General features: G+C 46.8%; 3 protein-coding genes across 44 annotated transcripts; all 3 read right to left on the bottom strand.

Moving 5' to 3' along the window:
• Positions 1-8746: 8746 nt before the first annotated feature.
• On the bottom strand, positions 8747-376539 carry ST3GAL3 (ST3 beta-galactoside alpha-2,3-sialyltransferase 3). Of its 13 annotated transcripts, none has more exons than XM_065555304.1 (13): positions 360672-376539; positions 323002-323146; positions 254280-254327; positions 240143-240185; positions 206275-206367; positions 150886-150950; positions 143230-143274; positions 130637-130700; positions 117525-117620; positions 114845-115031; positions 71774-71920; positions 44400-44546; positions 8747-19190 (listed from the first exon to the last, which is right to left on the bottom strand). In XM_065555304.1, the coding sequence occupies exons 2-13, from the start codon at positions 323120-323122 to the stop codon at positions 19101-19103; spliced, it is 1146 nt and encodes a 381-aa protein (XP_065411376.1). In that variant the 5' UTR covers positions 323123-323146; positions 360672-376539; the 3' UTR covers positions 8747-19100. The 13 variants fall into 13 exon arrangements, with proteins under 13 accessions (XP_065411376.1, XP_065411379.1, XP_065411381.1 ...); XM_065555307.1 differs by lacking the exon at positions 360672-376539 and adding an exon at positions 354614-359278; XM_065555309.1 differs by lacking the exon at positions 360672-376539 and adding an exon at positions 332724-334056.
• A 153-nt stretch (positions 376540-376692) lies between these two features.
• KDM4A (lysine demethylase 4A) lies at positions 376693-416611 on the bottom strand. 10 transcript variants are annotated; one of them, XM_042851457.2, is made up of 22 exons: positions 416492-416611; positions 415922-416088; positions 413967-414142; positions 409995-410109; positions 407710-407903; positions 404970-405019; positions 403941-404044; positions 403199-403336; positions 401647-401897; positions 400742-400932; positions 399581-399951; positions 395074-395194; positions 393396-393574; positions 389682-389886; positions 389310-389386; positions 388148-388203; positions 386852-386960; positions 384893-385081; positions 383944-384114; positions 382848-382967; positions 381478-381570; positions 376693-380603 (listed from the first exon to the last, which is right to left on the bottom strand). In XM_042851457.2, exons 2-22 carry the CDS (start codon positions 416057-416059, stop codon positions 380463-380465), a joined length of 3189 nt encoding a protein of 1062 aa, XP_042707391.1. In that variant the 5' UTR covers positions 416060-416088; positions 416492-416611; the 3' UTR covers positions 376693-380462. The 10 variants fall into 10 exon arrangements, 6 of the variants coding, with proteins under 6 accessions (XP_042707391.1, XP_005307181.1, XP_005307182.1 ...); XM_005307124.5 differs by having other exon boundaries at positions 416390-416555; XM_005307125.4 differs by lacking the exon at positions 416492-416611 and adding an exon at positions 416305-416441.
• Positions 416612-424861: 8250 nt separating this feature from the next.
• On the bottom strand, positions 424862-985206 carry PTPRF (protein tyrosine phosphatase receptor type F). Of its 21 annotated transcripts, none has more exons than XM_065555286.1 (37): positions 984221-984382; positions 833710-833790; positions 825596-825700; positions 770383-770542; positions 698367-698512; positions 696347-696488; positions 563821-564009; positions 555245-555262; positions 541671-541781; positions 517854-518123; positions 515477-516058; positions 514499-514632; positions 513122-513266; positions 508119-508424; positions 504827-505020; positions 493672-493698; positions 490779-490896; positions 487949-488527; positions 487329-487426; positions 479873-480126; positions 479046-479136; positions 476237-476449; positions 472851-472999; positions 468869-468984; positions 466001-466033; positions 462699-462796; positions 452022-452145; positions 448632-448807; positions 442678-442797; positions 441581-441735; positions 439925-440210; positions 435283-435461; positions 432236-432362; positions 430881-431006; positions 429990-430144; positions 427668-427803; positions 424862-426438 (listed from the first exon to the last, which is right to left on the bottom strand). In XM_065555286.1, exons 4-37 carry the CDS (start codon positions 770462-770464, stop codon positions 426370-426372), a joined length of 5748 nt encoding a protein of 1915 aa, XP_065411358.1. In that variant the 5' UTR covers positions 770465-770542; positions 825596-825700; positions 833710-833790; positions 984221-984382; the 3' UTR covers positions 424862-426369. The 21 variants fall into 21 exon arrangements, with proteins under 21 accessions (XP_065411358.1, XP_065411362.1, XP_065411359.1 ...); XM_065555290.1 differs by lacking the exon at positions 984221-984382 and adding an exon at positions 833994-834193; XM_065555287.1 differs by lacking the exons at positions 825596-825700; positions 984221-984382 and adding an exon at positions 985141-985206.
• Positions 985207-1017432: the final 32226 nt, after the last annotated feature.

Raw genomic sequence — 1017432 nt, 5'->3', positions numbered from 1 at the left:
TCTCTGGGGCTTGGCCTGAGGGCCAGGTCACAGTGTTTTCCTTCTGCACAACTGTCCTAGGCAGCCTTCTGCTCCACTGCCTGGTCTGCCACTTCCCCAGTGGCTGCTCGGGAACGTGGGCCCACCCATTGCTCTAGGGTCCAGCCCACAGCCCCCACAACCAGCAGCCAAGGTCTGCACAGTCCCAAACCTTGCTACAGTTTCCCTGAGCTGCTCCTGCTTTACCTCCGTCAGGCTCTTTCTCCACCTCCTCTGGACTTGCCCTTCCCTCAGGGCCAGGCCCCGACGCTGCTCCTCTCCCCCCGCTTTCCTCCTTCCCTCTCGAAGGCTGAGTGACCACAGGCGTCCACACTGCAGCCCCTTTCTGCTGCCAGCTTCCTGGCTCCAGCCCAGCCCCGCCTGTATCTTCTCAGCTGGGCTCCAGCATCATTCCAGGATTACTTAGGCCACCTAATTCCTCTCAGCTGTGGCCTATCCAGCTAATTGGCCCCTTCCCAGACTCATTAACCCCTTCTAGGCTGGGGTGGGGTGAAGATCACACCACAAGTAGCATAACCTTTTACATGTTTCTCTGGCCCCCCCGGCGATGGTGGACAGCTGTTCTCCTGGGACGTGGGACATGTTTGGCATTAGACCAGCTCTCACTTTTCTTTCCAAAGGAGCAAGAATTAAGCCACAAGAGAGCCCGCCCTCACTCTCCAAACCCGAAGCAGACACTGCATCACGAAGGCAGCAGGAGTCACCCCAGAGTGACCAGAGCAATTTGCTGTTCACTTAAGGGAGGGCGAAAGATGGACGTGTCAGCAGGTCAGGCACTAGACGAAGACTTGGGAGACCTTGCTCTGCCACAGACTCCGTGTGACCTTGGGCAAGTCCCTTAGCTTCTCTGGGCTTCAATGGAGACTACAGCTGGCCCTGCCTGGCAGTAAAGGTTGGGAGGTGCTCAGAGGGGCCCGCTAAGTGCCTTAGATCCATATAATTGTTGCAGTCACACCTGATTTCTCACAATTACCACTTCGGGAAACTGAGTCTTGATTAAAAGCGCTGATATTACTTTTAGAGCAAACAGTTAAAACCCAGTTTTTAAATGTAGCCTCACATGCTCTGTGAGGCCGACAAATGAGGGGCCGTGCTGCAGGGCCATAAAACAGACTGGGAGCTCTTTACCCTCTAGCGTAATGCACAATCCAAGGGACAGCCCATGACATAGAGAGGGAGCAAACTGAGACCTCTTAAAGGGGCACACACTAGTTTTCCACATAATGCACAATGAACTTGTGCAACTCACTGCCACAAGCTCCCAAGGAGCCCAAGAGCTCAGCGGCGTTGGCCATTTGCATGGCTAATGAGAACGGCAGAAGTGCATTAGCGTGGTTTTAAAGTACAGAAAGCTTGGACGTGATAGATCCTGTCGTCTTGGCTGGGCCACAAGCCGAGGGCTGTCTGAGGGGGGTGACGAGGGGCTCCCCAGGCACCAGATTCCAGAATGGCCCATTACAGGTTTCCTGCCCCTCCTTCTGCAGCAGGCGAGGCTGGGCGGGTCAGAGACAGGTCGGGCTGGAGCAGCTGCTCCCCACATTTCTGACACAGCCTCCCTGCCTCGGCAGAGGTGGAGGGGGCAGCAGGGCCAGGGAGACAGCAGGAGGGAGCAGAAGCACCCAGAGAATTGCTCCCTGGCCTGGCCCAACCAGAGACTGCAGCTGTTGGGCTGCTTGGGCAGCGTCCCGACTGCAGCCCCTCACACTCACCTTCCCCTGGCTGCCAGGCAGGGCCAGGTCCCCAGCCGGTCTGGTCAGGTTCGCAGCTGCTCTCCCTCACTGCTGGAGCTCCTCAGTCGTCAGGCGGGGCTCCCACAACCACAAAGGGGAGCCGGGCCTGTCTGAGCTGGGCAGTCCGTCACCCCGGGGCTCCAGCTGGGACACATGAAGGGCTCCCCTTGCGCTTGGGGAGCCAGGGCTGTCCCCACCCCGTCACAGAACCGTGGAAATGTGGGGCTAGCCCAGCCCCCTGCTGAAGCAGGACCAAGTACCCCTAGACCATCCGTGACGGGGGTTTGCCCAGCTGGTCGGTAACAGGGCCGGCTCTACACCAGCGTCCCAAGCATGTGCTCGGGGCGGCAAAAAACCTGGAGTCGGTAAAACCGCCAATTAATTGTGCGTTTTCTGGGATAAATAATCCCTCGTGGCTGGTGACCTCACAGGCATGGCTGCCCGAGGCTGTCTTCCTCGGGCCGAGGAGGGAGCTCGGGGGACGTGCGTGAGCAGGACTCCCAGGCTCGCTGCTAGGGGTGTGTGACCTGGGGACCTGGGGCTGCTGGTGATGTGCCCCTCCGCTAACCTCGTCACCTCAATTCCCTGCCGCTTGCCGGGCGGGATGAGCACTTGAGCAACCTTAGGTAAAAGTTCATGAAGGTCTGTGAGCCGGGGCTGGCTCTGGGGGCGGTTTAGTCACAGGTGGTTTCCATCAGTAGAAACATGGAGAAGCAAGAAAAGAGGAGCCAAAAGGCTGCGTAGGTTGAAGTCTGTGCCCTGGCTTAGACCAAGATTTACCTATATGCAAAGTGTCATGGAAACCAGACACCCAGTCAGAAGTGAGCACAGAGGGAGTCCAGAAAAACGGAGTCTGACACACACAGCAGGTCCTCTCAGCCTGGCCACAGCTAAGGAAGCAGAACCAGACCGGTCAGTCACTGACGGGGGAAGACGTCGCCAGCGACACTGACGAGCCACCACTCGAGACAGCGTCTGTAACAAAGGACAACAGCCCCGTGGCCTGAAGCTCGTGACGCAAGGCACCTCCGTCATCTCGCCAGACTTACCCCCCGCCAGGCCTGGGGTAAACAGCCCCACTCCAGGCAGGGTTTTGCCTTGTGCGCTCCCCTTGGTCGTATTTTCAGGGCAGGCCTCAGGGGTGATCCACCACCAAACAAACAAAAAAAAAGTCTCAAACAAAACCCCGGGACGGAGGGTACTTTTCACTGCCTGCTCGCTGGGGCAGAGTGTCGTCCTGTTGGTTCCCGGGTGTCAGTCCTAGCCCGGCCGGCACTCAGGTTTGCGTTTCCCCTACGGGAAGGAGCACGGCCTCTCGCCCCGGAGCAGCTCATTCCCCTAGCGTGGAGCAGCTGGTCTCTCTCCTCCCCCCTTCTGTGCCCAGAGGAGGGTTTTTAAAGGCCCCGGGCAGCCCGTACTTGGAATCGGGTGCCCCTGACTGACCTGAGGTAACCCCTTCTCAGCTTGGAGGAAAAAGGGCCTTTAACATTGTAGGGCTCACACCTCAGCCTCCCAAGACCCTCCTGCAGCCGCCCGGCCTGACTTCGTCACACGTTACTGAACTTCCGTGTGTTGCAATAACCAATTCCTACTGCCGAGCAGAACTTGCTGAGCCAATTGGAACGACCCAAACAGAACTCGTTATCCTACGGCTCAGGTCGGCCTCCAAAGAAGGGGGGGGGGGGGGGAGCCTGTGGGCCTTCTAACTCCGAGAAAGGAAATTTTCAGTAAGTCAAATAAAATTGTCCCATTTTCTTGTGTCTACAAGGTCCACAGACCTGCTGCCCAACGGGGTTTTATAGTGGCGAGCCCTCAAGGAGGCATCACAAGGAAGTATATACAAGGTTTTCAGTCCCTCCTCTGCTACTGGGAGCCCACAGTGCAGAGCATTCGCCTACTGAAGGCAGCATCCGGGGATGCCTGAGTTGTCCAGCTTGTGAAATCTGGAGGAGGTCTGAATGGATGACTGTGGGCAGGTAGGAGCTTGAAGTGCGTGTGTGCTGTGAATAGGTCTCAGTGGGACCCCGAATTTCCTCACTGGGAACTGAAACATTTCTGGTTTAAGACTCCACTCTGCCTTCGGCCACAGTGTTTTTCTGTCCTTGAACACGTAGCGCTCACAGAGCCTGGAGGGCTTGTTCTGCCCAGGACATCAGCCAACGGGCTTCCCTCTGCAGGGATGAGGACCTCACCCCACCTTGTTTGTCGGCACTGGCCATTGTCTGTCATGATCCGGACCAGGGAGCTGTTCACCCATGCGTAGTCTCTAGGGAATTGCCCAGAGCTCTACCCAGTTTATACTGCATTTGCATTCCGCGCATTGTCCAAACTGCCTGTGTTGACTTCACCATCTGCAGGTGAGCTTCCGATCCCTCACGGCTGGCATCAGCGCAAGCACAGGTCTGTCCAGCTCGGCTACAGGTGAGTTCTGCATTACGGGGCTCTGGGAAGTTGGACTCTCCTGGAGGGAGGAGACAGGAACTGCAGAAAGAAGTGGAGCGGTTTCATGTGTTCTCGAGCCCACTGCACCGTCCATGTGAGACAAACATCCCAGCAGGGACATCGGGCTGGTCTGAAGTGTCCTGGAGGCTGCTGACTGTCCTGTACAAAAGTTAATTTGTTCTGTCTCTTGAGAGGTAACCCCCCCGTGAGGCTGTGTGGATTTCCCCCGTAGGTCTTGCTGGAGCCCTGGGCACAACTAAGCGTATGGACCAAAGCAGATCTTGGCAGGATAGTAATACACCAGGTCAGCCCAGTCCTGAGTGGAGAGGTTGGTACATGAACCCACAGGGCTCTCAAGTAAGTACGTACGCACATTCCTACGAGGTGGCACAGGGACACAGCCGCTCGTATGACCAGGCGGGACTGACAGGGTGACAGATGAGGACACGTTGTTTGAATGAGCAGGTAGAGGAGTGGTAGCGAAAAGCAGCTTGAGTGTAACGCGTAACTTGGTTGCATTAGTGCACAAAAGAAGAGTGGAAGCAGGGGCATCTTTGTACTGGCCTAGGGGACAGGCCGCTGAGGGGATCTTGCTGTGTGGTGGGTGGCGCTTTTCCTAGTTCAGGGAAACAAAAACCTGGGGCGCTTGAGGATCCAGGTTGTCCTTTTGTGCCACTTTGCCTCTGGCTGGTGCTCTTAGCAACAGGTTGTCAAGGAATGGCTAGAGCTGACCCCTTCCTTCCTGCCTGCCGCTACCAAGACCAGGAACACATCTGCAGTTACCCTGTGGTCCGTGGCCAGGCCAGAGAGTGACGACCTGTACTGGACGTGCTGGGATCCAGAGGGGGAAATGGAGAGCACTCGGTGAGACTTATGGATGGAGATGGACGAATGGGCTGCCAGTTGACAACAGACCATCTCCTTTGTTGATAGCTGCCAGGGGGGGCTTTAATGTTTCTGTCTTGAACCTCAGCATCCTCGGGATCTCATTAAGCAGAGACATCCGGGAGGAGAACTGAGGAGATCCCGGGCACATTCTCTCTGGACAATCTCCAGAACCCACTTGTTGTAGGGGGTTTGAGGCCAACACTCTGCAAGCTGGAGGAGACTCTGGGTGTCAGGGAGGACCAGACAGTCAAGTGGATGTGTTACCCCCTGAAGCGGCCACCTCTGGTTCTAGACCACCTTCACCTGGAGGAGCTGGAATCGTTTCGTCTGCTAAACTGCTGGTTTGGAAGCTTAACAAGACTGCTTGGGTTTGGAACAGGAACTTTTATTCCCCACTGTGGGGCTGGGCAGGACCCAGAGTCATTTTTTCTTTATCTAAGGAGTCAGACACCACCTCATCCATCGATTCCCCATCTAATTTCCCTCCTGAATGCTAACCGATGCCAAAGTCACTTAGTCTGGACATCTGCCTTACATATGAGGCAGTTACATACGCCAATAGGTAGCAGCACTGAAGCCCATCACTATTGCTGAGTGCCTGAGGACGTCCAAAGAAGAGTCCGAACTGAAGGCAGCCCCGGACCCAGGCGTTTTCTGCCTCCGAGGGGGACAGAGTCGGACAGACCATCCATCCAGGCCCATTCTGCTGACTGAGCGTGTGGATTCAGTGGACGGTCTCGGAGACATGCAGGCGTCTCAAAGTGTGTCCCGAGTGGGATGTCCATGCTCAGGTCTGTGGGATTCCCAGGACTTGAGTCTCCCTCTGTAGGCATTGGCATGTCCTTAGCTAGAGATGTCAGTGCAGCACTGACATTAGGAAGGAAAACAAAATCTGATTTAGACTGGATTAATTATAAGGTTTCTTAGTCACCTTGTTCCGTCTCTTAGGTTTTCGTGAGAACTCCCCTTCCTGCTTGGAGAAAGTAAATAAGGAAGTATTATTTACCTCTTCACATAAACACAAGCCCCAGGGGTCACCCAATTAAATTAATAGGCATCAGGTTTAAAACAAATATAAGGAAGTACTTCTTCAAATAACGTACAGTCAATCTGTGGCACTCGTTGCCAGGGGATGTTGTGGAGGCCAAAAGAATAACGGGGTTAAAAAAAGAACTAGATAAGTTCATGGAGGATGGGTCCATCAGTGGCTATTAGCCAAGAAGGTCTGGGATGCAAAACCATGACCCGGGTGTCCCTAAACCTCTGACTGCCAGAAGCAGGGAGTGGATGATGGGATGGATCACTTGATGATCGTCTGTTCTGTTCATTCCCTCTGGGGCACCTGGCATTGGCCCCTGTTGGCAGACAGGAGACTGGGCTAGATGGACCATTGGTCTGACCCAGTCTGGCCGTTCCGATATCTAACAAGGCAGCATTGAGAGGAATGTAAGGTTCTGTGTGGGGCTGGTGAGGGGGATTTCTACTCTGATTCCCCCTCTTTGCCTTTCTTAGGGGTTGCATTAGGCGGTTGATCTAAACTGGACACTGCCCTCGTAAGCATGTATTCAAAGGATCTGAACTGGTTCTTTTTTTGCTTTTCCTCCCCCCGTGGGTCCTGTTCTCAATCGGAGAGTTATCCCTCCTGCCAGAAGGATGCTGATTGGCTCCCGTGCTTGCAAAATCTGTATCTGTGCTTCCTCCTCCCAGTGCTCCCCGGAGAACCAGCATCCGCAGACTCTGCAAGGTGGTAAGGAGAGACTCCTGTGCCTGCCCCTGGGTTTGCCTTTCCAGGGGGCTAAAGCCTTTTTAGGGGCATTTTGCTATTTGGGCTAAGACTTTGGGAAGAGAAAACCCAATGACCTTGGGGACTGGTCCCTGCACCCCCTTCCCATTGTCTCTCTCTCTCGTGTGCCCCATGGATGCTCACCATCAGGGAGCTCTGCTGAAGGGCGTTAACTCACCTCCTCCTGTTTCTCCAGCCATACGCTCCTGACATGGGCATGTGGGCTAAGCAGGTCCTGCGTCACTGCTGGATTTGCCCTGTGTGTTTTCCTTTTCATCACAGACACGAGACTACAAATCTTCCGGCCTTCCCCTGGCTCCCCCAACGCAGGCGACGTTGTCAATGTGGCAATAGCATGACAAAAAGGAAGAGACACCCATAGCATGTTCGTGTCAGACAAACGCCTGATTCCTAGAGAGAGACAGGGACGGCACAGCTCTTCCTACCGTCCAGGTTTCTATTAAGCTAGGCCGCCGGCTCTTCCACCATAGAAAGGAACCGAGGCGGAGGTGCTTTGGGTTTCACAGTGCCCATCGGCAGGCAGCCATAAACACACTCTTAGCAGCAGCCTCATGCTGCGGGTTAGCATTTCAAAGTGCTGGCCAAATGTTAATTAATCCTAATTAGCCGTGTGTTCCTTTGGGCTAATTGGCTCCTGACCCAGCCATTGCTACGGTGTGTGTGGTTACAGGCGAGCCAGCCTCTCGCCAGTCAAGAACACAAAGTCACCACCTCCACCAGGGCTGGCGGGGGGGCTGTCTGCGTTAGACCATCGCTGGAAAGCTTTGGTTGGGTTATATCCCACCAAGCTGCTAGGTGGGCACTGGGGCAGCTCTCAGAAGCGGGAGGAAGGACAGGCCCCTCAGCCGTGCTCCCAGGAACAGTGATGCTGGTACGGAGCCTGCAGAGGAGGTAGAAGATTGGATCCAGGAGCAGCCGTTGGTGGCTGGCGGTGAGGTGAACGTTTCCCAGCGTAAGGGCCTGGACAAACGCTCAGGCATGGCCACCGTCGGGCCCCGCTCCCCAGTAACAGTTGTGAAGAAGCTCAGTGCTGTGCAATACCTCGTGGGGCGCCGAAGCCTACGTGGGCCGTTTACCCCAAACCCGCCCACCCACGCCCGATAGACACTAGCAGGAGTCAGACCTGGCACCAGGTGTCAAAGCATTTCAACAGCGTCTGGAAGTGCATCCTGGGTTACCAGCGGAATTGGAGAACCAGGCGTCAGAGCCACCATGTGAGCTGGAGGCCCAGCCCCGTGCTCACGCACCTCCCAGGAAGCCCAGACCGGCAGGCCGTGTGTGTAACGTGCCCTGCCTGCAGCAGCACGTCCGGCTGTACAGACCTCACCCATCTCATTCTCCTGCAGCCTAGTACCGTGGCAAGGACGCCCCTAAACCAAGCCCAGCTTCTGCACGGCTACCAACCGCTGCTGAGGATGATTAGAAATGTTCTTCCCGGGACGGCTCTCCTGCTGGCTCCTCCAACCCTAGGTGAAACCCTTGCTGCTGGCTGCAATTAAAATCCTGCCCATCTTCCCCACGCAGCACCAGGGAGCAGGAGAGTTTGTATTTCCTTCCTGTTCCAAGTGTGCTGGTGCTGCAGGGGAACGCCCATGGTCCCTCCATGCAATGCCAGTGACAGGCAGGGACTGAATGGGGGATAGCAGGTGCGGGAGTGAGCTGCACTCTTGTAGCAGGTGTCCTATAGTTACCTTTTCATGCAGGACTTTACGGGTTAATGAACATGCAGGGGCAACACCTATGGAGAGATACAGGCAAACTGCAGGCAAGTCCTCCTCCCAACACTTCCTCGAGGAGAGGGCGGGAGGGAGACCAAGGAGCAGAATAAAGAGACCAACCGAGGCTAGTTTGATAGTTTTATTGCTTCTGGGATATGACTGAATTGATGTGACACAAGCCATGGAGAAGCCCACAAAAGATCTGCCCTCCCTGCAAGGCCTCTGTGCCTACAGGGGAAATTCAAAAAATAGAAACTAAAACTATTTTAAAAACTCCACAAGCTCGAATACTTCACCTGGGTAAAATACGAAGAGCCACCAAGCCTTTGGCGTGAGCAACCGCAGCGTGGGACAATCGAAGGGTCAGGGTAAGGGCCTGCTGCTCATTCATACCAAAAGAAGTGTCTCTGTAGTGCTTTGATTGTACCGCTGGCTTTCATGCAGACTGTGCATAGTGAATACTGGGTTCTGGCTGGTTCTGCTCTTGTTCACAGGCCTTGTGAAGCATTCATAGAATCATAGAATCTCAGGGGTGGAAGGGACCTCAGGAGGTCATCTAGTCCCACCCCCTGCTCAAAGCAGGACCAATCCCCAACTAAATCATTCATTGGCCTGATCCCTTTCTCGGTGGCTTCCCTGAGCACCTGGCCAGCATGTCAGTTAAGAAGAGCTCCCATCACAGTTGGGTAAATGCCAATTAACAGACCGTTACCCAACCCCCTTTGGTGCCATGTCCCGTCTCTGCACTTCCCTTCCCCTCCCAGCACCTGCATTGAGGTGGGAAGGTCACAACAGTGTGTGTGGGGGGGTCCCTGACAGGAGATGGGAGTCTCAAGGAGACATAGAGGAAGAGCAGCAAAGAGAAGGGAAATGCAGAGATAGGACAGGGCAAACTGTGCCTCCCGCCCATCACATCTACTCTGGGCACAGATGAGAGCTCAGCAAATCCATGAAGGTTACTTGTCTGTACCTGGAGGCCCCTCTCTGTATTCCACGCCTGGGATATGCATGCACACCACGCGCCTGACCCTGGAATTTCTTGCAAGCAGTGTCCGTTGCCCGGCACATGTGTTGTAGCTCTGCTCTGCTCTCAACCAAGGGTATAAAGGGCATGTAGGCTGGCACCTCCAGTTTCCCATTCTCGCTGCAGTGTCATGACTACGCAGCAGAGGGGACGAAGGGCAGGGGGTGGAATACAGACAGGGACCACACGTCTTGAAGAACCTCCAGTTGCAGGTAAGTAACCTCCTCTTCTTTGAGCGATGCTCCCTATCGTATTCCACGCGTAGAAGATTAACAAGCAGAAGTCAAACAGATGGTGGGTGCAAGGATGCAGAAGTGATAGCCGACTGCACAGTTCCCCACAGCTGTATCCATAGCTGATGAGGGTTCCAAGGTGTAATGTCTCATGAAGGCAGGCAAAGAGCTCCAAGTCACTGCCCTACATAGCTCTAATATGAGTATGTCTCTCAGGGCGAAGCTGAAATAGCTTGCCCTTTTATCCCTTCCGGGGGGATGCCAGCTAATAGATAACAAAAGGCAATATAACCCAAGATCCAATATAACCCAAGATCCAATATAACCCAAGATCCATGTCAGATGTCTCTGCACTGATATAGGTTGACCTCTTGATCACTTTGCTATGGAAACAAATAGTTTAGGTGCCTTTCTAACAACCTTTGTTCTTCGCAGATAAAAAGCCAAGCCCTCTGGAAGTCCAGAGGCTGCAGAGATCGCTCCTATTCCAAGGCATGTAGTTTAGGAAAAAGTATGATGACCTGGCTCTCATGAAACTACCCTGGATATGAATCTGGGGTGGGGGTGTAGCAAGACCTTTTCTTTATAGAAGGGAGTAGGTGGTGGACCCGCTGTAAGTGCTCCCAGGTCACTGACGCTATAGCTATCAGAAAGCCCACCTTGGCAGACAGAGAGCACAGAGCACATGGCCAGCAGCTCAGAGGGAGTCTTCGAGAGAGACGATAGAACAAAACTGAGGTTCCACTGAGGTGCAAACTTCACCACTAGTGGAAAGGATTTGAGAATCTCCTTCAAAAACCTAGTTGTGAAAGGTGAGTGAAGATCACATGGTTATCCACTGCAGGATGGAGATTGCTGCTAAATGCACCTGCAGGGAACTGAATGCAAGACCAAAGAGTTAAGGGTAAGCACATGCTTTAAGATGTTGGAGATTCCAGCAGAGTTTGAAGACAAATTGCGTTGATAAGCCCAAGTGGAGAAACGCTTCCGTTAGCTCAGTAACAGCTTCCCTTAAAATCTTTTCTACTTTGGTTCAGGGTGGATCGCACTCTCTTGGAACATGAATGTCTGATGCCCATCCAAATACCAGGCTCTGAGCTGCAGTGGCCGTGAGCTGGAGTGTGTGACCTTGCTCCTGTGTTGCATTAGAAGGTCTGGCAATGTGGGGATGTTCATGGACGGCTGTACTGAGAGCTTCAACAAATCCCTGAACCAGAACTGGCTGTCTCGGTCAGTTGGGTGCGATGAGGATGACTAGAGCTCTGTCTTCTTTGCTCTTCTGTAAAACCTGTGGTATCAAAGGAAGTGGAGGGAAAGCATACCCCGGGTGACCCTTCCACGACATCAAGAGGACATCTCCCAAAGAGTCTTTGCCCAGGGCTGCTGTGGAGAAGTATTGAGGACTTCTTGTTCACCTGTGAGGTAGAAAGATCCCAGGCCGGCATTCTCCATTGAGTGAAGACATCATTGAGAACTGAATCATGAATTTCTCATCTGTGATTCACAGAAAAGTGTCTGCTCAGGCAGTCTGCTAGGGAATTTTGCACCCCCAATAACTATGCTGCTGGTAGGGTTATGTGATGTTTGATGCACCAATTCCAGAAGGTGACTGCCTCTATGCTCAAAGAGAGAGGTTGTGTTCCCCCTTGCTTTATATAAAATAATGTCGGACAACATGACAACAGTATCTGAACATGTTTGGATTGGATGAGTGGGAGGAAAGCATTGCAGGCCCAATGGACAGCCATGAATTCTAGTAAGTTGACGTGCATTCTGGACTCTCAGGAGGTCCAGATACCCTGTCCCATATGATTGCCCGTGTGCACACCCCAACCCAAGAGGAAGGTGTCAGCTGAGATGGTTGCCTGAGGTGTTGGTTTGAGGAAAGGGATCCCTACTTGAACCTTCTCCAGTTTTGTCCACCAGACAAGAGAGCCTAATACCTTGGGCGGAATCGTCACCTTGTTGTTTATGGTGATCTTTTTGGTGAGTACACGGAGAGAAGCCAGGCTTGTAGGCATCCTAGATGTAGCCTGTAGAACAGTGTCGTGTGTATGCAGGAAGCCATGTGGCCAAGGAGGGAAAGGCAAGTTCTGACTGATGTCCTGGGTCTGAGAGTGACCTGGTGTATGACGGTGCTCGTGGCCTGAAACCTTTCGAGAGGTAGATATGCTCCTGCTGTAGTCAAGTCGAACGTCACCCCTACAAAGTCTATGCACCTCATGGGTGTCAACATGGATTTGTCGTGACTGACGCAGATACCTAGGGTAGGTAAAAGGCTGAGCAGAACACAGACTGACCCATGGACCTCCTTGTAGGAGCTACCTGTGAGAAGTCAGTCACTGAGGTATGGGAAGTCTGTAAATCCTTCTCGTCTCATCTAAGCAGCCACCACCTTCCTCGTACTCTAAGACAGTCGGAAACATACATTTCCTCAGAAGAAATCTTTGCTCTCCCCTGTACACATTCACTACTCCTGTCTGGCCCATCTATATCCCAGGACATTGTTAACCGGGGGAGGAGTATATCACGAGGAGACAGTCATTCCCCCACGCACCAGCCCTGAAGCACAGCCATCGGTACTGTCAGTCCCACCGGTGATCAGGGATCTGGCCTTCTCTTGCAATGGTTCAGAGGCTCCCGAGTTGTCTCTGAGGCACCAAGACAAGGCGACCCTGGACAGATTCCGACCTCCAACCAAACAGGACTGCCCAAAGGACAGGTAGAAGCCCTATGCCATGGGGTCCCCCTCCACTGGTGGATCCACCTTATTGGCAATACTGAGGATCATGGGAGCCCTTTTGTCTGTCAGAGGGAGGGAGCCTTGTGCCTGCTCCAAACCGCTGGGAGCACCCCGCACAGGGAGCCGAATGCCAGCAGGAGGAGCTGTTCTGGACAGCCCAGGCAGAGCGTGCTCCTGGCCATAGAATCCAGCTCTCACCTCTTTCCCCTCCTACAAAACCACTTCTCAGGCACCTCTGCCGTTGATGGGCTCCCACCTCCTCCATTCCTGCCACATGCAGCCTCTGGTTTGAGGGTATTCTCACCCTGCCCCTGTGCCGCACCCAGCCGGTCAGTGGCAAACGCCCGACAAGCCATTACAGAGATGCTCTAGTCTGACAGTCTGTGGTGCTGTTTGTGGGGGATGGCTGTACCGCAAGCTACTGTCCAAGTCTGCTCCTAGGGACCGGGTGGGGGAAGTGTCCCTCGCGTCTCCTCACGTCATAGCTCCCAGACACTCCAGCTCCGTCAGCCAGCACAGCATGGCCTGCAGGAGTCTCAGCGCCGCTAGAGAAATTCCTTGCCATCAGATTGGCTCTGTGATATCGACTCCTGTCAGAGACCTCAGGCCTCCCAGTTCCATATTTAGGCGGTCGAGAACTCCCCGGGATTCTCTCTTCTCCAATGGAAAAGCGAGACCCACCTTTGCCCTATGGGCCCTGCGGTGACCCCCAGGCTCAGCGACTCCAGCCCCGCCAGCTCCAATGTGCCAGGCACTGTGCAACGGTTGCGGATGTGGGTGGAAAAAGGGCCAGGCCAGCCAGGCTTATGCTTCATGAACCAAACCAAACAGCAGGCTACGCCTCGGGGGTGAGAACGAACTCCAGCAGCCTCTGGGGGGTGTGCTGGCTAGACCCACTCCATTCACCAGCCAGGCACTGCCTTCTGGTTAGCACAGAGATCCTGGGGCCTCCTGCCCGACAGCCCTCTGGGGCTACCACATGCGGGAGATGGTGACGGGGACAGGAACCGCCCATCCCCACCCCACCCCGGGCTGAGCTGCTCTCTCCCTTTCAGTCCATTGCACGTGTGCTACAGATGTTTCCTCTGACCTAGTGTAACGCCCACGGACCCCGGTCGTTGGCGGGCGGGATCGAACCTGGGACCTTGGGAGCTTAGTGCATGAGCCTCGACTGCATGAGCTCAAAGCCACCTGGCTGTTAGCTAAGGCTGTAGAGCAGACGCATTAATCTCTCTCTAAGTGGTCTCGGTGCCACTGACGGGACAGAACACCACACCCAGGCGGTGTGTGGGTTACACCAGCACTGCAGCCTACCAAAGTCACCCCGGCACCGGGATCTCTAGCTCCTCAGCCAATGGGGCTCCTGCCAGAGGCCCTACAGAGAGCTGCAGTGTGGCAGACGGAGAGGGCGCGGAGTCAGTAGCTGTGGTTCCTTAGGTCCCGGGAGAGGAGCGAGCTCACGGTCAGGGACTGCCCCATGTCCCTGCGGGGACGAGACGCTCCTGTGAAGCCAAAGGAGGGAGTTTGCTCTGTCTGCTGATTCAGAGGGATAAAAGCTCCGGTGAGGCTTTGTAATGCCACCTAAAAATGACAAAACCCGAACAAGTTCCATTTCCAAAGCCCCTACAGCTAGTCCTGGGTGAGCTGGGCCAGGAGGGGGTCGCCCGGCCATAGGTGATCACAGAGCCAATCTAACCCGAAATGCTTCATGTAGCACCCAGCTCCATGCCGCTGGCCCTCCCGGCATCGCACTGCACCGGTACCGCGTACAGCCAGCTCCATGCCGCTGGCCCTCCCGAGCATCGCACTGCACCGGTACCACGTACAGCCAGCTCCATGCCGCTGGCCCTCCCGAGCATGGCACTGCACCGGTACCGCGTACAGCCAGCTCCATGCCGCTGGCCCTCCCGAGCATCGCACTGCACCGGTACCGCGTACAGCCAGCTCCATGCCGCTGGCCCTCCCGAGCATCGCACTGCACCGGTACCGCGTACAGCCAGCTCCATGCCGCTGGCCCTCCCGAGCATCGCACGGCACCGGTACCACGTTCAGCCAGCTCCATGCCGCTGGCCCTCCCGAGCATCGCACTGCACCGGTACCACCTACAGCCAGCTCCATGCCGCTGGCCCTCCCGAGCATCGCACGGCACCGGTACCACGTTCAGCCAGCTCCATGCCGCTGGCCCTCCCGAGCATCGCACCGCACCGGTACCACCTACAGCCAGCTCCATGCCGCTGGCCCTCCCGAGCATGGCACCGCACCGGTACCGCGTACAGCCAGCTCCATGCCGCTGGCCCTCCCGAGCATCGCACCGCACCGGTACCACCTACAGCCAGCTCCATGCCGCTGGCCCTCCCGAGCATCGCACGGCACCGGTACCACGTACAGCCAGCTCCATGCCTCTGGCCCTCCTGAGCATCGCACGGCACCGGTACCACGTTCAGCCAGCTCCATGCCTCTGGCCCTCCCGAGCATCGCACGGCACCGGTACCGCGTACAGCCAGCTCCATGCCGCTGGCCCTCCCGAGCATCGCACCGCACCGGTACCGCGTACAGCCAGCTCCATGCCGCTGGCCCTCCCGAGCATCGCACCGCACCGGTACCGCGTGCAGCCAGCTCCATGCCGCTGGCCCTCCCGGCATCGCACCGCACCGGTACCGCGTGCAGCCAGCTCCATGCCGCTGGCCCTCCCGAGCATGGCACCGCACCGGTACCGCGTACAGCCAGCTCCAGGCCATGGTGAGACCTTGGACTCAGACACATGGGAACCAGCAAGCTGGCAGCATAGCAGCGGGTAGAGGAAAGGAGAAGAAACCCCTTAGTCCTGACTGCCGGAGGGGCAGCGGGCACAGGCCTGTATGGTGATAGCCCTGGCATGACACTCACTCCTGTGGCGAAAAGCATGGGCAAAGTCCCCCTTAAAACTCTCCTTTGCCGTGACGTCTACCAGCAACTTGTCAATGGCCATGGGGAGGCTGCTGGTGTGCTGAGCCCAAGGCCGCTCATGCGGACCCATGTCCCCCGTTTCCTCGTGCTCCCTCGTCTGTCCGTATGCAGCTGTTGTCTCTTGGCTTACGCTGAGATCGGGGCAGGGATTGTCCGGCTATTCCAGCACCTACCATACCAGAGCCTGGGTCGTGATCAGCAGCCCCTGGGCGGGAGCAGGGCTACAGGCTGCCAGTCTCTGCACCTGTCAAGGATCAAGGGCTCCGGAGGTGGCAGGAAGGGCGTGCACGATCATCGCTCACAAAACCCACCTAGAACCTCGCTGAGGGGCAACTGCCCCCGGGGTCCCTTCCTCACACACACACGGGGCTGCGGCTGGTTTGCTCTGCCACTGGAAGGATCAGGGGGCAGCGTATTTACGCTCCGTCCAGGGCAGGAGAGGCCTCGGGGGACTGATCACCACTCTAAGCAGCACCAAGAGCAGGGCGCTAGGCAGGAGACCCAGCTGAAGAACAGGGTGAGCCGAAGGAAGTCACTTCCCTTCCTGACATCCCTGGCCTGGCAACTTGCACATCTAGAGGGGAAGTTTTGCTACGAGCTGCCCTGGTTGCAGCAGGAATTGGTCTGGGGATGTGCTATACAGGAAGTCAGACAATCGCAGGGGGAGGGAAGGGCCAGCACGCATGCCTGTTGTGTAATACTGATGTGATCGGATAGGCAGGGCCAGCAGCCCCTCTCCTTGGATCCATCGCCACCCTGCCTGGCACAGGTGTGAGGAAAGCATCTCCTGCGGCTGGCTGGGCTACAGTGCCCGCTGCAGGCCCTGAGCCAGCTCTCTGCACCTGCACTCCCCGGCTGGTTGGGTCCTGCCCTACCGCAAAGGTAACAACAACATCAAAACCGCGGCGCTGACACGACAAGAGGGAGGGAAGTGAGTACGGTCCGGCCTGGAGAGCACGTGGACAAAGCTCCCAAGCTCTCAGGGCGAGCGCTTCCCACTGTGCTGTAGCGCATGCAGGAGGGAGGATGCACGTGGAGGTGCCCGGAGCCCCTCGGAGCAGGGCAGGCTGAGGGAGCAGGAGGGCTGGGCTGGGGACTCTGCCCCCATGTACCAGGGTTGCTTTGGAAGGTTGGGAAATGTAGTGTGAGCGTCTGCGTGTGGCATTTACTGAAACACAATCTCTGGGCTGAATGGAACAGGAAAAACAACTCGGGAGAATATTCCAACGAGTTCCCACCACAGCACAAGCTCAGTGTCCTGCAAACTCCTCCGAGCAGCACGGGGAGGGATGGACAGAGAGCCAGAGGCAAAAGAGAAAGCAAGGAGGCTCAGACAGACCCCACCCTCCAGAGAGGAGCAGGAAAGGGCCCCCAGCTGCCTTGTCTCCGAGGGACTGGAACAGGGCCAGGCCTCTGCAAGTTGTTCAGAGAAGACACGCTGGGAGCAGCCCTGGACACAAAGCCGAGGTGCTGTCCAAGACTGGGAGCTGCAGGGAGACAGCTCATTCTCCCTGCAGTGATCTGAGCAGGCAGCTCACGCTCAGAGCACAGAAGCGCAGCGCTGCCGAGGGCAGCCCATGCCAGCACCCAAAGCCATGTCTCACCAGGCCTGTGCCTCTACCCCCTGCAGGCGACAGCACCTACCGCACCAGCCCACTCTCACAGCTCAACTCGCCCAGTTCTGGTTCTTTCTTCTGACCCAGGCAGTGTGTCTTGCGTTGGTAAACCTCTTTGCCACGTGTGGAAGCAGAGTTTTTCTCCGACACACGTTTATGAGCCCTGCCCCAGGGAAGGCTGGAGGAGCCGGAGACGAGCTGTAGGCTTTGGTCTGCTCCAAGTGTCCCTTGTCCTGGGGTTAATTACACTTCCTGGAACCAAGTTCTCGCTCTGCAATCCAGAGCAAGACCCTGAGCCCTCTGGAAACGAATTACAGGGACCCCCAAGGCAAAGTGCAGTGACCCATCCACCTTCTCTGCCTCGGGTTCGTGACCTCTGCATGGCCTCCTCCCCAGCACCCAAATCAACCAGCACAAGAAGTGTAGCTGGCAGGAGGAGAAGAGTGGGGCCAGGTTATCCCGGAGCAGTAGCCAGTCCATTTCTGCCCTGGGGCTCAGATCCAGAGCACACGCTGCCGCACAGCCCAGCCTGATGTATTCACATTACAGTACAGGAGGGAAAGGTTAGTTACATCCCCTCCCAAGTGCCCCCCTCTTCTGCACAGACACAGAATAACTGAGGCCAGCTCTCTCCCCACCCAGCCTGGTTGCTTTGCTCAGTCTATTGCCAACTTCTCCGCAGAAGGTACAGAACCCAAATGTGCAAATACTGCATGGCAAAGTAACGGACACGCTCGTACCCGCTGACAACAGCAATGGAGCAGCAGCGGCCCAGCCGCGTGGGAGCAGCCAGGAAATGAAGAAAGCGAAATGCCCGGGAAGGGGACGAGAAGTGAAGGTTTCCAGTCAGGTCACTCCCCTGCCCCTCGCCGGGGGGTCCATCGTCAAGGAGTCATTAGCAGGGAACAAGACCAGGTGGGGAACATAAAATGAACACGGCTGTAGCTGTCTGCTGCTGAACACTGTGAAGCTTGGATTGCAACATGACCTCTGACCTCACTCAGAAAATAAATTATCCCTCTCCCCACATACAAATAAAGTCTGATGCTGTTGAGAAACCCTGGTACCGCTGAACAGAGATCCGCCTGCCCACGGCGCGGGGCCCGGCCGGCTCAGACCGAGGGCCGAACGCCCCTCAGCGCCAGGGGCCTGTCTGCCACTCCTCCAGGACACAAGCTGGCTCCTGGCTCCAGCTCAGGGTCAAGGCAGAGCCCGGGTGGAGCAAACAGCGGTGGAAAATGCAGCTGGATAAATGGCAGCTGCAGCGTCTATGCAGGGAGGTGCAGAGAAACACCACCATGCTCAGCTCCCACCAGCAGCCCTGTGTGGAGACCAGCGGAAGGCCATTGTCCTTTTACATTCCAGCAGCACCAACAGGAGTAAAGTCACGGACGGAGCTGTTTTCCCAGGGCAAGGACTAAGGCCAGGAGCTGCCGACCGCGTGTGGGGAGGCCAGGCTTCTGCTGGAGGTGGGCACAAGCCAGTCTTCGCTTTGTACTGCGATATTATTAGCATGATTCAACAAAGTTTCTTTTAAAAAATACTACTTGGTACATTCAGGCGGTGCTGCCCCGGCCAGCACCACTCCTGTTTGGCACTCTCTGCTTTGGGTCACTGACCTGTCTTCCTGTCTCTCCTCAGGCTTTCCCACTAATTCTAGACACAAAAGTTCTATCTGCAGAGCTGAGGTCAATAACCGCCCTCAGCCCCACTCCCAGCTCTCCCCTGCCAGCCCCATGAGGGATGCAGCAGGTGCAGCACTGGTGCAGACTGGAGATCCGGGAAGGCTCTCCCAGAGCACCTGTGCATTTCTTGTGTTTCCTTTGAGTTGGGATTCCTGTGTGGCTCTCCCACTGCCTGCTCCCTTAGCTGTAACGTGCGTCTCTCGCCTCCCTCCGACGCGGGGTCTGGGACAACTCAGATTCCACTGGTGAGGTCGGTGATGACTCGGGCTTTCACCAGCTTCCGCAGGAACTCCTTCTCTCGCTGGATGTTGTGCGTCCAGGACTGAAAGGAAGAGACAAGAAGCGAGTCACTCTCCTGCCCAGTGTGCACGTGTGCGCCCCACGTTCACCTCCCGCCAGCAGCCGCCCTGAGCTCTGCTGCCACAATCGTTTCACGACAGCACCTTCCAATACCAGCGAACACGGCCTTCCTCGCCGACACACGTCCTGCCTTGGGCAGCAGCAAGGCAGACACCGCGCCGCGCCACGAACGCGGTCCGGATAGCCAGCCTGGGAATGAGCCCGATTCCCTATGCAGCCGCCTCCACCACCGCCACGCAGCTGGAGGAGCTCCGTCCCCAGGGACAGGCCCCGGTGTTTAACGCCTGGTGTGCCTCTTCTCGGGGCATTTCCCCGCCATAGACAGAGTGTGTCTCTCTGACAGCAAGGCCCAGGCGTGAGGATCCTGAGAGCCCATCCCAGGGACAGAACAATGAGTACAGCCGAACCAGCCCGAGAGCCGGGGGCAGGGTGCTGCATGCTGGCTGGCTGGAGTTGGAGGACAGGGGGCTCTGGCAGAAGGGAGGTCCCTCAGAACACAGACACCTACCAGGAGCAGGGTCCAGGGAAGGCCTTGCAGACAGCCAAGTCCCCCTCTCTGACAAGAGCTTTGCAAAGCAACCTGCTAATTTAAAGCTAATCCTTCACTTTACAGCTGCCAGGGCAGAGTGGATGAACCCTGATCCAGGCTTCCTCAAACAGCGGCTCTGCTGCAAAGGCAGGCCCGGGCTCCGGCCCCGTCAGGGGCTGTGCAGATGTCCCGTGGCCACGGGGAAAGGGACAATGCCTGCAGAGAAAAGCTGTTTCTGGCCTGAGTCCAACGCATGCAGCTCTCAGGGACAGGGTGAGCCTGGAACAACATCAGGATTCCCAGCCACGTCCCCTGCTTCCACACTTGGCCCTTGGCCAGAACAGCCTGCTCCGTACACACGTGGGCAGGTCGGAAGGGTCAGCCAGGCATCCCGCTGGGGCTAGCAGGGTGCACAGGACAAGAGCTGTGCCTCGTCTCCCTCTGGTGTAGGAAGGATCCGGCCCAGAGGCCAGCTGAGGGGCCCTTCCGGAAGGGGTTTGGGGCTCTAGCTAGCAATTGACAGACAGGAGGGCAGGTGATCTCACACACGCAGAGGAAGGATGCGTGGAGACCTAGCCTCAGGGCCGTGGTGGCTGCTGCCCCGGGGAGAGCCCAGGGCCGCTGGGCGGACCTCAGGGGAAAGCAGCACCTCTCAGCCCATGCTCCAAGCCCTCTCTGCTTCGGACAGAGGCTGTGTCGGGCGGCGGCTCTCACCAGCGCTGAGCTCATACAGGGTGGCCTGGCTTGGGGTTCACTGCTCTGGGGTGGGGTGTGTGCTCCAGGTCTGAGGGCCGCTTTGGCTCATGGGGGTTAGCAGTGAGGAATGGCCCAGAATGCCTCCAGGACAGTCACGGACCCAATGAACAATACATTCTAAGGAACGTGCCTTGTAAACTGAAACGGCTTCTCTGAGAACGGAGACCGCCAGCTCGGAGACCATCGTGGGGTTGTTCGTTCCCCCAGAAAGCTCAAGGTGTTGGAACCGCTTGTAGCCTGTCTCCTGGGTCTCCCTCCAGAGAGGATCTGGCTGAGCAAGCAAGTGCATGGAGACTCCCCTGGAGTTAACAGCACCACACAGAAGTTAGGGGAACAGGCTATGCTCCACCCACGCTCTCCTGCCCCCCCATCCGTCTGCAAACAACAGCTCCTTCTGCTCCTGCAAACCCTGCCCAGCACTCCAGGAGCGGCCAGACCGGGGCAAAGCCGGGACCCACACGGTGCACAGAGCTTCACAGTGGACAATTGCAGAGTGACCTGCCCACTGCTCTGCAGCCCAGAGCTTCCCTCCCGCCCTATCCCTGCAGTTTCACTGTCGGCCTCTGCACCCCAAGCCATGCAGACAAGTCAGGTGGGGTGGGGGGGAACGACAGGTCTCCTGACTCCCAGTCCAGTGCTCCAGCTACGGTTACCCTTCCCCCCCACACCCAGCGTTCACGTCCCCGACTGCATCCTAGGTACAGTCCTTCCTGCTCTCTGGGCCTCCTGAGCCCCGGGCCCGCGTCCTGTCAGCTTTTCTTGTACCCGGGAAGATGAAGTGGAGTCGTGCCCCAGAACTCAGCCGGTGAATCACGCTGAGCACTTCTGACGTGGTTATTATTGGCCACTCACTGCTCCTTCCCTGAGCCACAACTGGCGGGAGGATGAGGAACAGGAGCAGGGCCCAGGGCCACCCCCCTGCCCCCGTCTCCCTTCCTGGCTCCTGGGGGCTTGGGGAACCAAACTCCTTCCAGGGCACAGTCTGAACACTCCCTAGGGCAGGGGGGGCCAACCTGAGCCTGAGAAGGAGCCAGAATTTACCAATGTACATTGCCAAAGAGACACAGTAACATGTCAGCCGCCCCCCCTCAGCTCCCGTCCCGTCCACTGCTCCCAGGCTGATCGGGCCTCCCTCTCCCTCCCCGCACCTCCCGATCAGCTGTTCCGTGGTGTGCAGGAGGCTTTGGGGGGGGTGGAGCGAGGGCACGGCAGGCTCAGGGGAGGGGGCGGGAAGGGATGGAGTGGGGCAGGGCCTGTGGCAGAGCAGTGAGCACCTCCCGGCACATTGGACAGTTGGTGCCTGTAGCTCCAGCCCCGGAGTCGGTGCCTAGACAAGGAGCCGCATATTAACTTCTGAAGAGCTGCATGTGGCTCCGGAGTCGCAGGTTGGCCACTAGAGGACTAGAGCCTGGCCAGGAGCAGAGCCTCCCCGCCCCGACTCACTCCCACACCCTAGGCACGGGCAGGGTTTTCTGACCCCAAAGGTTGTGTGATCAGAGCAGCTGTGCAGACAAGGGACCGGCGCCTCTCACTGGCTCTCAACCTGGCTCCTTTCGCCACGCCAGTCACACCGCTATGGACCAGCGTCTTGCGGCAAGGCACTCCTGGGGCCTGCTGTGGCCTAGGCTCCAACAGGCACCAAGCCCTGCGCCCCCCGCACAGCGCTCTGCCCATCACTGCAGTTCTCTCCCCGCCGCACAGCGCTCTGCCCATCATTGCATAGCTCTCTGTGCCCCACTGCAGTTCTCTCCCCCCCCGGCACAGCGCTCTGCCCGTCACTGCACAGCTGTGCCCCACTGCAGTTCTCTCCCCCCCGGCACAGCGTTCTGCCCGTCACTGCACAGCTCTCTGCGCCCCACTGCAGTTCTCTCCCCCCCCGGCACAGCGCTCTGCCCGTCACTGCACAGCTCTCTGCCCCACACTGCAGTTCTCTTCCCCCCGCACAGCGCTCTGCCCATCATTGCATAGCTCTCTGTGCCCCACTGCAGTTCTCTCCCCCCCCCCCGGACACAGCGCTCTGCCCATCACTGCACAGCTCTCTGTGCCCCACTGCAGTCCTCTGCGCCCCCCCCCCCGCACAGCGCTCTGCCCACGCCGGCCTGCTCCTGAGGCACGTGTGTGTATTTTTGCACTAGGCAGCTGCAGCTCTTGTGCCACCTGTGTACCACGCCCCGCAGTTCAGTTCCACCCGCCCAGCTCGGGAGTGATACGTCCTTTAGTCCCTTTCCCAAAGCCACGGTCACAACCGCCACCGACTGACCCTTGGGGGCGGGCTCCGCAGCGGGGTCCAGGCCTGACTAGCGCCAATGCAAAGGGACCGGCGGGCAGCAGGCGACATTACCGCCACTGGCAGGGGCGACTGTAACGTCTCGGGGGCAGGGAATCCCGAGCTGTGACTGCCGGGGCCAGCATGTGCTCACAGCAAGCCCTTTACCACACGTCTGCCATCGTGTGCAGCCACGGGGGCTCCTTGCTAGTCCTCACTGGGCAGGATGCGCAGCCCATTGGGGTGCAGCTGTTACGATGCACCCCCGTTCCCCTCTGATGGGGAGCTTCTGCTGAGTGTCCTGACTCTGTGCAATTATCCTCGCAAAATACACCCCCACAGCCCACTGCCTGGCACCAGGCACAGACACCCCCGCGCCCCGCTCCTCCCCAGAGGCAGACACCCACTGCCCAGCACCAGGCACAGACACCCCCCCGCCCCGCTCCTCCCCAGAGGCAGACACCCACTGCCCAGCACCAGGCACAGACACCCCCCCGCCCCGCTCCTCCCCAGAGGCAGACACCCACTGCCCTGCCCCGCTCCTCCCCAGAGGCAGACACCCACTGCCAGCACCAGGCACAGACACCCCCCCCACCCCCCGCTCCTCCCCAGAGGCAGACACCCCCAGCCCACTGCCCGGCACCAGTGTATGTATCAATTACAAAAGTGTTTGCTCCTGGGGAGTGCCCTCTAGACAGAATGCAATCAGTCTGGATGGGCCATTAGGGAGAACAATAGGCCTTTGAAGATGCTAATCTCCCACCTTCCCGAGACGCTTCCTGGGATGCTAAGCCTTTGACCCATGCCTGCTTTGACACTGCAAGGTCATGTGATCATGTCACCTGGTACTGGACTCTCAAACCGAAGTGCTTCTCCCAGGGGAGTGGGCTCTCCTCCAGTCCAATTCCATCCCTACTGTTCACCTCCATTCTGACCTCCCAGTGCCTCCAATGTCTACAGCCTTGGGGTTATCCTTGACCCTGGACTTTCCTTTTCCTCCTACATCTCTACGGCTGCCTGCCAACACCTCTGCGGCATTGCTAGGTTCACATCGGACTCTGCTCCATATCTGCTGAATGCTTTGTCCTGCCTAAATCACCTCCCCCCTATTTGCCAGCATGGTATTTTAGCTGGAGGTACTGAAACAGGGGAGGAAGCAGGATCTGAGCTCTGGTCTGTTGGGAAGAGATGGAATTTTCCCTCACAAATCATTTTCCTATCACAGAAACTACTAATGACTTCAACATCTTTAACAGTTTGGAGGCACAATTACTGTCTTGTAGAGAATAATGGTCAATTAATGTGACTGGAGACAGGAGATCTGGTTGTTTGTATTATACGTATTTTACTAGCCCCGCTCCTCGCACCAGCCCTAAGTCTCTCTCCCTCTCTCTCTCTCCTAACTGGGTCCCCAGTTACATATGTGCTATCTTTACACTAGTGAGTAATCCTATTGAGTTCAATGGGGCTACTCGAGGCCTAGAGCCAAACTCTGTGTGTTTGCAGGATGAGGGTTAAAGATGACCAGCAAAGGGGGTTTAAATCATTCGGTTTTGTGCCCTTTTTTGCTTCTCACGGTTTGTATAAAAAGGTTTCTTTTAAAAACCTTAAAAACTAAAAAGATTGTTTTTTATATGATGCTTTGCACATTCTAAATAGGAACTGCTAACTCCTGCTCTCGCCCGGCTCTGCTGGAGTTGTGTATTGGCAGCACTCACTGGCGGTGGGGAGAAGGTACGAAATCCACAACACAGCTGTCCATTCTCCCTTGTTCATCAGGCAGTGACGTGAAAGAGTTTAAAACTCTGTTTTTAAAAGGGTTTGTTTTTAAATGGCCCCTTCCCCTCTAGGACCTGCAGCTTCTGGTCTCTTGTGACATCCTAATTACTCTAGGTCTCCAGTTGCCATAACGTCTTCTAGGCAATGCAAGACCTTAGGTTGAAAAACAAGCAGAATAAAATCGCCCCAGAAATCATTTTGGGCCACCTTTACCCGGCCTAGAGCAGCAAAAGGAGGGAACTCGCCCCTTTCGCCCCCTTTTCAGGTTACCATTCATCTGTTTCCACTTCACATTTCCAGCAGCCTCAAGGCCAGTGTGCCCATGGAGTTAGATCCTCTTGTTCTTTGCCGTCTCCTTGAGATTGGGAGTTCTAGGAACAGGACTCAACCCTTCGCTCCAAGCACTGGGAAAGGTTTAATCCTGAGGTGCCCATGGGACTGCAGCAGGGGCAGTGGGGCATAGCAGCTGCCCATCACAGTCTTTGAGATAGATGAGTTCTGATCACTCCCTCCCTACCTGGCAGTCTCCCCTCTGGGCTACCAGACAGCACATTTTACTCGTGCCATTTCCATCAACGACGTTACCTTGGACTTGCTGCATCTCAAAACGTAGTTAAAGCTGTAGGCCAGGAGGGTAGAAGGACAGGGCAGATTACAATGTGAAACAGCTAGTGGCAGACTCTGAGCTGCAATGGGCGGGGGAGGGGAGGGTTCTCTTCAATAACTAACTAAATGCTAACAGCATCTAGATCTTACATAGCACTTCTCACCTATTGCTACAAAGGAGGTCAGTAGCATCATCCCCATTTCACAGATGGGAAACTCTGGCACAGGGAGGTGAAATGCCGACCCCAAGATCACGCAACAGGTCAGTGTCAGAGAAAGGAAGAGACCCCAGTCCAATACTCTATCCAGTAGGCAACACTGCCTCTTGAGTACTGCACTAATGTGCGGGCAAACCAGGTGTGACATTCTGTATCTGGCGGGAGTGCCCTGGAACCCCCATATTCCTCGTTTTTATATAATCGTGATCTTACATATAAAGCATATGGGTATCAGTAATGCATATGAAGTTATGAGAATTGTGTTGTATGGTTGTCACTAAAACATGCTGTAAGTTGGGGAATCGGCCAGATTCAGCTCCCCAGAGACAACAGCAAGGAAAGTAACCAACGCCCGGGCGGGTGTCAAACAACCCAACAGCAGTGATTGTCCAGCAAGGGAACTACAATGCGATGACTCACCTGCATGAGGCCCCACCAGGGGAATTGCTCAGTCTTGCCTGGGGACTTAGCAATAACCATCAGACAGGCCAGGACTTGTGCTCCCCAAGCACATGGACTGAGGGTATAAAACTGAACACAGGGGCCCCATGTCTGGCCTTTCTCCTGCCCCCATCTATGCTGCAAACAACAAGGACACTGAAGACTTGAGACTCCAACAGATACTGCCCAGTCTAACAGGGTTGAGAGTTTAGACTGAGTGCTTAGATTTTATTTTATTTTGGTAACTAACTGACTTTTTGCCTATCACTTATAATCACTTAGAATCTATCTTTTGTGGTCAATAAATTTGTTTAACTGTTTATCTTTACCAGCGAGTTTGCCTGAAGTGTGGGGCAAATCTGCTCAGGTTTGCGAAGGTTGGTCTATGTCCACGTTCCATTGATGAAGTGGTGAACCAATTCATAAAGTTATATTTATTCCTGAGGTATATTCCTGAGGTGCAAGGCTGGGAGTTGGGGGGATTTGGCAAGTGCCTTTCTCTGGGTGATTTGTGAGTGGCTCTGGGAGCATTCAAGCAAGCTAGCTGGCTGGGGGCTCCACATGCAGTTGGGCTTAGTGATGATAGCACCTGGAGGGGTTTGCTGCTGGTCACTAGCAAGGCATTGTGAGAGACAGCCCAGGCAGGCGAGAATTAAGGGGGTACAGCAGTCCCACGGTCCCCAGGCTGCACCCCAGGGATCCTGTCACACCAGGAAACTGGACTGGTCTGGCAAAGCCAGGCTTTGTCCAAGTGCCACATCCCATCTGTCTCTGAAGCAATGCCCTCTGCTTCTCACCCTGCCCTAGGCTGCCCTGCGGAAGCTGTCTCCTGAGCGACAAGCTATTGCAAGCGAGACAGATCTGGAATCTCCTCACTGCTGCCAGGCTGGGGTTGATGGGTTAAGCAGATCTGATGCCTTGTGGAGCCCTGGTGCCTTCCCCCCTCTGCTGTATTTTACATAAAGCAGCATCCACTGGGCACGTCAAAAACACAGCAACCGGCACCAGCAAAAGAGCCCAGACTCTGCCAGGGCCGGTGCAAGGAAGTTTCGTGCCCTAGGCGAAACTTCCACTTTGCGCCCCCCCCAGCCCTGCGGCAGCTCCCCGCCCCCCCCCCGCCGCAGCTCCCCCTCCTCTGCCCAGAGGCACGCCCCCCCTGCGGCAGCTCCCCACCCCAGCTCACCTTTGTTCTGCCTCCTCCCCGAGCACGTCGGCCCCGCTCTAATTCTCCTCCCAGGCTTGCGGCGCCAAACAGCTGATTGGCGCTGCAAGCCTGCGAGGCGGGAGAAGTGGAGCGGTGACCACGCGCTCGGGGAGTAACGCTGTAAAAAAAAAAAAAAATTGGGGGCACCGCTTTTTGGTGCCCCCAAAGCTTGGCGCCCTAGGCAACTGCCTAGTTCACCTTAATGGTAGCACCGGCCCTAGACCCTGCCAGCTACTGACCTCAGACAGCATGTGCCAGCTTGGACGCTCCCCTCTCTTGGTGCTACAGGGCACCCTAGAGCTGTGGGGCAATTACACGGGACATCACCAGTCATGCCAGGGATTCTTAGTTCCCACCCAGTCGCCCAGGACAGAAGACGTTTGGCCACAGTCACTCAGGGATTGCTCACTGTCATTTCTTCACAGGCGTCAGTCCAGGGAGGGGAGGAGGGACTGCAGCAGCATGGTGAACACAAGGGCAGAGAGATGCCAGGACAGGCAGAAAGGCAGAGACCCCCCAGCTCACAGATCCCTGAACAATTCCTGAGCTTTCACTGTGGGCACAGCAGCCGTTCAATGTCCCTGATAAGGAAAGTGGTAGAAATTAGGCATGGACAAGATCTATGAGATCCATCCATCTCCTGGTGGGTCTGTGCCTCTCACTCACCCCGGCATTGGTCAGTCTAACGTTAAATGCCTTGAGAGATTTTCTCTCTGCTCAGCTGTATCCCATATTCCCTCATTAGAGCCCCTGGTACCATCTGGGTATCTCTGTCCAGTCTGATGGCAGCACGGGGGCTGGGCTGGGGGGGGGGGGGGGCATGGATCAGTACAGGTTTGGTTCACCCTTCCTCCTAAGTAGCAGCTGGGTAAGATAAAATGGATCCGGGATTCCACACCCCAAGACATCTCTTCCGCCAGGGAGAAGATCTCCCAGTAAAAGCTGGCTCATTCGAAGGACTCCCATTACTGTCTTGTTTGCAGTTGTGTTGCCAGCAGCTTTCATTTCTCTTACCCCAAAGTATATAACCCCGCAGTTCCCACTGTGCCCACGCGATTCACTCCTGTGCTAGGTAGCTAATGTTCACTCCCTGGGTCTCTCTGCTGGTATATTTCTGTCCTACGCATAGAAACAGAGCCTGAGGCCTCCGTCTAATCGAGAGGACGGTAGAGTCAAACAGGTGGCTTTAAACAATCGTTAAAATTGTACCACCTCATCAGTCATCACAGCACAAAATAGACCGTCCTTTTGGAGATCCCCCGGCCCAAACCCTACGCCCCCCTCTGACACTGACCACCATTTCTTGCACGCCAGTGATAATCCATCAGCCAGGCTCGAATGGCTCTGTTCTCTGTCCATAAATCACCAGGCTAGACATCTACGCTGTATTCAAAGGAGTTTGTTCTTGCCTGCTGTTGAACCCTTCGGCTGGCCAGATGCCTGGGGCAGCCCCATCCCCACCCGCCCGCGTTTGCTGATTTAAAACGCAGCGGACGGTTGCAGAGTTCAGATGGAAACACAGCGCTATTGTTTGCCCCTTTAAAGACAAAGGCAATGTTACGTTATGGATTCATTGGAGAGGTAGCTACCGCCTGCATGAGACAAAGCCAAAGCTGAGTGTCATCCGCACACGGACAGCTCTGCACCCAGGGCTAACAAGAAAGCGCCTTGCGGCATCTCACACTGGGAGCTCAGAGGCAAGCAGAGCCCTTGCCCGCTTAGCTTGGCCAGAGGCGAACGAGGCCAGGGAAGAGCAGCGCCCTCTACACCCACCCAGGTCTGGATGGGAGTAAGTCAACAACATCCCCTGTCCAGCTGCATCAAAGGCATCGGCTAGCTGGAATGATGTCAGCATGGGCACTTGCTCTACCGCAGAGCTAGGAGATCAGCACCACCAGTGCAGGCTTCAGGACAAAACCAGATGGGACCAGATGGACGGGGGTGACCACGTACCACCCATTTTTACCAATTTTAGTAGAATGAAGTTTCTTCTTTTTACCAACTACTGTAGAGCCCTGGTGGGCCCTTCTGCTGAGCAGGCCTAACTCCTCCCCCTTGACACCCTGTTTGGCGGGTCTTTACTTAAATGCATCTCCTGCAGGAAAAGATCAGTATTTTTTATATCCTAAGGGGGGAAGTCACCCCTGTGCAGAGGGGCCAAGAGACAGTCTCTGTACCACTACCTCAGAGGCTGGGCCCTGGCCTGCTCTTGTGCACAGGGCTGAATTTCACCTGCTATTCCCCCATTGGTTTACTCACACCTCATGTTCCATAGACTCATAGACTTTAAGGTCAGAAGGGACCATTATGATCATCTGGTCTGACCCCCTGCATGCTGCAGGCCACATAACCCTTCCCTGGACTCTGCCGTTGAAGTCCCCAATCCTGTGTTTTAGTGACTTCAATCGGCAGAGACCCTCCTGCTAGTGATCCCTGCCCCATGCTGCGGAGGAAGGCGAAAAACCTCCAGAGGCTGAGCCAATTTACCCTGGAGGAAAATTCCTTCCCGACCCCAAATATGGCGATCAGTAAGACCCCGAGCATGTAGGCAAGAGTCGCTAGCCTGACCCGTGTTAGCCATTATACTATTTACCTACCATTGCTTGGTTTTCCTTGGCTACTATGTTTTACCATTAAACCATTCCCTCCATAAACTTATCTAACTTAATCTTAAAACCAGACAGGTCCCTCGCCCCCACCGTTTCCCTCGGAAGGCCGTTCCAATATTTCACCCCTCTGACGGTCAGAAACCTTCGTCTAATTTCAAGCCTGAACTTCCCCACGGCCAGTTTATATCCATTCGTTCTTGTGTCCACATTAGTACTAAGCTGGAATAGTTCCTCTCCCTCCCTTGTATTTATCCCTCTGATATATTTAAAGATAGCAATCATATCCCCCCTCAGCCTTCGCTTTGTCAGACTAAACAACCCAAGCTCCTCTAGTCTCCTTTCATACGACAGGTTTTCCATTCCTCTGATCATCCTAGTCGCCCTTCTCTGCACCCGTTCCAGTTTGAGTTCATCTTTTTTAAACATGGGAGACCAGAACTGCACACAGTACTCCAAATGAGGTCTCACCAGCGCCTTATACAACGGAAGCAGGACCTCCTTATCCCTACTAGAAATCCCTCGCCTAATGCATCCATGAACACATTCGTATTGTTTCAGTGGCTGTCACTGTCCACCCTGAATTCATTTCTCCATGAAGCAGAGGATTCTTTTGGTAACAGGATAGCAACGAAATCCTTGATTAGAATTCTTACTATTGTGTTCTTGGTTTGAATGGCCAGTTTTACTCTTTTACAATTATTTCCCTCTTCCTCCCCTCCAGCCTCATTCTTCCCCATCTGTATATTTCCTGGGGATGTTGTCTCCCCTGCCCTTTATTAGTAAAAGTGGTTTGTGAGATTAAATATACATTCATGGGGCATTTTGGGAGCAATGGCGGGAACCCTGAATAGGCCTGAAAAGAAGGTAAAAATATGAGCTACTGCAAACTGTACTAATATCCAGTGCCAATGAGCTGATCACAAGGAAGGCAGAACAAGAACCAACCCCCCCCCCCCCCCTCAGCAAGGGGCCACTGATTGCTTCTCCGTTCTGCACAGCACTCACAGAGGCACCGGAGGCTCAAAAGTTGCTAGAAAGTTATTGGGAAAAAAAATTGTTCACTAAGAGATGAGCTGCTCAGGGCTTCTGTGTTTTGTAAGAATTAATAGAAGGAGATAGAACACAAATATCAGAACCTGAGATATCATGTCAGTAAGATTTGCAGGTCAATGCATGCTCTGCTGGGAACAAGCTCCGCGGGTACCAATAGGTGTGAGGGTGAGAGGTATGTAAATCCAAAATTATCCAACAGATACACTTATAGGCCACAGCTCCCAAGGGTGTAATCCACTGTCCAGAATGTATCCATCCCTTCCCCCTTCTTCCACCAGGGTGCACGATTTGGCTCCTCCCCCTAAAAACCCTTGGAAGTAGCAGCAGGTCCAGCTCCTCAGCTCTGCTGATGATACCCATCCAGAGGTTCTGTGCCTCCCTCCTCCAGCTCCCACCAAGTGATGGTACAAGCAAATCCCGTATAGGGAACTGCTGCAGGATATCCCACATGTAGAGGGGCTCCCCCCGCAGGGCTCTCCCTCACAACTTGCATCTCCCTGCATCCTCCACAGGTCTGGAGACGGCATGCTGGAGGGGACTTCTGAGTGGGCAGGGGAGATGGGTACACAGGATCTCCTACACACACAGACCCCCAGGGCACCCCCCACCTCAGAGTACAATTCAGACCAGTGAGTTCCTGTTTGACCAGCTTAGAACAGAAGCCCCAGGGGCCCAGACTGGGTCTCTCTCTACGTCTGCACAGTGACCTTCCAGCAATAACAGCGGCTCAGCAGTGTCCATGTCTTGCCATAGCTGCCATTAACAGAGATTGTATTACCAGAATGGGACCAGCCGGTCTGTTGTGCAGTTTGTTGGAAAAGAAGAGTCAAAAATACCTCGAGAACTGCTAAGCCCCGTTGTAGCTGAGCTGCTGTTTATGTTGTGTGGCTTTGCTAGTCCTTGGGGGCTGAAGAAGTCCTTTAAGCAATTATGGCTGAGACAGGGTTGGGAACTGACATTTGCTTAACTGAGACAGCGTATTGTTCTAAATCAAGCTGTGAGAATCAGGGGGCATTTTCCAGTCCCCCAGACAGTAGAAGTCTCTCAATAAACGGTAACTGGAGCAAGTGCATCTTTAGAGACATGTATTAGTTGTCTGGGACAGTCTAGTTTCTCCTACTTTCAGGGCTGTAAGATGATTGTTTGCTAAGGCTAAGCTGGATCACCGCCAAGACGAGTTTATTAGTTACATTTTTTTAATCTTTTAAAAATATTTGTATATGAAATGAAATCAAAATAACCCAGCTGTTTTATAATGGGATGAAAATGCTTCAGATTACCCCCTGGGCTGAGTCGAGGGAGAGAACATCCCCAAGCTGTGAAGATATTGGACGAGGTGGAGAGTGGAACCAGCGGGGTTCTCCAGGAGGAAATGCATGGGGATTGAGGGAGGGAATCCTGGCTTTTAAGGTGATGTTAATAGGGTAAGGCCAGGTCCTTCAGCATTGGGCAGGTCTCCAAAACCTTCTATATGACACCTTGCTGACTCCCCCCCAACAGGGTTTCTTCTTATTCAAAAATGCATCGTCTGGTCTCATGCAGAAAGCCGAGATGCACGACACTGTTACTGGTGCCATCCTGTTGCTTACCGCAGTAGCAGTGTGGGATGAGAAAGTGGCAGAGGAAAAAAAGTCTAGAATGAGCCAACCCTGTCAAGAGCTCGGGAGCGCTGCAAACCAGGTTTGCTGAAAGCCTGCAAGCCGTGCCAAACAACATGGACCCAAAGTCCTAGCCAGAGCTGTTAGCAAAATAAATCATGATTGAAACATGAGCCCCCTGCATGGTACTGCAGGTAAAGCTCTCACAGATCAGACACACCCTCCACGTCAGCCCTAGGAGGAGACAATGCCAAGCAGCACCAAAATTCGGAGAAGGCCGGGGCTGCAAGGGACACCTTCGAACGGGGCACACTCTGTCCCCCCGCAGCAGTTTAAATGGACAGCTGAGCAGCAGCAAGCGTTCACACTGAAGTTTCTCACACCTGATCACATTTCCTTGTGAACCGAAGTGAATTCCACAGTCAGCCTCTCTTGCCTGCTGGAGAACTGCACGGCCCCAGGAAGTCATTAGCCAGAAGGCCTGTGCTCTGCTAGAGTTACCAGCAGCACCGGTGCTACACAAGAGGCAACCACAAAGCTCATCGTCAGAAATATTCAAGATCACCAGAACCCATTGTGGAGATGGCTGGCCCTGGCTTCACCGTCCTACTAACACAAAAGGGATGAGGAAAAACAGCCCTTTCTTAGCAGATCCTCCGCTGGGCTAACCTGCCTTAGCTCCATGAAAGTCAATCTGCCCCCCGTGTGGAGAGAAGCAAGCTCACCTACGAGGAAACTCTCTGATGGACTTTAACTCCCAGGCCTTCAGGAGTTCTCACGAGCTGCCCCCCCGTGTTCTGCTGCTCTGGGCAGCTAAACTGTCCTAAGGGGCACACAAGGAGTGAGTTCAGTGGTTCCAAACCCAGACTTCTGCCCGCAGGGAACATACACAGGACTCTTGGATGGCCAAGAAACCACAGCATTCAGGTGTCCTCAGCCGCTCCTCCTGGCGGCAGGGCAATGTTCATACAGCCATACAGGACACGGGAGGACACGATGCCAGGAGAAGCCGTCTGAGCACAGATAATGGTGCCTCCCTGGACATCGAGGGACCACGACACATTGTCCCATGAGGAAAGCAGAGACCAAGCAAGTGTACACACTTGTTCAGACTGTGCTTCACCTCTTCTGCACAGCTCCACGCCACTCAGCATTTCTAGAGTGAAAAATTATCCCCCACCCCCAGCAGTGAGCCGACGAGTGTCTTTCACTGGCCTTTTTGTGTAATCAGAACCAATTCCTTCGACATGAGTCACTGGGCTTTCAGGGGTGTCCAGGGAGATGTCAAGTAGGCATCTCATGTAAATCAGTGACACACCTTGTGGTTGGGAAACACACACTGTAGCCCGCAGGCCTGTTCCCTTCCAGACACAGCACAATGAACAGTTGGTTTGATGGACATTCCCAAAGAGATTTTCTCTCTCGCTCACACGCAGGCGGGAGAAAGTTTGTGTTTACGTTCTCTGTAAGAATAACAGTGGTTTGGGGAGGAACTCTAGCACCTTTCTGCAGCTGCTAACTGGCGCTTACACACTGTAAAGGTTTCACAGTCTTTTATGCTGGAAGAGACCTCCAGTGGGGGCTGTCCCAGGCCAGCCCCCCGCACCAGGGCCAAGCCCATCGTAGGGGATCCAGGCCATCCTCTGATATCCCCCACAGCTTTGACTCAGCCTCAGATATGACCAGCACATTGTTCACTGCACCCTCCGAGTTGTTACGAACTATCTGGAATAGCACTAGGCCCAAACCAGAACCTGGCAGGAACTCTGGAACGGGGCTGCCACCCACTCACAGCACGCCTCCTTGTGTCTGGAAATGTCGCCGTCCCTGCATTGGGTTCTCCCTTCCTGCTCGCTCTGCAATAGCCTCTGTTCTGGTAACTTGGCCCTCTGACTCCCCATAGAGTCCACCCCTTCTGGGGTTACAATGTGCCCCAGGGAACCGTCCAAATGCTGTTTCCAGGGGGTGTTCAGCCCCTCCTTGGGCTCTGTGCCACTCTACCAGAGGCTGGTGGGGGAACCAGCTCACCTGCTACACCAGGTTCCAGCCCAGGGACCTAGAACCAGCAATCTAGGTCTGCTCAGTCCGTTTCCCTGGGCTCCTTCCTACCAAGCCTCTCTATCTTCTCTCGCCTTGTTCTGGGTTTAGCACAGGCGCCGACTCTACTCCCTGTGGTGCTTCAGCCCCTTCTAGTTCCTTGCCAGATTCCTTTCTCCAGGATAGCTCTGAGGGCTCACTCTCCCCCGGACTTACTCCTTGTCCCCGATGACCTCCCTCATCCCAGGGACTGACTGCAGACTCCTTCCCCGGCTGCCCCTCTCTGCTCCCAGCTCCCTGGCTTTATATGGTGCCCCAGCTGAGCTTCCTTTTCAGGCCTCCATTAACCCCGGGATGGCCGGTGCGGGGTGGATACCCCATCACAACCCCACCTCCAATATCTCCCCACAACTCGTTATTACACCAAAGAGGCCTTGTCGAGCCACATGCAGTCTCAGTTGGTATTGGTATTTAGCCCTCCCTTAGTGCTTTTCATTCTCAGATCTTAAAGCTCTTTGAAAGAGAGGGACACTGAGGTGCAGCGAATTGCCCCAGGTTGTATGGCAAGTTTGTGGCAGAGAAATGGCCGACTGGAAGAGAAAGGAGGGACAGGAAATTGTCTGTGGACTCATTTAATCCTGGGCTTTATGGCTCTGCCTTATGCACAACTCAGAGGAATTCAAGTTTCACTGGTACACTCCACTCACCCAGCACGACTACTTCAGGGGGTCAGCTCCTGGCTCTCCGGAGAGCCCGTTTTAGAGACACACTCTGCCCAAGTCAGTCCAGAACAAACTAGGGAGGCTTTTCTCTGTGACATGCTGATAGTCCAGTAGAACGGACCTGACACTCGCTCCAGTGTTAACACATTGCTACCCTCAGCTGTGTTCTACGAGCGACACACAAAGTCCCTCCCCCGCTCCCTACGCTAGATTCCCTCCCATTTCTGCAGCTCTCTGTCAAACTAAAAACAGTTAGTATACAACTGGCTTCAATACAGCAACCTGCATGAACTGCTCCTCCAGGTGCGTGACGGGCTGGGACACAGGGGCAGTATGGGAAGGGCTAGGCCACAGAGGCCCACAGGCAGAGCCGAAATAAGTGCACTTGATGCTCTAGGTCTGTGGGATGAAGCCTCCGTGGGGACACAGTAATGACTGGCAGAGACAAGTCTCACTTGGACCTCAGCTTAGGCTGTTAGTGCTAAGAACAGCATTTTGCACAGGCTACCAACATGGCAGGTTGGGGAAGCCTTCTTGTTGTGAACAACATATTGGTATCTTCTCCGAATGCTGTCTTCACCCAACATCTACTATTCAGGTTTGGTCAACCCCAGCCTGCGAGTTCTTTGAGAGACGCTGCATCACGCACAATCCAGGCAACTGTCCCCTTCAGCGTCCAACTTTCTCCCCAGGTGACTAACAGGCACCAGCTACCATGACTATTAACGTGAGAGGAAGAAATGCAATCCACCTGCCTCTCTTCAGATTCCACAATATCACAAACCATTTGTCATGGGGGCAGGCAAGGAGGCTCGTGGGGCATCAATTATTGATAGTTGGGAGCAGATGGCTTTTCTTGTAGCAAGGAACTGAAACGTAAGAAGAACCTGGGTGTGAGGTGAGGATTAGACTGGCAGCCACATATCGAATAACAGAACAGGACCCTATCTACAAAGATCAAATGTGAGCAGCTCATGGTCCTTCAGGGCTCTCACCAACAGCCCCAGCTTTGGAAACAAATCAAAATAAAAAGGGGATTCATGATGCTTTGATTAGTGATGAAATTACTAAGCAGCAGGTTTCAAACAAACAAAACAAAGTAGGGCTGTCAAGCGATAAAAAAAATTAATTGCTATTAATCGCACTGTTAAACAATAATAGAATACCATTGATTTAAATATTTTTGGAAGTTTTCTACATTTTCAAATATATTGATTTCAATTACAACACAGAATACAAAGTGTACAATAAAAAGCAACTGTAAAAAAGGTTTTTGGTATAAGGTGGCGTTAATGTGACCATCACTTATTTGTACTGTGGTGTCTAGGAAGTGGACCTCCCGTGTAGATTAGTCCAGGTTGAGGTTGATGGTGGGGTGGAAGCTGTTGAAATCATGGTGGAATTCTTCCAGAGTCTCCTTCCCATGGGTCCAGATGATGAAGATGTCATCAATGTAGCGTACGTAGAGAAAGGGCGTGAGTGGACAAGAGCTGAGGAAGCGTTGTTCCAGGTCAGCCATAAAAATGTTGGCATATTGTGGGGCCACGCAGGTGCCCATAGCGGTGTCACTGGTCTGGAGGTATATATTGTCACCAAATTTGAAATAATTGTGCGTGAGGATAAAGTCACAGAGCTCAGCAACCCGTTGTGCTGTGGCATTAAATATAAAGTGTACAGTGCTCACTTTATATTTATTTTTGATTACAAGTATTTGCACTGTAAAAAACAACAGAAATAAAATAAAATAAAATAAAAATAAAAATAAAAAATAATAATAATAAAATAAAATAAAAAACAGAATTTTTAAATTCACCAAATACAAGTACTGTAGTGCAATCTCTTTATCATTAAAGTTGAACTTACAAATGTAGAATTGTGTACAAAAAAAACTGCATTAAAAATAAAACAATGTAAAATTTTAGAGCCTGCAAGTCCACTCAGTCCTACTACTTGTTAAGCCAATTGCTAAGACAAACAAGTTTGTTTACATTTGCAGGAAATAATACTGCCCTGTTCTTGTTTACAATGTCACCTGAAAGTGAGAACAGGCGTTCGCATGGCACTGTTGTAGCCAGAATTGCAAGATATTTACGTGCCAGATGCACTAAAGATTCATATGTCCCTCCATGCTTCAACCAGGGCCGGCTCCAGGGTTTTGGCCACCCCAAGCAGCTAAACAACAAAACAAAACAAAAAAGCCGTGATCGCGATCTGCGGCAGCAATTAGGTGGGAGGTCCTTTGCTCCGAGCAGGAGTGAGGGACCATCCGCCGAATTGCCGCCGAACAGCTGGACGTGCCGCCCCTCTCCGAAGTGGCCGCCCCAAGCACCTGCTTGGTAAGCTGGTGCCTGGAGCCGGCCCTAGCTTCAACCACCATTTCAGAGGACATGCGTCCATGCTGATGACAGGTTCTGCTCGATGAGAATCAAAAGCAGAGTGGACCAACACATGTTCATTTTCATTATCTGAGTCAGATGCCACCAGCACAAGGATGATTTTCTTTTTGGTCGTTCGGGTTCTATAGTTTCCGCATTGGAGTGTTGCTCTTTTAAGACTTCTGAAAGCTTGCCCCACACCTCATCCCTCTCAGATTTTGGAAGGCACTTCAGATTCTTAAACCTTGGATCAAGTGCTGTATCTATCCTTAGAAATCTCACATTAGTACCTTATTTGATTTTGTCAAATCTGCAGTGAAAGTGTTCTTAAAAAGTGAACAACATGTCCTGGGTCATCATCCGAGACTGCTATAACATGAAATATATGGCAGAATGCCAGTAAAACAGAGCAGGGGACATACAATTCTCCCCCAAGGAGTTCAGTCACAAATTTAATTAACACATTATTTTTTTAATGAGCATCATCAGCATGGAAGCATATCCTCTGGAATGGTGGCTGAAGCATGAAGGAGCATATGAATGTTTAGCATATCTGGCATGTAAATACCTTGCAATGCCATCTACAAAAGTGCCATGCAAACGCCTGTTCTCACTTTCAGGTGACATTGTAAATAAGAAGCAGGCAGCATTATCTCCCATAAATGTAAACAAACTTGTTTGTCTTAGCGATTGGCTGAACAAGAAGTAGGACTGAGTGGACTTGTTTTACATTGTTTTGTTTTTGAGTGCAGTTATGTAACAAAACAAAATGTACATTTATAAATTGCACTTTCAGAGCAAAGAGACTGTACTACAGTACTTGTATGAGGTGAATTGAAAAATACAATTTATTTTGTTTATAATTTTTACAGTGCAAATATTTGTAATCAAAAATAACATACACTTTGATTTCAGTTACAACACAGAATACAATATATATGAAAATGTAGAAAAACATCCAAAATATTTAATAAATTTCAATTGGTATGCTATTGTTTAACAGTGCAATTAAAACTGCGATTTAATTTTTTTGATCACGATTAATTTTTTTGAGTTAATCGCATTAGTTAACTGCGATTAATTGACAGCCCTAAAACAAAGTACTTCTTCACACAACGCATAGCCAACCTGTGGAACTCTTTGACAGGGGATGCTTTGAAGGCCAAAACTATAACTGGATTCAACAGAGAATTAGATAAGGTCCATCAATAGCTATTAGCCAAGACGTTCAGAGATGCAACTCCATGCTCAGGGTGTCCTTAAGCCTCTGACTGCCAGAGGATGGATCATTTGATGATTGCTCTGTTCTGTTAATTCCATTTGAAGCATCTGGCATTGGCCACTGTCAGAAGACAGGATACTGGGATAGAGGGACCACTGGTCTGACCTGGTGTGGCCATTCTTATGTCAGGAGTTTCCAACTCTCCCTCACCTTTGTACAGAGCACCCTGGACAAAGTGATAGATAGCTTCTCAGTGAGCAGAGGAGTGTAAATCTGAGGTACCGTACTCCCAATCAAAGACTGAACCATCAGGCCAGTTATGGAAAGAAGGTGGGTTTGAACTGAAATACACCATATAACAAATTAAGTAAGGGGAAGTTAATAGCAATGAATATACTTCAGAAGCTAGAACTGTAGACAATTGATAAGGGAAGCAAAGGAAAACAAGGAGAAATCTATGGACAGCAGCATTAAGGACAATAAGAAGGAGTTTTAAAAATATATTAGGAACAAAAAGAATCCTAACAATGGTATTGGTCCATAATAGATGGAAATGATATAATCATCATTAATGCGGAAGTGGCAGAAGTGTTCAATACATTCCTCTGTTCTGTGTTTGGGAAAAGAACAAACGATGTAGTCATGTAGTATGATGATAAGAACACTCTTTCAATTCCACTAGTATTTCAGGAGTATGTTAAATAGAAGCTAGTAAAGTTAGACATTTTAACATGAGCACGTGTGGATAACTTGCATCCAAGAGTTTTAAAAGAGCTGGCAGAGGAGCTCGCTGGACTGCTAATGCTAATTTTCAAAAAAATCTTGGGACATCAGGGAAGTTCCAGAAAACTGGAAGAAAGCTAACTTTGTGCTGATATTTAAAAATGGGATGACCTGGGTAATTATAGGCCTGTCAGTCTGACACTGATCCTGGGCAAGAGAATGGAGCAGTTAATACAGGACTCTGCTAGTAAAGAATTAAAGGAGAGTGTGATGAGGTGTACAAAACCCACACTGGGCCTGAAGGTTTAGCTGTCTTTTCTTTTGTTACCTTGTATTGGACTTGGAGCTGGGGGGAGGGGTAGGTGGTAGGAAGTGACCCAGGAAGGGTAACTCTGAGGGCACTCCAGGGAGCTGGAACGGAACCTGGTGCAGTGGAGGGGCCCCGGCTCCCCTTCCAACTGCCCCCGTTGCAGGAGGGGCACAAGCCACCTTCCAGTCTCACTCACCTCTGATAAGAAGAGGGCAAGGACACTGCAAACCCAAGGTGAAGCTAACCCCGTCCTTGGGTGATGAACTGAACTGAAAGGCCCTCTCTCTGAGACACAGTACTGGGTGCGCTACCCAATAGGCCATCTATTAGAGAGGGTACTATAATTAATGCCAAACACATGGGTTAATGGAAAACAGATTCTGTCAAACCAACTTGATATGTTTTTTATGAGATTACGAGTTTGGTTGATAAAGGTAAGAGTGTTGATATTACAGACTTCTGCAAGGAGCTTGACTTAGCACTGCACGACATCTTGATTAAAAACCTAGAAGGATATAAAATTACCATGGCACACATGAAATGGATTAAAAGCTGGCTGACTGATAGGTCTCCATGTAATCCTCCCTTGGTTCTTGGCCCTTTGCTATTTAATATTTTTATCAATGACCTGGAAGAAAACATAAAATCATCCCTGATAAAGTTTGCAGATGACACAGAAATTGAGTATCAGAGGGGTAGCCGTGTGCCAGCAATGCCCCTCTGCTATGTACATCGGCCAAACTGGACAGTCACTACGTAAAAGGATAAATGGACACAAGTCAGATATCAGGAATGGCAATATACAAAAACCTGTAGGAGAAAACTTCAACCTCCCTTGCCACACAATAGCAGACGTAAAGGTAGCCATCTTACAGCAAAAAACCTTCAGAACCAGACTCCAAAGAGAAACAGCTGAGCTTCAGTTCATTTGCAAATTTGACACCATCAGCTCAGGATTAAACAAGGACTGTGAATGGCTGGCCAACTACAGAAGCAGTTTCTCCTCCCTTGGTGCTCACACTTCAACTGCTAGAAGAAGGCCTCACCCTCCCTGATTGAACTAACCTTGTTATCTCCAGACTGATTCTTGCCTGCATATTTATACCTGCCTCTGGAAATTTCCATTACATGCGTCTGACGAAGTGGGTATTCACCCACGAAAGCTCATGCTCCAATACGTCTGTTAGTCTATAAGGTGCCACAGGACTCCTTGTCGCTTTTTACAGAAATTGAGGGAGTGGGAAATAACGAAGAGGACAAGTCACTGAAACAGCGCGATCTGGATCGTTTGGTAAGCTGGTCACAAGGGAACTATGCATTTTAATATGCTTTATATATAAGTGTACACATCTAGGAACAGAGAATGTCGGCCATACTTACAGGATGAGGGACTCCATCCTGGGAAGCAGGGACTCTGAAAAATATTTGGGGGTTGTGGTGGATAATCAGCTGAACCTGAGATCCCAGTGCGATGCTTGGCCAAAAGAGCTAATGTGATCCTGGGATCCATAAATAGGGGAATGTCAAATAGGAGACAAGCCTATATTTTACCTCTGTGTTTGGCACTGGTGCGACTGCTGCTGGAATCCTGTGCCCACAATTCAGGGAGGATGTTGGTAAATTGGAGAGGATTCAGAGAAGAGCCATGAGAACGATTAAAGGATTAGAAAACCTGCCTTACAATGACAGACTCAAGGAGCTCAGTCTATTTAGCTAAACTAAGAGAAGGTTAAGGGGTAACTTGATTACAGTCTTTAATTACCTGCATGGGGAACAAATATTTTGACAATGGGCTCTCCAGTCTAGCAGAGGATGGTAAAACACAACCCAAGGGCTGGAAGTTAAAGCTACATGAATTCAGACTGGAAATAAGGTGTACATTTTTAACAGGGAGGGAAATTAACCACTAGAACAATGTACCAAGGTCATGGTGGCTCGCTGGCAATTTTTAACTCAAGACTGCATGTTTTTCTAAAGCTCTGCCCTAGGAATGGTTGTGGGGCAGGTCTCTGGCCTGTGCTGCACAGGAGGTCAGACTAGATGATCAGCATGCTTCCTTCTGGCCTTGGAAGCTGTGCACCTCTTTCCCAGGCTGCCAGAATCAAACTCAGAGAGAGGAGGTGGGCGAGGGCGAGGTCTAGGGACGTTTATTGGGCTAGCTTCTGTTGGTGAGAGATTAACTATCCCAGTGCAGGGCCTGGGGCAGGGCATGCTCTCCAGGGAGCTCTCCCCATGCCCAGGGCAGGACCCAGCAAGAGAGTGAGGTCATTAAATGGGAGACAGGAAGGGCAACTGAACAAAACAGCTAACCAGATTCTGCACAAAGCGCTGTCAAATGCACAAAGACAAAACTTTCCTTGCTAGCAGTTGTTACAAACATGTCCCTACAGCAGAAGACGATGTTTTCATGACGGGTGCTGGAGATGACTCTCCACATTAGTGCAGTTGCATCACAGACTATGCTAATGGTGACACAGCAAGGCCCTGGGCTCATTCCGTTCTACAGAGTGCAACTTCCTGCCACCTCCCTGGAGAGAGAGCTCCGCTTTACCCACACGTTCTGTGACTCACCAGGACTTCGCCAGTGGGAGTCCCCTACACACCTGAATTAAATCCCTGTGACATGTAACAGCAGCGATGGAGAACATGCAAGAGCAGAGAGGTGAGCATCTCTCCCCGGCCTTTTTGTACCAGAGCAATGGTCACTTTGTATGGAGGCAGCTTGCTGAGGTCTGGCATGCAGCATCCCCGTTCTCCAGCGCAGCTGCCCTGTGTGAATGCAGATGTGCGCGCGCTCACCTGACAGAGGCAGATCTCAGCAATGATTCTGCTGCAGGTGCACTGAGGTGAGCTAACCGGCCGTGGCCAGGAAACAACTCTTGTCTGTGAGGAACAGCTGAGGACCCCGGTGGCTCCGCAGCAGCTGCACAGCGCTGTGGGCTGTGACATTAGATCGTAGTTGGATGTAGGATCAGAGCTATGCTGGACACTTTACAGCTCAAGTAAGAACACGGGTCCTGCCCTGAAGAGTTTCTTCTGTGAAGTGATCGTGGCAAGGCACTGTGGGGAGATAAAAGCACGGGGCTCGGCACGAGGCAGGAACGTACAGAGCAGAGTTCTGGGGCTGCCTGGGTGGGACAGTCCCAACGTGCCCATTCCCAGGCAGCTCTTCGTGTATGTGATCATGTAGGGGAATCAGCGGGACGGTGGAGAGTCTGACAGAGGAGAGGGGGGCTGTATGGCATGCAGCGTCAGGGAGGACTCCCGGGCAGCATGGACAGGGCAGGAGGTTGTTCTGGGGGAAGCAAACAGAATTACAGAACCGGAAGAGGAGCGTGGCTGGCAGGGAGGAGCCCTGGAAGTGAGGACCAGGAGTTTGGAATGGACGTAGAGAGGATGGGGAGCCCGTGGCGTGGGGCGAGGAGCTCAGAACGGTGGGAGCTCTGGTTTAGCTATGATGGCTGGACAACCTGGAAGAGCATCAAGGGGAACACTGCACATGGCCACAGGTGTGGGATAGATCTGAGGGTCATTTCCACATGTGGCAACAGAAGCCTTGCCAGGGATGGGCTCAGAGGTTGAACAAGAAGGAGAGTTGCCACAGCCCACTATTTACCTGTCGCAGGTTACCTAGCTGGTCTCCCATCACCAGAGTATCTTGGACCCCAAGATATTTCTCTTCACAATGCCCCTGTCAGGAAAGGAAGCTCCCTTCTTCAGTGGCTACATAGGGAAACTGAGGCACAGAGGGACTGAGTGACTTATCCAAGGTGTCTTCATACATGAACATCTGTATCAGGAGGTAGGAACTGAACCCAGCTCTCCCAAATCCCAGCTTAGCACCCCTAAGCACTGAGTCATCCTTCCTTTGCCAGGCCCCTGTCCCCTCACGATGCCCCTGAGAGCTGGCAAACCACAGGAGGCACCTTTTAAAAGACTGAGGCCAGGTCTACACTAGAAAAGTTTAGCTAGATCAGCAAACCCTTCCTGTGCAGACTCAGCTCAAACTGCAAAAAGGCGCTTTCACCAGTGTAACTCACACCAGTTCCCCGACTGAAATAAGCTATACCAGCAACACCATTTTTATGCCAGTATAACTGTGTCTACACCAGGGATTTTATCAGTATAGAAATGTTGCAAAAGTCACACCCCTGCCCAAGATTCCTGTTCCAGTAAAAGTTTCTAGTGTAGATCTGGCCTCGTCAAATGCTTCTGTAGAGGTGGAAGGACGTGTGTATACATTAGTTTGTGGCTTCACAGCCAGCGGGAAGACAACATGCATCGGCAAAGTCCTCTCCTCCACATTTCTCAGCAGGAGCAGAGAGGAGCGGATCGTATGACAAAAAAGGATATTGGTCAGAGTAATAAAATAGATGGAAAAACCCGACTCCCCAGCACCAGTGCAGGATTTAGCCCATTCTAGTTTACATTTCTCTGTAACTTTTCCATCCTTTACTTTGGCCTCTGGCGCTAGCTCTGAGAAGGGGAAGGGATCACACACACGTGTATGCAGAGGACTTTCCCACGCAGATGGTAACCGGTTGTAACATACATTCTGCTTGAGCGTGTCCCTGGAAGCGCTAAGTGTAAACATTCTGGCAGTCGTGTGCTGGGCCGTGGCTTGGAGCCCAGACACCCTTGGCTCAGGCTCCTCCACAGTAAAAGCCATACCCATTATCACCAATTTCACAGGCCTGGACTCAGCTAGCCCCCGGGCCCTTACCTCCTTTATGGCAGACATCTTGATGCTCTCGTAGTAATGGAGTGGTGCATTTGGTGAATTCATGTCATAGCCAAATCCAGCTACTGCTACCTCATCACAGTTGTGCAGCGCCATGGTGATTGCGACACTTCCCAAGGTGGGGATGTTCTGAGGGGGGAAAAGAAGGAATATACATTGTTAGTTGTCATCCTTAGAACGAACCCTGATTTCCAGCGAATGGCTCTGGGACAGAGATTGCCTCTGCAGGGCTGTTCAGGGGTAGGGCATTCAGCCACCTCCACGCCTCAGCTGCCGAGTCAACAGCCTCTGGATCTGTAGAGAAAACGTAGGTCTCCGAGGCACTACAGCAATACGAACAACAAGAATACATCCGGCTTGCCAGGTAGCTGCTTCCTGCCCCTCTAGCCAGCGCCATCTGAAACCCCCAGCCCACAAGCAGAGACTCCTGTTCAAGGGACCATGCTCGGCCTTTCCTGCAGGAATATAGCAAGGCAGAGCGATTCACGCACGAGGTTAAACCTCCCCTTCTCCAGCCGTTGGACCTTGGGGCTAGGACAGTGAGCACTGCTGGGAGAGGAAGCACGAAATAGGTCAATTCTTTGCTGGAAGTGGGTAAATTTGTTTTCAGAGATTAAAATAGCCATGGCACGGAGCTGCTGTTCTAATCCAGGAGCGGTTCTCAGTTAGTACTGACGCTGAACGGGGAACGTAACGCATGGGATTCTGTGGAGTCGCAACTGCAGCAGCTCTCAAAGCAGTTTAAGCAGGTACCGCTGCCCTGGGGGGAGGGGCCAGCCAGGAGTACCCCTTCCTCCCCAGCCCCCCTGCACAGTTCTGGGTTGGGGGAAACCCCCATTAGGGGGCACTAGGACCCAGGCAGCGCTCCCCAGCCATGTGGCCTTAGAGAAAGAAACTGCAGGGAGGAGCCAGCCAGAGACTGAAGCCAGCAGAGCAGCCGCAGAACAGTCCAAGCAGGGAACGAGAACACAGAGGGTGTCGGAGGGTTTGCTGCATTTTCACTCCGAACAGTCTCCCCCCGTGGGCTGATCAGTTTGCCCCAAAACCCTCTTCTCATTACCCCCCTGTCTTTCCATTTCGCTCCTAAATGCACCCACCCAAAGACTGAGACCACAAGAAAGGGGCAGGGGAATACGCTGTACGCCCCCATAGGATGGCCAGGTCGAAAAGGGGACCTGACAGCGTCCGGTCACTCCCGAGGTCCTCTTACTGCAGGTGGGGGAGGTGCTGGGTCATCACCTGCACCAGCCCCTACTCAGCCTGGGCCGTCTCCTACCTGCGTCGGGTGGCTGCAGCTCCCTGCCCTGGCTCCACAGGCGAGGCCCTCCTGACCTGCGCGGGGTGGTAGGAAAGAGGGGAAGAGCAGATGGGGGAAAGAGGGAAGAAGAATGAGCAGGGGGCATGGCCTCAGACAAGGCGGGGTAGGGGCAGGGCCTCAGACAAGGCGGGGTAGGGGCAGGGCCTCAGACAAGGCGGGGTAGGGGTAGGGCCTCAGACAAGGCGGGGTAGGGGCATGGCCTCAGACAAGGCGGGGTAGGGGCATGGCCTCAGACAAGGCGGGGTAGGGGTAGGGCCTCAGACAAGGCGGGGTAGGAGTAGGGCCTCAGACAAGGCGGGGTAGGGGTAGGGCCTCAGACAAGGCGGGGTAGGGATAGGGCCTCAGACAAGGCGGGGTAGGGGCAGGGCCTCAGACAAGGTGGGGTAGGGGTAGGGCCTCAGACAAGGCGGGGTAGGGGCAGGGCCTCAGACAAGGTGGGGTAGGGGTAGGGCCTCAGACAAGGCGGGGTAGGGGTAGGGCCTCAGGGGGAAGAAGCGGGGCAGGGGAGATTCCCACACTCCTGCTGGAGTGTCTGGTTTTTAAATATTGCAAAGTTGGCAACCTGATGTCCCCAGTGTGTCGTATTGCTTTAACTACTCCAGTTTAGTTAAAACAGCGCAACTGCCGTGTTTAGACAGGCTTGAGTGATGTCCTCATGCCAGGTGAGTAAAGTCACTGCTTGACAGAGCTCCCGAACTTCTCAGCAAGCGGGTGAACCCAAGCAGCACTGCCTATCACTCTGGATCCCAGCTCTTCCGAGCTCAAGAGACAGTGAGAGATTGATTTATTCGGTCCTCTCTTTGGCATCTCTAGAGCCCCCACCACTGTCCTGGCAAAGAACTATTCAATGTGACCAGCACTTGCCACACAAAGACCTCCACCCGACCTGCTCCTGAGGGAGCAGCAGCTTCGAGCACAGCTCCTTGGCTCGAGCAGATGGAGCGCCCAGCAGTTTATGGGGTGTTGTAGTGTATTGGAGGTACCCGTGAAAGGGCAAAAACTACAGATGACTAAAATAATGACATTTATTAAACTCAAACTTGCATAATGCAATTAGAAGGGTGTCCACTTGAAACAAAAAGGGAACCTGGACGTATTTTTTCCAAGCTCCCCAGCAAAGCATCCAGACACGAGAGGTAACTGTCCCGCTCTACTCGGCATTGGTGAGACCTCGGCTGGAGCACGGAGCACCATGCTTTAGGAAAGATGTGGACAAACTGGAGAGAGTCCAGAGCAGAGCAACAAAGAGGGCAAAAGGTTTAGAAATCCTGACCTATGGAGAAAGGTTAAAAACCTGGGCCTGGTTAGTCGTGGGAAAAGAAGCCTGAGGGGGACCTAATGGTAATCTTCAAATAGGTTCAGGGTTGTTATAAAGAGGATAGTGACCAATTGTTCTCCACTCCCACTGAAGGTAGGACAAGTAGTCATCAGCTTCATCTGCAGCAAGGGGGATTCAGGTTAGGATTAGGAAAATCTTTCTCGCTCTCAGGGTAACTAAGCTCTGGGACAGGCTTCCAAGGGACGTTGTGCAATCCTCATGATTGGAGGGTTCTAAGAACAGGTTGGACAAACGCCTGTCAGGGATGGTCTAGGGTCCTGCCTCAGCCCAGGGGACTGGACTTGATGAGTTCTCGAGGTCCCTTCCAGCCCTACAGTTCTATGTACTTCCCACAAAGCCCTGTCCATTAGCGACACTGTAGTTCCGTTCATTGCAGTGTCACACACACACGTTGTGTTGCAGCAGCATGCAAACCGTTGTGTTCATGAGAACACAAAGCTGCTGAAGAGTCTGATGGCCTGACTCTGCCCCCACTTACCGGGGCCCCACTCTGATGGGGGAGCTGCTGGGAGAACTGGGGCCTTTGCCTGCAGCGATTTTTACTGGCCAACTAAACACATAAGAGCAAACGTTCTACTATGAGAATTGATCGTCACACCCAATCTTCACTGGGAATTCCCAAACGGTCACAATTTGACGTTTTTTAAACACAATCCTGATTCTGTTTGCATACAGCTTGTTAATACACAGATTCTAGTAATAAAAGGTGAATTTTCTCCGGGTCACAGAAATTTGAGCAAAGTACCTATTTGGGTGTAACTTGTACAATTCCTGTCTTGTCCCTATCATGAGGATTTCTGAGCACGTCTTTGGCTGCTCCTCTTTAAACCCCAACAAACAACCCCCAAAGATTTCCTGATTTCTAACATTACACCAGCAACAGCTGTCTAGTCCCATTACACTAAGAACTGACCCACGGCCCTTAGCAAACTAACTGCGTATGCCCCTAAACTTACAGACAATTAGAAGACTTGACTCTTGGCAGCAGCTTTTACATTAACTAAGCAGCAATGCCTATAGAGTTCCCTTGCAACGTCATAGTTAAACTGAGTAACGACTAAATCCATGTTCTCAGCCCCCCACGCCTGTGGCTCTCCGCTAGCCAAGAGAAATATGCAGCCATTGTGTGTTTACCCCACTGCTGCTGAGCTACAACAACACAATCTCAAAGCGGGAACCCCACCGCCTACAGGAGAGCCACCCGGAGACTCACTGAACTCCTCTGTCCGCCCCCGACAATCCCTGGGTCTCTGATTTGCTTCCCTCCATTAAACAATGAAGTGAGCTCTCAGCTCCACAGTGAAGGCCCCAGGATCCCCGGCCCAAAGGACAGAAGAGCCAATATAGCAGCATGTCCCTGCCCCCCACTCCCAAGATCGATGACCCAGTGGAAGCACCTCGCAGCTCTGGTCAGGGGAGGCTCTGCAGTTCTGGGGGTTCACTGGGACCAGGGAAGCATGTCCTTAGAAGATGCCTGTTCCTTCCACACTGTCCTACACTACAGGAAGAGGAGAACAGGGTGTTCCTCGAAGGGACTGGAGTTTCCATCCCCTGTGAACCCTGCTGTCTGTGGGGTTTAGAGGCTGTGCTCCTGTCCCTTGCCCCCTAAGAGAGAACTCCACCCTGTACACTGCCCAGTTCCCTTCACTCTCCAGCCCCAGCCTGCAAGTTTAAATGGGGAGGTACCATAGGCCCCACCAGCCTGGGGCCACAGGGCCTGTGTTGTTTAAAAGCAACAGAACCCAAGTGAAACTTTCACTGAACTTTAACTGCTGCACGTGAAAGCTCTTGCTGCTTGTAATGCCTTACCGGGGTCATTCCCGTGTCACTGCCTTTTGGGCTGGAAGGAAATGACTGCTGTAAATCTGTTTTTCGAAATATTTGACACTCTTCTTACGTTAAATGAGTTCCAGTCATTTATGGGGTTTTACCTAGTTCAGTTAAAAAAATACTAAATTTTCCAAATATTTCCATTCTCTTTGTCTTTAAATAAAAGGACAAGTGTGGTTAAAATACATTTCTGAAAAGCAGCAAAACTACAACGGAATATTAACATTAACTGTATCAACTGATACAGTAACTTAATGTCGCCTTATTTCTTTGGGAAAAAGGAGAGGTTACTCTGAGGTGTGTCCCCCCCTCTGCCCCCAGTGGGGGCTCCACGCGAGTTCTCTGAGGGGTGGGTCCCTCCACCTCCACTTTAGGTGCACATGTGCCCCAGTGCCTTTGGTCGAAGAGTTCCGGTAGCAGTACCTGTTTGGCCCATGCATGCACCCTACACATCCTTGGGCCCTGTACTGCGGCTATCTAGGGCTGTGTGGGCAAACCACCCGCAGTTCCTTCTCTACAGCAAAGCCCACAGAGGCAGCTCCGAAGCAGAAGGGCAAGTGGAGCACCCACAGAGGGATGCAGTTACTGCAGAAGGTGCGTAATCTCTCCTTCTTCTCTGAGCAGCACCCCTGTAAGGTGCTCCCCTTTAGGTGATTCCCTAGCAGTAACCCTTTAAGGAGGTGGGAGTTTCAGAGTAGAGTCCGTCACCGAAGAAACAACTGTGTTGCTCACTGCCACATCTGATCCTGCAGCATGAACTGGGCACAGAGGTTGGAAAATGTGCGCACTGAGGACCACGCTGCAGATTTCAGCAACTGGAACGTCTTTGAGTAGAGCTACAGATGTAGGGTGTGATCTAGAAGAGTGCAGGCTCTCTTAGGGGAGGTGTAACCTCAGCGAAACCATAACAAGCAATAACACATCCAGAGACTCACTCAGAAAAAACCTCTGCGTGGAGACAGGTGCTCCCTTAGACCTGTCTGCAATAGAAACAAAGGGTCAAGGGGGTCTTCTTGAGTGGCCTAGTCCTGTCCAAATAAAAGGTTAATGCCCTCTTAACATCTAGCATATGAAAGGCAGACTCCTGTATGGACTGATGCTGCTTAGGAAAACCCCCAGAAGGTGAATAGTTTGGTTGATGTGAAATTCAGGGGACACGTTAGATAAAAACTTTGGATGGGGTTGTCAAGATATCCTCTCGTTGAAGAACAAAGTAAAAGGACAGTCTGCCATTAGAGCCCCTGTCTCCACAAACCTTCAAGCAGAAGTGATAGCCACCACAAACACCATCTTCATAGACAGATGTAGCAGTGAGCACCTAGCTAGTGGCTCAAAGGGCTGTTTCATAAGGCAGTTAAGAACAAGGCTGAGATCCCAAAGTGGTGTAGGGGCTCTAATGTATGGAAAAAGCTTGATAAGTCCTTTTAGGAATCTCGCTGTGCTTGGACAAGTGAATACTGAGAAACCTTCTACTGGCTGTTATTGCAGCTAAATGAACCTTCATGGAACTCATAGGAAGGCCTGCATTTTTGGATTCCAACAGGTAATCCAAGATTGAGGAAAGGGATGAGTGGACAGGAGAAAGATGGCACCCATTACACCAAAGTTATCTTCTCCATTTCTGATGGTACGTATGCCTGGTAGTTTCCTTTCTGCTATTTAAAAATACATTTTGTACTTCCAATGAACGGGCAATCTCTAGTCCCAAGAACCACTGAGGAGCCAGGCTGGCAGTTACAGAATGTCCAGAACGGGGTGAAGCATCTGACCCACACCGAGATACTAGCCGACGTATGCTCAGGAGCCGCTATGGAGGGCGAGAGGTGAGTTTGATGAGTTAAGGAAACCAAACTTGCCTTGGCCAAGTTGGTGCAATCAAAATGACTTTGGCATGGTCCTGTTTGATCTTTAAAAGCAATGGAGTTGGAGGAGATGCATAAAAAAGATCTTTTGGTCATGTAATGAGAAAAGCATCTCCTAGAGATTGGGGATTTTGTCGCCTTCTGGAACAGAATTTCCTGCACTTTGTGTTGGCTGCTGTGGCAAAGAGGTTGATGTCTGGAAATTCCAGGCTAGGAATATTTTGTTGAGAACTGAAGAATCCAACTTCCACTTGTAATTTAGGGAGAAATGTTGGCTGAGGTCATCCACCACAGTGTTTTGTGTAGCTGGGAGGTCAGAAGCCGAGATAATTAGCTATGCACCAATGCCAAAGCTTTGTCGGTTGGTGCAGCGTGAAGGGGACTGCACCCTGCCTGACAATTGATATAATACACGCATGCTGTTTGTTTGTCATGATCTTGATGGGCTTGTTTTTGAGTAGGGGAAGAAAGTGCAGGCGAGCATTTCTGTTTGCTCTTAATTCCAACAGATTGATGTGCAAGCGCTGTTCCTGTTGTGACCATTTGCCTTGGTCAGGGCCGGCTCTGGCTTTTTTGCCGCCCTAGGCAAAAAAGCCACCTGCCGCCCCCCCACCCCAAGCACGGCAGGGGAGGGCGCCGAGCCCGGCCGCGGGCCCACAATCCCCGACTGGCCGGAGCAGGGTGGAGAGCCCGGTCGGGGCTCTCCGCTCTCCCCGGTGGCCAGAGTACCGGGAGCAGGGCGGAGAGCCCGCCGCGGCTCTCCGCTCTCCCCGACCAGCCGGAGCGCTGGGGGGAGGGCGGCGAGCCCGGCTGGGGCCCTGCTCTCCCCAACCGGCCAGAGCGCCGGGGGGAGGGTGGCAAGCCCAGTCGCGGCCCCGCTCTTGGGCTGGAGCACCCCGCCGCGCGGCCCCCCTCCAGGCACCGCCCCAAGCACATGCTTGGTGGGCTGGTGCTGGCCCTGGCCTTGGTCTGTGTGAGGACCCAAGTGTGCTTCCCATCCCCAGGGGGAAGTGTCCGATGTTAACATGACCGTAGGGGGATTCTGGTTGAACAGGAAACCTTAGAAGGATTCATCCACCAGGTGAGTGACTGTGGGACCTGGCTGGGTACTGATACCTGCTTGTTCAGACTGTTTGCTGGGTACAAAAACTGTCCTAAACCACCTCTGGAGACATTGAAGAAACAACCTGGCGTTATGCGTCACAAAAACACAAGTTGCCATGTGCCCCAGCAGTTGCAGACATGCCCTTGTTGAAACGTGAAGGCTGAGCTGCACTCTCCTTTAGCGTAAGGAACCTGTCGAGAGAGGGATAAGCTCTGGCCATGATCAAATCCAAAGATGCCCCATAAAGAGAATTTGTTGTATAGGGATCAAGATCGATTTCTCGAGATTTATCTGCAGGCCTAGACTTTGGAATAATTAAGTTGTTGTTTGAACTACCGACCATCCCTCCGGACATGACCGATCCTGGAGGAGCCAGTTGTCAAGGTAGGGAAAGACTGCCATGATTTTGGAGAACACCCTTGGGGAGGATGACAGGCAGAAGGCTGAATCTGGCACTGGTAATGATTGTGATTGAACGTGAAACAAAGAGATCTTTACTGAGAAGGATGAATTGCTACGTGGAAGCATGCATCTTTGAGGTCAAGGGTCGCAAACCAGCCCCTAGTTCCAGGGAGGGAATTATGGCTGCTAGGGACACCAGCCTGAATTTCAGATGTCGGACATGCTTGTTCAATTGTCTGAGATCTAATATCAGCCTCCAACTCCTGTTTTTCTTGGGTATCAGAAAATATCTTGAATAGGACCCTTTCCCCGTGTTGAAGTGGGACTGGGTCTATGGCTCCTAGACTAAGGAGCCATGAGATTTCCTGTGTCCGCAATTGATCAGGAGACAGGTCCCTGAAGAGGTTGGACGGGTGGGATGGAGGTAAATGGATGGAATGAACAGAAGTGATGGCCTCCAACACCTGTCTGTCTGATGTTCTAGTCCGGAGAATGTTGATGGCTGGGCTGAAGCAGTCGAGGTAGCTGCAAGGCTTTTTTTGAAACCTTGACCTCTTAAGCCAGTGGTTCTGGTGGCCCACGGAAGGCAGAAAATTGAGCAGGGCAGGATCTTTGTGCCAACTGAGACCTGCTAAACTTTCTTTTATTTGCAGATGTGTATATCCCTAAAGACCCAAGTGTCACTCTAGAGTCCTTTAAGGTATGAAGTGAGTTGTCCGTGGAATCTGGAAAAAGCTTCTGGCCATCGAAAAGTAAATCTTCCACCATTGATTGTGGCTCTCGCAGAAACCCAGACACCTGACCCCAGGAAGCTCATCGCTACTGCAGTGGAAACGGACCTGGATGCAGTGTCTGCCACATCAAGTGAAGACTGCTGTGAAACATTTGCCAAGAGCCGACCCTCCTTTATTACGGCGCTGAGCTGTTTTAGATGTTCCCGTGGTAAATGGTCACTACAAGAATTAAACGTCCCGTAGTTCAGGTGGTCAGACGGTGCCTGGTGGTCAGCTCTCCTGAACTGAAGTGTTGCTGACGAGTAGCTCTTATGACACAAAAGGTCCAGAATTTGAAAACGCACCATTTTAAATAGAAAGTTAGTCACTTATTAAGTACCGAGAAAGTGCTCAGCATCCGACAGAACACACAGACAGACGTGGTCCCTGCCGGAGGAGCGCAAAATCCAAGGCTGAAGCTGACTCCATGCGGACAGAACCTGAATCAGAGACAACCAAAAGTGCCTCTTTGCTTTCCCTGCCCCAGTCCCTGCCCCAGCCTCCCATCTCATCTCTTTCTGTAAATGGGGGATTCTCCTGAACCTGTCAGCGATTTGATGGTGGAGAGAAGGGACAAGGTAGTGACTGGCCAACAGAGGAAATGTGATGCCCCAGTAGATTTTAGTGTTGCTATTTAATGGAAGATGGAGAGCCCCTCACTCTCTTTCCTGAATGATTTGTGCTTCAATCTCAGGACTCTGACCACTGTTGAGCTGGCGTGTAATGAGCTCTCCCAACTAGAGCTGCCAACTTTGTAATCTTTAAAAACTGGACACTCAAGCAGGAGTGCCAGAACCCCTCCACCCCACCCTGTCTCTTCCCTACGAGGGCCTGCCTCTGCCCCGCCTCTTCTCCCAAGGTCCTGCCTTTTCCACCCAAAGCCCCGCCCCTTCCCAAGCCCTCGCCCCCGTTCGCTTCTCTTTCCCCCACCCCCGTCCCCAGCTGCTTTTCCCCTCTCCCCGGGTCGGGAGGAACTCACCTGCAGAGCTGGGTTGGGAGCTGCAGCTGCCCGACGCAGGTAGGAGGCGGCGCTGGCTGAGTAGGGGCTGGCACGGGTAATGACCTGGTGCCTCCATGCCCACAGTAACTGGACTTTGGGTGTCCGGTCAGTAGATCTGACTGGACATTGTCAGTTCCCATTTCAACTGGACTTTTGGTTGAAAACTGGGCACCTTGCCACCCTACTCCCAACTCTGTTGTCTAGCAGGGTTCCTGGGCAGGTGATTGGCACTGCAGAGGGCAGCATGGGGATCTCTTTTGACACTCAGTAGCTTGCCTGGCAGTGCTGATGGATTTAAGTCCAGCAGAGACTGCAGAGAAGTACATTCACTCTCTTGCAGACTCAAAGCTTGTGTTTAACTCGAACCATTGCTGTAACTAACTGGAAATGCAGCTGAGTGGCCCCTTTCCCTGGTTCTCGATCTGCCTCCTAGGCTGGCATACGGTGCAGGAAAAGGAAGCAGAGCTGAGACTGGAATAATGGGGATGGCAGACCCATCAGCTCCCTCCATTCCTTACACTGCTTCTGCACCCCCCCACACACACACAGTGGCAGGAACCCAAGGATTGCAATACACAGCCTTCATGCAGTGACGAGGCCACAGCTCCTGCCAAGAAAATAGAGCTTAATGATGGTGTGATGGGACCCTTGTCCTGCAAGGGTCACGACTCAGATGACTGGTGCCCTGAGGGGCTGCTTGCCCTCCCCCCCACCCAAGGTTACCATAGGCACCTCAGGGGCACTGCTTCCCCATCTACTCACCAAGCAGGGGGTTTACCACCGGCACCCAGGGACGGGTCGCCTGCCCGTCATGGACACGGCTTCATCCCAGCAAAGAGGAGCTTTGGGAAATGAAGCACTAACTTTGCAGCGCCAAAGGTTAATCCCGTAAGTGCAGCAGGGCTGTCAGCACTCTGCCGAGGCGGTGATCCATGGCTGGGTGCCTGACACATGCTGATAACATTCCTGCTCACAGCTCCTCCTGACCAAGCCAGGCCTGGCCAGTGTGTGATGCCTTGGGAGACATTTTTATCTCCCTAACAAAGGTTCTGAAAATCTCAGGTGTTTCCATAACAGGACAAAACAAAGGATTAGAAGGAAACTCTGGGCTGCAGAGTCCCATTTTCACAGCTCATTGTGCCACAGACAATCTGTACCAGCACGGAGAGAAACAAATGCCACACGGCAGCATGAGCACTTCTGGCCCTGTTCATTTACAAGTGTGACATTTGAAATGCCCTTCTGGGCACCACACGCCGTGATCCCGGATTCCAATCAGTCAGTGCAGCCAACAGGGACACCAATTAAATTGCTCTGGATCCATCTTGATGGACAAAGTGTCCTGGGCACTGACATGGCCCCCCTTTCCGCATAGCGCACACATGGTACCCCGGCAACAGCCATTGGGGGCCTCGTGCGATCGCTGCATCAGTGATGGCTAGCTCTCCCCAGGGAGCACTGGGATGCTCACACGCCATCCCAAGAGCAAATCGCCTTATTCGCCAGGTTTCTGGCCCGATAGGGACGCTGCTACGCCTGCTTCCATGGCGTCAGCAGCCTGGCTCCCAATGGCATGTCCTCCAAGAAAGCAGAATATTCTTGCGTGGGTACATGACACCATTCAAAAAACACCTAATCCTTCTAGGGCAGAACTCTTCTGCCCCCATCTGCCCTTGGGCCACACAACCTCCCCCTGGGCAGTTGAGATGATGGGTGAAACCTGCAGGAGTTAATGCTGCCAGGGTCAATTTTCCTTCCCCTGGATGTTTTCCTACAGGTGCTTGGGGGATGAAGCTCCATAAAGTGCCTGTCCTCCTCCTCCTCCCGGCCAGCCATGCCTTGCTGAAGTCTGCAGAACCTGGGCTGCATGGAGCTCACAGGGGGCTTCTGGGGCCTGAGAAGGCTGGTCAAAGACTCCCGTCTCTCCCCCCACAGCCCAAGTGTTCACTGTACATTTTAGCATTCTGCCTAGTCTAGTTGTATGTGTCCCAAGTGAGGCAGCTCCCATCCCTTCCCTATCAGTAGCCTAATACATAATGACACATCCTCAACTCTGACCAATTTGGGATTTTTCAACTCCCAGTGCCACCTGGCAGGGTGAAAGAGATGGCCTGGCCTGGCCCTCAACTGACACGCTACATACAGGAGAAGCAGGTCAGCAAGCGTACAAGCCTGCTGGGGCCCCAGAGCCAGCCCCTGCCCCTCTGTGTGCCCAGCGCTGGGAGAGAGGCAGTTTCCCCTGGACATCACTGGGATTCCAACCAACCTTGCCTCCAACTTGTCCCACAAAGCAGAGACAACATAGCACCGGAAATGGTTTGCTCATTTCTTAGGAGTCTGGACTAACCGTGCTCCCCATCCCTGCCACAAATGGACTGTCACAGCCTCAGGAACGTCTGCTCACTCCCAAAGAGGAGCCGTTGTTCACGGTTGGTCCAGCCTTGGACTTGCCCTCCCAGTGAGCTTGCGTCCCAGTCTAACCCCATGCTGCTTTAAAGGAACCTTCTGACAGCCGTGCTGCACATGCAACCCGAACACGCCTCTTCCTTGGACCTGCTGCCATCCTCCGGGCCCATCTGGCCCCAATTACATTAGCAAAGCAGAGGAAGTCCCTGAATTCACCCTTTATTAAATCCTGGAAAAAACGCTTTGAGATCAGCCTTGAACCATTTACTTACCCTCCTCAACCTCACTGCGAAAGCCCGAACGGTAATTGGCAGCATATTGTTACCATATGTGGTGTGCTAGGAGCCTGGACGTTGATTTAAGCATTGCAAACAAAGAGGAGTGGAATATTACTGCTCTGGATGCAGATTTCATGTCGGCCTTGGTTATTGAGGAGTCTCTGAGCCCTGATCCTCCTGACCGAGGCCTGCCTGACACGCATGAGCAGTGCAGGGCGCCAATCCGCCCCCCAACAGACTCCCCAGTGGAAAGTCTGACCCTGCAGTGTGACACAGCTTTATTATAGCTCCTCAGGACTTTCCTTTGCCCTCCCCCGCGTCCCCTCCTGACAACACAGAGCCCTCGCACGCTCACCGCAGTTCCAGGGGCAGGTGTTTTAGAGCACAGCTCTGGACGGAACAGGCTGCAGTAATTCAGCTGTAGGGTTTTCTTTCCCCACAGCCTCATTGGTGAAACTATCTGGATTATGCTCATTGATATCCTTGCATTATAGGGGCCAAATTCCCTCCAGGAACACTCCCGGTCTGGGAGAATGAGTCACAATACCTAGACCCGCAGGGTCCCATTTCAACGCTCCAGTGACATGGTCTATATTAAACCTGTAGCTACAGGGTCCTACTCTCCCTCCCCTCTGTAACTGCTCAGCTTCCGGGCTGCTGCAAAAGTCAGCCATGTTCCTTTGGAGTGCAGGCAGACTGGGCACCAGAGACAGCCCTGGAAGCTCACTGATGGAAGAGTTTGCATTACGTTAAACATCATATTTGCACCTACAGGACCTTCCTCCCTTCCCTTCCGGCAAGCTCTGATGGAATCACTGCATCATGCTATTCCCGCTCCTACCTGCCCCTGGCTCCCCTGCCCCTGGAGCGAACTATCGGCTACACAATCCGACAGAGGTCACCCACAAAGCCTGCTTCTCAGAAAGCCTCATAAACTAGTTTTCTTCTAAATACCCAATGAAGTGAAACATCAGGTTCTAATTAAGCCCTCTTGGTTTCCCAATCTGATGTGTGTTATACAACCTATCAAAACCTCATAAACTTCAGTTCACAGCATTCTCATTTCCGGATACTCACTGTTCCTCTCAGAGCAAATGAAATATCTCGTGTATTAAGACACAATGCTTAAAAATAAAACCAAGTCCAGAGAAAATAAAGGTCTGGTGGTTTCTGTCCCTCCTCAGGGCCTGGCAGACACCTTCCCCCCAGGGTAGCCACTACAGCAAACACCAAGAGTCAGCTAAGTGGATTCCTACCTGGACGGAATGGCTGGAGTAGGGAACTCTACTTGCCAGGGCAGAAATTCGGTACATCCAGAACTGCATGACAGCACGTGTGTGCGTGTGCTGCAGAACGCCACCCGAGCGTACGAACCACCGCATATGAACAGTCCTCCTAGTCTGTCTGCAGCTCTTTAATGGGGCACGTTGGCTGCGTCCGAAGTGTTTCCTATCTCCAGGCATCCACCTATCAGCACTTGGACAAAAATCAAGCACCGAACTCCCAATGGTTCCAAACAGTTCACTCTTCATTCACAGCACGACAACCAATGCGTTTAATCCGTCAGAACAAATGCACTAACACGCTCTGGGCTGGCTCAGTTAAGAGCAAGCAGTCAGTGGCACTAACTCTCTGAACAGAGCTCCCTAGCTCACCAAGTGCCAGGTGCAGGACTCAGCGTCGTAAGACGAACCCAGAGACAGGGCCTTTGTGAGAGGCCAGGGAGAGTCAGTTCAGAAGCTGTCTGAGGCATGCCATTCCAAGGCAAGTCTGAGATTTTTAACTGGTTTTATTATTCTCTCTCTCTCTCTCCGACCGTTCTTCATTAATAACTAACTGCGAAGTGTGCCAGCACAGGGAGAGGAAATATAAAACGTTCACCAGAAAGCACAGAGCTAGGGAATCCAGCGTGCCTGCTGTGATCTCCCTCCCAATGGATTTGTGAGCACTGGACTGCTCTACCGCTCACTACAAAGCAGCAAGCCTGAGGAGATGGCCTGTTACAGACACGATGTTCCACCGCACAGCGAGCTCTGGTGGGCAGAGTGCATGGTGGGGAATGATGTTCCCAATCTGTAGGCAGCATCGTCCTTACTTCTCATACCGCACATACGTGCAGCTCTGCGGAAGACTCTGCCTTAGAGCCCTCGCTTGGAATACGGTGTTCGCTCCTGGTCTCCCCAGCTCGGAAAGGCCACAGCAGCAATAGGGGAGATTCAGAGAACCAGAAGGAGAGGGATCAGGAGCATACAGGGAGATTGGCACTCGTTTTCTTAGAGAGGAGACACAGAAGAGGGGACATGATAAAGCTAAAGTAGATAAACAACTTGTTGTTGAAATGAAGTAGATCAGGAGCTTCTAGTCACCTTCTCTCATAACACAAGCACCAGGAAGCATTCCATGAAACCGAAAGGTAGCAAGTTCAAAGTGGATAAAAGGACCTCCCCAGCCTTTTTTAAATGGAGAGTTAAAGCACAGCACGTCAGCACACTAGCTTGCAGTGCACGATCTCCCCATGTGGACCTGGCTACAGTGCACTAGAAGTTCCTTAGCGCACTTCGGTGGCGGTACATCAAAGTGCACCACTGAACTTTTAGCTCACTGGAGCAGGGTCCACGCGTTGAGTTAGAGCAGGGTAAGCTAGTGTGCTGTCAGTTTACACTCTGGCTTACCGTGCACTAACTCTCTGTGTAGACAAGCCCCACGTAATGCACATTTGGCTTGTGGAACTCATTGCCACTGGATATCATTAGAGACCAGCTCAGCAGGATAAAAATAAAGATTAGATATTTACATGGGTAACAAGAATAGACAGAGAGATAATAGTAAACATTACAATAATCAGAGTTTTGGAAGGGATTTGAACCATTCGTCAGGGCTTAAGGCACCGTCTATAGGGCTTAGGGGGGAAGTCTCCCGGGGGCAGGTTATCCTGTAACAGTCTATGGAAGGCTTCTATAAATAGGGCTGGGAGCACTGCCCATTATTAAGGCTGCCCAACACTTGCCATTATAAGACCCTGTTTTCAGTTGCTTATAATTTTGCCAAGTTTTAACAATCTGGACTGACATTTTCCATGCTGGGTGACTGCCTCGGGCTGACTTTGGGGTGTGTGTGTGTGGGGTGTGTGTGTGTGGGGGGGGTTGACGACTTTGGCCAAAACGGTTCAGTGGTTTCTGAGAATGAGGCTAAGGGGAAATATGTTGTTTCCCCACATGAAAAAATTCGGATGCCGTTTTCTTTGAAAAATCTCGAGTCCTGCCAAGCGTTGAAGAAGGAACTTGACCAGTGATGGGCAACCTGCGGCCCGTCAGGGTAATTTGCTGGCGGGCCATGAGACAGTTTGTTAACATTGGCCGTCCGCAGCTCCCAGTGGCCGCGGTTCGCTGTTCCCAGCCACTGGGAGCTGCGGGCGGCCGTGCCTGCGGACAGTCAATGTAAACACTGTCTCGCTGCCCGCCAGCGGATTACCCTGACGGGCCGCAGGTTGCCCACCTCTGAACCTGACCTTTGGGATGGGGTGACGTTTTGCCAACTCTGTGACAATCTGGCCAAATTCGGGCGAGGTATAAACCTTTGAAACATTGCTCAAGAGAGGCTCAGATTTTAGCAGCTAAATTCCCTGAAGAGCCTGTCCACAGCACGCTCCAGTCCGGAGCTGAGAGGTCTCCCTGCAATTGCAGGTCTGTGCTGCTAAGGACTAGGCCAGGGCCAGTTTCAGGCACCTGACTGAAAGCAGGGAGTCAGTCTCTCCTGCGCTCTCAGTGCCTCTCTCGTTGGACCCAGGCAGTATGGGGCAGGAAGCTGCCTGATTTGAATGCCGGGGCCAGACTGGGTGTGGGGGAGATGGAACAAGGAGCTGGGGGAGAGAGACTGGGACCGGGTGTCCCAGAACACTGGGATTAGGAGCCATGGAGGGAAATGGGGCAGAAAGAAAACTGGGAGCCAGTAGGTGAGACTGGAAAGCATTGCGGGGGAGGGGGAGGCGGCAAAGGGGGAGAGAAGACGGATCTCATGAGAAGCCAGGATACAGGGGAAGAACTGGGACAGGCTGCGCAAAGACACTGAGCCTGGATGAGGAGCCGGGGGAGGGAAGCTGAGACCAGCAGCCAGTGGGAACTGGGAACATGGGCAGTGTTGGGGGTGGGGACTGGAGGCCAGGCTGGATGAGGAACTGGAAATCCAGAGGGACAGGGGGAACTGGGATTGGCTAGACAAGGAGACTGGGACGGAACTTAGCTGTGTGTAGGGGGAACTGGGTGGCTGGCCAAGGAGACTGGGACGGAACTTAGCTGTGTGTAGGGGGAACTGGGGTGGCTGGCCAAGGAGACTGGGACTCCAGAGGTGGGAGACTAGGACCTGCTGGGCAAGGAGACAAACTGCCTAAGTGCGGAGAATGGGACTGGAATGAGGAGCCAGAGGTGGGGAAGAGACAGGACTGGGATAGGAACATGGGGAAGAAAGGGTCAAGCTTGGGGGGGATGGGAAAAGTCTGTGCCCACTGGAACCCACACCTCTGCGGAGCATGGAATGGAACCCAAGATTCATGAGTCTCACCATTCCTCTGCCCTCTGCAAATATCTGTGCAACACACTGGCAAAACCACCTCTAGTGCTGGTCCACATAGATGATAACCTACTACTGCTATCAGTTACTCTGTTAGCTGAAGTGGCAGATGTCTGTGCGGTAGATTTAAAGGTCCCAGCCCCACTGAAGACCCACGTGGGTGTCAACATGATGCCACATGACGGAATTTGGTTTTTCAGTCTGCCTTTTTACAAATCCTGGGAAATTACTCTCAAAAATAAGTTGCAAAGTCAAGCACTCAGAATTTAGGAAATGACTCCTCAGTCAGTGCACAGGCTGGCCCTGCCCTGGGGCCGAATCAGGGCTGTGCAGTGAAGGAGGCTGTTGTCTGTAGGATCCGGCCTCGTTTGTTGGCGGAAGAGAAAGGATGGTCTCATGGTTAAAGGAGCTGAATGCTGCCCTGGGGAACCAGATTCTATCCCTGCCCCGACACAGAGTTCCTGTGTGATGTCAGGCAAGTCACTTAACCCAAACTTTTCACAGGGGTCCCTAGCTGTGAGTTCCTCATTTCTGGGTGCCTGACTTAAGCTGCGGAGGTCTGATCAGCAGAAGCACTGAGCACCCACAGCTGCAGCTGAGGGCAGTGGGAGCTGTGCTTTGCGGAGCAATCTATACACTTACTGTAAGTACTCTGAAAATTCAGGTCTGTGGGTGTCTCAAATTGGACACCCAAAATTAGTGGTTATTTTTACACTTGCTGTCTCTGTCGTGGCTCCCCACTTGTAAACGAAGGGGACTTACCTGTAACCCAGGTGCTTTGAGATGGACTCTGCCTATTCCCACTCAGGGGATGCTCTGCCCGGTGCAGCCTGAATGGCAAAGTTCCAGCTAGCAGAAGCAGTTGGAGCGCTCACACCCCTCCCTCGTCCCTCCCTCCAGGAACGCCTCATCTTCCAGGGCAACGGTATAAACGGGACGTGGTGCCCCAGCCACCTCTGTTCCTCCCCCCGTGACCTAAGCCCTTTGGTCAGTAGGACTCCGAAGCAGTAGGGAAAGGAGGGCGGAGAGGTCAATGTGCAGCATCCATCTCAAAGCACCTCGGTTACAAGTAAGTCACCTTCACTTCTTTGAATGTCTTCTGCACATTCCCACCCATGGGACAGATGAATAAGCAGTTCTCTGACCCAGGCCAGTGGGACCATGGAGTCTTCACTGGAGGAGGACAGCAGGACGTCTGTGGCAAATCTCACATCAGCTCTAGATTCTTCACCTAAGGAACAGTGTTTAGGAAAGGTGTGGAACTCCACCTTGCCGCTCTGCACAGCTCTGACAGAGGAATATGCCCAGAAACAGCCACAGAGGCTGACTTAGATCTAGTGGAATGTGTTCTAATTCGCTGAGGAAGGGACAACCTCATTCATTTATAAGCTTCATTAATACATAATCTAACCCACCCTGAGAGTGTTTGCACAGCAATAGCTTTTCCCTTTTTCTTTCTTTCATAGGAAATAAACAATTTTGGCAACTGTGTAAATTGTTTAGTTCTGTCTACATAAAAAGCTAAAGCCTTTCTAACATCCAGAGTATGCAATTTAGCCTCTCCAGCATGAGAGTGGGGTTTGGGAAAGAAAACCAGGAAAATTAGTGACTGGTTTATATGAAAATGGGGATCGCTTTTGGTAAAATCTTGTGTGTATGAAGAACTCCCTTATCTTTATGAAACCAGTGAATGGCGGCTGAGTCACTAATGCACGTGCTTCACTTACCCGCCTTACAGAGGTGTTCGCTATCAAAAACACTGTCTTAATAGGCAAATGAAATAAATTACAGCTTCCCAAAGGCTCAAAGGGAGGTCTCATGAATTGGAAAGCACTATGTGTAAATCCAAAAATGGCACAGGGTGGCTTATTGGAGGATCTAAATTATTTAGGCCCTTTAGGAGCCTTTTAACTACATCATTTATAAACATTGATTGGTATGCGGATATGGCTGAGAGATGAACCTTTACTGAAAGAGAGTGAAAGATCTGCTTATTTTGAGGTACAATAAATATTGCAAAATATAAGTAATTGGTGCTGTATACGGATAAATATACATCGAAATCCACAACAACAATCTTTGCCATTTATGACTATAACGTCTTTGTGTGGACTCTTCCCTGGAACGCGATATACATTTTGTACTTCTAATGAGCAACTCCTCTCTAACAACCCCAGAGTCCTATTCCCTAGGCTGTTAGATGAAGAGACGGAAGATCTGGGTGATAAACAATCCCGTGTTGTTGTGGCAGAGGTTTTATTTATCCTCTTGACAAGTGAAGTAAGTCTGGGTACCACTGTTGTCTGGCCCATGCAGCACTAATAAAATTATCCTGGCTTTGTCTGTTCTTACCTTATCACTCTCTGAATGAGGGGAAATGGGGGAAATGCATACATTAAGCCCTGAGCCCAGAGTACTAGAAAGACATCTGATATCGAGTCCCTGTCTCTGCTGGATCTCGAACAGAATTTCGGACACTTCCTGTTGCTGCTGGATACAAAAAGCTCTATTATTAGATTCCCCCAGAACCTGGAGAGGTGTGCTATATTTTGTCCATCAGAGGCCACTCGTGCCTCTGACATGTGGACCTGCTCAGATGTTCTGCAAGCGTATTTTGCTCCCCCAATACATGGATTGCTATTGGGTTAACATCGTGTTCTATACACGTGTTCCAAAGACTGTCTCCAGGTGTAACTATGGAGAATGAGGCCCCCACACTTGTTCAGATAATATAATGCTGTCATATCTTCTGTTATCACCTGAAGTACCGTGGGTTTGCCTGAGGCAGAAATGACTATAGAGCCGGTCTGATTGTTCTCAGCTCTAATACATGATTCGTAGCTCTTTTTCTTTTGATGGCCATTGAGCTCCAATTAACAGCGCCTATCCCAGTGGTGAAGTAGTACTGATGGCGGAGGGGGATCGGAAAGCGTACTCTTCATCACATTCTCAGCATTTGTTCACACCTGTGGTGGAATTACTAATTTGTGATGCCTGCTATGTAAGCCTGGATTGTCAGTACTGGTAACCAGTGCTGAAGATCTCTCAGCTGAAGACAAGCATATGGTGTCACTGTCATGGTTGATGCCAGTAAACCCAGAAACTCGAGAAAAAGGAGACTCTGTTGGGGTAGATATTGGAGACGGAGCTAGAGAGATTTTTATTTGTACATCTCCCCTCTGGGAGAAAGGCTCTTGCCACAGTATGGTCACTATATGGCCCCTATAAAGAGGATTCTCTGAGCTGAGTTTAAGAATGACTTTCCCCAATTATCTGTAATCCCAGAATGGCAAACGGACAATATTTGCTTTACATGTAATATGATGGTGGTGGTCATGATGGGGGACTTCAACTATCCAGATAGCTCTTGGGAAAATAATACAGCAAGGCACAGATTACCCAACACATTTCTGGACTGCGTCATTGACAACCTTTTATTGCAGAAGGTGAAGAAAGCAACTAGGGGAGAGGCTGTTCTACATCTGATTCTGACAAACAGGGAGGAACTGGTCAAGAATGTGAAGGTAGAAGGCTTAAGTGATGATGAAATGATAGAGTTAATGATTCTAAGGGATGGTAGGAGGGAAAACAGTGAATAAAGACAATAGACTTCAAGAAGGGAGACTTTAGCAAGCTCAAAGAATTGGTATGCAAGATCCTGTGGGAAGCAAGTCTACGGGGAAAAAAAGAGTTCAGGAAAGTTCACAGCTTTTTAAAGAGATATTATTAAAGGACAAGAGCAAACTATCCCAATGTGTAGGAAGGAAGGAAGTGTGGTAAGACACCACTCTGGCTTAACCAGATCTTCAACAAACCGAAACTCAAAAAAGAGTCATATAAAAAGTGACAACTAGTTGAAATGACAAAGGATGACTATTAAAAAAAACAACATAAGCATGTAGGGACAAAATTAGAAAGGCCAAGGTACAAAACAAGATTAAACCAGCCGGGGTAACAAGAAAGCATTTTACAAGTACATAAGAAGCAAGAAGATGACCAAGGACAGGATAGGTCTGTTACTCACGAGGCGGGAAAAACAGCAACAAAACCCAAAGCAATGGCCAAAGTGTTAACTGCCTTGTTTGTTTCAGGTTTCACCACACAGGTTAGCAGTGATCAGATGACTAACCTAGTGACTATCTGTGTAAATGAGCTACGATCTCAGGTAAAATAGGGAAAGAACAAGTTAAGAATTAATTAGACAAGTTAGATGTCTTCAGGTCAGCAGGGTCTGACGAAAACATCACAGAATACTTAAGGAACTGGCTGAAGAAATCTCTGAGTCATTAGTAGGGCCCATCCAAATTCATGGTCCATTTTGGTCAATTTCACGGTCATAGTATTTATGATTTCAGATATTTAAATCTAAAATTTCACAGTGTTGTCACTGTAGGGGTCTTAACCCAATTCTGAAGGCAGCAGCACAGAAGGGTGGCAAGGTATGGCATTGCCATCCTTACTTCTGTGCTGCTGGCAGGGCGCTGCCTTCAGAGCTGGGTGTCAGGCCAGCAGCCGCCTCTCTCCGGCCTCCCAGCTCTGAGGGCAGCACAGAAATAAGGGTGGCAATACCGTGACCCCACTACAAGAACCTTGTGACACCCTCACTCAACCCTCTTTTGGATCAGGACCCCCAATTTGAGAAGCACTGGTCTCCCCCGTGAAATCTGTATAGTATAGGATACAAGTACACAAAAGACCAGATTTCACGATCCGTGACACGTTTTTCACTGCTGTGAATCTGGTAGAGCCCTAGCCATTAGTGATCATCTTTGAGAACTCATGGAGGATGGGAAGGATCCCAGAGGACTGGAAAAGGGCAAATATAGTACTGTGGAAGGAGTGAGAACTCTGTTTTTCTCCGACAGTACCTATCTTTAAAAAGGGGAATAAGGACAGCCCAGAGAATTGCAGACCCGTCTGCTTTACTTCATACCCTGAAAGATAATGGAGCAAATAAACAATCAATTTATAAGCACCTAGAAGATAATAAGATGATAAGTAACAGTCCACATGGATTTGTCAAGATTATATCATCCTTCTCTGGCAGGAAAACAAGCCTTGTAGATAGGGGGGAAGCAAGATATGTGTTATATCATGACTTTCGTAAGGCATTTGATACGGTCTCACATGACCTTCTCATAAACAAGCTAGGGAAATATAGCCTAGACAAACCTACTATAAGGTTAGTGCCAGGAAAACCATACTCAGAGAGTAGTTATCAATGTTTCAGTCAAGCTGGAAGGGCATAACGAGTGGGGTCCCATAGAGATCTGGCCTGGGTCTGGTTCTATTCAATATCTTCATAAAAGGTTTGGACAGTGAGATAGAGAGTTCAGTTATACACTTGGAGGACAATACCAAGTGCTAAGGGGTTGCAGGCATTTTGGAGGACAGGATTAGCATTCAAAATGATCTTGACAACCTGGAGAAATGGTCTGAAATAAATAGGATGAAATTCAATAAGAACAAATGCAAAGTACTATGCTTCGGAAGGAACAATCAATGGCACTAATACAAAATGGGAAATGACGGCCTAGGAAGGAGTATTGCGGAAAGGGATCTGGGGGTTACACTGGATCACAAACTAAGTGAGAGTCAACAGTGTGATACTTTTGCAAAAAAGTAAACATTATGGGGTATTGGGAGTGTTGTAAGCAAGACACGAGAAGTAATTCTTCCACTCTATTCGGCACTGATAAGGCCTCAACTGGAGTATTGTGTGCAATTCTGGGCACAACACTTTGGGAAAGATGTGGACAAACTGGAGAAAGTCCACAGAAGAGCAACAAAAAAAATGATTAAAGGTCTAGAAATCATGACCTATGAGGGAAGATTGAATAAACTGGGTTTGTTTAGTCTGGAGAAGAGAAGACTGAGAAGGGACAGGATAACAGTTTTCAAGTACGTAAAAGTTTGTTACAAGGAGGAGCAATAAAAATTGTTCTTAACCTCTGAGGATAGGACAAGAAGCAATGGGCTTAAATTGCAGCAAGGGAGGTTTAGATTAGACATTTGGAAAAACTAGCTAACTGTCAGGGTGGTTAAGCAAACTACCTCAGGAGGTTGTTGTCAGGGACCAGGGGTCTCGAACGCTGGCCCACGGGGCTCTCCAGACTAAGGCAGTCCCAACCTGCCACCCAGTGACCTGCTGCAGAGGTCTTCAGTCATGGGATCTGATCGGCCACCAGCCTCTATTTAACCCATGCACAGGCACAGAAAGTTATCCATGCAGCTGGGCTCTTTCTGATATACTTGCTCCTACTGCCTGCTGCTCATCTCCTGATACCTGACTCTCAGTTTGCCCTCCGGCCTGTCTTGGACTCTGACATCCTGGTATTGGACCTGGCCTAACTCCTGCTCTGACCTCTTCATCAGACCGCCCATGTCACAGTTGCGACCGCTGTAGAATCTCCGTCATTGGAGGTTTTTATGAACAGGTTAAACATATCCCTGTCAGGGATGGTCTAGATAATACTTAGTCCTGCTTCAGCGCAGGGGACTGGACTAGAGACCTAGCGAGGTCCCTTCCAGTCCTATATTTCTATGATGTTTTCCTTGGATTACACTTATATTAACAAGTTGTCCACATATGGATACACAAACATCCCCTGCCTTCTTAGGTATGCCGCTACTACAGATAGGCATTTTGTAAATACCTTGGACACTGTAGACAACCCAAAGCGGAGGACCTTGCACCGAAAACAGTCCTTTCCTACCATAAAGCACAGGTATTTCCGTTGACAAGGTCTGATTGAAATATGAAAATATGCGTCTTTTAAATCCAGAGCTGCAAACCAATCCAGAAGGGATTATAGAAGTTAGAGAAGCTTGTGGAAATGAAACTTTTTTATATGTGTTTAATTTCCTTAAATCCAAACTGGGATGAAGGCCCCCCCACTTTTTTGAAATTAGAAAATAACACAAGTAAACAGTGTTAAAGGTAACACTTGTTCTAAGGTCCAGAAGGAGGTGGGAGGCAGACCCGTTGTGAGACGAGATTCTTTAATACATAAGGAGCAAGAGAAAGATGAAGTGGGAAAGGAAAGCTCATAACTGATGACATCAAGAAAGCCGAGGTGTTTAATGCCTGTTTTGCCTGAGTCTCCACTAAACAGGGTAATGGTGACCAGATACTCAACACAAGTAATACTGACAACCAGGGGGAAGGAACACAAGTCAAAACAGAGAAAAAACAGTTTAAAGAATATTTATGTAAGTTAGATGTATTCAAGTCAGCAGAGCCTGAAGAAAGACTGTAGGCACAGAGTAGTTATCAATGGCTCGCTGTCAAATGGAGAGGGCATATCTAGTGAGAACCTAAGAACATAAAAATGGCCGTACTGGGTCAGACCAAAGGTCCATCCAGCCCAGTATCCTGTCTGCCCACAGTGGCCAATAGGGGTCAGTCCTGGATCCAGTACTAGTCAATATATTTTCATTAATGACTTGGATAGTGGAGTGGAGAGTATGTTTATAAAATTTACAGATGACACCAAGCTGGGAGAGATTGCAAGAACTTTGGAGAACCAGATTAGAATTCAAAACAACCTTGACAAAATGGAGAACTGGTCTGAATTCAAGAAGATGAAATTCAATGAAGACAAGTTCATCGTACTTCACTTAGAAAGGAAAGTTCAAGTGCCCAACTATGAAATGGAGAATCGCTGGCTAGGTGGTCGTCCTGCTGAAAAGGATCTGGGCGTGTGATGGGGTTTACAAGCCCCATACTGAGCATAGGCAAAAGGGAGAGGACAGTCTTCCCTGCTTACAGCAATCAGGCTGATAACACCCATGCACTGTTGCCAGAAAAGCCAATCATGGAGACATGAAACCACAGCTGTGACCAGTAAAAGAAACAGGCCCAACTATTAAGTGGCATTTTCCAGTCAGGCAGAAAACCATATTTGGCTCTGGTTGTATATATCTTTGTCTGCAATCCATAATCTGGGTCTGCAATCAATATTCTTACTCCTCTCTGTGGTCATTCTCGGTTCAGAAAGAACTGGAGACAGCAATACCCTTGGCTGGACAAGGAAACGTGAGAAAAATTATTCTCTGGGAAAACAGAGGGTGTTTTAGGTGGTGAAACTAGAGGAGAAATTCTAAATTCTTCTACACATCCTCTCCTTTCTGGAGAAACACACATCTGAGGCTGTTGCATACATCTTCTGCCTGTTCGCTTACGATACCTGATTCAATCTCTGGCTGAACCAGGGATGGATCTGATCTACGAACCTCGACTACGACCTGCTCTGGTGCCGCAGCATCCCCTCATCTCACCAGTTACTTAAGCCTGACCTTCAGAACTGGCTCATCCGGATCCAAGAATATCCGACCTGAGGAAGAATCTTTCCTCACCTTCCCATGAGGATATATATCGTGCACTGGCTCCTTAAATATGTCTTGTTCAGAAAAGTCTCTCTCCCATGGATTGGCTCTTTTCAAAGAGGCTGACACTGCTGAGAGCTGTCTTTCCAGTCAAAACTTTATCCAAAAGCTTGTCTGTAAACAAGAGGCCCACACCTCAGTGGATTTCCTTTTCTGATCCTTGTCACTGGACTTTTTTTAGCAGTAGATGTTGAGGAGGAAGATTTCTCTTTCTCTCTAGTAGACATGTCTGCCGCCAGGGAGGGCCAGCCTGTGGGCTTTCCTGGAATCTTGTTCTTTCCAAGTTCCGGAGGATTTTGCCAACTGTACTTCTTGTAAGAGAATTGCTTGAAGCCTCTTTTGTCTTTCCTTCTTTGACCTCATTGTGAACACTGAGCAAACTGAACACATGGAGGGTGAGTGTCCTTCACTTAAACATGGGAGGCATTAGCATGTGTCTCTGATGCCAGGAACACTACCGGACAAAATACACATCTTCTGAAACCAGGCGTGTTCTTCAGTTCCATACCAAGTAATTAACTTACTGTAACTATATTATTACCTAACTGACAACAATTTAACTACTTCAAAACTAAGATTTAAACCAGCTAACTAATCTCAGACCCAAGGGGACTTTGGCGCCTCACAGAAAACCATTCTGCTGCTCGTGGTTAGAAGGAACTGAGGCTGTGGGAGCGTCCGTCCCGTTTGTACCCTCACCTTGGGATTTCCCATGTTCATGGAGGAGAGGGGTGAGGGAGGCATGTGAGTGCTGCTAGCTAGAGTTCCACCCCTCAGGCTGTGTCAGAGCATCCCATGAGTAGGAATAGGCAGAGCACTCGAAGGAGACAATGGGGATAAAACCCAGTCATCTCACTGAAGTGTTGTGAAAATAAATACATTAATCTATGTGAAGCATTCAGGTACTACAGTGGTGAGCCCCAGAGACAAGCCAGTGGGGAAATCTGTAGTTCTATCTTCTGAGCAAGGTTTGAAGTGTGCAGTAAACAAGGAACAGGGCCACACATTGAACAATACGGAGAAAACAAACCATTGAACAGCTGTTCATTCTGTGAGCACCGTCCATCCTGTGCACTGAATGAGGCAGGATTTGTGTGGAAATGACAGTATGTGATTGGATAAGTAATGATTGTCCTATGTAGATGCACAAAGGGGCTGAAATAAGATCACACAGGCAGCCTTAATTCTGGCATTTCCTCAGTTTTGAGAGCTTGACCCTGCAACCTTACTCATGTTATCTGAATGTAGATTTTGTGTGTGTGATATGTATGTTTTGCACCTTCCTCCAGAACAGCTCACATTGACCACTATGGAGACAGGATATCGGGCTAGGGGGCCTCTTGCTCTGATCTGGCCTGGCAACTGCTATATTCCTGAAGGAAAGGTCAGGTTATAGGAGCTGATGAAAAGGGTCCTGGATAGATTCACACTTGCTCTTGTTAATGAGGACATAAGCCAACGCACATTAACCTCTCACATCTCAACACTGAAGATTGGGACCCAATTTGGGATGCAGTTTGGGGCTGTATGCAAAGCCATCACACCACACAGCATGGAGTCAACAGTCTATCTCAATATGACTCTGGGTTAACTACACCTAAAACACTGCATTCAAATTCTGCCCTTCTCATTGCCAGAAAGATACTGACCCACTGAAGGGAGTCAGAAGAAGAGGAATAACTGATCACAGGGATGGAGGAATTAATCTAGGAGGAAAAATTAATGGAACATTAAGATCGCATGGTAAAACACACACAAGTCGGCAATGCCAAACAGCCCCCTTGTGTACATGCAGCATTACGATACAGTCTGATTAAATGATCACAGATTGTCTCCCAAATTATACAATACAATAGACATGTTTCTTTAAGTCCTTACACACGTGTTTTCACTCTGCTAGTTTAAACTATGTGCCCTGTTCGAATGCGCCAATCAATCTCTACTGACACACTTAATAGGATACGTTCTGCTGTCAGCACCCTCATACTTCACATTTCCTTTTCAACCAGCAGCAGATGTGTAAACAGACTAAGTTCTGGTGTCATCTTCTTCCATCCCCTCTGATTTCTTTCCCCCACCTTGCACCTACCCCTCTGCCCATCAGGCCGTTGTTGAAAGGCAGGCCAATGAAGCTGAAAGCTGCCTCCTGGATGAAGTACGGATTCAGGATGCGGATCTCATGAGGTTCTCTTGGGACACGGGTAGCCACTGACTTCCAAAATCCATCAGATGCACTCTAGGGAATGGAGACAGCAAAACAAGCACAGGTGGTTAGATAACACAGATGCCATGCCCCTGTCATCCTCAGAAAATCCACCAGGGACAGCTGTTCTCATTCTCCCCTTGGACACAGCATTAGTACTGGTCACAGCTGATCAAAAATCATTAGCCAAACATCCAAGAATATCTCTAACTGATGCCATATGCCGCATACTCCCCCTGTGCGTGAATCATATTTTCCCATGTCCCACTTCTACCCTAGAGTTACTGTCATCCCTTGCTGGGTCATACTTGAATTAGGCTGTAAGCTTAGAAGGGACTATCTTGCTCTGTAAACTGCCATGCACACGCATGGTGCAGAATAAAAACAAACAAACCATAAATAAACAGGGTAATTGTGTCTTCCCCATTAATTGGTCTTCCTAGAGTGTTTACTCAGCAAACTTGAGAGACCAGTGGGATGGACACAGCCACTTGGCTTTGGAAGCTGCCCTTATGATCACGTCTCATTCCGTGCCAAACTGGCCTTTTCAGAGCTACCCGGGAGCCACTAGCCTCCAGAAACATCCCACAGCTGCAGAAAGTGGAAAACATAAAAAAGGAGGGAGGAGCCTAGGACATTGGGATGGGGCCAATTATGAGAGAACTGTTCTACTCCTTTTCCAGTGTTCTCCCACTGGGAAACGACTGGAATTAACATTCAGGAGAAGAAAACAGACAGAGAGAACATTCATGATCATAACAAGAACAGGGAGAAGGTGACTGACAAAATGACTGATAATGACTGTGGATAGTTTCTCTCCATTTGAATCACGTTCTCTAGCCAACCCTTTTTGCATTCACCAAATCTCACACCTGTGAAAGGCCGATTCTCCTAGCTCTTGGCAGACACAGCTCTACAATGCTCAGGTTGCCTCATCCTCAGCTTCTCTGACAGATTGTTTACCTTGAGGAATACACACCCAGCTAGAACATTGTAGGTGTAAAATAAAATGGCTAAAGAAATAACCATGTCTGGAGGATCTAGGCCATGATTACCTGGTAGTATTCCGGATCTTTACATCAGAGGAAAGCCGAATTTAAACATGGGAAGAACTAGAGGGCTTTTAACCCATTAGCAGCCACAATGCAGTAACAAGACTTGCTGGATGAGGTTGCCTGTTTGTCCCAGTGGCCCAGGAACCTCTTAATCCCGAACGGCAAGGGGACACAGAGGGTTACAGGCCTCTCGTGGGTCACAGTTTCTAGATTCATAGATTCCAAGGCCAGAAGGGACCATTGCGATCATCTAGTCTGACCTCCTCATAGCACAGGCCAGAGACCTGCCCCACAATAACTCCTAGAACACGTCTTCTAGATAAACATCCCATCTCGATTTAAAAACCCAGTGATGAAGAATCCTCCAAGACCCTTGGCAAATTGTTCCAGTGGTTAATTATTCTCACTGTTAAAAACTGACACCTTACTTCCAGTCTGAATTAGTCTAGCTTCAACTTCTAGCCATTGGATCACGTTAGACCTTTCTCTGCTAGACTGGAGAGCCCCTTATTAAATATTTGTTCCCCAGTTAAATATAGACTGTGATCAAATTACCCCTTAACCATCTCTTTGTTAAACTGAACAAAGTCTATTTCTAGACTCCTTTAATCATTCTCATGGCTCTTCTTGGAACCTTCTCCAATTTATCAACATCGTTCTTGAACTGTGGGCACCAGAACTGGACACAGGATTCCAGCAGCGGTCGCACCAGTGTCAAATCCAAAGGTAAAATAACCTCTCTGCTCCTACTCCAGATTCCTGTTTTTGCAGCCCAGGATTATACTAGTTCTTTGTTCCTAGAGGTATATATTTGCATTTAGCCAGATCAAAACACATACTGTTTACTTGTGGCCAGTTTGCCAAACAATCTAGATTACTCTGAATCAGTGACCTGTCCTCTTCATTATTAACCACTCCCCCAAGTATTGTGTTATCTGCAAACTTTATCAGTGATGATTTTATGTTTTCTTCCAGGCCATTGATAAAGATGCTAAACAGCATAAGGCCAAAACCTGATCCCTGTGGGACCCCACGGGAATCAGACCCATTCAATGATGATTCCCCAGGTCTGGGGTGTCCATTCTAGTTTACCAAAGGGTGTCAGGTGAGGTCTTGAATAACCTGTGCCACTCCGGTCATCAAAATCATTGCGACATGTATGTACACAAACTATACAAGGAGAAATAAGAAGAACAGGAGTACTTGTGGCACCTTAGAGACTAACAAATTTATTAGAGCATAAGCTTTCGTGGACTACAGCCCACTTCTTCGGATGCATATATTGCGGATACAGACTAACACGGCTGTTACTCTGAAACAAGGAGAAATGTATATATACGGAAGTTATGTTCCTGAAGTCGGTAGGTACTGGTCACCAGCGAAGGTGAAAAACAGGTTTTCTGCCAGACAAGAATGTTTATTCAGCGACCTGTTAATATGTAAATTGAGTGTGAGGACTTGATAGGCAGGAACTAAGGACTGGTCTACAGTGAAAAGTTCCATCGTCATAGTGAAAAATCCACACCTTGCAGGGACGCAGTTAAGCCAACCTAACCTCCAGTATAGACAGTGCTGGGTCAATGGAAGAATTCTTTCCTCAGCCCAGCTACCACCTCATGGGGAGGTGAATTCACTATGCAGACAGGAGAGTCCCCTTGGCGCAGGAACTCTCCACACTGAAGTGCTGCAGCTCTGCTGCCAGACAAGCCCGAAGTGTCAACACGGTCAAAGAGAGAAACAGTGGGGGAGGAAGAACCGTAACTGGAGATGCACTTTAAAGGTTTGCCTGACTGTATGCAGGGAGCAGGGAAGACACCCAGGCACCCTTCACCAAGGAAGAAAGAAAAACAAGTGGTTTTGCTTTCTGGAAAAGGGATCTCAACCAGACTTGGATGAAAATGCTGAAGAGAATTTTGGGTGAGACAAAGCTTCAGGAGGTGAACGTGCTAGTTCGGTTTATTCTCTAGAAAGTATTGTGATTTTGTTTTATATTTAACCACTTGTTTCCTACATTCTTACTCACTATTACTTGAATCTTTGATGATAAACTTATTCTTGTTTTCACTATAAATGTATCGAAGTGCTGTGGTTAAGCAAGGTGGTGGTCCTGAGCTAACCCAGACAAGCTGGTGTGTTCTCTCCTTTGGGAACAGCAGGGCTGGTAATTCTGTCAGTGCTCAGTGGAGAAGGGGCTGGACACTGCAGGGAACGCTCTGCGAACTCGGGGGCTGGGGTGTGCCTATTGTTACCTGTACAGAGAGCGCGAGGCCTGCAGAGGCCTGGCAGGCAGAGCTTGTGCTGCAAGAGGCTGGTGGTTTGGGGGAGCTGACCCACAGCAGACCCAGACAAAGCTGCCTCACACTAAGGGCAGGTAGTGGTGAGGTGCCTCACAACCCTGGATACCCCTAGGGAGCATCAGTCACACTCCTCATAGGTTCGAGCCACAGAAACATGGCACAGAAACATGGACCTTCCAATACATATATGCAGCATGTGTCCAGTAAGTACACAACTCCTCCTCCAATGCCGGAGGGCAGGACCAGGTGCATCTAGAACCATTTCAAGTACATGGAACATTTGCTCTGGACCCTGGCTACTCCCTCCACAATTCCACTACTTTTATCACTGTGAACTCTTGTTATTCCCCCCAAACCACCAAGCTGAATCTAAGCCCAAGATACAGTGAACTGAAGAACAGTGAAATTCGGCCTGCCTATCCCTCAAACTGACCTCTGCAGTCAGTTACACGTTTCCCTCACTCTGGCAGCAAAAAGTACAGACTGCCCGAGTCTTTCATACCCTAGCAGTGGGAAAGAGTAATTGACTGCGGAGTGGAACACTTCCTAAATCCAGTGACAGCTGTACCCTGACAGATAAGGAAGCGGGGCCTTTGACTCATGTATAAAATGGATTAACATCTTTATTTACTGCTTTCTTCAAGTGTGGTGTCTACTTCTTAACAGACCATTGGGAAAACAGACGGTATGAGAAGGCATCCACATTTGGGTGAAGAATAACACACATAGAACAGCTCCAACAAATACAGGCCCCTGATTATAAATGGGGCCCTACCAATGTCACAGTCCATTTTGGTCAATTTCATGGTCATAAGATTTTAAAAATCATAAATTTCTATTTGACTCTGAAATGTCACGGTGTTGTAGTTGTAGGTGACCTGACCCAAAAAGGAGTTGTGGGGGAGGGCTGCACGATTATTGGGGGGGGGGAGTATGTGGCACTGCCACCCTTATTTCTACACTGCTGCTGGCAGGGCACTGGGCAGCTCTGAAGGCATTGCAGAAGTAAAGGTGGGTGGCCATACCACGAGCCCCTAAAATAACTTTGTAACCTCCCCCCCCCCCCGCAACTCCCTTTTGGGTCAGGACCTCCAATTTGAGAAACACTGGTCTCCCCTGTGAAATCTGTATAGTAGAGAGGAAAAGCACACACAACACCAGATTTCACAGTCCGTGACCTGTTTTTCATGGCCATTAAAGATATTAAACAAAGACTCTCAAACCCATTCTCAGCTATTTAGACCAATCCATCATAAACAGTCGCTGCTCCTACTGGCAGGAGGTAATGGTAAAGAATGGCACAGGGACAGTGCCTGTGGGGAAGCTCATTTTCTGCAGGCTCAGTCTTCCGGAGAAGACGATGCTGCAGGGAACATGACAGGAGCACTGTGACGAGCTCACAACTACTCCACTGCCTACCTCGCCCAGCATTAAGTACAGTATGGACAGCTTTAGAAATACCTGGAAGGAGCTTCTACTTTCTGCAGTACCAGCCCCACCCAGCAAGAGGTGATGTAGGGCATGAGGTGTATTACCAAGTCCCATCATTCCTTCAGCTCCCCCGGTGTTCCTTGTGCTCCCCAATGTCTTTAATCAGCATTTTGTGCTATTGTCTTTGACCAAGGCACCACAGCTCAGGTGCCTTGGTCCCACCATTTCCACCTCACACCACAGGTCAAACATTTTGTTTGCCTTGTCTCTGAGGATTATCCCCAACACACCTGAATTCCAAGGTAATTTACATAAAAAAGGAAATTTATTAGAACAATTGGGAGAAGCCCTAAACTCAGACAAGTACAAACATTGCTATGTAAAAGGTCCTGCATCAAATTCCCCTTTGCAAATACACACAAACTTTGGGGAAGTTCAGATCTGGAAAAAAAACTGCCCCTAGCTTTATAATAATAATTATATAGCAATAAGCAACATTACACAGCTGGTTGGGACAGGAATGAGGATGCAGACTGTTATCCAAATGAAACAGTGTAAAATGCCCAGATGCCGTGACAACCATGTTATGGACCAATGTTCCACCTCAAAGGGGGCTGCACTTCAAAGGCAGATGAAGCTGTTTGTGTACTGTACACATTCTATGTCCACATGATAGGAGTGTTCTAAGCTTTAATTCAGATTGTGGCCTTGGTAAAAGTGAACTGAGAGCTTTGGATGGAAGAGCCTACAGAACTGCAAAGTTCTCCTTGCAGCGCAGGTGGGGATTTGGCCCATTGCTTCTTTTCATCCGGCCCGCGGCAAGTCTCCGTGCCACAGGCCAGATGCCCCAAGCCTTGGCTCCCCACCGTGGGGCTGGGGCTGTGACCACCAGCTCACCGGCATGTCCCTGCGGCCCCTAGCCGGAGGAGCGACCAGAGAAGCTCTGCGTGCTGCCACCGTCCCCAGTGCCGGCTCCGCAGCTCCCATTGATCATGTGAAACAGTATCAAAACCCTTGCTAATGTCAAGATATACCACATCTACTATTTCCCCCCATCCACAAGGGTTGTTACCCTGTCAAAGAAAGCTATCAGGTTGGTTTGATGTGATTTATTCTTGACAAATCCATGCTGACTGTTATCTATCACCTTATTATCTTCTAGATGTTTGCAAAATGATTGCTTAATCATTTGTTCCATTATCTTTCCGGGTACAGAAGTTAAGCTGACTGGCCTGTAATTCCCTGGGTTGTCCTTATTTCCCTTTTTATAGATTGACACTAGATTTGCCCTTTTCCAGACCTCTGGAATGTCTCCTGTCTTCCGTGACTTTTCAAAGTCAATTGCTAATGGCTCAGATATCTCCTCAGTCAGCTCCTCGGAAACATCATTCTGGGATTTGTTAGCATAAGCGTTAACACATATTTCAAGAGACCATTCAAGGTGAAGGGGCCTGTTAACACCCCTCCTATCATAGAGGGGAAAGAAAGGGAGGGGTTAAGTGAATGACAGATTGTTGTAATCGGCCATAAACCCAGTGTCGCTGTTCAGTCCATGATTTTTGGTATCTAGCAGAGTTATTGCAATGAGCTTGGGGTTCATTAAACAAAACGCCAGGGAATAAGAAAGGAACCTTTTAAAAACCAACTAGAGAACGTCTGTGGTGAACTGCTGTGCACAGCTACATTGTGTTCTCACCCCTTGCTTCCAGGGCATGGCTCAAAATTCCTGGTGTTCATGATACTCTCCCTTATGAGGGAGTCTCTCTAAATTATATTCTTGTACAAACATCTCTCCACATCTTCCCTCCTAAAAAATCCAATTAGCTCTTATATACATATACAGAAACAGCTAACAACTATCTGATAACACATACGTTACCTTCTCAACTCTAGTACATTTCCATAAACCCAGCATGTCAGCTACCGAGAGAGGAGAGGTTACAAGCACGCTTACTTACTGCTAGTACCGTGCGGTGTGCACATTTCTGGATACAGAAAACAATAATCTGTGACTATTAAATAATCCTTTGACTGCCAGATAAGAAAATCAGCGCCCACCTTCTCATAAGGCTTTGGGGACTGGGCGAGGTCTCAGCAGCTCTGCCTGTTGGAATGGCTTGTATTTCAAGCACGAAAGCAGTTTCCAATCACAGAGTTTGACCCATGGGCAGTACACCACTGTGAGTCTGTCCCCCTATGTTCACCCTGTTTACAAAACTATAATGGCTCATTTGAAAACTCATAATTTGCCAATTATTGTCCTAGTTTTAAAATATGTGTGGCAACATTGTATGTAAAGTTATAAGAGTGTGCTATATAACATTACCGAGACATGTCCCAAGTTTAAAAAAGCAGGCGCAAACCAGTTCCTTGAAGACAAAAAGCAAACAGACACCTCAGCCAGGTGTCAACAAAATCAAATGGACCATCACTTGGTTAAGCAGCTACTCTTTGGCAGAAAAAGGGCGTGAGCGAGAAATCTACATTTTGGCAAAGAAACAGTTAGAGTTTCCTTCCTCAAAGACCTGCTGTCTTCTGAAACCCAGCTGGAGATGATTTTCAAAGAAAAAGAGAGCTGTAAGAAAGGAGAACAGACGCTCCAAAATTCTCTTCCCTTTCTCTCCGCTCATGCCATCAACAACACTGGAAGGACAAGGAAATTAACACTGAATTGGGGGAGTGTCCTGGAAGAAAGGATTCCAGCCAGTAAGACTGCTAGACCATGTGCTGACAGAAACCTTTGCTTTGAATTCATTTAGCTTATTAAGTTAGATATTAATTGCCTTTTTTTATTTTCTTGTAGCCAATTCTGACTTTTATGCCTCATGACTTGTAATCACTTGAAATCCATCTTTCTGTTGTTAATAAACTTGTTTTATTGCTTTATCTAAACCAGTGTTTGTTTGGATTGAAGTGTTTGGGAAACTCCATTTGGGATAACAAGATTTGTGCATATCATTTGCTGTTAATGAAATGACAGACTTTATGTGAGTTTGGTTTGTGCAGGAGGGAGCTGGGCAGCAAAAGACGCACATTTCTGGGGGAAATCTGGGACTGGGAGTTTGCTGGTGTTGCTCTGCAGTGCAATTCAAGGTGGCTGGCTATAGCACTCAGACATTATAGCTGGGAGAGAATGCTGGAGGCTGTGAGTAAGAGCAGGCCATGAGCCAGGGCCGTCCTTAGGCATACGCAGCATACGCGGCTGTGTAGGGCACCCAGAAATTTGGGGCCCCAGCCTGTTCCACTTGTGCTGTGCTCTGACTCCGCTGTCCCTACCCGTTCGGAGGCTGGCCGGGGTTGTGTGCCGTTTGCACCCGGCGTCTTCCTTGTTGCACATGTGCAGAGTGAATCAGGACAACCAATCAGCAGTGCGGGTGGGAAATTTAAAAAAAAAAGGGGGGGGGGAAGTGGAAGAAGTCCCCGGGCTCCTCCCCCTCGCCCACTGCTCACCCCCTTCAGCCTGCCCGCTGGCCGGAGGGCTTCTCTCCGCCCCCTGGAAGATCAAGAAGGTAGGAGCTGGAGTGGGGATGTGGGTGCCGGGAGGGAGCCATGCGCGCTGGAGAGCAGAATCTCCTCTCAAAGCTGGGGGGGACGGGGACGCGGAAGGCCCTGGCAAGAGCTTCCATCACCTCCCCATGCAGATTAACACACAGGCCAACAAGGCATGTGCCCAGAGCCCCCCCCCCGGCCAATATGGGATCCCCAGAAAAATGGGCACCCACGCAGACAGCCCAAGCCGCAGGGTGGAAGAAGCCCCGAGCTCGCCTGGGAGCCCTGGCAGAAACCACGCCGGGCGAGCAGCGGAGGGAAGGGCAGGTCTGGGCAGGGGTCCATGGTCAGCGGCGCTGGCTGGGGACCGCCTTCAGTGGAGCCCCCACCTTCCCCTCCCCCGTCCCTCAATATCCCCCTCAGGTAACTTGCGCCTGGCCCCATAAATTCTAAGGACGGCCCTGCCAGGAGCGGTTGCGCTCACAGCAAAGCCGGTGTAAAAGGCACCCAGGTTGAAGAATTGAGGGGACACAGCTGTTCATCCGTCCAGATTGTACCCCGGGAAAGTCACAATCACCTCTCCTGCTCGTTCGCACTTCTCAGTTCCGAAATGACCCTCATGGGTCTTCTGTAGCATTTCTTTCTGGAGGCTCATTGGCATTACAACCTTGCTGCCCTTGAAAATCACCCGTCTATCAGAGTAAGTTCATGTCTGTAGTTCCACTAGTCTCTTATACTTGCCCAGAAACTGCTTATTTCTTCAGGCCACCCTTCAATTGTCACTTCTTTAAGGGTCCCCCGTGCTTCAACTTCCTCTGTTTCCCGTCTTACTTGGTACAGTTTCTTGTTAGCGATGGGAATTGACTTTACAATCAAATCTACATAAGCTTGCATCTCTGTCTCTAAGGTCTTTTCTGGGTTCACAGTGGGAGTCACCTCTCTGGAAAGTGCATCCACAGTAAACATGAATTTACTGGGCATGTAGGTCACAACCAAATCATACTTTTGCAGCTTTATCATCATTCTTTGAATCCTTAAGGTGAAGTCATTTAGCGGTTTGCTAAATAATGCTATTGGTGCTTGTGGTCCATTTCAACACCCACTGTCTGGCCATAAATATACTGATTGACTCTCTCACAGGCAAACAATATTCCCAAAAGCTTGTTCTCAATTGGGGCATATCTGGTTTCTGCCTCAGTCAGTGATTTTGTGGCTTATGCGATTGGTTGCCAACAATCACTGTGTTTCTGTAAAATCACTGCACCTAACCCAGACAGTGAAGCATCTGCTGAAATTTTAATAGGCTCGCCTGGCGCATAGAACTTCAACACTGGCCCTTGCAACAGTTGTTTCAACCCTTCCCATGATCCCTCCTGTTCTGCAGCCCAGTATGTTCTAGCAGTCTCCTCAAAGCCACCGCTATTGTAGATGGACTTGGTACGAATTTTCCAAGATAATTAGCCATTCCCAGGAACTGCTGGAATCTTTCTTTGACTGGGGACATGGTATCATTTCAATGGCTGAAACCTTCATTTTACTAGGTTTTACACCTTGGTTGGAAATAAAATCTCCAACAAAAGTCAGTTCTGTAGCCCCCTAGGATACATTTCTCTCTATTTAGTTTCAAGTTTGCAACTCTACTTGCATCCAAGACTTCCTGAAGTCTACAATCATGCTCCTCTTTAGTTGAGCCCCGGATGACGTCGTCCTCCATTGAGGTGTTGGCACCATTAATATATCCATAGATCGTATGTATGGTTTTGTGGTATAACTCCAGTGAAGCTATGCCGAAGGGTAGGCGTATGAATCTGTATCTTCCAAACGGGGGATAAAATGTGCACAGTTTTGAGCTTTCTTTGGTTAATTTTAGCTGCCAAAATCCTGAGGATGCAACCAATTTACGGAAATACTGAGCATTTGCAAATTGAGCCATCATTTCTCCTCTGGCTGGCAGTTCGAAATGTTCTCTTTTCACAGCCTTGTTGCGGTATCTCGGATCTAAGCATATGCAACAGTTGGCTGTTATTTTTCTCCATTCCATTGGCTTCTCAATTTCTTGCATTACTTGGGGTGCGTCTATCCTTGCCAGCTCAACCTTGAGTTTATCACAAAGTGAAAATGACGCCTTTCTCCATGGATGGATGACTGCATGGAGATGCCTGGTTATCTGGATTGTACGTTCACCCTGCAAGCAACCCAAACTATGAAAAGGATCATTATATTCCCGAATGAGCGTCTCATAGCCAGGTTCAGTATGATCTTGTAGTGAGAGCTTTTTCGCAGGTGACCAGGCCTAAAATTGGTGTCCGCTCCTTTGGCACTACAATGAACAGGCATCTGTACATGATGTTTTTATAGTTGATGCTAGCAATGCACCTCCCTTTCACTGGTATATTTGTTCCAGAATAACCAGTTACTTTATTTTTGTTGGTCTCAGTTTTGGTCTTATTTTCAGTTTTTCATAATCTTTCCAGACAGAATATTAACTTGAGCTCCTGTGTGCAGTTTGAGTGGAATAATTGTTTCATTCACTTTTACAGGCAGAATCCAGTCTCTCTCATCAGGTTTGCTTGATCTCAGCATGTCTATGTAAAACTACTCATTGAGGTTGTCTTCAACTGAATGCACTTAAACTTTTCTGCAATTGAGATCTGCAGCATTTTGCAAAATGATTATTTCTCCCATATTTATGACAGTTTCCCCAAGGAAAAACACTGGTTTGGGCCATGCTGTGATAAGAACATAAGACCGGACATACTGGGTCAGACCATAGGTCCACCTAGCCCAGTATCCTGTCTTCTGACAGTGGCCAATGCCAGGTGCCCCAGAGGGAATGAACAGAGCAGGTAGGTAATCATTGAGTGATCCATCCAGTCACCCATTCCCAGCTTCTTGCAAACAGAGGCTAGGGACACCATCCCTGCCCATCCTGGCTAATAGCCATTGAGGGACCTATCCTCCATGAACTTATCTAGTCCTTTTTTGAACCCTGTTATAGTGTTGGCCTTCACAACACCCTCTGGCAAGAATTCCACAGGTTGACTGTAGGTTCTGTGAAGAAATACTTCCTTTTGTTTGTTTAAACATGCGGCCTATTAATTTCATTTGGTGACCCCTAGTTCATGTGTTATGAGAAGGAGTAAATAATACTTCCTTATTTACTTTCTCCACACCAGTAATGATTGCATAGACCTCGATCATATCGCCCCTTAGTCGTCTCTTTTCCAAACTGAAAAGTCCCAATCTTATTAATCTCTCCTCATACGGAAGCTGTTCCATACCCCTAATCGTTTTTGTTGCTCTTTTCTGAACCTTTTCCAAGTACAATATATCTTTTTTGAGATGGGGCGACCACATCTGCATGCAGTATTCAAGATGTGGGCGTACCATGGATTTATATAGAGGAAATATGATATTTTCTGTCTCTTATCTATCCCTTTCTTAATGATTCCCAACATTCTGTTCGCTTTTTTGACTGCCGCTGCATATTGAGTGGATGTTTTCAGAGAACAATCCACAATGACTCCAAGATCTCTTTCTTGAGTGGTAACAGCTAATTTAGACCCCATCATTTTATATGTATAGTTGGGATTATGTTTTCCAATGTGCATTACTTTGCATTTATAAACATTAAATTTCATCTGCCATTTTGTTGCCCAGTCACCCAGTTTTGTGAGATCCCTTTGTAGCTTTTCACAGTCTGCTTTGGACTTAACTCTTTTGAGTAGTTTTGTATCATCTGCAAATTTTGCCACCTCTCTGTTTACCCCCTTTTCAAGATCATTTATGAATATGTTGAATAGGACTGGGCCCAGTACAGACCCCTGGGGGACACCACTATTTACCTCTCTCCATTCTGAAAACTGACAATTTATTCCTACTCTTTGGTTAAAAGATAGGAAACAGTTACCGATCCATGAGAGCACCTTCCCGCTTATCCCATGACAGCTTACTTTGCTTAAGCGCCTTTGGTGAGGGACCTTGTCAAAGGCTTTCTGAATATCTAAGTACACTATATCCACTGGCTCCCCCTTGTCCACATGTTTGTTGACCCCTGTAGTGAGTCGGTGTGGCGTCACTCTGTCCCGCATAGGGCCGAACTTCCCCTAAACCCAATGTGGGCGGAGGCACTGGGTCCGGCGCCCGCCCCTCCGAGGTCACGGCCCCGACCCGGAAGTATAAAAGCCCGCCTGCAGAGCTCAGTGGAGCCCAGGCCGGCAGAGAGAGCAGACGTCCCGGGCCAAGCTCCCGCTTGGGAGACAGCCGCAGGCCGCAAGCCGCCTGCTACCCCACCGCGCCAGTCGAGCCTACCTCTCGGCAGGTACCCCGAGGAGGACTGGCCAAGCCTGCCCCGGGCCAGGCACCCCGAGGAGGACTGGCCAAGCCTGCCCCGGGCCAGGTACCCCGAGGAGGACTGGCCAAGCCTGCCCCGGGCCAGCTACCCTGGTGGAGAGCTGCCAGACCTGCCCCCAAGCCCCGCACCCGAGGAACCGATGCTGCTGGACTGGCCCGAACCCAGCATCACCAATGAGGTAGGCCCCGAGGGGGAACACAGAAGTAGCCCGGGGGTAGCCGACCCCGGTCAGGTTGCAAAGATATGTGAGCCGATGTCAGTGTGTTTCGGTCAGGACACCCCACTGACCAGCAGCGGCAGTAACCACTGCTAGGGCCCCGGGCTGGGAAGCAATCCCACCCTGCCACCCCAGCTCACGCGTGGCAGGCTTCCCCCTCACCCAACGCTCAGGTAGGAACCTGGGCCTCCCCCAAGTGCATTGTTGCTCAGCCCCTGCACCAGAGGGCCTGAGCCCCGTAACTGACTGTCGCTCAGCCCCTGCACCAAGCGGCCTGAGCTGTGACTGTTTGTGCCCCGCCCTGATCCAGGGCCTGGGCCCACTTTAAACTGTTGATTATTGCTCAGCCCCTGCACCAAAGGGCCTGAGCTAGCTGAGTGTTTGCTCAGCCCTGCCTGAGGGCCTGAGCTCCCTGAACTGGTGGTCGCTCAGCCCCTGCGTAAAGGGGCCTGAGCTTTGACTGTCTGTGCTGTAGTGAGTCGGTGTGGCGCCCCTCCGTCCCAGAGGGTAGAGCCCCGGTGTGAACCTACTACAACCCCCCTCAAAGAATTCTAGTAGATTGGTGAGGCATGATTTCTCTTTACAAAAACCATGTTGACTCTTCTCCAATAAATTATGTTCATCTATGTGTTTGACAATTCTGTTCTTTACTATAGTTTCAGCCAATTTGCCCGGTACTGAAGTCAGGCTTATGGGCCTGTAATTGCCGAGATCACCTCTGGAGCCCTTTTTAAAATTTGGCATCACATTAGCTATCCTCCAGTCACTTAGTACAGAAGTTGATTTAAATGATATGTTACAAACCATAGTTAGCTCTGCAATTTCACATTTGAGTTCCTTCAGAACTCTTGGGTGATACCATCTGGTCCTGGTGACTTATTACTGTTTAATTTATCAATTTGTTCCAAAACCTCCTCTAATGACACCTTAATCTGGGACAGTTCCTCAGATTTGTTACTTAAAAAGAATGGCTCAGGTTTGGGAATCTCCCTCACATCCTTAGCCATGAAGACCGATGCAAAGAATTCATTTTGTTTCTCTGCAATGGCCTTATCGTCCTTAAGTGCTGCTGTAGCATCTCGATCGTCCAGTGGCCCCATTGGTTGTTTAGCAGGCTTCCTGCTTCTGATGTACTTAAAAAGTAAAGTAAAAAAAAAATTTAAGTCTTTGGCGAGGTGTTCTTCAAATTCTTTTTTGGCCTTCCTAATTATGCATGTGGATCCACATCTTCCACATACCTGTCTGTACCCAGTCTCCCCCAGTAGTGGTTTTCAAAGCCTGTGGTTCCATTTTTTGACCTTTTCTGGCTATATCCTTTTGTACTTAGTACACGTATAACCTCTTCTGGTGGGTTCAGCTCTTTGGCTTGTGCTTTCACAGTTCAGGAGAGCGTTTTCTAAAGTTAAGATTCCTTCACGGAGCTCTCTCTCTTTTAACACATTGTCTTTAATGCCACCAATGATTCTCTCTCTGGTGAGTTGACAGAGTCTGTGGTCAAAGTTACGGGTTTTACTTAGTGTCCTTAATTCTGCGATATATTGCTTTATGTTGTCATCAGTTCTTTGCATGCACATAAAAAATCTGTCTCTCTCAAAGGTCTTGTTTCTTTTTGGCAAGCAATGTTCCTCAAATTTAGTCAGCATTTTACTTAACTCATGCTTTCACTTTCTTCAAACAAAGTTGTTATAAATATCCAATGCTTCCTCCCCAACAACATGCAAAAAGATTATCACGTTATCATTTTTCTCCTCTGCCCGATGGCTGCTAAATACAAATCAGATCTCTGTTGGATTTTTTTTTTTTTCAGTTTTCTGCATCTTTGACAGTTGCAGACTGGGTGGAGGTTGCATGTTTGGCTTTCTTCCCTTCTTAAGAAAGCTACTATTGTGCTCATAAAATACATACAAAACCCTTTGCTCTTGTTTGCTCCACCTGCTCCCCAGGCCTCTGCTTTCCCTTTCAAACACAGGCATTAACCTCAAAGTGACTGCAGTCTCCTTCTCATTCGGCAGCTCTGACACCATGCAATAGTCTTGGGGTTCATTAAACAACAGATCAGTGAATGAGAAAGAAACAAAACTTGTATAAAAAACAAATGTGTGAGCTTCTGTGGCGAACTGCTGGGCACAGTCACATTGTGCTCTCCACCCCGCTTCCAGGGCATGGCTCAAAATTCCTATATTCATAATACTGTCCCTTAGTAGGGAGCCTCTCTAAATTATAATCTTGCACAAATATATCTCTACAGTTATGAATTTACATTTCCCAGATCTGAAGAAGAGCTCTGTGTATCTCAAATGCTTGTCTCTCTCACCAAGAGCAGTTGGTCCAATAACAGATATTACCACCTTGTCTCTCTAATATCCTGGGACCAACATGGCTACAACAACACTGCATACAAGTATTCCTTATTCTATGTGCTATCATATTATAGGTGGAGCTGGTAGTGATGGCTAAAGTTAAGGTTCCCTAACATTTTCCATTATAAGACCCTATTTTCAGTTGCTTATAACTTTGCCAAACTTTAACTATTCAGGTGGACAGTTTCCATGCCAGGTGCCTGCCTCAGGTTGATTTTTTTTTCTAAATAAAATCAGCAAAAATGATGTAGCCATATCCAAGAACAAGATTAGGAAAAAATTCAAATGTTTAATTGAGTGCATCCATGCTCTGAGGCGGGGCACTTAATTTGGCAGACGGTCATCCTCGGCTCAGACAGCTCCTTGAACCTATCACCATAAGGCAGGTTTTCTAATCCTTTAATCATTCTAATGGCTCTTCTCAGAACCCTCTTCAATTTATCAACATCCTTCTTAAGTTATGGACACCAGAACTTGACAAATTATTCCACCAGTGTCAAATGAAGAAGCAAAATAACCTCTCTGCTCATACTCAAGATTCCCGTTTATGCTGTGACATTCTATACCTTGGGGGAGCGTACTATAACCCCCATATTCCTCATTTTCATATATTCGTGATCTTAAATATAAAGCATACCTTGTAAGGTATCAGGGGAAAGGTTATGATCTGCTGAAAGTCATTTCTCTATCCATAGATGTGTATCATCAATGCATATGAAGTTATGAGACTTGTGTTGTATGGTGGTCACTAAAACATGCTCTAAATTGGGGAACCAGTCAGATATTAGCTCCCGAGAGACAACAGCAAGGAAAGTAACCAACGCCCGGGCAGGTGTCAAACAGCCCATCACCAGCCATTGTCCAACAAGGGAGCTAGAATGCGATGACTCATCTGCATGAGGCCCCACCCGGGGAATTGCTCAGCCTTGCCTGGAGACTCAGCAATACCCATCAGACAGGCCTGGACTTGTGTTCTCCAAGCACCTGGACAGAGGGTATAAAACAGAGTGGACACATACTGGGCCTTTCTCCTTCACGCTCTACACTGCAAGCAACAAGGACGCTGAAGACTTGAGATTCCAACTGAGGGGACTGGTCCAGATTTCAAAGGTGAAATCTGTGTACTATGAACTGCAATATCCAGTGGGGTGAGAAAATCTGCTTAATCTAGATGTTGCCCCGTCTAATAGGGTTGAGAGTTTAGACTGCCTGCTTAGATTCTATTTTATTTTGGTAACTAACTCTGATTTTTAGCCGACCACTTAATATCACTTAAAATCTATCTTTTATAGTCAATAAATTTGTGTTACTGTTTATCTTTCCCAGTGAGTTTGCCTGAGGTGTATGGCAAATTTGTTCAGGTTTGACAAAGGCTGGTGTATGTCCACTTTCCATTACTGAAGTGGTGAACCAATTCATAAATTTGCACTGCCCAGCTTGAGTGGTGCAAGACAGTATATTCCTGAGGTGCACGGCTGGGAGCTGGGGGGATTTGGCTCTGATGCCTTTCTCTGGGTGATTCATGAGTGGCTCTGGGAGCATTCATGCAATCTAGCTGGGTGTGGGGCTCCACATGCGGTTGTGCCTGGAGGGGTTTGCTGCTGGTCACTAGCAAGGCCTTGTGAGAGACAGCCTGGGCTGGAGAGAGTTCAGGGGGCACAGCGGTCCCACAGTCCCAGGCTGCATCCTGAGGGGATCCCGTCCCATATCCTAGGATCACATTAGCTCTTTTGACCACAGTGTCGCAGTGGGAGTTCACGTTCAGCTGATTGTCCACCACGACCCCCAAAACTTTTTTAGAGTCACTACTACCCAGGATGGAGTCCACCGTCCTGAAAGTATGGCCTGCATCCTTTGTTCCTAGATGGTCACATTTACGTTCCGCTATATTAAAAAGCATATTGTTTGCTTGTGCCCATCTTATCAAGCAATCCAGATCTCACTGTGTCACTGACCTGTCCTCTTCACTATTTTCCACTCCCCCAATTTTTGTGTCGTCTGCAAACTTCATCAGTGATGATTTTGTTTTCTTCCAGGTCATTGATAAAAATGTTAAATAGCATAGGGCCAAGACCCTGTGGGACCCCACTGGAAATGCCTGCTCAATGATTTCTCCTCGATGTATTACATTTTGAGACCTATCAGTTATCCAGCTTTTAACCCATTTAATGTAACCAACATGTACGCCATGTTAATTTTATAATCATTCTATTTTTTTTAATCAAAATGTTATTCAGGAACAAGTCAAATGCCTTACAGAAGTCTAAGTCTATTTCATCAACATTATTACCTTTATCAACCAAACTTGTAATCTCATCTAAAAAGGTATCAAGTTGGTTTGACAGGATCTATTTGCCATAAACCCATGTTGATTGGATTAATTACATTACCATTCTTTATTAATTGAGTCCCATATTAGCTGCTCCGTTACCTTGCTTGGGATTGATGTCAGACTGCTAGGTCTATAGCTACACAGATCATCCCTTTATCCTTTATAAATATTGGCACAACATTCGCTTTCTTTCCCACTGTTCCAAGAATTATTGAAAATCAACAATAATTCTCCAGCAAGCTCCTCAGCCAGCTCTTTTAAAACTCTTGGATGCCAGTTATCTGGACTTGCTGATTTCAAAACATCTAACGTTAGTAGCTGTTGTTTAACATTCTTCTGAGATACTAGTGGAATGGAAGGCATTTATCATATGATACGGCTACCTCATCTGTTTTTTCCACAAATACGCAACAGAAATATCTGTATATATATCAGTAGAGATCTGCTAGAGATTGGCTGAGAAAACAATTCTAAGCAGCACGTGCTTGCTCAAGCCCCGGGCTACAGGGCTGGTGCAGAACTTTCTCTGAAATTGCTCCACCCCAACTGCCTCGAGCTACTGAGACACTGTTATTGACAGCAGGGAGACTCTCTCTCTCTCTCCTGTACTCTCAATAGTCCTCCTGCACTGCCGCTGAGGCAGCAGGGAGCAGGTGATGCAACCTGACTTGAGTGAAGAGGGATGAAGAGAAGAGATGGGTAGGCTGAGGATGGAAAGACAAGGGTAGCATGGGACACTCGGGGCAGGGACACCGGGAGAAGGCTCTGTTACCACTAAAAAACACTCCTCTTCGGAAACTGGAACATAAGCAGGGGGTCCTGATTCCCAACATTTCTCTGCTGCCAGTAAACAGCTGGGAAACTTACCCAGCATCACATATGAATGAGGATGATAGAAAGAAATCCTGAATAGCCACCGACTTATTGAGCACCATCCTGTGCACAGAATGAGGTAGGAGTACATGATCCTGTAATTAAAACGAGCCCAAGGGGTAGAAGCCAAGTTACATGCACAACCTGAATTACGGCCTTTCCTAACTTTTGAGTGCTTGACTTTGCAAACAATCTAAAAAGAGCAGTAACTATCTCAGAGGCGACACATAACTGTTGATAGTTGGGGGGCAGGGGCTGTGACTGCCCCATGCATTGCTGATGGGTGTAGAACAGAAGTTTTTCAAACTGTGGTGCACCCCATAAGGGAGCAGGGAGGAACCTTGGGGGGAGGAGCAGCTTGGCCTGGCGGCTAAGGCTGGCGACGCCAGGCAGCTCGGCCAGCCCCAGGCAGCAGGGCTCAGGGAGGAAGTGCCACTTGCACCCCAACTCACCTTAGAAGCTGTAGCCAAATGGAAGGTAGGGCAAGCAGAGCTGCAGTGTGAGGGGAGCAGTTTTCCTGGGCCCAGCCCCTGCTCCAGGAGTGGGAGAGCGGCCTCTGCCCTGGGAACAGGCATGGGACGTTCGCCCCTGGGCAATCGGCAAAGCGGGCAGAGGGAAGTGCAGCAGGGAAGGAGAAGCAGTCCCATGTAGTGTGTGTGGGGGCTCAGCCCTTAGCCAGCCGACCTGCTGCTTTCCCCTCCCCGCCCTGCACGGACAAATGGTGAGTGCTGCCGTCAGGGGGAGCTGCTGCCTCCTCATGGTGTCCGGGGGGAAGCAGCCCGAGGCCTTGCCCACTCCCACTGCCCTATGGGGCAGAGTCTGCAGTGGTCCCTCTGGATGGGTCCCCTCACAACACTGAGCTGTTGCGAAATGGAAGGTAGAAATCTGGGGGGGAGGGACCCCCTCTAACTATCTATTGCCTGGACTACATCTCCAGCAGTTTCTGAAGAGGTTACAGGAGTTAAATGGAAACTGGTTTTATGCTACAAACAAAACCTTCACCACCACCAAAGCTTTTTGCTTTGCGCTTTTCAGAAAACGGTAACTTAAAAAGCATAACCTACTTTGGTTTAACGTCCCCCCTTGACTGAGTTCCAGAGTGGCCCTTTAAGAGCAGTCTGAGGTTTGTGTTTCACTTTAGTTTTACAAGTATTTTCTATGTCCGCTTAGCCTCTGGGCATCTTGGTTCCCAAGAACAAACCACCCTCAAAAACAGATAAGGCCTCGCCTTTGGTAGCCAAATAAACTGCTATTACTGGGAAACCGGCGGCTGCACACACCCTTCCTCATTGCCAAGAGTCCTCAGCCAAAGGAAGGGCCCTGGGGGACTGCCCCTTACTAAGAGAACTCACCCGCTGGTGACCAGCGGGATGTAAGTCAGCTCAGGCACCTGGTGGCAGGAAGTTCAGGGTCTTGCAGATGGTCGCCAAGCCCCCATATTGCAGCTAGATGTAAGCAGGTCTCCAGGTGCAGAGCACAGGTGTTCCGTGTGCTGTAGCTGGCACAGTGGGATGCCAAGGAGGAAGTGCAATGGGAATTGAGCTGAAGCTGGGTGCTCCGGGGGAGAGGACAGCAGGGTTGACCTGAGGTATTCACCAGGGAATGGAGGAATTTGCGGGAAGTAGCTAACGGTTCCCTCTCTCCCTGGGAGGTATCCAGCAGAGGGCTCTGGGATCAGACTGACGTTGTGTCAGTCATTCACCCATGTGGCTGTTTGGGCATCTGGCTGCTCCTGCTTGGAGGGCTCTCTGCATTCCTCACTGCGGTGCTCTCTCGCCGTTTGCAAGTTATTACATCAGGATTTCCTCACAAGAGTGTCAGAGTGTGAGAAATACAGCCCTGCACTTGAAGGGGAGATAGGAAATTGACAGCACCCGTACGGAAGCCAGGGACTGTGTGTGACGGCCAGGCTCTCCTTCCTCCCATACTCCAGTGCCTTCCCTGAATTACAGCCTTAACTGGCATCCCTCCGCAGCCCTGGGAGCAGGCCCTGCACCTGCACCGCCCTGGAATGCCGCAGAGAGCAAGGCTGGACGCACTCGTCTGAGCAAAGCCAGCTTGCATCTGATTGTTCTAAAATGTCAGCATTCCCTAGGCTGCTTTGCAAGGCCTCAAAGGCTCCTGTTACTATGCATTAAAGGGCACGTGTCCGTATCCCCCAGAAACACACACACAAGTCAGGCTGCAGCTGTCCGGGGCCAGCTTGGAACTCCCCCCATCCCGCAGGCATCTGTGTGGCTTTACCAGGCTCTGGATGTTACTGGGGTGATGTTTAACCCAACAGCAACAATGGAGCAGTTTTACAAGGGGCAGAAAAGCCAAAGGGAGTAGATTGAAACAGGAATGGGATAGAGGGGAAGGGGAGACGCCACGGAGGATTTTCTACATGTGGGTGGCCCTGCGCGAAGAGCTGGGCAAATACCTGTGGGGCTCTCAGATAGCTCGGGGTAGATACAAAATACCTGTGGATATTACCAGCTCTGGGCCAATCACCTGCCTGTTTTGGTGCTGTCAATACGGCTGTTCCTCTGGCCCTTCGGTAGTGCTACCTCCCTAGCTGCCTGTGTCTCCCTTTCTCAGCTCTGCAGGCTCCCTTCCATCTCTCACTAGCTCCTCATCTCACTCCCTTCCACGGCTTGTGGCTCCTCCTGCGGAATCTCCTTTCTCTCTGTAACATTCTCCTCGGGAATTTCACTAGACTGAATCTGGAAAGAAAATACAGAAGAAGGTGAGAAGAGTGTTCCTCACATTGCTACCTCTGCAGCAGGCAAAGTCTCAAGATTGGCCTTCTTGACAAAGGGCCGAAGGAAACGAGTTCCTGGCACATAATTACCGGCGTTCTCACCAATATGGTTTGGTTCTGCAAACCCAGCAGTTGTGTGATGTATCTCGCGGTTTGTGGTTTTGTTCCATAGCTCGCCACAGGTGCACAGCAATGCGCCGCAAACCACAGGCAGCCTGCTACTAACGCTGCCAGCTCCGAGCCCCGTTGCTGCGGCTGCTCCCCTAGGGCAGCCTCTATTACGTCTAATAGATGAGCACTCTGATGGGACACAGATGTGCAGTGAAGTTTCCCAAGCAGTTACTTCCTTCCCATCGCAGAATCCTGGCGTCGGTGGCGGGTATGATAGGTCAGGGCAGGCTCAGGCCCCTTGGCCTAGCTGCAGGATGCCGGTTGCAGGGTTGCACAAGGATGTTGTTGCTGATTACGATGTCCCATGCAGGTTCCGGGGCGGCGGAGGCGGCCGTATGTGCTACTCCCTGAGCTCCAGGGAGAGGACTGATGTGCCTCCTCAGCCGCCCCAGAACCTGCATGGGACATAGGAAAAGCTCAGGTGGTTCTTCAGGAAGAGACACACTTTCCCTGCGAGGCGGCTTGGGGTCTCAGAAGGGGAGGTGAGGTGCTGCTGGGGGGGCGGCTCTGGCTGGGGGAGGGGGGCTCTGGCCGTCCTGGGAGGGGTCCCTCTGGTTGCGGGGGAGGGGTGGGGCCTCTGGTGGAAGGAGGTCTGGGGGGACTAGCCTCCCCAAAGGGGGGGTCCACCTGCTACCCATGAATCCTGTCCCTCTTTAGGCTGGAAGGAGGGAAACAGGACAACTGACAAGCACGACCCACATTTCTCTGCAGCCAGATTCATGAGCTCCTTTCAGCCACCACCTCCGGCCCTGGGAAAGGCACCTCTGGGTACAACAGAGCAAGCCCCAGAGTGCAGTGGCACCCCCGGGGCAAGTTCTGCTGTAAGAGCACAAGTGGGAGAAGGATCTGAGCCCCAGCCCAGAGGCAGTCACAGCCCTCAGCTCACCAGCAGCAGTAGATCACCGTAGAGCGAGGGGTGATGCTGCCTTGCCTGGGGGGACAGTGTGCCGCCTCTGGGTAGGAGGCCACTGAATCTAGCAGCACTTGCCCTGCAAGGAAAGCAAGCAGGACACTTGTTAAGGGCATGGGCAGTGGGTGAACTCCTGGCTTGGGGAGGGGGAACCCCAGCCCCGCCCCTTCCGCGCCCACCAGAGCCCCTCTCCTGGCCTTCAACCCCCCAAACTGTGCCAAGCTCATCATCAGAAGGAACCTCACCACAGAACAGGACATGCCAACTTAAAGCAGCACCAGACCTGCCAGAACAACAGATGGAAAACCTGCAGACACACCTCCACTGCTACAACGATCAACACCCCCACAACACACCTTTCGAGATCCCTGGGACCTACGCATGCCCATCACAACATGTGGTGTACCGCATCCAGTGCACTAAATGCCCCCGTAACAATTATGTGGGTGAAACCAGATAATCACTACGGTCTCGAATTAACTCATACAAGAAAATGATAAAAGACAAAAACACCATGGCACATGTGGGCGAACACTTTTCACAAAGTGATCACTCTGTATCTGACCTCTCAGTCCTCATCCTCAAAGGACACCTGCACAGTGCTTTCAAAAGACGAACCTGGGAGCTTGAATTCATAACTTTGCTAGACACTAAAAATAATGGACTGAATCGAGTCACTGGATTTATGGCTTATTACATAACAATCCCCCACTTACCTCACCTACCTTCTGCCCCACCCCCTTCCTTCCTCCCCCACTATGACTGGAGGGGTGGTAACAGGCCCCTCCAACCTTGAACGGTCCTTTGAAATATGTGTTAACTACTAATGCTAAACAATCTGTTCCACTTCCACTCTATGTAGCTGTGACACTCTTAGCACCTTCCCCAGCCCTGAGGAAGAGCTCTGTGTAAGCTCAAAAGCATCTCTCTCTCACCACAGAGAAGTTGGTCCAATAAAAGCGATCACCTCCCCCATCTTGTCTCTCTAGTATCCTGGGACCCACATGGCCACAGCAGCCCTGCCTGCGCTGTCAGCTACCTGGCTCCGGCTGTCCTGTAAAACGCTGTGCACGTCTTTGGCACTAGCTAAAGAGTGAATAAAGAGGCAACGAGCGCCAAACGACAAACACAACCTGGGGGGCCAGACCACCCTGCAGTGTTGAAGACACTGGCCCAGCGGGGGAGGGCTGCATGGGGGCCCTTCCCTTTTTTCTCCAGGTCCTGTTTTAAAGGGAGGGCCAGCCCCACTCACAGCCTGGGCCCTCTCCAGAGCCCAAACAAAGCCCTGTCCTTCCGATTCTGCAAGCAGCTCATGTAAGGGAAGCAAGGTCACACTTTTTAATGAGGCACTCCACCTCACTCAGCTATGACAATCCGATAAGGTGGAAGAATCCAGCCACGAATTGCTTAATGCACATCTCAGTGTCTTTCAATAGTAAAAGCAATGGGGGTGCTACAACATACATGAAACTGATAAAGGCCCCCATATCTCCCATGCTCCCCACTCCTCCGTCCTTACAGAGCACAATGGCTCCTTGGCTGGCCACTTATAATAAAGCACAAGGTGAAGGTACGCAGATCCCCCCCAATCTTGCCTTCCTAAAGCAGATCACCTGCCCCATGGCAGGGGAACACACTTCTCCAGTTAGCCGGTGTCTGACCTCTGTACCGTACATCGCCCAAGGTCCCCTCCCAGTCACTAGCTGAGTCTGTGCAAGACACTCTTAAAGGAATCATAGAATATCAGGGTTGGAAGGGACCTCAGGAGGTCATCTAGTCCAACCCCCTGCTCAAAGCAGGACCAATCCCCAACTAAATCATCCCAGCCAGGGCTTTGTCAAGCCTGACCTTAAAAACCTCTAAGGAAGGAGATTCCACCACCTCCCTAGGTAACCCATTCCAGTGCTTCACCACCCTCCTAGTGAAAAAGTTTTTCCTAATATCCGACCTAGACCTCCCCCACTGCAACTTGAGACCATTGCTCCTTGTTCTGTCATCTGGTACCACTGAGAACAGTCTAGATCCATCTTCTTTGGAACCCCCTTTCCGGTAGTTGAAAGCTGCTATCAAATCCCCCCTCATTCTTCTCTTCTGCAGACTAAACAATCCCAGTTCCCTCAGCCTCTCCTTGTAAGTCATGTGCTCCAGCCCACTAATCAAAGAGAGAAAAATGGCAAGACCTTCCTCCCACAAGAACCTGAGCAGCACCTTGGCTAGGTTCCCAGACATGCCCAATTATTAAAAGTAACCAGCAATTTTTGACTTCCAGAGGCTGGAAGCTCGGTACTTTCTGAAAACCAGGCCCCTTTCCAGTAGCTCAGGCTAGGCACTCCAAATTGCTAATCGGTTTTGGAAATCGTAGGCTCCAGCACTAGGCAGACGCTGCTGGATCACTGAATGTGTACATTATTTGTGTCACGAAGATGTGAACTACTGCGGGGCTTCCCCTACCTTTCAACCTGCTGCTTTCAGCTGTGTATTTCCCATTCCACCCCACGTGCCTCTGTACTGCCTGCACTACAGCAATAAACAGAAACGCTCTGAGGCTGACAGCATGGGAAGTTCACCAAGAAAACAAGGCACCTCAGGTTATTCTCTCTCACTGGGGGGGGGGGGGGTGTCACTCAGATACACTTTCACCTCCTTCGTCCCCCCTGATGTTTTCCCACTATGAGGCTTTGATCTTCCCAAGTACTGAACTCAGAAATGCCGCACCATGGAAAGGAAGTTTTTAAAGAAATCCAACTGATCAGACATCAGGCTTCATCCTCAGTTTGATTTTGTTTTATCCTTTCTGGAGAGCATGGACTCTGGCACATATTTAAGAACATAAGAACTGGGTCAGACCATGGTCCATCTTGCCCCGTATCCTGTGTCTGACAGTGACCCAAACCAGAGCTTCAGGTGGAGTGTACAGAACAAGGTAATTATGGAGAGCTCCATCTGTCTTCCACTCCTGGCTTCTGGTACTCAGAAGTTTAGGGTCTTCCCGAGCATGGAGTTGAATCTCTGACCATCATGGCTAATAGCCATTGGTGGACCTACTCTCCATGAGCTTATCCAGTTCTTTTTGAACCAGTTATATTTTTGGCCTTCACAACCCATAGCAATGAGTTCCACAAGTTAATTGTGCATTATGTGAAAAAGCACTTCCTCTTGTTAGTATTGAACCTGCTACCTATTAATTTCATGGGCTAACCCCGGTGTTTGTACTGTGCGAAAAGGTAACACTTCTCTATTCACTTTTTCCACACCAGTCATGATTTTATTGACCTCTATCATATCTTTCCTCAGTTGTCTCTTCTCTAAACTCAACAGCCCCAATCTTTTTAGTTTCTCCTCATGTGAAAGCTGTTCTAGACCCTTGATCATCTCTGTTGCTCTTCTCTGAACCTTTTCTAGTTCCACTGTATCCTTTTTGAGATGGAGTAGAAGAACTGGCCCCAGTATTCCAGATTTAGCTAGTGGCATTATTATATTTTCATACCCTTTCCTAATTGTTCCTAATATATTGCTAGATTTTTTGACTGGGGTACTGTGCATTGGGTGGAAGTTTTCAGAGAACAATCCATGATTACTCCAAGAGCTCTGACTTGAGTGGTAACAGCTAATTTAGACCCCATCATTTTATATGTATAGTTGGGATTATATTTTCCAATGTGCATTAATTTGCATTTATCAACATTGAATTTCATCTGCCATTTTGTTGCCCACACAACCAGTTTTGTGAGAACCCTCTCTATCTCCTTGCAGTCTGCTTTGGATGTAACTAACTTGAATAATTTTGTATAGTTAGCAGTTAGGTTGACACAGTGTTAGTGTAGACACGGTGTTAATTATGACGACTGTTACTGGCCTCCAGGAGCTGTCCCACACTTACAGCCCTGTAACTGAGCTGCTGTAGCGTTTAGTGAAGCCACATCTCCATCGACGGGGGAACATCTCCCGTTATCATGGATACTCTCTTCCCAAGAGGTGGCAGCACTGCCGACAGGAGAAGGGCTCCCGTCAACACAGCACTGTCTGCACCAGGGGCTAGGTCAGTATAACTGTGTTGCTCAGGGGTGTGGATTTCCCACTCTCCTAAGCAATGTAGTTTTACCAGCATAAGCTGGGAGTGTAGACCAAGCCTAAAGCAATTAGCTGGCAGTGTCCCTGATAATGCCTGAAGGCGAGCGTGAGGAAGTGAAAAAGCCACAGAAAGAAAGATGTGGCAGTCACAAGACCCTGCAGCGCCCCGGTTTGCACAGTTCACTGAGAACCTCCTGGCTCTCCCCACTCAGGTAGGGATGAGGCTATTCAATCCCCATCTCTGCACAAACACGCACTGTCACACTGATGCAAGAACAGACAAGAGTGTTACAATACCACCTGTGGAGGCTCTGAAAAGGTAACTGGATTAGATCTGGACAGTGCATTCCCACTGGGGAATTACAATCTTTCCAGGTCACGTTGCATATCTGAGGAGCATAAGTAGGTACCAAGGCCTAGAAAATGCTATTCTATAAATGGGAAAATGAAATAAAACGCATCACCTCCACTAAACAGCTCAGCAATGAGAACAGGGGGAGGGAGGTGCAGTGGGTCAGGACTGAGGGGCAGGGGCTGTACTGTTAGAACTACCCGGGGAGACCCGGGCTGGAAGAGCAGGGGAGCTGAACCTGGGCCTCATGTTCATAAGCACTAAAATTCAGCTAATCAACGGGAAGGGGAAGTTCAAAAGCAACTAACAAATCCCCACCAGGTGCAGGCCCACAGCACCGTGCGAAAGCTGCAGCAAACATGTACAGAGGCTTTCTAGGACTCCTACTCAGTTCAGTAGGGCAGCACTAGCCTGTTCTGGAATTAGAGCTGGGAACGCTTTCCCACAGGCCTAGTCTACACTAGCAGCACTACAGCAGCCAGGTGTAAACTCTCCAGTCCGCATGATCAACCCACCTCCCTGAGCGGCCGTAGCTACGTCAGCGGGAGAAGCTCTCCTCCCGACATAGCACTGTCTATGCTGGTTGGTGTAACTACGTCAGCGTTACTTACCTGTCAGTGTAACTTCCATCGCTCAGGGGGTGGCCTATTCACACCCGGGAGTGACACAAGTTGTACCGACATAACCTACAGTGTAGACAAGCCCTCAGTGACCGATTTTCTCGCCCCACTACTTTCTTGTTTAAGGAGCAGGGAGGGGCAGTGCTGGACACTAAGGGAGTTACACCTGCACAGCTATTGCAGAGTCATTAGCCCACTGTAGCTATGCCAGTCAATTTCCCTTGGGGACAAGCTCTTAGGAAACGGTCTCTCATTGCGGAGACTGGGGCGGGATGTTCTGGAAGTTCGAAGCACTGGCTGATCCCACAGAACTTGATGGTAAAATTCCCAGTGACAGTGGTGTGCTCCCACTAAGCACTTCTGAAATCCAGCCCCAGATTCCAGCGCTTGCTGTGTACGTCTCGGCCTCTTCGGCTTTTGTTCATTTCTGCTACAGTTTCCTCTTGAAATGAATTCATAGATTATAAAGAAGGGACCACTGTGCTCATACAGCCTGACCTCCTGCCGAACAAGGCCCACAGGACTTCCCTGAATTGATTGCTGTTTGAACTAGAGCACATCACTTAGAAAACATCCAATCTTGTTTTAAAAACTTCCAGTGATGAACAGTTCACCAGGATCCTTGGCAAACGGTTCCAGAGGTTAATGACCCTCGCTGGTAAAAATGTGAGTCTTATTTCCAGTCTGAATCTGTCTAGCTTCAGCTCCCAGCCATTGGATTGCGTTAGATCTTTGCTAAATTGAAGAGGCCTCTATTGTCAAATTTCTCTTCCCACCACCGCACCTCCTGTAGACAGTGATCACATCACTTCTTAACTTTCTTGTTAAACTGACCAGATTGAACCCGTGTCTTTTACTACAGGGCATTTCCTCCCCCCCCGAATCCGTTAATCATTCTTGGGGCTCTTCTCAGAACTCGCCCTAGTGTTCCACATCAAGAATTCACTGTTCTAATGCTTCACCATATTCCCCTGCAAGTTTCCCACCCAACACCCTCAGGGGACTGATGGCTGAGAAACAAGGGGTGATTCTAGTGAAGAGAATTCTTGACAAGCCACACCAAATCCACACTGACCTTTAACCTCTTTGCCACCTTCGCCTTCACCCCTCCTCTCTCTGCTTAGTGAAGAACTCTGCCTAGGGGATTCCACAGCAAGACCAACCCCAGTGAGATGGAGAATAAGACACGGGGCAGAGTCAGGAAAACCAAAGTCTCTCTCAGGCTTTTTCTACAACCTAGACCTGTGGTTCTCAACCAGGGGTCCGGAGCCCCCTGGGGAGCCGTGAGCAGGTTTCAGGAGGGCTGCCAAGCAGGGCCAGTATCAGACTTACTACAGCCCAGGGCACAAAGCTGAATCCTGCTGCATGGGGCTGAAGCCCGGGGCCCCGAGCCCCGCCATTTCGGGCTGAAGCTGAAGCCTGATCAATGTAGCTTCACGGGGGCCCCTGCAGCGTGGGGCCCTGGGCAACTGCCCTGCTTGCTACCCCCCAATGCTGGTCCTGGCTTTTATATGCAGAAAAACAGTTCTTGTGGCACAGGTGGGCCCTGGTGTTTTTATAGCATGTTGGGGGGGCCTCAGAAAGAAGGTTGAGAACCCCACCCTAGACAAGTATCTATCATCTCTGTGCCTATGCGTCTCCATTGTATAAGGGGGCTAATAATGCTTCACCCCATTGGTCTGAGCCTGATTCATTAATCTCTGCCAAGTGTGTGGAGATCCTTGGATGGAAAGCACTGGGGAAGGGCAACGTATTATTTCTAAGCAGTAGTCTCAGGCTTTTGAGTTCAAGCGGATTAAATATATGGACTACCTTATGTATGATCTGACCAGTACCCTCAGCGAGCAGAGGACCACGTCAAGAACAAGCAAGACCACATCTTCTAGATAAGGACTTTGCAGTGCAGGACACTGCTCTGACAACGGGCAGCGACTTCAGTAGTGCTGGGAGGCGAAAGGTGAGCTGTGAGGAGGGTGTGGCGTGGTTGTATTGAGCACGAGTTCCGTTTTTACAACACCCATGATTGCTTGTGCATTCCTGTGGCTGACATTGGGACATTTCTGCCCTGCATACACATAAACATACATTGTGAACACGTGGAAAACTAAACAAACAACCCCCTGACTTTCAGGCTTTGTTTAATCTGTGCGGATTTGTGCGCATTCCTTCTGACAGCAGAGCATTTCTAGCTGAGCTGAGCTGGGTGAAAAATGAAAGTTCCTGTGGTGCGACCCTCCTCTCCTGGCTTGCCTGCTCGCTTCCAGTTAGCTGCACACGGGCAGTGCGAGGTGCAAGCCTGCCTCTGTGAGTCAGGAGGCCCAGTCCAGCTCTCAGTTCCATCAGTGTAAATCCCCAGTAACACCATTGGTTTTAACGTGTCTCTCTGGCGTTACAATGGTGCAGGCCAGAGCAGAACGTAGTCCGCAGTGTGAGGACAGGACACTGCAGGAAAGATTATTGGGGAGAAACTGGACATCAAGAGGACACCCTTAAGGCTACCTGCAAAACACTCTTCGTTTGAACGTTATTCCGATTGTTCCTGTATCCCACAGGTAAGGGGAGAAGTGTCATTTTTGAAAGATGGCCTAATTATTTTGTCTGAAGACATGGCTACGCTATTTCCCCATGCTAATTTCCCCCCATACTGTTACTCGCACCTTCTTGTCAACTGTTGGAAATGGGCCATCCTAATTATCACTACAAATGTTTCTTTACAAGTAAAAAATTAGCATGGGGAAATAGTTTTTACTTTACAAGTAAAAACTATTTCCCCATGCTAATTTTTTCCCCCTACCGTTACTCACACCTTCCTGTCAACTGCTGGAAATGGGCCATCCTGATTATCACTACAAAAGTTTTTTTCTCCTGCTGATAATAGCCCACCCTCATCTCGTTATAGTTGGTATGGCAACACCCATTTTTTCATGTTCTCTGTGTGTATATATATCTTCCTACTGTATTTTCCACTGAATGCATCCGATGAAGTGGGTTTTAGCCTATGAAAACTTATGCCCAAATAAATATGTTAGTCTCTAAGGTGCCACAAGTACTCCTCGTTCTTTTTGCTGATACAGACTAACACGGCTACCGCTCTGAAACCTGTCACAGATGAGGAATTCAAGACTCATGTTCTAAAGCCAGCAGGACACTTCCCTTTCTCAGAGGAGAACACACCTCCCTCCCAGGGAGAAGCCAGGCAGATAAATGAAGATGGGGCATATGGCTACCTCAGCATTTATTACACAAACTGGAGATGTAGATCAAATTCCTGTCCTGGAGCTTTCGGTCTTCTGAGGCAGGGCAAGCCCTACAAACTGCTCCGACAGCCCTAACTCTACAAGTAACCTGTGAAGCCCGCCAAGGAACACATGTATTTCAGGCATAAATCATCCAATCTGTACTCCTTTCTGAATTAACATCTGTCGTCATGACATCGTTCTGAATGACTGAAATCTGGATTGTATTCATCACCACACGTCTCAGATAAATATTTCTTGTTCGGACTTTTTTTGGTGTACAGAAAGCAAACGCAGATAGCAAAACCCCTGGAGCTGAGTAAGGGAGTCTCTTTTCAGACTGAAATATACCACAGGCACTGGCAAAATGCAAATAAAATAATAACACATTTCCCAGGAAACATGAATTACGAAATAAAATCTAAGACTCTTCCTTGTCTCTGACTCCTTTCCCTGCCCAGGGGCAACGGTCACAGCTGACAGCCTCCCTGGCACATGAAACACAACCCCCAACAAATAAGCCCCCTCCCAGAGTGGGACGAGCCACAGGCCAGACCAATGGGCTGCTGAAGCACTGCACAATATTATGGCTCAGGGATGCTCTCTTAAGGGGAAATCTGTGCAATTTCTTTTATATTGTGGCTCCGTCTCTACAAGGATCCCATGGAGGCCCCATCACTTAGGACAGCAGCTCTTAGCCTTTCCAGATGACTGGACCCCTTTCAGGAGTCTGATTTGTCTTGCGTACCCCAAGTTTCACCTCACTTAAAAACTACTTGCTTACAAAATCAGACATAAAAATATACAAGTATCACAGCACACTATTACTAGAAAATTGCGTACTCTCTCATTTTTACCAAGTAATTATAAAATAAATCAACCGGAATATAACTATTTTACTTACATTTCAGTGTATAGTACATAGAGCAGTATAAACAACTCATTGTCTGTGTGACATTTTAGTTTGAACCGACTTCGCTAGTGCTTTTTATGTAGTCTGTTGTAAAACTAGGCAACTATCTGGATGAGTTGACGTACCCCCGGAAGACCTCTGCATACCCCAGGGGTACACGTACCCTTGGTTGAGAACCACTGCCTTAGGACATTTAATAGATTCTAAGGCCAAAAGGGACCGTTATGACCATCTAGTTTGACCTCCTGAAAAGCATCTAACCCAGTGATTTCCCCACCCAGCCCATAACTGATCAATCCCTCCCATCCCATAATATGAGAATGTGTCACCTGATTAAGTTAACAGCAGGTGAATTAAGAACGAAGGGTAAAAACACTTTCTAAGTGGGAATCATGGCTGAAAAGGACAGACAAACAACTACTCAGATTGAATTATAAAAAGAACCTTGAGTGATAAGGGCTCAGGGAAACTTCACGCCTCAGGACTCGTGGTCCTGAATCTCTTCCCCAGGTGCAATACAGCTGCTGTCCAGGTTCACTATAATTTTCTTCATCTGCCTTTAAAACCTTAGGGTTTGTACATACACTACCGCTTATGTCGCTATAACTTATGTTGCTCCAGGGTGTGAACAGGTCATCCCCCGAGTGACGTTAGTCACACCGACCTAACGGCTGGTGTGGACAGCACTAGGTCAGTGGGAGAGCTCTCCCCCATCGGCATAAAGCATCTTCACCAGATGCGCTAGAGCTGCATGAGTGCAGCCACGCTGCTGTAGCGCCCCCCAGATTTGAAAGGTGAGTTGCGGAAGGTGTTTTCTTTGGTTCACTTTTAACTCTTCAGCTGCCCTGAGTCCGGCACTGCAGTACTTTGAGACAGGGACTGGCGGATTCTCTTTCACTGTTGCTCCTGGAAGTGCTTCCAAATCCTCTAGGTGGAAATGACCTTCTGTAGCTTGCTGCGCTCCTGGAAATACCACAACCTGAAGAGGGTTTTGCTGACCCAGGCATGTTGCACGCCTCCTTGTGCGTACAAGCTGTCTTAGTCACCAGCAATGCCTTCCCAGTGCACTCCCCTAAGGACACAGTTTGCGACGGGGTTTTCAGGGGAAAGGTTCTTGCTTATGAAAGAAACAGGCACAACCTCGAAGTACATTTCTCAAATCAACCACCTCCCCTCAACACAACCACATCCCGGAGCCCAGGGCCTGTCCTCTCCCATTGGACAGTTACACCAGACCAGGTGGATGTACTGTGGGGTGTAACACCACACGTGGACTTGTTCAGAGTCCTGTAGCCTCCCATGCCTGCTCTTCACATTGGAGACTGTCATCAACAATGGGGGAGGAGTCTACCTATACACAGTTCCAATAACACTCCACTCACAACTTGAATGTAAAAGCTACTTTCCAAACTCCAGCTTCTTGTGTTGGACAAACTGGTCCCATGTCAGAATAGCTTTTGGCCTCTGCCTACCAGGGCTTTATCCCAAAGCCCAGCTTCACTCAAGAGAGACCTTCAGAAAAACTCTGCTCATTGCAGCACACAGGAACATTTTATATTTAAAAATCGGTTTCAGGGCAGAGCCGGAGAGCCTGGAAAGCACAGTAACTGCGGAGAGATTCCAGGACTTGATTACCCAGCTCAGGAAGCTACAGCAATTACTTTAGTGTCGTCTTTGAAATTCAGAGGGAACGACAGGGTCCAGCTCCAGTGTTCTAAGTCCAACGAGTAGCTGAACAGCACCCCCACCTGGCTGTGCGTCACCAGGCCTGGGCCTCGCTAGTAAATCAATGCTACAGGGTGGCTGCAGTGGCGGCTTTGCTGTCTCCCACTGAGCATCTGGCCCGTCTATTCAGAGGGAGAGAGACATTACTTGTTTGCTTTACAATTTGAATGAGAACAAAGGTAACAGGCAGCAAGTGGGAGAGAGCAAAGGAGCGGAAAAGCATGCGTAGAGAGAAGACAGCAATTGCACACACTCGATAATGGACGTGCACTAGTGGAGAGCAGACAGCAGCACGGCAAGAGGGTGCCCGCCCAGGGCTGTTGGGCTCCAATGACAGCAAAGGTTATGCCTAGGCACAGAACGGTTCAGCCTTTGTTCAGCCCGCCACCTCACATACCTGCACTCCCCACTCCCTGACTCTGCAGGGCACAGGAGAGAAAGGAGCAGTGTGCAGAAGGTGTGTCCAAAGAAACAAACAGAGACTTAGAGTTGAAGCCAATACTACTAGTAAAGGAAAAACAAGGGGAATACCCACCTTCAAGCAGCACTCCGTCCAAAGGCCACACAAACAGATGGGGGGCAATTCCAGACCAGGTGAGGGAGCTAGTAGAGAATGCCCTCCCACCAACACCCCCTCTACACTGAGGGAACAATGCTGATCTCAACTGTGGCACTAGGGGATCCCGCATGGGACCCAGGTATGCCATGACATAAGCAATACTAACCAGAGCCAAGAGAGGCTCCTCTGTACTGTGCCACTCAGTGGCTGGTTTGCAGTTGACACGAGAATCACATCACCAATCCCAGGTGGCACCCGTCAGCATTTCAGGAAGCTATTCACCAGGAGTGCTATGGCCTGAAAGTGGGACCTTGCACTCTCACCTGGGACAATGCAGCTGCACAGACACTGCTCCATTTCCAAAGAGACCTCTTGGAACAGCAACATTTAGTCTTCACCTCTGACTGTCCCTGACAAGCTGACTGGTCAAAGATCTGGGGGCATAAGAGTAACACACAGGTGGGGAATCTCTGGACTTTCCTTCTCTGCTCTTGGACTCACTTTCCATCCCTCTAATGAAGCAGTTTCCTCTTCAGTGCACGGCAGGGAAAATCTTTTAATCCTACAGAATCAGCGGCTGCTTTGGCCCAACTAGGTGGTTTTTCTGGCTTTTCCCAGAGATGCGAGATAGCGTACGATGGAGGCTCTCAAACAAACCCTATCAGTCAGAGATCAGAAACTGGCAATGTAGTGAGGAGCAGCCAAGTTATCAGTCAGCCCCAGCAAGCAGGTAATATGGCAGGGCCACCAAACGAGGGAAGAAGGGAACCTCCAGAAAAAGCGCTCAGATATTCTGTCTTCTTGTAGCACTGAGGGGTCCGGCTTTGGTGTGGCATGATAAATCCAGCCGGGGAGCCATGCACTTACCAACTCCATATTCAGCTAGGATCACAACAGCCTACTGACTAAACACACAAACGTGGCTTGGAAGTAGAAATCTCAGAGTATTTATTTCAAGTGAAAAGAAAACCAAAGTCCTCCTCCACTGCTGGTCCCCAAAGTCCTCAGCACCAAGGCATGGCAGGAGGGGAAATTTTCCACTTCAAAGGAGGGCGATGCATTTGAATGTCCCTCATCCAGGAGCAATACTCAGAGATCAGCCTTCTTGAATCCCTCCAGGTGACAGGCAGTAGATGCACTTTAGGATTAGACGGGGCAGAGTCTATGCCGTGCCTGCTGTTGCGGTGCGGATACTTGCTGGAGAACAGCTGCACCTGGCTCCCTCTCCCTCTTGTCATTGCACAGTGCAGCGTGCCAGACAGACATGCCTCTACAATGGGCAAACACCTGAACTTGGCCTCACTTGCAAGCAGGCTCACTCACCTCCAGACGTTCACTATCAAAGAATTTCCTGATGCCCCAGGCACTTACTCCACAAGCTGCTCCTTCTGGCGAAGGCTATTCAGGTTGCAGCTGGAAGTGTTCGCATGGTTATTACTACAAGAGAAGGAAGTCTGGAAGCTGCCAATTTCCAGTGAAACCTTTGCCCTCACTTGGCTTCTTCACCACCATGAGCCAAATGTTCAGGGAAGAGAGCCCTACTCAGCCTGTTAATGTTGATTTGCAGTAAGTCTTGGAACCCTGGGGAAGTTCCTGAGGACTAGAATGAAAGCTCAGGTTATTCCAATACTTACAAAGGGTAAATTGGATGAGCGGAGTAATTACAGGTCTGTCAGTCTGACATTGATCCCAGGCAAGATAACGGAGCAGCATACACAGGACTCGGTTAATAAAGAATGAAAGGAGGGTAACAATTAATATCAACATGGGTTTATGAAAAATAGATCCTCTCAAACTAATCTGGTATCTTTTTTTGATGAGCTGACAAGATCTGTTGATAATGGTAACAGTGTTGATGTAATAGACCTTTGTGAGACATTTCAGTTGGGACCACACAACATTTTGATTAAAAAATTAAAATGGTTATAAAATTACCATGGCACACATTAAATGGATTAAAAGCTGGCTGACTGATGGGTCTCAACATTTAATCGTACACAGGGAAATCATCATAAATCAGTGTGTTTCTAGTGGGGTCCTTCAGGGATTGGTTCTTGGCCCTAGGCTATTTAACACTTTTGTCAATGAGCTGGAAGAAAAAGAAATCATCGCTGATAAAGTTTGCAGATGACACAAAATTGGGGGAGTGGTAAATAATGAAGAGGACACTGATACAAAGTGATCTGGATTGCTTGGTAAGCTGGGTGCAAGCACACAGTCTGCGTTTTAGTGCAGCTAAATGTAAACGTATACATCTGGGAACAAAGAACGTAGGCCATACATACAGGGTGGGGGACTCTATCCTGGGAAGCAGCGACTTGGAAACAGATTGGGGGACAGGGGGATCGTGGTGGACAATCAGCTGAACATGAGCTGCCAACGTGACACTGTGGCCAAAAGGGCTAATGTGACACTGGGATGCATAAACACGGGAATCTTGAATAGGAGCAGAGAGGCCATTTTACCTCTGTCTTTGTCATTGGTGCGTCCACTGCTGGAATCCTGTACCCATTTCTGGTGTCCACAATTCAAGACAGATGTTAATAAATTGAAGAGGGTTCAGAGAAGAGCCACGAGACTGATTAAAGGATTAGAAAACCTGCCTTCTAGTGACAGACTCAAGGAGCTCAATCTATTTAGCTTAATGAAAAGCAGCATAAGGAGTAATTTGATCACAGTCCATAAATAGAACAGGAGTACTTGTGGCACCTTAGAGACTGACAAATTTATTAGAGCATAAGCTTTCGTGGGCTACAGCCCACTTCATCGGATGCATATAGAATGGAACATATATTGAGGAGATATATATACACACATACAGAGAGCATGAACAGGTGGGAGTTGTCTTACCAACTCTGAGCGGCCAATTAAGTAAGAGAAAAAAAAGCAACATCACTTGCCCCATAACCTCAGCCATGCTGAACACCACGCCATCTACAGCCTCAGAAACAACTCTGACATCATAATCAAAAAGGCTGACAAAAGAGGTGCTGTCGTCATCATGAATAAATTGGAATATGACCAAGAGGCTGCTAGACAGCTCTCTAACACCACATTCTACAGGCCATTATCCTCTGATCCCACTGAGGATTACCTAAAGAAACTACACCATCTGCTAAAAAAACTCCCTGACAAAGCACAGGAACAAATCTGTACAGACACATGCCTAGAACCCCGACCAGGGGTATTTTATTTGCTATCCAAGATCCATAAACCTGGAAATCCTGGACGCCCCATCATCTCAGGCATTGGCACCCTAACATCAGGATTGTCTGGTTATATGGACTCTCTCCTCAGGCCCTATGCTACCAGCACTCCCAGCTATCTTCGAGACACCACTGACTTCCTGAGGAAACTACAATCCGTCGGTGATCTTCCAGAAAACACCATCCTGGCCACTATGGATGTAGAAGCCCTCTACACCAATATTCCACACAAAGATGGACTACAAGCCGTCAGGAACAGTATCCCCGATAACGTCACAGCTAACCTGGTGGCTGAACTTTGTCCTCACCCACAACTATTTCACATTTGGGGACAATATATACCTTCAAGTCAGCGGCACTGCTATGGGTACCCGCATGGCCCCACAATATGCCAACATTTTTATGGCCGACTTAGAACAACGCTTCCTTAGCTCTCGTCCCCTAACGCCCCTACTCTACTTGCGCTACATTGATGACATCTTCAGCATCTGGACCCATGGAAAAGAAGCCCTTGAGGAATTCCACCATAATTTCAATAATTTCCATCCCACTATCAACCTCAGCCTGCCCTAGATCAATCCACACAAGCGATCCATTTCCTGGACACTACTGTGCTAATAAGCGACGGTCACATAAATACCACCCTATACAGGAAACTTACTGACCGCTATACTTACCTACATGCCTCCAGCTTCCATCCAGGACACACCACACGATCCATTGTCTACAGCCAAGCTCTAAGATACAACCTCATTTGCTCCAATCCCTCAGACAGAGACAAGCACCTACAAGATCTCTATCAAGCATTCTTAAAACGACAATACCCACCTGCTGAAGTGAAAAAACAGATTGACAGAGCCAGACGAGTACCTAGAAGTCACCTCCTACAAGATAGGCCCAACAAAGAAAATAACAGAACACCACTAGCTGTCACCTTCAGCCCCCAACTAAAACCTCTCCAGCGCATCATCAAAGATCTACAACCTATCCTGAAAGATGATCCCTCACTCTCACAGATCTTGGGAGACAGACCGGTCCTCACTTACAGACAACCCCCCAACCTGAAGCAAATACTCACCAGCAACCACACATCACTGAACAAAAACACTGACCCAGGAACCTATCCTTGCAACAAAGCCCAATGCCAACTCTGCCCACATATCTATTCAAGTGACATCATCATAGGGCCTAAACACATCAGGCATACCATCAGGGGCTCGTTCACCTGCACATCTACCAATGTGATATATGCCATCATGTGCCAGCAATGCCCCTCTGCCATGTACATTGGCCAAACCGGACAGTCTCTACGCAAAAGAATTAATGGACACAAATCTGACATCAGGAATCATAATATTCAAAAACCAGTGGGAGAACACTTTAACCTGTCTGGTCATTCAATGACCGACCTGCGGGGGGCTATCTTACAACAGAAAACTTCAAAAACAGCCTCCAACGAGAGACTGCTGAGCTGGAATTGATATGCAAACTAGATACAATCAACTTAGGATTGAATAAGGACTGGGAATGGCTGAGCCACTACAAACATTGAATCTATCTCCTCTTGTAAGTATTCTCACACTTCTTATAAAACTGACTGTACTGGGCTATCTTGATTATCACTTCAAAAGTTTTTTTTCTCTTACTTAATTGGCCTCTCAGAGTTGGTAAGACAACTCCCACCTGTTTATGCTCTCTGTATGAGTGTATATATATCTCCTCAATATATGTTCCATTCTATATGCATCCGAAGAAGTGGGCTGTAGCCCACGAAAGCTTATGCTCTAATAAATTTGTTAGTCTCTAAGGTGCCACAAGCACTCCTGTTCTTTTTGCGGATACAGACTAACACGGCTGCTACTCTGAAACCAGTCCATAAATAGTTACACAGGGAACAAATATTTGATAATGGGCTCCCCAGGCTAGCATAGGAAGGTCTAACACCATCCAATGGCTGGAAGTTGAAGCTAGACACATTCAGACTGGAAATAAGGTATACATTTTTAACAGTGAGGGTAATTAGCCATTGGAACAATGTATCAAGGGTCATGATGGATTCTCCATCACTAGCATTTTTAAATCAAGACTGGATGTTTTTCTGAAAGATCTGCTCTAGGAATTATTTTGGGGAAGTTCGCTGGCCTGTGCTATACAGGAGGTCAGACTAGGTGATGAAGGTGGTCCCTTCCGGCCTTGGGATCTATGAATGTATAAAATGCAGTAACTTGTTCTGACGAAATGAACTATCTTTGATTCAGCCCCAACTCCATTTCCTTATATACCTAGTTTGCATATGGGTGCGCATATGCTGGTCTGGTGGTTTCAGGAACTGTCTGCTCTTAACATAGTAGACAATCTTTCATTCTCTGATTTGTTATTCTGTTTGGTGTTTTTTTTGGCTGACTAGAGCAGGCATGCCACTTGGCCACCTCCTGGCCAGAACAACTATCCAACCAACAGTTGCTTTTCAGTAACTGGTTCCTGGAGATGTGTGGTCCATATGGATTCTGATGGAATGAGATTCTGGTGTGAGATCAGCATCTTTTGACGAGCACTGTCTGTTGGAACCACGCCTGTGCCCTGGATGCCCTCATCCCCTCTCACTTAAGGGTATAAAAAGTGGAGTGAGTTCAACTACCCCTCAGTCCCTTCACTGAAACAGAATCCGGATGATACAGGCCACTGTAATAGCAGGGAAGGGCGGGTCATGGAATACATACAGTCTGACACCCATTTGGGTAAGCACAGGTTGACCCTTCATCCTGTTAACAAAGGCCAGTAACAGCCTGGGAGAGTTTCTGAAGGGTCTTGACCTAGCCAGGTAGTAGGAGAAGGATCACACAACATCGAAGGTGTGACGTTTAGCTTCCCCTTGGCTAATGTGAGGCTTAGGAAAGAAAACTGGCAGATGGATTTACTTGGTTCAAGTGAAAAGAAGAACAGGAGGACTTGTGGCACCTTAGAGACTAACAAATTTATTAGAGCATAAGCTACAAGTGAAAATTAGAAACAACTCTAAGATCTCACCAAACATTTTTTGTTCCAGGAGCCTGAGGCAGGCTCTAAGTGATGTCTTCAGGTGTAGCTGGGGTTGACTGAGAGGGTTCAGTAGAGGGTGGACCTTTTCCTGCAGTAGGTAAGCTTTTGCTGCTTTGGAACCTAATACTGCTCCTATGAACGCTCTGCTCTGAGTAGGAGCGAGAACAGGCACCTCTGCTCACTGAGACCCAGAGCAGCGAAGAGCACTAGAGTTACTTGGCTGGAGCTGTTCATTTGTTCAGGTGACTGCCCTGAACACACCAGCCGGCGAGGTCTGGGTATAGTGTATCCTTTGTTTCTGCTGCCATGGCCCAGCAGGTACTTGGTAAGTACTCTGGGAGCCGTGGAGGGAAGCACTCTGGACTGATAGTGGGACTTCCCCATGAGGAACCTGAGATATTTCCTGTGGACTGGGTGACTAGCTGTATGGAAACTGGCATCTTGCAAGTCGAGAGGCATGAACTGTCCTGAGGATCGACAGTGGCGATTATGAACACTAGAGTTACCATCCTGAACTTGAAACAAAGGGGCTTTGTTGAGACATTAAAGGTCCAGAATGGGGTGCCCCCGCTTTCTTCTCTGGGATCAGGAAATAACTGATTAAGCCTCCCCGGCCCTGGAACTCCCAGGGCACTCCGAATTGCAGACAGGAGTTTACTTTCTTCCTTAGCCATATCCTGTGAGATTGGTCCCTGAGGAGGGACAGGGAAGGGGGTAGGGAGGAACTGGACAGAATACTCCTAGTCTATCACCTCCAGGACCGACTGGTCCGGTGTTTTCGGTTCCAGGTGTCCCAAAACCAAAGAGAGAGTTGCCAAAGAGGCGCAAGGGGATAGGATGGAGCCAATGGTTCTATATGGCTCTTGACCATAGCGTTAAATCTGCTGATAAGAGGTCAACATAGAAGTATGTGGCAGCAGAGGAGCAGGGAGAGGGTCTTCTTCTCAGGTGCTGTCTTTGCCTTGGAGATGCTGATGACCTCTGTTGGCTATAACAGTAAGAGGCAGCCATGGGTGGTAACAAGGATCTGATATGATGGCTGGGCCGGGTCTTCCCTTTATGGCCTGGGGTGGGAAGGGCACGACAGCATCCAGGACACAGGGGTGGCCCCAGACACTGATAGTCAACAGCATCTGATTTCAGGTGCCTGACACCATAAGTGGAATCCATGTGGTCAACCACTTGAAGAAGAGAATATTGTTTCTCTGGCCTCCCCTCCACATTTCTGAAGATTCTGATCTAAAGCTCCACACAACGTGCTGGCGTCTCTATTCTCAAGCAGCTAAAGAAAACATCAGAACATCATGAAATGTGATACAGAGCAGCCTGCGAAGGCAGCACATCAGACAAAATAGCTAAATCCCTCTGTGGAAGGTTGTTCCCACACAGATCCCCCACCTCTCTTCTCAAACTTCTGTGTGTGGTTTCATAGATTTCATAGAGTTTAAGGCCAGAAGGGACCATTAGATCATCTGGTCTGACCTCCTGTATATCACAGGCCATTACATTTCCATGCAGTTACCCCTGTATTGGCCCAATAACTTGTGTTTGGCTACAGCATACTTTCCAGAAAAGCATCAGTCTGGATTTGAAGACATCAAGAGATGGAGAATCCACCACTTCCCGTGGTAGCTTGCTCTAGTGGTTAATCACCCAAACTGTTAAAAATCTGTGCTTTATTTCTAATTTGAATTTTTGTGGCTTCACTTCCAGCCATTGGTTCTTGTTACTTGCCTGTGATATATAGGAGGTCAGGTTAGACGCTGTAACGGTCCCATTTGGCCTTAAACTCTATGAATTTATGAAATAGATTAAAATCAACACTCGCCTTTTCACATAATTTGGGATCAGTATAGAATTAAATTCACTGTTTATAACAAGATTCATAAGATTAATAGTGAGACTCATTCAAGGAGCATACACTCTGGAAAGTCAAGCATTGATGAGTGGTAAGAGTAAATTTAGATCCCATTATTTTGTATGGAAAAATAATCCCAAATATACATACAAAGTGACAGGGTATAAATTAGCTCTTACCCACTCATGAAAGAGATCTTGGAGTCATCATGGACAGTTCTCTGAAAACATCTGCTCAATGTGCAATGGCAGTCAAAAAAAGCTAATGATGTTAGGAACCATTAGGAAAGGGATAGATAATACAACAGAAAATATCACAGTGCCACTGTATAAATCCATGGTACGCCTATTCCTTGAATACTGCATGCAGTTCTGATTGCCCCATCTAAAAAAATATACATTAGAATTGGAGAAGGTGCAGAGAAGAGCAACAAAAATTATTAGGGGTATGGAATTATGAGGAGAGATTAAAAAGACTGGCGCTGTTCAACTAAGGGTGATACAATAGATATCTGTAAAATCATGACTGGTGTGGAGAAAGTGAACAGGAAAGTGTTATTTACCCCTTCACATAACACAAGGACTAGGCGTCACCCAATGAAATTAATAAGTAGAAGGTTTAAAACAAACAAAAGGAAGTATTTCTTCACCCAATGCCCAGTCAACCTGTGGAACTCGTTGCCATGGGATGTTGTGGAGGCCAAAAGTATAACTGGGTTCAGAAAAGAATTAGATAAGTTCATGGAGGACAGGTCCATCAAAGGCTATTAGCTAAGATGGACAGGGATGCAACCCCACACTCCAGGTTTCCCTAAACCTCCAGCTGCCGAAAGCACCTGGCATTGGCCACCGTCAGAGACAGGATTCTAGGCTAGATGGACTTTTGCTCTGACCCAGTCTGGCTGTTCTTACATTCTTATGGTGTGAGCCCAGATTATACAGGGGCAGCCCAATCCATTGAGCTGGCATTACAAAGCCTATTTCATTAAAAACGGGGTCCCTGGAAGTGACAAACCATTCAGTGAAATGCAGACACCTGGGCAGGGGCAGACAGAAACCGTGCCCAGACCCAAACGCTGTAGGTAAAATCATGACATACTAATAGTGCCCCACCCCATCCACCTAAGCGACGCACACCAAGTCTTACCACTTTCTCCTTGTAAACAATGTATTTGAGCCACTTGAAATCCTGCCACTTGAATCCGGCCAGAACAAAGAAGGAGTCCTTCTCATACTGCTCCAGTTTCTGGATGGCCCCTTCAGGGTACGTGATCCGCAGCGTTGTCTTGCCTCCCACATCTTTCTCAAAGCCCTTCACTGGAGCAGAGTTCAGCCTGCCAGGTGACAAGAGGATAAACTACCAGAGACTCTCATCTACATTCAATTATGGCTAGCGAGGTAGTAGCCATTGGGCAGTGATTTCCTTGACCACGAAACCCAGCACTATGCCTAACCACAGCCATAGCTTATCGTTATCAGTCAGGTTCGTTAGGAAGCAATTCCAGTCAAGGCAATGTAAAACACCTGATTTAAGAAACCAAAAAACAGCTCCAATGATTTAAATCAGGCTAGGGCTCTGGAAAACTAATTTGAAAATTTGTGCTCTTGAAATTTTAGACAAAAGATCATTATGGAGTAAATTATAAATAGTGTTGTTTTAAGAACAACTACTGCTAAAGTGACTTATCTGAATTTCACAACACTGCTATAGACAACAAACAAAATACTGAAAATTAAGGCCCTGCAAACACTTAAGCAGGTGCATAACTTTACTCGCATGAAGAATCAAGTCAGTGGGACTATTCATGTGCTTAAAGTGTTACAGCATATGGGGCTTAGTCTGTACTATTAAAACTTTTCTCAGTGACACAAAATCTTTGTCACTTTAAAACAAAATTCCTACAGTATTAACAGTACAAAGTTATTAAGACTTTCAAGAAATTAAAGTTATTGGGAACTTCTTATACATAGGCCAAAAATTTCAAAACGAAATCACTTGATTTAAGAACTCAAGCCCATACTTTGGCGCGTGAGAGTGGGATTTTCAAAAGCCCCATCTGACTTCGGTGTACAGTCCCAGTGACTTCAGGCTGCGTTCCCGGTGGAGGAGCAGAGTCTGGTCACATTATTGACTTGGATCCTCCTTCCAGGCTGCCCCACCTACCACTAAGTACCTCCCCTCACTTTCTCTCCCCCTAAGCTTCTGCCCTCTCATTCACAGGGAGCGTCTGCCTCACTTGACCCTTGCTGTTTAAAACCTAAGGGCTTGTCTATACTTACGCGCTGGTTCGGCGGCAGGCAATCGAACTTCTGGGTTCGATTTATCGCGTCTTGTCTGGACGCGATAAATCGAACTCAGAAGTGCTCCCCGTTGACTCCGGTAATCCTGCTCGCCGCGAGGAGTACGCGGAGTCGACGGGGGAGCCTGCCTGCCGGGTCTGGACCGTGGTAAGTTCGAACTAAGGTACGTCGACTTCAGCTACGTTATTCACGTCGCTGAAGTTGCGTACCTTAGTTCGATTTGGGGGTTTAGTGTAGACCAAGCCTAAGTCTTATTTCCAGGCTGGATTTGTCTAGCTTCAAATTCCAGCCAGCTCACACAGGGACTGACTTTATTTCATGGATACTCACCCGCTAGATGATGGGGCTCCAAATGCTACCAGAAACCAAACTGCCAATATTATCCCATGGAGGAGCCCCCGGAGGTGCCCAGGCTTTAAAGCCTGCACTTAACAGCATGTGGGGATTGCCCCGTCAGCTAAGTGTCATAGTTCAGACCAGCTCAACTCTTCTTTTCATGGAGCACCAAGTGGCGCTAGCCTGGGATCGCTAGGGCAAGTCTGCCTTTGTTTTTACCTCAGGAAAACTGGTCCACGCCCTGCTAGGAGTCAATCAGAACCCCACTATGTGACTGGGCCCCTGCATTATCTGCACCAATGGATTCTCCATATTTCTCTGCTGCAGAGATCCACCCCCTAGCTCCCAGGTCTAGTTCCTGCAAATCCTGCTAATGAAGCCAAGCAGCCCAGAATGAAAGGAGCTCAATGTACAAGAGAAAGGCACCTCTCCTTCCCCGGACTTCCATGGGACCCAAGCTAGCAGGTGGAGACATTTAAGAAGATGTCTGCTCTCACCCGCTCACTCACACAGCTGAGCACCTGGCTTCACTTAACCTTTAAGGTTGCCTTTTCACTTCCTCTCACAGCCCCCTGCCAGCACAGATGCTCAGATACCACCCTCATCATCCCAGGCCACAGACTAGCTTCAGATTTATTGATGTGAGGAGAAGGGTCACGTTGGGTGTGGAAATGACACACTACAGGCAACCTATCCAGTTATTAGCTATAGGAATGGGTTATTTTTGCCAGACCACTGAACTCCTCATGGAGTTTCTCATTTTTTGAGGGATTTTGGATTTAAATCTAAGTGGGTGGCTTAGTGCAAAGAATTGAAGCCTTTCCTCCTCCTGCTTTCTGAGCAGAGTCGGAGTCCCAGGAGGGGCCCCATGAGAACAGAGATTGGTGCAGCCCAAAGGCCATCACAAAGAATTAAGCACGTTCTGCCAGGGGGTGTGAGGTGGAAAAGATTTATCCCACTTGTGGGATAAGTGAGACAAACGACCTTCCCCATCAGGAGGGCCACGAACATTTAGAATTCAGACAATCTGTACATTCTTGATTTATTTTACACTTCATTGTAAGCGTCCCTACCAATGGCGATTGTTCCTGGTCAATGTGTGAACAATGGAGGCCGAACCTCTCTACGGTGTATTCGTGCTATACTGAAAACGAATAAAAAATATCCAAAATGGGATACCAAGGACTCACCTGACCACAACATCGTAGTCATCAATTTTCAGCCCCAATGACTTATTTGCAAGCACTCCTCCATTTCCCACAATGATACATCGCCGGCAGCTGAGACTGGGGAGGAAACGCAGAGAAAGGCTGCTTGTAACAACATGTTAAAATTCACTATCGCACAGAGCTGCTTGGAGGCAAGTTTCCGTGCAGCCTGCATCTCTCCAGACATTACAGGAAATCTTTGGCAACGTTCAGAACGAAGGGAAGGAAGGGGAGGGCAGAGCTGCACTCCTCCTTAGCTCATCCCATTGTGCCGAGGTGGCAAACTCCTCGGTATTTCACACCCCGTGCAGCATGGTGAGATGGGCTACCAGGGCAGGCAATCTCCTCTCACCATTTCCTCACTCTGCTTGGGTCAAATGAAACTCATTCATTATTTAAACAGTTACTCAACCTCCATTTCATAGAATCACAGGACGGGAAGGGACCTCGAGAGGTCGACTAGTCCAGTCCCCTGCACTCGTGGCAGGGCTAACTATCTAGACCATCCCTGACCGGTGTGTGTCTAACCTGCTCTTAAAAATCTCCAGTGATGGAGATTCCACAACCTCCCTAGGCAATTTATTCCAGTGTTAACCACCCTGACAGTTAGGAAGTTTTTTCTAATGTCCAACCTAGATCTCCCTTGCTGCAATTTAAGCCCATTGCTTCTTGTCCAATCCTCAGAGGTTAAGAAGAACAAGTTTTCTCCCTCCTCCTTGTAACAACCTTTTATGTACTTGAAAACTGTTATGTCCCCTCCCAGTCTTCTCTTCTCCAGAGTAAACAAACCCAATTTTTTCAATCTTCCCTTATAGGTCATGTTTTCTAGACCTTTAATCATTTTTGTTGCTCTTCTTTGGACTTTCTCCAATTTGTCCACATCTTTCCTGAAATGTGGTGCCCAGAACTGGACACAATACTCCAGTTGAGGCCTAATCAGTGCGGAGTAGAGCAGAAGAATTACTTCTCGTGTCTTGCTTACAACATCCTGTTGGTACATCCCAGAATGATGTTTGCTTTTTTTGCAACAGAGTTACACTGTTGACTCGTATTTAGCTTGTGATCCACTCTGACCCCCAGATCCCTTTCCGCAGTGCTCCTTCCTAGGCAGTCATTGCCCATTTTGTATGTGTGCAGTTGATTGTTGCATAATGAAATAAATGCATAAATAATAAAATGTCCCTTCTCTCCATTATATAGACTACACTAGATGTAAATAATTCAGTCTCTATTCTAGAAATGAATAGCTGTTTGACAGACAGTATCTGATAATGCACAGGATGGGGACATTAAATAGCAGCCTCTCTCCTCACACAGTCATGATGCAGGACTTGATTCAGATTCAGAAGACCTAAGTTCAATTCCTGGCTCTGACACTGGTTTGCTGGCTGACCCTGGGAAAGTCACTTGCCTCCCTGTGCCTCAGGTTCCTGATCTGTAAAATGCGGACAATGATGCTGACCACTCCTTTATAAAGCACTCTAAGATGTACAAATGAAAAGCGCTATGTCAGAGCGGGGTGGTGCTATATTATTTTGCAGGAATACAAGCCATTAAAATGCTCAGCCAAAAATCACCCATCATGCATATGGCAGAAGTACTGTATAAAAAGTAACCGCTCATCAGAGACTAATAAGAACCAAACATATATGTAAGAGACCTGCACATTCTTTCATAACCTGTGTCATGTACTTCCGAAAAAATTAAGGGTCAGAGCCTGCCTAGACCTTCCCCTTTGGGTTCCCACAGAAGGGGCCACCCACACTGACAGCAGGGAACACAAGGACTTTCAACCTAGTGCTGGTCTCCCTAGAAAGGGTTGGCCCAGTGCAGCTGTCAATGAGGGGAGTGTACACCGGACCTTCTGAAGGGGGAGGGCAGCGGCTGGAGTGAGTTCTTTCCAGAGCCCCCAGAGGAATTCTGGGAGAGCCGGCCAAAATGCTTCCATGGGCTCTCTCTCTTGGGTGTCCTCACCACCCCCGCTCCCCAACACAAGAGGTGCCTTAAAAGCTATAGCACATGGCTGAGATTTTAAAAATATACATCAGTCCAAAGAGAGGACCCAGCGCCAGAGCTAGAACAGGGGAAGGGGGATTAGGTGAGCCAACTTTTGAAACGAATCTAACCAAGAGTTCACTTCGCTGCAACCGCTCCTAACACAACTGTACAGGAAACCCATCCCCTGCCAAGCTGAGCTGCTGTTCATGAAGACTGGGCCTGGAGCGAACGTCCTGGCTTGGGTTAAAGAACTGAGGATTGACCTGCTGACAGGCCTGTTAGGGGGAGACTCACACAGAGTTAACAAATACAGTGCCCAAGGAATACTCAGGAACTGCTTCCAAGCACAGCTAAAAAGATATTAGAGAACTACAGGAACCGAGCCTCTCAGCACAACCAAGCTGCGTATGAATGAAAGCCAGAAATCCCGCTATTCCAGCTGGGAACGCTTCTGGCAGGGTCAGTCTCTTTGAACCTCTCTAAGCAGCTAATGTGGGGCTGGAACACGCACAGGAAGCCCAATTTAGGGCCACCTTCTCCTTTGAAATAGCCCTAAAAGGAATCAGCCAACCAGCAAGAGCTAAGTCATGGACTAGTGGGGGAGGGCAGATTTTAATGTAATTAGGGTTTTTTAAAATTAAAACCAGCCTTTTGGGGGTCTTTTGTTTTTTGGTTTGGAGCCATCAGGAATCATCAAGCTGTGCGACACTCAGCATGTGAGGTATAAGCTATCTTCGTTACCCACTGCTGCCCTCGTGCTGTTTGCATCTAGTCTTAGAATAGGGACATAGGACTGGAGGGGACCTCCTGGGTCGAGTCCAGTCCCCTGCTATATCAGGCAACCCTGTCATATCATCCCTTCCCATTCATAAACGTATCTAGATCCATCTTAAAACTACAGTAACTCCTCACTTAACGTTGTAGTTATGTTCCTGAAAAATGCGACTTTAAGTGAAACGATGTTAAGCGTATCCAATTTCCCTATAGGAATTAATGTAAATGAGGGGGTTAGGTTCCAGCGAAATTTTTTTCACCAGACAAAAGACTATATATATATATATATATATATATATATACACACACACACACACACACACACACACACACACACACACACTATAAGTTTTAAACAAATAATTTAATACTAGTACACAGTGATGATGATTGTGAAGCTTGGCTGAAGTGGAGGAGTCAGAGGGTGGGATATTTCCCCGGTAATGCCTTACTGCTAAATGATGAACTAGCAATTGGCTGAGCCCTCAAGGGTTAACTCTCACAGTCTACTGTACAAGGCAGCAGGAAAGGAGGGAGGGCAGACAGAGACATACACCCTGAGTGTGTGTGTGAGAGAGAGAGATGCGCATTTCCCCTTTAAGTATGAAGAGTGGGGACAGAAGTACACTGCCTTGTTAATTAGATCAGCAAGCTGAGACCGGACTGCAGCTGCAGCTGCCTGGAAGCTCCCTCTGTCGTGTGTCCCCCCTGCTCTATGGAAGATGGGGTAAGTGGGGTGCAGGAGCAGGGGGGAGGGGGACACCCTGACATTAGGCCCCCTCTTCCTCCCCTCCCACACAGCAAGCAGGAGTCTCGGGGAGCAGCTCCAAGGCAGAGGGCAGGAGCAGCACATGGCAGTGGGGGGAGGGACAGCTGCAATTGCTAGCCTGCTGGGCAACTGCTGCTCAGGGAACTTAGGGGAGCGGGGAGCTGATGGGGGGCTGTCGGTCCACCCTGGTTCCAAGCCCCCACCAGCCAGCTCCACCGGGCTGCTCTTCCTGCAAGCAGTGGACAAAGCAGGCAGCTGCCAAACAACATTAGAAGGGAGCATTGCACAACTTTAAACGAGCATGTTCCCTAATTGATCAGCAACATAACAACGAAACAACCTTAACCGGGATGACTTTAAGTGAGGAGTTACTGTAGTTAGGTTGTTTGCCAACACCCTCCTCCACTACCCTAACTGGGAGGCTGCTCCAGCCTTTAGATAACCCCTGCCCCAAATAGCATGCTATGTCTTTGATACAGCACCAAACACATGGGCTCCTGGCTGGTACTGAGGTGACTCCCAGAGGCCCCAATAACAGTGAGAGTATAGGGATCTGGCACACCACGAATGGGAAGAAGTGTGGACCAAGGCACTGAAACTGGAGTGGGAGAAGATCCTAAAAGGGCTTTAAAGACTGGCATTGTTGGAAAAGTAAAAGGTGTGATGGACCGTGATACATCACAAGATAAAAACTGTAGACAAGGGTAGAGCTGTGCAGAGCTTTGATGGGAGGGCTAGAATCTTAAACTGGACATGCTGACCAAGGGAGAGCAAGATGGAGAGAAGTGACAAGGGGAATGATACGGTTGGATTAATTGGCGATTAAGATAATTTTGGCCACTGTATTTTGGAGTGACTGGAGAACGCAATATAGATGTCACAAGGGCAGAGAGGATATGATAGTTACACCAGTCAAGGCAGAAGATTACCCAGGGTATGAACAAGAGCCTTAGACAATGGGACAGAAAGGAAGGGATATATTTTCTAAATGATGCGGAGAAAGCAGTGGCAGGACTTGGTGGTAATAACAAGCACATGAGGCAAGGAGGAGAGGATGTAGTCAATTTGATCCCTGTAGTAAGAAGAGAGCCTGAGACACAAGCCCTTGTATTAGAGGCCTGGTATGAGGCAGGACCTGCTTAAAGAATCTCGCAGGAACAGGGCTGGTATGGTAGAAATTCACATTTCTAAGAAGTGCTAGTTACCGAGTACTTACACAAACACATCCCGATATTAAGTGGTACCAGAACATTCCGATATCAAGGATGGTACAAACACATTCCCCAAGGATAACAGGAACACACTGACCCCTCCTAAAAAAATGTCAAGAGGACAGTACGGAGAGAGATGTTTTAATCAAACCAACATGTACAAGGTGATGGTGATAACTAGCCACGTAAGCGGGCAGTAACTATGTCAGAGGGGCAGTACTAACTTGTTTGTATCGGGGTATAAAATGTATCTCAAAGGAAGTATCTTTGTCTGGCTTAGGGAGGAATGGAAAGTCCTGCCGTTCACTAAGCTGGCCTATTGTTATGGGCATACATGTATTAGTGGTCCGGTAAAGTCTGCAGAACACTAGTACAGTGCTTCATTGACAAGAAACCTAGCTGGCTGGAACGGTACACAAAAGAAAAACACACACAGACAGCCAAACATCTATCAACATCTAACCACAATGATGACCCCGACCACATTGAGCAGATGTTTTCAGAGAACTATCCACAATGATTCCAAGCTCTCTTTCTTGAGTGGTAACAGCGAAGTTAGACCCCATCATTTTGTATGCATAGTTCGGATTATGCATTACTTTGCATTTATCAACATTGAATTTCATCAGCCATTTTGTTGCCCAGGCACCCACTTGTGTGAGATTCCTTTGTAACTCTTCGCAGTCTGCTTTGGACTTAAATATCATGAGTAATTTAGTATCTGCAAACTTTGCCACCTCACTGTTTACCCCTTTTTCCAGATAATTTATGAATACGTTGAACAGCACTGGCCCCAGAACAGACCCTTGGGGGACTCCACTATTTACTTCTTTTCACTGTGAAAACTGATCGCTTATTCCTACCATTTGTTTCTTATCTTTTAACCAATTACTGATCCACCAGAGAACCTTCCCTTTTATCCCATGATGGCTTACTTTGCTTAACAGCCTTAGGTGAGGGACCTTGTCAAAGGCTTTCTGAAAGTCCAAGTACACTATATCCATTGTGACAAAGAGTCCTGTGGCACCTTATAGACTAACAGACATATTGGAGCATAAGCTTTCGTGGGTGAATACCCACTTCGTCAGACGCATATTCATCACATGAGTCTGACGAAGTGGGTATTCACCCACGAAAGCTTATGCTCCAATATGTCTGTTACTCTATAAGATGCCACATGACTCTTTGTCGCTTTTTACAGATCCAGACTAACACGGCTACCCCTCTGACACTATATCCGTTGTTTCACCCCATCCACGTTTGAGGATCCTCTCAAAGAATTCTGAGGCATGATTTCCCCTTAAAAAGCCATGTTGGCTCTTCCCCAACATATTGTGTTCATCTCCGTGTCTGATAATTCTGTTCTTTGCTACAGTTTGGAATTAATTGATAAACTTAACAGTAACAAGTCATTGGGACCAGATAGCATTCACCCAAGAGTTCTGAAAGAACTCAAATGTGAAATTGCGGAACTATTAACTATGGTTTGTAACCTAGGTCCTTTAAATCAAATTTTGTACCCAATGACTGGAAGATAGCTAATGTAACGCCAATATTTAAAAAGGGCTCTAGAGGTGATCCTGGCAATTACAGATCGGTAAGTCTAATGTCAGTACTGGGCAAATTAGTCGAAACAATAGTTAAGAATAAAATTGTCAGACACATAGAAAAACAAACTGTTGAGCAATAGTCAACATGGTTTCTGTAAAGGGAAATTGTGTCTTACTAATCTATTAGAGTTCTTTGAAGGGGTCAACAAACGTGGACAAGGGGGATCCAGTGGACATAGTGTACTTAGATTTCCAGAAAGCCTTTGACAAGGTCCCTCACCAAAGGCTCTTATGTAAATTAAGCTGTCATGGGATAAAAGGGAAGGTCCTTTCATGGATTGAGAACTGGTTAAAAGACAGGGAACACAGGGTAGGAAAAAATGGCAAATTTTCAGAATGGACAGGGGTAACTAGTGGTGTTCCCCAAGGGTCAGTCCTCGGACCAATCCTATTCAACTTATTCATAAATGATCTGGAGAAAGGGGTAAAGAGTGAGGTGGCAAAGTTTGCAGATGATACTAAACTGCTCAATATAGTTAAGACCAAAGCAGACTGTGAAGAACTTCAAAAAGATCTCACAAAACTAAGTGATTGAGCAACAAAATGGCAAATGAAATTTAATGTGGATAAATGTAAAGTAATGCACATTGGAAAAAATAACCCCAACTATACATACAGTATGATGGGGGCTAATTTAGCTACAACTAATCAGGAAAGAGATCTTGGAGTCATCGTGGATAGTACTCTGAAGACGTCCATGCAGTGTGCAGCAGCAGTCAAAAAAGCAAACAGGATGTTAGGAATCATTAAAAAGGGGATAGAGAATAAGACGGAGAATATCTTATTGCCCTTATATAAATCCATGGTATGCCCACATGTTGAATACTACGTACACATGTGGTCTCCTCATCTCAAAAAAAGATATACTGGCATTAGAAAAGGTTCAGAGAAGGGGAACTAAAATGATTAGGGGTTTGGAACAGGTCCCATATGAGGAGAGATTAAAGAGGCTAGGACTCTTTAGCTTGGAAAAGAGGAAACTAAGGGGGGATATGATAGAGGTATATAAAATCATGAGTGGTGTGGAGAAAGTGAATAGGACAAGTTATTTACTTGTTCCCATAATATAAGAACTAGGGGCCACCAAATGAAATTAATGGGCAGCAGGTTTAAAACAAATAAAAGGAAGTTCTTCTTCACACAGCGCACAGTCAACCTGTGGAACTCCTTGCCTGAGGAGGTTGTGAAGGCTAGCACTATAACAGGGTTTAAAAGAGAACTAGATAAATTCATGAAGGTTAAGTCCATTAATGGCTATTAGCCAGGATGGGTAAGGAATGGTGAACCTAGCCTCTGTTTGTCAGAGGATGGAGATGGATGGCAGGAGAGAGATCAGTTGATCATTATCTGTTAGGTTAGCTCCCTCTGGGGCACCTGGCATTGGCCACTGTCAGTAGACAGGAGACTGGGCTGGATGGATCTTTGGTCTTACCCAATATGGCCGTTCTTATGGACAGTTGCAACCAATTTGCCTGGTACTGAAGTCAGGCTTATCGCCCTGTAATTGCCAGGATCACCTCTGGAGCTTTTTTTTTTTTTTGGCATCACATTAGGTGTCTGCCAGTCATCTGATACAGGAGCTGATTTAAGCAATCGGTTACATATCAGTTGGTTCTGTAAGTTCATATTTGGGTTCCCTTCAAAAGTCTTGGGTGATACCATCTGGTCGGGGTGACATATGACTTTTTAAACGCATTAATTAGTTCTAAAACCTCTTCCATTGACACCTCATCTGGGGCAGTTCCTCAGATTTGGGACCTAAGAACAGTGGTTCTCAAACTGTGGGTCGGAACCCCAAAGTGGGTCGTGACCCCATTTCAATGGGGTTGCCAGGGCCAGTATTAGACTTGCTGGGACCAGCGTCAGAAGCGGAAGCCCAAGCTCCACTCCCACCTGGGGCAGCGGGGCTCGGGCTGTGGCCTCCTCTCCCCCAACCCGGGGCAGCGGGGCTCGGGCTGCGGCTCCCTCTCCCCCCACCCAGGGCAGCGGGGCTCGCCCTCTCCCCCAACCCGGGGCAGCGGGGCTCGGGCTGCGGCCCCCTCTCCCCCCACCCGGGGCAGCGGGGCTCGGGCTGCGGCCCCGGTCCCCCTCCTCCTGGGGTCATGTAGTAACTAGGCTGTCAGAAGGGGGTTGCCGTGCAATGAAGTTTGAGAAACACTGCCTACGAAGAACGGCTCAGGGTTTGGAATTTCACCCACATCTTCTACAATGAAGACTGGCGCAAAGAATTCATTTAGCTTTTCGCAATGGCTTTGTCTTCCTTGAGTGCTCCTTTAGCACCTAGATTGTCCAGGAGCCCCAGTGGTTGTTTGGCAGACTTCCGACATGTAATGTATTAAAAAAAAATAATTGCCGTTAGTTTGTGTGTCTTTTGCTAGTTGCTCTTCCAATTCTTTCTGGGCTGCCTGACTGTACCTTTGCACTTGCAGTGCCAGGATTTCTGCTCCTTTCTATTTGCCTCAGCAGGACCTGACTGCCAATGTTTAAAAATGTCTTTTTGACCATGATCAAGTCACCTCTTAACCTTCTCTTGGATAAACTAAGTAGATTAAGATCCTCAAGTGTCTCACTCTCAGGCAGATTTTCCATCTCTTGAATCAGTCTTATAGCTCTTTTCTGAACTCATTCTATTTTTCAACATCTTTTTTGAAGCGCTGAAACCAGTAACAGTCTCACAGGTGCCACGTGAGGGGTAATGCCACCTGCCTACTACTCAATATCCTCCTGCGTAGGCATCCTAGAATCGCATTTGCTCTGTTAGCTACACCATCACACTGGGAGCTCATGTTCAACTGGTTACCATCAACCCCAAGTCCTTTTCAGTGTCACTGACTTTCAGGAGACCATCTCTCATCTTATCAGTGTGACCCACCTAGATATCTCATCTTCCATTTGGCTCTGTTAAAATGCATGTTGCTCAAATGAGTCCCATTTACAAGCAATCTGGAGCAGTCTTTATAACTGACCTGTCCACATCATTATTTACCACTCCACCAATGTGTGTGTTATCCGCAAGTTTTACCAGCATTGATTTTCTATTTTCTTCCATATCACTGATGAAAATGTTGAACAACATTGGGCCGAGAACAGATCCCTGCTGGGCCACACTAAAACCACACCTACTAGATAATGATTTCCTATTTATAATTACTTTTTGAAATCTCTCATTTAATTAGTTTTTAATCCATATAATATGGGCTACATTTATCGTGTATAGTGATACTTTTTTTTAGAGCAGGATGTCATTTGGACTAAGTCAAATGCCTTTCAGAAGTCTAACTACACAACACATTTACCTTTATCAATGAAACTTGTAATCTCATAAAAAATACCAAATTTGCTTGACAAGATTAATTTTCCGTAGAACCCATGTTAATTTGCACTAGCTGAGATACCATCTTTTTACTGATTCTATTCCATGTTAACCTTTCCATGATTTTGCCCAGGACTGATGTTAAGCTCTTCAGTCTATAATAATTCATGTCATCTCATTTACCCTTTTAAAATAACGGTGCAACAGTAGCTTTTCCAGCTCTCTAGAGCTTCCCTTGATGAAGTAACCCAGTGACTTGCTTTCCTTTGATCCCATTCAGTCACAATGTTCAAGCAACAGGTGAGGAACGTGAGTTGTGATTATATTACCCTAACTGCTTACAAGAGTCCGTTCTCTGTTAAATTAAGGCTAATTTCCTTGACAACACATCTTAAGTAGAATCAGAGTCTGCATGTGGATTTTAGAGAACTCTGAAATATTGGCTCTTAAACCATACGTTTTGGTCTCAGGGAAAAACTTCCTAAAGAAGTTTCTAATGAACGCAGGCAGAGACATAACAACATGCACAACAGTCTCAAAAAGCTGCCAAGGTTAGGACTCAAAATCATAGGCCAGGGAGGCTGCTCAGGTTAAAGGGCCACCGCATGCCCCCTCGAGTCACCCCATCACTGTGACATAAGTCTGCAAAAGAGCACCAGTCTTGTGGCACATGTGCACTTCACCGTCTTTAGTGTGTCAGTTCAGCTCAAACTGGGTTGGAATTACAAACTTAACCCTCAACAGCGTTGGAAATACCACTTCCTCAAAGGAGCAGTGCAAGCCGTGCACTACCTGAGCTAATTCCCGAGTGGATGAGATCAATTTGGGGAGGATTAAAGCAACTGTCTGAGCCCCAGGTGTGAGCCAAAAACCCATCTTCAGAACCCGGTAATTTTCTAAACACATGGTTTCTTAAAAGGGGGCTGTATCTCAAGAGCCTCTTTCTCAAAGAACTCCAACTTTGGCCCACTAGCCCTGCCCACCCCCCACTCCCATGAGGCACAGGAAATTTCAGGATAATCTGAGTCTGCAGATTTTAGATCCACATGTGCATTTTAGAGCACCTAGAATAGTCATATTTTAAACAGTAAGCAATTCTCCACCTTAACGACAGCAGAGCTACTGCTCTGGAAGCAACAGAGCAGAGGGGAGGGGGGAGGCAGCCGACAGCTGCAGAGATCTCAGGCGTGCTGATGAGTTTGGTGGTCATGGAAAGTTTGATTGGAAGCTCAGGAGGCAAAAAATGAATTGGTCAGAAAGCAAGAACTTTGTTAGTGTGAGATCAAAGCGGAAGAATGTTCAGTAAAGAACAGGGCTCACATTTTTCAAAAGCTCCTAAGTCACCTAAGAGCTTCTGAAAAAAATTTACCCTAGGTCCAGAAATTGACTTAGTGAGGGAGTTAATCAAAGGGCAAGTCATGCCTGACTAACCTGATTGCCTTCTGTGATGAGATAACTGGCTCTGTGGATATGGGGAAAGTGGTGGATGTGATATATCTTGACTTTAGCAAAGCTTTTGATACGGTCTCCCACAGTATTCTTGCCACCAAGTTAAAGAAGTCTGGATTGGATGAATGGACTGTAAGATGGATAGAAAGCCAGCTAGATTGTCAGGCTCAACGGGTAGTGATCATAGACTATCAGGGTTGGAAGGGACCTCAGGAGATATCTAGTCCAACCCCCTGCTCAAAGCAGGACCAATCCCCAGACAGATTTTTGCCCCAGATCCCTAAATGGCCCCCTCAAGGATTGAACTCACAACCCTGGGTTTAGCAGGCCAATGCTCAAATCACTGAGCTATTCCCCCCCCCCCCCCCAACAGGTTGATGTCTAGTTGGCAGCCAGTATCAAGCGGAGTGCCCCAAGGGTCTGTCCTGGGGCCGGTTTTGTTCAGCATCTTCATTAATGATCTAGATGATGGGATGGATTGCATCCTCAGCAAGTTCACGGATGACATTAAGATGGGGGGGAGAAGTAGATACGCTGGAGAGTAGGGACAGGGTCTGGAGTGACCTAGACAAATTGGAGGATTGGGTCAAAATAAATCTGAAGAGGTTCAACAAGGACAAGTGCAGAGTCCTGCACTTAGGACGGAAGAATCCCAGGCATTGCTACAGGCTGGGGACTGACTGGCTAAGCGACTCTTCTGAAGAAAAGGACCTGGGGATTACAGTGGACGAGAAGCTGGATATGAGTCAGCAGTGTGCCCTTGTTGCCAAGAAGGCCAACAGCATATTGGGCTGCATTAGTAGGAGCACTGCCAGCAGATCGAGGGAAGTGATTATTCCCCTCTATTCGGCACTGGTGAGTACACCTGGAGTATTGCGTCCAGTTTTGGGGCCCCTCACTACAGAAGGGATGTGGACAAATTGGAGAAAGTCCAACAGAGGACAATGAAAATGATCAGGGGGCTGGGGCACATGACTTATGAGGAGAGGCTGAGGGAACTGGGGTTATTTAGACTGCAGAAGAGTGAGGGGGGATTTGATAGCAGCCTTCAACAACCTGAAGGGGGGTTCCAAAGAGGATGGAGCTAGGCTGTTCTCAGTGGTGGCAGATGACAGAACAAGGAGTAATGGTCTCAAGTTGCAGTGGGGGAGGTCTAGGTTGGATATTAGGAAACACTATTTCACTAGGAAGGTGGTGAAGCACTGGAATGGGTTCCCTAGGGAGGTGGTGGAATCTCCTTCCTTACAGCTATTTAAGGCCCAGCTTCACAAAGCCCTGGCTGGGATGATTTAGTTGGGATTGGTCCTGCTTTGAGCAGGGGGTTGGACTAGATGACCACCTGAGGTCTCTTGATATTCTATGATTCAAGGCTGAAGGTCAAACAAGGAGGGAAGGCTCAGGATGCAAGAGGGTAAAGGATCAGACAGCTGATCATAAACATGCCAAGGATTTTCCAGAACAAGTTCTATGATAGGACCAGAAAGTCTGAAGGAGCTTGTTCTGAATACACAAATATGCATTGTACCAGCTCAAACCTTCAGGTCCCCATGAAAGTTCTTACATCCATCTTATCACCAACTCAACCACTGCAGTCACGCCTACCAGCTTTAAGAGAGACATATTAGTGAACTGTTCTTGTTGGAACAAGCTGCACCCCTTTTCTTGAACAAACCTTTGCGTGATTTGGTTGTGTTGCCAATACATTGCTGGGGGATGAGGGGTGGGTGTAGCTATGCAATGGTACACGCTCCTTTTGTGCTTTTAGAAGCAAACAATTAGGAAGCAGTCAAAATGTAAACGTACTCTTTGTATGTTTGAGCTAACAAAGCTCCCGGGGTTCACTGGAACAGAACTCTATTCTCAGCTCCTGACCTATATCCAAAGCACAGGCAATTCCTGGGAGACGTGTTTAGGAAATGTGATGAAGTGTCACTATTTGCTCCTTCTGCTTCAGAAGGGTCTCACCTTACCTGTCAAGGGTTGGAGTGAGGCGATACTCTTTGGTTGCCGACAGGATGGCTTTGATCAGATTATCTGGGGAGAAAGGAAAGGAAAGGAGGCATTAGACCATTTCAAACAAGTTTTCACCTTTAATGAAGATTATGTGCAAGGTGGAGTAAGTCAGGGAGTCTACGAGTGCAACTTACACTCCGAGGAGCTGACGGTAAGTGTCTGTTAGGAGTAGCGGTAACCCACTGAAATTTACTTGTTCCTATATCCTCCTAGTAGCTGCTCTAAGTCTAGACCCTCAGGGCGTGAGATACTTTAACTCGAGGGGATCTCGTGTGCCACATTCAGAGGTGATTAGTTCCCACCATCACAGGTCTCTCGGCACTGTCTGGAGAAGTCTCTCTCTTGGGGGAACTACGTGTCTGAGGTATAATGATGTCGACATGAATCCTGGAAGCATTCCCCTGGGTATCCAATAGGGCAATGGAGGGGTCTGGTAAGGAAGGTACCAGTCCCCAGGCATGCCTGGCCCAGGCGTCCTGACCCCTTGCAGAAGTCTTCTCAAACCCACATGGGTGGGAGCAAGAACAAGATTGGGAAAAAGCTCTTAACTCTCAGTGACGACACCCCCCATAGCTTGCCTCAGAGTCTGATGAAGAATTGGAGTATTCTGAGAGCCAGGGTGGTGTGACACTGGGTGGGGTCCTCGGTGACCAAGATATAGATTGATGTCAGGGGAAGCGTGCATGACTTTCTAGCTACCAATAACATGCAGTGCGGGGAATATGGTCCCTGACCAGAAGTGGAAGGAGGCAGTATCTAGTCCAATGCTGGGGGCCCCGAATTAGAACATACGGGTGCTGACAGTCTCAGCAGCTGTGCTGGTGCCAGACGAGGGACTTCACCCTGAATCAGTGATGACAAAACAAGATGCTGGCCACCGCATAAGCTCTGGGAGTGGTCAGTACAGACACACGTGACGGTGAGCAGGGAGAACTGCTCTGTTGCCGCTGGAGAGGTAACCAGTCTCGATGGTCCCTGGCAGGGAACAGGAGTCGATGGCTCAGGTTCCTCTATACAAGCCGGAGGGTGCACTCTACCATTAGTACCAGAATGACCAGCTGCAGAGGAGTCCTAGGGTCTGGACTTAGAAGAGCCCAATACTAATTTCTTCTTGTGCGTCTGAGGCTGGGGCTGCTCTGAAGCCATGGGCCTGGAATGAGGTTGTCGCAGACAGGGCTCTCCTTGTCCTCAGGCAAAGCTGGGGGGCACACGGGGAGGCAGTCAAAGAACGAACCTGGGATGACCGAGGGGCTTCTGATGCCAGTGCAAGGGCAGCTTCCATGAGGATGTAAGTGGGACACGCCTTCCTCCCCTCCCTGCATTTGAAACAGGACAAACGGGGCACCTGTCTCCAATGTGACCCTCGCCTAAGCCCTGAGACAGTGAGAATGAGAGTCACTGACAGGCATAGGTTTTTTGCAGCCTGAGCAAGGTTTAAAACACAGAGACCTTGGCATAGGCTCCCCTGGTACTGAGCAGGGCCTGGAGGCCCTGCTGATGGGAAAAAACTAAAAAGAACTAAACTAAAATAAAGATTTTAAAAGCATCTAGTGATGAAAAGGACAGACGAATATAAACGAGCAGACAAGAAGGGAACACAAATGCTCCAATCACTGACCACAGACCGTAAGGAACAGGAGGGGCGGAGCAACTCTGCTATTTATCCTCTCACTTTAGAGCATGAGGAGCTCGGCTGTGGGCAGGACTGCACCTACAGGTACTGCCAGCACCGGTGCAGAGGACGTGCGCGCCCCGATAGTGTTATGGACACAGAGGAAACAGTGGATTCTGGGAGATTTTGGAGGTCAAGCTAGACTGTGGGAAAGTGGTGACAGGGCTATCTGAACTATTCTAAGGCCATCCACACTGGTACTAAAATGGTGCAGACTGGAGTAGTTTCTACTAAACCAATATTTAGACCTGCTGAAAGCAAGTCTAGTCCAAACTGGAGCGGATATGCACATACACCACTCAGAGCACTTGTGTGTGGATGTGACACTAGATATTTAGCATGGTAAGTTTCTCAAATGTAGACAAGGCCCAAGAAGGAAGCTTGATCTACTTGAATTCAACACAGCAAGGAATGGGGAATCACAGACTGGAGCAGTGCACAGGCGGTAGATTTCAGAGAGCACCTGTGGAGGATCTGTTCCTGGTTACTCTTGCGTATTCATTTTGTGAAGGGCTTTAGCTGCCTCCGCCCCTTGCTTTAATATTGGGCTATTTCAAAAAAAGAAAATGAGGAGAGTGGAGCAGTAGATCCACGTATGGGAAGGTTCCCTAGCACTTTCCATTTAACCCTTAGACTGAACTCCTGTGCCCACAGCATGGGCAGTATCGCCACACAGCTCAGCATTCCTCTCCCCGCCCTGTAGAGGTGGAAGGGGAGTTCATGCTCCAAAACCCATTCGATGCTTGGCCTCTCTCCTCAGCCTGCCAACAAAAGGACCCGTACGTATTAACAGCTCTGATGGGTTTGTGAAGCACACACCTTCCCACTGGGAACCCGACTCAAATCACCACACTTGTTTCACACAGGTCACCAAACTGCATCTGATGGTCACCGCTTTCAGCAACACCCATGGAACGTGGGCAGTCAAGCGCCAGGGCAGCGTGGAGGAAATTACTCAGTATCAACCCCCCCTTCCAGCTACAGCCAGCCCAGGAGACTCCAATGGCCTGGGCAATGCAATTGTGCTGGGGATGTTTGCAGACTCCTGGGAGTGCCACCCGTCACAGCGGGGGCTTCCCTCATGAGCACCTCTACTCACAGATAATAGGAGCCTGGGCCCTTCAAATGCCTTTGCTGGAAACATTTCCACGCCAAGTGTGTCCATGGGATGCTGCATCTCCCAGACAACACGCCTCATAAACTAGCTTCTTCCTTTCTTAAAAGCTTAAGCTCCCCCGACCCCTTAGCCGTCTTGTTTGCTCGACAGCCTCTGACTCACCTCCCGAGGAAGCCAGAGCTGCACCCCTGCTCCTGCCAGCATGGGGATGCAGAGGCTGCTGCGTGACACCAGGGGAGCGAGAATGAAGAAACACAGGAACAGCCCTTTGGACCAGCTGCATTTGTTTATGAAGCCTGATTACTCATCCCTCACTTCCCTCTGGCACTACTCAAGGAATCTCCCATCTACCTCCCTGGAGCTCCCTGCCCCTCCACTGAGCTACACATGAGTCGTGTGTCATTTCCAAACAATGCAATGATTCTGCAACCGAGTCTCTGCATCCTCTGAAGGGCACAGCCACTGTACCCAAAGCCATCTCGGCAAGCTCCCTGCATTTCCAGCTGCTCCATCCTCGCTAGATATTATCTAAGAACCCTGAGTTGCTGTGATCTATCCTGCCAGGTTTTGTCTCCAGATATCAGAAGATTCAAAAGCAGGGCAGCATTGCACAGTTTCTCTGGACTTGACTTCAGGTTGACCTTGAAGTTTGCAGGCTTCTGGAAAAAGCTAAAAGTAAATAGTAAGGAAACAGGCAGGCAATGACCACACAGAGAGAACCAGCCTGAGTCTGACTAACATTTCCATCGAGGTTATTTACATGGAAAGGCAGAAAACTTCACTTCTGCATCAGCAAGACTGACCAGTGAACTTCAGCAATCTTTATTATTGGGTCAGTGAGAAGCTGAACATTTCTGACCCAGTAGGGGTCACCTATGGCTCTCCCAGGTGCCAGTTTCTGCCTTGGCAGTGAGCGATTCAGGCCTTTCCTGCACTCTTCTCTGGTAAAGTGACGAAGAGAATTTGCAGTAAGTATGTCCCCGTCAGTCACATTCCTCACTGAACAGCAAGTCCCGATGCCAGTATTGCTAACCCCAGAGCATTCAGATGTCATGAGTTAGGCTCCAAAAATTGTAAGATTACCTTAAAAATAAAAATAATGAGATTTTTAGACTAGCCACTGGGCTCTCTGTTTGCCTTGGAGCACCACGTGACCCTGAAACCATATCCACCACATCTCAATGTCTGACCTCCTCTCATCCCTCTAAGGCCCACAAAAGCACCAGGAGGTTACATTTCCCTTGGGGAGGTTGGGGGGGAAGACTCGTAAAAGTCAGCAGGAGAGTGTGAGAGTTTCTCTCGCCTGAGCAGACTGAAAAGGAGGGAATTATCCACGTCTTAGTCACTCAGAGACACATCCGTGAGGAATTTTAATTCGGAGCTCACGAGTCATTGGATTAGATTGGTGCTGGAACTAGGGGTGTGGGGATGGCTGCCGCACCCCCTGGCTTGAAGTGGTTTCCATTATATACAGGGTTCAATGGCTCTCAGCCCCCCACTACACAAACTGCACCAGCAGTGCTGATTAACTATGGACTCAGGGTTTGAGACCTCACCCAAGAGCTGGTCCTTGCTCTTTCTGACTGTTGTTCAGAAAAATCTCATCGGGTTTAGAGAAGCCCACTACTGAGCGAGGCACCAGCCTTGATTGAAATAGGGGACTCCGCAAAGAGATTCTCCTCTTCTCCAGAGGTTGTTCAGGGAGATCTATTGTTTTAACCCCAACAGTCACAAAAGAACCTCACCTTGGAGTCCTCGTTTAGTAATCAAAAGCCAGTGCCTGTACTCCAGTAGAATCCTTGGCTTCTTGCCCTCAACTTATTCATTTAAAAGTTTCCTTTCTCGTGGCCATATCAACTAGCTGAACTGGGGAAAGAGAAACTTTTATCACATGGAAATCTGCATGAAATAAGCAATTCCCAGTTTTGGTCCAAAGAAAAATTCTAATTTTGGGGTTAACTCAGAATTTCGCATTAACCAATCATCAGAGAAGGACAAACAACTATGTGTTAGCAGCTAATGTAGCTCACAATCCCAAGTTCTTCTTGGACAGATCTAAAGAGGTCACATCCTTGGACAGATCTAAAGAGGTCACATCCTTGCATTTCTTTTTCATTAGTTAGAGGGGATTCAAGCAGGGCCAAAAGGCTCGACCTGGGACAGACAGCAGTGCAACAGAATCTGCCCAGCAAATAAATATAGAAGACACCCTCCTACGCAGCTGGAGAGGTGAGAGAAACAGGGAAGAGAGACCTGGCTATGAGATGGCCCTCCCAAAAGCCTGGTAAGTTTCCTGCATGCACCACTGTAACTTCTATGGAGGCACAGTCCTGGGGAGGGGGAAGAAATATTTTGGTCCATTGTAAATTTTGGTTTTGATGTCAAAGTGACTCTGTTTTATCAACAGAGATAAAACATGATTCATGCCAGGAAGGCAGATGTGGAGGAGACATTGCTATGCACTAGAGTGTGTGGAGAAGGAAAGGGGAGTCAGTTTTTCCGATGGTGCTCTGACGGGCTAGCTCTTGCCTGCCCTTGAATTCTAGGGGTGTGCCTGCACTGCAAAGAAACCCCCCGGCTGGCCCATGCTGGTTGACCGGGGCTCAGGCTACCGGGCTATTTTCATGGCAGTGCCGACCTCCGGGCTCGGGCAGCTCTGGGACCCTCCCACCTCGCAAGGCTCTAGAACCCGGGCTTCCGTCTGAGCCCAGTAGCCTGGACAGCAATGAAAGGGCCCTGCAGCCCGAGTCAGCCGGCCTGGGCCACCCGCGGGTGTCTAATCGATGTGTAGACAAACCCTATATTTCCACTGAGAGAGCAGAGCTTTCTAGTCACATACAAACCAGAAAGTAGCCGGGCAGCTCTGAACCCAGAGTTCCTCCCAGATGCACTGACACACCAAGGAAAACATCCCAACACACAGCCAGGCACAGGAACGACAATTAACTGTGGCAGAAGCCAGCAATTAGGCTGTGTGCCCAGGCAAAGCCTTAGATTTCTTTGTCACGCAATCTGTCACTAATTCCGGCTGTCACTCTGGTCACGGGGAGGGAGCAAGTCCCCTTCTTATTGCTGTATTTTACATTAAACAAAACCAAGATGCATCAAGACGAACTTCCTATTTTCTTATTACAGCTGGAAAAAAAAAATCACTTTTTAGATCCCAGAGCGGAATGCAAATTCTGGGATGGTGACAGGACCGTCCCGCCCAGTGGAACATACATCACCTCTACAGGCGAGCAGATTTCAGTGCCAGCAAAACAGGCCCTCTGCATAAAAAAAGCTCCAGAGGAAACAAAGATAATTGAAGAGCGGCAATTACGGCTAAACAATGACACGATTCCTGGCTAAATACACGAGGAGAGATTAACACATTACATTTTGTTTGTTTAGTTTTTAAGCCAAAAGCATTTGACACAGTGTAAACGGAAGTCCAGCAAAGCAGCCTGTTAACTCTCCCTTTCTCACATCAGAGACCACAGACAGATACTAGCCACACTTCTCCGCTTAATCACTTTTTATACGACTTAAGCTGCATCTGGTGACAAATGCTATTCATTGAGATTTCCAAAAATAGCTAGGGAGTCCTCCGATCTTGCTCACTGGCCCTCTATACTCCAGATAACCCAGCTGAGAGAGGTGGATTCCTCTAGTGTTACTAGTCTCACTGGAAAAACAACGAGGAATCCTTGTGGCACCTACATTTGTTAGTCTCTAAGGTGCCACAAGAATTCCTCGTTTTTGCTGATCCTGACTAACACGGCTACCACTCTGAAACTAGCCTCTCTGGTGCTGGAAGCCTTTTTTGCACTGTTTGTTCACTGAAGAATCCTGCCCATGAAGCAGTGCACAGGTCAGAGAAACCCCATTGGGCCCTTGACAGTGCATGCACACTCAGCCCAGTATAACCTTCCATGCCAACAGAGAAGTGCTGCTAGAAACTTGTACAAAGAGAAAAGAAGAAATTTCAACTGAAACCCCCCCAAAGAGTTAAACTGCTCAGGATTCCTGGAACCATCCCACCCTGTGCTGTGATCGCCTCGTTCCTTCATAAAATAAGCCCCAGGGCTGAACTCAGTTAGTGCTTGGTGGGAAATACCCTTAAGGGAAAACCTAGACACTGTATAAAAACAACGAGGAGTCCTTAAAGACTAACAGATTTATTTGGGCATAAGCTTTCATGAGTAAAGAACCCACTTCTTCAGATGCATGGAGTGAAAATTACAGATGCAGGCATAGAGACAGCCATAGATATCTGTAATTTTCACTCCATGCATCTGAAGAAGTGGGGTTTTTACCCACAAAAGCTTATGCCCAAATAAATCTGTTAGTCTTTAAGGTGCCACGGAATCCTTGTTGTTTTGCGGATACAGACTAACATGGCTACCTCCTGATACTAGACACTGTATAGGAAATGGTGATGGTTCTTCCATAGGTGGCACTTCTAGGGTACATCTACCAAGCAATAAAAAACCGGTGGCACCAAGTCTCAAAACCTGGGTCGATTGACTCGGGCTCGCAGGGTTCAGGCTTGGGCTGGAACTCAGGAGCTGAGACTCTGACACCTCACAGGGTTTCAGAACTCAGGTTCCAGCCTGAGCGTCTACACTGCAATTTTTAGCCCCATGCGCCAAGTCCCACGAGCTTGAATCAGTAGCCCCAGGCCAACCGCAGCCATGCCGCTGTCTTTCATTGCAGTGTAGACATACTGAACCAATACCGTAACACAGAGGGTGCAGTGCCGCTGGAGGTGTCTGCACTTGGGGTTATCAGAGTTCCTAGGACACTTTGTGTTGGAGTAAGAGTTTCAGTATCCTGGGCTATTCTAATCTGGGTAATTTCATTCTGCTGCCTCCAATCACCGTAGCACTTTCCATTAGATAGTATATCCTTCACTTCCTGTCCCAGAACAGCTGCCACCTTTCACCTCAGAGGTGGGGGAAGTAAATTTATATCAACACAAGGCCAATTAAGGAGAAATTATTCAACAGAATTTAAATATACACAAATTCTTGATGTCTTGGATGGCTCATCAGAGATCTGAGTCTGTGACTGCACCAGACTGCAAACCCTGTCACTTGCAATTACGCATCCTATTCCAGGCTTTAGACAAGTCACTACAAGGAGGCAGCAAATTTCACAATGGAACTAAAATGCACATTTTTAACAGCAAGTGTAACCAAACATTGGAATGGATTACCCAGGGACGTGGCAAATTCTCCAGCACTTGGAGTCTTTTCATCACGATTGGTTTACCTTCGAAAAAGATAGTCTAGTTCAGCCACAAATTATTGGTCTAAAAGCAGGAAGCACTGGGTGAAATCTAGGGCCTGTGTAATGCAGAAGTAGGGTTGCCAACTTTCTAAGTTCTGAAAACCAACCACCTAACACCCCATCTCTTCCCCCAGAGGCCTCGCCCCTGCCCCTCCTCTTCCCCCAAAGCCTCGCCCCTGCTCCGCCTGTTCCCTTGAGGCCCTGCTCCCCACTCACTCTTCTCCCATCCCATCACTCGCTGTTCTCCCACCTCCTCATCCATCAATCCTCTCCACTTCTCCCCCACCCCAGCTGGGTTCCCTCTGCTCCAAACTAGAATGGGAGCTGCAGCCTGACATGGTGCCTGCTGCCTGCCCACCCATGAGATGCAGGTAGGAAGGGTCCCAGCTGAGCAGGGGCTGGTGTGGGTTGATGATCTGGCACCCCCCCCCACCTGCAGTAACCAGACTTTTGGTATCAGGTCACATGGACACGGCCAGTCACATGGACACAGACTGGATTTTCCAGGTGAAAACTGGATACCTGGCAACCCTATGCAGAAGATTAGACTAGATGATCATGATGGTCTCTTCTGGTCTTAAAACCTATGACTGGACACATTTTCTCAGAAATGCAAGATATCTACCTTCTCAGGAACCATACATACAGGAAGAGGGATCCCAGGTTGGGATGTGAACAGGTGTCCTGGCTCTGTGTGATCAGATGGAACAAGACCACCACCCCTAAAAACACGGAGAAGTATATTTGTCTCAGACAGTTTGAGGGACTTTGGTCTGTCTCTATCACGGTCGGGATCTTTGCTTAGCAGAGGTGCCAGAGAGATTTCTCCACAAGGCTGTCGATTTCCAATGACGTGTATAAAAGAACTGGTAGCTCATTGTTCAGCAAAGCTCTCCACATGACTTTAAACTGTGTACCTCAGGTGAAAAAGTTCTTGTCTACGACCTCCTGCTCCAGGGACTATTCATGGCGAACCTACTACTGAGCAGCTTAACCTGTTTGCAAGTGCGTTTCTCTTACCTAGCAGGGAACTGATCCCCAGGAAAGTTTGCACTGCAAACTGCCAAGCCTGCAGGGATTCCTGGCAGGGTAGGTGGGCACCCAATGCCTCGCCGCTTAATTATGAAGAACATATGATGGGCCCCACTGTTTGTTTGGCTCACAGCCACACCCAGTCTCTGAAGGTCCTCACCTATTCAGGGCTACACTCACCTTGGGGACCTTTATGTGCAGCTGTTCTTCTCGAAGCGACTCAGCCCATTGGTTGTGAAATCCCTCCTCATAGGCCAATGGCCAAATTAAGAAGCGAAGCCCTGAGGAAAGGGGGATCTTACTGGTGCGGCTACGTAGAGGTCTCTGCAATGGAGTGTGCAAAGGGAAGGTTTCACATCTGGAGCTGGAACGGTCTTTACAGTGAGATTTCTGACAGAAAATTAGGAGTCCTCCTGAACGATGTCAGAATAATCAGCATGCTGCCTTCTCTTGCTGTGATAGCGTATAAAGAGCTTGTAACACTGGCCTGTGCCTTTCTGACCCAATTCTAGCCTTTGACTCTCACTTTGTACAGACATGTTACCCCAAAATAGAGCAGCTCTGTAAACAGGACTCTGCAAGATCGCTCCTGCCTGGAACCCTAATGAATAAACCAGAGACTAGGTGAAACAGGGTCTGCTACCAGTTTCATTTCAAAGACACAAGCACTGAACAAAAGGCCATGAATTCAAAAGCCCTTCGGAGTTCAAAGCTTGGAACACAGAAAGCAGCTTCAATAATACAAGGTAGAATGGGAGGGTTCTGCCTGAAGAACCATTGATTCCATTGCATCATTACCTTTAAGTAATTAGATCAGAGTGTAACTACTGGGTAGGAATCTCCAGGAATGCCGCGAGTAGTAGATCAGCAAACCCTTCCTGTAACAAAATAAGCCTCCCGCACGTGGACTAGAACATGATGAGATTCACAAGTCCTCAATAAAACCTTTCCGACCTCAGCCTAGCTGGAGCTGGTGCCGATAAACACCCAATACCTTTCACAAGGTACATCTTGTAGGGAAATTCCAACTCTCAGCATTAAGGGGCTTCCTACCACACCGAACAGAACCCCACCCCATCCATTTGAACGTACGCATATCTCCTCCTCATTTCCTGAGCTACCCAGTCTGCTCTGTCTTTCCCACGCACAGCACAGCTCTGACAGTCTTCAGCTTGCACAAGCACCGTGACTTATCTCCACACTGCCTGCCTAGGTCAGTTGTTTGGATATCATTAGACAGGCTCTGACTGAAGGCCCTAATGAGGTGCTGATCCCATCATCAAGTCACTCAATTCATCCAGAATGTGTCCCGTGGGATGGCTAGAAAAGACTGATGCACGAATTCCAAGTGACGTGTGACACAAAAGGGGCGCCATTCGCATCGCTAGAACTCTGCGCCTGTCAGCACAGCCATTAGAAACCCCGCTTTACACAGATTTATAAGTCATCCCTCCCACACACAGAAATGGCTCTAGACTGAAACTTGGCACAAAGTTTAGTCCCAGGAGGGCATTAAAAAAACCCATTCAGCTGTTTCCGTCCCATTGCTTCAGCTCTCAGCCATTTAAATAATGGCAATTTCTCATTTCTCTTCTTAACTGAGGAAATCCAATATAAAACAACAGATTTACATAACACTGGTGGTGACACAAGCTGGCAGCAGCCAGGAAACCCAGAGCAAAGGCTGCCAAAGCGACTCAGTCAGCCCTCTCTGGCACGTTTCTCCATTTGGATTCAGTTTAGCAAAATGAGTTTTATTAGGCCTGGCTGCAGTCATGTGTAATCTTCGGACCTCATCCCCAGCCTGGTCAGGATGCCTGCCCCTGCCCTCGTACACCTCGTGTGTCTGCTTAAAGCAAAGCTCCCTTCTCTTGTGCCCGAGGTAGCATTTCCACTTGTGCTTCTAATGCCCTTTGCAGCAATCCCTTCCGGCTGATTTACACAGCAGTAATCCCTTTCTCACTGAGCTGGGAGGGAAACATACAAACCAGAGGGGAGAAGGACGACACTGCGAGACAGAAGAACTTGGTCATTAAAGTCTGAGCTTTGATCAGAGACTTTTTGTTCCTACTACCGCCATGTTCAGCTAACTGAACCTGCCTCCAAGGCTCGACGAAGACACAGGCACCCTAGGGCCATGCCTAAGACCTCCCCAGTTCGCAGTTACATCAGAATCTAATCTACAGCTTTAACTTTAAGCAGGAAAAAAGAAGTTTCTAGTCCTCATGGTTGCGAAAAAACTTGAAAATGTGACCCACATGTAAGTGATGCAGCAACATCTGCCTGGGTCTGCCGACAATCTGCAATGATAGCTCAGAGATGTGAACTGCTCCATGTCAATGGGGTGTTAATCCTGAAATCCACTGCTCAGGGCAGGGGGGTGGATGCACACCAACACCTCACCGGCAGAGAACTGTGGCATGGAAGGAGAAGAAGAATGAAAGCAGGACTGTTCCACTCACCCAAGCAGGCACACACCTTGGCTGCAGGGGTAGTTAATTGTCCATGCTTCCCTGCTACCATGTCTGCCTTTCTCAGGAAGGAGGAGGGGAGCTACCCCGCCACCAGCACTCCAAATGGTTGGGAAGGGCCATAGGAATCGACTCGTGCCCCACCATCATCACCATGTTATGATGTGTCCACGGCCCCAGTTTGCTTTCGTACGACCACCCTGCCTTATCTCCAACAAGGAAATTTCAGACCAGATTACTACCCCACAGAGAGAAGCGCTCTTCTCACTGCATTCAGTATATTCTACCACTGGTCACACGGCTCCAAATAGCTCAGCCACAGGAATAAAACCTAATGATAAGAGTCACATTTTCTGTTTTTCTTATACCAAGCCCATCACTGTGATATCTGAGTGCGGTTTTTTGGGTCCGTTGTGGATCCTCAGGGAACCCACAAGTAGCCTAACGATGTAGGCACGTATACGGAGATAATCATCAGCCAGTGGTTACCCCAGGGCTCTGCAAACCTACCCATGAGCAGCGCTACTCGCCCTTCTGTCAATGGCCAATTAGAATAATTTTCAAATCAGTTTGGTGCTTGAAGGAGCATTTCAGCTGCTGCTGCCAGCCAAATTACTACAAACCAACATCCTTAGTGACACTGGAATATTGTATATACTAGCAGAGTGCTCTGCATAACACTGCCACTGCTGCACTCTGATTCTCACTGGGCTCTTAACTGTGCTCGCAAATGCCAGCTTCTGGGGCCTACGCTCTGGCTGTGCCGTGCTGGTCTCTCAGAGCATGCATATGTACTCCATATTCAGACTGGAAAGAAACCACAGCACAACAGATCAAACCACTCTGCGTTTACAAAGGAAAACAAAATTGCAGGGCCAATTTACTGACTGCACAACCATATCTGCTCTCCCACTGACATACAGTCCCATCATACCTTGTCCTTTAATTCCAAAGGGAGGTACAAAGTCCCTGATCCGTGCCCACCTTTTGAAGGAATCATCCAAGAACATTGGTGCTGGCTTGGAGAACCTGAAAAACAAAACAAGAGACACACAAATGTGAACCAAGGGAGGAATAACTTTCTGTAGGAGGCTCCGGGGACTCACTGCCCAAGTGCTGATTGCATACTCTCAGGAGGAAAACAACTGTAGGTCTATTGTCAGGTTTTATTACTACCTTGGAATCCACCCACAGAGGACCCAACGTGGCACTTCACAAACCTGCAACTCACTTCCCACTCAGCAGGTTAGAAAGACCTGCCAGGTGAGCTTAGTTACAGCGAGGCAGGAAACTCTCCGAGATGCCAGAAACTATCCAAGTTAGAATGAGTTTTAGTTGATGCTAACAAGCCACTGCCACGTTCTTAATACAGAATCTGCTGGGGCAGGGGCTAGTAGACGGAGAGCCGAAATTGTTCGTCTCGTAGAACAACGACCTTCTGATTAAAATAGCAGACAGGGGCTGCTCGGCAAGACAACACAGACATGTGCAGCAAAGCATTTAATCTCTAATCACCTAAACCACAAGCCGGTTTGTCTGGGATAACTGAAGCTTGCCAGGACTGGCATGCTGGCAAGCCTCTGTGGGCACAGCAGTGCCTGGAGCACTTTTCTTGGAAGTCGAGATACACCCGCGAGGGCACAGGCAAGTGTGGGTGCTCACGCAGACATGGGTGCAAAGATGTGCAGGCAGGTAGAGCTGCAGCAGTGTGTTTGTGGTGTATTTTAGATACAGAGGCACAAGTATGGCTCTGAGAGTATATGAATGTGCAGGGTGAGTTGTGAAAGTAGATAAAGGGGCATCTACACAGGTGGCTGCTTTCGTTTGGTCTGGGCAAGCAGAGCTACTATCTGAGCCACCACACAAACCCAAGAATGCAAACATGGTTCAGGAGGTTGTGAAATAGCACTTCAGAGTGTACAGAGACTGGAAACCGATGCAGTTCTTTTCTTCTCGAATCAGGAATATCCATTCACTAAACATACAAATGATCCAGGAGACATGCCACACCACGCCAAACAAGTACCGTCGCTCCAGAACCACTTACAAATGACAGGTTTCAGAGTAGCAGCCGTGTTAGTCTGTATCCGCAAAAAGAACAAGAGTACTGGTGGCACCTTAGAGACTAACTGTATTTTCCGCTACATGCATCCGATGAAGTGGGCTGTAGCCCACGAAAGCTTATGCTCAAATAAATGTGTTCGTCTCTAAGGTGCCACAAGTACTCCTGTTCTTTTTACAAATGAAAGAGAACTTGCCCTTAACTTCTGGGACTGAAAGCTCGTGGAAACATTCCCGCTAGGGAAAGACAACAGCTAGTTTGTTCTTTTCTGGATGAAGAATCACTGGCCTGTAGCTAAGACAATGCCACTCTGAAGGAAAAGGTCACCACGCTACTATGCAGGAGCAACTCTGGAAATATTAGCTCCCCAGAGAGGCAGGAGTTGAGGACAGATTTAGAGGCCTGACAGGGAACACTAGTCAGCATGGAGTGCAGCAAGAGCATTTCCCAGCAAGTCCAGTAGAACTGAGAGTTACGAACACCTCAGGAGTGGAGGAGGTGTTTGTAACCCTGAAATGTTCATAACGCTGAATAAAACACTATGGTTGTTCTTGCAAAAGTTTACAATTGAACAGTGACTTAATATAGCATTGAAACTTTACTATGCAGAAGAAAAATGCAGCTTTTCCTGGTTTTTTTAGTAGCTTATGTTTAACACAGCACTGCACTGTATTTGCTTTTTTTTTTGGTCTCTGCTGCTTCCTGATTGTTCCAAATGGTGTGTGTGGTTGACTGGTCAGTTCACAACTCTGAGGTTCGACTCTATACAAACCCTACCAGAAATCTGTTCATTTCAGAGCATTAAAACAGCAGCAGCAGCCGCCTACCAATGCAAAACTGAAAAGCAAGTTGTGAAAAAGCATGAAAGCTGCAGGTGAAGCTCGGAAATAAATGCAACACAGCCACTTTCAGATCCCAGGACAACCACCACACAGGAAGAAGGAAGATCGGCTGAATTCCATATCACTTGAAATATGGGGCAACCACAAATTCAGGTGAAATCAGAAAGAGCCTGCACAAATCACTGGGAGGGGGAGAGAAGCCAGGAGTATCTAATGAACTACCAGAACAGAATGAGTCGCACCCACTCAAGCATCCATTAACAAGATAATCAACAATCATAAAAGTAGGACACAGCAGATTGCATGACAGCTCTAGGAGGAGAGGAAGACAACTCTGCAATGCACAGCAGGCCCAAGGATGGTAGAAGAGCCCATGTAACTTTGGTGGGAGGCCAGGGAAGGCAGGCTAATCACCTTGGAATCTCTGGAAGTCAGGTAAAATATTTTTTCTGTAATCTAAATAATATTAGATTCAATATTTCTCTGAAACTATCAAAGATTAAACAGCCAGAAGAATTAGCTCAGTATTTACGCTGGAGGATTTATCAGATCTATCTGTGCTCTGCAGTTTAAGCATGGAGTTACATTAAATACCAAAAACTGAAAGTACCTCTCTTTGGTTACTACTTGGGAAATACAGAATTCCCCCACCCCTCCCAGCACTGACTGAGATAGTTGTCATCACTTCTAACCAATGCAGGAGGATGTCACACCTGAATTCCAATTCTGGTATTTATTTGCAGCAGAGAAGTCAGGTACTGACTGCTTCGGCCAATGCTGATACACTGGTTGGACAGTTCTTTCCTTTTTCAATGATGCTTGTTAAAAGCTGAGAGGGGGAGCAGATCCCGCCCACATGAAGAGTCCTCAGCAGACAAAAGTTGGCATAATGGGCTCTTACGTTACCCCTCCCCACAGCTGCTGGTGCAGGGGTGTGCTGAGGGCAGGGCAGGGCAGGGCGGGGGGGGGGGAGGGGGGAATGGATGGAGCGAGATGGGTCTAGCCATTCCCATCGGGTATAGCGTTTCAGGGACCATACCAAGCTAGGCAGGTTACAGCAGGCCCAGGTTGCTCTAACTTGGGCTGGGGGAGAGAATCAGGGACCTGTGACCAACTCTTTGTCAGCCCCCCAGTTTGACGTGCCCAAAGGAAGCTAGAAACAGCAGAGAACCTGCCTCAGTGGCTGACCACACGCATGCCACGACTTTGGTTAGTACGGACCACATTATCAGAATTACAGTTTTCCCATTATTTTGATGAGGAAAAATGTACGTGCAGAAGATTACAGTCCCTTATTTACTGAAGAGAGGAGAATGGCTCCAGCACTTCATCCCAAGGTGTATTGTTTACCTTGTTGCCGACTGTAACAGTGCTTTTCATCGTGTGCACCATGTATACAACTGCATCCGGGCGGAAAAAGTCACTGCAAATGCACAGCAGCTACTCTTCCAGTGAAGCTTGGCTAGTGTAACAAAACGCCGGGCAGGAATGAGAGATGGACAAGATCATTAGCTCATCATTCCAGGCTAGCCTATCTCCTGTCACCAGGACTACAAGGACATGGGCACTGTGACAGAGTTCCCTTGCCGCTCGCAGCGCCTCCTCCTGGCCATCCTGGGGATCAGCTCTGCCAGGAGCTTCGCCCTCGTCAGCGGTGTCTCTACCCATCTTCTGCTCTGTCTGCAACCTCTCCCCCCCTCTCGGAGCGGCAGCTTCCGGTTTGTGGCTTGGCCCTCTGGCCAGGTCACTAAGTTCTCTCCTTCCAGGGAAAATCACAATCCTTCTGGACCAACGCCCTGTGCTACTCCCCAGTGGCTGGTAGGGGAATCCAGGCCTGCCCTCTACACTGGGTTCCAGCCCAGGGACCCTATAACATTTAGCCAAGGCCTGTACTGTCTTAGACCTTGCTGCTGTTTCCCTGGGCTTCTTCCTACATCACTGGCTCCCACCCTCTCTGGGGACGCCAGCCTCCCAACTCCCTCCTCTCAGGGAGTACCTGCAGCCTGCCTTCCTGCTACTTGCATCTCCTGGGCTTTTTACAGGCCCCTCCTGTTCCTTCCCAGCTGCGCTGCCTCTAATTAGTTGCCCATGCAACCTGAATGCTGCTCTCTTCCAGTAATGCCCCAACGCCTCATTAACACACAGACCTTTACTCTGCCAACCCCACAGTCCTAAAGTGTACGCACTGTTCACTTCCTTTTACAACCCTTCCCCATCCCATCTCCCGCTGTTAAAGGACAACAACAACACAGGGTTTTTGAACAGGAAAAGCTGTGTTGTTAGTAGACATTTAGGTAGGTGTACATATCATCTCCTGCAATTTGTATACTGAGCCACCCAGGCCCGCCTCCCCCCACATCAGCTGGGTCCCACAGGCCCAACTCTGGCACACCTCCCCGGCTATGTCCCAACCCATTCACCCCCCCTCCAACCTGCCCCTCACCCCACTTCTGTATCAAGGGAACACATCTCCCTTAAGTGCTCGCTCCCTGGTATACAAAGGTTTCTACTGCTGTTACTCCCGCCCCCTTGTAACCTGATTTACACGCAGTGCCTTGAGCAAAGGACAACTATGTTACAGCCGAATGGTGTTCCTGATCGTGTTTCAGAATGGTTGGAGGGGGCAGTTTGTGGCCGGGCCGGCGAGAGACATCACAAAACACTGACAGCTTTACGTTTGAGAGAGAGAGATCCTCTGACCGCTGATCAATAGGCGTACGCCCTCTCTGAGAGCCAGCGAGGTGTCAGAGCTCCTAATGTTTCTATGCCACCCCCGTACATTTTCTGGTCAGCCACGAACCCTCTGATTTCCATGAGTGATACGGCAGGTGCTCTCCACCCTCACCTGCAAGGGTTGGCAGCCTGTGCTGTAAGCTTGGTGTCAGTCTCTAAACAATCAAGTAACAAAACAGCAACTCAGGATTAGTTGTCGGCACCTTTAAACAAAGAGAAAAACTCCCCCAAACCTTCAAAATGCAAGCACTTAGGTGCAGCGCTTAGAGCAAGACCCTGCCTGGGCAAGTCTCACCCAGCTCTGCCTCTGAGCAAAACTGGCCTACTGGTTCTTGATTGGTCCGTATTCCTCTTGGCCCTTCTCAGCCTCTGGAGGACCGTCTTGTTGGCTACCCACTCTGAATGGATTTTCCACAGGCAGGGCGTGTCAGTCCAGCAGGGAGCAGAGAAGGCTGGATAGACGCCACATCACATTCAGACACTCAGCCAAAGCACAGAAAACTATCACAGCTCCTGACAAATCTCTCGGATGTGTTCCACGTCTGCCCTCGGACCCGTAGGAGGTGCACATCAGGAACAAGGCCTAGATCATTTTGACCCGAGTGAATCATCACTACGTCCAGTAGTTCACAACCTCATAAGTCACCGGTTAGAGACTGCAGAGTGGGCAAAACAAGATGCCAGTGCAGACCACCTCTCTGCGCCCCAATCAGCCTGTAGTCAGCAACCCCCGTTGTCATGGTGCACTCCTTGCTCTCCCACAAGCTTCTGCAACCTCGTGACCCAGGAATGGCCCAGAATCAACATGCTGGCAACCCTGTCAGCGCAGATATTTCTTTTCCCGCAGAGCTCAAGGTACCTGCAAGACCAGTTTCAAACCCCCACACGAGTCATCTTTTGAACCACCACATTATTCTGCCCTGAGATCAAGAAGTAGCCACTTGTACACACCCCAAATCCTCCTCGAGAAGCTAGTAAAATACAGATTTTCTCAAACAAGCAATCCAAGGCTTGCCTACTGCCTATCCTAATTTCCCACCCTCTCCTGCCTATCTCCAGCTCCTCCTCACCCAATGGAACAAAAATTTTGGTTAGACTGGCTGCTGACTCCTCTGCTGTGTTCCCAGGAAATCTCCCAATAAAATAAAAACATGTTATAATAGAGAACTGGTAGCAAGCAACATGACTGATTAAATCTTTACTGCATAGGTTTACAAAGATTTGGACTAGAAACATCACTGGTGTATGTTCACTAAGGCAATGGCATTGGCACATTCCCTTGAACGACACAGGCAGCCAAACAGTGGCTGCATCAAGACCCTCTCACGTTTGATGGTTTTCTTTCTTGGCACATGTGCACTGTCTTCCCTCCAGACTGTCATCTACCAAGTGAAGAAGTGACCACGTTCTTCACTACTGTTCACAATCTCACTGCCTCAGAGACTCAGTGGATGCCGTGCACTCCCTCGGGCACAAACTGACCGAGCTAAACAATTCTGACCAGCATCCCAGCAATAGTTCGATCTCTCGCTGTGCAGAAAAAAACTCCACCTAGAAAGTTAGACACCCGCAAGGGGCAAGGCTCCTATATTCCAGCTCGTATGAGGGGGGGATTGGTGGGGGGGTCTCAGACCTCTCTTTAGAAGGGCAAGAGCACCCCAGCTCTGGGCACAGACAGTAGGGGGGAGACTATGGGGTTCACAGGTGCCCCTGCCGTTATTCTCCTCCCTAGCCACCCTACCACTCACCCCCATATTCACCCCTTTCCCAGAGTTTCACCTCTCCCCTCCACCTCCTTCCTCTCCCCTATCATCCATCCCCAGAGCCCCCCTTCTCTCACTGCAGCCCCAAACCCCCATTGCCCACTATTCCCCAATCCTCCGCCCCCGGTAGCCCTTCCCTCCCAGGACGCATTCATGACAAATCCCCCCACCCCAATGCTTTGATTCTATTCCCCCCAAAATAAAATTAACATCCATTACTCACCAATTGTAACAACCTCCAGCCATTCAGTCCAAAACTCCTTTTGTTTTAGTTGGGGGCTTATCCTTCCTTGTGTTACTTGAAGGGTGAGTTCACAGCCAGTAATCTCAGCTAGGTCTGTGATTCATCCAGTTGTCAGTACCTCTCAGTTTAACAGCACAAGGCAGCAGAAGGAAACTGAATTTTTTGGGACAGCCTGTAACTTGGGAACCCTTTTGTCAAATGACCCCAAATTTGGATCATTAATACTCCCTGTGGCCCAGGAGGCACATCAAATTTCAAAGCACTCCAAGTAACCATTCGCATTTTAGAGCGCACAAAAGAGTCGAGCTTTAAAGCATATAAAATGGCGGGCATGGAAACCCACGAGACATTTTTCTGTATTGGTGTGTGCACGCTGTAAACATGTATGTTTTCTTAAATATCACTCTCAGTGTAGGTTCCCCCAAAGCTTGAGAGGGCACCATGCACTACCCTGGGTAAAACTGGACAGATTGAAACCGTTCTGACCTGCATGACAGCAATAGCTGGATTTTTAAATCTGTACAAAAACCCTCCAAAAAAAAGAAAAATCCAACCCCCTAGAAACTTTTTGAAAGATGGCTATTAAGCAGAAGTCGTGAGAACGATATAATCTGGCTCTTTGCCTCCTACACACTCATATGACCAGCTGTTCTGCACGTCACTTTTTGGGGAATCTCAAATAATTTTAAGTTGGTACTTAACACATTTTCAGATTGTTTCAAAAAGACCATGCCCACATGAACTACTAGAAATGTGTGATGAAAACCTACCTCTAGAGTTTGATATTGGTTTAGCAGCTATTACAATGGAAGACATTAGAAAAGTCATCAGTAAACGCAAAAACAGTAAATACGCTGACATCATTATTGGAGAGACGTTTATAGTAAGTGACGAAACTTTACTTGCGTTTTTGGATAAAATATGGACTGAAGAAAAGAACCCAGCCCAATGGAAGAGAGGCCTTAGAGTAAAATTGCCAAAGAAGGGTGCCCTTACCAACAGCAATAACTGGAGAGGAATCACACCACTCAGTGCCTGGGGAAATCACGTGCAGCATCCTCCTGGAAGGTAACAAGAAACAAATGAATCTCCAACTCAGAGGAACAAGCAGGGTTTAGAACACTGGGACCATGCGCAGACCAGTGTTGTTCTCAGACATAACACCTCTTGTGATCAGTTTTACAGATTTCCAGAATGCTTTTGACAACATACACAGAGATAGACTTTGTCTTGAGGTTGGAGATTCATTTTTCTTGTTACGTTCCAGGAGAATGCCACACATGATTTTCCCAGGCACTGAGAGTGATGTGATTCCTCTCCAGTTATTGCAATTGGTAAGGCCACCCCCTTCCATTGGGTTGGGTTCTTTTCTTCGCTCCATATTTATCCAAAAACCAAGGAAAATGTCATCACTTGCTTTGAACAGGATGGCATATTACTGAATACCAGCAAAAATAATTATCATATATATCCTTGATTACTGTAATGCAGAATATGCAGTCAGAGATGGTGACAACATCAGCCAATGGTTTTCAGTGACAACTGGAGTGAGACAAGGGTGTACTAAGGTCCCCTTCTGTTTGCACTGGTCATTGACTATGTCATGAGGAAAGTAACCACAGAAGACAACAGAGGAATTTGATGGGCAAATGATAAAGCACAGTTGGATGACCTCAGTTTTGCTGATGCACTGCTTAGTTCAACACACAAGTTAATGGGGAAAAAGGCCCGGTTTTTGGCATACACAGCCAAACAAGTTAGTATATTTGCAACAAGGGAAAGACAAAATATGGCTCTGAATGTCATAGAATCATAGAATATCAGGGGTGGAAGGGACCTCAGGAGGTCCAACCCCCTGCTCAAAACAGGACCAAATCCCCAACTAAATCATCCCAGCCAGGGCTTCGTCAAAACTGACCTTAAAAACCTCTAAGGAAGGAGATTCCACCACCTCCCTAGGGAACCCATTCCAGTGCTTTACCACCCTCCTAGTGAAAAAGTTTTTCTTAATATCCAACCTAAACCTCCCCCACTGCAACTTGAGACCGTTACTACCTTGTTCTGTCATCAGGTACCACTGAGAACAGTCTAGATCCATCCTCTTTGGAACCCCCTTTCAGGTAGTTGAAAGCAGCTATCAAATCCCCCCTCATTCTTCTCTTCTGCAGACTAAACAATCCCAGTTCCCTCAGCCTCTCCTCATAAGGCATGTGCTCCAACCCCCTAATCATTTTTGTGGCCCTCCGCTGGACTCTTTCCAATTTTTCCACATCCTTCTTGTAGTGTGGGTCCCAAAACTGGACATAGTACTCCAGATGAGGCTTCACTAATGCCGAATAGAGGGGAATGATCACGTCCCTCGATCTGCTGGCAATGCCCCTACTTATACAGCCCAAAATGCCGTTAGCCTTCTTGGCAACAAGGGCACACTGTCGACTCATATCCAGCTTCTCATCCAATGTAACCCCTAGGTCCTTTTCTGCATAACTGCTGCCTAGCCACTCGGTCCCTAGTCTGTAGCAGTGCATGGGATTCTTCCATCCTAAGTGCAGGACTCTGCACTTGCCTCAAAAGCAACCATCAGAGTAGACTGAGAAACACTAGAAGAAGTTAGTCATTTTACCTATCTAGGGAGTGAGATGTGCAATGTTGGTGTCACCATGCTAGATGTCAAGCAACTAATATCTAAAGCAGCAAACAACTTCCATGAACTTGAAAAGATTTGAAAAAGTAGCATGATGGGCACTGATAAAACTATGAATTTTTAACACCAGCACCATGTCTGTCATAAGAACATAAGAACTGCAATACTGCGTCAGACCAATGGTCTATTTAGCTCAGTACCCTGTCTCCAACCATGGCCAAAGCATCAGGGAATGTACAGCAGTCCATCCACTTACAGCTGGTATTAGAACATAAGAACGGCCATATCGGGTCAGACCAATGGTCCATCTAGCCCAGTATCATGTCTGCCAGCGGTGGCCAATGCCAGGTGCCCCAGAGAGAATGAACAGAACAGGTAATCATCAAGTGATCCCCTGTCACCCATTCCCAGCTTCTGGGAAACAAAGGCTAGGGACACCATCCATGCCCATCCTGGCTAATAGTCATTGATGGACCTATCCTCCATGAATTTATCTAGTTCTTTTTTTAACCCAATTATAGTCTTGGCCTTCACAACATCCTCTGGCAAAGAGTTCCACAGGTTGACTGTGCATTGTGTGAAGAAATACCTCCTTTTGTTTGTTTTAATTTTATTGGGTGGCCCCTAGTTCTTGCGTTATGAGTAGTAAATAACACTTCTTTATGCACTTTCTCCACACCAGTCATGATTTTATAGACCTCTATCATATTCCCCCTTACTCATCTCTTTTCAAAGCTGAAAAGTCCCAGTCTTATAAGCTCTCCTCTACTCCTCTGGGAATTCTGCGTCACTGCACATGTGCAGAATTCATGTCCCCCACAGATTTCTTTGCTTCCCCTCAGAAAAATGACTTCTGACAGGGAAGCAAAGAGAAGCCGCAAGAGCAGTCATGTGCCCCTCCCCGGCAGTGCAGGCAGGTTGGTTTGGGCAGTCCGGAGCAGCTGGTAGAGATGTAAATCACCGCTGGGGGGGGGAGGGAGGGAGGGCTGGGCAATCGTGCGTGTGAGAGACACACACACTCTGTCCCTCCCTCTGGCTTGCTATTGCTGCACGCACGGCATGGAAAGGCAGGGATTTGGGGTGTTTCTGAGGACATAGGCGCAGGGCAGGCTATGTCCCCACAGACGGAACAGAATTTAGCAGCCTGCCTACTTAGTGAATTGTTCCCATTGTCTTTGTGAACTCTCCCAGGAGTATAAAACACGTTTAAAAGTTTTAAGTCTCCTTTACATTGCCAGAGTGGGGTAAAGGACAGTATGGCCTTATAAATGCTTATGATGCTTTAGTGATTAGAACTGGTCTGAATTTTTGGACTGAAAACATTTCCTATCAACATTTGCTACTGACCTTTCTGGAGATAGTCAGTAGCGAATATAAATTGTGAGTTTGATTTCCAGCCCTCACTTGCTCTTCGGTTGCCTACGATGTAATACTGAGCATATGGCTGTATATATTTGTTGACTAATAACTAGAAATAAAGGGTCAGACCTAGCTACATTACTATTAGACAAAGGGGGGTTGGAGATTTCCTCCAATGTGCCCCACTCCCATTCTCCATCCATTGTATTGTAGTTTAAATAAATTACCAAAATAATTGAAACCAGCGTGATTATATTGTGCTACTTTGACAAATAAAATATGCAGAATTTTAAAAATCTTGCGTGCATAATTTTTAATTTTTTGGTGCATAATTTTTAATATTTTGGCACAGAATTCCCCCAGGATTACTCCTCATATGGAAGCTATTCCACACCCCTACTCATTTTTGTTGCCATTTTCTGTACTTTTTCCAATTCCAATATATCTTTTTTGAGATGGGCTGGCCAGATCTGTACACAGTATTCAAGATGTGGGAGCACAGTGGCATTCCGATAATTTTAGTCTTGTTTACTATCCCTTTCCTAATATGCTCCCGGTACTTCTGTTAGTCTCAAAGGTGCCACAGGACCCTCTGTTGCTTTCTAATAGTTCTGAACATTCTATTAGCCTTTTTGACCACTGCTGCTGCACACTGAACTGAAATTGTCCTACTTTATGCAGCAGAGTCATGAAAATCTACAACAGAAATTGATAAGATCAAATCATTCCAAAGTAAATGCCTGCCAAAGATCTTCAGAGTCCACTAAAAAGAGTTTCTTGCAACATCAGAAATTCTAATTGGAGCAAACCAACTTAAAGCATCAAAGTTGTAAAAAAGACAAGGATGAACACGTTTGGAACATGCTTTAAGGATCCCACCAGCATGACTTCCATGTCAAGTAATAAAAATTGGAATAAAATCCTACTGAGGAAAATAGAAAGGAGCATCAACTCTGGCAAGACAAGTGTAAAAGCATAATTAGGAGGCCAAAAAAGAATTTGAAGACCAACTAGCAAGACCAGCAAAACAGCAAAAAAAAATTTAAGTACATCAGAAGCAGGAAACCTGCCAAACAATCAGTGGGGGCGACTAGACAATCGAGGTGCTAAAGGAGCACTCAAGGAAGACAAGGTTAATGTAGAGAAGCTAAATGAATTCTTTGCATTGATCTTCACTGTGGACGATGTGAGGGAGATTTGCACACCTGAGTCATTCTTTTTAGGTGACAAATCTGAGGAACTGTCCCAAACTGAGGTGTCAGTAGAAGAGGTTTTGGAACAAACTGATAAATTAAAAGTAGGAAATCACCAGGACCAGAGGGTATTCACCCCAGGCTTCTGAAGGAACTCAAATATGAAATTGCAGAACTACTAACTGTGGTATGTAACCTATCACTTAAATCAGCCTCTGTACCAGATGACTGGAGGATAGATACTGAGACGCCAATTTTTAAAAAACTTTCCAGAGGTGATCCCGGCAACTATAGGCCACTAAGCCTAACTTAAGTACCAAGCAAATTGGTTGAATTTATAGTAAAGAACAGAATTATCAGACACATAGATGAACATGATTTGTTGGGAAAGAGTCAACACAGATTCTGTAAAGGGAAATCATGCCTCACCAATCTGTTAGACTGCTTTGAGGGTGTCAACAACAATGTGGACAAGAGTGATCCAGTGGATATAGTGTACTTGGACTTTCAGAAAGCTTTTGACAAGGTCCCTAACCAACATCTCTTAAGCAAAGTAAGCAGTCATGGGATAAGAGGGAAGATTCTCTCATGGATCAGTAACTGTTTAAAAGACAGGAAACAAATGGCGGGAATAAATGGTCAGTTTTCAGAATGGAGAGAGGTAAATAGTGGTGTCCCCCAGGGATCAGTACTGGGCCCAGTCCTATTCAACATATTCATAAATGATCTGGAAAAAGGGGTAAACAGTGAAGTGGCAAAATTCGCAGATGATACAAAATTACTCAAGATAGTTAAATCCAAAGCAGATTGTGAGAGTTACAAAGAGATCTCACAAAACTGGGTGACTGGGCAACAAAATGGCAGATGAAATTCAATGTTGATAAATGCAAAGTAATGCACATTGGAAAACAATCTCACCTATACATACAAAATGATGGGGTCTAAATTAGCTGTTACCCCTCAAGAGAGAGATCTTGGAGTCATTGTGGACAGTTCTCTGAAAACATCCACTCAATGTGCAGCAGCAGTCAAAAAAGCAAACAGAATGTTAGAAACCATTGGGAAAGGGATAGATAGTAAGACAGTAAATATCATAATGCCACTATATAAATCCATGGTACATCCACACCTTGAATCCTGCATACAGTTCTGGTTGCCCCATATCAAAAGAGATGTATTGGAATTGGAAAAGGTCAACGAACAGAGAAGGGCAACAAAAATGATTAGGTATATGGAAATGTTTCCATCTGAGGAAAGATTAAGAAGGTTGGGACTATTCAGCTTGGAAACAACCGACTAAAGGGGGATATGATGGAGGTTTATAAAATCATGAGTGGTATGGAGAAAGCGAATAAGAAAGTGTTATTGACAACTTCACATAACACAAGAATCAGGAGTCACCCAATGAAATTAATAGGCAGCATGTTTAAAACAAACAAAAGGAAGTATTTCTCCGTACAATGCACAGACAACCTGTGGAATTCACTGTCAAGGGATGTTGTGAAGGACAAAAATATAACTAGGTTCAAAAAAGAATTAGGTAAATTCATGGAGGACAGGTCCAACAATGATAGTTAGCTGAGATGATCGGGGATGCTACAACATGCTCCAGGTGTCCTCCACCTCTAGTTCGGCTGGGAGTGGACAACAGGGGATGGATAATTGCCCTTTTCATTCCCTCTGAAGCACCTAGCATTGGCCTCTGTCAGAAGACAGGATACTGGACTAGATGGACCATTGGTCTAACCCAGTATGGACGTTCTTATTTTCTTAATATTGACACCATCTCGGAAGATAAAAAGAGGGCAACCCTGAGAAACATTAAGCAGAACTATAGAGAAAGAAGCCAAATCTGTCAACATAAAACTCAGAAGCCTGAGCAGACCTGCACAACACTGAAATAAATGGCAGAAACTGGTGGACGCCCTATGCACCTCGTGATCCAGGAGGACAAAGGAGAAGAAAGACATTTGAGTGGCATATCCAGACACCACAGTGACAGGGCACTAGACGAAATGATAACTACACAAGATGTAATAGATGTTGCTCCCAGCTCTGAGATTTGTCCTCCTTACATAGAAGCCATTAAGAATCTCTCTGCATGATGTTGCTCACTGGAAATAAGTGCATTGCAAGAAAAGTATCTCCAAATAGGTCAATCTATATGGGACTATGGATAACTGACACAGATATTTGACTATAGGACTACTGCTCAGAACCCAAAACAGTTCCAATCAGTTCTTCCTTAATTATTAAGGAGAGACATGATCTTGACATGTTTCTACTTATGAGGCCGAACTAGCTCTCTGTGTGGATTCATACTACAACTCCTGCACCTGATCATAGGTCATTTTCTCCTAAACCAAACCCTAGAGGCTCAGAACAACGGATAGGGATGAGAAGAGACAGTCTTGCTTGAAAACATACACTTTTTAGGAGGATTACATTTTCCTTTGGCACAGAACCGACATTACGGTTATTAGCTTTGTCCAGTTGGGATGGAAGCTGTCAAACCAGCTTCTCTGAACATTTCATTGTGCACCTTGATTTGTAGTTCTGCTATTTTTGACTAGTTTTTTGTCTGTTTCAGGTGCTGACCTAGTCACGTGACAGTGTGTGTATGTTCATCCAGTTCCCTACATACTGGGCTAAATTCTGAATTTGTTCCTCATCTACCACCATTGATATCAGCGGTGTTTCAGAAAGTCTAAGACAGAGCAAACTCTGGCCCAACAACTTGAACAAATCCGCCTGTCCTTACATGCTGGTTTTAGGCAAACACTTAATCTAGCCCTAAATGCCGGTGAGGGAAGAAACTAGAGCAAAAGTGGAGGAAGAGGAAGCTAGTCCTAGCCCTTGAATGAGGGAGGCAAAAGAAAGAGGCAGAACAGGATAGGGCCAAGTGCCTGCGAGGGGAGGAGAAAATGCATGAGGATGAGACACACTGTTTCACGTTGTAAGAATGCAACAAGAAGTGAGACTGACAGCCACTGAGTACTGTATACAGGCTGCAGTCCTCGTGAAGCACAGGTTTTTTCTAAGACACTCTCACAGACTGATAAGAGTTCTACTGTAGTCTTGACCTTTTGTTTTTAGTGAGGAGCAGCAGAATAGGAACTAGAGGGAGAAGGAAAACCCACTCCAGAGTGATGCAATGTCATGTACACAGCATGTACATGACATCTGCAAAGCTTACAAAGGCAGCACATAGCTTCCAAAATCAGATTTCTAAAATAAACAGACACACAATGTATTTGTTTTGGCATGAAACCTATCTCCTTCTCTGTTTTTTCAGGTTCAGATGTACTCAGGATTAGCTCAACACCTTCTAAAGCAGGCACAAGAGCTAGAGAGTTTAGTAATAAAATGGCTAGTGGGAGACCGACCTAACCTGACAAACTCCTGATAAGTACCCAGCATAGCCCCCAGAATAACTGGCTCAGCTCTCGAGACACCAGCACTTATAAAAGCATGAAGAGAAAGGTTAATTTAGGTAAGAGATCTCTTCCAACCAGCCCCGATGTACATTCTGCTTCTCATCCCCTTCCTCTAGAGAAGTAGCATGGTTTGATAGTGCAGGGGGAGGGGGAGGCTTGTCTTAGCCTGACTTCACATCTCTTCCTGACATTAATCCCCTGTCAAAAATCAAATTAGCTTGAAGATTCCTCAAGCTCCAGGGAGGTGAAGCAGTTTAAGAAACGGTATGTAAAAGGATTAACCCCATCCTGCAAACGACACACTTCCGTTCCCTCACTCAACATGGCAGGCTATGCCATGGATGGCTGGCTGGGAGAGGAAAAGCTGAAAGATTTCTTCTCTAAAGATACCATCTGTGCAGGATTGTTTTACAAGGTCTCAGCTTCTTAGCATGAGACAGGCAGAACACCCAAGGTCTAGGTAGATTTTGGGCCTCACAGACAGCGGTAGGGCCAGGCTGACAACAAAGCCCCTTCTTGAGCCTTCAAGCTGCTGCCCTGTGAACATCCCAGTTAGTCCCTTCCAGAATCCTGGGCTAGCCGATGCATCTGGGCTCCGGGCACAGAGCACTGATGAGACAATCAGTTGCTTCTGAGTGGCTCCTTTGAAGCCCTCGATAGACATTCCAAAGGAACCCCAAATTTGGACCCCAGCCATAAAGGTGGATGGCTTCAAAGTTCTCAATAACAACATTATCACTAGATCACCCTCTACCCTGCAGCAACTCAGAAATCGACAGAACTGAAGTGCTGTTTCATCAATGGCAGCATCTGCACCCGAGGGGCTCTCTGTCTGCATGTGAGGTGTTGGTCTCAATGCTGATGTTCCCAGTGCCTTCTGCACCTAGAGTGTCCACGCAAACAGTGTTTTCTGCACCTACAGTCTCCACGCAAACAGTGTCTATAGCTTCCCAGATTTTGTTGGATTCCTGGGTTCTGATATCAGAGAACTACGAGGTGGAAGTTGAATGAGAACAGCAGCTAATCCAAGAGATATAGGGTTCTCCTTAGTCACAGACTAACCACAGATTTCTCTGATGTTGAGTAGATCTTTGCAGCTGTGTGTGAGATCAAGGGAAATATACTGTCCCCAAGAAGGTTATAGGCTCTCCCTTTTTGTCCTGCTCTGCATAGTAATACCTAGAGGGTGTTGATTGCACAGTGTTGTGCTCTAGCACCACCAACTTTGTTGGTAGCTCTCATTCTAAGGAGGAGGTTACCAGCCCATGACGCTACAGTAATACTGTAGGATGGGGGGTTCTCAAACTGTGGGTCGTGACCCCATTTTAATGGCATCAGCATGGCTGGTGTTAGACTTGCTGGGGCCTGGGGCCAAAGCCCAAGCCCGAGCCCCACCGCCCAGGGTCAAAGCTGAAGCCCAAGGGCTAAATCCCTGGGCTGCAGGGCTTCGGCTTCAGCCCTGGGCAGTGGGGCTTAGGTTACAGGCCCCCTGCCAAGGGCTTCAGCTGTGGCCCCTCCACCTGGGGTGGCAGGGCTTGGGTGGGCTCAGGCGTTGTTTCCCCGCCCCCGGGGTCATGTAGTAATTTGAGTTGTCAGAAGGGGGTCGCAGTGCAATGAAGTTTGAGAACTGCTGCTGTCGAGTAACAGGCCTTCATGACTGGTAGTTAGTTAGGCTGTGAAAGGAGACTTCTGCCTTGGTGGAATGTCTTCCCCAAACCTACCACCTAGTCTCTGATTACTCCAGGAGAGCCACAAGAACCTACCACCAGAAAGAGCCTCTTAGGGTAAAGTAGAGCTGTGTCTCATCTGCATATTGTTGGCACTTGAGTCCATGTTGTCTGACCAGTTCACCTAACGGTTGCATGTAAATTTTGAGAAGAACCTGGAAAGAGATAATTGTTCCTTGTGGGACTCTGCAAGTGAGGGGTCTAGTGGTGGATGTGCAATTTCCTATTACAACTCTTTGGGTGTGTCCCTCCAGGAAGAACTCAAATCATTTAGTGCATTAATCTGGACCCCTGCCACCTCTCAACTGAGAAAGCAGTATTTCACGGTCAGTGTCGAAGTGCAGTGCAGAGAGGTCCAGGAGAATGAGAATGGATGTTTGCCCTCTATCTATTGGCAAATTATCTTATCAGTGCCACTAACATGGTTTCAGTTCCATGTCCTGGCTTGAGTCCAGCCTGTGCCAGAGCTAGAACGTTAGCTTCAGTTAGAGGAGCTTATAGTGGCCTTTGGCTAGCTTCTCTACAAGCATGCTCAGGAATGGAGGCTTGACACTGGGCAGTAGTTGGTTAAACAGATGTATCCCAGGGTTGGGGTTCTTCAGTGTTGGTCAGACTACTGCATGTTTCAAGGAGGAAGGGAAGATTCCTTCTCTGAATGAGGGGTTGGCTCTTTTGATCAGGAGTGGCAACAGTTGTTCATGACTCTCTTTCACAAGCCAGGAAGGGCATGGTCAGAGTCCCAGGTCTTGGGTACAGACTCCTTTAGGGTGTCCAGCTCTTCTCAGTGAGTGACTGTACTGAATTCTGGTAATGCAGGGGGTTGTTGGCTGCAGGTGGAGGAGATCCACGGTGTTTGAGAAGGCTTCTGGAATGCATGTGATCTTTTCACTGCAGTAGGATGACAGTTCTTTGCCACACTTGGTGCTGGGATCTGATGCAGGTCGTGGTCACTCATGATTGATGAAGTGGTTAACACCCTAGATAGCTCCTTGGGGCAAGAGTCGGCAGCTTCAATGGAGGCTAAGAAGAAGATTCTTTTGGCCTGTAATACGGCCTCAGAACAGACTTGGAGACACTTGTTATATTTGATCCTGTCTGATTCAGCCTTTGTTTTCTACTATCATCACTTGAGTTTCCCTGCTCTCTTCATCTGTCACATGGTGTTTGAAAACCAAGCAAATCTGCATGGGTGACGGAGAGGAAGGGGTCATTTTAGGCCACTGTGTCAATGGAAAAGGCTAGGGTACAATGATAACGATTCACGAGGTCCTCTAAGGTGCTTATATAGCCCCCCACCTCCTTAGTTTCTAAGCACCTCACAATCTTTAATGTATTTAGCCCCATAACTTCCCTGTGAAGAAGGGCAGTGCTTTTATCCCCATTTCACAGAGGGGGAACAGAGGGCCAGACCAACTGAGTGACTTGCCAGAGGTCACAGAGGAAGTCTGATATGGAGCAGGGAACTGAACCGGGTCTCTGAGGTCCCAGGCTAGTTCTCTACTGGTAGACCATCCTTCCTCAGCTACTCAGCTCTCATTTAGCAGCCTTTGAAATTTGTTCATGTCCATGAGTTTTTGTGATCACATCAGGCTCATTGGTCTTTCTTGTTGCCTGGGAGCTGGAAGCGCTTTGACCACTGTGTTAATGAGGTGATAGTCTGTCCAAGGCAGCGGCTGGGTTGCGATGTCCGCAGTCTTGACATCTAGACCAAAAGTAAGACTGGCTGCGTGGGTTGGACCAGAGATTACCCACGTAAATCCTAGGGAAGTAAGGGAATGGCTTTTGCATCTGCAGCCTTGTCAGTAGCATTGTGGAGATCTCCCAGGGCAACAAGTCTGGGGTATTTCACAATCATTGCCAGTGAGCTCCTTCATTAATCCCGTTCCACGTGAGGGGGTCTGTACCTGAGCATAAAACAATATTTTAGCTTTGGCTCGGATTTCTATTATCAGATGAATGAACTCAAATAAAGTTGTCTTGCCTCAGGTCTCTCTCGGATTTGACATTTGCAGAGAAGATTAACACAGTGCCACCTGCCCTCTTAGGTCTGTGATGTACCAAGTATCCTGAAGAGACAAGGCAACTTGCACAGGGTTCGTGGGGTCATCCAGTCAGGTCTCGATGAGGCAGGCTACGCTGGGTGCTTCATTGCTGATGCGGTAGTGTATGGTTTGTTAGCAGCAGAGCCTGTTGTTGATCAACATCACATTTAGCTCATGTTGCTATGTGCGGTCTGGCTCTGGTCCATGCCCAGCTAGTGGTCCTGTGCAATGTACAGATGTTAGAGGTCTGGAATCTGGTTTTCTATGTCTGCTTCTCTGTTTGTTTGGGCTGTTCATGACAGTTTAGACTATGCTAGGTGATTAAGTGGGTTGTTCTCAGTGATGGTCTGAGTAGAAGAACAGCTGTCTGTTGGATACCTTTTGGAACTGTAATCTGGCTGAGAATGAGCAGAGCTGGAGCAACAGGTTCCCGGAGTAGTGGTGAGTGTGCTGGAAACATGGTGGCAAAGCAGTAATGGAAACAGTGTTAATACCGATAGTCATTGGTAGGGTTGACCCCGGGAGGAGGAAGCATCAATGGCATCAGACATTCATTTCCCTGAAATATGGTATCTGTCGTCACATGATGCCCATTGCTCCTGTGAAGTATTTTTTCACACAACGCAGTCAACTTGTGGAACTTCTTGCCAGAGGATGTTGTGAAGGCCAAGACTATAACAGGGTTAAAAAAAGAACTAGATAACTTCATGGAGGATAGGTCCATCAATGGCTATTAGCCAGGATGGACAGGGATGGCGTCCCTAGCATCTGTTTGCCAGAAGCTGGGAATGGGTGACGGGATGGATCACTTGATTCCCTGTTCTGTTCATTCCCTCTGGGGCACCTGGCATTGGCCACAGTCAGCAGACAGGAGACTGGGCTAAATGGACCTTTGGTCTGACCCAGTATGTATGGCCCTTCTTATATTCCTATGTTCTAATGCTTGGGAAGGGAGGCAGAGAGGAAAGGAGTCACATCAGAGTTAGAGCTGTAAAGCAGTTTTCTCACCAGCATGTGACATCGAGGCTGGAGGAGCACAGCTGGGATTGCCTCTGCTCACACGCATGCGGGAACACAATCATGCACACCAGTCCGGGACTAGGAGGATCCATTCTCTTCTGCTAATGACTGTTGCTGTGTATGTCTTGACATGTGCGAGCCGATCTAGCAAAGTGCAGGAACAGGCAACCTTCAGTGATCCTGTGCAATGGAAATGACTCATGGTCATGGAGACTCTTTGGAGATATGACGACTCCACAATTAAAAACACAAGTCACCCGTTCACCTGCTCTGGAGAAGCCCTAAGTGTGTGCCGCACTGATTCTCCAAACACTGTGAAAAACGAGAAATAGAAGTAACATTATTGTAGAGAGAGGTTTTGTATTTAAGTGTTTGGCGCCAACTTGACAAAAGCCAGGAAATTCAGTTAAGGCAGAAAAACGCTGTCCTGACCTGCCCCATTATGCCCGGAGATTGCAGCTTGCAAAATCTGCCATTGTTTGCAGGCCTCTCTGATACCCAGCACAATGAGGCAAGAGATGAAAAGCAGAGTTTCAGACACGGGGTTAGAAAGATGTTGGTTTAAAAACCAGTCCCTTAACATTATTTCAGTGTCATGTTTTGTATTTCATGTGTTATTGTCAACGTTGCAAGATTCTATTACGACTAGTCTTTATTACCAGAAGCCAGGTGGGGCGTTCAGGGCCGCAGAGAGAGGACTGAGCCGAAGGGATGAGGTTAAAGTGTCATGGTATTTGGAAACATGATGAAGGTGAGCAAAACAGAGTGAGATTGCAGCCTTGAGTGTGTAAAGCCTCCTGTGCAAAGTAAAGAAGAGAGCCGGTGTTCAGTCCGTACTCCATGGCACAGGGGCTCAGCTCTCAGAGATACTGGCATGCCCAGTCACGCACAGCCTGGAGTCGGCAACTCCATCAGTCAGCCAAAGTTGAGCACAATTATGTTCCAGATCACATTTCACCAGGACAGGAGGGCAACTGCTGTTTCTAATGAATGAACAGAACAGAGGAAGGGGGAGAGCAGTCATCAGCCGGACACAGCCTGTACTATTACTCCAGAGTCCGTGTTAACGGCACTACAGAGAGAGGGCGTGTAATCCCTTCTGAACAGGCCTTAGGGCAGAGGAAAGTGTACATGACGGGGAATGCAAGCAAGAGGCACAGCTCACATTGTCATTAACCCTGTCCCGCATCACGATACAAACAGAAGAACAATTTACTACGCATATTTCGGAAGTACTCTGGGCAGTTAAAACAGCGACTATCCTTGTGCAGAGTCAAAGGTTTTTACAAGATTCTCTCTCAGTGCTCTTCACCCTGTATGCCGAGACAAATGTGGACATGAAAGCCTTCCCCTGTCCAACTGCTTCAGCCATCTCTTCACTACCTGTCACTGCTGCAGTGATTGCGTGTGACTGTCCTGAACTGCACTGGAGGTTTCATGGAAAATACATGCTAAACTGCATTCACTGCCCGGGAGTTCTTTGCTCCCATCCTACTCCTACTGTGAGGTCTATTTTGGAATTCTATACTGCTGACCAACACCCCAGTATGAGTTACTTCCACATACAATCAATAGCAGACACTAAATCCCTAGTGGACTTCAAGAAGTCTCTGATACTTCTCCCCTTTTCAGGGTCAGAGAGCTGCTGGGGGTAGGGTTTTGGGGGGGCGTTGTATTAAGATGTTTTTAGTGGTAGGGGTTCTGTGGTAGAAGCAGTGTTAATGTTGAGTTATTTTTATAATGGAAAGACTTGTCTGGAAGAGGACTGTTTAGGCTCAGGTACCACAGTGATGAGTGCCATAGAAGAATCTGAGTACACCAGAAATTTTATTTGTGGGTGGTGAAAACAGGGACATAAAGGCTACAAACTGCACCAAGATACGAAGAGAAATGTTGCCAACTCTCATAATTTTATCACAATATTTGGTGCTTTTTTTGAGGCCCTGGTTCCCAGTGTCAAGTTATTTTGTGAAAGAAAGCTTCTAGCCCTCATGATTGCAAGAAAAGCTTGGCGAGGTACCCCAAGGGCATGCTAAAGGCTCACAGACCAGAAGGCATATAAAAAGAACCCAACTTTCCTTTCTAAAAAAAACCCAACCACCTTAGGATTTCGGAGGCCTGACTCATGATTTTTGAAGACTTGGGTTGACAGTCATTTTAAAGGTGTTACAGAGAAACAGAGCCTGTGGTGGAGATGTAAGCAGAGCACAGGAAGGGGGCCAGAAGAATGCAAGTGACAGAGGAGAAGAGCTGCAGAAACTGGTGGAGAGAGGCCACTAGCAAGGCTGCCCACCAACAGCACTCAAGGTAAGCAGGCAATTAAACCCAGAAGGACCAAGGCAGGGGAATGAAAGTAGTTCATTCAGTTTGTCAGGCCACTGCATAAATGAACATCCAATGAGGGCCACATGGATACTCCAACTACGATGTTTCTTAGTTAGCATTTTTGCTAAGGATCAAGGCAATTTGTGTCTAACTTAGGAGGCTTCCACCCCCATTTCATAAAGCTGTTTTTATGACATCAGTTATTGCCATGGTCGTCAACTGATGTGAAACACAGGTTTCTGATTTCACTGCAGAAAGCAAGAGGAAATCTGAGCGGGGAAGGAGAAAGACTTACTCAAAACACTTCTGCAATAAAAGGAAAAGGTTAAAAAACCACACACACGAGAGAGACTGGACAAGTACATTTCTCTTTGTACATATGATTTCTTTTATCCAGTTTGCTCTTGTGTGACAGCCCCATTTTTAATCACGGGGTAGGAAGGATATCTGGCTTGGGATCAGCACTGGCATTCTCTGACATCCAGGACATGAAATATACCCTAACTAACACTGTGGGTGGAAATGGTTTCTGTTGGACAAATTCCTAGTGCCAACAGAATTTACCTGGGCATGCTTCTTCTTGCATAGGGCTGTTCAAGGAACACACATGCAACTTTTAAACAGTTCTGTCAATCAAGGGCGCATAGTTCACCTGCTCCTAGAATGAGATTGTTCCCTTTAACAGTGAGGTGCAGGGCGATTTCACTGAAGGATGGTCAAGCCAGCATTTTGTAAAACGTGTACTAGCATTCATTAATAATAGAATGTAATGATTTTGTTACAGGGAAACTACAAAGCAAGTATTATTGAATCCTTCCCAATTTGGACAGGAAAATATCCCAGATGTTACTCAACTAAGGAAATCCACTTTCCATTACATTTGCAAGACCCACTGGTGTCAGCCAACTGTGGCTGTTTTAAAGTCCAGAGAGAGACCTTTTTTCCTTCTGAGCATATATAAGAATCCCCAGTGATTTTAGCATCCTCCATCCTTTGGCTGAGAGAGATAGGCTGAGCAGACAAAAACATACACACCAAGTGAAAAGTGAGCCTTTCTAGAAGGAGTTTTTCAAAAGCAGCCTCCTCAGGCGCCAATGCCAGCAGGTCTCCCTGCAGTTCCCGAGAGTGATTGATATGTGAGATAGGGACCCTGTGCCCAGTTCCATGTATTTCTCTGTCTGCCTGCCCTACTAATTCCAGCCCCTAGACTCAGAGTTATCAGTAAAGCAACATGCTTTCAAATCTGCCAGATAACATTGGCGCTGTTTAATATAACCCTCTCTCCTTTGATCCTTGGGGACATTAAATAAATTAAAAAAAATAAGCAAATATTTTAACAAAACAAGGGTAAGACACTGAGCTTGTAAAACCTCTTTCTGAGAACCGCTCTGAGAGATACGGCCCGAGGAACGGATACTGAAGAAAGTGCCTATGTTAGGCCACACAACAACGGAGCAAATGGCTTTTCCGTTCCCCTTCAGAAATGGCCCAAGTTTACCCCAAAGGTGGGGAAAATTACCAGACACAGATGGAGGTGCAGAGAGCTAGCTCCAAACTGGACATCCTTGTGCTCGTAGGACGGACACCAATGCCAATTTAAATTTATTCTAATTTCCAGCTGAAATGGTGTTATCACATTCCATACACAATAATAAAACTTAGGGAACAGGAAGGGTATGCTGCCCTTTTCCCATCCCTTCCTAAAACCTGTGAGATGAGCTTAAAGATTAGGCCGGGGAGAGAACTACTGGCTAATGGAGGTTCCATTTGATTAATATGATAAACAAAAATCATGAACCCAGATGACCTTTCCTGTCCCACTTCCGCTGCAGGTGCCAGACAATTTGACTCACCTTTCCAGCCACTATACTCACTGGTCTCATTACACTAAGGCTTGGTCTACACTACCCCCCCTAATTCGAACTAAGGTACGCAACTTCAGCTACGTGAATAACGTAGCTGAAGTTCGAAGTACCTTATTTCGAATTAGTTCAAACTTACCTTGGTCCACACTCGGCAGGCAGGCTCCCCCGTCGACTCCGCGGTACTCCTCTCGGCGAGCTGGAGTACCGCAGTCGACGGCGAGCACTTCCGGGTTCGACTTATCGCGTCCAGACTAGACGCGATAAGTCGAACCCAGAAGTTCGATTTCCAGCCGTCGAACTTGCGGTAAGTGTAGCCAAGGCCTAACATCCTTCAACCTCTTGCTGCCCTGAGTCAAAACCCAATATGCATTTATTAGCAGATTAGTCAGCTGTGGATAGGCTCCTTGACCACTGCTGCTGTAGATCTCATGAGATTTCATTCAGAGATTTGAGACGTGCGGAGAAAAAACAGTTTACCCACATTTTCGTAACTGTTATTCTTCAAGATGTGCTGCTCATGTCCATTCCATTGGAGGTGTGAGCGTGCGCCCATGTGCGCCGCCATTGGAGATTTTTGCCTTAGCGGTATCCGTAGGACTGGCTGTGTCGCCCCCTTGCGTGCTGCTTTCATGCGCTGGTATATCAGGCGCTGCCGGCCTTACGCCCTCTCGGTTCCTTCTTGCCAACAACTCCCACAGAGGGGCAGGTAATGGAACAACAGTTATGAAAGGTGGGTAACTTCTTCTTCGAGTGCTTGCTCATGTCGATTCCATTGTAGGTGACTCACAAGCAGAATCCTCGAAGGTGGGCTCGTAGTTCACAGTCTTGCAGATTGGAGCACTGCTCTGCCAAAGCCAAGGGTTCAAAGGGAGGGCCCATGAGCCTTGACAGCACAAGATTCAGGTCCCAAGGGGGGGACTGGGTCCCGGACATGTGGGTAGAGGCACTCCAGTCCTTTCAGAAATCGTGCCATCATGGGATGGGTGAAGAGAGACCTTCCCTGGACCAAGGAATGCAATGCTAAGATGGCTGCCAGTTGGACCTTAATGGAAGAGAGGGAAAACTCTTGAAGCTTGAGATGCAGCAAGTAGTCCAGGACATCCTGCAGCGAGGCCCGAAGGCACCGTTCCGAGGCCCAATACTTGAACCTTTTCCACTTTGCCAGGTAGGTTGCCCTGGTCGCGGGTTTTCTGCTGCCCAGCAAAACCTGCTGGACACGGCCTGAACATGCCCATTCATCCGCACTTAGCCACGCAGGAGCCAAGCCATCAGATTGCAGCGTGATGAGGTTCATTGCAGCAGGTTGCTGTGGTTCTGCGACAGCTGATCCGGTCGAAGAGGCAGTGGAAGAGGGGCGGCTGCTGACAGGTCCAACAGCATGCTGAACCAGTATTGATGGGGCCATGCAGGGCCACAAAATGACTTTCGCTCTGTCCTGCTGGACTTTCACCAGGCCCTGTGGATTAACGGCACTGGCGAAAAGGGATACATGAGCACCCCAGACCAAGGGATGAGGAAGGCGTCCGAAAGGGAATCTTTGCCAGACCCTGGATGGAGCAGAACTGGTGGCACTTCCTGTTCTGTCTGGATGTGAATAGGTCCATCTGGGGAGTCCCCACCTCTGGAAGATTCTGTCAACCATCTCCGGATGGAGGGACCACTCGTGGCAAGATGAGAAGGTCCTGCTGGGGCGATCTGCTAGGAAATTCTTGGAGCCAGGTAGATGGGCGGTAATCAGATGAATGGCATACCGCACACAGAAGTCCCAGAGGCTGAGCGCCTCCTGACACAGGGCTCAGGATCTGGCCCCTCCCTGCCTCCTGGGAGAGCCCAGCGGTTCGAAGCCAGGCGCTGCGCCTCATCACCACTGGGGATGCCACCACCCTGGCTGCCGAACCTGCCACATCCAACGCCCTCTGCAGGGCGCTACGGGCTGTCGTAGTGCCCTCTTGCTCCAGGGGGTCAAACTCCTGGGCCTGATCCTGATCCTGCGGGAGGGACTTCTTGAACTTATGGAGTGAGTCCCAGAAGTTGAAATTATAACAGCCCAGAAGGGCTTGGTGGTTCACCACCTGAAACTGTAAACTTGCTGTGGAATCCTTGAGGGGGCCATTTGAGGATCTGGGGCAAAAATCTGTCTGGAGATTGGTCCTGCTTTGAGCAGGGGGTTGGACTAGATGACCTCCTGAGGGATAGCTCCTGGGAGAGGGATAGCTCAGTGGTTTGAGCATTGGCCTACTAAACCCAGGGATTGTGAGTTCAATCCTTGAGGGGGCCACTTAGGGAGCTGGGGAAAAATCAGTATTTGGTCCTGCTAGTGAAGGCAAGGGGCTGGACTCTGACCTTTCAGGGTCCCTTCCAGTTCTAGGAGATGTAAATAATGTATGGAGATATACCTATTACATTATAACCCTGATATTCTATGAAAACATTCTATGAATAAATTTTTCTTCTAAACAAGTCCAGTCGCTTGGACTCCTTATTTTTCGGGCTTGAGCTGGAGTGCCCCTGCTTCTCTTTTACATTGGCCGCAGAGACCACCAGCAAGCCAGGGGGAGGTATACAAATACTCAAAACTTTTGGTTGGGAAAAAGTGTTTCTTTTCGGCCCATTTTGAGGTGGGAGGGATGGAGGAAGGCGTCTGCCGGATGGCCTAGGCAATTTTGAGGACCCCGTCGTGCACTGGTAGTGCGACACGGGTAAGGGTCGAGCTTGACAGGACACTGAACAAGGAATCCTCCTGCTCAGCCATCTTCTCCACTTCCAGGCCCAAATTCTCGGCCACCAATGGTAAGTCTGTGCTGATCTTGATGGCGGCACCAGCGTCCGGTGGCGCAGAGGTGGAGAGCATGCCATCGTCTCGTGGGATCAGCGGCACTCCACCGCTCCACCGAGGCTTATCGGCTGGCTTGCCCTCTTGGGGAACCTTTGCTGAAGACTGGAGCACCTGCTGCGCTGGCGGCATGGGCGGAGGCCAGTACTCCTTCAATGCCTGAGGACCTCTTGAAGGCGTTGGTGCCAGCAGGGAGTTGGTCCAGTCCTGCTCGCAGGAGGATCACCTTTCACCGGGTTAACAGCTCCAAATGGAGAAGGCTGACCATGGGGTTCCGGGATGGGCAAATGGTCTGGGACAGGCTCTTTGCTGAATGTCGCCAGGCCCTTCTTTGCCGGTGCCGGGAGCCATGCTTCTTCGCCCTCATTTTCAGTACCGGCGATGAAGAGCGGTGCTGGCCAGAGCCCAGTGCCGGTGCTGCACTTCACACCGATGTCGAGGTGCTTGGAGATTCGATGCGGGCGCAGGGCAGACTCCATAAGGAGAGCTGTAAGCCTGATGTCCCGCTGCGGGGCCGAACGTTTTTACAAATCCAGCACATCTCTTTAACATGCGCCCCGGGCACTTGAGACAGGTGTGTGTGTGTGTCACTAACAGGTATAGGCCTGTTATAGGAGTCACAGGACTTGAAACCTGGAGACTGGGGCATACCCCGCCTGGGGCAAAGTCCCCGCTGGGACCTTAACTAACAGCAAACAATTAATCAACAGATACTTACCACTAACTACAAAGGATAACTATATACAAGGCCTTAAGACACAAAATCCAAGACAAGAAACCACTAGCCCTTGACAAGCCAGGAAGGTGCTCTGACTGACCACCACAGGTGGTTAGAAGGAACTGAGAGGGAGTAGGGCTGGCAGCACCTGCTATACCAGTGCATGAGCGTGGCACTCAAGGGGGCGACGCAGCCAGCCCTACGGATAGCGCCAAAGCAAAAATCTCTAATGGCCACGCATGTGGGCGCCCGCACACCGACAGTGGAACACTTTGGGGCAGTATTGGTGAATAAAAAGGGGGCTATACTGGAAATACTCAGGCAACATTAACCATCATTAAACTCCCCAGCTCTCTTTTACAATATTTTTATCTTGTGAGAATATATGTTAGAAGGGGTAATATAAAATGGTAGTAAGAGTAAAAAACAACTTTTTTTTTTTAAAGTGAAATTGATTTATAGCTCAAAGCCATAACAAAATCCCACAGTGTATTTTAAGAGAGTCCTTGGAAATCCTTTCCAAAAATGTCCATCTCTAAAAACAATTTTTCTGTATTTGCGCATTGCACTAAAAGGGCTAAAATACACAACATAATCCGATCACTCGGGCCACTCAATTTTCCTGGCTGAACTGGAAGGATGAAAGGGACTGGTTCAGCTGACTAGCCCTGGATACTTTGGAGGGAAGAGGGTGCAGATTGTCATTAGTTAGCAAAATAGCACTACTATATTCGTATTCAATAGCTAAATGAAATACATCCTATGGATGTTTACAGGTGCACAACCGTTCAAACTGGCTCCAGACTGACCATGGCACAAGCAAACCCCTGAGTAACATCTCCCCTTACTTCACATTTCCTATTAAGACCTATAATGATCAGGCTAAGCACAAGTCGTACCAATCCCTCCCTTCCACCCCCGTTTCCCACCCTCTCTTTTCAGCTGAGTTGCAGGTTGAGTGTGCTTGGCAATGATATCCAGAAACAATGGAATTAAAACTTTCAAGTTAACAGGCCAACATTTGTCAGAATATCAGGGCCTAACCTTAGGCACTAAATGCATAAATAAAGTAGTCTGATTTTCAGAGGTTCTGAACACTTGTTCTTCTCACTGAATTCAATGGAAGCTGCAGGTCCTCAGTCCTTCTGAAAATGAGGTCACTTGTTTACATGCCTCCTTCTAGGTATGCATGTGGTGAAGGGTTCTGACCTTCCCTGGTATTTTTCCACAGTGACATTCCTCAGCTGTCATTCTGTTTTGCAGAAAACAATGATTGTTTCTCAAGTGCTAAATATCAGGCTTCAGGTGGATCAAATCAACAATACTGGCTGGTCTAAAAGCAACGAACAACAACAAACCAGATGCACTTAAGATCCAGTCAAGTTTTATTAATTAAATCTGGAATTCCTACTTATACTGTAGCTCTGTAAGCAATTGAGAATAGGAATTCTGAATAAAAGGAAAACCACAACCTTAGCTAATATTATTATTAGTTATGTTTATTACACTAGTGCCTAAGGCCAAGGCACTACACAAACACAGAGTAATAGACAGACCCGGTTTAGAAGAGCTCACAGCCTACCTAGCCAGGAGGTACAATTAGCTATATTAAAAAGTTTTCAAATGCTGCACAGACAACAAACTTAAGTGTGACCAAGAGTTACTGTTGTAGTTAAAAGCCAAAGAGCATTGCTCGCGCCGAGTACGTGTCCAGAGTCTGTAGAAGATATGTAATCATGTAGTGAAATACCTCAAGGTCTCCATATCAGAAAATCTCCCTTGTCTTAGTCACATCAATCTAGATACTACGGTGATGGACCTTAAGAAATGCAGATAGCCAACATCTGCTCCTGCAGTGCACTGCAGCCTGGTGCCTCTTTCTGAAGTTAGTGTAAAACTAAGCTCTGCATGCAATTCAAAAATGGCAAGTCTTGAACACTAATTGGGACCATTAAATAAAATCTAGTTTCTTCAAACACATCAAAGCACACCTGTAGTCACTCAGAACTCTGTGAAAGTTGGTTTTCAATAATCCAAAGAGAAGTTGAAATTTTGAGAACTTTTGAAACAAACTCACTTGATCTGTTTTCAGAGTAGCAGTCGTGTTAGTCTGTATCCGCAAAAAGAACAGGAGTACTTGTGGCACCTTAGAGACTAACAAATTTATTAGAGCATAAGCTTTCGTGGGCTACTGCCCACTTTTACTTGATCTGAGCTCCGAGGAGCCTACTACATGCTTTTCAAAACCCACTGAACCAATTGCTATTAATCCTTCCTTCCCCACAAAAACCTCTACTTCTGGGCCCCAGACCAAGCATGAGAAAAGTTAGCCCGAAAGGTAATGATTTTAAGGAAGTTGTAAACAACTGAACATAAAGGTTTACAATGGCATTGCCGTCTCATCAGAGCTGTACAAAACACGACACACTCTAGGGAATGCCAACAACGGATGGAAGTCAAGGGAATCGTGCTTCTGCTTTGTAAAGAACACAATGCCAGCAGGTCCCTAGAACACGATGTTCTGAACAGGAAGGGGTGGAAAAAGCAACCATGTCTTCCATCAGCAGCTCTGAGTAGATCTCGACAAGGTTGTCCAGCACCATGAGAAGTAAAACGTGGCTTTTTGAATGCAAATTTTTCACATGGAAATGGGGAGCACATGCAGTTACAAATGACAAATAGCCACAAGATCAGGCCCTCCCCTGACCCACAGCTAGCGTGGGAACAAACCTCAGTAGGGAAACTCTCTCTGTAGCAGTGTCAGCAGCTGTCACAGAGCTGGCATATGAACAAGTCTGAGACACAGGAAGGAGAGAGAAAAAGTGTCTCACTGGTAGCTATGAACCAGTCTAGTAGTGTAATTCCACGGTCCCAACAAGATAACCCCAACACAGGTAGATGACCAGGCTTGGAGTGTCTGTGCATGTGTGCATGCACACACACACATGCGCAGGAATGGGGGCAGGAGTGTCTTGTGTACCCACAATTGTCTCAGATTTTGTGGGAAGCACAGTAAAATGCACACATTTGTATCTGGTTACCTGGTCTTTGGTACAGCAAAAATGACCTAAGACCAAGAACCATATGGGAAGTGCTGACATAGTGCTGTGCTAGGAACTGGAATCACTTAACCACACTATTAAAATCAGACTAGGTCAAGGTTTGGAAAAACATTTCCTATGAGATGGGCACAGCCACGTGTGTTAATTCATCTACATGACAGTGGAACATGTGTTACTTAGAAACATCACACAAGTGGTATCAGAATAGGCCAGTGATTCATCTAAAACAAGAGCTAGTAACAGACACTTCAGATGTATGTGAAAGAAACGCTGTACTGAACAATTGTGGACGACACCACTCATGGAGGACGTTTCTTTAGAACTCTCCCCAGTTAGTAACTGACAAATGCCCCGGAGCGGGAGGGTATATATTATATTCCTATGTTTTCCTATCTAAGGTATCTGTGGATGATCTAATTTTTTATATCCTGCTCAGCTCTTAGCTTCAGTGATATACTGTGGCACTGAATTCCACAGGTTAATTAGGTATAAAAAGCATTTCTTTAACCAGTTTTTAAAATGTTGCATTTCAATTCAGTTGCAGATCTCCTTGTTCTATTATGAGAGAGGGTAAATAACAGTGCCATTTATCCTTTCTGCACAATGCTCCAGTGGAGCATATACCATTAGCTGAGAACAATGGCATAATATTTCCAGTATCTTTTATCCCATTCTTTATGAACCCTAATATTGTGTTTACTTTGCTGACCATCACAGAGTGTTGAGCACATGTTTTCCTTGAGATAGTCACAAAGATGCTCCAATCTTTTCCCTGAGTGGTTACAGCTAATATAGAACCCAGGAGAGTACATGAGACATTCAAATTGTTCTTCCCACTGCATTTGTCAACAGAGAGTATCAGCTGCCATTTTGCTATCTAGTCAGGTAGATTTGTTAGGTTGCTCTGAAGCACCTCACTATCTTCTCTAGCCTTAACTAACCTAAATCATTTTGCAACGTACACAGATTTTACCACATCCCCATTCAACCCCCTCTTATAGGTCCTGAACAAATATATCGAGCACCAGCCTCAGTGCCGAACCTGGATGCCTACTGTTAGCTTTTTGCCATCTTGAAAAATGACAATTTATTTCTTCTGTAAGTTCAGTATCTTCACCCATTTCTAACCTATGACAGTGCTTCCTCTCTCATACAATGGCTACTATGTTTGTTTTGAGGGACATTGTCAGAGGTTTTTTGAAAGACCACAAGTTATATCAACTGGTTCTCCTTTATATACTGTTATTTTTATTATCGTAGCACTAGGAGCCTTGGCATGGCCCAGGCCCCCATTATGCTCTGAGCTGTACAAACACAGAACAATAATTCAGTCCCTGCCCTAGAGAGCTGACAATCTAAATATAAGACAAGAGACAACAGATGGATACAGACAGACCGGGAGGTACAAGGAAACAGAGTCGATATTGGTCAACATGAGGGACAGTGGTCTCACTGCACGCGCCAGCCTAACCATTACCCAGTTTTTTGTAGGCATCATAGCAAAGGAGAGTTTTAAGGGGACGGCTTTGCAGGTATTTGTGGGCAGCTCCTCCCAAGCATCAGGTGCAGCAGGGAGAAAGCACAAAGGTGCTTATTTGAACATTTAACCAGTGGGTGATGAAGGCTGGCATCACTGCTGATCCAAGACAGGACTCCACATCTCGATAATGAAGGCGAGAGGATAGTGTGGAGACCGGCATAAGGGGACTTAAAAGTGCAGACTAGTAGTTTGTTTGATACAATGGAGAAGAGGGAGCCGGGGGGGGGATGAGGTGATCCAAATGAGGGGCGAGGAGAATGATCTTTGCAGCAGCATTTCAAATGGAAGTGAGCAGGGCAGACTGCATTTGTCAGGGCCAGAGTAAAGACTATTGCAATACTTGAGAAGTGAGAACAGCCTGGAGGAGGGTTTTAGCTGTGTGGATGGACAGGATAAGCCATATCTTAGAGTGTTCTGCAGAAAGAACTGGCAAGGTTCAGAGACAGCCTGGACGCGAGGACCTAGAGAGAGGTCGGAGGGTATGTCCACACACCAAAGGAAACGCTTTGGCTGGCCCGTGCCAGCCAACTTGGGCTCACGGGGGTTGGGCTGCGGGGCTGTTTCATTGCCGCGTAAACTTCTCGGCTTGAGCTGGAGCCTGGGCTCTAGGACCCTGCGAGGTGGGAGAGTCACAGAACCCAGAAGTCTCCATAGCAATGAAACAGCCACACAATCTGAGCCCCGGAGCCTGAGCCAGCTGCAGGTGTCCAGTCACTGAGTAGACACCCAGGTTACGGGCCTGAGTGACAGGCAGAATGGTGATGTGCTCCACAGTGATGGAGAAAGGGGCAAGGGAGATACAGAGCTCTGGTTTAGCCGGGGTGAGCGCAACGCTGTGTGAAGCGCCCTTGCTCCAGGTCTGAACGACGGGCTGCAGGAAGCAAAGTGCAGAGCAAGAGGCTGGTCTTTGAGAAATGATTCCCTTAGCAGGGGTCTTTACTTCTGCATTTGGCACTGGTACAACTGCTGCTGGAGTACTGTGTCCAGTTCTGGGGCTCACAATTCAAAAGGATACTGACAAACTGAAGAGGGTTCAGAGATGAGCCACAATCATGCCTAAAGGATTAGAAAGCATAACTTATAGTACTAAATAGATTAAGCTCCTTGAATCTATTTTAGCAAAGAAAAAGTTACGGGATGATAATCACAATCCCTAGGTACCTAATGGGGCACAAATATTTGATAATGGGCTCTTCAACCTAACAGATAAAGATATAACAAAATCCAACGGTTGGATGTTAAAGCTAGAGAAATTCAGACTGGAAATAAGGTGTAAACTGTTAATAGTGAGGATAATTAACCATTGGAACAGTTTACAAGAGCTATGGTGGATTTTTCAACACTGGTGATTTTAAATCAAAATTAGATTTTTTCTAAAAGATTTGCCTTAGTTTTAACAGAATTAATTTCAAGTAAGTTCTCTTGCCTGTGTTACACAGCAGGTCTGACTGGATGATCACAGTGGCCCTTCTGGCCTTAGAATCTATGGAGAGAATCAATAACCGTATCATGGAAGATGGGAAGAGAGGGCAGGAGGGAGAAGTCTGAGCGCAGATGACAAGTCAAATGCTGATTGACTGGAAGTCTGGGTAAGACCAAGAGACAGAGCAATGCTAACATGCTCAAACTTCTAGCAGATTAGAGTGGTACAATTTTCCTTTATAGAACCTCTGTTCATTTGTTGCTATCATCTCATGACCATCCAAGTGTTTTTTAATTCTATTTTAAATTATTCTTTTATTGAAGTATGACTAATTGAGCTGTACTGCCCTGTACCATCTTCTATTGTCTCTCTTTAAATTTAGGGAACACATTTACTACTTCCAGTCCTCCTGTACAGAAACTTAATGAGAGATTGCATATTTTCGTTAGCCGCTCAGTCCCTTCATTCTTAAGCCCTCACAGAACTGTTGAATGAATGCCATGCTGTTGCGGTGACTATCAGTTTGGCCCAAAACCTCCTCTTCTGGCAGTGCTTTGGGGGGCGCTGGAACAGGGGGAACCAGGGGGGCCATGGCTCCATCACTTTTAAATCTGGGAGGACTATGCCCTCCCACTTTTTACTGGCCATACGGGCAAGCGACGGAGGGGAGGGGGCAGAGAGGAGTGAGTGGGGGACGGGAAGCACAAGGGCAGGGCCTCGGGGAAAGGAGAGGTGTGAGGGTGGGGCCCCCCCTCACTTTTAGGGAGCTTCCGCTGCTCTTGGCTGAAGTTGTTCCTACCACAGGGACTTGGGAAGACAAGAGGCAGGAGGTCAGGTTACAAAGTTCCTGCCACTCAGGACCTGCGAGTGTTCCTCCTGTACCATGAAAGAGACATGGGTTCTGAACAGGGGAACAGATTATTTCCCTCTCCCCCCAGAATACACACAGTTACAAAAGAACCCAATTTTACTTGAAATTCAAGTACAACTTTTTTTATTTACCTTCTGTAGCTACTTGGAGGAGAATGTAAAAAGGGAAGGGTCTTGCAGTCCTGCCTCCATGTCTGACTCCCCAAGACACTGTATAGTTTCTGCAGTTCTTCTCCAGTGTTTAAAGTGAATGCCAGGGAATGTTGCTAAGGTCAATGAAGGTGAGAGCAAAGAGGTGAGAGAGAACTCTTAGAGAAGAAAGTGAAGGCTTCCTTTAGTCCTCCTCGTGGATTCTTTATACACTGGCCAGCGTATGCCCTGCTTACCCCCTACATAACGAGGAACATTCAGATCAGACTAGTCAAGTTCCTCCCCTGAACATGTCTCAGAAACAATGGATTGCTAGACCTACATGTCTGACAAATTCTGTCAGTTCTCAACTAACCAGCTCAACAGTGATGAGATTTTGAGATAGAAAAATGGTGTTTGATTTTCATGGGAGCTATTCAAATGAGCTAATACTAGGACAGACAGAACTTGAGGTACATTGGAGTCATGGCTAGAGACGTTCACCTCTGGAGACCCCAGGTCAAGCCTGGCACCTATCACAACTAACAGCAGTGGGGTACCTTAATCCAGTTCCTAGTGGGCATCTGTCCCCATCATAAAGCACCTAAGGAGCAATCAGTGCACTTGTTGAACTAAACATTCCTAACCCCCAGACTTTGAACGGAGGGTGTCCTTACAATGCGACCATTTGTTTTAAAAGAAAATACTCTCTATCCCTGTTGCCTAGGAGCTATTATTACAGGCTACAGATTATTCCACTTCGATTGGGTTGAAGAAGAGGGAGGAATTAGTTGACAAAAAAGTGATTTTCTCTATTTTACGGTTTAGTTTTCCTGCTTCATAATAACTATATAAACACCTCAGATTTACTCAAGTATCAGGGGGTAGCCGTGTTAGACCGTACCCACTAAAACAACAAGGAGTCAGTGGCACCTTAAAGACTAACAGATTTATTTGGGCATAAGCTCTCGTGGGTAAAAACCCACTTCTTCAGACGCACTCTATGCATCAGATTTATTCAGATAGCCAGCACCTTCTAATTCCAACAGAGGTGACCTCGGAGGCACTTATAAATAAGCTTACACCAGAATACATCACACAATCTGGAACTGTGTCTACTGAAAAGAGATCCAGGACTGGAATAGCCGGGGTGCTCAGGTCAGGATTGAGTTGCAGTAGCAACAAAGCTGGGGAACAGGGGTAATAAAAAGCTTTAAACGCCCTCCGTTTTGTCCTAGAATTATCTTAGCAGAGTTCAGAAATGCATCAGCTTCTCTTTTAGTTCTCAACAGCCTTTTTATGACTCATCCAGCGATTGGCACAGAAGCGATTACATTCCAAAAGGGCACAGCTCAGAGCACATGACCTCGCTTCAAAACCTTGTACCTAGCTGTGGGGTCAACCAGGATAAAACCATGACATTTCTGAAGTCTAATAGAGGAGGTAATTGTTTTCCCACTTCTCTGGTATGAGAGTTTCATTTTTAACATCATTTGAGCATCAAGCCTATTGGATTGGCAAAGGCACAAAGCAAGAGATCAGTTTAGATAGATGGCAGACAGAAATAGAAAGCTTTACCCTCCCCATGAAATATCCTTTAAAGAACAAAAACATGGGGCACGGCAGTAGTTTAATTCAAATCACATGTCTGTGAACTGTTACACTTCCTGGTGGCAGCTGGGGAGGGAGTGTAAGAAAAAGTTGGAGTTTGGGGAGGTGATAGTGAGGTAACTGGTTGTTAGAATAAAAAAAAACCCTGTAAATTGTTGGCTGAATGAAAAGGTCTTATGTTCATTCTTCTGGGTCCTTGAGTTCAACCGAAATCTTCTCCACACTGAACTAGTATTTTCATTACTGGAGGCTTTCAGCAGGAGACTCACAGGATGGTACAGAATTGTATCACAGAAGAAGCAGCAGCCCAATGTTCAATCCTTCTTTATAAATCAGGGACAGGAATTCATAGCATTGTGCATAAAGCAATAAGGAACAAATCCACCAGAAAGCACGGCAAATCCCAATAGAGATCCCAATATGACCTCAGAAGGGTCATCCTGTAGGCAGAGCCCTCAGGAGTTGCAAAATCCATCCAACCAGCAAGTAGTTTAGAGCAGACCGCCTGCTGATTCAAAAGGTAGTTAGTGTTGGAGTACCCAACTCAACCCACAAAGAACACACATACGTCTGCCATATTTAATGTATTTCCAACATTCATGGAACCCTTGCTGGGCAAAATTCAGATATAAACTTATATTCCCTGTGATATTTGGGAAATTTGTCTATCTGAAACTTATAAATTCTGATTGATTTTATGAAACTGCTGTATCACTGAATGTCTTGGTATATACTGAATCACCCATTTGCTACAAGGGCTGGCTTCATGTATCTTCCAGATCAGGAACTACTGAGTCATTAACCTGAATATCCTGCCATTCAAACTGGAGAACCTTAGAACAACGGGACGGCCATAGCACAGATGAAACCAGTTCTGTCCAGGTTGCCTGAAGGTGGAGATGGAGAAGCAGTAGAAAATCCCCAGCAGAAAGAAGGAACAAAGAAACAAGGTATTGGAACTGGCTTTTAAAAGACAGATTCTGGGAAGCTCTGGGAACACAATGTAACCACAGGACCTGAACCAGCTGAAGGGAGCTTGCTGCAGGAGTCAGAGAAGCCTGAGCCTGGTGAAATAGCGTCCAGCAGAAAGAACCTGGGACTCTGAAGGCACCAACCCAAACCTAAAGAACGCTCAGGAGTAGTAAGGACTCTGAGGTAGGGAGCTGATCACAGGTGTCTCTTATTTTGCCTACATCTATGTATCTCCTTTGCTCTGTTTGTGAGTAAAGAAAGATTGGTTTAGAAATTACTCTGCAACATGTGTGTCCTACTTGCTTCAACTGTCAAGTTGCTGAAGGGTTAAACTGTAAATCCGAGAACCCACAAGGATGGAGGTCTGGGGAAGATGTGCTGGAGCAACCGAGGGATCAGCACGGACCCTGGGGACCCAGGGCAGTTGGACCACAGGATTCCATTCCTAGAGGTGGCACCAGGCAGAGAGTCTGTGCCTAGGAAGTATGCCCAAGCGGTCAGAGGCTGAGACTGTGGCTGGAGCTTTCTGAGACCCAGGGGATCTTCAGAGACATGGACCCAGTATGTGGACCCACCACTGCCACTGGTAAGCTCTGCTATGACTGTGAAACATCCAAACAAGACATTTCGTTAAGACACAATTAGGGTGGGAAACACACTATATTACACGTAGGGAAATTCGGAGTTAAGGTTCACACCCTTCCATATTTTGCCACCGGCTGAATCCGCAACCATCCCATTTCCTAAATCTTTGGCGCACCCCATAGCACTTTCTCTAAACTCCCATAAAACCCGCTTACCCTCAATACATTATCACATACTCTACATACTGACCAGTCTACACAACCCACTGCACTCAGGCCAAAGACACACCCCTAATTCATACTCCTAGTTCCCAAGACGCTACCTGCATGGAGATGTCTGCCTTCTTCCTGTGGAAGCTGATGAGCCTGCAGGAGACCCCAGCCTTACCTCATTATCTTCCCCAGCACCTGTGCGAGGAAAGGAGGGAGCAGAGCTGAGTGAAGCCCCACATTGCTAGTGACCAGGGAGGGCCTCGGCACCTGTCACACAGCCTTTTCAAATGTCTTTTGAGCTGAATTGATCCATAATAGCTTTCACCCCAAAGGGGACTTATTTTAGAAAGCTTTAGCACATACTCAAGTCACTTCTGAGTAATGCCTGCTGGAGTTGAAAGACATTTTTTCCAAATGCACCAAATAGAATGTTGGGCATTCCTGCTCAGCAATGATGGAGGGCAACATTTTCAACCATGGATTCCTAGCGGCAAGCAGTCTAAATCCATTTTTTAGGCACCTAGCTAAAAGAGGTCTTGTGCTCAGAGGTACTGACACATACAGCTCTAATTGACTGAAGTACCTATGAAAAAATCAGTCAATTGTTTATTCAGATGCCTAAACTATGGATTTGGATTACTTAATTTATAGGCATCCAACTTTGAAAATGATGGCTTGAATCTACAGACCTCAAGCTTAGTTTATTTTACAGAGTTTGTGATCATTGGAAACAATACAGGTTTGGAGAAAAGCATTTCAGTGCTTTCAAAGGTATGAATGGTTCGAGATAGCAAAAATTCGCTCAGCTTGTGAAAGTATTTTCTATTCATTTTTTCCTGGCACCTTTAAGCTAGAACTGCTTAGAATATTGAATGCATGCAGTGAAGGATTTTTGAGTTGTTGTTTTGTTGGTCACTCTCTCTTCCCTTTTAAATTTTTTTTAAAAACTAACATTAATATGGTATTGCACGAAGTTGAAAATACAACCACACAAAAGCCAAGAGATTCCAAAGTTCAGCTTTTTAACATTAACTAAGCAACACTGCTCACATGTAACTTTTTCTATTGATATTTTCATTCTGACACACAAGCTTTAGGCACTTCTGAAAAAATTACCTAAAATGTCTCAGGTTATTCAATATCTGCCATACACCTAGCTGCATTAATGTTCATTTTTGCATACAATTATTAATGCTAACAACAGGTAGCTTCAATATGACACATGACAGATAACGCTGCTGGAAAATACAGTGATTGTCACTGGGCATGGGCTTTGCTACTTCACCTGCAGTGCCCTCAAGAGATGCTTCTCCTTTAGAATGAAATGGGAAAGATTTGCCTTTTCCTTTAACATGAGTCCCCGAAGTAGCTAGCAGGCAGAGGTTTGACCTTCGCACCAGAATTATCGTCCTTTTACATTTCCTTCATCCTCCTACGTAAGAAACAAGAGCCCCAATTGCTGTTCTTTCAGAGAAATCACCCTCCTTACCATCACGCTGAGGGGAGGACATGGGAACAAATACATGACAGTAAACACAGAGCTGAATCAATTCAATGCAAAAAGTGCACCCAGGCAGTACACAGAATGCTAATTAACCATACCAAAATTAGCGCCTTCAAAACCTTCCACAATTGGTCTTCTCATCTGCAGGCTGTCATTTCAGTCCAAACCAGAGGAGTCAATCTAGTTTACAAACGCAAGTGTAACTTGCAGTAGTGAAGACTTCAACATGGTTCGGAAGTAAGACTTCCCCTTCTCCGTGACCAACCTGCATTGCCATCTACCTGCAAGTTTGTGAACACTCCATTAAGGACCCCCCCAAATTGAAAGTGTCTGTAAATAGGAGTTTTGAGCTGAAATGATCTCTGTGATGCAGGACTGGCCACTAACCCTATTCTTTGACTGGATTACTGACCTAGGGGGGGATGCGGGAAAGAAGTAGATGTGATAGATCTTGATTTTAGTAAAGCTTTTGACACACTCCCACATGACATTCTCATAAGCAAACTAGGGAAATGTGGTCTACATGAAATCACTATAAGGTGAGTGCAACATTGGCTGAAAGATCAACGAGTAATTATCAAGGTTTGCTGTCAAATTGGGAGGACATATCTAAGCGGGTTCCGCAGGGGTCAGTGCTGGGTCCAGTACCAATAAATATTTTCATTAATGACTTAGATAATGGAGTGGAGAATATGCTTATACAATTTGCGGATTACATCAAGCTGGGAGGGGTTGCTAGCACTTTGGAGGACAGGATTAGAATTCAGAATGACCTTGGAGAATTGGTGTGAAATAAATCAACAAGATGAAATTCAATAAAGAATTAAGAAGTCACTATATTTAGGAAGGAAAATCAAATGCACAGCTATAAAATGGGGAATAACTGGCTAGGTGACAGTACAGCACATACTGAATATGAGCCAACAATGTTATGCAGTTGTGGAAAAGGCTAATATTCTGGGGTTTTTAACAGGAGTGTTGTATGTAAAACATGGGAGGTGACTGTCCTGCTCTACTCAGCACTAGTGAGGCCTCAGCTGGACCACTGCGTCCAAATCTGGATGCTACACTTTAGGAAAAATGTTGATAAATTGGAGAGAGTCCAGAAGAGAGCAACAAAAATGATAAAAGGTTTTTAAAAACTTGATCTATGAGGAAAGGGTTAAAAAACTGGACATAATGTTTAATCTTGAGAAAAGACAAGTGAGGGGGGACCTAATCACAGTTTTCAAATATGTTAAGGGCAGTTATGAAGGGGACAGTGATCAATTGTTCTCCATGCCACTGAAGGCAGAACAAGTAGTAAAACGCTTATTCTGCAACAAGGGACATTTACCTTATTCATAGATTAATAGATTCCAAGACCAGAAAGAACCAATGTGATAGCTAGTCTGACCTCCTGTATAGCACAGGCCAGAGAACAACCTCAAAATAATTCCTAGAGCAGAGCTTTTAGAAAAACATCCAATCTTGCTTTAAAAATTGCCCGTTATGGAGAATCCACCACGACCCTGTGTAAATTGTTCCAAAGGTTAATTACACTCATTGTTAAAGGCTTAGGCCTTATTTCCAGTCTAAATTTGTCTAGCTTCAACTTCCAGCCACTGGATCGTGTTATAAATTTCTCTGCTAGATTGAAGAGCCCATTATTAAATGTGTTTCCCATGTACATACTTATAAACGGTAATCAGCTCTTAACCTTCTCTTGATTAACCTAAATAGCTTGAGCTCCTTGAATCGATCACTAAAGGCACATTTTCTAATCCTTTAATCATTCTGGTAGCTCTTCTCTGATCTCTCTCCAATTTATCAATATCCTTCTTGAATTGTGGACAGCAGAACTAGACACAGGATTCCAGCACCGGTCGCACTAGTGCCAAATATAGAGGTAAAATAACCTCTCTGCTCCTTAGCTCTTTTGACCACAGTGTCGCACTGGGAGCTCATGTTCAGCTGATTGTCCACCATGACCCGCCCCCAAACCTTGTTCAGACTCACTGATTCCCAGGATAGAATCCCCCATCCTGTAAGTATGGCCAACATTCTTTGTCCCTGATGTATACGTTTACATTTAGCCATATTAAAACAGATATTGTTTGCTTGTGCCCACCTTGCCAAGAAATCCAGATCTCTCTGTATCAATGACCTGTCCTCTTCACTATTTACCACTCCCCAAATTTGTGTGTCACCTGCAAACTTTATCCGTGATGATTTTGTTTTCTTCTAACTCATTAACAATAATGTTAAATAGCGTAGGGCCAAGAGCTGAGTCCTACAGGACCCCACTAGAACATCAACACCCACTCAATGGTGAATCCCCATTTACTATTGCATTTTGAGACCTGAGTTAGCCAGTTTTTAATCCACTGAATGTGTGCCATGTTACTTTTATATTGTTCTAGTTTTTTAATCAAAATGTCATTGGTACCAAGTCAAGTGCCTTACAGAAGTCAACACTATTATCTTTATCAACCAAACCTGTAATTTCATCAAAAAAAGATCCTATCAAACTGACTTGATTTCTATTTTTCATAAACCCACGTGGATTGGCATTAATTCTGTATTAATCGTGTCCAGTATCAGCTGTTCACTATTTTGCCAGAGATCGATGTCAGACTGACAGGCCTGTAGTTACCTGGGTTATCCCATTTACCCTTTTAAAATATTAGTACAACAAGAACTTTCTTGCAGTCTTCTGGAACTTCCCTGGTGCTCCAAGACTTCTTATTGGAAAGCAACATCAATGGTCCGCTTAGCTCCCCAGCCAGCTCTTTTAAACTCTTGGATGCAAGCTATCCAGACCTGCTGATTTTAAAAATGTTCTAACTTCAGTAGTTGCTGTTTAACATCCTCCTCAGATGTTAATGGAATGGAAAGAGTGTTAGCATATGACCTGACTAGATCAGCTATTTTTTCCCCACATACAGAACAGAAATATTTATTGAACACTTCTGCTTTTTCTGTTTTATTATTGACAATTTTACCATTTCTATCTAGTAATGCACCAATACTATTGTTAGGATTCTTTTTGTTCCTAATATACTTTAATAACTTCTTCATGCCCTTAACTCTGCTGGCCACAGATTTTGCCTTGTGTCCCTTAGCTTCCCTCACCAATTTTCTACAATTCCTAACTTCTGATTTATATTCATTACTATCAGCTTCCCTTTTCTTCCATTTGTTCTATATTTATAGCTCCCTTTACTTCCTCCCTAAACCAAGTCATTTTTAAACCAATATGGCCTTCTTCCTTGACTGTCGGATTGTAGCTTTTGGGGCATCTAGTAAGGTGTTCTTAAACAATTCCCATTTTTCCTCACTAAATTCTTCCTCAAGCTGATTTGTCCCATAATTGTTTTCAGCTCCGTGAAATTGACCCTTTTAAAGCACCAAGAATATATATACATATCTCACTGGTCTGGACCTTGTGTTTGCACATAACAAATGTAATTGTGTCATGATCACTTGTACCTAAGTTACCATTAATTTTTAGTTCTGTGATCAATTCCTCTTTATGGGTCACAGTGAGGTCTAATATAGATTTCCCCTGTGCTGCATGTAACACTTTTTGATATAGGATATCACGTTTGGTATTAGGAAAAACTTTCTAGCTATGAGGGTAGTTAACTTTTGGACCAGGCTTCCAAGGGAGGCTGTGGAATCCCCGTCACTGGAGGTTTTTAAGAACAGGTTGGACAAACGCCTGTCAGGGATGGTCTAGTTTTACTTGGTCCTGCCTCAGTGCAGGGGACTAGACTTGAAGACCACATAAGTTCCCTTCCAGCCTGACATTTCTATAATTCAGAAACTTCTCACGAGACTGACACACAACATTTTGGGTCACCTTTGAGTGAATTCCCTCAACACTGGATTTCTGTTATTCCAAATGGAGTTTGGTTTTTGATCTTCTGTTCTCTCTTGTCCTGCATTCCAGGAGTGTCCAGAACACTCTGAGCAGGTTTCACTACCCTCTGATTAATGACAGGAATTAGGTGATATCCCAGCTTAAAGCATCATCCTTCCTCTGCTCTATCCCGAAGGTGGACAATCTGGTCAACATCCCAGGCTCCAACTCCTTGGGCTGGTTCGTGGAAGCATTTGGCAGAGGTAGATCACTTGTTTCAAACTGGGGTACCTCCCTACTCCAAACAGACATGTTGGGACCTGTCACGGGTCACATCACTCACTGCCAGAATGGCACCTCCTCCCGGTACTCTGGGGATTAGCTCGAGACTGACGCCCCCCGTCCGTGCTGTGCACACCATCACTCTGTCTCTGCCGTCCTCTTGCAACCCCTCTCGCAGCCTCAAGAACCACAGTGTCCTTTTCATGGCTTGGCCCTCCAGCCGTGTCACTGTCCGTGTTCCCCCCTTCTGGGGAGGGTTTAGCCCCTCGATAGACCTAGGCAGTCCTCTCGCTCAATGCCTCGGTGCCACTCACCCAGTGGCTGGTAGGGGAACCCGGGCCTGCCCTCTTCTCCGGCTTTCAGCCCAGGGGCACTCAGATCAGCAGTCTGGGCCTTGTCTCTCTGCCCTCACTACACTATCCCTGGGCTTCTTCCTGCTACTGGTTCCCCTTGTCTTCCTGGGCCTATCAGTTCCCAAAGCCGCCTCCTTCTTCCCAGGGAGTGACTGCAGCCTGCAGTCTCCACTCACTCCTCCCTTTCTCGTGGGAGTGTCTGTCTTTTCCCAGCAGCCCCTTTTCCTTTCAGCTCCTGGGCTTTATAGGCCCTGCCAATTCCTGTCCAGCTAAGCCTCCTTAATTAGCTGCCAAATTGGTTAATTGGCCTATCTGGCCTGCATTAAACCCTGCAGGGTGAGTGTGGGTAGACACTCCATCACAGGATCCTTTTGCCTCATCTCACTCCCCTCCTTTTCCTCCCCCATCCCTAAGGATGAGATGAGAGCTGAGCTGAGCAGATGGAAGGCAAAGGTCAAATCTTAGGAATATTCTGAGGTTGTTTGTGAAGCAATTCCTGAATGGAATCCCATGGTTTATGGCGCCGTATGATACGTAATTTCGCTCACAGAACAGTTTAGTTCCACTACTCAGTGGCTTGGATCCAGGGCTCCCACATCACCTTGCTGATCTTCCATTTTCGGAAGCCAGTCCAGAACTCGAAAGGTTCAGGTTTCCTCACCCCTTACAGTTATTTGCTATTTCCAGTGCTGCTTACCATGGCAACACATCAAACTAGTCCAATCAGATCATTATCAGATGGCTGCTGAACAGATCTTACACATTCAGAGACAACAAAGTAATGCAACACCAGCAGCACTGAACCCCTATTATTGCAGCAATAGCCTGTGTGAGTAGAACGAGGCGATGAATCTATGGCACGCTGCTGCTGCGAGCTGACCAGTGGCCCAAGGTGCATGCTAACAGTGTTGTGACCCAAACGAACAGCGCAGCATGGAGACGGAGGCTTGGCAGCCCATGGAGCAAATGGAACAGCATGACCTGGAAACGATGCAGCAGCTCACAGGAGCAGTGCATGCACAGAGTGGCTTCCGGGCTGGGCTGTGGCCACCAGGAATGCCTGGAATGATGCAGCAGGGAGACAGCCGTGCAGCACAGAGATAAACCAATAACCAATCGCAGGGTTAGAAGACTATGAAAGCCCTAAGGCAGCGATGCACAAAAAGCAACAAATGAAACAGAGTTCGGCTCTGAACGGGTCAATTCAGTCAAGTCATTTGGCAATTCTAGGGCAGGTCATACTGAGAAGCATCTAGAATGAAGAGAATTCCACGATTCTAGATTTGTTTGAATTACTTGTGTCTATTTTAGCTGTTGCTGCTCTCTAAACTTTCCTAAACCCAGGGTGACCTTTTAAAAAAAATAAAAACCTGAAAAATCTGCCAGCACATACAAACATATACTAAAACATGCTGTCCGGAACAAACAGTCCTCCAGAAAGGGCACCAAATAGTCTCTATAATAAACCAAGAGCAATTAGTGTGCTGGGAAACAACTCAGCTGATTTGACTTCAGTGGAGTAAAGGGGGTATAGGACAAGGAAGGCTTTGCAATCCCACGAGACAAACATTCCCTACGTCTAGCTAGAGACAGGATTATCTCAGAATAAACCACCCTCCTGGTATTAGCTTGTTTTAATTATAGAATCTTCTGTTAATCATAAAATGACATTGAAATATTTTGAATCTAACTGAATAAAGACAGCCCTGTCAGTGAAAATATCCATAATAAACTCACTGATGGGGGGCGACTTTCAGCGCACTCCCCCTCACTGTAAAAAGCTAAGTACCTTCACCAAAATGAAACAAATAGTGCATGAATAAAGACAAACATTTCACAACAAAAAGACAACAAACTGCTTAAAAAGTGCGCCTCTAGTCGTTAAAAGGAGTCTGTACGGGTGACCCCCCCGAATGGCATCTGTCACAATGACTCCGTGACTTCCCCAGCACGTGTGTTTGGTTTCGACACTGACAGATGATCGTTCTAATGGCCGGCCTGATAAACTCAGCGTGGGTTCTTTCTGCGTCTTACAGCCACCTGCTGCAGCTGCATTCCCGGTACAGCTCCTGTTCCTGTCAGAAGGCCTGCTACTGTCACTGCTTCCTCAACCTCAGAGAGCAGAGCAGGGTCTAGATGCTACCTGTGCACAACGGCCGTAGCGCTACCCAGAGAGGGGGCTGCTTCTTTCCTCCTCCAGGATTTCCAGGAATAAAAAACACACACCACACGCTGAAGTGTTACACGCCTGCAAGAACTGCGTTGCTACACAGCTGATCTGGCAGCAAGCAAGAAGCAAACAGGAGAAGGGTTGCAGGACGGGGACGCGTTTTCTATTAGAGTAGTCAGGGTCTTAGCATCAAATGCTAGAAAGATCCTAAAGGAGAAATACTTTAATGCACAAGCTTCCCTGCTTTAACCAGTTTATAGAAAGGGAACCCGAGGCTCCCTTCAGCTTCATTCCCCAGACAGGGTCCTCTGCCAGATCCAGAGAGAGACGTCATTGTCTGGTGAGGGTAACTCCGTCCATTCCCTAGACTCTCCATGACCCTGGGTCAGGGCTCTGTCTAGGCCCTGCCTATCTCTGTTGCCTTGCCACATGGGGGAAGCCAAGTCCTGCTGCTGGATATGAACAAAGCCGTTCGTTCCAGACGCTCCCATGCCTCCTTGTTGGGCTTGATTTGGGAGTGCCCTAGCTCTCATCTACCAGAGTTGTGTGGCCAGAGGGAAAAGCATGTCACCCAGGGGTGCCTCCGCAGTCAGTATCTCTCAGACACTTCAAGCCCTCTAGTTGGGAACTTCCCAGATTGGCTGCCGCACTGAACTGGGAGGAGGGCAAGGACACTTCCTCTTCCTGCTAAAATTACCTCTCCTGCAGAACCCAGGAGAAAATCCTACTTGGCTGGCTGAGCAGGACAGAAAACTGTCTTGCTCTTTTTGCAGGGAATTAACTTCTCTTTTCTTGATCTAATGTGTACCACAGAGGGCACAGAAAAATGCTTTTCAAATAGCAGTCTGAAAGCAAAGGGAAAGGCACAGACATTGCTCCCATCCCTGAAAGGAGTTCTACTCTTACTGTACCATCAAGGAACCCCCAAGTAATTTCACATGCTCACAACATGCAAGGAGCCAAATACTGTTATTCTTATGAAACCCAAAGAAGTTCAAAGGTAAGTGAGAACAGAACTTGATCCAGGATAGTTTAACAGCAGTGAACTGTTGAGCCATTCCAGTGTAGGGTGATCAGTTTCCTTACAAACACGTGTTTATTTAAGCCAAGTTTCTTTATCCTGGACCTATGAGGAAATCCCCACTTGAAATGACCAGCTACACAGCAGAAGTAAACAGACTCTGCCTTTATAAACTGTTTAGTATCCTGTTGTTCCATAAATAGTCCGTTGTAGTTTGCCAGTAGAGCAGGGCTGGCCAAAGGAGAGCCAAAGGCTGATTCTGTTGGGGGCCAATAGTCCCAGACAGCATTTCAGGTTTTGTGAGGAAGGTGGTGAGGTTTTCACACTCCTCTCCTCTTACACCAGGACCTGTACGTCTGCCCTGCCCTCCCTGAGTTATGGATACTCCCCTGCCAACAGGCACAGCGCAGCAGGAACAAGTTCAGCAGTGGGAGAATGCACGCTAACTTATTCAACAGAGCTTTGAGCCCCACATCTTCCGTGACCGCTGTCTCAATCCCCCAGGTGATGTTTAAGTAAAAAAGAAACACAAATCAAAAGCAGAGAGTCTGCCACAACCTGCTCCACGGAGGCGCCTGTTTGCCAAAACACAGGTTACATGAAGGCAGTCCGGAGCTGGTAGCTTTAAATATCTATCCATCCATCAGGCCCTGCATTACAAAACAGCATCGAAATCTAAACACAGGACACAGGGAACAGCTTGCTTGTGTTGCTCCTCTCTCATCTGCCGCCTGGTGAATGACTTGGCGAAGCTTTGAGCATTCCCGTTAGCACACTCTTCAAAAGTTGTTCCCCCCTCCAAAAACAAAGTGTAAGATGTACAGCCTAAGGAGCGTTGTGCTGTGAACCATAAAGGTTGCTGTCCAAAGTACTTGAGCTGCAGGTGCAGGGCTCAGCAGTGAGAGGCTAGCCCAGGGTGTGGGCCTTGTACAGTCTGTAGCAGACCGGTCACTGCAGCAGTCCATGATGATGAAGAAAGCTCCAAACTGCTTCTCCACTGACGGCCCAGCTCTGGTCAGTTGCTTCTGTTCCTCCTTTCCTGAAGTAATTGTAACAGCTCCTAATATTTGGAGTAGCTCTTTCCCCAAACAAGTTCTTTTCTCTTGCTTTAATAGTCAATTAATTTAAATAAATAAATCCAAGCCTGTAAATGACCATTTCAGATGGAGACATGAGAAAGCAGAGAGCCCACAACCAGAGGCACAACTGATTATTTAGGAGTAGAAATAAAACCAGACGCATGCAGGCATTTAAATTGGAATAACCTGGCAGTAAAGCCCATTTGCCCTGACCCATCATGATTTTTCAGCACAACCATATTGGCTGGGAAGTGATTTTAGCACTAATAATAATAATTAATGGAGATATCCCATTTGCTAGAACTGGAAGGGACCTTGAAAGGTCATTGAGTCCAGCCCCCTGCCTTCACTAGCAGGACCAAGTACTGATGTTGCCCCAGATCCCCAAGTGGCCCCCTCAAGGATTGAACTCACAACCCTGGGTTTAGCAGGCCAATGCTCAAACCACTGAGCTATCCCTCCCCCCCCCCCCCCACTAGTGTACTGGTGCCTTTGCACTGGGACAAAATACTTCATACATTTGGAACTTATTTGGCATCACCAAACCAGAATACACTACACTAGCCTAAGTAATTTTATACTAGTCTAACTGCTTCTACACTAGGAGTTTTTGCCACTTTAACTCTGCTGGCACAGTTAAAGCACCAAAGTTTGTAAGGGTGGCCAATGGCTGCCTGTAAACCTTGGGATGGAGGGGCCCAGAGAAGGGTGAAGCAAGCTGGATGGCACGGTGCCACGCAAATACTCCAGCAGCCAGCCAGGAATGTTGTGGGTCGGGGGCGACTCTGGTGTATCCTCCACCCGCACACGGTGATGACAGCAGGTGGTTGAGGATCTTGGCCCAGATCCTCATGGTATTTAGGCACCTAACTCCAACTGAAATTAAAGGGAATTAGGATCTGGCTCTTGCTCCACACCCCTGAGGCCGCCTCCTCCCCACCACAACCGGTGTTCTAGAGCAGAGTGTATGCCACATCACATCCCAGCCTGGCTATGGGCTGGTGCAAACCTCTGCGGGGTCTCTGCCCCACACCTCCACACCCTGGCCCCCGAGCCAGCACACAGAGGGTTCCCACTGGCAACCTTACACAGGGCTGGGCAGCCACTGCCAGCCTGGGGCCTCACCTCCCCATCCACCCTGGGGGGCAGAGATTCCTTTCTTCTTGGTCTGCAGGGGACACACACCAGTGGCTCTGTGAGCTCACCCCTCCCAGAGGTGGTGCATCCTCCCCCAGCCTCTTCCTCACCCCATTAGACCCACTGCTGGCACATCCAGACCTGCTCTTTGTCCCTTGCCCTGATGGCTGCTTGGCTCTGGGGAGGGGAGAAGAGGGGAACAGAGTCAGAGACCAGCACTCTGCCAGTCTGCTAGGGCTGTAAAACACTTTACCAGGTCGGGAGTGTAAAAGCAGGACAGGGCTACCCCATGAGAGCATGGGGTAGCCACTGGCTGTGCCCACCCCACCCCCAATCCAAAGCACCTTAGAGCCACTCAGGGATGTAGCCTCAACCCCCCATCCCACCCAGGAGGGACATATTGGTGTCCCCATTTGCTAAAAAGTGAGGCACAGACAGGAAAGTGACTTGTTTAAAATCAGGGAGTCAAGGCACAACCATCAGAAACAGAACCCTGGAGTCCTGGCTCCCCAGTCTTCTGCTCTAATTTCTAGGCCAAACTCCCCTACCCATACCCCCGCTCCATGGCTGCGAGTACCAGAGGGTGTGTGTGTGTGTTAAGACTATTGTAATTATAAGAATGGCCACACTGAGTCAGACCAATGGTCCATCTAGCCCAGTATCCTGTCTGCTGACAACGGGCAATGCCAGGTGCTTCAGGGGGGAATGAACAGAAAAGGGCAATTATCCAGTGATCCATCCATCCCCTGTCATTCAGCCCCAGCTTCTGGCAGTCAGAGGTTTAGGGACACCCAGAGTGTGGGGTTGTGTCCCTGACCATCCTGGCTAATAGCCATTGATGGGCCTGTCCTCCAGGAACTTGTCTAATTCCCTTCTGAACCCAGTTCTATTTCTGGCCTTCACAACATCCCCTGGCAACAAGTTCCACACACTGACTGTGGTTGTGTGAAGCAGGTTTGTGTGTCCATAGGTTTGGAAGGATGAGATTTTTAATTGGTAAATATCAATTTCACTGTATAGACAAACTGATGAAAAAATATTTTAACTGATTAATAATTGAAATTTACAGAGAGGCAAAGTAAGAAAAATGCTGCTTGAGAACTTATTGATTTAAAGATATTTACTTTGTATATTTTGACATGTGCTGTTGACAATTTGTGTTTTAATAATTATAAATCTTTAACTTTTTGAATCCTGGTTGTCTGAGCAACCCCATTGTCTGACATCCCTTAATTTCCCGCAACTGAAAATGTAAAATAAAAGGATTAAAACACAGTTTTGTACAATTGTGACAATTTAAATTGATAAAAAAATTCTTAAAATAAACATTGATATCTGTTGAAATTATAAAAAAATAAAAATCCCACTTATAGTCACCCTCTGTTTTCAGTGTGTAGCAAACTATCTAACCACTTTCATGGTTAGATAGTTTCGATTGTTTTGTGTTTCATCAGTTTGTAAGAGCCCTTCAGGAACCAGGGAGATTCTCCAGGCTGCTAATTTTCCTGTAAACGTCTCTTCTTTCCAGCTTGTTAACTCCCCTATTCCCTCCCTGAAACCAAGAGGAGCATTCTTCCAAAGAGGAAGCAAGAACGCTCTTTGGAATGAAAAGCAGCCACCACACTGTGACAGAAGACCACCCGGGGACATCCTGAGTGGGACTGTTTGCCAACTGATTATTTCTCACACTGACGCTTAGGGAGGAGATGGGTGCTGCACAGCTCACGTGCAGGATTTGGAAGAAATACAATACTATCCTAATTCACTCCTTGATTTTCTTTCACTGTGTATTTAGCCCAGGACCACAGTAAAAAGCACAAGCGGAGAGAGTCACTGTACTGATGGAACCCAGATGGCAGTACAGCCATGATGTTTTCCTTTGCAATCCAGTACAGTCTGGGTAACCTCTGTCCATAAGAATGGCCGTACTGGGTCAGACCAAAGGTCCATCTAGCCCAGTATCCTGTCTGCTGACAGTGGCCAATGCCAGGTGCCCCAGAGGGAATGAACAGAACAGGGAATCCTCAATTGATCCATCCCGTCATCAGTTACTAAGAGTCCCAGTCATCAGTTACTCAGCATCCATGGAAACAGGTACTTTTACAGCAGTTTGAAATACTCATTGTTGTAATAGCTCGGAGCATCTTGTATTCTGTTTAGTTGCTATTTTGTCCTTCATTTCTATTGGTTTGGGATGTTATGAGGTCTGACGGACTGAGCGCTGGGGCTACCTAAGGAAGTGGGTAGTAGTTAGTGTTCCCCTGAGGGAAACATGCCTGTATAGATTTGTCACCCAGAACTCAACCCTGAAACTGTGAAGAGTGTGCAGGTAATCTATCTCCTTAGGTCTTTGTCTCAGAACAGCAGAGGAAAGTAAGTTTCAGCCTATGGTTTGAGCTGCCCAGGAACCCACGCTGAACTTACCAGATCAGCGTTCAAAGGAGCCTTTTTCCTGCCAGTTATTTCCAAATTTCCTCAGTGAGTTATGATTGCAGCAGTCACTGAGAAGCTGAATAAAATCCCAGACTCTTAAAACAGTTTCTGTCTCCATCATATACTATCCAGACTGAACAAAGCCCATGGCAGAATATCTCAGTTGAAGAATGACCTGGAGTCTGAACACTGTCCCCTTTCTAGAATGCCAGCACAGGAATGCCATCTGTTTCAAAAGTAAATTGTACCGAGACCTCTGACTAAGTCGGTAGAGCACTTAGAGCAATGGGACCCCATTCTCAGCGGGGGCCTCTAGACACGACCATAACAAGAGGAGGTTACTTACCTGCAAGTGGAGGTTCTTGGGACCATGCGGCAGTGAGAAAGAACTGGAGATGTGGTCGGTCTACCCCTCCCTTTATCTCCTTGGATGAAACCATGAGGTGAGGCAAGGGCCCGTGTGCGGACCAACAGACGCTATTACTTTCAAATTCTCCAGCTCCAGATGCATGGTGCACATGCATAAACCCTCAGTAGAATACAATAGGGACCATAACTCAAAGAAGAGCAACATAATACAGTCACGCCCAACAGTCACATGGTCCTGAGCAGATTTCTTCTTCTTTCCTTTTTCCCAACTAGCAGGGGATGGGTCACCAGATCAGGCTTTTCCAGGCTCGCCGGTCCAACTCTCATTCCATATTCACTCCATCCCTTGGTACACAATGGGACTGCCATTTTCTTGGCTATCTTCTTGTTCTCAACCCCGGAACTCCAGTCTCAAATGCCTTCCTAACAGGATCCCCTTCATCCATCCTTTGTACATACCCACACCATCTCAGCCTCCTCTCTTGCAGCTTCGCCCGGATATCACAGACCTTGGTCTCTCTCCCGATGACATCATTCTGCATGTGGCCAGCAATGTCACCTCTCCCACTGCCACTCCCACCCCTCCAACATCTCATTTCAATGGCTTCATGTCTTCTCAAGTGCCTTTTTGGTCGCCCACGTCTCTGGTACTTACAGAAGAGCTGACCTTACTATGGTTTGGTATAGTTGCCTCTGAAGTAGCCTGGGTATTTGTTTATCATAAAGCACTCTATTTATTTTGGGCCAGACTTCCGCTAAGCTCAGCAGCCTTGCCTACAGTCATTTGCTGCTGACCAGCCACAAGGTACTTGTATGGACACAGATAATGGCTCTCAATGTTGATAGTCATCTGTCTTGGTTCCACACAAGTCACCCACATGACTTCAGTCTCTGCTTTTCACATTTTGAGACCATATGGTACCTAAAACTAGACATTAAGATTCAGGTACAAAGACCTTGTGTCAGTGCAGAACTGAACTGGATTTGTGGCGAAGGGACACAATTTCAAGATAACTATGGACCCAATTAAAATCCAACAGCTCTAGTTCAACACAACAATACAGTCCCATGCTAAACTCTGAAGAGGTTCCTAAACTGAACAGAGGAATGCTTTTTTTTTTCCAAACATAAAGATTGCATAAACCATATTTGAAGGAAACAATTACAACCAGAGCTTCCCCAGGACCCTTTTGTTCAGCACTGATATCATGGGGTTGGTGAAGACGTTGCACATGCAGTACTATTAAGGGGGTGGTCAAGCTTTACAAGTAAGTTCATCTTCAAGGACAGGACGCACTACAGTACCTGGGAGTTGGCATCCCCACTTCAGACAAGCTGTCTCTTTTTTAAAGGTTTTATACATTCTTCTTCTATTATTATTATTATTGATGGGTTGATTTTTAGATTTTTCTGAAATGTATCAATAAATGCACTGAAGTATTAAAAAAAATCCCAGTGAACAATTTGAACTCCTCCCCCCATTCTCTATACAAGGTCCTGGTGCACTAATAATTAGCAATGGCATCACTTTTAACCCGACCACTCCAGCAGAGCGAACTTGCATGGGTAAGACCAGACCCAAGATACCAGCACTTTGAACTCGTATCACAAAGAGAATAGGAGTTGATGGGAAGGGAGCAGGTGCTCCACGTGCAGAGTGCTAGATAAAATTAAATCATTCTGATGTTGTAGCAGGAGTTCTCCCTCACTTATCTCCTGTTGTGATTTGAGGAACTATGGTGAGTTAATAGGTTTGTGGCAAAAGTGATGAAGCTATTAAACTAATAACCTTACTGTAATAAATCTCTCTGATAGGAAAACACAGCGGGGTGAACAACCACAGCAGATACAACTAGCTCAGTTTAGTTGAGGTGAATTAATCCGTGAGGACAATTGGAGCCTTTGAATTGAATAGACCTTAGCAGCTACTTCAGCACTTGTGCTGAAGCTGAACTGAGTGAATGTGATTTTGTTTTGCAAGCAGCCACGAGCATGTGACGGGGAGTCCTGGCAAGGGAGAAAGACCTTTTCGTTTAAACTATGTTGATTTTTAATTTTAAGGTAAACAAAATCCATGTAGGATTTTAAATCTTGATTTTTTTTAAACTGTATTCTTTCAATAGGTAAATTGTGAAAGCACCTATAGGGTTAACCAGATTGGGACCTTATGGTGCTAGACACTGCACTAAATGTATGTCTTAAAAAATGCATGCCCATTTAACTTTGAAGAAGAAATATTTAGAAAGGTGGCAAAACTCACTGTGGAATGGAGTTTGGTGGCCTGGTCTGTTAACTCTTCAGCTTTTCATTATGTGGGTCTTAAGTTCAAATCCTACCTCAGGTACCCAGTGAAAGAGAGCGTAATACTCTCATCCTACTTCCCCATTTACCCACATAAAAAAAAAAAGAACAATACATTTTGTCAAGATCCAGCACTCTCTCCTTGGGAGTACCGCAGGTTAGGACTGAGAATCATCGGCAGAGCTTGGAGAAGCCCAGGACTGGAAGAGAAGCAGGGTCCAGGTTAGGATTGACATGCGCCCACAGAGACAGAGAGGAGAAGTGATGAAGACCAAGATGAGACTAGCAAGGGATGCCGCAGAACAGAGTTGAGGGGCACTGGCAGAATTGCAGTGGGTGGAAATTTACACAGCACTTGTCGTTCTATGCACGACTCTACTCTGTGCTATTGTCCTCTTCTTCTGTGAGAGCTAAAATGTGTTTTGAAACTTATTTAAAAAGAGAGAGCTCAGCAGGGAAATATAAACTCAGCAGTGCTCAAATGGGGGTTGTTTTTCTCAGCATGGAGAATGAGGTGTAGTTTTAAAGATGAAAGGAGTTGGACTGGAATGAGTTAATACTGAGAGAATGACAATCTATGATTCTCTAGAAAGCTGGCATCAAAATAATTAACCAAACTACTGTAGCCTTTCTGCTCCCAGCCATCAACAAAATAAGGAAGTCTATGATTCATGTCAATGACTTGGGTTACTAAGAGAGACTCTTACCACTACAGCTGTGGTCATACACATCTTTTCCATTGCCTTGTATGTCCATTCATTGCTGTGGTCACATTATGACCTACAGTTCCACCATGCTATTGAATTTCCTCTCTTCTCTCTACCCTGGCTTTGAAATTCTCATCCTTGGTCAAAATCCACTTCACTCTCTAGGTCAAAGGGAATCTCAAGAGATAACCTCTTTTGGGAGGGGGACATTCAGCATGTAAGGCTGTCATTCATTGAGTCAAATACCTTTAAGCACCCTTTCCCCATATTATCTCTTCTCAGCAGCAAATTCAGGCTCATTCATGGGCTATGAACATGCCTCCCCTAATCCACCACAAATCTTATTTTTAGTCTTAGCCATCATCACACGAGTCTGTGGTTGGAAAGCTGTAGGCAGCTGAACCCTGTTTAACAAGCATATGAACAGCGGATTTGTGGTTTGCAGGCAGAAGTTTCCTTTCTATTCTGATCAAGAATAGGATATACAGAAAGAAAGGGGAGACAGTCATGTGCAGACACACACAAAACAGACCAAGCATATAGAGCACTCTGGTGTTAACACAAATGCAGCAAGTTAGCGTTCCCCATTAAAAGGTCAAAACATTAGCTGAGTACTGAAATCTTTAAGCTGACCGAAGTCCCAGTAAAAATAGCATTTTTCACTGAACCAGAACCCAGAGATGCCATTGAGGAACTGGTTTTCACTGAGGGTGCTTTTACTTCCAATTTTCTCCACACCATTCCTCAGGCAGCAGTCCTGCACCTGACCCAAAAAAGGCTACTTTGGTTAACAGAAAACATGCTGGTTAAGACGGGACATGAGAAACCAGCAATCAAAAATAAATATGAAACAAATAAAAAAAGGGAAGCTAATTGCAATGTATGTAAATAGAAATTAAGGTGTGCATGCTAATGATAAGGAAAGCTGAAGTTCCTAATGAAAAAATCCGTCGCCAATAAGTTTAGGCACAATAAGGAAGATTTAAAAACAATATATCAGGAACAAAAGGAATCCTAGCAGCGCTAATGGTCTGTTACTAGATGAAATTGTTGATGATAATGCAGCTAAGGCAGGAGTACTGAATAACTATTGGCTCGGTTGTTGGAAGAAAACTGGATGATATATTTGTCTAATGATGATTAAATACTTTCTACTTCAACAGTAAATAAGGAAGATATTAAACAGAATCTATTCAAGTTAAACCTTTTAAAATCAGCAGGTCTGGATAACTTGCCCTGAAGAGTTTAGGCCGAGGAGCTCTCTGGACTGTTCATGTTAATTTGTAATAAATCTTGGGAAACTGGGGACGTTCCCAGGGGCAGGAGGAAAGCCAATGTTGTGTCACTATTTTAAAAAGATTACATGGGATAAACTGGTAAGTATAAATCTGTTAGTTTGACATCAATCCTGGGCAAAACAATGGAATGGCTGATGTGAGACTTGATCAATAAAGAACTAAAGGACAGTACTATAACTAATTGGCTTTATGGAAAATAGGACTTGTCAAAAGAACTTAATATTCTCTGATGAGATTAAAAATTTGGTTGATAAAGGTAAGTGAGTTCACATAATAAACTTGGACTTCTGTCAGGCATCTGACTTGGTATTGTACAACGTTTTGATTAAACATTAGCATTATACAGATCAATATGACACATATCATAGATTAAAAACTAGCTAACTGAAAAAATCTCAAAAAGTACATACTAATGAGGAATCAGAAATTAGTGAGGATGCTCTGGATGGATTCCTGCAAGGACTGATTCCCAACACATTATTATTCAATATTTTTAATAACGAGCTGGAAGAAAATAAAAGGTCACTGTTGATAAAGTTCACAGATGACACAAAGATTGATGGAGAAGAAAATGAGAATGAGGATAGATCACTTATACAGAGCCATCTAGATCTCTTAGTAAGCTAGGAACAATTGAACAATATGCATTTTAATGCAGCCAAATACAAGTCATATATCTAGGAACAAGAACATAGGCCGTATACGCAGATTGGAAAATTGTATCCTGAAAGCAGTGACTCTGAGTAAAACTTAGGAGTCATGGTAGATAATCAACTGAACATGAACTTTCAGAACAATATTACATCTAAAAGAGCAAACGTGATTCTTGAATGCATCATCAGGTGACTACACCTCTACCTCGATATAACGCTGTCCTCGGGAGCCAAAAAAATCTTACCGTGTTATAGGTGAAACCACATTATATCGAACTGGCTTTGATCCACCAGAGTGCGCAGTCCCCCCCCCCCTCCTCCCGGGAGCACTGCTTTACCGCGTTATATCCGAATTCGTGTTATATCGGGTCACATTGTATCGGGGTAGAGGTGAATCTAGTTGGGAGTAGGGAGATGTCATTACTTCTGTGTATTGCAGGGGTGAACCACCTAATGGAATACTGTGGTGTTTCCACACTGTAAAAAGAATGTTGAAACATTGGAAAGACTTGACAAAAGGGCTACGTGAATGATCCGAGATCTGGTAAACAGGCCTTATAATGACAGCCAGACACACAGAGTGCTACTGAAGAGAAGGTTAAAGATGACTTGATCATGGTCTATAAGTACTCATTCAGGGAGAAGATATCGAATACTTAGGGCTTTGTAAGCTATCAGGAAAAGACACAAGATCCCATGGTAGGGAGCTGAAGCTAGAAAAACTGAAACTGGAAATAAGATGCACATTTTGGACAGTGAGGGTGATTGGAATAGTTTAACAAGGGATGTAATAGATGCTCCATCAGTTGAAATCTTTAAATCAAGATAACTAGGATATGACAAAAAGAACAGGAGTACTTGTGGCACCTTAGGCTTGGTCTACACTACCCCCCTAATTCGAACTAAGGTACGCAACTTCAGCTACGTGAATAACGTAGCTGAAGTCGAAGTACCTTAGTTCGAACTTACCTTGGTCCACACTCGGCAGGCAGGCTCCCCCGTCGACTCCGCGGTACTCCTCTCGCCGAGCTGGAGTACCGCAGTCGACGGCGAGCACTTCCGGGTTCGACTTATCGCGTCCAGACTAGACGCGATAAGTCGAACCCAGAAGTTCGATTGCCAGCCGCCGAACTAGCGGGTAAGTGTAGCCAAGGCCTTAGAGACTAACAAATTTATTAGAGCATAAGCTTTCGTGGACTACAGCCCACTTCTTCGGATGCAATATGCACTTGATTTAAAGTGGGCTGTAGTCCACGAAAGCTTATGCTCTAATAAATGTGTTAGTCTCTAAGGTGCCACAAGTACTCCTGTTCTTTTTGCGGATACAGACTAACACGGCTGCTACTCTGAAACCTGTAGGATATGACAGATATCAGAATCACTGGGTGAAGTTCTCTGGCCTGTACTATGCAGGAGGTCAGACTAGGTGATCATAATGGTCTCTTTGGGCCTTAAACTTTATGGCTATATTAAATAGTCTTGCCCTGCCCCTATGACGAGTCATTTTCAGCCTCACAATCCAGCATTCCCCTCTCACTGTTAGCTATTTCAAAGCCTCTGCAGCTCAACCCTTCTCAGAGGTTAGGGGTATCCTTTTGACATGCAAATACTGTGGTGATCATTCTCTAGTCTACTCTCAAGCAAGCAAAATAGATTTTTAGCAGCCACATTCCTGAGAGAGAGGCTGTTCGTCTCCCTTCACAGCAAATCGGGAGGTCTGCTTTTTGTTTTGTTGCTTTTTCTAAAGGTGGCATACGCACCAGTCAGTTTCAGACCTCTCCCCCTAGACAGGGAAGGCAGAGACAAAGGACTTTTAGTTTCAAAGACTTTAAAGTATGGCTTTATTCAACTTCAACATTTTCAATATGTGGAATCAGTTAATATAAAACAAAGCCCATTACTTCAGTAAAACAAGAGGTAACTATTTTATTCAGCTTTTAACATCCTCCCCTCCTTATTTAGTTACTCCTCTTTCTACAACAGATGTATTTTTTACTCTCATACTAAGAATCTGCTATAATGCCGCTGAAATCATTGCTAAAATTATATACACTCTCTTGCATGTAGATTTTCCATGGCAGATAGGCCAAGTAACAGACGGCAGAGACTGGAGATTAAGAATGAAAGGAGCTTCAATGAAAATACTGTAATCTTGCAGCAATAGCCTCATTCTGGTGTGACCCACTGCCAGGCTGGGAAAATGAGAGCTGGTTCCCCACTGCCGGAGAGACCAGCAACACTGGGCCTGCACGAAGCCACCCGAGTTCTGACAGCACCAAGCAGCTCAGTGCCTAAATCATGCCTAAGCTTCAGCAGGCTTCACAAACTCCGTGTTTCCCCGCATCTTGCCCTCAGGACCTGTTCTGGTCGAGGTGCCCAGAGAATGCCTAAGAACATGGCTATCAGATCAGGTTCTGCACAAAATATGGTGTGAGCGGTGGCATCCACAAGCCCAGTGGCACTAACTCAGGATGCGGGAGACCTGGGTTCAAATCCCTTCTCCGCCTGATTCAGAGAGGGACTTGGACCCAGCTCTCCCACATCCCAGGTGAGTGCCCTGACCAATGGGCTACAGGAGGTGTTTTGGAGCGGGGCTCTCTCAATCCCTCCTGTTGAAGATATCCCCTTTGTCTGAAATATACCGTCATTGGGCCAGAGTGAGTGAGTACAACATTACAACTCAGCACTCACCTGGGCCAGAGAACTGAGCATAAGGGAGGCACCAGCACTTCCTCATGCGCGTGAGAAAGGGCTGATCTGGGTTAGGCATCTAACTCCAGGAGAGGGTTCACAGCACCTCCCTCCAGCCTAACTCCATTTGGGGGGCATCCCCGCCCCCCAACATTTCCTACTGACTAGCTAAGGCGGCTCCCCACTCAGCATGCCGCTCCGCCCCCCCCCCCTTTTTTTTAAAGGCACCTCACTCTCCCCAGGCATTGCCTAACTCAGGGTTGTGAATTCCTCTAGGCAGCAAGGCACCTAAAAGTTAGGTATTGCAATGCTAAGCACTGGAGTGCCTAACTCCCCTTGTGTATCTAGCCCATGGTGTTTTTCTCAAAAGGCCCAGCTTCAGGAATTTTGTGATTACATGGAAAGAGGAAGTTACTTTCCGTGTGGTAAATGGAAGCTCTTTGAGATGTGTGGTCCCTATTTGTACCACAAGTTAAGTAATTTCCTCTGCTTCTTTGAGTGCTGGTCCCTATGTGTATTCCACTGTGGGTAACTGACCAGCAGGAGGAGGATGCAAGGATGCAGAGCCGTTCGGAGAACTGCTGTCGCAAAGGATGCGGTGCAGTCCTGCACTAGCGCATACGGTCTCTCAAACGTGGGGCTGGAACTCCATGTAGCTGCTCTGCAGATGTTGAGTAAGACTTTGGGATTGGGATGCTTGATCCTGCCCTTCTCCTGGGTCAAGAGATTGGGAAAGGACTGGATGCTGAATGGAGGACGAGATGACCATCACAGGAGATTTGAGAACCAAAACTGTCTGCGCGACAACTGGGGGTGATGAGGACGGTGCCCTGTCCTGACGAGTTTTCCGAAACACCTGAGGTAGGAGCGGTAAGGGAAGAAAGGCATAGCTCAGGTGGTCTGCCTGGGAAGAACGAGAGCATCGACCTAACAGCATAGTCCTAGAGCTCCTCTGCACCAATATATGTTGCTGTTCTTGTTCATTCAAAGGGCAAAAAGATCCCGAGTGGGGGAGCACACTGAACGAGGAAGCTATCTACTACTGAGTCATGCGATCAATGGCAAAATGCCTGCTGAGGGTGTCCACCAACACATTCGATAAGCTGCGGACAGGCTGATTCAATATCTGATACACCATTCCACAGGGCAACTGCTTCTACACATAGGGGACTGATTTCGTCCCTCCCTGTTTGTTGGTGAAAAAGAGGGTTGTCTTGTCGTCTGACATTATGTGGACATGTTGGGACAGATGAATTGTAAACAAACCTTGCAAGCTTCTTGGATTAGTCAGGGTGCCAGAAGGTTGATGTGCATCCCGGTCTTTAAGGATCTCCAAGCGCTCTGTGCCATATGGCTGTCCATGTGGGCCCACCAGTAAGACAGAAGTGTCTGTAACCATCACCTTGCCTGTCAAGAACAATAGGAAGGGGACGCCTACATGTACCTGACGGAAATACTTCCACCACTTCAGGGTAGACGTGACTCTGGAAGAAATTCTTGTTATGGTATTATACTGTGTTTGGTCTGGAGCGCCGTCTGAAGGCAATCTAAGTGGAGTCAGGTGACTAGGGTAATGTAAGTACATGAAGCCATGTGCCCCAGGAGGGAAAAACAAGATCTGACTGGAGCTTGAGAGTTGTACATAACCTGATCTATTAGGTTGCTTATGGTTGTTGATGTCCCTTGATAGGTAAATTCTCACCATGACTGGATCTACAGTGGCCCCTATGAAGTCTATAGTCCACAGTGGAGCAAAAACAGACTTTTCCAATTCACACTGACTCCTAGAGAGGAAAGTAGCTGAAGCACTGATGAGGTTGACTTATAGGCTTCCTGACGTGTCTTGGCAATGAGAAGCCAATCGTCAAGATGGGGAAACTGAAGAAGACATTCTGTCTGAAATGAACTGCTGTTACCAGAAAGACTTGGTCAAGACACTGGGGGCAGTGGCAAGGCCGAATGGGAATACCCTGTATTAAAACTATTCAGAGTTCTCCATGAATCTGAGACAATGCCATCACATTGAGAGCTGTGAGCCATATGCCATTTCCCAGCGATGGGATTATTTATGCCAGAGTGACCATGCGAAATCTCATTTTACAAATAAAGCTGCACTTGTCGTTTCAATGGAGTTGCACCTGCTTACACCAGCGGTGAATTTGGCACTGAGCCTACACTCTTTGTTGAGCTACTACTTGCATCATTGAAGATACCGTACTGTAGAGTCATGGGGTGAAATCCTGGCCCGACTGAAGTCAATGGAAAAACCCCATTGATTTCCATAAAGCCAGGATTTTACAAGGGGCTTTATGTTCCAGTTTCCAGTGGAACTAGAATAGCAAAATAAAGCAGCAACCATCTACAAGACAAGCTACCTACGAGTAGCATACTGAGGTTCCCCTGAGACCTCTTCACTTGGTTCCCCACAAACTCAGTTCAATTCCAGTCTCATCACTCAGGCTCCTTTACTAGCATACAATCAAACTACGCTTGAGTCGATCAGGCTCTAGCATAGGGGGTGGGTACAGAGTATACCACACATCCAAAGCTGCACAGCAAACCTCTTCCTTTATATACATTTATACATTACATTGTATTTACTATACATTGCATCACATGTTCTGGCATTGGCTTGGTCGCTTTGTAGGAACCAACCCATGTACAACACATGTTGTCCATGCACGACTTGCTCTTTACTTCATCTTACATTCCAGGTTTATCGGATTCATTATTATCTTGTCAACAGTAAATGGTTCCCTGGGTATCCCCCCTTATCTTAGCCAGTACAGATATTCTGTTCCCAGCCTGCTGATCATTTCTGGGGAGACAGGATTAGGGAGGTAAATGGGGAGGCCTCATTCACAGCCAATTACTCATGTCAAGCCAGGCCTACCGAGAATCCTGCATGCAGAGGGGGAAGACAGTTTGGGAAGAGCAGGGCTGTCAATTACAAACACTGGGGAACTGATCACTTACTTTGGGAAGATGGAAGTCATGAGCGCTGATGCATACCCAGGTTTGCAAACTCCCTCAGAGAAATTTGCATACTTTGATGCTAGTTCTGGAGGCCTGTGGAAAAAAGGATGAGAGTCAAGACTTTCCAGGGTATGTAAATGCTGAGTGTGTCACCCTGATCCTTTTATTATTTAAATCTTTTCCTTAACCGTGCTTCTCCAAAACAGCTATGAAGAATCTTAACAGAAACAAAAGTTTTTTTGTTTGTTTTTTACACTACTATGGGAGAATATCAAACCACCGTGGGGTCAGAAATATCTGAAACACCACTAAATCACTACTTCTATTGCGGGACTTCAAACTCTTAGGAAAGTGACGCTCCAGGAAGGAATTAAAGCTATCCAGATACTATTTTAGATGGCTGCCTCTCCAAAAGGAAGTGAAGACTAAAAGGTAACAGAGAACCACTTGTTCAGGCTATTTTTCTACTACACCTCTACCCCGATATAACGCTGTCCTGGGGAGCCAAAAAATCTTACCGCGTTATAGGTGAAACCGCGTTATATTGAACTTGCTTTGATCCGCCAGAGCGTGCAGCCCTGCTTTACCGCGTGATCAGAATTTGGGTTCTATCGGGTGGCGTTATACCGGGGCAGAGGTGTACTTGCTAGAAGTAAGATGTCAGTGGAAATATTACTTACCGGACAAGTTTCAAACATTTTAATCCAATTACAAAGCAGATTTCTACTAGCCTACAGCCATCAGCCACTGTTTAGACTTGAAAGGGGATGGAACCTTTGGACAGCCAAACAGACAGAGCTGCCCTTGTTCTATTGGGAAGTGGCCTAATAGCACAGCCGGTCACGGGCCGAGCAGTGACTCCAGATACAGAAGCCTAAAGAAAAGAGCAGTAACTGACACACAGTCTAAGTGGTTAAAGCTTGGCACTAGGAGAGAGGAGATTTGAGTCTAGTACACAACTTTGCAACAGACTTACTGTGTGACCTTGAGCAAACCTCTCTGTGCCTCTGCTCCCCATCCGCAAAATGGAGATACTACTACTCATCCATATTACAGATATATTGCAAGGCATAAATCATTAATGGAGATACCTAGATGCAAGCCACTACACAAAAATTATTATTCCAAACAAAAAACTGATGAGAAATGGTCCTACGGCACTAGAGATATACTGCACCATTGATAGCAACTATTCAACAATGACATTTTGATACGGTTCTAAAATAGTAGCGAGAGAAGGCGAGTAGTGTGGATCCATGCAGACAGTCCTCTCAAAGAATCTCAGTTACCACCAGAACTGTTCTTTCTTCTCCAAGCATTGCCTACATGGATCCTGCCTCTAGTTATTTTGTCCTCCCACACCAGTTGGCTTTGGGATCTGATGTATTCATTTAGATTGAATATGCAGATCCAAAGAGTTAAAGGTGTTAACAAGACCAGTCACTATCAACACTGAACAGTTTTAAACAAAGTTAAAACCTCCAATCGACAAATTTTAAACACACCAATTTTGGTTCATTGATTTCCATTCCTCTACTCCTCGTTTACCAATCATCTTAACACAGTCCTTGAGTGGAATCAGTACAGCCCTTTCTGTTTGGACTAATTCAGTCTGTCTCTTTTCTCATCAATGTTTGTTGTGATCACTTATTGTGGCACTTTATGAACTTTCTCTCACTTTTTACAGTTGAACAATTAGTGGAAATTTGTAGGCCCATTTATCACAACATAACCTCTCTCATGGCAAGGGAACACCCATATATGCTACAAAAGCTGCATTTTAAGGAACAGCTTCCTTCTGTTGATTTAATAATAAGAGCTATTTACATCTAAGCAATGTAGTTTATACACATTTGGGAATAGATGGGAGTTTGAGAAAAGGAAAAGTTATTCCTACTTGGGAATTTCCTTTCTTAGAAGCTTCATAGGCTCGTGGTTAAGGCACAGGCTGAAGATTCTGGAGATACGGGGACAATTCTCAGATCTGCCAGATCTTAATTCTCATTACTTTATCCATCTGTTCCTCATCTATAAAGTGAAAGTAATAATACTTCCTTTCGCAGTCTTGTCTATTTATGTTGTAAACTCTTCAGAGTAGGGACTATCCTTGCTATGTCTGTGTGCAGGGCACAGTGCAATAGGGTCCCTCTCCTGGTTGGTGCTACTATCATACAAAGGAAAACAGTAAAGGTGGGATTTTAAAAAGTGCCTACGGAGTTAGCAGCACAAGTCCCACTGTGACTTTCAATGGGGTTTGTGTTCTTCACTTCCTTAGGTGATTTTGAAAAATCTCACCCTAACTAAATAATTGAGTCACCAAGACTGCTGGCTCCTGTCAAACAGAGAGCAGTACTACTAATCAATAATGATGATTATGTGGACTTGGACCGTGCCGTCCAATCAAGGAACTCAAAGTAGTTTACAAACATCAGATAACTCAGGCACTACTGTGAGAGAGGTAAATATTTTACATACACAGAAAGAGGCTCTTTTTAACTCAAAAGACCCCAGAACCACTAAAATGCAGTCGGGAGTTGGAGCATGATATGTCAGTCAGCCAGACCACAGCACACTGTAAAGTGTGTAAGGATGTGTGTATGTATAGGAAAGAGGGTAACATTCTAGATACACCAGGCAAACTCTAACTCTGCAGTGACATTGGATCTTTACTGTTTGAACAGTGAAGTACTGACGGGACAGAAAGCCCCTCAATTTGTTAAGGTTTTCTCCAACAGACCCTGGCATCATAAACTGCATCATGTAGAATTCACTTATGTCAGTAGAAAAAGCGGAGTCATCCCTGCCAGGATTTGAACCTGGCATTCCAGGGAGTCCAGGTATTCCAAACCTATGGCTGAGACTGCTAATCTGCTGTTTCCGGTTTACTGTAATACTATATTCATCTGCTATTTACACCATGGTCTGTTGGTGGTGGTAGAGACTTTCAATGAGTTCAATTATAATGAGTGGTTCTCCCCTGGCCAGGGTGTGAGACAAGGTGTGGATGTGAATCATGGGAAGTTAATGCTTCTGACAAGAAGAAAACTGAAGCTTTTGAAATGTGGTGCTAGCAAAGATTCTAAGGTATCTCCTGGATGAAAAACCGAAAAATGCCTACATTATAAATATTAATGGAGAGAAAACTGATGTCAACAGATGGAAACTTATGTACTTTGGTCACACTAGGAGTAGATATGGAAATAACCTGAAGAAAGTTACTATGGAAGGAATGGTGGAGGGTCATGACAGTAGGGGTCAACCAGTGAAAAGATGGATGGATGGTGTGCACTGGGTCTCTGGAAAGTTAGTAATGGATTGAGAAGACTTCTCGCAATTCTGTCATGTAATAGTAGTAGGCATCCTTCAGTCTCGAGAGACCATGGGTATGCACTCCTGAGAGATAAAGAATTTACTCAGTTGGCTTTTTGGCAGCCGCAAACATGGCTGAAGAGACCCACTTGAGAGAAACAATCTCTGCCGTATCTGTCACATTTAAAGGTGACGTTTCGACCTTTGGGCTCTGCCTTCTGCAAGCTCTTTTCTCCTCTGCTAAACTGGATGGCTTCCTCTCAGAACTCCAGACACCTTTGTTAAGCTCTTGTTTCCAAAGGCTGTGGTCTTGAGTGTGATCTTCCCATTTGTCCACCTCCATGTCCATTTCTTTAAGGCCTCGCTTGCACACATCCTTGAAACACAATTTTGGGCATCCTTTGGGTCTTTTACTAGATGCCAGTTCGCCATAGAGGATGTCCTTTGGTATGTACCCATCACTCATTCAGCACCCATGGCCAAGCCAGCAGAGGTGTCTCTGTTTGAGGAGTGTTTGTATGCTGGCCCTCTTGAGCACCTCAGTGTTGGTGACTCTGTCCCTACAGGAGAGTCCAAAGATCTGATGAAGGCAACGCATATGAAAGCTGATGAGCCTCTTTTCCTGATGAGCGTCTAAGGTCCCTGTCTCACTCCCATACAAAAGTGTGCTGATCACACACGCTCCACACACACAGATCGTTGTGTGTTCTGTCCGTTTGTTGCTTTGCCATACCCTCTTGTCTAGACATTGTTGAGGTCACTTTTCCAATGCGGATGTTGAGTTTGGTTTCAAGTGAAAGGTTGACTGCAATAGTGGACCCCTGGTATGTTAACTCGTTCAGCATTTCACATTCACAGTCGTTGATCTTGATGGAGGGTGCTTCCTCAAATCCTTGGCACATTATGTTAGTCTTTTTTAGGCTTATAGTAAGCCCGAAGTATTGGCAGGCTTTGGAAAACTGTCCATTAGGCTTTGAAGATGAGCTTCTGTGTGGGGTGTCACTGCTGTGTCATCAGCAAAGAGGAGGTGTTAGATAAGGGCCTCCTGAGTTTTGTGAGTCTTGCAAGATTGAACAGCTTTCCATCAGATCTTGCATGCAAGTAGAGTCCCTCAGTTCAGTAACCAAAAGCTTGTTTCAGTAGCAGAGAAGAGAAGATCCCAAACAGAGTTGGGGCAAGTACACGGCCTTGCTTAACTCTGCTATGAATCTGGAAAGCCTCAGACACTGAGCTGTCATATTGGACACTGTGCCGTACATCTTTTCATGGAAGGATCGAATCATGCTTAAGAGCTTGGGGGGACATCCAATCTTTTCTAGAAGCATGAATAGTCCACTTCTACTGACAAAGTCAAAAGCCTTTGTGAGATCGATGAAGGCTATGTAGAGGGGCTTCTTTTGTTCTCTGCATTTCTCTTGTAGTTATCTCAGCGAGAAGATCATGTCGATAGTAGACCTTTCTGCTCTGAATGCCGCACTGTGATTCAGGATAGATTCTGTCTGCAAGGCTCTGAAGTCTGTTCAGGGCAACTCGGGCAAAGGCTTTTCCCATAATGCTAAGAAGGGAAATGCCACGATAGTTCTTACAGTCGCTCGTGTCACTCTTGTTTTTAGAGAGAGAGAGATGATGTTGGCATCTCTCATTTCTTGTGGTACTTCGCCTTCTTTCCAGCACAGACAGAGCAATCATGAAGATGTTGCAGTAGAACAGGTTTTCCGCATTTATGACCTCAGATGGTATGCAGTCTTTTCCAGGGGCTTTTCCATTGGGGAGGCCATCTATGGCAAAGCTAAGCTCCTCGACAGTTGGTTCATCGTCAAGTTGGTTCATAAAAGGTAGGCTTTCTGTGGCGCTGATGGCTGCATCCGTAACAATATTTTCACAAGAGTAAAGCTCAGAGTAGTGTTCTACCCAGTGATCCATCTGCTTGCTGCGGTCGTTGATTGTTTCCCCGGTTGTTGATTTCAATGGGGCTGTCTTTTTTTAAGTTGGACCCACGGCTTTCTTGATCTCGTCATACATGTTTCTGATGTTGCCTCCATCAGCTGCTACTTGGATGCTTACACATAAGTGCAGCCAATAGTCATTGGCGCAGCGTCGAGCAGTTTGTTGTACCTTGGTTCTTGCCACTCTCGGTGCTTGTAAGGCTTTTTCATCTAGGTCTTTCTTGTAGATGGTTTGGGCTATGTATTTGGCCTCTATGACTGGTGTCAACACACTGGAATATACCGTCAAACCAGTCGTTGGTCTTGTTTCCTTCTTCCCAAAGGCTGACAGAGCTGCATCGTAGATTGTGTTCTTCAGTTGCTCCCACTTCAGCTGGGTGCTTGCGGCACAATCACTGGTGTCAAGGGCTTGTTGTAGTATGTTCTTGTACTCCTGTGACTTTTCTTGGTCCGCTATGGCACTGATGTTAATACGAGGACATCTTTTTACTTTAGATCAGTGTGTTTTCTTTGGTTTAAGTCTGACCTTGCTGCATACCAGAGAGTGGTCTGTGTCGCAATCAGCACTTTGATAATTGAAGGTAATGAGGAGGATGTTAAGGTTGGTACGCCTTGTGATGATAAGATCCACTTGGTGCCAGTGGCCAGATCTGGGATGTTTCCAAGACACTTTGTGTTGCGGCTTTGTCTGGAAGAATGAGTTTGTTACACAGAGATTGTAATAGGAACAAAATTCTAGCAGTCTCTGACCATTTCCATTCATCTTACCAGTTCCGTGTTGACCAAGACATCTGGTCCATGCTTCATGATCAACTCCCACCCTTGCATTAAAGTCCCCTAGCAGGAAAACATATTTGTGTTCCAGAATCTTGCTGATGGTGGTGTTCAACTGGACGCAGAACTGGTCCTTGATGTCAGAAGATGAAGAGAGTGTTGGGGCATAAACACTCATAAGGTTGACTGGGCCCTCAGATGTGAACAAGCATAGTGCCAAAATTCTTTCTGATCCAGCTGTAGGTGGCTCAACCATCCCCAGAAGGGAGCTCTTGATGGCAAATACCACTCCGTGCTCTCGCGTTTCTTCTACACTTATCCCCTGCCAGAAAAATGTGTAGTCTTTTTCTCTGAGAGATCTGCTTGATCCTAGCTGTGTTTCTTGGAGGGATGCGATATCCATATTGAGTTGTTTCAGCTCATCACTGACCACGACAGTTTCACATGCATTGTTGATCTGTTCAAGGTGCTCAGATAATACAGTTGTCATGGTGCAAACGTTCCCGCTCTCTATCTTTAAGGATGTTTTCTTTCTTTTACTTGATTTGCCAGGTGCATTGGTTACAGTCCACTTGTCAAATTATAAAACTCTAAGCTCCAAGCACCCATTGCAGCAGGCAGACTGCGGCAGCTATTGTCTGGGGGCTGTCCAGTTTTATGGAGGGCGATGGATGCCCAGTGAGATATGATGATCTCTCCCACCGTCGGAGACAGCCGCTGGTGCTCAACTCTACAGCAATTGTGTAAGAGCTTAGAATTCTGTCATGATATCGGTGATATTCAGGCATGAATAAATGAATTGACCTTTTTTATGCTCCCCTCAATTATACAGGAATTGTATGACTTGCCCAGTTTCAAACACTGAATCAATGACAAGCAGGAATTTATCCTAGAGTCTTGATTAAAATCCCTGCACTAACTACTGAGTAACACTGTCTCCTGAACTAGTACTACCTACTTCCTCCTTGTCTCACACATAGGCACTATAATACCTGCCTCTGGACCACTACCAAACACTGTCAGCAAAGTTGACATGAAATTGAAAGCAACTGGAATATATCTGAAGCCACCATGGCAGAGAGTCATTACTGGCATACAGTTTGAGTAGCAAACGACTGACATAACTATTTAAACCACAGTGATCAACTTGAAAATGATCCCAGAATTCCCACAAAAATTCCCTTCCCACAAAACATGCAGATTTCCCCCCATGCTGCTTCTATACTGTTGCCTTCATTATCAAATTAAAATGCCATCATCCACACGATCCCTGTAAAAGAATAATAGGCTGAAGTGTTCAGTGCATTTGACTCATGTTCGGTGGCCAGTGGGTACAGCGTAGCGGATGTTTGAGCTGTCAATTAGGAAAACCACAAAAATATCCAGAACTGCTGATGCCTGAGGGGCAAAGCAGTTAACATTTCTCAGCAGTCATAAAACTCACGTTCCAGAGCGCCAGAGGCAGAACAGCACTCATGAGCCAACCGCAGCTGCTATCTCAAATCATTTAGCACTTGTTTATCTCCCCGACTCTACTCACGTTGGGCTAGCCTTTTACAGAGCCCTTGAAATGGGAATTTTAAATTTTAATCCCTTTGGGGGACATTTTTATTAGACCGCATTAACATCAGTCACCACAGCTTTCAAATTTTAAGAAATTGTTACAAAGATGCTCATAGACAGCATTAGAAATAATTATCAAGCACAAAACGTGGGCCATGTCAAAGAAACATCCTGGAGTAAGATTGTATGACTGCTGTCCCTCAGTCCCCTTGCGACCTCCACCCCATGAGTTATCCAAGTGAATCCAATTTAACTATATAAACGTGTTCTAGGATTTTTCAACAAGATCCAAAATCCTGGCACAGAATTAAAGCCTTTGCTTAAATCAGACTACAGTCCTTCCTCTATAATAAGAAGCTGTACAAGAGGGCAGGGAGTACACACGTAATTCATTCATTGAATTCACACACAGTTATCTGGTTTAAATCTGGGTGACATCAGTAACCAGACAGCTACATAACAAAAGCAAGCACTGATTACTAGATGAGTAAGAGCATTAAAATGAACAAACAGGTACCTCCTCTGGGATGACCTTACACTTAGAGGTAACTTCTGAATCAGTTGCTTCTTTGGAGATCAAACATGGATTTCCTTTCTTCTGTCATTATTTTCCTTTGCTATGAAAGGAAGATATGGCCTCATTCACAGAGCACTTTATAAGATGGTCTTTATGAGGCAGCAGAAAACATGGTGCATGGTAGTATCTGAGCTTACTATTTTTTGCTGCTTGCTTTAAAATCTTGTCTATTATCTACACTTAGGAGATGCTTCTGTTCACCATCTGTCAACAATGCAGCCTTTGCTTAGAAAATTGGATTAAAAATGCTCAAGATAACCATATCCAGATTCATATATTGCAAGGCCAAAGGGACCATTGTGATCATCTAGTCTGACCTCCTGTGTAACACCGGCCAGAGAACTGCCCTATAAGAATTCCAAGAGCAGATCTTTCAGAAAAACATCCAATCTTGATTTTAAAATGGTCACTGATGGAGAAGCCACCATGATCCTTGGTAAACTGGTTCCAAAGGTTAACTACTCTCACTGTCAAAAATTTAGGCCTTATATCCAGTCTGAATTTGACTAGCTTCAACTTCCAGCCATTAGATTGTGTTATACCTTTCGCTGCTAGAGTGCAGAGCCCATTATTAAATATGTGTTCCCCATATACATACTTATTAGGGCTGTCAAGTGATTAGAAACATTAATTGCGATTAATCGCACTGTTAATAATAGAATACCATTTATTTAAATATTTTTGATGTTTTCTACATTTTCAAATATATTGATTTCAATTACAACACAGAATACAAAGTGTACAGTGCTCACTTCATATTTTTGATTACAAATATTTGTACTGTTTTCCAATTCACCTAATACAATCCTGTAGTGCAATCCTCTTTATCATGAAGTTGAACTTACAAATGTATTATGTACAAAAAATAACTGCATTCAAAAATAAAACAATGTAAAACTTTACAGCCTACAAGTACACACAGTCCTATTTCTTCTTCAGCCAATCAAGTTTGTTTACATTTGCAGGAGATAATGCTGCCCGCTTCTTGTTCATAACGTCACCTGAAAGTGAGAACAGGCTTTCGCATGGCGCTGTTGCAGCCGGCATCGCAAGATATTTATGTGCCAGATGCGCTAAAGATTCATATACCCCTTTATGCTTCAGCCACCATTCCAGAGGACATGCGTCCATGCTGATGACAGGTTCTGCTCGATAACATTCCAAAGCAATGCAGACCAACACACGCTCATTTTCATAAACTGAGTCAAATGCCACCAGCAGAAGGTTGATTTTCTTTTTTGGTGGTTCAGGTTCTGTAGTTTCTGCATCGAAGTGTTCCTCTTTAAGACTTCTGAACGCATGCCCCATACCTCATCCTTCTCAGATTTTGGAAGGCACTTCAGATTCTTAAACCTTGGGTCAAGTGCTGTAGCTATCTTTAGAAATCTCACATTGGTACCTTCTTTGTGTTTTGTCATATCTGCAGTGAAAGTGTTCTTAATATGAACCACATGTACTGGGTCATCATCTGAGACTGCTATAACATGAAATATATGGCAGAATGTGGGTAAAACAGAGCCAGAGACATATGATTCTCTCCCAAGGAGTTCAGTCACAAATTTAATTAACACATTGCTTTTTTAACGAGCGTCATCAGCATGGAAGCACATCCTCTGAAATGGTGGCCAGCATGAAGGGGCATACGAATGTTTAGCATATCTGGCACATAAATACCTGGCAATGCTGGCTACAAAAGTCCCATGCGGACTCCTGTTCGCACTTTCTGGTGACATTGTAAATAAGAAGCAGGCAGCATTATTATCTCCTGTAAATGTAAACAAACTTGTTTGTCTTAACAATTGGCCGAAGAAGAAATAGGACTGAGTGGACTTGTAGGCTCTAAAGTTTCACATTGTTTTGTTTTTGAGTGAAGTCAATTTTTCATCACAAATACAGACCTTCTCACCATAATTCATGCCTTTGTCATCTCTAAGTTACATGACTGCAATGCCATCTACATAGGACTGCACTCTACATCAGTTTTAACATTAGCAGCATAAAAAGCAAAATAAGGGAATTGTGTTTATAGGGACATTGAAAGTTGAGAAAGATGGCAGTAATAATTGACAAGAATTCTTCTGACAAAAAAAGGGAAAGGATGAAAAGGAGAGGTTACTCAACTTGTGCAGTAACTGGAGTTCTTCAAGATGCTTGTCCCTCAGGGGTGCTCCACTTCAGGTGAATTTATGCCTTGCACATTTAATCAGAAATTTTTGGTAGTGGTGCCCGTTTGTCCCACATATGCTCCTCACACATCCACGTGCCCCATGCCAAGGCTATCGGGGCTACATGGGTGAACTGTCCTGAGTTCCTTCTTCACCACAAGGTCCCATAAGAGCAACTCTGAAGCAGAAGGGAAGGAGGACAGGTAGTGTAGCACCCACAGGGGGACACACCTCAAAGAACTCCAGTTACTGCACAAGGGGGACACTGCTCAGGAGTCACCTGAAGTGGAACAGTGGAGGACTCTAGGTAAGAATCTTAGATGGGCCCGTAGCAATACTTTCTCTCTGAAAAACACCATAAATGGGGGGTCAGCCATTAAAGCCCCCAATTCTCTTACCTTTAGGGGAGTACTGATTGCTACCAGAAAGGCTGTCTTCACAGATAAATCTAGTAATGAACACATCGTTAGTGATTCAAACAGATGTTCATAAGGCCATTAAGGACTAGGTTCAGGTCCCAGCCAGGGGTAGGGTATCCGATTTGTGGGAAGACATTTGACAAATCTCAAAGGAATCTTGCCATAATTGAGTGAGCAAAGAGACAAAAATCTCCTATGGATGTGTGAAAGACTGGTATTGCTGCTAAATGTACCCTAACACAATTCATAGAAAGACCTGATATCTTCAATTCCAACAACTAATCCAGTACCCTAGGAAGAGGAGAGTGAGTTGGGAAAATCTGATGGACTGTTACACCAAAGATGGTATCGTTTCCATTTCTGGAGCTAACATATTTCTTGTAGATTTTTTTTTACTATTTAATAAACCTTGTAGTATATTTCAGCAACAAAACCTCTCTATCTCTGAGAACCATTGCTTGGAGCCTCACAATATGTAAGCTGGGCTGAAGTGTTTGACCTGCTTCTTGAGTCAGTACGTAAGGAATGATCAGAAGCTTCCATGAAGGACGAGAGGCAAAGACTGATGAGATAGGGATGCCAGACTTGTCTTGGCCACATTGGTGCAATTAGTATGACTCTGGCCCAATCCTGTTGAGAATCTTCAAGAGAAATGATGTTGATGGATACGTGTAGAGATGTCCTTTTGTTCATGAGATGAGAAGTGTGACTCAGAGATAGGGGATCAAGACCTCCTATGGAGCAATATGTGATGCATTTTGCATTGGCTGCCCTGGCAAACAGATCAACCTACGGGAACCCCCAAGCTGGTAATATCATGTGAAGGACTCTGGAGTTTAGTTCCCATTCGTAATTTAGAGAGAAATGTCTGCTGAGGTCATCTGCCATGGTGTTTTGAATACCTGGGAGGTAAGAAGCTGAGATGACCTCATGTTTGGTTATGCACCAGTTCCAGAGTTTTCTTGCTTCACTACAGAGAGATGGGACATGTGCTCCTCCCTGACAGTTGATATAATACATGCATGCCATCTTGCCTGTCATTATCTTTATTGACTTCTATTTGATAAGAGGTAGACAGTGTAGGCAAGCATTTTTGACTGCCCTCAATTCCAAAAGGTTTATGTGGAGAAGCTGCTATTGTGGCGATCATTTGCTCTGTACCTTGGGAAGTGTCAGATAATGCCCCCCAACCAAAAAGCAAAGCATCTGATGTTATCATCGTGGTAGGGGGAAGCTGAACAAATGGAAAATCTGCACAGGTGTTGGTTGGGTCCTTCCACTAGCGTAGAACCCATTGGGGAACAGACAGTAACCTGCCTGGATTGTGCTGGCTGGGTTTATAAACCTTTAAAAGCCGTCCCTGTAGACCCTGGAGATGTAAACTGGCACACTGCACTACAAAGACAATGTGGATATGTGTCCATCGGTTCAAGGCAATCTCTTGCTGTAACTCAAGGACTGCCCTGAATCCTTGAGATGAGGTTCACTATGCTAGAAACCTGCTGGATGGTAGGTATGGTCTCCCTGTCAATGCATCCAGGGAAGTCCCTATGAAATCTAGATGCTGTAGTGGACTCAAAACAGACTTTTCAATATTGATTTGAAGGTCCAGATTGAAACAGAGAACATGTGATCTACAGACTCCAACATCTCCCAATAGGTTCTGCCCTTTATCAGCCAATTATCTATGTACGGGGAAACAATTACGCCCAAATGACCTAGGTGGGCAGCAACTACTGCCAAACTCTTTGAGAACATCCTGGGTGCCGAAGATAGCCCAAAAGGGAGCACTCTGTATTTGGTGTTTCCAACTCAACAGCAAACACTAAGACATCTCCTATGTGATGGGTGAATGGTGACATGAAAATGTGTCTTGTAGGTCAAGAGTCACGAACTAATCTCCTAATTCTAACGACGGAATTATTGCTGCCAGAGTCACCATCCTGAATTTTTGCTGTTTTACGTATCTGTTTAGTGACTTGAAGTGTGAGGCAAACCCACAGGCAAACGAGAGCTGCTTGCTCAGCTGCCCCTCAAACCATCGGCGTGAATAATCAGGCATGCTGTAACGGCTCGTCTGCATTGACTTACCCTTCCGAGGGAGCCTGCAGTGACTCAGCCTTCAGGCATGCGGCAGCAGCCTACCCCTGAGCAGCGCCTAGGTCAGATGACCCCCCAGGCTTAGAGATTTCTTCTACCCCACCAGAGCTGCAAATCAGTCTGTGCAAAAGCACTACCTGGCCAGGAATTCTCATGGTGCCTCACAGGAGACTCTCTCGACTCCCAGCCTGCTTTTGATCCAGTTCCTGCCACAACCTTGCCCAAGCCCTGTTCCAGTCTCCTCCAGCCTTGTCCTTATCCTACTCTGACCTTGCTCCAGCCCTTTTATCAACTCCCTCCAGCCTTACCTCCTCCTCCTGACCCCCTTGGACGCTCAGATTCCGACCACCCACCTTCGCTCTTTGGCCTGCATGTGCTCTCTGACTACAGTATTGATTTGGGCCTGTCTAGGGCCTCTGATCTCAGTTCTGACCCCTGCTTGTCCCCAGAACCTGGTTCCACTACTACCCTGAGCCCAGACCCAACCCTATGCCTAGCTTCAACCTCCACTGCAACCACAAGGCCTGACTATCGGGAGGCAGCACCTGACGTGACGGCTAAAATTGGTCTCCACACTCCATTTTTTGGGTATAAGTATTTTTAGTAGAATCTCCTTCCTCTGTGTTGTACAGGAACTGGTTCTATTGCTCCTAAATTTAACAGTGAGGTCACTTCTTGTTCTAGTAATTGATGGTGAGAAAGGTTCCTGAGGAGGGACAGGAATGGGTAGGAGTGAGAGCCTTGAAATGGATAGTGTAACCAGAAGGTATGGATTCCAAATCTCATTTGTCTGATGTTGTATGTTGCCGCGCATCCTGAAAATGGAGAGGTGGCATCCAACTGGATGGTTGAGACCCTTGACCAGCCATCTTAACCATGACTTGGAGGAGATGGATGTCTGGGAGGATGTAGTTGTAGTTGATGGGAGGGGTTTTTTTGTTTGTTTGTTTGTTTTTTTAAGTACCGTGGTCTCTTGGCCAGGGGTTCAGAGGGTCTACAGTAGGTTGAATATTGGAGTGTTTTTTGTGCTGTGTGAAATCTACTAAATCTCTTAATTACAGGAGTATAGATTCCGAGAGATCTCAGCGTGGCTCTCAAGTCCTTTAAAGAGAAAAGGGGCATCCATTGAGTACGCAAAGAGCTTGCAATCATCAAAGGGGAGGTCTTCCCTGGTACTTTGAACCTCTCTCAGAAAGCCTGACATCTGCAGCCAAGACGCTCTTCTCATGAGCGCTGCAGCAGATACAGACTGTGCTGCAGCATCTGCCGTATCTAAGGAGGCCTGGTGTGATGTCTGTGCTACAAGCTGACCCTCTTGACTAGTGGCTTAGAACTGATCACAGTATTCCTCTGGCAGATGCTCAATAAAGGAATTAAATTTGTTATAATTTATGTAGTCATATTTGGCCAGGAGTGCCCGATGGTTCACCATTCTGACCTGAAGTGTGGCTGTAGTGTACGATTTGAGGCCAAAAGGATCGAGCCTCTTATGGTCCTTGGTGTATAGGGTGGACTCCGAGATATGTTGCCTGCCTCTTTCATTAACGGCCTCTACTACTAGGGAGTTCAGAGCTGGGTAACAGAATAGAAACTCCAATTCCCTGGCAGGAATGTAATACTTTTTATTCATTCTTTTGCAGGTAAGTGATGTCGTAGCTGGGATTTGCCCAACGGTCATAGCGGGCTCCATAAGAGCTTCGTTCACTGGAATGGCAATTCTCAGAGATGACGAGGTGTGTAAGATACCCAAGGAGCTTATGGTGGGACTTCTGAACCTCTTCTAAGGGAATCTGAAGCATATCAGCAATTCGCTTCATCAGGATCTGAATCTGTCTGAATTCATCTGCCAGATAAGGTGGTGGAGGCATGACAGCATTACCAGGTGAAGAGGAGGAAATATTTGTAAGAGATGTCGCCTCCTTCTCTGCCCTTGCTTCTTGCTCCTCAAAGGTCTCTTCCTCTGGCGCGGGTGGTAGTTAAAGGGGGTTGAGGAGAATGGACCCTTCTCTGTTCTCTCTGGTGGTGTGAAGACCTCATAGCAAATGCCCGTGGATCCCAGCAAGGCCACTGAGGGAAGCCAAAAGGAAAAGGTGGAGACATCCATCTGTGTTTTTCACAGGAGAGTGTCATTTGAGGTCTATCCTCTTGTAAAACATCAGTGTAGGAGGGAGACCGATGTGTTCTAAAATAGACAGGCACTGAGAGCTGAGAATCGGAAGTCCTCTTCCACGTACTCCGGGGTAGCGGGGAGTGGAGGAGGGAGAGGGAAGAGGGAGAAGCTGTTCAGCTTGAAAAGCAAATGAGGGCGAGCATGTGGCGGTTGGGACCGAGAGGATCTTGATGCCGACAACCCCCCAGCACTCCTTAATCGGGGAGACTCTGGCTCCAAAGTGTCAGGAATCAGGGCCTGCAGCAGAGCTAGTCTCCAGGCAGCCTCATCGGTAGAGCTGGCCTGCAGCCTGGGCCTGATTCGCCACACAACCCAACAGGCTGGCTCCTAAGCCAACAGCAGCAGCCGCTCGCTGGCTTGTCAATGCTCATGCCCTGTCTAGGTCTTGCTGCTCCTGCCTTGTCTCTGTCCCGTCCCCACCTTGAGCCCCCGCTCTGTCGACTGACTACAGCTCTGACTCCAGGCACTAGGCCTGCTGCCCGCCCTCATCCCAGTTATCTGACACAAAGAGATTATCAAGTCCTTAGGGTACCTGATGCTTGCGGTACTGACAGTAACAAAGACTAGCGCAGGAGAGAGACTGTGGAGAGTGGCACTGGTACTGACGTAGCCAGCCCCAAGTGCTTGGCCTCAGACTCCCTCAATACCTTATGAGGAGGCCTAGCAGTCTTTGGTACAGTTGACTTCCTCGATATCGGTACCAGGCATTGTTCTGGGATGGGTTTATAACTCTTTTCACCCATATCTCTTCCAGTCAGGGTCCGGGTACCCAAACTCGGTACCGAGTCTTCTTAGATTGAGTTTTCTTCTTTGTCTTTGCAGTCCTGGCATCACTTGGAGCCTGCATGGAATTCCTCCTGAGACCTGAGGTCTCAGTAGCCCTCTCCCATGTCGGTGACTGAGATCATCTTGGAAATTTACTCCCTGCCTCCTTTTGTTTAGAGGAAGATACAGATGAAGACTTTGGTATTGTAGAAGTACTCAGTACAGCAGTACTGTCTATCTCTCTAGCAGTTTCCAGTAACTGAAATCTTGATGTGGACGGGGCATGAGTGGTATTGGGAGGTCTATGTACAGGGGGTCCTCTGCCCTTCAATATGCAACTGGATGTGAGGGTCCATCATTAAAAGTTTAAACTTGATCTCCCTATTTTTTCGGGAGCTACCCTTGAAGGATGTGCGGATGAGGAAGTTACTTACCTGTAACTGAAGTTTCTGTGAGATGTGTGGTCCCTATCTGTACTCCACTGAAGGCTATGAAGAAACAAAAAAAAAAGCCTCCAAACTACCTATCCTGCTCTAAAACTATTAAAAACAGTTTTTTACAAAATTTCACTAACAATATAAAAGTGTGTTTGTTGAAGTGCGTCACACAGAAGCAGACATTGTTCGTTCTGACCCAGACAATGCAGCGGTGAGAAGGAACTGAAGACGTGGTCAGTCTGCCCCACCCTTTATCACCTCGGACAAAACCATGAGGCGAGTCAGAGTACATGCACGGACCAACAGATACTACTTTTACATTTTTCTGGCTCCGGACGCATGCTGCACATGCATAAAACCCTCAGTGGAATACAACAGGGACCATCACTTGAAGAAGAACTTGCACTTATTAGGAATATGGGTATCACCCAAACAACAGAAGCACGGAGAATGCCCATTACTGATGGGAATAGTCTCACGGCAGGAGACTCATCTCTTAAACACTGGGGAATCCAGCATTCCCAAAGAAAAACAACAAAAGGGACAACCACAAGAAGGGGAAGTTCTAAACTACTATCTAACTATATCTAAGAATTAAAGGGTTTTTTTTTTAAACTAATTTTTTTTGGGAGGGGGGAGGGGGAAAACAAAGGAAACACAAAAGGTAAGTAACTATAAACTGTCTACCTAAATGCTAAATAGAGAACAGGCTCAGGTTACAGACTCCATCTCAAGCTAAAGGTGGTTGACAAGGAACTGAGAGGGGTTCGCCACTGCAGTCTCACATAGTCTCAGCATGGGGCATGAAGATGTATGGAGCGAACATGCAGGCCGAATGGGTACAGCCACCAAATATATCCAATCAAAGGGACAGGGCGCAAGCGCACCTGAAGTGGAGCACCTAGAGGGAAACTATTTGCAGAAGAATAAGTTGTTTTAGATAACATTTGCTGGTCTAAATGAAAACGATGAAATGCACTGAGCTTTCACAACCTCATCTACTTAGGGCAGGAAGAGAGCAATGCTGAGATACAGAGTAAGATGACTTCTTATGATAATTTCGCAGAAGATTCAATGCAAGGAGGACAGTTCCAGAAAACAACATGTGCTTTCCAAGGATCAAAACAGAAGCAGGATTTTGTCAAGGTAAGTTTTAAATGTCCTAGTGATGGGTTTCAACCACTTCCCTAGGAAAACTGTTCCAGAGTCTCATGAATCTCACTGTCAGAAAGATTTTCCCTGATGTTTTACTTAAGTTTTGCTTTTGGCTTCATCCCATCACTCCTCCCACCATTCTACCATCATACATATTTCACCTACATTCATGGTTTTTACAACCTTCACCACTTAATCATCACTTAGCCCAGCTACATTATATATAAAATGTATTTTTACCATTTATTTTTTCCTCCTAAATCAAACCCTATAGTCTTCTGGTCATTTGTGGGTCTCCTCTCTGCTGTGACAAAGTCAGACCTGACAGATATAAGAGTGATGGAAGCCAGATATGTCAGTCCCAAAATGGTGAAGGCCTTTTCCCCTATAAACTGAAAAGAGATTACCTCATGTTAATTAGACACACCTGAGTCTAATTAAGGGCTGCCGGTGATCTTTAAAAGCCCCTCTTCTGGTGAGAGGAAGAGAAGGGAGGAGACGCAAGCTGCAGCAGGGAGAGAAGGTCTCTCCTGGATGGAAGGCTGTCTGTTCTCCTTATAGGAAGCTGACTGTTCTTTGGTAAAGAACTGGTCACCAGAAGCCAGCGTAATAAGACAACACCCCGGAAGGGGGCAGGGAAAGTTATTTCTTTTGTGCTGAGTTTGGGGTTTTGTTGCTTTGCATCGGAGAACAACTCAGGCCTACCCTGAGGCCACCTTGTAAATATATTGAACAATCAACCAGAGTGAAGAACAGAAACCCAACAGAGTAGGATTGATTTACTCCAGGCCTCCCACCTTCCAAGGGAGAAACTCCAAGGCCGACGAGGCGAAGGAGGTAACTTGCCACATTGTACTTCCTTCAATTTTCCAAGGTATTTCTGGTAATGAGGGACCCTAATAGTACACAATATTCCAGGTGTGGCCACAAGAGAAATATAAAGAGGAATTATCATCTCCTTAGTCTATGACTAGATGCCTTATAGAAGAGTTTTCATTGCAGGATTTCAAGTATTTTACACACAGTGAAATATGCCTCAATAACCCTGGGAAGAAGATATTCTCATTCTCATGTTACAGATGGGGAAACTGAGGCACAGAAAGGTGCAAAGTCTTACTTAAAGTTACACAACATATCATGTTCAGATCTTTGATAAACAAAACACTAGAGACTGATCATTTAAATCACTTAAGGGTAACCTCTACTATGATACCCATAAAAATGAAACCAAGAAAATGTGTAAAGGACCCAAAAAGTTATTACTGACCCATGAAGCAGTGCTCATGCCTAAGTTAAGATAATTGCATGATCTTATTATTATTATTCAGCCCTTCCTTTCATTTGTTACCTTCGATTTGATAAACTAATCAGATTGAGCACTTGAGTCTCAGATAAGGTACGTTTTCCGGTCCATTGATCATTTTCATGGCTCTTCCATGAACCCGATCTAATTATTCAATTAATTTTTAAATTTTTTGAGAAGAGAACTAGACACAGAATTCCAATATCAGTTGCACCAGTGCCAAATACAGAGGTAATATAACCTCCCTACTCATACTCGATATTCCTGTTGGAACAGCCAAGGATCACATTAGCCTTTTAGCTACAGTGTTGCACTGGGAGCTCATGCTCAGCGGATGATCAACCATGGCCCCAAGTCACTGTTTCCCAGGATGTAGGCCATGTTACAGGATGGGGGACTCTATTATTTCTTCCTAGCTTTCTCTACACCAAAGGGTTAGGTCAGCATAGCCACAGTACTCCAGGGTACAGATTTTTCACACCTCTGAACACTGTAGCTATCTCAATCTAAGTTTTAAGTGGCCAGGCCATATTAAAAATCAATATTTATGATCCAGAAACCTCCCTCGCTGTTTTTGCCCCCAAAATCTTGGATACAGAGTTATCCAGATGGACTGATTTAAAAATGTCTGTCTTCAGTAGCTCCTGTTTAACATCCTCCTGAGTTACTACTGGAATAGAAAGTACTTACTGATCATCAGATGATCTGACTACATCATTTGGCTTTTTCCCAAATATAGAATAGAAATATTTATTAAACACTTTTACCTTTCTGCATTATTATTGACAACTGATGCACTTCCATCTAGTAGTGTTCCAATACCACTGTTAGAATTCCTTTTCTTGGTGATGTACTTAAACTACTTCTTATTGTCCTTAACTCTGCTAGCCACAGATTTCTTCTTGAGTTCTTTTGTTTCCCCTTTAAATTTTCTACAATTCCTAGCTTCTAATTTATATTCATTGTTGTCAACCTCCCCTTTGTTATATGTTTTTTATTGCTGTTTTCACTTACCCTGTCTAAGCCAACCTAGTTTTTTAACCAGTGTAGTCTTCTCTCTTGAATGTGCAATCGTGTTTTTGGGGCATCTAATAAAATGTTCTTAAAACAGTTCCTAATTATCATCACATAAAATGGTTACCTCCTTTCTGTAACTGTTGTTCTTTGAGATGTGCTGCACGTGTCTGTTCCATTGTACATGTGTACAGTCGTCGGAGAACTTTTTCCCACAGTGGTACCTATCAGGGTGGCTTGAATGCCCTATGTTGCCATGTGCCACTGCGTGCCAGTATAAGAAGGTGGAGCCACTCCCGATCTCCCTCAGTCCCTTCTGACCGGGTAGACTCAAGTAGCGAGGGGAAGGAGGGTGCGTCGTGGAATAGACATATGCAACACATCACAAAGAATAAGAGTTACAGAAAGGTAGGCAACTCATTTTTCTTCAAGTGATTATAAATCTATTCCACTGCAGGTGAATCATAAGCAGCTTAACGTGGAGGTAGGCTCAGAGTCTACCTAAACAGCAGCTGAAAAACGATCCATCCAAAACTGGCATCATTCCTGAACTGATGGGAAATGGTAAAACGAGCAGTAAAAGTGTGAAATTACGGTCGGGCTGCTGCCTTACAAATGTCTTTAATAGAACTTGTCCCGGCAAAACTGCTGAAGCCCCTTGCACTCTAGACAAATGAGCCAATGCTCTTGGAGGGTGGTGTGATATTAGCTAACTGGCAGCACAACCGAATGCAAGAGGAAATCTTCTGAGTGGAAATCACTTTGCCCTTTGCCCTGTCTGCAATCCTGACAAATAACTGTGCTGAGGATCAAAAGAGTCTGATGTGGTCCAATGTTCTCCTTACATCTGGTGAATCAAGCTTTTGCTCATCTGGGCTCTACTCTGCTCTGGCCTCAACTGGAGTATTGTGTCCAGTTCTGGGCACCGCATTTCAAGAAATATGTGGAGAAATTGGAGAGGGTCCAGAGAAGAGCAACAAGAATGATTAAAGGGTCTTGAGAACATGACCTATGAAGGAAGGCTGAAAGAATTGGGTTTGTTTAGTTTGAAAAAGAGAAGACTGAGAGGGGACATGATAGTAGTTTTCAGGTATCTAAAAGGGTGTCATAAGGAGGAGGGAGAAAACTTGTTCATCTTAGCCTCTAAGGATAGAACAAGAAGCAATGGGCTTAAACTGCAGGAAGGGAGATCTAGGTTGGACATTAGGAAAAAGTTCCTAATTGTCAGGGTGGGTAAACACTGGAATAAACTGCCTAGGGAGGTTGTGGAATCTCCATCTCTGGAGATATTTAAGAGTAGGTTAGATAAATGTCTATCCGGGATGGTCTAGACAGTATTTGGTCTTGCCATGAGGGCAGGGAACTGGACTCGATGACCTCTCGAGGTCCCTTCCAGTCCTAGAATCTATGAATCTATGGGTGCATGTGAGGCTTTTAAACCTGTTCTCCAAAGTGCTTGCAACCCCTCCCAACCTGGTGTGATCTGCAAATTTCGTAAGCATACTATCTACTCCATTATCCAGGTCATTAATGAAAATATTGAATAGTGCCAGACCCAGGACTGACACCTGCAGAACCCCACTAAATATACCCTCACAGTTTGCCCGTGAACCATTGATAACTACTCTCTGAGTATGGTCTTTTAGTCAGTTGTGCACCCACCTTATAATAAATTCATCTAGACCACATTTCCTTAGTTTGATTATGAGAAATCATGTGGAACAGTACCAAAAGCCTTACTAAAATCAAGGTATATCGCATCTACTGCTTCCCCCCATCCACTACATCAGTAATCCTATCAAAGGAGGACATTAGGTTGGTCTGACATGATTTGTTTTTGACAAATCCATGCTAACTATTCCTTATAACCGTATTATCTTCCAGGTGCTTGCAAACTGATTGTTTAATAATTTGCTCCAGAATTGTCCAGGTACTGAAGCTAGGCTGACTGGTCTATAATTCTCCAGGTCCTGCTTGTTCACCTTTTTAAAGATAGGTACCATGTTTGCTGTTCTCTAGTCTAAGACCTCCTTTGTCCTCCAGAAGCGCTAAAAAAATGCTAATGGCTCTGAGATTGCTGACTTAAATACATCTAAATTATCTAAATATTCTTTAACCTGTTCTTTCCCTATTTCATCTTGCGTTCCTCCTCCTGATTGTCAATATTAATTGTGTTGAGTATCTGGTCATCATTAATATTTTAAGTGAAGACTGAGGGAAAATAGGCATTAAGCACCTCAGCTTTCTTGATGTCATCAGTTATTAGCTCTCCTTCCTTGCAAAGTAGAGCACCTATACTTTCCTTCATCTTTCTTCTAATGTATTTAAAGAACTTCTTCTTGTTGCCTTTTATGTCCCTTGCCAGATGTAACTCATTTTCTGCCTTCGCTTTTCTGACTTTGTCCCTACATTCTTGTGCTTGTTCTTTTGTGTTCCTCATCAATATGACCATGTTTCCACTTTTTGTAGGATTTTCAGGTCATTAAAGAGCTCCTGGTGGAGCTATATTGACCTCTTACTATTCTTCCTATCTTTCCTTTGCCTTTAATATTGTTTCCTTGAGGAGCTGCCAGCTCTCCTAAACTCCTTTTTCTCTTAGATTTTCTTCCCATGGGATCTTGCCTACCAATTCTCTGAGTTTGTTAACGTCTGATTTTTTTAAGTCCATTATCCTTATTCTGCTGCACTTGCTCCTTCCTTCCTTGGAATCCTGAAATTTCACTCTCAGCCAAACTGCTTTTCACCTTCAGATTCACTACCAATCCCTTGCTGTTGGTCAGAATCACGTCTAAAATGGCTGTGCCCCTGCTTATATTCTCCACTTTCTGGAAAAAAAAAGTTGTCTCCAGTACATTCCAATAACTTATTGGAGATTTTGTGTTTTGCCTATTACTTTCCCAACAGATGTCTAGATAGTTAAAGTCCCCCATTACTACCAGGTCCTGTTATTTGTTCTAGAAATGCCTCATCCACCTCCTCTTCCTGATTTAGTAGTCTATGTAGACCCTCACCATGGCATCACCCCTATTTTTAACTCTTATCTTTACCCAGAGACTCTCAACTGGTCTGCCTCCCATCTCCTTCTGGACGTCAGAGCAAGTATATATATCCTTTATGTATAATGCAAAGAAAGGGATGCATTAATCCATAGAAAAGTTTCTCAAGGGGAACAATGGAAGCTCCATTACCTTGGACAGTTAAAATTGGCTTGTGGAAACAATGAGAAATACACAACGGAGAATGTTCCTACCCTGGCAGATTGGAAAAAATTTGATGTGTCTAATTTCTATGAGTCTATGGGGGAAAAAAAAGAGAGATAAAAATCAATGTAGAGATAGGCAGGGACAAATCTCTCAGCAACAAGTACCAGGGAAGTCTAGAATTCCACAAGTTTACCACTTGTTTTTTTTTTTATGGCAAAGCACCACGTAAAGACACACACACACACACACACACACTTTCAAATCTACCTCGCACCCCAAAAACAAAGTGAAGAGAAAAGGGTTTGTTTCAGCTGTTATTAAAGTTCTGAAGGGAAGGAATTTAAACAAACAGCAGTAATCCAATCTGTCTGTATTCCTAGCACAGGCTCCCTCCATTTTTATGGCGCTCTCACAGTCTGGATCAAGTTTCATTTGAATTTGGAGAGTGAAAGTTAGTTTTTTTTGGCTCTCCGTTTATTTTTTACAAAGACCTCAATTTCTTCACGTTTTATTTCTTATGAGATCAGGTTTGTGATTACACTGAATATTCAAACATCTCTGTAACATCTCCCACATCTTCACTATAAAATAAAATTGCAAGACAACAGACACCAGCTACTCAGTACCACGGAGTGTCTAGCCACTGAGCCCAGAAGATTAAAGAACATCCCTCATTTTATTTAAATAAGCACCCAAAAAGCTAATGTAAACCCAAAATATATACAAAATCCTGTTTATTAATAGTGGTTGCTATTATAATCATCTAAGTTGATCTAATAGCTTCTTTTTCAAATTAGTATTTTTTTGGCAAATCTTTTGCACATATACGATAAATATCTCACTTCTATGTCTCACACTCTACACTACTATCCTTCTGCGTCACTGTGTAGTCACCCATCAGCAACCATCATTTTATTAAGTCAAGTGCTATCACTGTGTTCAGACCTGCCATTACGGCAATGATGCTCCATTCAAATTTTATTGTGAAAATGGCTGGTAGCATTAGGTTATGTTTCCACTCCATGCTTCACCCCATAATTTTGGAAATAATCCAAATATTTCTTGTTCAATATAATAAATAAATGTTTACGTCAATTAAATTGAATTAGTTAGCACAATATAATTCTCATTCTATAATTTAAAATAAATTACCCTCACAAAAACTAGATTACAAAGAACATTATTAAGGTTGCAAAGTCAAGCACTCAAAAGTTTGGTAATGCTTAATAAAGGCTGCCTGTGCAACCTTAATGTGGCCCCCCAGTGCATATGCATTATGTTATAGTCTTAATTATATGATCCCATACTATTTTTTTCATAGGACACCTGCCTCATTCCCTGCACAGAACGGATGGTGCTAATTTAATGAGCAGCTATTCAATATTCATTTTCTTCTTGTTGTTCAATGTGTGGGCCCATTCCCTATTTACTACATGCTATTCAAACCCTGCTCTGGAGACAATTACTAATTTCTTCATTACTATCGTATCTGAGTGCCTCACAAATATTAATTAAATTTAATTTCACAACCCCGGTGAGATGAGTAATATTTTTAGTCCCATTTTCAGATGGAGATGTTAGACAGCAGTGCCTGTCGGGGGTGCGCATGCACCCAATGCCTCCTCATGAGCCCATATGAGGGCATAACAGGTGAGGCAACTGCCACATTCCCTCAATTCCTTCACAACTAAACCAGAGTTAGCTGAGGACTCCAAAAGCAAGGACAGAGGCAGGTTATGTATTCCAGGATGGACACCACCACCTCAAAGAACCAAGTTACTGCTAAGTAACCATTCCTTCTTCTCCGAGGATGTCATTGCTTGGGTGCCCTAGTCCACGGCAAAGAGAATTCTAAGGAGGTATTTGAAGAAGTTAATAAGGTAGCTTTGCAGACGTTTACAGGGAACTCCTCCCAAGCAATCTGGGGCAGCAGGGGAGAAGCACAAAGGTGATTATTTGACAATCTAACAAGTGGGAGAGGCAGGTTGGCATCATGGGCTGATCAGAGGCAGGAGTTGACCTCTCAAAACTGAAGGAGAGATGATAGGTAGGGTGAAGACAGGCCATGAAGGGCCTTGAAAATGAAGACAAGCAGCTTTTGTTTGATGTGATGGAGAATGGGGAGCCAGCGGAGGGATGCAAAGAGAGAAGTGATGTGGTCAAAGGAATGGGCTAGGAGAATGATCTTTACAGCAGACTTCCGAATGGAGATGTGTGGGCAAAACTGCATTTGTCCAGGCCAGAGAAAAGGATATTGCGGTAATTGAAAAGAGAGATGACAACACCCTGGATGACAGGGATAGATCAGTGGTTTGAGCATTGGCCTGCTAAACCCAGGGTTGTGAGTTCAATCCTTAAGGGGGCCATTTAGGGAACTGGGGTAAAAATCTGTCTGGAGATTGGTCCTGCTTTGAGCAGGGGGTTGGACTAGATACCGCCTGAGGTCCCTTCCAACCCTGATATTCTATGATTATGCTCATTTTAAACCTGCCACCTATTAATTTAATCAGGTGACCCCTAGTCATTGTTTTATGTGAAGGAGTAAATAACACTTCCCTATTCACTTTCTCCATAACATTCAGACCAGAACTGCACGCAGTATTCAAGGTGGGGGTGTACCAGGGATTTATATAGTGGCATTATCGTATTTTCTGTCTTGTTATCTATCCCATTCCTAATGGTTCCGAACACTGCTCGCTTTTTTCACTATCGTTGCATATTGAGCAGATGTTTTCAGAGAACTCTCCAGTTATTCCACTCCTTGTTGAGTGGTAATGGATAATTTAGACCCCCTCATTTTGTATGTCTAAATGGAATTGTGTTTTCCAATGTGCATTACTTTGCATTTATCAACACTGAATTTTGTTGCTCCGTCACCCAGTTTTGCCTGGTCTCTTTGTAACTCTTTGCAGTCCGCTTTGGACTTAACTATTTGAGTAATTTTTTATAGACTGCAAATTTTGCCATCTCACTATTCACCCCCTTTTCCAGATCATATATGAACAGCACGGGTCCCAGTACAGATTCTTGGGGGACCCGCTATTTACTACTCTCCATTGTGAAAACTGACCATTTATTCCTACCCTTTGTTTCTTATGTTTTAACTAGTTACTGGTCCATGACAGGACCTTCTCTCTTATCTCATGACTGCATAGTTTGCTTTAGAGCCAAAGATTTTCTGAAAGTCCAAGTACACTATATCCACTGGATCACCTTTGTCCACATGCTTGCCGATACCCTCAAAGCACTCCAATAGAATGGTGATTCCCCCATATGATTTCCCTTTACAAAAGCCATGTTGACTCTTCCCCAACATATTGTATTCATCTCGCTGTCTGATGATTCTGTTCTGTACTATAGTTTTAACCAGTTTGCCTGGTACTGAAGTTAGGCTTCTGCAATTGCCAGGATCACCTCCGAAACCATTTAAAAAATCGGCGTTACATTAGCTACACTCCAGTCATCTGGTACAAAGCCTGATTAAGCAACATGTTACAAACAATAGTTATATTGTAATATGCATCCGAAGAAGTGGGCTGTAGTCCACGAAAGCTTATGCTCTAATAAATTTGTTAGTCTCTAAGGTGCCACAAGTCCTCCTGTTCTTTTTGCGGATACAGACTAACACGGCTGCTACTCTGAAACAATAGTTAGTAATGCTGCAATTTCATATATGAGTTCCTTCAGAACTCTTGGATGAATACATCTGGTCCTGATGATTTATTACTGTTTAATTGATCAATCTGTTCCAAAACTGATAAATCTTGCAGATGACACAAAAATTAGGGGAGTAATAAATAATGACGATCACAGGTCACCAACACAGAGCGATCTGGATTGCTTGGTAAACTGGGCACAAGCAAACAATATGAGTTTTAATATGGTTCCATGCAAATGGATACATCTAGGAACAGAGCACACAGGCCTTACTTACAATGGGGGACTCTCTCCTGGGAAGCCGGGGCTCTGAAAAAGATCTGAGGGTCCTGGTGGACAATCAGCTGAACAGGAGTTCCCAGAGTGACGCTGTGGCCAGAAGAGCTAATGCGACCCTGCCATGCATAAACAGGGGAACCTCGAGTGGGAGTAGAGAGTATTTCGCCTCTGTATTTGGCACTGCTGCAACCACTGCTAGAATAGTGTGGCCAGTTCTGGTGCCCACAATTCAAGAAGGATGTTGATAAATTGGAGAGGGTTCAAAGAAGAGCCACGAGAATGATTAAAGGATTAGAAATATGCCTTGTCGTGATAGACTCAGAGAGGTCAATCTATTTAGCTTAAAGAAAAAGTTAAGGGGTGACTTTATTGCAGTCTATAAGTGCCTGCATGGGGCACAAATATTTAATAATGGGCTCCTCAATCTAGCAGAATAAGGTCTAACATGATCCAATGGCCAGAAGTTGAAGCTAGACAAATCAAAGTATTCTTAGAATCGGAAGGTCTTCTAGGAGTCTAATTTGTTTCATGCGCTATGCATATTTTTTGGTTTGAGATTCTAATTTCTGCAACTGCATATATGATAGGTACAAATGTAAATAAATAAAAATAAACAACTCACTGAGGCACTTAACAGACCTCTTTCCCTGAGCATCCATGAAGGTACTCAGAACCTGTGCCCTGTTTGCAAATGTGTCCACCTTGCCACTCGCCCCACTCTCTCCTGCCACTTGCAAGTCATTAACAAACCCCACCTTTAAAAAAAATGCAAAGCATTCCCACAGAATGAGTCTACATAATACTTAGCCAATACACGCCAGAAGAGAACAAGGAGTCCTTCCCTCCCACATATCTATTGCAAAGCTTTCCTCCCAGCTGAGAGGAGGGCTCCTCAGGATGCATGATTTTTCTTCACTAATGACAAGGTTTTTGGCCTGAAACAGTCTGTGCAAAGAGAACTATTTTCCAGATGTCCCTTTAACAGACAAACAGCACAATATTATAAAGATCTGCATTCCACTTCCAAGTCAGATTCCCCTTGCAAGGCCAGCCTTGCTAAACATTTCAGGGAGGTATGCATCAGAAACAAGATTTCAAAGGAAAATAGAATTCAAAGCAATTCCAGATATTCCTACAAAGGGGGAGAAACAAATCTGGTTTCCGTGCAACTCCCATAAACACAGGAGAATTCCAAAAGCAAAAGAATTGTTATATAGCTATAATTATAACAACTACACTATAAATCAATCTGAATAACCTGGACTGGGCATGTGCAGTGTAAAAGAGGCAGAGATAGCAACAGGGGTAAAATTAAACTGCCAAACGTGAAATACCACCCTATATTTATACCAGCTAAATCATTTCCTGTGTATAATTTGTTTTAAACTGTGAACCAAGGCATTTACGTCTTACTGCAGGGCTACCTTCACAAGGGAGGTTAGTCCTTCTTTAATACCTTAAATGTCACCAACTAATGACAAAAGACAGACATGGAACAACTGAAAGAGTATGGGAAACAGGAGAAACTGAGTTCCGTTGCCCCAGGTGTTTCGCCTGGTCACACAAGGTTCTCACATGCTGTCAATAGTTAAGGCAACACACAAGTGGCAGAATCTACAGCAGCAGCCATGTAATGAAGCCATTTCTATCAACAGGGTCTTCAACACAGAACACATTATCTCTAAGGCCTTGAGCCCAGGTGTCCACCAACACAGTACTATCTTCATTATTAAGTTCTGTAGAAAACTTATCAGCTAGCCTAGCTTTTAAGCTTTGCCTTTCACTGAGTTCATAGCATGTATTCAGAATACAAGGAGAGCACAATACCAAATCCACTAACAGCAACTACCGTAAACATCCACAGGATCTTATCCATGCAGCACTTCCTGCCCCATAACCATAATGTAATTTCACAGTGTTTGTCTTCTTCGTGTCAGGCCTCAGTCTGCAAGCTTTGCAGGAGTGTTTTACTAACTCACATGATGGGCGCCAAACATGCACATTTATGATGCTATATACATATATTTCATTTAAGAAGTGAGTAAAGAAAATATATTATTATTTTATCACCCAGAGACCCCAACCAAGACCAGGGTCTCATTGTGCGAGGTACAGCACAGAATAACAAACAGTCCCTGTTCCAAAGAGCTTACCATCTAAATAGACAAGACAGACAAAGGGTGGGAAAAAGAGAGCGAACACACAAGCAGAGTGGAAGGGAAGGCTGGAAGGGATAAGCTAAAAACAAAGGGAGAGGTGACCAGAGCACCGGAGCAAGCAGAGAGGAGGGAAGGGAGAATGAGAAGAGCACAGAGGACAGGGTGGAGGGAGACTGAAGTGATGATGAGGGTCAAACAGCAGAAGGAAAAGAATATCCAGAGGAAAAACGGTAGCAAGTAGAGTCTGGTATCATCAGTGTCCACCAGTCCCTGCTGAGACAGCTTCTGTAGCTGCTCTTACCAGCTTGAGTCTCTGCCCTGAGTCTGGCTCCATTATGGAGACTTTCCTTTCCCTGGGCCCCACTGGCTGGATAGGGATCTCCCCTGCACATTTTCCGTCCAAAGAGAGCTCCTGTTAAATTCGCGCAGAGAAGTACTCAAATATGAGGAAAGGCCTACATTAAGATTGCCCAGATTCATAGATTCCAAGGCCAGAAGGGACCACTAGGATTACCCACTCTGTCCTCCTGTATAACATGGACCAGAGAACTTCCCCACAATAACTCAGAGAGCATATATTTAAAAAAAAAAAAATCCAATCCTCATTTTAAAATGGTCAGTGATAGAGAATCCACCGCAATCCTTGTTAAATTGTTCCAATGGTTAATTACTTTCACTGTTAATATTTTTTCTTCTTGTTCTAAACATTTATGTAAAAGGTATATAACAATAGTGCCGAAATGTGGGGTTTACTTTACTGGAAATGCTGGTCAGAAATTCTTCAGAGTACATACTGGTATGGGTCTACCTTTCCTTGGTCTGAAGCAGCACTGGAGTAAGCCATGCTATAGAGAACGGATGGCTAAATATGGTTTTCAAGTTGCTACATTTTGGTTTTTTAGCCCATCTTGTCTCTTCCATTCTCAATTGTTCTATTCCGGTTTCATCATTGCAGAAGGAGTGCACCTGAGACCCAAGCAGAACAGATGTGAATATGAGAAGCAGGGGAGCCTCCAAACACAAGAGGATAAGAAGGATCACTGCAGCTGGTGGAGACAAGGAGCTGCATTTTGTCCAGTCTTCTTCAAAGCAATACAGGAAGTAAAGTCCCACCATGACTGGCGCATGCAGGGAAATTATTGTTATATACATTGTAAATGGTACACAGTCCTTCTGGTTATTCTCTCCTACCCAGTATTAACCCATGAACAGTGATAATCCATTTTCAAAAAACCCCTCTTCAGACCCAGGCCAGGAGCAGCGGCCACCTGTCCCTGATGCCAGCAAGTGCAAGTTCAGCACCTCACAGCCACCCAGGTCAATGTTCCGTTACCCAGTGCAACACGCCATTTGCCTTACAAGCCAGGGAAGCCAGCACACAATGCCCTAGTGCTGCCACTTCCTGCAGGCAACCTTATCAGTGCGCAGCATTGCAATACAATCGTTAATTACATGCTCACATAATAGTTCTCACATAATTATAGGTGGTGCAAGTAGCAACACCTAAAGCTAAGGCTGCCTGACCGTTTCCATGATAAGACTCTGTTTTGATGTGTCATTCCATATTCCTTATGAAAATATGCTAATGATATGAATATGACATAACTGAGATGTACTTTATACAAGATGGCTCATGTGAGATCTCATTGGAAAGGTTATGATTTACTGAATGTGATTATCCAATCTGCATGCCTGTATCATGTCTGTATCTGAAGTTAGGAATATTGACTATGTATCTGTATTTCAACTATGCTACTTTGGGTGACGCCCCCTGCTACCACTTCAGCTACAACAATGGAAAAGCCAGACGAGGCGGAAGGCCCATCAGCGAGGACAATAGACTGTGAAAAGATTGGCTTTCCTGTGGACACTCCATACTGCCCCTGACTCATGGATGCTGTGATCCTACAGAGTCAGGTGGTCTTGTCACCTGATACTAAAACATTACCTGGGACTTGTAACTTTCCACTGGAAGGGAAGGGGGGTCAAGTTTGGGAAACAAAGGATTCCCGCCTTATGTTAATCCTATTTAAGGGTGAGGAGGAAGGCAAACTGGACTCCTCCTCTCCACGGCTGTCTGCCCAAGAAGACAGACTGCAAAAGCCACCTGAAGGGAAGGCAAAGGGGAGTCCAGACTGAGACAGGGGTCCAGTCTGAAAAGGAATATAACTGGAACTCTGAACCACAGAACCTTTGTAAACTGCCTGCAACAATATCTAGAGTGAGAAATACTATTTGTAACCAATTTCTCTAGTGAAACTAGCTTAGTAATCTGCATTGTTCTGTTTGTTACCCCTTTTACCACTTATAATCTGCCTTTTATACTTAATAAAAATGGTTGTGTTTATTATTAAACCCAGTTTCTGTAATTTCTAACTGTGGGGGCAAGAAGTGTGCACACCTCTCTCCACATTGAGGGAGGGGGTGACATTCATACTATATCTTTGGGTCTGCACTCCCAGGGAGGTGGACATCTAAGTGCTGGAGCAAGTCCCTGAAGCTGAGTCGTCCCAGAGCTGATCTGCAGCTGGGTGTGGCCCTGCCTGTGTGTCGGTTAGAGGAGGTTTAAGAGCCTGGCTAAGCAAGACCGGTTAAAGGGGGCCCAGGCTGGCAGAACAGGTAGACTCAGTGGTATCTCAGCAGATCAGGTGGCGTTTCAAGGGGTCCACCCGTTACACCTGTTTTCACTTGTTTATAATTTTGCCAACGTAAACAATTTGGGCTGAAATTTCCTATCCCAGATTTCTGCTTCCGGATGAATATTTTTGGAACGTTAGATCAAAAACACTTCAGTCATTTCTGAGAACAATATTAGGAGAAAATACATTATTTTGTCTATGTTAAAAAAAAATCTTACAGACGTTTACCTGAGGAGACCTGCCGTCTCCAGGCTTTGAAGTAGAAACTTGAAATTTGGCAGGGGAAGGAGGGAAGGGTCAGCCTGGTGTCAAAGATGTATCTTTGATCATCCTTGTGAAAATTTACCCAAATTTGACCAAGTTATAAGCTTCATTTTTTGAGTCCCCAATTTAAGACACCTGGGGTCTGGTTTGCAGGAGTGCTAAACACTCACAACTGTAACTGAAGTCAATGGGACCTCTGCTCTAAACATAGAAAGTGCTATAAAATGCTACGTACTTTGAAATATCAGGCCCAAGGCTTCTCAAATTGGGCACCCATAACTAGTTAACAATTTTTCACTTAATCTCTGTGCCTCAGTTTCACATGTGTAGAATGGAGTTGGACTTCCAACCTTAACCGTCTTTTCATGCAGTGTTTTGGGGGTCTACACAGTAACTAATACACAATTTTTTCTACTATCTCAGATACATGCATAGCATCTTCTGCTACTTTGTTACTACTCTTTAAGCCAGAAAAAAACAGATGATGGTACTTTACATACCAAATGTACAGTGAAAGAGAGTGGCTTCTACACAGAGACCTTTTTATTCACTGTGCACCATACTTTATTTGCAGTGGATGAGATAAGGGCTTTTATGGGGCTTCCCATTCACAATGGGGAGATCCTGGGTAGAATGCAGCATTTCGGCCAGCCCTCAGCTAAGACTTCAATGAAATGTTGCAATCAATCAATACAACCAATCCTTACACGACATCAAGGGCAGCTGTTGTGCGGACCTGAGCCATTGTACAGGTAATGCAAATTCATGCCATTCCAGCCAATGGATTGTTTCAATGCCTTTTCACCTAGCACAGATAGGAGGAGGAGGCAACTAACACCCTCTTACAATGAAATTATTATACAGTCACTGACATCAGACTATAGAGTTGCTGCTCACCATTAGTCAGCAAATTTAGCCTAAAATTGACTGGTATAAGGCTATTCCATCTGGTGTCACAATCAGACCTACCCACTTTCGTAACTTTTGCCCCATCTATGACATGGCAAATTGATCTACTACCACCAGCAGCCACTAAACATACAACTCAGCTTCACAGATTTTAAGGCCAGAAAGGACCATTAGATCATCTAGTCAGACCTTCTGGATAACCCAGGCCAGAGAATTTCATCCCGTTATTCCTGTATTGAGGCCAATAACTTGTGTTTGGCTAAAGCATCTTCCCAGAAGGCAGCCTGCTTTGATCTGAAGACTTCAAGAGATAGAGAATCCACCACTTCGCTTGGTTGTGGTTAATCACCCTCACGGATAAAATTTGTGCCTGATTTCTAATTTCAATTTGTCTGGCTTTAACTTCCAGACACTGATTCTTGTTATGTCTTTCTCTGCTGTTAAAGAGCCAGTTAGTACCTTGTATCTCCCTGTGAAGGTATTTATACACTTTACTGAAGTCACCTCTTAATTTTCTTTCTGATACGCTACATGGATTAAGTTCCTTAAGTTTCTTGCTTTTAGGCATTTTTTCCAGCCCCCAAATAATTTTTGTGGCCCTTCTTTGCACCATCTCCAATTTTTCAACAAGCTTCTGGGGTCATGTGTGAATGGCCCAGATGTGAAGGAATCCGTTTCCAACCTCTGAGTTACATTACAGCTTATTATTTCCCATGGTTCCACAGGCTTAATTAACTTTTCCTAATTTGGAAGACTCGGAATAAGACTCACAGGGCAGAAAGACAGGCATAGTTTAAGGTTGATGTTACTATTCTCTTGATCAGCCATCAAGAATTGAAAGGGAGTGAACCAAAGTCTCTGCCAGCCTGGCTAGGCATACAGCAGTGACACCCAGAGAGCAGGAACCTTCAGTCTGCTCCTAATCTCAGCTCTCCCATCTGACAGTGCACTGTCCTCTCAACCAATCCACACTGCACGAGTAACCCAGAATTTTTGTTGTCTGCAATAGAAACCATAACAAAAAAGGCAAAGGAAAGTAGCATTCCCATTGTTCTACTCACAGTTTTGAGTCCAGCTTCAGAAGAAAGCCCAGTTTGTCATATTCTGAAAGACAAAAACAGGAGACTTCATGAAACAACAGCAGCTAGTCACTTCTCCCACCACAAAACAGGACAGCAGCTCCTCACTGAACAGCACAACTATTTCTGATTGGCAATGACAGCTGAATATACAGTGCAGTCAACCTATACACATTATAGAGTGACATTAATTCAATGTATTCCCTCAGAATAATACCTCTGAATCTTCAGGTTCATTAATTCCAAAGTCATTAGAACTAGTTGAGACCTTTGCAGGAAGACCCTGAAGAAGCAGCACTATGCAAGACAGTGAATAGGAAGGCATATCATGCTTTCCTGATTGGAGTGGGGCTAGTCTGGTCACTAACTCACCCATGCAAATGTCTTCCTCACTCCGGGAACTGGTAGAGCTTTCCAATTTCTCTTGACTGCCTAAGACCACCCCATGCCTCCAGCCTTGTGATTAAACAAGTGCCCTCCTAACCAGGGTTGCTAACAGGGGCATAGTTACACTCTGGGTACAGCTGGTAATGCAGGAACTGCATCTGAGAGGAGTGGAGAGCTCTGGAGCCCTGCAATGAGAATCTGGGGATGAGCTAGTCAGAATTTGTCCCTCTCCGGAACAACAGGGAACAGCTACAGAAACATTCCCACGGGAAACTGTGTTTCTATGATTCATGTGTAGAATTAAATGCAAACACTTATTTTAACAACTAGAAATACCTTGTGATCTTGTAAATCAATTAAAATATTGTCGTAAAATAATGATTTCTCTAAGAATCCAGGTGATACACCCCAAGAGACTTAATTTTTGCTTATTAATATAATGTATTATTTGTATTGTGCACACAATATTGCAAAATTCTGCATATTTTATTTGTCAAAATAACACAATATAATTATACCAGTTTCAATTATTTTTGGTCATTTATTTCAAAATACTTGTCAGCAAGTGTCTGTAACAATACAGACAACAAAAAGGGATTCAGGAAATGTTTTTTGACACATAGATTCCTTACGAGGCATATTAATACAGAACTCTGAGTAATAATCATTTAAACTACAATACAGAACCATATTTCCTGCACCCCTCAGAAGCAGTGCAAAGGCTTGGGGAAGTCAGGGGTAACAGAGGAGCTGAGAGAGAGGGAAGTAAACTGCTGGGAAGGAGCCTGGGTGTGAACTTGGAGGGTTGTTGGTATGGGTAGGAAAAGTATGGAACAGGTTTTTTGAGTGTCAGGGAGGGATTGTTAGGGAGCTTCCCCTATGCAGACCCTGGCTGACCCCTAGCCTCTCCCATTCAGTCAGGTACATCTGCCCCATCCCCATGTGTTCCTACACCCCCATGTGTCCTTGAAACTTCAGTCCACGTGTCCCTCCACCCCCACGCAGACACCCACTTGATTCCCCCCATCCCCATGTGGCTCTGCACCCCACCCCTGTCCCTATGTGGCTCTGTACCCCCTTCCCCATCCGCATGCGTCTCTGTGCCAGCACTCAGCCACTTCCCTGTCCCTATGTAGCTCCGCACGCCCTCACCCTGCACCTCCCTCCTCCCTGTGGCCCCACTCCCATTCAGCCCCTACCCCAGCCTGTCCTCCCCCACTAGCCCATCTGACTCTCCCCGCCCAGCACCTCACGCTGTCTGTCTCCCCACAGCCCCTGCCTCCTGACCTGACCTGGCCTGACAGGCGCTGCGACGAAGGCAGGCTCTTTTTATTCCCTGGCTGGGCTGGCCGGGAGCTACTGCTTTGTTCTATCACCACAGTACCCTCTGGTGGGCAAAAGGCGGAACTGCAGCAACATTTCGGCAAAGCTTATTTTCTGCGCAAAAAAATAAAAATATGTGCAGCTCATTAATTATGCATGCACAATAGCGCAAAATTCCCCAGGAGTAAAATATGCAGATAGCATACAGTCTTTTAGGTTACTCAAGACCAGAGAGGACTATGAAGGACTTCAGAGAGAGCTAAACAAGCTAGATGAATGGGCAACATGACAGCAAATGAAATTTAATTCAATAAATACAAAGTAATGCACATTAGCAGGGAAAACAATTAAACTACTCAGACCCCTTACAGGGTTCTAGATTAATTGAATACACCCAAGAAAGGGACCAGTGAGTCATTGCAGACAGCTCAATGAAAACCTCTGTTCAAACGTGGAGCTGGGATAAAAAAAAAACACACACACACACACACAACGTTAGGAAAAATCAGGAATATGATAGTGACCAGTGAGAATATTCTAATGCCTTTTTATAGATCAGTGGTGCAGCCTCACCTGGATACTGTGGGCAGGACTGGTCTCCCCATCTCAAAAAGATTCAAGTAAAAAGAGCTGAGAGAAGAAGGAGAATGATCCAGGGCACAGGAAAGGCTCATATGAAGAGAGATTGAAAAGAGTGTGATTGCTTACCCTGAGAGAGGAGACGAATAAGATGGGACATGATCAAATCAAGACTGGTGCCTTTCTGGAAGATGCTTAGTCAAACACAAGTTATTGGGCTCAATATAGAGATAACTGGGTGAAAATGAATGGCCTGTGATACGCAAGAGGTCAGACAAGATGAACTTACAGTTCCTTCCTTTGGTCTTAAACTATGAATCTATGAATAATAAAACTATATAAAGTAATCAATGATCTAGAGAAGGTTGATCAGAAACTTCTTTCCTCCCTGGGCCATAATACAAGAACAATGAAATAGTCAATCAAATTAAAAGGTGGCAAATTCAAAACTGAAAAAAGGAAATTCTTTTTCATACAATGTGTAATTAAACTGTGGAACTCATTGCCACACAGAGGCCAAGAATTTAAGACTCAAAAGGGATTGTATGGATAACAAAAATATCCAGAGTTGTTACAATTAAAGATAAAGATTGGCAGGGATATTAAACCTCGTGTTTCAGGTCTTAAGCCAATCTCTAATTACTGGAGATCAGGTTGAGGCCTACTGTGGGGGGCAGCTTGTTTCACAACCTCCTACAGAGGAAGATGTAAACACCCTGCAGAAGCATCTGGTACTGGCCATGGTCAGAGACAGGATACTAGACTAGATGGACCTCTGGGAATTCCTGTTTCTACCAATGGCTATTTATAGACCTAACCTTTACTAACAGTGAGGAACGATAGTCCAGCAGTTAGGGCACCAGCCTAGGACTGAGAGTCCTGAGTTGAAGTCTCCGCTTTGCCACAGATTCCCCGGGTGGCCTTGGGCAAGTCACTTTGCTTTGCTGTGCCTCAGTTCCCTATCTGAAAAACAAGGACAACACCACTGCCTTAATTCCCAGGGGTGGTGTGAGGATAAAATACATTAAAAGATTATGAGGCACTCAGAGATAAGTACCTGTGATAGCTATTTGATGTCAGAAACTTGGTGCTGTCTGTTCTGCTATAGAAGTTCATTTTACAGGCCTTCTGAGGTGCAAACTTCATTCAAACACAGTTCAGAGTCAACCCTTACTGTTCAGCACAACACTGAAAAGCAAGACTCCAGTACCACAAGACTTCTTTGTTCAGGCTCCACTGAACAAACAGGCACACAATGATACGCTATGTCCACACAGTACATATACATTCATCCACTTTTAATTTTAAGGTGATTTTTATTTTACTTTGCTTTGTTTTTAACCTGCCTTTATGATATTGTGCAATTGTACAAGCACACTGGTGAGTGGAGGCTGAGGCTTTATAATTACTATGCAGAATCAAGCACAATGGGGGCACTAAAGCAATACATGATCGCATGTTTGGAAATCTGAGCGCATAACGCAGGCTTAGGGCTTGTCGACACTGTGCTGCAGTGTGGACTACAGAGGTATGAATTGCACAGTACACCAGAGTGATGCACTCTGACTGCCCTGTGTGGAGACACGCACCAGGTACCTTTTAGTTTGCATGAGCAGTGTCCATACAGGGCAGCTGGAGTGCAACACACTGTTGTGCTGTGCAACTCACACCCCCATAGTCCATACAGTATTCTTATTTTAAATTACGCTTAACATATTGTTCATACAAAATCAGGTCTCCAGTCACTACACATTATATACTCAGGTGGTAAAACAGGAGAGCCATTCTCAAAGTACTACAGGGCCTACTTTGTAGCCTTAACAGACCCTAAGATCTATCTAGAATCTTCTACTCCACCTACCGCTACAGCATCTCAGTGCATTTGTAAGATGAAAAGAGGAACCAGGTCCTTCTCTTTAGACAGCTCTCACTATCATCTTTTTGTGTGGAAAACACAGCCTGATCCTAACCCATAGTTACAGTATTTCCCTCAGAGAGCAATGCCCCTCAGATTTCTCTGTTTGCTTTACTACATTTGCATAGTCTATAGTGTCTGATGCCACTCTGGTGTAGACAACAGGATTTCCCATTAATTCCAAGGCATTGTGGCTATATCATCCATTACAGCAGGAGTGATGTATGAAATAACAGGCCAAAAGAGAAGATATTAAATTAAACAAACAAATAAAAAGATTCTTACAATGGGTTCACTGGCAGAACAGTCTGAGAGAGAATCTGGAAAAGGGTTTCCCCTCTCAGCCACAGGGGAAATACACTAAAGAAGCGAAGAGTCCTGTGGCACCTTATAGACTAACAGACGTATTGGAGCACGAGCTCTCGTGGGTGAATATCTACTTCTTCAGATGTATCCGGAGAAGGACTCTTTGCTTCTTTTACAGATCCAGACTAACCCAGCTACCCCTTTGATACTAAAGAAGCAGTATGCTGAGAGATAGATGTAACTGAACAGACCTGGTGACTACATTCTCACTCATGCTAGGAAATTATAGACCACAGCTGACAAAGAATGGCAGAGGAACATGGGGAAGCCCAGAATTGAATGAACATGGGAAATAAATTTCCTCCAACCCCAGAAGACCATGAGGTCTCCTCAGGTCAGAAATAAAACACATTTATATACTGTAGGGAAGACTGGAGTTGAATCAGAACCTAATAGCTGTCAACAATTTAATAATAAAAGTATAACAGGGATTATAAAAACAGAAGTACAGCCAAGCATAGCAATTTCTATAACTGATGCAAATCTTGTGCCAAGTTAAATGCTGGCACAAATATGGACCTTTCTCCCCAGCATCCAACAGTAATCCAGCTGCTGGTCTGTGAGTGGGAAGCGCTTAGTCTAATCTCTGTAAACTGTGAACAGACCACCCAAACAGACCGGCCCAGGACATGAAGGATTAAACCAAATACAAGTTTTCAAATTTGCGTTTTACAGCGATAGCAACACAGATATATAGAAACACAGTGGGCCAAATTGTTCACTGGTATGAACTCAACTGAAGTCAATATATCAGGGATGAATTTGGCTCACCGTATTTTTGGCCTCCCACTACGAGCCTGATTTTGAAACATTTACCCACAAATAATCACACCAGAAGGCACAAGTGCTACTCCTTCAACATCTACTTGATAACTGTGAATAGAATGATTTGTGCCACAAAAATCGAGAAAGAATTGCTGCTTGTTTGCAGATCAGGGCCTCCGTATGGAATTACAGTTTTAAACTTCTTATACAGCGTGGTGGAAAAGCAAGTCCAATTTCATTTGTTATTTTAAATTTTATTGATTGTTAGCGGAATTAAGCTGGACAACTCAGGAGACTGAAGTCCTCTAGTAGTAGTAGTTCTCCCCAACTATGTGTCAACCCTGTCCTGGTGCAGTTCAATCTCTATCAAGACTGAGAAGACTATTCAGAGGGAGGAGCAGGAAGGACTGCAAGCGGATAGGCTAAGGGTCACTATAAATATGAATCAGCGAGGAAGAGGAATAATTGGGTTATGGAAGGGGAAAACAAAGGGTTAAATAACTTCAATATTTAACATAGGTCCAGATTAAAGAAAGGTAATATTGAAAGTGTTGGGGGAAGCAGGGACTCGAATTGATTCATTTTTCTACTGCTTAGATTGCAATCTCTGTGGTGCAGGAACCTGTTTAAAGCTATAAAAGCATGTAGCATGATTTGGAAGGTTATATAAATAATTAAACACAAAAAGTGTTTTTAAAAAAACCCATTAAGATTGCAAAACCAAGCAGTCAAAAGTTAGGAAATGCCATAATTAAGGTGGTCTGGTCTACTTACCCCAGGCCCAGGCTTTTGGCCCAGTTCCAGTCCTACACCCCCAGCTCCTACTTCATCTGCCCCACGCTGCTCCTCTGCCCAATCTGCTCCCTTTGCATTCAAGTCAGGCAGCTTCCGCTTGCTCACTGCCTGAGTACCAACAGAAGACTGTCCCCCTGTGCTCCGTTCCTGCACCCACAGCAGTCAGGAGCAGGAATGGCAAAGGAAGTCCTGCTCAGCCCCTGGAACCCTAGTCTGGAGCATGCCCACTACATGGAGAAACCTGGGGAATTTAGCTGTCAAGTTCTAACAAGTCTGTACTGGTCATGCGTGAACTGAGATTTTTCAAAGACTTACAAAACTTGGCCAAATGTTGGCATTCATTTCTAACTGGCGCAGCAAAAGGCACATCCCTGATACCATGCTGACAATCCCCCTTTACAAAATTTCACATTCTGACTCCAAAGTACGGGAGGTAATAGAATGTCTCTCAAATAAACAGTTATAAGTTCATTTTAAAAACATGGACAAAACAATGTATTTTTCCCAAATCTTGTTCTCAGAAATGGCTGAATCTTTTTTCTGAAACTTTCCCAAAATTCCAGCCTGAGACGCACAGCTAGCATAGGAAATTTCAATCCATACAGTTCAAATTTGGCACAGTCACAAGCAACTGAAAACGGGATCTGATAATAAGAAGTGTTGGGCAACCTTAAGCGTAGAAAGCCATTACCAACTCAGCCTATAATAATCACCATTTAGTGTCTATTAAAATTGCCAATAATTGTGCCAGCTAATGTGGATAAATATCCAATACCCTGAGACCAATACTTCATTTTCCACAGATTACATCAGACGGCAATGATTTTTGAACTCTACCAACACAGCTGCAACTCAAACCTGTGAGCTTAAGGAGAAAGGCTCCATATCCTATCACCAATCCCCTGAGAATACTGGTAACACCAGAAATCATGAGACTACTATTTATTGCTCCAAATTTGGCAGCAAACGCAAGTAATATCCCTTAATTTGCTTTTCCCTGTAATCCCTGATCTGGTGGCCCCCAAGACATCTGCCCCAGCTTTATATCCTGTAGAAAGCAATATACTAGAGAGGTCCTCTTCATTAGACAAAGTGATTACATAATTCATCCCCAACCAGAAAGAAGAGCAAGTGAGCAATGATTTGAGACGCAGTCGCCAATACCACTCCACGGATGATCTATCAGAAGAGGTGTCTCTAGTAGCAGTCATGACTAAGGCTACATTTATGTTGCTGGTGAAATCCGTGACTTCTAGAGACCTCCGTTACATTATCTGCTTCAGCCCCAGGGGCTGCGGGACTCGGGAGTTGGCAGCCAGAGGGGCCCTGGCAGGGATCCGGCAACAGGAGGCCTCCTGCAAGGTTCCAGCAACGGGTGACAGCCTCGTGCCGGAGGAGGGGGATGCCTCAGGCGAGCAGCTGGGGGTGTCCCATTTTCTTCTTGTAAAATATGGTCACCCTGGGTGGAGCCCCTCTATTTCCCCCCCCCCCCGCACCTCTGCAGCTTCCAGTTGCCGTGGGCAGAGGGGGAGCCCCACAGCTCCAAGCCACCACGTTGGCAGGGAAAACCATGGAGCCACAAAAGCAAAAATCACAGACAGGTCACAGCTTCTGTGAATTTTTGTTTATTGCCCATGACCTGTCTATGACTTTTACTAAAAATAACCATGACTAAAGCCTTAGTCATGACCCTGCCCTCAAAATAGGTGCAAGTTTCACTAGTTCAGAGAATGAGACAACTGATGTCATTCCAAACCCAATGTTTTAGTAATAATAAAAGGCTGAGAGGTTCCAGTTTTCGTAATAAAGTGAATGGAATGTGTAAATCTTGAGAGTTTTTTCCTTTCCTAATAAATTACAGTAACTTCCATGGACAGGAAAATCTGTTAGTCTGGTTTAGACTGAATTCAGGGAATGAATTCCAATATGAAAGTGAAAGATTTCACCCCATGAACTGCATATGCCCTTTATTCTCCCAAGAAGTTATCTGCTTAAATCCATTCACATTCTTTGCTAAATAAACTGTTATTTCACTCAATGCCACGTGTCCACTTGCGTAAATACAGTTAATGATCCCTTAGTGAATCTTTCAAGAGAATATGTTTCTCCATTTTAGAAGTTGTATCATATTTCCTAGTAAAAATCAAAGATAATATTAATAAAAAAGTAATGTGCATGAGCTCTCAATGACCTACAGGGGAGGCTGACAATCTGCAGAGATACCAAAGACAAAGAAAAATGACATTGAAGTTTTATTATTGTAAGATCCATTATAAACCAATTCTCAAGATTTCCGAATGGATACCCTCACAGCTGAACGTTCAACAGGAGTGGTGAGGGAACGGACAGGGATACTGAGTATGCTGGTCAAGTCATGGAAAGACTGTCTACCCCAGACAACCAGCACATGAAAGTCACTGGCAAAAATCCACCATCTCCCATTTAGTCTATAGTCAGATAAATAAAATAGGAAGTAAGTCCCATTAATAAAAGATTAACAAAAAGGGAAAGCAGTTCTGCAGAATAAGTAAATATAAACCACCAAAATCCACTGTACTAAACAAAACCTTCTGACCCACCAAATTAACCGTATGTGTGCCTTAGGGAATAAAGAGAAGGCTGCTGCTGCAAAAGAAAGTGCTATATGTCCTCCCACCCCGGCCACAGCCCCTTCAGTTATTTGGATGTAGAGAGAGAAACACCTTCCAGCTTTTCCCAAAGAAAAGAATCAGGGTCCAGGATTTAAGTAGAAGGATCTATGGATACCAATACAACCCCAAACATGCAACGGCTAAGCAGTCAGTGCTTGATCAGAGGGGTCCATCCAAAATCTGTCCTTTAGGATCCCAGACTCTCTTTCTGCCACTTAGCTCTGTACTGCTTTCTGTGTCATGCTTTTCTTTACAGTACATTTTGGGTGGGATTTTCACAAGCACCTAAAGCCCCATAGGTCTTTTGCTCTTAAATCACTCATGCATTTTTGAAAACCACTCTTTATATTCATCAGTCCACACTACTTCCCAGAAGAGAAGGGTCAGATTAGAAACCAACAGATTAAGGTTACCTTAAAATATGTGGGAGGCTCAAAACCTGTATACTATTTAAACTGCTTGAACAAAGCAGCTTAAACCAGCTGCTATTACGACAAAGGTACTGCTGGGACCAACCAGACACGCCAAACCCACGGGGGGAAAAAAACACAAAAATTGGACTTGTTTTTGGCTTAATTGGCTTGTGAGTTGCTTGTTGGCTAGTTTTTGGCTTGTAGTTTGTTGCTTCTTTTTTTTGATCGGCTCCTGGCAAGCAGTGGCAAGGGGCAAGCAGGGGCAGAGAGCACAGGGGGCCCACCACAGTCCCAGACTGCATGCCGGGGGAATCTAGTCACAGCGTGTGGGAGTTCTTAGGGACTGGCTTGTTTTGGCCTTGCTTTGAAAGGGGATTCGCTTGATTTTTGGCTTCTTGTGAAAGTCGGGGTGCTTATTTACCACATGAAAGTTGGCAACTGCGGATCAAACCTCACGTTCTGACAGGTGCACAGATACGATTTACACACAGGCATATATGTATCAAAACTCTTCTCACTTTCAATCTGTATGTTAGCAAGATGGTGAGTAAAGCTCGATCTATAGCTTCCAGCAGTCAATGCACCTTTATCCTCCCCAGGCCTGGAGCACAGCAATTAATCTGCTTGCTCTCAGACAGAAAAAAAACCCAACAACCTCTTGGACAAAATTAGTGGAGATATAAATGTGATTTTTAAGCTCTAAGTGGGTGTAGCCAGCATCTGAATGTAAAACAAAGCAACTATAAAAAAGCACTTAGCATCCATTCCAGGTGAATGAGATCCAGGCTCCACTCAAACTCCCTCTCTACTTTGTTTTCTGCTTTGAAGTCCCCAGAGTTCAGAACATGGGTTATCATCATGTCTGGCCCCAACTAAACAGCTGGTCCAGACAATACACCCAGGACTAAAGCATGAACCTTCCCTTGCTGCTCAAGATCTTATCTTTGATGCATGGGCCAGAGAACCCCAGAAACATCCAGCCCCAACTATCAGACAAGAACATGATGTGGCCTCAGGGACCCCCTTTATTTAGGGCCATATGTCTTTTTACACTTCTAAACCTCACTCCTTCATCTCTCAGCACATCAGCTAGCCACAGGCTCCATGCCAATGCTATTCTATGAATCAATCATAGCTAGGTGCTCAGTGACCGCCGGACAATCCTTCTGCACATTTCACCGTATTATCCTGACTACCCCCTGACCTCCACCTGCTGAAGAGTTAATAGTGCAGCAGTCTTTCGGCACCCCTGAAAGTTGAGAATTGCATATAAGCAGAACAGTAAATACAAAACCAAGATGAAGTCTTACAGTCAATTCAAAAAATTATTCTGGCCATGGAAAGACGTGAATTAGTGGTTATAGTTGAGCACTTCAAAAAGGTTAAACGAAGTACCCAGTCTGCCCATTTGTAAATAGTGTTACCAGATTTGCCCATTACTTTGGGGTATGGTCATTTATTAGGGTTACTCTTCGGGGGGGGAGGGGTTTCTGTAATTCTATCAATGTACTGCTTGTGTCACTTGTGTTCCCATACGGAGCTCTACTTCTCCCTTCTGCAAGTTCCCTCCCAATGGAGCTATCCTGCAGGACCTAGGCTCCCTAGGGCTGGATTCTTCCAGCCCCAGAATCAGACAAACCCACACACACCCATTAACAGAGTGCGTCTAAGAGGACCGAGTTAATCAGCACTACCAAGCTGACCCCTTATATGTCCCTCAACTCAGCAGGCTGGATCAAGCAGCACTTCCAAGCTGTCACCCTTGTCCAGAGGGGTTTAGGTGAGTCTTCCACCGCCTTTTCATTGCTGTTTGTAAGTCTTGCTTCTGATCGGCTTTGGTTCAAGCAGAAGCTGGGGCGAGGGGGGTAGGTCTTTCATGAGTCAGACAGGCTGGACACTGCGCCCTGGTTCCCCAAGAACACAGAGCTGATAGGGAATAATAGAAAGTTTCCTTGTGCTTGTTTAAAATATGAAATCCTAGGAATGATGATGTGATTAACAGCTTCATCTTGAATAATTAATTGATTAAACTTTTTTTTTTTAATACTCAGCTTTTCCCCCTTTTATACCCCGACCTGAAACAACACCTACTCGGAATGGCTATAGGTTCTTTCTGGGCACTGCCAGTTCCTGGGTTCACAGCAAGGTGTGATGGGATGGACGGCGGAAGAACAAGAGTCACAGTTTTTCTCTCTCTCCTTCCTGTTTAACAAGGAAAGCTATCCCTCAGTGGGCAGAGACCACACACAGACTGATGTCTCAATTCTCAGCATGAGCTAGAATTTGCAGTATAATAAATCCAAGGGTTTTAATACAAGGGCAATTTAGCACACAGATCTCTGGAAAACCTATTCTCTTGGGCATTTCTCAGCCCCTCTCTCCTGAGTAGCAGGTTGCTTCATAATAAGAAGGGAGAAATTGGATTTTGTTAGGGGAGATGGAGTTACAGACGGGTGTTTTACTGACTCCAACTGCTCTCCCTGAGATGTCAGAGGACAGGGACTTGTCTCTTCAAATAGTCCCAGCGAGCCAGCCTGCTTACAACTAGCCTTGTTCCCCACCCCTCACAAAAACACGACTTCAGAGACACTGATCAAGAGAATTTGTTTTTTCATGAATAAATTAAATTTCTAATTATTTATCGTCTCTCAAATTGTAACACCCCATTCCGGTGATAATGCTCCTATTTTTACCATTCATAGAAAACTGGCACATAGAAAGATAATATTGTAACGCCACATTGATGAGTAACCGATCAGGATTCTGTAAAGGTATGCCAAACTCAAATTATCCATGGAATTAGCGGTAAGTAGCTAAGCAAAGATTCAGGGGAAACCAAGATCGAATTATGCCCCTTTGAATTCACCCAGAGATTTCATATACTTTTAGTCTTTTCCATTCTTGCCCATTTCTGAGGATTAAAGAAACTGTCCTTTAGTACAAGAGAAAACTGCACAGTAGTTAGTGTGGCAGGGTTTGGGGGAGGGGTTAATGCAAAGCACCAAGACGACTGGCGTCATTTCCATTCTGCACGCAGTGCCAGCAACCCTAAGCTGTTCCTGAATCAGATCATGCACTCTTGACAGATCAGAGAATGATGAAAGAACATCAGAACGCATTTCGGGCTTAATGACACCAAGGCCGGGATAACTCTGAGTTCTCTGCACAAGCGTCACTATAGTGCCAGGCAGCAGGCTCTGTTTGATACGCATACAGGCAGAAGACTAGTACCATGCTGGAAGGCAGCAAACTATTCCTACCAACCTGGGAGGAAAGAGTATTGGACAAAAGAAATCCAGGAGCACATTTCGTTTTTGAAAAGGAAAGGGAATCAGGTCAGACTTTTAGCAGGTATAAAAGGACATGTTGTGTTAAACTTGCTGGGCCCAGGGCCCAAGCCCAAGCCCCACCACCTGGGGCCAAAGCCAAAGGGCTTCAGCCCTGGGCAGCGGGGCTTAGGTTACAGGCCCCCCGGGGGCTGAAGCCCTTGGGTTTCAGCTTTGGCCCACCCCCGCCTGGGGCGATGGGGCTCAGGCTTCGGTTCCCCCTCCTGGGGTCATGTAGCAATTTTTTTTTTTTTTGGTCAGAAGGGGGTCACAGTGCAATGAAGTTTGAGAACCCCTGCGTAGGTACTTTACACACACAACTATAACTGTGTCAAGTGAATTTTATCCAATGTTGTGGCTACTCTATAGAAATGTCTTCCTCAGTGCAGTGTGCCTTAACTACAGACCATGTTGTGCTGCAGACAGCCAAGCTAATATTCACTAGTTCCCTGAAGCAGCCCAAGCACAAAAGACCCTTTCAATTTTGCTTTTTGCTTCAATTTAATTATGTGATGGCCAGTAATACACATGGTCATACTCAGAGGGCAACAGGAATGTGATCATCCAGACGCTTCCCTTGGGTCCATTAACTCTGCTTAGCTCTGCAGAAAACAACATCACAGCCCTGCTTGAGAAACTATAGAAATTCCCCTCCTCCCTCCTCAGAGCATTCCTCCTCACCCTTCCCTCACATAATTCAATTGCACGTCCAGCTGAGACCCTCTCCTGGCAGAATGAAACCGTTGTTCCCGTCAGTGGGCAACATCAATTCAATGTCTTTCACACTAGCAACTGGGCCATTAACTTCACTGTGTGTGCCCAGCTCCTCTGCCTGACTGACTTCACATCTACAGCAGCGAGCTCACAGCAGCACAGCGGTGCCAGCTGTACTGCTGCAAGTTTGCTCAGATAGCCACTCGATGCTGACAGGAGAGAGCTCTCTGTCGACATCATTAAACCACCCCCACGAGCAGCGGTAGCTATGTTGGCGGGAGAGCGTCTCCTGCAGACATCGGGCTGTACACACTGGTGCTTCTGTCAGTGTAACTTATGTCACTCAGAAGGTGTTTTTTTCACACCCTGAGCGACGTAAGTTATACCCACAAAAGTACTAGTGTGGACATGGCCTGAGTATTGGAAGTGGTTTCACGTTTTAGGGCTGGCCTATACTAGAAAATTAGATCAACCCATCTACGCCCCTCAGGCATGTGAAAAATCCACACCCCTGAGCGACGTAGTTAAGCCAACCTAAGTCGCCATGTAGACAGGCCTCTCAGGGAGGTGGATTACCTGAACTGAGGGGAGAACTCCTCCCATCGGCATAGGTAGCGTCTACACTGAAGCACTAAAGCAATGCAGCTGTGCCATTGTAGCATTTCAAATGTAGACAAGACCTCATGCCACAGTAAGTCCCTTAACATTTCCAGTGCTCATAACAAAGGGATATTTTTAGCCAGTTTGGTTAGACAGCCAATTTTCAATGTAATTCTGCGCCAAGATCTGACTCATTGTTATCTGCCTCCCAACATGGCTACCAAGTCTAATTAAATAAAAGCCTTTTTGTGAGGGAGATAGAGGGGGAAGAAGGGGATGTTGTACCTGAGCCTACTGTACGTCCAACGGAGTCAAAGGAAAGAACCACTGAATCTGTAACACAAGAGTACAAGTTCATTTTCCCCTTTTAAAAAAATCCATGAATTGTTTACAAGAGGCTTCTCTTTCCTCTCCCCATTTATCATGTAGAGGCTGCATACTCTACGTTTTAATGTGCATATGAATCAATCCATACCTTCAGAGTACGTTTAGGTGTACTGGGGCAGGAACCACATGCCATCTGGCAAATATGGGCAAATACACCACAGTCCGGCATCTATGGCCTACAGATGTCACTCTGAGCGATACCCCCATTGCCATTACAAGGCAGAGAACTACATATCACTGCAATGTGTTTCTTGCATTTTTCTTTCGTTTTAAGGAGGTAATCCCCCTTGCTATGTTCCATCAGGAGGAACATGAACCTCTTCACCAGTCAGGTACGCATGCCCACTGTTCCCCAGTGTTACAGACGATAACAGGCATCTAGCAAAAGAGGGTGCTGTTTGAAGTTAGAGAATCTCAGATGGTGATTAGCTGATGAAAAAGAAATGATTTATACCTGTGAAACCTGACCGACAGGTACACTTACGTGTTCAGCATGGGATTTATTTATTTGTTTAGCTGTGTAGCGCAGCAAAAGTCTAATGCTTGGAGCACCCAGAGGATTCACATGTGTTGAAAAGTGGGAGAAGCTTCAGCTTGCTATCTACATCATACAAAAAAAGGATTTGAATGCTGATCCTGTTTGGGCCAGGGACTGTCTCTTTCTGTGCATGCCTGCATTTGCTGACAGCACTCACAAAATGTAGACACAGCCAGAATTCACATTATTTAAAACAAATCAGGAATAGTTAATAATAATGCCCCATTGCTGGGGGATGTTGTTGAGGTATAAAATAATTTTACTTTATTTCTAGTCTGAATTTGTCTAACTCCAATTCCCAGCCACTGGATCTCGTTAGACCTCTGTTTGCTACACTGAAGAGGAATCTACAGTATAATCCAATTTCTGTTCCCCATGTAGGTACTTATCGAATGTGATCAAGTCATCCTGTGATAAGCTGGGTTTTTGTAGGTCCCATTTGCAGGGCCGTAGCAACAAAGAACGTGGCCCCCTCCGAACATATGTCCAGGCGGGCCCCTTACAATGCAGAAACTGGAATGCGGTATTTATTTTGCCACTTTTAGGGGCCCCCTTCCTTGCGGGGCCCCCTCCGGTCAGAGGGTACGGAGGGCGCTCGCTACGCCTCTGCCCATTTGGGTATTTGGAGAACCCTTTCTCCTTTAAAAGTCCTTACAATTATGGGGACACTCGGTCTCTGAGTGTTTCAAGAGAGTCTATAGAGGCCTAGCTTGCCTATGAAGGTTAAATACAGCTAGACTCCAGGTCAGGGCTTATCTTCAACCCCACCATGCTGCAATCAGCTCGGGCCTGCTCTGGTGGGCTCTTATAGGCAGCAGAGGTTCACAAGCGATCTTCCTCCCAGCAGCTTTGTTGCAGGAATCAGCAAACTCTGAAGCACAGCAGTCTCCCTCCTGGTTGCCACCCCTTCCTGTGACTGTCTCCCTTTTAAGCTCATCTCCTCCCAGTGGAGAGGCTCTGCACATATGCCTATTTAGTGTCAGCTGAGCCCAGAGGACCGCATTATCCTTTTCCTGGCTGGGATTAAGGTGTGCCCTATCACATGCTCCATCCGTCAAAATGGGAAGCAGTTCCTGGTTCAAAGTGTCCGCGTCTCCGACCTCCCTTGAAAAACACGATCTTTACCTATAAGGTTGACGTGCCAGGTACCACTGCATTATACGTGGGTTCGAGTCCTTCGTGGTATCCAACTAATGCCGGGGGCATGGTCAGTGACCAATGAGAAGGGATTACCCAGCAGGTAGTACTGAGAAAATCTACAAATCACTTAAATTGCCAGTGCTTGTTTTTGGATAATTGAAAAGGCCCTCTCCCCAGCGAGCAATCTTCTACTTAAATATAGGACCGAGTACTGCTCACCTGCAAAGTCCTGTGAAAGCACAGGGCCCTCTCCTATATCTGAGGCATCTGTATGTAATATAAATTCTTGCAAAAAGTCAAGATGAAAAACCATGGGCAACTGACAGGCGGGGCTTCAATGTGTTAAAAGCATCTTCACAATTCCCATCCCACTGGAGTTTTCTGGGGTTACTGTCTTTTTATAAGGTCTGTTAGAGAGCCATGAGTGAAGTGAAGTTAGAGATAAACCTCTGGTATATCCCAGCAGGCCCAAGAACTGCTTCACTTGCCTTTTTGTTTGGAGGACAAGGCATGTGGTTAGAGCTTGTACTTTATCAATTACTGGTTTTAAGAGACCGCCCCTATGCTATACCTCAGAAAGGCCATCTCTGGGGCACCGTCCACAGTGCCAGGACAGGCAGGAAGCCTGCCTTAGCACCTCCGCTGCGCCGCTGACCAGGAGCCGCCCGAGGTAAGCCCCCGCCCCAATCCCCTGCCCCAGCCCTGAACCCCCCAAAACCGGAGTCCCCTCCTGCACTCCAAACCCCTCATCCCCAGACCCACCCCAGAGCCTGCACACCCACCCCAGAGCCCTGACCCCCTCATTCCCAGCCCCATTTCCACATACCAACCCTCTGGCCCAGTCCTGAGTCCCTCCCAAACCCCTCATCCCCAGCTCCGTTGGGTCGCAGCATCAACAATTTTCTTCAACTGCGTCACCAGAAAAAAAAGTTTGAAAACCACTGCCCTAGGAGAGTAAAAATTGATTATTTGCTCCACTATCTTTCTGAGTTCCAAAGTTAAGCTGGCTGGTCTATAATTCCCTGGGGTGCCCTTATTTCCCTTTTCACAGATAGGTACTACACTTGCGCTTTTCCAGTCCTCTGGGATCTCTCCTGTCCTACACAAGTTCTCAGAGATAATCGCTAATAGCTCAGAGATCTCTTCAGACAGTTCCTTAAGTATTGTAGGACGTATTTTGCCAGGCTCTGCCAACTTGAAAACATCTTGTCTAAATAATTCTTAAGGACTTGGCTACACTTAAAAAGGCTGCAGCTGCACCACTCTAGCGCTTCAGTGAAGACGCTACATAGGCCGATGGGAGGGCTTCTCCTGTCAGTGCAGGTAATCAACCTCCCCGAGAGGCTACAGAAGCCCTCCCATCAACACAGCGCTGTCTACCCCAGAGTTAGGTCAGTAGAACTGCGTTGCTCAAGGATGTGGATTGTTCACAACATGTTACTAGCGTAGACCAAGGCGAACTCATTCTTTCCCTATTTTAGCCTCAGACCCTACCCCATTTACAGGGACGTTGACTATGCTCGTCATTTGCTCACTGCTAACCTTTTGGGTGAAAACTGAAACAAAAAAGGGCATTTAACATTTTGGCCATTGCTGCTTTTTCTGCTATTGTCTTTCCTTCCTCATTCAGTAATGGGCCTACTCTGTCCTTGGTCTTCCTCTTGCTTCTGAGATATTTGTAAAATATTTTCCTATTATCCTTTACGCTCCTAGCTAGTTTAATCTTGTTTTGTGCCTTGCTCTTTCTAATTTTGTCCCTACATGCTTGTGTTGTTTTTTCATATTCATCCTTTGTAATCTGACCTAGTTTCCACTTCTCGTATGACTCTTTTTTGAGTTTCAGGTCACTGAAGATCTCCTGGTTAACCCTGAGTGATCACTTACCATACTTCCTGTCTTTCCTGCACACTGGGATAGTTGGCTCTTGTGCCCTTAATAAAGTCTCTTCTTAAAACTTCCAATTCTCATGATGAATACATCTGATTCACCAACACCCCCCGCAAATCCAGAACAAAAATACTTATGGAACACGTCTGGATTTTCTGCTTTATAACTGACAATTCTACCACTTACATCTAGTCAAGGAACAATACCATTGTTAGGATTCCTTTTGTTCCTAATATGATTTAAGAATTCCTTATTGTCCTTAACTCTTCCCTTATCAAATTTCTACAATTCCTAGCTTCTAATTTATATACATGTCTATCAACTTCCCCTTTCTTCCATTCTTTTATAGCTGCTTTTGCTTCCCCTCTACACTACTTTGTTTTTTTAACCAATACAGCCTTCTTCCTGGATTGTGGTATGTTGGACATTTAGTAAAGGGTTCTTGAATAATTCTCAATTATCATTCACATTTTTCTGTTTAAATTCTTCCTTCCACCTGATCTGGCTCATAATTGTTTTCAGATTTGTGAATGTGACCTTTTAAAGCGTCAAATACATATATTACTGGACCGTATTCTGTAAATATGATCAAGTCACAATCACTGGTACCTAAGGAACCATTAATTTTTAATTCTGAGAAATTCTTCTTTATCTGTCAAGAAGAGGTCTTATATAGAATTCCCCCAGGCTGGATGTAATGTGCTGGATGCAACACTTTTTGAGTTAGGAAATTTTCATCTACAATTTTCCCTTCTTTATGACAGATAAACTGAAGAGGCGAGGATGCTGAATCTTAAACAAAGACATGCTTTTCCTTAAGCACTGGGAGATAAATAGTGTGAAATACAAAACAAAAACATAAAACTTTTTTAAAAGTCTGTCTTAAAATCCCTTGTCCTCTCAGCAGCTCAGCTTTCAGTCTTATCTCTTTAGATGAAACCATAATTTCACTAGTTCTTCAGTCACCACAGAAGTTTTTAGATTAGACACAAAATGCCATGGGTAGAGCCCTGCAAATCTGAAGATATCCACTTTATATCCACAGACCCTGTTTGTGGATCATGGATTGGATGCGGACACAAAGTTTGTATCCGCACAGGGCTCTAGCCATGGGATTTTTAGTAAACTCGGGGGGTCAGGATCTGACTTTTATCTCTCTTTCAAAAGCTATATAAGATTTGAAGATCAGAAGGGGCCATTATGACATTGTCATCTGTCCATATGCATAACACAGGCCACAGAATTTCACCCAATAATTCCTTCATCGAGCCCATCATTTCTGGTTGCGCTATAGCATATGCGTGCCTTGCAGGCTTGCAGACACTCAAACAATCAGCACTCCCTAAACATTTGCCTGCCCAGTAGCCACCAGTTCCGTCAGCATGACACAGCCTGGTGAGCATGCATCAATGTGACTGAAGCTGCAGATGGGAAAGAATGATTCCCAAATTCCACATGCTCTTACAGGCTCTGCACATGGCCAAGAGTGAGAAGGCGGCTTTGCTTAAATCAGCTACACAGCTAGTTAGACAAGTCTTCTGCTCCAAGTAAGAGTTCCTGAGCACTAGCGGACAGATACTTGATACAGAGTGGATAAAAACAAGTGGTTAAAAATAAAATAAAACACAATAAAATAATCTGGTTTTAAATTTAAATTAAATATAGGGTGTTGTTTTTTAAACAAACAATTAAAATTACATTTGAAATGATGACAACCTATGTTAAGGCTTAAACTATCATCTATTTAAATCATTTAAATTAAATACAAAAACTAATATTACGCTGTACATGTCTGCTGCCAAGTTTAAAGTAAGTCAAACCACTGATCTGGTGGAAGTCTCTGGCTAAGCACCTAGAAGCAGAGTTTGTTGAAGTGTTAAACCAGCTTTTGACAGCAGTAGCCTCTTCTGCAGATGCAAAGAGTATATTTTCTTAATTTCAGTTTATTCAACATGCTCAGTTCAATGACTAGTTCATTCAAAAGTGAGAAACCAACTGGGAACTAAAAAAGCAGGGAAGCTTGTTTTCTTTTTTCATTCTATTAATAAAAACCTAAGTGTGAGAGGATGACATCTACTAGTTCTAAAATCTTGAAGGACACAGTGACCAGAAACAATCAGTTCAATTAATTAATTACAGATAATACTTCCTCTGTTTATAAATCAGTTAGTTATAAACACAAAACATACTTTCATAACCTTTTATAGCCTTTTTTCTTATGTATTAAGTGTTTTATTTCACAGCAAAATTTAAAATTCTGTTTGTGTATTTTTAATTGAATTCCCACCCACAAAGCTTGACACAAATCACAAGTAAAAATATTATCTAGTAAATAAGAAATGCATCATTCACCATTTTCTAACATATTACAAATGTACAAATTAAGAATCTGAATAAAAGTAAGTTAAGCTACATAATTGCTCAAACAAATTTAAGAGAAGGGGGTTGAGATAATATAGATATAGTGTCCCCCCCTGGTTAGCAAAAAAAAAAAGCACCAAATTTAGTGTAAAGGACAGATTTTAGTTGCAAACATGTTTTAATGGTTACCAACTAATGAGAATCAATCTTTCTTTAGGAAAATAACTAAAAAGTACAATTGCAAAACACGATTAAAATCAGTAATTTAAATCAAGGTTTCCTCCTTACTGATTTAAATTATGATTTAAACTGGTGATTCAAATTGTTTTGATTTAAATCAATCCAATCTGGATACAACACAGTGTGACGTTGTGCAGTCTATATGGTTTTATAAAAACATGATAATAAGTTAATATAATGTAACGGGGATAGTTTTATAAAGATTTGATAATAAGTGAATATAATGCAACTGGGATATGCTTCGTGCAAAAGGTCTCTTGTAAGGTATCATTACAAAGCTCATAATCTACTGAGTGTGATCATCCTATTTGTAGAAATGTACCACTCTTGTATCTAAAACTAGAAATATAAAACATAACTCTGAGGGCCTATTGTAATTATGTAAAGTGTGGGCCATTAATGATGGTTTGGAATCTTGATGACTCCCATTAACCAGGACCATTGTCTGCAGATGGCTGTGTTTACCTGTGAGTCTTCCTGTATATCTGTGTGCTGGCAAGTGGGCAATGAAGTCTTGCAGTGACATGTGATCATGTCACCTGAACTGGAATCCATCTTTAACCTGGTGCTTTTCCAGTGAGGAGGGGTGGAAACCCAGAGAGACAAAGGGTTCCCGCCTTATGCAAAAGATATATAAAGGGGTGGAAGAGAACAAAGGGAGGGAGGAGCCATCATGAAGAATCCCCTAGCTATCACCTGAGCTGGAACAAGAGCTGTACCAGAGGAAAGAATTGTGCCCAGGCCTGGAAGGTGTCCAGTCTGAGAAAAAAATTACTGAAGCATCTCTGAGGGTGAGATTATCTGTATTTAGTTTGATTAGGCATAGATTTACGCATTTTATTTTATTTTGCTTGGTGACTTGCTTTGTTCTGCCTGTTACCACTTGGAACCACTTAAATCCTATTTTCTGTATTTAATAAAATCACTTTTTATTTAGTAATTTACTCAGAGTATGTATTAATTCCTGGGGGAGCAAACAAATGTGCATATCTCTCTATCAGTGTTATAGAGGGCGAACAATTTATGAGTTTGCCCTGCATAAGCTTTATGCAGGGTAAAACGGATTTATCTGGGTTTAGACCCCATTGGGAGTTGGGCATCTGAGTGCTAAAGACAAGCACACTTCTGTGAGCTGTTTTTGGGTAAACTTGCAGCTCTGGGACAAGTGATTCAGACCCTGGGTCTGTGTTGGAGCAGACGGGAGTGTCTGGCTCAGCAAGACAGGGTGCTGGAGTCCTGAGCTGGCAGGGAAAACAGGAGCAGAGGTAGTCTTTGCACATCGGGTGGCAGCTCCCAAGGGGGTTTCTGTGATCCAACCCGTCACACACAGAATGTCCCTGATGGTACTGATACACCAACGATTATGAGCAATATGTGAACAAAACTCCAGCAGCCAGCAAGCTGTACGGTCATACTGAACTGATGCAGGGACAAGTAAGGCAGCCCTTCTTTTATGCAACTGCTATCCCTGCACTGATTTCATCATTCAGTGAAGACACCAGTTTGTTGAATATTACCACTGCTCAGTCAATTCAGATGCCCTGTACAATATATGATTACCTGTGTCTCCATCGAGTCTTACTTCAGCTGCAAGGACTGAACGTAAGATGGGGTAAAAGACAAAGAACATAGTGAACAATAGCAGTGTGCAATGGATGTAGCCAAATCCAGTTTTAGTTCACCTTTCTAAACTGTTGCTTCATCTTTTCAGTTAATATCTTTTACTGTAAAACAGTTTCTTTGTGAAGTCAGTTCCCAGCTTTTTTGTTCCTTTTACAGATTCTCTTTCAGAGGATTTTGAGAGACTGCCCTATACCACCAGAAACCAAAGAAGCTGAAGTAATATCTTTTCATATCCTACACACACACAGAAGATGTTTTCAGCAGAAACAGATTTTAGTAATAGACTAACCCCCCAACAATCCAGCCCCCTCCAAAAAAGACGTTCACTAACTAATATTGCATGCTGCTTTGGAAGTGGTCCTGAGAAATCACAAAACACAAACCATTAGTCTCAGAGGAGTTATAAGAGTTTAGTAATAAAGGTTTAACACAGCCAGGATGTCATATACCACTATAGTAATATGCTCCACAAACCAAGCCATGCTCAGAACACAGCAATATGCTGAAACGGCACTCTGGCACATCTCCTTAGAAAAAGTACAGGCTTTAGAAACTGTACTGCTTTCTGCCAAATTGTGCATCATGAACATGGTTAGGACAGCAGTGGTTTTCATCCCATAACGTTGCTCTCCAGATATCCGGTCAGGCTCACTACAGAACCAGTGGGAGCACTGAGTGCTATTAAGAAGAATTCCCACATCCAAAGCTTGATCACCAGAGACTGCCAGTATCCAAAGCTTGATGATCAGGTATCTGAATTTGGGGTGGCATTTCCAATGACAACCTTCATGAATCAGAAGTCTACTACTGCCGTCCAAGTGAGGCTTTAGAGTCACTTTTTCCACTTTGGAATCAGAAGATTGTACTGTAAGTGAAATGGTCTGTCATGCAAACACAGACCTCCCATTTTCAATGGCACATTGATAAAGGATAAGATCACTATTTTTCACTAGTCACCAAAGCCACTATTGCCTATTTGAGTTTAAGAGATAGTAGGGAAAATTCAAGAATTTTGGAGACATTATTAATCTCTTACTTGTTTAGTGACTTAAAGGTGTGTAGGGTTTCCCAATTCACTAAGTTTTGGTCTCCTGATCCTTTCCAAAGCTCTGCAAAGGCCATGTCGCAGTGAAAACACAGGAGCAGTTTGAGCCATGTTAAAGAAAAACATTCCACCATTTAGCATGGGAAGTGGAGGATGATTAGAGCTCGCCACTTTGTACAGTAGACACATCACAGGGGATCCGCTTGGCAGAAAGAACCAACAGTATCAGAACATTCCCCACCTCAGAAAGGAGAAAAGAAATGCCAGCCCAAGAGACAGCTTTGGCTGTAGAGAGGAGTTACCAGGCATTTGCTAAATTAATTATAGGTAGCAAAATGCATTTACTTTTTTAATACTACTTTTCTAAAAAAGGAGCAATCCATCACAGGCAGGGTGGATAAAAATCAATGATTAAAAAAAAATTTTTTTTTAATCGGATTTTTTTGATAAAATGCTTTTTGAGGAAAACACTTACCTAAAGATAGTTTTAATTAAGATACATTATAGCTCAAAGATCTCTCATCATGGAATAGGGATTATAAATTCTAATTCTATAGTATGAGACAATATAGTCATGTAATGTTTAAGAAAAGTTTTGTAAATGAGTTCCAATAGTTCATGGATTAGGGACCCGATCTTATGGGGTTCCACAGGCTTCTATATAGATTATTTGGTTTAAACTTTCTATCTACCCAACGGGACTCAGTGCTCAGTCTAGAAGATACCAGCAGAGATGCTTAGTTTTGCAGTTCTCAAACTGTGGATTTGTGTCTCCAGAGGCAACAGCAAAAATGTTTTTAAATAAATAAATAATATAGAGAGGTGAGAAATAACAGACCTCAACTCTATTGTCCCTCTGCAAATTTGTGTACACGGAGTCAATCCCTTACCTCTCTCTAAAAGTGCAAAGTTTCAAAAAGTTCAATGAATAGAAGATTGTTGGGGGCAGAATAGATCTGGACAAGGAGAGGAAGTTTGGAGATAAACATGAGAAGCGAGGGACATTTGCTTGTTTTGTTAAATTATTATATGTTTGCTGTTGAAGAAAAAAAATCCAGAATACTTAACATTGTTATTTTAGTTAAATAAAACAATTTAAATGTCTGTCTGGTGATGTTCTCCTCCTAATACAGGATGGCAAGAAAATCCTCCAAACATTAATGATTAACCTGTTGAATTGGAGATAGTTCACCTCCCAGTGACTTCATAAATATCTGCTTCAGTTACCTTTGGTAAATGAAATAACCAAACAATCATTCATTTTCTGATATAGCTGTAAAACTAATCTGAAAAGTTTTTAAACAGTGATTTATTTTGAAAATGTATGGTGTGCACCTTCTAAAAATGAAATCTACATCTATCTCTGAGTTGTGAAGAATATGTATTAAGATTATAACAACCAACAAGAATGCACTTTTATGTAGAAAACCCTGATTAAATTGAGTCTTCCCGACTAGTGATTTAAATAATTATTTAAATCAATTTGATTTAAATCAAATCCACCCTGATTACAGGTGTACCAATCCTTGGATTGCATACTAAAAGCCCAACAGACTGTAACAGCACCTTTGAAGTTCATGTCTACCATGTGAATTTAGATTAGACTTTTACAGAAACTGTTCTGACAAAAATGGCATCTGACTGCATCTGTGATCAATCCAGCTCTCAATTACACACATTATTACCTATCCACTAGTTCTGTAAAGAATGGTTAAAATGCCCGAGAAGGACCTTGTTATAGGACACAACAGGGGCAAATTTTATTGCCAAATCCAACCCCCAAGTTACAAGGTCTGTGAACAGGGTCCAAGATGAAAATACAATATTACCTTTTTTAAAAACACTGAACTGGACCAAAAATAATTTGCAAAAATACAAAATAAGACCTCAGTCCTCAACTGGATCCCAAGTTTGGGGTGAGTATTAGTAAACATTCCTTGTACTAGCCAAATTCAGTCATCATATTGACTGCCTTAGAGTAGTTCAAATCAATGTACACACACGGGCTTCACAGAGAAAGTCTCAATCTTATTTATACAGCATCACGAGTGCACACATCACAGATCTGAGCTGTTTCCTACCTCCAGTTAGTAACATATCCAGCCTAGAAAGAATATAGGTGATTCTTCCCAATCAAAGGTAATGTGAGTACAGCAGGAGTGGCTCACTGTACCCCATCACTAGCCAAGAGACAGATTCTGCCCTAGTTGGGGAAGGGAAGTCAGCCAGCTGGGGACGCAGTTAAAATCAGACTGCATTGAAAATACAGTAAGGGTCATTAGCTAAATAACTATGAGAAATAAGATACTAGGATTTTTTTAAATGCACTTTACATTCTATCTCGGAACTAACTCCCAGAACAAACGTGTTTCTGAAGAGTTTTGTTAGGGCACATATGCAGTAACTCACTCTTCTAAGCGAGAGAGACAAGGTGGGTAAGGTATTATCTTTTATTGGAACAACTTCTGATGCAGCAGATGATGCCTCAGTTTTTCTGAAGTCCTTTTGCAGAGTTCTTCAGCATATTTAGAGGTGTAGATAGTGTCCAGAGGGTTATAGCTAGTGAGTCCTCTGGGGATGATGTTTTGGTTCTTGCATTTGGTAAGGAAGTAGATGTTGTTGTTAAATGTGGCTTCCCTTTTTACATTGTGGAGTTTCCATTTCAGATGGCAAAATTCAGTATCTTCCATTGTTGTTGTGGCCGTGTTGGTCCCAGGCTATGAGACCAACTCTGCAGAAGGACTTTAGAAAAAGTGAGGAACCATCTCCGACAACAGAAGTCGATCCAATAAAAGATATTGCCTCACCCACTTTGTTTCTCTCAGAGCCTGGAGCCAACAAGTCTACAACAACTCTTCTAAATTAGACCCTATACACCCCTAGCTTTCCCAAGCACCCAAAGGTTTATGGCTAGTTATGAAAAAATAACCCTAAACATTTCAGCAAAAGCAGCTCTCTTTGAATTTTGGGCGGGAAGAAATAAAGCATACCTGTGGCTATTAAACTTATTTCTAGTCACTTTAATGTACAGGATTTAACAGTTTTACATCAGATATTGAGAGGTAGCTGGTTGAGAGTCACTTCTGACTGCAGAAGTTGGGGGGTGCATGGCCCCTTTGGGGGGCATGTATGGCTTCTCCAGGTGTCCTATTTTTCCTGTTAAACACAGACTAGAACAGGAATTAATCCATTTAACAATTCTCAGGCCATGTCTACACAGGAACACTCAGGAAAGTTAAGGCAAATCAAGTAAAGGTGTGAATTTTATGCTCCTTATTTACTGATGATCCTACTTTCATGTTAGCATTCCCTTTCCTCCTGGTCTTTTGATTAAAGCTCTTTATATTCACTTCACTCCCTTTGGCAGCATTAATTCATTTTACTCTTGTTGTCCTTTTTCTGAGCAAGGTAAGATAGCACTGTGTTAAGAACACTAGTGGCTGCAGAAACCTTATCTACAGCAGAGCTTCCACCTCTGCTAACCAAAATGGAGCTGCAGAGTGTTACCAAGGTTAATTTTTGCTTTAAAAAAAAAAATTGGGCATTTACTTGAATGTCAATTATATATCACTTTACCCATTATCCGTGAGGTTTACTGGAACTAAGTCTAAGATTTTACTCATCAATATTTTCTCAATTTACACATGTACACACACACACACACACACACACAGTTAAAAAATACAAAAAGTACTCCCATGCAAGAAATTAAAACCTTAAGCACATTTTCACAGCTGAGTTATTACAACATTTTCAATATCATGAGCACAAGAGTGAATATCTATAACACAACGCATATACCACACACACAAACTTCTGACTGCAGATGTGCATGGTGATGTGAAACATGGGGACTGCAAGCTGTTGGCAAGTGAACCATGTGACTGAAGCCTTGGGCAAGTATTGTCTCCAACTGACAGGAGAACTGAGCCCAAAGTTCATTCTTATTCCCTTTACAAGAGGAAAAAAGTCACTTTAGAATCCCACAACAGGAAACATCTGATTGTAAAAACCATTTCCAATAAATTCCGGATTTTCTACTTTAATAAACCGCCTCAAAATGAGATTCCATTCCATACTTACTGTGTTTCTGTTTCATTAAATTGGAATACCTGCTCCGGGTACCACATGGCCACCTCCGCATTGGGAAACAGACATGGGATTGGGGGAGGGAGGTTTGCAAGTTCTGGCTCAGATAGAAACAAGTTTCTGCTCAACACCAACCCAAGTTTCCAAAACAAAATTTCCATTTTTTAAAAGGACAGGGCTGGGGGAAGTTATGAATCTACAGAAAACCAAAATCTTCAATTCTGCGAATAGTGAAGCTTTAATGGCTATTAGCCAGGATGGGTAAGGAATGTGTCTCTAGCCTCTGTTTGTCAGAGGATGGAGATGGATGGCAGGAGAGAGATCACTTGATCATTATCCGCTAGGTTCATTCCCTCTGGGACACCTGGCATTGGTCACCATCGGTAGACAGGATACTGGACTGGATGGACCTTTGGTCTGACCCAGTATGGCCATTCTTATGTTCTTGTCCCATTAAACCATACAGCAAATGTATGGCCAAAAACAATTGTATACATCCATTAGAAAAAAATCAAAATAATGTACAGCTAAATAACCCAAAACAAGTCAGAGCCCCTTAGACTCAAAACAAGATTCCCCTATAACTACCAAAAAGTATTGAGAAACCGCTTACTGATTTTTAGTGGGAGTCCTAATCTTCTGCTACATTTCCCATTCCCTGCACTTCCAGCAGTTTAAGACCTCTTAAGAGATGATGGCTCCGTTTTTGGCACACACAGGCTGCAAGTTCCAAGACAGTTCCAACAGTCATGTGACTTGATTTCAGAGTGACTGCTTCCCGCTTGAGACAAGAATGGGGAAAGAGAAAGGTTTATATCTTCACTCTCATGGAGAAACAGAGTTCTTCCTCTCCTATTTGTGTTCACCAGGTCCTTTACTCTTGAGCATCCTTCTTCTGCCCCAAACCCATTGCCCATCAGTTATTTTTCATGCTTTGCTGTTGGTAAGAATTTAGGCAGCCAACAGGATATCAGACTGTGTTTCACCAGGGAGTATTTCAGACAAGGACACAGGATTTACTTTAGCATGTATTCTCCAAATTATACATACATCTATCAACTAATGCAATTTCCACAGCAACTTAGCATTAAAGCATCTCTCAGTATAGCCTCTCCATAGAGCACAACCATGATAAAGCAACAGAAAACAGCCTCCATTACATTCATAGCATCAAAATGTAAGAGTTCAGTTGTGCAATCAGATTGAGAATGAATTTTCCCCATCACTTGCCCTCTAGTTGCCTCCCTTGTTATTTCATTCTTTGCACAGAGAAGCTGCCATAGTTGATGAGGCCAGTGGTACTTCTAACCCAGTATCTGGGCTCTGATGGTGCCAGATGCTTCAGAGGAAGGAGCAACAAACCCCACAATGGGGAAAGTTATTTCCTAACCTGAGGCAGCTAGAGGCTTAAAGTTCCCATAGTGCTCATTACTGTGAAAGATTAAAAAGGGGGAAATTTCTCCCAGACGCAAGTGACAATCCACTTATTCCTTGCAGAATGGAGAATTGAAACACCTATATAATTTTATCCAAGCTAGCCTCTATGGATGCTATGCTTATTCATATAAGCATCACAGTTTTAAACTTACAAAGCTAGGAAGGCAGTGTGGACCAATGCGTCTAGGATACCAAACAAGGACATCTAGATTCCCCCCCCCCCCCCAGTTACGATATTGACTTACTGTGTGAGTCACTTACTTGGCCAAGTCACTCAACCTCACTATGTCACGTTTCCTCATATACAAAATGTGCACACTCACACCTCTGGAAAGAACTAATATTTCTGAATGAAAACCGCTGTGTCAGCCTAATTTCGATACCTGGGAAGCTACTTGAGCAAGGTATAAAATATTCAATTTGAAAATACCTGGAGGATGAAGGGGTGATCGCTAGCAGTCAGCATGGATTTACTAAGAACAAATTATGCCAAACCAGCTTGATTTCCTTCTCTGACAGGTTAACTGATTTGGTGGATTGGGGGAATGCGGTGGACATAATATACCTGGACATCAGCAAGGCTTTTGACACAGTCCCACATGACATTCTGATAAATAAGCTCGGGAATTGGAGGCTCGGCAGAACTACCGTTAAGTGGATACATAACTGGTTAAACAACTGCAAACAAAGAGTAACTATTAATGAGATGTTGTCAAATTGGAGGGAGGTCTCAAGTGGGGTTCCACAGGGATCTGTTCTGGGGCGGTGATGTTTAACAGCTTTATTAATGACCTGGATGTAGGAATAGAGAGCTTACTGATCAAATTTGCAGAGGACACAAAGCTGGGTTGGGGGGAGGGGTGGGTTGCCAATACTTTGGAGGATAGAGCTAAAATTCAGAAGGATCTTGATAAATTGGAGAACTGAGCTATAGACAACCAAATGAAATTCAGCAAAGACAAATGTAAGATGCTACCCTTAGGGAAGAAAAACCTAATGCACAAATACAGAATGGGGGAGAGCTGGCTTGGCAGCAGCACTGCTAAGAAATATCTGGGTGTTGTGGTGGATCACAACCTCAACATGAGTCATCAATGTGTTGTTGTTGCCAAAAAAAAGGAGGAGGGGAATGCAATTTTAGGTTACATTAACAGACGTATAGAGCATGCAAGTCACGGGAGGTGATCGTACCGCTCTACTCAGCACTGGTTAGGCCTCAGGCAGATTATTGTGTCCAATTTTGGTCACCAATGTATAGAAAGGATGTAGAGAAACTGGAAAGGCTCCAGAGGTGAGCGACAAAGATGATCAAAAAAATGGAATGCAAGCTACGTGAGCAAAGGCTGAAGGAACTGAGTATATTTAGTTTGCAAAAGAGGAGATTAGGAGGGGACCTGATAGTGGTCTTCAAATACGTGAAAGGCTGCCATAAAAAAGATGGAGAAAAGTTGTTCTCTCTTGCCTCAGACGACAGGAAAAGAGGCAACTGGTCCAAACTACAGCATAGCGAATTTAGATTAAATCTAAGGACAAACTTCCTAACTCTACGAACAATAGAACAATGAGACAAACTGCCTAAGGAGGTTGTGGAAGCTCCTTCACTGGAGGTTTTTCAAAAGGAGGCTGGATCCATCTGTCTTGGATGCTTTTGACACAACAAATCCTGCATCTTGGGAGGGGGTTAGACTAGATTACCTTTGATGTCCCTTCTAACCCTATGGTTCCATGACTCTATGATTCTATTACTTACCTCAATCGTATCAAGTAGCACTGAGTTCCACGGGTTAATTATTGGCTGAAAAGTATTTTTTTCTCAATGATGAATGTTACCTTTTAATTTAATCAAGCCTCTTTCACTGTTATATTATGGGAGAGGTGATCAATCTCCTTTTTCTCTGCACTACTACAAAGCCTCCCCCATCCTTATGTTTACTGATGTCATGTTTGGCCACTCTCCATCAGGCCATTCATGAACAAATAGTGTGTTTGCAAAGCAAAGTGCAATATTCATATTCCAAACACTGCTGCATGCTCAGCGTGCTTAAAGCATTTTAAAATGATTTCTTTTATCCAGCAGTAACCACAATGGAAGCCTTTAGTTTTCATGCTCCAGCTGGCAAAGGTTTCAGAAGGATTTTATTGACAGTTCCGGAACAGTCACTCAGTAACAGGGAAGTCTGACGTGATTTAATCTCAAGACTAATATTAATATGGAGTTATGTAACCTTCCCAACTCAGTGGTATACGAAGCTGTGTGAGAGACCATAATATGACACTTCATTTATCAGCGTTCCTGTGTTTGGAGCTCCTCCGAGACACAGCTCAGGTCATTGCCCTGTAGTTCCCAGAATCTTCCACAGGCTTCTCTTTCTACTTCCCGCTTTAGAAATTGCCTAAGATGTATTCTGTTTTTTGTTGCAAGGCACATTTAAAAAACAAAAAAATCTCAACATTTGAAGTACAAGTTCTCTTGGTATCAGCACAGGAATGCCATGATATGGCACAGTTGCCTGGTGTTTGTCCTTGAAAAATAGGGAAAATGGTCCCCTTCCTACAGTTGCTGCAGGTGGAATCAGGGAACCGCAAGACACCAGTTAAGTACCGCTGTACAAAAGTGGCCCACGTACAGCCCTTCACAACTTGGACAGGAGCCCTGTACTGGGCTCATTCTTGTATCCAGTTTTCACATAAGCACAGGGTGAGGCTGTACAGCATCCGAGCACACACACACCAGGTTCTGATTGCTTCTGCTGCACCAGGTAGTCAACCAGAGGTGAAAGACAGGGCACGCACAAAGTGCAATTTCACCCCAAAAGAACAGTGAAAAAAATTATTTACTGAGTGCCAACAGCATGCGCGGCCCTAAATGCTTTTGTCTTACAGTCCAGAAAAGCCTCCAAGAATTCCACAGCAAGTCAGTAACATAAAATTTCTTGTTGCTTATTCTCAGATCCAGAGTTTCAGTAAAAGTGTATTAAAAGCTGGTTGATCTCTTAAGATCGGATAGCCCTAGCTTTGAAGAGCACAAATGGTCAGATCTTCCCCTAGACGAACAACAGGTTAGGATCCAGAGACATCGAAACAATGTCGAGAGCTCCAGATATCTTGCAGGGAAGTAGGATCTGAGCCCAGCCTGCTGTCCAGAGATGACAGGTGAGACTCCAGCTGGTCCTGCTTCTAATCCCGTGGGGAATCCCAATCATCACCCTTACGAGAAGGAACATCTGCATACATATGAACTAGAGGGCGGTCTCACTGAGGCTATAGGAGTCCTCAGGTATCTCAGGAATTGTGGAGGAAGATGAGCTTGACTGTACCACTCCCCTGGAAGACTCGCCCTCCCTGCTCTCCATGTGTCAGTATATAATGCCTGCATCTGTAACTTTCACTCTATGCAGCCGAAGAAGTGAGGTTTTTACTCACGAAAGCTTATGCCCAAATAAATCTGTTAGTCTTTAAGGTGCCACCAGACTCCTTGTTGTTTTTGTAGATACAGACTAACACGGCTACCCCCTGATACTTGACCTCCAGAAGGTGAAGCCCATACAAGCTGGTATGGGGATTGCCAGGGTGCTGGAGAAGCTCAAGGTGGGGTAAGCTTGGCCTCCAGAAGCCCCATTTTAAAGGGCAGAGGAGACACAGACTTTCTCCTCAGTCAAGAGGAGAAAGATCAAGAGCGTAGTGTGGGATGGAGACGATCTTGAATCCCAGAAGACTTTCCCCTTAATGGCAGAAAGAAAACTTTTGATCAATCCCACACAGATACTAAAAGAACCTGATCTCCTTAAAGTGCTTAGTTGTTATCTTAAAACTTCAGAAACATCAGAACATTTGATTAGGTCTCATTTTCCAGAAAACCAAATAGCAGTATTCTGGAGGAGCTGGTAAAGGCTCCACAGTTAAGGTTAAGTTCTATTTTGTATTTGACGTAGAGTCAGCCCATTTGTTACATATGAAAAATACAGTGTATCGCCCCCAAACTTATAGCACTTGCTTTTTAAGTAGAGAATAAGTTTTCTGAGACTTTACAAGTAAATCCATTACTTAGCTTATGAGTTAAAATTAATTTTAAAACAAGTCCTTTAAGAAATTCAGCATCTTTTTCAGTCTTTTCTTTGTCCTGAATGACTTTAATAATAAAGACAAAACACCACAAACTCTTGACACTTTCCATGGATTTAACATTAATTGAAACCTTGTCCGTAGTCTGTCTTTGAAGAAATTACATCATAGTTAAACTAAGGCCATGTATACATGTCAAACTTCGGTCAGTACAGATTACATAGGTGTACAGCCACCGAAGTGTGTATTGTGCTCTGGTGCGTGCATAGTTGGCTGCTTGCATTGGCGCTGCATGTGGTTGAGCCGATATGAAGTGCAATGCACCATAGATAGGTAATCCCAGTGTGCCACGTCGCCCAGAGCAGTGTCTTTTGGGACATTTTCGCAATATTTTCTGGGATACTAACAATTCACCCAGGGGTTTCTCTGAGCTAGGGGTCAAGTACCCAGCATGCAACTTTCTCCATACCATAATACATTCCACATCCCATAATTTTTGCACCATTTTAAAAAAATTTCCACAAACCTGCACAGAAGCATGGAGCTCACAGAGTTCAGCACCGTTATCATGAACGCTGCAAATACAGGACACACAATTCTCCTGTGTTTGCAGACCTTCAGGAAGCATGCAACAGCTGAGATCACAATGAGGAAGATGAGGGTATCTTCAAGGATAATTTGTTGATGGATGTAGCAGAATAAATAAATTCTAGGCTGCTTGTGGCATTCACAGAGCAGCTGCAGACAGCAGAGTGTCACTTTTGGTCCCAATGCAGGTTTGGGACGACAAGCAGTGACTGCAGAACGGTTGAGTGCGAAAAGCCACATTTCTGGATCTGTATGCCAAGCTCGCCCCAGCCCTCCAGCACAGGGACACCAGAAAGAGACCAGCATTGATAGAGAATCGAGTGGCAATCACACTCTGGAAACTTGCAATGCCAGATTGTTATCAGTCAGTGGGAAATCATTTTGGAGTTAGAAAATCCATAAGGGGGAGCCACTGTCATGCAAGTGTATAGGGCCATTGTCTCCTGCCACACAGGACTGACTCTTGGCAATGTGCAAGAAATAGTGGATGGATTTGTGACCATGGGGTTCCTGAACTGTGGTGAAGCAACAGATGCAACACACATCCCTATTTTGGGACCAGCCTACCATACTACTGAGATCATCAACAAAAAGGAAAAAGCAACAGAGGGTCCTGTGGCACCTTTGAGACTAACAGACTTGCATCACTTCAGATGCAAGAAGTGAGGTTCTTACCCACGAAAGCTTATGCTCCCAGTACTTCTGTTAGTCTCAAAGGTGCCACAGGACCCTCTGTTGCTTTTTACAGATTCAGACTAACACGGCTACCCCTCTGATACTTAACAAAAAGGAAGACTTTTGGTAGATCGAAGAATCTTTGGTAAATGACCTCACTAGTAATTTCAATGATGTAATTTTTGGTTTTTGCCTGCGGTAAGATAACTGACTGCTGTGCCTGCGACTATGAACTATGTGGTGCTTGCTGTCCATATATAAATATGGCTGGGTGTTTTCCTGAGGCTATAAATTCTGTGGTGCTTGATGCACATTTATAAGTACTGTTTGATTTCTTGACTGCAGCTATGCATTCTGCAATATTTGTTCTGAACTAATAAAGATACTTTGATACGTTGATTCTCCAAAAATGGACCTTTATTATACAAAAATTGACAAAAATCAGGGCACAAAATCAACATGCAAATAAACACATACATCATACAAACTTTTACCCTAACTTAACAGGGTGAAACTTCTAAAATTCATATTGAAAAGGAAGTAAACATTTAGGTCTATTTGTGTAAACATAAAGGATGTTCAGCATCATCCATTATGGTTACACATACACCAATCTGTGGTTTGCACACCTCAGTGTATGTGAAGCTATAGTTTTCCTTGTTCCCCAGTGTGGAGTGGTAGGGATAAGGATGCAGTCCATAATACCAAGTGGGCATACTCGAAGATGTAAGGAGCAGCAACCATGGAGTTTTTCCAGAAGTGCAAAGGCTGATGAGTCCAGGATTTGTGGACCAGTACGTCAACTGGGTCTGCAGCATTTGGGTTTGCTGCCTCAGAAGACCAATTGTCCTGGTGCACTTCTCACTCCTTTTCTTCCTGGGACTCCCAGGCCTTTTGCCTGTCCTCTCTCAGTCATATTGGCCCTCCAAGCACTCTGTTCACAGTCCAGGGAAGCCCTGGCTTGTGGGATTTCACAGAACATGCCCTCCTTAGTCCTCTTCCTTCTCCTCATCAAGGTCAGGAATTCTGCAGCTGTGGAAGGGGCTCCCCTCCAGGCCACCACATCAGAAGCTGCTGCTAAGAACAGATGCACCATTAGATTTTCAGACACAATGGAAAGGGAAAGATGTTTCACAACTCCCTTCCCATATTCCCATCAATACTTTGAAGAAGAAATGCCCATTGACACTTCAGCTTTGGGGATCCTCAGTACAGAACCGCGTTCCAGCTCCAGCCATGGTGAGTGTGGTGTGGCAGGGGGGAAGGGATGGGGGATGAAGTTCTGTTGGATGAAGCTATACAATGTCAGCCTCTATTCCAGGGTACGAGTAGAAGGCTGGGCAGTGAACATTGGCACTATTTTTCACTGGCAGTGGGGATTTTGGCTGATGTCTTACTCCTGAATGTCACAAAGGCACAGAGAACCAAGCTGCTGCTGGTTTCCCCCAAGCCACCTAGGCCCATGTCACTACCCTGTTTGCTGCAACGGTACCAGCCAACCGCACTGCAAAGTCGCAAGGCAAAGTTCCTATTGCAGAGGAAGAAATAAGGCCGCCAACCCTAGAAACCTTTGGGAGGGGATTGCAGAGTATCCCCACGAAAGTTAAGCAAGATCTCTCAGGGGGATAAAAGGGACATCTTTCTTCACATAAACAAAGTGCTCCCCAATCCCACCTCCCCACCCCTGCCCCAAGGCAACAAGGAATTGAAAGGCAGATACCGATTCTACCTCTGTTCCACCTCCACCCTACCACTGGACATTAAATGGATATGGATCCTGTAATCGGAGTGCCCTAGTACTGTGCAGGAATTGGTTCTGAATTTACCTTTCTAACTTTTTATTTTCTCATGGTATACCAGTAAAACAATGAAAAGTCAATATCTTTGTCTTGTACACTTGTGGATAGGCCAGGCGCCGTCTTTAAATGCACACACTTACCAGAACTCCCTTCCCGTTCATGAGCTGCACTTGCCTGGTGGGACTGGTTAGACTCCTGCTGAGTTTCAAATGAATCCTGGCTCGTGGCATCATTAGAGTCACCCACCACGTCTTCCACCCTCCTCCTCCTCACTGTTCAGGGCAGGAGTCTCCATCTTGGGCTCCTCAGGAGGTACACAGAGTGGTCTGTGCGGTGCTGGTGGGGTCCCTGCCAAGTACGGCATGCAGTTCATTGTAAAAACGGCAAGTCTGATGGGCATCACTAGATTTCTTGTTGCTCTCCCTCATCTTGTGATATCCCTAGTAAAGTTCCTTTACTTTCACATGGCACTGGGGCTGATCCCTGTTGTACCCCTTTGCCTGCATCCCCCATGCAATCTGCTCAGACACGTCCTCTTTTCTACAGCTGGTCCATAGCGGAGGTTTGCACAGCCTCTTCTCCCCACAGGCTCAGGAGATCCAACATTTCTTGCCTGCTCCAGGCAAGAGCATGTTTAGTACCCGTGTGTGTGCATGGAGCCATGGCTAGTTGGATGCATACAACAAAAGGGAGCTGCAAGATGTGCTTGCCAAAACAGGCAACCAGGAAAACACCCAGGGTTTTTAAAGGGGAGGACAGAGCTCTGGTCTGTGACAACTGGGTAATAGAGTTTTAAATGGTGACCCTGTGACAATGACTACTTTGGACAGGGGCATTGTGAGACACTGGCTGGAGAACTGTTAGGATCAACACAGGTCATGCAGTGTCCACACTCACACTGCATTGACCAAAATAGGTCAATCACGGATCTGCACCATTCGGGGACATGGTTTTAGTACATCGCTGTAGCGGGATGCTTGTGCTAGCCAGAGACAAATTTGAGTGTAGACACATGCATAAATAAGTCAACACAGTGACTTACATGGACCTCACTTTGTAATATAGAGCAGGCCTAAGTTGTTAATGACTTGTATCTAATTGTTATGATTACATAGGCTGCCGGCAGATCAGGGCAACAGCTCAGGTGACTCTTCAGAGAAGCCATAGTAACAGAGGTAACTCAAACCAATCACCATTTGTTTTGCAAGCCTGCTCTTTAAAGACTCCATGGCTGCATGTCAGTTTAGGCTGTTCTCAGTAGGTGGCAGATGACAGAACAAGGAGCAATGGTCTCAAGTTGCAGTGGGTGAGGTCGAGGTTGGATATTAGGAAACACTATTTCACTAGGAGGGTGGTGAAGCACTGGAATGGGTTACCTAGGGAGGTGGTGGAATCTCCTTCCTTAGAGGTTTTTAAGGTCAGGCTTGACAAAGCCCTGGCTGGGATGATTTAGTTGCGGATTGGTCCTGCTTTGAGCAGGGGGTGGGACTACTTGACCTCCTGAGGTCCCTTCCCACCCTAATCTTCCATGATTCTGTGATTAGGCACCAGTGCTTAAAAGGTTTCCTATGGCACCGCTGCTTCAGCTCCACGGGTCAGAGAGGCAGGACTGCTAGAGGGACTGAAGCAGGACAAGAGGGAAACTGTTAAAATACAGAGACACTTGGACTCAAGGACTGGGCTCCCCCATCCCTCCTTTCACACAGCACTTCTCTCTGTAACATAGCCCTCTCAACCAATACATCAATTGCAACTTAACACCAAAGTTACCAGTACACTTGGGCTGCTACTCTGGCTGTAAACTCAGATCAATTGGACAGCACATTGTGCTGCTCCAATATGTCCTTAAAAAATAAAACAATTAAAAAGGAAATGAAGGGTGATAATAGAGATCTTTGAATCATTAGCAATATAGTAAGGTAGCATTCCCTTTGGGTTTTTTGTTTGGTGCATGAATGAAACTTAATAATTATTTAAAATGCCAAGGAAATTCCGAGACCCCAAAAAAAAAAAAAACAACCTACATTAAAAGGGCATTAAGGTTGAGAGTGTCTATTAGTGACTTGTCATCATGAGGAGAAAAATATATAGAAAAAACTCAAATGTGTCTTTAAAAATCAGGTTAAAATTAACGTGGGATCACAAACACTAAAATGCCATAATCATATGGTTATTGAATGATGTTGCTATAGGACAGAGTTAAGGTTGTTTCGGTGCCTTACTAGTGTATTTCCATACCTCAACGTGTTTGATTTCTTTTAAATGTAATCGCAAGTCTGAATTTCCTGGGTTTGTAATGTAATGTTTTGTTGCAATGTTTTTTACCCTTAAGTTACTGACAGGTACTTTCAACCTTAATTCTATTTTAATACCTTTTTTGGTCTGGGAATTATATGAGTGATAATGTTTTGCACTTATTTATCCAAAACTGTCAAAAGTGCTTTATGAGGTTAGGTATTAATCATCTTTTTAATTAAAGGATGCTATCTATATGGAATTAAATGAAAATTAGATTAACTCCACAATTTTCATGCCCTCAACCTGTTTTACTGTCCACTGCATCTGTACTATCCGATCCTTGCCCTTACATTGACATAGGATTCAATCACTTTCATCTTTCCTTTCCCTTTTGGGTAAACTATATAACTCTTAAAATACTGACATTTCTCTCAGTTTTAACTACATTTGCAAGAAAACCAACATTAAGAAAGTCCTATTACATCAAAAGGATTAACCAGTACTCCTGAAATGTAAATACTTCCACCATGGAACATGTGCTCTTGGGTTTCTTTGAAAATGATCTACTATTTCTGATCTGAAGCCAGTGGTCAAAAGCCTCCCAAAAGCAAAGCATACGTCATCTGGCCCAGCTGCCAAAAGACTTGTCAGCAAGCTCACAGACAGCTTTACATTGACACTTCCCCTCTCTCTCAGTTCTACTGAGAACATAAAAAATGACAGGCAGGATTAAGGTACAAGAAAAGAGGCCTATGAGGGATAAACTCTCTTCTGACACAGAGCACTTTACAGGTAGCCGCTGTAGAAAGTGTCAATGCCCCACTTTTTTCTTCATTACTAAGACCCAAAAAAGGACATTTATTGAAGGAAAGTTGATATTTAACAGACCCAGCCTGTGGATCTGTTTTCCATTGCTGTCTTTGCATGGTTGTAGTGCCTTCACTGGCAGCATCACCATCATTTGAATTTCAAGAGGTTTCTGGCTTTTCATCCCCTACCGGCTCACTGGCTCCATACTGCAGTGAAATTTGTGATTTACTGTGTTCTACAATAAAGAAAAACACTGCACATCTCTAGCCACCAAAGAAACAGGATTTATTGCTAACCCCTAAATACAGAGTGATGTGAAACGTGTGTTCCTCCAAAAAAAATGCAACTTTAATATACCAGGAGTAACGATGTTCTAGAACAAAGTCACTTAAGAGGAAATGTGAACAGCACAACTCTTAGCAGGTTAAAAACTGATCTTCTCACACATCGTTTACGACAGATATAGGATCTGAAAGCTGTCAAATTCAAAATCAGAGAAAGCCCATGGTAGCTCTGCTCAGTCATGTGCTGCGATTCCCATTTCTAGGTTGTTGGGTTTTTTTGGTTTGATCTCAGAAGAAAAAGAACCTTCTTCATCAGATAAGATTTGAGGTAAATTCAGTTGCTGGTCATCTCTATATGCAGAAAGCTGCAGAGCAGTAAAAACTATTGAAAGTGCAGCAGCAAATGAAGAAGCAAATTATGAAACTATGCAGTCCCTAGACAAATATAGCTGGAGCCTTTGGAAAGAAAAAACATTCTATTCGCTATATTGAACATAAAAATATAATGACTCCCTTTAAATTAGCGCTTGGCAAAGAAATAATCCAGTGAGAAAAATAAACGCCCAGAGCACCCAAAAAGTTACATACAGAGAAGTATTTGATCTGAACAAGGATAAGTGGACTTAGAACCAACTCTAAGCACCTAACTAAAGCAAGTTTCATGAACCAACACAACCCACTTAACTCAACACTCAGTGTCGTTTTCTGAGCTGGCAGAGGCTGAGGCTCCCCCAGGTTGTAGGGGGGTGAATAAAAGCCAGTCTTGTCACATTCTGTCTGATCACTCCCTGGCTGATCACAAGCAGCACTGCCAAAGCTCTGAACATTGCAGAGTTCACCCCTCTTGGTCACCACAACCCTCATTTCTGACATGCAAGCAGTGCACAGAGAAAGGTGTGAGGAAGAGGTTCATGATTACCCGAGACCTGTGCACAGGTAAGAGGAGGAGAAATTTGACTAGACTCCACCTGCTGTTCTGGCCCCAGATTTTGTGATACAACTAGAATGCCCCTGCATGTGTTTTTGCATCACACCGTCATAAGAAAAAGCAGCTGTGTAAAGGTGGAGAGAATAATATGGAAGGCAAAGAACAACATTTAAAAGTTTGGTTGAATGAAAATTGTGGTTCTGCTCCATTTGTTTGGTCACATGACTTCACCGACACATTCCTTCACTTAGCATCTCTTGAGTGTGTGGAACAGAAAGTTTCAGCTTTAATAGCAAAATCTGTCACCCTGTCCTCTATTACTTCTGTGCACAGTGCCCTAAAATCATGCAGCCGTAAACCAGGAACACTTGCATTGTTCTTCAAAGCAGCCACAGCACTGGAAGGCACAGCCCTGGGCAGCCAGAGAAGTAGAAGAGTGCCCAACATCTATTCCTTCTTACAAACCTGGATCACTGGGCTGTTTGGCCTCAAGCCTGTGGAACAGTTTCTTTAAGAAGAGGAGGTTACTTTCCTGTAACTAGAAACTCTGACACGTGTAGTCCTGTGACCCTGGCCCCTCCAGCGACCACATTGAGAATGCTCAGTCAGGACAAACTGCAAAGAATGGCACAGACAATTCCCAAAACTGGTGGTTTATTCTTATAATTAGATTCAATGAGCCAGTCACAAAACAGCTTCTGTAATACCTCACTGGTTACCAAGAAGCCAAAAATACAGTTCCCTTTAAAAAGCGACAAGGAGTCCTGTGGCACATATAGACTAACAGAAGTATTAGAGCATAAGCTTTCTTGGGTGAATAAGCATGCGTCTGACGAAGTGGGTATTCACCCACGAAAGCTTATGCTCCAATACTTCTGTTAATCTATAAGGTGCCACAGGACTCCTTGTCGCTTTTTACAGATCCAGACTAACACGGCTACCCCCTGATACTAGTTCCCTTTAAGTAAGCCAACCTTTGGCTCCCACCCATACAGCCAAATTTAATATAGCGAGGATTACTTAAAATCTTATTCACTACAAAGTTCTACCAGCCCCAGGAGATTGGACACATTACCCACCAGGTCAATGAATATTTCAGATTTTACCCATATGCATGCTTACGGCCAATTCTTAATAACTAATCTAAGATTTACTAACAAAAAGAAACAAGTTACTGTGGTTAAAAGATCATTATACATACAGATATGAATAAAGTTCTTAGGTCAGTTTCATTGGACAGATGGCGAAGTTGCTGATTTGTAAAAGTCTTTCCGGAATCAATTTTAAAAGTTATAGTCCAATAGGCAGTCCATGTGCAGAGTTTGTTCAAATTCTTCCATGAGAAATAGAGGGATAACCCAGGACATACCTGGAGACCTCAGTCTTGCAGCTTGAACTTCCCCTGACAAAATTTAAGCAAAGCTGAGATAAAAAAGGATCAGGCCCTAGAATTCTTTTATAGTTCTCCTGCAGGCTATGATAGCTGCTTGACAGCAGACATCACAGCAGGCATTCCCTGAAGGAATAGGTAATATACACATTGTTGCTTTGAAATGAATCTCTATTTCCTAGGCACACACCAATAACTAGCTGCATTCATTAACAAAGTAATTACTATCCAAGCAGTTCATTAGTAGTTTACTACAAATTTCAAAGAGAAATATAGAGAATGATTATTACACCACAAGTTTCATGCACATGTTAATATTTCCTTTTGACCTCTGAATCAATATAATATAGTAACAGACAGGAACACAAGTTTATCATCTACAAGCTAATTAGATCACATTGATAAACTTCTAACAGATATACATAAACACAAATACAATTAGTATCTGCTTCTAATTCGTTGACAATACAAGTTTACATTTCAAAGAGTTTAGTCTACTTCACATGGCTTTGATAACTATCTACAAGAAATGGCACTGTTTACCATTTCAATACTTCTCTAACATGTTCTTAAAAATTAATTTTGGGTCACTTTGCCTGCTAGTTGCTTAACCCTCGCTGGCCCAGTGGCACACGATCTGTATCCACTGTAGGTTTCGCATGCGTGCCATGCACCCAGAGTCAGATCATTTGAAAGCAGTGTCCTTTGATCCAGAGATGCTCCCTGGCTCATCTCATGCCTCCAACTGATGGGCTAAAGGGCGTGGCAGACAGATTGCCTCTCCAGTTACTTCTCTACCACGCATCAGATAAGATGCAAAGCAGAGGAGAAGGAGGTAGACAGGGAGGGGGAGGAGGAAGAGTCAGAAAATATACATATTCCTGGTCTAGCTGTGCAGTCACTTCCCCAAATACTAGGGCCCGAGGTTTCTCCCATGGATACATATAAGATGATTCTGCCACACAGGAAGGCTTTCAATGGACACCCACACAGTGACCTTGGAGGGAGCTGTGGCTTCACTGGTCTCCAGAAAGAATTTATGCTTCAGTTCCATGTAGAGCAGGAGAGGGCAAACTTTTTGGCCCGAGGGCCACATCTGGGTATGGAAATTGTATGGCGGGCCATGAATGCTCACAGAACTGGGGGTTGGGGAGCAGGAGAGGGTGAGGGCTCCGGCTGGGGGTGCGGGCTCTGGGGTAGGGCAAAAAATGGGGAGTTCAGGCTGTGGGAGGGGACTCCAGTCTGGGGCAGGGGGTTGGGGGTGGGTGAGGGCTCTGGGGTGGGGCTGAGGATGAGGGGGTGGGGGTGCAGGAGGGTGATCCAGGCTGGGACCGAGGGGTTTGGAGGGCGGGAGGGGGCTGGGGCAGGGGGTTGGGGCGCAGGAGGGGGTCAGGGGTGCAGGCTCTGGGCAGCGCTTAGCTCAAGCAGCTCCCGGAAGCAGCGGCATGTCCCCCCTCCGGCTCCTACACCATGAGCCCACCCCAATCATGCACTGGGATCCATTCCCAGAACTCCTAGCGGCAGAAAGTGGCGACTTGCACAGTGGGATAGCTACCCACAGTGCATTGCTCTCCCTGTCGGTATTAGAGCACCAACCGTGGACACGCTCCGCCGACACAAGCTGCATTATGTGAACATGCACAAGTGAAGTAATTACAGCAGTTTATGATCATTGACATAACTTACGTAGATTTAACTCTGTGGTGGAGACATGGCCTTAGACTTCTGTAAGATGTCTGACTTGCTACCGCACAAGTTTTTGATTAAAAAAACTAGATAAATATAAAGTTAATATGGCACATGTTAAATGGATTAAAAACTGGATAACTGATAGGTCTCAAAAGGTAATTGTAAACATAGAATCATCACCAAGTGGGCTCATTTCTAGTGGGGTCATGCAGGGATCTGTTCTTGGCCTTATGCTAATTAGCATTTTTATTAATGACTTGGAAGAAAACATAAAACCATCACTGATAAAGTCTGCAGATGACACAAACATTGGGGAAGTTATAAACTGTGAAGAGGACGGGTCACTGACAGAGCGATCTGGATTGCTTGGTAGACTGGGGTGCAAGCAAACAATATGCCTTTTAATATGGCTAAATATAGGCCATACTTACTTGATGACGGACTAGCTTGAGAAGCAGTAACTGAAAAAGATGTGGGAGTTGTGGTGGATAATCAGATGAACATGAGCTCCCAGTGTGACACTGTGGCAGAAAGGGATAATACAATCCTTAGATCCATGAACATGGGAATCTCAAATAGGAGCAGAGAGGTTATTTTACCTCTGTATTTGTCACTACTGCAACCATTGCTGGAATAGTGTGTCTAGTTCTGTTGTCCACAATTGAAGAAGGATGGTTATAAACTGAAGAGGATTCAGAGAAAAAGACACAAGAATGACTGATTAAAGTATTAGAAAATATGCCTTATAGTGAGACTCAACTGGCTCTGTAGATATGGGGAAAGCGGTAGATGTTATATACCTTGGCTTTAGCAAAGATTTTGATACGGTCTCCCACAGTATTCTTGCCAGCAAGTTAAAAAAGTATGGATTGGATGAATGGACTATAAAGTGGATAGAAAGCTGGCTATATTGTCAGGCTCAACAGGTAGTGATCAATAACTCGATGTCTAATTGGCAGCCAGTATCAAGCGGAGTGCCCCAGGGGTCGGTCCTGGGACCGGTTTCTTCTACATCTTCATTAATGATCTGGATGATGGGATGAACTGCACCCTCAGCAAATTCGCGGATGACACTAGGCTGGGGGGAGGTAGATATGCTGGAGAGTAGGGATAGGGTCCAGAGTGACCTAGACAAATTGGAAGATTGGGCCAAAAGAAATCTGATGAGGTTCAACAAGGACAAGTGCAGAGTCCTGCACTTAGGACAGAAGAATCCCAGGCACCGCTACCGGCTGGGGACCAACTGGCTAATCAGCAGTTCTGCAGAAAAGGACCTGGGGATTACAGTGGACGAGAAGCCGGATATGAGTCAGCAGTGTGCCCTTGTTGCTAAGAAGGCTAACGGTATATTGGGCTGCATTAGTAGGAGCATTGCCAGCAGACCGAGGGAAGTGAGTATTCCCCTCTATTCAGCACTGGTGAGGCCACATCTGGAGTATTCAGCATTGGTGAGGCCACATCTGGAGTATTGTGTCCAGTTTTGGGCCCCACACTACAGAAAAGATGTGGACCAATTGGAGAGAGCCCAACAGAGGGCAATGAAAATTATTAGGGGGCTGGGCACATGACTTACGAGGAGAGGCTGAGGGAAGTGGGCTTATTTAGAGAAGGGGGGGGGGATTTGACAGTAGCCTTCAACTACGTGAAGGGGGTTTCGAAGAGGGTGGTGAAGCACTGGAATGGGTTACCTAAGGAGGTGGTGGAATCTCCTTCCTTAGAGGTTTTTAAGGTCAGGCTTGACAAAGCCCTGGCTGAGATGATTTAGTTGGGGATTGGTCCTGCTTTCAGCAGGGGGTTGGACTAGATGACCTCCTGAGATCTCTTCCAACCCTGATATTCTATGATTCTGTGATTCAAGGAGCTCGACCTGTTTAGCTTAACAAAGAAAAGGTTAAGGCATGGCTTGGTCATAGTCTAGAAGATGTACATGATAATGAGCTCTTTAGTCTGGCAGATAAAGATTTAACAATATCCAATGGCGGGAAGTCAAAGCTAGACAAATTCAAACTAGAAATAAGGTGTAAATTTTAACAGAGAGGATAATTAATCATTGGAACAGTTTACCAAGGGTCATGGTAGATTCTCCATCACTGGCAATTTTTAACTCAAGATTGGATGTTTTTCTAAAAGATCTGCTCTAAGAATTAAATTGGAGAAGTTCTATGGCCTGTATACAGGAAGTCAGACTAGATGATCATAATGGTCCCTTCTGGCCATGGAATCTAGGAATGAGGGTAAATTGCAAATCCAGGAAGACAGCTGCATGATCAGAGAGATCAATAGTGTCAGTACTAGCACGAACCATATTATTTATGAGACTGACAGATATTAGGAACAGATCTACCCATGAGCATAGGTTATGAATAGGGAAAAGAAGGTGCAGTCTCTTGCAGAGGGGTTTAATCGGTTTCTGGGCTTGTCTTCGTTGCAACATTGTTAGCTAAGACATAACTCGAGTGTTGCCACTAACCCAAGTCCCATGAACAAACACAAAACCTGTAGCTTGAGGTAAGTGGTGCTTTAAACTCAAACTAGTGGACCCATCGGGGGTGTGGGTTGAAGCTCAAGTGCTGCTGATGGTGGGGCTAGTACGTAATGGAGACAGCTACTCTGTGCTGTTAATGCAGTCAGACCACACTGGTTTTCATTTTTACGTTTGGCTGAGTTTTTGGAAATGTTAATGCCCCACACATAGTCAGGGGGGCAGGGTTATGTGGATTCTCTATCATGCTTATCCACCACTAATAGCTATTGCACCTGGCCCATGAGGCCAAGGGCTTTAGTGGTTAGAGAGGAACACCCCAAGTATGTGTGCCAGCTCTGGGAAGATGTGTGATCCTACCCTAGAGGATCTGGTCCCAGATACTAACTAAATACAGGAAAATGATACCACTGGCATCTGGTAGGGTTATCTCATCTGAGATCTTTCTAGTACATTGTGCCATAGGCTGGAGGTCCAAAAGGATAGGAGAGCACAGTGGAAATCCAGGAGAGGAGTCCTGGCTGGGCCTGGGGAAGACTGTTTCCTGGGGTGTCTGATCAGTGGTTGCATTACCCACAGTGTATGCTTCCAGAGAAAGTTTACAAAATGAAAAATGTGATGTTACCATTAGAGTACTGACATGAACACAGGATGAAGAGAGATCTCATAGAAGGAATAGACCCCCTTACCCAGAAGAGGGCCTTCCATAACCATCTTGTACCACCTCTTTTCGGAACAGACATAATTTTAAACAATTTTTTACAGCACAAGGTGAGATCTTCCAAACTAGCCATGGAGTAAAAGCATTTTCAGAACACTGAAATTTTGGTTCAAATTTCACTTTACCAGTAAAAGAAGATGCAGACCTCACTTTCCCTATCAGATTCGGACTTTCTCCCCTGAAAGCTCAAAGAGTACATGAAAAGAAACCCAACACCAGCTTACTCTCCTACTGCCAGTGGTCCCTGGGCAAATTTCCTAAGGGCTTATCTATATGCGAAATTTTACCACATAGTTATACCAGTGTAACTCCTCATGTAGACACCTATTCCAGAATAAGAGTAGCCACATAAGGAGTTATATTATACCAGCAGAATTATGCTAGAAAAAGCCCCATGTTGGGAAGCTTTAAGCAGGGCCGGCTCCAGGCACCAGCCCAGCAAGCAGGTGCTTGGGGCGGCCAAGGGGAGGGGGCGGCATGTCGGGCTCTTCTGGGGCGGGTCCCTCGCTCCTTCTCGGAGGAAGGACCTGCCGCCGAAGAAGAAAGCGGCGCGGTGGAGCTGCCGCCGATCACGATTGCGGCTCCTCCCCCCCGCCGCTTGGGGTGGCAAAAACCCTGGAGCCGGCCCTGGCTTTAAGCAAAGAGAGCTCCAAGAGGCATAAAAGTGAAACAGACCTTCTTATGGTAAATTTCACTTTGCTGCTGCCCTGCTCAAAGGAAATAGCACACTGAACAAAGGAAGCTTATAGAATTGCATCAGTTTCACTGATGCTCTGGGTGGGGATCTGTTATGTGCTGGAGCAACAGAAGGTAAGCGAGGGGGAGGAAAGGAGAAGAAAAATCTCCTCTCTCTCCCCCTCCCTACTGGACATCAATTTTGCCCCTCCTTCTCCAGACAAACTCCTTCCTACTGATGGGCTTTGCTGGTGGACAAGTCAACACTTTCTGATAACTTGTAACAGTATGTATGTACTCCTATGTTAATGCATCCTTGAACTTTAAAGGTGCCTGATTTAAACAGACTGGAAACAACACTTAGATCTGGCTCTATCAGTTGCAAGACAGAGAATGCAAAAGATAACTGGGCAACTCTGGCATCACTCAAGTTCCAAAAGCCTGCTAACATGCAAAAAGGCTGCAGGACATATTAGCCCAGTGAGAGATCTGGAAGAACCAGTGAGCATCTGGAACAATTCAGCCATACCCTGTCTACTTAAATGCTGGACATGAAACTGCACAACCACATAGCAAAGCCGGAGGACAGGACAGAAGCATGGAGGGTGACCCTTGAAAGAAAAACTTGTAACAGTCAATTACATAGCTCCACAGACCAACAGAGAGACAGGACTACAAAAATCCACACTGCTCATTTCTCCATCAGTAGCAGCTTGTAGCAACAGTGCCCTCTAACGTTGCAAGTGAGACTAGTCAGACACTCAAAGGAAATTCACAAAGGTATCTATTTGGAAGCCATGGATATTTGGGTTTCCCCACAATCCATCTAGTCTCTCTCAAAGTCAAGGCACTCCACATTGGTCTCTCTCAGATCCACTAGCCTGTCTTAAGACACAAAGCTATTTACTTTCCCAAGGTCTTGCTCTCCTTTCTATGTGCAGTGTCCCAGCTAAATCTTCATGAGGGCTGGAAAAGACACTCTCGAGGAGGTAAATCCTCAGATGCACATTATGCAAAAACCAAGATTACCAACACTGAAAAAAGTGAGTAACAAAATATTCTCAATTTGTTATTTGTGCATTTGCCTGCATTCTGCTTCATTTGCCTGGATATTAAGTCAGAATCCGATCCTGCAACTGGATCCACACAAGTTAACTCTTTTGGCTGAATGGATTCAAGTACAGGATCAGGACCTTAGTCAGTTTCTTGTTCCGCTGCTGAAAAGACCTTTATAGCCATCAGGGGAACAGAAAAACATATATTACATATATTTACAAACACACAAACATTTTAAAAGACTATTTAAACGGACTTAATAAAAGAATGAATATACACAATGCCTCAAAGTACTCATTAGAAAGTTGTGGGACTGCCACACTAGCTCTCTGGAAAAAGTTCAGAAATGCAAGATGATGGGACTTCAAGGTCCAACAAGATTCAATATTACGTGGAACTGTCACCCTGCCATGACCCTCTCCATGGCACACTATATGGGACAAAGAAGATAGGATAGATGTACGGTAAATGAAGAGATTCAGCAAAGGGGCAGAATGTGTGTAAACTGGCAATGCAGTGAATGTAAAGTTTCTCTACTTTTGAAAGTAGCTTGTCAGCTACCATGGATTGGCACTCAGGACAAATAACTTGATGTACTGTGGGTGCAGACCCACCTCCCACCACATCTGAAGACTTTTTAATTTCAAAGTACGGCCTGATTTTCAGAGGTGCTGAGCACCCACAGCTTTCATTTAAGTTCACTGAAGTTGTGGGTGCTCAACCACTGGGGGGGGAGAGGGGGACCCAACCTATCCTCCCTCAGCTGAGGAAAAGCAGAAATGATCTTTGGGTACATGTTCACAAGGGAAAATATCTTCAACAAGGTCACTGCACTTCTTGGATTGGAGAGGAATGCACTATTAACAGCCTCTTGCTCGGGAAATAGCTTGCAAATATAATTTTACAGCAACTCCGGTGAAGAGTTGATCTCTGTCCAACATTCCCGCTGCCTCCATACATGCACTCACAACCCAGACGTGCCCAGCACTAACAGCTGGTGGCAATAGTGGTTCCCATGCCAATCCAGTTTTCCCATTGGCGCACAAATGAAAGTACCTAATAAGGATTAGTGAAATGTATCTCAAATGACACAATTGCCATTTGCATTCTCTCCCTCCCATCCACCATCCCTGCATGGTTCTGGCCATCTGATTGCATAGGAGGATGCAATAGCTCTCTTCTTCCAAACAGTTCCACTAGTTTGAGCTCCCTAGAGAATCATGGCTCAGAGGTTCAGGGTCTACAAGTCCTGCAAGACCCACTCTGCTCCTTTCTCCACATCATCTCTCTCCTCTATCTGGTAATGGAACTTCAAGATAACAGAGTCTTGGTTAATTTGGAGTCCCCTACATCCTGCAACATGTCAATTTAGTTTTACCTACAATGACATCAGTGAAATTTTGAAATTTGCAGAAAAAAGCTAGATTCCAGCAAGCACAGAGTATGGGGGTGATTTAAGAGGTAATGGAGGTAGTATGGTACTTCAGTCCCAGGGACACACAAAGTCCTGCCCGATCCACTTGATACCTCAGTAGGCTATAAATCACAGCTGAATACCTAAATAAAGGAGTTCCGGGGAGGAGTGTCAATTCATGGTTAAAGCTCTTCTGTAAGTTACCAAACAAAATTTACTGCATGAAGAATTGCAAGACTCCTGCTGTCTAGGGAAGCTTGCCTTCTTCATGGCAACAGACAAATGCATACGACTAGAACAGATTATTCTGAGGAAAACGTTAGTGATATAAGAACAGAAGACCAGCCCCAAAGAACAGAGGATTGTAGAAAGAACAACCGATGAGACCACGAGCCCCTTAGTCTAGAGATCAAAGTAAGACTGATTAGAGTAAAAGGACTGCCTTCACATCCAGCTGAATAACCAGAGCTATGACAGTGCAGAGATATCTAGGGAGATCCAGGGGACGGGAGAAGACAGGCCCATTGAAAGCCTTGTGACTAGTGAAAATACATAAAGATACGGTCTTTGGCATCATGCCACATTCAGTTTCTCTGAATACAACTGTCACAATTGGGTCCAGCCCACTCTCTGGATAGACACCAGCCTTGTGTTATGTAATTCAACTACTGAACCCCATTGCTTTTAAGTTTCCGAGCATGGGCAGTGTCTGATCATGGTTTCTAGCTCTGGGTCTCTCATGAACACTCTCCCAGATGCAGATCCCATGTGTGGGACCCTGTATCCAGCCACCTAGCCCACAGAACCAGTACCACTGCACTCCTGAACCCCCTGTTGCTTAGACTCATTCCCTCACAATTAGCCTGGGGAAGCTCTGGTTTGCTAAGTAACCCCATTAGGGACATGGCAGTAAAGCAAGAAACACAGGCTTAGCAAAGGAATTACTTACACACACACACACACACACACATATATACACACACTCATACTCTTTTAAAGAAAGAGCACAAGAGTTAGTTTGACATAAGCTGCCTTATGTTGACCTAACTCTGTAGTATAGACCAGGTCTAACTCTGCAAGTGTCTACACTAAAATGTAGCTCCCACGATGTATCTCGCCCACTAAACTGACTTAATAGCTCCACCTCCACAAGAGGTCGATGTAGTTTGGTCGACGCAGCGTCAGCATAGACACTGTGTTGCTTACATCGACTGTGGCTGCCTTTCAGAAGCCGTCCCATACATGCCCCACACTGACAGTTCAATTGGTGCAAGCGCTCGTGGTGAGGCCGTGCACTGCCCACACGAGGAGTTTAGCATGGACACGCACAAGCAATTTAATTACTGCAGAGGCTATACGTCGACGTAATTTAGGTCAACTTAATTTTGTAGTGTAGACTTGCCCTTGCAGATCTATGGAAAACAACTACCTCCTCAATGGGCGCGCACACGCGCACACACACCCCAGTGTCTTCACCACTGCTGTGAGTCCTTGGATTTGGTCACCATCCTTAGGGGAGGCAAGGTCCCTCCTGCCTGCACTCTCTCCGATGTGTTCTTCCGTTTCTGGTGATGAAATGGTAGAGACACAGCTATGCCAATGTAGGTTCCCAATGTAGACCAGCTGAGAGTCTTTGCATTTGGTATCAAGCTCTTCATAGAATCATAGACTATCAGGGTTGGAAGGGACCTCAGGAGGTCATCTAGTCCAACCCCCTGCTCAAAGCAGGACCAACACCAACTAACTCAAAGGGGAGGTAACATGCCCAAGATCACCCAACACATCTGTGGCAGAGTCAAGAATAGAACCCTGGTCACCTAATACCCAGTCCAGCATCTTACCCGCTAGACCAATGCTCAGAACCACAAATGCTACAGAACGAATGCTCAAAGCCACAAATAAGACTACACTGAAAAAGTAGGTTGAAAATATAACATGACGTCCACAAAACAGCAAATCGAATGTAAATTGACACAGACATATCCTCCATTCTGCCATAATGACATCCTATGCCAGTCATTAACAGACTGTGTTGCAAGATTAGGGCACAAATTCATGTGAAGGAGGACTGACTGTCTCAATAAGCATGCAATGTCATTGTAGCTGTGTCAGTCCCAGGATATTAGAGAGAGAAGGTGGGTGAGGTAATCTCTTTTATTGGACCAACTTCTGTTGCGAGAGACATGATTTTGAGCGTACAAAGAGCTCTTCCTCAGGTCTGGGAAACGAACTCAGATTCTCACTGCTAAATTCATTGCCGAAGTTGGTCCAGTAAAAGATATTACCTCACCCACCTTGGCTCAATACGTGGCACCTGATGGTTCATTAGCAGCAGCATTTAATTGATCATGTGCACAGACTGAACTTGTCTTATGCCCTGAAGCAGGAAAGTTTACATCCCTTCCAAGGCTCTTCATTTTTAAATTCGACGTTCTCGTTATCTATAGAAAAGTGTCCCCTCCTTTTTTGAAACTTGCTAAACTCTTGAACTCAATCATCTATTTTGGCAGAGAATTCCACAGGCTAATTGTGCATTATATGAACTAGTATTTCCTCTTATCAGTTTTATATCTGTGGCCTTTTAGTTTCATCTAGTCTTTTTACAAAAGCTTCTGAAAAGTCTAAAATACATTCCCCAGTGCTCTTTATTATTTTAAACTTTTCCAAAGAACTTTAAAAGTTTGAAGTATCTGTGCTGATTTATATTCATCAGATGTTCATCTAAGCACTTTGTAATAGACTTTCCTCCTCTCCCAGCCCTCTCCCCAACCCAGTCACCCTTGCTTCTCTTAAAAAATGGCTGGGAAGTTAGCAGTCATCCAGGGCAGGTGGTGTTTTTACAATGATACATTAACATAGTAGTTGGCACTATAGTTCGACGTCTTTAAAAAGAGCAGTTATCAATCGTTCACTGTCAAACAGGGAGGGTCCCACAAGGGTCAGTCCTGGGTCTGGTACTATTCAATATTTGAATTAATAACTTGGATTAGGGAGTGGATAGTATGCTATAAAGTTTACTGATGAGACCAAGATAGGAGGGATTGCAAGCTCTTTGGAGGACAGGATTAGAGTTAAAAATTACCTTCACAAAACTGAAGAATTGGTCTGAATTCAACAAGACAAGTACAAAGTACTACACTTATGAAGGCAACTTCAAATGTACAACTGCGCAATGGGGACTAACTGGTGAGGTGGTAGTACTGCTGAAAAGGATCTGGGGACCACACCCTGAATGAGAGTCAACAAAGAGATGCAGCTGCGAAAAAAAGCTATCACCATTCTGGAGTATATTAACACGAGTGTTGTATGTAAGACACAGGAGGTAACTGTCCCATTCTACTCAGCACCGGTGTGGCCTCTGCTGAAATAAAGAGTCCAGTTCTGGGCACCATACTTTATGAAAGATGGAGACAAACTGGAGAGAGTCCCGAAGAGAGCAACAAAAGTGATAAAAGTTTTAGAAAACCTGATCTATGAGGAAAGGTTAAAAAACTGGGCATGTTACTCTTCAGAAAAGATGATTGAGAGGGGACCTGATAACAGTCTTCAAATATGGTATAAAGATGATAGTGATTAATTATTCTCCATGTTCACTGAAGGTAGGTGTGACAGCGTACCCCATAAGGCTTTATGGGGGGGGGTGTTTATAAATGTATGTATGATAAAACTGGAATATGTTTTGTGCTGCCTGTGCCATGTAACATATCTCTAGCTGCATCTACAGGTCGACCTAACTATGTTGCACAGGTCACAACATTTTTCACAGCCCTAAGCAATCAGTGGCATGCCCCAGGGCAGGCTGTGCCTGCAAGATGATTCCATCCAGCCCTCGAACATGCAAACAAAGTGACATTCTCTGCATAGTGCGACCTTGCATGTATGGTCCATGTGAGGTCACACTGAAGAGAAGACACTATTTTGCATGCCTGACTAAAAATATCATGGCACACCTCTGAACGATGAAGCTAGGTTGGTCTAAATTTTAGGTGTAGACCAGGCCTAAGCAAGAACTCTCACCTCTACCCAAGGAAGCAGACAAACATCCTCCTCACTCAACAGATGAAACAACAGATCACACACTTCACTTCTGACAGAGCAGGGAACAGAACCCAGGTTTCTAATTGTCTGGGTGTACTGAAAGATCCACCACTTCTCCCTCACTCATGAGGAGCAAACAGAATTATGAAGATAAATAGAGATGATTTTGGAGGGTTTAAGGTTTTTGTTATTGTCGTCTTTGCTGTGTACAGGGTATTGTGTTTGTAGGAATAACTGAGTTTATTTATTTCACACTTTGTATAATTTAGAAAGTGTCAATGGCATCCAGAGTTTGGAATGGACTGTGTAATAGGATGTTGGGCAAGTCACTTCGACCGAAATCTTTTCAGAGGTGGCCACTAGCTAGGCAGTCCTCGTTTTCTCGGTTCCTAACTACAGACATGCAGGATGTGATCTTCAGAAGTGCTGAGTGCACCGACCACACCAATCAAAGCCAATGGGATCGGTGACTGCTCAGCAGCTTTGGAAAAAAATATCAGACCCCAGACATCTCAAGATGGGCACCTGATCATTTAGTCAACCAAAATTAGCAGATCATTTTGCAAATTTTGGCCTTAAACCTTCTGTGCCAACAGTTCTCTCTGTAAACCAGAGTAAACCAGGGGATTACATTGGCGAAAATCTGGATATGAGCCAACAGTGTGCCCTTGTTGCCAAGAAGGCTAACAGCATATTGGGCTGCATTAGTAAGAGCATCGCCAGCAGATCGAGGGACGTGATTATTCCCCTCTATTCGGCACTGGTGAGGCCACATCTGGAGTATTGCATTCAGTTTTGGGCCCCCCAATATAGAAAGGATGTGGACAAATTGGAGCAAGTCCAGTGGAGGGCAGTAAAAATGATTAGGGGGCTGGGGCACATGACTTATGAGGAGAGGCTGAGGGAACTGGGATTATTTAGTCTGCAGACGAGAAGAGTGAGGGGGGATTTGATAGCTGCTTTCAGCTACCTGAAAGGGGGATCCAAAGAGGATGGATTTAGACTGTTCTCAGTGGTAGCAGATGACAGAACAAGGAGTAATGGTCTCAAGTTGCAGTGGGGGAGGTCTAGGTTGGATATTAGGAAACACTATTTCACTAGGAGGGTGGTGAAGGTGGTGGAATCTCCATCCTTAAGAGATTTTTAGGGCCTGGCTTGACAAAGCCCTGGCTGGGATGATTTAGTTGGGGATTGGTCCTGCTTTCAGCAGGGGGTTGGACTAGGTGACCTCCTAAGGTCTCTTCCAACCCTAATCTTCTATGATATTTTCCAACCTCACTAGGATATTATGAAGAAATTTCATTAATGTTTCTGGGACTGTCAAATACTAGAGTAATGAATGCAATTAAAAAGCCTAGGAGGAAATAAGAAAAATTCCTAATTCAATGCCAGCTTTGCATGCTGTGCAGTAACTGAGGCAGGGGGACACGTATTGAATTATGAAGATATAGCAAAATATTGAACAGCTGCCTCATTCACTAAACCCCATCTATCCCATGCACTGATCGAGACCAGGATCCTGTAGAATTTAAACATTGTATAGGCTTTGTACTGGTCCTCCACACACTGGTAAATTCAACCCTCTGCAAGGAGACCAACCTTGTCACAAGTCACTGACATGAATTCCTGAGATATCATATTTAAGGCTACGATTTTGTCATGGAGGTCACGGAAGTCACAGAATCCATAACTTCCAAAGACCTCTGTGACTTCAGCCCCGGCAGCTAGGAGGTGCAGGGTCCCACTGCCTCCCGCAGCAGCAGTGAGCTGTGAGGTACCCCCCACCGCCTAAGGCAGCGGGCCCCCAAGCTCCAAACTGTCATGGGCAGCGGGGATACCCCGCAACTCCCCGGAGGCTGTGGCAGGGCAGGGAGAACCCCCGCAGCTCTGAGCCCCCATGGGTTGTGGGGGCCCTGGAGCTCCCTGCCACCCCACAGCTGCCCAGCCCCTCCCCATTTTATCATCGATATTTTTAGTAAAAGTCAAGGAAAGGTCACCGTTTTTGTGAATTTTTCTTTATTGCCTGACTGTGACTTTTACTAAAAATATCCATGACAACATCTTAGCGTTAATCATACTAAATCAGGAGTTGGCAACCTTTCAGAAGTGCTGGGCCGAGTTTTCATTTATTCACTCTAATTTAAGGTTTTGCGTGCCAGTCATACATTTTAACGTTTTTAGAAGGTCTCTTTCTATAAGTCTATAATATAGAACTAAACTATTGTTGTATGTAAAGTAAATAAGGTTTTTAAAATGTTTAAGAAGCTTCATTTAAAATTAAATTAAAATGCAGAACTCCCTGGACCGATGACCAGGACCCGGGCAGTGTGAGTGCCACTGAAAATCAGCTCATGTGCCACTTCAGCACGTGTGCCATAGGTTGCCTACCCCTGTACTAAATGAATCATTGAGGAAAAGTAACATGATAAAATGTGGTTCTCTTAGGAATGACAGGAAATGATCTGCCGAGAACGTAAATAACGTTAGTAGCATTTTGGCAAAAATATGTATATTTTAAATTTACCCAGACATGCTTGTTAAGGATTCATCGCTTCGGAACAGTAATGAAAGAGATGTATGCTATGCTCTTTTATATATAAAATGGCAGAGATTTGATCAATATGCAACAGAAAGTGTCTAACAATCCCATTTAATGTTGCACTGCCACTGGATGAATGAAAGAATAATGATACTCAAGTAGGATCAAGGACAGGAGCAGAAAAAAAGATCTATTGCCCTCAAGTGGTATGTTGCAATCATAGCAAACACTTCACTAAGCCACTTTGTACTTTTCAAACTCCAGAATCTAAGTAGGATTTTTTCCAGCCCTATAGGCCCAGCAGTCTTACCCTGGCTTCATAAACATAAAAATCTCTGAACAAAAAAATAGCCAGCCAGAGGACAAAGTCACTAAGCCAAAGAGGGAAAATAAAAGTCCTCAAACAGAAACGCAAGTAGTGTTGTATGTGTTTTACAAAACACGTGTCATTTTCAAAATCATTGTTTAGATAAAGATAAGAGACTGAAACAGAAAGGAAAGAAAACAGCTCAGTACTGAAAGTAGTAATACTTTTCAGGGATATCATAAAAGGCAGAATCTAGAGTTCTTAAGGAGGTACATGGCTGTCAGCAAACATCACAAAACTGCTAACACTTTTCTCACAAATATAAACAGCTCTTCACATCCCACTCCCAGTGTAGCCATTGATTTCACATCACAAGCAACAAAGTTGACAGCTGAGCAAAGATTCATATTGTTTTTGTCTAGCTCTGTTAGCCAAGCTACTGAAAGATTTAACATTAAATGCAAGCCTCAAACTGTCCCAGGTTCCACTCAGTTCTATCACATACTTGAACAAATTTCAAACATTTTTTCTAATGAATCTTTTAAAAAAACTTTAACAGAGATTAGTTAAGCCCCTTGGGGGGAACAAAGGGTGAAGAAAGGTAGCTATGGGAGAAACTCCCTCCTTGAAAAGGTACAAGAACAACTAAAGTGGTACTACATAAAAAAACGAACTATACTTGAAAACACTATACAAAAGAACAGTAATTAATCCATCAGAGGCTGGACTTTTTAGCCTTCTAGACAGGTTTCAAACTCATAGTCAGTCAATGAAAGTGGCTCTTAAAGTTATTGAAACTGAAATTTCTATCAATGTCAGGTTCCTTACTACCAGTTATATTCACTGCAAGCATTGATATCTGACTGGTGCATGATCTCCTCAGGTAGCCTGGATTTATGCAAGCTTACTACCATTGCTTCTTGTTGTTCCTCTCACAGAAGATGTGTTGGTAAGCCGTCATCCCCACTCAGAGCTGTCATGCAACCCTCAGAAGCAATGCTTTTTGTTAAGTGCTAACAGGAAATTTTTGCCTCCATAGGGCTGTATGAGAAGACAAGAGGAGTGGCAAATAAATACAAATAGCAGCAGCTTAGATTTCTCTAGCACCTTCCATCCAAAGATTTCAAAGCATTCCTATGAAGCAATGCCATGTGATATGTGTGGCATATACTGTAGAGGAGTTTAGTTAATCAAAGAGCAAGACAATATTTTTTCTATTTTTTAAAACAAGGATGTTGCACAAAACTATTTTGAAAAATTAGGAGTTAAGCACTCAAGTTAGGAAACATCAACTTACCTCTGCCTCTTTCTGTGTATGTTTTAATATAGAGTCTTTAATTGCATGAAAACACACTATTTCTCAAATACTATAACACATATGGTATATATTTGTTACTCCTGGGGGAATTCTGCACGACTGCATGGGCACAGAATTCATGTCCCCCACAGATTTCTTTGCTTCCCCACAGGAAAATGACTTTCTGACAGGGAAGCAAAGGGAAGCTGCAAGTGCAGTTACGCACCCCTCCCTAGCTGCGCAGGTGCATCGTTTCAGGCACCCGGAGCAGCTGGCAGAAAGATAAATCACTTGCAGGGCTGGGGACACCCCAGCCACTGGCTCCTACCCTGAGCCAGGATCAGCTGCTAGTCCCAGCTGGGCTGGAGGCAGGAGAGGACAAGACTTCCTCTTCCCCTGCAAGGAGTGGCTGGGGCGGTGTCAGACCCACCCCCAGAAACCTCCCCCAGCTGCAGGAAGCTCAACATCCTCCCCAGCTTCCTGCCCCCATCACTCCTCAGCTGCGGGGGGAGGGGTGACTGTGCAGGGAGCTGCTCCCCCATCCGCCCAACCCCCGTGCATCTGGACCTCCCATACACAGACACCCCCGCCAAGCCTCATCCCATACAGCCAGAACCCCCCTAGTCCTCCATTCCCGAACCCCACTGAACCTCAACCTCTGCATCTGGAGTCCCCCTGCACCCAAACACCCTGTCTCCAGACCTGTACCCAGACCACCCCCACTGAGCTCCCTGCACTCAAACCCCACCCTGACAAGCCTCACCCCCTGCACCTTCCTAAGCCCCCACATCCAGACCCCGCTACTGACCCCCCACTAGCTGCACCCAGACCCCAAACCCACCAAGCCCCACTCTCCCAGCACCCAGACCCCTCCACTGAGTCCCAACTACATTCACCTGGAAACCCCTACAGAGTCCCATTGCCCCTGCATCTGGAACTCCCCCACCCTAACAAGCCTCTGTGCATCCAGATCCCCCCATACCTCGACCCACCACTGAGCTGTCTGCACCCAGATTGTCACACACACAGAATCCTCTCACCCCACACCTGGATCCCCCCACATTGAGCCCCTCCACACTTGGATCCTGCCTGCCCCACACTTGGTGCACCTGGCACAGAGGGGCAGGGCCCCAGGGTGTTTCTGGGATAGGCCCAGGCCTTGTGCTTTCTCAGGGTCAGATGCAGCCTCACCACTGAGGCCGTGTCCCAGGGGTAGGGTGTGGGGAGGCTGCAGGGTGATCTCCCACCTTCGTACAACCAGTGGTCAGTGCTCCCCACTGCCATGATGGAGCCTCAGCATTTATTTATTGACAAATAAAACTTGCAGAATTTTAAAATATTGTGCACAGAAATTTTAATTTTTTGGCACAGAATGCCCTCAGGAGTAATTTGTCACATAACTTTGTACGGATCACCTCATGCATAAATGATATTTGTCTGACACACATGGTAACAGACTGTAGAAGCTTGTGCTTAAAGTTCTATAAAAAGTTTATTATATTGTATTAGCAAAATGTGATCTTGTGATTAGAGACTACCTTTAATGCATGTATACACAGCAGACAGAGCTAAAGCAGTATATGCAAATCTAACAAGCATTCAAAAGTTGGGAAATGTTCATCTATGTAACATCCTGTATTGTATATTGTCCATTTAAAAATAACAAGTCAGTTAGCATAGCAATTATGATCTTAACAGTCTCGGTATCTGACTAGTGTTTAAATAGGTGATCTTAATGTTCTATTAACTTAGGTTTTTATATTTAATAGTCTGTTGTAAATCTACAAAAAGCATCAAACTAGAATATGTGGAGGATAACAAAAATGTAATAATAAATCATATTTGCAAGTGGTACTGGCCCTTTTAATATCCCAAATAAGACTTCACTTATCAGTAATGGATCATATAGCAGTGCTAGACATACAAACAATCTATTGCTGTTTTCATTGCTTATGGTCCACTTGGGATGTCAAGTGTTGAGATTGCGTGGGAAGAACCTTGCAAGGCAGAAGGTTCATGACAACTAAATTCATAGTAATTAGTCTTGTAATTGTAGCCGAAGCACTAGCAACAGCTATAGTTAAGGTTGCACGAGTATGTCCATTATAACCTCATTTTCACTCATCTTTCACGGGATAATTTCTATAGGCTTAGTCTGTGCCTGAAAGTGATTTTTTAAAAAGGTTTTAATAAACACAGTTCAACGTTTCTGAGGACAGAAGATGAAAATACACTTTCCCATTATAAAAAAAAAAAAAAAAAAAATCTTGCAATTTTTTTTTTAAAAAGCTCTACTGCCAAAACAGCTGGAAACTACAAAGGTTAAAAAATCCCAATTTCCAAACACAGTATTTGGGGTATTTTTTTATATTGTTTTTTAAGCAACCTTTACCAAAGTTCTTACTCCTTGTCTAATAGCGGTGGTATTCTACATCATACCACCATCAGCCATTTAGATTGTTACCAACTTTTAGAACACTGTGTAGACAGTATTTTGAAATATTGCTATCCTGCATTTGCAACAAAGGTTAGTAGAAGACCTCTGCCCCCAGAAAGCAATTTGGATACACTGTTGGTTCTCTGAAGTATGCAGATGTAGAGTTATTGATTATTGGGAATACAGCATGATCTGGCCAGCAGGTCACTAGATCTAGGAGGACTGTGTGACCTTGGGCAAGTCACGTCATCTCCCTATCGCTCCGCTTTCCCTTCCTCCCACCCTTTGTCTTGTCTGTTTAGACTACAAACTCTCAGAGCAGGGACTGTTTCTCAATACGTTAGCACAGTGCCTACCATTATGGGACCACAAACTTGACTGGGGTCTCTAGTCACTCCTATAATAATATTGATACAGAACTATGAGATGCTTTTAAAGGTAAATTCATTTCTGGTGTAGGGTATAAACAGCTTCTGAAAGCAGTTTCACAAGGTTAAATAGATATTTAATAGGAAATGTCGCTTTAAAGTTAGTCTTAGTATGCAGCAAGTCACTGGTTAAATATTTTCTAAGAAACCCCTCTAGAGCTTTACTGGTTTTAGTGTTAGCACATTTTCACTTTGTGCGTGTTTATTAAAGGAACCCATCACACTGTATCCCACTCACTACAGTTGGAAAATAGCTCTCTGAAGCTTTTCTGCTGTTATCTGAATTGCCTCTCCTTAGCTCCATAGTTAAGACTGTGATGAGCTTTCCTTTCAGCAGCTGATTTTTTGAAGTGCTCTAAAATCCATAAGAATATTCAGATTGTCTTGAAAAGTGATGTGATCAGTGGAGTCTGGGGTAGTATTAGTGGTGCAGATTCGGGTCACTGGATCAAGCGATTTCTGAGACATGGCACCTATGAGAAAAGGAAAGTAAAATGTTCCTGTTCTCAGAACATTCATGTGTGGCCAAATTATTCACAGAGTTTAAAGCCAGAAGGGACAATGAGATTATCTAATCTGACTTCCTGAACAACACAGGCCTTTAAATTTCAGATACAACAGGAACTGGCTTAGAGGTCAGATTGCAAATTTGAGATCATTTTGAAAGGCAATTCTGAGATAGGGCACAAGCCCGTACACCAAAAAAGCTACTTTTAATATTATCCAATTCATATAACTTTTTTGGTGCAGAGGTAGGGAAAAAAAAAAAAAAAGACAGACTTACCACGAGCTCCCCAGCTACTCAACAGTAAAAAGGACTGGTTGAGAAATATTACAAAAGTTATTACACTATAAAGGCTTTAGTACCACTGCTTACAATTTGCATTCTCATGACCTATTGCTCTTCAGGAACTCCTTTGTGAGAGACACATTGAACTCACGTTCATGTGGTGACTGAAGGCTAGTCTATACCTGAAACACTACAGTGCCCCAGCTGTGCAGCTTTTGTGCTTCAGGATAGCCACTCAATACAGAGATAGGAGGGGTTCTCCCATCACTGTAGTTAATCCACCACCCCAACAGGCGGTAGCTAGATCGACAGAGGGAAGAAGTCTTCCATCACCCTAGCACTGTCTACACCGCGGGTTAGGTCAGCATAGCTACATCTTTGAGGGGCGTGGATTTTTCACACTCCTAAAAGACATAGCTATGCCAATATAAGTTTTCAGTGTACACCTTCCCTTAGAGTACATGTGCTGCAGTACATGTGCTGCAGAAGGAAGACCAGGCATTCTGGTCTGTACATGTACCAGACACACAATGGCAAGAGCAAGGAGGGGGATAAGAACACCACGGTGACGGGTTGGACCCCCGTGTCCGGGATGCCACCTGATGTACTGGTGTTTCACTGACACTCTCCTGCTCCACCAACCTGGCTTCCCTCTCCCTGTTTTGCTGAATTAGGCTCTCCAGCCTCTTGGATTGCGCGCGCGCACACACACACACACACACACACACACACACACAGATTGAAGCCAGCTCTGAGAGAGAGAGAGGACTCACCCAGCACTCATGTGTACACCCCTTTTGGGAAATAAACCCAAAATAATACTGTCTTGCGCTATAGAGAAATCTGTACAACATAAACTCATAAATTCGCCCCCTTCCTCAATGTGAAGAGTGATATGCATGACTTCTTGCCCCTCCCGTTAGAAATTACACAAACTGGGTTTAATAATAAACAAAACAGATTTTATTAACTATAAAAGGCAGATTTTAAGTGGTTAAAGAGATAGTAATCTGCTTTGTTCTGTTTGCTAAGCAAATAAAACAAAACACGCAAACTAAGCTTGATTCACTAAAGAAATTGGCTACGAATAGTAATTTCTCAGCCTAAATATTGTCACAGGCAGATTACAGAGAGTCTTGAAAGGCAACTGCACTGGCCTGCAACTTGAGACTTTAGGTATTATTACTCGCAAGCCAGGCGCCCTTACAGCTTGGGATCAACTTTTCTCCCCCCAGTTCAGTTCTTGCTTCCAGGTGTTTTTCAGTGTTTCTTTGGGTGGGGAGGCAGAGAAGAACCACGATGATTTCACTCCCCTGTCTTATATAGCTCTTGTGTATGGCGGGAACCCTTTGTCTACCAGTTGAAAAATACTGACATTCCGGGGGTAGGAGGCAGTACCACATGACTCAGACCCATGTCTCTGCAGGACTGTGGCAGCCATTACTTGTAGGCTGTCTGGAGCATCCAGAGGACAACTAAGCCCTTTCACAGTCCATTGTCTCTGCTGATGGGCCATCAGCCCTGTCTGGCTTTTCACTGTTGTACCTGAAGGGCTAGTTGTGGATGACACCCAAAGTAGCACATTTGAAATACAGATATATGGTCAATATTTCTAACTTCAGATACAGAAATGATACAGGCATACAAATTGGATAATTACATTCGGTAAATCATAACCTTTCCAATGATAACTCACATGAGCCATCTTGCATAAAGTATATCTCAGTTATAGCTCATCCATATCATAAGCGTTATTTTCATAAAGAATATGGAGTGTAACATCACAATCACTTGAGATGAATGGAATAGTTCACACCTCTCAGAGCTGTATTCATCTAAAAGGGTGTTCTCATGCTGTTGAAAATTCACCCACTTCACCCTTCAACACAGGAGGCTTGCGGGAAAGTCCCTTCCCCCTATAAATGGAATAGACACTTTGGAGAGCCTGTTGCTACCTCAAGCTAGCGAGTAGCAACGACGTACACACAGGAAGCCCCTCAATCACACCCTCACTATCACCAGTTCCTCAAAAAGACAAGGGAAATTCACTGCCAAAAAACAGTGTTAATACAGAGTTAATGAAGCCTACCACTGCCTTGCGCCTTGCAGAATATGAGGCTGGTTAAACTTGAAAGCTCTGAAAACCAGGCAATAGAGAGTTACGGTACTCTCCTATTCTGCCCTCTCCAAGCAATGCCCCAACCCATCAGTCAGAGATCACACAACTGTGCTATTCCCAAACATGTAGAAGACAGTGGGGAAAATGCACAAGAGTGGGGAATGAGGGGCAAAGAAAAAAATGGTTACTCGCCTTCTCATAACGGTTGTTCTTCGAGATGCGTTGTGCATGTCCATTCTAACCAGGTGTGTGTCCGTCGCGTGCACACCAGCCGGAAGATTTTTCCCTTGGCAGCGTCCATAGGGTCGGCCTGGGCGCACCCTGGAGTCGCGCCTTCATGGCACACACTATAGGTCCCTGCCGGCCCTCCACCCTCTCAGTTCCTTCTTGCCGGCTACTCCGACAGAGGGGTAGGATGGTGGGTATTGGAATAGACATGAACAACAGTTTCCTGGGTTGTTTTATTTCCCTTTTTATAGATGGGCACTATATTTGCCCTTTTCCAGTCTTCTGGAATCTCTCCCGTCTCCCACACGCCTCAAGCTATTATCTTTGGAAAATCATGGGAGACGGGAGAGATTCCAGAAGACTGGAAAAGGGCAAATATAGTGCCCATCTACAAAAAGGGAGATAAAAACAACCCAGGAAACTACAAACCAGTTAGTTTAACTTCTTGCATGGTGTCAAGTATCAGGGGGTAGCCGTGTTAGTCTGAATCTACAAAAACAAGGAGGAGTCTGGTGGCACCTTAAAAACTAACAGATTTATTTGGGCATAAGCTTTCGTGGGTAAAAATCTCACTTCTTCAGATGAAGATGCATCTGAAGAAGTGAGGTTTTTACCACGAAAGCTTATGCCCAAATAAATCTGTTAGTCTTTAAGGTGCCACCAGACTCCTTGTTGTTTTAGTTTAACTTCTGTGCCAGGGAAGATAATGGAGCAAGTAATTAAGGAAATCATCTGCAAACACTTGGAAGGTGGTAAGGTGATAGGGAATAGCCAGCATGGATTTGTAAAGAACAAATCGTGTCAAACCAGTCTGATAGCTTTCTTTGATAGGATAACGAGCCTTGTGGATAAGGGAGAAGCTGTGGATGTGGTATACCTAGACTTTAGTAAGGCATTTGATACGGTCTTGCATGATATTCTTATCGATAAACTAGGCAAATACAATTTAGATGGGGCTACTATAAGGTGGGTGCATAACTGGCTGGATAACCGTACTCAGAGAGTTGTTATTAATGGTTCCCAATCCTGCTGGAAAGGCATAACAAGTGGGGTTCCGCAGGGGTCTGTTTTGGGACCGGCTCTGTTCAATATCTTCATTAACGACTTAGATATTGGCATAGAAAGTACACTTACTAAGTTTGCGGATGATACCAAACTGGGAGGGATTGCAACTGCTTTGGAGGACAGGGTCATAATTCAAAATGATCTGGACAAATTGGAGAAATGGTCTGAGGTAAACAGGATGAAGTTTAACAAAGACAAATGCAAAGTGCTCCACTTAGGAAGAAAAAATCAGTTTCACACATACAGAATGGGAAGAGACTGTCTAGGAAGGAGTACGGCAGAAAGGGATCTAGGGGTTATAGTTGACCACAAGCTAAGTCTGAGTCAACAGTGTGAAGCTGTTGCAAAAAAAGCAAACATGATTCTGGGATGCTGTGACGTTATTGACATAAACTGGGACCATATAGATCATTGTTGCAACTAAGGTCCTGCAGTGGCACCCAAATCTTGTATAAAGGGGGTCAAATGGGGTGTCTAAGACAAGGTTATGGTTTACTGGTTATGATTATGCTGTCTATATGTGTGTATCAGTTTTGTAGTTGAAGTTATGAATATTGGCTCTATACTGTCTGTATGGCAAACTTATGCTATGCTGCTGGGTGACATCCCAGACAAACTGAGATTAGCTCTGCCTAGCCTGCTTGATGGCCCATTAAGGACCATCAGCTATACAATGGACTCATTGAGAGAAGGCAAATATGCCTTCAGACTCAGCAAAGTATGCAGGGACTGGCCCATGTGACTCCAGACTACATTTTGCTGTAATTTTCCACAGTAAGAACAAAGAGGTGTTCTTATACCTGGAAAAGACTATATAAGGCTGATGCCTCATCTCCATCTTGTCTTCACTCCTGCTTCTCACCTCTGGAGGAACTTTGCTACAGACTGAAGCTCTGAACAAAGGACTGAGGACCCATCCCAGCGGGGGATGTATTCCAGAGACTTGATTTGAACCTGCAGTTTATTCCATCACTGCTACAAGCCTGAACCAAGAACTTTGCCATTACTGTATGTAATTGATTTCATTTAACCAATTCTAACTCTCATCTCTATCTTTTTCCTTTTATGAATAAACCTTTAGATTTTAGATTCTAAAGGATTGGCAACAGCGTGATTTGTGGGTAAGATCTGATTTGTATATTGACCTGCGTCTGGGGCTTGGTCCTTTGGGATCAGGAGAACTTTTTTTCTTTTATTTGGGTATTGGTTTTCATAACCATTTGTCCCCATAACGAGTGGTACTGGTGGTGATACTGGGAAACTGGAGTGTCTAAGGAAATGGCTTGTGAGACTTGCGGTTAGCCGGTGGGGTGAGACCGAAGTCCTCTTAGTCTGGCTGGTTTGGTTTGCCTTAGAGGTGGGCTGTAACTGCCCTGTTTGAGCAATCTGTCCTGCGTTGGCACTCTCAGTTGGGTTCCGCCAGAACCGCATTGTCATAGATGCATTAACAAGTGTGTTGTGAGCAAGACACGAGAAGTCATTCTTCCGCTCTACTCTGCGCTGGTTAGGCCTCAACTGGAATATTGTGTCCAGTTCTGGGCACCGCATTTCAAGAAAGATGTGGAGGAATTGGAGAGGATCCAGAGAAGAACAACAAGAATGATTAAAGGTCTTGAGAACATGACCTATGAAGGAAGACTGAAAGAATTGGGTTTGTTTAGTTTGAAAAAGAGAAGACTGAGAGGGGACATGATAGCAGTTTTCAGGTAACTAAAAGGGTGTCATAAGGAGGAGGGAGAAAACTTGTTCACCTTAGCCTCTAAGGATAGAACAAGAAGCAATGGACTTAAACTGCAGCAAGGGAGGTTTAGGTTGGACATTAGGAAAAAGTTCCAAACTGTCAGGGTGGTTAAACACTGGAATAAACTGCCTAGGGAGGTTGTGGAATCTCCATCTCTGGAGATATTTAAGAGGAGGTTAGATAAATGTCTATCAGGGATGGTCTAGACAGTATTTGGTCCTGCCATGAGGGCAGGGGACTGGACTCGATGACCTCTTGAGGTCCCTTCCAGTCCTAGAATCTATGAAAAAACACATCTCGAAGAACAACAGTTACAAGAAGGTGAGTAACCTTCTTCTTCGAGTGCTTGTTCATGACCATTCCAACCAGGTGACTCACAAGCCAAAGTTCAGGAGGTGGGGTTGAAGTCATCCACTGATTGGAGCACAGCTCGTCCAAAAGCCGCATTGTCTCTGGCCTGTTGTGTGATCGCATAGCGTCTCGTAAATGTGTGTCTCGAGGACCATGTTGCCGCTCTGCAGATTTCCTGGGTGGGGACCTGCACCAGGAATGCACTGAGGAGGCCTGAGCCCCGGTGGAGTGAGCGGCGGAGCCAGCACCTTTGCCAGGCCGTAACACTCCCGAATGCATGATGTGATCCACGACGAGATGAGTTGGGATGAGACGGGGATGCACTTCATCCTGTCTGCCACCACTAGGAATAACTGGATGGACTTTTGAAACGACTTAGTTCTCTCTATATAGAAGGCCAGCGCTCTGCGGACATCCAATGAATGAAGCCTTCGCTCCCTGTCGCAGGAATGTGGCTTAGGATAAAACACTGGAAGGAAGATGTCCTGGTTCATGTGAAACTGGGAGACAACCTTAGGGAGAAAACCCGGGTGAGGTCTGAACTGAACGTTGTCCTTATGAAATACTTTGTAAGGGGGCTCAGATGTAAGGGCCCTGAGCTCAGACACTCTCCTAGCTGAGGTTATCGCCAACAGGAACGCCACGTTGTAAGAGAGATAAAGCAGGGAGCACATCGCCAGTGGCTCAAATGGAGGGCCTGTAAGTCTGGCAAGGACCAGGTTAAGGTCCCAGGCCAGGACAGGCTGATGCATTTGCGGGTAGAGTCTGTCGAGGCCTTTGAGAAAACGGCTGACCATAGGGTTCGCGAAGACCAAGAAACCATCTGCGCTTGGATGGAAGGCGGAGATGGCGGCCAAGTGGACCCTTATTGACGACATGGACAGAGCCTGTTGTTTAAGATGGAGGAGGTAGTCCAGGATAAATGGGATCGGGGCGAGCGTCGGCGACTGATGGTGCTGCTCCAACCAGAGAGAGAACCTCTTCCATTTGGCAGGGTACATTGCCCTTGTAGAGGGCTTCCTACTGCCAAGGAGAACTTGTTTGACTTGGTCAGAACAGGACAGTTCCATAGCTTTCAGCCATGGAGCAGCCAAACTGTGAAGTGGAGCAATTCTAAGTTCGGGTGCCAGAGACGGCCGTGATCCTGCGTGATCAGGTCTGGGACCAGCGGTAAGGTGAGCGGGGTTGCCACGGACATTTCCAGGAGCGACATGAACCAGTGGTGGCGCGGCCATGCCGAAGCTATCAATATGTCCCAAGCCCAGTCCCTGTGGACCTTGAGAAGCACCTTGTGGACCAGCAGTACTAGTGGGAATGTGTAAAGCAGATGGTCCCCCCACGGAAGAAGAAAGGCATCCACGATGGAACCCGGGCTGTGATTCATGAAGGAGCAAAATAGTTGACACTTCCTGTTGCTGCACATGGCGAACAGGTCTATCTGGGGAAAGCCCCAGAGATGGAAAATTAAGCTCACTACGTCTGGCCGAAGGGACCATTCATGGCTGTGAAAAGATCAGCTAAGGCTGTCCACCTGCTCGTTCTGTACCCCAGGGAGGTATGAAGCCTGCAGGTGTATCGAGTGCTCTACACAGAAGTCCCACAGCATGAGGGCTTCCCAGCACAGGGGAGAGGAGCGTGCACCCCCGTTTGTTGATATAAAACATTGCTGTGGTGTTGTCCGTGAGGACTGATATGCATCTGCCCGATATGTGGGCTCTGAAAACCTGGCACGCCAGGCACACCACTCTCAGCTCTTTGACATTGATATGCTGAGCGAGGTCCGCCTGAGACCAGAGGCCGAGTCCTGAGGTCTCCCAAATGTGTCCCCCAGTCCAAATCCGAGGCATCTGTCACTAATGAAAGGGATGGCTGGGGGCTGGTGAAAGGTACTCCCACACAAACTACTTGTGGGTCGAGACACCACAGAAAGGAATCTAGTACGGGGCGGGGAAGGGTTACAATGCTGTCCAGTGTCTCGAACCAGTTGATAAACCGACGCAAGCCATGACTGGAGTGGGCATAGTCTGAGTCTGGCATGCTAGACTACATAGGTGCACGCAGCCATGTGCCCCAGCAGTTTCAGGCAGTTCCTTGCTGTGGTCATAGGGAACTGTCCAAGGCCCTGTATGATGTCCCCTAGAGACCGAAACCTGGCTTCCAAGAGGTACACCCGGGCTTGAGTTGAGTCCAGTACTGCGCCTATAAACTCTATTCTCTGCACCGGGGACAGAGTGGATTTGGCCTTGTTGAGAAGGAGACCTAGTTTGAGGAAGGTCCTTCTTATGAAGCCAACCTGATCCTCCACATGGGATCTGGAGTGGCCTTTGATCAGCCAGTCGCCGAGGTATGCAAAAACCTGAATCTGGCGCTTGCTCAGGAATGCCACGCGGACTGACATGCATTTGGTGAAAACTTGAGGTGCTGCTGACAGGCCAAAAGGGAGGATAGTAAACTGATAGTGGCTGTTGTTCACCACAAATCTGAGACAATGTCTGTGAAGAGGAACTATTGTTATGTGGAAATATGCATCCTTCAAGTCAAGGGTAGCGTACTAGTCTCCTGGATCCAATGAAGGGATAATGGAGGTCAACGAGACCATGCGGAACTTGAGTTTCTTTACAAACTTATTGAGCTGCCACAGGTCCAGAAGGGTCTGAGGCCACTCTTGGCTTTTGGTATTAGGAAATATCAGGAGTAGAAGCCCTTGCCCCTTTGCCCCTGAGGAACCTCTTCCACCGCCCCTACCAAGAAGAGGGACTGCACTTCCTGTATTAGAAGTTGCTCATGAGGGGGTCCCTGAAGAGGAACAGGGAAGGGGGGTGGGAGGGCACAGAATTGGATGGAATATCCCCTCTCTACTGTGCGGAGCACCCAACAGTCCGAGGTGATACGGGACCAAGCATGGTAGAAAGGGGATAGACAGGACGAAAAGGTAAGAGGGGATGGATCCAGATTCTAAACTGGTGAGCCGTCCTCGACCGCACCTTCAAAAGGGGGGTCTGGGGCCGGACAGATGCTTGGGCTGTCCAGAACTCTGCCCCAAGGAGGAGTGCTGCATCCTTCTACCGCTCCTATTTCTCCTGCGAGAGGCGTCCTGGTGGTTTTGGGTTTGGCAGAATCTGGAGGGAGGCTGAGGTCTGAAATGTCTACACTGAGTGGCTGGTGTGTGGCGTCCCAGAGATCTTAGGGTGGCCCTAGAGTCCTTCAGACTATGAAGTCTCCTATCCTATTCTCAGAAAACAGGGTCGAGCCCTAGAAGGGGAGGTCCTGGATCATTTGTTGGCTCTCATGGGGTAGACCAGAGACCTGCAACCAGGAAGCCCAACTCATTACAACCCCCGTGGCTAGTGTACGTGAGGCTGCATCCGCCGCGTCCAAAGCCGCCTGTAGGGTAGCTCGGGAGAACGGCTTCCCCTCCTCCACTAATGCGGAGAACTCAGTACGAGAGTCCTGTAGCAGGAGCTCTGCAAACTTGGTCATCGCAGCGCAGGTATTATGCGCATATCTGCTTATGATAGCCTGCTGGTTTGCGATGCAGAGCTGTAGTCCCCCTGTTGAATAGAACTTCCTGCCGAACAGGTCGAGTCTCTTCGCCTCCCTATTTTTCAGGGTGGGATCCTGGAAACCCTGGCGCTGCCACTGATTGGCTGCATCAACTACCAACGAGTCAGGGGGGTGGAGGGGTATAAGTGTTTATACCCCTTTGAAGGGACAAAATAATGCCATTTGTATCTTTTGGCCGTAGTGGCCAGAGAAGCAGGGGTCTGCCACAGGGATTTAGTCGTTTCAATTATTACCTTAATCAGTAGTAGGGCTACCCGCGATGGACCCGAGGATGTCCACAAGTGGGTCCGATTCCTCCACCACCTCCTCTGCCTGAATGCCCAGGCTTTGGGCAGCACAGCGTAGGAGCTGCTGGAGAACCCAATTATCCTCCAGAGCTGGGTCCATCGACGCCCCCGCAACCGCTTCATCCGGCAAGGATGAAGAGAGGCCTGGCAGCAGACCCTGCTCACTGCCTTCAGCACCTTTGGATCTCTTGGCACGCAGTATTCCGTGGGATGTGGTGCCGAGGCCGCTGGAGGTTGAAGCCTCGGTGCTGCAGTCAGTGCAGGAGCCGCTAGATGGAGTCGGAGCCAAAGCTGTTGCCGGTGCCGCTGATGGGAGGGTCAGTGCTGGAGCTGTTGTTTGTAACAGCAGGGCGGGCGCTCTGGTCGGCAGTGCCAGCGTTGCTTGCGGTGGGACAAAGGACACTGATGACACCGACGCCAACTGGGACCTTGGACCTGTCCCTGGCTCCGGTGGTATGCCCAGGGTATCCAAAAGGGCCACTGAAACTATGGCTGCCACTGCCGAGGCCATGGTGCCGGGTAGGGCTGGTGGCTCCGGCAGGATCTGGACCTCCTGCTCCTGGACCTGCTGAGATGGTAGGAGTCCGCCTCCAACTCTGGGGTCTCCGAATAGGAAGACCACGGAGGAGCTGTGCCCTGGGCTGCTGGAGAGAGGTGCCAAGAGGCCGGGGATCGGTGTGGCTCTCCTACATGGATGGGCTATGGTGGAGAGATGTGCGCCGGGGCTGGAGATCGGTGTGCCATCAGCACTGGTTTGCCCCTAGACTGGATGTGGCGCTGCGCAGTCACCGGCGACTTGGCCCTCCTCTGTGAGGAGGTCGGCACCGAGAGGTGCATCAGGTCCTTGGCTGCCTCAAACGCCTCCAGCGTAGATGGGAGCTGGTCACCTTGGCAATCCGGGGACCGTGGGGGTTTCAGACTTGACTGGGCTGCAGGGACAAGGTGTTCTGTCATGAGATACCCGTGGACACCACCGAACCTTTAGACTTTGGCGGGAGGGACCAACCCCTCTCCGGCCTTTCCTTCTTTAGCAGCACTGGGGATTGAGAGCAGTGCCACACCGACAATGGTGTCTTATGGCCCAAGCCATGGTGGTGCCGAGGGTCCTTAGTTGGCACCAGTTCATGTGCTGTCGGCGCCAGAGTACTGCGTACTGACGAAGAGGTACTCAGCGAGGGTTCAGCGGGCCCGGGGTCAGAGCGTGGTCGTAGTGCCGCCTCCATTAGCAGGATTTTAAGTCTCTGCTCCCAGTCTTTAAGGGCTCTGGGTCGGAAACCTTTACAGATCCTGCACCTGTCCTTCTGGTGCCTCTCCCCAAGGCACCGCAGACAGGAAGAGCGAGGGTCATTCTTGGGCATAAACTTGCCACAGTCCTCACAGGGCTTAAACCCTGGGAACTCAGGCATACCCCAGAGGTGAGGAAGTTGTTGTTGGTGAGAAACCCCCCAAACAAATCTAAACTACCACAACTGTAACTAACGAACTTCTAATTAACTAACTATTTAAACCGTTTGTACAAAAAACTACAGAAGACACTGCCAAAGTGCTTGCCATGAGAGCGAGCGATGTTCCAGCTAGCCGTCACTGGCAGTAAGAAGGAACTGAGGGGGTGGGGGGCTGGCAGGGTGCTATATTGGGCGTCATGAAGGCACGACTCCAGGGGGCGACCAGGCCGACCCTACGGACTCTGCTAAGGGAAAAATCTTCCGACTGGTGTGCTCGTGGCGCGCACATACCTGGTTGGAATGGACAGGAACAAGCACTCAAAGAAGAACTCTTAGGTTTTGGCCAACCTTAGGTTAGACTTGAACAGTAGTTAGCTAAGCCTGACTTCCACTCAACCATTTGCCTACTCCTCACAAACCCCTGAAGAGCTACTAGATATTTATAAATGCTCATCCCTGGCCTCAGAATTCCCTCTAGGACCCCATGTTTGGCTGCCCCTAACTGAGCCTTGTTCTGCTCTGTGATATGTGCCAGCAGTTGGCTACAGCTCCCCAGTACAATGGTGCGGCAGAAAGGCATTGGTGAATGGCAATGCAGCTATAGAGTTCTAGTGGGCATTGAGAATACGCAAGAGTGTTAGACTGAGATAAGCAATCATATTCCCCCATTTTCTTGACATACCTACGGCAATGTCAACGGCATCTGTCTGAGCAAACCTGAAACTCCTTTCATATATTCTTAGATGTTAGAGACAAAGAGACATTGGGGATATTTGCACTGCAATAAAAACACCCTGGCACTGATTCGCCGAGCCTGGGTCAGCTGACTCAGGCTCATAATCTAAGGCTATGTCATTTCACAGTAGATGTTTGACCACGGGCTGAAGCCCAAGCTCAGCGATCCTCCCCCGTCATGGGATCTCAGAGCCTGGGCTCCAGCCTGAGGCCAAACATCTACACGGCTATTTTATAGCTCCGAAGCTCAAGCTGACCCAGGCCGGCCACAGCCTTTTGTTGCAGCGTAGGACACACCCATTGGGATCTTCTCTTCCGATGGTGTGTATAAGCACCCAGAAAAGAAGGACCCCAACTCCTCTCACTGCTGCTGCAACCTCTCCTCAAAAGGCAGTGCAAGCTCTGGCACCTAGCAATGAGGGCCACAGAGTGTACAAAGGGGAATGATAGTATAGAATTGGATTAGACAACACACAAAATGGCAGAATTTGTTAGGGGTAGGTCAGGTTTGGTGTTGGACACATAACCTTAATTGTATTTCTTGGTTTTCAGAGGGTTATGTTTATCCTCTGTCCATATTCTGTAAGTCCACAATGGAGCACTAAATAACCTTAACTGCATTAATAAAGTTTTTGGGCAGTTAATCCGTATTTATGTAACCTTTGCCCACAGATCATTAGGAGAATAGTCCATGAGTAACATTATACTTTCCAAATATAGTCAGCTTTGGGAAGCTTCAACCCTGATGAAAAATTGTTAGGAAAGTTATAAGCAAGTTTAAAAATAATGATTTCAAATGAAATCTACTTTCCAAGCCCTGATTCCAGCATTCACGACTGTAAACACTCAGATGTAACTGTCCCTCAATTTGAATCCTTCCAGCCTACCACAGCTCACTACAGAGCACACTCTTCTCCATCCTGAATTCCCTTAAGTTTCTAAAGAGAAACAAGCAAGACCAGAACTGTTCATCCAGAGACCTGTGATGGTCTCCTTTCTTAGGAGAACCTGCCCAATACATTTTGTTCTTAATCTTTCTTTTTAATGGATACAGTATGTTTGCAGAATATAGAATGGTACAGTAAGTGAAACAAGCCATAAAGTTACTAGTGATTTAAGCATTATTAAATGGACAATTATTCAAATTGGTATCATTCCTAAATAGAGCTATCCCAACTTGCAAAGCCAGGACAGCAATGGTTTCACACTTACAGTACCACAGGGTGGATGCCTGTCATGTGATTTTCAGGAACCTTTAGGAGACTGCAAAACTTCTACAGAAATGAATAAAAGCATTAGTAAGCACAAAATATGCATTGGTCATGCTGTTCAACAATCAAAAATGTACAATAATAAGAAAATTATAAGGACAAATATAAACTCATACAGCTAATTGTTCAAACATTTCCTCATTAATATAAGTATCATTAACTTACATTTCACAGATTCCAGGGCCAGAAGGGACCACTGATATAGTCTGATCTCCTGTATAACACAGGCCATAGAACTGTCCCAAAATAATTCCTAAAGCAGATTTTTTAGAACCATATCCAATCTCGATTTAAAAATTGCCAGAGATGCAGAATCTACCACCACCCCTTGGTAAACTGTTCCAATGGTCAATTACTCTCACTGTTAAAAATTTAGACATTTCCAGTCTAAATTTGTCTAGTTTCAACTTCCAGCTGCCTCTCTCTCCTGGTCAACATAGTATCTTGATTACCAGAATGTGTTTTGTCACCATCTGAATAGCCAGGAGATAATGCCTCGATAAAACAATCAGTAGTCTGCCAGAGAGATGATTCTAGCAAGCTCCACATCAGTTGATAAGTTTTAACTTCATGTAAAGGTCTTATAAACCTCATTCTTGGCCATTAGCTATCATTTAAATTTTTTTTTGCCATTACACTATCTACATTATTTTTTCTCATGCTTTTAAAAAATGGCAAAATTAGTACTTCACTGTCCCTGGCTTACCATTATATAAGAGATTAATTACTTGGATCAGCTGGCAGAAATTTTCTTGTGTTGTGGTTAGTCACTGGATCAATATAACATTGTCCCTCAACTTGAACTGTGCTCTGTATTCAGAAGTAAGAGCATGTGTCAAGCATTCCATGAAAGCTTTAAGTATCAGCCTGAAGGAGTGAGCCTCTCTCATTTATAGATTGCAAAGGAACAGTCTCTAGGTAAGACAAATAAAAGTTAAGACAAATTCTGATGATAAACAAGTATATTTTGGTTGCACTCCCCTTGGGAAAACTACGGGGTCTGTTTGTTGCCGTATGCAACCCTCATTAGGGTGAATGTCAGCTTTGCACAGATTTGTTGAAATTCACCCAGGAACACAGGTTGCCACACAAAGTCCCCCAATGCAGCAGAACTGTCATGGTTATGCTGCATGTGAATGGGTAACTGTTCAGTGAGTGCACAGAGGACACTGTACCTCCCACATGTCACAGAACTGGGTTCCACACTAGCTTAAGGAATGGGCCAAGGAATGGAAAAAGTCCATGGTTACATGTATCCAGTGGACATGGCAAGGAATGTTACTAGACCAGTGTGCAGGAATCACAGGGTCTAGTACAGCAACTGCAAAGAGGGTATGTATCTGTTCTGCCCACAGGTTGGGATGTTTATTCTGTACCCCCAACTCAACCCACACCGTGCCTCAGTTTCCCCATCTGATTTCCAGACAATTCCCTGTTGTGGATTTAAACCTCCCCTCGCAGTGTTTGCAAAGCTTTTTGTGGGCAGGAGGACATGTGGTTTATCTAGGGGCCTGATCCTGTAAAGTATTACTCATGTAGCGGTTACTCACGTGAGTGGCCTCATGGAAAGAAGTGGGAGAACTTCATGTCAAGTGAAATTTTGCCTGAGTCCATGTATTTGTAAAGTGCTGTGTAAATTTACAGAGCTGTATGTGTTTCACTGTAATAACCGAGACATTAGAACACTGTATGTGTGCATGAGAATCTGAAGGTGAACTTGACTGTGCTACTTCAATTGTCCAAGCTAATCCAGTGTAAAATATAAACAACATGAAGGCTGAATAGTTCATAGGACTTTTAAAGTGCTTTGTATTGTTAATACAAGAGGATGGTAGTAAAGGGAATGTGAGTGTTTTTTAAAAATTATTTTGAGCCTTAGTGTCCTGATTTAAAAAGAAACATTTACTTTGATTTCTAAATTGCGGTATTATATTTTACATTCATATGAGACCTTTACAGATGAAGCCCAGTCTGAACACTGAATATTTCAAGCATTTTGAATAAGAGGAAAAGATTCTTCCTATCCAAAATTCCCCTTCTCTTTCCAAACTACTGCACAGTGCTCTCTGTGCTGTTGGCCTAGCTGGCTGCTGACTTTCCTCCTCAGAGGTGGCTGCATTTCAGTGGTGCATTTCTATGTATAGTTTGCGAAGCACGAATTGATCCTTGTGGAAGGAGGCTTGTAGGAATGAACAGATGGGTATTGCAGACGTCACCTGAAGACAGACCATCCCTAGATGGTACTAGCAGTAGGACGTTGTGAGCTCTTAGTGGGATAAGGGCTGCTGTGAAAGTATGGAGGGGATGGCACACATCCGCCTATTACCTCAATATTGGTGCTGCACATAACAAAATTTATTCGGCACATGGATGGAAAAAATTAGAGGGAACACTGGTGGGAATTATAGAGGAGCGATAGGAATGTCCATGCTTACCGTTGGGCAGCTTTGTGAGAGCACCTTGAAAAAAAATCAGCTCTAAAGTCTATATGCATATGTCTCTTGAAAACTGCTATAACGGTTAAGGGGCTGGAGTGTTGGTGGGGCAAGTCTTGGGTTATTTGGTCGAGGAGCTCCCAAGTTACAGCACCCCAAAGTCACCTGCTTTTAATTCTCAAATATTTGGAACCATTTGTCCTTGGACTGCGCCTAAGAACCAGTTTAGAAAACAAAATATTTCAAGTTATTGCGGATTTATCTTTTGGAAGGGAAGGGTGAGTGCCAGTTTGAGGAATATCAGCACTCCACCAGTAATCATCCAGTGCCAAATCCCATCCTGGGACCGGCTGGGGGCATTACTGTGCCCATGATATAAAGCCTAGTATAGTAGTGTGTCACTGGGCCGATATGAGAGGGACTTGGTGCCATGGTAAAAATTACACAAGGAGAGCTGGATCAATTCTGTGCTGGGAGATGCTCACTGAATTCCTGCCAGGTTCACTAGGCACGACAGACTGAGTCTGTGATGGCAAACAAGAACAGGCATGTTCAATAAATGTAATATCTCGGGGGTCCTCATTCAGCTGACAGCACCCACTGAGATAAATGGGCCATTTCTACACATAGCAAGTCGCCTGTGCTACAGAAAGGATGTACTGAGTCCCGTCCCCCCCTCCCCAAATTAGGCCCAACATAATTCAATATTGGACCTCATTCTGACACACAAGGAAGAGTTAGGTGCTGATCTAAGACCAGCAATTACCTAGGCACCAGTGATTGCAATCAGGGTACATTTACTTTGTGCAAAGAGAACACAGCACTGACCAATAATATGTATATTTGGAACTCTAAAAGAGCCGGTTTTCCAAGTTTAAAACAACTGTCAGCATAATTAGGAACATTAAATTTAAAGTGGGAAGTGTTAATGAAAACTGGGAGCTGTTTAAGGACATCCTACCAGGAACCTAAACAGCCATGATTCCATAGACATGAAAAAAAGTTACAAGAAGCCATCCTGGTTAAAAGTAGATGTAAAAGCAGTAATAAAATAAATAAGAATGGAAGAAAGGGGAAGTAAATTGCAGTGAATATAAGTTACAAATTAAAAATTTAGGTGACTTAAGGGAAGCTGATATTTCATTAAGGGAATCCTTTAATGTCCAACAGGGTTAAAGACAGTCAGAAGAAATTTTTAACAATTATTAGGAACAAGAAAAACCCTGTGTCAGGTATAGGTCCATTCCTAGATGCAGACAGTAAAAAAATAGTGATGTAGAAGAGGCTGAAGTATTCAATATATATTACTGGTCTATATTTGAAACAAACCAGAAGGATATGTCCATCCCATATGGTATTGCGGATGGAACAGAAAGTTTACCATATGTAACAAAGGATGATGTGATGTAACATCTGTTAAACACTTTCAATTCCACAGGCCAGATAACTTACACCCAAGAGTCTTACAAGAACTAGCTGAGGAGCTCTCTGAATCACTAAGGTTAATTTTTACCAAATCTTGGCTATCTGGCAAAATTGCAAAGGATTGGAGGGCTGCCGATCCTTTAGTGTTAATATGCGTTAAAAAAAAAATGAGAGAGAGAGTGCACGCAAAAGGGATGACCCAGAGAACTATAGACCAGTTAACTTCACGTTAATCCTGAGTAAGATAATGGAATGGTTAACTCAGGACTTTCAAAGCATTAGAGGCTAAAAATATAATTAATGCCAGTCAGAAGGCAGATTTTGGCAAACAACCCTGGGTGGTTGTTGGTTTGTTTTGGTTTGTTGGAGGTCTAGCTGATAAAAGGCAACTATGTTGATACAGTACACTTGGATTTCACCTAGGCATCTGACTTAGTTCCACATGACATTTTGATTAAAAAACTTGCATTATATGGAACTAACAGGGCTTACAAATTAGATGGATTAAAATTGGCTCAGTTACAGATCTCAAAATATTGTTACTAATGGGGAAAACATCAAGGAGCAGGGCATATCTAGCAAAGTCTCTCAGGGATCAGTGCTTGGTCCAATACTATTCAGTTTGGTTTTTTTTAAATTAACAATCTAGATAATTAAATGAAATCTGTGCTGGTAATATTTGCAGATGACAAAGTTTGGGGGTATTAAATAACAAGGAGGACAGATGGGTTACTGATAGAGTGATCTGAATCACCTTTGTAGACCATTACAATCCAACAAAACATGTTTTAACAAAGTAATGCATCTGGAAACAAAGAATGCAATCTGTATCTATCCAGATGGGGGACTGGCTTGGAAAGCTGTGACTCAGAGAAGGGATTTGAGGTGATTACCTACAATGACCCCTAACATGAGCACACACTGCAATGCTGTGGCAAAAAGGGCTAATGTGATCCTTGGATGTATAAGAAGGAGATATAAAGTAGAAGTAGGGAAGAAATCTTGCCTCTATACTCCTTATTGGTCAGACCAATGCTAGAGTACTGTGCCCAGTTCACTTGAAAAAGGATGTGAAAATACTAGCAAGATTTTGAAAGAGGATCATTTTTGGGATCCAGCGGATGAAAAACAAACCTTACACTGTGAGGCTTAAGGAACTAAACTTATCACAGAGAAGGTTCAGGGGTGGCCTAATCTCTGTGTATAGGTACTTACACATGGAAAAAGATATGATAGTGTGGGAGTTTTCAACCTTGCTTACAAAAGCATAACAGCTTCCAGCCATTGGATTTTGAAGCTCGACAAACTCAACCTTGAAACAAGATGCAACCTCCTAACAGTAAACAAAATTCAACATTAGAACAGCTTACCAGGGAAGGTGGTAGATTCAACACCGCTTGGAGTCATTAGGTGTAATTAGATATCTTTCTAAAAGCATGCTTGAATTCAGTTTCTGGGATAAATTCTACGATGTGTGTGAGAGAGAGTGTGTGGAAGAGAGAGAGAGGTTAGTCTTGATGGTCCCATCCAGCTTTGGTATCTGTGAATCACACTGTTCATTCCCTTCCTTCACAGGCCATGGGAAGAACAGGAAGCTATACATTGTGCTGAACTCATAATACTTGTACCTCTGCATTAAGACAATAACTATGATCAAATCTCATACTTCAGATAGATGCCTGCAGGGGTCAGGAAAGATATTCCCCTCCCCTCCAACTGGCCTGATATATTCTGGGGTCTGTTTCCCCCGCCTTCCTCTAAAGCATCAGAGATTGGTCACAGCTGGTAATGGGACATGGAATGAAATGGACTAGTGCTCTGAGTCGGTACAAATAATCCTGTTTCTTAGATGCCTGGCTGGTGCATCTTGCTCACATACTCAGAGTCCAACTGATCACCAGATTTTGTCTTGGGAAGGAATTCCGCCCCCACTCCACTAGATCAGACTGGCAGGGACCTTGGGATGACCCTCACCATCACCTTCCTCTACAGCAATGTTTTTCAAAGTTCGAGTCACGACCAAGTACTGGGTCGCCGCATGTAAGGCACTGGGTCACCTTGCTCAGTGCTCAGGGACCCTAGTGGCTCTGGTCAGCACCACTGACCGGGACGTTAAAAGTCCCGTCGGCGGTGCTACCCAGCTAAGGCAGGCTAGTGCCTACCTGTTCCGACACCATGCTGCACCCCAGATGTGGCCAGCAGCAGGTCCGGCTTCTAGGCAGGGGGTCCACAGGGCTCCACACTCCCATTGGCTGGGAGGGTGGTGCCTGTGGAAAGAGCCATGCAGAACCACTTGCATACCTCCGCCTAGGAGCCGGACCTGTTGCTGGCCACTTCCAGGGCGCAGCGCAGTCTGTGGTACCAGGACAGGTGGGAAGCCTGCCTCTGCACCTGGCTGCACTGCTGACCGGGAGCCACCGGAGGTAAGGCTGCGCCCCAACCCCATGTTCCAATCCTCCATACCACTCTATGGCAAGCACAACATAAGAGTTAAATTCACTAGAATCATGATCTCTGAAGAGAGCACAGATGCATCAGTCATCAGGATTACAGTGAATTTAATGCTGCTGGTAGCACAAAGAATGGAGCAGAATGGCAAGAGAGATGAACACCACACACCAAAAGCTGAAGAGTCATTCAGTCAGTCAGGACAAAAACACTGGTTATAGAAGATGGAGAAAGAATATATAGAATTACATAAAGAAACAGTATATTTAGGGTGTCAGGACAAGTACTTAAGTTAGTAAATGCCAACCTTAATTCTGCTCTCTCATGTGAATGCTGTATAGTCATTAATTACATGGTAAGAGCACACACTGAATAATAAAGATAAAAAAAGGTACTGAATGCCTGGGAAACCTTACTTTTGGCATTTCTTAAATTTCAAATCTTTTGACTTTGCAACCTTAACTTCCTTATAACAGGTTTTTGTATGTAGTTCCCTAGTGTTTTTTTTTTATAAGTTAAACTTCATACTTCTTTCAAAGAATAAGTTGTGAGAGTATTTGGGGGGAGAAGGGGGGGAGAAATCAACTGCATGTACCACACAGACACTTAGAATCTAAGGGGAATCTGAGGCTTGCCTGGACTTAGGAAAGCTTGCATTTTTACACCAGTATCTGTTAGTGCTCCTTTGGGTCAATAAGACCATTACAATAATTTGTAAGGTTCCCGGTAACATCTTTTGTACTAACAGGTAACAGCAGAAAAAGAGTTATCAGTCTGTGAGATCAGTAAGCTGCATCTTAAACAGGATCCTTTGCTGTGTATTTGTACAGCTGCTACTTCATCCTGCAATCATCTCATTGCCTCTGGGCGTTACAGGGATATGAAACCTGCTCAGAAAGCAGCCCCTTTAGAAGCTATTCTGTTAGGCTGTGTCCTGTAGCAACCAACAGCATCATGCATTCACATGTTAAATTCCTGGAGATCTGGGATGTCATGTGAACTGATTTAAAAGGATGAACAAGAAGTTAAGCATTTGTCATTACTACATAAAGAATCATGCTGGAATTAAAAACATTGGTCATTTTAGCATACCACACACAAAGCTAAACGAACAAAGGATAAACATGCAAAAAAAAAAAAAAAAACCACACCACAAGGAAATTCAGAGACTACGCTAACATCTTTCCATGTACCATGTACGGTACAAAGCACAGATAGCATAAGTAAATTAAAATCAGACTGTGATCTGTTTGGGTAGGAACCATGTCTTTCACAGGTTCTGGAAAGCCTCAACACTTTTTGATGCTGTTAAAAAAATAAAATAAAATAAATAAAAGAAGGATGAAGATACACAGCATTCTTAACAGACTGACAGGCTGTGCCACTGCACTCATTTTAAAACCTCCCTCGGCTTGTTCCTTCCATTCAGAATGGAAGCACTTTCCCACAGATTATTAATAGCAGTAGCTATTAATATTTATATTGTAATAGCACCCAAAGGCCCCAATCAGGACTGAAGCACCATTTGCGCTGGTTGCTGAGCACACACACACAGACAATTCCTGTCCAGAAGGTCTTACAATCTAAAGTATCTTCTAACCTACTTGAATACCAGACAAGTTACAAACAAACTCAATAACAGCATTCCTGCTGTCTTAATGATGTAATAAGGGGGAGCCGGGTACTTACAGCTCACTGACTCAGTCATCAGACAAGATGTGATAAGAAACCAAGAGAGGTGGAAGTGAGGAGTACCCTTTACTACAGAAATAGTATAGTGAAAAGAACAGTTGCAGACCAAAGTTATACGCAAAGGAACATTAAATAATCAGCATGGATTTGAGTAACTGATTTCATAACTTAAAAATAAGGACAAGCTTTTTTCAGTTGGATGGAGGAGACATCCTTCAAGATGACAAATTACTGGCAAGTACTGAAGGTAGCGGAGAAAGGGAAAATGAGGATTGATGTAAGGAATAAATAAGGAGAGGCTGGATAGAGAATGTAAAAATTCAGAGATGGAAAGAAGAGCCCACTGAAGAAATTCAAAAGCACCTGGAGAGAGAGAGAGAGACCATCTTGCTTTACCTGTTTGCCATAAGCCAAAAGGTTCAAAAAATACACAGTGAGCAAAACCTCCTCCCAGAACAGATACAAATAATTCCAAAGGTCAATTATATATAATTCCTATTTGGACAATATAATTAAGGATCCCATGCCACAAAAAATATAATAAAACCTAAAAATTGCAAGCCTATAATTGGTATATTAGATGCATGAACTTTATTCTTGTACCCACTGATAATCCAAAGCCATGAAGAGGATCTGTAAATAGTTACAAATTCAACCTCTACAGTATGCTGAAGCTCCAGAAATTGATTGGGTTTATTCCCATCACTCTACTACCGTCAAACCTGAAACACACAAAACCAAAACCACACCACCACCAACTACTTCATGAGCATTTAAAGAGGGACTGGCAAGAGTTCCTATACTTACTTGTGTCCTCCCATCTGAGAAGGTGCAGCTTCCATGCAGAGTAATAAAGAAATCCAAGTACCAGAAAGAGACAAAGGGCTAGTAGCAGGTTACGCATAAACACCAACAATCCCATCTTCATACGAAATCTGCTCTTCTACATGACCTGGAGGAGAAAAACAGTTTGAACCTTGAACCATCTAGCTTGCAATTCATTCAAGAGCAAGTGCATTATAAACATGAGAAAGTCAAGAAGCAAGTCAATGTTCTGAGCAATGTAAAGCTCATTCAAGTTATCCAAATAGGATGCCAGTGAAACTAACATTAACATGCAACAGAGGATCCTGTGGCACCTTTGAGACTAACAGAAGTACTGGGAGCATAAGCTTTTGTGGGTAAGAACCTCACTTCTTGATACTTAACATTAACATAACTTTGGTCTCAGTCAGTAACTGCCATTCTAAAGAGCCATTAGGCCACTACATAATAACAAGAAGCCTGCTCAGTTCACTTTCAATTCACTGTTTGTGTGCACAGCCAGCTGACCTCATAAAATACAGTGTCAGCCTATCAGTGGAGGAGAGATACCTCAGTGGTTTGAGCATTGGCCTGCTAAACCCAGGGTTGTGAGTTCAATCCTTGAGGGGGCCACTTAAGGATCTAGGGCAAAATCAGTACTTGGTCTAGCTAGTGAAGGCAGGGGGCTGGACTCAATGACCTTTCAAGGTCCCTTCCAGTTCTAGGAGATGGGATATCTCCATTAATTATTATTATTATATTATTTCAGTAAAAGCATTTTTATACTAATATAACTGGTCCACATTGGGGAGTTGTACTTCCATCCTTCCTTGAATGGGCTACAGGTTTTTGAATCTGTCCACTAGAACTGAGTAAATCTTTAATTGTCATTGCTGAGAATTAAACTTAGGAAATCAACCATCTTCTTTCTCTAGCTGGCACCCTTCTCATCTTCACCACACAGGAAAGAGCCTATACCTTTACAGGAAGGTGAATAAAGTACAGGGGCATAACCCCATAGTGTGAAAACTCTTACCCCAATATAACTAGTTGTTTAAAAAAATGCCACACCCATAACCAAAGTAGTTACACCAATACAAAAACTATATTTAAACCAGGCCTAAGCAAAAAGAGGAATGGGGATCTTTAAGTATATCTGAAATCTACCAGCCTCAGGCTGATACGAATGATAAAAGCCCCACAAGCGGGCTCCTAATGCATCCTAGGAGAAATCCCTCCACTCCTCCAAGCAGCTAGGGGAGGGGACAGCAGACTTCTCACCCACATGGCATTCCTCGATCTTGCTGGTAGGAACCCCGACCTTGTCTTTCATGTCTACTTCTAAATGGTGCCTGGTTCTTTTTTTTTTTTTCCCCCCAATCCTTGTTCTAAACTATCTGTTTCAAACACAGCAAAAGTTCACACCAAGGAAGTCTTCCATTAACATCCCCTCAGCCTAACTTTAATAGCAGACTTCAGAAATGCTGGGAAGAGTCTACAAAACCCAAGTGAAAGGTCCCAAGAATGTGTTGTTGTAGAACTAGAGAGACAAGCTTAGCATAAGTAGTTAGAAAACTGGCTTCAATACAGAAATAAAACCTCCTCTGAGCACATACCCCTAGTAGTCATTTATCACCCCACACTGGAACCTACACAGGGTATCAAACAACTATAACCCATACTGAACGGGGACCCTATCCTGAAAGAAATCTTTCCTGAATCCCCTCTTCTGGCCTTCAAACAACCTCTCAACTTCATTAACAGAAGCAAGTTCTCCACAGACCAGGGTACACCATCTCAAAGCGGCACCAGATCCTGCCAGAACAACAGATGCAAAACATGCAGACACATCTCCACTGCTTCAATGATCAACACACTCCCCAACACATCTTTCGAGATCCACGGATCTTACGCATGCCTAACACAACATGTGGTTACCACATCCAGTGTGCTAAGTGCCCCAAGAACAACTATGGGGGTGAAACCACACAATCACTACACTCTCAAATTAACTTGCACAGGAAAATAATAAAAGACAAACACCACATCACCTGTGTATAAACACTTTTCACAAAACGATCATTCTATATCTGATCTATCAGTCCTCATCCTCAAAGGACACCTGCACAACGCTTTCAAAAGACAAGCCTGGAAGCTTAAATTCATAACTTGCTAAACACTAACAATCATCAGCTTAGAGCATCTCCACCACAAGTGCTACAGAGGCGCAGCTGCGCTGCTGTAAGTGCTGTAGTGTAGATATCGCCTCAGTACCTTTCCCAGACCTCAAGATGAGCTCCGTGTAGCTCAAAAGCTTGTCTCTCACCAACAGAAGTTGGTCCAATAAAAAAAAAAAAATTACCTCACCCACCTTGTGTGTTTAAAATCCTGGGAAAAACACAACTACACCACTGCTGCATAGAACAATGGAAGTTACTGTAGAACGGACAGAATTCCCATACCCTGCCTCCCATATTCGTGTGCATTTGCTACCAGAAGATCTGTGTTCTGTAATATCATATAAAGGTCATCCACCAGGAAGGCTTCCTGAAGATGCCTACTTTGCTTTTGAGTAGCGTTCATCACTGCAGGTTCATTTTCTACCCACCCTGCCGCCTCTGTGTGGAGCAAAACCCTCAGTATCCCAGCCAACAATCAGCTATAACCCCAAAGGCACACTTGTGCATCTCTAAAGGAAATAGCACTCTACCCCATAACCATGAGTAACATTCATAGCCCAGGAGCAGTCCAGCATGCATTATATCATTCTATCACTACCTGCCAGCACAACAGGAGTACATTGGAAGAAAAACGTTACCCTTCTACTTGCAGGGCAAATGTAACATTAAGTAGTACTACAGGTAATGCAGTTATCTAAGGGGAAAGCAGCCCACAATACTGTTGCTCCCTTATGCACACTTCTGAATAAGATTAAGCTAAGAGTTGCATACTGCTTAGTTCAGTCTTTTGACCATCTAATACTGCACGACAGAGAAAGAAGGCAGTGAGCTTTACAGTTTCTAGCACTGTGACAGGGTTTAGCAGTGTCGCTCCCACAATGACCATCAGAATCCCCCAGATCATTTTGAAATGTTAAGATTAAAATTAAGGGATGATTAAAGAAACTTCTCCATTTCTGCAGCTTAGGAAGCCCTAGTCACAATTAGTCTGGCAAAGAAGATGCCTACAGATAGACATCTGGGACCTCTGGAGGCAAAATAAGAACAGCAGCTACGCCAAGCCTCTTCTACATCACTTGAACCACTACAAGATAGATAGCACCAAGAGGATTCAAGACAAGGGAAAAGGGGAAGGTAGCCACATTACACCAAGGTCATGCTCCAGGCAATGGCCAAGGAGGAGATTGTGATCTTGTGTCTTCAACCACTAAGTAGAGCAACCCCTCCATTCTACTCATAGGTTCCCTCATCAGACGGAACCATAGAAGTCAGACACACTGTAGCTGTGAACACCAAGAGTTCTTTTCTTTTCCATCACTAAGACTCTGAAGCCCACACCAGCGTAAGTGAGCAGCCTGCCTCCACACAGAAACAGTTCTGAGCATTTTATCAGTGTAAGGATTTTCACCTACGGTGTCAATACAAATGACAATACCCACAAAATCAATGGTGAAAAAAAAATGTACCATCTTCATTAGGGGAACTTCTTTCATTTACAGTAGTTCAGGATGCACTGCAGGAAATTTGGCTTACAATTTATGAGGTGTACCCATGCCCTTCAGGTGATAGCTAGCAACAGCATTTGTGCGGAGGACAGACATGGCCAGGAAAGATTCTCAATAATGGATTTAAGGATTGTGTTAAAGGAGCATTCTTAACACACAGCTACCAAAAGAATAGCTATTTAGAGACTGTACTGATGTACTTCATTAACGATCATTCTAGTGATAGGCAAAAATCTAGTGTCATTGATGGCAATCTTTGGTACCATTTACCACAAGGTCAACTGAGGTGGCTTAGGGAATCTAGAGAGAGTGGAAGGAATTCTTCTTCAACAACTCTCTTCCTAGCTTTCCAAGAGAGTTAAGAGGGCAGTGCTGGGCAATGACAGATGCCTGCAGATTGCAGGGGCCTGTAGTCCATCTGTATTCTGGTAACCAGTCAGCGCTGTGCCTTTTGGCCAGTCATGCAATTTTTCCCTCCTGGAGACTATCTGCAACAGGGATATGGTGAGATACATTCTGGAGAAGACAAAGGTGATGCTTTAAACTAGGTTCACCGGGGGAAGGAGAAGGGAAGGAGACCAAAGCCCTGAGGTAAGTGAAGAAATGGGATACCGGGTGGAAGCACGAGCAGGAGAGTGCAAGAGGGGAGGACTCCTGTCTCAGACTGAGAAAGCGGGACAATCAGCGAGTTATCTAAAGTGCCCATACACAAATGCAAAAAGCCTGGGAAACAAGTAGGGAGAACTGGAAGTCCTGGCACAGTCAAGGAACTATGATGTCATTGGAATAACAGAGACTTGGTGGGATAACTCACATGACTGGAGTACTGTCATGGATGGATATAAACTGTTCAGGAAGGACAGGCAGGGCAGAAAAGGTGGGGGAGTTGCATTGTATGTAAGAAAGGAGTATGACTGCTCAGAGCTCCGGTATGAAACTGCAGAAAAACCTGAGAGTCTCTGGATTAAGTTTAGAAGTGTGAGCAACAAGGGTGATGTTGTGGTAGGAGTCTGCTATAGACCACCAGACCAGGGGGATGAGGTGGACGAGGCTTTCTTCTGGCAACTAGCAGAAGTTACTAGATCGCAGGCCCTGGTTCTCATGGGAGACTTTAATCACCCTGATATCTGCTGGGAGAGCAATACAGTGGTGCACAGACAATCCAGGAAGTTTTTGGAAAGTGTAGGGGACAATTACCTGGTGCAAGTGCTGGAGGAACCATCTAGGGGCAAAGCTCTTCTACACCTGCTGCTCACAAACCAGGAAGAATTAGTAGGGGAAGCAAAAGTGGATCGGAACCTGGGAGGCGGTGACCATGAGATGGTCGAGTACAGGATCCTGACACAAGGAAGAAAGGAGAGCAGCAGAATACGGACCCTGGACTTCAGAGAAGCAGACTTTGACTCCCTCAGGGAACTGATGGGCAGGATCCCCTGGGAGAATAACATGAGAGGGAAAAGAGTCCAGGAGAGCTGGCTGTATTTTAAAGAATTCTTATTGAGGTTTCAGGAAAAAAAAATCCCAATGTGTAGAAAGAACAGTAAATATGGCAGGCGACCAGCTTGGCTTAACAGTGAAATCCTTGCTGACCTTAAACGCAAAAAAGAAACTTACAAGAGGTGGAAGATTGGACAAATGACCAGGGAGGAGTATAAAAATATTGTTCAGGCATGCAGGAGTGAAATCAGGAAGACCAAATCACACTTGGAGTTGCAGCTAGCAAGAGATGTTAAGAGTAACAAGAAGGGTTTCTTCCGGTATGTTAGGAACAAGAAGAAAGTCAATGAAAGTGTGGACCCCTTACTGAACGAGGGAGGCAACCTAGTAACAGAGGATGTGGAAAAAGCTAATGTACTCAATGATTTTTTTGCCTCTGTCTTCATGAACAAGGTCAGCTCCCAGACTGCTGCACTGGGCAGCACAATATGGGGAGAAGGTGACCAGCCCTCTGTGGAGAAAGAAGTGGTTCAGGACTATTTAGAGAAACTGGACGAGCACAAGTCCATGGGGCCGGATGCGCTGCATCCGAGGGTGCTAAAGGAGTTGGCAGATGTGATTGCAGAGCCATTGGCCATTATCTTTGAAAACTCATGGCGATCGGGGGAGGTCCTGGATGACTGGAAAAAGGCTAATGTAGTGCCCATCTTTAAAAAAGGGAAGGAGGAGGATCCGGGGAACTACAGGCCAGTCAGCCTCACCTCAGTCCCTGGAAAAATCATGGAGCAGTAGGGTGACCAGATGTCCCGATTTTATAGGGACAGTCCCGATTTTTGGGTCTTTTTCTTATCTAGGCTCCTATTACCCCCCAGCCCCGTCCCGATTTTTCACATTTGCTGTCTGGTCACCCTATGGAGCAGGTCCCCAAGGAATCAATTCTGAAGCACTTAGAGGATAGGAAAGTGATCAGGAACAGTCAGCATGGATTCACCAAGGGCAAGTCATGCCTGACTAACCTAATTGCCTTCTATGAGGAGATAACTGGGTCTGTGGATGAGGGGAAAGCAGTGGATGTGTTATTCCTTGACTTTAGCAAAGCTTTTGATAGTCTCCCACAGTATTCTTGCCAGCAAGTTAAAGATGAATGGACTGTAAGGTGGATAGAATGGACTGTAAGGTGGATAGAAAGTTGGCTAGATAGTCAGGCTCAACAGGTAGTGATCAACTGCTCCATGTCTAGTTAGCAGCCAGTTTCAAGCGGAGCGCCCCAAGGGTCGGTCCTGGGGCCGGTTTTGTTCAATATCTTCATTAATGATCTGGAGGATGGCGTGAACTGCACTCTCAGCAAGTTTGCAGATAACACTAAACTAGGAAGAGTGGTAGATACGCTGGAGGGTAGGGACAGGATACAGAAGGACCTAGACAAATTAGAGGATTGGGCCAAAAGAAACCTGATGAGGTTCAACAAGGACAAGTGCAGAGTCCTGCACTTAGGACGGAAGAATCCCATGCACCGTTACAGACTAGGGACCAAATGGCTAGGAAGCAGTTCTGCAGAAAAGGACCTAGGGGTTATAGTGGACGAGAAGCTGGATATGGGTCAACAGTGTGCTCTTGTTGCCAAGAAGGCTAACGGCATTTTGGGCTGTATAAGTAGGGGCACTGCCAGCAGATCGAGGAACATGATCGTTTCCCTTTATTCAACATTGGTGAGGCCTCATCTGGAGTACTGTTATCCAGTTTTGGGCCCCACACTACAAGAAGGATGTGGAAAAACTGGAAAGAGTCCAGCAGAGGGCAACAAAAATGATTAGGGGGCTGGAGCACATGACTTATGAGGAGAGGCTGAGGGAACTGGGATTGTTTAGTAGGCGGAAGAGAAGAATGAGGGGGGATTTGACAGCTGCTTTCAACTACCTGAAAGGGGGTTCCAAAGAGGATGGATCTAGACTGTTCTCAGTGGTACCTGATGACAGAACAAGGAGTAATGGTCTCAAGTTGGGGTGGGGGAAGTTTAGGTTGGATATTAGGAAAAACTTTTTCACTAGGAGGGTGGTGAAGCACTGGAATGGGTTCCCTAGGGAGGTGGTGGAATCTCCTTCCTTGGAGGTTTTTAAGGCCCGGCTTGACAAAGCCCTGGCTGGGATGATGTAGTTGGGAATTGGTCCTGCTTTGAGCAGGGGGGTGAACTAGATACCTCCTGAGGTCCCATCCAACCCTGATATTCTATGACGCTGGTTCCTGTTGCTCCTGCAGTAGCATAAACAACTGCTGCTCAAGCACACATGCACACGAAGCCATGCTTAGCAGGAGCCCACATAGGAGTGGCAAATCTACCAAGCTTAGCCACATTAGGTCTGAAGAACTCAGAAACATTTAGATTGGAATTGAACAGTTCAGGACTGAAACAAGAAACTTCATTCAGCCCTGAGAGCTGTGTAGCATCTCCAGTCAAGGTCCTAGTCAATGGCAGATGAGGGAGCAGACACCGCAGATCCACCTCTGCAGAAAGGTTAGTGCAATCTGAATAATGGAACACACGACATTCAGACACAACAAGAAGTGTAAAGAGACTTGAAGCTGCCAAGCCTAACCCACCCCACCTCCCCATTCCCAAGTGGTGGGGGGGACAGCTCAGTGGTTTGAGCATTGGCCTGCTAAACCCAGGGTTGTGAGTTCAATCCTTGAGGGGGCCACTTAGTGATCTGGGGCAAAATCAGTACTTGTCCTGCTAGTAAAGGCAGGGGGCTGGACTCAATGACCTTTCAGGGTCCCTTCCAGCTCTAGGAGATAGGATATCTCCATTAATTTATTATATAGTCACGGTGCTAGGCAGAAATCAGCCCCCTTTCCCTGGGGCAGCCTTGAACAAACACCCAAACGGCCCCAAGCCCTGCGGCCCCTGGTTCCCCAAGGGGCCACAATGCCGGTGTCCACCTTGCTCTAGCACTGGGCCGAAGCAGAACCCCGGGGCCTCTACAGCCAGGAAGGAGACAGCTGTGACGGGAAGGGAGCCCCACATCTGACATAGGCCGGAGACAGCTCGGACGGGGGAGGGTGCTAAGGACTGGGACCAGGACCAGGGTGGCTGCGGAGAGCTGAGGAATGGGGAGAGCCAGGCAGGGGGCAGAGTCCAAGCGGGTCAGGCGCGGGGCTGTGAGCACTGCTGACGGGCGGGAGGCTACACGGCCAGCGGTCAGGGGCGCTGAGGCGGGACAAGGAACGTGGGGATGCTGAGGGCCAGGTTGGGGGAGGTGCTGAGGGCCGGGGTGGGGGGGGTTGTTGGGACAAGGGACGCTGGGCGGGGGGGGGGACGCTGAGGGATGGGGGGGGGTGCTGATACCGGAGACAGGGGCGGGTGCTGCTGAGACGGGGGGGGGCACGGAGGGGGGACAAGGAATGTGGGGGCGGGGCGCTGAGGTGGGACAAGGGACGCGGGGACGCTGAGGGCCGGGGGGGTGCTGAGGTGGGACGCGGGGGCGCTAAGGCTGGAGACAGGGGCGGGTGCTGCTGAGACGGGGGGGGGCACGGAGGGAGGACAAGGAATGTGGGGGCGGGGCGCTGAGGCCGGGACAAAGGACGCGGGGACGCTGAGGCCGGGGGGGCCGCTGAGGTGGGACAAGGGCCGGGGGGGCGCTGAGGGGGGGCGGTGAGCCCGGGCCTTGGGGGCGCTGAGGCTGGAGACGGGGGCGCGCGCTGCTGAGGCCGGGGGGGGGGCCGCTGAGGCCGAAGGCGGGCGCTGAGGGGGACAAGGGGGCGCTGGGGGGACGAGGGGGCGGTGGGAGGGGGGCGCTGAGGCTGGAGACGGGGGCGCGCGCTGTTGGGGCGGGGGGGGGGGGACGCTGGAGCGGGACACTGAGGCCGGGCCGCGGGGGCGATGAGGGGGGACAAGGGACCCGGGGGGGGGACGCTGGGGGGGGGACCGGCCCCCCACCCCCACCGGCCGGCGCTGTCTGACCCAGCCCGCCCCCCGCCCGGCTTTTGCGGCCCCTCCTCTCACCGGCGCGGCGCGGCGCGCAGGCTCCGGCGGAGGCCGCCAGGCCGGGTGGCGGCGGCAGGAGGTGCCGGGCCGGCCGGGGCTCCAGGCTGCGCGGAGGGGCCCCGCTACCGCCAATCCCATAGCGGGGCGGGGCGGGGCGGCCCCCAGCCAGTCCGGGCGCGGACGGACACCGCGCTGCCCAATCCAGCGGGGCGGGGGGCTTCCCGCGGCCCAATCAGAGGGGAGGCGGCGCGGCCCGACAGCCCCCCCCCCCCGCCCGGGGGACAGCAAGGTACCTCCCGTCACGGGGGGGGGGAGAGCTGGTCCCGCCTCGCCCACACCCCCGTCCCCGGCGGGACTCGAACCCGGGCCTGGGCGCCAGGGAGCAGCCCCCCCCCATCCCCTACACACCCACCCCCTCCACTGCACAACAGCCCCCCCCCCTGCATATCTCCCTCCCCCCACACACACACACAACCCCCTCCCCCGCACAACCCCCTTCACTGCACAACGGCCCCCCACACAAACACTGCATACCCCCCGCCCCGCACACGGCGCGCCTGGCCGGGGATAGCGCAGCGCAAGCCCTGGCCCGGCCCCGGCCCCACACGGGGGACATCTAACCCCGAGCCGTGGCGCTGGGTCCATCCCTGCTGTCGGTGCAGGGGCTGGGCTGGGGAGCCCGGACGGGCACTCACAGAGACGGGACGAGCGGTCACACCACAGCCAGGGGCAGGCGCTGCAGGCGGGACTCGGTGCAGGGAGCCGGCTGGCTGGCAGTAGCTCCGCGCTGCAGGCAGTGCTCCGGGACACTGCACCTGGCCAGTCACTCAGTGCTGGGAAAGGGGGAGGCCCCCTCCTCAGAGCAGTACACATGCCCAAGCACCGCCGGGCCTGGCTTAGAGGAACTAAGAACCCGGTCCCCCTTCAGGGTGCTGAGACCCTTCAGTGAAGAGGTAGCTTCCTCACTAGGAATGGAGTTCCCTCCGCAACTGCAGGAGCGAGCATTACCTCTACAGCTTGGGTGTGAGCAAAAATTACATGGGTGGAGCATAATAGGCTACACTCCTGGAAGGGTGAGCACACCAAGATCCTGATCTGGCACTGAACTCCACGGGGATGTGATACCAGTCAGCTCTGTGTTCTTGGGGAACCAGGGTGCAGTATCCAGCCCGACACTCCTCCCTCCCCCTGCAGCCTCTGCTTAAACCAAAACCCATGGGGGGGGGACTTGCAGAGAGCAATGAAGGGCATTGGGAGACACACCTAGACCCCCTCCTGTCAAGGGTGACAAGATGAAGCCATCTCCATTAGCATACAGAATGGAGAGCCGAGACAACTCCCCTAGCCTCATCTGCATGAAAGATGGAACAGGGAGATATCACAATTTACATACAGAATGGAGAACAGAGAACCACAGTGAACTCTGGAACCAGAAAAAGCAGGGAAGCACTGCATCCTGGGAATCTCTGCTCCAGCTGCTAATGAACCTAGGTCTGCACACACCCAGCTCAGCAATTATCAGACCAATTCTAGTAATGAATCCTTAATTGATATCCTAATACTGAAGCAGCCTAGTTGCATTGTGAACTTCCTGAAAGAAAACACCACCCATAGCCAAGAGTGATGCTGAGGCTAGGGGGGGCGCTGAGGCCAGGCCGCGGGGGCGCTGAGGCCGGACAAGGGTTCCTATTGTCTAGCCTAAAGAAAATCCTTGAGTCATCAGCTTACCTATAAACAAATCTAGTGTTCTCCCTTGAACCATTGTATTTTCTCTACAAAAATCCCTACTCACCCTCCAGTCAGTGTTCTGATGCTTAGATCCAAACTAGGCATCAGTTCCCTTGGGAACTCCACCTTCTCCTGGCTGATTGTGCTGGGGGCTCTGCCTGTCTCCAGCATTCAGGACCCTCAGCTACCACCATCACCTGGGAACCCCGACCACTTCAAGCCTCATGGAGTGGGTGAGATCCCCCCTCTTTCTCTCTCTCTATTTTCCTTTCTACCTTAGGCATTAACCTTTAATAATGTATGTTATGTTAGTTTAGCCTCCTTCTGTAGTTATTGCTATTATTCAATACATAACTTTTATGGTTAACTTGGTTGCTTCTCTCGCTCTTGCTGAACTTTACTCTTGTGTTTTTAGCTTCCCCCATTCACTACAGCAACGCTTCTTTTACCTAAGCTAAAGATCCCTGCAGCACCCAAAATACTGTGGGGTTTACTCATCAAGTAGTTACTACCAGTGCAATTGTGTTGGGGGAGTGGGGATAGGGACGTGCTGAATCTGGGACCCATTAGGGTAACCGCTTGAAAGTGCTGCTTGATCCAGTCCATGGAGCCCAGGGGCATAGAAGGAGAGACAGCTTGAAAGTGCTGCTTCATGCAGCCTACTGAGTCCAGAGACATATAAAGGGTCAGCTTGACAGTGCTGATTGACCCGGTCTGCTCAGACTTGCTCTGTTAATGTATGTGTGGGTGTGGGTGTGTTCATCCGGTTCTGGGGATGGAGTAACCCAGCCCTAGGGAACCTAGGTCCTGCAGGATAGCTGCATTGGGAGGGGACTTGCAGAAGGGAGAAGTAGAGCTCCATCTGAAAACACAAGTGACACAAGCAGTACACTGATAGAATTACAGAATCCCCTCCCCCAGAAGAGTAACCCGAATAAATGAGCATACCCCAAAGTAATGGGCATTTCTGGTAACAGATGGACACTGATGCTTGCAGAGAGCCCTGGGGGTAAAAAGTCCATTCCTACATAGAGCTCCTTGCAGAATTAGGGCTTAAGGAGGGATATGAATGTAAGTGGGCACAAGGGAGAGAGTAACAAGGAGTTAAAGGAAAATTTGGGGGTATTAGGAAAATCTTTACATCAGATGAGGTAGTGTAGGAAACAATCCTGCATCATGCAGACTGTATGGGACCCACGAGGATTGTCCCATCTCTACTGCCCAGGCTGCACTGGTAACAAAAGAAATCAAAGAAAAACTCCATGACCTAAGAATTAGGGCCTAGGTCAAAAACATGAAGCTTTCCCCTCTATGTCCCTAAATCCACCTAAAAATAATTATTTAGTCGGGACCTTTCCTTCAGGTGGCTGCAGAATGGAAACAAGACTAGCCTGCTCTGCTCCAGTGCATCAGATCCATACTAAGGAATAGATACGCTCATTAAGTGAAAGCCAGCAGGCCCCACGGATTCAACAGGGAGCTGGGGCACAGTGCTCAGACAAGTCACTCACTGGGGAAGTAATAGCAGCAGCGGCACCAGTCAGGTCCCAGGGATAGAAAAGAGGCTGTAGAAGATCTTCAAGGGAGCAGAACAGAGCACTCAAAGGGGGCAGTAAACAAAGTACAACCACTTCTCCCACACCTGCCATAGATAAGCCCAAAATAACTCACCATGGTTTTCCTTTTAAATGCATTTGATGAAGGGTTCCAGATTTATACCACCATTAAGTTCTGTTTATCCCAGAATAAGTACAGCATAAGCAATAGCAGCAGGAGCTTCCTACACATCCCCCATGACATGCCCTACAGGGAGGGATAGCTCAGTGGTTTGAGCATTGGCCTGCTAAACCCAGGGTTGTGAGCTCAATCCTTGAGGGGGCCACTTAGGGAACTGGGGTAAAAATCTGTCTGGGGATTGGTCCTGCTTTGAGCAGAGGGTTGGACTAGATAACCTCCTGAGGTCCCTTCCAACCCTGGTATTCTATGATTCTATGACCACTAGTGGGGTGAGTCTCCAGGTACCCTTCATGGTCTCTTTCTGAGGAACCTGTCAACTGTGATAGTGTTTTCTGGCTGTTGATCACAGTTCCCAAACATCTCAAAAAACAAAAGCCCCCAAACTGATGCCAACACCTGCAAATAATATTAGCCTGGTAAACTACCTAGCAAAACACATGGAAAGAGACCTAATCCACTAACTGAACTCTACCTGGTGCTAATCAAATGCATGCATCCCCCATCTTCCTCCTGCATACTACAGCCTGAGCTTCACCTGTGATGAAGTCATCATCCAGACATTCCTGACTCCATCCTCGAAAAACTCTACTGGGTCTCTGCTTATTGCAGGATTCAGTTCAAACCTGTCCTCCCTGCTTTAAAAATCCTCCACAGTCTTCTCTCTTGTTCTCTTATTCCCCTACTCCAAGCACCTGTGTAGCACTGACCTTCTCTCCCTTTTTCAGCACAACTCCCCACTCTGGGTGTAAGCCTTTTTCTCTGCAGCTCCTGCCATCTCCGCACCCCATCAGCTCTTCATCTATTTTCAACTATCCAGATTTTTAAACCTCACTGACTTTGCAGCAAAAAAATGTTGCAACTGTATTATCTAATTCTGCAAAGGATTTTGGGATATAGAGAACCTATCCAAATGGCACTTGTATTATATTGTATTTGCTTTAGGACACGTGGGTGTCAGACAGGTCTGACACACAAAAATGACGATGTGCCCCGCAGCTGTCATGCAGAGGACAGGTCCCTGATACAGACCGATCTGGATCACTTGGTGAGCTGGGTACAAGCAAACAATATGCATTTATAGTGATAAGCCAAATAGATTGAACTCTGAGTCTAACAAAGAGAAGGTTAAGAGGTGACTTGATTACAGCCTACAAGCACTTACATGGGGAACAAATATTGGATAATGGAGTCTTGCATCTAGCAGAGAAAGGTCTAACACGATCCAATAGCAGACTGGAAATAAGGCATACGTTTTTGACAGGGAGGGTAATTAACCATTGGAACAATTTACCAAGAGTTGTGGTGGATTCTCCATCACTGACAATTTTTAAATCAAGACTGGATGTTTTCTAAAAGATTTGCTCTAGGAATTATTTGGGGGCAGGTCTCTGGACTCTGTTATACAGGGGGTCAGACTAGATGATCACAGTGGTCCCATCTGGCCTTGGACCCTGTAAATCTATTAATTTTAATATGGCCAAATGTAAAGTTATACATCTAGGAACAAAGAATGTCGGCCATACTTACAGGATCTGGGATTCTATCCTGGGAAGCAGTGACTCTGAAAAAAGGTGGATAATCAGCTGAACATGAGTTTCCACTGTGACGCTGCAACCAAAAGGGCTAATGCAACCCTGGAATGTATAAACAGGGGAATCTCAAGTAGGAGTAGGTAGTATTTGGCGCTGGTCTGACTGCTACTGGAATACTGTGTCCAGTTCTGGTGTCAACATTTTAAGAATGATGTTGAATAATTAGGGTTCAGAGAAGAGCTATAAGAATGATTAAGGGACTGGAAAACCTGTCTATTGTGAGCGACTCCAGGATCTCAATCTGTTAAGTTTAACCAAGAGAAGGTTAAGGGCTGAGTTGATCACAGTCTATAAGTACTCAGATGGGAAACAAAACTTAGATAATGGGCTCTGCAGTTTAGCAGACAAAGGTATAACAAGATCCAATGGATGGAAGTTGAAGATTAGAAATAAGGTATATATTTTTTAAAACAGATTAATTAACCGTTGGACCAATTTACCAAGGATAATTGTGGATCGTCCCATCATTGGCAATTTTAAAATCAGGATTGGATTTTTTCTAACACATATGCTCTGTGTTATACAGGAGGTCAGACTAGATTGCCACAGCTGAGTGCAGCCCATATAAGAGGTCAGAGTTTGGCTTGGGCAACCTAGAGACGTTTTCGGAGGATGATGTTTATCCAAGAAAAAAGAAAACCCACAAACACGAAAAGGGATCATAACTGAGAGAAAATGCTATCACAGCAAACTCCAGCTGGACATGCCCTGTGGTGTCTATGGACAGTCTCTTGGCCTCTTCCATAGCTCTTCTGTAAACCCCAAATAATCCTCATACAGACGCCAGCTTCCAATTGTCCGCTCAATCCCCGCTCAGACCCAGGCCCTGTCCCCACTCCACCCCTTCCCCCACTCACCCACCTCTTCCTGCCCCCTCCCCCAAGCGCACCCTGTCCCCCTTCTCCCAGCACCTCCTGCACACTCCGGAACAGCAGATCAGGTGGGCGGGAGGCGCTGGGAGGGGAGGGGGAGTTGATCGGCGGAGCTGCCAGCACTGGTGGGCAGGAGACTCTGTTGGGAGAAGGGGGGGCTGCTGGTGGGTGCTGAGCACCCACTAATTTTTTTCTGTTGGTGCTCCAGCCCTGAAGCACCCACGGAGTCAGCGCCTAGGTTGAGCGGGTTATCCCTTACCATCTCCTCTCCAATCTAGGACTGTGCTCCTTCAACCCAGGACAATCTTGCAAACTAGTGTGATAGACATGGGATGAAATTTAATAGTGCAAAGTTCAAGGTCATGCATTTAGGGAGTAACAACAAGAATTTCTGCTATAAGCGGGGATGTATCAGTTGGAAGTGACAGAGGAGGCGAAAGACCTGGGTGTACTGGTTGATCACAAAATGTGATGCAGCCGTGAAAAAGGCTAGCGCAATGCTAGGATGCATCCGTTGAGGTATTTCTTGTAGAGACAGGGAAGTGTTACCATGAGATAATGCTAAACAAGGCACTGGTGGGACCTCATCTGAATACCATGTGCAATTCTGGTCTCCCATGTTTAAGAAAGAGGAATTGAAACTGGACCAGATGCAGAGAAGACTAGAGCTACTACATGGAATGGAAAACCTACCTTATGAGAGGAGACTCAAACAGCTTGGGTTGTTTAGCCGAACCAAACGAAGGCTGAGAGGAGATGATTGCTCTGTATACATTGAGGGACAAGTACCATGGAGAAAGGAGTTATTTAAGTTAAGTGCCAGTGTGGACACAAGAACAAATGGATATAAACTGGCCATCAGCAAGTTTAAGCTTGAAATTAGGCGAAGGTTTCTAACCAACAGAAGAGAGAAGTTCTGGAACAGCCTCCCAAGGGGAGCAGTGGGGTGAAAAAAATTAACCGGCTTCAGAACTGAGCTTGATAAGTTTATGAAGCGGATGGTGTGATGAGACTGTCTACAATGGCAGGTAGCCAATCTATGATTGGTGTGTAACACTGACAGACCCCGGTCGTCGGCTGGATCGAACCTACGACCTCTGGAGCTAAATGCATGAGCTAAAAGCCATGTGGCTATTCGCCTAGATTGTAGCAGACTCAATCTCTAAGTGGTCTCGGTGCCACTAGATGGGACAGAACACCACACCCAGGTGGTGTGTGGGTTACACTAGCAGCAAATATCTCCAATGGCTGCTGATGGGACACTAGATGGGGAGGGCTCTGGGTTACTACAGAGAATTCTTTCCCAGGTGTCTGGCTGGTGGGTCTTGCCCACATGCTCACGGTCTAACTGATCACCGTATTTGGGGTTGGGAAGGAATTTTCTCCCAGGTCAGATCGGCAGAGACTGGGGGATTCACCTTCCTCTGCAGCATAGGGCACGGGGCATGGGTCACTTGCAGGTTTTAACTAGTGTAAATGATGGGTTCTCTGTAACTTGAAGTCTTTAAACCATGACTTGAGGACATCAGTAACTCAGGAAGAGGTTGGGGTCAATTACAGGGTGAGTAGGTGAGGTTCTGTGGAATAAGCCACGTGCAGGGGGTTAGACTAGATGTTCATGATGGTCTCTTCTGACCTTAAAGTCTAGGAGTCTATAAAATTAAACCACAAGGTCTCCAGGCAGAGCAGATGACCTGGTTTTGACAAAGGGCCAGAGAAGCAAGAATCTAGATAATTAAGACAATAATGACAAGGTTCTGGCTTGTTAGTCAGCCTCTGGTTTGTCCCCCTGAAAACACTACTCCACAGTATCAGGTGAAAGCACCCAAACTGAAAATCTGAGGAGGCAAGCACTGTGCACCCATGGAAAACAGGTACTGCCACCCCTCTGCAGGCAGCTGTCTAATCACCGTGAGATGAATTAGGGCAATGGATTAGTAGAGTAATTTAAGCTCAAATACCAGGGCTTTAGTATGCACATGTCCCTGCATAGCTTACACATTCTCAAGCAGATGTCAAGCTGGATGTTGCTAGAAGATGGACAGCTGGGGAATAATTAAATCTGATTAAATCTCAACAGATTGCCCTTCCTCTTTTCCAGAATTCTGTTTTCAGTTCAAAGTGACCAAGTGAAAGGGCAGGGATTGTCAGTCAGTCCTAGCCTATGAAAATCTTCCTGCCATTCCTATGGAGGAGGCTGTAAACTCCTTGGGTAGGAATTGTGTCTGCCCTTGTGCCTGTCCAGTACCTACCCTGGCAAAGCAACCCCCTGAGAACTGACTGAGGACTCTTGGCAGTACCACAATATGGTATGTACAGTCATGAACTCAGAAGATGCAGTAGGCTGCCTGTAAGAGCAGCATATCAGCAGGACAGGAGCAGGTTTCCATTGCGAGGAGAATGTAAAAGCCAGTAACATTTGTGTCTCTCTTCTCTGCAGTAAATTGTCCCAGAATGAAAACTGCCTGTTCATGCTAGTTGCCAAACATATAAATCACTCTGCTGGATTCCCTCTGTTTTAGGGCGATCAAGTGCACCTGGGCCATTCTGCATCACACAAGCTCTCTTGCCAATACTTTCACTGAAGCCCCACACCTAACGTAGGTGTGAATGAATCAGATCGCTATCGCGGAATTTGATATAGCTCCCCAAGCACAGGCAATGCAAATCCCCCTGATTGGATACAAATTGTGATTAATTGCTACTGACTGCATTAACAATTCTTAGATAGTCTGGGCTAACACATGCTGGGATTATTGTGTATGTCTACACGACCCAGCCCGGGGAGAGAGACTCATACGAGCTTTGTCTGCACTACTGTGCTAAAAATACCAGTGCAGGCACTGAGGCATGGGCAGTCACCCAAGTCCAAGCTGCTCAACCCCCTGAGTCTGAGCTCAAGTGGCTACACAGAGATGCCACTCATGTCACAATGTCCACGCTGCTATTTTTAGTTTGCTAGCTTGAGTGAAGCTAGCACGGCTGTTCACCTGGGGTGGCCCGCTCGCAGCTGTTGTGTAGACATACCCTGTCCTTCCCCCTCCCCCTCTCATTGGTGTCTCAGTCACACTGGCACAATGGGACCCTGCTCTGGTGGAGGCCACTAGACACTATTACAATAGAAATACAGTAATACAAATGGGTTCCATATGAATGACAAGTTCTAATGATCAAAACTTGGGTGAGAAATTCTGCCACCCGCAGTTGCTACAGGGAAGTAAGTCCCTGTTACTATTACCCTGCCTGGTAAATACCTTGAACTTGAACCAACTGGCCACAGAATGGCAGTGTCTTGCCAGGCCGTGCTTCCCAGAATCCTTCATAGATTCAGAAATTTTAGAGCCAGAAGGGAACATTAGATTGTCTACTCTGACCTCCTGAGCCCCCACAGTAGATTTGCCCACTCCAAATTGATTTCTGACTGACCGGTAGCTGTCTGGCGTTGCAAGCTTCCACAGGGCTATCGCCACTTGCTTGTGAACTGTAAGGGCTGCTCTCATCTTGGTATTCTGGCGCTTCAGGGCAGGGGAAAGCAAGTCACAAAGTTCCATGAAAGTGCCCTTACGCATGCGAAAGTTTTGCAGCCACGGGGAATCATCCCACACCTGCAACACGATGTGGTCCCACCAGTCTGTGCTTGTTTCCCAGGCCCAGAATCAACGTTCCATGGCATGAACCTGCCCCAATAACACCATGATTTGCACATTGCTGGGGCCTGTACTTTGTGAGAGATCTATGTCCATGTCAATTTCCTCATCACTCTCGTTGCTGGGCTGCAATCGCCTCCTCGCCTGGTTTTGCTTTGGCATGTTCTGGCTCTGCATATACTCCAGGACAAGGCGCGTGGCGTTCATAGTGTTCATAATTGCCGCGGTGATCTGAGTGGGCTCCATGATCCCAGTGCTATGGCGTCTGGGCTGAAAAAAGGCGCAAAACTATTGTCTGACGGAGGGAGGGACGGAGGGGCGAGTGACGACATGGCTTACAGGGAATTCAAATCAACAAAGATGGCTGTGCATCAGGGAGAAACACAAACCACTATCACACAGAATGCCCCCCCCCAAAGATTGAACTCAAAACCCTGGGTTTAGCAGGCCGTTGATTTCACGGAGGGAGGGGGAAGCAAATGAATACAGAACAAATCTGGTCCATCTATTTTTTACATCTTAAGCTGGCAGCAGACGGTGCAGCATGACTGATAGCCATCGGCATCTTCTGGGTGCTTGGCAGAAAATGGTGTATTATGACTGCTAGCCATAATCCTCAAGACAGTTCAATAGGACTGCCGGCAGGACTGAGTCACCAGGAGACAAAACATGTCCGCCCAGGTGCCTCTGACCGAACTCACTGAGGAGTAGGACGACAACGGATACCAGTCATATTGCACCATCTACTGCCAAAAGGCCATTAGCTGCTGCTGTGTAGCAATGCCGTACCACGTCTGCCGGCACCCAGAGGACATATGGTGATGCTGAGCTGAGCTGAGCGGGCTCCATGCTTGCCGTGGTATGTTGTCTGCACAGGTAACCCAGGTAAAAAGGTGCGAATCTATTGTCTGCCGTTGCTCTGATGGAGGGGGAGGGGCCTGACGACATGTACCCAGAACCCCCCGCGACACTGTTTTGCATCATTCAGGCATTGGGATCTCAACCCAGAATTCCAATGGGCAGCGGAGACTGCGGGAACTGTGGGATAGCTACCCACAGTGCAACGCTCCGGAAATCGACACTAGCCTCGGTACTGTGGACGCGGTCTGCCGACTTAATGCACTTAGAGCATTTTATGTGGGGACACACGCAATCGACTGTATAAAACCGATTTCTATAAAACCGGCTTCTATAAATTCGACCTAATTTTGTAGTGTAGACATACCCTCAGAGAACTGCCAATCATGGTACGGCAAGCCAGTGACAGAGACACTTTCGGCTACACTTCTCTAGTTACAAACTATAGAAATGATCCCTGAATACTACTCAGTGTTTTGCAAACTATTGTCCTGGTGACCCCTTTCACATAGGAAGCCTCTGAGTGTGACCCCCCCTTATAAATTAAAAACACTTGTTTATATATTTAACACCATTATAAATGCTGGAGGCAAAGCGGGGTAGGGGTGGAGGTTGACAGCGCGCGACCCCCCATGTAATAACCTCGTGACCCCCTGAGGGATCCTGACCCCCAGTTTGAGAACCCCTGCTGTAAGTGAAACTTTGCACACTGCAAGCTCAGCGCTTGCTGAATCCAGGTCATTGAGCTGGACGGCTCAGGGGACGGTAATGGGATATGGAGCTCTTTCCTTCTAAGTGGAAATACCAATCAGATCTAAATCAGCGGTAACAACTTCTGGTCACTATCCGACAGCTGATCAACAACCTGTGTCAAATGAGCGGATGATCTTAGTGCAGTTCCCAGTAGGCGTGAGTAGGGTAATTCTCTGCCCTGCGCTTTAATCTTTGGTGTCTGACACTATCACCAGCGTGTGCACACTATCACCTAGAAACTGATCTGGAGTGTGAGGCCCTTTGCCAGGACATCACGAGGAAGACAGCCCTTCTATTTCCTACGCTGTATCTGCTCTGCAGAGCACTTTGGTTACGCCAGTGTGGTCTCCCTCTGCAGACATTGTGGGCTCTCCCATCTCCTAGACACACAGCTGGTATCTCAGAAGAGAAGTGAGACTTTCAAAATCTACTAAATGACACAAGCAAGAACGAGACAGGAAAACTCTTTGGCCAGTAGCGCTAGGGCATGACGTTCCAGGAAAATTCAGCCCACCAGGATGGGTGTGGACATGAGACAACTAGAGCAGTGGCTCTCAACCTTCCCAGACGACTGGACCCCTTTCAGGAGTCTGATGTGTCTTGCGTGCCCCAAGTTGCACCTCACTTAAAAGCTACTTGCTTAGAAAAATCAGACATAAAAATACAAGTGTCACAGCACACTAGTACTGAAAAATTGCGTACTTTCTCATTTTTACCATATCATTATAAAATAAATGAACTGGAATAGAACTATGGTCCTTACATTTCAGTGTGTAGTACATAGAGCCGTATAAACAAGTCATTGTCTGTATGAAATTTTAGTTTGTACCGACTTAGTTAGTTAGTGCTTTTTATGGAGCCTGTTGTAAAACTAGGCATATATCTAGATGAGCTGATGTACCCCCTGGAAGACCTCTGTGTACCCCCAGGGGTACACGTACCCCCGGTTGAGAACCCCTGAACTAGAGGACATGCTGGCAGAGAGACTGCAATAGCTGTTCCTTTTCATACCTCTTTCTGATGATCACTTTCACATGTTGCTGCTGATTTCTTGAATTCAGGCGTGTTTCAGAGGACAGCATCTCAGCTGGGGCCCACTCCAGAGGCTGCAGCAAAAGGAACAAGGGCTCGCTCTGCAGGGTTCATGAGCTGGACCTGGCCAGTGGAACCAAGGTTGGCCACACCCCAGTGAGGTTACGGTAAGACCCAGGGAGCAGACGTCCCCACTCCGGAAAGCACTCGGCCCAGTTCTAGAGCCAGTCAAAGCAGGGCAGGACACCACAATTAGACCTGCTGCTATTCACCATGGACTTGGACCCTTCAAAGGAACACAGGCAGTGAGGCCAGAGAAGGCCCACTGAGACAAAAGTGATATCAAATAACTCCTCGTAACAGCTTATCTAACCCTTTTTTCTTTGTCTGTGTTGATGAATCCTACATCTTCTTTAGGAGTCTCTTGCATGGCTTAGTTGCTGTGGTTGTACCCTAAGACGACAGCATGGGGGGGGGGGGGAAGAGAAATAAACACCAGAGGTTTTTCTGTGTGTTGAAGTCCATCTCTTAATGACTTCAGATCAAGTTCCCTTTGGTTATTTGGCATGCAAGAGGTTTCTTTCTAACAGCCTAGCCAGCAAATGAAACATGGGGGCTGGAAGCGAAACTGGGTTTTCCTTAGGCATTACCACTTGTAATCAGGAGTCTGCAGCTGGAGCGCAGTTAGTGACACTGATGATGTGTAAGCCCAAAAAGAATCCAGCTCCTTCTCCCGTAGCTCAGGTGTCTCTGCAGGGCTCACAGCCGTAGAATCGGATTGTGGTCTCGAAACGAACAGCTCCGAGCCTGACTCAGTTACACACAAACGGGCGGGAAAGGTGGCTTTTTACACACAAGAGAAAGCGTTGAGAAAAGGGATACAAGGAAAGCCCTACGTTCAGGCCATTTGGCACATACCACATTAGTTCTGATGGGGGGGGGCGTTGCAATATTGAGCGGAAGTGGGGTGAGGGAGAAAGGGCCATTGAAGGCAAGGGAGGGAGAGAAGGATTGGGAGGAAGGTGGGGCGGGGCAGTGAGGCTGGCAGGGGAGGGAGGAGGCAAAAGCCCATCTACAGACGGTAAAGACTGGTCCAAAATGTATCTGCATCCCCAGAAAAGGTAACGCAAAAGTAACTGCCTACCAAATATGACAGATGTGAACCCAAGGGAGTGGGGGATGGGGGGGATAATTTAAAGTGGCACAAAGGGGTGTAACCTGGAGGGGTGGGGTGAAATATCTGAATAAATGTCCTGACACGGATATGAATCAGGCTGTGAATCTTCTCCCCAGGAGGGGGGGGGGGGGGGGGACATCACCTGCGGGCATTTCAATCCAGACTGGCCAGAGCCCTAGAAAATACCGGAGGGAACAGCTGTGGAGGGACGGGCTGGGTGATCGAACAGGTGCTTCTCACCTTTGGCTGCTAGGAGTCTCGAACGTGGCCATGGTTGAGCGGACACCTGTGTGTTATAGCAGTTCCTGTAGGGCCTACTCGAGTTACACGTGCCACGCAGTCCCCGCCGTAGCCCCCTGGAGATCAGTAACTTTCACCAGGAGGGCGATGGCATTTCCCACGCTGGGTTGTCTCTGGGAAGTGGCTTCTTTTGAAAATTCAAACAAAACCTGGAGAGCTGGTTTTGCGTTTAAAGGGAGTGTAAAAACAAACGGTTCCCATGGTAGAGAAACAGTAACCACTTCATTTAAAATGGGCCAAAAGCAAACACAGATGAAGTTGGATGCTTGCATTGGCCGTGTTCCTGGCGGAAGAGAATGCCAGGCCTGAGGGCATGTGCACAGGGAAGGCGGTCCTGGCCTGGCCATGGGAAAGTGCCCACTCCTCTACTTTTAAATAGAGTGTTTTGGATTCAAACCAAATTCTGAGCTCTGACATCTACATGCTGAGGACATCCCGGGAAGAGGGCAGTAAGTTTGTGGCTCCGACTATAATTATGGTCTGGAGGCAGCCCCCTGCCGTGATTAAACTGAGCTTCTGACACACTCTCCTTGCCAAGCACAATCTTAACAGCTGGTCAAAGCCACACTGCTGCCTCGTAACCTGCTCACTGCTTGCCAGCCCAGCTCAGCTCGGTCGGTCGCACAGAACTGACAGTCAATTGCTCCTGGGGAGCAAGGATGGTCCGATTCTGTAGGACTTCAGATCCTTAGCTGGGGAGATAACGTCCAGGTCGCTCTTCACCTTGACCCCATCCCCTGTCCAGCCTCCCTCTTCTCCCGGATATCCCACCGCCTCAAACATCTCGTCCCCTCAGACCCAAGCTGGCAAACCAGAGGTCATTTGTCACTCCCCTTCCCCCCCCCCCCCCCACACTTCTGGAACCGACCGTGCCGGCCAATAGCACCAGCCCGCGGGGCCCCCGGCTGTCGCCCCAATTCACCGTACCCTAGGGATGGCTCTGGCTATACCTACATAAAAGTGCATTTGCCAGTTGTAAGCCAGTGGGCTAACTCACCGGGCCTTGCACTCTCCAGCCACAGGATTCCAGTCCCTTTGCTTCAGGGATTCGGGTTTATTTCTTCAAAAGAAACACAAGTTCGACACATCAGTCATTGCCCTTCCCCCAGCCCAGGCTTTTCTGGTCTCTGCAGGCCGGCACTCTGCAGGCCATCTGCCTGGGAGTCAAGGCTAAACCCCAGCCCCCTTCTCCTTCCTATGCTGCTTCCTGCAGGCCACACACCTGGCAGTCACAGGGACTCCTTCAAGATCCTTCCTACACCCTACAGCGATCCCACTCGCCTGTGCTGCTTGCCGATTTTTATGAGCACGAGGGGAGTTCAAGCTATCACCCCATCCCTGTCTCACCACATCAGCTGATCAGTCACAGGTGGGGAGTCCAAACAATTCCCGTAAAGAGCCGTTGCACAGGTGTCACCGGTGTAGCTTATTTTACACCCAAACTGCCATAAGTTGTTCCCACAGAACCCCTTTTATCGCTGGTAGAAGCTGTTCTCTGCACAGAGGGGTTGCCGGGATCGCTAGACTTGCAAACCTCTTCCGCTGTCGACCTGGCGTGTCCCTCTGGAATACCCTGGGGGTGGGGCTCTCACGGCAACACAAGACGGGATTGCTGGGTTGTTGGAGGAGAGACCCGGACCCAGGGGATGTATGTGGAATGGTGGCCACTACAACTCATGAGTGGTGCGCCCCTCCCTCACCAGGGGAGGGTGCCACTGCTGTTCCATCACCCACCATGTCAGGTTCGTGTGCCGCTCACACTGCGCTGGTCACTACCAGCCGAGTGCCCGGCAGGAGCTAGCTCCGAAGACACACTGCACAGTACAGGAATGTGCCTCCCCTGCTAATTCCCCTCTGACATCTGCCTTCTGGGCCTCATCAGGTCAAATTCTCCATGGTCCACAGCATACCATCACGTGGGGGAGGGAGGCCAACGAGCTGCAGCTGGCACAGTAGGGCACTTAGAGGGGAAGGTTTCTTGCTCTCAGCACTCAGCAGTGCAATGAGGACACGCACGTTACCTTTCCCGGGGGAGGGAGTGGAAGCTGGGTTCAGATCAGACCCATTAGCACCGAGGAAGTGGTGTCTGCTCAGAGACGGTCACTGTCCCGGCACAGTGGGGAGATCAGTGGCCCTGCAGCCACTCAAACAATCCGCACTCGCTCATTACACATTTGACAGCCCAGCAGCCACACGGTTTGGTGAGCGCTCAGGTATCAACAGGCCTGAGCTGCAGCCTGGGAAAGAGGGAACCCCAAACTCCCCAAACTCCCCCAGCTCACCCCAGCTCTGCACACGGCCAGAAGCCAGAGACACGCTCCACTCAAGGGCAGTTGCACAGCTAGTCAGGCAAGTCTTGCTAACTCAGGCAATAACAGAGCCCATGGGGGAGGGATAGCTCAGTGGTTTGAGCATTGGCCTGCTAAACCAAGGGTTGTGAGTTCAATCCTTGAGGGGGCCATTTAGGGATCTGGGGCAAAATGAGTACTTGATCCTGCTAGTGAAGGCAGGGGGCTGGACTCAATGACCTTTCAAGGTCCCTTCCAGTTCTATGAGATATATTATATTGTATTATATTATATTATGTCCATGCCACACATCCATGGGATAGGATCTTGCCCAGGGTTACAGGATCACCTGGTGTAACACAAGTGAAGGGGACAGAGTTAAGTCTGCTGGGAAGGCAAAGGTCAAAACAACAACAAAAGATACAGAATCAAAACATTACAGTCATCTCCACCAACAGCCTTACGCTGCCGACCACAGACACTGTGCTGGGAAAGAACTGAAACCTTCAGCCACCTGAAATACGCCTTCCTCATAAAAGCCACTTCTCTCTTGTAGTCCACTGTGCACAGATGCAAATTCCAGATCCAAGGTGAGAATTAACATAAGGATTCATGGATGTTAAGACCAAAACTAATTTTAAGTACATCAGAGGTAGGAAGCCTACCAAACCACCAGAGGGGCCACTGGACAATCGAGGTGCTAGAGGAGCACCCAAGGAAGACAAGGCTATTGTGGAGAAGCTAAATGAATTCTCTGCATCAATCTTCACTGCAGAGGATGTGAGGGAGATGCCCAAACCTGAGCCATTCTTTTTAGGGGACAAATCTGAGGGACCGTCCCAGATTGAGGTGTCAATAGAGGAAAATTTGGAACACAATGAGACATTAAACAGTAACAAGTTACCAGGGCCAGATGGTATCACCCAAGAGTTCTGAAGGAACTCAGATATGAAATTGCAGAACTACTAGCCGTCTCATATAACCGATTGCTTCAATTGGCCTGTGTACCAGATAATTGGAGGATAGCTAATGTGACGCTGATCTTTAAAAAGCCACCAGAGGCGATCCTGGCAATTACAGGCCCATAAGCCTAACTTCAGGATCAGACAAATTGGCTAAAACTACAGTAAAGAACAGAATTATCAGACACACAGATGAACAGGATATGTTGGGGAAGAGTCAACGTGGCTTTTGTAAAGGGAAACCATGCCTCACCAATCATTTAGAATACTTTGAGGGGGTCAGCAAACATGGACAAGGGGGATCCAGTGGATATAGGGTACTTGGACTTTCACAAAGCCTTGGACAAGGTCCCTCACCAAAGGCTCTTATGCTAAGTGAGCAGTTGAGGGATATGGTCCTCTCATGGATCAGTAACTGCTTAAAAGACAGGTAACAAAGGGCAGGAAGAAATGGTCAGTTTTCAAATTGGAGAGAGGTAAATAGGTGGGTCCCCCAAGCATCTGCTCGGGGACCTGTGCTGTTCAACATATTCATAAATGATCTGGAAAAGGGGGCAAACAATGAGGAGGCAAAGTTTGCAGCCAGTACAAAAGCTCAAAGCAGACTGTGGAGAGTTACCAAGGGATCTCACAAATCAGGGCAACAAGATGGCAGAAAAATTCAAAGTTGGTAAGGGCAAAATAATGCGCAAGGGAAAACATAATCCCAACTAGACATACAAAATCAAGGTAAATAAATTAGCTGTTACCACTCTAGAAAGATCTTGGAGTCATTGTGGATAGTTCTCTGAAAACGTCCACTCAGTGTGCAGCAGCAGTCAAAATGTTAGGAACCGTTAGGAAATGGATAGATAATGAGACAGAAAATAGCATATTGCCTCTATATAAATCCATGGTATGCCCACATCTTGAATACTGCATGCAGTTCTGGTTGCCCTATGTCAGAAAAGACACATGAGTGTGACCCTTCTGCCAGTCAGAGTTGGCAGCAACAAGGGCCAGGTGCAGTATCTAGAGGTTTCTTTTCAACAATACAATGCAAAACCGGCTCAAACCCCCACCCAATGACCTGGGACAATTACACACCACCCCTGGGCACCTCTGAGAAGCAATACTTCCCCCTCTCACAAGCACAGAGTCTGAGCGTAGCAAAACCCCACCTTTAATAAAAGGAGGGAAATAATGCAGCGTTAATTTGGGGAAACACCGCAAACAAGGTTGATAAACAAACTATGAGTAAAAAACCCACCACCAAGTAAGTTGGGCAGTGTCCGTTTCCCCTCAGGTTCTTAAGTCCAGCAACCCAAAAGTCTCTTTAATGTGCCCGTCCCTTCTCTGCACCCCATTCACAGTTGCTGTCCTTGGTCAGTGCAGCCCCAGAGTTCAGAGGCTCATCTGCAGAGTTCATACTTTCCATCCTGGGTGGAGGGGAGGGGTAAGGAGACACCCTACTCGCTTCACTGCTCGGGCACTCACTCACCAGCCTCTCCGCCAGCCGCCCTGCGGGCCGCTCGCCACGCCAAGAGTATTACTCCTGCCTCAATAACAAGGAGATTGGGGATCCCATACCAGCCAGAAGTGACCATTTGGGCAAGCAGTCCCATCATGCTAAGCACCTAGGCAGGGTGGGTGTGCCCATGCAAACGAGATCAACTCCTGAAGTCCTTTTCCACAGCTCATCACTAGACGTCAAGGGAGAGAGCTCACTCAGACCCTGCTTACATTAGAATTCGAAAAAGTACAGAGAAGGGCAATAAAAAAAGGATCAGGGGTATGGAACAGCTTCCATATGAGGAGAGATTTAAAAGACTGGGACTGTTCAGTTTAGAAAAGAGACAACTAAGTGGGGATATGATAGAGGTCTATAAAATAATGACTGGTGTGGAGAAAGTGAATAAGGAAGTGTTATTTACTTCTTCTCATAACACGAGAACCAGGCAGCAAGTTTAAAACAAACAAACAAAAGGAAGTATTTCTTCACAGAATGCAGAGTCAACCTGTGGAACTCCTTGCCAGGGGATGTTGTGAAGGCCAAATGTATAATTGGGTTCAAAAAAGAATTAGATAAGTTCATGGATGATAGGTCCATCAATGGCTATTAGCCAACATGACCAGGAATGCAATCCCATGCTGTGGGTGTCCCTAAACCTCTGACTGGACGACAGGGGATGGATCACTCAATAATTGCTGTTCTGTTCATTCCCTCTGAAGCATCTGGCACTGGCGACTGTCGGAGACAAGATACTGAGATTTATGGACCATTGGTCTGACCCCATGTGGCCATTCTAATGTTTTCAAGGAACCACTATTTTCATCTAGTCTGGCCTCTTGCAAAGCACAGGCCATCGAATCTGATCCAGTGATTCCTTCACTGATCTCAGAAATCTGTAGTGGAGCAACAGCATACGTTTTAGAAACAGCCTTGATTTAAAGACAAAGTGACAGAGAATCCACCCCGTCCATCGGTAAGTCATTCCAACGATGACTTGCTCTCACTGCTAAACATTTGGGCTTTATTTCCAGTTTGAATCTGGCTATCTTCAATTTCCAGCCATTGGATCTCACTTGGCCTTGTCTGCTAGATTAAGGAGCTCTCTTTCCCCATGTCGGTACTTATGGATGTAGAAGAAAGAAAGCCTGAGACTTGAGGCCGAGTATAAGGGCCTGGTGTAAGACCTAAGGGCCAAACTAAAGTCAGGTCCTGCCCCATAACAAAGCAGATGCCTGCTTGCAGGGTCACTGTCCAATACATGAACTTGGCAAGCATAGGGCTGGCCTTGCAGACAAGCACTCCTAGGCACTAAGTATTTACATGAAAACATTCCAGAAGGGTGGCACCAGAACACCCCAAATCAAGGTTATGGTGTAAACACACTCCCCGAAGATGATACAAGGACACGGTGACCCCCTTAGAGATAAGGTCAGGATGCCAGCATGCTGGATAGAGATGTTTTGATCGAACCAACACGTACAAGGCCAAGGGTGGTAACTAAGCACACCAGTGGGGCAATGCGTAACTTGTTTGTGTTGGGGTATAAAGAGGGATGTCCGAGGGGGTGTCTTTGTCCGGCCGAGGGAGGAATGGAAAGTCCCAGCATTCACGGAGCTGCGTCCATTGTCACATATGCTAGTGTAACTGTAGACATTGAGCCGGGGAACTAGGAGCGTGCTGCATGGGCAACAAACCCAGTCGAATGCCTTCCCTACAGAAACCGAGTCTGTGGTCTTTGGGGCAGCTGGATCGGAGCCTGCTGTGCAGTGCAGAGAGAACACACACACAGCCAGCAACTGACTACAACAGACTTTGGTCAAGCCACCATTGAACCTTCTCTTGAATGTACTAAATAGATTCAGCTCCTTTCGTCTCTCACTGCAAAGCAGGTTTTCCAGACGTTAAATCGTCCTTCTGGCTCTTCTTTGAATCCCTTCCAATTTTTCAATATTGTCAGGCACAACAGGACTGTCTAACACAAGGGTAAAACTTGTCTGTGTGGCAGCGTTTTCTTGGGGGCCTGTCCCAGATCATGGAATGAACTCCCCCAGACCCAAAGAAGCCCCTCAAAACTTCCCACCTACTACTCCCTGTGCCAGGCACTTCTCCAACCAGCCTTCACAGATATAAACACAGAGCAGCACGTACGTCTAATCGATAAAAACCAAAGCCACATCCCACGTTACACACAGAATTCTGCCCATGAGGAGAGAAGGGACATGTCACATCTGGCACATGCAAATCATGTCTCAGAGCATTTCTGGACAGTGCTCAAATACTGCAGTGAACAGGGCTGGGTATAAGCCGCTATAGAATATCCTCTCCCCCTCCCCAGAAATACACCTGATCCCCGAAGGGCAGCAATATAGTCCCTGCTGCGAACAAAAATCCACTCTACTTAGCTCATTTCTGAGCTCCAAGGCACCCTGAGAAACTTCAAGTCCTACCTCTGCTCCCCTGTCCTCAGCACCACACAGGCTCCTCTGTTGCCAGGACTAGGCATGTAGCAGGGGGTCAGGATTTCCTCCCTCTCTGTCTGGTATTTTTAGTCTCTCTCTCACCTGGATAGCTAAGCTCTGTGTCCAGCATTGCATCCTTGCCCACTGCACCCCCAGGTGGACATCCCCATCCTGGAATAGAACACAGTATCTGGGCCGCATACTCTCTGCCAAGGAAAGAAAATGGACATGGCTGCTTCTACTAATAGCATGGCTCCCTCTGAGCTATCTGCACACTGCCAACGGGCATGTGGCACATTGACCCGTGTTAGGAGATGGAAAGCATCGCCGATGGAGCCATGTCTGGGCCTTTAACCTCCTTTGAACAGATCCAGTAACCATCTCATCTGGCCTGATTTCTCGCACTGCCTCTGCACCCAGGGCCGGCTCCAGGCACCAGCCCACCAAGCTTGTGCTTGGGGCAGCACCTCGAGGGGAGCGGTGCGGCGGCTCTGGCTGCCGGGGAGAGCGGAGCCGTGGCGGGTTTGCCGCTCTCCCCCCGGCGCTCCGGCCGGTCAGGGAGAGAGGCCCACGGCCAGGCTCGGCGCCCTCCCCTGCCGAGCTCCAGGGGGCGGGGGGGGGGGGGGGGGGCGGCAGGAGGCTTTTTTGCCTGGAGCGGCAAAAAAGCCAGAGCCGGCCCTGTCTGCACCCTTTCCGTCTCCCTCTGGTTTATTACAGAATGAACTGTCATTTGTAAAATGGGGATTGTTCCAAACTGCACACGGGCCCGCCTGAGCAAACTGTTTCCCTGGAGGCCTTCAGTACTAACGTCTCCCCGTCAGGCCCACATGCCCTGAGGAGAGGCCTTGGTTATTGTGAGCACAATCGAGGAGAGCTGGCAATGACTGCCGACAGCTGCCCAGACTTCCCTTCCTGAAGTCCATGTTGCTCCAACTTCAGAGGCAGCCAGGAGGGAAGTGCTTGGAGTTTACCCAAGACCCAGAGGGGGATTTAATATTTGCATGGGTCTGAGGCCTGGAAGCCTTCCCAGGACAAACAGCCCCCTTAGGAATGTCCGAAAACTCCTCACTTCGACTATGTGCCCTCGGCTACTGGTAGCGTGCCATTAGCCATGTGTAAGTCACATGGATTGTTTCTGCTCACTGCACGACTCTTTAAAAAGGAGAATCCCAAACAGTTTCACATAAGCACTTCAGAGAAAACAGGCACCAGTGACAGACTCTGTGAAACCTCGGGGATTCGCAAACGTTCCCTCCACGCTGCAGCCACCATGAGCAGCAAACTCCATGTCCCCACAACTAGCAGCAGCGAGAACTCACCACATTTATCCCCCACAATATCTGCAAACCACCGGGTGTATGTGATCAGCTCTCATTAATACCAGACACACTCAAACCACACACATATCACAGCTGGATCTCCCTCCTCTGACTCATTGGCACCCGACCCCCTCCATAACGACAGAACAGGCACTGCACCGTGGGGCATTTCTGCCGCGCAAACACATACGCAGTAGAGCTATGGCAGAGAACGTTGCTATTACAGCTTGTTCTTCCTTTCCAGCTCTGGAGCGTCCCTTCTCGTGCCCCAGCAGTGATCTCATGCCAGCCTCACCTGGACTCCAGAGCTTCCCTCTTGGCAACGGCAGCCAACCGCCAGTTTGTAATCCTGGTGCACGGGCGGTGAAAGGGGCTCAGAGAGAGAGAGAGAGAGAGAGAGAGATTGTCATTTCATCTCCTGTTCATCAGCACAGGCAGACCTAAAAATAGCCCCAGGAGTGGGCTGACTGAAGTCATGCTGCTGTATCGGTTACCCTGGCAGCTGAGAGAGAGAGAGAAATTGCTAATCCAAGGCAGAAAAATTATCCCAGCGACCCTCTGGAGCCAGCGAGAGCTGCAGCTACAGGAACTGCCCAGCTGCAGGTGCAAACGCGATGGCTTCAGCCTTTGCACTTCACCAGCTGGGAAACAAAAATCAGCCAGGAGCGGAGCAGAGATCAGCTCTGGGGCTGCCGGGAACCGGAGGGACAGTTCATGGGGATCCTTGCACCCAGCCCTGCGGGGTCCCAGACGGGCCCCGCCTGCAGCAGCACTCCGGCTGTGGGGTGCACTTGCACGACAGCGAAGGTGAGTGTGCACAAGGCGTGCGTGTACTCAGCCAGCAGCCCCTGGCGCTCCCACCTCACACTTCTGAATAAGGAGAGTGCAGGACTCCCTGCATTACTGCGACCCAGGGGGGCCTGCGTTACTGCCCCGCTCTGCCCCCCCCCACGCGCCCTGGAGGCTGCTGTCAGCAAGGCACTGCCTGCTGGTCTCACAGACCCAGGGGCTCCAGGGCCCAGCAGGACAATCCAAGACGTGGCTGCTGGCTTCAATCCCCAGGATGTCACCCGGCTCACACCTGTTCTGAATCTCTTGGCAAGTGGAAGCCCCGTGGCTGGCGGCTCCATTCGGAGCTTCTGACAGGCAGGTCCCACTTGTGCACCCCGAAGCTGCCAGCCAATGCCCGCTGTTGTGTCCCTGCGGCAGAGAGCCCTCGTGTCAGCTGGGCGCGGCGCTGCCCTCTGGAAGCCATGCAGCCGGCTGGGCAGGCTCCGGCGAGTGCAGACAGGAAGCGTCTGCAGCCGGCGTGTGGCTGCCAGAAGCAAGCAGCAGACAGAGGAACCACTTTCTCTTTTCTGCCACAGCTGCTGTCAGCCCAGCTCCAGCCGCAGCGCATTCAGGGCCAGCGCGAGGTGCTGGGTGGACAGCCGGGGAGAAGGCGACCTGGGGTCGGTTCCGGAGCCAAGACAGGGCAAGTCCCCTCCACATGCGGCTTCTTCCCTGTCCTGGGGGGCCCTGCCCTAGGACAAGAGAGGTTCATTCAGTCCTCACCTCTGTGCGGAGGCTGCCAATGAGGGCCAGTCTCTTGGCACTGCACAGCCGTCAATCAGAAACGACCTGGCCCATACGTGAATCCGCTGCACAGAGAGGCCAAGCTCCGGCCCATTAGCAGCCACATTCTCTGCCCGTAACCGTCTCATCTTCCTCATTCTACACACGGTCAACAAAACACCCCCCTCCCCACTGGAGCCGCCATGGCCCAGCTGTGCGTGGTGCCCCCGCCCCTGCCACTCCCTTCCCGACAGCTCATGGCCTCCCACCCTGCCCTCCATGAAGCAGGCTCCCTTCCAGGAGGTGCCTGGCATGCTTTTGTGCACTAGAAATAAACAATGGAGCGTCACACTGCCCAAGCCCATCAGCCGCTGGTGTGGGGGGGGTCCGGCTGCCTGGGGCCACACGTGCCTCTGGCACAGGCATGCGTGTGCCCAGCATGTCTCAGCAGGGGCCGAGGCCACAAGGGTTTGCATCAATTGCTGCAGAGGCAGTTGTGAGGAGGGCAGAAGAAGGGGCCAGCAGCGGCCTGGGGCAGCCCAGGTGCCAGATGAATGGGTGACAGGTGGCACAATTACATAGGAGCAGGCGGAGTGGCAGGGCAGCTTCTGCCAGCAGAGCCTGGAGGACATTTGGAGCAGCCCGGCACAATTACTCTGAAATAGTCGTCGAGCTGCCGTCCAGCACTAGGACCCAGAAGCAAAAGGAGCCGGGAAACCCCCCAGCCAGGACCATGAAGTGACTGTGGGCTCCAAGCCGTGCACCAGAGCAAGGGGGGGGGGGCAGACCTGTCTGTTCAGCCCCCCAAGGACCACTTGTGAAACGCAGGCAGCAGAGACAGCACTAGGGAACCTGCATCTCAGGCAGCCGCATGGCGCTCACGCTCCATACATTCCACGGGCCCCGGCCCCAGCCCATTTACTCCCCGGCCAGGGGATCTTTACTCACAAATGGCTCAGGAGAACGGCTTTACATTTCCTCTCAACGGCAGCACCTCCAGCACAGACACAACCACAGCGCAAACCCACACCACAGACAATCCGTGCCCCAGTTAACCATGGCGAGGCTCCTGCCCCAGACATTCAGAGAGTCCCACAAACACAATTCAGAGCAAACCCACCACCTAGGAGCCAGTCACAGGCCCAGCCAGCCAAAACCAGAACTCATGCCCAAAGCATGATGATCACTACCTGCCCACAACCCCCTAGCTCCGGTGAGATGCCTGCCATTGCAGTACCTGCCAGGGATTTAGAAAACCACCAGCAGCAACACTTCTTTCTCCTTCCCAGCTTGCTGGAGAAATGGCTCGGTTAATTGTATGGCATAGTTAGCGGAAAAAGTAATCAGGCCCCCAATCTTATCCCAGTCCCACTAGAATTCCCAGCCTCACCCCCATCACAAGCCAGGTCAGCGCCTCCACTAAATCATCGTCCCCTATGTTCAAATTAAACCATCCCAAAGGGCCACCCATGCGAACATGACCCTGATCAAACACGGCCCCAAAGTCACCAGCAGCCAAACTAGCCCCGAATATCCTTGAGCTTTGCTGGTTCAATGCAACCTCAGAACATCTCTAACCTTAACCACAAACCACAACCCCAGATAAATCTCACCTCTCACAGCGAACTACTTCCTCCTACACAGAATCTTCACAGCGCAATTCCCAGAGCAGAGCATCCCCCACAACCAAAGAGACCACCGAGCTCCCGCACATTCAGCTAACCCTGTCCTGGGCTGTCAGGAGAGACCTTCCCTAGGGCCTCGGCTGGGTGCAGGACATGCAGCTCACCCCAGTGAAAGCCCTTCTGCTGCCTTTGCCCTGACCGAATAACTCACCAGAACACGGGAGTGGCCTGGACACCGAGCCCAACCCAGGCCACCCCTTCTGCCCTGCTGACCCAAAGGAGGGGACGTACCACCCCCATCTGAGGCTAATTGGCAAGCGGCCGCCTGCCCCGGCCTGCGAGTTCCCCGGCGTGTGGGACGCCCACTGGGGCCTGCCCACGGCAGTGGCTCGGGAGCAGATGCTTGGCAAGCGGGACGCGTTGTCTCCGGCAGACGAAGGGAGGCTCGCAGCTAATTAAACCGGAGCAGGGGCATCCCCAGGGCATCAGGCTGGTGCCTGAACAGCAAGAACTGCTAACATCCGGCTGCGCCAGCGCCTCCTTGGGGAGGGGCCCTGGGCCCGGGGGAGCAGGCTGTCGGTACACGCAGCGCCTGCCCTGCCCCACGGGCTTTGCAGCCAGAGAGCAATTAGTGTGATTAGAAGCAAATGGAGCCAAATGTTTCCTCAGCAGGCCGAGCTCTGGCTGGCCCCAGTGCTGTGGCAGGTAGGCTCCGGCAGGGGCTGGCAGCGCCGGCGAACAATGCAGCTGCCCCAACGGCCCTCGGATTGGCAGGACAGGTCCAGTCCCTTCGATTGCTGCCCCGGGTCTGCTCAGAGCTCCACCGCTCCTGCTGTGGCTCCCGGACAGCAGGCATGGGAGCGCCCCGGAGCCAGTGGGTCCCACAACAACCCCAGAGCCTCAGCCTGGGAAAGGCTCAGTCCCAAGTGCTCTTCTGCTCCCTGGACTCACGGTCGGAGTCTGACCCTGGGCTGCCCGGGGCGTGCGCAGCTGCTGACGGCAAGGGACAGAGCCGCCCAGAAGCAGGGCCTTGCCCGGCACGGCCGGTAGACTCCAGCAACGCGCACGGTGGGTCAGCCACAGCCACGAGGGGAAACACGACACATTCGGCCCCTAGTGCTGGGAGGGACGGGGTAGCAGTGCAGAGGCCTCACTCCCCCGCACGCCCGTGCTTGGGCCCAGGGCCGCACAGAGCCTGGCCCCCTCGCCAGCGCCAGGAGCCTCCTCGGAGCCGCTCGCCGTACCCACAGCTGGCCCCAGGGATGCGCTGGGCACTGTTGCCATGGCTACTCACCATCACCCCCAGCTCCCAGCCAGGCAGCTGCCGGAGGGGGGGCACCGGCGCCCCGGGCTCTGAATGCGCCTATGGCGGGAGCAGTCCCTGCCAGCACACGGCAGGACAGGGCGACTATGGGCCCTGCCGAAGGGGCAGCCAAGAGAGTCCGGGAGACTCAGCAGGGACAGGCGGGGGCTTCCTGCCCCCCCGGAACAGGATCCCCACTCCCCGGGCCTCCTGCCCTCGCTGCCGTGGGGTGAGACAGAGGGGCCCTCCCAGGGGTGAGCCCAGCCGTGGGATGGCCAGAGTTCCCTCCTCCCCTGCTGCTCTGAAGGGACGGGGCGAGGGGCACTGAGTCACCCCCCACCACTGAACCCCACTGTTGAACAGGGTCGGCTGCCAGCCTGGTCGGCACAGACAGGGAACAAATTCTGTGCTTTGGTGGCCTGCAGCGCAGCTGTGCCCCCCCACCCCCAACCTGGCAACCCAGCCGATGCCCCGCCCCCCCACCAAGCGCCCCACCCCACCCCCCACGCCCTGTCACCTCCAGCCCCAGCGCAGCACCCCCCGCCCACCCAGCCAATCCCCTAGCATCACTCCCCCAAGCACAGCACCCAGCCCATGCCCTGCCCCCCCAACCAACCACCCCACCCCCACCCTACGCCCTGTCACCCCCAGCCTATGTGCTGGTACCCCCCACCCCCAGTGCAGGATTTCATGACCCCCGCCTATACCTTGGCACGCTCCACCCCTGCAGTCTGTGCCCTGCCACACACACACACCCTGGCACCCCATGTTCTGTTACCCCAGTACGGCACCCTATACCCTGGTGCCTGATGTCCATGGCCTGGCCCCACATTACTATTGTGTTCGGTAATTCCGGGGGGGGGGGGGGGAGGGGTCAGGGAACAAGGCAGGGCCCAGTTCTTAAAGAAAGAAACCAAACGGAGGACCTGGCCCCACTGCCCAGCCCCAGGCGTCTCTGGGGTTAGCGTCAGAGCCCCCGCGTCGCCCATCCCCGCTGCTCACTGGGGGCTCCTGCCCTCCCCCCGTCCTGACATTTCAGAGGCTTCCCAGCGGGGGTGGGGGGGTGACCCTACAGAGGCTGGGCTGGGGGAGGCAGAGCTTCCCCCCTTTGGTGGCTGGCAGCCCCCCTGCTGCACTGGGGTTGGGGTCAGCTCCCCTGGGCTCCCCTCAGCAGCCCCCGAGCCAGAGGGCCGTCCTGTGCAGGGGGGAGCGCAACCAGCTCTCACACCATGGCAACCAGCACTTCCCCCGGGCCCAGGGGAGAGGATTACAAAGGAGCAGCTGGCAAGACCTGGCTGTCAGAGCCGAGTCAGCAGTGGGGCCCCAGGACAGGCCCAGCACCACGAGCATCTGCCTGAACTCTGAGCCCTTTGCAACCCCCCGGCACAGGGAGCCTCAGGCGCCCCAGGACAGGCGGCGTCGCTGCCCTTACGCTGACGGGTGTGAGCCGCGGAGGGAGACCATGGCAGGACCCGTGTGCTGTGCAGTGCCTGGCGCAGCGGGGGTTGGGGGGAGAGAATCCAATAACGAGCTGGGCCAGCCCCTAGAGCCACATGCCCATTACATCGGGGCGGGTGGGGAACGCTTCCCCAGCGGCTACGGGGCATTCGAGCAGCATGTCAGAGTCACTCCCAGCTTACGGCCAGCAGGGACTCCGACCGCCGGTGGCACCGGCCCCCCAGCACCCGCACCCCAAACCCAGCTCCCGGGATCAGGCCATGCCACGTATGGGGCACAGATCCTGGCAAGTCCATGCCCAGCCTGGGAGGAGCTGGACAGGCAGGAAGTTGCTAACACGGTTAATGCCAAGGCTGCAGCCCCTTGGATGGCGGGACAGACAGAGGCACCCACCCCGCGTCACGCACACTCACCTGGAGATCTGCTCCCCACGGCGAGCTCCTGCAGGGTTCACGCAGTGCCAGCGCCTGCTCCCACCCCAGCCTCAGCAGCGGCTCCGTCGCTCCCCGACCTCTTACCGGGGCCCTGGACAGCAGAGCCTGGCTCGACTAGCTACGGGCCTGGGCAGCCCAGGCCCGGAGCAGGGACAGGCATGGGCCCTGGGAGAGGAGGCTCTGACTGGCAGCCAGGCTCTGCTGACTCGAGCATTGCATCCACCTCAGGGCCAGGTAGCTCAGAGACGGCACCTGCCCCTCCCCCAGCTAACGGGAAACGGGCGTTTCAGCTCGCAGAGCGGCACACAAAGAGCTATTGAGACCAGGGGCCGCGCTGGGCCTCTGCTCCAGGAACGATCGCTGCCCCGAGCCACGGGACAGAGCAGCTGCCAGGCCAGCGAGTGCCGACAGGCACTGCCCCCGGCTCCCTCGCGCCTGCCTTTTGTGCTGGCTCAGTCCAACTCCCGTCCGTCACGCTCGCTCGCCAGCAGCGCCTGCCCTGCAAACAGCACGATTGATTATTATGCAGGACACAGTCCCTGAGTCCCACCTCCAGCCGCGCATTTCCCTCCTCATCCCCTGCCCTGGGCGCCTCTCAACTCTGCCAACACCTTTCAGCCCCAACTCCCAGCCCTGGACTCCCCGTCCTCACCGCAGCTCTGCTGGTGCCCCTCAGTCCCGACCCGCAGCCCCCTGTTACCCCACCCCAGACTTCCCCTTACCCCGCACGACTCTGCTGGTGCCCCTCAGTCCCGACCCGCAGCCCCCGGCTCTCCCAGCCCCCGGCTCCCCCTTACCCCGCATGGCTCTGCTGGTGGCCCTCAGTCCCGACCCACAGCCCCCTGCTCCCCCTCACCCCACATGGCTCTGCTGGTGCCCCGGAGTCCTGACCCACATCCCCCACCGCCAGATGCTAATATCATGCTGGAATTCAGAGCTAAGTTAGGGGAGTTTATCAGGGATCTTTGACATGCCAGGCACCGTCACAGACATCTCCGGTGCCAGCCTGTCCCACCCCACTAGTCCCGCGAGCTGGGCCTTCCTTGTCAAATGCCACCTGGCCAGCTCAACGCAACCCCTGGCCCTGCACTCAGCCAAACAGACCGTTTTCCTCCCCCAGCCCAGCAGGTCTGTGCCCAGCCTAAAGGCAACAAGCCCCTCCCAGCTCTGATGGATTCACCCTCTCCCCATGGAGGCCACGGCTGGGTCAGCACCATTGTAGAGACAGGAATGGATGCCCAGGTAGAGCTGTGCAAACTGGGGGGCTCAAAAGGCAGAGCCAGGGACTGAACCCACATTCCTGGAGCCCCGCTCTGGTACCTTAACCCTGCAGCGACCATCCCTCACCCCCCACAGTGCATGGCACAGACACCTCTGCCCCCGGGTGCTGGCACAGAAATACCCACAGCAAACACAGACCTGCACAGCCCCCAGGGTGTGTATGCGGGGCCCTGGCTGGGGCACAGACCCCCGTGTTTCCTAGTGGGTTCAGTCAGTGCCAGGTCCAACACCCCTCTCCCCCCAGAAGAGGCAGCTCCCCCTCCCAGCCCCGGGGGCCAGGCAGCTTCTCCGGCTGGCGCCAAGCCCCGCACGCTGCACCCACCTCACTCAGCATCTGGCTTCTCCCTGTGTCATGCTGAGTCACTTGGACTAATGGGCCCTGTGACCATCCCAGTGTGGGAGGGGTGAATGGCTGCCCAGCCTGACACACTGAGACGACACATGGGCCTGGCCAGGACAGGGCAGCAAGTGCCTCCTGCCCAGGGGCTGTGACCAGTCTCCGCAACAGGCCCATGATGGGCCAGACGCGGCACCTGGGTCCCAGCCTCAGCGCCCGTCTTCTGATGCCTGCGTCCGTGCTCGGCTCCCGTGGCTCATGCTGCGTGGCCAGGAGGAAATCAGCACCTCAGGGTGCTCCAGAACCAGCATGAGCCCTGCCAGGCATGCGGACCTGCGGCCGAGCTGCTCTGCACTGCACCCGGGGGCCGAGCTGCTCCTGGTGGGGAAATGGCCCCTTTGTTCAGACACCAACTCCCCAGACACACACTCGCTGCCTGCAGTGAAAGAACAAAGCCCATCAGACCTAGCAGTGACAGTGGGGATGGGGCAGGGGCTGGGAGTCAGGACACCTAGGTTTTATCCCCAGCTCTGGGAGGGCAGTGGGGTCTAGTGGGCCCAGGCCGCTGAGGGGCTATTCCTGGCTCTAGGGGAGGAAGGGAGTCTAGTGGGATAGAGCAGGAGACCAGCAGCCCTGACTTTGCCAATTACTGAGTGACCTGTATCAGGGCTCAAGACATGCCTCAGTTTCCCCTTTGCATCACAGGGGTCAGGATGCAGACGGCCCCTGTGAGAGAAGGATCAATATTGCCCAGCCCTGGGAACGGGGGCCGGGACCATCGTGCGCTGCTTGGCTAGAACCACCCCCGAGCCCCCAGCGCGCTCCTTGCCCACGCAGGAGGGTTGCCTCCACTGGCTGCAGGAACAGAGCATTACTGTGCTGGGGCCGCCTGGGAGCACAAGCGGGGCCTTGTGTCTGCTCCTTGTGCACACGGCTCCTGGGCCTGCCACCCCAGGAGAGGGGCTGGACAAATGCAGGCCAGGCCCTGGGAACCTGGGAGGGGAGACCCAACACATCCCCTCCCCTCCCCCAACCGGACCGTGACAGTGCACAGGAGAATCCAGGCGCCAGGGAAGGGGGTGTCTGCCCAGGCTCAGAGGGAGCCCATTTCCCTGGGGGCTGAAGGCAAGGGGGACCCCCCTCCCATCAGCCTGTCACTAGGCCAGTAAGGCAAATGGGGCAGCTCCGCACTCACCCACGAGCAGGGCTCCAGGGCCGCTGTTCTGCCTCCTGCTTCGCGTCCCAGCCCCCGAGTGTCTCCTCCTCCCCGCAGGACACAGATGAGGTTTTCAGCTACAAATATCGAGCTTGCAAAGGGAATACAAACCTGGGAGGGACTCGGTGGCTGCAGACTCACTAGAGCAATTCACAAGGGTGCAGTGGAGCAGAGCCCAGGTCCCCTAGTCTGACCCCACCTCTGCACAGGCTCTGGGAGAGAACGTCCCCAGAACAGCTCCCGGACAGATCTGTAGGAAAACATCCAACCAGGATTTCAAAATAGCCGGTGATGGACAGTCGACCACTTCTCTGATCCCTCTCCAATTTATCAACATCCTTCTTGAAGCACCAGAACTGGACACAGGATCCCAGCAGCCATTGCACTGGGCCAAATACAGAGGTAAAATAACCTCCCTTCTCCTTCACGAGGAGAGTCCCCTGGTTATGCCCCCCCCCCATCCTCCTCCCCTTGGGAGAGCAGCTTTGGTTTGGGCTGGAGCATCTCGCTGCCACTGAGAGACTGGGCACTGGCCAACGCCGAGCAGAGAACTGGTCATGCTGCCTGTGGCTCCCAGGGTGGGGCAGAGCTGAGAAAACAGGTGGGGTCTGCCCGGCGGGTCCCGTTCCCCTGCCCCTCCCTGGGCACTGGCCATGCCACCATCGCCAGGGCATCACCCACACCTACCCTGTGCTGCTAGGGAACAGCAGGGCAGCAAGAAAAACCCAGGTCAAGCACATTCCCCCGGAGGCTGCTCAGCGGTGGCAGGCGCGTGGAGCACATCAGCGGAAGAAAGGCTGCCTCGGGCCAAGGGGTTCGAGCTGGTGCGAGGGCAGCAGCCAGGAGCAGGACGAGGAGGAAGGAGAACAGTCTGCTCAGAGCTCCCAGCGAGGTGGCGGAGGGCAGACCAGTGTCACAAGAGCCAGGAGCAGCGCGAGACCAGTAGCTGGAGTAGGAGCTAATCCAGAGAAGCTCTAGGTGAAACAGGCGTTTCCAAGGGAGCGACTAGGAACTGCAGCTGGAGGGGGCAGGTGAGGATGGGAATTTGCCCACCCCCAGAACTCCCCCGCTCACTGAACCCCCAGGCTCTTTCCTCGCTGAAGCTTTGGCATAGGGAGCTGGGAGCGTTGGCTGCCAACGTGCCTGCCTGCATCCCAGCAGCACTGCACTGCTCCCCCTGCACCTACTATTCCTTCTCTGCTCCGGCCGGGCTCCGCATTTCCATGGCTGGGGGGCGGGAGAAGAGCCCTCATGTCTCTCTCTGGGTGTCCCTCCTCCAGCTCCCCTGCAAGATGTTGCAGCCGTCTGGCTCCTAGAGATTGTCTAGGACAGTGGTTTTCAAACCGTGGGTCGTGGAATATCAGGCACTGGTCATGGCGGCTCTGGTCAGCCCTTAGAAGTCCCGTCGGCAGTGCCGCGGGGCTAAGGCAGGCTAGTCCGTACGTGTCCTGGCTCCGCACTGCGCCCTGGAAGCAGCCAGCAGGTCCAGCTCCTAGGTAGGGTGGCCACAGAGCTCTGCGCGCTGCCCCCGCCAATGGGAGCTAGGGGGGACGGTGTTTGCGGGCGAGAACCGCGCAGAGCCACTTGCGCACATCTGCCTCAGAGCCGGACCTGCTGCTGGCCGCTTCCAGGGCACAGCACAGTCCGCGGTGCCAGGACAAGCGGGAAGCCTGCCCCAGCCCTGAGCCCCCCCAAATCCAGAGCATCTTCCTGTACCCCAAACCCCTCATCCCTACCCTCCAGCGTATCTACCTCTCCCCCCAGTTGTGTCATCTGCAAACTTGCTGAGGGTGCAATCCATCCCATCCTCCAGATCATTAATGAAGATATTAAACAAAACCGGCCCCAGGACCGATCCTTGGGGCACTCCGCTTGAAACCGGCTGCCAACTAGACACGGAGCCATTGATCACTACCCGTTGAGCCCGATGATCTAGCCAGCTTTCTATCCACCTTACAGTCCATTCATCCAGCCCATACTTCTTTAACTTGCCAGCAAGAATACTGTGGGAGACAGTATCGAAAGCTTTGCTAAAGTCAAGGAATAACACATCCACTGCTTTCCCCTCATCCACAGAGCCAGTTATCTCCTCATAGAAGGCAATCAGGTTGGTCAGGCATGACCTGCCCTTGGTGAATCCAGGTTGACTGTTCCTGATCACCTGATCAACTCTGCAAATGCTGCTTTTTCTCACTCAATGCAAGGACCTGAAAGATTAAGGAAGGCCTCATTTTTAAAACTCCCTCCAAAATACCACCTTCCATTTTTCTCAAGCTTAAAATAGCATCTCCTCTGTCTTCAGAGCGACACGAGCGTTTCACAGGTTTGATTAAGTTTTGACACGGCTCTTCAGATAGTGGGACTAGTCCTGGTAGCACTTGGCAGTCGAGTGCCTTCTGTTTAAGGATTTAATTGGCTTCCCAAACATGCTTCAAATCTCACAGGAGCTGAGAGCGGGGTGCTCTCCCCTTCTCTAGATCAGGGGTTCTCAACCTTTTTCTTTCTGAGGCCCCTCCCACCACACTATAAAAACTCCATGGCCCACTTGTGCCACAACTATTTTTCTGCATATAAAAGCCAAGGTCAGTGGGGGGGGGGGGGGGGGGGGGAGGAGAAGAGAGAGGAGGTAGCAAGCTGGTCAATTGGCTGGGGCCCCACACCAGAGGGGGGCCAGCGAAGCTAAATTGCTCAGGCTTTGGCTTCAGCTCGTGCAGCAGGGCGTCGGCTTTCGGCCCTGAGCCCCAGTGAGTCTAATACTGGCCCTGCTTGGCAGCCCCACTGAAACTGCTCCCGGCCCCCAGACTCCTGGTTGAGAACTGCTGCTGTAACTCAAGAGACAGGGGGTAAGCAACTTGTCCAAGCTCCCTCAGCAGCAAACCTGCAAACTGATATGCAAACTAGATACAATCAACTCCGGTTTGAATAAGGACTGGGAATGGCTGAGCCATTACAAACATTGAATCTGAGTAGGAACTGCGCTAGGAAAGTGGCTGAAGCGGCTTGCGTTCTAGTCGAAAGAGCCAATAACTCTATGGAGTGGCGTGATGTTAGCAAACTGGCAGCACAAACGAATGCAGGAGGAAATCCTCCGAGTAGAAACCGGTTTACCTTTCACCATCTACGACAGGTAACTGTGCTGAGGATCTAGAGAGTCTGGTGCAGTCCAAGTAGAAGGCTAAAGCTCTCATGTCCAACGAATGACGCTTCTACTCACCTCTATGTGTGGGAGGCTTGAGGGGGGGAGGGGGGGAGGAATTGGCAAATAAATTGCAGGTTAATGTGGAAATTGGACACCACCCATGTCAATTTTGGGGTGAGGATAGAGGTAAAGTATATCTTTATGGAAAGCTGTACAGGAAGGCACTGAAACCAAAGCTCTCCATTCAGCCCCTCTCTTTGCTAAGGTTCTTGCAACCAGAAATGCTACTTTCATAGAGACGTGGAGGAGGGAGCGAGTGAGCCGTGAGAGGTTCAAAGGAAGGCCCCATTAATGCAGATAGCACAAGGTTGAGATCCCCTGAAGGAACATGTTCTTGCACCTGAGGGTAAAATCTGGCCCACTCTTTTAGACATTTGTTAGTTATGGGGCTGGAAAAAAGCGATCTATTACAGATTGGAGGGTGGAATGCTGAAACTGCTGCCCAAAGTACTTGAATGGAACTAGCTGTCAGCCCTTCAGGGGGTGAAGGGGCTTGGGGGGATATTTTGGGGGAAAATAGGGACTCCAAGTGATCCTTTTCCTGAATCTTTGTCTAAATCACTTGGTGGTGGCAGCAATACCGTCCAAGGACAAGGAAAGGATTTGTGCCTTGGGGAAGTTTTTAACCCAAGCTGGTAGAAATTAGCTTAGGGGGGTCTTTCATGTGGGTCCCCACATCTGTACCCCAGAGTTCAGAGTGGGGAGGGAACCCTGACAGCCTGTAAGTTGGGATGGAGCAGAGAGCCAGGGTCCTGAGAAATCACATCTGAGTCCAATGAGGGAAGTAGAGGAGGCCTCACTAACAACGCTAACAGGCTTGAGAACCCGTGTTGCTGAGGCCATGCTAGTGCTATTAGTATGAGACAAGCATGATCCTGCTTGGTCTCTACAGAACACTGGAAAGTAGTGGTATCGGAGGAAAGGGACACAGCAGGGAGTTTGTCCACAATAGCAGGAAAGCATCCGTCAGAGACCCAGGGTTGTGACCCCCCTTATGAGCAGAAGAAATGGTTACTCACCCAGTGCAATAACGGTGGTTCTTAGAGATGGGTCCACCAATGGGTGCTCCATTCTAGGTGTGCTTGAGCCCTCTGCATCTTTGATCAGAGATTTCTCATAGCAGTGTCTATTCAGCCCAGGCATGCATATTACTCAACCTCACACCCCATGCTGTTGCTATATAGCACTGCACATGCTAACCGTCCTCATTTCCTTCTCTACCGTGAAGCCCCATGACCAGGAACTCCAAAGCAGAGGGAAAGGAGGGTGGGCAGTGGAGCACCCATAGAGGGACACATCTCGAAGAACCGTAGTTACTGCACAGGGTGAATAACCATTTCTTCTTCGAGTTGTTTCCCTATGAGGCTCCACTCTAGATGACTACCAAACAGTTCCCCTTTAAGGGGAGGGGGCTTCGGAGTCTAGTCCAGTATGGAAAAAAGTATAAATGAACCAAACACGGTATCGGAATCAGAGTTGCAAATTATTGCATAGCGTTCAGGGAATGTATGCATAGGCGGCCCGCTTGAAGCTTTACATATGTCAATGATCGGAACATTCTTAAAGGCTGTGGAGGTGAAAACAGATCTCGTAGAGTGAGCTCGTAGGTCAGTGGATGCTTCGAGATTATGAGATTGGTAGCAGCTACTCAGACAGTCAGTTATCCACCTAGAGAGCCTCTATTCAGAGATTGTTCTGTCTGTGATCAAGACTAACAATCTGGAAGTCTTCTCCTGTCAAGGCAGGACAATGCCATTATCCCGGTCAGGTTTAGGGTGGAAGAAAGGGAGGTGAATGTGCTGATTAATATAGAAGTGAGAAGGTACATTGGCAAAAACTTGGGGTGTGGTCACAATGCAACCTTGTCTCTGAAAAATATTGTGAATGGGGGTTATGTCATAAGAGCCCCCATTCACCCCACTCATTGAGCCGATGTGATGGCAACCAGAAATGCTGCTTTCATCGATAAGTGAAGGAGTGAGCAGGCACCATAGGTTCAAACGGTGGTCTTGTAAAGCATTTAAGAAGCAAACTGAAGTCCCAAACCGAGTAAGGCATATAACTAGCGAAAAAAGGTTGTCGAGGCCTTTGAGGAACCTCACTGTCACTGGGCGGGCAAATACAGTAACCCTCTATTGGAGGATGGAAGGCCAGGACGGCTGCCAGATGAACTTTAATGGAGCTCAGCTAATAAACCCAAGCTCCTTAGTTCTAGAATGTAGTCCAGGATGTCTTGCAATGATGAGGTTGTTGGTGCAATGTGTTCGAGATCACACCAGTTGGCACATCTTGTCCATTTCTGTGAGTGAGTGCTGCATGTAGACCGTTTTCTACTGCGTTGCAGCACTCTTTTTGCTTGCTGTGAACAGGCCGTTTCTATGCCCATGAACCATCGACCAGCCGTGCTTTGAGGCAAAGGATCTTCCTGCTTTCCTCAGAGAGGAGATGAGGAGCAGCGTGGAGAGTAATCGGAGAGAACACAGCCAGTTGTATCAGGTAAGGAAACCATGTTTGTCTGGGCCACGAAAGAACAATCAGAATAACTCTGGCTCTGTCCTTTCTTATTTTGAGTAGAACTTTAGATATCAGAGGAGTTGGGGTAACATATACACAAGACCTGGTGACCACAGGCAGTGAAAGGCAACCCCCAAGGATCGGTGCCCCAGCCTGGTTCTGGAGCAAAACTGGGCACATTTCCTGTTTATCGCTATGGAAAAGAGGTCTATCTAAAAAGGAATATGTGGTGAAGTATGGTGGAATCTACCTCTCACTCCTGGTCTCGAGAGACATGCCTGCTGAGTATGTTTGTGGTCATGTTCTGAACTCCTGGAAGGTAAGCTGTCGTGATAACAATCTGTGTATACTCCAATTCCAAAGCTTTATAGACTCGGCACAGAGGAAGAGGGATCTTGCTCCCCCTTGTTGGTTTATATAAAACATTCATGACGTATTGTCCATCATGACCTTTACTTGTTTGCCTCTGATTAATGGCAGAAACTGGAGATAGACATATCTGACTGCTCTGAGTTCCAGGAAGCTGATGTGCAGAGTGGTTTCTTGGGGGATCCACCAGTCCTGAGCTGTGTGGGTGTCTAGATGCACTCCCCATCCTAAACGGGAAGCATCTGTCATTATGACAACTGTTGGGGGACGGCAAGTGAAGGGGACTCTGGCATACACATTGTGAGGGTCTTTCCACCAATTGAGAGATTCTTTTACAGAAGTGGATGTGGAAAGCAGTGTGTGTTTAAACTGTCTGCTTGGTGAATAAACCATCCTGAGCCACGCTTAAAGGCATCGCTTTTACAGTCATGTGTGATCTAGAACAAAAGTGCCTGCCACCATGCGCCCTAGAAGCTGAAGACAGTTCCTGCCTGGGGTTTGAGGGCTGATCTAAATCATATTGACCAAGTTGGATAGGGACATAAATCTGTGCATTGGGAGGAGGCTCTCGCTACTACTGAACCAAGATGAGCTCCTATGAATTCCAGCTTTTGCACAGGGGTCAAGGTGGACTTCTGAACGTTCAATTGCAGGCCCAGCTTGAGAAAGAGTTCTATGGCCTTGTACGTTGCCTGCAAAGTCATTTCCAATGAGTGGGTCTTTCAGAAGCCAGTTGTCCAGGTGTTTGGAGAGAATACCAAAATTCCATTCCTGCAGAGGCATGCTGCTACTACCGACACAACTATTGAAAAGACCCTTGGGGCAGATGATCGGTAACCTGTACTGAAATGGTCTTTAGGGAATCCTGAGAGCTGAAGCCAGGAGGCCCTCCTCATAACTACTGCTGTAGAAGTTGAATGGGCGACTGTCGGCAGTGACAATAGAAGCCTGCAGAGATGTCCTGGTGAGGAGTTAGCCTTCTGCAATAATTGCCTGGAACTGCTCTCTGTCAGTACATGTTCAATAAAAGAGTTCAGCTTGGTACAATTAGTTTGGTTGTACTTTGCCATTAAGGCCTGGTAGTTGGCAATTCTCAACTGTAAAGTAGTTGAATTTTTTTGTTTTTTTAAACTTAGGAGGTCACTTAAGATTTTTATCATAGAGTGTAGATTTAGCCTGGTGCTGCCTTCAATGTTCATTAACAGCCTCAACCACCAAGGAGTTAGGTGATGGGTGGGAAAATAAAAATTCTGACTCCTTAGAGGGAACATAGTATTTTTATCCACCCTCTTGCACATGGGAGGAATTGAGGCTGGAGTATGCCAGAGGACCATCGCAGGATCCAGGATCCTCATTGACTGGTAGGGCAATGTGGGTAGGAGGAGGCTATATAGCTATATATGTTGATCAGCTTAGGATGCAGTTCTTCAGTCTCCTTGAAGGGGATCTGTAAAGAATCCCCTACCTCTTGCTGAGATCCTGAACCTCCTTAAAATCATCAGTCAAGAATGGTGGAGGTGGCATGACCGCTTCCATCCAGGGATGAAGAAATGTCAGTGGTTGGAGACACCTCCTCGTCAGCGCTGGCCTCCTGTTCCTCAAAGGTCTCTACCTGAGGCTCTCATCTCCTGGAAAGGGAGGGCGAAGAGGGTTGTCTGTCTCTACATAGGAGCCCTTAGAGAACTGAGGCCAATACGCCACCCGGGGTCCCAGTATGGCCAAGGGGATGGTGCATATGGCAGGGATGGCAGAATCCACAGGTGCTCACTGGAGCAGGATGATAGTGGTGGATGTCTGTCACAAGTGAGCTCAGGAAAAGAACCTTCATAGGGGCAGAGTGGGGAGCCTTGCATAGATATTTGGGGGGCTGAGGCAAAATCTTCATCAGAATCCTCCTCCTCTAGGTCACTTGGCAATTGTGGGGCAGCAGAAGGAGCTTGAGGTAGGACTATTGGTGTTGGACGGGTGTACAGAGATCTGGAAGCTCTCGGTACTGAGGAAGTGTGAAGTACCACCACTGATACCAGGAATCCAGAGACTGGAAGTTCTCGGTACTGAGCAATGCTGAATCAGGAGTCTCGGCCACTGCAAGGTCTTGGGGAAACCAGAATTCTAGCAGTACTAGCATTGTCAGTACCGTGTCCACGGCTTGAGATGAAGTAACAGTAGCCAAAGGAGTCAATGGTACCGTGAGTTTTGAATGCTCTGGGGAGAATCCACATGGAGCCAGAGCGGTCTTTTTTGGTACCGTGATAGAGCTCTTTTTGCTACTGGGGTCTCTTGTTGGTACCGATGGTCTCTTGGAGCCCAATATTTTAGGGTCTCTCTGCTTACCAGAGCTCTCGCTACCTGAGGAACCAGCAACCTTCTGGTTACCGTACTGGAGACTGATAGGATCCAGGGGAGCTAACAACTTCGACTTCTTCAAGGTAGATTCCCTGCCTGGAGAACTCGGGGCACGGACTTTGGAAGACTTATGAGAGGAATCTTAGGGCTTCCTCTGAGATGTCCTTGACGAGTGTGGCTCAGAGAGAGAAGAGGCAGTTGACTTACTCGGAGACCAATGTACCAGGGGTGCTCCTGGCTTGGGACAGAGGTTGGATGCAGCAAGCTCTCCTTCATAAGGAGTCAAAGTTTTAGATCCCTATTCTTTCTGGCTCTAGATTTTAGACTGCAGACAGAAGTTGCACTTTTGGGAAATATGAGATTCCCTAAGGCAAAAGATGCAGCAGGACCATGAGGCAAAACTCAATTCTGAAAACTAGCTAAGGTCCTCCTCAAGCCAGTGCAATTGAGAAAGAACTGAAGATGGCTGGCTCACACACTGCTATGTAGCAACGGCATGGGCAAGAGGCTGAGTGACACACATGCATGGGCCGAACAGACACTGCTATGAAATCTCCAATCAAAGGTGCAGTGGAGCACCCATAGGGACACTACTCGAAGAACTACTGATGGCATTTTCTGTTGGTCTTTGTTGCAAACAGGTCCACTTGGGTCCCACAGCTGGAAGATGGACCTGGTCACATCTGGATGCAGCAACCACTTGTGGTGAGTGGAGAAAGACATGCTTAGGTGATCTGCCAACATGTTCTGCACTCCTGGGAGGTAAGCTGCTTTGAGGTGGAGTTGGCTATGCAAAACTCCCAGAGTAGAATTGCCTTCTGACATAGTTGGGACAAACACGCTCCTCCCTCTGTTTATATAAAACATTGTAGCTCTGTTGTCTGTTAACACTAGGACTTGGCTACACTTGCAAGTTAGAGCGCATTAAATCAGACCCGGGCGCCCTAACTCCCAGTGCATTGATAGTGGATTGAATGGCGGCCATGCAGGACAGCACTTGAGACGGGGATGGACCTTTCACCAAGTAGTCATCCATGTCACATTGATTTTCAGTTCCCTCAGATATATAGTCAAAGTCATGTACTTTGCTGATAAAGCAAATGGAAATACTGTGAATTGGTAAAGAGTTCCATTCACTATGAACCTGAGAAGCCTGCGGAGGGGTCTGGATGGATCACTATATGGACATAACTATCCTTTAAGCCGACGGCAGCAAACCAGACACCCTGTTCCAGAGAAGGAATGATGAAAATTAGGATAACCATGTGGGAATATCCCATATCCACCATGCTTTGGACCCTGGGATCCGATGTGATGCAAATCCAAGCACAGAGGAGGTGGGACAATCACTTCGCAAAAATATGGGTAGGAACAAGGTGTTCTACAAGTATGGGCATACTGCCCTTGACAAACCCGTCAAAATGCAAGTTTTTAGACTGGGACGCTGGGTGAAAGGAACCTGCTGTCGCAGATGAGTGATCCCCTCATGTAATTCCTGCCCCTTCTTCTTGGCAGGTCTTGGGACAGAAAAATAAAGCTCTGATATCTGTGAGCCTGCTAGGGCCAAAATTGCTTCCTCTGTCACCAATGTGTAAATTCCAAGCAAATTCAGTCCTGCCCGGTTATCTTTCAGGCTATTCAGCCTGTCATCTGTCTTTTCTGACAAGGACGGTCCCTGAAATGGCAAATCCTGGATGTCTGCTGTACTTCAGGAGGGAGAACGGAGGACTGCAGCCATGAACACCTTATCATAGATATGGTGGATGCCATGGATCGAGCTGATGAGTCAGCCACATCCAAACTATCCTGAAGAGTTGTCCTTGCCACCAGCTTGCCCTCCTCTACCATGAAAGCTTACTCTTTCCTGGAGTCCTCCGGTAGCCTTTCAACTTCAAGAGGTCTTCTCAGAGGACTAAGTTGTAGTGACTGAGGCCTGGTCCACACTAACCTCCCCACTTCGAATTAAGATACGCAACTTCAGCTACGTGAATAACGTAGCTGAAGTCGAAGTATCTTAGTTCGAACTTACCGCGGGTCCACACATGGCAGGCAGGCTCCCCCGTCGACTCCGTGTACTCCTCTCGCGGAGCAGGAGTACCGGCGTCGACGGCGAGCACTTCTGGGATCCATCCCAGAAGATCGATTGCTTATGGCCGCACCCGGAGGTAAGTATAGACGTACCCTTAGGAGAGCTTGTTAGCAATTCTTAGCTGTAGGCTCCTGTCGAATAGTTTATGGCCAAAGAAGTCCAGCCTCGGATTCTTTACTCTTTGGTGTCAACGCTTGGTGTCCATGCCTCTCCCACTCACTTGCTATCACCACCAAAGAGCCTGGAGGCGGGGGAAGAGTAGAAGTGTTCGAAGCCCTTAGAAGGGGCATCATATGTCCTCTGCCCATTTAGCCATGGGTGGGAGGGAAGAAGGGGTTTGCCAGTGTTTTAACGGATTCCAGAAATTCTGTGTTATTTGGAAGTGCCTCTCTGGAAGGCCCTCCACTAGGCTGTGGTATTTCCTACAGACCTCTTCCACATTAACATCTAAAACCGAGGCCACCCTTTTAAGCAATTCTTGGTGAGTCTTGTAATCCTCTGGTGGTGGTGAATCACTCATCACTTCTATAGCCTTGTCTGGTGATGAGGAAGAAGATGCACCAGGATGCTGAGGCAATGGCTGGTCTGCCTCTTGCCATGGAGGAGCTGTCCGAGTAACTTCCAGTTCCTTGGTCCCGGTACTGGGTGTTGGAGAACATGATGTGTGGTGCTGATCTCAGAGCACCTTTAAGGAAGTTCTCTCAGATGGGCAAGATGTCCTACCAGGGGAAGGGACACCCTGTAGTACCCAGAAAGGCCACTGGTGTGGTGGTGGGCCCCCTGGTTGCACAGGCCATTGCCTTTTGCGATGTGCCAACTGCTGTGACATCCACGGACCCCCCAGCTCAGATGGAGGATAAGCTTCCCGTCCACTCCACGACACAAATCCTCTTACAAATCCAATGAAGAGGATTTGAGTCCTGGTGGAGCAGAACTAGTGTGGACAGGAGACAGATAAGCCGAACTCTGAGATGGTGGTACTGGGGATGTTAATGGTGGCTTGCCCCCGGAATGTACCGGCCTCCTAGGTACAGGAACCGGCATTGGTACAGCATGATCTTGCGGAGCTGGTGTGGGGACCATAGTTGCCAGTACCAACAGTAACCCTTCCTATGCTGCCAGGGACACTGGTACCAAGAGGTCAAGCAATTCTCTGGCAGCAGCGTATGCTTCCAGCATTGTTGGTACCAGAATTGGGTCTTGGGTCTGATGTATAGGAACTTCAGGGGCTGTCCTCAATGAATCGGGCACAGGTTCCAGAGTTGACAAAGTCCCCTTTGTAGCAGAGGAGCACTCCAGAGAACACTTCCTCTCAGCATCCCTGCCACACTTCTGGCTTGCCTGAGTACTACAGATCTCGCTGCACAAGGTACTGTGTCCTTGGTAATCTGTCTCTCTTCTTTGGTATCGAGAGACACAAAACACAGTGCCGGAGACATCTCAGGAGGCACACGCTGTACTCCTGGTGCTGTGCTTGGAGCCCACTCTGAACCCAACAGCGCTGATGGAGAGCAAAGTGCCACCTCCATAAGAAAATACAAGTCTCGTTGCACCATCTTTTTTAGAGCAAGGCTTAAACCCTCTACAAACGTGATACTTGTCCTGAACGTGGGCTCTCCCAAACATTTTAGGCAGCTAGGGTGTAGGTCACTGACCAACATCGGTCTGGCACACAACTGGCAGGATTTGAACCCAGGAGATCAAGGCATGACTCCAGTCCTGAGAATTAAATTTGGTCCAAATGGGACGAAAAACCTAACACTAACGACACGCTATATCCAACAATGAAAAAAGAAACGGATTGTACACAGAATGTGGACAACTAGCTTGCGATAGCAAGACTCAAAGTACTTCAACAATGGACACTGTTGTTAAGAAGGAACTAACGGCGGGTCGGGGCACCTCTCCTCTCATACGAGCAGGCAGTGGTATGTAGCGACAGACACACTCGAGCCACCCCAACAGGTACCGCTGAGGGGAGAAGTTCTCTGACAACTGTGCATGAGGTGCACACACATCTCCAGTGGAATGGACACGGACAATCACTCACTCAAAGAACTGGATTGTTTGTTCCAGCCTTCAGAGCGCCCTTCCTGCTGGCCGGCCAGCAGAGTGCCTAGGCACACTGCTCCTGAGGAAGGAGACTGCTGAACAGCTTGGGCTGAGTGACTGGTTTCCTTTTGTTGAGCGGTGGAGATGGCAGGTAAGAAAAGAGGCCTTGGAGACCACAATAACTCTCATATGTTAACTAAAACTAAGCATCTTACCAGCATATTGGATTCTGAACCAGTTAGAATAGCAGCAGAATGAATCTTGTCTCATCATATTATCCTTCCAGGGGGGCGAAAAAAATCCAGACAACGTGGTGAACAGTTAAGGCACACTCTGTACTCGTGGTGAACGGTTAAGGGTGCACAGCTTAAGTCCCTACCTTTAGCTTCTTTGATCATAGAACAGCAGCAACCACCACTCATTCTTACTGGAGGTACTCAAGTTGTCATGTGACCACTGGACAGCCATGTAAAGAGAGGGTGTAATGGAGGATTAGGAAGAGGTTAATAGGTAATAAGACTAGACAAGTAATTAAAAACCTTGTGAGGATTTCCAAGGAAAATTGTTAAAGATTTAAATCAGTCCAGAGATTGTCTGTTTTGAAGTTAATTATGTTTATTACTAGATCAAATTAAAAACAATACAGAGGCTGCTGGAGTCTTATTCCCTCCCACGTTCGCATTAAAAAAAACAAAGCACAGCCGTAGACAGGTCAGACAACAGGAGCCCAGTGGAGCATGGGAACTGTAGATAAAGATGGAAGCCTCAGGCTGGGTGGCCAGAGAAGGGCGACACACCTCTCATCCCAGGCATTCCTGATCACGCCAATACAGAACTCATTTAACCCCAGATGGGAGCTCTGTCTCACTCAGAAATTGGGAAGGATGATCTTAGAAAATGGGTGTAACCATTGAAACCACTTTCCCTGCCTGTCAGAAGACCCTGCTAGTGCAGCAGGAGTTCTCCTAGAAGACTGGACACAAAGAGGGGATCTACAATAAGCGGTTAGCAAAAACAGGACACTAGCTTCCCAGTTCCAAAAAGGAAACCGGATCTGCCAGCCTTTCCCAGGATTACATCCAGACAGCTCCATTCTACAGTTTGCTAAGAGCCCAACCTGAACCAAAAATCAGACTTGGCACAAGAGGAAAGGGGATGCAGCCCATGATCTGCAATGCCACACCAAATGGAGTGACTGAATAGCTCTCACCCAGTGCTTCCCTATGGGATGGGTTAGCATCAACATTGGTGTTTTGAGCACGTTTCTAGAAGTAACTTCCTATTTTAAATATATTCCAAAAGCACCTGCTCAACTGGCATCCTAATGGCACTTGTCCTGAGATTGGAAGGACTCCAGAGGAAGGGAATTAGGACATTTTCCAATGACACAATAGTGTGTGAAGGACCCACACACACCAGAATGAGTCAGAGCACAAGGTCAGTTTTCTCACACAACAGGACAATGTAGAAACACAAGTTAAATATTGTACAGCTGCTATTTTAAGAGCTAATTTCTGCCCCTTATATTTTAAGCACATTAATGGAGGTGCCTACAGAATCCGTCTACAAACGTAAGGATTCTACTTGGAGTCAAAAAATGACATGGACTCCCTGGTGTGTTAAACACGAGGAATTCTGCTCTCATTTCGATTTGTGCACCTAGCCTGGTGCTGGAGTGCAGGTCTAAGTCACCAGAAAGTGGGTCAGGTATAAACCAATCAGAAATGAGGTTTTCATCTATAGGTGTTTATTAAACTACATTGTTAAATGCAGTTAATGGGAAATGGGACAACCTTCCTTTATCCAATGATGCAGGAAACTCAGCAAGGATGGCAGTGGTTTCCAAGACAGTGCAGACAGCGACAAGACCATCAGTCTGAAGTCCATTTACAGAGAACACTTTGGGTCACATCAGGTCAGAGCTCCCTGACCAGAACTAATACCGAGCATGGAAACGCTCTTGAAAGTCACTCAGTATTGAGAGAGGCAGGTGACAAAGCATGGTGTAACTGACCTGGAACCCTTGCAGGGCACAAGCCCAGCTGCCTTGCACTAGGTTGTCATTTTAGGGTGGGAGCCTTCTTTGTAGATAGGTATTTATACCAGACATATAGTATCACCACCTAGAATGGAAACTCAGTCCATGCAGGTAATATAGCAGATTGGGTAGGAAGCCTCTACATCATCCAGACAGCTAAATTGGTACCCTTTTTTGGGAGGGGGGGGAAGGAGGGAAAAGCAGAATAGATTTTCCCATGATGAACAGGACAGCATTCAGTCTAGAGGGAATTAAAGTGAATCCCAGGTACATTAGAAGACTAGAGGGCAGATTCAAAGAGATGCTGGCAGCTTCCCTTCCTTTCGTTAGTCACAAAAATGGCATCGAAAGGAGTTGCCAACTTGCAGCTCTAACCGATTCTCATTTCGTACACCTGCACACTTGCAGATACTATGACAATTTTACAATGTCCCAGTTTTACATGTTAACAATTCCAATGCTTACCAGAATAATTCATTAACATTTGAAACTGACCACGATGAATTAAGTTACTGGGAAAACGTACAAAGTGAAGGCCCTGTTCCTTCCAGGAATCTGCCCAAATGCTGATTAACAAGGGCTTCTCCCACACATTGTAAGAGAAGGACATCCAAGAGCAAGCCTGAGCACTAGAAATTTGTATAGTCACATCAGTATCCTGATCCTAGAAGAGTTTTGGTATAAACAGAGGATTATTTTTCAAAAAAGCTTGTTGTTTATTATTTTGCTGATCAAGAGTCAAAAAGTCACTGCACAACACTACATTTTATTGCTAATCAACAAGTTGATGCACCAGATTTCAAAATAATTTGGTTTATAGTGTTCTTATAGAAACAAAGAGGAAACTGCTATAAATCAGGGTCTTGTGTACACAAGGTCCCTTTACTACAGCGATGGGTCTATGTCAGTGAAGAGAATTAAAATAAAAAAACTGAGTATATTTGTACGATTTTTTCTCTCAACAAAGGGAAACTACCCAAGTCACTCCATGCAGCTGGAAGGCAGCCAGTCTGCCCACAGTCTAAAATCCCTTTCCCAGAGGGTGGGAAAGCCACACATCCTTATTCAATTGCTGCTTTAACTTGTTAATGCTTTACTAGGAGCGTGTCAGAACATCTTCAGGATACAGGCAATGCATGGCTCCTGAACTGACAGCTTTCCATTGCTGGGATAGTCAAGTCTATCCGATACAACTAAGAGTGTGTCCAATTAATGCTCTACACAGGATTTTAAAGCACAGATGCCCTACCAGCTGTGGCCGGACAGAAGAACGTGGCAGCACTTCTGCTTCTGAGTGGCACTACACAACCATTCATTAACGGGTACAGTTCAGTGCATCTTGTAACTGGGTCCTAGACTCACATCTAATTATCCTAGGTAAGACCGTGTGGCAGCATAGCCACAGACAAGGTGCTGGATTCTACCGATCCTGCTGCCCTGTCATGACCAATACTGGGGTGCTTGGCTCTCTAGGAGGACCCTTTGGTCTTTATTGCCTTAGTGAAGCGTACGCTAAAGTACTCTTTGGGGGCTGAATGAATATTCTTGTTAGAGGGCTGCACTGCAGGAGGCTCCAGACAGATTCCTATTTATACGTAGGCACAGACCATTACAGTTAAACACGAGTAAGTCTCAAAATATCAAATGAGAACAAAAGCTAAATGGAGGGTTAAATAGCTCGTCCAATCGGATTTGATTTTCACATTTCATCTCTTCACACAAACGCCTCCAATCCACTTGGCTCTGCACAGCCTGACGCTCCACCCTCAGAGGGCAGATGCTGAGAAACAAGAAACTGAAGCTGCTCCAGACAAAACACACAGATATAAATATAAAAAGGGGTTCAATGTCAAGCACCAGTAATACTGCCTGCTCGGTGCAGGTGTGGCCATTGGGGAGAGACTCCCAGAATCAGGAACATTATTCAACAAAAACTACACATTTTGTATCCTCCTGCAGCTGCCAAGATGCCCAGGTGAAGTTCCCAGAAGAGTTTGCCACCTGTCAATTTTGTCTCAGACAAGCAGAAACAGTGAGAGACTGTTTGAGGAGATAAGCTGTGGAAGGCAGAACTCCCAAGCTGGCTTGCCGGATACTTGTTCAGTGCAGACAACTTCAGGGGAGGAGCCTGCAGGCAGGCATCCACTGTTGCAACACTGAATGGTTCCACCATCCAACAATCTCCTTTCAGCTACTGCAGGGTACAGTATTGTAGCTTCCTTTTAAAAAAAAACATGGATTTGAAATGTCCAAGTTTGGCCTCTGTTGTACTGGAGTGTTAGAATCCATTGGGAGGTTGGCATCTCTCCTTCTCTACCATAGGCAGTGCTTACTCCATGATGGCCCGGTACAGGGCAGGTTCGATGTAATCCTCCCGATAGCGTGAGTTGATCACTCTTTGTCTCTTCCGCTCTTGTTTGACCTCCTTCTCTGTGAAGATTTCTGTGAAGCGCATATCTGAAGCTACTGACTGCAAGAGTAAAGCAGGGTTAGATACCCACAGCGCCGCTCCAATGAACTTATTACCCCTCACCTACAAGCTCTCCCACACGGCAGAGAAATCGCGTGGGGCATGGGGTGACGGGACTGTTTTGCACAAGCCCACGTGACACTGCAGTATGGAGAGAGAAGCAACTTAACATACCTGCAGTCACTAGACCCAGTGAAATGATTAATGGGCAAACACAACACTGAGGGCCAAAGGATTCTAGCTCAGTGCCAAGTGTGAAGGAGACTTAAGGGGTCAGTGCAATGATCAAACTAAACACCCAGTACGTCTGCAGCATGCTCCGCTCTATTGAGACAGGCAGATTTAAACACCCACTCAGCATGAATGCCCCACCCCTACCCTTCCTGGACTCAGACACTCTGCATGCTTATTAACAAGTGTTGCAACTGAGCTAGGACAGTCAGGTGGGTGCACAGGACCTGCCTCTCAGGTCAGCAATGTGCCTGGGTTGTGAATGGTCGCGGAGCTAATGCCTTACTATGTGAGGCCTTCTGGAGCGATGCAGGCCAAGGACACCAAGGCACTTCCTGGTGTACCTCACTATTTCAAAGATGCAGGATTTCACTAGTTAAGTCCCATCAATTGTCAGTAAGCAATGAAGGGCTACAGACCTCAGCTAGAGGTGAGCTGAAGTAATGTATCTACAGAGAGAGAGATCAGCCAAGGAACAGACAGCAAACAAACTCCCAGAGCAAGTCTCACCTTGCAATGCCCTTGCTGCTGTGCACTTCAATGCGTTTGCTCCCATGAAGGCAGGCTACTCTCAGGGGAAGCCACATGGACATCAAGGTTATGGAGTGGACTTTTAGTACAGATGCACACCCCCACTACTTACCAGCCTTGATTTGACTCTCTTTGGAAGCTCCTCATCAAGGGTGTACACATCATCTCTCTTCGCCATCAGCTGGGATCCATCTTCAAATTCCACCTAACACACAAATGATACTGTACTGCCTGAAGTCACAAAAACCAGATCCCCCCCCCACTACTACAGAGTCTCCCTGTTCAGTTCCCAGCTCTCTAAGTGAGCTCCCATCATGAAAGCTTTCAATATACATGTACTTTCTGGCATAGCATGGGGTCATGTGTAAATGAGGGAGGTCGCAGCAGCTGGTTAATATCTAGTATTGGGAACAGACTTTGTACAAGCAATAATCCTAAGAGGAGCAGGAAGTGGCACAGCCCAATCTGCCTAGGGTCAAGGGAATGACCAGTTTTAGGAATATTCTCAGAACACTTCGCAATAAGCCAGCTCCTCACTGGGGATTTTTACTTGTCAGGCAAACTGGGTGTTTCAGTGCCACTCCGGATGTTATCCGAGCAGCAGGGTTGGGAGAAGAGGACAAGATGTACACAAGTACTCTAAAATTCAAGGTTTTTTTGGTAAATAAAACTTTGCTTCAGCCAGATTCAGCTACAGGAGCTTAAATATTGGGGCCCATTTTCAAATACAGGTGCCTACAGCTAGGCAGTCAGATAAAAGCAGCCTGATTTTCAGAAGGGGTGAGCCATCCAAAATGCTGCTGAGTTCAGTGGGCACTGCCGGTGCTCAGCACCTCTGAAAATTAGGCCATTTTCACACCTGAGTCTGAACCTTCTGAACGTGCCCATGTTGTGCAGGCTCAGCCCAACCCCCTTAGCGTGACTCCCAGGACGTCTGGAAGCTCAACAGTTGCACTTGCAGGGCTCACTGCTGAGGCTGGTGGCAGAAGGGCTTAGCTCATGGTGCAGACACTGACTAGATGCCCCCGTTTCCTACAACCTGCTGCATGGAATCACTTCTCTGCATATCCTATGGATTTGTATTTCTAGTGCAGAAGGGAAGGGGTCAATAACCCACTCATCGGTACCTGGCTATATATCGGTGGGTCACAAAGGACATCTAGGCTATAACAGGGTCCTCAGTACCAGTTATTCAGCATTTATACTCCATCCAGACTAAAAGCGGAGATTTTTACTGTCATCTATGCAGCTTTCCTTCCAATAGATCACTAACAAACCCCATACCGCGCCTGCCCCTTTCTGAGTGGGATTTGACTGCAGTAGTTAAAGAGGGTCCTAGGACTTGGTTTGCCAGTAGTACCACACTTCTACAAAAGGGCTTCTAAAATAGACCACGGGGAGGTGTCTAGAGACCACTGCGATGAGCATTTTATCTAAATAGTGAGAGGTGGAGGGCAGCAGAAAGGAATAGAAGCTCGATACCTGGTACATCTGGATGGCATGTGAGGCCACAAATTTGGCTCCATAGACTTGTCCATCTGTCCATCTGACTTGCACGACTTCTCCTTCAGCAGGAGGACCCAGCTGAAGACAGTCTCGACTCTGATGGCATAAGAAGGAAAGTCGGGAGACGCGGAGAAGTGAGCAGTAACAGCTTCTTTACATTTGCATAAAGATTCAGCAGGCCCAGGGAGATCCATCCCATTTTTATAGGGCCTTCCATCAGAGTACCAAAGCACCTTACGAACAGCCCTTGAGATAGCTGGATTTTCCCATCTAGAGAGACAGGGAAACTGAGCCACAGGGTGCCACAACTAACCCATCAGTTCACAAACACAGGGTGTTTCCTGCTCCCAGCTATTTCAAATGGTCTGCAACTTCAAAGTCAAGCTTCTTGGTTCCTTTCCTTCTCCTGGCTCAGCTCCAGTTACAGAGACCCTCAACACAACTTGCATCCTCAGTGACAACTGTGCAAATGCATTGCCTTGTCATTTGCCCTTCACTACCACACCTCCCAGCCCTGCGTAGTAGCCACATGGCATCCTCCACCCATCAGGTGCCTCTGAAAAGGGGCCTTTCCACGGTGCCCGAGGCACAGAGAATGCAAGTTTGGCACAAGAATAGTTCCATGCTGCTATTAACATCACTGAAGAAGACATGGAGGCCAGTAGATAAGCCTTCTGTCTACGGGCTACAGTTCAGCCACAACTGCCTTGTTCTGTATATAAAACCCACCCAGCCCACCCATGCAGTTCGGTACAGAACTGAAAACAGAGACAACGGCTAACGAAGGCCTGACAAGGATAATGAATACAGCTGCTCATAAGTCAGAAAGAAGACCAATACAGGGACTTTGCAACCAAAGTATTAAGTTAGACAATGACAGGTTTTTAAGTGGGAAGAAATCTAAAAAGCTGTAAGAAATTCTCCGCTCAGATGAGAGTACTTTCCACTGTATGAACGGTCATTAACCCCCTAGAAATGTTAGCAGACACAGACACATTTGCTCTCACAATGGTGATAGTTTCCTTGTACCACATGCCCTCTCTTGGAGTAGCTCTCTTATTTCACCACATACCACAATGTCCTCTGGATAGAGGTTATCGCTGAAGGAGCCATCATCAAAGTTGACTTCATAGAAGGTTTCCTTTGTAAGATTGACCACTTCGCACTGATAGAAACGACCGTTCTTGTGCTTGCTGATGACCATTTGCCCAGCTGAGAGATCCTGCAGAGCAGCTTTAGCTCGCTGAGAGGAGAAGAGCTGTTAGACAGCTGAAATGAAGGTCAGTGTACTGGCACTGAACATGGGTCTTGGCAGATGAGAAGAGACAGAACTACATTGTTGCCAAGAGTTCTTAATTGTACATAGGATCCACCAGTGATCTGAAGTCAATTTTTAAAAGAGTTTTCCCCCAGAGTGCTTTAAATGCTTAAAAACCAAACCAGTCAGCTGCAGCGACCAAGACAGTGCTGTGCATAGCTCAGGCCACCTAGGGAGTTACAAGCTCTCGCTCTTTAGAGTAGGTTCCCTCAAGACATTTTGAGGGCTTTGCAGCAAGCCCTCTACAGGCCCATCTCGAGCAGAATGCTGCAGTTCATTTGGCAGAAAGGCTGCAAGGGAACATGACATTCCACTGGGATCCCAGTACTAACTCTGCACATTAGCATTACTTACTTCACACACATGCACACACACCTTAGCTATTCCTTCTCACGACAGCTCCAGGGGGAGGTGGTTCTCAGTCACTTTATAGACAAAACTGAAACCTGGGAGAAGTGACTGGCTGAAGGCCACAAGCAGTCAGCAGCAGGACTGAGATCAGGGCTCAGTTCTTGGCATGGGATGGGAGCCAAGGTCATTAGACTATGCTGGCTAAAATGCACAGGGGATTCTTTTATTGATATGAATCTGTCAAAGACATTACCTCATCCACTTTATCTCTAGCACAACCAAAAGCTTTTCCGTTTCCCTTGATACTCTGGCCTACTCCAGAACAAATCCTAGTTGTGTCCCAAATACTCACCTCTGCCTGGGATGGAATCTTATGCCTAAAGCAGGTAATGAAGACAACAAATGGCCAGTCATCAGGCTGCATCATGACTCCAGCTGCTTGAGCACAGCTGACATGAAAGGACGTAGGACAGCGACCATGAGAGCACTGCACACAACAACCTGCAATTCTCTTCCTCCGCTTCTTACAGAAGATGCATTTCTGCAGACAGGAAACTAGAGATTACTGCTCAGCATTGGCTTTCCCCAGGCACAGAATGTTGACAGGCCCCCCAGGTGTTACTAGAAATACCCTTTTTTGTTACTACATTATTCCAATTAATCTCTATCCCAGAAAGGCACCATGCTTTATTATATTCTAGAGAGAGAAGGACGCTTGTTTTATTTCATAACAGGGCAGGAATCTCAGGAGTTACAAACAGGGACAAAGGCAAAAAAGTAAGTGTCTATAATATACCAATCCAACAAGCTTAATAGCAAAACATGTGAACTGAAATGTCTGTAAGTAAAGGAGACCTGGACATGTCATTCTACCACATTTCAGCAATGACAAAAGTCAATGGCCCACTGCAACTCCTGGCTATAGTTATACAAGGACAGAAACAGGCCAGAGGGCTAGAGTAACATTATACCCCAAAGGATTTCATAAAACCAGAGACAGAATTTCAGAAGGGAGGAGAACTGAGTAGAATTTGTACAGAGGCAGATTCCATAACCTTACCCTAAAGGCAGAAGGCTAGATTTGGGCCAGCAGATTTGTGGTAACTGACGGACGTCACAAACACTGGTTTATATCCTTAAAGCAGGATTGAGCAAATGGAGGAAAAGGCTCTAAAATGTAAGTATTTCTAAAAATTAGTCATGCCAGCCAGGAAGTCCCATATCTTATAGCTAAAGTCAATATACAGCTTTTTATTTAATAGTTCTCACCTTGTTTGCCCCAAAATATTGAAGGTTTTTTAGCAAAGCGGTTCAGTCCATTGTCATATTTTTAGGTACAGAGGTTTAGAGGATAAATAAATTAAATGATTGTGAAGCACTTTGAGAACAGCTGATGAAAAGTGATATATAAGAAATAGGCATTAAGTATTTGAACCTTCTCCTAATTCTATCAGTCTGAGACTCATGAGTGGCTAGACTGTAGAAATCCTTAAAAAAAAGAGAACACTAAAAATGAAAAAGCCACCCAGGACTCAGGCCAGTTAGCAAGGACTCATGTGCAGAATAGGCTTCCTCAGATGGAACAGATCTATCTACCTTTCATACACATGCAGAGGTGCTTTAGGGGCTACGTTCACGATCCAATCTCATCGCTGTCACCTCAGACGCTTCAATGATTGAGAATGCTCTTGGCAGTGGTCTCCCCTCTAGTATTCTGCTTTTCCAGTGGCTCCAAGTCCACTGGTCAAATCCCACCCCACCTCTTCTGCTAGTGCTGCACTGGATTGCATGCGTGGATAGTTAATAGCCAGGTATGATGTGATATAGCCATACAAAGCTCAGCTCTCTCCTTCTGGATTGAGGGAAACCCCCTTCCTCCTCTTCTATCTAAAGGAGTGAGAGTCTTACGTTCTTTAAACTGAGTTTGTAGACAAGCTAAACAGACCCAGCTTCTATTTTATTTAAAGTGCCTAGAGATTTCTACATAAGATACCAACACGTTACTGTATTATGGAATTCAAATCACTAGCTAAACTATAACAAGACTCTATACTAACCCCCTTGTTAATTCTAATTTCAGGTAATTATTGTGCTGTGTTAATACCCAAGAACAAAGCTAGGCTTTGGAGAGTAGGGAGTACTCTAATGGGATTTATTTAACAAACCATCTCCAAACCATCAGAGTTTGAATTTTCTCTGACCTCTAATTAACAGAGAGGAGTTGTCTCCTTCAGGAGGAGAATAGAAGACCCCACAGATAGGACCTCAGTGAAACTAACAAGCCTAACAGTGAGTCTCAGATGTTTCTTACCAGTCTGAAGCGCTGCAGGGGGATTTTGCCAACATCCACTGGACTGCGCTCTGCAATATTCACAAATTTTGCCTCCAGTACAGCTACAGCACACATCACATGGACCCACCTGCCAGAATTGGAAAAAAGTCAGTACACACTGGAGAAAGACAGTTGAGAATTTAAGCAAGTTTAGTGCTAATGAAGTGTAGCAGATTGGCAATCCCTCCAGCCCTAAGAATGAAATCCTTTGTTGATCCATACAGCAGACTAGAGCTCAAGTAGTGCAAGCCTCCCTCACACTAGTCCTGATAATGGAGACATCTAGGAGCAAAAGCGGACTTCATCCCATTCAGTTCTTGGCCTTTCCACTGAGGTGAACAAGGGAGTGACTGAGTGAGACTTGTGCTGGTGGTATTTGTGCTGCAGGCACATGTGCCCTACAAGCTTGTTTTACTCAGGCCACAGACCTGTCAGATAATAACTATTTAGACACTACTGACCTGGTTTTGAAACAGTGACCTAGAGGTCAAAGGCCACTCCCAGAGTTTTCAGGCCAAGTTACCATAATTTACCCCTTAGCACTGTAAGTTAAGATTCAGATAGTAAATACCAACGTATTTTGCATCCAAGAACTTTAGACATACTAGCCAAATTAATCTACGTCCTTTTCCATTAACAGTCGCCTATGCTGTAGCTGCCCCAAGTCAGCCTTGAGCCAAAATATGCTGCATTGCAGGAGGGCCCCATCTCCCAAAGCCAGTGAAGTGTTGTTTGGGAAGAGTAAAGGAACCTTTGTGGCTGTCCTGTGATGTAGACGCCTCCAGCTAAGCCCCGAGCTGAAGACACAAGCAGTGTAAATTTAGACAGACAGTCTATTGGCAGAGCTGAGGTATGTAGAGCCTTTGGTTGCTGTATGGAGCATGATCTCTTTGTAACCTGGTATTCAGAGTTCCCGGCCCCTCACATGGCTCTGGGAACCAAAGACAATTTTACTTAATAAGAGACTAAGCAGTTAATAGCTATCACCACCTTGGGATGGGGAATTCCCTGGGAAGTCAGTGACTGGCTGTGGGTCTCTGTGATACTGCACCACTCACCCAAGTCCTGGTGCATTAGGCACCATGTGCTCACATCTTGAACTATGTTATAGGTTTACAAGCCTCCGCATCAATCCTGTCAATCCATCTGGAAGATGCCCTTGGTCACTACATCATCCCTGCAGCACACTCGCACTAAGCAATGAACTTTTAACAACCTCACAAGTGCTCATGTGCTACGCTGCTCCATAGAGAATGAAAAAGCTGGAATACTCACTTGTCATCATTGGCTCTCTGCAGCGCACCTCCTCGTAATGAACACAAGCAGCAGTCCTGCCACATGGAGGAAAATGAGGAACCATGTTATTTGTCAATGAAGCAGTAAGCTTGCACCAGAGAGCCTCACTGCGACGACACATTCAGAGAAATAGCTCTTTGTTGCCAATTAGCCCCACTGGTACAATCACTTTGCAGAGGACAGCCTAATTAAGAGCTATCAATGGCCTCCTGCTTTTGAGAAATGGACTGACCTCATAGTTCTCTAGATACTCAGAGGTGGAGTAAACTAAGGAGAGCTACTCTGAAGCTGGGTGGGAAAAACACAGAGAGCCAATGTTGTGAGCTCATACCAGAGAAACAAAATCCTATCCCAACTAGGCATAGCTGAAGCTGGGAACCAACCACCCTGGCGGATACAATTCAAGGGGCTGGCCCCTGGAAGAGATGCAGTGGTCCCTTCTGTTGGTCCAGAGCCCATGACACTTTCTGAAAGAACCCCTCTACTCTGGGCCACCTTCCTCCTCAATGAGTTAGATTTCAGTATCCCCTGCCACTGCAACAGCCACAGCTAAGCAACAAGTTAGCTGCATTTTGTAGAGCAGAAGGTGTCATATACAAGGAGAGATCAGAGATAAACAGATCACCACATTTCTGCAGAACTTCCCTTCTCCATTTCTGACCACAACAGCCTGAATCACTGCATCACTGAATCTTTAAGCCAGAAGACATTAAATCAAAAGGCCAAATGGCAGAGAATTACACTCTGGAGGTGTTCTCTAAATTACAGCCTTATCACAAAAGGGGAGCAGACACCGCACAACGGAAGGTTTCAGGAAGAGCTCTGCAACTAGTCTTCGTCTGACTTTGCCTTCATCAGGGGAGGGATAGCTCAGTGGTTTGAGCATTGGCCTGATAAACCCAGGGTTGTGAGTTCAATCCTTGAGGGGGCCATTTAGGGATTTGGGGATTGGTCCTGCTTTGAGCAGGGGGTTGGACTAGATGACCTCCTGAGGTCCCTTCCAACCCTGATATTCTATGAGTCTATGACCTTGCCCCCAGTCCTCCCATGGGCTCCACACAGCTTGGATACCTGACTAATAGGAACCTCCTGAGTCCTTCAAGAGAAAGCCAAGTGAGGCTTGTACAAGCAATTTTCTTACCTCCTCTAAAGCATTGGCTGTACACCTGGAGCACATCCAGTCTTCAGTGGCCTTGTCAGGGGAGACACCATAACAACCTAGAACGGAAACAAGCTGCTTAGGGAAAACAGCACAGATCTCTCACCTTGGAGGTCAAAGAGGGAATGTGAAAATTACAGCCCTTGGGCTTCACTTCATAATCCCTGCGTGAGGGTTCCATAAACCTCAAGTGTGCCGTACACCACCATCACGCCACCATTCACAAGGCCCTGTGTTGCAGGTCTCCGTGATCCACTTAAGGAATGGACTCATTCTTTAGGTAGAATTGTTACAGTGTACAAGATCAGACTGCAGGGCAGTGAGTGCCTAGGTGTGGGGTTTGGCTGTACTCACTAGCATGAACACAGACACTGCAGTTTTTGCAGGTGATCAGGACACTGGTTCCATCTTCCTCCAGGTAAGGGGTTGAGAGATTGAGGTCAGTGCTGCAGCCAGTTGCAGTGAAGCACATCTCAGGAATCAGAGGTTTGGTTCGTACCTTCCTGGTGGCAGTACCTGGAGCAACTCCAGGGCTCTGACCATGGCCTCCACATTCTGCCTATGAAAGTGAGGTGGGGAATATAGGTATATTTTACCGGGAATATTGAAAACCTCAGATTTCTCTCTCACATTGTTATTCTTACTACTAGCTTCATCAGACAAAGATAACTGCTACACAACAGCAAGCTTTACTTCCTGCATCATTCAGAACATGATCCCATCTTTAAAGACAAGCACAAGCCATAAGAACGTAAGAACGGTCATACTGGGTCAGACCAATGGGCCATCTAGCCCAGTATCCTGTCTTCCAATAGTAGCCAATGCCAGGTGCTTCAGAGGGAATGAACAGAACAGGTAATCATCAAGTGATCCATCCCGTTGTCCAGTCCCAGCTTCTGGCAAACAGACGCTAGGGACACTCAGAACATGGTGTTGGATCCCTGACCATCCTGGCTAGTGTCTTGGCCTTCACAACATTCCTGGCAAAGAGTTCCACAGGTCACCTGTGCCTTGTGTGAAGAAGTACTTCCTTGTGTTTGTTTTAAACCTGCTGCCTGTTAATTTCATATGTGGCCCCATGTTCTTGTGTTATGAGGAGTAAATGATATTTCCTTATTCACTTTCTCCACACCAGACAAGATTTTATAGATGTCTACCATATCCATCCCCCCACGCCCCAGTTGTCTCCTTTTCAAGCTGAAAAGTCCCAGTCTTTTTAATCTCTCCTCATCAGGAAGCTGTTCCATACCCCTAAGTGTTTTAGTTGCCCTTCTCAGTACCTTTTCCAATATATCTTTTCTGAGATGGGGTGACCAGATCTGCACACAGTAGTCAAGATGCGAGCATATTGTGGATTTATATAGTGGCATTATGATTTTTTCTGTCTTCTTATCTACCCTTTCCTTAATAGTTCCTAACATAGAATATTAGGGTTGGAAGAGATCTAGGGAGGTCATCTTGTCCAATCGCCTGCTCAAGGCAGGACCAATCCCCAATCATCCCAGCCAGGGCTTTCTCAAGCTGGGCCTTAAAAACCTCTAAGGATGGCGATTCCACCACCTCCCTAGGTAACCCATTCCAGAGCTTCACCACCCTCCTAGTGAAATAGTTTTTCCTAATATCCAACCTAGACCTCCCCCACTGCTACTTGAGACCACTGCTCCTTGTTCTGTCATCTGCCACCAATGAGAACAACTGAGCTCCATCCTCTTTGGAACCCCCCCTTTCAGGTAGTTGAAAGCTGCTATCAAATCCCCCCCTCATTCTTCTCTTCTGCAGACTAAATAACCCCAGTTCCCTCAGCCTCTCATAAGAACGGCTGTACCAGGTCAGACCAAAGGTCCATCTAGCCCAGTATCCTGTCTACCGACAGTGGCCAATGCCAGGTGCCCCAGAGGGAGTGGACCTAACAGGCAATGATCAAGTGATCTCTCTCCTGCCATCCATCTCCATCCTCTGACAAACAGAGGCTAGGGACACCATTCCTTACCATCCTGGCTAACAGCAATTAATGGACTTAACCATCATGAATTTATCTAGTTCTCTTTTAAACGCTGTTATAGCCCCTCTCCTTGTAAGTCATGTGCCCCAGCCCCTTGATCATTTTCGTTGCCCTCCACTGGACTCTCTCTCATTGTGTTAACTTTTTTGACTGCACATTGAGCAGATGTGTTCAGAAAACTATCCACAATGACTCCAAGATCTTTCTTGATTTTAGACACCACCATTTTGTATGCATACTTGGGATTATGTTTTCCAATGTGCATTACTTTGCATTTATTAATACTGAACTTCATCTACCATTTTGTTACCAGTCACCCAGTTTTGTGAGATCCCTTTGTAGCTCTTCGCAGTCTGCCTGGGACTTAACTATCTTGAGTAGATTTGTATCATCTGCAAATTTTGCTACCTCACTCTTGACTTCTTTTTCCAGGTCATTTATGAATATGTTGAATAGGACTGGGCCCAGAACAGACCCCTGGGGGACACCACTATTTACCTCTCTCCATTCTGAAAACTCACCATTTATTCCTACCCTTTGTTTCCTATCTTTTAACCAGTTACCGATCCATGAGAGGACCTTCCCTTGGATGCCTTGGGCGAGTTACCTTGTCAAAGGCTTTCTGAAAATCTAAGTACACTATATGCACTGGATCACTTTGTCCACACGTTTGTTGTCCCCCTTAAAGAATTCTAATAGATTGGTGAGGCATGGTTTCTCTTTACCAAAACCATGTTGTCTCTTCCCCACCAAATTGTGTTCATCCATGCGTCTGATCATTCTGTTCTTTACTAGAGTTTCAACCTATTTGCCTGGTACTGAAGTTAGGCTTACCGGCCTGTAATTAATGAGACTGCCCTGGAGCCTTTTTTTAAAAAATTGGTGTCAGCTGGGATTTCGTGCTTCTAAAAACCTAGCCACATTTGTGTGAAGAAACAAAACTCACTAAACCTCCCACTGGTGTTCCATACTCTCCCAGTGCCCCACAAAATTCTCAGTCAGAGCGGCTTCAAATCTAGAGGTATTACCATTCTCTCTAGAGTAAGCCTGAGGATGTTTGAAACACATCGTTCTGTGTCAAGCAGCAAGAGATACATTGGTCTGTACGTGCCCCCTGGAATCACAAGGCCTGTCCCTTTCCCCAGAAGGGTATCTGTGGCACATCTTTACAATGCCTAGACTTTTACAGCTGCAGAGTCACAGAAGACTGCAATGCTACTATAAGTAGTACTGTTTTTAGTTATATCCTCTGATCTCCAAGGCTATGTCTACACCGGCAATTGAATGACAAAACTTTTGTCTTTCAGAGGTTAAACCCCACCCCCCGAAAGACAAAAGTTTTGCCACAACAAGTGCCAGTGTGAACAGCACATTGTCGGCAGAAGTATTCTACTGCTGACAACGCAAATGCTGCTCATTGGGGGGCAGAAGTCTTTTGTCGGCAGGAGAGCTGACAAACAGTGGCTACACTGCGTGATTTACCTGCACGGTTGTGGTGACAGCCTCGTCGCTAAAAGCTGTGTAATGTAGACATAGCCTAAGATTCTAAAGAATATATCAACTTTTTTAAACATCTCCATAGCTGTTTCATATTCTAGGGCCTTGTCTACACTTGCAACAGAATGTAGGGTACACGCAGTGATATGCTACAGTGAAAAGTAGGCTGTGTCCACACAGCAGCGAAAGGCTCTGGCGGGAGAGGAAGCAGGGAAAGTCTGCTGGAACCCTTCCCTTCTACCTCCCCCTCCCCAAACCTTTCACACTGTTGGAGCTTTTCATGGTGGCTGGGAAAGGTTCCGGCAGCAGGGTGGCAGTGAGATACTACACTGCTAAAGAGAGCAGCGTAGACATGGGAGGCACTCCTTGGGCATATACAGAGCTGCACAGGATATATACCTTAAGGTTCTGGTGTGTCTGTATTCTCATCAGTTACACTGCTATTTATACTCATGCTGGCTAGATTCACAACCTACTAGTTTACAAAATCCTGAGGAATGTGGCAGCTGCCTTCTCCCTCAGCTTCTGCCATACAAAGAGCAGCTCTGGGAGACGTGCAGGATGCTTACCTGGTAGGTCTGGAACAGCATGCATACAGCACAGTGAGGGGGCTGCTGAGCCATGGTCTGATTATATTCTTTTTCTGCCTCAAAATTCTGAGGGCGATTCTGCCACAGCTGGCTAAGTGGTTTGGCCCAAGCCTCTGTCTCCTCAGCCTCTTCTTCAGGAGTCAGTTGCTCCGACATCTCTGCAACAAGAAATGGTTTCATTAGTGTTAGCAATATGTCCTGCTGCTGCCACTGTGTTGCAAGGAGAGTTTATGATAGCCACCACGATGAAGAATGGTAAGGAGAGGGGCTCCAATCTCTGACAATGGGAAGTATGCACATGCCAGGGATGGTGAGAAATTGTTTATTTCCTTCTGAAAACATGAGGAATTTAGCAGAAACATGAGCTGAGGAAGAGTCATACAAATGAGAAGTATAGGCATGCATGATCCTGTTCCTGCTTACAATGGGGTGGCCAGCCCACACAAGCTCTGAGCAGGGGCTAGAAGGGGCCAGTTAACCTTATATGCTGCATCTGGCGGGTAACCAAGGACTGGTTGGAATGGCAAATGAAACTCATATGGGGAAGGAGCTGGGACAGGATTATAAGCCAGGAAGGGACTGCAGGGAAGAGGTCTGCAGTCACTCCCTGGGGGGAAAGGGAGTTAGCTAGGGCCAAAAAGGAGATCCAGGGGGATAGTAAACCTGGATTCCTGCCCTAGGGTGGGAGTCCAACAAGAGGCAGAAAACAGAGAAGTAGCCATAGAGAGCAGAGGACTCTCTAGCGGCAAGCCAGAGATTGGCAAGAAGATAGAGGTGGGATAGGAAGAAGCCCAGGGAAACAGCAGCAAGGAGTGGGACTGCACAGACCTGGCCTGCTGGTTATAGGGTCCCTGGGCTGGAACCTAGTGTAAAGGGAGGGCCTGGGTTCCCCTACCAGCCATTTGAAAGTGGCACAGGACCGGCAGACTTGGAAAGGAAGATTGTCTGCAACAGTGTCTGGACAGCTTGTCTAGCAGGACTCGGTTATCCCAGAAAGGGGGGCGGACTATACAGTATCTTAGCTGGAGGGCCAAGTCACAAAGAGGGAGCACACTGAGTGCACTCAGACAGGGAGCTCAGAGTGCAAGCAATCGATGAAGTGAAAGCTAATTCCCAGCCCGTCACAAGGAGGAGCGCCTGTCGTGAGGTGACCCCATCACACAGCTCCTTGGAACCTACAATTTAATCAGATCCAAAGCATATATAGGCTAAATGGTCAGTAAACAATATCGATATTTTTTTTAAATGGCTATTTAGTGGATTATTGGAAAGCTCCAAGGAAGCATCAACTGTGGAATACAGAAACAAAGTTCAGATATGTTTAGCGTTTGACTGGTATGCACAGTTGTGACTTTCTGTGACTGGAAAAAATATTCAGATTCCAAAAGAAAGTAGTGGGAAAGAATAAACACTCAGGTGTGAAACAATTCCACTGCCGAGGGCATGCACTTGAGAATGAAGCAAGAGTTCCAAGCAGAACTAAGAACCTCTCCTAGGCTGGAGAGAAGACACCTGCCTAGATGCCTCCCATATATCTTCCGTTATCTCATGGAACGTACCATATTGTCCTCCTACATCTTGAGCCCTCTTTCTACCTTCCCATCCAAGGCCTCCCCAGATAGCTGAATCCTACCCGACTGAAGTATGTAGAACTTACCATCATCACTGATGCAGTCTTTAACCACAAGAGGATGATGACGAGGAAGTTTGCTCAAGGGCTGGCGACGACCCTTTGACTTTTTACTCTCTTTCATTGATCTCATGTACTCCTTCGCCACCTGGACAAGGCAAAGCAGCAACTCAGCAATCATCATGTTACAGCCAGTCAGATCCATTTTGGCCCAAAACAAATTTAAAAAGAGGGCATTTTTACAAGACACTAAAACAAAGAAATATTTCCATAATGTATATTAAACTTTGGATTTATGCTTGCAAAAGTATCTGAAACCCAAGTATTTTAGCATTGTACTGCTACAGAATAGCCAGACAGCAAAAGTGACTGTTTTCATTGTTTAAGCAGAGTGAAATGCACAAAGTTAACCAGTCACCAATTAATGGTGAAAGTAAGTTAGATCTGTTGTGTAATCTACACTAGACAAGTCCTAACTCAGCCCATTATGCAAGTTTGTTTACACAAGGCAAGCTAAAGCTGAAGACACTACCAACGGGATTGTTTAAGTTAAAAACAGTGATAAGGGGTCTTCAACGTTCCTGGTAAAGTCCTGGGTTGATATGAAGACATGCTGAAAGATTCTAGAAATGGGAGAAAACATTTACAGTTGAAGTCACCTAAGTGTGTTTTGACGAGTTAAAGGCTGCGGCTGCCACGATCTTCTGGATATCACTTATCTGGGGGGATAAGTGCATGATACTGAAAAAGTCAGCAGGATGCATGGACTGGAAGGAATGAGCTTTGCTATTAGAACTGGTGCTGCCCCGCACTGTCTCCTGGGAGCCCATGATCCAATGCAACGTTGTTGACTATTGCCATATTGATCCTAAAAGATCTCCTGATTAGATCAAATCAGAGAGAAGTAACCAGATGATCTCACTACACCACTTCTGGCTTTGGCTAAAATCATGAACATCTGAAGTATAACCCCAAGGATCTGTCATCCACCTTCTTCCATCATTCTTCTTCCCCACCTTATTGCTCCTCTTTTTCCCTCCTGACAAGAATCTGGCTTAGCTTGCTCAGATAACGCCAATTTTTGCAACATTACTGTGAGCCTGGGATCAGAAAAGAAGCTAAAAGCAATGCCTTCAACAACCTGACACAGGTGAAAGTTTGCCAGATCTCTATGTGGCTGATAAGCCCATATGCTAAGTCTGTAATTTCTCTGCGGCTAGGATGCAAACAGAAGATTTCTCTCCCCTTTCCAAAGATTCATGGATTATAAAGCCAGAAGATCCACTTAATTATCCAGTTTGACCTCCTGTATAACAGACAGTAGGACTTTCCTGAATTAATTCCTGTTTGAACTATAGAATCTGTTTTAGAAAAACATCGAATCTTGATTTAAAGATTTCCAGTAACAGAGGCTCCACCACAACCCTTGGAAAATGGTTCCAATTGTTAATTACCCCAACTGTTAAAAACGTGAGCTTTATTTCTGTCTGAATTTGGCTAGCTTCAACTTCCAGTCATTGGATCTTCTTGTAACTTTCTCTGTGAGGCTGAAGAGCCCTCTATCATCAAATTTCTGTTCCCCTCGAAGGTATTTATATACTGATCAAATCACACTTTAACCGTCTCTTGGTTAAACTGAAGAGACCGAGCTCCTTGACTTTCATTATAAAGCATATTTCCAATCCTTTAATCATTCTCATGGCTCTTCTGTGAACCCTCTCTGATTTATCATCATCATCATCCTTGAATTGTGGCCACCAGAACTGGACACAGTATTCCAGTAGTAGTCACACCAGGGCCAAACACAGATATAATATAACTATTCCTATTCAAGATTCCACTTTATAATTCCAAGGGTTAAATTAGCCCTTCAGGCCACAGTATCATACAGGGAACATATGTTCAATCGACTATCCACCATGACACAAGTTCTTTTCACAGTCACTGCTTCCCAGAATAGAGTCCGCCATCCAGTAAGTATGACCTTATATTGGCCGTACTGAATCATATACTGTTTGCCTGCACCCAGCTTAAGAGAAATCCAGATAGCTCTGTATCAGTGCCCTGTCCTATTAATTATTTATCACTCTCCCAATCTTTGGGTCATTACAAATAAAGTTTTGCATATGAATGCATATTTTCTTTCAGACCACTGATAAAAGTATTAAATAGTATAGGGCCAAGAACTGATCCCTGCAGAACCTGACTAGAAACACAACTGCTTAATGATTCCTCATTTACAATTACATTTTGAGACCCTATCTATTTAATTTGTGTCCTGTTGATTTTGTACTGTTCTAGTTTAATTCAAACTGTCATGTGGTACCAAATCAAATGCCTTACAGAAGCCTATGTATATTAATTACATACACACTGTTATCTTTATTAACTAAACATACTCGCCTCAAAAAAAAAAAAAAAAAAGTTTGACAATCTATTTTCCATAACCCCTTGTTAACTGGCATTAATTACACTCCTTTAATTCTTTATTAATCAAGTCCTGTATCAGCAGTTGCATTCTTCTGACCAGGATCAATGTCAGACTGATAGGGCTATAATTATCACGGCCATCCCATTTACCTAGTTTTCCTTCAGTCCTCCGGAACTTCCCAAGTATTCCAAGGGTTACTGAACAATCAACATTAATGGTCCAAAGAGCTCCTTGGCCAGCTCTTTTAATAAACTCAGAAGCAAGTTATCTGGACCTGCTGATTTAAAGAGGTCTACCTTTAGTAGCTGCTGTTTAACATCCTCCTGAGTTACTACTGGAATGAGAAGTATTTCATTGTGATGTACGCACACATCTGAATCCCCCGCTCCACCCCAAATACAGAACAGAAATATTTAAATGAACACTTCAGCACTATTGACAATTCTACAACTTCCATCTAGTAATGGACCAATACCATTTATACAATTCCCGATTTGGTCCATAACTTTTTAGTTTTGTAAATCTGGCCCTTTAAAGACACCAAGTGTGGGTATTACTGGTTTGGATTTTATATTTTTTGGGGTCACACAGACTGATCAAGACATGCTCTGTGATATTTTGTTTTAAAGGATGATTGAGCCTGTTTCAGCACCACCACCTCAAAGCTGCCTGAGCTAAAAATCTCCCCCCTAAAATACAACCGGTAAAACCATTTAGAAAGACTAAAGAAAGGGTTTCTTACTATAAAAGACTATCGAACAAAAGGGAAATGGAACAAGAGAAGCTGTACTGCTTTCATTTTAATTTCAATTTTTTAATAGAACATAAGAATGGCCACACTGGGTCAGACCACAGGTCCATCTAGCCCAGTCTCCTGATAGGGGCCAATGCCAGGTGCCCCAGAGGGAATGAACAGAACAGGGAATCATCAAGTGATCCATCCCGTCGCCCATTCCCAGCTTCTGGCAAAACAGATGCTAAGGACACCACCATCCCTGCCCACCCTGGCTAACAGCCATTGATGGACCTATCCTCCATGAATTTATCTAGATCTTTTTTGAACCGTTAGAGTCTTGGCCTTCACAACTTGCTCTGGCAAAGAGTTTCACAGACTGTGTGTTATGTGAAGAAATACTTCCTTGTTTGTTTTAAATCTGCTGTCCATTAATTTCATTTGGTGACCCCTAGTTCTTGTGTTATGAGAAGGAGTAAACAACACTTCCTTACTTACTTTCTCCACACCAGTCATGATTATATATACACCTCAATCATATCCCCCCCTTAGTTTCTTTTCCAAGCTGAAAAGTCCCAGTCTTATTAATGTCTCTTCATATGAAAGCTGTTCCATACCCCTAATCATTTATGTTGCCCTTTTCTGATTCCAATACATCATTTTTGAGATGGGGTGACCACATCTGCAAGCAGTATTCAAGATGTGGGTGCAACAAGGATGTCTTATTATCTATGCCTTTCTTAATGATTCCCAACATTCTGTTTGCTTTTTTGACTGCCGCTGCACACTGAGTGGATGTTTTCAGAGAACTACCCATAATGACTCCAAGATCTCTTTCTTGAGTGGTAACAGCTAATTTAGACCTTATTGTTTTATAAAAGATATATTTTTCCCCTGGTGAGTTCAGTAAGAATGTAACAAGTTTTAATGATGGCTATTTATACTGGGTATAAGTCAGCAATTACTTGACATGAATAAAACAAGGGTTTAACTAATATCTTGTATGTTGTTGGTCCCAGGACACCTTTTATCAACCTGAACATTTTTTGAAATGTTCACTTTAGAGATTTGAGGTGATAAAGAAATTTGGTTTTCAAAATAAAGAAAAAGGTTTCTCTCGCTCCAATTTGTGAGGTGACAGTACCGAAACATTGATGGTCTGGTTGATAATTTAAATTAAAATTACAGTCAGGTCCCATTGTAAAGATTAAAGGACAGAAATTACCAAGCAAGGAGATCTGTTGTACTGACACCAGTAGAATCGAAAGCGTGAGTGCAATAGACAGACACTTACAATTTCACAAACCCACCAAGTTCACCACAGCATAATGCAGTTCTGAACTTTTCCGATGAACAGCTGCCATTCATACCTCTGCAAGCTCCTGTTCATTCACACTGGCTGTAGTGCTGGCTTTCTTCCCTGAAGCATGTTCACTGTCAGCGCCATTGGCATCTCCTTTAGCATAGCTATGGACAGTAAGAACCGTGGCCTGGCCGAGCGTTCGTCGGGGCAATAGCTCAGCTGACTCCGAGTCGGAAGACGTAGACTCTGCTGGAGAGCTGGGCTGAAGGCTGAAAGCTGAACTCGGCTTAGAAGCAGTGAAGGCCGAGGTGGAATTGACTGAATGAGGAATGGAAAGATCCAGGGCAGCTGCCTCTTGCTCTTCCTCCTCTTCCTCCTCCTCCTCCAGTTTCACATTTTTCAGTTCTTCAAATTTGACTTCTGAAGAATCCACATAATCTGAAACCAAGACAGATTGTTGATGAAGTCAGGGCAGCTTGGAGACTGCCTTGAATTAGACACCAGGAAGTGATGGAGAAGACAACCACTAGACAGGAGGCTCCTGGGTGTGCAGAAGGAACGGAATGCACAATCAGGAAACATCCTGTTAGGTGGTTCACACACTGCTTAGCAGGCAGGATCCTACAGTAAGATATGCACGTGCTTTACTGAGCGACTGACTCTTGCCCTTTTCCTCTCTGTCTGGTCACTTGTCTAATGCCATAGAAGCGCTTTGGCCAGGACTGTTGAAGCACCCAGTATGTTTCTAGACAGAGGGAAATGATGAAGTGGAAAGGCTAGAGAAGTCGTGAAGCTAGAAGGGCCAGCTTTCTTACAAAAATCTCAAACACTTCCTCTTTTCTTTGAGGCTCCTTGGAAATAAGAAGCTCCAAGGACATCTTCAATCATCCAAGCAGCCCCAAGACAGTTGTTTGCACCCTTGTTCTTTCCCTCCCTCCACCCTGCTCATGTTGGTCTCCTCCTCCTGTTCTTAACCAGAAGTGCCACCTACATGCCTGGTGCCAACAAAATCATTTAAACAAGCAGTGGTCTCCATATGAACCAGTGATGGAGGCAAAAATGCCACACACCCAGGTTCAAACATGCCTTTGTGACATGCTTTTCAAACTCAAATGGCCTCTTATTTAAGAGGGAATGACCTGGATTCAGCACCAGTGCCTCTGATCGGTCTGACCTTTAAAACACAAACTTATACTATACAGTAAGATGGAACTTGAGAAACAATTACCTGAAACTGGGAGTCCATCTTCGCCCTGCTGCACAAGCTCACTAGTGGGTCTGACAGGAGGCTCTGCCACTTCCACCTCATACTGCACAGAGCTCAGCTCCTCCTTCGGAAAGGCTTCGCTCTGACTCACCTCTTGGGGCACCTCGAGGCAGACCCTGTGCCTCTTGGTTCCTATCCGATGCTTGGGCAGACTGCAGAAAACAAGTCCACAAGTGGTTGATCACACAGAATACTTACGTGAAATGTCAGGTCAGTACCCTCAAGAAACGCCTGGTTTAGGTCATATGCCTGATGCCAGGACTTTTAGAAACCAGCACTGGACAAGCCATGCACTCTCTTGGCTATTCCAAAATAGCCTTGTGTAGTACCACTCATCCTTAGGTTCCCTCAGCCTCACAATGCATGATTAACAGATGCCAGAGTACATCCAGAGACATCGCCTCCCCTTAAGTAAAACTCAAGGCCACTAGCTTAGACATCACTGTTCAACTATTCCTTAAGCAACAATGAATAGGAATGGTGTACTATCATGGCAGCTCCAGCATTGATGCTGCTGGAATTTGGCCATGGAGAATGTTTCCACAATCCCAACAGAATGCTTCTTTGTTCTGGTCTCCAACATACAGCACTGCTCCCAATTTTCAGGCTTTGGACAGCAATGACCCAAGTAGGCAAACCATGGTGGACCAAGCTAGTGCTATTGTACGGCTCCCTGCCAATTCTCCCCTGACAGATACACATCAGCTTGGACCTAACCACTTTAGTGAAGAGCAAATCCTCTTCCTGAGACAGGAACCTGCCCAATCCCAGCTGCTACTGTTCCATAGGAATGTAAAGCATTCCAACGCAGCAGGTTGCACTGGTTTGTCATTGAACAGGGAAGCATTCACCACTATGTGACATACCTCTTCTTCTCGTCCATGTCCACATCCTCTTTACATGCCTCCCCAGTTTCTATTTCCTCACTGCACTGCTTCCCATTCTTGACTTTCTGGAGGAGCTCCCCCTTGAAGAACTCTGCTGCCTCTGGTGTGGGAAGAGTGTGGTCAATGGCAGTCACATCTTTCCCTGCTTTCCAGAGCTTGTAGCGATCTGGCTGGTATTTCCTCACAAAAACATCCATGGAGATCTTCACCATATCCTTCCGACATGAGCACTGCAGTTGCACAGAAGACACTAGGCCAATTACACAAGCATTTTATTTTCCAACCCAATACCACTTTGTTCTTTTGTAGCTCTACTAATCCAAAATATCTCCAAGTGGTGAGATTCTCACATCTAAAATCTCCCTTGTCAGGACTGTCCACCTATTTTAACCAGGGAATCAGCGAGGACCAAGATTAAATGGCTTGTCCAAGATCACGTAAGGAAGTCAGCAAAAACGAAAGAACAGAAACAAGGAGAGAGAGCAGGTTGCTAGCCAAGAAAAACCAGGCCAGAGTGTATCAGCCTATTGGCGGAGTTATCCACTTAGTTAAGAGCACCAACCCAATTTGCAGGTTGTTGGAACTCTTCCTCATTCACAGAAATTTCTGCTCTGGGCCCTCTGATCTTTACATTGCAGAGATGAAGCTTAAACAATTTTTGCAGCTTGGATGACAATGCAGTTGGGTCCATGGACAGGTCTTTAGCTTCAAAAGTTCTCTGCTTAGTGGCTAAAAGTTGATCCCTCTTGTCCAGAGTTACTTCCAGGGCTAGCAAATCTCAAGCAGTGTATGTGTGTGTCCAGGGTGGGAAAGTAAGGATAGCCCACATGGTGGTGAGAGGGAGCGACTGTTTGGGACTGAACAGGCTCTAGCACTTCATAAACAGATTTTTTAGTTGAATTCTCTGGCAAACAGCAGTCTGTTGCTTGTGGGCTTGTCTACACACAAAAGTTGTATCGCTTTAACTATCCTAGCAGAGGTAGGGCAGTACAACCAATTATATTGATATAAAGGTGTTTATACCGATGTAGTCTATTCCCTTAAGGAAAGCAGAATAAGTTATACTAGTATAAGGCACCTTTATAATGATATAATGTCCCACTAGGGGTTGTGCCAATTTAATTACCTCAGAACAAAAACCACATCTCTAAGAGAAATAGCTACAGTTGGTACAAAAACTGTTTAGACTAGGCTTAAGACCATGCCATAATGTGCACCCTTCCAGTACCTCCTCAGCCTTACACAGCAGTTATAGTTTAACCTATTATGCTCTAAACCCTTAACATGAGCCGATCTGATATATCCAGGGGAAGAGATTGATGTTCCATTATTTGCTGCCCAGAGTCTAAATGGGCACCAAACCACTAGATAAGAGGCTCATTTGACTCTGCTGCCTGTAGTTATATTAGACAGAAACAATGGTTTGTTCTAGAGCATCAGTCAAAGAATCGGCTGTCAAAAATACACCAAAGTGGATTTTTTTTCATATGCAATTAAAAAAAAAAAAAAAAAAGGACAGTAGACCACTTACTAACACAGACTGCTTTCCATATTCAATCCACCGAAGAGTAGCAAAGTTGGTAGATTCAGCACAATTAAACCCATGATTAAAGCCAGCATGATAACCATAAGGGAATGTTATCATGAATTCTCCAGCTTCCTGTGTCACCTAAAAGAAGGGAAGTCCACACAGACTGTTACTTGGTTCACAAAAAACAGTTCTCATTCTCCTGAGTCTCATTCTCTCCTCTTAAGGAAGAATTTTCACTGTTTCCTTACCATGCTAGAGAGACTCACTCAGCGGTAGCTGGTGAAATTGCAGTGAAGACAAAATGACTTAGAATGTTTATTTCAAACTATACTGGCCAGGCAAGCAAATAGATTCATGCCCTACTCAGGTCCCTTATTGCAGTGTAATGAACTACAGTTCAAAACTAGTCTCAAGATAGCACAGTACTAAATATAAAGCAGAAAACTGTTGGCAAAACACAGGTCCTCAGCAATTCATCTGCATAAACAGACAAGGTCAGACACCCCAAAACCACAGAAGATACAGGTTAGAGTGCATGCTTCTAGAAGTCCTAGCCACATGTGCATCATAAGAATTTACGTTTTAAAAGTTTTCTTTTGCCAATTAGCTTAAAAGAAAAAAAAAAAAATCCCTTCCCATCTGCCCTCCTCAGAAATCCCCACCCTGCCACCCAGCAGACATTCTGGGAATCCTTTGACTGAATTTGCTGTACTTCAAAGTATCTCAGGCCTTCTCCCTTCACCTTATCAAATGGGATGCCATATTTCTTCAATATCAATGGAGAGATGAGGGTCATCTTGTGACGGAGAAAAGCTTCACAACTCTGGGCACTTCCTGGAAAGAAGCCTGTTTAAAGAAAGGTATGGAGAGATGTTGAACACTCTGCTGCTGCAATCGAGAAAGAGTAAGTTAGTTAATCAGTACTCTAGTAGGAAAGTTACTGCCCACACAAAGTATGTTGTCTCTGGCCTAGAATAGGTGTATTCCATTCTGGACTGTACTATGTAAGGAAGACATGGTCAGAAAACAGATTGGTGACTTAAGCAGATATAGCTGCAGGTCTTAAAGAGGCCTTCTGTACAATATAGGGGATAGGGTGCAGTTACCTTCCCCAAGTCAACAGAAACCTTTATCAAAAGAGCAAAGACCGTCTGCATAGTCTTTTCTTGCCTTTTAAGCAAATTCAAGTGACAGCAACGGATGGGTAATTTCCTATTTTGGAAAGTTAAATAAGATTTTAATACATGGCAACCAAGTAGTTTATGTTCAAAATGCAGCCTTTTAAAGAAGTTCAACAAAAACAATATGAACAGACCAGGTGTTGAAATTTTAGTAAGAGTCAATGAAGACAGCTCACGGGGATTTAATTATAATCTTGTATGTAAAACCCATAAGCAACAGCACGGCCGTGCATCATGCAGAACGCAAGAATAACCAGTCTAATTCCATAGTGCAAGCTAAATTAAGGGCAAAAACTTGAACATGGACAGTGGAGTAAGTACAGTTTTTATAGCCTTAGTTTTAATTTATAAAACATTTTTGTCTAGAGTGTTCCTCTTATAGAAAGAAACACACAAAAATAATCCCATATTATCGAGTGACAAGTTATGAAAACAATTGTATCACCACATACAGAACTATGGTCCACACCCACATGAATACAGTAAGCATGTTACAGTCTGACAGAGATCTGAAGCCCATCGTAATTATCCCCCCACCCCATGTAAGAGGCAGAGTGTAGGATCAGGACAGAGAAGAACTGAATGATTACCTTTGGCAAGTCGCTCCAGTCGCTTCCCATGCTCTGGAGGGATGGAATACCTGCAGTCACGAGAGCAAACCAGTAAAAAAGGGGACAAGAAAGAGTTTGGTTCTTTAAAAAAAAAAAAAAAAAAAACCACTTACAACTTCAAATATAGAACAGTCAGCAAGATGTAGATTGCCTATTTATCCCACCAACCTATATTAGCTCACTCAATTGTCTCTTTTCTCCAAGGACAGACAAGAGAATTACTGGGGAAATGATCGGTTAGGCCAGTGACATAGTATTGATTTGACAGGTTACATACAGGAAAACTCCATCTATTTCTGTCTCTTCAACAGCCTGGAAAGCAGCTGTTTGAGTTTCCAACAGGAACAAGTTGGGAAATGTACCTGATAGTTCAAATTGGCATTTGAACTTCCTGTTAGTTGCAGACAGATTGCTGGAAGAGAACATTGTTTGAAACACGGGTAATACAAGGGAGCCCATGGGTCTCCCAGAGGACCCCCCTTCATAGTCTATTCTCCCCCACTGGAAAAGCCAGTTTCCCACCTGGATTCATACTAAACAGAGAAAAAGAGCAATGTTTAATTTCACCTCTGCTATAGGTGCCCTTCCTGGCAGATATCCGTCACTGAATAGTATCCAGCTCCAATGCTGTGTCTGCACTACAGAAAATGCCATGGTTGACAAGGGTACCAAACTGCGACCCTAAGGACTCCATTCTTTCTAAGGCATTCCTAACCATACACTCTAAGCACTCCTATCAAAGAGTGCTCCCCTACTCTCCCGTAGCCCTGTGCTGGAAATGCACAGTTCCTCCAGTGTGAGAGGGCTCTGCATTGCGAGACATTGGAAACCTCCAAATACAGAAGAAAAGCATTTAGGTCAGGATGACCCGGCACCCTTTTAACTTACAACAAGGGGAATTTAAAATCCCGCTCGCTGTTGAGGATTACAATAGGCTGGGCAGTTTAACTGTCTATCCATCAGGCTTCGCTTTATTTAATTCTTCTCACTACACATTTGCTTAGTTTGATAAAACACTCTTACTACAACTTCTATCAAGCACAGGTTGCTATTGCATTCTGCTTAAAATAACCCAATAATTGGTCAGCAGTTCCACTAAAATATCAAATCTCTTGTTTGCTTATGCAAAAGTCTGGGGAGAAGTCTCTGAAGTACTTGAATTCACAGCATGTTTGTGCAGCCAAAGGCATAACAAAGAGGGAGAAGTTTGAACTACATTAGTGAACATAGTACTAGTGTGGAAGGGGTTAAGAAGATAAAGCACTCACACAAGCTTTGCACTTTAAGGATTTGAGGGTCTCCCTGCATATTCCTTTTATGTACTCTACACTTTGTTTTTCCCCCCCGAAACAGTTTCTAACCCTTCTTGCTGCCATAATTAATTGCCCCAGACTGAAACAATAACACTAAGTACCGAGAATTTCCACCATTCATTGGTCACCTAACATCCAACTGCAATCAAGTTCTAAGGTGCAACACAATTAACTCTTTTCATCAATGACCTTAAAAATACCTAGGTGAGAGGCTTTTCTGGTAGGTCTAGTATAATTTAGCTCAATAGTTCTCATCCTTCTGTTCCCACACTACTGGTGCTACATGTCTATACACTAGGCGCACCAAGATACAAAGCAAGAGGGACAGAGTCTCACACGCATGCCCAGCCCTGGCCCCCGATCCAGGTGTGGGGTGGGCAGGCTCCTCCTGGCAGGATCCAAGTGTGGAGGGACTTAGTGTGGGGGGGATCCAGGTGTGGGATGAGAGGATTCTGTTGGGGCAATCTGGATGCACAGGGGCTCGGTGAGCGGTCTGGGGAATCTGGATGCACAGGGACTCATGGGGGTGTGTGCAGGGGAATGGGACTCTGCAGGGGTATCCAGGTGAAGGCGGTTGGGACTTGGCAGGGTGAGTCTAGGTGGTGGGGGAGTGGTGCTTGGTGGGATAGAAGTCTGGGTGCAACTGGGTTGGGGTTCAGTGGGGTGGGGAGTTCAAGCGCAGGGGGCTTAGCAGGGGTCTGGATGCAAGGGAAGGGTGGGGGTGTATTTGTTATAAATCTGCTGCCTATTAATTTCATTTGGTGACCCCTAGTTCTTGTATTATGGAACCCCTAGTTCTTGTATTCTCTGTACAATGACCCCTCCCTCCGTGGCCGAGGAGCGATAGTGGCAAGAAGCGGGAGGGTACAAAGCTTCCTGCAGCTGGGGGAGGTTTCTGGTGGTGGGAGTTTCCCGGCCCTGGCCACTCCTTGCAGAGGAAGAGGAAGTCCCATCCTCTTCTGTCCCCACCCAAGCCAGGATTAGAGCTGAGCCTGGCGCAGGGTACAAGCCACCGGCCAGGGTGTCCCCAGCCCTGCACCTCCCGGTGGTGATTTACCTCTCCACTAGCTGCTGTGGTTGCATGAAACGACGCACCTACACTGCCAGTGAGGGGCACATGACCACTCTTGCAGCTTCCCTTGGCTTCCCCGTCAGAAGTAATTTTTTCTGCAGGGAAGCAAAGAAATCTGGGGGGGACATGAATTATGCGCATGCGCAGTGGCATAGAATTCCTGGGGAGTAAAGGAGCAGTAGCCTGAGGAGACGGAGGAAACACCCCCCACTATTTTCCTAGTAATCTCTATCCCTTGTTTGTCCATCTGTCCCTCCTCATTTATTGAGGGACTCCAAGATTTACTAGAGAGAGAATACCATAAACTATTGGAGGTTGCTCCAAGAAACCTTACCATGACTTGGGTTCTCCAAAGTGCAAGTAATTAATACTATAGAGGTCCATGTCCTCAGTATGCCAGGCAAAGGAGGTTTTCCACATGCCGAAGTAGAGGTAAGGGGTATTCACTCCTTCAATGGTTATGCCACTTTCATTCTCCACTACGTCCAGGATTGTGTTCAACCTGCCAATATTCCACTCATGTACATGCTGCAAAACACGGAGCTCATATTAAGCAAGAATCAGCAAGGAAGGCAACATGTTAACAAGACATCAGTTATGTAACACTCGCCCCTACATCACTCTGTACTTTGGGACAGAGATTTGTTTTTCAGTTTTGCTGAGCAATCTGAAGTCTTCACCTCCCAGTGACCCCCCTCCCCTTTTTAAATACAAGTCTCATTTTCCATTAGCCTGTGTTTAACTGCTACTAATCACACTCCACATTAACATCTCAGCATAAAGGCCAGAAAACAAAGAGTGATGTGCGTGACATGAGTCTGAAATCCCCTAGCCTCTAGAGCAGCGGTGGGCAATCTGGGTGTGGAAATCGCATGCAGGGCCATGAATGTAGGGCTGGGGCAGGGGATTGGAGTGTGGGAGGGGGTGCAGTGTGCAGGAAGGGGCTCAGGGCAATAGGTTGGGGCAGAATAGGGGTGCAGGGTGCACAAGGGGGCTCAGAGCAGAAGGCTGGGGTGCAGGGGGGTGCGGAGTACGACAGGGGGCTATGGGCAGGAAGTTGGGGTGTAGGAGGGGTGCGAGGTGCGGCAGGGGGCTCAGGACAGGGGGTTGGAATACAGGAGGGGTGCAGGGTGCAGCAGGGGGCTCAGGGCAAGGGATTGGAGTGCTGGAGGGTTCAGGCTCTGGCCTGGTGCCGCTTACCTGGAGCGGCTCCAGGGTGGTAGCGGCGCACATTGGGGCTCAGGCAGGCTCCCCATTCCCAGCCAGTGGGAGCTTTGGGGGAGGTAGCTGCAGGCAAAGGCGGTGCTCAGAGCCCTCTGCTCCTCCCTCCCCCAGGGGCCGCAGGGACGTGGTGCCGGCCACTTCTGGAAGCAGCGCAGGGCCCGCGGCACCACGGGGGTGGCAATTCCGTGGGCTGGATCCAAAGCCCTGATGGGCCGGATCTGGCCCACAGGCCATAGTTTGCCTACCCCTGCTCTAGAGACAAACACTTCAGGGTGAGCCACACAGACTCGCAGGACAGGTGTAGAAAGCACGCACCACCACCCACTACACTGGTCCTGTCCAATGTGAAGAGGACTTCAGCGTCCAGGACTGTCATGTTTTCCTTCCTACCACTGTGTTTCCTTCCAAACCCCTGTTAAAAAACACGAATAGACCCATACAAATTTTTGCATGGAGGTACGCTCCTCTTTGGAAATCTTAGGGTATGTCTTCACTACCCGCCGTATCGGCGGGTAGCAATCGATTTATCCGGGATCGATATATCGCGTCTTAATGAGACGCGATATATCAATCCCTGAACGCGCTCACCATCGACTCCAGAACTCCACCAGAGCAAGCGGCAGTAGCGCAGTCGACGGGGGAGCCGCGGCCGTCGATCCCGCGCCGTCTAGACCCCAGGTAATTCGATCCAAGATACTTCCACTTCAGCTACGCTATTTGCGTAGCTGAAGTTGCATATCTTGGATCAATTTCCCCCCCACCCCAGTGTAGACCAGCCCTTAAACAGTTTGCAGACTCCCAGAGGTCCACAGTTTGAAAACTACTGTTCTAGTCTAAAACTCTTACAGGCAAAACGTGGCTGCAAGATTATGCGCTCAGTTCTGATGGTTATCAGCACATCACAGCTATCAGGGTAAGTCACCCCACAATTAAGTTATCAAACTACAAAGAGCCCCCCACAGAACTGTGTACAACAGCAGGATACGTAGGCGATACGTGTTCCCTGCTAGTCTCCATTTCAGGCTCATTTATATTCGTAAGTATATTAGCACCATTAAGTCAGCTTTGTGCCTTACCTATATTTATATTTTTAATTAATTTTGGCTCCCATGAGTTTCCAACTGTATTACAATGAAGCACTAATGAATGGATAAACACAAATACTCTCAATGATGTGGCTTATAGTCAGCCTCAACAATTTTGGTTAAATGACAAATATGTTAGATCGCATCTCCCAGGTAATATATTTCAGAAGATAGACGTTTGCTATGAACTCCATTAAATACCTCTGAAACTTTGCAGAGCTGAATTCCAGGGCAGAGAGTTTACATGATAAACCCTATCAAGATTCACAAGGATGATTATGTTACTAGAAGACAAAGCATTTTCCTTCACCTTCTCATAGAGTGTGCCATTAACATCAGCACCATAGATGGGGGCATTGAAAGTGAGGTTCTTCCAGTATTTCCGCTCAAGGTCCTCAAAGTCAGTATATCGGGGTGTGCAGTACCTTAAAAAAAAAAAAAAAAAAAGCCGTTTCATCAACTCATTTAATCAATAAAAACTCTGCAACTCAATACATTAGAGTTTAGAGCAACAGCACAGAATTAAGAAAGCAGATAGAAGGCTATATTCAAAAGGTTAATGAAAGAATAAAGAGGCACATCTAGAGTATCTCCTAATAGCTAGGGCACTGGACTGGGGAGTCAGGGGACCCAGCCTCTATTTCCTGCTCTGCCATAACCTGTTGTGTGACAGAGGGCAACTCACTTCACTTCTGTGCCTGTGTTTCCTCGCCCGCTCTTTGTACGGTGTCTGGCAAAATGGGACCTCTACCTTAGTTAGGATCTGTAGGTGCTACTGAAATACTAATCCCCAGCATAACTCCCACAGCAAGTTACAAGTTTTGCAAAGCATATAGTTTATCCTTTACTGTTTAAAGGAACAACCTGCACTGTACAAAATGGAATAATGAGCATTTAATTAGTTCCTTCTTTAGTCCTCAAGCCACATCTTGTGAGGGAATAATATCTTTTTAAAAAGTTAATTTACTAACTATTACATTTATTTCGTAAAGTAGTGGTAGCATGTAAGTCTAGTTTACTTTTCACATTTCTCTCAGCTAGAACAATGGAAACTAATGAGAATTTTACTTTCTGGGTCTCAGGAACTAGTGTAGCAATGCAACGTTTGGGGTTTCAAACGCTGCAATAAAATGGTTAAATTCATTTTTATGAGTAAGTGACTATAAAAACAGCATTGTTGGGTTCCAAATTTGTGGTCTTTCAATAACTCTAGGTCAAGGGTGCTCAGTTAATCATGAAGAACCATTTGTTCCTAATTTCCAGCCCTGCAAACTACTTGTAATTTCGGTTGTTGGGTTTGGTGAGCAAGTGCTGGGTGGAGTTGGTATCCTACTAGATGATCTGGTGGGGTCTCTTCTGGCCTTAAACTCTATGTAGGGACTTCAGGTAAATTTCCATCCTTTCCTTCTTGTACATCAGTTTAAAAAAATAAAGTCAGAGGACCAAAAAATGCCACCACAGCTAAACAGAGTAAAACAGGCAGTTATAGGCAAAAAAGCATCCTTTTAAAAACTGGAAATCAAATCCTACTGAAGAAAAGTAGAAAGGACCATAAACTATGGAATATAATTGGGCAGGTCAAAAAAGACTTTGAAGAGCATATAGCAAAAAAGGGTTAAAAAAAAGAACTATATAAATTCATGGAGGATAGGTCCATCAATGGCTATTAGTCAGGATGGTATCCCTAGCCTCCGTTTGCCAGAAGCTGGGAATGAGCGACAGGGTTTGAGCATCGGCCTGCTAAACCCAGGGTTGTGAGTTCAATCCTTGAGGGGGCCACTTAGAGGGATCTGGGGCAAATCAGTACTTGGTCCCACTAGTGAAGGCAGGGGGCTGGACTCAATGACCTTTCAGGGTCCCTTCCAGTTCTATGAGATAGGTATATCTCCATATATTAGGGGATGGATCACCCAATGATTACCTGTTCTGTTCATTCCCTCTGAAGCACCTGACATTGGCCACTGTCAGAAGACAGGATACTGGGCTAGATGGACCTTCGGGCTGACCCAGTATGGTCGTTCTTATGTTAAAAGACAACAACTAACAGCAAAGAACAAAATATGTTAAGTGCATCAGAAGCAGGAAGCCTGCCAAACAATCACTGAGGCCACTGGACAATCAAGGTGCTACAGCAGCACTCAAGAAAGACAAGGCAGTTGAAGAGAAACTACCTGAATTCTCTGTATTGGTCTTCACTGCACAGGATGTGAAGGAGATGCCCACACCTGAGCCATTCTTTTTAGGTGTCAACTCTGAGGAATTGTTCTAGATTGAGATGTCAGCAGAGACGGTTTTGGAACAAACTGTTAAATTGAACAGTAACAGATCACCAGGACCAGATGATATTCACTGAAGAGTTCTGAAGGAACTCGTATATGAAACTGCAGAACTACTGACTGTGGTATGTAACCTATTACTTAAATCAGCTTCTGTACCAGATGACTGGCGGAGAGCTAACATAATACCAATTTGTTAAAAAGGGTCCAGAGGTGATCCTGGCAGTTACAGGTCATTAAGCCTAACTTCAGTACTGGGCAAATTGGTAGAAATTATAACGAAGAACAGAATTATCAGACACATAGATGAACACAATGTGTCAGGGAAGAGTCACCACAAATTTTGTAAAGGGAAATCATACCTCACCAGTCTATTAGAATTATTGGGGGGGGGGGGGGGGAAGGAAACAACAAACATGTGGACAATGGTGATCCAGTAGGTATAATACAGTTGGACTTTCAGAAAGTCTTTTTGTCAAAGTCTCACATCAAAGGTTCGTAAGCAAACTCAACAATCATGGGATAAGAGGGATGGCCCTTTCATGGATCAGTAACTGGTTAAAAGACAGGAAACAAAGGATAGGAATAAATGGCCAATTTTCCAAATGGAGAGGTAAATAGCAGGGTCCCCCAAGGATCCATACTGGAACCTGTGCTGTTCAACATATTCGTAAATGATCTGGAAAACAATGGAGCAAACAATGAAGCGGCAAAGTTTGCAGCCAATACACAAATAAGTCAGGATGGTTAAGTTAAAAGCAGACTACAGAGCGTTACCAAGGGATTTCACAAATCTGGGTAGCCGGGCAACAAGATAGAAGATGAAATTCAAAGTTGATAAGGGCAAAGTAATGCACATGGGAAAACATAATCCCAACTATACATACAAAATGAAGAGGGACGATTAGCTGTTACCACCGAAGAAAGAAATCTTGGGAGTCATCATGGATTGTTTTCTGAAATCATCTACTCAATGTACAGTGGCAGTCAAAAAAGCTAACAATGTTAGGAATCTTTAGGAAAGAGAGAGATAAAACAGAACATATAATGCCACTATATAAATCCATGGTATGCCTACATCTCGAATACTTTGTGCAGTTCTGGTTGTCCCATCTCAAAAAAAGATAGATTAGAATTGAAGGTACACAAATTGGCAACTAAAATGATTAGAGGTATGGAATGGTTTCCATACAAGAAAAGATTAAAAAGACTGGAACTGTTCAGCTTACAAAAAGATGACTTGGGGCGCGGGGGGACCTGATATAGGTCTATAAAATCATGACTAGTATGGAGAAAGTGAATAAAGTAGTGGTATTTACCCCTTCACGTAATACAAGAACCAAAGATTACCCAATCAAATTGTTTTAAACCTGCTGCCTAGTAAACATAAGGAATTCTTTCTTCACATAACACACAGTCAACCTGTGGAACTTGTTGCTAGGGGATGTTGTGAAAGCCAAAAGTATAACTGGCTTAAAAAAAAAAAGGAATCAGACAAGTTCATGGAGGACACTGTCCACCAATGGCAATTAGCCAAGATGGTCAGGCTCCAGGTGTCCCTAAACCTCTGACTTCCAGAAGCTGGGACCGGACGACAGGAGATGGATCACTTGATAACTGCCCTGTTCTGTTCATTCCCTCTGAAGCATCTGGCATTGCCCTATGTCAGAGTCAGCATGCTGGGCCATTGGTCTGACCCAGCATGCTCATTCTTATGTAATAAAGGTTCTCCAGGCCAAATCATGCTCACGTCGACCCTTGTGCAATTCCACTGTCTTCAGGACTAACAGAAGTAAAGTGTAGCAGGACAGATCTGTTAATTAATGTGTCATTTTTGCATTGTCATTTTAAAGAAAATTTTGTTATCATTGAAATTTTCTTTAAGCTACATACCTCTACCCAAGAGAATCCATTTAACTATACACTAAATAGAGAAAAAGCTGTGTGATGGTAACTGATGCAAAAGCCCCACAGATGTAAGAAACTGCAGGCACAAACACTCTTACTTGTCACTATTTGCAATTCTTCTAAATTCCCGGACAGTCATAGCCTTCTTCTGGATGTTATACTGTGTGAAGAGGCCAGATTGTCCAGTCACCACCTGCTGAATTGGAGCCGGGATGACCAGTTCATCAATATCATCATAGCATGTTCGTGGTTTCCACTCCTTTGGGGGAATTACCTGATGGTTCACAGAATAAAAGGCAAAGATCAGAAAACGTAGAAATTCAGCCCATGAGCTAAGTTCCCTCTAAGCTGCGCAGCTGACTATTAAGCCCCGCACAAAGGCTCAGGGTTGTGGCGGGGAAAGGTGCCCCTCCCCACCAGCCCCAGCGCGGACCTGCTGCCGGCGGGGAGGAGTGCCCCTCCCCACAGTGGATCTGCCCCAGACTTGCCATGGCCAGCTGGGGAGGAGCCTCTTCCTCGGCCTGGCCCAGTCCTGCCGGGGAGAGGCGCCTCTTCCCCGGACCCGAGCTGCTGCAGCGAGAGAGGGTTGGGAAGGAGTCCTCTCTCCCCACTGCAGCCTACACCCCAACCCCCTCATCCTCAGCCCCACAGCCCACACACCCCAACCGTCTGCCCCCTCCTGCACTCCAAACCCTCATCCCTGGCCTAACCCCGGAGCCTTCACCCCCTACACCCAACCCTCTGCCCCAACCCGAGTCCCTCCCCACCCCAAACCCCTCAGCCCTGGTCCCACCCCAGAGCCCGCATCCCCACACACCCAACACTCTGCCCCATCCCAGAGTCCCTCCCGCACCCTGAACCTCTCATCCTCAGCCACACCCTAGAGCCTACACCCCCATCCAAAGCCCTCATCCCCCCAACCCTCTGCCCCAGCCCTGAGCCCCCTCCCACACTCCAAACCCCTCAGCCCCAGCCCTGAGCCCCCTCCCACACTCCAAACCCCTCAGCCCACCCCCACCATATTAATTTTGTTTTGTGCACCAATAAGAAAGTCACACACCACCTCCATATAGTCAAGTATCAGAGGGGTAGCCGTGTTAGTCTGAATCTGTAAAAAGCAACAGAGGGTTTTTAAGACTAACAGTCTTAAAGGTGCCACAGGACCCTCTGTTGCACCTCCATATTGGTGCACATAAAATTCATTCTGCACAGAAAACCCTGCCTACGAGAGGAGCTTTATCTTGAGGACAATGAGTATTCAGTCAGCAACGTTCAGCAAGGAACGAATGCAACAGGAGCAGGAGGATGTCAAACTTCTTAGAATTACTTTTAATTATGGTTTGTGAGCAAGAACTACAAAGTTTGGTCCATCAAACTACACTACCTTCTTGTATACAGTGTTGATGTAGTTGTGTCTGTCCCAGAATATTAGAGCCAAGGTGGGTGAGGCGATATCTTTTATGGGACCAACTTCTGTTGGTGAGACAAGCTTTTGAACTTGCACAGAGCTACAGACAACAGAAGAAGAGCTCTGCGTAAGCTCGAAAGCTTGTCTCTGACCAACAGGAGTTGGTCCAATAAAAGATATTACCTCCCACGCCTTGTCTTTGTGCTACCTTCGGTCCATGGCATGGTAGTGAATAAGGGCCCGAGCTTTGGACATGTTGAGCTCCCACAGCCTCCATTCACTTCCCATGGAATTCCGGGTGCTTAGCATCGCCGACAATCAGCATTGGCAGGTTTCGGAGCTGGCACACGCTTACGTTTCCACACACGAGTAGTAAGTGGTACTACTCACGTACAGAAGTGTCTAGGTGAATGGGATCGGAGTAAGCGAGGCAGATAGAAAAGCTACGCCGTAGCCTTTCCAGACCTGTCCTACTTTGGCCTTTCTTGGACCCAGTCCTGACAAGTGCGATAACGCCGTGTGGAGGGCAGGTGCCGTGACACCCGCGTCCCCAGAGAGGTACGCGAGCCTGGAGCTGCGAGCTTTCCCGGAGCCGCGGGCACCGCTCCGCTCCGCTGGCTGGTCCGGGCCCGGCCCGCCGCTCACCTTGGCGAGCCCGGCCCGGTGGGCGCCCTGGGACTCGATGTAGGCGACGTAGCGGCTGAAGTCCCGGAACTGCTCGGCGCTGGGGCGGAACGTCATGATGCGGGCGCTGGGGTTCGGGCTCTCCGGCTCCGCGGCCATGTTCCCGCTCGGGCCCGGCCCCGCACAACCTGGGGGGAGCGGAACCCGTGAACACGCGCCAGGCGAGCCCCGCCGAGCCCGGCCCGGCCCCGCCCCGCGAGCCGCCCGCCCGCCCGCCCGCGCGCGCCAAGCCCCGGCCCGGCCCCGCTTCCGGCCGCCTCACAGGCGCGGCCCGGCCGCAGCCGGAGGTACCGGGCCCGGCGGCGCCCCCCGCACTACCGCCCCGCGGCCTCGCCTCGCCTCACCTCAGCCGGCGCGCGGCGCTCGCTCCGCCAGGCCCCGCAGCGACTAGGAAGAAGGGAAGAGAAAACGGTCCCCCCCTGTACCAACCTCCCATCCCATTGGTGAGGCAGCGCCGCTGCAGGCCAATCGCCACAGGGTCCGCACCAGACGCGCCTCCTCATTGGCTGAGCGCCCGTGCCAATCACTTGCCTCTTCTCCCCCACCGCGCCGAGCGCGGACCAACCTCTCCCGCATCCCGAAATCAGTTCCGGCGCGGATGGGTATACGGCTGCGCGCGACGATGTTACGTCATGTAAAATTACAGCGACGTGAGATGTATCCCTCCACTCGGAGCGCCGGCTAAAGAATCCGCCAGGCGGTTTTCCACCGCACGACCTCCTCCCGCCCGCTCCATCGGCCTGAGCCAATCACAGCGCAGCCTGGGATTCCAACCAATACGAATTAGAGCCTCACCTATACGGGGCGGTAGGAGTTGGCCAATCAGAAAGGCGACTAGGTTGTTGCCAGGCAGACTACAGAGTCCCCTGCTGGGGGGCGCAGTTGCTAGGGAACTGCAGGCCCAAAGAGGCTCCCTACGGCGGAAGGCGGGCTGGGAGAGCCCTGCCCCTGTGCTGGGGGGGCCCTGGGGAGAGGGATGGGGAGCCCTGCCCCTGTGCTGGGGGGGCTCTGGGGAGGGGGATGGGGAGCCCTGTCCCCGTGCTGGGGGGGGCAGGGGAGCCTTGTCCCTGTGGGGGGGGGGCTCTGGGGAGGGGGATGGGGAGCCCTGTCCCCGTGCTGGGGGGGCCCTGGGGAGGAGGGTGGGGAGCCCTGTCCCCGTGGTGGGGGGGGCAAAGGAGGGGGAAGGGGAGCCTTGTCCCGGTGGGGGGGGGCTGGGAGCCCTGTCCCTGTGCTGGGCGGGCCCGGGGGATGGGGAGCCCTGCCCCTGTGCTGGGGGGGCCCTGGGGAGAGGGATGGGGAGCCCTGCCCCTGTGCTGGGGGGGCTCTGGGGAGGGGGATGGGGAGCCCTGTCCCCGTGCTGGGGGGGGCAGGGGAGCCTTGTCCCTGTGCTGGGGGGGCTCTGGGGAGGGGGATGGGGAGCCCTGTCCCCGTGCTGGGGGGGGCAGGGGAGCCTTGTCCCTGTGGGGGGGTGGGCTGTGAGCCCTATCCCTGTGCTGGGGGGGCCCTGGGGAGGAGGGTGGGGAGCCCTGTCCCCGTGGTGGGGGGGGCAAAGGAGGGGGAAGGGGAGCCTTGTCCCGGTGGGGGGGGGCTGGGAGCCCTGTCCCTGTGCTGGGCGGGCCCGGGGGATGGGGAGCCCTGTCCCTGTGCTGGGGGGGGGGCCTTGTCCCTGTGGGGGGGGGAGGGGCTGGGAGCCCTGTCCTTGTGCTGGGGGCAGGTGGGGCACCTACTGGTGTGCTCTGCAGAGCCAGGGTGACTCCAGGGTTATTCAGTCTGCTCCCCATTAGTTGTTCTGTCATCATGGGGTTGTCACGGCGATGGTCCCGCTGGCATGGCCTCCAGGCACTAATCGGCCAAGGCCTCATGCCGTCTCCTTTAGAGGTAGCAGAGTCTTGGCCCCACAGGGCACACGCCAGCAGAGGTCTTGCCTTCGTTGAGCCCACATCAGCAATCGGGCGGCACCCAGTGCTGGCTACAGACTAGGGTGAACTGGACAGCATGTACACACCTAGCAGAGACCGAGAGCATGGCTGCACACACAAGTTGTACTAACAGGTTTTGATAGTGATTTAGTTAAATGAGCAACACCATTGTATAGACACTTATTTCAGATTAAGCGTGCCCTCTTTCAATTCTGCTTACATCTATTGTTTACTGATTTAAGCTAACTGTTATCAGGCTGTTTAAAGATGTCCACTCAATTGGATTCTTGCCAATTTGGCTAATTCACTTTCTAAGCCAATTTAGTTAAACTGGTACAACTTGTGTGTGTAAACAAAACCTCAGCAGAGTTCGACACTACGCAATAATCTGGCACCAAATTCACCATGACCCAGGGAAACACCTGGAGGGATCTGACACTTGTCAGAGCTTGGTGGGCACATGCTGGTTATGTTGCTGTGCTAAATGCTGTAAAATTAAAGCCCTACTTGAATTGCAGGACGATTGTCAAAAAATTGCAGCTGAATTATGAACAAGCAATGGAAAATTGCGGAAAAGTAATAATGGACCTTATTTGCGGTAATAAGGTGTGACGGTGCTGCCCGTGGGAGCCAGCCGAGGTCACTCAATCAGGGTGAACTGCAAACAGAACGGAGCAAACAAACCCCAAACACTGGTGGATCTTCCAAAACTTAGATTTACCAACCAGCACAAAACAGCTTCTATAGAACCTCACTGGTTACTTAGAAGTCCAAATAATGCAGTTCCCTTAAAGTGCCCAGCCTCAGGCCTCCGTCCAGACACACCTGTCAGATACGATGATGATTACTGAAAATCTTATCTCATCATATAAAAGAAAAGGTTCTTCCAACCCCAAAGGATCAGCCACACACCAGGTCCAATTATAACTTAGATCTGACCCAAAATACACGCTTAGAGCCAATTCTTATTAACTAAGCTACAATTTATTTAAAAAGAAGAGAGAGAGAGTGTTGGTTAAAAGATCAATATACAGACAGACTTGAATTCAATTCTTGAGGCTCAGATGCATAGCAGAGGTGATCCTGTAGTTGCCAAAAGTCCTTTTAGAAATAGTCCATAGGTTATAGTCCAATGTCCATATTCAGGGTGACTCCAGTCAGTGACTGGGGATCTCAATCCTTATGGCTTAAGGTTCCCCCTCTTGAAACCCAAAGCAGATCTGAGATGAAGCAGGATTGCGTCCCAGAGTTTTTATACATTTCCTGCAGCCTTTCGGCCTGAGAAAGCAATAGGCTCAACTCTCCTTCTCCCAAACACCCTGCCAATTAGCATAGGATAATTTATCCATTACACAGTTCAGATACAGGTTACCACAAACTTCAAAAAGACATAGAGACAATAATACTATTTCACTCAAGTATCATCATAAATGTTAATATTCCTTTTTTGATCTTTGAATTAAAGCTATAGCAATAGACAAGACTTGTTTGCTGACATCACAAGACCTGAGCAAACATCTACCCTTCTTCCTCTGACAATACAGACTTACATTTCAAAGCTCTATTCTTTTACCCTATCTTCCTAACCAGTCTCTAAAGTTGGGCCCTGGGTCAGGTCAGTCTGTGAGTTAATTAACTCTTTCTGGCCCTGTCATCTTTCAATGAGATATTCTATTACACTCCTAACGTCAAATAAGGTCTATGACTTTTCTGCAATTTCCCACTGTCGGCAGCCCAGGCCTGAGAGCAGGATCCCGCTGTTGACAGTGGGGGGCTCCCGGTGTTTGACCGCCCAGGACAGAGTGGGAGGTCGTGCTGTTGACCCCAGGGCAGCTGGGGCTCCCACTGTCAAAATTGTGGTGGCAGTCTAATATGGCGGGATCCGCAATATCGCAGCTTAAGTAGGGCCTTAGTTATAATGCATAAACACCAGAGCACAACAGTGGGGATGAACATAACCACCCTAAAAGGAGCCTGCAACCATGCCCCGAAACCATGAGCAAAGTGACTGGTTGCACTCATACCTAAATGAGCCCTCCAAGAGGCTATTTCGCTTCTCCCACCAGGAGTCTCCTTTGCTGTCAGGTTATTGTCATAAGGCAGCCATGAAGATCCTGCTGAATCTTCCCAGCACAAAACCAGACAAGCTTCAGGTGAGCCTCTCTTCTGAGGAGACAATTCAATTACAATCAGAAGAACTCAAGGGCCAGAACTGGCACCTGAGGAGCACATGAGATGAATAAAAATGAGGCAAACAGAGGACCCAAAATTTTCCACAGATGTAGTCTGAAAAACTTTTCTTATATTGTGTGAGGGTGCAAGATAGCAGAAAACTAGAACTGTATGTTCCAGCTTGTGTGTCATTTGGGCAGGCACGCTCTGTTTCATTTCGAGAATCCTGGACCAACTTTTCAATATTAGGATGACGTGAGCCATTTTTCATGGTAAATGGTGTGGAGTCACCCTGAGCCGAAGCGTGACGGTAGAGAAATCTGGGGACACATGTATTGTTCCCAGGGCTGATACTTGGGTGGAGATTGCTTATTAAAACTAGCAAGAAGGCATCAGGCAGCTTTAGTTGAAGGGACCAGAGGTTTCCTGCTCCCACACTTGAGCTAGATCAGAACAGGCAAACGAAAGTCACTGTCAGTGGGACCCTTTACAAAGGAAAATGTTTATGCAAGCAGCTACGCAAGAAAACCCCTGGGATTGGGCGGGAAGGAGCTGCCGAACGTCCACCTGAAGCAAACAGAGATATTACTTGCTAAATGTTGCAACCTTTTCTTTTCTTATTAAACAAATGTACCAGTAAAAATACCCTTTAAATCAATTGACTCCCAAAGGGCCAGCGTTTGGGCAGTAGGTTGCTCAGGTTTACTAGGAGACGTATAAAGTGAGGGCAGGGCCCTCACAAGCTATTCCCCTCTAGAGGGCAAAATGTGGTTAAAAAAAAGGGACAGGACCTATGCTCACTCCTCACTAGTCACATCTCCACCTTTGGTGGCACCTCATCTGCCCTCCTCCCTCCTGTTTGGTGGCTACTGGACCCCCGTCTCAAACCTCTTCTGATAGGTGAAACCCCTTTCTCCTTTTCCTGGTGGCTCACCTAGACTCGGCTTAGGAAGATTGGGATGAAATGAAGATTTTTTGTTTTTTTAAACAAGCGAAACTTTGGAGTGAGTTGCACTGGAGTGCGGCCTAGACTGCAAAGTGCAGTACCCCAGTGCTTCACTGTTTGGAAGGGAAATATTTAAAAGTCGACTGGAAAATCTCCTCAGAGCACAGGGTTATGGTCTGGTGGCTCTTAACACTATGCTCAGCTGTGGTGCTGAATAAACCATCATCTGATTATCCAGCCACATCAGATGAACACATTCGCTAAGCACTGCGTGTAACATAATCATCAATTACTAACCTCTCCCTTGCCATCATCAGCCTTTGGCATTAACACCCCATTGCAAGGGATGGGGCAGCTCACATCTCTGCTGAGAACTATCATTTCAGAGTCTCTCTTCCCACCCACGGGGCAGGGAACGAGTATAGAATGCAAACAATGACATCCTGTTCCATAGGACCAGCTGCAGATGGGCTCTGGGATGGGCATTACACTCTGGGGATCTAAATAAAGGTCAAGCAAGCAGGGAGTAACTTGGGGAATGACATTATAGTGGGGCAAGGGCACCACTACATTTAAGGTTTGGACTATCTTACTGTTTAACAGCTGATTCTCTCGAGGGCTCTGAGCGCCACATTCACATTCAGATTGTCTTGTAATCTGCTGTGGTTTGTGAGGGATTGGAGGGTAGGGATCCAAATTTGGGGTTGTTTGAACACTACAGCCCCCCCCCCCCCCCACCCCCGAATGAGCTTTTTATACAATTTACCAGGATTTTGTCTCTCTCCTGGGAATTCACATGGCTCAGTTCTCCACCCGGGTCAGTGTCAGCGTTCAGTCTCATTTCAGGATGATCCAGATGGAAAGAAACAGAAAGGATCTTCTTCCGCCTGCCCTCCAGGCTGCATTGCCAGGCCCTTCCGGGCTACCGTCAACGCTCTGGCTCTGGGATAGAGCGCTGACCCCCAGACTGCTTCCCGTTCACTCAGCCCCTCTGGGCTACCGGTAAGGCTCTCTGCGCTGGAATAGAGCTGGCCCCTGGAGTCCTCCAGACCCTATTTAGGCCCTTCTGCAGAAGCCCAGTTTGCTCCCTGTCATCTCTTCCAAACGGAGTTTTATGAGGCCCAGATGTTTCAGGCTGCTCCCTTAGGCTAGGAGGTAGCTAATTATGGCACAGGCCTGGCTAGCTGAAGCCACCTGGTCCGTAAGGATATGCGGACACAGCCCATGGCGGGGAGCCTCCCAGCCCATGTCAACGGATCTTGGTTCATGTTAGTGCTCTCAAAATACCTGCATAGGCAGCACTTTTGAGTCGTGGCTTGGTTCCTGAGGCCTAGGAAGAGGGGTGGGCCTCAGAGCCCAAGCTCCCGTCCAATTTCAAAGTGCTGGTTATGCAGGTCAATGCATCTGAAGAAGTGAGGTTCTTACCCACGAAAGCTTATGCTCCCAATACTTCTGTTAGTCTTAAAGGTGCCACAGGACCCTCTGTTGCTTCAAACTGACAATGACCAGAGAGGCTGGTGCAAGATTCCCAGTCAGTGCTGGGCCAGGAGCATATGAGGACATAGTTATCTTGGGCTAGAAGTGCTTAGGCCCCTTCCCGTCCAGGAATACACTATCCCAGTATAGTATTAGGGGGTAGCCGTGTTAGTCTGTATCTACAAAAAGAAGAAGAAGAAGTGAGGTTTTTACCCACGAAAGCTTATGCCCAAATAAATCTGTTAGTCTTTAAGGTGCCACCAGACTCCTTGTTGTTTTTATCCCGGTATAAGCGCTTTTATAGCAGTACATTTGCATCCACATTAGGTGGCTGTACCATGTTAACTAGGCTGGTAAAGCGGTACAACTTCTGTGTGTAGACAAGCAGGGATAGGGAACGAGAATGTCTATGGAGCAAGTCAGTTCTCAAGCTATTGTTTCAGGCTATGTCTACACTAGCATTTTTGTCAGTTTAATGTATGTTGCTCAGGGCTGTGAAAAGACACCCCGTCAGCATAGGTGCTGGAAGTAGAGATGCTGGAGGGCGGGGGACGCTCTCCTGCCGCTCGTTGGGGCTGGTGTAACGATGTCGACTGAAGAGCTCTCGCCTGGCCGCACAGAGCAGCGACATGAGCGATGTTACAGCAGCACAGCTGTGCCCCTATAAGCTCGCTAGTGTAGGCGTGGCCTCAGGTTTCACTCATCCCCATTCATCCGTGACAATCCCATTGTGATGAACAGGCCAGGCTCTGCCAGGCTCCCGTGGTGCTGATGGGGTGTAGCACCCTTTCCCCTACACTACACCCGGCTGTGGGGGAGGGACTCGAGTGATCTTCATGCTCCTCCTGCCAGCTGATCACAGCTCCAGGACCCCTGCCTGCCCGTGACAGACATCATAGTGTGTTCTCCTTCCAGCTAAGCCAGAGCGCTGCAGTGCCTGGGGACAGCAGGCCGAACTCTGAAGTCAGAGAGTGGCTTCACTAAGGCAAAAGTTGCATTTAAGGCACTTGTGACCTTAGATTGCTACTGGTCTGTGGGAAATTATTTTGGAGTTGGAAAAATCCCAAGTGGGGGTCGTTGTCATGCAAGTGTGTAGTGCCATGAATCCTCTCCTGCGACGCAGAACGGTGACGCTCGGCCATGTGCAAGAAATAGTGGCTGGATTTGCAGCAATTGGGTTCCTGACCGGTGGCGGGGCAAGAGATGGAACATAGCCCTTGTACTGCAACAGAAAGGGCGACTTTCCATGGCAATGCAGGCACTGGCGGATCACTGGGGACGCTTTACTGCTCCGTGTGGGCTGGCCAGGGAACGTGCGACATTCCCAGCTTTAAGATGACACCAGCCCCCCAGCAGCTCAGTAGTGCCCTAGTGCTGCCGGGGCCATGGTTCCAGCGTGGTGCAGGAGCAGCTCCGTCTCCGGGCTCACAGTTACGTGCGGCGCAGGGTCCCACGATCCCTGGGGCAGAGGCAGCACAGGGAGAGAGGCAACAAGAGACGCACTGTATCAAAAAGGGGTTCCTGGCCTGCAGTGCCCCCATCCACACCCCGGTGGCATAGAGCATCTGTATTGAGGGGAGGGACCTGCCTGATTCCCCTCCTCCACCCAATGCCAGGACCAGCTCTTCCCTTAGCGGAAAGGACGCCCAGCTGGGACCCACCACTGAGTGCCAGGGGCTGTGTACTGCAAGGACATGGGGCGCCCCCTCCAGGCCAGGTACCAGCTGCTGCTGGCAGTGCCCATCCCCCCTACTTCGCTCCACAGAGGCCGGGGAGCTGAGCCCCACCCAGCCCAGGAGGGGGAGCGCCCCCTCCACAGTTAGCAGAGCTGCCCCCTTCGCCCCTGGAAGGCGAGTCCGTTACAGCCAGTCAGCCCGGCAGAGCCCAGCGAGCTGGGTTTAGCGTCTCCTTTCTCCAGGAGAGGAAGCTGAGCAGCGTCAGCCCCAGAGAGCCGCCGCACGGGGACAAGAGCGGCTCTTCCACCCTTTCTGCTGACTACAGCGGGCAAGGTCTGTCCCCTGCCACAGGGTCAAAGCATGAGCAACGCAGATGCTCAGCTGCCAAGCCTCTGGCAGGGCCCGGGCCCCCTTCTCCCTGCGCTGCACATGGCCAGGGCAGCAGCTGGGGAGGGGTCACAGCTCCATTTCCCCTGCTCCTCTCTTCTCAGCCAGGCTGGGCTCCACGACTTCCGCTACAGGCCCAGCCAGCTGCCAGGAATGCCGCAAAGGAGAGGCCCCAGGGCTCCGTCCCTGCGAGCAGCACCCCGGCCCTGCCCCCTGCGGCCCGGGGAGCTGGTCTGCTCCGTAAGGGAGGGAGCCGATGAGGGCCCGTAGCAGAAAGGCCCCTGGCTTCTGTTTATTGCTGAACAAAGAAGGCAGCAAGACCAGCTTGTATGAAACCTGATTATTCAAATTTATTAACATCAAGAATTATGCAATGATGCTGTAGATTTTTTTTTTTATTAACAAATAGAAAACAGACTGTATACACCAGTGACCCCTACGGCACTATGCATCCACAAGGTAAAAATGAACGTGTCCTCCAACATCCCCACCCTGGATTGCTGATTTCACCGTCGCTCAGATTCTTAGCATTCGGAATACATTTGATAATACAATTAGCTACCCTTCCACCACCTTTATTGAGAACTCTGTGCACTCGAGAGAGGGCGGCTCTCCCGTCTTTAGTGCAAGCGCGATAGAATAAGGAGTAGTAAGATATAGTACCATTAAATTAAGTCCAGTAGACTTGCCACATTGGTTCATTAGAACGTCCTGAAGTAGCAGAAAGTACAATATTCTAATGACTTTAAACATTTGCAGGATAGCAGAAATTATAGATACACCCAACCTCCGAAAACATGTCCCCCCTCCCCCGCTGCCCCTTCCCTGAAGTACCCCATTTTCCAAAAATAGCCCACGCAGCCCCCTTGCGGGAGCTGCTAGAATTGTGCTCCTTCCCTTTGGAAATGTGGTGATGCATTCATTGGTGAGTTGCCTGCACACCCACAACCGCAGCACGAGCAGAAAGGGACACGTTGCGCGGTCGGCTTCTGCTGCCTCCCTGCCCCCTCCCCAGTGAGACACACAGAGAGGCCCCCAGGCCAGGAGTCTGGGATTTTGGGTCTCTAACGAACGCAGCGGTGCCGACAAGTCACATCAGATCGGGATCTGCCAACACACATGGGCACCGAATGGGTTAACACGCACTTTAATAGGACTGACCAGTTTCAAGCTTGCGATGGAATTGTCTCTCCCGCGACCCCAAGTCCCTTCCCCCCCACAGGAAATAAGGGGAAAACAGCTAAAAAAAATCATCAGTAGCTTAGCTCCAGTTCAGTGAACTTTTCTAGTCTACAGAGGGTTAAAAGCAGCCTATGGGGAACGGAGAGGGTCTGGAACCGTGAGCCAGTCACTGCTGGGGGTCTCCAAGTGGCTGCACTAAAATGGGCAGCACCAAAGGCGGGGTGGATCCGAACAAAGGAGAAGGGGAAAAGAAAGGCAAAAGGAAAGGAACCCCCAGAAGGCCTGATGGACCCAGCTCTGCCCCAGCCAGACGGTAAGACTAGCAAACGAAGAGAAAGGATTATAAAAACACGAATAACTATTTTACAGATAAAAAAAGATCCCGTTCCATCCACCGAAAGCCTGGCTGTGAAATGCAGTCGCGCGAGGGGGCCGAGAGGGAGACAAATGAGCAGAAATTTGACCGGAGTCAGACTCCCTTGCTCGGCGCGGGGCGATGCTCCTCAATGCAGTGGTCAGATTTGGTCGGTCGTGGGAGGTCTGCTGCCTCGGCAGCAGCAGCGTCTGTACAGGACTGAAGAATGGCGGCTGTGGCTCAGGGGGACCTTCTCCGCTCCTAGACATTCCCACTGCGACTGGGGGAAGCACTAGTTACGTTGCATAGTGGTCGAAGCTGCCGAGATACTCCAGCGCTGCTCTGTAGCACAGCTGGTACTGGTCCTGCAAGGAGAGAGGGCAGGCGTGTGAAGGGAGGTGCCCCGTGCAGAAGGCTGCGTGGCACAGGGACTCACCATGGGGACAGCCCGAGCGAACAGAAGGCGCCGTCCCCAGCCCAGGTCTCTGCACATGGCCAAGCTCGTCCCCGAAGCGGGTGTGACGTTCCAAAGGAGAGGTAGGAGGCCGGGCAGCCCAGTGGTTAGAGCACTAGCCTGGCCTGTGCCATCCTGGCCCCTGCGTCTCTCTGGCCCTGTCGCCCTTTGCGCAGTGAGAACAGCCTGCAAGGCGGGGGCCAGGTGGGGCCCTTCGATGGGGTCGGGGCGGGGGTGCTGCCCAGCCCAGCGCAGGCTGGTATTTTAGCATGGAGGCTGCACTTCGCCCAAGCTCCAGGGAGAGGGGCATGCACTGGGCCTAGGGTGACCAGATGTCCCAATTTCATAGGGACAGTCCCGATTTTTGGGTCTTTTTCTTATATAGGCTCCTATTACCTCCCACCCCCATCCCAATTTTTCACACTTGCTGTCTGGTCACCCTAGCTGGGCTGTCCTGCAGGATCTGTCCAGGAGCCATCCCTCCCTGGGGGGGTTGAAGGGTCAGAGGTTAAGGTGCCCCCTGGGGCCCTGGCCAGCCTGCTTGACGCAGCCGGGGCCTGCTGCTGGTTCCCGTTCTGGCTGTCCCTAGAGCAGCGCCAGGCCCGGCCCTGGCGAGGGGCTCTCCATGCAGCTGGCAGCCCTCCCGCCGCAGACAGGCCGTTCCCAGCTCAGAGTGAGATCTCCGAGCACAGCCAGGGCCACCACAGGCCGGTGGCTCCCAGCTGCTGCCTCCCTGCCCAGGCCGCAAGTCGCCCGACAGTAACCAGTGGCCTGGCCATGGCCTGCGGAGCGGGACAGACACACCTGTGCCTGCAAACCCGCCTGGCTGCTCTGGGTGGGGGGCACAGCATAGAGCAGAGAGGGGGAGTCCAGTTCCCACCCACTCCCAAAAACCCCCCAGCCCAGCCCAAGAACCCTCCTCCCACCAGGGCTTCCTGATCCAGCCAGAAGCCCAGGGCAGGCCGGAGACTGGGACCTGCTGCCAGATTCAGCTCTGCTGAAATGAAACCCTTCCGAACAGGCCTAGGGCAGCGCCGGGCCCCGCTTTCCCAGGCACACCCCAGCAAGGACTGGAGGGGCGCCAGCTCCTGGGCTGGGGGAGTCCTGCCCTCAGTCAGCAGTGGGCACGTGGGCACCTACCTCTGTCTGCACCATGGCTGGTCGCTGTGTTCGCAAGGTCTTCACCGTCTGGAACATGTCAACCACCCCTTCGTAGCGCATGCGCTCCAGGACGATGCTGAGCGTGATGAACACCCCTGTGCGCCCGACCCCAGCGCTGTGAGCACAAGGAGCAGAGGGGCTGTCAGCAGAGACCCCAGGCCCCATGGCCGCCGGTCCCCCCGCAGCCCTGCCCCGTCACTGAGCCACCTGGGCCCACAGGGAGCCAGGCCCATTCTGCCAGTGGGGAGCATGTTGGATGGGAAGGGGCTTGCAGAGACTCTCGGGGGGCCTCTGCTTCCTGTTGCCCTGCACTGCGGGCACCACCCGGCCTCCTGGCAGCGCCCCACGCGCCTTCCCCACACCTGGGGCCTGCTGGAGGTGCTGAGCCTGCAGAGCCATGGGGCCTGCTGAGGGTCTGGGCTCCCCTCCATGTCCTGCGTGGCAGCCTGTAGCTTCCCGTGCCGTTCCCAGCAGGGCCGCCCGGGGGTGGGGGGCAGGAGAGCCGTTCCCAGCAGCGCCGCCCGGGGGTGGGGGGCAGGAGAGCCGTTCCCAGCAGCGCCGCCGGGGGGCAGGAGAGCCGTTCCCAGCAGCGCCGCCCGGGGGGCAGGAGAGCCGTTCCCAGCAGGGCCGCCCGGGGGTGGGGGGCAGGAGAGCCGTTCCCAGCAGCGCCGCCGGGGGGTGGGGGGCAGGAGAGCCGTTCCCAGCAGCGCCGCCCGGGGGGCAGGAGAGCCGTTCCCAGCAGCGCCGCCGGGGGGTGGGGGGCAGGAGAGCCGTTCCCAGCAGCGCCGCCGGGGGGTGGGGGGCAGGAGAGCCGTTCCCAGCAGCGCCGCCGGGGGGTGGGGGGCAGGAGAGCCGTTCCCAGCAGGGCTGCTGGGGGGCAGGAGAGCCGTTCCCAGCAGCGCCGCCGGGGGGCAGGAGAGCCGTTCCCAGCAGCGCCGCCCGGGGGGCAGGAGAGCCGTTCCCAGCAGCGCCGCCCGGGGGGTGGGGGGCAGGAGAGCCGTTCCCAGCAGCGCCGCCCGGGGGTGGGGGGCAGGAGAGCCGTTCCCAGCAGGGCTGCTGGGGGGCAGGAGAGCCGTTCCCAGCAGCGCCGCCCGGGGGTGGGGGGCAGGAGAGCTGTTCCCAGCAGCGCCGCCGGGGGGTGGGGGGCAGGAGAGCCGTTCCCAGCAGGGCTGCTGGGGGGCAGGAGAGCCGTTCCCAGCAGCGCCGCCCGGGGGTGGGGGGCAGGAGAGCCGTTCCCAGCAGCGCCGCCGGGGGGCAGGAGAGCCGTTCCCAGCAGCGCCGCCCGGGGGTGGGGGGCAGGAGAGCCGTTCCCAGCAGCGCCGCCCGGGGGTGGGGGGCAGGAGAGCCGTTCCCAGCAGGGCTGCTGGGGGGCAGGAGAGCCGTTCCCAGCAGCGCCGCCCGGGGGTGGGGGGCAGGAGAGCCGTTCCCAGCAGCGCCGCCCAGGGGGCAGGAGAGCCGTTCCCAGCAGCGCCGCCCGGGGGTGGGGGGCAGGAGAGCCGTTCCCAGCAGCGCCGCCGGGGGGCAGGAGAGCCGTTCCCAGCAGCGCCGCCCGGGGGTGGGGGGCAGGAGAGCCGTTCCCAGCAGCGCCGCCGGGGGGCAGGAGAGCCGTTCCCAGCAGCGCCGCCCGGGGGTGGGGGGCAGGAGAGCCGTTCCCAGCAGCGCCGCCGGGGGGCAGGAGAGCCGTTCCCAGCAGCGCCGCCCGGGGGTGGGGGGCAGGAGAGCCGTTCCCAGCAGCGCCGCCCGGGGGTGGGGGGCAGGAGAGCCGTTCCCAGCAGCGCCGCCCGGGGGTGGGGGGCAGGAGAGCCGTTCCCAGCAGCGCCGCCGGGGGGCAGGAGAGCCGTTCCCAGCAGCGCCGCCGGGGGGCAGGAGAGCCGTTCCCAGCAGCGCCGCCGGGGGGCAGGAGAGCCGTTCCCAGCAGCGCCGCCCGGGGGTGGGGGGCAGGAGAGCCGTTCCCAGCAGCGCCGCCCGGGGGTGGGGGGCAGGAGAGCCGTTCCCAGCAGCGCTGCCGGGGGTGGGGGGCAGGAGAGCCGTTCCCAGCAGCGCTGCCGGGGGGCAGGAGAGCCGTTCCCAGCAGCGCCGCCCAGGGGTGGGGGGCAGGAGAGCCGTTCCCAGCAGCGCCGCCCAGGGGTGGGGGGCAGGAGAGCCGTTCCCAGCAGGGCTGCCGTTCCCTGCTCTGCCCCACGGTACAGGCGGCAGCATCTGAGGGTGCCAGGGAGCGCTGCTGAGCAGGACCCCTCGTGGCTCTGTGGAGGACGGCGTCTCCGGGGGGAGGGTGCTCTGCCTACCCCGGGCAGCGCTCACCTGCAGTGCACCGTGATGGGCCCATCCTGGCCAAACTGCTCCTTGGTTTTGTGCACCTGCCCGATGAAGTCGATGAAGCCCTCGCCGGTCTTTGGCACTCCCTGCTCGGGCCAGTCCGTGAACTGGAACTGGCGGATGGTCCGCGACTGCCCATCCTGCGGGGAAGGAGACGTCTGTCTGGACCCTGCTCACGCGCCAGCCTGCATAGCCCCAGGGGTGGGTTCCTGGGCCGGGGCCAGGCTCCGCACAGCCCCAGGGGTGGGTTCCTGGGCCGGGGCCAGGCTCCGCACAGCCCCAGGGGTGGGTTCCCGGGCCGGGGACGGGCTGTGCCTCGCGGGGGCCGGGCTCTGAAGAGCCTCAGGGGTGGGTTCCCGGTCCGGGGACAGGCTCCGCACAGCCCCAGAGGTGGGTTCCCGGGCCGGGCTCTGCACAGCCCCAGGGGTGGGTTCCCGGAACGGGGCTGGGCCAGGCTGTGCCTCGCAGGGGCCGGGCTCTGCAGACCTGGACCAGGCCTGGGCGTGGGATAGGCGACCTGGGACTGAGTCTGGGCAGGTTTCGTTCCCCTCCCCCCCAGCTGCGCCTGCCTGACCCGTGTAACCGAGTGCTGCCCAGCGGCACACCAGGGAGAAGGGGGCACGGCAGGTCTCCACTGGCTCAGTGCCGGGATGCCCAGCCAAGGCTGACTCAGGTGAAGGTGCAGCCCCCGCCCAGGAGTCTGGCTGCCTCTGTCACTGCTGGGGCACTGGGAAGGGGCCAGGCCGCCGGCTCCTGCCCCTGGAGACGAGAACAGCCCCGGGAGTGACAGCCTGCTGGGGCTCGAGGGGATCCCAGCCCGTCACTGTCCGGCCCCGTGGGAGGGACACGCCCGAGAGCACCGCCAGCCCCACTCACCCTGGCGTCGGTGACCTTGAACTCACGGAGGATGTACTGGGGCATGTTGTACTCTGCCATAGGGTCCACCACAAAGTACTGGTAGCGGGCCGAGCGCTCCGCCGGCCAGTATTGGTGGCACTTTTCCTGCAGGCAAGAGGAGACGCGTGAAGCAGCAAAACCGGGTCTTCGCCCAGGGGGCCTGTGTCTCCCCAGCCCTGCCCCCTCCCCAATCCCCCCCACAAGACATTCTCCAGGGCGAGGTCCCCTTCCCCACCCCCTCCCGGTCACTGCCAGTTACGGACAGGTAATTCTAAACCCTGCGGGATCTGGGCCTGGAATGGGGCACAGTTCCCAAGGCCAATGAGGGCAGCTGGCCTAGCGAGGGGCTGGGCCACCCCCTGTGCAGCGGGGAGTGTGCCCGGGATGCCCTTGCTAACCCGCCGTCTGCCAACCCCCAGAGCAGCACCGGCCTGTCAGACAGGCAGCCTGGGCCCCACCTGGGACAGGCCTGGCCCTGCAGGAGTCGCGGCTGCAACAGCAGTGGTCGGGGACAGAGAACCGTGTCCTCATTGGGTATCTCCACCCCTAGGGCAGGGACCCCTCGGACTGCTCCCAGAGCTGCTGGGCCCAGGCTAGCCTTGCCCTCCGGGACCCTAGCGCGGAGCCAGCCAGGCTGGGATGCTCTGAGCGCTGCTGAGTGCACGGCCCCGCAGTAACAGCTCAGGGACAGGGGCAGGAAACGGCCCAGGTCACTGGCAGCATGGCTCTCCCATGGGCCTCCCCAGTCCCCCCTTCCCCGGCCCGCCCCCACCCCTCAGCCCTTTCCCCAGCCCGGCCCCCCAAAGCCCTTCCCCGGCCCACACCTCCACCCAGCCCTTCCCTGGCCTGCCCCCCAGCCCACACCTCCATCCAGCCCTTCCCTGCCCCCCGCCAGCCCTTTCCCGGCCTAGCCCCCAACCCTTCCCCGGCCCACGCCTCCCCCCAGCCCTTTCCCGGCCCAGCCCCCACCCCCCAACCCTTCCCCGGCCCACGCCTCCCCCCAGCCCTTCCCTGGCCCGCCCCCCAGCCCACACCTCCATCCAGCCCTTCCCCGCCCGCCCTTTCCCGGCCCAGCCCCCAACCCTTCCCCAGCCCACGCCTCCCACCAGCCCTTCCATGGCCCAGCCCCCAGCCCTTCCCCGGCCCACACCTTCACCCAGCCCTTCCCTGGCCCGCCCCCCAGCCCACACCTCCATCCAGCCCTTCCCTGCCCCCCCCCCAGCCCTTCCCCGGCCCAGCCCCCAGCCCTTCCCCGGCCCACACCTCCACCCAGCCCTTCCCCGGCCCACACCTCCACCCAGCCCTTCCCCGGCCCAGCCCCCCAAAGCCCTTACCCGGCCCATCTCGCGGAGCTTGGTCAGCATCACCACGATGGTGGAGTTGTGCTCCCAGAGCATGCGCCAGAAATCCTCCGTGGTCTCTGCCAGGGGCCCCTGCGTGGCAATGTAGGCTTTCTGCTGCCTGTAACACACACAAGCCACCCTCAGAACAGCCGGCGAGGGGTCCCCCTGCAGCCCACGCCCACTCGAGGGGCTCCGGCACCCGTCCCGCACGGGGCAGAGCGCTGGGCCCTGAGCATTCACCGAGCTGGGCACGGGGCTCTGCGGCAGCTGGGAGGAGGGACTGGCAGCTGGATCAGTGACCAATGCGGGGGGCAAGAGGGCTGGTTGGAGAGTGTTGCCGTGGGCAGTGCCCACGGGCAGCGGGTGAGCATGCTGGATGCGGCTCTGTGTGCTGGACTCTGGGGGTCGGGGCGGGAGGAGTCCCTGAGCCACCAAGAACCCGTTGTCCCCTTGACAACCACCCTTTGCACACTGCTCCTCCGCTGCACAAAGCCCCACCCCCGGCGTCCCTGGGGCGCTGCATGGCCACGCCTGGGCTCGGCGGCTGATTCTGCCACCAACGGCATCGGCATCCAGCCTCCCTACCCCTGCAGCTGGGCACTGACCCCAGAGACGCCCCTCGATCGCCCCAGGGAGCTCGAGTCAGCTCACCCGGGTCACGCAGGCCGGCTGCTGAGGCCTGGATTGCGCGTCGTTGGTACAGTGGGTAATGAACAAAGGCTGTTCCCCAGCTGCACCACCGGCCAAAGCAGCCAGGCCAGGGGTGTGCGCTGGGACCTGGGGCGGGCAGGCCCTGCTCCCGCGTCCTGCAGGTGCTTCCGGACCCGTGGACAGGCTCCTGCCCTAACGCAGGTCCGGCCGTCACGTTCAGACTTCGCCACAAGGGAAGCAGCGGGGCAGGTGCAGGCGCTGCTCTCTGGTGCGCTACGTGGGCGAGCTGTCGTGCCAGGATAACCCCAGCAGTCGCGGTGCCCCATGCTCGGTGAGCGCAGGGGAAATGCACAGCAATCAGCAAGACAGAGGAGACTCCTGAGTCGTGGGCATCAGTAACGAGGAGCCGTTCATGTTTCCACCACTAAGGGGCGCTGGAGATCTCAGAATAGGGGCCCGTGGCACTTACCATCATCAAATCTCTCTATCATTTAATCTCCCCATCGGTGCTAAAAATGAATGACTCTGTTGTACAGAGACGGATGCTGCTTCCGGGGGGTTTATACGACACCATCACCATGAAGAGTAAGGGGGCAGGAAGAAACACAGGAGCTAATAAAGATGCAGCTTTAGCCATGCCCACAGGAGCTGGGGCCAATTGATCTCGTTAGATCAACCTCAGAAAGATTGCTCTGTTCGGAGGAATGGGCACGAGAGATAACGGAGCCCTTCAGGGAGTGACAGGTCGGCCATGACATGGTATCACCTGCTGCGCTGGCAGCCACGCAACGAACAGCATCGCTCGCCAGGCGGCGCGGGCCGCCGGGGACCCCGCACACCGAGGCTTGGCGCTGGAAAGCAGCCAGGGGCACAGTCCCCCCAGTTAGCCCCATACGTGGCCTGTGTGGCGGAGTGTGGGGGACTCAGGGCCCTGTACCCCCGGCTTCCTGCGATTCACCGTGACTCTCAGCCAGCCAGTAAAGTGGAACATTTATTGGATAACAGGAACACAGTCTACTGCAGAGCTCGTAGATAAAACCAGGACCCCTTAATCAAGTCCTCTTGGGGAGCGCAGGGAGCTTAGACCCCAGCTTGGGTTCCCTGCGTTGCACCTCCCAGGCCAAAAACTGAAAACTCCCCAAAATCCCTCCTGCAGCTCTCTCCCCTCCCCTCTGCTCCTCCTCTCCTTTGTCCGTCTCCTGGGCAGAAGGTGTCACTTCTCCCACCCCCCTCCTGGCTCAGATTACAGCTCAGGTATCTCAATGTAACTCCCAGGCTACATTCCCAGGTCAAATCCGCCCCGCTCCCTGCTCCGTCACAGCCTGGTTTGGGAGCTGGCGTTTGCACTGGTGCCAGGGCACGAGAGAGAGAGAGAGAGAGGAGGCCAGCTCTGCCCGCTGTCACCTGGCTCCATGCAGCTCCAAGTGGCCTGTCCTCACCCACACAGCACTCTAGGGCTGACTGTAATCACTGCCCTCTGGCCTACTCTGCCCAAGAGCCCCAGTCTGTGCTCTGGACAGCAGTGCTGGGAGCACACTGACCCCACCTGCCCACGCCCTGAGAGCAGTGCCTGGGCTGGGATCCCCGGGCCCTGGCATCCTACGTGGCAGGCTCTCACGCATTCCCACTCCTGCAGCGTCTGCGGCTCCGATGTCGAGCAGGGGGGACCCCAGGCGGAACCTGCTGGCCCAGTTCCTGGTGGGCGAGTGGCACGTTCGTTTGTGCTGAATGCCAAGGGAAAGGGTCGGGGGAGGCTTTGTGCCGGGGCTGGTGGCTGGGCGAGGCTGCTCCTCGGTGCGTCTGGCACAGCTGCTGCCCTGCCCTCACAGTGCTCAAAAGCCGGGAACACGCTGCACGGAACCACGGGAACGTGTCACGCGGGAGACCGACTGCCTGCTCATGCTCCGGACAGAGCGTCCCTGAGAGCAGGCTGCTGCACGGGTCTCCCTGGTGCCGTCCCGAGCTTCCGCCCGAGACCTCCCCTGCAGCCAAGCGGCCCCTTCTCCGGCTACTGCAGCGCTTTAAACTGGGCTTCCCGGGAGGGCAGATACAGAGCCGGGGGCTCTCAGCAGAGGGACCCGTGTGGAGCATTTATAGAGGATGGGAACAGTTATCCCAGGAAGTGCTTGTCAGGACGGGGCGAAGAGCGCACACGTTGGGAGCTAGTCAAGGGGAGCTCTGGCTAACGCTTGCTTGTCATGCGGTACCTGACCCCAGCCAGGATCCCGACACAATGAAGAGAAACAGGATTGGACTCAAATCCAACCCACTCCATTTCCATCCAGCGCCAGGAGGCAATGCCTGGCAGACGGCCAGCGCCCGCAATGGCCAGTCCCAGCTGCTCCTAGGCACGAGGGGATGGGCCCATGCGTCCCGGTGACTCTTACCTGTAGCCATCTATGAAGCTGGCGTTGATGTAATCGGAGCCCTCGACCCCACGGATGGGCTGCAGGCAGACTCTGGTCAGCTCGTACGGCATGATGTTCACCAGACGATTCTTAAATTTGTTGCATGGAAGGTTGGCACTGATGAACCGCGAGGTATGTGCTTTGGAGTTGGCCAGGAGCTGGAAGGAGAGGAGGAGGGTCAGGAGTACGCGGGAGCCTGGGGGTTTAGTCACACCTGCATGAACAGCCGCAGGAGCAGAGCAGTCGGGGGTGGGCGAGGGGGGGCGGGAGGGAGTCATAGAATCACAGAATACCAGGGTTGGAAGGGACCTCAGGAGGTCATCTTGTCCAACCCCCTGCTCAAAGCAGGACCGATCCCCAACTAAATCATCCCAGCCAGGGCTTTGTCAAGCCGGGCCTTAAAAACCTCTAAGAAAGGAGATTCCACCACCTCCCTAGGTAACCCATTCCAGTGCTTCACCACCCTCCTAGTGAAATAGTGTTTCCTAATATCCAACCTAGACCTCCCCCACTGCAACTTGAGACCATTGCTCCTTGTTCTGTCATCTGCCACCACTGAGAACAGCCGAGCTCCATCCTCTTTGGAACCCCCCTTCAGATAGTTGAAAGCTGCTATCAAATCCCGCCTCACTCTTCTCTTCTGCAGACTAAATAACCCCAGTTCCCTCAGCCTCTCCTCATAAGTCATGTGTTCCAGCCCCCTAATCATTTTCGTTGCCCTCCACTGGATTTTCTCCAATTTGTCCACATCCCTTCTGTAGTGGGGGCCCCAAAACTGTATGCAGTACTCTAGGTGTGGCCTCACCAGTGCTGAATAGAGGGGAATGATCACGTCCCTAGATCTGCTGGCAATGCCCCTACTAATGCAGCCCAAAATGCCGTTGGCCTTCTTGGCAACAAGGGCACACTGCTGACTCCTATCCAGCTTCTCGTCCACTGTAATCCCCAGGTCCTTTTCTGCAGAACTGCCGCTTAGCCAGTCGGTCCCCAGCCTGTAGCGGTGCCTGGGATTCTTCCGTCCTAAGTGCAGGACTCTGCACTTGTCCTTGTTGAACCTCATCAGATTTCTTTTGGCCCAATCCTCCAATTTGTCTAGGTCACTCCGGACCCTATCCCTACTCTCCAGCATATCTACCTCCCCCCAGCCTAGTGTCATCTGCGAATTTGCTGAGGGTGCAATCCATCCCATCATCCAGATCATTAATGAAGATGTTGAACACAGCCCCACCCGCGCAGAGCAGCCGTGGGGAGGGGAACAGAGCCCCACACGCGCAGAGCAGCCGGGGGGAGGGGAACAGAGCCCCACACGCGCAGAGCAGCCGGGGGGAGGGGAACACAGCCCCACACACGTAGAGCAGCCGGGGGAGGGGAACAGAGCCCCACACGCGCAGAGCAGCCGGGGGAGGGGAATAGAGCCCCACACGCGCAGAGCAGTCGGGGGAGGAGAACACAGCCCCAAACGCGCAGAGCAGCTGTGGGGAGGGGAACAGAGCCCCACACGCGCAGAGCAGCTGGGCCGGGGGGCGGTGCATAGCTTAGGGTTACCATATCTAATAAATAAAAAAAGAGGACCCTCCATGGGCCCTGGCCCCGCCCATATCCCCATCCCAGCCCCGCCCCTTCCCCACCCTAACTCCGCCCCCTCCTCCCTCCCAGCCACGCGGAAAGGGCTGCCCGAGCGCTACCGGCTTCACGGTTTGCCGGGCAACCCCCAGACCCTGCACCCCCGGCCGGCGCTTCCCCAGCGCAGCTGTAGCCCGGGAGGGGAAGCACCCAGCCCGTGGCGCAGGGTCTGGAGGCTGCCCGGCAAACCGTGAAGCCGGTAGCGCTTGGGCTTCGGGCAGCCCCCTTGCCTCCGGACCCTGCGCCCCCAGCCGGGCACTTCCCCTCCCGGGCTCCGGTGGCGCAGGGTCCGGAGGCACGGGGGCTGCCCGAAGCCAGTAGCGCTCGGGCAGCCCGGCTCTTAAACAGAGCCGAAGAGTCAGGGGAGGAGCAGAGCCGCCATTTTCCCAGCCATGTTCGGCTTTTTGGCAATTCCCCCCGGACGGGGGTTTGAGTGCCGAAAAGCCGGACATGTCCGGGAAAAAAAGGACGTATGGTAACCCTAGCATAGCTGCCCCCTAAAGGCTTTCACTGCCTGTGCCCTGGCACCAGAAACCGTGACGTTGGTAGGGAAGGTTCAGAAAATCAACCTCTCCCAACTCCCAGCCCCGAGCCAGTCCTGCCCTCAGATGCTGTCCCCTGAGAGGGGGTTCCCTGGGGTTGGCTGCCCTCCCTGGAGATAGGGATCCGAGCCCTGACCTGCAGTGTGGGCTATGCTGGGCCTACTCGCTCTCCGTGTCTAACGCCAGCTCCATCCCATCAGAGCACCAGTGGCTATCGCTGAGCCATGTGAAACGCTGGCTGCAGAGAACGCTGCTCCGGACCGCGCTAGCTGCTCTGTGCAGACTGCCACGCACCCTGCCCCCACCGGCGCCCGCTTCCCTTGGGCTCGGGGGCTTTGCCTTGTACTCAGCCCAAGGCAGGCGCAGACGAGAGCCCAGCGGAGCTGTTACTTTGCGCCCACAATACCTGGTGCATGTGCACATTGCCCTGCATGGGGGGCACAGATCTCCCTTGGTCATTGACCTTTAATGGCCTCGCCTGCCCTCCGCCCACTCACCCCCTCTCCGTTCTCATTTCCACGCCCTGGGAGCATGACAACGGAATGTAAAATCGGTGACATTTTCAGGTCCACAAAAATCCATTTTGGGTCATGTCTCAGGGCTGCCTTCGCGCCTGGCCGTGGCCAGTGCGGTACCTGGGTTTACTGGCAAGGACCCCAAACCACTCTCTCTCCGGCCCCGGTGACAAATGGTGCAGGGGCCAGCAAGGGAGACCTGGGAGTAACGCAGCTCCCCCCACATGCTGATGAACCCTCTCCCCCACCCACCTGTACCCATGCACGGACACAGGGAAGGGTGTCGACGAGACCATCCTTAGCAGGCAGCTCTGTCTCCCAGTGCTGCCCCAAGGCTTCCTTCCAGAGGGAGTCCGATTTTGGGCCACCTTTCTTAGAAGAGCGTCTCCGTTCAGACACCAGTTTGTGTGGGTCCCTGAGTGGTCTCTTCGGCAGGGCTCACTGTGCACAAATACGGGGCGTCTGGCCGCGGCACTGGCTGTCTACTGCGTGAGCGGGGGTCTGACCCCCAGCTGGAAGAGCCGCATGTACTCGGGGGCAGCTCTCCCCCCACGGCTACACTGTCGTCTTAGTGCCCTAGCTCAGTGGCAGTGCAAGTACGTCCCCTCGGGCAGGGAGTCACCCCCGCGCCAGTGTAGACGCACCTGTGAACAGGGATGGAGCGTTAAAAACTCTCTCACGCATAAATCTCCTTCTAAATATGAGAGACCTGGCAGATGAGAGACCCCCCCTCGCACACCCCTCCCTGCCTCCCCACAGGCCCCAGCCCTGAACGGCCGGGCTCCCTTGGACAGCAACCCCTGCTTATTGGCTCAGAGGAGTCTGAGCTAATGCCCAAGGTGTCGTCGGTAGCTTTGGTGACCGCAGGACGAAGCTGCTTTGCCTTTCCCCGTGTTCAGAGAAGTCAATGTTTGGCCTCCCCAGCCCTGTTTGCACTTGGAGGAGATTCCCAGGGCGAAGCCGAACTCCAGCAGCTCGTCTCACGGCCTCCACGGTTGTCTGCTTCCCTGCATAACCTGTATTCCCCTGCATGCGTCTGCTTGACTAATGCCCATCAGAGGAGCACATGGGCGCTTAGCAGAGCTGGTCTCCATCTCCACGGCTGTAATAAATATCTGTGCTAGGCAGTCACACACACATGCATGTGCACACAGACACACAGTGCCAACACACACAGACGTAGTGCCAACACACACACAGACACGCACACAGGCAGTGCCAACACACACACACACGCACACACCCAGTGCCAACACACACACACGCATGCACAAGCACGCAGTGCCAACACACACAGACATGCAGTACCAACACACAGACACACACACACAGGCAGTGCTAACACATATACATGCATGTAAACACACACACACAAAGTGCCAACACGCACACTCTCAGCAGCAGGTGGGCTGTTTTTTAAAACCCTACTCCTGGGTTCCTTCAGATACTGCTGTCCCCACAGCCTGCCACCTAACTGGAGGTTAAATGATAACCGAGCTCAGCGGCACGAGGATGGGACTATAAACAGCTCTGATATTTTACACTGGAGCCGTTTCCAGACAAGTTGTTCACAGTCACATCAATTATCCCAAACACACAATCTGCATCTGGTTTCGGAGGCAGCTCCAGCCGCACTGTGAACCAAGAGCAGAACGTGCTGCTGAGACTCTCGCATCTGCCTTCGAGATCCTCCCTGCCAAGCCGGGGAGGAAGTGTGGGCAGCACAAACTCCACGATTCAAATGGATTTTAATAGCTGCTCCCTGGCTTGGAAATGAACAGAAGAACCATTAAACCCAGCCCAATCGGTCTCCCTCCCTCCATGCCCAGCGTTAGCGCCTCAGCCGCTGGCGGCTCTCGGGGGTGTGGGACGGACGGGAGCCCGGCACTAACAGGGCCCAAGCCAGGGGATTTCAGGGGGCATGGACGCGTGCTCGCTTACCTTGAATTCCAGCTCCATTGCAGTGACGCTCTCACCCGGGGGCACCTGGCTCAGCTTCTGGAGGTGAGCAAAGAGGTTGCGGGCGGGCACTTCGGTGTTGCCGCAGGTGGCTGCCTCCAGCAAGGACTCGTGGATGAAGATGTATTGGTCCTCGGTCTGCACCATGTAGTTACGCTGAGATCTCATGCACGTCACGTGACCATAGATGTCGACCGTCTTCTCATGCTTCATCCTCTCCAGCATGGCGTCGATGACAATGAAGCAGCCCGTCCTGCCCACGCCGGCGCTGCAGGAGCACAGCACGGTGCAGGAGTTAGCACTATGCTCAGCCGTCTCTCAGTGCTGCCCCACCGGCACCTTTCCCTCCAGGGAGCAGCCAGCAGAGACGCCACGAGGGTTTAAATGTCAGGCGGGGGAGTCAGGAGACCTGGATTCTAATCCCGGCCACGACTCCAAGTCCCTGCACGGGCCTGGGCAAGGCCTTTCCCTCATCTGTGTCTACACTTCCCCCTCCGCACAACAAGACTCCGGCCAGGCCAGAGAAGGGGGTTGTGCACTTTTGTACTTAATACTCTGCACCTGGGCTCAGAACACACCTGGCTGGCTCGCCGCTGCGTGCGGAAGAGCATTAGCCAATGGCGATCTCTGCTGGGCTCACCCTGCAGGCAGCAGCCATGGGCCCTGACGCAGGAACACAAGGCAGAGATACGGAGCCAGGGCACCTCCTTGCTATCATCCAAGTCAGATCTGTAACTGGGTTTTAATGTGGCGTGTTTGGGTTTTAACTATACCCCCCTCTGAAACTTGGCACGAAGGAAGAGCATTAAATACTGTCTCCAAGGCATTTGCAAGTGAGCAGCGATGGAGTGGTTTGCTCAGGGATAGTCCCCACTCTGCTGGGGGAGATAAATCTCAGGCCAGAGAAGATGCTGATTCTTAGTGGACTAACAGTTCCAGCAAATACAGCCCTTCTCACCCCTCCCGGAGAGCGACAATAAATGCCCTGTGCGGGGGCATGTGCATCCGTGCGTGGAATCCCCTGGCCGGGCAGCTCTGAGCATGCTGTAATTCTCAACGGTGTTTGCTGCTGCTCAGAGAACTGTGGCTTTGCAGTTCTGATCAGAGAGGTGCAGAAGCGCCGTTTCGTCTGACAGTGGCACCACACTGCAAACTCCACCAGTAGCGAAGACGCTGGCCCGGGGGGTCCCCAGGGGAGGCACTCCCCTCACCCTGGCCCAGGCTGCAGCGAGAGCAGGAATAAGCCAAACTCATAGACTTTAAGGTCAGAAGGGACCATTATGATCATCTGGTCTGACCCCCTGCATGCTGCAGGCCACAAAACTGTCCCTACCCTTTCCTTGACTCTGCTGATGAAGTCCCCAACTCCTGTGTCTTAGTGACTTCAATTGGCAGAGACCCTCCTGCTAGAGATCCCTGCCCCATGCTGCGGAGGAAGGTGAAAAACCTCCAGGGCCTCAGCCAATCTACCCTGGAGGAAAATTCCTTCCCGACCCCAAATATGGCGATCAGTAAGACCCCGAGCGTGTAGGAGACCCCGAGCATGTAGGAGAAACCTGTTCTATTACAACAGCTCAAGTGTCCCGTGCCCCCCTGTAGCCTTTAGAACACAGCAGCTCCTCCCGCAAGGACTCTTACCTGCAATGGACAACCATGGGCCCAGCGTCAAGGGGGTTACAGGCTTTGACCCGGCGCAGGAAGGCGAGGATGGGGGTGGGGTACTCCGGCACCCCATGGTCCGGCCATGCCATGAACTGGAACTGGCGTAACTCTCGCTTCTCGCTGGAGCCGTTCTGCCAAGGAGCCCAAAGAGACATGCCGGGGCTGAGAACGAGCCGGGCTCTGGGGGACTCGGCCGTGTGCGTCACCGTGGGCGTTCAACACCCGCACAAACGGGCACAAATACCCCCTCTTGTGAGCCCCGCTCAGCACCGGGACCCCAGCCACGCCCCTGAGCCCGGGGGAGGAGGCAGGAGGGCGGCCTCATGAGCACAGACAGCTGATCTGGGGAAAGCGCCGTGTGCACTGTATGGATCTGGATCAGACTGAGGAGAAGGTGAACAGTTCTCGGCACCGCACAAGGATGGGCCAGGTGGGTAAACTGAGACCCAAAGGAACGAGAAGGGGGGGACCTTCCCTGCTCCAATCGCTCCACTGATACCTGGTGCCTTGAGGACGGTGGGAGCTGGAGGCTCGCAGGTGGGGTACTCTGGCCTGCGATGGACCAAGCGCACACGCAGTTCCCTGGGGAGCCAGCTGGGCAGCCAAGGGTGGCCCATCTCCTAGAGAGCAACCCCCCTGCCCTCCTGCCTGGGGGAGTGAGCAAGCCCCCTTTGTAGCAGTGCCGTCAGCCTCTGCCCGGGGACCCTCCACCTGCTGGGTGCAGGGTCCCTGCAGGAGCCAGACTCAGCCTGGCGCTGCGGGCGCTTCGCTGCTGTGTGCTGAGCACGGGGGTTTCCGCGGGCATGGCTAAGGAATGCAGCAGGCTGGAGAGCAGCAGCTGGCGTGGCGAGCAGCTCCATGCTCTGCCCGGTGGAGAGAAGCACAGGGCTAGCATACCCCATGGTGTCCTGGCCAAAATCCTGCGTAGGCTGGGCGTGAGCCCTGTGGGCGCGATCCGGTCACTGCCCAAACAGCCCAGCGGTGTGATCAGCCAGGGGCTGCGCGTGGGCCTCTGTGGGGCTGGCTTTCCCCAGGGCCAGGCGTGCAGGGCACAGCCACAGCCCACCCATTACCTTGTAGAGTGCAAACGTCCGGACGGTGTAGGTAGCCAGCTCGACGGTGTCCAGCAGGGTCACCTGAATCAGCCCGTAGGTCTCTGTGCCCCGGCCTGGCCAGTACTGGTCACACTTCACCTGCAGCATGACACAAAAGGGTGGGTCACGGCTTGGCCAGGGCTCTTGCAGGAGGCCTGGGTCGGGGCTGAACAGCCCTCCCTGAATGTAACATGCAGTTTGTGGTGTGGGGAACCCAAAGCGCCCTGAGACGCGCTGTCCTGGGCCCCTCCACTGCAGCTCTGAATCCTCGCAGCGCCAGCACGCGCTCCCCTGGGCCCACATTCAAAGGGGTTTGCTTTGGGAAGAGCTCGCTGGTGCAGGAATGATCGGGGTGGCCAGGTGGCTGGGGCACAGAATGCAGGGACAGCAGCGAGGAAGCGAACGAGTGCAGAGAAGAGGCACGGATACAAAAAGCAATTTCTCTCCCCTATAATTTCCTGTTCTCTACCTGCTCTTTGGGAAGATTGGGGTCTGCAGAGGAGCACATTCGCTGCCTCCCCGTCTGCGGGCACCTGCCCAGAACCTATAATCCTCTGCTCCAGACTCCACTGTGGCACTGGCATGATCGGGGGCCGCCAGCCCTGCCCCACAGGGACGCTGCAGGCGCGGAGCTGGGCCCCGCAGGGCATCACTAACTTGGGCTTGGAAGCAATTTTCTGTGCTAACCAGCCAAGTGTCAGGAGGCGAGGAGAGAGACCGGAGAGTCTGCCCTTGAAAGGGCGGCGGGGGTGAGAGAGAGACACAGCCAGCGACCCAGCAATCTGCAGCCAGCCCAGGGGCCTTCTCCCCCACACTGGGAGGGAAGAAACAGGAGCCTCTTGCGGCTCTGAGGCCAGACTCAGGGTGAGCGCCCAGCCCTCCAGCAGCTCCGCAGCCTGCTCCCTCAGGTGCCCCCACGCAGTATCGCTGGCCCCACCTTTGGTAGGTGGCGAGGCCCCATGGGAGTGACAGGTCCCAGCATGCAGCGCTCTACACCCGGCTACTGTGCGTGCTACGCCTGGTGCTCTCTGCACTGCAGGGAAGGCTGCCACGGGCACCAGGCCGGGAGCAGCCCATGGGGGGCTCGTAGGGGGCCCAGACAACCCTCGGTTTGGCACTCGATCCCTTCGAATCGGCCTCGCCCCTCTCCAGTGTGGGAGCCTCAAAGGCCCCCCTGCTGCAGACGCAGACTCCCGCTCAAACCCCGCGGCCGGAGCACGTTTCCCCCTGCGACTGCCAGGAGGAGAGATGGGGCACATCCTGGGAAAGCTGCCCCCCTGCAATCAGCCTAGAGCCAAGCCTCCTCCTCCACAGCCCTAGCACGGCCGAACATCGGCCTCTGTCCGTGGCCCTCGCGGCCCCAGCCACCGCGCGGCTCCTCGGTCTCAGAGACGCATCGGGGGGCTGAGTGCTGCTTCCCACAGGCTATGCTATGGCCCAGCACAGCACAGCAGGGCCTGCCCGAGTCTCGGGGCCACCCTACGCACAGAGCCCAGTTTCTCTTCTGACCCCTCAATCCTCCTGTCTGAGCTGCGTCTCCTCCTCCCTGAAACGCAATGGCAGGTCCTACGGGTGGCCTATTGGTTAGTCTGCCTCTTGGCTCCCCTCCCCCCCATCTCACCTGCCCGGGGCGTCCGCTCCCCTCCCCCCCGCACTTGGCTATTCAAATGGTTTGGTTTTTAGAAGCTGCCTCCTGTTCTTGATTGTCTCCAAACCTTGGCTCCTATTAATTCTGCACACGACTCCAACGCCCAGCCGAGCCCAGCCGCTGAAGCTGCCTGGCCAAGAGGAACTTCATTCCCACCCCTGGGAGCTGTCTGGGACCCGGATGCCTGCCCTAGGAGAGGGGAATGAATGGGAGCTCACCGGGGCTTGTCTTACGTAATCATTAGCTGCATGTTCACAAGGGGGACAGGAGGAATTAGAATCAATGGAACGGCACCGTAAGCTGGGTGAGCTTTGGGACAGGCGAAAGGACAGCGGGATGGCCCCGGGGATGTGGCCATCCTGCCTCTTGCAGTTCAATTGAGCCGCTTCTGTCTCTGGCGAGGTCCTGGCACTGGGGCTTGTCGCTGCCCTGATCTCCCCCAAGCCTGCACTGCCCCCGAAAAGAAGATGAAGCAGGGGCTGCATGCCTAGAGAGTGGGAGCTGAGATTCCAGCCTCTCTCAGGATGCCCCAGTGTAGAGTGCAGAGACCCGGGCTGCACGTACATCTGAGTGTGCGAATCTCTCTCCCTCGCTGGGCACGGAGCACATCCCCGGTGGAGAGTGTGCGGAGAGACCCGGCTGCGCGTACATCTGAGTGTGTGTATCTCCCCATCGCTGGGCATGGAGCACATCCCCGGTGGAGAGTGTGTGGAGAGACCCGGGCTGTGCGTACATCTGAGCGTGTGTATCTCCCCATCGCTGGGCATGGAGCAGAACGTTGTTTTACAGTGACTGGCTGCAGAACGAACGCTGAGGTTATGGCTAAACTGATCCAATCCTTGCGGATCAGTGGGAGCTGCAACCGGCCCAGAGCCGCTCCAGGAGGAAGCAAACCCTGGCTAATCTGAGCAAGATTCTCAGTGTCTCTGGAGTGTAAAGGTCAGGGCCAGAGATCTGCTGCCCGCCCTCCCCACCAGCCTGCGGTCTCTCTCTCAGCCTCTCTTCCCCGACACATGGGAACCACAGAGCTGGCATTGCACAAACACAAACCCAACTTTCGAAGCATCCTGTGTCGGGCTCCTAGCAGCGCTGGGGCTGGTAATTGAAAATTATTTATTCATGACCAGATAAGAGTCAGTCACATTTTCTGCCAAATTTACCCATAATGTTTATGCCCCATTTTCAAGCTCTGTAAATTTTATGCGGAAGCCGATGCGCTGTGGCACTAAAGCCGATAAGAGACGGTTTCTTCTGGCAGCGCTCGCTTCTCATTAAGGCGAGGAACACACTAACGTCCTGAACAGACATTTACTGCCAGCTTTGCTGAGTGGCCCCTCCTGCCTCGGGGAGCCCAACAGCCACGTCTGCCTGCAGAGCAAGGGTTGCTGGTGAGCAGTGCATTGGGCCTCCCCTCCCCTCCCTGCTCCGGTGCCACTGTTGGCAAAGTGGGAGGGGGAGCCGCACAGCAGGCGTGGCCTCTGGGGTGGGCTCTCCGGCAGGAGCCAGCGCTGACCCCTTCCCACACTCGGTGGGAAGCGCCAGGGCTAAGCACCCTGGGAAAGCGAAGTGTTTCTAACCACCACCAAACGATTCGGAAACTGACTGTAAAGCTTTGAAGTCGGTTAAATTGCCCGAGCCAGACTCTTCGGTCCTTTATGCGGCTCTCGCTTTGTGCGAACATGAAAAGGGAGGATGATTTGGACCATCAAGCAGGCTCAGATTGCCGACATAAAAGCTGATGTTCTTTAAAGATTTTTTTCTGCAGCTTGTGCCCCCCTTCCCAGAGCCCAGGAGCCCTTTAAAGCACGGTCACCCCACAGGGCTGCGGCTGGCCTCGGGTCAGCTTATCTCCACCCGGCATTACCGGCGGGACGTGCGGCTCTCGGCTCAGAAATCAGAGCCCGCTCCGCATCACACGCCGGCTCCACAGCCTCCGAGCCTGGCCCACAGGCTACACAGCTGTAGCCGCGTTCTTGTGCTGAGCCGCCAGAGCCGCTGGCCAATGGGGCGCTTGAGAAGGGGGCCAGCTGGAAAAGGCTTTTCCAGGATAAACCTCTGACATTGCCGCGTCTGTCCTGGTGCGACATCAAGAGGCAATGGTGGTGTCGGGTCCAGAGCACTTTGTGATGCATAAACTAGGCTTGTGGCACAAGGACTGGCCCCAGCAAAACTGGGGCTGTCCCACAGAAATCCGGGGGGGGGAGGGGGACCCTCCTCCCAGGCCACATGCTGGTGGCTGACCAAAGTTCAGGGACACAGTGGTTAGCGGTGCCTAGCAAAGGGAACCAGCTGGGTGAGGCTGTCCAGGCTCCTAGCAGAGTCCAGGAAGAGCGCCAGGCAAGCACTAAACCCCCACTGTCTGTTTCTGAAGGCAATGGGGCAGGACGGGGAGAGCGAGACGGAGAGGACAAGGGAACAGGCTGAATGGGAGCGACTGAATCCCAAATCGCGGGGGACGGGAGGTCTCTCGCCAGGGAACACTGGGAAAGGAAATGCAATCCAGAGAAGCTTCATGGAAAAGCGATTCCTCGACCCCCATCCCTCTGCCAGCCTCCCCTCCCACTCCCTCCCGCATGCCCTGTTCCCTTCTCTCCCAGAGATGCCAGGTCAGCAGGGAAGAACCAGGCCTCCTGTCCAGCACAGGGCTGCAGTAGGGTACTCACAGTACCGCTGTGGGTAACCGGTTTCAGGCCGACCCCAATACTTTCCCCACTTCCTCCTCGGATTCTGTCTCTCTGGGCAGGGCTGCCTGCTGGGGATGATGGGAAGGGCTGTCTCTGGCTGGCTGGCTGGTCTCTCGCGGTGTGAGGGGCACGGCGGCATGGACGGCGCCCGGGGCTCCCCGCTCATTTTGTCCCTGCTCCAGTGGCTGACGTTGCACATGCCCAGCCCAGGGCCTGCCCCGTGCACTGCCTCCAGGCCGGTGCGTGTGTTAGGGGGAGATAATGCACGTCTCAGTAGCAGGGAAGCAGGAGGCAGACAGATGCCGGCAGGGTCCAGAGACACCCGTTATCATAGAGAAGCATGCACCCTGCAATGGCTTGTGATAAGTAGCCAGCCTACAAGTGACATGACAGTGATTTATTTGGCTTTTTCTCACACCTCAAAGGTAAATTAAAAAAAAAAAGTTTAAAGGGCCACTCAGGTGTTTTTAGCCACTGGCCCCTGCTCACAGGGGCCCTTAGCCGCTGCAGCTCCTCCCCCTCTCAGGAGGCACCTCTGCCCATTCAGCAAGCGCTGGAGCCGGAGCACAAACCCCAGGGCTCCATTTTGTTTGCTTCCCTCGGTGTGCGCAGTCCTGGGGGGCTCAGCCAGTGTCCGGCAGAGCGTTGGGGCAGGTGCAGTAGGGCCAGCAGGGGACACAAAGCTGCACCCGTGTGCGCGTCTGTCTCTAGCGAGGGACTGGCCATTGCCCGGGGAGGAGCTGGCCTGATCTCAGCAGCCGGGGGAAGCCTGAAGCCAGGCCTGCTTGGGCCCCGGGGGAAACCAAGTTTGTTTGGCAGCCTCTGGGCCCCTCCCTGAGAGGCGCTCCCACCCCAGCCGTGTCGTGCGCAGGGGCTTCCCACCCCACCATCGGGATGGGGAGAGCGCTACAGAACTTGGCTTTTAGCTGAGCCCAAAGCCCTGGCTCTCCCCTCCTGCAGCCCCAGCTCACAGCCTGAGCACTGGCCCGCTGCCTGCGGTTGGCGTGGCAACGGTGAAATACTGGGAGAAAACGAAGTCGGGGAGAGATGGTCAGGGCGGCCACAAACCCATCTCCAAAGGAGGCCCCTGTTCCTTCCTTCCCGGCTCCGCAGGGGCTCTACATTGCAGCCTCCGGAGCCGAGCCCGGCGAGATGGGATCATCCCTGCAGCTCTCTGGCATCGGCCCGGGGACAGATCAGCCTGGTCATTGCAAGGAGATTCCACCAGCAACTCCGCAGCGCGGGGACGCCGCGGCCCTAGCAGGCTGCCCGACGCTTAAAACGCTCATTACCAGCCTCACCACCCTGCTTCTGTGGGGACACGGCGCCCCAACACTCCGATTGCAGAGCTTCGCATTGGAGCGGGTGCGTGCACGTGTGGGTGGGGGGGGCACCTGAGTGTGAAGAGGAAGGGCGGAGGCTAGTGGGGGCAGGGGAGCTAGCAGGGGCGAGAGGAGGGGCAGGGAGCTAGTGGGGGGGGGTGGCTAGCGCGTGTGTGGCGGGGAGGGTTTTACTCAGAGAAGCTTGTTCCCACCCTGCGCTTGCGACAGTGACCCGTGTTTCACTGGGGTCAGAACCGTCCCGCCCCGAGCTCCCCATACCCTGGATTTCTCCTCCAGCCGGGTCATCATGACTATGGTCGCTGTCCTCTGCTCCCACACCATCCTCCAGAAGTCGCTGAGCGTCTCTGGCAGGGGCCCTTGGGTAGCGATGTAAGCATTCTGCTTCCGGTACCCATCGATGTAGTTCGCGTTGATGTAGTCACTGCCGGGCACCCCTGCGGAGACCAAGGGAGCCGGGTTACCCGGGGAGCCGGGCTGACTGCAAGGCGTCTGACGAACCTGCGAGGCGCTGAGCCAGTCCCTCCCCGCAGCGAGAGCTGGCGGGGGCTGTGCGTTACTGGAACCATCTAACACACACGTTATTGGAGCAATCAGGCAACATGGAAGCAGAGACAGCTGCCACCTCGCACACAAAGGGGAGTTCACAGGCAGCACGTACAGCCCCAGGCAACAGATTGAAATAATTGTCTCACATTGGCCCGCTGTTTGCTGCGGCCTCGCAGCACTTCGGGACAGGTTTTGTTGCTCTGTTACTTTCACGCTCTCCCGTGTCTGTTTGCAAAGGGGAACATGCGAAAAACTTCCCGTCCTCTGGCCTCCGCAGGCTGCCCCCCGCATGCAGCGCCCCCCTGACACTCCCCCCTCCTCTGGCCTCCGCAGGCTGCCCCCCGCATGCAGCGCCCCCCGATGTTCCCCCTCCTCTGGCCTCCGCAGGCTGCCCCCCGCATGCAGCGCCCCCCGATGTTCCCCCTCCTCTGGCCTCCGCAGGCTGCCCCCCGCATGCAGCACCCCCCTGACACTCCCCCCTCCTCTGGCCTCCGCAGGCTGCCCCCCGCATGCAGCGCCCCCCGATGTTCGCCCTCCTCTGGCCTCCGCAGGCTGCACCCCTCATGCAGCGCCCCCCGATGTTCCCCCTCCTCTGGCCTCCGCAGGCTGCCCCCCGCATGCAGCGCCCCCCTGACACTCCCCCCTCCTCTGGCCTCCGCAGGCTGCCCCCTGCATGCAGCGCCCCCCGATGTTCCCCCTCCTCTGGCCTCCGCAGGCTGCCCCCCGCATGCAGCGCCCCCCCAACACTCCCCCCTCCTCTGGCCTCCGCAGGCTGCCCCCCGCATGCAGCGCCCCCCCTGATGTTCCCCCTCCTCTGGCCTCCGCAGGCTGCCCCCCGCATCCAGCGCCCCCCCGATGTTCCCCCTCCTCTGGCCTCCGCAGGCTGCCCCCCACATCCAGTGCCCCCCCAACGGTCCCCCCAGCTCCCCCTCCTCCGGCCTCCGCACGCTGCCCCTCGCATGCAGCGCCCCCCCGACGGTCCCCCCAGCTCCCCCTCCTCTGGCCTCTGCACGCTGCCCCTCGCATGCAGCGCCCCTCACCCCACATGTAAAGCTTGCCCTCCTCTAGGTTCCGTGGGCTGCCCCCCAGCACATAGTGCCCCCCATGCAGCACCCACCATATGCCCCCCCCATGTAAAGCACCCCCCCACGTGCAGGTGTCCCCCCCCCCCCGCATGCCCCTCCAGTGTCAAGCTCTTGCCCGGAAAGGCCTTTAAAACGCAAACCCGCAGTTACTAACACAAACGTGACGCCGTTCTGCCGGAGCTGAATGTGAGCACCTGGCTTTGGGGGGGCTGCAGCCACCCTCAGCACCAGCAGCAGGTCTAGGACCCGGAGGGATCCCCGTGGTCCCCAGGAGGGCACACGTGGGGGGGGTGCTTTACATGGGGGGGGCATATGGTGGGTGCTGCGTGGGGGGGCACTATGCTCTCATTTTCCCTTAAAGGAGGCTGGGGATCAGTTCCACCCCCCACGGGGCACCGCAGAATCTCCTGCTGATTCCCAGCAGCTGCAAGCGGGATCAGTGGAAGAGACGCCGGGGGCTGGGGGAGGAGAAGCTCCCTGGCCATAACCCAGTCTGGAGCCTGGAGACCAGATCAGCCGGAGTTCGGTGCTGGCTGCCCCTTGGCCCAGCCGCACTCACACATGTGGGCCTCTTCTCCCTGGCTGGCGCCCCCTGCCGTGAAGGAGAGGGAGCTGGCGGGGCTCGTTGGGAATGGCTCAGTCCCAGAACCTGCTCACCGGACCAGGGTCGCTCCAAGAAAGCGGGTTCCCAGTGCAGCGCTCAGCCCCTCGCTATAGGGGAGCCCCACACTGCTACAGGGGAAGAGGCTGAACCTCCTGCCAAGGAAGAGCAGCCCGTTGGCATTACACAGATGTTCCTTCTTGGGATGAAGAGAGAGCAGGCTGCATCCCAAGCGAGCTCCAGCCTCAACACCCAAAGGGGCCGCATTTCATTAGCTGGGCTCCCCTCACGCGTTCAGCCAGCAGCCAGCCGCATGCTCCGGTGCCGGAGCGTTTCTATGTGTGCGACAGACAGGAGTGTGACAGGGCGGGTGTTGTAATACAGCGCGCTGCGTCCAGGGACTGGAAAGCAAACATTAGCGCAGGTCAGAGAGGTCAGCAGCCTCCTAGGCACAGAGCGGGAGGTGGATGGGTCAGCGTTTGGTCTCGCCGGGCAATACACACTCAGCACTCAGGCGCTTGCCTCTCAACGCTGGGCCTTGCAGCAGGGGCAGAAATGCAGCACACCCTTCCTGGTTAGCCGGAGCCACCGCTTGGGCACCCAAATCTAGATGGGCCAAAACCTTGTGGAGTCCTGCCCTGGCCCCTGGACTGGGATGGACTAGATGGGGTCGAGCAGCACTTTCTAACCTCTGTCATTTGTCGCCTTGAGCTGACCTGCTTGGCGCGCGGCTGAAAGAGGGGTTGAGAGGGGTGTGCTGCCCGTTCTGCCCAGCAGGCAGCAGCAACAGAACTGCACCCAGGGAAGGCTCGCACTGAGGCTCCCGGGGGTGGGGGTCAGGCCACGGGCTGCCCGCTCCACTCCCACATAGAGGCAGGCGCAGCACCTTGGCGGTGGGTGCGGGCTCACTATGGGCGGAGCTGTGACAACGAGCTCCCGTCTCCAGGGCTGACGAGCCAGCTCCGCTTCCCCGACCAGCCATGGGGCTTTGAGCTCATGCAGCTGAGGCTCCGGCGGTCCCAGGTATGATCCCGCCCGAAGATGACCGGGGTCTGGTGCCGTTACACCAAGGCTGAGAGAGCTGGGCCTGGGCGTGGCAGGAGGGCAGCTGTCGCACCGCTGGGGAAGGGGCCAGCAGAATTCTGCTGTTGTTTCTTATCCTTCTGCCTGAAAGATACATTTGCAGGGTCTGGAGCCAAAGTACACTTCTGGGCTGTCTGCAGCCCCTGCCCGGCTGCGAGACCCTCCTTGGGCAGCGTGGGCACAGCATGGACACGCATCCCGCTCACCTGGCTGTTTGCCCCGCCACACTCGGAGTAACCTTGTTCTGCTGCATGTTACAATGATCCCCCTGCGTAACTTTTCATGCCACTCCCTCAGACAACGCTTGGAACAGGCCCCGAGCCCCACGCTTACCATCGACAGAGGTCAGGATGACACGCGAGTGGTCGTAGGCGATCACGTTTGCATAGCGGTTTTTTGGTTTATTCACTTCCAGGTTGGAGTTCTCCCAGGTGAACTGCTGCCCTGGATCGATGGACTGCAGGAGAGAGGACAGGCTGTTACAGTACGCTGGGCCATCTGGAGGAGACGCACCTTTCCTGGGAGTTGCGGGATTGCCATGCCCCAGCCTGCCACCCAGTCACACCCGCTGCGGCGCTAGGTCCAGGGCAGCACGGCGTTCTCTGGCTGGTGCTCAGCTGATGCCAGTCCCAATGCCCTGCCAGGAAGTCACACCTGCCCTGGAGCAACCTGACAGTCACCGAAACAGCCTCTGGCTGGTGTGATGGGGGGGGGGGGGGGCCTCCTCTTCCCAGCCAATGCTCCCTAGTCCAAGCTGCCCCCCCAGCAGAAACTCCTCTACCTCAATTACTGCCGCGGGGACCAGCTCCTGCTGGGCGTGCACACGCTTCTTGACCCCAGTGGTTGGATCAGTCAGCGAGCTGCAGTCCCTGGGGACAGAGCAGCCTCTGGAGCCGCGGGTGGCCCAGGGGCTTTGGATATTAAAGAACAAGCGTGAACAAGGCTCCTGCTGGGAGAAGTCATGAAACCGGATGGGTCACTAGTTGCTGCATCAGCTGCTTCCGCAGCGTGAACATCTCTCCTTTCAGTTCATGGCATGAGACCTGGGGACAGGGCCATAAACATGTGTAGGGCCCATGTGCTAGGGACTGGCTGGGAAACAAATACGCGACTCGCCTGCGTCCCTGACAAAGGATCCCCACCACGTACTCAACAGACTCTGTTGGGGGTCAGCTGGGCCCCCGTGACGCACCTGACATGGCTGGTGGGACCCGCCCAAGTACTGAACGCAGCCCCTCTGCCGTGGGGCTGAAACCTCCTGCCCGGCATAACCGCCACATCCCTCCGGGACCCTTCCCCCCGTATACCTGCCGTGACCCATCCAGGACCCCCGCACGTACCCACCACAGCCCCTCCGGGACCCTTCCCTCCATATACCTGCCGTGACCCATCCAGGACCCCCGCACGTACCCACCACAGCCCGTCTGGGACCCTTCCCCCCATATACCTGCCGTGACCCATCCAGGAGCCCCGCACGTACTCGCCACAGCCCGTCCGGGACCCTTCCCCCCGTATACCTGCCGTGACCCATCCAGGACCCCTGCACGTACCCACCACAGCCCCTCCGGGACCCTTCCCCCCGTATACCTGCTGTGACCCATCCAGGACCCCCACACATACCCACAACAGCCTCTCCGGGACCCCTGCATGTACCCGCCACAGCCCCTCCGGGACCCTTCCCCCCATATACCTGCTGTGATCCATCCCAAATCCTGTGCCACCCCGCACTTAACACAGTCCATTCTGGACACACACACACTGCGTACCCGACATGGCCCATCCACCATAGGGCTGCCTGGCCACCATATTCCCAAAATGCATCATCCTGGTAGTCACATTTCTCACATGCAGAACAGAACAGAATATGAAGGCCTGTCCCAAACATGTCCCTCTGAGCTGGGAGGGACACTCCTCATCAAAGCCTTCCTCATTCCCACACCTGGTCTGGGTGCACACACAAAGGCAGCTATCGTCATGCCATGAAACGCTGGGAGCTGCATGACCAGCCTCGTCAGCGCCTTCTCCAAACCAGGCCCTAGCTCAACCACAAGATATGGGCTGGCTGCAGGAATCATTACGGCCTGGGTGATGTAGGAGGCAGGCAGATGAACGTAACGGACTTAATCACTGTGAAAGCCTCGAAGGGGCGTCAGGCTGGAGACTAGCCACTTCTGTTGCTCACCCAGGGAAACACCCGAAGTGCAAACGCCAGCCCACGTGATTACTCGCTGTACTGCCCCTTCTGGTGTTTGCTGAAGCCGCCCTTCGATCAATAGCACGGTTAAGGTCACCACGAGCCTGCTCGATTGGCACCTAAGTAAAGGATAGCCCGGTCTCATGCGGGGCCTTAGCATCCTGCAGAGGGGCTGCCCTGAGGCCCTTCCGCAGTTCTCAGAACGAACAGGGACCTGCGCCCTGCTCGCCATTTGCACAGCACACGTCACTCCCGCCCAGGGGGCCTGATGGCAGCGCTCTCCCCCCGCAGGGCCTGGCAGGGAGAGGTGGCATCACAGCGGAGCTGATGGGGGGGTTGGGCAATGCAGAATGTAAATAGATGTTTCCAACAGAAACCCTGTAATCTTCTATTATCCGAGTACTAAGCAGCGGTGGCACGCGGGGCGCTGTGGCTGGGTGGGGGAGCAGAGGACGCCAGCACCGGCTGCTGCCTGAACGTTTAGCCGGGTATCCATTGGGGGTCTGTGAGGCTCCCTGCACACACATCTCTGCACTAGCGCTGGCCACTGGCTTGTTCCACAGCCCCCGTGTGCGGCTGCTTGTATCTCACATGTTGCACAATAGAGAGTTTCGTCACGTTTCCTTTTGAAATGTTCTTCACCCTCTGCGGAAGGCCATGTTACTGAAAGGGCCCCAAAGGGCAGAGGAAGAGGAGACACAGGGCAAGGCAGGGGGTGGGACAGGGCAAGCACTGTTGTGATAATTGGGACTACAAATTTACCCTAATTACAAATTTACCCTGAAGAAGTGAACAAAAATTCATAGAAGGGTCACGATAGCCAGCAACAACGAACGTCAACGGGAGAAGATGGGAAAGGGAGACAAAGGCTGAATTAGACTAAACCAAATGGCCTCCTCTCAGAACTCAAGCATTGTGTTAAGTTCATGCCTGGTAGCAAGACCAGCAAGAAAGTAGAATCCGTGAACCAAAATTGGTGCGTCAGAAACTAGGCCTAATTGTATTTTGTCCACCAGAGAGGACGAGCCAGTCCACCCATCTCTGCCTTTGGCAGTCCTTAGCGAAAGGGACTTCAGGGGAGAAAAACTGGCTATTAGAATGAGATTCACCATCACAGCTGTCACTCCACCATCTCCTGGGACCCTGGGCCTCCTTCATCCTAATCCTGAGTCCTGGCCAGCCCAGGCCGAAGGGAGGTAGCCAGAGATACAGTCACCTCACTGGCTCCAGCCAAATCCCAAATACTACCTGGGACTGTGTCACCGCCCCTCTCCCACCTGTGCCCTTTTCCTTGTTTCTTCTGTCTAAGAGGAGCCTGGCTTAGCCGGCCAAGGCTGCGTATTGTGCAGCACGGCTGTGAGCCTGCAGCCAGCCCGAGGCAGCTAAAAGCAGTGCCCTGAACAGCCCGGTGCCGGTACGAGTTTGCCAGGTCCGGAGTGGCTGATCCGACCCGCCGTGGGCTGGGCCTGTGTTTCTCCAGCAGGGAGGTGGCAAGTGAGGGACACCCCAGGGACAGAAGCTGCAGCCTCGCTCGCTGCTGCTCTTTTCTCTCCCCCGTCGCGTGTGTTTGTCTGGTTTTGTCGGCTAGGAAACGGGAGCCACCTTCAGCAGCAGCTCCTGCCCGTCTCTTTGCCCCAAAGGCCAGTGATTCCCCTAGAGACTGTCCAGCCGTCTCTAAAACCTCCCTCCAGCTGAACTGGCGGGACCAAGGGATGCTGTTACAAGGACAGGCTCACTTAGCACTGCCCCCACCCCCGGTCTGTATCGGGAAGGAAAGGGTGAAGGGCTGTCGTGGTGTCGCTGCCGGGGACGGAGCAGGCGGGGGTCTCCGGACACCAAACCTCAGCCCTTGTTTAACACCGTTCAGAGCTGGGCAGTGACTGGGTCACGTTCAAACCTCGGACTCTTTGGGTCCCTTTATTCCATCTACATTAATACAGTGGCAAGCAAGGAGCAGGGCCTGGCAGCCAGTGGGGGTGCTGTTCTGGGGCATGGTGGGCGAGGAGGCCAGGTGGAGGGGAGGGCCCAGCACGGGGCAGGGCGGGGTGAGGATGGATCGGGGTCCCTGGGTGACGTTTAATGGCCTGTGTCTACAGGTCAGACTGGGCGATCTGGTCCCTTCGGGCCTGGCACTCTACTCACTACGAATTCCCTGGCACTGCCCTTACCACACAGCCAAGAGCGCTGGTGCCAGCCCCTGGTGTGTGGGACAATTGCAGACTGACAGGCTCAGGCCCGGTGTGATGTCACCCAAACTCTCCATTGGCGCCACGGGAGGGTCCTGTTCGGTCTCGGTGTCTCCCTCTCTCGTCCCCAGCTCAATCCCTTGCTCAGCACAGGCAGCACCCCTGTCTCCAGACTGCCGGGATCCCACTGGGCTGCTAGCCGGAGAGATGGACGGCTAGCTGGGGAAGGGCTAATAGCATTGCTTGGGCGCCGGCAGGGGAATCCTGGCGTGCAATGGTGTTACAGCTTCACCACAGCTAACTGAATCTCTTCATCTTGGGGCAGTCCCAGCAGACACACAGAGATCTCCCAGCTTCCTACGCTCACATCAACACAGCTCTGTCCTTCCCCTCCGGCAGCTGGGCCTGTCCTTCCCGGGCTCACGGCAGAGGGGACAGAACTTCTAGCCTCCCTCCTGGCTCCACACAGCCACGTCCGCCTTGCAGAGCTGGAACTGTCTGTGCAGGCGAGGCCGGGCGCGCAGGTGCCCCAATAGCAGAGCACAGGGCTGGCAACGCAGCGTTTTCCCCCAGGGAGAAGCATCACAAACCCAGCCCCGGGCGAGCGCTCGCCCCATTGCAGGGGCCGGGGGTCACACACCTTCGCCCCTCCCAGCCCGGGCGAGCGCTCGCCCCATTGCAGGGGCCGGGGGTCACACACCTTCGCCCCTCCCAGCCCGGGCGAGCGCTCGCCCCATTGCAGGGTTGGGGGTCACACACCTTCGCCCCTCCCAGCCCGGGCGAGCGCTCGCCCCATTGCAGGGGCCAGAGGTCACACACCTTCGCCCCTCCCAGCCCGGGCGAGCGCTCGCCCCATTGCAGGGGCTGGGGGTCACACACCTTCGCCCCTCCCAGCCCCGGGCGAGCGCTCGCCCCATTGCAGGGGTTGGGGGTCACACACCTTCGCCCCTCCCAGCCCCGGGCGAGCGCTCGCCCCATTGCAGGGTTGGGGGTCACACACCTTCGCCCCTCCCAGCCCCGGGCGAGCGCTCGCCCCATTGCAGGGTTGGGGGTTACACACCTTCGCCCCTCCCAGCCCCGGGCGAGCGCTCGCCCCATTGCAGGGTTGGGGGTTACACACTTTCACCCCTCCCTGCCCCGGGCGAGCGCTCGCCCCATTGCAGGGTTGGGGGTCACACACCTTCCCCCCTCCCAGCCCTGGGCGAGCGCTCACCCCATTGCAGGGGACGGGGGTCACACACTTTCGCCCCTCCCCTCCACGGTGGGACGGGAGCAGTCGCAGGCCGAGTCTGAATGCAGTGAGGGGGAAGGATCATTTCTCCAGGTGGGCTCGACTCTGTGAAGAGCGGCTCTGAGGCACTGCCATTAGGGTAATTGTTTTGCTGTGCAGCGAGGATGTGCAAAACCCGTCTAATCACCAGCAGCCCCCTAGGAGGGCGAACAGGTGAGAAGGCAGGAGTAATGGAGCACCTGGGTGCGAAGAGGCTCTAATTAAATACTCCTGCAAATGAGTGACTCATTTAGAAGTAAAATGATTTAATTTGAGCTCTGGTGATGAATTAATGTGCACCTGGCCCCCCTGGAAGGCAAGCAAATGAGTAAATAAATGGGAGGCTGATGGGCTGTTTGGTATGCAGCTGAAGCCCATTACACAGAGCTCTGCGGCTGGCCAGTCCCACCCCGGGAGGGGGCGGACAGCCCCAGTGTGCGGCAGCAATATGGTTTCATTCCCGCCTAGCCCTGGGGAGGGGACCCCCCCTCTTCACTCAGCAGTGCAATGAAGCCAGTGGGTCCCCACCACTGTACAACTCCACACCGCTTCTCTTCCCTCTGCTTCTTCACCAAGAAAAGCTGAGTGGCGTCAAGCGATGGGAGGGTCCAAAACTTTTAACGACTCCAGGAAAAGCTTGAAACCGTCCCAGGTTTTTAAACTACACAGTAAATGAGCCTCAAGTCACTCCCAACACCAAGTAAGGAGCAGTACATCAGACGAGCTCCTCGTTAGGAGCATATGGGTTATTACAGCTTCAGGATCTGGCACGTGGGAAGGAGCACGGGAGCCTGTAGAGATAATGTGCAGACACAGAGGCAGTTCCAGGCAGCAGGAGCTCCAGTGGGGAACGCGTCTGCCTCAGCAGATCCAAAAGCGCTTTACAAACATGGCTAAAGCACCATGAACCCAAGTTTTCTTTACAGTGGGGGGAACTGGAAAGCCAGGAGCAGAACATCCTGCCGCAGGTCTCTGAAGGAATCAATGGCAGGTCCCTAGACCCCAATCTACACAATGTCTTAGCCAGGGAGATCAGTCGCTGCCTGTCCCCTCTGCTCACGCAGCCGTTGATGAGCAGAGCCCATTCCCCTGAGCACTGTAGGAGCAGGGATCACAAATCTCCTTAGCAGATGACTACAAAGTCCTCCCTGCTCATCAGCAGCCCCACAAAACCGGGGGAAAGCAGAGCTGCCCCGATGAGAACCTGGGGGCTGCACGGCACCTGGGCGCACACAAGAACCAGCAGTCACCTGCCAGCTCTTTAACCTCGCAGGCTCGTCCCACTCGGGAACCCGCTTTGTTAGAAACGGGCCTGGCCCCAGGGGATCTCAGGCCTGGCCCCAGGGGATCTCAGGCCTGGCCCCAGGGGATCTCAGGCCTGGCCCCAGGGGATCTCAGGCCTGGCCCCAGCCCCGCCACCAGCACTTCCACGCCTCCTGTGACAGCAGCCAAATTAGCGTAGCCATTGACCGCCGTCAATCTACATGACGTCTGAAATGGGGAGATAACGTGCTCCTGAATCAATCGCTGGCAAAGCTTTCCCCGTATTAGTCACATTCCTGGAATGCACGCGCCGAACGCCTGCCAGCAACTGCACATTAGTACAAGCAAATTAAACACAGGACACGGTTTACCCTGCACCGCTCTGGGCCCCAAGGAACACAGCTCACTACGTACCATGCTGCCAGAGGAGTGACGCGGAGCGAGGCCTGGGGCCCGGGCGCAGACAGGCGGCCAGAGGGACCCGCGGTGCCCTGCAGGCTGCCTGCACCGGGATGGGGGATCAGGGTGCAGAGCCCGTACCATTGAAGGTCTCCCCCGACCCTGCTTCTCCCACCAGCTCTTGGTGCTTCGGGGCGGGGGACAGGACTCCCACAGTTCACAGGGCAGCGTGATAACCCTCAGGTCTGGGTCCCAGTTATCCAGCTCCCAGGCCTCGGCACTGCTCTGGGCGCTCCCGCGGCACAGCCGTCTGATAACCTTTCACAGGCTATTTCCAGGGGCAGCTAAAAGCTGAGCTCCCGCCTCAGCAGCTGGCTTCTGCGTTCACGTCGGGGCCTGGGACGGCAGGGACAGCCTGGGCTTATGGCCCTGGCCTGGGAGCCAGGATTCCCAGGGCCTGGTCCCAGCTCTGCTGCTGGCCGTGCACACAGGTGTCCAAGAGGGGGAGCTCTAACACAGCCTCAGCACAAACCAATCAAGAGTGAGATAAATAATTAACCGGCTGAGCCTCCCTTGTCCGCTGGTAATTCCATTAATCCCGGGCTGTAAATCACTCCGGACTCTCATGTGCCTCCGAACACACCGGGGAGAGCTGCTGGCAGACCCTGAGCGCTCGGCTCGCCTCACGCCTGGCGGCCACAGGGCTCCAACTGCCCGTTAACCCTGCCTGCTCCGTTCCTGGGGGACCCCTTCCGGCTCAGACCTGGCTGCAGCCTCCGGGAGCTCCACCCCCGCGCCCAGGGCTGCCCTCGGCCCACGGGTTCCTGGGTTGGTCCTGGAGCTCCATGCCCAGGCGCCCAGGTTACAGCTCACTCCGGGAGGTTCTGCGCGGGGCAGACGGGCTGTTAAAGATCTGCTCTGCGTCTGGGCTGCCTCGCTCCCTTTACGAGGGAGCCCCGCGCGCCCCACACAGACTCCAGGCTGTTGGCTTTCTATGGGAAAACACAAACTCTGGCTCTTCCTAAAACTAAACAGAAGTAGAAGGGCCTCCGGGGCAATCTTCACCCCGCTGCACTGCTTGCCAGGCAGGCCAGGTCAGTGGCACTAGCCTGCATCCAGCCCCGGGCACAGGGATTAAGGGCTGGAGTCTGCTCTCTCACTGCAGAAGTCAGGGCAGTAGGCACTGGAGGTCAGAGCTTACGACTGTGCAGTTCTCTCAGGGAGCAGCAGTTGCTGCCTCATGCACGGGCTCATCCAGGCTGCAGCCCGCTGCCCCCAGCTCTCCCTGTGCTATTTCCACATCCACGGGGCACGGTTCCCTTCCGAGCACCCCAGGACCGGAGCGCCAGGCTCCCTGGTAATTCCACTCCTAGATCCCGACCCAGGAGTGTGTGACAATCAGCCAAAGCAGGTACTGGGATGAGACCAACCCCATTTGCACTAGTGACCCTGGGCACCTGGTGCACACCTATTCCAGCCCACCCTAGTGCCGGTGCCTGATGAGCGTGCTGCGTTCAGTCATTCCACCCAAATCTGGAGTCAAAGGCGGCAGAGTCCATGGGAAGGAATTACACGCAACAATCAGCTATTTAATAACTGCTTCAGCATGGAAAGTACAACTGATTGGTGCTCTCAACCAGCCATGATATTCTAAAAAGGGAGACTGAAGAGAGCAGCACAGGAAAATGGTTAAGGGAATTTACTTAACGCTAATTTTCTGAACCAGTTCAGGAGCTCGCTATTGTGTGGCAGGCTCTGAATGGCAGAGACGAATCCCACAGGCAGATACCCAGAGCACTAGACGCTGCATCCAAGCACTCACAGGCCTTTCATGGGATACAGAAAAGATAGAATCCGGTTACAGCAGATCCGAGAGTTCTGCTTTAAATTTCAATTGGACTCACAAAAGAATGAGCAGGCAGGTAGGAGCGTGCACAGGGCTGCCGTGCTCATGGACACAGACACACAAAATGGGGGGATGGCGTTTCAGCGCACACTCACTGTGCTGCAAGCTAGCGGCATTGACGGTGACAAGGCATCTCCCTGGCTCAGGAGAGCTGTGACCGGAGTGGCAGCTACTCGGCCGATATGCCCGGTCTCCTCAGTGTCCTCCGTCACACAGCACCTCTCCAGCTAGCTGCAATTCATCCCTCCCTTTGCTCGCTTCCTTTCCAGCGGGTACAATCTTACCTTGTGGGGAATGTCCTGCTCCCCTCTCAGAAATCAACGGAGATCGGCTCCCGCAACGGGAGGCCGCAGGCAGAGGCAGATGACAATGCGAACAGCAGCGATAACACATGCACAGGACTCGTTCCCAATCTAGCCCCTCTTTAATACTTGGGGGGGGATTGACGAGTTACCCTCCCACAGCTGAAGTGGCTCCTCCAGGGATGTGTGCAAGCCGAGGAAAACATCCTGCGGCTCTAATGGCGGCACGGGAACTTCTCCCCCAACTGATCAACCAGCCTGGCGAATGGCTCCAGCGGGAGAAGGGCTGGAGCATGCCAGGGACAGATGCAGCAATTCTAGTGCTCATTACCCCCCTGCCCCCCCGCACTCCCCGCCCCCCCGGCTTGGCAGGCTGTCCTCAGGACACAGGGGAGGGGCTGCAGGTCAGGACTGAGGGGTGCCAGGGGAGCCCAACAGTGAGTGATAACGGGCTGGGTTCGGGGCAGTGGCAGCGGTGCGGGAAGGCCAGCAGGAATTAAACAGTGGGGAGGAGGTCGCAGGTCGAGACCGAGGGGTATCAGCAGAGCAGGGGTGGGGGGGCCCAAGGAGAGGCAGGGCAGGACCGGGGGGTATCAGCAGAGTGGGAAAGGTGCGGGGGGGCCATGGAGAGACAGGGTGGGACCGAGGGGTATCAGCAGAGCGGGAAAGGTGCGGGGGGGGGGGGGCAGGGAGAGGCAGGGCGGGACCGAGGGGTATCCGCAGAGCAGGGGAGGTGCGGGGGGGCCAGGGAGAGGCAGGGCAGGACTGAGGGGTATCCGCAGAGCAGGGGAGGTGCGGGGGGGGCATGGAGAGACAGGGTGGGACCGAGGGGTATCCGCAGAGCAGGGGAGGTGCAGGGGGGGGCATGGAGAGACAGGGTGGGACCGAGGGGTATCCGCAGAGCAGGAGATGTGTGGGAGGGCCATGGAGAGACAGGGTGGGACCGAGAGGTATCAGCAGAGCAGGATGTTTAGTGTCATGGGACAGATGTGGGACACCAGGGTGCTGCAGATCAGGCCTGGGTGCTTCAGGACAGCTATGCCATATGACAAGGGAAGCAGCCGGGGAGCTGGAGCTGAGGCCTGAGGTGCGGGGTAACCCCAGCGGGAGGTGCCCAGGGAAGATGTGAGCATGGAAGGAGCCGGAGGAGCAGAGGGTGCTGGGGGTTTGGCCTGAGGTGCCGGGCGCAGCTTGCAGACCGAGTGCCCGTGTCAGGCCTGGATCAAACAGAACAAACGAGCTCAGCGATGGGCGTGGTGCTGTGACCCAGGAACCCCTCGGCTCTCGCACTCCCTGTGTCCGTAACCGGGCTGAGGCGGACTACGCTCCTGGCACTACCGGGGCCAGCAAGCGCTCTGCTGCCCAAGGACTCCCCCCAGGGTAGGCCCCATCATTACAGCCCAGTCACCCATGGGAGCAGCTCAATGACCAGCCCCTCCCTGCGGTGCCCGGCTCTTGGGAACGCCACTCACACCCTCTCTGCTGCTCACCTCGTACTCCTGGGAGAACCTCAGTCCGTCGTTGGCCTTCAGCCTGTCGATGTTGTCAGCGAGATCCGTCACCGGGATTGGCGGGTGGTCTCGCATACCTGGCGGGCCGAAGAGAGGGGGAGGGGAGCGTTACTGCTCTGCGCCCAGGCCCAGAGGTGCGCGCGGCCGGCGTGTGGACAGTGAGGATGGGACGCGCTGGGCAGGATGGATGGCACGTGGCATGCTGAGCGGTGACAGAACAGACGGGATGGGCAGGATGGTCATGGCCAGGTGAGCATGCTGACGTGACAGCACCGCAGGCGGAGCAGGCTGTGGGCACAGGGCCTGGGGGCCGTGCAGAGGGGAAGCCCCGCTCCGTTCACAGGCCGAGGGGGGATGCTCTGTCGGGGCTCCCGCACAGGCGGAGGTTGAACACACTGATTCTCAAGAGCGCTAGCTTTCCCCGGGGGAGGGGTGGTCTCATGACTTACCCCTAACGATTACAGGGTTCCCAGAGGGGCTCCTGAGCCCCTGCAATGGCTAGTCTTGGCGGCAGCCGAAGGGGTATGCGCACCAGTTGCTAGTTACCACCGAGCAGGCCAGCCCGATTCCCGGCCGCAGGCCTGTCCCCTCGCATCTCAAACTGTGTGTACCGCAGGCCTGGGCACAGGGGGACTCGCCGGCACTCGAGACCTCAGGGCCCCCACTCACTGGCCTGACGGTGCCGGGCAGGCGGGTGGGAGCTGGGTGCCCTGTAGGGAGCCGGCCTGCATCTCTCATGTTTGAGAGTTGATGGGGCCGGCCCTGCTGGGAGGTCTGGCTGGCTGGCGCCTGTCCCTGGTGATGAGCGCAGGGCAGTGGAGCGCATGTCTGGCAGAACAGCCCCAGGGGGGACGGGCTGTATCACACGGGGACAGGACAGAGGTCAGAGGCGAGAGCCTCATTATAGCACTTGGGGTTTACAGCTCAGGCCCCGAAGGACCCTTTGCCCTGGTCCTGAACTGACGAACTGGCAGGAACGTGGCTGTAAAACAGCTCATCCAAGTTCTCGGGGCTTGTGCCACCGCAGGCTGCTCTGTGGGTTTCCCCAAACCCCACGTGGTTAACGATGATTAATGGGCGATGCTGCTGATACAGGGAGCAGGGAGGTAGGCTGGAGCCCAGCCAGGAGCCTTCTGACAGAGATCGGCAGCCTCTGGGTGCCCTGGCTGGCAGCGACGGGCTGCTGTGGCGATCCAGCAGGAGATCTCAGACAGCAGTGACAAGCCGTCAGGTGACAACGTGCAAGCGCCACTGCCCATTTCAATGTAGCCACTGGGAAAACCACCAGCTCTCCCAGCCACGAGGGCCTGTCACCACCATATAAAGGGACTTGCACACTGCTCTGAGTCCACCCCACACATGCTGCCTCCCTCTGCCAAGTGCCGCGAGCACCACCCCTGCCATGGCACAGAGCACTGCCCAACAACCGACCTGGGGCAAGAGAGGGTCCCTCTGCCCTGGCATTAGGGTCATCTCACCAGTGACTCGCTGCTGGTCTCCACACTGAGGCCACTGCCCCACTTGGCAGAAGGCACAGATCAGCGCTCCGTAGCCCCCAGCTGTTCACACACAGAGCCAGGGCACCAGGGAGCGGCCCTTGCAACGAATGGGCATGTAGGCAGCGGCGACCTGGCAGGGAGGGGGCCCCGGCTGGCAGGTACCTGCAGTGTGGGAATCCAGGGCAGTCCCTGCCGCAGCATGGCAGAGCCATGGGACCACAGCTCACTCCACAGCTGAAGCTGCTCGGTGCTATGTTGGATTCCCGCTGAGCTGGTCAGGGCCAAGAGCAGCCCTGGGGGAGGGGGAGGGGTGCAACCCCTTCCCCAGCGCAGTGGCTCCAGAACAGCACCCACATACGCCGGGGGAGGGGTCTGGAGGGCTCTGCTCTGCACAGCTCCCTGACTTCAACACACTTCTCCAGGGAGGCCTCTGTAGCAGGCAGAGTGGAGAGTAGAGAAGTGCAGGCCCTTGGTGGGGGAGGCCAGAGATCCCCACTAACCCTGACAGGGCTGCAGGCTGCAAAGCCCTTAGCACCGGCCAGGGGGTGCCATTCCCAGGTCTCTCTCCTGTACCCGCGTGCTCCACAGCACCGCCAGCAGCGAGGACAGACCTTTACAGTTATTTGGGGGTGGACTCAGTCTGAGGCTCACAAAAGACAGAGACTCCTAGCTACTCATGCACCTCCGCTCCCACACTGCTCTGGGCTTGGTTCTTGGCCAGGCCCTGCGGTCCAGGCCAGCTGTGTGGTGGTTTGAAGGCTGAGGGCTGTGTACGCACCGAAGTTATTCTGGATTAATGCAGGGTGTGGATTCAAAGGGCTGGTCCACACTGGGGCGGGGGATCGATCTAGGAAACGCAACTTCAGCTACGAGAATAGCGTAGCTGAAGTCGACGTTTCCTAGATCGAACTAAGTTTACTTACTGCGGGTCCACGCGGCGCAGGCAAGCTCCCCCGTCGACAGCGCTTCCTCCTCTCGGCGAGCAGGAGTTCCGCAGTCGATGGGGGAGCGCTTCTGGGATCAATTTATCGCGTCCAGATGAGATGCGATAAATCGATCCCAGAAGATCGATCTCTACCCACCGAATCGGGCGGGTAGTGTGGACCTACCCAAAGTGGACCAACTATTCCGGAATAACTCCACGTGTAGACAAGCCTGAGAAGTGTCCCTCAGCACGCAGACACCCTGGCCCCTCTGCTGTATTTCACCGGTGGCCAGAGCCACACTGGAAGCTGGTCCATCCAAGGCGAAAGGAGAGTGTGTTCAACCCCTGGGCCACGGAAAACCCTTCAATTTGTCCGTTTAGGGGGGTTAATTGGCCACCTCTAAGGAAATGTCTGTTGTCCTGCTCACACCTGAGATGGAACTTCACAGCTGCAGAGCGCCCCACGCCCAGCTGTGCCCAGCGATCTGCCAAGCGACACAGCAGGTTGGGCTGCATAAGCAGGGACTGGAATGCAGCTCTGAAGAGAAACAGTCATTTGCTAATCAGCTGGGATTATTGTAGTGAGATCCTCAAGGCCAAAAGCCTTGTAGCCCCCAGACTGCTTTTGTGCTGTGCTGAACTGCTCGCGTGTGATGCAAATAGCACCAGAACCTGGCCTGTGTGGGACGTCTTGGCCCATTAATCATGTTAGAAAGTGAAATTACTGCCACTCTAATCTGCTGAGAGTGAGGATGACCTTCAATGACATCGTAACAAAAATTACAGAGACAAGAGAGAAAGGGGAAGAGAAAGAAAAGCGAAGTGTCAAGATAAATACAGGAGGAGTGAAAACTAACTTGAGATATTCGGGCAACTGGGGACACTGGAACCTGCAAAGAAAAAAAACGGGGCAAGAACAGAAATCCCATTAGCCTTCAGACAATCATCGCAGAGGTTCAGAGAGGGAAAGGCAGAGAGATGAGGATGCAAAGGAAAGAGCAGAGTTTGCTGCAGAAAAGCAAGGACAAGCTGGAGCTCCCTCCTGCATTAAGCGGAGCCACACGGGCGCGCTGCCTGGCTGGGGAGCGGACGATAACCGAGCAGTTGAAGAGTACGTTTTTAACCCCAGCCAGTGCACTTTACTGCAGCTGGGGTACAAAGGGAAGTGCTGCTCCGAGCATGTGAAACGATTACACATCCCACCCTGACCCTCTGTCATCTGGCTGCAAACCCTACGACTGCCCACGCCTCCGGGGGAGGCAGGTGTGAGGTTAAGGAGCGGACATGGAATCACATTCTTCCTGGTGGACAGAGAACACGGCACCGCCCAACCGAGCTGCCACTGCAGGGTCAGGCCTTTGGAATTCCAGCTAGCCACAGCTGGGCTCAGCCAGAGGCCTCATCACAACGCAGAGATGCAGCCTGGCAAAATAGCACGTTAGTACCAAGAGGCTGACAATTCGTGAAATAACCTGGGTCTGGAGCAGGAACCATTAAAGCGATAAGGCTTAATATTTAATAATGGGAGGCGGATTAATTATGCATGAAACAAGGTTTTCCCTGCCTCTGTGATCTCCAGCAGGGACTATCAGCCACCAGCCCATGCAGGTCTGATTCCAACATGTCTCGTTCGTTTCGTGCCCGTACAGCGCTGGGGGGACAGTCCAGGTGCCGTTTGGGCCCCCGGGCTCAGAGCCCGTCAATGCCCCTTCATTCACCAGCACACTCTTCTCATTTCTAGCCGTGACACTCCCCTTCTGACCTGCCGAGACGCCGCAGCAGCACTGGAGGGACAGGAAGTGCCAGATCGCAGGAGAAATGAGCTCAGCGGCCAAGGGAACAGAGCCATCTCCGGGGAACTGGGCTTCCCTTCCCTTACGCCTGCTCCCTGTTTGTCCTGACGCATGGGGGATGGGCGGCAGGGGGTGGCCTGCACCCCTCTGTCCACTGAATGTGGTTCTTGTGTAGATCTGGGTAGGGTCTTGCCCCTTTGTGCAGCATGTGACAGAAGCACATCTGACATGCTCTGGAGTGCCCAACGGTAGGGCCTATGAACACATCCAGGGCCCCTGCAGGGACAGGAACCTACTCAAAATCCCAACCAGCCCCAGTGCTCAAATAATTACCAGCAGCTATCGCTGGGGAGTGAGGCCGCTGCATGGAAACCAGGTTTGGAAAGCACGTGCCCAGCACACAAGCAGCCTGAGCAAACCCCCAGGTACGGTCACCCTCAGGCCCTGCTGCTATAACTCACCCGTCCCCAGCCCTGCACTCTGTTCGCTGGCAAAGCCCTGGCTGTGAGCTCTCAGCTCCTCCTTCAGCTGCCTGCTCCTCCCTCTCCCAAGACAGTAGCAAACAATCTTCTCCAAAGCCGCTGCACAACATTTGCCTTATTTCATACCCCGAGGAGCCCCACAGCCCACGATCTATGGCAGAGCTGTCACTGCACCCTTCCCATCCAACCTGGAACACGAGCCTGGCACGAGGACTGCCTAGCAGCCTCCCAGTCCTGGCCCTGTCCAACCTCCCCCGGCAGCGCTGTGCTGAACAAGCCGCGCTGGTTCCTCGGCAGAGGAAGGGGAGAGCTGGGAAGTGGGGCTGGCTCGAATAGCCAGCGGTAAGAAGAAAGCTCTCGCTCACCCTCCCTGCCCAGACCCAGCAGGCTTCCATCAGGAAACGCCCCGTTAGACAAAAGCTTTTAGCCGGAGGAGCAGCAGGAAGAAAGGGAAAGTAGGTTATGTCCTAGGAAGGCTGGAAGGCAGCAGGGACCGGGGCATGGCCTCATTTACTGCTAACTGCCCCCACCACGGAGAGCCCCACGGCCCTTCTGCTGCACTGAGGACGTGGCTCAGTTCGCTTGGGCGTGCCGGTCTCTGATCTCGCTAATGACCGGCCCGGTGCTTTCAGAGCCGTCAGAGACACACGGGCTACAAAGCAGCAGCAGGAGACGTTTCTGCTCTGGAAAGTACAGTTGCCTCCCGTGGCTGATACACTGTCTACGGACCCCAGGCACCACAGGACAGTGCAGGCATGACTGGCGATGCTCCACAGCGAACGACTGCATGCAGAACTCACTGGGTGTGACCGAGCCCTCGTCCTCTGGCCTGCCAGCACTGCCCCCAGCAGCATCCCTCCCTGTGCTGGGGAGGAGCTATGCTTACAGCTCACCTCTCTTCCCCACACATGAGCAGAGCAGGAGTAACCACCTCTTGAGCCGTTTCTCAGATCTCCGTGTGGGAAGGGGCCCATCCTGCCCAGACACAGCTACGGTCTGACACGGCGTCTTCGGCAGGCCAGCCTCCTCCCTCGTTTTGCTTGTTAGCAAGGCTGAGACTCCTCGGACATGGTCCGCGCCCCGGGGCAGGTCAGAATGGAAAATCCTCAGAGCTTCCCTGAGCCCCGAAGTCTCCCTGCCAGAGCCTCAGCACTTCGTCCTGATCAGCCACCCCTGCAGAGTACCAGCCTCGCTTACGGCAGGGAGCGGGAGGGCCTGACACACACCAGGTTTCCGCCTCTGCAGGCCCTGTAGGTCTGTGTGACACGGCCGGGGAGCAGGGCAGAGATGTGGGGATCTGCACAAAGACCACTGCCCTTATCGCTGTGGCTGGGAAGGGGCAGAACGTTTCAGAGAGAGATGGGGGCGAAATCCCCTCAGCCCAGTGTCTGCTGGGGGCGGGAGGGAGCGCTGGGACACCCGAGGGCAGGCACCGCCAACAGCATCCTACCTGGGGTCTGGTAGTTGAGGCGCCTCATCTCGACAGGGTCGGAGGAGTGAGCCAGCAGGGAGTCCTTGAGGCCGATGGAGTGCTCGTCCTTGGACGAGGGGGAGTTGGCTCTTTTCCTAGGGAAGGAAAACACACAATTGAGGGGCCCAGCAAGGAAGTGCATGTCCCACAGACCAGCATGGCGACCATGCACACAGCTGGTGCTCAGACAGCTGCCTGGCCAGCAGGGCAGACACAGGGGGGGCCTGAATGTACTGCTGGGGGCCTCTGCCCGTGAGCTCGGCTGCTGCACTCCCCGGGCTGGGAGCGCCACTCTCTGAGCAGCTCAATCAGCCCCCCAGTTACTGTCACAAGTGAAAGCAAAACCCCGTAAGAGCTGCAGCCGGGGGCCATGCTGGATTGGGGGGGCTGTGCAGTCCTGGCAGTCAGGATTCCTGGGCTCTCTCCAGCTCTGGGAGGGACTGGCAGGAAGTGCGCAGAGCAGGGGGCCAAGAGGACTGAGGACTCCTGCATTTGAGACCCAGCAGTGGCACCACCTCTCTGCGGGCCCATGTTGCTGGCCTAAGGTTCTCCACCTATAGCGCGCGGATGAGCCCTCTGACTTCCCACTGCAAGTGTGTGGGAAGCCCTTAGGAGATGCCATATTCCGTACAATGTACTCCTCAGAAGCAAAGACGAGGAAGCAAAACCCCATTACCTCTTACTCTCCCTAGGAACTATTTCCTGTAGCGGAAGGATAGAGTCAATTTCCCCCCCAAGTATTAAAAGAAATGAAATGTCGAGAACCATAGCGTAATGGTGTAAAGACTCTTCAGGGTGTGTTTTATTGGGCCATTAATACATGTCTTGAATGGCTGAAGGCACCCCAGGCGTGTATTAACGGGACAATAAAACACACTGTTGTCTCTTAATGCTATATTTATGTCACCACCTCGGGCGCTGATCTTGGTGTAATTCACCAGCCAAGGAGGGACAGACCTGATTGGTAATTGGACGGGAGACCTTTAAGGCAAGCTTGGCACGTCAAGAAGCGCTATGGAGGTTTCAGATGGGTTACAGCTAAAGGGAATGCCCCCGTGTGGTGCTAGAGGGCGCTGTGCTCTGCGGAGCAGGGACATTTCTCTGGGTCAGTGCTGACCCAAATGCCTCCGCGTAGAACTACAGGGTGCTGCTGTGATACTCGAGGCTTTGCCTTTTGGACAAAACGTAAATCCCGGGGAGTTGCCCCACTGGTGAATATCGAAGACCCCATAGCTTTCTGTAGGAGATGGGCATGTTGTCACCAATCTCCCAGGTCAATTTTAGTGTGTCCCCCCATCTAAATTCACCAGCTTTCCTCCTCTTTCTAATCTGTTCTGAGGAGCTGCCGGGCATTGTTAACAGCTGCCATGTTCCGCCCAGACGTCGCTGCATTTCAGACTGGTGCGTGACCGGAGTCTCACATACATGACTAGGGAAGGTGCTGTTCCAGCGCAGGGTCTTACTACTTACACACTGCTACAGAGCTGTGCACACGGGTTTCTGCATTAGTGCCTGGTGTGGGGAGCGGCAAGACATCATTCGTTATTAAGTGATTCTATGCAGCAGAACTTTCATTCACTCGGGGGCACCCAAACTATGACTGAAGTTCAGTTTGCAGCCAAAACATCTGGACATTGGGACTACAAGACATTTGGGGTAATCGGCAGGGGAGGAGCAGCATGTGATCCTCACACCACGTGGAGTGATCCAAGCATCTACCAAGTCCTCTGACTCTCTGAGAGCCAGACAGGAGAGCTCCCGGACTTTACAGCATCAATAGAAGGAGAGGGACAAGCACACACGAAAGCGCCATCTCTCCTGCTCTCAGACACCATGGTGAGACATGGCATATGTTATCGTGCTTTGGTCCTCAAGTCCTTGGGCAATGTGACTTGGGTCTCTGTGGGGAAGGAGGCAAAAAGGTGTTTGAGATTAGTCAGTTTCAAAAGCCCACACGGGGCTTCTGTGAAACCAACAAATCCAGGCTGTCCAGACTTTCATGCAATGTACCAATAGCTGGATTCAATCCATTTGCATTTGAGATTTAGAACTTCAGGGAGAAAACCCCTCAGAAAGGAAGCTAGAGAGTGAAGCCTTAGGAGAAAGCAGCTGGACTCAGCGCCCAGAGGTGTGTCGGGTGCTGCTGTCTCATGATGACAAGTGAAGAGCACCAGGGAACAGAGTTATTTAATTTCTGAAGCGTCCATCTCACAATGGAGTCTGGGGAGCCACAGAAAAAACAAAACTAAGCCAAGCTGGGCCCAGCACCCAAAGGGACCTACAGACAGACAGACTCAGGTAAACCCAGATGAGGGAAGAACAGGAGTACTTGTGGCACCTTAGAGACTAACAAATGTATTAGAGCATAAGCTTTCGTGGACTACAGCCCACTTCTTATATGCATCCGAAGAAGTGGGCTGTAGTCCACGAAAGCTTATGCTCTAATACATTTGTTAGTCTCTAAGGTGCCACAAGTACTCCTGTTCTTTTTGCGGATACAGACTAACACGGCTGTTACTCTGAAACTTGTCCAGATGAGGGAATATCTGCCCTGGGCTTCCACAAAACGTTCCTTGTGGTGGCTCAGAAACCACTTGTGTCTGTCAACTTCTGTAAAAGAAACCCTCCTGGAGACGGGTGAATTACCACAGAGGGCCGTCTGGGCGTCGGCTAATGCGTAAAGGCAGGATTTGAATTATGGAGCCCAAGCGCAGATGGCACCTTCCCAAGCAGCACAGTCCCTGTCAATGCAATGGCCACAGGCTGGCATCGCACCGTGGCAAGGTTAGGGTCAACTTTACCAGCTGCAGGAGACACTGATCCATGTTACAGACAAATGGCACCTAAGTTCTCAGTTGAAAGACTGGAGGTGCAAAGAAACCCCTATAACCACTTACAATCGCACTTCTAGATTTGTAACCCATTTGCAAAACATTCTGGCACAAATCTTGTGACCTGTGATTGTCAGCCACGTGAATTGCTAAAGGCTGAGGGGTAGGATGTGGCCACTGCCTTCAACCCTTGGCTTATGCCACGCCTGCACATAGGGAAGCCGGGACACACCAGGCAGTAGATTCTTAAAGGGGGAAGTAGATTTTAAACTTTAAACAAAGAGGGAAGAGAAAACGGATTCCTACCTTTCTTGTTTACTAGATCCAGAGAAGAGCAGAAACAGAAGAAAGGAGGTGATCACTGAGACAGAAAGGCACTGACTGCACATGCACAGCACAGAGCTCCATTTAATCAGAGAAGAAAGCCAGGTCCCTTCCCCCAGCACAAAATACACATAGAGCTAGAGAATCCAGGAGGTGAGCGGATAGACTCTACTGGTTACAACTGAGTGGGCTACAGAAACTCATGTAAATGAACCAACAGCTCATTACAGAGACTTACAATACAGGGTCACACTACAGAGCTTACGGCCCATGAGCTCGGAGGGCTGGTCCTTCAGCGGGGAGCACACTGCGCCAGTGGGACGCTCGAGGGGCGCCAGGAGGAGGAGCAGCGTTTCTGTCTGGGTTTAGCCCTTAGTGTCCATGGCCTGCCGAGGGGCGGAGTGAAGCAGGCAGGCTCTTTAGTAGGGGCACCTGAGAGGGGCCAATCAGGCTCCCACATCTTCACCAGGACACTCAGACTCTGGAAACCAGCCTGGGGAAGCTAACCCGAGAGTGGTGGGACTCCTCATAACACACCACCAAGGACAGATCGCTTCCCCTTCCCCCGACTGCCCCGTGGGGCCCTGGGACACCTCCTGCCTCCCTCTTCTTTCTGTGCCTGAGGATTCACATTCATGCCCCAGCCGGCTGTCTACTGTCTACTTTACAAACCAGCCCTGTATGCTGCTTCGCAAGCCCTCCACCATGCCCATAGGCCTTGAGCCAGACGGGGAACGCTGGGTCTGACGACGAGAGGGAGGTCCTTGGTGCCGACATGCTGTGTGGGGAGCAGGCCTGGCTCTCACCTTTTGAAGAGCAGGATAGCAATGACGATGATGATGATTAATATAACGGCCAGCACTGGTCCCATCACCCACAGCATCTCGGGCTCGTCCTGCTGCTTTGCCGAAGACATCACAATCTCATCCGAGTAGGGGCTGGCTGCGTACCTCTTCTGCAGAGGGCGGGGGGCAGAGAATGCAAACATCCGTTAGGGTGAAGGAAACGACCACCTCCCATCCTATTGTACGGCACCCTGCCTCTGCCCAGCGCGGGGAGGACCTGGCTCTCACACCCAGGGCTCCCCGTGCACCAGGGCATCGCGCCAGCACACATGGAAATCCACCTCCTCCTCCTGGGAAATGGCACAATCCAACTTAGAGCAATTCTCCAGCCAGCCAGCCGAGCTCCCTAGGTGCCGAAATGGAACAGCCCAGCTAAGAGCAACTCCCCCACCAGGCTCCCGAGGAGCAAATTACAGGCTTTGCAATCCCAGGCAGCGGCTGGGGCTGGCTAAGTGGTTTATAACACCTATTATGCTGATATAAACACATCTCCCCAGGATGGGGCTGCAGTTGGAGAACCCCCGCCAGCCCAGACACTTCTCTTGAGGGAACAAAAGGCCGTGTCTCAGCTCCGCTAGCAGAGATCTCGCGCAGGGGTCTCTCGCTAGCAGGGTCCTTCCCAAGAACGAGGCGATGCGGTGGCACAGTGCCTCAGATCGAGTACAGCAGGGCAGGATTACCAGACCCAACGCCCAGCAGCAGGCTTGTTATGCCGCGGTTGCTAAGGCTTATGTCGCCGTGGCGTCGCTTCACAGCTCAGCCTTCCTGGGTCAGAAGGGTTAAATACTGCGAAAAGCAATCCCTTCCGCCTAGCGAGAACGCAGGAGCCGTGTCAGCCAAGTGCGGGGGCTCTCAGGTAGCACCTGCTGCCCTGTGCTCGGGAACGAGAAACTCTCCAGCCTTGCCGGAGACAGGAAGTTCGGGTACCTGCTTTAAGGTCAAGTTCAGACCCACACTTCACGTGGATGCAGGCGCGAAGGGGCGGGTGGGCCTGCTATCTACGACCCCCTTCCGGCAATACACAGGTCAAACCCTCAGGTGCCGCTAGGCGGGTTTAGCAGCAGTGGGTTCTGCTGGGGGCCATGTGCCCTTGCACGTCCCCCCCATAGGGTCCTGCAGGCTTCAATCTCTTCTCCTTTCCTGGCCAATGTCCGCGTGTGGCCACTAGAGGCACTAGGGAGATAGTTTGGGCCCACCAGCGTGTAGACAACACTTGGCTCTACAGCTCAGACAGCACCCTTCTGGCGCTCTGCCGGACCCTGACGTGGGGTGGGGAGGGGGACGAACTGCTCCGGCTCCAGCTCTGTCAGACAAGAGGCAGGGGAGGTGCGTGGGCAGCGGGAGGGAGGGGCTCATTGCCACGCTATTTGCTGAGGAAGGCGCACAGGTCCCACAGAAGCATCTAGCTACATCTGAAGACAGGACTAAACGCTACTATCACATGGAGCCTCCTTCCTGGGGCCAGTGCAGGCAGCCACAGCGCTGCAGAGCGTTTGCCCTGCTGGGCTTGCAAAGGGGCCCGAGACACCAGTGTCCCTTGGTCTCTTTGACTGGCCTCCCTCCGAAGCAAGGAAGGAGCCCAGCGAGCCGAAGGATCACGAGGACGATGTTTCCAGACGGAGCAGGTGCCCCCCGATGAGCCGCGCTCGGCCCGACTCTAGGGACCCAGCAGACAATGCAGGAGTTGGGTGGGGACAAGCAGCCCTGCGATGGACACACTGCCTTGTGCTTTCCGCGAGAATGGGCCCCATGTCGCAGGGTCCTGGGGGCGTGCCTGGCCGGTGTGATCTGAGACCTCTGCACTGCTAGCTGGGTCTCTTCCCCGCCTCACTGTGTCTGCACCTTGCCACGAGCACCGTGGGCCGGATGAGTAATGGAGAGTTTGACCAGTGCTAATGAGCCATTACCAGTAAATGAGGCTGAAGAAGTGAGCCCCAGCGTGGGAGCTGAGCAGAGGGTCCGGAGCATCTTTATTATCTCCCATTATTTACACACTGCCGCTGCCACCTCTCTCCTCCCTCCCCCACAAGCAATTTACAGGAGGATCTCACGGCACAGGTCTTGCTCTGCTAGTTCATGCTCACTGTGGCAGCCATCCTCTCCCTCCCTTAGACCCCTGCGTGCTGGGCCAGCTGCCTTTCTCAGCCATCCAGGTATGCGCCATTTCCCCTCAGAGTGACCAGATGTCCCAATTTTATAGGGACAGTCCCGATATTTGGGGCTTTTTCTTAAATAGGTGCCTATTACCCCCCACCCCCTGTCCTGATTTTTCACAATTGCTGTCTGGTCACCCTATTTCCCCTTAGCAAGGAGAGGCACCAGTGCTGGGAACCCGCACACTTTCATGCCCCGCAAAGACCCTGCTACTGTGGGAACAAGTGAATTTACTCCCTTACACGCCCCTTTCGAGGGAGATTCTCATCAGGGAAGTGACTCTCCAAGCTCCCTGCATGTCTCTTCTGAGTGAGCCCTGTTCAGCCAGGCAGAGTCCAGAGTGCGTAGGACTGCGCCCCGCCTCCTGCATCAGGGCTGACTGACAACTCCCACCTGTTCATGCTCTCTGTATGTGTATATAGATCTCCTCAATCTATGTTCCATTCTATGCATCTGAAGAAGTGAACTGTAGCCCACGAAAGCTTATGCTCAAATAAATCCCAGCGGCATCTCAGCACTCCTGGAGCTCCGACGTGTCCCGGGGCAGATAGGATTAGAGCGTTACTGCCAGGGGACTGGAGAAAAAAGTGGTGGTACTCAGACAAGGCTGATGTCTAACCTATTGTTACAGGGCACCAGAGTGCACGGAGCAGCCCTACCCCACCCACACAGTGGCGGCGGGCTCCTCTCCGCAGGCCAGTTTAGAGGTTTCTCCGCAGCCACCCCAGCTAGAGGCTGGAAGCCCAGCTGAGAGTCTGGTGAGCACAGCAGCAGTTTAGGAAGGGTGGGTGAGGAGCTGGGTGCCTGCGGGCTGTCTCCGAGCCTGGTCCCTGCGAGCACACAGGCCTGTTCCACAGTCACTGTTCTGAGCAGAAATGCGGCTCAGAGCCAGCCCCTATCACAGCGGAGTCTGGAGTTCTGCAGTGGCGGAGCTCGACTCCCAGTGCTGCCCTCAGCTCTCATCTGGTACGTCAAAGATACCTGCTCTTTCCCTCGGAAAACACCATTCATCAAGTCAGTTCCAATGGACGCCTCCTCTCCCTGACACCAGCTACTGTGCCGGGCTCACCTCACTTTGCAGGGAACTCCACTGAGCAGGCTGCCAGCTCCCTGCACTGAGCCCCTCGGGCGCCCCTTGCCGGGGTGGGGTGGGGGGAGAGAGCGGGATGCCCCTTCTAGCAAGAAGCCCTTACCGTCTCGCCGTCCTCCAGCGACGCCAGCACAAAGCAGCGATAGCTCAGATCCTCAGAGAGCGGCTTGTTGTAGAAGCCCTTGTAGGTCTTCTCGTCTCCCAAGGTGAAGGTCTCTGGCAACATGTCCACTTGAGCAGCAATATAGGGCTTCAGCCTGTCTGCCTGACGCCGCTGGCGCCTGCCCAGGCCGCCCTGGCTGATGGCCTCCAGTAACTGAGGACAAAGAACGTGGGTCATTACATCCCTCTCCCCAGCGCTCGAGAGGTGCCCGCTGCCCTGACTGACAGCCGGGGAGCTGCACGTGGATTGGGCCAAGCCCAGCCAGGAACAGACGCTTCAGAACTTTCCTCCCCACTTATTTCATTGACCCCCTGGCAGCCCCCATCATGCCTCAAGTCAGAGGGCTGGATTGGCAACCTCATGCTCATTTCCATGACGACAGGCCGAGGCGGGGCTGGGGCAGGGGAGGAAAGGCTCCTGGCTGAGTTACAGTTAACATGCAGCAAAGCAACTGGGGGGTGACTGAACCTCCAGCTGTTGAAGGCATTGCGAGGGCCCCCATCACCATGGGATTTGTTGCAAGCGCCTTCGCACCCAGGCTGGCGTCAGAGAGAGAGAGAGGTCTGGGCCTTGGGACTCGGCTGCCGTGACGCTCACTCTGTTATTTCACGGGAGGGGTATTGCTTGGACCCCAAGAGCCCTGGGTTAATGGATTCCAGCTGGCTGCAAGGGAAGCAGGCCACGTGCGCTGATCCGTTGGCATGGAGAGCCGCTTGGCTCTCCACAGACACCGGGCGTGAACGGCAGTCGCGGCTGCTGTCGAGAAAAAGTGACATTTGTACGTCTCTCCCTGTCTGAGCTCCGCTAGTTCCCCTGCTGCTGGGCTGCCGGCAGGACTGCATGTAGATCACACAGACACAGCAGATTTCATGGGACGCTCAGAGCAAAAATGGCACATTTCATAGTCGGCCACAAATTCCTGAAAACGGCATAAACACCCCAACCTTCAATTACGCTGCTAAAAACGACTCGCCGGTGTCCGAAGAAGTTTTTCTAGTGAATAAAAATGAATGCCAGGCACCAAACAGAAATTCTAATTTCAAATGGAGGAGGGGGCATGAAATACATTTCACAGCCCGACGTGCCGCATTGTCAGCAGACAGGGCCCTAGAGTGAGGTGGGGCTGGGAACACGGGTATTTACACAGAGGCCGTCAAAGCGCCTCAGCCCCAGCCCCAGCCCCTCTCTCCTGGCAGCCGAGCCCCTGTTGAGGTGAACCAGGGAGGCCAGCGTCTGTAACCGCACGGAAAGAACCAGGCAAAGGAGAAGCCTCGCGTTTACAAACTAATATCCTGGGAACCGTGGGGAGGAAAGGCAGGAGAACGCCAACGGACAGTGAGGTTTGCACGTCGGTACAAGGCAGGGTCGAATGAGAGCTGGGAATTAGAGCCAGTACATCTCAGTTTCACCTGCACCACACACATTTGCTGCCCATTGTCACCCTTCGGTCCTTTTTAGCCTAGGGTGACGACATGCAGCTCCTAGTCTGTGCTCGTTTGGCACCACCACAGGACCTCGCTGCTGGGTCACAATGCGGCAGTGCAGACTTGGGCTCGTGCACAAGGGACTGGCACCAGTGAAAGCCCCTTCTAGTGTCTCCTTAAAAAACCAAACCTCTGCGTGCTTCAGAACCACCGTTACTGTCACCACGAGCCCCCGTGCTGCGCTGCCTCCAGCCTCCTCTTCGGAGGGCTTAGCTCTGTAAGTCCTAGTGTGGATGATACATACCCGCCTGTGTCTAACTCTGGGCTGCAGCTAGAGCGCATGGCTCTGTGAGCTAACATGTACACTAACACCTCCTAAAACAAAACTACAGACCCTCGCTTCATTAGTCACTTGCTGCATCTTGTCTGAAATGACATATAAACGCTCTGGGGCAGAGAACAGGACTGGACTTGCCCCCCACACAGCACAAGGGACCCCGTTTCTGACTGGAGTCTCTACATGCTATTGTCACCCACATGCATATTCCATACAAAAAATGACACGAAAAGAACGTTAAGGTTGCGAAGTCAAGCACTGGAATGCAGGAAATGCCAGAATGCAGGTTGCCCAGGCAGCTTTCAGCCGGCCCCCCGGTGCCTGTGTATTACGAGAGAGTTTTTAATTACATAATCACACACTATGTTGTCCACAGGACCCTGCCTCGTTCAGCGCACCGGACGCAACGAGCAGCCATTCAATATTTTGTTTTCTCCTCGTTTACTGCCCACGATTCAAATCCTGCTCTGAAGACACACAGGGAGTTGTGAAGGTTAAACCAGGAAAAGCATTTTGACTGTGCAACGTGGAGGGGGCTAGGGCACCGGATGGGGGGTTGAGAGTTTTGGGCGCTGGCTTTAGCTCTGTATCTGACATTCTGAGACACCCTGGGCAAATTACTTGGCTTCTCAGCTTCCCCACCTGTAAAATGGGGACAATACTTCTGTCCTGCCTAATGCTGGGGTCTGACTCAGTGTTTGCGAAGGGCTGAGGGAGTCTCCCGGGGAAGAAGCTAGAAGGTTAAGGAATCAAACCCTTGGGCAGGCTGTGGAAGTGCCAAGCATTAGGGCGGTTATCAGATCCTGTACAGGCAGGAGGGAAAAAGTGAGCTCTGGGGGCTTCTCTGCCAGCCTGTCCCCTGGCAGTGCCCCTTTCCTCACACCAGCCGGAGCTCTAAGCCACCTTTCCCAGGGCCCAGGCAGCGTGGGCGAAGCATAAAAGGAAGCCTTAGAAGATCACACTTAAACCAGGTCTCTCTGACTCCTACCTGGTCCAGCTCCATCTCATCAGGCGTCCGCCACCTGGCCGTGCGGCTGCTGGTGCTTTGATCTACTGGCACAACCACAATATAGTACCACCTGGGGAGGAAAGAAGGGTCAGGGGAGGTGGCTAGTGCTAGCAGGAGATATTAGGACATTTCTTTAGCAGGTGATTGAATAGAAACAAGTTCAAGATGCCTCCCATCAAAACCCCTTCCCCAAATCTCCTCTTTCTCCCCTTCTGTAATGGGCAAAAAGCGTCACTGAGTCAGAGGCCAGTTTTCCTGCTGTGCTGAGGAACGGAATGCTCCCTGCTAGCGATCATTAGGTTAATGAAGATACACAGACCACGCGCTAGACTAGAGGATGGTAGCAGGAGCTGGGGTAAGGACATTTATATAAACTGGCTGTAGCAGGATCCCTGGGGGAATCGGGTTTCAGCACGAGGATAGCACAGTTACAAATGAGACTTCTATGAACTGGCTTGTTTTAATCTCCTTGAGGCTTTAAAGACATTACTTATTCAAAAGCTGTTGTGCAGTGACAGAGAAAGCACCTCCGGATTCTCAGCTGGCTTTCCCGGGAGGGTCTCAGTTCCACCCCGAGAAGTGACGGGGAGCTGTTACCCTATCTCACAAAAGCATCAGCTCAGAACATGCCAGCAATGCGCTGTCATGTGGTGAAGGGAAAACCTGGCTCCAGCGTCTGCGGGCTGCTTTGGCATTCATCCCACAGTGTCACTGAATCAATGGGTTAGACTCAGTGGGTACACAAAGAGAACAATCCAGCCTCCTACCTCCCCTTGCCCTCTGGTCCATTAGCAGGGAGCACCTACCTAACTGGCGCTGAGATCTGGACTTTGGGAAGGGTGAGGGTGAACTTTCCTTCCTGCATGTATTTGTTTGTGGAGATGGGTTTGCTCTGCAAGACATCAGGAGCCGTGTGGATAGATACCCGGTGCTGGAGCCCACCAGCGCTGCTGCCGCGGTTCATTAGCACAAAGGAATACTCTGTATCCGGCTGAAGGTCGCTTATGAGCTTCTTCATCGAATGGCCGTCCACCTCCACACTCTGGCTGTTGTACAGGATCTGAAACGGGAAAGGACACACCATGCCGCAGGGCATGCTCAGAATAGAAGGCAGCATTAGATCTGATCACCTGAGGGAGGGCCCAGAGCCAGATTATGGAGTGCCCATAACGAGAACAAAGAGCCACACAGCTCGACGTCCAGCACAGCAACCCACAGCAGGCAGCGGAGCAGCATTCACTGCTCCTTACGGCCACAGTGCGGAATCGCGAACACCGGCTGGGTGGTTAGAATCCTAAACTGCAAGGACTCCACCAGACGCATCCCCGGCGATGCCCCACCAGAGCGTCTCTTCGGTGCATAGGTAGGAGGACAGGACAGATGGGTTCATATTAATGGGTCTTTGTTTCCTTGTGGTGGCATGACATACAATGGACTTTGGGCATAAAACCCCATTGGTTCTAAAGTGGTTTCAACCCTAATCTAACAGTAAACACACGCTCAAAGGGAGAATACAGAACTGCTCCTTCCCAAGAAGGGAACTACGGGGATCATTTGTTTCCTAGAATTATGCCTCTGACCAATCAGTAATGCATCTCACACACCCACACCCACACCCAAAACCACGACCTCACTGGTGTGACACCAGGGCACCAGCACAACAGCTGCTGGCGCGCTGCAATCCGAGCACAGAGTTTGGGGCTCAAACCTTACCTCTGCCTGGGGTGGGCTTCCAAAGAACCGTACCCGGCATCACTGCTGGAGAGAATGGGGAGCGCACGATCCTGTTGGCATGGAGCAGGGCACTGCCACGTGATATCACGAGGAAACAAGAAACTACGCCCCTGGGGCTGCCTGCTCAAGCCACCCTCGCTGGCTGACCGAGAGCTGCTCTCCTGGACGCGTGGGGCCGTGGGCACTCTTTGGTGGTTGCTGCTCCCCACGTGCTCAGTATGAATTTGCTCCGGCTGCATGGCTGCTTTGCATGAGCAGAGTGGCACCTGCTGGGCTTCATTGGTTTCCGGCTGAAAATCTGGATCTGAGCCCTGGTTCGACCTCTCAGCGGGAGAGCCAGCAGCAAGGGGACCCCGCCCCATCCCAGCTTTAACGGAGACGCGTGGCAGAGTCAGAAACACAAGCGAGCCCCACAGACTCCCGCGGTGCTGGTGAGAGGACTGGAGGGCCTGAGGCTGCAGCGGAGACGCAGGCTCCTCTCTGCTAGGCAATCCCCAGCACTCGACGGGGGGTTCCCGAATCTAAAGGAGGCTGCAAGATCGATTAATGTGTAGAAAGTGCTCTGAAGAGACCATATGCTGAGAGCTGCTGTCATGAACCAGGGAGGGGGTGAGCCTAGAGCACCCAGGTGGAGACGGCCGCCTCACGCCCACAAACATGCTCTGCCTTTGGGCTCTCCAGAGAAGGGAGCCAGCGCCCTCTCTCCCCTCTGGGTGCAGCTGAGCAGGTGAAGCGGCACCAGAGCGAGGTGCCAGCAGAGCCCTGAAGCAGCTGCTGTCTCACTGGGGCAGGCGCCCCGCATGAACTCCACAGGGGAGGTAGCGAGAAGGGGAGCAGCAGGCCCTGCAGAACCCCTGGGGCAGCCAGGCACAGGGAGCAAACGCAGAGTGAGGTGCACAGTGCTGCTTTGGGTGACCTAAGTAGCCACGCCCAGAAGGCTTTGGCCACTGCACTCTGCTGAGGTTGGTCCGGTCACATACAGACTCTTCTCCGGCAGCCCGGAGGACGTGGTCAGCCGGAACCGAGCACGAAGGGAGGGACAGACACGACCCACGTTCTCATTGACGTGCGCCGGTCTTTCGGGATGGGCCCCACTGCTAAAATAACAAGGATGCCTGCAGTGATGAGAGCCCTGCTGGCTCCCCAGTGCGGAGGCGATGCGGAGGGAGTGTTCTCTGCTGTGACTCCTGTGAGACTATTTCTTCTGAGGCTTTAATCCCTTCTCTGCAGAGAGACACGTCAGACAGGCACTAGAGTGAGTGCAAAGCATCCAGACCCAGAAATGCCTCTTAAAGCCTCTGGAATGTCAGACGTTTAGTTGGCAGGTTTCCTCCTGCTCAGTCACACCAGACTCAGCCAAGCCAGAAGAAACAGCTGGTTACTTGAGAGCTCTGCAGTCTATCCTCGCATCAACTCCTTCAAGCACTAACAATATCGCAGCAGCGGCAGCGTATTCCAGACAAGAACAGGGCTGGGCTACCTATCTGCAGGCAGATTCCTACATGACTCCCTGCCTCACCTCAGGAATTCTGCTCGGACTCAAACACGAACAAAGTTGAAACACTCAGGTCACCCAAACCCTGCTCTAACTCTGCTCCCGATCCCAGACTAGCAGCAGGTGGGATCTCCCATTACACAGTCTCCCACAACTAAGTGATTCCAAAGGGCTTCCACACGTGCTGTAGGAAGGCATGTTGTCTATACAATGCACGTGTGCGAAGGCTGTAGGCCTTCCTGGAGCCCTAGGCATGGTTAAAAGCATGAGGCAAGGTTGGCTGTGAACCAAAGTGGGCCTTGTTAGAATAGTAACACTAGGAATCAGCAAGCAAACGCATTCCTGACAGAAGACGCAGACCTCTCAAGTAACCACCTCATGCTCTCCTCAGAGGGCAGGGCGGGACCCCGGGTAAGACCCGGAGGGGAGGACAGGAGAATGGATGAGGACGTTTAGGAGGGTAACTAGTAACATCTGGAGCGTAGCACGTAACTGGTTTGTATCACTGTATAACAGGAGGGGCAGCTTTGTATTGGCCTATGGGACACCGCCATGCTGACGGAGCTGACCCCTGCACTGTCACAGGCGTCCGTGTGATAGTGTGCCGGTAACCAGCAAGCCGGGCACTGACACCGAGCTTTGCTGACAGTGAACCTGGCCGCGCGTTCGGCACCATGACATCATGGTCTGCTGAGTCAGCAACCCGCCATCTCTGCTGGTGCAGAAACACGGCAGCTCCGGGAACAGGAACCCGCGTCCCGTGTTTCCCTGGGGGCAGGGGCAGGGGGGCCCACGAGTGCTGCAGACTGGATGGACAGTCTGGGGCTTTCAGCCAGAGTCTCCTTGCTTGCTCTGGGATTGATTGAAAAGCTCCACAAACTTGCACTGCATGGTCTCCTGCTGACATCCAAAGACGACATTCATTGCCTTGCCCAGACACGTGTGTCCAAAGAGAAGGAAACAAAGCTCCCAGCCCCTCTCCCCACAACGGTTCTGTGTTCCTCTACCTGCCAGTCTGCATTACCTTTTCCAACGCTATGCACCACTAGTTAGCACCTCTCCATGAACCGTAGATGATGTAAGGGCACAGGGATAAAGTCACTGCTGTGTGGAGCCCAGGGGCTGAAACTAGCATACCAACCAGAGGCTGCCGAACGGCTCAGTGACACCTACTTTAGTCAGCAGTGAAATGTGGCCAAAGGGCTTTAAACTGCTGAACACTGGGCTGACCCACGCCTGCCCTGCTATAAAATCCCTGTTAGTGCTGCTCTAGCTCCCAGAGACAGGCTTGCAAAGCTCGGCGGGTCCAAATGTCATCGCCAAAGGCTGGAGTCTGGTTATAACACAGCTGAGGCTAACTGCCATTCATGGGGCTGTTTCTATGCTCACTAAGAAATGTGCTGAACTGAATCATAGACTATCAGGGTAGGAAGAGACCTCAGGAGGTATCTAGTCCAACCCCCTGCTCAAAGCAGGACCAATATCAACGAAATCATCCCAGCCAGGGCTTTGTCAAGCCGGGCCTTAAAAACCTCCAAGGAAGGAGATTCCACCACCTCCCTAGGTAACGCATTCCAGTGTTTCACCACCCTCCTAGTGAAATAGTTTTTCCTGATATCCAACCTGGACTTCCCCCACCGCAACTTGAGACCATTGCTCCTTGTTCTGTCATCTGCCACCACTGAGAACAGCCGAGCTCCATCCTCTTTGGAACCCCCCTTCAGGTAGTCGAAGGCTGCTATCAAATCCCCCCTTATTCTTCTCTTCTGGAGACTAAACAATCCCAGTTCCCTCAGCCTCTCCTCATAAGTCATGTGCTCCAGCCCCCTAATCATTTTTGTTGCCCTCCACTGGACTCTTTCCAATTTTTCCACATCCTTCTTGTAGTGTGGGGCCCAAAACTGGAGACTACTCCAGATGAGGCCTCACCAACGTCGAATAGAATCATGCAAAGACTGAAGCACAGCAGCTTTTGGTTAAATCGCAGGAAAACCTTCCTGACTGTCAGACCAGCAGGACAATGGAACAGACGCCTCAGGAGGTCGTGGAAGACCCTTCAAATGGAGGCTGGATAGCATCTATCTTGGATGGCGCAGACACAATGAATCCTGCACTTTGGCAGGGAGTTAGAATCTTTTTCTCCCCTGTAAAATACCTAACAATGCTGCCCACAACCCACACAGCCTCTGTCCTGGGCAAGGCCAGGGAGGTGCGTCAAGGAAATGAAAAACAACCACCAAGGCTGGCCTTACACTTTACGTGAAAGCACCGGAACTGCCCAAACCAGCTCCTAGCTCAAAATGGTGAGAATCCAGCAACTGCCAAATTTCACCTTTACTTGGAAAATATGCAAGGAGGAAAGTCCCTGGAATCGAGGAACAATGTCTGAGGCTTATGGCCAAGAGGGCTGCAATGTAAAATACCCCACCAAAGCCAGGCAGCACTTGGCAGGGAGTTTATCCCGGGCCCAGATGAAGCTGTGAAGTTCCCTGAAGAGAACTGACACCTGCTTTACTGATTTGATAGGAGTGAAAATTCCAGAGGTCTCCAATTCATCCCCCCATAAAAACAACACAAGGTTCTGCCAGTACTCACAATCAGAACAAAATCGCCTTTAATTAAATCCGTTAACATGGAATGTGACACCCTTTGGGATGTAGATTTAGTGTGAGACTGTTTATCAAGTGCAGATAATACTAATTGTTCCCATGGAGATTTATCTGCTATGGTTATTAGGCTCTGTCCTCTGCATCTCCTGTGCCTGCATTAAGCAGAGAGTAAAGAGGTGAACCTTGTTTGTAAAACACACTCCGGAAGGTTGAGACTTCTCTCAGGGCAGTCAAAGCCCAGGGGCTGTTCCTCCAGGCTCACATGCACCTGCATTTCTGGGAGTATTAACAGAAGACAGATACTATTGGAGAAATATCTTTAACAATCCTGTTTGCATGGCTGCTCTCAGCTGACAGGTAACTAACACCATCTGCTCCTGTGTCACGGCAGGGGCAGACACTGAATGAATCACCGCTCATGTCCGCAGGCTTGGCGACAAGGCAGAGACAAGGCATCAGCACTATTCTCTCTGGCGCCTGACCTGCTCTACCCACCCCACAGGTTGTAGCATCCCCTCCAGTGCACTAGGAAGGGAAACCAAACTGGCTATTCAACGCCCTGCACAAACCGGGAGCTGGGCTGTTCCCGCTGTCCCAAGGAGACTCTTGCCTGTCCAAACGTGGCCGGCCCCTGGGAAGCTGAGCCGTGCCCTCTCTGATTCCCTGTCTCTTTCCAGCTAAACTCTGCAAGTTCAAAGTGATTCCGATCGAGCGTTATAATCGAGAGGCAGGATGAGCAAGTAGGGGAGAGACACACAAACACAGGCAGCCATTCCAGACGCTTCTCCCACTTGCCATGGAGAGACTGCCCCGTGGTGTGGTCATATCCCCTTGTGTTCAGCTCATCCATTCCATGCGTTTCCTACACATGCAGCATGGACGGGGCAATGCACCCTGCCCCGCACCCCCTTCCCACTCACAGGTGAGCGGCAGAACTCCCCTGGGAGACACGTTCACCCTCACCACAGGAACCTGCGGACCTTGATTTCACTGCTAGGCTGCGAGATGATCCAGCTGCAGAGAAGGGCAGCTCTGGACTCGGACTCCAGAGACCAGGGTTTTGTCTCTGACTGTACTACAAGCTCTCATGGGATCTCTGGGTGGGTGTGTGCTTGTGAGCTGCTCCTCTATAGCGATGGGGAGCACAGAGAACTCACGTTTCATTGCACCGTTTCCGAATTCAAGGTGGTGCAATGCCTGGAAGGGTTAGTGATCACCTCTGTACGGGTTCCGTGAGTCAGCCTGCACGCCCGTCTGTGCCTTCGGCAAAGCAAACCCTCCAAGCAGAGATACAGTGCTTCTGTCTGCAAGACTCTCTCTCCCCAGCCTGGACCACCTCTGCAGAAATCCCCACCCTGCGTGCCTCGGCTGCTCCCCACACCCACAATCCAGGCTGGGGCTGCTGAAGGGACACGGCCAGGCTTGGGCCCATGTGAATAAGCCATTCTGGGCCTGGAGGCTGATAAACACCCAGCGTTGTGCCGGACAAGTGAGAGCAGCAGCCATTTGAGCAGGGTCTGCCCAGGCAGCCGTCAGAGAGGGGATCATGGACTGCTACAATGGAAACAGTTTCCTGGAACCACCGCTCGGACTGTGCCGCTGCTCTGATCGCTCTGTGGCAAACAGGCCATCTGGTTAGCCGGGCCGGGGCAAAGGGAGTCACGCTAAGGTCAAGTCCAGCCAGACTCCAGACCCCTGGGCACTGGAACTGGCAGACTGTCTGAGCCCCTCAAAGCTGAGCAAGGGAGAGGTATTAATAACAGCCTTGGGGGGACTGCACAAGTCTCCCTCGTACCCAGGTGTAAGAGCAGAGCAGGGGATGCTTTGGAGAATATACAGTGGAAAGGAACCAGTGGGCCCAGGCCAGGGAAGGGTGGAGGCTTAGCACCTGGAGTCAATGTTCCTCTGCTCAGGTCTATAGCTGGATGGTGAGCTCGCTCAGTGACGGCAACCTGGGCCTGGCCTGTTAGCAACCCTCTAGGGCCACCTCGTGACCCATCTAGGAGGAACCTCCCAGCACTGGCACACAGTCTAATGACCACGACCTAACATGGCACACGCCATCCTGGCTTAGCACACGACACAGGCGTGTCCCATTTGGCTTTTCCTGCTGGCCTCAGAGCAATCATTTTAGTTGTCGGACTTGACACTGCTGACCCCCTTCACTGGCACGGCTCTGGCTTGCAGCCCTGCCAGAGACCAGGATGCTGGGAAGGAGGGTGAGAAAGCAGCAGCACCTCCGGGTTAGCAGCTTTGCTTTCTATAGCATCAGCAGATCCTTATTGCTGTGCTCGGAGGCCTCCCCGAGCTGACAAGCAATGGGACCTTGCTCAGCCAATCGTTTCCCTGAGAGCCTGGCGCTCGGTAGAGATGCTGCTCACCTGCCACGGGAGCACCCTGGCATCCCGTGCAGTTGGTCCTTACCTTGAAAGGCACCGCAGACTTGTAGGAGTCAGGCACTTCCCAGCTCAGCAACACGGACGTTTTCATCACGGCGCTGACCCGAAAGTTCTTAGCGAACACTGAAATGAAAAACAACGCCTGTGAGCTGCCAGCCTGGCCCAGCAGTGTTTCGGCAGCACGGGTCACTGAATTCAGCTGTGGCAGGAAAGGAGACAAGCAGGGGAGAGCAGCAACCTTTCCCCAAGTCTCTCGGCCCAGCCGAGTTCCGATTGTGACTCCGTTCTTGAACAGCAGAGACCGGCAGGTCTAGACTGAACTGTAGCTTCCCCTCCCCCTGAGGACTCTCCTGCCCCTTTGCCAGGATCAAAAGCCAGCAGCTCTCAGGTCTGCACCCGAGCCAGCAGAGACCCTTTCCTGTACAGGTAACCGGGGTGTGCCTGTGAAGTGACAAAGGCAATTATGTTCCCACCAAAAAATCCTCCTCCTAGTAACAGGCAACGCGAGGGACGCCTTCAGCGAGGCTCCCTGTGCCGAGCCACTTTTTCTAGAGGAAACCAGACGACGTACGGCCTCGTTAGCCAGAGCCCAGGGAATCCAGCCCGCCACACCAAAGGGAGGGTCACGTCTGTAAGGCGTGTTACCTTGCTCAACAGGCATGGTCCGGGATTGGATGCTGGGGCTGAGCGGCCCCACCCCCTTGCTGGTGCAGGCCCTCACTTTGATGTCATAGGTGGTGTCAGGTCTGAGGTTGGTCAGCATGATGCTCGTCTCCTTGGTGACGTTGGTCAGCTCCTGCTGGCTGTTGATATCTCTGTACATAACTGTGTAGTTGGTAATTCTCCCATTTCGCTCCGCCAGCACTGGGGGGTCCCAGGCCACCTCTGTGGTGGAGGTGGTGAGCCCCACCACACGCAGGTTCTGCGGGAAGCCGCTGGGCACGTCCTCGGTCGTGGTGATCTCCTTCTCAAACTCCTCCCCTGGACCGGCTCTGTTCTTGGCAGACAGCTTGAAGATGTAGGTGGCACCTTTGTGCAGGCTGGTCACAGTGTAGTGATGGACGTTTTTCTCAAAGTCCATGATGTTCATCTTCTCCTCGTCGGTGCGTTTGTACTGCAGCCGGTACCCCAGCAGCTCCCCGACCATCTCCTTGGGGGGGTGCCACTGGATGAGAGCGGTGTTCATGGCTGTTGTGCTAATCAGCATGGAGGGCTTGCCTGGGACTGGAACATAAAGACGTTGTGACCACCCACAAACCCATCCTGCTGCCAGAAAGAGCGAGAGGAGAGAAACTCAGGTCTACTGGGTCCAGGATTGGTGTAACTTTATGCTCAGGTAACATAGTGGCAAGTGCAGCATACAAGCCTAGATGCATAGACATAGATGGACCCAAATCCAGGTGCTGATCTCTCTGCAGACAAGTGCCATAGCACCAGGAAAACCTAGACCCTGATGTACTGTGTTGCAACAGATGCACAAAACCCCATACCCAGCATCCTGATCTATCTGAATGCAGAAAAATGTCATCCCCAACCTTGTAATTTTACCATCTGCAGAGGCAGTAAGTGGCGCAGGGTGGGCTGTTAGCAATCAGAATATATTTTGGTTTAGCTGATGAACCAATTCATGACGGGAATGTCGATGTGACTGGGGAGCAGCAACAGTCAAGCCACTGAAATTCTGCTCATGCTGCGCAAGTGAAGGGCTGCTGCCTTCACAGGTTAAGAACCGTTAGTTTGGAATCGAGGATTTAATACCTGGATTCCCCACCACGTACACAAAGGGCATCACCATTCCGAAGCCGATCAGATTGGTATACAATCCAACTGATACGGAAAACATTCCTAATCAGTGGGATAATGTCCTGGTGGTAATAAACCAGACACTGTATTTGATGGTGTTCTGGCCCAATTCTGTCCTCAGAGGCCCACAATACTGTTCCCTTCTAAGGTCCCTAGGAGCTGGACAAATCTGCAGGAGGGGACTCTGTTACTATTTAAGCACATATAATTCAATATACACCTCTACCCCGATATAACACGAATCTGGATATAACGCGGTAAAGCAGTGCTCCGGGGGGGGAGGGGGAGGGCTGCGCACTCTGGTGGGATCAAAGCAAGTTCAATATAACGCAGTTTCACCTATAATGCGGTAAGATTTTTTGGCACCCGAGGACAGCGTTATATCGGGGTAGAGGTGTACACTGCTAATGTCGCTCTCTCCATTACTCAAACTCACAACACAATCACTAACAGCCGCCAGGAGTCAGGGACAGATGATTTTTCAAAGCTGATTCAACATATCGTTATCTATGCATCACAAGGTGGGACGATCTGCTGCGGTTTAGGGTGTAGCACTGGGATGGTTAGGAAGCTTCTCCTGTTTGCAGGATAGCTGTGTTAACTCCACAGAATGTACGCCCTGGTCAGGCAGGGGGGACAGAGCAGCTGAGATGCTGACAATGGAAATGACCTCTGGAGTTATCCTGGTGCCCTCTGGAGCAGCATGGAGAGAGAGAGCTGTTCGTAGGTTAATGCACCAGGAATTCAGATTTCCAGTTCATGCAAAATGCATTCCCATTCTAATGAGCGATAAACACCCTGCCTGGGGCGACTCGGCCGATCAGCAGCACTGCCACATGTAGGACAGGGCTAGTGATCCAAAAACCAATGACTAGGTAATGCCAGCTCGCGGGTCCTCTCTCCCAAGAACCACCCAAACCTGCTCCCACCACGTTCCCAGAGAAAAGCCAAGCGCCTGCCGTGTTCTCGTGGTATCCCCGAACCAGGGCACGGGCTCTTCTGGGCACTAGCACTAGATACACTTGTCTGTTTAGCCAGTAGAACTCTGGCTGGGTTCAGCGAGACCCAGAGACGGCATGTGGCATTTTGCTGCACCTCTGCAGCAGCCGGTGTTGGTTTAAGCTGGGCTTGTCTAGTTACATGTAGAGGTGCAGCATCAAAAATGGGCTGGATCCACTTCTAACGGCCTCTCAAAAACCCTTCAGCTGCAGGAGGCTCTACAGCCACCGTGGCTAATTCCTCCAACCGCCCCAACCAGATGTCCGTGCATCAGAAAGCTGCGTGAGGGGGACGTCAGTTCAGAGGCAGTGGGGTCTAGGACCTGGCTTTCCCTTCCCTACTCCCTGGGCTGAGGGGTACAGTAAGGCTGGAAAGTTTTTTCACAGATCTCTTCCAAAGGGCTGCTGCTTTTTCTCCCCTTTTGCCCTCTCAGTGACTGTCCATTTCCCACCTGCACCCCTGCTCTGCGTGAACCCTGCACAACTGATCCACAGGTAAAGCCTGTGCGTAAGGGATGCCGATCGCACTCTCATCCTTTGCCCCCACTGCAGAAGTACAAATCCCCATGACAATCCCCAGCCTGCCCACTCCTTCCAAACGTGCGTCCTCAGCAGTATCCGCTGTGCCGGGTCCCAGGGAATTCCATAAGCCCACCCAGCAGCACCACACTCACCCGCCCCCGTCGTAGTGACGACTTTGGGTTTGCTGCGTGCACCATCTCCTTTGGTGGTGTAGGCTGCCACGGTGACGGAATAGGTGGTTTCAGGTAGAAGGCCTCCGATGATGGTTTCCTGCGGGACCATTCATAAGGTGAGCAGAAAATAAGCAAGAAGAAACAAATATTGTTACTGCTTGGGGTGCAGGAAGGAGGGTTTCAGCCAGAAACGCACGGACGTTGGCTGGTTTCGTTTCGTGCATCACACCCCCTGCAGGTCTCTAACCTCGCGCCCGTGCGGCATTAACGGAACGATGACGACATCCGTTCCAGTAGTTCCCTTTCTCACATCTCACTTGCCACCTCTCCGACACTCAGGGTTTTGTGCCCGTATCCAAAGCGGTCACCAGACCTGTGCAAACTTGTCTAGAAACCGAGGCTGAGAGGGGATGAGGCCCACCCCTACCCCGCTCCAAGTAACTCCTCTGAGCCTTGTCCCCACTCCTGCCTCCACAGCTGCTGTTTCCAGGAAGTTTGGGTTGGAAGCTGCATTCTAGACAAAGCCCTCAGGGACAGCCAGGACCCTGCCAGCAAGCATGAGCGGATCACAACAAATCAAAGCCACCCACAAAAGCAGAAGGCCAGCTCGGGATACATCAGTGCAACCCTCTCTGGGGCTGATTTTGGAATTTGAAGCAGCCTGGAATCCTGCTGGGAACTCCTGGTAGACAACCCAGGGTGGGGGAGCCGCTGGGTTCCAGGAGAGGGGCTCGTCAGGCATTGCTGCTCTGGCCCCCCCAGGCTGAAACTCCGCTGCAGCATCATTGCCAGGGAGGGTCCATGTATACACGAGGTGGGCTTGGCCAGGGGGCAGTAACTTGGGATCACTCCAGCTCAGTCCAACAGCGGCCCCGCGGCCCAGCCAGGGAAGCGCTGTGCTGCTGGCGGTGGAGGGAAGGCCCTGCTAGCAGTGAAGAAACTGAGGCTTGGAGCGGAGGATGTGCTCAGAGCGTGTCAGCTCCTGCTGAGAGTGCCTCGCTGCCGTGCAGCACCCCCCCCCAGCCCCACCCTTCCCGGGGCACCAGGAGGGCATGAGCCCCTCAGGCACATTTTACTCAAAGAACAGAGCACGCCCACCTTCCAGCTGATGGCGCTCCACCCGCAAAGGGCCCTGGGGCTGGCAGCCAAGCAGCTCACAGACTCTACGGACAGGCTGAGGAAAATGACCCCTAGGACTTGTCTGCCACTGATGTTATGAATGGGATCTGCCTTGGTAAGCACAGGCCCCAGAAGGCAGGGAAAGGCCGTAACTCCCTGCTGAGCTCCCCGCTGGCTGTCCTGGCTAACAGGGAGTGCTGTCGCAGTGACGTCGGGCGGGGGGACCCCAGCACACACTAATGACCGCTGTAGGACAGAGTCTGACCTCTGGTGCGTTCCCTCTGCATCCCCGCTCTACAGGGGCCACGGATTTACCTCCACCAAAGCCCCTCTCCCACTTCTCGTCCATGTTGCCTATTGGACAACGTAGGGACGTTCCTGGAAAGGCAAAACCCCACTTGACTCCCCAGCTGAGCGGGGCCAGGCAGGACAGACCCCGTTCTCTGCCTTGCCACAGCCACAGGCTCAGTTGTTCAGACCCAACCATCGGCCTTCCATGCACCACGGTAAAGCCACTGGCCAGGGTTCGAGAGATGCACTACTACCGGATGGAAACAAACACAAGGAATGACAGGGGCCAGGGCGGGTGAATCATGTGCGAAGGGGCCAGGATAGGACTTGCACTGGGGGGTGGGGAGATGCGATGTCTCCTGGGACTTGTGTCTACTTTCCAGGGCTTCCTTAAAGGCCTTTCAAGGGCTCTTCTGTTTGTCCGCTCTGGAATCATTGCTGCTCTCCCATTAATTGGTCTCCCAAACACCAGACCCACCTGTGAGGGGCCTGCCCCGCCTTACTCCGCCAACGCCACCTGATTGTCATTGTGGAACCAGCAAAGCCAGAGACACAGATCAACAAGCACCAACAAGAACGACACCAAAATCAGAGCAGGAGCGAAATTCCACCTCTCCACTCCTCACCTGCGTGAGTGAGCAAGTGCACAGGAAACTGGTGCCCAGAGAGCCGCGGCGAGCACCCCACAAAGAACCTACAGACTCGGAACCTCCCACCAGGATGAATTCCTCCCAAACCCATGCAAAGAGAAATTCTCGTGCAAGAGCATGCCCCTGGGAGCGGGGGGAGGGGAAGTAAGATGGGGATGGATCAAGGAAGAGATGATTACACAATGGAAACATAGGGCTGTCATCACAAAACCACTCCTAGCAAAACTCCTCCGTTTAAACAGCGGGAGAAACGGACTGGGCCTGGAAAGCCCACAGTGGGGTGCGTAATTGAATTGCTCACTCTAAAAAGGTCATTTTCTAGTTTGTTCCTCCAAATTTATATTTCAAAATTACTTGGGAAAAATTGGATGCAACTGTAATAGGAAAACAATCACATGCAAACAGTCTCTGTTTCAGCCAAAGGTCACGGTTGAGCGTGTAGGTTATTTTTCATGACTGGGATCAATGAGGTTTAAAGATTCTCTATCTGATTTTACCATACACCTAGCTGAGCCAACCGCCGCAGAGAGTGAGGCACCTCCGGAGTCGATCACTTGAGTCTGCCTAAAATTGCATTGCAACAAGCTGGAAACACAGATTATAGAAAATGTCAATTGCTTTTCTGCATTTAGCAGCAATCTAAATGCCAATTTTCTCTGGATTTGCTGCTTGTGGAAGGCTTCACAGTGCAACTCTCCAGCCTCATTAAGGGAGTGAAAGGGATGTTTTGACAGCACTATGTCTACAAAATTCATACATCGATTTGCCAGACCCCTCTGATCCAAACGAGAACACACACGAGTGGTACTTACATGGTCGATGGAGTCCTCAGCCCTCCACTGATGGGGGAGAAAGGAAGGAGGAGAGAAAAATGAAGACAGAATTTTAAGGGAGGACTTCTAGGCGGGGTGGGGTGGCGGGGGGGGGAGGGGGGAGGAGAGAATGACAATAGCCTGGGTTAGCAGGATGGGGGATGGGTTACAACACTTACACACAAGAGGATCACTCAGCACAGGCTGTATCCAAGGACAGACGTGGGATACAGTGCAATCCCCTACATGCAGCCAGCCTGTGCAGCAGGGCTGAGAGAACACATACAAAGCAAGGCCAAAAAAAAGAACAGGAGTACTTGTGGCACCTTAGAGACTAACAAATTTATTAGAGCATAAGCTTTCGTGGACTACAGCCCACTTCTTCGGATGCATATAGAATGGAACATATATTGAGGAGATATATATACACACATACAGAGAGCATAAACAGGTGGGAGTTGTCTTACCAACTCTGAGAGGCTCTAATAAATTTGTTAGTCTCTAAGGTGCCACAAGTACTCCTGTTCTTCTTTTTGCGGATACAGACTAACACGGCTGTTACTCTAAAGCAAGGCCAAGCAGCTTCCCTCTCGTGAAGATGGAGAGGTGACCACTTGCTAACTCTGCAGACAGGGGTCTCTGGGCCCCTCCCTCTCTCCTGCCTTGCCTGCAGCTAGCCTTTTCTGCTAGCTCCACTGGTGCTAGCAATCAGGGGAGTCCTGATATAGACAAGGGCTGAACATTATAATCACTAGACCTGCTCTGGACAATGATAGCTGCCTAGAGACCTATCTTCACTAGGGCTTCCCCTATTGCCACCACCCAGGGAACTGAGAGCAGTAGCAACTGAGAGAGATTTTTGGCCCAGAACCCAATCACAGATTTGCTCTCTGCTCCAGAGTGTTGTGCATGGTGACTTTCCAGCCATTGTCTCTCACTGGAAACCAGAGCTAAATAAACCACAATAAATAACAGAGGAAGTGCTGATGTGACGTTCAAAAGGCTTCTGATACTACATCATTTGCAAGAACAAAGACAAATGCAAAGTGCTCCACTTAGGAAGGAAAAATCAATTTCACACATACAGAATGGGAAAAGACTGTCTAGGAAGGAGTACGGCAGAAAGGGATCTAGGGGTTATAGTGGACCACAAGCTAAATATGAGTCAACAGTGTGATGCTGTTGTAAAAAAAGCAAACATGATTCTGGGATGCATTAACAGGTGTGTTGTGAGCAAGACACGAGAAGTCATTCTTCCGCTCTACTCTGCTCTGGTCAGGCCTCAGCTGGAGTATTGTGTCCAGTTCTGGGCGCCGCATTTTAAAAAAGATGTGGAGAAATTGGAAAGGGTCCAAAGAAGAGCAACAAGAATGATTAAAGGTCTTGAGAACATGACCTATGAAGGAAGGCTGAAAGAACTGGGTTTGTTTAGTTTGGAAAAGAGAAGACTGAGAGGGGACATGATAGCAGTTTTCAGGTATCTAAAAGGGTGTCATAAGGAGGAGGGAGAGAACTTGTTCACCTTAGCCTCTAAGGATAAAACCAGAAACAATGGGTTTAAACTGCAGCAAGGGAGGTCTAGGTTGGACATTAGGAAAAAGTTCCTAACTGTCAGGGTGGTTAAACACTGGAACAAATTGCCTAGGGAGGTTGTGGAATCTCCGTCTCTGGAGATATTTAAGAGTAGGTTAGATAAATGTCTATCAGGGATGGTCTAGACAGTATTTGGTCCTGCCATGCGGGCAGGGGACTGGACTCGATGACCTCTCGAGGTCCCTTCCAGTCCTATAATCTATGAATCTATGAATCTATGAAAAGAAGGCAGATCTGGAAAAGGGAGTGAATAGGGAGGTGGCAAAACTTGCAGACAATACAAAATTACTCAAGATAGTTAAGTCCAAAGCAGATTGTGAAGAGCTACAAAGAGATCTCAGAAAACTGGGTGACTGGACAACAAAATGGCTGATGAAATTCAATGTTGATAAATGCAAAGTAATGCACACTGGAAAACATAATCCCAACTATGCATACAAACTGATGGGATATAAATTAGCTGTTACCGCTCAAGAAAGAAATCTTGGAGTCATTGTGATAGTTCTCTGTAAACACACGCTCAATGTGCAGCGGCAATCAAAAAATGAACAGCATGTTGGGAATCATTAGGAAAGGGATAGATAATAAGACAGAAAATAGCATATTGCCTCTATATAAATCGATGATACACCCACATCTTGAATACTGTGTACAGATCTGGTCGCCCCATCTCAAAAAAGATATATTGGAATTGGAAAAGGTACAGAGAAGGACAACAAAAATGATTAATGGGATGGAACAGCTTCCCTATGAGGAGAGATTAAAAAGACTGGGGCTGTTCAGCTTGGAAAAGAGACAACTGAGGGGGGGGGATATGATCGAGGTCTATAAAATCATTACTGGTGTGGAGAAAGTAAATAAGGAAGTGTTATTTACTCCTCCATATAGCACAAGAACTAGAGGTCACCCAATGAAATTAATAGGCAGCAGAGAACTCTTTGCCAGAGGATGTTGTGAAGGCCACGACTATAACAGGGTTCTAAAAAGAACTAGATAAATTCATGGAGGATCGGTCCATCAATGGCTGTTAGGACGGGCAGGGATGGTGTCCCTAGCCTCTGTTTGCCAGGAGCTGGGAAGGGCGACGGGGAGGGATCACTTTGTGATTCCCTGTTCTGTTCATTCCCTCTGGTGCCCCTGGCATTGGCTGCTGTCAGCAGACAGGACACTGGGCTAGATGGACCTTTGGTCTGACCCAAAATGCCCGTAGTTATGTTGTGGAGGCACTTTGGGGCGGGCTCATGCAAAGCGGAGCTGCAAGCCCCCCCCCCCCCCCCCCATACACATCGCACAAAGGAGGCCCCCAGCTCGCAGGCTGAGCAAGCCGGGAAACTAGAGCATCCAACCCGCTGAACATTGAGATGAGAAATCCTGATGTGAACATCGCCCCCTACTGTGTAACAAAAGAACGGCAAGTGGTAAATGCACATTTGGCAGGAAGAGCTCCCCACAGGCACGGCTATGAAACGTTTCCTGTAGACAGCGCCAACTGCGGCAGGCTTATCTGCCATCCTCGGGAGAGAGCGCCGATTTCTGGTAACCGCTACAAATGGACTGGAGCTTGCTAGACATCCAATGGCATCTTGGTCATTAAATCTCATTCAGGGCTAGGCTACCACCGTCCATGCTGGCAGCTAGGTTCTGGTAGGCTGCACGCAGAGGGAATGGCCACAGAGATCGTGGCAAGGTTCCTTTGGCTAAGGCAGTGCATTAAGAGACGTGAGTTATGGCGTCTGCGCAGAAGCAGCATTGTCTAGTGGTTAACGCACAGGAACTAGAGTCAGGAATCAGAGTTCTGTTCTTAGCTCTGAGGCTCATTTATGGTGAGGCCCTGGGAAAGTCACGTCACCGCTCTGTGCCTCACCCCTGGCCCCAGCGATAGGCAGGGTTCACACCCCGAAGCCCCGTTCATGTTTGCAATGGGCCTGCAGAGCTGCAGATGCCCTGGAAGAGCTAATGTTAGCAGAGCCACAAGGTACCCGAGGTGCTCTCACAGAGTGGGCCGTGTCTGAACGACGGGGGCTCTGGTAGACTGTCGGAGTATTAAAATGCATGGCACATCTTCAACGTTTTACTGTTTTAATCTCTGAATTCAGTGGGAACCAGCTATTGGCTAAACTGCTCCTCTGAATTTCTATTATATTGCACCTACAGAATGGCATTATACTGCAACTAAAATTGTGCCCATAAACCATCTTAAAAGTCTCTTTCAAGGAAGAGGTCAGGTCATCCCCAGAGATGTCCTATAAAACCAAGGTCCTGACCAAATGCCATCATTAAAGATCCTCGTTCACAAGGTCTGGGTGTTATCTCCAGTGTTCTGTCTTCAGTCCAACTCGGGTAATTACATTCTTGCTGGCTCAAATTCTACCTGTACTAACCATCCTGAGCTGGGTGAAGTGCTCTGGGTGCTGCACAGCCTTTGTAGGTCACTCCATTGGCCTACAGCTTGACTAAAATCTTTCTAGAGAAAGGATCAAAGGACCAGCAGCTTTTCCTTTCAGGAATCCACTCCTGCTCCAAGCCCTGTGCCTCTGGCAGGAGGGGAGAACACGCAGCTTATGAAGCTTGATTAAAGCACCATCCCAAATACTACTTGGGAGTTTGTCCAGGCTCCGAACGAGAAGACCTGCAGCAGCACCACCGAGCCGCCAACCCCATGCCTATGTGCTGAGCAATGGAGCAGATGCAGGTTCTGAAGGCCGGTGCCCCCACTGACCTCCTCACACCACACGGAGGGGAGTGTCATAAGCCAACCATGTACAGGCAATAGCTGCAGTCAGGAGATCTGAGGATGAATTTTTACCATGATGGAGCCATTTAAATTTACATCTTCTGCATATTGCAATTTTCTTTCAGATGAGAGTGGGGCTAGATCCTGTAGGAACATGTTTGAGACGCCACGCCTGGGCACACACTCAGTTATAAATTCAGTTTCATTACGAAAATATCACCTGCAGATAAAAACATTTCCCTCCTAAACCAGCTCAATTACCTCGTAAGTTTTTTAAGGGTGCTGCGTAGGACAAATTGAACTTGAGAACACAGAAACCTTTGCAAACGGGATTCAGACGGTGCTGCACACAGGAGGCAAGATGGCACAGGGAAGTGCTAAAGCTAACAGCCTGTATTTATGGCCGCTGCAATGCATTTACGACATTTCATTTTGCACTTCAGCACCGCGCGTCGCAGTTATGTCCCTTTCCAAGGAAACAGTTGCCTCCCCTGACCACGGCTCTGGCCCTTCTCAACTAGCTCGCCTGTGCAAGGCAGATTTCTGACCCTCTTTGTCCACTGAATGCAGTGGTGACAGTGAGATCTCCGTTACGTGCAGTGCTTGCTCAAAACTCGGGCTGGAGAGAGGCCCCTGTGGTCTAGCCCGTCGCATTACCTCCTGCTCCAGAGTTCCTCTTGGCAGATGCTTTTCGCTTTTGCCCCATTCATGAAAGCAGGGCACTGAGTCTTCCTCCCAAGCCAGCAACTAACCACAGGGGAAGGGAGGCTTCAGGAGGGGGGTCTCTGCAAATCACCCTATGGGCATAGCAGGGGGCTCAGGACAAGCCTTCTTGTTGATGCTTGTGTGGGGCGGGCGCAGGGAAATGGGGCTCGCTAATTTCCCAGGCACGCTACTCAGAGAGAACTGGTTTTCATTCCTCTGCTGTTTTCGAGAAGCTTGGCAGGACATGCCCTGAGATGGTCTGTGAATGCCGGACAGATGGACAGAGCATGGCTGACGCCCCCCCTCAGCCTCACCATGAAGATCTCCCTTGGGACTGTATGTGCTCCATGGCTGAAGCACAGAACGGAGCAGTCGAAGCAGCAGCCAGTTCTCTTCACTCCCAGCGTGGCCAGCTGGTTCCCAGAGCTGGAAGCTCTCTGGGAAAGCCCTCCTCGATTAGCAGAAGGTCAGCACACGGGGAGCATGTCTGGTGAGGGCTCATTGAGAGCAGAGGGCCAGAGACGTTGGAAGTGCCCCAGTAACACGGCTGGGCGAGCTGCTCCCTCTCTCCGTGCTGAATCTGAGCCCACAGACGGCGGCCGAGGATAAAGCAGCAAGCCGATGTCCTGTCGCCTTCTGGGGATGATCCGCGTGGTCCCACCTCGGCTCACTATGTGGATCTGCAGCGTAACGGGTCGGTTCCTGGGGTCCCGGATCCGGGAGAGGCCCACGAGCCCAGGAGGAAAGGAAGAACGGGGTTACTGCTCACGGAGCACATAGGGAGTGGAAGGTCTGCTGCCTGTGGGCAGGGTACCCCATGAATGTGGGTGGGGCTCCCCACTTGCTTTGGAAGCTAGAGTCGGTGATCTCCGGCAGTCACAGGACTCCGAACTCCACGGGGGAAGGATCACACTCTCTCAGACCGTGTGTGTGGAGACGCAGGAGCCACAGACCCAGCACAAGTGAAAAAAACTGTTCTGCTTCCAGTCACTTGCTCTCGTGGGGTCTCCCAAAGCAGCCCAGAGACGGGGAGCCTCCACTCACAAGACCGGAGCGGCGGATGAGAGCAGCCCCAGGCAAACTAGAACCCTGCCAGCATCCAGCCGTGGTTTCTCTCCTGCGCCACCAGCAGAGCCCACAAGGGAGATGCAGCCCAGCCATGCGGTTGTGCTCAGGCCAAAGTCTGCGATACCGCAGCACCTGTCGCTGTCTGCGAGGTCTTCCCCAAGGCCAGATGCTGATCTGCCTGCTGTCTGTCAGTCGGAGGCGAGGGCACTGACTAAACCTTTACTGAAATATCAAGAACTTTGATGAGAAAATCAGTCACAGCACAGCCATGGCAGAAGAGAGGCCTCGACTCCACCACAGGACCTTTCCAACAGCCAATTACAGTCCCTAGGAAGGCGGCTGGGAAAGGAAAAGAAATACTCTCCGGCACCAGGATTGCTGCTCGCTGCTGGCTTCCCGCACAGTTTCAATGGTTCTGGATCACTGCGGCTCCCTATTATCTGAATAACTCACATCTCCATTCCCCTTTCTTCTGCCTTTCGGCTCCAGCTGCTCCCTCTGGGTTTCTCAGCCTCAAACAGTGACCCATTCAGAGTCCGCTTTAGCAGCAACGTCTTATACCACCGCCAACTTTTTGGGCCGAGGGCCACATCTGGGTGGGGAAATTGTATGCAGGGCTGGAGCAAGGGGTTGGGGTGTAGGAGGGGGTGCAGTGTGCAGGAAGGGGCTCAGGGCAGAGGTTGGGATGCAGGAGGGGTGTGGGGTGTATGAGGGGGCTCAGGGCAGGGAGTTGGGGTGCAGGGTGCGGGGGGGCTCAGGGCAGGGGTTGGGGTGCAGGAGGGGTGTGGGGTGTATGAGGGGGCTCAGGGCATGGAGTTGGGGGGCAGGGTGCAGGAGGGGTGCGGGGTGTACGAGGGGGCTCAGGGCAGGGAGTTGGGGTGCAGGGTGCGGGGGGGCTCAGGGCAGGGGTTGGGGTGCAGGAGGGGTGTGGGGTGTATGAGGGGGCTCAGGGCATGGAGTTGGGGGGCAGGGTGCAGGAGGGGTGCGGGGTGTACGAGGGGGCTCAGGGCAGGGAGTTGGGGTGCAGGGTGCAGGGGGGCTCAGGGCAGGGGTTGGGGTGCGGGGGGGCTCAGGGCAGGGGTTGGGGTGCAGGAGGGATGCGAGGTGCAGGCAGGGGGCTTAGGGCAGGGAGTTGGGGGGCGGGGTGCAGGAGGGGTATGGGGTCTATGAGGGGGCTCAGGACAGGGAGTTGGGGTGCGGAGTGCAGGAGGGGGCTCAGGGCAGGGATGCGGACTGCGGGAGGGGGCTCAGGGCAGGGGTTGGGGTGCAGGAGGGGGCTCAGGGCAGGGGTTGGGGTGCAGGAGGGGGCTCAGGGCAGGGATTGGGGTGCAGGGTGCAGGAGGGGTGCGGGGTGTACGAGGGGGCTCAGGGCAGGGAGTTGGGGTGCAGGGTGGGCTCAGGGCAGGGGTTGGGGTGCAGGGGGGGCTCAGGGCAGGGGTTGGGGTGCAGGAGGGATGCGAGGTGCAGGCAGGGGGCTTAGGGCAGGGAGTTGGGGGGCGGGGTGCAGGAGGGGTATGGGGTCTATGAGGGGGCTCAGGACAGGGAGTTGGGGTGCGGAGTGCAGGAGGGGGCTCAGGGCAGGGGTTGGGGTGCAGGGTGCAGGCAGGGGCTTAGGGCAGGGAGTTGGGGGGCGGGGTGTACGAGGGGGCTCAGGACAGGGAGTTGGGGTGCAGGAGGGATGCGAGGTGCAGGTAGGGGGCTCAGGGCAGGGGTTGGGGTGCAGGAGGGATGCAGGGTGCAGGCAGGGGGGCTCAGGGCAGGGAGTTGGGGTGCAGGAGGGATGCAGGGTGCAGGCAGGGGGCTCAGGGCAGGGGTTGGGGTGCAGGAGGGGGCTCAGGGCAGGGGTGCGGACTGCGGGAGGGGGCTCAGGGCAGGGGTTGGGGTGCAGGAGGGGGCTCAGGGCAGGGGTTGGGGTGCAGGGTGCAGGCAGGGGGCTTAGGGCAGAGAGTTGGGGGCGGGGTGCAGGAGGGGTATGGGGTCTATGAGGGGGCTCAGGACAGGGAGTTGGGGTGCGGAGTGCAGGAGGGGGCTCAGGGCAGGGGTGCAGACTGCGGGAGGGGGCTCAGGGCAGGGGTTGGGATGCAGGAGGGGTGCGGGGTGTACGAGGGGGCTCAGGGCAGGGGTTGGGGTGCAGGAGGGGGCTCAGGACAGGGGTTGGGGTGCAGGGTGCAGGCAGGGGGCTTAGGGCAGGGAGTTGGGGGGCGGGGTGTACGAGGGGGCTCAGGACAGGGAGTTGGGGTGCAGGAGGGATGCGAGGTGCAGGCAGGGGGCTCAGGGCAGGGAGTTGGGGGGCCGGGTGCAGGAGGGGTTCGAGCTCCGGCCCGGCGCCGCTTACCTCAAGCGGCTCCGGGATGGCAGTGGCGCGCACCAGGGCCAGGGCATTGAGTTGGGGCGCCTGCCCTGTCCCTGTGCCGCTCCAGGAAGCGCTGTGGCCCCTGGGGGAGGGGGGACGGAGGGCTCAGTGTGCGCTGCCCTTGCCACGCCTGCAGGTACCTCCCCCGAAGCTCCCATTGGCCGCGGTTCCCCATTCCCGGCCAATGGGAGCTGCGGGGGGCGGTGCCTGGAGGCAAGGGCAACGCACATGGAGCCCTGTGCCCCCCCGCCCGGGGGCCGCTTCTGAGAGCGGCGCCGGGTCCATGGCGCCACGTTGGGCAATCCCGCAGGCCGTAGTTTGCCCACCCCTGGGGTAGACTGTGCCCACTCACAATCAGCAGATCATCCAGGAGGGGCCCTGTCCACATGCCCGGAAATAAATTTCCTCTCTGACCCCAGATATGCAATCAGTTTAATTCTCTTCTTAATTCTCTTCTTGTTCCTGTCCACCTGGAAAAGCCTGACATTTCTGCACAAGCAGTGATCAGTAGCTCCTCCTTGCTGGCGCTGGGAAAGTTCTCTCCTAATCACTCACAGAAGACGTCTCCTTGCAAAGTTATCAGCTCATCTCTGCAGCCACCTGGTTCCTGAAAAGCAATACTCCTCATGACAATTACCAGCTTGCCTTAGCTTCCCTTCTAATTTCACTCCATGGGACTTCCCTGAAATGGAGGGGACTGGCATGATCTGTAGCTTGGAGAAGTACCTAGGAGACTCCACAGCTAGCAATGAACTTTCCACATAATGCCAAAGACTGACAAGTGCTCCACAGGGCCAAAAAACCCTGCAACTTGCTTGCTTGACCACAACTTGTGTGTGAAAAACAAACAAACCAAAAAACTTGGGACAAACCAACACCGTCCCTGGATGCCCAAGGCCTAATATGGGTAAGTCTTTCAGCAAGACAAGATGACAGTTAATTAACGAGGACTACCTACCCCCTTTGTACATCTTTGGCTACGGAACAGCTGCTGAGGTGCTGTGAAATACCGACATGGTCTCAGACACACACACAGCAGGGCTTACCCTCCTACAGGGGCACGGACACATCCCTGCAAAAAGGAGCTTAGGGAACGTTTGACAGGAGTTGGATACACATCGGAAAGTGGAATCTACCCTCATTGAAGTGAGCTCGCAGGGGGCTCCAGAGACCAGAGCTGCTCTCTCTAAACTGCCCATTGTCCAGGAAATGAGCCAGAAATGAAAATGAGATTGACCGGCTGAAGAGGAAAGGTTCTGAAGGCAACTACACGAGCAGTAGTGCTTGTTTTGGCCTAACACTGGGATTAACCCATTAGCCCCGAACGAAACAGGCAGGCGATAAACTGGTCAAGCTACAGCCTGAAGATGACGCTCTGGTGGGAAAGGAAAAGGCCATTAGGTGGCTTTTCTACTTATTCAAATCAAGAAGCATGTGAAACCCCAGCGACTTCCTCAGCCCTTCAGTGAGCTCTCAGCCCATTTCCTCTCCTCTACCTTGTCCTTCTCCACACTGCTGCTGGGTTTAATCCTTCAGAGTCTGAGTGGGGAAAACCTGCTCTGAGCACTGTGCTCCCTGCTGAGAAACGGGTAAGTGATTCAGAGCTGCATTCAGGAGATGGATCAATTAATGGCTGCAGCTCTCCAGTGTTTATACTGGGTTTGATTCAAGCCGGCGAGGTCTGAATCGGCCACTTGTCACTTGCAGCAGGGGATGTGTACTTCATTTGTGCAATTCTCTTGGCAGAGAATGGCCCAGGTCCATCCCGTGCAGGGCTCGGGGCTCTCCTCAGGCGAGGCTCGGAAGACGTCTCTGGCCCCAGGAAAGTTCCTCCCAGGGAGGGGCGATTGCTTTTTCTTGTGCTGGAAGTCTAGAGTGACCAGAGCGAGGGCCGGCACATGGAATACACTGCAGGAGTCGAGGCGCACCATGCAGCCTCCTGGCAGCCCAAAGCATGGAGTGAGAGTGAATGCAGCGAGGGAAATCCATTCCCAAGGTCCGCCTCACCTCTTCACTCCTGCCCAGCCCTCTCAGACCTGCCTGCTCTGTCTACCTTTGTGTTTCCAAAGGTAAATCTAGGTTGAGTCTCACCTGACCAAAGCAGAGCTGTAAATGGGCATGGCTGGCAACGGGGAATTTCATGGCTCTCGGCGCAATGTGCAAATAGGCGGGGCTGGGTTTGATGCTGGGCAAACATGAAGCAAGTCCTGCCTAGGGAGCTGTACCTTAAGGTGGCTCTGCCCCTTGCTGAACACTGGCAATGCAGAAGGCAGCAGACAGGAAAGACTTATTTAAAGCTCTCTGAAGGGTCACTCCCTGCTTGGCAAGGTGCAGACACTACGTGCCAGCTCCCCACGTCCCTCTCACAGGCAGGGATGGGGCTACAAGGAACCAAATCCCTGCCAGCTGAGCTCTCCCCCAGAACCTCAGGGGAGCCGCGGGGTGGAAGGGAGGCGGACAGTGCAATCATCCTCTCATTGACCTCGTCACCAGCCCACGAGCCCAGCAAACCCCTGTTCCAAAGGGGGCAGCCACAAGTCTCCTCCAGGAATCAGCTTGGTCTGTCCCTGGGTCTAGCCAGTGACTTAGTGGCCTCTGGCTGTGTCCTGTGTCCTGCACATCACAGTGTACATCTGGTGTTTGCGCAGACAGAGCAATAGTGACTGTCCCATGCCCACCAGCCCGCGGTCCCCATGCTGTACCTGGGCCTCTGCTAACATGACATCTTTGATAACAGGCTGCCCTCGCGGTTCATTGTTTTCCAGCTTCACATAAGTGACCTGGTATCCCCGGATCTGTCCATGCTGCTTGTTGGAGAGCGGCAGTTTCCAGCTGACCCGGATGGCTGTTGAATTCACAGACTCCACCTCCACCTTTCGTGGTGGGGCGCTGGGCACTAGAACACACATTGGACAGACAGTGTTAACGGCACAGGTCACACCACTCCCACCACCACGGGACTTTCATTCCCCCGCCTCCTCTCAAACCTGGCCCCACACACCTCCCTGCACCCGGATCTCCCTGGTGTCCAGACAGAGCCCTACTGTCCCCATGGGAATGGGTCGGGCTGGGAGCTACAGGAGCACACCTTGCCTATGGCTCCAGGATGCCACCTGCACTCTGCTGTTTACTTTCCCCTGGGCGGGCGCCCTGCTCAAATATAGACACGCCGCTCTAGGCAGATGTAACACGGGCCCTGAAACTGACACACGTCCCCACATGCCCCACCGCCGCCCAGATCCCACACGGACACTGCCAGAATAACAAAAGGTTAATGGGAAGGGAAAAGAGCAACCCAGAGTACAGAGAGAGCAGTCACTGAGTCCGGCCAGAGAGAGGGGCCTGGGGGCCTGCACTTCATGCCTGGCTTGATGAATGCTTTCGGAGAATAAAATGAAAACGTATGGCGCCCTGAAAATATCAATTTCCTTGCCAGGTGAGGCACGTTTCAAGGTATATTTACACCCTGTCTGCCTTTGGAAACATGACATCCTTCTGCCTTTTTGCTCCCGCGCTGACTGAATGCTGTCAGTGCTGAAAAAGCCGCCTCTCCCTTGCTCTGGGAAAGCTCCCTCGGGCTGAAGCAGCTGGGAACAGAGTCACATCCCTTTGGAGGGTATCGCCGCCATGCGAGCGCCGAGGAGCTGGTTGCAGGACACAGCTCATGTCCTTTGTCCCACTGCTGAGCGGCCCCCACCCACTCTTCCTTCCCCGGGAAGGATCCAGGCCTGTAAAAGGCCCATATGCCCCAACTCCCAGCACAGCAAGAAATCATCCCAATTAGGTAATTAGGGATGGATAGCTGACATGCAGAAATAATGAATGTTGCTATTCCAACCAACTAGACGGGAAGAAACAGCTACCCAGCAGGAAAGCACGACTTTGAAGCCTCCGGGCAATTCATTCTTTTCCCCAGATGTCTCTCTTAATTGTAGATAATTAAATAAAACGGAGAAGGGAAGGAGTGGGCATTTCAACACTGCTAGGCCAGCGGAGGTGTCAGAGTGCAGGGGGCTGTGGCCAAGTGGTTACCACCACAAGCCTGGTGCACCCTGCGTTGTCATCCAACCCACTCAGTGACCGCGGGCGAGTCCCACGGCTTCCTCCCCCGGGCGAGTGAGCCGAACCCCAGCTGGGAACCGGGGCGAAAGGCAAGATGCTCCTGATCTGAGCTCGCTGGGTAACAGAACCTCAGCCCTGGCCGCAGCAGGAGCAGCTCCTGGGCCGGGGGACACGAAGGTGAAGACGCTTGTGCAGCGTTTGCTAGGAATCCGGTCCTGGGGGGACTGGGCGGGTTCCCCCATTCGGGGACTCTGCTGTGCTGCCCGTGCCAGCGATGTGAGCAAGGGATGGGTCTGAGATCGGAGAGGGAAAGTTCAGTTTGTTCTCATCTCACTCAGGGTTCTGCATTTCACATTCCTTCCTTGGGGACATCTCCTGAGCATCAGCATGTTGGAGGAATCTGAAATCATTTCTGACAGCTGAACTGGGATGTCCAAGCACGGTGCCCTAAAACTAACTAGGAGAGCTTGTTGTGACATTTCTAGGGTAGCAGCTTCCCTTGGGCTGCGACTCGGCTGGATGAGAATTGAAGCAAACAATACAGGCAGCAGTACACACAGATGTATTCATCAAGCCAGGCAAACAGTCAATGAACATTTCCATACACCACATCCCACAGCTGAAGAGGCACAAGGGACAGTGGCAGCACATTTAGTGAAACTGCAAAATGTCTGGTCTCAATTTGTGAAGCTGGCTGGGCAATGCGGAGATACTTCTCCATTCGCCTCTCTGCCGCTTCCCTCCCACTGTCATGCACAGCCTCTGAGGTCAGCATAAACCACGGAAGTGCCTCCTGTCACGCCGAGCACTGGCACTTTCCGAGGGAATGGCTTAAGCCCTGCTGACATAACTGACAGACTTGCTAATGCAATGCAATTTCTGTTTAAGGCCGTCCCAGCCAGGAACGCATTCTGGACATGGGATAGTCTGGTGCTGGAGAGGAAGAACAGATTTACGTAAGCTGTGGCCTGCCTGGGAGCCAGGGTGGAAAGCAGCTTTCCAACAATATCCATGAGCCTCGAATGGACTTTGTTTCCTCTCTCTGATTTTCTGCATTTCTAGCCAACAAGCAAACTTTAAATCCTGATCCTACAATGCAGGAGAGAACAGCCACTGCCAGGGGGCCCACCACACTCTACAGCCTTTGGTGGGGGAGGAGGGCGAGGGGGCCCACCCTACAGCCTTTGGTGGGGGAGGAGGGCGAGGGGGCCCACCCTACAGCCTTTGCCAGGAGAGGGGGGCCCCACCCTACAACCTTTGCCGGGGGCGGGGGGCCCACCCTACAGCCTTTGCCGGGGGGCCCACCCTACAGCCTTTGCCAGGAGAGGGGGGCCCCACCCTACAACCTTTGCCAGGAGAGGGGGGCCCCACCCTACAGCCTTTGCCAGGAGAGGGGGGCCCCACCCTACAGCCTTTGCCGGGGGGGGGGGGGCGCCCTACAGCCTTTGCCGGGGCTGGGGGGGCGCCCTACAGCCTTTGCCAGAAGAGGGGGGCGCCCTACAGTGCTTCCATTACAGGAGAAGCCTGAGCAGGGGAGCTGCGCTCTGAGTGCCAGGCAAGTGGCCTCCTCACTTACCTGGCAGGCCCAGGATTGTGTGTGTGTGTGTGGGGTCAAACGGGAGACATGCGATGGGCCAGCTGCACCACTGGCATCCAGGACTCTGCCTATCCCGTCACCTGGCGCCTGCCCTGAGCTCCCCGCGCAAGGCACAGAAAGGCCAGCACAAAGGCCAGCAGCAGGATGGGGCACGTGGCAGAGGCTGCCAGGCTGGCGCCTGGTGTGAGAGAAGGAGCGTTGGTCCCGCTATGGCCGGCCAGCAGCGAGCACGTTCCGGGCACTGGGCACAGGCTGAGGAGTGCTAGGCAGAACAGCAAGGAAGGGTCCTGATACCTGCAGGGAAGTGGCTGAAGGAGCAGCTCAGTGACACCTACCGTCCTCATCAGTGCGCACGTGCACCGGGGAGCTCTCTGGTCCAGGCCCCACATCTGTGTGGGCCCGTACCCACACCTTGTACTCTGTCCATTTCTCCAGGTCCTTGATCTCCCAGCTGGAGCGCTCCCGTCCAATTCCATCCACTACGTGCTTGGCGCCGTCCTCTGCGTCCACCGCCTGGTAGGCAATGGAGTACTGCGTGATGACCCCATTGCGGCTCTGAGCAGGCGGTGGCACCCAACTTACCCGGATGGTAGTGGAGCTGGTGCTTACACACTCGACTTCTTGGGGTGGGGCAGAAGGGGCTAGGGATAGTGGGGAGATGAAGGGAAATGAGCGGAAGGAAAAACAAAATGTAGAGGGAACTCTTACCCAGCCAACTGAGCACTGAAGTAGCAATGAAATACAGCCGAGAGCTTTGTAGACTCTCCCACTCCTTCTTTAGAAGTCGTTTGGGGCAGTCTGTATCTGAATATCTGACGGGCAGCATTGCAACACAGTACTGCCTCCCCCGCTGCCTGGGGCTTCATGCCGTGACAGCGTTCAACAGCATGGAGAGGGGGAGAGAGAGACATGGGGCCAGGGAGAAGAGAGATGTTTTCAACTGAGATGTGAAACAAACAGAGCTGAAGAGGCACCAAAATCCCAGAAGGCTGAAGCGACAGAAGAGGGGGCTCTTGCAGCAGAAGTGGGGACACTGAGCGAAGGGCAGAGAGGAGCCTGGGGCTAGCTGAGGGCAGACCCAGCAGGAGAACAGAGAGAAGACGCGTGGAAGACTGGCTAGAACAAAATCCAGAGAGGGAACTGGGCACTGTATCCTGAACCGGGACAGGAGCCTGTGGAGCTTTTGAGGCTGGCAGGGATGTGGCTGTGCTTGTCGTGTGAGAAGGGACGTCTGGAAGTGGGCCCAGCCTGTTCATTACCTGTCAATGGGCTTCAGACCCCACCCCACCCCAGCCTCACCCCCAGCCTGTGGGGGGGAGGGAAGGGCAGGCAAGGTTTCGCTTCGAAGTGGACGTGAAAATCATCTGCCTCTAACAGTAAGTTCTGAGCCACGCCAGCAGGAACGATAGCTCTGGGCTGGGGACAGAAGATGGTGGGTGGCCTGTTCTGAAGGTGACTAGTACACAGGTGCCACCCAGCCCACCACTCCTGGCCCTGCTGGGAACGAGGAAGGAAGAGAATATGGGGCAGGAGGGGAATTAGCAAAGGACAACGACCTGCAGGAGGTGCTGACAGGTTACCCGCAGCCTGCAGTGAGAACAGCCCCCCCCTGCAGTGCTCAGGAACTGAAGGAACCGCACACACAGCTGAGTATCAACAGCCCAGACGACAGTCAGAGGGAGGACAGAGAAGGCAGAGGGAGAGAATGGAGTCTCAGGGGACACCTCAGAGGCGGTGCCTGTGAAGTGAGGAGCCATGAGGCTCCGGGAAGCCCTTCCCTTCCACCACCAGCTGTAAAGGTCAAGCAGGCAGGCCAGCATTCGCTCGGCCATTTGCTCTGCACAGCGTCTCCCGGGACCTAACACGAGGAGCTGCTGTAATAAGGGCCCTCGCTGCAAGGCAGCACAGGTAGGCGTCTCGCCGGCCTTTCCATCCTGCCTGTTGGCTGGGTAAGAGTCACACAGACAATGTGCAAAACACACAAGCAGTCGCTTAATGCTTAAGGGAAATAAAATAAAAAGCAGTAACATAAGCAGGGTCAACTTAAACCACCCCCGGCATGGAAATGTCCATCCCCTGTGCTGGGCAGGCCGCAGGCCCGGCTCACACACACCCACACACACACCCACACACACCCATGCACTCACCACTCCCCGCAGACACGCCACTGCCTCCACTTCACAGCAGGTGGAGGGCCAGGAGACTGCGTACTGCTGCCCGGCTTTGGGCACGAGTGGGCCTGTGCCCCTACCCAGCTCAGAGGCTCCTTACCAGGGGAAAATCTGCCCCAAGCACCCTGGCAAATCTGGAGGGAGAGCAGCTTGAATTGGGGAGGGTGAGGAGATCTGTGGGTCCTTACTCCATCCGCCTCCCACACCTGCTTGGGGGACCATCAGCCCCTTTAAATTCCAGATCCCTTTGCAGAACCCCAGCAGGTGAATTTAAACTAGTTTCCTAACCAGTCTCTCACCAAGCACAGGGTGGGCCGCGCCCCGGCTTCTGCAGACACTTTGTGCTCCCACCGCCAGGGCCGTCTCAGATTGGCAGGCGACTCGTTGCTCTTCACCGGCACACAGACTACTTCCAAAACAGGTCCCCCTGCAGGATCCAACATTTCCCCACCCCACGTCCCCTGCCAGGCACAGCTCAGGGGTTCCTCTGCTAAATTATACCCCATGTCTGGTGCGGCTGTATTGTCCTGCAAGACTGTATTGATTGCTGTGAAGTGTCCGAGCAAAACTCAACTCAACCAAGCACTTCGGAATGGAAAACTCTTTGCCCAGACACTTCAGGAGCTGAGGGTCCTATCTGTGCTGCTGGAGTCTACGTTAAGAGGCTGCACATCCTCCTCTGTTTCCTGTGTGGACATGTATAGCTGCGGAAGGTGACCCCTGGCCCCAGCCCCTGGTCTGTCAATGAATGCTGGTTCCCTCTCTGCAGAGCACTCCGGTTTTCAGAGCCTTCCCGGCAGGGGAAAGCCCAGCTAGCAACCCATAACGGTCTCGCCATATTTGGGGTCGGGAAGGAATTTTCCCCCAGGGCAGATAGGCAGAGGCCCTGGAGGTTTTTCGCCTTCCTCCGCAGCATGGGGCAGGGGTCGCTAGCTGGAGGATTCTCTGCGACTTGAAGTCTTTAAATCATGATTTGGGGACTTCAACCGCTGAGTCAAGGGAGAGAATTATTCCAGGAGTGGGTGGGTCAGCTTTTGTGGCCTGCATCATGCGGGAGGTCAGACTAGATGATCATAATGGTCCCTTCTGACCTTAAAGTCTATGAGCCTATGAGGACTGGCCTCTTGCTTGTCAGTGCCAGGAATATCACCTGAAACAGGCTCTTCAGACCGTACACGTCTGACTGCTTCTGCTTGCTGTTCTCTGCCATCTAAACGCCTTTTCCAGGGCAACCAGATGGAACGGCAGAGGGGACAATCACTTGAAGTGCAGACGAACAATACCCATTTTACGGTGAGAGGGAACCTATCTGACCTGCACAGCAGGCCAGAGAATTTCACCCAGTGATTCCAGCATCAAGCCCATAACGTCAGGCTGGGCTAGAGCAGGGCTTTTAGACGGATGTCCACTGCTGACTTAAAGACTCCACGTGACAGAGAATCCACTACACCCCTACGTTGTCTAGACCTCAGTTGCCCTTGGGGCTCTTCTCTGAGCCCTTTTCAATTTGTCAGCACCCTTCTTGTGGTGTGGACACCCGACCTGGGTAACTTTGCTGTCTCTGTTAAGAAAGCCAAATCTCTAAGAGGGTGACTTTGGAAGTGCTGGTGAGTGGACGGTGTGTGCAGAGTAGGTTAGGAGCCCAGAGAGCAGGTAGGGGTCTGCTCCTCCCTGAGGAGTCTGTCTCCAAGGAGTGGCTTCTCCTAGTCTGACAATGGCAGGGCTCCTCAGGGCCTGTCTACACACGGAGTGCTCTTGATGAACGGACTGTGTGGGGACAGAATGCCTTGCTCCTCATTAGCTAAATCCCATCGACACAGCACTTGGGGCCTGCGTCCGTTGCCTGTTTGCCTTTGTTAGCTGAGGGGCGGAAGAGGTGTCCAACCCTTTGTCCAGCAATGAGAGTGGCATCAAAACCAGCAAAAAAATAAAATGACAAATCCCCATATTCAGAGCACGTTCTCCAGCGTTCAAATATTTATAACGGCTTGAGTTGAGCTTCTCTCTATATTTTATGTCCAATCTATTGCTCAGGCACTAAGATTCCATTAGCCGGAGCGCTAGTTTAACTGGGCTGCTGGGATCCTGGTGATTGATATGCTAATGGGGAGAAGGGAAAAACAGGGCTGCAGCCTTTTCCTTGAAGGGAAGGTCATTCTAATCATGAGTGGCACTGCTGCCCTCCTGCTCTGATGGCCACCTCAGCAGGAACAGGAGACGCTCTCCATGCAGAGAAAGCCGGCTGCCTTCACCAACTGCTCACCCCACATGGTCACCAAATCCCAGACAGATGCTCCTTCCGCCCCTTTCAATGCTCTTTGCATGATAGCAAGCCCAGAACTGGTTAGTGAAAACGAGAGCTTATCGGAGAGCCCTTTCATAGCCCTAATCTGCTTATGGGCAGCACTTTGAGCTGCCAATCACAGCCAAGTGAATTCTGCTCTGCGATCACATGGGGCAGGGAGCGGAGGAAAGGGATAGTGCCAGGATCACCTCAGAATCTGGCCTCTTGATTAACTTCCCTGCTGCTTGTGGTTGTTTCCCTCGTGCCTGCAGTCCCCGGAGCAGCCGCCTCATTCACTCACACACAAGCCCCACGCCTACGCCTGGTCTCCCAGCCGCCAGTCAGCACAGGGGAGCCCTGCCTTGCAAACGTATCTAACGCAGTCCTGCGCCTGGCACCCTGCGCAGACAGGCAGCCGGGGAGGTGGTTGGGAAGGGGAGGGGGAGGAATGAGAGTGTCCCATGGCCAGGGAGACAGGCGCTCTCAAGCTGCCAGAGTCTAGCACAGTCTGAGCCTGGCCTGCCCATCTGAATGGCATGACGGCATGTAAGTAAACTCACAGAGACGCATGACCCTGCCCCGTAGCCTCTCCCAGGCACTTTGCCAGCCCACCTTCCTCCCTCCTCAGTGTCTCTGTGAGTCTACCTGCGGGGAAGGACGGCATGGCTGAACGACACAGACAGGACTTACCATATCGCCTTCTGCCAAGCAGGCCAAGACCGGAGTGCTGGCTGGCTTTCCCTAACCCGCCCCGGGTCGCTATGTGTCAGTGGCTGGTCTGACAATACAAGGGCAGGAGCCCTGAGCCCTGATGCACCCCATGCCCGGGTGGAAACCAGGCTGCCTTTGCTCTGTCCTCACTAACAGCCTTGTGGACACTTACTGGATTGGGCAGTTCTGGCTTCTAGAACTGGGGTGTACACCCCCAGCCCCAGCTCCGAACGGGCTCCCAGCTGGAACTTGTACAGCGTGTCAGGCTTGAGACCTTCCACCGCGTACGATGAGCTTGGGTCAAAGTTCACCTTGCGCTGGAAAACGGATGGGAGACTCCAGTTATTTTTCACAGTTAGAGAAGAGCAGATCAACATTTCTCCCCGGGGATCAGCTCCCGAGGCCAGGGGGAGCCAGTGGCCACGCTCACAGAACTGCCCCGAGCGCCTGAGCTCCCCGTGCTGCCAAACACCCCTCCAGTGCCCCGAGCTGCTTGAATTAAACCGCCACGACTCCCCAGGGAAGTCGCTCAGCTTTACGGTGCTGCCCACGCCGCGCGCCGGTCTGCACAGCGCTAATTCCCTGCGCCAGGTTGTGGGAGCACCATTAACTACAGGCGTGAGACTCAGGACAGCTGGGTTCTATTCCGTGCTCTGTCTCAGACTTGCACGGAGTCCTGGAGAATCCCTGCCTGGCTGTGACACGGGGAGAAAGCCCCACCTCATGGACTGGCTAGTGTTTGTAGCAGGCCTGGAGATGCCCAGGCGGAAGGCGGGTCCCCTGGAGCGCTCCATCAACCTCTGTCCTGCAGGAAGGGCGAGTCGCTTGCTTACAGGAACTCACTGTTGTTCAGTGGAGTTCAGCCTGCAAAGCGACTGGTATTGTTTCTGGCAGAAACATACAGGGAACCGGACCACGTACACACGCAGCAATGGGACACCAGGGCTCTGGGTCTGCTGCACTGCCCCAGGGATAAATCTGAGATGGCTGCTTTGGGGTGGTCTTGATTGTTCCAGGGACCCAACATGGATTCTGGAGGGACTCTCCCCAGGACACCTCCACATCCTTCTCCTGGGCTGCATGGCCGTTCCTGAAGGTCCAGCTGCCAAGGCCGCCTGGCCTCCAAAGCAGTTCTGGTCTTGGAGCCGTGCAGCCACGTTTCGTAGCCAATGTTATAGCCCATTTGAACGCTTTATTTTCATTACCCTGCACCTGTCCCTTGCCAGCCCAGCACTAGGAATGCCTTGCTAAAACCCAGAGATCATTGCACTGTGCTTTCTCGAGGCACCAGAGCTTCAGATCACAGACCCCAGACTAACTCGATGGGAATCCACCACGTGTTGGAGAAGCAATGTGTACGAGAGACAGGCTGAGATTAGGTTTCACCCTACGGTAAAGACGCAAGAGGGAGAAAACACTTCTGTTCCCGTCCTGCCATGCAGCAGCCCCAAGATACTCCAGCTACGGTAGCGGTGGCCTTTCCCCAGCCGCTGGATCATCACGCTCTGACCCTACTATTCATTGGCCGCAGCCAAGGCAGACTCCTCACCTGACTCCCATCCTCTCCTTCCCAGTACAGCAGTTCGTATTTTGTAATGCGTTCCTGTGAGGCTGGGAGCCACGTCAGCAGGATCCGGGTATCAGACTCTGCCTCTGCCTGGAAATCAGCTGGCTGGGCTGGAACTGGGGACCAATACAATACAGTTAGTGCTGGCCTGGGCGCTACAAAGGGCGGCAGAGACTCTGCTCCCATAGGCTGAACCTGGCCCTGGAAAGGATCTTCTGTATTTAACCTTGGCCCTCAGGCCAGGCCAGGCGACGAGTCCTTCCGGCCAGGCCGGTGACCAAGGGTGTGCGGGCAGTGGAGCTGAAAATCCAGCTCGAGCAGACAGACCCGCTTGAGCTCTCCCCGAGTTAGCACACTAAAAACAGTTGTGCAGCCCGGCGGTGGGAGGGGCCAACGACCCCAGTACGATCCCGTCCAAAAACCTAGGTAGGTGCTCAGGCGGCCAGCCCCTCCCACTGCTCCACGGCCATTTCTAACGCACTCGCTCAGCCAGAACTTGTGTGCGTCTGTCTGTCTGCTGGAGCTGGGACTCACTTCATCCAACTCCAGCGCAGACCCACCAGAGCTATCCAGGCCATGCTCGTTCTAGTCACTGATTCAATCTGCACCCTAGGCCTCTTCCATTGCACAGACATACCCTCCCAGAGACAGCCCGCACGGCAGCAGGGGTGCGCTACTCGGCCTCCACGGGGGTCCAGCCAGAGTCCAACACAAGTCGCTACGGTTGTTATTTCTGCTGAAATTGACACAGATTCCCCCCGACACTCACTAACGGTGTGAAGCTGCTGTCTCTGGCACTAAGCTGTCACTCTGGCACGTGACTGGTAAAGCACCCAGCGGGGCTCAGAAGCCCGATAAACAGAAGGCTCCCTGCAGAGCAGCATGCAGGGGGCAGAGCGCAAGGGACACGCAGCACCGGGAGCAGGACGGCAGCATTAAGAAAGAAGGTTTCATACATACCCCCCTGCTGAGTTTTGACCTGGATGATGTCCGAGGGAGGCCCATCTCCCACGGAGGTGAAGGCCAAGACACGGATGCTGTAGGTGGTCCCTGTGATCAGGCTGCCCACAGTGGTGAGGTGACTGTCGTCTGTGTTGTGTTTCTGCCACATGCTCAGAGGCAGATGGGGGTCCGTAGTGTAGTACACCCGGTACCCTCGGATCTGTCCGTTGGGCTCCTCCGGCTGCTCCCACTGCACAAGCATGGTGCTGGCACTCAACATCCGTGCCTGGACCTTCAGGGGCGGGCTGGAAGGAGCCTGCTCTCCAGTCCGCGCCTCCACCAGGTCGCTAGGAGGCCCCCGTCCGATATTATTGACGGCAATGATGCGGAACTCGTACTCCGAGAACGGGCTGAGGCCACCAATGCTATAGCGGGTTGTCGCTACGCCGTCCACCTCCTGAAACGGGCCCTCCCAGGACTTGGGCTTGTACTGGATGACATAGTAAGAGATGGGGTCGGAGTTACCAGAGTCCCAGGTGAGGGTCACGCTGGTGGCTGTTGTCTCAGTCACTAGTGGCTCCGTCGGTGGCTTCGGCAGCGCTGGGATTGGAAGGAGAGAGAAGCATTTTAAATAATTCAGTCAGCTCAACTCCTGTAATGTGCAGAGGGATAAAAATGGAGCTGGCACCTCCCATTAACATTCTTCTTTAAAAGGCAGAAATCATTTCATACTCTGAAACATGCATTTTTATATCGTCATATATTGCATGAAGTGGTTCTTAATGGGAGGATAAACAGAGCAATCATATTATTAGACGTGCTTGAAGCACTTGCCAGCAGCAGGCTAAATAAAGGTAATTTAAGAGGGATGCAGGAATGCTTGTTGTCGGGGTCTTGAGCTGGCAGTTGAAAGGTGCTCACCTGGGCTAGGCGGCACCCCCAGGAGTAAGCTTCACAAAGGGACGCAGTAAAACGGCCTAAACACCACACACAATCTGGGGCCACGCCACTAACTCCACAGAGACAACATGCTAGGCTGCAGGGAGCTCATGGCAAGTGCAGTTAGACGGGCGGATGATAAGGACGCCCGGTAAGTATTACAGTACATGCAGCCAGAGAAATTACCAACTTTTACAGCCGTTATTTCACAGGGTGGCATGTCAAACCATAACCAGACAATATATTGGGCCACAGGAATTCTGACACTGAGATCACTGAAGTGTTAACATAAGAACGGCCAAACTGGGTTAGACCAAAGGTCCATCTAGCCCAGTCTCCTGTCTTCTGACAGTGGCCAATGCCAGGTGCCCCGGAGGGAATGAACAGAACAGGGAATCATCAAGTGATCCATCCCCTGTCGCCCATTCCCTGCTTCTGGCAAACAGGCTAGGGACACCATCCCTGACCACCCTGGCCAATAGCCATCGAGGGACCGATCCTCCATGAACTTATCTAGTTCTTTTTTGAACCCTGTTCTAGTCTTGGCCTTCACAACATCCTCTGGCAAAGAGTTCCACAGACTGACTGTGCATTGTGTGAATAAATACTTCCTCTTGTTTTAAATCTGCTGCCTATTAATTTCATTGGGTGACCTCTAGTTCTTGTGCTATATGAAGGAGTAAAAAAAAAAATTTCCTTATTGTTTCTGCTTGGGGCGGCAAAAATCCTAGAGCCGGCCCTGGGCGCCGGGCTTTGCATCCACAGGAATCGATAGTGAGGTGAAGCCCACATTGGGGCCAAGTGAAGGAAACGCCTGTCAGTGTTACAGCAGGAACAACACCTTAGAGACAGTGCAGGATGGGAGGAGGGAGGCAGAGAGAGGGCAAGAAAGAGGGTGGAGGCTGAGGGCATAGCGGGCAGTTGAGCTCACTCACCGGTGAGTCCCTATGCACACAGCCCAAGGGCATCGCACCGGGTTTATCCCTGTTTAAAATGGGTCCCTCGACAAGGAGGAGGGTTGGGTCACGGGGCCTCAGGGTGCCCTTGCTAAGACGCAGCTGCAACCTGCCAGGGGCTGAGCCAGGCCTCGCTGGCTGGAGACCTGAGTCAGAATTCCCCCGGAGAAACAGACCTGGAGCCCCAGTGATGCCTCTTGGCACATCAGGGCCTGTCCACAGGCAAGCAGCCTCCCACACTCTCCCTTGCCAAGGGAGGCGTGGGCTCCATGCACAGGGAGAGGAGACAGGCCGCTGGCGGGAACAGTCAAATCTAAGCTGGAAAACAAATGGAAAAATCAGGTTGCGGGTTGTGAACTTTCTTCCCAAGCAGCAGGGCCATGAGGCTGCCGTGCCCCTGCAGTGTACAGAGTGCACCCAACGGCAGTCCAGGGAAGGACTAGGCACTTCCACACCCCTCTGAAAAGCAGCAGAGCTGGGGGGGCTGTGCCGGGTCTTACCTTTGACAGTGATCTGGGCCGTGGCTTCGATCATGCCTAGAGATGACATGGCCACGCAGGTGTAGCTGGCAGACTGCACAATGTTGTTCAGCTCCAGGACATTCCTGCCGACAGGCATCTCATCTTCTTTGGTCAGTTCCTCCACGCCAGCCATCCACTTCACGTAGGGCATTGGTGCGCCCACTGCCACACACGTGAGGTTCACACTCCCCCCAGGCATCACCTCGTGGTTGCTGGGAGGGATCGAGAATCGAGGTGCGACACGCCGCACTGTAACAAGGAGGAGACAGTTAGTGGTGTCACTGGATCGGCACGTGGCACTCAGCTACAGCAAGGGGATTCGACATTTTCACGGACAGGGCGTATATCTATCCATAGAGATAGATATAACGAAGCACAAACGCTGTTTGCTGCTTTGTCAAATTGCACACACGCTGCTCTCCTTCCTTAGCCACTGGCTTATTAGAACCACTCATTAAGGGCTGGCCCATCCACTCCCCCCAAACTGAGGCTATTACTAACATGAACCATTCCCCCATTTACATTACATCCCTCTAATTGGAAAGCATGCACAAATGCCACTCACATGCTTTCTTTGTACAGGGCCCACTGAAGCTCTGAAAAATGGAATTACCTGCTCAATTTATTAGCTTCGAGCAACGCCACCCACTCCCTACACCTCACAGGGCTTGGGCAGGGGGGGCATTTCTGAATTAGCACTGGGGTTACTGCAGAAAAAGAAACAGTCACCAGAGCTGCATGACAATGTCACAGCCTGATCCGATCACCTTGCTGGGCAGGAAACACTATTCCTGACGGCTGTGAGATCACCGCCATTTCGACAGGCGAGCGCTGGGTTGCCAGAACCCGTCCCACCTTTGGGGCAGCACTTTGGGAGACCTATTTCTCCGTATTTCATTGCAAAGCATCTCTCCATAGCAATCTCTTGCAGGGCATTTCATCCAAGACTTATTTGTAAGCAACTCTCAGCTACAATAAAGCTCTAAAGCTGCCAGCTGTATGCATTCCAGTCCGAGAAATGACACTGAGAAACGAGGCCCCTTCTGCGGGGTTGGTGTTATGGGCCTATTTAAGCAGGGCTGGAGAAACACAACTGTGTCCTGTAAATCTCTGTCTGCTCTGGGCTAATGCAGTTTGGTGTGTAGTTAAAAAGGGAAACTGCCTGAACGTGTCTCGCCTGGAACCCTCGCGCTCCCCAGCCTTCTCCACTGGAAAGGAAATGTCAAAGCCCAGGGAAGGTTCACGACTGACTCACTCACACGGAGCCATCCATTCCCAATTACTCTCAATCAGTGCAACCACGGCTGGCAGAGCAGCGAACAGTCACAGAGCGGGATCTTCAAGGGAATCCCGGTAGCTCCAGGTCCCAGCACTTTGCCCGGGGAGTTGGAAGGACTCCCTGATGCAGGGCCCGTGGGCAGCACGGTGGCATTGGGCATCGTCCCACATCAGCTCTGGCACTGCAAAAACTCTTTGGAAATTGCGCAGCGGCTGACAGGCTGACTGCCTAATCCCATTTCACTAGCTGCTCTTTGATGATTCATTCCCAAATCAACAGACTTGCAGAAATAGACTGAACACAGAAGCCCCCACGCTAGATGTACAACAGAGCTATGACTTGGTGATAAATTAGACAATGCTGTCAACAATGTGTGTGTACTACACATCTTCGTGGAGACAAAACAGGGCTCATTAGCTCCTCACCAGCCAGGGGGAAGGATAACGTGTGCTTTTTAAGATGTCTAAATCCAAAGTCTTGCTGGTTGTTTCTTTTAATCAATTATTAAATCCCAAATCAATAGCTACACGTGTGATCGCCAGTGAGGCGCTACCTGCCTGACAGGGGAGCGCTCCCCCAAGCAGACAGAAATGAAACTCTCCTCGAGCGCTACACAGTCATGAGAACACCGCGCGTACTCGATGGACATGGCGATGGGTTTAACATGATGGTGTGTTTTCACTCAAAGCGCCCCAGCACCGTTCCTTAGGAGGCAGGTTCCATTTTCCAATGAACACGGTGCGGAATTCTTTCAGCCAGCCGCTGTTTGGACTGGGTCCCAGTGCAGGGACAGCAATCTCCCTGCACCTCCCACATTTTCAAAAGGAAGAAAAATGAGAGAGAAAAGCTGTAGGTCTGCACAGAGCACTTGTTCATGCATCTGACATGCACCAGGCAGGCAAGAGAGGCCGGGATGGGGTCACAAAGCGAAGGGAATGAGCTAAGGGGGATGCACACTGACTCAGGTATGCAGACACTGGACAATGGAAAACACCGAGTGCGACTTCTCCCCGAGGGGCCATGCAGGAGGGTTGGAGTCTCAGAAAACCCAGCATGCAGAAACAGCCCTCAAACCCAATCCTGTGAGAACAGAGCTAGAACGGCCTCTGTTGCCACCCCATAGACAGGGCCCCTGTTACAGACACAACTGCTCCCCAACCTATCCCCTGCCATTCACTTCAGGCTCAGAGAGCCTTGGGCCCCACTGACATGTAGCCCTCAGACTTGAGTCCCTGGCTCTCCTTTGTCAGAGCGAGGAACGCTGTCAGCCCTTGCTCGGAAGGAACACAGCTTGTGAATCTGCCGATAAACCCCTCCGTTCATTCCGCAGCGTGCTATGGAGAGAACCTCTGGCCCCTTTTCAAAGCTGCTGTTTACTATGCTGTCGGCAGGGGAAGAGAAAAGGCTGCTAGACAATATACTGGAGATGGGGGTCTGCGCGCCTAGGGACAGGATGAATGGCAAAGAAAATACTCTCTCCTCCCCTCTCCAGAGCGGATCAATACAAGCAAAAGGCTTCTAGGCAAACCCTTGTCCTTGAGTGACAGTCGCATAGGCTGGTGGGGCAGGGAGATGGTCCCAGGAGGCCTCTTGGTTACATCTTAGCACAATTTCTCCTTTACTTAAAGGACTGTTGTCCCCCCCGCCATGTGTGCATTGCTTGAATGCACTGTTCCACCATCCTAGGTGGGAACAGCTCCTCACCCCTCCTGAGGGCTGCAGCTGACTGCAGATGCCCCGTTACGCTGGGTCACACTGAGTGTCGCCAGGCCGTTCCCACCAATGCTGGACATGGGTCTAGCTGCTGACAGACCGGCCACTACTTGACAGCCGGGAAGATGGGTGGAAAAACAGCACTACCTTTGTTCTTCTTCTCCCACGCTCTGCTTCCCTTGGACCAGGGGCCCTAGGGACCCCCTCTGCCTGTGGCCTCACTCCACAGAGGGGTTGTGCTGGCCTCACCGCAACAAAGAGGCCAAAACGGCCTGGGCAGCAGAATCTGTGCAGAATTTGCAGCAGGTTAAAACTACCGCAAAAGAGAAGCAACAGGAATTGACAGAACATCCTGGGGCACTAGGGAGACTGGCCATCGAACCAGGGAAAGGCCGGGCCCGTGAAGGCCCTGCAGTGTGCCCTGGAGGTGAACCAGCCAGGGTTCTGCAGATCAGTGGGCAACCGAGGGCCTCTGTTCCCTCCCAATCCCCTGCTGCACCCCCCGCCAGACCTCAGTGTCTGGGCATGTCTAGCTGGAGTGCCCAGGGAGAGCTGATCTGCCCACACCTCACGGTGGTACCGAGAGCAGCCAGCAGCCGGTGCTGGCAAGGAGGCTCCATCGTGCGCTCACACCTAGGACGTGAGGAGATTAACCTGGCCTCCTAAGTTTACTTCTGAGAGACTGATTCAGTCTTGCTGGTGACGCACTGAGGGACTGCCACAAAGCTGGCCCCCTCCCTCACCAGAGTGGGGCTGGGAAATCAATGGCGGCTCAGCTGGGCTCCCGGCTAAGTGGAGTGAGGGGCAGCATCCTTTCAGTCACACCTTCTCGGCTAGTAACAATGGATACCAGGGCTGAGGGGAAAAGAAAGAGGGGGAGGCTCGGAGATGCCTTTAGTTACGAATCTGGCCATGATTCGAATCTAGCCAGACCGTCGGTAAGGGAAATACAGGAGAGGAACTCTCACACAAACCAGCACATCATCTGGGGATCATTGGCAGCTTCTTTTACTGGCTGGTCCAGTGGGACAAGCAGAGCTGCTGTCAGTTGGCATTGCAGAGAGCGGGCAGAGCTCTCCGAGAAGCTTACATAGCACCCACACAGGCTGTTCTGGCTCAAGCCAGTTCTGTAAGTCTCTTGCTTCCCCTAGCATAAGAACCCACTAATAATTTAAACCAGCATAACTCCCTCGAAGAGCAGCTCTCCAGAAATGTAAACCAATTTACAAGTCAAATCACAACAGCTAGTGCAGCCTGTGATGCCACTTAAACGCTTTGGAAATTTTTGTTACTCTCCATTTCTTGCGGTAACTTCCTCCCTTTTTTACTACAATTTTCTTGACAAGAATTTGCAATTTTTTTTTTAAATCTTCTTTTTGGATCAAGATCAAAGAAGGTGGTTTGGAGGTTTTGCAAGAACAGCATGGGGAAAATTGCTGTGCATATTAAAATGATTTCAGCAGACAATAGTATCATTCAGAGGTTCATTTAAACCAGCAGACTGTCAAAAATGAGATTCATTGCCATTCATCCCAGAACTGGGCATCTTGAAAGGCTGCATAACACAGAGCAATTCAGCAAGCTTCCCCCTTTGAGCGCCCTGCCTGGGAGGGAAATGGTAAATCACCCAATGCAACCGGAGCCGTTGCTCTGGATCATATAGGAGAGGGTGAAAGGACCGTGCACATTCTCCGAGGAGCTGTGGGAGAAACAAGCAACACCACAGCGCAGACGGAAGAGACTGAGAGGGGTTAATAATTTAGCATGCATTAGCGTGCACATTCCCTGCAGCTGGCGCAAAGAGCCTGGATCGATTGCCCTGCTCCTTTCACCCCTGGAGCGGCTGTTCCTCCAAGTCTCTGATTCTGTGAGAGAGTGACCTCACCACCCGAAGAGCCCGCAGGTCTACCCTCCTCTCTCTGCTCCCCATTCAGCCTGGGAGACTCCGGGCACCAAGGGCTTCACACACTCAAGGGTTAACCAAGACCTTTAGAGCCATCACATCTCTCATGTGCTGGAGCAGAGCCCGGCCCCAGTGGAAATGCTACAGAGTGTGTGTGGGGAGGGGGCAGACTTCCAAAGTGAAACAAGGGCGGCAGCCCTGGGAAGGGGGAAGTGAAGTTGTCTTTTCCCACTAGCTATCTTGGCAACAGCAGCTGACTCCTCTCTCCCGACCCCCAGGGTGACCAGACAGCAAGTATGAGAAATCGGAACAGAGTGTGGGGGGTAATAGGCACCTATATAAGAAAAAGACCCAAATATCGGGACTGTCCCTATAAAATCAGGACATCTGGTTACCCGCCCCCCCGTACCCTCCCCATATACAGACCCCCTCTCTCTAGCTCCCACAGCCCCTCTACCCCAAAACTCAATGCTCCTCCCCCCCACTACCCTGTACTCCATGCACCTGTTCCCTGGTCTCCCTCAGCTCCCAAACCGATTCCCTTCTGCTCTCACTGCCTTGCCATGGTGGCACCAGCACGATCCCCAGCTCCCACTCCCCTGGCCAATCACACAGTGGCAGGTGAGGGATGGGCAGGGCAGATTTCTCCCCCAGCCCATCAGTGCTGCCCCCCATGTATGTTCACAAGAGCCTCTGCTGCTGCCTTGTCTCTGCTGTTCTCCTGGGCATGAGGGACCCCCCAGTCTCCCAGCTGCTGCTCCTCTTGCACCCAAACCCTCTGCTCCTGGCTTCCCCTCCTCTTCCCTCCCCCCATGAGAAAAGAGCAGCCGTCCCCCCCCTGCCCCCCCCCCCAGGAATGTCCTGGGTTTGGGGAGGTGACCAGACATCTCTGAGGCGACAGACTCCCTGTCTCATTACATTTGAGCTGGAGAGCAAGCGAATCCCAGGGAAGCGGAATGTCTTGGCACCCCAACTCCAAGCCTACTGCCTACAAGTCCCTCTCTTTCTCCAAGCCACTTGCTTGAGGTGGGGAAGGAGTGAACTTAGGAGACAACCTCCTAGAAACAGGATCATTGGGCTGCATGGTTTACGCAGCTGTAGACACCTTTCATCTCTCTCTTTTAAGCAAGGTCTCCAAATCGAAAGGTAGTTACTGGAGCCTCACAATCTATTGTCAGAATCAACAGCAGGAGAGGAAAAATTGGAACCAGAAAAATGCATTTACAGTCTAATCTTGTGCTCAAACAATGCTGTACTATTTATGTTCCCAATGCATCCTTGAATGCTGACATTTTATAGACAATTTCCAAAACAGGGCCTTGCCATTTTTGGATTATATTTCAGCTATAACTTTTAGGTCTAATTATTTGCGCTGACAACCACATATAAAAGAGGATATATCATTACAGTGCTGCAGCACTGGAGACATCAGCATTCAGCATAGTGACATACTAATAGCAAAGTACGGGAGACGGAGATTGGGGAGCTATGCAATTTGCATTCACTCTCTGAAATTTCTCTGATGAAAATAACACAACATTAAGGAGGGGAATAAGAAAAAAGATCCACTGTATCAAGATAAAATAACTCTTTAATAAATAACCTTGTAGCAGTCGCAGAGCAATAATTAAATGCATGGGTGAGCAGTACACAGTTTTAAGTAAAGCTAGAAAAATGTAAGATGTAATTATCAGTGCCAAACAAATTATAAGCACTGCAAATCCCATTGGAATATTTAGAAACTATTTTCTGCCGTCACATTAAATATTTGTGGACGTGTGGATTTTTGATAGGGTGAGAAGGAGAGGCCAATGGAGAGAGGAGAGAAGGAGAGATGATCTGCTCCTCTTGGCTGATAGCCATTTTCTCACTTGCTCAGCTCCCTGCTAAGAAAGTGTGTTACTGAAATGCAGACGCGCCCAGACAGAGCCCGAGCTTCACTCTTCTTGTGATCTCTGAGCCTTCTCCGCAGCCTTGCAATTCAGTGACATCCTGGAGGCTCTGGGGCTCGGCTTTGGGGTTTTCTCTCTTTTCACTGTTGTCTCAGGGGCGGGTAATTCTAATCGCCAAGAATTCTATATTTAGAGGGAACACAAGAGCCTCTGCCTCAGTACAACTGAAACAGGAGCATGTTTCAGGGAGGGAAATGGGAACTAAGTAAATCCTGCACTGGAACAGCTAAACATGTTCTAATCGTCATTAAAATCAAGTCAACTCAGATGGCTGCTCGGTGGCTTGTGTGAAACAAGCTAGGGTCCCACCAGCTCCTGGGGGCAGGGCTGCACATCACAATACCAGCATGCTAACTGGCCCCCGGGCTGAATGGGCCTGCCCAGGACGGATCTATTCTGGGAATTAAACCAGTCACCAGGGCTGTCAAACCCAGCCATTTCATCAGTGCTAAATGTGTCACAAATCTCAAAGGCCTCAGCATTGGCCTAGACCTGGCTTTCCATGTAAATGTTTGACCTGCCCATGCCCTTTCCCTGTGTGATTGTTCTTTGGTCCCATTCTGCTCTCAGGGCAACGGAGCTGCATGGGGACAGAGAGAGGGTAAAGCAACGTTCCCTAGTGACCCAGAGCTCCTGGTAGGACAGCAACTGGACTTGTCAAGGGGTCACCCGGGCAAGGCTGAGGTCAAATTCTGCTACCAGCAAGGCAAAGAGCCAGCACAAGTGAGGAAGGCGAAGGCAAACCCTGCCACCCGAACATGCAAGGGGGCTCAGAGGCCTGGAGATCCCAGCACGCCAAGGGAGTGAGAACCACAGAAGAGCAGGAAGCCACGTGTAACACAAAGGCACCAGAGCACTGGGCCATTGTCCTCAGCTCCCCCTCTTTTTATACAGGTGCAGGGGAGAGGAGCACTCGAGCCTTTGCCTACAGCCATGATCAAAAGGGCGTTTAGCAATCTAAAAACCCAAAACAATGAAGCAAAAGGAGAAAGTGCAGCTCCTGCTCTCCACCAGCAGCTCACACAGCGAGAGGGGGAGATCAGTCACATCAAAGCTTCCAACTAGTGCTCTTGATCTCCTACCAGGAAACAGAAGCAGTTCGGCTGTATTAGCGCAGAGCCTGGTACGGGTAATGGGTGAAGGCAGAACCCCGCAGACGTAGCATGCACTTCTTTCCCCTTAAACACAGAACCCGCCGCTGGTGTTTTGCATGCAAATATATTCTGTGCATTTGAACTCTCAAGCAAGAAAGGCATGCAAGCAGCGTATCAATGCCATCACCAAAGTCATAGCAAACAGTAAGCAGATTTCATCGGGTGCGCTGTGGCCGTGCCTGGCAGGGAGCCAGGGTCTGTAGGGCCCGCCCCTTTCAGGGCTGGCTCTCCTTTCCCTACTGGAAAAGTCCCATCTGACGTGGCGTACTGTAGATGGATAAGAAGTGAAAAGGACCAACCTTCTCGCTGATCTGAGAGATGAAAGTTTGTTTTGTTTGATGGCAGAGTGCGATGAAGATGAGGAGGGAATAAAAAAAAGACAAGGAAAAACACAGAGAGTAAAAACAGGCCAAGCTTCATCTGTCCGCACACCACTGAAACAACAAGACAAGACTGCAGAAGTCAGTCAGGATTCCCCACAACGCACGCACACAGCTTCACACTCGCAAAGGACAAAGCGCTTCCACATGCACTGCTCAGGGACAAGCACCCACTGACCGACTCAAGACATACGGAGACATGGCAGACAGGAGTGTACATCACACCCCAACAGCTGCGGTGCTTTTCAGTGGGCAGCCCCACTCCTGGCCAGTATTCGAAGCACAGACACGTGAACACATGTGACACACACACACGCACGCCTTTAATCACAGCATGGATTTGCTCCAAACACTCCCGTGCTCCCATTCCAAGCATAGAGATGATGGCAAAGGCACTTTGAACCCACTGACCACACACTGGGCAGAGCATAGACATGTAGATCATAACGTTAGAGGAAATGTTCCTGGTGGTAAATGGAAAGTCTTCTACCAGGAAGAGCTGCTCCCCCTCTCCAACCAAAGAGCTAACTGTGGCAGAAAGATATTAGACAATTGACAGACATGTGCAGTCTCAGCTGAGCTCAGGGTCGGGAGAGCCTTACTGGAGCATTGTGCTGGGAGTGAGAGAGAGACAAGAAATCAAAGCAACAAGAACACCCAGAATGAATGTGGAGGTCCCAGTTTTTGTTCCTGCAGGAGAGACAGTAAAAGGTTAGTTACATTTTCCTTAGGGATAAAGAACATCTTATTTCTTTAGCCAGAACGCCATCACTCCAGCTAGAGATCTGTGGCATATCGGCTGTACCCCACCCCTCGCTGAGAGAACACAAAGAGGAGGGCTGACGGTTAAAGACTGCTTACGAATCACATTCTTTTGTGGTGAGGGAGGCTGTGGGGGGAGAAACCTGCTTTTCAGAAGAAACATTGCAAATTAAAAACCAGCATGTGGTCCAGTGTGTACAGTACAGTCAGTCAGTCATTTCCAGTGATCAAAGAGGACAGGATTTTAACCCACACTGACATGATGTAGAACAGGCAATGAGTTGCTAATATGGGCTACAGCAGAGGCCTAATGTAATGGAGTGTAATGGAGCTTGGAGGAGAACAGCACAACCGTTGCTTTTATTCCTTTTGTTGAGTCTGAACTTTTGATGAGCTTAAACTTAACCCAGACTTGATGTCTCTGTCTGAACTTTTAATCAAAGCTCTGACCTGCGAACTACTCATGACACCCCCCTCCCCTTAAGTAGCCATCTCCTCTTTTCTCTTTCTGAATTTACATTTTAACCTGTTTTATCCTGTAGAATCTTGATTGATTATACATGACCATTATGATCTGTTAATCACTTTGTTTACTTCTGTGTATAAATATTGATGCTCACCCCTAATAAACTTGCCACACTTACTCTGAAGCTTTTCAAGCTAAGGATAGTGTGAGCCCGTTGATCAACGAATTGGTGTCTGGTCTCTGACAGATTGTGAGCCCCATACCAACTCCGCACGAACTCGGGTGCTGGAGAGGTGAGTGAGGACTTGCTTTTTACCTAACAATTTGGGGGCTCGTCCGGGATTTCCTTCTGGTGCGGTGCCTCTGTCCAGTGGTCAGACCACTCATATACGAATTGGCAGGCGCCACGGGAGATTTCTCCCAGCCAATTCAATATTGAGGGGTTGTGTACTGGACAGCAGGGTAAACGCCAGTTGGAGGGCTCCTGTCAGACACCATGGGTCAAGGGACTAGCGTGCCTCTTGAGAGTCCGTTGGGGATTGTAAATAAGTTATGGAACGAAGGGAAACTCCCAGTACAGACAGGAATGTCTAGGAGGAAGTTGTACACACTATGTGTAAGAAATTGGACTGGGTATACCGCGGTATTGGCCAACCCGGAGATGAGGTGGCCTTCGTATGGCTCTTTCGAACAGGCTGCCTTAAGAGGAGTAAGGAGCCAGATCGAAAAAGACCATCCGGGACAGTTATGTTACTGGTTTTGTTGGGACACAGCAGCAGAGCTGTGGAAATCTTTAAAAATTATGGCAGTCAGGTATTCTCCCGAGAGTGAACCCCCTCCATGTTATTTCGATGAAGGGTGTAAACCACGGCGTGTTTTGACTCGTCAGTTGGTCCCCACTGCACCTGCCCCTATTCCTCCGCAGGGGGACTCTCTCCAGGGCGCAGAGGGGAATCTGCAGGACTCCAGATCGGAATCTCTGCAGAGGGATAAGGGGGAAATGGAAGGGCACACCTCGAGAGGAGTAATTACTAGGCAAAAGATCAAGCAGATGCAGCAGGTTGCATACCCCTCCCCTGGGGACGCCCAGAGGGTCCGGTCGCATCCGCAGATACTTACACCAGGGACGAATACATCCCTGCACCACCAGCTCAGCCCGTTCCCCAGGCCTGGATCAACTACGGGCAACAGCAGCAGCTGCAGCAAACTCAGCCTCCTCAATGACGGTACCCCGGGGGCGAAGGCAAACAATGTGATGGTCTTATTTCCTTAATGTCTTTAGCCGGCTCCTTCCTCACTTTCTCCCCTCCCAGCAAAGAGCCTCGTCTAACCCTTTCAGTCCAGGGACTGCCTGTCTCCTTCCTCAATGATACTGGAGCTACTTTCTCTCTTTTAAATCATGCCCCCTCTCCCTGGCTATCCTCTGAGGTTAAAACTGCAACTGGGGTGGAGGGCAACCCACAGTCTCTGGGACTCACTTTGCCTCTAAATGTTATTTATGCTGATAAATGTTTTTCTCACCATTTTCTTTTTTCCCCAGCTTGTCTGATCCCTTTGATGGGCCGGGATTTACTCTGTAAGCTTGAGGCTACTTTAACCTGCACTCCTGAAGGGGTAGGATTATTGATGACAGTGTTAGGAGATTCGGCCCCAACTCAGGGTAATTGGGAACCCCCCCCCCCTCCCCTGACCTCACTGACTTGCCTTTAACCCTCTGGGGAATTTCTGACACTGATGTTGGCCTGCTCCTTTCGGCAGAGCCAGTAAGGATTCAAGTGAAGCCCTCCTTAACCCCCCCGTCAGTCCCTCAATACCCCCTGTCTCTGGAAGCCCGGGAGGGCATCCGCCCCATTATCGAGGGATTCATTGCACAAAAGCTAGTCCGCCCTCAGCGCACTCCCTGTAACACCCCTATACTGCCTGTCAAAAAGCCTCCTAAAAAGGACGGAGACCCTATTCGTTGGCGCTTTGTACAGGATCTACGGGTTGTTAATCAGTAGGTGGTCCCTCTTCATGCAGTAGTTCCTGATCCAGCTACTATCATCAGCCAAATCCCCTGGGATGCTAAGTGGTTCACTGTTATTGACTTAAAATCAGCCTTTTTCAGCATTCCTGTGCACCCAGACTCTCAGTATCTCTTTGGTTTCACCTGTGAGGGACAAAGTTATGTCTGGCAATGACTTCCTCAAGGCTACAGAGACAGCCCCATGATTTTCAGCCAATGCCTCCGCCACTACTTGGAAGGCTTCACCAGTCCGCAGGGATCCACGTTAGTCCTATACGTAGATGACATCCTATTAGGTAACCGCAAAGAAGCTGCCCTCCGCATCGATGGTAAGGCACTTTTATTATACCTACACACCAGAGGCCACAAGATAGACCCTAACAAGATTCAGTGGGTCTCACAGAAGGTCCGATATCTGGGCTTCCTGTTAACCCCAGAGGGGAGACAAATGGACCCAGTCCGCATAAAGACTATCCAAAACTGCCCTCTGCCAAACACCAAGAAACAACTTCAAGGTTTCTTAGAATTAATTGGCTTCTGTCACCCCTGGTTGCCGTCCTGCGGGGAGTTAAGCAAACCGCTCCACCGACTCACTGCTAACCTTGCTCCTGACCCTTTGCAGTGGTCCCCGGACACAATCCAAGCCTTTCAGTTACTCAAGGACAGTGTGGCCTCCTCCATGTCTCTCCGCCCCCCCCAATTACAGCAACCCTTTCACCTTTTTGTCCACGAGAGGGGCGGAATTGCTAGTGGCGTCCTTACCCAGCTGAGCGGGCCCCACCATTTCCCGCTTGCTTTTTACTCTCAGCAGATCGACCCTGTCGCTCAGGGAACCCCATCCTGCACCCGGACTCTGGCAGCAGCTGCCCTGCTGATCACAAAGGCAAAGAGCCTGACCCTGGGTCATTTTACCACGGTTTGGACCTCTCATGCCTTGTCAGCCCTTCTGCGTAGGGGCTCAACCCAAGTCTTTTCGGCCCATCGTCAGCAACAGCTAGAGGCCGAACTCTTAAAAGACACTAACCTAATTTTTGAAAGGTCTGGGCCCCTTAATCCAGCTACCTTGCTTCCTGACCTGCCAGTCCTCCAGGATCAGCATGACTGTTTGGAAGTAGTTTATAGCATCTTACAAATAAGGGACCTGGCTTATGCCGGATGGCTGAGCCTGCCTCCCTCGCTCCACATACCCCGTGGCAGTTCACTGGCACCATGATAAGGGGGGTCACTACGGCACGCACGCCCTTGTGGACACCATCGCTCGCTTTTGGTATGCTCCAGGCATTCAACCCTACTGCCTGTCAATAGTGAAAGCATGCAGCACATGTCAGCGTAATGGACCTGCTCCGCCTCTTAACAAAATTAAGGGTGGAAGACCTCCGCCTGCTGCTCCATTTCAACATCTTCAAATTGACTTTGCAGATATGCCAAAGGCTTTTGGGAAAAAGCACCTCCTTGTTTTGGTTTGCCCTCTGACTTCCTGGGTCGAAGCTTTTCCTACTGCTAATTGTACTGCTGCCACAGTGGCGAAGATTCTCCTTAGAGACATTGTACCCCGTTTTGGCATCCCTCTCGTGCTTGACTCAGATCGCGGACCTCACTTTACTGGTCATGTCCTTGGCCGTTTAGAACAAGGACTGGGCATTTCACACTCCTTTCATACACCCTACCACCCCCACTCTGGCGGGAAAGTTGAGCGTATGAATAGGGAGCTTAAGTTTACTTTGGCTAAATACTGTCAGGAAACAGGGTTAAAGTGGCCTCAGGTACTTCCTTTGGTCCTGTTTCACCTTCGTACTCGCCCAACCCGTGTATTGGGATTATCCCCCTTTGAACTGCTCTATGGACACCCCTCTTTCAAAGGCGGGGCGCTACCACGTGCTGATGTTTCACTATTGGGAGGGGATCATATGACCGCGTGCCAGTTTCTCTCCCTACAGGCTCGCCTCCTTACCCTTTGGAAAGCCTCGCAGTTTTCCCAGACCGTGCCGCTGGAAGAACAGATCCACCCGTTCCAACCAGGGGACTTCGTCTGGGCCAAAAAGTTCGTTCGTGGCGACACCCTCCAGCCGAAGTTTACTGGACCCCACCAGGTTCTTTTAACAACCCAGACTGCAGTGTTCCTGGAAGGACGCAAATCCTGGATCCACCACTCCCACGTCAAGCCAGCCGTAGTGGACCACAGTGACGGACCAGCAGCTCTTGCCACCACTGAGGACACTGCCTCCGACCAGTGGACCAGCTTACCTCTTTCAGACATCAGACTTAAATTGACTCGGCAAAAATGAGAGGACCTTTTATTCTGACAACTGTATGTTTTTTATTATGCCTTTTTAGTTTATTTTCTACTTATGAAGATAATGCTTTTATTAGATATTCCCATGAGGTTAAAACTCGTATTTTAGGAAATAGAAGTAATTGCTGGGTATGTACTCAATTTCCAGTAAATGCAGAACAGGGACTACTAGAATCTTTAACCAATGAAACTGCGACCCTATTTGAGAATCAGGCCGGGGAAATGTCCCAGCTGCGCCAGTTAGCTTTGCAAAACCACATGGCTTTAGACATAATGTTAGCAGCCCAGGGAGGAACTTGTGTCCTCATAAATGAAGAATGCTGTGTTTTTGTAAATGACACCTACTCTGACACTTTTCAATGTACCAAACATCTAAGGGAAATGGCTAAGAACTACTTCTCTGGCCAGCCACCTTATAATTGGTGGGGAGCCTTATGAAATTGGCTGCCTGGATTTGGGTGGGTTAAAAAAAAACTCTTGGTGGGTATTGTTGGGGCCATAGTAATCCTTATAATACTGTGTTGCTGTATTCAGTGTGTCCCCTCCCTCATAGACTCATGTGGGTCAGTTTATTCTTTTCCTACTTCAGCCAAGGGCCTTACTCTCTTCGAGTTGGCCCAGGCTGAAATTGCCAAGCGGCCCTTGGCTCCTTAAAATGGGGTGTAGCTTTTGGTAAATAGTTATCCCAAAGCTACAAATGGAGGAATGTTGAGTCTGAACTTTTGATGAGCTTAAACTTAACCCAGACTTGATGTCTCTGTCTGAACTTTTAATCAAAGCTCTGACCTGCGAACTACTCATGACACCCCCCTCCCCTTAAGTAGCCATCTCCTCTTTTCTCTTTCTGAATTTACATTTTAACCTGTTTTATCCTGTAGAATCTTGATTGATTATACATGACCATTATGATCTGTTAATCACTTTGTTTACTTCTGTGTATAAATATTGATGCTCACCCCTAATAAACTTGCCACACTTACTCTGAAGCTTTTCAAGCTAAGGATAGTGTGAGCCCGTTGATCAACGAATTGGTGTCTGGTCTCTGACAGATTGTGAGCCCCATACCAACTCCGCACGAACTCGGGTGCTGGAGAGGTGAGTGAGGACTTGCTTTTTACCTAACACTTTGAGTACCTGATTCGGGGGGACTAGAGCCAGCAGGCTGGGAACTCAGGAGCAAGTGCTAAGACCAGAGATCACACCTCTTGAATGTCCGTTATCAACACAGCCCTGATTCCAGGCCCACATTTCCTTCAGTCCCTTTCAAAGCTGGTATTCTCTCTTCTCCCCCTGTACAGACACAGAGGCAAAACCCCACATACGGTAGCAGGAGGGACGCTCTCATCCCCTAAAGAAACACATCCCACCTTTTGCTAGGGGCTCAGCAGGTCGAGAGGGTCTGAGATTCAGCTTAGCTCATCTCATCTCAAGAAAGAGGTCACACTTCCTAGCAGCCCTTGCACTGAGAGACGAGGCGGTGCCGCAGGCCAGTGCACTGTGCGAGACAATACACGGAAACGGTCCTACAGCCCATATGTTAGCGCAGTGTGTACTAATACTAGCAGCAGCAGCATGCGACTGGGGTACAAATGAGCTGGGGTAAATGTGAGGAAACAAGTCAGTTTTATTGACCCCTGTGACTGAACAGGGCAGTAAGAAGAAGGTACAAAGGCCACAACCCTAATTTAACGGCTAGGTCCAGTAACACATCAGCTGCGGGAGCCGTAGTCCGTCAGTGGGTCACAGCATGCCTTAGTGGTGGCTGCATTAGATATCTACAGTCGCCAAGGAATCACAGATGTATATGACCTGGCCTTCAGGATGGGCAGGCAGACTGATGCCTGCTGGTCCTACCGGAGGATCAGCAGGTTTCCCCTTTGAAATCTCAGGTTGGCACAATGTTTGCTGCATTGTGTAGCTGGAAGGGATCGGGAGGTTGTCAGCATGTCTGGAGGGCTGGCTGCTCTGGCAACCGCTTTCCCAAAAGTATTTACACTTCAGATTAGTTACAGAGGTGAAGGGACTCATGTGAGACAAGCTAGTTCAAACAGATTACTTTCTAGCCTGCCAGACAAGAACAAGTTTCGAGGCCCTTGCTCATCACTAATTGCTGGATTATCTCTTAATCTCTTATTATATTAACGGACTCTAGGACATAACCAGCAGGCTGTTTCACAAAGACTAGACAGAAAGCTCTCTCTCTTCTTTCTTTGGCTAATATTTAAATTTCTGCTGTTGTTACTTTGTCTGTAAAAAGGCTGATACACGCTGAATTGAAAGTTAATTCTCCTTCCAGCTCCCATTCCAATTCTCTCTTATCTCCAGGTCTCTATCCCTGTCACTCCTACGCTGCGGAAGTATGTCTTACCAACAGACCTGTCACCTTTCTACAGTGCACTGGACTTTGAATAGTGACAGTGAAAACTGCAGAGGAATTTGGGCCATGAGGGCACAGAGGATTTAGAGATGTGGTGTGTGACCGCACCCAGGGGTGCCTGATCAGCCATTGCATGTCATGTGTCCACAGTGTCTCATGAACCCTGAGTGTCCCGAAAGGATTCAAACTCATCTGCCTTTCTGGGAACACTGATGTAAGTCAAGTCACAATGGGAATGACTAGGGGGCAGCCAATCACACCAGACAGAAAAAAATCACTCTCCCCGCAATCGGGGGAGAGACAGCGAGGAAGCCTAAAGATCAAGGCCATGTCAGAGACGTGCCTGCCAGCACAGATCATCAGATGGCTCCAGCACTCCGAACACTGAAATTCCCATGCTGACTGAATCTGGTTCAGACTCTTCCAAGGCAGGATCATTTTAAGCAGCAGCAGCAATATTCTTACCGCAGCAGCTTGCTTCAGACAGCAGGACTGTCGGGCTGTAAGAGTCTTTGCTTTCGGATATTTGACACAAGAGCGTAGGCTCTTGCAGTAGGGATGGGGCCTGTGCCTAGGATATGTCCACACAGGGCTGAGCACAACGATCACGAGCTTAACAAAATACCGGTAGGTTTCCAAGGCTCCGCAGAGTGGGCAGAAAACAATTTCTAACCCCCCCGAGAGCTCAAGTCCAACTGGCACTGCCATTGCTCAGGGAATTCTCCGCGTTTGCGGAGCACCAATAGTGCACTCAGTGCTGTACGAGATAAAACTTAGAACCATAATTCCGAGCTCTTCCAGCGCACGTCGCATCAGCAGATCTCAAAGCGCTTTACATCAACAGGCCCTGCCCAAAGACCTGACAGTCTAAAGACAGAAACCACCAAGACTAGGAAAGCCCAGAGGGAATTAACCTGTTCCTGCTCATTCACATACCTGTATTTTGAGACCCAGGGACTGTGACTTTCATTTTTCACACTTCTCAACAGCGGAGAACTACCCAAGGAGAAATTGGCTGTTTTATCCCAGATGAACTGAGACTAAGACCCTCCTCCCCCCACAAATACAAATACAGGATGTTCAGGAGCCACAATGGTGGGTGCATTAGCGATAGCGGAGAGACACAAACACCATCTGTTCCTTCCCACTTGTAGTGCACACACACTCATGCACACAATTATAATGGCACAATCTCAGAGCTCCATTGCGTGTGGCCCCTTGTGCATGGGAAATGAGAGGATCTGCGATGTTTAGTTAGTACAGTGATATGATATTTTATACCAGATATTGTGTGTGTGTGTGTGTGGGGGGGGGGAATATAACTAACAAGTCCTACCCATGTAGCTGTATCACATCCTTGGATATCAACCAATTAGATTCCATGTTTCATAAAGCACATTTTATAAATAATCAGACATGGTTCCTAGATTGCACTTTTCACCTGCAAAGGGCTTTGCAAGGAATAATCAGTGGTGAGGTTTATTTATTTAACATCTGTACAGCGCTTTGAGAAAAGGGTGGAGAACTACTGTTTACTTAATAACAATTATTATTAGGGACACAGGAAAACTCTCATATGACGAGAGACTGAGAAGACTGTTTGCCTTCTAGAGGAGATAAATAAGAGGGGACATGATAAAAATATTCAAAATAATGAATAGGCCAGAGAAAGTGCATCGGAAACGGCTGTTCTCCCTGTCTCACCTCAAGAGCCAGGGGATGTTTGAGGACAATGAAACTGAAAGGTGGCAAATTTCAAACTGATCAAAGGGAACGCTGTAAATTCTTTTCCCCATGAAGCCCAGCTGGCCCATGGAACTTATTGCCACATTATCATTGAGGTCACAAGCTTAGCTGATTTAGTTGGGAACTGGTCCTGCTTTGAGCAGGGGGTTGGACTAGATGACCTCTTGAGGTCCCTTCCAACCCTGATATTCTATGATTCTGTGATTAGCAGGATGGAAGGAGAGACTGGAGGTTTATATGGTTAACAAGAATATCCGGAGTTGTTATAGTGCATTCGAAAAACAAAAAGCCACCAGGAGTTTTAAAAGGCAATGGTTTTCAAACCGTGGGTCACGACCCGGAACTGGGTCGCAGAATGGAAGGGACTGGGTCACGGTGGCTCTGGTCAGCACTGGTGACCGGGCCATTAAACGTCCCGTTGGCGGTGCTGCCCGACTAAGGCAGGCTAGTGCCTATCTGTTCCGACACCGTGCTGCGCCCTGGCAGCGGCCAGCAGCAGGTCTGGCTCCTAGGTGGGGGGGCCACAGGCTCCGCGCGCTGCCCCTGCCCTGAGCACCGGCTCCGCACTCCCATTGGCTGGGGGGGGGGAGGGGGCGGTGCTTGTGCACCTCTGCCTAGGGAGCCTGACCTGCTGCTGGGCCCTTCCGGAGTGCAGCGTGGTCCGTGGTGCCAGGACAGGCAGGAAGCCTGCCTTTGCCCCCCCACTGCGCTGCACCCTCAGCCCAGAGCCCTGACCCCCTCCCACACCCCAACCCCCTGCCCCAGCCCAGAGCCCCCTCCCACACTCTGAACCCCTGATCCCCAGCTCCGTTGGGTTGAAGAAAATTATTGATGCCTGCAAGTGGGTCGCCAGAAAAAAAAGTTTAAAATCACTGTTCAAAGGGATGTAACCACCTCTTCTGCCTCGTGGTTCGGGCAACACCCCAACGATCTGGGGGGAGCAAGAAACTTTCCCTGCAGACAGGTCATTCCAGAGCTGCTACTGCAGGGCTTGCTCCTTCCTCTGAACATCTGGGGCTGGCCACTGCCACAGACCAGAGGCCAAACTGGACAGACCACGGGTCAGATCCAATATGGCACTTCCCAGATTCCTGTGAGTAATACATTCTCTCCTGGCCACGCTCACCAGGCCTGGCCTTTGCAACATCTCTTTGGGCCCTTCTCTGGATTTGTACAGCTCCACCAGATCAGCACTAATGAGAGGCACCGACACTGAGCACGTGCTGGAGGCGTGGGCGTAGTATTTCATAGCAGAACAGTTTTCCTATTATCTATCACCCTTTCTCAAGAACCCTCTGCTTTGATCACTCATCATTTGATCAATGCCCTCAGCTTTGAGTGTCCCATCGGCAATGCCCTCAGCTTTGATTGTTGTTGCTACTTTAGCCGGTTTTAATTTTAGATAAGCAAAACATTTCCTTTTGAAATAGTTCAAATCCTGCTGCCATTGCTCCAGGCCGACCTTCGTCATTCAGCATCATTATTGTGATGTGCACAGCGCCCACAATGTGCTCAGCACTTTACAGACACACAAATCACAGTCTCAGTCAGGCAGCCAATTTGGTTGGTTAGGTGACTTGGCTCCAGGGAGAGCTCTGGAGTCCGCCGCCACGCGCCCGGAGATGCTAGCTGCGCTCTCATCGGATTGCTATTGCCAGGACCAGAGTGACTTGCAATCCTAATTTTATTTTGGTTTAATTTGGTTCCAGGGTGAAACTCGGCAGATAAGATCAAGCAAATTCTACCCCCTCCAAATTAAATACAAGCCCGGCTTTTTAAGAGACAAAGCAGGAAAATATACAGGCATCATAATAATACCATTTATACTGACTGTGATCTTGTTTAATTTACGGACGTATAATTCTGTGGCAGGGCCCTCATTACAGCTGTCTTTTTGAAAACCAGTTTTGCAGGTTCCTGCTCTGTAATGTACAGTATGTGTCAGCCCTTTGGAGTGGAGAATTTTCTGTGTCTGTCTCACCTACCCAGACACCAACGACTTGCTCTAGCCATGCCTTGAAGGTCCAAAAAGTGGCATCTATAACAAAGGCCATTTGCCGGACAACGGCTATTTTTGTTTTACCCCGAACACGTCTGAATATGGAATCTCCTAATCAAACCTGAGGGTACCCTACAGCTACACTCCCGCAAGCAGCAGCATGGGGCCCAGTCTAGAGAATACTGTCGCGCTCTAAGAGGACATTATACCATGCAGTCTCCCTACTACTGTTATGCCTGTCTTCGCTCCTGCTGTTACATTCACGTATTGCGTCTTGTCTAAAATTAGACTGTAAGAAACATGACTTCGTATGTGTTTGCCCAGCTCTCAGCACCATGGGGTGCCCTGACCCTGAAGAGGACTCCAGGGCGTTACTGTAATAACAGCACACAAACCACAGTCATTGGACTCCCGATCTGCTCTGACAGACTAGGCAAGGGGTTGAAGCAGCGTGTCAAAGTGCAGCTGGACAGAAGGAACTGCGGTTCGAAAATGGCCAGGTGAGGCTGTACCCCATTGAGAGCACTATAGATTCTCTCTCTCTGACCTGCAATGCCCCTCTCTTTGGCATGGTCTTCAATGCTTTTGCTTCTCCAGAGAGTGCAAAACATCTCCTGCCAACCATTCTGGGCTGAAGCCAGCCATTCAGCGTGAAGTGCTCTGTCAGTCACACAGGGCAGGGCTGTGCTGTGTGGCGTGGGCCGAGCACTCGCTTTACAGACAGACAGACCTGTCAGCTTAGAAGCAGAACATTTCTGAGGGCTGCTTTTCAGCACATTTATTACAATGAAAATAACAGCTTGAAGGAAAACGCATCCACTTTCCTTTACAAATCCCTTGTGTGGAAATGTTATAACTTTTAATGAAGTCCATCTGTGCTGAAGTGCTGGCTCTGACGGATTCACAGAGGCAAGACCCTGCGGAGTAGCCAGCTCCATCCTCCTCCTCCTTTTAGTGATATGGGAAGCCCTGAGCAGCGCCTGGACACTCACTCTCAGCACCCAGGAACTTCCTCTGTTAGTGTGAGGGTCGCGATTAATAAAGATGCTAATGAGCCTGTGCTTTGTAACCCAGGGTTCCCACAAAGCATTTCCTGGGGGCTGGGAAAGGGGAGGAAATGATCAAAAACTAGAAACCCCAGGAGCCAAGTGACAAACAAACATTTGAACTATTAAAAAAAACAATAGGCTATAAATGAAAGCAGGCACAAGCACCCCTGAGAATTACCACTGGATGGAAATTAATACCTCTGCTCACCAAGCTACAATAGAAGCAATACTCAGCCACTTTCCAGTAAGTAGCTAATTCCTTGGGTATTCATTGTAATAAGGTCAATCATTATGAAACCATGATGTGGTGGTGGTGTAGCTAGAACACTTAATTCCACTGTAATTTAGCATTAATTAATGTCTTCTCTAGCAAATATGTAGGCACTTTCCAAGGACCCCATTGAAAGTTACCAATTCTTCTAACTAACCACAGTACAGCATAATAACCACATGGGCAGAAACAAGGGATTCTTTTTATTCTGCAATGCAGACCTGGGAGACAAGGGAACCATTTTTTTTCAGTTTGATAAAGGTATAAGCTATGGTTCTTGGTTTGGCTGACTTGTTGAAGCCATTAACTGGCGAATTCATGATGAACACTTTGTTTTGTAAAACACTAGATATCAGATACCTCAGCAATAAATATTATCTGGGAACCAGGACATATGGGGAATTTCATCTGGAGACGATTTATGGAGTAACCTGTCTTCTATAAACTGCAGGGCTTTATCAGGATCATGCAGGCTAGAGACTTGCATTGTAAAGATGATGTGCAATAAAAGGAGGCTTGGTCCAAGATGTACACAAAAGGAAAGCACTGGTAAACAGAAAATGAACTGAGCACAGGTCTGGAACATTCTCTTCATGGAGCATCTGGATCCTCTCATCCAGGTGTAAACCCATTCTCATCCCCAAGCCCATGCAGACCAGGCAACCCCTTGTGTGCGGCAAGCCAAGCGCTATTGCTTACTGTATTTCTTACAGTCTTAAGGGATTCTCTTGGTAAATAAAGAATGAACATCCATGAATGGGAAACCAGCAAGATTGAAGATGAGGTTTCTCCATCCCTAGAAGCTGCTGCATTCAGCTGAAATATTGGCCTCCTAGCAGTATTTTCCATAGCATTTCTATGACAGACGGGGTATGTTTCATAGACTGATCCTATGTACTGGAAGGAAAACACTCAGCTATTGTGGCACGGAGGCTGAATACCCCCAAAGTCAGTGCAACAACATCCAGTGTGATCCATTCAAATGAACACTCTCTCCCTCAGGGTGTGAAGTGACAACCTGGGGATGAATTTTACTATAGCTGGCCTGAAAAATGAATTTACAAGAATACAGGGAGTTTAAAATCATCCATAATTATACAGAGAGAGTCAAAGGAGTGGTCCCACTGCACAGAGAAAGCTTAATCTTCTGAGCATGTTTAATCTGATACTTTAGTTTGCCAAAGATTCTTGATGTTGCAAAATGAGCGCCCCCCCTCCCCCCGGCAAATAAGCAAAGAACCCAGTGCAAGAAGCAGCACCTAGAAGCAAACAAAAAAGAGCACAAGGCACGAAGTGGCACCTAGAAGCAAACGCACAACATGTGACGTTTTATCGTCATCTTCTCCTCTCTTCACACTGACCAAAGCATTTGTAGCTTCCAAGGGTGGCTTTGGGGGTTGTTCTCAAAGGGGAGAGAGAGAGGAAGAAATGAAGATGAGATTTTATTTACCAACAGTTGTCAGTGTCTTGAGTTACTATGTGGAAATAAAGTTGGGTTCTAAACACCTTCCTAAAAAGCTTTAGGGAGCATCACACCCCTTGGGCAAATCCCAAACCAGTTTTCAAGGGTTTCTAACCTGGTTGCTCTGGCTATACCAGATCCCAACCAGGGAAGCACTTTTTTTTCGTGATGAACAGAACAGAGTTAATCAACTATTTAAAGACCGCCCCCCCCTTCCAAACTTGTAATTCAGATTTATTTAATTTAGCAAAATAGGTTAGGCCAGAGGTCAATCAGCCGTAAAGTCTGGTCATTTTTGTATTCTGAAAACAAGAGTTTTAAAAAGGCAAGACAATAACCATTAGAAAGTGGTTTCTTCGCATGAACAGCAGCTAAGTTTCAGAAGGGTTCTTAGTGTGTATCTTTAATACCCATAGGATCCATCGTCAATGCAGATACAAGATTGACTGAGAAACCGTCAAAAAGCTGTTCTGTTCTCTAGTTTTTATGGCTAAACATTCCAAAGCAGGTGGCTAAAGACCTGCTCATCCACAACTGACAAGCCTTGGCTTAGCAGGTGAATGGGACTTTATTTTAGACTTCTCCACTGAAGATTTGTCTTTATACAAGAGAGATTGAAACACCCCTCCTCCCCTTAAGTAATTGTGCCACAAGGTGAGGAAATTCAAAGGAATTCAAATTCTGGCCTTAGCTCAGCTCTTTGGACAACAGAAGCATCACGCAAGCTTGGTGAAGCTGGATTTCCAGGTCTTGCTAATTTGAGTCAAGGCTGATGTTATTCAAACATGCGTTTGGATTTAGTTTGTCAAATCTTGAGCAAATGGCTACTCAAGTCACACAATCCACAAAGTGTTATCGATGCACAAAGACAGGACCACATACTCGTTCATTGCAAAGCCACACAGTTCATTGAACAGGGAGAGAGTGACCCTTGGAGAGAGTGACCCTTGGAGAGAGTGACCCTTGGAGAGAGAGCTGCTCTTACCTCGAACGTAAAGGTTAGCCGGAGCAGAGTAGCGGGTTCCTGCACTGTTGGTTGCAACACATTCATATTTGCCTTGGTCTGACTCCTCACTGTTCTCTATTTGCAGAGCCCCTGTGCACAAACAAGAAGACACAGACAACCCAGGTTATGGCAAGTCCAGACATGACAACTGAACAGTTTCACCACACGAGAAACACAGGCCCTACTTGAAAAGTAGCTTTCCTGGGTAAGTGTACCACCAACTGCGGCCCTCAGACGCTCAGTGGGACCTAGCTGCAGCCCCAGGGTGTCCATGCTCTTGTCAGAGGCTGGCGAGGGTAAGTTTTTTTTAATTGCATGGGAAAACCAGTTATTGATGCCTTTCCAATGGACACAGGTACTTAAATGCACTGCTTAAATAAAGAAAACACATACAGCTCCACGTTAATTACCGCGTTGGCTGGAAAGGATTCCTGTCTAATGAAAGGACCTTTAACAGACTTTAAAATTAGATTTTTCTAATCAAAGCAGCTGAACAAAACGTAGCCTAACCACTGCTGTTTGCTTCTTACGCCTCCACAGTCATGGCCTCTGCTGAACAGAACCGCGGCTTTGCCGCCTGCTCTGCCGGCTCATCCTCCCTCTTCTCCACCAAATCTTTAGACTTGCCTTTAATCAGCTCGCTCCACGCCAGTCCTTTCCTCACTCTCACCTGATTACAGACAGAATCAAACAGCAAAAGCAAACAATCTGCAGAACAAAGGACATCACAGAGTTCCCTTTGCCTTTGTTCCCACTCTTTCCGCCCTGGGAATATTTCACTCAGGCTGGAAGCGTCTCTGGGCACAGAAGAATCTCGTTGCATGTCTAGCGTGCCAGGCGCACCGAGGGTACAAATGATAACAACAGCCCCCAGATCATAGCAAGAGTCGCGCTAACCACACGAGACCAAGGCTATGTCTACCCTGCGCCTGAAGATTTTACACGTAATTTCCAACCCTCTCAGGTGAACTGTGGTCAACCCCCATCCACACTGGCTGTCCCACCCATGTTCACACCAGTTTGGCTGGAATTACATTTAACATTTCCAAGTCTGCTCTCCACCTTGTATGGATGGGACCTAAAACTGGCTGAACTAAACTCTGCTAACTGGGCTGCAGGTGGGGCCTAGATGAAAAGAGGTGAGAAAATGATACAGACCCAGAATACACCTGGTGACCAGAATAAAAAGTGACCCGCCACTGTTAAGGTCAAATGCCCAGACACGGCTCTCTCTGCTACTCTGCCTGCTTTCCCACGGCAACAAGGAATTCATTTTTAACGCACCCTCAAGTGCTCAGATTTTTCTGGCTCCAGCAGCTTGTCGGAGGGGAACTCTGCTCACAAACCACATACTTGAACTAGAAGAAAACATTAACCCCTTTGCTTGTAAGAATTTGAACCCACTTCCATCCGCCACGGTTCAGAATAACTGTGGAGAGCAGCACTGTGAATAGCTGCAGAAATTGCCATCTTCCTTCTTCTCAGTTCAAGCGGAGGAGGTCAAACTCAGGTTTTCATATCATTAGAAGAGAAGAGAAAGTGATGTGAATCAACCACCGCCACCTACATTATTTAGAAGGATAAATTGAGACTGTAGCAGAAGTCTGTGTGTCACGGAGAAAAAAAAATGAACTTCCCGGAGTTCTGCCACATAATACAAATGATGCACAAAGCCCTCGCTGCTGTTGCATTAGGGCTGAGAATGAGGCTTCAGCAAGACAGAGAAAACATGCTACTGCAATCACTCAATCTGCTAGCTTCCCCAAAGCACAGAGATCTCGGGACCCCTTCGGAATGCGGGGCCAGCCCAGCATCTCTCGTGCGTGATTGCTGAATTCAGGGGAAATGTTGGATTTCCACATGCTCAGAGAGGCAGCAGAGTGGGAGGGAGCTTCCTGGCCCTGACAAGCTGGAGAGAAGACCAGAATCTAGAGATGGAAAACACCTATTAGGTTATCTAGTGCATACCCGGGGCCCGTGCAGGACGGCTCCCGATTGTAGCGTAGTAGTGTTCTGTCCAATTCAGTTTTAAACGTGCCAAATGATAGGGACCCTGTACCACAACCTAGCAGCACTCACTGGCGGGACGATCTCTCTGATATTTAGCCTATTTTACCCCCTCTTAATTTCCTCCTATTACTCTCTAGGGTGTGTCTTCTCTGCAGAGTTAACTCAGGTGCTGAGCACCCAGGTTAACTTAGCCCAGGCGTGACCACCACACTGCAAAGCCATAGCTAAAATACTGTGTCGTAACTGGAAATGCATTCCCCTGCATGTGTCACTAGGACGTCTAGGAGCATATCCCATGGTTCTCTGTGCTGCCGGAAGCGGAGCTGCTCTAGGATTCCTTCCTGGTGAATTATGGGAGAATTTTTCTGTCCTTCTGGGCACATAGGGGGGTGGAGGGATTGTGGGAAGGCACTAGAGGACTATCAGCAGCGATTTATCCTGCATCCTTACCACAACGTGGGCAGGTTAAAAGAACATAAGAACAGCCATACTAGGTCAGACCAACGGTCCATCTAGCCCAATATCCTGTCTTCTGTCAGGGGCCTTCAGAAGCTTCAGAGACAATGAACAGAACTGGGCAATATCAAATGAGTTATTTTTTCAAGGTGTCATTTTTTGTGTGTGGTCCTCTTACCTTTTTTTTTTTTTTTTAATTGCGGTATGCATTTAATTTGAGCCTCTTTATGGTGTTTTTAAAAAGTTTCCATGCAGCTTGAAGGCCCTTCATTCTTGTGACTGTTCCTTTTTATTTCCATTTAACTAGCTTCCTTATTGTTGTGTAGTTCCTCTTTCTGAAGTTAAACAATACTGTGGTGGGTTTCTTTGGTATTTTGCCCCCTACAAGGATGTTAAATTTAATTATATTATGATCACTATTACTGAGCAATGCCATTATATTCACCTCTTGGACCAGATCCTGTGCTCCACGTATAACGAAATCAAGAATTGCCTCTCCCCTTGGGGTTCCAGGACTAAGGTTACCAAGTCCAAGTGAAAGTCTCACACTCTGGTTTTAGGCTACAGCCAGAGAAGCCAGCTGGCTTGGGTTGAAAGCACCAGTAAATACAGGTGAGAGGGTTTGTTTGAGGAGGGGGGGGGGGAAGGAGAGGGGGAGTTTGGGGCAACACAAGACGACATCCTCTTTGTTATTTAGCCTGGTAAGTAAACTTCACTGGGGCTTACATGCAAATGCAGACTTATGACCTCCCCACTTTCCTTAACCATTACTTAGCCAATCTATAGGTGCTTAACCTCAAGGCACCCAAATGTCAGAGCTATGGTGGGGGAGGAGAGAAAAAGCAAGGGAGGGATGAAGGAAGAGACTTGCAAAGAGGACTGTTGCAGATGAAACACGATCGCTGCATGCCATGGCCGGTGTGGACAGGGGCGTGGTTCTGAGAACACCACTTTCAGGGAATACTACTGTGCTTCAGCAACAAGTCAGGCCCCTGCGCAAGCAACTTGAGATGTGTCCAGTATAACTATGGGCACGCGGAGACAACAGTGACCAGGGCCACAGAGCACGGCCTGGAGAACGCTTGAGAGGTCCCAGGAGACGAAGGAGGTAAAAGGAAACCTCCAGTCTGTACCAGAAAAGAGATTCTGACCGCTACAAAAACAAAACCGCCACTAAACAAATGTGAAGAGCCTGCAAAATACTTAACAATAACAGGAAGCTGCCCCACCATGATACTGTGATGGCAACCAGCAGGGCTGCGAGCGTTGTTTTTCTAGTGGGAAAATGAATGGTGAAGTGATAGACACAGGGAGATCTACATGTTCCCAAATATCTGCAGGGTGTGCATGCCACAGAGGAATTATCGGAAGAGAAACAAGGGGCCAGGCCATAGCTGGGGAAAGGGGCACAGTATAGGCTGAGGAGGAGGAAAATCCCCCAGGCAGTGATGCATTTGTTTGCAGGGGAGGGATAGCTCAGTGGTTTGAGCATTGGCCTGCTAAACCCAGGGTTGTGAGTTCAATCCTTGAGGGGGCCACTTGGGGATCTGGGGCAAAATCAGTACTTGGTCTTGCTAGTGAAGGCAGGGGGCTGGACTCGATGACCTTTCAAGGTCCCTTCCAGTTCTAGGAGATAGGTATATCTTTATGGGGGAAAGCCGACTGCTGCAGAGGAACATGTGGATCGGACAGAGACCCCTCTGAGGGGAGAGTCTAATGATAGAGAATCTCCAGGTTATAGTCAGGAGCAGAGGATGGAGGAGGATAATGTAAGGGCCAGATCAGATGATAAACATTCACATAAAAAAGAATCTGACACATCAGAAAAGGGCAGACAAATAAACAGTGACAAGTTTTTAAAGTGCTTGTACACAAATGCTAGAAGTCTAAAGAATAAGATGGGTGAACTAGAGTGCCTCGTGATAAAGGAGGATATTGATATAATAGGCATCACAGAAACCTGGTGGACTGAGAGCAACCAATGGGACACAATCATTCCGGGGTACAAAATATATCGGAACAGGTTATGGGGTGGGGTGGGGTGGGGTGGGGTGGGGTGGGGTGGGGTGGGGGTGAGGGGGAGGGGAGGAGTGGCACTATATATGAAAGAAAATGTAGAATCAAATGAAGTAAAAATCTTAAGTGAATCCACATGTTCCATAGAATCTCTATGGATAGAAATTTCATGCTCTAATAAGAATATAACAGTAGGGATCTATTATCGACCACCTGACCAGGACAGTGATAGTGATGATGAAATGCTAAGGGAAATTAGAGAGGCTATCAAAATTAAGAACTCAATACTAGTGGGGGATTTCAATTATCCCCATATTGACTGGGTACAGGTCACTTCAGGATGAAATGCAGAGATAAAATTTCTCGATACTTTAAATGTCTGCTTCATGGAGCGGCTGGTAGGGGAACCCACAAGGGGAGAGGCAACGCTAGATTTAGTCCTGAGCGGAGCGCAGGAGCTGGTCCAAGAGGTAACCATAACAGGACTGCTTGGAAATAGTGACCATAATACAATAGCATTCAACATCCCTGTGGTGGGAAGAACATCTCAAGAGCCCAACACTGTGGCATTTAATTTCAAAAGGGGGAACTATGAAAAAATGAGGGGGTTAGTTAAACAGAAGTTAAAAGGTACAGTGACTAAAGTGAAATTCCTGCAAGCTGCATGGGCACTTTTTAAAGACACCATAATAGAGGCCCAACTTCAATGTATACCCCAAATTAAGAAACACAGTAAAAGAACTAAAAAAGAGCCACCGTGGCTTAACAACCATGTAAAAGAAGCAGTGAGAGATAATAAGTCTTCCTTTAAAAAGTGGAAGTCAAATCCTAGTGAGGCAGATAGAAAGGAGCATAAACACTGCCAAATTAAGTGCAAAAATGTAATAAAAAAAGCCAAAGAGGAGTTTGAAGAACGGCTAGCCAAAAACTCCAAAGGTAATAACAACATGTTTTTTAAGTACATCAGAAGCAGGAAGCCTGCTAAACAACCAGTGGGGCCCCTGGACGATCGAGATACAAAAGGAGCGCTTAAAGACGATAAAGTCATTTCGGAGAAACTAAATGGATTCTTTGCTTCAGTCTTCACGGCTGAGGATGTGAGGGAGATTCCCAAACCTGAGCCGGCTTTTGTAGGTGACAAATCTGAGGAACTGTCACGGATTGAAGTGTCACGAGAGGAGGTTTTGGAATTAATTGATAAACTTAACAGTAACAAGTCACCGGGACCAGATGGCATTCACCCAAGAGTTCTGAAAGAACTCAAATGTGAAGTTGCTGAACTATTAACTAAGGTTTGTAACCTGTCCTTTAAATCGGCTTCTGTACCCAATGACTGGAAGATAGCTAATGTAACGCCAATATTTTAAAAGGGCTCTAGAGGTGATCCCGGCAATTACAGACCGGTAAGTCTAACGTCTGTACCGGGCAAATTAGTCGAAACAATAGTTAAGAATAAAATTGTCAGACACATAGAAAAACAAACTGTTGAGCAATAGTCAACATGGTTTCTGTAAAGGGAAATCGTGTCTTATTAATCTATTAGAGTTCTTTGAAGGGGTCAACAAACATGTGGACAAGGGGGATCCAGTGGACATAGTGTACTTAGATTTCCAGAAAGCCTTTGACAAGGTCCCTCACCAAAGGCTCTTATGTAAATTAAGTTGTCATGAGATAAAAGGGAAGGTCCTTTCATGGATTGAGAACTGGTTAAAAGACCGGGAACAAAGGGTAGGAATTAATGGTAAATTCTCAGAATGGAGAGGGGTAACTAGTGGTGTTCCCCAAGGGTCAGTCCTTGGACCAATCCTATTCAACTTATTCATAAATGATCTGGAGAAAGGGGTTAACAATGAGCTGGCAAAGTTTGCAGATGATACTAAACTGCTCAAGATAGTTAAGACCAAAGCAGACTGTGACGAACTTCAAAAAGATCTCACAAAAGAGGCGGTCAAAAAAGCAAACAGGATGTTAGGAATCATTAAAAAGGGGATAGAGAATAAGACTGAGAATATATTATTGCCCTTATATAAATCGATGGTACGCCCACATCTCGAATACTGCGTACAGATGTGGTCTCCTCATCTCAAAAAAGATATACTGGCACTAGAAAAGGTTCAGAGAAGGGCAACTAAAATGATTAGGGGTTTGGAACGGGTCCCATATGAGGAGAGATTAAAGAGGCTAGGACTCTTCAGCTTGGAAAAGAGGAGACTAAGGGGGGATATGATAGAGGTCTATAAAATCATGAGTGATGTGGAGAAAGTGAATAAGGAAAAGTTATTTACTTATTCCCATAATATAAGAACTAGGGGTCACCAAATGAAATTAATAGGCAGCAGGTTTAAAACAAATACAAGGAAGGTCTTCTTCACACAGCGCACAGTCAACCTGTGGAACTCCTTGCCTGAGGAGGTTGTGAAGGCTAGGACTATAACAGCGTTTAAAAGAGAACTGGATAAATTCATGGTGGTAAGTCCATTAATGGCTATTAGCCAGGATGGGTAAGGAATGGTGTCCCTAGCCTCTGTTTGTCAGAGGGTGGAGATGGATGGCAGGAGAGAGATCACTTGATCATTGCTTGTTAGGTTCACTCCCTCTGGGGCACCTGGCATTGGCCACTGTCGGTAGACAGGATATTGGGCTAGATGGACCTTTGGTCTGACCCGGTACGGCTGTTCTTATGTATGTTCATATATTATAGGCCGTGAAACTGGCTCCTGGGAGCCTCATCGCTTGAGAAATTCACATCTTGTTTGGACAAGGCACTAGAAAACCTACCATAGGGAACGATCCGAAGGACTGAATGGGTCCTGACCAGCCCCCATCTGCAGAGCTGATGGAAGTCACAGAGACGAGGGAGTTTCCAAGCACTGGTAAATTCTATCAGTTCTTTGCAACTGCTCTGATTGATAGTTGTCAAATTAACGATTAACCATTTACTCACTTCCTAGTGCTAGGAAAACTGCGTCTGTCATTTCCTCTATGCTCTGCTACCCTATAGCAAGGGCACGGGCTGGGAATCTGGAGACCTTTGCCACTGACTTTCTGGGTGACCTTGGGCAAGTCTCTTCCCCTTTCTCCACCCCAATATCTCTCTCTGTACACCTGGAAAAATGACACCGACCTTGACCTGCCTTTGGAGAGTGTTTTGAAATCTAGGGGCTAACAGCTGCTCAATAAGCGTTAATCATTACCATCATCGTCACCCAGCGGGGCTCCGGCTAGGCAGGATTCAGAGGGCAGACGCCCAGCCCCACCTCCTAGTGACATGACAGCCACACTGCTGATTAGACAAAGAAACTGTGACCGTAAATGTTGTTAAAACATGTCTAAGGGCCCGATCATGCAAACGCTCCCTTCTGGGCAGCACGTGCTACACGGAGGGCTCTGGCTGAGGTCACCGACTTACGTGGGGCTGCCTGCCCTAGCAAGCACCACACCTGGAGGTAAGCCCTAAAACACTAACAACAAACACGGCATCGCTGAAGGAACGAGGGAGCACACTGCTACGCCTGCCAGCTCTTCCACTGGCAAGGGGGCCTCAGGTGTCAGGCTACACTGCCCTCCGCTGACATGGGAGCAAAACCCCTCAGCCGGCCTCCCAAGCAGGGCTCAGCCACTCCCCACCAGGGGCAGGGGGAGCACAGGTTGCTAGGAGAGGCACTGGCGGTGCTAAGCTGACCTTGCTCACAGCACAGCACTGCCAGCTCTGAGAAGAGCCCCTGGCTGCCCTCCGGGGCCAGGGAGAACAGGGATGAGGCTGGACTTTCTGGAGCTGAGGGAAGAAATGGCTGCTGCTGATTGACAAGCAGCTTTTTCTTCTGCACTTGGGCCTCCGTGCCAATCACTGCTTCATTCTGGAGTTTTCTTTTTTTCTCCTTCAACATGGGCGCAGACGACAGCCCCGCAGCAGCTCTCCGAGATCCCTATCTATGCAAATACAGTCGTGCTGCTTAGGAAAAATCATTAGCGGCAATGATAGTGCTTAAAAGTGACATTTAAAAAGCGCATTGTGCGGAACATGGGGAAGGCAGATCCTGATAAGGCCACCAGCCTGGCAGATACGCTAGGGCGGGCTGGGCTCCACTCTCTCTCCCCTGTCTGTAACTCAGTGTAAAAAGCTCTCTAGCTCCAACACAAGTTTAACTCTCTGAAACCCGAACCCTGAAACAGCCAGAGGAGAAGCTGCGCTGCTCAGCGGAATCCCGCAGACCCACCGGGAGCTCTGCGCGGCTTCTCTCGGGGCTACTTTTCTGCATGGAGCTCTCCCAGGCACATGTGCACCCCCGTTTGACTCCTGGACTCAGCCACGAGGGCACAAAGACAGGAAGAGTTTGATCTTTTCCCTGGACTACGAGAATGAACACAAGTGAAATGCCCAGGAGTCAGAGGAATCGCCGCTGCATTTCGGTAAGAAGGAGGGTCACAATGCTGGTGCGAATGGATCCCAGCTACCGACGCAGACACTCTCCTTGCTCAGCCAGCGGCTCTACAGGAGACAGAATTTCACCCACCTGCATCCCTGGGCGCCTATTTATCTCACTCCTCCCCATCCCTGCCCTGAACAACCTGCCCACGTTCTCCACGAGAGAGAAATCCAATGTGTGGCTTCCTCCGCAGTTGCTTTCCATGTCAGCCATTTGGGGAGCAGAAACAATCCATGGTGCTGAGGCCCGGTGCCCTCCATTTCCCCTCACTAAAAGGCACCACATTGAGAGGGGGATCCCCTCTCAGCTCCTTTTTAAATCCAGGACTTTGTCTAAAGTAATTTAAAGACCCTGTTTCTGTAGGTCACTTCTTGCTGACATACGCTGCTTTGGCTGGAGCATCTCCAATGGAAATCAGTAAAATGGAGCCATGCTGGCTTCTGCTCCATTCAAACAGAAACGCTCTCACTAGCAGCAAAGAAAAAGTCGCTGCCCCCTGTGCTTTATACACAGCAACACAAAGAGAGGAGCGAACCAATTCTAACTCCGGCCTAAAGGTGAGCTGCAGAAACGGCTCCACGACGTGGAAGAGACACGTGACATAAACCCACCCACTCCATTACGGCTCTAAAACCTGCCTTAGACACTGACACTATGTTTTGGCCTTGACAGACCTGGTAGTCTCATCATGTTAATAATGCTAATGACAACGGAATGAAGTAACGGGAAAAAACCATGTATAAAACAGGTATGGGAAAAAATCTGATGAGTGTCTGGACTGTGGTCTCCAGTTCGCTTCGGTCACTTTTTGGATGTGGGAAAACAATTCTGATCAAGTGAGAGCTGCACAGGGGAGTTTTACAGCCCAGCTATCAGGGGATCCGACTGGGCTTGTGAGAATCCTGCCTGATCCACCAGAGTGCCCTTTTCCGAAGGACAGACGGCATTGCAGATATCCCAGCACCATGTGGAGAGCTGTCTCTGCGGCTGGGGAGAGCACGCCACCCACCTCCCTCCAGAAGCACTAGAGATGGATTTTTAAGGGCTGGCATGGGGAGTGGGGACTGTAGGATGTAGATTGTGAATCTGATCGGAGGAGATGGCAAGAGTTTGATGCTGTGGTAAATTGTCCTAAGGAATCTGTGCTCACTAAAGGGACATTGGGACAGACTCAGACGTCAAACACTTTTTAAAAAGTCTCTTACAAGCTAATAATTAAAAGAAGCATTTCTAGGATTCTTTGGCTCATGCAGTAGTATGAACTTTGTACTTTATAATGCAGTCAACTTCCAGATATTATAGACAAATACACCCAGCCCATCAGTGTCACCAATTATGCAAACAAGATAACTACAAAAATAATTTCCTTGTTAGTGCTCATTACGTTCATTACATCCCAGACCCTGATGATTGGCATGTTAGGCACTTGTTTTGGATGCCTGTGCTGCTGCTGAGGAATCAACTCTGATATACGCCAATGAGGCAGCTGGTGATGTGACTGGACCTCTGAAACCGAACGTGGGCAAATAGGAGAAAAGGGAGGTATAGAACACAAGCAGTGGCTCTTTTGGTCTCCTGGTACATTACTGGGTCTTGGATGGCTCTGAGCTCTCAGTGCCAGGTATTGGAAAGGATCCCATAAATCTTCGCGGTTCAGTATCAGCTGTGAACTACAATACTAACCAGAAGGAATACGGATTTATGTGGTTCTAGAGGGACAGAGTCTACTTGAAGTCCAGTCAGTCTACAAGCAATGAGTGACCAACAATTCCAGTAGTTACCCGCCTGTGTCTCCCTGCCAACGTCTGGGGTTTTACAATCACATTCTACATTTTAAAAAATATTTGTTTTCCCCCTTTTTGAGAGTGAAAACCCCAGAAAACAAGAAGGGAAACAGCAAAAACGACCATACACAAAGCACCATCGAAAGCACAAACACACACCAAAAGAACGAAGGAAAATACTTCCCTTCCCTGTAGTCTCCCTCACATATAGGAATCTTAGGTGTTACCTGTGACAGTAGCGTGGTAAAGACAGGTTAAGGAAGGGGAATACTAAAGCGGATGGTGTCCCTTTACTGTTTCTGGCGCTGCCCATGTACCTGGTACGTAACCTATGAAGTGCTAATATTCCCATGGAACTCTGTGTCCTGCTCCACACACCTACCATGGCAGGAGAGAACAGCCAAAAGACTCCCTGAAAGGTTGATTAAGCTCGATTCCAGAGCAATACAGAAAACTAACATTGTGTTTTATACTTTGAAAACAGAGGGCAAGGCATCATTTCCTCAGACTTAGAGCGGTTGTCATTCCTCGTCCACCTGTTGTTTAACATGCCAATCACTCGCTGGTTCCACGTCTCTGAACAGTGTAACAGAACTCTGGGACTGGCCATCAGCCAGGGCTTCACCTGAAAGGCGGAGAGAGAACGTCTGGAGCTAAGAATACCGGATAACTAATAGAAGAGTCCCTCTGTGGCTGAGTAATGACAGCAGGCTTGGACAGAAAAGACGGGTTTTGTAGTAGCAGGACCGAAAGAAAAGGTTAGTCACAGAAATAAATCTCATCGTGGCTCAATGAGGACTGTTCGGAAGGAATTTCTTATCAATCTCCTGTTGATCATGCACTGGTTCCTGCAAATGGGTCTTTCAGTGGTCTAGGCCTGTCCTTAAAGTATTGGGCTAATGCTTGAAACTCCCAAGCTACTTCACACATCAAACACCTCTCAACAGAGAATTACACAGATAGTTAGATCAACGGTCACCCAAACTGATTGTTCAAACAGAGTCAGTTTTCCTTTCGGACCAGGTTCATGGATTCTAGAGAAGCTCAAGCAGTGAACTTACCGTAAGGCGGAACAAGAGTGCAGCTGGGTATAGAACGTGGCAGAACAGTCACATCTAAGTGGACATAACCTCTCCTTTAGAAAAGTGGTTTCATCTAATCAGTTGTTATCTTTAGAAATTCAACGACCTCTGCTTTAAACAAAAGGTGTTAGGCTAGCAGAAATCCTTCAGGGAAAGGCAGAAAGGGGCACATGGCTTCTGTTTGCACTCATAGAAATGTCGTCTTTGACATTCAAACAGGACACATACATTTTAAATAATGTCAAGCACATTCTTAAAATACCTTGTCAGGATTTGAATGGGAGGAATTTATGTTTTATGAGATGGATGATTCTTATTACAGAGAGATGCTCAGTTCCCAAGCAGGAGGTATGGAACATCCACCCGGTTCTGATGCTGAGTCACTAATGTCATCAGACAGCTGTGCAAGGAAAGGCCCAAGAAATGCAATGTGTTGTGTATGCGGCGCTGGAAGCTGGGTGCACTCAGCTAGTTAGAATTCAATCTGTCCCTTCCTTTTAGGATTTGTAATAGGAATAGAGATGAAGAAATAGTTTAAATAGCTTGTAACATCACAGCTGTCTATCTTGAAGCATTCCAAAGGTAGGAATGACACGTACATAAACCCATTCATTTTTTATAAATAAATAGTTTCAATCTTTTCCCCTGACCCAGATTTGCTACACAGGCAACTTGATGCAAATACACATGAAACAGCAATTCACATTTGCTCTAAAATCACTTTACAGGAGCTGAAAACATTAATCCACAGCAACAGAACCCGTTCCAAAGAGTCAAATTATTAACTTCCAGCAGTGATTCAGTGGAGGGTGGGGAGGAGAGGAGCAGCAGCATTGGACAAATGAGATTGTATCAATTTGGAGGGGTAATAATTCTATCAAGAAATGTAGGGGTCAGTCAACAGTGGTAACAGAAATCACAAGAGAACTCAAAGGGTCTTACTGTGTAACACAGATTAACAGAGTAAAGTTAATATAAAGGGACAACTGTGAGTATTAGGCTAGAAAACCAACACTCCAATGGGAAAGTCATTACTGGTGCACACAGGCTGTGAAAAACTAGTCCAAGTCTGTGCATGCTGGGCTGTCAAACTGTAGGTGGGTTTAACTAATGAAGGCTTAAAGCAGCCGGAACCTGGGATTGGCAGGCTTTTGGGTCTCCTCAGGAGTGGCTGTTCCCTCACTAAAAGAAGAACAGGAGTACTTGTGGCCCCTCACTCTCACTACAGTACTACACACAGCTCTCAAACCAAGGGGCTGCTTATTTCACAGCCAGATTTGCCTGGACTCTCTAGAATTTATCTTCATCTGATTAGATTTTCATGCCTGTCAGCAGCAGAGTGACAAAAGGTTTGACTGTTCTCTTGTGAAAATGTTACAGTCTTAAACTGACACCACAGCGACTGATCAAAACTCCCTGCGCATCGACACCCAGCAGGTGACGGCTGTACCGTGCTGAACAGAAGTTCAGAGAGTTCTTGAAGCCGCAGGAGGAGCCAGCCCTCTGGGACACACGGGAGAAGTGTTTCCAGTTTGCAAACTTTCCATTGAATAACCATTGAATAACCCCCTTTCAACAGTGCAACATTGCAATGGATGACTCTGCAAGGAGTCGCACTAAAAATAAACCCAAATCAACACGCTAGTGGGAGAGTGCAGATGAGTAAGAGCACTGGCAGAGTTAGGGCTGAGAGAAAAAGCTGGAGATGAGAAACACTGGTGGAGAAGGAGCAGGGCAGACAGGAAATGAAGTGATGTGACACATTTCAGCATTCTTACCTCTGATTGGTGTACCACCTGGTGAGGTAATTTGAATGCAAATAAGATTAGAGAGAAGCGTTAGTACAAAGAGGAAAGGAAGAAAATTATAACTAAAAAGCAGAAAGTTTTTTAAAGCTAGAATTTGTATTAGCGCGATAGGAATAAATAAAAAGAAACTGATGTGCAGTAAAGTCAAAGTGACACTCTTAGGTTAGTAAAGCTCATTGCTCCAGGAGTGTAGCCTCCAGCCCGGGGTTTGCCATTCCGCTCCTAGCCGCCCACTGCGCTGCAGAGGAGGTGCTGGCGACTGGCCTACCCACTCGCATTCATTATTATTCAAGCAGTTGAGATGGAAGAGACACTGGAAAGATGGTGCGGTGCCCTTTGTTGGGTAGTGGAGACTGGGTGGGGTGTGAGCGTGAGTGTGCTGGGAGGGTCGCGGTGCTAAGCACATGGTCGCTGGCGTGGGGCACATTCTGGCTTTCAGGTTAGAATGACCAGTGGGACAAAATCTGCTGATTTAAAGAAATGAAATTAAGGGGCCAGAAGAGCAAAGCCAGCCTCCAGGAGAACACATTTGTACAACCCCAGTATTACTTCCCTCTGGCATGGAGATTAGTGTCATGTAGAACTAACTTTATATAGAAAATACTTTCAAACAAAACTACAAAGAATTTCTACTAATCCCAGTGATGAAACAATGGCACACCAGCCAGGCCTCCCTCATTTGGACAGTAGCTAGAGGAAAGAATCCTTACCCTCTTTATAAGGGAGCTGAAGATCATTTCTACATGCTGTAATGCAGTGCATCTTATAAGGAGGGCTTTTTGGTACTGAGGTCCAGTTGACTTGACGCAACAGACAGCAAAAGTTTGTTTTATCATTGGGTTTAAGATTAGCATGTGGGGCATCAACCAGTTATTACCCTGAGTTTACTATGTGGTTAATGAACAATATATAGATTCAAGTGTGTGGAAATCCAGGTAGGCAAATTGGCAGTGAACCCCTCTAATCCCCAATTTTGTCCCCTTGGTCTTAATTTGCACATATGAAGGCTGTTAGTACAAGGGAGAGATTCATGCATATCTAATCTGTAGGCAGTTCATGGTAGGTGTTGGTTTTATGCAGATTTGTAAGATCTGAATACCAAGCACTTACCAAAGAAAACTGAGGAATTTAAACAGACAGAAAAACAGGGTTAAACAGGACACAGAGTGTCAAATCATGTTCAGTGTATTAATTAATAAATACCAGTATGCATACACGAGTGCTGTGTATCTCAGATTTACAGCTCCCCATTCCATTATCCACAACAATGCTCACCCAATGGGAAACAAAGAAAGACACTCAAAGAGTTTCTGTAAATACAAAGAAGGCAGATTTTAAGCATGTTTAACTTGCCTCTTAAAAAGTAATTAAAATATTTACACTTATTATCTCTCTCGCTTAACTACTGTTCCTTTAGGCAGAGGCCTTGTTCAAATCAGGAATAGCAATTCTGGCTGCTCATCGTAGCATTCTCCTCAGCCAAGATGACATTACTCCACTTTAACTTTATGGCTGGTTATATTTTTTGATGTTTTTGTCCACAGATGAGTGAAGCATCAGGGAAGATCTTGCTGTCGCTGAAGTTGTGGGTAATCTCTCCTTTGCCATAGTAAATCTGCTGCCTATTTATCTATCTTGGTAACTGCCGCTACCCTTGACAGAGCAGTGATAGCCAGAGATGCTTGCACAGCACTGATGCTGCACAGACAGGGAGCAGAGGGTTATTTCTCATTGCCCAGGTGGAGAGTTTGGTAAGTGCTCAGCTTTCTCTGAAGCCGTTGGTTTTCTCTGCCTATTCCACCCCCACATAAAAAGCCTCAGCACAGATGGTCACTCCCCACACAGGCACGGAAACGACACAGACAACACATCCCTGGAGCAGAACCCAGGAACCCTTCCCTGCTCTGGGCCGGCTGAAGTGGGGTTTATAGTTTTACGCTGACACCGTGGAGATTTGAAGCCAGTTGTTAAATCTACCCACCACAGTAGCTAGGCCCTTTTCTCTGATACGCGACTGTCTACGCAGAGCTCCAGGAGCAAGTGCGCACTTGAAACAGATTCCCTCAAGCTAAGTGCAATGGGCTCATCGTCTCCTGCATTACAGCTCAATCCCCCTGGCCTAGCAGCGTAAGCCAGCTCTTGCAGGAGGCTCACGGTGCTGAAGAACAATATTCATTCAGGGGCCTAGTTACCCTGCCAGGCTTGGGACATTTCTTTCTCCACTCAGAGGAACACTGATGTGGGGATGTTTGTGGAAAACGGCCTTCAAGGCGCTCCTATAACACTTCCCTGTGGGATGCTCAACGTGGCAGAAAGAACACAGGCAAGAAGGCCTCAAAATCATAGGATAAGGCCGATTCCCCCTCGTACCCCAAAAGGGCTTAATTACAGCACAGACCATGAAGCTGGCAGCATGACAAACACCTGAACACCATAATAACTGAGCCCAGCTTGTGTCCTGTGATGGCCAGACAGGCTTATGACAAAGGGCATCCCAGTTACAAGCTTTCAGCCTAGTCCTTTGTCTGCGCTGAAGTGCTCATTGTAAGTGAGGAGAACTTATCAGTTCACCACCTCAATAACTGGCACTAAATGAGCCTGGGACTCAGTGGACATGGAGCCTGGGCCCTCTCCCTTGCTGGAGGTGCAGGTTGATAGGAGAGTATGTAGGGGAAGTGGGCACTGCCACTGTCTGTGATGTACCCGTTCTCTAGATAAGTGTAGACATCAGTCTCTGTGGCCTTGCCTGACCCATAATTCCCCACTGGTGCAGCTGCAGCCACCACAGCGATGATGGAAGCATTAGTGCGGACAGGACGTTAGTGTTTTTACTGGTGGGTCCGATGGCTCCACCCAGAGCAGAAACACCAGCGGCTGGGTGGCTCCAGCACTTCCCACTGGTGGAGAATGAGGGGCTGATTTCTGTTGACACAGACTCGCCTTAAGGCTGTCAATCCAGTACCTCTTCACTAACACATAGTTCACCCTTAAATCCCCCCCGGAAGTAACCCTCCCTCCCCCCGACTCCAGTTTCCGATATCTCACACTGAATGTAGCAGGGGGCTGGGTTTAGCAATACCCCCATCCCAGAGAGCTCAGTTCAGCTGATATTGGCTAGTTTCGAATGAAGCCCTATTTAAGGCAAGCTATTGTTCGGGAATGTGACAACAAGAGAGAGGGTTACTTACCTTGCACAGTAACTGTGGTCCTTCAGAGCTTTACCGGAGTGGGCCCCATTACTGGTGTGTGCATACACCTCATGCACTGACAGCCACATGGACAAACATTCAAAGAACGACAAATTCTTACTCTGTAGTTCATCCCTCTAAACATTTTGGCTGTCTGCTGGCAGCGGTGTTGTCTGGGCCATGTCACACCCTTCACATGGGGAACTGTGTCCTTTTGGACCGGGCCCCCTCGCCTCTTGGGAGTGCTATTCTGCAGTTCTTCTTTTCAGCCAGATGCACAACTGCTTTCTGGATTTACAACCTGATCTTGACAGGAGGCGAGAGTCTCCTGCCAGACTCTGAGCACCTTCCACACTTGATGAAATAAACAGTTTTAATGTTCTTGGATTCGGTAAGCTGTTTGGGACAGGGACTATCTCCTCCGGTGCGTCCGTGCAGGGCCCCAAGCCTGACTGGGGCTTTTGGGCATTACTGTAATGGAAGCGGGAGAAGCAGGTGCTCAGCTTCTTGCAGGATCACTTTCTCAGACGGCTGAGTGCTCCAGTGATCCGACAATAGCAATAGCCTCTAGACCAGTGGTTCTCAAAGCCGGTCACCGCTTGTTCAGGGAAAGCCCCTGGTGAGCCGGGACGGTTTGTTTACCTGCCGCGTCTGCAGGTTCGGCCGATCGCGGCTCCCACTGGCAGCGGTTTGCTGCTCCAGGCCAATGGGGGCTGCGGGAAGGCTGGCCAGCACATCCCTCATTCCGCACCGCTTCCTGCAGCCCCCATTGGCCTGGAGCGGCGAATCGCGGCCAGTGGGAGCCGCGATCGGCCAAACTTGCGGATGCAGCAAGTAAACAAACCGGCCCGGCCCGCCAGGGGCTTTCCCTGAACAAGGGGCACACCAGCTTTGAGAAACACTGCTCTAGACTGTCAATCACAAGTAACATCTGAAGAGTGGGCATCTATGTGAAGCAGCATAGCTGGAGAGAACGTGTTTGCTAACAACTCAGAGTGCGTAACTACCCTGGGATAATCTGGTCAAGCAGCCGTATACACGGCCACCATGGAATGAGGCATCAAACTTGCACTGAGAGCGATTGGGGTCCTTCTGCAGAGCCATGTTTCATAACTCGAATATCAAATTAGCTGCCTGTTAGCAATCGCCAGGTCCAGGACACAGTTCTAGTCACTATGAATTAAAATACATCATCACAGGATGACTCTTGTTAAACAAAGCTGTTTAACACATGCAGAATTTTTGGCATCACAAAACAGTGCTAGTGAAACATTTCCTCCTCTAGCCTCAGTGGAGGTGGGGGGGAGAAAGACTTTGTTTGTCTAACCTGTTTTAAAGAGCAGGTTAGACAAACACCTGTCAGGGATGTTCTAGATAATAATTAGTCATGTCTCAGTGCTGGGGACTGGACTAGATGACATACTGAGTTTCCTTCCAGTCCTACACCTATGATTCTTTGTTAGCATTCAGGACAAATGAAACAGCTGGTTCCAACATTGCTTTCTTACTTTTTTTACTTTTTTTTTTTTACATTTTATCAGACAATTTTCTCATGAGCAAGGCAGAAACGCTTCCCTGAATATGAATCTTGAACCCATGTGTTGGAAGCGACCAAGAGTTTGAAAGGTCTGAATACCATAAACTTTGCAAGAGGGTCCTTCAGAGAGCTGTACTGAATTAAAGGTTCTCTGCTCAAGACCCTAAAATTCAAAGTGAGCTCCTGAGCATCCATAGAAATGCTTAGGCCTGGTCTACATTGGGAAAATTGTCTCCAAATCACTAACTAGTTTGAAAACAAATTCCCCTAAATCTATTTTAAAACCAGTTGGAGCCATAATGTAGACTAGGCTCCTGGTTGCCTGAACCTGTTTTAAAACCACCTAGTTTACTATATCTCTACATAGATTTAAAATCAGTTTAGCAGAGCCAGTTTTAAAATGTCAAGTATCAGGGGGTAGCCATGTTAGTCTGTATCCACAAAAACAACAGGGAGTCCGCTGTTACCTTAAAGACTAACAGATTTATTTGGGCATAAACTTTCGTAGGTAAAAAAACTCACTTCTTCAGATGCACCAGACTCCTTGTAGTTTTAAAATGGTTAGCATTCAGCGTAAATTTCTCCAGTGCAGACCAGGCCTTACATCCTGCAATCTTTGTCCATGATTATGAGGCACTGACATGAAGTTGTACTTCCAGGACAGAAACACTTGGGTCTTTCTGAGTGATTGGTTTGTTGCAAAGCCTACTTAGCACAAGAGGAAGGAGATACTGGTAAGTTTAGTACCGGAAATGTTTAATACAGCAAGGTAGGATCAGAGTCCCTTGTCTTGATCGTGGATTGTCTATCTGACAAGCTAGAGAAAATCTTGTACCTACTGCTGTGTTGAACTCTGTAGAACAACTGAAATAGCCCCACCCCAATTTGCGATAATACACAAGACTTGACATTAAGGAACAGAAAGATTTTGTTCCTGGGTGAGGATACATTCCTTTTATAAAAAGAAACTAAAGAGCCAGGCTAACTATAAAATGCATATACGTACGTATATAAACAACCGACAAGTGGCAGGAACAACGTCCAGGACATACATGAATAGGAGTTTTCTTTCTGACAAAGACTCCAGCTGGTCGTGTTATGGAACTAAAACTGCCTAAGGCTACGTCTGGTCTTCCTCGCAATGCACATGCTCTCCAGGACCCTGTCAGAGGAAGACTAGACCTCTAGAAACTGCTGGACAGAGCCCATCTTGAGTATACGTGGTCTGACTGCACATTATGGCAAAGCTTCTGCCCGAAGCCCCCTAGAGCGCTGCCAGCCCAGATAAATAGGAGTGTCAGAGGAGAGCACCTTTTCTAACTCTCTGACTTATTATCTATCTAGCTGTTCATACTGTACTAGGAGCCTGAAGAAATAAAGGGGAAAAAACTCGCTCTCTCACAAGAGAGAATTTAGATTTCCAAAGCAGCTTTGGCATTTTCAGACTGACATTCAATATGTCTGAGGTAGAACTCTGGCCCTTTTGGAAAATAATATATAACAAACGACTGTGTTGGGTGAAGACTTTGGTTAGGAAATCACGTATATGAAATGGCTAGACTTTACTCTTTCTATGCAACCATTTTAACTACATTCCATCGGTCTGGGTCTTATTAGTTTTAATTAAATGAAATGAAATGAGTTTGTGCTCAGACTGAGACAGTCTGTGCTGACACCAGGCTGCCTGGGAGATACTGTTGAATCAGATGATTTTGCTCTAAATGGAGCAGAGACTCCTTTATGTAGGAAGATTAATACTGTATAACGCAATGCTTGTTTACATTTATTTTCCTCTGAAAAACAACTTTCCTTCATTATCTAGCTCAGATTGTACTTACAGGAATGACCACAGAAGCTGGCAAAGCCAGAGCCTCATGGTGCAAATTACTTGATTCCCACTTTTGTTGGGGGGGGGGGGGGGGGAAGGAGGGAGAGGGGAGAATCTTCATCCGAACCGTGGCTTTGAATCCTCCTTTCCCACCCCTGAAAACAAACCCCTCACCCGCACGTGGAAGTTTGCTGTGCTGAAACTACACCAAAGTCTAATCAATTTCTCTCACAGGGCTGAGGATGTGTGTTGCTCATTGATTTCTAAAAGGTTCCCTTGATACCTCCCTTAGTAATTATAGTGTCTTCAACAAGCAGTCAAATTCTAGAGTTTGAATCCCCAGTGAAATTCAATTGAGACGTCGCTTGAGAACAGGAAAAAGGAAACCAAACTTGGACACTATGGCAGGGCTTATAGTTTTACACTCTAGCTGTCTCTCCAAGCTCGCCCAGCAGACAGGAGATGGACACGTGCCCATAAAGAGGGTGCAGACAGCAAGTGCATCAGAGCTGCCTTGTTCATTTACAGTTTTACCTGCAGACGCTGATTTAGTCAGTTATGAAAAGCAAAATATCCATAGGCGCTTTCCCACTGCTGCTTTCCAAATGCCTCCAAGAATAATTAACGAGTGTGATATTTTCTGTCAGCACAAACATATCAAGATTAAACCAGGTTTGTGGGGGAGAAAAGCTAAAGGTCACTGTGAAATTTCCTAAGCTGGAAATGTATTAGTGTAATTAGTGCTCACTAGCATATCTGGGTGAAACCAGAATGCCAGGCTAAGTTCTGACGTAGGCGACAGAGGTTGCTAATTACCCACTCTCCCACTTAAAGGCTGTTTCATGCTAGCACAAGAGACAGAGCACCACAGAGGGCTTGCACAGCGAGGGCACACATCAAATGTCCGTGTTATAAGGAGAGAACATAGGAATGCCCTGGTAGCACTGGACAAGCCAATGCCTTTGGGTGCCAGTAGATACCACAGGCAGGCAACACAGGCTGCATTAACTTATTGCAACCAAGGATCTTTCTAGTCAGGAGGCACCCATATCAACTCCACTCCCTTCTGCGCTTTCAACGGAATACCATAGGCTTCCTTACTTCCAGCCCCGTGGTATAGTGCTGCTATGCATTGTTAAACAGCTGCTGTGTTTCACCCCAGATGTGGCTGCACTTGAGCAATAGATTAAGCAATCCTTTTATGTAGTTTAGTTTTGTAAAGGGCTTTGAGATCCTGGAGGATGGAAAGATATGACAGAAATGCAAGAGATCATTATTAAGAGGCCCAAGTGCATTTCCATGCATTGGAGCAGACTAGTTTGTGCCAGAGTGTTGGAGAGAAGCCTGCAGCATGCATTGCACATTCTTGTATTTAACTCGTTAAATAAGAAATGAGAAAGTGCATCCTGGTAACCATGTTTCTAGTCTTGAAATCTACAGACCAGCCATTTATCTGCTACTCGGCTTCTTGGTTTTTCTTTATCCTTGTTCTGGCGAATTTGGAGACTGGCGAAGACTTCCAGAGAAAAAAGAGTGTTGTCTTGAAGGCTCTGGGCCATGACGTAGCAGCCTCTGTCCTTGACTCTAGCATCCCGTGTGCTGTGTTCTCCATTCTGTTCTAGAGAGGTTCTTACATGCGCTCATCACTGTAGGATCTGAGTGCCTGCTGAGCTGGGGTGAAGTGTCTGACGTTGCCCTGGATCTGAGGCAGTCTCACTGTGAGCTATCCTCCTCAGCCAACACCCCGACTGACAGAGGAATCTGTGTGATGTGCCCAAAGGCATGTCCGTGCTAATCTCTCTCTCCAGCAGGCCATGATATCCTGCCAGAGAAAACTGGCCCCCCAAAGGCTGGTTTTCATATCATAATGGGGATAAAGTTAACGTCTGGGTTTAGGTGCATAGCTGCACTTCAGAATAATATGCAAAAAGCTACAATGGCAACAGGCCGGGAGCGAAGGAGAAGGAAAGCCTTACTTGCTTTGCGGCCTTACCTGAACGGAGCTGCTTGATTCGCCCATTGCTAGCTGCTGTATCCACAGGAAGGAAGTCCTTGAACCAAGAGATTTCAGGATCGGGGTTGCCACTGGCAGCGCAGAGCATAGTGGCTGTGCGGGCCTTTTCTACCACCTTCAGCTGCGGGCCCATGTCAATGGTTGGAAAGCCGGATGGGAGGTGATCTTCTGCAATAGGAAACAACACACACCAGACTGATGAGTTACAGTTCACACAGTAATGGGATCATAGTCCTGGTGACAGCAGTGCCTCTGCTGGAGAGCATCACCAGACTCCCCCACTTCAGCTATGTCCACACTACGGCCCACGTCAGCAAAATGTACATCGCTCAGGTGTGAGTATTCCACCCCGAGCACCATGTTACACCGACATAAGCACTCGTGTGCACAGCGCTATGTTGGCAGGGGAGTTTCTCCCGCCGACAGAGCTTATGCCGCTCGTGGAGGTGGGGTTTTTATGTCAATGGGAGAGCTCTTTCCTGTCGGCATAGAGCATCTTCACCAGACGTGCTGCAGCGGCTGTACGTATAGACATGGCCTGAGAAACTTGCAAAAGCCCCAAAGCACTCTAGACTCTATAACGAGCACTCATTGCAGCAACAGGGGCAGCCGCTAAATGTAACTCGGTTTGAATCAACTGCCTTGGGACATGCCCATGATTTTCACTGATATGTAAGCTCCATCTATTGTCGTTAATAAAGTCTAACGGCAGGTGTTTGTCTTTATGCAAGAAGAGAGATGTGTTCTGGATGCTACACAGACATGCAGCCAACACCAGGGCCAAATAGGCCAAGGCACCTTCAAAACAAACATACATACTAAACAATACAAGTTGTCAAGAGAGCATAGAGAAACACATTTCTCCTTTCTACTAGGCATGAATCTTCCCAACGGAAAAATCCACTACAAATCGCTCCCTGCCCCAAAACCTGGTGTTAAAGAGGTTATTAGAAACCAACGAATGTAAACTTTACATCTGACCACGAAGAGCAATGCCAGGCTGTGCATTAGGAAGCTCCCGATGGACTCATAGGCCGCTGAAGGCATCGGCGGTGTGTGGGAGAGGACTAATGCACGGGCTGGCGTGGCTTACTGCTATATTACAAATGGAAGCATCACAATGCTGAGCTGTTAAAAGCACAGATATCATAGATTGGAAAGGAAAGGCCAGTTCCGTGGGCTGCTGCCGTACGGTCCCAGGTAGGCTTGGCTGAATAGGTTAGGTAGCCTGTGCCAAAAAACGGCGGAAGCTCCAGACCAGCCATTCAGCAAACAAGTGCAGGACAGAGCTCATTTATTCACTCCCGTGGCAAGATGTACTGTACGCTACTAAGCCTGAACGGCACTAAAAAAGGACACGCTTCCACGGGAAGAGAGAGCCAGGAAAACATTAAGGATCCTTAAAAGCACTAAAAATTCAATTCTTTTCAGCAGGCCCCTATTTTCTCTAGTTTGAGAGCAGAATTTAAGCAAACCCTCTCCTCGCCTGCTAATCCGACCCGTCCACTCATTGAAACGTTTCAAACCTACCAGGCCCCATAGTTCTCCCAAAGTCCCACAAGATTGTGACCCCACCATACTCCGATTTCTACATTCCTTTCACGGGGATCCTACCCTCCCCATATTTTACCTACTGTCAGAGAAGCACTAATAAAAGAGACAATCAAAATATCTTGTTATTTTAAAGTTCCACATTTGCAGCACAAACTAGGACCATTTGGTGACTAATCTTAAACATCCTTTCCTAAGATCTCGGGAGAATCCCCAAGACACTTCCCGCCTGTTTGTACATCAAGATTCTACAGCACAAGGCAACATCTGCTGTAAACAAAACAACCCACTAGAATGTTGCTTCTGTGTTTGGATGCGAGGGGCAGCCAGGGTTTTCTAAAGGGAAAAAGCTACTGAGGCTTATTAAGAGCATAAGCCATATTTTGTCTCTCAGTCTGGCCTCCCTAGAAACCTCCCCCGTACCAGCAAACATAAGAGGTTTTTTGAAAGGTATCACTGAAAACTAGTTCCTTTTTTTTATTTGCACTCCATTGATTTTCAAAGACAAAAGGCATACATACAGAGCTTAAATAGAAAGACACCAGAGCCAGCATTCAACAACAAGCAACAACAGCACTGACACAACCACAGCACACATTGCACCTTAGTTCACAGGCGACACAACACACTATAGTGTGGCATAGACTAAACTGCGAAGGGAGATACACAAACAGTGGTAAACAATTACATTCCCCCGGCGCACAGCCAGGTGTCCTTAAAGCCCAGCCCCTTGTTATCTGCGATGTGAAAGCAGATGTTCAGTCTGGGGAGGCTGAAACCCCAAAGGGCTTTAATTTGATACCACGCTGAATATTTACAGTCTTTGCTGGCTTGCTTAAGCGTTTACACAGAACACGCTAAGCAAAATATCACGTAATTAACTTGATCCAAAGCATGCATGGAGATTTAGCATTAAACTATCACTAAGGCTGCGAGTTTGTCACGGAAAGTCACGGATTCCGTGACCGCTGTGACTTCTGCAGCAGCCGGTGCGCCTGGCCTGGGGACAGCTCAGGCAGTCCCTGTGCCAGTTGCACCGGCTGCTGCTGGGGCAGTCTTGGGCCACCTCTGCAGCAGCAGAGTTTGGGTGTGGGAGGGGGCAGGAGGTTGGGGCACGAGACGGGGTGAGGACGACTCTGGGCGGCGCTTACCTGGGGGGCTCCCTGGAAGCAGGGACATTCCCCTCTTTCAGCTCCTAGGTGGAGGCGTGGCCAGGCAGCTCTGCGTGCTGCCTCCATCTGCAGGCACCGCCTCCGCAGCTTCCATTAGCAGCAGTTTCTGGCCAATGGGAGCTGTGAAGCTGGTGCTTGGGGCAGGGGCAGCTTCCCCTTTCCCCCAAGCAGGAGCAACGAAGAGGGATCTTGCCCCTTGCTCCTACCCTTTGTCCAGAGCAGCTGTTCTGCCCTTTCTCTCAGCACCTCCCATCACTGTGCTCGTTCACCAGCTTGGGCGGCAATGACTTTTCTCGTGGAGACCGGCACCGGACACATGCCCCCTTCTCCCATCTGCTGCACTGCTCCAAGCACCAGCTGGAGTGAAGACATGGGACATGTAGTCAATCCCAAGCTTCAGTCTTACAGGACCACAGGGATCAGCTCCAAAGTGCAGCTGTAAACACGTGGCTAACAGCCACCGACACAGGAGGACAGCAGGAGTCCATGGTGAATACAGCAGTTGGCAGCAGAATCCTGAGGCGGCAGCCCGGTGAGCTCTCCAGGGTCAACGCTATCGATCACAGAGAACCGACACTTCGGGGCCTGCTCTCTCATCGGGTGAGATTTATGTGCCTAAGACCCAACAATATTACTAGCCGTCCTTAGCTGCGCGCATATCTGTTAGGGAGAAGAAATACACTATGGTGTGGTGAGAGCCTTTGATTGCCACGAGCCTGGTCACGGTACATGCAGGTTGTAAAGCCACGAGTCTGCTTTGCAGGCCATCACAAACAGGCACCAATAAAACGTTTACTCCACAACAGCTGGGAGTTTGTTTGTGTCAATGTATTTCTCAGAAAGACTAGTTTAGACGAAACGATAGCGAAAACTGTAAACATTTTTATGGGCACTATTCTTCATATCCCTCAGCCTGTAAAGTCAGGCCCCCTTAGTGCCATAAGTCCAATTGCTCGGCCTGCAGAGGGATGCCCAATATATTTTGAAAATAACAAAAAATCGTCTAAAGTACCTTTTCTATATGTTCCATTATAACTGTAAGGTTAAATCCCGCACAATCCATCAAAAGCTTTATACCCCTGGAAAGGCACGTTCTCAGCTCATTGCGAGTGAGATACTGGACCATAAACCTGTCACGGTGCTAGAAATACAGTATCCTACAGCGCCCCTCATCTCAGGCTCAGTCCAATGTAACTCTTGGGGGCTCAGTAAGAACGAGTAACATCCAAAGCTGTTTGTGCTTTCACACCTGGCAGCTGTTTGAAGTTGCTCAGAGGCCTGGAGCGCTAGACACAGGCTGGGTGGAAATGGAATTACGGGCCGAATGCAGGTGGAGTGAGGGCGGTGGTGCATTTTTGACCACCTGGGTATCAGCACTGCACAGAGAGGGCGGTGCATACGTAGAACGTGTCCATTCAGTGAATAAATTATAAATTAATGGAGATATCCTATCTCCTAGAACTGGAAGGGACCTTGAAAGGTCATCAAGTCCAGCCCCCTGCCTTCACAAGCAGGACCAAGTACTGATTTTTGCCCCAGATCCCCAAGTGGCTCCCTCAAGGATTGAACTCACAACCCTGGGTTTAGCAGACCAATGCTCAAACCACTGAGCTATCCCTCCCCCCAATGGGCCGGAGCTCTCTCCAAGCTGAAATCATTTGTTCTTAAAGGGATCCTGAGATGAGGCCTGCGCTATGCTGGGTACGTCACTCTGTTCTCTCGTGGATAGGAGAGAGCACGCTCCACTGATGAACCTTTACAACAGTTCTATACTTGATAGGTGATCGGGATTACTTTATACATTCCACAAGCCTCCTAAACGCCCTCAGAGGCATTGAAATGTAGTAGCAAATGAAAAATATCAGTGACAGTAAGATGGTCATTTATAAAGCCGTGAGTGGCAGGCAATATTAACTAATGGAAGAGGCAGGCTAACAAGGCACAATCCATTCCGGTGCCTCTGCTTGCTGAACAAACAACCCACACTCCTCCGGCACAGGCTACACAGAGCTGCTGCTCAATTAACGCAAGACAATCAAAAGCAACCGAGCAATTTCGGGGCCCAGCAGAGGGGCAGCATTTTCTGTGACAAGCAGCAGCACTGAGGTGGGTTTGTTCAGGTTGAACAAATCTACCCCAAAAGCTTGTTATTAATAGCTCTGAGAAGAGTCTCTGCCTTCCTGGGTTTGTATTTTCACAGCCGTCCATGTCACCGCCCAGCAGAGAAGTGCAATTTAAAGCCAAGCTCTCTGAAAGCTCCCAGTGCCCGCGTGGGGAGTGGCTGGGAGGAAGCAGAGTGACCAATGCCAAGTCTCACGCAGCTCAATGAACGCCCAAAGCACTGGCACCATCTTGCTACCCGCCTGAGGAAAAGGCGGTGCAGCGAAACTAACGTACCTTAAAGACAACAAAGTATTAATGACTGGGATGGCAAGTATAAACAGCTTCACACGGGTTACGCAGTCACAAAAAACCTCAGCATCAACAGGTTTCAATGACAAACCCACCGATGTCCTGTGGCGTCACTCCGAAAATGTCATACTAAGACTGCTGTTTAAAAACTTAATTTTAACCGAAAAAACCCAAACCAAGCCCTGGAGAGATCTCCTCCAGGCGAAGCACATGAAATACCATGCAACAGCTAAAAGTAAACAAAGCAGTTGGTACCTCTTCAAAATACCACACAGCAGCAGCGAAACGTTCCTAAAAGAAAGAGTCTGAGTCATGGGAAGCAAGGGAGGAGGAAATGTAAGGAAAATCCAAGAATACTAGACTGGCCACATGGTGGAAGAAAATAATCTCTTAGGAAGAGCCCAGCCTTAGATGTGCGGTGGGTGGGATCTCACCTGGTTCTCTCACTCGGCTAGAGATGATGAGTCTATGAAACAGCAAATAAAAAGAGAGCAGTGCTTAAAGTGCCAGGAAAGGAAGCTGCTATTAACCTTGCCCTTTAATTACTGGGTGTCAATTATCTCAATTTACAAGCCACCGATACTTTCTCACCAACACAGCTTGACATTCCTGCCAGAGACGGTTTATCACAGGGGTGGGCCACATCTGGGTATAGAAATTGTATGGCGGGCCATGAATGCTCATGAAATTGGGGTTGGGGTGCAGGAGGGGGTAAGGGCTCCGGGGTGGGGCCAGAAATGAGGCGTTCAGAGTGCAGGAGGGGGCTCCAGGCTGGGGCAGGGGTGAGGGCTCTGGCTGGGGGTGCAGGCTCTGGGGTGGGGCTGAGTATGAGGGGTTTGGGGTGCAGGAGGGTGCTCCAGGCTGGGACTGAGGGGTTCGCAGGATGGGAGGGGGATCAGGGCTGGGGCAGCGGGTTGGAGTGCGGGGGGGGGGGGGTAGCTCAGGGGTGCAGGCTCCAGGCAGCGCTTACCTCAAGTGGCTCCCAGAAGTAGCGGCATGTCCCCCTCTCCGGCTCCTATGCGGAGGCATGACCAGGAGGCTCTGTGCACTGCCCTGTTCGCAGGCGCCACCCCTGCAGCTCCCATTGGCTGCAGTTCCCAGACAATGGGAGCTGCCAGGGTGGCACTTGGGCGGGGGCAGCGTGCAGAGCAGAGCCCCCTGGCTGCCCCTAAGAGGTTTTTAAGGTCAGGCTTTTCCTTAGAGGTTTTTAAGGTCAGGCTTGACAAAGCCCTGGCTGGGATGATTTAGTTGGGGATTGGTCCCGCTTTGAGCAGGGGGTTGGACTAGATGACCTCCTGAGGTCCCTTCCAACCCTGATATTCTATGATACTAAGTATAGGAGCTGTAGGGGAGACATGCCGCTGCTTCCGGGAGCTTGGTGGAGCGCCCCCCCGACCCTGCTCCCTGGCTGGAGCGCCGGAGTGGGGCAAGCCTCAGACCCCGCTCGAGCTTGAGGGGCAGATTAATAGAGCTTGCGGGCCGTATTCGGCCCGTGGGTCGTAGTTTGCCCACTCCTGGTTTATCATAAAATGAAGCAATGCCTGCCCTACAGCAAAGCAGGAGCTGTAATGGATGAACATAGTAGGTAGGAACACCTCCATTCTAACCCCAGCTCTGTCACAGTTTCAATGTGTGACCTTCAGCAAGTCAACTCATCATTTTGTGCCTCCGTTTCCCCAACTGCATAACGGTAGCCTAGCAAACAGGGGTGCTGTAAGGGTTAATGTCTCCAAAGGCAACACGCTACATAAATGCTATGAAATGTTACTAAGCCAAAGAGGAAGTTCCCCAATCCAAACAAACGGGGATAGCCAGAGTACGCTAGCCTTGACAACCGACAACATAGCCCCCAGGCAGTACCTCTTTCCCCATTGCCCATGGAAATCTCCTTGAGTTTCTAACACCCCGCACCAGATGAAGTGAGAGGGCCAGAAACTCACACGCTGATGGCAGAAAAGAAAGGCTGAAACAGACAGGTTGAAGTATAAGGAATTTCTCCAAGACTATGCTCAAATCTCATCCCAAAGAGCCATCCAAGGTAGTCAACTACTTAGTCAATGCTGGAAAGATCACATGCATTCAGGAAGCCTCTCAAACAGCCTGGATCCGCTCTGCCTATACACACCGGCATTCCCAGAGCTCACCGCACTCTCTTGTCAAAAGGAGTCTTGATGCAAGACTTGTGAATCCAACCCAGGCCCTTCCTGACTTGTGAAAGAATCATGAGCAACTGGTGCCATTCCTGACTGAAACAGCCAGGGCAGGAGTCTTCCCTTCCCCAGTCAAACATACAATAGTGCAACTGACACTAAAGAAAACCCACCGTGGATACATCTGTTCTAGCCATTTATTGCCCAGCATCAAACCCCCATTCCTGAGCAAGTTCACAGAGAACTAGACTCAGCACAAGCTGGATTCAGGCCAGGACACAAGGTAGAATTAGCTTTAGTGCTACTGACGGAGGATCTCCTTGTGTCAAGGAGGACAGACATCCATTCTCAACCTCCTGGACTACCTCCAAGATGGACCGGTACTTGGACGAGGTCTGCTCATGGATGAAGAACAGCTGACACTGACCTTGAGCAAAACAAGAGATGGTGCTTGTGGGCAGAGGAAAGTATTGGGAAGAATTTGCAACCCTGGTGCAGTTTCCTTTGGTTGAAAGTTCACATCCCCAGTTGTTCAATTCAGACCACAGTCTAGGTGCACTCTTGGATTCCTCACTGACACTGAGCTCACACATAGCAATATCTGTGAGTAATGCTTCTATCATCTCCGGTTGGCCAGGAGACTCCATCCCGTCCTGGTGGATAATGACCTGGACTCATTTATTCATGCTTCTGTCACCTCTCAGTTGGACTACAGCAACACAATATACTTTGGCATGAAGTCTTCAGCACTTAGAAAACTCCAACTAGTACAGAATACTGCTGCACATTTCCTCAGCAACATGGGCTCCTACAATCACACCAAATCTATTTTCCACTCCCTGCACTGGCTTCTCATAGATTATCAAATCAAGTTCAAGGTCTCAGGCCTTATCTTCAAGGTACTCAGCGGCCTGGGCCCAGGATATTAAAAGAGACTTAAATTCCAGGATGAAGAGAGTGGTCGGCAGCTCTGCTCCTCGGGCAGAATAGGACTTTCTGTCACAGGGGTAAAGCTTGTTTGTGCAGGAAACAGAGCTTTCTTGGGGGCCAATTTGAGAGTGTGGAGCAAATTCTTCCAGGAACTAAGGATGACCACAAACCTCCCCACCATCTGCCCAAACGCCAGGTGCACCTCTCTGACCTCCCTTCTCTAAAACAAGCAAGGAGCAGTGTTTACATTTAAAAGAAAAAAAAGCAACTCAAAAGCAAGGACCTACAAAAACAAACCACTGCACTGCACACACACCGCTTCCCCTGGAAATGGATAAGAGAAAGAACGCACCGCACATATTAGATGCTAGGTGTGCCATTTAATGCAGTACTGGAAAGTACTCGGATATGGTTGGTGATGAGGGTAGTATAAGAATTACTGTAAGCACAGGATAAAGTATAAAACAGTGAAAAATGGTAAGAGTGGATGAGGAGGGGCTCAAACAAAGTAAAACAAATGCTTTAAAATTCCCTGAAATGGCTATGGAACATGACTGAGAAACATGCTTCCCTCCTCATTCAGGGGGAAGCAGCCAGGGAATGGAGATTTTTTTTCCTGCTGAAATCCTCCAAGAATTATACAACTCATAACCAGGTTCCAGGTAAAGATACAGTTTTCCTGGCCACATCCAGCAGCTGATTAAAAATATTACTTAGAAAAGGATTGTAACAACTGGGAGTTACTTGCATTTTTAAACAAAATTCAACCTCCCTTGGCAGGGGGTTTCAGCTGGTAAGGGAACAATAAAGGAACCCAAAGTTGCTCTTTCAGGCAGACCCACCGGGTTCTAGTAAATTTGTTGGTTTCAACAGAATTTTCCCTAGAATTATTCTCAATCCATTGGTTTTTTAAAAATGTTTTGTATTGAGAACCTCAACACAAATATTGTCATGTACTTCATTTTACTGTATTATTGCAATAATGCGACAACGTACATAAACCACACGCCCATGTAGGGGAAAAAACCTCCACGCTTTTCAAAGAAAATAATATAACTGGCTCTTACTCCTATTTTAAGTAATCTATTAATCCATTATATTTTCCATACTTCTTCACTTGCATTGATGCAATATGCTATTAGCGCAGAGATTTTCATTTTTAGCTACATAATCAATAAAGCATTTCCATATATCATTAAGTGTAACCTGCTGTTAAAATTAATGGGCCATTTGACTTGTGATCCATTTGAGTAGGGCTGCAGCTCAATGCAGAAGAAAATGCACAGGAACGGAGTTAATGGGACAGAGTAACTCTCCCGTGCTTTCTAACGTTCAGCCTCAGCTTAATGTGAAGGATTCCGGCTGTCACTCAGCTGAACTACAAAGTTCATTCACTTCCATTTCACACCCCAGCATGGGTCACCTGAAAGGTCAGATTTTATTAAAATCTGGTTTCTGTTTGGCTCCTGCAGCCCATCTGCATCATTGCCAATGCACTGGCATCTCTAGAATCCTCTGGTGGAAAGTCATGCCCATCAGAGAGAACAGTCAAGTCATCGAGAATAGAATTTCCAGGCAAAATCTTTGTTAAAATGGAATATGTTTGTAAATATCAACAGTAGTCACCTTTAAAAAGTCCTATCAGCAGATTATGGCCTCTTAGATAGCACTGGCTTATGTCTAAACTGATTAATAATGGAGGCGTCTCCAGATACCATGGTGTACTAATGACTGGGAAATGTTGATTTTTAAATGGCACTCACTGCTAGGGTGACCAGATGTCCTGTTTTTAAAGGGACAGTCCCATTTTTGGTGACCTTTTCTTATACAGGCGCCTATTACGCCCTCACCCCCCGTCTCGTTTTTTCACAGTTGCTATCTGGTAACCCTTCTCACTGCAGCAATTACTTAAGGGAAAAAACCTTGAGAATATTATAGTTTTCCTCCCAAAACACAAACATTTCAAAGCTAGGAAATTTAAACTTAAGATTGCACTAAAAAAAAAAAAAAAGCCAACCACATGAGCCAACCCAAGAGTGGTCATGCACAGTTCAAGCAATTCTGGAAATTCAGAGATCTAAAAACTGACATTTTTTTCAAAAAAGGAAAATAAGTCAAACACTGTTTGCTTTGTGATCTCAGGGAAAAGAACTGGAAAGGTTCGCAGGGAGCCCCAGAAAGGCAGAGTTAGTGGCTTTGCTGATGAACTGTGTGTTTTCAGATTCCCAGACTAGCATTTGCTTTTTCTCATCCAGCGATTGGTATTTATCAAACTTACCCCTTAAATGAAGGGGGTTTTTAAAGCAGTGATTGCTGAGTTAGAAGAGTTCCGATATAGTAGACAAACATGGCAGTAATCAGACATGCTTCTCCTCAGAGCACTTTCCTCTTCACCTCCCTGCCTGGTTCCTTATCCCCCAGTCCTCCCACATCCCATCAAGTGGCAGTCCGCTCCCTGCACCCTCCTCCCCGCAACCTTCCATGTCGGCCATTTCCCCAATTGTAGGCATCTGCTTTCTGGGCACCCCAGCACCTACAGTACATTAAAATGCTTTTCGTAACTGAACTATTTAGCTAACAAATCACTCAAAACTAGTCTAAGGCACCAGCCCAGGTCAAGAACACCACGTTAGAACAAAGCTGGGATTTTCAGGCTGAGCTATTTTTGATTTATGACAAGCAACAAAGAAAGTAAAGTAACCTTGAAGAAAACATTCCAGTAGTGAGATCAGGTATTTTTCTGGCTCTCCTATTTCCCCACTACCTTCATTGAAGACAAATTCTATCCTGGCATGAAATAATAAATGTGGACTTTCAGGCAGATTGGTTTAGTGATGGCAAAGTTGGCTGATTTCGAGGAGCAGAATGCTTTACCAGCATTAGCAAATGAAGACTTGCAAGACCTTTGAGGCAGTTAGATAGGGTCTGTATTTTACTGGTGGGAAAGGGACTTGTACAAAGAGGTGGGAACATGGTGAGTTTGTGGCAGAGCCGGGGATAGAAATAGATCTCCCTACTATCCATCCGGTGCCTTTACTAATAGACTAGGGTTTTGAGAAGAACCACTAATTGCCTTGGCTCTGACAGCAATTGGATGCAGGATTCTGGCTACATGAACCATCTTTCAGAGATCATACACAGCAGAAGCAGAGAGGCTCAGAGTATCAGGCCAGCAGCAAGTCAATGATCTGGATACAAACAAATAAAACATTGGCTTTTGACAAGTGATGCTTTTTAATGTTGGGCTGATGTAATTGATCGGAGTTTAATGGGAGGACATAACATTTTTTACATAGGCAGCAAGTGTTACAGAAGCTCAACCCTCTCTTTACTGCTCTGAAACAATGCCCATCTTTTCAGGAACATGTACAGCAAAAGCGGTGGCTCCTGATTTCAACCAGGGCTTTAAACAAATCCCCTGTGTAGGCCCTCATGAATTAAAGAGCACATTACAAACAAATGTCAGATTGGCTGTGGAACCAGATCAGGGCCACATGGATAACAACGGTACCTTTCACATTTTCATTTTAATACAAACCAGTTCAGCAGATCAACTAAAATTCCTCTGGATTACGCAGTAAAATGTATTTCCGAACATTGTACTCATTTGCACATGCTCCAGTGTCTCAATTTATCAAATGACTGATAAGAAAAATGGCTGGGGTTCTCCCTCATTTTCACAGGCGGACAAGGAGCACTATTGTTTCCCCCCTGGGAAAGCGTTCAGCTCAGCAGTAAGCTTGTGGCAGAGGGGCATTGCCCACCTTTGCATGCAGGAAGAGTACACTGCCCTTGAATCCTGTCCTCTCCACTCTCCAAGGACGTTATATATGATGGTTGAAGAGTCAGAATGAGAAACAGCCCCCTGACTTAAGTCACTAAGTGTTTTAATGCAGCATGCAGGCTTCAGAGTTCCTAGACTTAGAGTTTAACTCAAACTAGACATTTAAGATGATCCTTTTCCTTTGAAAAGAGACAATACTTTACCCCAAACTTTTAAAGACAGTTGCTGCTTTGCCACCCCACTACAGCTGCTGTGTTCATGAAGAAGGGCTCTGTCTCTGTATGGACCGCACCCAGACATGTCTACACGAGAGGAGAAACCCCAGAGCTTCCTTCATTTCTTGAAGGATTTCTTTTCCATTTTTTTAAATCAGAGAAAAGGGAAAACATGGCAGGCCGTGTACAGTTCCCCTATCTCAGTTATGCAACACATCCTAACATCAAAGTGAGAGATACACGAGTAACTGTCCTTAGATCTGTTTAACTTCTTCATTCTACTACTGCAGATAAGTTCATTTCCATCTCTTACTGAACTGCAATCAGCATGCACCAGACCAGGATTAAAACACAGCAATTATGGTGTCTCTCTGAGGAAACTATTTGCAAGGACATAGATTGCATGAAATGGTTTGTTACTTGTTCCTGAATGGCAGCAGGGGAGCCTGACAGAGAGACAGACCGAGACTTTCTTACACCACCAGTCTGGCACCTCTACACACAGCACATCTTACAATGGTTGTATCGATACACTCTGGGACTTCTGAATCAACCTATCCCAGAGTGTCCCGTGCAGACGCTGGGGGCCAGGGCTTTTGATCTTCCTCATGCCGCATCAAGACATGCTGCACTGGGGGAGTGGAGTCAGGAGGACTGGGTGAGCCAGGTCATCTGCAGTGAATGCGACCTCCAATGTACACTGAGGAGAAACCCGCGTAGTGGGTCCCAGGTCAGATGGAGCTAAGCTAAAGCCAGGCCCACTTGATGGGATCCACAGGTACAGGCCGTGGGGACAGGTGTGAGGTTATTGCACTGGTGCTGTAAGCTCAAAGTGGCCCAACCAGTGTTTTGTGAGGTTTTTTACTTCGTGTATTTGGATCGAACAGGAGAAGAAAAAAGGCGAGTTTCCCAAAATGGGAAACAAAATGGGAGATGCCCACATGGCCCTCTCTTCTTCTGGAAGATTTAAGTGTTTATGCTGCCAGCTTCCAGCAAGGGACGATGTTACTCCTATCTCTGTTTTCCATTTCCCGGTGCTTATTAACTAGCCAGCAGAGCTGCTAGACCAGAAACCACTGCCCATCACTCTGTCTGTATGTGCAAGAAATGTCGAACGGGCATTGTAATGCATTCCACATTCTTTCCCACATTGTAATCACTGGGTTGTTCTACTTTGTGAGCCACAAGGACGTCACAACCATTGTCCGAATACAAAAGGCACGTCTTCTTTATTGTACCAGGTCCAGCTTAGACGAGACTTTCTGGGAAAGAGCTGCCGTAACTGCAAGGTTACATTTCAAATGGCTGAAGAAAACCTGCCCAGAAAGGGACTCTTCCTCTTCTGGAGCAGATGAACTGCATGTGAATGCAACAGCAGCTACCAGCAGCCGACCTGGCCAGCCATTTTGTTTTCATGGACTGTCTCACAAGGTCAGGTGTGTGGAGCTGCTCAATGAACTGTAACCAAGCGATGACGTGATGTGATTTACCATCGGCTAAGCTGCCACCTGATAGTGACCATACAAGAGTCAGACAGCACCATCCTTTATTAACACACCAACGATCAGCGGCACAAACCCTGCCCCCAGATTAAACTCCTGAAGCTGGATGTGAGCACATTCCTGGATACAGCTAATTAGAAAATGGCCCTGAATTCCTAATAACCAAAGTTAGAATTTTTGGGATTTATGCCAAATTAAAGACAATGAATTTTCCTAGCTTGAGTATTACATACCTTAACAGCTCTGTCCTTGAGTCAGCGTCACCCTTCATGAGCACAGCTATTTAGCTCAGTGTCTAACATTTGATGTGCCTGAAGGACAGCTAATAAGAAAGTTCTGAAACAAACCTGAGTTACCACATCAAAATTTCTCATGTTTTACAACACTGCAAAAGCAATTGGATTCCAAGTCTATCTCAGATCCTAGATTAGAGGCATTTGCCACAAAGCCTCTGCTCTCTGGTCTTTAGAGGCATTAAACAATTCCATGTTTCCCTTTAAGATGCTCTTTTAATATACAGCGTGACAATACATACAGATCATCAGAGTGGTTTTCATCGAGTGAAGCACATTGGCTTTATTTGATATTACAAAAGACTATTTAACCTGCTCCCAAGCTACTTCACCGAAGTAATTAGGAGCCAGGGGCTGGGGAGGCTCTCCAGAGCTGTAACTATCAGCGTGGGAGAGAACTTTCTACTGCGCAGCGCTGCTGCTGCTGGAGCTGTGTTGGACCCTGGATATTAGAGAGAAAAGAAGTTGAGCCAATCAAAGATGTGACATCACTCACCTTGTCTCTCTAACTCTCTACTAAGCAGATACTGATTAAAGTCTGTCTGTTTCTGTAGGCGGCGCTATGGAGGGGGCAGCCTGTAACTGTCTAGCTCTGCAAGATTAGACCATGGTGGTTAAATTTTTATATTCTCATCCCAGTAAATGCATGTTGCTGTTCGGGGTCCAACACAACCAAATGAGAGACACACACTCTGGCCCTGACATAAGAAAACACCGCTAACCCCAGCTTCCCAGGTGTCTGAGTGTGACAGCAGTCCCCCTCCTGAGCTCTCTCAGCAAACACTGCAGGATCACGCCTTACTAACCAACACTCTCCTCGGCTGCAGTGCTGAACACGCTGGTGGTGAGTTTCAAAGCTGACTGGGGGATTCAGTGCACTCCCATTGAAATCAACAGGAGATGTGTAGCTAACTCTCCCAGCCAGCTTGGAGAATCTCAGCCATTCACTTCACTGAACCAGGGATTGATACAAATGCCAGAGAGAAAAACACCTGCCTAACGAGTCTTAGCTATTTAGAGTGACCACAGCAGCCTTGAACAGAAGTGCAGCGCCTAGGACAACGTACATTATACTAATCAAAAAGGTGTCCCCCCCACCAACTAAAGAGAAGGCCTAACAGCAGCTGAATCAGCGATCTGCTAGAGGGGACCAAGTGCAGGTCCAGACGAGCTCTGTAATCAATGGATCTCAACACAGACACAGCCCTGATGGTCTCCAGGCAATGGCCAGACCCCACTGTGACCTGTTGTCTCTCACCTAAGAAGTGAGAGGGCGCTCTTGTGAATTTCTTTAGACAGGGAGCTGACTCTGGAAAGATCTTTGTTACTAATAAACCCATCTGATCCGTTACATCCTATTTCTAAGGATTACCAGCAACGTGCAAAGGCCCTTGAGCTGACAAAAGGTTAAGCGCTCTGTCATCCCACCACACCCACCGGCTGGCACAGCCATACCCCACATCACCTCATCACCTTCAGATCCAGGGCACTCGCGGATGTTTTCAGTACATCCCCCTGGATTGAAGGGAAGGGTGGGGGACTAGCTACATCATGCCCGGAAAGTTTCCCCACAAGAGGGGAAAGGTGGAGAGTCGGAAATTCCTTAATTTGACACTATTTTAAATGAAATCATGGGTCTCTGACACAGGGCTGGGGAATCAGGCTCTGTGTTTTCCCTTTGCCTTCTTCCATTCTCCTCCTCTTTCTCCCACACTCTTGCCATTTTCAGCTGTGCTGCCTTCTCCTCCTACTGTCCTATCTTCCAAACCCAGGAGCAACTGCCTGGAGCTTGGTGCACCCCCAGGATGGAGAGCACTGGGAAAAGATAAATGCACGGGAATGCTTCTGGGAGAGACTTGAGAAGGAGGCAGGGTGGTCTTGTGGGGAGGACACTGGCCTGAGACTCAGGAGCCAGGGTTCTTAACTCAACTCTGCCACTGACGTGCTGTGTGACGCTGAGTGTGTCACTTCATCTTCTAGGTCTATTTCGCCTCCTACTTTTAAAGGATGAAGGACAGTCTAGTGGCTAAGTCACAGGAGTGGGGCTCTGGATTCCTGGGTTCAATGCCTGGCTCTGCCACTCACTTTCTAGGTGACCTTGGTCTAGTTGTTTACTCCATCTTGTGCCTCAGCTCCCCACCTGTACAATGGGGACAATTCTTCTCCACCTGGCAGGGGTGTTGGGAGGCACTCAGATGCCACAGTGATGGGTGGCTCTGAGGCTGGACTGCAGCTTTGGGGTCCGACCCTGTCGCACTTACTCTGGGAACAGAGCAAAAGATTGATTCACTAGCAAATGGAGAAAAGCAACATCTTAAATTTACATTGAGAAGAGAAATTAAATTAGCAAGTGCATTTTGATCATGATGTGACCTTTAGAAATGACTGAGAGGAAAACATTAGCCACCGTTATTTCCTCCTGCACAGATCACTCCCGAAGGCGGCTCGATGTTCAAAATATTATTGCTAAATTTATTCCCTGTTTTCAGGGTGAATTTAAGAATTTAAGATGACTTTGTTATTTCCTCATTTCTTCAGAGACAGCCTTTGCTTCTCTCTTTATGTGCTGGCAAATTGGGACAAATACTGTGGCTGGACTTAAAAGGACTGGACAATTTTATGACATTTAATAACATTTGTAGCGATAACAGCTGAGAACAATAAGGGTAATGACATCTCATGCTGCAGGGCACAAGGAATTCTCTTTCTCCTGTCCCAAATACAGAACTTATGCAACTGGCCAATGATATAGGACTAAGGGGCATCATCATGTGTTGGCCACGTCTGGAGGCCAGGAACCTAGCTAGAAAGACCAATGATTGGACAGATCTCAACAAATGAAAGCCCCCATATCCCTCCCTATGCTGCTCCATTTCTGACCTCCGTCAGCTCATTAGCAACAACAGAGTTTGGTGCACAAACCTTCCCACTAAAACAGGCCTTTGCTTTCTCCCCAGTGTGGCCAGTCTCATGGAAGATGTCAATTGTTTTGACTAATGCAGGGGTTTTCAAACTGGGGGTTGGGACCCCTCAGGGGGTCGCAAGTTATTGCATGGGGGGCTGTGAGCTGCCAGCCTCCCCCCCAAACCCTGCTTCCCCTCCAGCATTTATAATGGTGTTAAATATATTAAAAAGTGTTTTTAATTTATAAGGGGGGGAGGGGGTCGCACTCGGAGGCTTGCTATGTGAAAGGGGTCACCAGTACAAAAGTTTGAGACCATCGAACTAATGTTATGGTTTCAAGATGCATTGTCTTCTCCTGTGCTTGTAGAAGACAAGACGGGAATTATAGACCAGTCAGCCTAACTTCAATACCTGCAAAGATACTGGAACAAATTATTAAACAATCAATTTGTCAGCACCTAGAAGAGAATAGGGTTCTAAGGAACAGCCAGCATAGATTTGTCATGAACAAATCCTGCCAAAAAAACCTAATTTATCCTTCTCTGACAGTGTTAATAGCTTAGCAGATGGGAGGAAGCCGTAGATGTGACACACCTTGGTTTTATTAAGGCTTTTGACACACACCCACATGACATTCTCATAAGCAAACTAGGGAAATGTGGTCTACATGAAATCACTATAAGGTGAGTGCAAAATTGGTTGAAAGACCATACTCAGAGTAGTTATCAGTGGTTCGCGGTCCAACTGGGGGGACATCTCTAATCGTGTCCTGCAGAGGTCTGTCCTGGGTTTGTTACTATTCAATATTTTCCAACTCCTCACCAGCACTTACTGCTCTGCAAAACTTAACCCCACCCGCATTTCTTTCTGCCACTCTTTCACCCACTCACTGCACTCCAGTTCCTCTCCTCACTGCTGCTTTCACTCCTCCATCCACTCCCTATTTTGAACTCTCTTCCCATGCTTGGAACAGCTTTCCCATTACCACTCACCATCAGCTGCCTCTCCCCAGACCCACTTGTTCTGTGAAGCTTGCCGCCAAGTTAAAGAAGTATGGGTTGGATGAATGGACTGTAAGGTGGATAGAAAGCTGGCTAGATCGTCGGGCTCAACGGGTAGTGATCAATGGCTCCATGTCTAGTTGGCAGCCGGTTTCAAGCGGAGTGCCCCAAGGGTCGGTCCGGGGGCCGGTTTTGTTTAATATCTTTATTAATGATCTGGAGGATGGCATGGACTGCACTCTCAGCAGGTTTGCAGATGACACTAAACTGGGAGGAATGGTAGATACACTGGAGGGTAGGGATCGGATACAGAGGGACCTAGACAAATTAGAGGACTGGGCCAAAAAAAACCTGTTGAGGTTCAACAAGGACAAGTGCAGAGTCCTGCAACTTAGGACGGAAGAATCCCATGCACTGCTACAGACTAGGTACCGAATGGCTAGGTAGCAGTTCTGCAGAAAAGGACCTGGGGTCACAGTGGACGAGAAGCTGGATATGAGTCAACAGTGTGCTCTTGTTGCCAAGAAGGTTAACAGCATTTGGGGCTGTATAAGTAGGGGCATTGCCAGCAGACCGAGGAACGTGATCGTTTCCCTTTATTCGACATTGGTGAGGCCTCATCTGGAGTACTGTGTCCAGTTTTGGGCCCCACACTACAAGAAGGATGTGGAAAAATTGGAAAGAGTCCAGCGGAGGGCAGCAAAAATGATTAGGGGTCTGGAGCACATGACTTATGAGGAGAGGCTGAGGGAACTGGGATTGTTTAGTCTCCAGAAGAGAAGAATGAGGGGGGATTTGATAGCTGCTTTCAACTATCTGAAGGGGGGTTCCAAAGAGGATGGAGCTCGGCTGTTCTCAAGTGGTGGCAGATGACAGAACAAGAAGCAATGGTCTCAAGTTGCAGTTGGTGAGGTCTAAGTTGGGTATTAGGAAACACTATTTCACTCGGTGGGTGGTGAAGCACTGGAATGCGTTACCTAGGGAGGTGGTGGAGTCTCCTTCCTTGGAGGTTTTTAAGGCCCGGCTTGACAAAACCCTGGCTGGGATGATTTAGTTGGGAATTGGTCCTGCTTTGAGCAGGGGGTTGGACTAGATGACCTCTTGAGGTCCCATCCAACCCTGATATTCTATGATTCTATGCTATAAAGCACACCCAGCACCTTGCCCTGCATTGCCTCTTTACTTCAAGCACATCCTACCCACTTGTACCATGCTCTATGCATCTTTGTCCCTTGACTATATAAATAGCAGCAGCAGCATAGGATGTAAAATGATATCCTGCATCAACAATCTGTTTCTGTAAATCAATAACCCTACAATTAGCTGCCTATTTGAATCCCATTAAAATACAGATCCGAGCCAACCGATTGGAACTGCATTTATACATTGTCACTCACTCCCCTGGCAAGAAAGGCAAAGCTAACCCAGGCTGTGCACAGCGGAAGAGGCAGCAGGCAGGGCCACTTCAAGGAGATCTGGGGCTTCCTACAGAGCCATTCAATTGGGCCCACTGGCGGCAAGGGCTGGGGTATGTCTACACTGGAATTAAAAGCCTGTGTCTGGCCTGTGCCAGCTGATTCAGGCTCAGGGGGCTGGAGCTAAGGGGCTGTTTAACTGTGGTACAGACATTTGGGCTCGGGCTGTAGCCTGGGCTCTAGGATCCTGCAAGCGGGGAGGGTCCCAGAGCTCGTGCTGCAACCCGAGTCCAAACATCTACACCACCACCAAACCGCTTCACAGCCCAAGCCTGCACGGGTTTTTAATTGCAGTGTAGATATACCCTAAGAGTCCCTGTGCAATCTTCTTTCCCAACCTGCGTCAATCTCAGGCCATGCCAACTTTGGGTAGGGATGGAGATGGAAGCCAGTTTTATGAAGGGCAGGGGGAGAATCAGCAGAACTGGTGTGAGAGTGTAAGTGGAGGGAGCTAGGGATGCAGCAGATAGAGATTTTCTGTCAAGCAAGAGAAGGATTGGCTTATGTCTCATGACTAATCTTAACCTTGTTGTAAGTGGAGTGACACTACAGGGGTATAATATTGACAGGGGTGCATTGCTTATTAGTTCTGAACACGCCCGGGGGCAAGTAGGTAAACATAAGTGGGTTATGAGGCTTGTTAGGATTAAGGCCTGTTGTATTAGTGTGAGGCCTTGTGGGAGTAGTTATGCTAAAGGCTGGGTTTTAGCTGAAATGTTACAGGCCTAAGAAAATAACCTCAGGTCATAAATTCTGCACACACAAGTCTGAGAGATCAACGAATAACCACGAAGGGTACAGTACAGCAGAGTTTAGCAAGAAAGGAAGGGTGGGGGTGGGGCTTAGCAATCTGGCTACTAGGTAGTAATTAGGCAGTTGGACCGCATTTACATATAGAAATTATTCAGAAATGTGATGTACTTTATTAATATTCATAATTAAAGGTGTAGTTGTGGAGACTGGAAGGCCACATATGGATAGTAGGTAGGTATTAATCTCATTATGGTCACAGACATTAGTCATGAAGTTACATAAACCTGGGGTATAATGGACCCAACCTACTTCCTCATTTTCTGGGTTCTTTCGGGGTCTTGAACCTGCCTTAACTAGATCCATGGCCTTCTGGGGGACGGCACTAACTTTGTATTCCTCTATTTCTTCCTCGTGTGCGTAAGTATGCTCTGATGCCTTTTGGCTTGGAGGTATTTATTCGCTATATCATCTGGTAGAGTTCAATTATATGGATAAATATCCTTGTTTAGTATTTAAATAAAGCAAGTATTCAAGGTGCAACTCATTATCGCAAACTGCCTCAATCCCTTAAAGAAAGGAAAATTTGTAAAAGAAACTTCTGTGTAGCCTACTTTGGGAAAGAGCCTTTGCTGAACAAAACAATAACACAAGTGTCTGAGTGTTTGATTATTAATAAACATCAGAAGTGTGGAAATGTATAGTCTTGTTTGACCAGGCTACAAAACCAAAAGGGTCACATCTTGATTCTCCAGGGGACAGAGCCGCCCGGGGGGAAGAATGAGGGGGGTGAGTGGGACAATTTGCCCCAGGCCCCGGGCCCCGCGAGGGCCCCCATGAGAATATAGTATTCTATAATATTGCAACTTTTTTTTTAGGGAAGGGGCCCCGAAATTGCTTTGCCCCAGGCCCCCTGAATCCTCTGGGCGGCCCTGCCAGGGGAGCTCTCTGTCAGCATGAAGCTACTTGTACTCTACGGCACATGGTGCAGGCATGGCAAACACCCTGGTATTGTGAGCAGGTCATGATAAGGTGGGGCCCCTGTGGCCACAGGTTTGGCAGCATTCTCAGAACTGGCCTGGGTAGCTGGCTACCCCCATGCTGATCTCCCAAAGGGTTTCATTCCGAAATAAAATCCATTCACAGAGGAAGCCGCTAATGCCTGGGCAAAAGGGCAGTTTCCCCCCATGCACATGGCAGTGCCAGTGCAGGAGAGGCAGAAAATATCCGAGCGAAGCCAAGAAGCCTCAGCACACAGAGTCCTGCGAGAGCTCTGATACTTTGTCTTACTCAGGTTGGTATTAAAAATGGACTAGGCAAGCTGACAGATAGTTCTCATAATCTGCCAAGCTGCCCTGCTAAGCATGCCCCTGTTCCCCGCTCCTGGCATCATGTGAACATGTCAGAACCTCTCTTTGCAAGGAACTAGCTGTCATCCTCGCCTGCTGTCAGTTTGCGAAGAGCCTCTAATAAACTTGCCCACTTGCGAGCCCCATGCAGCAGAAGGCATCACTGCAAACTCATAATTAAATTCATTGCTCCATACAATTTTAAGCCATTCTTCAAATAATTACAGTAACTTGATAAGCAGAAATCACATAAACCCGCTGCAGCTTTATCTCTCCCATTTGCTGTCTGAAGGAAAATGTGTGAGTAATTAGTCAGATGATAACAGCCCAGGTTATGCAAGCAAAACAAAATTAAAATGATCCTTACTCCAAAAAATAAAATGAAAGGGAATAACTGACACCTCAGGCAGCAGTGGAGAGGGAGCAAGGGAGGCAGCGGCAGCTGGATGGAGAGAATGGAAGGTGATGCCCCTCGCTGAGTGGCCTTTGCTGGCGCAATCAGGGGGAGGCAGGCGCGCTAGACCAACCAACCTGCAGCTACCTCTCTCAGGAAAGTCATGTCAGGTAACCTTGGTAACTCGGAGGCCCAGGAAGGCAGGAGAAGAATGCTTCCTGAAATATTCACAGGACCATGACAGAACATTCATTCGTGCTCTAAAGCCAAAAAGGATCAGCTGCCCGAACTGCCGCTCTGCATTTCCCCACTCCTCGGCTCCCCTCGCTTATGAGGTTCCTGACCTTTCCTGCTATGAAGCGGTGAAAGTCAGCAAAGCTGCAGCTCACCATGCCATGAGGAATGATGAAGAAACGGCAATGAAAAATTCACACCTGCTGGCTTCTCTAGTGGCTTGAACAGATGGGATCAGTGCTCGGGGAATACAGAGCACATATACAGCCCTTCCTAAGAGCTCTAGCTCAGTGGTTCTCAAACGTCTGTATGGGCGACCCCTTTCACACAGCAAGCCTCTGAGTGTGCCCCCCCCCCCCAAATTAAAGACACATTTTTTATATTTAACACTATTATAAATGCTGGAGGCAAAGCGGGGTTTGGGGTGGAAGCTGACCGCTCGCGACCCCCACGTAATAAGCGCACGACCCCCAAGGAGTCCCGACCCCTTGTCTGAAGCTATTCTGGTTCCCCACCTCCTCCTTGGATTGTCTGGTTCCAGACTTTGAGCAAACACAAACCAACAGTAAATGGTACACTGGAAGCAGTCAGAGCGCTTTCCAGCAGCCAGTCTCAAAGCACTTGCCACTGTATTGTTAGCCCCCTTTCGCTGATGTGGAAAAGGAGGGAAGAAGAGGTGAAACCCAAGGTCCAGGTGTGGTGTAGAACTCAGGTCTCCTGACTTCCAGCAGCCTGCTTACTCCACTAGACCACAGTTGGCCCTGCAATGACACACTTTAAGGCTGAGTTGGTGAGAGTGGCCACCTCCAATCCTTTTATATCTGCATGGGAAAGTCTTCAATTCCACCTAGAAAACATGGCACCAATTAAGGAGCTAATAGAACAAAGGGGGCCTCGGCTGCCTTTTGTCAGAAAACACCGAGTGTGATGGGCTGCAGTAAAAACTTGGCCCAGACACAAGATGGATAAAGAGAAGGCCAGAGTGGTCGTTTCTGTGGGGCCCAGGTTAAGAGCCTCATCAGGTTTCTGCAATCAGATCTGATAGTGTACATAAGGAACAAAGAAAAGGCTCCAGACCCTCCTTTCACAGAAAAGTGAGCAGAGTCATCAGTTTCCTCAGAGTGACTCCATACCTCATTAAAACCCATCTAAATTCCATACAAGAGGACTTGCAAGAAACAGAAAGAGTGAAACTGCAGATAGCCCTTTTCCTACTTGAAGACCCATCTTCAACCAGCTCACCATGCCATGAGGAATCCCTGTCACTAGTTTTAGGGAGAGAAATTCCCTTTGCTACAAAGACACACTTAAAAAAAACCTGAACATTTTATTTCAGCTCACCTGCACCTTTCATGCTTCTCTTCCTCCCCTAGAGTGTGGAGCACCCTGGCCATTAGAAGCAATCCACGTCCTGAGCACCACACAAATTCAGTCAACATTAGCTTTAAACATGACACTTTCCAGAGGAATCAACCTCTGTGCTGCAGCTCTTTAGCTACTCTGGTTTTTTAAGATCCTAAAACGAAGAAAATTTCACATCCTTAATCCAGAAATAAAACAGAAGCTGCAGGGTACGCAAGTGCAACACAACATAGAAACAGGAGGGTCAGCAGTACTAGATTTGCTAGAAAAGATGGTTTTTCAAGCTTACATTTCACCAGCCATTAAAATCTGAGTTAATGACATGCCCAGGAAAGTGAGAGATTGATCACATTGGCTATATCCCATTACATTACACACTGCTAGACACAAAAACTCCTGTATCCAGCCAATGGTCTCAGAATCATGGAAATGTCATGCTGGAAGGGACCCCCAGAGATCAACAAGTCCTGCACTCTGTGCTGAGGCAGGACCAAATAAACCTAGACCCTCCCTGACAGGCGTTTGTCCAACTTGTTCTTAATCTTTAATGACAGGGATTCCTCAACTTCCCTTAGAAGCCTATTCCAGACCTGCACTTGTCTTTATTGAATTTCACCTAATTGATTTCAGACCAGTTCTCCAATTTGTTTGTCGTGGTTGTTTTGAATTCTAATCCTGTCCTCCAAAGTGCTAGCAAACCCTCCCAGCTTGGTCCATCCATCCATTTTATTAGCACACTCTCCACTCCATTATCCAAGTCATCAATGAAAATATTGGATAGTATCAGACCCACTCCTGTGGGACTCCATTAGAGACGTCCCCCCAGTTTGACAGCAAACAATTGATAACTACTTTGAGTTCAGTCTTTCCACCACTTTTGCATCCACCTTATAGTAATTTAATTTAGATCAATTTCCCTAGCTTGCTTATGAGAACCTCATGTGGGACTGTGTCAAAAGCCTTACTAAAATTAAGATGCATCACATCTACAGCTTCCCCCTTACATGCTAGGGCAGTAACCCTGTCAAAGAAGAAAATTAGGTTAGTTTGGCATGATTTGTTCTTGACAAATCCATGTTGGCTATTATTTATAACCCTATAATCTTCTAGGATGGCGTTCACAAACTGACTGTTTAATGATTTGTTCCAGTATCTTTCCAGGTGCCTAAGTTAAACTGTAACTGGTCTAGAATTCCCTGGCTCCTCTTTGTTCTTCTACCATTACCTAGAGCTCACCGCTCTTATTCCTACAAGTGGTTCCTCACACATCTCTGCCAACGGCCCTCAATTTCAACCTGCAGCTCCCCTGCTATTCTAGCCTTCCCTCACAGAGCTCTGCCGATGCTGCTGGAAATAGGGTTTACTGCAGGTCAGGTTATTTCCACTGTGGATTTCTCCTGTACAGAAGTTGCCATTGCTGCAGCTGTTTAATAATATGAACAAATCAGGGAGTAGGACATGACCACCAAACTCACGTCAGCTGCTTCAGCCAGATCTGAGCCCAGATTCCAGCTGGGAGGAGTTAAAGTCCGAACTTGCATGCATCACTCCACCTTTTTGAAAGCAGCATCCCTCAGCCTAACGCACAGGAAATCATCCCTTTGGAAATGGACACGTGCACGAAGTGCTGGTATTGCAGCTGTGGTAGCCGCCAGGCTGGTGTGGCAGCCGGCACAGCACTGGCCCGCGGCACTGAGTGTGTGTTACAATGATTGGGGATTTACGAAGATAGGGAGCCTGTCAGTTGTCGCTGATTTCACTCTGGGAGGCACTCTCTGAATCACTCCTCTCAGGGAGGGGGAGTGTCTTTAACTCGAATAGCCCTTTGACAGATATTCTGTTTAACCAAGCTCAACTGCACAACTCCACTGGCGTCTGCCAATGGCCTTTGATTAAAAGTTAGTATCTTCTACAACGGACCCAGCAGGAAATGATGCTGCCGCACAGCTGGCCAGAGATAAAGAAGACAGAGCCCAGTTTAGCCCAAGCTGGCAGACATTAGGGTCTCTTCTACACTATGGATATGCACTGGTGTAAAGGAACTGAAGCACATCCACACAAGCTGATCTCAGGCCATGGCTGGTGGCTGCAGCTAGCAGAAACATACCAATCTTCCCGCCTGAAAAACTGACTCCCCAAAAACAGAAAAGACAGGACAATGGTGAAGTGAAGCAAAAGGGAAACCAAGAATAATGGCCACACTTGATTGAAATACAGGTAGCAGCCCTCCCAGATGGACTCATTCTGAAGTATGCTGCACTGCTTAAGTTTGGAGGCTTCTAATACCAGCTTCATACTATAGAAACCCAACAGGCACTCTGCTCCCTTTTCTAATTATGAAGACTTAGCTCTATGGAATCTTGTCTGATTGCAGGCTATGATCTTTGCTAACATAACTGCACATCTTTTCGGTCTCTAAAACCCTGCATGAGGGGTGAACAGAAGAAGGGGAATACATAATGCAGAGGAAGGCATGCTATGCTTCTTTCTATAAAGCTATAATCTTAAGACTTCATAGCTCCATTTATTGCACTATTCAGGAAGTTCATGTACTAGCAGAAACACAGTGCGATGTGCTTTGCAATTATCAAAAGTCTCAAAGTTTTTAACAGTTGCACTAGATTTTCTATTGTACACACTACACATGGTAATTCTTTCTGCAGATTTATGTACTGAAAAACAAAATAGTGCAACTGTAAGGAGCTCTTTGGGCCATCAATCTTTTATACTTTAGAACAGCAATTTCCTGCTAATGTGTGTTTAATTTCACTCACATAGCTATAAGGTCGCTGTCAGTCCTAAATGTCAAAAGGACAAACTTCACTACAACTAATGATAAGATAATCCTTTTGGGGGAATGTTTATCTTGATGCTTCCAGTGGTACAAAAGACAACAGGAAATATTTCAAAGTCCAGTTATGTGTATAGCGAGACAAAGACATCTTGCAGTGACTGTACAGTTACGATTGTAATTAGATCCCCAGTTTTCAACTGCAGAAGTCTCATGTACAGACTGCTGCCAATGGAGGAATTTTGAGGGAAGTCTTCAGTTAATTGAACAAGGTGTTTAAGAGACAGTATGGGAGGTCTTGAAAAACAAATCCCCTCCTCCCCCTTTGTGAAAACTCTTCAAATGTTTTTGGAATGTCATATCTCAAAGTGCCCGAAGCAGACACTCCTTCATTTGGTTTATTAACCTGCCTTGGAATACCTCTGGAAGGTTGGCTGGTTATGTCTGGAGATACTCATCACACGTTTTTGAAGCTGCAAGAATGCGGCGGGGTCCCGCAGGGATCAGTAGTAGGGCTGATGCTGTTTAGTATTTTTATCCATGATCTGGAAGTAAATATAAACTGACTGCTGATCAGATCTGTGGATGGCGCACAGACTGGTGGAGTGAGAAATAACACTGAGGACGGGCTGGGAAGTCAGGCAGCTATCTGGATCACTTGATAAGCTCGGCCCATTCAAACAATGCATTTTAATACAGCCAAATGTAATGTCATACAGCTCGAAACAAGGAGTGTAGGCCACACCTACAGAATGGGGGACTCTCTCCTGAGCGGTGACTCTGGAAAGGAGTTAGTGTCCTGGGTACATCTACACAGCAAAACCAAAACCCCGCTGCAGTGCGCTTGGGTCTACAGACTGGGGCTTGTGACACTTGCACCACAGGGGCTAAAAATAGGGTGTGGACATTTGGGCTAGGGCTCTGAAACCCACCTCCTTCCCAAGCTCTAGCCTGAGCCCAAATGTCTATACAGCTCTTTTTAGCACCATCGCGTGAGCCCAAGTCTGTTGACCCAGGATCTGAGACTCGCTGCTGTGAGGATTTTTTTTGCTATGTAGGCATACCCCTAGCAGACAAGCAACTCCATGTGAGCTCCCAGTGGGATGCGAGTTGGAAAAGAAAGGTGATTCTACCTCTGTGTAAGCCATTGGTAAGACCTATATTGGAATAATGTGTCCAGTTCTGGTGTCCTCATTTTTAAAAAGCCCAGTAGAACGTCAAAATTACAAACTCCAGAGTTAGGAACTGACCAGTCAACGAGACACCTCATTTGGAACTGGAAGTACGCAGTCAGGCAGCAGCAGACACAAAGCAAATACAGTACAGTACCGTGTTAAATGTAAACCACTATAAAATAAAGGGAAAGTTTAAAAAAATGATTTGACAAGGTAAGGAAACAGTTCCTGTGCTTGTTTCATTTAAATTAAGATGGTTAAAAGTGGCATTTCTCTTCGGCAAAGTAAAGTTTCAATGCTGTAGTAAGCCAACGTTTAGTTGTAAACTATTGAAAGAATAATCATAAGTGTTGTTCAGAGTTACGAACAACCTCCATTCCCGAGATGTTTGTAACTCTGAGGTTCTACTGGATGTTGCAAAGCTGGGAAGGCTAACACAAAAATTATTTGAGAGCTGGAGGAAAATGCCGCAGAGTGAGAGACTTAGGGCATGTCTTCACTAGCAACTTTCACGGCAGCACTTTAATGTGCTTTTGTAGTTGCGGCACCAGCACTGGGAGAGAGTTCTCCCAGCGCTATAAAAAACCCACCCCCACAAGGGGAGTAGCTCCCAGCACCGGGAGTGCGGTTCGTTACTGCCACTTGCAGTGCTCGGGGGGTGTTTTTTCACACCCCTGAGCCAGAAAGTTGCAGCATTGTAAAGTGGCAGTGTAGACAAGGCCACTTTCCCTTGAATGGTCTCTTGCAACATGTGTGGATTCCTTTTCTCTTCCACCCTGTATTTAGCCATGACACCTTCCCAGACCCGAAGAAGATCTCTGTGGAGCTTGAAAGCTTCTCTCTTTCACCAGCAGAAGTTGATCCAATAAAAGATATGACCTCACCCCCCCCTTGTCTATCCAGTTTATCAAAAAGAAGATTGAGAGATGCCTTGATTAGGGTGTATGCGTATCTTTTACATCGGTTCTGGGGCTGATGGGAAAGAGATGACTGCACCAGCGGGGCACGACTTAAAAACAGATCTCTGGAGTGGAAGAGTCCGACTAGGAACCAAAATGAAGTGATACACAAGCTATATGAACTGAATGATTATATGCACATGAGTTACTGGCAAGCAGTGAGGTAAGGAATTTGGGAAGAGGTTTCAATACAAAAGCTTGATAAAAACAATCATGGCTATTAAGCGGGAAGACAGGAAAGGGAAACAAGGAGACACAAGCATTAAGTAACAGGAATCTCCATCAGCAGACACAGTCATTTCATCAGTATGGAAAGGCGGCAGCTCACAACAAGGCAAAATAGCTAGAGGGAATTTGGTCTGCTTCATCAAACGGGCCCTCTGGGAACAGCTGGCAAGAGATGGAAGTGAAGAATAGGTTGGAAGATGAAGTTAGACAAATTCAGACTGGGAATAAGGTGTACATTTACAACGGTGAGAGTAATTAACCACTGGGACAATTTACCAGGGGCCTTGGTGGATTCTCCATCACTGGCAATTTTTCCACTCAAGATTGGACGTTTCTCTAACGGATCTGCTCTAGGAATTATTATGGGGCAGTTCTCTGGCCTCTGTTATACAGGGGGTCAGACTAGATGATCACAATGGTCCCTTCTGGCCTTGGAATCTAGGAATCTATGGATGTGCCCCGTGCCTCACCAGAAGAAACGCCGACGGTGATGACAGGAGGATGAATATTTGTGCTTCCCATCTCTGAGGGCTCCATTTATTCTGAACTAATCATCCTCTGCTTCATTGTGGCCAATATGGCTCCTGCCTAGAACAGAGCTTGCACCAAACAGTAGTTTGTTCTGAGTCTTGGTGCCAGTGAGTGTGAAGTGCTGCTCACATGAACTTTTGGCCATCTCTTCTTTCTGCAAGAATAATTTTCCAGCTGAAACTAGCACAGATACTTAGATACCTTTTTTTTTTTTAAATTAAATTATTGGAGATAGCCTATCTCCTAGAGCTGGAAGGGATCTTGAAAGGTCATGGAGTCCAGCCCCCTGCCTTCATTAGCAGGACCAAGTACTGATTTTGCCCTAGATCCCTAAGTGGCCCCCTCAAGGATTGAACTCACAACCCTGGGGTTAGCAGACCAATGCTCAAACCACTGAGCTATCCCTCCCCCCTTACTGTGCCAAGGCATCTCAGAGTCCTCTATAAAGCCTAGCACATCAGCATCAGGTGCCATGAGAATGGCTGTGGTGAGGTACACATAGCTAGCCCGGAACAAGACTCCTAAAGGCTTGACAGTGCAGATGAAAAGGAGGCCCTTTCATGAAGGGCATTTGACTGGCAGTGGCAACCAATATAAGTAAGTTACATGCTCACACCATCTGTTACCTGTCGCCTCTTCTATGAAGTTTGTTCTTGGCTAATAGGTAACTGGCCAGTTTGGAGGACAGCTGCTCATATTTAATTTATGCCAGATGTGCTGGCAGTTCTGTACTAGATTTTCTTCTCGTCCTAACTGACAACTGTAGAAATGTGACAGCAGTTTCTGTCAGCTGGTGTGTTCAGCCATATCTTTCCTGCTTTTGGGTTTGCCAATTTCTCTCTGACAACCTTAGAAACATTTCTATTTTGGAAGTCTGATGACATGAGAGCCAACAACTACGTACAATGCCCATCCTTATTCTGGTTTCTTGTGAGACTTCCATTTTCAGTTCCACACCGTGTATAAACGGGCTGAGCATTGGTGGTTATCGTTAATGCTCTACCACCAACAGATGACATGGTCCCAGAGTCAATGTCCAAACTCACCCCTTCCATTCTTGTCTGACTTGTTAAGTCAGAAACAATAACACAACATAAACCTTAGCGTGAGCATCTTCTGAGTTGGGCTGTTCCTACAGCTTCCTCACAGGACCTCACTGCACTAGCTCTGTAGTTTCCTTTGGCCAAAGAGAGACTACCACCACTTTTATGTCCTGGTGCTAACGAGCGCCGGCCACCTTGATACATCAGTAATTACCCTGAACCTCAAAGCATCTGGAGCCTTCACATCACCCATCAGAACAGTGCTGTTTTTCCCTGTGCAGAGGCTCAGTCTGCCATCCTGTTCACAGAAGCAAAACAGGAATTTACGAGCCAGTTAATTAATTTTTGGAAACTGTCTACAAAGGTTGAGATGATGATTTGCTACTAAAGTATGTAAATGACTCCGGTTTGCGCCGCATTCACCGATCCGGCATTACTCGCCTACAGGATGCAGACTGACGTTCAATAGTGTGCAGGAGTTTCACTTGTCCACATTTCAGAATAAACAAGCTGCAAACGACGCAGCCATAAGGGGGGACTAAGGGGTTAATTAAGCTATGAACAGTAGATTGCCATATTGTGATAGTAGCTTTGGTGGCACCTGGCTGGGGGTCCAAGCAGCTGTTATCTCTCCAATAATCCGCATCCACATGGAGAGTGGCTGACCCATCTTCTCTTTAACACCCACCCCAGTTCTCTAGCACCAGAGGAGTTTTTTGGAGTGTCCTCTCCTATCGTCCATATATAGTGCTCAGACACTTACGTCACATATATGCGAAGCTAGTTTGAAGAACAGGATGGAGAGCAGTGTGTGTAGGAAAAATTAATTATTAATCTGAGAGTCTATTTTAGTCTTTTCAAGAAAATGTTTAATGAGGCTATTTTTATTAAATGTAACAATGTAAGTCTTACTACAGCCATTTTCAGATGTATATTCTCAGTATTGGCAAAGTTTCAGAGGAGGTAACCATAGCCTGAGGTGCCAGCTTTTTGTCCTTGAGGTAAGAAATGGCTCGTTCTCGCTTTGCATTTTAAGAGCGTAAAATAAAATTTGCATAGGCAGCCTGAGAGGAGATCAGTGTTTATCATTAGTGCCCGTTAGATCGCTAATGCTCCTGCACACAGACAGACTCAGTCTTGGGGCAGAGCTGCGGTGAATCAGGTGAGAGAAAAGCCTGCCTGTCTCCATGTAGGTAATGCTGTGTGCCTCGGGAAAGTAACAAAGTGCAACAGAGTAGAATCCCGAATGGAGGATAGAGATAAGCAGTAAAGTTCTTCAAAGGTCACCCTCACTGAGAGGGGGAGGAGATGGACCCAGAGAAATGAAAGGCAGTCCTGACAGTAACAGGAGGAATGGAGGGTCACACTGCTATTGAGAACATGGGTTTTGCTGTTCAGAGGGGAGTTTCATGCACACACTGTTTATTTGAAATGTCTCTTTGTTCTCACCAGTTTATATGACCAGAAACCAACTGCAGTGTCTGGAGAGGATATTAGATTATTATTAACATTGTTCTGAGTGCTGTACAAAAACAGAGAGACCGGCTCCCAGCCCTGAGGAGCATCCCAAGTAAAACATGCTGAGGACACAGCATGTTGGCAGATCCGGAGAATGGTGCGAACTTAGAGGGGCTTTAACTGACACATGTTGGCACTTGTGGGCCCCAGAGAGAACTTTTAATGAAGAATGGCTGGATGCCTGGGGCACTGAGATAGGGAGAACATAAGAACGGCCGTACTGGGTCAGACCAAAGGTCCATCTAGCCCAGTATCCTGTCTACCGACAGTGGCCAATGCCAGGTGCCCCAGAGGGAGTGAACCTAACAGGTAATTGTGACGGGTTGGATCACAGAAACCCCCTTGGGAGCTGCCACCTGATGCGCAAAGACTACCCCTGCTTCTGTTTTCCCTGCCAGCTCAGGACTCCAGCACCCTGTCTTGCTGAGCCAGACACTCCCGTCTGCTCCCAGGGTCTGAATCACTTGCCCCAAAGCTGCAAGTTTACCTGAAAACAGCTCACAGAAGTGTGCTTGTCTTTAGCACTCAGATGCCCAACTCCCAATGGGGTCTAAACTCAAATTGTTCGCCCTCTATAACACTGATAGAGAGATATGCACAGTTGTTTGCTCCTCCAGGTATTAATTAACTCAGAGTATGTATTAATAAGGAAAAAAGTGATTTTATTAAATACAGAAAATAGGATTTAAGTGGTTCCAAGTAGTAACAGACAGAACAAATTAAGTCACCAAGCAAAATAAAATAAAATGCGCAAATCTATGTCTAATCAAACTGAATACAGATAATCTCACCCTCAGAGATGCTTCAGTAAGCTTTTTCTCAGACTGGACACCTTCCAGGCCTGGGCACAATTCTTTCCCCTGGTACAGCTCTTGTTGCAGCTCAGGTGATAGCTAGGGGATTCTTCATGATGGCTCCTCCCTCCCTTTGTTCTCTTCCACCCCTTTATATATCTTTTGCATAAGGCGGGAACCCTTTGTCCCTCTGGGTTTCCACCCCCCCTCACTGGAAAAGCACCAGGTTAAAGATGGATTCCAGTTCAGGTGACATGATCACATGTCACTGCAAGACTTCATTGCCCACTTGCCAGCACACAAATATACAGGAAGACTCACAGGTAAACACAGCCATCTGCAGACAATGGTCCTGGTTAATGGGAGTCATCAAGATTCCAAACCATCATTAATGGCCCACACTTTACATAATTACAATAGGCCCTCAGAGTTATGTTTTATATTTCTAGTTTTAGATACAAGAGTGGTACATTTCTACAAATAGGATGATCACACTCAGTAGATTATGAGCTTTGTAATGATACCTTACAAGAGACCTTTTGCACGAAGTATATCCCAGTTGCATTATATTCACTTATTATCAAATCTTTATAAAACTATCCCTGTTATGATAATAAGTGAATATAATGTGTTTTTATAAAACCATATAGACTGCACAATGTCACAGTAATGATCAAGTGATCTCTCCTGCCATCCATCTCCATCCTCTGACAAACAGAGGCTAGGGACACCATTCCTTACCCATCCTGGCTAATAGCCATTTATGGACTTAACCTCCATGAATTTATCCAGTTCTCTTTTAAACGCTGTTATAGTCCTAGCTTTCACAACCTCCTCCAAGCACAGGGAGCTCCATGCACAGGGACAGCATGCACGCAAAGGGAGAGGAAAATACAGGGACTGGTGAGGCTGGCATTACTGGCCAAGCTAAAGGACGACATAAAAAGCAAGAGCGAAGATCTTGGTGAGGAAAAGTTGTGCAAGAGCCTTGAAGGCAAGGAGAAGAACCTTGGCATGGAGGTGGAAGATGAGAGGGAACCAGCAGAGGTGGTCCAAACAGCAGGCGAGGAAGATACTACTACAAGGATACCGTGATTATTATGATAATCTTGCTGTGACTCACGGAGACCCTCTCACTCACGTTTAAATATTTCAGGGAAACACTGATTGCAGAAAGACTGATTTAAAAAAAGAAAAAAAGTTCTACTGCAACAAACCCAGGGACATCAAAGAACTCCCCAGCAATCACCGTGCCAAGTACAGTGCTTGAGACACTGCTTGTGCTTGTGACATTGGGAAAGAAGGAAGGAAGAATGTGAGAACTAATCCAGTAATCAGGATTATCATGATAATTCCAGCTAGTAATTAGTAAATGAAAAGTTAATTATCACTCCTTCCTCTCCCCTCCCCCCCCAATGTCTCACCCAGCTGTTCACATGCAGATAACCATAGAAACAAGTGTGAGCAGAGCTTGGGTGGTTTGTATTCATGCAGTATAAAAAGAACGCATTTGTATTCTTTGCCACAAGACTCAATTTACCTTGATTGATGATTGAACTTCAATAAGTTCTTTAATATTTTGGTCATTAACCATGATGCCATAACTGTATCACCGGAGTGCTATTGTATTTCATACTGCGGCTCTTAGTAGCGGCATTCTGTAATATGTTTGAATGTCTAATTGAACCCATTTAAATATTGATGACCAACATATTTTAAACATGATGCATTGAAACAAGGGGACCTGCCTCAAGGTTTACACACACAGCACCGTGCTGTTCACTAGGGTTGGGAAGTCCCAAAAATCCAGTCATGTGGCATAGTAAGTGCCTGAAAATCCCCTTTTCTAGATCTGTCCGTGATTCCCGATGTGACGCAGTAGGGAGCGGGGCGGACTGACCTGGGAATGTCGTCTAGTTTTACTGGGACTGGCTGCAGGGGGGAAGGGAGAGCAGGGGATGACTTTATTTGAGCGATGATACCTGAGCCTGTAACCTGAGCTGGGATGGGGCCAGGTGACACCTTTGCCTGGGAAACTGGACAAAGGCTGGGGGAGGAGCTGGGGGGAGGCTGAGTGAGACTGCTGGAGGGGGTTTCAGTTTGGAGTGGGCTGGGGAAGAGGAGGGAGCCCCAAGTTTGGGGTTTAATCTCCCTGCCCCCCAGAAGGACCTGGTTGTGGGGTCCTGTTTGTGCCTACAAGCTCTGGTTTGTTATTCACCTTAATTTGGGTTACTGCTGATTATGCACTATATGTATCTTATGACTTTTAAAATAAACTTTGTATTTGTGGATAATCTAAGCACTATACCCAGATGTACAGACACTATTTTCTTAACCTGTGTATTATATAATTTTTTTAACATTAGCTTTAATAAACATTTTAAATTTATTATTTATATTGCAGTAGCACTCAGATTTCAATCAAAATCAGGGCCCATCGTACACAACAGAATAAGAGAAAGTCCCTGGTCTAAAGAGCTCACAGTTAGTTGTCCTATAATAGAACCTGAACCAGCCCTCCTCTGCAGCGGCACCTGAGCATGGTAAGAATAGGAAACAGCCCGTAAGAGGCTGATAACATTTTAATACTGTGTTTAGAGGTGAGGCAATTAATGAAACTGTGATAGCAGTGAATCTATTAAACCAAGGGGACAGTGAGAATCTGCACTCTGCTCCTGTTATACCGACTGCCTGTCGAGTGGCTGGCAAGAATTAAAATTGTGCTGTCAACAGTGTATGTTTCGCATGATTACATACCTTTAAAGTTGATCAGTAAGAAAATAAATTCAGATGTGTATGTCAGGAGTTGAATAGGAAAGATTCTATAACAAATCTCAGACACCTCAGAAGAGCTGCTCAGATGTTAATAACTAGAAAATGTCTTGGTGAAGCCACTTGTATGATTCACTTTTCCATCACTGTTGGGTTGTAAATGGCAAGCCGGAATCACAGGGCTGTTCTGTCTAGGAGGGGTCGGACTGTAGAAGGGGTGTTTTCCTCATCCCCCAGCAGTACAATACGAGAGACTTCATGGTCTTTGGCTTTAACACCTCTAGTGTGTATGGATCTGCAACGTCCCTTTGCAACAGGTCTCATCACCCAACCTGTTCGCACAGGGCTTCTGCTAATGTAATACTTAACCTGCATTTTCCCCATTGCTGTTTATGCCCATTCTTGCCCTTCTGTCTCACAGCCTGCAGAGAATAGTTGTTCCCTGTCCCCATTTCTGAAATAGCAGGCGGTTCACCTGCCTCCCCCAACTCATCTTTTCTCCCTACTGAAAGGCCTAGCTCTCCTTTTATCCAAAGGTCCCAGCAAGTGCTCCCCCCATTTGTTATTTGTCTTTGATACCCAGAGGAGAACGAGCAGATGCAAAGGAATTCTTTTGTCTGCATCTTTTTGTTCTCACATCTCTGCATAGTAACAGAATATTCAATGAAGTCATTTAACATTTCTCAGTGATCTACAAATAATCCTTTGTGTTTTTAAAAAGTGACTATGGACAGAAAAAGGACTGTAAAAAAATGGTGTATTTTTACTTAGCAGATCTGCTCCCTGTGTGTAGTCAGCCACATCTGCCCACTTTATTAACGAAAATACAGCTAAACAAGTCTTTCTTCTGTTACTTTGCAAATCAATGTAGTTCTGGGAGAGAGAGCTAGAGCATATTCTGGGTCATGCATCATTCAGAATTTTGCATATAATTATGTTAATTACTGTTCTGCTGACTTAACATCCTCATAGGTCTCTGCTCACTCCTCCATAGAGTATAGGATTCAAATCTATGGGAGAAATGATGGCAGACACACCCTTGTAAACAAAAACTCTCCTTTTGGTATTGAATGACATTCTTCTTTACCATCTGGAGGCAATGAGGCCAGGACCAACAAGGAACATACAACAACTTCCAAATAAGGTGAGCATTATAAAAAACAAGGTATAAAAAAAGCATACATTTCCAACTCTGATGAAATACCACGTCTGAACAAGTTAAAGGCTTTACCTAACGTCCATCAAGAGCCTGTTAGTGGATTTAGGAGATCAAATCCTGGATCCAGTGCACTCTTCTCTGAGCATGGCTGACACGAGCAACCGCCTACTAAACATGCAGGTTTTGAGGGTTCTATAAGGGGTAAACACAGAGCCCAGACATGATTTACTGTAGAAGGCACCAGGGGTTCTTCTAGGTGTTGCTTGTTTAGGTGTACTAGGAATGTACCAAGTATTGAAATTAAATGTATAGAGACTCCTAGCTCTCAAAGAGAGCTAACCGGCTATACTGGGTTAGACCAATGATTTATCTAGCCCAGAATCATGTCTTCCTACAATGGCTAGTGCCAGATCCTTCAGCGAGATGGAACAGAACAAGGCAATTATTGAGTGATCCATCCCCCGTCATCCAGCCCCAGCTTCTGGCAGTCAGAGGCTTGGGGACACTCAGAGCATGGGGTTGCGTCCCAGACCATCCTGGCTAATAGCCATTGATGGACCCATCCTCCATGAACTTATCTCGTTCTTTTTTGAACCCAGTTATACTTTTGGCCTCCACAACATTCTCTGGAAAGAACTTCCACAGTGTTGATTGGTTGTGTGAAGAAATATTTCCTTACGTTTGTTTTAAACCTGCTGCCGAATAACTTCATTGGGTGACCCCTGGTTTGTGTGTTATGTGAAGGGGTAAATAATACGTCCTTATTTACTTTCTCGACACCATGGTCGAGATTTTATAAACCCCTATCACGTCCACTCTTTTCCAAGCTTAACAGTCCCAGTCTTTTTATTCTTTCCTCCTACGGAAGCTGTTCCATACCTCCATTCATTTTTGTTGCCCTTCTCTGTAATTTTTCCAATTCTAACATATATATATTTTGTGAAACGGGGAGACCAGAACTGCATGCAGTATTCTAGGTGTGAGGATACCATGGATTTATATAGCAGCACTGTGGTATTTTCTGTCTTATTAACTATTCCTTTCCTAATGGTTCTTAACATTGTTAGTTTTTTTGACTGCCACTGCATATTGAGTAAATGTTTTCAGAGAACCATCTATGATGACTTCGTGATCTTTTCTTGAGTGCTAACAGCTAATTTAGACCCCATCATTTTGTATGTACAGCTGGGATTATGCTTTCCATTGTGCATTACTTTGCATTTAACTACATTGAATTTCATCTGCCATTTTGAGCCCAGTCATCCAGTTTTGTGAGATCCCCTTTGTAGCTCTTCGCAGTCTGCAAACTTTACTATGTCTCAGCTCACCCCTTTGCCAGACCATTTATGAATACATTGAACTTCACTGATCCTAGTATAAATCTTTGGTGGACCCTCCTATTTATTGCTCTCCGCTGTGAAAACTCATCATTTATTCCTACACTTTGTTTCCTATCTTTTAACCAGCCTCACACAACTAAGATTTTGTGTATCTGTCTCCCTTTTTAACCACCCAAGAAAGAAGTGCTTCTCCTATAACCGTTTCACCCTTGGTCATCCAAATCAGTTGGTGTCTCTCGGTAGTTGCGTACCTGTCCATTTAGATTGTACAATGTATTTGGTGTGAGGCAGGGCCCATGCTTCTGCTGTCTGAACACTAGCCCCCTGTCAGATTTGCCTCCTGACACTTCAGTTTATTACCCCACAACCTCTCTCGCGCTCTAAGATACATCCAACCCTCTAGGCACGTTCCATTCTGTGCTGTTTAATGCTCTCTTAAGCAGCCGTGGGAGCCTGCCTACCACAGGCCTATTAGTATTTCAGTGTTGGCAGGATGCAGCATTGACCAGGGTGTCACCTACAAACAGTGGTAGAGATTGGTCTCACCCCGTATTACAGTAGTCCCCAAACTTTTTACCTTGCACCCCACCTTATCCTTCTCCGCCCAACCGAGCCAGGGCCGGGAGCGGGGGGACGTGGACAGGAGTAAGGGGGCTGAGGCTGGGGCCACAGCTGGGGGCAAGAGTGGAGCGGAGGCCAGCAGCTGGGGTCCTGGGGCCAGGAGCGGAGCTGGGCGGCGCTGGCCGGGGCCCCAGCTGGGCCTCCCCGAATGTTCCTCCGCCTCCCCTAGGGAGGTGTGGCCCAGTTTGAGGACCTCTGCCATAGTAGCTTAAGCTAACTCTATAGACAGACCAGATCAGACGCACAGAGTGGCTCAGGATTGCTCCTAGCACCCTGAAAGGTTTCTAATGACGGAGGTGTGACAGCATGTCCTGCTTGAGGAGATACACAGTGACATGCCTGGAAGAAGCAACAAGTTGTCAGGAGACATTGCAATGACTAGAGGGAATCCATCCCAACACAGAACCACAGTTTACCTACTAGCAATATTCTGCTTTCGACCATGTGAGCTCAGACCTCTGTACTGGTTTTACTTGAGAATACTGGGAGAAAAACTTTCCCTGGAAAACATGCTGGTTGAGACAGACTGTGGGGGTATGAACTTCTATGCACGTATGTGGCAAAGAGAGAGGGAGGGAGAAAGTTAGTCTCACACTGAAGCTTTTATCTTTGATTTCTTAAGCTGAAAACCGCCACGACCACTTATTCTCTACTTTGGTTACATCAAACTTGGCATTTTAAAAGCTTGTTTTGTTTTTTTAATTCAGGTGCTGTTTTGAATTTGTTTTAAGATGTATGTTGCTTTCGCTCCCATCACTGGTTTCTAGCCTGCACTGTAGAGCTTCTGCTGCACTTTCACTATGTATAGCACCTATTAGACCATTATCACTGAGTCAGGGAGAGTGATGGCATTTCTGTAGTTCAAGTACACTGCTCTGTATTTGCAGTAGCTGATTTTTAAACGCGTTAAATGTAAATAGCATCACCTATTTGCACAGATCAGAATGTCACCAGCTAATTCTTGTGCTTTCAAACCGATTTGTGTGTCAGCGGTTCTGTCACTTTACGTATCAATAACAAGATATATTTTTGATCACCATTATGAAGATGATGTCAGAACTTCTTTTGTTCTCATTCCCAGGTGTTCATGTCTTGGCTGTTTCAAATCTCATCAGGGTGGCATGTGTTACACAAGCTGAATCCAAATGTACGTGTGCTGCATCATAGGGCGAGCTAACTTTGCTGCAATCCCTCGTTTTTAAAATGACCAGTGAAGGATTATTAGAGTTCTCAGGGGAAAGTGACTTCCAAGCATGTGCACATCCCTCCTGTATTTCAACACAAAACATTTCAGAACCTCCACAATATATATGCATGTTTGATCATGGCAATGTGTGTGGAACAGGGATTTAATAGACAGAATGCCCAAATTTTCCTTTAATTCTTTGAAATTAAATTCACTCCTTAAAAAAAAAAATCACCCTACTATTTCAATACAACCCTAACTCCATTACACTAGCATTATTGTGGAAGAAACTATTTCCACAGAAGCACCTGAAGAGGCCCTTAGACATCCAGATATGCTGCTGTAACGTGAAGTGATGAGGGGAAATTATTCCCAAAGAAATCTATTATTATCCATTATGACACCCAAATAAAAGAGCAAATGCCATTGACATTACGGAGAAGAAAAGGGAAATTAAAGACCGTTCCATTACTGTGCAGATTCTGACACAGATAGCTCAAGAATGGGATTCGGAGTCAGGCTGCCTCCGTCTCAGAATCCTGCTTGCTTTGCTGCCATTTATCATTGTTAAGTTTGTGATATGTCCCTGCTCTATGTGGCAGGAGGCCTGCCGCCGCTCCCCTAGCCAGCCAGGCTTGTGTGAATGGGGACAGTTATTTCTCTCCCCCATGGTTCTGCTGACAGCTAAGCTTCTCCTTTCTTTGCTCTCTTTACCCCAGCCCCTTCCCCTTTAGCTCTCAGTATTCCTCTAAGAGAATCTCCCCCTGCCCCCGACTCTAATGCATTTTCTAAAGCTCCAGGCCTTTTATACGGAGTTCAAAGCTCAATGTCAAGTGCAGTGCTGCGACCCAGGACATAATTTAAGAGAACACAGATTGAACGTGGGGTCAGAAGGAAAAGGCGGTTAGATTTCCCAGAAGGCCTGTTTAGGAATTAGGACCCCTAGGAATATGGCACTATGAAAAAAGGCTGAGGAATCTCAAGACACAATGATTAGCTCTCACACCACTCTCCTGTCCTGAGGTATAACACTGGGAGTCTGTGGCTGCTGGAAGCGAGGAGTGGGTAAGGACACTTCGGCAGAACGAGTCCTCATGCACTCGGCGCCTTCTGTCCCATCCTCCCCACACATGAAAGCAACAGGAGGAAGGCAGCTCAGTAGCCGCTCCCTTACAATGGATGGGGAGTGTGGAAGAAGAGAAAGAACTGACAGGGATTTGAAGGGGATTTCATATTCAAACAGTCCCCTTGGGTGAGCAAGAGTCAGGCTAGCTGTAACCCTAATAACGCAAGAGTTGTAGAAGTGAGGATTGTGTGAGGTGAGTGGGAAAGAACTGTATGAGAAGTTGTTGTGACCTTGTGTGAAATAAATATGGAATGTAGACTATAGTCTAAATTGTTGAGGAAAATAAGATATCAGGAGGACTTATGTATAAACAAAATGCAGCTGTCGCCCATTATTGTATGTAACAAAAGGTATAAATGCTTGCTGTAATTGTTTACCTGTGAGACCTGTTTTGCTCTCTCCCTCCACGCAATTGCTAGAGAAAATAAAGTATATGACTTGCTGCACTCAACCTGAGAGTGAGAACTCTTTTTTCCTCCGACAGGAGAATGAGGCTTGCACTTCTTGCCAGACCCTCTGCCACATGAGTTGTAGGAAAGCCCTTGTTCCAGGGAGTGAAGGAGGACAGGTCTGCAGGCGAAGTGGAGAGGAGAGGAGAGATGGCAGTTGAGTTTCCTGCCTTTGCGCTTTGACCTAAGAGTTCGAAGGATGAATACATGGCCCTAAAGATGAAGATGAAACAAATCAGTTATGCTGGAAAGGAAGAATATAAGGGGAGGCCAGCACAGCTTCTTAAGAAGTTGAGGGTTAAAATAAAAAATCCAGCCTGGAAATGTAGACAGGGAATGAAACAAAACAAGAAAAGAAAGATCCGGAGCCAGTCAAGGCGCATAGGAGAGAGAAAGACAGCGGAAAAGCAGAATGAGTCAATGCTGCCAAAGGGGTTAACAGGGAAGAAGAGGAGATTTTAGAGCTAAAGCAGGGGGAATAAGGCAGAGGGGGGATGAGATTGAGGATTCTGAAGAGTCTGAGGCAATGAACAATTTAAAAAAGAAAAATAAGGAAAAAAGTGGCGCTGAATAGTTTAATCCCAGGCTGTTAAAGAATTAGCTAACAAATTTACTAAGCCAACAGCAATTATTTTTGAAAGGCCCTAGAGAGGCCTGAGGCATCAGAAGATTGGAAAAGGCAGGCAAACCTTTATGCAGAAAAGACAAAAGGAGTGATCCTGGCAATTACTGCATGCTAAACCTAATGCCATCACAGAACAAATGTGAACACGAAAATCCATACATACTTTAATGCTAGCAGAAACCCTAAAATAAACAGCTTCACTGGGATGTACAAAAAACAAAAGATGTCAAACTAACCTGAGTGTTTCTGATAGAATTAGAAAGTGAATAGGCAAATGGAAGAGTGAATGTGATCTATTTGGTCTGGAGGAAAGCATGTACTACAGCATTTCGCAGAACTGGAATGGGCTGAGGTTAGAACACTGTCGGGGGACTGAATGTCTGTAGCTAAAGGGAAGGATAAATGACAGCGTCACCACTGGGGATTGGCGTTAGGATGGGTTTTTTTTAACAGTTTAATTAATCTAGAAGAAGGGGGTAAACATGCATATTAATGCAATCTGCAGGTGATACCAAACTGGGCTACTAATATCAGCAAGGACAGACATAACATGAAGGGACTGAGACACACTAGAAGTACTGTCCCCTAGGAGACTCAAGCTCAGTAAAAATCAATTAGGGAGTGGAACGATGCTGGTTCTGGCGGGACCCAACTGAGAGTGCCAATCCAGGACAAATTGCTTAGAGCGGGGCAGTTACATCCCAAGGCTGGGGTTCCTTTGCACACCAAGGCAAATCAAACCAGCCAATCAGAGAAGAATTTGGTTTTATCCCATTGGCTAACCATAAGTCATACAAGCAATTCCCTTAGACACTCCAGTTTCCCAGTATCACCACCAGTGCCACTCATTATGGGGACAAATGGTTATGAAAACCAATACTCCAGTAAAACAAAAGTGGTTCTCTCGATCCCAAAGGACCAAGCCCCAGTCTCAGGTCAATATACAAATCCGATCTTACCCATACATCACGCTGTTGCCAATCCTTTAGAATCTAAAATCTAAAGGTTTATTCATAAAAGGAAAAAGATCTAGATGAGAGCTAGAATTGGTTAAATGGAATCAATTCCATACAGTAATGGCAAAGTTCTTGGTTCAGGCTTGTAGCAGCGATAGAATAAACTGCAGGTTCAAATCAAGTCTCTGGAACATCCCCAGCTGGGATGGGTCATTCAGTCCTTTGTGTACAGCTTCCATTTGTAGCACAGTCCCTCCAGAGTCAGAAGCAGGATTGAAGACAAGATGGAGGAGCTGCAGCAGCTTTTTATAGTCTCTTGCCATGTGATCTCTGCTTTCTTGATCCCAAAGACAAGCCGTCCATCACATGGCATAGAAAAACCTTAGAGTTCTGCGGATAGGCATGTCCCTGTTTACCTTGCTGAGTCACAAGGTGTGCCTGCCTTCTTTCAAATGGGTTAACTGTATAGCTGATGGGCCTTAATGGAACATCAAACAGGCTAGGCAGTGCTGACACCAACTTGTCTGGGGTGTCACCCAGAAGCCTAGCACAAGTTTGAAATACAGACAGTATAGAGCCAATACTTATAACTTTAACTACAAAAATGATGCATGCATACAGATAGCATAATCATAACCAGCAAACCATAACCTTGTCTCAGACACCTTATTTGACCCCCTTTATACAAGATTTGGTGCCACTACAGGACCTTGGTTGCAACAATGATCTATACGGTCCCAGTTCATGTCAATAATGTCACAGGGAGCAGTTACACTAAGGAAGACCTGACAGTCCCAGCTGGGTATTGGTGAAATGGGACCAAGACACCAAAGTATGTGATGTGGGGATGTGGAGGCCTCCCACCAAAGATCCTGAAGGTAAACTGTAGCCCCTTTCTACAGATACCAACAAGACTCACCTAGGACCAAGCATTCTGCTCTCAGCACCCAAAAGATATCAGTGACTTATCACAGGAATTCAGAGAGGAGACAGCAAGAGTGATTAAGGGGAAGAATTTTTCAAAGACACAAATGGCATCTAGGTACATAATTCCTGTTGACTTTCAATGGGAATTAGTCACCTTGTGCCTTTGAAAATTTTCCCTATGGATTATAGGGACTGACAAATAAGAAAAGATTAACAGAATCAAAAACGATTATGTTTGGCACAGCAATGCCACAATGAGGTATAATATCTTACATTTACTAAGGGCCTTTCATCTAAATAGATCCCAGTCTTCAGCAGCTCTACACAGAAATCACTTCGCTCACCACTAACACACAGCCACATCTGGGTTGAAATGAAGCAGCTGTTGAGGACATGAGCAAAATAGACTCTACTTAATTCCTCCCTGATTTTAACACACACACACATACGCCCCTACCTTCTATAGATATATCAACATTTAATTTCAAAATATTCCAACTACATAAATCATATCATCTTGGAATGTCCCACTGGTCTCTGAGATGAGAGTGACTGTGGCATACGACACAGCATTATGGCATCAGTGTGTACCTATGCAGAAGGAAATGAGAGGTGAGATACACTGCTTCAGGTTTTAAGAACCCTTTATTTTAGTTCATGCCATGTGAGAAGATGAATGTGTCTGTCTGTGTGCTGGACTCAGTAAAATAATCTCATCTAGAAAAAATCCAAAGCAAGTCTTGACTGATGCTATTGAGGATGTGAATACAGTTTCAAAAGTTTACACAGCAGTACTGAAGGGTGGAAAAACCAACGAGATATATTAGACAAGATGATCTGTGTTTCGGCCAATGTTCCTCTTCTCCCTGTGCCATCCGACCCAGGGGCCGGTTTTATTCAACATCTTTATTAATGATCTGGATGATGGGATGAATTACGCCCTCAGCAAGTTCGCAGATGACACTAAGCTGGGGGAGAGGTAGATATGCTGGAGGATAGGAATAGGGTCCTGAATGACCTAGACAAATTGGAGGATTGGGCCAAAAGAAATCTGATGAGGTTCAACAAGGACAAGTGCAGAGTCCTACACTTAGGAAAGAAGAATCCCATGCACTGCTACCGGCTGGAGACCGACTGGCTAAGCAGCAGTTCTGCAGAAAAGGACCTGGGGATTACAGTGGACAAGAAGCTGGATATGAGTCAGCAGTGTGCTCTCGTTTCCAAGAAGGCCAACAGCATATTGGGCAGTATTAGTAGGAGCATTGCCAGCAGATCGAGGGAAGTGATTATTCCCCTCTATTCGGCACTGGTGAGGCCACACCTGGAGTACTGCGTCCAGTTTTGGTCCCCCCACTACAGAAGGGATGTGGACAAATTGGAGAGAGTCCAGCAGAGGGCAATCAGATTGCTCAGGCATGACTTGACCTTGGTGAATCCATATTGACTGTTCCTGATCAGCTTCCTCTCCTCCAAGTGCTTCAAAATGGATTCCTTGAGGACCTGCTCCATGATTTTGCTGGGGACTGAAGTGAGGCTGATGGGTCTGTAGTTCCCCGGGTTCTCTTTCTTCCCTTTTGTAAAGATGGGCGCTACATTAGCCTTTTTCCAATTGTCCGGGACCTCCCCGATCGCCACTCAATGGCTCAGCAATCACATCAGCCAACTCCCTCAGCAGTCCTTGCCTCTCTGCTGAGGCTGCAACGAATAGGACCATTGTGACAGCGGCTCTTGTGTTGCAAACAGCTGTCTGACAGAAATAATACTGAGGTAATATTCATTTCAAGTAGTTCACTGAGTAACTATTAGATGGTAACTTTCAATCACTAGCAACTTAAGACAAATTGGAACCCATGAGCTAGATAGACAGGCTCTGCAAATCCCACTGCCAATCTTGAGCCATGCCACCCCCTCTGAGCACAGGCTTGGCAAACACGTCGTTTTACTAGGACTCTCTCTGTTTAATCAGTTTTCTTCCTTCACATTAACCACTGCTGCAGGGGTCTCTTTCCTAGAGAAGCTCTTTAAGTTAGGTCAAAAACTTTGTCTTGATTTCAAGCCTGAGCGGATAGTGAAAGCCTGATGTCTAAGAGTTCTAGCCTTCTGAGGCTTTTCCTGTAGAAAGTATTGTGAATTATTCCGTAGCTTTTTTCCCCATTGCTTGTTACAATGCCTCCTCCCTACAGCACAATTCTGAATTCTCTCAATACTTTTCTTCAGCTCACAGTGAAACAGGCAGACAAATGATGAGTTAGTTGAAGTTGCACACTGATTCTTCTTCTGAGTTAATGTTTATGGCCTGACCAGAAGGGCTAAACCCCAGGAATCGATTCACTTTCCATCATGCTATGGAAGAAGCAAAGGAATAACTCCCAGCACTTTTAACTGAAAAGGGCCCAAGATGTAAAAGAACTCACAGGATTTGACACGTTTACAGTTAACTTACATTTGAAAATGGCATCAAATTTTTGACCTAATGTGAACAGCTCCCCTAGAAGAGAAACAATCACAGAAGAACTAGCAGAAGCTGCGCCTGGGGATCACCACTGGTGCCACTGCACTGCTGGCACTAATGCTAGAGGCTGGAGTACAAGCAAGGCTCAGGTGCATCTAACTCTAAAGCAGGGTTAGAGGACACAGTAGCCCTGTCTACACTACATCGTTCACCGAGCTCCACTGGTGGTGCCATATGGGTATGCAATTAGCAAGAGTATACACAGTCTGAATGTCCCCTCTGCCAGGAACATCTGTGATTCTATTCTTACCAAACGGGATTCGTGTAATCAGTGAGCACTGTCAGAGGGGTTTGGGCAGATGCTAGTCTGCCCCCACATATGCTTTCCAATACCACTATTAGTAGAGTTGTGACTAGACTCGCAATGTTTTTCTTTGATTGTGAATTTCCTTGATTTTGGCAGTGTGTCTTCTAACTCTAAAGGCCTTTCCTAAATGTAGTTTTCAAATTTTTATATTTCCTTCTCCACCCCACCCCCCTTCGCCCCCCACAGTAATTTTCAGTGCTTTGAACATTTCAGGAATTTAACTACATAAATAGCTACCCTAATCTTGTAACAACATACTAAATTACATAATTGCCATTAGGATGGGTAATTACACAGTGCACATATGAAACAGACAGCTTTCAGCATTCCATATCACAGCCATGTCAAAATATTTTATTTACAGAACACCAGAAGTAGTAATTCCACAGACCGTATACAATTTTATTTTAAAACATAAAATTGTTTTTGAGATACGGCTATATAAAAATAGCATTGGAAAACCCCTGCCTATGTTTGTACTTCCTGATTTATTTTGCAAAGAAATAATACAATTCCAGGCTCCGGCCTTTGGGAGATGGTTTCAGCACAGAGCTAATTTTGACAGCCCCGAAAATGGCTGTGCTGTCTTACAGCAGATACATCATTGGGCTTCACTGAAATGTTTTCCTGAAGTAGAGCTCACAGACGAAGTCAAAAACTTAGTCATGATTGAGATTTTTGCTTTGTTAATGACCTGTTAATTGCAGAACTACAAGTGTTCTCATTGAGTGAATCATAACTATCTCAAAGCCATCGCTTATTCGTCACAGTTATGAAAATAGCTCTGAATTACATGTAAGTTTTATTTTTGTTTTCAGACAGAACCTCAGATTTATAACTTTTAATGTCAGAAAACATTTCAGTGTGCTGTATGGAGAAATACAGGGAACCTAGCAGTCAATTACTGAAAAAAGGATAGATACTTCTCTAGAATTTTGGGGGAAATGGATGAAGTTTTTATTAGCTGTTGGTTACACAGCCAGTTTTAAAAGGAAAGAGACAGTAAGCTGAAATCAAAGTTTAAGCACCACTGTACAGATTTGCATAAATATCACCTGAGGTTACTCCAATGCTGAGACGTGGACTTGAACTCGGGTTCAGTTCTTGCTGGCCCAAATCCCGTAATGACCCAGAACTGCAGACTGATTTGGCACAAGCCTAATTACGTGTTTACAGCACAAGCAAAATTGCCCAGATAAATTTCTTCAACATGGCTAAAATGAGACTCAGTTAAACAAGGGGTGGAGCTGAATCAATCCAGATACAACAATAACTGAAACACTGTCAAACACTAATGTATCAAATAAGTGTTGAAAATCATTAAACATTTAATTTAGTAGCTCTAGTACAACTGAACTGCTGTTTCTATTAAAAAACCCAATTTTGCAGAGGTTTTACACAGTTTAATTTGCAGCAGGATTAAACCTGACATAAGCGCTGGCATTTGATTCAATACTATTCACTGCTCTATACTAATGCAACTGCAAAGTCTAATATACTTGCAGGATTATACACACCGTGTCACAACAGATGAGCTCATGAACAGCCGATAATGTGTACACACACACACACACACACACACACACACACACACACACACACACACACACTCTCTATCTCTCTCTCTCGATACCATCATCTCAAAGACAGGCTGCTACACTTGAAATCACCATATTTTAGATGAAGCAAAAACAACATCCAATCACACTTGCAAGAGAGTCCTATAGATTTCAACCATTTTCATCTAGGAAATTCTGGCCCTTCTCAGAAGCAAAATGGCTTTTCAGATTTGAATGGAATCATTACGGAATCATTTTGCCCCTTTGATACAATCCTACGCGAGCCTGCCCCCGCATGACTGACAGGGAGAGGGTTGTCTGGAAGATTCCTGTGGGAGCAGCACTGGAACAAGCCAGGAGACAGGCTGCGATTCCAGGTTCTCCCTAACCCCACCTCCACGAGCAACTTACCTTTTCTTATCATCATCATCATCATCATCTGTATTGTGGTCGCACAACAGGATTCAGGCCACACTGTGCTAAGCACTGGGCAACAAAAGATAACAACGGGATCCCTACCCCAAAGGGCTTACAAGCAAAAAATAGAGGATAGCTATTAGCAAGCTGCCAGCAGAGTAGAATGGAACTTGCACCAGCCACAGTATTGAAGCAAGAGAGGGGGACATGAGTTGGAGGAAGCCAGTATGGCAGCAAATTTAAACAGAGGCTGCTCTAAAGTTGGCAGCCCCCAGGAGGGGAGGGAGAGGGGTGTAAGCACAGTGGACAATACTCACTCTTCCCCCCATTCTAGCTAATTTTATATTTATCTCCAGCTGGAACAAAGCACTCCTTAAATCCTGGCAGCAATGACTGGAGCAGTTAGAAAGGAGTCAAAGTGCCACCGTCTTGGAAAACATTGGGATGGTCCAGCAGCGCCCTCCAAGTTCTTCTTCAGCACTCATCTCTCTCCAGGTAAACCCCTACGCTTCCCCTTTAAGAAATGGCACCAGACACAAACTCAAAAATTCTCAGAACCACCATGACATGTCCAGCACCAGCAAGAGAGGCTGCAGTCATCTCTTGTCCTCCACTCCACCAATGAGCTTGTAAGCATCACTACCCAGGTCACCTCTTCACCTAGACCAGTAGCTCTCAAACTTTTTTTTTTTTACTGGTGACCCCTTTCACATAGCAAGCCCCTGAGTGCGACCCCCCTTATTAATATATTTAACACCATTATAAATGCCAGAGGCAAAGCAGTGTTTGGGGTGAAGGTTGACAGCTCGCGACCCCCCACCCCCATGTAGTCACCTCACGACCCCCTGAGGGGTCCCGACCCCCAGTTTGAGCACCCCTGACCTAGACTGTGGATGGAAGTGCCCTATTAGGTCTGATCCTGCAGTATGGGAGAGTTTAATGGAAGGTTTGCACAGTGAGAAAATCACCACCAAAGATGAGCAGGTGGGAGAATTGCAGGATTTTTCAAGTAGCTGGTAAGATTGTGGGTCTTTAGCTCTTTAGTTTACATTTTTAACTGGGACTTTGTTCATTCTCCAACCCACCAGATCCCAAGAGGGCAGCTCAGAATCTCCACCAGGCAGCGGGAGGAAGTGTCACATCCCTGTAGAGTCCTAATCAGGAGTTATTGGTTACAAAATAGATACGAGGGCACAGAGCACAAGAACAATGAAGTAGATAATGCAACCTGCATTTCAGAGCATAGACAGATTGCTCTGGGAGAAACTGCCTTTCTTATTGTCTTGTTTTTACCTGTATGGGAAGCCATACTCCTGCTCAGTCCTGCTCCCAGACCTATCTACCATCACTCCATGCAACCCTAGTCAGAACAAACCTCAATATCGCATTGCTTGTAAACTTTTAGACAACAGGGACTTCTCCAGTAGGCTCTGGGCAGGGAATCATTTTAAACGGTTATTCCACGATTGATGAGAACTTGGGTTAACATTTGAGAATTTTTAAAAGCTGAATTCTCACATAACACTTCAAAGTGTGGTTGACGAGGCCAGAAATTCCTCCACTCCATTTATTTTCTGAGCCAACACTAAGCCTCCCGACAAAGCTAATTAAATCATAAGGAAAGGCATCTGACAACGTCCAGCAGACTCAAACACAGTCCTAATCGTGGCCTCTGGCAGAAAGTTCACATTCTACTGGGGAGCAACTTTATATTAAATCTCCTTGAAATCTCGTGCCCTTGACTGACTCCTTTCCAACAGCTCCAGTTATCATTGCCTAGACTGAAAGAGTGCTTTGTTCCAGCTGGAAGAAAGTTTAAAGTTAGCTGAAATGGAAGGAGGAGTAAATCTCCATGCTCCAACCAAAGACGACGACGTCCATTCCATCCTCCACTTTTAAAAGAGGCCAGAAAAAGGGCATCTTCTCAGCAGTATCAGAATCAACCACTCTACTGGAAAACCACTGTTAGCTGGGATTATACCACCTTGCACTCATCAAGCGTTGATCATTGCAATGTATTATTGTGTGAGTAGAGACTGCTGAAGTCCACAGCTCAACAGTCTCATGTACTATAGCACAACCCTGACAGCAAAATGAGCTAGCTTTCTTGCCAGAGATGAAGGTGGAAACTACACCAAGGGCCATGAAGGGTCACCATGAAACAGGAGTGAAGGGAATTCAAGGGTTCTTTGTCAACTCTCCAACAAGGACAACTCTTGAACCTTCTTAGATGTTTGCTTCTGTTTTAATGTCTTACTTAATATGTGTTTGAATAAAACCCATATAAAAATATCAAGATAAAAATGTAACTGGTCTTGAGAGCTGGATTCACAGACACAAGATTGGCTTGCAGGTCTCTAAAGGAAGAGGATTGGGAGAAGTCAAACATACACAAAGGCAACGCCGTGTAAAGTTCCAAAGCACAACACTGATATACGGTGCAGCACAAGGTAACAGGGGATAAGGCATAGATTGTAAGGCGTATAATAAATATTTTGTGATAGCTAGCACTGGGTCTGATCCACAACGTCCTGAGACTGCCTGTCATTATTATTACCAGATTATTATGTGCCTTGATTTAAGGGAAACTGATGAAAGATTACTGTTAAAACTATTTCCAATAACTGATTACACAGCCTGTATTTACAGTGCTATTTCAGCCTCAATTTTGATCAGCTTTTGTTGATTTATAACTCTGTCACCCACTGTAAGAGCCTGCAGTCAACTGTATTATACAGTAGGTAATGAATAGACTCACTATTTCAGATCAAAGGATGAAGCTCCATTAGACAACAATTGCATGAAGTGGAGCTTAAAAAAATATAGTTGTTAACCCTCTGTCTCCCGGAGAGCTGTGGACTGGGATTCCTACTTTATTAGCTATTGACAGAGTAAGGTTTGCTGTAAGACACTCTGAACAAACACGTAAAACCCAACTCATTATCTCACATAAGTTTTAAGGAGCAAAGGGTTCTGCTCCACTCAAAGGGTCACATTATGCTCCACAGCGGGACTGAAAGAGATAAGAAATCTCTAATTGGGCAGCCTAACGCCTTGGCTACACTTGCAGCTGTACAGCGCTGTGAGGTAAACCGGTCTTCGTACAGCTGAGTAGGGAAAAGCGCTGCAGTCTGTCCACTCTGGCGTGGCCACACTTGCAACATTTGCAGCTGTGTTGGGAGCTGTGCATTATGGGCAGCCATCCCAGCATTCATGTGGCTGCAACGTGCTTTTCAAAACGGCGGGGGGAGGTGGAGTGTGATAGGGAGTGTGGGGGGAGAGAGAGTGCTTTTTGGAGCGTGTCAGCTCTCTATTTTGCAAGTTCTGAACTCCCGTCCCACTGCTCGTTCATTCACTCACTCAAAGCAAACAGCAACCTTTTGCTTTCTCTCTGTGGTACAAGCTTTGAAACCGGCACTTCCGCATTCCTGCAGCCGGTCACAACAATGGAGAGGATTGGCCACTTGACAAGGTGATTAGTACAGCACTGCAAGCGTTTACACTCACACCCATGAGTCATAGCCACTCCGCTGCAGCTGTTATTCCTCTCGGAGATGTGGAGTACCTGCAGCGGTGTACCCAGGGAGATACAGCGCTGCAAGTGCCCTGCCAGTGTGGACGGAGAGTGAGTTACAGCGCTGGGGGAGGCTTTACAGCGCTGCAACTCGCAAGTGTAGCCAAGGCCTAAGAGAGTTATTGCTACATGAATAAACCAATGGCTGGGCTAAATGCCAGTGGAGGCTACAGAACAGGGGCATGCACAAGGGGGGGGGTTAAATAGGGGCTCGGATCCCCCCAATAACCATCAGAACTCCTCCAGCCCCAGGGCTGTGACCGGCGGGGGGGGGGGGGGGGGGGGGGGGGCGAGAGGGGAGAGTGGCACACTCACCGAGGGCACAGAACGGTGCCTCTCCAAAAGAGGTCACACCCCTGCTGCAGAACCACAGCAAGATCACTATCCCACTGTGGTCTATGTACAGCACAGGATGTAAAACAAACAAAGTAATTGGGCAGACAAACAAGAATGTGTGTCGTTAGTGCTCACTCTTCTTCCATAACACCCATGAGAAGGGAGTCAACAGTAATATAAATAAAAATAAAAGGCTTCCATGTTATTCCCTCCTCTGGGGTTTCCCTGGGCATCTCTAATCCAGTAAGTTGTAAATTTTCCCAGAAGAAATGCTCTCCTGTTGTGCCATATACAAGGCCAAGCATATTGTTGGTGCTTAATGAGCAATAATAACGGATGATTACATACGGACATAGCATCAGTTGAGAAGAAGAGTCAAGTTAAATTGACATTAGAATTTTAGAAAGAACTTTATTTCATGACAGCTGAGGAATAAAAATGGTGGGGAAGAGCAGTTACAGCAAAAAATTCTGAAAGGAATGTAGTTTGTATCCTTTAGAGAGAGAGACAGGGATAAACAGAGAAAGGAGGATTAAATACAAATGGATATGAACAAGCCCAAAGTGTTCTGATAATCGTGATGATTGGTTGGTTTGTGCCAATTAAGAGAATTCTACTGTAATGTGTAGCCTCAAACTATTTTTCAAAGCAAAACCTTTACCACGGAAATGCTGTTCATGTTTCAAATGAAGCACTGACCAGCAGCTGTGGGATTCACTTTGCGCTTTGTATAAAAACAATGCCTGGTGCTGCATGCAGATCAGGTGCAACGCGGGCAGCAAAGTCTTCTCCGAACAGACAAGGAAATGAGAACATATGGCAGTTTAGCTCCAGCTCTTGCAATCAGCCCCCCTCATTGTCAGGGACCAAAGACACTAACTTTTTTTAAAGAAAGAAATTATCTCTTTTGATCAAGGGTTTTTGTGGCTCTCAACGAGGCAAAATTTGGCTTTCCGTGCCAGCAAGCTCTGTTAATTCCGCCTGGTGCTGAGTTATCTGTTCTAAAGGTTTCAGAGTAGCAGCCGTGTTAGTCTGTATCCGCAAAAAGAAGAACAGGAGTACTTGTGGCACCTTAGAGACTAACAAATTTATTAGAGCATAAGCTTTCGTGGACTACAGCCCACCTCCTCGGATGCACACAGAATGGAACACACATCGAGGAGATATACATACACACACACAGAGAGCATAAACAGGTGGGAGCCGTCTCACCAACTCTGAGAGGCCAATTAATTGTTCTAAAATGTTCTAAAGGTGGTGCTTCGGCCTCACTGGGAATCCTGGAGGCAGACACAGGCTGAACGCCTTTGTTCATATTAACTTTAGATTAATGTCTGGGTTTCTTTTACTGTGTGTTATGGGAGAGCCCAGGGGCTCCATTCAGGATCAGAGTCCACTATGCCGAGCACTGTACAAACACAGTAAAGGACAGTCCCAGCCCTAAAGAGCTTACATTACTGTATCTGTATGTATCCCCCCACCCCCTTTTCCACAGCACTCACATAAGAAGTGCTGCGTAAGTCATGGCAGCTTTATTGTGAAGTGTTCCAGGTTTCACCATGTCATTCGTGGACTGAACTGGTTATATCCCGACTTCAATTAGATGTGAAATGAATCCGACAGACAGATTATTGCTCTTCGCCCGGCTCACCTTTCCCTTTTGGATTCAGTCCGTCACTTGACTGGAGTGGTAGCCAAGGTTACAGGCATAGCATTCTTTGCATCACTAGCCATTTGGTTTCCCATAACTGTAGTGTAAACAGATTACTATAGCTTAAGACCCTTACTGACTGACCACCTCTTATTGGTGTAAAATTTTGCATCATTTTAACATCTCTGTTGTAATAGCACCTGCAGGCCCACCGTCAGGATCTGGGCTTACTGGGTTAGGTGCTCTACGTACACAGAATAAGAGCTGAAGAGCTTACAATCTGAACTCATGAGAAATGTACCTAGCCCGTACAGGAGGTGAGTCAGGACCAAACGTTTACCTGGTCTCTGACCAAATGGCCTAGTGATATAAGCAGGTACAATGCAGTACAGTCTAAACATAGACTAGGTTCTGGTTCGAATAGAAGTCATGCTTCACAGAAAGTGTGGTCTTTAGAAAACTTTTGCAGGGGGAGCAAGAAGGAATCTGACACATTAAACAATTTGTCTTCTCAGCACAGCCTTTGACAAAACAGCCTATTCCAATGCTAAGCTCAGAGTAGACACTGCTCTTCTGCTCAAAGAGGGAAACACAGTAGGCACGTGTCTAGAAGGGGCGAGGGAAATCAAGCAACCTCACTTGCTGAGAGAAATTCCGGGTCATGGTTAATCGGCACCACTTATGTGTCAACTTCCGGCTGAGACCTGTGCTGTTTACTGCTCCAACACCTGGGGCTCACTTAATGCCGTTAATTTAAAAAAAATTCTACTTGACAATCTTAGTAAGATACTCTGGTATGCAAATCGCCTAATGAGCCCCTAAGAGCAGGATGGCTCTAAACCTAAGCCCAACTCCACAGCAGGTGTAAGTGAAGCCTGTTCGCTCCTGCGCTGTGACTTTGGGTAGTTCTAGAGCGAGCCCTTGGAAACACCCCTCTCCACCACCACACATGCCTCACGTTCCGCTCACTTCAAGGCCTGCCTTGCTGACATTTCACCTGGATGTCCTGCTGTCACTTGACCTCAACATGGAAAAGACTGAGCTGTGTATCTTCCCTCCCAGCTCCTGCCTTTCTTACCTTCACTCTCCACTAGTGTCCATCGCTCTGGCTAGCAGTCCCTTTGCCCTCTCTCCTGCACCTCCAGGCTGTGCCCAAGTTCTATTTCCTTCCCTACACTATTTTCTAAAACTGCTCCCTTCTTCTCAACCCCTAGTGGCATGATGCTGGTCCACAACCCTCTGCTAACAGGCAATAATCATTCCTTCTTTGTGACCCTGGAGTCCATCCCAGAAGGCAGTAGCTCATTACCTTCTCTACCTGCCACTCAGTTCTCATCACATTTCACAGGGGCGTCTGGAGGAAGAGTGTCGCTCCTCTGACTCCCTCTTTCCTGCCCTCAGTAAGTTTCAGTCTTGTACAGCCCTTCATTGCTCTACACAAGACGGCCACTGCCTACCTCTTTGCTCTGACCTTAGTGTGTCCCATTTCACTGTGACGACACCAGATTCAACATTCCCCTCTCAAGGTATTCTTTTAAAATGACCAGGCATGAGATGAAGTAGTCTTGAGGATACAAAGGAAAGAAAAGTGCTCCAAAATCAGAGAAAAACATTTTCAGACATCCACAGATTTTAAGGACAGAAAGGACCATTAGTTCCTAGTCTGCCCTCGTAGTACATTAAATTTCCCCACTTACTCCTCTACTGAGCCCACTACCTTATGTTTGGCTAAAGTATATCTTCCAGAAATGCATCCCGTCTGGATTTGAAGACATCAGAGACAAGGACTCTACCACTTCTTCCAGCAGTTTGTTCCACTGATTAATCACCCCCTCACACACAATTTGTGCCTCGTTTCTAATTTGAATGTGTCTGGCTTCAGCTGCCAGCCATTGGTTTCTGTTCAGTCTCTCACGGCCAGATTAAAGAGCCCTTTAATATCCAGTCATTTCCCCCCTTGAAGGTACTTGTACAGTGTAATCAAGTCACCTCTCCATCTTCTTTTCCATAGTTAAACAGCTTGAGCTCCTTAAATCTCTCACTGCGAGGCATTTTTTCCAGCCCTCAAATCATTTTTGTGGCTCTTTTTTGCACCCTCTCAAATTCTTAAACATTCTTTTTAAGCTGTGAACCAGAACTGGACATAGTATTCCACTATCAGTCTCACCAATGCTGCCTGCAGAGGTAAAATCATCTCCCTACTCGTACTCAACACTCCCTGTTTATACATCCATGGATAGTATTAGATCTTTGTGCCACAGCATCACACTGGGCGCTCATGTCAAGGTGTTTGTCCACCATGACCACAAAATCCTTTCCAGAGTCACTGCTTTCCACGATACAGTTCCCCATTGTGTAGATGTGACCCCCCCACTCCTTGTTTCTAGCTCAGGGGTTCTCAAACTGTGGGTTGGGACTCCAAAGTGGGTCGCGACCCCATTTTAATGGGGTCACCTGGGCTGGCGTTAGACCAACGGCTTCAGTTCTGGGTGGTGGGGCTCAAGTTATAGGCCCCCCTCCTAGGGCTGAAACCCTTGGGCTTTGGCTGCCCGCCCCCCTAACCCCCAGGCGATGGGGCTCAGGCTTTGGCCGCCCCGCCCCAGGGCGGAGGGGCTCAGGTGGTCTCAGGCTTTGGTCCCCCCTCCTGGGATCATGTAGTAATGTTGTCAAAAGGGGGATGCAAGCAATGGAGCTTGAGAACCCCTGCTCTAGCTGTCTTACTCTGCATTTGGCTGTATTAAACTATACTTTGTTAGGAAATGCGCCACTTACTGTGCGATCTAGAATGCCCTGTATCACTGCCCTGTCCTCACTGCTATTTACCACTCCACTGATACTTGCATCATCTGTAAATCTGATCAGCAGTGATTCTGTATTTACTTCCAGGTCACTGATAAAGTTATTGTTGAATAGGATCAAGCCCATAACTGATCCCTATGGAAACACTTCCATTTTGTGATGAATCCCCACTGACTACTACTTTTCGAGATCTGCCAGTTACCCGGTTCTGAATGTATTTAACATGTTTTTCTGATATTTTATAGTGCTGCTGTTTAAAATCAAACGTTTGTAAGGCATTTGAATTATACCACGACCTTACACAAGAATATCCACATTGGGTCAGACCAATGGTCCACTTAGCCCAGTATCCTGCCTTCGGACAGTGGCTGGTGCCAGGTGCTTCAGAGGGAAGATACTGAACAGGGCAATTTTGAGAGCTCGATCCCCTGTCGTCCAGTCCCAGCTTCTGGCAGTCAGAGGTTTAGGGACACCCAGAGCATGGGGTTGCTTCCATGACCATCCTGGCTAATAGTTACAGTAACTCCTCACTTAAAGCCATCCCGGTTAACACTGTTTCGTTATTAGGATGCTGATCTATTAGAGAACATACTTGTTTAAAGTTGCGCAAGATTCCATTATAAGGTTGTTTGACTCGCCCTGCCCCGCCCGCCTGGTGCTCCTGCGGGGAGCAGGAGCGGGGCGCGAGGGCTTGCCCCATTCCACCCGCCTGGTGTTTCAGCTGGGGAGCGGGCAAGCCCCCGACCCTGCTCCCCAGCAGGAGCGCTGGGTGGGCAGAACAGGGCAAGCCACCATGCCCGACCCCGCTCCCCGGCTGGAACAAATTAGAGGATTGGGCCAAAAGAAATCTGATAAGGTTCAACAAGGACAAGTGCAGAGTCCTGCATTTAGGACGGAAGAATCCCATGCACTGCTACAAACTAGGAACCGAGCGGCTAGGCAGCAGTTCTGCAGAAAAGGACCTAGGGGGTTACAGTGGACGAGAAGCTGGATATGAGTCGACAGTGTCCCCTTGTTGCCAAGAAGGCTAACGGCATTTTGGGATGTGTAAGTAGGAGCATTGCCAGCAGATCGAGGGACGTGATCGTTCCCCTCTATTTGACATTGGTGAGGCCTCATCTGGAGTACTGTGCCCAGTTTTGGGCCCCACACTACAAGAAGGATGTGGAAAAATTGGAAAGAGTCCAGCGGAGGGCAACAAAAATGATTAGGGGGCTGGAGCACATGACTTATGAGGAGAGGCTGAGGGAACTGGGATTGTTTAGTAGGCGGAAGAGAAGAATGAGGGGGGATTTGATAGCTGCTTTCAACAACCTGACAGGGGGATCCAAAGAGAATGGATCTAGACTGTTCTCAGTGGTACCAGATGACAGAACAAGGAGTAATGGTCTCAAGTTGCAGTGGGGGAGGTTTAGGTTGGATATTAGGAAAAACTTTTTCACTAGGAGGGTGGTGAAGCACTGGAATGGGTTACCTAGGGAGGTGGTGGAATCTCCATCCTTAAAGGTTTTTAAGGTCAGGCTTGACAAAGCCCTGGCCGGGATGATTTAGTTGGGAATTGGTCCTGCTTTGAGCAGCGGGTTGGACTAGATGACCTCCTGAGGTCCCTTCCAACCCTGATATTCTATGATTCTATGAACGCCGGGCGGGTGGAGTGGGGCAAGCCCCCAACCCCGACCCTGCTACGCCCCGCCTCAACCAAGCTTCACAATCATCACTGGGGAGAACAGTATTAAATTGTTTGTTTTAATCTATTTAAAACTTATGCTGTATACATATATAATGTCTTTTGTCTGGCAAAATAATTGTCCCACTTACATTAATTCTTATGGGGAAATTGGATTAGCTTAACATCGTTTTGCTTAAAGTAGTATATTTCAGGAACATAACTACAACATCGGTCCTGCCATGCGGGCAGGGGACTGGACTCTATGACCTCTCGAGGTCCCTTCCAGTCCTAGAATCTATGAATCTATGAACATTAAGCGAGGAGTTACTGTATTGATGGACCTATTTTCCATAAACTTATCTAATTCTTTTTTGAACCCAGTTATAGTTTTGGCCTTCACAACATCCCATGGCAAGCAGTTCCACCATGGGTTGACTGTGTGCTGTGTGCAGAGGTATTTCCTTTTGTTTGTTTTAAACCTGCTGCCTATTAATTTCTAAGCATAATACCTTCTAAGTACATTACATCTACACAGTTACCTTAATCAAACAAACTTGTATTCTTACATCAAAAAAAGGTATCAGGTTTGTTTGACATACCTATTTTCCATCAACCTAACTGGTCTGCAATAGCTAGGTACACGGCTTCTCCTTTTAGACTATTACCACTCTTCCAGGCTCACGCAATTTTCCCAGGATTCCAAGATTCATTAAAAGTTAACAGCAGACCAGAGACCTTCTCAGCCAGCTCTTTTAGGACATCTGGACCCGTTATCCAGCCTGCTGATATAAAAATGTTTCTCCCTTGTGGATACTGTTTAACATCCTCTTTAGTCATTAATGGACTGGAAAACTTAATCATCCTCATGTGAAATGAGTACATCATCCTACTTCTTTCCAAATGCAGAACAGAAATAGCTACTGAACATTTCTGCCTTTTCTGCATCATTAACAATTTTACCGTCTTCATCTAGTAATATACCATTCCTCGGGTTTCACTGATACCATAAGGCAGATTACTCCTGGCAGTGTAGTGAGTGATACGGAAAAGGTATAGTCAGGGGTAGAAAAGGACAACAAAGGCAGCTTTAGGGAAAGAGAACTTGCTGGGAAGGGATCTGAAGGTAGTGAAGAGATCCAAGTGGGTGGTGGGGTGACAACTGGTCAGTGAGATGGGAAAGGATGTGGTTATTAATATATTGCGCACGATTTAACAAACATTCTGTCTCAATCTATTTGTCCTGTGTTGCTGCTCCCTGTGCTTTGGACTTCCCTCCCCTTCATTTATTTCTGCTCTTCCCAGAAGTAAACCGTGATGCCAAGCCAATGAACTGTGCACAGGCCACACCTGGGTCTGTGATTTGCATGTTAAGCCCGTTTGGCTCAGAGGCTGCTCCAGCCTTCCACAGCACTTTCTCCAAAGCACGGCCATCCGCAAGCCTCATTTTTATGCCTATTTGCGCAACAAAAGTGCCTCACTTTATTGGCTATTTTTGGTGATGTCATCAAAAAGCTACTGTGTCAAGCCACCTCACTTGACTCGTTGGCCTCAGAGTTTCTCCCTCAGGCGGGGGACGGGGCCTGGAGTAAATCAATTCTACTCTGTCAGGTTTTATTCTTCACTCTGGTTGATTGTTCAATATATTTACAAGGTGGCCTCAGGGTAGGCCCGAGTTGTTCTCCGATGCAAAGCAACAAAACCCCAAACTCAGCACAAAAAGGAATACCTTTCCCTGCCCCCTTCCGGGGTGTTGTCTTATTACGCTGGCTTCTGGTGACCAGTTCTTTACCAAAGAACAGTCAGCTTCCTACAAGGAGAACAGACAGCCTTCCATCCAGGAGAGACCTTCTCTCCCTACTGCAGCTTGCTTCTCCTCCCTTCTCTTCCTCTCACCAGAAGAGGGGTTTTTAAAGATCACCGGCAGCCCTTAACTAGACTCAGGTGTGTCTAATTAATTTGAGGTAACCTATTTTCAGTTTATAGGGAAAAGAGTCTTCCTCATTCTGGGGCTGATATATCTGCCTTCTCCCACTCTCTTAGATCTGTCACACACCTCTGGAGACCACAGGCACCGCCCCCAGGGGGGCTCAACCCCAGGCCCTGCCCCACTCCACCCCTTCCCCCAAGCTCCCACCCCGCCCCACCTCTTCCCATCCCTCCCCCGAGCACGCCGTATCCCCACTCCTTCCCAGTGCCTCCTGCACACCCCAGAACAGCTGTTCCAAGGCGTGCAGGAGGCGCGGGGAGGGAGAGGGAGGAGTTGATCGGCAGGGCCGCTGGGGGGTGGGGGGGGGGAGAGAAGCTGGCTGCAAGTGGATGCCAAGCAACCACTAATTTGGAGCACCCACGGAGTCGACGCCTATACTAGAGATTGATCTGAATCACCACATTCCAGGCGGTTTTCTCTCCAGTAATAAACATTTGGACCAGCGTCCACATTAATCTGATTGGCAACAGCTGCAAATCTAACAAAGCCGGACAAAACGTGACCCCAGCAATCCAGAGGTCATCTCTTCACGGGGCAGTCCACCTACATAAGAAACCAAATGGGGACTAGGAGGCCAAATGCAGCCAGGCTCCAAAGGGTCGGATGCGTTTCTCTCCCTCCCTCGTTATGGAAGAAGTTGCTCTTTAGCTCCCTATCCTCCGTGTTCACATCAGACTGCGTTGGGTCGCTCAATTGCCATTCAGGAGATAAGGCTTTAAAAGCAGAAAGACTCCTCAATGCAGCAATGGCAGGGTGCCGGACCACACCTCTCCCTACCCCACACCGGCTCAGTAACACACTGACTCTCTCAGTCACCACACACCTTAATGGACTCTTAAAACTCTTTCCCCCGCCCCGCCCCCCGAAATTACAAGCAAATCTGCCGCTATTCCGGTTTAAACAGGCAATTCCTACCTTTCCCTCCGGGCTTTGGGAATATGCCGAGTCACAGCAGACAGCAATGGACAAGCTGCTCTTACGGGCAAGGCCACTAGATTGTGATCGCTTTGCTTTTGCAGGATGATTTTATTCTTGACGCTCGCCTCAGTGTATGGGGGAGGGGAATGTCTGAGTTCTGTGTTTGACAGGAAGGGGTCAGTGAACTGGGCCAATTCCCTCGATGTAGCAGAAGGTCTATTAGGTTTCTGTCACTTCTGAAGCTACTTCTATGTGATGAGGTGTTCACCCGACACTAGCCTAGAAGGGGTTAATGAGGCTAACTAATTAGCCAATTAACCAAATAGGCCACAGCTGAGGGGAATTAGGTGGCCCGCAACCCATGAATGATGATGGAGCCCAGCAGAGAAGGAACAGGCAGAACTAGGATAAAGCCAGGAAGCTGGCAGCAGACAGGGGCTGCAGTGCGGGAGCCTGTAGCCACTTTCTGGACATTAGAGAAGGAAGGAAACGAAACATGAGGGGAGAGGGTGTAGGAAAAAGCTCAGAGAAATGGCAGCAAGGTTTAGGATGGTGCAAACCTTGGCTGCTTATTACAGGATCCCTGAGTAGAGCGCAGGTCTGGGTTCCCCTCCCAGCCGCGGAGGAAAGTGGCTCGGTCTGGGCAGTGAACGGAAAGACTGCTGGGGACAGCATGTACGGTGAGACTGGGGAGGATTACAGAGACCTGGCCGGAGGGCCAAGCCATGAAGAGAAGCACCCCAAGTTGCAGAGAGAGAGGCGGTGAGGCATGCAAATGAGTGGCAGAAGAGGGCGCTGCACCTGGAAGGAGCTAATCCCCAGAGCAGCCAGAAGGATGCAGCTTAGCAGTAAGTGGACCCTGTTGCAGTCTACACTGCAAGTTAAGGGTGTGGGTCTCCTGCCCACAGAAACATACTTGCGCTAGCACAAAGATAAATAGTAGCATTGCCGGGGTAGCACAGGCAGCAGCAGCAAACACACGACTGAGCCATGCTGAATACACACCTGCCTGAAACAGGTAGGTGTGTATTTGGTACGGCTAAGCCACACCTCCGCTGTTGCTACCCAGTCTGCCATGGGTACCCTGCTATTTACAGTCCAAACTGCACATGCTTGCGGGTGGCGCTATGTCTCCAGGGCAAGGGTGCAAACGGATTAGATCAAGAACTCACCAAGGAGGACAATAGTACAACAGCAGAAATAACACAGCCGCTGATGTGCTGTTTCTGGTGAGAGGCAACCCTAAGCTGATCACCCCGCAGGTGAGAAGGGAAAAATCTTCATTTCCCCACACGTACACCCTTAGCCCAGAGGTGGGCTCTGAAGTGGGTGGAAGCAGAATACTGGACTAGATGGACCTACGGCCTGATCTGATATGGCAGCTGGGAATAAAGAGTAATGAAAACAGTATGATCCCACTGGAGAAAAGCACTTGCTGTGAATCTTTGTTTGGGAAGAAGTCCACACAAATCTCGTAATCATGGTTTTCAAACAACATGTTTTGCTGAATTGTGATATGAAGACAGGGCTAAAATGATCCCATGCAAAATTTTAACATACAGATTCCTTAGTTACCAAGCACAGAAAGAGCATAAGCCTAACCATCAGCTTATCCCTCTCTCAGTATATGTTTGCTTCAGCATTGCTGAAGAATGTTTTTTTTAGTAATTGTTATACAGTCAGCATGAAGGAATCACACTGTGAGTGCACATGTATTCACAAAGTAACCATAAGAACACAAGAATATCCACATTGGGTCAGAACAATGGTCCACCTAGCCCAGTATTCGATCTTCTGAAAGTGGCTGGTGCCACATGCTTCAGAGGGAGTGAACAGAACAGGGCAATTTATCAAGTAATCCATCCCCAGTCATCCAGTCCCAAGTTCTGGCAGTCAGAGGCTTAGGGACACTCAGAGCACGGGGTTGCGTCTCTGACCATCCTGGCTAATAGCCATTGATGGACCTGTTCTCCATGAATTTATATAATTCTTCTTCAAACCCTGTTATACTTTTGGCCTCCACAACATCCCCTGGCAACGAGTTCCACAGATTGACTGGGCATTGTGGGACGTAGTACTTCCTTATGTTTGTTTTAAACCTGCTGCCTAGTAATTTCATTGGGTTCACACAGTATGTACAGGGGGTAAATATTCCAGGTGTGGCGTTATGATATTTTCAATCTTATTATCTATTCCTTTCCTAATAGTTTCCAACATGCTGTTAGCTTTATTTTGACTGCCGCTGCACATTGAGCCTATGTTTTCAGAGAACTATCCATGACGACTCCAAGATCTTTCTTGAGTGGTAACAACTAATTTAGACCCATCAGTTTGTATGCATACTTGGGATTATGTTTTCCAGTGTGCATTACTTTGCATTTATCAACACTGAATTTCATCTGCCATTTTGTTGCCCAGTCTACAGGTCCCCTTTCACTGAGGTTCTCTCTTATATCAGATGAAGAGAATACCCTATTTCACCTTCAGCATATCCAAACATTACTGAAAAAGCTATTACAAACACTCTGATTCTGTATATAATCTGAAGGAGGGACTCAAAGTTGCACATACTCATTGATTATGCTGATACTAGTTGCACTGTCACACATCCATGAATTTTACCAAATTTAATTCCCATAGATGCCAAAGGGCTAAGAATTATTATAATAGCGCTGCGTGCACATCCACTGCAGCATTAGGACAGTGTCAGGACTATACAGAGGAACACAAATGTTGTTCTAAAGAGAGACACTACATTCAGACACATTTTCCAGTAAAAATCAATTTAATCTCCAAATATAACACAACAGCACCAGCAAGGAATCAGACCTGATCTTTGGGGCCTTTGTAGCTCATTGCCAACTTCTCCACATTGTGGCCTGGAGATGTCAGAGATCAACTCAACTTTCATTTTTTAAGTTCCTCCCCCTTTGCTTTGTGAGACTGTAACTGATATAAGCTAGTCACGGGGAGTCAAAAGTTTGGCCCTGATTTGTGGTTAAGAGAATACGTAATTCACAGCTTCACTGCAGCTGCTTGGCTCTGACCTTTGGGGTTTATGAAACAAGCCCACTGGCCTCCTGTGTTGTGAAAGGATCTCTGACCAATTTGGCTATGAAGACAGTGCCCTCGGAAGCTCCCTTCCCACTCCCAGCCTGCTGAGTGGATCCTCTGTTGAATAGTCAGCAGGACCTGTGGCCAGAAGAAAGGGCAGCTCACACTATCACCAAACCCCAAACCCTGCAAAATCATGAGATTTTTTAAAAATATAAATGTGGGGGTATCAGTATTTGACTTCTGAATTTTGAATCTCTAGGGACACTGGGGTCACATTTTCAAGCTTTTCTCTGTAACCAGTATGGTTAGAAATTTCCTTTTATTTTAAAGGAGAGCTGAGATGCTCACGTAATCGCTAGATTCTAGGTGCTGGGGCTTTAAATGAGATCCTAGATATTGCGAGATACAATCATGAGAGATAGCAACACTGAGCTCCACAGCAGAAGAGCAAGTATGGTTTGGTGCACTGAGCAGATCGTCGTCACCGAGGGACTCCTGCTTTCCAATCCTAGCTCTAGCAATGAAATGAAAAGAACAGAAAAGAAAGATGAAAGAACAGACTAGAGCAAGGATGGGGATTGTTATGGCTCAATTCAGTCAGAACATTTAAAACTCAACAAGCAAAAAAAGAAGCGGTGAATTGCCTGTTTTGGAGGGCAGGTCTTCAGTAGAAAAGATTCCTGGGTCCAAACCAAGAAGAAATGCTAGTCGTATGCAACTAAGATATGAACACCAGCAGATGGAAAACAACGGAACTGGAAAGCACCTGCTATAAGCAGCTACTTGACCATTCAGGTTTCTGTTCACATAAAAGCATTGTCTATCCAGTTTTACCTTAGTGTGTGTGTCTAAAGCCAGGGTAGGCAACCTATGGCACGTGTGCCAAAGGCGGCACGCGAGCTGATTTTCAGTGGCACTCACACCGCCCGGGTCCTGGCCACCGGTCCAGGGGGCTCTGCATTTTAATTTAATTTTAAATGAAGCTTCTTAAACATTTTAAAAACCTTATTTACTTTACATACAACAATAGTTTAATTATTTATTATAGACTTAGAGAAAGAGACCTTCTAAAAAACGTTAAAATGTATGACTGGCCCGTGAAATCTTAAATTAGAGTGAATAAATGAAGACTCGGCACAACACTTCTGAAAGGTTGCCGACCGCTGGTCTAAAGCTACATCTACACTGCGGACTGTGTTGGCAGAACTTAAGTCGCTCACACTTGTGCCCCCTCTCCCCCCAGCAACATAAGTTACACCAACATGAGCGCTCATGTGCACAGCGCTATGTCATTGGGGGAGCTTCTCCCGCGGACATAGCTTCTGCCGCTCGTGGAGGTGGGCTTTTTATGCCTCCTGTTAGCATAGAGCGTCTTCACCAGACACGCTGCAGTGGAGCAGCTGGATTGGTACAGCTGCCGCTGTGCCTATAGACATGGCCTTAGATGTTGTTAAGCTTAACTCCTAAAAGGAAGAGAAATAAGATGAACAAAAGAGGCGCTACAATGCAGGAAAATAATAGCTATTTACCTTTAAAAAAAAAAGGTAAGTAGAGCTTCAACTGCTTAGTTTGTTTACAGTAGCACAGGAGTTTTACTTCTTACAGCCCATTAAGCCTGTTGCCACACTCCCATCCCCCCCTCCAGGCCCCTAACACACCACATGAATACAGATTGGAAAACACAAAACCTCTGCTGATGAACTGCTGAGAAAAGGTTTCAACACGGCTGGTATTAACAGTGCAAATTTCCAACCTCCTTCTATTTATATCAAGGATAATTGGTGACTAGAAATATTTGCATTGCTAATTTTCCTCCATTTAGAACAAACCCCGGGTCCCAGTAATATGGTTTAATAGCTGCATTTAAGTTGCTGCCCCCTCTCGTCTTTCTTCTTAAGGAGTTTTTTCTCTCCATTTATTAATAAGTTCCAAAACAAAGAGCCCATTGTATCATAGCTCCATTATTACAAAGTTTGCTGCACTAACAACAACATAAACTTGACATTCGCCAACCTAACCAGAAGCCAAAACAGAAAACGCAGAGGGGGCTAGGAAGAACGGTAATTAAAAACTGTTACTCTGTGTGTGACTGTCAACTTATTATGAATTAATGGAAAAACGTGTGACCATTTCCACCGCGGACAATGCTGTGCAAATCTTAATTACTGTGCGTAAGGCACTTACATTGTTAAGCAATAGGTGCCCTAGAAATACCTCAGGAAGATTTGAACTGGATGGCTAAACTATGCTTTCATTGCCATTAACAAGGGACATTACATCCCTTTAATTGGAGTTCCCTGAAGGTAAAAATTCTGTTATAGATTCCCATTCTTCATCTGTCTTCATTCACCCACGAGGCTTTGGGAACTGATTAGCAGGCTCATATAGTAGAGTTTAGAGCCCTCCAAAAAGGCAATCATTGTACGTGCCTCAAGGGAAAAAATACATAGAGTGCATTTGACTTCAACCAGCAGCTCCTTTTCACATAACAAACGAGACACTGTCAAGTCCCTTCAGAATCACTTTAAAATAGATGAGGCAGATTTGGGGCCTAAAAAGAAAACTTGCTTTTCTGGTCTACTGGATTTGCATGTAATGCCCAGTGAAAGCATTTGTGTTGCATACCAAATTCATCGTGTCCTTGCCAAGATAGTAGCTGATAATATTTCATCATCATCACCTCATGAAGTCACTCGATCCATAAGCAAAATCCTGTAACTGGCAATTAAACAGGAAGTTCCCCAAAAGTATTCACAACATGTACCTAATTAATCCCATCACATGTCAAAGTCGGCAAGGAACGTCACTGCCGCATCATAGAGAAACGTGCTCTGTCATTCAGCTGAGCTGTCACCTGACATCACAGTGCCAGTAGTGAATTTGCCTAGGGGGAAGGAAGTTACATGGCTTCTGGGTACTGTGGTGAGCCACTGAATAAGGACTTTGCTGATTTACTTCAGCTATACTGTCTTATGGCCAACTGTGTCATGTCTGAACTGAAGGATGCTACTCCCTGAAGCAGCACACAACAGGAACAGCACAACAATTCAAAGCCGCAGCAATTGAATTGCAAAGGAGGCAGCCTGAGGCTGCATTACCACCTATAATTATCACCACTACAAAAGTGACGTTCAGTGACTCTGGCCTGGTCTACACTCACAGTAAACTACCTTGCATCGACCTACCCGTTGAAGCATCTTCATTAAAATTTGGCTCCCGCCGATGTGAGTGCCTCTCAACACCGATTTAGTACCACTACCTCCGTGAGTGGTGTAGCGTTGATGTAATTTGGTCAACGCAGTGTCAATATAGACATTGCACTGCTCCATCCTACAATGCTTCACAATGACATCGATACAAGCGCTCCTGGTGAGGTCGCACACTGCCAACACAAGGAGCCATGTGTGCACACACAAGCGATTTAATAACTGCAGTGGCTGTATGCTGATGTAGGTAAACACAATTTTGTAGTGTAGACGTGGCCTGTGAAAAAGATTTGGGGGTCCTGGCGGATAATGAGCTGATCCTGAGCTCCCAGTGTGATGCTGTGGCCAAAAGAGCTAATGTGATCCTGCGATGTATAAACAGGGGACTCTCAAGTAAGAGTAGAGAGTTTATTTTACCTGTGTATTTGGCACAGGTGTGACCGCTGTTTTAATACTGTGTCTAGTTTTGGTGCCCAACAATTCAAGAAGGATGTTGATAAATTGGAGAGGGTTCAGAGAAGAGCCACGAGCGTGATTAAAGGATTAGAAAACATGGCGCTTAGTGATAAATGAAATAGATTAAGCTCTTTGAGGCCAACAAAGAGAAGGGTACGGTGTGACTTGATTACAGCCTGTAAATACCCACATGGGGAACAAATATTTAACAGTGGGTTCTTAAATCTAGCAGAGAAAAGCCTACCACGATCCAATGGCTGGAAGCTGAAGCTAGGCCGATACAGACTGGAAATAGGTTTTCGTGGTGAGAGTAGTTAACCTTTAGAACAATTTACCAAGGGTTCTGGTGCGGTTTCCATCACTGGCAATTCTTCAATCAAGATGGGATGTTCTTCTCGAAGCTCTGCTCTAGGAATTATTTGAGGGCAGTTCTCTAGTCTGTGGTACGCAGGAGGTCAGACTAGATGATCATAACAGTCTCTACTGGCCTGGGAATCTAAGAAAAAGGCCAACACAGCCTGGTAGTGCAGTAAGCCAAGTGCATAATCATTCTCTCCAACAGGTGGGTGTGAAGGATCTAATACTAATCCCCAAAGCTAGAAGCCCAGGAATCCTTTGAGTAAAACTTCCTTTGTTATGATAACTGAATCCACATGGGTAGCTCCAACAGAGAGATTGCAGGAGGACTGCTAACTGAAAGGATATCACCAAGCTAAAGCCATGGAGGCTCTGAGAAGAGACAAATAAAACATGGGTGTTTTTCTGTCCTTTGCCCTAACACACTATTTCCCGCCATACTTATAGAAATATCATAATCTCCTGAAGAAATCAGTTCTCTCAACAGATTTTATTAATCCCTGAAATGATATCCTTACTCTGATATACTCAGCAATATGACCCAGGTAAGGTTTGGAAACTTAAAAGAAAGATACAGACATGTTTCTCAGCACAGTACACTAGAAAAATCTCAAGAAGTTTAAGATAAAACATTAATCTGAGATAAAGTTTATCATTCAAATTCTATGTCTCTTGCTCTCAGAAACCACTGCATCTTGCTAAAGCGCAGATTCTGTGATCTCATAGTCCAGTGTCAGTTTCCATATTATCCTAATCAGAAAAATAACCTCATGAATTTAAAAAAATATATATTCTAAAACAAGATGGTCCAGTAAGTTCATCCCCTCCAGCAGGAAGGGATGGATTTCATTATTTAGGTACAACTTTCATAATTTGCTTCCAAGGAGTTATGTCAGAAAACAGTCTTCCTGCACTGTATCTGCAGAACTAGTTTTAGAAAGGAGCGGTAGGATCTCTTTGACTATGTACAAAACAGTCACTCATAACCTCAACACTGACTTATTAAATCTGTTATTTCATCACAGAACATATTTTGGCTACACATAATACAACCCATGTGGGGGGAGGGATAGCTCAGTGGTTTGAGCATTGGCCTGCTGAACCCAGGGTTGAGAGTTCAATCCTTGAGGGAGCCATTCAGGGAACCGGGGCAAAAAAATTGGTCCTGCTAGTGAAGGCAGGGGGCTGGACTTGACTTGATGATCTTTCAGGGTCCCTTCCAGTTCTATGAAATAGGTATATATCCATATATTATTTTGGGGGAGGGATAACTCAGTGGTTTTAGCATTGGCCTGCTAAACCCAGGGTTGTGAGTTCAATCCTTGAGGGGGCCATTTAGGGAACTGGGGTAAAAATCTGTCTGGGGATTGCTCCTGCTTTGAGCAGGGGGTTGGACTAGATACCTCCTGAGGTCCCTTCCAGCCCTGATATTCTATGATTCTATATCTCATTAATATCTGTGTATGGGTTGGTTTAGTAATGTGTACTGTATAGCTGACCTAATTTTTTGAAAGATCTAATGTATGCATGTATGTACAAGTGTATGTCTTGATAAGGTCAGACATTTTGAGTATGTAATAAACCGTGTGCACTCCCTGTGCATGGTGGTATATGCCACATGAGAATGCAAAGATTGCAACTGTCTTTAAATCATCAAATAATACTGTGTTGGAAGCCTGGAGTTAAAGTTGTGCATTGCCATGTGATTGTCATTTTTGGATGTGTGCCTGTATTGAAACTAGAGATGGTATTAAGGGGATGGTGTGTGTCATGCCAGCAGTGCTAATTTTTGGAGACTGATACTGTGAATGTAGCCTTAATTCATGCTTGCCTTGCTTTTCCAGTGTTGTGCTGAGAGGAAATATACTTGATCAACCTAAATTCTAAGGGCATGGTTACACTGGGGAAATCTTCCAACCTATCAACCAATTTTAAAACTGGTTACAGCTAGAGCATACATCATTTTCAGCTGGTCTTTAAACCTGTTTGGTAAACACAGGCCAGGAAACCTTAAACCACCTACTACAAGGTATATGCTTTGTCTTTAACTCATTTAAAGTTGATTTAACTGGGTCAGTTTTTAACGGTGTTAGAAAATTTCCCAAGTACAGACATGTCCTAAGCTATCAACAGTTTTTGTGTGGGAACAGAGAAAGTGGTTTGATGCATTCTTTTCCAGGACATGTTGCAGCAACTCCAGCACTTATTCCGTGGAGTTTACAAGAGGTACGATTTATAGCGTGTGCACATTCCAGCCAAGATGATATGGCATGGTGACTTCAAAACATTCAGGAATCATTCTGATGGGGTATGTGCGTGTGCAGGGGGAGAGGGCGGTAGGGAAAAACTCCCTTGTCTATTCACTCATTTTTCTGTCCTCTGAAGGTAAAGGGCATTGTAGGAAGAAGTCTCATTTAAACATGCTCCATTCATAATCTCAAGGACTCCTGGGCACCATGTTCCTTCTACTGGAGGACAGACTCTGGTTGACTAATATTCCTTCTCAGCAAGGAATATCAGTCTGCACGAGAGCTTTCTAAATGACAACAGGATGTTCGTTCAGTGCACCTGGCCTTCCAGCGGGCTCGTCTATCCTTCTCAAGTGCATGTCAACCGAAATAATGGAGATTGCAGGACTCTGGCTGCCAATCCTTCCTGGGCCTCTTCATTTTTGGTCTTATGAAAACATAATAACCACCATTTCTTAGCAATATTAGTCATTTATTGCCTATCACCTATGTGTTATTTCCCTCACGCAAGACAAAGATTTAGGGCAGCCTAGTTAAATCTGTTCACAAAGAGATTGCTTTAATCCAGAAATTAATCGGATACCTCACTTTTCAAAAAAGGCAAAGGAAGTGTCAGTTCACAGAATCGGAAGGGAACTTGCGGGCTCTGCAGATTTCTCCTCACCGACTTGCAGTAATGAGGAGTTCCTCTCAAACCCTTTTTGCGGACACAGTATTTCTGAACAGCTATTGAGACAACAATGCACTGAAGGAGAATTTGTCAATGTTGTAGAAATATTGTAACTGGGCTTTTCTCTCTAGAGTCGAAGTCATTTGAATTGAATTAAACTGGATGTTTGTATTCTAGCCACAAGGAGAGGGAAGTGCTGCAGCTCTATGCACAGCCTCTCCTGGCATGCTCCCCGCTGGATGCTGGCTTTTTAACTCTGGGAGGAGTAGTCAGAGGCAGCTCTCAAATGGCCACGTTACTTGCATTCTTGCCTGTTGTCACTCTCTTCCAAAGCCCATATTTATACAAGTCTTGAGGTGTTGCTGTGCTCAGCCTTACAATGCCTAACTGTTTTAGGACCCTACATCTCACAGACACCTAGGAGCCAAACTCCCATTGACTGGTGATGAGGTTTAGATTCCTAAGGGCCTAAATCACTTTTGAAAATGAGATCTCAGCTCCTCAATCAGTTCAGCAATGCAACCCTGAGTGCGACAGCACTGACCTGCCTTTACAAATCTGGACCTACCTGCACTGACTCTCCTGGCACCTTCACCACGCATGTGGAAGAAAAGACAGACTAGCATTGGGGGGAGGGGGGGGGGCTAGAAGAAAATGAAAGAAGAGTCTCTCATTTGCTTCAGTACGAATCTCCCGGCACTCCAAGGCTGGGTATTTGCTTCCCCGGGGGAAGAGGTTGAAGGAAAGCAGCTGGAGCAGGACCACCTCAGGTAATGCAGGATGATGTATAACAATTGCAAAGCATACTGCATGTTTGTGTACGTAACACAGTCCAGCCTTGAAATAAATGAAAAACTGTGTGAAAGGTAAAAAAGAGAGGCAAGAAGAAAAGATGGTAGGGAACAATCAAGGCCCTGGAAGCAGAGAAATCTTTTCCTAGGCACAAGCATTTGTAGAGGACACCTCCCAGCATGCTCAAGAGAAAAGGAACTGACTATTCGAGGCAAGTAAAGCCCTCAGTGCACCAGTTTATCACAGCTGGTTCTAAACCTTACCTGATAAGACTATTAGCTTCTGAAGTTACGTCAGGGAACGAGACCCAGGAGTAGGAACCTAGAGAGCATACTCCATTTCAAGAGCATTTAATGTGCAGCACCGATTTCTCTCCTGATTACTAAAAGGTCATCTGACAAACAGTGGTGAGCTCTTTCATACTGCATTTAGTCAACCTTTTCCCCAGCAGAAGCTGCTGTATTAGATTATTTAAAAATATTTATGTTCCCTGACGACAACCGCTGCTCAGCAGTGCCCGCCAATGTCTCCAGTTTATTACGTTGATAGCAAATGTTTTAGTGTTGACATCTTCTGAAATTTCAGTGAAGATAAACTGCATTAAACACTAAAACATTATCTACAGGTGGAAAATAGACTAACTTCATAGACACCGGCAAGCAGGGCATCTCCAGTTACAGAGTGGCAGGGACTGCAGCAGAGAGCTCTGTTTAATAAGGAAAAATCAATTGGCATTAACAGAAAAAGCCACCTTTACTTTCATTCTCAGTTACAGAAATGCTGTTAGACATGCTACACCAAGACACGGTACTGGACAGAAGCTGTATTTCTTGCATACGCAAATGAGTTCTGCTCCAAGCCACTCCATGTAGAACTAGAACGCCTTTTAATATCCTCTGCAGTTATGTGACCTAGGCAAACAAATCCTGCTTGTTTCTCATTTTGTTAGCAAACATGCATAAGACAAATACTGCCAACTCCCTCTACTCCTATGCAGCTTGGAGCCATGAGCAGGAACTCTCTGTCCTGTTCCTGTCACGTTACTCCCTGGCCCTCTTTCCTGCTCCCTTAGATACAGAGGTTCATGATACGAACGTAATTGCTCTAATTTTCTACACATCCCTTAGGGAGAAAGAATATTTCTCCTTTTAAAGGATATTAGTAACCCTCTGGCAATTCCATTTATCTCGTCAGCACAGTGAGTATTAGCGCGCGCTCTCTCTCTCTCTCTCTCTCTCTCACACACACACACACACACACACACACCTCTCACTGAGCACCTGCAGAGACAATGGGAGTGCGAGAGTACGTTATACACAAACACTTATAGCAGCTGAGACAAGGCCACCACAAAACAACAGAACAGTTTCATAAACACTGCCGAGCAGATACTCCGTCATATTGCAGGATTAACACTGTGCATATTTTATTTATTGAACAGACAGTAGAGATATGCTGATTGATTTGCCAGAGCTAAAAGGTTTCAAGACACTACGGGTGCAGCAGAGCAAGAAATGGGTTAAAGCTACATTTTAAATGGAAATCAATCCCGTAAAAGCCCTTTCTCTGTTTGTGTACGTCCCCCCCGAACGCAGAGAGAAGATAAATGAATGGTTAGAGCCCTATCATCTAACAACTACTTATTCATTACAAAATTAGCAAACATCCTGAGTTTTCCAAGAGTAAATGGAAAAATTAATCTCTCTCCCACTCTCTACCCTCACCCCATTATCATGGTTTAACTTTCTTGGGGCACGTCCACACTAGAACCTTAAGGTTGACTGTGGTGGTGCCTGTCCACACTACCCTCCTTGGGACGGTGGTGTGCGTCCTCAACAGGAGCACTTCCATCGACCTGTGAGGGGCAGTGTGGAGACTGAAAGCTGGTCTCTCCGCTCCGCTGGCAGCTCCCTGCCAGAAGTCCAGCTGTATCACAGGCTCCCGAGGTCCCGGTGGGCTGCCCCTCCCTCTCGGCTCCCCGCTCCCCTGCCTGGGGTTTCACGTCTCCCCGGTCCACGCTGGGAGCAGGGGGAAGCCGCCCGGGGTTTCCCGTCTCCCTGTTCCCTGCTGGGAGCAGGGGGAAGCCACCTGTGGTGTCTTGCCCCCAGGAAGCGGGATCCAGATGCTCCAGCTTCTCAGACCCTCCCCCCACCTGCTCCCTGCAGGGAGCTGGGCAGCCTTGTCAACGCTGGGGCCATGGAATTGAAAAGACAGACAGCACTCCCAGCCAGGAGCAGGGTCCAGCCGCCCAGCTCTCCAGGGGAGAGGGAGAGGAGGGGGGAGCTGGGCTCTAGCTGGCCAGCTTTCTTGTCAATTTCATTGTCCCTACTGCAAAACTGACAAGACAGCCAACAGCAGGTGTAAATAACAGCGTCTACACAGACATTGTGTCGCCATAACTACACCAACATATGCCCTACGCCTCTTGTGGAGGTGGAGTTATGTCAGTATAGTAGGGCACCTACATCAGCGGGAGCAAAGCTGTAGTGTAGACACTGACATAACTGGGTTAACGTAAGCTGCCTTATGTCGAGCTAACTCTGTAGTGTTGACCCGGCCTTATATTATGAAAAAAATAATCCCCATGAAACAATCCGGAGGAGTGCTACTTTATTACAATATACAGTCTTCCCTAGACTGCATATTTGTCTTAGAATTATTCTCCTTTTGTTCCTGCCCCTCACATTTAGACACATTCTCATAATACCTTACACAGTCCTCCTGCTTGCTTCTGTCGCCAGAGACACTGCAATCATCACCCTGGGGTGGTAAAGCAAGGCAAACCCTCCTTTACTCCAGGCACTACAGCATGGCTTGGGACTCTCACCTCTGTTGAGCTTCACATGGGCACAAAATTCATAGCTTCAGGGGAGAGGAAACAGCATCACCAATCCCAAGCATTCAAAAGTCACAAGTCAGGCCCTGCAAAACCCACAAGACTGGCTTAAAAATCATTCAACTTTTAAAATTATAAATTCTGAGTCTTTTTCTTTGCCATCTGGTTTTTGACTTCAAACTTTTCTCCACCACCATGAGGCCAGAAGGTGAGATTCTCAGGTACTCCCATGGTTTGAGGAAATGGGGCTGTTAAGAAAACAACAAATTTTGCAAGACTTGAGATAAAATAATGGGAGTCGGTAGCACTAAGGAAAGTGCCTGCTTTTTCCTCTCTTTGGAGGTGGGTGGGGATCGTCAGCGTTGGACCCCGTTTCCTCCAACTTTCATTACATCTAGTTTCCAGCTTCAGGGTCAATTTTATTTTCTCCTGCCTAATTTCAGAAGCGAGTCCCAATCTGAAAGCTTTTCTCAGCACTGCTTCCTCCCAGTTATTTCTGGTGCCCTAACTGAACTCCCCCTACCATAGCTATGAACCCTTCACAGAGCTAGGTGATCCAACGCGGGCTGAAGCTGCTGGGTGTGCTAGCCAGATGCCAGTGGCTCCATGTATCCCCATTTCCTCCTTCCAGTTTTCCGAATTTCACCAAAATCAATAGGATCCTGCCTACTGATTCCTAGAATATTCCCTGGAATTTTGGAATTGATCTGAGGTCGTGTTCAAAAGTGATCACATTACCGCAAAACAGAGAAATGCCATCAAATTGAAGAAAAGGACTCACAAGTTCAACCAATTATCTATTCCAAAACCTTAATTTGATTCCCAAATGTCAATTTCCATTGGTCCTTCCACTGTATAGTCCACTCAGAGGCAGATGGAAAAGGTTAAAGAGCTACTGGTTCTACATAAAGGTCAAATACTTTTGATTTTAATGGTTTTACAATCCTTGAATAACAGGCCACGCAGTTCATCTTTCAGAGGGGGTTAGCAGGTACCACTTCCATACTGACACTTCCCCATACGTGTATGATTTTATATGAGCTCAATTTTATTTACACAAGTTCTATTCCACCAATGACATTTGTACAGAGTGTAGGTGATTTAAAGAGGAATCAAGCTGATGAGAACTAAAACTAAGCTTCCCAGCTGGAGGGCAGGTGCACAATGTGCATGCATCATCTGTCGCCTCTTCCTCTCCAGCCTGCATTCTTGTGAGCAGCTGGGTCTCGGCACCGTTCTTGTATATTTAAATATCCTGCCCCGTTAGAACTGAGTGGACAGGACAAGTGATGGGTGCCCATACAGCTATAGATAGATGCTAGTACCCTCGGCTTGTCAGGGCACAGACATACAGCAGAATAATTTTTTAATTTCATTTTGTTTACAGGCCCTGTCTGAGAAATGGATTTCATAGCACTAGCAGGGCAGGGTGAATACAAAGTAACCTATGATGATTTTTAAGGTAAGGCAAATGAGTCTCAAAACCCTGCTCCTCCCCCTCTTCTTCCTTTACAGAGAGCCAATGTTACATTCTTTTAGCATAAAGCTTGCAACTGATAAAAAAAATGCTTGAAATTAATCCAAGTTCCTTCCTGAAAGCCCTGTCTTCTCAACAGACACCTGCTCCCTGAGTATCCCAAATGGAAGAGAAAGGCACAGTGCTCTCTGGAAAGGATGATGACTCTTCGGGTTCTCAGATACTACATTCTTATCCCACTCCCCCTCACTTCCCTCCAAAATCCTTACTATCCACTAGCCCGTGGCTCTTAATTCCAGCTCTCCTCAATAGAAACTGACACTTAAAGCCAGCAGGGGAAAAGCTGCAGCAGTCATGAAACCCCTCGATACAAAGCTAGGTACTGGGCTAGCCGGCAAACAATGTTCTGTAACATCATCTCCAGTGTTTGGCTTGGAACGTTGGGGGCTTCCATGTTGAATCATCTCTTTGCCTACCTGACTGGGTCAAGGATGCTTATTTGCGCTTCTCTTTCCCATGCAGGAATGATTTCCTGTAGGTCTGCATATGCCACTCCCAGCAGGTGCTGGCCCCAAACATTTGCTCCTGAGAGACGATAGATGTGATTTTACATCACAATACACACTATGGTGTGGCTTGGCCACAGTCTAGAGGACAATGAGACAAAGCGATATCTAGTGGGAACAGCTTCCCTGTCACTATGTCTCCTGTGGAGCACAATGGGCTCTCAGAAAAAAGGGTGACTGAATGACCAAAAAGAAGAGATGCAGTCGTGCCAAGTGCCTGCCTTGTGTAATGATCCCAGCGAGCTGAGCTGCAGAAGCGCTGCGGTGTGTCTAATCAGAGAGGAAATCATCTTCTTTAGCAGGTGAGAGAGGCACTGATGATACTAGACACAGCTCCACAACGTCCCCCTTTGTCCTCCCTATTCCTCTTTGGCCTGCAGCATCCTACCAAAGAAAAGTTCATTTCTGGAGATGCTTTCCCCTGTGTATAAATTTACTGAGCTCCGAGAATCGGGGGGGAGGGGAGGGCGCAGGTCCCAAAAGCGATTCACAGAATAGAACACAGTAAGGCAGGGCTGGGCTGAATCATATCTGTGGATAGAATAGACACAAAATGAAAAAACGGACCAGCGTGAAACCATTCTTGGCTGATACACCCTGCAAGCCATTCTGAGGGGTACCAGAATCAGAAGGAAAATGCCTCAGCTCTTACAAAATTTGCTTTCAGAAAGGATGGATCAAGAAGGCTGTAAAGGTTTTAATTCCTTTTTTCCAAAGCTCTCTGCAGGCTAAGAATCGAGCTCTCTTATTTACAGCAGTTTGGGATTTTGTCTGCTACAAGCTGCTGCCCTGCTGTCTGATGAACCCACCTTCAGGTCACCCAGGGCTTTGAGAGTCTGAGCGGATGCCCACCATTTGTCTGTGTAGATTGTAAGCTGCTTGGGCCAGGCCTTTGTCTGTCTCTTCCATGTTCCGTCTGTGGTCAAGCACCCCACAGGCACTCAAACAACAACATGCTCCTCGCCAACGCCAGAAAACACCAGTCTCAAAGTACCCCCCTCATTGGGGCAGCAAGCCGGAGACATCCCAATGTGAGCTCTGCACCACAATGTCCATTCCAGACAGCAAGTGCCAACGGAGCCACCTTCTGCTCGTGGTAATGACTCAGGATGCTTTGCCCGTTAAGTCATTGCAATATCCAGCGAGGAACCCAGCCAGCCAATTGTCAGTACTTCCGGTTCAGACACAACCCACATGAGGAAGCTGAACTCAGCAGCTGCTATGCAGTGGCAGATAAGCCAGTTGGCCAATGGGGCCCGTGCCCAGGGGCCCCAGGCAATTGGGGGACCCCAGAAAAATGGGCACCCCCGTGCCCTGACCCACTGCGCCCACCTGGTGCTCCTGCTGGGGAGCAGGGGAAGTCCCCATGCCTTGACCCCACCCCCAGCAGAAGCATCGGGCTGGCGGAACAGGGCAAGCCCCTGCGCCCTGACCCCACTCGCGGCAGGAGGGGGGGATACTGCAGGCGAAAGGGGTGGGGAGGGGCCCCCACTTGCTCTGGTCCAGGGCCCCACAAAAGCTTAATCTGCCTCTGCTGCTATGAGTGTACCCTGTCTTCAGGTACACACCGCTGTTTGACAAGTACTCTCTTCCTCCCCTACTGATGGTCTCCACTTGGAAAGCAGTGGAAACCCTCCGCTTTCCCCACCTCCTTTGTTTTCAAACACAGCTGACATGAAGATGGTGTTTTGTTTATTTCCTTGTTTGTGCCCCTACAGTATATTCAGCTTTGAAAACAGCGTTAGGCAATGGCTGCAGCAGAGACAGCCTGGAGAGTTCACATTCTGCATTCGTGGACTCTCTGAGAGCAGCGGCTCTTGAAATGTATTTCCATTGGAAGAAACACCAATCTGTGACAATGGGATGATTTCAATATCCCGCCTCCTGCCACATGTGCGCTCACAGTCCCAGATGCATGATTTTACGGCTGGCAGGTCACCTCAGGGCAGAGACGCTGTAAGCGCAGTAGAGCTTGTAAATGATGGTAATTTCTTCTTGTGGAGCAAACCTTAGGCTCCATGCTCCAACCGCAGGCTGTGGCAGGTGTCTAACCACAGGTCCAGCTAGTCAATGGACTGCACTGTTCGTTACAACCAGGGCCACTGTGGACTGTGACAAACTCCTTCTAGCCAAGGCCCTCGACACACACACACAAGCAGTCCCTACAGAATAGGGAAAGTCATTATTCTTCTCTATTACGAGGCTCCACTGATTTAAACTGTCATCATGGCCGCCCAGAGGATTCAGGGGGCCTGGGGCAAAGCGGGGGAGCGGACATAAAAAAAGGCGCCATCCGCTGCGGCGCTTGTACTCACCGGGCGGCGCTTCGAGTCTGCGGTGGGTCCTTCAGTCACTCCACGTCTTCGGCAGCACTGAAGACCCCGCCGCCGAAATGCCGCCGAAGACCTGGACCGCCGCCAGGTGAGTAGCCACGGAAGGGATTCTCGGCCGAGGCCTGGGGCAAATTGCCCCACTTGTCCCCTCTCCTACCTGGGCGGCCCTGATTGTCATAGCTCTATTTCTTGCTTCACCCGTCCCTGTGTACACACAAACTGTCCCTCTGGGCAGCTCCTCGGGCCCAATGTAATTTCATGTGTTAATGCAAGTTAATGTGTCAACCATTCCATCCTCATCTTCGCACCCTCCTCCCACTTAGGTATTGATTTTTAATCACTCTCAGTGGAATACAATAGGGACCATCACTAGAAGAAGTAGAAGTAGAAGTAGAGGCGTGAGTAGGAGGAGGTTACGTATCTGTAACTGGAGGTTCTTCGAGATGTGTGGCCCCTATCTATATTACACTGAGGGTTTACCCAGGCGCATCATGTGCCCGGGGGCGGAGATTTTGAAAACAGTAGTGTCCATTGGTTCATCCATGCGCTCAATTCGCCTCATGGTTTCATCTGAGGAGATAAAGGGCAGGACAGACTGACTGCATCTCCAGTGCCTCCTCCACAGCAATTCCAAGAGATCTGCAGCAGAGGGAGAGGAGGGCGGGCAGGGCAACACAGATAGGGACCACACATTTCCAAGACCCTCCAGTTATAGGAAAGTAACCTCCTCTTCTTCGAGAGATGGTTCCTACTGTATTCCACTGAGGGTGATTAACAAGCTGTCCCTAAGTCGGAGGATTGTGCGAGGAGAGGATGGAACAGTTGAGCACAGGACAGCAGCACCGAATGAGGCATCCATCACAGAGTTCTGCACCATGGCATAATGCATAGCAAAAGTATGTATTAAACTCCACATGGCCGCTAGGCATATATCCCGAAGTGGTACATCCTGGAGGGTGAATGGGGTCGAAGCCTGGGCTCTCATGCCAGGGGGTGGAGGCAGTTCTGCCAACTGATAGCATAGTGTAATGCACCCTGAAAACCACTTGGGGATTCTCTGTGTAGAGATCACCTGTTCCATGACTCTCTCAGCTATTGCAATAAACAATCTAGGGGATTTCCTGATTGGGCTTGTCCTCCGTAGGTAGAAGCCCAAGGCCCAGTGGATGTCGAGGGAGTGAAGTCATCGTTCCACTTCCAAGACATGAGGATGCAGGAAGAAAGCAGGTAAGTGGATGGGTTGGTTGAGGTGAAACTGGGATATGACCTTTGACAGCAACTTGGGATGTAGGTGCAGGGAGACTTTATCCTTACGGAAAGTGGCAGGAGTGGCAGAAGGGGGAAGTTGATCTGATCAGACTGGCAGAGTATGAGAGCATCGCCCTGAGAGTAGAGACCAATACGCCCCCTGAAGCAGTATGTGCTGCATTTGTTGTTGGCGGGAGAGGTGAAGAAGTCTCTGGTCAGAGTCCCCCATTCATGATCAGTGATGATTCTGCTGCTGAGGGAGTCCGCAATCGTGTTCCGAGTCTTCAGAAGATAGGCTGCAGACACAGGATCTTGTGGTTGATACACCAATTCCATAGATTGACTGCCTCTGCACATAGAGCAAGTTGACTTCATCCCCCCTTGTTCATTGATGTAACAAACAGTGGTGGTGTTGTCCAACATGATGAGAACATGATGGCAGCAGATGGATGAGAGAAATGCTTGGCATGCCGCCTTCCATACAGCCCTGAATTCCAGCAAGTTGATGTGCCTCCTGGATTCCCGAGGGGTCCATGTTTCCTGTGTCATGTTGGGTCCCATGTGTGCTCCCCATTCTCCCACGATCAGTGATGATCGTCCTTGCCGAGAAGGATGGGAGAAAGGGGACCCCCGTGCATACTTGTCGCGGGTCCATCCACTGGAGGGAGGAGAGTACCACGGGGGATTCTCAGCATAAGGTCCCTGGCATGGCACATAGGTGAGGAAACTCTCTGGAGCCACATCTGGAGGCAGTGAAGGTGGAGAGAAGCAAAGGTGGTGACGTATGAGCACGAGGTCATGTGGCCAAGGAGGGACAGGCAAGTCCTGGCTGGGACAGAGGGACTGTTGACTACTCTGGCTATGAGTTCCTGCAGAGTCTGGAATCTGTGCCTTGGTAGGGAAGCTCATGCTGTGACTAGAATTGTTGGTGGCTCCTATGAAGCCTAGGGACTGTGTGGGATAGAAAGTTGATGTTTCAACGTTGATGCTGACTTTGAGGGAGGAAAGGAGTCAGAGCAACATGGAGGTTGAGATCCAGACTTTGTCTCTGGACTGCGCTGCTATGAGCCAGTCATCGAGATAGGGGAATACAAGGATCCAATAATGCCGGAGATAGGCCACCATGACCGAGAAAATTTTGGTGAAGACCCTGGGATGAATCTGAATGGCAGGATGCTGTATTGAAAATGCTGAGGGCCAACCATGAATCTAGGGAGCTGTCTATGGGCCAGATGTATGTCTATGTGAAAATAAACATCCTGCATATTGAGAACCGTAAACCATCCACCTTCTTCTAATGATGGCTGCTAAGGTGACCATATGAAACTTGGGTTTGCGGATGTAACAATTGAGACAGCAGAGATCCAGGAATGGTCTCCATCCACCCTTCTTTTTGAGTATCTGGAAGTAGGCTGAATAGAACCCCATCCCCCTTGACAGTCCAGAGGGACGTGCTCTATGGCCCCTCTTAGTAGTAAGGAGTTCACCTCTAGAGAGAGGATGCTGTCATAAGAGTGGTCTCTGAGGAGGATCAGGAAGGGAAATGTGAATGAGGTAGTGTGATGCACTTGATCGTATAGCCATGGTGGATGACATTTAACACCCACTTGTCCATTGTTAGAGTGCTAACCAACCCTGAAAGGGGGTTGGGTTGGCAGCTGGCAAGAAGGTTGGCAGCTCTCTAAAGTTTCTCAGAAATACCTCTTCTGTGGGGTTGCATCTGGGAGGAGGAAAACTGCAAGGATGGTCCTTGAGAACGAGATCTTTGAGTCTTTTGATGCTTCCTTCGTGGTTTGTAAGGTCTCTGGTGGAAAAACTGGGAGGTTCTGTAACATGCGGACTGCGGACGATAGAACTTAAGTTTGGGCGCAGGTGTGTAAATACCCAAAGAATGGAATGTAGCTCTCAAATCCTTGCAGGTCTGGAGGGAATCGTCAGTTTTCTGTTTAAAAAGATATGATTCATCTTCTCGAAAGGGAAGTCTTCTCTGGTATTTTGTGCCTCCCTGGAAAAACTGGAAGAGTGGAGCCACGACTCTCTCCTCATTACGATTCCCGTGGCCATTGAACATGATGCGGTATCTGCTGCATCTACCACTGATTGGAGCGAGGTCCTCGCTACCACTTCCCCCATATCAATTACCTGGAATCAGTCCTGGTCTTGCGGTGGTAGATTGTTGGCAAAGTCCTCCAATTTGCTGTAATTCAGGAAATCATATATGGCAAGCAATGCCTGGTAATTCAAAATCCTAAATTGAAGGCTGCGGAAGAGAAGATATTGCAGCCTCAAAGGCCCTGTCACTTGCCCTCCCCCTTGGATGGGGTTAAGTGTGGATGCTGTTGTCTAGTCCATTCTGTCACTGCCTGTACTGCAAGTGAGTTGGGAGGTGGGTGTAAGAATAAAAACTCAAATCCCTTGTCTGGTACACAGCATCTTTTTTCTGCCCCTTTTGTGGTAAGCATACGCACACATGTGGCCGGCGTATGCCAAACTGTCTTAGCTGGCTCAAGGATAACATCATTGATTGGTAGAGTGACACTGCTTAGCACTGATGCGTGAAATATATTCAGCAGCTCATCTTCCATTACTGGTTCCGGGCGTCAACTCAAAGGCACCCAAGACAGTGAAACAGGCGACTCCTCCCTGACGGAACAGACAGGTTCTGAAGGCGGGCATTGGGGCCGGGATCCTCAATAGAGTCAGCATGATAGATCCAGAGGCTGTTGTGGAGGGCCCCAGGGCAAAGGGAACCAGTGATTCTGCGTTAGCTGGAGTGAAGATTACTGCCACGATGAAGAAGGCCTGTTGGTACTCGTAGTGGCGGGAAGGGGATGGACAGTCCCTGACCCACCAACAGATTCCTCTGACAATGAAAACTTGGGAGACTGGTTCCATCGGCAGTACAGTCGGAGCCAGTGGAAATGTGAACACCATCAGAGTGGGGGGTGAGGAGTGCCTCACATGCACATCTGGTGCTGCAGATAATGTCTCCCTTGAAGTTGAGGGCCCCAGAAGGCCTGGGAATCTTGGTTCTCCCTAGGCAAGCACTTCCTGGGGTTCTGATGCTTTCCCCAACATCCACGGAGTCAAGGGCACTTTTTCAGTCCTGTAACTGGTATAGGAACAATAGTCTTCCCCAAAGCGGATGGCTCTTTAGCTCTGAGGGACACTGATGTTAACTCTCTGTGTGGGCTGCATTCAGTACTGATGGATCCGTCGCTTTATGTGGCTTCTTCTTGTGCCTTTGTGTGCTTTACAGCATGTTCCGGTCCCAGGACTGGAACTCCTGGAAAGAGTCTCTCCCTTCTTAGGTTTAGGGGAAGATTTACTGCTATGTCTATAGAAAGCAACAGAGGGTCCTGTGGCACCTTTGAGACTAACAGAAGTATTGGGAGCATAAGCTTTCGTGGGTAAGAACCTCACTTCTTCAGATGCATGCTATGTCTATGTGCATGTTTCCTTACCTCCTGACTAGGCCCTGGTGTGGGGTCTATTGTGGCGGTACCACCGGAACTGTCCTCTGACTCTGTAGCTGGAGGCACTCTCCTGGCAGCCGATGTACTGAGGGGTTGCCGGCCAGGATCCAAATGAGATCTCATGGTCCTTCCAAACGCAGAGAGCCCGGCCTTCTCAGGTACGGCTTGAGAAGGACAGTAGATACCGCATCTGGGTGAAATGTGGGCTTCTTCCAAGCAGTAGAAGCAGAGTTGATGTTCTTTGCTGACTGAGAAGGAACGCAGGCAGGAGGTGCAGATTTTAACGTCAGGGGTTTCAGCATAGTTCAGTACCTACATGTGGGTTTGGGGGTTCATGAGGAACCAAAATCCCCCCCCAAAAGGACTCCCTAACTTCTTTCTAAAACTAGAAACTACTAAAAACTACCATCTAAAGACTAAAAACTAACCATGTATAATCGTAAATTTTTTCAAGTGCGACACACACAAGAGGACACAATAGTTCTGACCAAGACTATGCGTCAGTGAGAAGGAACTGAGATGCAGTTTATAAAATCTGTGACCCTTCCAACAAATGTTATTTCCCACAGTTTGGTCCTTGACCAAAATAAATACAAATAAAAGAGATTGTTAACCTCTGCACCACTGAAATGATGTTTTAAATACCCTCCTTCAGATAAACACTGTCAAAACCATTAGTAAGCTTATTTTCCCACTTAAAATCCTCAATACTTACAAGATGCACAAAGTTGAAGTTACTTATTTCATTACCTACTAACCTCCAAATTAATTTCCATTCTGTGCTGCACAATGGCAGGGTCACAGTGGGGTTTCTATGCTACGGGGGCTGCACAGGTAAAGGGGAGGCCTGTCAACATCAAAATAGGTGAAGTCTTTATTCTCTCCCTTCCTAGCAAGGGTTTAATTCCCTTTCCTTTGATATTAAAGACCCACTCATTTTCTCAGATCTAATTAATGCCAAATTTTACACATGAAAGCTTTTTAATGTATTTCAAAATGTCTAGCACTTGCAGCTCCAGCTTCTGGACTTATGCTCCATGGTAGATGGGCCAGGGAAGGGCCATGACGACTTCTACAGTAAACAGCTACAAGGAGTCCTGTGGCACCTTTAAGACTAACAGAAGTATTGGAGCATAAGCTTTTGTGGGTGAATACCCACTTCATCAGGCTTGTGTCTGACAAAGTGGGCATTCACCCACGAAAGCTCATGCTCCAATATATCTGTTGGTCTATAAGGTGCCACAGGACTCTTTGTAGCTGTTTACAGATCCAGACTAACATGGCTACCCCTCTGATACTTGACTTCTACAGTAGTGCAGGTCTCCTTATGGGCTGCCTCCCTTTCGCACTATTAGAAGAGTTTACTTTCTCTAAAACTCTGTTGCATGTCTTCCAGCTTCTTCCCTTCCCCCCAGCACCACACAGACTCACTGGGAAGCAGGCAAGCTGTCCACTTACAGATCTTCATGAGATAGGAGGAAATAATGAAGGGAAGAGCAAGAGTGGTCAGTAGAGGCAGACTGCACCAAAGAGGGAAATTAAGATGTGTTGGTTTGAGTACAGAACACACATGAGCCCTGGCACTCTTCCCTTTCCCCGGGGTCTATAACGAACACCTTGTCTCAACCTTCTCTGACCACCATAGAGAAAAAAACCAAGAGCCTCCAAGAGAAAAAGTCAGAGACTCTTTCAAATCCACATAAGCAGTGAAAATAATGTTCTGACCTGGCCCTAGTAAAATATTCCATCTGCTCAGTCTCTCGCCCATTAGAGAGAGAAGTCACGGATGTTTTCACTTTAATATCTCTACATTTATCAGCATCAGGAAAAAAATCAACACCGATGGAAGTGTGAAGCATCCCTGTTTTGATTTCCAGGGCAGCAGTGAGAGGGCTGGAACAGGCACATCTCCACAGGCAATCAGTGACCTGCTGACCACCACATCTTCTGTATACATTGTGGCATTTACAGTTTTGTACAGAGGTTAAAATCAGAAATTGCCAATCATTCTAGACCATAAAGTTGGTAATATAAAGCATTTCCATGGGTTTCCTTCTGGAAACAGAGCAAAATTCTCATTACTGAGTCCCTCTTTTTTGTTTTACACTTTGAATAAACCCATGTGACACTTCAGACCGCACCCCAGATCCTAGCCAGAGCGTGGAGGGGAGCTCGTGCACCAATCTACACATTTCTCCATGTGATCTCTGGTTTTCAAGCACTAAGTGCAACAAACCAGAATCCTAATATGAGAATTCTCCGCCTGTTTGCTCCTGCACTAAAAGCTAGTATGAAACAAACTAATTCATTACCTTTTTCCTACTGTATATAAATATTCAACACCCTCTGACAAGGTTGGAAAACGTGAAAACTAGTTACATTTTCAAAGCAGCATTTGTTCTTTCCTAAACTAAATCTATGTATGTACATTATTTGCACATTTTCCTTTTAACCATTTTAAAAGCCAATATTGATGTGGCATGCTAGCCTACACCTGTTTCTGAAGAGCAAATCACCATGACCATGATAAAGAGTCTCTCTTTGTTTATTTACTTACGGGGAACAATGTTCTGGGCAATTCAAAAATTCATGTTACCATATAGACAAGTTAAGGTTAGAATCTCAGGGGGGCTTTGGATTCTAACCCTTCATTTATCCATCGAGGAAGCCCATTCTTCCAGAAGGTGGTTTCTGTAACTGACGTTTCTGAGATATTTTTGCAGCCTGCCTTCCCTTCTGCAGATTTGCAGAGGCATCCGTGAAATCACGAAGAGAATTCATAGCAGAACGCCTTGTATTCATGGAAACCAAAGGACAACAAAGGCAACTGAGGGAGGGAGATCTTTCCATCAGTTCACTGACACCAGGACATACCCTCAAACACAATTAACAGCAATTTACAATATCCCAGGGTTTCTTAAGAGAATGGGTGCAGGGCGATGCTTTTATTGAGACAGAAATTCCCACGCACCCATTATCACCGATATTTTATTTCCTCCTTCATTAATATCTGCAAAGCAGTCAGAATATAGCCACAGGAGATCACTAAAAACTAACCAGGAGGTAAAGGAACTTTTCTGTGTAGCACGAGCTACTTGGGTAACAGCAGAGCGAGGGCTGGAGAGAGCTCTACAAATGCAGCACCACCAGGGTGTTAGATTTCAGGAAAGCAAATCTGGGGGGAAATACAGGCTGCAGCGTGTGCGTGTAGCCCTACCACCATTGATAGGCGTCTTCGCATGAATGAGACAAGCAGGATTTGGCCCCTACTGAATAATGTGCAATCAAAGCCACAAAAGTATGGCATAAAGCCAGGGAACCCTAAAAGGCACCAAAATTAAGGTACAGTAGACTATGATTCCTTTGACAAAAAGAATGCGAGGCACAAGCAGCATCAATGAGGCTTCACAAGGGGCTACTGAAGCAGCACGAGCCATAACTGGAGGAGGAGACAAAGAAGATGGTCAGATGCAGAAGTTAGATATACATAATCTGTGAGTATGCATCTGATGGAAGCTCTTTATGCAGGAAATGTTACCTGACAGAGCTCATGGCAGAGACAATCCAAGGATTAAAGATGCAGCTGAAGACGAGGATGAAATTCAGATGAGGATATGAAGATATAATGGAGAAGAGGAGACAGGAGGTAGAACACACAACTCAAGATTTGTACACACCTACTGAACAAAAAGACCTGGAGGATGGACTGCCAGAAGGGGAGAGTGATCCATGGAAGAACGTGACCATGAGGACAAGGCAGAGGAAGAGATTAGATAGTGGTGGTGAAATTGAGTTGAGTAACAGGTTTGTTGCACTGCGGAATGAGGAGAAACAGGCAGAAGATGGGATGGCGAGGAAGAAAAGAAGGGAAACCAGTCCCTGTAGAAGAGAGAAAGAGATGCTGGAGATAGCCAGGGCATGGAGCCTAAGCAAAAGTGAGTATGATGTACAAGGGTCTGCAAGAGAGACAGATTCAGACCAACACTAGGAATTGACAGGTCTATGTGACTGGGAACTCCATAGTCAGAAGAATCAACAGACTTGTCACCAGACCAGACCCAGAGAACAGAAGAGTGCACAGTTTGCCAGGAGCAAGTATAGGACAAGTGAACATTAGGCTGAAAAGGATCCTGATGGGATCAGGAAAAAATCCACTGATTGTGCTGCCTGTTAGGATGAATGACGCTGCTAGATTCTCAATGGAATGGATCAAGGACAACTGCGCTCAACTGAGTAAGATGCTGAAAGAAGTGGAAGATCAGATGATGTTCAGGGACTACTTACAGTCCCTAAACAAGAAGGGCAAAAGCATTAAAAGATTAAGGTCAACTGATGGCTCAAGGTTTGGTGCTATGACAAAGGTTTTGAGATGACTGACCATAGGACACATTCACAGAAAGAAGACCCTTCTCGACTGATGGACTCCACTTAAGCACCTGTGGTATTAACCTTCTGGTACCAAGGCTGGCATGACAGAGAAAGGTGGCTTTAAACTAGGGAGAGACTCATGAAACCTCCACTCCTGGCTTCAACAGAGGGGAGGACGAAAATCAGCGAAAGGAAGACATAGTAAGGACTAATGGAACACCACAAGGTAAGAGTATAGACAGCAAAGAGAAAAAGTATAAACATTGATTAGAGTAGTCGTCAGATATTATAGTTAGTAAGAGGCCTGGATGCAATCTGGCTAGAAAACTGGATCAGGTCCGAGGGAAACAACTGAAATGCTTGTATATGAATACAAGAAGTCTGGAACTACTGGTGCAGGAAGTCAAACTGGTCATTATAGTGATTACAGAAACATGGTGGTATACCACTCAGGAGGGCATGTGCTGTTTAGGAGCGATAGGAATAAAGGTAAAGGTGGTGGGGTAGCACTGAACATCAACAAATCAGTCAACTGTAAAGAAATAAGAAGTGATAGTGTGCACAAAACAGGAATCTGTCTGGGTGAAAATCACTTTGGGGAAGGATTGTAAGAGGTTGCATTAGGATAGTATTAGGGGTCTGATACAGAATCATACTCAGCTATGGACAGAGATTTCATTAATTATTATGAGAGAGAGAAATGCTTCTGAAATTGTGTCATAATGGGAGACTATCTTCCCTGGATATAGATTGGAAGATAAATGCTACTGATACTGGTAGGGCCCAGTTCTTCCTGGATATGACAGGTGGTGGAATCTCCTTCCTTGGAGGTTTTTAAGGCCCGGCTTGACAAAGCCCTGGCTGGGATGGTTTAGTTGGGAATTGGTCCTGCTTTGAGCAGGGGGTTGGACTAGATACCTCCTGAGGTCCCTTCCAACCCTGATATTCTATGATTCTATGGAGTTTTCTTCATCAAATTGTTACTGCACCAACAAGAGGTGATGTAATTGAGACTTGATTTTGGTAAGTAGTGAGGACATCACAGAAGAACTGGCAGTAGGAGATAAGCTTGGTTTGAGTGATCATGAGTTGGTTCAGTTTAAATTAAATGGAAGGATAATCAAAATCAGGTAATCAACTATGTTTTTTTATTTCAAAAGAGCAGACTTCAGGAAATTAAGGGAATTAGTTAGAAGAAGTCAACTCGACTGAAGAGCTCAAGGATTTAAATGTGGAGAAGGCTTAGAATTTCTTCTGATCAGCTCTACAAAAGCTACCTGAAATTTGCACCCCAAGTAAGAGGGGAAAAAAATTGTAGGGAAAGGCACAAACCTAGCTGGATGAATAACTACCTCAAAAAGGCAATTAGGAATAAGCAGAAAGCCTACAGGGAATGGAAAATGGGGTTAATCAGCAAAGACAGCTACATTGTAGAGGTCAGAAAACGTCAAAATAAAGTGAGAACTGCTAAAAGACAAGCTGAATTAGCTTTGCCAGGGAGAGTAACATAAATAATAATAGGCCTTTTAGTTATATCATTAAAAATAGAACATGGAAATATAAGACTGGGCCACTATGCAATGTGGATGGGAAGGAGATTAAAGATAATCTAGATATGGCCCAATAACGAAATGAATACTTTGCCTCAGGTTTCAATATGGATGACATTATGGAACATGGGTATGAAGGTAGGGCAGTTGATGGAAATGAGTGTTTACAAATGGAAATTACCACATCTGAGCAGACATGCCAAACCCAAGAAAAAACAACACAGAAATTGGGCTTGTTTTTCGCAAATTGGCTTGTGAGTTGCTTGTTGGCTAGTTTTTGGCTTGTAGCTTGTTGCTTCTTTTTTTGATCAGCTCCCAGCAAGCAGGAGCAAGGGGGCGCAAGTAGGGGCACGGGGCAAGCAAGGGCAAAGGGGGGGGGAGAAGAGTGTCGGGGTGCACATCGGGCCCATCACAGTCCCAGATTGCATGCCGGGGGGATATAGTCACCTAGAGGGTTGGGGTTCTTAGGGACTGGCTTGTTTTGGCCTTGTTTTGAAAGGGGATTAGCTTGATGTTTTGGCTTATTGTGAAAGTTGGGGTGCTTATTTACTGCGTGAAGGTTGGCAACTGTGCATCTGAGGTGAAAGAAAAACTTAAAGACCTGAATGAGCTCCAATTGGAGAGATTAGATAATTTTCATCGCAGAATACTGAAAACCCTGTAGCATGAGATTGCTAGTAATAATTCTATCTAAGCAGGGTTAGTACCATATGACTAAAGAATACCCAACATCATACCTATATTTAAGAAAGGGGAAAAAAGTGATATGGGTAATAACAGACCTATTAGTCTGACCTCAATAGTATGCCAGGCTTTAGAACAAATTGTGAGGGAAAGACTAATTAAATGAATCGATGTAAAGTGTGAACAGGATGTAATACGACATGGGTTTATCAAACATAGATCATGCCAGACTATCCTAGAATCACAGAATCGTAGGGTTTGAAGGGACCGCAAGGGCCATCTAGTCTAACCCTCTGCGAAGATGTCGGGTCTAAACTATCCAAGGCAGATGCCTCCAGCCTCCTTTTGAAAACCTCCAGTGAAGAAGCTTCCACAACCTCCTCAGGTGTCTGTTCCACTGTCCTACTGTTCTTACAGTGAGGAAGTTTTTCCTGAGATTTAATCTAAATTGGCTATGCTGTAGTTTGAACCCTTTGCCTCTTGTCCTGCCTGCTGTGGCAAAAGAGAACAAGTTTTCTCCATCTTTTTTAGGGCAGCCTTTCAAGTATCTGAAGACCACTATCATGGCCCTCCTAATCTCCTCTTTTCCAAACTAAATATACTCAGTTCCTTCAGCCTTTGCTCGTATGGCTGCATTCCATCCCTTTGATCATCTTTGTCCCTCACCCCTGGATCCTTTCCAGTTTCTCTACATCCTTTCTATACATTGGTGATCAAAATTGGACACAATACTCCAGCTGAGTCCTAACCAGTGCTGAGTAGAGCGGTACGATCACCTCCCGTGACTTGCATGCTATGCCTCTGTTAATGCAACCCAAAATTGCATTTGCTTTTTTTTGCAACAGCATCACATTGCTGACTCATGTTGAGGTTGTGATCCACCACAACTCCCAGATCCTTCTCAACAGTGCTGCTGCCAAGCCAGTTATCCCCCAGTCTGTATTTGTGCATTTGGTTTTTTCTTCCCTAAGGGTAGCATCTTACATTTGTCTTTGCTGAATTCCATTTTGTTGTCTATACCTCAGTTCTCCAATTTATCAAGGTCCCTCTGAATTTTAGCTCTATCCTCCAAAGTATTGGCAACCCCCCCCTCCACCCCCAACCCAGCTTTGTGTCATTGGCAAACTTGATTAGTATGCTCTATACCTACATCCAGGTCATTAATAAAGATGTTAAACAACACCAGACAAATAGATCCCTGTGGAACCCCACTTGAGACCTCCCTCCAATCCAACATCATTCCATTAATAGTTACTCTTTGTTTGCAAAAAGAACAGGAGTACTTGTGGCACCTTAGAGACTAACAAATTTATTAGAGCATAAGCTTTCGTGGACTACAGCCCACTTATGCATCCGAAGAAGTGGGCTGTAGTCCACGAAAGCTTATGCTCTAATAGATTTGTTAGTCTCTAAGGTGCCACAAGTACTCCTGTTCTTTTTGCGGATACAGACTAACACGGCTGCTACTCTGAAACCTGTCTTTGTTTGCAGTTTTTTAACCAACTATGTACCTACTTAAATGGTAGTTCTGTCGAGCCCGCATTTCTCCAGCTTATTTATCAGAATGTCATGTGGGACTGTATCAAAAGCCTTGCTGATGTCCAGGTATATTATGTCCACCGCATTCCCCCAATCCACCAAATCAGTTACCCTGTCAAAGAAGGAAATCAAGCTAGTTTGGCATGATTTGTTCTTAGTAAATCCATGGTGGCTGCTAGTGATTACCCCTTCATCCTCCAGGTATTTGCAAATTGAATGTTTTATACACTGCTCTAGTAGCTTCCCAGGTATCAAAGTCAGGCTGACTGGTCTATAGTTTCCTGGCTCCTCCTTTTTAAAGATGGGCACGACGTTAGCCCTTCTCCAGTCTTCCGGGACCTCTCCTCTCACCCATTAGTTTGTAAATATTATTGCCAGTGGCACCAAGATTTCTTCAGCTAATTCATTAAGTACCCTCGGGTGAACAGCATCCGGCCCCACTGATTTGAATTAATTCAAATTGGTCAGAAGATCTGACGTGTTCTTTACTTATCCCAATCTCCATACTTTTCCCTTTATTGTCTGTAGTAACTTCGCTAGTCATAAGGTCACATGTTACTTTTTGTGAGAAGACTGAAGCAAAATAGGCATTGAGCACCTCTGCCTTCCTATCATCTTCTGTTACCAGATCACTTTCTCCATTGAGCAACGGCCCTATACCATCCTTGATCTTTCTTTTTTGTCTGACATATTTGAAGAACCCCTTCCTGTTATCTCTAGCACTTCTTGCCAACCGTAACTTGTTCTTTGCCTTGGCTTTTCTGATTTTGTCCCTACACGCTCGCACTATTCCCATGTACTTCCTTGGAGACATGACCTTCCATCCATTTTCTGTATGGATCCTTCTGGTTCTTAGATAGCTACAAAACTCCTTGTGAAGCCACACTGACCTCCTGTGGCTCTTCTTCTCTTTCCTCAGTGTTGGAACAGCTTGATGTGATTCTGATGTCCTTCTTTGAGAAAATAAGTGATTTTTTAGATAAGGGAAATGCAGTAGATCTAATATACTTGGACTTCAGTAAAGCATTTGACATGGCACCACACCGGAAATTATTAGTTAAATTAGAGAAGAGGAAGTTACTCACCCTGTGCAGTAATGATGGTTCTTCGAGATGTGTCCCCCTATGGATGCTCCACTGTATGTGAGTCTGCGCTCCTGTGCCTCTAATAGGACATGCACCCTCCTTCCCTCGTGTTCTGCCTCAACGCTACTTAGCCCTGCGGGGGTGAACCACCCTCAGTTCCTTCTCTATCGCAGAGCCCCCTCTTTTTCTAGAGGCTTTGTGACGGGAGTTAATCTACTGCTGAGATTGGCCCTTGCTGGAGTTTGACGGCTCCGGGGACGATCTTCGTCCTCGAGAGGACTCAGGACCTGGGTCTGACGCTGGTTTAAGGGCACCCTCCATGAGGGGGAGTTTCAGCTTTAGCTCCCAGATCTTTCAGGATCAAGCTTTCAGCTGTAGGCAGAAACTGCACTTCTGTGGAATAAGTGCTTCTCCGAGGTACCAGACACAGTGTGTCTGTCCATCACAGGAATTGCCTCCTTTCATGAGAGGCAGATTTTTGAAACTGGGGGAACTGGGCATGTCCCTACAGGGGGGATCCCATACAAAAGGCAGGAAAATGGGTCAAAAGAACTTTTTTTTTTTTTAAAGAATTGAATGGAAGCTCTAGAAGTACTACAAAAAGGAACAGAAACTCTAAAAGTAGCTATAAACTAAACACTATCACATATACAAAGAGGTAAGTAAACTGGACTGCTACTCACTTCGTCTCAGGCCAAGGGCAGTTGAGAAGGAACCGAGGATGGCACTGGGGCGCAGACACACATAGGGACACTACTCAAAGAAATAGTGAATTGTAAGGTAGATAAGGAACTGGCTAAAAGCAGAGAAGGCAACAGGTTGGTCTGAAAGGTGAATTATCAGATTGGAGAGAGGTTCTTAGTGGAGAGCCTCAAGGACCAGGCTTGGGACCAAGTATTCAATATTATTAATGACACTGGCACAAAAAAGTAGGAGGGTGCTAATGAAATTTGCTCATGATACAAAATTGGGTGGCATGGTCGACACAGAGGAGGATCGGACTATTACACAGGATGATCTGGGTGACTGACGACTGGAGTGGCAGAAAAGAGAGGACATTCAATAGGACAAAGCGCAAGGTCATGCACTTAAGAATTTCATCTACAATCTGGGGGTCTCATCAGTTGGAAGCAGAAGAGGAGGATGCGAGTCCAGAGTGTGTGGGCTGATCACAGAATGACAATAAGCCACGAGTGTGATGTAACTGTGAAACAGACAAATGCAACTTTAGGATTATCAGGGCGAGGCACTGCCGTCAGAGAGAGAGAGAGAAGTATTAATGCCATTGTACAAGGCACTGGTAAGACCTCATTTGGAACACACTGTACTATTCTGGTCACCCATTTTCAAGAAAAATGAATTTAAACTGGAACAGGTGCAGAGAAGGGCTACGAGGCTAATCAAGGGAATGGGAGAGCCAATCTTATAACAGGAGATTGGAATAGCTTGGCTTCTGTGGCCTGGCAGAAAGAAGGCTGAGAAGGGATACGATTGGTCTCTATAAATATATCAGGGGGTAAACACCATGGAGAGTGAAGAGCTACTTAAGCTAAAGGACAGTTCGGGCAAAAGACTAAATGGGTATAAACATTCCACGAACAAATTCAGGCTGGAAATTAGAAGAAGGTTTCTAGCTATCAGAGGAATGAGGTTCTGGAGCAGCCTCCCAATACGAATTGTGGGGCCAAACAACTTAATTAATTTTGAAAGAGAGCTGGGCAAATTCAGGAGTGTGACTTTATGTCAAAAACATGAAGAATTGGGAAAAGGGTTGGAATTTGGGGGGAGCATGGGCTGTTAGAGCAGGGATAAGGGAGAGAAGACAGAACTGGGTGAGAATCAAATCAGTATCTTAGATGTTTGTATATGAATATGAGAAGTATGGGGAATAAGCAGAAGAACTCGAAATGCTAGTAAATAAATACAACTATGACATAATCGGCATCACAGAGACTTGGTGGGATAATATACATGACTGGATTATTGTTTTACAGAAGGGTACAGCTTGCTCAAGAAGGACACACAAGGAAAAAAGGGAGGAGGTATTGCCTTATATATTTAAAATGTATAAACTTGGACTGAGGTTGAGATGGAAATAGGAGAGACAGACTTGTAGAAAGTCTCTGGGTAAGGATAAAAGGAGTAAAAAACAAGGGTGATGTCATGGTAGTGGTCTACTACAGACCACCTAACCAGGAAGAAGAGGTGGATGAGGCTTTTTTTAAACAACTATAAAATCATCCAAAGCACAGGACTTGGTGGTGATGGGGGACTTCAACTACTCAGACATCTGTTGGGAAAATAACACAGAAGGACACAGATTATCCATCAAGTTCTTGGAATGTATTGGAGACCATTTTTTATTTCAGAAGGTGGAGACAGCTACTAGGGGAGAGGTTGTTCTAGATTTGATTTTGACAATTAGGGAGGAACTGGTTGAAAATTTGAAAGTGATCATGAAATGATAGAGTTCATGATTCTAAGGAATGGTAGGAGGGAGAACAGCAAAATAAAAACAATGGATTTCAAGAAGGCAGACGTTAGCAAACTCAGGGAGTTGGTAGATAAGATCCCATGGGAAGCAAGTCTAAGGGGAAAAACAATTGAAGACAGTTGACAGTTTTTCAAAGAGACATTATTAAGGGCACAAGAGCAAACTATCTCACTGTGGGGATGAAAGATAGCAAGTAAGGCAAGAGACCACCCTGGCTTCACCAGGAGATTGTCAATGATCTAAAAATAAAAAAAGAATCCTACAAAAAGTGGAAACTAGGTCAATTTACAAAGGATGAATATAAACAAATGACAAGTATGTAGGGACAAAATTAGAAAGGCTAAGACACAAAAGTAGATCAAAACTAGCTAGAGACAAATGGTAACAAGAAAACATTCTACAAATATTAGAAGCAAGAGGAAAACCAAGGACAGGGTAGGCCCATTACTCAATGAGGGGGGAAAAACAATAACAGAAAATGTGGAAATCGCAGAGGTGCTTAATGACTTCTTTGTTTCGGTTTTCACCAAACAGATTGGTGGTGATTAGACATCTAACATAGTGAATGCCAGTGAAAATGAGGTAGGATCAGAGGCTAAAATAGGGCAAGAACATGTTAAAATTACTTAGACAAGTTAGATGTCTTCAAGTCACCAGGGCCTGATGAAATGCAGCCTAGAATAGTCAAGGAGCTGACTGAGGAGATAACTGAGCCATTAGCAATTATCTCTGAAAAGTCATGGAAGACGGGAGAGATTCCAGAAGACTGGAAAAAGGCAAATTCAGTGCCCATCTATAAAAAGGGAAATAAGGACAACCCGGGGAATTACAGGCCAGTCAGCTTAATTTCTGTACCTGGAAAGATAATGGAGCAAACAATTAAGCAATCAATTTGCAAACGTCTAGAAGATAATAAGGTGATAAGTAACCGTCAGCATGGATTTGTCAGGAACAAATCTTGTCAAACCAACCTGATAGCTATCTTTGATAGGGTAACATGCCTTGTGAATGGCGGGGAAGCGGTAGACATGGTATAGCTTGACTTTAGTAAAGCTTCTGATACTGTCTCACATGACCTTCTCATGAACAAACTAGGGAAAAGCAACCTAGATGGACCTACTATAAGGTGGGTGCATAACTGGTTGGAAAACTGCTCCCAGAGAGTAGTTATCAGTGGTTCACAGTCATTCTGGACGGGCATAACGAGTGGGGTCCCGCAGGGATCAGTTCTAGATCCGGTTCTGTTCAATATCTTCATCAATGATTTAGATAATGGCATAGAGAGTACACTTATAAAGTTTGCGGATATCAAGCTGGGAGGGGTTGTAAGTGCTTTGGAGGACAGGATTATAATTCAAAATGATCTGGACAAACTGGAGAAATGGTCTGAAGTAAATAGGATGAAATTCAATAAGGACAAATGCAAAGTACTTCATTTAGGAAGGTACAATCAGTTGCACATACATAAAATGGGAAATGACTGCCTAGGAAGGAGTACTGTGGAAAGGGATCTGGGGGTCAGAGTGGACCACAAGCTAAATATGAGTCAACAGTGTAACTCTGTTGCAAAAAAAGCAAACATCATTCTGGGATGTACTAGCAGGAGTGTTGTAAGCAAGACATGAGAAATAATTCTTCCGCTCTACTCTGTGCTGATTAGGCTTCAACTGGAGTATTGTGTCCAGTTCTGGGGGCCACATTTCAAGAAAGATGTGGACAAAATGGAGAAAGTTCAGAGACGAGCAACAAAAATGATTAAAGGTCTAGAAAACATGACCTATGAGGGAAGATTGAAAAAATTGGGTTTGTTTAGTCTGGAGAAGAGAAGACAGAGGGGACACGATAACAGTTTTCAAGTACATAAAAGGTTGTTACAAGGAGGAGGGAGAAAAATCATTCTTCTTAACCTCTGAGGATAGGACTAGAAGCAATGGATTTACAGCCAGAGCAGTTTAGGTTGGACATTAGGAAAAAATTCCTGTCAGGGTGGTTAAGCACTGGAATAAATTGCCTAGAGAGGTTGCAGAATCTCCATCATTGTTTAACTTCCTCTTAAAAATCTCCAAACACCTGTCATGGATGGTCTAGATAATACTTAGTCCTGCCGTGAGTGCAGGGGACTGGACTAGAAACCTCTCGAGGTCCCTTCCTGTCCTACGATTCTATGATGGGCGGTCTGTGATGATAGGGGCAGGGCTCAGCAGCCCTGGGACTCACTTCCAGTTTATGTCTTACATTCGTAAAAGCTCATGCTTCAGATCTTCAGCCAGCCACCTATAGGGATCAGGAAGGGATCCCCTCTAAGTGTATTAGATGGGACATTGGACAGGGTGGGACAGGGCTCTGAGATGACACCAAGCATTCTGTCTCTCAGGTGCTTGGCTGGCTGATTCTTGCTCATATGCTCAGGGTCTAACTGATGGGGTCAGGAAGGCATTTCCCCCATGTCAGATTGACAGTCACCTTGTGGGGTTTTTGCCTTCCTCTACGGAGTGTAGATGTGGGTCGCTTGCCACGATTCTCGGGTATATTTCACTTAGTCATTCACCTGCCATTGCAGGGGCCTCGGGCACTGGTGCACCTCAGTCCCTTCTGTCCTCTGTCTGTAGTACATAATAGTCTTGTCTCCTGCGAGTTCTAATACTTGGGTTTAATTTCGGTTGTTGGGTTTAGTGAGCAAGTGCTGGGTGGGGTTGGTGGCCTATGATATACAGGAGGTCAGACTAGATTTTCTGGTGGCACCTTCTGGCCTTAAACTCTATGACTCTATCTTGTAATGTCTATTAATTTTACAGCAGATGTCTGGCAGCCACATTTCCCTCAAACCCTTCTGTATTATCCACCTGCTCTGAAAATAACTGTGGCTTTTTCAATTATCTTGAGCTTGATTTGTTGCTTTAAAAACAACACCTGCCCCTCTAAGCCTTTCCTTTTCATTGTGCTGCAAGCATACGCAATATGTTTATGATAGCAAACAGCAGGAGTGTTGAGGAGTTTCACCATCTCTAATTAAAGCAAGGTTCATCCTACAATTTTATCCATGTAGAACACAGCTCGTTTATTTGTTTAAGTGTACGGGCTTAGCTTGCAACTGCCAAAATACAGGTGTCAGTATATGACAACCATAAGCTGCTGAGGTGGGAGCTTTCTGCTAATCCTTTCAGGCAGATGTGATGCAGTAGATCAAAGAACACAAGCTCCCATAGCCTAGATTAGAACACGGACTGGAAAACTGGTAGGGAAATGCTCAACAGTGGTGTTTCCTTGTAACAGGACAAAACACACACAGTTGTGTTGAATGCACCATACCACAGTAACATGGATCCTGTCTACATCAGCCAGTGAAACCATGATAATAACCAATGCATGGTTCACTAGAAGGTTGCCAACACAGAGCCAGACCCTGGGAGGTCACAGATTACTATGATTGCGATGAAAAGATGCTATTATGGGAAGCGAAGCAAAGGGAGGGAGAGGAGATTAAACAGCAAACCAATATCCTCTCCTGCTTTGCCCCTATGTTTAACTGGCTCTAGGACAGCAGCAATGGTCACCTCTGTTCAGGTGAACCCCACATGCACACAATGCAATGCTAGAAGTTCACCACTTCAGTCTTCTGTCTGGCCTTTGGCATGCAGACTACTTCATAAAATGTCTGTGTGGTCACTACAAACTAATTATCCCAGGCAGGCCACCGAGTGAGCAAGATCCTAAATGTGAATCATTAGATTCAAATCTTCCCCACTTCCAGCAACACCTGGCACAAACTTCCAGCAACCCAACTCCCCACCACACCAAATGTGCCTCCGAGAAGGTAGATTATTCTAAAATGCACAGTCAAAGACAGAAAGCTTTAAAACAGATGGACCACACACACAGATACACACCCACCCATGTGTCAAAAACTACCAATAAGCAGCAGCAGCAGCCCGAGCCTCAACACAGCCTTTCCTGTTTTAATCAAGGACGCCCTATTCAGTTCCTTCCACAGATGGGGGAGGGATAGCTCAGTGGTTTGAGCATTGGCCTGCTAAACCCAGGGTTGTAAATTCAATCCTTGAGGGGGCCATTTAAGGATCTGGGGCAAAAATCTGCCTGGGGATTGGTCCTGCTTTGAGCAGCGGGTTGGACTAGATGACCTCCTGAGGTCCCTTCCAACCCTGACATTCTATGATGAGCCTTCCTTTCAGTATTGCCGATGAACAAGGTGTTGCAGACAGGCCAATTTTTCCTCATGTTAACACACTAGTTTAATCTAGGGCAAGACTTCTATACAGAGTTCCTTGAAGACTCAGCAGCCAACAGTGGAGGAAAGAATTTCTGGAGAGATGGCCAGTTGTCCCAAAGTACTGTCTTAAATCATGTAGCGCATGACATATTCCAAATATCATGTAGCGAGTGGGGTGCTCTGGCTGCAGGTCTCTCTCTGAAGGACACAGGATACAACTTTATAGTGCATTATCCTCTCCTTCTGGACAAAGTAAGAGTCAGGTGATTTGTCCTGCATATGATTACTAGGTTTGTTGTGAAGAATAATTAAAAGGACTGATTGACATAATGTGTGTTTATTTATTCCAGTTCTGCAGTATCAAGTGCATTAGTAGTTCAGCAACTCAAGAGACTGCTCAAACTAGCCAAGTATATTTGATGCTTTTCCCCTCACCAGCCAATTCTGCTCCTGCTATTTAGTCTCCTCTATACCTGTCCCAAGCAAACAGTTTCTCTCAGCAGGTTGCTAATCTTTAACTTCTTCTCTGCAGGACAGAAGGTTTAGACCCCAATAACCCTCCTTTTATTGTCTTGTATATTCCCTACTGCAGAGCTCTGCCGAGTTACGATACTAAGACTTCCAGGGACGAGAGAAAGAGTGTCAGACAGAGGCTGCAGCCACTGAAATGATAACTGAAGGAGATGACAGTTATCTAGAGCTGGGTGTATAAACATCAGTGCTGTCACCTGGTGATCACAGGCGACATAATTGGTCTTGCAGCATCATTAGATAAGACAGACTAAGTTAGCCAGGGCCACCAACTGCTGGAATCTAACACACATTCAACAAGATGGCAAAGCCGGCAGCAACTGAGCTGAACCGAGAAGACTGGGCATTCTTAGTCATGACACTAACACAGCATGGTTGATATGCTAGACAAGGAGAGTCCCTCGGTTTGTTAGAAAGAGACCAGCCCTGGGAATTAACCCTCCTCTGTGGGTGCTGACTGCAATCTGGGGATCTTCTGCCTCTTATTCTCCCCCAGGGTGTCACTTGCTGCATGAAGTGGCAGAGTAAGATTTGTAACTACCCTTAGGGGTCTGTCTATTTAGTATGTCTTGTGGCTATGGATTTTTCCTTATGAACACTATGAACATAAGCCATAACTATATAAACCCTTCCTACGTCAAATATTGACAAAAGAGTTGTGATCTATAACATCATTAGAATTTATGTCCAGTCCGGAGACTTCCCTTGTTTTATAGACACAAGGCTAACAGGTTGGTTAGAGGCCAAAAATGAAGAAACAATTTTCATCATTCTTGATTATCTTTGAGAGATTCTGAAGCAGATGGAAGTCACTCAACCATTCAAGCCTGTGTTACACATTTCACTTTGAAAAGGCTCTGGCATCCTGAACGGACTGGGATTCAAACGAGTGTATTTCTTTCCATTTAAACCTCCTTTATTATAAAATTTGACAAGCTCATGTCAGTCAACAGCAGAGAGTTCTTTGTGAAAACAAAAACAGCCCTACAAAGTTGAAAGGGACCTTGTTTTACACACCAGAATGGAAATCCTCCGAGACGTCTCACTTTTTAATGCAAAATTATGGTTGCTGGATGTTTGTGTATCACTTACTATAAGAAGTGGAAACGAATTCCTTTTCGACCAGGCCCTGCCAGTATATCCCCCATTCACTCCTGGCATTGATTGGGTGCAATGAAAGCTCATTACAGCTATCTGCCCCCAAATCAATGAACAGCTTCAGCACAGAGGCAGTTTATGACAAGTTCCATCTCTCAAGTCAGAACTACAACAGATCCTCAGCCTAGCTGGTTTGCAAAGATGCTTACCCTGGGCGACCGCCTCATGTCACAACAGACCTTCAATAGCAAATGGAAGTCTTACCCTGTTCAGAAAGGCATAGTCAAGGCTTTTTAAATTTATCCAATCAAGTAACCTAGCAACAGTCAAGATTTGAAGTTTTTAAAAGTTCCCTGTTTCAAGGGAGAAAACGGTTTCATCGATCAGTCTTTCCCCCCAAACCGCAGCCATAACGATGGCTGCACGGAGGGGATCAGGAATAGAAGAGTGCAGCAGAGCTGACGTTGGACACGCTTCCCAAGAAAAGGCGACATCTCTTCCTGCAGGTCACTCCAGCCCTTGGCTTTGACAGACACACACCTGCATGGGTGTGCACTGCAGCTTTACCCGGGGGAGAAACGGCTGCTAGCAAAAACGAAAATCAAGTTTCAAAGGAAAAGTTAATTTTGTACAGCATTAACTAGGCTGTCCCAGTCCAAACCTTCTCCGTGGTTGTGGCACACAAAATAGTCACTGTTTTGTTTTTTTACCTTAGGCTAGTACAGAATACAAATCTCCTCGCTGACATGACTGCATGTTTCTTCGGCAAGCTCAGTGCAAGAGACAATACCCCCAAAGACAGGCAATGGAAATGCTTCAGGTCATTTCAACCCAACATAAATACAAGTCTACAGAATCTGAGCAGCAATCACACCGGATTCTGTTACAACCAGCTCACACACACACGGAATAGCTAGTGTAGCCTCTGCTTTGGCTGATGCAGATCACACTGCAGAACACAGGCGTGCTCAGAATAGTAAAACACCGGAGTCTATTTTTTTTAAATCAATGAAAGATGTAAAGGATAAAGGGTCTGGTTGTTATTATTCAGCTGTTTTATTCCAAGCTCCCTGGTATGGGCATGCACGTGTGTGCATGTGTACCCCCAAAGTATGGAGAGAATGAGGCAGCTGCATCCTAGACTGTTCCTTCCTGGCCCATAGAGTAGTTACATATTCAGAGCTCCTGCATTCCAATTACCTGCCCCCAGGAACAAAACTACAAAGGATTTCAGGCCCTTGAGGTGGCACACAGAATCCAACTTTCTCAAACACAGCTCTGAAACTGTGGGAATTTGTTACAGGTTTTAAACCACTCTTCCCTTGGATTTCACACAGATGGACCCTCTCCTGCTCCTCTTCAGTTTGATCTCCTTAAGCCTGGAAGTTATGTCTTTATCTGCTGTGAAAATATTTTATCAGTGTAATCTGGTTACGAATATTTACACAATTTGCCCCAAATTCCCTCATTACAGCTGTCATTCTCAATTATTCACAGGTAGTGGTACATGCAGTTTCCGTGGAAACCAGCAGCTCACAGCCAACAGATGCGTAGTCAATTGCAGGCAATGGGCACTCAAGCAGAACTGGTCCACCTGATAATTATGTTGATGTTTGACCATCTCAAATCTACAGATAACAAAAGTCTGGTTTACATTTCAGCCTCTTATTTGCAAATCTTTCAGAAAATGTCTTAACTATGCTGCAAGGCAACCAGTCCCACTTTCATTCCGTTTGCTGGGTATCTCAGAAACATATAATAAATGTAATGAGGAGGCTGTATCTTTTATGACACATCACATTTTTCACATTTCATTACCATTTTCCGTATTTACAACTGAATATAAATGTCAGATTACACCAACTGTAAAGCCAGTCATAAGTGATTCACTCCACAACATTTCAGGAGTTTGCCTACTATTAACTAGTGAAAATGATTGTGCTAATGGCTTCAATTATTACTCAAGAAAAGAATTTAGAGCTGCCACTTGTTTCCCTAGTAGCTGGTGTCTTATTCAGCTGAAAAAGTTAGTATTCAAATGATCATACTTCTATTTCTCTAAGCTTTATTCACTATTTAATGCTTTGTGTGTCTCAAGCACATAGAGCAGAATCCAGAGAAAGGGATGAATAGCCCCATGGAAATGCTCTTTAGCTGGCCTTGATACACGGAAAAATGAGAGTATCTGGGGTCATAAACCTATGTGATGTAAAATAATTACTGTAGCCAGACCATGTAAGTAGAACTGTATGGCTATCACCTGTGTACTTGAAGTGTTACCATCTTTGTGGGACTGTCAGTGCCAGGAAGCCTGAGTTTCTGTGCAGATACCTGGTAAGCAGAACTTTAGAAGGAGATCTAGATTAGATCAGACATTTTTCCCATCGGTCCTTGGAGCTGCTCAGCCTTCATTAAAGTTTGAGGTAACACACTTTGGCTGTTCCCCATGCTTCTAGAATATGATAAAACAGGTATCCGGGTAGCCGTGTTAGTCTGTATCCAAAAAAACAACAGATTTATTTGGACATAAGCTTCAGATGCATGGAGAAGTGGGTTTTTTACCCATGAAAGCTTCTGCCCAAATAGATCTGTTAGTCTTTAAGGTGCCACCAGATTCCTTGTTGTTTTTATGATAAAACAGAACATTCACTAGCTTCCCCCGCCATTCAACAATTGGCATCATCTTTCCAAGGAGTTTGTCTGGGGGAGGGTATCTTGCCAGCTAACCACATAGTGCAGGGTCTAGAATGTAGAGATATCAGCCTGCATTACAAATAAATGACATTTCAATCTCTGTTCAGCTAAAACGGACTAATACATTATGAAGAATGAACACCGAGTTGTCTTGCCAATCCCAGTCAACCATACTTCAGCAGTTTGACCCACTGGACTCCAGGAGAAAGGCCTCATTTGTTCTCATCTCACAAGTCATCGACAGTAAAACGGCCAATAGCTCTCCCTCCCGAGGAGACCGACTTGTCAACTGACAGATTGAACAAAAACGGTTACCGACCTCTCGTAACTGTTGTTCTTCGAGAGGTGCTGCTCATGTCCACCCCAATTAGGTGTGCGAGTGCCGCGTGTACCATTGTCGGAAGGTTTTTCCCCTAGTGGTACCCAGCTGGTTGGCTGTGGAGCCCCCTGGAGTGGCTCCTTTATGATGATGTATATAGTCCCTGCCAACCCACTGCCTGCTCAGTTCCTTCTTGCCGGAATACTCCGACAGAGGGGAGGCGGGCGGGATTTGGAATGGACATGAGCAACACATCTCAAAGAACAACAGTTACAAGAGGCAGGTAACAGTTTTCTCTTCTTCAAGTGCTTGCTCATGTCCATTCCAATCAGGTGACTCCCAAGCCAACTGAGCTTGTATACCTGCGCCAACGATATTTGTAGGGAACGGAGATGCAACCTGGCATGCTGGACCACATAAGTGCAGGCCGCCACATGCCCCAGCAATTTCATGCAGTTTCTGGCAGTGATTGTGGGGAATTGGCAGAGGTTCTCAATAATGTCCCTGACAGCTTGGAAGCGGGCCTCGGGCAGGGATGCCCTGGCTTGTGTGGAGTCCAGAAGAGCCCCAATGAATTCTATCTTCTGCGTTGGGGTCAGTGTGGACTTGGGCATGTTCCTGAGAATGGTAGCACAACTGAGGTCCAGGTGCTCTTCCACTTGTGCTTGCGACCTGGCCTTGATGAGCAGTCAGCCAGGTACAGGAAGACTTGGCTCTGATGTTTGCGGAGGAAGGCCACCACAACAGCCATACACTCTGTGAATACCCGAGGGGCTGCCGAGAGCTCCAATGGGACCACCTTGAACTGGTAGTGCTGGGCGTTGACCACAAACCGGAAAAATCATCTGTGGGCCAGGATGATGGAGATGTGGACGTACGCATCCTTCAAGTCGACAGCGGCGTACCAGTCTCGTGGATCCAGGGAAGGAATGATGGAGGCCAGGGAGACCATGCGAAACTTTGCTTTCTTTATGAATATGTTGAGGTCTCGCAGATCTAGGATAGGTCTGAGCCACCCTTGGCCTTGGGGATGAAGAAGTATCAGGGGTAGAACCCTTTTCCCAAGAACTCCTGAGGAACCTCCTCTAAAAGGAGTTGCTTGTGAAAGGGGTCCTTGAAAAGCGATGGGGAAGGGGGATGGGAGGGCAGGACGGAACAGAATTGGATAGAATATCCCACCTCTCTGTGCTCAGTACCCAGCGATCTCAGGTAATCTGGGCCCAGGCACAGCAGAAGTGGGAAAGACGGTTCACAAAGAGGGGAAAAGGATCCGGGAGATGGGCTGGTGCTCCTCCCTCAGGCACACCTTCAAAAATTAGGCTTAGGGCCTGGAGGCTGTTTGGACGAACCGTGGCCCTGGTCAGAGGAGGATCGCGATGGCCGCCTCCTGTTGTTCCTACCCCTCCTTCTATTGAAGTCCTGCCTCGTGCTCCCCGAGTAGCAGCGCTGGGGAGGCTGGGGGGTTGAAAAGCTTCCTCTGCGGAGCAGGAGCGTGGATTCCCAGGGACTTACGAGATGCCCTAGAATCCTTCAGACTGTGCAGCCGCGAGTCCATCTGCTCTGCAAAAAGACCAGCACAGTCGAAGGGGAGGTTCTGGATGGTATTCTGGACCTCTGCTGGAAGGCCCGACACCTGAAGCCATGAGCTTCTGTGCATAGTAATCACAGTGGCTATAGTCCTCGTAGCCGAGTCCGAAGAGCCCAGGGCTGCTTGGAGGGAGGTCCAGATCACCACCTGACCCTCCTCGAGTATCGTGGTGAACTCCAAACAGGTCTGTGGGCAACAACTCCTGGAACTTGGACAGGAAGGCCCAGGCGTTGTAAGCGTACCGGCTAAGCACCCCATGCTGATTGGCAATGTGAAGCTGGAGCCCCCCGGTTGAATACACCTTGCGACTGATGAGGTCCAACTTCTTGGCCTCCCTGGCCTTCGGAGTAGGACCCGGCTGTCCTTGCCACTCCTTGTGATTGGTGGCGTCCACCACCAATGTGCCCAGCTGGGGATGGGTGAAGAGGTGCTCATACCCCTTCTGTGGAACAAAAGACTGGCATTCTACCCTCTAGCTGTTGGTGGGATAGAGGCCGGAGTCTGCGCCAGAGCCCCTTAGTTGTATTTAAAATAGTTTTAATAAGAAGGAGGGCCACCCTAGAGGGCCCCCTCAGGAGCCAGGATATCAACCATTGGGTCTGAAACCTCTGTGACCTCCTCTGCCTGTAGGTTCAAGTTTTTCTGCACCTGGTGAAGGAGGTCCTGATGGGCCCTGGAGTCCATTGCTGGTAGAGAGGTGGTCGTCCCTGCTACTGCCTCGTCAGGCAAGGAGGAGGAAGATGCCTGGGAAGGGATTAGGTCCTCTTCCCCTTCCGGTTCCCTGGTGGTCACCGGGGCAGTTTCAGGTGCATCCGCTATAGGTGCCCTTCCTTGCACCGAGGGTGGGGGGATAACAGCTCCCGTCTGAGGGTCGGATTGCCCCAGGCCTTCCTCTCGGGACGCAGCCTGCACTTCTGGATCCCTTGAGACCGATGTGGCTGATAGGGTCTCGTGGTGTCCAATAGCCACTGAAGTCACCCTCGAACCCGGCCCCTGGGCCTGGTAGGCCAATAGGGTCCAGACGGGCCACTGCACCGGCCCCTGCCACTGGGTAGGCCATGACAGCATTGGTGCTAGCTGGGGTACATTGCTTCTCAAGCGGTGCCGGCAGCGGTGCCGGGATCTAGAGTGGTACTGGCTCCGCCTGGAGGTGTAGGAGTACTGACTCAGAGGAGTACTTGGACGCAGACCAAGGCAGAGCAGTGCCAATGAGCCTTACCTGAGTCCTTTCTTGGTGCTGAGGGCTCCCACACCGATACCAGTGCGCTAAGCACCGAGGTTGCCGGTGCCAGCTCCAGCTGTGGATGAAGTGCAGATTCCGTTAGGAGGAACTTCAGAGGAGTCTCTCTCTCCCCTTCTTTGTTCTGGGCTTAAAACCCCTGCAAATCTTGCACCTACACCTCTACCCCGATATAACACGAATTCGGATATAATGCGGTAAAGCAGCGCTCCGTGGGGGAGGGGCTGCACGCGCTGGCGGATCAAAGCAAGTTCGATATAACGCGGTTTCACCTATAACGCGGTAAGATTTTTTGGTTCCCGAGGACAGCGTTATATCGGGGTAGAGGCAGGGCCGGCTCCAGGGTTTTGGCCGCCCCCAAGCAGTTAAAAAAAAAAGATCGCGATCTGCGGCGGCAATTCGGCAGAAGGTCCTTCACTCCGAGCGGGAGTAAGGAACCATCCGCCGAATTGCCACCGAATAGCTGGATGTGCCGCCCCTCTCCGGAGTGGCCGCCCCAAGCACCTGCTTGCCAAGTTGGTGCCTGTAGCCGGCCCTGGGTAGAGGTGTATCTGTCTGATGATCCTACCCGAGGCAGGAGTTGTGCGGATCGCCACGTGGCACAGGCTTCAGGCACTTCTCACAGGGCGTAAAGCCCTGGGACCGAGGCATGCCCCGGTCTGGGGGAAAAGGAATTGGGGAAGATCCCCCAGCTAAGTACTAGTCAACTGATTAACGCCAATGGGTAACTATTTACAACAAAAAGAACAGGAGTACTTGTGGCACCTTAGAGACTAACAAATTTATTAGAGCATAAGCTTTCGTGGACTACAGCCCACTTCTTCGGATGCAGTCCATGAAAGCTTATACTCTAATAAATTTGTTAGTCTCTGAGGTGCCACAAGTACTCCTGTTCTTTTTGTGGATACAGACTAACGCGGCTGCTACTCTGAAACCTATTTACAACAACTATTCGAAGAAAGACCACTAAGTAGGCACTTGCCATATGCAAGACCGAGCTGCTCCAACAACTGTCACTGGCAGTAAGAAGGAACTGAGCAGGCAGCGGGTCAGCAAGGACCTATTTACACCGCCATAAAGGCCCCACTGCAGGGGGCTCCACTGCTGACCCGACGGGTACCGGTAGGGGAAAAACCCGACCATCATGCACGCGGCGCGCACCTAATTGGAATGGACGTGAGCAGCACTCAAGGAAGAACTGGAAGCTACCCAAATAAGCATCCCTAAAACTTGATGCCAAAATCATAAGAACGGCCATACTGGCTCAGACCAATGGTTCATCTACACCTGTATCCTGTCTTCCAACAGTGGCCAATGGCAGGTGCCCCAGGGGGAATGAACATAACAGGGACTCATCAAGGGGCCTGTCACCCATTCAATGCTGTAGTAAGATGAGGCCCAGAAACATAAACTCTTGTGTCAGAGGCCCAGTCTGAGGCCTGAAGCCTGAACCAAAGTACTTCCAGGCATTGCTAAGCAAAAGCTGGGCTGTGAGCCAGAGGCAGGCCCCGCTCACAGAAGTTGGCGAGAAGAGGCTTGTTAGAAGCAGACGCATTCACATATAAGTGCTAAAAAGAGGAACTTGTGCCAAGATGGCACCGGGACATCCCGATACGAGGACACTCCACAGAGATAACAAGGAACAAGCAGATGCATCTTAAAGGCAGGGTCAAAAGGACAGCATGATGGATAGATCTGTTTGTTTGAAACCACATGATCAAAGGGGGAGACAGCACCCTAATGAGTCAAGGGGCTGTACCTCAATATGTCAATAGGGATGAGTAATCTGTCCTGTAACTGTATAAAAGTAGGTCCCGGAGTGCACATCTTTGTCTGGCTTAGGGGGCAGTGGAAAGTCCCGCCACTGACTGAGCCGGTCCATTGCCAGGGGGCACAAATTCGTAGTATGTCTTGTAGAGTCTACAGGAAACTACTCCTGTGCTTTGTTTGACAATAAACCTGGCCCGGGTTCCTTCGTATCTTACTAGAGTCTGTGTCTTTGGGGGTTCTCTCGGGGTTTGCTGTGTCAGCGATCTGCGCAGAGCTGGGGCTGCACACGGAGGGAACACACACACGCAGCCAACTGTTCTCATCATCGAACAAGAGCAGAGACCACACCGGTGGCTACTGACAACAGATGCTTCTAACAAACAGAGGCTAGGGACACCATCCCTGCCCATCCTTGCTAATAATCATTGATGGATGTATCCTCCATGAACTTATCTAGATTTTTTTTAACCCTGTTATAGTCTTGAAATGAGCCCAGTGCTCTAACTAAATTGTATAAAGAGGGGTGAAACAATGCTTATGAACCATTTGTCGGCTAAAATAAATGCCTTTCATTTGCTAATGATCTAGATATCAACAGAGGCATTTATACTGGTGTCAATAACCATACTATCTCAGTATCTCCTTCCACCCGAACTAAAATCTCAGCCTCTCTTTCTGACATCTCCTTGTGGATGTCCAGTCATCAGTTTAAACTCAACATGGATAAAAGAGCTTCTAACCCCCACCAAGAATCCTACCTCACAGCTTCCTTTCACAATCACAGTGGAGAACACAATTCTGCTTATTACTCGGGCCTGTAACCTGGGCATCATCTTCAAATGAGACCTCTCTCTAGGTGCTCACATCCAGACTGTGTATAAATCTTGCAAATTCTTCCTGAACAACAGCTCTAAAAACTGACCTTTCCTCTGTCCACTCAGCCAAAACTCTCTTCCAAGCCTTCACCATTTCACATCCTAACTACTGCACCCTCTTCTTTTCCAATCTTCACCAATTCTATCTTGCTCCAATTATACCCATTCAAATCACTGCTATAAAGATCATTTTCCTGGATGGTCACTTCATCTCAGCCACCCTTCTCTCTGCATCCCTCCACTGCATCAAACCCAAATTATTTGTCTTCCCTTTTAAGGACCTTTGTGGCCTATCCCACCTGACCTAACATCTGTCACAAACCATGGACACACTGAGCCCCCACCTCTGCACTACCAATGATGCTTCAATCACCTGTAAGCACATCTGCACCTTCTCCCCTGGTGCCCCTCACTATCCTCCTTAAAACTCTCCTCTCCTGTGATGCCTACAGAAATCTCACCAATGGCGAGGCAGTGGTTGTGCTCTGACCACTGCTTTCAGGCTGACCACTTTCATCTCAATGTAACTTATGCTCCTCAGATCTATCTGTTGTATCCACCTACTGTCTCTTGTCTTAGACTTAAATTGTAAGCTGCGGGGGAGGGGGGCAGAGACAATCTTTTTATTCCACATTTGCACAGCACCTACCACAGTCGGGTTCTGCAAGAGGCTCCATGATTAGGGACCTTAGGTGCTACCTCAGTGTAAACGAACCATACCCTGAGACAAACAATGCATATCCATTGCTGGTTCCCTCGTCCCAACAGCTGTCCAGGAAACTGAGGTGAGTCAGAGTATCACCACTCCCAAGACAGTGCAAGGCTCACCTTTTTAAGCAGGCCTTTCTTGCCTCAAAGTAGCAGAATAGCCCAGCATGCCTGCAAGACAGCTACCAAGTGGGTCCCAAGAGAGGAGGAGGATTAAAATGGGAGGAGCACTCAGTCAAGTGAGGGACAGATGTAATGTAACTCTTAATTATATCTGTAGCACCTTGATATACTGCAGTGATTAGCATATTAGGTGACAGACATAAATGGCACAGATGCCTTCAGACTAAGAGTTTTGTGTTACATTTAACAAAAGTATTTTCTGTTCACAGGGTTTGCCAAATGTAAGAAGGAGCAGCTGTCACTCTGTTGGGGAAGAAAGTCAGAGCTCATGGTGGGCACTTTTTCATTACTTTATATATCAAAAGAGATAAAACACTCAGAAAGCATCCTTTCATACACAAAAAGGCTGAACATTGGCTGAACACAAAAGAGGTGATAAGACCAAACATACTGAAACAAATGAAACCTTCCCTCCTTGAAAAACATCAGCATCAAAATATTGGGGACAGCTTTCCTTTAAAAAGATAGTATGGATTTCTAAAAACCCAAATATGTTATGTGGCCTCTGCTTTTGCTCTTTTAGTACAGAGGGAAGTCAGCTACGACAGTTGGCCAGTGGACTGAAAATAAAAAATGTGAACAGACAAAAGTTAGTCCTTGATTTTAAACAAACACTAAATTATCTTCAAATTTGCTAACTTAGCTAGTACTCAGAGAAAAGACAGGAACAGCTGCCTAACTAGAAGCCACATTTATTACTGTTCTCCTCATCATGTTTCCCATGTTTAAAACTAGCCCAGAGGTTAAAACCTAAGACTTTGTTTTGTTTAATTCAGCCATAGCGCAATTCAAGCCTGCACTTAACCATGCAGTCTCCTCTCCAAAGATCAGACTTTCAGATACATCTATCACCTACAACTTTCAGATAAAAAAAAAAGTTTACTACAATAAATGTCAAAATAACCTTTAAAAAGCGGAAAGCCTCATATTGGCAGGTAGCACTATGGAAACGTTCTTACTAGCACAGCTATGGAGCTTGGGGTGGCTCCTGATGGTGGATCAGGCACACGGATATTTGGCTAGGCCGGACTACCACCTTTTCCCCAATAGCTCTACGTCTTAGACTCTAAGACCAGCAGTTAACGTGACAAGAGGACAACTTTATTTTATTTGGCACTGAGGTCCAGTTTCCATGAAACCTGGTGCTTCATGTCTGGATAAACAACTGGCATAAGATAATGAATCACTCACTATATGTTGTTCAGATTTTGCAATTCATTTTTCAGCTACAGAAAACCACCACTTGTCAGTCTTAGAATAGCAGCATAGATCTAATGTACATTGCTGCTTGCATTTTTTTTTAATTATATACCATAAAATAAAAGGTTAAGTGATAAGAGAAGGCATTTTGATTCTGTGCTTCAGTGAGTATTAGTGACACAGTTGTTAGGAAAGTGGAGAAGATGAGCTGTCAAGTTTTGTGACTGAACTTATGTTCCAGACAGATCTGTTTAACACTTAGTGCTTTTCTTTTTAGTGCCCCATCTTTTTAATATTTTTAATAGTCATTGAATATACGACTCTGCACATAGCAAGGAGGACACATGTAAAAATATTAATTCGAGACGGGCAAAAGAATCAACTTTCACTATGAAATATTGACTCAGCTCCAGTTCCTTCTTGCACCAACATGGATGTTACTTATAGTCTGACAGCATGTGTAATTTCAAGGGGCAAGTTAATGACTGATTAATAAAAATCTACAGAATCATAAATGCAGTGGTGTCACCCTCTGGCCTTGGCAGAGGGGTCAGGAGCTCCCTATCCCCCAGCTCTCAACTCCAGGTCCTGCAGTTCAAGGAAATGTTGTTAATGCAATGTCATTGGAAATGGGTCAAGTTGGGGATCATTCAAAAGCCCTTTCTTTCACAAACACAATGGTACCAAACATGACAAGCCTGGGACAATTCTACAGATAATCTATTTGAGAGAATGTTAAAAATCAATGTTTTTTAACTATTCTTTAACACAGAGATGTCAAACACGCAAACCCCACAAAGTTAAATAGTGGCCCTCGACTGACAATACTGTGTGATCAGTTACTGCTCAGAACAGGACACTGGATTTTTTTAATATTACAGATTACTATAAATGAAAGGAGAGCTGCAGGTTGATCTCCAACATCGGCAAAAATGAAGCCGTTCAGTGGCACTGATTATCGGCATCGTTTATTATGCCAAAAGAGTTCTAATGAGGCACTGGTTAAGACAGCAGCATCCAGCCAGAAATTACTGCAATCCATCCGCAAATGGTATGCCCATTATTATCCAACAGACATCAAATAACATAATTAGCTACAATCCCAAAGTAATTTATTACAAAATCCTTGTTTTTACTTTGGTATTGATAATTTTTAGGCATCTGTGGCGGGGTGTACCAGGCCCTTTGAGGCCTCAGCATCCTACTACACCCCGTCCCATACAGGAGCAGTGGAAGTGAGGCTTCCAAGTAGCCTCGAGAGGCTGTGTGGGACACAGCCAGTCAGAGAAGGGCTGCAGGGAGCAGCCAGGAGCCGCAGTGCAGAGCAGAGAGTAGTTGTTGCCTGGAGCCAGAGGAGGGAAGATGAGATCACAAAGGAGCCGAAGGCTGCAGACCAACTTCACAACCTGATAGCGGATGTCTCAATAGTGCGAGATGTTACAGAGACGACATGTACTTCAAAGCGCCTCCCTTCATCCTATTAGTATCATTTCTAACATGATCACCAAGAGTTGCGTTAACTAACGCAATACTGACCACGATTTAGTAGTCGTATGACCAGCATTTACCCATGACCAGCTGGCACATTACTGGACTTGACTTGTCCCTGTCTATGTTGTCTGAAAAGTCGTGCTCAGCATGGTGTTAGCAGATGCAACTCTTCAGGGTGGAATTCTAACTCAGTGCAGTTTTCTAGTGAAGACTAGCCCAAAGAGAGATCTGAAGTAAGAAAGGGTGGGGTGCGCACTAACTATCAAACTATGGAGTAGTGTTGCTGCTTTCTGCAAGAATCTTAAATGTACTAAACCGTACCATAGAAACTTTATGGATAGTAATTCCATGCTTGAATAATAAGAATATAGCAGTAGGGATATCTTACCGACCATCTGACCAGGATGGTAATAGCGACTGTGAAATCATCAGGGAGATTAGAGAGGCTATTAAAATAAAAAACTCAATAATAACGGGGGATTTCAACTATCCCCATATTGACTGGGTACCTGTCACCTCAGGACGGGATGCAGAGATAAAGTTTCTTGACACCATTAATGACTGCTTCATGGAGCAGCTAGTCCTGGAACCCACCAGGGAAGAGGCAAGTCTTGATTTAGTCCTAAGTGGAGCACAGGATCTGGTCTAAGAGGTGAATATATGAACCAGTTGCAGGGCCGGCACAACCCATTAGGCGACCTAGGCGGTTGCCTAGGGCACTACAATTTGGGGGGCGGCAACTGCAGCGGTATTTTGGCGGCAGGACCTTCCGCCGCCTCTGTGGGGGGCAGCATTTCGGGACGGGACCTTCCGCCGCCTAGGGCGACAGAAAAGCTGGCGGTGCTCCTGACCAGTTGGTAACAGTGACCATAACATAATAAAATTTAACATCCGCGGGGAGACACCACAGCAGCCCATCACAATAGCATTTAATTTCAGAAAGGGGTGCTACATAAAAGGGAGGAAGTTAGTTAAACAGAAATTAAATGGTACAGAGCCAAAAGTGAAATCCCTTCAAGCTGCCTGGAAACTTTTTAAAGACACAATAATAGAGCCTCAACATAAATGTATACCCCAAATTAAAAAACATAGTAAGAGAACCAGAAAAGTGCCACCGAGCTAAACAAAGTAAAAGAAGCAGTGAGAGGCAAAAAGGCATCCTCTAAAAAGTGGAAGCTAAATCCTATTTAGGAAAATAGAAAGGAGCAAAAAACTCTGGCAAGTCAAGTGTAAAAATATAATTAGGGAGGCCAAAAAAGAATCTGAAGAACACCTAGCCAAAGACTCAAAAAGTAACAGCAAAAAAATTAAATACATCAGAAGCAGGAAGCCTGTTTAAACAACCAATGGGGCCACTGGACGATCGAGATGCTAAAGCAGCACTCAAGGACAATAAGGCCATTGCAGAGAAACTAAATTAATTCTTTGCATCGGTCTTCATGGCTGAGGACATGAGGGAGATTCCCAAACCTGAGCCATTCTTTTTAGGTGAAATTAACAGGCAGCAGGTTTAAAACAAACAAAAGGAAGTACTTCTTCGCACAGTGAACGTATGGAACTCATTGCCAGGGGATGTTGTGAAGGCCAAGACTATAACAGGGTTCAAAAAGCACTAGATAAATTCACGGAGGGTAAGTCCATCAATGGCTATTAGCCAGGATGGGCAGGGATGGTGTCCCTACCCTCTGTTTGCCAGAAGCTGGGAATGGGTGACAGGGGATGGATCACTTGATGATTCCCTGTTCTGTTCATTCCCTCTGGGCACCTGGCATTGGCTACTGTCAGCAGACAGGAGACTGGGCTAGATGGACCATTGTTCTGACCCAGTCTGGACATTCTTAAGTGAACCAGTTGCCTCTTTTCAACTCCAAGGCGGCTGCTTTGACAGTTTGTAAAGTGTTCTGGAATTCTTGGAGACAAAAGGTGCTGCATAATGTGAGTCGTTATCATTATGTTATTACCTAAAGCTATGACAATCATTTAAATCTTAATACCAAGAGTCCAGAAGGTCACCTCTATGAACCTATCACACTTTACATGACTCAGTGATGGAAAGAAGCCTCTCTCTCCCTACAGGCAAAGACACAGAGAAGATAAGCTACAGATGAAAATTCAGGTAGCATAGGAAAGGAGTTACAAGCCCTATGATTTTCCTTCCTGAAAGGATAAAGGCTGCACTGGCAACCAAATCCCACTGTTTGAAATGTGGAAAAAAAGAGACCAAGTAGTATCACAGGAATAAAAAGGCCATGTCTCTGCCATCCACAGCAAATGACTCGATAATATCAAATGGTACTTGGAATGTACTGGATGGCCAGCTACAGAGTATTTTTTAAATAATGAACACGTTGGGATCACCCAGTTGTGCAGTTCAGATTCATCTGCACATTGTAATTGCTACAGTAGTCACAACTTAATGAATCATCAATTGCGATAGGATCAATGAGCCAAACTGAACAACAAACTAACGTTTGTAAAATTCATGCCTGAGGCAACAGCGCTCTCTCTCTCTCTCTTTTTACACTTCCATCACTTTTAGTGTCTGATTAGTAAAGACAAGAATCCTTCTGCATCCTTCTCTCTCTTCTTTGTGAAAGACACACTCTGAAGGCAAAAGTTCAGTTTTACTGCATCTGAGCCTTGGCATTAGTCCTCTGATCAGTTACAAAGTTTTCAATAACAAGCACATGAAGGAGGGAAGCTGCAATGTAACAATTACGTTCCTTACTAATCAGGTGGACTCTCGTTAACCTGTCAGCAGAGAATTTTTCATGAGATATCATTGCTCCTGCAGATAAATTTGAACCAATCGAGTCACTAGGCCCTCTGTGTGCTACTTTATTGGACACAGTCAGTATACGAAGACCGGGGTACCCAATAGCTTTCCTGCGAAGGACAGGATGCAGGAAGTGGCAAAGGCACTGTGGATCCCCATAGTCTGTACCCACACAGCCAGCTTGAGAGGGATTTTTCCCTCATTAGCATCCGATGAGTGTTGACAACAAGCTCATTTGTGACTCTAACTGCCCCTGTAATGCCAGTGAAGACATTCACTTGAAAATGTTCACAGCAAGACTCTACCTGGTGCTAGTCTGCCTTGCCCATTGGGAAAAAAGAGACCAATGTATCTTTGAAGATGGGTGTGTGAATCAAGAAAGCATCTCCCTTATCTTCTCACTTCTAAAATGAAGAAACATCTGGTTGAGGCCAACATGAAATCTTCTCCATGTATGTGGCATGCTCCAGAGATTCTGGATGGTTACCATGCATTAGCTACTGACAGATTGTGCCACGCTCTTTCCGCACTCCTGGAACAGAGAGCAATCTCTTGGCATTGCCTGGAGTGTTTTCTGTTTAAGATGGTGTAGTCACAAGCTGCTGTGCTGTGCATGTCCAGGCCGTGAGAAGTTGTGAATCACAAAGTGGGAGGATATCTCCCTCACTCTTCCACAGACTCCGCCTTTTTCTCCTTTGCTCTTGTTCTCTATATTGAATATTCTCTGATCCTGGGCCATGCATCCTCCAGACATATACCTTTCCCCACAACACTATTTAACATCACTAGCCAACAATATTTTCCTCAACTTATCATCAATACTTTCACTACCCTTCTTTCCTCTCCAAGGTGGCCAGTGAGGATGACAAAGGTACTATTAAAATCAGAACAGGAGTACTTGTGGCACCTTAGAGACTAACAAATTTATTAGAGCATAGACTAACACGGCTGCTACTCTGAAACCTATTAAAATCAGAGACATAGAAAGATTAATTTTAACCTTGCTTGGCTGGTAACGGTGATATACAAATTGTGGATTTGTGAAGAAAAAAGCAAGGCTTTGGATTCTAAGTTGGGGGAAATACTCCACAGTTTAAACGCTTCCAGTCATCCCCACCAGGCAAGAAAAGATCATTTTGTAAGTTTTGGGATATAACTGCATGAAGTTACAACTCTAAATCAGCATTTGCATGTCTCCATTGAACTCTCAGATCTAGAATTTGGAGAGATTTCATTTGGGCCGGATCCCTGCGATAAAGGGACTGACGCAACAGAGCAAAGGATTAGCATGCCAGATGAACACAGTGCAGTTTTTCCCCCTGGCATCATCCATCCTGGAGAGACAATCTTGAAAAGAGAGCTTTTATCATCCTTCACACTCGCTGGTTTTCTTTGGGAGAAAGGATTTTTTAAACAGCTCTGGAGCTCTAAGCAGAAGGAAACTGAGCAGGTGAGAGGTACCAATAAGAATGACTGCTGTATTATTAGACTTGGAAATTTCACAGAAGACAATCAACAGTTTGCAACTGCTATGGGGAAGAAGCTGTCTGAGTACCGTAAGATTAATGAGAGATTAATATTCAGGTGAGCTTCTGAAAGAGCCTACGGAGGGCAAATATTTGAACCCTCAGTGCACCAATTGTGCTAGGTGCAAAAACAGAGTACAATTAATGAATTAACAACAACATGATGACTTCTTGAGGCAATGCTATTTATCTGTAATCTCTCACCAACTTCCTGGGAGACTGGGCTGAATGGTTTTTCCTGATCAGTAACTGGTACTATATTTCAACAGGTGCCTTAACCATACACTCTCCCCTACTCCAAACAGTATTAAAAAAAAGACAAAAGACACAAGAAAAAGTAGGAGCTGAGCCTTGTGTCTGAGCTCAATGGATTGAAACCAACTGTTAAAATAATCACTATTGGCAGGTCTTTGTTGCAAGCCAACTTCATTTTGTACTGTCAATGCCTCAGGCTGGGATCAAGAGGTGGTCAATCGATAATAATGGTCTGATTATACGTCTTCTTGAAGAGGGGAAGGAATGGGAAAAGTATAAATGAAATTTCCTCTTCTGCACGTATTGTAGGTGAGATATGAATGAGAAATTCCTTTATCATACTTCTCCCAGCATGGAGGTCTGGTTTTTGAAGCGCTGTGGTTGCTTCAGCTATCTGAGTTCATTAACACACTATGTCGTTTCAAACTTACAGTTTGCTGGGTGTCTCATTAGGATACAGGTTCCCATCTTGAGGATGGTTTATTTGGGGCTGTGATTTTTAGTGGGAAAGTAGAGAAAAAAAGGTGGATCTCTAACCAGAGAGGGTTATGTAAGAAGCTTCTCATAAGCATAAGGTTTAATGATGTTGTGTAGGTGTTTGCACTGAATTCTCTGCAACTGGATGGGTACTATATAATGCTTTGTTCTCTCTGCGGACTGTTTCCCATGGAACAACTTACTCTCAATTTTTACTGACTGGACATGTGCTTCCCTCATTTCTGCATAGGGAGTTACTGAAGATCACTGTGGTGCTGTTTCCATTTCTATCTATATATGAGAGACAGAGCGTGTGTACACACAAGTTACCTTGTAATAAACTAGTAAATGACAACATACATGCCACAATTACTTTAATGCTGGCTTGCTCCCTATGACATTTTCAGGAGATTTTTCCAGTTTTGTTTCCAAAGATCCATGTGATGGGTTCTTCGAACTCTCTTGGGAGACTATTCTATAGCTCTACACACACATCATGACTAACTTTATCAGTCAGCAGAAGATATCAAGCAGGGTTGCACTAAAGAGAACACAGCTGTCAGTAATAGGTTGCTATGCTTCTCCATGTAAGCTCTCAGAATGGGCTATCTTGAAGTAGATCCAGCAGTAAGAAAGGCCTTTTGAGCTTGAAATATATGGTAAGTAAGGAACTGTTATTCTTTAACTTCTGAGGGGCACTAGTAGAGCTGAAATGTATGGGATGTTTGTCTTCTTTTCATATGAGTAGTGTTTATGGATGCAACTACTCAAGTCTTCCAAAGTTACAAATTAATTAGATCTGTGTCTCTTTTCTAATAGAATTAACTCAATCTCCATTCAAGTGCATCTTATGCTTAGAAAGCAACTGTAAAACAGAATTATGGGGTTCCAGGTCTATTTTCTTTGAATGGCTTCCAGATCAAATGTGCACACAGTTCACAAATAAAATATTTTGAATAGTTGCCAGCCCTCCAAACTCAATCTGTGATCTGGGAGTCAAGCTGGATTTTGCCTCACATATTATCACCAGCAAATGATCTGCAGACCAAACCAGGCCACAGTGATACCCATGCAATCCCATGGTCTTCCACTATGCCCCCAATGTGTGTGTAACTTCCCTCATTGTTGTATGCAGGTCAGTTGTAGCTGTGTCGGTCCCAGGCTATTAGAGAGACAAGGTGGGGGAGGTGATAGCTTTTACTGGACCAACTTCTATTGGTGAGAGACCAGCGTTTGAGCCCCAGTTAGCTCTCCTTCAGCTCTGTGTGGCTCGAAAGCTCGTCTCTCTCACCAACAGAAGTCGGTCCAATAAAAGACATCCCCTCCCCCACCTTGTCTCTCAACTTCCCTCAGATAGCTAGGGACTAACCAGCCCTACTTCTTCAACAGGATGTCATGATGTGATAGGGTCTAACCAGTATGGCTTCTGCCAAGGAAAATCAAGCCTCACTAACCTATTAGAATGCTTTGAATATTTCCATAAAATAGCAGCTAAAGGAGAACTGGTCAACATAATTTATTTGGACTTTGTCAAAAACCCTCATAAAAGACTATTCATGGGATGAGAATCATAGGACTGGAAAGGACCTCGAGAGGTCATTTAATCCAGTCCCTTGCACTCATGGCATGAGTATTATCTAGACCAGGGGTGGGCAAACTATGGCCAGCTGGCCGAGCCGCTTTAAGCCGGCCGCGAGCTCCCGCTCCGGCGCTGCACCACGCAGCTTGGCCCCACTCTGGCACTCCAGCCAGGGTGCTGCGTCGGGGGCCACACCACACAGCTCGTCCCTGCTCTGGTGCTCCAGGCGGGGCACAGGGTCGGGGCCACACCACACAGCTCGTCCCTGCTCTGGTGCTCCAGGAGGGGCACAGGGTCGGGGCCACACCACACAGCTCGTCCCTGCTCTGGTGCTCCAGCCAGGGTGCTGCGTCGGGGGCCACACCACACAGCTCGTCCCTGCTCTGGTGCTCCACGCGGGGCACAGGGTCGGGGCCACACCACACAGCTCGTCCCTGCTCTGGTGCTCCAGGCGGGGCACAGGGTCGGGGGCCACTCCACGCAGCTCCTGGAAGCCGCGGCATGGCCCCGCTCTGGCTTCTACACGCTCCAATGGCCCCCTCTGGCACTCCAATGGGAGCTGCAGGGGTGGTGCCTGTGGACGGGACAGTGTGCAGAGCTGCCTGGCTGCGCCTCCGCGTAGGAGCTGGAGAAGGGACACGCTGCTGCTTCTGGGAGCCGCTTGAGGTAAGTGCTGCTTGGAGCCTGCACCCCTGAACCACCCCCACTCCCCCCCCCCCCGCACTGCAACCCCCTGCCCCAGCCCTGATCCCCCTCCCACTCTCCAAACCCCTCGATCCCTGGACCGCCCTCCGGCACCCCAAACCTCTCATCCCCAGCCCCACCCCAGAGCCTACACCCGCAGCCAGAACCTGCACCCCTTCCCGGACTCTTGCCCCAGTCCTGATCCCCATCCTGCCTTCCAAACCCCAATGCCCTCCAATCCTGATGCATTGGTCCCAGCCCAGAGCACCCTCCTATACCCCAAACTCCTCATCTCCAGCCTCACCCCAAAGCCTGCACCCCCAACCAGAGCCCTCACCTCCTCCCGCACCCCAACCCCAATTTCGTGAACATTCATGGCCCACCATACAATTTCTATTCGCAGATGTGGCCCTTGGGCCAAAAAGTTTGCCCACACCTGATCTAGACCATCCCTGACAGATGTTTAGCTAACCTGCTCTTAAAAATCTCCAATGATGGAGATTCCACAACCTCTCTAGGCAATTTATTCCAGTGCTTAACCACCCTGACAGTTAGGAAGATTTTTCCTAATGTCCACCCTAAACCTCCCTTGCTGCAATTTAAGGCCATTGCTTCTTGTCTTATCCTCAGGGGTTAAGAAGAACAATTATTCTTCTTCCTTGTAAGAACCTTTTATGTACTTGAAAACTGTTATGTCTCCTCTCAGTCTTCTCTTTTTCAGATGAAACAAACCCAATTTTTTCAATCTTTCCTAGACCTTTAATCATTTTTGTTGCTCTTCGCTGGACTTTCTCCATTTTGTTCACATCTTTCCTGAAATGTGGTGCCCAGCACTGAACACAATACTCCGGTTGAAGCCTAATCAGCGCGGAGTAGAGCAGAAGAATTACTTCTCGTGTCTTGCTTACAACACTCCTGCTAATACATCCCAGAATGAGGTTTGTTGACACAGATTTAGCTTGTGGTCCACTATGACCCCCAGGTCCCTTTCCGCAGTGCTCCTTCCTAGGCAGTCATTTCCCATTTTGAATGTGTGCAACTGATTGTTCCTTCCTAAGTGGAGTACTTTGCATTTGTCCTTATTGAATTTCATCCTATTTACTTCAGACCATTTCTCCAGTTTGTCCAGATCATTTTGAATTATAGTCCTATTCTCCAAAGCACTTTCAACGCCACCCAGTTTGGTATCATCTGCAAACTTTATAAGTGTACTCTCTGCCATTATCTAAAGCATTGATGAAGATATTGAACAGAACCAGACCCAGAACTGATCCCTGCGGGACCCCACTCATTATGCCCTTCCAGCATGACTGTGAACCACTGATAATACTCTCTGGGAATGTTTTTCCAACCAGTTATGCACCCACCTTATAGTAGGTCCATCCAGGTTGCATTTCCCTACTTTGTTTATGAGAAGGTCATGTGAGACAATATCAAAAGCTTTACTAAAGTCCAAATATATCATGTCTATCACTTCCGCCGTAGCCACAAAGCTTGTTACCCTGTCAAAGAAAGCTATCAGGTTGGTTTGACACGATTTGTTCTTGACAAAGCAAGGTACTGCCATGAATCAGAAACTGGCTAAGAGACAGAAAATAAAATAAAGGACTAAATGAACAATTTTCATCATGGCAAAAAATATCAGGAGGTGCCACAAGTTTCTACATGAGGCCCGGCATAGTTTAGTAGCTTTATTAATGACCTGGAAAAAGGGATGAGTAGTGATGAGGCAATGTTTGGAGAGGACACAAAATTAGTTAGCCTAGTGTGAACAGTAAAGATGACTGAGGGACTTCAGGGGGGCCTAACAAAGCACAGTGAATGGGCAACACAATGGCAGATGAAATTCCACATAGACAAGTGCAAGGCAGTGTACGCTCGGAGGAATAATTTGAGCTATAGATACAATTTACTGAGTTCTAAATTCGCTGTAACCACTAAAGTTAATAAGAACATAAGAACGGCCATACTGGGTCAGACCAAAGGTCCATCTAGGCCAGTCTCCTGTCTGCCGACTGTGGCCAATGCCAGGTGCCCCAGAGGGAATGAACAGAACAGGGAATCATCAAGTGATCCAGCCCCTGTCGCCCATTCCCAGCTTCTGGCAATCACTCAGGCATCCCTGTAGCTAGTTCATAGACTCATCGACTTTAAGGTCAGAAGGGACCATTATGATTGTCTAGTCCGACCTCCTGCACAACGCCAGCCACAGAATCTCACCCACCCACTCCTGTAACAAACCCCTAACCTATGTCTGAGCTACTGAAGTCCTCAAATCGGGGTTTAAAGACTTCAAGGTGCAGAGAATCCTCCAGCAAGTGACCCGTGCCCCACGCTGCAGAGGAAGGCGAAAAACCCCCAGGGCCTCTGCCTATCTGCCCTGGAGGAAAATTCCTTCCCGACCCCAAATAGGGCAATCAGCTAAACCCTGAGCATGTGGGCAAGACTCACCAGCCAGCACCCAGGAAAGCATTCTCTGTAGTAACTCAGATCCCACCCCATCTAACATCCCATCACAAGCCATTGGGCAGATTTACCGCTAATAATCAAAGATCAATTAATTGCCAAAATTAGGCTATCCCATCATCCCATCCCCTCCATAAACTTATCAAGCTTAGTCTTGAAGCCAGATATGTCTTTTCCCCCACTACTCCCCCTTGGAAGGCTGTTCCAGAACTTCACTCCTCTGATGGTTAGAAACCTTCGTCTAATTTCAAGTCTAAACTTCCTGATGGCCAGTTTATATCCATTTGTTCTTGCGTACACATTGGTACTGAGCTTAAATAATTCCTCTCACTCTCATTATTTACCCCTCTGATATATTTATAGAGAGCAATAATATCTCCCCATAGCCTTCTTTTGGTTAGGCTAAACAAGCCGAGCTCTTTGAGTCTCCTTTCATAAGACAGGCTTTCCATTCCTCGGATCATCCTAGTAGCCCTTCTCTGTACTTGTTCAATTAAGACCTCTGCTCAAAGTGCAGCAGTTGTCAAGAAAAAAAAAAAAAAAGGGGGGGGGGGCAATGCTAGCATGCAAAAGGAATAGGATGAAGAATACTGGAAATTTTATATTGCTATTATATAAATCAATGGTATGCCCTTATCTGAAATAATGTGTTCAGATTTGGTTACCTTGTCTCAAAAAGTATTTTGCATAAATAAAGGAGGTTCAGGTATGACAAAAGAATGGTACAAAATACCAAAAAATGTCCATAGGAGGCGAGAGAGAAAAGATAGGAACTAATTACTTTAGAGAAGATACCTGATAAACGTATAGCAACTAAACGGTATACCAAAGATACAATTACCACTCTCATTTGTATTTCCTAGACCACCAGAACAAGATGACATATAATGAAACAAAGGCAGAATATTTAAATATAATAAAAATAAATAAAAATACACTTTCTGCCTACAAACAATGTAGAATTAGGCTCTAGAATTCTCTACCAAATGATGATATTGACACCAAGACTTTAGAAAGATTAAAAAAAAATTGGACATTTATATAAACGAGAACACAGTGTCACAATAAAAAGGATCCCTTGTATGATTCAGATCTCATCCACATATTCCTAGATGTCATTTGTGGAACACAGTCAACAATTCTGTTGAAATAGGAATATTCGTAATCCACGCCACACTCTATTATCTGTGTTGGCATAGCAGGATAATGAGAGTTTAAAAAATAGCTAGAAATGATTTGTCACTAAAGTCAGGGTTTATAATACCTCTAAATACACAAAAAGAACAAATCGATTAAGATGGTGAATTTTTATAGGTACTTTTCAGAATGGAACCACATTTTTAGTACTTTGGATTTTGAAAACTATTTGGTATATGCTTGATTGTAGTATGTATCCCCATTCTAGGTAAAAGTTCTTATTGCAAGAATCGGGTAGCAAGGAAGTATATATTTTGCTGTCTCTTCTGTTTGCCATTTATAATTTTCTCACTTCTACCTGGCAGAATTCTATCCAGACCTTACACTTTTCCAGCATCAGGTACTGTTTTCAAGTGTTTCAAGACCATTGAAGCCACAAGAATGCCAGGCAGGATATGACAACTCTCTGAACCACTCCTGACCCAATCTCAGGAGATCTGATTTGGGAGGTTTTCACATCAGGGTACAATTTCCAAGGGTTCCACTCTGTATTGGTTATGTGAGATTCCATTCAAAACTTTTCAAAGGATGTATTTCTTGCTTCATAAACTTAGTGGAATGAACCTGACTGATAATGTCAGTGCATGCCAGTCTTCTGATGGAGTTGGTCATTGTGGATACATTATATGGTCATGTATCATTAGTTAAACATTTAAACAGAGATGAGAGATGGAAATAATGGTATTTGGGTCTAATAAGTTCTACAGATCTGCTGATTCTCCTGTTTGGAGAAGAGATTGACAACACTAAGCTTTCTAAACTAAACTAACAGCAAAAAATAAATTTAAGTACATTAGAAGCAGGAAGCCTGCCAAAGAATCAGTGGGGACACCGAACGATCGAGGTGCTAAAGGAGCACTCAAGGAAGACAAGGCCACTGTAGTGAGGCTAAATGAATTCTTTGCATCGGTCGTCACTGCAGAGGATGTGAGGAAGATTACCACACCTGTGCCATTCTTTTTAGGTGACAAATCTGAGGAACTGTCCCAGATTGCATTGTCAACAGAAGAGGTTTTAGAACAAATTGATGAACTAACCAGTAATAAATCAACAGTACCAGATGGTATTCACCCAAGAGTTCTGAAGGAACTCAAATACAAAATTGAAGAACTGTGGTATGTAACCCATTGCTTAAATCAACTTCTGTACCAGATGACTGGAGGATAGCTAATGTAACACTGATTTTTTTTTTACAAAGGCTCCAGAGGTGAGGATCACCGGTAAGCCTAACTTCACTACTAGGCAAATTGGTTGAAAACATAGTAAAGAACAGAATTGTCGGACACAGATGAACATGATTTGTTGGTGAAGAGTCGACATGTCTTTTGTAGAGGGAAATCATGCCTCACCAATCTATTAGGATGCTTTGAGGGTGTCAGCAAACATGTGGACAGGGTGATCCAGGGATATAGTGTACGTGGACATTCAGAAAGCCTGACAAGGTCCCTTACTAAAAGTTCTTAAGCTAAATAAGGAGCCATGGGATCAGAGGAAGGTCCACTCAAGGATCAGTAACTGGTTATAAGATAGGAAACAAAGGGTAGGAATAAGTGGTCAGTTTTCACAATGGAGAAAGGTAGGATCTGCTCTGGGACCAGCGCTGTTCAACATATTCATAAATGAGCTGGAAAAAGCGGTAAACAGTGATTTGGCAAAATATGCAGATGATACAAAATTGCTCAGGAAAGTTAAGTTCAAAGCTGACTGCGAAGAATTACTGATATTTCAATAAACAGGGTGACTGGGCAACAAAATGGCAGATGAAATTCAATGTTGATAAATGCAAAGTAATGCACATCGGAAAACATAATCCTGATTATACATACAAACTGATGGGGTCAAAATCAACTGTTACCACTCAAGAAAGAGATCTTGAAGTCATCGTGGTTAGTTTTCCAAAAACATCTGCTCAATGTGCAGTCAAAAAAAACAGAATGTTATGAACCATTAGGTACAGAGAAAATATCATAATACTATATAAATCCACAATACCGCCACACCTTGAATACTGTAGTTCTGGTCACCTCATCTCAAAAAAAATATTAGAATTGAAAAAAAGTAGAGAGAAGGGCAACAAAAATTATTAGAGCTATGGAACAGCTTCTATATGAGGAGAGATTAAAACGCCTGGAACTGCTCAGCTTAGAAAAGAGACAGCTAACGAGAGAATATGACAGCGGTCTATAAAATGCGAATGCTGTGGAGAAAGTGAATATGGAAGTGTTGCATCCCTTCATATAACATGCAAACCCAATAAATTACTAGGCAGCAACTTTAAAAAGAATTATACAAGTTCCTGGAGGATGGGTCCATCAATGGCTATAAGCCAGGATGCTCAGGGACACAACCCCGTACTCTGGGTGTCCCTAGTCTCCGACTGCCAGAAGCTGGGAGTGGAGGACAGGGAATGGATCACTCAATAATTGCCCTGCTCTGTTCATTTCCTCCTAAGCGCCTGGCATTGGCTGCTGTCAGCAGACAGGATTCTGGGCTAGAGGGACCATTGGTCTGACCCAGTGTGCCCGTTCTTATGGTCTTTGGCTGACAAAATTACTTCTCAATTGCCTCATTTGCAGCCAGGAAAGCCACTCTCTTTAACTAAATTAGAAAACAACATTAAAGTAATGCTACATTTCTCGTTTAATCTGACATAAGTACGGAAATTTAGAATTCAGCACCTAGATTCTGAGGTGATGGGTGATTTGTAGGTATCAAAGATAGAACAGCTGCACCACAGGATACCCTGGCGTGTCTAGATATTAGCAGCACACAGGATACAATGATGAAACAACTGCTATTACCCAGGCAATACAAGGTGAGTTAAACAGTGATTGTGAATACTCTTGGCCCTAGTTAAAGTTAAGTCCTTAATGCTCATCTCTACCCCTATGATTCTCGGGGAGTCAGAACCTCAAGAAACCTCCTATTCCCCCCCCCCCCCCCCCAAGATCTCATTTTGCAGTCACCACCTTAACAGCTGAGAAATGAACAAGACTTTGAGGTAGTCAACATGGCTGCTAAGTCTGCCTGTCAGAGCAATATACGGGTATCTGCTGTTGAGCAGTGCAAGGCATTCTTTCCTCATGAGTAGAACGTGCACCTTGCCACCAGGGGGCTTGAGACTGAACAGTGAACGCGGCTCTCCAGCAGGCCAGGGTAGAGCATCACACATCGCTCATCCACAAATAATTGGCTTAATTTTAACTTTTGTTAAAAACATGGTACACCACCAGCTAAGGCAAAAAATCCTTCTAGGCAGCTCTGTTCCTATCCATGTCACAGTGCTCTTAGGAAGTTTCCCAATGCAGCAAAGCATGCAGAGACTCTCTGTACTGCAGCACTCTGGAATGCAATGTTTACAGAGGGCATTTAACCCAATATCACATCAGTCTCTTCTAGACAGTTAGACCAACTTCAGTGAAAAAGAACATTGGGATTTGAATTTGTGGCACAGTCTCCCAAGGGAGAGTATAGAAGACTTATTTCTTAGGCCATATAAAACTAGACTCCTTGAGCAAATACAGGGGAGAACAGTCGTGTATTGGCCAGGAGGATGGACAAGACATTTCTAATCTCATCTTCTTCTACAGAAAGGGAACATTTCATCCCTCGTAAGATGAGCTACAGTGTACATTTGGGGTTGCAGCATTCAACTTTGCGTACAGACATACTGCATCTAAACCAAACCAAACTCTCCTCCATAATCCATCTAATTTTATAACTGTTATTGGCACATTTTTTCTTGGCAAGAAGATGTAAAAGAAAATGAGACAAACATTAGCCCAAAGGGGATGTTCCAACTGATCCTTTTGTAACTAACCAAGCATAGACAAGGATTAAACACAGCTAACTTTTGTTTACCACTGCAATGCTGAAAACGCTGTTAGATGAGTGTTTACAACAGGACATATTGTTTCAGGCCTTTGGAGATCCAGCTCTCTGCAGAAATCATTTGCAACTGTCAAATGTTTATCATCTGCAGTGTTTCAAACTGGGTAACTCCAGGAACTGGGAAGGAGCCAGCAGATGGTGAAAGAAATTAAGCTCATGACATGGTTCAGTAATCAGTGAACCACAATCAGAAGGAGGTGCTTCCCACCCCGATACAATGTAGTCTGGAGTTTTACTAGATTCTGGGGCTCCATTAAAATGCACCAGAACTTCCCTGACTTCTGGCAGGGAAAGTCCATCAAGTGAAACTAACCTAGTGGATTAATTGAAACTAAAGCCTACTGTGTACGTAGTCCCTCTGTTGCTATTTTGCTTCTCCTCAAGAGGAGCTACTCCATGGCAGAGTTTGGCAGCACACCAAAGATGAATGCACTGGGGCTCAAAACAAGCTCAGTTACGTAGCAGATAATAAGTTTAGGATACAAGGCCTGAGGGATTTCTGTAAACGAATGCTGGAAATGGAAGTTAGAGATAATATTTTAGCATTCATTAAACTTAAAACAAGGAGAATTAAGCTCTAAATGTATTTCTTCAATGTTGCCTTGATATGACACAACATGCTCTGGGCAGCAGAGGGCTGAAAAGTCTGTTCACAGAGCATCAAGGTTCACCGAGGTTCAGATCATTTCTCACCACTGTTTATTCAGGCTACAAACTGCAGTGTAACGACGCCTATGTTCCAAATTCTTGGGAGAAAGCACAGTACTTCTCAGCTGAGCGAGCTCACTACACTGGCCAGGTGATGGTAAACCCTGGTGAAAGATCCTGCGCTACTTTTTCCCTATGCCTGCCAATTGGAATTTGCAAATTAATACTGACAGAATGCAGATTACGAGAGACCAGTGGAGAACATAATTACCTCTGCCTTTCTTAATATAGCGACGAAGCTGAAGATGCAAGGCATTTTGTTAAAGAGCACTAAGTGGAGACTCCTGTAATCAGGTTGTTCAGGGTAGGAAATATTGCCAAATTCTTGCCACACTGCTCATCCTTCGATTTACATTTCATATAATCGCCCTACTTAAAAAGCTCTATAATGCTAGACGTAATCCTGCACACTACAACTGGATAATATATTTATTAATTTGTTACATGGAGTACCCACTAACTATCCCTGAAGGTTTCCTTGGGAATGTGTGTCAATTTATTGATTCGAACCCTCCCCTGTTTGCTTTGCTTTCACCCTGCTGCTAGGCATGCAAGAGTGTACTTGTATGCTGCTCCAGGTCATAATTGAAAAAGACAGAAATGTTCAATATGACTCATACATAATTCAGCTTATCAGCTGCCCAGGAGAAAAAGAGAAGAGGAGGTGTTCGCATGTCTACCTCACCCGCTATCAACAGGAGAAATAATTTTCAATTACACTAAGTATATGCAGCTCTGCTCACAAACTGGATTTGAAGTTAGACAGAAAAAAATAGGGAGATGGAAGCAGCAGATTAAGGATGTAGCAGGGAATCAAACTGTTCCAGAACATTCACATGTTTGAGCTCCTGGCTCCTACAGGAAGAGATGAGACTCCAGCTTGTCTCTGAATAGAGTAAGTTAGCAATCAGAAAAGACAATGTGCCACTGATGCACAAAACCCAGCAGAAAGCTAAATCAAATAAAGCTCCAGATTAGTCTGCAATGAGGACAACAGAGAAGTCAGCTAAACCCTGAGTGTTGTGAACTTCTGGCTTCAATGCTAAGGTCTGTGTCCTAAAGATCAAATTGTGGATAAGAATTCAAAAGGTTGTAATGTAAAATCAATACGTGCTGTGTCTTTAGCAGCATGTACCCCTGAGAATGTCTGTGATCAGCAGAGCTCTGCCGTGCACCTGGGATCTCTGCACTAGTCAAGCAAGCTCTTGAAAGACAGCAGGTCTGCACTATTTCAATTTCCACCTGACAGCAATTACAAAAATTATGTTAACCTTGCTATCAGTGAGAAAAGCCAAACCCCACTAAGTTGCCTGAGCATTTCACCCTCCTATTTAATTTTCTCATTTGCCTCACACAAATCATGTTCCATTTCCAAACAGCTTGGTGGAATTCTTGTTGAGGAAGAAAAGCAAGAGAAAGGGGAGCCTGGGCCAAAAAATATTCCCTGAGATGTGAGTGCTGGAGGGCGCTCTGCAGGATCAGCTGGCCAGGCCTCGTACACACGCTGACAGTACCTGAGCAAAGAGAGACGTGGTTTCAGGTATAGCCACAACGCAGGAGAAGCGTCACAAACCCCCATGCTCATGCATAGCAGCCATCAGGTGCAATGTGGAAATGGGCACAACAAACAGGGGCATCGAGAATAGAAGGGCAAAGATTTGGCTAAAAAAATAAGAACTTATCTGTAAAAATCCTCAAAGGAGAAAAAAGTGTAAGTCATTGTGTCCACGTCTAATTAGCTGTGTACCATATTTGAACGAACGGAGCTCATCTTCTCCCTCAGCCCCAAGGAATGTGAGTGGGAGATTCCCTGGTCCCCCTGGGTGTGCATGCACCCAACAAACCAGCACATACCGGGTTGAAAGAGACGTTCCATTTTAAACTCCATTTCCACTCCCTCAGAACTTTCATCAATATTTGCCTTTGGGGATGAAATTCCCTGCTTAATTGCAGCCAACAGCACACATTTACTTTTTTACACTGTGGTAACGCCCACCATGGGCTTGGTGCTTCCTCTAGAGCGGAGGTAGGCAGATGGGGAATGGAGGCCTGAAACTGTGTGAGTTACTTCATGGGAAGTATGCAGTGGAGCAAAGAACTGAACAGTTTCCCAAGCCTCTGGCTAGTGCCCTATCCACTGGAGCGTCCTTCCTCTTTGCTAAGTCTGGCACCAACAAACAAAACCAGGAACTTCAGCCAAATGTTGTGGTTTAGTTCTCATAGTACAGTTAAGCCCTCTTCACTGTAGGATTATTCAATAGTTTATCCATACCAAGTATTCTGCTTCATCTTCTGTTGGAAAACAGCCCTTCCTCTTTTATCAGAGATATCGAATGCAAATAAAAATTCCACTTGGAGGAAGTCCTGCATTTGAGCACCTCAGGGCAATTTACAGAGTCCCTATATAAACAAATACTATCATATCCATGTATAGTAAAATAAGTAACTTTATCTTAGACAAAAGTGGACAATAATTATTACAATTACATGGAAAAAAACAATGGTATCTAAAGACACTGTCCCTTTATACGAAATACAGACAAAAACCATTTAAAAGCAGGACCGGCACAAGAACTAAAATAAAAGTCATATTATACTGCAGGCAAGTATCAAGATCTTTATATCAAGCGTACTGCTTTATGTAGCCACTCCAGTCCTCCGTAAAGAGAGGAAACAGAATTGAAAGTTATTACTACAACAAAAAGTAAAAACAGCTAAATTCCACACCAGCTGCAAAAGCTGAAGAGCAACTTGCAAACCCATACACAACAAACTGGCAATTTAGTCCAGATGGGGTAGAAATATAGATTAAGTTTTTCACATTTCAAAGTGCAGGTTCTTAGATACCATGGAGAGGGGCACTGTAGGACAGACGAGAAAGACCATAAAGGTGTGTGTCTGGCTAGATCCCAAAAGCTGGTAGTGGGCATGGCACAGATGCACTTCAAAGCGAAGCTCACAATCTACAGCTCCTTCCTGCTCATAAACATTAACAGACAAAGACTTCTGTCATTGAAGGAAACGATGGCCACTAATACTGGAGGCCTACGGCATTCCAGAACTAATCCAGAATACCTCAGTATTATCTGGAGTCACTAAGAAAACCTGTAGATATCAAAGCCAGAAAACATACCATCAGCCACTCTGCCAACATGAGAGATTCTCACCTACCTTCTAACACTGTTAATTTGGCACTGGTGTTTATCTCCCCAACACTGTTGGTTGCGGTGCACTCATAGATTGCTTCATCTCGATGAACACGCAGGGGTTGAATCCGGAGAACTGATCCTGACCCATCATCAAACTCAATAACCTGGACAAGGAAAAGAAAAGAGTTTTTTATTGGCTCCTACTGAAATGGAGACTGAAAGTGAGAATGAATTCAGGAATAGAATCCATAAATACAAATATACCACCTGACAAAAGAGACGTTCCTTATCCAGTGAAGCAAGAAACTTCAGGATTAGGAATATACTTGCCCTTTGAGGAGTCCCGGAACAAAAGGAGATCCAATGCTGTTCTTTATGAAACAATTAAAACTTGAAAAAATATCAACCCGCTAATACAGATGTGGATCCTCTGACTTAAAACATCTGGACCATATTTACACTGGGGATTTTACTAATCACACTGATGGATTTTATTGCCAACTTTAACCCTGATAAAATATAAAAGAACAGTGCTCTAAGATCCTGTGGATTAGAAGAGAAATATCGATAAGTGCGGGACAATATGCTGAGCCACTTCAGCAATCACGGACTTCAATAGTAGCTGAGGATGCTTGGTACCTTCTAGAATCGGGCCCTTCACAACAGTGGCACAATCAACAGTGACATAATTACAGTTCCTTTCCTAGTATAATCAGCAGTCACTCATCTTTCCATCATGCGAAGGTGGGAGAAGTATTACTCCAACTCTTCTACATGGCAGAGAAGAGGGGAACTTGCTATGCTACAGGACCGTTATAAACTACTCTTTAATGGCAGGTTGCAAAGCCACAGCCTCAGGCCACAGTTAACTTTAGACTTATCCTGTTTCAATTACTGAAAGGAGCAAAACAACGGACACATGGAAAACTGAACTATGTTTGTGGTAATAAAGGAGGCAGGGCTACGCCTTAGGGGCACAGACCTCACCTCATCAGGTTATCACTCAGGTCACATATGAAGTGACTCAGCAATGCTGAGCACTAGGACGACCTGCTTCAAGCCCAGACACTGTGCGACCCCCTCTCCTGCATGCAGTGCTGTGTCCCGTGAAAAACTCTTAATGCTACACATCCAAAGGATAAAGAAGAAAAAACTGACAGGAGTGGTCAGCAGAAACCACTGGAGATGAAAGAAGTGGCAGGAAACAAGAGAAACAGGCAGAAGGTGAAAGATAAGTAGGGTGAGAAAAGTCACTGGTGAGAAGTCTCCTGTGCCCAAGGTAGAAAACGGACACAAGAAAACCCACTTCAGGTGCCAGGAAGTGGCAGATGGGTCAGAGGAGGCTGCTCCAATAAGAAAAGCAAAACCATCAAAGAGATGGAAACACAGAGGAAGGGTTAGATTCCCAAGAGTGGAGGGGGAAAAAGGGCATGACCCAAAGGGAAGATAGGAGGAGAGGTGGGGAGAGGAACTCAAATTGCTTTTCCCATTAAAAATCTTAACACAATGTAGGGTGGGAAGCCCTGTTTGCCCCATCCCTGTTACTCTAAAGAAAATTCAGATTCTGCCTTTGGCCTCTCCCCCCTATTCCTATTCTAATCTAAATCAGACCCAGAGATGGCAGCAGTGCTGTCCGGAAAGCTTCCTGCTAGAGCTTGGGCACCCCATTTCGGTCTGCTTGGTGCTGAAAGGCTAAGCAGGCTTCCATGCCCGCTCCCCTCCCCCACTCGAACACACAAAAATCCTACATAAATCTACTGTTTGTTATGACCTAGCTCTGACTTCTTAGTTAGTGGCTGCTACTGGTTCTGGGGTAACTGAGGCTAGACCAGAACAGGCATTCGGTATGTTTAGTCAAATTCTGGCTCCCCATGGCAATGTCTGACCTAAGGCAGGGCTCACTGAAGGAAGGGAAATTTTCCCTTGCAGCAGTTCTCAGCCTCTTCTCCTATAGCAACTGACAGAAACTCAGGCTCTGACACTGGTTACTGTGAAGCTAAGATCTGCAAGGAATAGATTTGGTTCCAGATCTCTGTAGTTACCTCAAAACGCTGGGAGCTGACCTTCTTCCCCTTCTTCATCCATGTGATGCGAGGCTTGGGCTCTCCTGTTGCCTGGCACACAAACGAGGCCACTCCTCCAGAAATCCCAATCTGATCTTCGGGAGCTTTCATAAAGCTTGGCTTGCCTGGAAGAAAACCACACCATCAGCGGTGAGCCACCTCAGATAACCAAGGGATACATCAGTAAAGAAACTGGGTACCATGTTATCCCAAGTTATAGGACCACCAGTGTCACTACTTTAAAACCCAATTTTAATGACTTTACTCATACCAATTCAGTGTAGACTGCAGCATAAGCACGGTTTCAGCTCAGAAACATTTTTTTCTTAAATAAAATAGTTCATCTGGTTGCATGGAAATGAAGGCAATGCAGACTCCCACTCACACTGACTCAGGCAGATGACACTGGGACAGGTTTTTCTGCTCTAATTTAAAACCTGTTCATTTTGTAAATATAAAATTTTGCAGGTGAATAATGTGATCATGTCACTGGAAATTACAGAACAGCTGAGACGTTGAGGTTTACTGAGCGCATGCTGCACCTGAGAACTTTCAGAATCTAGTCAAAATCAATGCACAATTGAGTCTTTAATTCAAACATAGGTTCCGATCGACCTAAAGATCCAAGGATCCCTACATCTGTCCAGCCTGGCATGTGACCGGTAAAAGACTTAACTAAAACTGGGAGTGAGCAGAGAAACCAAAGGGACATTCAGGCCTGAGCGACTCCAAAAACGTAGAAATTTAGTGATCAATAGAAGACCTTTCGTGAAATATGGCCTTGTTTTCCGAGCGTATATGACTCTGCTCCAGCTCGATATAATTAGTGATTTGATTTGAACATAGTGTTCATATTTTTCTTAGACAGATTCAGTCCCACAGAATACTGCAGCTCTTGGTCAGGTAGGTATTTTGGCAAGCGTTATATGCTTTGCCTGGTTAGGAGTGTGAGGCACACATGCTGTCATTTCTATAAAACAATAAAACCTCTCTCCCACTCACCAACTCACAGACACACACAGTTAAAACCAGCCCATGATGATTCCTATCACCACTTGAGTTAAAAAAATCACAGGTGGTTAGGGAGGGAACCACTCTCCTGCAGAGCTCAGGAGCAGCTTGGGGGGGGGGGGGGGGGGGGGGGGGGGGGATGAGGAAGAGGAGGGAACCTTCCTCCTGTGAAGCTCAGTAGCTGTGCAAAAAGAAGGGAAAAACCATCTCCCTGCCTTCTCCTTCCCTGCTAACAAACAACAGAAAAATCCGGGGGGCTCTTCTGGCGTTGTAGGAGAAGTCTTCCGTTGAGCGACCTGCCGAATAATTTGTGAAGGGCTGGCTGAAACAGTCACAGCACGTCTAACCTGAGTACTGCACTGGCTCCATATACTTATTGTTAAGAATTAGTCAAATTTTAATACACAAACCCATTCCCTCTTCCCCCCCCCCCCCAGTGCCAGAACATCTGAAGAGAATTTTTTCATTGGCTGGGTTGAAAACTGAGACCCTATCCCCACCTAAACCCAAAATTCTCTTTCTATTTTACCATGTGCTAACTGGTCACGTTAAATCCTAGTCTCTCCCTAGACTTAAGATCAACCAGTTAGCACATGGAAACAACCCGCCCTGGCTTGAGCAGAGTGCGAGTCAGCTCAAACCAGCGAGCACCATCTAACTACACAACTTCTAATGCTAGTCTAGACAAAGTCACAGAGGACCAAAGCCTGTTCTCTGCTTCCCCCCGCCAAGGGCCTAGAGAAGCAGCAGCAGGCCAAGGGCAATGCCACCCACATTCTATATGCAACACAATGTGCTACTCCCCTTTATTTGCTTGGGATCAACACAACTTGCTTGTCAGTAACTACTGTGCACTCAGGTAATACCTGATTACCATGGGTCGGGGAACTGCCCTGGATCTAGAAGGAAAGGATATACAATATTTTTCAATAGGCCAATGCCATTAGCAAGGACGATGGCAAAGCCTTTGCGAGCATGAGACGAGGCCATATTCTAGCCTGATTCAGAAACATGCAGTCATCTCCTCACCAGACACCTGGATTACCCAGGTACCTGAATCAGCAATCTCGTAAAGAATCTGTAAAAGGGATCTGCAGAGGCCTGGGGAATCAAATGGAGTAAAACAAGCGTCAGAGGAGAGGTGACTCATCTCGCCACGCAGTCAGTGGAACCATCAATGCCAAAGGGAGAGAGATGCCCAACCACTGTAACTAGAGACACAAGGTGGGTGAGGTAATATCTTTTATTGGACCAATTTCTGTTGGTGAGAGATGGCTCTCTCACCAACAGAAGTTGGTCCAATAAAAGATATTACCTCACCCACCTTTTCTCTCTCATAGCCTGGGACGGATATCATTACAACGACACTGTACAACAGTGGTAACTAGAGGCTGTTGAAATGTGAACTACGAAGTTCGTAGATGACAGCAAACAACAGAGCCTAGTGCAGTGGGGGAGCCTTTCAAGTCTGGCAACATACACTCATACACAGAAGAGGACCTGGGGATTACAGTGGATGAGAAGCTGGATATGAGTCAGCAGTGTGCCCTTGCTGCCAAGAAGGCCAACGGCGTATTGGGCTGCATTAGTAGGAGCATGGCCAGCAGATCGAGAGAAGTGATTATTCCCCTCTATTCGACACTGGTGAGGAATATTGTGTCCAGTTTTGGTCCCCCCACTACAGAAGGGATGTGGACAAATTGGAGACAGTCCAGCGGAGGGCAACAAAAATGATTAGGGAGCTGGGGCACATGACTTATGAGGAGAGGCTGAGGGAACTGGGGTTATTTAGTCTGCAGAAGAGAAGAGAAGAGTGAGGGGGGATTTGATAGCAGCCTTCAACTACCTGAAGGGGGGTTCCAAAGAGGATGGAGCTTGGCTGTTCTCAGTGGTGGCAGACGACAGAACAAGGAACAAAATGGTCTCAAGTTGCAGTGGGGGAGGTCTAGGTTGGATATTAGGAAACACTATTTCACTAGGAGGGTGGTGAAGCACTGGAATGGGTTCCCTAGGGAGGTGGTGGAATCTCCATCCTTAGAGGTTTTTAAGGCCCAGCTTGACGAAGCCCTGGTTGGGATGATTTAGTTGGGGATTGGTCCTGCTTTGAGCAGGGGGTGGGACTAGATACATCCTGAGGTCCCTTCCAACCCTGGTATTCTGTGATTCTATTCTATGATTCTATGAACTTGAAACTTGTGCTATTCAACCCAGTGGCAGAGAGCTGATTGGCCCAACCATACAGGAAACAAGCTGTTACATATTCATGGATCAAAAACGCACCTCACAGGAGATGAGGGCTTACTGACTAAGGAGCAAGTGTGGCCCACCATTATTATTGTTCGTTTGTTCTGCAGCAGCATCCAAAAGTCACAAAGAGGAACAGGGCCTACAGGTATACACGGTCCTTTCCCCAAAAAACACGTGAACTGAAAAAAGCAAGACAAACCTGACCCAACCATAGAAATGAGCAGAAACGAGACAGGGTTAGGCTTCCAGAGAATGATTTCTAAGGGCTTGTCTACACTACAGGTAATGTCAGTATAACTTTTGTGGCGCACCCACAAGTGATATAAGTTACACTGACCGGCTGGCCGATGCGGATAGCGCTATGTTGGCGGGAGAGGCGGTGGTTTTATTATGCCAACAGGAGAGCTCTCTCCCGTTGGCACATAGCGTCTTCACCAGATGCTGTGTCTGTGCGCCACTGTAGCGCTTCTAGTGTAGACACCTAAGACACTGAAATTTTATGGCTCCTTGTCGTGTCTGCAGCAGAGACGCAGAGTCCTGACACTAAAGACAAGTAATTATTAGTTGTGGTTGCCTGACTTACATTGATTCCACATGTTTACTTATCTGTAATCACATCTACTTCTACTTAATTTATATTCATATATATTTGTATTTATTCCCCTCTACCATCTCCCCCAGTGAAATACTGATTTACTGTTCATGTTGATTGTGGTGTGATTGACTGGTTTGAAATGCCGGGTGTTGAGCTGATTTGTCTTGTATTGAATTTCTGCAGTTGATTTGTTCTTTTGATGTTGTTATTTACTTTGTGATGCTAGTAAACTAGTGTAAATTTATTAAATGACAAATACAACAGAATCCAAAACTTCTGTCCTTGAAGAACACAGTTCAAACATATATCGCATTATATACCTGTTCCCCAGACTGTGCATGCTGAGAACTTATTGATTTTTTTAAACACACAAAATAAAATTTTTAAAAAAGGAACAAGGGGAAATTGGACTTGCACAGGAATAAAACCTGGAAAATTCATAGCCTTGTTCAGCTTGCATTTACACCATTGGAATGACTCTCTCATTCCCTACACATTTCATTAAGCAACACCACTTTCTGGCAACCACCTAAATGCACAGGGAGTGTATTGGTTACAAAGGTATATCTGTATATAAAACAAATTCCACACAACACATTTTGAGACAATAAAAAACATAATTAATTAATTCTGAGTGTCCTAAAGAAGAAGAAAAAACCCCTGAAGTTTGGAAGCCAGGAAATTCTGAGTTAAGATTATACAAACAACAAAGACTCAGATTTCATGTCCTGGCCACCTGACCACATATAGGGATAGGGATATGTGTGACCACTATACCTCCAAATAACACCCGTACCCCCATATTCACCACTTGCTTATGGGTAGGACATGCTTTGTACAAAGTATGCCTTGTGAGGTGTCATTTGAAAAGTTATAATTTGTTGAGTATCATTATCCTGTCAAAACGTGTGCATCATCACTGTATATGAAGTTAAGAAATTTTGCTCTGTTTGATACTGAACCATGTTGTGAGTCTAGGAAACGCCCACAGACTAACTCTTCAGTGTCAACAAAGGAGTGACCAACATCCAGCCAGGTGTTAAGCGACCATCTGGGCCATTCACTAGCAGGAGAGATGTAAACAAGAGAGTTACAGTGAGAGAGACACCCTGAGCTAGCGAGTTAAGGGGGCAGAGCAATTCCACAGTCCAGGTTGTACCCCGGGGCATGTCACACTACAAACCACCAAGACTCAGATCTTGTGTCCTGGCCTTCTGACCACATCCAGGGATTAGGGGTATGTCAACAACTCTTGAAACTTATGTCAGTGACGATTAAGGCTAAGATTTTGTCACAGATATTTTTAGCAAAAGTCGGGGACAGGTCATGGACAATAAAGAAAAATTCACGGAAGCCCGTAACCTGTCCCTGACTTTTGCTAAAAATATCAATGACAAAATGGGGAACTCAGCTGCAGGGGTCCCCACACCGCTCACAGCAGCTAGGCAGCTGCGGGGGCCTGCTCGGCGGTCCGGGCCGCTGCAGGTTGAAATCATGGAGGTGGCTGGAAGTCACAGATTCCATGACATTCGCAACCTCCATGAAAATAGCATAGTCTTAGTGACAATTAACGAAAAGGTCATAGTCCACAGGTCCTCAGTCACGGTATCACTGAGTAAAAGGTGTCTGACTGACTTCTTTCCAGAGTAAGCAGATTAGAGTTCAACCACTAAAATATGTTAAGGGGAGAGGGACAAGAAGCAGGGATGGACCAGGGAAAGGCCTGAGCAATCCATTTAACCTGTTTGTTAATCCTGTTTTCAATGTCTCTCTCTCCGGGTAGCCACTGGAGACACAGCAAGAAAACTGTATACTGCAAATACTCAACATGCAATTTTTTTTAATCACACACAATTCTTCCCTCCCCCACTTTAAATTGGGCAAAGTGACTAGTCCCTATGGCAGGGGTGGGAAAACTACGGGCCATGGGCCACATCCAGCCCACAGGACCATCCTGCCCGGCCCCTGAGCTCCTGGCCAGGCAGCTAGCCCCCGCTCCCCCCCGCTGACCCCCTCCCCACAGCAACGCCGCAGGGCGGGCAGCGCTCTGGGTGGCGGGGCTGCGTGCTCATGCAGGCAGCGCGGCAGTATGTCAGGCTCTGACCGGGAGGCGCCGCTGCCAGACATTCTGCTCTGAGTGGCATGGTAAGGGGGCCGGGACAGGGGGGTTGGATATGGGGCAGGAAGGGGACAGGGAGCAGGGGGCGGTTGGATGGGGCAAGGGAACAGGAGGGGTTGGATAGACGTGGGAGTCCCGGGGGGCCTGTCGGGGGTGAGAGGTGTGAATAAGGGTTGGGGCAGTCACGGGACAGGGAGTGGGGGGATTGGATAGAGGGTGGGGTCCTGGGAGGGGGCCAACAGGGGACAAGGAGCGGGGGGGAGAGGGGGTTGGATGGGTTGGGAGTTCTGAGGGGGGCAGACCAGGAAGTGGAAAGTGGGAGGAGGCGGATAGGGGGCGGACAAATTGCAAATGTGAAAAATAAAATATTTTTTCAAGGGAACAATATGCACTTTCATGCTCAGGGTCCAGGAATAGTTAAACAGATTTTACTCAAACGTTCTCAGAAAGATTTAGCTTTGGAATGAGACCAAGCTTGCGAAATTTCAGCCTGAGAGAGAAACTTCTGGGAATGTTCTAAGTGACTGAAGGGAGTGGTATAGGATGGCTGAATGCCCATCACAGCCTGACCTCACTCACCACCAGTGCAACACTGAAGATCTCTAGAAGAGTATCTGTTTCCCTCTATGGGCTCATTATTCAAAGTGACAGATCTCCAGAAGGTGCTCAACCCACACCCTTAAAGCAACTCTTATTCCACTCTTCACCCAAATAACGTTTTCTCGTCTATAGTGGGAATGGCAGCAACTGCTACAGTTAATGCTACTTAACTATTTCTATTTACTTACAACTTTATTACATTTTCCATGCTAGGGCTTTGCCTAAAAGTGAATTATTCCAGAAAATTGAAGGGGAAACAGTTCAGCATGTGAGTACGAAGAGTGAAAATGACACTTTTCTCACTATAAAGAAACATTGCAACATTAAAAAAAAAAAAAAAAAGGCTGTGCTCCAGGTAAAGCGGAAGGGTGACACTCTGCATGCTGATAGCCCTCTCTGAACGCAGCACTCTCTTCCGTTCCAAAGGGATTTTTATTTCACAGTTAATAGTGTTGGATAGTTACTCACTGAGCATACTCAGATTTTTGGCTAAAGCTTGTAACGTACACAGCCAAGGAAGGATTTGCTGTCAAAGAGGGCTAATTTAGTTTCCTAGTCACAGAAGAGTCTACACCACTATTTTGGTACAAATCAGTAGGGACACCCAGGAGCAGTCAGGTGGACTCTGGCAGACTTTAAGGGCTCAGGAAGGGTGCTCAGGTGCCCAGGAGAAAGGATCTCTTCCTCAAACTTGAAGAGATCTATGAGAATGATGCTGGAGAAAGCCAGGTGTACATGAGCACTACCTAATGGAGTTTGAAATGTACATTAGCCAACTGTCCCTGTGGATCTTATAAGGTGCAATGGGGCTGAGGAAGGACTCCTACAGACACTGGCAGGGAGGCAGGAGGGAGATTCATTCCGGCACATTGAAGAATTAGCAGCACAGCCTTCCCGAGACGCAATTCATTAGCTATGAAGTGGGACTATAAATACACTATTGTCCTGTGCTGTTCATGGGACCTGGACATCATGTACAACAAACTTTGTGAGTCAGGAGGCCTACTCACCAGCCACACACACACACACCCTCCCTCTCTTCAGCGGTTTCTTTATTTACTGAAACAGTTCAACCAACGAGGAGCCCTTGTGGCACCTTAGAGACTCCTCGTTGGTTTTGCGGATACAGACTAACACGGCTACCACTCTGAAACCTGAAACAGTTCAGTCTATGCAATGTTGTAGCCATGTTGGTCCCAGGATACTAGAGAGACAAGGTGGGTGAGGTGATATCTTTTATTGGACCAACTTCTGTTGGTGAGAGACACAAGCTTTTGAGCTTACACAAAGCTCTTCTTCAGGTCTGGGAAACATACTCAGAGTATCACAGCTAAATACAAGGTAGAACAGATTGTTTAGCATAAGTTGTTAACACATTTCTATGGACCATTCAAGGTGAAGGGGCCCATTAACACTCCTCCAGTCATGGTGAGGAGGAGATTTGTGGGTTACAGATTGCTGTAATAAGCCATAAAACCAGTGTCTCTATTCACGCTATAATTTTTAGTGTCTAACAAAGTTATGAATGTCACCTCAACTCAACGCATCTTCTGTAGACTCTATAAGTACCTGCCTGAAACCTAGGACATGCTCTGGGTCTTTCCTACAGCCGCCCTCTGTGAAGGATTCAACCCCTGCTCTCTGAGGGTATCTCCTACCCAACCTTCCCCTGACTTGTGCACAGAGCCCCTCTCACAGGTCCGTTCCCTGACCCCCGGCATCTCCCATTTGACTGAGCAGGCTCTCTCTTATAGGAAACACTACCATTGAGCTGTTAGTTGTTACCCTTGGTCACCTGACTCATCTGGTCAATCAGCCTTCACATTGGGTGCTGAGGCATGTGCATACCCCCCAGATGCAGATCCTGGTTACAGGTTTACTCTGCACTGGTTATATAAGGAACACTCTCTTCCTACTAACTTTGTAATGTCCAGGGTATGACAAGGAGCTCTCGCTTGAGACATGCCTATACAAATAGATTTATAGACTTGCTGGAACAGGCTAATATTTATCCTATGGATTTATTTCAAAACAAACATAGCTAGAAGTTTCCTTTTTATACCTTTTTAGATGCAAATCAAATCCTGATGCTTTTCAACATTTTGTATCTGAATCAAAGTTTATAACAAAAAAAAAGTTAATGTATTCTGAGAATCATACCATTCCTTCCATTCTCAGGGATTGTTTTAAGTCGGGGAGACCACCAAGGTCTATGAAAAAAATGAATTATTAAACACAGCTCTGTAATTAGATGGCTGAATATTCATTCACCTGGTAAAAAAGAGAAAATCATTCTATCATAATTCTACAGGTTATGGAGACTGACCATGTTTCTAAACAAAACAGAGGACCAGCCACAATCAACAGACTTCACACAGAGGGAGCTGGCATTTTATATGAAGGTTGTCACCACTTGGATTAAACTGAGATTATAATTTACACTCTTTTTGAGAAAAAATATGTAATGGATGAGATTAAATAACCCCCTCCAATCTGCAAAAATGTATGCATTGGGTAGCATTACCAATGTGAATAGCTTGCATTAAGTCAATGGGGAGACTGAATGAGACAGGAAGGATGGTCAAGTGGTTAGCCCTATAGCCTGGGATTTAGAAGACCCAGGTTCAATTCCCTACTCTGCCACAGACTCCAAGTCACTATGCTGCACGTCCCTATCTGTAACTCATACTTCCTTTCCTCACAGGAGTGCTGAAAGGACAAATACCTTAAGGGATGAGGTGGTGCTCAGATACCACAGAAATGGGGACCACACAAGTACCTTAGGCAGACAACAGCTTTACTCTGTGCATGGTTGGTCCTAGAATGGCAATGAACAGAGGCTGTGCGTACTACACACGAAAAAAGAATACCACAATTTTCATCCTGTATCACCTTTCACATAAATATGTATGAAGGATTGGTCCTCCCAGATTTATTCCACTGTTGAACCATGATTCCTCAATTAGCACATTTATCCCCCTTTGTGACCATTATTGTAAGTTGGATATTTTGAGTCGTCATAGTTGGAATACTATCTGACTGAATGTCTTTTGATTCAAAGGTTGTGATCTCAATTAATTTGTAATTTTAAAGTATGAAAGATCCTGCTAAGTCCTTTTAATATAGCTGATATACTAACCGTTTGCAATTATTTGTCTGTGATTATTTGCCAGGATGGACAGGGATGGTGTCCCTAGCCTCTGTTTGCCAGAAGCTGGGAATGGGTGATGGGATGGATCACTTGATGATTACCTGTTCTGTTCATTCCCTCTGGGGCACCTGGCATTGGCCACTGTCAGAAGACAGGATTCTGAGCTAGATGGACTTTTGGTCTGACCCAGTATAGCCATTCTTATGTTCTTATGATAATGGGTTACTGATATCAGCTGGTATCAGTGATCGTGCTGTTAGTTCATTTTCTATGTGCTCTGTAGAAAGTTTATTTGGCTTTGATGAAGACACTTGTGTGTGTGTGGGGGGGTGTTCATTCCTTTTTTAACTGAACGGTGATGGCCCATTCTTTTGTAATCTACACACACCCCATTTTCACAACATGGTAACCAAAGTGTGCTACAGTACTCAGTTTGTATTGAAGCATAAAAGGTTACCTAAAGCTAGCTCTGTATTACACTAGTCTAATTGTAGTCTTAATGTGACTTAGGCTTTCATGTCTACAACATGCCCAATAGCTAGTATAAACTGTTCTGGTATTTCAGTTCAATTTTAATGACCGTGTTTTTTCCAATTTGAACGGCATTTGTCCACGGTAATCAAATCTGCAATCAATGTCTCAAAATAAGATGCTTTTTTCTTTACCTGGCATTTCTCCTGCTTTTTCTAAGTTCCCAAGTGTCGATATTTACACAAATACACATAAAGTGAAGTGAATAACTGATAAAGAATTCATTTCAGTACCAGACCTTTAACATGCTCAAGCAAATCTTCAATGTTTTTTAAAATTTTCAGAATCATACAATCCTGCACCCGTTTATTTAACAACAAAAAATCAACACTGTTCAATGAAAAATAGTAACACTTGGTCAGTCGGTGGAGGCTGCTGTTTTGTCTATGAACTGTGACAAAGTTCCTCCTCTATCTTGGTGGGTCCTGCGCTTATTGGCAGATTTTCTTGCCTCAGAGATTCGCCATGTGGGTTGGGGAACAGCCCAGAGACCTTCCCCTCTGGAAGAACCCACAGTCCAGGTGAATTGGGAGGTTTTGGGGAAACTCTACTCCGGGTTCCAGCCCAGGGCCCTGTGGACTGCAGCTGTCTATAGTGCCTCCTGTAACAGCTGCATGACAGCTACAACTCCCTCGGCTACTTCCCCATGGCCTCCTCCCAACACCTTCCTCCTGGTGTCTGATAACACTTGTGCTCCTCAGTCCTCCAGCAGCACACCCCTCACCCTCTCACTCTCAGCTCCTTGCGCCTCTTGCTCCCGGCTCCTCACACTCACACCACAAACTGAAGTGAGCTCCTTTTAAAACCCAGGTGCCCTGATTAGCCTGCCTTAATTGATTCTAGCAGCTTCTTCTTAATTGGCTCCATGTGTCCTAATTAGCCTGCCTGCCTTAACTGGTTCTAGCAGGTTCCTGATTACTCTAGAGCAGCCCCTGCTCTGGTCACTCAGGGAACAGAAAACTACTCATCCAGTGACCAGAATATTTGCCCTCTACCAGACTCCTATACCCCACCGGTCTGGGTCTGTCACAGGACTGACAGAAAACATGATGAACTAAGAACCAGCTCAGTGCGGCTCGAAAGCTTGTCTCTCATCAGCAGAATTTGGTCCAATAAAAGAGATTACCTCACCCACCTTGTCTCTCTACTATCCTGGGACCGACACCGCTACAACTACACTACATATAAGTGTTGATTTCAATGGCAAGAGTGCTTATGTTTGTTTATGTATAACACACTTCAGTCAGAGAGAGGGGACATGCCCACTATTAGCGTAAATGTCGTTTTACTGGTACACAAATGCCTCAGACCCACACTCTTCTGTAATCACTGTCTCCACTCTCACCAAAATGATGAGGCTACTTTCTACCCGTTCTCCTTCCACAGCTCCACTTACCCAATATGGGGCCCTTTCACAGAAGCATGGCTGCCTCTAAGAGCTCACAGGCACCCAGTGGCACAGAAACGTTGAAACTTTCACTGGCATTCCTTGAAGTGATTTGATTTTGTACTGATTTGATATATGGTTTAAAGGTTCATAGATTCAAAAGCCAGAAGGGAACACTGTGATCATCTAGTCTGACTTCCTGTATAACAGGCCATAGAACGTCCCAAAATAATTCTGAGCATATATTTTCAAAAAACATCCAATCTTAATTTAAAAATGGTCAGTGATAGAGAGTCCACTATGATATAAAATCTGACAGAAACAGTAATTCTCCTTTAAAAGAAAGCACCTACAATGACTATTTAAAAAATTCCCTCTTTTATTAAAGCATCAATATAATACTACTGGCATAAATCCATTTCTGATTAGCCACCTGTCCTTGTTTATTTGTATGAAAACCATCACGGTACATTGATGACGGAATAAATAATTATTCCTGCTCCCACCTTCTCCAGTATTGTTTCTTGCATTTTTATCTCATTCTCACCCTCAAAAACCTTAGATCCTGCAAATCCCGCATGGGAGAGAGATGCCCCCATGCTGCTAAAACAAAACAAAAAACAACTATGGTCGGTTAATATATTTTCATATATATAAATGGAATTCAGACACAATTTTTATGTGGTAAACTGAGGAGAGATTAAGTGTTTTCCCACAAATTCCCACTGTCTGGTTTTTTTGTCCACCCAATCCTGCTCGCAACAAAGTACATTTTGCCCACTCCTGCTATTATGGCAGCAGGTCCTGCGGGAGCACGGAATGCCAGTCCCGCTGTAGGGCTACACTACAGTGACACAGCTACAGCAATGGAAGGGGTTTTTCTCTCGCTGTAGTAGAGACATGGTAGGTAGGTTGACAGAAGGATTCTTCTTCGTTGACCTAGTGGTGTGTATACCAGGGCTTAGGTCGGTTTAACTATGTGTAACCCCTCTGGGGTTTAGAGAACATGGCCCCTTTAAATATTTATTCCTGAGCAGGGAAAAGCTGATTGGTCCTGGGGGAAGTGCTGTGGGGGGAGGAGAAGCAGAGGGGATGGGGACAGGAGAGCGACAGTGCGTGTGTGTCTGGAGCTCCAGACACAAGGGCTGCAGCAAGCAGACCGGCACAGAGTGAAAGAGCCAAGAACTTGCATGAAGCCTGGGAAGGACAGATCGGGGACATCCCAGGACAGGCGCCAGGAGGACCACTGTGCCAGTGAAAAATCTCCCAAGGAGGACAAACCAGAGTAGGACCCAGTATCACTGCTGCCCAGAGCTATATGGGGTCGCGAGTACTGGGGCTTGTGACGTTGCATTGGGAATAAGGAGGGAGCCTGTTAGCTAGTTAAGTGGGGAGGTGGTTGCTCTGTGTGGCTTTTCAGAGAGCGGCAGAAGAGGGCACCAGAGGGGTTTGTTGGGGAAAGTTTACTGGTGCCAAAGACAACCAGGAGCACCCAAGACTCATCGCTGAATTGGAACTCTGCCCAGGACTCCTGAACTCTGTGTGCAGATACATGGCATAGAGAGTACACTTATAAAGAGTACACTTATAAATGGCATAGAGAGTACACTTGAAAAGTCTGTGGACGATACCAAGCTGGGAGGGGTTCAAGTGCTTTGGAGGATAGGATTAACATTCAAAATGATCTGGACAAACTGGAGAAATGGTCTGACGTAAATAGGATGAAATTCAATAAGGACAAATGCAAAGTACTCCACTTAGGAAGGAACAATCAGTTGCACACATACAAAATGGGCAATGACTGCCTAGGAAGAACTGTGGAAAGGGATCTGGGGGTCATAGTGGATCACAAGCTAAATATGAGTCAATGGTGTAACACTGTTGCAAAAAAAGCAAACCTCATTCTGGGCTGTATTAGAGGTCCCTTCCAGTCCTATGATTGCTCAGTGTCTGCCCTTTCAGTCTGTGCTACCACTGGGCCTGTGGAGCCTTGAGTTGAATACAACCCTGTGTTACTGCTGTCCCTATTTTTCGCCCTATTGATTTTCTCCTTTCATCCCTCTGTGAATAAATATTTCTCTTTCCTTTATTCATTGTATTCTTCCAGAGAGAGAGAGTTCATTCGTTCACTCTGGGAGTTTTGAACAGGTACCCCCGGGGTGAAAGGGACTTTCCCTACTGCGTTCCTGTGTGTGCCTTCTCTTGATGGAGCTGCCTGCAGAGCAGACTCCGTTGTGGCCATGAGGGTACTAAAGTTATATATGTCTCTCAGGGCATTGAATTTTTTCACACTTGTCAGCAACTTAGCTTGGTCACAACCTAAGTTTTAGGTATAGACCAGGGCTTAGTCAGCAACTTTGAAAAACTCCACTTGCCTATTCACCTGGGGCTAATGATAATTTTGATGGGCAGGTAAAATTTCCGGGGGGAGGGGGGGAGGTTCAGTCTGATCCGCCTCAGCCTGACAAGAGTGGATGAGCAGATGTAATGGGAAGGGTGGTAATCTGTCATCACAATTTTGCAAGGCTGATGAAACTGCAGTTTCTCTCCTATGCAATTCCATGCACTCTGGGGAGTTGTGGGTGGGAAGGTGCACATTCACTGTGTGGATACTCCTCAACAACTACCTACCGTGAACATGGCGCTTTCTCTACTCTGAAATCATGTCAAAAGTGTAAGCAGAGTCAGGATGAGCTCTACCCTGACATCTGGTGGTGAATTATGGCGAGTTGGGGAAAAGAACTTCAGAGGCTGATCTTGTTTGCATAGGCACACCCACCCCGCCTAGCCTGAGCCCACGGCAGCCCAAATGGTCACTTTGACTGCTGTGGGATTCCCCAGTTTCTCTGTTATTGGGGCAGGAAGAATAAAGTGTTGTTACCCTGATTATGTGAATCAAGAGCAGTAGAACTGTACTTGGCATTTTATGATGGAGGGACTCGCCATCAACTAAGTAGCACTCGCTAGACAAGGGACATGGGTTCCAATTCCCAGTGAATAGAGAGAGGTTGGGGACAGATGTTTGTACCTGATGGCATGGGCCCCTTTTGAGGGCCTGAGGCACCAATTACACCTCCTTCTCTCTCTCTCTCTCCCTACTGTAGAATATCAGAGCTAATCTTGATTCTATTAGGAGTCTAGTTACAGGCTGCTGAGCTGAATTCACCTTGGGCCAATGGTGCACTAGCACTGGGGCTCCCCCTACTACAAGCTGAATTCACTAAAGAGCTGAAATCACTGAGTGCTGTGTTAAGTAGTGGGGGGCCCTGAAGATATATGGCGGATCAGCTCATGGGACGGCTGGTGGAGCAGCTCATGCCCCGGGGGGGTGGTATGTAATTGTCCCTGGTCACTGGGTGGAGGCTCAAAACGGTTTTGCATTGTGTTATTGAAACGGAACCCCTAGATACTGAACCCGGGCAGAAGGATTACAAAAGATAAGAAAATGGGGCTCAAACTGCTCAATGGTGACATTTTTAAAAAGAAAGACTGTTATAGAAACTGAAAAAAAAATCTTCACTTCCCCTCCCCCCCAACTTCCCTTTGAGCTCCTTCAATCACAGCGAGGCTCTTGCACCCAGAAAAAAACCTGATCTTTATGTTCCCATTGCTAGCTACACTGGAAGAGTCCGGGACTGCCCAACTGGAGTCAGTCTTGAAGCACAATCGAATATGAACTGTATTCTGGGGAGACGTGAAAGGATGTGCATGTGCACAAAATAAGAGGTAAGGGGAGGAAGAAAAGGAGAAGGTGGCATGAAGAAGCAACGAACAGTTTGCAATTTCCAAACCATGCACCTCACAGCACCTCCACAACCCAGGCTACAGCTTTCCAGTTTTATTTTTGCTTAAAATTTGAAAACTGACCCAAAACTTCAATTACAGCTTGGGGGCACTTCCTGTTAGCTTAGTAATATACATCCCCTTGGCTAATAAACGCTTCAGCCTCTGTGTTTATAAACCCATTTGGACTCGGGATAGGATTAGGAGGTTGCTTCCTATTTATTATTATTTACACAACATTCTTTTGAGAGCTTTCAACTGTTTACCTAAATAAATTTACCTTATGTCTAAATATAGCCTTTTCTATCTTCATAGATTGCATACAATGGGCAGGAGATTAGCAGTACTGGTTGCTGGGCATTAGCAACTCAGTAATTACAGCATTGCCTCAGGCAGTCTGCACAGCTGTGGCTGCTCCTAGTCACTTTTGTGATTTTTCTCCTAATCTACAGTTTATTATTTGCAACTTTCTTCAAAACTTCAAAGTTTTACTTTGTACTGAAAAGTGCAAAGGGCCCCTAGCGTATGCAGAGCTAGGAAACAAAGGCAGAGCAAGAACAAGCAGGACTAGAATCTCGTGCTTGAAAATTAATTTAGTGAGCATGCCTGCCACATTAAACACAATATTCTTTTGCACAAAGGGATTAAAAGGTTTTAATCCCTCTTTGCAAGCAGCTAGTTCTTGAATCAGTAGTTCAAAGGGCCTTGCCAGGCTCAGGTTTTTCCTGGTTTTAAGAATTAAAACGTGAATGTAGCCTTATTTTGTAAATATAGGACCTTTACTCTGACTCCCAACTCCATTAAAATCCATTGTAAGCAATCATAGAATAGTGAACAAATTCCCTGACTCCTAAAAAGGCCTTTTGCTAGGGAAACTGCATTTCATTTTAATTATATTGTTCTGTCCTTCCCCTAGCAGTGAATTGGACCTTTGCCTCATCTACCTGGTGAGGCAGAAAGCATCCTGCTTAATGATGAATGCACTCTGGCATTCCCATTATACAAGTCATTTCTCCCTATTTGTAGAAACTACTTTCACATTCAGAGTCCACAAACCGTGCCTGCAGACAAACAAAAAATCATGTACATACATTTAAATAGTTACTACAGTGTAAAGTTTCAGAATGTGGTTAGGCACCTCACAAAAATTCTCTTACACTCTCACTCACTCACACACAGACACGCTTGGATTTTGCCTCAAGAAAGGGGGGTTTCAAAGAACTTTAAGAACTTTCCTGCAGCAGAGAGAGTCCTCAGAGTTCTTAGAGATACTGAAGAATGGCCATTTCCTCAACTGTATGTTTCATGGATTTATAGGTTTTTAGGAGCGAAGGGAGCATTGAGGAGCCCAGTAAATTATCCTCACGTGCTTCTGACTGGTGAATCCTAATCTTCATTTCAGAGTAGCAGCCGTGTTAGTCTGTATCCGCAAAAAGAACAGGAGTACTTGTGGCACCTTAGAGACTAACACATTTATTTGAGCATAAGCTTTCGTGGACTACAGCCCACTTCTTCGGATGCACATAGAGTGAAACATATATTGAGGAGATATATATATACACACATACAGAGAGCATGAACAGGTGGGAGTTGTCTTACCAACTCTGAGAGGCCAATTAAGTAAGAGAAAAAAACTTTTGAAGTGATAATCAAGATAGCCCACTGGGTGGTAGTGATGCTGGCACTGAAGAGGATAATGATGCCAAGCACACACTCCATGACAGTCTCCCTGAAGGCAGGGGTGCTGGAACAATTTGTATAGTGGGGGTGCTGAGAGCCTCTGAACCAAACTGGAAACCACGTCAAGCCTGGGGGTGCGGCAGCACCACCAGCACCCCTACTTCCAACACCTATGCCCGAAGGGACTGAACCTGTCCAAGAAAGGCCCTTCTTCAATGTCAAGAGGTTTTTTTTTCCAACTCCTCTAACAATATCTGTATCACTACATGAACACATCTAGGCATGGTAACAACTGAAGCAGACATCACTGAGGTGGTAAGGTCAAAAGACTGCACTTAAGCGCTATCAAGTAGGAGGCGTTTGAGCTAATGCTTTCTAACCTAGCGCAAGAACTGAGCTAGGAGTACAGCCTACCAGTCAAGGAATAAGCATCCCAGTCCCAAACACAGAAGGTCCAAATCAGCCTAGGTCTGGGAGGGTGGGAGAAGGATTCCCGTACAATTTACATCCCGATGTTAAGTCAATATCATCCACTTCAGCAAACGTTTTAGAAGTCTGGAGAGGATGAAATTAAAACAGCCTTTACATCAACATGGAAAACCCCAGTTGAAAGAAAAGCTTGCTCTAGGTTTGACAGCCAGTAGAAAAAAATAAGAAGTCATCTCCTCTTTCACAGAAACCATCTCAGCCCCTTAGAGTATGGTCAGCAAGCCATGTGTGCATCTGGCCAGGTACTATCATTGTCAAAGTTTGCATCTCAGAGCATGTCCAAAAGTCATGATCCATGGAAGTGATGTCACCTATAGATTAATATTGACTAACCCAGATGTCTAACCAATATTTGACTAGACATATTTCCAATTAAAAAATGTTTTTCAAAATTGTAAATGGGGAGGTGTGATTCAGATGATCATGAAATTAACCCACTAATAGCTCAACTTTGGCATGCCAGGTTGCCCTGCTATTCCAGTCCTGAGCTCCACACACACAGCTCTGATGGTGATGCTCTGCCCTGCTATGCAGCATTCTCCTGCTACTGAAGAGAATCCAAAAACTACAACAGCAGGTACCAACTCTGTGGTAGGTTTGTTTTTTGGACCACTGTCTATCTGGGAATAGCCAGCCACTAGCCAACTCATTACTTAGGGCTTGTCTACACTGGCAATTTACAGCGCTGCAACTTTCTCGCTTAGGGGTGTGAAAAAACACCCTCCTGAGCGCAGCAAGTTTCAGCGCTGTAAAGCACCAGTGTAGACAGTGCACCAGAGCTGGGAGCCGCGCTCACAACCCAGTACACTGCATTACAGACCTAAACTAGAATTTGAATCTGATTTTCCATGTGGTGAAAAGTTGAGACAAAGAGATGGGAACCTTCCTGATCTAATTCAAGTCAATACACATACACACTAGTTTCGGGCTCCGGCCCGGTGCCGCTTACCTGGAGCAGCCCTGGGGTGGCAGCGGCGCGCACTGGGGCCAGGGCAGGCTCCCTGCCTGCCCTGGCCCTGTGCCGCTCCCGGAAGCGGCAGCACCATGTCCCTGCGGCCTCTGGAGGAGTGGGGGCAGAGGGTTCCGGGCGCTGCCCTGGCCTGTGGATACCTCCCCCGAAGCTCCCATTGGCCGCAGTTCCCCGTTCCCGGCCAATGGGAGCTTTGGGGGAAGTACCCACGGGCAAGGGCAGTGCGCGGAACCCATTAATCCCCCCTCCCCCAGGGGCTGCAGGGACGTGGTGTCTGTCGGCCGTTTCTGGGAGCGGCACAAGGCCTGCTGGGCCACAGGGGTGGCAATGCCGCGGGCCGGATCCAAAGCCCCGATGGGCTGGATCCATCCCGTGGGTCATAGCTTGCCCACCCCTGCAATAACTGAACACCAGGAGAACCCTGGAGCTTGTCAAAGAGAAAATGACATGGGGCATTTGAAACGGTTTAAAAACACCTTCACTTGCGCTTTATAACTCCAAGCGCACGTCCAAGTCTCCATTTTCACTGTGACTGTGGAGCATGTCTGCTTACCAGCCAGAGGTCTCAGAGGGGACATGCATTTTGTGACCATGTCAGGATGACGTACAGTTAATGTACAAACATATACACTTCAGCTGGCATAATAGTATTTCAACATGCATTTTCTCAGTCTTTTTAAAAATGATCCTAAGGTAACAAAACACAAATTTAAACTGGGGAAACAAGCCTTATTTACAGCAAGGAAATGGCTTCCTAAGCTCCCAACACTTCCAGTTTAAAATGATGGCCCACAAAATGATTTGTAATGTGCTGGCATTCACTCACTGGACCACTCATCATTTTAGATTCAAATTTACGTCAGACAGACATTCTCCTGCTATTTATTATTGATGACACAGGCTGGTGCAGGATTTTAAGGTTAGAGAAAATACAACATTACAGACTTCAGTCCCACATTATTTCAAACGTCCCAGCTTTTCCTTTTGTGTTATGCATGTCTCATTATGAGACCACCCAACTTTTACGTATTGGAGGATGGAGGGACTCTAAGCCCCATTAACTAGTGAAATGCAGCCTATACACCAGGGACAGTTTTAAAAATTCTTGTATTCACATAGTAGCATCAACCCATATTTAAGGAGAACGTATTTAAGATTCCAGTTGTGAGACATCCTCATCCAGTGCACTGTGAAGTCAAAGGCCACCCTGCAGCAGCAGGCAGGATTCATCTTTCAGACTGCTGCAATCATTAACAACAACATTACCATCCACTTCTGTTTTGCTGATTTGGTGCTTCACCTATGAATAAGTGAGCTTCATGAAATAAATTACACACAACAATATTAGTGATGCCCACACTATATTTACAGGCATCCATGTCGGTTATTTGCCCACTGTGGTTTTTGAGTATATCTACATTGCACGTAATTCCATTAGACACTGATGGGCTGGCTTGCAACCAAGCACACTGTTAATGGACTCCTCCCGGGCAGGAGGGTAGTGGAGCTCACTCAGACAGTTAGTGCATAAAGGCTGCTGTTCTCAAATACAGACCCAAGAACGCTACAACATGGCAACTATAAGGTATAATGCTTTTGATAATCTCATGTCTTTTTTTGTGTTTGGGTCAAAAATCTTTAACTGGAGAGTTGGAAAATTAATTACTAAAATATTCAAGTTTAAATCACTCTTTCTACCTTCAGCGAGCACATTTTAAAAGTTAATTCTAGTTTTAGAAGCATTTCTAGTTCAAATGATATAACTTATACTGAAAGTGGCGAATGCACCTCTACAGGTAATACCTCTACAGCTGTAACCACCTTTTTAAGCACTCAACCATAGGTACCTCTAGACCCCAATCACTGCAGCATCTGGGTGTCTTATACTCTTTAATTCATACATTCCAAGGCCAGAACAGACCATTGTGAATATCTAGTCTGACCTCTGGTATAACACAGGTCAGAGAACTGCCCCAAAATAATTCCTAGAGCAGAGTTTTCAGAAAAATATCCAATCTTGAGTTAAACATTTTCAGTTATGGAGAATCCACCTTGACCCTTGGTAAATTGTTCCAATGGTTAATTACACTCACTGTCAAAAATGTCTGCCTTATTTTCAATCTGAATTTGTCTATCTTCAACTTCCGTCCATTGGATCATACTAAACCTTTCTCTGCTACATTAACGAGCCCACTATTAAACATTTGTTCCCCGTGTAGATACTTCTAGACTGTAAACAAGTGACCCCGTAACTTCTTTGTTAAGCTAAATAGATAGACTCAGAACTCAATCAATAGAAGGCAGGTTTTCGAATCCTTTAATCATTCTCGTGGCTCTTATCTGAACCCTCCCTAATTTATCAACATCCTTCTTGAATTGTGGACACCAGAACTGGACACAGCATTCCAGATGTGGATGCACCAGTCTCAGATACAGAAGAAAAATAACCTCTCTGGCTCCTACTCAAGATTTTCCTGTTTATGCATCCCAAGATCCCATTAGTTCTTTTGGCCACAGCCTCACACTGGGAGCTCATGTTCAGCTTATTATCCACCACAATCTCCAAATCTTTTTCAGAGTCACTGCTTCCCGGGATAAAGACCCCCATTCTGTAAGTATGGCCGACATTCTTTGTTCCTAGATGTGAACATTTACATTTAGCCGTATTAAAATGCATATTGTCTTCTTGTGCCCAATTTACCAAGAGATCCAGATCGCTCTGAATCAGTGACCTGTTCTCTTCATCAGTAATGTATTAATGTATTTCTCCTGACACATCCCTGTGAGTCAGGGCAGAGCTACTGTCCCCACTTTACAGAGAGGAAACTGAGGCATAGAGACTGACTTGCTTATGTTCATACACGAAGTCTGCAGCAAAGCAAGAACGGAAACCAGATCTCTCCTGAGCCCCAGGCCAGTGCCTTTACCACAAGACCATCTTTCCTTTTGGAAGATCTAAGCCCAAATCCTGACCAATTGTGGTGATTTTTAATAAATTGCCCTGCTATTCCAGTCCTGAGCTCCACGCACACAGCTCTGATGTGTAGGGGAGGGGAGGGGGAGATTGGAATGGAGATTGGAAGAGGAACTGGTGGTAGCTGCTCTGCTGGTCTCAGTTGATGAAGGTTTTGGTTCTTCTTGGAGTAGAGGTCCAGCTCCGAGGAGCACTATGGAAGAAGCCTGTTCACAACAGGTAGACCCGTTTGTCTACAATTCTGAGGTGGTTCTCATAAAGAGCTCCAGTAAAAAATTTAAGATGAGCATCTCTCACCTTCTGCATCCTCCTAAGATACTATTGGCCAAAAGAATCCAATCACACATGCATGAGGAACATGTAGGCAGAAGTGGAATCCATGTGGACAATCGCCTGGAAAAGAATGATCTTTTTCCCCCCGCACAGACAAGCTTCCCTAACTATCAGGTTATGCTCTGATATCTACATCAAGGAGAGGGCACTAGATCTCAGGCAGGGTAACAATGGGTTTATTTCTTTTTTCCTCCACAAAGTGGCAGAAAAACATCAGCAGACTTTTGGAACAACATTCAAGACCTCTCTCTAGATCACCATACAAGAACTCCTTGACCGGTTCACTTCAAAATTGCAGAAACATTTGACTATGGCCCCAGTTGTAACTGCTGTGCTCCATAATTAGGGTGACTAGACAGCAAATGTGAAAAATCGGGACGGGGGTGGAAGCGAATAGGAGCCTATATAAGAAAAAGACCCAAAAATTAGGACTGTCCCTATAAAATCAGGACATCTGGTCACCCTATCCATAATGAATCCAAAATCTTGTGGGGAAAAAGGAAAAAACAAGGATCTCAGGGTTCCTGCATTCTAACCTGGTCAGGAAGCCTCATATTCTGTGCACTGTATGTATATGGAAGTACCAAAGAATAAGAACCATCCTATTGCAAAATGTTCTTTTAACGTATACATCTTTAGTATCTGCTCTGAGCATTTTTGAAGGGTAACAGTCCACAAGAGAGTGGGAGCATGACGACAGCTGCAGAAAGCACACGTTAGGCAAAGCAGACTGGTGCCTGCAAGTCACGGCATGTTGCAAGTCCTTGTTTATTGAACTGCAAAGAATGCTGTGCCCCTCCTTGCAGAATCTACCTGCTGACATGGACACACTATTGCATAGTTAAGGAGCAATCCCAATTATTCAGTGTGCTTGACAGCTGCAGCTTCACACAACAAAACTATAGGAACAACTTACGAATTCATAGCATCACACTGCTAAAACCTGCAAACTATGCAGGTAAAAATTTTGATGTACAGAAGAGATTATTTTGCTAGAGGAAAAAATTAATCTTTAATACAAGAAATCGTGTTATGGCTTCCTGGTATTTACAATACAGTTTTAAATCCACATATTTAAATGTTCAGTACGAACTCAATTCTTTACCTAGGATCTTAATTCTAAAGCATTTATCATCCTTTCTTAAAACAGCATTAGCTTAACCCTTCCATATCTGGAGTGTGGAATTTCCTCAAGATTACCACTATTATTTTGTGATTACTCTTCATATACTGAGCAGAGTACAAAATAAAAAGGACACAATCCTTGTTTTCAGAAGCTTACAATCTTAATTCAAGCACAGGCAGGGTAGTTCAGGTGCCCATTATGCACACTGAGGAACTCTTATTGATACAGGTATTTGGGGGGTGTTTGTTAAATACTATCTGGATTAGATATCAAACCAGGAGACAGAGGGGATGCCCTCCTAGTGCTCAACTATGATGATTATATTAACGAGGCCAATTGACAACTCTGTCGCCACCTAGTATACAGAACTCAGAAAACCCCACACCACAATTTACCTGGGAGTTTAAGGATATCATCAAATCCTTCCCCAAACAGCTCCGAGAGAAACTCTACCACCTCATCCCCTGTGAACCCATGTCAGGGACCTTCTACATGCTTCCCAAAACACATAAACAAGGGAACTCAGGCAGACCCCTCATATCTGGCCGCAGCACACATACTGAAGGAATATCGGGACCCACAGAACCATCCTCAAACCACTCACCGCCCAAACGATACTACTGACTTCCTCAAGAAACTCTGCATCATCAAAAACTTCCCTCAAAACACCATCCTTGCCACCACTGATGTCACCTCTCTATACACCATTGTCCCTCACAATGACGATATTGCTGCCTGCTCCAAGATTTATAAGATAACAGACAGTCTCCCTGAAGGCAGGGGTGCTGGAACAATTTGTATAGTGGGGGTGATGAGAGCCTCTGAACCAAACTGGAAATCACGTCAAGCCCGGGGGTGCGGCAGCACCACCAGCACCCCTACTTCTGTGGGCAGTGTTGTTGAACATCTACACCAGCAATACCATCACAGGACCTAACCAGATCAGCTACAACATTACCGACTCATTCACCTGCACGTCCACCAATGTTATTATATATGCCATCATGTGCCAGCAATGCCCCTCTGCTATGTACATTGGCCAAACTGGACAGTCACTACACAAGAGGATAAATGGACACAAGTCAGATATCAGGAATGGCAATATACAAAAACCTGTAGGAGAACACTTCAACCTCCCTGGCCACACAATAGCAGATGTAAAGGTAGCCATCTTACAGCAAAAACACTTCAGGACCAGACTCCAGAGAGAAACTGTTGAGCTCCAGTTCATTTGCAAATTTGACACCATCAGATCAGGATTAAACAAAGACTGTGAATGGCTATCCAACTACAGAAGCAGTTTCTCCTCCCTTGGTGTTCACACCTCAACTGCTAGCAGAGCACCTCACCCTCCCTGATTGAACTAACCTCGTTATCTCCATACTGATTTATACCTGCCTCTGGAGATTTCCATGACTTGCATCTGAAGAAGTGAGGTTCTTACCCACGAAAGCTTATGCTCCCAATACTTCTGTTAGTCTTAAGGGTGCCACAGGACCCTCTGTTGCTTTTTACAGATTCAGACTAACACGGCTACCCCTCTGATACTTAATTCCTGGACAAACGTACCACAAAACCAACGATATATCTGAGATACACCGATGATATTTTCATCCTCCGGACAGACGACCTAAACTCCCTCATAGAAAGCCACCACAACTTCCACGAGCATCACCCATCCATTAAACTCTCTCTAGAACACTCCCATACTAGCATCAATTTCCTGAACACCTTGATCAGCTTCAACAATGGAACCCTAAAGACAACTATATACAAGAAACCCCCAGATCACCACGTTTACCGCCACAGATCATGTAACTACCCCAAGCACACCAAGAAATCTGTTATCTACAACCAAGCATTCAGATATCAGAGTATGCTCCAAGGAGAAAGTCCATGATATACACCTTAACACGCTTAAAACCGCCTTCACCAAACAAGGACACTCCCCCAGAAAAGTAGATTGCATCATAGAATAGGCCACCCAAATACCCCAAGATAACCTGCTTCAATACAGAAATAAAACTCTCTCCAACCACACCCGCCTAGCCGTCATCTACCATCCTGCACTGGAACAAATACAGGGTATTATCAAACAATTACAACCTATAATCGTTGGGAGCATGTCCTGAAAGAAATATTTCCTGAATCCTCCTCTTCCGGCCTTCAAATAACCCCCCAACCTCACCAAGCACATTATAGGAAGCAAGCTCCTCACGGACCAGGACACATCAACTCAAAGTAGCACCAGGCCTGCCAGAACAACAAATGCAAAACCTGTAGACATTTCTCCACTGCTAGAATGATCAACACTGCACACAACACACTTTTCAAGATCCAGGCCTATCACAATATGTGGTGTACTTCATTCAGTACACTAGTGTTCCAGTAACAACTATGTGACTGAAATGAGAATCACTACACTCTGAACTCATACCAAAAAATGATAAAAAAATAAAAACATTGTAACACTGTGGGCAAACACTTTTCACAAAGCAATCTCTCCATATCTGACCTCTCAGTCCTCTTCCTCAAAGGGAACCTGCACAAAACCTTCCTGAAATGAACCTGGGAGCTTAAATTCATAACTTTGTTAGACCTAAAAATCATGGACTGAATAGAGACACTAGATTTATGACTTATAACTAAGGCTGCGAGTCTGTCCCAGAGTTCACAGATTCCGTGACTTCCCGTGACCTCTGTGACTTCTGCAGCCGCTGGTGCTGGGGGTTGGAGAGTGTGTGTGGGCGGGAGGGGCATTACCTCAGGGGGGGCCTCCCTGGCTCCCATAGGCATGGCCCTGCAGTTCCTAAGCGGCAGAGGGACCGGGGGGATCTCCACGCCGCACGCTGACCTGCAGACCCCACCCCCACAGCTCCCATTAGCCGCAGTTCACAGCCTATCGGGGCTGCAGCAGCTGGTGCTTGTGGTGGGAGCGGCGGAGCTCCTGGCCTGGCCCCTCTGCCACCTAGGAACTGCAGTGACACGGAGCCGGGTAGGAAGCCCCTGCCAGCCCCGCCAACACCCCCCACCCCAGCAATAGCAGGGGTCCCAGGCTGTGTGACGTGGCCTGCCCCCCCCTCAGCACCAGCAGGGGTCCTGCCTCCCCCCGCACAGTCCCAGGCCACCTCCTCCAGCCCCCATGGCGCCCTGCCAAAGTTTTAGTCACGGCAGGTATTTTTAGTAAAAGTCTCGGACAGGTGACGGCCCATAAACAAAAATTCACGGGCCCATGACCTGTCCTTGACTTTTACTAAAAATACCCATGACTAAAACATAACCTTACTTATTACATCAATCTAGAACCCACTAAACAACCCCCCTCGTGGCTGGAGAGGTGTTAATGGGCCACTTCACCTCGAACGGTCCCTTGAAATGTGTGTTAACTATTGACGCTAAACCATCTGTTCCACCTTGTTTTCAGCTGTGACCCTTTGGTTATTACATGGGGGGGGGAGGGGACGCGAGCTGTCAACCTCCACCCAAAACCCCGCTTTGCTCCAGCATTTATAATGGTGTTAAATATATAAAAATGTGTTTTTAATTTAGGGGGGGGGGTCGCACTCAGAGGCTTGCTATGTGAAAGGGCTCACCAGTGCAAAAAAATTTTGAGAGCCACTGAGTTAGGTCAACCTACAGCCACCGCAGCAATTAAATTGGCTGTTGGTGTCCACACCACCTGACCTCTGCAGGCGATGCGCATCCTCCCCAGGAGTGCGTGCACTGACTGACCTAGGGCATTGTGGGGGGACTGACAGCCACGTGGCGCTAACAGCCAGAGCCTCCCCTCCCCTAGGGCTCAGTTTCACAGCAGGGAGCCTACCAGCAGTGAAACTGACAGTCTTGTAAGTTTCACAGCTGCTATTCTTTCCCACTTCCTCCCCAGCTCCGGCTGTTAGCCCAGGGCATGGCTCACAGCTGGAGCCTGAGGGCCCAGGAGCTAACAACCCAAGCGGAAATGTGAAGTAATAGCAGCTGTAAAATTGACAAGAATGTCAATTTCACTGCTGGTAGGCTCCCTGCTGTGAAACTGAGCCTAGCGTCTCCTAGCTCTGGGGCAGGAAGGGAGGCTCCCTCTGTAAGCCCTGCACTGAGCTGACAGCCAACAGGCGATGTAAGTAACACGGTGTCTACACTGACACTGCATCACCCTAACTACATCACCCTAACCGCTACACCTCTGCAGAGGTGGAGTTATTAAGTCGGTATAGTGGGCAACTTACATTGGCTGGAGCACCATTGTAGTGTCGACACTTACAGATTTAGGTCAACATAAGCTGCCTTAGTAGACCAGGCCTGGGTCTGTCTACACTGCAGTTAGACACCCGCAGCTGGCCTGTGTCAGCTGACTCGGGCTCGTGGGGCCAGGCTACAGGGCTGTTTAATTGTAGTGTCGATGTTCGAGCTCAGCCTGCTGCCCAAACTCTGGGACCCTTCCACCAGGGGCGGCAGGACTGTATAATGGGTCCAAGCCCTGCCCCCGCCCCCACACCTCCCTAAGGCTCTGGGAGGGAGTTTGGGTGCGGGAGGGGTGCAGGCTCTGGGAAGGAGTTTGGGTGCAGGAGGGGTTTTGGGGTGCGGGAGGGGTGCAGGCTCTGGGAGGGCGTTTGGGGTGCAGGCTCTGGGAGGGGGGTTGGGTGCGGGAGGGAGTTGGGGTGTGGGCTCTGGGCTGGGGGAGAGGGGGAGGGGTGCAGCACACCCAAAAGTGACCCACACACCCCTCTGGCAGCGACTCCTAGGCAAGGGGGGGAGGGAGGAGTCTCCGTGTGCCGTTGCCTGCAGGCACTGCCCCCGCAGCTCCCATTGGCAGCAGTTCCCAGCCAATGGGAGCTGCGGAGTCAGTGCTCAGGGCAGGGACAGCGTGCCGAGACACTTCCACCCATCCCGGGGGCACAGGGATGTGCAGGCTGCTTCCGGGAGTGGTGTGGAGCGAGGATGGGCAGGAAGCCGCCTTAGCCCTGCTGCGCCGCCGGTGGCTGGGGGCCCCCAGGTCCTTTTAAATTGCCTGAGGGTGGCAGGCAGGGCTGAGGGAAGAGACCAGCCCTGAACATTGGTGGAGCTGGGCCCCTGGGCCCTGAATATTCCTGGAGCATGGGCACCACAGGTCCCTATAACTCGCCACCCCACCTTCCACCTCAGAGGGTCCTAGAGCCTGAGCTCCAGCCCAAGCCGGAATAGTCCCATGGCACCAGGAGCCCAAGTCACATGGCACCGACCAGCCAGCCCCGAGTTTTGAATGGCAGTGTAGACATACCCTATGAGTACATTCCCCAGACCAGAAGAAGAGCTCTGGGTAAGCTCAAAAGCTTGTCTCTCTCACCAACAGAAATTGGCCCAATAGAAGATATTACCTCTCCCACCTTGTGTCTCTGACACACTTTACAGAGTGCTAGTCGCCCTCCCCCCGACACACACACACCCCTCACCCTGCCATAGGGAGGGGTCAGAGAGAAGAAATGAGAACGTTTAGCAGCCTGGAGAGATTTCCATATGAGGAAAAACTGACAAGACTGGGAATGCTAAAATTTACAACAGAGAGAAATGAGAAGGAACATGACAGAAATATAAAATAAACTGCATATAGGCAGCTTGATCATGTGCTCCTATTTACCCTCCCCCACCATAAGAGTAAGGGAACATTCAATGAAATTGAAAGGTAACAAATGAGATTTGTTTGAGGGGGAGGGATAGCTCAGTGGTTTGAGTATTGGCCTGCTAAACCCAGGGTTGAGAGTTCAATCCTTGAGGGGGCCACTTAGGGATCTGGGGCAAAAATCAGTACTTGGTCCTGCTAGTGAAGGCAGGGGGCTGGACACAATGACCTTTCAAGGTCCCTTCCAGTACTATGAGATAGGTATATCTCCATATATTAATATTAAAAAAATTCTGTTTTAATATACACACAATGCAGTTAACCTGAAGTCAATGGGGCTCCATGCAGGAGTAACTATGCACCTGGAATACCCATTTACAAAACCAGGGTCTAGACTCTAGGATATTAAGGGAATTAACCACTGATCTTACTAAATGCTAAATTATATAAGCACTATATTTATATTCACAGATGTTAAATCCAGCAGGGACCATTAGATCATCCAGCCATTAGCTCCTGCCTTTCTCTGCTAGATTAAAGGGATTTTTAGTACCCAGTATATTCTCCTCATTTCATCCACCTTGTGTCTCTAATATCCTGAGACTCACACAGCTACAAAAACACTGCATAGGAGCAGTTTCATTGGGCAAGAATGAGTGTAGGGATTCAGAGACCAGCCTTACTCACAAGCTCTTATTTTTCACTACAATGAAAAATGCAGAATAAATTAAATTACAAGAAAAGTCAGTAAAGATTCTGGGCCTCAGTGAAACCCAGGAAAAGCAAGACACCATTTGCTCTGCCAACCGCCTGTTGTGCCTGCTGAGGATTGTAGTGTTTTCTGAGCAGTGTTAGTGGAAACCTAGGTATGTTTTCCACCAATCAGCTGAATCTCAGATTTTCCCAAAGGGTTCTGATGAGCAGGTTTGGTACAGGACTTGTAATGAGAGATGTGAGGACTTATGTGGGTGTATGTGTCTCCCTTTAAGGATTCATTCATGTCTGACACGTCCCCCAAAGTGGAGTGCATGTTCTGCATATGGCTGCATGTTTATTTCACTATTCCAGTTATTTCACCATTCAGTTTCCACAGGAACTCCATGGTGCAGGTGCGTTAATGTCTGTTCCATTATCTCTCAGTATTTGCACCTTTAGCACATCACTATTGTAGAGCTGTCACTCTTGGACCTGGTGGTCTGATCTTTGTGTTTCTGAACTTCTGTGGATTTGGGTCAGATTTTTTTTTTTGTTGGTTATAAATCTGTTTTCAGTGATGATGATATGCTCTTGTGCTGACTATATATGCAGCAGCCCTTCCCTGAGAAAATCGTTTAATGACCTGGAGAGGTAGTTCAGAAAAAAATGATGTGTGTGTTGGAAAGGCGTTTCTCTGTGCTCCTTCCCTGCACAGGGCACCCTAATCAACAGCATCAGTGACTAAAGGTTGCCACTGTTTAGCTAGCTTGCATGAGATTTTTTCCAGGCAGGCTGCTGTGGGATTGCAATTTATCTATGCTTGCTGTGAAATTTAGCCTTTTAATTCCCAGGATTATTGCTTAGCGTAACAGATGCTTGGCATGCAGAAATACCATAGCCTGTTCAGTTGCATAGACTAGTCATTAAGTAGTTTTACTGGACTTGTGTCCTCCTGCCTGTATAAAACAGGTATTCTTATTAGCTGAGAGAATGGCAGGTAAGCCTATAGATCTGGTGCCAGATGGATGCTAACATTTCAAACACCATACCATTTTTTCTTTTGACATTTACCTGTCAACTGCATAGTTCTTATCTAAGGACAAAGGTTTTGCTGCCTTGGCTATATTCTGTTCCAGGCAGGGATTGCATTTTATCTGTGCACGTGGGAGATGCTACCAGTTCTGTGTTACAAGTGCTACATTTCCGTATAGACATTTACAGCCCCCCATTCTCTTTTGGGCTGTGCAGGAGGGCAAAGATGGATGTGAAGAGCCAAGATTTTCCACAACGTATCACATCGCGATACAAAGAGTATTCACGCTCTCTCCTGAGTATATAGCAAAGTTCGTAGACTGAACCGAGTTAGGATTTCTTGAACAGTGCCTCGCATATAGGTATCAATTTAGATGGAGAGTTTTAATTTAAATTTCACACTGCTCAGGGCAGGGATCATGGATTTCTGTTTGTTTCTGTAAAGCACTTTGTGTGCTGTAAGAATAGTAATAAAGTAGCAAAATATTCACTGTTTCAGCCCTTGATCTTACAAAAGGGTCCTCTGGTGTGGCACTTACTGCCTGCCTTTCAAGTCATTCCATGCAGGTTTGAGCCCATATTTCTTAAAAAGATGAAGTTCCCATCTTCTTCCTGAAAGGTCATGGAGGAATACGAGTAGCTGTGTGTGTGTCCTTATGTTGCTTTGGCAAGGGTGTGTGTGTAAAAAAAAATAGGCTGGGATTAAACAGAAATGCCTTTATTAAACCTTTTATCAGGATGTGTAAAACCAGACTTTAGTTTTAACATACGTACTGCCATTCCAATAGCAACCCTTAGCACAGAACAGTGCTTGGTAAAGAAATGGACTGGACATATTAGTGTGTCTGCCATAGAAAAAGTGAACCACCCACAGTTACACAATTAAACAATGGTGACTTGGGTTGAAGAAAAAATAGTGCAAGGATTTAAAAAGGGGAGGTAACTCCTCTAGAGAAACATGTAATAGAGACCATGATACGAACTGCAATTCCTTTGAACTGATCTTACCTTATCCTCAAGCTTTTCACTGATTCAGGTAGGACATATACACGTCATAGTAGAAAGTTGCAATGACTAGTTTACAACTTTGAGTTTGGGATTCCCCTGAGGCACAGTGGCCATTTCTCAGTGACATCCCAAAGCACGGCCCCTTTTAGCAATGATCAAGACTAGAAAAGCCCAGGCCCCCTGGATTCAGAGGGGAATCCAATCTTTAGCAAGATAATGCTATCTTCTAATCTGATTAGCCCCAGAGACTGCAGATAAACATAACAAAGAACAGCCGGACACCAGCTGTAAAACCAATCCAGTCAAGTAAATAATGCAGCTGGCCCAGAGAAGCTCAGCATCTGGGACCTGTCGCTTGCAATGCTTTTAGGGAAATGACAGACTCTCAGTTCTCACGTCAGACATGGGAAAATGTGTTAATCTGTTTACTTTAAATGGATTTACCTCAATCTGCGTTAGAGAGGACTGATATAGAAAAGCACGGCCAAGACGACCAGGCAGACAAAGCACCACTCAGGGAAGACAGCATGCCATGACACCAATCACATAGGCTCCAAGGATCAGAGCGGCACAGGTCAAATAGGAAACATTACGAGATTAAACTAACGCATTTATAATTAGGTGTAATGTTGATGGTCTTCTGTCCCTAAAACGATAATCAGCTCCCACACCTAATTGGTACAATGTGCATCAGCCTGAGCTTCAGCTGCTAGACTCCGCAGTGACCATGGCTAACAGCTCTCCAACAGAGGGGAAAACGCAGTTACTTACTACCATGGAGCAACCGGGCGATGCTCTGGAACTGCTCCACACGACGCCAGCCAGAACTCTGGAGAAGCCTCTTCTCTCTGAGCAGACTGTCACCAGGGCAAGACGCTTACCCAGCTTCCACCTTCCTGGGTCTGACCTCGGAGCATTCAGCATCCCCTTCCTCCCTGTGTGCTTCCCGCAGCGAGCCCACCCGGGCGGGGCTCCTGGGGAAGCCAGTGGGCCCTGCACCCCAACTCCGCAGTCAGACGTGACTCTCAGCCAGCGTAAAATGGAAGGTTTATTAGTCGACAGGAACACAGTGTAGAACAGAACTTGCTATTACAGACATCAGTAACTTTCAGCCAAGTCCATCTTGAGGAGTCCTGGGCCAGACGGCCAGGACACCCCCTCTTTCAGTCCCCTGAGCAGCTTCCAACGACCTGACCTCCGACACCCCACACTTCTCCTCCTGCTCCTCTTTGTCCTGCTTCCCGGGGAAAAGGCGTCACCTGGTCGCATCCCCCTCCTGGGTCTCAGGTTACATAGGTGCATATAGCTGGGCAGCCTCACCTGCTCCGAGGGCCTCAGCAAAACTCACACACCTAATTCCCACCACTGAAATATTGGTGTAGTACGCAGAGAAACGGAGGTACACGGAGTATTAGTATAGGACAGTAACACTCACATGTAACATAAGATGAATAAAACCCCCCTTCGTCACACTTACCATCTCATAATTGTTGTTCTTTGAGATGTGTTGCTCATGTCCATTCCAATAGGTGTGCGCGTGCTGTGTGCACGACTGTCAGAAGGTTTTACCCTAGCGGTACCTGTCGGGTCGGCTGTGAAGCCCTCTGGAGTCACACCTTCATGGCGGTGTATATAGTTCCCTGCCACCCCGCCGCCTGCTCAGTTCCTTCTTGCCAGAATACTCCAACAGAGGGGAGGCGGGTGGGATTTGGAATGGACATGAACTCAAAGAACAGTTACGAGATAAGTAACTGTTTTTTCTTCTTTGAGCGCTTGCTCATGGGCATTCCAATAGGTGACTCCCAAGTAGTTTCCATGGAGGAGGGGTCGGAGTTCACCGACGTGCTGAATGAAGTACTGCCCTCCATTGTCCCTCGCCTGTTGGGTGATGGCCTAGTGCGACGTGAAGGTGTGGATAGAAGACCAGGTTGCTGCCTTACATATGTCCTGAACAGGGACCTGTGGAAGGCATGCGGCGGAAGAAGCCTGCACTCTTGTGGAGTGCGCCGTCAATGCCAGGGCTGGGATCTTAACCAGGTCATAGCACGTTCTGATGCAGGACGTGATCCACGACAAGATGTGCTGGGACGAGATGGGAAGCCCTTTCATCCTTTCAGCAACTGCAATAAAGAGCTGTGGTGACTTAAAAAATTGCTTTGTGCATTCAATGTAGCAGGCTAGGACACGCCTGATGTCCAGGGAATGGAGTGCTTGCTCTCTGTTGCTGACATGAGGTTTAGGAAAGAATACCGGTAGAAATATGCCCTGGTTAACGTGAAATTGCGATACCACCCTGGTGATCGGCCCAAGGCATCCAAAAGGGCCTTTGTGCCAGGCCCTGACATTGGGGTGGCCAGGATACCATCGGTACCGAGGGGTCTCCACTTTACAGTGCTGAGACCAGTGGCAGGATCTTGAGTGGTACTGGCTGTGTCGGGACACGAACGACTCCATCTCTGACTCAGAGAAATAGTCCGAGCCTGACCAGGGTGCCGGGGAGTGCCGCATCATGGTGGGATTGCCCCAGTGCCAGATAGCTGGTGCCGCCACCGGTGCCGCAGACGGTGTCGTCGTCAGTGCCTGAAGTGGTGTCTGCATCTGAACCGGAGCCTGGGAATGCGAGGTAGGGGACTGTGCCGTCATGGCAATCAAGTCCCACATGGCCTTTAAAGTATCTGGTGTGGAGGGAAGGTCCAGGTCCTCCTCCATCACCTCCCGGACCAGGGAGTCCACTGTCACCAGGCTCGACAGACCTTCCCCCCGAGGCCGGAGTCAATGGTGTCAGGACTGATGGACCAGCCTTCAGGTGTCCCGGCTAGGGACGCACCACACTGGTGTCCTGTGTGCTCTTCCTGACGGTGGAACAGCTCCTCTCCGCCTTTTTCTTCTTATGTGGCACTGGGGACTGTGATCGGCGTTGCACTGATGAGTCAGCCTTCCGCGCCGGGGAGCGTATGCGAGTCCTTCCTCAGTGCCAAGGTGTCTGCCTCTTGTGCCGGTTGAGCAGACTCCATTTAAAGGAGTTTCAGCTGATCGTCTCCCTCTCTTTTGGTTCTGGGCTTGAAGCCTCTGCAAATACAACACTTGCCCTGAAAATGTCCCTCTCCCAGGCCCTTCAGACAAGCAGCGTACGGATCCCCTCTGGACGTAGGCTTACCACACCTATCACATGGCTTGAACCCCTGGGGCCACGGCATGCCCCGGTGACATGGAAAACTTAGCCGGGGGGGGGGAACCCCCCCAACTTAAACTTACTCACTAACTAAGAAACTTACTATGATAACGATTGACAACTATGTGCAGGAAAAAAACACTAGGAAAGCACTTGCTAAAGCAAGAAAGAAGTTGCTTCCCAACAGCACAATCACCACCTCCACCGGTACTTTCTCAGTTGTGTAAGTGTCTGACAAATATGTCACAAAATAAATTCTTTGAAAAATTCCCCTCTAAGACTTTCTAACTTAAAGGTGCTGAATTACACGCCTACACTAAACTGTGCTGAGGCGTTCCTCTCTCTCTGCTGGGTGATCAAGAATGACCTTATGAAGCCTTTACGTTAGGGTGACCCCAGGACAGCACAGCAATAGTTGAGCCAAGCAATTCCATCGGTAGCCACTCTACAATGAAACAGATGAAGAGTGCAATCGGCGTTATATACCACCTGCCCCCTGGCATTCCTATAGGAATTCCTATGGGATGTGTATATGAGGCCCTCTCAGGAACACAAATGAATGAGCCTCCCAGGCATAATGAGGATATGAATTGATTAGGAGAACCTAAAGAGTTATACAAGAAACACCAGATAAGAAAAACTAAAATAGATACTGCTATAATATCTATTTTTAAAAAATACATACTTTCTATTTTTATGGAAATCATGATTAGTTACAGGTGCATCTACAAACAATGCAGACCCCAAATAGGGGAAATCGGCTCCTTATTACAGCACGTTACATGATGTAGTAAATAACCTTATGTTCAAGCCCCAACACCTTCTAAAAACAAAAGCCACAATAAGGACACCAAAAAGGAAAACAGTACAAAAGCAGAGAAGGAAAAAGAAATCCAACCAAGAAGCAAGACAACTAAAACAGTAGAAGAGATAAGACCTCTATCTGCAAAGGAGATAGAGACCAAAATGCATCAGATCTACACTTGCTAGCCTTCTTGCATTCTTCAATGCATCTGTTTCCTGAAGCTGCTCATGAGATGTCAGGAAAGCATATCTTTCATTATCAGTCTATTATCCTTCAGCCCAATGTACTCTGTGAACGGATGTCAGATGGAGTCTCACTGACCTGGGTTATGTAATCAAGAAAATGCTATTTTCTCAAACTGTCCTGCTTCTGAAAGCTCTTAGTCCAGCGAACAATGATCCAAATGCCAACCATTTCCCACAGTACTGTTACTAACTTCTTGGTTGTAACTACTGTCTTCTAAGACCATTTTTGTAATTTAAAAAATAATAATAATATATTCATCTAAAATCCTTACAGTGACTGCAGCCTCCCACGCAACCTCTTTGTGCAATCAGATTTAAGATGTTTTTCCTTGCTTCTAGCTCAGTTACCTTTGTCATAATGTAGCTTGTACAATTACATTAACAGAGGGGAACAGGGATTGTTTTCATTAGTATGTTGGCTTCTGGATGGGGAAAATAAGGAGAGAAATAATGATAAAATTAATATTATGTTACAATCTAATAGCACAAGAAGCTTGTCTATAATTTAACAACATTTATCCTTTATTGAACGTGTGACGCTGATAAACCAAATGCCAGCTCTGGCTAAGGCCAAAGGAACTCACTAAGAATTGAGGAACTCATAGCTGGAAATCAAACCAATTCACCTGTATGCAGGGTGGATAAAAATCAATTCTTTTTAAATAAAAAAAATCGATTTTTTAATTAAATCAGATTTTTTTGATAAAATGCTTTTTGAGGAAAAAACCTATCTAAAGACAGTTTGAATTAAGATACATTATAGCTCAAAGATCTCTCATCATGGAATAGGGATTATAAATTCTAATTCTATAGTATGAGACAATATATTCATGTAATGTTTAAGAAAAGTTTTGTAAATGAGTTCCAATAGTTCATGGATTAGGGACCCAATCTTATGCGGTTCCACAGAAATCATTTGGGACCTGAAAAAGCAGGAAAGCTTGTTTTTCTTTTCCAGATTATGAACAAACAGGAAAATGATGGTGAAGACGACTGAGTTAGCCGCAGAAGACAATATTTTAAGTTTCTCATGTTGACCTGGCTGACATAGTTGATTTTTTTTAAATTCATTTAACTATTATAATTGAAAACAATTTTAACAAAAACCTGATTTTAAAAAACTTTAATGCTTAACTAAATTCAAAAATTCGTATGTTTGTTTTGCTAAAATATTATACGTTTGCTGTTGAATTTAAAAAAATCCAGAATATATAATGTTGTTTTAGTTAAAACAATTTACATGTCTGTCTGGTGATGTTCTCCTCTTAATACAGCATGGCAAGAAAATACTCCAAATATTAATGATTAATCTGTTGAAATTGGAGATAGTTCACCTCCCAATGACTTTGTAAATATCTGCTTCAGTTACCTTTGGTAAATGAAATAACCAAACAATCATTCATTTTCTGATATAGCTGTAAAACTAATCTGAAAAGTTTTCAAAATAAATCACTGTTTAAAAATGTATAGTGTGTACCTTCTAAAAATGAAATCTACATCTATCTCTGAGTTGTAAAGAACGTGTATTAAGGTTATAACAATCAACAAGAATGCACTTTTATGTAGAAATCCATGATTAAATCGAGTCTTCCTGACTAGTGATTTAAATCAATTTGATTTAAATCAAATCCACCCTGCCTGTATGTTAGTTTTGTTTAAAATGGGTACTAGTCTTATAAGAAAATATTCACTGTTTAAACTCTGTAAAATGCTTGTAAATTGCTTCATGCATTAATCTCACTTGTAATGCCTGTATTCCACGCTATAGGGAAATATGTAAGTTTTGCTTTATAACTTTGAAAGTGCTTGCTCTGAACTTGTGATCCCAGGCAAGGCCTCCATGCATCTGAAGAAATGTGTTTTTTACCCACCAAAGGTTATGCCGAAATAAATTTGTTAATCTTTCAGTTGCAAGCGGACTCCAGGCAAAGGAATCATTCTCCCTTCTTCCCCTCCCCCGCCCATCCAGGAGGACTATCAACAATTAAGTGGGTCATTAGAAGACAAAAGCTTTGTTAATTGCCCGATCCGCCTATGAAGAAGTACACCTCTACCCCAATATAACGCGACCTGATGTAACAAGAATTCGGATATAACGCGGTAAAGCAGCGTTCTGGGGTGGGCGGAGCTGCATGCTCCAGCGGATCAAAGCAAGTTCGATATAACGCGGTTTCACCTATAACGCGGTAAGATTTTTTGGCTCTCGAGGACAGCGTTATATCGGGGTAGTGGTGTATGTGCAGAAGGCCTCCTCCCATCAGTCTGAATGCTGGAAGAGGGAAATAAAAACAGCGAACATGAAGATTTTTCATCTCTTTGCTGTTTAATGTCTCTGGGCCTGTGAGAGTTCAAACTCAGGCAGAGACCCCTAAGCATGACCCCTGCATCTACTTGGACCTCTTGCTCAAAGTAGCACCCTGGAACTCCCATATTCACCAAGTGCAAACTGTGTTCCAGATTACACTAAATTCTAGTGGATTATTAAAGTATGCAAACTTTATGATATAAAGCATCAGAGATGAGAAAAGAATTGCTAGGCCTGAAATCGCTGACTTTTTCTGGGTTCAAGAGAGCTTTAACCTTGATCACCTATCACAGTAACAGCAAAACAATCGCACTTTAAAGTTTGATGGAAATACAGTACATGGAATCACAATTCATCTGCCAGATAATGAGGTAGTATTAATGAGCTGTATCTCGTTACAGCAGGGGTAGGCAACCTATGGCACGTGTGCCGAAGGCAGTACGCGAGTTGATTTGCAGTGGCACTCACACTGCCCAGGTCCTGGCCACTGGTCCGGGGGGCTCTGCATTTTAATGTAATTTTAAATGAAGCTTCTTAAACATTTTAAAAACCTTATTTACTTTACATACAACAATAGTTTAGTTATATATTATAGACTTAGAGAAAGAGACCTTCTACAAATGTTAAAATGTATTACTGGCACGCGAAACCTTAAATTAGAGTGAATAAATGAAGACTCAGCACACCGCTTCTGAAACCCCTGCGTTACAGAGTAAAACCCCTGCGTTACAGAGTAAAACTATTAACACCGCAGTGGTACTTAAAGTTTACCTTTGCAAAGCCATCCACAAATACGCAACAGCAACATTTATACCTCTTGAACATACTGCTAGACTTTTCACAGGAACTATCTGAGGAGAGGATTACATTTTCTTCTTCTCTAAGAGGCTACTGTACTTACAAGTTTGTTTTACTTCTGCAAGAGTTTTCTATGGGGACCGAGAAAACATCTGTGCGATTAGATTTAACAAGTCAATACATTTAAACAGAAGTTTTCCCAAGAAAGTTCTTTGATCCAAGTTCATTTGTGGAGTTAGAACAAGAACATCACCAGTCGAACTGAAAACACAGTGCTCAGTAATGGGCACTGATTGCTAGGACTTTGAAGCACTAGCTACAGGTCATACCAAGAGACTGAGAATCTGGTTTCATAGGTTCTGTGTGGGGCAGCTCACAGAAATATCATGAGTAATTCACTAAAATGCACTGCTATGGAAGTCCTTCATTATACTTTGTAAAACAGGCTCTTATTGTCCTTTAATTGTTTAAAAAAAGATGAGTCTCCCTGACGGATTGTCAGCATTTTAGGCTAGCATACAGCAGACAAAATATAATGTGTCATAAGGGATTAAAATCAGGTTTGCATACATCAAGACTGTAGTAATCTAGTAACAAAATTCCCAGTTTGGACCATAGGATATAATGAAATAGGCCGTATGCATAAAACTAGCATTAATGCAAAGCTAATGGTGAGAGAACTCAAGCATTCAAAAGTCAGGCAAGGCAGAGGTAAAAGATCTGAAGCTTAACTTTTAACACTGCTTCCTTGATCTTTTGTGTTAAAATAGGGTTTCTCTTTGTACCATAATTAATTGTCAGTTAATACAATATACAGTATATTACAACTGGAATTTCTTTTACACCTTTATCTACAGAACGTTTTAATTATAGTGTTCAGAGTCTTGGTTTGGTTTTAAAGTGTCATGTGAGATCTTTAAAAAAAGCCAATTCTGAAGAAAATCAATTTAGTAGTTTTAATGTTCTAAATGTTTAAAAACCAGCAAGTTAAAACATTTTCATATATTTTTATGATCAACTCAAACCTAGAGTGGGCTAGAACATATCGGGGTTCTGATGCACTTTAGCTCTGTATGGATCCCACCTGGAGATGCTTTAGAACTTTATTTTAGATTTAAAGGGGATAAAGTTTTGTTATAAATACCTCCAAATGATGTTTGCCTTTTCTTACCTTTCCTCCCATCCTCTTCTAGTTATGGCCCCTTGAATTATTCCTTGCCCTCCTTGGAGTTTACATCTTTTCATCAGACCAACAATACTTGTAGGTTTTTGATCCACCAAGCCTTTTAGGGCCCAGTTGTGCCACCCATATTAATGATGAGTAGCCCCTTACTAAGTTACTCCACTGAAACCAATGAGATAATTCATGAAGTTAAATGCTACTACACATCAGCAGGTTGGCAGAATAGGGCTTTCAATCATTTCTTGGACCAAGACAGACTATGCTCTGATAATCTTTTATCTCTCCAATGCACTGATCATCTTCACCGTACTCCCGCAAAACTGTAAACACCTCCCTAGTAACATGGTAGCCAAAATTAGTGCACAAGAATCTTCTTAGGAAGTGAAAAAAACTCATAGTTCATATCACTCTAAACCCATGTGCTCATCGCCATCCAGGAAATGCAGCTGCTCAGACCAGACTGAAAAGAACAACTACTTTATACTAAATTTCAAATTTTCACAGCACACACGTGGCCCAAAATTTTGAATACATTTTAAAAATATTTTATTTAAACAGCTCACACTCATTCGCATTGCGACATTTGTTTTATAGGAGCACCCTGCTTGTACTGTTCCCTCTGTAGCCATCTGTCAGGCTTTAGTCACTGAAGCTCCTTATACAAAAAACATCACTGCACTATCAGAACAGCATGAATTTCGGCAGACAGCCACCTCCTTAAAAGGGTTGTGTTTGCATTATTTTAAAGCACTTTTTGCTTTAAAAGTCTTTGCTATTCTGGACAAATACAGATACTGAAATCTGCATTATCTAGGCCCAGATGGTGCCCACACTTCAATACCACATTTTATGATTCCCCTCCAAATAATCAATGACCTGTTCATTTTCACTTGCCTGCAGCTGTCAGCCCAGAATTACTGAGCTAAAGCAAGAATCTGCAACTCACCCGATGAGATCAGGTAGATTAGCCACTTGTTAAAAATGGAGCTCCTTCAGTATTCACGTCCAGCTTCTAACATGATCTCTGCCTCTCACTTATTTCACACAGATGTTAAAATGTTACCAAACTTTGCCATGCACTTCCTGGGCTGGTTGAATTTCTGTTCAATTTGAATCATTGTTTGATTAATTTGATTTCATTTTCATATTGAATTTAGTGTTACAAAGCCTAATTTAAAACAAAATAATCAAAGTGGCTACACATTTTAATAGACGACACATTAAAACAGGCTCTCAGCGCTTCCTGTCCTTTAGAATGGAAGCTAAACATTGGGGACACATACGGTCTCCATTTTGTGATCTGTACACTGCTGAGCACTTGGTGGGGGTTAATGAATCAAGCACTACCAAAAGAAACATCTTGTCATAATCAAGCAATGAAGACAATTCAACATAAATATCCTGCCAAAGAATTTACTGGGAGTGGAATATAGAGCATGCCAATTCCACTCCCAGAAGAGCTGTTTATTCATAGTTTTAATCTTAAAACAAGTTTTGAGGATGAGTGTATATAGCCCAAAAGAACTGAAACAATGCTGAAGAGCATCAACTGTTAAGGGCTAGGGGGCAAGGAGGAGGAAGGAAAAATATGCAAAGGTTTTGAGAAAAGATATTTGAGGTCTTCCAGTATAGATTTGTCTATTTCCTCCCATTCATGGTTTTTCAGCCTGAAAATTTCATACATTCAGAGTTTATCCTAGACCTCTGAGCATTTTCACCAAGTCTCAAAGCAGTCAGTGACTTCATTATGTTTCTGTTAAAAGGGATTTCCAATACAAGCCTGACCACTGACATTCCCAAAATATCTCTCACAGGAAATAATTTGAGACTTCCTATAGGCTGATAAAATGTGTATTTTTGTCTGGGTGATAAATTCTGCCATGACATTATAGGGGGAGTGGCAAAGACTCATATTTAGGTTACCTAACACTTTCCCTTATAAAAATTCTTCCAACTTTATTTTACCCCCTTTAAAAGATCACTAGTACCTCCATTGTTTGCAGAACCCTGTTCTCCTAGGTAATATTCAACTGGATTTATCATGAGATCATGCTTTCTCTACCTGCAATCTGCTGTCTTGTTCACTATACAAATTCCAACTTCGGCAACAAATTGAGCTGGGGTCCTACAAAAAAACAACTTCATTCACTACATGATCCTGATCAATTCTGAAACAGGATCATCCTGTGCGCCAAATGAGGCAGGGGTCCTGTGGAAAAAACAGTGTGAGATCGATCACCTAATTAAAGATTATATCATAATACATACACACACGGATGCAGAATTAAGGTTGCGTTCTGGTATTTTCTAACTTTTAAGTGTTTGACTTTGCAACCTTTATAACATTCTTAATGTAATTTTAAAAAATATAATTATATTAATAGCGCTATTTCAGAAAATAAGCAACCATGTTAAGGCAACCAAATGGATAAATGGATGGCTCAACTCCATATCACAGACAGTGAGTCTAGGGCAAATATTAAAGTGACTGAAACGTCTTTTCTATGGTGCAGATACATAAACTGAAAATGGTTCAAGAACTTTTATTAGTCATAATTAAGGCTAGTAAACAAAAATTCATGGCCCACGACCTGTCCATGACTTGTACTATATACCCCTGACTAAATCTTGGGGGGGGGGGTTCCCACGGGTGCTGGGGTGGCAGCCCGGGGGCACGTGGCCCAGAACCGCTGCTGGTGTTGGGGGGCAGGGGAGGTTGGCAGGGCCAGCAGGCTCCCTACCTGACTCCACACCTCCCCAGAAGCAGGGACACCCGCCTCACTCAGCTCCTAGGTGGAGGTGTGGTCAGGCAGCTCTGCGCGCTGCCCCTGACTCAAGCGCTGGCTTTGCAGATCCCATTGGCCAGGAACCGTGGCCAATGGGAGCTGCGTAGGCAGCGTGCAGAGCTGCCTGGCCATGCCTCTGCCTGGGAGCTAAGCGAGGGGGGATGTCGCCGCTTCTGGGGATCCCCCTGAGGTAAGCGCCACGCAGAGCCTGCCTCACCCCATCCCGTACCAAAATCCCCCTGCCACCTCTCACACCCAAACTCCTGCTGCTGTTGGAGTGGGGGGCGGGGGGGAGGCAGTAGCCCGAGACTGCCACAGCAGCAGCCGGTGTGATTGACGCCTGAGCTGTCCCCGGGCCAGGTGCACTGGCTGCTGCAGAAGTCACGGAGGTCACGGAATCCATGACTTCCGTGACAAACTCACAGCCTTATTCATAATCTTCCAAATAAGTGACAAAATAGCCTCATGTAATGTCCATGATGGGAATTGATTAAATTATCCAGTTGCAACTTATATCAGCTGATGAGTTTGCTAAATGTAAGCGAGAGTAAGAAAAAATATTCTATAATTTCACATCTTGGTCATTCTCCATCATTCTTACAGGTACTGAATCTTCTCAGGATATGAAAAGATTTGTACAAAAATGGATCTTACAACGGAAATGCACACAACTATAAAGCATTCGGAAACAATTTGGTTTCATTCAAATCTGCTACTCTATATACATGTATCTCCATATCACCCAACCATTGCCAATCCCACAAAATCTAATCAATTGGTTCTCAAACCACTTATCTTTCTAATTACTCTTGTTAACGTGAACATAATTACATGAAAAAGGCCTTGCCTATACATTTCTCTAGTAAACAATTTTTGGTTTTGCCACTGAGCGGAGATGCAATATAAAACCCCAGAAACAGCAGTAGACAAAACCAAGGAAGTAATCTGCTACCATGAAGAAAGATATCCCAACAGGTAACACATGCTAGCGAGATGTCATTGTTTTTTTTTGAAAAATGGATATGCACAGTGGTAAAGGAAAAGGCTGACCAAATTAAAACTCCTATCACATACCAAATGCAACATTAGTTATCCAGACACTGATATTACCCTCTGACCTGAAGGTCCTCCTATTCTTTGTAAGGGCGAGGAAAACACCATCTGCATTCAGGGCTGAGTGTTTTGCGGTCAAAGCCGACTACTCAGCCTCCATGCTAACGGAGGGCACAGCAAGGGAAAGGATATAGCAGTTTCTTCTGTAGGCTGTGTAAGAGCCTGATTAGTGTTCATTCCATGACCTATATATCAACTCCTTGGGCAAATTATCTCTCTCAACAGTTTCACACTAAACTAATCCAGGCATTTAAAAATAAACAAACGAGGCAGCGTCTACACAGAGTTCCCATCTAGCAAAGTGGAGCAGTTGGAATCTGATGAATGAATCTCATTTAACAACCACATACACATTCATGACTCCCGTCAAGGAAGCTGTATCATCCAAGAGGGTCATTGTGAAACAACTCCACCCACTTTGCTATTTCACAAGTCCACTAAGTTCCCACTGGAAGGCAGTGCAGGGGATTGGTAATGGGATATGTAACTTATCACATCTTCCATCGGTCACTGGAACCAGTGCAACTTAGGCAGCCGTGACCAAAAATTACAGCCACATGATAGATTTTTGCTGCTCTGCTGTACATGAAATGAGTTGATGTCCTCAGTTCTACACCTAAGGAAGAGCTCTGTGTAGCTCAAAAGCTTGTCTCTCTCCCCAACAGAAGTTGGTCCAGTCAAAGATATTACCTCACCCACTTGTCTCTCTTAATGCCCTCGATTCAGTTACAAGCAGATGGGGGTTTAATACATCACCACTGGCCATCTCCTCAGGAGTCGCGGCATGAAGGCCAAAGATTTAGTGGTCCATGGAAAATGAACTCTCCCCCATTGCTATTGTTCCATGTCAGGAACTGAGGCACCCTGGCAGAGGTCCATGTAAAGGAGAGCCTGCACTGCTACAGTCCATGATGTAACTATTGCTCAGTGCTATAAATTATCGGTTTTCACCAGAATAACATTACTTGGGAATTAGAGAAGTAGAGTTTGTACAGTTTAAATTTACTGTTATGTTTTAAATGATGGCTTGATAGAAAGATCCTATACCAGCTACTGAAAAATTCCGTCATCAGAAAAACAATATTAATGTTTTAGACTAGCTACTCGTCAATTTTTTCTATTCTGTTTTCCTAGATTTGGAAATGTCTGAAGCAGAGACTCTGGGACTCAATTTTAATGCAGTTATTTCTTGTAACAGTACAGGGTTTTGGAGTCACTTCAAACAGATCTTTATTTGTAGGCCGGTTTTAAAACTACATACAACAGGATACTTGAGGATAATTTTTATCATCATTAGTCTGGGAAAGGGGGGGTGGGGTGGTTTGCTCAAACACACCTAAATGATTTATTCAGCTGCCTCTTAGCACCAAGTGTGTCTGATTTATGCAACTAGAAAAATAAACCGCTTATTTAGGGCCATGAATAACAAGGAAAATTTCTCCAAGATTAAAATATCTTTACAAGGCTCAGTCCAGGACCACACACAGAGAAAAATTTTCTTTACTTCAATAGAAAATTGGTGCTAATCCCAATAGACCTTTTCTAATCTTGCAACCAAGAGAAGAGGAAAGGGCTTAGAAGTCAAAGAAATCTTTTTAATGCCAAAGGAAGAGTCAGCAGGTTGACTTTTGCCTTTCAGAGTTAATAGCTGGGGCCAACAGAATGAAGTGTAAGAACAGAAATTTATTCCTGACCAAACGCAGCATACGGCCTGGATGGAGATATAGTCCAGGGACAGCCATACTGAAATGACCATCTTACTTATAGAACTGGAAGCCTGAGGTTATGTACCAATTGGAGTTGGCATCTTTACCAACTCTCTTAGACAGAGTGAAGTAATTCCCTTGTGATGAGGACTGGGGAAAAATAAGGACAAAGTGTTTGCAGAAAGCCACTGTCTTCCCCTTTACTTTTACTCAGAAGCACAGAATGTACAATTAAAAATTGGCAATCAAATCTATAAGGCATAAAGTTAAGAGAACCTTGAAACTACTGCAAGTGAGAAACCTCATCTAACACAGAAAGGATGGAAGTATAGTCATGCAGAAGACTGATCTTCCAATGGCACCCAAGGACCAAACAGGTTTCAACACTTTTGGAACTCAAGGTTGCCTGATTCCTTGTCAGCAAATCCCTACAGATACAGGTCATTCATAGGCCAAGGTGATGAAGATGTATCCTATCCTATACACCACAGTCAGTGATAGCAAACAATTTAAAGGGTTGAACTGTACGTGTGACCGTACTGGTACAATGGCTTGTGACAAAACTAAGTGTAAATATCTTGCACTAGGATGCTGCATTTGGCCCAGAGCCTAAAGAAACCGCTGCTGTGTTTGGCATAGTAATTCCTCAGGTGACCTAACCCAATTCTGCAAATTAAACACCAGGTATTTTAAAGATAGCCGAAGGTGTACATAAGCAGCAGGAAAAAGTTTGTTTATACAAACTTGTCTGCTGAAGGTGACAACATAAGGGGTTTTCACATTCACAAATGTGGTAATTTAAATGACAAATTTAACAAATGAAACACCACTTGTAAGCTATTAATTACATGCAGTGAGTTACATGCTGAAGGACCTGGGAATTTTAACCAATTACTTTCTGAAAGTGTGACATCTCTCTAACATCACAGTAGCACCATTCTGCATCTCCTTCCGCCTCCCATTGTTTATAGCTCTACTCAGTAACAGTTTTTACTTGTTTCCTTGATGTCTTAATTTCCTGCAATAATACATCTGCCATGAATAATTAAGCAATGCATTTGCTGCTTGCTGAAAGCTGAGTAAGTGCTATAAATCAGTTCTGGGATCCGCTGCCAGCACAGAGACAATCAGTGAACTGCTAACATTTGTCTTTCTCTTTGCAGGTTAGAGAGGGGGAACCAGCAAGCAGCACTTCAACACTGACCAAGGGTATCTGGTTTCCTGCACCCCAGCCCATGCATCTCGAATTAGCTCTGTTACCCATTTCTAGCATTTAACAGCACAATTCTGTAGTCAACTCTTGCATTTCCGTTAAGATGAAGGGAAACTTCCTCTGTATTATGATTTTTATATTTATTTCTTCAAGAAAGCTCAGCTCCCTGTCATTTTCACAGAAGTCTCTGCTGATTTCCTTGCTCTACAGGTGGGGTAACAGAGGTCATGGCACATCAGTTCGCTTGCCTGAGGGTATGAGTTTGTCTCCCTATCAGGATTAGATCCAGAGGTGATCCTAGATTCTTTACTCCCACACTCCAGCAGTTTTTTTCCATGGTCTAAACAAGATTCAGTACCTCAGCCAGGTTACAGAGTAGCTAGTAAAAACCCTTTAGGATCAGAAAAGCACCTTCTGCACCCTAGGTAAGGCCATGTCTGCACTACCACTTATGTCGGCAAAACGTATGTCACTCAAGCAGTGTTCCCTCTGACTGTTTACATCCATGTGCGGAATGAATTTTGTTATGTGCACCAATATGGAGGTGATGTGTGGCGGGGGGTGAAGCCGAGGGGTTTGGCATGTTGGAGGGAGCTCAGGGCTGGAGCAGAGGGTTGGGCTGCGGGCTCTGGCTGGGGGTGCGGCGTTAGGGGTAAGGCAGGGGATTGAGGGCTCTGGCTGGGGGTGCAGCTGCAGGAGGGGGCTCAGGGCTGGGGCAGAGGTGTGGGAGGTGAGGGCTCCGTGGGCTCTGGGGTGGGGCCAGGGATGAGAGGCTTGGGGTGCAGGCTGCCCCAGGATAGAGAACTCCCCCCAGCAGCTTGGTGCCTCTCCCCAGTCGCAGCAGCTCCGGTGGGGTGGGGCGCCTCTCCCCACCTGCTCGGCCCTTGATAGCCTGCTGCACGGCCGTGCAACTTAGAGGGAACTTAGCTCAGGGATGTGAAAAAAACCACACCCCTGAACGACCTAAGTTATACCGAAAAAAGCGCCAGTGTGCACAGTGCTGTGTCAGTAGAAGAGCTTCTCCTACCGACAGCTACCACTGCTCGTTGAGGTGGTTTTCTTATGTTGCCAGCAGAGCTCTCCCCCATCAGCATAGAGCAGCTACCTAAGCGATCTTACAACAGCACATCAGTATAGCGGTGCCACTTTAAAGTCGCTAGTGTAGACATGGCCTAAGTATCATTGTATCCGTATTCACCATCAGCCAGCCAGCCACACAGATTTTTTACTTTTCTGTATATAGAGATCTGCAGTAGAGAACAAACTACAAAAAACCCAGCGATAACACTTTCCTACAGCCTTTCTACTTGCGTGCATATCAGGGGACAGGAAAAATAAAACAACTTTCCATTACCAGAATAGCATCACCTTTTAATTGGAAAGAGGTTTACAGTGCAATCACTTTAAAGGAAACTAAACTACATAGAATCCTAGTGTCCCAGGCTTGGCAGAGCAAGCACATTAGAAAACTAATCAAGTACAGGTATCCAGCCAGGTCTAGCAAAATGTCAGAGTAGCCATTAAGATTCTGCACGTCTAAATTTCGGAATCTCACCAATTCTCTGGAAGATGCAAGAGCTCAGAACATTTAAAAAGGTCAAAATGCAGAACAGTTTATCATTAAATTTCCTTAGAAAATACCCTCATGCAGAAACAAACCATGTAATGTTCCTGTTCTTAATTCTGTTGACAAAAGATTGTACATATTTTAAAAACCTAACGCTTGGCAGCTGTGCTGTCAGTCTGCAGAGTTTCTGTGTATGTCGCTGTAATATTACCATATTCTATTATTCATAACAGGCTGCAGATTTCATTCTCACTCTTTCAAAAAAAATTAACTATTTAAAACCACAGAATGACTGGAGAGAACATCCTGACAGAACAGTTGAAGTTTGCAGGACTCTGCAACTCACTGAGCAGACAATATCTTTATTGGCTTTTTATAAGTGTTTCTTTCCTATTACAAGGAAATACAAGTGCATTTTTATCTGCACTGGCTAGTTAAGAGAGCTTTCAGAATCGCATGTAAGAATATACGATACGCATACACTAAGCCGGGGTAGGCAACCTATGGCACGCATGCTGAAGGCGGCACGCGAGCTGATTTTCAGTGGCACTCACACTGCCCGGGTCCTGGCCACCGGTCCGGGGGGCTCTGCATTTTAATTTAATTTTAAATGAAGCGTCTTAAACATTTAAAAAACCTTACTTACTTTACATACAACAATAGTTTAGTTATATATTATAGACTTAGAGAAAGAGACCTTCTAAAAACAATTAAATTTGTTACTGGCACGCAAAACCTTAAATCAGAGTGAATAAATGAAGACTCGTCACACCACTTCTGAAAGGTTGCCGACCCCTGCACTAAGCCCTGATTCATACTACACACTTATGTCAGTATAACTATGTCGCTCAGGGGCATGGAAAATCCACACCCATAAGCAACATTTATATGAGCTAACCCCCAGTGTAGACAGTGCTACACCCCCCCAAGAGGTGGTAGCTATCACAGGCGCAGACTTTCTCATTTCCTTGGAGGTGCTTGACCCCGGTTCCCCCCCCACTCCACCCCTTCCCCCAAGGCCCCATCCCCACCTCCTCCACCGAGTGCACCCTGCCCTCGCTCCTCCCTCTCCCTCCCAGCGACTGCTGCCCACCTTTGAACAGCTGATCAGTGGCAGGCAGGAGGCGCTGGGGAGGAGCGGATCGGCAAGCCCGCCAGTGGGTGCAGAGAACCCACTGTTTTTCCCCGTGAGTACTCCAGCCCTGGAGCACCCACGGAGTCGGTGCTTATGACACCTATTCCAATGGGAGTAGTTCTCCCATCAGTGTAGGTAGTGTCTTCTTTACCCCTACAGCAGTACCGCTGTGGCACTAAGTGTAGACAAGCCCTAAGACTTTAACTAGTAAACAGTTACTTACATGAAACAAAGTGGAAAGGAACCTTGTGTGGATTTGAATGCCACTTTTTTTTTTAGCCAGTAAGTGAAATCTGACACAAAGCTGAAATAGGATGACTACACCCCATGGCTAGTCTGCGAAAACAGGTAAAACTACAAGCAATTAGTTGGTTGGGCCCTTTCGATGTCAACCATGCAGCAGCTTCCAACAGTACAGACCTGGGACCATCTCACCAAACAACAATTAAAGCAGCCACGATGCTGAATGGGTGAAGAGCAAAATTAATGTAAGGAAAAGAACAATGCTTATCTTATTGACTTTCTTTTCAATATTTCTTGACTTTTAAAATCAATATAGCTTTTGGCTACAAAGGCATCCAAAGTGAATAAGCCCCTTTTTCTCCCACTATAGGCAGATGGGGACCTTAAGTTAAGGATGATTTAGTTGGGCATTGTTCCTGCTTTGAGCAGGGGGTTGGACTAGATGACCTCCTGAGGTCCCTTCCAACCCTGATATTCTATGATTAAGTTAAAAAATGGGAAACTCAAAACCAATTCTAGGAAATACCTTTTCACAAAATATGTCATTACATTATGGAACTCTGCCACAGGAAGTCAGAGACCAACAATATTAAAAAAGGGATTGGAATTTAAACAGAATATCCAAAGTTATCAATAATAATTATACATTTTGTGGATGAGATATTAAACCTCCTGTTTTAGGGCTTACCCCAATCTCTAATTATTAGAGATCAAAAGGAGATCTAATGTAGGAGTAGGTTATCTGCTACTTTCAGAGACCGAACACTGGACGAGATGGACCTTTGGTCTGATGTAGTCTGGAAACTCCTATCATCTTACTACAATATCATAGAATCATAGGGTTAGAAGGGACTGCAAGGGTCATCTTTAACCCTCTGCCAAGATGCAGAATTTGTTGCATCTAAACTATCCAAGGCAGATGGCTATCCAGCCTCCTTTTGTCAGACACACAGATGAACATAAATCTCTACCCCGATATAACGCTGTCCTCGGGAGCCAAAAAAAATCTTACTGCGTTATATCGAACTTGCTTTGATCCACTGGAGTGCGCAGCCCCCCCCCCCCCGCCCGAGCGCTGCTTTACCACGTTATATCGGGGTAGAGGTGTAATTTGTTGGGAAATAGTCAACATGATTTTTGTAAATCATGCCTCACCAATCTACTAGAATTCTTTGAGGGGGTCAAACAAGCATGCGGCCAAAGGAGATCCAGTGGATATAGTGTATTTAGATTTTCAGAAAGCCTTTGACATGTTCCCTCACCAAAGGCACTAAGCAAAATAAGCAGTCACGGGATAAGAGGGAAGGTTCTCTCATGGATTGGTAACTGGTTAAAAGATAGGAAACAAAGGATAGGAATAAATGGTCAGTTTTCAGAATGGAGAGAGGTAAATAGTGGTGTCCCCCAGGGATCTGTACTGGGCCCAGTCCTATTTAACGTATTCATAAACCATCTGGAAAAAGGGGACAAACAGTGTGGTGGCAAAATTTGCAGACGATACAAAACTACTCAAGATAGTTAAGTCTCAGGCAGACTGCGAAGAGCTACAAAAGGATCTCACAAAACTGGGTGACCGGGCAACAAAATGGCAGATGAAATTCAATGTTGATAAATGCAAAGTAATGCACACTGGAAAACATAATCCTAACTATACATATACAATGATGGGGTCTAAAGTAGCTGTTACCACTCAAGAAAGGAATCTTGGAGTCATTGTAGATAGTTTAATGAAATCATCCACTCAATGTGCAGCGGCAGTCAAAAAAGCAAACAATGTTGGGAATCATCAAGAAAGGGACAGATAATAAGACAGAAAATATCATATTGCCTCTATATAAATCCATGGTATGCCCACACCTTGAATACCGCATGCAGATGTTGTTGCCCCATCTCAAAAAAGATATATTGGAATTGGAACAGCTTCTGTATGAGGAGAGATTAATAAGACTGACTTTTCAGCTTGGAAAAGAGGCAACTAAGGGGGGATATGATAGAGGTCTATAAAATCATGAGTGGTATAGAGAAAGTAAATAAGGAAGTGTTATTTACTCCTTCTCATAATACAAGAACAAGGGGCCACCAAATGAAATTAATAGGTAGCAGGTTTAAAACAAACACAAGAAAGTATTTTTTCACGCAACGCACTGTCAACCTCTGGAACTCCTTGCCAGAGGGTGTTGTGAAGGCCAATACTATAACAGGGTTCAAAAGGGAGCTAGATAGATTCATGGAAGACAGGTCCATCAATGGCTATTAGCCAGGATGGGCAGGAATGGTGTCCCTAGCCTCTGTTTACCAGAAGCTGGGATTGGGTGACAGGACATGGATCACTTGATGATAACCTGTCTGTTCATTCCCTTTGGGGCACCTGGCGTTGGCCACTGTCAGAGGACAGGATACTGGGCTTCATGGACCTTTGGTCTGACTCAGTATGGCTGTTCTTATGTTCTTTGAAAACCTCCAGTGAAAAAGCTTCCACAACCTCCCGTGGCAGTCTGTTCCACTGTCCTACTGTTCTTACAGTTGGGAAGTTTTTCCTGAGATTTACTCTAAATTGGCTATGCTGTAGTTTGAATCCTTTGCCTCTTGTCCTGCCCACTGTGGCAAAAGAGAACAGCTTTTCTCCATCTTTTTTGTGGCAGCCTTTCAAGTATCTGAAGACTGCTATCAGATCCCCTTAATCTACTCTTTTCCAAACATACCCAGTTCCTTCAGCCTTTATTCATATGGCTTGCATTCCATCCCTTTGATCAGAGGTGAGGGACAAAGATGGATACTTTCCAGTTTCTCTACATCCGTGACCAAAATTGGACACACTACTCCAGCTGAGGCCTAACCAGCGCTGAGTACAGCAGTACTATGCCATGACTTGCATACTATGCCTCTGTTAATGCAACCTAAAATTTGACGCAGTGATCCAGTACAACTCTCAGATCCTTCTTGGCAGTGCTGTTGCCAAGCCAGTTTTTCCCCAGTCTGTACTTGTGCATTAGGTTTTTCTTCCCTAAGGGTAGCATCTTACATTTGTCTTTGTTGAATTTCGATTTAGTTGTCTATAGCCCCGTCCTCCAGTTTATCAAGATCCTCCGAATTTTAGCTCTATTCTCCAAAGCTTTGTGCCATCTGCAAACTTGATCAATTTGCTCTGTATCTACATTCAGGTCATTAAGAAAAGTGTTAAACAACACTGGACCCAGAATAGATCCCTGTGGAATCCCACTCAAGGCCTCCTTCCAATCAGACATCATTCCATTAATAGTATCAGAGGGGTAGCCGTGTTAGTCTGAATCTGTAAAAAGCAACAGAGGGTCCTGTGGCACCTTTAAGACTAACAGAAGTACTGGGAGCATATGCTTTCATGGGTAAGAACCTCACTTCTTCAAGATGCAAGATTTTGTTCACCAGCCCCCCCAGGACCTAGATTAAAGCTCTCTTTATCAGGTTAGCCAGGTGATGTCCAAAGATGCTCTTGCCAGTATTTGATAGATGGAACCCGTCCCAGCACATTAATCCTCTTTATATAATGTCATACAGATTTTTATATAGCCTTACACACACAGGAAATATTGTGTGATATACTGCTCTGTGTATGCCAAGTAAATAGAGTTCCTCATGTCTTCAAAAGTACAGTAAGCTGTTCTAACACAACATATTACAGATGAAGTTAAATGCCACAAATTTAAACTAAATGAGCTTCACACTAAATGCATGACCCCCTACAGAAGGCTGTGCTGCTGGCTGAAAAGAAATTCAATAGCATGTGTTCATTGACTAAATCAAATACAAAAGAAGAACTTATTAAAATGTCCAAGCCACTGAACACATTCTGGACCCCTACAACAAAGAAAAAGATATTGCAAGATGCTACGCATATAACTCTAAGGTTATAGAAAACATATGATATTATATAGTATAGTATCGTGAGAAATGATGTACTCACATTATTAGAGACTATGTTGTGAGCCTATATACACACACAAAGGGACAGAGTTAAGGTTGAGCAGACAGCTTCAGGGGAGACATTTTATTACTTTTGTGTCCTACGGCGTAACCATAATGTTCCTTTATCAATGGGAATTATATACATATACAGGGAAATATTTCATAACACGGAACCATTTGAGTAGACATCACCTGAATGCCCAGACACAATGCAGATGATAAGATGTAGAGTGGTGAATCCCATCTGTTACTTTTACCTTATGGAGACCTTTGCTTCATTCACTGCATAGTTTAACTAAATTTTCAAGTATACAGCTAAATTAGTCATGCACAAGCGAAGAACGACATCCTTTGGCTGAGTGAGTTTGAAGATTTCACAAGAAAACTTAGTGCAAAATATACTATGCATCTCTCTATATGGTATATTTTTCAACATGTCATATCTTGGTCAAGTCAAGTCAAACTCCATTTTCACTGGACTATTGAAAGGCACTTCCACTGAGGGCTATTCCATGTCAAATTTACAACTTTCTAACCTCAGCCATTTCAGCAGTGGAATATTTTTAATAATGTTGCATGATTTTTTTTATTTAATCTATAAACATGCCAAATGTTTTTCCCCCATTCTCCTCATTCTCAAAAATGGTCAAAAGCATTTTTGCTCAAACTTTCAAAACAAACAAACAAACAAAACCTTTTACTTTTAGCCAAAGACCAAGATGGGAAATTTTCACCTAAAAGTGTAAGCTTCAGAAAGTTACAAGTAACTGAAACAATGAGTGGAAACATTTGTGCAAAACTTGTACCATGCCTGCTGCAATACATATAGTCCCATGTTGGAAATGTGTTAAGATCAACATGTAGCACAAGGAAATGACAGACGACAAGCAGGACCTTTAACTCATAAGAAGACCAGAAGTATTTTTGTAGCTCAGCACTTCTTATGTAAAACACTGTATAGGAACATAGTAATTGCCATACCCAAGACTGGATACCTTTCTGGAAGATGCTTTAGTCAAACACAAGTTATTGGGCCTCAATACAGGAGTAAGAGAATGAAATTCTATGACCTGTGTGATAGGTCAGACTAGATGATCTAATGATTCCTTCTGGACATAAAATCTAGAGATGACAGATCAGACCAGTGGTCCATCTTGACTAGTAATCCCGGTCTGATTACCATCGGTACCAGATGCTTCCAAGAAAGGTGCAAAAAAGCTAGCCCATTACTATGGCCCATTCCTGAATAACCTTCCCACGGGGAATCCCAGTTTCTTCCTATCCCCAGACAGTGAGCAACTGGGCCTATGCCTCAGCACATGGAGATACATACATCTTTCATCCCATCTAGTGTAACCAGAATATTCTCACCATACATATAAATACCTTATGGCAACAAGTTCACTAGGTAGGTATTCCGTTTTTCTGGGATTATTAATATTATTTTAAGGGTTTACTTGTAGCAATTTTTGAAATGTATGCAGATATCCAAAAATGGGGGAGAGGGTTCAAATGTTTGTCTTTGCATATATGGTAATGAGTAATGCATATTATCACACCCCTGTAGGGCACATTACTGCGCCATGTAGACAAGCCCTTAGATACGTGTAACCATTTCCAGTGTTTTCCCAGTATTTATTGGTTACGCACGGATTTCTTTTTCTTTTGTAACAAAGGAGTTTTATTTGTGTTTATCAGTTAAAATGTAAAATCGGAAGCCCTGCCCCTGCGTAATCATGTGTCTGTGTAAAAAAGTACTTTTTAATCAGAAGTGTCTGTTGTAGACCATTCATTATTTTGTATACCTCTATCTTCTCCCTCTCTAATCAATCCCAATCTTTTCAATTTCTCTTTGCAAGGAAGGCTTTCCAACCTCTAACAATTGTCATCGCACTCCTGAAAGCCCCTCTATTTCTACTAAATCCTTGTTGAGAAAGCATGAATGCAAAATTTCAGGTAGGGGCATCCTGTTGCTTCATATATTTGCATTTGAATATTTTCATATTATTTCTAACCTATTCTTCATGCATTCAAACCTTTGTTTGTTTTCAGACCACAGTTGCTCAAGACACACTAAACCCATCTGTGATTACCATATTATAAAGTTCACTTTGCTTTACAAGTGATCTCTCAATCTGACATTACAGAAAGACACACTGTTCCACATTAAATAATTAGACACTGAATCATATACCCAGCTGCTTACATCAATATAAAGTATTTTGATTAAGTATCTTTCTCAGCCCCCAAATCCTTGGCAACATCTGAATTTCTCCCTCCATAGTTTACTCTTCCTGATGCATCTTTCTTCTGACAGAAAGCAGGCTCCTGGCCAATAGAGAAAGACAATAGCCTTCTCATTTCTAAAAGAAATTTCTTCAGACACATCAGAGGCACAAGTCCTTGATGAAACTCAGGTTTATGCCAACTGTGAAGCATGCTCTCACTCCCTTTAAAATCTGTTTAATTTGCCAAGCAAAACAAAAGCATCTGAAAAATTCCCTGACAAATGAAAATATTTTGCATGTTTTCAGAACTCAGATGAACAAAGTGGTGTTTTGCTTCTCTCTCTCTCCCCCCCGCCCTGTTTTTTTTTTTTAAAAACACGCTGTCCCCTAATATATTTCCTTTAGAGTTGAGACCCGCAAGAATTTCCAGAAGCCCAAAAGGTAGCTTACGCAGAAAGTCACAATTTGAAAACAGAGCCTTCAGTACAGCCATAAGTACAACTCTACCATAAAGCAACAGTTCAGCAACAAATTTGGACTAACATCCCGAGAAGTGATTAACGGTTATTCGGAAGCTGGTGACAATGTACTATTCTATCTGCCAAGCCCTTTTGTTCTTAAGCCAAGGCTCAGAAAGGTTATTACACAGACAGTTTTCAGGGGCAGAAATGCTGCATGAGCAAAATGGATGTAACTTTCCTGGGCTTTCTAAAATTCTACCATTAAAATAGATTTTATTTAACAACAACGCAGCTACGCTACTGTTTAAGTGAGATTGTTTCACCCAAGGAGAGACAAGCCAAGCATCTAGATATTCTGCAATCTGATATCCAAGTACACAGGCTCAAGAGTTATGTTCTCCTCCTCCACACACCACAGTTACCTTGCAAGGGTTTATATCACTAGAATTTAAGGTGAAGAGACAATCCCCAGGCACAGATAGAAGTTACAATGAAAAAATGAGGGAAGCAGCTAAAGGAAACAAGAGGATAGGTCTCAGTGACCTTTCTAGTACTGATCACACAGCACTGGACTAGCTGGACCATTGGTACAACCTGGTATGGCACTTTCCATGTGACCATTACTGGTGCCCCCGATCTTAGATCAGGTGGAATGGTAGCAAGTCAGATGCTTACGCCAAATTAAAGTCTTTCCCAAACTACCCCGTGAGCCACTAACTCATTGTGATGGTTTTCAGTGACGTCCAATACAGAAGGTTTCTCTGACATTTTGAATTGCAGAATTTGCAATTTTGGATGGCCACTCGCTTGGTCCCATGTGACGCCTTTCTGAAAGTTTCACTTTCTACATTTTGACCAAAAGATACCTTGTCAAACTCATTTTGCAAGATACAGTCATGAAAATGGTGTTGCTAAGCCCTGCAATAAGGACTGGAAATCCAGGGTAACATATCCATTGAACAGGTAATTGAAAATCTCACAGACTGAAGACTTATTCCAACTTACACAATACGAATCGGACAACATTTTGTGACTAGTGTCTTCTGAGGCTGTAAAGGTGCCCTCATACTGTGAAAATCTAGTGTAATAATGTTGCAAAGAAAGCCCAAATGTAAATGAAATTCAGGGCAAAACCTTGCAATGTTACCTACATTCATTTCCAGATGAAAAAGTCCTTGTTCATAATAAAATTTAGTATTTTGGTTTAATCTGACAATCACATGCTTCCAGAGTGCAAGACAAAAGAGAATTTCTTGAGAATTGCTAGATCTTGAGAAAAGCAACAGAGTCTCCTGTGGCACCTTTAAGACGAACAGATGTATTGGAGCATAAGCTTTTGTGGGTGAATACCCACATCTGTTAGTCTTAAAGGTGCCACAGGACTCTCTGTTGCTTTTTAGAGATCCAGACTAACACAGCTACCCCTCTGATACTAGATCTTGAGAATTTCTGTACACATCTACGATGGTTAACACCACAAAATAAATGAGATTTTTTCAACATAGGCAAAGCACCTCATTTTCTCAGGGGACTGGACATACGATATAGATGGAAATTCTGCATTGTCTGAGTTATTGACATGTAAAGATACCCTTTTTTGGAAACAAATTGTTAATGTACAGGTGGGATGTTTGTTTTTTTTACAAATATATTCACTATCAAAAATGTCTTATGCATGTTTTGAGTAAACATTTTTTTTATTTTTTTAATATGGAGCTATAGCTATCTCATAGAACTGGGAGGGACCCTGAAAGGTCATTGAGTCCAGTTCCCTACCTTCACTAGCAGGACCAAGTACTGATTTTGCCCCAGGCCCCTAAGTGGCCCCTTCAAGGATTGAACTCACAACCCTGGGTTTAGCAGGCCAATGCTCCAACCACTGAGCTATCCCTGCCCCCGTTCAGAGTCTGGGTTCTTCATGAAAACAAGCTTGATCATCTCAAACTACAGAAGCATTTTGAAGCACTATCATAACAAAATCAGAAAACCAAACAGAAGTGTCCCCATTACCTTGTTATTGCCTCCCACAACTGCTCATTCTTGAGATGAGTTCCTGTCTGCATCCTGTAAAACTTGCCCAGACCGGTACTGCCCTGGCCTCTTCTTTTGTCATTCAGTGTTGCACGCATTCTAAAACAATATGCATTTCCTCACCGTTTGGGGGCGAAGCCAGACTTTGAGGCACCTGCTCCCCTACTTGGTGTAAACTTTGCTTGTGCCAATCAGAAACGAACACAAACAGGTTTTGGGCCCCGCCCCCTATGACACTTCTATGATGTCATAGTTAGTACTTTATGGGCCTGCCTGCCATGTGCAGGCAGGGAGAGGAGAAAGAAAAACGAATCCTGTGTATCCTGTGTACACCCGTAACCGAGCCTGATCACCTCGAAGCCTCTCTCTCAGCTCACGTGTTTCAAACAGAGTGTCTACGTTTGCCGGTCGTTATGCGTTGGTTTGTATTTGTAAGTATCAGTTATTACTAAATGCTGCATCTTTGTTTATAAATATTGTTAGTAGATATTTTAGTCATTGTGTGTTTTAAGTTTCATTAACTCTATTAGCTAATCAAACGCTGCTCCCTTACCCCTTGTAATTATCCCCAATAAAACTTTAAATTGATTAATATATGTGTGTGTGTGTGTGTGTGTGTGTGTGTGTGTGTGTGTGTGTGTGTGTGTGTCTGCAGTTTGCATCGTGACCCATACTCTCCTTGCATCCCTTACCAATATAGTCTATTGCCACGTGCAGCCTGGTAAATAACAGGCCTGCATTTTCTTTCACCCCTGCATGCCCGTGGCAATCCACATGGCGTCACGAACAGGATGCAAGGGAGTTGGGCCATGCCCGTGGCACGCTGCAGACCGTGCAGATGATGAAACTGAACAGTTCCAACATTTGCAGTTTCACCTTTTTACTAGCCAAAATTCGACTGATCCAAAAACAGAATGGATCTGTTCCCTTGGCTCGGGTAAAACTCTAAAAGGCCATACTGTACCATTAACCCTGGCAGATATGGGATGCCTCCTTCGGTGCCACCCGAGCTTTAGGTGTCAGCCAGCCGATTGTTCCCTACCCCCTCAGTGCACGGAGACTGTGGAGAACCTCGGTGCTGCAGATCCCGCTCAGCTTTGGAGAGAGTGTAGCCGCATTGTTAGAAAATCCGGAGGTACCGTTTCCAAATTGATTCCCTCACCTCGGGTAATACCTGCTGATCCGGCACACAGATTATTATGCCAGATGATAAAAGAATTAGATTTAATTAAGAAAACCAAAAAATTGCGACCCGATGAATATAAATCTGAGGATGTTTCCACCGTCCTGTTTAGCATGATATGCAAGGCCCTCGATCTGTGCTCTGTCCTCCACGGGGGCACAATGTTTGCAGCTAAACAGGCAGCCCCAGGCTCTCCTAAAGATGATAATGAGGAGAAGACGGAAAAGGTAGAGCCCATCCCTATCTTCCCCTCCCCAAGTCCCTCTCAGAAAATTTTGCCACCCCCCATATGAAGCTCCTAAAACTCCTGTGTATCCAGCTCTGCCAACAGCCCCAGAATTTACTGAATCTGAAACTGTAGCAGAAGCTTTGCCTATTGCGATAACTAAAACTAAAATAGATGCACAAACAGGCAACACCATGCAGGTTACTGAACTGCGAACACGTACTAAGGCCGAACTTAAAGAGTTTTTAAAGGAAACACAATGAAAAGCCGATGCGGTGTGTGGGTCGGGCGGCTAGCCTTAGAACACGGAGTAGAATTGGTGGACCATGAGGAGGCTGGCATCTTAGCCAAAACGGCCAATTGGGCACGAGGCTTCCCTGGTCATGCTTTATTAAATAATCGCATTTGGCCACTTACCACCCCGGCAGCTGCCATTTTAGCAATGCAAGGCAGTTTTAAAGGATTGTATATCCCCCCGGGAGCCTTAGTTACTCCACACGATTTAATATGGGCAATCGCAGGAGCTTCCATAGCCCTGTGGGATCCACTACAAAACCCACTTAATTTAACTGTTCAACAGCAATTGGTGGCCACACCCTTTATACATGTTACTGATCCCACCCAAATTCCTGTCTCAGCAGAGGCAGTTGATTTAGCATTAGAAGCTGTCCCTGGCGCTGACACCGGTGCCATGCTGCACTTGCATGCGGCTGTTCGCAGATCTATCTTAACGTTATTTGAAGTAGTTAGTAAAATTAAGTTGTCACTGCCGCCCCCGCCTGTTGTCCTCCCAGTTGATTCGCCACCAAAAGACCCTCCAAAGAGTCAGTTTAATCCCCAAAAATATCCTGAGTGAACTAAAGCTGAACAGGCACGATTTGGCTTCCTTCTTAACAAAGGAATCCCCAAAGAAGCCCTGCGTAAAAAGTCAGACCAAGAGTAGCAAAATATAGCCAAACAGCTAGGCTGGAAAAATTGGGAGGACTATGTTAGGTCAAAAAACTAATAGGGGCCGGATGCTGCCCGGCCCAAATTAAAGATCCCAGCGATGAACGCCAATATGCCACCTTGTTAGTTAACGGTGACACCTCCACCTCCTTTTTATTAGACACTGGAGCTCAAGTTAGCATTATTGAGCCCCTCCCCCCGTTCAGAGTCTGGGTTCTTCATGAAAACAAGCTTGATCATCTCAAACTACAGAAGCATTTTGAAGCACCATCATAACAAAATCAGAAAACCAAACAGAAGTGTCCCCATTACCTTGTTATTGCCTCCCACAACTGCTCATCTAAACACTAACAGCTCCAGCAAAGATCCCCATAATTCTTTTGTATCCCAAGTAAGCACACTGTAGTAGCAAGCAAAATGGGGCTCACTGTTCTGCGATTACTCACAAGCAGGTTTTCTTTCTACTACGCTCCATTTCAATGGCCTAGTAAAAGCAGGTGGCATGTCATTAACACAGAGCCTGAGTTTCATGCACAAAAACTGCTAAATTCACCTAATAGAGGATTTTTTTTAGTATTTCCTTCTCAAAAACTTTCAACTGCCTGTATGTTAACAAATATACTTATTACTTTTTTATCTGGATGAGATGTGGCTGAACAAATGAAACTGGCCTACAGCTAGTTCTGGAAATGAGAAAAGAACCCTGTAAGAGCAATGGGTTTATTGCCGATAAAGCGTGCAGGTGACACAAACATCTGTGGGGTGGTAAATAATTACAAGGACAGATCACTGATACAGAGAGATCTGAATCAGTTGTTGAGTTGGGCACAAACAAAATGTATTTTAATAGAGACAAATGCAAGATAATACATCTAGGAACAAAGGATGTAGGTCTCACTCAAAGTATCAGCGACTACATACTGGAAAGCAGTGACTCAGAAAAGGACTTAAGGGTCATTATAGATAATCAACTGAACATGAGCCCTTAGTGAGATCCTTTGGCAAAAAGAGCTAACAAAATACCTAGATGTGCTAGCAGAGAATACCAAACAAGTGTAAGACAGTGGTGATATTCTCTCTCTAAATGGTGTGTGTGAGACCACCACTGAATAGTGTGTCTGGTTCTGGTGTCCACACTTCAGAAAAAATATGTTGGAAAATGTGTCAGGTTCAGAAGAGCCACAAGAATGATCTGTAGTCTGAAAAACATGCCTTAAAATGAGAACGGTAGGGAGCTCAATCTACCTATTTTATAGAAAAGAAATGAAGGTTAAGGAGATGACCTGATAACAGTCTATAAAGTACCTTGTATGCAGTGTGGTTGTAGCCATGTTGGTCCCAGGACATTAGAGAGACATGGTAATATACACTGGATTTATGGCTTATTACAACAATCTATATATAACCACTAACAAGCCCCCCAACTGCCACCCCCACCCCCCAGCTTCCGAAAGCTTGTGTGTCTCACCTACAGAAGTTGGTCCAATAAGAGATATTACCTCCCCCACCCTGTCTCTATAAAGTACCTTCACAGGCAGAAGAGATCCAATACTAGATACTGATACAATCTGGCAGAAAGGAGTTGCAAGACCCAACGGCTAAAAGCCGAAAATCAGCAACAATCAAATTGGAAATAAGATGAAAATTTTGAATAGTAAGGATGGTAATTAACCATTGTAACAGACCACCAAGGGATGTAGGTAAATTTTCCATCACTTGGAGCCTTTAAATCAAGACTAGACATCTTTCTAAAAGATATGTTCTAGCTCAGCAGTTCTCAAACTCATGACCCCATTTTAATCGGGTTGCCAGGGCTGCTTTAGACTTGCTGGGGCTGAGGGCCAAAGCCAAAGCCTGAGCCCCACCGTCCGAAGCCAAAGTTTGAGGGTTTCAGCCCTGTGTTTTGGGACTCGGGTTACAGGCCCCACTCCCAATCCAGGGAGGGCTCAGGCTTCGGTCCCAGCTCCTGGGATCATGTAGTAATTTTTATTGTCAGAAGGGGGTGACATGTAATGGAGTTTGAGAACCTCTGCATCTAGCTCAACCCCAAATTGTTAAACTAGATGCAGAAATTATTGAAGGAAATCATACAGCCTGTGTTATGCAGGAGGTCAGGCTAGCAGATCATAACGGTCCCTTTGGGGCTTAAAATGTATGGCTCTATGCTGAAGATAACATTTTAAAGAGAAGCTTTACTGATCTCTTTCCAAAGCAGCCCCGCCAAGGAGGACACAACTGACCCTCTCAAAAATGAGGACTTTAAGCCTCCACTCCTTTCCCTGAAAAGGCAGGGTAGAGACCGTTCCCATCCCACATTCATCACTGAAATCACTGTACCCCGTCGTTATTTATTAATTGTTGCTGATGTCGTCAGCGTTGTATGTCCAAGGAGCTTCAAGTCTCAGTCAGAAACTGAGAAGACAGATGCACTGGGAAGCCCAGCAGAAGCAACAGATTATGTCTTGGTCTTGGTGGTTTTTTTGTTTGTTTGTTTTTCTGTTTGGGTTGGCTCTCCTGTGAACACTAGTAAACATGCGTGTCCATAAGAGGACTCTGAACCCTGGGAGGTTGGAGGTTTGACAAACCAGGATGAAAAGAGTTTGACACAAAATACAGTGAATGATGTTGTAAATGGGTTTATGAGAAAAAAAGCAAAGGAAAGATTAATTGATCAGTGGACTGCTGCTTTAGAAGCCACAGTAGCTACCCAAACAAGCTGTCACAGGAGATTGTGTACATGACAGAGCAACAAGGGGCTTGGTTATCAATGGCTGTCCAGTCTCAAGGTAGCATCCATCTCCTTAGGGCGACCAGAGAATGTCATGAGTCACTGGGATTGAAGGAAGAAATGTGGGAGGTTTAATGTGTTAATTGTGCTAGCCCAAACGATCCAGGTCACACGGCATTTGGTGTAACTCAAAGACTGTTTATTCCCCTAAAGAATATTTTAAAACTTTGCTCATGACCTTTATTGGTGAAGATGGTTAAGCTACCCAAAGATAACATGGTTAACAGTTGTAGAAAAGTACCTGAACATTTACTTCACTACTTGCAATGTAAAACACACTGGTATCTGGATCATACCTTATAAAAACCACACAAAACAGTCAAACACATCATTTTAGGGACATTAAAAAAAAACAAGGAATAAAGAAACAGGAAAAGGTAAAGGATAAGTCTTGGGTTCAAAACTTCATCTTCGGGTCTCTCCACTTGACTCTGCAAGTGCCTTTCTCCCCCAGAGGAGACAGCTGTCCCTCAAAGGTGGCCTGCACCAGTTATCTTTGTGACTGATCAGTTGCTGAGTCTCCACCAGTCAAGCAGTTGAAAGCCTGAGAAGGCACCGCTGAATCAAGGAGTCAAGATCAGTCGGGTTCACTGCTGGGTTCCAGAAAGTTAGAGCAAGGAGGGCAAAAAGGCAGCACTAGAGTGAAAGTTTAAGGGGATACAGTGCCATTATTAGCACAAGCTCACTACTGGCCAATTACTTACTCTGGCCTTCCCATAAATAAATAAAGATGAAGTTTATCCAAAATCTTTAGACATCAAAATAGTTAATTGGATATTTGCCACATGTCACATTCACACCTCAGTTGACATATGCCCTGCCTTAGCTCTTCCACCTTACAAGGTCACTTTTGAAGAAGCTTTCTTCTTTAAATCCTTTGAAATTCTGCCTGAGATAATTCAAGACATACGTGGTTAGAAAAGACCTCTGCTGGGTCACTTCGTCCGCCCCTCGGTTAATGGAAGCCATGCCCAGGATGTCAAACACAAAGCCTAATTTAAAGAAAGAGTGATGATGGCCTCTGCTGAAAGTATTGATTTCTTTTCCCTGGACTCCACATATTTTGGTAGAAAAGATTTTTTTTTTTTTTTATTAAAGCAAGCAACATATTCCAAAGGCCCGAAAAGAGCATCTTTTCCTTGACAATTGAACTGAACGTTAAATGAAATCTGCAAAGCCATTTTTCCGTGGTATAGTTGAGAGCTAACAGAAGGGGAAGCAGAGAGAGTGCATAAAAGAAAAACATGAGCAAGCTGACGGAGAAAGTGTAAAACAATCATCCTGAATCAGCTCCAAACTACTCTAATGGAATTAGGGTCACCCTGACAGAAACACAGTCAGATCACAGAGAAAATTTAATAATTTCTCCACAGCAGTCTGCAAAAGCAATAGGAGGTTTTAGAAAGTACTTTCTGCCAAACTAGCACTATACATATGTATATATAAAATACATATATCTAATATCCACCCACCCACCCTTATGCTCACCTATCCCTGGTGGTAACTCACCAGAAAGGTTTGTGATGCTGTTGACTCTGTTTCCCTTACAGTGCAGAACCCACAATCGAACCTCTTTTCTAAAACAGTGACATATGTTCAACCTTTGTATTATCCTCCAGTTCTTCAGCACTACCTTTACTTCCAGCTTCTGTGAACTCAATTCCAAGCAAGTCAATCTAGTAAATTCCCTGCACTACTATGTAGTGCATATTCAACCTGTTTTATCTCACCCTTCAATGTCTCACTATATGACAGTTGCCTAATTGTCAAAAAGTAACAGCAGCAGCACTAAAATCTGTTGTGACAACAATAACAGACTTAGGAAGTAGGGAAACCCAGGTTACGTGTGGGCTCTTGAGCACAAAGCAGGGCATCAGATACACGACACAGCTGTCCCCTTTACCCTCAATTATTTTCCGAGTCTAGGGAATCTAGAAACAATAATAGTCATATTTTCCCTGTTCTGTCACCTTTTATCAGAGGAACTTCGAGCACTCAACAGATATGAATTGATCCTGACACCCCTGTAGCACCCTCCAAAATGGCTTTCCAACAGGGAGAAGGAACAGCCACGGTGATCTAGAGGTCACTGCTCACCAATGTATGCATCAGCCCAGCTCCAAATCCTATGACAGGGGTTCTCATTCTTTACCTCACGCTCCAGCTTTCTCCTCTGGAACAAGGATATCCCAAGGTTACACACACCAATGTATTCGGCCTTGGCTGCAATGTCCCTTTCTACAAAACACAGGTTCCATCTCCAGATATGTCATCCCTTAATTGGAAGTCTAATTGCTCTCAACCTGCCTGTCCATCGGACAGAAAGGAAAAATGAAACTGTCACTTTTTTTTTACTCCTGCCACTGGCAGCTGAGGCACTTCCTTCCTTTCTGTTCCCCATCTGCTGCGATCCAGACCAATTTGTTTTGAACAGTTCCACCCTGTTATTCAAAAGAGAGCCAGTGGGGAGGGATAAAGGAAGAATAGGAATTTAGAGCCACATACTGGGGTCAAACTGCACCTCCACAGAAGCTCTTGGTTAATCTGTGCCAATTCTCGAGGGTGCAGGATCATCCAGGTCACAGCTCTACAAATTTGCCTTCCATATCAGGAAGAAGTAATTCAATCACTCAGAGCCTGAGAAAAAGACTTGCTTACCTCCCAAGAGGCAGTGCTTCACACCTTAAACATCAGTATTTGGAACGGGGCTGTGAAGCAGGGCCAATTTTGGTCAATTTAAACATGAGGAAGTGTCCTGAGCTACCTTGGACTCCTTCTGCTTTTGTATCCGATGGAGCAATGCCCCTTGTTCTGTCTAGGAGAAGAGCAGGATCAGTATCTATTAGGAACCTTCATACCTTAAGAGGATAAAGCTTGCATCCTCTTGTTCTCTCTTGACTCCAAAACAGGGTAAGAACTATTTATATCAGATAAGGTGAATTAAAAGTTTACAGTCAACACCAGTCAGGAGAACCTGAGGAAGAGGACAGCTGTGGCATAACGACCATTCCCCCAGCTGTAGTCGTGACCCACTCAGAGAGGCTCTGAAAGAGATTTCATTAACCCACCAGCTGCGTAGAAGTGCTATTGCTGGCAAATATTAATTTCTCATCTTTCCTCCTATTCCCCCTTACACGTCTCGCATCTTACTTCCATCCCCTCGGAGCCCACTGCCTCCCCTTCAGTCAAGCTTAAAAGCTTTTGATCCCTTCCCTCCCTCCCTCCCATCCAGGCTCTCACCAAGCTCCACAGTGACTTCCTCTAGTGTTTGTAAAATTGTAGCTTAATTACAAATCTGATGACAAAGTAAAAATTGTGTGAGAAGCAGCTAACTATTATAACAAGCTGCACTGGAAGCACGTCTCAGCCATCTACCGCCAAGCTTGACTTTCTAATTTCCAAGAAAAACTGAGAATCCGCCTGATTTTCCAAAAGTACTAAGCACCTGCAGCTCCCATTGATTTCAGTGAGATTTCTGGGTGCTGAGGCTTTCTGAAAAAAAAAAAAAAAACCCCAAGCTTCTGACAGGTATCAGTGGCAGCCAGGAGCTATGTGGAGACACAAGATCCCACTCATGTCATGCACACACATACAGCTGCCAGCCAGAGCACCATTCCTAATCCCCATCCGCTATCCCATCCAACGCTGGTGCCCGACAACTGTATCAGAGACTGAACTCCTTAATTATCTGTATCTCCCCTGCTCAGAAATCTGGGTTCTGACTTCTCCTTTCTGCTTCGTGTGAAGGAGAATACCAGCAGTCTTGAAGTTTCGCAACAAAAATGTGTGGGAGGGAAAGTCACCCCAGTCCAGAAAAAGCAGCAGAGAGGAAGGTGGTAACTTAGCACCTGCCATGTGTACAGGGAGATGAGGGGGGAGGGAACCGGTCTTACCTTAGACATGGCCCCGCAAATACCTGCGGCTAGGCCTAGCTAATACAGATGGCTGCCCAAGCGGAGTCATGAAAAGCAAGGCTGAAAAACGAGCGTGCAGAGCTTTCTGCATTATGCGCAATGCATTCACTAGAGCACTCCTGGAACGCATTTTCAGCAGCCCAGTTAGCCAAGTTTCTCCTCTCCTCTCCCCAAACTTTCTTTTCATAGCTTTTTTCTAGGGCTGTCAAGCGATTAAAAAAATTAAGCACAATTAATTGTGTGATTAATCACACTGTTAAACAATAACAGAACACCATTTATTTAAATATTTTTGGATGTTTTCTACGTTTTCAAATATATTGATTTCAATTACATCACAGAATACAAAGTGTATAGTGCTCACTTTATATTTATTTTTATTACAAATATTTGTGCTGTAAAATACAAAAGAAATAGTATTTTTCAATTCACCTCATACAAGTACTGTAGTGCAATCTCTTTATCATGAAAATTGAACTTACAAATGTAGAATTATGTACAAAAAATAACTGCATTCAAAAACAAAGCAATGTAAAACTTTAGAGTCTACAAGTCCTCTCAGTCCTACTTGTTCAGCCAATCGCTCAAACAAGTTTGTTTACATTTGCGGGCGATAATACTGCCCGCTTCTTGTTTACAATGTCACCCGAAAGTAAGAACAGGCATTCGCATGGCACTGTGGTAGCCGGCGTCGCAAGATAATTACATGCCACATGCACTAAAGATTCATAAGTCCTTTCATCCTCAACCACCATTCCAGAGGACATGCATCCATGCTTATGACTGTAGTAGTAGGATTTTATGTTTGTATTTTGTATAATTTCAAAAGAAGGATAAAGAATGTGGTGTAGCATGTATTAAATGTACTGATGTATGATTTGATTATATTCTGCCAACCACCCTTTCTGAAAGCAGAAAGGAATGGCCTAGTGTGCCATTGGGAATGATGCATTAGCCAGAATTTTCTGTCTGAATGTTGTGATTTCAAGGCAGTGACAGACCTTTTAGGGTCACCACTTTGTTGTAGGTTTAGCATTTTAAAATAAATAAAAGAATACAATGATTGTTTTTTCTTGCATTGCAATTTGATGTTTCTGTTCAAATGCTGTGTGTGTGAATGAGGAATGTGCATGTTAGAAAATAAGTGTGAAGGCCATCACCGGACCAGATGTTCTAGGAAGGAATGGAGAACGGTCGTAAAGGCGCCAGAAGGACATTGCAATACGCCCCTATTGAGATGTCAGAGGAGGGCAGATTGACAACTCTAAAAGATGTGGCAGGCACACCCATCAATATGGACAAAATAGCTGTACTCAAAACCAGCATGGGGTAACTCCCTAAAAAACTAATAAAAGAACAAAATAAAGGACAAGAAGAACAATATAAAAAAACAAGCACTCGTCAAACGACAATTGATTACAGCATGATGGTGCAAAACGCATTGGTCCCAATGAAGGAAAATCACTAAATAAACAGGCTGCTTTGCCATGAAACTGAGTTTGTCCTGCCAAGACTTCCCCAAAGCATTGTATCGTGACTGACAGAACCTGGCTCCTCCCTACCCGTGATCAACCTAGCTAGGCACTAGATTGATCCAGACTCTGGACTGGTAACTATAACATCAGCTTCTGGACAGCATGTGTGTGATTGAATGCATATGCTAATTGTTGTATTTCCAATAAATGCATATTGCCTTTTCCCCTGAAAAAGATCCCGTGTGCTTCTTATAAGCATAACATGACAGGTTCTGCTTGATAATGATTCAAAGCATTGCAGACCGACGCATGTTCACTTTTATAGTCAGATGCCACCAGAAGAAGGTTTTCTTTTTTTGGTGGTTCAGGTTCTGTAGTTTCCGCATCAGAATGTTGCTCTTTTAAGACTTCTGAAAGCAAGCTCCACACCTCACCCCTCTCAGATTTTAGAAAGCACTTCAGATTCTTAAACCTTTAGTCAAGTGCTGTAGCTATTTTTAGAAATCTCACATTGGTACCTTCTTTGTGTTTTGTCAAATCTGCAGTTAAAGTGTTCTTAAAACAAACAACATGTGCTGGCTCATCATCTGAGACTGCTAAAACATGAAATACATGGCAGAATGTGGGTAAAACAGAGCAGGAGACATACAATTCTCCCCTAAGGAGTTCAGTCAAAATTTAATTAACGCATTATTATTTTAACGAGCGTTATTCATAGATTCTAGGACTGGAAGGGACCTCGAGAGGTCATTGAGTCCAGTTCCCTGCCCGCATGGCAGGACCAAATACTGTGTAGACCATCCCAGATAGACATTTATCTAACCTACTCTTAAATATCTCCAGAGATGGAGATTCCACAACCTCCCTAGGCAATTTATTCCAGTGTTTAACCACTCTGACAGTTAGGAACTTTTTCCTAATGTCCAACCTAGATCTCCCTTCCTGCAGTTTAAGCCCATTGCTTCTGGTTCTATCCTTAGAGGCTAAGGTGAACAAGTTTTCTCCCTCCTCCTTATGACACCCTTTTAGATACCTGAAAACTACTATCATGTCCCCTCTCAGTCTTCTCTTTTCCAAACTAAACAAACCCAATTCTTTCAGCCTTCCTTCATAGGTCATGTTCTCTAGACCTTTAATCATTCTTGTTGCTCTTCTCTGGACCCTCTCCAATTTCTCCACATCTTTCTTGAAATGCGGTGTCCAGAACTGGACACAATACTCCAGCTGAGGCCTAACCAGAGCAGAGTAGAGCGGAAGAATGACTTCTCGTGTCTTGCTCACAACACACCTGTTAATACATCCCAGAATCATGTTTGCTTTTTTTGCAACAGCATCAGCATGGAACCATGTCCTCTGAAATGGTGGCCAGCATGAAGGGGCATACGAATGTTTAGCATATCTGGCACATAGATACCTTGCAATGCTGGCTACAAAAGTGCCATGCGAACGCCTGTTCTCACTTTCATGTGACATTGTAAATAAGAAGCCAGCAGCATTATCTCCGTAAATGTAAACACACTTGTTTATCTTAGCAACTGGCTGAACAAGAAGTAGGACAGAGTGGACTTGTAGGTTATAAAGTTTTACATTGTTTTGTTTTTGAGTGCAGTTATGTAAAAAAAAAAAATCTACATTTGTAAGTTGCACTTTTATAATAAAGAGATTGCACTACAGTACTTGTATGAGGTGAATTGAAAAATACTATTTCTTTAGTTGATCATTTTTACAGTGCAAATATTTGTAATAAAAATAATATAAAGTCAGCACTGTACACTTTGTATTCTGTGTTGTAAATTAAATCCATATATTTGAAAATATAGAAAAACATCCACAAATATTTAATAAATTTAAATTGGAATTCTATTGTTTAACAGTGTGGTTAAAACTGCAATTAATCGTGATTAATTTTTTTAATCATAATTAATTTTTTTTTAGTTAATCGACAGCTCTGCTTTTTTAATTTCTCTCCTGGACTGGGCTAAGCATGGCGGGTATGAGGGCTGCAGAACATTTCAAGCATAGTGTTGGTTGATACGGGTTAAAAACAAGGCAGGAACATACTGAAATATTTTACCTTCACTCTACTGACATGTGAGTCTAGAAGTGCTACAGCAGGGCCACCTCCTCAATCTCCAGCAGCTCCCACCCATTCAAAAAATTCCAAGGCCAGAAGGGACCATTGCGATCATCTAGTCTCCCCCTCCTCCCCCTTCCTATAACACAGGCTGCAATCATAGAATCATAGACTACCAGGGTTGGAAGGGACCTCAGGAGGTCATCTAGTCCAACCCCCTGCTCAAAGCAGGACCAATCCCCAACTAAATCATCCCAGCCAGAACTGCCCCAAAAAAATTCCTTTTGAACTAGAGCAGATCTTAAAAAAAAAAAAAAAAAAAAAAAAAAATCCAATCTTGATTTAAAAATTGTCAGTGCTGGAGAAACCACCACGACCCTTGGTACATTGTTCCAGTGTACAATTATCCCCATTGTTAAAAAATGTACACCTTTTTTCCAGTCTCAATTTGTCTAGCTTCAAATTCCAGCCATTGGATCATGTTAGACCTTTCTCTGCTACACCGAAGAACCCCCTATTAAATTTCTATTCCCCCTGTTGGTACTTATGAACTGTGATCAAGTCACCTCTTAACCTTCTCTTTGTTAACTAGATTGAGCTTCTGAGTCTCTCACCATAAGGCATGTTTTCCAATCCTTCTAATAGGTCTTTTCAGAAACCTCTCCAATTTATCAGTATCCATGCAACCATCTGACTGGTAGCCTTCAGCTGCAGCATGGAGGTTTTGAGGGTCAATGAAATGAATAAAAGAATGGGGAAAATAAAGTAATGGAAATTCCCTGTGCACCGTAGCACCTCCTCCCCCCAGTACAAAGCTGTGTTTAGTCCACTATAGCTGATAAGAATCAAATCTAAGGTTTCGAACTGACAGTCATTAGACATATTGCTCCCCCAATACCACACGACTTTTATTGACAGTTTGTTTTTCAAAGCCACAGAAAAGGACAAGATTTTATTTTGTCCTTCCCAGGCATGTACTGTCGAATCGCATTGGAAACAAAAGACTATTAGGGTTACTTTTCCATTTCTCTCTCGGCACATACCTTAGCCAAGCGGGTGAATATTTCATGGAAGAAAAATATTTAATGTTTCTGAGGTTTTAGAAAGTTACAGTCTGAATGTTACTTACTGTCTGCCTCCGTTGAAGGCATCAAGCAGCACAGAACTACTGCTGGCACAATGAATACTGGGACACAGAAGCTAGGCACCATATTCCAAAGCAGAGCCAGTCCTCCTTAGTCTGAAGCAAGTGGCCAGTACATCCAGCATTAAGAAATGCAGACTTATTCCTACAAACAAAGAGAATAGGAGAAAATGGATCAAATCTCAAGGACAAGACAGTAAAATTAGACCATGGTGCCCCAGTATCTCATCGCAAATAAATATACATCTCATAAGCCCAGATTTTTTTTACATGGGTTTAACCATCTTTCCTACTTTAACAACTCTGTGCCAATGGTGCCTCTGTGGCATGAGACACGTCCAGGTTACACACCTGGTTAGTATGTTCCTGGGCCCCGTTTTGAAGCACTGCATGTAGATTATGGGCATTCTGGAAGGAAAGTGGGGCATTGGGGAGATCACTTATCACACACGACACTACTCACAGCACTCTTGCTGTTCACATGCATTTCAGAGAAGGGCTCAAGTCCTAGCTCTGGGGACAAAGATTTTGGCTGTTCTTCCTTTTGGGATTTGTTGTTTTGTCTTTGTGTTTGTTTTTTAACCTTTTTCTGAGATTCACAGATATCATAAAAACTTTTGACGGTGATGATAAGCATTGCATTTTAGGAACGTTACCTTCTGACAAAAACAGCGTTCAGACAATGGCAGCAACGATGATGCTCAGCAAAATCTCAGGAGAATCCAACAAGGCAAATATTTACAACTTATCATACTATCTAACAGTCAGTGGGGTTTCTTCTTCCCTCTATTACTGTATTATACAGTAAATCTCTTCACATGTTATATCGTCATACAATACAAAGGAAATTTTATCTATGTAGTGCCTTCTACAGCCAAGACATCTGAAGGTACTTTACACAATAACCTAGTTCTAAACTAGATACAGAGAGAATACTGATTATTCCATCCCTGATTCTATTATCACTATCCAAAAATAAATCCAGCTATGCTCAGAGGCAGGATTCTGCATGCTGAAAGAAATGCCCTTCATAACAGCCTGACATCCAATTCTCTTCTTGCTGGTATCTAACCCCTAAATCCTCATTTGTCTCCTGCAAAAGAGTTACTGAAAACACCATTAAATGTGCCGTTCTGCAGAGACAGATACAGATAGTTGTATCATTACCAGCAGGATCAACTTTATTCCAATAGGAAACTCAATTCAAGCCCCAATTGGTTTGCCCAGTGTTAAACAGATCTGTAAATATGAACAGCACCAGGGAATGAGAATGAGTGCCTGGACTAACAGTGAAGGTTATGCCTCTAACTTCTGCATGTGCTGTTAACTTATTCAACCTGATAAAGCGAGAACCTTCTGCAGCACACTTTCAGCAGCACTATTCCATTTGACTCGTCAGCAATAGAACCGTAAGAGGGCCGCTCTCCCCACAAAAAGCGCCAAGTATTCAAAATTACTGTGCCAAAACTAATATTTTGTGTCAAATTCCACCTCTGATCAGGGCAGAGCATGTGGCTTACAACTAGCTTAGAAGGCAGCTTGGATATTTACCAGACTAACTTTTGAATGAGTCATTTTTGAAGAGTGTTGGCTCAGGTCTGTCTGCACCAGACACTGCTCAGAAGTCAGGTGAAGAGCAGCATGGTGTCTCATGTTCCTCATTCAGAGAGCACTTACAGAGAAACCCCAACTAAGAGAATAGATCGGTCTCTCTTCAGCAAACTAATTCAGATGTGCTCTGGTCTCAGATTTGACAGATTTAGGACTTTTCAGGCCCATGAGCTGGGGATAAATCGCAACATAAGAAAGTGATGAATTATCAGTTGTCCCATAAGGTATTTTATAGACTTGCTCTTTTTGCAACTGTTCACTCCCTTAAACTAATTTACCATCTGGGTTAAGAGAAACCAAATTTCTTAGGCAAAATTGTTCTTATCCATCCCAATCCCCCCATTGCTCTATGGCTAATAAAACCCCATAGTCTTTCTTTGTCCCTCAATAGGAAGAATCCTCTTCTCTCTCTCTCTCCATTGTTGCAGTGTATCTGGAAAAACTGCCTACATACAATATTTAAAACCCTCTAAATTGGAATGCTTTAATTTTTTATAAATCTAAGTAACTGTCATTCTGTTTTGAAATTGAAAACATGAAAAGGGCCTCTATTTATATGGTTCAGCTCTTCCATTTTTAGAAGCAAACAGCTCTCCCCAACCAGACAACCTAGTATTTGATGCAATGTGATAGGAAGTCAGGTTAAGCACAATTAACCCTTCGGAGGCAGATGTTACCCATACCAGAACAGCTGGCAGGGGAAAAAATCCTGAACCAAGACTGTTAGAGGATCTCTTCCCTTAGGTGCAGGAGTGGCATCAGAAGAAAATGATCTAAAAACCAAGTGAGATATGTTTGATATTGAACTAAGCAAGAACATACAGGCTCAATGCAGGGACAAATGTTAGGCAGCACAAATCAAGGTGAATTAATGCTCTGTGATCTGCTGACTGTTAGCCTTATTGTTTCTTTTGTCATCTCCTGCTCACAATCCCATGCCTTTCCCCTGGCTGCTGTCCCTTACACAGCACAGTCTCCCATGTACCAAATGACCTCACTCCCCTCCTCTTTCCTATCCCTCTCTTAACCTCACTTCTTTAGGCTAGCATCCCACTACTAAGCTAGCATCTGTGAGCAAAGATACTACAGGGAAAGTTCCTTCACAGATTCCCATTGCCATTTCCTCATGTGACATGAGCAGAACTATCAAATCTAAAACATGAAATCCAAAAAGTGTGGGGCTAAGCATCATGGACAACATGTAAACAGCTCTGAGTTTAGCATTCTCAAAAAGAAAAAAAGCATTGAATTTTTAGGGTGCCAAGTACCCCTTTTATCTGTCATTTGGAAGAAAACCTAAAAATCTGATAAGAAAACACAACAGACACAGTAAACAAGCAAGAAAAGTTGGACTACTTTAAAACAAAGCCAAGCGTATCAATGGTTCATACAGTGCTGGGGATTATAGGGAGCAAGCCGGCTCTGTTGGGAGAAGGTTAACTCTAAAATCGAGAGAAATCATAACCAGCATTGAACAGCTCAAGTCCCCCAAGAACTTCTAATAAATGAAATAAGTGGGTCACCAGCAACGAGCAGCTCACTGAAGAGCTGGATGAGAAGTCTCAAAGAAACTAGCGGAGGAACAAGAGACTCTCACAAAAAAACACTTATTAAAATTAAGCTTCTTAGGAAGAGATGCTTGGGACAATTTGAAAATCGAGTGAGGACAGGGGATATTTGAATCAAAGATTTCTGCAGGGGAAGAACGGCCAGATCCAGTTTTGCTTATGATCACAAGATAAAAACAATCCCATCTTTGTTGAGAAATGTGACGGGATTCCCTCCAGAAAATTTTCTGAGCAGGAAGGTAACTCCAGAACATCAATTGTGTTGCTATCTGACATAGGAGACAAGGAACAATTTTTCATAAAGCCAGACAGAACAAAGGGGATCTGCTTTTTAATGGTGGAAAAGTATAAAATGCTCTGAAACTTGAGCCCACATGTGCAGATCGGGAGATGTGAACTAAACACTGTTCAAACCCAATCCCAAGATCTCCCTGCTGTTTCCAAACATGCTGCATGTGCAGTATAATGGGACCCCCTTTGCATTGTACATAATATCCAGGAGGAGACTCTGCATGGCCTACGGATCCTGAGGAAGACACTGACTCGTCAGTATGGAGAGAAGTGTCCACAGCACTTCAGGGTACTGAACAAACAACATAAAACTGACCAAGCAAAGCAGGTGCAAAAGTAGGATGGTAAGCAGCGAATGAAGCAGGCTACTTCATTAACAGTGAGGATAATAATCAGTATAGATCAGCGGCTTCATCCAGTGCTAAACAGCTAATCTGCGTACTGAAGAAGGAATGGAAAACATATGGAACCGGGTTAATTAAAGACTATCATAATGCATATACACAAAGTAGCAGAAGTAAAGTTGTGTAGGCAGTTCCTGACTTGCTTGTGAATGTTTCACTTTGCAGCCTTAACATATTTTTAGCACAGTGTGTTTTTGTTTTGTTTTTTGAGGGGGCAAGGAATATAATACAAAGGCACTAGTGTAGCAATATGGACAAGACTCAGTCTGGTGATACTGCTAGATGCAAACTATAGGGCATATCTGAAAGATAAGCAATGGGAGAGCTATTTGGGAGGTTGTGATACCAAGAGAGATTTAGGGTGAAACTGGATATGAGCTTGCAATACAATACAGAGGTAAAAAAGCCAATATGACACTGCTGCATGTGCAAAGATATCACTTCACAGACCAAGGTGAGACCATGCCTAGGAACATCAGTTCAAAACTATAAATACAAAACCTGGAGAGAACTGACCAACAAAATGTTTAAGGAGCTGAAGGGACTGACATACAAGACAAGCGGCAAGTATCATACAGCTTGGCTAAAAGGAGAGAAGGAATCTGATAACCATCTGTAAGTATGTGAAGTGTATCGACATCATGGAGGGAAAGGAAGTTTATGGTTACTCATGGCTGTACACCTTTGGCTAATGGAATGAACAGAGCAAAGGGAAGTTTAAGCTGAATATCCCAATCAACTCCCTGCAGGTCAGATGTAGGAGACCGCAATGCATTAAAGCACATAAAGAACATTTAGTGCGCACAAACAGGGCCTACGTAGACCAATTAATGTGCGCTTTAGAATTCACACCTCTGTAGTGTGCATTACCCACTGCGTACACTGGCCCTAAACTGAAAGAAAGAAAATATTCCTTCCGCACCTGCAGAAGAGGCTACAGCTGCCAAAAGCATAACTTTTGAGACTCTATTACCGTTTTCATGACCCCTCCAAGGATTTTATTCCCTTTACTTTTAATTTTAGAGCTTTCTGACTAACTTCATTGTATTTAAATTGCCCTTTCTGAAGTTTAGTGTCACTGTCACATGTTGATACCTAATCTGGCCTGTGGAATCTAATTATATTGTAGTTAATAATACTTAGTAGCCTCAGCTACTGTCACTTCCTGAATTAGCTCCTGTGGATACTCAAAAATATACTATATTGCAACAGCAGACAGAGACATAGGAATTGTGCTATTGTCTCCTCTTCCCTCTGCCAACAGGCTCTCACAAAGCTTCCATGGCACGAAAAGTGACAAATTCCCAAACATACGTTTGTGTTGGCATCTTTTCGTCTGCGAGAGACAGCGGGAATTGCAGCCTATGATGTAGATGGTTTGCAATGTCTCATGTGACTGAATAGTCCAATCCGAGAGGTACACGATCTCTGGCAGTTATTGCAAATGTATCTATTGTGTTTGGGAGCTGCTTACTTCCTGTGGGCTCTTTTCTCTTCAAGCTGTAGGAGCCAGCTCCTGTCATGGACTCTGATACCCTGATGGAGACGATGGCACCACTTGTTACAATCACTTGTCAAGATTTCCCATTGGTCAGGATCAATTCCAAATTCCTTCATATCTCGCAAACATGTGTTTTTATAGGGAAGCTTGGGACGTCCTGTTGTTCTTGTTCCCTCTATTAGCTCCCCGTATACCATGTCATTGGGCATGCGTCCATCTTCCAACCGACTCAGATGGCCCAGCCAGCGCAGTTGTCTTTGCTTTAGCAGGGCTGTCACACTTGGTAAATTTGCCTTTTGAAGCATCTCTGTGTTAGTGACTGTATCCTGCCATTTAGTGTTGAGCATGCAGCGTAAACAATGTAGGTGGAAACTGTTCAACCTTTTCTCCTGATGAGCATAAGTTGTCCACGTTTCCCCACCGTACATGAGTGCTCAGGATGGAGGCTTGGTACACGGGCATTTTGGTCTTGATGGCAAGATCTGAGTTGTTCCATGCAATTTTAGTTCGTCTATTAAAGGTGGTGGCAGCCTTTCCAATGTGAACATTTAGTTCTTCATCCAGTGAGAGGTTGGTGGTCACTATAGAATCTAAACAGCTGAACTTTTGGACTACTTATGGCTGGTTTGCATTTAAAGTAATTGAAGGATCCTGTGGAACCCCCTGTCCTAATACAACCATTTTCTTACTGATAGTGAGAGGAAACGCCTGACAGGCACTTGAAAGGCAGTCCATGAGTTCTTGTAGTAGATCGTCACTGTGGGCTATGAGGGCAACATCATCAGTGAATAGAAGTTCCCTGATTAGCACCTTTTTGACTTTGGTCTTTGACTTAAGTTGGGACAGATTGAAGAGTTTCCCATCTGATCTTGTGTGGAGATACACGCCATCTTTCATGTCCTTAAACACACAATTCAAGAATACCGAGAAGAAAATTCCAAAGAGTGTGGGGGCAAGAACACATTGTTGCTTCACTCTGCTTTTCGTCTCAAAGCTGTCCGAAGTGGACCCGTCAAACTGGAGAGTTGCTCTCATGTTGTTGTGGAATGAAGGGATAAAACTTAACAAGGTTGGTGGGCATCCTATCTTTTCTAATACTGCAAATAGACCTGCTCTGCTGACTATGTCGAATGCTTTGGTTAGGTTCACAAAGGCGATCTACAATGGTCGGTTTTGCTTTCTGAACTTTTCTCAGAGTTGACGCAGAAAAAATATTATATCTATAGTTGACGTGCTACATTACATACATTAACACAGTCCATAATGGTACCCTCTACTTTTCTTTCTACGCATGTTTTTCACCATGGTATCTGAGCGCCTATGGAAGTGGGAATTGTTCCAGTCTAACTAACCCAGTAACCCTGTCTGACAGTGGGCCATACCAGATGCTTCAAAAGAATGTGAAAGAGTCATTCTAAAAAGGACAATTACAGAGTACCCTGCCCATAAGGGAATTCTTTTTCTAATCCATCATTTAATGTATGACTTGCCATGATGGAAGGTTTAGAATATCTCTGTGAATTTTCTCAGTGGTAGATTTTGGTATTACTCCTCCTGAAGGATGTTGAACTTTGTTATACTGTAGTCGCTGTTAGTGGTTCAACTACCATTACTTCTTGAACCTAACTACTGTGCATTACAAAAGGCTAAGCTCAGAACAGCCTCTTCTCTTGTGTGCTCTAGAACTAGTTTTCCAAGAAGCAATAGTTGACGGTGCTGAGAAATTGCTTCTCTAACCTTTGCTCTGACATGATATAATGATCAGTTTATATGCAGGTAGTTAACATCACCCATAATTACCGCTTTATTAGATTAAATTTCCTTTTTGATCTTCATCAACATTGCACACGATCCTTTTCCAAATCAGGAGGCACTCAGGTAAAATAGTGAAGAGGGTCAAATAGGCAAGCAGGTAGATGGAATATATCCCCACAATTATATTTGTATTCATAACTAAGGGACTGTGAATAGACAAGTTTTTCATGTAAACATTCTTCACCCTGAACTAAAGCAAAAAATGTTCTCCACGTCCTGTAAGCTCATTAAGGCATGGCAAGCCAATGACAACATAATAACGTTAGGGGGAAAGTCTGATTCTCATTTAGACTAGGCCCCCTTTACATTGCTTTGCAAAATGCAAATATAATGTATTCGCCCTGAGCGGTGTAAAAGATCCTCCAAGTAAATGAGAATCTACCCCCAGAATTAATGCACATTTAAGGTTGAGATATCAGGCACTCATAAATCAGGAAATTCAATGTTGATGTTGAGAACTCATCCTTAACTCTGTTTCTTGTGGTTTACGATGACTCTCTCTCTCAAATTGTTGCTGCATACTAAACTTGAAATTCTAAACTTGAATTTCTTATACAACAGTCTGTATAGTAAGTTATATAACACTACAACAGCCTTCCTACCCTGCTAGGCATAAGTCTATCACCCTCTTTCATGTGCTCAAAACAATCTGTTTTTGAAGAAAATCAATTAATACATATTACAACTCTTCTTTATTTGGCAGATTAATATAGTAGGCTTCAGAGTAACTTCCTGTTTGAAAGGCCCAGACAGCTGCATCGAGACTGCAGCAAATCCAACACTTGGGGATGAACAGACTGTGGTCCAACACATCCACCTTTCACACCACATGGCAAGTCCCCAGATCTCTGCCCAGCAGAACAGGCCAAGGTTTGTTCCAGGGCTGTCTTTCTGCTCATATTTTCCTGAAGACATGCTTGCAATATTACCATATGAGTGTGTGCACTGCAGAATCTGCCTCATGTGAGCACTGAGAGCTTACAGGAGAGGAAGACGGCAACACTCCTGGGTGGCTATTGTTCCATGCTGCCTGCTATAGTCTTCAAGAAAACGCAGCCTCATCCATTTCAGATTGGGAAAGGCAGAGAGGAAGGGCGAGGGCAAGAACACACTATACAGCCGGACTGCATGAGCCGGTACAATTGCCCCACGACCTAGGAGAGTGGAGTACAGAGGCTGCTGCAATAAAGTTACAAAATAACGACGGGCAGCATGGATACAGGAAGAGCTCCTAATTATCCCTCCATATTTCTCACTGTGCCTCATGATTTGGCTGTTTCAGTCCCTGTTAAGATCTTCGTTTGCCATAAGGCTCACTACAAACTTACTCAGCTCGTACCTCGGTATCTGGATGACACAGATTACTACAAAAACCATGTGACCAGCAGTCAAAACTGTGAGTATATGATGGTCACCTATCAGTTTATGGTGGCTTTTACCTCTGTACTCTAGGGATAACAGAAACATGGTGGAGCAGTAGTCATGACTGGAGTATAGGTACTGAAGGGATGTGCTGTTCAGGGAAGACAGAAATCAAGGCAGTATAGTAGCATTCTGTATTAATGTCTATTAATTAACTAGGGACTAACAAGAATTTTTACTGTAAGCTGGGGACATGACAGTTGGAAGCAACAGAGGAGGAGAAAGATCTGAGTGTAACGGGTGGATCACAGGATGACTATAAGCCACCATTGTGATGTGTCTATGAAAAAGGCTAATGCAATCCTATGATTCATTTCCAGTAGAGATGGGAAGTGTTATTACCATTATACAAGGCATTGGTGAGATCCCATCTTGAATACCCGTGTACAATTCTGGTCTCCCATGTTTAGGACAGATCATTTCAAACTGCAACAGGTGCAGAAAAGGACTACTAAGATGATCAGAGGAATGGAGAACTTACCATATGAGGGGAGACTCAAAGAGCTTAGCTTGTTTAGCCAAACCAAATGAAGGCTATGGGGAAATATGATTGCTCTCTATAAATACATCAGAGGGATAAACACCATGGAGAGAGGGGAGTTATTTAAGTTAAGCATCAATGATTGCACAGGAACACATGGATATAAACTGGCCATCAATAAGTTTAGACTTGAAATTAGATAAAGGTTGTTAAACATTAGAGGAGAGAAGTTCTGGAACAGCCTCCCATCGAGAGGAGTGAGGGAAAAAACCTAACTGGTTTCAAGACTGAGCTTGATAAGTTTATGGAAGGGATGGTATGAGGAGACTGCCTACAATGGCATGTGACCCATCTGTGACTGCTAGTAACAAATTTCTCCAATGGTTGGAGATGGGACACTAGATGGGGAGGGTTCTGAGTTCCTATAATATAAAGAATTCTTTCCCAGGTGACTGGCCGGTGGGTCTTGCTGACATGCCATATTTGGGATCGGAAGGAACTGTTCCCCAAAGTCAGATTGGCAGAGATCCTGAGGGTTTTTCGCCTTCCTCTGCAGCAAGGGGCATGGGTCATTTGCTAGTCTAAACTAGAGTAAATGGTGGATTCTCTGTAACTTGAAGTCTTTAAATAATCATGACCTGAGAACTTCAGTAACTCAGCTAGAGGTTATGGGCCTATTGCAGGAATGGGAGGGTGAAGTTCCGTGGCCTGCGAAGTGCAGACCGGATGATCATGATGGTCCCTTCTGGCCTTAAAGGCTATGAGTCTATACATGTGAGAGATTGCAGCAGTAACCAGGGACTTACATTTAAACATTACAAGCATCTGACAGATATGATAATCTTCACTTTCCATGATAACCCCACCCATGATCTGAACATCTCTGTTTATTTGCTCATCTTTCACCAAAAAGTGAGGAGGAGGAAGTTTGTTTTATAAGAGAGGTCCAGGTTTGAGTTTTTATTTACTCTAGAAGTTCCCACTATCACAATTATAAGGATGTTTTCTTTATATCTCAATTACACCTCACAAGTTTTAGATATCCTCTTTACCAAGGGAATTGTCCCACACTAATAGTCCGATTCAAGATAAACCTGGCTCCTAATAAAAGAGCCACCTGAGAAAGTGATGTACCTCACAAAGGAGTGCCCTTTTGTAATGAAGATTTTTGCTGATAGCAAATGGAAAGACCTTTGAAAAAAGGCTCATTCCATCTGCTATCTGTAGAAGTTTCACTACATTGCTATTGAAGTTATTCACTCTTTCCTTCCAGGCTACAGCCTTTAAATGACCTTGTGTAAGACATAAAGGGGATATACAACGTGCAGCCTCCTGGGATACCATTCAGTAAAATTTTACAAGGAAAGAAATTACAGCTAGTTGGTTTTTCAATCCATTCATGCATTAATGTGCTGAAATGTACACTTTGAGTCATTAGGATCACATTCAACACACACACACTTTACAGCACTTAGGAGGAAAGCCATTTTAATTCTGTTAGTTGCCAAAACTTAAATTCCTGAAGGCAAAAGCTTTATGTAGAAAGGAACAAAGCAAATTTTAATGGAAAAAAATGTTAGCCTGTTTCCAAATTAAGGAAAAACAAAGGAAACCCTCATAAGGCATTCAACAACTAAAACTCCAAGGAAAGGAAATAACTAATCTATGCTCTTAAACAGAGCTAATGCTAAAGTTCGCCCACTGACAGAAGACGTAGTATCTTATTCATCAAATCCAAGCATATCAAATTAACAGAAGTATGGAGTACTGCTCTTCAGCTGTTGCACCCCTTAGCAAATATTGTTCAGGTGCTTGTGACATTTACCTTAGGATATGGGACCTCACCAGCTATCCAGGCCTTTGTTACCTGCAGATTGGATACAGCAATGAACTCCATTTTGTACGACCCCTGAACACCACTCCGAAATTTCACTTCATGTGCAAATCGGCTGCCTGCTTGCTTAGCTGTTTGTCATATTAAACTTGCACAATTCAAGGTGTTGGGCTTTGTGGTATACAACTCTATACGACTTGCACCCCAGCTATCTAAGACACTGGCCCCCCCATACTCCATGAACAGAGCTGAGGCTCTAACAGCCTCTAAAGACGTGTCTGGGAGCCAGACACAGAACCTTCACAGTGAAAGAAACCTGACTTACGTGCATCCTCTATTGGTCCAAAAGTCAGAGGTTTTTTTACCTTTAGCCACATAGCAAGGACCATGTATTTACTCAGCCTCTCCCCTGAAGGCATGGTACAAAGGGCAAAGTTCCTTTTACTGGTCTGTTCCTAATGAGGTCTCTTAGCTCTGTTTTAATCCAGTGGTTTTCAATAAAATGCATATGCACCAAGAGGTAACAATCAGCACATTTTATAGATTGAATACATAAAAAAATTAATTCAGATATTAAAACCACAAAATGTTTATTACATTTTAATTGTAATATTACAGCACTTGCCTTGCCTGGTAGTGCCTGGCTGTATTTCTAAAGAAGCTGCCATGAACAAGGCTCTCTCATTATGCCTATGCACAAAGTAATCAAGGTCAGCACAGCTCTGATAATAGATAAACTGCTGCTGCACAGCCAGATGAGGGAGCCCCACACACTAAGTGTCCATTCACCCCACCCTCCTGTGTATTGGTGTTCCTGTAGCACTAGCAGACCTAGTCACGGATCAGGAGCCCGTTGCACTAGGCAGTGTACAAACATGGAACAAAAAGGTGATTCCTGCACCAGGGCACTTCTAATTAGGGCTCCGTGTCCATCAAGGATTCCGTGACTCTCTGCGACCTTCATGATTGCTGCAGTGGCCGTCGTGGCTGACCCTAGGGCTGCTCAGGCAGCCGTGGGAAAGCCACAACGGCCACTGCTGGAACGGCTCTGCAGCCAGCTGCTCAGGCCGCCCCACAGCCAGTCGCACTGGCCGCTGCTTGGGCAGCCGAGCAGTGCGGCTGCTCACGGGACCACCTGCAGCTCAGCAGTCCCGGGGCAGCCGGAGCACTGGCAGGTGGGGAGCCCCGCAGCCAGCCACACCAGCACTGCTGGCCCCGGAGACTCCCTCAGCACCAGCGGGTGGGCAGCCCTGGGGGCGGCCAGAGCAGCTGCTGCTCGTGGCCCCCCAGATCCCCTCCAACAGCAGCCCCCCGGTGTCCCTCTACGTCCATCCCCCCCCCAGAGCAGCGCCCCCCTCCACCCCACAGCTAAGGTTTAGTCAGGGGTATATAGTACAAATCATGGACAGGTAATGGGCTGTGAATTTCTGTTTACTGCAGGGTGGATAAAAATCAATGAATTTAAAAAAAAAAAGTCCGATTTTTTTCATTTAAATCAGATTTTTTTGATAAAATGCTTTTTAAGGAAAAAACCTAAGGATAGTTTTAATTAAGATACATGATATCTCATCATGGAATAGGGATTATAAATTCTAATTCTATAGTATGAGACAATATAGTCATGTAATGTTTAAGAAAAGTTTTGTAAATGAGTTCCAATAGTTCATGGATTAGGGACCCAATCTTATGGGGCTCCACAGGCTTCTGTATAGATTCTTTAGGTTAATCTTTCTATCTACCCAATGGGACTCAGTGCTCAGTCTAGAAGATACCAGCAGAGATGCTTAGGTTTTGCAGTTCTCAAACTGTGGATGTGTCTCCCCTGAGGTAACATGCTTGTTAACAGCAAAATGTTTTTAAATAAATAAATTATATATAGAGAGGTGAGAAATAATAGACCTCAACTCTATTGTCCCTCTGCAAATTTGTGTACACAGAGTCAATCCCTTACCTCTCTCTAAAAGTGCAAAGTTTCAAAAAGTTCAATGACTAGAGGAAGAGGGGTGGAGCAGGGGGCGGGGCAAGGGTGTTCAGTTTTGTGCAAGCAGAAAGTTGGCAACCCTAGACAAACCCAATCAAGGAATCCTACTAGTACACTAACCACTGCACAGCTTCAACCGATTTCTACCATGTCTAGCAGAAATACTATCAAGTCTTGGAACGGAATTGACAACATGCCTTTAATATCTATGCAAGTGCCCCCCAGTACACTAGCTAAGGATCTCAAGTCAGCTATCGCAAATATCAGATTGTCCCAGATAGTGTCTAGATTTCCTCACACAGAATGCACTATATAGACTTCAGCCTCAGTATCAAAGCTGGAGATGTAATCATTTGTACCTCTTTCAGGACCAGTCATTACCTCCTCCAAACAGAGGTTTGAGCCTTCCCAAACTCCCATTAGTTAGGGAAATGGACTGAGCAGACTTATCCGCAATGTTCCCTCTAATTTTTTCCATCCTTGTACGGAACGAATTTTGTTGCACGCACCAATATGGAGGTATGTGCGGATGTGCGTTACCAGTAGAAACAAAAAACCTAGATATAATATATATTTTTAAAAATTTACCATAGCGATAAATACTCCAGCGGGGACAGGCTGGGCATTTTAGAACTCACTACTCAAAGAACTAAATGCAAGTGTAAGAGAGAAATAAAAAGTATGAAATACAGAGAGAGAGAGAGAGAGAGAGAGAGAGAGAGAGAGAGAGAGAGAGAAGGGCTAGAAGGAACCTCAAGAAATCATTAACCCCCTGCACCGTGTCTGACTGAGCCCTGGTCTACACTGTACCTGTAGTGCGGGTGATTCCGCCCGCCATTCAGCTCAATGTAATTTTGACTATATGCGGTTTTCGCTTTACGCGCTAACTGCGGAACAGAACCCCCGCGTAAGATGAGACTCGCCTGTACTCCTATTCAACAGGAGCCACTATAACCCCAGTTCCTTTTCAGCACTACCACCACCTAGCCAGTTATCCCCATTTTGTAGTTGTGCATTTGAGTTTCCATTCCCATGTGAAGTATTTTGCACTTCTCTTTATTTAATTTAATCTTGTTGATCAGGCCAATTCTCCAATTTGTCAAGGTCCTTTTGAATTCTAGTCCTGTCCTCTAAAGTGCATGCAACCTTTCCCAGCTTGATGCCCTCTGCAGATTTCATAAGCACACTCTCCATTCCGTTATTCAAGTAATTAGATAGATTAGATTCTTAGGGTTGAAAGGGACCTCAGGAGGTCATCTAGTCCAACCCCCTGCTCAAAGCAGGACCAATCCCCAACTAAATCCCCAAATGGCCCCCTCAAGGATTGAACTCTCAACCCTGGATTTAGCAGGCCAATGCTCAAACCACTGAGCTATCCCTCCCCCCGCATGAAAATACTGTACAGTACCAGACCCAGGCCTGGCCCCTGTGGGACTCCACTACATAAGCCCTCTCAGTTTCATAGTGAACAATTCATAAGTACTCGAGTATGGTCTTTCAACCAGCTGTGCACCCACCTTATAGTAATTTCATCTAGACTGCATTTCCCTAGTTTGCATATGAGAATGTCATGTGGGACTGTATCAAAAGCCTTACTAAAATCAAGCTACATCACTTCTACTGCTTCCCCTCTAGCCCCTAAGCCGGTAACCCTATCAAAGAAGGAAATTAGGTTGGTTTGGCATGGGAACGGGAGAGTACCTTTTTGAAAGTAAGTACTAAGTTTGCCCTTCTCCCGTCTTCTGGGAGCTCACCCATTCTCCAGAAGTTCTCAAAGATAATTGCTAATGGCTCCAAGTTTGCTTCAGCTACTTTCTTAAGTACCCTAGAATGAATTTCACCAGGCCTTGCTGACTTGAATACATCTAGTTTATCAAAATATTCTTTAACCCGTTGTATCTGGTTGCCATTATCCCTTTTAGTGACGACTGAAGACATATGAAATCTTACGGAATGAAAAACAGCCGGCTCAGGATCAGCCTCAGTAAGATGGAGGCGATGTGGGAGGAAGAAGGAAACACTTCAGGGACCAGGCAGAGACCACAATCATGACTGAAAGGGTCATCCCTTTGATCCCTAGACACAGGAAGTAGAAGTGCAGGGGGGTGCTGGATCACCCCCAGGTTTTATGCGGGGCCACTGGCCCTGCAACCAGGGCTCCACTCCCCAGCCTGGGTGCTGGGGGCTGACCCCGCGCCCCAGCTGCTGGCTCCGCACATGGGGCCCTGCTCCCAGGACTCCACTCCCCGGTCCTGTGCCTGGGGCTCAGGTCCTGGCCACCGGCCCCCACTCCCTGACCGCTGGCCCTGTGCCCACACCCAGGGCTCCACGCCTGGCCCCAACCCCCGCTCCCAGGCCTCCTCTCCCATTCCCGTGGCCAGGGCTCTGCTCCTGGCCCCACGCCCACCCCCAGCTGTGGCCACAGCCTCGGTCCCCTTACACCTGTCCAGGTCTACCCCTCCCAGAGACATAGCCCTGCTCCCAGTCAGCTCTCAGTTGGGGGGGGGGGGCCACGGACAGACAGGGGTATGAGCTGGGGGCTGGCTTTCAGCACCCCCACCACTAAAAATGTTCCAGTGTCACTGCTCTGATCTTATTTACTGGACTCCTCAGTACTCAACACCGATAGTCCAAGAGAAGCCAGAAGTATTTTCTTCCATTTATGTGGGGGAGGGAGATGAGAGAGACTTGATCATAAGTTCTGGCTCTGCAGTGAGGGTTCATAAAGAAAGTCAGTCAATTATTCAGATAATGCTCATAGTGGGGCTGACGGCGACTAAAACATTGCTTTAAACTGAAAGTTGCCACTGAGGGACAACTGTATGACCCATAGGACCAAATCTTTTACAATTGGATGCTATCCCGGTTTTGTTGGGAACACACCACACAACCCTGCTCTCACCAGGCTGTACTAAAAGATTTCTACGTGCTACTGGTGGCTGAGAACCACATTCACTTGGTCCATTGTTTAAAAAAAAAGTTCCACTTTAATTTATCACACTACATGCAAGTCAGACTTCATCTAGCGGCATGAGAATCTCAAACTCCCTTTCATCACCAGGGAGTGAGAGAGCTAGTAGAGCTGCCTGCTTGCTTTACTGAATATGTTACAGTAAAACCAAAAGCAATGTCATTTCCACTTGAAAGGACTTTTAAAAGAGCTTGAAGCAATTCTGCTGTAACAGCATTTGTGTGTTTTGGATTAACTACAAGCCTTTTTTAACCCTTTAGAGACTCTATGTGCATATTCCCATCTTTGCATGCAAAGATGCATTCTGTCAAATGCTGGTGAGTTAAATAGCACTGCATGTAATTACTGTAACTTGCAAAGAAGCTCAAATTACAGAGGTCCAAATATTCTTTTTCCCCACAAGAAAGGACCTGCAGATTTTAGTAAATTAGCCCAAGCCTTCCACTCGTATCATTTGCAATTTCCCTTGTTAACATCCTGAGCTCAGAGGGGCAATGAAAAGGTCAAAATTCTACTAAGACAGTGCTAAAATATTTATTAAACCATTACCTTAAAACATGTCCAGTTAACACTAATACAAAAAGATGTCTACCTCTTGGGACTTTGTAAATTCATGATTCATATCATAGAATTTTTAAAGCTCTTTTTAACAGGTTTCAAGCTGTTAATTGCCAATACAGTGCATTAGAAACCGCAAAAATAAAATTTGATTGGAATTCTTTTTAAATGAAATATTAGCAAAAAAAATCCTTTGCCACCAATAACTACTTCTGTTTGTCATTTTTCTGGACAGCTGAAAGCCTGAGGCAACTGTACAGGGAAAAACAGCAAACCAGCTCTGTACTCTTTTGTTTAGTAGAGTCCTGAATTTATTCAAGTGATTTTGAATCTTGAACTGTACAAGACAATCTTTTGATCCATTCTATACTCAGTTACTGATAAGGAAGGGCCAGGGACTGGGGGGTTTGGAGAATCAAAAATGTCCTTTAAATGTAGATACAGTACTTCTAAAGAAAACATTACCTAACACAAGCGCAACCATCACAGCTCTTAGATCACAATGGTGAGAATATGTATTTACCAGAATCAGATTAAGCCCTGCATGCATGTCAGCCAATCTTCAATAGAAACAAAGTTAACATACATGTGTACTGAAGAAATTCAGAAGTGGGAGGAAGGCAGAGCAGCAGAGCAGTTTTAGCAATAATTCAAAAAACACAAGCTTTTAGTATCCTATTAAAAACTGGGCAGACTGAGGTTTTAAATGGCTAACATTACGAACTAGGCCAGCTCATACACTACTGGTAAAGTTATTGATGTCTATATGCCAAATTAGCTGTGCTATTTTTACAAGCCTCTTCTTGAAGGTTTAAGGTGACTAATTGGTCTCACAATTCACCAAATACTGAAATAGAGTGAAATTTCTCCATGCAACTAATTCCACCCAGCATGAAACAGGCAGATCTGTTAATTGATTTCATGGACTCTTCTCTTCAGTGAGCTTAACAGCAAAGTGCTGAGGAAGGAGAGAGGGGGAGAGAGAATTATTGAATGACTGTGTGGTATTTCATTACTAAATGACTGCTGACAGCTGGGCAGCCCCATTCTTTGCTCACTACATTCAGCCAGAAGGCCCAACAGCATTTTATAGCAGGGACAACTGGGACATTTTTTACTGCATTACTTTATTGCTTTTCTCCCCCAGGAACTCTTAATAGATGGAATAGGTACTGCATGCCATTACAGTCTTTCATATAATAGTGATGCTGCACAAAGCTACAGGATGGCTATATGTTAATATCTGACACCATGATCACTAATGTGGTAAAATACATCACAGGCTTCCTTACACTATCTGCAGGACACACTCACCCTTTACAAGAACAATGAGGTACTGATTTAAAGTACACTTTTGAACATTCCTCTCGTACTATTTTTTCAGCAGAACACACACATTTCAGGACAACATATACACATTCTATAGATTACATATGGTGTATGAAACAGTATCAAGCAAGATCCAGAAGTAGAAGATACAACTCCTGTCACTCATATTTTAAACAGAGGAAAACAGTTTCTACACGTAAAAATTAATATCAAAATAAACAATCATGGGGCCACTATCCTATTATTTATTTTCATGTTAAATCCAATAAAGGCCTCCAATCAAGCTTGCTGTAGACTTTATGATGGATTATATAAGCACTTGCTCATAGGGTACCTCTTCCTCATCATGTTCCAGACAATAAATAAAGTTATAAAGCTTACATATAATTTAACTGTCAATAGACCCTGCTCTATAACTCCTTAAGTTCAGCCTCTTATATTTCCATTTCCCCTCCACCTCAGCCCCTTTTTCATATTCCCTAGTGTTCGTTACTGCAAGAAGCTCCTGGGAAAAGTTGGAGTTTGCATCACAGATGGATTCCAAGTACATTGCTTGCAATCTGGATCTAGATTTCACACCTGGTAGTTTAAATCTGTAAGCAAGCAGAGGAGAGAACTAACTAGTTAGATCTATTTTACTTCATCTTTGCAACAATAAATTACTTGTATTCCAATAGTGCTCACAAAAGTCAGTCCAATCTAAGAATACAAGCAGCATAGGAAACTGGGGAAGAGGGATATAATCAAAATCTACATGTTTTTATATAATGTATACATTTTTGTTAAATAAATAAGCTTCAACTATAGCTGACTGTCTCTTAGCCAATTCATTATTATTTGGTCAATGACAAGAAAAGTACAGGCTTTCCTCCCATTAAGTCTATTACAACTTTACAAGCAGGATTAATCAATCACAGGTCTATCATACCATATAAAATGAAAATGGCTCTAAGATGCGCCTGTACACACCAATTAATTATTAAAGACACATTAGCTGAAGCTTTTCACCTGTCATTTAAAAAGTTAGGAATAAAATGACATGCCATTCATTCAGCTAATGCAGCACAGTTTACCCATATTCATCAATTCACACTAACAAGAAGATCCTAATGTTCTCCATCTTGCTGCTGCTGAATACTCCAAGTAGATCCTAACAGAACAATGCCAGAGGTGCCAGTTCAAGCAACTTCAGAGCACGGCAAACCAGCAGGTGCAGTGAATGCAGCAACAACAAGCATGTGTACCTCCACGCTATGAAAAGCGATTCCGTTGCATTAATCTTCAACAGGAAAACAAAGAAAAAAAGCATGAAACTACGAGACAAGGGGCCTCACAAATGGTGGATGCTGCATCCCCAGAAACCACAGGACTGATGTTTTCAGCTGTGCTTTCCTTGGTTTAATCAAATGAAGTGCTTGGTAGTGATGAGCAAGGAGGAGCTGGGAGAAGCCAGTCTGCTTGACAGCTAAGCTTCTCCCAATCCAACCGAAGAAGTGAGTCTGTTGCCTCCACACCTGGAGTCAAAGCACTGAGAAAACAGAAGTTTAATTAGTTGGAGGCGTGTAACTCTAGGTTTCAGAAATAAACTAAAGCTATTTCTAAATGCACCCAAGCCAATAGCACCAGGAACAAATAACAAAACATCAACTTCAGAGAATATTGTATTGCTACCACTTGTGGCCTGAGCTTTATTCTAATGGCACAAATCAAAGAATGATTATCAGTTGTGCAGACAATAAATGGCCTGATGATGTAACCAAAATAGATTTGCTTTATCCAGAATGGTCACTTAAGGCCATAATTGTAAAACTGGAATGATTCAAAATAAAAACATTCATTAAAAACATCACGTCAGAAGTGGGAGGAAGGCAGCGCAGTCTTAGCAATAATTCAAAAACCACAAGCTTTTAGTATTAGACTTTCTAGAAATGGAGAAGTAGGCACTTCCCCTCCCCAAATAATACCATAAACCTGTAACAGTTTGCATCTCATCTTTTACAATCTCTGAAAATGTATTTTTATGAATACAAATGCTAACAAAATTCATTCCATCTATTTTAACATCAGGCATCCATATAAAAATCTATATCCAATTTCATGAAAGATTCATATTTTTATTGGAAATGTTCTAAACAGTTTAAGGTTAGTAGTAGTGGTAGGTCAAGGTAAAGGCCTATTCCATCAGGCCACTAAGGGGAAATACCAGTTGTAACCATAATAAATATTTTTCTATTGCCTAGGCTTTTATACCTTTTACAGGCAATAACCTTTCTAATAAAACTATCAAATGAGTCCTAGTGCTTATATGAAATATCTCAACACTAAAAATGAAACTAATGGTTAAATGTTTTGTTTAATCTAACCTACATCTCTGTCACAGAAGCTCAATTTCTCAGCCCATCCCCACTGCCATGAATTAAATAGTGCCCCACAGAAGAGACCGACTGGCCACTCTTCCAGTCTCTCAGCCAAACATTTTTAGGCTGCTTCACCATTGCTCACTCACATATTTGATTTACTTAGCTTTCCAGCTCTGAACTAAATTTGGCTTCAAAGTGACTATGCTGAAGATGACTAACTATACATTTCATAAAAACGCTGCGGCCAGTTTACGTAGCACGTCATTCTTAAGGCTCACATAATAAAAAGGCAACTCCCATCAGGTGTAGAGGTCACCATTAAAAAGATACCATATACTTACATACAGAGTGGGAAATAATTGTCGCTAAGAAAAATTGTGGTACCTCCGATACCAGTATCAGATACTATGGTCGGATGCTGCTGTTTTAGTGGCAGCCACAGTATAAAATGCAGGTTGGATGTGGAAATAGTTTTAATCTAAATCCACATTTCTGATTCATCTCTCAACAGCAAGACCCTCATTTTAATCTATATTGTTCAAGTTCTGAGTTTCAGTTGCCAAATACATTGCATCTACTAAGGCAACTGTACATTTTAAAGTTGATGGAACAAATCCATCTATTGTATTTAAAATGTCCTTCAGGAGCTCTCAAGTCTTATGCCACTTTAAAAAGAATTCTTGTACTCTGTGGCATCTCTAAATTAGATTTCCCAGTGCTGGTGAATTCTTCGTGCCCTATGAGACAGTGTCATAAATAGAAAACCCTGGAATGAGGTTTTCCTGAAGCCAAAGAATGTTCAGAGGTATTTTCACCTTCCTTTTGATTTGCAAGTGCCACAAACCAAGATAAATGCTGCTCTTCAGACCCTTACTTTACAAATGTCTCCTGGCTATTTGACTTCATTGAAAATACTCTAAAGTTTTGTTTCTAAAGAACTTAGTATAAATATCACATTTCAAATTTCAATCACGAACAGGAGAACCTGCCACAACCTACAATATTTCATCTTCGGCTGATTTCCACTTAGATTTTTATGTCCTTTTACCTCCAAAGTATACAAGTGTCCTGCCACACATCTTGAGGGTCACCCCTCATTAACACTTGAAGGATGCCAGGAAGAGAGAAAGTATCAGTTCTTCAAAGCTGTACTGCACTTCTGTGCATTAAGATAGAGAGGGAGAAGGAAGAGTGGCACAGAGCTGTGCTTTCAGTATGGTTCCAGAGATCATGTAGCCCAAAGCGCTAATCCAACTCTGAAACGGACTCTTCCCATGATCTTGGCAAGGTCTTCACTTCTTTGCATGACACTCCTGTCACAAGATTTACTATTCACTGCGGGGAGTGCCTCCTGGTGGCTCATTTGGGGATTAGCTCTCAACCATTCTCAGGCCCCCTCCTTCAGTTGCTTTCCCCATGGTTCCCTCCTCCCCGCAATCTCTGGATTCATGTTACTCCTTCTTTATGGCTTGGCCCTCCAGCCAGGTCAGTATAGTTTTCCCTTTCCAAGGTTACCAAGTACCACTGGACAATCCACCTCAGGCAGTCTTCTGGTTCACTGCCCAGACTGTGCCAGTGCTCTGATGGCTGGTAGGGGAACCTGGGCCCACCCAGTACTCCAGGTTCCAGCCCAGGGACCTTATGTCCAGCAACCAAGGTCTGTTCAAGCTCCAACCTTGCTACCAATTCCCTGGGCTCTTTCCTGCCTTTCCTACGTATCTTACACACACACACACACACACACACACACACAGGTAACCATTGGAGCTTGCTCTGCTCCCTGCCGCTAACCTCCCCTACCCCAGGGTCAGTATTGCCGGAGTCAGTATTCCCCAGGCAGGATCCCAGGGTTTACTCCCCCCAGGATTCTCCCTTTTCTCTTCGCAACTCCCCTACTCTCTAGGGAATGATGGCAGTGTTCCTTCCCACAGCCCCTTCTTGCTCTTCACCTCTGGTTTTATACCAGCTCAGCTGGGCTTCATTATCAGTGAGACCTGATCAGCTCTGACTCTCCTCCATGTGCAGCCTGTTACAGGGTTAATTGGCCTGTTTTACATATTCAGGCCTTGTGTGGGGTGGACACCCCATCACAGCTCCCCATCAGGGAAATAGGGATAATACTTATTCAGAACTTTTGTGAGAATCAATTTAAGTGCTCTGACCATGAAAAACACTATAAAGCTGTCAAGTATTATTACTGTTATCTTGAAGATATGAGAAGGTTCTTGGTATAATTCTAGTTACTGGGGTTTTAGAAGTGATGTCGGAGATTATTTCAGTTTCTAAATATTTTCTAGTCTAACTTGTTTTCACTCCTTAAAACTTCCCCAAAACTGTCATTTTTCTGGCTGAGTCAATAGTCAGCTGGTGATTTTTTTGGTGAAAATTGAAGCAAAAATGGATCAGCCATTGTTAAGATGAAAGAGTACAAAAATAAACACACCTTTTTAAAAAACAATTCCAGCACAAAACTTGCTGAGGTAAAAAAAATTGATATTTAATATAACAGTCATCTACTTAAGCTCTGATCACGGTATCAGAGTCTTTATTAGCATTTTCACATAGTGCTTTTAGAATAAACTCCTTTATGTAATAGTAATAATGAGAAATAATCATTTCAGAAATATTACTAGCCAAATCCCAAAGATCAAAAGAGCTCAAATGATATTCCTTTGAGTAATCCACCTTCCTTGTATCTTCACGGGCATTTAAAATTAGACACACAAGTGGAACAGTCTAGCCTGCAGGATGCATTTCAGTATTCAAAGTAAAAGCAGATCACATGACTCCAGACATGTGATCCGTACCCAAAGTAAAAGTTAACACCGCCTATCTTTTGTGCCTTGCAATAGTTTTACCAGGCTGCAGTCCAGTATCTGGTCAGCATTCATTTTTAATTGTATATTGACACATTAGCTGGAGTCTTGGGGGGTGGGGTAGGGGGGTGCATATTTCACCCTTTAGCAGAACGCATTGAAAAAAGGCTAAAACTAGACACGGCAGATGGAGCTGTATAGTCTGCCCATCTCAAGAGAGCAGATTTGTAATGCAAAACACTGAATTCAAGATGTGATCCAAGGATACAAGGAAGCAATCAGAACCAAACTGATTAAACCAGACCCAGGTCTCAGCATGATACATAGAATACTAAATAGAAACAAGGATACCTTAGAGAGAAACAAATCGCACACTGAACGCAGGACAGCAAGATTTTCATTACCAACATTACTATCTTCTTTAGAAATATCAGACAATGCTCTAAAACTTACTGATGCAAAATATATCTGCATCTTAGGAGAAATCATTTGGTCAAACTCAGCTGAATATGCTCAAATGAAAATCAATGCTTAGGGTTTGCTTGTTTTTAAAATGTACAAACCTTGCAAGTTTCTAACCAACAGAGCGAGGTTCTGAAACAGCCTCCCAATAGATGTGGTGGGGCAAACATCCTTATTAGTTTTAAGAAAGAGTTTAAGACACTTATGAGTAGGATTATATCATAGGGTTGCCAGGGATAGTGGGGGCTTGGCTAGGCTCAACTGCTTTAGAGGTCTCTTCTGGTTCTTTGTCTTATGTTCCTAAAAATCTCATGCTTCCACGCTTCAGCTAGTCACCTGCAAATGTCAATACGGAAACCCCAGCCCTGTGTTGAGAAAAGGCAGAAGAGGACCTGGGGATTACAGTGGATGAGAAGCTGGATATGAGTCAGCAGTGTGCCCTTGTTGCCAAGCAGGCCAACGGCATATTGGTCTGCATTAGTAGGAGCATTGCCAGCAGATCGAGGGAAGTGATTATTCCCCTGTATTTGGTACTGGTGAGGCCACACCTGGAATATCGCATCCAGTTTTGGTCCCCCCACTACAGAAGGGATGTGGACAAATTGGAGAGAATCCAGCGGAGAGCAATGAAAATGATCAGGGGACTTACAAGGAGAGGCTGAGGGAACTGGAGTCATGGAGCAGGTCCTCAAGGAATCAATTATGAAACATTTAGAGGAGAGGAAAGTGATCAGGAACAGTCAGCATGGATTCACGAAGGGGAAGTCGTACCTGACTAACCTAATTGCCTTCTATGATGAGATAACTGGCTCTGTGGATGAGGGGAAAGCAGTGGGCGTGTTATTCCTTGACTTTAGCAAAGCTTTTGATACGGTCTCCCATAGTATTCTTGCCGCCAAGTTAAAGAAGTATGGGCTGGATGAATGGACTGTAAGGTGGATAGAAAGCTGGTTAGATTGTCGGACTCAACGGGTATCGATCAATGGTTCCATGTCTAGTTGGCAGCCGGTTTCAAGCGGAGTGCCCCAAGGGTCAGTCCTGGGGCCGGTTTTGTTTAATATCTTTATTAATGATCTGGAGGATGGTGTGGACTGCACTCTCAGCAAGTTTGCAGATGACACTAAACTAGGAGGCGTGGTAGATACACTAGAGGGTAGGGATCGGATACAGAGGGACCTAGACAAATTAGAGGATTAGGCCGAAAAAAACCTGATGAGGTTCAACAAGGACAAGTGCAGAGTCCTGCACTTAGGACGGAAGAATCCCATGCACTGCTACAGACTAGGGACCGAATGGCTAGGTAGCAGTTCTGCAGAAAAGGACCTAGGGGTCACAGTGGACGAGAAGCTGGATATGAGTCAACAGTGTGCTCTTGTTGCCAAGAAGGCTAACGGCATTTTGGGCTGTATAAGTAGGGGCATTGCCAGCAGATCGAGGAACGTGATCGTTCCCCTTTATTCGACATTGGTGAGGCCTCATCTGGAATACTGTGTCCAGTTTTGGTCCCCACACTACAAGAAGGATGTGGAAAAATTGGAAAGAGTCCAGCGGAGGGCAACAAAAATGATTAGGGGTCTGGAGCACATGACTTATGAGGAGAGGCTGAGGGAACTGGGATTCTTTAGTCTCCAGAAGAGAAGAATGAGGGGGGATTTGATAGCAGCCTTCAACTATCTGAAGGGGGTTCCAAAGAGGATGGAGCTAGGCTGTTCTCAGTGGTGGCAGATGACAGAACAAGAAGCAATGGTCTCAAGTTGCAGTGGGGGAGGTCTAGGTTGGATATTAGGAAACACTATTTCACTAGGAGGGTGGTGAAGCACTGGAATTGGTTCCCTAGGGAGGTGGTGGAATCTCCTTCCTTGGAGGTTTTTAAGGCCTGGCTTGACAATGCCCCGGCTGGGATGATTTAGTTGGGGTTGGTCCTGCTTTGAGCAGGGGGTTAGACTAGATGACCTCCTGAGGTCCCTTCCAACCCTGATCTTCTATGATTCGCCACCTGTGGACATAGTAGTTTAGACTCTGGTGGGCTTTAATTTTTTGGTCTAATTTTGGCTGTTAGACTTGGTGTAGGGTTGACTGGGTAGTGTTAGTGACCTGTGATCTACAGGAGCTCAGACTCAATAATCTGATGGTCCATAGTGGCGCTCCTGTGATGCTGGGACCAATACTATTGAAAATATCTGCATTTAGTGAGCCAGTTTCTCAGACTCAGATTAACTGAGTTTGAGGCCACTAAGTGTCGCCCACTTATTGTTGCATTGAGCCCAATAGCTTGTGTTTGACTAAAGCATCTTCCAGAAAGGCGCCAGTCATGATTTGATCACTTCATGAGATGAAGAATCCACCACTTCCTTTGGGAGTTTGTTCTAGGGGTTAATCACCCGCCCTGTTAGAAATGTGCCCCTGGTTTCTAATTTGAATTTGTCTGGCTTCAGATTCCAGCCATTGCTTCCTGTTCTGCCTCTCTCTGCTAAAAGAGCCTGTTAGTACCCAGTATTTTCTCCCTGAGATGGGCAATCTGCTTTCCTGCACTGATGCTGAACAGACTTTACAGACCTCCCACTGGTACTGCTTCATCAGCTAATGGAAACTTTAAATTTTTTAAATAACCATCTGAGAGTTCCAACAATTGCTCTGCCAGTAACACCCCCACCCACATACTTTTAGTCGCCCTTGATCAAATAGCCTTCAGAAAATCTATAATTTAGACTTCCCAACAGCTCCTCTGGAGAAGCACAGAAACCACCCCTCCTAAAGCTGGTTTTGTTTTACTCCTACTCAGCACAAAGCCCAGCCCCAAACTACTGGAATCAGCTTGGTATTTTATTTTGCAGTCTCACAACTGTCTGCAAAGTGGATGATGTCACAGGTTCTGCTAGAATAGATTCCCTCTGACTCTCAACAGAGAAAATGAAGTGAGATCTACTCATCCAAGAACTATGTGAATGTATACGTTATATGTCCGATCAGTGTTTAGATTTCACACTGAAAGGAAGTTAACTTTTTTGTTCAGAGTTAAAAAGTAAAATAATCTTTTGTCTGTCCGTAAGGTCGGTACATTTTATAACTACCGGACTCACCCACTGAGCTATTAAATGTACATACTGCTGAGCTGCTGCAGATTCTACATGCCTCACTGACTAGGTGCTGCTGGAAAATTCCTGTCACTTGCAAAAAGGGCAACTAACGGCCAACACAGAGCCCGAGCTACTTCAGTAGAGTACTCCGTGCCCCTCGATTTCGATGAATTAGCTTTAGATTAAACAGGATGCTGCGGCAAATCGTTAGTTGGGTTTTTTATTTGTTGACTTTACTGCTCAATATAAGCAATACCATCTCAGAAGCTTGACAATAAGTATCCCTTCTCCAGACTGATTTAATTCTCCTTCATTTGTCCAATATTTTTTCCGTGTTTCAAATGAAACAGGAATCCAGCCTCTTTTAACAAAAAACGTGCGTAGCACCTGATCATACCAAACAACCTCCAGTTTCAATTATATCAGCCCTGCTCTGCAAATAAGATTTATTAGTTAAGTGTTGCAGTTGAGCCACCAGAGGAAACATGACATTTGTGTTGCTCCACAGTAGATGGGGAAGGGATCAGTAGATCTACCTTCTGTGATCCGCACTGGTTCCATACATTTTAAGGCAGGAGGGGACCATTCTATGATCATCCAGTCTGATCTCCTGCATAACACAGGCCATTGAATTCCTACATCAAGCCCATAACTTCTGACTGATGCATATAAGATCCTCCTCATAAAGCCTTTCATAATTTAGGTCTAAAATAACCAGTGGTGAAAGTAACTTAAAGGACTTACCGGTACGCCGGAGTCCTGGGCAGGGGGCGTGACCTCAACCAGAAGGGGCGTGGCCTCAACCGGAAGACACGGTCCCTTAAACCCCCGGGCCCTTTAAATCAAGATTTCAAGGGCCCAGGGCTCCGGCTGCAGTAGCAGCGACTGGGAGCCCTGGGCTCTTTAAATCACCACCAGAGCTACCAGCTGCAGAGGTAGTTGGGAGCCCCAGGGGCGATTTAAAGGGCCCAGGGCTCCAGCTGCCACTACCACAGTGGAACCCTGGGCCCTTTAAATCACTGACAGACCCCCGGGGGCTCACGGCTGCCGCCACAACCCCAGGGCTCAGGCGGAGATTTAAAGGGTCTGGGGCGGTTGTGGCAGCTGGAGTCCCGGGCCTTTTAAATCGCCACCCAAGCCCCACTGCCGAAGCCCTGGGGTAGCAGCAGCTGGGCTCTGGCGGCGATATAAAGGGCCAGGGTCTCCAGGCACCGCTACCGCAGTGGAGCCCCAGGCCCTTTAAATCTCTGCCAGAGCCCCGAGCCCCGGGGTAACAGTGGCAGCCGGGAGCCTCCGGGGCTCCATCGGCGATTTAAAGGGCCCGGGGCTCTGCTGCGGTAGCGTGGCCGGAGCCCGGGGCTCTTTAAATCACCGCCAGAGCTACCGGCTGCAGCGGCGGCTGGGAGCCCCGGGGCGATTTACAGAGCCTGGGCCTCCGGCCATCACTACTGTCTGGGCCCTTTAAATCTCTGTCAGAGCCCCAGGGTAGCGGCGGCAGCCAGGAGCCTTCAGGGCTCCAGCGGCGATTTAAAGGGCCCGGGGCTCTGCTCCAGTAGTGCGGCTGGAGCCCCAGCCCTTTAAATCAACACCGCAGCCCTGCCGCCGCTACCCAAGGGCTCCAGCAGTGGGGCTCGGGCGCAATTTAAAGGGCCCGGGGCTCTGGCCACTGCCGGGAGCCCCAGACCCTTTAAATCGCTGGCCTGGGGAAGCCGGGCCAGTACGCCATACTGGCTCTTGCTGGTACACCGGACCGGACTGCTTTCACCTCTGAAGATAACTGCGCGATAGTCGCTCCCTAGTAAATGGGAAACCATCTCTGCACATTGACAATCTTACTGCTGACCAGTGTCCAATCTTCTGTTTTTGGGGGGGGGGGGGGGGAGATTGGCAAGAAGGTTGCACCAGAGTAATTCTGGCATCACCTCTAGTCCCCCGGCTTTCTTGATGCCAGTCAAGTAAGCCCTGTGCCTGGTATTCGACAGACACTGTGTCAGTCAACTCCTTCTAGCAATTTACAAGGTTGTTGATTTATTTTTCCTTATACTGTGGATTAGAGAGATCCACAATGAATACTGCATATTCAAACAGCTCATTTTGAAGGTACTGTATATTTACTGAAAGTTTAAATATGTATCCAGAGCCTCTTAAAGATTTGGGCACAATAAATCGAGAAATTAATGGCAGAAGGGGTTTTTTTCTAAGGCCTGCCCGGCAAATCTCTCTTCCCCAGATCTAGCAAGGCTGCCTTTGACGGTGAGACCAACAACCTGCCCTCTCCCTTTCCATATGGAGGCCCTAGGTCAGTGAAGAAGAGCCACAAGGAGGCCTGTGTAAGACCTCATTCCCCGGTGCTCCCTCTCCTCTCAGCAGCAACTCCGGAAAAGACCAGGCAGAAAGACTAGGGTCTCCCAGGCTCCTCCCCATGATCATCCTCACAGCCCGGTAGACCCTTGGTGCCACAGGAATCATTCAGTTTTGAAATCTCAAAACTGGATTCTACATTTCATTCCGTGATCTGTCTCCCTTAACCACCAAATCTCCTTGGATATACAACCTCCTTCTCCATGTTTACCCACCTTCCTCAGTCCTTTCCGTCCCTTTTACAAAATACACCAGCTTTGAATTCCCAGGCTATGGAGGGGCCATTTTCAAGAGTGCCTGGAGGAGTGGGTCTTCAGTTTTCAAACAAGTATCCCCAGCTGGGATGACAAAGCTGATTTAGAAAGGAGGAGGAGATTTTGAACTTCACTCCTATCTATCGAAGAATTTTATACTGCTGCCCATCATCTTAGTATGAGCATCTTCCTTATAAAATCAATAGCAATAGTGAAGTCCCTAGTAGACTTCACAGTCTCCCCACTGCTCCTCCATTTTAGGGGTAAAAACTCTGCTTTTTTCCTCATTAGAGGATTTTTAAACTGTCTACATGAGTGGTTCTCAGACTTTTGTACTGGTGACCCCTTTCACATACCAAGCCTCTGAGTGCGACCCCCCTTATAAGTGAAAAACACTTTTTAATATATTTAACACCATTATAAATGCTGGAGGCAAAGCAGGGTTTGGAGTAGAGGCTGACCGCTCGCGACCCCCTGAAGGGTCCGGACCCCCAGTTTGAGAACCCTGGTCTACATCATAGACTCAGGGGGCAGCCATGTTAGTCTGTGTCCACTAAAACAACAAGGAGTCTGGTGGCACCTTAAAGGCTAACAAATTTATTGGGGCATAAGCTTTCGTGGGTAAAAAACCCACTTCTTCAGATGCATGACATCATAGACTGCAATTCCCACCATCTCTTGCAGACGAAAGGATGCCAACACAGTGATTTATTTTGATCTGCCAGCTGCCTTCAATACTGTTGGACAGATTACTTCACCTCTCTGTTCCTAACTTTCCAAATCTGTAAAGTGGGGTAATATTGACCTACCTACCCACTACACAGGGATAAGGTGAGACTAAACTCATCCAGCTTTGAAAACTGCTCCAAGATCTGCATATGGGACATGCTAGATAAAAAGATAAATAATATTACAGGCTGTAGCAAGCTACCTTTATTATGGAAAGCATTTAAAAATGATCCTTTAAAAGGTCAATTTTACCCTTGAAAGTGTCAAACACAGCACTGTGGTGTAGAGGGGTGCTGGCCTGAAAGGGGTTAAGGTATTAATGTTTATTTGAACGTGACTGTGCTTTGTAATGAAAACTGCCCATAACAAAAGGTTTACTGTTACTACTGATACTGCAGCAAAGAATGATTGCAGTGTCCATTTTCAAATGCTTGTATGTGATGTAAGGTTTCACCCATTTGAGATGCAGTAAAGGTTTGAACTGCTCTGTTCTTTCTGAAACTAGAAAGAACAGAGAGCACCTCTACACACTCTTCAAGAGTAGAGAATGGACAACTAATTTTAATTTCATATAAATGACAAAGTGAATCCAACATTGTTTGTTTATTGCAGCTTTTGAAGCTACTAGATGGAATAAAATGAAAGAAAATATTCCTCCAACTATAAAGAACGCTAAATAACGGTGTGACGGAGCAGGGAGCGGGGCAGATTTGACCTGGGAATGTTGCAGGGGGGTTGCAGTGGGGATGTGGGACTTCCCTTGAAGGAAGCTACCTGAGCTGTAACCTGAGCCAGGAACGGGGGTGGGGAGAATTAACACCTTCTGCCCGGGAGACTGAACAAAGGAGAGGAGGAGCTGGGGGGAGGGGGAAGAGAGAAGCTGCAGGAGGAGTTTTGGTTTGGTTTCAGTTTGGGCTGGGTGGTGCAACGCAGGGAACCCCAAGCTGGGGTCTAAGCTCCCTGAACCTCCCAGAGGGACCTAATTGAGGGGGGTCTGGTCGTACCTACACGCTCTGCTTGAAACTGTGTTCCTGTCCTTAAATAAACCTTCTGCTTTACTGGCTGGTTGAGAGTCACAGTGAATCTCAGGAAGAGGGGTGCAGGGCCCTGACTCCCCCACACTCCGCGACAAACGGAAATATCCATTTGTCCTTCATTAAGTACAGTATTTTCCTGGTCTCTGGAAATAAGCCATCCTGTCCATTGAAGGGGTCAATAGGGGAGAGTAGATTCGTTACATCTAGCCTTCTTTCAGGTTTGAACATATAGGAGGCTCTGAGACAATCCCTTGTCCTCTATCAGGATAAAAAGCACTGAAAATGAGACCTAAATCTAGATTTCAGAGTGTAGTTCCTGATGAAAGAACAGTCTAGTCTGCTGAGGGGGAACCGAGAACCTTATTCAAGCTACCAAATCTTTTGTGCTTAGTCAATTTTGTCTCCAAATAGATGATGGCCCTTAAATAGAATCATTAAACACTTTGAAGAAAAATCCCTTGACCAGAGTCTTACCCATAAAGCTTCACAACTGATGACATGGGTACTAAGTACCTGAGAACATAATTCAAGGCCATCAAGAAAAGGTCCGCATTATAACAAAAAATTAGTCTCCAGTCTGACATCATCTTTTTCTGTTTTGTAGGTAACTCAAATGAGGATTCTTGTTTCAATTCCATATAATCCCAAAGCTTTTACATAAAATAGGGCAATGCTAATATTAATAGTGTAATCGTGTGCTTTGTGGAAGACCGCGTCTAATTTTCTTTGGCTTCAATCATTTAAAAATAACATATTCCCTTAAATGAGCAGAAGAGACTTGCAAATCTACGGGAACTAACGCTAGGCCATGGTGCAGAGCCTGGATTTTAATATACTCTTTAGTTGTATAATATAATATATGCCATCTGGTAACAAAGACTAAATATCAAATGCATGTTCAAGTCCTTACTATCCTCTAACGAAGAATTTAGGGGACTATTTAGACTGATTTTCTCTTTTACAAAATAGAAGTTTTCTGAGGAACCACTCTACTTGTCAGTGATAACACTTGACAACAATTTGTTAAAGTCTAAAACTTCTGGAGGCAATAGCCCACAAGAGGAAGCACTAGCAAGGGTGGACTTTGAACAGAAAGACTTCAGAATTAACAGAAGATAAATTCTTCTCTGTACCTTTAGGAATATCACACCTTCCAACAAGTGTAGGTTTTTTGTCGAACACTTGTGGGTTGTCTAACCAAATTTTGTGTCAAAGTAACTGCCACATGCATCACACCCTTTATGACAGATGTTCTGAATAGGAGACTAAAAAGTTGCAGATTTACTACTCCCCTAGGCTGAGGGATCTCTATCTTGATAATGACCAATTGATATGGGGAGATCCTGTCTGGAAATGTACTATCAGGTATTTATCTCCTTCCTGGGCCAACCAAAGATTTTGTGCCCCTTTCTCATGAATTGCTCAGGGAATCCAACCAACTGATTGAAGTGTGGAAACGTGATAGCACCTGAAAGTTCATAACAGCTGGAGAAAAGACTTAGTAGGTAGAAGAGCAAAACCAGCGTATGGATAGAGAGCTGGATTATCTGAACATCTTTGCTCCTTTGTAGACTTCGCAATTTCTGTCAGGAAAAGTTATCAAAGTGAAGAAATCAGTCTGAGCCAGAACCATACAACACTGGACTGAGACCAGAACTGCAGCTAGCGGCAGATGCTTAGCATCCAAGTACTTGGAGGACATTTACTTGAAGATGCAGCAGTAGCACCCATGTATTCCAGTCTGGTTAGCAACTAGGGCTCACCTGATTTACCAGAAGACTATTTATATAATACACACTATATTCTAGGTACTTTAAAAAACCCAGTAAGACTGCAGTCTGGACCCAAAAAGCACAAACAACCTGGCCAACAGAGAAGAATGATCAGATACAACAATGGAACAATAAATAGCATAGCTGGGGGGAATGTTTAGCATGTGCCATGCTATTCTACCATTTTGATTTAGTTTTCTTTGTTAAAATATTTTTCTCTCATCTATTGGTACACTTTCCTGGTGTGCAGGGATTAGGACTTCCAAGCCTCTGGAAAGAAATGTCTTTTAGGAGGGGCTCTCACCATTTGAACTAGTTATAGATTCAAGGACTGGAAGGGACCTCGAGAGGTCATCAAGACCAGTCCCCTGCCCGCATGGCAGGACCAAATACTGTCTAGACCATCCCTGATAGACATTTATCTAACCTCCTCTTAAATATCTCCAGAGATTCCACAACCTCCCTAGGCAATTTATTCCAGTGTTTAACCACCCTGACAGTTAGGAACTTTTTCCTAATGTCCAATCTAGACCTCCCTTGCTGCAGTTTAAGCCCATTGCTTCTTGTTCGATCCTTAGAGGCTAAGGTGAACAAGTTTTCTCCCTCCTCCTTACGACACCTTTTTAGATACCTGAAAACTGCTATCATGTCCCCTCTCAGTCTTCTCTTTTCCAAACTAAACAAACCCAATTCTTTCAGCCTTCCTTCATAGGTCATGTTCTCTAGACCTTTAAGCATTCTTGTTGCTCTTCTCTGGACCCTTTCCAATTTCTCCACATCTTTCTTGAAATGCGGTGCCCAGAACAGGACACAACACTTCAGCTGAGGCCTAACCAGAGCAGAGTAGAGCGGAAGAATGACTTCTCGTGTCTTGCTCACAACACACCTGTTAATACATCCCAGAATCACGTTTTCTTTTTTTGCAACAGCATCACACTGTTGACTCATATTTAGCTTGTGGTCCACTATAACCCCTAGATCCCTTTCTGCCATACTCCTTCCTAGACAGTCTCTTCCCATTCTGTATGTGTAAACTGTTTTTTTCTTCCTAAGTGGAGCACTTTGCATTTGTCTTTGTTAAACTTTATCCTGTTTAACTCAGACCATTTCTCCAATTTGTCCAGATCATTTTGAATTATGACCCTGTCCTCCAAAGCAGTTGCAATCCCTCCCAGTTTGGTATCATCCGCAAACTTAATAAGCATACTTTCTATGCCAATATCTAAGTCGTTAATGACGATATTGAACAGAGCCGGTCCCAAAACAGACCCCTGCGGAACCCCACTTGTTATGCTTTTCCAGCAGGATTGGGAACCATTAATAACAACTCTCTGAATACGGTTATCCAGCCAGTTATGCATCCACCTTATAGTAGCCCCATCTAAATTGTATTTGCCTAGTTTAATCGATAAGAATATCATGCGAGACCATATCAAATGCCTTACTAAAGTCTAGGTATACCATATCCACAGCTTCTCCCTTATCCACAAGGCTCGTTATCCTATCAAAGAAAGCTATCAGATTGGTTTGACACGATTTGTTCTTTACAAATCCATGCTGGCTATTTCCTATCACCTTACCACCTTCCAAGTGTTTGCAGATGATTTCCTTAATTACTTGCTCCATTATCTTCCCTGGCACAGAAGTTAAACTAACTGGTCTATAGTTTCCTCATTTTGTGCCTTTGCCTTTCTAATCTTGCCCCTGCATTCCTGTGTTGTTTGCTTATATTCATCCTTTGTAATCTATCCTAGTTTCCATTTTTTATATGACTCCTTTTTATTTTTTAGATCATGCAAGATCTCGTGGTTAAGCCAAGGTGGTCTTTTGCCACATTTTCTATCTTTCCTAACCAGCAGAATAGCTTGCTTTTGGGCCCTTAATAGTGTCCCTTTGAAATACTGCCAACTCTCCTCAGTTGTTTTTCCCCTCAGTCTTGATTCCCATGGGACCTTACCTATCAGCTCTCTGAGTTTACCAAAATCCGCCTTCCTGAAATCCATTGTCTCTATTTTGCTGTTCTCCCTTCTACCCTTCCTTAGAATTGCAAACTTTATGATTTCATGATCACTTTCACCCAAGCTGCCTTCTACTTTCAAATTCTCAACGAGTTCCTCTCTATTTGTTAAAATCAAGTCTAGAACAGCTTCCCCCTTAGTAGCTTTTTCAACCTTCTGAAATAAAAAGTTGTCTGCAATGCAGTCCAAGAACTTGTTGGATAATCTGTGCCCCGCTGTGTTATTTTCCCAACATATATTTGGATAGTTTAAGTCCCTCATCACCACCAAATCTTGGGCTTTGGATGATTTTGTTAGTTGTTTTAAAAAGCCTCATCCACCTCTTCCACCTGGTTAGGTGGCCTGTAGGAGACTCCTAGCATGACATCACCCTTGATTTTTACCCCTTTTAGCCTAACCTAGAGACTCTCAACACTTAGTAACCTTGGCTCTTCTATACAGTAGCCTTTTGTTCAAAACAGGGAAGTGTATCCATATTACATGACAATATCCTTTCTTTACTTGAAGGAATGAGAAGATGGTCTTTACTTGTTAGACATTTATTCAGCTTAATAAGTGAGATCTACAGCACTGGGTCTGGAGCATCTCTCTAAACTGACAGGCCCTTTGGCATTCTATGGGACTGTTCGGTCTGGCCTTCCTCATATGCTCCGAGCTGGCTGATGATCCCTTCTTTCGAAACTACAGACCTTACCTAGAGAAATTCTAAACACCTTGCCTTACAAATTAGCTCAGCCTATATTTAGAAGGAATACAAGAGAACAAATCGACACTGCTCTATACAACTTCTAAACTATTGATATCAAGAATAAATGTAAAGAATTTGAAAACTTACACATTTAATAGTTCTTGGCCCTATGCTATTTAAATCTTTATTAAATAAAACTCCTGCTGTATCGGCTACATGTTACCAGAAATACTACAAGAAATTTTTCATAATTTGTCTTAACTAAGAACAAAATTTTGACTGCTGTCCTGTGTGTGTAAAGGCTACCGTTGGTTTTTTTTAAGTTTAGAAGGTCATATTTAGAAGGTAGTATTTCTTGGACTAGCTTCCTACTCCTCCCCCTCCCCCCAGTTCACCTAATTATTTGTTTTCCAAATCCCCAGGGAGAGGTAAGTTATCTAAAGATCTATTCTCCTCAACTTTCCAGATCTTGGAAACACGTATTGAAATGGCTGATCTAGTAATTTTGCCCAAGGTACTACTTCAGTGGCAGATGCCATCTGGCCCAAGAGAACAGTTCTCATTCAAAGCAGCAAAACATGACTAAAAACACAATCCAAATTTTGTACTGAAAATCGAATGCAAGGAAGGAATATGTTATGATGATATTAGATGGCTCTTTTGTAACAAATAAAGATGTGATTCAAATATTTCACACATTCTGACACCAGGCACTATTAGATGTAAAAAAACTGAGATATGGATGTATATACATTCCATTCTGTCTCGGTTTAGCTGCTGCAGCCTCCATTATGGCCATAAATACAGTAATGGCTGACAAGGAATTCAATGCAAGGGAGAGAGATTCTCCCTAACTCCAAATATGAAGAAATGCTCATGACACCTACCTGGGGGACTACGAATCAAGGCTCTTTAAGCATCAGGTGTTGCTGTTGATATTGTAGTACCTGCTGCTTCCGCTTAGTACTTTTACATTTATCAAGGCAGTAAATGGAGCATCCCATCCAGAACTGTGACTGGACATATACTTGTTCCTTCAAGAAGAGTATTATGCACATGTATCAGCACACCAGAAGAGAGGTGTTTGGCCCTCTAACCATTAAAATTGATGTCACTTAATAAATAAGCATGAATGGAATTTCAGAGCTACAGAAACATAAAGACAGGTTTCAGAGTAGCAGCCGTGTTAGTCTGTATCCGCAAAAAGAACAGGAGTACTTGTGGCACCTTAGAGACTAATACATTTGTTAGTCTCTAAGGTGCCACAAGTACTCCTGTTCTTTTTGAGAAACATAAAGCATTCCCTGTCCCCAGCATCTTGTGAACTAGTACAGGCAAATACAAAGCAGGTCAGAGAATATCAAGTGCCTATGTGAAGCAACGATAGTATCGCACAAAAGTCAGTGGTGAACGTCTTCACAGAAGAATAGGATTTTGCTTGCATGCCATTTACTGTTCCTTTCTTACAGATACATATTTTTCTTTCATTTACTCTAACTCCATCTTGGCAAACTGGAGCACCGGGGAAGTTCCAGAAGACTGGAAGAAAGCTAAGGTTGTGCCCATTTATAAAAGGGGAAAAGGGATGACCTGGGTATATATGTCAGTCTCACATCGATCCCGGGCAAGATAATGGAACGGCTGATACAGGACTCGGTTAATGAAGAATTAAAGGAGGGTAATGTAATTAATGCAAATCAACATGCGTTTATAAAAAATAAATCTTGTCAAATTACTTGATATATTTTTCTGATGAGATTACAAATTTGGTTGATAAAGGTAATAGTGTTGATGTCATATATTTAGACTTTTGTAAGGTGTTTGACTTGGTACCACATGACAACTAGAATATAAAATTAACATGGAACACAATAGATGGATTAAAAATTATCTAACTGATAGATCTCAAAATGCAACTATAAATAAGGAATCATCATTGAGAGGGTATGTTTCCAGCGGGGTCCCACAGAGATTGGTTCTTGGCCATATGCTATTTAAATCTTTATCAATGACCTGGAAGAAAACACAAAATCACCACAGAAATTGGGGGAGAGGTAAATAATGAAGAGGGCAGGTCTCTGATTCAGAGCAATCTCGATTGCTTGGTGAACAGGGCACAAGCAAACAATAAGAGTTTTAATGTGAATATTGTAAATGTACACATCTGGGAACAAAGAATGCAGGCCATACTTACATGATAGGGACTGTATCCTGGGAAGCAGTGACTCTGAAAATGATTTGGGGGTGATGGTGGGTAATCAGCTGAACAAGAGCTCCCAATATGATACTGTGGCCAAAAGAGCTAATGCAACCCTGGAATGTTTAACCAGGTGCATCTCAAATAAAAGTAGAGAGATTGTTTTACCTCTGTATCTAGCACTGGTGTGACCACTGTTGGAATACTGGATCCAGTTCTGGTACCCACAATTCAAGAAGGATATTGAGAAACTGGAGAGGGTTCAGAGAAGAGCCATGAGAATGGTTAAAGGATTAGAAAACATGCCTTAGAGAAGGGGCTCTCAAACTTCATTGCACCATGACCCCTTTTGACAACAAAAATTACTACACGACCCCAGCAGGGGGGACCAAAGCCTGAGCCCTGTGACCCCGTCGGGGAGGGCCAAAGCCAAAGCCTGAACCCCGTCACCCTGGGTGAGGGAGGGGCACAAAGCCCAAGGGCTTCAGCCCTAGGAGGAGGGCCAGTAACCTGACCCCCGCCACCCAGAGCTGAAGCCGTTGGGCTTTTGTCCCGGGCCCCAGCATGTCTAATACCAGCCCTGACGACCCCATTAAAATGGGGTCACGACCCACAGTTTGAGAACCCCTGCCTTAGGGCAACAGACTCAAAGAGCTCAATCTACTTAGTTTAACAAAGAAAAGGTTAAGCAATTACTTGATCACAGTCTGTAAGTATCTCATAGGTAAAGCTACGTTTTAGTCACGGGTATTTTTAGTAAAAGTCATGAACAGGTTACTGGCAGTAAACAAAAATTCACAGCCGGTGATCTGTCCATGACTTGTACTATATACCCCTGACTAAATCTTGGGTGCTTTCAGGGAGGGGTGCTGCAGGTGCTCCGGGGGGGGAGGGGGGAGTGTTGCCCGAGACCCACAGCCAATGGGAGCTGCTAGGGTGGTGCCTAGGTATACAGTACCTAGGTATACACATTTACTCGAGTTAGAGGGAGATTTTCAGAAGTGCCTATGGGAGTTAGGAGCACACGTCCCATTTGGTAAAACCAGAATCACATACAATATTTATATTGTTCAGGTCTTGTAGAAAAATGTTTCAAGTAATTTAAATGAAATAATTTCCAAAATTAAATAACTGCAAAAAAGTGTGCATCATATATTGTATTTGAGAAACTGTTTGTTATCAAAGATTAAAGCCAGTATCATAATGCACAGGCAAAAGGGGGCAGGCAACATGCCAATTGTTAGAACAGTTTTAATATTAATATTTCCTGGCTTTTAGGCATTGAAATCTGAAGTCATAACATTACACTGAGATACATTTTCAATTTAATATGTAAACAATCCTATTTCAAATCATCTTGAAAGTTTTCAAAGATAAGTTCATACAAAACTATTAGTCCTTTTCCCTTATACTTTCTTACCATTCAGTAAGATTACAATGTATACTGTGCTGAAGTCAATCTGTGAACAAAGCAACAACTTGGATGCCAAATGACTTCCTTATATAGGGTAATAGGAAGAGAAAGGTGATTACAATGCCTCTGTTGTAGTCTTGATCTTTCTATGGTAAACTACAAATCGATTATGCACCAAATCTTAGATGAATAATTGGAAAAGAAACAGAGAACATTAGAGAAATGTGACTGTTTCCTTGTAACATTTGTTCTGTGCTCTAATGGACTTTTAAAATCATCTTTTTGTAAATTAATGTCCTTTTGAAGCTGTCAATATCACCCTGTTACTAGTGTTAAAACAAAGCCTTGGAAAGGAAGGTTAGTGGTGTGGTTAAACCAGGGGTTCTCAAACTTTTGTACTGGTGACCCCTGTCACATAGCAAGCCTCTGAGTGCGACCCCCCCCTTAACAATTAAAAACACTTTTTAATATATTTAACACCATTATAAATGCTGGAGGCAAAGCGAGGTTTGGTGTGGAGGCTGACTGCTCGCGACCCCCCTTGTAATAACCTCACGACCCCTGAGGGGTCCCGACCCCCACTTTGAGAACCCTTGGGTTAAAGTATAATATTGGAAGTAGAACTATGATCTACACAGGGTTTTTGAGGTCTTTGGTAAGTCACTATTTACTCAGTGGGGATACATTCCTTACTGTTTGTAAGTTGCTTTGAGATCCTCATATGGAAGGTGTCAGAGAAGGACATATGTACCAAAACACTACTCCACAGCATGCTACTAGCCAAGTGCTCTGGGGACTATTATAAACATTTACTCACTGGAAGCCCAGTCTGAGCAGACATCAGCTAACTGTGCTCAGGCAGGGCAGTATTTTCCCTCAAATATTGGTGATTATTTTCTTGGGTTAGAGAGTGCATGTGCTTGTGTTTAGACTTTCCCCCCCATGTTCTGATCTCTTATCATACACTATGGCAGGACAGATTGTTTACCAAGTATCAGTGCTCTAGCCACTGTTTTCTAAACTGCGCCTGTGTTCTGTTTGGAGATGCATTTTTCTTGCTTACTTTCTTCTCTTTAAAGGCACTGCATCATTCTATTTGCTGTTTATGACTCAAACAGTGCAACTGTAAGAAAAAGGTAGGTAGGATTATTTATATAAAATTCAACCATAGTGAATAAATGATAGATTGGCTGCAGAAGAAATTCAGGAGTTCTTGCACTTCAGGGCAGGTTGGAATAGCACTGCAGTTGACATAGGAATTGGCTATGCATTGGCAGCATTCATTTCCCTACCAATTATAGAGCCTTGGCATAGTCTTGTGCTATCTAAACATTCAGACAGCACTCATTGTAGTATCTGAGCACTTGTGAGGGTCAATCTATACATTTATCATGCCTGCATCACTGTGGCTTCAACAGTAATAAAGACAAGGATTGTTAGCATCCGAGTAAGGACCAAGATGCCCTCTTCAGCAGGTGCCTCTTGCTAGGAGAGCAATCCAGTGCAACATGCATGGCCATGAGTAGGAATAAAAAAGCAAGGACACATGGAGACAACTTTCCAGCAGTTTTAATGTTTGATTTATATTGAATTAGGTTGAGTTACTCTCAGGAATGCTTTGGGAGCCCTGGTATACAGCACAGCATTGCAAAATGACAAAGAATATGGATGGAAGTGAAACCCATGTCATACACTCTCTATTTATGATGTAGCTTTGGCCACCTCTGCATCACTCTGCCTTCAAATGCATCTCCACTGGGACTACATTCAAAATTCTTGAGCAGCTCCCCTCAGCTTCCTTTCAAAAAACAACTGCCGCCATCATAGGGCGACCAAACAGCAAGTGTGAAAAATTGGGACAGAGGGTGGGGAGTGGGCACCTATGTAAGAAAAAGCCCCAAATATCTGGACTGTCCCTATAAAATCAGGACATCTGGTCACCCTATGCCATCACCACCACTAAACAGAGAAAAATCTCCTCCTTTCCCCTCAAATGTAAAATCCCCTTTAAAAATGCACTGCCTTGAGGATTGATGGACAACATTCAATCCTGGCCCAGTGACAGGTGTAAGCGCCAATATCTGAAACCATCAAGCCTAGAAGCAGAGGATATGGATGACCTGCTGAGGTCTCTTCCAACCCGAATCTTCTATGATTCTATGATATGTGCTACTGGAAAGCAGAGGTTCCCCCAGCAGAACACAACACTTATGTGTAGCCCTGGCAGATCCAGAGAGAGGAGTCCTAAGGAATCGTGGTATTATGAACAGAGAATCTCTCTCTCTCTCTCCTCTGAGGCCTCTAAAAATGGACACACAGTAAATAAAGGAGTCTGGCTTTACAGTGGGAGGTATAGGAAAGTCGCTGATAAAAAAATTGTAAAATGTGATATCCTATACAGAGAATACACCATGGAGTAGACTGGAATGAATGTTTTATGAGCACTTTTTGGGGATCATCTGAAAAAACAGTGTAAGTAATATGCACATTAAAAAAGTTAAGTCAATAACATCTTTATACCACACCATCATATAGTATCTATCTATTCACTGTATGTATTTAGGTGCTCAGATACAACCATGATGAACAAAAGAAAAAGAAACAAGAGAATTTGGTCTTACCTACACTGGCCAAAAAAACAAGGCAGCATCTTGCGTGCCAAAATCATGTTTACATAAGGATCTTGCTAGCTAATATTATTAGAACTATAGCAGAAAAATATTTGATGAGGTCCTTAAATAAAGACTGGAATCATGGTATTTTCTTAAGAAAAGGTATATAAGTTAAAATACAAGTGTTTCATTTGTACCTGCCACTCACTATTATGCAATCAGTGCATGACATAATTTTATTGTATTTTGAATACACAGTGGCACGTATTCCTTAATTACACTTTAAACCAAGGATAAAGGTCAGCTATACATAATTAGCAATGGAAAGCAATAGTCACTGTATGATTTGTAAACAATTCCCATAACTTAGTCAATTACTAATAGACTTTTAGACTTAAATATCTCATAGCCCCTTCCACACAGGGAAAGCATCATTAAAACAGATTAAAACTGCTATTTTAGTCAAACTGCTTTTTAATGGATGAGAAAAATATGGACCTGTAATTCCCCTCTTCAAAACAAATGATGAAATCAACTGTTGCCCTCAGAGTCTTAATCTAGCAACAAAGAACATTCTTCCTAATCAGTTTCCAAAATCGAGTCTCCCCTCTGTTAAAACAATGTATTTGCATAATCACAGAACTATTTCAAAGGAACATTGTTATGGTGGATAACCACAGAAGTTGTGTGTGTTCAGATACACTGAATTAGACTAATTTTTAATGAGAAAAAAATATATAAGTGAAATCCAGATTTACAATTAACATCTGATTCATCTTTCTCCAAGATGGCATTTAAGCTATATGCAGGTATGAGAGCACTTTCCCTGGAGCACCATGTCTCACTTCAGTATGAGTGCACAAGGACTTGAAACAGGCGACTGACTGTTCCTAGACGATCAGTTTCTAACAGCATCATAAAAGCAGCACAGAGTAATCCTGACAGATGGCCTCACTCACCCTTCATGTAAAAGACTTCACTCTGGCAACACCTTCCCCACAAATTAATCTTTCAGGAGCTGGTAGATAATTATCCACTTCAATCTTTCCACCAACAAATAATACATATATTTAAAATAATTAAGTCTGGAACAAATTTCCTGGAGAATACAAACTTCCGTACAAACCATTAGTTCAACTGATTTCTGTCTTTGGAACTACAACCGTCTTCAGGGTTTCGGCTAGCCAGATTTTTGATCCATTTGTTCAATTTATGGAGCCTCATTTTCAGAAGTTCTGAGCATCCACAACTCCAAGTGAAACCAAAGAAAATTGCTCAACACTTCTGAAAAATCAGCCTATGATATTTATACATTAAGTGGTAGGGTTGCCAAATTTCTAATCACACAAAGCCAAACACCCCTGTCCTACCCCCTGCCCTGCCCCTTCTCTGAGGCCCTGCCCATGCCCCATCCCTTCTCCAAGGCCCCGCCGCCGCTTGCTCCATCCTCCCTCCCTCCTCCCCACTCTCACTAGGCTGGGGCAGGGGGTTGGGGTGCAGGAGGGGGTATGAGCTCTGAACTGGGGATAAGGGGTTTGGGGTGAAGGAGAGGGCTCTGGGGATGGGGCAAGGGTGAGGGCTCTGGCTGGGGGTGAGGGCTCTGGGGTGGGTCTGGGGTTTGGGGTATGGGAGGGTCTGCGGGCTGGGACAGGGGTTGAGGTGCAGGAGGGGGAGCGGTGTTCCAGCAGTGCTTACTGCGGCTCCGGGGAAGCAGCTGCCAGGTCCCTGTGGCCTCTAGGTGCAGGGGCAGCAAGCTACCTTCGCGCCCTACTGGTCGTGGTTTCCAGCCAATGAGAGCTGCGGAGCCAGCACTGGGGGCAGGGGCAGCATGCAGAGCCTCCCAGTCCCTGGCCATCCCAGCACCTAGCGACCGCTTCCGGGGGCAGTGCAGAGCCAGGGCAGGTAGGGAGCCTGCCTTAGCCCCGAGCCCCCGCTGCGCTGCCAACCAGACTTTTAATGGCCCGGTCGGCACTGCCGACCAGAGCCGCCAGGGTCCCTTTTTGACCGGGCGTCTCAGTCAAAAACTGGACGCCTGGCAACCCTATTAAGTGGTAGGAGAAGAGGGTCTTCAAATCAATTCTATTAGCAGCAGCAGTTTGCTGGCCACTGAAAGGTGGCTAATAAGAATGCTATGGTGCTGCTTCCTGCAGCCTGCCTCCGTTGTTACAGTTCCCTAGCGTTTCTTCCACGATGCTTCACCTGAGTGAGTCAATTCCTTTCACTATTCTTTGAATTTGAGCCATTTTATTTTTACATACATTAAAAAATACAGGAACATGCATGTGCCTTAAACAAAGCAACCACATTATTATTACCTATCCCCTCTGCTCTTTTCTGTCTGTCACCCTACACCATTAAATCAAGTCTACATTTAAATGATAAGCTTTTTGGTGCAGGGATTTTCTATGCCTTCTGTGAGATGCCCTAGCACAGCTCTGGAAACCATATCATAAAAAAGGCAACAAAAACAGGCTTTGCTACCAAAACAGGAAAACCCAGATGATATGTAGCTGGGCTATGTAAATGCTCTGCTTCTATCTGTGCAGTTTTACATGATTAAAAAAAGGTATTTCAAATTGGAGAGAATACAATTAAAAATTATTATTGAAGTACATGCACACATGCTTCCTAACAACATCCACTAAATAGCAACAGACACCAGCCTATGCCTGAATAAAGGGGGACAGTACCCATCCCCTCAAATATGGGCTGCAGATTATTCAACCATATTAGTACTCAAACCCTTCAAATCTACATCAGGTTTGTTTATAACTTCCAGGTATTTATGGATACCCCTAAATCCAGAGAGCTTTCCAAGCTGATTAGGACAATAGATCTTCACCTGCTGTTTGCAAATACTAACTACCAAGCATAGTGCTTTACTATGAAATGTTTGCAGCACTGGGCACGCACTTAAAACAAACTCTTCGGGGTAAGGGATTTGTCCCTGCATCGTATCCAGCACATTGTTGTGCCTACAAAAATAAGAAGAAATAAACAAACAAGCATCTCAGTCCCATAGGAAAATACTGACTGTCCAAACTCTACTCACCAAGAGAAAGCCAAGACTGTATCTAGTAGGAAAATAAGAGATCTGCTCCCACATCATTTATGGACTGTGGATTTTACCCTTCAGTCTGAATTTCAATGGAAGGCCAGTGTACAAATGTAATGGGAGTTCTCGATTCAGGAAATCAGCATCCGTGGCAGAATGTGTATCAGTGCTGGGATGTCGTTACCAGGTGAGTTTAATTATTGCTTTTACAGCAATAAGGAAATGGCTGCAAGGAGACAAGACATCACAGGGCAATGGAGATTGTTTTAACAACTGTAAATACTTCACCATCTGCAAAGTCATCTGATTTAAACAGCAACCCCCAAAAATATTCATTATTCCATTCTTCCCTTTCCAAACCATATCTATATATCTACACAAGTACTGACATTGACACTAACAACATGGTATCCACATGCCTATGTATGCTGAACATATATTAAACCATGCATGTAAAGAAATACAGCAAAAGAAATCTGCACAGAAAGGTTCTCTTATGGGTACAACATGTAGCATATATGTGAGTAAGCATACACAGTACTTCAACTGACATATAGTTCTATCTGAACTGTAAACAATATCACACCCAGGAAAGTAAATCTACTGTACTCCTTTCACTTTAAGGTGAATACAAGCCAACTGTTTTCATATGGATACACCATCTGTAAGGAAAATAAATCTTAGTGTCCAGTAGAAGAGTTGAAACCTACATGGAATTTAGGATCAAACCAATTAAAATTCAGATACTCCACTATTCAAAGGACTCGGGCAGACATGAAGCTTTCAGATTAACAAGTCCATCAGATAATAGATGCAGCTGTTAATGTCGGCTCTTATGCCAAGAAACGGAGGTGGCTTTGGAATCAGCACTGGAGAGCTCTAGGCAGTGCTTGCACTAGACATCTGAAACGTGGCCACAAGGGTCGGATTTTTCAAAAGCTCTCAAAACTGACCTAACTCGGGGAGCTTTACCACTGACTTCAATGGGAGCTGAGGTAGGCCAACACTGAATGCTTTTGAAAAGCTCACCATAACGCCACAATCAAAACCAAACAACTGACCCATTTTACACTGCTTTTCAAGAAACCTTGGCACAAGCCACCACACTGAGGTAGCAAGTGCTCAGTCCCTAGGAGGAGGTATAGCAAGCAGAGAGAGCTTCCAAACACCCATCCAGTGAATCCAGGAACAAGGTAAGGGAGCGAGCCATGTGCAGCCCTCCCAGGACAGAATAAAAGGCAGACCTCTCATTTCAGGCCTTGAAGATCAGGATGAAATGGATGTTGAGGAGCCCCAAAACAGAAAGAAAATAAGAGATGAGTTACAGAGGAACCACTTTTAACCCCCCAACATTTTTTAGCTTTTCCATGGGGATTCAGGTTTCTAAATCACTTTGATGCTGTTGAAAATTTTACACATCAATAATTTGTTACTAACATCTCAAAAACATAACTCCAGTGCAAACAAACACACAAACATGCACAAAGAGACATTTTTTCAGAACAGTAAAAGTCACCTCTCCATTTCACTACCAAATTTCTATTTTTTTTAATGGGAAAAGTTTCTCTTTCTGCCATTCTTCTTACTCTCAAAACTGCTTAAACTATTTTGATCTCTGTTTAAAAAATACATAAAAATGGAAAAATTCAGCCTTCAACACTCCATAAATATTTGGTAGCTGAAAAGAGGTGCTTACACTAGAAAGAGTTATGCAACCTTGACTATTGTGGTCATTACCAATTTTACACAGAGCATGTGTATGCACGTGTATGTATATGTAATACATATACACACAAAGTTAATAAATTTAATCCCTTTGCTTACAGTGCCACTGGCATAAAGAAAATGCTTTAACCCTCTCTGGGTACTGCAGAGCCTCTCTAAAGGGACAGTGAAGAGAACTTGTTTCTTTACCTGAAAGCAGCTATAATTAGGAAGTGATGAATGTCACTAGTAAAAATGAGTGACACTTTTCTGGAGCTCTCTCATCTGTAACTGTGCTGTTTTCAGATAAAGTAACCCTTTTTGTCAGATGATGTCAGGAACATCTACAGCCAATCAGTCACTCTCCTATGGAGGAAAAAATGTAACATACTTGTCATAACATCTATAGACTGGTTTTACCAGCCCTTCTTCCTAGCACGTTTCGTCAGTTAGACTCCTTGATTCAGACAGTGCCGATGGGTAGTACTCTCTGGGCAAGTTAAAACATCCGAAAAAACCCTATCCAATGTTCCTTCTTTCACACACTCTGTACCAATGTTCCCTCCTATGTTTTACATCTATGGGCAGAACGAATTTTGTTATGTGCACCAATATGGAGGTGATGGGGGGTGGGGCAGAGGGATTTGGGGTGGGGGGGAGGGCTCTGGTTGGGGGTGCATGCTCTGGAGTGGGGATGAGGGGTTTGGGGTGCAAGAGGGGGCTCAGGGTTGGGTCAGAGGGCTCCAGCTAGGGGTGAGGGTTCTGGGGTGCGGCCAGGGATGAGGGGTTCATGGTGTGGGATGGGGCTCAGGGCTGGGGCAGAGGGTTGGAGTGGGGGGGGGGGGGGGCTGAGGGCTCCGGCAATGATGGATTTGGGGTGCAGGCTGCCCCGGGGCTGTAGCAGGGAGAGAGGACTCCCCCAGCCCTCTCTTGCCGCAACAGCCCAGAACCGGGAGAAAGTGCCTCTCCCTGGGCCCCAGCGCTGCCACGGCAAGGCACCTCTCCCCCAGCCACAGCGCTGCCGTGCCCAGGGGAGAGGTGCTTCTCCCCACCTGCGCGGCCCTTGATATCCTGCTGCAAACATGTGCAGCTTAGAGGGAACTTAGCTCACTACCAATAGCACACCCCTGGACACAGCAGACAAAAGTATTTGCCATTTGGCAGTAATTATACTAAAGCAAAAAATCAAGAGGAAATCTTTTTCCTTGGCCCTGTGTGGTGGATGACAAAGTGGAACACTGCTAGGAAACACTTGCAAAGAAAATGTGTAAGATTATAAACAAGAATCAATTTATAATTCAGTGAGATACCCAAAAGAGGATTCAAACTCTTACCCCCTTAATTTTAAGGCTTTTAAAAATATCATAAAGTGGAAAGGAATATATTATATAATGCAATTAACCCTGATTACACAGATGGTCTCCAGTCTCTAAACCACCATATAAATACCATCTCTCTGGATGCAAAGCACTATGCTCCAACGGACGAGCAGGGTCAGCTCCCTCATCACTAACTGAAGAAATTAGACCCTGCAGACTGCTAATGGCTATCAAGGAAGTTAATCTTAAATCAGCCACACCTCTGAATGAGGTGGCCTCATTAATTTAACGGAACTGCTTGAAAAAGGGCATCTATATGATTAACAAAATGGGGAAAGATGGGCAAGAAAGACAATTCGTCTTTCAAAGTGAAGAGTCTGGTCCTTTGTCAAGCAGCCTAGCTACATTTTTAAGTGATTAAATCAGACCTTGAAAGACACATTCGTCTAAATTCTTCTATATTCTAAATCAGCAATTCCACTTAATTGTTGATCAAGTTCATGAAACAGTGACTTCCTTTCATAAGGCAAAGCTTAAATCTCTATGACCTCCTTATGAAATTTCACAGAGCCACCAATCAAACTTCCTAGGTTTCATTCCATAGGATTCATTCTTGATCTTTAAGCACAGTCTATGAATATTAATATTTAACCATTGCATGTTATGGATTCTATATAACTAACAAGCTCATGACTATTTCGTTGGCAGGGATATTTTGAAGAATCAGATATTGGAAGTCACTGATCACATGCTTTCTTAGTAGTTTATAGCAACAGAAGATGATGAGCCATTCTGATCAGGCACATGTTTTACCCTAAACTACAAAGCAAGGATCGCCATCTAATATTCAGTACAGTACAATGCAGGTCTGTGTAGTTTCATTTGTATAAAAATATCACAGTGTGTTTCACTGGCAATTATAGGGTACACATGCAACTGTAATTTAACAAGGAGTTTAAATGATAGTATGGTAAGTAGCACATGTTGATTTAGTCAGGGAATAAAGGACAGCACATCGACAAAATAAACAAAGGACTATACTAGGAGACTGTACAGTACTTAAGGGTCAAATATTCTTTTGCAAAATATGCACCATCAGTTCTTCAGGAGTATATCCTGTTCTAAAGGATATCTGGAGTATTTTTTTATTGTTTTTTTTAGAAACAGAGTCATGTCTGCAGCAGAACTGGTATGTTTCTGCAGCACAGCAGGATGGGTAGGATTTGGGAAGGCTATGTAGGGATGTATACATGGGAGCTGAGCTGAGCAAGGACGCTGTGCACCTCCTCAGTAGGGACTTCTGGGTAGGACAGACTGCAGGAAGAGCAAGTCTGATGGATCTGTGGCTATGCACAACTATCAGCCATTTCCCCCATGGAGAGGAAGTTCGGGTGGAATGGGGGCTACTCCAGCTCTGAAGCTGGAACATAAGCCAGTCACAGCTGTGTTGTCTCCTCAAAAATTCCTCCACGGGATCCCCAGCACACCAGCCTGCTCACAGCCCATATACTAAGGAGAGTAATTCGGGGTAGAATGTTAAGTTTCCAAAATGTGTGTATACAAGTAAACATCTCATTATTTCCCAACGCTGTACATTTTTGTTTACTTGATTAATAATTTAGATTAACGTTAGCACACAAAGGCCCCAATCAGGATCTGGGCCCCCTTTGATCTGTGCTCTGTATAAACAGTGCCTTTAAAAAAATATGAACAGATTACACCTTCACATACAAGGGCTCATCGGAAACGACAGGAGGAGGAGAAAGACCTGGCTGTATTAAGTTGATCAAAGGACAATTATTAGCCACCAGTGTGATGCAGCCCTGAGAGAGAGAGGCAAATGCGATCCTAGGATGTATCAGGCGAGGCATCTGCAGCAGAAATAGGGAAGTATGTACTGCCATAGCATAAGGCACCGGTAAAACCTCATCTAGAATACTGGGTACAGTTATGGTTGTAACAGATATGGCAATTCCTTGCAAGACCTTATTGAAAAACTGTATGATCATGGGGAACTTCAGTCTGAGTGACATATGCTGCCAGTACTCAAATATCCTGGGAATTTTTAAACATTATAGATGACAATTTCCTAATTCAGAAAGTGTTGCAGCCAACACAGGGGAATACTTTATTAGACCTTGACTTAACAGATAAAAAGGAACTGATCACAGAACTAAAAAAATAAAGGCATCTTAGATATAAGTGATCATAACTTGATCACACTTATAATGTGTGAGCAGAATAAAGTCTAGACCAGTGATATATATTTGCCAATTTCACAAAGCTGAAACAAATATGAACCAAATCAGCCAGGAGGAAGAATTTAAACTGAAAAATGTGAATGATAATTGGAAATCATTTAAGAACACCTTACAAGATGCCCCAAAAGCCACAATCCCACAACTGAGGAAGAAAGTCATGCCGATTCAAAAACCGATCTTGGGGGGAAGTGAAGGCAGCCATACAAAAAATAATAATGTAACAAATGGAAGGAAAATGGAAGTTGGTAGAAATGCAGAAAGCTAACATTGTGCCAACTTTTAAAAAGGGTAAACGGGATGACCCAGGTAAATATAGGTCTGGCAGTTTAACATCAATCCCAGGCAAGATAATGGACTGGCTGATATGGGAGTCAATTAATAAAGAACCGAAGGAGGGTAATGTAATTAATGCAAATCAACATGGGTTATGGAAAACAGATCCTGTCAAACTAACTTGATATCTTTTTTATGAGATTACAACTTTGATAAGGAAATAGTGTTGACGTCATATACTTAGACTTCTGTAAGGCATTTCATTCGGTACCACATGGCATTTTGTTTAAAAAACTAGAATGATATAAAATTAACATGGCCTATATTAAATGGATTAAAAACTGGCTGACAGGACTCAAAATGCAATTGTAAATGAGGGATTGTCACTGAGATGGTGCGTTTCCAGTTGAGTCCCGCAGGGATCAGTTCTGGGCCCTATGCTATTTAATATTTTTATCAATGACCTGGAAGAAAACAGAAAATGATCATGGATAAAGTGTGCAGATGACACAAACTGGGGGAATAATGAAGATGACATGTTAAAGACCCAGAGCAATCTGGCCTGCTTGGTAAACTGGGCACAAACCTGCAGCTAAGGTAAATGTATACAGCTAGGAACAAAGAAATGTAAGCCGTACTTACAGGATGGGGGACTTTGTCCTGGGAATCAGTGACTCTGAAAACAATTGGAGGGTTGTGATGGATAATCAGCTGAACATGACTAAGGCTAAGATTTTGTCATGGTTATTTTTAGTAAAAATCATGGACAGGTAACGGGCAATAAACAAAAATTAACGGAAGCTGTGATCTGTCTGTAACTTTTGCTGCTGCGGCTCCGTGGTTTCCTCCACCACTATGGTGGCTGGGAGCTGTGGTGTTCCCCCTCTGCCCATGGCGGCTGGGAGCTGCAGGGTGACCATATCTCCCAAATAGAAAATGGGACACCCCCAGCCGCTTGCCCGAGGGTCTCCCTCCCCCCACGCAAGACTGCTGCCCATCGCTGGAACCCTCAGGAATCTGTCACCTGTTGCCGGAACTTTGCAGGGGGCCCCCGGTCGCTGGAACCCTGCCAGGGCCCCACTAGCTGTCAGCTCCAGAGTCTGCAGCCCCTGGGACTGAAGCAGAGAATGGCAGGAGGCCCCTGCAAGCCTTAAACATGAGCTCCCACCGTGATGCTGTGGCCAAAAGAGCCATGGATCCTGGGGTGCATAAACAGGGGACTCTTGTGTAGAAGTAGAGAGGCTATTTTACTTCTAGACTGATCACTAGTGAGACAGCTGGAGGAATGCTGGGTGCCCACAATTCAAACAGGATGTTGATAAATTGGAGAAGGTTTAGAGAAGAGCCATGAGAATGATTAAAGGATTAGAAAACCTGCCTTATAGTAATAGACTCAAAGAGCTCAATCTACTTAGCTTAACAAAGAGACTATACTCAAGTTACCCCTTAACGTTCTAAGTATCTACATGGAAATAAATATTTAATACTGGGTTCTTCAATCTAGCAGAGACAGGTCTAACATGATCCAATGGCTGGAAGTTGAAGCTAGACAAATTCAGAGTAGAAATAAGGCTTTAATTTATAATAGAGAGAGTAATTAACCATTGGAACAATTTACCAACGGTCATGGCGGATTCTTCATCACAGACAATTTTTAACTCAAAATTGGATGTTTTTCTACAATATATGATCTAGGAATTATTTTGGGGAAGTTCTCTGGCCCGTGTTACACAGGAGGTCAGACTAGATGGTCAAAGTGGTTCCTTTCTAGTCTTGGAATCTATAAATTAAGTTTAGTATCTTTGGGGTCCATTGTATTAATTTAATGGTTTATGTATTTTTGTGGGGAGGGGAGGTGTGAGTCATGGTGGTTCAAAGGACTATACTGAACAATGTGCTAGACAAAAAATGAACTCTTGGAACAAAACGTGTTAAGTGGTTTTAATTTACTATATATTCATATTTAAACAGTATGACAAGGAAATATTTAATTATATTTATATATATATATTTTTCCTAACAGCAAAATGACTGGCCATTATTATTTTCATAGAATCATAGAATATCAGGTTGGAAGGGAACTCAGGAGGTCATCTAGTCCAACCCCCTGCTCAAAGCAGGACCTATTCCCAGCTAAATCATCCCAGCCAGGGCTTTGTCAAGCCGGGCCTTAAAAACCTCTAAGGAAGGAGATTCTGCCACCTCCCTAGGTAACCCATTCCAGTGCTTCACCACCCTCCTAGTGAAAACGTTTTTGTGTGATTTAGATAATGTCATGGAGAGTACGCTTATAAAGTTTGCGGACGATACCAAGCTGGGAGAAGTTGCAAGTGCTTTGGAGGATAGGATTAAAATCCAAAATGGTCTGGACAAAATGGAGAAATGGTCTGAAGTAAATAGGATGAAATTCAATAGGGACAAATGCAAAGTACTCCTCAGGAAGGTACAATCAATTGCACCTACAAAATGGGAAATAACTGCCTAGGAAGGAGTACTGTGGAAAGGGATCTGGGTCTCATAGTGGATCACAAGAGAAGTGTGAGTCAACAGTATAACAGTTGTAAGGAAAAACAAACATCGTTCTGGGATGTGTTAGAAGGAATGTTGTAAGCAAGACACGAGAAGTAATTCTTCTGCTCTACTCCATACTGATAAGGCCTCAGCTGGAGTACTGTGTCCCGTTCTGGGCACCACATTTCAGGGAAGATATGGACAAACTGGAGAAAGTACAGAGGAGAGCAACAAAAATAATTAAAGATCTAGAAAACATGACCTATGAGGGAAGACTGAAAAACATGGGTTTGTTTAGTCTGGAGAAGAGAAGACAGAGAGGGAACATAACAACAATTTTCAAGTGCACACAAGATTGTTACAAGGAGGAGGGTGAAAAATTGTTCTCATTAAACTCTGAGGATAGGACAAGAAGCAATGGGCTTAAATTGCAGCAGGGAGGTTTAGGTTGGACATTAGGAAAAACTTCCTAACTGTCAGGGTAGATAAGCACTGGAACAAATTGCCAATGGCGGATGCGGAATCTCTGTCACAAGAGGTTCTTAAGAACAGGTTAGACCAGTGGCTCTCAGCCCGCAGTCCTCTTGCGGCTCTATCAACACACAGCTGTGACTCATGTGACATCCTCAGGGTCAGACAGGTAGTATATATAGTGTGTGGCTGCGGCCAACAAAACACAGAGAACTGCATACGTGGCCCACAATGGTAAATAGATTGAGAACCACTGGGTTAGCCAAACACCTGTCGGGAATGGTCCAATTATTACTTAGTCCTGCCTGGAGTGCAGGGGCCTAGACTAGATCACCTATTGAGGTCCCTTCCAGTCCTACACTTCTATGACTGTTCCAGTATTACAAGACAATATTGCAACAGTCTAGTCCAAAATATGAATCTGTATGAGGATATTTACCTCTAGGATAGTTACTAACAGTCATACCCTTGTCTCACAAAGTACTGAAGTCTACTTTCAGTGCAGTTAATTTTTAGAAGGCATTAAAAACAAGCTTGGTTTCCTACATCACTATACCAAAAGATTTTTCTTCAACCCATGCACATCTTAACTGTTCATGTGTCAGATATTACTGTCAATAAGACCTTTCCTGCTGCCTGTCTCTAATGAAAAACTGTTCATAATTTAAACAGTCCTTTAACTATGATCTTTGTGCTCTAATGGATAGATAACACAGGCGTCAGAAGGACTGCCAAAGACCCTTCCACACCCCAAATGGCCCGATCCTCCCAGAGCCCTAGCCCTAGCCCCCAGTCCCACCCCACACACATTCTCCTTACCTTTCTCTCTCTGCTGACCAACCCAAAGCCCTCAGGTAGCAGGTCCCCGGCACCAATAGGACCCTCCACTGCAGTTTTGGTAGCTGACAGGTAAGGATCCAATAACCGTCAATGCAAAGCAGGACCCGGGTGCTGGTCAACCAGGCCAGGTCATGGCTCGCTCCCTCCCAGCCAGGTGGAAGGGGGCGGGGGGGAGAACAGTGGCCCGAAAACCTTTGTAAAAGTGGGGGAGAGGGGCAAGGCCAAAGTGGTGGAGAATTAATACTTAAATATCCCAGAGTGTGTGTATGTTTCTTTTGTTAAAATGGTGGGGGGGCGCGCGGGGGGAGGAGAGAGGCCATTTCTGGCGCTGGTGGTAGATACATAAAAGAAGAACACAGAACAAAGCCAGAGCCAATGAAATACCAGTAATTTTCTACTCTTCCTGTTCCAGTTTACTACTGTCAAAATTCAGATTCTGTTTGGATTGGGTCAGAAGAGTCTGCTAACCATGTAACTGTTCAACTACTGTATAGCAAACCCAATTATTTCAAGCAGCTTTAGGTCTCCCCAGTCTTGCCTAAGAATGTAATGTGATGCACATCCACCCTGCGTGGAACTTTTTATCCACAAACTCTACAGCTAGATGCCACTATCGGCACAAATATTCCCAGCTGTTGTCACCAAATGTGACTAAAGAACCTGGAATGGCAACTTATTGGCCATTCCTCCATACCACAAAAAATACCCAGATACTTTTTAACTACACAGTCCTTTTTCATTGAAACCCCATCCCACATTATTCCAATACTAACATGAGTCAGTCTGGCAGTAGTTAACCAAACATCAAGATTGCCCTGATACCGGATAGAACATAACCAATTTAATTAGAATTAAACTTATCCTCAAAGGAGAGCGTGGCACCAAAACTCCTTATATGCATAGACATGTATATCTTGTATTTTTAAATGAGTTCAGCGTTTGTCTCGGGTTTAAAAGCATGCACACACTGTGGCAGCTATTCAAACACATTGCTTCAGAGTGCTAGCAATTGCTGACTGTGTGTTATGACAAAGTTAAATTGTCAGTTATGATGATTCTACAATCTCCTTTATTATATAATCTTCAGGTAACAAAAATAATTAGTAGATACTATGACAAAACAAAGGCCACCAACAAATTGCCTAGGGAGATTGTGGAATCTCCACCATTGGAGAATTTTAAAAGCAGATTAGACAAATACCTGTCAGGGATGATCTAGATAATACTTAGTCCTGCCATGAGTGCAGGGGACTTGACTGGATGACCTCTCGAGCTCCCTTCCAGTCCTGTGATTCTATGAAATGTACTGATGAAACAAAAGGAAAGTTAAAAGAACCAGAGGGCTAGTGCTTATGTTCAGTTTTGCAAATGTGATTACATTTTGCATCATCTTCAGCTGCCTGTTAATACTGTTTTCTAAGATATTCAGTTTTGCAAAGAAATCCCCAATGTAGGATAAGTAAGCATGCAGCTTCAGCCAAAGATGAACTTCACCATCAGTACACACTAGTCTAAATTTGCATCTTTAAAACACACACACAACTAATGGTAACTCCAACAGCTAACCCCTTGAGGCATCAATATACTCAAGGACTCGAAAGATGACTTATTTGTTAGGTAAAATGAACTGTAACATGTCTTAAGTCCAAAGGGCCTTACACAGTGATATGCAGGAATGTTGGGATAGGCCCACAAGGTCAGTCAATGTTCTGTGATGTTATTCACTAGTTTTCATCTGATAGTGAACCAGCAGGTCCTGTTCATTATATTAGAGACACAAGGTAAGTGAGATAATATCTTTTATTGGACCAACATTGTCTCTCTAATATCATGGGATGAACACAGTTACAACATCACTGCAAACAACTGTTCATTATATAGCAGACAAAAGTATCCAGAACTTTACTATTTTCAATTAAGTATAAGATGCTCTGGCCAATAAAACATGTTAGTGGTATATATAATTGAGTCACTCTGGATGGATTATATTTTGTAACAGTGCGATCTAGGTATATAAATATGAAAGAATTAGAAGATGACATCAATTATCATTATTACTGTTTTGTAATTTGGGATTAGAATATTGGATGCAAAGAGAAAGCTCAATTTTAAGTACGTGTTCCAAATTAACTTGGAACCTTCCAAACTGCTATGGTGGCAGTTTCAGTGTTAAAAAGACAAAAATAAAAAGCACCCCCACACCCTCAAATCTCGGCCGAGGGATGCATATTTCTAAAGAAAATTCTTGTAAACTGCACTTTTAAAATAGTTTGGACTGAGCAGCTTTTCACTTCAGGGAGTTTATTAACTTCATGACTACAATATTAAAAAGCAAACTTTGCGTATGATGTTAAATTCCTGAAAGAGCACTAATACGCGGATTTGTGATTAAAACAATTCGGAGAGCATGCTTCAGGAAGTAACGCAGTTACCAAATTTTACAAAACAATCTGAATTCTGCTAATCTAGGTTACAGTTTATCTTTAGGGTCTCTCTTGTAAAATCATTCCTTTCTGACTTAGATCCAGCCTGATGTGACTGAAAAGGTAACTCTCAAAACTCTCTCCTTTTCTTTTTTACTCCCATTCATCTGAATAGCAGGAAAAGGGCGGGGGAGTGGGGGTTAGGGCTTGTTTGTGTTGGGGGTTTTATTCATTCAACTCAGATTGATTTTACTAAGGAAATTATTTTAAAGAAACCCCCCCCAAGTTAAACTATGCGCTAGATCAGTAAGAACCTGCCCAATTTAACTGCTAAAACAAAAAAGTTACTTTAAAAGATTTTACTGTATGTCACTCAAACCTCACTTTCAGCTATATACTGCATGGACAAGACTTGCCTGTCTTAAATCATTATTTTTCTTAGATTAGCAGAAAAGCTAGGCTCATATTAGGAACCATGGAATGACTTAACTACTCAAGGCCAGCTGAAAACTTTCAGAACTGTGTTTCCGAGTGCTATGAAATTGGAAACACTTTAGATTCATCTAAACTGATGCTTCTCTGAATAACAATAACATCAAGTCTGAATAACCTGTTGAGATGAGTTCCTGTCTGCATCCTGTAAAACTTGCCCATACCGGTATTGCCCTGGCCTCTTCTTTTGTCATTCAGTGTTGCACGCATTCTAAAACAATATGCATTTCCTCACCGTTTGGGGGCGAAGCCAGACTTTGAGGCACCTGCTCCCCTACTTGGTGTAAACTTTGCTTGTGCCAATCAGAAACGAACACAGACAGGTTTTGGGCCCCGTCCCCTATGACACTTCTATGATGTCATAGTTGGTACTTTATGGGCCTGCCTGCCATGTGCAGGCAAGGAGAGGAGAAAGAAAAACGAATCCTGTGTATCCTGTGTACACCTGTAACCGAGCCTGATCACCAAACAGAGTGTCTACGTTTGCCAGTCGTTATGCGTTGGTTTGTATTTGTAAGTATCAGTTATTACTAAATGCTGCATTTTTCTTTATAAATATTGTTAGTAGATATTTTAGTCATTGTGTGTTTTTAAGTTTCATTAACTCTATTAGTTAATCAAACGCTGCTCCCTTACCCCTTGCAATTATCCCCAGTAAAACTTTAAATTGATTAATTTTAGTTGTGTGTGTGTGTGTGTGTCTGCAGTTTGCATCGTGACCCATACTCTCCTTGCATCCCTTACCAATATAGTCTATTGCCACGTGCAGCCTGGTAAATAACAGGCCTGCATTTTCTTTCTCCCCTGCATGCCCATGGCAATCCACATAACCAATGCAAATTTAGACAGAGCGAAGACAGTCAGTCATTAACACAGTGCACTGATTCAGTATGTCACCACTTAGCTAGCCCTCCTTGAAGGGCACTGACAATCTTCTATACACTCTCCCTTAGGTAGTCAGAGAATGCTCATGTCTATGGGATCATGCGTAATCAGATAATTATGGAATGTTCTCTCATATGATACAGAAATTTCCCATAATTCTCATGATTTCTGGGCTCGACTCCTCACTCACACAGTATAATCCCCAGCAAAGTCACTGATGTTTCCTCTTGTCAGACAGGTTTTATCCACTTTGCTGATGTGCTTAAGGCTATTATGCTGAAAAATCAAAAGAGGGCCAATTAAACACCTACTGAGGGTAATCCATGGTGGATAAGATTTGGCTGTACTTTTTCACCATTAACTGCCCCTCAGTTTTACATTTCCCAACCTGCTTGAGAGGTAGACTCAAACTCTAACAATGCTTAACAGTAGTGTGCAAACATGTGCAAGTGTTCCTCACCCACTCTGTTGAATAATCCAGCACATGCTGGACCCAAAACTTGTCATCTGTAAGCAAAACAAGTATTCCAATCATACTTGCCAACAACTTCCCTGTGTCCTATTTTCCCTTTGAAGCACAAGGACTTTGGCACCCACTTTCCCATTCATACCACCTTCAACTAACACTATTTCTGACCTGACTTGCACATGCCACTTCCCAGTACTCTCTCTGATATCAGTGGCCATTTGAACATTATCTGTTCTTGGCAGAGTATACCCTAAAATACTTAGATCCTGAAAGTTTTTGCTCTCTTCCAGCTTTGTCGTTAGACTTCATTTCCCCTCACCCTCCCCAGGAGCATGCCAGCAGCATTTGGGAGACACCGGGACCAATTGGCATTCACCCAAGAGTTCTGAAAGAACTAAAATATAAAATTGGGGAACTATTAACTATGGTTTGTAACCTGTCCTTTAAATCAGCTTCTGTACCCAATGACTGGAAGATAGCTAATGTAACACCAATATTTAAAAAGGGCTCTAGAGGTGATCCCGGCAATTACAGACCGGTAAGTCTAACGTCAGCACCAGGCAAATTAGTTGAAACAATAGTAAAGAATAAAATTGTCAGACACATAGAAGAACATAAATTGTTGGGCAAAAGTCAACATGGTTTCTGTAAAGGGAAATCATGTCTTACTAATCTATTAGAGTTCTTTGAAGGGGTCAACAAACATGTGGACAAGGGGAATCCAGTGGACATAGTATACTTAGATTTCCAGAAAGCCTTTGACAAGGTCCCTCACCAAAGGCTCTTATGTAAATTAAGTTGTCATGGGATAAGAGGGAAGATCCTTTCATGGATTGAGAACTGGTTAAAAGACAGGGAACAAAGGGTAGGAATTAATGGTAAATTCTCAGAATGGAGAGGGGTAACTAGTGGTGTTCCCCAAGGGTCAATCCTAGGACCAATCCTATTCAACTTATTCATAAATGATCTGGAGAAAGCAGTAAATAGGAGGTGGCAAAGTTTGCAGATGATACTAAACTGCTCAAGATAGTTAAAAGCAAAGCAGACTGTGAAGAACTTCAAAAAGATCTCACAAAACTAAGTGATTGGCCAACAACATGGCAAATGAAATTTAATGTGGATAAATGTAAAGTAATGCACATTGGAAAAAATAACCCAAACTATACATACAATATGATGGGGGCTAATTTAGCTACAACTAATCAGGAAAGACATCTTGGAGTCATCGTGGATAGTTCTCTGAAGAGGTCCACGCAGTGTGCAGCGGCAGTCAAAAAAGCAAACAGGATGTTAGGAATAATTTAAAAAAAGAGATAGAAAATAAGACGGAGAATATCTTATTGCCCTTATATAAATCCATGGTACGCCCACATCTTAAATACTGCATACAGATGTGGTCTCGTCATCTCAAAGGGCAACTAAAATGATTAGGGGTTTGGAACGGGTCCCATATGAGGAGAGATCACAGAGACTAGGACTTTTCAGCTTGGAAAAGAGGAGACTAAGGGGGGATACGATAGAGGTATATAAAATCATGAGTGGTATAGAGAAAGTGAATAAGGAAAAGTTATTTACTTGTTCCCATAATATAAAATCTAGGGGCCACCAAATGAAATTAATGGGCAGCAGGTTTAAAACAAATAAAAGGATTTTCTTCTTCACACAGCGCATCTGTGAAACTCCTTGCCTGAGGAGGTTGTGAAGGCTAGGACTATAACAGGGTTTAAAAGAGAACTAGATAAATTCATGGAGGTTAAGTCCGTTAACGGATATTAGCCAGGATGGGTAAGGAATGGTGTCCCTAGCCTCTGTTTGTCAGAGGATGGAGATGGATGGCAGGAGAGAGATCACTTGATCATTGCCTGTTAGGTCCACTCCCTCTGGAGCACCTGGGCATTGCCCACAGTTGGTAGAAAGGATACTGGTCTAGATAGACCTTTGGTCTGACCAAGTATGGCCGTTCTTATGTTCTTTCAAGAATACTTTACACCACAAGATCTTCCTCCTCTAAGACTTTGCTTAGGTATCATGACCAATTTCCTGGTTTACAGACATCCTAATTGTTTCAAACAACAGCATCCTATTTAATGAGCTTTAGCTTCCTTTCTGCACCCTCCTCCCCCAAATACTAGCTGAGTAATGTATAGCCTAATTGACTGTTAAGGTCAATGGCCAACACTTTAATCTTATTTAGTATATTCTCAGACAGTTCCATGAGTCATCATAATTTTTAGTCTTACTGACAGGAATCATTATAATATATGGGAGGGAAATAACAACAGAAAATGTGGAAATGGCAGAGGTGCTTAACTTCTTTGTTTTGGTTTCCACCAAGAAGGTTGGTGGTGATTGGACGTAGAACAGTGAATGCCCCTGAATATGAGGTAGGATCAGAGGCTAAAATATGAAAAGAACAAGTTAAAAATTACTTAGACAAATTAGATGTCTTCAAGTCACCGGGGCCTGATGAAATGCATCCTAGAATACACAAGGAGCTGACTGAGGAGATATCTAAGCGTTAGTGATTATCTTTGAAAAGTCACGGAAGATGGGAGGGATTCCAAAAGACTCGAAAAGGGCAAATGTAGTGCCCATCTATAAAAAAGGAAATAAGGACAACCCAGGGAATTACAGACCAGTCAGCTTAACTTCTGTACCCGGAAAGATAATGGAGCAAATAATTAAGCAATCAATTTGCAAACATCTAGAAGATAATAAGGTGATAAGTAACAGTCAGCATGGATTTGTCAAGAACAAATTGAGTCAAACCAACCTTATAGCTTTCTTTGAGAGGGTAACAAGCTTTGTGGATAGCGGGGAAGCGGTAGACAAGGTATATCTTGACTTTAGTAAAGCTTTTGATACTGTCTCACATGACCTTCTCATGAACAAACTAGGGAAATGCAACCTAGATAGAACTACTATAAGGTGGGTGCAAAACTGGTTGGAAAATCATTCCCAGAGATTAGTTATCAGTGGTTCACAGTCATTCTGGACGGGCATAACGAGTGGGGTCCCGCAGGGATCAGTTCTGGGTCTGGTTCTGTTCAATATCTTCATCAATTATTTAGATAATGGCATAGAGAGTGCACTTATAAAGTTTGTGGACAATACCAAGCTGGGAGGGGTTGCAAGTGCTTTGGAGGATAGGATTATAATTCAAAATGATCTCGACAAACTGGAGAAATGGTCTGAAGTAAATAGGATGAAATTCAATAAGGACAAATGCAAAGTATTTCATTTAGGAAGGTACAATCAGTTGTACCTACACAAAATGGGAAATGACTGCCTAGGAAGGAGTACTGTGGAAAGGGATCTGGGGGGGTCATGGTGGACCACAAGGTAAATATGAGTCAATAGTGTAACACTGTTGCAAAAAAAGCAAACATCATTCTGGGATGTATTAGCAGGAGTGTTGTAAGTAAGACACGAGAAATAATTCTTCTGCTCTACTCTGTGCTGATTAGGCCTCAACTGGAATATTGTGTTCAGTTCTGGGGGCCACATTTCAGGAAAGAGGTGGACAAATTGGAGAAAGTCCAGAGAAGAGCAACAAAAATGATTAAAGGTCTAGAACACATGACCTATGAGGGAAGACTGAAAAAACTGGGTTTGTTTAGTCTGGAAAAGAGAAGACTGAGAAGGGACATGATAACAGTTTTCTAGTACATAAAAGGTTGTTACAAGGAGGAGGGAGAAGAATTGTTCTTCTTAACCTCTGGGGATAGGACAAGAAGCAATGGGCTTAAATTACAACAAAGGCGGTTTAGGTTGGACATTAGGAAAAACTTCCTGTCAGGGTGTTTAGCACTGGAATAAATTGCCCAGGGAGATTGTGGAATCTCTGTCATTGGAGATTTTTAAGAGCAGGTTGGACAAACACCCGTCAGGGATGGTCTACATAATACTTAGTCCTGCCATGAGTGCAGGGGACTGGACTAGGTGACCTCTTGAGCTCCCTTTCTGTCCTATGATTTATGTTGATAAACAGCATAAATAGTGTGAAATGTGTGTATTTTACAGAGTGCTAAATTAGAAAGATGGCATGAAATATTCACTTTTCCATGTTATCACATGTAATCCTGTTGCTTATTTTAATAGACAATAAAATATTAAACTGCAGGATTCTGCTGATGCCTCCACAATTTGTAACCCTGCTGTAGCTCTAAGAACATTTCTAATACAATAAATGTCATGCTTTAAATACCAACTTTTTACAGTGAAGGAAAAACTTGAAGGGAACCTACCCAAAACTTCTCTACTTTAAAAAAAGACATGTTCCAGGCTGCTATTCGTGATGCTTGATTTTACAATCTGAGCTCAATGTGCACAAATATTGCAGGGTTCCTGATATACTTTCTGAAAAGCAACACCATCACTAATCAGACACCGAAATTTCACTTGTGGGAGAATTTAGGAATGCAAAACTCAACATTCTAGGAGGACTGGAATGACCTTTGAAAAATAATGTAAGTGAAGCAGTAATAAATGTATATAAAGGTGAGTGAGAAATTCTACACCTGCCCAGACATGAATTCAGGGCTCCACATTGATGACAACGCCCAAGATAGGCCAGGAAACAGCATGCTCTGCATTGCTTTAGGTGATAGATATGGCATCAGCTGACACAGGGGAAAGCTGAACACTAACCTCAAGTCTAGGCAGGTAGATAAAAGAGGAATTAACTTGCAAAAATGTTTTTTAACTTATCTATAGAAAGTCAACATGTTAAGGATTTAACATCATAAACCGTTCTGATGATATTTTTAGAAAGGCATTTCAGCTCCTTTCTAACAATACTTTAAAAGGTTATTAAAACCCTAGCCATATTTTTCATAGGGTCTTTCTCCAGTCCCAGTGGCCAAGATTACTTCTAGTAAAGCTTAGAAGAGGAAAAAACACAAAAGCAGGTATGTGGGCAAGGCAAAAGGTGAAAGGCAAAATCGCATTTCAATTTCTGGCTATGCTACAAACTTCTTGTCTCACCTTAATCTCCCCGTACCTCAGTTCCCAGTCTGTAAAATGGAAATAATAATGCTTCCCTACCTCACAGAGATGTTCTGAGGATAAATCCATAAATGCCTGGGAGCCGCTCAAATACTAGAGTGACAGTGGCCATAAAAGTACCTAGAAAAATAAAAGATATAAAAATAAATCTCCTGCCTAAGCAGAGTAGCAAAGGAATTCGCAGAATGAAAGGGTTAGAACCTCGCGTTGTGGCATAAATCCCCCACCAGGGCCAAGTCTGTGCAACTGGCGTGGGGGGGGGGGGGGGGGTGACAGATTCCCATCCAGCCACCATGAAAACTGTGAGGGAAGGGGACAATTACCTATGGATCCACCAGCCCCAGGCGCAGTTCAGCACTGTCCCAACCTCATAACACATAGTGATGGGGCAGAGTGCCCTAGTGGAACTGGGCTCCATGATACTCAGTGGTTGCAGATCCAATATATGGATTCCCCAGATCTACATCCTACAAGAACAACATCAGTTCTGCTACGTTTGGGCCAGTCTGAGCTTGAATTAGCTGTTAACTGTTAGTTAAAACAAGGCAAATGAGTACATCTATTAAAAAGGGGAAAATATTTAAGATTAAACAAAGGTGTAAATCTGTTATTAAAAAAGACTCTGCAAAAAGCTAACATATTTCCTGAAGAGCTTTGGCACCAGTTTGAAGACTGAACCAGGGCTTTGGAGCTGTGCGCCGGCTCCGCTCTAGCTCCAGGCAAAAACCTTCCGCCCCACTGCTCGGGAGCTGCTCCGCACTCCGGCTCCAGGCTCCGCTCCAAAGCCCTGGACTGAACAGTATTCTCCTTAAACCTGGATATTAATCATTTCTTATTTTCTGTTAAGCACAGACTGTATGCCAATTGCTGAGCAAGACAAAAATAATGTACATTCACTCCGCAAGATTAGAATGCAATCCCCTAACTAATGCCTCTGCTTTGTAAGAAATTACGCTTAAATAGGCTTAAAAAATGTATACATTGTGTAATATTACAGTACACATATATATACACAGATGCACTTGCACACACGCACGCAGTCTGAGTTCACTGTTATGACATTCAGATTGTGTTCACATTCCTACCCTAAACCCTGATGTTTAGAGGTTTCAATACCACCCTAAATATATTTTATATCATTCACAGGATTTAGACCTGTTATAATCTAGTGGGTGAAATATGCCTTAAAAAAAATCCTTGAAGTACCAATGTGATGATGGATTCCATACTGGCCCTTTTCACCCCCTCCTTCATCAGCTAGTCCTCGTTGCAAGTGTGGCAGTCACATCAGAATGGAAGCTTTCCAACAATATTTCAGTCAGTAAGTGGCTTGTTAAATGCTGGGATGTATTATCTATGGAGAAGGATACTTAAGCTGTTTATCTTGAGACATGACTACCCGTCGGGCTCAACGGGTAGTGATCTAGTTGGCAGCTGGTATCAAGCGGAGTGCCCCAAGGGTCGGTTCTGGAGTTTGTTTTGTTCAATACCTTCATTAATGATCTGGAGGATGGCGTGGACTGCACCCTCAGCAAGTTTGCAGATGACACTAAACTGGGAGGAATGGTAGATACACTGGAGGGTAGGGATAGGAGACAGAGGGACCTAGACAAATTAGAGGATTGGGCCAAAAGAAATCTGATGAGATTCAACAAGGACAAGCGTAGAGTCCTGCATTTAGGATGGAAGAATCCCATGCACTGCTACAGACTAGGGACCGAATGGCTAGGCAGCAGTTCTGCAGAAAAGAACCTAGGGGTTACAGTGGACGAGAAGCTGGATATGAGTCGACAGTGTGCTCTTGTTGCCAAGAAGGCTAACGGCATTTTGGGCTGTATAAGTAGGGGCATTGCCAGCAGATCGAGGGACGTGATCATTCCCCTCTATTCGACATTGGTGAGGCCTCATCTGGAGTACTGTGTCCAGTTTTGGGCCCCACACTACAAGAAGGATGTGGAAAAATTGGAAAGAGTCCAGCTGAGGGCAACAAAAATGATTAGGGGGCTGGAACACATGACTTATGAGGAGAGGCTGATGGAACTGGGATTATTTAGTCTGCAGAAGAGAAGAATGAGGGGGGATTTGATAGTTGCTTTCAACTACCGGAAGGGGGGTTCCAAAGAGGATGGATCTAGACTGTTCTCAGTGGTGCCTGATGACAGAACAAGGAGTAATGGTCTCAAGTTGCAGTGAGGGAGGTTTAGGTTGGATATTAGGGAAAACTTTTTCACTAGGAGGGTGGTGAAGCACTGGAATGGGTTACCTAGGGAGGTGGTGAAATTTCCTTCCTTAGAGATTTTTAAGGTCAGGCTTGACAAAGCCCTGGCTGGGATGATTTAGTTGGGGATTGGCCCTGCTTTGAGCAGGGGGTTGGTCTAGATACCTCCTGAGGTCCCTTCCAACCCTGATATTCTATGATTCTATGAACCCTTTATTAAACCTATAGAAAATGCCTGAAATTTATGTAAGCCAGCAATTCATATTGAGTATCAGAGGGGTAGCCGTGTTAGTCTGGATCTGTAAAAAGCAGCAGAGGGTCCTGTGGCACCTATAAGACTAACAGATGTATTGGAGCATAAGCTTTCGTGGGTGAATACCCACTTCGTCAGACGCAAGTGTCTGTCAGCCACGAAAGCTTATGCTCCAATACATCTGTTAGTCTTATAGGTGCCACAGGAGACACTGTTGCTTTTTACAATTCATATTAATTTCCCATGTTTCTAGTATCAATTTCTAATGCAAACTATGATACTGCTTTTTATATTTTTTTAATTTATTCTCTGGACACCCTATGTAATTTGCTATAACCCCAACATATATAATTGCAGTCTCCTATTGTATACCTGTACTTATTTATGCATAGAAATTTCTTTTTTAGACACTTAAATACATACTGTATTTATACAACAGGGCAGTTCAAATCAGAAACTCTCCTACACAATGGCTTTTCTCTCCATAATACCATAAAAAAAGGAAATGTGCTACCAAAACACCCTTCTGTTTTGAAAATATTAGGACAGAGACAAACGGAGGGACAAGGAAATTCAAGGTTAAAGTTGGAACTCACTCTCAGTCATGCCCAAATTTTGCAGCAGACAATTTCAGGCCACTGAAAAACCCAACTACAGTAAGATCAGTCAAAGCTGTATGCTCACATTAGCTCTGAATGTCTTTGGTTTTGTTAATTTGAGTCACAAACCTAATATTATGTAATCTGTCAGCTGCGAATGTTGGACTCTGATTCAGTTTTGGATGGTGTATCCAGATTGACAGAGAGTAAATATTTTCAGCTTTACACAGAGACTAGTAAAAACACTGCACATTTACTAGTTAGGTTTAAATATTAACAAGAAGTTTAACCAGCAGTGATGATTTTTCCATGCAATACACTGCATCCTCTATGATGTAGGCTCAGGGCATAGGCACCAAATTCTCAGAGCACTGGTGGGTGCTCGCGCCCCCCCTCCTGCCCCGCTCCCATTCCAACCCCTTCCCCAAAATCCCCATCCCAACTCTGCCCCCTCCCTGCCCCTATTGGACCCCTTCCCCAAATCCCTGCCCCGGCCCCACCTCCTCCCTGAGCACGCTGCGTTCCCGCTCCTCCCCCCTCCCACAGTTTGTTACACCACGAACTATTTTGCGGCAGCAAGCGCTGGGAGCTAGGAGGAGAAGCGGGGAAGGCGCGCTCAGGGGAGAGGCGGAGGTGAGCTGGGGCGGGGAGCTGCCGGTGGATGCAGAGCACCCACCAATTTTTTCCCGTGGGTGCTCCAGCCCCGGAGCACCCACGGAGCCGGCGCCTATGGCTCAGGGCATTAGAATCTACAGTGATTGGGGAGATGATATATTGACACAAATTTTATACCATGGAGAATGGCAGTATAAAGTTCTCCACAAAGAACCACACACATTCTATCCTTGGCCTCTCTGCTATGACTTCCATAGCAAGAAAGGCTCCATATACAAACCTTCTCAACCAGAAGGAGGAGAGGAAGCATGCATCACATATGGGATCAGTAACATCATTTGATAAGGTGAAAGCAGAGACATGGATCTGCCAGGCATTAAAATACACCCAAACTGTTCCAAACCCAAGAGGCACCCCTCTATGCAAATAACCAATGGAGATTTATGATATGCAGACATGACAACTACCATCTTGTACAACTCCTAGAAACAAACTAGACACCCTTCGAAGCATGAGCCTCTACAATTGAGCAGAAGAGCCAGGCTTTCTTGCTGGGGGTTGTAACAAACTCTCATTCTCTGTGGGTTGGGCACAGTGGAGGACACAGAACGCACTGAAGCAGGGTGGATAAAAATCAATGGTTTTTTTAAAAAATAATCAGATATTTTTTATTTAATTTGGATTTTGTTGATAAAATGCTTTTTGAGGGAAAAAACCTATCTAAGGATAGTTTTAATTAAGATACATTATTTAGGTTAATCTTTCTATCTACCCAATGGTATGATTGAGAACCCACACTTCATTAACATGGTTCAGTCATTAAGACCAGGATACAGTCCACCCAACAGAGCAGGTGTCGCAGGCAAATTGCTGGATAAAGTGTATGAAAGAAATTGAGAAGTGTGCAAAAGTTCTAGAGGGTAAAATTGTTAATCTGAGTCTTGATGGGTGGAGCAACGTCCACAATGATCCTGTTGTATGTGCTTGTGTGACAACAGAAGAAGGGAATGTCTTCCTTACAGAAACAATTGATACATCAGGAAATGCACACACCGCAGAATATTTACAAGAAGTCGCAGTAAAAGCTATAACAAAAACTGAAAAAAAATTCAAATGTCTAGTACGCAGCTTGGTCACAGACAATGCTGCAAATGTATCCAAGGTGAGAAGAAATTATTTAGAAGAGAGTCCCAAGCTAATAACATACGGTTGCAGTGCTCATTTGAGGCAGTTCCTAGCCAAAGACTTCAGTGTTCCATAAATAAAGGCTAATGTTGAAATTGCAAAATACTTCCGTAACAACCACTTTGCAGCAGCTGCTCTGAAAAAAGTGGGAGGAACTGAACGAACTCTCCCACAAGACGTGCGATGGAACTCAGTAGTGGGCTGTTTTGAGCACTATATCAAGAACTGGCCTAATCTGATGACAGTTTCTGAACAAAATCGTGAAAAAATAGATGGCACTGTCACAGCCAAAGTTCTCAACACTGGGCTTAAGAGAAATGTTGAACACATGCTGAGTACCCTGAAGCCTATTTCTGTAGCCTTGGACAAAATGCAGGGAAATAGCTGTTTTATTGCTGACGCTGTTGAAATTTGGAAGGAACTGAGTGAGATCTTAAAAAGAGAAATATGCAATGACAGAGTTAAATTACAAGCATTAAAAAAACAAATGGGAGAAGCACTATCTCCAGCTCATTTTCTTGCAAATATTCTCAATACTTGGTACCAGGATCAAACCTTAAATGCTGAAGAGGAGGAGTTGGCTATGACATGGACATGTTTGCTGTTGAAGGCAAAAATCCAGAATACATAATGCTGTTTTAGTTAAATAAAACAATTTAAATGACTGTCTGGTGATGTTCACCTCTTAATATAGCCTGGCAAGAAAATCCTCCAAATATTAATGATTAACCTGTTGAATTGGAGATAATTCACCTCCCAATGACTTTGTAAATATCCGCTTCAATTACCTTTGGTAAATGAAATAACCAATCATTCATTTTCTAATATAGCTTTAAAACTAATCTGAAAAGTTTTCAAAATAAATCATTTTAAAAATGTATGGTGTGCACCTTCTAAAAATGAAACCTACATCTATCTCTGAGTTGTGAAGAATATGTATTAAGGTTATAACCAGGGCCGGTGTAACCACTAGGCAAACAAGGCAGCCGCCTAGGGCGCCAAGATTTGGGGGCGCCATAAAGCGGTGTCCAGCGTCACGGGAGTCAGCTGAGCGGGGCAGGGCGCAGAGCAAGGCCTCCATAACAAACCCGCCCCCGCAGCGAGGGGCGCCGTGCAGGATGGTCAGTGGGAGGCTGCGGACAAGGGACGGAGCTGTTGGGGGAGGCAGGACATGCTCCTGAGCTCAGGTGAGCTTCACCCTCCAACGTACCGTGCCTGGAACCAGGCGCAGCCACCTCCTGGGGCGAGAGAAAGTGAAATGAAACCCTGCAGCGTGAAGGAGGGGAAAGGGCTGGCACAGGTGCTGCTTCCACACACCGACTCTCCGCGCCCCCCCCCCCCCCCCGGTGGCACTGTGCCAATGTAGGGAGCCGGCCCTGATCCCCAGGGAGATCCTCACCTGCTCCCTAGGAGAGCCCGGCTCTGCCCTCCTTGCCCCTGGGTCTCGCCCGAAGGGCGAAGTACTCAGAGCCTGGGAACATTTAGAGACCCTATGAGCTGGGGGCATTCTCAGCCTCCTTCTTGCTCTTAGGTTCCCCCGGGCCAGAAGGAACCGTTGTGATCATCTCCTCTGACCCCCTTGTATTAATTCTAATGAACAATGCCACATTATGCAGTATTCATTTTTGAAAATTTATAATAAGCGATGCTCCGGGGGGAGGGGAGGAGAAGGGGGGGCGCAAGGTGGAAGTTTCGCCTAGGGCACAAAATATCCTTGCACCGGCCCTGGTTATAACAACCAAAAAGAATGCACTTTTATGTACCAAGTATCAGAGGGGTAGCCGTGTTAGTCTCTATCCACAAAAACAGTGGACACCTTAAAGGCGAACAGATTTATTTGGGTATAAGCTTTTTTTAATGTAGAAATCCATGATTAAATCGAGTCTTCCTGACTAGTGATTTAAATCAAATCCACCCTGCACTGAAGAGTGGGTTACACACACACACCCTAAAGATAATTAGCTTTGAAAACTTGTGGAAGACAGGTGAGGTCCCAGAAGACTAGAGAAGGGCAAAGATAGTACCTATCTTAAATGGGAAACAAAGAGGACCCGGAGAATTACAGACCAGTCAGCCAACCTCAATAACTGGAAAGATACTGGAACAAATAATTAAACAATCAAGTTGTAAGCACTTGGAGGATAATGGGGTTATAAGGAACAGCCAGCATGAACAAATCATGACAAACCAACCTAATTTCCTTCTTTCACAGGTTTATTGGCCTAGTAAATATGGGGGAAGCAGTAGATGCGATATAGCTTGATTTTGGTAAGGCTTCTGATACAGTCCCACATGACATTACTATAAGGTGAGTGAATACCTGCTTGAAAGACTGTACTCAAACAGTATTTATCAATGGTTCGCTGTTCGACTGGAAGGGCATCTCTAGTGGGGTCCCACCGGGGCCAGTCCCAGGTCCAGGAATATTCAATATTTCCACTAATTACTTGAATAATTGAGTGGAGAGTATGCTTATAAAATGTTGACATAGCTGGGAGGTGTTGCTAGTAATTTGGAGGACAAGATTCCACTTCAAAATGACCCTGACAAATTGGAGAATTGGTCTGAAATCAAGATGAAATTCAATAAAGACAAGTACTTCAAATAAGAAGGAAAAATCAAAAGCACAATTACAAAATGGGGAATAACTGGGTAGGTGGCAGTACTGCTGAAAAGGATCTGGGGGTAATAGTGGATCACAATTGAATGAGAGTCACCAATGTGAAGTAGCTGCAAAAAAGGCTACTCTTATGGGGTGTATTAACAGGAGTGTCATATGTAAGACCTGGGAAGTAACTGTCCTGCTTTATTTGGCACTGGTGAGGCCTCAGCTGGAGTACTGAGTCCAATTCTGGGCACCACACTTTAGGAAAGATGCAGACAAACAGGAGAGAGTCCAGAAGACAGCAATAAAAACGATAAAAGGTTCAGAAAACCTGATTTATGAGTTTCAGAGTAGCAGCCGTGTTAGTCTGTATCCGCAAAAAGAAGAACAGGAGGACTTGTGGCACCTTAGAGACTAACAAATTTATTAGAGCATAAGCTTTCGTGGACTACAGCCCACTTCTTCGGATGTTATGCATCCGAAGAAGTGGGCTGTAGTCCACGAAAGCTTATGCTCTAATAAATTTGTTAGTCTCTAAGGTGCCACAAGTCCTCCTGTTCTTCTTTTTGCTGATTTATGAGGAAAGGTTAAAAGAGATTAGGCATGTTTAGCTAAGAGAAAGGAAGATCGAGGGGGAACCTGATAATTTTTAAATATGTTAAGGGCTGTTATAAAGAGGAGAGTCATTAATTGTGGGGAGGGATAGCTCAGTGGTTTGAGCATTGGCTTGCTAAACCCAGGGTTGTGAGTTCAATCCTTGAGGGGGCCACTTAGGGATCTGGGGCAAAATCAGTACTTGGTCCTGCTAGTGAAGGCAGGGGGCTGGACTCGATGACCTATCAAGGTCCCTTTCAGTTCTAGGAGATGGGATATCTCCATTAATTTATATTTTTATTTTATATTTTTAATTGTCCTCCATGTCCACTGACAGCAGGACAAGTAGTAATGGACTAAAACTGCACAAGCGAGATTAAGGTTAGCTATTAGGAAAAACTTTCTAATTATAACAGGCTTCCAAGGGAGGTTGTGGAATCCCCATCATTGGAGGTTTTTCAGAGCAGGTTGGACAAACCCATCAGGGATGGTCTAGGTTTACTTGGTCCTGCCACAGCGCAGGGGGCTGGACTCGAGAGGTCACTTCCAGCTCTTCTACAGTTCTATTTGACAGTTATTATTTAATACAAGAATGCACAATTAGAGCAACCACAAGCTTCTAATTTCATATGGAATTGACACACAGAGCAATGACATTCCGGTAAGGTAAATACTATCACCATCGCTTGGTCACAGCAAGGGATCTACACCTCTACCCCGATATAACGCTGTCCTTGGGAGCCAAAAAATCTTACCGTGTTATAGGTGAAACCACGTTATCTCGAACTGGCTTTGATCCACTGGAGTGCGCAGCCCTGCCCACCCAGAGCACTGGTTTACCGCGTTATATCCGAATTCGTGTTATATCGGGTCGCATTATATTGGGGTAGAGGTTTACTGTGAAAAACCAAGGAAGTCTAATGACTTGGAAAAAATACCTCACAGGGTCCTAGAGCCTGAGCTGCAGCCCGAGCCCAGATGTACACTGCAGTTAAACAGGTGCTTAGCCCGAGCTCTGTGAGCTCCAGTCAGCTGGCACAGGCCAGCAACAGGTTTTAACTGCAGTGTAGATGTACCCAAAGAGTACCGGAAAACCTGGGTAGCAAGTTTAGCTCTCTCTGCAAAGCTTTCAGAAATACAGCAGAACCCCATGAGCACCAATACAGCAATCTAACATTCACAGAGGTTTAAAAGCTATTATCCTTTTCAAATGGCAAAGTGAACATGTGTGAAATAGAAAACCCCACCTCACCAGGAAACAAAGTTGATTCTTCTCTTTCAATTCCACAAACACAAACTACGGGGAGCAATTCAAATGCAAGTATTATGCAGATTACATTAGGCAAGTTTGATCTATTGTAAAACACTTGCATACAACATTAAGAGAGAGAACAACCTTTAACACCTGCTTTCACTTCAAACATAGCATTATCTATGTGCAAGGCTTGGCTCTTAATGGGATGGAATCTCAAACTAAATTGAATGGCTTACTGTACCGGCAAAGAATATTTAAAATGTTTGGGACCTGGTGGCCCATTAATACCCAGCTATCAAGAATATTCTGCTCAAAAATTGCACTCAGCTAATCTGCTCAATTGGCTGGCTCCCAACAACATGGCTCCACACCATAGAAGGCTTTCACCTTTCTGTGAAATGTTATGACATGAGAGGAGACACGACAGCTGGAAAAGGATTGTGTGATCCAAGCAGCTCTGAAAATCATCATAAATATTCACATACAAGCTGATTTGTTTTCTTACCAGTAACACACTGTTATTCACAAATATTAATTAGTTTCTAAATACCACCTGTTACTCAGCTCTCCCCTTCCCTGCATATTACAATGCCACAAGAATTTTTCACTTCAGAGGTTTATAGCAACTATGCTGCTGCTCTGAAATGTAATGATGTTCCCAGTCCCATGACTGCTATAGCCCATTCGATTTGCGGGGGAGAGGCAGGGAGCAATGACTGCCTTGTGTCACTCAGTAGCAATCCCCTTCTGGGGGATTAAAGGAGCAACCTTAATGGACTCTGAAGGAGGTCTGGTTCAGTCGCCTCAGAAGGATGTACTATGGCTATAACATCAGGTGTCTAGAGTGGAGAATAGATTTAAAGCAGGGAAAGCGAAGAATCTCAAGGTCCTAAGGATGGGGAGAACCCCTAGACAAAAACACTTTCCATCCTTGGCTTTAGGGTTTCCAGTGAAGCAGCTAAAAGCCACATTTCAGAGAGGAGCTAAAGCATATGGGACTCCATGTCACATAACTATGGCATTATAAATAAATCTCAGACTGCAAAAAGGAAAGTTTTTATAATATAAAACATTTCCTTTAGATTTCTAGAGTAATCCTCCTAGGGATTATCCTCACAAACAAAAGCACACAAGTGAATATAACTATCTCAAGGGATATTGGTTTCCTCTTCCATGGCAGTAACAGAGAATATGCTCTTTCCCATCCCCTTGCCCTTCCAACCCCACGATACAATGATCAGCATCCAATAAAAAGAGAATATTGGACTGAGTGTTAATTTCTCACCATGTAAACTGATAATAAATTAAGGTTGAAGAACTCACCAACTGTTGAATGATGAAATATTGCACTCTGCTTTTTCAAAAAAGTGTAATCTTTTAATCCCAAAAGACTCTCCCACGCTATCCTTTAAGAACTGCATTCCCAATCCTGGTCTAGCAATATGCTGAACTTTCCAACCAGGCTTTTCAAACTTTCTGACTACCTCCATTCCTCATCTCCCATCTGCTCCCATACACTTAATATTTTAGCCTCCCATTCACCAGTTACGTAGTGGGAGCCTCAGCCTGCTAGTGACCTCTCTACTAATCCTGGTTCTAGTCCCACACATTCCTCCACTCCCTGTAACCTCATTCTTGTTGATCAACACACTTTTAAAAGTGTATAATGAAAAACTTGCACACATTGTCTCTATATCCCTCAACTTCCCTCGGAGGAAGAATTTAATCAGAAAAATGTGAATGATAATTGGGAATCATTTAAGAATACTTTCCAAGATGCCAAAAAGCCACACTCCCACAACTGAAGGAGGCGGCCAAGCTAGGTAAAGAAATGACCTGGTTTAGAGGGGATGCGAAGGCACCTATAAAGAAATAATATATGATATATAGAAGGAAAGGGGAAGTTGGCAATAATGGAAATCAGAAATTAGGAACTGTAGAAAATTGATAAGGAAGGCAAAGGGACACAAGGAGAAATCTAAGGCCAGCAGAGTTAAGGACAATAAGGAGTTTTAAAAAATATATATTAGGAATAAAAAGAAACCTGGCAATGATATTGGTCCATTACTAGATCAAAATATTAGAATTATCAATAATAATGCAGAAAAGCCAGAAGCGTTCAATAAATATTTCTGCTCTGTATTTGGGGAAAAATAGATGATAGAGTTTCATCATACAGTGACAACACTTTTTCCATTTCACTAATATCGCTGGAGAATGTTAAACAGAAGCTTCTAAGCTTTTAAAATCAGCAAATCCAGATAACCTGCACCCAAGAGTATTAAAAGAGCTGACTGGGGAGCTTACTAAACTATTAATGTTTATTTTCTATAGGTCTTGGAGCACTGTGGAAGTTCCAGAAGACTGGAGGAAAGCTAATGTTATGCCAATTTTTAAAAAGTGTAAAATGGGACGACCTACCTAATTATAGGCCTGGCAGCCTGACATTGATCCTGGGCAAGATAATAGAGTGGCTGACATGGGATTTGATTCACAAAGAATTAAAGGACAGTAATATAATTAATGCAAATCCTGTCAAACTAACTATCTTTTTGATGGGATTACTAGTTTGGTTGATAAAGGTAATAGTATTGATCAAATACACAGACTCTGTAAGGTATTTACCTGGTACTACCACATGACATTTTATTAGAAAACTAGAATGACAAAATAAACATGGCACATATTAAATTAATTAAAAATTGGCTGATAGGTCTCAAAATGTAATTGTAAACAGGGAATCATCATCGAGCGGGGTATTTTTCCCATAGGGTCCTGTAGAGATCAGTGACTTAGAAGAAAACAAAATCATCACTGATAAAGTTTACAGAGGGCACAAAAATTGGGGGTGATAAATAATAACAAGGACAGGTCACTGATTCAGAACAATCTTGATTGCTTGGTAAACTGGGCACAAGCAAACAACATGCATTTTAACTCAGCGACATGTAAACATACACATCTTGGAACAAACAATGTATTCCATACATACATGACAGCAGACTCTACTCTGAGAAGCAATGACTCTAAAAAAAGATTTGGGGGTCAGCGTGGATAATCAGCTGAACAAGAGCTCCCAGGGTGACGCTGTGGCCAAAAGAGCTAATGCCATCCTGGGAGGCTTAACCAGAGGCATCTCAACTAGGAGTAGAGAGATTGTTTTACCTCTGTATCTGGCACTGGTGTGACCACTGCTGGAATACTGAGTCCAGTTCTGGTATCCGCAACTCAAGAAGGATGTTGATAAATTGGAGAGGGTTCAAAGGAGAGCTACAAAAATCATTATAGGAATAGAAAACATGCCTTACAGTGATAGACTCAAAGAGCTCATTCTACTTAGCTTAACAACAAGATTAAGGGGTGACTTGATTACAGACTTGAAGTACCTACATGGGGAACAAATGTTTAATAATGGGCTCTTCCTCCTACCAGAGAAAGGTATAACACAATCCAATGGACAGAAGTTGAAGCTACACAAATTCAGATTGAAATAAAGTGTAAATCTATAACAGTGAGAACCACTGAACAAAGTACCAAGGGCCGAGGTAGATTCTCCATCTCTGACAATTTTAAATTCAAGATTAGATGTTTTTCTAAAAGATGTGCTCTAGGAATTATTTTGGGGGAAGTTCTCTGGCCTGTGCTGTACAGGAGGTCAGACTAGATGATCACAATGGTTCCTTCTGGCCTCGGAATCTATGAAACTTACCCTTCAGAACAGAGAGGGTGTGTCTGATATGTATGCATACACGCTAGCCCCACCACATTGTTGGCACTCTTGTAATACACGTGATAAATAAACATTAAAAGGGGGACCTTGCCAACAGAAACTTTTGTTCTCTGTAACTGTGAACTCCAGGCCCCGATCTCTCCTTCCGAATATTGCATTTATTGCATTATGGCCACAGGAACCTAACACTTCTTTCCACAGACCCAAGATTTAAATTCCACCCACCCACCCTCAGTTCCCTTCTAGCTCCAGAAGCTTTATTTGGAGCTGGGCTCTGAGCTAGCGGGGGCTAACGGAGGATCAGTGTGCCTCTATGGAGAAAACACACAGAGCCAAAAAGTCACTGTTGTAACCGAGCCCCACTGCCAAGGGCCGAAGCCCTGGTGCTGAACTTCTTGGGCTTTGGCTTCCCTGCCCAGGACAGTGCAGCTCAGGCTTTGGGCCCCCACCCGGGGTGGCGGGGTTCAGCTTTGCCCCACCCCACCCCCTTGGAGTCATTTAGTAATTTTTGTTGTTAGAAGGGGATTGTGGTGCAATGAGAACCCCTGGCCTACATCAGACTGGATAGTCTCTTTCATTTACACAGCCTTTGAGCGGAGATGCACTGACCTTCAGTTTTTTTTCTCCAAAGGTCACAAATAGTCTGCTTGATTTTCTGAACTGGTTAGACCTCTCTGAATAACTTGCTAACACGCCTTTTCCCCAGGAGTGATATTAACTGATCTGAGATTCAAATCACTATAATTTTGATTAAAAAATTATTAATGAAGTTTAAATACTACCTTGACTTTGTGGAATATAGTATCCAGGCCGGGGATGAGAGAGGCTGGGGATAGATATTTGTACCTGATGGTATGGGATCCCTTTGGAGGGCCTGAAACACCAATTGTACCGCCTCCTCTCTCCACTGTTGAATAGCAGAGCTAATTTTGATTCCATTAGGAGTCTAGTTACAGGCTGCTGTGCTGTATTCACTTTGGGCCAATGGTGCACCAGCACTGGGGCTCCCCTACTACAAGCTGAAATCATTGAGTGCTGTGTTAACTAGTGGGGGAGCCTGAAGATATATTAAAAATAGTGGAGGGAGGGATAGTTCAGTGGTTTGAGCACTGGCCTGCTAAACCCAGGGTTATGAGTTCAGTCCTTGAAGGGGCCACTTAGGGATCTGGGGCAAAATCAGTACTTGGTCCTGCTAGTGAAGGCAGGGGCCTGGACTCAATGACCTTTCAGGGTCCCTTCCAGTCCCTTCCCAACCACAGCAGGTTGGGGCTGGGGCACTTCACCCCTGGCCATGGCAGGTCCCCGGGTGGGTTCCCTACGCGCCTGCGTGGCGCTATATAGGCTGCTGTGTGGCCACCCAGCTTACAGTGGGTTAGGTCGTAACCCCATTTCAATGGGGTTGGCAGGGCTGGTGTTAGACTTGCTGGGGCCAAAGCCCAAAGGCTTCAAGCTCTGGGTGCTGGGGCTCAGATTACAGGAGCCCTTAGGAGGGCGTCTGGGCTCGGATTTTGCCCTCCCCCTCCCCCGGTGAGGGGGCTCAGGGTTTTGGTCTCCCCTCTTGGAGTTGTGTCTAGTAATTTTTGTTGTCAAAAGGGGGTCGCAGTGCAATGAAATTTGAGAACCCCTGATATAGTCACCAAAATGGCCATTCAATTCTAAAACCAAACTGAGAAATTGAAAGCAACAAGCATCTTTCAGGCTGGAACATCTGATCCCATTCTGAAGTTTAAGGGCAGGAGGATGGGGGTTTGAGAGTGTGTGTATACATACATACATACGCGCACACACACACACACCACACACGCGCACACACGTGCATGCACACACACGCAAATGAAATATTTTGCCAAAAATACGCTTTTTATTTTCTATAACAAGTCAGAACCAGCTTCACTATAAACACTTCAAGATTGTCATGGATATAATCCCCGATGAGTGCTTTACTAACACTGAAATAATAAAATTAAGAGCAATTAAAGATTGTATACTGTACATACACTGTACATTATTTTGCAAAATACATCTGCTACACATAAACCATTATCTAGATCTTGTTACTGCGTTTATTTTAATAGTTACACATTCAAATAATAAGCTACAGTCCAATTGCAAACATGTGTAAGAATAGTGAAATAAATGCAATACATGCTTCATATTTAACTCATTAATTCCACATCTCTGTTTATTTCAAACTTTCCTCTCTTTTTAAAAGCTCCAGGAAATTCATTTCCACATTAAAACTGAGAAGGTAAGATTCAGAAGATAAAATTAAGGTGCCCACAATAACATTAAAGACCACATTAAAGATATGTATTAAGGAGTAAATGTAACAGTATAAAACAGTAAACTCTTCACACAACGGCCAACTTAACATTGCATCAGGAATAAAACATTATGAATATCTTAACTTTTGTACTGTACCTACGTTTGCATTGAAGAAGCTGCACCCTGCAAAACCCAAGTTTCCTTCTTTCCACATTGCTGTGGTGGGTTTTTGTTTCTGAAACAGGTGGGGGGAAAGGGGGAGGGTTGATTTTTAGGAATATGGGAGATGTGGCAAAAAATGTCAGACTTTTTGAACTCTGGTGATCAGCTCTGTTTGTATCATAATTCAGGAGCAATTTTGTCCAGCATCACTTGAAGTTTTGTAAAAAAATTCTATGTCAGCCCCACACCTAACCTACCAGCTTTGTGGCTGATATTCTCTGGTTTCAGGATTTTAGATGGGGCCAAAAATGAGGCGTCCAATTAAAACTCGTTTGGAACCTTAACTAAAGCACAGTTACCACCACCACCCTCGTCAAGTGATTACAGTATTACAATAGTAAATGAGAGCTACAAAGAATATTAACCTACAGGTTCTGCACTGCAGAACCCCCCCCCCACCTCCTTATTTAGTGTTCCAACAAAATAACTGCACACATCTGCCTGTCATACACTGGATTTCCTCTGTCAGTATCACAGGAGGTGATTTGCTCATACTTGATCAGATGCTTAAAAGGTAAGCACCAGAAACTTGTATTTACACAGTTGCATTTGGAGGATCAAGGTGCACATTTAATACAAAGAGATAGCTCAGGTTTCGGGGGGTTGGTTTGATTTTAGTGGGAAAGAGCCTTTTGAAAATTGTTAAGAAGTTGAAAATGCTCAGCTGTCCCAGGTCACTATAATACACTCATGACTGTGCTGAGAATCAAGCTTTTGCTTGTGAGTGAAGACCCACATTTTTCCTATTGATCAGTTTATTTACCAATAGCTAATATTCAAATAGCACTTCAGGGTGTGAAGTAAAATAACCAAAATATCCCGTAGCTCTGACACAATCCTTTCCTGGTGGAGGGAAAACAACCTCTTATTTCAGTCATGCACTTTTTCCCTTTATTACTAGAATTATAGAATTATACGAAATGTACAAAGTTAATGCTGAGAAACGTATTTTTTTTTATCTTCTAGTATTTTAATTAAACTCTTTTGTCATGTCTGCCAAGCACGTGCAAAGCTTTGCGATGCACCAGCAATGGGAACACAGAAGACTTGTTCTGCTCGCAGAAAAATGTTTTCAATTTTCACCAAATCAGCCACTTTAATTACTACAGGAATAAATCAAATGTATAGCAGGCAACGCAAGGCATAATCATTTTTGTGCAGCAGTAAATTAGTTTATTTTTGTGGTAATGCGATAAAAATTTAACATTTTCTACATGTTAGACAGAATATTCTGATAGTATTCTTTACATTTCCTCCTTATTAATTGGATTAAATAGTTACTAGTAAGATATGCAAGTCATCTCAATCCATCTTGCTACTGGATAAGATTCAACAGGACCTAGAAGTACTTTCCAGCTACACTAACAATAAACACATCCACGAAACTGGGGCTATAACATTAGATAATGTTCTGGTCTTTCAAAATATCAATAGCTGAAATACAACAGCCTAGTAATTTGGTTAGTTTTTCAATTCTGTTCAGAATGCTATGTTGACGACAAAGACAGTTCTAATTCTCATTATTTTCCACATTTTTTTTTTCAGTTTAACTGAATGTGGGGAAAATTTGCTGTTTACCAATGCCGAATACTGCAGTTTGTTTTTAAAAAGAACATTCACACTTCTTCCTTCCTCTTCTCCACTGAGCCTTTCTAGATGATGAACAATTTCTGATTTCCTAGCAATTTATCATTTGCCGGCCTCTTCCACAACAATGAAGCATGTGAAATGGCAGATGCAGGGAATTATTATGTAGCTTGAATAATTTGCATTCATATAACTGATTATGGTTCTGCAAAACCTAAACGTAATGTTGTCAAAATATGTGAACACTTGTATATAAAAGGTATGGCTAACTGCAGAACAGCAGTGTATGTTTAAAGCACGCCTTTCAGTTCAGCTATTCACTACTTTATGGGCACAAATCACTTGTTTCTGGTTTGGATGACGATTTTTGGGGCTGGTCTACACTGGGGGGGGGGGGGGGGGGGGGGAATCGATCCAAGTCGAAGTATCTTGGCTTGAATTACCAGGGGTCCACACGGCGCGGGATTGACGGCTGCAGCTCCCCCGTCAACTGCACTGCCACACGCTCCGGAGTCGACGATGAGCGCGTTCGGGGATCCATACATCGCGTCTTAACAAGATATATCGATCCCGCATAAATCGATTGCTACCTGCCGATATGGCGGGTAGTGAAGACGTACCCTTTATATACACAAGCACAAGTCCATCGGTAATCAAATCAACCTTATAGTCCCTGTCTGAGAAAGGTATTTTTGTGCGATAATGTTCTTGGAACCAGCAGAGTAGTATGGAGTGAGTTAATTCAAGAATTCTCATACTTAAAATATTCAGTTTCTCCTTGACTCGTTCTGGAAAATTACCCCAGGAATGTACAGCAGAAAACACTTCAAGTAGACACCCACCTTCTTCTGCTGAGAGACAGCTGAGCAATGATAAAGGAGGGGGAAGGATGACACTGGGAACATTTCTGCAAGACCATTGCAGAAAGAGCTTTACCAGGTAGTGAGAAATTTACTTTTCCCAAAGGAACCTTCTGGAATAATATCCATAGAAAGGACGTAAAAAGCAATTTTAACAAACAAAATGACTCTGAAGGCGGCAGAGGGCAACATATTTTGCTGAAATATATAGACTGGCCACCTAGATCTTAGTGCAGGCTATCATCAGACACTACAAAGTGAGTGTAGTTGCATCAGTTATTTATTATAGAGAATATCTCCAAATTGTATTCCATTAATAAAATAAGGTATCAAAACATCTGCATTTCCCTCCAAAAAGAAGAGGTAATTGTGCTCTTGGGGCCACTGCATTTCACTATTTGCAAGGCTGCAAATGAAACCTATTTGGCAGACTACAACTAATTTAAAACAATGTTGCTCCCCTTTAGTTCTATCAGCATACGTTAGCCATGACTAGAACAGTGTTTCTCAACAACCATCTGCAGACTGGTGCGGGTCCCTGAGATCTCCCTGACACAGTTTAGGAAGACAGCGAGCCAGTCCCTGCTATCAAAAAAGTTGAGAAACACTAATCTAAAAAACCACTGCTGAGTATGAGAATTAATTTCTCTGAGTTCACGCTATTTGGGAGGGGGGGGAGAACTGGTGAGGGTTTTGTTTGTTTTTTTAAAGAAGTGGTGGTTAACAGGTTAAAATACCCGCAGAATCTCTATTACTGGTACAAACACACATGCCAGGAAGAATCCAGTTTCACTCTCAGACACCAAGTCACCTCTACAGGGCTAGAGGTAAGGAAAATACCTGTTTTTCCATCAGAACAATCAAACAAACAGAAGTCATTGAGAAAATAAACATGGGTTCTCAGGATAACATTCTACAGAGTCACTTTTTCCTTTCTCATTGTTTGTAAATTATCTCAATTACATTGCAAGCTCTCAACCACCAACACCCAACAAACTTTTTAACTCATCAACATGGCATGGAAAACTAAATCTATCCCAATACCATCCCTTCATATATTCATGCTGACTTCAATGGGAGTTGCTCAGATTTATGGGCAGACAAAACTGGCTCCTGTATGTACAATATTGTTGGGTTTAACTCACTGAGAATTGGTACACAATTGGTATACATTGTAATAACAAAATTACAAAGATTAAACAGAATAGAAAGGAACATTGTAATACACAAGTATCAGGGGGTAGCCGTGTTAGTCTGTATCCACAAAAACAACAAGGAGTCTGGTGGCACCTTAAAGACTAAGATTTATTTGGGCATAGGCTTTCATGGGTAAAAAACCCACTTCTTATGAAAACTTATGCCCAAATAAATCTGTTAGTCTTTAAGGTGCCACCAGACTCCTTGTTGTGATTGTAATGTACAAACTCTTCCACTAGTGAATTTATCATCTTACTTTACTGGGATGCTAAAAATACAGTTTAAAAACTCAAAAGTTAGGATTTTTTGTTAAAACTGTATCTTTAGCATTCTATTAACATAAATGTATACATTTACTAGAATAAGAGTTTGTGCTTTACAACGTTCTCTGTTTAATTTTGATAGGTCTATTTTTAAAATATACACCAATTGCCAAAGCCTCTGGGTGTATTTACGTTAATTAAACACTATGAAACCAAATGGAAATCCTTTGTACTCTTTTAAGGAGGGGACCATTTAGAATTTCTTTCAATATAATTGAAATCTGTAGGATACATCCCTAGAGTAATTCAGCCAAAGACACAGTTGGGCCAAGGGCAATTTTTTCATCATTGTGGAGAAAAATATTCAACAGAAATTATTTAATATTTGTATTGTAGTTGCACACAGAAGCCCCAGTCAGAATCAAGACCCTACAGCACTTAATGGTTCTCTCGCTTTCAGCTTTTATACACAGAGCAGCAAAGTGCACTGCGGGAGTGTGATTTCTAAAGCACATTAATGTGTTGCACAATAATTGGTCCAGGTAGACCCTGCTGGTGTGCACTAAAGGTTCCCTAGTGTGTTTTACTGTAGTCCTGTTTGAAACAGCACTATGTTAAAGTGCACTAGGGAATCTTTAGTGTGCACCAGCATGGTCTATACATACCAATTAATGCGCATGTTAGTGTGTTTTAGAAATCACACCCCACACCCCCTCCCCCAAAATAGCTTACAACCAACTACCTGTCACTTGTTTTGGCAGAAGCAATGAGATCCCAAGGTACTGATTTACTAATATCAGACTAAAACTTTGTTCTTGCCTGTGACAGGATCTCCACAGGACTCTACCTTTTCTCATTTACCTTTTTATACCAGTCTCAGCAATGTAGAAAGTAGAAACTGCTGTTCAAGCCATGAGAAACCAAAGGTGTATATGAAAGACTTCCTTCCCATATCTACCCAGACACATACCCTCTCTCAGTATTTCTGCTGTGCCTTTCAATGCGCTGATTTAGAGTTGCAGTTCTCATGAGATGAAGATATTGATGTGAGGGCTCTAATGCTGCATTAAGACACAATGGCCTTCAAAAACGTTTCAGTTATAGCAGGCAACACATTGCTAAAACCCTGTAGAAATTAATGGGAGCTGCACATTAAGTACGCAACAGCATCTAAGCAAGGAAATGTTATAAATTTGGGAAATGACAATTCTAAAATTATCCGTCTTTGAGCTACCGCTCTGCTAATACAGGGATCAGACCTTCTCTGCACATTTATCCCACAAGTTTGGTACTGCTTCAGAACGTTATTTCACTGCATTATTAATTATATTGGATATAAAAAGAATATAATCTACAGGATCTCCATATTTAACCAAGATTGGCTTATTTTTCTTATGGAAACTTTTAGGTGTCAAAAACTTTTATTGGCAGTATATCAACTTGCATTTGTCTTTTAAATAAAATGGTAAATTTAATCAAGATATAGTGTGATTTTTTTTGGTCTATGTTTTTCTTTACGGACATAGTTAGGTCCCTTCTATTGAAAACAATTGGAAGTGTGGCAACTACAGTAGTGAACAATTTTCCAACAGGCAAACTTTCCCATATTTCTGGAAAATAAACTGAACATACTCTACACTATAGAAGGCAACTATAACTGATGAAAGCCATGTTTAGCCACAAATTGAACAACTTCAAAGCTCTAAACTCTCATCAAAAGGGAGGCCAACCCCTCCCTTTTGTAACCAAGCCAACTACAGAGTGTCACTAAGTGTTGTCAAACAGTCCCCACTATACTACACCTTGGAGGCAAACTCAATGCTCTAAGCACTAGACGCTACAGCAGGAGTCTCAAACTCAAATGACCACAAGGGCCGCATGAGGACTAGTGCATTGGCCCGAGGGCCGCATCACTGACACCCCCCCTCGCTGCCCCTGGCCCCGCCCCCACTCCACCCCTTCCATGAGGCCCCGCCCCTGCCCCGTCTCTTCTCCACCTCCCCCCCTGAGTGCGGCTCCCTGCTCCTCCCCCATCCTTCCTGGAAAGTGCTAAGCGTCACCAACAGTAATGCACCTCACTCAAAGGACAAAACATGCACTTAGTTAGATTTACTTCTGTTAAACCCCCCCTCCCTCCCCCACTGCACTGGGTGCACCACCACTCCACCCCTGCTCTGCCTCTTCCAGGGGTGGCAGGTTTGTACAAATTTTGGTGGTGCCCAGAACCTGCCCCCCCCCCCACCTGCCTAAGGCTCTGGGAGGGGAGTTTGGATGGAGGAGGGGGTGGGGGTGCAGGGTAGGAGGGGGCGCAGAGGTGAGGGCTGTGGATGAGGGGTTTGGGGCATTGGAGAGGCTCAGGTCTAGGGCAGAAGGGAAGGGGAAGGGCAGCCTGCCCTGGCCATAGTGGAGGGGGGCACTAGGCTCCTGCGGCAGCAGATGATGCCGGAAGCCACGTGAGCTGCAGGCTCCGGGCAGTGAGGGGGCAGCAAGTGAGCCCGGGGCAGACACGGGGGAGACATGTGGGGATGGCAGACGGGGCCCAGGGAGAGACCCGGCCCCAAACATTGGAGAGCAGCGAGCAGGGAGCTTAGCTGCCACATAAAGTAACTCGGGGGGTGAGGGGGGCGCCAGCTTGGCGGGCCACAGGGAAGAGCTCCGCGGGCCGTGTATTTGAGACCCCTGCTCTACAGACTGTAGCCCCACTGTGAGTTCATTTGCTAAAACGTTCACACATTTTCAGTAACTGAGGATTCATTTTACTTGGGCAAACAGAATTAAAACCTGCCTGGGGTATTTACACAATTCTTTAAGTTACAATAAAAGCTCAACCCAACAGTTTCTAACCAAGCCACTTGGGGCAGCCCAATATAGGGAAAATAAAGGGGTCTTGTTGGGGTCTCCTCCAAAATGCCTCCCTGCTCTGCATGTGCAGTTGCCCCCAGACTTCCTGCTTGCAGACCACTGCATTGAATCCTCCTCATGCAACTACTACTGGCCCCATGCCAGCAACAGGCTGCTTTTCTAATCTGCCCTCAGCTTTCCACAGCCAGGATCCCTGCTATCTGGCCTTCCTTCTGTAGCCCTCTCCCAAGCTCCTTCTCTCAGGCAGCCTTTGACTCTCTCCAGAGCCTTCCCTCCATTGGCTAGCACCTTTCCCTCTAGCTCCGCCAGCGTGGGAGGGAAAACACCCAGTACTGAGCCAGCAGGTACATTCCAGTGCCAGTAAAAGGGGAGTGTGAACACATTGACGGACTATACTGATCCGTGAGGTTCTTTGTTCACGGGACACTGTTGGAGCACAATGAAATGTTTTTCCTTTAAATCAAGATCTAACTTTTTTTTTAGAAAGAAGGTTTTCTTTAAATGCATTATTCATGTGCTTGCAAAAGAGCCATTCGGAGGATTAAGTTTCAGTACAAACTGAGTTCAGGTTATGTTAACTTTTTGATTTGAATAGATGAGTTACATAAATTTGGTAAGATATTCACAAGCATGATCCACTTAATAAAACTGAAAGAATATACCAGTGAGAAAGACCCAAGCTAGTCAGAACCAGGCCAGAGGTAACTTGCTCATCCCTGTGAGTTCTCTCAACTCATGTTTCTGCCTCACCACCACCCACCATCCTGCTATATTAGCACTTCGGAAGTGATGATTTCAATTGGTGGTGAGCAAAGTAGACAAAGAAATAGGACCTAGTACAAGAGTACACTCAGGAGGGAATTCCATGAGGAAATATGCCATAAACATTTTCGTTAGAAGACTCCCACTGCCTCCTGCTCCTCTCCGCAATGTGATCTGTGATTACTCTGCCTTTTTAAATAAAAATTAAATCCATAGTTTGCCTAAAATAATACCTTCGCTAAAATTAGATAAACTTCAATTCTGTTGATATGGCATTTCATGCTCAATTCTACAACTTTAGACTCTTGCTCATTTTACATAGTTGCATACAAAGTTAATATACAGTATGTGAACCACATTTAGAAAATTATAGATATGGCATGATACTCCTTCTAGCAATCTTTTAAACATATATTCCATTTTACCTTTAAATAAAATTAAAAGTTTCTATAGAACCACTTGAAAATGTAAACCAGGGAGAGGAATCTGAAATAAATGTCAAGGAAACAGCCTGATTGCTCTGAAGAATATCCTAGGCACTGTAAACTCCTTCTTCACTAGCTGAACATTCCACCTCCCTTTATACTTGGGTCTCCAAAACCACCTATCTGATATAAACATAAAAATCTTTAGGGCCACCTTATTCTTGTGGAGTTCTATCTAATGTCTGGAGAATTCCATCCCACCCCTCCATTATCACTTGGCATGTTTACACCTTCCCCCAAGAGAGTGACTTTTAATGAACACTGAACTACACAGAAGTGAGGGGAAGAGAAAAAAAAACTATGAAACATCAGCAATCAGTAACTGAAGGAGGGAAACCAAATGCAGGAAAAGACTGTTAGTCACTCTTCACAGCATAGATTCATAGACAAAGCCTGAAGGGTCCACTGTGATCATTTAATCTGACCTCTTGCATAATACAGGCCACAGGACTTCCCAGAATTAATTCCTATGTGAATTTGAGAATATATCTTTTAGAAAAACATCCAATCTCAATTTTAAAATTTCCAGTTGCTACACACCAAGTCATTAGCGTTAGACACTGCTGCTAAAACATATACACTAGCAACAATTCTGCATTCTTCCTACGGTTGCCAACTGTCTAATCACACAAACCCAAACACCCTTGTGCCGCCCCCTGCGGAGGACCCACCCTTCCCCACCTCTTCTCCAAGGCCCCACCCCGCTCACTCCATCCCCCCGTCACTCACTGTTCCCCACCCTCTCACTCACTTTCACCAGGCTGGGGCAGGGAGTTGAGGTGCAAGAGGATGTGTGGGCTCTGTGTTTGGGGGTGGAGCCGAGGGGTTCAAAGTGTGGGAGGGGACTCCTGGCTGAGCCTGGGGCAGGAGGATGTGTGGGGTGCATGCTCTGGGAGGGAGTTTGAGTGCAAGAGGGGCTCCAGGCTGGGGTAGGGGGCTGTGGTGCAGGACAGGGTACAGGCTCCATCTTGGGGGGATGAGGGGCCACAGATAGCTCCGCACACTGCCCGCACCTGCAAGCGCCGCCCCCGCAGGTCCCACTGACCACAGTTCCCAGCCAATGGGAGCTGCAGAATCGACGCTGGGGCAGCACACAGAGCTGCCCCTCCCCGCTTCCCAGGGCCGCATGGACATGCCTGCCGCTTCTGGGAGTGGCACAGGGCCAGGGCAGGCTCCTGCCCTAGCCCCGCTTCACTGCTGTACTTTCAGCACCTAAAATCTCCCAGTTTGGCCTCAGTAGCCTCTGGGAGATGGGGCGTGATTCTGGGAGACTCCCGGCCAATCTGGGAGGGTTGGCAACCCTAGTTCTTCCCCAAAATTAAAATTCACCATTTACATAAAGCTACAAGAACAAACTGCTTTTAAGAAACTGTCCATTTTACACATGTTTACATTAATACAATGTAGATTTCACATAAAATTCAGGCAATTAACTTTTAACAAATCTATAATCTCATCTACAATTTCTCACAAAATGCTGGGAAATATACGATACTATTTTTCAAATATATGAGAACTTTGTTAATTCCTGTGTTCCACTTCCTCCAGTGCAAACTAGCAGGGACATCCTCTTAGGCCTGATCCACACTTAAAAGTTAGGTGCTACAGTGTATGAAAAGCCCACACCTCTGAGCACTGTAGTTAAACTGACTTAACTCCCTGTGTAATAGCAGATAGGTTGACAGAAGAATTCTTTCATTGGCCTAGCTACGGGCCACTCTGAGAGGGGGATTACTTCCATCACTGTAGGAAGCATCTACACTACAGCAATATAGCTGCAGCGCCACCGCTGTGCCACTGTAGCACCCGTACTGTAGCTACAGACACAGCAGAGAGTCAGCCAACACAATGCTCCAGTTTACACATTCTTGCAGTTAATCTCAACCACCATTTTTCCTCTACTCTCCAGTCAGCCAACTTCCAGAGCTGAAAAACATAATTCCTGATAAACCAACCTTTCAACTAATAGAAAATGGACTTTTGCCTAAGTAAAGACAAGTGTCTGGATCAGAAGAACCTATCTGGTTCTATTTAGGTTTCTTCACTGTACTCATCACTGTGTTATCGGAGGACACAGAAATGAATTAAGAGGTACAACAATTTCTTCTGTCTTTGTCCACAGCCACAGTCTAGCAGAATCTGTTTAGCATTTCCCATAAAGAGAGATCAAAGCGGGGAGACAAAAGCTGCCATACCAGAGATACTCTACTCAAACGCAAGTGTTAAATATCAGAAACACAAAGCTCTGCCCATGGCCAATAAAACTAGCCAGCAGAAGGGGAAAGGTAACAGTTGATCACTACCAGAGGACACACTTTCTCCATAGGAGGCATCTACTGATGCACACACAGCAAGCCTAATGAGGTGAAAAGTCATGTGGGTAGGGCCAGAACGTCTTTATTGACTTAGAATTTTTATAGGGTAACTTCTTTTACCTCTACACCCAGTTACTACGCATTCTTTTTTTAGCTATCAGCACAGCTTTCCTTATGGATGAAATTCCAGGAATGAAGCAATTACGAAACTAATTTACCTGCACATACATGCAGACTGAATCCTTCCTTACGAGCAATTTAGTAGATGAGGTATTTATAACAAAGCTAACATTACCTGCAAATTTACTTGAGTTATATACAGCAGTAAATTTTCACTATTACAATACTTTATGATGGTAATCTGTAGTATGTTGTGCAAGTACATTTTATTGTGCACTTTTCATATAGATTTTCACAAATTTTGTTTGAATGGCGTACACAGAGTAGTACACAATACTAAAAGGCACTACACATGTTGTAGGGGAAAATTACATTATCTCATGTTCAAGAAATAGTCTATGATAGCATATCGAATGGCTATGTTTCAACATATACAAACAAGGAGGCAGAATGAATATAGGCATTTTCTGACTTTTGAGTGCTTAACCAGGCAAAGAAATTAAATTCTATAACAAGGAGCTATTTGGACAGGTAGCACCCTGCCTGCAGGCACCTTATGCCAATTCCAGAGGAGGCTGCTCTTCACTGCATACCTCACAACATGCATACTAAACGTATTACTGAATGCTGTGCGACCATGTAACCAAGATCCATATTGCAATACAAAAGATTGCTGAGAACTAAAAGAACGGGCAATACTGCATTCACATTGCTGTTTCCATTTCAATTCCTAGTAAATGTGGTTGGTAGAAATGTTATGAGCTGGTAACCCACAGAGAGGGAATATTAGAAGTCTCGATTGTCCGATTCCAACCAGTAAGCACTTGACTGTATATCATTAAAGTTATATGAAATTTAAAAAGAACAGGAGTAGTTGTGGCACCTTAGAGACTAACAAATTTATTAGAGCATAAGGTTTCGTGGACTACAGCCCACTTCTTCGGATGTGGCTGTAGTCCACGAAAGCTTATGCTCTAATAAATCTGTTAGTCTCTAAGGTGCCACAAGTACTCCTGTTCTTTTTGCGGATACAGACTAACACGGCTGCTACTCTGAAACATGAAATTTAAACTATTACCCCTTAACATTTCATGTCATACATTAAAAATCTTTCCAAGGATTATTATTTCCATTACAGTAGCATTCACAGGCCCCAATCAGGACCAGTGCCCCGTTATGTTGAGTGATGTACAAGACCGTTCCTCAAAGAGATTATGACCTAAAACAAGAAACAACAAGGAGATATAAGGAGCGGTTATTCACCTTGTACTGAGATCTTCAAGATACACTGTCCCTATTTATAGTGCGTATGCCAGGTTGCTCCTGCGCTCAGTACCGGAGAATCTTCTTTAGCAGTGTTTGTGTACTCCACACATGCACCCACACTCTCCTCATGCTTTGCACCGAGGGAATAAAGGGGACTGCCCATCGCTGCCATCCTAATTTCTTCACCACCACCAGTGCTAGAGAGGGAACTAGGCAGTGGGGAAAGGAAACCAATTAATGTACTACACGAAGGACAACACATCTCAAAGAAGTTAAGTTATTAAAAAGGTGAGGACCTCTCCTTCTTGGAGTGATTGTCCCTGTGGGTAGTGCCCTGCCTAGAAAGGTATCAGAAGCGGATGCTTACATCGTGTTCCGCGAAGGCATGTAAGGAACTCCACGTTGCCACTCTACAGAGGTCACCAATAGGGATGCCTTTAAGGGAAGCTATCAGTGCTGCATGCGCGCTCCTCAAGTGAGTTCTCATGCTGCCCTGAAGGGAGACATTGTCCATCGCATAGCAAGGTCAGATGAGCCCTGAGATCCATTGTGATAGCCTCTAGAAGACAGCCTCCCTTTCATACGTTCCGCAAAAGAGACGGAGTCTAAGGGACTTTCAAAAGTAATTTTGCTTTGCAGGTAAAAGGCAGGTACCCTGGGCCGGCGCTTCCACTAGGCGACGCTTGGCGGTTGCCTAGGGCGGCAGGATTTGGGGGGGCGGCATTTTACCGTCCTTGGCAGCAATTCGGCAGCGGGGGTCCTTACGCTCCGCGTCTTGGGGGCGCTTCGGCAGCGGGTCCTTCCTCACTCCAGGACCCGCCACCGAAGCGCCCCGAAGCAGAAGGACCCCCGCCACTGAATGCTCTGAGGAGGAGCGCTGCTGCCTAGGGCGGCAAAAAACCTGGCGTCGCTCCTGCAAGTACCCAATGTACATCTAGTGAATGCCATGTGACCTCCTCTCTGGTAGAATGAGGGGTAAGATTAAACACAAGTAGGTGGATACTCTGGTTAATGTGGAAGTCCAACACCACCTTAGAGACAAACTTTGGATGCAGTCTAATGCATACCTTGTCCTTGTAAAAAACTGCACTGGAAGAGTTAGCGATGAGTGCTACTAGTTCATCAACTCGTGACCAAAGTGATAGCAAGCAAAAATGCTACTTTCATGGAACGATGTAGTAGAGGGCAGGATGCCAAGAGCTCAGTGACATACTGAGGGTTGATAAAACAAGGTTCAAGTCCCAGGCTGGTGCCAGTTTTGCCACCAGAGGGAAACTCAAATCACACCCTTCAAGAAGCAGGCAGTGACCGGGTGAGAGAACACAGAGAAGGTATCTACTGGTGGATTAAATACATGGATGGCCGCAAGGTGTACCCTGAGGGAGCTAAGAGATAGCTCAGAGGATTTTAAGGACAAAAAGTAGTCCAAAACATCTGGGATCTTAGCCTGTAAACACATTGCCCAGACAGCCTGGACCGCAACAACCCTGGAGCAGAATGGATGAAATGAGATATCAGTGGATGGAAGACCCGACAAATGAAACACCACCCAGTGAGTTCATAGAATCATCGAATCTCAGGGTTGGAAGGGACTTCCGGAGATCATCTAGTCTAACCCCCTGCTCAAAGAAGGACCAATCCCCAACTAAATCATACCAGCCAGGGCTTTGTCAAGACTGACTTTAAAAACCTCTAAGGAAGGAGATTCCACCACCTCCCTAGGTAACGCATTCCAGTGCTTCACCACCCTCCTAGTGAAAAAGTTTTTCCTAATATCCAACCTAAACCTGCCCCACTGCAACTTGAGACCATTACACCCTTGTTCTGTCATCAGGTACCACTGAGAACAGTCTAGATCCATCCTCTTTGGAACCCCCATTTCAGGTAGTTGAAAGCAGCTATCAAATCCCCCCTCATTCGTCTCTTCTGCAGACTAAACAATCCCAGTTCCCTCAGCCTCTCCTCATAAGTCATGTGCTCAAGCCCCCTAATCATTTTTGTTGCCCTCCGCTGGACTCTTTCCAATTTTTCCACATCCTTCTTGTAGTGTGGGGCCCAAAACTGGACACAGTACTCCAGATGAGGCCTCACCAATGTCGAATAAAGGGAAACGATCACGTTCCTCGGTCTGCTGGCAATGCCCCTACTTATACAGCCCCAAATGCTGTTAACCTTCTTGGCAACAAGAGCACACTGTTGACTCATATCCAGCTTCTCGTCCACTGTAACCCCTAGGTCCTTTTCTGCAGAACTGCTGCCTAGCCATTCGGTCCCTAGTCTGTAGCAGTGCATGGGATTCTTCCGTCCTAAGTGCAGGACTCTGCACTTGTCCTTGTTGAACCTCATCAGATTTCTTTTGGCCCAATCCTCTAATTTGTCTAGGTCCCTCTGTATCCTATCCCTACCCTCCAGCGTATCTACCACTCTTCCCAGTTTAGTGTCATCTGCAAACTTGCTGAGGGTGCAGTCCACACCATCCTCCAGATCGTTAATGAAGATATTGAACAAAACCAGCCCCAGAACCAACCCCTCAGACACTCCGCTTGATACCGGCTGCCAACTAGATATGGAGCCATTGATCGATACCCATTGAGCCCGATGATCTAGCCAGCTTTCTACCCACCTTATAGTCCATTCATCCAGTCCATACTACTTTAACTTGCCAACAAGAATACTGCGGGAGACCGTATCAAAAGCTTTGCTATAGTCAAGGAATAACACGTCCACTGCTTTCCCCTCATCCACAGAGCCAGTTATCTCCTCATAGAAGGCAATTAGGTTAGTCATGACTTGCCCTTGGTGAATCCATGCTGACTGTTCCTGATCACTTTCCTCTCCTCTAAGTGCTTCAGAATTGATTCCTTGAGGACCTGCTCCGTGATTTTGCCAGGGACTGAGGTGAGGCTGACTGGCCTGTAGTTCCCCGGATTCTCCTCCTTCCCTTTTTTAAAGATGGGCACTACATTAGCCTTTTTCCAGTCATCCAGGACCTCCCCCAATCACCGTGAGTTTTCAAAGCTAATGGCCAATGGCTCTGCAATCACATCTGCCAACCCCTTTAGCACCCTCGGATGCAGCGCATCCGGCCCCAGGGACTTGTGCTCGTCCAGCTTTTATAAATAGTCCCGAACCACTTCTTTCTCCACAGAGGGCTGGTCACCTCCTCCCCATAGGTCATGCAACTCCTATTCACATTCTGTGGAGAAGTGTCTACTCAGAGAATCTGCCAGGAAGCTGTGGACTGCGGTTGAGGTAATCTACATGGGAATGCACCACTCCCAGAGGGTGATGGACTCCATGCAGAGCTGGGAAAAGCATGCACCTCCCTGTTTGTTGATAAATAAGCCACTCTCATGTTGTCACAACACCTTGAGTGACTGCGGATGCAAGAGAGGAATTGTTTGCAGGCTACTCTGACTGCTCTCAGCTCTCACCCATTGATGTGAAGCACGGACTTGTGAGGGGACCATGTATCTTAGGGGAATCATAACTAGCAGGTCAGCTTACTGTGCTTACCCTGAAATAGACAATTCACAGCCAGGCCTGTAGACAACTGACGCCCTGTAAACAAGGTTATGTAAATACTCACGGCCACATGGCCCAACAATGCAGGCAGGATTATATGGACATTATGGGGCTCAAATGGATTTGCTGTATGAGCCCAGTATGCAGGGGAAACTGTCCTCTGATAATTAAGTCCTGGCTGTAACAGTGTCCAGCCTTGTTCCTGATGAATTCTGTCAATTGTGAAGATACCAGGGTGGACTTCACCAGATTCACTATGAGGCCAAGCCTCTCAAAAAAATGAAGCAGCACAGAGATTGCTTCTTGGTAAAATGGCTTACCCTGAAAGAACTATCACCCTCTGCTGATGAAAGCGAGCTGCTACCACCAACAATGCCTTGGTAAACGCTCGGTGCCAATAAGAGCCCAAAGGACAGAACTCCGTACTGGTAGTGCTTTTTGACAGTCACAAATCTCAGTAATCGCCTCTGTGCCAGATGTCAGGAATCTCCTCTGTGCCAGATGAATGTCTACATGAAAGCTTATGCTCTAATAAATTTGTTAGTCTCTAAGGTGCCACAAGTACTCCTGTTCTTTTTACATGAAAGTAGGCACCTTTGAGATCAAGGACTGTAAATCAACTATCTGAATCTAGTGATGAGATAATGGATGACAAAGGAGTTATTCTGAATTTTAAGCAGCAGATGAATTTGTTCAGTTCCCAGAAGTCTACCTCAAGTAGAACCTCTTTCCCCTTGCTACAAGAAGGTACTAGTTCCATCATCCCCAGGTCTAGGAGTGACTACCCCCTGCAGGAGGGGTGCCTGAAAGACGACGGGGTAGAGAAAATTAGGAGTTGGGTAGGAAAGAAAACTGAATGGTGATCCCTGAGGAGACAACCACTGGTACCCATCTGTCCTCTGTAATTCCTCTCCAGACAGATAGGTAGTGGGAAAGTGAACCTCCTAAGGGAGGGGAAACAACAAAGGAGTCTTATAACCAGTCAGCACCAGGCCCCAGGGGTAGAGTACCAATGAGTATAGTGGGGTAGTCTCTCAGATGGTAGTGGTAAGAAATCCTGGAGACTCCCAATATTCTGTCTAGGCTCCATCCTCTCAAGAGATCTCTTGGGGCATAGTCTATGGCTGGATGCCTTCCACCTCTGGGGATTCTGATCCTGGATCCAGAAAAGGCAGTGATGACCTGCCTCTACTTGTTGATGGTACTAGAGACAATCTAGCTCAACCCTTACCTGTGAATGGGGACAGAGGGGCACCATGGACTGGATCTGCTACCGATATCTCTAAGTGCTGTTGAGTTGAGTCTAGAGAGAAGAGATTACTCCAGTTCCAGAAGCAATAGGACGGTCTTCTGGAGCCGAGTAGTGAGCTGGAGTCAATGAAGTCATTTCCACCTCTCGGGCTGCTAAAGTAGAAGGTTCCAAATCCAGCAGTACCAACAAGGGTTTAGGTGCCAAAGAAGCAGCCCCGGTGCTGGAAGGTGCTGCGATTTTCCCTTCTGAAGTCTCAGTACAGTCCTTCCTGGTAGCAGATGGTCCCTCTCCAGAACAAGAAGCTCCCAATGACTTAAATTTGGGACAGGAAAATCTGCCCCTTATTAGAGACCTTGGACAGGGAACCTTTCCTTTTGTACGTAGGGGAACACTTATATCTCTCAGAGCTGGAGAAGGGGTGGAGGTCTTCGGATCATCTGGGATCAAAACAGAAAAAGGGTCATTCCTACCTTCTTCATGCCAAGGTACTGGGAGTCTCCCTGGATAAAAGCTATTCCCTACCTTCTTGGGTTCCTCCATGAGAAACTTAGAGCCAAAATTCCCAAGACTGTTTACTCCTACTCAGAAATTACCTGCAGACACTGCACCTGGAAAGAATGTACATTTCTTCCAAGCAGTACAGACAGCTGTCATGGCAGACTTTGACCAGGAACAGCTTGTGGTATATATCACAGTTTTTAAAGCGAGGTATCCTTGCCACACTACTCCACAACCATTAGAAGATCAGGAGGAGAGTGGGGGCTACAGCAACGGATTCCCACCCCGGTGTGTGGTTCAAAGATAAGGAACCAGACTGCTATTAAACTAATTTCTAACTAACTGTACTAAAAACTAATACTATAAAAACTTGTTAAAGTTTTCTTCTTCAACAGCATGAAGTTGAAGAAGTCAGCATGCATACTGAAGCTTTGTCCCCTAGACCACAAGCGTTCCAACAGGTCCCAATATTCCCTCAGTGCAGAGTAGGGATGCATGCACAGACCACACACACTGCTAAAGAAAATTCTCTGCTCCTGGGCCAATGGAGTGCATGTGCAAGGAGTATACTACACATAGGAACAATCTTTCAAAGAAGAACAAGCATGCAAGAGAGAGGAGGCAAGGGAACCAACAGTAAAGCACACTTAGAAATTGTCAACTTTAAGTTATACTTTAGTTAGTTCTCAAGGTATTGCATGTTCTATCCAGTTACATGCAGTTACCTTACAAGAGGAGAACCAATTCTGAAGGCCAATTCAGTCACGGTGGATGTGGTCCACTCCCAATAACTGATGAGGGGGGTGTCAATACCAAGAGAGGGGAAATTGCTTTTGTAGTGAGCCAGCCACTCCCAGTTCCTATTCAAGCCCAAATTGGTGGTGGTAGGTTTGCAAATGAATTGTAGCTCTGCAGTTTCTCTATGAAGTCTGTTTTTGAAGGGTTTTTTTTTTTTTTGGTTGAAGAATGGCTACTTTTCAATCTGTTATTGAATGTCCAGGGAGATTGAAGTGTTCTCCTGCTGGCTTTTGTATGTTACCATTCCTAATGTCTGATTTGAGTCCATTTATCCTTTTAAGGTAAGGATAAGTTCCTTGCAAGGTAACTCCCTTCTCTTCATGTGCCAATATACATTTATGCCTGTATCTGTAATTTTCACTCCATGCATCTGAAGAAGTGGGTTTTTTATCCACGAAAGCTTATGCCCAAATAAATCTGTTAGTCTTTAAGGTGCCATCAGACTCCTCGTTGTTTTTGTGGGTCGTTCAGATACCCAACCTAAGTAACCATGTTGTTTTCCTGTCAATGTTACCTCCCCCATTCCTGAATTTATTTTGTTATATTCATTTGTTCCATCTTCTCTTAAATTAGATTGTAAATTCTTGGGACACAGACTGTATCTTAATATGTTTGTAAAGCACCCAGAACAAATGGGACCCCCGATGAGCCTTTTTGGGTGCTAACACAATCTTTCTGCGTGCTAATACATTTTGCATTTACATTTCAGATTTTCATTTCAAATAGGCACTTCTCAATTTACTGTACAATACACAGAGTATACAAAATGGTCCTAAAAAGATCCGAGTTACACTTGTTTTTTATGACTGCATTTCCCTCAAAGCCATGCTTCATCATGAGTGATTTGTCCTTCCTGTGTAAAAAGGATTTTGTTTAAAGGCTAGTAATGTCATTTGCCACATGTCATGGCAGAAAAAAACATAAATCCATGCTGAAAGCTTGTTCAAGGCTCATTCTGCAGTTTAAAAACCTTTGTCTACTGGACAGGTAACCCACTAAAAATGACCAGCAATGACAACAAACCTTGACATTCAGGTATTACAGAATGTAGAGAGGAAAACACAAGTTATTAAACTACATTAACAAGTGTTCCTGGCTAAGAGAGGGCATTGATTGTCTTTATTTTATTATTATTAATATTAATAAATTTACCCCCACCTTCAAAAAATATAATTTGCAATACATTAAAGCACAACATGTATCCAAAACATGCAACCTTGTGAGTTCTCCTGAATACTGCTGCTTACATCATTGTCTCAAACAGCTATTGGTGAGATATGGAACTTTCACACTCTTTATGAAAAGTAAAGTAATCTGTTATCTTTCATTTATCTGTGGAGTTACCAAATATTTATTTCCACAATCAGGAGAAAACAGCTTCCTGAGGTCCTTCATTCCCCACTGAGTTAATATTAATAGGGATAGGAATATAAAAGGATTTAAAAAAAAGGAAAAGATAACATTCAAAAACCACAACTATCAATATCTGAATAATGAAGCAGCTTTATCTTAATCCAAATCAGTATATCAATATATTCACAAACGGCTACAAGAACATATTAAAGCAATTCCAATGTTTTGAAGTTAAGCCATTAAGTTGCTTGGACAACTTGTTAACCTGAGCTCTCGGCAACTAATACACATTTTCGCTGGATGACTCCATGCTTTAAAGTTCCAATTTGCAACAACATTAGCCTATCGAGAGGAGATATCCCTAGAATAACCAGGGTCACGTGGCCCATTGTTTTCAATGAAATAACCAATTCGCAGTGCTTGTGCCTTTGGAGTCCATGGCAGTCTGCTGGACTAGCATAATGCTCTACAAGCATCATCAATATTCAGCTCATTTTGTGGATAAATTTAATTGTTTTAATTTTATTGTCATTCAAAAGCAAAATTTAAGGCTTAAAGAGAAACTTCTCTTAGATTAGCCTTAATGTTTCTACTCAAACAGATAATTCATTTGAGAATTAACAGATAAAGTCACTCAGATTGGTAATGACTGATGTATAAACTACAGCAATATTACCCTGCTCTGAGAGATTGTTTTTACCTCATTTTTATTTATTATTCTCTCAAATCAATCCTCCCCTTTGACCAAAATGACTTAAGCTTTAGACCCAGGAAGGTTTTGTATTGGGTGGGTGTGGGGGTTTTTTTGGTTGTGGTGGTGGGAGTGAGTGAGTTTTCGGTAAATGATGAAAATCCTTTCCGTTTTTCACTTAGGACTATAAAAATACAGGTAGTGTTTAATGAGCATGACAATTTTTCCATTGCTTTCTTGTACACAGATAGCTCTAAAACAAATTTGTTTTAACACTTCATACTCACGTATACAGTCAGGTACTTCAAGGCTAATATCATTCAGGGGTGTAGTAAGAAGATTGTCATATGTAAGTTTACAGGGGGAGGTGGAAGAGGAGGCAGGAGGGCGCGGTGCCCCGTGTGCTGTGTTCCGCCAGGTGCAGAGGGCACAGGTGAGCAGGCGGGCTCAGACAACAGCAGCCATGAGCCAAGCCACAGGGGACACAATACAGATGATTGCATGCGGCAGCTGCGGTATGTACATGGTCCTAGCGGCGGTGCCTGAACAGAGGTATGTGTGCATGAAATGCCGCCTAATAGAGCTGCTGGAAGAAAAGATTGGAGATTTGGAGATGCAGGTAGATACCCTGGTAGAGTTTAGAAGGGAGTTCGAGCAGCTGATGGAGCAAAGGCAAGGAGTGGCTGAAGGGGAATGCTCAGGGGCACAGGTGGTAGCAGGGGCAAAGACCTGTGAGGGGGGAATGCCGGGGGGAGAACAAGGGCAGTGGAAGCATGTGACCGTGAGAAGCAGGCCAAGGAAAAGGAGGGCCAGTGAAGGAGAAATAGAGCTCAGGAACAGGTTTGGGTGTTTGGAAAACGAGGAAGGGGTGCAGCAGGTGGTAACTGAAGGGGGGAGGGGGAGGAAAAAGAGAAGAGTGGCTAGTCCCATAGAAAGAGGGGAGGAGTTGATGGAGACAGCACCAAATCTGGGCCCCGGGAGGATACAGGATGGCATAAGGGGGATTATAAGGGAAAATAGGAATGGACAGGGGTTGCAACTAGAGGGAACAGGGGATAGATTAGTAGATCGCACTGTCGCCAGGCAAAGGCAGGTTTACGTGATTGGGGACTCCTTACTGAGGAGGTTAGACAGGCCTGTGACCAGGGCAGACCCAGAGAACAGAAGGGTGTGCTGTCTACCGGGCGCTAAGATACGGGATGTGGACCTGCGGCTGAAAAGGATCCTAAAAGGAGCAGGTAAGAACCCCTTGATCATCCTTCACGTAGGAACGAATGACATGGCTAGGTTCTTGCTGGAGAGAATCAAGGGAAATTATGCCAGGCTGGGGAAAACGCTTAAGGAAATCGAGGCTCAGATCATCTTCAGTGGGATTCTGCCTGTTCCTAGAGAAGGGCAGCAAAGGGGTGACAGGATTGTGATGATAAATAGTTGGCTAAGGGAGTGGTGCTATAAAGAGGGCCTTAGGATGTATGGCCATTGGGAGGCTTTCGGGGACAGAAAACTGTTCTCACGGGATGGACTTCACCTAAGTAGTGAAGGAAATAGACTTCTGGGAGGGATGCTGGCTCATCTCATCAAAATAGCTTTAAACTAGGAATTTGGGGGAGACGGTTGGGAGATGTCCAGTTAATCTCCACACCAGATTATAACATTGAGAGGGAGGACGATGAGATAAGAACAGATATAGCCGGGGGGAAGAGATTGGACATAAGGAGGATGGGGGGGATGGATACTAGACTAATAGGTCATACTAGCAGTATGGTATCCATACCAAATGGGATAACGAATGTGAGAGAGGCCAAATGGCATAAATTAAGATGTTTATACACCAATGCGAGAAGTCTAGGTAACAAAATGGAGGAATTGGAGCTCCTGGTCCGAGAAATGAAACCGGATATCGTAGGAATAACTGAAACGTGGTGGAACGGTATATAAATAGGAAGAAAACAAAGAAAGAAGAAGTGGGACCGCTTAAGACTGCAGATGGAGTGGAGATTAAGGATAATCTAGGCATGGCACAATATCTAAATGAATATTTTGCATCGGTATTTAATGAGGCTAATGAAGGGCTGAGGAATAGTGGAAGCAAGACGGATGGGAATAAAGGAGTGGGGGTTGACATTACCGTATCCGAGGTAGAAGCCAAACTCGAACAGCTTAACGGGACTAAATCGGGCGGACTGGATGATCTTCATCCAAGAATATTAAAGGAACTGGCGCGAGAAATTGCAAGCCCGTTAGCTATAATTTTTAATGAATCTATAAACTCGGGGGTGGTACCGTTTGACTGGAGAACAGCTAATGTGGTTCCTATTTTCAAGAAGGGGAAAAAAAGTGACCCGGGTAACTACAGGCCTGTTAGTTTAACATCTGTAATATGCAAGGTCTTGGAAAAAATTTTGAAGGAGAAAGTAGTTAAGGACCTTGAGGTCAATGCCAATTGGGACAAATTACAACACGGTTTTACGAAAGGTAGATCGTGCCAAACCAACCTGATCTCCTTCTTTGAGAAAGTAACAGATTTTTTAGATAAAGGAAATGCGGTGGATCTAATATACCTCGATTTCAGTAAAGCGTTTGATACGGTACCGCATGAGGAATTATTGGTTAAATTGGAAAAGATGGGAATCGATATGAAAATCCAGAGGTGGATAAAGAACTGGTTATCAGGTTGGAGGGAGGTTACCAGTGGAGTTCCTCAAGGTTCGGTTTTGGGTCCGATTTTATTTAATCTATTCATTACTGACCTCGGAACCGAATGTAGGAGTGGGCTGATAAAGTTTGCGGATGACACAAAGTTGGGAGGTATTGCCAATTCGGAGAAGGATCGGGATATCCTGCAGGGAGATTTGGATGACCTTGTAAACTGGAGTAATAGTAATAGGATGAAATTTAATAGTGAGAAGTGTAAGGTTATGCATTTAGGGATGACTAACAAGAATTTTAGTTATAAGCTGGGGACGCATCGGTTGGAAGTAACGGAAGAGGAGAAGGACCTCGGAGTCCTGGTTGATCGCAGGATGACTATGAGTTGGCAATGTGACGTGGCCGTGAAAAAAGCTAATGCGGTCTTGGGATGTATTAGGCAAGGTATTTCTAGTAGGGAGAAGGAGGTGCTGGTTCCGTTATACAAGGCACTGGTGAGACCTCATTTGGAGTACTGTGTGCAGTTCTGGTCTCCCATGTTTAAAAAGGATGAAATCAAACTGGAACGGGTACAAAGAAGGGCCACTAGGATGATCCGAGGAATGGAAAATCTGTCATATGAAAGGAGACTCGAGGAGCTCGGTTTGTTTACCTTAACCAAAAGAACGCTGAGGGGGGATATGATTGCTCTCTTTAAATATATCAGAGGGATAAATACCAGGGAGGGAGAGGAATTATTTCAGCTCAATACTAATGTGGACACGAGAACAAATGGATATAAACTGGCCGTCGGGAAGTTTAGGCTTGAAATTAGACGAAGGTTTCTAACCATCAGAGGGGAGAAGTTTTGGAACAGCCTTCCGAAGGAAACAGTGGGGGCGAAAGACCTCTCTGGCTTTAAGATTAAGCTTGATAAGTTTACGGAGGGGATGGTTTGATGGGATAAAGTGATTTTAGTCAATAGGTCAATAACATGCCATCGCTGGTAATTAGTAACAATGGTCAATGATGGGATATTAAAAGTTACTACAGAGAACAGTTAAGTACAGGAATGGGTTACCAGGGAAGACAGTAGAATCCCCCTCATTGGAGGTTTTAAAGAACAAGTTAGACAAACACCTGTCAGGGATGGTCTAGGTTTACGGGTTCTACCTCAGTACTGAGGGATGAACTAGACGACCTGTGAGGGTTCCTTCTAGGCCTACATTTCTACAATCCCGTAAGACAATCCTACTTCAGTCAGATACCACAGTGATAAGAGTGCTAAAGTCCTATATAGATAAGTAGCTTGTAATATCTGACTAGATCTAAATAGGAACAGGCCTGATTAATATTTTGAACAGAAAACCTACAAAACTATCCAAGGTTTTTTGATGTTTTTATTTTGTTTTTTGGTATCAGGATATGTAAATAACTTTAGATTCTTAACTATTTGCTTGGAAATATTGTAGATATTATAGTGCTGCCTACTGCTGTGATAAACATGGAATTCAAAACATTGAGGATTTTTTGTCCTCATTTTCTCTTCATGGGGCTGCTTGCACAGCCACTGAAACCAAGAGTAAATATATGTGGGCAGGTACATGGGGAATGAAAACTCCAGTGATGCCTATCCCTGTTAGGTGGAGCATGGGAGAGGGGGGTGGAAGACAATGTCAAAAGCAGGTAATTGAGTTAGTCGCTCTGCTGCTAGGAGCTGAGGCAAGAACAAGCTGGTGTAGGTGGTCAGAGGATGGATATGCAGGCTGGCTGGCTGTGAATTTTCCTAATTTTTTTCCCCAGGGAAACTATTGAGAGGCATACTTAGCTATCAGTTAAATTTTTAAGACTACATTTTGAAAAGAGAGGGATTTTCTTTTCAGATGAATGATTAGGTCCTCAGTCACCCGGTGCCATTAAAAAATAGCCAGTGACCTAGAAACAATTCTAACGATCCTAATACACCAGTGAACACTTTCCTAAATAAGCCTTTCCTCAATTAAAATCTAGTCTTGTGCAGCTCTCACCAAGATCTTTCAAACTAACCTTTCAAATAGGTGCTTAGGTAGCATGGTGGTAAAGGCCAGACAGATGGTTCATCTAATTTTGTGTATAAATGTAATTGTTTTAATTTTGTCATTCAGCAGCAAAATTTAAGGCGGCAGAGAAGTTTCTCTTAGACTAACCTTAGCATTTCTACTCAAACAGATAACTGATATGAAAACTAACAGATAAAGTCACATCTGCTCACTCAGATTGGTAATGATTCCTAATTAACAACACAGCCAAATATTTCTCTCCATGAATAAAAACCACAAGGGAATCATTCTTGGCAGCTAAGACAATGTATCTTGCAGGATGATGATCATCACAACTTCATTACTAGTTTGTTTGTTTGGGTTTTTTGTTTTGTTTTTTTAAGAGTTTAATTGTAAATATTTTAGCAAACTGTAATAATCTATTTCCCACTATAACATGGATTTAACAAAACTCCACTAAAGGGAGGTAATTAAGAACATAAGAGTGATCATATTGGGTCAGACCAATGGTAGATCTAGATCCTGTTTCAGATGTTGGCCAGTGCCAGATGTTTCAGATGGAATGAATAGAAAAGGACAATTATAGAGTGACGCATCTCCTGTTGTCCAGTCACAGCTTCTACCAGTCAGAGGCTTAGGGACACCTAGAATCACAGAATCATAGAATATCAGGGTTGGAAGGGACCTCAAGAGGTCATCTAGTCCAACCCCCTGCTCAAAGCAGGACCAATTCCCAACTAAATCATCCCAGCCAGGGCTTTGTCAAGCCTGACCTTAAAAACCTCCAAGGAAGGAGATTCCACCACCTCCCTAGGTAATGCATTCCAGTGCTTCACCACCCTCCTAGTGAAATAGTGTTTCCTAATATCCAACCTGGACCTCTCCCATTGCAACTTGAGATCATTGCTCCTTGTTGTGTCATCTGCCACCACTGAGAACAGCCGAGCTCCATCCTCCTTGGAACCCCCCTTCAGGTAGTTGAAGGCTGCTATCAAATCCCCCCTCATTCTTCTCTTCTGCAGACTAAACAATCCCAGTTCCCTCAGCTTCTCCTCATAAGTCATGTGCTCCAGCCCTCTAATCATTTTTGTTGCCCTCTGCTGGACTCTTTCCAATTTTTCCACATCCTTCTTGTAGTGTGGGGCCCAAAACTGGACACAGTATTCCAGATGAGGACTCACCAATGTCGAATAAAGGGGAACGATCACGTTCCTCGATCTGCTGGCAATGCCCCTAGTTATACAGCCCAAAATGCCGTTAGCCTTCTTGGCAACAAGAGCACACTGTTGACTCCTAACCAGCTTCTCGTCCACTGTGACCCCTAGGTCCTTTTCTGCAGAACTGCTACCTAGACATTCGGTCCCTAGTCTGTAGTAGTGCATGGGATTCTTCCGTCCTAAGTGCAGGACTCTGCACTTGTCCTTGTTGATCCTCATCAGGTTTTTTTGGCCCAATCCTCTAATTTGTCTAGGTCCCTCTGTATCCGATCCCTACCCTCTAGTGTATCTACCAGGCCTCCTAGTTTAGTGTCATCTGCAAACTTGCTGAGAGTGCAGTCCACACCATCCTCCAGATCATTAATAAAGATATTTAACAAAACCAGCCCAGGACCGACCCTTGGGGCACTCTGCTTGAAACCGGCTGCCAACTAGACATGGAGCCATTGATCACTACCCGTTGAGCCCGACGATCTAGCCAGCTTTCTATCCACCTTACAGTCCATTCATTCAGCCCATACTTCTTTAACTTGGCGGCAAGAATACTGTTGGAGACCGTATCAAAAGCTTTGCTAAAGTCAAGGAATAACACATTCATTGCTTTCCTCTCATCCACAGAGCCAGTTATCTCATCACAGAAGGCAATTAGGTTAGTCAGGCATGACTTGCCCTTGGTGAATCCATGCTGACTGTTCCTGATCACTTTCCTCTCCTCTAAGTGCTTCAGAATTGATTCCTTGGGGACCTGCTCCATGATTATTCCAGGGACTGAGGTGAGGCTGACTGGCCTGTAGTTCCCCGGATCCTCCTCCTTCCCTTTTTTAAAGATGGGCACTACATTAGCCTTTTTCCAGTCATCTGGGACCTCCCCCGATCGCCATGAGTTTTCAAAAATAATGGCTAATGGCTCTGCAATCTCATCCGCCAACTCCTTTAGCACCCTCGGATGCAGCGCATCCGGCCCCATGGACTTGTGCACATCCAGTTTTTCTAAATAGTCCCGAACCACTTCTTTCTCCACAGAGGGCTGGTTACCTTCTCCCCATATTGTGCTGCCCAGTGCAGAAGTCTGGGAGCTGACCTTGTTCGTGAAGACAGAGGCAAGACCTAGACCATGGAGTTGCATCCCTGACCATCTGGGCTGATAGCCAGTGATGGATCTACCCTCCATGAACTTACCTAACTTTTTTGGACCCAGTCACACTTTTGGCCTTCACAACATCCCCTGGCAATGAGTTCCATAGGCTGATTGTGCATTGTGATGTTTTACACCTGCTGCCTATTAATTTCATTAGGTAACCCATGGGTCTTGTGTTATGTGAAGGGGTAAATAACACTTCCTTAATCACTTTCTCCACACTAGTCATGGTTTTATATACCTCTATCGTATCCCCCTTTAGTCTTCCCTTTTCCAGGTTGAAGTGTCCCAGTTTTTTTAACCTCTCTTCATTAATTGTTTTTTGGTTGGTTAGATTTGCTGTCTACTCGAGGAGCAGCAAGGGTGGAGACAGGAATGGAAAAGAAGGTTTGATTTAGACTGTTAAAGGTGAGGTTGCGTCATATACAGACTTAAACACACTCATTTCCCCAAAGCCTCCTATAAACTGCAGACACCATGATAAAAGCTTTTCATTTTGTAAATATTCTTTTGCTTTTCTGGAGTGTTTCCTTGTAACAAAAGCAAATACATGCTGCCAGAAATACTAAATGAGATTGGTCCTGCAGGAACCAGCACATTCTATCACAAACCTCCAAATGAAAGAGCTGTTGAATGGCAACAAACGCATAGAAATACTCTAATATTTCATTCCCTCTTCTACAAGCTGATACAAATAGAAAAATTCACACGCCTCTACTAAATATGTGAACAGGAAACACGCCAAATGGAAATACTGAATAACTTTTATACAATGGTTATCAAAAGCAAAAATTACAGATGGGGGAAAAATAAGTCAGGACATCCGATGTCCAAAATGCAGCACTAACTAGAATGTCAGAACAGATTGGAGTAAAGAACTCAGACACCACTTTCCTTTCACCACTAATAAATAATAAATCACCAATAAATCTTGAAATCCTAGATTCTGAAACCCCAATGTTACCTTGGTTTCTCTCATCTTTACAGTGAATGAGTATTTTTAGATTCAACACACTGAAGGCAGCAAAAACAAAGAATACACTGAACAAGTTAAATCACAGAATCATAGAAAATTAGGGTTGGAAGAGACCTAGGGAGGTCATCTTGTCCAACCCCCTGCTCAAGGCAGGACCAACACCAACTAAATCATCCCAGCCAGGGCTCTCTCAAGCCGGGCCTTAAAAACCTCTAAGGAAGGAGACTCCACCACCTCCCTAGGTAACCCATTCCAGTGCTTCACCACCCTCTTAGTAAAACAGTGTTTCCTAATATCCAACCTAGACCTCCCCCACTGCAACTTGAGACCATTGCTCCTTGTTCTGTCATCTGCCACCACTGAGAACAGCCGAGCTCCATCCTCTTTGGAACCCCCCTTCAGGTAGTTGAAGGCTATCAAATCCCCCCTCACTCTTCTCTTCTGCAAACTAAACAAGCCCAGTTCCCTCGGCCTCTCCTCGTAAATCATGTGCCCCAGCCCCCTGATCATTTTCGTTGCCCTCCGCTGGACTCTCTCCAATTTGTCCACATCCTTTCTGTAGTGGAGGGCCCAAAACTGGACGCAATACTCCAGATGTGGCCTCATCAGTGCCTCTGGCCTCTTCATTATCTTGTCATATTACACAAGATTTACATGTGCTAAGAAGATTCTATTCGTCACGTTAAACATTTTCACTCAAATAAGATCACATGCTGTCGATCCTGAAGTCGGAGTACAATACACAAAGGGAAAACTGTATGTTCTTTATTCACTCCTTCAACAAACTTTCTGCAGAAGTGCGGCCTGCCATATCCCATCAAAGTCTTGTATGAATTTAGATATTACGCATTTAAGTAGATTTATTAAGAAACAGATTTAAAGATGAATTCATTTGTCAGAAACAACAAAATAAAAGCAGGGATGGGATTATCTCAGAAGACACTAACCACCTGAAGGTCTGACCCAAGACTACAAACAACGCTACTAAGTCAACAAAACCTTAAGTCCCTGAATTGGTAAATATCACTTCAAAACCATTTTCAGAAACCAGAAAACTTAAAGTGAATCCAACTGGTGCTCTCAATTCACTGCAACAAGACATAAGGCAGCCCTTAACAATTATTATTACTAAGTTCTTCTTTGAGTGTCCCCCGCTTATTCCCACTCTTGTACAGCCCCTGCCTATGACATAACTGTTCTGAGAACTCAGTGCAGTTTTATATTAGACTCGTTTTATATTTGGAATATGGCACCATTCATAAGTATTAATTTCCCATTAAAGACATTTTTAAAGAATTACAGATAATTATTTACAGTACTACAGCTATTTTAGTCTGATTGTTTAAACATTTCCTCTAATGGCTTTCCAGAAGAGACTGAAAGTAACCATCCACAGTCATTGCTATAAGCATGATACATCAAAATTAATCTGGCACTTGTGTAAGATTTGGCAGTCAGACTCAAGAAGCTGTTTCAGCCATGATGCAGCAATGGCTGACAATTCTAACCGAGAACTGGGCATAAAGCTTCCTAGGCCTCATTACAGCACTATACTAGTCAATATACTGTACACTGGCTGGCTATCGTCACTAGTCCCATCATGCACTACAACTGCCCTCTGGAATCACCTCCAGGAGCTTATTTGAATGAAAAATGCTTCAAAGCAGAAATTCTCAAATTATTGGGAGAATCTTTGGAAAAAACAAACCTGAGTTAATGAGTTATGTTTCACAGAAATCAGGGAAAAAACAAATATGTATAGAGGAGTTTAACGTAGCCAATTTAGATTCTGTTAATGAGCACATCCCTCACTAAAGCACCACTGTGTAACCCATGAAATCTCATACTGACATTTCATTGCTTTTTTAATTCTTGATTTCATCCTGCTCCTTAAATCATCTTGCCAACAATGAGTATCAAAAACTCGAGAGCCACTGGAGAATAAGTTCTGCTTGCTTTGCCCCTCTATTGGAATTCTGTAGACAGCAGTCTCGAATTACAAAAATGGATCCTATCTGGGTAACTCATTTATTCTTGGTTTGTATTGTTCTACATTTAACAAGGTTGCGCATAATCATTTGAAGACATGCAAATCATTTTTATTTTGTGTTTTACCTAGGAAATTAAGTGCTGCCTTCTCCTTTATCTTGTTATCAGAAGTCATCTTTTTTCATAAGCCAAGATAAATTTAACACACATTCATTGGTTTCTAAGAAAAAAGTCACTGGGATCAAATTATACCTAAAAGTACATTTAATTCCCTATGTTCTCCAAATCATATTCAAAGAGCCTTACTTCACCCTGATAAGGACTTCAGCTTTCCCAGACTGATTGCTAAAATGACTGCTTTTTTTGATTATTTATCTTCTCTTTCACAAGCTACCTTAAAAGGACACTGCCTTTTTATTTGTTTGTTATTCTGGAGTTACTACTCCATCACTGTTAGTAAAACCTTATTAGACCCTTGAAAATCAGACACCTTCCTCATCCTTTTCTATCTGACAAATCAAGAATTTTCCTCCCATGCTTTTAACACACTTTATGTGTGTTTCTCTCTAAGGCCTTGGCTACACTCAGGACTTCCCAGCGCTGCCGCAGCAGCGCTGTGAAGCACGAGTGTAGTCACGCCGCCAGCACTGCGAGAGCTCTCTCCCAGCACTGTAAGTACTCCACCTCTCCGAGGGGAATAGCTTGCAGTGCTACGAGCGAGCGTGCAGCACTGCAGGCTCTGATTACACTGGCGCTTTACAGCGCTGTACTTGCTGGTCTCAGAGGGGAGCGTTTTCACACCCCTGAGAGCAGCAAGTTGCAGCGCTGTACAGCACCAGTGTAGCCAAGGCCTTACTTTGTGTGCACACACTCTAGCTCAGCTTGGAGAATAAACTTTATTAGTAAACAGCTGCAGCAGGGCTAGCAGAGGGAGCACAGGATATTTTGCCTGAAATCCATGACTGTCTGATGGTGTATTTTGCTTTGTTTTGATTGGAGGGCAGGGGGAACCAAAGTAGTTATTAAAATTACTTAGAATCAAAAGAACTTTTTCCATCAGATTATAGCAATTTGAAAGTCAGTCAAATAGGAAACCTAAACTATTTAACAGCGTTCTTTTTAAACACCCCCAAACTACTTACATTTCTATAATAACTTGATTATAATCTTTACTAAATGATCAAATTGTGTTTTTATTCTACTCATTATTAGAGCCACGTTTAACAGATACATTGGGTATTCTTCTCCAAGCCCTTGGCAAAGCAATTATGTGATCAGCTGTGAAGATAAGCAGATGAACAGTGACCACCTATAAGCACCAAATATTCCAAGTATCAGAGGGTAGCTGTGTTTGTCGTTTTTTACAGATCCAGACTAAGAGTCCTGTGGCACCTTACAGACTAACAGACGTATTGGAGCATAAGCTGACACTTATCTGACAAAGTGGGTATTCACCCACGAAAGCTTATGCTCCAATACGTCTGTTAATCTATAAGGTGCCACAGGACTCTGTTGCCTTTTACAAATATTCCAAGTAGCTCCACCATTTGTCAAGGTCTTGACTTACATTAGTTCTTCATATAACAATACTGAAAATAAATCTTGAGCAACCTGTCAAAAGAAAGCTAAATAAATACAACAAAAGATAAAAGAAAAGAACTGTGTCATGGTTAGAACGTCACTTAAGACTAACAGGGTAAAAAAGAGTGAAGGCACCAATTTACAACTAATGTACTTTGTAAATGAAAGTGAGAAATGAGCAAAAAGAACAAGCAATTTACTTCTGCTTCATATAAGGTTTGATTAGTAAACACATTAGATGCATGCTATGATGATTTTACTATTTTGTTTATCTAAATTACCGTGTCTTTCAATAATATTCTATATCTTCTACATAAAAACACAATGACAAAGAACATACACAGCACATTCAAATTAGTAAATGATTAGATCTAGCAGAACACTGTAAACTCACTTGCAGAATGAGTCCTCAATTGGCCAAATGTAAATGTACAACATTAGAAAATACTCCCTAACTCTGCTATCAACACTTTCACAATTCAAGATAAATAAGAAAAAGGAACAAGATTCTGAACTGCATCAATAAAACCACGAGGTATCCCCTAGTGTATAATAGGGTTCATTACACAAAAAGGGAAACATCCCATATGCCGCCTCCTGGTCATGGAGAGTGGCAGCAGCAAGGGACCGCTGTCCCTAGATCCAGCCCGCCTCCAGGAAGTGATGGATTAAGGTTCACTCCAACAACCTATCAACAACATTCATTATTCATCCCCAATATTGTTTAATTTAAGAGACGGATTTAAATAGCCCTGGCCCCATCTCTTCTACAACTTTGACAAGCACTACACTCTCACAACTCATGTCTATTAAGAAGCGCAGGTGTTCAATACCCTCTATGCACAATTTGGAACGACACTAACTTATCCTTAACTGAGCCTTGAAGTACTCCAGGCTTTGAACTTTCAAAAATGATATTCCTAGTTCTCTTCTCCATTTTTCCTTTCACTGTTTGAATAAATCAAGTGCTGACCGAGAATAGTTTTTTTTAGAATTTCTGAGAGCATGACATGCTACATAAAATAGGAATATATTTTTAAGCATCAGTAAGGTTGCCACGGAAAATCTAGCAAACAAATCAAAACAGGACCCTTTTCAGGAGACACTAACGACTGAGCAAAGAACGTAAAATGGGATATCCTATTTTTCATACGGGCCTCAGTTTGTGGATGTCTGATTAACACGGGCTTCTCCATTTTGCCCCCTTCTAACCAGGGCTACTAAGGAAGGGGATACTTGCTTTCTTTTCTCCTTCCATCCCTGCTGCTATAAAGGTCATGGAACTTCTCAACCTGGCTGCCTGGAGACAGGAGTACCCTCTCTACTCCCCAGGAGAAAGTCCTCACAATCCTCCTGTCCACTCACAGAAAAAGGATGAGGAAGTTTCTCCCTTTAATCCTCCACTCCTGCTACATATCATGGTGATGAGTACAATAGAAATGCCTTTACATCAATATATCTCATATCTCAAAGGATATGTCTACACAGCAACTACACACCCATGGCTGGCCTGTGCCTATCAACTGAGGTTCGCAGGGTTTGGGCTCCCGGGCTGTTTCATTGATGTGTAGACTTCCAGACTTGAGCTGGAGCCCATGCTCTAGGACCCTGGCAAGGTGGGAGGGTCCCAGAGCTCGGGCTCCAGCCAAAGCCCAGAAGTCTACACAGCAGTGAAACAGCCCCATAGCCCCATCCGCATGAGCCGGAGTTAGCTGGCATGGGCCAACTGTGGGTTTTTCCTTGTTGTGTAGACATAACCAACGTTTTCCAAACACTTGAGTGAAGTTTAGAAGAATGTGGCCTGTTTCACTTGTGCATTTCACTAAGCACATTGCACAGAGCAAAAGAATGAGGCAAATTTAATTTCAGCTAAATCACGGTTGGGACTCACCCACTAGCCAGCAAGGGAAGAGGGCTTCTTTTCTAACCATGATATTTTGGTGCCAAATAAATTACTCTGTATATTTTCTCTGATAAAACTGGAACTAGCAATGACAAATTACTGAGCATACACCAGAAGCTGAATGACAGAATAACCTTTTAACTCTTTTTGTGCAGCTCCATGCAAGGTTCATGCAGCTCCCCCAATGTGAAATATCAACAGAATCCCCTCCCGGTGGAGTAATACTGTCCCTTACTCTACAGTCAAGACAATCCCGTTATGCAAGCTCTCCACAAGAACTCTCATACTGCATCCACCTGAAAGCCCAAACACAACAGCAACACTTTTCCTCAATGACTTAATTTTACAGTCACAGAATTCGGACATATCTGTTAAACATCGATAAATACATAAGTTCTATGGATCCATAGTAATTCTCTGGAGTGACAGCATATTGCCAGCATAATAAAATGCTTTGTATAATCCATTCCCCACAGCTATGCCTTTTAGTGATGCGTTTTTCCTAATGGTTATTGCCAGAGGCTTTAAACTACAAGGTAGTGGACAGTATAGTCTAGGGTCTCTGAACAGCATGAAAACTGCATGTGGGGAAAATTACACATTTTAGACGCCACTGGTAGAAAGAAGCACAATACTTTTAGTAAAATTAGGTCCAACTCCAAATGGCCTCAGGATATAGAACAAAGAGTTCCACTCCCCCCTGTCAAAAGCCTTTGCTGCATCTAGCCACACAGTATGAAAAAGGGAAACAAATCTTTGACCTTCCACCTTAAATGGAAAACTGTCCTTGCATTTCTGCCAGATTTTGTATTAAGTTCTCAATAATTCTGCTTAACACGGCACAATGGATCGTAAGCTCCAGGCTGAGAAGAGAAAATAACCTATTTTCTCAGTGTTAGGGGTCTTTATCTTTTCATTCAAAGAAATGGTCGTCTTTCTATTGCAAAGTATGTTTTTTCTTTTGCATCCACAAACACTGCATGTAAAATTAGACACACCTGTTCCTGTTAGCGCGCGCGCGCACACACACACACGTACGTTTAAGAACTTCAGTCATTTACTTTGTGAAATCCTCTAAAATCATGGTCCTTAGACAGTCATATTGCAGACCATTACTTAAAATATAGATTCTCTCAGACACCTAATCTAAACCCTACACCCGCCCTGAAATAATTAAGAGTGCCCAAATTCATGAAAAAGTAATAATACGATGAAATTAAGACAACATGGTGAAAATAAATTAATTTTAAGGCAATTGGTGCATATGCTTGGTTGCAAACTTTCATTTCATCTTATGCTCTTCATTTCCTTTCTCGGTCTGTAGAACGTCACATTTGTCCGTAGTTTCCCTTGTTACCAGCAATCCCCACTGCTTTAATCCCTTCAAACTTTCTAAAGCTTGGTTCTGTCCTCCAGTCTTTATTGCCTATCATATTTTAGTTTCATCTGCATATTTGATCATGGTTGAATTTGTACCAAAAAACCCTGGTAGGAAGCAGTTTTGAGGGGAAATATTTGGATTTTTCTTCTTCCTGGGAGTTTAGCTGATCATAAAACCTTCAGCAATCCTGACATACCCTAGAGCAGGCTACAACTGGCAGCAAGTATCACTTTGAAGGCTGATGGATGACTTACTATTGTGACAAAAGCAGCTCCACATATCTCTCAGAATGCAGCTTGGTGAACCACCCACAGTGCTCCCACAGACCACCAGTGGTCAAGACACCCGAGTTAGAGAACAATCTAAACGACTTTGTTCTTCACTGGTAATAGATGGTATGACAAGCCCGTTAAAATGTGCTAGGAAATTAGCCTTATTACAACTAGACATGTATGAGTTCTTATAAAAATTGCATAACTAAATTGTATATCGGTTGTGTAAAGATCTCATATTGAATGAGGTAAGTATAGTTTTCTTGGCTGGTGCATTATGAACTGAAGAGTCAATCACTTGCCTTTCTGCTGCTCAGTAATATAGGCTGTTTCATTTAGACTAAATATGGAACACTATATGCCTTTTTATTGGAGTCGTTTGAATCCATATATTGGCCAATTGCCATTAAATTAGCCATGGTGGGCCAACAGAAAGCCACACCCCAGCACTCCTTAACAGCCAACCTCAATAGATGGGCTTTGTAATGGTCTTTAACAGCAAACAGATTCAGGCTATTCAGAGCAAGGAGTGAGTGGATTCTGAAGTGGAGAGAACATCCTGTCGGCAACTACAGTTCTTATATACTAAGGGAGCTCCAGCTCAAACATCCCCAATGACCTCAGCTATGGCAACGCTGGACAGAAGAAGAGACAGTCTTTCTGTTGGGTAGACAGTTCCTCAAGCAATTGAATATGCTCTTTTCCATTTCATCTGTAAATCGCTTTCTATGCAATTAAACTCCTAATGCATACTTTGCATGATTCTAATACTGTTTTAAAAGATTACAGAATTTACATTATGAGGCAAATTTCCTCCTCCTGTTTAGATGTAGTCTTCAACATGTTTGTTTGTTCTGATCTTAAACCCAATATAAGCAGTAGTAAAAGGATTTCTGGAATCAAGCTCCCATAGTTACAAAATTGACCAACTGTGTTAATTGTAGGGAAAATAGCTTGAGGCCTGACATTCTGGAAACACCTCTAAAGGAAGCAGCGCCCAGTGACAAAGCTGCTGGGCACAGAGGAGAGTGGACCTTGTGCAGGGAGGATTTACTCCAGCCAACAACTGGATTAAAGATCTGCTTTATTCTATTACTGAGCTGGGCAGAGCTCTCATTTCTCCATATCTTCTACTTCCCTTTACCTCCGCAAGGAAACACAATCACAACAGGTCCACCACAGACCCCAGATAGCTTGCAATGAGAACAGAACATGCACACAAGAAAAGATCGGCAAAATCTGCTATTCTTTCAGGGCTGAGATTTATGTCAGACACGATCATAGGGTTTTATTCTGCATGAGGAGCTTCAGCTCTTCATATTATTGATTTAATTTTTAAGGCTGATAGCAAATTCAAGTTTAAGATTCAGCCTCCCAATTTCGGCAAAGCTTAAATGTTTCAGTAGAGAGTGAATTAACCCGAGAAAGCTTGGTCAGGTCTATGAAAGCCAAAGGGAAATGACACTTTTACAAACAGCACTACAAGGTTTCCAACGTTTAAGGTGTACAAGTACTGGCATTTTGCATTTAAACATGTGTAGCTGGCTGCACAACAACTGTGGAGACAAGAATAGCCTTCTCTCTACTTAAAAGCGCAGACGACATTTAAAATTAGATAATGCATGGACACTCCACTCAGAAATTCTGTTCTGAGACAATGCAAATCTGCGCAAAGTCTAAGATGCTAACATAGATCCCCCCCCCCCCAGAACTGCAAGCAACAGACCCCTTTTCAATTACATTCACTATTTTAAATAAGCACCAGCTCAACAAGCAAAATGGAAGATTATCTTCTTTGCTACCTCAACTCTGCACTGAATTTTACTGAGTAATGCTTTTAAAAGTCCCTGCTAGAGGGCTGATGTTCATTCAAACTGTGTAAACTGCATCTGACATGTTAGCGTTGGCGTGCACAGCAACTCAAGCAAAAATCAACCAATGCCCAGAGCTATCTTAGAGTGAGGCTGTGTCTAATATATCTCAGTAACTATAGAGGTGACAACACGATACCAAAAGCTCACCAGGCAATACAGAGAAAACCTGGAAACATTACCAACTGAGAATTATTCTCCCATTACCTATACTCAAGATGGTCCCCGAAGGGAGGGGAGGGAGGGGGAGGAGAAGAGAAAGAAAGTTTAAATAGAAATTTCTAATAAGGGTCATTTTACATTGAGGACAGCATAAACAAATACATTCATGTGCCCTTTCAGGCACACAGCACTTGGGTACTCTTCTCCCACTTTCAGTCCTCACCTAAAACTGTAATTATCACTACAAACTTTATTCTTCCATTCTATGCTACTGGCTTCTCCTTAGCTGCTCATTAAAAGCTAATAGACAAACCTTTTTGACTGAACTGCTTGCTAGCAGTATTCATTAGTATCAATTCACACCTATGTATTGGCAAAATGTATGTATAGAGAAGATACATTTGGTTTGGAAGAACTGACCCCATTTTGCTCATATTAAATTGCATATAGCAGATGTCACTCAGCACCTACAAGAAAAATTAAATCCCAGCGTTCCAGACTATCAAGTGAGTTACTTGCCCACAGATCATAATTTTTATTTTAGAAGCCAATAATAGATTCGGAATTAATTTCTGCTTCCGTCCATTCACAAAGAATTCTCTATAAATATTGACTCCAAGATTGTAAGCAAAGTACTGCCCCACCCCTGATAATCACACAAAGTCGAATTCCATGGATAAAGTTTCTTGGGTCTCATCTACACTACCTGTCCTTTAAATCGGCTTCTGTACCCAATGACTGGAAGTTAGCAAATGTAACGTCAATATTTTAAAAGGGCTCTAGACGGATCCCGGCAATTACAGACCGGTAAGTCTAACGTCGGTACTGGGCAAATTAGTCGAAACAATAGTTAAGAATAAAATTGTCAGACACATAGAAAAACAAACTGTTGAGCAACAGTCAACATGGTTTCTGTAAAGGGAAATTGTATCTTACTAATCTATTAGAGTTCTTTGAAGGGATCAACAAACATGTGGACAAGGGGGATCCAGTGGACATAGTGTACTTAGATTTCCAGAAAGCCTTTGACAAGGTCCCTCACCAAAGGCTCTTACGTAAATTAAGTTGTCAAGGGATGAAAGGGAAGGTCCTTTCATGGATTGAGAACTGGTTAAAACTTTTGTCTGAAATATTGGAATCGATAGAATGAGGCATTCAAAAGTTATCACCTTGTATACAGAGAGACAAACACACAGAGAAATGCCCCTGAGTAAAGAATAAGGCTTTCGGAAGCTAGGTCAATGATCGAGGTAGCAGCACAGATGTTTAACCCCCAACCTCCGTAGATAAAAATCCCATTTTTTTATACTTTGATTGACATAGAGCATATTATTCTCCAGGGCAACCAAATTCTCTCTGAAGTGACTGTACAAACAGATCCTTCCCCAAAATCAAGTAATTTCAAATACATATTCCTTTTCATTAGATAATTCTCTCTGTTCAAGTCACTTTACTGCTCTTAAGGTCCACATGTTTTTAGTCTCCTCATTAAATTAAATTTGGCATGTTCCTTTCATGTTAAGGAAATCAAACTTTGTTAAGTCACTTTGTATGGAAATAATCTCTGCTTAAATTGTATTTAAAACAGAATATACCATTCCATGGAAAGTTTGAAGTCAAAATCCAAATGCAATTTTTCTATGAACTACAAGCTGACAAATTCTAGTGTCTATATAGTTTCTTGTGCTAAGATTAAACACTATCTTGATTAGAGGGGAGAACAAGGAAGAAATCTTCAAAGCATCTTGGTATTATTTCACATTAATATATAATCATAAAGGGTTTATAGTCACATATTACCCCACAATGAGTATACAAAACATTTGCCTAGTGTATTTGTCCTGAAATATATCAAGGTTAAACCCCTGCTTAATATAACAATACAATACAAAATGTTCATTTAAAGTATGTATCATTTACAAGAGTAAGTGCCACACTTCAGAATTTCAGGTTAAATTTTAGCTGGTTCCAACTGCATTACTAGTATGTACTTTGTGCTAACCCACAAAAATAATCTTCCAGAAACATTTTTCTAAACATAGCTTTTCTTTTTTTTAAATAAAAACACACTCATGCAAAAAAAAAAAAAAAAAAAAAAAAAAGACTGCTGTTGAGGCAGTAAAAAAATGCAAAGCCTGTATTTGAATGAATCTTCTATATGTAGTATATAAAAATTATGCTGCCTCTGAAGCAGAGAGAAAAATTCTCTGAATTAGGTATTGCCTGGATAAATATATATTTTTAACAGAGGGGGATTTTACAATAAATCTCTTTATTCTCTGCTCTATCTGGCAATTCTGAACTAGTTTGATTTTTGAAAAATAATGTTTTTCAAAAACTACAGTGTGGGAAGAAATATTGTTAACCTGATAGTCAGCTCTTTTAGCATGAGGTATATAAATTAGAGAGAAACAAACAGCAGCATACTGTTCTAAACTGCCAGATCACTACAAATCATCATCCCGTCATCTGCCTACAAATCAAATTGTAATCTAAACTAATTAAAAAATAAACCTAGTGTCCAGATCCATAGGAGCCGACTCCGTGGGTGTTCCGGGGCTGGAGCACCCATGGGGAAAAATTGGTAGGTGCTCTGCACCCATCGGCAGCTCCCCTCCCTGCCCCGCCTCCGCCTCGCCCCCGAGCGCGCCGTGTCCCCGCTTCTCCCTCTAGCTCCCAGCTCTTCCCACCACGAAACAGATGTTTCGCGGCAGCAAGCGCTGGGAGGGAGTGGGGGGGAGGGGGAATGTGGCGCGCTCGGGAAAGAGGCGGGGCCGGGGCAGGGATTTGGGGAAAGAGTCCAATGGGGCAGGGACTTTGGGGAAGGGTTTGGAATGGGGCGGGGCAGGGATGGAGTCGGGAGGGGAGGGGGGTCGAGCACCCACCGGCGCCGGGAAAAGTTGGCGCCTATGTGATCAGATCAAGAAAAGAGTTTCAACAGAGCATTCTCATTAACCTGTCCCTAATACTTGCAATCGACTTTTCATGGTGCAGAATTAATTCTGTGCAACTGGAAAAACTCTGTGTAGTTATTTATGATACTGCATCTTGGTTTTACCCAAAGTAATTTCCTAATTGCAGGGAATTAGCCATGTCTTGATTCTTGGCCAAAAGACTCTCAATTTGTGGGTTATGCATTACATCATTACCCACTTTCAGAGCAGACATTTAATTGGAGTTTCTGACAATCCATCTCCAGCTGTGCTCTCAAACCCTAATGATTTGTGCTTTCTGATGAAATATATGTAATGACTTTTGTGTGCCCTATGAAAACATTACCATTAAATTCCATGGCTACAGTTATTTGAATCAGGCTTTTATCCTTTTCCAGTAAATACTTTAAATGCATCAAACTGATTTAAAGATCTGCTGTTTTTTTAGCCGTTATCACATTGCTTCTCCATACAGCAGAAACGGGTTTCAAGTTAAACTCTAGAACTTATATCAAGTTAGTATGATCTAGAAACATTCAACCCCTAAGTGTTCATTCATAATAATTTTCTTACTGTTTTAGTGCAGCATTACAACAGTCTCTGGGTCAAATTCAGAGTGTAGGTTCATGTACATTACAACTTTCTTCAGACTCCCTCACCATGTACATGAATTTCAGGCTTGTCTACACATAGAAATTACATTGATTTAACTAAATCAGTTTCTAAATTGATTGTGATAAACTAGCATAATCCTCTTCTGCAGGCACTCTTAAAATTGTTTTAAGTGCAGTTAAAATAGAGGTCTTGTAATTCAGTTACTGTAATATCATGGAAGTCACAGCAAGATATCTGGGGCGTCAATGCCCTCAAAAAGTAATTAAAATTATCCTTCTATGAAAACATGTTTGAAACAAGTGACTTTCCCTCACAATCAAAAATTTGTGTTTCCCTTTTCTAAATAAATACTTCTTAATATTTATATAAATGCAAACATAAAACTCCTTCATACCAGGGTACCAATGCTGGTATATAAATTCATGTCAGGGCTCCTTGCTGGTAATAAATCAATATTCAAATAACTAAGTCAGTATATCATAGTAAAAAAATGCAACCACTTTCTAGATGTTTGGTATATTCTGGGTTCAAGTTTCAGCAGAGAGTTTGAGCTCATCCCAAAGGCTGACACTGTAGTATGTTACTGTTGGGGGGGTGAGGGTGACACGAAGGTGCTCTCTCATGGGTCATCAAGCAAAGGCCTCTTCTGCCAATCTCTGGTGGTTGTTCTAGTCTATGTTAACATTTGCTCTATTTGTGCTACTTCTTTTCCTCCCAGCAACCAAACTTAAATAGGCTTCCCAGTGAAGAATTTGACATGCCAATATACAGCATCTAAGATATCAAATGTTAGATTCCCATTTGCTGGAAATTCATAAAGGTTTTACTTTGAGATCACAGTAACTACAGTTTAATGATTTTACTTCCTAATGCTCACGTATTTATTTGAGCCAAATAGGAATTGCCCCTCTCCACTGATCATTATCAGCTCATACAGCCAGTCCCACTCTGCTACTATACTGCTTATTTGAAGAGGCTAACACTAATGGGAAGAAATTTAATATTTTACACTTCAGTCCAACTCCTAAAAATCTGAGTGAAAGTGCCAAGTTACATTTGAGAATTAAAATCTTTCAATATTTAGCAAGTCTGGAGAACATAGGAAGCTGATGTTAGGGAGAGATGTAAAGAATCCAGGGAACCCAGATAACTAAACAAGAATGTGAAGAAAATACAGCTATTTACTTATAATACAACTGTAACGCCAGCCAATTTCTTCCTACAGAAACTAATGCCTTAGGAAGTGTCAGAGAGCATGAAACAAGATGGTGGCTTAAGCTGAAAGCTCCAAGACTTCACAATTCCATTCAGATAAAAATTGCATAAGGAGAGAGAGAGAGAGAGAGAGAGAGAGAGAGAGAGAGAGTGTGTGTGTTTTGGGGAGGGAGATTTAAAATCTATGTTAGTCACATTGCAAGTGCTTTTTCTCTTGATCACACAGTAGTCTTCCTCATTAAGACTGACTAGAGGCATTACTGTCTTCTAGTATCAAGGGCAGCAGATGAAGGAGTAAAGATTAAGAAGCCAATAAGCTCAGGAAATATATAAAATGGCCATGAGATTTGCACCTACTTCAACATGGAACAAACACAACACACATCAGGTTTGCAAAGTTCTCTCCACCAATGCTTCAAAAATGGACAAGGAAAACACACTGCAGAGGCTATGTCCCACATATCACTCAACATGGGTGATTTGTCCATAAAAGATGGCTCTATAATCACCCACTTCCTCACTGGCTAGAAGATTTGGAACCTGAGCACATTACTAAAATCTCACATTCATCAGTTTCTCAGAAGCTAGTGAGATTTTCACTGCTTTCCCACAAGCCTAAAAAAGATGCTTTAGCTCAAGGCAAGCTTTCCTGCAGGTAGTCATTGAATTGTTCCCTATTTCATCAAGTGCCAAATCTCAGGAGAGACAATGGGCTGGATCACCTCTGGAGATGTGTGTTCTGTGTTCAATTTTAACATTATACTCTCCTGTTTATGATTTGGCAGGCTATTCAGGGTCACATGGAGACCTAGGGAGCTAGGTAAATCAGTCAGGCTTGATAGGTTTTATCTATTATGTCTAAGGATAAGGAAGTACTCAGCTACAAGTATCCTGGAGATAAAATCAGAAAAAAGAAGAAAAAGGTCAGAAAATGTTTTAATTTTTTTCTTTACTTCAAAGAAGCCTGAGACTCAGCTGGATAAAAAAAAGACAGTCAGATTTTACGGCCAGGAAGGACCATTATGATCCTCTGGCCTATGCAATGCAGGAGGTCAGACTACAGAACTTCACCCAATGATTCTTGTACCAAACCCAATGATTTGTACTTGAGCTAGATGATATCTTGGAAAGTCATTCAATCTTGAACTCAAGTGATGGAGAATCTATCACAGCCCTAGGTAAGGTGTTCCAAATGATAACTACCCTCACTGGTAAATTTGCACTATATTTCCAGTTTGAATTTTTCTAGTTTCAACTATCACCCACTGGATCTTGTTATGCTAAATAAAAGAGCCCTTAGTATCCGATATCTTCGCCCTGGGCAGGTACTTATAGACCATGATCAAGTCACCTCTTAACCTTTTCTCAATAAATTATTCAGCTGAGCTCCTCAAGTCTCTCATTGCAGAGAGTGTTTCTAGAACTTGAATAATTCTTGAAGCAGTTCTCTGAACACTCTCCAATTTTTCAACATTCTCTCTGAAGTGGTAACACCAAAACATAACATAATATTCTAACAGTGATCACATTGATATTTGTACTCAATATTCTCCTGTTTATAAATATTAGGGTCTTGTTATTCCTTTTAACAATAGCAGCACACTGGGAAACATGTTAAATATAGATTGATGTTAATATCACACGTTACTGTACAGGAAAATGGCTAGCGTTTGAAGAGGGGGTTGTGCTGCCACCGAGAGAATACCAATATATAAAACTAAACAAAAAATTTAAAACCAATGCGGATAACTGATGAGTTGTTAAGTTAACCTGCAACTTAAACAAAGAGCTCCAAAAATATCTCCAACTTTCCACTTTTGCCTTTAACATCTTTATACTCTACTCTAACCAGCCTTTTCAATCCTCCTTTGTACCCAAAATAAACTGAAAATAGTCAAAGGAGTAACATCAAATAAAGTGTACGTTTTTTGCTGTCTCCACTACAAAAAAAACACCACAGATGCCATTTATGAAAGTATAAAGCAACTCAAGGATGGTAAGGCAAATATAAAATATGCATTTACACATAAATATTTTTACATAGGTGAGATAAGACCTTTATAGTCAAACTGGGGGTGTTTGCAGGTACAATTTATTACACTTCATGCAACTTGCAGAAGGTTTTCTATTTCACATAAATCCCTGAAGTACAATCTTTATGTATACAAACAAAACACATCCCTTTGTGCTCATTTTATTTGCCTTAAATTTTCTTTTTGGACACTTTCAAGTCAAGATCAATGCTACAGTTAGTATGTGCTACAAAAAGCAGATCTTCCTTTGTAAGTGTTAACAGTAACTTTTATAAAATGGAAATAAACTGATTGATTTAATAAATATTCCTGTAATAAATTTTTATAATTGAAAATAATATGTTTGAGTATGCATTCTATTGCTGGAGTTTTCCTGGAGAAGATTCTGTTGTTCAGTAAGGGCAGAGACAGTGCAGGCTGCCTCCATAAATTACACCAAAAAGGAACATTAAAGTATCCTTTAAAATGTAGGGTTTTTTCCCTCGGAAAGGGCTGCCAGTGCAGTACTAAGCATTATTTCCCCCTTTATGGTGTGCTGGGAGATCTGTAGGCAGTCTTTTTAGGATCATGATTCCATAGTCTGTGACTCAATGGCTACACTTACCTCAGCCAATAACCAGGATTTTCTACCACAATTGGTTTCTTTTATTGAACCTCAACATTTTAGAGTCTCTTATCACCAGGTTTTCAGCATGTTATTTGTCAGACTGTACAAACACAAATGAAATAGCCATATCAGTAATGATGTAACAAAGTTTGACTGAACTCTCATGCATTGTAATAAAGATTCTTTTCATGGAAATGGTGGCAGGAGAGGAGAGCATGTCCTGCATAGCCAATTCATTTACAAAGCTGCCAGAAAAAGTGAATACTGGGTCACAAAGCAGGTCACCTGAAAACTCAGCATTATGCAAAATATGAACTGCATGCACTCAAAAGTCATCCAAATTACATAAAGCCTCATACCAGAGTAACCTCACTGGGGTGAAAATCACTTTGTTTAAATTATGCAGGCAGCCCAAAACACTTCAATGCATTTTAGGTACTATACAAAATGAATTAGATGCCTTGATTTATACAGGTATCCCTTGCGTCTGATGAAACGGGCATTCACCTATGAAAGCTTATGCTCCAATACTTGTTAGTCTTAAAGGTGCCACAGGACCCTCTGTTGATTTATACACGTTCGTGGGTCTCAGGCCACACAGGCGTGTGGAAATCCCTGGTACAATTAAGGGGCAGAGAGGCCAAATATTCAACTATAATACAATGAATACACCAAGAGACTACCGAACTTCTATGAATCAAAGGCACCTGGGTCCAGGAAGCAGGATACAAAACACGTACCTTATTTTACAAGTTGAGCAGGAAGGAATCATTAGGTCTCATCTACACTAGAAAATGTAACTTTTTCCAGCTGCAATGTAACTGTTAGGCATCATGGAAACCTGCTCTGAAAAGGATTAGGTGATACAGAGGTAAGGACACTTAAGTACTGTCTATACTAGCACTTACACATCATTACTACCACCATTGCAGCTTTACCATTTCTGGAAAATAGATACATTTTCTAGTGTACATGTACCTAATCTGAACTAGCAAACTTCATAGTCATAATTCACAGCTGGTGCAACTCCAGTGGTACAGCAAAGATAGAAGCTACAGAAAACATAGGACTTGGGTGTTTTTGAACCAGTGTGTCATCTAACCCTGGGCAGAGTAGAGTTAAAGGACATGATGGTAAGAACACCAGCAGATGCATGTGCCTTGTCCACACTGTAGTCCCACTGGTGGAACTGCACAAGCATTTTCCTCACAACCAGCTTTCCCTCCTGTAGGATAGTTTGGAATCAGGCTTGATCCTGCTGAGGAAATTAATCTGTGAAGTCCACCAACTTGGTGGAGGCAAGAAAGTCGTATTTCACAAACAGTGCCAGGTAATTTGAAATACGAAACTGAAAACTTGCAGAGGAAAAAACCTTGCAACCCAGAATGCCCAGGCATTTGCCCTCTTTATTCACCAGGATGGAAAGCAGGTGTTGCTGACGGGCCCATTTCATCCATGCCTGAATGACAAGGGAATTGGGCGGGGGAGTGACAGAATAGACCCCTTTGGAGGCACGTAGTACCTCTTTTCCACCCCGTTAGGAGTGGGTTTACTGGTGGCTGGGGCACCAGCCACCCTACAAAGCAGTTCTTGGAATTGTCAGTTGTCATTGGGGGGCAAGAAGGGAGTTGAAGACACTGCAGCATCTGGGGATGACCAGGGGGAAATAATCTGGTTCCGGCAGTACCGCTGGAGTCAGGCTAAGTGGTGCATCTTCTAACAGCAGTTAGGAACGCCTATTCAGTGATGGCCATAGGGGAGAGAATTGGAGACTCTCCCCAAGTAAAGTGGGAAGGTTCCGACGGTGGATACTCAAGCCAGGATCCCCAGTACGGCCACTCCAGCGGTTCCAGTGGATGCTGAAAAGGGCCCCATGGAGCAAGGTACCAATGACCCCGCTGCTGGGTAAAGGGAGAATATTTCATTGAGTCGGCAGGGCCTTGGGGTAGTCACACTGTCAGTACAGTAGGGGCAGACCCTGTGCTCCATCCGAGTCCTCTGACCCTAAGAAATCAGGGGCTGGTTCGACTGATGGTGTTAGCAGAACTGCAGGAGCCTCAGGGGAGCATGCTGGAAGACAGCCCAAAAGAGACAAGTCTATTGTAGGGGAACACATCCTCAGAGGAGGCGATGGTTTATGAGGGTACAGGGACCTCACCCAGCTAACGCAAACAGTTCATGAGGCACGGGGGCTGACCCTAGTCTACCCGGTGTCAGCAGTACATGCTCCTCAGTTGGAACCGGAACAGAAGACTGCCTTGAAACCAAAGATTCCCTTGACCTCAGCAGAGCCAACCCAGAAGGAGTACAACGTTCGGTGGATGGAATTGATGGTCTGTGCAGCTTTTAGTCGTCCTTGTGCACCTTGGAATGTGCCACTTCTCCATGGCCGGAACTCATGGATGGAGCAGTATCCTTCTTGGGCCTGAAAGTGCATGCTTGTGCATGCTGCCTTGCTTCACAGCTAGGCCCCAACATGGGGTCCAGGTGCTGGTACCAGCAGAACTGGTCTGGAGCGCTGCAGTAGGAGGCATGCTCTTAGATTGCTCAGGCCTATGTACAAGGGGGTTCCCCAACCTGGATCCCACTGCGGCCTCATGGCAACCTCCATGAGGTGCTTCTTGAGGCAGGGAGCCCGGCCTTCTTGGGTATGGGCTGGGAAGGAAAGGCAGATACAGCACCTGGATGCAATATGGATCTCTCCCATGGAGTAAAGGCAGAGTTGGTGCTCATCACTGACTGAGAATGAGCAAGGGCAGGAGGCGCGGATCTTGAGCCCCGGCATCTTCAGCATAATCCAGTACCCAGGCATGGGTGCTCGGGGGCAGAGGGAGACCTGTGAAAACGGAGTCCCAAAGTCCTTCAAACCCTAAAAACAACAACTAACACTGCCTTTTATCGCCTCGAACAAAACCATGAGGAGGAGCAAGGGCACATGCATGGACCTACACATGCGACTACTTTTAAAATCTCCGGCTCCAGTCGCATGGCACATGCATATAACCCTCAGGGGAATGCAATAGGGACCATCACTCAAAAAAGAATCTGAAAAATAATGGAGTGCCTACTAGTTGGCCCCTGGCAGCCACACTGGAGCCTATGTTCTCCGAACACCTTACTACTGCTACAGCAGAAACAAGAATAGCAGTTCCGACAAAGATAACACCATATAACTGCACACAACTACTTCTTCCACAACTACTTCAACTCCCTGAGAAGTACAGCAAAATATTTTATTTATTATTATTATTATTGTGGGTGGCAGCCTGGTCCAGAACCCAGAGATCAGGGTAAGAGCCAGGAGTTCTCAAGGTCCATTCTTTGGCTCTGCCACAGATTCACTATGTGGCATTAGGCAAGTCACTTCCCCTCTATCCCCAAGTTCCTCCTGCTGTAAAATGGCACTAATGATACTGCCTTTTCTCCATCCCGGAGTTATGAACATGGTTGCTTTTACAGTGCTGAATACTATGCTATTTATTACAGATCTCACTATTGTATGTAAATGTAAAAATACTGGACTCATGAATTCACAACACAATTTTAGGAATTTACTTGAATCAGTCAAGACATTCAGCATCTCCTAGCAATCTAATTAGCTAATGTTTGTGCTATGAACATGTAAAGGATTATGTAAGATCAGTTATTAATTTTACATATATTTCAAAATACTGACAGCAAATGTTTCCCTCTCAAGCCAGGAAATGTTAGTCCATGTTGATACCACTGAAAACTCCTCCATGCCAGTCAAAACTGACCCCCAAACAAGCAACCTAACCCAGCATGCTAAAATCAGTGAAATACTGAAATCCACAGCTGTGTACAGCTATAGTGTTATGCATCTGACAGTTTTATTTGTGTAACAGTTTATGCTTTCATTATGTTCTGTCACTTGCTACATGGAATTTGTGTTTAAGAGGATTCCACTGTATCATATCTAAGAGGTTTACAACAAAATCCAAATAGCTAAACTCTAAGATACACTGCATTACTAGATTTAAAGGTTCACCGTAACATGTTGAAGCAATGCTACATTAACCATCTTTCCACAAGGAGTTTCACCAATAAACTATATAAATTGCACCTGAAAAGTTATCTTAAGCATGGATTAAACCAAAACAGCAGGGAGGAAAGGTTCAGTTGTGGTAGGAGCCAACCTAATTGTTCACATCAGATATTGAAAGAAATGTGTCAAACTACTACTTGTTTTTTTTACATCCAAGAAATTAACTAAAATAATATTCTAATATTCACAAGATCTCGAGCATTTCATTTTCTATTCTATATTTTAGGTCACAAACAAAATAAGGCTAAACTGGCTACGTGTTATTTTGAAAGCAGTAAGGGATGATGGGATATAGTAAAATTTTCTTTACTCTAACAAACCTAGTGACAGATTTTAAAGCCAGAAGTGATCATTGCCATCACCTAGTGTGATCTCCTGTGTATCAAACGGCCACAGAACCTCACCCATAAGGATCTGCATCAAGCCCAAAACTGCTGTTTGAGTTAGAGCAGATCTTTAGAAATCTAAAGACTTTGAACACAGGAAAATCCACCACAATGCTCAGTAATTTGTTTCAATGACAAATTTCCCTCACTCTTTAAAAAAAAAAAAAAAAAAAAAAGGTGCTAATTTCCAGTTTGATTTTTCCAGCTTCAACTGCCAGCCACTGGATCTTCTTACAGTTCTGTCTACTAAATTAAAGAACACTGAGACACTCTCTTCCTTGTAGGTACATATAGACTTAAGGTGATTATGTCACATCTTAACCTTCTCATGGTTAAGCCACAAAGATTTATAGCTTCTTTAGTCTCTCACTATAAGGAAGTTTCCCAGAACTCAAATAATTCTTGTGGCTTTCTCTGAGCCCTTTCCCTTTTATTTATTTATTTTAATTTTATAAATGTCTGTTTTGAAATGTGGCTCTCAGGACTGGTCACAGTATTCCAGTAATACTTTCACTGATGCTGTATGCTGAGGTAATAATAATATCACAGATTCATAGGCCTTGGCTACACTTGGCAATTCACAGCGCTGCCGCGGCAGTGCTGTGAAGCGCGAGTGTAGTCGCGCTGTAAGTACTCCACCTCTCCGAGGGGAGTAGCGTGCAGCGCTACAGGCGCTGATTACACTGGCGCTTTACAGCGCTGCGCTCGGGGGGAGGGGTAGGTTTTCACACCCCTGAGCGCTGCAAGTTGCAGTGCTGTACAGGGCCAGTGTAGCCAAGGCCATAGATTCCAAGCCCAGAAGGGGCCATTGTGATCATATAGTGGGGTGGCCAAACTTACGGATCCTCAAAGCCACATATGATAATCTTCAGAAGTTTGAGAGCCGGGTGCACCTGCCAGGGCTCGGGGCTTCTGCCCTGTGGCAGGGTGGTGGAGCTCAGGGGTTCAGCCCCGTGGGAGGTACCTGTTGGTGCCCAGGGCTTCAGCAAGAGAGAGGCTGAAGCCCGAAGCCCCGGCAGGCACCTCCTGCAGGGAAGAAGCCTTTAGCCCCACCACAGGGCAGAAGCCCCGAACTCACTCTCCCCCTCCTCCCAATCTGGTAGGTGGAGAGTGGCGGGCCATGGTGGGCTCCCGGAGCCATATTTTAACTATACCAGAGCCACATGTGGCTCATGAGCCACAGTTTGGCCACCCTTGTCATATAGTTCTACCTCCCGTATCTAGCACAGGCCAGAGAACAGCCACAAAATAATTCCTAAAGCAGAGCTTTTAAAAAAATCAAATCCTGATTTAAAAATTGCCAGCAGTGGAGAATCCAACATGAACCTTTGTACATTGTTCTAATTGTTAATTACGTTCACCATTAAAAGTTTACATCTTATTTCCGGTCTGAATTTCTCTGGCTTCAACTTCCAGCCATTGGACCATTTTATACCTTTCTCTGGTAGACTGAATAGCAATCATCAAATAATTATTCCCCACGTAGCTACTTATAAATTGTAATCAAGTCATCCCTGAACCTTCTCTCTTTGTTAAGCTAAATAGACTGAGCTCTTTAAATCTCTCTCTCTCTAAGGCATATTTTCTAATCCTTTAACCATTCTCATGGCTCTTCTCTGAACCCTCTCCAATTTATCATCATCCTTCTTGAACTGTGAAGACCAGAACTAGACACAGTATTCCAGCAGTGGTGACACTACTGCCAAATACAGAGGTAAAATTACCTCTCTCATTCCTACCTGTGATTCCCATTTATGCATCTAAGGATCGCATTAGCCCATTTGGCCACAGCACCACACTGGGAGCTCATGTTCTGCTGATTACCCACTATCACCTCCAAATCTTTTTCAGACTCACTACTTCCCAGGATGGAGTTTCATCAGATCACTGCAAACAGCAATTGAGAAATCTGGCACGAGAGCCAATGCCCTCTAGTCGAAGCAAGATGAAAAGCTTCACCACAAGAGAAGCACCTATTTATTTTTCTGTTCATAGAATCATACAATCATAGAAGATTAGGGTTGGAAAAGGTTGGAAGGAGGTCATCTAGTGCAACCGCCTGCTCAAGGCAGGACCAAGATCAACTAAATCATCCCAGCCAGGGCTTTGTCAAGCCGGGCCTTAAAAACCTCTAAGGATGGAGACTCCATCACCTCCCTAGGTAACCCATTCCAGTGCTTCATCACCCTCCTAGTGAAATAGTGTTTCCTAATATCCAACCTAGACCTCCCCCACTGCAACTTGAGACCATTACTCCGTGTTCTGTCATCTGCCACCACTGAGAACAGCCGAGCTCCATCCTCTTTGGAACCCCCCTTCAGGTAGTTGACGGCTGCTATCAAATACCCCCTCATTCTTCTCTTCTGCAGACTAAACAAGTCCAGTTACTTCAGCCTCTCCTCATAAGTCATGTGCTCCAGTCACCTGATCATTTTCGTTGCCCTCCACTGGACACGCTCCAATTTGTCCACATCCCTTCTGTAGTGGGGGGCCCAAAACTGGATGCAATACTCCAGATGTGGCCTCACCAGTGCCAAATGGAGAGGAATGATCACTTCCCTCAATCTGCTGGCAATGCTCCTACTAATGCAGTCCAATATGCCGTTAGCCTTCTCGGCAACGAGGGCACACTGCTGACTGTCATCCAGCTTCTCATCTCCTGTAAGATCTCCAGGTCTTTATCTGGGGAACTGCTGCTTAGCCAGTCGGTCTCCAACCCATAGCGGTGCATGGGATTCTTCCGTCCTAAGTGCAGGACTCTGCACTTGTCCTCGTTGAATCTCAACAGGTTTCTTTTGGCCCAATCTTCCAATTTGTCTAGGTCACTCTGAACCCTATCCCTACCCTCCAGTGTATCTACCTCTCCCCCCAGCTGTGTGTCATCTGCAAACTTGCTGAGGGTGCAATCCATCCCATCATCCAGATCATTAATAAAGATGTTTAACAAAACCGGCCCCAGCACCGACCCCGGCGCACTCCGCTTGATACCAGCTGCCGACTAGACATCGAGCCGTTGATTACTACCCGTTGAGCCTGACAATCTAACCAGCTTTCTATCCACCTTATAGTCTATTCATCCAATCCATACTTTTTTAACTTGCTGGCAAGCATACTGTGAGAGACCGTATCAAAAGCTTTGCTAACGTCAATATATATGATGTCCACTGCTTTTCCCAAATCCACAGAGCCAGTTATCTCATCATAGAAGGCAACCAGGTTTGTCAGGCATTTCTTGCCCTTGGTGAATCCATGTTGACTGTTCCTGATCACCTTCCTCACCTCCAAGTGCTTCAAAATGGATTCCTTGAGGACCTGCTCCATGATTTTTCCAGGGACTGAGATGAGGCTGACCGGTCTGTAGTTCCCCAGGTTCTCTTTCTTCTCTTTTTTAAAGATGGGCGCTACAATAGCCTTTTTCCAATCGTCCAGGACCTCCCCCGATCACCACAAGTTTTCAAAGATTATGACCAATGGCTCTGCAATCACATTAGCCAATTCCCCCAGCACCCTTGGATGCATTAGATCTGGACCCATGCACTTGAGCATGTCCAGCTTTTCTAAATAGTGCTTAACCTGTTCTTTCACCACTGAGGGCTGCTCATCTCCTCCCCAGACTGTGTCGCCAAGGACAGCAGTGTGGGAGTTGACCGTGTCTGTGAAGACTGAGGCAAAAAAAGCATTGAGTACTTCAGCTTTTTCCACACCATATGTCACTAGGTTGCTTCCCAGTAGCGGAGTGGTTACCCCGCTCCTGCCCAGAAGGGCTTAAAACCGCCCTGGGAAAGGGCTGTGGCAGGGGAAAGGCTGGGCTGACTGGAAAGCAGCCACAGCTGTGGCTGGCTTAATGAGGGCCCAACTGGTCCTTATAAGAAGGCTGTGAGCCAGAGGCCCAAGAGAAGTCTTTCTCCAGGCTGGGAGACAGCAGGGTCTGGCTGCGTGCAGTAAGGGGACTGAAGTGAAGCAGGGCTGGGGAGAGCCAGAGGAGCAGGGGAGCTCCAGGCTGGCAACTCCCCAGGCTGCAGGGCCTGGTCCTAAGCCCACAGAGGTACTGGGAGGCAGAGGAAGGCAGCAAGTCTGAACCCCCTTGCCTCTGAGGAGTGGCTTTTACACTGCAGTCTGCCCCAGGGAGCAGGGGCTTGGTGATGACTGGCAGTAGCCCAGACTGAGGCAAGGTGGGGATTAGGGGGTTGGGGGTTTCCCAGAGAGGGGAGACCCATAGAGACTGGTGGCGTATTGCCAGGGGGCAGCCCCAGGATAAAGGGGCACTGGGGTCCGGGAGGGACACGGGGCCAGCTACAAGTGGGACACCGGCCTGCAGAGGGCGCCCAGACTGGAAAAGAGCTAATTCCCTGAGACGACCAGCAGGAGGCGCAGCAGGGGTGAGTCCCGCACCCTTACTGAATGAGGGACTGTAAGGGTCCCACACTTTCCCTGACCTTTTTCTTGTTGCTAACATACCTGTAGAAACCCTTCTTGTTACCCTTCACATCCTTTGCTAGCTACAACTCCAGTTGTGATTTGGCCTTCCTGATTACACCCCTGCATGCTCGAGCAATATTTTTATACTCCTCCCTACTCATCTGTCCAAGTTTCCACTTCTTGTAAGCTTCCTTTTTTGTTTAAACTCACCGAAGATTTCACTGTTAAGCCAAGCTGGTTGCCTGCCATATTTGCTATTCTTTCTGCACACCTTCATCTTTTCCGATATTTTCTTATGACGTGGCCGGACTAGCTGAACTGTGGGAATACCCCTAATTCAAGAAAAATGTTAAAACAAGAGAGAGCCAATCACTCATGTTGTTCCCTCTATGTGAGGCAAAACATAACCAAGGAAACTAACAGGAGCTTTGAGACAACCTAGGTGCATGCTCAAAGTTCTGTAAATTCACTGGATTGCTTGTGCCTGTTCAAGTGAAACCATAAATGAAAATCCCAATATTTCAAGGCTGTTCTCTTTGAGCATTGCACTGGATAAAAAACGCACAACATTCAGGATGATGATGCCAGTTAAATCATTTGATTGTACCCAGCTGAGGTAGGTAGGATTTAGAGTATAAAGGATTGATTTAATCACTGGCTGTACTTCCAAGGAGTAAATACAGCTTTCGTTAGCTACTACTTATATCCTCAGTAGTTAACTGTTGCCACTCTTAATTGCAAAAGCATGGATTACAAAAACAAAATATCATTGAAACAGATGCAAGGTTTGTAAAATCAGCTATCAGAATTGTATTAGATGCTCAGAAATCAAGCAGCAGCCATAGGGAGGTTTGGTTTATTTACCTTAAGCATACAACACACACATCAAAGGCGAGATTTTTCAACGGCATAGATGGGAATTGGATGCCTAACTGCCATTTGTGTATTTGAAAATATCCTCAAACTCACAGGAGGAAGTCCCATAACCCTAAATTGTACACTTAACGATATAGCAATCAAGCTGGACGCAAGCAGCATAGTTAAACCTGCAACGCAGTTTCCATTCTAACCCTGCTTTAACATGCTCAGATCTTAACAACGCATTTACCCGTTTTCCATCCTTGCTCCACAGCTAAAAGGTATTTTTTCACGTTTGAATCCCAGACCCATCTTTGGCAATTTTGGAACAAAGATGGAGATTTAAACATACACTTGAATGATTTATTAAAAAAATAATCTGACACCTTTTTGTAGGTAGATGACTGAAAAAGTATTGAACTGTTAACTGTAAAACTGGCAGGTAAATAACGTAATCGTATGTTCACTCCATTTAGTCTTGGTTTTGCCAAAAGCTGGAGTGGCTGACAGGCAGTGTTCCCTCTAATTTTTCCAACCCATGTGCGAAATGAATTTTGTTATGTGCGCCAATATGAAGGTGAGTCATGTGGCAGGGGTGGGGCCGAGAGGCTCGGGGTGTAGGAAGGGGCTCAGGGCTGGGACAGAGTGAGGTCTCCAGCTGGGGGATGAGGGCTCTGGGGTGGGACCGGGGATGAGGAGCTCAGGGCTGGGAAAGAGGGTTGGGGTGTATGGGGGTGAGGGTTCTGGCTGGGGATGCGAGCTCTGGGGTGGGGCCAGGGATGAAGAGTATGAGGTGCCGGCTGCCCCAGGGAGCGAGAACTCCTCCCAGCTCTCTCTCCCCGCAGCAGCACCTGGGTTGGGGCGCAGGGGCGACTCTCCCTGCCGCAGCAGGTCCGGGGCTGGGGCTGTGGGATAGGAGCCTCTCCCCCGGCCGTGGCAGGTCCATCCAGGCTAGGTTGGGGCCAGGGGAGGGGTGCGTCTCTCCCGGCAACAGCAGGTCCATGGCTGGGCTGGGCTGGGCCCAGGCTGGAGGAGAGGAATCTCCCCCAGCTGCAGCCCTGAGTGCCTGCGCAGCGCTTAATAGGCAGCTGCACAGCTTAGGGAACTTAGGTGACGGGATGGATCACTTGAGGATTCCCTGTTCTGTTCATTCCCTCGGGGCACCTGGCATTGGCCACTGTCGGCAGACAGGAGACTGGGCTGGATGGACCCTCGGTCTGACCCAGTCTGGCCGGTCTTGTGCCATATCACAGCCCTCCTGGGCCCAGCAACCCTCCCCATAGCACCTTGATAGGGAGGAATTGTGATTCCTTTTCACACCAAATGCTCAAGTCCACGCATGTGGCACCCCTAAAATATAAGGGGAGCTACCATTAGCGAGCCATCTAAATATGTATATTGAACGGCCTCTTTAGCTCATCTATTTAGCTTCAGCTGCTTGTATGGTACTAAAAATGTCAGCTGCAATTACTATACTTTGTTTCTCTACCTTGGATGGCTAATACCACTCTACCAAACAGCCTAATCACTCGGTGCCTTTTATGGATAAGTTTGACAACCTCTCTCTCAAATGACTCCTGAATGCAGGGATTACAAAGATGAGGAGAGACTCAGGCTTGGTCTACACTACCCCCCCTAATTCGAACTAAGGTACGCAACTTCAGCTACGTGAATAACGTAGCTGAAGTTCGAAGTACCTTAGTTCGAATTAGTTCAAACTTACCTTGGTCCACACTCGGCAGGCAGGCTCCCCCGTCGACTCCGCGGTACTCCTCTCGGCGAGCTGGAGTACCGCAGTCGACGGCGAGCACTTCCGGGTTCGACTTATCGCGTCCAGACTAGACGCGATAAGTCGAACCCAGAAGTTCGATTTCCAGCCGTCGAACTTGCGGGTAAGTGTAGCCAAGGCCTCAATGTTTAGCCTCACTAATTTGTGCCAACAAGACTGTGTCATTTTAGCAACCACTAGAGAATATAAAAGCAACCTTCATGGTGATTAACCAGTCTTAAAACTGAGTTTTTCTTGAGGGGGTTACACCTTACTGAAAGGCACCAGCCTTACTATACTATGCTTTGGAATGTTGTATCCTCTTGCCCACCCTGACTTGAAAGCTTTCCCACCTTTTCTTTAAAGCAACACAAAATTATACAGTTTAGTGTCCGCCTCTTCCCCTGCCCCCTCCTCCCTCCCATGCCGTTTTGCCAACAGAGATATTTTACTCCTGTTCTTTTTGCGGATACAGACTAACATGGCTACTACTTTGAAACCAGAGATATTTTAACAGCATGGACTTCGCCCTTTCCTGAAATCTTGTGGCAATGTCAACATTAATTTCATTTGCATTACTGACACCCAGCTCAGCTGCCAAATGGCATGCCATCTTCTCCTGCCATTTCACCACAATTTTTTTTAAGCATTTCAGTTTAAGATTTTCTCAAATAATGATTTACTATTCTGCTTCACTTAGATTGATTTAATTGATGAGATGCAACTACTTCTAACCTTATGGTACTTTATATAAATAAAAGGCATCACCAAACCTCATCCCAACAATGACAATTGATGCAGGGGGAATGAAATGCAAAGTTCCATTGAAAGCCCTGCCCCTGCTTCTACACACATAGTGGATTGTGAGCTCAAGCCTCCCAGCTGACCACCTCTAATAAGATAAAACACAGGGAGAAGGGTGCAAGTCTCTGAGCCGCTGGAGACAGCCTCTTCTCTACTCTCTTAATGATTATGGTTTGCATACATCTCAATCCCCAAATCAGGTCATCTGAAAGAATTTGCTGAGCACCTGATGAGCACTGTTGTGGAAAGTGTTTTTATGGGTAATTTTAAAATCTGGCCACATGAGATGCAATTCATAGCATTTCAACAATTAACTTTCAGTTTTAGGAAAGATTTTACACAAATGCTTGCCTACTTTGGGCCATGCCCTTTTCTCTCTCTAGTCTCAGCTAAGTAATCCAGCAGTGTTTACCTACAGAACAGTGGATGTAATAAGAAAGCTGGCAATTTATAGTTAACTTCCTCCTGCTTTCATTGTACCTTCCTAACTCCAGTTCATGATTTGGTGTAACTCGATGGTGTGGGTGGTGGGGAGAGCCGGGCTGCATTTGAAGCCACCATTTTAGCTGAGCTTTCTTTCCTTTTCACTCTCCCACCAGTTTTTTAATAGATAAACAAGACAAAGGAGTCTCAAGAATAAGGACAGAACTGAAGACCCAATTCACAAAGCATAACATTTCTCAACAAGTTTTTCAAATAAAAGTCTAGCATTGTAAGAAGGTCTTGCAAAACCTTTCCTGGTTTATGTCTCCTCCAAAAGGGGAGATACAAGTTAATGTCACAAATACATTCAATATCCAGATCTAGCACGGATGTGTTGCAGTGAAGCCAACTTCTTAACCGTGTACACTTGCTGTCAACTAGAGGAGATTACAGTTAGAGCTGGGTACCTACTCCAATAATGCCAAGTTTTTCCTGACTTGTCCTTTTCACTACGGCAGATACTCTGGGTTCTGATGCAGATTTCAGTCTAGATGGTTCTAAGTTTTCAGAGACTAATTAAAAACATACTTCTGATGGTGCAGTTGAAAAATTTAACAAAGGTCAAATTTTCCTCCTAAAAAATTCTGTCTAGTACAATACGATGGCAGCTCCAACAGCAATCTGGGAGTGATCATGCACCTTTAGTTGACATTTGAGAATCACCTGGTGGCTGACAGTAAAATGCTGATTTATGATCTGTAGATGACATTATTTGAGGGCAACGCTCCCCATAGGCAGGCACTGAGACAGCACAGCATATCTGTAATTCTCTGTAGCTCGCTCTAATCCAGTGCATTCTGGAAGCTTCAAATGCAATCTTTATGTGAGCAGGGCAATCTTGCATACAATTTTCTTTTTAAAATAATTTTTGATTTTTTTTTAATCAATTGAAAACATTCCTGCTTCCTCTAACAGAGTAGATGGTCTCATTTACAGAAACTGACTGCAGCTTCATGGTGATTCCAAAACAAAGACTGAGAATAAGTGTTTGTAGATTTCCCCATCTCTCACTGTTTAGAAAACTGGGTCATTCACAAGACAGGATTTAGGCCTGGTCCACACTAACCCCCCACTTCGAACTAAGGGTATGTCTATACTTACTTCCTGGTCCGGATGTAAGCGATCGATCTTCTGGGATCGATTTATCGTGTCTTGTCTAGACGCGATAAATCGATCCCGGAAGTGCTTGCCGTCGACGCCGGTACTCCAGCTCAGCAAGAGGAGTACGCGGCATCAACGGGGGAGCCTCCCTGCCGCGTCTGGACCCGCGGTAAGTTCGGACTAAGGTACTTCAAATTCAGCTACGTTATTAACGTAGCTGAATTTGCGTACCTTAGGCCTGGTCCACGCTAACCCCCCACTTCAGACTAAGGTATGCAAATTCAGCTACATTAATAATGTAGCTGAATTCGAAGTACTTTAGTTCAAACTTACTGCGGGTCCAGACGCGGCAGGAAGGCTCCCCCGTCGATGCCGCATACTCCTCTCACCGAGCTGGAGTACCGGCGTCGACGGCGAGCACTTCCGGGATCGATCCCAGAAGATCGATTGCTTACTGCCGGATCCGGAGGTAAGTGTAGATCTACCCTTAGAGTGGGATACATACTTTTAGGAGGCTCTGCTAGGCTTTTATGTAAACAACTGATTTTTTCTTTTCATTGTAATAAAAGCTTGAGGTGTGAATCGTTAAAAAGCCACTGTGAATCAAGCTGTATAAATCTCTCATATCTACAGAAAACCCCAAATATTAAATCCTTCCTTTGGAAGCTGAGCATATAGCTTGGTCTATAAATGGAGAAAAATTCTCAGCAGTAGTGATTTTATAGTTCAGAGTAAGGACAATCTAAATCTGCAAAGATATCATTTTCTTTTCTTCAGGAGGAAAAATAATCTGCCACTTGTAAAAATTATTGATTTCATGCAGGCTAGCTAAGCTGCGCATTAATTAAAGTAATATGCCTGTTAAAGAGAGATAAAAGAATAAAAACTGCCTTTCACTATTTTAAGTCCACTCAGCTGGCACTGGGATGGCAGAGTTCAGTTTGGTTTTGCTAGATTTTTATTCCTTATTTCAAAACTAAAACTGGACTCATCTACCTTTATATGTACTATTGAAGAGATTTAAGTGAGTTGTATGGGGTTGGGAGCAAGTTGCATTTAAGAAATAACTAAGCTTAATACATTAAACACCCCAATTAAAGTCGAGTGTTGGAAATGTGTACCTCTGTTGGCCCTGATGTTTCAACATCTTTGGCTGCAACCAAATGCACATTGATATACAATGGGTTGACGAGATACTGCATTCGTATCATTTGTAATTTTTTTCATTCCACTCTACTTACATAGCTTTCATTCGCACAATAATCCAAAATATCTTTAGACACTCCAAAATTGCTGAGGATGCAGCAGCACCCATTAAAAGTTAATCAGAACACTCACACATGCTCAGAGGTTTGCTAGAGGTTGGCAATATTATTCTCCAAAGATTCCATCCGCAGCGAGCATAGTACATCACCACAAAGCTCTTGTGTGCCAGCCAGACCGCACACGCTCCACCACAGGGCTCAGCAGGATTTTTCCTGCAATTACTCCTTCCAGTTGTCAGGGGACACTGCAGTGCAAGAACTGAGATATTCTCTCCTGTGCTCTCGATTCCTCCCCCCTTCTCTCTCCACTCCTCACTAGTGCCAAGCCAGCATGGAGGAGGAGGAAGCAACTTGACTCTAATGCAAAGGGGTGAGGAATGTGGGGGATGGGACCGAAGGCAGGGGAAGGCGGTGGGGAGGAGGGAAAAGATTAGGAGAAGATGGCAGGGACATGCTGTTAGGACAGAGGCAGAAGGATTTATAACCACAGCACATGCTCCTCCACAACCTGGCACTGAACCCATGATTGATTAATCGCAGCATTCCTCTGCTGTCTAAAAGCCAGCTGTGAATCCCACTGGCAAAAATGCATCCTCCATTCCTTTCTAGTGGCCGGTCCACACTAGCTACCAGTTACTCTATTAGCTCAAGTGGTAGAGGTCTGTTCTGGGACAATGAAAGGCCCCAGACCTGATGATAAACCATATGGGAATCAATGTGTTCCACACGATGGAATTATTATTTATTTATTTTTACTTTGCTTTCTGTTATTTCGTACCAAAAACTACATAGTGCTGTGCTGCATATTACAGACAAAAAGCTACATTAAAACTACAGTAACATTGCAAAGTCAAGCATTCAGAAGTTAGGAAATGCCAGAATTACAGTTGTCCATGCAACCTTAATTCAGTCCTTTGTGCAAATGCATTATGATAGTCTAAGTACACAATTACATACTATTTCTTCCACAGCAACCTGTCAGTCAGTGCATGGCATGGACGACATTCATTTCCTAACTTCTGAATGCTTGAATTTGCAACCTTGATGTTCTTTTACCATTGTTTTCAATGTAATAATATGTAGAATTGCACTACATTCTCTAGGCAAAAATGACTGAAGCAAGTTAAGATACAATTCTTTAAAGCTAACCAGCAGCTTCAAATCAATAACAACTTAATTATTTGACAAAGAAGATTAAATGATCCCGTGCAAATTACTAGCTGCATTCTTCTCCCAAATTCAATGCAGTGATAATGGCATGATGTTATACTGATAGATGCCATGTGCTTTACACTGAAACACTGGCATACACAATGTGGCCTTCAACTCTTGTTAAAAGTAGCGCACATTTTAACTGAGGGCAGAAGAATTTACACTTCTATTAGCCTCCTTTGATACTAAACTTTGAGAGAGGGTAAGATAAGAAAAGGTAAAAATGACAGTAGTCAGAGAACATTAAGACGAAAGTATCAAACAGTAACCTAAAAAAACTAACTGGATGCAATTTCAGCTAAGGGTTTGTCAATATGGAGCAGCAATGCACACTGGAGAAAGAACACTACATTAAAGGGCTCTAGGGAATTTTTAGGTCATGCCAGCAGTGTCTACACAGACGAGTTAGTACACAACATGGTGGTGCGCTCCATGTAGACAGGTTTCAGAGTGGTAGCCGTGTTAGTCTGTATCAACAAAAAGAACGAGGAGACCTTGTGGCACCTTAGAGACTAACAAATTTACTTGAGCATAAGCTTTCGTGGGCTAAAACCCACTTCATTGGCTGCATGCAGTGAAAAATACAGTAGGAAGATATATATACACAAAGGACATGAAAAAATGGGTGTTGCCATACCAACTGTAACGAGAGTAATCAATTAAGGTGGGCTATTATCAGCAGGAGAAAAAAACTTTTGTAGTGATAATCAGGATGGCCCATTTCCAACAGTTGACAAGAAGGTGCGAGTAACAGTAGGGGAAAAAATTCAAAAGAATAAATGGACACAGATCAGACGTCAAGAATCATAACATTCAAAAACCAGTCGGAGAACACTTCAACCTCCCTGGTCACTCAATTACAGACCTCAAAGTCGCAATACTCCAACAAAAAAACTTCAAAAACAGACTCCAATGAGAAACTGCAGAATTGGAATTAATTTGCAAACTGGACACCATTAAATTAGGCTTGAATAAAGACTGGGAGTGGATGGGTCATTACACAAAGTAAAAACTATTTCCCCATGCTAATTTTTCCCCCTACTGTTACTCACACCTTCCTGTCAACTGTTGGAAATGGGCCATCCTGATTATCTTGCTAATAATAGCCCCCCTTAATTGATTAGTCTCAGTTGGTATGGCAACACTCATTTTTTCATGTTCTCTGTGTACATACATATCTTCCTACTCTATTTTCCACTGCATGCATCCGATGAAGTGGGTTTTAGCCCACAAAAGCTTATGCTCAAATAAATTTGTTAATCTCTAAGATGCCACAAGTACTCCTCGTTCTTTTTCCATGTAGACATGCTCTTATTTACTTTCTAGCTGTAGAACATTTTGTATATTAAGATTCATTTTAGAGCCACTTTAAAAATACTGATCTCAGAAACAAAAGAAACAATTCATTCTCTACCTGTTGATTCTGTTTCCATGCCTAGATTCCACCCTTATAGGCAGGATAGGTTATTCCCTCATCACATCAGTCTGAGTAAACTAACTGTGAAAAGGGTTTTATGCACACACCACTCTTCTCTCCATGAGTTTCCCAGAGCAGTCCACAGAGAAGGCCTTTATGCAATATGTGGAGATCCATGTTGGCAGATCCCAGGCACACAGGTTAAAAACTGTTGGCTGTTTCCCTGTAACTAAAATCTCAAAATGTTATCACTAGAGATTTCGAATGTTGGATTAGACAGGTGAAGTACCTATGATAAGATTTATAGAGCTGCTGGCTGCTCTTGATAATGTGGCTGTAGATCTGGTTATAGTCTTAAACTTCATATTGTCTATAAAGTGGCTAGGGGTCTCCAAAAAGCTAAATCAAGTGCCTTATATTCTGGATAAATTCTGAGGATTATTTTTTTGTTAAAAAAAGATACACTCTTGGGGACAATAGCTGCCAGGCACAAATACAGCTGAGTAAGAACAACAGATTATCTTAAATTGTACGCAAATTCAATAGTCAGAAAGTAGAAAATCTGACCAGAGGGGAAGCCACACTGGATCTACACTGGAAACCTGAGTTAAAGGAGGTACTCCGATACACAAGCGCCAGCTTTCTCCTTTCCCTGGGGGTGCTCAACCCGGGCTCAGCCCCCGGTCCCACCCCACCTCTTCCCGCCCAGTTCCGCCCCCTCCCCTGAGCATGCCCCATCCCTGCTCCTCCCCACCCCACCCCCAGCACCTCCTGCATGCCGAGGAACAGCTGAGCGCGGCGGGCAGGAGACGCCTGGAGGAAGGGGGAGGAGTTGATCGGCGGGGCCGCAGGCAGGCGGGAGGTGCTGGGGGTTAGGGGAAGGAGATCGTGCCAGTAGGTGCTAAGCACCCACTCGCTTTTTTCAATGGGTGCTCCAATGCTGCACACTAAAAACCCAGGTCTGTGGGACCCAGTAGGGTTGTGAGCCCTCCAGGATTGTCCTGGAGTCCCCAGGAATTAAAGATTAATCTTTAATTAAAGATTATATCATCTAATGAAACCTCAAGGAATAAGTCAGAAAAAGTTGGCAACCCTAGGACCCAGGCTTGTGGACTTGGTGTTTCCAAGCCTGTACTTGAGCATCCAGACTGCATTGTAAACCTGAGTTTACAGTTATTGGAACCAGGTCTCCCCGCCATGCTAATGCATCCATACTGTACTATTGCCTTGGGTCTGAAGCTTGATGTACGTCTACACTACAAAGTGACAGGGCTTGGACTCAAGTCATAGTGGAACTCAGGATCTGATCCACCCCCCTAGAAGGGTCCTAGAACCCAGATTCTGAGTGTTTGCTGACCCGAGTCAGACTAATTTGTACATAGACAAAGGGGGACTTGGATTCAAACACAAGTCAGAGCCCCAGCTTAGTGTACAGTGTAGACATATTCAAATATACCCACCCAGAGAGATTAGAAACCTTGGTTCCAGCTAACACAAGCTAAAGCTATTTGAATTTAACAGAGTAAAGAAGGCATTCACAGAAAAAAGTAGCAAGAAACTTGTAGAAGTCAAGAAACGGACTGAAAACTGAAAGGGTATACATTCGCCATATTGAGTTGAGGTGGGACACAGTGGAGTCTCTCAAGAGTCGGTCTTTGACCTGTTCCTATTTATTAGTGATCTAGAAAATAAGAGAAAATTAGCCACATTTGCAGATACTGGGCGGTGTGGCGAGGACTGAAATATGTAAACAAATTAAGGAAAGTGTATAAAATTGAATAACGGATTAGAGGCGATAATTATATTTCCTGTCTTTATAGGTTATTTGGCCTAACAGTAAATATAGGGTAAGTATAACCATCTAATTAATATCTGCAAGATGTAAACACCAAGGAGGGTAAATGAATATTATATAGTGGTCAAGAAGAAATGTGATGAAATTAAGCAAAGAAAAATATAGGTTAGCTATCAAGAGATAGTTCCTAACAATCAGATCTATTTATGTAGGCTGTGGAACAGGCTGTCAAGTGAAGACATGGAAGTCCCATCACTTTAGTCAATTAAACTGGGTCTGACAAAGCACTGGAGAATACATCATACGGAACATTCTTTAACTGGGCCAAGTAATGAACTCAAGAATCTTCTTCAGCTCTATATTTGTTATGAAAGTCTTGCTCCAACTAGAAACAATTTTAGTGATGCTATCAAGTCTAAGTTGTGCTAAAGTAACAATCTGAAGCATACTGGGCAAAATCTGGAGATGGAGCCCAACTTTTGGATAATACAGAAAGATTCAAAACCAGACTTGTGGCATAAATAAAATACAAAAGGGGAGTGTTAAGGCATGCATGCAGTGAGCCAAGGAAAAGCAGAGAGACTGCACCTGGAGCAGAGAGGGGACTGGATTGAAGATATGGCAATTCCAAATCTTTATACTGTAGTTGCACTTTCCTTGATCAAGAGTGGCAAAGCTTTGTTTGTCTGAACTGAGGGATATCAAATTCAGCATTACCACCAATATGTCCAGAACACAAGATTATAAATGACCAGTTCTGATTTTCAAATGTATTTTAAATTAAGAAAGGTAATTTAGAAACCTCTCAACATACTTTGCTTTTAAATCTCTCACCACAGTCTAGGGGATCACTTGAGGTCATTGAACACATTCTAACTAGCTCCCTCAGTGTACTTGGAGAATACTATCACTACGGCTACATTTTAGTCACGGGTATTTTTAGTAAAAGTCATTACTGGTCACTGGCAGGAAACAAAAATTCATGGCCTGTGACCTGTCCATGACTTGTACTATATACATCTGACTAAATCTTGGGTGCTGGGGGGGAGGTCCGTGGGGCACCATGGATGCTCAGGGGGATGGGTCATGGTGGGGCTGGCAGGCTTCCTACCTGGCTCTGCACGGCTCTCCAGAAGCGGTGACATGTCCCTTGACTCCTAGGCGGAGGCGCGGCCAGCGGGCGCTGCGCACTATCTCCGCCCCAAGCGCCAGTTCTGCTGCTCCCATTGTCCAGGAACCGTGGCCAATGGGAGCTGCGGGGGCGGTGCCTGCAGGCAGAGGCAGGGAATGGAGCTGCCTGGCTGGGCCTCTGCCTAGGACCTGACAGAAGGACATGTCGCCACTTCCAGGGAGTCCCCCAAGGTAAGCGCCAGCCAGAGCCCTCACCCCCTCCCACGCCCCAACCTCCTGCCCCAGCCCTGAGCCCCCTCCCACATGCAAACTCCTGCTGGGGTGGAGCACAGTGGCCTGCAACTGCCCCAGCGGCTGATCCAGGGGCTACCCGAGCTGCTCAAGCGGCCCCCAGACCAGCCGCACTAGCTGCTGCAGAAGTCACGGAGGTCCCAGAAAGTCACAGAATCGGTGACTTCTGTGACAAACTCGCAGCCTTAACGATCACACATGGTTCCTGAATACCAACCCTACTAAGACATAAGTGAAAGGTTTCAGAGTAGCAGCCGTGTTAGTCTGTATCCGCAAAAAGAAGAACAGGAGGACTTGTGGCACCTTAGAGACTAACAAATTTATTAGAGCATAAGCTTTCGTGGACTACAGAAGTGGGCTGTAGTCCACGAAAGCTTATGCTCTAATAAATTTGTTAGTCTCTAAGGTGCCACAAGTCCTCCTGTTCTTCTTAAGACATAAGTGTGCACCTTCCACTGTCAGACCAAACAAAAACTCCAGATATCTGGAGAGGTTACAATATTTAAGTACTATGAATTTCCAGTGTACCCTGGGGTCACGTAAGACTGAAAGCTAACATTTAAAAAGCACACATTAAGAAGCTGAAAAAGAAAGCGGACTCCAGGAATTGTGTACTCCAGAAAAGGGCCAACAGAAAATGGGGAGCTGACCCCAAAACATTGTGAGCAGTCTCACCCTGAGTTACTCAACTGAGGACTACAGTGCCCTAGTATGGTCATGCTTGAACCATGCACACAAAGTTGATACCAAACGTAATCAGTCAGGTAGGGCCATCACAGAGATCTTCAACTGCAATCCCACACTGTCACTGAACTCCCTTGTAGGGATTGCACTTCATCAGTGAGGCGGGATGTCTTCAGTAAAATGGAGACACAAAAACCAGATGCATGAGCCAAGACACCCCCTTCATGGACACATTCCACATCTAAGAGGTTGAAGTGCAGAAAGAGCTTTGCTTCTGAAAATCCCTTACTCCATAGCCTTCCACACTGGTATTTTGGGGTAACAAAATGCCAGGAAAGAATGATCTTGGAGAAACCACGTTCCTTCAAAACTCCTCCCTCAGGCACCGACCTCAAAGGAAAACACTGGGTTACTCTAAATCAAGGGAGAGCTTGGGTGGCAAAGACTGGTGACAATATGACCAAGCGGAAGCTGTGGAACGATCCCAAATGTGAATGTGGAAAGCCCAGGTGGATACTTCAACACTGCTTGATGTAGTGCCTTCTGTCCACATCCTGTGCTCCCAACCAGAACCAGATTTTGGCAGCACTTTTGGAGTGATAAGCTACGATAACCCCGGTCTAGATAATAAAATTTAAATATTCCTCCATTTTTCCCATCACTGTGAGAACTGTAGCTATGGGATTTCTTTAATCTTAAAAAAAGGTTCAACAGTTTTGGCAGGGGGGATTCACACTTTTCTCCCACATGTCTGGTACTGGACTGGAAGTCCTGGAGACAGACATCCTCAAGACACAGAGCATGAAGAAGCAATGAGATTATTCCACACTGTCCCACCAATGATGGGTGTGGTGCTACTGATATGGGTGATAGAAAAGTTCTTTCTTTGTGGCCTATTCAGTTCTTCACTTCTCTTCACTGCTGATCTGAAAGGGAGGAGGCAAGTCACTACTAGTTGTGTTGGTAGGGTTTTTATGTGAAATAAAGTTGGAGAGTTCTGAGTCCAATTCCTAGGCTGTGTCTACACTGCCACTTTCAGCGCTAAAACTTTAGTTGTTCGGGGGTGTGAAAAAAGTGAAAAGTTTTAGCACTGAAAAGCACCGGTATAGACAGCGCTTTATCGCCGCTCGTTCGGGGTGGGTTTGTTTGGGTTTTTTTTAATCGCGGGGAGAGCTCTCCCCCGGCAATAAAGCGTGACTACATTGCCCACGTCACAGCACTGCCGCAGCTCTGTTGCCACGGCTGCACTGTAACGTGGGCAGTGTAGACATACCCTTAGTCTGCAGAATAGCCATCAGATGGTAATAAACTTCCTTTTTGAATTAAAGAACAGCCTCGGGTCCAGAAGTTTCCTTGTACTGACCTAAAACACCCCAAAGAATAGTCTTACTTTCTAATTTCTTCCCCCTTCAATCCTTCCCCTTTTGTATGTCCCCTCATGACTAGATTGCCCAGCTGCACACTCACTGTTTAATTTCCATCTTCCCATGCCAACTGAAAAAATAAGCTTCTCTCTTTTCATTCCCTGTTACTAAACCAGCCAGAAGCAAGGTCAGAATAGTAAACTAAACATCTGTTCATAGAGAATACCATACAAAGAACAGTAACATGCTTTACAAACAGCATAATGAGCCTTCTAAAAATCCCTCAGTACTAGTCACTTTATCTCAAAACAGAGAGGGCAGAAATATAAGGGGTTCAAAGACAGGTTACAAAAATTATTGGAAGTCTAGAGAGACTTGCATGAGCAAAGACTGGGACTCTTTGGTTTAGAGTAGAGATGGAAAAGAGAAGATGTAATAGATATTTGCAGTGTTGCTGTAGCTATGTTTGTTCCAGGCTACGAGAAAGACAAGGTGGGTTAGGTAACACTTTCACTGCAGAAAGTGGTCCAATAAAAAGTGAGATGCTTTCAAGCTCCACAGAGCTCTTCTTCTGGTCTCTTTCACCAGCAGAAGTTGATCCAATAAAAGGTATTACCTCACCCCCCCCTTGTCTCTCTCGAGACATGATAGAGACAGATAATAATCAATGGTTCAGAGAAGCTAAGTCAGGTGCTCTCATTTATCTCTTTTTCTTATACAAAAACAGAGGGATTTTCTAGAAAGGGAAGTCTTGTTGGCACCCTTTCTACTTATTCCTTCCTTCCTCCCTTCCCCTCCCCCCCATTTACTCTGAGGAGGAGACAGAGAATGATCTTAGACACCACATGGTCCCCATTCGTAGTCGGTGGCACTGCCATGTGGTTGTGAGACCAACTTGTGAGGTGCACCTTTAAGTCGTGCATCCTAATCCCCAAGCCACTTGGCCTGCCTCGAGGAAGCATTGTTGCTTGAGAAAATCAGCTGATCTCTTGCTGCAGCCACAATGGTGGAGATGGAAGAGCTGGAACCAGTTCTCCAGGGGTCCATTACAGACCTTCCCAGAGGTGTGTGAGCAACGGCTACAACATATCTTCTCTCACTCTACGAGGGAGAAGCAAGTATACTGTTTCAACTCTCTTCCTCTTCTCATTTCTGGAAGATTTGCAGGCCAGGCACCTAGAGGGATGAGCATGAGGAAAGGACATGTTGCTTGGTGCACTCCTCCAGTAGCTCTTTCCATGACCTACTCTTCAAGAGTACCCCTTGCTCCCAGCCTCACTTGACTGCTGGGGGGTCCACTGAATCCAGCTCTCTTCTGAGCAATTCAAGTAGAAGGCCTTGCTCTGCTCGGCTGCAAAGGAGCCTGGCAGAAAACACCTTCTTGGCTTGAACTGGGCAAATAACTTCTGCCAGGGTCAGCCATGCTGAACACTGATAAAGGTGCCTGTTGCACATAGGACTGAGCGCCCAAAAGTTGCCCATGCCTCATGCACAGCTGTGGAGGCAGCCATGCACAGTAGTGTTGGTGGATAACTTCCTGATCTCAGAGGCCTGCTTCTCTTTTCTAGTGTTCAGTCAACGAACCTAGGAGGGTTACTGTTCCTCCACCTGCTAGAGCCACTAGAGTCTGATGGAGAGAGAGAGAGAATTATACGTAGCTGGGTTGACATACTAAAAAGACTTTATGATCTGTCCCTGACCATTGGGAGGAACGGACACTAAAATACCTGGACTTGTAGAGAAGACTGAAAAGAGAAATGGTGCTAAAACAATACCTCTATGGTAATTTACCAGCGGTTTGTATATGCTGTCTTGTGCACTCCAGTTCCCATCTAAGAGGGAGGGAGCCGTTCATGCCACACGCTGCCAACTCTCACAATTTGCTTAAGTCGCCCACATTTCTTAAATACACAGCTGCTAAATCTTGAGTGCCAATTCCACTGAAAATTCTGAACTCCTTCTGATAGCATTGCAGGTCAATAATAATCGTTCTTTGATCTAAGAACAGACTTATAAAGAAGGAATTGAAATAATTTGACGTTTTGTCATTCACATTTATTTTCCCATTTTTGTGGCAACCCTTCAATTTTCTTAAAGTATATGGTAATTTTTAACCACTGGTTTGGACAACAAGAAAGCAGGATGAATCATTCTGGGTATTTAAAGCCTACAATCAGGCAGCTTGAATCTCCTAGTATTTTGCTACAATTCTCAAGCGAGAATTCTATTTTCTACATAACAGGGTGCAATAATTCATTTAGAGAAGCAAAATGTTTCTAAGTTGGGGGGGGGTTCAAATAAATATATAGATATAGATATATATACACACACACACACATATATATATACACACACCTCTACCTCGATATAACGTGTCCTCGGGAGCCAAAAAAAATCTTACCGTGTTATAGGTGAAACTGCGTTATATTGGACTTGCTTTGATCCACCGGAGTGCGCAGCCCCCCCCCCGGAGCACTGCTTTACCGTGTTATATCCGAATTCGTGTTATATTGGGTCGCGTTATATCGAGGTAGCGGTGTGTGTGTGTGTTCTACCAAGTTTTACAAGTCATTTTTCCTTCCTTTATATCATTTTCCCTCTTTTAAAACTGCACATCCAGAATCAGATGACTTGACTTTAGAGCTAAAATGGCGTAGTAGCACATGTGTATAAATATACCATATAAAAACAAAACTAGGCAGATGCATAGGAAACTCCCTGCAGCATACATTATCCTTGTTTTCCTCATCACTGCGTAGGCAGAACAGCTACTAATACAGTATTTCTGAAGCCAGTACTGCTCTTAGGGATGAACAGGCCATACTGCTGGAGAGAAGCTGCCCTTGGCAAGAAGCCAACTCTTACCTTTGTGGGTATGTCTACACAGCAAAGAAAAACCTGTGGCTGGCCCGTGCCAGCTGACTCGGTGTGGGGTTCAGGCTGTGAGATTGTTTCACTGCTGTGCAGACGTTCTGGCTCAGACTGGAGCCCGAGCTCTGGAACCTTCCCATCTTGCAAGGTCCTAGAGCCCAGACTGCAGTCTGAGATCAGAAATCTACACAGCAACGAAACAGTCCCTTAGCCTGAGCCCCGTGGGACCGAGTCAGCTGGCATGGGCCAGCCGCAGGTTTTTCTTTGTTGTGTGGTCATACCCTGTATTTGCTGTTCGTTAAGTCACCAGCTGAGCTGAATACTGAAATAACTTAATGAAAATCAGTTTTAATTGGTATCTGTATTTTAAAATCTGATACTGCTATAATAAACTCAATTAGTAAAGACTGCTAACAGTCTGTAAAGATCAAGCAAAGCTTGCTGAAGAGTTTTCTCAGGTTGAATATGTCTACTTAATGGATCCTTTAGAGCACAATGGCAATCCATGTTCCCTGCTGTTTGGTGGTGTTTCTTTTTTAAACTTACTTTTGAAATATATTGTAACAGTAGCAAACCTGAGTCAGACCAGAGTCTAGCAACACTTTTTTGTTTACACACACACACACACACTATTCGTCTATTGTTACTCAATGTGGATTTCTATGTATTTTCATTACGCCTTACAAAAATCAGCAACAACCTAGAGAACCTGAGGAAATTGAAAATATCAATTTATTGTGAAATATGACAGCTACCAGACCAGAATCAGGGCAGAGCAGAATTTCAATTAGGTCAGGCAACATTTAGTGCCCGAATAACATAGCCTGGCTGAACGAATCATATGTTGATATAGTAATACTATCATATGTCAACATGCAGGTTTTACATGGCAGGGATGAACTTGCATTGGTTCAAGTGATACAATAACTGTGCATCTTCAGAGTACGTTTTTAAATTATATATATATATATATATATATATATATATATATATATATATATATATATATATATATATATATAGGCTTTTAATATATACACATATATAAAATTAATCCCTACATTTATAGGGCACCTTATTTCATCCCACAGGATTCCAAAATGCTTTACACCTTTACAATCATATTACTGGGATTCCCCTCTACTCCCTCCTCATAGAAGAGTGGAAATTTCTCTTCTTCTTCCTTTCTGCAACCAGAGCAGGTGATAATCCCCTTTGAAAGCAGTATTTAACACCTATCTGGTAGATGACAAGTGCTACAATCCAAGAGGATTAGCACAGTGAAGTCCTTTACAGTGGAGTGAAATTCGCTATAAGCAAAGTGAAGCATCTATGGCCCTGTCTATGCTATTCAAAGCGATTAAGAGACACAAACACCGGGCATGTCTACACTACCATTGTTACAGTGGCACTGCAGCTATGTCACTACAGCACTGCAGTGTAGACACTTCTTACATTGAAGGAAGGGGTTTTTCCATCGACATAGTTAACCCATCTTTACTAGAGGCAGTAGCTAGGTTCATGGAAAAATTCTTCCATCGACCTAGCTGCATCTACACCAGGGACTAGGTCAATCTAACTAAAGTGTTCAGGGAGTGAAAATTTTCACAGTCCTGAGCAATGTAGGTAGGTCAATCTAATTTTTAAGTGCAGACCAGACCACAGAGTAGTTATGGTCAGTGCTTGAAAAAAATCCACTTGCACAGAGGCAACGGATAAAAATTAGTTTGACCAAGTAAACTGCCAAGTGGTACCCTAACACCCTAAAGTCAAACAGCTTGAGGAGTCAAGGTGTTGCAGTTCCACCAGGGAGTGCTTCTATGAGGAGGGCTTTAAACTAGGCTCACCGGGGGAAGGAGACCAAAGACCTGAGGTAAGTGGGGAAGTGGGATACCGGGAGGAAGCACGAGCAGGAGAGCGCAAGAGGGGAGGACTCCTGCCTCATACTGAGAAAGCAGGAGATCAGTGTTATCTTAAGTGCCTATACACAAATGCAAGAAGCCTGGTAAATACGCAGGGAGAACTGGAAGTCCTGGCACAGTCAGGGAACTATGATGCGATTGGAATAACAGAGACTTGGTGGGATAACTCACATGACTGGAGTACTGTCATGGATGGATATAAACTGTTCAGGAAGGACAGGCAGGGCAGAAAAGGTGGGAGAGTTGCATTGTATGTAAGAAAGGAGTATGACTGCTCAGAGCTACCGTATGAAACTGCAGAAAAACCTGAGAGTCTCTGGATTAAGTTTAGAGGTGTGAGCAACGAGGGTGGTGTCATGGTGGGAGTCTGCTGTAGACCACCAGAACAGGGGGATGAGGTGGACGAGGCTTTCTTCCAGGAACTAACAGAAGTTACTAGATCACAGGCCCTGGTTCTCATGGGAGACTTTAATCACCCTGATATCTGCTGGGAGAGCAATACAGCGGTGCACAGACAATCCAGGAAGTTTTTGGAAAGCATAGGGGACAATTTCCTGGTGCAAGTGCTGGAGGAACCAACTAGGGGCAGAGCTTTTCTTGACCTGCTGCTCACAAACAGGGAAGAATTAGTAGGGGAAGCAAAAGTGGATCGGAACCTGGGAGTCAGTGACCATGAGATGGTTGAGTTCAGGATCCTGACACAAGGAAGAAAAGAGCGCAGCAGAATACGGACCCTGGACTTCAGAAAAGCAGACTTTGACTCCCTCAGGGAACAGATGGGCAGGATCTCTTGGGAGAATAACATGAGGGGGGAAAGAACGAGGAGTACTTGTGGCACCTTAGAGACTAACAAATTTATTTGGGCATAAGCTTTCGTGGGCTAAAACCCACTTCGTTGGATGCATGCAGTGGAAAATACAGTAGGAAGATATATATACACAAAGGACATGAAAAAATGGATGTTGCCATACCAACTGTAATGAGAGTAATCAATTAAGGGGGGCTATTATCAGCAGAAGGAAAAAAAAACTTTTGTAGTGGTAATGAGGGTGGCCCATTTCCAACACTTCACAAGAAGGTGAGAGTAATAGTAGCGGGAGGGGGAGGGGGAATTAGTATGGGGAAATAGGTTTTTCCATGTTCATATCCTACATATCTGAGCTCTTCCATCAAGATGTTTAATTTCAGCTTTCAAGATGTTTCTTCATTTGAGCTTTTGGCTTCTCTCCTATATTTACTGTAGAACCTCAGAGTTACAAACACCTTGGAAATGGAGGTTGTTCATAACTCAAACATTCATAACTGAACAAAAAATATTATGGTTGTTCTTTCAAAAGTTTACAACTGAACACTGACTTGATACAGGTTTGAAACTTTACTATGCAGAAGAAAAATGCGGCTTTTAACCGTCAATTTAAATGAAACAAGCACAGAAACTATTTCCTTACCTTGTCAAACCTTTTTTTTTTAAATTTCCCTTTTTTTTTTTTTAAGTAGTTTATGTTTAACAAAGTACAGTACTATTATTTCCTTTTTGGGGTGGGGGGGTGGGGAGGTGTCTCTGCTGCCTGATTGCATACTTCCAGTTCCAAATGAGGTGTGTGGTTCACCAGCCAATTTGTAACGCTGGGGTTCATAATTCTGAGATTCTACTGTTCTTAGTTTCACTATGCGCCCATACTTTGTATATGTCTGAAAGACATTACATAAGAAAGTTGCAAAGTATTAGCTTGGAAGCTTCTGCTCACAAATACACTAAATGCAGCCACAAAAATATATAAGTAAGTCAAATATATTAGTAAAAATATTTTTAAACAATGCGTAACAGTGACATGTCCTCTCTACTGAACAAAACAGTCCCTAGCCAAAAGGACTATGAGCAAAGAACTACACTTCCAGTTCAACAGCTTGTATGATCTCTGCTTACAGTAAAGGCTAATCTAAAGGGGGAAGCAAACCAGAACCGCTATTCTGGAATGGCTCCACCTGTGGACACTACTCCAGAAAAACAATGGATTTTTTTCCAGAATAAGTATTCCACTTTGGAAGCACACCAATTATTCCAGAATCAGTTATTTTTACACTGGAATAGTGTGTCCAGACACAGAGTTTGACCAGAAATGCTAATCCAGAATATTGCCCCATGTAAGAAAATCCTAAATCATTCTGAACCTAATTAAATCCCAAATGGAAAGTAAGTGCCACAAATGTTCTTGGGACCAGAGAGAAGATCTATTACTTGCCAACTCTTTGTTTAGTTAAAAGAGCCAATATGACTTCACAATGTTCGAGAGATCTAAACCCTTGACTGTGTTGTTTTAAGAAATCAAGGCTAACACACTCAAAACAAGGTTTTTTAAGAAGTTACTGACACTCAATGATATACTCTTATAAAGCAGTGAAACATCTGAATTTCAGCAAGACACACCAACATTCCAGATAAGGCGAGGGCACACTAGTTAAGACTAAATAAGTCTGAATAAGACTTAAGCAAAGAACGAGAAGTTACCACATACTAGGAAATACTCCCATGTAAATAAAAAGTCATTGTTCATGCTACACAGGCACTTCAAAAATCTGCAAACATATTTTAAATATGTTAAATATAGCCCGTTGCTATGTAATATTTCTTAGTGATACTTAGTCACAGAGGTCATGGATTCCTCCATGACTTTTTCAGCTTCAGTGCCCCCTCCCCTCCAGCTGTGATGAGGCCTGGAGCTGTGAGCCCCCACAGCTGCAGCAGGGGCTGGAGCCCCCACCCCAGGCAGCAGGGCTCAGGCTGTCAGTCCCCCACCCTCTGCAGGGCTCAGGCTTCAGTCCCCTGCAGCGGTCACTCTGTTGTTTTGACCTTAGACTAACTAAATTTGTTAGTCTCTAAGGTCCCATATAAATATGTACATTTAAATTTTCTTTCAAACTCATGTGCACTTGTGAATTTGAGAGGCACCAAATAGCCCATTGCTCTCCCTTTCCCTATTTAATTCTTCTCAGTTTTGCTACAAGCCTCTCAGAGAAAACCATTTCAAGAGGAAAGCCTGTTTTAAATCCTACAGATATTTTTGGAACATTTTTAGTTTCTTGTAGAAGACTGCTGAAAACAGTGGTAAAAAGTTAGTGCTGATTTTACTTATTTTTTTAAGCAGTCTTATGCCAACTCAGACAGAGGATAATGTGTCCCTTCCTCCAGGAGGTAGACACACCCTTTTAGGGCTGGTCTACATGTCAAATAAATCCAGCCCTTCCACATGAGACACACAAACGAGGTGAGGTAATATCTTTTATTGAACTATCTTTGGTTGGGGAAGAGACAAGCCTAGACAAAGCTGATTGAATAGACCTGAAGAAGAGCTCAGCGTAAGCTCGATAGCTTGGCTCTTTCACCAACTGCAGCTGGTCCAGTAAAAGATATCACCTCACCAGGGCCGGCGCTTCCACTAGGCGGTCGCCTAGGGTGACAGGATTTGGGGGGGCGGCATTTTGCCGCCCTCGGCGGAAATTCGATGGTGGGGGGTCCTTCCACTCCGGGTCTTCAGCGGAAATTCAGCGGCGGGTCCTTCACTCGCTCCAGGACCCGCTGCCAAAGTGCCCCGAAGACGTGGAGCGGAAGGACTCCCACTGCCAAATGCTCAGAGGAGGAGCGCTGCCACCCAGGGAGGCAAAAACCCTGGCGCTGCTCCTGCACCTCACCCATCTTGTCTCTCTAATATCATGGGACCAACACAGCTACAACAACTCTTCAAACAGCATTTGGTGTGCACACTTATTTCGGATTAAGAGTGTCTTACTTTGATTCTGCTTAAATTGGCTCCTCGCCAACTTCAGCAAAATTGGAATACGGTACTCAATACAAAATAGGAGTGTCAACATCAGGTGGTCGCACTGATTCAATTTAATTGGTTTCTGAATCAGTAGGAATAATGCTCTAGTGCAAAGCACTGCACTTGTTTCTGTAATAGCTCATTTGCAAAAAATCAGTTATTGAGACTGGTTAGTGATTAGTGCCAATTGGTGATGTTTCACTGTGGTGGAATTTGGAATTGGAAAAGGGGAAGCATCTCAATATAGCTGAGAAATTTGAGTTCACTTCCTTTGAAAAAGTAACTGAGTTGAAGACAACCTTCCTTCAGAAGTCCAAAAGTTTATATTAAAAAGTATTAACAAAAGACTTTAATAAGAACACTGGCTAGCTCAAGTCCTCATAAAGGGTCATTTCCTTCCATTAGGTATCCTAACTAAGCACATTTCTTGTTTCTGCATTTATTTATTTTTTTAAAGCTAAAGAAATTAAAGACTCCATGGTGTTCCTTTAACTCATTCTCCACAGTGAATCCCACATAGTACATACTGAAGCAAACCCAGCTTTCCAAGACCTTCGCCTAATAAATGACCAGGGCTATATATTCTGAAAAAGCTTGGTTCAGCAACAGGGTGAATTAAGGCAATAATGACTAACTCAATTTCTTAGCTTTTATTGTTTTAATTCAAATCACTTTGATCTACATACTTATCTTACTGTATAAACACACACAGTTTCCTCAAAAAAATCGTAATGCCATGTTGTACAAGAGCTCTATGTTCTGGCCAACAGACTTCCCACTGAGATCACTTGTCACATAGATTAATGATTCCTATATATTCACCTACCTTAGCAGTAGTATATCAAGGCCATCCCTATTGTAAATGATCAGTAGCAGCCCTTGTATTTCGGCTTTAATCATGCATATCACCCATTTTATAAAATTGTATTTGTTTAAAAATTAAAGTAATGAAAGTTTGTTCCCGTTTCTGCCAGAAACAAATTAAATAAAGTGAAGATTTTTGTGGAGGAAAGGGATTTTTAATAAAATAGCTGATTTGCTGCTGGAGGGTGTCTTTGGTTATATTTAAAATACACCATGTTTTGCTGACACCTCCCTGTAAAGTTGACAGTATAAAACCCAGCCACAGGGTGACTATGGCAACAGCAATAGGAAGAAAGAGAATGACGCTGAGCTACTTAACGAGATACTCAGGATTTTCTTCATTTGTTTTCATTCTTATGGGAACATATAAGCATTTCCAGACAGGCTGGGGTGGGAGCAGTCATTTCTACATGATGGAAATATTCAAAGAAGAGAAACTTAGATTTATGTATAGACAAACACACAAATTCACACAAAAATACTTCATTGTATAGCCAATAAAGAAACCCACAAACTTGTTTGTAGAGATCCCATAATGTGGCTAGTATTTCAGCTCTTAACTGTCAGCATGGCAGGCACTTTATTTTCCATATTCCCTTCTGTAAAAGGGGGTTAAATCTACAGTTTTACCTCTAGTACTATGGTCTCCCCTAACAAAGGGCAAGCATGCTATTTTTAGACAGAACCATCCCCCCCTTTCACCATCTGGTCTCCCTCCCCCAACACAAAATACACAAAAGTACCTTTAGACAGCAAATTAAATACTACAAACTGAGCTGAAGTTGTTATTTCTGGTATTAATTTCTCTCTGCAGACAAATCCAGGTAGGTGATGCAGGAAATTTGAAATGACAACAAAGGCTTCTCTTCACACCAGTAAAGAATGCTCAGCTAGAGGGAAAAAATGGAACAGAGCAAAAGGCTCATACAGTATTAAGCTTATGTACACTACACAGTGTATGTGTTGAGTCCAGCAACCAAAAAACCCGTAGCAGACTCAATACAGTATTAATAAATACTAATCCTTTTTCCTCCAGGCTATTCATGAGCAATATGCAAAGCTGTTCTCATAACATCACGTTTGCAACGCTGTGGTTATGCCAGCATCAGCATTCCCATTATGAGCTTCTGTTTTCAGAAGTTTATCACTTTGCCAAGTTTTAGTCGGGAACAATTTTACTGTGAGCCTATGTGATCTTAGTCCAGGATTACATTTTAAGGCTGGGAAGGAAAAATTTGGATAAAATGTGCTTGGCTATGATATTAATTAGCATGCAAAACTGATCCTCCTCAACTGCTCGACTGGAAAACCCAACAATAAAATACTTTATTTTCTAGCTAAGAAAAAAATACTCTGCCCCATATTTCCTTGCATTACCAAATCACTGCAATGGTACCCTGGATTGAGCACTTAGATTGGTTTCAGAGTAGCAGCCGTGTTAGTCTGTATCCGCAAAAAGAACAGGAGTACTTGTGGCACCTTAGAGACTAACAACACTTGATCAGCTGGAACAAGCCTTCTCCAAAAATATTTAAAATGTTTTTCACAGCCCACTAAAGACAAGTAACAGCCTACAACTTTGGAGATGCACTGCAACAGTTTGTAATTGGTCCTCATCATGAATCAGACTGCTTCCTAGCTAGCACAAACAGGTGAGCACCATATCACACTGGTGCTGTACACTTTAACCAGCTGCAGAACTGCTTCAAAGTCATGCTGATTTTTAAAGAGTTCAGTGAGAGGGGGCCCCAATTCTGATTGAGATCTCCTGACTGCTACTTACATTTATAATAATAAAGATCCCATTATCTCAGAGACTGCTTTGAACTCCATAATTCATCTCAACAACAGCTGTAATCCCCAGGGACACTCTGGCTAACTAAAACCACAATGAAACTTTAAGGAGTTGAGCACTTTCAGTGGCAGCCCCTCACCCCAACTGTTAAATGCCACACCACCACCATGAGATTAAGCCCACTTCATAGAATCATAGAAGATTAGGGTTGGAAGGGACCTCAGGAGCTCACCTAGTCCCACCCCCTGCTCAAAGCAGGACCAATCCCCAGACAGATTTTTACCTCAGTTCCCTAAATGGCCCCCTCAAGGATTGAACTCACAACCCCGGGTTTAGCAGGCCAATGCTCAAACCACTGAGCTATCCCTCCCCCCACTCCAGAGATCAGTGTACAATACACCTCTTCATGAAAGCCTTTCCTCTAATAACCCATCGCCTAAATGAAAACAAAGGAAGAAAATCACACTTAAAGGGACAAAATCCTGAAGAGATGAAAGTTTGGATCCTTTCAGATAAAACAGATTCTTCTTTATCTATATAGCAACCAAGTGCCAGGGTCTTGGGTGCATTAAAAATACATAATGTTCAATAGATAGATGAGTGTTGATAATTAATGCAGCTTTCTTGTCATACCAAACTTACAAATTTACCCTTACCAACCAGGCTTTATATCAGTATATAAGGCCTATTAGACTATTTATATTTAGCCCTATGAAAATCAATTCTCCATGAAACTCATTAAATCCTTTGAACAGGCAAGGACAAAGTCACAAAGTTTATCCACGCTGTTGGTGCATACATTTTCAGTTCTGATGAATTACAGCTAAAAATTACTCTAAATCCAATTTTTAAAAAACATCTGTTGCACCAGATCTACTCAAAATCTACCTACTGATTTGTGTGTTGACAGATGTTAGTTTAAATATCCATCAAAAACAACATCATTTTGTTCATTGTAAAGGTTAATTATTGGTTTTCCTATAACTAAAACAAAAACAGGCCTCTCAAATACATGACTTTGCTCTGCTTTTGTATCTTTGTACCTGTATATTTTCAATCCATAGTTAATTAAAAAACTACACACTTTTCTAAAAACCAAGTTTTGTTACCCCATCTCTCTTGGTCTATCATGTGCGATTTTAGATTAATTTCTTATTAAAATTATATGCCATTGTGTTGAACAAAAAATGTTATTGGCAAGGGAAGATAATTTTGTATCAGTTCAGAGCTACTGTTTATTTGTAGCATGCAAAGTCAGTGAGCACATCCACCTGGCTGTACTTTAGACCATAATGTACATTTCATGCCAACCTAACTAGTTTAGATTGTATACTAAATTTGCAGCCACTAGCTAAAAAACATATATTTAAAGTTTCAAACAAGAATCAGTATTAAGACAGACTACATTTGACTTTAGACATCTGGTACAGCACCAAAAAGAATTTTTTTAGCGTGTTAGTTCTCTTTGAAAGGAACAAAAAAAATGCAGGAGACAAACTGTTCCTGAAAAATTAATTTCAAACAAGCTTGAATATAACTATGGGCTCCAGTACATGGGATGGAGACTAACTGAAAGACACACACACACACACACACACACACACACACACCAATGAAGCATACTGGGGAATGTTCCCAGTAAAATAACACAGGAATCAGAATTTGGCCCAGCCATGTTTAATACCCTCATTAATAATATAAAGATGGAATAAACACCACAATTACATTTTCAGATATTAAACTGGGAGACACTGAAAACAGCAAAACACTACCCAGTGACCATGAGTTCAGAAATTAAAACAGAATAAAATCAGATTCAACCTGGAAAAATTAAAGCTGGAGAAAAAATAATCCAAAATAGATATTCAATGGGAGGGCGGGGGAAGATAACCTAGAAAGCAGCAACACCAAAAAAGCTCATGGGATGATAAGAACTTGCAATGCAATATGTAGAAAGAAGAGAGGCCAAAGCAATTTTTGATGATTATGAAGAGAAATCAGAATTACGGGAAAATAAAAAAATTCCAAGGCAATTACAAAACAAATACAGACTTTTTACAAGGAAGAGTATGGTGGTGAAATTCTTTTGTTAAGCGTACAAGGAATAAAAAACAAACCAGAAAGGAGAAACAACTGTGGGCTCCGTTACAGACCCCAAAGACTGAAGGACAGAATTCCTGGGCCAACTCCCAGAGTACTAGAAGCCACGGGAGACTCTATTCATGGGGGTTTTTAATTAGCCAGTTCCCTGTTGGATAAATACAGCCAAACAGGCATCAAAGAGGTTCCTAAATTACATAGCATACAACCTTATAGTCTCAAGAGAGGTTCCAAATAGAGGAGAAGCCATCCTGGATCTACTTCTCACCAATAAAAAGGAACCTATTGAGAATGTGAAAATAGAAAAGCTTGGTGCCAATGACCATTAGCTATTTTAATTCAGCAAAGCATGGACCTGGGATGGGAGAGTGTTCACAGCATGTAGCAGAACAAAGGTATTTATTTCATTTCAGGAAAGAAAATTTTGTGGAATTAAAAGTCTAGTAAAGTTAGATAGGAGGAAATATTAAAATCCACCAGTGTGGAACAAATCTGCGGAATCCTAAAATACATCCTAATTAAGGCACAACAAACTACAGCCCCTTTGAAAAGGAGGAATGTAAGACAAAAAATGTTTACTAACCTTCTGTAACTTAGAAAATAACAATGGCCATACTGGGTCAGACCAAATATCCATCTAGCCCCGTATTCTGTCATCCAACAGTGGCCAATGCCTGGTGCCCCAGAGGGAATGAACAGAACAGGGAATCAAGTGATCCATCCCCTGTCGCCCATTCCCAGCTTCTGGCAAACAGAGGCCAGGGAATGTTCTTTAAGGCCTGGTCTACACTATGAGTTTAATTCGAATTTAGCAGCGTTAAATCGAATTAACCCTGCACCCATCCACACAACAAAGCCTTTTATTTCTAAATAAAGGGCTCTTAAAATCGATTTCTGTACTCCTCCCCGACGAGCGGAGTAGCGCCGAAATCGATATTGTCATTTCGAATTAGGGTTAGTGTGGCCGCAATTCGATGGTATTGGCCTCCGGGAGCTATCCCACAGTGCTGTCCATGTCCTCATCACTCTCGTCGCCGAACTGCCGTCGCCGCCTCCTCCTTGCCTCGTTTTTCTGGTCCTGGTTCAGCATAAACTGCACGATAATGCGCGAGGTGTTTACAATGTTCATGACTGCTGTCTTGAGCTGAGCAGGCTCCATGCTTGCCATGGTATGGCGTACTGCTGTGTTCACCCAGGAAAAAAGGCACGAAACAGTTGTCTGCCATTGCTTTCATGGAGGGAGGGGTGAGGCTGTACCCAGAACAACCTGCGACAATATTTTTTGCCCCATCAGGCACTGGGACCTCAACCCAGAATTCCAATGGGCGGGGGAGACTGCGGGAACTATGGGATAGCTATGGGATAACTACCCAACGCTCTGGAAATCGACACTAGCCCCGGTACATGGACGCACACCGCCGAATTAATGTGCTTAGTGTGGCCGCATACATTTGACTTTAAACAATGTTTCCAAAATTCGAATTCTGTAAATTCGGATTAATCCCATAGTGTAGACATACCCTAAGATGTGTTGCTCATGTCCATTCCATGCCACATGTGTACACGTGCCACGTGCACAGTTGCCGGAGATTTTTCCCTTAGTGATATCCGTAGAACCAGCCCTAGTGCCCCCTGGAGCCCCACACACATGCACCCATATAAGAGGCGCTGCCGACTCCGCACCCTCTCAGTTCCTTCTTGCCAGTAACGGCAAAAAGGGGTAAGGAAGGCGAGTCATAGAATGGACATAAGCAACATCTCGAAGAACAACAGTTACAGATGGTCAGTACCATTTTTTCTTCTTTGAGTGCTTGCTCATGTCCATTCCATGCTAGGTGACTCACAAGCAGTACCCTCAGAGGTGAACTCAGAATTCATGGACATGCTGATTGCAACATTACTCTCACGAAGCTGACATTGTCACAGGCCTGTTGGGTGATGGCATAGTGCAGGGGTGGGCAAACTTTTTGGCTCGAGGGCCACATCAGGGTATGGAAATTGTATGGCAGGCCATGAATGCTCACGAAATTGGGGTTGGGGTGCGAGAGGGGGTGTGGGCTCCAGGGTGGGGCCAGAAATGAGAAGTTCAGAGTGCCGGTGGGGACTGCGAGTTGTGGCAGGAAGGGTGGGGTGCGGGGGGGGTGCTCTGGGCTGGAACTGAGGGCTGTGAAGGGCAGGAGGGGGATCCGGGCTGGGGCAGCAGGTTGGGGCTCTGCTGCACGCTGCCCCATCTGCAGGCACTGCCCCTGCAGCTCCCATTGGCCACGGGTCCCGGCCAATGGGAGCTGCGGGGACAGTGCTTGGGGTGGGGGCAGCATGCAGAGTGGAGCCCCTTGGCTGCCCCTACACATAGGAACCGGAGGGGGGACCATGCTGCTGCTTCCGGGAGCCACACGGCACGGCCCCCGACCCTGCTCCCTGGCTCGAGCACCAGAGCGGGGCAAGCCCCAGAGGCCGCTCCCCAGCAGGAACTCAAGACCTGGATTAAAACAGGTGGTGGGCCAGATGCAGCCTGCGGGCTGTAGTTTGCCCATCCATGACGCAGTTATATGCGAAGGTATGAACCGACAGCCATGTTGCAGCTCTGGAGATGTCCTGGATTAGTATTTGTGCAAGGAACGCTGCTGATAAAGCCTGGGCTCTTGTGAAATGAGCTGTTACAATGGCTGGAGGTGGAACCTTCACCTGCTCATAGCAAACTCAGATGCCGATGGTTATCCAGGACGAGATTCTTTGGGATGATACTGATAGTCTTAACCCTTTCCACTGCTGCTACAAAAAGTTGCGCAGACTTGCAGAAGGGCCTAGTCCTCTCAGTATAGAAGGCCAGGCCCTGCCTAACGACGTGTGTAGCCAACGTTCCTCATCGGAGCGGTGAGGCTTTGAAAAGAAGACAGGCAGAAAAATGCCCCGGTTGTTACAAAACTGTGACACCACCTTTGGTAGGAAGGCCAGGTGGGAGCACAGTGGACCTAGTCCTTGAAGAACACTATATAAAGGGGGTTCTGACGTCAAGGTTTTGATCTCAGAGACCCTTCTAGCCAAAGTACTTGCTACCAGGAAGGCGACCTTACAAGAGAGGAGCTGTAAGGAACAAGATGCCAACAGCTTGAACGGGGGCCCCGTGAGCTTCAACAGGACCAGGTGTAAGTCCCATTGGGGAATTGGGTCACAAACCTGCAGGTAAAGTCTTTGGGGAAAGCCCTTGGGGAACCTGACCATCTTCTCGTGGGAGAAGAGTGATTTGCCCTGTACCGGAGGATGGAAAGTCACATCTGAGTTGTGGCCATGCGTATTGCACCACGTAAGTACATGCTACCATGTGGCCTCTGGTAGGTAGGCCTTGGCCTGAATGGAGTCGAGCACTTCCCCCATAAACTCTATTCTCTACACCGGGACTAGTGTCGATTTCTATTCATTTATTAACAGGGCCAGCACCTGACAGGTGGCCCGTACACAGCCAATGCTGTGCTGAACCTGAGCCTGCAAGCAGCCTTTGATCAGCCAATCGTCGAATTATGGGTAGATTTATACGACTTGCCGTCTCAGCAAGCTGCAACCATTGCCATACGCTTTGTAAAAACCCGTGGGGGGAAAAGGGGCTGACAGACCAAACGGAAGTGCAGTGAACTGGTAGTGACATTGGCCCACCACAAACCTGAGGAATTTCCTGTGTCTGCGGAAGATGGAGATGTGGAAATAAGTGTCCTTTAAATCTAGGGTGGCAGTCTCCCTGATACGGGGAGGGAATGATGGAGGCCAGGGAGACCATGAAGAACCTCAACTTCTTAAACATAAGAATGGCCATACTGGGTCAGACCAAAGGTCCATCTAGCCCACTATCCTATCTGCCGACAGTGGCCAATGCCAGGGTGCCCCGGAGGAAATGAACAGAACAGGTGATCCAGTGATCCAGGATCAAGTGATCCAGCCCCAGTCGCCCATTCCAGCTTCTGGCAAACAGAGGCTAGGGACACCATCCCTGCCCATCCTGGCTAACGGCCATTGAGATGGACCTATCCTCCATGAATTTATCTAGTTCTTTTTTCAACCCTGTTATAGTCTTGGCGTTCACAACATCCTCTGGCAAGAAGTTCCATGGGTTGACTGTGCGTTGTGTGAAGAAATACTTCCGTTTGTTTGTTTTAAACCTGCTAGCTATTAATTTCATTTGGTGGCTCCTAGTTCTTGTGTTATGAATAAACAACACTTCCTTATTTCCTTTCTCCACACCAGTCATGATTTTATAGACCTCTATCATATCCCCCCTTAGTCGTCTCTTTTCCAAGCTGAAAAGTCCCAGTCTTATTAATCTCTCCTCATATGGTAGCTGTTACATACCCCCAATCATTTCTGTTGCCCTTTTCTGAATCTTTTCCAATTCCAATATATCTTTTTTGAAATGGGGCGACCACATCTGCACGCAGTATTCAATATGCTGGTGTACCATGGATTTACATAGAGTCAATATGATATTTTCTGTCTTATTATCTATCCCTTTCCTAATGATTCCCAACATTCTGTACTTTTTTTTGACTGCCGCTGCACACTGAGTGAATGTTTTCAGAGAACTATCCACAATGACTCCAAAATCTTTCTTGAGTGGTAACAGCTAATTCAGACCCCATCATTTTACATGTATACACCTCTACCCCGATATAAAGAGACCCGATATAACACAAATTCGGATATAACGCGGTAAAGCAGCACTCCTAGGGGGGCCCCGAAAACCTGTAGGGCTGCTGAGACCTGAAATGCTGGGGGCATATACAGGCCTAGGGAGCGAAGCTTAGCCCTTGAGTCTTTGAGACTGCGGAGTTTGGAGTCCATCTGTTCAGAGAGGTTTCCTCGAAGGGGAGTTCCTGGATTGACTGCCGCAGTTCATGCAAGAGGCCTGATGACTGGAGACATGAACAGCGCCTCATGGTGACTGCCAATGCCATCGTTCTGGCTGCTGAGTCAGCCACATCCAAGGCTGGCTGCCTGCCAGCAGGCCACCCTCTTACCTTCCTCCAGGGCCATGAACTCCTCCTGCAGCAGGGAGATCCTGACCTTGACCATTGAGTCCCATAGGTTAAAATCATTCCTCCCCCAGCAACGCCCATGAAAACAACATTTTTCTCCCGAACAGATCTAGCCTCTTTGTTCTTTGGGGTGACGCTGAACTGCCCCTGTCTGTCCCTCTCATTTGTGGCTACCACCACCAGGGACCTGGGGGGGGGGGGGGGGGTAATAAGTATTCAAACCCATGGGCTGGTACACAGTACTTCTCCGTCCTTCTTGAGGTAGGGGGCAGAGAAAAAGGGGTCTGCTAAAGTGCCCTGACTGGTCCCAACACCGCTCGTTGACTGGCAGGGCCACTCTGGAGGGAGTCATTGTAGCCAGGGTATCAATCAGGATGTACGTGGATTCCTTCAGTAGTTCTACTTCCAGCCCCATGTTCGTGGAGACCCTTTTTCAGGTGCTTCTGATGGGCTGTGAAATCATCTGGCGGGTGTGGGTTAGAAGGGCCTGTGACTGGCTCCAGGGACGAGGAGGTGGCGGCTAGCTCCGGGGGAGGGGGAAAGAGCGTTAGGGCCAGTCTTATGGATACCACTAAGGTAAAAATCTCCAGCAACTGTGCATGTGGCGCGCACACACCTGGCATGTAATGGACATGAGCAAACACTGCAAGAAGAAATATTATTAATCATGTTTACTGCAGTAGTGCTAAGGGCTAACCAAGAACAGGATCTCATTGTGCTAGGCCAGTGGTCTCCAAACTTTTCGGGTTGTGCCCCACACCCCGAGCCGGGCAGGGAGCAGGGTCGCGGCTCCCGGGGAGGAGACGCGGACAGGGTTAAGGGGGCTGAGACTGGGGCCGCCGCAATGGGGGCTGGAAGCCAGGTACAGAGCCATGCCAATGCTGGGGCCAAGGCCAGTCCCAGGGCTGGGGGCCGGAGCACAGCTAGGTGACTATCCCTCCCTGCCCCCCGTGGGGGCTGGCCCAGACCTGCTGGACCCCCTAAACATTCCTTTACACTCCCTCTGTGCTAGACACTGTACAAACACATAGATGGTCCCTGGCCTGAAGAGCTTTACAATCTAAATAGACAAGACAGAGACAGGGTGGGAGAAGCAGTATAACACACAAGCAGAGTGAACCACATAATGGTCAATGTAGAGGTCAACACAGATTTCAGAGAGACTGCTCAAAAATCAGAGGTTTAACAAAGCAGTACTGGAAATGGCGGAGGGAGGGCAAACAAACAAAAGTTACCAAAATTATTCTTTGCAGTACAAAATAAGTGTAACAAAAAAGCCAAATGAGATACCGCTGCAGGGGCCTTTGTGAGAACACTGGACTATTAATAAATGAAGGGGGAGAAATTAAAGATTCAAAGAGGCTACCATACTGACCCTTTTAAAGTCTAACAAGAAAAATAAAGAAATACTAGACAATCAAGAATGTAATTAAGAATTTATAAAAATTATTTACATCGCGCCACAGGCATGCATGGTGGTTTACAGGAAAATAAAGCTTACAATCTCAATTAGATAGATCAAAATGATGACAGGCAACTATTCTCTGGGCGCATTACTGATAATACGTAGTGTGGCAGTTTCACTTTTTTTTTTTTTCTTTTTTCTTTTTTTCCATTATAGATATAGGGCAAGAATTTATAGCTATTGCAGATGTCTCTGAATAAGTACATCTAAAAAAAGGACTTGGAAAATGTAGAGATCTACAAATCATCTGATCCAGACAATAATTCATCCTAGGGTGTTAAAGGAATTAGCAAACAAATGTAACATACTACCAATAATTATTTTTTAGATGTCATGGAAAACTGGAGAGGTACCCATAGATTAAAGACACATATATAGACCCAAACTTCAGAAAAGGGACGAGGAGAAATCTTGGCAATTACTATCCTGTAAGTCTAACTTCCAACTCCAAGTAAAATAATCTGTATTAAGAGGGTAAAAAACCCGCTAAACTTCTAGATTATCTTCTTCCAACCAGAAGCAAAAAATGGCATTGAGGTTTATAAAAATAACATTGTGCCTGACAAAGCGGATTGCTTTTTTTGAGAATTGTAATTAGTGGAATGCAGTAGATGCAATATACTCTGATTTTAGTAAGCCATCTGATACTGTCTTATGACATCTTACTATCAAAATCCACTCAAATTGGTATGGATGTGGACCGAACACTGACTAAAGGGCAGTAGATAACAAAGGAAAATGAGAATCAAATAGTAAGCTGGAGAAGGTGCCTACTGAGTACTGCTGGAACCTGTGTTAGGTTTGGCCTTATTAATATCTTTGTTAATGATCCAGAACAAGTAATAAAATGTATGTTCCTGAAATTAAAAAATGATACTAAAGTTGGAGGAGATGCAAACACCAGTGAGAATAAAAAACACAAATGGACAAAGAAAAATGAGAAACATGCAATTAAATAACCAGATTTTCCTTGGGAGAATGCAGCAAATTCATTTGAGGGGAAACACTCTGAGACATAAATACTCCAGGGGAAGAAGCAATGCAAAGAGAGATCGACAGGACTTGGCGGCAAGACAGGCTGATCAAAGCTTGGGCTGCATATGCAGAAATACTATATTAAGAAAGAAGGAAGGAGAGGTCACTAATCTTGTGCAGTAACTGCACTCTATGCATCATAGAATCTTAGAATATCAGAGTTGGAAGGGACCGCAGGAGGTCATCTAGTCCAACCCCCTGCTCAAAGCAGGACCAATTCCCAGCTAAATCATCCCAGCCAGGGCTTTGTCAAGTCGGGCCTTAAAAACCTCCAAGGAAGGAGACTCCACCACCTCCCTAGGTAACGCATTCCAGTGTTTCACCACCCTCCTAGTGAAATAGTTTTTCCTGATATCCAACCTGGACCTCCCCCACTGCAACTTGAGACCATTACTCCTTGTTCTGTCATCTGCCACCACTGAGAACAGCCGAGCTCCATCCTCTTTGGAACCCCCCTTCAGGTAGTTGAAGGCTGCTATCAAATCCCCCCTCATTCTTCTCTTCTGGAGACTCAACAATCCCAGTTCCCTCAGCCTCTCCTCATAAGTCATGTGCTCCAGACCCCTAATCATTTTTGTTGCCCTCCGCTGGACTCTTTCCAATTTTTCCACATCCTTCTTGTAGTGTGGGGACCAAAACTGGACACAGTATTCCAGATGAGGCCTCACCAATGTCCAATAAAGGGGCATCCTCATGCCCCGTACCAAGGATATAAGAGCTGCACGGGTAAACCACCCACACAGTTCCTTCTGTACCTCCAAAGTCCCACAGAGGAAACTGAAGCAAGAGGGAGGAGGGCAGGTAGTGGAGCACCCATAGGGACACACATCTCAAAGAACTCTAGTTACTCATCTCTTCCTTGTGCCTATGGATGCTCCATTTCAGGTGACTACCAAGCAGTATTCCCATTGGGGGGAGGGGGGGAGCTTCAGAAATGCATTTCCAACAGCATTATCTGATCTGGAGCAGTAGTCTACAAACTTCTTTGATCGTGCACCCCTATTGGTAAAAAAAATTTGGAGCATGCACCCCCTGCTGTGCCGGCTCTACCATTTTTGCCAAAGCAAAAAAAAAAAAAAAAAAAGCCGCTCTGACTCCCGCCCGAACTGACGAAGCAAAAAAATAAAAAAGTGCTCCTCCTGCCATACACCCCCAAGGATCCTCTTGAGCACCCCACTTTGGAGACCACTGATCTAGAGGCATGAACCAAGCATAGTGTTTGCAAGAAGTAAGTACTGAAATCCAGGTTGCAGCCTTGCAAATTTCAGCAGCTGGAATGAGCAATGCCACAGAAGTATTTGAGACCTTGTGGAATGAGCTACAGCTCTAGGAGGATGAATTTATCAGACTTATAACACAAGAGAGTCTACCTCAAGAGTCTTTGGGTGGAGACTGTGGACCCTAACAATTGAAACTAAGTCTGGGAGATTTTCTAAATGGTTTGATTTTGTCCTAACAGAAGGCTAACGCCCATGTATGAAAGACCTCCCCCTTGGCCTGATGTGTTTTTAGGGGGGGAAATGAAAGATGAATGGTCTGATTAATATGAAATTCATAAGACATCTTAGGTAGAAACTTAAGATGTGGTTGTAATGAGATTTTTCCCTTGAAAAACATTGTTGGGGATGGGGAATCTGCCATTAAAAGCCCTAGTCCTCCGACCTACTACACAGAAGTGATGGCCACCAAGAAAGCTGTTTTCATGGACAGGTGAAGCAACAAACATGTAGCTAATAGCTCAAAGGGGTGTTTTATAAGGCAAGTAAGGAAGAAGTTAAAGTCCCATGCTGGGGTAGGTTCACTAATCTGTGGGAAAAGATTAATCAGTCCTCTGAGGAATCTTGACTTTGCAGGATGATCTAAAAAAAAAAAAAAAAAAAAAAAAAAAAAAAAAAAAATAATCGAAAAAACTTCCACAGGCGAATGAAAGGCTGTGATAGCTACCAAAATAAGACCTGACCTTTTAAATTCCAACAGGTAGTCTAGGACAGTGGAAAGAGAAGAATGAACAAAAGGAACTTACCACCAGTTAAACCAATTGTTAAATTTCTTCCATTTCTGAATATATTTACCATATAGTGCCTGACCGGAATCCTGAGACAGCAGACTGACTGATTGGAAATCTCAGAGGTGGATGAGAAGCAAGCCGAACCAGGTTAGGATACCAAATCTGTCTCTGCCAAGTCGATGCAATTAAAATGACCTTGGCCTTATCCTGACTGATTTTATCCAGTACTTTTGAGAGCAATGGTGTTGGTGGGTATGCATAAAGAAGGCCCTTCACCCATGAAATAAGGAAGGCATCCCATAGTGACTGAGGATCAAGTCCCTCTCGAGGAAAATTTTTTGTACTTTGTGTTGATTAGTGGTGGCAAAGAAGTCCACTTCTGGAAGCTCCCAGGTTAGAAATACGCTGTTGAGGACAACTCCCATTCATAATTCTGGGAGAAGAGCCTGCTGAGGTCATCAGCCATGGTGTTCTGTATACCCGGGAGGTAAGAAGCTCTCAGAGAGCAGATCTCCCACTTAGCCAGTATATAGGTGTCTCCCAAACAATGAAGACACTAGGAGTGTGTGTCACTAATCAGGATAGCTTCCCAGCAGGAAAGACAATACTTAAAACTTGCAGATCCCAAAAGCATCAAAGTCCAAAATAATCCCCCAGGCATGGAAAGAAAAAAAAAGGGGGGGGGGGAACAGACCCCCAACTAAATACTACAGCTAAATTAGTTAAATATAGTTTATTCTGTTTCTTAACTTAACTACTTCTAAGTGAAAAAAAATATATATGGAGATATACCTATCTCATAGAACTGGAAGGGACCTTGAAAGGTCATCGAGTCCAGCCCCCTGCCTTCACTAGCAGGACCAAGTACTGATTTTTGCCCCAGATCCCTAAGTGGCCCCCTCAAGGATTGAACTCACAACCCTGGGTTTAAAGTATCAGAGGGGTAGCTGTGTTAGTCTGGATCTGTAAAAAGCAACAGAGTTCTGTGGCACCTTTAAGACTAACAGATGTATTGGAGCATAAGCTTTTGTGGGTGAATGCCCACTTCGTCGGATGCATGAAACCATGGGTTTAGCAGGCCAATGCTCAAACCACTGAGCTATCCCTCCCCCCCAGCAGGGAATGATTGATGTTCCATCTCACACCGAAGGCAGTTGGGAGGAAACTGAGGGCTGTTCGCCTGCACCGCTCTCTGTATATTTTGAGCAGAACATGAACTTGCATATAGCACATGTGGAGGCTGAACGAGCACTGCTACTGAAAATCTCCAACCTTCCTCTGCAGCGTGGGGCACGGGTCACTTGCTGGAGGATTCTCTGCACCTTGAGGTCTTTAAACCAGTATTTGAGGACTTCAATAACTCAGGCATAGGTTGGGAATTTGTTACAGGAGTGGGTGGGTGAGATTCTGTGACCTGCGTTCTGCAGGAGGTCAGACTAGATGATCATAATGGTCCCTTCTGACCTTAAAGTCTATGAGTATGCGCACCTGAAGTGGAACACCCGTAGGGACACTACTCGAAGAAGCAGCAATAGCTAAATATATCTAGCTTGGCTAACAGACAACAAGGGACACAATAACAGTCCATAAATATTAAAAGGATGTAAACACAAATGAGGGGGGAGGAATTATTCAGAATTATACATGGGAGTAAAAGGATAAAATTAAGAAGCGGGAATATTTAAGATGTGTATCTGGAAGATTCTCACAATGTGGCCCCTTCTCAGGCCACAGTCCTACACTCTGATTATGCATAGATACGGGAGTCCACACACAGAAGTCTCACTGAAAGATCAGAGCTGTATGGTAAAGAGTAGTTTCTCATAGGATATAGTGGAAACCCCACCACATAGGGCATTTCAAGCTGGATTGGACAAGACACGAATAAATGTACAAGAGGAAACAATTCTGAATTGGGGCCAGAGAGATGGACTGTGTAATTTCTAAAATTGGCAGAAAGCAATGAAATTCTCAGTGAGGAATGAAAAGCATATTTATTTTCTTCCAGAAACAAAAACACAACCATTTTCACACCAGAAACACAGCAAACATAAATAGAGAGACTATTTTCATAAATTCACATATTCCAGGACCAGAAGGGACCACTGAGATCATTTAGTCTGATCTCCTATATAGAACAGGGCAGAGAACTTCTCCAAAATAATTCCTAGAGCAGATCTTTTAGAAAAACATCCAATCATACCTATAGGCTGTACTCTAACAACCCTTAACCATCTCTTTGTTAGATAAATAGATTGAGCTCCTTCAGTCTATCACTACAAAGCAGGTTTTCTAATCTTTTAATCAATCATTCTTATGGCTCTTCTCTGAACCCTCTCCAATTTATTAACATCCTCCTTGAATTGTGGGCACCAGAACTGGCCACACTATTCCAACAGCAGTTGCACCAATGCCAAATACAGAGGAAAATAACCTCTCTACCACAGTTGCCAACTTTCACATGGTAAATAAGCACCCCAACTAATCCTATTTCAAAACAAGGCCAAAACAAGCCAATTCCTAAGAACCCCAACACTCTAGGTGACTAGATCCCCACGGCGTGCAGTCAGACTGTGGTGGGCCTGCTGTGCACCCCTCTCTTCCCCTCTTGCCTCTGCTTGCCAGGACCCAATCAAAAAAAAAAAAAAAAGAAAAAGGCAACAAGCTACAAGCCAAAAAACTAGCCAACAAGCAACTCACAAGCCAATTAAGCCAAAAACAAGCCCAATTTCCGCTTTTCTTCTGCAGATTTGGCATGTCTGCTGTCTACTCCTACTTAAGATTCTCCTGTTTATGCATCCAAGGATTGCATTAGCTGTTTCGGCCACAGCATCACATTGGAAACTCACTGGAAACTGATTATCCACCACCACCCCCAAATCGTTTTCAGAGTCACTGCTTCCCAGGATAGAGTCCCCCATCCTGTAAATATGGCCTATGTTTTGTTCCTAGATATATCCATTTACATTTAACTATATTAAAACACACAATATATGCTTGCACCCAGTTTACCAAGCAATCCAGATCACTCTGAATCAGTGAGCTGTCCTCCTCCTTATTTAACAATTTCTCTCCCAATTTCTGTCATCTGCAAATTTTATCAATGATGATTTTCTGTTTTCTTCCACACAGGGCCTGCTCCAGGCACCAGCTTGTCAAGCAGGTGCTTGGGGCGGCCACTCCAGAGAGGGGCGGCACGTCCAGCTATTCGGCGGCAATTCGGCAGACGGTCCCTCACACCGGCTCGAAGCGAAGGACCTTCTGCCGAATTGCCGCCGCAGATCGCGATTGCGGCTTTTATTTATTTATTTAGGGCTGCTTGGGGCGGCCGAAACCCTGGAGCCTGCCCTGCTTCCACATTATCGATAAAAATGTTAAACAGCACACAGACAAAAACCGACACCTGCATACCCCACTGGAAACACACCTACTTAATAACAATCCCCTGTTCACAATTATACTGACACCTATTAGTTAGCCAGTTTTTAATCTATTTAATGTGTGCCATGTTAATTTTATATCTTTCTAGTTTCTTATTCAAACTGTTATGCAGTACCACGTCAGATGCCTTACAGAAGTCCATTATATCAACCCTACCACCTTTATCAACAGAACTTGTACTCTCTCTCACAAAAAAATATCAAGTTAGTTTAATAGGATCTATTTTCCATAAACCCATATTGATTTCCATTAATTACATTATCCTCCTTTAATTCTTGATTAATCAAGTCCCATAATAGCCATTCCGTTATCTTGCCAGGGATCCATGTCAGGTTGACAGGCCTATAATTACCTGGGTATTACCGTTTATCCTTTTTAAAAAAAGAACATTAGCTTTCTACAAGTCTTCTGCAACTTCCCCACTGCTGCAAGATTTATTGAAAAAAATCAACATTAACAGTCCACAGAGCTCCTTAGGCAACACTTTTAAAACTCTTGGATGCAAGTTATCTGAATTTGCGGATTTAAAAATGTCTAACTTTAGTAGCTTCTGTTTAACATCCTCCAGAAATACTAATGGAATGGAAAATGTCTCCAATATAAGACAAGACTATATCATGTTTCCCCCCCAAATACAAAACAAATATTTATTGAACAGCTCTGCCTTTTCTGCCTTATTGATAATTCTACTATTTCCATCTAATAATGGACCAATACCATTGCCAGGATTCTTTTTATTCCTAATACATTCTAAAAACTCCTCCTTATTGTCCTTAACTCTGCTGGCCATACATTTCTCCTTGCATCCCTTTGCTTCCCTTATCAATTTTCTACAATTCCTAACTTCTGATTTAGATTCTTTACTGTCAACTTCCTCTCTCTACCACTTGTTATATTTTGTTCTACAAACATTTAACCAGTAACAAAAACACTACACAAGTGCAATGGGACTGAGTGAACGTTGCTATGAGGACTTTATATTTCCTGATTTTTTGTAAGTTTAACTGTTCCATCTGAATATCGCATTAGCAGCACTTTGTATTTTCTTTCCTTGCTTTTATAAAAGAAAGCAAGAAACACAAAAAATTATCTGTTTCGCTTAGCATTTGGATAGTTCAAACTAGGTTTGAAGTTCATACCTCATTGGGATGAGCAGGCTGGAGGAGGATTAGTAAATCGTGGGGCCTCCTCCCAATTCTACTAATAGCCCATCCTCTTTATCCAAAACCTTCCCTAAAACCCACTTTCTTCTATGAAGCCCACAAACCCTGATCCACATCAGAGAAAAAAAAAAGGGGAGGGGGGTCTCAAACCACTGCTAAAACAAAAAAAATTACACTCCAAATTAGCACCATCCTCTGAGTCTCCTAATGCACTTCTATGTCTAGTCTTTACCTATTTAAATTGTAAACTCATAAAGGGCAGGGATTATGTTTTCCTTTTTATCTTGTACAGGGCCAAGCACACTAAGTGCATAAACAAAAGTAAATAAAGTGAATTTCAGCCTTTGCTTCAGCTATTGTGTGCCTGCTTCTTTTTCCCATTCCCTTTCTGGAGCATTTGACTAGCCAGCCTATGTAAAACTTACTAGAGTCTCTGCAGTAATAGTCGTTTTTACTAGCATGCATTATTCAGAGAACATGTTGTTTCAAGCATGCCTAGAAAGTACAATTTCAGAACTCCATAAAGATAAATATTAATATCAGAACTTTTAAATAAATATGGACCTGGGGATTACAGCTGAGAGAAGCTGGATATGAGCCAACAGTGTGCCTTTATTGCCAAGAAGGCTAACGGCGTATTGGGCTGCATTAGCAGGAGTATTGCCAGCAGATCGAGAGAAGTGATTATTCCTCTCTATTTGACACTGGTGAGGCCACATCTGGAGTATTGCATCCAGTATTGGGCCCCCACTACAGAACGGATGTGGACAAATGGGAGAGAGTCCAGCAGAGGGCAATGAAAATGATTAGAGGGCTGAGGGAACTGGGCTTAATTAGTCTGCAGAAGAGAAGAGTGAGGGGGGATTTGATAGCAGCCTTCAACTATCTGAAGGGAGGTTCCAAAGAGGATGGAGCTAGGCTGTTCTCAGTGGTGGCAGATGACAGAACGCGGAGCAATGGTCTCAAGTTGCAGTGGGGGAGGTCTAGGTTGGATATTAGGAAACACTATTTCACTAGGAGGGTGGTGAAGCACTGGAATGGGTTGCCTACGGAGGTGGTGGAATCTCCATCCTTGGAGGTTTTTAAGGCCCAGCTTGACGAAGCCCTGGCTGGGATGATTTAGTTGGGGTTGGTCCTGCTTTGAACAGGGAGTTGGAATAGATGACTTCCTGAAGTCTCTTCCAACCCTAATCTTCAATGATTCTATGGTTTGTTGAATCATATTCTTTATTTTGTATTCTTATTGTAACAAGATTTACCAAATATAATATATTAATGGTATCATTTTGGCATATGCTACACCAAAATCCAGATAAGCATTTGCTATAGAATCTTCTCTGACACAAAGTGATTTTCTGTTAACATCTATGATAGAGCCTTGGGGTGGAGGGGCAACAAGGGGCACCAAGAAAAGAAATGTAATTCTGCTAGGAGGAGTCTACTTTCCATTGAAAACAAGTGTAAACAAGGTTCTAAATGCAGATTATTGAACTTCATGTCTGTGGGTAAGACTGGCAAAATAAAAAGTGTTTTCACTGAGAGACTGATGTGGTACATTAGTTCAAGCACGATCCAGGAAACAGCAAGCCATGAAACCTCGGTGCCTCAATCTTTTCATTTGTGGACCAAGGATACTGCCTGCCTGGCAGGGATGCTATGAAGACTGATGTGTAGGTGACCACATCTGACACCTTTCAAGGTCACTGGACTCTCCCTATATTCCTCTGACAATTCAAGGAGGGAGATCATGACTACTGCTCTGCTGGTACTTTGACCTTAAACGGCTACGTACCTCTGGCTCTGCATTACAGGAGATTCAAAGTGTTGCTGTAGCCCCAGAATATGAGAAAGACAAGGTAGATAAGTTAATATCTTTTATTAGACCAACTTCTTCTGTTAGTGAGAGAGACAAGCGTTCGAGCTTACACAGGGACCCGAAGAAGAGCTCTGTGTAAGCTCAAAAACTTCTCTCTCTCTTGCCAACAAAAGCTGGTTCAATCAAAGATGTTACCTCACCCACCTTTTGTCTCAGGAGATTTAAAGACAGTTTCTCTGAGGTGCCCTTCAGTGACTGCCCCAGTTTTGAGATTCTATTCAAGTTGCCTTAAACAAAAGAACTTTTACTGGCAAATTAGAGAGAAAAAGAAGTTAAATGGCATGCTTTAGAGCAGGGGTGGGCAAACTATGGCCTGTCAGAACTTTTAATCTGGCCCTCGAGCTTCCGCTGGGGAGTGGGGTCAGGGGCTTGCCCTGCTCTGACGCTTGAGCCGGGAAACGCGGTCGGGGCTTTCTGCGCGGCTCCCGGAAGCAGCGGCATGTCGTCCCCCCTGCCTTCTACACGTAGGGGCAGCCAGGGGGTTCCACATGCTGCCCCTGCTCCAAGCGCTGCCCCCACAGCTCCCACTGACCGGGAACCACGGCCAATGAGAGCTGCAGGGGTGTCTCCTGCGGATTGAGCAATGCACAGAGCCGCCTGGCCGGCGCCACGCCTGACAGCCCATACTTAATGCTGGACATCACCCCTGAGGCCTTCTGACAGCAGCTCTGGGGGAAGACATACCCACCGGGGGCCTGATCCCAGGTCATGACACAGGAACTTAAGGATAGCGGTTGGCGGTGACTCCAGCCTGAGCAGAACTTCGCAACCAAGCAGATAGTCATCGAGCAGTTTGTCCACATACACCTGCCCCATGGGAAGGCCTGGGTTTTTTGACGGAAGACTTTCAGGCCGCAGAGACCCTAGTCATGCCAGGGGCTCCGGCTACAAGACCCCCAGCCTTAAAGTCAGTGCTCAACCTGGCTGCATCAGCAGCCACCTGCTGCAGACTGTCCCAACATCCCAGGAAGCCCCCATCGGCCACAGCAGGGGAGGAAGGGCTGCAAATCGGAGCCCACCACATTGCCCATGGAATCCCAAACCTAGCCTGTCCCATCAGAAGTCGGACCCTGCTTTGCCTGCAGCCACTTCAAGTGACAATGCACAGCCCTGGACTGCACCTCTGGCTAGGTTTGCACGGGGGAGTCCCGTGCCCGCCAATGCCCTTTCATCAAGGTGACTGTCCTGGTGGAACCAGGTGGGAAATAGGTCCCACACCCTGGTAGATGCTGTGGATAGACCCTAGTGTACCGGCGGCTCACCCTAGCAACTGACCCCATGCCAGGCAAGATCCAACTCCTATATATCCACAGCAATGTGAAGTCTTACCTCAGCACCCGGGTCCTGATAACAGTGGACAGAGTGATCATAGTAATGATGGTGGGGCTAGCTCTGAAGTTGCCCTACCCCATCATTCTTGGGTGGGACTGGCCAGGGTTCACTGGAATCCTGCAGGAAACAAGCCTCCAAAGCCCCCAGGCAGAGATGGCAACCCACCAACCCAACCATGGTGCCCCAGAGGGAGATGCTCCACCCATGTCACCAGCAGAGGAAGCAACCCTAGACAAAGCGACCAATTTCAGTTGGGACCAGAGGGAGGATCCCACCCCAGCTGGTCCTATGAACAGCTGGCATATGTCAGTGGGGAAGCCACAAGACCTCAGCAACCAACTCAGCGGCCGTGATTTGAACTAACCAGGAAGCGCCCCTATCGGGTCGACCAAGACTCCCAAACCCAAGAACTCCAATCCCAACTGATCGTGCCCCGGTGTCACCAACAAGCCATGTTGAAATTGGCCCATGATGTCACTGTGGCCAGCCATTTGGGACAGGAAAAGACTCTGCTCGGGTCTGAGCCCAGTTCTTCTGGCTGGGGGTGCATCAAGATGTCAAGGATTACTGCACCTCCCCTCCAGGTATGCAGAAGGCTCCCCGGGTCCACCTGCCACTGGTAGGGACCCCCTTTGACAGGGTCACACTGGACCTGGTGGGGCCCCTCACCAAGAGCATCACCACGTTCTGCTACATCCTGGTGGTTATGGATAACACCACTCATCTTCCCTGAGGCCACCCTACTAAGGAATGCCACCGCTCAAACCATTGCAGAGGAGCTCTTGAAGGGCTTCGCCCAGGTGGGCCTCCCCAAGAGATCCTTACCGAACGGGGACAAATTTTACATCCCAGCTACTCTGCAAGGTCTGCAGTCTCCTGGGAATCCAGAAGATGCAGACATCGGGGACTGGTCGAGCGGTTTAACCATACACTCAAGGAAATACTCTGCAACTTTCCACTGAAGGACTTCCGCGAGTAGGACCAATTCATCCCGCTGTTGCTGCTTGCCAGCAGGGAGGTGCCGCAATCCTCCACGAAGTTCTCGCCGTTCAACCTGCTGTACAATCACCAGCCCCGCAGGCTGCTCAACCTAATGCAGGAAACCTGGGAACAAACCCCATCACAAGCCCAGGGCCTCCTGCTATATGTGCTACAGTTACAAGAGGATCTAGCTCATGCCAGAGACCTGGCAAGGGAGAACTTGCAAACTGCCCAGAGAGCACAGGCGAGAACATACGATCAGGGAGCCCACACGGACCGTCAAACCCAATGATCAGGTCCTCCTCTTACTCTCCTCAAAGGAGTCAAAACTCCTAGCCCAACGGCAGGGGCCATACAAGGTGATCAGCTATGACGGGGTTCTCAACCTCTCTCTCTCTGAGGCCCTCCTGGACAGGCTATAAAAACTCCAGGGCCCAGCCAGGGGAGTGGGTGGCCGGGGGGAGAGAGAGAGAGAAGAGAAGGCACCAGGGATCAGGGCTTCAGCTCCGTGCCTCCCCGGGGATCAGGGCTTCAGCCCTGCACCTCCCTGCTTCAGCCTCGCAGGGGGCACCAGGGATCGGGGCTTCAGCTTGGGGCTTGAAAGGGCTCGCGAACCCCCTGTTGAGAACCGCTGATCAATGAGATCCAGGAATCCGACCAACAGAGGAACCGGCAATTATACCACGTGAACCTCCTGAAACCATGGAATGAGCGGGAAGGGGTGCCGATCACCATATACACCCTCTAGCCAGACCTGGTGTGACATTGCACTCCATAAGGCTTTATAGAAATATGCTTATGAGTGTAAATGACATAACTGGAATATGCTTTATGCTAGATATGTCATGTAACATATCTCTGCATATGATCTACAGAATCTATTCATCCTATTTGTATGCATGTATCATTTTTATATCTGAAGTTGAGAGTTGGCTCTATGCTTGTATTTAAAGTGTTTGCTGTAGAAAGCACCTAAGGCAGAGTTGATCAACATAGTGTGATGGTTATTCAAGTAATTGGGAGTACTTGGCTAACAATGGACCTTGACAGACGCCAAACCACATCTGAGCTTTCCTGGGAACATTCGGGTTAACATGTGGGCAATGGCGTTGGCCTGTAAAGAACTGAGTCATGCATGGACATGTGACTTGCCCATGTGACTCCAAAACTCCATCTTGTAGCTGTGATTCTACACAGGGGGGCAGAGGGGTTTCCACCAAAAAGAGAGAGACTATATAAGCCCCTGGAAACCCCTCCATTTTGTCTTCAGCTGCCTCAGAAGATAGCCCCTCCACCCCAAAGAGATGCTTAAAAGAAACTGGAACCAAGGACAGTAACTACAGGGGTGTGAGTGATTGCTGGACCCAGACTAGGAGGAAGGCTAGTCTGTAAAAGAAGCTTATTGCAACATCTCTGCGCGTGAGATTTACCTACATTTAGTTTCTTACTGTAGTAGGCTTAGACTTGCATGTTTTTGTTTTATTTTGGTGATTTACTTTGTTCTGTCTGTTATTACTTGGAACCACTTAAATCCTACTTTTTATATTTAATAAAATCACTTTTTACTTATTAACCCAGAGCAAGTAATTAATTCCTGGAGGAGCAAACAGCTGTGCATATCTCTCTAGCAGTGTTATAGAGTGCAAACAAATTATGAGTTTACCCTGTATAAGCTTTATACAGAGTAAAACAGATTTATTTGGGGTTTGGATCCCATTGGGAGCTGGGTATCTGGGTGCTGGGGACAGGAGCACTTCTTAAGCTGTTTTCTGTTAAGCCTGCAGCTTGTGGGGGAAGTGGTTCAGACCTGGATCTGTGTTTGCCGCAGGCAAGCATGTCTGGCTCAAACAAGGCAAGATATTGAAATCCCAAGCTGGCAGAGAAAACGGGCTCAGAGGTAGTCCCAGCACATCAGACGGCAGTCCCAAGGGGGGTTTCTGTGACCCAACCCGTCACACCTGGGTCCCCAGGTCTTCATGGCCAGGGATTCCGAACAGCCCCTGCTCAGAGACACCCTCACTGAGAAGTAGCGGAGGCAGACCAGAAGCCTGTTGGAGGCCTTTCCCAAGACCTTCACAGCCTTACCAGGGCAAGCCACCCCGGTCCAGCACACCATCCTGACAAACCCCGGAGCAATAATCTGCAAGGCGACACGACCCCTCCCACAACAAATGCAGGAGGTATTAGAGAACGGGGTCCAGGCAATGGGGGACCTAGGGGTTATCGAGAGGTCGCAGAGCTAATGATGCTGCCCTATGGTGCTGGTCCCAAAGCTGGACGGGACCCTTCGCTTCTGCAATATCCAAATTTGATGCATACCCGATGCCCTGGATTGATGATCTGCTCTATCAACTCGGAGAGGCCCAGTACATAACAACCCTTGATCTCACCAAGGGTTACTGGCCGATCTCACTGGACCCGGGGTCAAAAGAAAAAATAGCCTTCGCCACCCCATGCAGGCTCTACCAATTCACTCTGATACCCTTCGGCCTTTGTGGCACCTCAGCGAGCTTCCAGTGGCTAATGGACCGCCTACAAAAGCCCCACACTGACTATGCCTCTGCGTACCTTGATGAAGTTGTGGTCTACAGTAGATCAGAAGAAATTTTTTTTTAAACTGAGTTATTTTGATTTAGCATGAAAATGTATTAAATGAAATAAAGGTATTTTTGTTACTTCAAAAATTAGTCACAAATTACTATTTGACTGAGCTACCACTTGGTTCTTTGCAAACTATTCCACACTGATAACATCCAAAAATTACCCAGAGAGCAACTGTAAATAAATGCAACCTTTTTGAACAGTTTAAAAAGCATAATGATAGCAAAGAAAGATATTGCTTATACCCGTGGCTGCAATGCACAGTTTGCAGGCATCTGAAGAAGCTATCCACAGTTTGCATCATGCTGTGAATGTGCTTAGTCAAATGATGTTTTGTACAGAAATGAATTACATGATCAGGCAAGAATTCTCTTTTAGGGGTAATCTTTATAACTAGTTATTAAGGGGCTGCAGCGAATCTTGTAGACATGCTATGAAAACTCCGAGGCCCAGTGGGGAGGGAGGGGGCCCTCGGGGCAGGGGCCTTGGGCATAGGCATAGTTTGACTTCTATTTGAGGGGGGCAGAGGCAGGAAGGGGGTAACTAGGGGCTGTGTGTGGGCAAGGAGGTAGCTCAGGGTGCAGGGAGAGGGAATGAGGGGCTGTGTGCGGGCAAGGGGTAGCTCAGGGTGCAGGCATGGAGGTAGTTGGGGCTGTGTGTGGGCAGGGAGGTAGCTCAGGGGGCGGGGGGGGGGGGGTATTAGGGGCTGTGTGCTGGGAAGACTCCCCTGGGGTCCCTGTTCACGGAGGGGTCTGGCAGCCACAGAGCCGGGTCTCCCCACCCGGCAGGCTCTTACTGGCTGCCTTGGGAGATAACGAGGCTGGGAGCTGCGGAGCAGCTTCAATCTGGGGCACCAGCAGGAGAGGAGGGAATGCCGCGGCTGCCTGCTCCATGGCACCAGCCAGAAAGGAGATGAGGGGGGAGGTGTGGAGCTGCCCCCGAGACTGCCTGCGCTTGCGCTGCATTTGGTGGGGGGGAGGGGGGAAATGCCCTCCATGTCCCCAACTCTGCCAATGGGCTCAGGGCTTCTGCCCCACAGGGAGCACCAGGGCTCAGGGCTCCAGGATTCAGCCCCCGTGCCTCCATGGGGGGTACCGAGAATCGGGGCGTCAGCCCCGCGCCTCTCCAGGGATCAGGGCTTCAGCCCAGCGCCTCCCAGCTTCAGCCCAAAGGGGGTCACCAGAGATCAGGGCTCCAGCCCAGTGCCTCCCCAGGATCGGGGTTTCAGCCCAGCGCCTCCCAGCTTCAGCCCCGCGGGGGGGCGCCAGGAATCGGGGCTCCAGCCCCACGGGAGGTGCCAGGGATCGGGGCTCCGGGCTCCAGCCCAGTGCCTCCCCAGGGATCTGGGCTTCAGCCCAGCGGCTCCAGCTTCAGCCCAACACGGGGCACCGGGGATCAGGGCTTCAGCGACAGGACCCCACGGCACCCTTGAAAGAGCTCACCAACCCCCAGGGGGCCACGGACATCCTGTTGAGAACTGCTGCCTTAGAGAAAACACTGCGCAGTTGCAACTCCATGGATTTGGAAAAGGAATATGTCTGCCTAGAGCCAGGAACAGTCATTTTGTAACCTGCTCCCCTAGAAACCCAGCTGAATTCCTGCCAAAACATGAATGCTGCTTAGAATCAGTGGTTCTCAAACGTATTTGATTGCACCTCCTTTCTTTGTGTCTGTTGTAGTTTAGGCCCCTCCCACACAACACAAGTATATAAACCCATACAAAAAATAAACATGCAACTCTTACTAAATGTTAAAAACAATAAGGCATTGATTCAAACTGAGCCAAGGATCCACGGTAGTAAGAGCAAAAGCAAAACTGCGATGGTGGTATGCTTACAATTAAACGTGCACACCGTATCGTAGCAAAAGGATTAAAGTACAGATAACAACGACTTTGTATAATGCTCTGCAAGCTTAACAGAAATCTGTCAAAATGCACAGCGCCATCTGAGGACGTGATATGTCTGGAGGAATCAGCTTTGCTAGCTATTCATTGCTGTGAGTAAAATGTGTGCAGTAAGTTCCTAAAACGTCTCATGCCCTCGCACCCCACCCCCAATACATCCCCCACACACACCCCGGGGAGGCACACCCCCCAGTTTGAGAACCTCTGGTTTAGATCATTATCTCACTTTCAGCACCTACTACCCTTTGTGGAATAAGGACAGGGCAGCCAAAGAACTGCAGCATGGTTTCTGAAGAAGTGACTAACTCCACAAGTTTTAAAGAGTACATTTTTCCTGCTTATGGCTTTTCTCACCAAATAATTTCCCTTAATGATTAAAAGAAGTTATGATTTGGCCCTTCCTTTTTATTAAATGGAAGAAATCCAGGTAATCGAAGTTTAAATTTTGAGAGGCCTTCTTGACTATGCTGATCAATGTCATTTAACACACACATACGCATCCTAGAGATAAAACTTACTTTGCACCACTGAAACTATATTTCTATTTGCATTACCCTCAAGATTTTCTTCGTCCCAAAATTGAATGTCCACTGTCCAGTTAACCAATCTATACACCAACCTTAAAATCCATAATCCTAAAGCACCTGGATCAAAATCTAACTAAAAATCTCCTTTTCTACAACCACATTATACTCACCAGTGTTATTAATTTCCATATTGGGGTTTCAAAATCCACCATTTTCCTAACGTTTTATGTGTAATATCTGTCCCTCTCCATAAAGGGTCATTTTTCTCCACGAACAATAGATTATTGGAATAATTGCCACTTAATTTCAGTTAAATCAAACTATACTGCATAAACTTGACTAAATAGAGGAAGCTGCTAAAATGTTCTCTAGCTAGTTAATTAGAAAAACTGATTTACCTACACTTTAAAGACAAACTGCAAAGCCCTCTGAAAAACAAAAACTAGTCTGTAAGATTCCAAATACCATATGACTGTTGTAAAGTAGGTCATAGAAATGCCCATAAAGAATAAAAATATCAACACAGCCCTGCAAAATCATGAAAATTTACCAGCCCCAGTGCAAAAATCTATTCACCCGACCTTACTGAAGTCATGATGAAAAATCTAAAAGATACTGCTCTGTCCAAAAAACAAAAACAAAAATCAAGAAGTTATTCATTGCAGACTAGTGGGTGAACCGAGTTTTGCAAGGCTGATTAGTAGTATTGTAACTTAAAGGTTAACCAAAACATATTTGAAAACACACAAGGTGAAAAGACTGTTGGATCTTATATCACTAACAAAATACAGGGACAGCTATAGTATTCTAACGCATGTTAAGAGTAAACAAAGTTATGTTTCCTGCCAACACCTGAGTGTTAGGCGGTTCTTCTACAAGAGCTGGACACCTAATAAACATTGTCCTTTCCATCTTCCAGCATGTGTATGTCTCAAATATGTCTATAGTATCTACAGTAGAAACTGCTTGGTCTAGGAACACATCCTCCTTCACATCTTGCACAGTAGCATTTGCTGGTGCTTAACAAATAAAGGCAGAGAACTGCCACGGGGTTTGTAATGTCATGAGAAAGACTGTGCCATGAAGTCAAGGTCTTTTGTTTCAAATGCAAATATACTTATACAAATTTTATGTTTATACACATTTTGTTAATGGTTTAGGACCTTACGCAGTATTTCGTATATAAAAGTATCTCAAAAATGTACAGACAATTAGCCCTTTAAAACCCATAAGAATCCGAGTTGCAGATTTCCTGACTCCCCTGCCATAGCAAACAACATCACAACCCTACACACACACACACACACACACACACACACACACACACACACACAGAGCAAGACTTCCATTGTAGCTCTGATTTTTTCTCTATCCGACCTTTTCCAAATGTTTGCCTTTTGGGACATAAATTCTTTATCTCAGCCCAAAGGTTGTTAATAAATATTTTCTACAATGTTGGTGTTATGGGAATGTGCCTAAAGTGTCTTTTAGGTGTTTCTTCACAGCATTCACATTCACTTTCAGCACTAGGCAGGGCCAGCCCTAGAACAAATGGAGCCCCAGTCGAGGACAGCCTTTGGTGCCTCTACCCCATTTGTTAAACTTTTGAATACCTTATTTTTTTGGCATTTGTAGCCCATTTCACAACTTTGATGCACGATTTGTATGTATGATTTATCCCTGTCATATAAAACAATACATTTGCAAGCAAGCTCTGTAAATCTGTATTTATTCATGTCATATATAAGCAAATACAGAATATCTGAAACATGTTACTTCAAACATTCTATTTTCCCTTTTGTTGCTAACAACAAAAACAGCACCTGGAGCCTGGTGGCCCCCAATCTCAGCACCCCGCCTGCCCCTAAATCTGGCCCTGGCAATAGGAATAGAGCACTGCAGAAGTCAAGTCTGAAGGTTGTAAACACTTGGATCACTATGGTCATAACTGCAATCAACAAGGAGGGCAGAGTCTTTTGACCAGCTAAAGATAGTATAAGGCATTTCTCTTTACTAAAGCTGTTTGTGTGAACAAGGACACAAGTTCAGAAGACAATGTGGTCAGCTTGATTATCAGAAAACAAATGCCCTCGAATGATGACAAGATTATGATTTTGACCAGTTCTTCAAAAGGTTTCTCTCTGCCCACCTACAGTACATCTTACTTGCATTCAATTTTAGCTAGCTATTCATCCTCAAATGACACTTTGAAACCAAGAAGGCCACGTCCCAGACCCAATCCAGACAACCTGAGGACAGTGATCACAACTCCGCAATCTCAGTTGCTCTTGATGGGACAGAACAAAAGGTGACCATCCATGTACCACAGTATCTAGATTTTAGTTGCCTTTTTAAACAGTATTTGGTACTCAGAAGACATTTCACAATCTAAACATATTTCAGTTAGAAAATCTGTAAATTATGTTGATCATGAAAGTATTACTGAAAAAACCTGCAGTAACAAGAAATCCTGTACTTAGGACAAAAAATTGCAGAGGCGATTTAAATGAATACAGTATGTAGCATAGATTGTTATTTCTAATGGAAAAGTGCATGAACTGTTTTTTTCTTTGATCTTTCAAAGATGTGAAACTTCGCAAAAGTTGAATGAAAAAGGACAAGATCCCAGAGGAATCAGATTCCCTGCTTCTTTCAGTGAATTTCTAAAGTTCTCTCTTTATAACCAAAAAAGATCACTTCCAAGTGAAAAATGTAAACTGAAGCATTTCCACTCAATTCCTTTCAAGTCTTTCCACTGCCTAGTTTGAGATCATGTGACCACTTCTGACCTTTACAAATTCTCCTCTCTGCCTTGCTATCGTGTGTTATTCAGACTATCAACTTCATTTAGTGACACTATCCTGTTCTTTCACACTTGACTCTTTTTACAGACAAGCAGTTCATTTTCATGCAGACCCACTTTCAACTTCAAAAGGTTTCTTTATATCTCAGTCTGTCAAGTCCCTTGTTAAAAACACTTTCAAATAAGGATCTAAAAAAAAAAAAAAATGTGGTAGCTGGGAACTCTCAGCCCTAAAAAAGAAAAAATTTCCATCATTAACTAAAGAGGGCAAGTATCCACATAGGACTTCATGCAACTCCTCAGTACCACACCTAGCTCTTCTGTGCAGTCACGGTCACAAGAATTGCTCTGAAACATGAACCTACTGCTACAAGGTTGGGTTGGTTTCCTGTAGTTACCTTCATGATGACAGGTGTCTTTATGATCTATACCTTCTGTGAATTCATTCATTTCCAGTTAATTGCTCATAGGCTTTCTCAAAAGGATTATCTAACTTAAACCAAAGTATAACAGAATCTAAAAGGTATGTGACAAATGACCAAACATTATGGGGTGTCTTACATGTGGCAATTACATATTTTGACAAGTGAAATGACCCTGAGCCACCCTAAAAATTAGAACAGTAGTTTATTCACTTGTTTAAACCCAACCAACACAACAGTATCTCATGCACCATAACACAAATTAACAAAAAAAGTGTTACTTATTTCAACAAATCAAACTAATTTTATTCCCCTTTCTGTATCCTAATATAGCCTTGTCTCCAAACCAGTGCACGGCAATATATAACTGTGCTCCTCTCAGCAAATCAACATTTCGAAAAACACAAGGATACACATTCTGCACAAATGCTTCAATCATAACTGCGAACTTGTCCATTTTAAAAGCTTGTATTTCAAGCAATGAATCACCAAAATCTGTTGGTCCGCTAATACCTATTCAGAAATGCTTTAGCAATCATGCAAAACCAGTTTATTTTAATTAACAAGATTATACCGAGGTGTGTAGAGTGGTTTAGTTGAGAACACAAACTAAAGAAAAACTGCAACACTTTCTGAAATTAAAGCCAGCCAAAAAATGTTTGTTTTGCAGTAAACTTTATTAAAAACATTGCAATAGTGCTGATCAAACAATCCTATAAACGTAGAATTGGAAGGCACCTCGATAAGTCATTTAGTTCAGCTCCTTGCACTGAGGCAGGACTCAGACCACCCCTGACAGGTGTTTGTCTAATCTGTTCTTAAAAACCTCCAGTGATGGAGATTCCACAACTTCCCTAGGTTTGTTCCAGTGCTTAACAACTCTTACAGCTTGGAAGTTTTTCCTAATGTCTAATCTAACTCTCCCTTGCTGCAATTTAAGCCAATTACTTCTTGTCCTGTCCTCAGTGCATCAGGAGAACAATTTATCACTCTCCTCTTTATAGAATCATAGGACTGGAAGGGACCTCAAGAGGTCATCTAGTCCAGTCTCCTGCATTCATGGCGGGATTAAGTATTACACTGGTCTACAATTTTTAAGAAGTCATCTGCTTCAGAGATAAAATGTGCTATTTATGTATTTTGATGTGCTGAATTCAAATATGACAATTAAAACAACTGATTGGCTACTGTTTCTAAGATATTTAAGTTTTTACGTTTTATGTCTATGTATATTGTGTAGATAGAGTTTTAATCATAAATTGTAAACCTAGGTCTTTTCATGTGTTTATGGTTGCTTTACATGATAATATTTCACCTGTCCTGTTTATGTAACACTTCAAAAATCAGCAAAAGGGTTATATAAATAAAATTTATTATGAAACAAAAGGCAAAAAGTTATTATGTACATAGTTTAGTCCTATTCAGTGTCTACTCGGCGCTTCTTGGCTTGTCTCTTGTATTCATTCAATGGAGCGTCTCTTGTCACTGTCCAGCAATAGTCTGCAAGCATTGATGGGCTCCATTTGCCCTGATAGCGTTTCTCCATTGTTGCAATGTCCTGGTGAAATCACTCGCCGTGCTTGTCGCTCACTGCTCCGCAGTTCGGTGGAAAAAAATCTAGATGAGAGTGCAAAAAATGTATCTTTAGTGACATGTTGCAACCAAGGCTTTTGTATGCCTTGAGGAGGTTTTCCACCAACAACCTGTAGTTGTCTGCCTTGTTGTTTTCGAGAAAATTTATTGCCACTAACTGGAAGGCTTTCCATGCCGTCTTTTCCTTGCCACGCAGTGCATGGTCAAATGCATCATCTCAAAGAAGTTCACGAATCTGAGGACCAACAAAGACACCTTCCTTTATCTTAGCTTCACTTAACCTTGGAAATTTTCCACAGAGATACTTGAAAACTGCTTGTGTTTTGTCAATGGCCTTGACAAAGTTCTTCATCAGACCCAGCTTGATGTGGAAGGGTGGTAACAAAATCTTCCTTGATTCAACAAGTGGTGGATGCTGAACACTTTTCCTCCCAGGCTCCAATGACTGTCGGAGTGGCCAATCTTTCTTGAGGTAGTGGGAATCTCTTGCAAGACTATCCCATTCGCAGAGAAAACAGCAGTACTTTGTGTATCCAGTCTGCAGACCAAGCAAGAGAGCAACAACCTTCAAATCACCACAAAGCTGCCACTGATGTTGGTCATAGTTTATGCACCTCAAAAGTTGTTTCGTGTTGTCATAGTTTCCTTCATATGGACTGCATGACCAACTGGAATTGATGGCAAAACGTTGCCATTATGCAGTAAAACAGCTTTAAGACTCGTCTTCGATGAATCAATGAACAGTCTCCACTCATCTGGATCATGAACGATGTTGAGGCTGCCATCACACCATTGATGTTGTTGCAGGCTACAAGATCACCTTCCATGAAGAAGAATGGGACAAGATCCTTTTGACGGTCACGGAACATGGAAACCCTAACATCACCTGCCAGGAGATTCCACTGCTGTAGTCTGGAGCCCAACAGCTCTGCCTTACTCTTGGGTAGTTCCAAATCCCTGACAAGGTCATTCAGTTCACCTTGTGTTATGAGGTGTGGTTCAGAGGAGGAGGATGGGAGAAAATGTGGGTCCTGTGACATTGATGGTTCAGGACCAGAAGTTTCATCCTCTTCCTCGTCTGACTCAAGTGAGAATGATTCTGGTGCATCAGGAACCGGCAATCCTTCTCCATGGGGTACTGGGCGTATAGCTGATGGAATGTTTGGATAATGCACAGTCCACTTTTTCTTCTTTGACACACCTTTCCCACCTGGAGGCACCATGCAGAAGTAACAATTGCTGGTATGATCTGTTGGCTCTCTCCAAATCATTGGCACTGCAAAAGGCATAGATTTCCTTTTCAACCACTGGCGAAAATTTGTTGCACAAGTGTTGCAGCACATGTGTGGGGCCCACTTCTTGTCCTGATCTGCAATTTTGCAGCCAAAATAAAGGTGATAGGCTTTCTTAACCATAGTGGTTATACTGCGCTTTTGTGATGCAAAAGTCACTTCACCACAAACATAGCGGAAGTTATCTGCACTGTTCACACAAGTACGAGGCATCTCTGCTCACTTTGGCTAAACAGAAATGTGTCCCTTTGCAAAATCAAACACTGACAAATAAGAGAGCACGACACTGTATGATTTCTAGAGCTGATATAGGGCAATTTGTTCAACAGAGTGATGTAAGCTTCGTTATGATTGCATCATCCATGACTTCTAGGAATAACATGATGCAATTCATATCATGTATGACCCAATACCAGCTTCAGATTGCATCATTCATTGTTTTGCCTAAAAAGCAAGTACTGTCCAAACCCAGTCATAGATTTATTCATAGATCCAGTCAAAGATGTATTTTAGTCATTTCTGGTTTAAATTGAGATCCCTTCCCTTTATAACTTACTTACCCTCCGCCATTCCCAAGTCAAGGGTCGTATATACAGACCCAATAGCATATCTTGAAAACTAGAGCCAATCAACAATTTTAAGCATCATTTTCGTTCTCAGTGACCCAGAATTAGTAAAGTTTGACTACATTTATTTCAGAAGCATTTTGGCTGTAGAGCAGTGTTATCTTCTAGACCAGAGATGGGCAAACTACAGCCCCCGGGCCCCTCCAGGCAGCTCGGTAAGGGGGCAGGGAGCAAGGGGGGTTGGATAGAGGGCAGGGGAGTTTGAGGTGGTGTTTAGGGGTCAGGACGGGGAACAGGGGAGTTGAATGAGGGCAGGGGTCCCGGGCGGGGTAATCAGGAAGGAGAGGAGGGGTTGGATGCGGTAGCGGGGGGCAGTCAGGGGCAGGGGTTCCAGGGGTGGTCAGGGAGAAGGGGTGGTTGGATGGGGCAGAGGTCCCGGGGAGACAGTCAGGAATGAGAGGAGAGGTTGGATGGGGTGACGGGGGGCAGTCAGGGGCAGAGGGTCCTGGGGCAGTCAGGGGACACGGAGGGGTGGATGGGGTAGGGATCCCGGGCGGGCCGTCAGGGGACAGGGAACAGAGTGGGTAGGATGGGGCAGGAGTCCTGGGGGGGGGGGGGGGGGATATCTGAGGTAAGAAGCAAGAGGGGTCGGATAGGGGCTGCGGACGTGCCGTGCCTGGCTGTGTGGGGAGGCACAGCCCCCCCTAACCGGCCCTCCATACAATTTCCGAAACCCGATGTGGCCCTCAGGCCAAAAAGTTTGCCTGCCCCTGTTCTAGACCATCCCTGACAGATGTTTGTCTAATCCGCTCTTAAAATCACCAATGATGGAGATTCCATAACCTCCCTAGGCAATCTACTCCAATGTTTAACCACCCCGATAGTTACGAATTTTTTTCTAACGTCCAATCTAAACTGCCCTTGCTGCAATTTAAGCCCATTGCTTCATGTCCTATCCTCAGGAGTTAAGAAGAACAATTTTTCTCCCTCCTCCTTGTAACAACATTTTATATACTTTAAAACTGTTCCCTCTCAGTCTTCTCTTCTCCAGGCCAAACAAACCCAGTTTTTTCAATCTTCCCTCATAGGTCATAGTGCCAGATACAGAGGTAAAATAACCTCTCTCATTCCTACTTGAGAGTCCTGTTTATGCATCGAAGGATCCCATTAAGTCTTTTCATCAAAGCATCACACTGGGAGCTCATGATCAGCTGATTATCCACTATCACCCCAAATCTTTTCCAGTCACTGTTTCCCAGGATATAGTCCTCCAGCCTGTAAGTCTGGCCTATGTTCTTTGCTCCTAGATGTATACATTTACATTTAGCCATATTAAAATACGTTTGCTTGCACCCACTTTATCAAGCAATCCAGATCGCTCTGTATCAGCGACATGTCCTATTCATTATTTACCACTGCCCAAATGTGTCATCTGCAAACTCTATGATGATTTTATGTTTTCCTCCAGGTTAATAAAAACGTTTAACAGCTTACGGCAAGAACCAATCCCTGCAGGACCCCACTAGAAATGCTCCCACAGAATGAGGTTTCCCTGTTTACCATTCCATTTTGAGACCTAGCAGTTAGCCAGCTTTTATTTCATTTTGTGTGTGCCAATCGATGTGCTAAGCAGGGCTTGGGTCAACTAAAATCAGAAAATTCAGAGTAGAACCTTGCCTATGCCACACAAAATTCACACCATCAAACCATATTATAAACATGCTTTTTTTTCTTGCTGGCATAGACAGAAAAATTTTATCACCATATTACAGAAGCATATTATAACCTCTATTAAAAAAAGAAGAACAGGAGTACTTGTGGCACCTTAGAGACTAACAAATTTATTAGAGCATAAGCTTTCGTGGACTACAGCCCACTTCTGTAGTCCACAAAAGCTTATGCTCTAATAAATTTGTTAGTCTCTAAGGTGCCACAAGTACTCCTGTTCTTTTTGCGGATACAGACTAACACGGCTGTTACTCTATAACCTCTATTGTCCTTTTCTACATTAGCCTTTCTTCCCCTAAAACTTACCAGTAATATACTACCACCAGTGCAACTCCACAGGTAATAGCAACGATGGGAGTCCCAGTGTTGACAAGGGGCTTTGACCATCAACTTTTTAACCACCTCGCCCCTCTAGGTTAGAGTATACAGGAGTCAGAACACCAGCAGCTCGTCTACATTAGCATTTTCACTAGTAATCGCAATGGCATGAAATTTTAGGGGTGAAAGCCTAGCACAGTTTTCGACAAACATAAGCTAAAACGTGGTTCTGTAATTTGGTTATAAAATGACTATTTTCTGTCCACATCGGTAAGCAAAAATGTTATAGAAGGGTTTAGCCGTAACAATACTTCACAGCTATGCTTAAACATGGTTAGATTTGCAGCATAAATAGCGTGCAGCATCTTTACCTAGGCACAATATAGTGACAGCTTTCAGAGTGGTAGCCGTGTTAGTCTGTATCAGCAAAAACAACGAGGAGTGAACTAGAATTAATTTGCAAACTGGATACCATCAGATTAGCCCTGAATAAAGACTGGGAGTGGTTGGGTCATTACAAAATCTAAACCTAATTTCCCCAATACTAATTTCTCCCTACTGTTTCTGACACCTTCTTGTCAACTGTCTGTAGTGGGCCACTCTCATTACCACTTCAAAAGTTATTTTTCCTCCCTTGGTATCCTGCTGTTAATTGATTTATCTCGTTAGACTGACTTCACACTTACCTTGTGCCCAAATAAATGTGTTAGTCTCTAAGGTGTCACAAGGACTCCTCGTTGTTTTTACAATATAGTGAGTTACTGAAGTAGTTCAGAGTAGGGGATAAGACAGTACAATATATCCTGCAAATATACTGTGTTGTGTCTAGGGTTTAAGTAGCTGAGAGTTGTTCTCTTTGATATTTAGCACTATATGACAAATAATGGATTCAAAGAGAGACTTTGGGACAAAAAGGTTTGGCATAGTATAGTGGATAGTATAGTGCTTCCAGTGATAAAGAGAGGTATGGAACGCATGGGTTTGAAAGATACAACAGTTCTGTGTTGTGATCATAGAAGATTAGGGTTGGAAGGGACCTCAGGAGGTCATCTAGTCCCACCCCCTGCTCAAAGCAGGACCAATCCCCAACTAAATCATCCCAGCCAGGGCTTTGTCAAGCCTGACCTTAAAAACCTCTAAGGAAGGAGATTCCACCACCTCCCTAGTGAAATAATGTTTCCTAATATCCAACCTAGACCTCCCCCACTGCAACTTGAGACCATTGCTCCTTGTTCTGTCATCTGCCACCACTGAGAACTGCCTAGCTCCATCCTCTTTGGAACCCCCTTTCAGGTAGTTGAAAGCAGCTATCAAATCCCCCCCCTCACTCTTCTCTTCTGCAGACTAAACAAGCCCAGTTCCCTCAGACTCTCCTCATAAGTCATGTGCCCCAGTCCCCTGATCATTTTCGTTGCCCTTCGCCGGACTCTCTCCAATTTCTATACTGGGGGCCCCAAACTGGATGCAATACTCCAGATGCGGCCTCACCAGTGCTGAATAGAGGGGAATGATCACGTCCCTCGATATGCTGGCAATGCTCCTACAAATGCAGCACAATATGCCCTTAGCCTTCTTGGCAATGAGGGCACACTGCTGACTCCTATCCAGCTTCCCAGGTCCTTTTCTGCAGAACTGCTGCTTAGCCAGTCGGTCCCCAGCCTGTAGCAGTGCATGGGATTCTTCCGTCCTAAGTGCAGGACTCTGCACCTGTCTTTGTTGAACCTCATCCGATTTCTTTTGGCCCAATCCTCCAATTTGTCTAGGTCACTCTGGACCCTATCCCTACCCTCCAGCGTATCTACCTCTCCCCCCCCGCCCCCCCCAGATGTGTCATCTGCAAACTTGCTGAGGGTGCAATCCATCCCATCATCCAGATCATTAATAAAGATGTTGAACAAAACCGGCCCCAGGACCGACCCCTGGGGCACTCCGCTTGATACCGGCTGCCAACTAGCAGCCAACTGATGCTGATGAATCAGTAACAAAGATTATTGTATGGTTTTCCCACCAACAATAGACTTGAAATATGAATTCTCAATTGAAGGTTCCGAAACATTTCGTCTTACTATCACATATATGGCCACGATTTGCTCAGTAATGCTGTCAATGTTTAGATAGGTTTCTTTGGCACGGTAACAGGTGGTATCAAACTAAAATAAGGTAATGTGAAATATGGATCTTATATGGATTTTTACCTTCTTAAAGCTGATATTGCAATTGAGCTGCAGGCTGAGTGCTAAAAATGGCCAACTTGCAGCTGACTGCAAGGACTGCTACAAAACACTGGGTTAGCAGAATATAACAGCAACTTTTCTATTGAAATATTGGTCAAACCAATAGTAAGTGGGCTAAAGAGACTTAAAACAAATACTTGCTGGCAATAAAAATGGCTGTGCAGCAAGAAATTTGGCAACAGAATTACGTATTTTCACAGCAGTCGTTCAGTTTGTTAGACAAATATCTTTCTGAGAAGTTATTTAAATCAGAACATTTTGGCATGCTAGAATTTCACTTAGTTCATCACTGTGCTTGTTGTGTAGCCTACAGCTGTATTACCCCAAGAGATTCGAGAATAAGATTACCCACGGCTTTTTCTACATATTTCAGGGCAGCCCTGCAAAAATTTTCATATCAGTTTACCAGACTAAATAAAGTCTATTTGCCCAACCTTTATCGTGGTGAAAATTATAACTAAAAATAATAATTTATTTGTCTGCCATAACAAACAATTTACTTATCCTGGCAAGTGGGTGAATAAAGTTGTGCAAGGCTGTTTTAGAAGATGAGGATGTTTTCTAATATTGTTGTCTAATATTCCTACGGTCTTCTTCCATTGATATCTGTGGCATGGAATCAGTTTTTGCATAAGTAGTCAGTGCAAAATATGCACCGTGAAGTTCTAGTATTCACAACATGAGACTTCACAATAAAAGCAAAATTTGGTGGGGGAGGGGGGGAGGAGGAAGCCCTCCTACCAAATGAAGCAAGACTAGCAAGACAGTGTGTTCTTGTTGCCAAGAAGGCTAACGGCATTCTGGGCTGTTTAAGTAGGGGCATTGCCAGAAGATCGAGGGATGTGATCATTCCCCTCTATTTGGTATTGGTGAGGCCTCATCTGGAGTACTGTGTCCAGTTTTGGGCCCTGCACTACAAGAAGGATGTGGAAAAATTGGAAAGAGTCCAGCGGAGGGCAACAAAAATGATTAGCGGGCTGGAGCACATGACTTATGAGGAGAGGCTGAGGGAACTGGGATTGTTTAGTCTGCAGAAGAGAAGAATGAGGGGGATTTGATAGTTGCTTTCAACTACCGGAAGGGGGGTTCCAAAGAGGATGGATCTAGACTGTTCTCAGTGATACCTGATGACAGAACAAGGAGTAATGGTCTCAAGTTGCAGTGTGGGAGGTTTAGGTTGGATATTAGGAAAAACTTTTTCACTAGGAGGGTGGTGAAACACTGGAATGGGTTACCTAGGGAGGTGGTGGAATCTCCTTCCTTAGAGGTTTTAAGGTCAGGCTTGACAAAGCCCTGGCTGGGATGATGTAGTTGGGAATTGGTCCTGCTTTGAGCAGGGGGTTGGACTAGATACCTCCTGAGGTCCCTTCCAACCCTGATATTCTATGATTCTAGCAGTACTGGAATGCTGACTGTCCAAATACTGCATTGACATACCTGCAAACACCACTCAAAAACAATCATATTAACTGCCACATCACCAAAAACTGTTTATTATTTCTGCTTTTTCCTTGGATCACTATTTACTAAATTAAAAGACTGGGAAATGATGACTGTTCGTATACAGAGCAAACAGGAATGGAATATTTGTCACATCCCTACTTTTCCCAATAGTATTAGAAAAAAACTGTTTTACACCAATATGAATGAACCATTCTTCAACATGTAATAAAATACTAAACACTGAGATATTAAATATTGACAATCAGACTCCCACTGAAGTCAATGGGATTTTTGATAGAATCCTTGATACTGAATGTAAACACACCTCTCCCCCGATATAACGCTGTCTTTGGGAGCCAAAAAATCTTACCGTGTTATAGGTGAAACCGCATTATATCGAACTTGCTTTGATCCGCCGGAGCGCGCAGCCGCGCCCCCCCCCCCGAGCACTGCTTTACCACGTTATATCCGAATTCATGTTATATCGGGTTGTGTTATATCAGGGTAGAGGTGTATGTATGGTAAGAGAAATGTAAATGGACAGTAGCTGCTCTTCACAGTTAAACCCAAGCATTTAAAATATCTTAAACAAAAATACACCACTCTACACTAGGACTGAGGGCAGAAATTGGGGACTGGAAATGGAAATAAATCTATCATTAAAATACAGCTTAATTTAACCCATTTCTATTCCCCAAGAATTTATGTGCTGTTTTTCAGCCCGATAAGAACTTAAGTCAGATAATAAAGCCTTCAAAAATTGATTTTTAAAAATAATAAAATGTCCCCATTACTCCCTAACCTCTGCAACAACAGATCTTAACTGAGGAAGTATGCAGAGGCACAACTATACAAGCAGAACTGGCAAGTGACCCTTAGATATAGTGGTGCTAGCAAGCTGCTACAATAAATCAATATTAATTCTACACAATTTCATTATAAAAATAAGACTATGAAATTCCCTAATGCCCACCTGCCCAGACAAATCTCAGACCAAGATTGCTGGTGGAGTTTCTTTGCAACGTCTTTCTAAAGGTATGTAATTGATTTCAAGAATAAACTTGCGTTGAATGTTCACTGAACCAGATAAAAGAATTTCCTTTCAGGAATCTATTAAACATTATGTTTTTATATCATTTAGGGACCTTGGAATGACAATCTGATTCAACAGAAAAAGGAGCCAAGTTTCTCTGTTTTAAGAAAAGCAGTTATGCCCACAAGACCTTTTTTTCGGATACATTTTACCTGAATCTTCTAATAATTTCTATAAAATCCAAGAATTATCTTAATTTCTTCAAGGGCTTTTTATACATACCAAGCAAATCTGAAAGCTTCTTGCCATAGAAGCAGTATATAAACAACTTTAACGTAGGCCATGTCAATACATACAGCACTGTGGAATATTCACACCCCTGAGCGACATAAGTTTTGCCAACATAGGCAGTAGTGTAGACATAGCCTTAGTGTAAGAAAGAGGAGGGGAAAAATCACCTTAATTAACATCAAGACTAAACAGCCCCATGATCATGGCGATCTATGGCAACTCTGGCCTAGATGATGCAGTGCAGTGGCTCTCAACCTTTCCAAATTACTGTATCCCTTTCAGGAGTCTCATTTGTCTTGCGTATCTCAAGTTTTACCTCACTAAAAACCTACTTGCTTACAAAAGAGACATAAAAATACAAAAATGTCACAGTACACTATTACTGAAAATTGCGTACTTTCTCATTTTTACCATATAATTATAAAATAAATCAATTGAATATAACTATTGTACTTACATTTCAGTGTATAGTATATAGAGCAGAATAAAAAAGTCATTGTCTGTATGACAACTTTAATTTGTACTGACTTTGCTAGTGTTTTTTATGTAGCCTGTTGTAAAACTAGGCAAATAGCTAGATGAGTTGACCCCCTGAAACACCTCTGTATATCCCCAGGGGTACACATACCCCTGTTTGAGAACAACGGATATAGTGGAACAACAAACTACAGCTCTCCATATGCAAATTCAAAACTTGATTGTGTCATAAAATTAGATTAGTATTGAGATTTCACACTAATCCTAATCGGTTTGTCATATCACAATAACTGCCACATAATTCACTAAAATTCAGTCTAAACCAGGGGTTGGCACCCTTTGGCACACGGCCTGCAAGGGTAATCCCCGTGGGGGGCCGGGCTGGTTTGTTTACCTGCCGCATCCACAAGTTTGGCCGATCGCAGCTCCCACTGGCCGCAGTTTGCTGTTCCAGGCCAATGGGGGCTGCGGGAAGTGGCCTGGGCCGAGGGATGTGCTGGCCAGCCTTCCCGCAGCCCCCATTGGCCTGGAACGGCAAACTGCGGCCAGTGGGAGCTGCGATTGGCCGAACCTGTGGACGCAGCAAGTAAACAACCTGGCCCGGTCCGCCAGGGGGCTTAACCTGATGGGCCACATGCCAAAAGGTTGCCAATCCTTGGTCTAAACCATGCTGACCAAAAGCATACTAGCAACAGCCGCATGTCTTCGTTGTTTCCCTGGAAAAGGAACTTTCTCTCAGCCATGTTATTAAAATATTCCTGCCTATTATCTTTCACGAAAATTGTACTATGACCCTTGAACACTGTTGTTGCTACCATGGTAGGCAGGGTCTTATTTCAGGACAAGGCTAGGACAGGACTGGCGCAGAACTTTAGGAGCACTAGCTAATCATTCATTTGCATAAATTCCCAACTACACATGACTATCAGTCAATATCTTATGAAAAACACTGTACCTATTTAAATTACATAAGCTAACAGTGTCTCAGACTCTGAGCCATGAACCAGCTACACCCTATAGATTCCTTACCAGTTGTCCACAGAATGAAGCACTTTTAGAAACAGCAGGAGATTGGAAGGGAGTGAGTCCACTGAACTCTCCCATGCAGTGGTCTGTTGAAGGAAACAGTTAGAGAAGGGCTGCACTAACAAGCAAGAGAAACTACAAAGACAGGAGCTGAACTCCGTTCAAACGCTCCTCCATACAAGAGAGAGCTTGAACTGCAGTTATTAGGAAAAACATCTGGTGTGTTGCTTTGATTTTCAACACTAGTCATTGGGACAGAAACAAAATATCATTATTTTCCCCTCAAAGAAGTAAATAATTGCAAATTTACATCTATGTATAACCTGTCATTTATTCACTTCATCAGTGACTGCTTGAGTCTAATGGTATTGAACACTCAAGTGTGGCAGTTTTTCTTAAAAGCAATAATTACTTTATTTCTAGAATATACTATTAGGTAATGAAAAACAAAAATGAGTCTGCCTAACAATATTTTATCCACTCTCACAGAAATACTGCTGGACTGGAAACAGGCAGCCTAGTAATAAATAAATAAATAAATATTAAAACTACTTTCACCAAAAGTATAGCAGCTTTTAATTTAAAACTTCAGCCAAAGGCAAAATACATAAATGATTAGCATTATAGTGTTTATTTTAATTACACTGTGCAATTAGAATCCAGCGAGCTGTCAACTCACTTAAGATACACAGAAAACCAATAATTTCACAACAGGCGCTAGTCAGAACACTTGCCCCTCAGTTGCTTCATTACAGGCTTATTTGGCCAGTTCCAGCACCAAGATGTCATGACAATATACCAAACCCAAAGTGAAATGTTAGTGCTTCTGATCACATCTAAAAACAGCGCACATCTTTAGTGATAAAGAGTAAAAGAAAAGAAACAGGGAAAGGCAGTACAGCCCTGACCTACTTGTTAAAGGAGACATGCATTAATGACAAGAAGCCATTAATCTCCAAAATACAACTAAAATTTAATAAATTAAGAATAATTCACCTCTAACTCAGATTTATATTTACAGACAACATATTTTCCCTACTAGAACAAATTCATAAATATGTTACAGCACTAGCATGCTCAGCACCACACAGTACAGATAAAGTGCACACGATCCCTTCCCCGGCACAGCTTGCAACCTGAACAAACAGAGCAAAAGATCTTGGGAGACAGACCTGTCCTCGCTTACAGACAACCCCCCCCAACCTAAAGCAAATACTCACCAGCAACCACACATCACTGAACAAAAACATTGACCCAGGAACCTATCCTTGTAACAAACCCCGATGCCAACTCTGTCCACATATCTATTCAAGTGACATCATCATAGGACCTAATCACATCAGCCATACCATCAGGGGCTCGTTCACCTGCACATCTACCAATGTGATATATGCCATCATGTGCCAGCAATGCCCCTCTGCCATGTACATTGGCCAAACCGGACAGTCTCTACGCAAAAGAATTAAATGGACACAAATTTGACATCAGGAATCAAAATACTCAAAAACCAGTGGGAGAACACTTTAACCTGTCTGGTCATTCAGTGACAGACCTGCGGGTGGCTATATTACAACAGAAAAACTTCAAAAACAGACTCCAAAGAGAGACTGCTGAGCTAGAATTGATATGCAAACTAGACACAATCAACTCCGGTTTGAATAAGGACTGGGAATGGCTGAGCCATTACAAACATTGATTCTATCTCCCCTTGTAAGTATGCTCACACTTCTTATCAAACTGTCTGTACTGGGCTATCTTGATTATCACTTCAAACGTTTTTTTTTTCTCTTAATTAATTGGCCTCTCAGAGTTGGTAAGACAACTCCCACCTGTTTATGCTCTCTGTATGTGTGTATATATATCTCCTCAATATATGTTCCATTCTATATGCATCCGAAGAAGTGGGCTGTAGTCCACGAAAGCTTATGCTCTAATAAATTTGTTAGTCTCTAAGGTGCCACAAGTACTCCTGTTCTTCTTTTTGCGGATACAGACTAACACGGCTGCTACTCTGAAACAGAGCAAAACATATCATTTGTTGTGTATTTAAAAGCCCTTGTTATTGTCACTGTGGGTAGACTGTTGATTCTTGTGATTTTGGACAGGCTATTTTTCAAGAAGTAGACAATGGTCTGTTCTGTATCTAGCTACTTTCATGGCCGTAATCACCATTGTATCTGAGCTCCTGTAGAAACCCTTATTCACTTTTTTGGAAAAATTTTACAGCTTTAAAAAGTACCAAACATTAGAATGTCTGGAGATCAACAGAAAGCCATGCAGCCTGTGACTCATTAGCATACAATGACACAGAATTTACTCTTACTCCAATTAGTTTATACCACCCAACCTCCCTTTGCTCCCTAACATTAGCAAAGACCTATGCCGAGATTACACAAGTGTAAGTTAATGTAATAATACAGTTTTGTCACTGAGGTCAGTAAGAGCTAAGCATAATTATTCATACTTTTCACACATAAAACTCTTACAATTTTGTCACAAGGCTTGTGTCATGCTCTAGGTAAGTATAGTATACTTACCTACGTGCCTCCAGCTTTCATCCAGACCACATACTTGATCCATTGTCTACAGCCAAGCTCTAAGATACAACCGCATTTGCTCCAATCCCTCAGAGACAAACACCTACAGGATCTCTATCAGAAGTTCTTAAAACTACAATACCCACCTGGGGAAGTTAAGAAACAGATAGACAGAGCCAGAAGGGACCCAGAAGTCACCTACTACAAGACAGGCCCAACAAAGAAACTAACAGAACGTCATTAGCCGTCACCTACAGCCCCCAACTAAAACCTCTCCAGCGCATCATCCAAGATCTACAACCTATGCTGAAGGACGATCCCTTAGGGTACGTCCAGACTACCTGCCGTATCGGCGGGCAGCGATTGATTTATCGATCCCCGAATGCGCTCCCCGTCGACTCCAGAACTCCACCAGAGCAAGCGGCGGTAGTGGAGTCGACGGGGGAGCCGCGGCCGTCAATCCCGCACCGTGAGGACCCAAGGTAAATCGATCTAGGATACTTCAACTTCAGCTATGCTATTCACGTAGCTGAAGTTGCGTATCTTAGATCGATCCCCCCCAGTGTAGACCAGCCCTTACTCTCACAGATCTAGGGAGATAGGCCAGTCCTTGCTTACAGACAGCCTCCCAACCTGAAGCAAATACTCACCAGCAACTACACACCACACAACAAAAACACTAACCCAGGAACCAAAACCTGCAACAAACCCCAGTGCCAACTCTGTCCGCACATCTATTCAAGGGACACCATCATAGGACTTAACCACATCAGCCACACCATCAGGGGCTCGTTCACCTGCACATCTACCAATGTGATATATGCCATCATGTGCCAGCAATGCCCCTCTGCCATGTACATTGGCCAAACCAGACAGTCTCTATGCAAAAGAATAAATGGACACAAATCTGACACCAGGAATTACAACATTCAAAAATCAGTAGGAGAACATTTCAACCTCCCTGGTCACTCAATAACAGATTTTAAAGTGGCAATTCTTCAACAACAACAATTCAAAAACAGATTCCAACATGAAACTGCAGAACTGGAACTAATTTGCAAACTGGACACCATCAAATTAGGCCTGAATAAAGACTGGGAGTGGATGGGTCATTACAAAACCTAATTTTACCATACTAATTTCCCCCCTACTGTTACTCACACCTTCTTGTCAACTATTTGAAATAGGCCACCCTCATTACCACTACAAAAGTTGTTTTTCCTCCCTTGGTATTCCACTGTTAATTGAATTGTCTTGTTAGACTGAACCCCCTTGCTAAGGCAACTCCCATCTTTTCATGTCCTATGTATAAATATACCTGCTATTGTATTTTCCACTCCATGCATCTGATGAAGTGGATTCTAGCTTATGCCCAAATAAATTTGTTAGTCTTTAAGGTGCCACAAGGACTCCTCGTTGTTTTTGCTGATACCAGCTAACACAGCTACCACTCTGAAACCTGCTTTATGCCAATATAACTAATATTTCCATACCAGCAAAGACGCAATAAAAGAAAAAAAACAAAATAACAACCCTGTTTTTGCCAGTATATTTTATTTTAATCAGGAAATTGGTGTAAGCCAACATTTCTCAAACTCGGGTCCGCGGACCACTGATGTTCTGCGAGGGTACACCAGGGGGTCTGCTAGCCCTGCTGATCAACTCCTCTTCCCTCCAGCGCCTCCTGCACACCAGGGAACAGTTGTTCAGCAGTATGCAGGAGGTGGTGGGAGGGAGGAAGAGGAGCGGGAAAAGGGCACACTCAGGGGAGGGGGCGGAATCATGTCTGGGCTGCCAGCCCCACTGATCAACTCCTCCCCCTCCCTCCCAATGCCTCCTGCACGTCGCAAGAGAGGCAGGGAAGACAAGGGGCAGGGGTGGAGCGGGAAGAGGTGGGGCGGGGTGGGGCCTTGGGGAAGGGGTGGATTAGGGGTGAACATTTTTAAATCAAAATGAGGGTCCTTGGGTTGGTAAAGTTTGAGAACTGTGGTGTAAGCTACACCAGCCGAAGTACTTTTTTGCCAGTATAAACTGCATCTGCACCAGGACGGTTTGCCTGTGTAGTGATACCACTAAATCTTTTCTAGTGCAGACCTGGCCTTAGTAGGAGATATCACAAGCTGGTTTTATTATACATCTTGTAATGCTGTAAAACACCCTCCACCCCAAATTATTAAAAGGCACCTTTCATCATGGCCAAAAAAAAATATTTTGAGTCCTTTTGGACGTATTAAGAACCCAAAAAAAGTTTTAAAATAAGTTTAAAAGTGAAATTTAGGGAAGTGCTCAAAATTCCCAGAAAAACTCTAACTTACAACAAGGTGTGGAATGCAAAATTTCAGGAAAATAATCATTTCATTCTAAGTAGTATTAGTTATGTTCTGATCCTGCCAAAGCGCCCCAATCAGGATTGGAGTGCCATTAACACTTTCTCAGGGCGTTCAGGATTGAGAATCACCATGTTACCCTGCTGCCTCCAGCAAGGAGGAGTATTACTTATGATAGCTGGATGTCATTCATCTCCCTCACACTCTAAGCCCTTCAGCCACTCAAGCACTCCCCTCAGGACTCTGCCAGCCCCTACTTTGCCTCGCAGGTTAACAGTTGTTGTATTCCAGTCCCTGATCTCTGCAGAAGCACCCCCGTGCAGTATCCAGCGAATCACTGGACACTCACAGTAATTATCGGTAAGCTCTCCCCAGGGAGACAGCGTACACATAGCTTCACTAGAACAACTTAGAATCAGCTCCCTATATAACACAGCACTGGAATCTACTTATAATGAAAACAAATATAAGTTTATTTATAAAGATTAAGATTTAAGAGACAGTGAGCAAGGATAAGAAGAACAGGTCACATGTAAAACAAAAAGGATGCTTCCTAAACTTAAACAGTCTAAAATCCTTACCTAAAAATATTTTCTCACCTAAAGCAACTTCCCAGCATCACTAGTGCTTATAGTCAGGATCCAACTTTCATGAATACAAAAAGCACTGTCCTTTTTGCTTCCCAATGTCTTTTTGCTTCTCCTTCTATTTCCCAAACACATTGTTTTCTCCCCCAAAGATGGGATGACCTCTGTGACTCTCTTCCTGGGGTGCTGGCTCCAACATGTCTTCCCAAACTCCTGTTTGTTTCACATTCCCCAGTTGACCGTTTTTTCCTGTTGACTTTCACATGTAAATGGATCTTCCATTGTGTTAGCTTTACAATGCTTAAATCTACACATCTGAAAATACCTCCCTTTCTCTGGCAAAACCAGTTTTTCACCTCTACTAGGGAGTAAAACATTAATACAAACTATAAGGATACAGACATAGATTTTTAAAAATATAATCTGTACATACATTTCATTATATTAATGACCAGCATAATCCTGGCTTTCATTTAAGATCTTACATTACATTCTTTATAGATAACTACTATGGCAGCAAAGTGTTAGGTGTAGTGAGTTTGTCAGGCATGATAAGAGTTACTGTTACAGAACAGTGAACTCTGCTAGTTAGCATCAAGGGGGTCTTGGGATCACAGTCCCATTGTGCTAGGTGCTATACAAACCCAAAAAAAGGGAGAATCCCAAATCTGAAGGGCTTACAGCTTAAAGACCCAGACAGATGAAGAGCAGGGGATGGGAATACAGGATACAATCAAGTAAAATTGCAAAGTCCTTTCACAGCTTCATAAATTACATGGATTGTAAAATGTAGTGGGGAAGGAAGTTAAACTTAGGGCGGGTGGATTTTTAAAATTAGTTTTATAATGGGATAGAACGCAACTACCACCACTCTAAATGAAAGATTCAATCCTGGCACTCAAACCCTGCAGGAAAAAATTGCTTCCAAGCACCAAATAAATACTAGTAAGAATCATGCAAATTAATAAAACCAGCGAGAAAAGCAACCATTTTAGATATAGAAACTTCAATCTCTCCGATCTACAGGAAACAATCAGGTTTTTGCAAAAGTTTACCATTTTTATCTTAATAGCAAGAGATGTCGGAAAACTAAATCCATAACCTTACAATCTGCTGGAATACTTGTTTACCTGCATTTATTCTTTTTCATATCTAACACTGCAGTAATTGAAAGTTACCCAGGAACAAGATTAGCACAAGGAAACAGAACCTCAGCAATCAAATTCTCCACAGAGGGAGAAAAATTAAAATACCTTAAAGAGAGAAATGCCTCAACTCAACAACCAACATTTGGCCAACTCACCTTTAGAACAGATATCTAAAACGTGGTCAAAAACACACACTTCAAACTGACAAGTTAAATTTTTTTTTTTTAAATGGGTTCGCTTACCTTACATTAATACAAAGGTTTTATTAAAAATCTAATTAAGATCTTAATCATGTAAGGAATCCCAAACTCAACAGAACTATATACATGCATGAAATTATTTCCTGCTTACATGTTTGTAGCTTTAGTAGCATAAATAGTAAAAATTAGGGTATTTACTTTTTGCATTTCTTTCTGCTTGGACAATGAAAAAGACTACTGAATTTCTTATGTTTGTTCACTGTCAGCTTCTAGACATTTTCACTGTCAAATTCTATGCATGCTACAAATTACAAAGATTGCAATGGAAAATGTATATTTTATAAAACTTTCCTTTGGATTTTTTTTTAATTGAAACATTTCTATTTTTTTTTTAATATTTTGCAAAACCTAAACTTTGGGCCAAATTTGCCCTGATGACAGTCCTTTAACAAAATATAAGCAAACAACTGTTTCACATTTGAAGTAATAGGCACCTTACTAAAAAGTTCTCTCAAAGAGCATATTATCAATTTTTCCTCCTTGGAGATATGTTCTAGCTTGATAAATATTAGACAAAATAAATATATAGTATCTTTGTAACACATTTAATCTGACAGGTTTAATGTGGTGTACAACCATCACCATTCCCATAGGGCACGTCTTCACTGGCAACCTTAAAGCGCTGCCGGGGCAGCGCTTTAACATGTCTTGTATAGTCCCAGCAGAGCACTGGGAGAGCTCTGTCCCAGCGCTCCAAAAAAAACCCACCCCCACGAGGGGAATGGCTCCAAGCACTGGTGCACTGTCTATACTGGCACTTTACAGCACTGAAATTTGCAGCGCTGGGGGGGAGGGGGGGGTGTTTTTTCACACCTGAGTGAGAAAGTTGCAGCACTGCAAAGTACCAGTGTAGACAAGCCCATAGTGTTTTTTCAACTCAAAAACCCCAAAAGCTCTTTACAAACTACATATTTAAACACACATCATAAAATATATACAAATAACATCAAAGATAAGGACATTATCCTTCCACTTTATACCTCTTCTCAGATTCATTTACTCCCTAGTTTATATAGTGAACCTATCAAAACATCTCTAGGAACATGCAGAATTTTTAAAAATGTAGTTGACAAACTGACATACCAACAGTTCCAAAAACTACCCCACACAAATGAGAAATACAAACTTCCTCACACAGCCATGTGGAAGCAGAGAAAAAGATAAAGGGAATTTGAACGCAGATATCTTAACTTTTAGGAATAAAGTAATAGGCTAACACTAGCTCTAATAACGCGAGATTTCAGGCAGGGCCTGGGCAAATGGAAAGCGAGTGGAACAAAAAAAACTGTGAGAGATACTGTTTTTCGACCTTGTGTTAGATAAGAATGGAATACAGACTGTAGCAGGAACTGCTGATAAAAGTAAGGTATCAGAAGGAATATATATAAACAAGATGCAATTGTTGATCATTACTGTCTGTAACAAAAGGTATAAATGCTTGCCCTAATTGTTTAGTTAATGGAGACCTGCCTGGGATGGGGGGGGACCCCTGTCCTGGTGTACTCTCCCCTTGCAAGTGTCAGGAAAATAAACTGTCTGACCTGTTGCAACCAACCTGAGAGTGAAGACTCTGTTTTCTTCCACAGCCACATGGGCCGAGTGGTCTTCCAGGCACACTACAAGGTCTAACTTTGGTTCTCTCAAGCCAAACATGAGGAAATCTAATTCAAGAATCAAGTGTCCTATGTTAATAACTTCCTGTTGCCCAAAGGTACAAAGCTCAAGGATCCCAGTTAATTTCATCTGTTAAAATGAAACACAAAGAAGCCAGACACTGAAAAAAACTTCCATGCAGCTGCACTATATGGGTCTTATAGAGACAGAGATGAATTTTATCACTAGAACACAAGTGTAAGGAAACTCACGCAGTTCAATGCTGAACACTGCACAGAATTTTAGAAGTTATAAATGGTAGAGGCCTATTACCCCAGCACAGGATTCTTCTCTATAGTAAATATAACAGTGTTTTGCTTAAATAATGACAGGTTTCAGAGTAGCAGCCGTGTTAGTCTGTATCCGCAAAAAGAAGAACAGGAGTACTTGTGGCACCTTAGAGACTAACAAATTTATTAGAGCATAAGCTTTCGTGGACTACAGCCCACTTCTTCGGATGCATCCGAAGAAGTGGGCTGTAGTCCACGAAAGCTTATGCTCCAATAAATTTGTTAGTCTCTAAGGTGCCACAAGTACTCCTGTTCTTTTTGCTTAAATAAGTGATAGTGTTCTACCATTGCCCTTGAGACAGGATGCCACATAATCGACCTTACATTTTTCCTCTGCTCAATTTCATCCCGCAACTCCCAATTATAGCCCCCTCGTCCCAATCTAAATAATTCCTCTCCTCGCAGGTAAGGCCTGAAACAAGTACTTACCTACGTGTCAACTGCAACTGTGAGTTTAGTGCTGAAAAATAAACAGCTTTCTGAAAGGCTGTATCCTAGAAGTTTATATGCTTACTGAAGGGTAAGGATCAGAAGACTACTCTGCATGCATTCTGCCCCTTTGCTGAGAATACTCCTTCAATGCTTCTGCCATACAGAGGATTGCACTGGGTGACAGAATTAGAGGAGAGATGTTCTTGCTAGTGGCCTGACCTGGTCCTGTGGGGTGCTTCTCCAGTTCTGCTGCCAACCAGGGTTTGCTACCTATATTACTCCCATTCTCCTCCCCAAAGCAATGGAGAACCTCACAGCCCAGCACCCAAAATCCCAACAATACCCTAAGATCAGGACAAGAGAAGGTTCCCAAACTGTAAGCCCCTTGATTGGGGCAGGGACTGTGTCTTTCTGAAAAGCACAATGTGCATACATACATTGTATACAAATATTAAACAGCAGCAAATGTTCAGGCTCCCCTCCCTGGGTCTCTAATAAGAATCACACAAGATCTCAGACCTTCCACAGACTGCAGAAGAACTTTCTGGCACTTGCCAATCACATCTCCCAGAAGAGATGAGAAGTGAAGACTAATACCAGATAATTATACATCCCACATAATGGAGAAAGAAGAAGGAAAATGGAGAGAGTGAAGGAGTGGGATGAGTAATAGGATGGGTCAGGGATATTTTAGGAAATAATGGGAGGAAGAGACTGGGGGTGCCACTCAAAATTTGCCACCTGTTAAATAAGGTGGTTAAATATGGGTAGTCCTTCCAGCACAATGCACTAATAAACACCACACTCCAAGAAGCCATTTATGAGATTCTCACCCAGACATTGTCCATGGACACTGTTGGCCTTCACTCTACCAATTTTCCTATTGGCCTCCAAATCAGTAGGATTTGCTTTCTAACTAGAATAATTTACCACAGTTTAGCTGTTCTGCACATTTAGACGTAATCTCAGCAAAGCCATAGAGAGGGGGACTATCATCTTATTAGTACAAGACTTTCTTCCTCTCTCTCCACAACCCAAAGTCAGTCATGTTGGCATCCATACTCCAACTGCAACTTCATATGTAATTTGCTATCCACTAATGACCACTAAGTCTTTTTCTAAAACTTTTTTCAGATGTGTCTTAGACTAACCACAAAACTTGGAGGATAGCAGTCAATTTCACTATAGTTCTATGGAATTTCCAATAATATATCATGAGCAAAATAAGTGAAAAATACATAAATATGAAAGATCTACAAATAAAACCCACACCACTCCAATGGGAGAGTAGTTCCCTCCCCTTTAATCTGCAATTACTGCACCTTTACCCAGTTGAATAGTGTTAAGTATTCACTTTGATAACATCGCTTGAAATGTATTCACAAAGAGTTTGGCAAGATTCTGAGCTTGATTTCTTGGTTAATATTCCAAACACTGAAAGGCGTTTCTGTAGATAATAGAAAGAAAATGAAGCATATATACTTATACAAGATGGTAATAGAAAAGAGAAAGTATTATTGATATATTGAAGAAGTCACCATTTTATATAATAAAATAAATGAATGAACTAAGTCATCTACAACACTGTGGACCAAGTCTTCTGTATTGTCTTAGCATAACATCAGCATTTTCCCCTGCCATCTTAGTGTGTGTTTAAGTTGCATAATGGAACTAAGTAGTTTAACTCTTAGACCTAGATTCTAAAAGGCACTTTAAAACCCACTGTAAAATTGGAATGCAAAGGTTTGCCCTTTATAATGTACTAACAAGACCAGATAAAATTGCTGCCTATTGGCATTTAGCTGATCCAACAAAGGCTTAATGGGTTTGTAATTGTACAATCCTATTGTGAAATACATGTCTCAACTTTTCATTCATAATCATGGAAACCACATTACAAAAACTGTAGCTGCATATTATGTAATATGAATAAACATATGAATCATGTTTTTGTTTAAACTGGCTACTAAACTTCCTCCTACTGGCTACTAGTAGACTCTGAACATCAAATAAAATTAGGAATGAACTGCAGATCTTCTGAATCTGTTAAATCTCCACAATCTGAATCGGTTCTACAGTCTACAGTCTCCCTGAGACAGAGCGGAGAGAAAGAAAAAACTGTTTTTAATTAGAAAGTTAGTGAAGACTCAAGAAAGTAAGGATGAAACAGGCAGCAACAAATGTTTTTTTAAACTACATATACAGCAACTGCTATAAGAAACATTTGCTGGTAAAAGTAATACTTAAATTGAGATCTATGGCTGAATGTTATCACAAGGATTGCACTTACTTGACAGTCTGCTATTAGCCAGCTCCATTATCGCTATTTGCAGTTTTTAAATGTACAGATTCAGAAGTAACTGTACAAAGCCTCCATTACAAGTGGATTTATAGAAAGCCACAGACACAGCAATAATCATCCTCATTAAGCATCTCTTCCCACAGCCCTGCATTATGTGGACACAAAGAGGAAAACATTTCTTCTCCGTTACCCACAAGCTTAGATCTTTCTGCTTATAATCACAAGCTCAAGCAACTGTCATTGGCAGAAGCACAAAACCTAGAACAAACATATCCAAAAACAGTCCCATAAGCAAAAAATAAGTTAAAAATACCTAAACACCTCTCAATCCACAACCACTTCGATTTCCCAACAACTTACATTTTCAGTAACAGAATGCATCAGAATAAAACATTAACTATGGCTTTATTATTTTGCTAAAAACCACAACAGTTCATCTATCCAAGATAGATACATTTATGTTCATGCACATAAAAAGAAAATGGCAGATGGCAATATTTGTAACTAAGCTGAATTATAAAAATCTTTTGAGCTGAAGTGATGCATTAACTCTTCAGCCATAAGCTGTTTTAACTCCTTTAGTATGAATGTTCATGGTGCATCCTATTCCAGCAATAGGATACATGTCAAGAAAATCACACTTCCAGTCAAGGGGTTAAAAGCACATTAGAAGCTCAGATAACCTGAGACTACTATCTACCACACATTCAGGTCAGAGATTGGCTGTTGTGATATGCAGCTTTTATTTCTTGATTGCAAAGTTCAGTTTGCTGATTGTACACTTTAACATATAGATATATCACAAATAAGTTTTCAGACCCATAACAGGCCTCCCTGGCAGAAGTAATAAAAATCAGGATTAAAGTACACTGTGCCCCATCATAAAACTGTTCTTGTGAGCCAAGTATTTCCCACATTATCATAAGGAGTGCTGTATACTCTATTTAAATAAAGCTGTTTTTAAAATCAGTCAGCAGACTTGGAACAATCACCCCAGTCACAAAGCAAAGTAATTTACAGTGTAGGACTTTGGTAATCTGAAATTAAATTTGTCATATCTCTAACATTTACTTTGAAAAATTAACAAAGGTGGTTATACAAGCAATATAAAGAGAATGTATTTGCTCATCTTCCCTGCTCAAGTTAACTGTCTTTGGAGAGTTCCAAACCAGCAAATATTCAGCAAAATGCACATTTCAAGCTGATTATCCAGTTATCTCCAGAATAAATCACTCTTCATAACTCAATTCTATATGTGACAAAAGAGCATTTTATTTGATATTGACAGTACAACTTAATTTAGTTACATCTGTGATAGTTGAAATAAATATGGATCTTCAAAATGTTTTAAAACAGTTGCCACAATCAATGTCCTGGAAATAGAATCCATCTTCTTCTACATGACTATACCTTGGTTTAATAGTGTGGAAATACTTTTTATAAATTTAAATTTATGCTAAGCATTTAAACTGCAACTGAAATGCCGAGTTAGGGTTTAAAAACAGTTTCAAGATACTGGAAATATCAGAAAGCTAAATGCATTAGTTTGCAGCATACGTTTTTCTTCTTCCACATTAATAATTCCTCTAGCTACATTTATGATGTCTAAATTGAACTCTGATTCCATACTGTGACTTCATGGTTTACACTTTTGCACTGCCATATAGCCCACCACGAGAAGATTAAAAACTCCAAGAAGCTAAACACCAAAAATGCTACGTTAGATCCTGATAATTCAGAGGTCTTGGAATTTCATACAATCTGCTAGTCTCTGCTCTGTTAATAAAACAAATCAACAGGTTGAGTGGGAGACTGCTCACAAAGTACCTACACCATTTGCATTTTAAAAAGGGGCCTCTTTCTTCTAATCTAGAGATCACTTCACCAGTCCAATAGGGGGCAAAAGTTGGAATCTTAGGCATTTTACTTTAGAGCCCCTTTGAGAATAAATTGTGAGAAAAAGGAGGGGATATAGTTGGGAGTTTAAAGAGATTTTTTCCAATTTCAAATTATCATACAGACAACTATCATTTAATATCTCCTCTCTAACTCTGAGGGGAATTTTTCCATTATTTTTCCACTCCTTATTAAAGGCCTTTGAGAATTACTATCAAAACCATTTTGTTCTTAGCACCATAAGAACCTACTGAATACTTAAGAATCACCATTACCACTATTCATAACATTGAGAGTTCATACCATTTTTCTCTTTATCATCCATTAATATTATTCTATGAGCAGAAAGTGATCACCACTGACCCACATCACAGAAAAAAATATGCAAATAGCATGAGTATAAGGCTCACAAATCATTTTAATGCACTTCTTTCTTTGAAGGAAAAATGATAAATGCTAATAACCAACAGTCAGTGCAAAAATGTGTTTTAGGTAGTTTTCTAATTACCCCATATTTAGCTTAAATCACTAATCATATACTTTGAAACAAGAAGGCACTTTTCTAAAGCTATCTGAAAGCATAAAACCACAAACCAGTACAACCAAAATCAGGAAACCCATTGTATTCTATCTTTTCTCTCAATCCATCTGCAGTTGAAAGAACAAAGCTTTGAAGATAAAAAGCCCAACACTTTCCGTTGCCATTTGAAAGGGTGAAGCAGCCATTCTGAAAGCATCTGGTTGTTGAGGGTTACTACTAAAGTGGTGTCATTGCCTCTTTTCCAGACTGCTTGGTAGACCTAGTTGAAATTCAAAATTTTGTTTCTGAACATTTTTCTCTGAGTGGAGGAGCAGGAAAGGCAACATTTCTATGGTTTCCCATCATTGGCACCTCAGGTAAAGTCAGACAGTCTGGATCATGTGTATTCCTTACCTATTAAACTTGCCAGTGGGAGAAAAATGTATATGAAACCGGAAATGATGAACTTTTCAAAACCATGACGACTTAGGTACGTTCTTCCACTGAGAAAGGTCACTCGGCCATTTTCATTAATAATTGAAGATTCATTACATCAATACCCTTTCCTCTCTTGTAAGGTAATTTGTACCTGGAATGTTTCATTTGTTGTCCAAGTAAATTAGTTTTTAAAAGGGTTAAAAATCCAAAGACTAAAACTGGAGAAGATTTTCTACAACCATCTAACTGTGTATCTGTTAAAGTGCCTGCTCTTTCTGCTGCAAATCAGCCAACGCCACCATTTGATAAAAAGGAGTTTTGTGCTTGCCAAAAAAAATAAACAGTATTTAAAATACACAGGTGAAAAAAAATATAGAACAGTTACAATCACAAGAGCCATTTAAATATAAATAACCAACGAATGCAAACAGAATAACCTTAGAAAGGGGTGCTGATTTGCTGGATGGTCTCAGTGTCCACACACAGTTTTTTGTGTTTTTTTTTTTAAACAATGAAATACAAAAACGTGTAAGAGGAGGCTGTGATGAGCCAACCAAAGCCAGAGGACTGACAAAGCTAAACTCCAGTCCTAGATCCTGACTTCACATTTATCCTTTTTCCAGAGACCCGAGTTTAGGACGGAGTTTCCATTGTGATTAAATAGCTGTTTGTGTTTTGTTTCCTTGGCTGAAAGGCTACACTGGGGTTTCGCGGCAGCACCTGAGCTGGCAGGCGGATGAGCTGCTACGATCCGTTCCCACACGCCGGGAGACGGCGCGGCCCAGGTGCTGTGGCCCCCCGCCATGGGGAGCGGGCCCGGCCCCTGCAGCCCGGCTCCTCCGCGGGCCCCGAGCCCCGGGTCCGAGCCCTGCCCAGAACCGGGCTGCAGCCCCCGCCGCGAGCCCGGACCGAGCCCGGGGCGGTGGGGGGCAGGGGGCGAGCCCGGACCGAGCCCGGGGCGGTGGGGGGCAGGGGCCGAGCCCGGACCGAGCCCGGGGCGGTGGGGGGAAGGGGGCGAGCCCGGACCGAGCCCGGGGCGGTGGGGGGCCGGGCACAGGTCCCACCCACCCGCGGGCTCCAGGCCACCGCGGCAGGTCGGGCTGCCCGGGGCTGCCCGGGGAAGGGGCTCGGGACCCGGCTCAACAGGCGGCGGCTCGGCTCGGCTCGGGGGGGCGCCGAGCCCCAGGGGTCGGGACCGGGCGCGCCCGAGCGGCTCCACTCACCGCGGGGCTGGAGCTGGGGTCGCCGCCCGCCCGCATGCTGCCTCCCGCCGCTCCGGCTGCGCGACCGACCGACCGACCGACTGCCGCCCGCTCCGGCTCCGGCTCCGGCTCCGCCGCCCGTGCCCGCGCGCCGCGCGCCGCCCTCAGCCCGCCCGCCCGCTCCCTCCCTCCGGGGCGCGCCGCGCGTGCCCGAGCCCAGGCGCCGCTCCACAGCCGCGCTGCGCGAGGCGGCCCCCCAGCGGCCACCCCCCCCCCCCCAGCTAGTCCCGCTCCCCCTCCCCCTCCCCTCCGTGCCCTGCCCCCCTCCCAACCCCCTCACCCTGCCCCCCTGCCCCTCCTTCCCTCCGTGCCCAGCCCCCCCTCACCCCACTGCCCCCCCTCCCAACTCCCCTCACCCCACTGCCCCCCCACCCCCCCTTCCCTCACCACCTGCCCCCCGCTCCCAACTCCCCTCACCCCACTGCCCCCCCACCCCCCCTTCCCTCACCACCTGCCCCCCGCTCCCAACCCCCCTCACCCCGCCCCCCTTCCCTCCGTGCCCAGCCCCCCACTTCTGCTGCCCCCTTCCCTCCTCGCCCACCCCAGTCACTCCCCCACCTAGTCCCCCACATCCCCTCCCCTCACCCCTGCCCCCTCAGCACCTAGCCCCCTCACCTCAGGACTCAACCTCCCGCTTCCCTCTCCCAGCTTCCTGCTACCCCTTCCTTGCCTTGGCCCCCCTCAGTGCCCAGGCCCCTGTTCCCTCCTCCCCTCAGCACCTGCCCCCCACCCGTCCTGCTCCCCACAGCATCCTTACCCCACCCCCATTGGGCTGGGAGCCTGGGCTCAGCCTCTCCCTGCCTTCCACAGGTGTCCCCAGCCTGGCTTCTCACCCCACCCTCCTTCCTCCCCTTCAGCCTGTGCTGCCCCATGGAGCCTACCCTGGGTAGCAGTGATCTCACTGGCAGGGAAGAGTGAAACTGTTGCTTGCTCTGGTGCTTTGGGTTCACAGGGATGTGTGAGCAGCCCCCACACTAATCTCAGCTGCAGCCACAGACAAACTGCCTCCAGCTCTCCCCTCCCCCTGTGCTCCACAGTTGTTTCAGGTGGTGCTCATAACCTGTAGGACACATACATACACACACACACACACACCCCTGCAGTGGAGACAGGTGATGTCTGATAGGAAGCAGACAAACCTGCTATTCCTCTTTTGTGAGGGGCCTGCGGGGGAGGGGTGCTCCTCCTGAACACATCGCATCAAGCTGGCACCCAGTGCACCTCACATATTCCTGGGGGTGTTAAAAATCATTAATAAAAATTGCAACGTTATGCATTTTCAACCATGTTTTGAATCCAGGTACCTCTTAATAGTGTTATATGAGTTTATGCTTGTTGGGGCAGGCATGGCCTTAGGGCCATGATTTGCCAGGCATTCACTAAAGATCTATATCTGAGCCACCTTTGGAGAGAAAGAGATGGAGTCAAAAAGAAGAAACAAGAGACAGATGGAGACAGGCAGAAGCAGCAAAATGAAGGAGCTGCTGGAGACAAAAAAAAGGAGCAATAACCGGGATCGTCCAAACCATTCCCCCTGCCATTTGTAAAATAAAAATCCAATAAAATAAACAATATTCACCTTCCTCATCTTTTTTCTCCTGTACACGTTTAAATCCCTTATAGATTTGTTTTCATAGTTCCCGTCTCTCTCTTTCTTTTGTTCCTCCATCCCTCTGTTGGATTTATTCCTTGTGTTCTTTCAGTCACTGCTCTTCTTCCTATATTCAAACTCTTTCTGTCCTCATTCCCCTACTAAAGTCAGCCCACGTCTTCCTTTGCCAGGCTCACCAGATCAGAACCCACTTTTTTCCTCCCTTGCAGCTCCCCTCCAGTTTAGAGTCTTCCTTGGCCCCCATCCCAGCTCAGTCCTCCCCAGCTTCCAGAACTCCTGTCTTATCGCTACAAGCTGTGCCATGTCCTCTATCCAGCGTGATTGAGGGGTACATCCACATAGCTTGCTGGTAAGTGCAAGTGGCTTTGAAGCTCCTCCGGTGCTAAGGGGTAGGATAGGCAGGGGACGGGGAAAATCGGAGGCAGGTGAGGATTGAAGTGGGATTGGAGTTAGTGAGATATCTACGGAGCAGAGCAGATAAGGTTGAATGAGGTCCTCAGCAGGGATTGGACCACCTTTCATAGCTCAACAACCCGTGAGAAAGAACAGAGCTGCACCAGGGGGACAGGTGTGTAGTGGAAAGGTGTTGTTACGCTACACAGCCACGCTGGGCCAATACAAGCACTGTTCATCTATAAGAGACTCATAATCCTGCCTCTGTGGGGGTTTGTGACGCTCCATTACCTAATGTTTGTAAAGCACTCCCAGATCCTTGCATCAAACAATACAGAAGTGCAGAGTTATTCTTTCTATCCTCTTTTCTCTCTCATCCCAACCAGTTACATCATTCCACTCCTTCACTCATCCCCAATCACTGCTCTCTTCCCTGGATTCTTATCACCCCCATCTTTGCTGAAAAAGTAACATTTGGGTGGGTTCTGCCCAATCTCAGCTGGGAAGGGCAGAGATTCCTCAGTATACCATGGGGATGCTACGTATATGACAGCTCAAGATCTCTTGAATGCCTTGCAATAGCAGTCACAGCAGCAGTCAGAGAATTAAACAGATTGTGGCAACTGGATGTTACCTTTTCGTCAAAGCTGGAATGGCGCATATCTTACAAAGAGACACTTTGGGTGGGGTGGAAGCAGGGGATGGTCCAGAGAAGCCAAGGAGGCAATTACCCCATTAGAATGAGCCTTCTGTCTTGGGAAATGAGGCTTCTCCTCCTTCATTCAAGCTGGGAATAGCAGAGTTCTTGCAATGCCTTTGTTCTTCTTCCCCACACTTCACAGGAAGAGAAAGGGAAAGAGAGTGATTTTCTGTTAATCCCAGAATTTATTTTAATTTGTTTTTTAGCAAGTGGTGCACTTCATCTACATGTTATCTACAATGTAAATCCTATTCATTTTGTCATTGATCCATAACATGGAACCATCACAACACTAATATGAATAAATTAATACCAGAAGAGTTTTAGTGCATGCTCAGTAGTCAGCTTTTACATATTAATGTATTATTTCACTATTTTAACAAAGAGATGGCTTTGAGGAACTGGCTCGAATCTGGCCCAGGTCAGCAAGTGAGCATGAGGTTGCATCCCTGGCCATCTTGATTAATAGTGATTGATGGACCTATCCTTCATAAAGTTATCTAGTTCTTTTTTGAACCCTGTTATTGTTTTCAGAGTAGCAGCCGTGTTAGTCTGTATCCACAAAAAGAACAGGAGTACTTGTGGCACCTTAGAGACTAACACATTTATTTGAGCATAAGCTTTGTTTTGGCCTTCACAACAAATTCCACCGGTTGACTGCACATTGTGTGAAGAAGTACTTCCTCTTGTTTGTTTTAAACCTGCTTCCAGAGGCCACACGTAACTGTGGATAGCCGGAGGTGGGGGGGATCACGACCATCCCACGTATTGCCTCTGCCTCATCTCAGTGGTCTGCAAAGCAGGCAACATGAAGAGCTGGAACTCCAGTAGGTGAGTGCCACCGCCTGGAGGAGACGCTGCCTCCTCGCTGCTGGTAGTCCTGGCAAGAGACGACCCAAGAAATCGGGGGTGGGGGCGTGACCCTGCATGCCTCACACACACGTCGTCTCTGCCCGTTGCCTATCAATTTAATTGGGTGACGCTTGGTCAGGGGTAAGCAAACTACGGCCCACCAGCCATTTTAATCCAGCCCTCAAGCTCTCACTGGGGAGAGGGATCTGGGGCTTGCCCCACTCCAGTGCTCCAACTGGGGAACAGGGTTGGGGGCCGCTCCACCCGGCTCCCGGAAGTAGCGGCATGTCCTCCCTCTGGCTCCTACGCCTAGGGACAGCCAGGGGGCTCCGCTCTGCATGCTGTCCCACCCCAAGTGCCACCCCCGCAGCTTCCATTGGCCGGGAACCGCAGCCAGTGAGAGCTGCAGGGGTGGTGCCTGTGGACAGGGCAGTGTGCAGAGCCGCCTGGCCATGCCTCCGCGTAGGAGCCAGAGAAGGGACATGCCACTGCTTCTGGGAGCCACTTGAGATAAGCGCCGCTTGGAGCCTGCACCCCTGAGCCTCCCTCTGCGCCCCAACCCCCTGCTCCAGCCCTGATCCACCTCCTGCCCTCTAAACCCCTCGATCCCAGCTCAGAGCACCCTCCTGCACCCCAAACCACTCATGCCCAGTGCCCGCACCCCCAGCCGGAGCCTGCACCCCTTCCCACACCCCAACCCCCTGGCCAAGCCCTATCCCTCTCCTGCCCTCTGAACCCCTCAGTCCCATCCCAGAGCCTGCACCCCCAGCTGGAGCCCTCATCCCCCCCTGCACCCCACTCCACAACCCCAGCGCCCCCTTATGCACCCTGAACTCCTCATCTCTGGCCCCACCCTGGAGCTCACACCCCCAACCAGAGCCCTCACCTCCTCCCGCACCCCAACCCCAATTTTGTGAGCATTCATGGCTCGCCATACAATTTCTATTCCCAGATGTGGCCCTTGGGCCAAGAAGTTTGCCCATCCCCGTGTAGTTGCATTCAATCTGCAAGCCCTATGACTTGAAGCCACAGAAAGAAGGGAGCTCACTATTGACACCTATTGGTGAATGAGGAGAAGTGCAGCCCAGAGCTGTATAAAAGCTGCAGATGGACGGGCTTCGTAGAGGAGGGAGCTCTGCCAGGATCTGTGGGAGAGCTGGGGGGGGGACTGACTGGGGCAGTTTGGTTAAAGTGCAATTAAGTTTTGAGGGCAACAAAATGCTACTGACCATGTTGGAAGCTGAAGGCAGAAGACAGTTACCCAAATGCACCTGTGGTCACTCAGTCAGGCACAGCTAGATACAGTCTCCTGGATTGGGCTACAGTGAAGGAAAAAGAGAGTGTTGTTTCCCACTGAGTGCCTCTGCTTTGTCAGGACTCTGTTAAGGGGCCTAGATACCCATGGTTTCTCTTGGAAGAGCAGAGGTGGTTTTGAGGCAATGGACAGCACACAGCGGAGGAAGTTTGGGTTAAAGCTGAAGAGAGAAGCAGCAGCAGCAACTTACTTAAGGGAGTCAGGTGTGGTCTCCTTGTCCAGCAATTAAAGCTGAAATCACCTGGGCTGGGGCAGGTGGTAGAGCCCCTGGAGTAGACCAGGCAGCGCTGTCCTTGCAGAATCTTTGGACTCCACCAACTCAGGACAGCAAACTGTGAGTGGGGAGCCCAGCTAGGGAGGAGGAAAGTGGCTCGAACGCAGCTGCCACTCACTCCCAGGGGAGGACAGAGATTGGGACTATTATTAAAACATCCTGGGTGGATGAGGGTTACTTAATGCTGGTTTTCCTAATTGTTTTCTCTTGTCTCCTTCCCTCTTTGTTTTAAATTATTGGACTTGCTGCTTGCAAGTGGGAAAGTATTGCCCATCTAGGGTGTCCAGGGTAGTGTAAACAGTTTCCCAGGTTTCTGAGTGCAGTCTTGAACCACTGTTAAGTCTTCAAACATTGAACCTCAGGGATCCACCCAGTCCCACCGGTCATAGTCCAGGAGGTCTCTGATTCTGGTGGTGTTTGTCTTAGGGACTGTGTCTTACTGTGTGTCTGTGCAGTGCTTAGCACCATGGGGCCCCCGGCCCAGATCTCAGCTGGACCTTCAAGGCACCATTCCACTATAAATAATATTTAATTGAGAACCTTCCTTTATTCACACAGGTCCAAAGTTGCAGACTGGGAAATGTAATAGTCTCCTTATAAAAACTCGCAAGCTTGCTTTTTCCAATCTCATTATCTTGCCTGTTAGGGTTAAGAGTCTTTCCACCGTTCCTCCCCACCCTTCTTAGGTCTCTGAGGATCTCCAAGTTCTTGCTGATTTTGTTATCATGGCCTCTATGCCCAGCAAATGAGAACTAGCCAGGACTACTCCTGGAGCCCTTCAACATTGGTCCTCTCCAGTTTGATGGGCACCAGGGTTCCATGCTGAACACTTTCTGAGAGGTGCTGAGCACCCTCAGCCCCCGCTCACCTCCATAGCAGTCAAACTGACAGACCACTGCAATCTGGAGAAGAAGAGACTGAGATCTTAAATCAAACTCAAAGCTTTGTTGCGGGAGAATCATTGGCCTGGGCCAGTGATGGGGATTTTGATACTTCCCTTGGGGAAGGAAGGTGTCTTTTCCACAGGTCAATATATCTCACTGTCAAGAAGCTTTCCCTGATATTCTGCCCAAATTCCTGTATCCGGTTAACTTTAACTTTGCCATAAAATGTACCTTTAGGGCTGAAAGATCCCCTGCTTGGTCTCGAGCTAAGAAAGTGTATCTTTTCTGTCAACTATAATTTTAGCCCAATTTGGCTTGTTGTTCTGTCTGTTTCTTTGTTACCAGAACATGTTTAAAAACATTTAAAAAGCAGGTATGGAAAGTTTAATATGGTGGAGACTTTTATGCTCAAATATCTTAGAGACAACGTTGTTTTAAAACTTCAAACTTGGCTTGTACGTACTGGATGAGGAATGCTGCTATCATACATTCTATCTACTATGTACAAGTGTGGATTTTTGATTAAGTGCTTTTCCTGATAAGCATTTAGAAGGGAAAGGGAGTGACATACCTTAGTCTTACAGCAAATCTATAGACCTTGTTACAGGATTTGGTACTTTTATACTGAGGGAACTCTCAACACCTTCTTCCTGCAATAAAAATACTCCTCAAAGTTTCAAATTGTGACCCATGTAGCAGATGCAGTAATACAAAATACTGCATACCAGTGCAAGAAAAAGATCTTAAAATGTAATTCTGATCTCAAAAAATGATTCTGTAAAAATAGCAGCGGTTCATTCAAACAGCTCTGCTCCCTGCCTCTATCAGAGTGATAGCTGCCAACTTTAGTAGCAGAAAAATGATTTTTAGACTTCGTATTCTTTTTAGCATTACAGAATGAATTCTGTCCTCTCTCATGCCCCCGAGTTCTGACTGCAGGGCCGCGTTCTGACTGCAGGGCCAAGTTCTTCCTCACTGCACATGTGCAACCCACTGAAGAAGATAATAATTAGAAGATTGTACAAGCGTTACTGAGGCGTGGGGTGGCCCTGCGGCAGCTTTCCTGCTGAGGACGACCAGCAAACAGGAAAGATCCAAGACAGAGTTTCAGGTCCCAAGATGAGTTTGGAAGGCTGCTACTTAAAAACACACACATTTATTTCTTTAATTAATTTATTTATTTGTAAACTGAGTAAATTTGATCCTGAGGTTGTGGGGACACAATAAGCAGGGAGATCCATTTTGACAAAGTCCCTTTTCAGAGCAGACCCACGCTGTAGTTAGATTTCTAATCCTGAGAAAGTGAAGAAATTAATGTATTGTTCTTGTGGCAGCTAATCATGAGGAGGGAGAAAACTTGTTCACCTTAGCCTCTAAGGATAGAACAAGAAGCAATGGGTTTAAACTGCAGCAAGGGAGGTCTAGGTTGGACATTAGGAAAAAGTTCCTAACTGTCAGGGTGGTTAAACACTGGAATAAACTGCCTAGGGAGGTTGTGGAATCTCCATCTCTGGAGATATTTAAGAGTAGGTTAGATAAATGTCTATCCGGGATGGTCTAGACCGTATTTGGTCCTGCCATGAGGGCAGGAGACTGGACTCGATGACCACTCAAGGTCCCTTCCAGTCCTAGAATCTATTAATCCCAGACCTCCGGTATGTGAGTATTCTCTCTTCCTGCATGCAGCAAGGGCTGTGTCAATTCTTCCTGGGCCTGGAATGGTCACAGGAGCCCCGCCCTCACCCCCAGTATAATCTACATGTTTCTGTTCTACAAAGAGAGGCAGTGTATGGAGAAGCCAGGCAGGGGAATCTGGATACAGCAATCCTCTGCAGTGGGTCCACAGAGGAGAGTGGAGGGCCTGTCCAGTGGATACATGAAAGTCTGGATCCCCAGGCCAAAACTCATGTCTAGGAGGCAGAGCTAGCCATGCATGCTACAGCAGCCTTGAGATCATGGATGCTGTGCATGCCCTGCCCCAGGCTTGGGAGAAGGATTATGCCCCACTGTAACTACTTATGTGGCTGTGGACAGCTTTCTGCAAAGACCAGAATTAATACAGATGCACAGCATGGCTAGGTACCCTCCCAGCTGCTGTGGAAAACCATAATGCCGCCTATCCTGACCTTAGTACAATTAACATCTCTGTCGTAATGTTACACCAGCACAGGGTGATGTCCTCCCTCTGGTCTGTGTGTAGAACTCCCATTATTCTCAGGGAGTGATTGTCTCCCCTGGGCAGAGGGCCAGCACAACGGCTCTGTATTATTTAATGCCTATGAGTCTGAGCAGGACATGGGGCTTTCGCTGCCTCTCTGCACAGGGCTGAATTTCAGCTGGGGAGACTTCTGAGCACGGGAGCAGGGTGAGGCTATCCCCTGTTGAGTTGTTTTGCATTTAATTCAGCCTTTATGGGTAAGCCTGAACAAGCCGCCTTGACAGATCATTTAAAAAAATGCTCTGGCATTAGCAGATACATATTTCATAGCTTGATATTTTAGAGGCTGATGATTGGTTAGAGTCCTTTCAGCACATGTACCTCTTCCTGTGGGCTCCTGCCTTCAAATGAGTCCCTGGTTGTCATGATTTATTGTATTTGATACAAGAGGAGTACATGGTTTTGCCAAGGAAAGACATTTGGGTACTATCTGGGGAGATACTGGGAGATTTTACTCAGATCAGTGTTTATGTAGAATAGTTTTCTTGTTTCTGAAGTCACCTGTGCTAGAAGGACTAACAGGTACTGCCTTGTGAGCAGTTGAGTCATCAGCTGCGAGGCCACAAATGGTTCTGTACGAGTGCCAGGACTGTGAGGGAGGGTTACAAGTTTAACATGGAAAAACTATCAAGGGACTCAGATATTCAGAATATCAGTTTTGTTTGAATTTAACAACCACCCATCTCAATTCCAGCAGAATGGTACAGTCCTGTGAATATAAGAACAGCAGCTAAGGTGGAGATAATAATTAATGTCGTTTATAAATATTCCCTGTCAGGATGCTCAGGGTGGTTTTACAGCAGCATGGAAACCACTTAACATACATTTCCAAGCCTTAAAGGTTACAAATTTAAGCTACAGATTTAAACATACAAGACCAATAAATCAGGGAGGGTCAAGTAATAAATGTGAGGCAGCCATTGATCGAATTTTGGAATAAAGAGCATTTAAAGGTATCACTTAAAGCAGGGGAGAGACGGCTCCCATGTACCATAGCAATGGGCACTCTGCAAATATGGCAGAGTGAGTGGTGTTTATTTTTGTTCATCTCAGCAGCTTGGGGACACCTCTCTCCCAAAAACTGAAGGGTTCAGCATTTTAAACCAATGAAATAATCTGACTAGCTGAACACTTCTTCATTCCCTATCTCCCCAGCCCCTTCTGCGTGGAGAGCTGCAAGGCGCCATTCTTTGCCCTCCTCAAACTGGAAATCTTACTCAGCCTTGTATGTCTTTCTGTTCAGATAACCCCTAACTGTTCATCTCCCTGACCTATCCAGCTTCCCCGCACTGAATGCTTCAAGGACTGAAGTCATCCCTCTGGGAACTAGCTGTTCTTTCAGTATCAGATCTATCTCTGACTCCTCCTGACTCAAACTCCCAAGACTAGAAATTTTTAAGCCATCCTTGATCTTGTACTTTCTTTTCCCTCCCACATTTTCCTATCTACAAGTCACCACTTGCGACGTATGCAGCATTGCCACGTCTGTTCTGCATGGGTTTCTATCCTGCTCTCCTCACTATAAAAGGTTTCAGAGTAGCAGCCGTGTTAGTCTGTATCCGCAAAAAGAAGAACAGGAGGACTTGTGGCACCTTAGAGACTAACAAATTTATTAGAGCATAAGCTTTCGTGGACTATAGCCCACTTCTTCTATATGCATCCGAAGAAGTGGGCTATAGTCCACGAAAGCTTATGCTCTAATAAATTTGTTAGTCTCTAAGGTGCCACAAGTCCTCCTGTTCTTCCTCACTATAGTATCTCAGCACCTAAGTGCTTGCCTAGCATCTGCTGGGTGCAGCTCATTCTCTCTCATCCTCTTTCCCAAGGGGGAGAATCCTGCGTGCAGTGGAATGTCCTGTTTTGGGATATTTTTGTTTTTAAATGTACATGCCGTTCTGTGTTTATGGTGGAGAAGGCAGGTTTGAGAAGTGCACATGGCCCTGGGAGCAGAAGGTGGAGAGATCTGTGATGGTCCTTAGTGCCTCTGGAAGTTTGCTGCACAGTCTAAGAGCAGCTATGAGAAACCTGTCATCCACCCTGCTGAGCTTTCTTTGTGGCAAAAAGTTCCACTATGCTTGAGGAGCGGAGTTGCTGACCACAGCCTTCATCCAAGAATTTTATGCTCTTTTAGATATGCTGGGTCCCGGTCACTGAGAGACTGGGCTGCAAGTCAATCTTTACCTTATCCATGTACTATATTCATATGGCTATCAAGAATATTCAGAGTTGTCAGAATTAATGTCAAGAAAAAAATTGGAAGGGATATTAAACCACATGCTTTAGGGCTTAAGCAAATCCCTAACTGTGAGAGACCAGGATGGGAATTAACGTGGGGGAAAGATTATCCCACATCTGCCTGTTGCGGGGTTCTTACACCTTTGCAGCATCTGATGTTGCTACTGTCAGAGACAAGATATTGGCTTAGATGGACATGGGGGCTGATCTAGTCTGGCAATTCTTATATTCCTATATTTTGAAATCTTTATTCATGTCCTTCAAGGCAGCTGGGAAAGGCCTCACAAAAGCAGAAAGAGATTCTGTACAGTACTACCTTTTCTCTTTACTTTTCTTCCCACATTTTTATTACAATGGCTATTTACAAGAAGACAGCTTCTTGGAGTTTTTCTCTGTAAGCTTTGTGATTTTAATTACATTAAGAATTCTACTATCTAAAAGATGCTGAAAGAAAATAATGCAATTATCAGCTCCAACATCGGTTTAAAAAGTCTAAATGGTCCCCGCCCATCAGTCTTCAGCTGAAAAGAGAGGGAGCAATAATGTTCCATAAAGAGAGGGAAGAAAAATATACATGCGAAAAGGGTGGGGGAAGGGGATTTGGAAAGAACTCTCAGCTATTCACTTTATCTCGGTAGGCAAGGAACCAAACCTTCCCTGAAAATTTAACTCTAATGAAATACTAAGTAATCTTTTAAAAATAATACAAATAAGCTTTGCGGAGTGCAAGGCGTTTCTATAGATCATCACAACGCCCTGGCACTGTCTTAGGAGTCAATTTAGAGCAATCTAAACTGATAAAAGCCTGAAACTGCAAAGAGTGAGTCACAAAGCAAGCTCCAGGCTGCCTCGGCTCTTCCATGATTTTACTACGAGCACTTGAGGGGAATGATATCCTTCTCTCCCACACATTCCCCTTCCCCATGACTGCTTTCCAGAGAGCCAGGCACAAGGCAGGGCAGTGCAGCTGAGACTGCTGACTCCCTCCCCCATGCCTGTAACAAGAAAGGTCCATGGATGGAAAGCATCCCCTGCACACAAAGTGGAGGGCACCACCCAGCCCAAAGTGTGGAATCTAAAAGGCTTCTCTATTGCAAGGTGCATATTGAAGCCCTGCAGACTCAAGACACTAATATTATGGGCCAGATTGAGTGGTGCCACTCCGGTGATGCAAACCAGCCGCAGAGCCAGCTAAGCTCAGCTGGGTTTTTCAGCCGTGTTGCATGGCCAGATCAGCATGAAGCAGCCACCCTGTACTAGGGAACCTGAGGGTATAGCTCTAGATATTTAACTAGTCCATTTTCCCCCTTGTTGGTTACTCCAGAGAGATATGGGGAACCTGGCCTCCAGAGAATGGAACCATTCCCCCTCTCCCTTCCTCTCTCCAAACTGGAGGAAAGGCTCCCAGTGCGTAGTGTGACTGTGCCCTGGTTGCAAAGGCCTCCAGTTCAGAATCATATTTTAAATAAGAAGCATCTTGGGTGTCCTGTAAACCTTCCTAGTGGGATCCAACTTCACTTTTACAATAGTGAGAATTAACAGCATAGATTGGAAGTTCTTAAGGCCAGAAGGGACCATTGTGATCAGCTATTCTGACCTTCTGTATAACACAGGTGAAATTCTCAGGCCTGGTGATTCTTGCATCCACCCAATAACTTGTGGTTGAACTAGAATGTAACTGTTAGAAAGGCAGCCAGTGATAGAGAATCTACCACATCCCCCTGGAACCTGTTCCAATGGTTAATCATCCCACTGTTAAAACTGTGCGCCTTGGTTCCAGTACGAATTTGTCCAGCTTCATCTTCTAACCACTGGATCTCCTATACCTTTGTGTGCTAGACCAAAGAGCTCTTTCGTATGCATGCTGCCTAGAATCACTGCAGGAGCTGGGTTATCTAAGGTTTCTGCTCTCTGCATCGTTTTCCAGATTTTCAGAGTTTGTCCCCACTGAAAACTCAGATCTGAACTCCAGATTTTACAACCGGCAAATCCAGGTGTCAAACACTCCCGGAATTGAGTCCGCACCCAAATTTCCCCAGGTTCAGGGTGTTTAGGTGCCGTGTTCAGATCTGACCCATTTCAGAAAGATGTTTGAGCTGCAAAATCCAAAATGTAGCCTCCCAAGGCTGGCCTACAAGGGAACCCGAGAAACCCAGTTACTGACTCCAGTGCCGAGTTTATCTGGTGTTACAGACTCTGTGGATAGCTCCAACCTGACTCTCTGATCTGTTCATGATGCTCCTCTCTGCCCCTCCCCCATGACTCTCCTTGGGTAAGGAAAGTCTCCCTTCCCCCACCTACACGACGTGCACTGTATCCAAGCCGCTTCCTCTCTCCAAGTGTTACCACAAGCTTTATTTGCCTCGTTCTCTCTCTCGCTCGTGATGAATTCTCTCTGAAGCATTTTGAGACACTCAGTCTGAAGGATGCCCTATAATGAAGAATATGTTGTATTGCACTGCTTTAAAATGCCGACTGCATTGGTCTTTCAAATGGTGTTTAGCGTCGCCACTTGTGATGCTGTAGATAAAGCTTTGTCAGTGTTCCCATTATAGACTTCAACTTTCGGCGTTTACCACCAGGTGAAACTTGGCAAACAGCCTCTCAGACTGGAGAGAGTAATTCCTGCAAAAGGTGAAGAAGATACAAAACCTTTCTGAAAATAATGTCTGAAAAAACAAACTGTTACTGGGATTTGTTGCTTGTATAACCCAGGAACAGTTTTAATTAAACAATAAATCTGAGAAGCAATTAGGCAAAAAGTAGTTGAAGCAGAGATGGTATTTTGAAAGAGAGCCAATCTATTGCTGTTTAAAAATCAGCTCTGTTGTGTGCAGCAAGACTCTGCTACAGTGCCTGTGGGCGAGCCGCACGCGTACTGCGCAAAGTGATCGTTCAGACGCTGAACAGGCAAGAGGGCCTCATGGGTAGGTTTGTAATTACGCAACTTTCCACCGGCAACATGTCACTGTAGATATGGGGGGTGGGCACAGTTTAAAGGTTGTGGTGTGAACCCTGGCAGCAGAGGTGATGTAGGGGGGAAGGGGCTCGCCATACGGCCTCGTGGGCTGCAGCATGGCCTCCCAGTCACTTGCTGCGCCTTCCTCAGTACAATGCTAAGCAGCTTCCCGGCTCAGAGCCAGCTCCTGGCCCCCCAGCCAGCCCCACCTTTGGCCACAGACTCCCGGTCCCACCCAGTCTTTGGCTGCATGATCCCAGCCCCCGAGGCTCTATTTCTGGCTCTCTGATGGAGAGATGAATTAACCTTGTGTGGGCCCTGGATGTGGTCCCACCCCGCTACTCCGCCTGTGCTCCGCCCCAAGGCCCTGCCTGCGGCTCGCACAACAGGAGGGTCAGAGAGGAGTGAGCAATGGGGAGGGGGCGGCACGCAGGAGCGGTGCCCCTTCGGATTCTGGCACCATCGTAAGCCCGGTACTACCATGATGGACACTGTGAACTTGGACAAGGCAGCTGGGCCAAGTTCTCAGGGCTGCAAGTGCAGCCCCTGCACACACACGCACCTGCATAGCTGCAGGAGGTTAAATGTGAAGCCTCCCCCACTCTATGCTGGGGGACCCCCCCCCTCACTCCCAGCGTTGCCCTGAAGCTTGTAAAGCTCTTTGAGACCCTCGCAGAGACGTCGGGAGCAGGGCAAACTGATTGCTGCTCTAGGGAGACTTGCTCTGAGCCAGCCTTGGAGACTGGCCACGCTGAGCCCTCCCGGATTTCTGCCAGGCAGAGGTGACACAACTGTTAACAGTGGGGGGGGGGAGGGGCGACACAATTTATAAGTTTTGATGGGAACCCTGGCAGAAATCTGGGGACCCTGCTGCCCCCCATCCCTGCATTGCCTCTGCAACTGTTTAAAAGCAGAATATTTATACTGCAGCCTGGATTGGCTTCAGTCATGTGCATAATAAATGCATTTGGAAACATCCTAATTACGTGTTTACCTGACAGAGGGAGCCAGTAACAGTCACCTTGGCTCATACACAAACATGTTTGAGAGATCGGCCTGCTTTTGCTCTTACCCAAGAGATGTAAAGCGCATGTTTTATGACCTCTTAAAAAAAAATCCACAAAACGTATAAGGTTTTCAAAGGGTGTCATTTAAAGGCTTTTTAAACATTTTTCGTCTCACTATAACTTGGAGTAAACTTTGTCTGAGTTGGACTCTGAGCTCTTCAGTGCAAGGACTTTGCCTTTGATGTGTCTGTTGGAACAATCTCAGCACTCTAGAAATAACACCCTCCGGAAAGCCTGATACTACCCCTCTTCCCCGAACAAGCATCTTTCCCTTCAGTGAGCAGGTGCATGTTGTGTTGTGATGTTGGATTTGAACTCCAGCATGCATGAGGGTGTTTGTGTGCATGAGGTTGTAGGGTTTCTCCTGAGCATTGAAAATATGCCCCTGAGTTTGCTCTTGTAGTGAGTTCCAGGCTGCACACGCTAGTTTGTTACTGACACTTTGTTCCTGGGTCTTTGGGACATTCCAGACTTGTTAAAGGACTGCTCATTAGGACTCTGCTATGTAGTCTCAGTTGTTATTTCAGGGTCACTCATGACTGCTGGAGCTAGAGGAGATATCGTTGTGTTTGTTTGTTATAGAACTAAAAGCACCGAAGCATCTGCTAAAAAGAAAAGCAAATATAAAGAATTCCAAGAACTTTGCAAACAGCCATGGGAGGAAAAGTGTGGCAAATGTGGGGCTTTGCAACCTTGAAAATCTCTTTAAATAATGTCAGTTGCCTGATATACCGGCAGAAGTAAAGTACATTAAAATTTACGGATGACTTCATCCTTAACGCACAGGATTCTGGTTTAGAAAGAGAAGGATCATACCAGCAAGATTTAAGGATGGCAGTGGCAGCCTTAGCTACCCATTCTTTCAGTCTCACTTTAACTTAAACTCTAAACGGATTTAACAAACTCCCATTCTGGATTTAAAGGAATACTCTTCAACGTGACGTTTTCTTTAACACAGCTTCATCATTACTAACTTAGATATTTATAACTAAAATAGGTTAATTCAAATTGCAAAAAAAATATATATATTTTTTAAACTAAACAATGAAAAAGGGGTTGTGGTTGCCCATGCTGGTTGGCACGGCCTGCCAGCCTGGTTATATAATCATTGCATTCGTGTTGGGCTCTGCGGACACTAAGAGCTGCCACTCTACTGTCTAAAATGGCTCCAATTGCTATGGGTGGAACCCTGGCTCCATCGAAGTCAATGGCAAAATTCCTATTGACTTCGGTAGATCCAGGATTTAATCGTCTCTCTTCAGAGGTCTGAATATCAATAAATTATTGAACTCACTAATTCCATGCCAAAGAAAACCAAACCTACCATTAATGCTACATTATGGTTGATTAACTCTGACTTTTGAGTTCTTGATTTACTTGAAAACTCAATCTCTATGGCATATGCATTTTAAAAAAATAGACCCTCAACTTCAAAACAACCACATTTCCTTCAAACATGGGCTTGTTTTTAGATCTCAGATCTATGGAGCAAGCTAAGTTTGAACAAAATTTGTTCAGATGTTGTTGTTTTACCATATATGATAATTCTGATTAGAAGTTACAGGACACATGCTTGTTGGGGGAGGGATAGCTCAGAGGTTTGAGCATTGGCCTGCTAAATCCAGGCTTGTGAGTTCAATCCTTGAGGGGGCCACTTGGCGATCTTGGGCAAAATCAGAACTTGGTCCTGCTAGTGAAGGCAGGGGGCTGGACTTGATGACCTTTCAAGGTCCCTTCTAGTTCTAGAATTGGGATATCTCCATTTAATACTATTATTGTCTTTTTGTACATAAAGGTAGAATTCAGAATGGATTTGCTGACCGGTTCAAAAAGAATCAGTCCCATCTGGGCTAAGATTTTAGCCCCAAAGGAATTTGTATGTGAACATTATGAGCCATCAGAAGGGGGGATTACAATCCAATTTTATTTCAATCATAAATAATGTCTCCAGAAGCTGGGGCTTTGAGAAAAACACCAGATATTGTGAAAACTGGCAGAAATGTATTGGTAGCTCCTTCATGTCACAGATCTCTCGCTCCATTCCCGCCCCCCCAGCCTCCTATGAAAGAAGAAGACTGGCAGGCTATTTCCCCCAAAGGAGATGGTGGAACCTTGCTGGAGACATTGTCCTGGGGAATACGCTGGAGGGAACAATTCGAGTTGGCTGGGGATCAGCTGATCACCTAGCAGATTTCCTTCATCTCTGTTTAATATGCACTCCTGCTTATAGTTTCTACCACAGCTTGGTCAAAGGATCCTTTGGGGTCTGAACAGGCTCCAACCTCCTTCTGCTGCCTCAGGCTCCCATCAAAGATGTTTTAATAGGAGGCTTTGCAGATCCTGCCTTCTGAAATGCCACTTCACCACTGTGTGGCAGCACTGGATACTGGAACTGTGCTCACTGGCAGGCCATCCGGTAGTTTGGGGACTCCTGGCTCGAGGGTTGCTAGTGGAACCTACAGCACCCAGGGCACTGCTCTAATCCGGCTGAACTTGGCAGTGGGTGTAAGTGTTTGCCCCTTCGTGGCAGTTTGGTAGAGCCAGTTCTGCTCCTAGAGCAGGGTGGCCACAGAATGGAAGCCCCAAATGCAGTGGGCACATTCGAGATACAAGGTGGGTGAGATAATATCTTATCGGACCAGCTTCTGCGGGTGAGCAAGACAAGTGTACACTGAGCATTTCTGCAGGCCTGGGAAAGGTGTGCAGGGCTTGTCTACACATACAATACCGCTGTAGCATCTAGTGAAGATGCTCCCTACACCGAGGGGAGAGCTTCTCCTGTCTGCATAGGTACTGCCCCTCCCCGAGAGGCGGTGTTGGTGGGAGAAGGCCTTCAGTCAACGTAGCGCTGTCTGTGCTAGGGGTTAGGGTGTTTAACTGCGTCGTTCAGGGGGTTTCCACACCTCCGAGCGCTGTAGTTACACGGCGGTAAGGCTGTAGTGTAGGCCAAGCCTCAGAGTGTTGGAGCTAAATACGCTAAACAAGTTGTTCTGCCTTGTAAGTAGTTAACACGCATTGTAAGTGCCCATTCAAGGGGAAGTGACCAGTTAATGCCTCTCTAGTCCTAGAACAAAAAAGGAGGGGGGGGTTCATGATTTACAGACTGTAACGAGCCATAAATCCAGTGTCTTTACTGAGAACATGATTTTTAGTGTCTTGCAAAGTTATGAATTTAAGCTCCTGGGCTCGTCTTTTGAAAGTGTTGTGCAGGCCTGTAGCGGGGCGGCCTGGCTTCCAGGCGCCGCAGGAAGGGACGAGCCCCACCCCGGAACTACTACAAGGCCCTTGGGACGGGGGTAGCGTGCAGAGCCTCGCTGGCTGCCCATGCATCTAGGGGCTGCAAGGACCCGGTGGCCACGCCTGGGAGCTGCGTGGAGCTAGGGCAGGCAGGGAGCTGCCTTAGCCCGGACCCCCCCTGCGCCACCAACTGGACTTTTAACTGTCCGGTCGGCACTGCCGACTGGAACCGCCAGGGTCCCTTTTCGACCGGGTGTTTAGTCGAAAACCGGACGCCTGGCAACCCTATCTTACTACCCAATTGCCCTTACTGGAAAGAACCTAATATCTAGCCTACCCTTTCCCGTTTTAACTCCAGGCTCTGGCTCTGTGTCCTACCATCTTCTGAGACTGTGAATTAATTCCCTTCCTTCCATTATGTTGTTACCTGGAAGGTATTTATAGACCGAGATTGTGTTCCACTGATTCTTCCATTTGCTAAATTATAACACTTCAGCTCCTACAGTCTCTGTGCTGTATGCTTCAGTCCTGTGTCATTTTTGGAGTTTTGTCTATATCTTTCCAAAACTTTGGGGATCTTTCTAGCATAAACACAGAGCAGCATGCACACTCAACCAGCCACCAAAGCCCCACTAAAACAGAACTCCCTGCTGCACTCACAATTCTCCCCCCGGCGGGAGAGAGAACAAACGACGTCTGGTGGATGTTAGTCATGTTGCCAATGCATGGTTGGAGGGCGCTCAGACACTACGGTGAGGAGAACCTGGATAGAACCAAATAAACCAGAAGGGCCCCCCGCATTCCAGGTGAGGTCATACCAGGCCATGTCTGGACGTGCATTTTCTCTCCTCCTCACCCCCATACAGAGACACCACAAAAGATCTTGGCTTTGTTCACAACTGCATTATATTTCAGGATCGTACAATAGTAGCTTTATCACCTGTTAGTCTCTCGGACTTGCTGTTCTTTATTTCTTCTCCCTAGGTTTATGGATTTATATTTATTGGCATGGAATCTCATCCCATTTCACGCAGTCCACTGCCTTAATGTCTCCGGGTCACTTTGGATGCCTTCTGCTGTGTGTTTGCTGTCCATCTGGTTAAAATCAATCATGGGTGATATTCCATCTTTCTCTGCTTAATGAAATTTTAAATACAGGTCCCAGTGCTGACTCCTTCAGTGACCTATTCAAAGCTGTTACCCCTTTGGAGGTTTTATCTTTAATGGTTACTCTTTGATCCTGACTCATCAGCCAATTCCTAGCCCACACTGAAATATTTGTATCTAGTTGGAATTTAACCACTTTATTTTGTGGCTGCAACAAAAACTGAAGTGAGGGGACTGAGCAGTCAGTTATTTAATGAGGATGGTCTTTTGGTAAAGGGGGAGCAAAATTGTTCTAATCAAAAGGGGAGGCGGTCAGGGCTGGAGGTTTCACAGCTACACAGGCTGCTGGCCATTCCTCTGGGCAGAACGGGGTCCGGAGCTGGGTGTGTTGCAGCAACGCCAAGGCTGCAGAACTGGCCACAAAGCAACTGGGGGTGGAAGATTCCTCCCCTGTTACTGCAGACACCACAAACACCCAAACTGGTTACTTGGGTCTGGACTTACTATACTGACTCCCCGATTTTACAGTGGACTTCTCCCCCCTCCGCCTGCCAAAAAAACCCCTACAGCTTTAGTTTAGGGAATGATTCCAGGTGCAGTAACAAAGGTCAAATGCAAACCGATTCCCTCCTGATGATTAAAACAGGGGTCGGCAACCTTTCAGAAGTCGTGTGCTGAGTCTTCATTTATTCACTCTAATGTAAAGTTTCGCGTGCCAGTCATACATTTTAATGTTTTTAGAAGGTCTCTTTCTATAAGTCTATAATATACAACGAAACTATTGTTGTATGTAAAGTAAATAAGGTTTTAAAAATGTTTAAGAAGCTTCATTTAAAATTAAATTAAAATGCAGAGCCCCCTGGACCAGTGGCCAGGACCGGGCAGTGTGAGTGCCACTGAAAATCAGCTCGTGTGCCGCCTTCGGCACGTGTGCCATAGGTTGTCTACCCCGGGATTAAAACAAAGCCATATATATATAGAGAGAAGAAATGAATGCAACAAGCAAGCTGCCTTACCTGAATGTTTTGATTACTGCAGTTTAGTAGGGGCCTTGGCAAGCACTCGGAGGTTCAGCAAGAGAATAACAAAAAGAAAGGGAAGAGATGAGAGGGGCCCAGGGAGAGAGAAGAGGTTGAATATTTTTGCCTACAAAAGAGGTGTGGTGAGTTGGCTGGTAGAGTCCTCCTGTCCTGCCTTCCCACCCTTTCTGAAGAGAGGAGCCATATTTGTCTTTCCCAGCCACCAGGTACCTCTTCTGATTCTCATGATAAATGGAAGATTATCTTTCAGAGCTTCTCTTCAGTGACTTCTTTTACAATTCCCAGGCAAACCAATCTGAACCTGCCGGTTTACAATATATAGGTGTAGTTTTGTCAGATACTCTTACCTTTGGTCTTGGCCTCTCAAACTGCTCCCTGATAAATTCTCTGCTTCCTGCACAAGGTTCCCCGATTTCACCAATTTTATTATAATTTTTGTCCAATTTTTGGCAACATACTTTGGAGAGAGTCCAGAGCAGAGCAACACAAGTGATAAAATGTTTAGAAAACCTGACCTATGAGGAAAGGTTAAAAACACTGGACGTGTTTCTTCTTCAGAAAAGAAGACTGATTGGAGATTTGATAAGTCTTCAAATATGTCAAGGGCTGTTCTAATGAGGACAATGACCAATTGTTCTCCATGTCCACTGCAGGTAGGACAAGAAGTAATGGGCGTAATCTGCAACAAGGGAGATTCGGGTGAGATATTAGGAAAATGTTTCTAACTCTAAGGGTCGTTAAGCTCTGGAACGGGCTTCCAAGGAAGGTTGTGGAATCACCATGATTGAAGGTGTTTAAGAACAGATTGGACAAATGCCTGTCAGGGATGGTCTAGGGTTACTTGGTCCTGCCATGGTGCCGGAGGCTGGATTGATGAGTTCTCAAGCTCCCTTCTAGCCCCACATTTCTATGATTATTGAAGGGTGATCAAAAATAGTTCTATGAAATCTATGCTGTGGTGGAGCCTTCCCAGCTCACTCCTCTTCTGCTGCACAGCTCTCATTCTGTCCTTCTTCGTTCTCCTCTTCTATGATTGTGTTTAAATTGCAATGTTCCCTTGTTAACCGCTGCAAGGTGAGCAGGAGCAAAGCTGTTAAAATGAAGGATGTTTAATGTACACAACCTGAGCATGTTACAGGTAAGACTTTGTATCGTGAGTACAAAGTTACGCTGTCACCTGCTGATCTTTATGCTGATTCTGTGTCTTATTGTTCTTGGTGCATTAATAAACAGGTCATGGCTCTACTTGTCTTTATAGACTCGTTGCTTATTTCCTGTGACTCACCTCACTTGTGTGTAATTTCATTTTGCTTTTTTGCCTTCCTAACTCTGTATTTCTTGTTGGCTGTCTTATACCTCTGGGTCAGTTGTGAACTCTTAACGTGAAAACTATGCTCACAGGCCACCCAGTTATCCTGTAAAATGGGGTATGGCCCCTTTATCCATTCCCCCCACTCATCCCTTAGTCATCAGTGACACAGATCTGACTATCAGCCAGTCTGATCTTAATGGGCATGAGGCAATGGGCATTGCACCCACTGGCATCGCTGACAGAGCACAGCAGATTGACAATGGTAGTGCACACACTGGTGCCAGGTGGCTGGTGTTCCTGCAGAAACTAACATGTGTCAGTGCAAAGTGCTTGCTGGGCACCCTCACTTGCTGTCTGTGACCATATGGAGAAACAAAGTGGTACCCCAGGAGCTGACGGATGCTAATGCTGGTGCCATTTACAAACCAAATGACTTGTGAAAACTCCCACTGGCGTATCCCTTCTGCCCTGTGCCAGTGTGACACCTGCTACCCCAAATGTTTTCCTGCCACAGACACAACATGGACAAGGGGCTAAGCTCAGAGCAGCACCTCTGCCTTGGCGCCAGAAAAATGCCTTGAACCACAAAATGACCCATACTCTGTCCTCAGCTAAAGCCTCCAACGCTGAAGGATCACCTAGGTTATGGAAACTGCTTTCAGGCTCTGAATGCTCCCAATGGTGTGTGAATATTCAGCACTGCCTGTATGATGCAAGATCATACCTGACCTGCAAGATCAGAGGGTATTGATGGGATTGTGTGCTCACCTCCGTGTTCGCTGCTATAACATGGCTGCAAGGAAAGCTAGAAGAGACTGGACTGACCTTCCAGCTCAGTTCTGGCAGCGCTACCAGTGCCTGTGAGATGCACATTTCAAAATAATTTCAGCTAAGTTTGTAGCTCTGCTGGTTGCAAAGAGAACTTTCCAAATACTATTGGATGGCAGTGCTGACTTCCTGAGTCTGCAGGAAGAACCAGCCTAAAAAAATCAACAGAGGGTCCTGTGGCACCTTTGAGACTAACAGAAGTATTGGGAGCATAAGCTTCCGTGGGTAAGAACCTCACTTCTTCAGATGCACTTCTTCCCTTGCATCTGAAGAAGTGAGGTTCTTACCCATGAAAGCTTATGCTCCCAATACTTCTGTTAGTCTCAAAGGTGCCACAGGACCCTCTGTTGCTTTTTACAGATTCAGACTAACACGGCTACCCCGCTGATACTTGACAGCCTAAAAAAACAGCTCTAGGAGAGGGATGAACATCTCGCATTCTCTTCAGCTGGATGATTCCGAACCCGGATGATGGTTGATGAGGATTCGGCAGAATTCACTATTTACTGCTGCTCATTGTGGGCTTGATCCTGGAAGACGCTGAGGAACAGAATCCTGATGCAGCAAAGCACCTCCTGTAATGTTAAGCAGATGTACAGAACCATCGAATCTCAGGGCTGGAAGGGACCTCATGAGGTGTCTAGTCCAACCCCCTGCTCAAAGCAGGACCAATTCCCAGCTAAATCATCCCAGCCAGGGCTTTGTCAAGCTGGGCCTTAAAAACCTCCAAGGAAGGAGATTCCACCACCTCCCTAGGTAACCCATTCCAGTGCTTCACCACCCACCGAGTGAAATAGTGTTTCCTAATATCCAACCTAGACCTCCCCCACTGCAACTTGAGACCATTACTCCTTGTTCTGTCATCTGCCACCACTGAGAACAGCCGAGCTCCATCCTCTTCGGAACCCCCTTCAGGTAGTTGAAGGCTGCTATCAAATCCCCTCTCATTCTTCTCTTCTGCAGACTAAACAATCCCAGTTCCCTCAGCCTCTCCGTGTAAGTCATGTGCCCCAGCCCCCCAATCATTTTTGTTGCCCTCCGCTGGACTCTTTCCAATTTGTCCACATCCCTTCTGTAGTGGCGGGACCAAAACTGAACCCAATACTCCAGATGTGGCCTCACCAGTGCTGAATAGAGGGGAATGATCACGTCCCTCGATCTGCTGGCAATGCTCCTACTCATGCAGCTCCTACAATATAAGTGGGGAGTGCCGATGTATTTTGCTGGACTGAGACTTTGGTGCTCAGCAGTTCCAAGGGTTGAGTCCTTGAACTGAAACATGCAGGGTAATTGCTTGTCCGGGGTGGTTTGATGACAACAGAAGTTAGAAATGGAAAAAAATCAATTAAAATCTCAAGCAACCTGGAAGATCTCTATGGCTTAAATGTCAAATCACTTCTTCAGCAAATAAAAAGAGATCTGAGGTGCTGGGGGAAGTCTGCAATTTCAATTACAGTCAAAATGAACATTTTGCCAAGGATAGCTTTCTTGTTTGAAAGTCTTCCTGTGATTGTGACGGGTGGCCCCCTTTGGATGCCACCTGATGTGCTGAGATACCACTGAGCCCGCCTGTTATGCCAACCTGGGTGGCCTTTTTTACCTGTTTTGCTGAGCCAGGCTATTAAGCTTCCTTCTGCACCCACACAGGCAGGGCCACACCCAACTGCAGAACGAAGCAGACCCTGAGATCAGCTCTGGGAAGGCTCATCTTAAGGGACTTGTCCCAGCACTCAAGTGTCTACCTCCCGTGGAGTGCAGACCCACTCCTACCGTTAGCTGGCTCCCTCTCCCCTGGTACTTTCAAGTGACGCATTGTGGTTCTTGACTTTCTGGCTATGCTGTTTTATACAGACAGGGCTGGCTCCAGGCACCAGCTCAGCATGCAGGTGCTTGGGGCGGCCAAGGGGAAGGGGCGGCACGTCGGGCTCTTCGGCGGCGGGACCCTCGGTCCCTCTCAGAGGGAAGGACCTGGTGCCGAAGTGCCACCGAAGAAGAAAGCGGCCCGGTGGAGCTGCCGCCGATTGCGATGGTGGTGTTTTTTTTTTTTTTTTTTTTTCTCCGCTTGGGGCGGCAAAAACCCTGGAGCCAGTCCTGTATACAGAAAACTAACTTTAATAGGTTCCAAGGCCAAAAGGGACCACTGTGATCTAGTCTGACCTCCTGTACAGCACAGGCCAAGTATCGGAGGGGTAGCCATGTTAGTCTGTATCCACAAAAACAATGAGGAGTCTGGTGGCACCTTAAAGAGTAACAGATTTATTTGGGCATAAGCTTTCGTGGGTAAAAAACCCACTTCCACACGCATCTGAAGAAGTGGGGTTTTTACCCACAAAAGCTTATGCCCAAATAAATCTGTTAGTCTTTAAGGTGCCGCCGGACTCCTTGTTGTTTTCACACAGGCCAGAGACCTGCCCCAACATAATTCTCAGATTTCAGAGTAGCAGCCGTGTTAGTCTGTATCCACGAAAAGAACAGGAGTACTTGTGGCACCTTAGAGACTAACACATTTATTTGAGCATAAGCTTTCGTGGGCTACAGCCATTCTATGCATCCGAAGAAGTGGGTTTTAGCCCACGAAAGCTCATGCTCAAATAAATGTGTTAGTCTCTAAGGTGCCACAAGTACTCCTATAATTCTCAGAGGATGTCTTTTAGGAAAAACATGCAGTCTTGATTGAAAAATTGTCAGTGATGTAGAATCCACCACGACCGTTGGCAAATTGCTAGGGTGACCAGACAGCAAGTGTGAAAAATTGGGACGGGGGTCGGGGGTAATAGGAGCCTATATATTAAAAAAATAAAAAAAAAGACCCAAATATCGGGACTGTCCCTATAAAATCGGGACATCTGGTCACCCTACAAATTGCTCCAATGATTAATTACTCTCTGTTAAAGAATGTATGCCTTGTTTTAAATTTGAATTTGTCTAGAAACAATGGCATCTGGTCAATTAGGAAACAAACTAATAAAATTATAACTAATTTATATCAAACTTTGCAGACAGCTTTCCTAACTAAAAAAGGCCATATACGACACACTGGGAAAAGGACCTGGATGGACAAATTACCTCAGAGGAATGGGGTTTGATCTGGAAAGGAGGACCAGCAACCTCCATCTGCAGCACAATAAAAGACAATGTCTTTAAGATACTGTTTCAGTGATACCTCACTATATAGAATGAGGATAAATGTTGGAGAAATTGTGGTGAAAGAGGAGATTTTATGCATATATGGTAGACGTGTGCAGTCATTAAAGATATCAGGATGCAATTCAGAACCAAATATCATAAAACGTTTGATATGTATTACCAAATGATATTTTAGTAATCTTCCTGGGGCTTTCTAGCAGAAATGGTCCCACAAAAGAAAATGAAGAATTAATCTCTCCTCTGCTAGGGTTAGGATTAGGGAATGGTTCAAAAAATAGAGGAGGTGGCTGTTTATGGAAAAATTAACTCACCAATTACTTACCCAGCAAAACAGACAGAAGACAAATAGATACTTAGATGTTTGGTTACCATTTATTCAATATTCAGATAACTGCAAAAAAAACCCAAAACCCTAGTACACCTGTTCATTTATTTTTTAAATGTGAACATTTGATAGACGTGTCTCATTCGTTAAATATGAGTAATCAGAGAATTTACTCAATTTTATAAAATCACTACAAGCACAATGTCACGAGTAGTGCAAAGGTGCTCACTCTGTCGCACGGTCACGCCCTGTAAAATAGAGATCAGTAATTATATTACTGAATAAGGCTCACTGTTGTAATGATTATAGTTTAGTCTCTAATATGCATGTGGATAGGATTTGTAAACTGGTTAAAACTTCCAGAATAAAGACCTAGTGTGTGGGACTGGGTTTTTGTGTGTAAGAAATGGAGAATATAATTGGTGGTAGTGTTGTTATTAATTAGTGCTTTTCAGCCCTAGAGCTCAGAGGTCTCCACACAGGAAAAGAGATCAGGCAGTCTAACTCCTACTTTCACTGGGGTTAGAGCAGAACTGTTCTCTGGGGCACATCCTCCAGTGGTTGGAGCATTTTAGGCTTAAACAATTCAAGGGATTCTCTTGGGAGAGGAATCCACGGCCTGCTTTTTATTTGTAATGTGGAAGTGCCTAGAGCCAGGGCTGCACGGTGCTAGGTACTGTACAAACACCTGTCAGACAGGGTCCCTGCCAGAAGAGCTTATAGTCTTAGTAATATGCCTGACAACTCTCCCTGTCAGGTCACGTTTCCCTTGATATTCAGACCTCACATTCTGTTTTTAGCATCACCTCGTAACTCTTAGTTAAACCACCCGGGGGCAATCCTGGCCCCATTGGAGTCAATGTGAGTTTTGACATTGACTTCAGTGGGGCCAGGTTTTCACTGTGGGGCTCAGAATGAGCCACCAGGAATGGGAAGCTTTTACCTTTGAGAGAACGGGATGTGTAGTGAAGCTGGCCAATAGATTTTTTTGTTTTTTGTTTTTGTTTTTAAATAATTTTCAAAGGCTCTTGGGTAACTAGTCAGCTGTAATCTATTTCTGCACTCAGTGGCTGGCTGGTTTTCTCGGGACAGGGCCACTAACAGCTCAGGCCAGGCTTGTTGTTCTGTGCTTTCAACCTGGTCCCCCTGGGTTTTGGCAGCCTTTGGGAGGCTAGTGACTGCAGTGATTCTGGATACAGGATTTCTAATGACCAGAGTTTTTCCAATGCCTGTTCATCTGTCTGCTCAATGCCAGGCAATTTCAGTAGCCAGCTATTCTGGTAAGGGAATATTGACTTTTCAAGTTGGTTCTGAAGTGTCTTTTTTGCTGTCTGTAAAATTTACATTAAGTCTTCAGTTGTGCTTTAAGAGTCCCAGCCCAATTTAAAATAGCAGCCATCAAAACTTCAACACCTCAACCCTCAAAGATCTGTGCCATTACTGTTTGAAATACGTCAGGAGCAGGACTAATGCTAAAGGGCATTAACTTACATTGATAACATCCAAAGGATACATTACAGGAGCTAGCTATGAGCTTGTCTCATTGATGTTTACTTGCCAAAATAATGTCCCTCATTTAATACTGAACATTTTTTTTTTTCTTTTGAGAGCTTAGCTGCCATGCTAGTTGTTGACCTAGGATAATGTTCGTTTGATAGTGTTGTTTAAAGGAGGTAAATGACTGGGAGGAAGGATGGTCCAATGGCTTAGGGCCTTGGCCCAGGATGTGGGAGACCCAGGTTCAATTGCTTCCTCCACCATGGGCTTCCTGTGTGACCCTGGGCAAATCCCATAGCCTCTCTGTGCCTAGTTCCCCATCTGAGTCCTGCCCCGCTTCCTAGGGCTGTTGTGAGATAAATACATTAAAAGATTGTGAAGGGCATTATTATTCATTAAAGCATCTCTCTGCTGCACTTGGCACTAGCCCCCAGATTTTCCATATTATGTTACGCTTTTGCTTTATCTATTCAGGCTAATGGATTTTTTTCTTTGTGATGGGTCACTGGAGCACTAATCTATCTTAGCATGGTATTCTCTTTCCTAACAACCTGAGCCTTACCAGACATCTGGGAATTCTTCTAGGCAGGGCCTATGATAGCAAATGTTGAGCCGGTTTTTGAGAATCGGTGCAGCTACATAGCAGCTGAAAAGCCGGCACTAAGTTTGCTCATGTAGGTGAAGCTTTGTATGCGAACGTCTGGGCTTAACTGTTGCATAGAACTTGGGCTGGCCCACTGCACAGGTGAATATCCTATATGCAGTTCTGGGGCATTTACAGCAAACATCTCTAATTAATTTCACAGCTGGGAGAGGCTCTTAGTTCTAATTAAGGTGATACACTGGGATTTATTATTTGGGAAGTTATCACATGATACTAATTTTTAAAACAAGTACCGGCTGTTGTGCTGGTATATTGTACGTCCGAACTATGACAAAAGCATTGCTTTAGGCTTCTGACTAGTTTCCTTAGCTGCACTGTTCTGTGCTGTCCTTAAGGTAATATTGCATTGTGCACTGGTTTCCAATTTAGAGGCTATCGTTTTCAAAAGCATTCACTGTTTTTGATTGCCCCAGTGTTACCTGCGACACCTAACTTTGATTTTCCGAGGCACTGAGCACCTGCATTGTCTGGAAATCCAGCTCCAGCTGTCTCAGGTTGGGTACTCAGCAGGCAGACACTTGAAAATTTAAGCCAAGGTGTTCAAAAATAACTCAAGTTTGGGCCTTAATGAGGGCTGATGTTGAGCGTGCTTGTTCAGCACATTCTGCTCTTTCAGACACCCAATGTCACTGGTTCCTTTTGAAAAATCTTGGCTTCAGAGGGAGGTTTTCAAAGGAACAATGTGGGAGATGGGTGCCCAGCTCTGTGTTGCTAACTCATGAGTGTCTCAGTATTTGGTGTGTTTGTTCCTTAAAGCCCCATCTCCTGGAGTCATGTGATAACAAAAGAATCTGCTTTTTTTTTTTTTTTTTTAAAGAGTGTTTCTAGCCCTCATGGTTGCAGAGAATTGCTTGAAAATCTGACCCCAAGGGCCCCCTAAAGGCTCAAAGTCCAAGACAAATGAGAACTCAAAATGTGTTGGTTTCAAACATCTCAAAGGTGCTGGAGCTGACTCATCATTGTCAAATGCTCAGGCTTGGTGCTACTGTTGACTTTCAGTGGGAGCCCAGCTGACATTGTGCCTTTGGACATTTGCCTGCTAGCGCTTTCCATGCTGGAGCAGTGGCTCTGCAGTCACTCTCTGCCCCTGCAAGGGGGGGATCTGTCTCGCTGTTCTCCACACTGCCGGGCACCCTGAGACAACTGTGGAACGTACTATTAAAAATGGCTTTCTATTGCATTGATAGCAAATTTGATCAAATTTGAAGCAAGTCCTTGGCCTGTGTTCTCAGCAAGTCCTTGCATGCAGGGATTATTACCTGTCGGTTCACTCGTGATTCCTCTTTGCTTTCCTTCATTTCTAGCTTCCTGTCTTTGAATGATATGCTAGCTGTTCATTTAGAGCCCGAATTTGCATTTACCTCTGCAAGGCCTAGTCACCCCCTCCTCCACTAGAGATGGAGTGGTGCATAGCCCTGCTGCTGGCCCTCCTTCGCACAGGGTGAACTTCATCCCAGATGTCTCTGGCTCAGGGTCGGGTTCAGTCAGTTTCCCACAGCACTCTGTGCTTCACTTGCTTTAATTATATTCTACACATGAGCCCATCTGTTCTTAATGAGTCACTCCGCTTCCCAAGATCCTGTGTTTGAACTTTAAGGTTTAACTCTGTCACATGTGCATCAATTAATTTGCAGTGCTCTTAATTATGAATAAAAATGAATCCCTCTTCCAAATAACACTTTATTTGGGCGTTAGAGATCCGCTCAGAAGTCTCCATAATCTGTGGCAAAGCCTTATTCTTCTGGGGAAGTATCATGAACCTACAATACTACTTATTACGCCAGCTGGACTTCAGCCCACAGTCTTTGGCCCCACGCCACAGGCTCCAGAACTGAGCCATGAAGCCGGCTGTTCTAGACAGTTCACTATGTGGGCAGATATCCTGCTGGCTCTGTAGCTGCTTCCTCAGCAGACTTGGAAGTGATGAGAAATGTTTCAAACTGTTGCTTAAACGAATTCCCTCTCTTTGGAAGTTCGCCTTGCGAGTCGAGTGGGTTTGGTGGGGGTGGCTGTTTGAAACCGCTTCTGATTCCATATGCTACTAGTGAGTGTGCAGGAGCCAAGCTTGCCAGGAGAGGATGCCTCGCACTTCTCATTGGCTGCATGAGGCTCCGTGTGACTCTGCTCCGGCATCGGGAAACATCTCGACTAGCACTGGGCATGCTCAGGGGCTGAGCACAATTGCATCCACATTAACGTTACATCATCTCATTTGCATGGTGGCTCACGTACTTATGACTTGGTGCTTAGCCTTCACAATGCTCTCAGCTTCCTTTATCGTCATCCTTAGGCTTTCACTATCTCCCCCTCCCTCCCATGCACTCCAAGGCTTTTATGTACATTTTGATATATGGTGCTACATCCTTTATTTCCCCCTAATGATGCACTTCCCTGCGTAGTTCCCTGTTGGCATTCCAGTCACGTGTCACGCCACCAGGTCTCTGTAATGCCAGCGAAATCACAATTGTGCTCATGCATGAGAACCTCTCATTCCTCCTGCTTATTCCCTGGTTCCCAGAGTTAGTGCAGACGGTTCTGACATATTTTGCCTACTCCCTCCTTAATTCTCTCTGAGTATTTCCTATACTAGTCACATAGATGCATTTTTTTGCCCTATGCAGACCCCAGACTACTGAGTCCTAACGTGGAGAAACACATCCCTAGAGCTGCACATCTGGCCTGGTTAAACTCTCTTCCTCTTCAGCAGCTGCTTTGTGCTGGTGCTGCGGATAGGATTTCTTCAGCAAAGTGAGATGCTCATTTGCATGCTGCCATTACCCAGAATGCTCTTCCAGACAGCTGATTTTCTTCACTTCTAGACTCCAGACTAGAAAAAATAGAAAAACAATGTAATGATAAAAATTCAAACACATTTCCATTTTTCAGGGTTCAAAACAGAATAATCTATTCAGGACTTTTTATTTTTTTTAATTTCAATGTTCATCCTCTCTCTCTCTGTTTTCCTCTTGTCACTGAGTGCTATAAAGTGGATGATTATCCAGGAGTTCTCCCTTCACGTCTCATTTTCTCTTTTTGCTACTGTTGCTTTCCAGGACTTCCCCAGCTCTGGTGGAGGTCCAGAGTGATGGTTTTGTTTTTCATTTTGCCACTTTGTCCCTTCTCCAAAGTTGAGGAAGCTTGGATGAGTTCCAAGGTGGCAAAAGAAAAAATGGAAAAGGTCAGGAGAAAATACGGCTAGATCTCTCCTTTCATCTGACCTGTTCTTAAAATAACTCCAATGGTGGGGATTCCACAACCTCCCTTGGTAGCCTGTTCCAGTGCTTAACTAGCCTTAGAGTTTCCTAATAGCTCACCTAAATCTCCCTTGCTGCAGATTAAACACATGACTAGTCCTCCCTTCCGTGGACATGGAGAAAATTGATCGCAGCCCTCTTTATAACAGCCCTTCACCTATGTGAACACTGCCATCAGGTCCCCCCCTCCGTCGTCTGTCCTGAAGACTAAACACGCCCAGTGTTTTTAACCTTTCCTCATAGGTCAGGTGGTCTCAACCTTTTCATTGCTCCCCCCAGAACTGGACACAGTGCTCCAGCGGCCTCACCGGTGTCGAGTAGAATTACCTCCTATGTCTTCCATACAACGCTCCTGTTAATACACCCCAGGATATTAGTCCTTTTCGCAACTGCATCACATTGTTGACTCGTATTCAATTTGTGACCCACTGTAACCCCAGTTCCTTTGCAGCAGCACTGCCGCCTAGCCATTTCTTCCCATTTGATTTTTTTCCTTCCTACATGAAGTTCTTTTCACTTGCCTTTATTGAATTTCATCTTGTTGATTTCAGACCAATTCTCTAATTTATCATGGTTGTTTTGAATTCTAACCCTGACCTCCAAAGTGTTTGCAACCCCGCCCAGCTTGGTGTCCTCTGCAAATTTTATAAGCATACTTTCCACTCTGTTATCCAAGTCACTAATGAAAATATTACTGAACCCAGGACATGATGAAATCATGGATGATAAAGGACTTCCTGAGCAGAGCCCTGGCACTGATCAGCTGTAGCCTCAGACTCTGGTGTGTGTTTTTGCTGGTTGTAAACTGGTGTGAAGCAGCTGTTGCATTTGATGGGCTGCTGTGCTCTGGGTGCTACTTTGCATGTGCTGTGGGGGTTTCTTGCAGGCCGGGCGTGGACTGGGAAGGCGTGTTGAGTGCTGAGCTGTGGTGACTGCTCTAGATCAGAGCTGGGCTGTGTGCTTGACCTCGCTGGGCACGGTACTGTGGCAAAGCCATGGGCAGAGGGAAGGCTGCTGATACCTGGCAACGGAGGTGCAGGTTCTAGGCTCTTTTGGGAGTTGGGGTGGGGAGGGCTGCAGCCCATAGCCTGGTGCAGTGCTGGGAGGTGGCATCGGGTGGGTCCCACTGCCCTTTTGGCTGGGAAGGGGAGAGGGAGAGGAGCTGGCTGCTGCCGTGGTGAGTCAAAGACACACAGCCGACCCGCTCTGTGCCCTGACCGCGCTCTGAGGCCAAGGGGGAGGTGCCAGGAATAATGCAAATAGTGATTTAACCCCAGGGCGGTGACATCGACCCGGGCTGGACAGCGGAGAGCCATTACCGTCTAAACAGCGCTGGGCCTGGCTGACATGCTGGGAGCAGCTTGCTGGGGAGGCAGAGAGTAGGGGCGTCTATTTAAATGTAGGGAGAAAATCCTCCGATGTTCAAAAACCAAATGAAAGGGTTTTGTGTGAGAGTCTTTGGGGAAACTATCAAGCAGGAGCCGGGGCCTTGAGTGTGCTCGCTGGCTGGAAGCCCAGTCTCTGTGCTGTGTCCGAGTCCTTTCCCTTTTATCTCCCCCTTCAGTTTCAAAGACATCTCCTAATTTCACATCAGGCTCAGCTCCCTGAGTACTTCCCTGGTGCTGCAGAATCTCTCTCTGCTGCACCAGGGGCTGGCGCTGGCAGGACTGCACAGCCGCAGGGACTGGAATTGGGCAAGGCCGGCTCTCCAAGGGAGTGGCCGCACCCCGGGGCTCATGGGACGTGCGTCCCTGCCCTGCTGCTGACCTTTTCTAAAACAACAAACTTTTAGTGTTTCACTGGAGCAAAGGCGGGGAGTGCAAGGGAGGAACGGACAGACCCTGTGGGGAAGGAGGAGTTATTGTCAGCAACTGGCAGGGGCTGCTTTGCCGGTTTTCATTTGGCTGTATAATACTACCAGGGTCACAAGTCAAACAGTCACACATTTTGAAAACTAAATTTCTTTATCACTTCAAACCTCTAAAAATGAAAATTTAACAAATTTGTCAGCTTGATAAAGGTGGCTTGGGACCAACATATAAGGTACTAGTTAAACCTTTTGTTTTATTCATGTCAAGTTATTGCTGGTTTATACCCAGTATAAATATCCATAATTAAAACTGGTTACGTTTTTACTAAACTCACTGAAAAAAACCAAACATGTACAATGATGGGGTCTGAATTAGCTGTTACCACTTAAGAAAGAGATCTTGGAGTCATTGTGGATAGTTCTCTGAAAACATCCACTCAATG

This window comes from Chrysemys picta, chromosome 8, assembly GCF_011386835.1.
Source record: "Chrysemys picta bellii isolate R12L10 chromosome 8, ASM1138683v2, whole genome shotgun sequence".
In the NCBI taxonomy this organism is placed as follows: domain Eukaryota; kingdom Metazoa; phylum Chordata; order Testudines; family Emydidae; genus Chrysemys; species Chrysemys picta.
Note: the sequence above shows the minus strand (reverse complement) of the source record. Positions and strands in the feature narration are given on the sequence as shown.

Coding starts and splice junctions, on each gene's coding strand:
- ST3GAL3 (XM_065555304.1), bottom strand. CDS start 323,122: ATGAAGATGGGATTGTTGGTGTTTATGCGTAACCTGCTACTAGCCCTT. Junction 143,275..150,885: donor CTCTCCAGTTATTGCTGTTG/GTAAGGGCACCC, acceptor TTTGTTTTTCAG/GTTCTCCAAGCCAGCACCAA. Junction 115,032..117,524: donor GACTACGATGTTGTGGTCAG/GTGAGTCCTTGG, acceptor GTCACCTGGCAG/GCTGAACTCTGCTCCAGTGA.
- KDM4A (XM_005307124.5), bottom strand. Junction 405,020..407,709: donor TTTGGAGAACCCAAGTCATG/GTAAGGTTTCTT, acceptor TCGTGACTGCAG/GTATTCCATCCCTCCAGAGC. Junction 384,115..384,892: donor AGATTCCATCCCAGGCAGAG/GTGAGTATTTGG, acceptor TTCTCCTCTCAG/CGAGCTAAAGCTGCTCTGCA.
- PTPRF (XM_065555287.1), bottom strand. CDS start 770,464: ATGGTGCCTAGCTTCTGTGTCCCAGTATTCATTGTGCCAGCAGTAGTT. Junction 476,450..479,045: donor ATGAGATGGAGCTGGACCAG/GTAGGAGTCAGA, acceptor CTTTGTCCTCAG/TTACTGGAGGCCATCAGCCA. Junction 452,146..462,698: donor GGTTCTCCCAGGAGTACGAG/GTGAGCAGCAGA, acceptor TCTCTCCTGCAG/TCCATCGATCCAGGGCAGCA.